Below are 1153433 nucleotides of genomic sequence, written 5' to 3'. Positions count from 1 at the left end.
ATTTTGTTTTTCTTTTCCTATTAATGGAACAACAGTCAATTACTTGAGTCTTCGTCATACAGTCATGTTGAATTACAAAATATCTACACTCCTGGAAATGGAAAAAAGAACACATGTAAGTAGGCTGTTTATGTTTTCTCTATGTAAGTAGGCTGTTTATGTTTTCTCTATGTAAGTAGGCTGTTTAGGTTTTTTATTAGTAACGCCACCTCTAGGCTGTGCTGTGGGCAGTCTGTGGCTGCTTTGCATTGTTGTAATACTCGCCATTGTAGTGTTAGGCAGCTGGCTGTGAACAGCGCGTAGCGTTGCGCAGTTGGAGGTGAGCCGCCAGCAGTGGTGGATGTGGGGAGAGAGATGGCGGAACTTTGCAATTTGTCATGAACTGATATATATATTATGACTTGTGATGATATTAAGGTAAATACATTGTTTGTTCTCTATTAATATCTTTCATTTGCTAACTATCCCTATCAGTAGTTAGTGCCTTTAGTAGTTTGAATCTTTTATTTAGCTGGCAGTAGTGGCGCTTGCTGTATTGCAGTAGCTTGAGCAGCGAAGATTTTTGTGAGGTATGTGATTTGTGAAAGGTATAGTTTAATGTTAGTCAGGGCCATTCTTTTGTAGGGAATTTTGAAAGTCAGATTGCGTTGCGCTAACAAAGTATTGTGTGTCAGGTTAAGCACAGTCCTGTATAATTGTTTAAAGGGGACGTTTCATATGTCGACCCTTAGCCTAGGATACCTCACTGGAATCTTCTGATTTTTTCTTGTAGTTTGTGTATTTAGTGTAGCTTTTGTTTATTGCTAGCGCGTAATTGTAGAGAGAATTTCCTTTGTAGTTGCAGTCTTTCATTGTTGTATAGTAAAACAGTTGTGGCATGCATGTAGATTTGCACCAAGTATTTCGCAGCTGCGCTTGCAATTAACTAGATATTATTTTCAGTGCTATGTTAATGTGTTCTCTTATTTTTGATCTTCAAATTGTGTTTTTCTGTGTTGTCGTGTGAAATACTGTGACAATAATGGCGTGTGAAAAACGTAACACTAGGCTCCAAACTAAACTGAGAAATAATAGTGATGACGAGCGTAGCTTATCAGCGCCGCCGAGTAATGAATTTACTAATGTTCAAAGTAGTAATTTGGTAACTGTGCACAGGGAAATGGAGCGGGCGTCAAACAATGGCGTGGACAGTGAAACAATTAGTGAAGAGGGAAGCATTATCGATCGACCGGTCGGCAATAGCTCGCCTCAGGAAGCCGAAATGACACGACACGATCTCGCAAATACTGTAGATTCAGGTTTTGCGTCCTCACCGTTTTCTCAAAGGAGTCAAGACACATTTTCCGCTTGTCAAACTGTGAATGTTGCCGGTGCAAATTCACTGCCGAAAAGCACTGAGGAACATGTTTCAGACACCAGTGCATTGTTATTACAATTAATGCAACAAATGGGACAAAAGCTTGAAAAGTTAGACACAATGGAACAAAATCAGAGACAAACACAGCAACAGTTAGACACAATGGAACAAAATCAGAGACAAACACAGCAAAAGCTTCAAAAGTTAGACACGACGCTTGAACAAACTCGTAAAGATTTAACTACTGAGTTACATAACATCGAATCGAAATGTCAAAAAGTCTGTAATGACGTAAAAACACAAATTTGTGAGCATTTCCAACCTATTTTTTCGCGGCATGAAAATGCATTACAGAATCACGAAGCAGCCATAAAAGAACTGCAAACTATTGTTCATGAAAATCACAACACCTTGCAAGCTAAAATTGACGCAGTTGCATCTACCGATTCGGTTACGCAACTTGCAAAAAGTCAAGAAAACTTAAAGGACACAGTAGATTCGATTTCAACACAAATGGACACTCTGAAACTTGGTTCAGAAAAACACACTGAGGAAATGTGTTCATTATCAGAGAAAGTAGTTGAACTTTCGGATCAGCTAAATAATTTATCTACGAAGGTAGATGATAATCTGAATGACGCAAAACCGGTAGTCTTTAATGACACAGAACAGAGCGAACAAATTAGGAAACTGAAACAAAATCTGAATCAAATTGATACGCAACACCAAAGAGAAATCCGGGAAGTACAAGATCAGCTGACACAGGTAATACAAGAATTACGTATTTCAGAAGACACTCGCGCTCCAACACGGGAAGAGGAACTTAGAAATACGCAAAAGCCACAAAATAATAACACAGGGCATTTCGGTAATTATGAAAGAAATTGGCAAGGTACACCGAATTTTGAGATGGAACGGCCGACACGACCTAACAATGACCGATATGCGACTCGCCGACATGATGATTTTGACTATAAGCTGTTCATTACTACACGTAAATTCAAAACATTTAAGAATTCTGGCAACGACATTCATCCACAAGCATGGCTCCATCAATTCTCTCATTGTTTTCCTCCCAACTGGTCATTGGAGCACAGATTAGAATTTATGTGTGGCTACTTAGAGAATGAACCAGCTGTAAGAATGCGATCGGTCATTCACGATTGCCACAGTGAAGGAGAATTTTACCATGCCTTCCTCTCAGCATATTGGTCTCAAGCCACACAAGACCGCGTAAAACATGGCATCATAATGATGAAACATTTCGAACAATCTGAATTCTCCAGTCTTGTGAAATATTTTGAAGACATGTTGCACAAGAATCAGTACCTGTCAAACCCATACAGCCCCTCAGAACTCATCCGCATTTGCTTAATCAAATTACCTGAACATTTACGACATATTATTTTGGCAGGACGTTGCAAAGACGACATTGAAGCTTTTCAGGGACTGTTACAAGAACTGGAAAGTGACACTGACAATCGCGGAACACAGGAGCACAACAATTACAGATCACATCAGTCGCAATTCCGCGATGAAAGAAATAATAACTGGACACGACAAGGCTATTCCCACAACACATATCGTGACCAAAACAGACACCACCCGTATGACAACCGTTGGCAGAGTAGTAATAATTACAGGGAAAGATCACCTCTCCGTAGTAATGAATATGACAGAGATAACCATAGAAACAGACAATATGGAAACCAAAACAATTATTATCAAGGGAGACAAAATAACTTCAGACGCAACAGTTCAGCGCGCAGTTACGACTCAGGGAGAAATTCTCCACCACATGACCGACAAACAAGAAACTATGTAAACTACCGACAAAACGACAGATGTGAATTTCATCAGAACTGGCGGGATTCTAACAGAGCTGGGCCCTCTCGGCAAGGCGAATTTGTAGAAGTTCGGTCTCCTAATCCCAATAACGGCGCGCGCCAACAAAGAAACAGACAATGACTCACACCGCAGGCAGCCGCGTGCGCCGGCTGGCTCAGAGAAAAATAACAAAGACGCGAACCTTGAGAAAAGATTTAGCATTCCTTACCGACGTATACCGCATGACAATTGCATTCAAGTTCCAACTCTGCGTACTAGGAAGAGTAAAGGTTTACACCACATTTCACATGTAAAACCGTTTATTGAAAGACTTAGTCTTTGACATAAATTTTTCGCTTCACATTACTAATATGCTTTGTCAGATTTAGAATCTGTTAACATGTAACAATGTTTGAAGTGAAATATCCAGTCAAGAACCAAGAGAACTTATTTAAACAGAAATGACGAATGCATTGTTATAGTGAACAGACGTCACAGTGTTATTGTGTGTGTACATTCTTGCTTGTTTGTTGCACGATTACGTAACGACTATAAGGCTTACATACTTAGAACATTTACCAGTACTGCTAATGAGATTTTAATGCAACATTTTGGTTTATTTGAAAATACATTCTGAATTTAAAGTGCTTTCTGAGAGATACCAGATGACACAGAGGTTAGTTTATGTGACAGCTACACGATTTTTATCACGACGCTACTAATGAGTGACAATTTACAATGTTGCTTTTGCGGTGTATCTGTTTTATATCTGCACAGTTTTCTGAATTCTTCTGGAAAGAAAAACATGTTTTAGTAGTAATTTTTGTGGTATAGCAACAATGAGACACCCTTTTTCGTGGCACAACATTACGTTACTGTACAGTACTTTCTTCATCACGCCAATAAGCATAATAACTACGATATCTATACGCAAAGCATTTCACTTTTGTTTATCATGAGGTAAGTACATTGGCTTCTGCAGAACTTAGCTTTTGGAGGAAAATAACTACGACACTTCCACAGAGATTATCTTACAACAAGATGCATATTTAGCGCTATAGGACACGCATTTCAGTGATCAATTTTATACTTAAAACATTTATTTTTAAAGATAGAAAGTTTTCCGTGATATATTTCATTCCATTGCTGTAATTTGTAACACCTGAGGGTATAATTACATTTATCCTCAGGGGGGTACACGCTTACTTTGTGTACCATGTGTGTGGCAACCACAAGGAACCCTAGCTAATATGGTATTTGCTTATACAACTTTACACATCGGTACCATATTTCTCTAACACACAAATTACACAGCTATCTGATCATTTAACTGAGAGATAAACATTTTTTTACCACATCAGTGACACATGTTTACGCAATTACACGGTTGGATAACTTCACACTTATGAAACTGTATTTTGTCTGTACTGTGTGAACTGTTCATATTTTTTCGGAACCATTGTGATACTATGAGAGCTTTGAATGATGTATTTGGTAAAGGGATTATGATTTTTAAAGTACGTTTGAGGCAGATGACACTTTTGACATGAGCAGAGAATTTTTTTAATTATTGGAGGAAGCTACGACGATTTTGAGATTTGACTGAGGTGTTATGATGTTATTTTTACGACGACGATGTGTATTATGCTGCTGAGGTATGTTTATGATTAATAGGCTGAGGCTATATGAGTTATTTGATTATGCTTCATATTTATAATGACGAAATATTGACGAGTGTCGATGGATACGTATATGTGTAATAAGGTAAGGAGTAATGAATAGTGTTTAGGGACTCTGATTTATGAAAAGGATGTTGGAAACCAAGAAACGTACTTTAAGAGTTATGAAATGTGTGACTGTATCACAATGCTGACGAATATTTTTTTTTGGACACTTATATTTATAGGATTTGGTTTCTACAGATTTGCAACGCTAATTCTTGACCTGTGAAATATTTTTAAATGAGACTCCAACGGTAGCAGAAACTGCTGTCGTAAATATTTTCGTACGAAAGTTAAGTGACCACCTGCACGTAATGCGTCGCGGGCACCCAGCTGTGTCAGACGCCTGGAGAAAAAGCCATTATTGCGAGCCCTTTTCAGCGGCACAGGTAGAAAAAAAAAGGGGACGTGGGACGTGTCAAACACCTGGAGAACAAGCCATTAGGGTGTGCCTTTCATCGCTAATGCGACACCCTCGTTACTTGAAAACATATGATTACTCGCACTTTGTGCTAATTACTGAAATGCTTATGAATTGATGGAAAATATTCGTACATCTGCACACCTGATTATGACAAGCGTCTTTCTATGAGAGTTGAGAGAATTTCTACTAACTTATGAAATGTCACATGACTACTGAATGATATTTTTATGCTTTGCTTTTCATAGTTGCTTATTTGATTTGATATCTGGTTTCCAGCTGTGTTGCAGCATTGCTTTTATAAAATGAAATGCATTTGCTAATGTGAACACTTTCTGTCAACAGATCTATTAAATCATTATTTTATGATCCACATTCTTTAAAAAAGGAGCACTTGGAAAGGAAAGAACAATAAGAAGGAACTAGTAACTGCATTCATAATTTTCTTTTCAAGTAATTGGTAACTTTTTGGTAGAATAACTTCTTGTGGTGCACCACTTTAATTACATAGATATTAAGATGTGAATATACATTTCCCTTATCTGCATTGTCGTTTTTACTGTAATATTTTTTCTGCTTGAGCTGTGTCATGTTTAGATATAAGCTGCTGTTTGCTAGGCATAGTGCTACTGAATTTTAATTTGTGTTACTCTGCTAAGCCAGATTTAATGCTGCTTGCTTTGCAAATTTGAATTTTTTTGTCATTGCAGTTTGTATTAATTGTTTTATGTGCTGCTGCATTGCCTCGTCCCTTAGTTTAGCATCTGAGCTCAGTAGATTTAAGTTAGCTTAAGAGGGGGTAGACTATATAAGAAACTGACTATGGAGAATAGGTAAAGAAATGCATTGAGAAAACAGGTTTAGGTAGGATTTTCTTGGAAATAAATGTTGAGGTAAGAAATGTGTGAACATATAAATACAGAAAGCATGCTTAGATAGAATTTTTTTTGGTGGAAACAGAGGATGAAATAAGAGGAAAGATATATGAAGTTTTGGGTTGGACTGCAGTACCACATGTTACACTGAAAACGAACCCTGTCCTTTCCTATTGGTGTTATCCCACTATGTGTTTGTGTACCCTTGAGTATTTGTTTTCTTCCTGTCTCTGTGTACTGTTTCATAGAATTTTTTTCTCTTCTAATACTAAGCTATATTCACTATGAGGAGGAATACTGTTATCCTCAAATATAAGTTGCATTAATAATATGTTATTTTCTTTGTAAAGTTGTTTACAATTCTGTTCTGTTTCAATGTTCATGTGTGAAATTAATGTTTCGAAAACTATTCTCATTATTTTATGTATGTACTTATGTCACTATTTTTGTAACACTGATGTATATGTTTATTTCTATTCTTTTGTAAAGCCTGTACTACAAATGTTATCTGTATTGTTATGTTCTTTAATAATGTATTTTGTACCTTTGTAATTGTATTCTTATGTTATAAAATTGTAATTGTCACCAGTTCATGACATTATTAACTTGTTAGTTACATTTCACTGCACACGTTTCTGTTGGTCATAGTATATGGACAATATGTGAGAAGTAGGGACTGTTAGTGTTTGCACGTGTGTTGGTAATTCAGCAAGGGACTGGATAACAGCATTGCTGGTTCTAAGGACATTTCAAACAATTTTTTTTGTGAGTGGACAAGTGGTGGTTTATGGACTTGCTATATTCTCTGCAAGACTCTTCGATGGTGATTGTGCACCTGCACAGTCGCAACAGATGGCTGCTGGCCGTCTCTACAAGGCCTACAGTGGGTCTGCATCTTTGATGACCCACCAATACCATTATCTCTGCAAGGACTACAGTGGGTCTACATCTTTGATGGCCCACCAATACCATTATTTCTACAAGGACTGCAGTGGGTCTGCACCTCTGGTGGCCCACCAATACCATACTCTCTACCAGGACTACAGTGGGTCTGCTCTGTGACCTACCTACCAATTTTCATCAAAACTTCGACTGACTCTGCAGTGGGTTTGCTCTGTTGTGGCCCATTACCTGTCAGCATGTCGAGAGTCAGCACTGTCTTTCCGTTGGAAGGACAACACTACTTCTTCAAGACTGCATGGAAATCCACTACTTCCGTGTGCATTTTCTTTTACTGCTCAGACTTTGAGAAAAACACTGCTATTCTCCTGTTATGTACGATTAGGACTGTCTTTATGGACTGTGAGACAATTTTAGCTTTTGACCAACATTGTATCAATAAGTGTGTGCATTTTATATCTTTGTTACTGTAATTGTGAAAAATTTTTGTCAAATCTGTATTGGCCAGTGCCCAACACCATTTGTAAAAATTTTTTGTGGGGAGCATGGGGGCTATGTAAGTAGGCTGTTTATGTTTTCTCTATGTAAGTAGGCTGTTTATGTTTTCTCTATGTAAGTAGGCTGTTTAGGTTTTTTATTAGTAACGCCACCTCTAGGCTGTGCTGTGGGCAGTCTGTGGCTGCTTTGCATTGTTGTAATACTCGCCATTGTAGTGTTAGGCAGCTGGCTGTGAACAGCGCGTAGCGTTGCGCAGTTGGAGGTGAGCCGCCAGCAGTGGTGGATGTGGGGAGAGAGATGGCGGAACTTTGCAATTTGTCATGAACTGATATATATATTATGACTTGTGATGATATTAAGGTAAATACATTGTTTGTTCTCTATTAATATCTTTCATTTGCTAACTATCCCTATCAGTAGTTAGTGCCTTTAGTAGTTTGAATCTTTTATTTAGCTGGCAGTAGTGGCGCTTGCTGTATTGCAGTAGCTTGAGCAGCGAAGATTTTTGTGAGGTATGTGATTTGTGAAAGGTATAGTTTAATGTTAGTCAGGGCCATTCTTTTGTAGGGAATTTTGAAAGTCAGATTGCGTTGCGCTAACAAAGTATTGTGTGTCAGGTTAAGCACAGTCCTGTATAATTGTTTAAAGGGGACGTTTCACACATTGACACCGGTGTGTCAGACCCACCATACTTGCTCCGGACACTGCGATAGGGCTGTACAAGCAATGATCACACGCACGGCACAGTGGACACACCAGGAACTGCGGTGTTGGCCGACGAATGGCGCTAGCTGCGCAGCATTTGTGCACCGCCGCCGTCGGTGTCAGCCAGTTTGCCGTGGCATACGGAGCTCCATCGCAGTCTTTAACACTGGTAGCATGCCGCGACAGCGTGGACGTGAACCGTATGTGCAGTTGACGGACTTTGAGCGAGGGCGTATAGTGGGCATGCGGGATGCCGGGTGGAAGTACCGCCGAATTGCTCATCATGTGGGGCGTGAGGTCTCCACGGTACATCAATGTTGTCGCCAGTGGTCGGCGGAAGGTGCACGTGCCCGTCGACCTGGGACCGGACCGCAGCGACGCACGGATGCACGCCAAGACCGTAGGATCCTACGCAGTGCCGTAGGGGACCGCACCGCCACTTCCCAGCAAATTAGGGACACTGTTGCTCCTGGGGTATCGGCGAGGACCATTCACAACCGTCTCCATGAATCTGGGCTACGGTCCCGCACACCGTTAGGCCGTCTTCCGCTCACGCCCCAACATCGTGCAGCCCGCCTCCAGTGGTGTCGCGACAGGCGTGAATGGAGGGACGAATGGAGACATGTCGTCTTCAGCGATGAGAGTCGCTTCTGCCTTGGTGCCAATGATGGTCGTATGCGTGTTTGGCGCCGTGCAGGTGAGTGCCACAATCAGGACTGCATACGACCGAGGCACACAGGGCCAACACCCGGCATCATGGTGTGGGGAGCGATCTCCTACACTGGCTGTACACCACTGGTGATCGTCGAGGGGACACTGAATAGTGCACGGTACATCCAAACCGTCATCGAACCCATCGTTCTACCATTCCTAGACCGGCAAGGGAACTTGCTGTTCCAACAGGACAATGCACGTCCGCATGTATCCCGTGCTACCCAACGTGCTCTAGAAGGTGTAAGTCAACTACCCTGGCCAGCAAGATCTCCGGATCTGTCCCCCAATGAGCATGTTTGGGACTGGATGAAGCGTCGTCTCACGCGGTCTGCACGTCCAGCACGAACGCTGGTCCAACTGAGGAGCCAGGTGGAAATGGCATGGCAAGCCGTTCCACAGGACTACATCCAGCATCTCTACGATCGTCTCCATGGGAGAATAGCAGCCTGCAGTGCTGCGAAAGGTGAATATACACTGTACTAGTGCCGACATTGTGCATGCTCTGTTGCCTGTGTCTATGTGCCTGTGGTTCTGTCAGTGTGATCGTGTGATGTATCTGACCCCAGGAATGTGTCAATAAAGTTTCCCCTTCCTGGGACAATGAATTCACGGTGTTCTTATTTCAATTTCCAGGAGTGTATTTTAAAACTGGAAGAATGAAGTTTTTCAGCAAGAATTGTGGATTCTTGATCCCACAAGTATTTTCTTAAAAGCATATGATTGTTTTAGAGTTTTTAAATGAATATCTCTATTAAATAATGATATAATTATAAGCCCATTCAAATCTGTTCAAGATTATCCTATTCATGTAATCAGTTTGTCTAGAAGAATGAATATTTTAACTACTCAGAAACAGCAATGGAATTATATGCATTTTAACGAAAATATAGCGAAATGATACAACTGCAAATGTTATTATGTTTGGAAGAAAGATTTTAGCTTATGATTCACAACACAGAATGCTAACTGAAAATTTCTAATTAAATAAAGTAGTGAAAAATTATAAAATATTTAAGAGGTTTTAACTTCTTGATTTCCTTCTGAAATATTTTTAGAGAGCTAGAGATGATAAATACTGAAAACTTTAGTGTTTCTAAAATTAAAATGTTCTCCAAATGTTTCCCAAATGTTTGAAAAACATTTTAGTTTTCCATTCCTTAATTTTTTTCCTATGTAAATGAAAATGAACATGAATGGTAGCATTGAAAGTCTATAAACCGAAATTAACAATTACAGTAATGGCTGTTCAGAAGTGTTCAGTAAAATATCAGAACTTAAAAAAGAGAAGTTTTGCATCATTTGAAAATCTGAAAGTTTAACAACTAAATTTGAGTGAAAAATTTTATTACTCTCAGATGAAAAATACAACATTACTCTTCCAGACCAATATACTAACATCTATACAAATAATGATGATAACTTAGATAAAACTGTAGGATTATGATTTATTTATTGATGTATAAAAATATAGATCATACAATTCATGTTGCTGAATTTGAATAAATTTTAATAATTTTGTGTCTTTCTTTTAAATAAATTAAAATTTCCTTTACTATAATTTTCTAACTTTTAACAACTGATATGTTCGAGAATGCTTCATTTATAGAAAGGGACAGATTAATGAGGGAATACAATCAAATGGGTTCCAGTGAAATATAAAACAAACCTGACTGGTCTTGTCAGTGTAAGTGCTGTGGTGCGAAGAAGACCAAACCATAGGTCAGATGTAGCTGCATGTGATGATATGTTGTATGACTGTGCATTGCATATTAGTTGATATGGAGTATGTTCAGATATTTTAAATAGCATTATTGACATTGTATATCACCATCAGAAGTCGCCTTATTCCCATGAATAACACTACTGGAAAAGTAGTTGATTTATATCAGGAACAGCATTGATCTGTGCACACTACCCTGAAGAACTATAACTATAAAATCTGATAAAATTCTTATTATTAAAAAGACCCTCATAGCCAAACAATGGGTTAGCAAATTGACTTTGTATTAGAAAGATATTTGTCCTGCATCCTCATTTTATTTCTATGTGAGTCACAAAACTAATTTAACAACGTACGGAGAGATGCATACTAATGGATGTTCGGTGACCAAAGAATGAGGCTCATGGAAGTGTAGGCATCGCCCGTCTCGCACCAACTAGATGCCAGAAGGCCAGATACAAGGGATGGAAAAGGTTTCACTAACTATTAGTTTGGTTAGGAAGGAGAGGAAACCTTGCGACATGAAGTTCTTCACCACAACTTACTACTAATGACTGCCCATTTTGTTTCACAGAGGCAGCACATGTGACAGGGTTGGTAGTTATCTGTCTGTTGGATGTTGACATTAAGCTTTGCTGCCTCCCTTTAGTCCATTAGAGAGGAATATGGTATGTGCTACCACAGAGTTTCACCTTCTCCCTATCATTTCATCATTATCAACAAGACCGGGTCATTATGTTTCATACATACGTCTCATAGTCACTGACCTATATGTCTTTGTCATCCTATCTGAAGTAGAGGAAATGATGTCGTACTGAGTAATGTACAGCAAGGAGGTTAAATCTAATGAACACATTAGCGAGATGTATTTCTTATGCAGTTAATAATTTGAAGTATGTGGTGTGTAGAGGGTGGTATGGCAAACAGGAGAGGGTGGGGGTGCACATGCAAATTCTGTTATTTTATGTCGTTAACAAACGAAAACAGAGCTATTACACATTCAAGAATCTAGTACCACATTAGAAAGAAAGAAATTATTTTTTACTTGTGATGAAGAGACGTAAGAGTAAACAGATTAAGTAACAATTTAAAATACGAGACCTTCTCTCGTAATTTATCACCATTTGAATTCAAAATTCTATCAACAATTACATTTACAGTTAAACTTATTAATATTCAGGTTTGTTAATCGCACAGACAACTATTATTTCATTTTTAGTGCCGTAACATACTTCCAAAATTTGGTGTCATGTCTCCATAAATGTGTGTTATTTTATGCAAATCTGTGAGAAGCATAAACAATGATTACTGGAACTAATACTAAGGGGACATGCTGGTGAAAATTACCAAAAATTTGGAAGAAAGTGTTTGGTCTATAGAAAAGAGCTTTTTCATGCTGATTTCTTAAATGTATAGTTTATGGGCATCGTCATTTTCCGTTTCTTCTAAAATTGAGGTTGAATGTAGTGTTGCTCAGGAGACAACCCATCTGTCAATTTGAAGTGCTTCAAAATACCTGATGCATTATTTTGTTCTTCCATTTTCTCCATCGTTAGTTACAGATAGTTAACAAAGGTGTATTCTAAAAGGCACTGGCTCCCAGAACAAAAGTACAGGTATACCTAGAAGGCTATGGTTCGAATGTAAACAAAGATCTGAGAATATATGATTTTGGAATTTCATATGAGTATGGTTTTGTAGCTATTGTGTATTGTTTGGTTTCAGTGTGTGCGTTTCCTGTGCCACAAATTACGAGAATATAAAAATTTAGCCCCAAACGAAAGTTTCGTAGTAACAAATTGCAAACACAACCGAATAATACACATCAGTTGCTTCAAAAGTTGCCTAAGGAAACTGTGTCTACAGGCAGTGCTTCTAGACGTAAACTTTCGCTTTCTCAATGTAATAAGAACAATACTAGTTGTATTGAGAGCAGCAATAACGATGGAAATGTTACTGTGAGCCTAAATATGCTGTGAAGCCTTCTGAAGAGTGCTGTGAAATGTAAATACTGTATCGTGAAGATAGTATTGACGTTTCTGAGAACATTGTTGCAAGGAAGAGTCTTCCAAGTCGGGTACTGATTTCCTGTAACTCATGTAAGATGGACAGTGATACTATTACATCGCCAGTAACTGACAGTCGAAATTACAGTGTAAATATTCAGCTTGCTTATGAAATACAATGTATTGGAAGGGGAAGGAAAGCTGCCCGGACATTTTGTGCAGTGATGGATTTGCCTCCATGTCCACTGAAGTTTGAAAGATACAATAAATTAATACATAATGCTTTACGTGGTGAAAGTGAACATTCGATGAAAAGAGCAGCAGAAGAAGCAGTAGCCTTGTCCGGGAATACAGACATTGTAGCAGCATATGGTGGATCTTGGCCGAAGAGAAGTCATACTTCTCTGGATGGGGTTGTAACTGCAACATTTATTGAAACTGGTAAGACACTAAATTATGAATGTCTAACTAAGCACTGCTACGGTGGTTCAAGTAAATTTATTGGCACCCATGTTTGTGTAAAGAAATTTGATTGCCCATGTGGAAACATGTAAGTGGAAGGAGTTCTAAACATTTTTAGATGATCAGGGGTCAGTTGTGGTGTGAGATATCTGAGCTACCTTGGAGACCGTAAAGGACACACTACTCTTGTTAATGACAGACCATATGGAGACATTCTGATAGAAAAGCTTCAATGTATGTGACATGTACAAAAAAGAATCGGAGCTCGGCTGAGAAAATTATGTAAAGGCTTTGGTGGAAAAAATCTCTCAGATGGAAAACACATGGGTGGTCCAGGTCTCTTGCAAAAAGTGAAATTCATTCTTTGACTCAATATTATGGACTAGCAATAAGGAGAATTGAGGGGGATTAGGAGAACATGAGACGGGCTGTTTGGGCAATAAGGTTTCACAGTGTCAACAGATGAAACTTCACAGCATGGTTTGTGTCGAAAAGGGGAAGATTCGTGGTGCAAGTACTGGGTGAGCAATGCTACAGGCATACAATACACCCAAAATCATTCCTTAGTACTAGCTGTAATGGAAGCAATTAGGCCTATACGTAGGGATCTGGCAAATAAAAATCTACTTAGGAAATGTATGCATGATCTCTCTCAGAATGCAAATGAAAGCTTCAACAGCTGTATATGAGAGAGAATTTGTTGGGCTGACAGTGCTGAAGATTGGTGCAATGAATGCAATAATAACATTCAATGATGGTGCAGTTTCAAGGATCGATGTTATGAAGAAACTGAAGATCCAGACAGGAAGGGATATGGTCTGAGCTCTAACTCCTATTGGTAGGCGGCGGGTAACTGAAGTACAGAAAGCAGCAGAAGCTAATACCAAGGCATCAAGGATAAAGAAAAGAGTGAAGAGAAAGGGTAAATAGGATAAGGAAACAGGAGGAGAACTGGAGTATGCAGCAAATGTTCTAAACGAGCATAGTGGTAAGTTAATAAATCTGTATATCTTCTTTTGCGATTTACTGAAAACTTCAATTTTCGTCATTTAGGTAGACTTTTGTCCTAAATGACTGACGTTAAACTCACAAAAAATGGTACAGATATTTACAATGAGCTCCTCTACCTCTCTTGGCTATATTTTTCCTGGAATTTTTATAATATGATGATGTTGTCGGTGATATTTGACCTATATTTTTAAATATTTTTGTTGTAGTAAAATAAATTACTGGTCTTCTTCACAGATCAGCATTAGGGAAGGATAGTGGAGACATTAAACACTTATGTGAATGTTGTCTGTACTCCGACTCTTTTTCCAAGCTGTGCAGTCAGTGGTTCCAAAGAAAATTGTACTACAGTGAAATAGAGTTCCGTTTTTATACTATTATAAATATTGTTGCATAATAAATATCTCAATGATTTTTTGAAAGATGCTTTGCCTGATGACCCTAATTGTGTGTAAGAGTTTCCAGCTCTCTCTCATTTGTAGATCAGTTGCACTCTGACGGTGAAGATAATGCTAAAAATCATAAAATATTTAATGTATATTGCTACACTATTATCGTTTTCCCTAGTACGTTACGTACTGTAGGGTCCTCTTCACATGATTAAATATCTTGTCATCTGCAGAGATATGATGTTATGTGACGTTTGCCGGTATCATGCAAAACACATGGAAACACGTCACATATTTTCATTGAACCACACTTCTAAGTTAAGTCTTTGAATTTTATAAAACGCAACGTACTTGTTGTTGCTGTGTGCTTCGACCCTGTCGATGTTCACTTGTTTTCATCCTCCCTCTGACGTCATTTGAGCTCTGTTCACTCTGTGACTGTCGCACGCCGAGCGTGTCTATCACGGCGCGCGAGCGTGTGTGTGTGTGTGTGTGTGTGTGTGTGTGTGTGTGTGTGTGTGCGTGTGTGTGTGTGTGCGCGGGTGTGCACGGGCTTTTTAAATATATCTCTTTATGTTGTGTTTCTGTATCGCTCCTTCAGTGTGTCTAATAGTGTGTCTTTGCATAGTGCAGTGTAGTTGTATGTAAACTGTTTCCCTTCCGCTGTTGCGTTGGAAGTTGTCTTCTACGTTGTTTTTTTTTTAGTAAGCCGTATAAAGATTTTGGTATCTGCAAATCGGTGTCTAATTTTGATGCGTGGTGATCGAGTGATAAGTGTTCAGCAAATGTGCTGTGCGTGCTACAGAGATATATTGCTCTGAGGTGTCCAGACTCAATTGTTCTAAAATTTCTGTATGCCTGACTTATATATCTATATATATTCGCTGATGCGCATTAAATATAAGTTCATATAAGCTAATTTGCTAAGTTTGTTTGTTTTGTGTCATATGTTCTATTCAGAATGGTGTCCGAAGTATTTGTTTCTTTACAATATTGCCTACTATGACGAGTATTTTATTATAATTAGCGGGTGTTTGCCATTTTCTTTTTTTTCCTTTTTATGTGGATTACTGTTCAGTCCTGTGTCGTGTTCTGTCCTTGGCCGTGTCTGTGTGTTGAGAGCGGAGTTTTGTTTTGATTAGAGGCTGTGCAAGCGTGGACACTTAACCAACTCTAAATTTATGCAGAGTTACAACCATGCAGGTTCCAGAGCTCAAGCGTAAGACAAAACACACCAGGAGTTATGCCTTAGCCTTTGAACCCCTTAGCACCTGACGTATAAACAAAAAAATACAGAAGAAACTTAAGCTCTTGCCCCAAAATGATAATTATAGCCTTAAGGGAACACAAATGAATAAAGAAACAAAAAATCGTAACCTAATCTACATAAAACATCTAATATAAATACATCGCCCCACTGAGATTAACTTTACTGAAGGAGCTCTGAGTGAAGTCTACAAAAATACACACTAGTGAAGATGGCAGCACAGGGACGCTCCACAATGATCAACGCCTTAAACAAATACAGGCACATAAAATAAAAAATTTACATTAACGAATAACGAAACGAGAATGAATTATCAACGCACATATAAAGGTATAAAGAATCACTAAAATACAGTTCCTCAATTAATTCACTACCTTGTAATATTTTGACCCCATGGAGACCAACCATTTCTTCTCAAAATACATTACACTTACGCAAGACACTGCTCATCATATTCCAGGCACAGTAGCAGCCCGCAGTATTTCGGGAACTCAGAAACTTCACAACGCACTAAACAGAGTCACCGACTTGAAAACTTTGTAGGAGGTGGGAGTGGAGTGGGCAAGAATCATTACATATGGTACTGCTTGTGACAGATGACTATGCGTTTGTGTAATTACGGCCAGGGCTTCATTGATGATGCGAATGCTTCCAACCAGACAGCTACATGCAAGCGGCGCCACCAAACTGTGCATGATACGTGATACTTACTGAAATTAAGGAAAACGTGGAAGGGAGGACCCACCAACATAACTTTCTTTTCACACCACCTCTTTTTTTAACAATATATAAACTGCGTTTTACAGATAATCGGAGCATTTAATCATAAAATTTTCTGTAACAAAATGAACAAATTTGCAAAATTCTTTTGACCTTAATCCTTAAGTTGCAAAAGCTTTTAATCTTTGCAGAAGAGATCTGAAGTGCTGTATTGCGTAACAGCAAACAATATGACAATGATTACAAGACGGCCAGACCTGCAGCCCGCCCGTTATCGGGTGACACTGCGCTGTTTACTACCGCGCTTGACACAGTCTGTTCTATTAAATGCCCACCTGCAACATATGAAAACTTTATAACCACCATTGATGACAAGAGTGATTCAATTACTCAAAACAGATGACTTAACTATAAATTTGAAAGCTGTAGGTCTAAAAGGTTCGGGGTTAAGATGCGCACCTGTGCTTGAAGGTTAAGCAGATTAACAAATAATATGACAATGATAAGGCTTAATTCAAAGCAAGCAACCTCTGAATTTCAATGAGCAGCCAAGGTGCGATCAGATCCCAACTCGTCCCTTCTGACAAATTTATTTTGATTAAAGCCCAGGTGACAGTTTGCTGTTAATATTTTTAAAGTTAAACGGACTGTCTGTTATAAGACCGCTCTGAAGGAACGTCTTAAAATATTACTTGTGAACATTTATTACAAGAGAACTTACTCGGTGGAACCACTAGATCCAGCTAAAATACACCAAGAATGACCCATCTTTAAAACACAGAAGCGAACAGCTTAGTACAATAGGTTGTTCACATTACAACTAATGAGTGAGGAATGCAATTTCAATCAAAGAATTGAAACATTTAACAGCTAAATCTAACCACAAGGTCCTTCTTTTGTTTGTTGGCTACTAGTACAACTGTTCCATTCGTATTTACGACCAAGAGCTGATTAATTGGAACATTAATAATCGGGTACAAACTAGAAAGGAAAGGCAATATAATAGAGGGACAAATTTTGAAACGAAAGGTAGTGTCTTAGTACAATACTACTGCCTATATTTACGTCCAAAGAGACGACCAAGTAAAACTGGGAGGGTCGGGTACAAACCAGATAATAATAAGGAGGGCAGGTAGACAACAGCATCAGTCACCACGAGTATTGCAGAATGTTACTCCCCTTTATCAACAAGCAGTTCTATGGATCCACGGTGCGTCGCAGCGGTTACTGAGTGGTGCCGATGAAAGCCAGGTAGAAGAGCCAGCCAGGCGACGAGCGGTCGTCCTACACGGATGTTGCCAACCGACCGACGGTATGTCGGCCTGCTGCTTGCACTCGACGCTGACCCCAGTGAGGTACTCCGGTATCTTTGCGCTGCGCCAGGCCCTCCTTGCGCAGCTCATGGGTTCGGTCGCTCGGACCTCGTGACCGTCTCTTGTTGTGACGCTACCGCCAATCCCCAAAGTTCGTGTCTCTCTCACGGGCCAGCGAACCCCGTTTATACATCGGCAAGCGGAGACCTCCTACGTACACAACCCACAGATACCAACATTTCCTCATAGATATTGGCAATGGGGCCACAAGAGAGATAGTCGATACTACAGCGGAGCCAGTGGCGCCAGACAGAACAGTTCTGCTAACTCAATGGCGCCACGGCTCAGTGCGCAATGTTATTTATGTCGTGTGAAGTATGTCAGTAGCAGAGCAAGACAAGTAAATAAATAAATTTGATGAAGAATACCTTAATTCTTGGCGGTAAATGTGCTCCTAGTTCATTCCTGCATATGACCTCTTCACATAAGGCATCAAGGTCAGGTTTCAGCGATGCAACAGCATGTAGATGATCCTTCCTGATTACAGACCGAAGGCGCATCTTCACCCTTCGCAAACAAGGAAACTGTCGCTAATGGTACAGTACGTTACCGGAATTGTCAGCACTATACGTATGAATTTCACTAGTCCCAGCAGTAGGTCAAGCAGATGTTTTTCCTTTGTATTTTTGCAGATTCATTACTATGGATAACTTCATGGAACGTGTTTCGGTGGAGAAGTAAGCGTTCCCTTGTCTACATCTAATTCATAGAAATAGAAATATAATCTGAATATTTGTTATGACCAACGAGAAAACTGTTCGATTTGGTTTACTAACACGAATAACTGTGTCGAAGAGTGATGCCAAGAACGTGGTGGACGAATCCATTGTTTCTTAATAAAATCGTCTACATTTATCACACACTTCAGGGAATGTATCTACAGACGAGTAGATGGAGTCATCGTGTTCCTTAGGGATTTTTCTTTTACGGGGCGACTTTCGGTAATCAACATCCACCGCTTCACATTTTGAAGTCTTTTCAGCCCAGATCGATTCAAAACTGTTTCTAATAAATTTAATCGACGTTATATGGATGAAAATCATCTTTTTGGTTTCATCTAAGCATAGGGGCGTCATCTGCAGTGCCATGTTTACCGGATCAGTCTAATCAAAAAGTTTTACCAAGATTAATAACATGAAGAAGGAATCAAAAACCTGCCTTTTAAAAAACCATTTCCTTTTGCCACAGTATGTGAACTGTCGCTTTTTGAAACTTCTGAGAAATTTTCTTAAGTTCTGTATCGTTGGATAAAACTGAAGACATTGCCAAATGCCTTATGATCCACCTTGTAGGACAGAGTGGTTTCGAATTTGTAGAGATAGCTGCCTTTAAGTGAACAAAAAGATCTAAGATTTCAGGCGAATCTCTAATGAAATATATTACATCCTTCGCAACATTCAAATCATTTCGATATTCCTGGATGGCTTTCATAGCATTTTTAGGTTTAAAGAGTACTCACGGCACTGCATAACTACAGTCTCCAGCTTATTTTCCGTAAGTTTTAGCTTGACACCGTTATATAATATGCCATGGTAGCTGAACCTTGAAAAGCACTGGCATGCAGGCAAATAAAAAGTCTCAACATATCTGTAAAAGCATCAGAAAATTATTTGGGGTTTTCTCATGTAGTGTAAACCCCTAAAAATCATTCCGCTATCTCTAATAAAACATCAACAGATCTTATTGAGATACTAAATTGCATTTTGGTGGCTATGTACCTGTTGTTCATCTAGTATGATTGAAAAATATTCAGTTTTTATATTATCTAACAATTTTCTAATCGGTGTATGACTCAGAACAATAAAAATTTTGTGTTGTACACCACGAGATGCCCATTTATAAGTTTCTCGCAGCAGCCACAACAAAAGTTGCTTGTTATCTTCACATCGAAGGCATAATGAATTGCCAAAATTACTTGTTTCGTCAGTAAGCCCTCGTATTGCAAGATCCTGCGCTACTAAGTAACGAAGGAAATATATGATTTTTGGTAAATAAGCTCGATTTTACTTCATTTGTGTCTGTTTTGCTTTTGAAACCTGACTAGATATATTGACATTCAATTATTAAGGATTTGAATTTCAGTACAGGTTTCCGTAGCAGCCTGATGCCTCATCATTTTCAAATTTCCTTTCCAGTTCGGAAAAACCTTTTGCGTGAACAAAATTTCATTACATGAGGAAACTGAAAACTATTTTCTTCATATTGTTCTTTGCGAATTTTACTAAATATGATATCTTTTGACTTACTGTAATTGATCCATGCAAATTTCTGGATGCAAGACGGCTGATAACGGCGATATTTTTTCTTGGAACAGTGTTTCTTGTACCCACCACACTTTCGTCAATACATTTGTCTTTGTTTTCACACATGGCATCTCTAGCACTAGGCATACGGAGCTCCATCGCAGTCTTTAACACTGGTAGCATGCCGCGACAGCGTGGACGTGAGCCGTATGTTCAGTTGACGGACTTTGAGCGAGGGCGTATAGTGGGATGCGGGAGGCCGGGTGGACGTACCGCCGAATTGCTCAACACGTGGGGCGTGAGGTCTCCACAGTACATCGATGTTGTCGCCAGTGGTCGGCGGAAGGTGCACGTGCCCGTCGACCTGGGACCGGACCGCAGCGACGCGCGGATGCACGCCAAGACCGTAGGATCCTACGCAGTGCCGTAGGGGACCGCACCGCCACTTCCCAGCAAATTAGGGACACTGTTGCTCCTGGGGTATCGGCGAGGACCATTCGCAACCGTCTCCATGAAGCTGGGCTACGGTCCCGCACACCGTTAGGCCGTCTTCCGCTCACGCCCCAACATCGTGCAGCCCGCCTCCAGTGGTGTCGCGACAGGCGTGAATGGAGGGACGAATGGAGACGAGTCGTCTTCAGCGATGAGAGTCGCTTCTGCCTTGGTGCCAATGATGTTCGTATGCGTGTTTGGCGCCGTGCAGGTGAGCGCCACAATCAGGACTGCATACGACCGAGGCACACAGGGCCAACACCCGGCATCATGGTGTGAGGAGCGATCTCCTACACTGGCCGTACAACACTGGTGATCGTCGAGGGGACACTGAATAGTGCACGGTACATCCAAACCGTCATCGAACCCATCGTTCTACCATTCCTAGACCGGCAAGGGAACTTGCTGTTCCAACAGGACAATGCACGTCCGCATGTATCCCGTGCCACCCAACGTGCTCTAGAAGGTGTAAGTCAACTACCCTGGCCAGCAAGATCTCCGGATCTGTCCCCCATTGAGCATGTTTGGGACTGGATGAAGCGTCGTCTCACGCGGTCTGCACGTCCAGCACGAACGCTGGTCCAACTGAGGCGCCAGGTGGAAATGGCATGGCAAGCCGTTCCACAGGACTACATCCAGCATCTCTACGATCATCTCCATGGGAGAATAGCAGCCTGCATTGCTGCGAAAGGTGGATATACACTGTACTAGTGCCGACATTGTGCATGCTCTGTTGCCTGTGTCTATGTGCCTGTGGTTCTGTCAGTGTGATCATGTGATGTATCTGACCCCAGGAATGTGTCAATAAAGTTTCCCCTTCCTGGGACAGTGAATTCATGGTGTTCTTATTTCAATTTCCAGGAGTATATATATATATATATATATATATATATATATATATATATATATATATATGTGTGTGTGTGTGTGTGTGTGTGTGTGTGTGTGTGTGTAATGTACAAAGAGAAACGTGGTTAGAAGAATCTCAGGAGCTCATTACCTGTTTCTTCAAGTTTTCACTCTACAGTGTAATGAAATTTTGATCGCTATTTATGTCGTCAATAAATACATGTAAGACACATTACTCTAACAAATATTCATATAAAATAACACTATACACGTTTTCATTCAAGACGGATTGTGAGAAAGGGAATGGTATTCTGTGCTGTGAAAAACTGTGGTTTAGATTTCTTTCTTACACTCAATTTTAACTACGATATCACCATAATTAAACCATCACAGGAATTATTTCATCAATGTGCTGCTTCTTTTTCTCCCTCGCAGTCGGTTTTAACAGAAAACACGAAAGTTGTATTTGTGGATTGTAGGCTTGTGATTAGAATTTTACTAAGTAATCTCAGTCGTCTGAAACTTTGTAACTCTACCCGTTCACAGATTAAAACAATACGAAATATTGTCAATGGAGCTCCTATCTCAACATATCCAGCAGAGCAGAGAGAGAGGGAGGAGAAGGTGAGGTTAATGAGAAGAAAAAAGTGTGAGGGCAGGAGGAAATGGACAGAGAGAGGGGGGAGGGGGTGGGCTGAAAATTAGATCGTACATTCAGTTACCAAACATATTCAGCAACTGCGAAATATTGCTTTGTTCCGAAATATATACATAGTCGGACAGTGTTTCATATTCATAAAACGCCGATTTTATGCATGTCCAGGTGTATGGTCGCGAATCAAAATGTTTGTATCACTACAACCTTAAAATGAATAAATACCTCACAGACTTTGACAAAGCCTGAAAGGACAGAAGGAAGAAAAATTTTATAGAGCAGTAGTCAGGCTTCAAAGAAGAAAATGTACTACAATTGCTTTGAGATCGTGAGGAAGTGTTTTAATAATCACATTATTCATTTAAATTATCTCTCGTCTTCTGTCTCTCGTTTTACAGTGAACCCGGAAGTAATTGAGTTTAGTTTTTTTTTATTTTTTATTTTGTGGATAAAGGTTCCTTGTTTTCATTTTCGGCTGCGTTCCGTGTCCCGGAAGTCACGTAGCTCTCCTTCGTAAGCCAGGGGGCTAAGCCACGGTGTATATCCTCCTTACTCCCGGGATCTCGCTAGACCTGGCTGCTCGAAAGAGCGCCTGGTGGGGGCACGGCACGGCATCGCAGGAGCACGCGGGATGCGGGACCGCATATTGCAGCACGAGACGAGGCAAAACAGCCGCCGGCCATAAAGGTAATGCCGGCGTTGTTTCGCCGAAAAGAAACTAATTTGCATGCTGCTCCATATTCATGGGGGACAAGCACAAGTGCCGGAATTAGTCATGGAGGCGGCATACGGCAGACCTGGCTGGCTGGGAGCGGAAGAAGGTCGGGCGCAGACGGATGGGCGACGCTGCGCTCCCGCGCCGCCGTGCACACAGGTGGCAGCTGCACAGTGGCCGTCTGCTAAATTTACTGAACCAGCCGGTCTCGGGGAGCCGGCCGCTCTGCCTACCTTTCTGAGTTTGGGACGAGCTCTGCGTCGTTGACTTACCTACACACTGATAACAGGATTCCTTCCTCTATTCCATCCAGCAAGGATTCCGAAAACATCGATTATGCGAAACTCAACTAGCCTTATTCCCACGTGATCTCCTTCAATAGATGTACGTAGAACAGGGGTCGTTGTACTGCGGCTCGAGGGCCGCACGTGAGCCAAACGAAGTACTCGCTCTGCCCGCAATTCTCAGCCCTATCCACAGAAAAGATAAAAATGGATGTAATGTACTTGTGTATCTATGTACTTATGCACGTATTTACACATCTCCTCTTAAGCCACTGCTCTGATTTCAACCAAAATTGGTATACGTGTGATATACTGAGTGTAATTAATCACTTAGTGGTTAAAGCATATCCTGGAACATTTTTGATGTCAAATTGATATGCTAATTGACTAAACTAATCAGTTAAACCACTCCTCCCCCTCCTCCATAGCTTTACCTATTGTTCTACTAAATGGTTTCTCACGTAAACCCTACAATTCCTCGCCCTAGGGTTCGGTTAACCTATTGTTCTGCCAAGTGCTTCCTCCCCACCAACCACTCCCATGTCCCGTCCTCCTCCCCAACCCTCTGAGAAAAGGGACATTTGTTCAGTTCTGAGACAGTTGTTCCCCTCCCGGGAAATTCTCTGCCACACCACACCCTTCCCCCACTTGTCCCCTCCCCTCCTCCATCTAGGAACCGTCGAAAAAAAGACTCAATCCATGCTGAGTTACTGGAGAAGAAGAATCTCACGCAACAAAATTCAAATCACTGTCTGTAGCTTTTTGTTTAGTTAGCATATACTTTATGTAGTCAGTCTCTAAGAGACAGGGCTCCTCCTCAACCTCACCCCCAGTTGCGAATTGGTGGGAAAAAGTGTGGAGAGGAAGGCGTTGTCTTTATTTTTGGCGGTAAATGTGCTCTATTGACGATATCTTAGACATTGAAGAGTTCAATATGTGTATTAATTGTAAGATACAACTGAGGACTGCATCCACATTCTCCTACCTGAAGAATGGAAGTAGGTGATAATAGGTGAACATGGGGTGAATACTTATTAGCAAATAAATAGTGGCGATGCAGTGGAATGGGTTGAATATGCATAAAGACTACTGTCTGTACCAGAGCTTTCCGTGTTTCTTGAAACAGCCTGTCAGTCTACAGTGCAGGAGACAACGTTGCCTTGTTCCACTACACCAGACAAAATGAATCAGAGGGACTGTATGGGTCTCAATTTAGAACCTCTAGTATTGTGGAAACGGAAAGTGCTATTGATGTGCGGTTTTCACAGAATGGACTGGTAGTCAAGGCCTAGCAGTGTTAGCCGATCAACAGATTATAATAATACTTACAAAGTGTATTTTGTGCAAACATACATTTTTTACATGGAAGAATGCTTATTGACGAACTAAAGGGAGGCTAAATTAGAATGTCAGTGGCGTTTGTTGCAGGATTCCAGTGCGAATCGTTTACGATACATCGTAAAGTTCCCACACCGACACTTGTACAATACCTGTGGTGGCACACCTAAAGAACAATGTAAGTCCATACACTAGTTACGTGGATTCCGACCAGTAACGAGACAAAAGAGCCTCACAAGTTGTGTTCAAAATCACCACTGGCAGCGTCGCTTGGTATGGAAGGACTGCTGCACACGTGCTAGCATTTCAGCGGAGATGTCAGAACTGGCTGTAATAATACATGGTTGTATATCATAGGATTTAGGTGGTTTCAGCTTTCTCCACAGAAAAATGTCTATAGCCGTTAAACCCACGGAGAGCGGCGGCCAAGGATGCCTCTGCATCCAATCCAACGATTTTGAAACAATTCGTGAAGATATGCTGTAGTATTTCGTGCACTGGGGTCAACAGCCATATTGATGGTACCACAGGATTCGCATAGTGAGCAGAGTAACGTCTTCTAGCAACCGTGAAAATGGTCTGTTAGGAGGGTGCTGTATATGCGCACGGTCAGTATTCCGTCTGTGAAGAACGGGCCTATGACCTCATGATTCAAATCCCACACCACTCTTTGATACTCCGTGGACGCTGACGTTCCACCTGACCAAGCCAACGGGGATTGTCAAGTGAGAAAATGGTGCCTGCTTCGAAGGTTTACCAGCCCATGATTGGTAAATGAAGATCTTCAGAGAGAGAGATGTGATAGGGATGGAACCTATGTCGATGAAGAATGTGAATGACATTTGCCTGACACAGGGCACCTCTTCGTGCGTTTGCGCGGTAGCTAACGTGTGAATCAACTGCAAGAGCAACAAGAATATTCATTTCTCCCGATTCTGTTATCAGCTTTTTCCTTTTGTTACGTTGTGTAGGTGTTACGCTAACATTTTCAAGTAACCCACTGAAGAGGTTGATAAATAATTGCCAAGATGGTTGGCGTCTATTGGGATATCTTGCCGCATGCATCGTACAAGAACGAACTGCGTTCTTCCTACACTCTCCATACACCATTAGCATGTCGCATTTTTCTGCATTTGTAAACTCACGACCTACTGCTTGGGCCGTACACACTAACTGACTAGCAAGTCAAAATACACTCTAGGGACACCCAAGTACACTATAAGCAAACATATCAACATCGTACCTAGCAACTACACAGGTCGAATGTCACAAACAATTATCGATGTGGAAACTTTTCAAAATACAACTACACGTAAACGAGTCGCACTAGAATCCCGCAGCAAACGTCACTGATATTCTAATTTACCCTGATTCTAGTTTGTTGATATCAATAGGTAGTATTCCATTTAAAAATGGTTATACAAGAAGCAGTAGCACGTTAACGGCGTTCGAAGATATACTCCTGCACAATAATTACCATTGTCAAAAAATATCACAAGTAGATTCGTGAACGTGCTCAGTGATCGATATAGTAGTGCATCACGTACGGGGATTTCCACTGTCGTTTTGTCGGTAGGTACATGGTCATTGTGATACCTCTTAAGCTTGTTGGAGCCTTTCTCAATGTTTTCTTTCTTCCGGTTGGTACAGAAGAAATGTTTGTTATTCATCTAATAAGTCTGTTTTTCTCACAACGCAACACTGTAAATATCGCGTCTCTTAAGTGCAGCATTGTCAAGCAGGCGTTTCACCAACATTACTCCCATCGGGCGTAACAAGTAAACCATTATATGGAATACCTACGTGGTTTCTTTTCTGTGCTTGTGTGTGTGTGTGTATATGTGTGTGTGTGTGTGTGTGTGTGTGTGTGTGTGTGTGTGTATGCGTGATGAAGTCTTCAGGCTGAGAACCAAATTCATTAGTAATTGTGCCATCACTATCACCATCGTCTGCTCATAAACAAAACCACGCTAACATCGTCATCAGAAATCACAGTTTTAGTATCCTCACCTACGGCGGGTACTAATAGTGTTTCAGAGATGCTCCACCTTGTTAGAGTGGGCACTCGCTGCCTCTGGCCACAAGAGGCAGATGGAAGAGGCGTCACATGGGCCACGCCTCTGGCGCAGATACAGGCGGGCTGGACAGCGAATAATCACTTGTTCTGAAAGGGAACCTCCCCATCACACACCCCTCAAATTTAGTTATACGTTGGCACAGTGGATAGGCCTTGAAAAACTGAACACAGATCAATCGAGAAAATAGGAAGAAGTTGTGTCGAACCGTGAAAAAACTAAGCAAAACATACAAACTGAGTAGTCCATGCGCAAGATAGGCAACATCAAGGAGAGTGTTAACCGAGGAGCGCCGTGGTCCCGTGGTTAGCGTGAGCAGCTGCGGAACGATAGGTCCTTGGTTCAAGTCTTCCATCGAGTGAAAAGTTTACTTTCTTTATTTTCGCAAAGTTATGATCTGTCCGTTCGTTCATTGACGTCTCTGTTCACTGTCATAAGTTTAGTGTCTGTGTTTTGCGACCGCACCGCAAAACCGTGCGATTAGTAGACGAAAGGACGTGCCTCTCAATGGGAACCGAAAACATTTCATCACAAGTTCATAGGTCAACCGATTCCTCCACAGGAAAACACGTCTGATATATTCTATACGACACTGGTGACGGCATGTGCATCACATGACAGGAATATGTTGTAGACCCTCCTAGCTTGCACACTTGGCGAATGGGTAAAAGAATTGTTCTACCTTGCCCGATTTAGGTTTCCGTGTGCTGTAGTCGACTGACGACGTGTGTTTCGACGTTTGTTTAGGTGTAGCGTCCCCATACTACGGTACAGTTACCTCGTATCGGACGGACGGACGGACAGGTAATAACTGTCTGAAAATAAAAAAAATTGAACTGTTCACGCGAGGGAAGACTTGAACCAAGGACATCTCGTCCCGCAGCTGCTCACGCTAACCACGGGACCACGGCGCTCCTGAGTTAACACTATCCTTGATGTTGCCTATCTTGCGCATGGACTACTCAGTTTGTATATTTTGCTAGGTATTTCATAGTTCGACACAACTTCTTCCTGTTTTTTCGATTGATCTGTGTTCAGTTTTTCAAGGCCTATCAACTGTGCCAACTTATAACTAAATCTGAGGGGGGTGCGATGGGGAGGTTCCCTTATGAGCAGCGCGAAGCGTCAGTACTTCATCATATTGCTAGACGTACAACGAATCCGCTTGTGTTTGGGAATTTCAGCTTTCGCTATTAGGATATGTTCAGTATGCAGCTTTCGATAACTCCAGCTGTGTTTAAGGTGCACTATTCGACATCGGAAATGGACAGAGAAGTGGAAGTGAGAGCTTCCCCTAGTGTGCTAACTGCAACTCTTCTGCATACAGTGCCACTATCAAGAACCCAAATTTTCAACTTTGACGACTACAACTGTCACTGTAGCAGCAGCGGCAGCAACAACACCATGTACAACAAAACTACAGGTAAGAACAGCATTTGCTGTTCTGGCGTTCTTGTCCTAATAGTAGCAACAATATCAGTCAGAACTCACGGCTACGGCCCCACCGCCTGTCACCTCCTTTAATAAGGCTTCAGAGAGTTGGAACATTTTTTTCTTTTTATTTCATATGTCACCAATATTCTTACTGATTTCATGTGGCACGCTACGAATATCTGTCCTCCACTAACCTTTTCACCTTTCACTACCCATTAAAAACAATAGCCTCAATTATTCGTTGGCTGTATTCCAATCTCTGTCTTTCCCAGCATTTTTTTATCTTCTATTGCTCTCTCTAAAACTATGGAAGTTGATCCCTGATGTCTTAACACATTGCTTGTCATTGTGTCACTTCTTCTTCTCAGTGTTTTCCACACATTCCTTTCCTCTCAGACCAATTCTGCGGAGAACCTCCTCATTCCTTACCTCATCAGCCCACCTATATTTCAACGTTCTTCTGTAGCACCAAATCTCACTTGCCTCGATTCTCTTCGGTTCCGGTTTACACACAGTCCTTGTTTCACTACCATACAATGCTATGCTCCAAACGTACCTTCTCAATAACATCCTCCTCTAATTGAAGTTTGTGTTTAACTCTAGGAGACTTCTGTTGGCCACGAATGCCCTTTTTGCCTGTGCAGTCTGCTTTTTATGTCATCCTCTCTCCGTCCATCATGAGTTACTCGTATTATGCTGAGAAGGTAGCAGAACCCTTGAATTTTACCTACTCCGTGATCGCCATTTCTGACGTTAAAGTCCCTCGTTGTTCTTATTTCCCCTGCTTCTCATTACTTTCGTCTTTCTTCGGTTAACTGTCAATCTGCTTTCTGCAATCTTTAGGTCGTTCCGGCCATTCAACATCTCTTGTAACTCTTCTTTGCTTTCACTGAGGATAGCAATGTCATCAGTGAATCATATTACTGATGTCCTTTAGTCCTGTATTTTAACCCTACTCTTGAACCTTTATTTGCGTCACTTCTCCTTCAACATATAAAGTGAACAGTGAACTACATTCCCGTTTTACGCCATTTTCAATAAGAGCAATTCGTTCTTACTCTTCCAGTATTATTATTCCTTCTTGGTGCTTGTACACATTGCATGTTATCCATCTTTGAATGTAACTTACCCATATTTTTCTGAGAATTACAAATAACTTGCACCATTGTCTAACGCTTTTTCCAAGCCGACAAATCCTACGAACTTGTCTTGAATTTTCTTCAATTTTCCTTCCATAATCAGTCACAACGACGGAACTGCCTCACTGTGCCCTGACCTTCCTACAGTCAAACAGATCGTCATCTAACACATCTTGAGGTTTCTTTTCCATTTTTATGTGTATTATTCTTGTCAGAAACTTGGATGAATGATTTGTTAATCAGACTGCGCGATGATTCATGCATTTGTTATCTCTTGCAGTATTCGTAATCGTGCAGACATTTTCCAGAAGTCAGATGATATGTCGAAAGACTTACACATTCTACACAACAACGTGTATAGTCGTTTTGATGCCACTTCCCCCCAGAGATTTTAGAACGTCTGATGAAATATTTTGTAGCTGTTCTGCCTTATTTGATGTTAAGTCTTTGAAGCTCTTTTAAATTCTGATTCTAATACTGAATTCCCTATCTCATAAGAATAGACTCCTATTTCTTCTTCAATCACGTCAGCAGACAAACCCTGCCCCTCACAGAGGCTTTCGTTGTACACTCTCCCTCTTTCCACTCTCTCCTCCTGCGTTTAACAGCAGAATTCCCATTGCATTCTTAATGTTGGTGCAAATATTTTTAATTCCTCCGAAGATCGTTTTGAGTTTTCTACGTACTTCAGTTTTCCGGCACCTGTTTCTTTTCCGATTTCTTCACAGTTTTCTTGTAGCCATTTCGTATTGACTTCCCTCCATTTCCTCTTTATTTGATTCGTAAATGACTTGTATTGCTTTGTTCCTGAATTTCCCTGGACATTTTTGTACGTCCGACTTTCGTCGATCAACTGAAGCATTTCTTCTGTTATCCATGACTTCGCAGTTGCCTTCCTAGTACCTGTGTTTGTCCTCCAAAATTCTGTGACTCTCCATTTTAGAGAAGTCCATTCCTTTTCAGCTGTACTGCTATTCCTTTTCGCAGTATTGATAGCCTAAGACAACATCAAATCTATCTCTCCACTCCCTAGTACTTCAGTATCCTACATCCTTGCGCATTGGTTCTTCCTAACTAGTCTCTTAAAGTCCATCGTACTCTTCATCACTACTAAACTGTGTCCGAGTCTATATCTGCTCACGAGTACGCTTTACAATCTAGCATCTGGTTTTAGAATCCCTGCCTGACCAGGGTGTTATCTAACTGTAATCTTCCCGTATATCCTGGTCTTTTCCACGTACACCTCCTCCTTTTGTGTGTTAAAAAAATGGCTCTGAGCACTATGGGACTTAACTGCTGAGGTCATCAGTACCCTAGAACTTAGAACTACTTAAACGTAACTAACCTAAGGACATCACAAACATCCATGCCCGAGGCAGGATTCGAACCTGCGACCTTAGCGGTCGCGTGGTTCCAGAATGTAGGGCCTAGAACCGGTCGGCCACTCCGGCCGGCCCTTTTGTGTGTCTCGAGAAGAATGTTCGGTATTACCGACTGATACTTAATGCAGAACTCAATCAGTATTTCACTTCTCTCATTCCTATGACGTACTCCATATACACTTTCCTCTACTCCCTCCCATGTATTCGCATTCCAGTCCCCCAAGACCACTAGATTTTCACTTCCACTTACGTACAGAATTATCTGTTCAATAACCTGATATATTTTGCCTCTTCCTTCTGTGCTCACTACCTGAACAACTGTTGTCGATGTTGGTTCACAGTAACTCCCTCTGTGCCCTATCTTCCTATTAATAATGAATCCTACTCCCGTTGCACCATTTTCTGCTGCTGTTTATATTAACCCATACTCGTTTGACCAGAAATCCTTGTCTTCTTTCCATTTCACTTCAGTGCACTACTTAGCCCCTTCATTTCCTTTTTCAGATATTGTAGTTCCCCTACCATGTTCAAACTTCTGACATTCCACGTCCAGACTCGAAGTATGTTACCACTGGTTGGTTATTCAGAGCTTCTGTCATGTTCACAGTCCCCTCCTGAATATCCGAAAGGGGGATTAGTCCCGTATCTTCTGTCAAGGAAGAGATCATCATAACACTTTTAAATTACAGGCCACTTGTTCTGTGAATAAACACTGTCTGTCTTTAATGGAGTGGTTTCCGTTGCCTCCTGCATCCTCATGCCGTCGATTGCTGCTGATTCTTGATTAGTGGTTGTGTCCCATCCCCAGGGCAAGCGAGTGCCCTATATCTCCTCCCTCTCCTCCGCTCTCTTTGACAAGGTTGCTGGCAGGACGGAAGTGACATCTTACGGCATAAGTCTCCGACCGCCATTGCTGATGGTTTTGATTCCAAATTTAAGCAGTGGCAAGGTTTGAGCGCGGGAACGAGGGTGTTTTGGTTATTCGTGAAACACACAACTTCTAGACCAAGGCTGAATATATGGAACTTATACCGCAGGAGTTTCGGAATGAATTCGCTTACTTATAGCATTTCTGACAAACCACGAACTTATTCACTCTTGTTTTCTGGGTTTCCTTTGTACGAAGTGATGGAAACGGCGACCCTTTTCTAGAACGTAAGTGTGTTATATTCCAAAGCACTTCTGTGTTCTGTTAACCGAATACTGCAGTCATCATACCAAAAAATTGCTGTAGTCTGTAAGCGCAATTTTTATTTGGTGACGATAGATAAATGTAACATTTTTTGTGATTGTTGTCCCCACCGACAGTATTTCAGGAACATGTAAAACCTTATTTAACACTGAATGAATTTGTCAGAAACGCATTTTTCCCTAGACGTTAAAGCATTCACGGCACAAGCCAAGGGAACTTCGTCATTACCCGAGTGCGGCAGGCGTCATTCAAGAAGCTGCTGCACACACTGTGCCGAGCTCTGCTTGAGTGTCTCACAGGTATGTGGCGGCTGTGAATCAAACCGCTGATCGCCAGTTGTCCACACTCAGTGACGGCAGCTGACGAGGCGGTTCCACCAGCGCTGCAGAAGCTGAGGTTGGCTCTTATTATTTCCGGCCAGTCCTGGAGTTCCAACTAGACACTGAAGCTGCCGTGTCACTAATCGGTGAAACGTATCATCAGCTCAGCTCACCTCGCTGCAAAGGGCTCTTCTCAAAAACTGACTCTTATAGCCAAGCACAAAAATACCGAGCATCTATTAACATTCCTAGTGGTAATGTCGCATAACGCTGTTAATATTTTCAGGTTGGATGCCTTTACAGTGTTTTGTTTCAGAGAAGTAGACCATGTAAATTTAATGTTGAAAAATTGCCATCTTCTGGCCTTGGTTCTCTTCAAACCATCATAAGTTTATGTGTATGTCTATGAGACACTAATCAGTTCCGAAATTTTTAGGGCTACCTCGCTGTAGTTTGCTGTTCAGGCCGAGCTCGTATCGTTTCAGGAACTATACTCATGCCATCTGTCTCAACCAACAAATAAACCTACTTTATGTCTGTCCATCCTTTTGGTTGGATGTCTCTGGGACGATGGCCGTATACTATTGTGGCAAAATAAAACACCTACAGCTGTCCGTATGATTTCATTTAATTTTTTACAACCAGTTTCGGCTCTTCAATGCTCCATCTACAGGCTGTAGTTGATGCGGGAAGTAATGATACGATCCCTATATATCAGTGGCTAGCATAACTGGATACGCAGATTATCTGAAAATTTAGATGTCGGCTGTCTAACCATCAGCTGTTAAAGAGTTGGCAGTTGGTGGTTCGAGTGCTGACACCTAAGTTTTCAGATAACTTGCGTATCCAGTCATGCTGACCACTGATGCAATATACATGTGGGGATCGTGTCATTACCTTCCACGTCAACTACAGCCTGAATATGGCGTACTGAAGCGCTAAAACTGGTTGCAACAAAAGAAAAAAATCATGAGCACGGCTGTAGATCTTTTTATTTTCTCACAACAAATGAATCAGTGGGTGACGGATATGGTCAGTATTTTTAACATAATGGCCCTTTACTTTTTTGTAATGATTTCAAGGCAACAATCAGCGCTCAGTCTTACATTAATCTCCATTCTTTTCCTGAAACAGGTGATTTGTTAACGACGCTAACCAGAGCCCAGTATTTTTTTGAATGAAGTAAACTGCGCCTATCTACAAATTCCATTTCACAGTGAATCAAAACAGTTGGTATAGCTTCCTGGGAAATTACAGCTGTATGCGAGACCGAGACATGAAGTCCGGAACTTTGCTTTTGCCAAGTGCTCATCTTTTGAGATACACAAGCACAACTCACCACCTGTCTCCAGTGGTAGTCCCGTAAGTTTCTCAGGAGAGCTTCCGCAGTCTGGAAAGTAGGAGACGAGGTACTGACTGAAGTAAAGCTGTGATGACGGGTCATGAGTCGTGTGTGCGGGTATCTTAAAGTAGAGCATTATTTCACAAAAAGCAAACGTCCCAAGTTCGAATCATGATCCGGGATAATGTTTTAATCTGCCAAGAGGTTTCATATGAGCGCACACTCCGCCGCAGAGTAAAAACTCCATTCCGAAAACAGTTGATGGTCTTATAATGCCATTTGGCTTGTATCGGTATAATTGTTTATCGTTTGTGGTTACAGTGACCATGCCGTATTCCAAAGACACTTAGAGCACTTGATCAGGATATTCGACACTGCATTAACTGTTCGAATGACACAAAGGTGACAAGAGCGACGGCCGCGGAAGGCGGGAGGAGCCTGGAACCCTCTTTGCAAGTGGTTCTTGGTAAGCGGCTAACTTTGTCAGACTTACAGAGATTATTCGCCCATGTATCTTAATTCATGGAGCAAACCCTCAGTAGCATAGGTATGACGCCCTTACTTGGACTGTTGGACGCAATAATAACTACAGAGCTTGCTAAACTCTAACTATTACAGTGTTTTAATGGCAAGATCACTTACTTTGGAAATTTTATCCTCCAAGAAGCACAAATTGCTGTCATACTGAATCAGCTGCATAGAAGTGTATCAACTCAGTGTGTATGACGTACCGTGCAAATTCTTTTCATTGTCTAAATGCCTAGTGCTATATACACCGCTGCACACTCGCGACGAATTAGGACGGTTTTGTGTCGTAAATCATGCGACGACTTTGAAATATCAATCGCTTAGGCCTCCTAACTCGAAAAGGAGGATGTAGCAATGATATATAACAGCAAATTGCACCTGTTAATCGATGGCAAAACTTTAATATCGCTATTTGCGCATTGGATTAAGCTCTCAGCGACTTCTGCAGTGGGCGTTGTTTTTAAGTGGGTATAATTACGAAATCCATAATCGTCATATCGTCCAACATGACAACACGGAAGCCCTCCCACACCTCCTCGTTGTATCTGGTGGTGAATTAGAGCGCCAAAACACAGAGCGTTTTCCACTCGGTCTGAATCTGCAACACACCATAGACAAATTCCTAATGACAGCTCTAGAGGTAACAACATCCTTTGCCAACGACCCAGTTTTACACAAAGATTTCTCACTGGTACAGTCAGAGTAGGCGGAGACTTTCCAAAGCAAGCAAACTCGGCACCTCAGCCTGCGCAGTTAGCTGTGCAGTCTAACGCACTGCTTTCCGGGCGAGAAGGCGTGCCAGTCCCCGCCACGAATCCGACAGGCGTCTTAGTGTCGAGATCCGATGTGTCGCCCAGTCTGTGGATGGTTTTTAAGGCGGTTTTCCATATGCCTCGGCGAATGTGGGCTGGTTACCCTTATTCCGCATCAGATGCACTACGTCAGCGATTGCTGCGCAAACACTTACTCCTCGTACACGTACGCCATCATTACTCTACCACGCAAACATTGGGTTACTCTTTTCTGGTGTGAGACGTTCTCGGGGTGAGTGAGGGGGGGGGGGGGGGTCCACGGGGGTAGGGGTGGGGGGTTGAACCGCACATTACCACTGGATTCGGTGTGGGGTGGCGGTGGGGTGACTGGACAGCTGCAGCCTGTTGTGGGGTTGTGTACCAGTGAGGTCTATGGCGGGGACGGAGCCTCTCCGTCGCTTCTAGGTCCACGGTGCCATACAATACAAACTCGGCATTTAGTAGTTATTTTGTGGTGCGATACAGACTGAACGCCATCAACGACGTTTTAACGTTCACCGTTGACGAGTTGGAATACAGGGACACCCGTGGTCTAGGAGACAGACACGCGTGGTCTATGTCTGCAGCTCGTGGTCGTGTCGTAGCGTTCTCGCTTCCCGCGCCCGGGTTCCCGGATTCGATTCCCGGCGGGGTTAGGGATTTTCTCTGCTTCGTGATGACTGGGTGTTGTGTGATGTCCTTAGGTTAGTTTGGTTTAAGTAGTTCCAAGTTCTAGGGGACTGATGACCATAGATGAGCTCAGAGCCATTTGAACCATCTCGCCGGAACGGTAGCTCAGCGTGTTCGGTCAGAGGGCTGCGTGCTCTCTGTAATAAATAATACCGAGTCAAGGAATCGACGATCAACTTGAAAGGATGTCTTGTGACGTCCGCCCAGACCAAACGCAACGAACTATATCGAACAAAACGAAAAAAAAGGGGGGAAGCGCCTTTGATTCACAATCAAAACGTCTTCGGTCCCGGGTTCGATCCCCACCACTGCCTAAATTTTGATAAATAATCAGCATTGGCGGCCGAAGGCTTCCGACATAAGATGTCAGCCTCATTCTGCCAACGGTCTCGTCAAAGAGGGCGGAGGAGCGGATAGAGGTTCAGCACATTCTTTTGTCTTAGGGGTGGGAAATTGCCCCTAAAGGCGGAAGAATCAGCAATGATCAACGACATGAGGATGCAGAAGGCAATGGAAACCACTGCAATTACTGGCCTGTAATTGAAGAAGTGTCATGATGATCTCTCCATTGGCAAAAGATTCCGGAATAGTCCCCCATTCGGATGTCCGGAAGGGGACTGCCAAGGGGGAAGGTTACCATGAGAAAAAGACTGAATATTCAACGAAAGGATAACGTTCTACGAGTCGGGGCGTGGAATGTCAGAAGCCTGAACGTGGTAGGGAAACTATAAAATCTGAAAAGGGAAATGCAAAGGCTCAATCTAGATATAGTAGGGGTCAGTGAAGTGAAGTGGAAGGAAGACAAGGATTTCTGGTCAGATGAGTATCGGGTAATATCAACAGCAGCAGAAAATGGTATAACAGGTGTAGGATTCGTTATGAATAGGAAGGTAGGGAAGAGGGTTTGTTACTGTGAACAGTTCAGTGACCAGATTGTTCTAATCAGAATCGACAGCAGACCAACACCGACAACGATAGTTCAGGTATACATGCCGACGTCGCAAGCTGAAGATGAACAGATAGAGAAAGTGTATGAGGATATTGAAAGGGTAATGCAGTATGTAAAGGGGGACGAAAATCTAATAGTCATAGACGACTGGAATGCAGTTGTAGGGGAAGGAGTAGAAGAAAAGGTTGCAGGAGAATACGGGCTTGGGACAAGGAATGAAACAGGAGAAAGACTAATTGAGCTCTGTAACAAGTTTCAGCAAGTAATAGCGATTACCCTGTTCAAGAAACACAAGAGGAGGAGGTATACTTGGAAAAGGCTGGGAGATACGGGAAGATTTCAATTAGATTACATCATGGTAAGACAGAGATTCCGAAATGAGATACTGGATTGTCAGGCGTACCCAGGAGCAGATATAGACTCAGATCACAATATAGTAGTGATGAAGAGTAGGCTGAAGTTCAAGACATTAGTCAGGAAGAATCAATACGCAAAGAAGTGGGATACGGAAGTACTAAGGAATGACGAGATACGTTTGAAGTTCTCTAACGCTATAGATACAGCAATAAGGAATAGCGCAGTAGGCAGTACAGTTGAAGAGGAATGGACATCTCTAAAAAGGGCCATCACAGAAGTTGGGAAGGAAAACATAGGTACAAAGAAGGTAGCTGCGAAGGAACCATGGGTAACAGAAGAAATACTTCATTTGATTGATGAAAGGAGGAAGTACAAACATGTTCCGGGAAAATCAGGAATGCAGAAGTACAAGACGCTGAGGAATGAAATAAATAGGAAGTGCAGGGAAGCTAAGAAGAAATGGCTGCAGGAAAAATGTGAAGACATCGAAAAAGATATGATTGTCGGAAGGACAGACTCAGCATACAGGAAAGTCAAAACAACCTTTGGTGACATTAAAAGCAACGGTGGTAACATTAAGAGTGCAACGGGAATTCCACTGTTAAATGCGGAGGAGAGAGCAGATAGGTGGAAAGAATACATTGATAGCCTCTGTGAGGGTGAAGATTTGTCTGATGTGATAGAAGAAGAAACAGGAGTCGATTTAAAGAGATAGGGGATCCAGTATTAGAATCGGAATTTAAAAGAGCTTTGGAGGACTTACGGTCAAATAAGGCAGAAGGGATAGATAACATTCCATCAGAATTTCTAAAATCATTGGGGGAAGTGGCAACAAAACGACTATCCACGTTGGTGTGTAGAATATATGAGTCTGGCGACATACCATCTGTCTTTCGGAAAAGCATCATCCACACAATTCCGAAGACGGCAAGAGCTGACAAGTGCGAGAATTATCGCACAATCAGCTAAACAGCTCATGCATCGAAGCTGCTTACAAGAATAATATACAGAAGAATGGAAAAGAAAATTGAGAATGCGCTAGGTGACGATCAGTTTGGCTTTAGGAAAAGTAAAGGCACGAGAGAGGCATTTCTGACGTTACGGCTAATAATGGAAGCAAGGCTAAAGAAAAATCAAGAAACTTTCATAGGATTTGTCGACCTGAAAAACCCGTTCGACAATATAAAATGGTGCAAGCTGTTCGAGATTCTGAAAAAGGTAGGGGTAAGCTATAGGGAGAGACAGGTCATATACAATATGTACAACAACCAAGAGGGAGTAATAAGAGTGGACGATCAAGAACGAAGTGCTCGTATTAAGAAGGGTGTAGGACAAGGTTGTAGCCTTTCACCCCTACTCTTCAATCTGCACATCGAGGAAGCTATGATGGAAATAAAAGAAAGGTTCAGGAGTGGAATAAAAATACAAGGTGAAAGGATATAAATGATACGATTCGCTGATGACGTTGCTATCCTGAGTGAAAGTGAAGAAGAATTAAATGATCTGCTGAACGGAATGAACAGTCTAATGAGTACACAGTACGGTTTGAGAGTAAATCGGAGAACGACGAAGGTAATGAGATGTAGTAGAAATGAGAACAGCGAGAAACTTAACATCAGGATTGATGGTCACGAAGTCAATGAAGATAAGGAATTCTGCTACGTAGGCAGTAAAATAACCAATGACGGACGGAGCAAGGGGGACATCAAAAGCAGACTCGCTATGGCAAAAAAGGCATTTCTGGCCAAGAGAAGTCTACTAATATCAAATACCGGCCTTAATTTGATGAAGAAATTTCTGAGGATGTACGTCTGGAGTACAGCATTGTATGGTAGTGAAACATGGACTGTGGGAAAACCGGAACAGAAGAGAATCGATGCATTTGAGATGTGGTGCTATAGACGAATGTTGAAAATTAGGTGGACTGATAAGGGATGAGGAGGTTCTACCCAGAATCGGAGAGGAAAGGAATATGTGGAAAACACTGATAAGGAGGAGGGACAGGATGATAGGACATCTGCTAAGACATGAGGGAATGACTTCCATGTTACTATAGGGAGCTGTAGAGGGCAAAACTGTAGAGGAAGACAGAGATTGGAATACGTCAAGCAAATAATTGAGAACGTAGGCTGCAAGTGCTACTCTGAGATGAAGAGGTTAGCACAGCAAAGGAATTCATGGCGGGCCGCATCAAACCAGTCAGTAGACTGATGACCAAAAAAAAAAAAAAAAAAAATCTCCAATATCTTCATGCCATGCGTTGAGGAATGACGTTAAAAGCGTGAGCCCAGCGCAAGATCCGCCAGGTATTGGTGCCGAAATTGTACGTGCTTGGTGCTTCTATCATGCCTGCTACCTAAACCAGATGAGCTGGGCACAACGAACATATCACACATGGGGGAAAGTATACTTTGGTTTTGCTGAGCTATTTCTGAGAGCCATATGGTTTCTCATGGTGGATGCTCTCTCTCCAACTTCCAATTATGGTTTTCCTCAATGCTACCATCGATGTCCTCTCTCCAGATTTTGTGATAAAGTAAGTGCCACATACACTAGGGTGTTACAAAGATCCTCTGTTCACGTTTTTGCTTTTAAAGACCTTCTGTCACTGCAACAGTATCGGACTCCTGAGCACTGCTGCCTTCCACCCAGTCTGCATCGCTGAAGTCGAGCAGCTGTTCAGGACGTTTAAAATTCAAACCCGTAAAGGTTTGATATCGATATGGACCGAGCTTCCTTCACGTGTCAGTCCACCCTTGTCAACTTTACTATTCCTACAGAATTCTTGCACATCCGTCGAACCCTGCTAGACATCATGGGCACCAATCAGCGTGCCCAGCCTACAAACAGTTTCTCCTTAACTTAGTAAGGTTGTGCCTGGGCGCCCACATTTGGCTTATGTCCAGGGTGGGCTTCAGGCATAGTCCTAGGTCACAGGCAGGGGGAGGATCAAATGTTTAACACTGAAGCAGGTCACGGGCTCATGTGCCGCTGCCACCAAAACCAGCTCCGACAGCGACTCCAGCTGCAGTCTCCGACTCGGCTGCCTGAAACCTCATCAACCATCCACCACACCACTGGCCATTATTAACCCACGTCTCCTACTCACCAACGTTACCTGTGTACCAATCACCTCATTAGAAAGCATGCAGTCGAGTGGGGCTCTGCGTGGAAGCCTATGGATGCAAAGTCCCTCCCACCACCCAAGCTTCTTCTAGCGATGTTGCATTAAATTTCGGCTGTACAACCGCATAAATTCAACTTCTTTTTCTAATATTTCGGCTCCATGTCGTTCAGCCATCTTCAAAGTGAGCCAAAAGATTGACGCTCCAGCATTTGCTCCGTCCTTTCAAACCCCTGGGCCGCACTAACGGCGATGCTTCCACAGATACACAGAGACGTTGATCGGCGGCAAGGTAGTACAACATGGATGATAGATGTATCATGTCTGTGTTGCACAGTGGATCCACTCTGAGATGTCGATGTATGACGTTGATCTGCTCAGTCGTGAGGTCTTTGATAATTTATTACAGAAAGCGCCGGCTTCCAAGACACCTCTGTCAATTAAATTCATCGCCAATCGAATTTCGATTACCTCATTCACCACTGAGACCCAGATATTTCGACATTTTCATCGACATAGACTCATAAGTATGAATACAGCGTTCTGTGACATCCGATTTAGTTGGCTGCAAGAGGCGGGTGTATCTGATGTGTACCGTACATCTTTCATGGACTATCCGAATCGTCTCTCTGATGTACGAGAGGCCACATTCACTGGGGATCTTGTAAACCCCAGCCTTCCGGAGCATCATATCATCTTTTAAACGGACCCAAGACTACCGCTGCCTTCGGTAGAGGACGAAAATTCACTTTTTACTTTTGTAATTGCTGAAGATCCGTCCTTTTTTGACAGTAGGCCTCCCACATGTGGCAGGAAAGGCATGGATTTAAACCTCTGTTTCTTATTCTGCATTACTTACGGCCACTTTTGGTTTCATTTCCCACGAAGGATGGTGGCAGTTATCTACCCACAAATATAGATATGGTTCCCCAAAGTGCCAACCGAAACATCCAAGAATGGAAGGCATCCCTCGTTTTCAGTTTCCGTTGTAAACTAGATTTGTGCATGGATGGAACTCAGATGGTTTAACTATTCTTGTAATTTATCTTCCCCAAGGAGCCACATTTCGAACGCGTTTTCAACATACCTGAAAAATTTTGTGGGCTACAAGATAGCAGATTCCAGCGCATTTCCCTTTAAATCCTGCATGAATAAATTGGCCTCCAAGGGCAAAAAGTGACTACCGAAGTTGACATCATCAGTCTGTTCTAAATATTCTTTATTAATAGAAAAGTATGACGAAGTCATTGTAGGTTTGAACAAAGCTGCAATCTCTGTATCAAAACTTCTTACTATAAGAGGAAAGTACTCTGAAAACGGAACGTTTGTGAATAAAGGCATGACATCGAAGTTGATTAATAGATCAAAACTGTTAAGTTACAGCCGGCCGGGGTGGCCGAGCGGTTCTAGACGCTACAGTCTGGCACCACGCGACCACTGCGGTCGCAGGTTCGAATCCTGCCTCGGGCATGGATGTGTGTGATGTCCTTAGGTTAGTTAGGTTTAAGTAGTTCTAAGTTCTAGGGGACTGATGACCTCAGAAGTTAAGTCCCCTAGTGCTCAGAGCCATTTGAACAATCTATTACTACGCACGAATGCTTGTTAGATCGTTAAAGTATTCCGGTACTTTATTTTACGCTCGATTAACTGTGAATTTTAAAATTTAAGAAAAGATTTTCTTTGAAATCAGAAACAGTAAGTAGCGAAAAGTAAGTATAATATCGGAAAAATGGTTATGAAATTAAAAAACAAGCAGCGAAGGGGTCGGAGCTATTCACTTAATGTGCGTCTAAATCCTCGGAAGGCTACTTGACGTCAATTACGAACAGATAGGTAATTAACTGGAGTGGAGACCGATGGCATCCAATTAAGCTCAGCCGGCATCAGTGCGGCGCGACGGCCGGATCGGTGGGTATCTGTGGCACCTGACGCACGCTGCTCAGCCAGTGCGACAGCCCTCTGTGGGGTCGCCGTGGAAGACGGAGTCGAAACCTGGGGAAAGCGAGGCCACAATCGCACCAAGTAAAACACGTACTTTACTATGCAGGAAAACCAGAGTTAGAGATGTGTGGCGAAGAGAATAAATGTTTGATAGCCTGCAGAGCCCGACGCCTGATACGTATTCTACCTTGACTACACAAGGGATGTGCGAACTATCGATGAACAATGAAGTGCAATGGGTATTACTTACAGGATTGGGACATCTCACCAATTTACGGAAAGGTAACTTAAGCCTAGTAATCCTGAGTTTCTACAATACGGGGGAAACTAGCTTATAACTACATACCAGCGTAAAGTGAAGCAGACGCTATATTCACTATTCAAAGAAAGAATTTATTATTAAATAGTAATGCAGAACTTGGAATGACAATTACCGTATTCATAACAATGTGTTGGTTGACCACATTCACGTCTGACGAGAAAAAAACCTTAATTAATGTGACTGAACATTTTACTGTGGTGTGGACAGTTAAAGTTGTATGTAGAATGTCTGTTTTCAAATGATTAGTTCACTGCAGTTGATATATGAAATATCCGTTAATAATAAGCTAAACGTGAAGTTTTACCTACACTGAGAGGAAGAAAGACGTGGGACACCTTCTAAAATCGAATCAAATCTCCTACTGCCCGATGTAGTGCAGCAGCCCCGCATGGCATGGGCTCAACAAGTCGTTCGAAGACCCCCAGAGAAATATTAAGCCATGCTGCCTCTGTAGCCGTCCATAACTGTGAAAGCGTTGCCGTTGCTGGATTTTACGCACGAACTGACCTGGCAACTATGTCCCAAAACGTTGAACAGTATGGGTGAAAGGCTAATCTTACGCCCTTTCTAATACGAGCACTTCGTTCTTGGTCGTCCACTTTAATTATTCCTTCTTGGCTGTTGTACATATTGTATATGACCCGTCTCTCCCTATAGCTTACCCCTACTTTTCTCCGAATTTTGAACGTCTTGCACCATTTTACATTGGCGAACGCTTTTTCCTGGTCGACAAATCCTGTGAAAGTGTCTTGATTTTTCTCTAGCCATGGTTCCATTGCTAACCGCAACGTCAGAATTGCCCTCTCGTGCCTTTACCTTTCTCAAGGCCAAACTGATCGTCATCTAGCGCATCCTCTATTTTCTTTTCCATTGTTCTGTGCATTATTCTTGTCAGCGACTTGGATGCATGAGCTGTTAAGCTGATTGTTCAGTAATGCTCGCACTTGTCAGCCCTTGTCGTCTTCGGAATTGTGTGGATGATGCTTTTCCGAACGTCAGATGGTATGTCACTAGAGTCATACGTTCTATAGGCCAACGTGAATAGGAATTTTGCTGCCACTTCCCCCAATGATTTTAGAAGTTCTGATGGAATGTTACCTATCCCAACCCCTTTATTTGATCTTAAACCGTCCAAAGCTCTGTTAAATTCTAATTCTAGTACTTTATCCACTATCTCTTCTAAATCGACTCCTGTTTCTTCTTCTGTCACATCAGACAAATCTTCCCCCTCATAGAGGCTTTCAAGGTATTCTTTCCACCTATCTGCTTTCTGCATTGAATTTAACTGTGGAATTCCCGTTGCACTCTTCATACTGCCACCCTCATAGAGGCTTCCAAGATATTCTTTCCACCTATCTGCTCTCTCCACTGCATTTAACTGTGGAATTCCCGTTGCACTCTTCATACTGCCACCCTTGCTTTTAATGTCACCGAAGGTTGTTTTGACTTTCCTGTATAATGAGTCAGTGTTACAATCATTTCATTTTAGATTTTTGCACATTTTCCATCCAGCTATTTCGTCTTAGCTTCCGTGCACTTCCTATTTATTTAATTCCTCCTTTCGTCGATCAGTTAAAGTATATCTTCTGTTTCCCATAGTTTCTTCACAGTTACCTCCTTTGTACCTATGTTTTCCTTCCCAACTTCTACGATGGCTCTTTTTAAAAATGTCCATTCCTCTTCAAATGTACTGCCTACTGAGCCATTCCTTATTGTTGTATCGGTAGCTTTAGATAACTTCAACCGTATCTCGTCATTTCCTAGTACTTATGTATCCGTTTTCTTTGTATATTGATTCTTCCTTACGAATGCCTTCAGCCTACTCTTGACCACTACTATAATGTGATCTGAGCGACACCCCATACTTCCAGAATTGCTACAGATTGGCTCCAGGAACTCGCTTCTAAGTTTTAACACTTTCACTGGGCATGGTCTCAGTTCCCTCCAGCACTACTTCAGACATCCATCGAGTCTATGGCAAATCATGCTGCATCACTTCTGTGTGGTCGCGAGAGCCCTACAAGAAATTAGGCAGGTAGACCAGTCTTTTTGGCTCTTCAGTGTATATCTCAATTACTGGCTAGTCCTAAAACGAGAATATGAGCGTAATTCAACCGTACCGGATATTGGTATGATGAATCATAATCTGTCCTACTTTACTTGAGCCATGCCAGCGGTGATCTTACGGAACCAAGAATTAGCCAATATTGCCACCGCATGGGTAGGAATGTTGCTGTGGGAAGATATCTCGCGCTGCGTTCTGACCACTTGCTGTGATGATAATGACGCACTGAAGTAACAAGTTTTCGTGAAAGATGGTTACAACGACCTTCAAGAGCGATATTTGTTCTTAGCAATGTACATGAAATGAAATTAAGAACACAGCTCTAGTTCAAACGATAAGCAGTTCTCTGGAGCACCACACAGTTTCAGCTCGTAAAGACTGGCAGAATGGTAAGCGTCACAGATACTTCTGAATTATGCCGAGGAGTTCCGAGCAGTACTATTTATGAGGCCTCAGCATAAAGACAGGCTACAGCTAGGTCTTAGCCCTTGGGGCGTAGTTGAAGGGTCAGTGTGACCCTTAAGTTAAAATGTTTGGAGGCACTTGTCTAGGCTCCAACCGATATTGGCTCGAGGCCAGGAGAGACTCTGCAGGCGATGTCGTGGTTTCAGTAAAAGCACTCGCGTCGGTCGTCTGCTGCCATAGGCCATTAACGCCAAATTCTGCTGCACTGAGCTAACGGGCATGTTCGTCATCCGTCCCACATTGATTTCTGCGGTTATTTCACGCAATATTGTTTGTCTGTTAGCACCAACAATTCTACACAAACGCCGCTGCTCCCGGTCATTAAGTGAACGCCGTCGCGCACATCGTTCTCCTTGATGAGAGGTAGTGCCAGAAATTAGGTACTCGCGCAATAATCTCGACACTGTGGATCTCGGGACAATGAATTCCCTAACGATTTTTTACATGAATCACCATAGTTCAAATGATAGCTCCGTCAATGTACTGCCCCTTTATACCTTGTGTACGCGACACTACTACACCCATCTACATATGAACATTTCGCTATCCTTTTGTCACCTCAATGTATTAAGCTAAAGCATATAATTCATTGTACAGTTGCTTACTATAATACTGAGTATAGTACACGGAACGGCGAAAACATTATGATCATTGTCCACTGCGTGTTTGAATGGAGCTTGGTGGCAGTGTGTACGCGTGACGGAGTAACGGAAGTATACGGGGTGTTACAGAAAGGTACGGCCAAACTTTCAGAAAACATTCCTCACGCACAAATAAAGAAAAGATGTTCTGTGGACATGTGTCCGGAAACGCTTAATTTCCACGTTAGAGCTCATTTTAGTTTGTTCTTCTACCTACGCTCAATGGAGCACGTTATCATGATTTCATACGGGATACTCTACCTGTGCTGCTAGAACATGTGCCTTTACAATTACGACACAACATGTGGTTCATGCGCGATGGAGCTCCTGCACATTTCAGTCGAGGTGTTCGTACGCTTCTCAACAACAGATTCGGTGACCGATGGATTGGTAGAGGCGGACCAATTCCATGGCCTCCACGCTCTCCTGACCTCAACCCTCTTGACTTTCATTTATAGGGGCATTTGAAAGTTCTTGTCTACGCAACCCCGGTACCAAATGTAGAGACTCTTCGTGCTCGTATTGTGGACGGCTGTGATACAATAGGCCTTTCTCCAGGGCTGCATCAGCGCATTAGGGATTCCATGCGACGGAGGGTGGATGCATGTATCCTCGCTAACGGAGGACATTTTGAACATTTCCTGTAACAAAGAGTTTGAAGTCACGCTGGTACGTTCTGTTGCTGTGTGTTTCCATTGCATGATTAATGTTATTTGGAGAGAAGTGATACAATGAGTTCTAACATGGAAAGTAGGCGTTTCCGGACACATGTCCACATAATATATTTTCTTTCTTTGTGTGTGAGGAATGTTTCCTGAAAGTTTGGCCGCACCTTTTTGTAACACCCTGTATATGCGAAGCAGAGACGAACACTGAAACAATCTATCGAAGATACGCGCCGCAAGTGGGTAAACCCACGGATGTAAGCGGATTTCACAACGAGCAGATTGCTATGGCACGGCGCCGGGAAGGAGGATCCTGTCAAGGTCGAAGTTGACTGGCTGTTTGTGTGCTGCCGCCGTGAGCGTCTACGGAAAATCGTTGAAGAACAATGAAACCACAAGTAAGTGGAAAGGTGGACGTCAGATGCTTACCACTCTGTGAGACGGCTTGTGACAAGTCTGACGTCAGAGTACAATGTTGGTGCCTGGCTGGATTATCACGTTTCTCGTTACTGCAGATCATGGTAAAGCGTCACAGACGTAGGATCATGGGGGCAGTATTATATTTTTTGGGACATTCAGCTGATCTTTCATAGGACAAAAGATAGTAATCAAAGGCATCATGACAACTGTAGAATATGTGAACATACAGAGTGACAATTATTGAACTATATGAAAAAAACGTAAATTAGTTACAATCTGCGGCCTGTACACTCTTTATTCAACATGTTAACATCACTACAGATATTCAGATTTAGGTTATGACGTGTTCAATATGTCTGCCATCATGATTTGGCGCAGACGAATAGCGATATTCTGCATTACCCGCTGAAGTGTCGAAACATCGATGATGTCGATGACCTCTGAATGGTTGATTTCAGCTCACCAAAGGTTTTGGGGTTATAGCTAAACAGCTTGTCTTTAATGTAGCCCCACGAAAAGGAAATTCATGTGTTCAGATTCGGAGAATGTGGCGGCCAATCGAGGCCCATGCCAGTGGCCTCTGGGTATCCTAGAGTCAGAAAGCGGTCCCCAAAGTGCTCACCAGGACATCAATCTCCTGCTCCCTCTTGCATGAACCACATCTTGTCCAAATGAAGTCCCTTCTTCAAAAACCTTCACCTGCCGGTCGGTAGTCACCATGCCATGGAGGAATATCGCACCGTTTATTCCGTGACTGGACACTGCACACCACACAATCACTTTTCGGTCACGAAATGCGGATTCACGATGCCCAAAATGCGCCAATTCTGCTTACTGACGAACCCATCCAAATGAAAGTGGACTTCGTTGCTAAATCAGACCACACAGCGCATACTAATTCCCCTCATGTCCCGCTGCCAACCGTGCAGTTTGAACGTCCTAACGTAAACCATTCAGAATTTATCACGATTTTATTCCACATGGCTCAGTAATTGTCACCATGTAATTACTGTTGCATCCGTTCATTTCTTCCTCGATGGCGATGGCAATCCGAGCAGGACAGTTTGTCGTATCCTAAGGCCAGAATTTGGCTACAGTAGTATGAGCAGCATCACAGTGAGCTCGCATTTATGTTTTGACCATCAAATTCGCCCGATCTCAAGACAGACGCTATCGGGCGAGAGCTCCGCTCCCACAAACTCATAGTCCGAAATTGATGGGTACTGCGTATTTCTGCGTGGGCATCTAGTGCGACTTACATCCGGAAACCGAACAAGGACTCTTCGAATCCACACCGCTCAGTATCGCTAATACATTGCGTACTAAATGTGGACCAGCCCGCAGTTAAGTAAGTGATCATGATGTTTTGTTTCTGAGTGAATGTCATACAAAACTGTTGTTTTTCCAATAAAATTCTTGTTGAAGAAAACTGATAAATCCAAATAAAGTTATTCCTATGGTTAGAATGGTTAAATTAGTGCGTCGATCATGAATTTAATTGCTTTGGGCTTCATTTAATACATCGAGATGCGAGCAGTACGTGGGTTTGAATTTGAACTTGAAAGAGGATTCCGTTATGAAACAGATGAAATTTACAGTTCATGTAGAAATAGCACAAATGGTCCGTTTCAAATCATGGATCCAGTATTACGTAAAGCGCAGCGGACTGCATCAAAAGATTAGAGTTCCTTACACACTGACCAAAATAAAATCGCAACACTAAAAGGAGTTGTGCGACATAAACGAAAGCTGGTAGTCGTGTTCCTACATCTGGAAGATGATGCCTGAGCCATGGCGGCTCCAATTCATTTTATCTTTATCTTTTCGGTGCCTTATTTCATTGGCGCCCCTATAGACGACGCGAATTTAGCTTGCAGTTTTATGGCTGTAGGCTACACCAAGAGTAACATTAGCAGAACTTTAGCGGATAAATTATTGCATACGATTCCATCCATCAGTTTCGACCTGTGAAATCATACCGGACCCAAAGAAGCCGCAAACACAAGATTTCAAAATTATGCCCAACACTCATAAATATTTCAATGACACCGAACTGAAATCGTTAATAACAAAATATTGGTATTTTAAATAATAAACACCGGCCGCGATGGTCGTGCGGTTCTAGGCGCTCCAGTCCGGAGCCGCGCTGCTGCTACGTTCGCAGGTATGAATCCTGCCTCGGGCATGGGTGTGTGTGATATCCTTAGGTTAGTTAGGTTTAATTAGTTCTAAGTTCTAGGAGACTGATGACCACAGCAGTTGAGACCCATAGTGCTCAGAGCCATTTGAACCATTAAATAATAATCACAGAAAGGGATAACGGCAGGAAAACGGGATTCTGGGTGGGGAGAAACTAACATGTAATGTGAGAGCTTGGCCTGAGAATCACCACAACAGTAGGAATCGACAGTTTGATTTGACCTACACACGGTGATTTCGTGATGATGGTACAAATTTTCAGTGAAGCTGGAGAAGGATATACGTACCAATTTGAAGTAAGATACTCTTGTTCGGAAACGAAAGAGTCTGGCAGGGAGCCTGATCTAGCCGAAGCTCTTTGCTTTCCAATTTTTGGGAGGAATTGTAATGATCAGATGGAGAGAAAAATGTTCAGTAAACATGGGCACAGATAAGATCATTAAAGAGGGGGAAGGCCCCTGGACCAGACTGGATTATAGCGGAAGTGGTGCAGTACCTCGCTCCTCAACTAGTAACACCTCTAACAAGGATATACAACGAAGCATTGCGCCTCGGGAGATTTCCCTCCATGTCGAAACAGGCCAATGTCATGATTATTAAAGCCAAGAAAAAGACCCTAAGGAAGTCAAGTCCTACAGACCAATCTGTCGGTTGGACTTGTTGGGCAAACTGCTAGAGCGGTTGCTGGCTGACGCACTGCTGTGTGAGATGAGCTGCAGGCAATTAGGTTTCCGGCAGGAGCGATCAGCGTCTGACGCAGCTGCCCTGGCGGCCGAGGTCTACGGTTCGTCCCCACACAAGTACATGGTTGGCATCGTAGTTGACATCAACGGCGCCTTTGACAACCTGTGGTGGTCTGCGCTCTTCTCCTGCTTGGGGAGAAGGAGTGTCCAGGGCCGCTATATGGCTGTCTGAGTAGCTACTGTATGGATAGGGAGGTCTGCCTATCGTCCCATAGCGGGAGAATAGGCCAAAAGAACTCAAAAGGGTGTCCACAGGGTCCTGTCCTGGTGCCACTCTTTTGGGACATAAACATGGAGCCTCTCCTGGAAAGCCTGGAGAGTAGTGAAGTTGTGCTAGAGGTGATAGCCTACGCGGACGACTTCCTCCTGCTGGTGGGTGGCCGTAGCCACAAAGATCTTGATCTTAAGATCTAAAGGGCTACAACAATACTAGCACAATTGTGTCAAAGGACTAATATGAAAATTGTTCCAAACAAATCACTGTACTTGTTACTAAAGAGCCAATTGTCCAGAAATCCGACTGTGAGGATTGAGGGCTCACCAATCATTCGGTGTCGTGAGGCCCAGTATCTGTGTGTTATCATAGACGAGAAATGGAGCTTCGCTCAACATATGGAAGCGGTAACCCAGAGGTCGTTAGAGGCCCTGAATAACATTATCATGATTTGGCACAGGATATTTGACCTCCACCCGATCTGATTATATCACAACACCATTCTCGCCTCCATTGTGGGTTACGGGTCCAGGATCTGGGCACACAGGCTCGCGAGGGTCGTGCCTGCCGTGGCTGTGAGGATGGTGCACCGCAATTTGCTTTTAGCCTCGATCGGGGCTTACGGAACATCTCCTTGGGGAGCACTATTAATTATCATGCGATTATGTCCCTTGGACCTGAAGAAACCGAACACATTCTGGGGGTGCGGGTGGGGGACAAATTCGCAATTAAAAGGAGGGGGGAAGAACTGTGGGACGAATTTTGGGGCAGAGAAGAGACAGGAAGAAGGACACACCAGCTGCTGCCAAATATTAGGGAACGACTTCAACTCTCGCGCTTCAAACCTAGCAAGGTTTGCTGCACTTCCATACAGCTCATGGGCCGTACCCTGCATATCTTTGCCGGTTTGGAAAGAGGGCTACCCTCTCATGTGACTGTGGTGCTGAAATTGGCACTCCGGACCACGTGATAATCGAGTGCCCCATTTTCGACGACGGAGCTACGGACCTAGGACACCAAATACCCAATAATGACACCTACTTTCTGATTAGAGGCCCAACCACTATCAGGATCAACGATGGCCTTGCCTGCGAGATATCAGCAAAGGTCCTGCAAGGATATCGTAGGGACCATTTATAAATCGTGATCAAAATACGACATACCCGCACCTATTCCATTCCACCCTGGCGTGGACTGGCCGATCGCCGTGACGGTCAGAATCAGCCACATCTTGGAGTAGGGGGAAGATGCGAAAAATCCCCGATCTGACTTACGTACACCGATAATGAGTCGTAGTAGGTAGGTAGTTTTTTAAGTAGAGTCAAGATTTCGGACACCCATTAACAGTACCTACACCTATTTAAAGGTTAAGGCCAGCCCTATGCCAGGGGCACGCCCACTGGGGTTAGCTCTCGGTGGGCAAGGCCACAAGAAGTAAGTTTATAGATTATCTGGCACATCTTTAACGCTGTAGGAGTAGCTTGTTAGGTCAGTAGAGTAGATAAAGTAGAAAGTAGAATGTAGAGTTACCCATAGCAAACAAACACTCTCACATCCTGCAGCAAGGTAGAATGTAGGGAACCTGTAATTGTAATAATGCTGCAATGTTAATAACTGTACTGAAGTAATTAAAACCCACTAATGTATAAGGTGAGCCGTACGGTGTGGCCGTGCGGTTCTAGGCGCTTCAGTCTGGAACCGCGTGACCGCTACGGTCGCAGGTTCGAATCCTGGCTCGGGCATGGATGTCTGTGATGTCCTTAGGTTAGTTAGGTTTAATTAGTTCTGAGTTCTAGGCGACTGATGACCTCAGAAGTTAAGTCGCATAGTGCTCAGAGCCATTTAAACCATTTGTATAATGAGGTAGGTTATTATGTTTGAATATCATTGGTTGAATAAGGAATTTAAAAAAAAAATCATGGGCACTAAAATGCCTTAAGCGGTAAAAAGACTTGTTCAGTTGACGACATGAGTTTGACAGGAGGAAAGATAAGTAAGTGCTCACAACTCCTAAACTATAGCAAAATGGCTCTGAGCACTATGGGACTTAACATCTGTGGTCATCAGTCCCCTAGAACTTAGAACTACTTAAACCTAACCAACCTAAGGACATCACACACATCCTTGCCCGAGGCAGGATTTGAACCTGCGACCGTAGCGGTCGCGCGGTTCCAGACTGTAGCGCCTAGAACCGCTCGGCCACCACGGTTGGCAATTATAGCATTTAGAGCTCCTATATACTGGACATTTTCTCTTGATCTAATCCTTACTATTTCACCCCAAAACTGGAAAGTAAAGAGCTTCCAGTAGAAGAGGTTCACTTTCAGAGGTATCAGAGCGATTGTCACTCATAGCTTTCGATCCGGTTGTTCCGGAGCAGTGTCAGGTACCTCAAGTTCGCGCATTATTCTTCTACGTCATCTTTTAATGTTCGTAACGTCATCACGGAATCATACTATATAGCACAGTCAGAAAGGGCGGTACCAATGAAATAAACCCAAAGAGAAATCGCACTGCACGCTTTACGGAAATTCTAGTACAATGGAACTCAAGTAGACACAGTGATGCGAAAAAATAAATCCTAAAATAAATCGTGCCACATTGGAAAAGAAAGAATAAAAACAGCCACATATTTGTGAGAACGCAGATTATTGCTCCTGCTAAATTCTAATTACATATTTCGTTACTACAAACAGCTCACTTCCAAATAAAATCTGCTGTTCACAAAGAACGGGTAGGGAGGTGTCACTGATTAGAGTCGACACAAAGACTCTGGAAACGAGATATATTACTGCTAAACCATTTGACAGGCAGGCACATTTCCGGTTATAGTACAACACTAACAGTGGATGGAAGCTTACTGTTACACAGTACTGCTGTACAGTCTTTGACGCTTACACATTGCTTTTACGAAATTAGATCGTTCATACTCAACACTAACTGTGGTCAGTGAGTGTGAAATCTGTGTATTGAGGCTTGTATCGAGCTGTCATCGTCTTGCAACAAATTTCAAACTCCGATTTCATGTTTCAGCTGTTTTTGACGCATTTGTTATTAGCACTCTGACAAAAGTCATAGGCTACCTCCTCATATCGCGCCGGAGTCCATTTTGCCCGGTGTAATGCGGCAACTCGACGTTGCATTGACTCAACAAGTCGTTGAAAGTCCCATGCAGCAATACTAAGCCAGGCTGCAACTACATCTACGCGTTCGTAGTGTAATTCCCGTTTTGCAGCCATAATCACGTCGGACGTCTTTCCACATGAATCGCCTGAGTACAAATGACAGCCCCGCTAATGTAATGCACTTCTATAACTTGTGTACGTGATACTACGGACGTCTATATATCAGCACAGCGCTATCCCATGACCTTCATTTCTTTTATTTCTGTTTTCTTTCTTTTTCTTGTTTACTTTTTTCCACCTAAGTGTAAAATGGTTCAAATGGATCTGAGCACTATGGGACTTAACATCTCAGGTCATCAGTCCCCTAGAACTTAGAACTACTTAAACCTAACTAACCTAAGGACGTCACACACTTCCATGCCCAAGGCAGGATTCGAACAGTAGCGGTCGCGCAGTTCCAGACTGAAGCGCCTAGAACGGTTCGGCTACCGAGGCCGGCACCTAAGTGTAGTACACGACAGTTACCATGATAAGACTTAATAACAGGTCGTTCATATCGTTCGCACCGTAAACTCTTGACGTCACATATTACATCGTGGCTCAAAGAGGAGAATTTCAATCGTACACTAGAAATGACTCGCCACCTTTATCTCGTAAACCTCCAGTATATTAGGACACGTTTTTTGTAAAGCAGATCTGAAGATGGTCATTGCTAACCGAAACCGGTAGCCTCAGGATCATAGACGTGACCATTGATGCGAAGTAAAATAAATTTGTCTCGTAGTTCTCGGTGGTAGGATATAAGAACGCATTTAAAAACAAAGGAGGTATAACTTTCTAAAGAAGTACCATGGATGAAAAGAGAAATGCTTCTAAAGGTTGGCTTTCTCTCCGGGATACAGTAATGCCACCTGCTGCGGCGACGACCGTCCCACATAGCTGCGGCGGACGTGTTCCCGCCTCATTCAGAGCTCCACTTGCAGTCGCACGTTCAGGTTGGCGCTACACGCGGCTCCTAATAGGCTGTTTGCGCCCGCGGCCGTCACGGGTGCTCGCGCACAATGGCGGCTGGCAGGCACGCCGCGGGCTGCCGCTGACAACGAAGCGGGGATCCGACGCCGTAACGAGCCATTAAATCACACGCGGCCCCCCGCCGCGCCCCGCCGTGCTGCCACGCCACTCGGCACCTATTCACATGCAGCGCGGCGGCGGCACTCGCGTCCCGCCGGCGTGCGCTGCCGACGTGCTCGCAGCACCGGAGGCGTGCGGAATGTCAGCAGCGAGGGAGGGACCGAGGGCGCTGACTGACGCCGGCCTGCTGCTGCTGCTGACACCGTCGCTCTCCGACGTGACGAGTGGACCAGGAGTTGACATACTTAACCTGTCAGTAACGTAAAGTGGATTCCTCTATGCAATAAGCGGTAGAAGGACCTTCTACTTTATATTGTCGAGTCGCATCAGTGCGACCACTTGCTATAGCCCACAGTAAAATAACTTAGCAGCATTCAGAGCAAATACACGGGCTAGTCACATTAATGTAAACACCACCTATCTTCGATGTCAACGTACAATGAACAACCACAGACGGCAGGTGGCTGCACTAGCAGTGGAGTGTATGCAGGGTGAAAAGTATTAAACCGACAAACTCTGGGAGGTTGTAGGGCACATCAAAACAAATATTTTCCCCTAATGTCATCTTTTCCTATGGGGATTATTTAAACCGGTGGAGGCCGTATTACGCTCTTCAGTTGTTAGAGGCCGTATTACGATCTTCAGTTGTTAGATGGCGTATTACGCTGTTCAGTTGTAAACAACTGCTGTCCACCAGTGTAGTAGGGCAGTGTCTTTGTTTACTAATGGAGCGATACACCTGGAGTGAGTACACTGATATGGTTGGTGCGTACTATGTAGCGCACCACAACGGACGAGCTGCACAGCGGGTTTATCCACAACAGTATCCTAATCGCCGTATCCCGCATCATACGACCTTTGCTGCTCTGTACCAACGTTTGCGTGAGACCGGGTCATTCAGCAGATTACCTGGACAGGGACGCCGTCGTACGGTAAGAACGTTGCAATTTGAGGAAGTTGTCTCGCAGCATTTGGAGCGGGATCCTTCAATCAGCACTCGTGCAATTGCACGTAACATGGGGACGAATCAGACGAATGTAAGAAGCCATTATTACGTCCATTTCACTTACAGCATGTCCACAACCTGGAACCATGTGATTATCCACCCAGAGCACAGTTTTCGCAGTGGTAGCTGGAACAGTGTGAAATGCATCCTACATTTCCTATCTCTGTGTTGTTTAACGATGAAGCAACGTTCGGGCGTAATGGAGTCTTCAACATGCACAATTCGCATGTTTGGAGTGAGGATAGCCCACATACCACAGTTACTAGTGCTTATCACGTGCAGTACTTCGTTAATGTGTGGGTCGGTGTTGTTGGGGACTGTTTAATTGGGCCGCATCTGCTACCTAGGCCATTAAATGGCAGGCACTATTACAATTTTCTCGCCAGAGCATTGCCAGAATTGCTGGAAGACGTCCCACTCCCTACAAGACAACTCATGTGGTTCCAACTTGACGGGGCGTCGGCACATTTCAGCCGTCGTGTGAGTCGATTCCTGGACAGACGGTTCCCAGAAACGTCTTTTGGCAGAGGTGGTCCTGTGCCATTGCTGCTCGATCCCCAGACATGTCCCCTCAGGACTTGTTTGTGTGGGGAGAGATGCGCAACCTTGTTTACGCAACTCCTGTTGCATCAGAAGAGGATCTGGTTGCCCGGATAGCAGCAGCAGCAGCAGCAAGAACAATTCAGGATACTGCTGGGGTTTTTGCCCGCGTCATACAGAACATGATCCAACGACGGAGTAACCTCTGTTTACGTGGCAATGGAGGCATTTTTGAAAAGCTACTGTAATTGAAATTGGGCTCTGTCAATGTGTTGTCTCTTGGTTATTAAAAAATGGAATAATGTTTGTTGGTTTAATTACTTTGCCACCAGAGAAATCTTCCTCTACCGGTTTAATACTCCTCATAGGAAAAAATGACATTAGGAAAAAAAATATTTGTTTTGATGTCCCCTACAACCTCCCAGAATTTGTCGGTTTAAATACTTTTTACCCTGTATAAAGTAATGTGATTCATTTGAATTCCAAAATTAGCATGGTCACTGGCTGTCGAGTCAGGGATGGAAGCATTCCATAAACGGCTACGTTTGTAAAATGTTCGCCTACCGCCGTGGTTAAAGTATACATAGCATGGGAAAATGACGCTATCCAAAACCGCCGCTGAAGCATCTGTGGTGCACCAGAGGCCATGGATGAAAGGGGTGAACAATGGCTGCCAAGACGAGGACGGGCGAAGAAACGTGCAACAGCTGAGCAACTGACCACCCAAATGAATCATGGGACTACCAATAGTGAGGCCTGAACGAACGTTCAGCGAACTTTGTTGCGTATGAACCCTCGCGGCAGGCGCCTGGTTCATGTACCCATGTTTATCGGCGACGAAAGCTGGAATTTGGACGCCAGTACCGCAGCTGGACGTGAGTTGACAAGCGACATGTGGCCTTTTGAGATGAATCACTTTATATGCGACTTGGGGCAGATGGTAGTTGCCGTGTGCGGCATGAAACGTCTGGAAACAAACTCCCTTGCAACTAGGAGGCAGCGTTTTGCTCTGAGGAGTATTTTCGTGATTAGCCTGGGTGATGTCATGATTGTGGAAGACATAGTAGATCAACACAATTATAATAACATAGCAACCTAAGTTACATGGACTGTTAGCAGTGTAACAGATTTGTATTTCCTTTAGTCGTATCTTGACAGTTTTACACAGGTACCCAAAAAAAAGATTGTAAAGATGTTACTCCAATTTCTATTACAAAGGTAGGAGTTTGGCCGGTCGAGGAAAATCAATTTTTTAAATGTTTCATATTTTGACACTCACTTTCTGCAAATTGGCTACGAATCTGTGTGGCGTTGTTTGAATGTGCATAGACACGTTTATGCCACCTGGCGTGACCGAGCCTTCCTCCCAGCAAACCCGGTTACGCTGGTCGTTGCTCATATGGAACTTCAACAGTTAGGACCGAACTGTACAATTAATGAGGATGTCAAATTAAACACCTTTCAGCCGTCAAGTTTCCAACCTTATTTTACTTGGCACCCAGTTTCAGCGTTTTACTACGCCTCTTCAGGCTCCTGACAGACGTGTAGGAAGAATATACCTTGGTTGTGATCAAAACAGTGTCGGCAGGTCATGGCAGAAGTGTTCACTGTAGCAAAAATCTAATAATACCAGTACTGCTGGCCCCTGTTTTGATCACAATCGAGGTAGAATTTTCCGGCACGTCAGTCAGGGCCTGAAGATGGCGTAGTAAAACGGCAAACTTGTGGCCTAATAAAATAAGGTGGGAAAGTTAATGGCTGAATGGTGTTTAATTTGATATCCTCTATCGAGCAGCCGAGTCCCGCAACCATCTCTAAGAAGATGGACATACAGAGTCTTGTACAATTAATGGTGGTACCTGTTTTCTATATTTTGCTAATGACAGTTGTTGACGTCTACATGAAAGTCTTTTTGTATTTAACGGTATTTATTCCTGTATTAAAACGTGTTTTGTTCTTGAATATTGTTCGTTTGGAACTGACTTTTATAAGACATCTGCGATACTGAAAAAAATTGTAGCATAACATATGTTACTTCGATTATCTATAATAGGTCATCAAACGATGGGTTAAACCCGAAATCCCATATGACTGTAAACAAACAAACAAACAATTACAGAGAAATCGTCTTTTTCGGATGGCACCGGAGGTATGGCACTGAACTGCAGTTTATTACTGTCAGCCACTGTCGACATTCGGTGCCAGTATTCCCCAGTGTCATTTATTCAGAGCGGCAACACACACAGGTATTCCTCTGAGTCGCATGACAACTGTTGAATATTAAGTTTCCTCTTATTTGTCGTCTCATTTCTGTAATTCTTTTAATGTAATTATTATTTGTTCAAAGGAAACTGTGGGTTGTAAATATGTCATTTCCGTCTATGTCCGTTATAGGAAAAGAAACGTAACTGCTTGTAAGGGAATCTGGTGCAATACAGTAATGTTACCTTTAATCTACAAGGACTGAAGAATTAGATTTCCGGTTGAACACTGTCAGCGCCGTCTCGTAGTACTCTATAGGTGCCACGTCCCTGCGGGCGACTGCTGTGAGAATCGAATGATGTCCCTTAACGTCTATGAGGTTTGCGCTCTTCAGACTCAAGCAGTGTACGAAGGTGAAGCAGTCACGCTGGTTTTAAATGTGGTAAATACACACGGGAAGCATTCGAAACGATGATGACGGCTCAGAGCGTTTATAGTTCGCCCCAGCAGTAACATACGGCTAATGAAACGGCTTGTTGTAGATACCCAGATACACAGCTCACGTAGGCTACTTCACCAAACAACGCGTTCAAGCAAGTGTTGAATGTACACGACCATTTCATGCACTACCTAATTATCACACGTTAACATAATATTGGAGGAATTCAGATCAGCGTGAATGTGGTTTATGCCCTTTAGATCGACTACATAATGAGTCGACAGGTTAGCACGGACCTTTTTGGGTGTTTCATTACTCAAGAATAAACTTAAATGCAGACGAATATATATGGAAATTTAATCAAAATGGAATACGTTAATCCAAGTATCTTGACGGTCATCTCCGTAATTAGCACAACCGTTTCAGAAGTATCCAACAAGTGGAGGATCCCCCCCCCCCCCAAAAAAAAAAAAAAAACAGCGAACAAACGAGAGCTGCAAACTTAGTATCGCAGACTATAACCACCGTGTTTCATCGACTTCGACGACATTATACAAGGGAAATCTGCTTCTGAGAAGCAGATGTTAGTGGGAAGTTCTGCAAAGACTTGACGTTTCATTTAATTTAAGCAGTTATGTGCTACCTGATATTAAATAATGGTTTTGTGAGTGACATTGCTCCGACATATATATAGATGATCGTAAAATAATTTGTGGTAAAAATGGGTTACTGCTCTCTACCTCCGAACTGGCACTATGGGACTGAGGAAGTACTTATTTTCCAAAAACTGAAAAGATCGTTCTCTGATACAATTGTACTACCTAAATTACACTGTAGGAAATACTGCAACCAGCCAGAAGTTTTCCTAAAATGCTTTTATATACCATTAGTAGGTTCGGGCCTGAGCCAATCGTCTGATGGTAGCATAGACTTCTTTTACCTTTATGTCCTGCAATATAATTTTTCCTACAGTGTAATTTATGAAAACACCTGCGGTGTTCTCCAATAAAACGGATAAAATAATAGTACTACTAACACTGAAAAGACACGACCTACGACCTGAAATGCCCCCTAAAACAAACCTTCTGTAACACACCTCAGGGATTCCGTCAACGAGCAAGAACGAGGAGATTATGTTTAAACTGGAATGATGAAATATGTTCGTTGACCCATGTGGGTTTCATTATTTACTTATAACGTGAATCTTCTGGAACGATTACACTTCCAATTACTATGATTATCTAACGACTTCAGCTTAAAAATAGTAATCAAATAAAGAAAATGTGGAACCACCAACAAAGGATGCCACTGGAAATGTTAGCTACAAGAATTGTTCAGTGCTACAAGTGGTGAAGGGCAAAACTTGACACATGTGGAAATTAAATAACCAGGCATATCTCCATTCAATAAAATCTTTTCTGGGTTTGTGACCGCATTGTCAATATATATAAAACTGCCGATGTTTTAGTCCCTGTTGCAAGCAACTTTCTTCAGGATGATTTCGCTTACTGCTGAACGAGTTCTTTTATTCTTTATTGCACAGCTCTTCACAGCATGGGAGAACAGCACCAAACACAATACCGACATATCACTCCAACGACGATGAACAAACTGAGAGAGCCGGCCGTTGTGGGCGAGCGGTTCTAGGCCCTTCAGTCTGGAACCGCGCGACTGCTATGGTCGCAGGTTCAAATCCTGCCTCAGGCGTGGATGTGTGTGATGTCCTTAGATTAGTTAGGTTTGAGTAGTTCTTATTTCTAGGGGACTGATGACCTTAGATGTTAAGTCTCATAGTGTTTAGAGCCCTTTGAAACAATTTTTGAACAAACTGAGAGGATATGCCAATGGGATGGAGATGAGGGAGAAGGGAAGAAAGAAGGGAGTGGTCGTGCTAGACGTGGGGGGAGGGGGTGAGGGACGGGGGAGCATGCCAAAGGAGGGCAGGGATGGAAGGACATGGGAAGGAAACAGTCGAGGAGTGGGTGCAGAGACTCAAGGGGTGGGGGGAAGGAGGAAAATCCACTCTGAGAGAAAGGAAGGAGAAGTGGCGGCCTTGGCCAGGAGGGGGGGGGGGGGGGGGAACAAGGCCAGGCTACAGGTGGTAGGAAGGGCAGAAGTCACAGCGAAGCTCACCATCCAGGAGAGGGAGGTAGTGGAAATTGTCCTGTTGAAGGAGGTGGAGGGTGTGAAGGTGGAGAGAGGGAGGGATACAGGGATAGAGGCATAGCAATGGGCACGGCGTAGAAAGGAAGGAGGACGTCAAGAGTTGGGGGGGGGGGGATCAAGCCTGCAGACAGTATAAAGGATGCAGGTACGTTGCTGGCAAAAGAGGAGATGAGGGAAGAGGATAGGGTCACACAGGAGTCATGTGGGGGAAGGAAGGTGGATATGGAAAGCAAGGTGGAATGTGTTTCGTTCTAGGATTTGGAGGACCTTATAAAAGTGGGAAGGGGCGAGGGGGAGTGTGGAAATCCAGAGCCAATGCTGGCAAAAGAGAGGATAGGACGGATGAGGGATTTGTAGATGTGGAGGTTGGTGGAAGGGTGCAATCCCAATGTCTGGCCAGAAAGGAGTTTCAGGAGCCGAAGGGGGGAATGGGCTTTCTTCTGGAAGGTCAGGAGATGAGGGGCCAAGGTGAGGTGACCATCGAGGGTGGGGCCAAGGTATCTCAGGTGGGGGTGAGCTGGATGGGCTGACCATAAATGGTTAGGTAGAAATCTTGGAGACAGAAAGAGTGGGTGGAAGTGTTATTTTTTTCCCTTATTGAATTTTGATTCCGCCCGAGGGGGCAGGCTCGCAACAGCTTAGTACACTCCTCTTCAGCCTAGAGAATTTTTAAAACATAAGAAGATAAGAAACAATAAAAGCAGGTGATAAAATGGTGACTTAAATTGTAAACCGGCAAAAGGGTGGGCGATGCTAATAAGATACAAAGAAAGCAGGCAGGTAAAATAGTTGACTGACAACTACATGGTGACAGTCTAGTTTCTGTTCACGAGAGATATAAAAATCACACCCAGCGACAGTACGATGTCCGTTAGCAACTGCTCGATAAAGACGCACAACACTTAACAAGCACTGGAAGCACTGCACTAAAAAGTCAGCACAAAGATGACACATCACATCCATGGGCAAGTTGGGGGGGGGGGGGGGCGACCTGGACAGATGAAAAAAAAGAGGGTAGGAGAGAAAAGGCAGAGAAGGGAAATGCAAAAGGACTTTGGAGAGAGAAGGGATGCTGAGACAGGGTAGGCAGGGAAAATACAGGATGGAATGGGGGGAAAGGGAGCACAGAAAAAGGACAGAGGAAGGGAGGGAGAGGTGAGGATAAGAGTTGATAGGAGTGATAAATGGAGGGAGAGAGGGCATCATATGGGAGGGGGAGTTGATGGAAGCCCCATTGGGAATGGAGATGAAGGGTGTGGAGATAGGGGGTAGGGGGGACACAACACTGAAGGCGCAACAGAGGGTAGGGGTTGGAGAGGAGAGAAGCAACCAGGAGATGAGGGGGGATCAAGGCAGTGGGAGGCGTACAGTTTGCATATATGTTTGAGGAATATGAGCAGATGGGGGAAAGGAATCAGGTCGTAGAGGATCCACGTGGGAGACGGCAGGCATATATGGAAGGTGATTTGGAGTGCATAGCACTCAAGGATCTGGAGGGACCTGTAGAATTTGGGGGGGGGGGGGTGGATGGATATCCAGGCAGGACTGGCGTAATAGAGGATGGAATGGATTAAGGATTTGTAGGTGTGGAGGATGGTAGAGGGGTTCAGCCACCATGTCTGGCCGGAGTTTTAGGAGTCTGAAATGGTTGTGGGCCTAGGATTGGATAGAGCAGAGATGAAGGATCCAGGTGAGGTGACGGTCAATGGTGAGGCCAAGATAGTTGAGGGTGGGGGAGAGGCGGACAGGATGGGTGCAGATGGTAAGGAGGAAATTAAGAAGCCGGAAGGAGCAAGTGGTATGACCTATGATGGTTGCCTGGGTCTTGGAAGGATTGATTTTCAGGAGCCACTAGTTACACTATGTGACGTTGGGACCGTTGGAGGGTAGGGGCAAGGACAAGGATTGCAGTGTCATTGGCATACTGCAGGAGGTGTGCTGGAGGGGGTGGGCATTGGGGCATATCTGCCATGTACAGGAGGTAGAGGGGAGAGGACAGAGCCCTGGGGCACACCTGCTGAGGGGTAGAAGGTGTGGGAATTGGCGTTATGGATGGTAACATAGGAGGTTTGGCGGGAGAGGAAGGAGGCAATCAGATGGACATAGTTGACAGGAAGGGTGAGGTCTTGAGTTTAAACAGGAGACCAGGATGCCAGACAAGGTCATAGGCCTTATCGAGGTCGAGGGAGGCAAAAATGATGGAGCGACAGGAGTTAAGCTGGAGGGAAAGGAAATGAGTGAGGTGGGAGTTGGTCATTGTCAGAGAAGGAAGGTCGAAAGCCACGTTGGGTGTTGGGGAGGAGGTGGTATCGGTGGAGATGGTGATGGATGCGCTGGGTGAGGATGGATTCCAAGAGCTCGCTGAATACTGAGGTGAGACATGTAGGGCAACAGGAAGAGACACCAGATGGAGGCTTGTTGGTTTTGGAGAACATCAGGACATGGGAGGATTTCCACAGGTCGGGGTAGAGGCTGGTGGCTGGGATTACGTTGTAGAGGGTGGCAAGGAATGCAAGGAAGGAGGGAGAGCAGTGTTTGAGGTAGCAATAGGTAACGCGGTCGTGGCCGGGAGCAGTGCCGCGTGTAGTGCGGAGTGTGAGGCTGATGTCCTGTGTAGTGAAGGGAGTGTTAAGTTCAGATGGTGGTGTGTGGCCCAAGTACTGGAAGCTAGGAGCAAGGGGAGGAACAGAGGTATCTTTACGGTCGATGACGTCAGGGAAGAGGGAGTAATCAAATTGGGGATCATCTGGGATGGAAAAAACATAGGATAGATGAGAGGCAAAGTTGTTGGCCTTAGTGAGCTGAATTAGAAAACTCTGCTTCTTATGTACCTGCAGACATGGCTGTTATCAAATTCTGATAGGCTGTTTAGGATGAAGGCGAGGGATGTTGGATGTCTTTATTACTGTTTGTATTACTAGTTTTCATTGGCGGAATCAAGACGTTTTGATTGGTGTTTGCATTACTGCTTGTGTTTGGTGAAATCGGCGAATGGAAAACCAGGTGGCAACTGTGACGTGGCGTTGTTTTCCTGCTTTCTAGCGCCAGCCGAGGCGCGCCGGCACTCTATGTGCTTGCGGCCGCTGCGGTCCCCAGCGCGCCTATATGTGTTGGTTCACGTGAGATACAGTCCCGTAGCGCTGTTATTGCCGACTGACAAGACATCGGAAGTCGGTAGCCATCTTCTCTGCTCATGTTGGCCGGTCGCTTCGCTATTTCTGCTGCCCCTCTAATTTTCCTCCTGAAAGTAAGAGGCTGTTTCGCCACTACGCGAGCTTCACCAAAATTAATCAAAAAAAATGGTTCAAATGGCTCTGAGCACTTGGGACTTAACATCTGTGGTCATCAGTCCCCTAGAACTTAGAACTACTTAAACCTAACTAACCTAAGGACATCACACACATCCATGCCCGAGGCACGATTCGAACCTGCGGCCGTAGCAGTCGTGCGGTTCCGGACTGAGCGCCTAGAACCGCTAGACCACAGCGGCCGGCCAAAATTAATCTGTTTTGCCGCAATCATCCTGGTGTTCTGCCACCGCTGAATTTGTGTGCTGCCTCAGTGGGATATATCTTTTGTGTTCTGATATCCGTGTGCTGTTTGGTCGCCCCGTCTCACCTACATACACTACTCCACATTCACAGCAGATTTCGTAAACTCCAGCGACATATAGTTTGTCACTGTATCTTTCCTTGTGCAAAAAACTGTTGCTGCTTCGGAAAATCGGTTTGAAGCCTGCCGGCGAAGAATTTTGCCCACCTGTTCAGTGACAACGTGAACATATGGCAACAGAGCGAGTTTTTGTGCTTCCATTTGCTCTCATCTATTGCCTTCATTCTTTGTCACCATAATTTTATCTATTATTTTCATTCCATAACCATTGGTACAAAAAATGTGCTTGAGGTTTTGTACTTCATCCTGTGAGCCCTCTTGGTTGGAGTGCACAGAGCGAATTTCTTCTACATAAGGTGATGATGGGAGGGGGCATGTAGGTACCTGTCAGTACTCTATGGCTAAGTTTGCCATCAGGCTTTCTGTAAATTTCCACGTCGAGGAATGGCAACACCCCATTCCATCATCGGCGTAGTGAATTGGATTTTGCCGTGCTGCTAGTTGGCCGGCCGTGGTAGCCGAGCGTTTCTAGACGCTACAGTCTGGAACTGCGCGACCGTTATAGTCGCAGGTTCGAATCCTGCCTCGGGCATGGATGTGTGTGATGTCCTTAAGTTAGTTAGGTTTAAGTAGTTCTAAGTTCTAGGGGACTGATGACCTCAGAAGTTAAGTCCCATAGTGCTTAGAGCCATTTGAGCCATTTTTTGTGCTGCTAGTTGAGGTGTTGGTGAAAATTTCGTAGCTCTTCTCTCCATGTGGCCAGATAACGAAAGTATCGTCAACATATCGGAGCCAACATTCTGGACGTAATGATGCGGACTGGAGAGCTGTTTCGTTAAAATCTTCCGTGGAAATGTCTGCTGCAATAGGTGAGAGAGGGGAACCCATAGCTACACCATCTGTCTGTTCATACAATTCCCCTTTCCACGTGAAATAGGTGGTCGTTAAACAGTGGTGCAGTAGATCGCAGATATCGGGTGCCATGCGTTCCTCTAAGGTGTGTCTTGTAGCAGTACATTCGAGAATAAAGACTTCACATAGAAGCTAACCATCATGTCTGTGGCCGAGATACGCTTTTAAAAGTTCCACGAATTTGTGTGGCCTACCAAATGTCGGAGCTTTGAGGCGCCATTTCCTTTGCTAGACTGCCCATCGGTGTATTAATAGTACTCACAATCGGTCGTAAAGGAAAAGCCTATTTATGGACCTTCGGTACACCATATATTCTTGTCACAAGATGTCCAGCAGTAACAGTCGTCAGTGAAGTGCTTGTGCATAAGTGCCACTGCCAGTTCACGCATTCTAAAACGTAACTGCCGCTGCCAGTATCCTAAACTGTCCCTTGCTGCACGAGTTTGTGTAGTACCGCTGAGTTTGCTGTTTCAGCAAGCTAACCTGCGTCGGCCTTGTTGGATATTACGGTAACGACATCCTGCTCTGGCCTGCCGTTCGCGCTGCTGCTATACAACGCGCACGCTCACTCTATTATTGTACTGTCGGTACGATACACTTTGAATTATATCTGTGGATGGTTGTTTTGTTCTTGTTATAGCATGTTAAGCCAAATATTTCAGTATTAATTTGTATGAGACTACTAACATTTAGTGGGTTGTAACGCTGTTTCTTCCAATCCCTTTGGAGGCCTATAGAGCCACTGCAGACAGGACGAGAGATCCGTGGTGGGCCTATACAGGGCACAATTCTGTGTCAGCTTTTAACACATACAAATAGGCTCTAAGTTACGCTTTGCCGTGCGCCGAAACACCAAGTATTAGTAACGTCATACTATCGGAAAGTACCTAGACGTAACTCAGTGCTCGGACAGCACAAGGCAGAGCAACGGGCAGCAGTTTTCCGTTTTCCCCCAGTGGGACTCTCAACTCGGCCGCGCTGAGCGGCTGCTGGGAATGTGCGTTTTACGAGCGCCCAATTGCCGCTCGTAACGGTTACGACGCGGTGACTGCAGCAAAATTGGACGCCGTGGCGATGTTTTGCCGCTGTTTATCTTTCTGCTCCCGTGGCGAGGCTTAATTAACGTAATAAACCGAAAACAGGCTCCGTCTGTTCAGGCATTTGTTAAGATCGTAGTCTCGGCTTTGTCGCAAACTCATTTAAAGGTACTGTTTTTTATGTTACTTTGAAGTTTATTGCCTACTGCGCAAGTTGCAGTAACCAGACACACACACACACACACACACACACACACACACACACACACACTCACATACACACAAACACACACACCCTGCTCATCGATACACTCTCGGAAACCTTTCTGACGCAATTTCCATCACAGAGGTAATACCGTAAACATCACATCTGGTGCTCTCACTGGGGTGGTGGACATTAGTTGTGGTAAGTTGTTACACAGCTGAAGACTGGTCGGTTACGCTTCTTAGTTGTCTCAGATGCTCTCGTGGTGTGTTCGAAGTTATTGCCATTAGAAGATCCAGTGGCGAATGGGAACTCCACTCTGTCTTGTATTTCGCTCTTCATCTACTGCTTTGAGAAAGTTTTATATTGTGATGTAGAATCTAGTGGTTATTTTAACCCAACGTCTCATGACGGTAATTTAACGTGCAAGTTACTTTCTGCGCTGTATTTTTTCTTCTTGTTCAACTATACAGGGTGCCTCCGTAAGAACGTGAGAAAATTTAACAGGTCGTAATGGATGCTCCACTGAACAATCTGAGATAGAGAACCTGTGGTCGAAGAAGCCAGCTTAAGGATGTAGTGTGATTAAATTCACATTCCTTTGTAATTTTTTATTTGCGTTAGTTATCGTTAACTTAAAATACCATCATTGACACAATGGACATAGGATTTGTACTGCATCTTGCAAAATGTGCTGATTCACCATGAAAAATATTCCTTGTGTGTTTCAAATCATATCACTGGCAGCTACAATTCTGGCAACGATTTCCATCTTCGTATGTACTGGGGTCTCATACACAAGTGATTTTAGATCTGCCCATACGAAATAATCAGAGGAATTCAGGTCAGGTGACCTTGCAGGCCGCGGAATAGGACCTCCCCTACCAATCCAGGGACAAGGAAATACTTTACTGATACTGCTCAGTTGTATATTGTACTGTGCGTTTCTGAATAGCATTGACTCATAGCACGTTCTGTAATGGACAGTGTAAATACGGTACAGCAGAACCACCTTTATAGACAAGTAAAGTAAACAAAACCTGCATCATGACTTCCTGGTAATTAGGCTCGTCCTTCTTGTTTCCTTGCAGGAAATAAAGAATGTACGTGTAAATAATCAGCACAGTACGTGTAAGCTTGTACGCGTATTAGCGGTAAATAAGCTGCAAAACAGTAATGCTAGACAAAGCGGTAGACAAGTTTACTTCCATATGTAAGCTGGCTTCTCCGAGCCCATATTTCCTACCTCAAATTGTTCAGTGGAGCATTTTCTGTTTCCAGTTACATTTTTGAACTTTCTTACGGAAACACCCTGTATATGTGCGGTTCTGATTCGTGTTGTTTTACGAAGCGTTGATGTTTCATCTACATTCAATATCTGTCAGTTTTTCCGTCTGTTGCTAAAGTCAGTTCTTTAGCATTTTTTCTGTTCTGTAGATATTCATTTTGATACAATCGTCTCAGGTGGACCGTATTTTGCCAAGTCAGTGTTAAGTTAGCGCTAAATGGGTCTGTAGGCTATCGTGGCCGTTGTCATTGGAAGGCAAAAAACTTCTTAATTATTATGTCACGTTACTTTTCCCTTCCCGACTCATTCTTCGATATTCAGTGTTTCAGCTGGTATCTTCTTTAGGAGTCTTCAGTGTCCACAGTTGGCCAAACACTGTCGGAAACAAGTTTTTTGTTTCTTTTCCTTATCGTTATTCCAATCTCTCAATGTGAGTCGTGCTGCCAGCTATATAACCGCTCTCCAGCCAAAGTTTTGTGTTTCACGAGATTTTCTAACTACATAAAACACATCAAACAGGATGTTTTCGCACTATTCTTCCAACGAATTTGAGTTACTGAGGAAAATTATTTGTGCTACTATTGGTGGATCATCGTCATTGGATAGATAGTGATAATAGTTAGTGAAAGATACGGAATATGCTTACCACGGTATTACTGTCGTTCTGCTGAGTGGGCTTCCTGATAGCTGTCTGTATTCCTTGCGCAACGCGGTTGGGCCTATTGCGGTCATCGCCACTTAAATTACTTTCACTCTTACAGATCTCAGTTTATTATCACACTTCCCTTACGTAAATATTACTCACATCCTAACTTCTGCCCTTCTGGTTGCGGGCTTTCAAATAAAAATGTGGTGGCTCTCAACTACTGACCCTCAGACTCAGAGTTGAAAGATTAAAGGTTTTGGCTACTTTCTTTGTCTAGGGGCTGGGATACATAGTTGCCGTATTACAAGCCAAATACTGCTGAGTCTACAGCATACACTATGAATATACACATGAATCGAATAGTCGAAGGTTCCTATAACTCGGAAATTGGGAATTTTGAATGTAACATAGAAATTCATAAATGAATGATTGCAATTAAATGAAATCTGCAGGTACTATTTTCTACGATTTTAAGTGAAGAGTACGATAGCAGAAGTATCTTTAAGAAAGCCGTTAATTGCTAAAAAACGCTTACTGGTGTCGATGGTCCAGCAATTAAATCACATATAAGTTGAATAACAGGGAAATAATAGATTCTTACTTCACTTAATTAGTTATGAACAACAACATAGTTCGCGAGATATTCACTTCTTAACGCATAGTTCGTTTTCACTGCCGAAGCCACGGAATTCTCACAATTGCAGAAGTCGGCGCTAGGGAATATTTCTATCTACCGCGACCACGTGCAAACTGCTCCTGTCTCCACATAGTTCCTGCGACCGCCTGTCCCGCCTTCCCGTCCACTACTCCTCCGTGTCCTGTGCGACCCGATGCTCCTCCCCCAATTCCATACAGTCTCTCCATTCTTCAGTAGTCGCCTACCATAGCAACGAGCGCTGTGATTGGCTACAGCGCTCCCTCCATGTCTGCAAGACAACACAAACTCACAAACATATTGAAATAAATAAGAAATACTGGATTTACATTTAAATAACTTGAAACTGAATAAATATTCCAGCGGGTGGACCACAAACACGCTCTAACACACATTATTAAATAGATAAACAAATTAAATAAACATATATCAAAGTAATAGAAGCAAAGGTAGGCCAGTAGCCTAATGTCTCTGTGCTTTCTAAAACACAGTAAATATTTGACCAATTTCTTCATGAATAGTATATATTGGATATAAACAAAGACATAGACGAATAAATATATTTACAAGCATGCTGCTACCGTTTTTTTTTGTATTTTTTTGTGTAATTGTGGAGTACTTATGGCCTGACGCGATCACTAGTAATCGGCCACATTAACTTCCAATAACTCATGCACTATGAAAGTTACATACCTATAATTTATACCAATTTAGGTTTACACTAATAGCTTTCTAAAGACATGTCGATCGACAAAGTCAGATAAATAGTTTAGATTTTGGAAATTCGTAGCTGGGTCTTACTTGTAGGTGCTACAGTCTGGAACCGCGTGACCGCTACGGTCGCAGGTTCGAATCCTGCCTCGGGCATTGATGTGTGTGATGTCCTTAGGTTAGTCAGGTTTACGTAGTTCGAAGTTCTAGGGGACTGATGACCCTAGTAGTTAAGTCCCATAGTGCTCAGAGCCATTTGAACCATTTTTTGTTACTTGTATAATTTATAGTCAGATATTGAAAATCTGATTACACCATCAGAATCAACGTGCAGATAATGGTAATTTACATGTTTCTTTTTGAAGTATCATGATACCTCTGGCTACTATTAATTTCTATACAAACTGTGAAATGTTGGTTATTACGATTTCACGAGGTCCGCCACCTTTGGCACTCCCAGCATACAAATCTCCTTCACCAACGCGAAGCCCATTCTTCGACACAGCATCAACATGGAATTCCCAGCCACGCAGTCAGCGTGGTCCACACACTGCGGCTAACCCTCTTGCTCCAGTTAACGTTCGGCGCCACGCGGTTGCTGACGGGCGCCTGCTTGCCGAGAGGCCCGTGCTGCCATGTCAACTCACCCGTTACCTCACACACCTCCACTTTTTAACATTCTGGCTTGCCAGAATATTCGGAAGTAGCACCCTTCAGTTCATAGAAGTACACATAGAACAAATTACAAAGAACGGAATTAAATGATTAAAACACCAGGCCAATAGTGTTTATAAATTTTTTGTAGTGGTGTGGGAGCAGCATGAATTTCGATATAACTTAAGCTAACACAAATTATGAAAGAAATGGCATATTAAATAAATGAATGCATTTCAGTTATGCACAAACAATTTTTTGGACAAGAAATAAAAATTTTTAAATACACTTCTTGTGCCGCTCACTCAGTGCTAGGCGCCTTCTTGCATTGATTTTTCCGTTGAACTACAGACGCCCACACGGATTTTAGCACGAAGTATTGATCAAATCACAACAGCCTTTTGACCAAATGCCTCGTAGAATTCGTGTCTGCCTCTGAATTCCGAGCTCCACCGTTTTGCGTGACAAATCTGTCTACAACGAAAACCAAAAATAGAAACCCCTTCAACAAACCATTTCCCAAACCCAACCAGGATCCTCGCTAAAGATTCCCTCCAGCGGAAAACGATACTTTAGGAACAAAGTCACAAGGCAAACGACTGAATCTCAGTAAGCTCAACTTCCCACAAGTTCTATTTAATTGACTTTAATAAATCCTTCCTACCTCCACACACCAAAAAATGCGTGCACATACAATTACAGTTTTAATACCCTTCAATTTGACCGCTTAATTCTTTGGCACACTCTTATACAAAGCATAAAATCAATACATATTTTACATAAATACACGAGGTCACTGACGTACACCTCAGTGCCTGTACTTCCCCTCTTGCACACGTACATTGCCACAATATACTAACAAATTACTAATCAATCCCGAAGTAAAACATATAAAATCACCCCTCCACAATTACTACCACAAATTACAAATTAGAACAGCTTTTAATTTCTCCCCGCGATCACTAGTAAATGGACACTTTAACCTCCAATAACTCATGTACTATTCAAGTTACATGACTGTAATTCATACCAATTTAGGTTTACAGTAATAGCTTTCTAAAGACACGTCGAATGACAAAATCGGATGAATCGTTTAGATTTTGGAAATTCGTTGATGGATGTTACTTGTATAATTTACAGATACTAAACTTTAAAGTAATAAAGATATTGGAAATCTGATTACACCATCAGAACCATCGTGGAAATAATGGAAATTTACATGTTTCTTTTTGAAGTACCATGATTCCTCTGGCTAATGTTAATTTCTATACTTACTGTGAAATGTCAGCTATTATGGTTTCACAAAGTCCGCCAACTACGGCACTACCGGCATACAAATCTCCTTCATCAACACAAAGCCCATTCCGCGACACAGTGTCAACATGGAATTCCCAGCTACGCAGTCAGCCTGGAACACGATCTGGGTCTATCCCTCTTGCTCCAACTAACGTTCGGCACCACGCGGTTGCTGACGGTACCCGGCTTGCCTAGCGGCCCGTACGGCCACGCCAGCTCCGAACTTAGAATATTTTGTGGGCGCCCATTACTTCACATGGTTTTCCGTTATCGTAGAATTTGTGCTTTGTTTGAAACGTTATTCGTCACTGCTGGCTTTGCTGTTGGTTGGTTGTGCAAAGTGGCTTCTAAAGACATTTTACCGTTTCCACACACTCCGAATGTCAGATAACTGTCTGCTGCTCTGCAGACTAACACATCAAGGAAAGGGAGATCACATCTACTGTCTGTCTCCATGTTTAATTTTGGGATTAATATCGTTTATTGTGGAATCTATGTAGCGCTAGCGATATAACTTGTGTGATTCGCGTCGTGCAGCCAAGAAAGTGTCCTCAGTGTCGATGATATTCACTTGGATTAATGTCATTACTACCGCCATCCGAAGGTAGAAATACTTACACTTTCGTATTCAAACCAAATGGTAGACATTTTACACGCACTTTTTAAGTGTACTTATCCTAATTTCATAACTGTGTGGATTTTTTAAAATAAGAACTAAACTAGTGATTTGGTGAACCTCATAATCGAAACTTTTACAACAACCAAACGTCTCGGCCTTTGTATTCGCGTTTAAAGTTCTTGTCTGGAATTACACATTACTTGGTTTTACTAAATCAATGCAGACAGATCTGAAAATGTTCCAGTGAAAAGCAAAATCCTTTGTTCCGGCACTCCCGTCCAACTGATGATCTTCAGTTATAAGAAAATTTTTCTAAATAGCGTAATGATCCGACTGAAATTTGTTGTTATGGCAGTACTTCACTATGCTTCGAGGATGACACTGTAAAGTTATTCTTATGTAGGCGACCTTATCGGTCACCCAGTATTGGTACGATATAAGATGAAATCGTTGTTAAGACTGAATGCTAGCGGGCCCAGGGCTCAGGGCTCAGGGTGCGAAGCAGGAGGTCCGGCTACGTGACGTACAGATGAATCCAGGTACATGGAAGAGCAGCGTCGCCAGAAATTGGTAAACTCCAAAGTTGGGAATTGGGACTTCTATCGCTAGTATGGCCTTTGCGCTAAAGATGCATCCAAAATGGAGTGTCTTGCTGCTCTTTGAGAACCTCTAATAACATACAATCAACTGACAAACCAGATCTGAATACATCTGTGAGCTCATAAAAATGAGGTACACTGATAAACCCAAACTTTCAAATGCTTCATATGATTTCAACAGTCTCTCTGTACCTGTGAACGATAGTTATAATCCCAGAAAGCCAGTCAACTGTACTTATCTTTTGTATTTATTGACTTATGACATCTTTTAAATCTGTTTTGTTACGCAAATGTTTGTCAGAACATCATATTCCCAATTACACAACATATGAATGAAGCATGAATGCCTCATTTCTTGAAATACTTGTGTAGTTCTTTAATGAACAGTTTACTATTTTCCCAGTAACCTTATTTGAATGTTCATTACAAGTGCTATTACAAATTGTACTGATTTAAAAGTGGTCAGTCACATGTTTTACCAGACACTACAACTGAAAAGAGAACTAAAAGAGTACATTGAAGAAGACACAAATAATTGTTTAAACTATATTTAATGACAGTTTGTCGTCATTTAATATCAATACTACCTTATCTGTTTATGACCAAATATTTATTTGTGAATATTCTGAATGATATAGGTGTGACTGAATTTCTTTATTTAAATATTCTTCTGATATAATAGTTAAGTCCGGGATGTGGTCAAGTTGAGTCAAGTCATTTCTGTATAACTTAAGAATGATGTATATTTTATTCCACTCCATTCTCAAACTTTGTGGCACTGGTACAGCAGTTGTGATGCATTTCACCCTGTATTGAAAAGCAGCTTCAGACAATCGAACTATGGGTAAATAATCATCTCATGAAATGAGGATTAAAATACATAAAATTACTATTTGTCACCATATCTGAATTCTCTGTATGACAATGTATTTTTGGTAGGAACAGCCTTCAGCGAATGAAAAAACAGACAGTAGCAGAACGCTACAGGAGCCGAGAGGACAGCAGGACTTTTTAAATGAAGAGCTCAAAGGGCGATTATGGGCACGTAGATGTTCGTTCTGGAAGGAGTCAGACCTGCCTGCGATAACGAGCGCTATTCGATTTTGTACCTGATTGACTGTCGGCAGTGAACGGCCCCTACAATATTTTAATTTCTCAAGGGATTTTATAATTTGAAAGCTGTGAACGTTTTCCAGAGTATGATTAACTCCTTCTGCTCGTGTTACGGAACTGAAGTGAGACAGAGTTTCCATTATCATCTCGCATGTGATAATTTGTAAATCATCATGTCGAAGTCGGAACTGTTTTGAGCTGGTGAATATTACGTCTATTGGGATTACTCAAATGGACTCACTTTTCGTGTATCTTTCATGAATATTTATTTTGGTGATTTTGCTACCATTCTCTTAACATTCTAAACATAGCTTTACTGCATTTCATAGGGGTATTTTCTGTCTGCATTTTAACTGAACGTTACAAGACCAATTCTCGTTTATTTGAGACGTTCTTTCTTGAATAAACATTATTAAGCATAATTCTCTGTCGTCTATACAAGTTGCATATGATAGAGTGTAACCCTTGCTATTATATTATTCATTTAACTTTCATTTTGTATTTCTGTGTATTTTATTAAGTCGCCATTTTAGCTAGTGCATACATTATTTGACGCAAAATCCCCAATATTGGCAAAGTTTCACAGAAGTTCGAAATATGGCGCGTACTTCAATGCGAGATGCTTTTAATAATTTCCACAACGGAATTCTGTCTCGAAATCTAGCAGAAAACCCAAAGAGATTCTGGTCATACATAAAGCACACCAGTGGCAAGACACAATCAATACCTTCACTGCGCGATAACAACGGTGAAGTCACTGATGACATTGCCACTAAAGCAGAGTTATTAAACACGGTTTTCCGAAACTCCTTCACCAAGGAAGACGAAGTAAATATTCCTGAATTCCAATCAAGAACAACTGCCAAGATGAGAAACATAAAAGTAGATATCCTCGGTGTAACAAAGCAGCTTAAATCACTTAACAAAGGCTAAGCCTCCGGTCCAGATTTTATAGCAGTCAGGTTTCCTCTCAGAGCATGCTGATAAAATAGCTCCATATTTAGCAATTGTATACAACTGCTCGCTCACAGAAAGATACGTACCTAAAGACTGGAAAATTGCTCAAGTCACACCGATACCCAAAAAGGGAAGTAGGAGTAATCCGCTGAATTATAGGCCTATATCACTAACGTCGATTTGCATTAGGGTTTTAGAACATATACTGTATTCGAATATTATGAAGTACCCGGAAGAAAACGATTTATTGACACATAGTCAGCACAGATTCAGAAAATATCGTTCTTGTGAAACACAACCAGCTCTTTACCCTCATGAAGCAATAAGTGATATCGACAGGAGAAGTCAAATTGATTCCATATTTTTAAAATGCCAGAAGGCTTTCGACACCGTTCCTCACAAGCGACTTCTAATCAAACTGCGTGCCTTCGGAGTATCGCCGCAGTTGTGCGACGGGATTCGTGATTTCCTGTCAGAAAGGTGACACTTCGTAGTAACAGACGGGAAATCATCGAGTAAAACTGGAATAATGTCCGGCGTTCCCCAAGGAAGTGTTATATGCCCTCTAATGTTCCTGATCTATATAAACGACATAGTGTAACGCCGGAAATGCATATCCTCCTATTTTCATCTATTGTACTATTATTTTTTTTCCTTGTTTTGTTACCTCAAGATATGACATTTCTGTCTCTTTATATATTGTAATTGTTTTACTGTTTGTATATATATATTTATGCACTTATGTCGATGTATAATTGGTTTGTTTCGTAAATATTATTTGTATTTTTACGCTGGGTCTTGCCTAGGGAAAACTGCTATCGAACGATTACATCGATAGGTCGTGTGAAGACTCAAAGTGTGTAGGATCTTTGGTAGTGTTAACTCTGCCGCGTGGAGCGCGGGCAGTGGGAGTCTGGCGGGAGTAGCGAGTGGAGCAGGTGTTGTGTGACGCTCCCGCGAGTTGCCGCGCTTTCGGGGTTTGGCAGCATGTAATTGCGCTCGACTCGCGATGATAGTTTCTGACATGGTGTCGCGGACGGGAAGCATTAGCTGGCGCACATCAAGAGCCCGTTTCGCCTGGTGACCGTGTCGAGAAGAAGGCGCGCTAACATCCAGCTTCTGCAACAGCGACGGCCGACAATGAGTGACTGTCGCCACCTCCTCGATCGACGGCTTCAAACCTTCAATCAACCAACAAGGAAGACTAAAAGCACGTAAAGTTTCAGAACTGTATGGCAGACCTCAGCTTTTCAAATTGTTCCATTTGCCTCGCAATATTACAGCAACTTAGCATGAACCTTTGTTGCTCATTGTCCCAATTGCATTGCCAAGCAGGGTCCCTTCCTTTTCCGAAATGAACCCGAGTGTCGTTGAAATTCAAACGCCAGCATTAAAATAATATAATTAGATTTCACTGCTTTAATTTCAAAGTTCAGTAGCTGGCTACAATATTTAGGTTACACGAGCACAAATTTAGAGTGCGAGTTTTGTTAGCATATTTTAGCTTACCTGTGACTGCAGCTCAGCTTGGTACGTACTAAATTTTACTATTGTTAATAGTTCAGAATCATTTAATTCAAGTTCAAAGTTAAATCTCTTGTTTCTAAATTGCGTGTCAAGTTGCTTTTGGAATGATTGTTGAGGTAGTCCAAGACTAACCGTATTTTACTGGATTTCGATGTGCTTCAGAAAGAAAGCTCACTATTAACTTCAGTTACTAAATTAACTTTCGATTTTCCGGTTTTATTAATTCTTTTGCTAAATTAAGTCAGAGTGTAGCGAAATTTATTACTTCTGACAAACTTTCTGTTTTCACACTACACGTGTCAACCTTCAGTTGCCACGCTTCTAGTGTTAATTATATGTGTAATAACCTTTCTTTTTCAGTTACTATAGTAATTGTCCTTAGGACTGGCGACCGTGATTTCCCCCAAATCTCAAATATCTAATTACCGCCAGTTAATTGTTAACGTAACGGCCGCACATTTACTTTCTTTATTAACTTTACCCCTTTTCAAAATTAATTTCCACCAGTTTCATTTGCATTTTTCCTTTCATTTAGATGTAACCCTTTCCTCCCTCTTTACCGATAGATTAACTTCGGTGACGATTGCTTTTCCCAAATTTCCATTAGGTACACGCGGTTTAATTTTTCACTGTCATTAAGGTCGATAAGTGAGGGGGGAGGTTACACGTGGCGACCTGGTGACAGGACAATCTTCAAATTTTAGGTTGTTCTGGACACGAATTTTGCATTGTGCAAATCTCGTAACAAAGTACTGGTTACGAAATGGTCGATACGTCAGCGAGAATATTCGTGTGAGGAATCCTAATTAGAGTTGAGATTTTGCATTTATATTGAAAATTATTAAAATGAGTGAAGGCAACAATTACCAAAATTGGGTAGACTTGGATACGGAACAATCGGTCGAACAGTGGGAAACGCGCACAGCGGTACCCATTGTTCCGGGGCAGGCGGCTAGCATGAAAGATGCGACCGCCGAAACGCAACAAAGAGCAGAAATGGAATTCCAGACTTTAGAAAATGTTTCGGAATCGGAAGTGAAAATCAAATCTGAATCCCTTGATGACGAATACGGGGGGACAATGAAAGAGGAAGCCGCTACGGAAGTAAAACCTGTGGTTTCCGGGAATTTAACTGATTTATTGAATGTTTTGATTAACGAAATCAAGAGTCAATCGGCAGAAATTAAAGATCAGGCTACCAAGCAAGAAGCTCAGGCTGCCGAGCAAGCAGCTCAGGCTGCCAAGCAAGTAACTCTGTCTGAAAAAATTGAACGAATGCTAGACAATCAGAACAAAGCTATTAAGTTGTTAACAACAATGTTGAAGTTGTTAACACAAAAGTTGATAAAATCAAAGACGATATTGTCGTGATTAATACCGAAATCGGTAACCTTAAACAGGAAATGATAGGCGTTCAGGCGGAAATTGCGAGCATAAATACTCGTTTTGATTCCGAAATTAGCAGAATCGAGAAAAGTGTAGGAGACGCAGTTGCTCCGATCATCGAGAATAAGGTGACGGAACAAATTCAATTAGTGAGAAAAGAGGATCAACAGAAGGTGGAAACTTTAAAGGCTTTAGTATCCGAAGTAGATACCAAAGTGACGAAGCAGGCTAACACCTGCGAAGAGAAAAAGAGGGAAGTGGAAACGCTTGCGACAACCACTTGCCAAGTGATTACGAGGGTGTCGGAATTAGAAAGGAAACTTGACGATAAAACAGAGCTATGTGCCAATCTGTGCACATAGTTCGGAGTTGTTGACGAAAGAGGAGCGGTTCGACCCCTTGAAAAAAGGCGGTATACACCCGACGGATTTCATTAAAAATTGTGAAAGAGTTTTACCCAGATCATGGACTAATGAGAGAAAAATTAATGCGGTTATTGATGTGTTGGCTGGTGATGCCAAGCGTTGGGGCCTAAACCTCAACATTACGAACCTGACTTTTGACGAGTTTAAAAATTTGTTTCTGGCTGAATACTGGTCAGAGCAAAAACAGCAAAGTGTCTGGAGCGAATTTGTCGTATCAAGGCCTTTCGATGCGAATTTGCGCGGCTCGATGAAGGAGTTTTGTGAGGGCTGGATCCGCAAGTTGGAATATTTGCGTGATCGCCGCACGGAATCCGAAATAGTCTGGGAACTCTACAAAAAGCTTCCAGATGATACAAAATGCTACGTAGGAAGCAATTACAGGACAATAAATGATTTCCTGGAAAGAGTGGAGGACGAGGACAATTGGCGCAATAATCGCGACAGTGGTAGAGGCCGTGGTAACAACAACGGGTACCACAGCAACCACACCAACGATAACCATGGGAATAATGCATACCGCAACCATGGCAGCAATAACAATAATGGTTCGGACCGTAATAACAATCGGTACAATGCAAATAATAACCGGAATGACGGAAACCAGTATCATTCTAGCGTGATACGGGCTGCGCAGAATAGTAATAACGCCAGAGGGTGTGACCAGCCGCCTCAGCAGTATCCGGGGAGCGTATCTGCTGGGACGAGACAGGGAAACCATTAGCCGCGCCGGTGAGGGGCCGACCGGGTGTGGAGAAATTTTGGCGGCCCAATAACAGGAGAAAACCCAGGTGTCGTCGTTATGAAAATTCCGTATGGAATAATCAACGGCGGGAGAGTGTGCCAGTGTTAGGAGAAAGGAGTGCGCCCACAAGTAGTAGATTGGCTGTAGACACGGCAGTAGGAAGTACATTCACTGTCAGTGAGAACAATTTAAGTAGTGTTCCGGAAATCGATTATAAAGTGGCAGCTGTAATACCCACAGCGGAACTGGAGATTGAGTTTAAGAATGATTCGCAAGTGTTGAAAGAAGATCAGATGTCGGATAAAACGTCCGTCATCGAGCGAGGAGATGCAGAGAGGGATGAGGTCTGGTTAAGGCAGTTCGGTCGCTTATACGACGAACTAAGAGATTATAGGGGCCTGTTCGGGAGAAGTGTTTATGGGGAGCGCGGGCAGGATTTGCCGCGTCTCGTCCCGCAGGAAGATAGTGATTGTGAAGTGATAGAAAGTTCTGGCCCTAACCGGCAGACTTACTAGAAATAGTTGATGTTAATGGGGAGCACGAGCAAGATGCGTCGTGTTTCGTCCCGCAGGAGTTGAATGTTGAAGTAGTAACGGAAAGTTCTGGCCCTAACCGGCAGACTTTACCGAAAGTTGTAATGGTAGAAGTAGCCGACCCATCCGACGCGAACATCCAGTTTAAACATTGCGAGAGTATTAAGGAGAAAGATTACGAAAATTTTAGTGATAGCCGAACACGATTGGTAGAAAAGCACGTAGATTACAGCGTGTATGAGGTTAGAGCTGACATTATACGGTCAGAAGATAACAGTGTGGGTTGCGCAGATCTAGAGGAAGTAATTGCAGATACTACTGGGCACATGTCTCCAGGTAGATTGGCAGATGAGATCAATCTGATTAAAGAGGAATCAACGAAGGTGACAATTAGTGAGTTGATAGCAAAGCAACACTCACTAGTTGACGAGTTACAGGAAAAGGTTTCGGTATTGGAGGCGACGCTACAGACTAAGCCTCAGGACAAACGTGTTGAAATTAAAACTGTATGTGAACAGAGGCTGAAAAAGCCGCCAGATAAACCGGATTTAGGATCAAAGCCGGATGGTTTGTTCTGGAATGACCTGGATATAGAGGAGGATTTACTGTGGGAAAATAAAGAAACAGTCGAGGACAAGTGTAGACAGATAGTAGTGTCTGTTAATATGCACGACCTACAACTAAACGTGTTGATTGACACCGGTGCAGAATTGAGTGCTGTATCTGGGAAAATATTTGAGTTACTGAAAGACAGACCTGGCATCGTAGTTATGCCAGTAACAGGAGTGAAAATTATCGGTGCTACTGGGAAGGCCAGTAAACCGGTCACAAAACAGATTTTCGTCAACTTCGAGATATGTGGGGCACGATTTGAACAAGAGTTTGTCGTCGTGCCAGACTTAACTACGGAAGTAATTATCGGGTTAGATTGGCTATTAAAGTACCGTGCAGTGATTAATTGCGAAAGCAAAACTTTGACATGTACGTCACAAGATAAAACAATAGTAGTTAGTTTTGACGAGGCAGGAGACGGTGTGCATAGGCAATACCGGCCTATACACATTGTTAACTGGCCGAATGACATTGACGTAGGAATGAGTTTGAACTGCCGTAACATGAGGAATTTCGGCATTGGAAAAAGTGTAGAAAGTGAATTGGAAGAGATAATCAAATTCCCTCCACGGATTAACATTAGTATTGGTGTGAAAAAAGATCGTTTGCGAGAAGTAATGAAGCTAAAAGCCGATGCTCGCATACGTCGTCATGACGCTAAAGCGCGTTTTGCTAAGTTTGCAATCGGAGACTTAGTACCTGTAAAAGCACATGAGAAATCGAGCGAGATAGACAATGAAATCTCTAAATTTAAGTTTGTTTATAATGGACCATATAAAGTCATTGGTATACCTCACACAAATGCTTATTGCTTAGAGTATCCAAGCTCTGGAAAACGATTAGGTATACGGAATATAGTAGACTTGAAATTGTACCAACCTAGGATCGATTAATACCACACAACGCGTAATTTGTACAATATGTAAATATAGAGTGTAAGATTTAAGGTTTGCTAGATTGCCATGCTTTTGCCTGACCAAGAGGACATTAAAGAAGTTGTAATTAATAAGTAATTAATTTTGACTAAATGATTTAAGAGAAAGTGATTATTTATCAATTGAAAAATCCAAGCTGCTAGTTTAAGTTTTCAGCTGAGTCACAGTAGATTAAGCAATGTAAATATGATTTTGTAACTAGCTGTAAGATTTCATGAATATGTGTTTTACTAGTCATTGCCGATGTATTTAGACGGTGTTTTAAGTTTCAGGCTAGTACATGCGTGTGATGATGGACAGTGTTGAGTTATCCACTGTGATAGTGTTAATGGACTTCTTGAGATTACTCGGGAGTGAGTTTTTCCCAAAGAATTCAGTGAAGCGGACGTTCTGGAAATGCCGTTAGACGGGCGAGTGAGATCAAGCGTGCCACACAGGCGGGCGCAACAATACTGACGAGGCGGAGCCGCTGTCGGCTCTTGTGCCGCCGTAGGCTCTCCGTGCCGCTCTCGGCATTCTTTGTACTTGCGGGTACGAAAGGCGGAATAGTTTTTCTTCCCGGACAGCTGATGTGAAAGAATTCTGCTGTCAATATTTATGTTTTTTTCGATCTACTGAATTTTATTTTCTTGTTTAGCGTTAAGTAGATTCTCGTGACGAGAATATTAATTATATTATTATTATTATATAAAATGTGTAGTCTATTTAATTATTTATTTGCGTATTTTGATCTACCTGTTTTTATGACCATGCAATCTAATTAATTTTGCAAATAGTATTCCATTTCTCATAGTGTTACGAATTTTAATGATTTTGGATTAGCTAAACCATTTTCTATATTTTCTATGAATTTTAATATGTTGTCAACCTGTTTTATTTTGTGCAAGGTGACAGAGTGGAATAAGATTAGGAGTGTCTCCACTCAATTATTATGGTCTAAAATTTGATTTATGGTTAATTAGACGAATGCTAACTTTTGTTGATGTTTTGAGCATATGCATTTCCGCTGTTTCTTTTTTGGGACATTTTCTGAGTCTGTTTACGTTACACGAACATCCTCAGACAATGTGGGGCACGTGTAACGCCGGAAATGCATATCCTCCTATTTTCATCTATTGTACTATTATTTTTTTTCCTTGTTTTGTTACCTCAAGATATGACATTTCTGTCTCTTTATATATTGTAATTGTTTTACTGTTTGTATATATATATTTATGCACTTATGTCGATGTATAATTGGTTTGTTTCGTAAATATTATTTGTATTTTTACGCTGGGTCTTGCCTAGGGAAAACTGCTATCGAACGATTACATCGATAGGTCGTGTGAAGACTCAAAGTGTGTAGGATCTTTGGTAGTGTTAACTCTGCCGCGTGGAGCGCGGGCAGTGGGAGTCTGGCGGGAGTAGCGAGTGGAGCAGGTGTTGTGTGACGCTCCCGCGAGTTGCCGCGCTTTCGGGGTTTGGCAGCATGTAATTGCTCTCGACTCGCGATGATAGTTTCTGACATGGTGTCGCGGACGGGAAGCATTAGCTGGCGCACATCAAGAGCCCGTTTCGCCTGGTGACCGTGTCGAGAAGAAGGCGCGCCAACATCCAGCTTCTGCAACAGCGACGGCCGACAATGAGTGACTGTCGCCACCTCCTCGATCGACGGCTTCAAACCTTCAATCAACCAACAAGGAAGACTAAAAGCACGTAAAGTTTCAGAACTGTATGGCAGACCTCAGCTTTTCAAATTGTTCCATTTGCCTCGCAATATTACAGCAACTTAGCATGAACCTTTGTTGCTCATTGTCCCAATTGCATTGCCAAGCAGGGTCCCTTCCTTTTCCGAAATGAACCCGAGTGTCGTTGAAATTCAAACGCCTGCATTAAAATAATATAATTAGATTTCACTGCTTTAATTTCAAAGTTCAGTAGCTGGCTACAATATTTAGGTTACACGAGCACAAATTTAGAGTGCGAGTTTTGTTAGCATATTTTAGCTTACCTGTGACTGCAGCTCAGCTTGGTACGTACTAAATTTTACTATTGTTAATAGTTCAGAATCATTTAATTCAAGTTCAAAGTTAAATCTCTTGTTTCTAAATTGCGTGTCAAGTTGGTTTTGAAATGATTGTTGAGGTAGTCCAAGACTAACCGTATTTTACTGGATTTCGATGTGCTTCAGAAAGAAAGCTCACTATTAACTTCAGTTACTAAATTAACTTTCGATTTTCCGGTTTTATTAATTCTTTTGCTAAATTAAGTCAGAGTGTAGCGAAATTTATTACTTCTGACAAACTTTCAGTTTTCACACTACACGTGTCAACCTTCAGTTGCCACGCTTCTAGTGTTAATTATATGTGTAATAACCTTTCTTTTTCAGTTACTATAGTAATTGTCCTTAGGACTGGCGACCGTGATTTCCCCCAAATCTCAAATATCTAATTACCGCCAGTTAATTGTTAACGTAACGGCCGCACATTTACTTTCTTTATTAACTTTACCCCTTTTCAAAATTAATTTCCACCAGTTTCATTTGCATTTTTCCTTTCATTTAGATGTAACCCTTTCCTCCCTCTTTACCGATAGATTAACTTCGGTGACGATTGCTTTTCCCAAATTTCCATTAGGTACACGCGGTTTAATTTTTCACTGTCATTAAGGTCGATAAGTGAGGGGGGAGGTTACAATAGGAGACAATCTGAGTAGCCGCCTTAGATTGTTTGCAGATGAAGCTGTCATTTACCGTTTTGTAAAGTCATCAGATGATCAAAACGACTTGCAAAATGATTTAGATAAGATATCGGTATGGTCTATAAGAAGAGAAATTTGTTAACATCGAGCATAGATTTAAGTGTCAGGAAGTCGTTTCTGAAAGTATTTGTATGGAGTGTAGCCATGTATGGAAGTGAAACATGGACGATAACTAGTTTGGACAAGAAGAGAATAGAAGCTTTCGAAATGTGGTGCTACAGAAGAATGCTGAAGATAAGGTGGGTAGATCACGTAACTAATGAGGAGGTATTGAATAGGATTGGGGAGAAGAGAAGTTTGTGGCACAACTTGACTAGAAGAAGGGATCGGTTGGTAGGACATGTTTTGAGGCATCAAGGGATCACAAATTTAGCATTGGAGGGCACCGTGGAGGGTAAAAATCGTAGAGGGAGACCAAGAGATGAATACACTAAGCAGATTCAGAAGGATGTAGGTTGCAGTAGGTACTGGGAGATGAAGAATCTTGCACAGGATAGAGTAGCATGGAGAGCTGCATCAAACCAGTCTCAGGACTGAAGACCACAACAACAACAACATTGGTATGGTGCGAAAAGTGGCAGTTGACCCTGAATAAAGAAAAGTGCGAAGTTATTCACAAGAGTACTAAAAGAAATCACATAATTACCGATTACGCGATAAATCACACAAATCTGAGGGCTGCAAATTCAACTAAATACTTAGGGATTACAATTACAAATCACCTAAACTGGAACGATCACATAGATAATATTGTGGTTAGAGCAAACCAAAGACTGCGATTCATTGGCAGAACACTTACAAGGTGCAACAGGTCTACCAAAGAGACTGCTTACACTACGCTTGTCCGCCCTATTGTGGAGTACTGCTGTGCGGTGTGGGATTCGCATCAGGTGGGACTGACGGATGACATCGAAAAAGTGCACAGAAGGGCAGCTCGTTTTGTATTATCGCGAAATAGTGGAGATAGGGTCACAGACATGATACTTGAATTGGAGTGGCAATCATTAAAACAAAGGAGTTTTTCGTTTAGATGGGATCTTCTCATGAAATTTCAATCACCAGTTTTCTCCTCCGATTGCGAAAACATTCTATTGGCGACCACCTACATAGGGAGAAATGCTCATCACGATAAAATAAGAGAAATCAGGGCTCGCACGGTTAAATTTAAGTGCTCGTTTTTCCCGCGTGCCGTTAGAGAGTGGAACGATAGAGAGGCAGCATGAAGGTGGTTCATTGAACCCTCTGCCAGGCACTTTATTGTGAATAGCACACTAATCAGGTAGATGTAGATGTACAGGTTATTATTTGCAGTGAATTAGCAGCGATGCATGAAAGTAGAAGTGGGCGGTTAGATCTTATGACTCCATCGAGCTATTGTTTTTAATCAGCGGCTTGCATATCCGAAGTACCTGAAATACGAGTAACCGCAGGTAAAGGCGCATATGGTTTTCTCGTACAGGATGTTGTTAGGAAGAGCAACTACTTTAGCAGTAACCATAACGAACCGTCGCATTTCCGTCGGAGATTATTTCCGTGCCTGATGGCAGAGCGTGCAGGAATCCAAACTGCGCTAATTTTGAACCCAGTATCGCTGTTGGTGAGACTGTCCATCATGCAGATGTGTGTTGCCTTCTTTGCAATGTGCAATCAAAGGACGATACTAGAGGAGTAATTCTGATCTTTTCGTACATCACACAAGTTTCTTGTTAAGACAATGCTCGCCGCTTGAAGGATTATCAAATTGGTCCAGTTACTTTTCTTGATGCTATTCATCGTAATTGTCTTGCATCGTGCAACACGTGTGAGAAATATACGAGATTTATTGCGATCCTTGCAGTATAACCACTGAAGTATTTCAACGCGATGATTATAGTGAATCGTTCCATTTCTTCACATTTCTCCATGGACTGGCTCGCTGTGGTTGAAGTACGCAGCGAATTTGTTCCTCTGTATAGCAGGTTTGTCAGGAGTAGTCTGGTGAAGGGAATATTGATTATATATAATTACAGACTACATACAAAAAAAAATTCTCACCCTCTTCTCTTGAAAAGCGTCAGGATTTCTAAGCTGAACTCCTTCTCCGTAACATCACACCAAATAGTTGAGTTATATGGGACACAGTCCCGTCTAGTTGTTCAAACAACTGGTATCTGAATAATATCTAAGTAATCACATAATTCAATACCGCCAGATGTTGTTTTCGAACGTAAAGTTAAGTTGCTCCAAAGAACACTCTTTTAAAGAGAGTCACAATGTTGAAATCAATTAGGCTATGCAGTGCCCATAGTCTGAGAGTTTTCAGGCAACCTATAGAGTTCGACAAACTTCGGATGTACTGGCTCTATAGGCCTATAACGGTTGTCAACATTGGCGTAAGATGTATGATTAAAAAACTTCGAATGCGTAAAATTGGTAGACCACTGTTTTTTATAGTTATGATGATGGTGGTTGGAAGCGAGCTCTATTTGTGAGTCATTAAATTTTTCTGTGAATAAACATTTCCAATTAATTCTTCTTCACTCTGCAACTTCAAATGGGGAGCAGGCCGTCCAATGGACAGAACAAGCTCTTCCGTGCGTATTTACGTTAGATGTAACTTAGTACATGGCAAGTTACTTTGTGTAGAACGAGGTTTTGTGGTCTACAGGCCACCCACACACACTGAATTAAACGTCTATGGTGTAATTTCTGTATAAGCCAATTAGTGTTTCTGGTTGTATGAACTCCTCTTGTGCTACACGAGTAAAGGCCAGGTACTGTACACTGGCTTGGTAATTTTACGCATCGCGAGGCTAAAGACGTGCGCCTGCAGCCAGTGGCGAACGTGCGTTAATCTCGTATTATTCGGCTCACGCACAACCAGGCTGGACTACATGGCGAGAGTTACTAACACCGACTTTGCTACGCACATGTACTTTCCTGCACATTACCACTGTCTGATTACTACAGCCTCTACTCGCTGTTTAAAGCCTCATTATACAACTAATTTCTCCTCACTTAGACCGGGTTTGTGGTAACAAGAGATTCCTATGAAAATCAGATGTACTTTATTTTGTGACGAATCCGAATACTGACAAATGCAAATACTGCTTCGCGAAAAGAAGCTGGTTAGTTTATACAAAGCAAGTCGTAGTTCTTTCTCTCCTGGCGCACTGCCGAGGCAGACAGTAAATTACGCAGACACATTCCAAGCTCTCACTACTGGGTTCTGTCTTCTTGCCTCCATTGGAGCTCTACCGTTCGATTTTATTTTATCATTCTAGTACTGGTATGGCAGATTATCAACATCTTAGGCTGCGTCTAAAATGTAACGCAGAGTAATGATAGAAATTTTATAGATTTTTTTAAAATTATTACACAGTGAATATACCTGAACCCTTAGTCGGAGGAACGTACATGGCTAATATTCAATAACAAATAAATAAATGAAAAATAAACAGAAAAATATTATAAGTGTCAAACGTAAGTTCCTATTATTCACGAAACAACAATTTAAATATACAGTGAACCGTACAAGACCTTATGAGTGAAAAACCAGTACTAGTGACAAAAAAAGAGGAAAACTGAATTACACTAGGCCAAAGTGAGACCTATCGCCCACACAACGATAGTTAAATTCCGCAAAGAAACGAACATAATCTGTAAGTATAAAGGTCTATCAGTTAATACCAAAAATAGCAGAATTAATATTATTAGATTCTAGACTACATTTTCTGACTCAGCAGTCATCTAAATGATTTGATGTGATAACCTGCGATTTCCTTTCCTGTGCCAATCTTTTCATCTCAGAGTAGCAATTACAACCTAAGTCGTCAATTTTTTGTTCGAAGCATTCCAGTCCACGTCTTTTTCTACAGGTTTTACCCTCTACAGCTTCCTCTAGCACCAAGAAAGTTATTCTCACATGTCTTAACGCATATCCTACCGTCCTGTCCTTTCTGCTGGTCATTGTCACTGTTTTTCATCTATTAGTTCCTCAACGATTCTGCGGAGAACTTTCTCACGCCTTACATTATTAGCCAACCTAATTTTCAACATTATTCGGCGGCACCACATCTCAAATGCTTCGGTTATCTTCTGTTTCTGTTTTTCTACTGTCCATGTTTCACTACCACACAATGCTGTGCCTCAAATGTACGTTATGAGAATTGTCTTCCTCAGATTAAGGCTTATGTCTGACGTAGACTATTCTTAGCCAGGAATGCTTTTTTTTTTTTTTTTGCCATTGCTGGTCTGCTTTATATGTCGTCCTTGCTTAGTCCATCATGGATTATTTTGCTGACCAGGTAGTAGAATTCTTCAGCTTCTTCTACATCGTGACCCTAATTCTGATGGTAAGATTCACTCTATTCAAGTTTCTGCTACATCTCATTACTTTCGCCTTTTTTAAATTTACTTTCAATCCATATTCTGTACTCATTAGACTATTAATTCTGTTCAACAGCTTCTGTAATTCTTCTTCATTTTCACTAAGGATAGCAACGTCAACAGCGAATCCTGTTATTGATAGCTTTTCACATTGAATTTTATTCCCACCCTTGAACCTTTCTTTTAATTCCACCAGTGTTTCTTGATGTTTACATTGAATAGAAGCGGCGAGACAGCATTCCTGTCGCACATCATTCTTATGCGGGCGCTTCATTGTCTTCCACTTTCATTGATCCCTCTTCGTTCTTGTACATATTGTGTATTACCAGTCGTTCCCTATAGCTTACCCCATGTTTCCTCAGAATTTCAAACACCTTGCACCATCATAGATCGTTGAACTCTTTTCGCAGGTGGGCAAGTCCAATGAACATCTTTCGTTTCTCTTTAGCCTTGCTTTCATTATGGCACGCAACATCAGAACTGCCACTCTGGTGCCCTTACGTTTCTTAAACCCAAGCTGATCGCCATATAACTGATCCTGAATTTTCTTCTTCATTCTGCTGTATATTATTGTTGTCAGCATTTTGGATCCATGGGTTGTTAAGCTAATTGTGTGATATATTTTGCATTTGTAGGCTCTTGAAAATTTCGTAATTGCGTGCATCCATGCAATTCGTGTTTCCGACAGGCAGGTGATATACTGCCAATCTCATACGTTCTACACGCCGACATTAATACCCATTTTGTTGCCACTTTCCCCAATGATTGTAGAAATTCTGATGGAATGTTACCTAGACATTTAGCCTCATTTTATTTTATTTCGCTGAAAGTGCTTTTAAATACTGATTATAATAATGGATTCCCTATCTCTTCTTCATCGGCTGCTCTTTGTTCTACCGCATCGGACAGGTCTCTCATCTAATAGAGGCCTTCCATGTTCTCTTCCCACCTGGCTGCTCTCTCATCTGCATTAAACAGTGGAATTCCCACAGCAGTCTAAATGTCACCACCCTTACTTTTAATTTCACCGAAGGCTGGTTTGACTTTTCCGTATGAAAAGTCGATGTTCCGACAAAGACCACATTATCCATAGAACTTGCGCTCTAATTAGTTGTGCTACAGATTCCTCCAAGATAAACTATTAAATAGCATAGCTATTATTTTTAGCAAACGATGTACAAACAACTACGATAAAATCAGAGTTACTGCCCGTGTAAGCCACGCGGTACGAATTCTTTACAGACGAAATGAAATACTGGTAGAAGCCGACCTCTGGGAAGATCAGTTTGGATTCCGTAGAAATGTTGAAATACGTGAGGCAATACTGACCCTACGACTTATCTTAGAAGACAGATTAAGGAAAGGCAATGCTAGGTTTGTAGCTTTTGTAGACTTAGAGATATTTTTTGAAAATGTTGACTGGAATACTTTCTACTAAATTCTGAATGTGACAGGTGTAAAATACAGGGAGCGAAAGGCTATTTACAATTTGTACCGAAACCAGATGGCAGTTAAAAGAGTCGAGGGGCATGAGAGGGCAGCAGTGGTTGGGAGAGGAGTGAGGCAGGGTTGTAGCCTGTCCCTGATGTTATTCAATATGTATATTGAACAAGCAGTAAAGGAAACAAAAGAAACATTCGGAGTAGGCATTAAAATCCATGGAGAAGGAAAAAAATTTTGAGATTCACCGACAACATTGTAATTCTGTCAGAGACTCCAAAGGACTTGGAAGAGCAAGTGAACGGAATGATGGTCGAAGTAGAGTGGATGTAAAATGTAGACTGCCAAGGAAAGCGTTTCTGAAGAAGAGAAATTTGTTAACATCGAGTATAGATTTAAATGTCAAGAAGATGTTTCTGAAAATAATTGTGTGGACTGTAGCCATGTATGGAAGTGAAACATGGTCTGAGGCGTCAAGAAATCACCAATTTGGTATTGGAGGGGAGCGTGGAGGGTAAAAATCGTAGAGGGAGACCAAGAGATGAATACACTAAGCAGGTTCAGAAGGATGTAAGGTGCAGTAGGTACTGGGAGATGAAGAAGCTTGCACAGGGTAGAGTTGCATGGAGAGCTGCATCAAACCAGTCTCAGGACTGAGAACCACAACAACAACAAAAAGTTACGTGGTACTACCGGTTGTTCTAATTCATTTCAGTACACAGTCGGCCGTACATCAGACACAAAAATAAACTTGCACTGGCACCTGGGACGCCCGGTATGCCATTCTCAACTCACACGAAACCGTCACTATCCGTGCTCTTTCCGAAGAAGCTAGTAACAGACTTCCAGTACACCAACCGTATTGGCCAGCTCGCCCGGTTCCTCTTCCGGTCCTCTGTCGTATCCCCAGAAACTTAGCGCCACAGGCGCTCCCTTCTAGTCAAGGTTACTCCGCTGCTCCCCAATAGAATCTAGGACGGTCTTCTCCAGAACTACACAACACTGTGTATTCGACGCCGCTGTCCGAAGTCTACCAGCCAGTAGCCGGACTGTTCCCAGCACGCCTCCAATCCGAGACCATACGAAAATAAAGACTACGCCAGACGGAGCTCCCGCCTCAGTGAATTCCATGGCGCCCATTGTCTTCAAGCTCCGACCAGCCTTGCTGAGTGACGGAAGACTCTGGAGCTAACAACCTGGGGACCAAGACACCATGGAACAGCGCGCCTCCACGAATCCGACATCGCTTTCGATGTTTTGACAGCGAGCAGCTGCTCATCATATACCCGGTGCTGGACCCAAATTTCGGCTGTCTGCTGAGCCACACAAAATTTCTTAATCGTTTCGCGCTCGCCAGCTCTTCCAAACCGGTGGCGCTATCCACAGCTGCTTTAATGTACTGTGCGCCCTCTGCCAAAACCAGCCTTATGCCATCGTTAACAAGGACCGTGCATTCGAAAGTCAGTGTGGAAAAAGCACGCTGTGGATTCTTTCCCAAAGAAGGATTTTTGTAAACGCGCGTTTGATCGTAGACCAATAAAATTCACATGCAAGCCCTCTCTATCTTTTCAATACGGGTTACAGATTTGTAACTTACATCCTTTGAACATGTGCCATTTCGAAACACCATCACATACAGGGGCTTCCGAAACGCGTCGTTATTTAAACTATCTTATAATAAAATGACAGGCAATCTTGTACAGGTGGTTAAAGTATTGTCGTAACAAAATTGTGGAGTTAGGAAAGCATGCTGTTCCAAGGAATCGGCACATCGAGTATCTATGAAAAACGTGTTGTTGTTGATAACTTTTGTTACAATTAAATATGAGTTAATAACACATCGGTGGTCGATGCCTACATGGAATTGTGACATACGAAACATGTATGTTACCGTAGCGTAACGAATAGAAATACGATGTTACAGAGCGGTGTGTGTGTTGCGTACGTGTGTGAGGTGTAGCTGGTTTGTGCTTCGATAAATCGAAAAAAAGACATTCTCCTTTACATTTCCTGCAGGGTCCTAGGACGCAATGTACTAAAAGTACGTTCAGTAATGTTCGATGTTGTGGAAACATAAGTGCACTCTCTGTCTGTGTGAGTTTATTTGATAGGCTGTATGTACATTAGAGGTTGCACCATACGTAGTGAGGTATTGTGCACTTTGTTGCTTCATGTTTTGTAGTTCAGATGTTCTGGCTGTGAATAGAAACAGCGATCAAGCAAGAAGGAACTTAAGGTTTCACTAAAAAGTGAGAATTATAAAATAATTTTTTATCTTATGTTGAAGAGAACTGTAAATTCGTATTAAACTATTTTGACAGCAACTTTTAGTTAAGTTTTTGTTTACTTATACTACAGACAGAACAGTATGACTAGCATATGGACAAGGGAGGAAATGTGTATTCTAATAGAACTAACGTAAGAAGTTTAAGACCGTCCACTTCGTAAACAAACCGTGTGATTAGCGTGCCAGATACAGCCGACAACTGTCGTTGGAGCGCGCTACCATCGCGTATGGCATGCTGAGGCACACGTACCGCATGCACAAGCCGGTTTACTTCTGAGCGTCCAGCACCACGGTGGAGATCAACTCAACCCACCACGTACGTGACGACAGTTTCAGCATCACGAGGGGAGCGGGTCGGGAATTTAACTGTGTCGTGAAATCACGGTGCAGTAGTCACTAACTCCGTAATTAACAAACTTTACATTCACAGCGTGTCGGTGATCTAAGGTTATTCGATATAGCTTAAGTTTTATCAAACATCAGGATCTTTACTGCTAGTAATAAATTTAAGCAATATAATTTCGTGTTTCGGGCATTGCACAACTTAACACAATTCTTTCTCAAAACAGAGAGGAATGGAAGACATTAGATGCTAGTGGGCATTATTTTACACTGCCAGAAAAAAAGAAAAAAAAACAGTACATATTGTTAGAGATTTCCAGTCCACTCTAGATTTATTGTTGCGACAGTTCATATGGAGTACATGACAATATTACATTTACACACTACTACTTCAAGTGGTTCTGGCCTAACACGTATCGAACCATGATGAAACATAGTCTGTGGTGTAGCGTCCACGCGCAGCAATGCAGGAGCTGACTCTGACATTCAGTCATCGCATACTGTCCTGGGATGCTTTACCTGTTCACACAGTTTTGTATGAGTTATTGGTTGACGAGTCGCTCGAGTCACTTCTCGTCCCATCATATCTCACATTTGCTTGACTGGAGACAAGTTCGGAGATAATGCTGACCAGGGAAGTTACTGCAACTCTTGCAGAGCACGCTAAGTTTCATGGGCAGTGTGTGGGCGGGCATTATCCTGTTGGAAAAGCACATCACCTTTCTGTTGAAAGAACGGGAACCCACCGATAAGGGCCGGGGTGGGGGCAATGTGTCTAGGACGAATGCACTACGAGACAGTGCCCACCAAATTTATGTCACACGCGCAAACGACCACCACTTGCGTCCGATCAGAATCAGATTTCATCGCTGAAGACCATTGCGCCCATTCCAAGTCATCGTCTGACGCCATCAGTCGAGCCGTGCATATCAATGCTGTCACATGAGTGGAAGACGGGCTATGGTCCCTATGGTCTCTCTGCTAATAACCAGTTCCTAACAGTTCGTGTTGACACGTCTGGGCTCACAAGCCTTCTTATCTGTACTGTTATAACTATACAATCTGTGACCACCGGCCTGAAAAGACGATCCTGGGGTGCGCCCGTTTTGCTTGAACGTTCAGAACCACCTCTACTGGACATCCCGCAAGTAAATAGGAGAAAATTTGACTCCTTTCAACCTCGCTGAGATGGCTGTAGGAAGAACGAGTATGTCTCCGCGGCATGGTTGCCTCCTTGTTTCACACGTTTGGACCACACTGAGCCTTCTGGATGTGAGCATTCCTTATTAAAGGGTAGACACAGTTGGCGGTCCGGTAAATATGTCACTATGCAGGCTGTTGGCGGACAACGTTGAAACTGTTACCAATACATCTACTACCCCTAGATGGCGTAAGCTATCATCATCTGAAAACTTTTCAGTTGCACTGATTCCTTTCCGGCAGTGTATGTCAATGGGGAAAGTCGAAAATTTGTGCCGGACTGGGATTAGAACCTGGCTCTCGTGTTTATTAGGCTAATGCGGTGACCACCCTAATATCTGGACACAGTGGTCACCACAGCCGCACGGCCTCCCCTAGCACACCTCCTGTTGCACATGTCTGAAAGAACGTGCACCACATATAAGATTATGGCGATGAAGACCAATGATCCCATCAGTACAGATGCACACCAAGGTCGAACTGTTACGAGATTCCGGCCGGGGTGGCCGATCGATTCTACGTGCAACAGTCTGCAACCGCGCGACCGCTACGGTCGCAGGTTCGAATCCTGCCTCGGGCATGGATGTGTGTGATGTCCTTAAGTTAGTTAGGTTTAAGTAGTTCTACGTTCTAGGGGACTGATGACCTCAGAAGTTAAGTCCCATAGTGTTCAGAGCCATTTCAACCATTTGCTGCCTCATGTAGGCGTTGCCGACCGCATCTCCGTATTCAACCTGTTTACATATCTCTGTATTGAATATGCATGCCTGTACCAGTTTCCTTGGCGCTTCGGTGTATAATGAGAATGGCCACGTGAACTTAAGGCAAAACTAGCTAATCCATGAATAGTGCTACACAATTCATATATACGGAAGAAAATTAATGAGTTAATTATCATTCTAAGCAATGCCCATAGCAACAACTGTATGCAGTCAGCAACCCGCTTTATCAGAATGAAGAAAGAAGAACTCCCATTTGCCGTGACATTGGGCGACTTTGAAAAGAAATCGAAAAAAAAAAAAACCAACACCAATTCACGGTAATAGGAGTTCATTAAGATTCACTTACAACATTCTTTCGTTAGTGTCACAGTATTTGGCCTAGCTACATGTAGATTACCTGTATGAAGCATCACGGGAAACTATCAGCATGGTGCATTCTACGTTCGACTCTTACAACATCCCACCAACAAGTGCCTGCTTGCGTGCTGTATACCATTGTCCGTGCGCTACGAACTGAGATCCCATAACGTCCTGTCCCAAGAGTATTCCCCAACAGCCGTGTATACTATGAGTTCTGCATATACATCTGTCTACGACGCGTGGAATAATTAATGTACGACAAAAAAAAGAGATATCGTGGGTAATTGTTATTAATACGAATTCTTGTTTAAAATCCGAATTAAATAATGCTTTTGTGGTTTCCTATCGCCTCCTTTTCCCCGTACTGAATCTGTTCCCAATCCCACAAATGTTCTCATTTTGGGGGTTACCATCTCACAAAACAGAAGAGCCACTAAATACTGTGGCACCAACGTGTGGTCTGCCAAAATCAGACAGTGTTCTACGAAGGCTATTCAGAAAATAAAATCCGGTCTTTCGCGAAATGGAAACCACAGCGGAAATCAAAAATGTTTAATTTGCTATAGTTAGCTACACCTTCCAGCTACTTCTCTACATAGCCGCCGTTCCGACAGAAATTTGTTGTACCAACTTTCTAATGCCATCCTCACACTTTCTTTTCATTTGTTCAAGGACGAAATGTTTTATTCTTTCATTGCCTCTTCGCCACTCGTCATTCTTTTTTTCAGTTATTTATGTAGCTATCTTCCCAAGGGGTTCTGCAACCGTATCATTACACAAATAGCATTTGATTTCTCTTTGAGAAACTATGGCGAGTCCTGAGAAACTGTACTCCGAGTACGGGACGGTAGCGAGGGGCAGCACCGCTGTCTGGTATCGCAAGTGGAGCCACAGACTCTCCCCGGAGGGAGGAACGGAGTGGTTTCCTTAGAAGAAATATTTAGTGCCGCGCCATAGCGGTGGTAGCCCCGGCGAAATTGCGGCATCAAGTGGCGGGCCGTAAAAGGCGCACGAGGCACTTGCTCGCCTTCCAATAACTGCGGACACGCTGCGGTGCGGCCTGGTGCTGTGGTGCTGTTGCCCTGGGGATGCGGGGCCGGAGGCCGGAGTGGAGGCGCCCGAGTGCCGCAGCTACGACCCACCCTGACGGTCGCCCATCTCCTAGACACTCCTGTCGAGTGTCCGCGGCCAACCACCTACACACCACGGAAACACGTAACTTCCTGCCCCTTTCTCGAAGTATCGAGTTCATATGCGGAGAAATGAAAACACAAAACACGTTTTGATAACTTGTAAAACACAAGAACCAGAGGATTTCCGAAATAAATAACATTAAATGGTGTAGGAGGGAGTTAAAAAGGCAGTTTTTGGGCACAAATATTGCAACACTATCAAGCTGAAATGAAATAAAAGCCAAATAAGTGTCGAGTGTACTCAAATGACTACCAGTTCAACACAAACACAAATAACTGGTAGGAGTAACGCTATCTGTATTCAATAGTAGAGAAATGGCCTTGTTTCCAGCAATGTAGGCACGCAGACGGTTAGCTTTCTACGGATTGTCAGGACGGCGGCTTCCCAGGACGCGGCAGCAGAGACTGCTTCACTGCCAGAGGTACTCCCAGCGACAACTGTCAACAGAAGACTGGCACCTCATCGTCTATGTACACGAGTTCTGATTCTGCCTGCAGCATCACGCTGGGCATATACATGTGGGAAGCGTTCGAGGAGAACAAACGTTGCGAAACTGCGTTACACTAAGGTGAGAAAAAGATGATTGAATAGGAATTTGCCGGCCGGGATGGCCGAGCGATTCTAGGCGCTAAAGTCAGGAATCGCGTGACCGCAACGGTCGCAGGTTCGAATCCTCCCTCGGGCATCGATGTGTGTGATGACCTTAGGTTAGTTAGGTTTAAGTAGTTCTAGGTTCTAGTGGACTGATGACCTCAGAAGTTAAGTCCCATAGTGCTCAGAACCATTTGAATTTTTAAAAGCAATTTTCACATACACAGATGGCGGTAGTATCATGTATGCAAGTTTCCAAAATGTCTCTGAGCACTATGGGACTTAACACCTGAGGGCATCAGTCCCCTAGAACTTAGATCTTTTTTTGGTCATCAATCTACTGACTGTTTTGATGCGGCCCGCCACGAATTCCTTTCATGTGCTAACCTCTTCATCTCAGAGTAGCACTTGCAACCTACGTCCTCAATTATTTCCTTGACGAATTCCACTCTCTGTCTTCCTCTACAGTTTTGCCCTCTACAGCTCCCTCTAGTACCATGGAAGTCATTCCCTCATGTCTTAGCAGATGTCCTATCATCCTGTCCCTTCTCTTTATCAGTGTTTTCCACATATTCCTTTCCACTCCGATTCTGCATAGAACCTCCTCAATCGTTACCTTATCAGTCCACCAAATTTTCAACATCCGTCTATAGCACCACATCTCAAATGCTTCGATTCTCTTCTGTTCCGGTTTCACCACAGTCCATGTTTCACTACCATACAATGCTGTACTCCAGACGTACATCCTCAGAAATTTCTTCCTCAAATTAAGGCCGGTATTTCATATTAGTAGACTTCTCTTGGCCAGAAATGCCTTTTTTGCCATAGCGAGTCTGCATTTGATGTTCTCCTTGCTCCGTCCGTCATTAATTATTTTACTGCCTTAACTTCATTGACTTCGTGACCATCAATCCTGATGTTAAGTTTCTCGCTGTTTTCATTTCAACTACTTCTCATTACCTTCGCCTTTCTCCGATTTACTCTCAAACCATACTGTGTACTCATTAGACTGTTCATTCCGTTCAGCAGATCATTTAATTCTTCTTCACTTTCACTTAGGATAGCAATGTCATCAGCGAATCGTATCATTGATATCGTTTCACCTTGTATTTTAATTCCACTCTTGAACCTTTCTTTTATTTCCATCATTGCTTCCTCGATGTACAGATTGAAGACTAGGGGCGAAAGGCTACAGCCTTGTCCTACACCCTTCTTAATACGAGCACTTCGTTCTTGATCGTCCACTCTTATTATTCCCTCTTGGTTGTTGTAGATATTGTATATGACCCGTCTCTCCCTATAGCTTACCCCTACTATTTTCAGAATCTCGAACAGCTTGCACCATTTTATATTGTCGAACGCTTTTTCCAGGTAGACAAATCCTATGAAAGTGTCTTGATTTTTCTTTAGCCTTGCTTCCATTATTAGCCGTAACGTCAGAATTGCCTCTCCCGTCCCTTTACTTTTCCTAAAGCCAAACTGATCGTCACGTAGCGCATTCTCAATTTTCTTTTCCATTCTTCTGTATATTATTCTTGTAAGCAGCTTCGATGCATGAGCTGTTAAGCTGATTGTGAGATAACTCACGCGCTTGTCAGCTCTTCCCGTCTTCGGAATTGTGTGGATGATGCTTTTCCGAACGTCAGATGGTATATCGCCAGACTCATATATTCTACACACCAACGTGAATAGTCGTTTTGTTGCCACTTCCCCCAATGATTTTAGAAATTCTGATGGAATGTTATCCATCCCTTCTGCCTTATTTGACCGTAAGTCCTCCAAAGCTCTTTTAAATTCCGATTCTAACACTGCATCCCCTATCTCTTCTAAATCGACTCCTGTTCCTTCTTCTATCACATGAGACAAATCTTCACCCTCATAGAGGCTTTCAATGTATTCTTTCCACCTATATGCTCTCTTCTCTGAATTTAACGGTGGAATTCCCGTTGCACTCTTAATGTTACCACCGTTGCTTTTAATGTCACCAAAGGTTGTTTTGACTTTCCTGTATGCTGAGTCTGTCCTTCCGACAATCATATCTTTTTCGATGTCTTCACATTTTTCCTGCAGCCATTTCGTCTTAGCTTCACTGCACTTCCTATTTATTTCATTCCTCAGCGACTTGTATTTCTATATTCCTGATTTTCCCCGAACATGTCTGTACTTCCTCCTTTCATCAATCAAATGAAGTATATCTTCTGTTACCCATGGTTTCTTCACAGCTACCTTCTTTGTACCTATGTTTTCCTTCCCAACTTCTATGATCGCCCTTTTTAGAGATGGCCATTCCTCTTCAACTGCACTGCCTACTGCGCCATTCCTTATTGCTGTATCTATAGCGTTAGAGAACTTCAAACGTATCTCGTCATTCCTTAATACTTCCGTATCCCACTTCTTTGCGTATTGATTCTTCTTGACTAATGTCTTGAACTTCAGCCTACTCTTCATCGCGACTACACTCCTGGAAATTGAAATAAGAACACCGTGAATTCATTGTCCCAGGAAGGGGAAACTTTATTGACACATTCCTGGGGTCAGATACATCACATGATCACACTGACAGAACCACAGGCACATAGACACAGGCAACAGAGCATGCACAATGTCGGCACTAGTACAGTGTATATCCACCTTTCGCAGCAATGCAGGCTGCTATTCTCCCATGGAGACGATCATAGAGATGCTGGATGTAGTCCTGTGGAACGGCTTGCCATGCCATTTCCACCTGGCGCCTCAGTTGGACCAGCGTTCGTGCTGGACGTGCAGACCGCGTGAGACGACGCTTCATCCAGTCCCAAACATGCTCAATGGGGGACAGATTCGGAGATCTTGCTGGCCAGGGTAGTTGACTTACACCTTCTAGAGCACGTTGGGTGGCACGGGATACATGCGGACGTGCATTGTCCTGTTGGAACAGCAAGTTCCCTTGCCGGTCTAGGAATGGTAGAACGATGGGTTCGATGACGGTTTGGATGTACCGTGCACTATTCAGTGTCCCCTCGACGATCACCAGTGGTGTACGGCCAGTGTAGGAGATCGCTCCCCACACCATGATGCCGGGTGTTGGCCTGTGTGCCTCGGTCGTATGCAGTCCTGATTGTGGTGCTCACCTGCACGGCGCCAAACACGCATACGACCATCATTGGCACCAAGGCAGAAGCGACTCTCATCGCTGAAGACGACACGTCTCCATTCGTCCCTCCATTCACGCCTGTCGCGACACCACTGGAGGCGGGCTGCACGATGTTGGGGCGTGAGCGGAAGACGGCCTAACGGTGTGCGGGACCGTAGCCCAGCTTCATGGAGACGGTTGCGAATGGTCCTCGCCGATACCCCAGGAGCAACAGTGTCCCTAATTTGCTGGGAAGTGGCGGTGCGGTCCCCTACGGCACTGCGTAGGATCCTACGGTCTTGGCGTGCATCCGTGCGTCACTGCGGTCCGGTCCCAGGTCGACGGGCACGTGCACCTTCCGCCGACCACTGGCGACAACATCGATGTACTGTGGAGACCTCACGCCCCACGTGTTGAGCAATTCGGCGGTACGTCCACCCGGCCTCCCGCATGCCCACTATACGCCCTCGCTCAAAGTCCGTCAACTGCACATACGGTTCACGTCCACGCTGTCGCGGCATGCTACCGGTGTTAAAGACTGCGATGGAGCTCCGTATGCCACGGCAAACTGGCTGACACTGACGGCGGCGATGCACAAATGCTGCGCAGCTAGCGCCATTCGACGGCCAACACCGCGGTTCCTGGTGTGTCCGCTGTGCCGTGCGTGTGATCATTGCTTGTACAGCCCTCTCGCAGTGTCCGGAGCAAGTATGGTGGGTCTGACACACCGGTGTCAATGTGTTCTTTTTTCCATTTCCAGGAGTGTATTTTGTGATCTAAGTCTATATCTGCTCCTGGGTACGCCTTACAATCCAGTGTCTGATTTCGGAATCTCTGTCTGACCATGATGTAATCTAATTGAAATCTTCCCTTACCTCCTCCTCTTGCGATTCTTGAACAGGGTATTCGCTATTACTAGCTGAAACTTGTTACAGAACTCAATTAGTCTTTCTCTTCTTTCGTTCCTTGTCCCAAGCCCATATTCTCCTGTAGCCTTTTCTTTTACTCCTTCCCCTACAACTGCATTCCAGTCGCCCATGACTATTAGATTTTCGTCCCCCCTTACATACTGCATCACCCTTTCAATATCCTCATATACTTTCTCTATCTGTTCATCTTCAGCTTGCGACGTCGGCATGTATACCTGAACTATCGTTGTCGGTGTTGGTCTGCTGTCGATTCTGATTAGAACAACCCGGTCACTGAACTTTTCACAGTAACACACCCTCTGCTCTACCTTCCTATTCATAACGAAACCTACACCTGTTATACATTTTTCTGCTGCTGTTGATATTACCCGATACTCATCTGACCAGAAATCCTTGTCTTCCTTCCACTTCACTTCACTGACCCCTACTATATCTAGATTGAGCCTTTGCATTTACCTTTTCAGATTTTCTAGTTTCCCTACCACGTTCAAGCTTCTGACATTCCACGCCCCGACTCGTAGAACGTTATCCTTTCGTTGATTATTCAATCTTTTTCTCATGGTAACCTCCCCCTTGGCAGTCCCCTCCCGGAGATCCGAATGGGGGACCATTCGGGAATCTTTTGCCAATTGAGAGATCATCATGACATTTCTTCAAATACAGGCCACATGTCCTGTGGATACAAGTTACGTGTCTTTAATGCAGTGGTTTCCATTGCCTTCTGCATCCTCATGTCGTTGATCATTGCTGATTCTTCCGCCTTTGGGGGCAATTTCCCACCCCTAGGACAAGAGAGTGCCCTGAACCCCTATCCGCTACTCCGCCCTCTTTGACAAGGCCGTTGGCAGAATGAGGCTGACTTCTTATGCCGGAAGTCTTCGGCCGCCAATGCTGATTATTTATAAAAATTTAGGCGGTGGCGGGGATCGAACCCGGGACCGAACACGTTTAGGAGTCAAAGACGCTACCCCTTTCTTTCTTTTGACGCTACCCCTTTTTTTCTTTTTTCTTTTTTTGGATTTAGAAATAAAAAAAAATAGACTCATACGACGAGATTCGAACCCATGCCCTCCTTTGTGACAGGTTCATACGTCAAGCACTACGGTATTCCACTTTTTTTGTTTTTTCCTTTTTTTAATTGCTCTACCAACTTTTTTATTTTTTATTATTTGTTATCTTTTTATTTTTGTAGACGCTACCGCCTTTTTGGACCACTTTTTTCCCTTAAAAAGCCCCTTAGGAAAATGGAACTAAAAAAATAAATAAATAAAAATAAATAAAAAGCCTATGTGCCACCGCCACTTGTCATATGATTACATTTAGGGAGCGTGTACAAATGAGAATTCTAGTAACTAAGTGTTACAAGTAAGTGTTATAACAACAAAGGGGGCATAAAAGAGTAATCAAAAAATAAAAATTTAAACCACTGATGTAATTCTAACTAAAAGGTTCTTCAATAATGTAACTGGTTCCACTTGGAGCCTCTCCATCGTTATCTGAAATCTCCAATAGCGCCTTTGAAGGGCATCTGCAACGGAGGCATTCTGCTTCGCTAGTGCCTCAAGGAAAACAGTATCCTTGCAGCAGCTTGCCTCTTCCTTTGGTCATGGCTGACAAGGCAGAACGTTGAGCCGTTAGTGTGATGCGGCACAGCACATTAACCACAGCCTGGCACTCCCCAGCTGAGTGGGGGGTTAACGAAAACGCTGCGTAAATAATTTGCGAACAGCGTACGGTATTTCCGTGTGCTTTCGAGGGCATTGTGAGCATTTTGTAGGAACCACCAGTAATCAAGCTGCTCTTTCTCTCCGTCGCTAAAGATGTAGGCGACGGTAAGTCCTTTGAACCATGTAAGCACATGATATTTTGCAGCCGGAAAGTAAGTTTCATCGGGACAGAGTAGGGTCTGCGGGTCAATCATATCAGGTGTGACCCGGAGGTAACAAGCCAATATCTTCTGTGTTAGTCGCCAAACTCCGGACGATGATGTGCAAGTAAAACGATGTTCATCGGTGTCCAAAAGGTGACAATCTGGGCAATAAGGGGAGTCTGCCAGTCCAATAGTGTGAAGTCGCTGGCATCTGGCATATATTTGTTGGCGATCTGATACCACTTCGAACGCACCGTGGATGACAGAAAGTGGTGGTGTATCGTTTTCCACACTCTTGGCCAGTGAACAGTAGGGTACTTGTTTTCCACCACGTTATGGTGAACAGCCCGCAGAAGGTTGGGATAAAAATCTTTCGCCTTTGGTGGACGTGTGGCGGAGAGGTTGGATCTGACATAGCTGTAATCAAGAATGAAGGTCGACACATGGGAGAGCTGTGGTGCGACGTGCGCAACCGACACCGGCGGGACGTTAGAGGCTGTCATCAGAACCTGTAGTAAACGACCCGTGAGAGAGGTATATTGACTTTTCCATCGTTTCCTCATGTTGCTCATGTAAAGGGCAGCTGCTCTCACCCTGACGTTGACCAATCCCAGCCCTCCTTTGTGCACTGGGAGGGTAAGAGTGTCGTATCGTACTTTAAAGATATGACCTACGGAAACGTAGTAACTGAAGCCGGCGACCTATCTGCAGCGGTAGTGGGAGGACCTGTGCCACGTGGTGGAGTTTTGATGCTACGTAGAGGTTCAGGTATTCAACACGTTGTAGCTGATTCAAATCCCGGAGCAGGTTCTGTCGCACCATTGCGCGTATGATCTGTAATAACCGTCGGTAGTTTGCTGCAGCTGTTTTACGTACATCTTTCTTGGACGTGATTCCCTAATATCGCAGATCAGAAACTGGTGGGAGGGGAGCGAGGGCTTCCGGTCCGAGACCACGCCCAATGTCCGACGCCGCCGACTTGTTGATGTTCAGAAGACTGCGTGCGGCCTGTCCGTATCGCTCAATCCAGGTTAGTACTCTTTGAACTTCGTCATTGGAACGAACCAGCAGTAGCAGGTCGTCAGCGTATGTCCTATAGCGAAAGGTGACGTCCCGCAGCGTGATGCCAGATAGGCGGTGGTTAAGGCCCCCTAGGAGTGGCTCGAGTGCGATTGCATAAAGGTAGGTAGAAGGGGGACAACCCTGTCGTAGAGACCTCTTAATGGGTACTGGACCTACCGTCCTTCCATTGACCTGGACGTGTGAGCTGGCTGCGGTCCAAAGACGCCGTAGGGTGTCGATGAGGCCCGTGGGGAATCCCATACAGTCCATCACTCGTAGGAGGAAGTTGTGGTGCACTCTATCAAAGGCGCGGTTGAAATCGACGGAGACGATCGCCGCTCTCAGACGGCACGCAGAAGCGATCGCTATTAAGACCCTGCAGTCACCGGTGGCCATGTGTATGTTGGCTTCTCCCCCCCTGCGACGTCTGTTCTGGAGCGAGGATCATCGGCAAAGTCGTCTTAATACGGCTCGCCATAATCCTGGTGAAAATCTTGTAATCGGCGTTCTGCATTGTAAGTGGCCAATAGTCGTTAATCGATAGCCCTCCACCTGGCTTGTGTACTGGTATGAGGAGACCTTCTACAAACGCTGGCGGCACAACAAAGTCTGGAGACATAAGTTCGCGGAACATTATAACCCAGCGAGGCATCATGATGTCACGGAAAGTCCGGTAGAATTCGATGGGCAATCCATCAGGTCCAGGAGATTTATTGGCCGCACCTTTGTCCACGGCGTCTTCGACTTCTTCGAGTGAGATTTCCTCTGTTAGTGCATTCACGGTAGCCTCGTCGATAGTACGTGTTACCTGCTGTAACACTTCAGTAGTGGCCTCGTCACTGACGGTTCTTTCCTTGTAAAGATGACGAAAATGATCCCCCACCGCCTTTACTATGGTTGCTTGGGTCGTACATAAGCGACCGTCGTGTGTCCTGAGTTGTGTGATTAAATGTTGGCGTTGTCGGCGCTTATCCGCCACAACGTGGTGCATAGTGGGTTCCTCTGCAACCGTTCGGTCGTGCCGTCGCGAGCGGACTACTGCACCTTCTAGTCAACGCTTCGTCAAAGTATGTGAGCCTTGATTCTGCTTTGGTCATATTGTCTCTCCGGGGAAGGGGGTAAGGCGTCGAGGTCCCTGAGTGCCGCGTAGTAAAAAATCTAGGGTCTGTCGATGCCACGCAGTCACGTCCTTGCCATATCGCATAAGTGTCCTACGGATTGCTGGTTCGGCACAGAAGAGCCACCACTCCAGGGTCGAGGTGTATCGTGGGTGGCGGCGTTCACAGTCAGTCCACGTTGCTGCAACTTGCCGACGGCAGTCCGGGTCCTGGAGATGAGTTATGTTGAGCTTCCAAAAGCCATTGCTGCGCCAGACTTGTTGGGGGCGTAGGTGTATAGTGCAGATATAGGCACTGTGATCGGAATAGGCTTGAGGCCATAATTCGGCGTCCACCACACCTTGTGTGAGATCTTGTGACACACATATGCGGTCAAGTCGGCTGGCCGAATGACTGGTAAGATGAGTGTGGCCAGAGCGGTGACCGTGGACTTTTTCCCACGTGTCGCACAAGTGAAGTTCTTGGATCATCGCACCCAGTTCCGGACAAGGCATGTAATGTTGGATTTGGTCCTTGGGGTGAAGTACGAAATTAAAATCGCCGGCGAAGACGCTGTGGTCGTATCGTCCAAGGAAAAGGGGAGCGACATCTGTGAGTAGAATCTGGCGCGCTCGTGACGCCTTGTGATACCCGACGACGCGTAAACATGAATGAATCGGGTGTTGAGTGCCGTAAATGCTATTCCTCGCGCGGAGGGAAGAAACGTGACGTCGGTAACTTCAATACCTTCACGCACTAATATTGCCACTCCGGTGTCTGCAGGGCTACCGGGCGTCACATGTGTGGCATAACCGTGAAAGTGCGGGAGTGCAGTCGTTTTCACTTCTTGTAGGAAAGCAAAGTCAACTCCCATGGCTCGTATGGTTTCTTTCAAAAGTTGGATCTTGACAGGAGAACTGATCATGTTGATATTCATTGTCGCCAGGCGGTAAGCCTGGCAACGCGTTGTTTGGGCGAGGTTATCCATGTTGAAGTTGGAGAGAAGCGAACATCGGAAGTGATGTCACCCCCCGCCAAACGCGGTCCTCCTTGTGCTGCTTATGCTGCATGGTCCGGCGGCGCCTCAGCTGGCCGCGGGTCGGGATCTTGTGTCTCGACGTCCTCGGCCCACGAAGCGGGCGCGGATGTCTGTTCATGTTCCATAGCCTCGGAATGTTTGGTTGTAAGGGACCGGGCGACTTCGCTGCCTGCACTGGTACCTTCCCGCTGCTCATTGTGTCAGTCAATGGGCTGATGTTCGAAAGCTGCATGTTTTTCTGTCTGTTCTGCAAGGTTGGAGTCAGTGGAAACAGCCTCAGCTTCGCGGCTGGCTTCTTGAGTGGTCAGTTGTTCTTCCCCGGCCGAATGCGAACCGCTGTGTTCCGACACGGTCCGACGACGGCGCTTTCAGCGTTTCGGTGATCGCTGTTTCCGTACATGGCCTTCATTGTCAGAAGACGGCACTGACTCACGCTCCGCCGGAACAAACGCTTCGGTCGGTACAATAAGGGAATCAATTGCCATCTTGCCGGCGTCAATGTCTGTCGTGGTCGTTAGCTCCAGAGTCGTAGTACTATTTTCCACCACTGGCCAGGTCGGCGGATCATCCAGGTTTTTGTCCGTGGAAAGTGATTCTTGTACCGCTGAAGCGGTCGGCCGTGTCTGTTGTGTGGAGAACGTCGTGAGCGCCGCCGCGTAAGTCACGGGTAGAATAGTCTTCGCCGCTGGTGGTGCAACGTCCTTCGGCGGGAGTTGTGTGATCCGACGCTGGAGGCACTCGGAACGAAGGTGTCCTTCTTTGCCGCATCCGGAACACGTCTTCGGCTGGCCGTCATAAATAACTAGGCCCAGCATCCTCCTATCTGTAGATAGGATGGCACGTGTCGTTGGAGATCTATGCGCACTTGGCGTACTCCATTGAGTACTGGATACATCTTAAACTGGGTCCATTTTTCAGCCACATGTTCGTGTACCGTGCCGTGGGGGCGGAGCCCCGCTACAACTTCTGCCCCCGGGAGTTCAAATGGAAGTTCGAATATGCGGATAGTCCGCAGTCCCATTGCGGCATGGCTGACCTCGACGTTGCCAACATTGCCATCTGCATGGCAGAAGCGGAGTTATTGTTTCATCTCACGAAGCACCTTGTCGCATGTAGTTTCGTTTATGAGCTTTACAAAGACCGTGCTACTGACGATCGAAAAGTGAATGACGACAATGTCGGCAGCTGGGATCTTGGCTTCCTCTTTTCAAAAGCGTTCGACTTCGAGCGTCTTTGGTCGGGTAAAGTCGTTCCGAAATGTGAATTTCAAGGTTGATCTTCTGTACTGGTTTGCCATGGTCTTGTAGCGCTACGGCGTCACGTTAGTGTCGGCCGAAGAAAGTAAACAAGGCGCGCGGGCTCCCTCTGACAGCGGAGAGCACACCCCGCACGTCTGCTTCGCTCGGCTGCGAGAGCCGCACTGACCCCTAGACCACGGGTACAAACTTACATCTACTTAAACCTAACTAACCTAAGGACATCACACACATCCATGCCCGAGGCATGATTCGAACCTGCAAACGTAGCGGTCGTGCGGTTCCAGACTGAAGCGCCTCGAACCGCTCGGCCACCTCGGCCGGCTGTACGTAAGGTATAAAAGGCCAATGCACTGGTGGAGCTGTCATTTCTACTCAGGTGATACATGTGATAAGGTTCCCGACTGTTTATGGGCCGGCCAGTGTGGCCGAGCGGTTCTAGGCGCTTCAGTCTGGAACTGCGCGACCGCTACAGTTTCACGTTCGAATCCTGCCTCGGGCATGGATGTATGTGATGTCCTTAGGTTAGTTAGGTGTAAGTAGTTCTACGTTCTAGGGGACTGATGACCACAGATGTTAAGTCCCATAGTGCTCAGAGCCATTTTTTTCGTGATTATGGCCGCACGACGGGTATTAACAGACACTGATTGTGGACTGATACTTGGAGCTAGACGCACAGGACATTCCACTTTATAAATCGTTAGGGAGTTTAATAGCCTGAGTGTAGAATGTATCGAGAATACCAAATTTCAGGCATTACCTCTCACCACGGACAACGCAGTGGTCGGCGGCCTTACTTCATGAGCAAGAGCAGCGGCAGCGTTGTCAGTGCTAACAGACAAGCAACACTTAGTGAAATAACCGCAGAAATTATTGTCTGACGTACGGGAACGTATCCGTAAGGACAGTGTGGCAATATGTGGCGTTAATGGGCTATGGCAGCAGACGAGCGACGCGTGTGCAGTTACTAAAAGCACGACATCGTCTGCTGGGCCTCTTCCGGGCTCGTGACCATATCGGTTGGACCCTAGATGAGTGGAAAATCGTAGCCTGGTCAGATCATTATTTCAGAGCTAATGGGAGGATGCAGAGCTGGCGCCAAACAGCTTCGACAACTGTTCTATCAGGTTCAAGTAAGGTAAATCTGGTGATCGAAACATCAACTTCAGTTTACTATCACGCTCGTCAAATCATTGTAGCCCGTTTCTGCCCATGTGAACCCGAAGCATGAAGGGATGCACGAGATCCGATGTAATGTTCAAGAACTCCACAGATGCCATGGTGCCTTCGATTATTACCGTAGGTCCCAATAAAGCCCAATTAATAGCTAAAAAAAAGAAAACATTGCCACCCATCGTTCTGAGCCCTCTGTGTCTCTGTGTTAGCGGGTTCCGAGAAGCTGTTCACTTGTATCACAAATTTTGGAAATTTATGGTAATATCTAAGGGACCAAACTGCTGAGGTCATCGGTCCCTAAACTTACTCACTACTTTAATTTTTACTAATTGCTAATTTAACTTACGGTAATGACAACATACACACCCATGCCCGAGGGAGGACTCGAACCTGCGACGGGGGGAGCAGGGCGAGCTGTGACAAGACGCTGTAGACCACGCGGCTACCCCACGCGGCACTTGTATCACAGACCTGGTGTTACAAGAAAAACGGTTCACCCGACTAGGTGAAGTATTCATTAGTATCCATTCATCCACAGTCCAACCGCGATGATTCTCTCCACAGTGGAATTCTAATTTAGTTTCGTTTAACATAAACGATGTTTTTGAAAAGCCTACAGCTGTGACATTCATGGTTGATATGGTGAAAAACTGCATTCGTTACTTATTTCGTCACTCTTAGCGTAACTTGTTTCTAAATTTAATCTGATTTTCAATTTCATTACTGCAGGTACTTCGCATTCAGTGGTAATCTTTATGAACAACCAGATGGGCTACCTATGGGCTCATATCTGTCTAGTACAATAACAGACATTTTCATAAAATACCTAGAACAGAAAATATTGAGCAGCCAGGATCCCTGCTTAAGCAACATAGGACACTACAAATGATATGTAGGTAACATCTTAATTTTAATCAGAGATGACACCAAGTACACGAATAACATCATAAAAATTTGTAATACTGCACACAAGGAAATAAATTTCACAACTGAATACGAAGGAAGAAACAGCATTAATTTTCAAGCTCTGAGCGTAGAAAATCAAAATAACAGACACACTTTCAAAATATGTAGAAAACAGACCACTTTCAGCAAACAATCTCTGCCACATCATGTCACCCATATGTACACTGCATTGAAAATGGTGATGCACAGAGCAATCAAAATCCCAATGAATAAAGAGAACATGGAGAAATAATAAGACATCAATGAGGAGCTTACTCTTACGAGCCAAACACTATGACCATCTGCTTAATAGCTTGCTTTCCCGTCGTTCCAACGAGTTACACAGGTAATAGTATTAGTAATAGGCTTCTAAGGGACTCGAAGCTCCCGTGCCGATCTCACATGACTCCTCCAGATTCTCCTGTCTGGTGCTGCACCTTGCCAGTTATTTATTCCCATGCAGTCACTTTTATTGCACCAAGTACTCTTTGGTCTCCCCATTGGTCCCTGAATATTCTTAACACAATTTGGTCTTCGTTCATTCTCATGAGATATCCAGCGCATTGCAGTCTTCTAGCATTTAATGTGTTTACTATCGTTGGCTGGTGTGATAGATCGTGGATTTCTATGTTGTGTCTTCTCTTCCAGCATTGTCATTCATTGTCATAATTCAGACCAAAGATTTTTCCTATACTTTATCCTTAAACACTTTTAAATGGCGGTGTTCTGTTTTCGTTAGGCTCCATGTGTCTGCCCCATAGATAATAATGGGTCTAATGATTGTATTATATAACTTTATTTTAATTTTCCTAGTGAGGAGTTTGGACCCTAAGAGATTTTGTATGGCATAATAGGCTCGTTTAGCATTTTGAAGTCTCGCTTTTATTTCTACCTGTCTCTGATTTTGTTCATCTATCACTGATCCCAGAAATTTTATCAGTTCAACACGCTCGAATTTGTCTTCATCAACTATTAGATGTAACTGGTTATCCCATTGATCTCTACATCTTTGAACTGTCATGTATTTTGTTTTCTCGTCATTTACTTTCAGGTCAAGTCTTGATGCTTATGTTGCTAACTCCACAAATAAGTGCCTAATCTCTATTTCACTGTTTCCAGTGGACACTATGTCATCTGCGTACGCTAACACGTTAATTTTGTTTTCTTGTAGGATCCCAGCAGGTACCAGTTTGAGTTACCTCACAACTCTTTCTAAAGCTATATTGAAGAGAAGGGGAGACAAAACATTACCTTGTCTTAACCCAGTTTTACTTTTGAAATGGTCGGATTTTATTCCATTTAGTAAAACTATGCTTGTATTTTCATCCATGTAGATATTTATCAATTTTATTAGGAAACCTAATTCAGTCATTACATTCCACAAGCTTTGTCTATGGATTGAGTAATAAGCTTTTATGAAATCGATGAACAGATAATGGTTTTGTTTATATTTCCAAACTTTTTCATTTACTGATTTGATTGCAAATAGGTTCTCAGCGATGGATCTGTTTTTGTTTTCGGAAGCTATTTTGATCATCTCCAATTATATTTTCTGCATATGGTTTTAAGAGGCATAGCACCAATCAATATGAGATCTTATAACCTCTATTGACGAATGATATTTCTCTGTAGTTTGTGAGATCTTCGCTGTCTCCTTTTTTAGGGACTGTTAATGATTTTCTCCACTCTGTTGGAATATTCTTTGTTTTTCAGATTATCTGTATTAGATTAAATAAACGTCTGTGCAATGCTTCTCCTCCATATTTTAGTATCTCAGGTGGAATGCTGCCACTCCCAGTTGCTTTACCATTTTTAGGCGTTTGATACACTCTACCACTTCCTCATAATTGGGTTCTAGTATTTCCTCACAGTTGTGACTGTTGCTGGAACTAGTAGTTGGTGCTTCTGGATCAGGACAATTCAGTAGATTGTCAACATATTCCTTGCTTGTCGCTAAAATTTTTCTTAATTCAGTCATCAAATTGCTATTTAAACCCTTCAACATCTTGGTTTTGTAATTAAAACTTTTTCAAATTTATTGATTGTCCCATACATTTTCCGGATGTTGTTATTTTTATGATATTCATGAACAGATCTGGTGTTTTAGGAATCGTTTCTCTTTCTTCCGGTTAATTTCGTCTCCCTGCGTTTGAGCCTGCCGATAAGCAAGTTCTATTTCAGATATCTAATTTGTTTGCAACCTTTTTTCTGTAGTTTCATACCCTTGTCTTCAGATTCTTCACACTCTTCATAGAACCATTTCTACCATGTCTACGCATGGGTCATGCAACTCGCATAAATCGGAGGGCTGATAGCGACCCAGATGAGTTCCATAGGATTTACATCAGGTCAGGCGAATTTCGTCGCCGAGACATCAGCGTCAGTTCACTACAACGCTCCTCAAACCACTGTAGCATGGCTCTGGATACTAGACACGGACTCTTATACTGCTGGAAGATGACATCATCGTTGATACGTGAATCCTTAGTCGCACCACACTTACACACCATATCTTAAATACCATAAAAGAGGAAGAAGAATGGAATTATGATTGGTAGTCACACTTTATAATTAAGACACTTTGTTGGCATTACGCCTTTAAAAAATAGTTTGAGTGTTACAAATTGTGGACGAGCCACTAGATAAAACTTTGCAAATACAGTCAGAAATCCAACGTACTCAGTACTCTAACACACAATTCAAAATTAAGAAAACAGGGTTACAGACAACTTGGGAACTTAAACTCCCATATAGGACCTACCTCAAAATAGATATAATGAAACAATTACAGGTAAAGGGTGACTTAATTACACTTGAACACTAGTGCCAAGCTAAGATGCCATTACATAACATGATAGAATCACTTAGATTAAAAAATACTAGAACAGAAACACTGATCTTAAGAAAGTGAATGTTCACGTGCTAAGATTTTCTTTCTTTCTTTTGCTATCGCCTTTATCCCGCATTGTGTGCAGGGTCGGCATGGTTAAGGGCGGAATTGGCATGGTTAATTGTAAGGGGTGGCCGGATGCCCTTCCCATATCCCACAGGATGGAAGTAGTATACCCCAGCTGCCTGCGTCTAGTGTAAATCGTGAAATAGTGTGGATGTGTTTCAAATCTCTGCGAGTCGTGTAACTGAGGCGGGACGTGGGGGCCAGCCCGGTATTCACCTAGTAGGATGTGGGAAACCGCCGAAGAACCACATCCAGGCAGGCCGACACACCGGCCGTAGTCGTTAATCCGCCGGGCGGATTCGATCCAGGGCCAGCGCGCCTACCCGAGTCCAGGAAGCAGCGCGTTAGCGTTCTCGGCTACCCTGGCGGGTGTTCACGTCCTCAGACATGTTAATAAAAATCGACTAGAAAGAACTGCACAATGAACTCAGCAGATGCTATGCAGCTTACCGTTTAGCCAGTTGCCAGTCCCTAATATTTAAGGAAACAAGTTCATATACAAACAGGCTACATGCAATATATATATGTACAAGCTTAAACCGCCTTGACGGAAGGAAGGTAGATACCAAACTTTGCAAGGCGCTGTGTGAAAAACTCCGTTAGTGGCCAGGTTCGTAAACACTGCCAGGCCTAGACCTCGAATAACATTTCACTCCCCGCCAAGGCACTGGCACAATCAAAAGTCTCTGCCCGAATCACAAAAACATTCCAAGAACTCTGCAACACGGAAACACTCGGCTGAACCTTTGACTCACATATGGACAACTGTATTAATAGACGTAGCCTTTAAAAATTGCAACATAAAATCATTTGATTTCAAGAGACACCATGCACTAGTAAAACTTCTTAGAAAGTTTTCAAATAACGGCCACCATTTAACTAGGCCAACTGAGCTCTTCCATACCGTCTTAAGGTCTGACTATGAAAGTCTCGCCATAATAGTAAAGTTTAAAGTCTCTGAGTGCGTCACTGCACAAACAATTTCAATGACTTACTCCATATCAGGTACACAATACGAGGGAGAGGGTTCCACAGATTCACCGCTTCCCTTCAAATTTTCTTCCCAGCGAAGTCACAGAACTTGTATCTCCAAGCTGCCCATGTCGGCAAAACGTCCAACCAATTTCACACGACAAAGTGAACAGTCATCACGGTCGTTCGGCAGCCGTTGACACTCGTCTCCACGCGAATGTCACGAAATCTCGAGGGTTACCCGTCGAAGACTAACAACCAACTGGCTTCGCCTGCCATCCGCAAGATAAGACATGCGAAATGTAAAGATAGCTTACATCGGCCACAATCGATCTCAACGATCCATGAACAAAATAAGACTAGCACCAGTTCGCCACGGCTCAGTCGTCATGGAAGGTGGTTCGCAGCTGCCAGCGATTCTTCCATTACTACCACAGATCCCAAGCAAGCGCAGGAGAATGTCCCCTATGGCCTAATACCGCTGCCACCAGTCTGCATCCGTGGCGCTCTGCACATTTCGGGCCGACGTTCACCTCGATGACGGCGTTTGTGGGGACGAACATTGAGTTAGTGTAGGTAAAATATGAGAAACCCATAGATCCTATAAGATCCCATTGATGGACCGTCGAATTCTGATAGCCCCGTGCCCAATGCAATTATAACTGATGACGTCGCCTTAGGTCAACATGTGAACACGCTGGAGTGGTCTTCTGCGGAGCTCCATGTTCAACGATCTACGATGAACAGTGTGCTCCGAAACGTGCGTGGACCAGCATTGTGCTCTTTCAGCAAAGATATGACAGATCACCATCTGTCATACTTCACAGAGCAGACAAGGCTCCAAACCCCACGTTCTGTGAAGAGTCGTGGACGTCCAACAATTTAGCACTTAGTGGTAGTTTCACTGTCCTTCTACCTTTATCCAAGGATGCTCACAACAATAGCATGTGAACATTCGACAGGTTCGCCGCTTTTGAGATACTCCTTTAAAAGTTCTGCGCAGTAATAATCTGTTACTTGTCAAAGTTGCTTATCTCAATCGATTTTCCCATTTGCAGCCTGTATCTGCGATAGTGTGATCCCCCATCCGTGTCTGCACCGCTTACATACTTTTGTTACCCGATGGGCAGTAGACATAACGTTTTGGCTGAACGGTATGCAATGGCCAATGACTTTCCCAGCTCAATGATAAACAATATGCAGAACTGAGTAAAAGAGCAGTAACAAATTCCTGGCTCTTTAGAAGGAACCGATAATACAATTACTTTTGTGACTAGCAGATCTCACCTGTATATATTCTCAAGAAGTAGCAAACCAACTTAAGCCAAATAAAGTGAAATATAAAGATGGTGAAAGTATCTGTTGTGGATTGGCAAGACAGCCAACCCACTATGAGAGGAAGCCGAAAGGCACGCGTTTTAGCTCACGCAGGCTGGCGTGAGGTCTGGAACAGGTCAAGGAAATGAGACTAACAAAAAACGTACGTAGCTGCTGGAATACTTAACTTTAATCCATAATTGGTGAACATTGCTCTTGACGGTACATGTTTTACAGCATCAATAGTAACTGGCAATGGCGTCTTGCTAGGTCGTAGCAAATGACGTAGCTGAAGGCTATGCTAACTATCATCTCGGCGAATGAGAGCGTATTTTGTCAGTGAACCATCGCTGGCAAAGTCGGCTGTACAACTGGGGCGAGTGCTAGGAAGTCTCTCTAGACCTTCCGTGTGGCGGTGCTCGGTCTGCAATCACTGATAGTGGCGACACGCGGGTCCGACGTATACTAACGGACCGCGGCTGATTTAAAGGCTACCACCTAGCAAGTGTGGTGTCTGGCGGTGACACCACAGTATCTCTCTCCACAAACAAGAAAGTACAACAGAAATGGGTCAACATGTTAAAAAACAAATCAGAAACATACAAAATCACGTATAAGACTTGCTCAAGTTACTACATAGGACAAAGTGGCAGGACTGTTAAAATTAGATACACTGAACACATCAACCGTCACACACATAACGAATTTACGTTGGACATCCATTCGAAAACACAAAGGAACTCACGATGCTCAACCACGTCCTAAAATCAGGTGCAGTGGATTTAATAGAGGAGCTCCAAGTTTTTGTGCACCACGAAAAACAAGGAGAAAAAAACTCTCAGTCACAAACTGGGCAGTGAGTTTGTTAACTTTTTCAAATGTTTAGCTCAAATGGCTCAAATGGCTCTGAGCACTATGGGACTCAACTGCTGAGGTTATTGGTCCCCTAGAACTTAGAACTATTTAAACCTAACTAACCTAAGGACATCACAAACATCCATGCCCGAGGCAGGATTCGAACCTGCGACCGTAGCGGTCTTGCGGTTCCAGACTGCAGCGCCTTTAACCGCACGGCCACTTCGGCCGGCTTTCAAATGTTTATTCTCCACATGATAGCTGTACTAATTTTCATAAATACGTACCTACCCTCCTATATAAAAATTTAATTGACAATTGAGTAGTCAACAGTATTAAAAATATATTTTATACTTGACAACTTTATCCTAAAACAGTCTAACACATATGACTGCGTGCGAACTCTTTGTGAGACCATAATATCGTAATATTTTTGTAGAATATTTTCATTACAAAAACAGATAGTTTAAGTGATAATTTCCGTATATATGTCATTCTTTATAACGGAGGAGGCACCATACCTGTAAGCACACAAACGAAACTACCATTTCTAACATTAGCACAACATTAAGATTAATTTGATCCGATTTTCCGGTTGCAATATAACCTCAAAAAGACATTTACAATCAAGAGAGGCAGAAAATGACACATGTAATCATCACTAAAAATATTCGTGTAAATAAATGCACTTAAAAATAAGAATAAATTCTCGAATAACGTTGTGCTAAGCATCAAACAATAAATAACTGTTGCTATTTCTGTTTCTTTTTCAACCAGGCAATCATATTTATTAACGATGTTGTTTTGGTTAGTATGTCAAAAATTACCGTTCGTGTGCTGCGGATCCGAATGTTCAAAAGTGTGTGCTCAGGAACACTTAAACCTGCACTGGTATCTCAGTGTCTTCTGATCTGCAACAGATTATCGCTTGTCCTGTTTTACAGAGCGAGAAAGCTTCAGACTTATTTTCTGTGATGAGACATGAACGTCCGACACCTTGCTGCCTACTTGTGATTACACTGTCCTGCGTTCACTTTCGACTGTTACGCTCTCGATAGGAGCATGCGAGCAATGGACTACTTTCACCGTTACCTATATACTCGTCCTCGCTTGTAGTGAGCTGAACTACTGTTTCAGTTACTTGATTAGATTATTTTCTATACTCTGTGAAATATTTTCATATTTGGAGGAGGCATTCAGAATTGAAAGCTACACATTGATAAGAATGATATATGATTGAAAGTTACTGATCGTTCAGCGCAGATGAATTAAGTTCAACCGTTCTTTGTAAATATCATTTAAAGGTAAGTAACTTTACTTGAATGTATAATTATTCTACTTAGGGCACAGTAGTCCATACGCATATCATTTAGAAGATTAATGTACATTTGTACTGTCCAGTGACATTTATGTGATCACCAGCTATGTTTCGAAATGAACGTGCAATAACCACCTACAGATGGAGGTGGCAATACTAACAGTGAAGGGTACATGAAGTGTGTAGGGGAGCGGAATAAACAATGCAGTTATCGTCGTAATGTGCAAACGGAGCGATTTATTTGCTGGCCAAATCGGCTTTAACACTGGCTTTCGAACTAAATCTGAAAGCATTTCCAAAACAAATTTGTAAACGGCTCACGTGTTGCTGTGGTTGAAGTATAGAATAAAGTGAAAATAGTGCTATCCAAAATCGACTCCTAGGTTACTGTGGTTCATCTGGGCCGTAGATAAGAGGGGTGAGCGTCGGCTGGGGAGCTGTGTATAAGCGAACAGACGTGCAAGTCTTGAGCGACCGATCATCCAGATGAACCAAAACTCTACCAATAGCGTCTCCTAGAGGAGCAGGTTCGCTGGACTTTGGAATGCCTTTTGCATCTACGTTGCCAGAAACTTGTGCGATGCCACCCACATTAATGGCTTCCATTGTAAATCGCAACTAAGGTGTGGATATCGAACATTGCTGCATATGGGTGTCCGCAGCAGCAGCCTGGTTCATGCATCCAAGTTGACTGCTGTCCATCGGCGACGAAGGCTGGAATTTGCATGCCACTACCGCAGCTGGACGTCCACTGATTGGTGACAGGTGGCCTTTTCAAGTGAATCAAATCTTATGCTCCATCGGTCAGATGGCTGACTCCTTGCGACACTCGTCTATAAACTCGATGTGGCAAGTGAGAACGACATGGCTTGGGAATGATTTCATGGTATTGCTTCGATGATCTCTTCATTCTGGAAGGCACAATGAATCAACACAACCATGCATCTATCCTTTGGGACCATGTCTACCACTACAAGCAGTTAATTTTTCCTCGGCATCGTAGCATATATCAGCAGGACAATGGAGTGTGTCAAATAGCTCGCAGTGTACGTGCGTTGTTGTAGGAGCACCGTAATGGGTTTACCGTATTTCCCTGACCGCCAAACTCCCCGGATTTAAGCTCAGTCGAGAATCTGTGGTACCGCCTCAGTCAGGTTGTACGCGCCACAGACCAGTATCCCTATAGCGGCTGGGTACGGCACTAGAGTCACCACGGCTCCACATTCCTGTCGGTACATTCCACAAACTCACTGACTGTCTTTGTGCACGTCTCACAGCGATCTGCTAAAGGTGGTTATTCGGACTTTTCAAACTTGACTGGATGGAGTAGGTTTGTTGGAGTTTGGCATTCCTTTTGTATCTACTTTAGCTGAAACTTATTTGATGTGACCATGTTACTGGCTCCCATTGTAAACTGCTACTAACGTGTGGATATCGTTTTTTCAACTTTAATTTTTTTTAAAGAAATGGGTGTTCTTTTAGTAGTCCCTCTCTCTTGTTTGTTTATCTAGACGCAACTAGAGAGAATGTAGAAATCCGTTTTTAAGATCTTGTAGCAATTCATGCAAGATAGCAGTATAGAAAACCGCTATAGACCAATTACTGACTACTGCACATCATCCCGTCACTCAGACAAGGTAGAATTAACAGAACAGACACAGATGATCATACAAAGAGTGGTACGTTTCGCAACGGTATCATTTAGTGAGCCGAGTGAGTTATGAAGATTCTCTATAAACTCGCGTAGCAGACACCGCAAGAGAGGCATTCTGCTACTAGAAGTAGTTTACTGTTGAAATTCCAAGAGCGCCGCCAAAAATTACTTCCTTCTACATATCACTCGTTGAATGGTCACAACGAGGAAATCAGAGAAATTAGAGCTCATAAGGAAATGTGTTGACACTCGTTCTTTCCACACGAATGGAAAGGGAAAATGTGAAAATGTTACTGCTACAAGAAGTACCCTCTGCCACAAACCATAATGTGGCTTGCAGTGTATTGATTTAGATATATATAGAAACTAACTATACCACAAAATCCTCCTTAGGAAGTTTCAAGAACTGGTATTAAGGTCGTGACTCTGGGAACGTACTACAAACCTCACCGGTTTATTCCTCGGGACCGTAATAATAAGAGTTAACCAATTACCGCGAGCAGAGAGGCTTTTAAGAAGTAATAATGGCGTTGCACATGGAACTCGACGGTAAGAAATCCGAATAATGAGACAAAGGGAAGTAAAATTATGCATGAACATCACAGTACATCATACAGTATGGGTATAGCTACAGCTGTATTCATATCGGTCAAGAATTCAAAAGAACTTACTCTCACATGCTTTATGTCAAACATACCGTAGCATGTCAGCAAGTAACTATTTAATTTGTAACTATGCATTACCTTCCCACCAACGTTTCAAACTGCAGGGTCTGAGTAACACACGGTGTTTCAAAAAACGTTTTTACGACTGTGGAGAACAACTTGCATTAAGACAGATATTTTGGATAGTTTTAACATAAGAGGTACACCAAGGTTACATGTGCGGGAATTTAATTATATACTGATGTAAAATCATATTGCAGATAAAACTTTGTACCTTTATGTGTAAGTTAAAATTTATTACGAGTTCCTATAAAGTTAATGTACAGTGTATTTTGTGAAACCGAATGAATATTTTTGAAACACCCTGTACTTAATGCGACTGTGTTTCAAAGTTGCACACAGTTTCTGTAGTACTTTTCCTGGTAGTCTTAGTCACTCAGTGAATTTCTATGCGACGTCTCACACAGCAAGGATTGCATAATCGAGTAGTTTTGCGGTGTCCGAAGACAGTTAGTTAAGTTCGTGGTTTATTCCGCTCCTCAATTTAATGTAGTTACATTGAATCAAATTTCCAATCTTTCAAAAGCATGCAGCTTATAAACTACGTCACTGAGTTACTAGATTTGCCATCCCCAAAATTCGGCACCTCCTGCTTGTTGACTCCTGTCTAAAAATAATGATAAGTGGTACAAGAGCTTCACAGTATTTCGCAGATGCAAATGAGAAAAGAACGTTACTATCAGCGATTCGAATAAAGTCTCTAGAAGAAATTCCGCTGGTGAAAAGTTTGATCGATTTAAGAGAGGTAATGCTTGCCGAAGCTCTGAAACTACGTTTGTCTCAGAAAAGTGTAAAGTAAACATAACGGGCAAAGCTTAGTTAACGTGTGCTACCATATGAATGGCAAACACAGGCCCGCTGTAAGAAAAAGCCATACGTAATTTACTGCACACAACGAGGGAGAATGAGATTATTTATTTGTTACTTCCTCTGCAACGGGCCGCAATACAGAATGGAATCCTGTGGACATTTCTCACAGTTTTCCTGTTTAATTTTCAAGTTCTCGGTGTGTGTGATACCGTTCTGCATCTCTTCATATTTCCTGCTAGTATCTTAATCCCTCCATGTACAGCACCGTGGCTTAAGTATGTTACGTATTGTACTTTTTATGTGCCTCTACTATTTTCCAGCTTTGGTGACATTGTTTACAGCCATTAAATCTTTTCGTCGAAAAAGCTAAGAAGATCTTCAGGAAAAAAAAAATCTGGAATTAAGGCGCACGAAATACTCATTCACTGTGTAAGATTCAGAGGTGATATTACTTTTAACAGCTGACAGTGAAAAACATATACGAAATGTTCTTTCTAAACTTTTAACAATTCTGATAATGTTTGTACTGAGAGGTAGTATTAGCGAAAACAAAATTACTAAGCTAATAGTGGGTGAGAAGGATACTTGTCAAAAAAAATTGAACGAAATGAAAGATATGAAAGTAATATATATTTAAATTTAAGTATCTTAATTCCAGAACACAACAAATCCTACATAGAAATCAGAAAAATAATTGTAACACCAAAAGGCTTGCTTGTGAGCGTATTTGTCTCTCTTCACCAGTGTTGTCCAGCTTTGATACCCATACACGTCGTACATGTCAAACGACTAGTTCAGGAGCAATTGTTTTCTTCCACTAAAAGCATACCGAACGTACGCGAAGATGACCGATATGAATTGTCACGGTTTTTTCTCACTCATGGGACAGCGAAATGCTGAAAAACTTGAATTGACAGACGCTTGAGAAACAGACGCCAAGTATAGAGAAAACATAAATGTAGGGATGAAAGAAACGATATTAACCGAAGAATCTAAGATTATATAACTGGTGGTGACATAAAAACGATAGAGATGGGAAAACTAAGTAAACTGTTTACTATTTCAAAAGTAATTGCTGTTGTTATTAACAAATGTATCCAACTGCGAGACGAGACGGTCACCGTTTTCATGGGAAAAAGGTCAGCAGTTGCCTACAGAACCGTGGCTCGTACCCAATGGGGCACATTTCCGATCGATGCAAATCAATAATCATGACGTCATTCTTGAGGGCTCCAAAACTGTGGGAATCACATGGAGACGGATCGCGAATGGAGGATGTGTAAGGGCTTACCAGAGAAATTTCTGCAGCGTAAACGAAACAACCTGCCAACAAAATCGCCTTCCACATGTTGGCAAGTGTGTTTCGACTACGCTGCAGACGTTTCGCGGAGAAGCCTTTACACATCCTTCATATGGTCCCGATGTCTCGCGATGGGATTTCTATATTTTGGGAGTTTTGAAGAAACACATTCGTGGGCGTCGAGTAGCTTCGGACGAAGAGGTGCACGTCTGGGTACAAGCATAGTTTTATAGACAATCGCAAAAATCTTTCCAAGAAGGCACTGACTGTTTTATCTCGCAGTGGTATAAGTGTATTATCAGCTATGACGTTTAATTTTAAAATAATGAACAGTTTACTTAATTTTCTTTCAGCTTTCCATTTCACTGCCACTTACATGATACCTCCCTGCGTATCACACACTTAGGAGTCACAAAGGTAACAGTAGATTAATTACCACGTACACAGACATAGTTAAGCGTTTATTCGTCCTGCGGATCACATACAAGCGGTACGGGAAGGAATCTTAGCATGATTACAATAGTAAGTACCGTTTGCTACGCACGTTATAGTTATTTGCAGTGTATGTACATTTGTTGATTTCATGGAGAAATATGAGACACTGGACATTCTGTGTGCTTGTGTTTATAGGTTCATGAATACTTCACCATCCATTTTCAGAACGTAGGATGAATACAAAGACAGTTGTTAATTCAATGGGGCATAAACCTGAATGTTAACACTGTATAAATAACATTGATCTGAGATAAAGCAGTCGAAATTAAGATACCAAAAGCAATTCACTTTAAAACTATTAAGCAGTAATGGATTTCATAACTGTGTAGTAAAAGTATCTCACGGCGGAGAGCAAAAACGGGAGAATGTCCTAGGATATACCAAACTGTTATATACTGCGTCCCTTCAAGAAGCTAAGAAAAAGTATAAAGCAATTTTTTAACTCGACAGCTGTAAGTCCTCCTTCGCAAATGTTAATATATAGCACTGGCGTTGATGTATGGTGCGTGCGTGTGTGTGTGTGTGTGTGTGTGTGTGTGTGAGAGAGAGAGAGAGAGAGAGAGAGAGAGAGAGGGTAGTGTGCGAGTGGGCTGGTTTGTTTGTATGCGAGAAAGGAGGCGGGAGAGTGTGACTAAATGTGAGTAAATGAGTGAGTTAGAGAGAGAATGGGGAGAGGTAGAGAGAGATGTAGGAGAAAAGGACGAGAGAGGATGAGGTAGAGAATGAGGAGGGGCGGGGGTCCTAGAGGAGGGGCGGGGGTCCTAGTGTTTCGTGGTGTGGTGTGGTGGCACTATTTATCCTGTGGAAGCGGGACTAGCCCGGGAATTAAATCCGCCGCATTAAGGCCCACAAATCTGTGGCGTCGGCGTTGCCGGCTCGTGAAATTGCTGCTATTAAATCGTGCTGCCGTAGCAGAGGCCCCACACCGAGGCACGCTCTACACTATGTATGGCGACATGTGTGTGTGTGTGTGTGTGTGTGTGTGTGTGTGAGTGCAGCACTAATCGGTCGCGGCTAGTCGACCACGGAGAATCTCACTCAATTTTCGCCCTTGTACACGTACGCTTAGCGGCACTTACAGATCCTCCTTTCCACCGTGATAAAAGCAATGAAAGTTAAGTACTTATGAGTGCAAGCGGTAAGTAACCAGACGATGCGAAACTGCACATATTTCGCACGAGTTTTGTACCAGCCGTAAGCAGTGATGGGACAAACGAATGATTTAAAAATTGTATAGACCATTCGACTGTATTCTCGTTCACTCTTTTTTTTCTGTCGAATGAAACCACCGAGCGAAATACTCTAAGTGGCCATGTTGTAACGAATATTAGGGTCGGTGCTGAAATGTAGTCTTACAGTAAAAGCGTGTTCGACACCCATAAGCGCCACAGTTCAAAAATGGTTGAAATGGCTCTGAGCTCTATGGGACTCAACATCTGAGGTTATCAGTCCCCTAGAACTTACAACTACTTAAACCAAATTAAACTAACGACATCACACACACATCCATGACCGAGGCTGGATTCGAACCTACGACCGTAGCGGGCACGCGGTTCCAGACTGAAGGGCATAGAACCGCTCGGCACACAGGCCGGCTAGCTGCACAGTGGGTTATAGTAAATGAAACTTACCTTAAAGATGTGCCAGCATTAACTAACTCGATGGACGTGAGCAAAAAATGTTTGCGATCAATTTGCCTAGTACAACTGGAGGAAACTTGCCTACCTCCCGTCTACTAAGATGTCACATAGCAGTTGTCCCGTTTAGTTTCCTCTCCGTCGGTCGCGAGCTCTAACGCTCGTACCATACACAGTGCATAATAGCGTGGTAAGTGGGTAGGTTTATATGCTAAGCATTTAGTAAAATCGTAAAATGTTGGGATTCCAACTAATCTTGTTACATTTGATTAATCGTAAAATAAGTAAAATCCTTTGTAGAGCTGGTCTGTTGTTAATATTCATAGCAATTTTTTTGGTCGTGAATCATTACACTCCGGGCACCGCAAAAGTCACAAAAATGCTTCACATGATCTTACAATCAACATGGGATCGCACAAATATGTTTTGCCAGACAAATTTAACAATTTAGTCCGTTTTTGTGCGGAGTTGAATTTCACACACTAGTTCTCATGTTGCCACCTCAAAAAATCGATCGTGGACTCTATAGTCAGTTACCTTAACAGTTTGGCACCTGTCCTTTCAGGATGCACTTGTGACTGGTCCGTCTTTTCCATCAGTAAGCATTGGCACTATCTCAAATCTCTAATTAGCATTTCCTGATGACCTGAGTGATATTGAAATTATTAACACGTTCTCAGTTCAAGTTGTATCATTAGTACGGTTGGAGTAGTATATTAACATTTAAACTCTAAGTATAAATGATAATAGATTCGCTTCTTGACGCCCAGCGTGATAGATAAATCTCCACTTCAGAGTGATATAGCTCTTGCTCGCCCGCCCCTTCTAACGCTTATGTTGCCATTTGACGCGTCTTTCTATGGGTCTGCTTTGTGATCCTACCTACTCGATAGCCTCCTGTAACAAAATCTTCTTATACTATGAATTAAAACATAATACCAAAATGTAATAAACGTGGAAGCTAAGTTGCATAAACGCCGCAACCTCAGCTGTATGAATGTTTTCACTCACTGAAATTGCTTCCTAAAATTCAACTTCACTATAATAAATATAGATGTGCTACCTAATGCGACATATGAAAATTAGTGCTGGTCCAGGACTCGAACAAAGATTTCCCACTTGTCGTGAGCGGTCACCCTATCACTTAGCCTATACGAACACACTCACTGGACCGACTCAAACTTCCACAAGTCACACAGCTATATATTTCGTCTCCTACATAATTTTTTTTCCTCCGTTTCCTACATTACCAGTCAGGTATCTCTTCCTGTAGTGTGAAAGTTTTATTGAAGTTCTCCGAATCTAGTGTTTTCCTTTGAATTTATTTAATTAATGAAGTTCCAGAACAGCGAGGAAGAATTTTTTCCAGGTGCCACTCATTTCATAGATTTGAAATGCTGTAGACGAGAGCAGTCTCCGTGATAAATGTTTAAATTTCCTTCCTGGTCTGGCATCAGTAACAATATGTTACGACGTTTAAAACAGAATAAGCTGCACTGCAGAGAGAAATATTGTCTCTGGACGCATCCTATAGGCTGCCACTTCATCATCACTCTGAATTTATTATACACTGTACTCCAAACGCAGATGTGACGCAAGATATGGCTAGGATTTTCTCACAGCTGTCGTCTCAGTGAGAAAAACACAACTAGCTTTTTATTCGCCTGAAGTGTTGAGTCCTATTGACAAGGGATTTCAAACTGATTCCGTATTTATGGATTTCCGGAAGGCTTTTCATACTGTACTACACAAACGGCTTGCAGTGAAATTGCGTGCTTGTGGAATACCATCTGAGTTATGTGACTAGGTTTGTGATTTCCTTTCAGAGGTCACAGTTCGTAGTAACTGCCGGAAAGACATCGAGTAAAATAGAAATGAATGCTGGCGTTCCCCAACTTAGTGTTGTAGCCACTTTGCTTATCGTTATCTAAGTAAACGACGTTGGAGATAATCTGAGCAGCTGTCTTAGGTTATTTGTAGATGACGCTGTCTTTTATCGACTAGCAAAGTCATCAGAAGATAGAAACAAATTGTAAAACGATTTAGAAAAGTTACCTGTATGGTGTGAAAATTGGCAGTTGACCCTAAATGACGAAAAGTGTGAGGTCATCCACATGAGTTCTAAAAGGAATCAGTTAAACTTCGATTACACGATAAATCAGTCAAATCTAAAGTCCGTAAATTCAGCTAAATACCTAGGAATTACAATTACAAACAACTTAAACTGGAAGGAAAACGTAGAAAATGTTGTGGGGAAAACTAACCAAAGACTGCGTTTCATTGGCAGGACACTTAGAAAATGTAACAGTTCTACTAAGGATATTGCCTACACTAGGCTTGTCCGTCCTCTTTTTAGAATACTGCTGCGCGATGTAGGATCCTTACCAAACAGGATTGACGGTGTGCATCGAAAAAGTTCAAAGAAGGGAATCACGTTTTGTATTATCCCGACATAGCAGAGAGAGTGTCACAGGATTCGTGATGGACATTGTTAAAACAAACGCGTTTTTCCTTGCGAAGCATTCTTCTCGCGAAATTCCAATCACCAACTAACTCCTCTGAATGCGAAAACTTTTTGATGGCACCGACTTACATAGGAAGAAAGTATCAACACGATAAAATACGGAAATATATGAATTTCGTTCTTTCCACGCGGTATACGAGATCGGAATAATAGAGAATTATGAAGGTGGCTCGATGAATGTTCTGCTAGGTACTTAAATTTGATTTGCAGTGTATTCTTGTAGATGTAGTGCAGATGTGGAAAACTCGTGGCACAAAGTAAAATTTCATAATAATTCTGTTCGGCGACTTAACTTGTAGAGAGCTAGAAGTTATGAGAGTTTGCTCGATAAAGTTCAGGTAATAAGTCGACGTTACACTGTAAAACGTATTGTTATTCCTAAGTACCTTAAAGTTTTCAGAAGATGACTGCACAAAAGCTGCAGGACATTTAGAAACCAGTTACACATTAGTGTGAGACGCCCTGCTAAGCCCGAAGGACAGGACAAGCAGTAAGAATTCTGGAACGGGGCCAGAATGAGCGGCTGTCAGTTACACTCCAAACATAACACTTTATTTAGTTGTCCAAACATTACAGCCCAACTTCTAAGCTTGACTATCGACACAAAACGTCTTTAATTCTAAAACGGCTGAAGGCCCATGAATTAAATACAACTGCTATATGTATATATTTAAGGCCCAGCGATGTAAGACTTGATTAGCCAGATAGATTAAGTTTTTTAAAAGAGGCGGAAGGAAGATAAGTTTAAAACAACATAACTACAACAACCATTCAATAGGGAGAACGCCCAAGCGTCATGACAAATAAGAAACCTCTCTCCAAAACGGCTGAAGGCCTTTGATTTTAAGAACACAGTTACAATCACACAAATTCCAACCATCGCCTATAAGCCATTAAAAATACACAATTAAACGCCAACAAGAAAGGCAGTATAGGCAACGGCGCTCAGAAGTTTCCAGGGGGCTCAGCCTGCCCTTGAAATCTTAACGTTCGCTTAGGTGAGACAAGAAGTCGGCCGAAGTATACTCGACCTGCAGGCAACACAACCAAGAGACAGTCAGTGACCCACCGACAAGAGAACTTGCTAACCACCGACCAGTATACGAGAATTACAAAGCCAAAGCGTTAGAGATATAGCCACCCACAACCAAAAATACATTAAGCTGTCAAAAACTACACACCATGTTGGACAGCGACAACAGGTGACACTTCCTGAATTTCCGTCAGCGACCTGGCCAGGTAACCGGAACACTAACGGCCACAAGGCAGAAAATTCCACTGGTGCTCTTGAATTTCAAGCCAACAAATATAGTTAATTCCAACACATGACAGCTAAATCCTCACCAACTCGAACCCTCGCTGTTGCTCCCAGGAATACAACGAACCACCAACCAAGGGGAAAACGTGAACAGACGTGGCTTCAGTAAGTAAATCACCACCCAACTTTTATGTCCTTGGTCAGTGAGCCATGAACTTCGTAGCACACGGAACAGCCCCCACATGCTCTGACACTACATACAGATTGCCAGCCGGCCCAGCCATCTGATCCACACGGAGACTTGCTTGCTGGTCCTTTCCAACTGGCCAACTCGCAGCACACCACCAAGCTGGAGCTATAACACCATCAGTCTACTGACTGGTTTGATGCGGCACGCCACGAATTCCTTTCCTGTGTTAACCTCTTCATCTCAGAGTAGCACTTGCAACCTACGTCCTCAATTATTTGCTTCACGTATTCCAATCTCTTTCTTCCTCTACAGTTCTTGCCCTCTACAGCTCCCTCTAGTACCATGGAAGTCATTCCATCATGTCTTAGCAGATGTCCTATCATTCTGTCCCTTCTGCTTATCAGTGTTTTCCACATACTCCTTTCCTCTCCGATTCTGCATAGAACCTCCACATTCCTTACCTTATCAGTCCACCTAATTTTCAACATTCGTCTATAGCACCACATCTCAAATGCTTCGATTCTCTTCTGTTCCGGTTTTCCCACAGTCCATGTTTCACTACCATACAATGCTGTACTCCAGACGTACATCCTCAGAAATTTCTTCCTCAAATTAAGGCCGGTATTTGATATTAAAGATGGTATACAGTGCAAATATCGATACACACCGCTGCCACCATAGATAGAAAGAGGAAGAACCACGGCATAACTGCAATAACTGTGGAAACCAAACACAGAGTAACATCCAATTTTTAAAGCAATGCATGAGCCGGAGTCGGCACGGCTGAAAGTGAAAACAGCATCTCTATAAGTGCATGAGATTCAAGGCAGCTGTGGACAATGTTGTCTAAAATTGATTGATATCTATATTAAAAGAAAAAGCTACACAATTCAGCCATCGCGTATGTATGGCGTCATTGTGCAATAACAAATGACAGAGGGCAGATGGCAGCACTATCAGGAGGATGTGTAATAAAGTATGCTGTCGTTGTTGTAATGGGAATAGCTATTATGGTTGATATAATCATAGTAAACTAGCCACAAGCATTTTTGCGGCCACTATTCTCCATGACGTGTTTCGAATTTATCATCATCAAATTGATTAAGGGAACAGACACCATACAAAGTACTGAGTCATCATAAGTGTGCCAAAAATTATTATTTAATACGGCACACTGAAGCTAACTTAGTACATTGTGTGGTGTCTGCTCCCTTAATTGAATCTGATAATGATATTTTCGAAACATCTCACTAAAAAGAGATGTCCACATAATATCTATAGCTATTACTACTATCATGGCTTCCATAACAGCTATTCCCATATGCTGAACATTTATGGGAAGGACTTGGCCTGAGGGATTTCAGATCCTTCATTCACTTTTTTAACACATAAATTATGACCCAATCGCCATTACAAATTATGTAAACTTTGTCATAATAGTTACTGCAATAAAAGGAATACATTATAAGAAATGAAGCCATTTCCCCAAGTAACAAGTTACGATTAAACAAAATTATAAGCTTTTATACTGCAAATGATTGACAATTTTACCAGGAGCAACAATTTAGAACCGATGGATTACCAATATGCAGATGCCCCCAGACAACATAAATACACAGCACCCAGTACGAATTACTTTCCAATAAGAATGGACATGACACATCCTATAACAAAGCCTTTAAAACAGAAATTTCGGTTTTACTTAAATGCATAATAAGCTACATTGAAGTGTTAAATCAACAAGGAAATAAGTAAATTCTACAGCCTTAGAGAAAATACCCACATATACTTTCAAAGAAATATTAATTTACTAAAAATGTTCTTAGCCCTGATAGAACAGCAATAAGAATGGCTGAGGTGCAACTTAATTAGGTTAGGGTAAAAGAGCAAAGGAAGCCATCAAAGCTGACATTCATGGAGTGCCTAGAAAACCAGTATGTCAAAAACTTAACAACTTAACTTGTCCTTGCTCGCCTATTTCAGAATGCCACAGAGGTGGGGCAGCAAAAGAGCAGCCAATGCCACTGTAATTAAGCACCATGGCAACACACTAGTTGAACAGCTTGACTGTTGTCCTCAGGTTGAGTAGTCTGCTTCCATACAAACCTATCACTGATGATTCCCTCAGAGAAATCACAATGACACATTCCTGCAGTACAGAGTAGTTACCTTAAGATATTGTACTATAGACACACTACCAAGTGAACACCTCCCAAATATGAATTCTAACACCTGGCATGCCAAGACATCAAGAATGGTTTTGTGATGGTCCTTTTTCTGTACTGGTTTTTGTATGTTATGACAAGTTGTAGTTACTATTACTCTGCGTGGTTCACAAATGGAAAATTATTTAGGTCAGTGCCACAATTGTGGTACACGTACAGTTAGTTTACCTGACGCAATGTTTTTATATTAAAAGACACCATCAAGTCATAGAATTCCTGATATACAGCTGCATTTCTTATTGTAGACGCTTTTCGTTAATTATTTGTTTTACTTAAGTGTAATTGTAATGCTTACGAGATTTTTGCAATTTTTGTGAGTGGGGATGAAAGAAGTTTACTGAACTCACTTTACTTAAATACGATTCAATATTGGCAAAACTGATTCCTTTTACAGTCTTGAAGGAAGAGCAGTCAATCAAGAGAATACTCCTAAATTTACATTTATTTTCGTTTATCAAGATCAACAAGTATTATAGTATTTATTTATAATTTAGAACCATAGCGTTGACCTCTGCACCAATGTTCCACTGTAAAATTTCCATAAGGCATTTGAGTCATTCACTTCATGAATATAGCATCTTTTACAATAAAACGTTAGCGACACTGTTAAGTAATATTTTATTAGACTACATATTACAAGAAACTTACACATTTTCGTGCCTCATCACAAAATGGTTTTTTACAATACTCAGAAACAAGAGGGAGGTGAGTAAGATCCTATTCCAAAGTGGACAGAGATTACAATAACATTCTCTGATCATAATAGTTGATTACATTATCTTTGTGATTTTTCTGAAATATTATTTGTTTTGTTATGACATGTTTTGTTATACTTCCGAAGTTCTTCAGTATTATTTTTTCACATTAAGTGGCGTACTGCCACAGTTTCCTTTAAATAAGAAGCAACTTTCTAAGAGCCTCATCAGAGCCTGCAAACACCAAGGAGACTATTTTCTTTTAAATTACAGCCTCAAAACAAAATTGCAACTAAAATATTGAATTTTTATCTCACAATGGATATGGTAGTAGATACGCTTCTACAATCTGCTTTGCACTTTATAATCAATCCAACACTGTGGAGAAACTTGGAGACACGAGTGTGCAGTAAATGCTGAAACATACTGTATACTATATGAACCACTGTATTACAATAAGCACACATCACCCATTGCACCAAAATACAACCTAGAATAAATTTAATTTTAGGCTGGTAAATAGTAGCTATCAGTAGATAGAAAATGTGGCTACAAGCACACATTTTGTGTGTGGCCCCGTTTCCTATCGACAATTGACTAGACCGAAAATTATTTTCTAGCATAACACTTTTATTTTGAGAAAAGTAAAAGAAATTGAATATCATGAACAAAAATAAACAAAAGTATTATACAAAATGTAAATCTGAACCAATATATAAATAAATAAAGAAACAGAAATTCATAAAATTTACACAGTATGAAACTGAATGAAAATCAGTTAATCATAAATTTAAAACTCAACAAAAAACATGGATTTACATCCCTACTTTTTCTAATAAATGGAGAGATTAATGAAACCTAAAAATAGAAGAATTACAGTCTAGAGCAAAAGAACTGACAACTAAAGAGGATTCGAAAGTTAAGACATATACACTTAGCAAAAGTGTTTAGTGGTAATGATGACTTTTTTATCATTTTAATGGTCATATTATATATAAAAGTATCAACAAATTTGTAGTATTTAAGGAATTGTATAATTTATATTAATAAAAAATCCTGTAGAACCTCAATTGTCATTACATATAAAAAGAAAAAGACATTTAAATTAACTGTTATTTGTCATTGCCATCAATTATCTAAAAATTTTTCGTAAAATTTAAAGATAAAGTAAACTGGAATTTAATTTCACAATATTAAACTTTGTCAGTAGATGAATTTATAGGTTTTAAAGATAACATAGATAGGTTTTGTACTTGTCTGACTGACTACTTGCCAGAGCATTTTAATGATGAGTGCAGTGAATTTTGGTTGTATATCGAAATACTGAAAATTATCAGAAAACATACTAGCAGTATTTGAAGAATTATGTAAATTATAATTTTCTGGAGATGAAGAGACTGATCCTGATTCAAAATTTTCAGTTAATGTTCTATTTTGCATTTCATAATTTAAAAGATATAAATAAATTGTATAAGCTAAGCATTAGGAATTTTTTCAATAAAGTAGCACATTATTTCATAGTGGATTTTTATGCTGCCATAATAATTTTTCTTGGCTTAATATTTGTAACATAAGTAGAATAATTTGTAGTTAAATTATGTACAATTATAACAATTGTATTACTCATTTAAAATCTTGAAATGAATCGTAAGTTTTCAAAATATTATTGGAGGTATCTAAATTACACATATCTTGAGAAAAAATTTCCATTTGCCGATTTTTAAATAAATATTCTGTAATTCAACATTATCAAACAAAGTAGAATTTTTTTTATTTACATGAAAAACAAGAAAAATACAATAGTTACAGCAAAAACTGCTACATTATAATTACTTGTTATATTTATCTCAGAGTAAATTTTGTTACTCAATTCAACGATTTCTATAGTTTGTAATTGGAAGAGAGGTTTTGTAATTTTTGGGTTTTTAAACTTATTTCTATGCATGTTCATAATTGAGATCATATTTGAAAATAGGCATTCTAATTTCCATAGGTGAATAACAAATTTTCCTACTTTTTTATAATGGAATCTTTACTTCAATTCCAGCATTATTTTCCTCAAATGGTTTAGGCAATGTATCATTTGAACTCGAACTAAAAATATATTCAAATGTTAAGCCCCCTTCATACAGTATTTGTTATTAATTTTTAAAAATAAATCACCAAGTTTTTCTTACAGTTGAAGTACTTCATTTTCTTTGTTTTTTATTTTACTACTCTTAAGACTATGTTTTTCCAAATAAATTTTATCAGAAAGGGATGCAGTTATTTTTAATAAAACTGATAAAGAAGTAAAGGTATGTCATATTTTTGAAAAGTATAATTCCTATTGTTAAATAGTACAGGATCGTGTAGTTTTGTAATGTAATTATGAAATATTTTTATTAGTTATTCTGCCATGTAAGGTATATTCTGAACCATCAGTTTGAATTTTTTTCAATTCGGATATAATTTAGTATTATTAGGTTGGCCCTAGCTGACATGAATATTTGTGTTAATTTGTACATCTTTATTAAGCATCATTAAATTATTTTTACTCTTCGTGTTCACTGGAAAACTTTATAATTCATAACTTTCAATTATGTTCATTCACAAATATTCAAATATTTTTAAAAAGAAATTTTAACATTATTTTTTTAAAATCAACCTACACTGACAATTATGAAGGCAAAGTTATTTAAGGAAAAGTTTATCTTTCTTTTTTATACCTCTTTTGACAAAATATGCATCAGGATATTTTATTTGTTTCAGTTCTTGTTAATAATAGATCGTTTTCACTTCTTCTCCATCTGAAGGTTTAACTTGTATCTCACTGGATAATAATAAATAACATTTTCAGTTTTATAAGTTTCTGTTGATCAGTTAGCTGCGTATTACCTTACGAAAATTCCGTTTAATTTACTTATTTTCATTTTATCACCTTTTCTATATTTATGCTTAGTATCTTCAAAATGTGTTGAATATATAGTTTGAAATATTTCTTTCATTTTCTTTTTCTTACACTTAGTCTTCATTTGTACAGCCAAACTTTTTATATTATTATATTCCATACTTAATTTAGAAACTAAACCATCCCTTTCGAATTTTCTCATCACTTAATTTTTTACCACATTCTTTCTTTTAAAATTATATTATATCTTGCAACTACACATGCTTGAAACTCAGTAAAAGTCGAATAGTGATTAATATTATATTTTTCGCATATTTTTTTAAATTCTGTTTTATAAGATTTTTTACCATTAAGTGTTTGTAATTTTCTTGGAGATCTTGGCTTTAAAATTATTTCAAAAGTATATGAAGTATTTTATTGCTTTCATTGTTAACTGCTCTGTCTCCAATGAACTTTGAAAAAATTTAATTCTAGTTTATGTATATTTATGTACTATACTAATTTCCAAATTCCTTTTAATAACCTAAATCCCTTTCTAATAAATCTGCTTGTCATCAGTCATCTATAACAGAAGAAATAATATTTTTTATTAAAACTTTTCTAATTGTGTTATGTAATTAATTAAATATATCTTAACCAATGTTATTACATATGAAAACATTACATTCAATTTTAACAAATTTACTTTTTTAGATTCGAGAATTGAGCAGATTCCTTCAACGCTTTGGCTTATTTTTTTGTTGTTTGTCTACTTGGATGGTGTATGTCAGAAAACTTGTTATATTTCACTCACCAAATACAGTTGTCTAAAAGGTCAGTCAATTAATGCATTAGAATTTCATCAAATAACATTATTTTCCCATGTATTGGAACAGTGTTACCTTACTTTTTAATATTACAGTTAGTAAATTTTATTTGTTCTAAACCTCTATGCACTGGATAGCAGTAGTAATTTCATAAAGATTATCAGACATAATTATTAAAATACCAGAATCAAAAATTATAAATTAATCTGCAATTTTGCCAATAACAAGAATGTTAAGGGTAAATACATACAAAAAAATATGTTTTCCTCACTCATTTCACATTTTGAAAGGATATTCGTTTATTGATTTTGCCCAGATCTTACTTTTTAATCTATTAAATGCATTTAGAGCACAGTTTGTGTTAATTTTATAGTATTTTTCTTTTTATGATTATCATCTATGGTAGTACAATTAATTATATTTATTTTATTAAAACTAGTAAAACCATAATTCTTTACCAAAATATCGCTTGGTAACGGTATCATAACCAGTACTTGGGTCACTCACTTCCTCTAATCTTCTACGTCTAAAACTAACAAATTCTTGGCTATCTGAAAAATTTTATTTAATTTATTGTGCACCTATTTAATAAAATTTTTAGTTTTTAAAACTATTTCACACACTATTTTTTGCCATGTTTACCACTTTTGTATTCAATGTTTACTTAATTTTTAATTCATATTTAATTAATTTTTCTAATTTTAGATCCATTTCATTTTTATTTTCTCTAATTTTCATTAATTTGTAATTAAGTGTTGCAAATTTATATGTATTTTATTATTTATTATTCCTATGCCACATTTATTAAATCTTGTATAAATTTTACATTGTTTTTTCAATACTTCATTCCTATTAATTTTGATTCTGTTTCTGACACACTTGTAATTTACATTTCTACTTTAGTATTTACTTTCTTTTAATTTTTCTGATTCACTTTTATGAACTTCAGATTATAATTAGTTACTAATTTATAATAGTATTTCACCTTATTTATGCTTATTAATTTTGTGACAACTATTTATTCTATTTCTAATAACTGTTTAATTAAGTTATCTATTTCTGGATATACATCATACTTTATTATTTATAATTATTGTCTACTAAATGTTATTTGTAATTCTTCATTAATTACTGTATTCTTTTTATTCTATTTTGGGTTTAATTTTGTATTTGCTTTTGATTTTACGATTTTTTCTTATTCCTAATTTATTACTCTTATTATATATCCAAAGATGTCCATTTATTAAATTTCTAATATCTTGAAATTTGTATTATGTGTTACAACATTGACACAAGTACACATAAATGACCACAAATGATTTCATCAACATTTTGTGTTCCTTGAAATTAGTAACATAAATCATTTTTCGAAAATAGTGACATAACTGTTTTGGTATATTGCCACTCAATGAATGGAAGATTGTTTATGTATTATTTGTTTCATAATAGCAAATCTAATGAGGACTAACATTATCAGAAATATCTGTTTAAGTATATCTCATTTAAATTTCTCAGAATTATTGTGTATTTTATTAAGCATCTATACACAGTTAAGTTCTTTAATTTTTAATTCCTTATCAACATTTTCTATATTAAATTATACAAATGTTCATTAATTTGTAACAATTCTTGATAGTTTCTCTCCAGTTCTGCTCTTTTAATTTTTAAGTGATGTCTATTTTGTTTCTCAGGTTCCTTATCTTCTTGATTTTCAGTTGTTATTGTGTTTGCTGCTGTACCACCCACTATACTATCAACAGATAAACATAATAATGCAGCCAGCAATAATGGTAAAAATTTATCTTCCTGTTTTGTTATTCCAGTACCTATTTTGATTTTCTGGTGATATGTTCAATATCTTTTTCACGACTGAGATACTTAATATTATAAATAAATTTCCAAATTTTTTTCTTTTTTTCTTTCATTAATGATATTCTACAATCTTCATTCATTGGATTTATTCCTTGACATAAATGTTAAGAAAGAAATTCGATACGTTGCTCCATTTCCTAGTTATTTAGCATTGAAGTCAGCCAATCGGGGCATCGCGCGTTTGCATTCAAGTGGCCTGCCAGGGGCAGTGTTGCTCAACGAGTGATTTGTCTCGTTAGCTGAAACATGATTTTACAGACATGACAATCACATTGGCTAACTTCAATGCTAAATAACTCGGAAACGGCGCAACATATCGAATTTCTTTCTTAACATTTATGTCTCAGTACAACCTGCCCTGTAACATCCCTACAAGCATTTCACACATTTCTGACCACCCTATATATATATAATATAATGTGTGTGTGTGTGTGTGTGTGTGTGTGTGTGTGTGTGTGTGTGTGTGTGTGTGTGATGCCTGTTCTTTCAGAAAAAAAATCTCTTACCGGAATTGGCGAAATACCGTGAGTAATGAAGAAGAATAGGCAAGGGTCATTTCAATAGTAGTTTGTGGATAAACTGACAATTTGGGTCTGATGGAGACATGTTGGATAGTCCATGAGGAGTATTGACCACTGTGTCCAGCTGGCTTAGTGGTCAGACCAGCTGCCTAGTAAGGAGGAGACTGCATTTGAATCACACTCTGGCACAAATTTTGAACCTTTCCTTTGATTTCAATCAATGCCCACTCGCAACCAATGTCTGTAGTCCCTTTGTATCTTAGCTTGTAATGGCTGCTGGATCAAAATGGTGTCTGTTGTTTCGGACATGTCCATAAGAATTAACACCACATATGCGTAAAAAGATGATTGTCAGCCACTATGCCACTTCCAGATAGAATGAATACAAAGACTGATATGGCTTCCGATAAAGTGAATCAACGAGAAGGGAGGACAACAAGCAACAACGCCTGACACACGTGGTTTTGTTCCTTTAACGGTTAATCTTATATATCAGGAGATATTTGTCTTTGAATTCACAATAGCACGGAGTGATTAAAGCAGTATGTGAGGCAGTTACCAGCTTCTAAACAGTTCATGACAGCAACGTGTCAGCACCTATCACATTGTTCGGATACTTATGATCGGATACCCACACTGTGAATAATATAAGGAAACATTCCCAAACTAACTTGGCCACATAAAATTCACCCTCATGACAGCAAATTTATTGAGTTGGTCTGACCCAATTCGCTACGCATTGTAATGTCTGCTCAACACCGTGGATCTCTGCCAGATGGTGGCAGCTTCCCTCTCAACATGACAATATAGCACAAAGTCCGCCTTCGACTTTGCCATACCAAGTATGATGAAGAAGTCAACAGGAGTAATAGAGTACTACTTTCAAACGAGAATGGGCGTATGTCCCACATTCGCGAACGAATACTGTTCGTAAAGTGTAAGTCGACTGGCCAAAGTCTTAAATCTGTCACAGTGATGACGTAAAGATATCGCTAAGGAGCTTGTATCCATAGATTGAAACTGGTCACAGCAAGCTCTAGTACATTTTAGCCAACATATTTATCGCCATTCAGAAAAAGGCAAAAGATACGATAAGGGAATGTGAGTCTTGAGTCAACAGGTCCCTTTCATGGTAAAGAGATAACAGAATATTTTGGCTGTTTGTGAAAATCAGGTAACTGCAGCACCACTTTATGGAGATGCTACTATCGAGTACAATCTCTGGCTAGTCATCATTTGAAGAATTTCTTAAAGTTTCCTCAGCTATACGAAATTTCAAAGTGAAGCCTGATTAGCACTCATCTCTATTTTTGCGAAAATTTCTGAAACCATGGATATGTGGGGCAAACGAATATATGATTACCTAGCAGTACGCCCCGAATTTGTTTTTAAAGCATTGTAGCGCAGCAAACGCCGCCAAAAGCCAGCGCACACTTTGTTAGCCTTCATTTGGAAGCATTCCGAATGAGCTTGTTCCACGAAAGTAAACAGACAAACAAAACGCATGAAAACAGCACTGTGAATTCGTGTGGTCTTTTGGTGCTTCTTTTCCGTTTGCACCTGTATACGTGCGGTGGAAGCTGCTCTCGTGGTGGAATCCACAAAGCCCGCTCGTTGCTAATAGAAGCTTTCACATAGTGCCACGCTAAGTTTGCTTGTTTTTCCAACTCTGCAAAACTGCTCGTAATAATTGTTGTGTTTACACTGGCTGCGTTCTGTCGTCAAAAGAAACATCTATGGTGCTGCCGCTAAAGTACAGAGAATGAATATTCCATTTTTAGGTTTTAAACCACAACAGAGAAGTAGTGCCAGACCCAATAGAAGTACTATATATAATGTTCATGTTTTTATGTGTTTCTCAGTTAGAGGTCAGTACAGACCATTGCTGGTTTAACCTGTACGTAATCTGATGTTTTGAAGTGGTATTAGCATGCTGGTGGGCTTAACACGTCATAAGAACAGAAAAAAAAATCTAATAATTTTAACTGAACAGTCTGTAAGTTATTTTTTTACATTACAACTGTGAGAATGAATAGCTCAGTTGCTTTTGAGACACAAATATGGTCTGATGTTGGAGCAAAATTGATTGTGTATTTTATAAAATAATTTTTAAACAAATTAAATTTACCTATTGAATTAAATGTAACAAAAGTATACAAGATAGTTCTTTGCTGGACCACATTGCATGTTGTTTCCTCAAACGAAATGACCACATTGGATACAAATGTAAATCCGTTTCGCTCCTGTATTAGACTTTTCCATCTGCATGCTTTCAGCCCTCTTTGTGTGTTGATGTTTCGCGCTTCTTGATTGCAGCTGTGTTAAAGCTTACTTTTCTTTTGCAATCTGCGTATGAATCCTGAAAAGTCAGGAGGAAGACACGTTAGTTATTAGAGTCTCATATGTTAATCAATAAGATCCATCTCACGTTGCAGTACTTGTTTTCAATAATTTACTTCCTCTGAATTTTGTAATCACCTTAGAATGTGAACAGTGTTTTCCCCATCCATGTTCAAATTGGAAAAAGAAAATCTACAATAGTCATAATATGGACACTGATCAGTTTCTCTAGTCCATAACTGGGCTGAAAGAGTGACAAAGTTGCTGTGGAAAATAAAGTATTAAGTGAGAACCACGTTCCTTAGCGTAGCTACAGTGTTTGTCTTTCTCATCTTAATAAGAGTAACTCAAATGAGATCAATGTCGTCATTTACTTATCATAACATGTAATGTTGAGATGAGCTCAAAATTTTATGAATGTTCTCTAAGATGTCTTGTGACCTCAGAAAGTGTTACTGCAGTGTGCTCGCAAATGAATCTATTGCTTCGTATTTAGCAAAATTTCAGGTCTTCTCATGACCAACTTAGCAGCAGACGACATTCCAGGATGACACAAAAAGCCTCACTGGCAAGTGAAAATTCTTCCCACCCTCCCCTTTGTTCTATGGGGCTATGGGGATACTCTTTGGAGCAGGGGAAGCTAAGGCGCAATCCTCCTGCAGTGCGAGGACTAGGCACTAAAATAAAATTTGTTGATAAAATCGTACTTCAACACTAGAGCGATGCACAATGCTATTAAGGAAACTACATACAATTGGCATTAGCGACGTTACATAATAACACATTCTAGTTTTCAATTTAATTCGACAAGAGATGACCGATCATGGTTCTTATGTTTCAGTTGGCCCAAGCCGCCTTAAAAACAAATGACACAATCTAGCAAGTAATCCATATTCATCTGGCATTTCGCAACTAAATAATTACGAAACGATAAGACCTCAATATTCCCCACAGTTAACAGCAGTCTCACGTAAATGTATCCTTTGTGTTTCTCGGTTCCAATTGGCACTAGCCGCTTTGGGAATAACCACATAAGCCATAAAATTATTCATATCAGCAACGGGTCTAACCGTCTACGTGTGATTACACAACACTCAAATAGTAAAAGTTTAATCGGAGTGTAGCCGCTTTAGAAGACTAACTTGAATTTTCTACTGAATCTGAAGTAACTACTTAAATTGCGAACTACCTACAATATAAAGTAAGATAAATTTATTGTACCGGCGTAACGACAAGCGCCGACGTCCGCAGTTCGTGGTCGTGCGGTAGCGTTCTCGCTTCCCGCGCCCGGGTTCCCGGGTTCGATTGCCGGCGGGGTCAGGGATTTTCTCTGCCTCGTGATGACTGGATGTTGTGTGATGTCCTTAGGTTAGTTAGGTTTACTTAGTTCTAAGTTCTAGGAGACTGATGACCATAGATGTTAAGGCCCATAGTGCTCCGAGCCATTTGAACAATTTTTTGAACAAGCGCGGACACGAAGATCAAGAACAAGAGTAGAGAGGGCTGAGAGACGATGTCAGCCAATAGCACGTTGACTAGGACGTCACCACGACTGGAGCGGCATCTACACGAGGAGAATAAAAGTGACACGCCGCCTAGCCGCGACCGCACTGGAATAGCCGCACTAGTAGGCGAGCAGTGATATCAACGACCGCAGTGACTCATGAATTTGTGAGGTTAGTTTGCATGAATATTGTATATTTCGAAGGACATTGATTATTTTCATGTCGCCAATTGCTTGTGAGACCATCATTTAGAAACGAAAGTTTAGTATTGTCAATTCGATTACTGTAATAAACTCATTAATATGGACTAATGACAAGGAATCGGACTAGAATTTAGTAATTGTAAAGTATGTGAAACAGTAACAACAGCAAAGCAAACGGGTTTTGAAATGACGTTGTACAAATACGAAAGCAAATCCTAATGGTATATACCTGGAGTCACCAGCCTAACTAGGCTATGCAGTATCAAGTTTTATGGCAAAAGGGAAATATACTTCACCAAGGAAACTAACCTCCCTTGGTACCATAACTAATCTCTGCTGACACAATAATTCTAAATATTATACACTAACTTGTTCTGGCAAACATACAACAGCTATATAATGAACAAATGCAGTAAGGCACATGAATCTACTAACAAAGTGTGACTGGCAGTAGCATGAACTGTTGCCATTTGAATTATCACGGAAAAGTTCATGACTGAAACAGTACTGAATATTAAGGGCTTCAGAAAACTGACATGAATTTACTTCATACACATGGGAAATACAGTTATTATTTATAAGAAAAGTTTTGGTATAGAATAGATGATTGTACTGATTGCCACACTTGCTCATAAGGAGCCTTTACTTCCATTTACCACACAATTTAAGTAACTTATGGGTACCTTAAACTGGTATGGTTTGATGAACCATAATCAATTTAAATAGTAATATGCAACATTAAGAAAAAGCTAATACATTTAGTAACAACTATAAGTATATTGAACTATGCAAAATTATGTTCAACAATTAATATAGTTTCTCACTGGACTCAAGGTCGAACTAGCTTTGTTAATCACTACCCAACTTGGAAAACTACTTTAAAAAAACATACAGAAAAAAACACAAGTTTTCAGACCTGTTCAAAGTGAAATGATACTGCTGCCTTTTATAACTTTTCCTTACAGACAGCTGTAAGCATTCATATTTTCGTCATTGATTATTTTAATGGCAGCTTCTTATTTAATGAAAAGCTTTCCTTTAAATCATTTACTACTGTACAGAAAGCTAACCGAACTTCAAAATCCATAGAAGTTAACGAAATTGCAAAATGTTTCACTGACAACATTGTCGGTTTAATAAAAACAGGACATTCGGAATTAATTCACTTGGAAAGGACACTGTCCAGGAATGTGACTGGTAATAATTACAGGTGTGTAGGCATAAGTTAGAAATTCCACAAGAAGTTGTTATTCAGTGCATTACACCTGGTCCATTGGGTGTACATATTTAGATAACAGTCCTGCCGAAGGTGGTGGCGCTAATGGAAAATTATAGTGACTATATAACTGGCGGTAAAGCAGCCATGGTTCTTGATGTTAGCCACGCTCTGATGTAACACTTCATGGCGTTGTAAATTTAACCAAACAGGGCTATTATAACCACGGTCGATAGACCACTTTACTTTCCATCCTAGGCTAATTTACATGCTTGCATGCTCTTTTTGCCGCAACTTATATATACGAATTAAGCACAATAGCTGACCAGGGCTGCCGCTGACCATTCAGTCTTACAGTCAGAACTGGAATTTCCACTCGCCACAAAGGAATCAAGCGCCTTGCGCGCCAAGTCCATCTTTTCCAGTACAGTCAAACTACTTCCATACCTGTAGGGCTTTACTACAGCTTTCTTTTTTAAGGAACAGTAAAATATTCAGAGTTTTTCAAATTATTGCATTCACAGAGCATTAGATGTAAAATCAGAGGTACAGTTACAGTATAATTTCTTAAAACGCCAAAATAATTAACATAATTATGAAATATTTACACAACCAAAGATCTTGACCATGCAAATACACTAGTGTATAATGTCAGCATAGAACTTATACGGAAGATACATAAATCTGTCGATTACTGGTGTTATAAGTTATCTTTATGATTCGTCAACATACGTCTCCATTGTAACCTTGCTTCACTTACACTGAGTTGACAAAAGTACGGAAACACCAAAACAGAACATATCACCATGCGTAATACGTTGTAGTAAACCGGTTAGCGCTCAAAACACCTCTTCGAGGCGTCTCGGAGTGGATAAATTCAGGTCCTGTACGATTTCAAAGAGAATCTTATACCATTCTTTCACCAAATAGTGGCAAGTTTAGATAGCAATAATGGACAGCAACAACGCTCAAAGGCTCAATAATATTGAGATCTGTTGACTGTGGGGGCGTAGGTGAGATGGACTATTCAACCACGTGCTCAGAAGTCAGTCCTGCACAACGCAAGCTATGTGAACACATTTCTCGTCTTCGAAGACAGCCTCACCTTTAAAGAACAAACAGATGGACCTTTTCAGTCAAAATCACATGATCCTTCGCACTATACTCATCCGGCAATAACGACAAGCGCCGGCACGACGATGAAGAACGGAAGAGCAGAGAGGGTTATGAGACGACGTCAGCCAATAGCACGCTGACTAGGACGACACAAAGACAGGAGCGGCATCTACACAAGGAGAATGTAAGCACCGCGCCCCGTCCAGCCGTGGAATACGAGTGAAATTACAATGAAATGAATAGCCCTAGCTGCAAATATAAGTCAACAGAGACAGTTGAAAACATGTGTCCCGACTTACATGGCAAACGCTTTATCCGTCTGCGCCACCGAGGACACAGAGGATACTGCGACTGCAGGGACTTACCTCTGGCGCACCTCCCGTGAAACGCACATTCCCAACTTATTGTCCCGCACTATATTCATACTGCCCCTGCACATTATACTCATTACCCGCGGCTTTTTGACGATTCCCGTAAGAGTTGGGAACTGTTTTTTGCATCCGCACAGAAGAAGAAGGCCGGTCGAGGTGGCCGAGCGGTTGTAGGTGCTACAGTCTGGAAGCGCGCGACCGCTACGGTCGCAGATTCGAATCCTGCCTCGGGCATGGATTTGTGTGATGTCCTTAGGTTAGTTAGGTTTAAGTAGTTCCAAGTTCCAGGGAACTGATGACCTCAGTAGTTGAGTCCCACAGTGCTCAGAAGAAGGTCAAATGGGCGCTGAGCGTTATATATATATATATATATATATATATATATATATATATATATATATATATATATATATATATATGTGTGTGTGTGTGTGTGTGTGTGTGTGTGGAATACGAGCGTTCATACAAAAACTGCAGCAGTGACTTAATGAACTGTATTGTTTTGCTTGAACTGAAACTGTATACAGGGTGTTACAAAAACGTACGGCCAAACTTTCAGGAAACATTCCTCACACACAAATAAAGAAAAGATGTTACTTGGACATGTGTCCGGAAACGCTTGATTTCCATATTAGAGCTCATTTTAGTGTCGTCAGTATGTACTGTACTTCCTCGATTCACCGCCAGTTGGCCCAATTGACGGAAGGTATTGTTGACTTCGGTGCTTGTGTTGACATGCGACTCATTGCTCTACAGTACTAGCGTCAAGCACATCAGTAGGCAGCATCAACAGGGGTTAGTGTTCATCACGAATGTGGTTTTGCAATCAGTGCAATGTTTACAAATGCGGAGTTGGCAGATGCCCATTTGATGTACGGATTTGCACAGGGCAATAGCCGTGGAACGGTACGTTTGTATCGAGACAGATTTCCAGAACGAAGGTGTCCCGACAGGAAGACGTTCGAAGCAATTGATCGGCGTCTTAGGGAGCACGGAACATTCCAGCCTATGACTCGCGACTGGGGAAGACCTAGAATGACGAGGACACCTGCAATGGACGAGGCAATCTTCGTGCAGTTGACGATAACCCTAATGTCAGCGTCAGACAAGTTGCTGCTGTACAGGGTAACGTTGACCACGTCACTGTATGGAGAGTGCTACGGGTGAACCAGTTGTTTCCGTACCATGTACACCGTGTGCAGGCACTATCAGCAGCTGATTGGCCTCCACGCGTACACTTCTGCGAATGGTTCATCCAACAATGTGGCAATCCTCATTTCAGTGCAAATGCTCTCTTTAAGGATGAGGCTTCATTCCAACGTGATCAAATTGTAAATTTTCACAATCAACATGTGTGGGCTGACGAGAATCCGCACGCAATTGTGTAATCACGTCATCAACACAGATATTCTGTGAACGTTTCGGCAGGCATTGTTGGTGATGTCTTGATTGGGCCCCAAGTGCTTCCACCTACGCTCAATGGAGCACGTTACCATGATTTCATACGGGATACTCTACCTGTGCTGCTAGAACATGTGCCTTTACAAGTACGACACAACATGTGGTTCATGCACGATGAAGCTCCTGCATATTTCAGTCGAAGTGTTCGTACGCTTCTCAACAACAGATTCGGTGACCGATGGATAGGTAGAGGCGGACCAATTCCATGGCCTCCAGGCTCTCCTGACCTCAACCCTCTTGACTTTTGCGTGTTTGAAGTCACGCTGGTACGTTCTGTTGCTGTGTGTTTCCATTCCATGATTAATGTGATTTGAAGAGAAGTAATAAAATGAGCTCTAGCTAATGGAAAGTAAGCGTTTCCGCACACATGTCCACATAAAATATTTTCTTTCTTTGTGTGTGAGGAATTTTTCCTGAAAGTTTGGCCGTACCTTTTTGTAACACCCTGTATACCGAAGGACATTGATTAGTAGCATATCGCCATTTGCTTGCGACACACCTTTGTGAATGCGCAAAGTTTTGTCAGTTTAACTTACTGTAATAAACTACATTAATACGAGAATGAGATTTTCACTCTGCAGAGGAGAGTGCGCTGATATGCACTTCCTGGCAGATAAAAACTGTGTGCCGGACCGAGTCTCGAACTCGGGACCTTTGCCTTTCGCGGGCAAGTGCTCTACCAACTGAGCTACCCAAGCACGACTCACGCCCCGTCCCCACAGCTTTACTTCCACCAGTACCTCGCCTCCTACCTTCCAAACTTTGCAGAAGCTCTCCTGCTTGGGTAGCTCAGTTGGTAGAGCACTTGCCCGCGAAAGGCAAAGGTCCCGAGTTCGAGTCTCGGTCCGGCAGACAGTTTTCACCTGCCAGGAAGTTTCATATCAGCGCACACTCCGCTTCAGAGTGAAAATCTCATTCTGGAAACATCCCCCAGGGTGTGGCTGAGCCATGTCTCCGCAATATCCTTTCTTTCAGGAGTGTTAGTTCTGCAAGGTTCGCAAGGTTCTGCAAGGTTGCCCACGAAAGGCAAAGGTCCCGAGTTCGAGTCTCGGTCCGGCACACAGTTTTAATCTGCCAGGAAGTTACATTAATACGATTTGCTTGAATTGTAGCGATCCGAGAAAACTGCTTCTTAGCCACCCTCTATTAGATGAGTGGACGGGATATTACATATACGACGTTGCACAGTGTCCATCGGGCCAATGGAATACGATACGGTGGCGGAGTCATTACTGAACTTCCGCCAAGTACCCTCACTTGGGACGTAAGCTCGGTCAGAAATTCGAAACAGTGTGAAACAACGCTGATCCGAGAAAATTATTTTCCTTAATTGGTCCAACAAGGAGGTTTCATGGCTTTGGTAACAAGGTTTGCTGCTAAGGGCGTTCGCATCACTGACGAGTGATATTCCATCTCGCCTACAAAGTTTCTAAAATTGTTGGATTGTTTTGAGGGAAGAGACGAAACAGCGAAGTCATCGGTCTCATCAGGTTGGGGAAGGACGGGGAAGGGAGTCGACCGTTCCCTTTCAAAGGAACCATCCCGGAATTTGCCTGGAGCGATTTAGGGAAATCACGGAAAACCTAAATCAGGATGGCCGGACGCGGGACAGAGTTTCTACTTATGGAGTTCCCTTCTTGTCGTTTTGTTGCTGACAGGGTCAGCGAATGCGTCATTTAGTTCTGAAGTGACTACTGCAGCTGTCTTTCTCTTTAATTTTCTTCACAGTGCTCTTCATGACAGTGCGTCACGATCACTTAATACACAATTTCGTCCGCGTTGAGACTTAGCGGAAGAAGTTTTACCTATCACGAGTTATACATTTACGATGCGGTGCCTCTTGAAACACCAAACGCTTAGGCTCCCTTGGTCGCGGAAGCAACCACCATACGAACATCAACAATTTTCCCACGTCAGAATTCAATAAGGCCCTACAAAATGCACCCACAATTACACAGAACACTGTTGTGACAACGGCAGACACCTGCAACGTACTGAGGACACTACACAGGTGCCATTCATGGCATAATACAAAAGCGCAACCAGCAGGCTTGGCTAGTGTCTGCATTTATTTTCAAGCACGCATTTCACGCAGTATTTCCTCGTTTCTGTCCAGTCCCTGTATAACAGACGTTGCGTCGAGCTAAATGGAGAAAAGGATAAACGTCGCAAGTTGAGTGGCTGCCCTTGCGCTTTCCCAGACACTCCGCTTCCACCGCCCGCTTCGCACCTTTTAAGAGACCACGTAAATGCGATGGGAGGGCAGCGTGCGCCGAATAACTGCGGGCGCGGCGCCGGCAGCAGTCGTCCCCTCCTATCACGGCGGCACTCCGAGGGGAGTGGCCGCATTATTTGTATTCAGGGACAGTTTTCTTAAACACAATTTAGAGCAACGAGTGCGGCTCTGCGAGGCGCGGCGCTGCGGGGCTGGCGGTGTGAGTTACATGTAAACGAGACGGCGCCGCCGCCGCCGGACCGAGGCGCGCCTCGCGCTGACGTGCCGCGGCTGACAATGCCGGCAGTCAGCGCCCGTCCGGCCCGGCCCGCTGCTGACGCACCGTGTGAACGGCGCCGCCGCCACGCCGTCTCTCGCAGCCGCGCGGCGGAACATGTGGCTGAGAAGCTGTGCGACGTAGCGTGTGGGGTGAAGGAAGAACTAACGGAGTGTTCAGTAACGTTGCTGTCACCATTTACGAGTTTAAAACATTTTCAGACTTCTTACTGCGTCAGTTCAGGGTAAAACTTCGAGCTTTAGATCTACATCTACATCTACATTTATACTCCGCAAGCCGCCCAACGGTGTGTGGCGGAGGGCACTTTACCTGCCACTGTCATTACCTCCCTTTCCTGTTCCAGTCGCGTATGGCTCGCGGGAAGAACGACTGCCGGAAAGCCTCTGTGCGTGCTCTAATCTCTCTAATTATACGTTCGTGATCTCCTCGAGAGGTATAAGTAGGGGGAAGCAATATATTCGATACCTCATCTAGAAACGCACCCTCTCGAAACCTGGACAGCAAGCTACACCGCGATGCAGAGCGCCTGTCTTGCAGAGTCTGCCACTTGAGTTTGCTAAACATTTCCGTAACGCTATCGCGCTTACCAAATAACCCTGTGACGAAACGCGCCGCTCTTCTTTGGATCTCCTCTATCTCCTCTGTCAACACGACCTGGTACAGGTCCCACACTGATGAGTAATACTCAAGTATAGGTCGTACGAGTGTTTTGTAAGCCACCTCCTTTGTCGATCTACTACATTTTCTAAGGACTCTCGCAATGAATCTCAACCTGGCACCCACTTTACCAACAATTAATGTTATATGATCATTCCACTTCAGATCGTTCCGCACGCATACTCCCAGATATTTTACAGAATTATCTGCTACCAGTGTTTGTTCCGCTATCATATAATAATTCAATAAAGGATCCTTCTTTCTATGTATTCGCAATACATTACATTTGTCTATGTTAAGGGTCAGTGGCCACTCCCTGCACCAAGTGCCTATCCGCTGCAGATCTTCCTGCATTTCGCTGCAATTTTCTAATGATGCAACTTCTCTGTATACTACAGCCAACATCACACAAAGACCGTGTAACACCGTGTCCAGCTTAGAAAATAACCTTAGTTCAGCGAAGAAGTGAGTCCACAATTTTGAACAGGCATCCATTTTCCAGCAGATGAGGACGTCCCAGGGAGCTAGCGTATTGCGGTGATGCTGATAGCTATGCTAAACCCATCACGAGATCATGAACCCCAGTGTGTTGATCAGGAGCAACTTACTGTCTACACTACATCTGCGGTGGTCTTGTACTCGTATAGTCCAAAGACGGATACTGACTGGTTGGTAATTACGTCATACTGTCACAGAGGGTGACAGTTTCTGCGGTGATGGCGCCACCATACCCACCGTAGCGCAACTATTGTGACGAATTTCTCCGCCTCTCTCTGCATCGAGAGCTAGCTTCCATGAAGCGCTAAGACTGTATCCGCTGTCCCGGTTGAAGTTGTTCTTGCGTGCTCTTACTTCTACGGTCTCTTTAATTAAAGAATCCAGGTATACAGGAGCCTGAGGTAAAACAATATTTTGTGTTTGTTTGTGAGCCTGTGCTCAGCAACTGTAGATTTCTACAGGTTTTGAATTTTAATGTGTCGGTATAATGTTACGTCCTGCAGTCGAGGACAATGTCGACGGACTGACTGATGTAATTGCTTCCACACTCACAAAAAACATCTTCTGACACCGAGACGGCTCTTAACAGGGAGTAGCATCTCCTTTCTTAGGAGATCAGAAAATAGGTCTTATACCTCGTCTTCTCAGAACTCTACCTATTTTTCTGGATGTAGAGCCGCAGGAAGGAACGAATACAATCGGTGGCTGCAGAGAAGATAAAGGAGACGCTACGCCCTGTCAAGAACAGACTTGACCTCAAGACCGCTTAGCTTTTATAACATCTCTTGTGAATAAGGAAGCAGTTACATCTGTCTGTCCAATCGCAACGTACCCTACCTCTGGGCACAAGGTCAGCGTAATATTAAAAATCGAAAACTGGAGAAATCTGCAGTTGCTAAGCGTTGCCTCACAAGAAAACTCAAAATAATATTTGACCAAGCAAAAGCTTTATGAGAGGCTCCTATTTACTTGGATTCAATAACTAAAGAGGCTGCAGAGGCAAGAATGTGCGGGAAGAACAGAGACAGTGGATATAATCTTAGCGGTGCATGGAAGTGATCGCTCTGTGGAGAGAAGAGGTAGAGATATACGTCGCAATGTTTACTCTTCGATGGGACGTTGACGCCACCAGCGCAGACATTGACATCTGCGATAACATTACGTAAGTACCGAACAATCAGCAGTCGTCTATGGGCTATATAAGGCCACCACAGCAGCAGTTTGGACAGCCATTTGCTCCTGACGATGACGGTGGAGGTAATCTTCGAAAGCTCGATGTTTCTCCCTGAACTGACGCGGTAGAACGTCCGAGAATATTGTATACAAGACTGCTGAGGCGAAAGACTTTTCTTTTCAACATCCAGTCAGTCACGAAATTAAAAACCGTAGTGAAAATCTGGTGAACCTTTATTGAGATATGCTGAACAGTGTCTCTAGTACGCCCTACTATCGCGTCACGTCATACTTTTCAATTCTGTGCGCACAGTGAGCACCTAAAAACCACTAGAAAATGGTGTCTACCGTCAAGTGTGAAGTCCTGCTGAGGGCATTCCCTTCATTTCGCGCAGATCACACAACGTAACAGTCATGCGATTCTTTCTTCGAGCAATTTTCGACTGCAAGGAGAAGATGCAATGAAGAGGCTCATATAGCGTTTTCGATAGGAAGTATTTGGTCACCCATCAAACAGTCCGGACTTGGCTCAGTTTGATTTACATCTCCTGTCTCACGTGAACTGCTACCTACATTTCGGCATTTCGGCACAGACAAAGAGGTACAAACCAGCACGGTTAAGGAGGATATTGTAAATTTGTACCACGCTAAGGACAAAAAGTCTAATTCGGCGCGTCGACTACATAGAGAAGTAGTTGGAAGGTGCGGCTAAATGTTGTAAACTAAACGTTTTTGATTTTTGCTGTACTTTCCATTTAACAACCCGTCCTGATGTGGAAAGGGTCCATCCGGATGCCACGAAGAGCACAGGGTGCAGCCAGCTGCAGGTGGTGGCACATGTCGGCACTAATGACGTGTGTCGCTTTGGATCTGAGGAAATTCTCTCTGGATTCCAGCGGCTATCTGATTTGGTGAAGGCTGACGGTCTTGCTTACGAGATTAAGGCAGAGCTCACCATCTGCAGCATCGTTGACAGAACCGACTGCGGACCTTCGGTGCAGAGCCGGGTGAGGGTCTGAATCAGAGGCTCAGACGGTTTTGCGACCGTGTTTGCTGCAGATTCCTTGACTTGCGCCATAGGGTGGTGGGGTTTCGGGGTCCGCTGAATAGGTCAGGGGTTCACTACACTCAGCTGGCGGCTAGACGGGTAGCAGAGGCTGTGTGGCGTGGACTGGGCGGTTTTCTAGGTTAGAAGGCCTCGGGAAAGTACGGGGTGGGCTGCAATCTCAAAGGGTGCATGGCAAATACAGGACGTGCTTGGATCAAGGAACAGTCGGAATTGTAGTTGTAAATTGTTGTAGTCGTGCTGGGAAAGTCCCTGAACTTCAAGCGCTAACAGCATGAAATAAGTTCTGCAGAAATTTTTACGAAGTCTCAGAGGGTGTTCAGGAAAGATAGATTAGGCAGAATTGGTGGTGGAGTGTTTTGTGTCTGTCAGTAGTGGTTTATCTAGTAGTGAAGTCGAAGTAGATACTCCGTGCGAACTGGTATGGGTGGAGGTTATACTTAACAACCGAACTAAATTAATAATTGGCTCCTTCTACCGACCCCCAGACTCCGATGATATAGTTGCTGAACAGTTCAGAGAAAATTTGAGTTTCGTAACAAATAAATACCCCACTCATACGGTTATAGTTGGTGGGGATTTCAACCTTCCCTCGATATGTTGGCAAAAATACTTGTTCAAAACCAGTGGTAGGCAGAAAACATCTTCCGAGATTGTCCTAAATGCTTTCTCCGAAAATTATTTCGAGCAGTTAGTCCACGAAACCACGCGAATTGTAAATGGTTGCGAAAACACAGTTGACCTCTTAGCCACAAACAATCCAGAGCTGATAGAGAGCATCATGACTGATACAGGGAATAGTGATCACAAGGTCGTTGTAGCTAGGATCAGTACCGTTTCTTCCAAATCAACCAGATCCAAACGCAAAATAGTTTTATTTAAAAAAGCATATAAAGTTTCACTAGAAGTCTTTCTAAGTGACAATCTCCATTCCTTCCGAACTGACTATGCAAATGTAGGCGAGTAGACGAGATGTGGCTCAAATTCAAAGATATAGTAGCAACAGCAAATGAAAGATTCATACCTCGTAAATTGGTAAAAGATGGAACTAATCCCCCATGGTACACAAAACAGGTCCGAACGCTGTTGCAGAGGCAACGGAAAAAGAATGCGAAGTTCAGAAGAACGCGAAGTCCCGAAGATTGTCTAAAATTTACAGACGCTTGAAATTTGGCACGGACTTAAATGCGAGATGCCTTTAATACGTTCCACAACGAAACATTGTCTCGAAATTTGGTAGAAAATCCGAAGAAATTCTGGTCGTATGTAAAGTGCACAAGCGGCAAGACGCAGTCAATACCTTCGCTGTGCAGTGCCGATGGTACTGTTACCGACGACTGTGCCGCTAAAGCGGAGTTATTGAACGCAGTTTTCCGAAATTCCTTCACCAGGGAAGACGAATGGAATATTCCAGAATTTGGAACACGAACAGCTGCTAGCATGAATTTCATAGAAGTAGATACCGTAGAGGTTGCGAAGCAACTCAAATCGCTTGATTCGGGCAAGTCTTCTGGTCCAGATTATATACCGATTAGGATCCTTTCAGAATACGCTCATACAATAGCTCCATACTTAGCACTCATATACAACCGCTCGCTCACCGATAGATCTGTACCTACAGATTGGAAAATTGCGCAGGTCGCACCAGTGTTTAAGAAGGGTAGTAGGAGTAATCCATCGAGCTACAGACCTATATCATTGGCGTCGGTTTGCAGTAGGGTTTTGGAGCATATACTGTATTCAAACATTATGAATCACCTCGAAGGGAAAGATCTATTGATATGTAATCGGCATGGTTTCAGAAAACATCTTTCTTGTGCAACGCAGCTAGGTCTTTATTCGCACGAAGTAATGGCCGCTATCGACAGGGAATCTCAGGGTGATTCTCCATTTCTGGATTTCCGGAAAGCTTTTGACACCGTCCCTCACAAGCGACTTCTAATCAAGCTGTGGACCAATGGGGTATCGTCTCAGTTGCGTGACTGGATTCGTGATTTCCTGTCAGGAAGGTCGCAGTTGGTAGTAATAGACGGCAAATCATGGAGTAAAACTGAAGTGATTTCAGGTGTTCCCCAGAGAAGCGTTCTGGGACGTCTGCTGTTCCTAATCTATATAAATGACCTAGGTGACAATCTGAGCAGTTCTCTTAGGTTGTTCGCAGATGATGCTGTAATTTGCGGTCTAGTAAGGTCATCCGAAAACCAGTATCAGTTGCAAAGCGATTTAGAAAAGATTGCTATATGGTGTGGCAGGTGGCAGTTGACGCTAAATAACCAAAAGTGAGAAGTGATCCTCATGAGTTCCAAAAGAAATCCGTTGGAATTCGATTACTCGATAAATAGCACAATTCTCAACGCTATCAATTTAACTAAGTACCATAGATAATATTGTGGGGAAGGCGAGCCAAAGGTTGCGTTTCATTGGCAGGACACTTAGAAGATGCAACAAGTCCACTAAAGAGACAGCTTACACTACACTCGTTCGTCCTCTCTTAGAATATTGCTGTGCGGTGTGGCATCCTTACCAGGTGGGATTGACGGAGGACATCGAAAGGGTGCAAAAAAGGGCAGCTCGTTTTGTATTATCTACATCTACATCTACATTTATACTCCGCAAGCCACCCAACGGTGTGTGTCGGAGGGCACTTTACGTGCCACTGTCATTACCTCCCTTCCCTGTTCCAGTCGCGTATGGTTCGCGGGAAGAACGACTGTCTGAAAGCCTTCGTGCGCGCTCTAATCTCTCTAATTTTACATTCGTGATCTCCTCGGGAGGTATAAGTAGGGTGAAGCAATATATTTGATACCTCATCCAGAAACGCACCCTCTCGAAACCTGGACGGCAAGCTACACGGCGATGCAGAGCGCCTCTCTTGCAGTGTCTGCCACTTGAGTTTGTTAAACATCTCCGTAACGCTATCACGGTTACCAAATAACCCTGTGACGAAACGCACCGCTCTTCTTGGGATATTCTCTATCTCCTCCGTCAACCCGATCTGGTACGGATCCCACACTGATGAGCAATACTCAAGTATAGGTCGAACGAGTGTTTTGTAAACCACCTGCTTTGTTGATGGACTACATTTTCTAAGGACTCTCTCAATGAATTTCAACCTGGTTTCCACCTTACCAAGAATTAATTTTATATGATCATTCCACTTCAAATCGTTCCGCACGCAAACTCCCAGATATTTTACAGAAGTAACTGCTACCAGTGTTTGTTCCGCTGTCATATAATCATACAATAAAGGATCCTTCTTTCTATGTATTCGCAATACATTACATTTGTCTATGTTAAGGGTCAGTTGCCACTCCCCGCACCAAGTGCCTATCCGTTGCAGATCTTCCTGCATTTCGCTACAATTTTCTAATGCTGCAAATTCTCTGTATACTACAGCATCAACCGCGAAAAGCCGCATCGAACTTCCGACACTATCTACTAGGTCATTTATATATATTGTGAAAAGCAATGGTCCCATAACACTCCCCTGTGGCACGCCAGAAGTTACTTTAACGTCTGTAGACGTCTCTCCATTGAGAACAACATGTTGTGTTCTGTTTGCTAAAACCTCTTCAATCCAGCCACACAGCTGGTCTGATATTCCGTAGGCTCTTATTTTGTTTATCAGGCGACAGTGCGAAACTGTATCGAACGCCTTCCGGAAGTCAAGAAAAATAGCATCTACCTGGGAGCCTGTATCTAATATTTTCTGGGTCTCATGAACAAATAAAGCGAATTGGGTATCACACGATCGCTGTTTCCGGAATCCATGTTGATTCCTACAGAGTAGATTCTGGGTTTCCAAAAACGACATGATACTCGAGCAAAAAACATGTTCTAAACTTCTGCAACAGATCGACGTCAGAGATATAGGTCTATAGTTTTGCGCATCTCCTTGAAGACCCTTCTTGAAGACTGGGACTACCTGTGCTCTTTTCCAATCATTCGGAACCTTCCGTTCCTCTACAGACCTGCGGTACACGGCTGTTAGAAGGGGGGCAAGTTCTTTGGCGTACTCTGTGTAGAATCGAATTGGTATCCCGTCAGGTCCAGTGGACTTTCCTCTGTTGAGTGATTCCAGTTGCTTTTCTATTCCTTGGACACTTATTTCGATGTCAGCCATTTTTTTGTTTGTGCGAGGATTTAGAGAAGGAACTGCAGTGCGGTCTTCCTCTGTGAAACAGCTTTGGAGAAAGGTGTTTAGTATTTCAGCTTTACACGTGTTATCCTCTGTTTCAATGCCATCATCATCCCGGAGTGTCTGGATATGCTGTTTCGAGCCACTTACTGATTTAATGTAAGACCAGAACTTCCTAGGATTTTCTGTCAAGTCGGTACATAGAATTTTACTTTCGAATTCACAGAACGCTTCACGCATAGCCCTCCTTACGCTAACTTTGACATCGTTTAGCTTCTGTTTGTCTGAGAGGTTTTGGCTGCGTTTAAACTAGGAGTGAAGCTCTCTTTGCTTTCGCAGTAGTTTCCTAACTTTGTTGTTGTACCACGATGGGTTTTTCCGGTCCCTCACAGTTTTACTCGGCACGTACCTGTCTAAAACGCATTTTACGATTGCCTTGAACTTTTTCCGTAAACACTCAACATTGTCAGTGTCGGAACAGAAATTTTCGTTTTGATCTGTTAGGTAGTCTGATATCTGCCTTCTATTACTCTTGCTAAACAGATAAACCTTCCTCCCTGTTTTCATATTCCTATTAACTTCCATATTCAGGGATGCTGCAACGACCTTATGATCACTGATACCCTGTTCTGCACATACAGAGTCGAAAAGTTCGGGTCTGTTTGTTATCAGTAGGTCCAAGATGTTATCTCCACGAGTCGGTTCTCTGTTCAATTGCTCGAGGTAATTTTCGGATAGTGCACTCAGTATAATGTCACTAGATGCTCTGTCCCTACCACCCGTCCTAAACATCTGAGTGTCCCAGTCTGTATCTGGTAAATTGAAATCTCCATCTAAGACTATAACATGCTGAGAAAATTTATGTGAAATGTATTCCAAATTTTCTCTCAGTTGTTCTGCCACTAATGCTGCTAAGTCGGGAGGTCGGTAAAAGGATTATCACGTAACAGGGGAGAGAGTGTGGCGGATATGATACGCGAGTTGGGATGGAAGTAATTAAACCAAAGACGTTTTTCGTCGCGGCGAGATCTATTTACGTAATTTCAGTCACCAACTTTCTCTTCCGAATGCGAAAATATTTTGTTGAGCCCAACCTACATAGGTAGGAATGATCATCAAAATAAAATAAGAGACATCAGAGCTCGAACAGAAAGGTTTAGGTGTTCGTTTTTCCTGCGCGCTGTTCGGGAGTGGAATGGTAGAGAGATAGTATGATTATGGTTCGATGAACCCTCTGCCAAGCACTTAAATGTGAATTGCAGAGTAGTCATGTAGATGTAGATGTAGATGCCTCGTATTAATATTGACATCAGCTTCCCTAAAAATGAGATTTGGGATTTCGTAATATAAGCAAGAACACCGAAAAAGCACGACAGCGAACATCACACAAATACCGTGTAACACCGTGACCAGCCTAGACAGTAACCTTAGTTCGGCGAAGAAGTGAGTCCACAATTCTCTGCAGGCATGCATTTTCCAGCAGATGAGGACATCCCAGGGAGCTAGCGTATTGTGGTGATGCTGAAAGCTATGTTACACCCACAGTTCGAAATAGTCTCACACATTTTCAGTGGGATTAGGATCGGGTGATTTATCGTGGTAAGCTTTTATCAAACCAGGAATACACGTCTGCAGTCCAGTAAAAGCAGCTGTTCTCACCTTTCCATGATACTCATCATGAAGGTGTTGCAAAAACTCTGACATTCGGTCACAAAAAAATGTGAGAATAAACGTTACGATTTATGTTCAAGGTGTCCTAAGTAAATCGATCCGAATCACTGACCGAAAACCATCCCTGGAACATCACAGAACCACCTCCGCCTGAACTACACTCTCAACAGTATGCATGTTACGAGCCTCATTGGTCGGTGCATTCGATGCATTGCGGAATTAAAATCACGACTCGTCCCAGTCAACTATCACCCAGATTTTGTATTTTTTGTCCATGGAACAGATGGAATATTATATGCCGCTATGAGTGAATATCTTTTGGGAGAGCCGGCCGAAGTGGCCGTGCGGTTAAAGGCGCTGCAGTCTGGAACCGCAAGACCGCTACGGTCGCAGGTTCGAATCGTGCCTCGGGCATGGATGTGTGTGATGTCCTTAGGTTAGTTAGGTTTAACTAGTTCTAAGTTCTAGGGGACTAATGACCTCAGCAGTTGAGTCCCATAGTGCTCAGAGCCATTTGAACCAGCCTTTTTGGAGACACTAGATAAAAAAAGTCCCATTTCATTCAGTAAACTGCTGGAGACGGACCTGCATTCACTGACAGCAGAAATTCATATCGCATTAGAAAAATGGTTCGAACGGCTCTGAGCACTATGGGACTTAACTGCTGAGGTCATCAGTTCCCTAGAACTTATAATACTTAAACCTAACTAACCTAAGGACATCACACACAGCCATGCCCGAGGCAGGATTCGAACCTGCGACCGTAGCGGCAGCACGGTTCCAGACTGTAGCGCCTAGTACCGCTCGGCCACTCAGGCCGGCTATCGCATTAGAAGCCCAGTGTCATAGCGTGGCAGTGGTCTCCGATCCCTCTTCATTATGCGACCACTTTTCTTGCGTACAACAATCCTTGTAGTCACGATGGGCAGACCGTACTGATACACCAACACATTGGCAAAATCGTTCAGGGTGTGCTGGTGGTTACACCTTTTTTGCTGTTCTGTCGTCTCCATGTCGTCCTGCCTTAGCGCATAGGCTCTCTACTGTCATGTCGTCACTTATACGACCACACCGTCGCCTGAGAGATCGATCCGCTGGATGCGATTCTCTCAATAAACGGAACAGAGGAGCGCGAGCGCGAGCCAAAGAGTACACAGCCAATCGCAGTACTTATGCTCGCCGCGAGGCGCCGCTGGGAGTGTAGTGCAGTTGTGCCAGTCTACAGTTCGTAGCCGCGCTCAGTGGTTATGCAGCGCCGATGTTAGTCAAATGGTTCAAATGGCTCTGAGCATTATGGGACCTAAATTCTGAGGTCATCAATCCCCTAGAATTTAGAACTACTTAAACCTAACCAACCTAAGGACATCATACACACCCATACCCGAGACATGATTCGAACCTGCGACCGTAGCGGTCGCGCGGTTCCAGACTGTAGCGCCTAGAACCGCTCGCCCACCCTGGCCGGCAATGTTAGTCATTCATCATCTGCAGCTCAGTCATTGCTGCCATCAAGTCTTTGTAGCTTACTTGTAAAGTTCCGTAATAGTACTACAGTAAAGTCAACAGTACTAAGTTGGCAGTCATAAACAATTCTAAGTTCTATCATGTCGACAGCCAAGTTAGTCTTCAAATTCACCGCATTCGACATTCAAGATTACGAGAGATTAATTCGTCACTGTGAGATTTGTAACTTATAAATTATGTCATTCTACAGACGCGTAGTCTAGTCGCGTCTTCTATAATTGTCAACCAACAAGATCATGGACTACAAATAATTTAAGTAATAAATACTTTCTTATTTTGTTCTCCTGCTAATTAATAATGTTCTCTTGTTGTAGCTACGACGCAGTCTTGGCATAGTTGAACCCACGTTTACACCTTCTTGGCTACCTCATATTTTCTACCTTATGTTGATGGACTCGGTTATGGTGGAAGATCGAGAGCCATCATCTACAGCCACCAGGCATATATTGAGTGCCATGATTTACATTGGGATGGAGGTCACATGACCACACAGCAACAATTCTACACCACATGCAGCGCTAAAGCGACAAGGTGGTGACTAATATTTTGTTCCGAATAACGTTTGAACCACCAGGAACAATTTCAACTAAACTTGATATACAGAAAATATAGTACCAGGAAACGAAAACCGTAAGCATACTATCTCCCTAGCACCTCAGTCAGTGGTGGTGCGGATGGAGCAATGATAACGTGTGCGGATAACTATGGATCTCCGAAAGTGTCAACCAGAATTGTTAGGTATTTGACTTATCTCCAGGAAAAATGTACAGCTGGTGTAAGACGCAGGTACAGTTGAAATTGTGGAGGGATCACACATAATAGTAGTCGAAAAGGAACGAAACCCCCGTTTTCGGGGCTGATCGGGTGACTGGTGGGAATGACGATGACATTTCATGACTGGCGATATGTGGAGGTGACAAATAGAACGTGGGGAGTAGAATAGTTTCAGTGAAACAAGGTACACATATAACTTACTGTGGGGAAGGAAATACTGTGGAGCTAGAACACCTTAGCACCACTAAGGAAGGAAGAGGGATAGGGAACGAATGAAGAGACGTTTAAAACCACGGAGAATTATTCACTAAATTCAATACATGATATTGCTCTAAAGATTCTCATCATTGGATACGAATTTGTAACTGTAGCAAGGGGAAATGTTTTCTGACTTTGACCATAACATAGGAACTGTAGCATGTGACCCAGACTGAATTACGTTGTGTATTAAATAAGCTGCTGGCTCTGAGCACTATGCGACTTAACTTCTGATGTCATCAGTCACCTAGAACTTAGAACTAGTTAAACCTAACTAACCTAAGGACATCACACACATCCATGCCCGAGGTAGTGATTCGAACCTGCGACCGTAGCGGTCGCTCGGCTCCAGAATTTAGCGCCTAGAACCGCACGGCCACTCCGGCCGGCTTAAGCTGCTGGTATAATACTATAATTTCTGTAGGGTCTTTTATCACTTCCTGCCTTGGATACCCAACCTGGAACTGACCATAGACAAGCATTAAGGGTTTGGGGAGAGTTACACAGAAAATTATATTACAGACGTATAAGAGACAACATTTATTCAGGAGATAAATTTAAACTTTCAATTACAAAACAGTAAGAATTCACCACTGCTTTAACTGGGCCGAAAGTGGGAGAGGGCATTAGGTGACTTCCACGCATGAGGAATGCTACTTTGGTGGCTGTGGAGCGGTTACTTTGTGAGGCTGAGTGTCACAATGGGCCGTCATTAGACAAAAATTGTAGCTGCACACGTCTGGGTCCGCCTCCCTAGTGTTCTCAGTCCGCTATGCACACTGCATTACCGTTGTCAGCTGAACCCTTCCCCCCCCCCCCCCCCCCAACCACACACTCACACACAGTTCCGAAGTGTCTCACTCAGCCTCACATGAAAGACTTCCTCACACGACTTATAGTTGAGTTCCTCCATAATATCTGCATCCTTATAAAATCTCCATTTGTTCTTTCTATTATTCGCATAGGGTAAGGGCTTTGGTTAGAATCGTCTCGATTTGCTGAGTTCATGATTTCCTCCCGCAAATCACCACAACTTTAACAAGAACACCTCTCCTCTCGAAGTTTACCTTTGCTGTATTATTTATCACCTTGGTTTTTGACATCTTCGTGCCTGCCGACAACATGCCTTGTTGAATTCACCGGTTCGGGTTAGCTCAACGAAGTTAAGCAATGCCGAGAGTGACCGGTACATGCATTGGTAACAGCCGGGATTAGTCACGCGCTGTGGAAAATTTTCCTTTTGTCTTAGGAGCAAAGAGGAAAAAGGGGGGGGGGGGGGGGGGGTTGGCGGTGGCTTACAGTTTCTGATCGCAAGACTTTCCGCCAATGTTCTGGATTAAACACAAAAACTCTTCGTAATGTCTCACGGAATGAGGGCATTTGAGGCTGTTGATGATGATCTGCCCGTCAGGCGGAGACATCGAGCTTGCTGACTATTTGGTGTTTTTCGAGAGGAGAAGGCTACGTGGCGGCACAGCGTCTCAGCCTCTCCCTTCTCTCATCATCATCGTCACCATCATATAACGCTACATGACACCACACTACACATACAGCCACTAAAGTCATCTATACGTATCATAGACACTTAACACACAAATGTGCACTTCGTGCAGTAAAGGTGCCGTGTGCGCAAAGGGCAGAATAAACCTTTCCAATTAGGCATCTGAGCCTGCTCGTCGGACGTTCCCAGCCAATCACGCCGTACGACTTTACTTTTCACCACTATGTCTTGGATGTGTCTCATGACCCGGCTACTTCAGTAACTCTATTCCTTCCCCGATTGTTCTGTAAGTCACCGGCAAAGCGAATTGTATAGCCGCCAGTTCGTCGCTCTCTGAGTATCGCAAATGTTCGTATTTGAAAGTAAGATCAGGATAAAGAAAAACTGATTTGGCCTTCCGAAATTATGTTTTTGTATGTGTATGAATCACTTACAGAATGATTTTCTTCCGGTCGCTTTACAGGAACAGTAAATCCCAAACTGTCCGGCGTTATCATGGCTTGGCAGTGGAGGCTTGCAGAACAAGTCTCTAGCCCTACGCTTAACTTGGACATTGCCCATATATTGCACTAGGATAATATATTGTGCAGGCAAGGCAGTCTTTGCACAGCTACGAGTAAGGGTGGCGTTGGGAATCATGTGAGATCTAACAAGAATGGAAGCTACGCATATGTATAGAATTCGTAGTTGCCATATGTTGCTACGATGGTTGGTGACACTGCTGACGGAATTTCTGCGATACGAGTGGCAATAGTGTTCGAAAGGGATTGATGTAGGAAAAAATTATCAAATAAGCATTCTGTTACATAATGTAGACTGCATTACAGATTCCCGCGTTATCCCAACAGCCATATGCTGCTTGCTGAGGTATCTGTTCACTCATTGATTTGTTTAATGTTTCACCATGAGGAGTGATTAAAAAAGCGTATATACGTGAAATATACTCGAAATTGCAAATATGGACAACCATCAGCTGTGTAATGGAACGAAGATGGTAAAAATTTGTGCCGAATCATGATTCGAACCCGGGTTTCCCGCTTATCGCAAGCGGCCACCTGACCGTCATGTAATTCAATCACGACTCAAAGCCGGATCCAAGCTTCCATTTGTCGTCAGCCATGTATCTACAACCTGTATCGAACATTCATTATGTATATTTCCATACAGAAGAGAAATTTTAATTGAAAGTCACTTTGGCGTTGTTGGCGGATAAATTCTGTTGTATAGAAGTACCAGGAGATGTTCCTTCGGAAATGCATGCATGCATGTCTGAAGGAATTCTCTCCGATGCGACTACAGCCGTTATGACACACATGAGATGTACTCGCTGTTGGGAATACGGGCAACCATCAGCTGTTCAATGGAATGACGACAATGAAAATGTATGCATGCAAGTCCGAAGGACACTGCTTAGTACTTCTGAACAACACAGGATCTGCGACAATGTATTCATCGGCCGACGCCAGGCAAGCAACTTTCAATTAAAATATCTCCCTGCACAGGAATATACAAAGTGAATGCACTAGTGCAGGTTTTAGACACATGGCTGACCGCATATGGAAGTTTTGGTCTGAACTTGAGTCGTGCTCCGGTTGTTTAATGTAAGGCGATCGCTCTCTAACTAAGCCTGAAATTCTGGTCCGGATTCCGATCAGGCACAATTTTTCATTGCCACCAATCTAATTAAACAGCTGATGATTAACCACATTCGCAACTGTGACTACATTTCACGTCTTTCAGAAAGGCTGTAGTCTCCGAAGTGCATGTTCCTTCGAAATTTGATGTATGCATCCTTGTCCTAAGAAAATTTCATTGTACTTCTGAACAACACACAGACACTGTAGTATCGTAATACTTTATATAGCCATGCATTACAATAAATTTGACGAATACCTTACTTCATAACGTATTTACCGTATGTATTCTGTTTTAAAACAGTAACTGAACTAGGTTTGATCTCAAGCTACATATGGTTTTTATTCTAAACCCTATCCAATATGAGACAGTGATAAATAAGTAACTGGTTAATTAGCTAGTGTGAAACAAACAGTGGCAAACGGTAACATAACAGAAGCGTTTCTACTCCAGTAACTTGCCTCAGCCTCTCCATTGTGGGGAACTGTTCCCAGCAGAGCTGCGCAAAGCAGCAAGAATGGGAGTGCGCTTGCCTAACTGTCTTTCCTCGTGTGCACATAGCCTTCTTCAATATAGCAACAGCAGTTCCAAGTTAGTACAGTGATTTTAATTCGCCGTAGGTCTCTCCGTATCCAGATTTGAAATCTGTCGATAATAAGATACTGATAATATGTAGGTTCTATCTATCAAGCTGTTTAATGAGATGGTAAAGTGGTCTGAAATTCTCTTAACCGACTCTCGATCCCATGAAGCTGTCTTGCTGTCTTTCTTGAGTCGTTCCATTCTGCACAGTCCTCTCAAAACTATGTGGTTTTACGTCATACACAGAGTCGAGGTGGCTGCTGAAGTGCTTCATCGGCTTCCAGAAGTGTCCGTATGCCGCTTAAGCGTAGGCATCCCACCACACAATGCCCAATTGCAGACTGCTAACAAAGATCCGAGCATGTAGAACAGGTGTTCAGATATGTGAGTACCTCGTAGACTTCTTAAGAAGTAGGATACAGTAAGTTGTCATGGACGCCCAGTGTTAATCCGATACAAAGGTATCGTCAGCAGTGTCATAGGACTGCAGTCGTTTTCTATAACCACTAGTAGCCTGACGGGTAGGTGAGCAGCAATCTGGGATTTTTGGCTGATGACGCTGCTGTAGGATACTGGCTGACTTAGAATTTCCGTTTACTGTGGGTGAATGGCAGGTTTCTCTGACGTAGAAATACGTAATTTAAAGAAGACAAATAAAAAAAAAACAGTCCTGTAATGTGCAAATCCAGTATTAGTGGTGCGTTGCTTGACCCAGTCACGACGGTAACTATCTAGGCATAACATTATCAAACGATATGAAACGGAACGAGCACGTAAGGTCGGTAAATTTAGGAAAGTGTATCTCATCTACAAATGAGTCACATAGAGGACACTAGTATGACTCAGTCTTCAATACTGCTCGAGTGTTTGGGATCCTTACCAGATCGAATTAAAGGAATGTATTGAAGCAATTCAAAGGGGTACTGCTAGATTTGTTACCGGCAATTACTGTCCACCGGTGAGTATTACAGACAGGCTTCGTGAACTCAAAAGGGAATTCGTGGAAGAAAGACTACGTTCTTTTCGCGGAACACAACGGAGAAAAACACAATTGAGAACATTTAGAGAATTGACATTTGCGTCTGTATGTAGAACGATTAATTTACCTCCATCTACATTTCGCGTAAGGACCTCTAAGTCAAGGGAGGCATGTAGACAGTTTTCTCTCGCTCCATTTACGAGTGGATCAGGAAAGAGCATTGTTAGTAGTGGTACAATGTACCCTCCACCACGCAACGTTAGTGGATAACGGAGAATGTAAGTAGCGCAGATACAGATTTGTAATCGGCCCTTTGTGGATACCTCAGCGGGAATCTTCCTGCCCTTAGGGCCGGCGGTCGATTGCATCCGTGCTTTTCCTTCAGCACATCGTCTCCTTTTGTAATTAAATGTAACAGGCAGTTCATCGATAAGTTTTTTTCACTTGCTTCGACGTACCCCAAGATCTGAGAAGAATGCGGTTAAGGTGGCTAGACATTCTCACCGGAACACAATTAGAGATTGTTGCTTATGAGTTCAGGAGACAACGTAACTAAAAAAGTGATATATGTGGAAGTAGAGGGTGATGATATTCTCTTTGACGTGCAATTTTGTCATTACAGATGCTAAGGTCACGAGGAGTCGTTGTTGTTTGCTGAGGCAACGAACTTTCAATCTATACTGTGTTTTACTGCAAAGGTTTTGGATCCGTTTCTATTACATTTAACAATCTGTAGAGGAATCCATGTTTTGTAAATCGTAAATAAGGGAACAGCTTTTGTAAGAAAATCTTTTATATGGAAAGATAATACCCAACTTAAGGAAAAACCAAACTCTCCACTATAATTTCAAGAAAGAGCTAGTGTGACTGAAACATACCGGTACCCCATGCAGACATTACGAAGAAATGTAGATGAGTAAATGTCGCATACAGAACTTTGAGACAATTAGAAATGAATGAGATTTTCACTCAGCAGCTGAGTGTGCGTTGATATGAAACATCCTGTCAGATTAAAACTGTGTGCCGGACCGACACTCGAACTCGGGACCTTTACCTTTCGCGGGCAAGTGCTCTACCATCTGAGCTACCGAAGCACGACTCACGCCCGGTCCGCACAGCTTTACTTCTGCCAGTACCTCGTTTCCTACCTTCCAAACTTTACAGAAGCTCTCCTGCGAACTTTGCGCTCCTGCATGAAAGGATACTGCGGAGACATGGCTTAGCCACAGTCTGGGGATTGTCCCGAGTTCGAGTCTCGGTCCGACACACAGTTTTAATCTGCCAGGAAGTTTCAATCCGAAAGGAGTCAACTGAGACTCTTAACCGATGAAATTTGAAAACTAAATTTAGAGCAATAGTCGGATATGAGCTTCAGAAACATTAAGGATATTTATTTTTGGTTGCCTGGATACGGTCATTGTGAAAGCTCTTTGCGTTATTAAAGAGAAATGTCAGGTGCGTAACTGTATATAGTGAATAATGCTAGCATTTGCTTGTGCATTGTGCAGGGTTTGCCTAACACAGCATCCTCTATTATTCTGTGCACCTGTTGTTCCTAGTAATAATTACAATTCCGCGTGTTCAAACAACTTGGCAGCTGGATGATGTGTTTGAGAACTACCATTTACCCTGCCAACGTGGTTGATAAATGGACGACATGGATCATTGCGATTGGGAGTGATTCTAGTGAAACATTTATTTTTCAGCTTCCATTTCCTCTTTTTTTTTCTCTGGTAGAACCAAAATTCACTGAAGTCCCGCGATCCGTTGCTAACCTGGACCATCCGACGTAGTTGTGAGCCAGGCGTCAGATGAGACCAACGACGGAGCGCGTCAACAAGAACCGAGAGTACAGAGAAAGTCCGCAGCTCGTGGTCGTGCGGTAGCGTTTTCGCTTCCCGCGCCCCGGTTCCCGGGTTCGATTCCCGGCGGGGTCAGGGATTTTCTCTGCCTCGTGATGATTGGATGTTGTGTGATGTCCTTAGGTTAGTTAGGTTTAAATAGTTCTAGGTTATAGGGGATTGATGACCGTAGATGGTAAGTCCCATAGTGCTCAGAGCCATTGGAACCATTTAATACAGAGAAATGTGAAGCGCATGCACAGGAACAGACATCCATATAACTATCGTTGTCGTACGTCAATTAACACCACGGACTGAGAACATTTAAAACTGAGAAATAAACACTTCTGCTCGAACAAACGATCTTGAACAAAAGCACTGTGTTATTTGATCACAACTTAATGTTTTCCGTCTCATAAAATATACAACAGGAAAAGAACTACCTTAATGAAGCCACACTGATCACAACATTGCCACACATATAGCAGACAACTCACGTACACCGACAATGCCAATACTGACCAAACATTAATACACAGTAAGCCAAACACATGTGATTAACTAGAGCGCTCACCGGTAACTTCCCTGACTTACACAATGGCAGTAGGCGACTATCACAGAATAATAGAAAACTATACGATGGTAATCCCATCTTATACTAATAGGCATTAGCCACAGCTTAATCTAAAACCCATGTCTAGGGATACCGTCTTTCGTTAGTGATCAAAACGTTATTGTTTCTGCGTTCAAACCATGCCACAACTTAAATTTTGAATAAAATTCATCAACATTGCAGCCGAAGACTTTCCGCATAAGAATCCATCTTCATTGTGCCAATGGTCTTGTCGAAGGTGGAGGAGTGGACAGAGGTTCACGGCACATTCTTGTCATTGGAATGGCAAACTGTATCTGAAGGCGCAGGAATCAGCAATGATCAACGGCAACGGCATAAAGAGGCAGAAGGCGCTGGAAACCAAAGCATTAAAGGCACATAACGTGTAACTACGGGACATGTAGCCTGTAACTGAAAAATAATAATGGTGATCTGTCCATTTGCAAAAGATTCCTTAATAGCCCCCATTCGGATATCCGGGAGCGCACTGCCAAGGGGATGTGACTGTGAGAGGAAGATTAAGTAACCAACGAAAGGGTAATGTTCTACGAATCGGGGCGTGAACATATATCTGCTCCTGGGTACATCTTACAGTCCAGTATCTGATTACCGAATCTCTGTCTGACCATGATGAAATCTAACTGAAATCTGGTGTTACAGTCAACAGTGCAATGAAAGACATGTTCAGAATCGACAGAAAACCAACACCGTCAACCGTCAGTACGTAAAGGGACATAAAAATCTAATAGTCGTGGGCGACTGGAGTGCTGCTGAAGCAAAAGAACAATTGCTCGGAAAACAGAAACAACCATCAGTTAAATTAAAGCAGAAGTGGTAACATTAAGAGTGCAATGAGAATTCCAGTGTTAAATGCAGAGGAGATGGAAAGAGCAGATAGCTGGAAAGAGTTCACTGAAGGCCTCTATGAGAGGCAAGATTTCTCTGATATTGTAGTAGAAGAAACAAGAGTCATTGTAGAAGAGATAGCGGCCCCTGTATTAGGATCGGAATTTAAAATAAATTTGGAAGTATTAAGATCAAATGAGGCAGAAGGGATGGATAACATTTCACCAGGATTATTAAAATCGTTGGGAGAAGTGGCTAGAATTTATGAGCCGTCAACGTACAATCTGACTTTCGGAAAAATATCATCCACACAATTACGAACACTGCATGAGCTGACAAGTGAGAGAAATGTCACACAATCAACTTAATAGCGCATGCACTGATGTTGCTGACAAGAATAATATACAGCAGAATGGAAAAGAATATTGAAGGTGTGTTATATGACGATCAGTTTGGCTTTAGGAAAGGTGAAACCACTAGAGAGACAATTCTGACGTTGCGGTATATAGTGGAAGCAAGACTAAAGAAAAAGCAAGACACGTTCATAGAATTTGTCGCCCTGAAAAAAACCGTTCAACAATGGAAAATGCTGAAAGATGCCCGACATTCTGAGAAAAATCGGGTAAGCTATCGGGAGAGACGCAGAATGTACAATTTGTATAAGATCCAAGAGGGAATAATAAGACTGGACGACGAAGAACGAAGTGCTTGGATTCAAAAGGGTGTAAGACAGGGATGTATTCTTTCGCCCCTGGTGTACCATCTGTACGTCGAAGAAGCAATGATGGAAATAAAAGAAAGGTTCATGAGTGGAATTAAAATTCAAGGTGAAACAATATCAATTATTCGATTCGCTTATGACAGTGCTGTCCTGAGTGAAAGTGAAGTAGAATGACATGACCTGATGAATGGAATGAACAGTCTAATAAGTACAGAATATGGAGTGAAACAAAACCGAAGAAGGACAAAAGTAATGAGAAATAGAAGAAATGAGAACAGCGAGAAACTTAACATCAGTGTTGATGGTTACGAAGTAGATGAAGTTAAGTAATACTACTACGTAGGTAACAAAATAGCCAGCGACGGACGGAGCAAAGAGGACCTTAAAAGCAGATTAGCACTGAGAAAGAGAGCATTGCTGGCCAATATAAGTCTACTGGTATAAAATATAGGCCTTAATCTCGGGAATAAATTTGTGAGAATGTACGTTTGAAGCATAGCATTGTATGGTAGTGAAACATGGACTGTGGGAAAACCACAACAGAAGACACTCGAAGCATTTGAGATGTTTTGCTACCGATGAATGTTGAAAATTGTGTGGACTGACAAGGTAAAGAATGAGGAGGTTGTGCGCAGAATCGGACAGGAAACGAATATATGGAAAACTGTGACAAGTAGGTAGGACAGGATGATAGGACACCTGTTAAGACATCAAGGAATATCTTCCATGGTGCTATACGGAGCTACAGACTCGACAAACTGTAGAGGAAGATAGAAATGGAATACGTCCAGCATGTAACTGAGGACCTAGATTGTAAGTGCTAATCTAAAATGAAGAGATGAAAAGCTTGACGTTGGTACAGGAGAAGGATTCGTAGCGGACCGCTGCAAACCAGTCAAGAGATTGATGACTCTAAAAAGAAATTGGGCGTAAGCGACCTTATCACTTAGCATGCACTACCCTGACCATTGGTATTGTATCATAAGCATAGGGCAGTAACCTAAGTCATCACCTCCGTAGGCTACTCCACCACTAATAGAATTCATCCCGTGACACAGTACGATTTTGGTGTGAGCTCAGGATCGCCTTTGCCAGCAACACCGAGCCTCGACAGCGATCGCACATCCACTGTTCCATACACGCCTCAAGGGAGCATCACAATAAAAGAAAGGTACTTGGAACACAATAAGAGAACTTTAAAATTTGCAGAAGTTCATGTAACCACCCAACATCAAACTCAACTAAACTGATCAACACACAGCGCTGACTTCAAATAATTGCGCAGCTGTGTGTTCAGTATACATGCTGTACCAAAATACTAATACTAAAGGCTAGACAGAGTAACACTTTAATTAATTGGTTAGTTAGTTACTTGTTCCACAGACCATCTGAACGATTTTTCTATTGAAATTATCTGGAACCAGTCAGTTGTAGGAGATGTATATATATGTTTAGGGTTAAAATTAAAACATATTATCCTTTTATTCCCACTCATGCAACTAATCTTTAGTTTTTTCCTTACTGGCTACCAATTTTTAAGTAGAAATTCTTCTGTGGCATTGAAGGAGTTGTCCCTGAGAAATGATTTTAAATTAATTTTATTGGGCAAATATTCAAAAATTTTTATTGCTGCATACTGAACTCCTCTCTGAGTTACTGACTCCTGGTCGTGCGGTAGCGTTTTCGCTTCCCACGCCCGGGTTCCCGGGTTCGATTCCCGGCGGGGTCAGGGATTTTCACTGCCTCGTGATGATTGGGTGTCGTGTGATGTCCTTAGGTTAGTTAGGTATAGGTAGTTCTAGGGGACTGATGACCATAGATGTTAAGTCCCATAGTGCACAGAGCCATTTTTACTGACAGATTTGACAATGTGTAATAATGGTAATGTTTCCCCCCGTGTTGTAGGTATGTGCGTCACTGTTTTCAAACGCTGAGGAATTTCAGTAGCGAATATATGTACTGTGACAGCGCAGATAAAATACCTAAGTCTTGAAGAGATGCCCACATGGCGTCTGTTGACGAACACCACATGTTATTCTTATTGCTAACTTTTTTTCAATCAATACTTTCTTTCTAAGTGAGTATTTAACCCAGAAAATTTTTCTGTATGACATTATTCAGTGGAAATATGTAAAACGTATCAGCGTCTGACACATTTATTTCCAAGATTAGCAAATACACGAAGAGCAAAAGTAGCTGAATTTAACTGTCTGAGATGTATATAATATTCTTCTTTCAGTTTAAGTTTTCATAAATATGTACATCTAAAAATTTGAAGCGTTCTATCATACTTACTGACTTGTGCTCATGTGCTGTTGGTATGACTCTATTTTTTGTACAGAACTGAATGTAGTGTGTATTTTTCAAAATTTTGGGGAGTTCGTTTTCAGAGAACCATTTAATAATTCTTTGGAAAATACAATTTACTAACTCTTCTATTGCTTTCTCTCTAGTGGGATATCTTATAAGACTAGTACCATTTGCGAAAAATACCACTTTTGCTTGTTGGATGTTAAGTAAAAGGTCATTCACATATATGATGAAAAGAAGTGACTCAGAATAGAATCATGTGGGACTCCCATTCACTAAATTTTTCTGCGTTTCCCTCATTGTCTCAATTATTCACTAGAAGATTTTTCATTCTGTTTGTGAAATATGATTCAAACCAGCTGTGTGTAAGACCGTCAGTTCCACAAAACTCAAGTTTTTCTAAGAGAGTTTCATGATCTACACAATGCAAGACCTTGGAGGAATCACAAAAAAAGCAACGGTTGATAGTACTTGAAGTTTTTACTATTTGCTGAGTGAACACATAAGTAGCGCTCTCAGTAAAGAAACCTTTCTGTAATCCAAACTGTGATATGCTAAGTGGATTGCTTCCACTTGAGGGTGTGAGTAATTTTAAGTCCATTACTTTTTCAAATGTTTCGGAAAAATATGTCAGTAAAGAAATTGGATGATAACTATTCAAGTCTGTCTTGTCACCTATCTTACGAAATTTCTTAATAATGGCATAATTTAGTGTATTTGGAGAAATTCTGTGCCCGACTGATGCACTGCATATATCACTAAGGACATAACTTATTAAGTTGGAACAACTATTAAGAATTCTGCTTGAAATACCATTAAACCCACATGATCCTACGTTTTTTATAAGTTTTGTAGTTGTATTAATTTCAGTGAATGATGTAGTTGCTACTTCTAGTTGCTTGAATTTATGTGGAATCACATTTTAATATCTTCTCTGGCTTCTTCAGCTGAACCATTTAATCCTATATTTGCTGCCTTTTGTAGAAAGAGGTTGGTAGAAGTACTTGGAACTTGTGCGTTATCAATCAACATATTGTAATTTAGTTTAATTGTTACGGAATATTCTTCACTGTCTGGCTGTCCTGTCTACCGTTTTACAGTGTCCCATATAGTATTAATCTTATTATCTGAACTATTTCAGTCACGACATGCATACTTTGGGCATTTTAACGACTTCCTTAAAACACTACAATATTTTTTTTAGTACGCAAGGAATGTCGTATCTTGACTTACTCTAGCCTTCTTACATGGTATTTTAATTCTCTTAATTATCCAAGGCTTACTTGTCTCTCTTTTAAGGATCTTTTGGATAATTTTTTTTAGAAACGACAATGTAACTAGGTGCACGCACATTCGTCAAATAAACCGGCAATGAACAAGACAGACACCTTAACGCCACACGGCAGGCGGAATTTAGCTCTCTGTGGGATGCAGCCCATTTTAAGCACCTGTACACACGTTAGCAGGCCCAGTGACAGCCGAGGAAAAACAGTTCAGGGTACTTGCACTTTCGGCTCCAGGAACACACACCATGATAGCTAACTAGGTGCTGATTTCATTGCACATCACTAACCTGGCCAAATCAACGCGCAATCACTGCCACGGGAAGCTGTACTCCTTTACCCTTAGACTATTCAGCCAAGCAAGTACGGTTGACCGTACGAAATAGTGGCAAATAAATATCGACCTACAAACCTCGAGTGTTTCACACATCCAGCGAACGTCACTGTTCCAATGCCAACCACACGTCGGTGTGGAATCCTCGCAAGCAACAGTGGCCCTAGATGTGATTCCTGAACCAACGCGGAACAAACTCTTTGACTGGTGAACAACGACCAACCGACACATACTAATCATCGTGTAATCTGCATACGAAACGAAACATGTATCGTAATACACAACTACAGGAAATTACAGAAACACTCGCAGAGGAGCCAACGCAAATTTCCGAACGTGTGATCATAACTAACTAGGAACAGAACGAAAACACTAAACCAGCTGCGAAACCACACAGGAGTCTTCCTGGCGGGGTCAACATCACGAAACAATTTCTGTAGTGGGTAGTACGAACTCTTAACAGATATCCATTCACTTCGACACTCGCGATTGAAAACCTGTCACAACAACTTCTACGTGTGTGGCTGCACGCTTCTGTGACACAACGAGGAAAAAAACTATCACACAACGGCTAGAGGTCCGTACTGCCGGCTGCTTCCTAACTGCACTTCGCGGTGTCACGAGAGGGAAGGCGTTTTCTCTGGCAGCTGAACGCCTCAGCTCGCTGAAACAGCTCCCAGAGAGTGTCACTTTGACACAACGCAACGACAGGGTATGTGGCGGGGATTCAAAATCGACGGAGGGCAGGATCACTCTGCACAGCCGGTTTATCGACAGGTGCAGATCCACATTTTTAAAGGCGCAGAGGCAACGCGAGAGAGAGAGAGAGCCATTCAAGGAAATTTAAATCCTCAGCAGGCGAGGCTATGCCATCCATGAACCGTCATATGAAGAAAGGTAAGACAACCGAGGTGAATAGCTAGTGGCTGGCTCTGAGCACTATGGGACTTAACTTCTAATGTCATCAGTCCGCTAAAACTTAGAATTTCTTAAACCTAACTATCCTAAGGACATCACGCACATCCATGCCCGGGGCAGGATTCGTACCTGCGACCGTAGCGGTCACGCGGTTCCAGACTGTAGTGCCTAGAACCCGGCGAATAGCTAGTATCGCAATGTAAGCAGAGATGAGCAACGGCACAAGCTATCAAGAGCTATTAATAATTATCAACAGATGGGCATTAACATTGATACTACCGTCTACTATTTGACCAGGGAGAGAAGAGGATTCGGCTCAGAAATTAAGCAAAAAACTTCATCTCAATTTACACTGCCACCTAACGCGAATCGGACCACCTTTTGCCCGGCATAGTGCATGGACTCAACAAGTCGTTGGAAGTTCCTGCAGACATATTGGGTCATGCAGTAACCTTAATTGTGAGAATGTTGCATGTGTAGGAGTTTGTGCACTAATTGACCCCTCGAATAAGTCCCATTAATGTTCGATGGGATTCACGTCGGGCAATCCGATTGGCCAAATCATTCGCTCAGATTGTCCAGAATGTTCTCCAAATCAACCGCGAACGTTTGTGGCCGAAAGACATGGCATGGAACATTGCAATCCATAAAACTTCCATCGTTGTTTGGGAACACGGAGTCCACGAGTGCTGGAAATGTTCTCCAAGTAGCCATTTCGGGTCAATGATGGGTTCAGTGGACCAGACGACACAACCCATTCGATGTGAACACAACCCCCACCATTATATAGATACCACCAGCTTACTCAGTGCCTCGTTGACAACTTGGGTTAGGGTTCCTTTGAAAGAGCACGCCCGACTTCCTCCCCATTTCTTCCTTAATCGGATGGGACCGATGATCTCGTTGTTTGGTCCCTTTCCAAAAATCAACCAACCAACAACTTGGCTCCACGGCTTTGTGGGGTTGCATCACACTCAATCCTAGATCAGCTCTTAACAGCTGAAATCGGAAACCATCTGTTCAGGCCACGGTTTTCCTCTCGTCTAGGATCCAAACGATATGGTCACGAGCCCAAAATAGGCGTTGCAGGCAACGTCATGCTGTTAGCAAAGGCACTAGCGTCGGCCGTCTGCTGCCGTAGCCCATTAACACCAAATTTTCCCGCACGGTCATAATGGATATGTTCGTTGTACGTCCCACATTGATTTCTATAGTTATTTCATGCACTGTTGCTTGTCTTTTAGCACTGACAACTCTACGTAAACGCAGCTGCTCTCGATAGTTAGGTGAAAGCCATCGGACACTGCACTGTCTGGGGTGAAAGGTAATACTTGTAATTTGGTATTCACTGGGCGGAGTGGCCGAGCGGTTCTAGGCGCTACAGTCTAGCACCACGCGGCCGCTACAGTCGCAGGTTCGAATCATGCCTCGAGCATGGGTGTGTGTGATGTCCTTAGGTTAGTTAGGTTTAAATAAAGTTTTAGGGGACTGATGACCTCAGAAGCTAAGTCCCATAGTGCTGAGAGCCATTTGAACCAAATTTGGTATCCTCGACAGTCTCAGTACTCTGATGATAACGCAATACTAAATTCTCTCCGAAATGCAACGTCCCATGCGTCTATCTCCAACTATTATTCCGCGTTCAAAGTCTGTTGTGCGACTATAATCACCTCGAGAACCTATGACTCTACTGCTCCGCTTGTTATACCGGCATGCACTTTACCTAGTGACGACAAGGTTTATTTCTGACAGGCAGCCACGGATAACACTACTGCGGTAGTAAAATTGCTAAATATGGCCTAGACTTCAAGTTGATGTTGCACTCCGAGAGGAGTTTAGAAGTTTGACCGAGTTTGCCTAACGAAAAGTTGGTATCGAAAGTTAATTTCGTAAGAATAGCTGTAGTTGTAGTTGTTGTTGTGGTCTTCAGTTCTGAGACTGGTTGGATGCAGCTCTCTATGCTACTCTATCCTGTGCAAGCTTCTTCATCTTCCAGTACCTACTTTAGCCTACATCCTTCTGAATCTGCTTAGTTTATTCATCTCTTGGTCTTCCTCTACGATTTGTAACCTCCACGCTGCCCTCCAATACTAAATTGGTGATCCCTTGATGCCTCAGAACATGTCCTACCAACCGATTCCTTCTTCTAGTCAAGTTGTGCCACAAACTCCTCCCCAATCCTATTCAATACCTCCTCATTAGTTATATGATCTACCCATCGAATCTTCAGCATTCTTCTGTAGCACCACATCTCGAAAGCTTCTATTCTCTTCTTATCCCAACTATTTGTCGTCCATGTTTCACTTCCATACACGGCAACACTCCATACAAATACTTTCAGAGACGACTTCCTGACATTTAAATCTATACTCGATTTTAACAAATTTCTCTTCTTGAGAAACACTTTCCTTGCTATTGCCAGTCTACATTTTTATCCTCTCTACCTCGTCCATCAGCAGTTATTTTTATCCTCAAATAACCAAACTCCTTTACTATTTTAAGTGTCTCATTTCCTAATGTAATTCCCTCAGTATCACCTGACTTAATTCGACAACATTCCATTATCCTCAGTTTTGCTGATGTTCATCTTATATCCTCCTTTCAAGACACTGTCCATTTCGTTCAACTGCTCTTGAAGGTCCTTTGCTGTCTCTGACAGAATTACAATGTCATCGGCGAACCTCAAAGTTTTTAATACTTCTCCATCGATTTTAATACCTACTCCGAATTTTTCTTTTGTTTCCTTTACTACTTGCTCAATATACAGATTGAATAACATCGGGGAGAGGCTACAACACTGTCTCACTCCCCAACCATTGTTTCCCTTTCATGTCCGTCGAATCTTATAACTGCCATCTGGTTTCTGTACAAATTGTAAATAGCCTTTCACTCCCTGTATTTTACACCTGCCACCTTTGGAATTTGAAAGAGTGTATTCCAGCCAACATTGTCAAAAGCTTTCTCTAAGTCTACAAACGCTAGAAACGTAGGTTTCTAATTCGTTAATCTATCTTCTAAGATAAGTCGTAGGGTCAGTATTGCCACCACGGAATTTCAACTGATCTTCCCCGAGGTCGGCTTCTACCAGTTTTTCCATTCGTCTGTAAAGAATGCGTGTTAGTATTTTGCCACCGTGACTTATTAAACTGATAGTTCGGTAATTTTCACATCTGCCAACACCTGCTTTCTTTGGGATTGGAATTATTACATTCATCTTGAAGTCTGAGGGTCTCATACATCTTGCTCACGAGATGGTATGGTTTTGTCAAGAGTGGCCCTCCCATGACTGTCAATAGTTCTAATGGGATGTTGTCTACTCCCGGGGCCTTGTTTCGACTCAGGTCTTTCAGTGCTGTATCAAACTCTTCACGCAGTATCATATCTCCTATTTCATCTTCAACTACATCCTCTTCCATTTCCATAATATTGTCCTCAAGTACATCACCCTTGTTTAGACCCCCTATATACTCCTTCCACCTTTCTGCTTTCCCTTCTTTGCTTCGCACTGGGTTTTCATCTGAGTTCTTGATATTGATACAAGTGGTTCTCTTTTCTCCAAAGGTCTCATTAATTTTCCTGTAGGCAGCATCTATCTCAACCGTAGTGAGATAAGCCTTACATTGGTCCTCTAGCCACCCCTGCTTAGCCATTTTGCACTTCCTGTCGATCTCATTTATGAGACGTTTGTATTCCTTTTTGCCTGCTTCATTTACTGCGTTTTTATATTTTCCTGTTTCATCAGTTAAATTCAATATTTCATCTGTTACCCAAGGATTTCTACTAGCCCTCATCTTTTTACCTACTTGACCCTCTGCTGCCTTCACTACTTCATCCCTCAAAGCCACCCATTCTTCTTCTACTGTATTTCTTTCCCCCATTCTTTTCAATCGTTCCCTAATGCTCTCCCTGAAGCCCTCTACAACCTCTGGCTCCTTCAGTTTATCCAAGTCTCATCTCCTTAAATTTCCACCTTTTTGCAGTTTCTTTAGTTTTAATCTATAGTTCATAACCAACAGTTTGTGGTCAGAGTTCACATCTGGCCCTGGAAATGTCTTACAATTTAAAACCTGGTTCCGAAAACTCTGTCTTACCATTATATAATCTATCTGAAACCTTCTAGTATCTCCACGGTTCTTCCATGTATACAGCCTTCTTTCATTATTCTTGAACCAAGTGTTAGCTATGATTAAGTTATGCTCTGTGCAAAATTCTACCAGGCGGCTTCCTCTTTCATTCCTTACCCCCATTTGATCTTCACCTCTTACTTTTCCTTCTCTTCTTTTTCCTACTATCGAATTCCAGTCACACGTGACTATTCAATTTTCGTCTCCCTTCCCTATCTGAATAATTTCTTTTATCGCATCATACATTTCATTAATTTCTTCGTCATTTTGCAGAGCTAGTCGGCATATAAACTTGTACTACTGTAGTAGGCTTGGGCTTCGTGTCTATCTTGGCCACAATAATGCGTTCACTATGCTGTTTGTAGTAGCTTACTCGCACTCCTATTTTTTATTCATTATTAAACCTACTCCTGCATTACCCCTATTTGATTTTGTATTTATAACCATGTATTCACCTCACCTAAAGTGTTGTTCCTTTTGCCACCGAACGTCACTAAATCCCACTATATGTAACTTTAACCTATCCATTTCCATTTTAAAATTTTCTAACCTACCTGCCCGATTAAGGGATCTGACATTCCACGCTCAGATCCGTAGAACGCCAATATTTTTTCTCCTGATAACGACGTCCTCTTGAGTAGTCCCAGCCCTGAGATCCGAATGGGGAACTATTTTACCTCCTGAGTATCTTACCTCTTGAATATTTTACCCAAGAGGACGCCACCATCATTTAACCATACTGTAAGGCTGCATGCCCTCGGGAGAAATTACGGCTGTAGTTTGCCCTTGCTTTCAGCCGTTCGCAGTACCAGCACAGCAAGGCCGTTTTGGTTAGTGTTACAAGGCCACATCAGTCAATCATCCAGACTGTTGGCCCTGCAGCTACTGGAAAGGCTGCTGCCCCTCTTCAGAAACCATACGTTTGTCTGGTCTCTCAACAGATACCCCATCGTTGTGGTTGCACCTACGGTACGGCTATCTGTATCGCTGAAGCACGTAAGCCTCCCCACCAACGGCAAGGTCCATGGTTCATGGGTGTGGGGGGGGGGGGGGGGGGGCTGTAGGCAGTTAACAAAAGAAAACAATTTTTCAAGAAGTAACAGTATCTGATTGCTATTAATTGAAATAGTTATACGGTCGCCAGCCTAATTAGGCATAATAATGTTAAAACATTATTTATAAAAAAAACCTATTTTTACTAATTTAAAACAAACTTTCATTAAATACTGTTCTGTGAAGTTCAATGAACACACCGCAATGGACAAATTACACAGTGAACAGCATCAGTTGTCACATAAGCGGTAATGCAGTCACAAGATTTGAAAATGAGCCCTTTCTCTTGTTTACTTCATGTAGCATTAAGGTACACTTGGGATACTCTTTCGTCTGAGATCATTAAGTTTGTACTAATTTAACACTCTGTACCCTCTACAAAACAGAGATAATCCCCAGTAAAATTTTACTTCAAACAACCCCAAGACAAAGTGTTATGAGACCTCTTGTGAAGCAAATAGTTTTGAAAACAGCTTTAAAGCGACAAACATTAGAACACTTTTGTTTTCCAAGTAATACTCTTTCCTAAACTAATATTCAAGTTCTTTTTCTAGTTAAGTTTCAAAATACTCTAACATAAACAGTCTCTTTTACATGTAAGAAAAAAAAGTAAATTTTACCCGGCACATAAAGTGTACTGGCATAACTTTGCCACACATCAATAAAATGCACTGTAAAACTGTTAATGCTTTTTATGCAAAGGACACTCTAGGATTTCATCACTTAAAGGAGAGGATCCTACTTGGATGAGTGCCATAGGATGGACACATTGTTCAAACACATTTTGAATATTAAAATTATATTTTCACAGTACCAAACATAACATTACTGGCTTATACAGTGATATAGTTCTGACCTTCCGTATGTGTGACGAACTGGTGACGCAATCGTGGTGGCGAGCATGTGGCGTCTAGGTGCTCTTTCCAGTGACAATAATTAGCTCTATTTACCTTTTCTTGGCGTTGTCAATATCATTTTTAGAGCTTTTCTCAAATCGAGAGCACCCTTTTACAGCCGCGTATTAAACCCGAGGCCATTCCATTCCAATTTGCAATACTGTAAGTCTCATTCGGCACCTACGCTGTTTACTCGCCAGTTTATTACTACCGACTGACTACTGTGCTCTCTCACTTGCCGCCCAGACTGAGCGCCACATCCACCATTCCCTAGCGCGCCAAGGAGGAGGAGATTAGTGTTTAACGTCCCGTCGACAACGAGGTCATTAGACGCGGAGCGCAAGCTCGGGTTAGGGAAGGATGGGGAAGGATATCGGCCGTGTCCTTTCAAAGGAACCATCCTGACATTTGCCTGAAAGGATTTAGGGAAATCACGGAGAAACCTAAATCAGGATGGCCGGAGACGGGATTGAACCGTCGTCCTCCCGAATGCGAGTCCAGTGTGCTAACCACTGCGCCACCTCGCTCGGTGTCCTAGCGCGCCAACTCACTTCCGTTGCAGAGGGGAACTACTTTGGTTTTTCTTTATATAATAAAGAAAATAATACAAAGTCCGTATGTATGAAACAGTTAATACATAGTTTCCAGCAAACATATTTTAAAAAATCTCATTATTTAAATATATTAAAAAGTCAACACAATCATACATAATTAAATACCACTTCCCTCTAAATAATACAAAGAACTCAACTTGCAAAGAGTAAACATGTCACACTACCTTTCCACTTCTTTACATTAAATCAAAGACATCAGGTAGTCAAGAATATATACTTGACATTATGCAGAATTAATCTGCACAAATTATTAACAATATTAATTATAATGTTACAAATCATTTCACACGTATCACCTGAGTACAAATGACAGCTCCGCCACAGCACTGCCCTTTTGTGCCTTGTGTAGCGGGTACTACCGCCATCTGTACATGTGCATATTGCCGTCCCATAACTTTCATCACGTCAGTGTAGAAGGACGCTTGCTACTGTAACATCAACTGCTTTCTTAATATCACTTTCCCAGTTCCGGAAAATGCTCGACAGAGTCTCTGTATTCTTATGTTCCACAGGATGACCGATGCCGAGGAAATGTTGCGTTTTAACTAATTTGATCGACTGTAGTAAGCACTCAATACACTGGTCCTCCACAGTCGAGATGGCCTGATCAATATATACATGCCACAACTGCAAGAAACACGGTGGAAATCCCCCTTTCCTCCTATGCAAACCAAGATCGTCCCTTAAGGATCATAAAAGGGTTCTAATTTTAGATGGTGCTCGAAAAACACATTCAACGTCATATTTCCGAAAAATGCAACCAGTCCTGTTGGAAACGTTCCCTGCGTAGACAAAATGTCCGTAGTCTTCGGTGTCAACTCGTTGTTACCATCACTCAACTAGTTCACGGTTGATCGGTAGTGCAATTATCGTCTGATCTGTATTTCACTATAGCCTTCTGATGAAAGGTGACTTCGAGATGCGTTAACTCAGCTGACGTCTGTGATGATGTGGGCCGTGGGAACAAATGTACAAAGTACCCCTTCGTGTTGAGACGAATGGTGACCAAATTTCAACCTGTAGAAGCAAATCAGTGTGATTAGGCCCCGTATGATCCGCGAGTCCAAGCGAAGGCAGCCATTTTTTTTCACATCCATCGTAAGCCAAATAATTGGGTGGATTGAATTCAGACGTTCCAAAAAGCCGTGTTGAATTATCACCCCCAAATAACAGTACTGTCGTTACGTATCTTAAAAAACACGCTGGCTTCAATGACGTGACTTTAGGGAACGTTCCTCGAAATCATTCATAAGCAGATTTGCAATAATTAGTGATAAATGGCTCCCCATCACAGCTTCATCTCCTTTTTCTTAGAACTTGTCATTCCACTTACATTTTGTTCAATGATCAGTTATATCAAGAGATAGATCGAGTTGCGATAGGAATCCCTTTTTCACCTAATATTGCCAATTTGTTGACGGAAGATTATCGCGACTTCCCCTGGATTCGGCGGAACTGACGTAGAGGTCCTTGTTTGGAAGTGCAGAAGATATTTTATGTTGTTAAACCTGACTGAAGCGAAATTTAAGCAGCTCTTCATAATATCTGAATTCAGTCCTTCCGAATAACATTCACAAGAAGCTACTTTGCGAGACGTACCTCTTTAAAGTCAAAGTATGAAGTACCATAGGTTCAAAGGCAAAGATTAAATTATAAGCTCATGAAACTTTTGCAGTAGTTGACGTATGAATTTGCAAGGGTTAGTGTGGAATCCCCTAGAACATTGCATTTTATAAGAGTTGTAGAGTCCAGCATTAATATCATTCTGTTATCGTCGCACCTGCCATGGAGTAGCTTTATTTCTTTCTGCAATGAATTTGAACCACGGAACAGATCGTAACATTCAAACAGCAGCAGTAACTTGCCTATTTCCTGTTACGTATGATTCGGAAAAGCATAGTTTATTACACATGAATATTATTTTAAGTAATTATTGACAGAGACTTGAATATGTTTCATTGTTACAAGCTGGTGTCGCATTATGTGTTAAAAGCTGTATTAAGATCGTTTGAGAAGAACATAGATGCTGATCATTTTCAATAATTACCGGTTCCAAATCCATCGATGATTCTCCATTAAAATTTTAAGAATAGGTCGATGGCACTTAAGTGTGACATGCTTTATAAATGGGTTTCTGACTAAGTCGAATGTTACGTGATAGTTTCTTTCATTTCCTCTACATTACTGTTGATTTTATATATTTATTTTCTTTAGTAAGGCTTCCAAGTAAAATACATATATAAAATACTTAGATTTACTACATTTGAAAGAATCATGACGCTTTGTGATTCACAAAATTTCATTCGTCAGAGAGATTAATATTCCTGCTACTAATGACTAATATAGTTACTATAAGTCTTGCACGTTGTATACATATGTAATGCACGCTGTTAAATGATTGATGTATCCATCAGAATTACTGATTGCGTTTCTTGTGTACGCGACCGAAGCACACACGCGCGGCGTGCCTCTTCCTGCGCATGCGCGCCGTTGTATCGGACAGCACGTGATTGATGATAATGAGAATTTTTTGTGGCACTGATTTCGCAGGCAGCAGCGCCATCGCCGACGACCTAACGATCTTGCATATTAGACCTCCATAGGCCGCCGTATGTTTTCAAATTATGAACTTACATGTAATGGTGGCAGAGGACCGGTAGCCAAATGTATGTGCTTATTACTTGGAATTTTAAGAGAATAACGTATTTAAATATATACAGCAGTTATACATTGCTTAATGTTGCAAGTGAAAAAGTTACCGTAAACCCTGACCATCTGAGGCCAAAATACGCGCAGTACTTACACCATTTTTAGATTTTGAAGAGTGCTTATGTTTATATCGTTATATTCAGGTTGCCATGGATTCTGGTTGTAGTAGCTACGTGGAGGTGTGGACTCTTGCAAAGGATACACTGGCGTGCAGAACTGCATCAGATTAGCGATCGAATGAAAGACACAACAAAATCAAAGATACATGTCCATCTTCGTGTCTTGTTTGTCACAATTGTCCAAGATGGTCAGGCTCTGATCGTTTCATGGATAATGAACCGAAAATTATTTTCGGCCAGTAATCGTCATCATCATATTTCAATAACATGCACGTCATCACTTCACATACAAGAACCACACTTTTATCGATGAAATGACGAGGTACATACTAGTCTGCTCTCCAAAACTAGTTACATCATATGTAGTATTAATTCTTCAACGGCATCATAGTAAAAAGGTTTCTGTCCGACATTGAAATACCACTTTCATCAGTCAGTAAGGAGAAGTGTATGTCTTCGCATTTGCAATTGTTTTCGAATCGATGCAATGTTTTCTAGCTTCTAGCTGATTTCTTTATTCTTCAATGCATTCTGCGTTGAATAGGGCATCCACCTTGCTCATTTTATTTATTAGACTTTCCACTGCATTCTTTCGTCAGGAAACTGACCAATCTCATTGTTCCCCGATGCCTCTTCTCCCACACAATTTACGATTTCATGATTTGAGAAGTCTTTCATTGTCTCTCTTCTGTATACGTTCATACCAGTTGTTGTTGTTTACCTCCTCCCAAACTGCCAACAACAGTCTAACCGTATACTTACAATTGTTATTCGTTTTACTTTACAGTAACCTCCTACTTACATGAGAAATTTCATATCCTCTCTCAGCGTCACCTCTAGTTGACTTGTAAAAGGAGTGGAAGCGCCATGGTTCTATACAACTGTTTCCTTGTTTGCAGCCGGGTAATGTTTTTCAATATGTCACAGATAATGCTACATAGATGTTCTAATCAGGCCTCTTAATTTCAAGGTTTTTATAAGTATCAAGTCCAGTTTCGTCAACCGAAATAGGTCACCGATGATGCTTCCCGTACTATCTTGTCATCTGGAACCACATTCGTTCAGAATGGACCTTTGCCGTTGAAAAACATCACTTTGCTTCAGATTTACCATTTTCCACATCATATTCCATACTTAAGTTTTTGAAGCTGCAAACCATCTCCGGAGTCATGAAGTGTTACGGAATCGTCGGCTTATAATAAAAAATTTAAAATTTTTTTTATACATATATTGCATATCGATACCTACGTGATAACACTTTTCTCGGTTGTGTATAATGTCGTTTAAAGAAGAGTTGTTGATCAGAATGCTGATAAATGTAACTGGAATGATTGTTCTCCCATTTTATACTGTTTTATCAAATAAACAGAAATAGCTGTCAACTCTTTACTACCTCTGCGCAATATCACATTGAACAGAATATCAAGTACCCGTTGCTACTTGTCTGTCACACAAAACTGGTTGTTGCCTTCTTCACGACTGCTCAATTGACCACTTGCACTAATACGCAAAACATTTCTTTCTCACGTCCTGTCTTTGACAAGCAGTAGAAGTACTCACGTACGTATACCAACATCCATAATATACAACAAAATCATAAATAAACAATAAAAATGAGAATAATACTTATGAAATAAAGAAAACGAACCACGATATCCTTATCATCAATGGAATGTATTTCAAACGACCAGTTTTGACGCAGCGTTTACGTGATCTGGTTCTGTTTACCAAAGAACCATTTACATAACTACAAAGCTTATGTCTGATAGCTGAACTAATATAAAACAATGTACTGCAAAAGCACTAAAACCATAAATGGACTAACAGCAATTATACTGTGGGTAAATATCTCAAACACGTAACTTTTTTTAACCGTAACTATAATCATAAAATGGGTGAAAATATATGGAAGTAAAAGCACACAACAGAAGCTGTATCATAGTCACCATATATGTAGTTATTGCCATACAACGCAGTCAGCAGTATTTTATTGGTACAATTTTAATGTGAGCCAAATGTTATCGTTTGAACGTTCCACCTTTTTTCATGTACGGCAATAATTACATGTATGGTGAATATGATACAATTTCTATTGTGTGTTTAGGCGTTCATATACTTTCACCCATTTTATGATTCTAGTTACGGTTAAAAAAGTTATGTATTTTACAATTTTAACCACAATGTAATTGTTGTTAGTCCATTTATGGTTTAAGTGCTTTAGTGGTATATTATCATTACATTAATTCAGCTGTCATACTTAGGCATTGTGGCTGTATAAACTGTTCTTTGTAAAAAGGACCTGAAGATGGTGTAATTGCAGCGTTCTCTTACATATGTTTTCTTCTTATTGCTTTGATCAGGGGCAAAGACGTAAGTTGAATATATTTCTACCTACGATCGGCTGCAGTTGCAGAAGGCGACGCAGTTTCTGACTGCACCAATATTGCTGATGCAAGGCAGTGCCAACATGGAGCATGTTTCACTCTGATTTTCGTTAATTTAGTACAAATAACTTCCACTTAAACTGTAGTCCCAGAAATCAACTCAGCGACAAGATATGTTGTAATCTCTCTGGGGATGAATTCTGGGTTGGACTCACGGAGATGAACTGTTTCTGACAACAAAGCACCCCATACGTTTGTATTTATTTGACTGGTAAACTGTACTTTTATTTAAACTTCTACACCCACACACATGGTATGCCCTCACGGTCAGTTAAGCTGATCCAAATTATTCCCCGTATTCGAGAGTCCGTATTACATTCTCTTTCACCAAAACACATTTCATATGTTTGCCACACCTCGTCTGCACAACACAGTATAAATACGCCACCCACCGCAATGCCCAACAACATTCACGTTACTTCGTACTCCATAAAAGGACAGATCATTCATCTTATGCTAAATAGACTTAAGTCAACGTCAAGTTAGTTTCCCAGTACTTCAAACATGACGATTCTGCCGTCCACATTTAAACGACTGGATTTTTCTTCACTCAGTTTTTGGCATCAGACCTTCACCCGAAAATTAATTTCGATTTCTCTTTCGTCAGTGGATACTGTTCTCTACTTTTCTTCGTCCACCAGCACAGTCTCTCAACACTTCATATTAGGGATGCTGAATAATTAGTTTGAAAATACTTTCCATAAAGACAACACCAACACTCAATCGCTTGCAGTACTCTCCACTACGTCTGCGATTTCTTCAAAACCGCTTTTCATTTCAGAGTAGTACCAACACCATAAGGCTTCAGTTATTCGTTGGATATATTGCTCTACAGTTTTTGCCCTCTACATCTCCCTCTAGTACCGTGGAAGCTGACGTTTTAACAGATGCCCTAGCTTCCTAGCATCCTGTCCCTTCTTCTTGACTGTTTTCCACATATCCCTTGTCTCACCAGTTCCGCAGAGAACCTCCTCATTCCTTACCCCAGCAGTCCACCTAGTTTTCAACATACGTCTGCAGTACCACAGCTCAAATGCTTCGATTCTTTTCCGTTCACATATTCCCACAGTTCATTTCATAACTATACACGGCTGTGCCTCAAACGCACATTCCGAGGAAGTTCTTCCTCTAATTAAGGTTTACACTGTGGGTAAAAATGTCAAATATATAACTTTTTTAACCGTAACTAGAATCATAAAATAGGTGAAATTATATGAACGTCAAAACACGCAATAGAAATTGTATCATAGTCACCATACATGTAATTACTGCCATACATGAAAAAAGGTGGAACGTTCAATAGATAACATTTGGTTCACATTAAAATTGTACCAATAAAATACTGCTGTCTGTATGTTTGATGCTAGTAGACCTTTCTCAGCCACCAATGCCCTTTTTGCCAATGTTAGTACGGTTTTCAAGTCATCCTAGCTTCATTCATCGTGGGTCATTTTGGTGCCTAGGTAGCAAAATTCTTTAACTTCGTATGCTTCGTGATCACCAATCCTGATGTTACGTTTCTCGTTATTCTCGTTTCAGCTATATCTCTTTCTCAGGTTTATTCTGAATCCATACTCTGCGCTCAACAGATCACTCCATTCAACAGCACCTGTAATTCTTCTTCATTACTTCTGAGGATAGCAGCGTTATCAGAGAATCTTATCACTGATATCCTTTGACCTTGGATTTAAACCCCGCTCTTGAACCGTCTTTTTATTTCCGTCATTGCTTCCTTGACATATGCTTACACCACTTTAATCCTTGCACTTCGTCCTTCCAGTCTTATTGTTCCCTTCTGGTTCTTGTGCACATTGAAAATGACTGCCTTTCCCCTATTTTCTTCAGAATTTCAAATATCTAGCACCATTTTACACTATCGGATGGAGGTTCCAGGCGAAAAGTCAGAATTGCCTCTCTCGTGTATTCACCTTCCCTAAAGCCAAGCTGATCGTCATCGAACAGTTTCTCAATTTCTTTTTCCATTCTGCTGTATGTTATTGCTGTCAGCAGCTAGGACGCATGAGACATTAAGAGCGATAGTTTTCGCACCTATCTGCCATTGCTATGATATTTCTCCGAAAGTTGTGAGGTTCGTACCTATTTTAGGTATTCAATGAAAATGATGTGAGCACCCTTTGTATTCGATTTGTCGTACTCCATATCTTTGCAATGGATACTTTTAAAACAGAAGCCTTCAGTAGACACTATGCTACGCCACAGACGTTCTGAGTACAAGCTATGTGATCTTTGTCAGTAGCATTATCGCTGCCAGTGTAGGATTCAATGAGAAGTAAGTATGTTGGTCATGGAGCTGAGTGGTCTGGAAGTAACTAAGTAGAACATAGAGATTTAAATTAAGAGGATGGTGTTTTTTTAAATATGATTTAAGAAGGGTAAAGATTTTCCGGTAGTACTGCCGCTGAATAGCTTGCTCGTGCACAGTTTAAGATGAGTCTGAAAGAGGCAAATTTTTGGCATGATTTTACGTCATTGTTACGGGTCAGTTTGTCGAGATGACATTAAACAAAATTATCTGCTCGCACAGTTAGCACTCAGTGTTATAGATTCATCACTTCTTTAGTATTTCAGTAACTTATTACATGGAAGAATTATATTTTTATAATAAATTATTTTTGTAAAGTTTGTTGTAATTATCAAGAAATCAGAGTATCATAATATAGTCTTCGAATGCTACTTTTTCTACATCATTCAGTAAGTTCAATTACTTTGACCGTCTCCTCATGATATTTTTTTTTTTTTTTTTTTGTATTCATGTGTCACTGCATTGCACATAGCGGAACACATTCATTCAAAGTAAAGCGTGATGGGCCCCATTGCACTTGGCGAAGGTTTATTGACAGTTAAGCATTGCATTAAAAATTACTATCAGGTTCAGGTTAGGTAAACTTCACTTTAGATTTCATTTCTTTCAGATATTTTTACTCGTACGTACTGTTTTCGTGTACATGTGTGTGCCACTGAGAGTTTTAAATTCTGTTTAGTCAGCTTCGGTACGTAAATTTGCGAGGCAACTTTTACAGAAGCGTTTTAGACAGTTATTATTTCAAAATTAGGTTTGTAATTTTACTTCATTGGTTTTTCCGTGTTTGAATAGCCGGACACATACGGTGACCCACACTTTGTGGCAATGTTCACTGCACTGTACAATGCAGACAGCCCCTTTAGGATATAGTATTACGTTCTCTAAATATTTTTGGTAAATGTTAATTCCTATGCTTTACACAGGTTTCAGGTGGATTTGGCGACTCATTTCATCATATAGCGTTTACGTAAGCGCATAGTGTTCTGCGCTCAGGTTCACATCAAAATGCAGCAGACACATACGACATTTCAAGAATGGAAAACTAGATTACATACATAACACAAACAACAACAATGAATAAAACAAAACAGTTACAACATCTGATATTACCACGCTAGTCTCACAGATTCTACATACCAAACTGACTAGTCCTTTGGTTGCATTTCCCCCAACGATTTTAGAAACTCCGTTGGAATGTTATCTAAATGACTGTTATCCTGCTGTCATTTCGCATTGGCTGCCCTAAACTATCTATTAATTTCATTCCTAAATGATTTATATTGTTGTATTCCTGTCTTTTCCTGGACATTCTTATACTTCCTTCTTTCGTAGAACAATTGAAATACTCGTATTTCTTCCATTATCCAAAGTTACTTTTCTTGTGCGTATGCCCGAGTGTCCAATACATCGATTATTGACTAATTTTAGTGGTGGAATGGGATTACGTTGCTTTACGTAAGCCGTACGCAATGGCTGCCGCTGAGCCTTCGAACAACTATGTTTGCTTTATTTCGGTCTACCCGACGGGAGGCCCTAGCCACACGACATTTCCATTCCATGTCTAAATTTTGTATTTCTGGTGCGAATCACTGTCGAAATAAATTAGATTTATGAAGCACTGAGGATACTCTTCAAAGTAGTAGAGTTTTCACAAGTCTTTTTTTCCTTATTTCACACCGATCCGAAAGCATACCAGTTAGCCAGTATGAATTCTTAGGTTTCTTCCATTGCCTGACCTTTAAGAACGCACTGTTAAAAACTGGCTGATTCTTGTAAGAGACTCTTAGGTAACCTAATCAGTATGTCACGATGACTCCTGTAGGTACATTAAATTTCAGATTGCCTACAGAATGTAAAACGTCCCAAGTACACTCTTCCCGTGACACTCAGATCAAACAAATGTAGAAACTGCAAGGACTATAATAGTTTCATTTCCACTCTTCTTCTATTCCTTCGACTGATTCGTACTACTCGTACTACTCGAGAGTCAATGCTTAAGAAAAATATACAGATATGGAAAAACTATATGTCTTTCCCCTCTGTGAAAGTCCTTACCATGGACGTTCGCATCTCCCATTTGTAGACTTTCAAGAATGTCTAGTCATTAAGGTAAAGTTTTATAGCTGGTGCAGAAAGTTTTCTCATACGTTTCTCCCACCTTCCATCCGCAGATGGTCTGTGTCCACACAACATAAGTAACTGCCCATACAATCAATAAACTTTCTTCGACCGAGATGTTCAGCAAGCTGTGACTATCAGCACCTGTATTGTACAGTTCGCTATTTACACTGATGAGCCGAAGAAACTGGTACACATGCTTAATATCGTGTAGGACCCCCGCAGAACTGCCGCAACACTACGTGACATTGACTGACGAAATGCTGAAGGGAATTCACAACATGAATCCTGCAGGACTGTCCATAAATCCGTAAGAGTACGAGGGGTGGAGATCTCTTCTCAACAACACGTTGCAGGGCATCCCAGATATGCTCAATAATGTTCACGTCTGTGGAGTTTGGTGGCCACCGGAAGTGTTTAAGCTCAGAAGTGTGTTCCTGGAGCCACTCTGTAGCAGCTCTGGATCTGTGAAGTGTTGCTTTGTTCTGCTGGAATTGCCCAAGTCCGTCGGGATGCACAATGGACATGAACGGATGCAAGTGATCAGGCAGGATGCTCACGTATGTGTCCCTGTCAGTGTCGTATCTAGACGTATCAGGAGTCCCATATCACTCCATGTACATACGTTCCACACCATTACACAGCCTCCACCTGCTCGAACAGTACGATGCTGATATGCAGAGTCCATGGATCTGAGGTTGTCTCCATACCCGTACACGTCCATCTGCTCTAAACAATTTGAAACGAGACTCGTCCGACTAGGCAAGATCTTTCCAGTCATCAATAGTCCGATGCCGGTGTCAACAGGCCAAGAACAGGAGTGAAGCTTTGTGTCGTGCTGTCATAAAGCGTACAAGAGTGGGCCTTCGGCTTCCAAAGCCCATATCGATGATGTTTTGTTGAATGGTTCGCACTCTGACTCTTGTTGATAGCCCAGCACTGAAATCTGCATCAATTTACGGAAGGGTTGCACTTCCGTCGTTACTCCCGTTCTTGCTCGATCTTTTTGCGGCCGCAGCCATATCGGAGATTTGATGTTGTACCGGATTCCTGATATTTACGGAACACTCGTAAAATGGTAGTACGGGAAAATTCCCATTTCATCGCTACCTCGGAGATGTTCTGTCCCATTGCTCGTGCGCCGACTATAACACCACGTTCAAACTCACTGAAATCTTGGTTACTTGCCATCGTAGCAGATCTAACAACTGCGCTAGACACTTGTTGTCTTATATAGGCGATGCCGACCGCAGCGCCGTATTCTGCATGTTTACATATCTCTGTATTTTAATACGCATGCCTGTACCAATTTCTTGGCGCTTCAGTGTAACATGTAAGTAAATGGGTCGCTGCTTCATTTTAATTTATTAACACCTCTTTTCGTTTACAAATTTTTTTCTCCCATTTTCAACATGCAATACTGTACATGCAGCATATAATTACTATAATTAAAATACGAAGGCCTTTTTTTTTGTAAAGCACGCAGTTACCGGGCGTTTTTATTATCTTAATGTGTCTGGTCCCAATTAATTTGGATGACTGGAGTGCTACCGTAGTTTTAATTTTTTGATGTTTTCAAACAGAGGTGTGTTGTCATCTCCACCCCTCACGCCACTTTAAATAAAAACACAATTTGGACAAATAAAACTTGTCTACTTCCCTACCTCACAGACAGACTAATCAGATCATGATAACTTTTCGAGAAAGCTGTCAAGTTCAGTGGATTTACTGGCAATTGTACGTAAAATAAGTTGTCATGGATATTCAGTCTATTTCGCCATTCACCGCTACGCTACATACAACTGAAATACCATACATACAACTGAAATACCAGATGGGCTATGTAAACGCTTGTAGAAATTTCGTGCCTTAGTGTAGTGATGTTCTTTTTTTGTTGTTAGCCAATGTAACTGCTTTAAATGCGAGAATAGGAAGTATGTATGTTTGAAGGTTACCTGACAATAAATCAATACGTACAATAAGCGTCAGAGCTGCCCCAACCTGAGCAGATAGCTTACTTTATTCAATTCAAACATGTGTTCTATTTCTTATAGCATTTGGAGATTTAGAGAACGCTATTGATAATGTTCACTAGGACATTCTCTCTGAAACTCTGAAAGTAGCAAAAATAAAATACAATAAGCGAAATGTTATATACACCTTACGCAGAAACCTGACTTCAGTTCCAGGAGTTGAAAGACAAGAAGGGGAGAACGGAATGATATAGGTTTGTAGCCTGTGGTGATCAAGCAGTAAGGGAAACCAAGGAGCAGTTTAAAAGGAAAATTAAAGTTTAGAGAAATGAAATGAGAACGTTGATGTTTGCCGCTGACACTGTAATTCTGTCATAGATGGAGAAAGACTTGTAGGTGAGGTGAACGGAATGGATAGTATCTTGAAAAGTGCTTATAAGATGAACATAATCAAAAACGATACAATGGTAGCAAAGTGTACTCACACTGAATGACGTCGTATGAGTGAATTAGATTACGACATGAGGCACTGAAAGAAGTCAAAGAGTGTTGTTTTTCGGGAATCAGAAAAGCTGACAATGGCTGATGAAGAAAGTGTAAAATGCAGACAGACAACATCAAGAAAAGCGGTTGCGAAAAACAGAAATTTCTTAACATCAATATAAATTTAAGTTTTAGGAAATCTTTTCTGAAGGTTTTTGTCTGAAGTGAAGTCTTGTACAGAAGTGAAACATGGACGATAAACGAAACAGACAAGATGGGAATTGAACCTTTCGATATGTGCTACAGATTAATTGTGAAATTTTGATGGCTAGATTTGTTAACTAATGAAAACGTAATACATGTAATTGAGAAGAAATAATACTTGTAACACAACTAGAATAAGAGAAGCGGATTAGCTGACAGGACATATTCTGAGACATCAGGTAATTAGCAGTTTGGTATTGAAGGAGAGGGATGATTAAAATTTGGCTACAGTAAGCATCTTCAAATGGGTGTAGGTTGTATTAATTATGCAGAGATGAAGGATCTTGTGCTGCCAGGAGCTTTGCGAGCTGCATGAAAACATTCTTCGGACTGAAGACCACAATAACCAGAAGACCAAACATTTAACCACGATGAAAAAGACCGCTTCAGTGTACTATAAAACCTCATTTATCATGTAAGTAGTTTCGCGGCGTTAGAGCCACATCTTCAGGGATACATATTTATTTCAAAATTTCTTTCAAACGGTAACCAGAAGATGACGCAATAGTCTTTGTCCAGTTGTGACAAAAATGTTCAACCGGCAAGAGATCGATAGTTCAGTTCTAAGTACGGCAGAGAGCAGGAAACATCATCCCGGGACGGGAAACAAGGTGTAACACTGCCATCACATGAGGTCCACAGTGACCACCCGTACGAACTGCAGTTCCTGTATTTCGATGATCTGGATGATGTTCTCTGCATTCTGCCATATTTTAAACTGAACTACCTACCACTTACAACAATTGGACAAAGAATGCTGGGCTATCTACTGGTTATCGTTTGAGATGGACTGGGGGGGGGGGGGGGGTAGGAATGAAAGAGGAAACTGACAGGTACAATTTTACACAGAGCATAATTCAATTATAGCTAACACTTGGTTTAAGAGTCGTAAAAGAAGATTGTATACATGCAAGAGAACTGGAGACACCAGAAGGTTTCGGATTAATTAATTGCTTATACAACGATTAGGCAGAGATTTGGGAACCAGATTTTAAATTGTAAGACATTTCCAGGGCAGATGTCGACACTGGCCACAACTTACTGTTTATGAACTGTAGAGTAACACCTACGCAAGTGGGAAAAGATAGAAAATTAAGGGGTTGGGACCTGGATAAGTTGAAAGAACCAGAGGTTGAGAGTTTCAGAAGGAGCATTACGCAATGGTTGACAAGAACAGGGGAAAGGAATACATAGTAGTAGACAAATATGTAGCTGTAAGAGATGATATAGTGAAGGCAGCAGAGTATAAAATAGACAAAAAGACAAAGACCTAGTAGAAATCCTTCCATAACACAGGAGATATGGAATTTAACTGATGAAAGGAGGAAATTTAAAAACTGCAGCAGACGAGGGAAGCGAAAGGGAATACATATTTCTAAAAATGAGATTTGACAGGAAGTCCAAAATTACTAAGCAAGACAAATGTAAGGATTTAGAACCGTATTTCGCTTGGCGAAAGATAGATTCCGCCTACAGAAAAAATCATGAGGCGTTTGCGGAAAAGAGAAGAAGGTGTATGAAAGGCAAGAGCTCATATGGTAAATCACTCCTATGCAAAGAAGGAAAAGCTTAAAGGTGAAAGGAGTATATAGAGTGTCCATGCAAGGGAGATCGAACTGATAGCAATATTTTAGAAAGAGAAGTGCACGTAAATGAATACGAGGTGGGAGATGTGTTACTGCGAGTAGATCTAAGAAATAAGGCCCGGGTGGTGGACGATATTCGTCAGAGCGTCAGAACTACTACCGGGTTGGGGAGAGGGGAGAGCCAGCCATTATAAAACTCTTCCATTTATTGTTCAAGACGAATGGGACAGTCGAAATACCATTAGACTTCAATAAGAATGTAGTCGTTCCAAAGGAAACAGTTACTGACATGTGTGAAAATTGCAGAACTATTAGTTTCATAAATCATGTTTACAAAATACTAACACGAATTCTTTACAGAACAATGGAGAAAACAGTAGAAGCCGACTTCGAGGAAGATCAGTTTGGTTCTGGAGAAATGTAGGAACATGCAAGGCTAACCGTACGACGTACCTTAGAAGACAGGCTAAGGAAAGGAAAACCTACATTTATGGCATTTGTAGACTTAAAGAAAGATTTTGACAAACGTTGACTGCAACACTCTCTTTGAAATTCTGAGGGTTTCACGGGTAAACTACACATATCGAATGGCTGTTTACAACTTGTACAGAAACCAGACGTCAGTTATAAGAGTTGAGGGGCGTTAACGGGAAGTAGGGGTTGAGAAGGGAGTGAGACAGTATTGTAGCATAATCCCGATGCTACTCAATATGTACATTGAACAAGCAGTACAGGAAACCAACAAAAAAATTCTAGTAGGAACTAAAGTTCAAAGAGAAGAAATAAAAATGTTAGTGTTTGCCCATGACATTGTAATTCTGTCAGAGACAGCAAATGACTAGGGAGAGTAATTGAACGGAATGTGCAGTTTCTTGAAAGAAGAGAATAAGATGAACATCAACAAAACAAAACAAGGATAATGGAATGTAGTTGAATTAAATCAGGTGATGCTAAAGGAATCAGATTGGGAAACGGGACTCTTAAAGTAGCAGACGAGTTTTGCTGTTTGGACAGCAAAATAACTGATGGCTGAAGTAGAGACTATAGGACACATTCTGAGCCAGTAAGGAATCACCAATTTAGTATTGGCGGAGTGGATGGTACAAATTAGAGGGATACCAAGAGATGTATGCGGTAGTTATTCGCAGGTGAAGCAGCTTGCACGGGATAGAGCATCATGGACAGCTGCATCTTCGGACTGAAGCCCACAACAAATAACTTCGTTTGAAATAGTTGTGAAATAAATATGTGTACCTGAAGATGTGGCTCTAATGCCGCGTAATTTGTTGGATCATAAATATGCCTTTATCATACCGCTGAAGAGGTGTTTTCATCATGGTACAACCATAAATGGCTCTGAGCACTATGCGACTTAACTTCTGAGGTCATCAGTCGCCTATAACTTAGAACTAATTAAACCTAACCAAACTAAGGACATCACACACATCCATGCCCGAGGCAGGATTCGAACCTGCGGCCGTAGCAATCGCTCGGTTCCAGACTGTAGCGCCTAGAACCGCACGGCCACTCCGGCCGGCGGTACAATTATACAGCTGTGTATATCCACAGAACAAAATTTGCTCCGAACATTTAGACAAAATGTTAATGAGAAGATGTGTCTGAGTTACAGTCAGTAGTATATTTGTACCCCGCAGGAGTGGGTTTTAACGTAAATAAATAAATGAAAATAAAAACTAAAGCATTTTTAATTGTACATGTCTGCCTGCTTATTTGCGGGTTCTAATTCTGTGATAATGAATGACAACCTATTTAAAAACTACATTAAATTCTTATTTATCTCGCAGGCTATGACGAGAATGACAAGTGCTCCAAGAACATGTGATTTTCTGTTGTCCGCAGAAATTTCATCTGATGACCGCGTGAAGAAATGACCTGATAACGCCCCAACAGAGAACTTCGATATCGGGCAAAGGGCGAGAATTTGTGACGCCGTCGGAGCCAACGGGAGATGTAACGCCGTAAGGCGGTCGGAGCGAGGAGGAGGGTGAGGGCAAGGCGACGGCTGACTGGCGATGGGCGCCTACCAAGTTTATCGCGACGAACGTAATTCAATAAGGGAGCGCGCGCGCGACCTGCTGGCAGGCCGAGGAACTGCTGGCGACGGCAGCGACGTCAAGCGGAATTTGGCGGAGATAGCTGCCGCTGCGGCGTCTTCGGGATAAGCAGCGGCGCGACGCGGCGGAAGGCGGGGCAGCGTGCCAGGGGAATGGGATTCCCCGTCACGGCTGAACAGCGCGAGGTGGCGCCCTGATCCGCGCGCCCTCATGCGTCTCCATTACCCAGCCAGGCGGCGGAAAGAAAGCGCCGCGACGCCTCTGCAGCGCCTCACCGTTGACCCGTTAGCACCGTGTCTTCCTCCGACAAGTAGTTGCCCGCTGTAAATGTGGGGGCCAATTGTCTGATGCAAATCCAGAAATCGACTAATTCTCGAGTAAATACTATACCGTACGTATGCAGTACGATTACGACGTTCTACGTCTCTTTCCTCCACAAATAAGTGGGTTCAGTGAACAAAGAAGGAGCAGGTTTCAAACCCCAACAGAATATAGCAAGGGTTAATACACTGGGCCCATAGTTATGACTACACTAACGTAGAATGTTCGGCACGACTACGTCACTCCGCGTGTACCTCTTTTCTGGAAGAATCTTTCAGAATCAGTCTTACTTTACTTTCCACGATAACGTCCAGAAGACTGCTGCTTCACAGAAATATCCTCCCGGCAGTCACCTTCTATGCCACTCCTCAGCAAGTCTCCGTGGATTCTTTCTTTCAGCCCTCCTTTCGTCTGTTTATCTGTCATCGTCTACGAAGAGTAAAATCCATGAATTTCAAAGGCCGTCAACGTTTCTCTATCCCGCTGAAGTCGTTTGTTTCTTATCAAGCATAAAATGTCCGGCCCTTCCACTGCCCAGTGATTTCACTTGTACCGAACCATAGATCTCCCACAAAATTTTCCATTCGAAAATGAGAAAGTTATTCGTCCATTTTCCAGATCCCCCACGTTTACAAACCGTTCAGCCCTACTGATCGCAGGGATATAACAATGACATTGTTTTATGCCCTGCTTTCATTTGTCGAAGCACATATATTTTCTCAATGTGGAGGTTCAATAAACAAGAACACAACAATTTGCACTGGACGAAGTTTGTATGTTTTTCGCCTGAAGAGAGGACTAAAGCGTTAAACTTATTCCAGATACCACTCCTCATCTACTGGAACGCGTTTTCGATTGTGCACTTTGCATCAATTAATTCTAGTCTTACATCCACCAGTCTCAAAAAGCACACCTTGGTTAAAGGCCACCTGTACCCAACAGTCGGTCTTTCCGCTTTGTCAGTGTTATTTTACAGCAGCCAAATCGTGGACAGTTCTGTACAAACAATAGTTCACGACTAGTCTTACACTCCTGTATGCTTCAGTAAGAGAGAACGATTCGTTAGCTTTGATGTAACAGCGGTCCCTTGATCTGTGAAGTATGCACCTCGAACATTAGAATCGTACTCATTCCATCACTAATCTCCACAGTGCTGTGAAACACCAATTCATAGCACACAGTTATATTTAGGATTAAAGTTTTCATTTACGCTCCAAAAATCTCCAATGTGCCCTCTGATAGACAGAAGACAAACATCTAGACGATACCAAACTGAAATTTCGCTGTGCAGCAAGGTGTGGGTTGATTTGAAACTTTCTGACAGACCGGAAGTGTGTGACCGGCTGGGAATCTAACCCTGGGGTTCTTTCCACTGACAAATGCTCAACCGACTTAGCTCTCCAACCACGACTCACGGTTCGTCCTAGCAGCTGTACTTCCTCCAGTACGTCTCCTACTTCAAAGAACTTTTCATGCATACCTTGCGAGATAAGCCACATCTCCAAAATATCCTTTCTTTCAGAAGGATGTTCGTAGGACGTGGCTTATTCACGGTCTTGTACATTGGTTGTGGAATGAATCTTCCGTCTGCAGCAGAGAGTGAGCACATTTGCAGCTTTCTCGCCGATCAAGACTGTCTACCACACTGGGACTCAGTTTTAATCTGCCACGAATTTTCGTCCAGGCAAGGAGCGGCCAACTGTCTTGGCTCAGAGCAGGGTAGCGAGAGACTGCACTCTCTAAAACGACTGCATTCATTGGTTAACTCTGCACTTCAGAAAAACTATAAATTGTACAATATAATCAATACAGATAAATACAATAAATTAGTGGCAGTTTTACTAACATATTGTGCGAATTTGATATCATCTACAGCTGCAAGTACATTCAGTTTTAGAATCAGTTTAGCGAGACAAATGTATCCTATCACCCTTTTCTAAAACTTTTTTTCGTGCCAAGAGTGAGATTACTTGTTGAGATTTTCATCACACCCTGCCAGCTAATGTCTGCTAGCGAGCATCTGCATTTATCAGTGTTGATCTTCAAGAAAGAAAAACTTTTCTCACAAATATATGTACACACAAACATACAAAATATTTTCCCAGAAAATGTCTTCACGTATGGAAATTTTGCAGCAAACAAAGAGTTGTAAAAGTCAACTAGTGTCACAGCATTAAACATTTTCACAACACTAAACATTTCTTTTGCAATGTGAAATCACTGCGTGTCAATAAGTTGACGCTGCAGCTCCTCAAGTGCTGCGTCAATGTCACCAGTGAGCGGATAAGAGGTCAAACTGCATTGACGCTCATTTTTCTTAAACATATATGAAATAGTGGCAGTTTTATTAACACAGTGTGCGAATTTGTATCATCTATAGCTTTAAGCACTTTCAGTTTCAGCATCAGTTCATTGAGGTAAATGTATCCCATCATCCTTTTCTCCAACTTTTTTAGCATTAAGTGTGAGATCGCTTGTTGAGACTTTTGTCACACCCTGCCAGTTAACGTCTTCATTATTGAAAAAAACAAAATTACGAGAGGCAACATTACGTAATAAATTAAAAAAGACTGAAAGTAAAATCACTTTTGTTTCAGTCTAATAACTCACTACACTTTGCCATTATTTTGAAGTTATTCTTAATACCCTTTAAGTTTCTTCCTCAAAAAATTATAGGACGCACTTGACATGCTACAATGAAAAATGAACTTCAGATTTTTATCACTGCTCATGATTTATCTAAATTTAAGCCTCAGTGGCGTTTAATTTGTTTAACTCAAATAAAAGGTATTTCAGTACTGATTTATTACATAAAGATTTTGACAAGAAACGATTATACTGATGGCTGACTATCTAAGAAAATCATTAACACTGACTGTTGACTACAGTTTACCAGGAATCACTACAGTGTTAGAATATACTGAATGTACGGCGAAGGCAAGCCTTTTACAATACTGCACTGTTAAATGTCATCGTCTTACTTCGAGTTGGGTTGTAAGTGATGCAACGCAGTAATGCATTCCGTGGCATCAGTAACTGGCAACGGGCTCTTCCCTCAGCAAAGAGCAATTTGTATTAACTTTGGTCACACAGTACTCTTCTTCTGATAATTCGTTTTTCCGGCTCTCTTTGATTAAATCTTGTACTGCGACCTAGATATGTGGTCACACGTTGAACATTTACAATGCCTTGCCGCACTTTTGATACTACATCGACATTGCACTTTATTAGGCACGCCAGGACAGCCCCATTGCATCAGTTCTCAACCACTGTATGCTTTGAACCCCTCTGCCCGTCTCCGCATGCTCGTGGCTTAACGACATAAGTGACGTACTGTAATGATGTATTTGCATTCTACATAATGCAACGTCCCTGACTCGGCCAGCGTACCTGCTGCACTATATTACAATAATGGTTTCAAGTAGTATAAGTACTACTGTTCTGAAGGTAATGATCATTGCCGATAAAATAATGGAATAAGTTCATTTATGCTCAGAATATAATGTCAATATTCCGAAGTAAACGAAGTGACAATTATGAGATATATATTGTAGTCTTACAAAGTATGCACTTTTACTGTGGTATTAAAAAGGGCTTTAGGATAGAGTACTCCCGACAAAACACCTGTGAAACCTGATAGAATAGCAACAAGATAACAGCACCACAAATACCTGTCCGTTGTCAAGAGAAGAGGTTCCACGAACTTCTGCGCTGCTGTAACAAACGCATGCAAATAATTTATGTAGCTCAGATGTGCTTGGTACTTTGATGGAGGACTCCTCTGGATGATACCACCCATATATCTGAGGCTCCTCGTAACGATACGTGGATTTCTTGTAAGATGCTGCTAAAATATTAGTTTCCTCTCTTTCAGTAGATCTTTCGTATTTCCAGTTTGTTAAAACTTTTCGTATTGTTTCCAAAGGCAGATCGCGAGGGCTCGGCACGATATGGATGCGTTTCACTGTTAACAACGCTGCTACGCTATCAGTTTTGGAACATTCACCACAAATGATAACCATATCCGCTTTATCGAGTGTCTTATGCTTTTAGAAAGTCTGAATAGCTTCGTGAACAGTTGTCAGATCGGTACAAGAACAGAACAGAGACTAATGTGTTTCACGCGAAGGGTAAACACACGACCCGTATGTGAGCTATATTTTCTTCTTCATTTGGTACGGTAGTGGAAATTGAAAATTTGTGGTGAGGACTACTTAATTTAAAGTAAACTATCATACGCCTAGGACAACACATATACTGATGCCCGAGGGAGGACTCGAACCTCCGACGGGGCAGCCGCGCGAACCGTGACAAGACGCCTTAGACCGCACGGCTACCCTGCGCGGCTTTGTACGGTAGTAAAGATTAAAAAAAGATACATTCTTTCTCAAAATTGTAAGCTTTCGGCAACAACAGTTGTGAAGCAATAAAAAGATCCCAATCTGCCTCGGCTCATTTGTAATTAAATGCGGAATCACTCAACATTAGGCTACACTGTGATACGCTGAGCGACTATTACCTTCTAGAGAGTTCCTTTTTCACCATATTAAATTGATTTCAGATCTGTTGCTAAGACAACCCCCGAAACATATATGACTTCTCTCTATTGTCATTGAAATGGAAACTTGTCCGTTGTTAGCGAATCGTATGGAATAAACAAATGTACGCATAGGAAATGGATGTACTACCGTACGACAGTTTGGTAACGAACAGATATATTTGGATTCATTAGACAAATCTAAATTTACTCCATATCTCGGATACTCAGAGAAACGAGTTATTTGTTACATGAATCTCAGTTCCATATAAAAGAACGATTATAACATGGGGGATAAATCTTAGGTCACTATGGTTCCTTGTACACACGGAAAAGACAGTGAAAGTTAATTAAACGGATCAGCAGGAACATCTCCCAATAGGACGTGAGATAAGACGCAATTCACACAACGGGAAAGAATGATCGGAGTCCAGCCTGCACATTAAGGTTACCATCTTCAGGTATAAGCTCCTCTCTCCGTGTTTGCTTGCAAATAGAGTTGCTTTTGGACGGGGGTCCACCTTGAGCTATACATAGTTTTATTCTTTTTATTTATTAGCACATGCTGTGGTTTTCCAACTTTATGTTTCTATTGTACTTGTTTTCTTTCACAGTTTGCCATTTGTCTGGTTTCCCCATTACCTTCAGTGTGAAAAACTTAAATTATCCACATTGTAACTATCCTGTTTATTGCAATACAAATAGGACATCTACGTTAACATCGTTTTTCAATATAGTTCCTTTGCTTTTCAACGCACTTGGTCCATAGTTGTACGAGCTTCCTTTTGCTCTCAAGAAGGGTTTTCGGCTGAGCAGCGAACCACGGAAGCTCCGCGTTCTTGGTCCGAGGTGAATTGATGGACTCTAGTTGTCTCTTCGAGTGGACCAAACAATGGTAGCCGGAAGGGGCAGGATCAGTACTATACAGAGGATGAGCCATTACTTCAAAATCAAGTATCTGGAGTGTTTCAACAATGAGTGTAACGGTATGTAGCCGGTAATTGTGATACAACAACACATCTTGAAAGGTAGAATATTGTAAACAACTAACAGGTGGTTTAAGACCACAATGGACAAGGATCCTGGGTGGCATAAGTGAGTCAAGTACTCTGGCCCTTAAAGTGTAGATAACACAATCTGAATTGATCTGACGCTGAGCAGTCTTTGATCGATAATCTACAGAATTCTACATAGGTTCAGCTGAGAGCAAGTGGCGATTGACGTTTATATGCCCCGACAAGGCCGGAGCAGAAGCACGTTACCCTGTTAGCTTCGTGCACCGATGTAACTTGGAGCCGCCTAGATGTGTGTGGCGGAGGTGAGGCGTAAGGCGACACCTGTGAATCGATCACGGCCATGAAAGAAATGCAAAAACGATCAAGCAGACGGATCGCAGTTTACTCTCTACCAGAGCCATGAATTCACGGAAGATCTCAATGTGTGGCATACCCTTTCGCTGGTCATACCAAGGACGAAAACTGGTTCAAATGGCTGTGAGCACTATAGGACTTAACATCGGAGGTCATCAGTCCCCTAATACTTAGAACTACTTAAACCTAACTAACCCAAGGACGTCACATACATCCATGGACGAGGCAGGATTCGAACGTGCGACCGTAGCGGTCGGGCGGTTCCAGACTGAAGCACCTAGAACCCCTCGGCCACACTGGCCGGCCATACCAAGGACAAATTTGGCTCACTTATTCGACAGAGGACACAAGGATACCGAGCGTCAAGACTGGTAAACCAAAAGGAGGTAAGTGTGCCAACGGCAAACGAGTAGTCCGAAATATTTGAAGTCATACTATCGGTACAGTAAGAACTTCACCAGAGGCTCCCCAGTCTAACTACTCGCAAGTGAAGTCAGTCTTAGGCCAAGTCCGAAGTACCAACCACACATGCCAGAGCTTCGACCAGCAGATGCTTCCACACCGAAATCCAGAACCCAAGTGCCTCGCACCTCTCCAGATAAAAAAATTCCGTTTCCCCGCAAACTGCTTGAACGACACCGCCTTCACCCTGTCTTGAGCCAATCACGGGGCCTTAGAGGTACTAAATCTCCCCCCCCCCCCCCTACACGATAGCACAAACTCATGTCGAATCAGCGCAACAGTTAAGAAATCTGCACCTCTGGAAAAAGAAAGAAACCGCACATTACTGGCCTTTTTAAGTTTTCACAGAGGGGGAAGGTGTTTTTCTTTGAAGTCACGTCACTTCCTGTGGCAACAAGTGAACAGATACGGTCTTAAAGATCGTTACCTAAATAGCATTTGCCTTGGAGCATGTTAGTCCTAGCTATAAGGTGTCATAAATATTCTATCTCTAAACGTTTCTCAGATGGCAGAGTTTCTTTTATGACTGAGGTGGCCGATGGAAGTGGGTCACAGGCCTATTTGCAGTATTGGCGAACATGAAAACTTGTGCATTTTTATTAGGCATGGGACTGCACACGATTCCTGGTTTATGACTCCACTGCACAGCCACGTCCTTTCATTCTATCGACCCCGGGTATAGCGGCATTGTCCTGCTGGAGACCTGTCTCAATAAGGGGGTGCTCTGTCTGCCGTTCATGGCTGTGGGCCTGTACGGCAAGAGTTACTGGGGGATGGGCTCGCTGTCACTTGCTTTCAACTTCCAACATGCAGTTTCTGTGAACTAAGAACCATAAAAATACCTCTTTCTTTTAACGCCCTACCAGGCTCCATCAATGTCTGCTCAGGAGCTCAATTTTCTAGAGTCACGCTCAAGGTGCATAGGTTGAAACGAAACTCTTTACTAATTTTTCCTATACGAAAAATAGGTGAGGCAGTAACTTGTCCTCTGTCAACCTTCCAAGAGTAGGTCTCTGCGTGTGCTTCGAAATAGAGGCTTTAGCCTGTCACTAAGCATCTTAATGTAATGCGCACTTTTTATTATTGTGCCACTCTTCCTACAATGTTCTAGTATTGCGCCTTGTGTCTCCCACTAAACGGTAAACATCACTTTTCCTACGGATGGTCCAGTTTTAAACTTTTCCCTGCAGGACGATTTCTCATGTTTCCATTCCATACTTCACTGTTTACTCTGTGGCTCGTAGTGGCGGATTCTTGTTTTGTCACCAGTAATGATACTGTCCAAGAATCCGTCCAGTTTGTTATCATAGCGGCCCAAATGTTTTTGGCAGAGGTTCAAGCACGTTTATTTATGCAGCTCTCTGAATTGTTTTAGGGCGCATCGTGCTCATACTTTATGAAACCCAAGTCTGCAGTAGGTGATTTCATTGGCAGTACCATGACAAAGCTGCAGACGGTGTACCGCTTCGTCAGTAGCCCTCCTCTGTCTACCAAAACCATGTCACGTGCACGATCAAAGTTGTCATTATTTGTGGCCATGGATGGTCGTCCGGGCCCCTCCTCATGCACAACACTTATGAGACCATTTCCTAATTTTGTAATCCATACGTGGACACTCCCTTGCAGCAAGACACTTTCCCCGTATTGCACTGAAAGTCTTTGTTGGATGGCAGTTCCCGATATCTTCTGACCACAGAAACCGAATAACCACTAGTTGTTCCTCTTTGGTGTAAACTTGTAATGGTGTTGCCATATTCTACCTAGAGGTATTAGGACCAGACTTCCATAGCATGACAACAACAGCATAAAAATAAAAATAAACGAGGACAGAGATAATATTAAACAAAGTAAAAAGAGTTATGTCAACATTGCCCATAACTTTTAGCTTATCCACATAACTTTCACGGTCACAGTGACAGTGAAAGTTACATAGTGCAGTTTATCACAGTGAAGATAATGGGACCAGTGACGGTGAAAGATACATAGTTAAGTTTCTCGCAGTACAGATAATGGAGAAACCAGAAGAAATTACAATGTGTGGAAGAAAACAAGTGAAATAAAAACCAGGAGAACAATAGCCTATGGAGGGTAAGAACATACTGCACGCAGGGCTGTGGCCATCGATCATGAAAGACATCAAGTCCACTTCACTACCATAGTCCGCAGCTCGTGGTCGTGCGGTAGCGTTCTCGCTTCCCGCGCCCGGGTTCCCGGGCTCGATTCCCGGCGGGGTCTGTCCTTAGGCTAGTTAGGTTTAAGTAGTTCTAAGTTCTAGAGGACTGATGACCATAGATGTTACGTCCCATAGTGCTCAGAGCCATTTGAACCATTTCACTACCGTAACTTCGTTAGCGATAAAAATTTCGCTGAGTTAGCGCTTCGCTAAACCAACAGCACTGGATAGTTAAAGTACGATACTGAATGTCTAACTTATCACATGATAGCGCGCTATGGCCACATGGGTAGCTACTGCGGAAGAAGAAAGCATGCACACAGGGCCGCGAGCTGCACACTAATCTGTTGGTATACACAAGCAAGTATTGATTGAAAAAGCGTAACTGGTCAGTAAGTGATCATGAGAGGGCTGATACGTTTAAACCTAATAACACAGCAACTCACACAGGGTAGCCCGGCTTTTAGTAATGTCATATTCCAAGTGAACAACTATACTCTCACTTTGGAGCCTGCAGAATGAGTGTCTCCACAAAGCCAGCCTCCGCTCCTCCATTGAGGAGGGGATGGTGCCGTTCGACTAGCCAACCGAATGAAACATAAAAATCTGGGAAGCTCACAATACGCAGCATTCTGTTTTAGCTCGACAAACAGAAAGACAGGGAAGGCTCAGGATTCGATACATGTGGTTTTACTGCACATCTATATAGCTCAAATTCAGAGGAAAGGGCCGTAGATCCAAAGGTTGGTATGGACACTTACGAGCGCAAGGAACGTCTCTGACCTAATCCGAAGATTTGAAAATATGTACACATGCCTCCATATCATGCACACAAAGAAATCAAGGCCTGTTGAAGGAAAAGGAAGCTGCTGGTCTTAAGCGAAGATTAAAACACAACGTTTCATTGTAATGATCTCCAAAGGATCGGCATGAGTTGAAGATAGTATTATACCGAGAGCAACAACATTGCGCCATTAAAAAGTCATGATAATGCAAAAGACGTACCTTTTTCCACACCTTTGTTGATCTTTCCCCTTATGACGATATAGAAGTTTCCATGGGGGAATCATGCGGATTATGGTGGCCTTGAAGCTTTCCCTGATGCAAACCTCTTGGCTTGGAAGACCTGGAGTATAACTGAGAGTACACGTCTACTCGCTAACGTTCCCTATGGTACTCTGGTGCCAGACAAGCCGTTTACTTTGTCTACAAGAAGAAAGGAGAAGCTGAATGTTGACGAGTATCTCTTCATATGGCCAAATCAGGGAACAATAATTGTAAAATTAAGATTACTGGTGGACTGTATGTTCTATTATGGACTTAGTCTCTGGCGCACACAGCCGGCTATGCCGGTGCGTGCGGATTGCGTACCTCGGGCTTGTCCGAGACGGGCCCTCTAATATTACTCCGGCTGCCATCCGCGCTCGTGGTGTTGCGGTATCGTTCTCGCTTCCCGCGCGCGGTGTCCCAGGTTCGATTCCCCGCGTGGTCAGGGATTTTCTCTGACTCGAGATGATTAGGGGTTACGTGTCTTTCATCGTAATTCCATCCTCATTCACGCGCAAGTCGCCGTAGTGGCGTTAAAGAACTTGTGGAGGGACCTCACGGCCACCTATGCCATACCCTCATTATTATTATTACTAGGGCTGTCCGGGCAAAAATGCCAACACCAGCTGCTCCAAGCCGAGCGCTGTCTTATCTTACTACTGTATCAAGTTACATGTAGGCTTAGCCAATGAGGAGGTATTCTGAGTGACATTCCAATATCACTGAAGAAAGTGTATAGATCAGTTAAAAAAAAAAAAAAAAATAGAACCTCCCTGCCTGCTATAATAGTTGAAATTTACATGCTTGTATCCGACAAATCATCATATTATCAGCTATATCTTACCTACAGAAACACTTCCATATATTTACTCGTTATGGATATATCTTGGGTTGGCTTTTCTAAGCTAACGCTGCTTGTCCGTTTCAGTAGCACCTGTTTTTGTAATAGAATTGCTACAATGAAACCAGAAAATTCTGCAAAAGAAGATATGGGTAATAAAAAGTAGCTTAAGTATCCTATTTCGTGTGTGCATTACAAGGGTAGATCTTTGTTCAATAAGTACTGACATACAGGAGTTAGATAAAAATATGTAAACACAAAAAAACGCAACAATTTACAATGCGTAATACGGTGTAGGAAACACGTTGGCATTAACAACAATTTACAGTCGTCACGGATGAATACAGTTCCTATGTGGTTTTCAAGGGAATCGTATACTATTCTTCCTCCAAAACAGTGAAAAGTTCAGACAACGATGATGAAGTTGGATAGCCATCACGAACAAATGTAGACCACAAAGGCTCAATAACATTGAGATTTGGAGACTGTGGTGTCCAAGGGAGATGCGAAATTTCATCCTCGTGCTCATCCAACCAGTCGTGGACGATGCAAACTGTGTGAACGGGGCTGTGTCGTCTTGGAGCACAGTATCACTGTTGGGGAACAAACATTGTACAGTGGGATGGATCCTATCAGCCGAAATAGTCACCCCGCGTCGGATTAGCTGAGCGGTCTGGGGCGCTGCAGTCATGGACTGTGCGGCTGGTCCCGGCGGATGTTCGAGTCCTCCCTCGGGCATGGGTGTCTCTGTTTGTCCTTAGGGTAATTTAGGTTAAGTAGTGCGTAAGCTTAGGGACTGATGGCCTTAGAAGTTAAGCCCCATAAGATTTCACACACATCTGAACATTTTTTTTTTTAAATAGTCACACAATCCTTGACAGTAATCCGACCTTGCAGGGTGATCATGCTGTCCACTGAATACGATAATGCTGCTCAAAACCTAACCGTGCGCACATCATGTTCCACTCTTGGGAAGTGGATTCTGCCAGAAGTTGGAAACTATGAAACAAGACTCATCCGACGAAATGACTTTCTTCCATTGCTCCATAGTCCTGGTTTTATGGCTTCGGCACCACGTTTTCGTGTTACGGGTATTTTCAGCAGTGATGAATGGTTATAGAATTCCAGCTCGCCCTGTAATGGCCTCCTTTAGGTGATGACAGTGTGACAAGTGAGAAATGTAATTTAGTAGTGACTTTCTTTTCGTCAAGTTCTCTTCAGTGTCCGTCTATGACAATCACTCAACACACACATTGATCCGCACTGTGACTTAGCAACCTACAGGATTCGCTATCATCTGTATTTACGTTCAAGTATGCATTTCTCGTGGTCAAGAGTGAGGGTTGTCACTCGGTAGCAGGGTGTGTGCTGATGTGTAATTTACTGGCAGATTAAAACTGTGTGCCGGACCGAGGCTCGAAATCGGGACCTTTGCCTTTCCTGGACGCGTGCTCTACCAACTGAACTACCTGACGTCTCGAGTTCGAGTCTCGGTCTGACACATAGTTATAGCGTGCTGGAAGCTTCATTTGTCGTGGTGTTTCAATATTTTTATTTTCCAAACCTGGCCCAGCAACAAAGGAGGAAGCGGTGACGGCGGTTGGAAGATATTGCTCACTCTTACTCTCGTTCCTGCACAAGAAAGACAGCTTTCAATATCACTTTGCGGATTTCTCTTTCTTGAATAGAAAAGTTTCGGAGGAAGAGTCGTAAATTGAGCAGCTTCTTGTAAGGTAGACGCAGTATCACAAACTGCAATGACTTTTCAGTCCGTTTAGTTTAATTCCTCCAGCGGTAATAGCGTTTACCTCTGTCGTTGTAATAAGCGAGTGAGGTACTCTTCGATTCCAAAATATTTTAAATTGCTTTTTTTTTTACTTATTAGATCCGTGGTGTCGGTTTCACTAAGAATAAGTGTCATTTTCTTAACTAAAACGCGCTACATGTTGCTGTTTGTGTCTATCCCTTACATTATGTCGGAACCTTGTCACTTTTTATAAATGTAACAAAAGTTGATCAATGGAAATCTCCAGACGACTTAAATTAATGAATCTAGAAGTAGCGGTACTCCACCCACACACTTTTCACGGATTAACAGCGCGGGAGGCGCATCGCTAGCACCGATGAAATTGCCTCCATTTAATCGATAGCTACGCGGACCTTAAAGTTGATACCGAGACAAATTTGAGAATAAATCGCCGCAGTTCCGGCGGGCTTCAGCAAGTTTTAAGCTCAGTATAATATTCGCGAATATTCATGAACCGTACAAAAACCTTGTGCCAACAGACAGTGTTGGGCGGAAGTTGGGCGCCATCGGAGGATAATGTCGACCGCGCTATTTCGCGGCCCAGGCGCGAGGCCGCTGGCGCTGACGTAGGCGGCGCAGCACGGGGGCGGCGCGGCCACTCTGAGCAAGCGGCGGGCCGATCCCCGCGTCAGCACACTCCATCGCCGCGGCTGTACTGTGCCGGCGGCATGTGCTGCGCCTAACGGCCGCTGCGCACGGCTACCCGCCACACTAGCTGTGCACCGAGTAATCAGCTTCACCTGCACTTTCCGTTATTGGTTGCAGAAGTTATTATCTCCACGCCACGGTTTCTCATCGTGTCAGTTCGGAGATGAAGAGGCACAAGCTGACCTGATGTGGACTTTTTGTAATTTAAACAAGAAAACAAGAAAAAAAAGAGGAACTCATTTCGAAAAGATACGATCCCACTATTGAACTTCTACAAGAAAGGAAATCACGAATCATTACGTCGCATTATTTCACATTTAAAATACACTGAAGAGTCGAACAAACTGGTACACCTGCGGGAAACTATGCGAACACCCAGAAATGCCGCAGCACTACGGGATATGGACTCGACTAATGTCTGAGTAGTGCTGGAGGGCACAGACACCATGAATCCTGCAGGGCTGTCCATAAATTCGTAAGAGTACGACGGGGTGGAGATGTCTTCTGAACAGCACGTTGAAAGGTAACCCAGATATGGTCAGTAACGTTCATGTCTGGGGAGTTTGGTGGCCAGCGGAAGTGTTTCAACGCAAAGATTGTTCCTGGAGCCACTTTATAGCCATTCTGGACGTGTGGGATATAGCATTGTCCTGCTGGAGTTGCCCAAGTCCGTCGGAATACGCACGGACGTGAATGGATGCAGGTGATCAGACAGAATGTGTGGTATCAACGTTCGATACCACACTTGTTAGGCGTTGCAGTTATCGACCGCGGTCCTTACTAGTTTCGCTGGACCCGCGAGTTGCCACTGGCGCCGCTATCGCTGCTCCGCGACTTGTAACAAGTCTCTAGCGAGCGCTCGTCTACCTTTGCTCGGGGCGTCAAGCAGGAAAGTAGTATAGCCTTCAGCTGATAGGGAGGAACCTTTAACAAGGCGCTTAGTTAAAGTATGGCCTATGTGAAGCCTCTATACCTCTCTGTTTGTAATTATATTCCACCTGACTATAAAGACTCCTGTACCACCAGTTAAGTACAATATATTATATTTTGCCAACGACTTCTGATTATTTTAGTCCTTGTAGACCCAAACCATGCAGCCAGCTCCTTAACAACTTCACTGCCAAACCTGTTGTTTACGCAAAGAAGAGAGCTGTATGTTTCTATTTAAGGGGCTCCGGAAAGGCTCAAAATCATGAAAAGTTCAATTTTTACTTTTTTGCGTTTTCTGAATCTGCAGACTATTACCTTATAATAGATATATAATTTATTCAATTCCGAAGACTACAACTATTTTTAAAGTTTTTTTTAAATGTGTTCTACATGGGCGTGACCCACTGTGGCGCTGTTAAACTGCTGTCAAATGGTGTTATTATTAACGTCCGCGTTCATCAGGTACATTTTAGTGATGTGAGATAAAGTATGTGTTGTGGCTAACCTGTGATGGTTCAATATATGTCGCTGGTGTGATTGTCGACTGTTTCATGTTTATTTACTCTGTCGTTATCTCGAAAATATTCGCAATTAATTCTGTTTCTTGAGTCTCTGTTTTGTTGAAGTATAATAATGAGTAAAAGTAAAGTTATTAGAAATCCTCTGAAGGCTTTTAAGAAAAGGAGAAATGTTGGAAAGCCAAAGGTATGTGTTATTACTGTAAACAATAAAGACGATAACCAAGTGAGTGAACCTAACCTCTCAAGTACACCTGCCCATAGCAGTCAAAGTGGGAAAGAAAATACTTCACAGAAGAAGCTTGGTTCAATGAGTGAAAACTATGAATGTTTTATGGGCGAATCGGATGTGAATGAAATATTTGATATGTCGGTTCTCAAAGGAATTTTTTCAAACTGTGTAAGATGTATTCATTGTAGTGAAGTTGGTCTGGAACTCTCCATAATAAAGCACGTAGGACTTGCTAGTGAAATACAACTGAAATGTGATAAGTGTTCATACATGACCACCTTTTGGAACAGTGTTGCAGTAACTGCAACTGAAGACAATGGTAGCAAAATCTACGAACACAACAACGAGCGATGCTTGCTTTAGACAAGGAACGCCTTCGGGCTGCAGACAGGGCTGTAAAGAGTCTAGAAATACAAGCAAGAGTAAACAGGAGGAGGAACAAGAGGAAGCTGGAGGAGGAGTTTGCAGAGGATGAAGATAATCCATCCTATGGACCTGGAATGCACTAAAAAGTTAATCCAATCTTTGTCGCTCGATTCCCAAAACTTTTATTTTCTCATACTAATCACATGTTTTCTAAGGATCTTCCAAACATATTTGTTTCAAACTTTCAGTAAATGTTACACAGTACCTTCTGCATAATTTAACACAGCCTTTTTCCAAAAAACTGTATATTTTTGAATACATAAATAAAAAATTGCAAAAAAATGTTGTGAATTTTCATTACAATTGAAAAAAAATCATCTTTAATAACGGAACAAAAATTTTGTCAAATCCCTGTGTTAAGTTATAGCCCATATTCCAATAAATAATCTGTAAAAAGTTCAACTTCCTACCTCAAATACTTTGTGAGGAAAGATGTAATTTATAAGCGTTATTTAGACATTGCAAGTATAGGGCGTTCCGGAGCCCCTTAATATTAGCCACCAGTCATTTACATTGGCGACGATTCGTTCGTCGTCATCATAACAGAATGTTAACCTATGTGTTACCTATCGGAGTAGTATCTAGACGTATCAGGGCCCCATTTCACTCCAACTTCACACGCCCCACACCATTACAGAGCTTCCACCAGCATGAACAGTCCCCTGCTGACATGCAGGGTCGATGAATTCATGAGGTTGTCTCCATACCCGTACACGTCCATCCGCTCGATACAATTTGGAACGAGACTCGTCTCACCAGGCCACACGATTCCAGTCACTAACAGTCCTATGTAGGTGTTGACAGGTCCAGGCGAGGCGTAAAGCTTTGTGTCGTGCACTCATCAAGGGTACACGAGTGGGCATCCGGCTCCGAAAGCTGATGTTTCGTTGAATGGCGTGCATGCTGACACCTGTTGATGGTCCAGCACTGAAATCTGCAGCAATTTGCAGAAGGGTTGAATGATTCTCTTCAGACATCACTATTCAATTTCTTGCAGGATACTGCAAGGATCTTTTTCCGGTCGAAGTGATGTCAGAGATTCTATGTTTTAACCGATTCCTCATATTCGCGGTACACTCGTGAAATGGTCGTACGGGAAAATCCCCACTTCATTGCTACCTCGGAGATGTTGTGTCCCGTTTTCAGTTTACATATCTCTGCATTTGAGTACGCATGCCTGTACCGGCTTCTTCAGTGCTTCAGTGTATGTTTGACGTCCGTCTACGTTGTCCATGTATTACGTTCCTTTAAAGAATATTGTGATAAGACACAGTAATAAACATGCAATGTGCAGTAACGTATTGTGAAACATACACAAGAGTCTCCGTTTTACATGTAACACGGTAAAAGATCATAATTAATCTTGGCCCTTAACACTGTCAGAGAACTCTGTTCCCTTACTGATGAATGTCCACTGCCATTAATGTACCAGAGACTCTACCAGTTTGTTACCGATGCAGCAAAGTAAACAACATTGCAGCTGTCGTCTTAAAGACCTCTGGAAAGCAGTATGACTATGTTATGGAAATAAAGATGTTTTTACAACTATGATACAATGCTTTGCCGCTATTAGATTTGATAGAATGTTATAATGTTCACTGGTAGAGCATCCTACGTCATTGACTCATGACCCAAGTTCCAAATAATGCTCATTGCGTACATTGCAAACTACAAACTAGAAACATACAACAACTTATGACTACTGAGGAATATTAGTTATGATAGCTTCTTTTTCCAAGATCATCGCTAAACCAGGAAATGCCTTTTGGACACTTACCACTTTTCGTTTAACATTTATACTCTTTCTGCATTGAAAACGCTAAGTAGTTTTACTTTGTCTAAATGCGGCAGTGGTCAACCTTTTTCTTAAAAACGCATTATATTTAAGCTGTCTGTAATGCTTCGTAACGAGTGTTGCTAATTCTTAAAGTGCTTTAATGACGCCGATAAACCATTCTCTTTATTAACAAGTTCACGTGAATTAAAGTTTCATCTTGTTTAACCTACATACTCCGTCTAACAAACTTGGCATTTTATATCATATGAAACACGCTCTCTTGATGATTTCTTAGATTTGAGTATTTGTCTTGCTGCTACTTCTTGTAGGATTTGACTTATAGTATAAATGCTAATGACAGATTTAACGTCAGTTGTACTCGACAGATGGAAGTGCGAAGTATGTACGAAAATTAAATGGAGAAAGACTGACAGTAAAATGGCAATAAAATATATGGAAGATAAATGTAAATGTTGTGTGACTAGGACTTCCCATCGGGTAGACCGTTCACCGGGTGCAAGTCTTTCGATCTGACGCCACTTCGGCGGCCTGGGTGTCGATGGGGATGAAAATGATAATGATTAGGACAAAATCTCCGACCCAGCCGGGAATCGAATCCGTGCCCATAGTATTGACATTCCGTCATGCTGACCACTATAGTTCGTTGCGTTTGGTCTGGACGGACGTCACAAGACTTCCGTTCAAGTTGATCATTGATTCCTTGACTCAGTTCTTTTATCACAGAGAGCACGCAGCCCTCAGACCGAACACCCTGAGCTACAGTGACGGCACCGCTGAGTTACCGGGGGCCGACGTATTGAAGATGTTTAAAGAGGAGTGTGGTATAAAATATAGATAAAATGCATAAGTAATACAATAAATAATGATCGGATAGTTAGAATCAGTCTAATGAATTATCAGTAGTTTCGTAAACAGTTAGATCTGATTTAGGTAAATGAAACAAAACTTTATCGAGAGCAGCCGACACCCGTTTTGATAATCTCAACTCGCCTGTTTATTAAATGTTACATGAAAAGTTTCGCACGTCTTGAGTGCTTGCACTAGATTGTTCTCATGTCCTGCTCCGCAGTATAGTGTGCAGTCCGTATGTTGCTTAATACTTGACATGGTTTCATGGCTGAAAAGCGCAACCCCGCTGTCAGACAGCTGTCTTAGCCAACTGTAATACAGTGTCTCCTTGTAAGCATGCTATCTAACACTACTGCATGACCCCGTGTCTCAACAAGTACATCACTGCATCGAGAGTGAACGAATATTGTGGTACAATATGGGTAATAAGGCTGCTGACATTGCTGCACATGTCATTTCGTTTCCTAGAGTTACTTTCTGTCCCGATTTACAACATAATAACACAAGTTTCATTTTATTTTGTAGGTGTAGGAGGTAGTCTTATGTACTTTTAATTAGTTCCATGCTCTGAAAGTACTAATGACAACCTAAGGAATCGAAGGAAACTCAGATCAGACAAATAACTTCAGTGTAAAAATTCATCTGTCTCATCAGCTGCACCATGCTGTGAGGAAGCCTGCTGGGGACGGCAACAGAAACTAGATTTTTAAGCATCGCTGCTCCGTAGATCCTCTGAGTGCTCTCTGTTTCATCCAGTCGCTCCACTGTTAATACATGAATTCTCCCACATCCGTTTGGAATGAGTATCACTACACAGAAACGGGCACGGCAGAAATTCTGTGGGCCCTCTCAAGCCAAAAATCTACTCCGTTGATAACGTTATCCACCTCGTTGAACTTAGCACCCCTTGACTTCAGGAGTAAAGTAATGACCCGGGCCGGCCGGGGTGGCCGAGCGTTTCTAGTCGCTACAGTCTGGAACCACGCGACCGCTACGGTCTCAGGTTCGAATCCTGCCTCGGGCATGGATGTTTGTGATGTTCTTAGGTTAGTTAGGTTTAAGTAGTTCTAAGTTCTAGGGGACTGAAGACCTTGGAAGTTAAGTCCCATAGTGCTCAGAGCCATTTGAACCATTTGATTTAATGACCCGGAAGGAACAACTTCCAGTTTCCTATACCGAAGCACACCTATTGTATGGACACCAACACGAGCGCGAGCGTCACAAAGAAAAATTTTTATCCCTTCATCAGAGTTACTCCAGCATATCAGGCTTTAACTGTGGCGAGCAATCGTCGTCTCCTACAGCTGTTGGCACATTCCGATAAACTTCCTGTCGGTCTACATCGATATCGCTTAACAGACTCCGCACAGGACTAGCTAGATCTAGAGTTGAAAGAATACGATGGGTATGTGTGAATATGGAGAAGAACAATCATGAGCTATTCGTTATGTTCACCAACATGTCGGTATGAGAACCAGTTACTAGATACGCATAATGTGATTGATGTAACCAAATCCGATCGTTCTGATCGTTTATCCGAACTAAGTTGAACCGTAGAAGATACGGATTATCGAAAATCCAGATAATCTGGAAATTGTGATAAATATAGAGATATTTGTTAAATGCCATAAACCGAAAAGTCATTTTTCCTCTTTACCAGAAAAATTATACATCACTTTATCATAAATTTTGATCAAATAATAAAAAAAGAGAAAAGAGACTGAAATAGTCAATAAGAATCGATTGAACACTTTTCGTATGTCGTTTATGTGTAGTACGAGTACGCAGACGTTTCACCAGCAGTAGCTCGGCGGAGCTGTTTCCACCTTGTTTTCAAAGAAACCATTGTTATTCCCAAGAGCGTGGTTCCTTTTTCATGTGTGACAATGTCTTTCGTTTGAGTTCCAACTTCATCAGTCACTGACGGCTACGTATTTCAGGACAAACTTTTCCACGACAAACTTTCAATCTTTCTTACGAGTCTTGACTGGTTGTGAAATTAAGGTCACTATTAGAACTTCATTTATTTCTTGAAATACTTGAGCTGAAATGCTGTAATACCTCTGAGCACTACATCACATGAATTCTGCATAATCTAGGAATACTTTATTTGCTGTCTTGGTTGCCCCGCGAATCTCTAAACTGTGCTTAGTCATCGCTTTGAAACAGAACTCTTCAATTTCTTCCAGTCCTCTTTCTCAGTATGACTTCGATGAAGTTTCTACGACAAGCTCAGGAGTGATGTTTTTCAACTATTCACGTCCATCCGGCATTGCAGTGCTTTCAACACCTTTGTCCACGGACGTAACTTTGATACTGCTCTACACTCCCAAGGAACATGGTCAAACTATTACTGAACAGTTCATTGTTGGTTGTTAACTGAGACCGTATAGCGAGCCTTACAAACGAGTAATTAAATTAAAAGTTAATGATTGTCATGATCGACTGTTGACACTATACTTCCCTAATATGAAATAGCACACCATTGGTGCAACACATGATTCCACCTTTGCAAGAACTCAGCTGTGTCCACATCAATATTTTCATAGACGACACCGCAAATCGCTTGCCAGTTGAGAAATTTGTTTATAGAAACCTTTGGTAACGACTAATCATCTCTAGGCCTTGCACATCTCCCGACTTAAATCCGTGTGACTTACAGTCGTGAAGGTATCAGAAAAACCGTGTCTATCGGGGCGGTATCTGGACTCTTCCTGATCTGAAGGATAGCATAAGATGACGTATCACTCTGATTACGGCGTATATGGTGCGAGCAACTGTCACCATGCTGTGTTACGGATGTAGCATGTTGCTCAGCCGGAGGACAATACTGAACACATGTAATTTGTGACCATATCCTTATAAATGTGACAGAATCACATTTATCATGTGTTTGATCATTCCTTCCCTTTTCCCGCACCTGTATCACATTCTGACCTGATTTCGCTTGGTAGCAGGAAGTGCAACTACTATTGTTCCAGCATACTACTCAAGTGTACCAGTTAATGAACTCACCTCCGAAATTTCAGCGTCCTGAGACAGGTTACGCCCACAGGGCAGCACTCAAAACACCATCATTTTAATTATAACTGTCTGGTATGTCAAGTTTCTCTACGTTTCCATCAATATCTGCAGTTTTACTTGAGCCTGGTTTACCTCTGTGCAATATTCATTCAGAAATGCATGCGTGAAACTGTCGTAAGTTTTGGAATTTGTCGGAGTCACTTGCATGCACACGGCTCCTTGATTGTGGAAATGTGCACAAACAAATTACTCCTCAAGGCATGATCACAAGACATGAGGACCACCTCCTGAAACTGCCCGATCCATACCTTCGGATGCAAGTTGTTCGATGGCTTAGATAAAAGCGTATATTTTCCGTTCTGAGACAGGATGTCTGAGTATCTCTTCTTCATCAGATTCCCGGTAGTTCATACCTATTCGTGCAGATGAGTGATCTAGTGTGCCTCTGATGTGCAAAGTCTGGCAGATCACGCAGTTCTTCTTCCTTGTGCCTGCTTCACTTATGCTCGACTCTACCTCTTTTACATTGTTACTGGAACTTCTATTGCAATTTTTCTCTTATTGCTGCTGAAGAAGTCGGTTCTTGATTAACGTTCAACAGTGTTTCCTTAAACTACAGTTAATTTCTTATCTCCTCTTGATCTATTATATCGATTGAAGTGTTCTGGCAGACTGTGCATCACTATCAAATCATAGTTGTTCCTAAACTCATCACGCAGTAATGTGGCTCCTCCTCCTATGACACTATCTGATCAAGTTCTTCACCGAGAGTGACTTGCCCACTGTTGACGACTATTAGTTTGAATATAACCCCTTCTTGCCGTGTACCAACTGATTCGAGATTCTTTTTTGCATCTGTGAATTCATTCCTGAATTCTTCTACAGTCCCTCCGGTTTCTTGTGCAAACGTCCTTCTAACTGTTACTGAATACTCGTTCCTCTTCATCAGTTTTCTTAGTTAACCTAATCGTCACATGAATTTTCTTATCGGTGTTCACCACCAGTTCATCATTCGTCATATCACACTCTTAATTATTTTTATCTTGCTCTTCATTTTTTTGTATCACTCATCATTCATTGCACTTCGTTTTTACACTTACTCCTCACTCTTTTTGAATTCTTGTACTAAACATGCTTCTTAGTCCAATGCAGTGGATACACGAGGTGCGACACACAACTGGAAAGACAGGGTGCCCTTCCTTCATGCCCGGTAGCAGCGGATTGGGCCGTCACCTGTGGAGATACCTCAGCTTCATCATTAATTGTTAAATCTGACCCTAAACTGTTCCCTGTGTTTTTGTGTATCTGACAGGCCAGTTTTAATTTGATGATCTCTTCCTAAATTACCTCAATGTTCGCTAACGCTAGTCTGATGATTAATTTCTTGCAGATTCCCCACGTTAAAACCACTGTGTGTGCTCTCCAGATTTTCAGAATTACCTCCCACTACACTCATCCTAACTAAACTACTTCCTAATACCCATGTCAACTTAGGCATTAACTAGCAGTACTAAAACATTTATAGCATTGTGAACATACCAACAGTCAAACAGGAAAAAACATGACACTGCCAATTAATTTCATTACTCCACATACAAAGTCACTCCTGAATTCTCCACAATTTCCCCACCAGAAGCGCATCATAGATTTCAACACTATTTACGAAAACAAGATGAGCCTGTACAAATCGCCACTGCATCAAAACTGCTGCAAGACAAATACATTTACCAGTTACACCAACAAGCAACTTAACTGTAAATATTCATAAGTCTCTACTGACGATTAAAGTCACAATTCGAATACATTAATAATGATTGCTGAATGATGCTAAAGCTTGCAGCAAATCAAAATTTTCCATTAATATATTTGCACAGGATTATTTATTTTATTCTACACATTCTATCAATCAGAATTTCCATAGTAATCGAAATCCTGGGAGGGTGGACAATTCTTGAAGTGACGTTATGCCTGAGCCTTCGATATACCCTGTGTAAGGCAGAATGATGTACATCAGTTGGTCTTCCTGCAGTCAGATCGTTCACCACACACTCAGATGCGTTTACTTAAAAGGTATTGTGCAATACATAATCATTAATGACACAGTGGTCACCCTAGCAAATATGAGACCACAGTACTGTTAGTAACATAACAAACAATAAACCTATAAAATGAAAGAGTGGTGTACATATAACCCCATTTATTATAATATACTCTGCTTACCTGCTTGAATAACAAATTATTAATGTAATAGTTGGATCACTAGTAATGCAGATGTGAACATCGCGGCAAAGATTCAGTAATTCAGGTGAATAGGATGAAGCTGTAATCTACACATGATTTATCGACAGTTAAAATTACAGTGATCACTCAGTTATTGGCGGTGTCCTGCAAAATTAGGAAATAATTACACATCCAAGCAATGTTTCGGAATGATTCTTGATGAGCCTGCATATGTTTCAGAATGTTTTGGATTCTCTAATGTGCCTGCCTTGCAAATAAATGCACCTGAATTCTCACAACGTGTTCACCAACGCTCTTATCTCTAAGAATAATCAGCTTTCTGATGTGTGAAACAAGCAGCTGGTGGGCGCTTCAGCAGCTGCAACACCTCAGCTGTTGTTTCTATGTCAAATGTTCTCCTTTGAGAACTTCAGTGAAGTTTCCTTCTGTCTCTCTTAAAGGTTTCACAGAAGTCAGTCCGCTCCAGAGAGGTGATGTGAAGTATCAGCTCCTCTCTATGAATCGCCAAGTTATTTCTCTATTCTGCACGTCCACACAATTCTAGAATCTTTATTTGTTGGTGCACGGCAGCTGAACATTGCATAATATTTTTTTCTTGCTATTAATTGTTAAAATAGAGAGTCTTTCACTACAGGATTCAAAATCAACGATAATTCTGATATACTTTCGTCAACTGCGAACTCTGTTCAAGAAATTCTGAGATTTGAGCTCGTAACTCTAACTGCCGGTTTATCTTCTATAGTTTTCATTGTCCATTATTAGGTGATCGGCGTACCACGTTTCTTGGATGTCTGCCAGCAAGATGTGTTTCTGTTTTAGAAGATTATCATTTGTTTGAGTTTCCAAACTCTGCAAAAAGAGATAACATTTATCGTTGTAAATTTATATTTCTTCCTTAAAGTATCTTTGAGATCAAAATGAATCTGAACTTGGCTCGAATAACACAAAATTTCTTCTAGATGTAGTAACAGCAATTAAAACAAACTGTTCTGTAACAGAATTATTTTAAATATTAATATGATTTCAAGAAAACGTTTAGTGTTATTCAGGCCACTTTCAGAATTATTGTGACCTTGAAAAAGGTTATGATTATAATAGTGTTTTTTATCTGGTTTACTTGGGTTTTACTTCAGCTTCAACTCATCCAAAAAGGAATTTCTGCTGACTACGATATTATTATAGCCGCCTAGGTCTCATCTCTTTTTCTTCACTGGTTCGGTGACATCTTATTCCTGATACCTCAAATAGGATGAGGTACTCTAGAGTCGTTCAACCTTGCGGCACCCAGATTCCTGTACTGACAATCCACATTGACGGTTTCCTTTTAAGAACATCTTTTATGGATACCTAGATGTGATTGTAGTCAGAGGATTATTACAAATCGTCTTTTTTGGACTGCGTAGAGTCTGCAAGGACTACAAAGAATGGGAAGACGTTGACGTTGGAGGCTGATATCCAGGCTTCACTTGTATTTCGAAATATTAAAATGGCTGGGGCGTTCACGAGGTTAGCTAATCCTCCTCTAGCTTTCCGCAGCAGTGTGACATAATAAATGCCATTAGAGAGAAAGCAACAGAAGAACTGGTTAATGGTATTTTTCAAAAATTTATTGGGTAGGTCTCTGAAAACTGGTCTGTCTGTTAATTTTGATAAAACACGTTTTTCAGTTCTGTTCAAAAATAAAAAGAGTCGTATGTACAATTAATGTAGTACACGAACTGGTGTCAGTAAACTGGGGAAAATGCCCTAAAGTGTTGAGTAAGAACATTGATGATTACTTGAACTGGAAGAAGCTTATCACTGAGATGCACAAATAATAGAGTTCAGCTACAATTTTGAAATGCGGTACGGAGCTGGTGTTGAGTGGAAAGGTACTAAGCCATAACGACTTTACTAAGTTTTTTAAAAATACTCATGAATTTATTTTTAAAAAGCGAAAATCCAAGATTAACATTAACAAATTGCCTCCAGAACTGATAGCAAACACCTCCAAACGGCAACAGTATAAAAGCACTTCCTTTTACTAAATAATATTAAATGAAGTAAAAATACATTTACATGACAAACAGCAAAACATATGATCATATGAATACGTCACAAATATAAACCATCGGCTATTGCCAGTAACTATCAAAACGCTATTACCTTACAGTAGCCAAAATAACTGACAGATGTGGTTCCAATTTATAATGATAGAGGCGATGTCAGAGGCAACGCCAGTATCAATAATTCCACATTCTCTACCAACATAGGGCGGCGGTTGCCGCTACCACAGTACTAGAAACCTTCGTTAAAAATTTCAATCATGGTGCAAAGGCATTTTCAACTAGACCACAGTTAACGAGAGATACAATCACCTACCCTGTGAAAAAGAGACCACTGGTTAATTATTTAATAAAAATTAAACGTACTACAAATGTAGAAAAGTGCGAACGTACGCGGGATACTTTGACTTGAATACTAAGGCATAAAATTTTTGTTTAGGGTTCTTTTTTTTTTTTTTGGTAGATGGAAGCAATTTAGTAAACAGCTCGAGCTCCTGATACTAGCCAACAGATAACTATAGACACGCCTCAGAAATTAAGTAGGTAGATTAAACAATTTTCACTGACTATAAAGTACAGAATGAAAAGAATTACATCTGCATTCTATACCCTTAGGTTCTAAAATCAATTTGGAATAGTGACAGCAACAAGCCCACACATATTGACAGAACTGAACTCAAGCAGTACCAGGCAAAACCTTCATCAATAACAATATATATATATATATATATATATATATATATATATATATATATATATATATATATATTGCCCGTCGGGCAACCAGGATACGGAGTCAAAACAACCACCACACGACACCAAATGACGTGCACGCTAATCGGATGCTCACCGTGGTTTCTCATAAAATCCAGACATACGCTTGCTTAGAGAGCTCCGAGAGAAGGATGCAGCGAAGATTACTCGCAGTCGGAAACCAACAGCTATCATCCAGCAGACGCCACCGCGTCTAGTGCGTGCAAGGGTCACAACGGACTCCAGCCTGGCACCACAATGGACACACTCTGCGAGCAACTTCAGTAGCAAAAGACACACTGAATACTGTACCTCCTGCCGAAGTAGCTTTTAACGAGCAATGTTCACGGCCACAACCAACATTCGGCCCAGCCAAACCCGCAGGGGGCAAAGGCGCTACTCTTGCCAACGGGCCACGGTAGACACTTGGCCATAACAACACGCTGCCTCACGTACTCTCTTCGCCGCCCATGTCACACTCCCCATTCTCCAGGTCGCCGCAGCCCTTAATTACCTTCTCCTCTGACCTGCCCTCTACCGGCGACAGTAACGCTCGGTGCGCTTTTCCGGCCAGAGGGATTTCAAATCCGCGGGAATTACGCGAAATGAAATGCAGGAACATGGCATAATTTGCTCTTCGTATCATTTGTCAGACGTTTACCCACAACTGAGGAGCACATTAACATTACCAAAATCTGCTTTAGTTGACAGTAATTTGTTAAATATTACACGACCGGTTTCGAAGACTAAAGCTTCACCTTCAGATGCCACCAAGTAATTAAAAAAACCTGAATGTGCGACAGTCGGACCAGTTAGTTGCGCTGAATTACGCTCACTCCTACCAAAGGCATGGGAGTCTAGGATCAGTATCAACCCCACTCGCTTTGACAGCCGACGAGGATGACTTCCGCACTACATCTGCAATTCACATTTAAGTGCTGGGCAGAGGGTTCATCGAACCACAGTCATACTATCTCTCTACCATTCCACTTGTAACGCCGGAAATGCATATCCTCCTATTTCCATCTATTGTACTATTATTTTTTTTCCTTGTTTTGTTACCTCAAGATGTGAAATTTCTGTCTCTTTATATATTGTAATTGTTTTACTGTTTGTATATATATATTTATGCATTTATGTCGATATATAATTGGTTTGTTTCGTAAATATTATTTGTATTTTTACGCTGGGTCTTGCCTAGGGAAAACTGCTATAGAACGATTACATCGATGGGTCGTGTGAAGAATCAAAGTGTGTAGGATCTCTGGTAGTGTTAACTCTGCCGCGTGGAGCACGGGCAGATGGACTCTGGCTGGAGTAGCGAGTGGAGCAGGTGTGTTGTGTGTAGCTCCCGCGAGTTGCCGCGCTTTCGGGGTTTGGCAGCATGTAATTGCGCTCGACTTGCGATAATAGTTTCTGACATGGTGTCGCGGACGAGAAGCATTAGCTGGCGCACATCAAGAGCCCGTTTCGTCTGGTGACCGTGTTGAGAAGAAGGCGCCCCAACATCCAGCTTCTGCAACAGCGACGGCCGACAATGAGTGACCGTCGCCACCTCCTCGATCGACGGGTTCAAACCTTCAATCAACCAACAAGGAAGACTGGAAGCACGTAAAGTTTTAGAACTGTATGGCAGACCTCAGCTTTTCAAATTGTTCCATTTGCCTCGCAAAATTACAGCAACTTAGCATGAACCTTTGTTGCTCATTGTCCCAATTGCATTACCAAGCAGGGTCCCTTCCTTTTCCGAAATGAACCCGAGTGTCGTTGAAATTCAAACGCCAGCATAATTCCATTTCACTGCTTTAATTTCAAAGTTCACTTTAAGTATTCATAGTTGGCTACAATATTTAGATAACGCAAGCACAAACTAAGAGTGCGAGTTTTGTTACCGTATTTTAGCTTACCTGTGACTGCAGCTCAGCTTGGTACGTACTAACTTTTACTATTGTTAATTGTTCCGAATCATTTAATTCAAGTTCAAAGCTAAATCTCTTATTTCTAAATTGCGTAGATTCAAGTAGCTTTTGAAATGATTGTTGAGGTAGTCCAAGACTAACCGTATTTTACTGAATTTCGATGTACTTAAGAAAGAAAGCTTCTTATTAATTTCAGTCACTAAATAAACTTTCAGTTTTCCGGTTTTATTAATTCTTTTGCTAAATTAAGTCAGAGTGCAGCGAAAGTTATTACTTCTGACATACTTTCAGTTTTCACACTACACGTGTCAACCTTCAGTTGCCACGCTTCTAGTGCTAATTATATGTGTAATTACCTTTATTTTTCAGTTACTATAGTAATTGTCCTTAAGACTGGCGACCGTAATTTCCCCCAAATCTCAAATATCTAATTACCGCTAGTTAATTGTTAACGTAACGGCCGCACATTTACTTTCTTCATTAACTTTACCCCTTTTCAAAATTAATTTCCACCAGTTTCATTTGCATTTTTCCTTTCATTTAGATGTAACCCTTTCCTCCCTCTTTACCGACAGATTAACTTCGGTGACGATTGCTTTTTCCCAAATTTCCATTAGGTACACGCGGTTTAGTTTTTCACTGTCATTAAGGTCGATAAGTGAGGGGGAGGTTACACACTCCCGAACGGCACACGGAAAAAACGAACACCTAAACCCTTCTGTTCGATCCCTGATTCCTCTTATTTTATTTTGTTGATCATTCCTACCTACGTAGGTTGGGCTCAACTAAATATTTTCGCATTCGGAAGAGAATGATGGTGACTGAAATTTCGTAAATAGATCTCACCGCGACGAAAAATGTCTTTGCTTTAATGACTTCTATTCCAACTCGCATATCATATCTGCCACACTCTCTCTCCTATTACGTGATAATACAAAACGAGCTGCCCTTTTTTGCACCCTTTCGATGTCCTCCGTCAATCCCACCTGGTAAGGATCCCACACCGCGCAGCAATATTCTAACAGAGGACGAACGAGTGTAGTGTAAGCTGTCTCTTTAGGGGACTTGTGGCATCTTCTAAGTGTCCTGCCAATGAAACGCAACCTTTGGCTCGCCTTCCCCACAATATTATCTATGTGGTCTTTCCAACTGAAGTTGTTCATAATTTTAACACCCAGGTACTTAGTTGAATTGACAGCTTTGAGAATTGTACTATTTGTCGAGTAATCGAATTCCAACGGATTTCTTTTGGAACTCATGTGGATCACCTCACATTTTTCGTTATTTAGCGTCAACTGCCACCTGCCACACCATACAACAATCTTTTCTAAATCGCTTTGCAACTCATACTGGTCTTCGGATGAACTTACTAGACGGTATTATTACAGCATCATCTGCGAACAACCTGAGAGAACTGCTCAGATTGTCACCCAGGTCATTTATATAGATCAGGAACAGTAGAGGTCCCAGCACGATTCCCTGGGGAACACCTGATATCACTTCAGTTTTACTCGATAATTTGCCGTCTATTACTACGAACTGCGACCTTCCTGACAGGAAATCACGAATCAAGTCGCACAACTGAGACAATACCCCATAGGCCCGCAGCTTGATTAGAAGTCGCTTGTGAGGAACGGTGTCAAAAACTTTCCGGAAATCTAGAAATACAGAATCAACCTGAGATCCCCTGTCCTTAGCGGCCATTACATCGTGCGAATAAAGAGCTAGCTGCGTTGCACAAGACCGATGTTTTCTGAAACCATGCTGATTACGTATCAATAGATCGCTTCGAGGTGATTCATAATGTTTGAATACAGTATATGCTCCAAAACCCTACTGCAAACCGACGTCAATGATATAGGTCTGTAGTTCGATGGATTACTCCTACTACCCTTCATAAACACTGGTGCGACCTGCGCAATTTTCCAATCTGTAGGTACAGATCTATCGGTGACCGAGCGGTTGTATATGATTGCTAAGTAGGGAGCTATTGTATCAGCGTAATCTTAAAAAAACCTAATCGGTATACAATATGGACCTGAAGACTTGCCCGTATCAAGCGATTTGAGTTGCTTCGCAACCCCTAAGGTATCTACTTCTAAGAAACTCATGCTAGCAGCTGTTCGTGTTTCAAATTCTGGAATATTCCATTCGTCTTCCCTGGTGAAGGAATTTCGGAAAACTGCGTTCAATAACTCCGCTTTAGCGGCACAGTCGTCGGTAATAGTACCATCGGCACTGCGCAGCGAAGGTATAAACTGCGTCTTGCCGCTTGTGTACTTTACATACGACCAGAATTTCTTCGGATTTTCTACCAAATTTCGGGACAATGTTTCGTTGTGGAACCTATTAAAGGCATCTCGCATTGAAGTCCATGTCAAATTTCGCACTTCTGTAAATTTTAGCCAATCTTCGGGATTTCGCGTTCTTCTGAACTTCGCATGCTTTTTCCGTTGCCTCTGCAACAGCGTTCGGACCTGTTTTGTGTACCATGGGGGATCAGTTCCATCTCTTACCAATTTATGAGGTACGAATCTCTCAATTGCTGTTGCTGCTATATCTCTGAGTTTGAGCGACATCTCGTCTACATTTGCTATGGGGTCAAAACGATCCGGACACATTTAAGGGACAATAATATGTAGTGTGTCTATCCTTCGGCTTATGACAACTTGAACGCTCATGGAGATATCATCAGTTGTCTCAATTCTGAGGAGTAATGGCAACCCATTCTACCTCAAGAGCCGAAACCAGACAAGATCTTGTTGCACTGAATACTGGGCTCTGAAGTGTAATCATAATTCTGACTCATCCCAAAATTATTACAACGTGTTCAGGTTGGGAATCTGTGCAGTTTTGGGACTGGAGTCAACACAGCTGTTCCAAGTGGCATCATCGTCAGCCGGATGGTACATTATGTGAACATGGTCTACTACTAAAGGCCGCAACCTGTTATATTTTTAATAAATGACAGTGCAATCAAGACTATTTTTACTAATTTCTTTTCTGGAATGCTATTTGCACAAGCCACTGCCTCGCGGATGCTGCTTTGTGACTAGGTGCATTGTCATGGTAATACAATCATGCTACCCGCACTGTACACTGTACACAATTCTGCGAAATTTTTTGATATCTTTAGGCATTTACTGTAGTTCGAAACCCAATAAAGGGACCCCATGGTAACCACGAGAAACATCACCCCCATACCCTAATACCTCTTCCTCCGTTATTCACTGTTAGCATTGCACTTGATGGCAGGTAACTTTTTCCAGGTATTCGCCAGCCCCTATCCCTCATTTGATTACCACAGGATATAGCGTAATTCAGCACTGACCGATAGTTCCTGCCCGTCGGTACATGACATTTGCATGGTCTTTGTCTAGCTGTCGTTGTTCCTTCCCGTTTCCATTTCACAGTCAGATCACCAATAGCCGTCGTGGGTAGCTTTAATAAGGACTGAATGGCCCCAGATGGATTTGTTACTCAAGTGGCATTTAGTGACTAGTCCACGTTCTACTGACCGACCTATTTTGATACTTCTGTTTTCTGCTAATAACACAGTATTCTCCGCCTTCATTTATGCCTCTCTCGTAACATCTAGCTGTCAATTCCGCATTACATAGCGGTGTACGGATACTTTTGATCAGCTAGAGTGCACTGCCTGGCTGAAAAACGAAGCACTCGGAAGAGAAGGTCCTATACCAATATAGCTTCGTGTATGTATTTCGCGCGTTTGTAAATGATTAGCACGGGAAATCTTTGTGAGGATTAGAACGGCCACAAAGGAGAATTAGTGTTGCTCGTAATTAGTGTTTTTACCAGTCCTGATAACGTGTAACTCATGAGCAAAGTAAACAGCGTCAGGTGTTGAGTAATCAAAAATGGCTCTGAGCACTATGGGACTTAACATCTATGGTCATCAGTCCCCTAGGACTTAGAACTACTTAAACCTATGAACAGCACACAACACCCAGTCGTCACGAGGCAGAGAAAATCCCTGACCCCGCCGGGGTTGAGTAATCACTGTGAAGGACATGAGGATGGTGCGTATTAGTGCGACAGCGTTATAAGCCTCACTTTGCGTCGATTTGACTGGCTGCTCGAACCGTGCAATTTCCACATTTAAGAGGCATTCAGATCAGGTAATGGCCCGATACTTGACTGCATGGGAACATAAGGGCAGGCATACTAGTCGTCAAGATTTCGGTCGGCCGCATCTGACCACCACAAGGGAGAGTCTTAGTACAGTGAACCGAGCACATCTTGACACCTTCTCTTCTACGCCTGCCATCTGAGGATAAGTGAGGGACAAACTGCAACATTCTGTGGTGTCTCATACCACTTTTCGGAGACTACCAGCAGCCAGAGTAGGGAACAACAATCACATGTGTAGACTGTTGTTAACATCAGAACACAAATGGCTACGTTTGGAGTGGTGTTGTGATCCCGATGATGGGCATCGCATCGCATACAGTGATGTACTGCAGTTCTGCCCTATCATCGATGACCACCGCCAACTAGTTTGGCAGCGACCTGGGGAGAGACAAGATTATTCCAACGCTCTGAAGATGTACAGCAATCATTGGGTTGGGAACCGTTGGATGCGACTTTAAGTCTCTACTTATAGTGACTGATGCAGATCTAAACTCACAGGGTTACTTCAGTGACCATCCTCATCTGCTGCCTCTACCGTGGTGGCATTTTTCAACAGAACAATGCTCGTCCACACGCTGCTCATGTCTCTATGAACTGTCTACAAGATACAGTGTGCAACAGAATTCCCGATCTGTCCCTAATATCACATGTTTGGGATCAGCTAAGTCATCGGCCCTTCCCCTGTGTCACTATCCGAGGAATCAAGATAAGTTTTTTGTGGGCCAATTTGTGTCATGAAAGGATACAACACCTTTATGGTAGCCTTCCCAACCGAATCGGTGCATGCAGCTATGCTAAAGTGGATGCAACGTCATACTGGTAAGTTGGCTCATACTGCCAATTTTGTGATCACTGAAATAATGTCCCATATACTCTCAAACAGTGCAGTTTCATTTCGTTTCCTTCTCCCCTTCCGAGTGATTCACTTTTTATGGAGGCAGTATATTCCGCCATCGAAATACCTCACAAATAACCCTTCACATCTTGTGTAGAATGTTGATGTCCTTTTTTACCTATTATTAAAGATGTCAGTGGCTCAGAAAGACGCTCACTATCAACCAACAAAAATATTGGATCATTTTCCCAATAATATAAAATATCAGACAGATAGTGCAGCATATTTAAAGATATTTTGAAGTTTTGGAGATAAGGTAAAATAATTTCCTCTGGCAATTTGTGCTACCTCACACTCAAATTTGAAAACAGGTGGCCTGTAAAAAACTGCTAGGTTTACGTATAATTGTATGAGTAGAACTGAAAAATAATATTTCATTAATGTTAAATGGAGGTCTCTGTGCAAGTTGGGTACTTGTGAATAGCCATCCGGAAGCTACCCATTGAAAGTAATTATGAACAGAGGTCGAAAATACCACTTCAGTTGTAAATTTCTTTATATTCACACGGCCGGTTTCGGACTGACTGTAATAAGCCCATCCTTAGGTGTTTGCGCTAATAGGCAGCACACCACGCATGGTACACGCTGCGCTCGGGAACCACAACACAGCTACGACACCTGAGGATGGGCTTATAACAGTCCGAAACCGGTCGCGTGAAAATAAAGAAATTTACAACTCACGTGGTAATTTCAACCTCTTCTATCAAGCTCAGTACCTCATGTTCTTCCAAAACGATTGTTTGTAATTATGAACACATATCGTGCAAACAATATCGTTCCTCAGTATTTGGATCAAAACTCGTTCAAATTTTCTGCGGAACATGTATCTGTCTAACAAAATAATTAAAACGACTTCAGAATAAAATGGCTCTTAGGTAGAAAGCGGATGTTGTAAGACCGTTTTCTGTCGCAAGGATAGCCGGCCGCGGTGGCCGTGCGGTTCTAGGCGCTGCAGTCCTGAACCGCGGGACTGCTACGGTCGCAGGTTCGAATCCTGTCTCGGGCACGGATGTGTGTGATGTCCTTAGGTTAGTTAGGTTTAAGTAGTTCTAAATTCTAGGGGGCTGATGACGTAAGATGTTAAGTCCCATAGTGCTCAGAGCTATTTGTCGCAAGGATACATTTGTAAATTATCAGTAAGGTGAGTCAGTAGTTCAATTAGTTTGGGATCGGAATTAGCACACCCTTTAGCTGTGACATCACTGAGAAATTTCTCTTGGAGAAGATGAAACTGGGCTAAGAGTGAACCCATGTGAGGTGGAACCCTTGTTAGGATTTTACACACATGGAAAAACGATTTGCGTCACCTCGGTTCCGAGCGTTCCGGAACCTGTACAGAAAATTGGAATAGACGTCAACATAAATATCATTTCCGCCCTTTTTATTGCTCGTGAAAACCACACATTGCATGTTGTACCGCCACACAGCGAGACCTTCAGAGGTGGTGGTCCAGATAGCTGTACACACCGGTACCTCTTTTACCCAGTAGCACCTCCTCTTGCATTGATGCATGCCTGTATTCTCGTGGCATACTATCCACAAGTTTATGAAGGCAATGTTGATCCAGATTGTCCCATTCTTCAACGGCGATTCGGAGTAGATCCCTCAGACTAGTTGGTGGTTCACGTTGTCCATAAACAGCCCTTTTCCATTTATCCTAGGCATGTTCGATAGGGTTCATGTCTGGAGAACATGCTGTTCATTCTAGTCGAGAGATGTCATTACCCTGAAGGAAGTCATTCACAAGATGTGCACAATGGGGGCGCGAATTGTCGCCATGAAGATGAGTGCCTCACCAATATGCAGCCGGTATGGTTGCACTATTGCTCTGAGAGTGGTATTCACATATCATGCAGCTGTTACGGATCCTTCCATGACCACCAGCGGCGTACATTGGCCCCACAAAATGCCACCCCAAAACAGCAGGGAACCTCCATATTGGGCACGCGCTGGACAGTGTGTCTAAGGCGTTCAGACTGACCGGGGTTGAAGGCACATGCGACACTCTTCGGTAAAGAGAACGTGATGCCAGTCCTGAGCGGTCCATTTGGCATGTTGTTGGGCCCATCGTTACCGCGCTGCGTGGAGTCGTGATTGCAAATATGGACCTCGCCATGGACGTCAGGAGTGAAGTTACGCATCATTCAGTCTATTGCGCACAGTTTTAGTCGTAACACGTCATCCTGTGGCCGCACGAAAAGCATTATTCAACATGGTGGTGTTATTGTCACTGTTCCTCCGAGCCATAATCCGTAGGTAGCGGTCATGCACTGCAGTAGTCGCTCTTAGGCGGCCTGAGCGAGGCGTATCATCGACAGTTCCTCTCTCTCTGTGTCTCCTCCATGTCCGAACAACATCACTTTGGTGCACTCCGAGACGCCTGGACATTTCCCTAGTTGAGAGCCCTTCCTGGCACAAAGTAACAATGTGGACGCTATCGAACCGCGGTATTAACCGTCCAGGCAAGGTTGAACTACAGAAAACACGAGCCGTGTAACACCTTCCTGGTAGAATGACTGGAACTGATCTGCTGTTGGACCCCCTCAGTCTAATAGGCACTGCTGATGCATAGTTGTCTACATCTTCGGGCGAGTTTAGTGGCATCTCTGAACTGTCAAAGTAACAGTGTTTCTGATTTAATACCCACAGTCAACGTCTGTCTTCATAAGTTCTGGGAACTGGGGTAATGCAAAACTTTTTTTCATGTATGTATTTTCTTTCCTTCTCATTTGTTCTATCGTTTTGAGAAACTTTTTTTGTTGGGAATCTGATAAACAATTTATACTCGTTTTTTAATAGACAACTAAAATAAATTGGAAGATAGACTATAGGAACATTTTCATAATTTTCCTTTCATCACTTCACTTCACGACTCCTTACAGGGTAAGTATCTAAAGTACACTCCTGGAAATTGAAATAAGAACACCGTGAATTCATTGTTCCAGGAAGGGGAAACTTTATTGACACATTCCTGGGGTCAGATATATCACATGATCACACTGACAGAACCACAGGCACATAGACACAGGCAACAGAGCATGCACAATGTCGGCACTAGTACAGTGTATATCCACCTTTCGCAGCAATGCAGGCTGCTATTCTCCCATGGAGATGATCGTAGAGATGCTGGATGTAGTCCTGTGGAACGGCTTGCCATGCCATTTCCACCTGGCGCCTCAGTTGGACCAGCGTTCGTGCTGGACGTGCAGACCGCGTGAGACGACGCTTCATCCAGTCCCAAACATGCTCAATGGGGGACAGATCCGGAGATCTTGCTGGCCAGGGTAGTTGACTTACACCTTCTAGAGCACGTTGGGTGGCACGGGATACATGCGGACGTGCATTGTCCTGTTGGAACAGCAAGTTCCCTTGCCGGTCTAGGAATGGTAGAACGATGGGTTCGATGACGGTTTGGATGTACCGTGCACTATTCAGTGTCCCCTCGACGATCACCAGTGGTGTACGGCCAGTGTAGGAGATCGCTCCCCACACCATGATGCCGGGTGTTGGCCCTATGGGCCTCGGTCGTATGCAGTCCTGATTGTGGCGCTCACCTGCACGGCGCCAAACACGCATACGACCATCATTGGCACCAAGGCAGAAGCGACTCTCATCGCTGAAGACGACACGTCTCCATTCGTCCCTCCATTCACGCCTGTCGCGACACCACTGGAGGCGGGCTGCACGATGTTGGGGCGTGAGCGGAAGACGGCCTAACGGTGTGCGGGACCGCAGCCCAGCTTCATGGAGACGGTTGCGAATGGTCCTCGCCGATACCCCAGGAGCAACAGTGTCCCTAATTTGCTGGGAAGTGGCGGTGCGGTCCCCTACGGCACTGCGTAGGATCCTACGGTCTTGGCGTGCATCCGTGCGTCGCTGCGGTCCGGTCCCAGGTCGACGGGCACGTGCACCTTCCACCGACCACTGGCGACAACATCGATGTACTGTGGAGACCTCACGCCCCACGTGTTGAGCAATTCGGCGGTACGTCCACCTGCCTCCCGCATGCCCACTATACGCCCTCGCTCAAAGTCCGTCAACTGCACATACGGTTCACGTCCACGCTGTCGCGGCATGCTACCAGTGTTAAAGACTGCGATGGAGCTCCGTATGCCACGGCAAACTGGCTGACGCTGACGGCGGCGGTGCACAAATGCTGCGCAGCTAGCGCCATTCGACGGCCAACACGGCGGTCCCTGGTGTGTCCGCTGTGCCGTGCGTGTGATCATTGCTTGTACAGCCCTCTCGCAGTGTCCGGAGCAAGTATGGTGGGTCTGACACACCGGTGTCAATGTGTTCTTTTTTCCATTTCCAGGAGTGTATTTACTCAATTTACCAGTGCCGATAGATATGAGACTGCCTCATAGGCAGCCTTTGCGTGTTTCTCACGTGTTTCTTTTCGTATGCGTTGCCCGGTTGTGACCAGCTTTAAAAATCGCAGAGTTCACTCCGCTTGACTACAAATAATATGGAAGTGGTTAGTGTAAGTTATTTTTTACCTTGTTGACGTCGAGGACACATGATGTCTTTTAATAATCTTACTTTTATTATTGATACTGCAACATTAAACGTATTCTATAGACTCAAATAGCGTTTCTTAGATGTTCCCGATGATGATCGAAAAGACTGAAACCAGTAGCGAATAAAGAATTTTTTATTCATCGCTCATGCTGTTGTACAGAAGTGACTTTCTTCAGAAAGGCCTCTTATTTGGTTAATAAGGTATTACATTTCGTGGTATGTACTAGGTTTGTAAATACATTGCAAGTATCGGTGAACTGAAAGATAAAATATCTCTAAAATATTGTGTTGGTTTTCACCGCTGGTCGTCATCTTGTTATTAATCTGTCACCACTTTGTAACTCACCAGTGTCATTACGTTCTGCATGCCACTGGGCATTTTAGCCATAATCATTGATGTACTCGCCGATGATGTATATGTATTCGAAGTTACACTGGCAAACGATCACGTCTGCGTACTTCACTTCTTTTGTCAGGAAGTGTATGGTAATGGATATATTCTAGGGACGGAAGTTCTTTAATAATCAGGTAACTACTATCGAAGCATTTCTCGGTCAATCTTGAAAATACGAGGGCGCACAATAAGTAATGCAACACATTTTTCTCGGCTAGTTTCATTTGAAAAGAATGCGTCTGTCATCATCGCAACAATATCGCCCAAACCTGTCCGATCCACCATGTGTCGGCCAGCTGCACACAGCTGTGACTCCTGCACTTTAGAAACGTGCGGACACACTCATTCGCGGCGATCGACGAATCAGAATTCAACAACTTACTGCTCAAATGGTTGTCTCTATCAGTGGTGTTGACACACTCGCCCATCAATGTTGTGTGCCCGCTGGATTTCTCTTGATGCTACAATCAACTCTGGAGTATGTTATTATGCCCTCAGGAAACTCAAGAAATGACTTCAGCGTCTTCGTCGCCACAAAAATTGAAACTTACTTATCCTCCTCCATGACAATGCAAGGCCTGACACAAGTCTGCGTACCCAATCGGAGCTCACAAAACTTCATTGCACTCTTCTTCCTAATCCAACCAACAGCTCGGACGTCGCAGCTTGGCCTGATGAAGGGTGCACTGCACCGAAAGCAGTGTGTAAATGATGGATAGTTTATTGGCGCAGCGAGACGTCGGCTCCGACGTCGACCATTAGAGTGGTACCATATGGACATACAAGTCGTCCCAGTATGGTGGCCTACAGCCATCGCACTGAACGGAATTCATGTTGATAAACAGGGTTTTGTAGCCAAAGGAGTGGGGAATAATATGACGTATTAAAACGTAAATAAAGCCAACCTACTTTCAGAAAAAAAAGTGTATTGCGGACTTATGAAAAGACCCTCGTATGTATTTGAAATCCCAGTGCAAATCGATATAAGTGACATTTGGCTAGCCGAACGGTGTGGCCGAGCGGTTCTAGGCGCTTCAGACTGTATCCGCGCGACCGCTACGGTAGCAGGTTCGAATCCTGCCTCGGGCATGGATGTGTGTGATGTCCTTAGGTTAGTTAGGTTTACGTAGTTCTAAGTTCTAGGGGACTGCTGACCTCAGATGTTAAGTCCCATAGTGCTCAGAGCCATTTGAACCATTTTTTTGACATTGGGCTATAATTAAGTATACTGAAAAAAGTTACACATTTTGTTGGCAGATCAAGTAACTTTTATTGAAAGCTGTATTACATTTCAAACTGACACAAATACATGGCATTTGAACTCAGCCACCAAGTCTGTAAACAGTGGTCGGAACGTTCTACCAATCCTTCAGTTACTCGAAGATAAATATCCGCTTCTTGGTTACGGAGCCATTCGCAAACAGTTGTGTGAACTCCTCACCGTTGGAAAATCCCTTTCCCCCGAGATGTTGTTTCAGCCGGTCGAGGTGGCCGAGCGGTTCTAGGCGCTACAGTCTGGAACCACGCGACCGCTACGGTCGTAGGTTCGAATCCTGCCTCGGGCATGGGTGTGTGTGATGTCCTTAGGTTAGTTAGGTGTAAGTAATTCTACGTTCTAGGGGACAGATGACCTCAGATGTTAAGTCCCATAGTGCTCAGAGCCATTTTTTTTTTTTTTTGTCGTTTCAGCTTCCGCATAGTGCAAGGTCTGGAGTTTCCGACCAGCGTCAGCCATGTGATTACGGTCTTGGTCAAATTGTTGGTACAATTTCACTATGAATGAATGAGACATTGTACTTAGTTCATGTACCACGAGAATTTCAATTTAGACATACTGAACACAAGTACCCACTGTCACACGTATTTCTACTTCGGAGCACGTGTCCACATAGCGCGCCATTTCACTGGCACGACGTGATGCACCTGTGGTAGTTCATATGTGTCTACAGAAAACGGCGAACAATACGCCACTCCGGTTACTTAATGGTCGTATCGTGACACGACACGCGGAAGTTAATTTCTGAAGTGTCTGCGTACGATGTGGGATTCTTTGTTTTCGAAGCACGTTTCCTGAAGCTGATTAACGCCTGGTTCCAGAAACAAGACACCTCTTCTCGGACGTGGCCAGGGGCAGCGCAGAGCAGCACACGCGCCCTCGCGCCTGCTACGGCGTTATCGGATCAGGCCGACAACGGCGGGCGAACATTAGCCTGCGGTTTGTTTGTGAGCGCGGCGGCGACCGCGTAATGAGGCGGCGGTTCCTTGGCGCTAATTGGCGATGCTTATCAGCTGCTGCCGCTGCCGCTGACTGAAGAGCGGTCCCGGTTATCGCGCTGAAGAACCCGCTGGTCCGATTTCCAAAGAGCTTTCCCACTTGTCGCTAACGAGTTAGTCTCGCTCCAGGGAGGACACGCGGCGTTGGCCTCTGTCACGTGTTGCTGATTTAGCTACGGCGGCTTTCTCAGACTCGCTGAATTAGCGTTAGCTAGCGTGTCTGTGCGGAACCTCCTGCTGCGCTAATTACCTGGGACACTAGCTATGCCGTAGAAACATAAAATGGTCGATCCTTAAAATTCTCTATCGCACAGCGATACGGAACGAGGCCTCAAACGAGATCCACTTAAAAGGATCACGCACATTGTGGCGTAGAGAGACGCATTGACGATTAGAACTCCTGGACCCACCTTGCTGCTCTCAGTGGCCCAGTGCCCTAGAAAATGTCTTTCCAATCACTAAAGCTGCCACATGTAGTTTTTATACTTACTTGCTACAGGTTAAGTGAGATCCTACAAATTAGATACCAGGCTGTTAATGACGAATCATTTCATGTGTACCCCAACCGTTCTAAAATTTTATGTGACCTTTGAGGACACAGGTAACAGTTGCGTGTGACTATTTTATGCCCAAAATTATTTTCAGATACTCAGAAACTCTAAAATTTATATTTTATACTTTTCTGTCACAAACAACTTCCTCACACATTGATATGTCTTAGTAAATACATCAGAGGATGACAAGCTAAACATCTTGTTACTAAATAGTTTGACTAACAATAATGTTTTCAAAAAAGTACATGCTACACGATCTTTTCAATTTCAGGCAGTAATCCCTATTTTTCGTTTTTGGGCTTTATTCTTATCAACTATTATGGCGTCAAAATTAGTGAGGATGTAAATGCTATAGAATGTGACACACGAATCCAAGATTATGTTAAAATCCAAGACGTGTTAATAATTGTTGATGAATGACCGTGGAAATCGGATTGTGTAATAGTCAATTACGTACACGGTATGAAACGCTTGTTGTACTGAATCCATTTTTGGTATTCTGTAAACAAAATCCTTACTTCTGTTCGTGAGACAAATAAAGAGGGGGCGTTACGAGTTTATTCGTACTTAGAGAAATGCAGTTTTTGATATGTGATTAAATTAAATTCGTAGATGAGGTAAATGGGTGTAATTACAGGACTTTTCTTGCGAAACTTTATGAAGCTGATTGAACACACTATTTTCCAGCTTTGTAGAAAGGAGATAAATTAACGCACACTCATTTCGAGGAGACGAAATTAAGCTTCAGCAATGTGAGAACATAATGTCGTGGACTTTTATGTTTATGAATAGGTTGTAATTTACGTTTGCTGGGAAGCTCAGTAGATCGAAATGTAATGAGATCTTTCGGAGAGGAATTTCATCCAGTTGAATGAAACATTACATGTATCATACTACACGGGAGTAGTTCAGAAACAATGCAGGGTGTTCGGAAATTCCCTTTAGAAATGGTTCAAATGGCTCTGAGCACTGTGGGACTGAGGTCATCAGTCCCCTAGAACTTAAAACTGGTTAAACCTAACTAACCTAAGGACATCACACACATCCATGTCCGAGGCAGGATTCGAACCTGCGACCGTAGCGGTAGCCCGGTTCCAGACTGATGCGACTAGAACCGCTCGGCCACAACGGCCGGCTTCCCTTTACAAACCTCTAGGACTTGTATAGTGGATGAGAAGATAACATTCTGAGTAGGAACTCTTGTCTGGGAAGGTACCGTATCCGTTCTACGACGGACTCCATTTAGATGATTAAGTTGTTCATTTCTACTTGATGAACTTAATTAGAAATGACGCGGTAGGCTATAATCCCGAAGAGACCATTACGAAACATTTATTTATCACTTGAGCACATTATTTGTATTTACACTTATAAACATTAAGTTCTGTACGTGCAGTATGCTGGGTTCTTTTTTGTTTTGTGATAATGTAAACACATCGCACATCGGTTCCTTTTCAAAATATTATCTACTAATTGCCCTCTAGAAGTTGGTAAGGAGAATTTCCTAACACCAACAGTAGTAACCAGCAAGCATACTGAATAAACATCGAGTAAATTTCCAAAATTGTTATTCGCTGGTTAAAGTTGCAGTTCTTTTGTCGGTAGGTCGCCAGTTCTAACTCTGGCTACTAGAGTGAGCATGTACTACGTAAGTGAACGGGATAATGGAAACTAGTGCAGTTGGTATATACTTTGACGTCTCTGCGAGGCATTTAAATGTGACCTGCAATGTAGCCACGTAGATGTAGATGAAGAATTGCAGAGTGCAGTAGCAGTCGGTGGCTTGAACGGTGGTGGTGAGAGGCTGGAGCGTCCAGAGGAGACATTTCCGACGGTTGAGAGCGCTTTATTCAACTTCGATAAAAGCTTTACCGTAGTTCAGTAATGCGTTGTAGTGAGGGTGGCGGTTTCCAGCCTTGTGGGGGGATACTGCATGAGCACCCTTCGTTGCTGGCGGCAGGCCTTTGTGCGGCTGTTGGCCTCTACAGGCCACAGACATGTAAGTGAGAGTCGCACTACTTCTCCACTGACGATGGCTCCTGGAGCATCTCCTTGGTTCCGCAAGCGTTCAGCGCGGTAGAGCGTGAAGACTTCTGTGCATGGGTTTTGACCGGCTGCCCTCTGGCAGGAGTCAGACGGCGGCTGCAAGCGAGGCGCTGAGTCTCTTGGGGAACTCGGCGCAGGTGGCAGCTTGTGAAGACGGCAGGTTGACGGTGCTAAGTCACTAAGTCCTGTGAGGTACTCATGCTGGCTGCGACAGGCACGGCCCGGTCTCGAGCCGAAGGCTGCTGTTGGCAGTGCCCAGTGATCCCACCGAGCGGCACGGCTCTGGCGTCGTTCTGGTGGTGGTGGTGGTGGTCGCCGTCGTCGTCGTCTCTGACGAAAGGAATGTCTCTGCTCGAAAATTCAGATGTATTTGTGTCATTCCGAGACGCTTCTATTTCACTGAATCCCAGCACCTAGTCACGTCGACCATAATAAGAGACTTTCTCTAGTGTGATGACACTGACACGCCTACTAAGGTTATTATCTCTGCACTGAGCGTGGCTAACCTCGACTTACAATCCCCCTTGCGTTCGTGTTATACTGATCCGACATAACGGCACGCTGCAGCTACCAGTCTCCAGCTGCTGATGCAGTATTTCACAGCGGGTTTCCCACGACTTCCTATTACTTTTGCTAAAGGACAGGGCACTAACGCTGCATAATTAGCCTTCCTCTTAGTAGGAAGTTTTATAAATCCTGTTAAGACATAAAGCGCAATCAGTCTTTTAAACGGGTTTTCCAAGTTGAACCACATTATAAGTCGCCTCTGGACAGGGATTGGTGCTAGGACACTCTCTGACATAATTGAGTATACTGGAAAAAATGAAAGGCATCGTGCCACCAAAGCGTCAAGTCACCCTGGTTTTGTGGTTTGCCGGAACTAAATAAAGAGATGAGTTTCATCTAACACTTCTTGTCCATGACGATCATACTGTACCACAGAAACCACAAAACATCAGGGTACTTCGAGAGGTTCTTCCGGTTTCGCAAGTCTATACCTACTACATGAACGGAGCACATTTTAACTCAAAGGTCTAAACAACGTATCTACCTAGCCGTTAGATGTAGGTTGCTGGTTCATGTGGATTAGGAGCTATCTCTCGCGGTCCCTCGCTCACCTGTTCATCAGCCAATAAACTTCGAGCCAAAATGGCAAATACGCAACAAAAGTAATTTTGTGCTCTCCCTTTCAGTTATAGCTGAGTGGCAAAATTTCCACGAAAGTATGAGGCTGTAACTCAGTTCCAAGAATTTGATGACTGCACCTGTGAAGTCAAGACACTGCTTCTGTCTTTTTTTATTTTTTTTTTTTTGGTCATCAGTCTACTGACTGGTTTGATGCGGCCCGCCATGAATTCCTTTGCTGTGCTAACCTCTTCATCTCAGAGTAGCACTTGCAACCTACGTCCTCAATTATTTGCTTGACGTATTCCAATCTCTGTCTTCCTCTACAGTTTTTGCCCTCTACAGCTCCCTCTAGTACCATGCAAGTCATTCCCTCATGTCTTACCAGATGTCCTATCATCCTGTCCCTTCTCCTTATCAGTGTTTTCCACATATTCCTTTCCTCTCCGATTCTGCGTAGTACCTCCTCATTCCATACCTTATCAGTCCACCTAATTTTCAACATTCGTCTATAGCACCACATCTCAAATGCTTCGATTCTCTTCTGTTCCGGTTTTCCCACAGTCCATGTTTCACTACAATACAATGCTGTAGTCAAGAGGTACATCCTCAGAAATTTCTTCCTCAAATTAGGGCCGGTATCTCATATTAGTAGACTTCTCTTGGCCAGAAATGCCTTTTTTGCCATAGCGAGTCTGCTTTTGATGTCTTCCTTGCTCCGTCCGTCATTGGTTATTTTACTGCCTAGGTAGCAGAATTCCTTAACTTCATTGAATTCGTGACCATCAATCCTGATGTTAAGTTTCTCGCTGTTTTCCTTTCTACTACTTCTCATTACCTTCGTCTTTCTCCGATTTACTCTCAAACCGTACTGTGTACTCATTAGATTGTTCATTCCGTTCAGCAGATCATTTAATTCTTCTTCACTCTCACTCAGGATAGCAATGTCATCAGCGAATCGTATCATTGATATCCTTTCACCTTGTATTTTAATTCCACTCCTGAACCTTTCTTTTATTTCCATCATTGCTTCCTCGATGTACAGATTGAAGAGCAGGGGCGAAAGGCTACAGCCTTCTCTTACACGCTTCTTAATACGAGCACTTCGTTCTTGATCGTCCACTCTTATTATTCCCTCTTGGTTGTTGTGCATATTGTATATGACCCGTGTTTCCCTATAGCTTACCCCAACTTTTTTCAGAATTTCGAACAGCTTGCCCCATTTTATATTGTCGAACGCTTTTTCCAGGTCGATAAATCGTATGAGTGTGTCTTGATTTTTCTTTAGCCTTGCTTTCATTATTAGCCGTAACGTCAGAATTGCCTCTCTCGTCCCTTTACTTTTCCTAAAGCCAAACTGATCGTCACCTAGCGCATTCTCAATTTTTCTTTCCATTCTTCTGTATTTTATTCTTGTAAGCAGCTTCGATGCATGAGCTGTTCAGCTGATTGTGCGATAATTCTCGCACTTGTCAGCTCTTGCCATCTTCGGAATTGTGTGGATGATGCTTTTCCGAAAGTCAGATGGTATATCGCCAGACTCATATATTCTACACACCAACGTGAAAGGTCGTTTTGTTCCCCCAATGATTTCAGAAATTCGGATGGAATATTATCTATCCCTTCTGCCCTATTTGACCGTAAGTCCTCCAAAGCTCTTTTAAATTCCGATTCTAATACTGGATCTCCTATCTCTTCTAAATCGACTCCTGTTTCTTCTTCTATCACATCAGACAAATCTTCACCCTCATAGAGGCTTTCAATGTATTCTTTCCTCCTATCTCTCTCTCCTCTGCATTTAACAGTGGAATTCCCGTTGCACTCTTAACGTTACCACCGTTGCTTTTAATTTCACCAAAGGTTGTTTTGACTTTCCTGTATGCTGAGTCTATCCTTCCGGCAATCATATCTTTTTCGATGTCTTCACATTTATCCTGCAGCCCTTTCGTCTTAGCTTCCCTGCACTTCCTATTTATTTCATTCCTCAGCGACTTGAATTTCTGTATTCCTGATTTTCCCGGAACATGTTTGTACTTCCTCCTTTCATCAATCAACTGCAGTATTTCTTCTGTTACCCATGGTTTCTTCGCAGCTACCTTCTTGGTACCTATGTTTTCCTTCCCAACTTCTGTGATGGCCCTTTATAGAGATGTCCATTCCTCTTCAACTGTACTGCCTACTGCGCTATTCCTTATTGCTTTATCTATAGCGTTAGAGAACTTCAAACGTATCTCGTCATACCTTAGTACTTCCGTATCCCACTTCTTTGCGTATTGATTCTTCCTACCTAATGTCTTGAACTTCAGCCTACTCTTCATCACTACTATATTGTGATCTGAGTCTATATCTGCTCTTGGGTACGCCTTACAATCCAGTATCTGATTTCGGAATCTCTGTCTGACCATGATGTAATCTAATTGAAATCTTCCCGTATCTCCCAGCCTTTTCCTAGTATACTTCCTCCTCTTGTGATTCTTGAACCGGGTGTTCGCTATTATACTTCCTCCTCTTGTGATTCTTGAACCGGGTGTTCGCTATTACTAGCTGAAACTTGTCACAAAACTCAATTAGTCTTTCTCCTCTTTCATTCCTTGTCCCAAGCCCATATTCTACTGTAACCTTTTCTTCTACTCCTTCCCCTACAACTGCATTCCAGTCGCCCATGACTATTACATTTTCGTCCCCCTTTACATACTGCATTACCCTTTCAATATCCTCATACACTTTCTCTATCTGTTCATCTTCAGCTTGCGACGTCGGCATGTATACCTGATCGTTGTCGGTGTTGCTTTGCTGTCGATTCAGATTAGAACAACCCGGTCATTGAACTGTTCACAGTAACACACCCTCTGCCCTACCATCCTATTCATAACGAATCCTACACCTGTTATACTATTTTCTGCTGCTGTTCATATTACCCGATACTCATCTGACCAGAAATCCTTGTCTTCCTTCCACTTCACTTCACTGACCCCTACTGTATCTAGATTGAGCCTTTGCATTTCCCTTTTCAGATTTTCTAGTTTCCCTACCACGTTCAAGCTTCTGACATTCCACGCCCCGACTCGTAGAACGTTATCCTTTCGTTGATTATTCAATCTTTTTCTCATGGTAACCTCCCCCTTGTCAGTCCCCTCCCGGAGATCCGCATGGGGGACTATTCCGGAATCTCTTGCCAATGGACAGATCATCATGACACTTCTTCAATTACAGGCCACATGTCCTGTGGATACACGTTACGTGTCTTTAATGCAGTGGTTTCCATTGCCTTCTGCATCCTCATGTCGTTGATAATTGTTGATTCTTCCGCCTTTACGGTCAATTTCCCACCCCTAGGACAAGAGAGTGCCATCCACCTCTATCCGCACCTCTGCCCTCTTTGACAAGGCCGTTGGCAGAATGAGGCTGACTTCTTATGCCGGAAGTCTTTGGCCGCCTATGCTGATTATTTATCAAAATTTAGGCAGAGGCGGGGATCGAACCCGGGACCGAAGACGTTTTGATGATGAATCAAAGATGCTACCCCTAGACCATGGGTTCTGTACGTGCAGTGAAATCCACACTCCTAAAAGAACAGATAACATATGTTTTTGATCTCATATATATATATATGACAAATTGGAAACTCTGACATTGGCCATAATAGGGCACTAAAGTAAATTCAGTCGTAACAGGCGGAAGTTCGCGCCAGACTTGGGCTCGAACCCCGATTTATCACTTTGCGCGGGTGGCCGCCTTCACTGCCTGAGCTATCTGCGTTGTGTTAACGGGCTGGTGTTGAGTGGAAGGATACAGGACCACAAATTTATTAACATATTTATTAAAACACAAAACCAATTTATTGAAACACAGAAAATGGTGCAAGATAATCTGATCAGCTACACTGGAATTAATTAAATTAATTTCCAACAACAAAGCTTTTGGCAGAAATTACATAACTTTCAGGAATGACTTTATGAAATTAAAAAAAAATTTAAGAACAATATTAAGTTAAGAAAATTGACAGGTGCTTCGCACAGAGGTCTAATCATATCACAAGTCTATAAAATTAACCTGTGTATTCCACATTAAAAGTTTGAGAAATATAATGAAAATTGCTAAAAGGTTATTAAAATCATCCATCCACTGTTATCTGACTGATTGCAGATGAGTATGAAGAAGACCAAGCGGAATTACCTGATAGCATCAAATTCAAAGCATGATACAACTGACAGCTCCAAGCAGTTTTTCTTCCTTCCCTGAAGTGTGGATGACGATCGCCTCTAGAGACGTAGACTTCCCCATCAGCTGAACCACAACGAAAGCAACAGCTACATAAAGCTATCCTCTAACATACTAATCACTCATTAACAATATGCTTTTACAACACAAACATGCACTGTAAATACCTTGACAGGCTAAAGTTGCACATACAGCACTTGATTCCAAAATAAACAACAAATTTTAATTGTAGGTGCCGCCGAACTTAGTTAAACAGCTTTAGCACCATTAGTTTCCTCATATATTTACACAAACGTAGCGTGAGTGAACATTTAAAGTATTCAAGAATGAAGATGTTTAACCAGGATTGCAAGTTAGAAAAGCCGCTGCACGACAGAACGTTCTCATGCACACGGTAATCGGACACTGGCCGTATTTTCTTGGTAGTCGAAGCGTAACTTCAGAAACACTCGATAAAGGGCTGCCACCAAGAACTTTTCCGACAAGTTTGCTAACAATCAGGAACCAAAGAATTCATCAACTGGTCCTTTACCCGCTTCTTAAGGCTGGCAGACAGGAACCCAACCCAGCACAACAGCGTACAAGGGCTTCTTGCAAACTCAGATGCCGAGAACAATGCTGGTTCCGTGCATCGCGCAGAGATTTCTTTTCCACCGAGCAATCTTCACAGTCTCAACCGACACTCAGTACCACCGGACCCGCTGCGACAAAAAAACTCAAGATTCAGCAACTCCAGTCGCTGTCAAGCGTACTGCTCTACCGTCGCTTCGAGAGCGCGTTCTTGCCGCTACAGCGCCTGAATGCTGGCTCGGAGCCCAGCCTCCGTGGGCGACAAACCGCTCGAGAAGCTATAGCGGCCATACAGGTTAATAACGAGCGGGAACTATCGATATCAAAACGTGCCCGCACGGCACAATCCCCGCACTGAGTTTGAGCAGGTGGAGGCGGGACGAGCGAAAGGTTTTACTGTCCCGGAATCCTGTTTATCCATGACCCTTTGAGTTGGCTTTTTGCGAAGGTGAATCTTGGATCAGGAAACTGACCGGGGCGATAGACCAACATATCCTTTAATGCCCCACGATGCTTGGAATCATCCCAGTGGTGGTCTGACCTCCTTGGCTGCGAACTTAGAAATTTTCAAAAGTACCATGCTACCCACCGGACGCCCCATTATATCTAGCGACCTCTCTTTAATGGGCCATTTGAATATTCTTCTTTGTGGTCTTCCAGTTTTTCTTTGTGCTAACGGGACACTGACCTGCGGGAACAAATCATTAAGCCCCCCCCCCCCCCCAAGGTCGATGGGGTAAATTTACTGTGTAAGTAAACATCAATCTGGCAGGAGTCGCCTTGTGAGCTTCACGCACAACGGTGTTGAATGCAAAATTTAACCGACTGGTTGACTAATCCCACTTGGTCTGTGATAGTAAACGCTGACTTCAAATTTCGGTTCACTTGGTCAGCAAAAAATGTTTGGAAGTAACAGGAGGTGGTGGTTACGTGAGATATCCCATTATCAAAACAGAATATCTTAAATTCTTTAGACACAGACGCCGGCGCGTTATCGGTCACTAATAATCTGGACTGGCCTAACACAGCAAATACCCGAAACAAAAGCTCAATCGTAGTTCCCGAGGTTTCTGACTAGCTCGGAAATAGTCACACAAAAATAGAAAAGGCATCAACTATTACGAAGAGGTACCTACTTCCTTGCCTATTGCGTGAGCATGATAATCGACAAAAATTTAGTCCATAGGTTTTTCCTAGCGGGTTGAAGCTAGTTCCCATTTACGTAGTGTTCTGAATGGTTTTAGCCTAACAACATTTTTGGCACTGGCCAACTAACGTTTGGACGTCTCCATTTAAGGTAGCCCAGGCTAGATGTTTGCTTTCTCATCGTGATGGTCTTATATCCACTCAAAAGATCCCCACGCAAGGACTTATGAACGTAGTGGAACGTGGCAAGAACAAACTCCTAGGGGACGCACAACTTGTCTTTACTGTCGTAGTATGTACGAAAACGAAGAATCCCCTTGTTAATGGAACATCCCGGAACCTCTCCACCTTTACACAGCTGCTGCCGGCCGGTGTGGCCGTGCGGTTCTAGGCGCTTCAGTCTGGAACCGTGTGACCGCTACGGTCGCAGGTTCGAATCCTGCCTCGGGCATGGATGTGTGTGACGTCCTTAGGTTAGTTAGGTTTAAGTAGTTCTAAGTTCTAGGGGACTGATGACCATAGATGTTAAGTCCCCTAGTGCTCAGAGCCATTTGAACCATTTGAACCACAGCTGCTACTTTATCGGAGCTACCTGAATATCATCCTGTTGCTTACCCACGTTTCCAAACAACACCGGATCTCCTCTAACACTGCTCCCACGCTAACATATCCCTCGTTAAATTTTCTAGATTCACCCGACTCGTCTTCAGAAAATATCCGATTTATGGCATCGTCCACTTCAATATCCGTCCTCTTGATATGACGCACCTGACAACAGAACGCCAAAATTCTTACCGCCCACCTGGCTAAACTTCCAGTCTTATTAGGTCGGGCCGGAAATCCAAACGTTCTGGTTAAGGAGTTTGAGTTGAAACTTAATTGATGTTATAACGGCTTTAGGCTCAAATTTGGCACTACTGTATCAGCGATATTTTACCCTTGATGTTGGATCAGTATAAATGTTATTAATTACGAGTAAGTCTTGTAATGGGTACCCTTTAAGAAAAAAACATTTAAAGGCGTCGGACAATATGTTTTTTCATAACTGTTGAGTAAGAATTGTTTGTTAACAAATTTATTTCAAAGGATATTTGAATTCATGTTGGCCCTGTACCTTACCACTGCTTAATACTCTTTGTCCAGTACTCGTGTATGACGCACGATATGTTAGGAACTGTTAAGGAGTCGTAAGGTGCCGGGCTAACGTGAATTCAGACATCCTTTGAAATAAATTTATTGACAAACAATTATTACTCAACTGTTACTGGAAAACGTATTGTCCGACCCCTTTTTCTGTTAAAGGGTATCCATTACAGGGGCTAGCCTCAATAATATTTACACTGATCCAACATCAAGGGTAAACTACTGGTGATACAGCAGAGCCAAACTTGAGCCCAAAGTTAAGTTTCAACTCAAGCTCGATAAAAGGTTTAAAATGCCCAAGGCTATTTCAAAATATCCGCAGCTCGTGGTCTCGCGGTAGCGTTCTCGCTTTCCGAGCTCGGGGTCCCGGGTTCGATTCCCGGCGAGGTCAGGGATTTTCCCCTGCCTCGAGATGACCGGGTGTTGTTGTATCGTCATCATCATCATCTTTCATCCGCATCACGGTCGAAGGACCTGGCCTAGTACGGCGGTGCGGGTCTCCTACATCGTTCACCTTAGCTCTGTCAAGAAGTATGGGACTCCATCATCATTTCAAAATGCATGCAGTAACCTTTAAATTACAATTAGGCCGCGCAATCACTCCAGGTGCGGCCACGTCGTTTTCCGGCACATACGTGGGCCCCGCTCACCACCTTCCCCGCACTGCTGCTAACTCAAGACTCTTCGCTTCCCGAGCCACGCCTCATCGCGGACCACACTCACACCACAAGCCTCTCTCCCAAAGAGGTTCTACACAACCAGTGATTCCAACAGAGACGAAAAAAGGCGAAAAATACCAAACTTTGCGGAAGATTTTGACGCAAGGCACACCGGAATTAGAAGCGTCCGTTTGGAGAACGAAATCTTCCACAAAAATTGTTATGGCCAAAAACCGGCGTGCTGTCTAACGTCACCATAACAGCGTCGAAGGATGCTTGCTGAGATTCGCCACAAACAAGTTTTACTCCCTTCCGCCTCAGTTGATTAAGGAGGGCCGCAAGCTGTGCGAAATTGAGCAAGAATTTTCGGAGAATGCTGGTCACCCCGAAGAATATAGCCGAATCTTTCTTATTGTTGGCCACCGGAAATTGATGAATGGCTCGGGTGCGCTCTTTCTCTATCTTTACCCCATTGGCAGAGGCCGTGCGACGGATGAAGTGTATTTCCTTCTTCGCTAGGTTAACCTTCCATGGCTTAACTGTTAATTCTGCAGCCCGCAGTCGGCGTAACACCTGACTTAATGATTTAAGTGGTCTTCAAAAGACTCACTACAAGCAACGACATCATCTTGATAGTTGTATACGCTCTTAAACTTTACGTCGTACCAAACAGAATCCAAACGACGTTACAACACTGCATCTCCCAAGATCAAACCTAAAGGGACACAGTTATATTCAAACCAATTCTAATCTACACAGAACACTGTCAAATGCTTTGACTCTTTTGCTAACGATATCTGATGTACGCCCGATTCAGATCCAGGACTGAGAAACGCTGTGCACCGGAAAATCAAGTAAAGCAATCACGTAAAGGAGGAAGTGTAACTGATTCTAAAATCAAGTGTTCATTCAGCTGATGGTAGTCAACCACCAGACGGTACCCCTGACATCTGGCCTTTGCCGCTAAAAATTGCCGCGTGGGGTAGTCTCAGAGGTTCGAGTCCTCCCTCGGACATGTGTGTGTGTGTGTGTGTGTGTGTGTGTGTGTGTGTGTGTGTGTGTGGTCCGTAGCGTAAGTTACTGAGTTATATTAAATAGTGCGTAAGCTTAGGGACCGATGACCTCAGCAATTTGGTCCCATAAGACCTTACCACAAATTTCCAATTTCCACTAAAATTCCCGGAGGAACATAGGGAGACAAAGATGGACGAATTACAGCATCGATCAACAGCTGATCGATTATATTGCGAACTTCTTTCATTTTAGGAGGTGTTAACTGACAAGGCGACTGCCGCCCCGGAACGCTAGGTGTCATCTGAAAGGTGCACTCAATTTTATTCGTGGCAACTAACTATCTGTCAACATCTCCGGATACTGATCTCAAACCCGTGGCAAAGCCCTAGTCTGCTCCGTCTCTAAATGTGAAAGTTCAAAAGGAGCCCCATTTTGTTCAACCGCACACATTCCTCGACGATGCTTTAGATCACATGACGGGAATTTCTTCCCAGGACAGAGTTTTTAATGATTTCCTCGTCAACATAATTCCACATTCATCTGGTAAGCCTATAAAAATCACAACCTTACAATACATCGACACTGATGCCCTGTACTATAGTAAATTCAGTTGGCCACGGCCATTGTTGAACATTTAAATACAGAACCACATTCCCTGCACCTGAGATTACGCAGCCGTTGACACTCCGACATTTAGCCCGAGACTTCTGAAGCTTAGGAAAGACGCAAATTTCAGCAAACCTACGATGCCAGGATTCACTGATCATTTCCAACGCAATTAACAAGATGCTTTAGCTGCACTTGAAAGTGAAATACTTGCGCGCATGTGGGAACACTCACCTGCATGTTGGCCTGCGAGCTGTCCAGGGGGCAGCCACAAACAGAAAAAGTGCCACATACTGCCCCTACGACGTCCGCGCGGACAACAATAATCCACCCACTAGGCACATATTTCTGCTCGGCGCGATTTACAGTGCGTTTAAGCTTTGTGCACAATGTCTTCATGTGTGTCATATTGTAAGTAAAAGATCCCCATTCATTGTTTAAACAAGATGCTAACAACCGCTTATCTGCCAAAATGAAGCCAGACATGCTGGTAAATGTAGAGGATGAGTTAAGTATCATCTGAATGTTCGTCATGCGATTATTAGAGGGCACCACGAACATTTGTGACATTCTGATTCTAATCATAATTCTAAAAAGTAGCAACAGTGTAAGTGCACACACGTTGTAACACTTCTAACTCTAAATGTAACTGGGTTTTCTCTTTCGATGCTAGTCAATTGTCGGGATGAGCATTACTGCAAAGGGCATTTGATTCAAAGGCATTATGTCAGGGTGAAAAACACTAAATAAATTACTTTTTCTCTCTTAACAATGAGTGGGCAGGGCGGGTTCTTCCTTGGATCGGGATTGAGGTAGAATAAAACAGCATTTTCACATAAGATAACTTTTATTGAAAGTGTTGTACAACTGTTTTCTTACTGGATGTTCTGGCAGGGAGAGCGGCACCTGTGTCGTTTGCGAAGCCTTCTACTGCGGCCGCGGCGGCGTCTGATTACGCGTGGCGGTGTGTATCTCGTATCGCCGTCTCGCCCAGTTGACTGGAGACACGCCTCGTGAGGTGGCCCGTTTAACTATTGAGAACGAAGTCGTGAATCGGATGGTGATACCTTGGATGTGGCGTCCTAGTGTTTCTCTTCTCTAAGCCGCCACGTGTGTCAGTGTTGTGCGTCGGCCAGCGGAGTGGCACGGCGGGGGAAGGCCAGTGCCCCGGACTCGAACAACGGACTCCAGCTTGCCAGTCTTCGGCTGTCAGATCTTCATCCCAGCTCACAGGTGACTGCTGATGAGAGGCCGTCTCCTTCCCGTCCTCACGAGTCACCCGGGTACGTAAAAATCAGACTCTAAATACCTTTTAATTCTGTCTTCTGGCGCCGAGGTTGCTGCTTGCTATTCCATTACAGCGGCGGACTTGGTGCTTCTGTGTACGACGTAGTCTCTTCCTGCATGACGGTCTTCAGCACCGAAACTGACTGAAAACTACTGCTACTCTTCTCGGGCCCACTGCATCTCGCGTATTTATTTTCAGTTCACTGGAGGTGAACGACTTCACGGTCATTGCCTCTTCTGCCACATTGAAACGCTACTCGAAGAATCTTCTTAACGTCGGTCATTGGTTCTTGGAATGTAGGCGAGGGCCTTTGATCACATGTGACAACTGAGAAACACGTGAGCCGGTCGGGCGATGCCCTGACGGTTGAATCGACAGTGTCCGCTTATGTGGGGAGAACGTGCTGACTTGCAAGCGCCGGACGTTACCACTCCTGCTCTGTCCGCTGTTTGCCAGTGTGTAATTCTTCTAAACTAAACTAAGTTTTTCCTTTATTTTCTAATTTCTACTTCGTTTAACATTGATTTCACTAATTTATTTACCTATCTTAAGTACCACTCAACATTCCTACACTCTTCGGAGAAATTCGCCCTCGAACAACGTAAAAGATATGCCCTTCCTAAATCCAATGATTTCGTGTAAAATAATAGCTTTGTATGCTGTATGTTAGATAGAGTTCATCGCAAGTTTCGGTCATCATTCACGTAGAAACTGTGTTCTGCTGAAGTCAAATGAACCTTTTGGAAACCTGCTGTGTACTGAGAATTCTTGATATTGTAAAATAGGTCAGGCCACGGCGTGTCAAACTTCATGCGAGCCAGGTGTTCTGGCTGCACGCGGGCCGAGGCTCCACCGCTCTCGGCTTTGCTCGGTCGTTCTCGGAAGTATACCCTACAGAACGATATTTCATTTAGAACTGCGATGCGGCAATGTAAGGTCGGAACGACTCTCTTCAGTTTCCAGAATCGTGGCGACCGCACTGTTTTCCCTTCGCTATTTGATCCTAGTATGCACAACATTCACAGGTCCAGTGGTCGTTTGCACAAAAAGAGGCAGTGAAACAATCTGTCGTTGAAAGTGTTTAAAATGAATGCAGTTGATCAAGCAATGAGTACTGCAAATTTACTCCGGAACGACATTACACTAGCATGCAGAAAGAATTTAGAGATTTAACAGACAGCGAAAGGGCGAAGAAATAGAAGTGTCGACAGACAGGTTTCATTTTTCTATTTATCAAGCAGCTGTTTGTGTTAACTTTGCAGGTATGCAGCAAGTGAAGAAATTTGTGATACAAATAGTAACATTTCTCAAGTCTCACAAATTATTCCACTTTCAGATGGAACAGTTTTCGATAGAACAGAATGAAGAATATGGAGACTTTGTGTAGTGCTGCAAAGTATGTAGGTTAAGTCAGGGGCTTGCCTGGAACGATTATTAGATTTGAAACACACTATTGTTGAATTTATGAGGCAAGAAATAAAATTGGAACACCCAAAATGGATTGAAAACTTCGTATTCTAAGTGGACTTGACTGCGCACTGGACATGGCCCACTGCAGGGTAATAAATGACTTCTTTCTTCTTTGATGGAGTGTGCTTAAAAAGCAAATCACGTTGTAGAATTGTACATTCTGGCAAGCACGGTCCACTTCCCTAAGCTCACGGGCGTTAAATTAAACACGATTTTTGAAGAATTCATAATGGCCTTTAAAGAATTACAAGGATAGTTTCGTAATTGTCCTGAGGATACAGCCAATCTTACATCTTGTTTCTAGGCCGTTTGAGTTGAAGCGCCGCTGTGCATGTGTGGTTGTCACTCACTGACATGCAATGTAATTCTCGTTTCAGTGACAAATTCATAGCCGGCTGGGGTGGCCGAGCGGTTCTAGGCGCTATAGTCTGGCACCGCTGCGGTCGCAGGTTCCAATCCTGCCTCGGGCATGGGTGTGTGTGATATCCTTAGGTTAGCTAGGTTTCAGTAGTTCTAAGGTCTAGGAGACTGATGACCTTAGAAGTTAAGTCCCATAGTGCTCAGAGCCACTTGAACCATTTGGACAAATCCATTATGTGAAAACTGTCCACGATGTTTGCATTGTTTAACACAGGTGGAGTTTCCGCGTCTCCATATGAGGATGCAAGAATGCTGCAATAGTTCGATCAACATATGTCTATGGAAGACCTTTTCTCAGTTATGAAAATACGTAAGTCATGATTACGTGGTATCCTGAGTGTGAAAATTTATGATATTGTCTGTGTCTCTCTGTGGCCCTTGTGTGAGATAACATACGCTGAAGCGCTAAAGAAACTGATATAGGCATGCGTATTCATTTACAGAGATACGTAAAAAGGCATAATACGGCGCTGTGGTCGGCACGGCCTACATAACTCAACACGTGTCCGTCACAGTTGTTAGATCAGTTACTGCTGCTACGACGGCAGGTTCTCAAGATTCCTGTGAGTTTGAACATGTTAATATTGTCGGCGCACGAGCGATGGGACACAGCATTTCCGAGGTAGCGATGAAGTGGGGAATTTCCCGTACGACCATTTCACGAGTTTATCGTGAATATCAGGAATCCGGTAAAACTTCAAATCCCCAACATCGCTGCGGCCAGAAAAAGACCTTGAATGAACGGGGTCAAGGACGAATGAAGAGAACGTTCATAGCTTCCCTCTGTATGCTTTCTCTAATCTGCAATCCTTCCTCTGTTATCTACTGCTCTTCCTCTGGCCAGTCAAATTCTTCTCTATATTGACTGCTTCTGTACCGTTGTTACATGATTCTGTTCGAGATAATTACTCACAGTCAAATAATGAGGAATTTGATAAATTTCGATAAGACTGGAATTTCTTAGATTCCAAATATTAATTAGTAGACATATTACGGGAGTTTTCTAGAAAATAATGCACCGCATTTTTTTTCTCAGCCGAAAACAATACTACGAATGCGAAACGTTACGTATGTATTATTTGAAGTCTGCTGAGTGCACGCGAAGTTTCTGTCACTTACGACAGATAGCGTAGCTGCAGGACAGTTTCAAATTGGCGTCCGTAGGTGATGTACGTTACAAGCAACAGCCGTCATTGACTTTCTCAGTGCAGAGAAAGAAACTGTGAGGAACATTCACAAACGATTGTGCAAAGTCTATGGGGAATCTGCTGTCGACATAAGTACAGTTAGTAGCTGGACATGAAGAGTGAGGTCATCAGAAGGCGGTTCGGCGGAGCTCCACGATTTGCTGTGGTAGGGGAGACCATCCACGGCTGTCACACCTGGCAGCCCTGACCTCGATCCATCGGACTTCCACTTGTTTGCGCCATTAAAGGATGCTATTCGTGGAAGACCTTTTGAGGGTAAGAACTGGTACCAACAGGGGATACACGCAGAAGAAACGCCATAACACAGGTTAGAGATTACGTGAGAAAACAGATTTAACACCATTATTTCGTGTGTGTAGTTCTCATTATTTTCAAGAAAGCATTGTCAAAGAAAAAAATGAGGTGATTTACTTTCTGGGCAGTCCTCGTATTATTATAATAATTATTGTTATTAGTGTTATTATCATTATTATGTATTGTCTATGTATATTTGTAAGTAACCTGTTTGTATGTTGGTAGCACTATAGACAGTGTTAATACCGCTGACAGCGCTCTGCACTCTCGGCAAGAGATTCTGTGGTTGGACGGACTAGCAGTTAGCGAGTGGATAGGGAAGTGTATGGAGATATTATTCTTAGTGGAGACTCTGTGCTGGTACGACATGCATTGTGAAGTGAGATGAAATAATATGTTTATAAGAAATGTATGAGGATGGATGTGTGGTTGATAATGTTTGGGCAGTGGAATTATTGACAACTATACAATTTTTGGAACTGGATGTCAGACGAATAAGGCAAAATTTTCTATAACATTGCTTGCTCTTCAATAAAATCTTTCTTTTTGCTAACCATATGCCTCACAGAAGTTAGAGTCTGTAGCGGTTAGAATCTTTTTATTTAGCTGGTTATTGTTGCTATTTACTGTAATTGCTGTAGTTCGTGTTATGAAGATTTTCTGTGAGGTAAGTAACTTACGAAAAAGAATGGGGTTTCCACTATCGCGAATCGTGACTGAAATGGGTTGTAGGGAGTTTCATATTTATTTAATTTAATCCATTTTTGTTTGTATTATTGTTAGCATATCTCGTAATTCAGGACCATTCTTTTATCTTAATTACTGGAAGCCATGTTGCCAATGCATAACAGTCAGATTGCGTTGGGCTTGTATATTGTGGGTAATAAATAAATAGATTAAGTCGGAGTTGTCTTTGTCAGGAAAAATTCTGCAGGTAAGTGTTTAATAAAAAAATAATTAAAGAGCTAGTTTCACTGTACAAATAGTAATGTTTACTCACTGAGGTAATCTGGTAAGGTATAAATCCTGACGTTTCCAGGTAAAGTAAACCCATGAAAAAATTTGGTGTTGTTGTTGTGGTCTTCAGTCGAGAGACTGGTTTGATGCAGCTCTCCATGCTACTCCATCCTGTACAAACTTCTTCATCTCCGAGTAACTACAGCAACCTACATCCTTCTGAATCTGCTCAGGGTATTCATCTCTTGGTCTCGCTCTAAAATTTTTACCCTCCATACCTCCTTCCAGTCCTAAATCCCTTGATGCCTCAAAACGCGTCCTATCAACTGATCCCTTTTTCTAGTCAAGTTGTGCCACAAATTCCTCTTCTACCCAATTCTATTCAGTACCTCGTCATTAGTTACATGATCCACCCATCTAATCTTTACCGTTGTTCTGTAACACCACATTTCGAAATCTTCCATTCTTTTTTTGACTAAACTATTCGTTGTCCATGTTTCACTTCAATACATGGCTACACTCTACGAACACTTTCGGAAAAGACATCCTGACACTGAAATGACGTAGAAATCAAGGAGGGTATAAGAAACAGATAAGAACAGGCAAAGAGGGCATTCCTCGAAAAACACACCTATTAGATTATAACATAAGCTTTTATTTGAAGAAGAAATTTTTGAGATTCTATCTCTGGAACACAGCATTGCATGGAAGTGAATCATGCGTTGCAGGTAACCTGGAAATGTGTGAATTAAAGCGTCTGAGGTGTGAAGCTACAAACGGATGCTGAAAACCTAGTGGTTCAAAACATCATAAGGTTCTCTGGATAATCAACGAAAGAAGGAACGTATGCAAAGCAACTTTCTTGGTAATGAGGGAGCCGCCGAATGCAGAAATTGTAGAGGATGGCAGGGATAAAAATAAATCAAACAATCAGGAACGAGGTGGTCTAGTGTTAGTCTAACACGAAGAGGTTGGCACAAGAGTAGGCGCCTACAGCAAGTCTGAAGACCTGCGACCCGTTAAAGAACTTCGACCTCGCTAAATCAGGAAATTATACACGGTACACGATTCCTATGTTATCTGGAGAACGGAGGTCATTGGTCAGTGGGATGTTCCGGACATTACTGGTTTTGGAAACATGAGGTGTTCGGGATTTTCAGTACAGCGGAGAAGATATTATGTGTAACCCAGTGTGCACTGAATCATCCATAGAAGTATGAGACACTAAAATAAGAGTACAATGCGGCAGGATACCGTTAATGCTTTGCACTGAAAGTGCAATAAGCTCTAGGATAACTTGAGTTTTTATTAACCACAATAACGACGGATATCACACACTTTTAACGAGAGTGATTACGTCAGGGAAGTTTGCAACAATCAGCCGTACGGTACTCTGAACGCCCATATCTCCTTTAAGGCATAGCAAGTACTCCTTGCTTTTGCACCGGTGCGAGGCCGGGTAATTCTCTGACTGGACATTTGTCAGGATAAGCAAGAAAAATACGTAAAATTATTTACATTATGAATGACAAAGTTACAAGCTTCCCAAACCCTCGATTATGATGAATGGAATTAAGCATTGAGTCTCCGTTCACCAATATGCTAGCACATCAAATTACTTGCATTGCAATAGTAATTACTTAGAATTACGTTATTCGTTCAAGGAAAATAAAATATATAAACAGAGAAAATATGTATCTTTTATCTTTAGCGTAATACAATCTGCGATGAGTGTTTGTAACGTGTGTGAATTGGGTTACTTGAAACCTGATATTCCCCATTTGCGGGGATTCCGCAGTACCCAAGAGCAAGGACAAATAAAAGGCTTGAACTTATGACTAATTTCTCCGTGCGCTTTCCAAACTTAAATGTTCAAGTAAGCGCATACTCTAGGTTCATAATGTGTTTATAAATATAACAACAGAGATATCAAGTCCTTTCTCTACACGCAATTTTTTTATTTCACTGCCTCTTTACTAGCAGAAAATTATTCACAAACAGACACAATTCAAAGTTTTCTTCTGTATTCCGTGAGTAAAATAGAATCATAGGAAATCTAGAGTCTATATTCCGTCGTTCTGATACAGTTGGAAATAGTTTATCTCGTATTATGTAGGACTACTTACCGAAGTACCCACATCGCTTTCGAGTATTTGCAGTATCAATACGAAAAGAGTAAAATTTGTGGAAGCAAACGTAATTTTGTAGCATTTCGTTTCAAATGACAAGTAATGCAGAAGGCGAGAGAGGCATGTGGGACGACGCTGTACACAGTAAGTGTGCAGCTGTCGATAACATACATAAACTAGACAAGTCGACAGCGTCTCAAAATTGAAAGCAATATGGATCACAATAACTGTCGCACTCGGGCTATAAACTGCTTCTGTATGCTTTTAATTGCTCCTGACGTGAACAGTCATACCTGTCTGTCGCAGTAAATAAATTGAGTTGAGGTAAAAATTTTCTATCGCACCGCGTTATCATGTAAAAACCTTTACTGGAAAAACCAACGTTTCGGGCAAGTTTACAGTGGCCTTCTTCTAAGTGTACTGATGTGCTTTAGCTGTGAAGAGTCGCTCATTTTATGTCATTGCGCTTACTCAGTATGACGCTACGTTATAATTTTGAAAGGTCGAAGTTGTGATACAAAATAGCAGAGCCCCCCATCTTCCACCGTAGCAACCGATTACAATTAAATTCTCGCTCTTTTTACCTCAAGTGACCAGTCACGTCTATGACCTTTCAAAATTATGATGTAGCGTTACGCTCAGTGGGCGACAATTATAAAATAAAAGCGAATCTTCATAGCTAAAGCACATCAATAGTCCGAGAAGAAGGCCACTGTAACCCAAGCCGAGAAGTTAGTTTCTCCAGTCAGGTATTTTACGTTATGACGCGGTATGATACACAGAAAGTTTTTTGTCAACTGACACTGCCCTCGGAAGGCTACGCAATTATAATTAAATTCAATTAAATAGTATCTTCAAGCTAAATGTTTTGAAATACTAATGGAGGGTTATTCCAGGTTTGCAACTAATAGCGAAAAATTTACTCTTCACAGGAGATGTAAATAAATGAATGAAAGTTAGAAACGTACTGTGAACATCATGCCCGTTAGAGATAAAACGCTAGGTAGGCTACAAGCAATAACAAGCATTAGGAAGAAGTTTGGTCACCTGCAATTAAACCGGATTTAAAGATTTATCCAACAACTTACGACAAGTCATTATAGCATGGCACGATATAGAAACGCCTATTAGCGATCTCTGAGAGTCACCCCAGTTCAATGCTGCAGATTTACTTTCATGCGGCTGTACGAACAACTTTGTATTTCCTACTCCTGAAACACTTACTCACTAATTCCATGATTATCTAATCTATTTGGCAATATGTCATGATTCATAGAATCAAGATCCCTTAAATCATGGGAGTAACGTAGGTGCCAAAGTTTTTTTCTTATGCTTTGCACTATCCCGTAAAAGTAAGAATCTTTTGATTGGTAAGCAAGAACCACTACAAATGCTGAATAAAGAATCTGTCCTTACGTTGTATTTAGAGAAATAGCAATTCGTTTGTAGTAGATCAGTAATTTTTGTAAGCTCAGACAATAATCGTAGTAAAACATAGTTTTAAACTCAATGGTTCTTCTCATTTTTTGTATAGATTCATTAAATTTCTGTTTGTATTGTGTTACCTGTTACCCAAGTAACAACGTACAAAATAAATGTACATTGCACGAATATTAACTGTCTTCCTTGGAATCGTATCACGCCTATATGAATCTGTATCATTCAGAGACTTAATTATAACATTCCGGTTATCTCTAGCTGCCATATCCACATGCTTCCTTGAACCCCATTCTACAGGAAATCTGTGTGCTTGATCTTTTGAAGAAAGTTTTCATTCTGTTCACCCACCCTAAACGAGAAGAGATTACAGAAGTTCTCAGTAACGTCAGTAACACTTTTGTTCTCCATCTGTGTGTTACAACTACATCCCACATTCCTTTCATTTTGTTTGAAGGTTTACGTACCTTACTTTTAAAAATCATTAACAACTTTACTTTAAATCTTACGTAATTTGTAATGAGCTACTACAGACTTTCTTTTAAGTGAGATTCTGATGCAACTCAGATGGTCTACAGACATGAACATGGAGATTGCAAACATAATTTTGAGTACATCATTTCTAATATTCTAGGGAATCCTGCGTGATATCCAAATACAACAGCTATATTTGGCGCACAGCGGAACTATCTGAAACAAAATACATTACTGGCCATTAAAATTGCTACACCACGAAGATGACGTGCTACAGACGCGAAATTTAACCGACAGGAAGAAGTTGCTGTGATATGCAAATGATTAGCTTTTCTGAGCATTCACACAAGGTTGGCGCCGGTGGCGACGCCTAAAACGTGCCGACATGACGAAAGTTTCCAACTGATTTCTCATACACAAACAGCTTTTGACCGGCGTTGCCTGGTGAAACGTTGTTGTGATGCCTCGTGTAAGGAGGAGAAATGCTTACCATCACGTTTCCGACTTTGTTAAAGGTCGGATTGTAGTCTATCGCGATTGCGGTTTATCGTATCGCGACATTGCTGCTCACATTGGTCGGGATCCAATGAGTGTTAGCAGAATATGGAATCGGTGGGTTCAGGAGGGTAATACGGAACGCCGTGCTGGATCCCAACGGCCTCGTATCACTAGCACTCGAGATGACAGGCATCTTATCCGCATGGCTGTAACGGATCGTGCAGCCACGTCTCGATCCCTGAGTCAACAGATGGAGACGTTTTCAAGACAACAACCATCTGCACGAACAGTTCGATGACGTTTGAAGCAGCATGGACTGTCAGCTCGGAGACCATGCTGTGGTTACGCTTGACGCTGCATCACAGACAGGAGTTTCTGCGATGGTGTACTCAATGACGAACCTGGGTGCACGAATGGCGAAACGTCATTTTTTCGGATGAATCCAGGTTCTGTTTATAGCATCATGATGGTCGCATCCGTGTTTGGCGACATCGCGGTGACCGCACATTCGAAGTGTGTATTCGTTGTCGCCATACTGACGTATCACCCTGCGTGATGGTATAGGGTGCCATTGGTTACACGCCTCGGTCACCTCTTGTTCACACTGACGACACTTTGAACAGTGGACGTTACATTTTAGATGTGTTACAACCCGTGGCACTACCCTTCATTCGATCCCTGCGAAACTCTACATTTCAGCAGGATAATGCACGACCGCGTGTTGCAGGCACTGTACGGGCCTTTCTGGATACAGAAAATGTTCGACTGACGCCCTGGCCAGCACATTCTCCAGATCTGTCACCAATTGAAAACGTTTGGTCAATGGTGGCCGAGCAAGTGGCTCGTCACAGTACGCTAATCACTACTCTTGATGAACTGTGGTATCGTGTTGAAGCTGCATGGGCAGCTGTACCTGTACACGCCATCCAAGTTCTGTTTGCCTCAATACTCAGGCGTATCAAGGCTGTTATTACGGCCAGAGTAGGTTGTTCTGGCTACTGATTTCTCAGGATCAATGCACCCAAACTGCGTGAAAATATAATCACATGTCTGTTCTAGTGTAATATATTTGTCGAATGAATACCCGTTTATCATCTGCATTTCTTCTTGGTGTAGCAATTTTAATGGCCAGTAGTGTAATAGATTTGGAAACATTTTTGTGTAACAGCTGAAATGTTTTTGATACTCCGAAAACTCCCATTCATAGAAGCAAATCTACTGTCAACAGATAAAGGCAGCACGTTCCATCTTGTCAAAACACCATTAATTTTTTAGAGAACAGTGTTCAATTTAAGCCCTCTCCTTCAACATGAGTCTCGCTTTCTCAGTACGTAAATGCGCTAAGAATGCAGCAAGGTCGGTATAGTGTAGTATAGTTCTCTAATTGATATACGGCTATGATGATCCTCATTAGACAAACAACAGTAACATAAAAAACACACTCATGTGAATATAACAAAACTGACGAATCCGGAAGAGCAACCAGTTACTTCTTACAGAATTTCTTACCTTTGAGTCAGTCAGCCAACCTTTGCCCTTGACGACAAATTTTTCCATGTGCTGCTCCAAAACTGATTTATTCTCGCTGCATAAAGACAGTGACGACAGCTCTCTCGTTAATAATGAATTAGTAAGAAGAGAGTTGTTTTACTCCGTCGATTGTTGTCACGAGCTGCTTCACTACTGTTTCATCCATATTCTATAACTCTTTTTCAGCTGTCATCGCAATACTCTGCACTACTTTACTGCTACGCTAAATGTCTGGGATCACACAAAGCTACAAAAAAGCTCTTGAAATTATTATTACCTTGAACATCTTTAATACGTCTTAATTTTCATAATATAATTAATTGTTACGTAATATGCTATTTCTTCGACGTTACAAGGCATGTACACACAATGCCTTCTCTCTCTCTCCCTCTTCTCTCTCTCTCTCTCTCTCTCTCTCTCTCTCTCTCTCTCTCTCTCTGTGTGTGTGTGTGTGTGTGTGTGTGTGTGAGTGAGTGAGAGAGAGAGAGAGAGAGAGGGAGAGAGAGGGAGAGAGAGAGAGGGAGAGAGGAGAGAGATTAAGAGAGGATGAGAGGTGGAGGGGTGGCAGGAAGGAGGAGGAGACAGACCATCATCAATGCATCGCCGTTTAACCCTGTCAGTTCAAACATTTTCAGACTGAATTAACAGAAAAACTGGGGAAAGTTAATGGGTGGATTTAATATTTCAGTCCCCCTCTGTTTGATTACAGTGCTTAGACCTTTCGTACAATCCGGTAAAACTGTCAGAAAAAATATTTTTAAGCGATGTTTTTCAACTCACACATCATATTTGCTTGAATGTCGGTTATGTAGCCAACGCCCTGACGCTTCATGTGAATTTCTACACTTTGTCGTTTGTTGGTAGGTTCGTATTGGTGACACCAAATCTCGTCATACCTGGTGATTTCTTCCGTAAGAGGGTGGTCCGCATTTTGCTCTTTAATAAAGTCCCCTCAGATGTCCGCGAATCTTCGTTTTTGTTCGGGAGAGAATTTATGCGTGACAAATTTTTCTCATCTCCAAAACATTCTGAGAAATATCTTGAAGACTTGATTGAGAGATGTTCCGCTATTTCAATTTATGACACAACTACGTAGATACACTTTGGTCGCACATCCATTTCTAGCCACTGCCTGCACACAAGTGATGACCGAATGTTCATTTGTTGTTTATGGTTGTTAACTCAAGCTGCTATCGGTATTACTGTGCTGACATCGCTTACAAGCGAAGAATAAAACCAGTCTCGGGAGTTTTTTGACATATGATGTAAGTATTTTCAATTTTTTGTTTTGTTTATTCAAAACTTGGTATATTCTACAGCATTTACTGTTCAGTGCAGTAGGTCCTAGTTGATAACCAGCACAGTTCCGTTACGAATTGCTCTGCAGCCCTGTAATTTCAAGTTATATCTTTCGTACTCCGGCCAAATAACGGCAGTGGGCGGCCGGTGTGGCTAAGCGGTTCTAGATGCTTCTTTCCGGAACCATGCTGCTGCTACGGTCGCAGGTTCCAATCCTGCCTCGGGCATGGATGTGTGTGATGTCCTTAGGTTAGTTAGGTTTAAGTAGTTCTAAGTATAGGGGACTGATGACCTTAGATGTTAAGTTCTATAGTGCTTAGAGCCATTTGAACCATTTCAACAGTAGTGTGCGACAACAAACGGATAATTAACTAAAGCTGCTCGCCTCCTTAGCTTAGAGGTCAGCGCATCTGACTGCCACACTGTGGGCCCGGGTTCGATTCCCGAACGGGTCTGAAATTGTCACCGCGTGGGGGTTGGGTGTTGTCGTCATCATCATCTCATTATCGTCGCCACGCAGATCCACCAATGTGGCGTCATATGAAAACACTTACAACTCTTCGGCCAAACTTTTCGAAGTGGGGACTGTTGGCCATCAATAAATACCATACGACCATTTCATTTTTTCAAACTGCAAAAGAAGTGATAGGAAAGTGAATCTGTTGGAGAAAGTGTGATTCGGACCTCCTACGGAAAAATATGTAAACTGTGTAAAGTCAGATTTAATTTTCGTGAAGCATAACCTTGGCAATATGGTGAGATCTCAAATACTAGATCTCTGGCGAAAATTATTGGAGTGCATGCGCATTGATGAGCTGATGATATAGACATCGTGATTCGTACTCACATAACCTTTCTGGTGGCAACCACCGTAACTGGACATGTGAAGCACAGAAATGGTCAAATAGGTGGATGCTACAAATGCAACGAACACAAGAATTCACCGTTAGTTCTAGCCCCCTGAGTTATCACTTCTCGTTTACCTATCAAAACTTTTACGGGGCATAGAGCATGGCTGGTAATGTGAACGACTCAAAGCGAAGGTAAATTACAGCTGTTACTTATTTCATGACAGCATGCATCTCTACTGTGTAGGTTCATATTACAGATGTAAAATAGACCCATTCGAATTATCTGGGATGGACTGCTGAGGAAGATGTCGTGATAAGGGAAAACAGAACTGTCATTCTACTTCCCTTATTCTGGTGTACAGATTAGAGCATTTAAAAAGGGAATCGGATAGGTTGACGTTAGATAGTATGTGAATTAGTGAACTGTGGTTGCAGTAAGAATAGATCTTCTGGTGAAGTGAGTGTAATGTAGAGAATAAATTCGAAAACAGGAATGGAGGGTAAGCCACTTCGTTGAGCCATATTATTACAAGTTTCTATGACATCTAGATCAGCAGATGATGAAGAGATTCAAAAAAATATGTGGTTGGACAATGGAAATTAGTCAGGTATTCAAGGAATTCGGAAGTAGGAAAAAGAAGAGAAGAAAAAACTTTAGCAGATCATGAACTGTGGGAAAGGAATAAAAGAGGAAGCTGCCTTGCATAATATAATCATCGCTAACTCTTGATTTAATAATCATGGTAGAAGGCTGTATATGTGAAAGAGATCCGGGGACACTACTCGGTTTCAGACTAATTATATAATGGTAAGACAAAGATTTTGAAATCGTAATTTCAACTACAACCTATTCCCAGGGGTATATGTGGCCTCTGACCGTAATTCATTGGTTATGAAATACGGAGAGAAACTGATGAAATTGCATAAATGTGAGAAACCGAGGAGGTGGGGCCTAGATAAACTGGAGGAATTAGATATTGTTGAGAGATTCAGATGCGAAGTAGGGCAATATTGGACTGTAATGGGGGAAAGGAATACAGTAGAAGACGAATGTATAGCTTTGAGAGTGAAATGGGGAAGGCAGCAGAAAATCACGCAGTTAAAAAGGCAAGGATTTTTATACATTTCGGGGTAATACAGGAGACATTAAATTTTATCGACGAAAGGAAAAAATATAAAAGTACAACATATAAAGTACGCAAAAAGTAAGTATAGACACCTAAGAACAACGAGATCAACAGAAAGTGCAAGGTATCTGTACAAGACTGGCTAACAAAAATGCAAATGTGTAGGAGCACGTAAAACAAGGGGAAAAATGGATGCTACCTTTAGTATGATCATTGAGATCTCTTGAAAAAAGAGAAGCAACTGTAACAATGTCAACAACTCAGACGCCAACCCAGTACGAAGCAAGCAAGAGAAATCTAAATGGTGGATGGAATATTAACTCTACCTAAGAAAACGAACTTGAAGGCAATGTTATACGAAGAGAAGAGGACGTAGACGAGGATGAGACGGGAAATATGATACGCTGAGAAGGAGAGAGCACCGAAAGACCCAGGACCCTGGAATAGACATTATTAGAATTAGTGAGATCCTTGGTAGAGCCGTCTATGAGAACACTCCACTCTGTGTGCAAGGTATATGAAAGATTCTAAATTCCCTCAGACTTCAGGAAAATGGCAATTTAAATTTTCTACCTGTTCAGTGGTACATACGTGTAGGATCTGAGTGTGGAATGCCGCTGGACAGGACTCATAAATTAACATTAAACAATTTTATTTACTAAGAACAATTCCAGCACCACACATGTTGATACTTCGAGCACAACAGTGTCAACTGATATTTTATAATTAATATAGTCATCACAGCGACGAACCCTGGACTTTGAAATCTTACCACAAAGAGGAAAGGCATAAGTTAAACAACTGACAGGTATCACTCATACAATGATGATTAACGATATCCAAAGCCCGTTAAAATGTAATTTACCCGAAAGAAAAGAGAAACACTAGTTACTTAACCAACTTGGACGAAGGTGGTGGCCAAAATTGTTCACAGGGAAGGATAGATCGTTTAACTGCACAACTTGAATACGGCAAAATGACCGTGAATATTATTGGCAAACAAAAGACATCGTCACGTGTTACTGATTATTTGAATTTACTTGAGCAACTGTCGTTATGACACCGTACTTAATATTTAAGAATAATAGTGCACTGATAATGGCCTAAGTTACTTTAACATAGCCTGGGCAGGGCTTACTAAACTCTACAGCACTTGACAATTTAAATACTACCACGTAATTAAAAAAAGGTCTCACAGCAGTCTGGTACTGGAATACTACAATCACAACATCACTTGAACATAATGTTTTTAGTTTAAAATCTATTTTTACAGTAGCAAACTCTTATCACCTGGCAGAGACAAATTATTTCACGGCAAACTGTTTGCAATATCAGCGCCCAAGCAGTGGCCCGTGACGGATACAATACATTCAGCCACAGTAGCTGGTACAAAATCCACTGGTTCACACAGGTCTCTTGTCAGCTTAACTCGGTACATACAAATAATAGATCAGATCTCTACAACAAAACTAAGTAGTATTAAGACATACGATCCCGCATGGAGAAGTAGTCATGACTGTGTCAACAGGCGCATCATTGTGACACTTTACTGCACGTAATCTTGAATGTAAATGACTCGTTAATAAACTCCACACAACTGACTGCGGAATGATAACCCCTTAACAGGAAACGTCGCCGTAGGTCGTGTTTGCACTGAAGCCCAAGCGTAACAGGACACATGCCAATGTTTGATATTCACAGTACATATATTTAAACCCACAGATTGGAACATGAACAGGGCACACAGTAACATGTAATTTGGCAAGACATTACCAAGGCTAAAACAGTACAATTCAGTATATCAGTTAAAGACTAGGCTTCACCGAACAGTCGCTATTAAGCTGGCGCAGGATCAATAAATCCCCTTTGAGCTTAGAGTGACATACCTCCGTTTAAAACAGTTATAAAAGGGAGCTCACCATCTTCCTGAACAGATTGAGAGGATGAAGAGAGCCACCACAGATTCGCAGCACAATGCGGTACTTGCTCTCACGCACCACCACTTTCCTCGCCAGCAACGTCACGCCGCGTCTTCCTGTGTTACCGGCGCCCGCCTCTCGCCGGCTCGAGACTGTTAACCTCCCTGTCTATCCACACCCGTCGACGTCATCGCAGGCGTGACAGCGGCCGCTTGACCACGGTTGCTCTCCGACATCCATACTCGACGTCCTCCAAAAGCCAACTGCCTCTATACGCACTCGCGCACCGCCTTCAAAGTGTCTCTTCCCGTGGCTCGCCCTCTCGCCGCACCAACAGGAATCGCAACTGCACCCAAGCGCCATATCGATACGGGCATATCAGTAATAATTCAAGTTGCAAAGAAGAGGGTGGTGACACGTGTAAGTACTACCGACACATTACTTCAATAAGTTATGGTTACAAAATTCTGGCACGAATTATTTACTGAACAATCGAAAAACTGACAGAAGCAGACCACAGGGAAGATCAGTTTGGATCCCAGAGATAAATAAGAATACGCGAGGCAATACTGACGCTACAACTTGTCCTAGAATATAGACTGAAGAACGGTAAACCTAAATTTGTAGCATTAGTAGTCTTAGAGAAAGCTTAACTCGAATTCACTCTTTGGAATTCTGAAGGGTTCAGGGGTAAAATGTAGACAGTGAAAGGTTATGTTCAACTTGTACAGAAACCAGATCGTAGTTATAAGAGCCAAAGGAAGTGAAAGAGAAGCCGTATCTGAGAACAGAGTGAGACGGGGTTGAAAACTATCCTCGATGTTATTCAATCTGTACATTGAACAAGCAGTAGGGAAAGCCAAGGAGATTTTTGGAGAGAGAATTAAAGTTCTGCAAGAATAAATGAAAACTTGAAGGTTTGCCACTAACATCATACTTCTGTAAAAGACGATAAAATGATCTGAATGGGATGGATACTGTCTTGAAAAAAAACTATAAGATGAACTTCGCCGAGAATAAAATAAGGGTATTGAAGTGAAATCGTATTAAATCTGATGATGGTGACGGGATTAGGTTAAGAAGAGAGAAACTAAAAGTAGAGGAGATATGCTATTTGAGCATTAAAATAGCTGATGAAGAAGTAAGGAGAATGTAAAATGTAGACCGGCAATAGCAAGACATGAATTTCTGATTATTTATTAGTAAAATGGGCAATCAAAAATTTCCGTCTGAGGGTGGTCTTGCAGCTCTGGCAACTCCGATGCATGTATATAAGCACCTTCATGTTGGGAAGGGATTAGTGTGATATGCGTGTCGTCCCGATGTGCGTGTGATCAAATGCGGCAACGTGAACTATGACGATGTTATCACTAAACGCACCCAAAGAGGACCAACGTGTTATTTTTCTCTTGGATGCCAAAGGACTAACACAGGCAGACATCCATAGAAGAATAAGGGATGTGTGGGCAGCATGTCCGTGGAAAACTACCATTGTGGAATGCTACACGACAAGAGATGCTGCTGCTTCGTGATATCGCTCGTCCCTATATCGCAAATGTAACGCTTAGCTACAGCAGCTCAAAATTGCGAGACAATGAAGAACCGCGATACTGTCCCGAGCACTCCCCATTCTATGATCACGCCTTCAGTCCCTTAAGGCCTTGAAGGACCGACGGTTCCTGTGGCCGAGGTTGTGCAGCCGACTCCTGAGCAGATCTTCAATCAGCAGGACACGGTGTTTTACCAAACTGGTATCTTCAACCCGGTGCGTCGGTGGAATGATTGCCTCCTTGATCACGGCGATATTGTTGAAGATATTTGTCTAGAGCGTAGCCTTGTACGGAACTGATACGTGTACGATAAGCAGTGCAGACTAGAGTAGTAGCTTAGGTAACGAGGTACTATAGAAAGATACTGAAGATGAAATAGGTGGACCACGTAACTAATGAGGAGCTACTCAACTGAATTTGGAACAAAAGCCATTTATGAAATAACTCGACTAATCTAAGGGGTCCGTTGGTAGGACACATTCTGAGAAATCAAGGAATCGTCGGTTGTGTGTTGTTGGAGATAAAATTGTAGACCGAGTCCAAAGCTTCGATACAGTTCGCAGATTAAAATGATTTAGATTATAGCAGTTATGCAGAATGAAGAAGCTTACATAGACTGGCCTGAGGGGTTGCTTGAAAACAGTCTTTGGAGTGAAGATTACAACAACAACAACAACAGAAGCGGGCAGTCGACTTCCGACACGTGGCGAAAGTGTTTTGCACACAACTGAGGCACTTATGTATAGTTCTACTCAACTCCATTGCTATTTTCTGCTATCGGATTAGAATACCGCCAAGGAGAATAGAATGATTTTTTTTAAATAAAAGGTGCGAAGGGAATAGATAAAAATACTGAGGCATGTAGATGGCTTACATGATTTGGCGTAAATGAAGGTAAACTTAGGAGCTTGTTGAATGTGATGGACGTCGTACGTCGCAGCAGTGACAACGTTACATGTCTTCATTCATCAGTAAGTGCAGATGATTCATGCAGGCTGAAGATTCGCTCAGTTGTGTACCGCGCAATGCATAGCCTGGGGTCATACAAGGTACTATCAGTGGTCACCAGCATGCCTACCATTATAGCGCTTGTAAACACAACCTTAACGGCTGCTGACTTCGTTTGAGGATATTGGCAGTGCTTCCCGTAAGAGGACGTTTGAAAACCGTTCCTTTCACTTTTGTTTTGTTCGACACTTAAGCTACACGTTCATTTCTACACAATTTTTTTCAGCATAGCAACAAAATGAAATGGTTCATAATATTTTTTTAGTATTAACACTAATAAGGTTACGTGTTAACACAATTTTTCTTATGTGCAGATGACTAAATGCATTATTGTAGGTCTACATAACTTCTTCAAGAGCGTGGAAATGATTCTATAATTATTTTAGGCCTAATATTTCCAAAATTTTCTCTACAGCCGTAACTTACAGTTTTCTGTAACTGAAACACAACGTATATTTTTCTTTAGTTCCAGGGATATAAACCAGCAGATGGCGTTGGCATTTTGGTGTTGTTCTTGATTTCCAGGGTATGAACATTTTTCAGTATTTAATTTGACCTGACACACCACTGTGATATCATATCGTCGACACAAAGATATCTTATAATATGCACATTGTGTTCCCAAACAAAATCAACATTAAAGCGATCATGCCCTTTTGCCTCATTTGAATTACAAATGCTGATCTTCTTTGGAACGTAAGTGCTGAAAGAGTGTGCGTGCAGGTCTTAGAAGCAAGTAACAACAAAACTAAGAAGGTCACATTGCTCACACTACTGAGTAACTGTTCCTCACTCAACTATTTATAACAATTGTGACTTATATTACGTAATTAACAGTTAATATCGTTCTAATATTTTACATAAGAATAGTGTTCCTAATCGAGTTTTAAGAACTCTCCCTTTTAAACTCTGAGACCTGTAGGCGTATGGCGGAAACGAGGAAACTAATGTGCTATTAATCGGTTTAATCGAGCAAATGCTTATAGGATATAGCGCAAATATATTTTTGGTAAACTGCGTTGTAGTGTTAAATGAACAAGAATATGTAATCAGCCTTTAAAATGTGTCTTAAATGTAAGTTTAAGAGTGGTACCACTGCGATATAGGTGTATGCTGATTCATAGTACACATGTGCAGCCAATAGGCTAATACACGTCCTGGTTGACAACAGCAAGAACGGTTTTTCTGAGAGATAGACATTTGTTGAAACAGGAGATAAATGTGTTACAATTTCATTTGTGTGGAGTGTTAACTTCCATGGAGGTAAGAATTGGAAGATACTCAGCTTTTGAAAAGGGGTGCACAAATGAATGCAGAAGAAGGTGAGACGATCGGATGACTTATGAAGAGATATTTAATCTGATTAGAGGGTAAAGAAACGTAGGGCACAAATTGACTAAAATAAGGGGTTAGCTGATAGGACACTTTCTCTGACATCACGGAATTATGAATTTGGCATTGGAAGGGCTACAAAGGTTTGAATAACTAAGCATGTTCGAACGCACATGTGTTGCGAGAGTTATGAAGAGATGAAGAAATTTGTACAGGAGAATAGTGTCAAGAGCTACATTAAACCTGCCTTTGGACTGCTTACCACATAAACAAAGGACACCCATACCGATGTATATCTCCTTATAAATTCATTTATATCTTACGGCACAGTGTCATAAAGCCCCACACGAAAGCTTCTATTTGCATGTCTCTGGCCAGTGGAAGATACTAATAACTGTTTCGAAATTTCAGATCAATAGTTGCAAACCTCTGGATGAAATGAATTTCTTCACAGGAATAAATTCATCACGCCCTTGTTTACGCGCCAACTTCTTTCTTTCGGTCGAATCGTTCTGTCTTCGGCAAACAGATGATCCGCTTCAGAAATCGTAAGACACTAAATTTAAACGTAAATTGTTATCGCAGGCGAGGATAAATGAAAATATAACAGCAACGTAACTCGAATTCTTATCCTGGGATCTTTAATTTCCGCTAGGAAAGCATTAAGGGAGGGATTTCTTGATAAGAGTGGGAGGGTTGTAGCAGCAACAGAAGGCGTCCCTGCAGCAGAGATCGATAGGCAACCCGCGCGACAGCCAGCCGCACTCCGCGCCTTCTGTCGCCTCAGCCGACTGACAGAAGACGTCTCGATCCGCGAAGCTACGAACTGGACATGCCACCTGTTTTCGGCAACGTGAAAACGCTATTTTCCTTGCGTGCTTGCATAATCATTCTCAAAGTGCTTCCGTAGTTAACGGTCGTTTCAACTACAATATCAGACATTAACTACTTGAAAGTTCCTTACAAATTGAAATAGTGTGTCGGTTTAGTGCTCGAACCCGGTACCTTTGAGTTCTGCGGACAAATGCTCTACTGACAGGGCTATCCAGGGACGACAAATTATCCGTCCACACAGCCCATAGATTTTATGCCAGCAGTACCAATCTTGTGCTTATGCTTATGCTTAAGGATCTCTTGAAAATACCTTCTCCGAATTGTAAGTAGTTCCCGCAGTGCAGCAGAAGTTCCTTCACTATTCACTTCGTACAAATACACGAACTAAATTTCGTCACATGGTAGCAGTAATTACATATGGCAGCTACATTAATGTTGGGCCAATATATATTTATTATTATTATTATTATTATTATTATTATTATTATTATTATTATTAGTGGCAGTTGTCAGTCTGAAGTCTACCAATTTCTGCCAGTCCAGAAGTAAGGAGTCCAGCATTCAAGTGACTGACTAAATGTACTGCACCCATTTTAACTCGGTGCTGAATAGAGATTCTTGAGTAGGTGCAGCAAGTGTCACCAGGGAGAGGAATGATGGAAGGCAACTATGTTTTGTAACAAGTATCTAAGCTCAATGTGGATAGCTAGTTTAGCCGGCTGTTGTGGCCGAGCGGTTCTAGGCGCTTCAGTCTGGGACCGCGCTAATGCTACGATCGCAGGTTCGAATCCTACCTCGGGCATGGATGTGTGTGATGTCCTTATGTTAGGTAGGTACAAGTAGTTCTAAGTTCTAGGGGACTGATGACCTAAGATGTTAAGTCCCATAGTGCTCAGAGCCATTTGAACCATTTGAACCATTTTGATGGGTAGTTTTCCTTTCTGAGAATGCGTCGTCGTTAGCACTCTGGGTGCACAGAGAAGTGCTTCATCATTCCGTATAACAGTAGTTGCTAGAAGTAGGTAGTACACGTTTTCTCATTGACTCACTGACTCAGTAGGTCGTTGTGGGGCGGCGGGTGGAATAATTGTTGGTATAAAATGTTCCTATTATTTATGCTGTTGTTTGCCGTTTCATATTGGAAAGAAGGGGTCGAAATTTTTGTAGATAGGAAAGATGAAGAGTGAGTGAGACCTGAAAAGTAAAGAAGATCTCACACAGCTGGGACTGCACAGCTGCCACACTGTCTAGAGGTTACAGAACAACCTCCCACCTACAGAATTCATTCACTACCTATAAACTTCTTTAGGTCGATCACGTTCCTGATACCTAGTATCTTTTTACTCTTAGGGTACTCTAGCCTATATGCATTGGCATGTGGTTTTCCTATGATCCTGAAAGGTCCTTGGTATACGAACATGAATTTCTTTGTTTCTGCATTTATTTTCTTTGATTTTTCCTTGGTTTTGACAAGGACTAATTGACCTATTTTAAAACTGGTGGGTACAGCTTTTGCGTCATGACGCTTCTTTCTTTCTTTTGTGTTTAGCTTACTTTTACTAAGATTAACACCTTCGTCCCAATATCTCCTATTTTTCAGAACTCGTATAGGCAGCTCCCAAGTTTCATCATTGGTTACTACATGTTTATCAATAAAAGGTACCGTAATTACTCCGGTTAATGGCAAGACCAATTTTAACTGGCTTCTTTCAAAGTCAACAACACTCTGATATTTCGACAAGAAATCTATGCCAATTAAAACCTCAATACTGAGATTGTTTACAATTAAGCATGGATGATCAATTAAATTACCATTAATATTAAAGGGCAGCAAAGCCTCTTGTTTTACCGTTTTTGACACCTTGCCAGTAGCACCAATTATTCTTAGTCCTGATACCCTCATTACTGTAAGCTTGTCATTACCAGGTAATGCATCAAAGAAGGACTGAGATATCACACTCACCTCACTTCCACTGTCTAAGATACAACGTACATTGATACCCAACATATTCACTATTATTATAGGGTGGCTTATTCTAGGTTGTACAGGTGGTTCCACAAACTCATCCAATAGTTCCTTTTGGATTTGTCTCCAACTAAAGTGATCGACATCTCTCTTCATTACATTTAGGTCAAAGTGTGTAGGGGATTCCTGAATTACAGTTTCAGTTACTTTTTCCAGTCGGTCTATTAAATTTAAATCGAACCACCGCACGACTTCATTACATTTATTTGCTAAATATGACCCATATTACTGTAGTCTGAGCGATTTGCGCCTCCAGACCGGGCATAACACTAGTTACAGCTAAACCACTTTCTCCATTATCGTCGGGTTCCTTCTCAAGTGACAACAGTTCACAGCTACTGGGTTCATCGACCCCCAACAGGCTATCCTCTACATTCTCACTTACCTCCTGTCCTAAATCTATTAGTACAGTATCAACATCCTGCACAGGCACTTTAGATAAGAGCGCATCATCCTCATCGTAAATATAAGCATGAATTTCTTCTGCTTCTTCACCTGAAAATTCAGTACTTTGTAGCTCTTCCCTACCGTTACACTGCTGCGCCTTCTCTTTCTCTTCCCTCTTAGAAAGCGTCTCTAACACGGTATCTATGAAATACTGTGAGTGATCTAATAATTCTGCTGCATCCTTAGATGCTACCGACCCCTCATCCATATGTTCAGTCTGAGTATTCTGATCTGTCTTACCAATTACTGTAACTACTGGCTTAGGAAAAATAACCGACTGGTGAGCGCCAGTGTCCTCATAGACGGGAACTAGTTTTCCTGCCTCGGCCTACTACTGTTTCCTTTATTTCCATTATAGTTAACTAGCACAGCATTGCTTTCCGCACTGTTGTTTACCTGCATAATTTTGTTCGGAACAAAATTACTATGATTTGGATGCCATTGTTGGTTCTGATAATTATTTCTCCAATTCCTACCTCTCTTAGGATGGCGAACACCTACTGTTCTGATGTTTACATTGCCATTCTGCTCGTTCTTAAAATTACTACTAGTGTTATTAGCATTTCTGTTATTACGTGCTTGCTCCTCATTGGCAGCCACACGCTCTATGAAACGATCAAGATTGTCTCTAGGGGCAGATATAATTCTAGTTTGCCAATACCATGGCAGTTTGGCTTCAAGACCTAGTATTATCATTTCAGGTTTTAGATTTTCGGCCAAATGTGACAAACGTGAGATCCATGATGACCTAGCAAACTCTTTAATAGATTCCTTGCCTGCATTGAAGCGTTTTGCACTCCAAAATTCTCTCAACACTTCATTTTGCTTATTACTAGACCAATACTCATTAATGAAAGCTGTTTTAAATTCCGCTAATGTTTTACACTTCAACATAACATCAGCTGACCAGCGCACGGCGTCATCTGCTAAATGGCTTCTAATAAATGAGATTTTCTCTCGTTCAGACCAAGTTGATGGAATTACATCTTCAAAATCGTTCCGGAAATCTAGCGGGTGAATATTTTTATCTGGATCAAACCGCAAGAATTGCCGACACCCGATAAAAGCGGCGTTTGCAGCTACAATTTGTTGTATACTACCATTACCAGAAGTTACTGAAGCTACTTTACTCTCCATGTTAGCAATGTTAGTACTAATATTTTCTTCTCTCATCTCAAAATTATCTACTCTTTGCACAATATGAGTAGTATCAGTTTTGATTGCATCTACTTCTGCTTGACATATGTTTACTTTTATATTAACATCTTTAAACCTATCTGAGCACAGTTCAGATTCCGTCTCGATCTTTTCTGTTAACTTGTGGTCCAGTTTCGCATCTTCCATTTGGAAGTCTTTGCGAACCTCAGCAACTTCGGATTTTACTGTTTTATACATTTCAGAACATTGTTGAGCATCCTTTTTCTTAATATCCACATGACTGTAATCAATTTTATAATTCAAACTGTCCAGATCCTTTTTCAACTTATTGCAACCAGCCTTGAAGGTATTGTACATTACCTCCAATCGTTTATTAAAATTAGTTTGGCTGACCACAATCTCATACTTTAATTCAGCTGTCATTTTAGTATTACTGGCTGACATTTTTGCATTACTGCTTTTGACCTCAGTTATTTCAGACTTTAATTCAGCTGTCATTTTAGCATTACTGGTAGCTATTGCTTGTAATATAACATTTAAATCAATAGCCCCAGTATCTTTGGGTTGCTCACTAGCTGGCTTTTTATCACACTCAAATGACGGAAAACTAGCTCCAACACCAGAATCATCAAAACTAAATGAAACTTCTGATTGATCAGTCATATCTAACTTCTATATTTCACTTTAACATGCATATTTACACTTGAACCGTTGTCTGGATTTACAGTTCCCTCAACGGACATAGGTTCTGATTTAAGTTTAACCTCAGTTTCTTCTGGCGGTTCCATCGCCGACAGTCTTTTAGTGCAGGTTAGTAAAATTTTTAACAGCTTTTCACTTAACTTAGTTCCATCTGCACGACGTATGGCGTTGCCGGCGCGGCGTACCAGGATTACTGATGTGACACGGCACGTTGAACTGCAGACGGCACTTCGACGGCTGCTATGTGTTTGCGTGGACCGCAACTGCAGGCACGGCTCCGGTTGCTGCAGTGAGGCGAAACTGGCTTCTCGCTATGCCGGCAGCGCCGGTAGACTCAGTGCCAGCTCCGTCAATCCAGATGCGTTGTTAATCCAATTGTATCGTCCACATGCACACGTAACAGTATCACTGTTCTATTACTCAGTTGCGTGTCGCATTTCACTCCCGAATCCGAATATTTAAAAATCACTTTCACTTTTACTCAGTTTGATTTCCCAGCCGATGCACCATATGTGGGGCGGCGGGTGGAATAATTGTTGGTATAAAATGTTCCTATTATTTATGCTGTTGTTTGCCGTTCTCAACACTGGCTCTCTAACTACAATATTGGCAACCAGAAAGTGATTAGCAAAATGTGAAGCCTGTAATTAGAAATCCTAGTGCCCACTTCATCTGAGAAATACATTTATAGCTACAGCTTATAGCTCTGAGGACTTAGGAGATTGTCTGGGATTCATAATCAAAAACCATTCTCTCTAAAATGTTCACTATATTCTGAAAGTCACAGACCAAAAAGAATCCACACAATCCAACTAAGAGAGCAGTTCAAAGTCTAATGCGCTGATGCAACTATAACTGTTCAAATTAAATGTTTAAGTGAATGCTCGCCATAATTCGATGATAATGTTCATCAAACGCCACGCTAAATAATGGTAGAATGTCTGTCCCGCGGCGGCACGTGAAAATACGACATACACAAACTGAAGATAGATCATTAAAGTCATCCCAGAATTAGCACTTCACTCGAAAACGATTTCATGGTTACGTGTATCCCGAGTAACTTATTACGGCATCCGAGGCTGTTTATAGCAATGATACCGACGCGACGCGACTCCCGGCACAGGTGGTGCACTAATCAGCGTCTCGAGAGAACTGGGGCCTTTCTTCTAACGCAGCGTTCTTATATATAAAGGTGCGGTGCGGACGGCTAAGGGAATGCCTGATCAAATCCGCTCCCCCAACTAGCCGCTGGGCTAGTAATGCACCACTTTAAGTTATCGAATAAATCATTGCTTCCTTTGCTGATGGCCGATGAAGCTCTCAATTTAAATGTGCAATCAGCACACAGGTAAGTAATCATAATAAAAGTCTGACGTGGCTAAGTCAAATATATTGGGCGAGAGAATTAATTTAATTACACTACACGCAGTAGACGAGCTCTGAACTTGCCCTTTGGAGATACGCTATCGCTATAGTTTTATAGTTATTGTTGAAACTTCTCGCATCTCCATGATTATACCGGATCTCCCTTCTATTTAAATTTAAACATCCTAGCTTTATTTATTCGCCTACTTAATCTATCTTGCTTCCTTAATTTTTAAGACAAAAACCAGAAAATCACGAATTTCAACTAAAATTTTAATTTGTGAGATCCAGAATACTGTATCTACTAAATTATTATGAAAAAGGAATCTAAGTATAAATTTTTAAGTTTCTAGCTCTTTTCTGTAGCACCAATGATTTTTTTACAGAAAAACGTCCAAATTTCGAAAATGGTTAAAGTTATTGAACTGATATTCAACACATATTGATTTAGTATCACTCCTGACATGCTAGAAACGTTTCAGGTTATTTACTTGATTTTCAAAGTATTGCGCAACATTTATGATGTCAGAGCTAGTTACAGCGGACTGGCTGGCACACAATGGAAAGACTGATGTGAATTTTATACGGCGTGAGTAGGCTGCTTCCCTACATCGTGGTTTGATAAAATATCTACAGAAACTTAATTTCATTTATGTTTCATCGCTTTATATATAAAACTGTGTAAAGTAAATTTTGGTTTAGTCTAAAGTTTAGTTAATGTTCATAACGGGGTGGGGACCTTTCAATCTTGTTGCACTCAGGATCAATAGCCTCACAAAGGTTGGGAGCCACTGTTCTACATCATCATGAAGAGCATCCTGTGATCACTTCCACCTTCCACAACGACTACAGCCTTATTCCTGGTGCTACACGTATACATTACTGGTTTGAGGAACACTCAGGCACCCTATGGCAGCCACATCGGCCTGCTAAATTACCTGATGTTAATCCCGTAGGAAATACCTGGGACTATTCAGAGCAGTGTTTGAAGTGTGCCATCAATTTGGCGTACGTCCACTGGATCTAACAGACAATGAGTAACTTGTGGACTCTGTTACTCGCCCATTCGAGGCCATGAACAAGGTTTGAAGGTGGTGTTCCAGCGTGTTACCGTTATGTGTCATGGGGGTGAGAAACGTCTTGTCCGATGTGCTAATCAATGCCTTAGCGCCTGAATTAATTTTTGAATAAATGGTAAAAATAAAAAAACATGGATCTTTATAGGTAGCGGAAACTCTCAGGAGGATGCAGCACTTGTAAGAAGCGTTGGTAGCTTCAAGTTGAATCAGCACCTGCCGGCACTGGCGCTCAAAATCATGTAGCCTTCCGGTTATTAGCACAGCATTGGTGAGATATGAACTCACTGCGCTCGGAATTTAGGGGTTAGGCATGTTGATTTCTTTTAATAATAAGACTTTCAGCAACACAACTTTAGTAAATATGATTATGGTCCACTTTATATTTTATATAGGTTAACTGATATACTGTAATGGTTCAGGTGTTCTATATTGAGAACAGTGTGTACGCCGTTAGCCTAGGACGATACGTACGTCACATATTGTGGCCCTCTTATGGTGGACACACTTTTCAATTTCTAGAGCTTTGTGTACCCAGTACTTGTTAATATTATTGTCTGGTCTATTAGTTCATAAAATGAAAATATTATTACTTGTGAGATGTACGGAGTATAAGTTAATAAACCCTGTCTTAAATGATAAACATTCATTTCTTACAAGAACTAAGACTTCATAAATATTTAAATTTTTATTTAGCATTATGTATTGTAACTAATTCGCAGATATGCCTGTGCTGCCTGTGTGTAATGCTTAAAACTTAGATTGTCAGTCTTCACCGATTACTTGTTCGACCTATGATAATAACATAACTATCTCATACAATTCAGTGTTAGAAACTTATTTGCATTGTGTTCTGTTGCATTTAAGTTGCGAGTTGAAGTTAGCCTCTACCCCACATGGTAAATCGTTCCATCACATTCAAATAGCATCTTTTTGAAGGTTATTGTGTTTAGAGGCAGATCATTGAATAAACCTTGAAAAGAAATGGTCCTAGAACAAACGCTTACAGGTCACTCCTCCCCTCAAGTTTTGCCTCAGTGCACACTCATACCAGGTGCAGTAGGTCTGGAATTATAACTAAACAGTTATGAGTCTAGCTTTTTGGTGTCTATTCCTGCAACTAATTAAAGCTCCTCATTTATTACGAAAACATTCATATAGATGTGCCTTTAGTGTAACAATTTTGAACCACATCGAAGCACAATAAACTATATTTCTATGTAATATGTTTTATTATCTTATTTGCCTTCAGTTTCGTTGTACCACTGAGTGTGTAATTCAGTTTTGAACTGCTGTTATGTAGACTTACGCAGTACGGTGTACCTATTTTTCTAGACTTCTTCACGAAGCTAAACATCATTACCGTGCTTTTCAACGCACTTATAACAAAAATGCCTTCCTAGTCACTTTGAGTCATGTGGCTAGTAATAGCTTCATACGCTCTACTGACAGTAAATTACTTTGGTACCAAATATAACAAATTTCAATATTAGCACTGGCGATTTAATTGCAGTTTATTAGAGTGGAAATTTCCAATCGAATAGTTCCCCTTATTACTAGCTGGTAATTATATATTTTCCGTTTCACGCGTTTGATTTTCGACAGAAAGATGGATATAAAACTTGTCTCTCCAAAGCGCCGCCTGTTAGCTATCACCGGACAGGTGTCACTGTACGCTGTCCATGTGAAAAAGACACATCAGCTGCGACAGACATCGTAAACTGTGTGCAATTTTGTGAATGAAAAGTAACCTTCAATCTATTGTAAGCACAAGACTTTGATTATTACTCATAAAAAACGGTGTCATGAGTTTGTTTTTATCCCAGAGACTCCACCGTTCCGCACAAGCTCCGTTTGTGGGAAAGGTTTGTGCACTATAATGCTCCCTGACATACCACCTCCCTTAAGCTTCTCACATTTTCTAACGTACTTCTGTCTAACTTTCATTAAATCCAATATTTGGTTTTTGCACATATTATATATAAAGCATTATCACGGTTAGTCGAGAACTGTTTATTCCGATTATGTGGTCGAAATATTTTCGCCCCTCCTACTTAAAATGTAGAGGTTTTTCACAATTCCGGGAATCGTTTAACCATTAGATTTACTCCGTGCAAGTTAGACCAAATTGTTTCTTTGATTCACTCTATCTTACATGTCTGTAACTTTCGTTAAAAACTTCAGGAAAAGTTTTATGTTTTTGTGTATCAGTTTTTCAATGCAGTAACTTGTCTCTTATTGTTCGTAACATCCACGAGATAAATTTTAGCCACAGTGCGACGAGAGGAAATTATGCCTCCAACACTTGTAAACATTATCTATCCGACATATGAAAAAACAATGAAATAAATGCTAATTATTTATATAATATTCTATGATGTGATTGGACATATCGATGTGTATCACACGAAGACAATGATAATTGTAAATTCCTTTTATGATCTGCGTTGGTCTTCCTTTGTTTTTACCTTTTGTTGGTTGGCTTTTGTAGGCTGCGGACGCAAGACGTATATCAAACTGAGGTCTGTTAAGGAATTGTAATTATTTGTTAATTATTACTTGAGAATAGAGTCCATTATTATTATAAAGACGAGTGAATAATTATTTGTAACTTAAATTCCTCTCTCAATAAGCATTATCTGTGTTAATTATTTCTTTCCGCTGCAAGGAGCGCACCCATTGATGATAGCGTTTTGTATCGCGTTTTTGTCTGTGTTTTCCTTAGAAAAAAATCAAATGTTTGCTTGATGAAGTCTAAATGCTGCACAACACGAAAGGAAAGTTTAATAAGCGTTTCAAATACTTATCATATTTGCTCTAACAATATAAAGTCTCTATCAATTGTCTGCCGCCATCTTAACAATTATCTCAGCGGCAAATTCAAATTACGCAACTCTGCAGACATAAATGCCGAAGGTAATAAGAATGTGTAAAAATAAATGTGCACCGGTGGTCCCGAACTCATTTTAATGAAAATAATTCGAATCAGATTGGTTCTTTAAAAACAGTGCTCATAGCACGATCCATGTAACAAACTTTTCTAGCTGATGTATGCAGCCGAAATTAAATACGCACGAGTTGCGAAGAATATTGTTTCAGGTAACAAACGTCAGTGTTGTGCGCGGCTGATATTCAGTGGTTTTAATGATCATTTTGCTAAAGATAACTGTTTTGATCATAATCATTGGTTGTATAGAATCTGTTGTATGAACTGTGATTTAGTGACACTTACATAACTTACAGACAACACTTTAACACAACGTTAACTTGAAGTTCTTTAGCAACTTGACTAAATCTTTAGGTGGGAGAAAAACTATTTTGTGATTAGTCGCTGTTATGAAATAACCTCATCACTTTCATTTACAAATTAGTTAAATACCAAACCAATGAATAACACTGCAACGCAACATATTACAGATATATGTGATTCTATAGACTTCTGTATTTTAAAGATTCTCTACTTATTAATGCCACTTTTTAATTCAGGGTGACCCAAAAGCCCGTTAACATTTGAACAAGGCACTAATTCAACGATTAATGCAGGTAGAGAGGTAGAACTTGATGTACATGCCTGAAATGACACTGGGCTTTATTGAAAGGAAAACAAATGCATGAACTGCCCAACAGTTGGCGCTGGACAGCAACACGTCAGTGACACCGCAGGAGAATCGTGTACAAAATGGGCTGTAGTGAGAGAGGGAGTCAGATACGCCAGTATTTGAGCCATATTGATTTTACAAGAAAAAGGCACTAAAACGTACACTCCAATGCTATCCGTAAAATATCCAGCATCATTATGAGCTATTTGCCACCTATTTTGTGACACGAAGAGCATTTGCGGTGTGGGAACTTCAAAAAATTGGGAGAGATGGCGACTGGTGGTCTAACATGTTACGGACTATCGAAACCAATCCCACACTTCGAGGGCCTGTCAGTACCTTCAGCTGCAGAATTAGGGCTACTGAAAATCCTAATCTGCGGTGGAAACCCCACTGCACGAGAAAGTCGAGGTCTGACCCTTTTCCTTCGAAGAAGCGCGGGGTGTTGCTTTTCAAACTGTCAGCATGACGGATGCGAATTACATCGATAAGTTGTATTATCATATCATCCCTAGCCTAGCTGGGAACCTCAGTCCATATGATTAGTGGGTGTGGGGTTACCGCAAGTCGCATGTTTACTGTGAACATCCGACATCATTACGGATTCTGGATTACATCCTACAGAAATTTCTCACCGTACTTGAAGATGTGCTGTACAGTGCTGTTCACAACAACATCCATCGAGTACAGATATTGTTGATGAACGACGACCGATATATTCAACATTTGTTATAAAACTCAGTTGCTATGCTAATTATTATTACCCTCTAAAGCGCCATCATGTTATTTCAAGCATATGTGTTAATTTTTAACTCACCATCTACATTATTTCGTGAAGTATTGTATTCTCAAAACTTAATGGACTTTGGGGTCCCCTATAGCACAGACTGAACGATGTCTGAATTTAAGTTCAAATGGGTTCAAATGGCTCTGAGCACTATGGGACTTAACTTCTGAGGCCAACAGTCCCCTAGAACGTAGAACTATTTAAACCTAACTAACCTAAGGACATCACACACATCCATGCCCGAGGCAGGATTCGAACCTGCGACCGTATCGGTCGCGCGGTTCCAGACTGTAGCGCCTAGCACCGCTCGGCCATCCTGGCCGGCTGAATTTAAGTAGCAGACAAAGCCTAGTTACGTTATTGAATACTAGACATGGACATATCCTCGAGAGCGATCAATGTATCGCTTTTTGTTTTTCTTGTATTATTATTAATTTTAGCTCGTTCGTAAAATTTTTTTTCGGCTGTTGTAATTATGTTTATTACGTTTCGATCTAAAGGCGTCAGCAAGTAGTGCTCTTGTGATTAGCGTAGCTTACTCTTGATCACGGAGCCCCAGGTGCGGTTCATAGGCGGATCGGGGATTTTCTCCACTCGGGACTGAATGTGTGCATTATCCTCATTCTTTCATCATCCATACGCAATTCGCCGAAGAGACGTCAAATAAAAAGACATGCACCAGCCGGCCGGACGCCAAAAATGTCACACACGTATTTCATTTTCGTGTAACCGTGCTTTAAGAACGGTCACTAATGGAACATATAGAACGTTTCAAAATGAATGAACTGATTTCAAAACTAAAAATTTATGAATAAAAAACGTATTACAAACATAGGATGAATTCTAAAATACTCACAAAATCTTAAGGTTATACACTATGACATAAAAAGCATCCGGACACCCCCAAAAACATCCGTTTTTCATATTAGGTGCATTGTGCTGCCATCCACTGCCAGGTACTCCACATCAGCGAGCTCACTAGTCTTTCGACATAGTGGGAGAGCAGAAAGGGGAGCTCCGCGGAACTCAAGGACTGGTCAGATGATTGTCACTTGTGCCATACGTCTGTACGCGACGTTTTTACACTCCTAAACATCCCTAAATTCACTGTTTCCGATGTGATAGTGAAATGGAAACGTGAAGGGGCACGTACAGCATAAAAGGGTACAGGCTGACCTCGACCGTTGACTGACTGAGACCACCAAAGTTGAAACGGGTCGTAATGTGTAATAGGCAGACATCTATCCAGCCAATCACACAGGAATTCCAAACTGCTTCAGAGTCCACTTCAAGGACTACGATGGTTAGGCGGGAGGTGAGAAAACTAGGATTTCATGGTCGAGCGTCTACTCATAAGCCACCCATCGCGCCTGTAAATGCCGAACGACGCCTCGCTTGGTGTAAGGAGCGTAAACGTTGGACGATTGAACAGTGGAGAAACGATGTGTGGATTGACGAATCACGGTACACGATTTGGCGATACGATGGCAGGGTGTGGGTATGGCGAATGCTCAATGAACGTCATTTGCCAGCATGTTTAGTGCCAACAGTAACATTCAGAGGGGATGGTATAAGGTGTGGTCGTGTATTTCATGGAGGGGGATTGCACCGGTTGTTGTTTTGTCACCGCACTGGCCTACATTCATGTTTAAGCACTTTCTTCCTTCCACTGTTGAAGAGAAATTCGGGGACGGCGATTGCATCTTTCAACACGATCGAGAAACTGTTCATAATGCAGAACACATCTGGGATGTTTTAGAACGCCGACTTTGTGCCAGGCCTCACCGACTGACATCGATACCTCTCCTCAGTGCAGTACGACGTGAAGAATGAGTTGCCATTCCTCAAGAAAACATCCAGCACATAATTGAACGTATTCCTGCGAGAGTGGAATCTGTCGTCAAGGCTAAGGGTGGGCCAACACCATTTTGAATTCCAGCATTACCGATGGAGAGTGCCACGGACTTGTAAGTCATTTCCTGCCAGGTATCCGGATACTTGCGATCATATACTTACTGTAGCTCAGCTATCAAGGAAGCTCTATGTGTCTCCCAGCAGCAGTAGGAACAACATCGAGACGGCAGCTAAATTTGCCATAAACTTTACACATTGTATCTGCTTTTATAGAAGTTTTGGTGGCTATTATTCTGTTCTTCAGTTCTTCTACGTCACGAAGTAAAGGCGAGATGAACACTTTTTACTTATGAGGGTTCATGGCTGGCGATGTTGGAGGCTATGAATGCAGACCATTGGCCTGGGGTTCCGCACGCCCTATCCAGCGTCGAGCCAAAGTATCATTGAGAAACTGACATACGTTGTTGCGCCAGTTTGGAGCAGCTCTTTTCTGTTGCAAAATGAAGTCATTGGAGTCTGTCTGAAGTTGTGGAAAATGCCTGTTCTGCAGTATTTGAGGATGGCTCATCCCAGTCACCGTGTTTTCCTCAAAAAAGAAGTGGTCGTACACTTTCTCACTAAAAATGTCACAAAAAAGTTCACTTTAGGTGTCTTTTGTCATGAGGTTTCTGGAGTCGCCACATTTGTTCGTTACGTCGGTTTATTTTACTTCTAGCTCGAAATGTTGCTTCATAACCAAAAATTAACCAAGGTAAAAATTAATCGCCTTCATGTTGTCTAGCAGAGCACTGCTGAAGTTAACCAGTTTCCTTTTACCGTCAGCCCAAAGAGCTTGCACTGATTACAGTCTTAATACTCGCCAGACCGTCGAATGCGGCAGTGCCAGTTCTCTGATTGTACTGCGAGTGGACTTCCGTGGATTCCGCTCAAACGTTTGCCGATTTATTTCCACCAAATCATCAGTAGTGCGAGGGCGATTGTGGACTTTTACATTTGCATAGGTATCCCTTCTCTTCAAACTAGCGATACCAACGACGAATGTTTTCGGGTGCAAGCGGATCAATGCCAGAACAACGACGAAAAGCATGCTGGACGGAAATCACTGAGTCGCTCTTTGTCAACCGCAGCACATAAAACACCTTCTTTCGAGGGAAGGCCATCTTTCCTCTGACTGACTGCAAACTGAGACATAGACTGACATCTAACGGCGGTTTTCTGAAACTCTAGGCCCCGTTCACTCAAAAAAACCACATTTCCTCGCTGGCACGTTCTACGTTTCGTAATTATTTACGTCCACAATCAGATAATTCTTTTCGAAACACAACATACCATTACTAGTTCACGTGTCTTTGGCTAACAAGAAACACGAGGTGAAATTGTAAAATGAGAGTGCCGTCAGATTTTCATTCGGGTTTATTCGGTTTTCAGGCAATATAAGAAAGTTGTGCTGGTGAAACAACTTATTAAGACACGAATTTAAGAAATTTACTGTTAAAGCGTAAAATAATTCGGAGCGAGAGATTGTCTTCGTGGAAAATGCTCCTTAAAACAATATTATAACACGTCATCCTTGTTGGCGGCGATAGCAGACTCATGAACTACACTGAAATACCAAAGAAACCGGTACAGGCATGCACTTTCAAACACAGAGATACGTAAACAGGCACTATACGCCGATGCGGCAGGTAACGCCTATATAAAACAACAAGTGTCTGGCGCAGTTGTTAGATCGTTTGCTGCTGCTAGAATGGCAGGTTATGAAGATTTAAGTGAGTTTGAACGTGGTGTTATAGTCGAGGTAGCGATGGAGTTGGGATTTTCCCGTACGACCGTTTCACGAGTGTGCCGTGAACATCAGGAATCCGGTAAAACATCAAATCTCCTACATCGCTGCGGCTGAAAAGAGATCCTGCAGGAACGGGACCAACGATGACCGATGAGAATCGTTCAACGTAACAGAAATGTAACCCTTCCGCCAATTGTTGCAGTTTCCAGTATTCAGCCATCAACAAGTGTCAGCGTGCGAACCATTCAACGAAACATCATCAAAATGGTCTTTCAGAGCCAAAGACCCACTCGTGTACCCGTGATGACTGCACGACATAAAACGTTACGCTTCGCGTAGGTCCGTCAACACCGACACTGGACCGTTGATGACTGGAAACATGTTGCCTGGTCGGACGAGTCTCATTTCAAATTTTATCGAACGGATGGACATGTAGGGGTATGGAGACAAACTCATAATTCCATGGACCCTGCATGTCTGCTGAAGGCTCTGTAATGGTGTGCGGTGTGTGCAGTTGGGGTGATATGGGATCCCTGATATGTCTCGATAGGACTCTGACAGGTGACACGTACATTCAAATGCTCAAATGTGTGTGTAGTCTTATGGGACTTAACTGCTAAGGTCATCAGTCACTAAGCTCACACACTACTTAACCTAAACTATCCTAAGGACAAACACACACACCCATGCCCGGGGGAGGACTCGAACCTCCGCCGGGACCAGCCGCACAGTCCATGATTCCAGCGCCTAAGACCGCTCGGCTAATCCCGCGCTGCGACACGTACGTAGAAGTATCCTGTCTGATCACCTACATCAATATTGGGCAATTCCACCCCACACGTCCAGAATTGCTACAGATTGGCTCCATGAACACTCGTCTGAGTTGAAACACTTCCGCTGACCACCAAACTCCCCAGAAATGAACATACTGAGTATATCTGGGAGGCCTTGTAACGTGCTGTTCAAAAGAGATCTCCACCCCCTTGAAGTATTACGGATTTGTTGACAGCCCTCCAGGATTTATAGTCTCAATTCCCTCCAGCACTACTTCAGACATTAGTCGAGTCCATGCCACGTCGTGTTGGGGCTATTCTGCGTGCTCGCGGGGGCCGTACACGATATTAGGCAGGTGTACCAGTTTCTTTGGCTCTTCAGTTTATGTTAATACAACGAATTTGACGGGAGCAGGTGAGTAACTGCTCAATTACTATTTGTGAGGGCCTTACGTAAACTTACTGAAGTTGCTCAGTTTAAAATTTCGCCGGTCGGTGTGGCCGTGCGGTTCTAGGCGCTTCAATCTGGAACCGCGTGACCGCTACGGTCACAGGTTCGAATCCTGTCTCGGGCATAGATGTGTGTGATGTCCTTAGGTTAGTTAGGTTTAAGTAGTTCTAGGGGACTGATGACCACAGACATTAAGTCCCATATTGCTCAGAGCCATTTGAACCATTTTTAAAATTTCGGAACAATAATGCCGAAAACACAACATGGTAGGCCCAGTTATTACCAGACCAGTTCTTTTCTGGTGCCGCCCAGAGAAGAGTCGGCAGAAACAACTGACGTCGCAGAGAAAAGATAGGATTACACTTTTCCTCCAACAACGCGACACTTCTCCATTGTTTTGCGGAAAGCGAAGTACAAGAAAATAGTACTGATGTTCTTGTGAAAGTGCAGCGTTGGAAGAGGAATGCATAACAGATTTACTAATTATCTGATTAACAAATTTTGAATCATCACGCTCATTATAACCAATAAAGACAGTAGGCTGTGCAACAGTTCTCGCAGCTGTATGTGTAAGTGTTCCATTACTTATTAACAACTATAAATTTGCAATGTGTGTTGGGGATAAGTTTAGCGATGATGTTCGACTATAATCAGAGTCAATGCAGCTAGTTTTATCCAAAACGTGGTATAGAATTCTAAAGAGCGTGCTTTACATTATGATACAATGCCACGTGTTACGTAATTTATTTGCAGTGGAAAGCTTATTTTTACATATTAACAGAAAGTAGCATTTAGATTAACAGAAAGTAGTATTTAGTTGAGTTCTAACAGGGGAGTGTAAATGCTACCTCCCGCCATGATGAATCTCGAGCTATGACGTCACCTGGCAGCTACTGCAGTCTGTTTACAACGGTGTGTCTCAGTGTTTCTATCGAAGGCGTGCATGCGAGTTCGTGTTACATGTTAGTTTGTGTGTAATTCTTGTCCTGCCGAGTGTTCAGTTGGAAAGGAATTGTTCCGTGAGTCTTGTAGCTTCGTTCTTGGAATTATGTCTACAAATACGTCGTATTGTGCAGTTGCTGAATGTAGTAATAGTGGACGTAAGACTGAAGGCGTAATTTATCATCGTTTTCCAAAAAATGTTGAACTATAGCGTAAGTGGATTGCTCGTTGTAAACGAGAGGACAAAATTAATGTTAATAATGCAAGAGTTTGTTCTGAACATTTTTGTGAAGGCGATTACAAACGAGACTTGCAGAATGAATTGTTAGGTCTACCTACACGGAAACTGCTACAGGATAATGCTGTTCCGTCTCTAAAAATACCAAACTGGCACGGAAATGTATTCGAAGTTCCAGGTCCCAGCACCGCGAATGTTACCGGTAGTGTTCTAACAGAGAGAGAACGTCGCTGTGACACTAGAACAGTAAAAAAAAGAGCTCTCTCAACGTTGAAAACTTTATCTCCCAAGAAAAGTAAGCTGGACAAATCCAGCAACACAGACGTTTTTACTGATCCGCTAATTTCATTTAAAAACCAGGAATTTCAAGCACTGAAGAAAGAATTGGTTAGTCTGAAGATTAAAAATGTTCGACTGGAACAAAGAATTAAGTCCATGAAAGAAGTTATAAAGCAAGCTACATCTGTAAAACCTAATGTGTCTCACACTAAGAAGCACAAATGTGTATGCTCGGATGTGAGAAGTACACTTTCTCAGTGTTTCACACCAGGACAAATTCGTTGTCTGTTAAAGAAGAGGAAGCAAGTAAAGTGGTGCTCAGAGGACATTGCAAATGCTCTCACATTGAGAGCTTTGTCTCCTAAAGCATATACCTACCTGAGGAGGAAGAATTATCCTTTTCCCTGCAGGTCAACACTCCAGATACGGACGAAACAGTTCAAGTGCCGACCAGGTATTTTGAAACCAGTTTTGGAGTTAATTAAAAGTAGGTCAGAAATGTTCACATCATTAGAGGCGATTGGTGTCCTAAGCTTCGACGAGATGAGCATTGACGGTCGTGTGACTTATGATTCGTCCGACGATGTAGTACTCGGACCACACAACAGTGTCCAAGTTGTCATGGTTCGCAGCTTGTTTTCAAAATGGAAGCAGCCAGTGTATTATGACTTTGATGTTGCAATGTCTAGTGATTTGTTGCAGAATGTCATAAAAGAAGTTGAAACAGCAGGAATCCGTATTGTAGCTGTTACGTGTGACATGGGACCAAAAAATATGAATGTGTGGAAGCAACTTGGTGTGTCTACATCCAAGACATTCTTTTCAAACCCTGTTGATCACAGCAGAAAGGTTTGGGTTGTTTTTGATGTTCCACATTTGCGTAAGTTATTAAGAAATCATTTTCTTGATGACGGAATCACTTTGCCTGATGGTACTGTGATTACAAAAATGGTTATAGAAGATCTTCTTCGACATCAGAAAGGCGACCTCTCGATCAATCACCACATATCGGAGGTTCATCTTAACGTTAGTGGACGTGATCGTCAGAATGTCCGAAGGGCTGCACAGATATTTTCACGTCGCACTGCCCAAGCTGTGAGATACGTTCTGCAGAAAAATCGCGAAGGAAGCTTCATTGAGCTCGTGAACGATGTTTTCGATGTGCTGAATTCGAGATACCCTCAAGATAAGAAAGCTCCCCTTAGAAGTGGTTACGGGTTTCATATCAGAAGTCAGGAAAACACTCTAAAAAGATTTCTTGAAATGTGCTCTAGTATGCGAGTAGGAAAAAGAAACAGTCTTCTCCCATTTCAGAAGGGATTCATTGTATCAATAAATTCACTTTTTGGATTGTACAATGATATGAAAAATTCCGGAGCTACTTATATATTGACAGCCAGACTTAATCAATATTGTCTGGAAAATTTCTTTTCCAGAATCCGTGGCCTTGGTGTCTTCTACAACAATCCCACTCCTTTCGAGGTGAAAAACAGAATTCGTTTATTGATACTGACTGGAAGTGCAAGTGAAATACCTTTGTCTTCTGGTGCTTCGACTTCAGAGGACAGAAATGAGAATTCTGTTTCTGAAAACTACCCGACACCAGCTGATGAAACTGAGGAAGATTTTGCACGTTTTCTCTCGAGTGAATTATGTATAAGAGTAACTGATAAATCATTTGACGTCGCTACAGATGACGAAAACTTGCTCTTACATTTCGAGCTCAGTGATTCAGTGTGTACCAGTGAAGACGTGAATGAGGATGCTCTAAAATATCTAGCAGGATATATAGCATTCAAGTGCAAAAACGTTGACAGTTCTTTGGGAAATACAGCAGGGCAGTGTGTTGTTGATACAGAACTAAGTCTGAAGCAAGACTGGATTACCATTATTTCAAAAGGGGGGCCTCATTTCTCCCTCTAATGACTGGTTTGCTAAAATACGTGAGTTAGAAATTATATTTGCTGCTTTTCATGGATCAAATATTTCTCATTGTCATAGAGAGATGGCAACCTTAGCAGGTCATATAAGTGCGAAATTTCCCGAACTTAATAGCAAAATAGTTCAGTTATATGTCAGAACAAGAACTTTTATACGGATTAGACATTTAAACAAAAGAGCCAAAATTGATGCAATGAAACGGAATTCGGCAAGGAAGAATCGGCTCTGGTCAGCGTCGCCTTCAGCATCTTCGACGTAGCTTCTGCATCAGCTTTGTAAGGTACGTTCGACGATTACTATCTTTTTATTTACAAAAACATGTGTAAAATCGGCCGTACCCAACTGTAAAACATTTACCGTAGTCAGATGCCTAAAACACGAGCATGAATGCGGATGCGAACATCGGCCACTAGTTTTGCGTGGCGATATATCATCATTGCTACTAATATTTAACGCATTTCTTTCGGAAACCTTGTATATAATATTAACATGAAGTGTGTTCAACCCTGTGAGCGCGAAACTTTACGTTATATGAGAAGAGAAGACACGTGAAAACAGTTATTTTGCAATCACTCATATTCTACAAACGGAGACTGCTGCCGTCTGGCTGCCAGGTGACGTAACAAGTCGCTGACCAATGACAGCGCACTAAGCCAATCTGGCATACCTTTTTTATTCTATGTTCCTTGAGTTCTAATTTCATTTGATTATTACGTGTTTCTTATGTTGTGGAATGTACACTGGTTGCAGCACATGCTTTACAGTTACATTGAAACATACTGTATCGATAATGATTTTCAGTTTAGAATATTAATCGACGGTGAAGGCGGATAGATTAGTTAGTTTATGAATAGGTATTTTGCAATAGGGTTTCAAGGGTATATGGGAGGGTCTGCTGAGTTGTGGACCTTGGTTCGACAACATACTAGAAACAGGCGTTACACTTTGAGGTTTCTTGTTAATGCTTAATATTGTATTAACGCGCTGCGCAAACTGTCGGTTTGCATTTGACCAATATTCTTGCCTTCCTGATAATTAAACGTATCTGTAGGTGCTTTATTCCCTTCCTGAACAACGGAACGGAGTGAACTGAAGTAATGATTGTGACTGGATTCGTAACACGATATGATAGGATTAAGTCACTAGCCGTTCTGTTTCTTAATGTTTTCCAATTGTTTTGTGAAATATATTCTGCTGTCAGCTTGGCTGGAGGGATGGTTCGTCGCTTCTCCATGCTGTTCCTAAATCAATAAGCTGTGAGTGCAGCAGTCACCAATAGCTAGGCACCACACACCATGGCATCGACCAATTATCTTTAAGCAAATATCTGTAACGCCCTTTTATTCCACATACACACGTAAATGTAGATAGTATACTGATCAATTAGCCACGTCGTTATGCGCAACTGGCTGCAATATAGAGTGTCAACTACAATCATCATCTGACTACTTTTATGAAATTTCTTTGAAAGGTTCATCCATCTTGTGCCTCTGAATCTAATGGTTCACTGTACACTCGAGACTGGAGTTTGTTTCAGCATTACGTTTCCCATACCTGTGACATCGGAGTCTCAAATGGTTCAAATGGCTCTGAGCACTATGGGACTTAACATCTGTGGTCATCAGTCCCCTAGAACTTAGAACTAATTAAACCTAACTAACCTAAGGACATAACACATATCCATGCCCGAGGCAGGATTCGAACCTGCGACCATAGCAGTCGCGCGGTTCCGGACTGCACGCCTAGAACCGCTAGACCATCGCGGCCGGCTCGGAGTCTCCTTCCGGTCCGTTACATCCGTGATTTCTCTTACCGTTAAAAACATGAGATCGAATCTAGGCTGCAACTTTGAAAATTCAAAGTGCATTACACTATTCACGAAACAAGTTCTTATGCTTTCTACTCTTCACGCAACGTTTCGCCATATGCAGTTAACCTACTCCTAAAATCCTTCAGGGACAGTCCCAATAATTTTGTTCAACTTACACGGTCGAGTTACATTAATGTGACCTCCGCCTATGTTCGACGTCAACGTGGAATAACCACTCAAAGACGGCAATTTGCAGTGGAGGTTACTTAAAGAGCTTCGGGAGCAATAGTTGTCACAACTCGGAAACGAAACTATTTGTCTGAAGTCCAAAAGGGCATAGACACTGGCTTTAGGGCCAAGAGTGGGATCATTTTCGAAACAGCTAAGTTTGTAAACTGTTCGTGTGCCGCCGTAGTTAAGGTACATTTAAGAGTCAGAAGTCATAGGATATCTCCTCATATTGCGTTGGACCAATTTTTGGCCGCCTTGGTGTTGCAACTCAACGTGTCATGGACGCAACAAATTGTCACAAGTCCCCTGCAGTAAAATGGGGACATGCTGCATCTATAGCCGTCCATAACTGCACTAATGTAGCCGGTGTCGGATTTTGTGCTCGAACTGATCTGTAGATTATGTCCCACGTCGGGTGACCTGGGAGGCCAGATCATTCACTCGAATAGTTCAGAGTGTTCATCAAACGAATAAGGATCAACTGTGGATAGGTCTCCTGGCGCATTGTCATCAACAGAAATTACGGCGTTGTCTGGGAACGCCGGCCGTTGTGGCCGAGCGGTTCTAGGTGCTTCAGTCTGGAACCGCGCGACCGCTACGGTCGCAAGTTCGAATCCTGCTTCGGGCATGGATGTGTGTGATGTCCTTAGGTTAGTTAGGTTTAAGTAGTTCCAAGTTCTAAGGGACTGATGACCTCAGATGTTAAGTCCCATAGTGCTCAGAGCCATTTGAACCATTTTTTTTTTTATTTTTTTTTTTTTTTTGTCTGGGAACATGAAGCACATGAATGGCTTGAAGCTACAAATGGTGTGCAAGTAGCCGATTATAAACATTTCCAGGGAATTATCTGTTCAGGTGGACCGGAGGACCCAGTCAATGCCATGTGAACATAGCTCAGACAGTTGCGGAGCCATGGCGGGCTTGTACAGTGTGCTGTTAACATTTTAAGCCCGTGGCTTCGTGGGTCTGCGCCACACTCGAAGCTTACTATCAGCTCTTAGCAGCTGAAATCTGAATTCACCTGATCAGGCCACGGTTTTTCTATCGACTAGAGCCAAACGAAATGGTCACGAGCCCAGCAACGGCACTGCACGCGATGTCGTGCTGTTAGCAAAAACACTGTCGCCGTCTGCTGCCGTAGCCCATTAACGCCAGATTTCACACACTGTTGCTTGTCTGTTAGCACTGACACCACTCCACAAACGCCACTACTCTCAGTTGTTAAGGGAAGGCCGTCGGCCACTGCGTTGTCCGTGGTGAGGGGAAGTGCCTGAAAATTGGTATTGTTGGCACACGACTGAGGCTGTGAATCGCGGACTATTGAATTCCCTATCGATTTCCGAGCTGAAATGTCCCATGTGTCTAGTTCCGACTGCCACTCCACGTTCAGTTCGTTAATTCCCGTCGTACGCGATAATTGCGTCGGAATCTTTTCAAATTAATCACCGGAGTACACATGACAGCTCCACCACTTTACACCTTCTGTATACGATACTACTGGTATCTGTACATGTGCATATAGCTATCCCGTGACTTCGGTCAATTAATAGTATGATGTGCATATCCAAAACCAGTGCTGAGGCAGCTGTGTTTCACATCGGGCTATAGATGACAGGGCTGAACGACAAATACCGAGATGTGTAAGGAGGAACAGATGTCCACCTTTCGCTCAATTGACCGCCCAGATAAACCATGGGGCTACCTACAGTGTCCCTTCAACGACCGTTCGGCGAATATTGCTGTGTATGCGCCTCCACAGAAAGGCCTGGTTCACGCACCCGTGTTGACTGCGTTTCATTGGCTATTAAGGTTGGAATCAGCGTGCGAGTGCCACAACTGGACATTCACGGAGTGTCAGCAGGAGACATTTCAGATGAATCACGTTTGTTTCTCCATCGGACAGGAAGTAAACACCTGCAATAATCGTTGGAAGGATCCAGTCCGAACGAGAGAGTGGTACGGTTTGACGAATGTTTTGGGCTACTCTTTGTGTGATCTCGTCGTTCAGGAAGGCATTACGGATTAATATAGGTACGCATCTGTCCTTGCGGACAATGTCCACCCCCTTATGTGGTGTGATTTTCCTCGGTACGATAGCATCTACCAGCAGGACAGTACAGCATGTCACAAAGCCGGCAGTGTACGTGTGTGGCTTGAATAGCACAAGGATGTGTTTACCATATTCTCCTGGTTACCAGACTCCCCGTATTTAAACCCAGTCGAGAGTCTGCAGATCACCTAATCGGGATCCTCGCCAGAGAATCGTAGCGCAACTGGCTACGGTCTCCAAATCCCTGTCGGTACCTCCCGGAACCTGACTGAATCTCTTACTCCAAGACTCGCAGAGGTCCGCCAAGTAACAGGAAGTTATTCAGGCTTTTGAAAGGTGGTCACATTAATGTGACTGGACATTGTAGGGATACTGACGTACAATTACACTACTGTCCATTAAAATTGCTACACCACGAAGATGACGTGCTACAGACGCGAAATTTAACCGACAGGAAGAAGATGCTGTGATATGTAAATGATTAGCTTTTCAGAGCATTCACACAAGGTTGGCGCCGGTTGCGACACCTACAACGTGCTGACATGAGCAAAGTTTCCAACCGATTTCTCATACACAAACAAAAGTTGACCAGCGTTGGCTGGTGAAACGTTGTTGTGATGCCTCGTGTAAGGAGGAGAAATGCTTACCATCACGTTTCCGACTTTGATAAAGGTCGTATTGTAGCCTATCGCGATTGCGGTTTATCTATCGCGACATTGCTGCTCACATTGGTCGAGATCCAATGAGTGTTAGCAGAATATGGAATCGGTGGGTTCGGGAGGGTAATACGGAACTCCATTCTGGATCCCAACGGCCTCGTATCACTAGCAGTCGAGATGACAGGCATCTTATCCGCATGGCTGTAACGGATCTTGCAGCCACGTCTCGATCCCTGAGTCAACAGATGGGGACGTTTGCAAGACAGCAACCATCTGCACGAACAGTTCGACGACGTTTGCAGCAGCATGAGCTATCAGCTCGGAGACCATTGCTGCGGTTACCCTTGCCGCTGCATCACAGACAGCAGCGGCTGCGATGGTGTACTCAATGACGAACCTGGGTGCACGAATGGCAAAACGTTATTTTTTCGGATGAATCCAGGTTCTGTTTACAGCGTCATGATGGTCGATCCGTGTTTGGCGACATCGCGGTGACCGCACATTGGAAGCGTGTATTCGTCATCGCCATGCTGACGTACCATCGAGCGTGATGGAATCGGGTACCATTGGTTACACGTCTCGCTCACCTCTTGTTCGCATTGACGGCACTTTAAACAGTGGAGCTTACATTTCAGATGTGTTACGACCCGGGTCATACCTTTCATTCGATCCAAGCGAAACACTACGTTTCAGCAGGATAATGCATGATCACATGTTGCAGGTCCTGTACGGTCCTTTCTGGATGCAGAAAATGTTTGACTGCTGCCCTGGCTCGTCACAATACGCCAGTCGCTACTCTTGAAGAACTGTGGTATCGTGCTGAAGCTGCATGGGCAGCTGTACCTGTACACTCCATCCAAGCTTTGTCTGACCCAATGCCCAGGCGTATCAAGGCCGTTATTACGGCCACATCTGGCTCTTCTGGGTACTGATTTCTCAGGATCTATGCACCCAAATTACTTGAAAATGTAGTCACACGTCAGTTCTAGAATAATATATTTGTACAATGAATACCCGTTTATCATCTGCATTTATTCTGGTGTAGCAGGTTTAATGGCCGGTAGTGTAATAACTGGATATTCCATTCATGCCTATGTGGTGTGGATATCATACTGAAGAGCAACATTAGTTGAACGTCGGTTTTGTAAGCTACTTCCTTTGTTGATGGAAAACTTTGAACTCTTACGGGACTTGGTAAGAATGTCTTCCACGAGTAATGAGTGTGTTGGGTAGGGACACCACGAATGTACTGTGTGGACATATAAGTTGAGAATGTTGGTCTCGCGAGAGGCGTGCTCGAGTTAGTCCCAGGAGTTGCACTATCCTCTGTGACCTCGGTGCATCAGATGGATAGAGCATCTGCCATGTAAGCAGGAGATCCTGGGATTGAGTCCCGGTCGGGGCACACATTTTCACCTGTCCCCGTTGATATACAGGGTGTTACAAAATGGTACGGCCAAACTTTCAGGAAACATTCCTCACACACAAAGAAAGAAAATATGTTGTGTGGACATGTGTCCCGAAACGCTTACTTTCCATGTTAGAGCTCATTTTATTACTTCTCTTCAAATCACATTAATCTTGGAATGGAAACACACAGCAACAGAACGTACCAGCGTGACTTCAAACACTTTGTTACAGGAAATGTTCAAAATGTCATCCGTTAGCGAGGATACATGCATCCACCCTCCGTCACATGGAATGCCTGATGCGCTGTTGCAGCCCTGGAGAATGGCGTATTGTATCACAGCCGTCCACAAAACGAGCACGAAGAGTCTCTACGTTTGGTGCCGGGGTTGCTTAGATAAGAGCTTTCAAATGCCCCCATAAATGAAAGTCAAGAGGGTTCAGGTCAGGAGAGCGTGGAGGCCATGGAATTGGTCCGCCTCTACCAATCCATCGGACACCGAATCTGTTGTTGAGAAGCGTACGAACACTTCGACTGAAATGTGCAGGAGCTCCATCGTGCATGAACCACATGTTGTGTCGTATGAAATCATGATAACGTGCTCCATTAAGCGTAGGTGGAAGGACATGGGGCCCAATCAAGACATCACCAACAATGCCTCCCCAAACGTTCACAGAAAATCTGTGTTGATGACGTGTCAACACAAGCACCGAAGTCAACATTACCTTCCTTCAATTGGGCCAACTGCCGGTGAATCGAGGAAGTACAGTACATACTGACGAAACTAAAATGAGCTCTAACATGGAAATTAAGCGTTTCCGGACACATGTCCACATAACATCCTTTCATTATTTGTGTGTGAGGAATGTTTCCTGAAAGTTTGGCCGTACCTTTTTGTAACACCCTGTATATCAACGCCCGTCAGCAACCGAAGGTATCAATACATAATTCTAATTTCCTGCCATTAGTTTCATGCGGTCTTTTATATCGCTGTGTATCTGTAATACTAGACCTTTATGGAAGTGAGGGCTGCCAATGATTGTTCTGCTGTCGTGTAATCAAACTGTGATGGGAATTTATGCCTGTTTACTCGCAGTGCGTTACATTTATGTATGTCGAGAGTCAACTGCCACTGCTCTGCAGCTCTTTTTGCATTTCATTACAATTTTCTAGCGCTGCAACTTCCGTGTATATGAAAGCACATTGAAAAGACATACGAGAAAAACCTCAAAAAACTTCCGACGTTGTCCACTAGGTCATTTATATGTACAGTGAAGAGCTGTGGTCCGCCGGCCGCGGTGGTCTAGCGGTTCTAGGCGCTCAGTCCGGAACCGCGCGACCGCTACGGTCGCAGGTTCGAATCCTGCCTCGGGCATGGGTGTGTGTGATGTCCTTAGGTTAGTTAGGTTTAAGTAGTTCTAAGTTCTAGGGGACTGATGACCACAGATGTTAAGTCCCATAGTGCTCAGAGCCATTTGAACCAATTTGAGCTGTGGTCCTATAACACTCCCTTGACATACGCCCGAAGATATTTTTATGTCTGAAGACTTCTCTTCGTTGTGAATACGTATGTTTGCTAGAAACTGTTGCTCTGATATTCTGTTCAATAGATGGCAATACGTAACTGTATCGAATGACTCCCAGAAGTCAAGGAACACGGCTTCTATCGGACTATGTATCTACCGGTTTCTGGTTTTTGTAGCTGAACGAAAGAAGCTGGGTTTCACACGATCGCTGTTTTGAGATTTGACTAGCAAAGAGGAGATTTTCGGTCTCTAGAAAGGTAATAATACACTAGCATAAAACATGTCCGAAATTCTACTACAGTCTGACATCGGAAATACTGACCTAATTTTTTTCTTTCCTTTGCGTCTGTCCAAAGGCCATTATTGAAAATGGAAATGGGTTGTGCTTTTTCTTCCAATCATTAGGAACACTTTATTCGTCCAGAAGCCTACCGTGCAATGTTAGTAGAAGAGAGACAAGTCTGTTTGCAAACTCTGTGTAGAAAAGTAATGGTATCTCGTCAGGTCTAGAGGCAGTTTCTCTTTTGAGTGATTTTATTTGTTTATCTATCCCTAGGTCACTTATTTCGATATCTATCGTTTTGTCGTCCTTGTGGCTATTTAAAGGAGAAACCACAGTCTTCCTCTGTGAAACAGTTTTGGAAAAAGACGTTCCATATTTCTGTCTTTTCTGCATCGTCTTCCGTTTTAGTGCCACTATCGTAACGGAGAGTATGGACAAAGGGTATAGATCCGTCTATTGATTTAACATCAGAAAAAAATTTCCTAGGATTTTCTATCAAGTCGATAGAATTTTCCTTTCAAATCGGTTTAACGCTTCAAGCATGGATGCCGTTACACTAATTTTGGCTTCGTTTTTGTCTCTCTTTCAGACATCGACTGCGTTTAAAGATGCGGTGAAGCTCTCATTGCTTCCGTAACAACCATCCGAGACGGCTGTTGAACCACAGCAGGTCTTTCCCATCCCTCACCTAAACCAGCCATAATTGTGTATTGTGCGTCTCGGTTTAGAAATCTGGCTCGACGTCGCCATAACGTCAAACCAAAGACATTTCCTTCCATGCCGACTAGCTAACCTCGCTGTAAAATAATTATACCTGTGTTCCTGCACAATCTAATTATCTAAGCATTGGCATGTAATGCTAATTATTAAGTCAAGCAAGTTGCAATAAAACCAGAAAATAATAATAAATGACAAAAGGGATTTATTCAAGTGAATAATTCATGAAGACGACACCAAAGGCTTAAATTAAATGTACTGTTTTATTGAATCACTCAGACATAGCAACTACCAAGTATGAAATAAGAGAAAAGTAATTCTCGAATTTAGTCAAGCATGCGTATGAGCGTAATTAGAATTGTAGCATAATATGAAAATGCTATCTAAACATCACTAGCAAACGAGAAACAGATTCTATTCTGTTAATACAACATATGCGCTAACACACAATTACCTACACTTCACTTAAGAATCAGCATATTAAGACAGGCGAATTCATGAGAAGATTTTCCTACCATAACCAGTATGAATTTGAAAGGTACAACATAAAAAAGCAACTTCACCCCTGCTGATGATCAGGAAATGTTGAACTTCAACTAGTTCTCAACTCTAAGTTCCAAATGACTCACGAAATTTCGTAAGTACCAGTGGGTGTTACAGTATTCGTGTGGCCACTTGACTCCTAGAAACCAACACTTAACCGCACAATGAGATCCCCGATGCGTTTCCTGAAGACTGCTCAGCATCAAGCTTGACTCCAGAATTCTCTGGCGGTTCGACACAAAACTTTTTATCAACCATGCGTTTCACCTTATTTAGACATCTTCAGGCTGATCTACATAGAAAACAGACAACAAATACATCTATTTATGGATCGCGATTGCGTTGTACAAACATGGATAACCTAAAAGCAAGTATAAACAGATTAAATACTGAAAGAACAAATACCTTAACTTGGTATTTCTTAGGACTATCCTTTAGACAGTGAAGCTAACGGGCATCGCTGAGTACATCAGACCAACATCGCCTTCGTTAAACTCAGTAAATACTAGAAATATAAAATAGTAAAAGCAGATAAGAGAATGGACCAGTGATTGGACACTGAGAAATGCAGTCATATTGCCGAAGATACGGCCTTACCTTTGTAGATGGACGTGAGTCCAAGAGCTGCATAACTCGTACACGTTCACAGGAGCAAATTATAGAATAAGATGGGGCTTTAGTAGTTAGCATAGTGCACCACAGCGTCGTGTGCAAGTACTAACGCTTAATACAGAAGCACCTCATTAGATGGTGCAGCTGCTGGTAAGAATGAAAGATCGTAAACCGGATATACATTGCCACTAAAACTTTATAAATACATTGCACATAAAACATTATTAAGATAGAATTGCTATGAGCAATATCTGTGCATTAATTTATCCAAAAATTATGACGGAGTAAAAATACAAAAGAAGGCGGTAAATTTAAAACGTAATACCAAGGTGTATAATACAACATACAGATGCGGTGCCTAAACAGGGCCGGCCAGAGTGCCCGAGTGGTTCTAGGCTCTACAGTCTGGAATTGTGCGGCCGCTACGGTCGCAGATTCGAATCCTGCCTCGGGCATGGATGTGTGTGATGTCCTTAACAGATGCGGCGCCTAAAGAGGGCCGGCCGGAGTGGCCGAGTGGTTCTAGGCGCTACAGTCTGGAATCGTGTGGCCGCTACGGTCGCATGTTCGAATCCTGCCTCGGGCATGGATGTGTGTGATAGCCTTAGGTTAGTTCGGCTTAAGTATTTCTAAGTTCTAGGGGACTGAAGTCCCATAGTGCTCAGAGCCATTTTTGAGACTAAACAGATATTACGTATCATATGTCACTAGAACGAAATCATTACTAACACAGGACAATAATTTCGGATGAAGAGGCCCACCTATAACACGCAATACTGCGTCATACGGAGCAATAAGTTCTAACTAACAATAAAATTCTTTTTATAAAAATAGCATAGTAAAATTAAGACGCTTGAAAGATACACACCAACGTGAAAGGAAGACATAATGAGGGTGTACTTCTTTCCCATTTCCATTTTATACTTACATTAAAATGTATAAGATACGTCGACATTTGAAGCGACGAACTCGCAATATCATTTTCCAGTCAAAAATTACCTGTCGTGGACACTGAATAGAATACGAAAAGAACCAGAAGTTCAGAGTTTAAAAAAGTTTTGAAACAGATCTAGAATGGGCTTGCGAAGCGAACGAAACAAACAACAGCAACTCGATACTAAACTAACTATGAGCAGTCGGCAGTGGAACTGAAATGGCTGGAACTGAAATGGCCACGCGAAGCAGGACGAGTCCGGCCGAGAGAGACCGAGACCTAGAAAGACGGGAACGGGACCGAGGCTGGAACGAGACCGGCCGACGCGCCGTTGCGGGAACGAGACCGACCGTTTCCCGTTCCCGGGAACTATAAGTAGAAAGCCGCGACCGAAGTGAACTATGAGAGACCGTTGCTTAGAATTCGTTCCTCGCTCGTTCCGTTCGTCTTGGTGAACCGTTCCTTTGGACCCGTTAGTTCACGAACGACCCATCTCTACTCTTGTATTCCAAATCTCGCCAGCATGTGGGTGCGTTGCACAGTTTGAAGCAGGGGTGTCCAACCTTTTACGGTTCTTAGGCCATACTGGAAGAAGACGATTTTTGTGGGCCACACATAATATACTTAACACTGACAATAATGACGAAAAATGAAAAGAGAGGAAAGAAGAGAGAGATAGATAGATAGATAGAGAGAGAGAGAGAGAGAGAGAGAGAGAGAGAGATGGGATGGAGAAATGGGAGAAGAGCATCACGTGGTGGGAGTCTCTACTTCAGAATATTTTATCATAACTTTACATGAATGGAGTATTGTGGGATTTTTTAAAAGTTTCTGTTTCTTTCTATCTTTCTTTTTACCGATTGTGTGATAGATGCTCACTTCCTGCGACGCACTGAAATTTGGTTTAGGTGACATGCGGCACGCGGGCAGCGCATTACACACCCCTGGTCTCTAGTACATTGACCGAGCTGGGTAGTACAGTGGTTCGCACACTGGACTTCCGTCCAGCCATCCTGATTTAAGTTTCCCGTGATTTTCCTAGATCGCTTAAGGCAAATGACGGGATGGTTTCTTCAAAAGGGTACTGTCGCCCTCCTTCTCCATCCTTCCCTAATTCGAGCTAGTGCTCCCTCTCTGATGTCCTCGTTGTCGACGGGACGTTAAACACTAGTCTCCTACTGCTCCTGCTCGTGCTCCTCCTCCTCGTTCTCTTCCTACAGCGTATTGCACAATGCTCTCGAACTTTGTTCATTAATACTCTACACCGTTAGTGCTTTAGCTGAAATTTTCGTGCTTACTGTTCAGGTAGTCTGATTTCTGCATCATGGCGCACTTGCCAAGTAGAAAGTTTTTGCTAACTTCCTTTTAATACCTATGTATATCTGAATTTTGTAGTACTGTAGCGGCTTTATGATCACTGATTCCCTGGTCTCCGCTAACTGAGCCGCAAAGTTCTCGTCTGCTGGTCACCAGCAGATCTAAGACATTACCGAGTTAGCTCTTCGATTAATTGTCGAAGGTAGTTTACAGAAAAGACATACAGCAGAGTTTCGCACTATTTGCCGTCCCTAATAACCGCTCTAATCAATTGAATCTCCCGTCTATAGCTCGTAGGTTGAAATCTACACATAATGCTATAACAAAAGCAGGAAATCTACCCGAAGTAAATATTCTCCAAGTTTCCCGTTAGAGGTTCAGCCTCTTCTGCTCCTGAGGCAGGCGTTGATCTTTAACATTTATCTCAATGCAAATTATTTCGAATGCGAAATCTGCACTGATCTCACTAGATGTTTGATTTTTATTGATAGAAAAATACTTCCACCACCAGAGTTCAACTTATCTTTGTGATACACAGTGTTATCGGAGTTTAGAATTTCATTGCTATTAACATTTGGTTTTAGACAGGTTTCTGTCAAGTGTACAAGTTGGGCATTGTTACCGTTTCCAAAAGCTGCTAGTTCCAAGAGTTTTCAACAGAAACTCCTGTAGTTGACTGTTACTGTATTACATTTTCTTCCACTGATCTGCTATGACTAACGCTTCCCTGCCTAGGATCAGAAGTGGCTTCGGGGGGGGGGGGAATTTTACCCTAATAAAACCCACATGTGCATGCCACACCTACTTTCCCATCGTATTACCTGATACCTGCGTGTAGAGCACTCCTCACCTATTGACGGCGGGAGTCCTAAAATTCTCCACCCGACAGTAGTGGTCGAGAAATCCGCATCTAGGATCATTACGGAATCATCTGAGCCTCGGCTCCAAATCCCTAAACGAGGCTAGCTGTCTTCAAGAAATCACTCAGTAGTCGGTATGAATGATTGATGGCCTCTGAACCCAGACAAAACGCGTTTCGCGTAGACAAGAGTCACGATTTGTAGCCTGATGCGCCCAGTGCAGTCAATCGCTGCTGGAAGAGCCTGCTTCACATCTCCTACGAGACTCCTGGAAAGCAAACTGACTAATCTCTGACCCTGTTTTCCCATATGCCCGCTGTTTCCCTGAGGGGCTCCATCACCCGTCTAACACTGAATCTCAGAAACAAACAGTCCCATCCTACTCGCCTGTCCACACCTTCCGCCGAGAAATTCGCGACCCCCACCATTGTTAGCCCGTCACCGTCAGGTAAGTGTCCATCTGCTGGAAGCTACGAAGCGGAAGATACAACAGAATCACAGTTCTCAGTTGAGGCTACAGGACCCAGTGGTGCCAAGACATTTGTTTCAGGAGCCCGAACGCCACCACAGCTCAGGGAAACCACCTGATCGTGGCCAGCATGGCTTCCACCTGTTTACAAACAGTGGCCTTTTCCTCCTGCATCCGTACACCACAGACACAGTCCCTATCCACCTTTAATCAGTTTTTGTCTGCATCACAAGTAATGTAACACTAGCCCACCGGCTAGCCGCTAGGTCTAACGCGCTGTTTCCCGAGGGGGAAAGCGTGCCGGTTCCCGACACGAATCCACCCGGCGGCTTAGTGTCGAGGTCTGGTGTGCCGCACAGCCTGTGGACGGTTTTTAGGGCGGTTTTCCATCTGCCTCGGCGAATGCGCGCTGGTTCCCCTTATTCCGCTTCAGTTGAACTATGTCGGTGATTGCTGAGCAAACACTGTCTCCACATATGCGTACATCATAATTACTCTACCACACCAACGTTTGAGGTTACACTCGTCTGATATGAGACGTTCCCGGGGGCGGGGGGTGGGGTGGTGGGGGGAGGATCCTCTGGTTTCGGTGTGGGGGGGGGGGGGGGGCGGTGGGGTTGGTTGACTGCTGTGGCCTGTCGTGGGGTTGTGAACCACTGTAAGACCAGCCCATGAAGTCACTCGATGCCATCTACATTCTGCTGCTACGAAAATTCTAGTGGGTACCACGCACCAGAATCACTTCACCCAAAGTTAAAACACTAAAATTTACATAACAAACTATGAGTAAGTTTGTGAACACTAGTCTACACAGTAAAATACACAGATACAATTCACTTCATATAAGAAGCATGTGAAAACAAACAATAAGCTAAATACTGTCCAGAAAACCCCAGTTGCGTCCGCTCGGCTACATGACAGCCAGTAGCATCCTAGCGCTACCTGTGACATGAGGTGATGGGACGCTTATTCGGCGCGGGTTTCGGCTCACACCGTCTCTCGAAAGCTAGAATGCTCCGCAGGAGCTACAAGGAGAAGTAAGTTTCCTTGTTGATGGTGATATCGCTATGTAAGCGACATTTTAAATGAATGAAGTTCTTGTCAGATTTGAGATTGATTGCATACATTACATTGAAGTTCGATAAATAGCAAATAACTTACAACAACATACAATATTTAATTTTGCAAACGTTACAAGCGATTTTATATATACTTGGGTTATGATATCTGCGGGTTTTGTACTGCCGGAAGGTCGTTTAATTTTCAGGTTACTATTAATACGAAAGGCTGGCTGTACATTTGTGCTTTCCAACAGAGCATCTATAAAGATAGATATTTGACCTAGGTAAATTGTCGTTATATGTTTTGTTTCACGATTAGTTTAAGTTTGCCATGTTAGGTGTATTTGATTGTGTTCAGCGCTATACTTGGGTTTGATGAGCTTGGTGTATAGTTTTGCGACTACGTCCGGAGTGATACTATATTTGTGAATGTGTCTAGTTCTTTTCGTGTTGCTTGTTCTTCTAGCGATAAGTTAATTAATCTGTTAATCATTGAGTGGAAATACACAAGTTCGTGTGATTTATGATGACAGGAGTTGACGTTTGTAATGTTGTCCATAATGATAGCTTTTTTATAAATACTAAACGTATTGTATTTGATATTTTTCTTCATCTTGACTTCTTGAAGAAATGGATACACATGATTAACCATCCAAAAAGAATATTAAACGAACATACATTTTTTAAACACAAATTCTACCGTAGAAACTTCATTGAAATATAGAACACGAACAGGGGCAGCTCACGCCTGTGTTTAATATGTAACTGCCGGAAGTATCCGGACACTCCCAAAAACATGCGTTTTTCAAATTAGGTGCATTGTGCTGCCACCTAATGTCAGGTACTCCACAACAGTGAACTCCGTGGTCATTAGTCATCGTGAGACAGCAGAGTGCGGCGCTCCACGGAACTCATGGACTCCGAAGGTGGTCAGTTGATTGTCACTTGTGTCACACGCCTGTATGCGAGACTTCCACACTCCTAAATATCCCTACGTCAGTTGTTTCCGATGTGATAGAGAAGTGGAAACGTATAGGGACACGAACAGCATAAAAGAGTAGAGGCCGACAATGGAGTAGGTTCGTAAAGTGTAATAGGAAGACATCTACCCAGACCATCGCACAGGAACTCCAAACTGCATCAGGGCCCACTGCAAGTACTGTGATAGTTAGGCGGGAGGTGAGAAAACTTGGATTTCGTGGTCGAGCGGCTGCTCATAAGCCTCACAACACTCCGGTAATTGCTAAACGACGCCTCGCTTAGTGTAAGGAGCGTAAACATTGGCTGATTGAACAGTGGAAAAACATTGTATGGAGTGACGAATCACAGTACACAAGGTTGTGATCCGATGGCAGAGTGTGGGTATGGCGAATGCCAAGTGAATGCCGTCTGCCAGCGTGTGTAGTGCCAACAGTAAAATTCTGGAGAGATGGTGTTATGGTGTGGTCGTGTTTTCCATGGAGGGGGCTTGCATCGTTTGTTGTTTTTCTTGGAATTATCATACCATAGGCCTGCACTGATGTTTTAAGCGTCTTTTTGCTTCCCACTGTTCAAGAGCAATTCGGGGATGGTGATTTTGTCTTTCAACACGATCGAGCACCTGTTCATAATGCATGGTCTGTGGCGGAGTGGTTACATAACAGTAAAATCCCTGTAATGGACTAGCCTGCTCAAAGTCCTGACCTGACTCCTATAAAACACCTTAGGGACGCCGACTTCGTGGCAGGCATCGCCGACTGACATGGACACCTGTCCTCAGTGGAGCAATCCGTGAAGAATGGGCTGCCATTCCCCAAGACACCTTCCAGCACCTGAGTGAACGTATGCCTGCGAGACTGGGAGCTGTTATCAATTCCAGCGTAATTGATGGAGTGCTACACGAAATTGTAAGTCATTTTCAGCCAGGTGTCCGGATACTTTTGATCACATAGTGTAACATCATTGCTGTCTGTTTGCATATACTTTGGAAACATGTAAGATCATAGTAAGAGAACTGGCAGAGTACTGTCAGAACATACATTAAGCACAACAATATTACAATTATGCAATTCTACCAACAACTGAGGACTGACAGTTACGTGGCAGTTTACTATCGATGTAATATGGACGTCAAGTTCACGTAGACGTATATATCAGTTCATAATGAATCAAATAAGCAAGGTGTATTATGTACGTAAATGATCTGACAAACACTGTATTCGCAAGTTCCTTGAAAATGCAATGAAGGTCGTAACAGACGCGTCGTGAAATAATGACTGATAGTTACATTGCAGCTCTTCTGGACCTTCTTTATAACAATATCATTACCTGACGTGTACTATGGCTCAGGGCCAAATGAAGAAAAAAATAAACATATCTGTTTATCTACTGGGGTGGTAGCTTAAATCGGGGATGTGTGAGATATCCTGTAGCTACGATTCCTACTTTTAGTCTTCGGATTCCACTGACATGGTTTGCGCTTGATCCGATTATTATCACATGTTGATGTTTACTGGCATATCGAATCTGGTATGCAACTGACTCTCTAGACGAGTTAAAAAGGTATTTGATAGCATCATGTCTGTACTTGGACATTGAAACCAAACTTGTTATTTTCTCTTGATGATATGGTGTTGCAGCCCTTGATTTGTGGACTTCTCAAGATGATGCAGAAAACATCCGTTTCCTGGTTACTGTGACAATGTGAGAGCGTGTCATTAGTTACAGTATTTAATTGCAACTTGCGTTACTTTCCTTTTTAGTGAGATTAAATGATTCGAGGCCTAACGAGAAAGACCCTTACTACAATACCATCTCCTCCTAATTACTCTACATATACATCTTCAATTATCCTGCAAAAGTTACTCTGCGATGCGTGATAAAACGCACTGCGTAGCAGTATTGTCGATGTTTTTTCCTAGTTCATCTGCATCTAACGCGTATACATTTGACTGACAGTGTTTTGAGCTAAAGTAGTGGCATTTTTTCTAAAGATTCTTATATCTGTTACACTTTCGAATGTGCTTAACGAGTTAATATGATGATAAATTACATGTAGTCCGATTAAAATTACGTGATAGTTGACACTTAACGCATTAGAGGTGGTTTCCTTCAATGAGAGAGTTCAACGTTAGACCCGAACCGTTCGCCTTTGCCAAATAGCTACAACAATAATTATTAGTCGATTCACTTTCTACGACTAGTCCAGCTTTCTTTGTTGATGTGTTTGGAGCTTGAATCCTGTGTCTGGCTCTTTTTTTTCGCACGTCACAACACACAAGCACAACGATATAAAACAAAATAAACACGTTTTATGTACAGCACTAATCAAACACTACTGCCATTGGATCCTATCGCACAAGGCGCGATTCAGTGTCACATACAGCGTGTATAATAATTAATGACGTAAACACATACACTTAAAAGTACACAATACTAGAAACAAAACCGTCTCAGTAAAAATAGGTTCGAAAATGAATACCTCAAGAGCTACGAGCAGTTTTTAATCTTCGTTACTGTGAAACAAATCTCTTCTACTGCAAGTTCTTTGTTTTCCATATTTCGGGAAGTGGTAGTATGGACCAAAATAATATGAAAATTTCCAGCAAACATGTGGTGTAAAACGCATACCTTAAAAGTTACGAGCACTTGCAGTTGTGGTTCAAAGTAGCAAAGATGAACAAGTACTCATAGCTCTTAAGGGATGCATTTTAGAGCACATGTTTACTGGACCTTTTTTTCTTGTTTTGGTCCATACTATCACTTCCCAAAATACGGAAAGCAAAGAACTTGCAGTAGAAGAGATTTGTTTCACAATATCGAAGATGAAAAATTGCTCGTAACTCTTAAGGTATGCATTTTCGGCCCTATGTTTACCGATACTTTTTTTGCTTCTAGTATTGTGTACTTTCAACTGTAGGCATTTACGCCATTAATTATGATACACCCTGTATACGATAATAGTCAGAGATGGAACTACATTAGATAAACTTCGCACGACACTTCGTGAAGCCAAATTTCTGAAGGCTGATATTAATCATTGAAACAGGGTCATCAAAGTTCAATAGATAATGATCTTTCCCCATATATTGGCTTGGCACAGGGACGCTGGCACGATAGGTCAGGCTGTTCGGGCAGGGGGCTGGCTGGCCTGTGCAATAAAAAAGCGGTGAGTTAAGTATTCAGCGATGAACACCAAGGGTAGTTCTATGGCCTTGGCCTAGACCAAATGATAAAGACAATGGCAAAAAAATTGGGGACGAGAAATTGCGTTAGCTTGTAATCCTGTCTTGTTGGAGGTCGGGGGTTCGATTATCGTCAAATTCCGTGAATAGTTTTTATTTCTGAATCTAATGAAAAAAATTTTATCATTATGTTTATTCATTCAATTGACTTAAATGTACTTTTTTCAATTCTAATGCTTTAGCGCCTCATTTTCATCATATTTGCTCTTATTTTTCTTCCTACCATTCTTTTTTGCGTTTGGGATTTGCATGTGCCCCATGTAAACCGCAAACAAGTGCCAATCAGGACTGCTCATCGGTTGGTGATGCGGCAGCTCGTGTAGCCAGTGTGAGGATACCTTCAGGTAACAAACGATAGCGAGAAATTACAGTTTGCTTTAGATGTTGAAAGTGAACTTTATTTTTTTCTTGAGTTTACTTTCACAGCTAAGCTTTAATCACAGTGAACAAAGCGATCGACGGGACGTCAAGTCTAAATCTGATCATCAACCCATGCTTCGATCACACTGCATGGAGGACTGCCTCCTTGTCCCGAGGTACTACTTCCTTCCATCCACTGTCTCCCCTGAATCATCACTACTGTCCATATGAACTGATATGCCATATGCAACAAAACCTGTGGCCCCCAAACTCGGAATGTTTAACTGCAGAGGGATAAAACGAAATTTTGTGGGTGCTAAAGTCACAAAGGGTAACGATTATTGTTTATTGACAATTTTAAGCTATATTTAAAAAAATAATCTTTACTATCACTATTTTGGCAGTCTCTAAAATCAAATAGAGCTGAAATTTAAATAAAATTCCTTTGGGCAGTAGAACGGGTCATTTTGAAATAATAACCAGAATTTAAACGGACGTTTCGACCGTCTTTGCAGGGATCTTATTAAACTGCTGATACACGGAGACATATTTCCGTACGTACCGTCCTGCCTCGGTTGTCACATGACAAACGAGGTCACTTTCCTGAGTGTCGTTGGACTGTTCAAAATAAAGACGACTAAGGAGAGGTGACCACTCAGAAAGCTGCTTCTTGTGATGTTTTTGCAGGTAGCTTGCGGCCTGTAGTGAAACACCAGTTCCTACGCAAGGACAGTATTTCCCTGAAGGAAGATTTCAATAACACACGTCGGTTCTCTTATAGATGTTTGTTTATATTGACATATCCTGGTCTTGATGAACTACAGGCCGAAGAGTACACGCGGCATGTTGGACTGGGATGAGTGGCAGCCAGGCCGTCGGCAGCTTTTAGCCATCCACTCTTCTCGTGTTGTTGAGGCGTTTATTCCAAAGGTTTCCTTTACACTCGGCTGCTGATTCCACGGATCCGGGGCAAGTATGAGGATATCTTGAAAACTGATGTGTCAACCACAGTCTAGATAGTGTTCAGTTATTGCCACCTAGGTGGCGATCAGTCTCCGACATGAGTGTTAATCGCGCTCGGTTCCGTAAAGACAGACGTCTCCGTAACCACACTGGAGTTCGTAAACGCATTATGCGATCCTTCGCGGGCGTATACAGATCTTAGATCGTACGGCCGCTCTTTGCCTGTAAAAGTTGCTGACAGCTTTCGCGTAAGGTAAGCGAATAACACAGGACTCGCCAGTCAGCAGCTCCACGGTACCCGGATACATCAACGTAAACATGCCGCCATGCGCTGCCTACATCTTGCTCCAGAGGCTTTTTGACTCTGAACGTCCCAGTAACGTCCAGGAAACTATCTTCGGTTGTCACGTGACGGTAGAAATAGGACGGTATATGGACATCGCGATCCTCTGAAACAAGTTCAGATGACCTTAAAAGAACCGCTGCAGTGGAAGTCGAAACTTCAGTTTCATTTATGGTTTTAGTTTCAAAATGACGTTGCCTAATACCCAAAAAGATTTTATTCACGTGAGGATTATTAACGAACGCATAGTTTCGCGGAGATATATAAGGATAAAATTCTGTCGATTTGCACGAGAGATTTTGGGTGAGTGCTCCTCGGCCACTGCCAAGTGGTGACTTGTATTTTTTACTTTTTTTGGCCTTTTTTGTTTTTTCAGTTATCCACGGAGCGGCAGATTGGCATCGGGTAGAGCCGCTTTTCAGCGAAAAGTTACACATGTTTAAAAAAATGTCTAAATAAATAAGAAAGAGACAACATAAATATTTTTTTAAAGAAAACACATCGGTGAGCAATACTTAATAATCTCAACGTTTTGATGATTTTATGTTACAGTTAAAATATATTGACTCAAATAATGTTAATGACGATGAGGTGTAACGTTGATCCTAATCGTGCATAAAATGGTCATATTCATGATAAGGCAAAATGACGAGTATGGCCATGGGACCCTGTGGAGTAGAGGGTAGCGACTATACATCATTGATGTGATGGTAGGATGAGAGAAGAAAATGCAAGGATGATGGAGCGTTGCCACTAGGGTTGCAAAGAGGGGTGTATAATGGGACGGAGTTCATCGTTGCGTGTTTGAAGTTGGCTGAAATTCAGGCGGGTGGGGATGGACAACCATGAGGTTGCAGAGAAGGTGGAATATGGATGCAGTGGTGCAGCATGGTGATTAGTGTGGGATGCTGGGTGCTGGACTGGATTTTGCGATTAATATATTTGATCCGACCGTGGCCTAGAAGGTGTAGGAAGTGCATCTATTTGCCGTGTCTGCCACCGACCTCAGTTACACATTGGTAAATAAAAAATTCCTTTCTTCTAGTGAGAAATTATTAATTATGGCTAAATTCTTTAAAACCCAGTAGCTTTTGGAAGAGTGCTCATAAGCAGTTTTCAAGTAATGACTGTCGAATAGTGGCTGTTGTAGTCCTTATGTAGGCGTGATTCCTCCTTTTGCATTGCTGGTGCTCAGTCCGGCCCCATGTAAGATGATATTCTGGTTGCAAGACTGGCCCGTTCGTTTCGGCCTTCTGATGGCAGGGTACCAAACCGTACATAACTGCAGGCCGTCGTCTTTATTGAGGAGATTGTCACAAATTTTTATCTGAATCATTTCTTTTTTTAACGCTATATAGAAAACTCATTTATCCATTTAATAACAGATGTATCGTCGGTTGCAATTCGGTGTCCGTCTTTCAGAGCAATTTCTCCTACCGCTAATTTCTGAGGATACCGAAGGTGGAACTACCACTTGTGTTCCGCGTGACACTGTTCAGTAGCTGGCACAGTCAGTGCGAAATAATACACAGTATTTTGTATGTTCCTCTGGATCTGAGATTTATATCATCTTTCACATGTCTCATGAGTTGTCGAATGTTTGCTCGATGCCTGGAAATTCAGTCGGTTTTATGACTCTTGTAACAACCGGCTAAACTTTCCTGTTGCTGAGCCACACATGGCAAAAGCTCAAGCTTGCTTGCGTTCTTCCCGCAGGGCTTCTGCTTACGAGTGTCAGTGAAATGGATTACGAAATTTGTCGGTTATTGTAGCCGTTTCCTTGGAATAGCTACCGTAAATGGATGGGTTCTTTCGGCTTCTAAAATGGATTTCGCGCGATGCATTAGAAGGTCCTCACAACAGTGCGCTCCGTCCGCAGCTCGTGGTCGTGCGGTAGCGTTCTCGCTTCCCACGCCCGGGTTCCCGGGTTCGATTTCCGGCGGGGTCAGGGATTTTCTCTGCCTCGTGATGACTGGGTGTTGTGTGATGTCCTTAGGTTAGTTAGGTTTAAGTAGTTCTAAGTTCTAGGGGACTGATGACCATAGATGTTAAGTCCCATAGTGCTCAGAGCCATTTGAACAACAGTGCGTTCCCGAAAAGAAAACATTTTTACTGGTCCGTGGTTCAGGAACAGTAGACGTTAGATGGCTCCCAAGAAAGCATAAAACTGATTCCATCTCCAGGCCTCCAGCAAAATTCTTGAGGCCTGTGAAAGATTATGTAGCCCTAAGAGGACCAGTAACATACAAAATACCATGTGGGTGAGAACAGTTTTATGTCGAACATACTTTGCGAGTTATTGACAGCGGGAAATGCAACACGAGTGGTGGGTCCGCCTGTAGTATCCCGAAAAATCAGCGGTAGCGAAACATGCTCTGGAAAACAACGAGTTGCGAGCAGTGGGACATTTATTATTATACGAGTCAATGCTTTTTTTGGGCAGCGTGGGGTAGCCGCACGGTCTAAGGCGTCTTGTCACAGTTCGCGCGGCTCTCCCCGCCGGAGGTTCGAGTCCTACCTCGGGTATGGGTGTGTGTGTTGTCCTAAGCGTATTCTAGGTTAAGTTAGATTAATTTGTGTGTAAGCCTAGGGACCAATGACCTCAGCAGTTTGGTCCCATAGTCCTTAACACAAATTTCCAAATTTTCGGGATACGGCAATAAGAGAATCGATTGAGATAAAAATTTCTGACAACACCCCCAGTACAGAGGATGTCTGCAGCAAAGCACAGGTTGGTACCAGGGCTTCGGAAGGTTAAACGGGGTCCGGCGCTGTTGTAATCTTAACATCGCCTTTTAGCTGGAGAGGGCACCAGTGACGTCCAGCTGGTATACTTTTAATTGTGTATTTTATTTTCGTATGAACATTACTCATTGCTTTTCCAATAACAGGTACGTAACATATAACGAACAGAAGGTATGCAAACATGGTAACATATGGGAACAGGAATACAAATATATCTCAAACACTGGTTCTCGGCCAAACGAATTATGTAGGCGTAAGTTCGGGATTTCCTTCTGCGACCCTTCAGACCGTGTATTTGTGCATTCTAAGTTTATGAGGAAGATTGTTTGTTTTATAGCTTCATTCTTTTCACGTGAAAGATTTTTGGACATTCTCCACTGAAACAGCAATTTAGTGCATATTCCCCGTCCAGAGGACAGGATTCTGTACTGGGTGAACAGGATTCTGTACAGGGTGAACCATATCCTTCTATTCTGGTCGAAACCGGCGACCTTCATTGTACGATCTTTTACGTGGTTAAAATTTCTGAACTCTTGTCTCCATTATGATCGCCAATGTTAATCTGTAGTAAGTTTACGAAGCTCTACTGTTCTCAGTGAGGTATTTCTTAATTTCCATTTTAATTCCATATGTTCCTTGGTAAATTGGACAGAATCGTCGTCAATATGCAATGCTGGCTTATTAGAACATTTTTGAAGCTGAGATTTTAGAGCAGCGAACCGTCTGGTCTGGGGAGCGGCTCAGTCGCTCAGAACGGGTAGCCACTGCGTGGGAGTTGTCCTGATCATTCCTATGACTTGTCTTACTGCTTGATTGAACTGGACGTCAGCAAGATTAGTGTGGTCGCCACTGATCGATACAGAGACATTTTGTAGGTGTTACTTGTAGGACAAAATTCGAACGAACGTTACTTCTAGATATTTATGGTACGGATGTCAGAAGAGGTAGCACGACTCTATAAAGACGGCAGCAGCAGCAGCAACACACAATTTGACAATGATCTAAGGGTACTTGGTTGAGAGCTCGTGGGTTTTTAACCACTTCACCGGTCATTAATTATTCGTCACTTTTAAAACAAGAACGTTATTTTTCTTTTTATATCTAAAGTTTACTTAAGTGGCAACCTTTTTTGGGGGTATTGATTGACATTTGATTTCGATCTGCTTCATGCTCTCAAAGTTTGGGAGCCACTGAACTAAACCAGTTGCCGAGAGTGATTTTACCATTCATTTCGACGCATTCATTCTTTTAGGTTGCTCCCTTTGCCGTTATTGAGGTGTACTGGAATTTAAAATGATGAGACAATGTCAGTTTTTCACACAGCGAAGACGGAGCTTAACATAACTTTGACCTCTAATTTCACATTAGACGCACTGTTGTGGTGCCTGTTACGCTATGTCTTTGTAATTATAATCTGTAACTGCTGGTACGTGTGCACTTTTATGAAGTGACTGCTGTGCACTGTTTCTTTGACCCACTTTCGTGATTTTCTTTCATTTCCATCTGTCATCGTCTCATTTGCACTCATTCTATCTCTTACTTCATCATTGCCTTTTTATCTATTCTCGACATATTCTGATGCTCCTTCGTGAATAACCCATTTCCATGGCTATTAGTCGTCTTTTTGACGTAAGCGCACTCAACTGCAAATAAAACTTCTGTTTTCGTATTGAGTTACTTACCAAATGATAGTGACTGTTACTTCTGTACTCAATGTACTCACATTTATGGCACTAGACATATAATAGATCTGTTCCGTCCTGTTGACATCACTATTCAATGGCAGACGTCTTTTTACAACTTAAAAAATAATTTTGTTAGCCTAATTTACCAGTGTTGTAAATCTATCAATGATACATTCACCTTATAACTACATTTTATGTGGTTTCATTCAAGATAAGTGAGTCAAAACACATGGTACGTGTCACTAAAGTTGCGTTTCTGCCTAAAAGAACTGTTTATCCTACGGCAACACACCTCCAAATTAACTTAACTTGACTTCTTATAAAAGCATACAAGCCGTCTGTTGATGAATTTATAACTTTGAAGCCGGCAATGGTGCTTCCTTTAGTAAAATGAGCCAAATCCAAAGTGTAGCTGGCTGCTGTTGTATGCCATAAACATTCTTTAACATTAAAATTTACTACATTTCACCAGATATGTAATAATGTTTGTCAGTGCTCTTTCATATAATATGGTTGATTTTTCATGAAGTCAGCTACGTTTGTTTCATACATTTCGTCATTACTTTACACGTATAATATTGTTTACCTTTACTGATTTCTTAAAAATTTTGTTCACCTTCATTTTAATAAAATAATTTGCATTATTTCAATCTAGCTGTTTCCAGTGGTGCAGCATCTAAATAATGTTGTTCGATCCTCCTCCACCTAACCATAACTGTGTATCAATATGACTTACGAAATGTTATCTGGTATTTAATACTGCTAGTTTTATTGTTGTTTCTTGAATTTTATGTCATATTATCATTGTTGCGTCCGTTCAGTTTCTTTTATCCTACCTTCTATGCGTTTTTAATTGTCATGCCTTTTGACGTTTATAGATTTTTCACAATACTGTTTTTTTTGTTTACCCATAACCACTTTCATCAAACAATAGTTACAAAATAATCTGCTTTATACTAGTACCCTTTTTTTTGTACGTGGGATTAGTCTGAAAAATCTGCATGGCCTGCCCAAAGGTAATCATGCTGAATATCCAGTTACATATCTCCACAGAATTTTTTTACGCCATATATAATTACACATATAGTTCATTGTTGTTTGAAGTGTTTACACTACCCTAGTAGGCCAACTACGAAAAAATGAGTTCTTTGATAAATTATAGTCTAAGTACAGTTCACTGTTAGCCAGGATCTTTTCTAAAAGGTTCATGAATTTCATGAATCTGTAAAAGGGACACAGTACATAAAGCGGTTGTTTGCAAACTCAAAGCAGTAAGATATGGTTCCTTATCACGCAGATCAATATTTCAAAAAATCATTTAATGATTTATGTCATCAATCCTAGGCTTCAGCAAACGGAATTTGACTCAGAGTCACTGAAACGCAGTAGGAGACTGAAGGAATACAAGGTGTTAGCTTCTTTCAACATGATTCAAAGTTTACTGTTCCAAAATTATCAAAATGAACTACATCGACTTTTTACACCAGTAGATACGTTTGCTGTACACTTAGAAATAACAAACGTTCCAGACATACAAAAATAACATGGGCTAGGAAATATATAATCAAGTGAATATTCAACAGACTATACATTGGAGTTAAAACCCATTATTCAAGCACTGTTACAAACCATGCAAAATCCGTATTGTCACTTTCTAAGACGGAAGGCACAAAGATAGTTACGAATAGTATGAGAAAATAAGGAGGAGACAGTAGCATGTGGAAACATAACAACGATTTACATTTTATATCAGTCATAGTCTTCTGAGGGCTCTCACTTAAACAAAACTGCAAAAAGAAGAAGTGATATGAAATTCTTGTGCTTAAAGATGATTTCGTACAAAATTAGCTTGTTATAAAATATCGCTAGCTAAAACTTAACAAATCGTTACTAATTTTATTGATGCTAAATATCTGTCAGAGAAAAAATGAAGATGTTTATCACTCCATCACAAGTATTGTCTAAGTGTTTAAGGAAACTTGGCATTTTCCCCCATTAATGGAGGGATCCAGTATTATTTACTAGCGCCACGGCGAAAATTCTGACACTCATTATCCTCCATAAAATCCAAAAATACCATTTCTAAACTTCTGCACTATTCCAACTCGAAAGTAGTCCACATAGTACTCTCAACCGTCACTTCTCTGTTATAACAGCCCACCACCTGAAAACTATTTCCCTTATAAACGTCTGATATGTGAGATTGTTCTGTTGCATGGATAGAATATCTTTTAAGCCCTGAACTGACAATTATGTTGTTAATGATATAGTGTTGACACTTCCTTTTAAACGAAAGAAAATGGATGATATGGCATGACTATCTCTGTCTATTGACTTATTCTTCCACCAGTGCTTTATCACATATTGCTTGAGCAGAATCTTCACAGTTCTTCCAGTAAAACTTCAAGCTTAATCTGTCAAAAAGAGGGTATATGCAGTAAATAACACTACCCTCCCTTCTAGGCACGTACTGATAATTTCATTAGCTCCAGCTCTAAAATTAGTCTGTGATGCTAACAATTCAATTCATTTCCGGTTCGTAACCAAGGTTTTTCCGTTGTAGAAACAGATGAATCTCTCGGAAGTTTGGTCTGTTGGATTCGTTCCTCTGCCAACACTCGCACATCAGGTCATATATTTCTTTGGGGCAATTCTTTGGCGGAGGTAGGAACATCTGAAACAATATATCAGTTTAATGAAGGCGTCCCATGCCACATTTAATAGCTGTATCTGTGACGTACAGAGATCTACGGTAGGGATACTATGAACATTACCTGCTGTCCATCGTCTTGGTAGATGTGCGACACATTTTCTATTACTTTGTCATCACACAGCTCTTCAAAAGGCTGCTCTCTGGCAAATGTTAGTATTTCCCATAATGTAACAGCAAAGGACCAAACGTCGCTCTTTGTAGTAAACTTACCCTGAAAAATCATTACAGTTATTAAAATTCTTTTATTTGATGTTTATTATTGCTCGTATATAGCATCAAGAGACAAGCAAGACATCTAGAACTATGATTTTAGAAGGACATTTTTCATTCTCCATTCGGCAGCGAAAATTCGTAGAGAAATATTCTCTCCACGACGCTGTGAGAGGTACATGAAAGAGAGTCACGTGTTGCCTAAAAGCACTTACAAAAATTGATTTTTCCACTCGTGTAAAAGTTTCTGAGTAGTTTATTATACCAATGTTCTCTTCAACTGTCATAATTTTAAGCCTACCGCTGCAGTCTTCCTCCGAGTCAAGTCTTCTTCAAATCACTGGTTATACATTTCGGGCTGAAAGAATGAGCTCTGGAGACAGAGACCTGACGTCACCAACTAACCCACAATCATTTACTTCAATCAAAATGATCACGAATACTTTCTTTTACATATATCGCTACTTTTATAAGCATTTATGTACGTTGAAGTAGCACTGCTCCTTTCCTATATAATATAGTGAATATATTCGTAGTAATATAGAGACTTGTTCGGTTTTCCAAACAGATTTCTAATTCTAGTGTTTAATACATCACTTGCTGTAATTAGTTTTCAGTATATTTACCTGGAATTACTTTTCCCTAATTAGGCTACAGACCGTATTTAATCATAGGACCACGAATCATACTCCTGCTGGTTCCTATAACTCTGTTGTTTCGACTCCTGCTTTTTCAAAACGTAACCCTTAAGGTGACGAAATATTGCCTGGTTAATTTCCATTAGTATACACGATTACAGTCAACTAAAATGTCTGCGAAGGAGTAACGTTATAGGTGACATGCTCAAACAGTGATAACTTATAGGGTTAAACTTTGTTGTTAATGTATCCTGTAAACTCCATAGCAGAATCTGGTCTTCATAATTATCAATATGCAGTACAGTAATTTATTTTTCTTGAGTTTTAATGGCCTCATAAAATTACATGTCCGCACACCTGTTGTATTTCTGTATCGATGAAGTAAACTTAAAGACAAATTTGTCCGTTTACAAACAGAAAGCACAAAATTGTGGATGTTCTACAGTATTTCTCCAGTTCACTGTCAGTTAACTGTAAGGAAACACACACAGAATAAACATCACAGATTTCTCCCACTGTTCTCTGAGTTTTTGACTCATGGAGTTCGTTATTGACTAGAATAATGAAGTTTACCGTTCACTGAATTTGAAAATGGTGTCCGAAAGGTCCATGTATATGGTCGACAGTAAGAGTATTTGATTGTTTGGTTCAAATAATACATTCATGTGAGAGCTAGAAACATTTTTTTTTGTGCGTTAGAATCGAATGCAATTGTTTTACCCTTACCATTAGAATACTTTCCCAGGCCATCCATCTTATGGGCAATAGCGCCCATTCATCTACCTTGTAGTAATCGCCGGCGTAGATATTTCTACACATCGCTGTGTCAGAAATTTTTATTTCATAGGACAGACCAACGAGGCAGTTTCTGAAATCAAGCGAACAGAATATGCAGTGAGGAGTAACTTAATAGCAAATGTATTCCCTGTCATTCAGTTTCCACATGCAATTTTTGCTCAAATGTTGATCACAGTAGTCTACGAACCTTGCTGCCAGGTCTCTATGAACAAAATTGTGAGATTCTAGATACTTCATCCCAGCTGCAATTTGAGTAGCCATGTATATCAGGCATCCGTAGCTGCAACAGAAAAAAAACATCGAAAAAGTTGTATAAAAATTTTCTGGTGATACATGCAGCTTAACTAGCATGCGGTGATACATGCAGCTTAACTAGCATGCTTGGGTGAGTCGGTGGATGCCGTTCTGTATGTGTAAATCTGCCTAAGGACCGTCAAGTGGAAAACATGATAAGAATTTAAAGGTTTGTGAATGTAATGGGTTTACTGCAAATAGTAACTGCTTCTAACAGCTATCCATACGTATAAGCGTCATTAATCATGTTTATGGAAGAGGTGTCACCAGTCATAAAGAGTTGTGCTAACAGTCGCCTTAATATAAACTGTTATTCCTCTTAGTTACTGTGTAAATTTTACTTTTCCGCAAAAATAGGCATCATGGCTTGAATGTGTTATCAACAGGTACATTGTAAAGGAGAAAGTATAGCCCATCTGTTGTTAATTGCGAAGTTATTTACTTTGTGCAACGACCTACTAACTTTGTATGCAACGTTTCTACAATTGTTGTACACATTGTTATGTCCCACTTTGCGTTGCCTACTATGATATTGTACTAAATTTCCCTTTTATGGCCGTCACTTAGCAGACAAATGGGTAGCATAATTTCACATCCCCAATATTCCACATCCCCGACGTCTTCAGAATATTTAATGCCAACCAGCTTTCATTTATTTCTGTTTCTGTTTCTCCTTGCCCCCAGCCTCTCTCTCTCTCTCTCTCTCTCTCTCTCTCTCTCTCTCTCTCTCTCTCTCTCTCTCTCTGTTAATTCCGTTGATGGAATTCTTAACCATAGTTTATATGTTTATCTTCCCAACTTCTGCTCTATGCACGAAACTTTTAAAAAAAAAGCCGTAATGTACCTTTATTAAACCTTTGCCTGCTTTTAACGAGAAAATTCATCTGAAGATAATTACATCGTGGGCATAGTAATTCATAGACGCGCTTTCCCAATTGACCACTGGAGTTGTCAATTGACGAATGGTGATGCTTAGCTTTTGACATAGCACCAGTACCACTTCAGTGACGTTGTTCAATTAGTGTGCCTGTGTGTGTTGGTAGCCGTATTTAGAACACGTCCTCACACTCTAATTAACTTTTTAAATTTTTGATAAATTATCGTCACATTATATAACAGTGTCGTAGAGATTTTTCTTATATCAAAGAGAATTAATGGCTACAACTAATAGCAAGTACTGAAAATTGAATTAATTTAGGTTGAGAGATAATGAAGACAGAAAAGAGGTGAGTGTGTCAGCTAATCAATTGATTCGTCGAAAGAGCATTGATGAGAATAAGGAGAGCAAAATTAGAAAAACTGAATCTATGTGTCCTTCAACCGACCCGCTGTCTACTAGTTCAATTTTTTTCTATCAGAAAGTAAAGGAAACGACATCTTACTACGCTCGCATCTGATATACATACACGAAGAATGTAAGAAGAACTTAACATTTTGCATGTAGGGCATCCACGGTCGAAGTAATCTATGTTACATAAGAAGGAGTGCTGCGACTATTAAAAATCTTTATTCAAAGACACGACTGGTTTCAAAAAACTATATTTACATCAGCTGGTGTTTATAGTCCGTCGATAGAAGCGATCTGTTTAAAGCTGAAAAAATCACATTTCCAACATTCAAATAAAGGTATTTGAAATTTCCAACTCGCACATGTGCTGACGTCTGCAAATGGAAAAAGGAAGCTAAGGCCGTTCGAAAACTCCAAAGTAGACAGCATGGGAAGAAACCGTTGCAGCTGCCCGTATTATTAAGTGTTATAGATACACTTGTGGGAATATTCAAACATTCAAGATGTGCTATTCGTCTTCCTGTCTCACGGGAAAGGAAACAAAATTAAATGAATAATGTTATAGAGATCCACTTTCTTGAATACATTTCTTTTATGATGTAATGTCCCGATAATGCTTCAGACAATGGTGAATTGTTTCGCAGAAAACGGATTGCCCAAAGTAGGCCTTGTTGTTTATCGTTTACGACGTTCTGTATGCAGCGCAGATTCGGCATTGGTAACAAACATGAAACTTCTTTTTAACAATTTACTTCACTTACAGTTACTCATAACCACTTCATACAACTAGGAAATAACATATCAACTGGTACGAACCTGCCTTCCACATACAGCCCCATAGGCTGCTGGTTAGCAATTACAGTCCACACAAAATAAATTCCAATGTTAGTAGTGGTAGCAAATAACGAAATTTTATTTGTTGTGTATATTGTCTTTTCCCTTTAGCTCTGCCTGCAAACGCATTTGACACATACATTGAACAGTCCTCCCCCTGTGTGTCCTCCTCTTCCTTCCTCTTTCTGTCCACCTCATCCTCCCACCTCTATCCGCTTGTGTCCTCCTCCTTACTCTCGCTATCTCTCTCTTCGTCTCCTTCTCCGCCCCCTCTGTGTCCATAAGCAGGCCTATACTCATCCAGCACAACTCACCTGCCATGCACAGCAGCCTACATGTTGCAGCCCCGATGACTATTTGTTGCACCTAACATGTAGTCTGCTATGTGAAGCAGGTCCATTTGGCAGGCCGGTATTGTTCCCAATAAACTTGCCTGTGATGTAGGGCACCCTTACGCACACGACTCTGCTCCTATCTGAATTAAGAAGTTATAAACCCTACAGTGTTGATACTTGTGAGGCTTGTTTTCTGTCTGCAAATTTTGGGTGAAACTGTCCAGGGCTTGAGAGGAGATCCCAGACACACACACATATAACGTATAACAAATAAACTGTGGCAGGAAGAAGACATCATTAAACATGTACTTGGTTTGAGGCTATAATTGACGTAAAATCTAATAACAAAGCTCTCACCTATGGCAAAAATCGCGCTATTACAGACAGGTATCGAACAGAACTGAGCCTGGGTGATAAATGCGTGTACATCACTACGTCTTGCTTCCATGTCAGGCCAGAGTTCACCAATTACAGTAGTTGGTGAGTGGTGGTATGTCAGTTCTCCCCATAATCCACGACCAGATGTTTCCAGTGGGTGAGGGATCTGGACAACAAGCTAGCAAGGACAACAACCGAATATCTTCTGTGCCGAATAAGGTCAGAATTGCACGACCTACATGCAGTCTTGCGTTTTATTCGTGAGAGACAACGTCGCAGAGACGTCGAAGACTGGACAAAGCCACTGACCTGAAATGGAACGGCTGTTGTCGAGATTATCGACCTTGCAAACCAGACGTGATCGTGATGTCTAGTCACTGCCATTCCGTACCATCACATTACGTGCTGGACCCGTATGAGAATGACAAACAGAATCTGGAAACGTTCAGTCTTCGGGGAGCTTCCACACACGGGTACATCCTTTCGTGATGCTGCACACACAAACAGAGCTCATCAGAAAGGATAACGTGTTGTCAGCCCTCTTTCCAACGTTTTCGTTAGGCGCACCACTGTCGGTGGTCAAGGAAAGCTGCGGGAATAGTAGACGCCCTGACAGTCCGTGGCGCTCGAAGAGGTCGTCGCACTGTCCACGCGCATATATTTCTTGCAGAAGGCAATCCCATTTCCTGTATGGAGGTACTGAACGTGCCTCCAAAATCCTATACGATCGCTTGTGAGATCGCTGGGATCCTTCATAGTTTTGAGCACGCCCTCCTCGTCGCATGGATTCCGTATCTGCGTGCCAGTCGTGGGGTCCCGACCAGAGCGAGCAGCATTCTCGCGAAACGATTAATCTCAGTCTCCATGGACCTCGATCTGCATTTTCCAAATTTCAGCATGTCCTGGTGTACTTTCCTCCTTCTTGCAGGGGGTCTAATACGAATATCTCTAGGAGCCAATATTTAAATGCGGTATTTAAATCAGGAACCCAATGTGTAATCTTTCATTGTATGCAGAATGTAGGTAGTGTTACTAAATGGTTCAAATGGCTCTGAGCACTATGGGACTTAACTTCTCAGGTCATCAGTCCCCTAGAACATAGAACTACTTAAACCTAACTAACCTAAGCACATCACACACATTCATGCCCGAGGCAGGATTCGAATCTGCGACCGTAGCGGTCGCGCGGTTCCAGACTGAAGCGCCTAGAACCGCTCGGCCACCAGCGGCCGGCTAAGTAGTGTTACTCCTAGCTGCTTAGTGGGATTGTGCGGAAATGCTAACCACTTGCTTATCGACACATGCAGTACGCTTGTTGCCAATTTGACATTTGTTTCATGCCGCCTTCTTGATATAGAAATTATTAAAAGTGCTTTATAATGACGACGCTTACAGAAAACGTCAAATTGGCATGGAGTGTATATCGACTTGTTAACCACTCTGAGCAGGTTTTGGTGGTATGGCTGATATAGGCAGTACATGAGTGGTAAAGTTGACTATGCCTACGTAGGTTTCTATGAATGCATGCATTTCATGCGCTGCAAGAATTCTAATACGCCTAGGTATTTGTGGAGAGGAGACCTGTCAAGAGTATTTCAAATAGAATAGAAAGATAGCTGTAGAAAGAAGGACTAAATAAAAATTAGCTTTTGAGTGTATTTAACAACTCCAGGTAAACTGTTACTAAAATCAAACGACGTTTCATAATCGTAAGGAAAGGCAGAGATGATTCGCGAGTTAAGTTCCACTTTCGATGGCAGTACAGATAGCACTTAAGATATCACTAAGGATGGACACTGACCGCCTCCGTAGCTGAGTGTTTAGCGCGGCCGGCTGCCATGCGAACAACCCAGGTACAATTTCCAGTAACGCTAGGGATTTTTCATTTTTGGGAAGTCTGGAACGGGGTGCACTCAGCCAATACAGTTGCTACCTGACGGAGCAGTAGCGGCTCCAGGCAACGAAAATTGACAACGGCTGGGAATATGGTGTGCTGGCTCCATAAAGTGTCCTATGACGCCATTCAGAGAGGCTGACACGGCATTCCATTGGTACCGATGTGTGCGCCAGGGCTTGTACACGGGGATTATCTTTACAAGCACCGAAACTAGCCTTACATTTGAAGTAGGGGCTATACTTTTTGAATGTAGTTCCAACAGGGAGTCAGTATTCTTCAATTTAGAACGGCGCCTTTCCCATTGGGATTCAGTTTTCCCTCTGTAAGGCAAATGCTCTCATCTTGTACCAGTTATCTGCCATTCTCTTTGTATTATTCAACCAAATACGTCACTGCCTTTTCTACTCTCTTAATTGCTTGTGTTCTGATGCACTTCTCTTTCAGTGTCAATAGTTCTCTCACCTTAGTTGCTGCTAGTGTGCTCAGTTCAAACACACCTTGGATTACAAAATCACGTTATGTAAACTGTGTTTCTCTTCCCACTGTAAGTACTACAGCTTTTAGCTATTTATTTACCTTTACTTTGTTGTTTGGCAATGTTAGCATCAGTTACAGTGGCTGTTCTGTGTTCACACTGTTTTTGAATCACATTTTCTCTTGTCACATCTACTACCACTTTCATGCTGTCTGATTCATTTATATCCCTCTTATTGGTTTAAAGTGTACGATTTTCTCATCATTCTCTCGTTAATAGGTTACATGACCCAAAGATACTAGCCTTGCATCTATAAACGGAATCCTTTCTCTCTTAATTGCTTGTGTTCTGATGCACTTCTCTTTCAATGTCAATAGTTCTCTCACCTCAGTTGCTGCTAGTGTGCTCAGTTCAAACACACCTTGGATTACAAAATCACGTTATGTAAACTGTGTTTCTCTTCCCACTGTAAGTACTACAGCTTTTAGCTATTTATTTACCTTTACTTTGTTGTTTGGCAATGTGAACATCAGTTACAGTGGCTGTTCTGTGTTCACAGTGTTTTTGAATCACATTTTCTCTTGTCACATCTACTACCACTTTCATGCTGTCTGATTCATTTATATCCCTCTTATTGGTTTAAAGTGTACGATTTTCTCATCATTCTCTCGTTAATAGGTTGCATGACCCAAAGATACTAGCCTTGCATCTATAAACGGAATCCTTTCTCTCATATAACATCGCGAATGAAATTCTACTCCTTACAAAATACAGTCAATAACTTGGCACACAAAAAATACCTTCCACAATCACTGTTAATACACACGAATTTGTATGTAAGAACACAACACAATTGCATACTTCTGCATGTGCCCTATCAGTTGTACTTCCATCAATTCACTCGCTAATAAACGAAAATACAAGTCAGCGTGATCTTATAGAAGGCACTGAAGTCATCGAATACAGCTGGTCTTTGCTTTAAACAAATCTGCCTTCCCTAGCGATAACAACAAACACTATTAAGCATTTCCTGGTGTAGGGTTTCCTTTAACCTTACATCCTTACCTATATGCCACAAGAAAATGAACTCCGAAAAAAAGTCATTCACCATGGAGGAATTACCTGAATGCAACGCACATTGGTAGGTGTGATGTACGTGTACAGAGAAGTAAATGATTACAACTTCAGAAAACTGGGCCATTTATTTAACAGAAGGAACTTCACAAATTAACGAAGTCGACAATGTGTTGGTCCAGCTCTGGCCCATATGCAAATAGTTATTTGGCCTCGCATTTATTGACAGAATAGTTGAATGTACTCCTGAGGGCTATGGTGCCAAATTCTGTCCAACCGGGGTGTTAGACCGTCAGAACCTGGCCTTGCTATAGGGCCCTGCTCATAATGCTCCAAACATTCTCAATTGAGGAGAGATCCGGCGACCTTGCTTTCCAAGTTATGGATTGGCAACCACGAAGACAAGCAGTAAAAACTCTCCCCGTGTGCTGGCGGGCACAATCTTGCTGAAAAGTAAGCCCAGGATGGATCGCCATTAAGGCATCGAAACGGGGCGATGTAATCGACATACTGATGTGCCGTAATGGTGTAGCGGATGACAACCAAAGGGATCCTGTTGTGAAATGAAATGACACTCCAATTCATCAGTTCTTGCTGTCGGGCCATACGGCGGGCGACAGTCATATTGGTGTTCCTCTGGCGTCTGCGATACTCGAGTCACGTGCTCGTTGGTCATCGGGGCTAATTTCGAAGCAAGACTCATCGCTTAAGGCAATTCTACTCCCGTCGATAAGATTAAAGGTCGAAGATATATCTGGAGAGTCTCCAGACAATGGTAGAATGTCAACCTCACTGTTGCCCACCATACGGCCGGACAACTAGGAGTGATTATCTGTCGTGCCATTTTTTTCACACCAGGATCCCTTTCGTTGCGACCCGCAGCACAAATACTGCACAGCCGTATGATACCGATATTCCACGCGCCGTTCTGCTGTCCTTCATCGCAAGCCATCCTGGGCTTATATTCAAGCAAGATAACGTCCGCTCGTAGCCGACGACAGTTTTAACTGATGTCTTCGTACTTGCCAAGTCCAGCCTACATCTACATCTAAATTTATACCCCGCAAGCGACCCAACAGTGTGTGGCGGAGGACACTTTACGAGCCACTGTAATTACCTCCCTTTCCTGTTCGAGCCGCGTATGGTCCGCGGGAAGAACGACTGCCGGAAAGCCTCCGTGCGCGCTCGAATCTCTCTAATTTTACATTCGTGATCTCCTCGGGAGGTATAAGTAGGGGGAAACAATATATCCGATATCTCATCCAGAAACGCACCCTCTCGAAACCTGGACAGCAAGCTACACCGCGATGCAGAGAGCCTCTCTTGCAGAGTCTGCCACTTGAGTTTGCTAAACATCTACGTAACGCTATCACGCTTACCAAATAACGCTGTGACGAAACGCGCCGCTCTTCTTTGGATCTTCTCTATCTCCTCTGTCAACCCGACCTGGTACGGACCACACACTGATGAGCAATATTCAAGGATAGGTTGAACGAGTGTTTTTGTAAGCCACCTCCTTTGTTGATGGACTGCATTTTCTAAGGACTCTCCAAATGAGTCTCAACCTGGCACCCAACCTTACCAACAATTAATTTTATATGATCAATCTACTTCAAATCGTTCCGCACGCATACTCCCAGATATCTTACAGAAGTAACTGCTACCAGTGTTTGTTCCGCTATCATATAGTCACACAATAAAGGATCCTTCTTTCTATGTATTCGCAATACATTACATTCGTCTATGTTAAGGGTCAGTGGCCACTCCCTGCACCAAGTGCCTATCCGCTGCAGATCTTCCTGCATTTCGCTGCAATTTTCTAATGCTGCAACTTCTCTGTATACTACAGCATCATCCGCGAAAAGCCGCATGGAACTTACAACACTATCTACTGGGTCATTTATATATACTATGAAAAGAAACGGTCCAATAACACTCCCCTGTGGCACGTCAGAGGTCGCTTTAACGTCTGTAGACGTCTCTCCATTGAGAACAACATGCTGTGTTCTGTTTGCTAAAAACTCTTCAATCCAGCCACACAGCTGGTCTGATATTCCGTTGGCTCTTACTTTGTTTATCAGGAGACAGTGCGGAACTGTATTGAACGCGTTCCGGAAGTCAAGGAAAATGGAATCTACGTGGAAGCCTGTATCTAATATTTTCTAGGTCTCATGAGCAAATAAAGCGAGTTGGGTCTCACACGATTGCTGTTTCCGGAACCCATGTTGATTCCTACAGAGTAGATTCTGGGTTTCCAGAAATGACATCATACGCGAGCAAGCTCGCCGGATTTCTCCCCAACTGAAAAGTTTCTAAGCATTATGGCAAGGCCCTCCAACCACCTCGGAATTATGACGATCTAACTCGTCGGTTGGACTGAGTATTGCACGACATCCGTCACGACGACATCCAGCAACTCGATCAATCAGTGCTAACCGAATAACCGGTTGCTTAAGGGCCAGACCTCGAACAATGCTTTATTGACTGGGTCAATGTGTGAAGCTCTTTCTCTTGAATAAATTACACTATATTTTTTTGGAAATTATAATCATTTGTCTGTCTGTAGGAGTACATCACATCTACCGATTTCCGACCCATTCGGTTAAATCCTTCGTGGCACGTCGTTTTTCTTAGAGTGTATGCAGAATGACTGGCTAGATCATAGTTTCCCAAACTGTGTTCCGTGGAATATTGTTGTTCTGTTAGGAGTGAATAAGTGCTGCACGAAAGACTATTAGTAACGTGGCGTGTTTGTTTGAACAGTATCCTTATTTTTCAAAATTTTACTATGATTTTTGTGTTATTGCTTATGATCTGAAACTGAAGTAATCACTGAATAAAATAAGTTTTCCTCATTTCCAAAATTTTGTTTATTTCATTAATCTTCAAATTAAACATCATGTTCAATCAAAGTACCAGGATTCTCAAAGCGTTCCATTAGAGGCAAACTTGGAGAACCCGTGCATTAAACACAATATGACTGATAGCCCTAATGTAGCCATGTTAAATAAATAAATAAACAACAAACTCTGCATTAAGAAAACAACGAAACGTGTGGGCCTAGGGCTGTTTTATTTTTATTTTTATTTATTTATTTTTTGAGCACTATGGGACTTAACTTCTGAGGTCATCAGTCCCCTAGAACTTAGAACTACTTAAACCTAACTAACCTAAGGACATCACACACATCCACGCCCGAGGCAGGATTCGATCTTGCGACCGTAGCGGTCGCGCGGTTCCAGACTGTAGCACCTAGAACCGCTCGGCCACCCTGGCTGGCGCTTCGGGTTGTTGCTGACGGTACCTGAGGGTGCGGCCGCGGCAGGAGGGCGGCGGCGAGGTGACGGTGTCGGCCAGGTGCTCCTGCAGGAACTGGTTGAGGTCTCCCAGCTGCGAGTACTGCACCACCAGGAAGGCGGGCGAGTCCTGCGGCGCGCTGGCGCCCAGCAGCTGGCACAGGTTGGGGTGCCGCAGCCGCCACAGCGCGCAAGCCTCCTCCTGCAGCCGGAGTCTGCCGAACGCCAAAGCACACGCTACTCACTCTCATCTTTCCCTCTACTAGAAAATGCAGCGAAACATAAAACTAAATTATCTAATGCCTGGAACTAAATCTCGTTACGTGGCTTCAACGCTTGTAGTTATACAAGAGCGTTCAGTACGTATTGCAATTCTTTTTCCTTTTCTCGGCCAACGTTCGTTGAAAAAATGTAGAGTTTGGTGTGAGACACTTTGAAATATTCCTGCTTGAGCCCCTATAGTTTCATGAAGTTACAAAAGATGGTTGCGCTACATGTAGTCTTCAAAATGGCGTCTTTAACGGAGGAACATTACAAGCAGAGAGCGGCAATCGCGTCTCTTCGGGTGCTCCCAGAATGTCTACGCGGACTAGTCAGTGGACGTAAGCCCGATGAGTCGTTGGATAAAGCGTCTGTCATCATTGGATCAAGGTCGCTCAAACTGTCCCATGTGCTGGCCGGCCGCACACAGTTGTGACTCCTGCAATGTTGGAACTTGCGGACACTCTCATTTTAGGCCATTGACGGATCTCAATCGAGCACCTTGCTGTAAAGCTGGAAGTCTCTGTTGGTAGTGCTCACTCACTCATCCACCAATTGGGGTAATCAAAGGTGTGTGCCCGTTTAGTTCCTCGCCGCCTAACAGAAGACCATAAAGAGCGACGAAGGACCACTTGTGCAAAACTGATTACACATTTCTAGGCTAATCGTGACAAACTTTTGTTGAAACTCGTCACTGGCGACGAAAGGTGGGTTCATCACTGCGAACAGGAAACAAAATACCAATCCATGGAGTGGCACCACACCAACTCTCCTCCGAAGAGAGTTCATCCACAACCCTCCTACGAAGAAAAGGTTCAAAGCCACACCCTAAGACGGTGAACGTATGGCGAATATCTTCTGGGACTCTGAAGGGCTTATTCTGTGTGATTTCCTCCACCATGGAGTAACGACCAACTCTGTAACGTCTTGTGCTACCCTCATTAAATTTAAAAAACGACATCAGCGTGTTCGTCGTCACAAAAAATTCAAGCTAGCAAGCTTCTCTCTCTCCATGATAACACAAGTCCACAAACCAGTCTGCGCATCACAGAGGAGCTGACAAAACTTCATTGGAGTGTTTCTCACGATCCAATGTACAGCCTGTATGTCGCAGACTTCCTTCTCTTTTGCCCAAAGAAAGGTGTACTCCGCAGGAATAGGTACGCCGATACAGCACGGTGTCAGGTCTTCTCATTGAATTGAAATAATGTTGACTGAAGGGCTTATTCTGTGCGATGTCCTCCACCATGGAGCAACGATTAACTCTGAAGCATCTTGTGCTACCCGCAGTGAATTTAAGAATCGACTTCAGCGTGTTCGCCGTCACAAAAAGGCAAGCAAGCAAACTTCTCATTCTCCATGATAACACAAGGCCACAAACCAGTCCGCGCATCCTAGAGGAGCTGACAAAACTTCATGGTAGTGTTTCTCACGATCCAATGTACAGTCTGTGTCTCGCAGACTTCCTTCTCTTTGGCGCAAGGAATAAGTACGCCGGAATAAGTACGCCGATACATCAAGGTGGCGTCAGGTCTTCTCATTGAACGGAGATTATGTTGAAAACGCTCTTGCACCGAAAAGTTGCTGAATAGTACGGTGTATTGTACTCCTGACTCTAAAAAGCCAGCTTTCATAAAAAAAAAAGTGTTGCCTTACCGAACGCCCCTCTTACGTAAGAAGCACCATCCTTGTAAGCCACCCGTATCGCTCATTTTCGGGAGGGTCACAATGACAGACGAGTGCCTTAACATTGCACCTGTTGTCATTGAGGTTCTGATCAACTCCAGACCTCTTGTACAAGCTGACGGCGATCTCTACACTTCCTTGATTCGAACGCTTTTTCTTATTGGAAAAGAACTGAACGTAGTACCTAACTGTGCGTACCGCTACGACGACACAGGCCCAAGGAAGCAGTACCATTACCGACAGAAACTTACGCATGACTTCTGGAAGCGATGGGAGATGAAATACCTTACATAACTGCCGTTTCCTTGAAGTTAACAAGAACAAAGGAACCACAGTGCCAAGATTAGGTCATATGTCTCTGTAACACGACGATATCCATTGCAGCCATATGTGGATATGAGCCCATGTTGAGCAAATGAGGACCAGATGGAAAAATATGTACCCCGTTGTGTATGCTCCTAATGGCATCGCAGTTGCACCCTCCATTCAGCTGGTAATCCTCTTTAAGAATGGAGAGGATATGGTGTACCTGATAATATCTGTGTTTAGTTTGTATTTATCTGACATTTTATTACGCTTTTGTATCCCCGCTCTTTGCAGTTAATAGAACGCAGCATTCAACGAAGTGTCAGCTGTTCTTAATGGACATTTGACTGTTTTATATACGCGATACCGCTACAGAACTCTTCGGATTAAAATCAGATGTACCTAGCCGTTATCTACACCTACTCATTTACCAACCGGCACCATGTAACAGTTGAAAATGTGACAGGTCGTAACATTTTGTTGCTAAAATTAACACGAACATCGAAGGGAGACTTCGCAAACGCTCTGAGAACCATTGACTCCTGTTCAGCCGTACGGCTCATAGTTCTCACATTCACTTAGCAGGTATTCACTTTGGGCAGACCCTGCACAATGTATCTGGTAAGCTTATGCCTGTGCCTGTTCAGCGGCTCCAAGTGCGAAACATCACTCGACCTCATGTGAGAAATCATCAAGTGCTTGCTCGACTTTGGACAAAATATAGAAAAATTAGTCTCTTCCAATACAGGATATCATTCAGCAAGGTTATATTAAGCAGCTGAAAACTAGCCACTAGACCTGCTATCATCCTGTTATCCCGCGCTATCCATCCAGTGACTGAATAGCTATCGGAATATTCATCTTCACCCCAGCAGGTCCTTAAGAATGTAGAAGGCAACCATCTGTCATCTGGGCTTCAGTCATCCTCATGTCACATCCTGTAAACGGAACTGTCACACATGGAACAGGGAGTATATCTACTTCTGTCTACAGCTGAGCTTGGCGAGACACTCTCCAGGCTGTGACTGGAACGAGATGGCGCAGATAGCGCCCTAAGTAATTCAAAACTGTCCTTTAAGTGATTTCGCCAGCTCCTTATCAGAACTACGAGTACTTCAAGCTGAGTATAAAGCAACTGGGTGGTTGGAAAAACTGGACATCAATCTTTCATTATTATCTTTCGTTTATTTAAGTGGTTGTTTATAATTTCATTGTTTATGACTAAATATACTGATATTTGTGACTGTACAAGAGCATCAAGTCGTGAATAAATTGCGTGGAAGCGTAAGGTTGATAGTGGTAAGCAGGAGGTAATTAACCCCTCACTAACTCATTTACCCATTTATAAAGAGAGGAACCACTACCTACGCATTCCTGTAAAACAGCGCGGTTTCTGGCCAAACATCTCTTCCGATATCAACCTCCTGAACATGAGCCATTTCAAGGGTTGAATAAGCGAAAAATCCATTAATTTTGGGTAATTATCCTCAAATCAAACTCTTACCACGGATGGAATTCTGGTTTCATCTTTGAGCTATCCAACAACGCTGTCTCTGTCAGCATTAACAACACCAACTCCAGGAAGACCCTTCCCACTGCGAGTGTGCTCCATGACGCTGAGCTTCTGTACGCCATTCGGTCCTGCCTCAGGCCCCTCCCGCCGCTTATCTCTTTTACATGTCGTCTTCTTCGCCATCAGTTCCAACCTCAGAAATCTCAGCAGTCCCTCCATCTTCAGTTCCTCCATCTTCAGTCCCTCCATTTCAAGTCCTGGAGCAATCCACTGATCCTAATCAGAAATCCTTCTAAAACAAAATGCCTTGAAATAGCTTTGACAGTCAATAAATATGGAATTTACAAACTACCTGAAAGAAAGACCACAAGAGAATAAATATACTAACCCCTCGACCACCGGGATTAATCCTCGACTATTTTCCATACCTACAAAATCTTAATCTTGGCTATCCTCATCTATCGGGTAACCTGTATACCTGTTCTTGCAACGTTCTATTATTCCTCGCAAACCCCTCAGTTATGCTTCCTGCATATTTTCACCCTCTCCTACAAAAATCATTTAGCAGTTAAGTTATACCTCTCCCATATAGAATACTTCTCCATTTCTCACGACCTCAAATTCAATCACACATAGTATGAGGCCGTATTGATAACAACATATCTTAGACTCTACGTGCACGTACATTCCATATATTCTCTTGCTATCGGAAATTTATATCACTTGTCCATTTTATCTCTTCTGTAAAATGTACCCCGTTTCTCCCTTTCTCTCTCCCAAACAAAGGATCCCATTAATTCCCCAATCTCTCTTTTCTACCTCAAGTCACCTACCAACCAACCTCCCAGATTACCCCAATATCATCAGTATTCTGACTGGTTTGGTGCGCCATAACACGTTCTCCTGTACCAGACACCACATGCACTCAAAGTTGTCAGTTACGTGTCGAATTTCTTCCAGTCGCTGTCTTCTCCTACAGTTTTCAATCCCCACTGATCCCTCTAGTATCATGTAAGATTCCGCTGACGTTTGAGTACATGTGATGTCATTGTGCGCTTTCTTCTTGTCAGTGCTTTCCATACGACTCTTTCTTAGCCGATTCGGCTGACAGCTTCCGCATGTCTCTTCTTAAATATCCACTTAATTGTTAATACCCATCTACGAGTATATCTTCACATCTTAAACATCTCAATTCTGTTCCTTCCCAGTTTACTCTCGGTGCATTAAGAACCCTTATATAATGCTATGTTGCAAACGTGCATTCTCAGAAATTTCTTTCTTTTATGCTAAGTTTAGTTCTTTTGGCGAGGAATGCCCTCTTTGCCTGTGCTAGTCTGACTTTTGCATCGTCCTTCCTTCACACGTCAGATGTTATTTTGCTTCCAAGGTACCGGAATGTCATCATTTTATCAAATTCATGGACACTACATCGAGGTGCCGGAAGTTATGAGATAGTGATATGCACATGTGCAGATGGCGGTAGTATCGTGTACACAAGGTGTAATCGGCCAGTCCATTGGCGGAGCTATCATCTGCACACAGACGATTCATGTGAAATGATATCCGACTTTATTATGGCCGCACAACGTGAAGTAACAGAGTTGGAACGTGGAATGATAATTACAGCTAGACGCATGGGACATAACATTTCGGAAACCGTTAGCGAATTCATTCTTACGAGACCCACAGTGTCAACAGTGTGCCGAGAATCCCAGATTTCAGGCATTATCTCTTTGAACGGACAAAACAGTAGCCGATGGCCTTCACTTGACGACCGAAGCACCTGCTTCTGCGTAGAGTTGTCAGTCCTAAGAGACAAGCAACATAGAGTGAAATAACAGCAGAACAAATGTCAAACGCACAACGAATGCATCCTTTGGGATAGTGCGGCGAGATATGGAGTGCATGGGCTACGGTAGCAGACGACCGACCCGAGTCCCTTGTGTCCCTTGGGTAAAAGGGGGTCCAACACAATGTTCGAAGGTGTCCCTTGACTTTCGTCAATTCAGTGTCAATTTGATGTTATACATATCGCTGATCTCATTTCTAATACAGAGCATTACTTTCGTCTTTCTTCAGATTGTCCTCAATCTGCACTGAAGCGGTAATGAAATTGGCGTAGGCATGCGTATTCAAATAAAGAGATATATAAACAGGCAGAACACGGAGCTGCGATCGGCAACGCGTATATAAGACAACAAGTGTCTGGCACAGTTGTTAGATCGGGTACTGTTGCTACAGTGGCAGGTTATCGAGATTTAAGTGAGTTTGAATGTGATGTGATAGTCGGCGCAAGAGCGATGGACACAGCTTCTCCGGGGTAGCGATGAAGTGGGGATTTTCCCATACGACCATTTCACGTGTGTACCGTAAATATCTGGAATCCGGAAAAACTTCAGATCTCCGACATCGCTGCGGCCAGATGAAGATCCTGCGAGAAAAGGACCAACGACGGCTGAAGAGAATCGTTCAATGCGACAGGAATGCAATCCTTCCGCAAATTTCTGCAGATTTCAGTGCTGGGCCATCAACAAGCATTAGCGTGCGAACTATTCAGCTAAGCATCATCGATATGAGCTTTCGGGGCCGAAGGCCTGCTGATGGACCCTTTATGACTGAACGACTTTCAAACCGTATCGAGCGGACGGACGTGGAAGGGGAAGGAGACACCATCATGAATCCATGGACCCTGCATGTCAGCAGGGGACCGTTCAAGCTGGTGAAGTTATGTAATGGTGTGGAGCGTGTGCACGTGGAGTGATGTTGGACCCCAGATACGTCTAGATACGACACTGACAGGTGACACGTATGTAAGCATCTTGTCTCATCACCTGCATCCAATCATGTCCATCGTGCATTCCGACGGACATGGGTAATTCCAGCAGTTCATTGAGGCACCCCACACGTCCAGAACTGCTATAGAGTGGCTCCAGGAGCACTCTTCTGAGTTTAAATACGTACTTCCGCTGGTCACAGAACTCTCCAGACATGAACATTATTCAGCATTTCTGGGTTTCCTTGCAACGTGCAGTTCAGAAGAGATCTCCACCCCCTCTTACTGGTTGGTTGGTTGTTTCGGGGAAGGAGACCAGACAGCGAGGTCATCGGTCCCCCCTCGTACTCTCACGGATGTACGGACAGCCCTAAATCACTACTTCAGACACTAGTCGAGTGCATGCCTCGTCGTATTGCGGCACTTCTGCGTGCTCGCGGCGGCCCTACACGATGTTAGGCACGTGTACCGGTTTCTTTGGCTCTTCAGTGTATATTCTGGACTTATTCGTATACTATTTACGTCCTAGTGAGGTGAAAGCCGGAAACACTGTCTGAGGTCATTTTTATTGTTCATCCGTTCTCATCCTTCCTTTACCGAGTTCTAAATACTGCACATCACCCGCCTTTCCCTATGATTTACTCATATTATATTATTCCGGAAGTCTTATGTTTTGTCTCGAGTCTCATCAATTCTACACACCAACCTGCATAGATTTTCAGCTACTGCTCTTTCCCAACGATTTTAGAAGTTCCGAAGGTATGTTTTCTATTTCTTCCACGTTATTTGGTATCAGGCCTTCGAAAACTCTGTTAAATTCTAATACTGAATACCTTCGGTCTCCAATTTCTTCTTCCATCACGTGTTCATGCAAGTCCTCCACATGGCATCCGCTGTCTGCGTTATCGTCCTTACTTTTGTTTTCCCCGAAAGCTGTTTTGACTTTTCTGTACGATGACCTCGGAAGATAATTTATTTTCAGTTTCTTGGTTTTCTTACTGCAGATCTTGCGCCTGGGCTATCTCGCACTTCCTGTTTAAGTGACTTACATTGATGTATCCGTCTGTTTTCCTAAATATTTTTCGTTGATCAGTCGAAGAATATTTTCTGTTACCCACTGCTTCGTCACAGTTACCTTCCCTGTACCTATAAACCTACAAAGTCACCCTCTTTCTCCTAATTTAACGGTTAGCAATTTCGATGCTTACCAACTAATGCAGTATCGCACAGAGCAACTCTTAACATCGTGACCGTTTCAGGATCACCTCTTTTGGAAGACCACAACTGTGTATGATCCTGTTCATAAATCGTCAATGAATATCATTATAATAAGAATTAGCTTGAATCTTTTATTCTTTTATATATTTTATGTTATCACTAAACAGTACAATGTGGTATGGCTTTCAACCGACCTCATCCCGCTAAGGGAATAGTGCAGTTATAGTGTGATAAAGAAACTAGGGTATTCAACGTTCTTCAGTCGTGTCTAGGTGTCACTTAGCAGTCCAACTGTATTGGGGGGGGGGGGGGGGGGGGGGGTTCAATCGTAAATTATAGACAGATCATCAGAAGTGGTCAGATGGTTCAATAATACGTATTGTGTTATTCAGAGACGTAGGTGCAGCCTCATAGGTTTTTGAAATTCCTCATGAGCTGTATAATCGAAAGTAGATTATACACAAATACCACAAAGCTCTCTCGAAACCTTTTCTACTCTTTAAATCGTCTTAAAAATGATGAATGGTTTCAATGGGTCTTGCATATAAGATTTTACAAATATCCGTAATTACCCCACTTAATGATATATTACAACTTAATTTACAAAAGAGGCCGCAGAAATAATAACGTCACTCCAAAAATTGTGCTAGGTGGTTCCCAGTAAGTGTCGTATTCAGACGTCGGTGAGCTAAGGAAGACGTATCAAGATTTCTCAACTTTCGACAACGCCATCAGTTTATCGATCATATTAATTTCTGTGAAATATTGAAAATAATTTTTTATTTATATATTTCATGTGAACAAAGTCATATTTAAATAATTCCATTATTTACGATTTATATAGCTGTAATCCATAATATGAAGTTGATATTGCTGCTATAAACGTTGCCTGACAAGAATGTGGAACAACCAGAGGGGAGAAGGAAACGAAATGAAATACCACCGTCTGGGAGGACATATGATAACATTTCAGTGGTCAGAAAATCGAGTCAAATTTACAAGCGATTTTGCTGTATGAGCCCTTTCAACAGTATGAGCTTGCACCTCCTCTGACCTGCATGCTGCAACTGAATCGGTTGGGAAGGGTGTCAAAGATACTGTATCATCTCCTGACAAATTCTACGCTCGAGCTGGTCTCACACACGATCTATCGAAAACAGCTGTGGAGATCTTGCTGGCCACGGGAGTAGGCCAACATCAACGAAACAGTTCACAGAATAACGTGCCACGTGCAGGCAAGCGCTCTCCTGCCAGAAAGTGGCATGAGAGATAAAACATGAGGACGCTGGATGTCTGTGACGTATCATTCAGCCGTCCGAGCTCTGTCAGTCACTACCAACCGTTAACTGAAATCACATTCTAAGGCTCCTCACACAGGAGTAACGCCGCTCTGCCTTTCCAAAACACTGGAATAGTTAGACCTCTCTGCAGATAGACACCATATTCACCGACGTTAGTTGTCCGGCGTAGTGCAGTTGCAGATTCAACGCTGAACACAATGCGACGCCATTCATTACGAGTCCTCTGGGTCACACACCACTCCAAACGCAGCCATTTCGTGTAATGGTGTCAACGGGAGCCAACAAATGGGAGGGTAATTCCCTATTCCGGCTGCTGCCAACTTGCAGTCAATAACGTGGGATGACACAAAATGTTGAAGGAAATCCTTTAGTTGTTTTCGGATGGAAAGCGCAGTCGTGAAAGATGTGAAGGGGTCGCGATGTGCTTGGTGCATAATGTGGCGATCCTCCTTCCAGGTGGTCAGATAATGTTCGATTAGAACCTTGACAAACATGCCTGCCCTCACTTTCTAATTAGTCCAACGTAGGATAATTGTCACATCCAAATGTAGCACATATCCGGAAGCCGCATAATTCCATCATCCGTCCCGAATAAAGATCTACGATGAGCACCAGTTCAGACTCTTATCAGGTGTCGAAAACGCAGTCTCACATTAGAACGCGACTTCTCCATGACCTTCACAGTGATCACGCATGTCATGATGTCGCCGGTGCCCTTATATACCCTACCAGGCCTGCTTACAACAAACATGAATAACAGTAATGCACTCTAGTGGCCATTCTTTCTGCCATTGAGAATTGCTACTCCTACTCTTCACGTACCAGAGGACGATTTGTACGTGTCAGAAGCTACATTGACATCGAGCATGTCTCGTGGTTACTTCATTGTTTCTGTGAGGCGGTGTATTTGTAAATAAAATAGTCTAAATAGCGCTGCTTAACAGCTAGTTTGTAGTACCTTACAGCTTCCGAAGCATTCGGTCGAAGGAATTTCACAGCCACAAGTTTGCACGTGCAGAGATTCTTGTCGAGAACTTCTGGAAACTGCTTCACTTCGCATAAGTGTACCTGCAACAGACAAAACGTTTCAATGAACCATTAATCCTTAATTCAGACAATTAACTACAGATTCCATTGATTGGAATACTGAAGGGTCATTCACGTATAGACTTCATAAACGAAGCTGCAATGCCATTCTCTTTGTTGCACTTATTCTTTCACAAAGAAAACTGTTAAGAATTACTGAATAGAAAAACCAGTCATTAATTTAGGATAAAAGTTTTCAACTAATTATGTGTTGATAAACTTGCAAAATTTTATCATGTAATATTTTTGTGATATATTACGCTTTTTCGGCAACAAAAAGTCTAACCAGAACGTTACTTGAGTTACCTGTCTGTCTTAATATTGCTGACAGTTAATTTGAATACGAACAAGGTACGAGTTCAGCTCATCATTGATCTTAAAGACCAGAACACGTACCATGATAAGATGTGCCCGTAGGAGTACATCACCAAGAAGTAAAAGATTTTAGACCTCTAATACAATTATTGTGAATTTCTCTGCCGTTGTGCCTCTGTATGCATGAATTATCTAGAAATGTAGGGAATACGTGGTATCATGTGAAACTGAGATGTTGTTTCGCTGAAGAACGTGTAATACACTCCTGGAAATTGAAATAAGAACACCGTGAATTCATTGTCCCAGGAAGGGGAAACTTTATTGACACATTCCTGGGGTCAGATACATCACATGATCACAATGACAGAATCACAGGCACATAGACACAGGCAACAGAGCATGCGCAATGTCGGCACTAGTACAGTGTATATCCACCTTTCGCAGCAATGCAGGCTGCTATTCTCCCATGGAGACGATCGTAGAAATGCTGGATGTAGTCCTGTGGAACGGCTTGCCATGCCATTTCCACCTGGCGCCTCAGTTGGACCAGCGTTCGTGCTGGACGTGCAGACCGCGTGAGACGACGCTTCATCCAGTCCCAAACATGCTCAATGGGGGACAGATCCGGAGATCTTGCTGGCCAGGGTAGTTGACTTACACCTTCTAGAGCACGTTGGGTGGCACGGGATACATGCGGACGTGCATTGTCCTGTTGGAACAGCAAGTTCCCTTGCCGGTCTAGGAATGGTAGAACGATGGGTTCGATGACGGTTTGGATGTACCGTGCACTATTCAGTGTCCCCTCGACGGTCACCAGTGGTGTACGGCCAGTGTAGGAGATCGCTCCCCACACCATGATGCCGGGTGTTGGCCCTGTGTGCCTCGGTCGTATGCAGTCCTGATTGTGGCGCTCACCTGCACGGCGCCAAACACGCATACGACCATCATTGGCACCAAGGCAGAAGCGATTCTCATCGCTGAAGACGACACGTCTCCATTCGTCCCTCCATTCACGCCTGTCGCGACACCACTGAAGGCGGGCTGCACGATGAGCGGAAGACGGCCTAACGGTGTGCGGGACCGTAGCCCAGCTTCATGGAGACGGTTGCGAATGGTCCTCGCCGAAACCCCAGGAGCAACAGTGTCCCTAATTGGCTGGGAAGTGGCGGTGCGGTCCCCTACGGCACTGCGTAGGATCCTAAGGTCTTGGCGTGCATCCGTGCGTCGCTGCGGTCCGGTCCCAGGTCGACGGGCACGTGCACCTTCCGCCGACCACTGGCAACAACATCGATGTACTGTGGAGACCTCACGCCCCACGTGTTGAGCAATTCGGCGGTACGTCCACCCGGCCTCCCGCATGCCCACTATACGCCCTCGCTCAAAGTCCGTCAACTGCACATACGGTTCACGTCCACGCTGTCGCGGCATGCTACCAGTGTTAAAGACTGCGATGGAGCTCCGTATGAAACGGCAAACTGGCTGACACTGACAGCGGCGGTGCACAAATGCTGCGCAGCTAGCGCCATTCGACGACCAACACCGCGGTTCCTGGTGTGTCCGCTGTGCCGTGCGTGTGATCATTGCTTGTACAGCCCTCTCGCAGTGTCCGGAGCAAGTATGGTGGGTCTGACACACCGGTGTCAATGTGTTCTTTTTTCCATTTCCAGGAGTGTATAATCCTTCCGCTGATGTCATGCGATTTGTTACAACCACCGTCCGCCATTCTCAACTATCCCTGATTGTTGGTACAGGTGATCCCCTGGTCTTGGTTTAGCTGTGATTGTTGAAACTCCCCATCGCTCCACCCTCAGATTTAGTGGTAAGACGGCCCAATGGACTGACCGTCAATAACTCATCACAGACCAAGCATGAAAACAGGAAGGTGTACTAAACTGTGAAGAAAAGCAAAGTAGAAACAGTGGACGGTCCAAGAACTACAAGTACATTAAAGAGCAGCATGCAATAGCATCAGCGTCGCGGGTGAGTGGTCACGATGTTGGATTGTTTTGCGAGCGAACCATTCTCGAAACTCACTCTTAGTAAGACCAAACTAACTTCGCCACTCTTAAGTACCGATACGAGTAGTTATTTTATGGACTACTCTTCTCTTTTGTGAAAAGAAGCGATAGAATATGGCCAAATACACTTAGGGAAAACTGACACTCAGTTCAGACAGCATCCAGTGTTCTTCTGAGAAAACTCTTCACTTCGTTGAGAGTAGTAAGAGTTCCAAATCAGGTTAAATACAGTTATGCGATAATTAACCACTGAAACTGCTAGAAAAAAAATTATCCCTTGCTTCTAACATTATTTACATTGAAGGCAAGCTGCTTTGATTTCTAATGATCTCAACGTTCTATCATTATATTTAAAATCTCTTCAGTCTCATCCTCTATCCGTCGCAAATCATATCTGTCAACCGGCTTTATGTATTGCTAGTCCGTTTCTCAAGTCATCACCTCCACTAAGACTTCTAGCATTTCACCTGAAATCTTATGCGTCCGCGAAACCTGTACATCGGAATTCTATAGATCATATCTCTACACTGACAGTGGACCACTAATGCTTCTTCCAGCTTAATAAAACTTCTATTTCCCCCTCCACACAGCCGACCAGTGTGGCCGAGCGGTTGAAGAAGCTTCATTCTGGAACCATGCGACCGCTACGTTCGCAGGTTCGAATCCTTCCTTGGGCATGGATGTGTTTGATGTCCTTAGGTTATTTAGGTTTAAGTAGTTCTAAGTTTTAGGGGACTGATGACCTCAGATGTTAAGTCCCATAGTGCTCAGAGCCATTTGAACCATTTTTCCATTGGGAAACTCCTGCTCAATGCAGGAAACTATTCTTCCTACAGGTTACGAGTATAAGCCCTACCTCCTTACTCCTCTTGTCAACGCTCTGTTAGCCAAATACCTATCACCCACTTCATAAAATCCACGCCCCATATTACTGGCTGCGTTGCTTGAAGGGTGCTGATCTTGCTACAAACAGGCTAGCTCGAAGGCGTGGGAGTCAAATGACAAACACGATTTACGGTTTCATTGAATGAAATCCTCAGCCAATATTCCTTAAATATCTGTGAAAGTGTACTGTTATAACGGAAACGTCACCTCAGTAGATAAGCAAGCTGAACGAACTACCCGAAGATTTTTGGAAGTAACCCACACCGAAATTCCCGTAAAGAGTCTTACTAAAATGTTAGTGATCCTGAATCAGATCGGCAGCATGCGTTCGTTGTTCAGGAACGCACTTCCGAAATTATTCTGTGTGTTTACTTGGAAATAGTTCCTTCAGTAGCAGGGCGTAGAATAAAACTGCCGTTGAACATGTTATTGGCTCGTTTATTGATAGTGTTCCTAAATTTTCTTATTCGTGGAAAGGCTTTGAAAGACGTTGCTGCTTGGCAATCTTCAAGTCTTTTACAGTACGCTACGTGAAAGCTGCTACTTAATACTTCATTTCAAATAATTTTATCATGATTTGTAGCATTACAGGCAGCCTGTTTTGTGCATTTGACGAATTAGTGTGCCGCTCTCAAAATGTGGTGCATGTTCGATGAAGATAGTCCACACACAATGGTTTCAACCACGCTCCGTTGACATATGTACCCTGCTGGCCATCGGAACTGCAATATTCAGGAGACAGAGTGCAGCAATCGGCAAACTGGCACAAATGAAACTGAATATCCTAGTGAGTAGTATTTAAGTGCAAACACACTACGTTGACTGAACGCCATCTACAGTCAATACATAAGGAAGGATTACGCAGCCAGAAATCATTTCTGAATGTTTGTTAATTGAGAACACACCGTTTTATGCTTCTGGTAAGGAGAAGGAACATCTACTATCATGTGTAACGAGTTTTGCCACAGGACCGCGCTTTATGGTTCCGTGATATTGCTGCACAAGTTGGTCGGGATCCCGTGACGGTCATGTGGTTATCTAATCTGTCGGTTCAGGAGTGTCATACACAATGCCATGCAAGATTTCAATGGTCCCACTCCGCTAGCTCCTAAGAGGAGAAACATATTGTCCACCAAGCCGTGCAGGAGATGAACGAATGTTCCGAGAGTCCATTCGCCATCGTCACAGGGGCCAATCGCATGGTGTCGTATTATGGGCTACTCAGTACACAACTCAAGGTATTAGCACAGTAGCTAATTTTGACAGCACACATTATACAATGCTGGATACAAAAATTCAACAGTCTCAAGGATTGTGTTCAGTGGCATCACGGCAGAATATGTGCATAATGAGGGGTTGCATTGTTAGTGTTTCAAGTGTAACGGTCATCGGGGATCAGATGGCGCTCAGGCGAAGTGTCTGTGCGCCCTCTGTTTTGATGCTGCAGGCAGTAACTGTGCTAAGAGGTGAGCAGTTTTGCAACATTCATTCTAAGCTACAGCCATGCACCACCGACGAGTACGCACTCGTCTTGAATAGCTTAAGCCATCTGAATGGGGTAGACTGTGGAGCTGCGTGAAGATGGATGGACCTATCGACGAATTGCTGTACATGTTGTGTAACAGGCATCGGTTGTGTGTTGGAACTTTCAGCTGTGGTCTGTGGAACATTCTCGCACCTATAGACCAGGTTCTGGACATTCGCGTAGTACACGCGCACGTTACGATCGAAGCATTGGGGGAGCAGCAGTAGCTGACCGAATACCATCAACGGACGAAATCTGCGCCCACATGTATCACCTACGGTGTCATCAAGGACCATTAGGAACCGTCTGCTTGCCACAGGACTAAGAACACATACGCATCTGGCCAGGTTACTCAAGACAGCTCCCTGCCGCCGTTGGATAAGCAGCTGCAGCAGCAAGTCGTATACTCCTAGCTCACTCATTTGTTACATAGTTTAATTCTTAATTTCTTTGCGTGTTTTTGGTACTTAGCATGGATAGGGACTGCAACTGCTGTGTTCGGATGCAGGCTGAGTTGGCATCCCTTCGCTCCCAGCTTCAGGCAGTGTTGGCTTCGGTCACACAGCTTGAGGGTGTTGCCAATGGGCATCACTGTGGGGGTCGGGATGGGGGTTTGTCGGGGACGGCCAGCTCGTCCCACGCATCCCCTGATCGGACTACGACTGTGGTTGCCCGGGATACTGCCCGCATTGAGGCTGATCCCTCACCTGTGGTAGAGTGGGAGGTCGTATCAAGGTGTGGCAGGGGGCGAAAGACATTCCGGAGGGCTGAACGGAAAGCCTCTCCAGTTTGTCTGACGAACCGGTTTCAGGCTCTGTCTCAGGCTGATACTGATCTTCGGCCTGACATGGCTGCTTGTCCTGTTCCAGAGGTTGCCCCTCAGTCTGCAAGATCCGGGCAGTCGCAGAGGGTGGGCTTACTGGTAGTTGGGAGCTCCAACGTCAGGCGCGTAATGGGGCCCCTTAGGGAAATGGCAGCAAGAGAGGGGAAGAAAACCAATGTGCACTCCGTGTGCATACCGGGGGGAGTCATTCCAGATGTGGAAAGGGTCCTTCCGGATGCCATGAAGGGTACAGGGTGCACCCATCTGCAGGTGGTCGCTCATGTCGGCACCAATGATGTGTGTCGCTATGGATCGGAGGAAATCCTCTCTGGCTTCCGGCGGCTATCTGATTTGGTGAAGACTGCCAGTCTCGCTAGCGGGATGAAAGCAGAGCTCACCATCTGCAGCATCGTCGACAGGACTGACTGCGGACCTTTGGTACAGAGCCGAGTGGAGGGTCTGAATCAGAGGCTGAGACGGTTCTGCGACCGTGTGGGCTGCAGATTCCTCGACTTGCGCCATAGGGTGGTGGGGTTTCGGGTTCCGCTGGATAGGTCAGGAGTCCACTACACGCAACAAGCGGCTACACGGGTAGCAGGAGTTGTGTGGCCTTGGGCAAGTACAGAAAGGGCAACAGCCTCAACGGGTGCGGGGCAAAGTCAGGACATGCGGGGACCAAGCAGCAATCGGTATTGTAATTGTCAACTGTCGAAGCTGCGTTGGTAAAGTACCGGAACTTCAAGCGCTGATAGAAAGCACCGAAGCTGAAATCGTTATAGGTACAGAAAGCTGGCTTAAGCCAGAGATAAATTCTGACGAAATTTTTACAAAGGTACAGACGGTGTTTAGAAAGGATAGATTGCATGCAACCGGTGGTGGAGTGTTCATCGCTGTTAGTAGTAGTTTATCCTGTAGTGAAGTAGAAGTGGATAGTTCCTGTGAATTATTATGGGTGGAGGTTACACTAAACAACCGAACTAGGTTAATAATTGGCTCCTTTTACCGACCTCCCGACTCAGCAGCATTAGTGGCAGAACAACTGAGAGAAAATTTGGAATACATTTCACATAAATTTTCTCAGCATGTTATAGTCTTAGGTGGAGATTTCAATTTACCAGATATAGACTGGGACACTCAGATGTTTAGGACGGGTGGTAGGGACAGAGCATCGAGTGACATTATACTGAGTGCACTATCCGAAAATTACCTCGAGCAATTAAACAGAGAACCGACTCGTGGAGATAACATATTGGACCTACTGATAACAAACAGACCCGAACTTTTCGAATCTGTATGTACAGAACAGGGAATCAGTGATCATAAGGCCGTTGCAGCATCCCTGAATATGGAAGTTAATAGGAATATAAAAAAAGGGAGGAAGGTTTATCTGTTTAGCAAGAGTAATAGAAGGTAGATTTCAGACTACCTAACAGATCAAAACGAAAATTTCTGTTCCGACACTGACAATGTTGAGTGTTTATGGAAAAAGTTCAAGGCAATCGTAAAATGCGTTTTAGACAGGTACGTGCCGAGTAAAACTGTGAGGGACGGGAAAAACCCACCGTGGTACAACAACAAAGTTAGGAAACTACTGCGAAAGCAAAGAGAGCTCCACTCCAAGTTTAAACGCAGCCAAAACCTCTCAGACAAACTGAAGCTAAACGATGTCAAAGTTAGCGTAAGGAGGGCTATGCGTGAAGCGTTCATTGAATTCGAAAGTAAAATTCTATGTACCGACTTGACAGAAAATCCTAGGAAGTTCTGGTCTTACGTTAAATCAGTAAGTGGCTCGAAACAGCATATCCAGACACTACGGGATGATGATGGCATTGAAACAGAGGATGACTCGCGTAAAGCTGAAATACTAAACACCTTTTTCCAAAGCTGTTTCACAGAGGAAGACCGCACTGCAGTTCCTTCTCTAAATCCTCGCACAAACGAAAAAATGGCTGACATCGAAATAAGTGTCCAAGGAATAGAAAAGCAACTGGAATCACTCAATAGAGGAAAGTCCACTGGACCTGACGGGATACCAATTCGATTCTACACAGAGTACGCGAAAGAACTTGCCCCCCTTCTAACAGCCGTGTACCGCAAGTCTCTAGAGGAACGGAGGGTTCCAAATGATTGGAAAAGAGCACAGATAGTTCCAGTCTTCAAGAAGGGTCGTCGAGCAGATGCGCAAAACTATAGACCTATATCTCTTACGTCGATCTCTTGTAGAATTTTAGAACATGTTTTTTGCTCGCGTATCATGTCATTTCTGGAAACCCAGAATCTACTATGTAGGAATCAACATGGATTCCGGAAACAGCGATCGTGTGAGACCCAACTCGCCTTATTTGTTCATGAGACCCAGAAAATATTAGATACAGGCTCCCAGGTAGATGCTATTTTTCTTGACTTCCGGAAGGCGTTCGATACAGTTCCGCACTGTCGCCTGATAAACAAAGTAAGAGCCTACGGAATATCAGACCAGCTGTGTGGCTGGATTGAAGAGTTTTTAGCAAACAGAACACAGCATGTTGTTATCAATGGAGAGACGTCTACAGACGTTAAAGTAACCTCTGGCGTGCCACAGGGGAGTGTTATGGGACCATTGCTTTTCACAATATATATAAATGACTTAGTAAATAGTGTCGGAAGTTCCATGCGGCTTTTCGCGGATGATGCTGTAGTATACAGAGAAGTTGCTGCATTAGAAAATTGTAGCGAAATACAGGAAGATCTGCAGCGGATACGCACTTGGTGCAGGGAGTGGCAACTGACCCTTAACATAGACAAATGTAATGTATTGCGAATACATAGAAAGAAGGATCCTTTATTGTATGACTATATGATAGCGGAACAAACACTGGTAGCAGTTACTTCTGTAAAATATCTGGGAGTATGCGTACGGAACGATTTGAAGTGGAATGATCATATAAAACTAATTGTTGGTAAGGCGGGTACCAGGTTGAGATTCATTGGGAGAGTGCTTAGAAAATGTAGTCCATCAACAAAGGAGGTGGCTTACAAAACACTCGTTCGACCTATACTTGAGTATTGCTCATCAGTGTGGGATCCGTACCAGGTCGGGTTGACGGAGGAGATAGAGAAGATCCAAAGAAGAGCGGCGCGTTTCGTCACTGGGTTATTTGGTAACCGTGATAGCGTTACGGAGATGTTTAATAAACTCAAGTGGCAGACTCTGCAAGAGAGGCGCTCTGCATCGCGGTGTAGCTTGCTCGCCAGGTTTCGAGAGGGTGCGTTTCTGGATGAGGTATCGAATATATTGCTTCCCCCTACTTATACTTCCCGAGGAGATCACGAATGTAAAATTAGAGAGATTAGAGAGATTAGAGCGCGCACGGAGGCTTTCAGACAGTCGTTCTTCCCGCGAACCATACGCGACTGGAACAGGAAAGGGAGTTAATGACAGTGGCACGTAAAGTGCCCTCCGCCACACACCGTTGGGTGGCTTGCGGAGTATCAATGTAGATGTAGATGTAGATGTAGAACAGTGAGACAACCATGGCTACTCTGGTATCATGAAACAGTTGACTGGAAAATGAAACGGTGCTCTGTTGACTTCAATTACGATAGTAGGTTCTGTTCGTTATGTGAGTGATGAGTGTTACACTGGTATAGCGTAGACCCTGTGACCTACCTTTTTCAGAGTGCAATCACCCATAACAAACAAGTCTCAACCCATTCTTCATTGAGCGGCGAAGGGGGGATGCAGATAGCCGCCACGGTGTTTCTGCAGCGTAAAGTAACCAGTGGTCACTACTTTGATATGCTATCACCGTGTCACAGCAATTTCGTAGACAGATAGATGATGTGGTTTATCAGCTGGACAATGAACGTCCACAAACAAGTGCTGTGAGGCAACGTGCTCTTTGTGGTGTACACAGGACCGGCTCCAGAACTTTGTGTCCCTCGCTTCTCCCTTTCCCATCGTACATTTTCACCCGTGTCAGTTTTCGCTACTTATTGTAACACGCACGGCACACTAATCTTGCACTTTTACGTCCATGGCACCCCCCTCAGCTTGCCGCCACAAGCGGCCGCTACTAATTGTGGTCTGCCCTGTATAGAAATGTTACAGTTGTGGCGCCTCCGCTGCTCCTCTCAGCTTGTGTCGCTTGGGCGTTAAACCAGTCCATGCTGTATATCATCTGCCTCGGCCAGCGACGTCAGCAGATCTTTACCCAGTTGGACACGTATGGAGCTGGATGAAGTGGGTACTCGTCCTCCAGGGCTGCAAAAACCATTACCAAATTGCTAGGACACGTGCACGACCTGACGCCTGGCATGCGAGAATACATGTCTGAGTTGTTGTCACGGAGCGTACTCTGTAGACTGATGCTAAATTTTGCACAACGTTTACTGTTACATGTGGGTCTCCTTTGGTCTGAATTCACTGTCATACACTCATATAATGATAAACTACCTGTCAGCTCACCTGTCAATAAAATTACGTTGTTCTTGAGGGTGTTGCAGTTTTTTTGGCAAGTGTATTCTTTACATATTTGAACAGGTAGATGTGACCTATCTTCGACCTATCTGTGGAGTTGTCAGCAAGATAACGCAAGACACCATGTTTGCTGTACGGTCCTGACCCACCCCAGAGGTTTTTCGACTGTTATCCTGGCCAGCAAGTCCACCAAATTTCTCAAGCGTTGAAAACATCTGGCCACGTGTTACCGAGAGGCTGACACACCACCACAAGCCTGCCACTTAGATTAAATATCTCTCGCATTAGGCGGAAGCGGGATGGAATGACGTATTTGTATGTGTCATTCACTCTCACTTCGACTCGATGTACTTCATTTCGCGCTCTGTTTATCTGGTAACCACTCTCAAATTAACTCATGTCTGCCTCCTCCTATCCTGTATACATACAATGACTAACTTCATAAGTAAAATCTGTCATTCGTTGCCTCTTCCGGTGTTGCAGTTTTAATGCCCAGGAGAGAGATGCAGCCAATGAGCGCGCCTGCTCAGGGAATTGCAGCAGTGCCTGTGACGTTGGTGTCACACTGCTCGCTACTCACGTCCCCGAAGTGGCCGACGCCGAGCATCTCGACGACGCGCAGGTGTTCCCTGGGGAACAGTGGCAGCGGCTGCGCGCCCGCCGCAGCGTCCTCCTCCTCGTCGCCGTCGCCGTCTGCGGCCTCGTCCTCGGTGGCCGTGGTCAGCTCGTCCAGGCCCGCCGAGTCGCTGCCCGTGGCGGCGCCGTCGTACGGCGACCCGGGCGCCAGCGGCGGTAGGGGCGGCAGCGGGGGCGGCACCGGCGGCGGCGAAGACTCCCCGCCCTGCAACCGCCGACACTCACCGTCTCTAGCTGTCTCTCGCAGCCCGCACGCCGAGACGAGCAAGGAACATCGGAGGACAGAAGCTAATTACACAAGCTGCGACATCGTCGTGAAAACACAGTGACCTGTATATGTGGTAAGTTTCCTTTAATTTATGTCTGTGGTCACAAAACACAAACACCATGTGGCTACTGTACGGCAGCTTGTTTTAAACAGTAGTACCACTGACAACATGACTCGTGCATGTGATGTTATTTATATGTGTTTGACGATGCTGGTACTGATTCCGCATTTAACATTTGACGATGCCACTATGGCTCCAGTTCATTAGGACTTTGTTATTATGAAACCGGTATGCCTCTTCATATTTAAAGCACACAAATGTAAATTTTGTCAGTACTACTTTTCTTTATGGTCTATGTATTGTTCTTAAGCTGTATAGAGTTTGCGAGTGTATTTATGTTTTTCCTATTTTTGCTGCAGATCTGATGATGGTCATTAAAGACCGAGACCGGTAATCTGTTAACAAAAAGTTTGTGAACATAGACGTAAATTAAAGGACACTTATAAGAAGCTAATTACTTGTGTACATTACTGCAGTAATCGTATTAACCCTTAACTACATTTGTGGGGTGAATTGCCGGCCGGTGTGGCCGTGCGGTTAAAGGCGCTTCAGTCTGGAACCGCGTGACCGCTACGGTCGCAGGTTCGAATCCTGCCTCGGGTATGGATGTGTGTGATGTCCTTAGGTTAGTTAGGTTTAATTAGTTCTAAGTTCTAGGCGACTGATGACCTCAGAAGTTAAGTCGCATAGTGCTCAGAGCCATTTGAACCATTTTTTGGGGTGAATTATTACCCCCCCCCCCCCTGCCCCGTCACTCTTTCGTTTACAGTTCCGTTCTTACTGCAACTTTGCCACTGCTCTTCCATGTAACCTTGTGCCGGCTGTGCTTTTGCACTGTGCAGACGTGTGCTAAGCAATGACCATCGTTTCCGTGGGTTCTTACCAGTTTGGGTCAAAATCTACCCCACTAACTTTTAAACATTATTTGTCATGACAAATTTCAGACAGAATGGAGCGACGTTTGAACGCTGATCAAATTTTGGAGGTACTTGTAGCTGGTTAAGACACTAACTCATTGGATACACTAACTACTTTTCATTGCAACCGATTTAATGGCAATGAAACCGAAATATCTTATCATGAAACTGACAGTGAAATAGAAGACAATGAAGAGACACAGTAAGAGAAAGTTCTTGAAGAAAACCAAGATACACTAAGAGAATTGGGATATTTTTGTGGAAGAACGCGTTACAAATATGAATCGCAAGATGGTGCATTGAGATTTTATAAAAAAAATTGGCATGGCATTGATCAAACAGAGAAAAATGAATTCTTGAGATTTTTCCAAAGAGTTATAGACTGCAATGGACGAAGTTCGCCGGCCGTTGTGACCGAGCGGTTCTACGCGCTTCAGTCTGGAACGGTGCGGCCACTACTTCGCAGGTTCGAATTCTGCCTCGGGTATCTATGTGTGTGATGTCTTTAGGTTAGTTAGGTTTAAGTAGTTCTAGGTTCTAGGGGACATTTGAACCTTTTATTTTTTTTTTTTTGAACGAAGTTCTTTTCAAAAAAATTTCAACATGATGTCAAGGACTCTGCATTGTAGGTCCTAGCAGGACCGACTGAGCCAAAAAGGGTTATGGTGTCCACTCCATAAAGGCACTAAAGCTACCAAAACATGTTTTAAATGACAAAAACACGTGTGCAAAGGAATTTCATTGAGTAAAAGGTACGTCTCGACTGTGATGAATTGAAATAAATTCTTACTTGATTCGTTCATGTACCTACTGTCATCGTTTTATTGAAAGTTATTGTCTAATTTTTCTTTATGTTTGATGTAATTTATCATTATCTTATTTAAAAACATCTTTTGCTAAAGCAGATTATCTTCATTTCATAAGTTAGTACCAAGCATTATGTTTAAGAGGCCAATGTTAATCTAACAGTCTTAATCGTTGCTAAGATCACATTTTCCTTTTTAATAGATATTGATTTTTCATGAACAGGAGCCTTCAATTTATTGTTTTCTTAACAAGTTTAGAAAAACGTAGAACTACGTCAGTTCTAATAGCGAATTTACTAAGGGTTGGTGGAGAACAATGGATGTCATGCGATACTGAATGTTTATAGCGCACGGCAGCAACCAACCAAAACATAGCTTTGGTTTACTTTGCTGTAAAAGCAGCGTTACCAGTTTCGAATTCACACAATATCACCCGTATACTCCTATCAAAATACATGTTACGTAGCCATCACTTAACACTTCCAGGCTGAGATGCCGTGGTCCATACATAAAACTCTCCCCTGAACTTTCGCCTTCGACTGCGGAAGGCATCCTCCGAGGACAAGCGGCGAACTGCAACGAGAACGCGAGCGAGCGCCGTATATATAAGCCATCCAGAGGCCACCGCTGTCACGTGACGTCGACTGTGCTATAATCCCGGATATGGCCAACTTTCTTAATTGAAATTAATCGATTTTCACGCTGTTGCTGCAATGTTGTCTACTCAAGTTCGTTGCGCAACGCACAAATTATCCACCCGCAGTACGTTCTCTGACACATTTACAGAGTAGTACAAGACACACGAGCGTGTAAGTTGCTGCGATACAGAGCTACAGCACTTCAAGTGATGAGGCGTTAAATTTGTGTAGGCATTTCATATAAAAAATAAGGCTTCAGAGAGAGAGAGAGAGAGAGAGAGAGAGAGAGAGAGAGAGAGAGAGAGAGAGGGTGGGAAGGAAGGGGGGGAAGCGGAGGAGGGGGATAAAATAGCATTTACAGATTTACAACATTAATATGTTACCTTATGAAACAGCGTAGAAACAAATGTAAATCCACACGTACCTTTTCTACAAACCTCTTAACGGCGAATTTATTGTACATTTTGTGCCATGAAACTTACTGATTAATACAAAGACTTATAACATATTACGATAAGTCATGGGATTTATAAATAGGCGGAGAAATTTTATTTTGGGTGCAGTATTTTCCCACCTGTGTGTACAACTATTGATAAAAATGTGCCAAGACATACGTAGAGATTAGATAATTTGCGTTGTGGCCAACGGACTTGAATACTCAAAAATGGCTCAAATGGCTCTGAGCACTATGGGACTTAACGTCTAAGGTCATCCGTCCCCTAGAACTTAGAACTACGTAAACCTAACTAACCTAAGGACATCACAGACATCTATGCCCGAGGCAGGATTCGAACTTGCGACCGTAGTGGTGCGCGGTTCCAGACTGAAGCGCCTAGAACCGCTCCGCCACAACGGCCGGCGGACTTGAATACTAATGAATACCATGTGAGCGTAGAAAAACGTTAAGAATAAAATTTCCGGCCGCTAATTTCACTAACTTGCAGTTAAATACAAGTTTCAAGTGCAAACATCGTTTTCACACTTTCTAAACTGTGAATTTCTTATTATCGTAAGCTAGTCACCTGTAAACCAACATCCATGTGTTTTGATAAAAGTACGCTGAGGGTGAGAAGCGTGTAAATTCAAATCCACTTCTGCTGCATTCTCAATAAAGTGAACCACAATTAAAATATGGCGGGTTTCTGCTGCACGCTATAGATATTCACTAATTACTTGTACTTCAAGGCGACAGGTTGTTATTATTCGAAGCATTGCCCCTCCTATTACCTTCAGGTTTCATACCATTTTTATTACGCTGGGGGACGAGTAACAAACGCTAACGGTAATTAGTTTCTATCGTAGCTGAATATGTCAGTTCATTATTTTAAGAAAATTGAAAGAAACCTTGCTATTATGCCCCAGATAGCGAACTATGACATTGTTTATTAGGTGATAAACGAAAATATTTTTACATAAAATCGCTTATTCACTCTGTTCCTTACAAATCAAGTCCGCTCTTAGCCACTGAATTATCTAGAAACGCACTGCATTTGCGAGCAATAGTAAACACTGCAGTAATCACACACAAGTGTGTTGAGTGCAAACTAGGAAGCGTTTCAGTTTCATTTTATCTCTTAATTCTTTACCTGTAAAACGGTTATCGAGGTAATTTTACAATGAGCAGTGAGTGAATGTACAAGGGACGATCAAAAAGTTTCCGTCCAAAGTCCGTACAGCTCATAATTTGTATGTCAGTCAGGTAAAATCGCATGAGCATAGATGCAATCATCACACAGACGCACCAAGTTGAAGACACCCGTTTGGTAAGACACAGTTTGCTGCTGCGTGGAGTCCACAACTGCTTGGTGCATATCCTAGTCTGACAGGAACCGCCATATCTTTGACGTCTTTTTTAAGGAACCGAAGGCGTGATAATCGCATGGGGAGAGACTGGTTCCATGAGGAATGTACTCAAGTGTCTTCCACTTCAGCTGGCGTAACTTCTGCGTTAAGACGTTATATATACACTCCTGGAAATTGAAATAAGAACACCGTGAATTCATTGTCCCAGGAAGGGGAAACTTTATTGACACATTCCTGGGGTCAGATAGATCACATGATCACACTGACAGAACCACAGGCACATAGACACAGGCAACAGAGCATGCACAATGTCGGCACTAGTACGGTGTATATCCACCTTTCGCAGCAATGCAGGCTGCTATTCTCCCATGGAGACGATCGTAGAGATGCTGGATGTAGTCCTGTGGAACGGCTTGCCATGCCATTTCCACCTGGCGCCTCAGTTGGACCAGCGTTCGTGCTGGACGTGCAGACCGCGTGAGACGACGCTTCATCCAGTCCCAAACATGCTCAATGGGGGACAGATCCGGAGATCTTGCTGGCCAGGGTAGTTGACTTACACCTTCTAGAGCACGTTGGGTGGCACGGGATACATGCGGACGTGCATTGTCCTGTTGGAACAGCAAGTTCCCTTGCCGGTCTGGGAATGGTAGAACGATGGGTTCGATGACGGTTTGGATGTACCGTGCACTATTCAGTGTCCCCTCGACGATCACCAGTGGTGTACGGCCAGTGTAGGAGATCGCTCCCCACACCATGATGCCGGGTGTTGGCCCTGTGTGCCGCGGTCGTATGCAGTCCTGATTGTGGCGCTCACCTGCACGGCGCCAAACACGCATACGACCATCATTGGCACCAAGGCAGAAGCGACTCTCATCGCTGAAGACGACACGTCTCCATTCGTCCCTCCATTCACGCCTGTCGCGACACCACTGGAGGCGGGCTGCACGATGTTGGGGCGTGAGCGGAAGACGGAATAACGGTGTGCGGGACCGTAGCCCAGCTTCATGGAGACGGTTGCGAATGGTCCTCGCCGATACCCCAGGAGCAACAGTGTCCCTAATTTGCTGGGAAGTGGCGGTGCGGTCCCCTACGGCACTGCGTAGGATCCTACGGTCGTGGCGTGCATCCGTGCGTCGCTGCGGTCCGGTCCCAGGTCGACGGGCACGTGCACCTTCCGCCGACCACTGGCGACAACATCGATGTACTGTGGAGACCTCACGCCCCACGTGTTGAGCAATTCGGCGGTACGTCCACCCGGCCACCCGCATGCCCACTATACGCCCTCGCTCAAAGTCCGTCAACTGCACATACGGTTCACGTCCACGCTGTCGCGGCATGCTACCAGTGTTAAAGACTGCGATGGAGCTCCGTATGCCACGGCAAACTGGCTGACACTGACGGCGGCGGTGCACAAATGCTGCGCAGCTAGCGCCATTCGACGGCCAACACGTCGGTTCCTGGTGTGTCCGCTGTGCCGTGCGTGTGATCATTGCTTGTACAGCCCTCTCGCAGTGTCCGGAGCAAGTATGGTGGATCTGACACACCGGTGTCAATGTGTTCTTTTTTCCATTTCCAGAGTGTATGTAGACGAGCGTTAGCACGAAGCAGTTGCATCCAGCACGGAACTAACCAGTCTCCTGCCAAATACTATGAATCAAGTCTTCAGTATGGGCGAAAACTGCTTGTGTTATCTGTTGTCGCAGATCATCTACGTTTCCAGAAATAGGAGGAACAAACGCTTGGTCTTCAATGTAAACCCATACACGGAAGTCCAGTGGGGTTAAAGTAGGTGACGGTGGTGGCGAGGATATGGTTCCACCATGTCCAATCCAAATTGGCGCATTCCAACGGAGATACGAGGCAACTTCACGATGATAATGTAGAGGCGCGCGATCTTCGTGGAAAATAACTTCTGTGCCCATGTCCTGTTGTAACTGAGGCATTACATAATATCCAAGCACTTCCAGCTACTGTGGACTGCGAATGTGAGACTACTGAACTTGTTCAGTTACTGCTGCGTAAAAGACTGCTGGCGCACCCTGGGTGATACAGAGCCACGTTCGGTGAAACAATTGTACAAATTCATAATAGTTTGAGGTGTTGGCTGGCGACATTTAGTTCCGAACTGTCTCTGAACTGGTTTCACGAAACCATAAACAACACTGCGTACACACTGCACCGCTACTTACTCCAGGCGATCTGTTGGAACAACTGTTCCAGGCATGCCCACCTAGTGTGAACGTCGGGAACTAACAGCGTTAAGCGGTAGTAAGAATTAAGGATGTACTGCATTCAGAGCTGTACGATACACGTATGCAAGTTATCTGCCCTTTTCACAACTAAAGGCTACTCTTGTAAAATTAATTTACACTCATGTTCAGAAAGAAACAGAAAATCTTGATTGACTAGAGATAGGACGTTCCTATTCACGGGACATGTATTGCAGAAATGATTAGCACTTCAGTCACCTCGATTCAGCATGTGACCTGTTGCCAACAGGCACAAGGTCTACCATAGGCCTTGATAACTTGCTCCATGCGTGACGGCATCGACGTGTATAAAGCGCGAATGGCGTCCTGCGGTACTGCCATCCATGCTGCATCCATTTGGTTTCATAGTTTTCCTTCAGCAGTTGGCATTGAATCACAGTGCTGAACGCTTTGTTTCACCATATCCCACACATTATCGACTGGCGAGAAGTCTGGTGATCTGGCAGGCTCCCCCTATCTGCAGCGAACCAAAATGCGGCCACCAGTTACAAACAAACAGAACTTAGATTGGTCCGAAATCACTATCTGATGCCAATACTGCCGCCAGTGATGTCGTTCCATACACCATTGCCATCTTGTATGTTTCTGCACATTCGTCAGAGGTACGTAGAGAAAAGAACAATGGGCACATAACCCATTTCTTAATAAATGGTGACGATTGTCACTCATTATAATGTACAATGTGTTACACTATTTGACTGTTGTACCAGACCTGAGGAAGGTGCAAATCTGTCCTGCAATGCCATTCGGATGAAGTGTCGATCTTCTTGGTGGGTGTTCTGTTTAATGCGTCCTGACACATCTCGTCGTGTTCGAGAGCCTTCCGTGAACCATTCTGCACACATCCGTTGTACTGCCGAAACACTTCGCCCACAGGAGCAGCAGTTTCCCGGATGCGTCACATTCTCTCATGCCAATTATGCGCCCTCTTTCCAAGTCACTGATTTGACAATACGGTTAGCGCATATGTCTGCGAGGCACCCTGCGCGTCTGCTCATGTCACACTGATTCATTACCTTCGGTCTACAGCGACAACGAGAGTCGCAGGCAAATTGTACCGGTAGGTGGTGTTGAGTCGCGATATCGATGTTGACGTTGAACTCGCAGGCCGACGTGGTTCAAATTCTAATCATTTCTACAGAACATACTAATGCACATGTCCTGTGAATATTAACGTCAGTGTGTTATGTTTCTCCTGAACATGAGTGTATAAACACCCTGTATTGTCAAAGTAAACTCTTGTTTCGCGTGAACTTCAAAAAAATGTTCAAATGTGTGTGAAATCTTATGGGACTTAACTGCTAAGGTCAGCAGTCCCTAAGCTCACACATTACTTAACCTAAATTATCCTAAGGACGAACGCACACACACCCATGCCCGAGGGAGGACTCGAACCTCCGCCGGGACCAGCCGCATAGTCCATGACTGCTGCGCCCAAGACCGCTCGGCTAGTCCAGCGCGGCGTGAACTTCAGTTTGTTATCAAGCTTCCCCATAACATCCGTTGAAACTGATGTTTCGTGTTTTTTCCCTATGGTGTCCAATGTTTGGTAACAGACGATGTTTAATAGACAAATGGAAAGGACGTATGGCGTCAGTGGCCGGGAGTTCCCAGGCGGGAATTTCGGCCGCCAAGTGCAAGTCTTATTGAGTGCGACGCCACGTTGGGTGACTTGCGCGTGCACAGTGGGGTGAGATGATGATGATGATAGCACAACACCCAGTCACTGAGGGGATTCCCAGCCGGGAATCGAACCCGGGCCCCCGTGCGTGGCACTCCAAAGCGCTGACCATTGAGCTATTAGGGTGGACGTTTAATAGACGATCTCAAACGAGGAAAATTGTATTTCTCTGAAAAGCAGGAAAATGAATGATTGCTAATGGTGGTAGGGAAGTCATTTTCAGTGACAATGAGCGAATGGTGATCAATGTATTATTGGTAACTGCGCTTTCACTAGACCTCAGAAGTCCGCGGCAACAGAGCTGCGGCTTTGCCAGCACTATAAGAGCGAGGGCGCTGCTAGCACAGCAACACTACGGCAGCATGGTCCGGAGCCAATGTGGGAGGCCGCTCTGTACATCAGACACAACCTCGAGTATCACAGACGGAAGGATGGTGACCAACAGAAGCGACAGAGGAACAGTCAAAGAGTAAGCGTTGGGTAGCCGTTGACTGACGGGTGGTCGCGAAGGAGCAGGCGCTCTTTGACAGAAACAAGTGCGGTACGTCTGGAGTGGTTTCAATAAGTTAGAGTGTGCAGCACGCCGGCTGGAATGTGAGGACTGAAGTTGGACTTTAGCTGTGTATTCTTGTGTGTGTGTGTGTGTGTGTGTGTGTGTGTGTGTGTGTGTGTCTGTTTTGCAAGCAGCTCTCTCCAGTCTCCGTTCCTTGTTGCGAATGTTGTCAACCTGCCTGTGGCACAAACGGTGACGTATTTACATAAAGTAGAGGGCAGAACTATATAGTGGACGTATACAATCGCTCTGGATTGGATGAGACTGACTATATTAATTAACACTGCTCTTAAATACTTATGAGACGGATGCTAAGCAGAAGCTTTAAGTTTGATCGTAAATTTATGTGACGCTGATCAGTGAATGAAACTGGCTGTGTCTTACCATTGCATACATATCTGAGTAACAGACTGTTCGACACATGCCACGTTTTGATAACCTCATCAGGGCCGCGGGCTCTGTTCACAGATATTGATCTTCTTGTGTATTCAAATGGCTCTGAGCACTATGGGACTTAACATCGATGGTCATCAGTTCCCTAGAACTTAGAACTACTTAAACCTAACTAACCTAAGGACAGCAAACAACACCCAGCCATCACGAGGCAGAGAAAATCCCTGACCCCGCCGGGAATCGAACCTGGGAACCCGGGCGTGGGAAGCGAGAACGCTACCGCACGACCACGAGATGCGGGCTTCTTGTGTATTCTAACGGCTAATTTTATGTGATTGTTTTCATTTCCATTCACTGTAATAATTTATTTTCTGGTTCTAATATTTTAACTGTTGCTGAATATTACATATTTTATACAATGCGTTCTGTTTTTTTAATAATGTTAAATCATTATCTGATTTTAATATTGTTGTTTATCGTTACCTTTACTTTTTGGAGTTGTGCAATCATCATGAGTTTAAATTTCTCTTTAATTTCTTGGGCATTTGTAATTTTTCAGGATGCTTTATCTTGTAAATAAATTTTTTGGTTGTTTTGCGTATCCAGGTTATTGCTCCACAATGAAAAACATTTTAATGAAATTTTGTAAACTGAAATTTTATGTGATTAGCAAGTAAATAGAACAGGGAGTCCTGTTCTACTCTCATAGGTAGCACACCGCGCGTAGTACACGTCCACCACGGCGCTCGGGGGCCACAGCACCAAGTTACGCCACCTGACGATGGGCTCATAAGAGCTCGAAACCGCTCAGGTCATAATAAAAGAACTTTACAACTGAAGCAGTACTTTCAACCTCTGGTATAACGCTCAGTTGCGGATGTTCCTCCAAGAGGAATGTTTGTAACAAATAAATAGTCAAATTCATAGGTTCGCACATTGTTCAGCCCTGTCTTATCACTCTCACTACCACCATCACAGTGGGTATTATTATGACTATAACGATATGGTAAAGGCGATGGTAATATGTTCCTAGGGTGCTCAGTACTGAATTGCAGCAATATGACCACTAAGCTATTAAAAGCAGAACCACTTTTACCACAGTAGAGTCCTCTAAGGCGTAACCCACCTTCCATCAATTAACTTGCAGGTAACGATTATTGACAACTTCTTGATTTCTCTACAATAGGGTAGCTTCATTAGGGCCAGAGAAAAGCAGTTTCGAGGAGACTGGTCTTGACTATATCGTGCACTCCTGTGGCGGGCTCGGTGCGAAACGCAGATTACCGGGAATTATACAGTGCAGCTTGTGGACTTAAAGCATACACGTTGCAGATGTCCTGTGGGAAACAGTGCACATACTACAACTTACGTAATGACTAAGTGAAAGTGACGTAGGTAGGAGACCCGAAGAGGAAATAAAGGTGTATCATACGACGCGATAGCCCATTTAGAATTAAACACAGAACACATCCGGTGCAGCATGTTTCGGAATCAACTTTCCAAGAGAACATCTGAAAGAGAAACTCAGAACATCACAGCAAATACGGTCTATCTTTCCTAACAGGGAAGGGAAAGTTGTCGTATTGTGCGGCCACATCGCAACGTATTCTCTGTTTATCAGCGCGGTATATGCCGCTCATGCGGCCTAATACACTGACGGAAAGAATATCGCAACACCAAGAAGGTGCTGTGCGATACAAACTAAGGTTGGAAGGCGTGTTTTCAGATCTGAAACACGATTTCTATTCAAATTTCAGCCAGTGGCGTAGTTAAGACAGCAAAGACGCCATTATCAACACCTCTCTGAGTTTGGACGAGGTCGTGTAATAGGGCTAAGAGGAACTGGATGTTCCTTCTGCAGTACTGCAGGAGGACTTGGCAGGAATAGATCCACGGTACATAACTGCTGGCAGCGATGGACACAAGAATGTATGGTCGCGAGAAGACCGTGCTCCGGACGGCCACGTGGCACTATCGAGACGGAAGACAGTCGTGAGCGGAGTATGGCTCTGGCCTAATCGCACTGCATCTGCTGCAACAATGTGTGCAGCTGTTGGCACTGCAGTGACACTGCGGTTATGAATCGATTAATTCAAGGACAGCTCCGAGTCAGACGCACTATAGCGTACATTCAACTGAACCAATCCACCGCCGTCTGAGACTTCAGTGGTGTTGTAACGCCGGAAATGCATATCCTCCTAATTCCATCTATTGCACTGCAAATTTTTTCCTTATTTTGTTACCTGAAGATATAACATGTCTGTGTCTTTGTATATTGTAATTGTTTTACTATTTGTATATATTTATGCATTTTTGTTGATGTATAATTGGTTTGTTTTGTAAATATTATTTGTATTTTTACGCTGGGTCTGGCCTAGGGAAAACTATGCTATCGAACGAATACATCTATAGGTCGTGTGGAGAACCAAAGTGTTTAGGATCTTTGGTAGTGTTAACTCTGTCGCGTGGAGCGCGGGCAGAGGGGAGTCTGGCTGGGGTGGTGCAGTGGAGCAGGTGTGTTGTGTGAAGCTCCCGCGAGTTGCCGCGCTTTCGGGGTTTGGCAGCATGTAATTGCGCTCGACTTGCGATGATAGTTTCTGACATGGTGTCGCGGACGGGAAGCATTAGCTGGCGCACATTAAGAGCCCGTTTCGTCTGGTGACCGTGTCGAGAAGAAGGCGCGCCAACATCCAGCTTCTGCAACAGCGACGGCCGACAATGAGTGACTGTCGCCACCTCCTCGATCGACGGCTTCAAACCTTCAATCAGCCAACAAAAAAGACTGGAAGCACGTAAATATTTAGAACTGTATGGCAGACCTCAGCTTTTCAAACTTTTAAAATTGTTGCATCACAAAATTACAGCAACTTAGCATGAACCTTTGTTGCTCATGGTCCCAATTGCATTGCCAAGCAGGGTCCCTTCCTTTTCCGAAATGAGCCCGAGTGTCGTTGAAATTCAAACGCCAGCATCACTCGATTTCACTGCTTTAATTTCAAAGTTCAGTTAAGGTATTCATGGTTGGCTGCAATATTTAGATTTCACAAGCACAAATTAAGAGTGCGAGTTTTGTTACCGTATTTTAGTTACCTGTGACTGTAGCTCAGCTTGGTACGACTAAATTTTACTATTGTTAATTGTTCAGAATCATTTAATTCAAGTTCAAAGTTAAATCTCTTATTTCTAAATTGTGTAGATTCAAGTAGCTTTTGAAATGATTGTTGAGGTAGTCCAAGACTAACCGTATTTTACTGAATTTCGATGTGCTTCAGAAGGAAAGCTCACTATTAACTTCAGTCACTAAATTAACTTTCGATTTTCCGGTTTTATTAATTATTTTGCTAAATTAAGTCAGAGTGTAGCGAAATTTATTACTTCTGACAAACTTTCAGTTTTCACACTACACGTGGCAACCTTCAGTTGCCACGCTTCTAGTGCTAATTATATGTGTAATAACCTTTCTTTTTTCAGTTACTATAGTAATTGTCCTTAGGACTGGCGACTGTAATTTCCCCCAAATCTCAAATATCTAATTACCGCTAGTTAATTGTTAACGTAACGGCCGCACATTTACTTTCTTTATTAAATTTACCCCTTTTCAAAACTAATTTCCACCAGTTTCATTTGCATTTTTCCTTTCATTTAGATGTAACCCTTTCCTCCCTCTTTACCGACAAATTGACTTCGGTGACGATTGCTTTTCCCAAATTTCCATTAGGTACACGCGGTTTAATTTTTCACTGTCATTAAGGTCAATAAGTGAGGGGGAGGTTACAGTGTCAAGCGAGAACGTATTGGAGGGCCGGGGAGGGGGAGGTCTGTTGTGTTTACTGATGAAAGCTGGTCCAGCCTCAGTGCCAATGATGACCTAGTGTTGGTTAGGAGGAGGCAAATTGAGCGCCTCCCACCAACCTGTCTGCGTGTTAGACGCACTGGACCTACATCTGCTCCGGGGTGCAATTTCGTATGACGTCAGGAGCACTCTCATAGTTATTCACCGCGCCCTGACTGCAAATGTTTACGTCCGTCCAGTAACTGAACCTGTTGTACTGCCATTCATGAATAGCACTCCAGGGGGTAGTTTCCAATAGGATAACGCTCACCCATATACCGCTGTTGTAAACCAACATGCTCTAAAGAGTGTCCACACGTTGCCTTGGCCTTCTCGATCACCAGATCTGTCTCCAATCGAGCACGTGTGGAACATCATCGGATGACAACTCCACCGTCATCCACAACCAGCATTGACCGCCGCTGTATTGTCGGACCAAATGCAACACGCATGGAACTCAATTCCCAAAACTCACATGTAGCACCAGTAGGAAACAATGCATGCACGTTTGCATGCTTACATTCAACACCATGGCGGTTACACCGGTTATTAATGTACCAGTTTTCCGTATTGACACAGGCTTATTTCACGCTCAAATTTCTCTGTGATGTTGGAATATTAATCACTTAAATACACGACCTCGACAAATGTTTTCCCGAAATTCCATTACTCCGCATTAATTATTTTTTGCAATTTTTCCGTCAGTGTACATACAAGCGGATGTAGCTACTGTTATGATTTCTACATAATTGTCAGAAGGGTTACTTGAGTTAATGGAGAATCTCGAAAAACATTAGCCATCGACGGTGGAATGTACGTTACCTTGCATATTTCGGTGGCGGCGTAGTACTGCTCCGGCGGCGGAGGCACGGGCGGCGGCTCTGAGCCGGCGAAGGGCGGCGGGCGTCGCGACGGCGGCGGCGTCTGCCTCACCAGCGGCACTGCGTACTCGCGCGACACCACGTCCGGAACACCTGTGCAACACAACCACACGCCCACCGTCACGCGCGCTCGATACTGGACACCACGTGCACGTAACGCGTGCTGCACCTGGTCACAGAGAGTGAGTGTGACGGCTCGAACGATATCGTTCTGGTTATAAACCTGATGACGCAAACTGACGTCACATGTAAACATTTCACTGTACCATAAGGCGGTAGCTCAAGTCGAACTGGAGTTGCTTCTAACAGCATGTGCCTTCATTGACACAGGCTTTGAAAGCAGCGAGAATAGCAAATACTCCTTGCTACTTTTCGAGACACGAGACCTAAACGACAGTCGTTTTCCAATTCGTTACTTTCTCTCTTGTTGTTTACCACACTTCCGTGCTGAAGATGAGCATACATGGCAAGAAACATACTACGAGGGGTTCATTAAGTAATACAACACTTTTTTTTTTTCGAAAGCAGATCCATTTTGTTCAGGGCTCCATTACACGATACTATTCCTCACCCTTGTGATGTTCCACATCTCCTTTCAACGCGACGGTCTTACGTCGCCTTATTGTGAGAGTTGTATGCCTGCAAAGAACACTACACTGATCGACATCGCAGCCAACGTCTTGCTGCATTAATGGCCTCGTCATCCACGTAATGCTTCCCGCAGAGTGCATCCTCCATTGTGTCAAACAGGTTGTCCTTCGTTACTCTTTATGGTCTGCTATTAGGTGGCGAGGAACCCACATGTTTGCATGTGACGTCAGTTTTGCGTCATAAGTTTTATAGAGGGCACACACCCTTGAGGACCGCAAGTGGTGGACGAGTGTGTCAGCAGTACCAAGTTGAGCAGCGAAGAGTTTATGATCCATCAATCACATCGAATGAGAGTGTCCGCACGTTCCTACATTACAGGAGTCACATCTATGTGCGGCTGGCCGGCATGCAGTCAATCATACAGTTTGCGTGACCTTGTTGCGATGACGACTCACTGTGCTTTTTATCAATAGCAGCTCTCCGTAGACACTCTGCAAGTGTCTATGAATATCTGCGATGCTCTGATTTCCGCCAAAAGAAACTGCTTGAATCACACCTCCGTTACAAATGCCATTTCGAAGGCTACTTGTAGCGAAGCCACGTATGAGAACCTTCCTGAAACTATACGGACTGATGATCCATAACCGAAACTGGCCGAAAATATTTGTTACATTACTTACTAATCACCCCTAGTATAAGAGATCGTGCACTGGGAAGGCGGTAAGATTGTATTCCATTTTTGTCTAGAGTCTAGGACGGCGAAAGCAATACTAAAAATTTAGAATAGATGCAGCCTCAGCAAGGATCCGTCAATCATGTGCGTATGGACACTGAACCGAGTTCACGTAACTGATTTTGTGTTGTACACGACAGGAGTTACCCAATTTATGGCCATCATAAGGGTCAACTGTCACCACTTCACCATCAAAAGCTAACCATATGTATCCTCTTAATGACTGAGTCATCAAGCCATATGATATTAGAAAGATACAGAGCTGCCAAATTGCGTTGTGATGTAAAAAAATGCAAAGCAGATGAGTCTCTAGTAGTAGTTTTCAGTTCAACTTCCCTTAGATTCAGTTATGAATCTCACATACACCTGTACACTTAGAAAATAAAGGTGTGAGATAGAACTCGTGAATGTTTTACATCTTGTACCAAATGGACACCAGCTGATGTTAGTAATCTGTTAGCAATAGCATGGCACTCGTATGAAAACGGACATCAGCTGATTCAGTTGTCAGTTTACGACACACCTTTGGAGGTTACAGCATGGCAAATACTGTAGTACAATGAAATGACAGTTTGTGGACTTAATGGCTAAAAAAAAGCATAACGTGATGATAGACATACACAGAAATGGCAGGTCCTCACTTTGATGCAACGTGCATACACATGTGTACTATGTTTTTAATGTCTTTACTCATATTGTATTTTTACGTATTTCATTTAGATGGTGAAAGGTAAGGTAAAGCTCCAGATTTTAGCAGTAGATGGATTCGATATCGAAAAGATATTCATGGTAAAATATCTCTTCATGACCGACAGAGAAACAAACTTTGACTTCACTCTGATTCGCAGGAAATTAGCATCTTTCCACTGCTTCAACCGTTGTTTGTGTTCTGACTTCCATGTGAAACACAAGATCACATCGCCGGGGAAGGACTTTGAGAGAAACGTGTTAACAGTTCTTTCAGTCACGTCTACAATTAAAAAATCAAAACTGTGTATAGTGGGGGTATCTCTCGGAAGAATCTTTCACTACAGTCTTCCCGCCAATAAGAAAAGAATTCTTACCACTCTCATATCCTCCATTCTTTATGTAGAAGTTCCTTTATTACGAATACGGCGTAATGTACAAAGGGCGTTCAGTAAGTGATGTAACACACTTTTCATCTAGACAAATTTCTTTTGGAAAAAACGGAATTTGTTGTGGGACAACGGGGAATATGCCCGCCTAAGACCCTATGTTTCCATGTAGTGGCACTATGCGTAGCCTTCAAAATTGTCTCTGTAACGGAGGTGTATTCCAAATAGAGCGCCGTCATTGAGCTTATTTTGGTGAAAACCAGAGCACCACACATATGCATAGGCGCTTCATAATGTCTACGGACACATGGCAGTGAACAAAAGCGTGGTGAGCCGTCTGGCATCATCGCAACAAGGTCGCACGAACCTGTCCGATCTCCCACATTCCAGCCGGCTGCAGCCACCTGTGACTTCATCATTGTTGGAACATGCGGACCCTCTAATTCCAGGTGATCGACGAATCACAAACACGTCAATGCTCAACTGGATGATTCTGTTGGTAATGACGACATACTCGTTCACCAGTACTTAAAGGCTTGTGCTCGCTGGGTGCCTCGCCGCCTAGCAGAAGACCATGAAGAGCACTGAAGAACCATTTGTGAGTAATTACTTCCGCCTTACGTGACAATATCATCGCAGGCGATGACACGTAAGTTCATCACTTCGAACTGGAAACTAATCGCCAGTCCATGGAGAGGCGCAACACCATCACTTCTCCTAAGAAGAAGTTCAATGCTCCACCATCAGCCGGTAAAGGCATGACGCCGACCTTGTAGGACCATGAAGAGGCTATTCTATTTTATATCCTCTCTAATGATGCAACGATTAACTTTGACGTGATTGGTGTTTTTTTTTCCAGGGGGCGTAGCCGGGGGGGGGGGGGGGGGAGTGAAGGGTTCCTCAGTCTCCTGACTGATGTGATGCTGTCCGCCAAGAATTCCTCTCCTCTGCATACCTCTTCAGCTTAAGAGTATTACCTGCAACTTACGTCCTCAATTATTTGATGGATGCATTCCAATCACTGTTTTCCTCTACAGTTATTACCTCTGCAGCTCCCTCTAATGGCATGGAAGTTATTCTCTCATGTCCTGACAGTCGTCCTACGGTCCTGTCCCTTCTTTTTCTTGTCAGTGTTTTCCGTATATTCCTTTCCTTCCCGCTCCTGCAGAGAATCTTCTCGTTCCTTACTTTATCAGTCCACCTAATTTTCACCATTCTTCTATATCACTACATCTCATATGCTTCGATTCTCTTCTGTTTCGGTTTTCCCACAGTCCATGTTTCACTGCCATACAATATTCTGCTCCAGACGCACATTCTCAATAAATTTCTTTCACAAATTAATCCTACTACACTTCTCTTCGCAAGGAATGTCTTTTTTCCCAGTGTTAGTCTGCTTTTGATGTCCTCCTTGCTCCGCCCGTCATGAATTATTTAGCTGCTGAAGTAGTAGAATACCTTAACGTCGTCTATTTCGTGATGATCAATACTGATGTTAAGTTCTCGCTGTTCTCATTTCTGCTAATTCTCATTACTTCCGCTTTCCTTCGATTTACACTCGATCCATATTCTGTACTCATTAGACTGTACATTCCATTCCGCTAATCCTGTAATTCCCGTCATCGGCGAATCTTATCAATGATATGCTTTCACCCTGAATTTTTATTCCACTCTTGAACCTTCATTTTATTTCCGTCATTGCTTCTTCGATTTATAGAGGGTGGCAATTATTCAACTATATGAAAAAATGTAAATTAGTTACAAACTACAAAGTGCACATACTGTATTCAACATGTTAACGTCACTAAAGATATTCGGATATAAGTTATGACATGTTCTATATGCCTGCCATCATTGGCGATGATGTGGCGCAGACGAATAGCGCAAATCTACATGACTTGCCGAAGTGTCGGAACATCGATGCTGTCGATGACCTGCTGAATTACTGTTTTCACCTCAGCAGTGGTTTTGAGACTATTGCTGTACACCTTGTCTTTAAATATAGCCCCACAAAAAGGAGTTTATGGTGTTCAGATCCGGTGAACATGGCGGCCAATAAAGGCTCATGCCAGTGGACTGTGGGTACCCCACAGCCAGAACGCGGTTCCAAAAGTGCTGCTCCAGGACATCAAATACTCTCCCGTTTTTATGGGTTCGAGCTCCGCCTTGCATAAACCACATCTTGTCGCAGCTTCACGTACCGTTCGGTGGTGACCTTGGGATCACGGAAAATCCGTGACAGGACATTTCACACCACACAGTCATCCGTTGAGGGTGAAGAGACTTCTCTATTTTGAAATGCGGATTATCAGTCACCAAAATGTGCTAATTTGCTTATTGACAAACCTGTCACAATGAAAATGGCCGACAACAATAAAGCACTTGTGCATATGCATACTAATTCCCGTTATGCCATGATGCAAACCGTTCAGAAGTTATGACAATTTTATTTCATACAGTTCAAAAATTGTCACCCATAGATTGAACAGTAGGGGTGAAAGACTACGTCCTTATCTTACTACCTTTTTGTTACCTCTTGGCTTTTGCACATATTGTATATTGCGCGTCTCTCCCTACAGCTTTCCACTATTTACCTCACAATTTCGAGCACATGGCATCATTTAACATTGTGGAACGCTTTTTCCACGTCGACAAATCCTATGAACGTTTCTTCATTTTTCTTTAGACTTGCTTCTGTTATCAACCGCAACGTCACAACTGTTTCTGTGATGTCTTTACCTTTGCTAAAGCAAAACTTACCTTCATCTAACGGATCCTCTGTTTCCTTTCCCATTCTTTTATATATTATTCTTGTCAGAATCTTGGATGGAAGAGCTGTTAGCTTGATCGTACTATGATTACCGCCCTTGTCAGCTCCCGCAATCTTTGAAATTGTTTGGATGATGTTTTCCAGAAAGTCAGATGTTATATCGCCATAATCATACTTTCTTCATACCAACGTGAATGGTGGTTGTCTTGCTACTTCCCCCAATGATTTTGCAACATTTTATGGAATGTTATCGATCCCTTCTGCCTTGTTTGATGTTAAAATCTTCCAAAGCTCTTTTAAATTCTGATACTAGTACTGGAACCCCTATCTCTTCCATATCGACCCCTTTTTCTTCTTTTATAAAATCATCAGACTAGTCTTCTTCCTCATAGAGGCCATCAGTGTACTTCTCCCATCTATCCACTCTGTCTTCTGCAATTAACAGTGGAACTCAAATTACACCTTTGATGTCATCGCACATGCTTTTAATTCCACTAAATGTTGTTTTGACCTTTCTATATGCTAAGTCAGTCCTTCCGACGATTATTTCTATTTCAATTTCTTAAAGTTTAACATGCAGCCATTTTCTCTTAGCTTTTCTGCACTTCCTATCTCTTTCATTCCTAAGTGTCTTAGAAAGTATTCGGGAATTTCTCTGAACATTTTTGGAATTCCTTCTTTCGTTGATCAACTGAAGTACTACTACTGTTATCCATGGTTTTTTCGCAGTTACCTTCTTTGTACCGACTGTTTTCTTTCCAACTTCTGTGACTGCACTTTGAAGAGATGTCCATTCCTCTTCAGCTCGACTGCCTACTGAGATATTCCTTATCGCCGTATCTACCGCTTCAGAGATCTTCCAGTGCAACTCTTCATTCCTTAATATTCCCGCATCATACTTCTATGGCAATGATTGTTCATTACTAGTCTCTTAAACATCAGCTTATTCATCATCACTGATTTCGGAATCTCTGCCTGACCATTATGTAATCTAACTGAAAATTTACTGTATAGCCCGGCCTTTTCGTAATATACCTCCTCCTCTTGCGATTATTCAACAGAGTATTCGCTATTACTACGTGAAATTTACTGCGGAACACAATTAGTCATTCTCTTCTCCTATTCCTAATACCAAACACGTACTCTTCCGTTACCCTTTCTTCTTCTCCTTCGTATACACCATCATTCCAATTCCTCGTGACTATTAGATTTTCATCTCCTTTTACGTACTGAATTACCCGTTAAACACCCTCATATACTTTCTCTATCTCATTATTTTCGACTCGCGACGTCGGCACGTATACGTAAAATACCGCTGTCGATGTTGGTTTGTTGTTGATTCTGATGAGAACGACCCTTTTAGTGAACTGTTCACAATAACTCACTATCTGCCTATTCATAAAGAATCCCACTCCTCTTATACAGTATTTTGCTGCTGTTGACATTACCTCATATTCATCTGACCATAAATCCTTGCCTTCCTCTAATTTCATTTTACTTACACCAACTATATGCAGATTGGGTCTTAGCATTTAGCTTTTCAGATTTTTGAACTTCCGTACGGTGTTCAAACTTCTGACAATCCATGCGCCGAGTCGTAGAATGTCATCGAGTCGTCGGTTATTCAGTCTTTTTCTCATGGACACCTATCCACTGGATGTCTTCTACCGGAGATCCGAATGGGGAACTAGTCCTGAATCTTTTACCAACGGAGAAATCACCATGACACTTTTTCAGTTACTTGCTACCACCAGGAAATTGAAGAAACAACTCTTGCGCATGCTTGTCGCCATGAACACGCAGACGAAAGGCGTAAAAAAGTCTGTGCACTCGAGAGGAACTCAAAAAATTCTTTCGACTGTCGTTCCTCATCCCTCCTACCGCCCACAGCCCAGATCTTGCACCTTCCACCTTGCATCAGTTTGGTTCAATGAAGGGTTAATTTCACGGGAAGCAGTACGTGGATGATGAAATAGTTATGGATGTAGCAAGACGTTGGCTCCGACTTCGAGTAGTATGTTGGTACCATGCGGGCATACGGACCCTCCCAGTGAAGTAGCGTAAGGCCGTCGCACAGAAAGGTGACTATGTTAAACAGCCAAAGTAGTGGGGGACAATATGGTGTACTGGAAACCTCCTCAAAACGAAACTGCTTTCAGAAAATGTATGTGTTGCAGTACTTACTGAACAAACCTCATATTCCAGAATGAGATTTTCATTCTGCAGCGGAGTGTGCGCTGATATGAAACTTCCTGGCAGATTAAAACTGTGTGCCCGACCGAGACTTGAACTCGGGACCTTTACCTTACGCGGGCAAGTGCTCTACCATCTGAGCAACCGAAGCACGACTCACGCCTGTCCTCACAGCTTTACTTCTGCCAGTATCTCGTCTCTCACCTTCCAAACTTTACAGAAGCTCACCTGCGAACCTTGCACAACTAGCACTCCTGAAAGAAAGGATATTGCGGAGACATGGCTTAGCCACAGCCTGGGGGATGTTTCCAGAATAAGATTTTCACTCTGCAGTGGAGTGTGCGCTGATATGAAACTTCATGGCAGATTAAAAATGTGTGCCCGACCGAGACTCGAACTCGGGACCTTTGCCTTTTGTGGGTAAGAGCTCTACCATCTTTTTTCTTTTTAAATTCTCATTTTGTCCGCGTTTGTTCGTTGTATCTGCTCGGGGCGGACGTCGTAAGACATCCGATTAAGTTCTTTGATGATCGATTAACTCAGTTTTTTAACCCTCTGTCCGAACACGCTGAGCTACCGTGCCGGCTCCATCTGAGCTACCGAAGCATGACTCACGCCCGGTCCTCACAGCTTTACTTCTGCCAGTATCTCGTCTCCTACCTTCCAAACTTTACAGAAGCTCTCCTGCGAACCTTGCAGAACTAGCTCTCCTGAAAGAAAGGATACTGCGGAGGCATGGCTTAGCCACAGCCTGGGGTATGTTTCCCGAATGAGAAGGTAGGAGACGAGGTACTGGCAGAAGTAAAACTGTGAGGAACGTGTGTGAGTCGTGCTTCGGTTGCTCAGATGGTAGAGCACTTGCCCGCGTAAGGTAAAGGTCCCGAATTCGAGTCTCGGTCGGGCACACAGTTTTAATCTGCCAGGAAGTTTCAAACCCCATATTATCTGCAGAGAGCTTGCAGATATATAATTAATTAAGAATATCGTAAAGGTTACAAGAGAGTGCTAAATCCCGTTCAGTTTGTGCAAACACAACGTTTTAGGCGCACTGCAGGATCAAATACACATCGAGTTAGTAGAATATGCTGTGTTAGCCTGACTTTGAAGACATTACCGAAAGTAGAAACTGACTGTAAGCATCACCTTAGGAGCTTTACTTACTGAACGTCCTTGTAGCTCATTCCGGGTGGGATTCTGTTTCAATACCTTAGTAAACTGAGGCACTGAAGGGTAATGTATCGAAAGTCTCACTAGGTACTCCTCGCTCATTGGATGTCAACACCGTTTCTCTACTCCTGGTCCGATGGAGTTGAAAGCTCATGACAGCATAATACTAATGCTAGATTTAACTCGTTTGCTGAAACAGTAGGAAGTGATGATGATAAATTCTTACTAAAATGGATACAATGTATTTGTATCAGATACGTTAAAATAGTGGCAGTGAGGCACGGCAGTAGTAGCATGTTTCAAACGTATTTAAAGCTAAGTGTTTACGCTCACGTTATTTACAAAGACTTCTCCTTCTGATCCCAGGAATACCCAGTCCAAGCCCGATTCGTTATTAATGTGCCAAATTCTACAGGCTGCAGACGTAAAAGTATAATGAGCACACACTGTGGCTAGACAACCATGTAGGCGGAGGAGGTACGCACCCGTATTATACGGCGCGCCGTTGAGCGGCAACGGCTGTCCGTACAGCGGCTGCTGGTAATGTGTCGGCGCCGGCGGCTCGGGGTCGTCCAGGGACAGCTGCCCATACACCCTCCCGTTGGCCGCAACGTTGACGCGCATTTGCAGCTCCTGTGGACAACAACAGCGTACGGAATAGTGATTTTAGGCTCTCCAAGCGTATGATAGTTTTGAAATTTTCTAGGGTATTCGTTCGGCCCCGCTGCTGAAGCGGCTGGGGACCCCAGTTGTGGTGGTCAGCCCCTGTACCGTCACAACGGGAGCAGGGACTCTGCTGAGGCAGCGGTGGTGGCACACTAAGGACCACAACTCGGATTGCTGTCGCGCCCTTCCCCTACCATATCGCCAGTGGAGCCGCGACAGTGTAGAGGGCACCCAGACTCGACAGCGAGAGTGAGGAGATGCACATTATCCGATAAAAAAATATCCGAACACCTATTCTTTGAGATGAATGTGGTTTGTTTCCACTCCTCGCCCTTCGACGGTTTGAACTCTGCTACGGAAACTTTCAACGAGGTGTCTGTCTTTGGAGGAATGTGAGACTATTCTTTCTCAAAAATCGGAACTAGAGAGAGTAGTGATGGGCGGCGTTTCAACCAACCACAAAGGTATTTTAGTGGGTCAGGTTACGATTCTGGGCAGGCCAGTCCATTTCACGAATTTTCTGTCCACAAACCTGGAAAATTAACAAAATAAATAAACGGAGACTTCTTGCATCGGAAATGGTTCACTGGAGGAGGAGCAGCGGATTATTAACATTGAATCGCATAACAAATGGGAAAATACCAAGGAAAATGGAAGTTGTGAAACCTATAATTGACACAGTTCATACAAAAACGGCTCTTTTATACTGAGATCTTGAAATGATGGGTAGTACACTCTGATCGAAACGAGTGTGGCAGTGGATAGCATCTGGATGAAGAAGAAGACACCATCACGAAAGTGGAAACGGGAGGTAGATGAAGCATTGCAAATTAGATATCTACAATGAAATGAAATGATGGTATGGCATTGTTGGCCGGGAGGTCCCGATTCGGGGAAGTTCAGCCGCCAAGCGCAAGTCTTATTTCAGTCGGCGCCACATTGGGCGACTTGCGGCCGATGATGAGGGTGAAATCATGATGAGGACATCACAACACCCAGTCCACGAGCGGAGAAAATCTCCAACCCTGACGGGAGTCGAACCCGGTCCCGCTGCATGGGAGGCAAGCACGTTACCACCAGGCTAAGCAGGCGGACGTATCTACAATATGTAGAGTAGACAGAGAACAAGCAATGGAAAACGGCAAGCGGGAAACAGCGACATCTGTATTAATCACGTATCTATATTTTTTGTCCAGAAACAATTGTCTCTCAAATGTTACTTTATGGCAGTGCACATTGTCATGATGATTCAAACAGCGTCTTCCAACTATTCCTCTACTGTACTCAATACACATCACTGTAAAATTTAGCATTTTCTTAACCACGCCGGCCGGTGTGGCCGTGCGGTTCTAAGCGCGTCAGTCTGGAACCGCGTGACCGCAACGGTCGCAGGTTCGAATCCTGCCTCGGGCATGGATGTGTGTGATGTCCTTAGGTTAGTTAGGTTTAAGTAGTTCTAAGTTCTAGGGGACTGATGACCTCAGCTGTTAAGTCCCATAGTGCTCAGAGCCATTTGAACCATCTTAACCACGAAAAAGTCTCCATACTGTAACAACTCCTCCCCCGTAGTTTACAGTTGACCGGTAACTTTCTGCAGCAAGTCGCCATATCCAAACCTTCATCATCCCATTGTCACAGGATACAGCGCGTTTCGTTAGTCGGGATCGTCCGTTTCCACTGATCCAGTGTCTCGTGCCGTCACTCTTTACTCAGCCTAAAGCGTTTCTCAGTCCCGAGTACAGAAATGTTGACTTAGAAAGAGCTGCTCGACAAGTGTGTCTCTTTTTATTTCCCTACTCACAGCCCCCCCCCCCCCCCAACTAACTCAGCTGCTCTATCACTCTGGAACTCACAAGTGCTGATTTAGTGAGCTTCTTACAACCAATCGTCGACGGTCCCTGTCCGTTAGCAGATGAGGTCATCCTGGTCTTGTTTAACCATAGTTGTTACTTCGCGTTTCCCCTTCACAATCACATCAACAGTGGACTTGGTCAGCTTTAGGAGTGTTGGAAACGTCCCTGGTGGCATTGTTTCTCCGATGACACCCAGTGACTAGTCCACATTCGAGGTCAATGAGCTCTACTGACTTAACCATTTTGCTATCACTGCTTCTCATCTATTTACATTGTGGGTCCGTCTCTGATGACATCTACTGGTGAATTCCGCATTACCTTGGTGTGTCCGATTACCTGATAAGATAGTGTATGAGACTGCGCCCAGTGGAACGTACTCATCAAGAGCAACAAGCAGCTTGTCGAAATTTGCCACATGGGACAAAACTAACTGTTCGCAAAGTACAGGAAAGCTTTTTCCAGTTAGGCGGATGAACAACCCTTCGGGGTTGTCGGAGCCATCAATGCCATAAAATTTACTGTAGCGTAGACACCAAGAGTGAAAGTTTCGTCTTTCTCAGTGAGAGCTTGGTGATTTGAGAGGTTAGGAGCCCAGAAATTTTTCGAAACCTGCAATTAATGATGCCTTTTGCAAAACGATCGTAACTAATTTTGAAAAAGAAATAAATAATTGCTAATAAAGATGATACATCAGATCTCACATTAATACTCATCGCTGTTACTTAATTATTACGCCGAAAATTCAGTGAAGGTAAGTCAAAGCAGATTTGAAAACAGAAATGGTTTTGGACGAGGAACAAAGATCAATGGCCGAGATAAATGTAAACTTGAAAGACAAAAATGGTTCAAATGGCTCTGAGCACTATGGGACTCAACTGCTGAGGTCATTAGTCCCCTAGGACTTAGAACTAGTTAAACCTAACTAACCTAAGGACATCACAAACATCCATGCCCGAGGCAGGATTCGAACCTGCGACGGTAGCGGTCTTGCGGTTCCAGACTGCAGCGCCTTTAACCGCACGGCCACTTCGGCCGGCAAACTTGAAAGACCTTTTGAGTGGAATAGAATGGATAACCAATATCAAGACCAAAGTAGTCTCAAACAATAAAAGGAGAATGTTTACTGTAACAGTTTAAATCAGTTTAATGTAACAACTGTGACTGACGTAATGGTAGATAAACTGAACAACTTCTGGAGACGAAGTAAGATTACATTAGATGACGGAAGCTACATGCAGACATGAATAGGAATGGGAGGCTACACTTTCTTCAAAGAAACACACTACTGCTATTAAATTTTGTCTCTTACGAAGAATTTCTTAATGGAAACGTCTACCTAGAAAAATGGTTAAGTTATATGGATGGAGTACGATGTAAATATCTTCTTACAAAATAAGCTGAAATTGAAATGTTCGGTCAGCCATCACTAAAAGAAAGCATAGAAAGATTCATCTCCTATTATAACAACGTTAACTTGGCATCGAAAAAGCAGGAGAGTGGAAAAACCAGAAGCGACAAATAATGACTAGAACAATGAAAGAATTAACACATGAAACGAAGACATGATAAACATTTCGCTGGATATCCTTGAATATCCGTCCAGTGTATGTGAACTCTTTCGATCAATTAACAATTCATACAACGTCATCAAAAATCTTTAAGATACTGATCTTCATTGTCCTTACAGCCCATTTCTTCGTCATATACTACGAAATCATTTTACCACTTTCTCAGTGAAAAGAAAGGGTAAAATTCATGCAGAAGTAATGGAAGGCACGAGTCGCGGAAGTATAAAACGTTAATTACCTGTTAATGCAGCATAGAATATAGTGACTGTTACTAGCTTCAGAAGTTTGATAAGGCTGTCGTAATTTTACGTATATACACTGTTTGCACCTACAGAGGCCAACAAAGAAGCTCTTATGGTGTACATTGTGTGAGATAAAAACGGAATCTATCAAATGAAAATAGCATACAGCAGCAGTAGAGGAGGTGAAAATTAGAATGGCGTAAAATATCCGGGATAACATACAAAGCGCGACAGCAGTATGTACACTGCCTGTCAAATAAGCGAAGCACCCAGCAGAAAAATGGTTAGGTGTCAATTTAACGTCCTACAATTATGCACCATCGACGGGTGTATAAATGACTAACGAACACGGAATTGCTTTGCAATTGCTAAAAATATATGGGAATTGGATATACGTTCTCATCTCCTCCCTCCCCCACCCCCCCCCCCCCCCACGATCCCAGTCTCTCTGTCTATCACTCACTTTCTCTCACACTCTCTTTGTCCATCTCTTCCTCCCCCTCCTCTCTTCGACTGTCTACTACTACATCGCACTTCCTATGTCGTTCGCCCCACCGTCTATTTTCCCCTCCTTTCTCGGACCTTGAACCTCGTTCATTTTTGTTGCCAACGAGACCTTGATGGGAACTGAAGTCGCTTTAACTGAATGAGTAAATCAGTTAAGATCATTAGTAGACTAGTATACGGGATATAAGAGACATCTTCTGCTGCTGAATCTGTGAGGAAAATAGTTCCTGTGACAATAATTTGGATAAAACAATCCGCCCCCGTTAGCTGAGTGCTCAGCGCGGTGGAATGCCACGCCAAGGGGCCCGGGTTCCATTCCCAGCTTGGGCAGGAGAATTTTTCCGCTCAGAGACTAGGTGTGGTGTTGTTATCATCATTTCATACCCATCTCCGACGCGCAAGTCGAGAGCAGTAAGTACTTACCCTCGGCGGCCGAACTTCCCCGAATGAGGGACTCCGGGCCCATAATGCCGTACGCTCATTTCCATTTTCCATTCGGATAAAAAAAATGCCACATTGTTATGTACGAATTTCTGTTTAAAACTGACTGCTATCGTAGTTACAACTGACTTCGAAAAAGAAAATGAAACCATACATTTCCGGAGCTCAGCATTTACTTTCTCGCAGGCGGTTATAACCAAAACTCTGTATATTAAAGTTATGAATATCAGCATTTACTTTCTCGCAGGCGGTTATAACAAAAACTCTGTATATTAAAGTTATGAATATCCTACTCCAACACAGTTAGACCGCAATAGACCGGTGATGCTGTATTGTAACATATCACCCCGGACTACAAGTCCATTTAAAAAAGAAAAAACAAAAAACAAACCTACTGCAGTCGCCTCGTACTCAGTGTTCTGCATATGCTTAATTGTTTGCGCGTTGTGAAGTATGTTTGAGACACTGGGTTTGCGCTCCAGTCGGGGCAGTCATTTTCAACTGTTCGCATGAGTAGCATGAGTATATCAATGCCTGTCGACAGCTGAGGGTCCTGATTGGAATATCATTATATTCTAAGAGAGCTGCTGCCGATGGTATCTGGACTTTTTTGCATGTCCGGAAGAACAGGTAACATCTTCACAGAACCTTTTTTGTCGTTTCGCATCATAGCTCCGTGCCTTGCAGTAGCCGGACGACGGAATTACCGTCCCATTCATAGATTTCCGTCAACACAATGCAAATGGCTGCGTTCAGAGTGGTGTCGTAATTGGAAAGTCGGGACTTGTAAGGAATAGCGTCGCACAGTGTTCGACGTAAAATAGCAATTCTGCGTTACCGCGGACATCCATCGTCAGCGAGTACGGCGACAACATGGGGAGAGGTCCCAAAGCGCCATTGTTTTTGAGAGGGATAACGATGTTACTCCCAGTGCCAGGGAGTGGAAAGTTATCAGGTGTGTAAATGGTTACAGCTGGTAGTAACTGCAGGAACTCTGACGAACGGTACGTCAAGAGTATCCTGTGTCCTCATCCCACGTCTTATGGGACAGTATCGTTCTGCCGGTGTCCACCTACGTCCTCATGTGTTACATCTCTCGTGACAGTATCGCAGTGCCGTTTTCCAACAGGATAGTGCTCGTCCACATACGGCACTTATCTCTATGAAGTGACTGCGCTATGTTGTGCTAGTCCTGTGGCCAGCAAGATCCCGAGATGTCGTACCGATAGAACGTGAGTAGGACCAGCTGGGATCCCAATTTAGTCCAAGTGCCAATATTCGGAACATAAAGGACCAGTTACAACAATTGTGGCCATCTTAACTCAGGAGACGATGCTAAGGCTTTATGACACCCTTTCCAACTCAATCATTGCATGCATCCAATCCATTCTACATTCTTTCAACTTATGAATATTAATTTCGTTTCCTGCTCCCTTCACTGTGCTTACTTTTCTTTTTTCTCTTTTCAGGCAGTGTAAGATTAATTCCATTTCTCTATGATGATGATCGCTATGACTACAACAATACTGAGTGAGATAGTAAAGATGACGATAGTTGTTACTTTCCCCGACCATTCCCTTAATGATTAATTATAATCGAAACATTGCCTTAAACATCCAGAGCCGTTGTAACATTCATTTCCGTCTTATGGCTCATTATTTTGCATCGTCAGATACTAAAGACAATTTTTAAATTGGTCGAGGATTACTATCAGTGAAACAACGTTCACTTACATCGGATGACTTCCTGACACCGCAACACCAAGAAGGAGATGTGTGACATAAAAGAAAGTAGAAGTGTTTCTTCGTCTGATAGATGATGTCTAAATAATCGCATTAGAGTGGTGCCAGGAGCACCACAATGAGGATACAAATCGGGTTCGCTTTAAATACGCGCCGTAACAGTCGTGAGCGTTAGTTACTTTGGAGTTGATGTTAGCCAAAAATGCCTTTAAGGTGACAAAGACGCCATCATCACCACAACGCTGAGTGAACGAGGTCGTGTAATAGGGCAACGAGGAACTGGATATTCCTTCTGCGATACTTCAGGAAGCCAGAATGTAGACACTGTACATGACTACTGGCAGCGCTTGTCACCAGAATGTTGGGTCGCAAGAAGACTAACGACAGGAAGACCATGGCCCTTGTGCATCGTACTGCATCTGCATCAATAGTTTGAGCGGCAGTTAGCATGGCAGTGACACAACGAACTGTTACGAATCGGTTACTTCAATGACAGCTACATGCCAGACGTCTTGCAGCGTGCAATCCGCTGATCCCAAATCACCGCCTTTTTCGACATCAGTGGCGTCAACCGAGTGCTCATTGGAGGGCAGGAGGGATGGCTCTTGTGCTTTCTGGGGGAAGCTGGTTCCGTCTCGTTGTCACTGCTGTTCATGCGTTGGTTAGAAGGGGGCCAGCTGAGGGCCTGCAACCAACCTATATGTGTGCTAGACACACTGGACCCACACCTGGACTTGTCGCCTTGGGCGCAAGTTCTTATGGCAATGGGAGCTCCCTCGTGGTTATCAGATGCGCCCTGACTGTAACATTTTATCAATCTGACCATTGTGTTGCCATTCATGAACAGCAGTCCAGGGGAAGTTTTCCAGCAAGATAACGGTCGCATACATACCGCAGTCCAGGGATTGTTTTCCAAGAAGATAACACTCGCATACATACCGTTGTTGTAACCTAACATCCTCTACAGAGAGTCAGCTTTTGGTCTTGGCCTGCTCGATCACCAGATCTGTCTCCAATCGAGCACATAGGGGAAATTATCGCACTACGACTCCAGCGCCATCCACAAACAACATTAACCGTCCCTGTACTGTCCGACAAAATGCCACAGGCATGGAACTCCATCCCACAAACTGACATCCTGCAACTGGGCAACCAATATAAGGACGTGTGCACGCTTACATTCGACATTCCTGCGCTTACATTGGTTACTAGTGTACCAGCACTTTCAATGGCTATCTCGCTCTTACGTTAACCTGCGAACTTGCAAAGTTAATCACTTAAACGTGATATGCAGACAAATGTAATCCAGAAATTTCGTTACTCTATACTAATTTGTTTTTGATGTAGAAATTTTTTCTGTCTGTGTGGTATCAAGGTACAAGTTTCCAGATTTTGCAGCATAGTATTGCATCGATGTCATATTGCTTGGAGCGAGAACAGACAATGAAGGAACTGGGAGCGTTTTAAATGTGCTGCTACGAAAAGAAATTTAAAAGTCAGTGTGAATATACGGTGTAAATCAGAGGGCTACAAGTAATGAAAATGAAAATCTATTGAAAATAAACTAAACTGACGTGAAATAGTTCATTTTTCCATTTAAGGGGCAGTAAGGGGCTTAAATTCATAAGGGCAGACAAGCATTACAAGGTGTCAAGAATGATGATAATTTGTCGGGTATGAAAGTGTCACGCGAAGACGGGACGAGGCTTTTGACGGCAGAGTGAGACATGTGCAAATATGTTTTACCCACTCACGAAGAGTTCATTTGTCCTCATTTCGTCTATGAATTGTGAATAAGTTCTGCAGAATGGTATGGATTCTATGTACTATATAACGTGGAGAAATATGGAAAGTAATAAAAGCACATAACCACAACTACTTCATTCACTATACGAATACTGTTTAGTGTACTGTATGCTCAAAAATGTTGACAGGAATTTAATATATGAACATTATGAATACACAACACATTGGCAATAATATTTTAATCAAGTTATCCTTTGAATCCAGACTTCACGCGAACATCAAAACGAACAATGATGTCGGGGTAATACGCTTCTGTAGTAAATATCAAGGAAAATTTTGTACAAAGTTCACAAGCCTGTATGAGTAGTATTTTCATACCATCGCCGTTTGTAACTGAAGCTGCTATGGTACGTCTAAGCTACTCCGCAGTTTTTCTAAGAAGGGGAACTGAAAGCAAGAGATGCCATTCTGGTTAAGCTCGGCAGCATCGTACTCGATCCCATTCACAGGCGTCAATAACGCAGTCAAATGGTACGCTGATTAACCAGTGCTAATGATGAGGATGGAGATGAAGAAGAAGGGTCATAAAACTAACACAAAGTTGGAGAAACACCAAATCTGACTGGAAAGAAATATTTTGTCCAGCCAAGATTAACACAAAAGAATATCAGGAGAAAATATGCTAAGGAACAAAGACATAATCGCAACCAATGGTGGACGACATGAAACTTATTACATACATAATAGAGGTTGAGTGGTATATTTAAACCAAAATTGGTACAGATTTTACCGCTTGGGGAAGCAAGATAACAGAGACAAGTAACATTAATGTTTGAGGCAAGTCAGACTGCCAACAAGAAGGCCGATATCAGACTCTAATCCCTCCTCGGTCAGTAATGCGGATTTTGCAACTTTATTCACGGTGGCTACCAAACTGTTGAGGAGGCGTTGCAGGATATTGTCCCACTCCTTTCTGAAGTCGGTTTTTAATTCATATTCTATTCGGGGAGGGGTTTTTCGTTCAGAAACACGTCTACCAAGAGCATCATAGGCATGTTCCACAGGGTTTAGGTGCTGGGAGCACGCAGACATTCCATACGTTTAATACCTTCACTCTTCAGTACGTCTATCATGTCAGAGGTCCTATATGGGCGGACATTGTCGTCTGTAAACGGAAAGTCGGGCTCCACTGCATTTCAAAACAGACGGACATGATGCAGAATAATCTTCCTGCACCACCACTGTGCTGCATCGGTAGTTCGCGCAAGGATACGCAGTGGTACTGTTAGTTACTGTAAGTAACTCCTATCTAGACCATACTGATGACGTTCATGAACATTCTGTGGTGTGTAACGAGTTCCTTTCTCTCTCCACGCTAACTGATAGCTAGAAACACTTGCCACGGTGATACGGTACTCATCGCAGAACGTTACTCTGGATCACAGTTGCTGACCCCTAAAAACATATTTCTTGTAACAAGGAACTTTTTCTTGGTGATGGCGTCGATGAATTGGGGTGCATTTGACAGGCTTCCGAGCATACAAGACAGCCTGTTTAATCGCTGCGAAATGGTTCTGGCAGAGACACATGAACCGGTAACTGTTTCAAGGTCTGCAGCGATCTGATTAGGAGTGTGATGTCTTTTCGTTTTCTTCACTGGGGATGCCTATCGATCCTCCTGCGGTATGGTGCTGCGTCTGCGATCGCTCGCATATTCAGCGGAATATTTTAATCGTGAGATGATATTTTTTAACACGCCCCTTTCAATGGCCACAGTAGTAACAGTTTGACCGCCTTCGAGCCATCCAACTGTTCGCCCAAGATCCTGATCACTGAAATGATGTCTTGCCCACATGATAACGTAATACGTACAATGTCACACTAACCAGTTCCACCACAATCTTCGTCAAACACCATACTATATGAAATGTAGAATGCATACAAAGCGATTGTGCACAGGCTAAGTTTCAGTTAACTCGTCCAGTCCTCTACATTTCCTTAAACTATCATTGGTAAGGTGTTCCGTAGCAATTGTCGGTTTTTCCATAGCAATTGGCAGTTGGTTCTTAGCAGGTGTCAGCTGTTAGTTAAAAATTTTCAAGTAATGTATGTACACTGCTGGCCACCGTAAATGCTATACCCTGAAGGAAGCATCCGAATCAAGTGAAAATTACACCATGGGTTTGCAGCGATGAGATATGCAACTGATTAGAATTTCAGCGCAGACGCACATCACGCGCGCCTGTGGCGCCACCTCATAGTGCCATTTAAGGCTTGGCGATTTCGACGAGTGTACGTTCGGCACGTGTGTTTACCTTGTGGTTGTTTCACAAGACGATCAGTTATGCCTCGTAGACAACAGCGAACATCGTTTGATCAAGTATCCGAGTTCGACAGAGGTAGGATAGTGGCTTACCGAGATTGTGGATTATCATACAGAGAAATCGCTAGTCGTGTTGGACGAAACCAAACAACTGTAATGCGGAAATGCAGGAGGGTGCGACGGACCAGCGTGGTCGATCGCATTCACCTCGGTGCACCACTGCACGTGCTGATAGGCAAATTGTGCGCATGGCAGTGACGGATCGCTCAGTGACATCCCGAACCATAGCACAGCACATTGCGTCTGTAACGGATCATCCAGTGTCTGCGCGTACCATTCGACGCCGTTTACAGCAGAGTGGTCTGTCCGCAAGACGTCCATTGCTTCGTCTACCATTGACGCAGAACCACAGACGTCTCCGTCGCCAATGGTGTGATGACAGACTGATGTGGACGGCAGAATGGAATGACGTTGTCTTTACTGACGAGGCACGCTTCTGTCTGCAGCACCACGATGGTCGGATTCGAGTGTGGAGACACCGTGGAGAGAGGATGCTGGACAGCTGCATTATGCACCGCGACACTGGTCTTGCACCGGGTATCATGGTATGGGGCGGTATTGGCTATTACTCTCGCACGCCTCTAGTACGCATTGCCGGTACTTTAAATAGCCGGCGCTTCATATCCGAGGTGCTGGAGCCAGTTGTCCTTCCTTACCTTCAGGGCTCGGCCACAGCCATATTTCAACAGGATAATGCGCGACCACACATGGCACGCATTGTCCAAAGGTTCTTCGTCAATAACCAGATTGAACTGCTTCCCTGGCCGGCTCGCTCTCCGGATCTTTCGCCGATAGAAAACATGTGGTCCATGGTTGCTCAACGAGTGACCCAGATGACATCCCCAGCTGCCACACCAGATGATCTTTGGCAACGTGTGGAAGCTGCTTGGGCTGCTGTACCCCAGGAACACATCCAATGTCTCTTTGACTCAATGCCGAGACGTGTGGCAGCGGTGATCTCCAACAATGGCGGCTACTCTGGCTACTGATTCAGGCAGGAACCACATGTCACCGACGTCTGTAAACGTAATCATTTGATACTTGGTCAACATGTTATCTACAAAATAAATTTTGTTGTGCTGCCTCTTGTCTTTCTTGGTGTTGCATTTACGGTGGCCAGCAGTGTAGAAACGTGTTTCAGGGTTTACCCGAGCGAGAAGACTTTTAGGTTGTAGAGTATAGAAATTGTGTGTCTTATGCAGGGCACTAGATGTTCTTAACTGACGACAGTCTTTTTGTGTAATATCAGTGTTCGGGATGGTAAGTAGCATTTTTACAAGAAGATATACTATAATAACCAACTGGTGAACACTACTATTTACTTTTTCACCGGATACGGATAGAAACACAATGAAGTGTAACTACTGGTAATTGAGACCCTCCATTCCAAAGTTATGTACAGGCTGCGAGGCTTTATATACAAAAAAAGCAATTTCAGCTTTAAAGTAGAATGTGGCAGGGCGAAAGGACTCGCTTCGGAACTGCTAGCTACCGAATACCAGTCGCTTGTGTTACAGGAACACAGCAGGCAGCGAGAGCAGCAGCTGTGGCCTCAGCAGTCACGGCGCAACTATTGGCAGGTGGGTTGGTTTGATTGACGCCGTAAGGCGAGCAGCAACGCAATCACTGCAAGTAGCCGCAGGTGGCTTTGATCGGCGCTGCAGCAAGAGCTGTTAAGCCGAGCCGCCGCTCACATTCGACTTCGAAACTACGAAAGTGCTTGGCTAACTTTCCTTTCCACTACACATGAAACTAAAGTTACCTTCCTATTTCCTTCAGGAATATAGTTTTAAAATAACGTTGAGTTACATGGTTCTTTGTGAGTTTTTTCTAATGTCATTAAGTCATGTGGTTTACTAATCTTTTCAGTTATTCACGTAATGACTGTTACACGAAACATCATGAACAACCTTGTGACGAAGTGCTCGCACATGGAACACGACGCAGATTTTCTATTTTTTTTTTTCAGTCTTGTCACTGGTTTGATGCGGTCTGCCACGAATTCCTCTCCCGTGCCACGCTCTTCATCTCAGAGTAACACTTGCAACCTACGTCCTCAATTATTTGCTAGATGTATTCCAATCTGTCTTCCCCTACAGTTTTTGCTCTCTACTCCTCCCTTTAGTACCATGGAAGTCATTCTCTGATGATTTAACAGGTGTCCTATCATCCTGTTCCTTCTCGTTGTCAGTGTTTTCCACATATTCCTCTCCTCGCTGACTCTGCGCGTAACCTCTTCATTCCTTACCTTATCAGTCCACTTAATTTTCAACATTCGCATGTAGTCTGCTTTGATTCTCTTTTGTTGTTGTTTTCCCACAGTCCATGTTTCACTACCATACGATGGTAAGGTCCAAACGTACACTGTCAGAAAGTTTTTCCTCAAATTAAGAACTATGTTTGATACTAGGAGACCTCAGGGCCAGGAATTCCCTTTTTGCCAGCGCTAGTCTGCTTCTGATGTCGTCCTTGGTCCGTTCGTCATCGCTAAAATTTGCTGCCTAGGTAGCAGAATTGCTCAACTTCACCTATTTCGTAACCATTAATCCTGATGTTAAGTTTCTCGCCTTTCTCATTTCTGATACTTCTCATTACTTTCGTCTTTTCTTCGATCTATTCTCTATCCATATTCTGTGCCTATTAGACCATTCCAGTCAACAGATCATTTACTTTTTCATCACTTTCACTCAGGATAGCAATGTCATTAGCGAATCGTATCATTTACGTCCTTCCACCTTGAATTTTAATTCCACACATGAACCTTCCTTTTACTTCCATCATTGCTTCTTCGACGTACAGATTGAAGAGGCTGGTGAAAAACTACATCCCTGTCTTACACCTTTTTCAATCCTAGCACTTCGTTATTGGTCGTCCACTCGTGCTATTCCGTCTAGGCTCTTGTTTGTATTGTGTGTTACCCTCCTTTCCCTATAGCTTATACCTATTTTTCTCCAAATTTCGAATGTCTTGCACCATTTTACATTGTCGAACGCTTTTTCCAGGTGATAAATCATATGTCTTCATTTTTCTTTAGTCTTGCTTCCATTATCAGCCGCATAGTCTGAATGCCTCTCTGGTGGCTTTACCATTCCTAAAGCCAAACTGATCGTCATCTGACACATCCACATCCACTCTGCACCTGTGGTCTAGTGCTAGCGTCTTTAATTAATAATCAAAACGTCCTCGGCCCCAGGTTCGAAACCCGCCAACGCTTTAATTATGATTAATAAACTATTTTGGCGGCCAAAGACTTCCTGGATAAGAAGTCACCCTCGTTCTGCCAACGGCCTTGTCAAAGAGGGCGGAGGAGGGGACAGAAGTTCAGGGCACTCTCTCGTCCTTGGGGTGGGAAACGGCCCCTAAAGGCGGTAGAATCAGCAAATATCAACGGCATCTGGAAGCGAAAGGCAACGGAAACCACTGCGTTAATAATACATAACGTGTACCCATAGGGCATGTGGACTGTAAATGAAAAAGGTTCATGATGATCTCTCCAGTCGGAAAAGACTCCGAAAAAGACCCCCATTCAGATCTCCGGGAGAGGAGTGCCTAAGGGGAGGTAACCACAAGAAAATTATTGAATAACCAACAAAAGGACAACGTTCTGTAAGTCGAGGCTTGAAATGTGATAAGTTTGAACGTGGTAGGGAAGGTAAAAAATCTTAAAATGGAAATGCAAAGGCTCAGTGTTGATATAATAGGGGCCAGTGAAGTTAAATGTAAAGAAGACGCAGTTTTGTCGTCAGATGAGTATAGGGTAATATGAAGAGCAGCAGAAAATGGTATAACTGGGGCAGGATTAGTTATGAACACGAAGGTAGAACAGGGAGTATGTTACTGTGAACAGTTCAGTGATAAGGTTGTTTTTATCAGAATAGACTGCAAACCAGCACCGGCAACGATTGTCCAGGTATACATGCCGAAGTCGCAAGCTGAAGATGAAGAGGTAAGGTGTGTGAGGATACCGAAAGTGTAATACAGTATGTTAAGCTAGATGAGATTCTAATAGTCATGGGGATCTGAAATGCAGTTGTAGGGGAATGAGTAGAAGAAAAGGTTACATTATTGGCTTGGGACAAGGAATGCGAGAGGAGAAGGGCTAATTGAGGTATGTAATAAATTTCAGCTAGTAAGAATACTCTTTTCAAGAACCACAGGCGAAGGAGGTACACTTGGAAAAGGGCGAGTGATACGGGAAGATTTCAGCTAGATTACATTATGATCAAACAGAGATTCCGAAATTAGATACTAGATTGTAAGGAGTACCCTGGAGCAGATATAGACTAACATCACGATTTAGGAGTGATGAAGAGTAGGCTGAATTTTAAGAGATTAGCCAGGAAGAATCAATACTCAAAGAAGTGGAATACGGAAGTATTAAAGATTGGCGAGATTCGCCTGAAGTTCTCTAAGGCAATAGGTAGAGCAATAGCGAATATTCCAGTTGGCAGTACAGCTGAAAGGGAATGGACATCTCTAAAAAGGGCAACTGCGGAAGTTGGAAAGAAAAACATTGGTACAAAGAAGGTAACTGAGAAGAAACCGTGGGTAACACAAGAAATACTTCAGTTGATCGATGAAGGAAGGAAGTACAAAAATATTCAGGGCGATTCATGTGTGCAGAAATTCAAGACGCTGAGGAGTGAAATAAGTAGGAAGTGCAGGGAAGCTATGACGAATTGGCTGCATGAAAAATGTGAAGAAATCGGGAAAGAAATTTTTGTCGGAAAAACTGACTCAGCATATAGGTAAGTCATAGTAACCTTCGGTGAAATTAAATACAAGGGTGGAATATTAAGAGTTCAGTGGGAATTCCACTGTTAAATGCAGAGGAGAGAGTGGATGGATGGAAAGAGTAGGACTGTATGAGGAGGAAGATTTGTCTGACGTGATGGAAGAAGAATTGATTTAGAAGAGATGGGGGATCCAGTATCAGCATCAGAATTTAAGAGACCTTTAGAGGACTTAAGATGAAATAATGCACAAGAATTTCTAAAATCATTGGGGGAAGGGGCAACAATACGATTATTCATGTGGGTGTGTAGAATGTTTGAGTCTGGCGACATTCCATCTGTCTTTCGAAGAAATATCATCCACGCAATTCCAAAGACTGCAAGAGCTGATAACTGAAAGAATTATTGAACAATTAGCTTAACAGCTGCATCCAACTTGCTGACAAGAATAATATACAATAGGCAGTAGTGTGTGTTTTGACGGCTCGAAGTGGGTAGTAGATCTGGCAAGGAATGCAGGCAGCCTGTGGCTGACGGCTGAATGGAGGTTTTCTTTTCCCAAGGCCTCAGAAGGTGCTTTGCTGAAGTATGAAGAAGACACAATGGAGGCTATGGTAGTTAAAGAGGAATATTATGTTTTCAATGAATTTACATTAAAGACCCTAAAACAGAATACAAGAAAACCAGGTACACCAAAAATGTTGCGGTGGTGAGATGTGTTCATTGCAACTTCAAACATAATTCTAAGGTAAATATTAAGAAGTCTGAAATTGGATTTAATATGACATATTGAATAAAATTAATAAAAAAAATACCCTGGAAAGTCTAGTGTAGATGTAGCATCATAAACGTTCTTGTATTCTAGCAGACTTTATCGTTAGAGTTTGACGTGGTGACTAAAGCACTGCAGATCGTAATCCGTGTAACAGTACGATTAACCATAGATAAACGAATTGACTGTATGCAAAATATCTGAGGCACCAGAGCGATTCCTTATGAATAACACGGCATTGATTCATTATCTCAACAACAAAAAGTATGCCTTGTTATATGCTGGTGACTAATTTTATTCCATCAATAGAGCAAGAGGAACCCTCCAATAAAGTTCAGACCAGGCTAGCGGAACAAATAGATTTTCGTATTGTTGAACACGAAGGGGAATTTGGAAATGTAGTTCACCATGTATCTCCGTAAGGAAATTTAAATAACTTAGAAACAGAAGGGCGAACTGTCACCACTTCCGCTCACTTGTACTTCAGGGAAGGTGACTTGAGAACGGGATGTGGGCAAGGAGCGGACAGGGAGGGACTGAGGGTTTAGTGGACTAAGTCCTTGCAGGAGGTACCTAAACAGAGTTTCTATAACAATTACCTTCCGTTCCCTTATGACTTGGCAAATTTATCTGCAAACTAGAAAATACAGCAGAACACGTTAAGCTGCTGGTGCGAAAACCGGCAGTTGACCCTAAATAACGAAAAATGTGAGATCATCCACATGAGTGCTGAAAGGAACTCGTTAAACTCCGGTTACACGATAAGACAGTCTACTCTAAAAGCCACAAATTCAACTAAATACCTAGGTATTACAATTACGAACAGCTTAAATTGGAAGGAACACATAGAAAATGTTGTGGGGAAGGCTAACCAAAGATTACGTTTTATTAGCAGGGCTCTTAGATAGTGTAACAGACCTACTAAGTTGACTGCCTACACTACGCTTGTCCGTCCTCTTTCATAATACTACTGCGCGTTATGGGATCCTTACCAGATAGGACTGACGGAGTACATCTAAAAAGTTTAGAGAAAGGCAGCACGATTTGTATTATAGCGAAATACGGGAGAGAGTGTCACAGAAATTATATAGGATTTGGGCTGGACATCATTAAAAGAAAGGCGTTTTTCGTAGCGACGAATCTTCTTACGAAATTCCAATCGTCAACTTTCTCCACCGAATGCGAAAATATTTTGTTGACACCGACCTACATAGGGAGGAACGATCACCACGATAAAACAAGGGAAATCAGAAAAAAATGTGTGTAAAGTCTTATGGGACTTAACTGCTAAGGTCATCAATCCCTAAGCTTACACACTACTTAACCTAGATTATCCTAAGGACAAACATACACAGCCATGCCCGAGGGAGGACTCGAGCCTCCGCCGGGACCAGCCGCACAGTCCAGGACTGTCCCGACCTAGACCGCTCGGCTCATGCCGAGCGGCGGGGAAATCAGAGCTCGTACGGAAAGTTATAGGTGTTCATCATTTATGCGCGCTATACTACATTGTACTAATAGAGAATTGTGAAGGTGGTTCGATGAACCCTCTGCCAGGCACTTAAATGTGATTTGCATAGCATCCATGTAGATGTAGATGCAGATTATTATTTATTATTAATTGACAGATTATAGACCTGTTACGTGATGTTGTAAAACAGGTCGTACATACTGCACTTTTCTTTTTAATTTTTTTTTCAGTTTTCTTTTCTTTTGTATTTATCTACAACATTTACAGAGATTAATACTTTTTAAAATAACAATGATTTATGGTTCAAATATAAATAAAATTTTGTTGTTTTAAAAAGAAAATAAAATGATGATAGGACAGAGGTGAGATTTGTTAATGCCACCACCGACTGTCACTGGCGGTGGATAACTCGGAATGGTTTCTTCGAGGTGTTGACCGCCATTCACAACAAAAAAGTTTAGTTAGTAGTGGAGAAATACTATTGCTAACCCTATTTATTAACTTTATGTTCTCATCCTTGTACAACATTTTTTGCTTTCCCGGCTAGATGGTCAGCTTTTAATGCTTATTTAATGTTAGATCTCACCTTACTCCTCCTGTTCCTCTTTACTGTCATTGTTTTCGCTGAAACTGGGAGTGTTGCTGCCCGCCCTCTGGAGATTGTTATTACGTTGCATATACACATGTCTGTTATGTCGTGTCCCCAGGTACTGATTACGTGTTGTTTCAGAAATACTGTTTGTCAATACGTTTAATTGTGCTCACTGTTCTTTGTATCTTATTGCTGTGTATATATGTATGTCTATATCTGTGTGATCTAAGTGTAGTGTATATCTGCTGCTCGCGTATTGCTCGCAGAAGAAGACAGTGTGTTTTGGGGATCATTCCTCCCTGCATGTGCTTGTAGGTGTCTGTCAGATTAAGACATGTACCACACCTGCGGCTGGGGTCGATAAGTTTCATTCTCAACCGCTCCCTTACGTCAGGGAAAACGTCGTGAAGTCCACGTTCCTTATCACCTACATCACACTCACCTTGCCACATATCCAAACCCCAGCTTTTAAAGTAACGTGTCGTCTGTATCGGTACAACAATTACTGTTTGTGTACCTTATCAAGTCTCCCCAGATTTAAACTGTACCTTGCAGTTCTGTTTTGATCCTGATATCTATGGGGCATATTCCGAGCACCACACACAGTGCACCCATTGAGTTGGTGCCGAAGGCTCCAGATAGCCGAAGCTGGGACACTTCCCCGCCCTCGTCTAACTGACGCTTTGTTGGTGACCAGGTCCAGTCTATGTGCCCACGCGTTAGATGCGAAGCTGAGTATTGCTTCGAAGAGCGCACAGTGGCTTGTCCGTATGACTGGTACAGGTAGTCTATACTGTTTTGAAGTTAGCCTCACCAGTTTATGTAGTATTTCTTCTGCTTTGTCAGTTGTTAGCATTATATATTTGTAGCAACTCAATTTCTCGTCTATGTGTTCCCCAAGATGGCGCGTAACATGTGGTTGTTTGATGTTTCTGGCCCAAATTTTAACTGACGGGTTCTTTTGGAGTGGTACTTTCAGTAATATGAATGTTGTTTTGTTTTCGGCTATACTGAATTTATTGTTGTGACACCATTGTGTAATCGTTTGTAATATTTCACTGGCTTTCTCTTCTATCTGGTGACAACAACTAGTAGGTTATGTGCGTAGGAGGCAATTCCATCTGACCTGTCATCCCCATCTGGAAGTAGCAGGAGGGGTTCGAGTGTTATGTCCCAGAAGATGTGGCTGCAGATCGCCCTTGAGGACAGCATTTGGTAGTTCTTTTAATTAATTTCTGGCTCTCCATCTGCCAATCGACTACTCGATCTTTACAGTAATTGCGGTACCTACAGATGACTTAACCTCTGAAACATTGTGGGTCACCAGAGTTTATCAAATATCCCCGCAATGTCAATAATTATTGCCATGTTGTACTTCTGAGTTGTAGTATAAACAACTGTAGGGCATGGTTGATGGCATCGTCTATTGATTTGCCGACTCTTACGTTAAGTTACGTCACTGGTGAAACTAAACACGTAGAATAGCGGTCTCCGTTTCATTTGAAAGGATAATCTGAAAAACTAGACTCCGTACACTGCTACATTAATTCATCCCAGAATCAGAACTTTCTGGTATAATAGCTAGAAGGTGGAGTGCTGTTTGTAATTTGTTTTTCAATTTGCCTATAACACTGTGCGCCCCGCTTCCAGGCGGGAAAGGTTGAGAGACAAGTAAATGAGATTTTTACGAACGGAGATCGATGGTGGTGAGCGGCCCTGGAGGAGTGCGTTTACTGGTAATCCCAGAGCCATTATACAGTGGCTTGGCGTGCCAGGCGGCTGCAGCGGACGGACACATCACGGCAGATCGCGTGCGGCGGCGCGGCGGCCGAGGAGCAGCCGAGTCGCCGATTGAGCCATCTGCCGCCGTCGCCGCTCAGCGGCTGTCAGACACCGCCCACCGCCTGGCCGTATTGTTAAGTCATACAGCTGCCGGTATCCCCCAACAAGTCATTCGTAACGACATACTTAATCCCAAATCCAGAGCACGGCAAATTATAAATGGAAAATTCGGAAGCAGTTACATTTACGCGGTCCGCTCACATTAATGACGCCACCACGTATGTTCGACGTCAGCGTGCAATAACCATTCACAGCACTGGCTGTGGAGGGTATATAAAGCGTGTCAGGGGGACGCGGAAATCACTACAGCCATCATCGTAATTAGGAAAAAAAGATTTATCTGATATCGAAAACGGCATGGTCATCGGCTTCCGGGCCAAAAGTGGGAGCCTTTCAGAAAACGCTAAGTTTGTAAACTGCTCTCGTGTCGCCGTGGTTAAAGCATACCGTGCATGGCAAAGTGATGCCATCCAAAATCAGCGCCGAGAAAACTGTGGTGCTCAATGGGGGATATAACGACAGCTGCAGAGACGTGTACGGGCAAATAGACGTGCAACTGTTGAACAAGTGACTGTCCAGACGAACTACGGTGCTACCAGCAGTGCACCCTCAACGAACGTCAGGCTGGAATTTGCACGCCATTGCCGCACCTGGACGTCCATTGAGTAGCGACTGCCGGCCTATTCAGTTAAATCGCGCTTTGTGCTCTGTAGGACCGAAAGCAAACACCTGGAACAGTCGTGGGAGGGTTCCAGGCCGCAGGAACGATCGTTATGGACTGGGAATGTTTTGGCATCATTCCCCCGATGATCTCGTCATTCTAGAGGAAAAAAAGCATGAACTCAAGTATGTACCTATCCTTGGAGATCACATCCACCTCTACATGCAGTTTTTTTTTCCTCGGGCGATGGCAACTGCTAGCAGGACAATGCGACGTGGGACGCAGCCCGGTGTGAACGTGGTCGGTTTGAAAAGCACAGGATAAGATTACCGTATTCCTCTGCCACCAAATTCACCGCATTTAAACCCAACCGAGAATTCTCGATCGGGCTGTTCGCGTCACGGATCCCCACTCGAGAAACCTACGGCACTGGAATCGGTGTGCCCCCACATGCCTGTCGGTACCTTCCAGAACTCGCCGACTCTCTTTCTGCACGTGTCGCGGTTGCAGGCGCCGCGAATGGTTGTTATTCAGGTGTTTGACGGGTGGACCCATAAATGTGACATAAAAGTCTACTTAGGGCGCTTTATGTTGTACAGTTGAATGACAGAAGAACATAGTGGCACAGTTCTCCATCTTCTTCACCTGTTTCGGTTACTTCTTGACGGGTCATGGGTCTTACGTCGCTTACTGACTTCGAACTGGGCGAAGATAAACTTCCCAACGTATTTTGTTTATGGTGAATATAAATGGGCATATACGCTGATACCGATTGTCGGGAACTGAATCGGCACGGAAGACTGATTATAAAGGAGACAGTGCGTTGCGAGGCAACTTAGCGGGTCATAGAAAACATCGCCAGCCCCCCCCCCCCCCCCTCCCCCAGTATAATGCACTGCGGGATGCTGCGACGGAACATCGAGGTGCAACACAGTGAATACAGCCGTGGTCAACAGTTGCAGCGATAGTAACATCAGAGTCGAAATCCAACCATGGGACGAGACACGTCACCCAAGGAATTAGAACTGCGCCTCTCAGCGGCAACAACTACTCGTATTTTCTCTACCAACAGATTAGTTGTCCTTGGGGATGAGGAAACTGACAAACTATGGAAGAGGTAGATTCCACAACATCGCCCTCTGCAATGCCCAAGGAAATGCCCGGCTGTACCTGCGGGAAGAGGTTGCGATGGTTTGGGGTTTGAATTGTTGCAGACAAAAAGCCAGACTCATTACTGTTTCTAATCTGTTTCAATTAGTCCACCGCAGCAGGAGTTATAGTTCTGTATGGTAAGTAGGTGCAATCTAATACTATAAGTAGTTACAGTGACGTGACGCAGTATCATCTGAGTTGTAATAGGTATTTTCATTATTAATTAGTAAAGAAAAGGGAAAAAAGAGAAAATTACTCCTGTCAAAAAAAAATTGAGCAAAAATTAACACATCTTGTGTTAAATTGTAGGTAGATGCCACTGATGTTGTTATTGCTGCTTTTGCCGTCTTCATTGTGTTATACGTATGGGCGATTTGTAGGAGTTCTGCGGTTCACTGTTGGGAGGTAATAACAGGTGCCTAGTCTTTTGTCTTTTTTGAGTCATCAGTCTTCTGACTGTTTGGTACGGCCTCCCATGTATGCCCCTGCTGTGCTAACTTCTTCATTTCAAAGTAAGCACATGCACTCTGCGTCCTCAATTATTTGCTGCATGAATTCCAATCTATGTCTGACCCCCTCCACCCAACCACTTCAGTGTTTATCCTCTACAGTACGCTCTAGTACCTAGGATGTTATTCCGTGATGCTTTAACGCATGCCCTGTCATCCTGGCCTTCTTCTTGTCAGTTGTTTCAATATATTCTTCTCTACTTCCTGCTTCCTTACCTCAGAAGTCGACCTGATTTTCAACATTCTAGTATAGCACCTCTCCTTATAAACTTCGATTCTTTTCTGTTCCCTACCAAAAAATGCTGTGCTAGGAAACGTACATTCGCAGAAATCGTTTCCTCAGATTAAGGTCAGCTACTTTGACGTTTTCTTGCTAAATATACTCATTTCTGCTACTTCTCATTACTTTATCTTCTTCACGGTCTGCTCTCAACCAGTATTCTGTACTCATTAGGATGTTCATTCTGTTCAACAGATCCTGTAACTCTATTCTACTTCTCCAGAAGATAGCAATGTCATCATCGAATCTTATCAAAAATGGTTCAGATGGCTCTGAGTACTATGGGACTAAACATCTGTTGTCATCAGTCCCCTAGAACTTAGAACTACTTGAACCTACCCAACCTAAGGACATCACACACATCCATGCTCGAGGCAGGATTCGAACCTGCGACCGTAGCGGTCACGCGGTTCCAGACTGAAGCGCCTAGAACCGCACGGCCACAGACCGCTGATTCTTCAGATCTCAGGAGACTGCAAAAGGAAATGAACTAACATATGTTTTCATCATTCCCTTGTTTCCCCAAACACCTCAGATATTTCAACAAGCAACAGCAGATTACATCGACAGTCCCTCAGCAGCCTACGGCTACTGTATTGCTGCCAAGGACACACTAAACATTCTGGCTGACACAACGGCTAAGGGGAGTGCTTATCGTAGTGGTGAACATGCCAGAAAGCAGTGGTGCTGGTCTGCTACCCACTTTGATGCCTCCCGCCTTATCTCCGGGAGAGAAGGCAGCCACGGTTGATCCGTGCGGGGGCGGCAGCGGGGAGGCGTTGGCGGCGGCGGCCTTGAGGCGGCGGTGGCGCAGCACGATGAGTAGGATGGAGGCGGCCAGCAGCACGATCACTGTGGACAGCGAGCTGATGACGGGCCCGATGTAGCCGGGGGACGCCACCTCCGGCTGCGGCTGCGGCTGCGGTTGGCCGGCGGAGGCGGGGGGCGGCTGGGGCGGCCGCGGGGACGGCGAAGGCTGGCCCGGAGCCGGGGGCGGGGCCGGTGGCGGCGGCGGGGGCTGCTGCACCTCGTCCCTCTGCGGCGGGTCCTCCGACGGCGCCTCCACCAGCGACGAGTTGCCTACCACCACGGCTGCGGGGCGCCAGCAAAGCACACAGTGGTATAACGACATACAGGGGCGTATCACAGTTGACAAGGAATACCGACACGAGCTTTCATAAATCCGACTGATTATTAAAAACAAATGCTTGTAGCCTTATGGCGCTTGAGGGGTTGGAAAAATCATCAGTCACATCTCTATTGCGTTCATCAGTGTGTTAACAGCGAGCGATTGAAATGCAAGATGTTACCGCGTCTTCCGCCACTTGCGAAACATGTTCTGCATTAGACTTTCTACAAGCAGGAGAAATTAATGTCGCCTTGTTGTGCGTATGGCGATAGGGTTGTGAAGGAATGGCGCTGAAAATTCTTGACTACCTGCACAAATGTGCGTGATGAAAGTGGTGACGAAGGCATTCAGATGTGTTCGATGAACTTGTACGTGCGAGACATCTGCTTACTTTTCTCAAGTTTCTGAAGATGTGCCTCGGATTTGAAGGACATTCCTCGTTAACTCTGTCTTAGAGAGGTTATGTGACAATAATTTTTTTGCAGTGTGGGTGGCAGAATATCTAACAGATTTTCACAACGTCGAAAGTGTGCGCTAATATTCCTTCAGCGGTACCACAGAGAGGAAGATGAACTTCTGAACAGAACCATACTGCGGACGATACATGGGTACTGTCTGTGAATTCTGTAACTAAAGAACAGTCAGGCCAGTAGCCACAGACTCATTCTGTCAATAAGTTCTGAAAACTCAGATTCTGTTAAGACTGTAGTTAATATTTTTTTTGGATAGCAAAGAAATTTTTCCAACATCTTCGTGAGAGTAAATTGTGAGAAATTCAGAATGTCAATCCAAAAGAAACGGGACGGGATAATTACTGAAGCAGTCATTATTTTTCACGACAGTGTGCGGCCCTATACTGCGAATATTAACTTTCGACATTCTTCCTATAATCGGACTTGTCACCGAGCAACTTTCATTTCTTCCGGCTCAAGGATGCTGTCAGCGACTGGATTACACAGCAGGCGGAACCATTCTTTGATCAAGGAACAAAAAAGCTGGTACGACAGAGGTTTAAATTTGGGTGCTGACCATGTGGAGAAGTAATGTGAGTACAGGCTGTATGAAATTTTTATTTATTTTTCCTTTTTCAATAACAAATCTAATAGAATACGTAATAGAAGCAAAAACTTGGGCACAGATGGATACCTAACGAGCCCTTTGCAAAATAATTTCAGGTGTATGATTCCGAGCCGCCACTGGCTTCAGTACAAAGTAGTTTCCTAGTTGGTCAAATGTTACTGTTTTCTCAAGATTTATGGGATGTTCCGGGCATTATTGGCTTCGTAAGTCACTGCCAAGGCGAGAACAGTATTGATAGGTGTACAATAAATTGTAAAATATAAGTTCCTGATGTATTATTGAACTTCTAGCTAAAGCAGGCCACGGGGGAAAGTCTAGTCAAATTGGATGAAGACTTAGTTGAGAAGTTTACGTATCGCATACATTTGTACTGTCTGTCAAAATGTTTCACAATGACATCAATGTCCGTTCACAACTACACATACGCAATTATCTCGCAATCCGCTTGTTTGTAGACCCACGGTTAATGCAAGGTCTTCGTTTTATTATGGCATACTTGTGGCGTCAGTCTCCGCTGTTAATTAGTATGCGCTCTGTGCAATTCAAATATACACCTCCCTTAAAACGCCATTTTTAAGATCATGGACTACACTTTAAGACAAAGGAAAACGACGCACCACGAAGGAATTATCCGAATGGGACGGATATTGGCAGATGTGATGTACATGTACAGACAAACAAATGATTATAATATCAGAAAAACTGGATAACTTATTCAAGTGACAAAGCTTTACAAACTGGGCATGTCACCAACACGTTGCTCCACCTCTGGATCTTATGGAATGGTTATTCCAATAATAGATGAGAAAATTAACCCACCCACCTCCCCAGGAGTCGGAACTCCTGCAGAAATAATTAATAATATGATCATAATACTAGAAATCAATAAGAACGCTGCATGGCTGTGTAAAACATGCAGTTGCCTCGTGTTAAAATAAATGCAGCTGCTACATAATATGAATGAACTGAAAGCGTACAGCCGGCCGGAGTGGCCGAGCGGTTAAAGGCGCTACAGTCTGGAACTGCACGACCGCTACGGCCGCAGGTTTGAATCCTGCCTCGGGCATGGATGTGTGTGATGTTCTTAGGTTAGTTAGGTTTAAGTAGTTCTAAGTTCTAGGGGACTTATGGCCACAGCAGTTGAGTCCCATAGTGCTCATAGCCATTTGAACCATTTTTTGAAAGCGCACAAACAAGCAGTAGCTGCCTACATATACTGATAAGAGCTGCGCCATACGTCACACTTCCTGCAGATAATTAGAAGCTAGCGGGGCGCGGCAGGAAGGGAAGCCCTGGTAAACCGCAATGGCGGCACCGGAAACAGGTCTTTCCAGCGGTTCGCGCTTAGTTAAAACTTAGCCGCTGCTCGAGGCGCCTGGCGAGGATCGCGCTAAGTCCCTTTCAAGGTCACCCGCCAAGATGGCGGCGCACACAGCCATATCTATTAAACACTACTACACATTGATCTTGCCAAAAGCCGAGAAGCGATTCTTCTTAGTGTTTCAGCTCCCAGGGGCACTCTGGGATGCTCTCTGGGGCACTCTGGGATGCTCTCTGGGACTTTTTTTGATGCTGTCTGTTGAGTCTCTAATTATAATAAGTAATTCGATGTCCTCTTGAAATTCTGTCCAATTGGCGCTTTATATCGTCAAAATCCCGATGTGGTGGCAGGGTTCTACTCAGAATGCCCCAAATGCTCTCAGTTTCAGAGAGATCTGGTGACCTTGCTGGCCAAAGTATGGTTTGGAAACATTGTAGACGAACAGTAGACACTCTCACCGTGTATGGGCGGGCATGTCTTGCTGAAATATAAGCCCAGTGTGGCTTGCCGTGAAGGGAAACAAAATGGAGTGTAGAATATCGTCGACATACCGCTGTGCTGATGGGTGCTGCGATTGACATCCAAAGTGGTCCTCCTATAAGAAGAAACGACATCCCAGGTCGTCGCTCACAGCTGTCGGGCGGTATGGCGGGCGACAGTCGGTTTGGCATCCCACCGCTGTCAGGGGCTTCTCCGGACACGTCTCCGCTTGTCATCTGGGCTCAGTTTAAAGCGTGACTCATAACTGAAGACAGCTGTACTTTATTCAATGATATTACAGGTCAAAGACGTGTCTGAGACGCCCCGGACAGCAGTGGGATAATACCAACCAGAAATGGTGGTCTGGTGTGCCATTTCTTTTCGTAGCAGAACCCCTTTGATGTTCGCGGCACCTTCACAGCACAGCGGTAACTCGGTAATATTCTACGCCCCGTTTTATTGCCCTTCGTGGCCAGCCATCCTGGGCTTGCATTTAAGCAAGATAATGTCTGCCTGCACACGGCGAGAGTTTCAGCTACTTGTACTCCTGCTTGCCAAACTCTACCTTCGCCAGCAAGGCTCTGTATCTCTCCCCTACTGAGAACGTTTCGAGCAGTATCCGCGTAACCATCTCGTGATTTTGACAACGTAACGTATCAATCGGACAGAATTTGGCACGATATCTCTCAGGAGTACGTCCAACAACACTATCAGTCAGTGCTAAGGTGAATAACTGCTTGCATAAGGAGCAGAGGTTTCGCAACGCGTTGTGGACTTTCTCAGTTTGTGAAGCTCTTTCTCTTGAATAAATCGTCCAGTTTTTCAGAACTTGTAATCATTCGTTTTGCTGTACATGTACATCACACCTACTGATTTACGGTCATTTCCTTTATTTTTTAAGAGCATCTGAAAGACTGAGTGAGGTTGCACAATGGTCAGACTAAGGACTCCCATTTATAAAACGGTCAGATGGTGGCTTTGGAAAGGACACATCCTATTTCCTTCACCTGCCGAACATTTCTTCTCGAAGGGATTACAAATCTTAATCTTTTTACGTTTGTAAGCAGCATTTACAAAATGCCAATTTATGTCAATTGCTTGTCGTAGAAGCGTAGTGGGCATCTTTACTTTTTCTGTAGATGAAGGCTTTTCGTGAGTAAAAGTAAAACCCCAATAACTGATTACTATTTATGACACAGATGATTGTTTTGCATGAAGTAAGTGGTCCATACGTATTACCGACCGACATTGCTCACTTTCATTACGAACTCGTGGAACGAATTTGCAGTGTTACATTATCTGACAGTTGTTAGCCAGTAAGCCGTGAAAACTGTTGAATTACACTGAAGAGCTAAAGAAAATGGTACACCTACCTAATATCGACAGGGCCTCTGCGGGCACGCAGAAGTGCCGCGACACGACGTGGCATCGACTCGACTAATGTCTGAAGTAGTGCTGGAAGGAACTGACATCATGAATTCTACAGGGCTGTCCATAAATTCCTACGAGTACAAGGGGATGGAGACTCTCCTGAACAGCACGTAGCAAGCATCCTAGACATGCTCAATAATGTTCATGTCTGTGGAGTCTGGTGACCAGCGGAACTGTTTAAAATCAGAAGAGTGATCTTGGAGCCACTCTGTAGCAATTCTGGACGTTCGGGGTGTCTCATTGGTTCAAAATGGTTCAAATGGCTCTGAGCACTATGGGACTCAACTGCTGAGGTCATTAGTGCGCTAGAACTTAGAACTAGTTAAACCTAACTAACCTAAGGACATCACAAACATCCATGCCCGAGGCAGGATTCGAACCTGCGACTGTAGCGGTCTTGCGGTTCCAGACTGCAGCGCCTTTAACCGCACGGCCACTTCGGCCGGCTGGGGTGTCTCATTGTTCTGCTGGAATTGCCCAAGTCCGTCAGAATGCACAATGAACATGAATGGATGCTGGCGATCAAACAGGATGCTTACGTACGTGTCACCTGTCAAAGTCGTATCTAAAAGTATCAGGGGTCCCATATAATTCCAACTGCACACGCCCCACACCATTAGATAGCCTCCACCAGGTTGAACAGTCCTCAGCTGACATGCAGGATCCATGAATTCATGAGTTTCTCTCCACACCCGTACAAGACCATCCGGTTAATACAATTTGAAACGAGGCTCGACCGAGCAAACAACATGTTTCCAATCATCAACAGTCCAATGTAGGTGTTGACGGACTTGAAGAGGCGGAATGCTTAGTATCTTGCAGTCATCAAGGGTACAGTAGTGGGCGTTCGGCTCCGAAAGCACATATCGATGATGTTTCGTTGAATAGTTGGCACGCTGAAACTTGTTGAGGCCCAGTATTGAAATCTGCAGCAATTTGCGGAAGGGTTGTACTCCCCTCACATTCAACGATTCTCTTCAGTCGTCGTCGGTCCCGCTCTTGCAGGATCATTTACCGACCGCATCGATGTCGGGGATTTGATGTTTTACTGGATTCCTGACATTCACGATACACCCGTGATATGGTTGTACTTGAAAATCCACACTTCATCGCTACCTCGGATATGCTGTGTTCCACCGCTCGTTCGCCAACTATAACACCACTTTCAAATTCACTTGAATCTTGATAACCTGCCATTGTAACAGCAGATACCGATCTAACAACTGCGCCACACACTTGTTGTCTTATATAGGCGTTGCCTACTGCAGCGCCGTATCCTGTCTGTTCACGTATCTCTGCATTTGAATACGCGTGCCTATACGAGTTTCTTTGGCGCTTCAGTGTATCTTGCGTGATTATGTAAGATATAATACTCTCCATATCATTGCCACTGTGGAATTTATATGGGTGAGGTATAAGATTTGATGATCCCGATGATGTTCCGGAAGTGCAGCCGATCGTCGTTTCCCATCAAATACGTTATTTCATCCGTGCACCGGTCAAACATCTTCAGGGGAGTCGCCGAAATCTGTCATCAGCTATCTACCTCGCACACGCTTTTAGCCCACTGTGTGCGTTTCCCCGCATTCTTCATGGCCGCAAATGCGAAGCGGTCGCCTTGCAAATACAATTACGAGATATGCTTGAAAAGTACTTGCCGCGATACTAAATCTTGCCAGGTGGTAAGCCGATCTTAATCTTCGACTGCTCACCTGATTATGTCTTGCAGGTGTAAAAACGTAACGTAGTGAGTGGTAGTAAACGGCCCACGACTGCATTCCCGAAATATCACTAAGTATTCAGCACTCTGCGAAAATTTCAAGATTCATGGCCTCGTAAACATAGAGCACATCGTCTCTGTTTTGCCTTTCACTACATAACACACTGTTTTAAGATAGTATCTTACTTTAATCGTTGGTATCTTGGACTGAATTTTAAAAATGAGTGCTAGTGCTGCATGGTTCGCAGGAGAGCTTCTGTAAAGATTGGAATGTAGGAGGCGAGATACTGGCAGAAGTAAAGCTGTGAGTACCGGGCGTGAGTCGTGCTTCGGTAACTCAGATGGTAGAACACTTGCCCGCGTAAGGCAAAGGTCCCGAGTTCGAGTCTCGGTCGGACACACAGTTTTAATCTGCCAGGAAGTGGCTAAGCCATGTCTCCGCAATATCCCTTCTTTCAGGAGTGCTAGTTCTGCATGGTTCGCAGGAAGGCTTCTGTAAAGTTTGGAATGTAGGAGACGAGATACTGGCAGAAGTAAAGCTGTGAGTACCGGGCGTGAGTCGTGCTTCGGTAGCTCAGATGGTAGAGCACTTGCCCGCGAAAGGCAAAGGTCTCGAGTTCGAGTCTCGGTCGGACACACGGTTTTAATCTGCCAGGAAGTTTCATATCAGCGCACACTCCGCTGCAGGGTGAAAATCTCATTCTGATAACCTGAAATGCTTATTTTTCATCGTACTAAAGCGAACAGTTTTCGTAGAAAGAGCTCGGTCTGTGAGTTGGATGATAGGTGCGCCTTTTATGTTTCCGCAGATCGACGAAATGCAGAAAAAAACGGTGCGGCTTAAACAGAAAGGAGGGATAAAGGAAAGTAAAACCAGTTTATGGAAAATTTGTGGTTAGTCCTATGGGACCAAACTGCTGAGGTCCTCGGTCCCTAAGCCTGCACACTACTTAATCTAACTTAAACCAACTTACGCTAAAGACAACACACAGACCCATGTCCCAAGGAGGACTCGAACCTCCGACGGGAGCAAAACAGTTGATGTTTTATTCTGGGTCCTGGCTGGGTTGCCGGTTCCACTTAAGAGTTATCAGTGCATGTTTTGGGAGTGCAGCTGGGTGCCGTTCAGTTTCGCACACAATGTTTAATGTATCGTGTTACACTACGGCGTATTACACTACTGGCCATTGAAATTGCTACACCAAGAAGCAATGCAGATGATAAACGGGTATTCATTGGACAAATTCATTATACTAGAACTGACACGTGATTATATTTTCACGCAACTTGGGTGCATAGATCCTGAGAAATCAGTACCCAGAACAATCATCTCTGGCTGTAATAACGGCCTTGATACGCCTGGGCATTGAGTCAAACAGAGCTTGGATGGCGTGTACAGGTACAGGTGCCCATGCATCTTCAGCACGATACCACAGTTCATCAAGAGTAGTGACTGGCGTATTGTGACGAGCCAGATGCTCGGCCACCATTGACCAGACGTTTTCAGTTGGTGAGAGATTTGGAGAATGTGCTGTCCAGGGCTGCAGTCGAACATTTTCTGTATCCAGAGAGGCCCGTACAGGACCTGCAGCATGCGGTCGTGCATTATCCTGCTGAAATGTAGGGTTTCGCAGGGTTCGAATGAAGGGTACATCCACGGGGCGTAACACATCTGAAATGTAACGTGCACTGTTCAAAGTGCCGTCAATGCGAACAAGAGGTGACCGAGACGTGTAACCAATGGCACCCCATACTATCATGCTGGGTGTTACGCGAGTATGGCGTTGACAAATACACGCTTCCAATGTGTGTTCACCGCAATGTCGCCAAACACTGATGCGACCATCGTGATGCTGTACACAGAACCAGGATTCATCCGAAAAAATTAATTTTGCCATTCGTGCACCCAGGTTCGTCGTTGAGTACACCATCGCAGCCACTCCTGTCTGTGATGCAGCGTCAAGAATAAACGCAGCCATTGTCTCCGAGCTTGTAGTCCATGCTGCTGCAAAGGTCGTCGAACTGTTCGTGCCGATGGTTGTTGTCTTGCAAACGTCCCCATATGTTGACTCAGGGATCGAGACGTGGCTGCACGATCCGTTACAGCCATGCGGATAGGATGCCTGTCATCTCGACTGCTAGTGATACGAGGCCGTTGGGATCCAGCATGGAGTTCCGTATTACCCTCCAGAACCCACCGATTCCATATTCCGCTAACAGTCATTAGATCTCGACCAACGCGAGCAGAAATGTCGCGATACCATAAGCTGCAATCGCGATAGGCTAGAATCCGATTTTTATCGAAGTCGGAAACGTGATGGTACGCATTTCTCTTCCTTACAAGAGGCATCACAACAACGTTTCACCAGGCAACGCCGGTCAACTGATGTTTGTGTATGAGGAATGGGGTGGAAACTTTCCTCATGTCAGCACGTTGTAGGTGTCGCCACGGCGCCATCCTTGTGTGAATGCTCTGGAAAGCTAATCATCTGCATATCACAGCATCTTCTTCCTGTCGGTTGAATTTCGCGTCTGTAGCACGTCATCTTCGTGGTGTAGCATTTTTAATGGCCAGCAGTGTATAAGGGCCAGAGGTAGAGGAAGGTCCTATTATGTCATAAGAGAGGTAATTATTGATAAATTAACTTACCCGAATCGAAAGAGATCTCGCTAAGGACAATCCACGAGGCGGCAAAGTAGAGCTGCAGACGCAGGAAGCGACCGACGCGATGGTGCAGCTTGACCGTGACGTCACGCGGGTGCTCCATGAGCAGGTCAGCCACGTACGAGAAGGCCACCGGCTCCGTGGACACATGCTGTTGTTCGGACACGCTCACGAACGCCTTCGCGTGCGAGAATACCTGAAAAGATCGTAAGCATGAAGTTCTATAATCCACGAACCAGCAGGAAACATACTATTCTCATTTCATTTCTAGTGTTTTCGTACACATCTACATCCCTAGTTTGTAAGACTCGGCACGGTGTATGGTCGAGGGTACTTCTTCGCTCCTTATTTCATTCACGGATGTTACGCCGAAAGGCTGACAGTCGGTCCTCTTCCGTACAGTCCCGAATTTCTCAAATTTTAACGTCGTGGTCATTATTAAAATACGAGGGCAGTTCAATAAGTAATGCAACACATTTTTTTTCTGAAACAGGGGTTTTTTATTCAGCATTGAAATACACCAGGTTATTCCCCAATCTTTTAGCTACACAACACTATTTTTCAACGTAATCTCCATTCAATGCTACGGCCTTAGGCCACCTTGAAATGAGGGCCTGTATGCCTGCACGGTACCATTCCACTGGTCGATGTCGGAGCCAACGTCGTACTGCATCAATAACTTCTTCATCATCCGCGTAGTGCCTCCCACGGATTGCGTCCTTCATTGGGCCAAACATATGGAAATCCGACGGTGCGAGATCGGGGCTGTAGGGTGCATGAGGAAGAACAGTCCACTGAAGTTTTGTGAGCTCCTCTCGGGTGCGAAGACTTGTGTGAGGTCTTGCGTTGTCACGAAGAAGGAGAAGTTCGTTCAGATTGCTGAAGTCGTTTCTTCAATTTCTGAAAAGTAGCACAATACACTTCAGAGTTGATCGTTTGACCATGGGGAAGTACATCGAACAGAATAACCCCTTCAGCGTCCCAGAAGACTGTAACCATGACTTTACCGGATGAGGGTATGGCTTTAAACTTTTTCTTGGTAGGGGAGTGGGTGTGGCGCCACTCCATTGATTGCCGTTTTGTTTCATGTTCGAAGTGATGAACCCATGTTTCATCGCCTGTAACAATCTTTGACAAGAAATTGTCACCCTCAGCCACATGACGAGCAAGCAATTCCGCACAGATGGTTCTCCTTTGCTCTTTATGGTGTTCGGTTAGACAACGAGGGACCCAGCGGGAACAAACCTTTGAATATTCCAACTGGTGAACAATTGTGACAGTACTACCAACAGAGATGTCAAGTTGAGCACCGAGTTGTTTGATGGTGATCCGTCGATCATCTCGAACGAGTGTGTTCGCACGCTCCGCCATTGCAGGAGTCACAGCTGTGCACGGCCGGCCCGCACGCGGGAGATCAGACAGTCTTGCTTGACCTTGCGGCGATGATGACACACGCTTTGCCCAACGACTCACCGTGCTTTTGTCCACTGCCAGATCACCGCAGACATTCTGCAAGCGCCTATGAATATCTGAGATGCCCTGGTTTTCCGCCAAAAGAAACTCGATCACTGCCCATTGTTTGCAACGCACATCCGTTACAGACGCCATTTTAACAGCTCCGTACAGCGCTGCCACCTGTCGGAAGTCAATGAAACTATACGAGACGAAGCGGAAATGTTTGAAAATATTCCACAAGAAATTTCCGGTTTTTTCAACCAAAATTGGCCGAGAAAAAAAATGTGTTGCATTACTTATTGAACTGCCCTCGTATTTTTGGTTTCTGAAAACCTCCCCTCGTGCTAAACTGGAGTAGGTCACAAAATAGATGCAATACACTATTATCTTTTCAAAATTCAGACTTGTGGTAAGTTCCTATGGGACCAAACTGCTGAGCTTACATACTGCTTAATCTAACTTAAACTAACTTACGCTAAGGACAACACACATACCCAAGCCCGAAGGAGGACTCGAACTTCCGACAGGAGGAGCCACGAGAAACGTGGCAAGGTGCCTCTGACCGCTCGGCTACCACGCGCGGTTATTATTATTATTTCTTTTTTCCCTTATTTTTCTTAGCGCAATACTAAAGCTATGAATGTGTACAATACAACTTAACAGTACCTGTACAGAAAAAAAGAATTAATTAAGATGAATGTGGAAAGAAAGTGACCTATACAAGACAAAACAAAAATAGTGTATTAACTTGCTTCCGTCGTTATAAATTGTAACGTTGCAGTAAGCCGTGTGTCAATGTCAGGCCCGGCTGAGGCGTGTGACGGGGGATGACAAGGCGCTAGGAGCTCGGTAGCATGTACATGGCCTTATGCCAAAATGTAGCGGTTCGCACGCATGCTCCATGTTTGGCGCCAAAATGAAGCGAGTTTGGGATCAATGACCGCTAGAGAGAGGAGGAAGAGCCGGTTCTTCTAGTAGGCGGGAACGTCATAGCTCTTCCAACTCGGCTTTATGTGTTCGATGGAGTAGCAAGGTCAGAGGTCAGGACGGCCATGGTGAAACAGCTCGCAAGATGACTCTTTACCACTCCAAGCAGCAATAGGAGTCACATGTACTCGTTTTTCTCTGGTGGTGCAGCACAGCATCGGTCCTCAGCGTCCATGTCCAACGGGCAAAGTCAGGTGTCGATCCCACGGTCCACGATGGCGAGAGGCGGGATCATAAAGCTGACAGTACCCGCTACCCTAGTAATGCAATGGCCGTGCATGGTGGGCGCATCTTGGTGGCACTGCAGCAGATGCGGCTGCTGTATGTTTCTGTTAGGTTCCTGGTAAGGTGACCGTGTCCCGACCAGATGAGGCGACTGACAGGGGTTGGCGGGCGCTCGCAACTCAGTGACTAGGAGGGCATCGGTTGGACCCTTGGCAGCGGCAGCCTGCAGCAGGAAGAACACTGGTGGGTTCGCGATGACAGACAACACACAGCGGACGCCGATTCAAAGCCCGGCTTTCTCGGCATGTTCAGCCTGTCCGGGCGGGCAGCTTTTATACGCGTGTGGACAGGTCTTTTCCCAGTTGAAGTCACATACGCGGCCCCCAGAAACCCGTCAAAATGGCTTGAAAAGACAGTTATTGCACCGGCTGCGGAATTGTAGTTGCAGAGCTACTGGTATGGCTTAATTTATCAGCCAGAGGATGTTGGCGAGTTTTCGGATTGCGGCATCAACCTCCCAGCAATGAATCCCATGACGGGAACCTGCCATAGGAGCGCCGGTATCAGCGTTTCTCTTTCGTGTGACTGTGCTGCGTCCTTGCTAGCAAAAAAAATGGCTCTGAGCACTATGGGACTTAACTGCTGTGGTCATCAGTCCCCTAGAACTTAGAACTACTTATACCTAACTAACCTAAGGACATCACACACATCCATGCCCGAGGCAGGCGGTTTCAGACTGTAGCGCCTAGAACCGCACGGCCACTCCGGCCGGCCCTTGCTAGCAGCTGTCTCACATTAGGGACAGTCTGCATTGCATCAGCTCAACTGTCTGAGGTCTACGTGTCTGGAGAGCGTCACCTGGCGTCGGTAGATCCCAATGGCTCATGTCTGGAAAGTCCTCAGTTCGTACCTAGGACCAGGAGGAGATGGCGAAATCTCTGCCACACGGTCACGTGGAAATAGCAGTGGAGCAAAAGTGGCGAGATGACGAAAGTCGCCTGGCAACAGTTGGTGGTTAGCAAGCCCACTGCAGTGATGACAGTTCCAACGAGAGAGCGTCGATGATCCCCATGACGGAGATCGACACATGGTGGAGTCTGCTCTGTAGCGTGGCCAAACCGATGACCTGCTCTGATGGCCCTCTCTCTTTCGCTCTCTCACTCTCTCTCTCCTTTTCAGTCACCAGTCTTACGACTGGTTTGATGTGGCCCGCCACGAATTCCTCCCCGGCACTAACATTTTCATTCGTGAAAAGCCTTTTCACCCAACGTCCTCAACTATTTGCTGTATCTATTCCAACGTTAGCCTTCCTACATCCTTTGCCCTCTACAGCTCCCTCTAGTAACATGGAAGCTAATCATTGATGTCCTACAAACCAGACCCTTCCTTTTGTCGGTGTTTACCATATGCACTGTCCTTCGCACAATCCGCGGAGAACCACATCCTTCCTTATCTCATCAGTCCAACTGATTTTCGACTTCCCTCTGTAGCATCACATCTCACACACTTCGATACTCTTCTGTTCCAGTTTTCATTCTGAAATTCAAACTCTGTTAGATGATGATCAGTTTGGCTTCAGGAAAGGTAAAGGCAGTCTACAGTGGAGTGTGCGCCGATACGTAACTTCCTGTGAGATTAAAACTGTGTATCGGCCTCAGACTCCAACCAGGGACCGTTGCCCTTCGCATGCAGGTGCTCGGCCGATTGAGCTACCAAAGCACGGCTTACAAGCCATCCTCACAGCACTACTTACGCAGTACCTCGTTTCTTAATTTTGAAACTTGCCGCGTATTATAATACGTTGACTGTAGCATTGTTCAGTAATTCAAATTTGTCGATTTTTGATAATTAACGGCTGCCTTAACCCTGAAGTCGTTCATGTCACCTAGTTTAAACTTGGAGAATGCATGTGAACATTACATGCAGAGTCACACAATTCTGATGTTCTGTTTCCTACTGCATGTAAGCGTGTGATGTCGTGTCAGTCAGACATGCAAAGTTACTGCCTAAATTAAGACATTAATATTTAATATTTAGCGTAATGTGTAATGATATTTAACTTCTTTCGCTTGAAGTGGAAAACAAATCTTAAAGCACTCAAATTTGCAGTCTGTGTTCTTGTTAATTCTGTGATTTGCCTGCTGAACAAGTTTCAAGGCAGAAATATGTACCTGCAAAAATATCTTTCTCATTCGTTGTTTTTCACTACATGTGCCATTAGCGTAAAAAGCGCAAGGGAGGTCTATAATTGGTGCATTATGCATAGAATACTTCTAAACAGGCTTACTAGCACATATTCCCCGATTATTTCTTATGTTTTTACTTCACTGCCAGAGGTAAAACAGCAGGATTAGCACTCGGCTCTCGTCCGTTCGTACGTGCAGCCGCAGTTGGGCAGAAACATCACTGCCGTGCATTAGCGGTGTGGCCATTCACTGAAGATGACTCAATGAGTGTGACTGCAAAGGCGTTTCCAGGAAGGAACTCAAAGATGTGCAAGGGAACTTTGTATATAAAACTAGATAGTTTTATTATTTTACAATTGCTGGTTTACATGTGTTGGGGTGAAATTATTTGTAATAACAGCAAAAGCAATAATTCTATCGGCCTCTTACACATCTTATGAACACCACATTTTTAAAATTATACCGTTCTTTTCAAGTTTCTATGCGAAAACAAATTTGGTCTACTTTCGTAAATGGTTCTCCCTCGTCGCACAGATAGACTGCACAGAACGCGCAATGCATCATTTTGCCAAATATGGGGAGGTGATGTACAACAGTTTTTTGCGCAGTCTTCACGGAATGTGATTTCTTTTTTACTCTACGAAATCAGAGTAATTTTTGAAACTTTTCGATCAAGCTCTATACCTGACGGACATCTCAGGTTGCAGAAACGGAGTGTATTTGGGGGAGGGGGGGGGACTGAGTTATATACTGCACGATGGCAAAACCTCTTCATCTTGAAAAACGTCGTCGTAAGACCATGAATTTGTCTGTCGTATATTCTGCCGCGTACTCATCCACTGGTTTTTGAATTCTGCGTCCAAAATTTATCTTGTCTTTTCCTTTCATGCCTCTCATGAAAATATTAATAGATACAATATATTGAGCATTACTTCACTTTATCCGGGAATAAGTAATGGAAAAACTGAAAGGAAATTAAAAGCTTCCACATACGAATTCGCCTCCAAAACTCTCAGATTCCCGTTCTGAACACTTTTCGTTTCACCAACCGCTGCCTGGAAACTAATGATAAACGGTCACTGCCTCGCTCGACACTGACCAGAAACACTTTCCTCCCCAAAACACTTCACCACCGGCACTTCTGTCACTTTCGTGTCCGGCCAAGTCTTGTATATACCGTAAATTTGTAGGAAATGGATCGGCTTGTGTCTCGCCTCGCTTCCTCCTCACCTGCACGTCCTTGCTGAACTGGTTGTTGGCATGTAGGTGCACCGCCGAGAAGTTGCGCACGTGGTCGAACTCAAACAGCATCTCCACGGGACTGCCTTCCATGCCAGGCGTGTCGTTGCGCCAGCCCACCCACTCGTGTTCTGCAGCAGAAAAAATGTTCATTTTTGAAAGAGATGTAGGGTCACTCGGGGTTAAGTGCCTTATTTCGCCTTTAAGACGCATTTAGATTGAAATCGCACATAATATGTTTCTGGAAAACTATATTGTACATCAACGATTTCATCTACATCCGAAATGAAAGAAAATAATTATAGATACGCAGAAAATACACATAACAATAAAATCTGTGGTCTTAGTGTTTTACTCACGTCACATCCAATTTATAGGGTAAAGAGAGCAAGAAGACATCCTGCTTGCGTAGAACTAGGTGCTAAACACGCTGAGCACAAACGATTTTTTTTTTCTCGGACACAGTGCTCAGGGTACTATGTGTTGCATATTGTGAACAAAATCAACTGCAAATTCCTTCGTTCAGAGCTGTCTTTATCTTGAAAATGCATAGGAGAAACAGTTATTTTCTGAAGCCGATGTAACGTATTTTTTTGAAAAGCTGACAATGTTTCTTCCACCTGCCTCTTAATGTCACCCCAGTGCTCAGTCCTCTGATCGGGTTAGTGGACAGTACGACTCTTGTTGCAGTTTTCAGCATCCATAAACGGCTGCTGATGTTCGCCATTGAATGTTCCCTATGCTGTATCAGAAATTAACGTTTCTTGGGTAAAATTTCCGTACCACTGAAACCTCCCGCTGTGTTTGCGACTGTAGCTGATTTTCCTCTGGTTTCTTTCAAGACAGAAGCAAAAAGCTTTGTCGTTAACATGTGGTGTGAGCTGTTAAAGACCGATTGTCTGCACGCTTTCAAACAGAAGATGTCCAAAGGCTTGAAAAACTCCTAGTCCAAATGGTGGAATGCATGTATTGTATGAGAAGGGAGGCGTAAAGCCACAGTGTCATCTTCCACGCAGCATTCTAGAAGACTGACCGCTATTGTGTGGTTAATGAAAGCGTCCATCAAGAGCACTACAGGTATCGCTGGCTTGACTTTCGAAAAATGGTTTACTCATGCACAAAAAGCTTCATCTCGAAGGTGGCCTGATTCTGTGGAATGGATAGTGGATGTTGTCGACATTCGATTGCAAATAGCAGTTTTACTTTTGACTCCTTCCAGTACAACGAATGGAAGAATGGAAGAATGAGCATCACTTCAGCATTGCAGCAGGCAAGTTTTGTCCTTTAGTGCAATGAAATGACTTGACGATGTTTATTGAGAGCAAGACTAATCTCTCGTCTTTGTTCAACAGGCTGAGCAATACTGATTCCAACACTTCCTTGTCAACAAAGAGAAGTAATTAGATATTGCTAAAGACAACTCCATCTGTCACCTCATAAATTCCCAGAACTAGTCGGACACAGATACTTTATCTTCCTTGTTAAAATGATGTTGAAATTTCAGATTTTTTGTATAACTGAAGGCTGTTTTGCCAATACCCATGGTGAAGCAGGCAGCATCGTAGTGGTTCATAAGGCACTGCGAATTGAATGCTTTGAGCACGTACGGTTACGCCGTTTCTTACACTTCCATTTAAATAGGGCGCTGTTGCACTTGTTCACTCTTGCATGACAGAACTACAAAAAATAGTTCACATATAAGCAGACACAAGTGAAGTTGCTTACAGCCTGCATTTTTGTGCTTCTTGCTCACATAATACTATAACCTCTACTCAAAGAATTCCATTTTATAAAGGCTTACAAACTGTGCGGTTGTGTGTGTGTGTATCAGTTAAATCCGTTTATAAAAGAAATTTCATTTCATGTAATCTAACCAAAACATACGTAATGGAAGTACTGGTTGTCTCAGCTTACTCACCTAGAGAGAACACACTCTTCCCTTGAAATACAGGGACGAAGCAGCTGTGGTCGTTTGTACTGTCAGGCATCTTACAACGACTGGTAACGCCAAGGCCAAGTTCCTATTGTCATTTCTCATTATCTGAACAGCAGTTTACTCATATTCCTCCATTCCTCACCTAGCCCCGCGTTACTGTCTACGTCTCTCCATCCGGATGAGAATTGTAAGTAATAAGTGCTAGAAACTGACCTACACAGCTCCCACCTGGATTTCATATATTACTGACGTGTTTTCGAAGAACGAAGATTTTCTATCTCTACCTCAAACTCCAATATTCACTAAAAGCCTTTTCCTGGCGGTACATCAGTGATTACAAAATCAGGTTTTGCCGGTAGACAGCTACAAATGCTATTTATTTTGCCTGGTATTCGATATAACGTAGGGAACGACTCATACCCACTGAGAGAGGATCGACCGGTCCAGGCTTGTCAACAGCGGATCGACGGGGGCGGACAGATAGACAAACAAAGAGGAAACGGATAACTGGAGGCGGTACTATAAACAAACAAGCCCAACGAGTCATCTTGAAACAGCAAATATGAGACGCAGCGAAATCTGAGACCAAGAACCAGAGGTTTGTTACGACAACGATACGACAGCTAAATGAATACACCAGTGAGTGCTGTTTCGCTGCGTGGTGAGAATTACAGTGTGGCCACACGCTGTATATCGCCGGCGAGATGGGTTTGCTGCTGCGCACGACGACGGCGGTGCTACACAGCTGTCGCGGAAGTACCTGCTTCACCACTACAGAAACCATCACTGAGATGGTTTACCTCAAGGAAGACCGATTAAAAATAAAATCAATGAGGTCAACAGCAAACACTTTAATAACTGAAACAGAATCGCAAGCAGATAAAAATTAATAAAAAACAGCATATGTTAAGCACGGTAGGTGTGAAGAACCCAAGAAGTTTGGATTCGTTCTGGCAGTGTACCGCCCAGGCGGCGAGACAGCGGTACTGGTTAAGGGCGGAAGGCGCTTCCGCCCCTTGGAACTTCCGAACTTCCGCAGACTCAGATTATCGAGGCTGCCGGTGTAGAAATCACGATTGGTCAAAACCATTGGCAAATTATTTTGGCCTACCATCTCCCCACTTCACGTGTCACTGCACAAGACCTTCAGGCACTGCTTAAGGTTGGCAATCGTGTATTGGTGGGAGGAGACCTAACTTCGAAACACAGAGCCCGGGGCTGCCGTGCCGAGAATGCAAGTGGCAGGACTCTGCGGGGGTTCATCGAGGGGCGGACCACCCTTAGTGTCATCGCCTGAGACGAGCCCTCGCATATTCCTGGCAATGCGAACAGAAATTCTAATGTGTTAGATATTTTTGTCGCGAAAAACTGGGATCTCGATGAGACTGCGACAGTGGGCTACGAGCTGGACTCCACAGTTCTGTCGTGCTGGATCTCACCAATGTCGAAGACGATACCGGGAGAATGGCAAACACACAAGTAATCAAAAACTGGGACAGATATACCTACCTGGTGGGAGAGCACATGGAGGAAATGCCCCCGCTTCAGACGGAAGGGCATGTGGACAAAGCCTTTGAGAAATTTACTGGCATCCTCCACGCCTGTGCTCGTGCAACTAGCGTCAGGATAACCACTGATCCTGCCGCCAGGGACCTGCCCCCTAAAACCTGGGACCTAACAGTCGCCAAACACACGAGGCAACGCTGCCGTGATCCAGCCGATCGCCGCCTGCTGCAGGGACTACAGGACCAGGTGAGACAAAGATTACAAGAACACAGGAGCCGCTGCCGGGAGGAGAAACTAACATCCGCCGAAGCAGACATATCCAGACGCTAAATCTGGAAAATAGCCCTGCAGCGGAAAGATCCCACCAGAGGAAACAATCCACTCCACTGCGAGAAAGGTCTTGCATACGACGAGAAAAAAAAGGCGGAAATAATGGCAAAATCATTGGAGTCACAGTTCCGAACTCACGCTGTCCACGATGATGTGAGCGATAGGCAGGAGAGAATAGCTATTGGACCATGGCTCAGATAAGAAATACGCTCCCAATGACAGAATTCGTGCCCGTTAACGAGCTGACAATATGTGTACTCATCAAGCGACAGGGTAACCACAAAGCTCCTGGCCCCAGTCCTAAAACACCTTCCCCTCCCGCAATATCCTACCTAGCAAGCGATAATAATGCCTGCTGGAAACTCACATATTTCGACTCAGCTTGGAAAACTGCAAAGATCATCACCCTACCCAAACCCAATAAAAGCCGGCTCCTTTCCGAAAGCTACATGCCCACTTCTCTTCTAACTGGCCTGAGTAAAGTCCTGGAATTAATAATCCTTTCACCCATCTATCAGATCCTGGCAGAAAACAATATCATTTTGTCCCAGCAGTTTGGATTCCGCGCTGAACATTCCACTATCCAACAATCCCTTCGCTTTGTAGAACACATTTGTCTGGCCAGGGCAAGGAGAGTAGCAACAGGAGCAGAGTTCCTAGACAAAGGAAAAGCATTTGACCGCATCTGGCACGATGGCCTAATTTACAAACTAGATCAGATAGGGTGCCCATTTTACATAACCTGAATCTCTGACCTCTTCCTTAGAGGACGTCAGCTGTTCGTAAGGAACGCAGACGAATCCAGCCAGACAGGACGGATTATGGCAGGAGTCCGCAAGGTTCGGTTTAAGGTCCTGTCCCCTAAACCATATATACGAAAGACATCCCTAGTCAAATTAGCGGACAGATTGCTCTCTATGCGGATGATACCGCCATGTACAGAAGCAGTCGCAGCCTCTTCCTTATATATCGCCAATTCCAGCATTATGTCGATGAAATTACGCAGAGGTGCAACAACTGGAAAATATATATCAACCCTACAAAGTGCCAGGCGAACTATTCCACCCCTAAAATCAAACTTCCCGATCGTCAACTCACCATTGACGGCAGAGAGCTAACTTGGAGAAGTTCAATCATTTACCTGGGGGTCGAAATAGATCGGCGCCTAACATGGAACAGGCACCTCACTACCGCAGCAAACAAGGGATGAGCCTTCTTCTGTAGGCTATATCCACTGTTGAAAGGTGATGGTTTAGCCATCCAGTGCAAAGTCTTCCTCTGGCGCCAGCTCTTACTTCTAGTCATTCTGTATGGCACGGAGGTATGGTCTACGGCGTCAGACATAACACTATCCCGACTGCAACGTCTGCAGAGCAAAGTTTTCCGTGTCATCTCAGGCACTGGCAGATACGTCTCCAACACACACATTCGAGACTTTTTAGGCCGACGCACCATTTACACACTTATTCAAGAAAAATCCACAAAATTTACGAAACAACACAAACTTCGCCCCACTTCCTCATACAAAATTTAGGAAACGAACAACCACAAACTTCGCACGAACACCCTAAATTAACCCTTACACCCCTCCTTAGAAGCCAATAACACATACATAAATCGCCGAACTCAAGCTTCCACACAGGAAACACGCATACAACCCCAATCCCTCAACTTCCCGTAAACCACTAGCGCATTCCTAAGGCAGACGGGAACAGTCCAGTGGTATTTCGTACACAACCAGAACACCCATAGCCTCGTCGTCCTCTGGCAGTGCACCATGGCTTAACATATTTAACAGACCAGGAATTCTTAGAAGATCTATACGAAATAGATCCGAGTGAACATATTACCAAAGAAAGATTCGATAACGAGATTAAAATAAAATTTAAAACAGGACCACTGAGCAAAAGGACAGTAAACAAGATTTCAGAAGCGTCACAAAGAGTACAACTACTGCCACTTTAAAAAGAAAGTGTTTTTATTCAGTTTGGATCTTTGTGTATCAACGACTTTGTTGCTGTACAGAAATGTTTCAACAATTGGAGCTTCAGTTCTCCACCGAAGTGTTGGGACAAAGACCCGATATGTGCAAAACTGGATACAAAATGTCAGAATGCAGGGAAGAGAATTCTCTAGGTTGTATAGGATACAAAGAAACCCACCCTCCTAACACACCCACAGAATAGACGTAACTAATAACGCAAATAGGCAAAGGTATAAGTCGCCGTCTACTAGAATGAGAGGTCGGTGGCAAGTCGTTGCCTTGCGGCAACATATGGGGTTATTACAAGCCCCAAATGCAGATATAATACAGATATTTATTCTAATGTAATGCCTCATTTCTTGGAGATAATAGAATATAGACACTTCAGCATTACCGGCTATGTAGACGATATGTGCAGGGAGCAATTGAATACGAAGTGGACCAGTACCTAAAACACCACATGTTTGATTGGGCCATCTTCAAGGTCTCCTTTTACGAGGTGACGAACTGGAATACAAAATACAAAGACACAGTATAGAGAAATGTAACGACATTCTTGAACATTCGGAGGAAGACGAAGTCACAGAGCTATACAGAAATGAAACACTGCAGCCAAAAACAAACAAAGACAATTGCACGCTACCTGCACAACAAGTAGAATAAGATAGATCAAAATGTAGACTCTACATTACCTATATCATCAGTCCCTTTAGTCTACGAAAATGTAGCACATACAGTCACTATGAAAATCAAAATAGTAGAGTAGTTGAATAGATAGACACGTTCTGCACCAGCACAACACCAGGCACAACCACCCAAGAAACGAATATAGAACAGTCAGCTTCCAAGAACAACAGGTTCCCAGTTGAGATCAAAAACAACAAGTCTAGCAAGGAAAATGCTCAGCGGAGACACATCAAACTCCACACTACCAGAAAAAATAAAGCAGGGAAAAACATGCTACACTACAAAATCACTACACGGACAGTCAAGAACACAAATCAGACGCAACTGAGGATTACCAAGCGAAATACCATGAATCACGTAAAATATGAAAACTTAGAAGCTATCCTGCGACTTAGCAGACTAGAAATGAAGCATATATTTTAAACAGCTCAGGGATAAAATCTGCTTCCTAACTAAAGAGGAAATTGACAGGATGATCTTAAGAATTGGGGACAGAAACAACCGATGTCGACAGAACTGGCAACATTTAGGAAGGAATCACGGGTCAAAAGAAAGTACTACCAATATGCAAAGACAGTTCCTGAAAGACAGTTTAGACTCGACCTGTATGGTGACGCTAAACATAAATACCAAAAACAGCTGAAGATAACAAGGCAAGACTACTGGACCAATTTCGTAAAAAAACATTTACAAAACTGCACCTGGGGACAACCATTCCACACAGAAACAGAATGATTTAAGAAACCCATAGTTCTATCGACACTAAAACAAGCTGCCGACAATGACCAAAGGAGAGAAGCATACCAGAACATCTCCTGAACAGGCTCCTCCCAGATGAGGACCCCATACAAGACGAGCGACACCACACTAACCTAAGAGACAGGATGAGGCGCACACACGTCAGTGACAGCGTAGCGATATCATTCACGCAACAAGAGGTCGCAACGGCAATCAGCAGGCTTAAAACCCGAAAAGAACCCGGCCCAGACAAAATATGTTCAGAAAAAAAACAAACAGTAATACAAATCACACCTTTCCTTACCAAAATGTTCAACGAGGCACTACTAACATGCAAAATTCCAAGACTCTGGAAAACCGCTAATGCAATAATAATCAAGAAATCAAAAGACAAATAGTCAGTAGAACCCCAAATATTCCGACCGACTTGCCTCTTGAACTCTCTCGCCAAGGTACAGGTGTGACCGCCTTTAATCGCTCAGCCGCCTCTTCAGCCTAACATCCGATCAGTTCGGCCTCAGATAAAGTAGATCAATAAAAGACGCCTTCAACCAAGCACTAACAGTAACAAACAGCATCAGTCGTCACGTACGTGGCCGTCATACTAAACGACATGCCTGAGCATTTGACAATCTGCGCTGGCCGTCCCTCTTCGCCAATTTAAGTGACATGCAGCTATCAGCTTCCTTCTACAATGGCCTCCTCGAATACGGTTCTTAAGAGAATAAGAATGAGCTGTCCACAGGGCTCGATCTGCGAACCAATGTATTGGGATATGGTAATCGAGCCCTTGCTGAACATCCTGGACGGTGGCGACCAGGTAAGAGGTGTGCCTGCGTAAGCAGATGACCTGCTCGTAGTGGTGTCAGCCAACTCGAGAGCAGCACTGGAATCAAAAGGCACGTGACTGCTTCAGAAAATGAACAATTGATGCAAAGAAAATAAACTAAAAATAGCTCTCAACAAAACTGCATATTTACTGCTCAGAGGGACACTACAGAAGAAATCAGTTCCAAAATTAAACAGTATTAGCATGCAGACGAAGCAGACCACACGCTATTTAGCACCACATCTTGACGAAAAACAAACTTTCAGCGGAGATATCAAACTGACAACTGACAAAGCTTCCAAAATTATGCACAAACTAGCAAGACAACACAATGCAGTACAAACTATCTATTAAGACGATAAGGACCGACAACATTGCGATAATTGAATACATAATATACTTCGCCGCATAGTGCAGTGACTGTAATAATAAGGTAAAGTCGCTTGGGAGGGAAGGCTCATAGAACTTCTTTTCCGATGCTCCTGCTCCCCAACGACACTCTGTATACTGAAACTTCCTGGCAGATTAAAACTGTGTGAAGGACCGAGACCCCAACTCGGGACCTTTGCCTTTCACGGGCAAGTGCTTTACCATCTGAGCTACCCAAGCACGACTCACGATCCATCCTCACAGCTTTAATTCCCCCAATACCTTGTCTCCTTGGGTAGCTCAGATGGTAGAGCACTTGCCCGTGAAAGGCAAAGGTCCCGAGTTCCAGTCTCGGTCCGGTAAACACTTTTATCTTCCAGGAAGTTTCATATCAGCGCACACTCCGCTGCAGAGTGATAATTTCTTTCTCAAAACTCTGTATATTGTTTACAGTATACTGTATAAAAGCAGTAATCTATTATGCGTCTTATTATTCGTAGGCAGAAGTATATTCCCTTCTTTATGTAAAGCTACAATAAATTTCTTTTATATATCTAATGTATTTCCTGTATAAACCATGTACAAAACTAACAATATGATGTATTATGTTATTTAAGGAATACTGCACCGAAGTACCAATTAACCATTCTATTTCTACTAATAAACTTACAGCCATAAGTTTATTCTTCATGTAAAGCTAAAACTCATGTATTCCATGTGTCAAATTCTCAGTCAGTATGTAATCTGTATGACACCAGGTGTGTGTGTGTCTAGGGTATGACACAGAATGTACCACAACTACCAACAGTAAGACAATCAAACAACTACTGAATACAATGTAGTATCCTGACATGCAACACTCCAAGTAATATATCAATACACACAAACATAACGAACCTACCTAAACACGCACCATTTCAAATGAGAACAGATCGAGGTTCTACCGAGAACGTATCACCTGAAGTAGGTGGGAATAGGCTACTATCAACCAACAAGCTACTTAGACTGTATTACATATCCAAATGCACTGTATCGCTTCCCTCTACATATTACAATTTATTTTTGCCATACTTACTGTACTACATTTTTATTTATTCGTTTTCTGTCTTCTCCTGTCCAGCTGATCCTTCCCCCTCTGAGACTACTTGCTCCCACCTCATCTTCTCACCCCTTCTATCTCTTCCTCCGACCCCACCCTCTCTCTCTCTCTCTCTCTCTGTCCATCTCCTCTTCCCTTTCTCTGTCCATTTCCTCCTCCTCATATCTATGTCCATCTCCTCCTGTTCCCTTTTCTGTCCATTTCTCCCTCTATCTGTCACTCTCGTCCTCCCCATATCATTGTTCATGCCCTCTCTTTCTGTCCTGCCTCTTCCTCCTCCTTCTCTCTCCATGTTATAAACCCCAACAAAATAGGAAATTGATAGTTTTTAGCCACACAGTATATATTTCAGGAAGTAATAGTAGGTGTTTCTGAAAACGATCCATGGGAATGGGAACAGTTTTTAGCCCACACACATTCTCAAATATGCCCTTGTCACATATATGTCACATGTATTTAATATATTTCACACACATTTCTATACTTGTTTCAACTGTGTCTAGCGAATTTCCCCCTGCACTTTCGTTCACAAGCAGCTCGACTTGTAAGTTCATCTTTCTGCAGATGGTTGCGGGACCTCTGCTGTCCACTATGAAATGTCGAATCAGGACATCTTCAACCGTCTAAACTTTCAGTTGTTATCTTATTTCAGTAACCAGTTTCAGCGCTACCTCAATCGATCTTCATCCACCTGACCGAAAACTAGTAAGAATCCCACATCTGGTCCGGTCAAAATAGGGGCCAGCTTCCAATGACTGGTACCTGCAGATTTTTGGCACAGTGATCTCTTCGATTATCTCTTGGTGAGAGTCTTTGGCTTCAATACGGCTTAATGTAGTGCTGAAACTGTTTACTCAAATAATATAACAACTGTAAATTTAGACGGCTGCACGTGGTTTGATTCGACATTTCAGTGCTTATGATATCATATATCGTGAACTATATGTCGTACAGTCATATAATTTTGTCGTTACATCGAGCAGCAAATGTCGATACTATATGCGAAGTGTGTGGCGAATAGAATTGGGAGTAAAGTGTATTAAATTTAAACGTCTTGCACGATACGGCATGTTTTCACGCATGTCACTGTTTATGACGTCGTATCTGGTGAACTATGTGCAGTACAATGGTAAAATTTTGCAGGTGTATGTGACTACTGTCTGCAGGATGTGCCACGAATACATTCAGTTGTACAGAATTAATTCATTGAAATGAAATCCCTGCTTTTCTGCAAGCACAATGAAATGGAGTAAATGATAAACTTTTTTTCTTTCATCATTTTGTGGGAGTTGTCAATGAGAGATTATGTGTAATATTTGCTGTAAGTCACTAAGTGCTCTCATTCTCAAATACTGTACGGATACGTTCTGGGTTTCGCACATAGAGGGCAACAGTTCTTTTTCACCCCCTTTGATAGGCAAGTGGATCTTTCCCCCTCACAGCGATTCTTCTTTCCAGAATGTAAGTGATACATGTGCCCAGTTTGGTTGAAATCTGTTTAGCAGTTCAGGAGAAGATATGAAACATATAAACACCAGAATAAAAACGTTCCTATCGGAGCGCAAAAAAATTCAATATGTTCCTGTTTATTCAAAAGGCCCTGACTGAAATTTGGGGTACCAGCTGCCTTATTCTACCTTCCTCAGCACCTTTAAAAATATCCCAAAAATTTTGGCACGCTTCAACTCACGTCAAACTTTTACAAGTTCCCGTGACTGTAACTCACTCACACTCACTAGTCCAACACTGTAAGTCGCTCATGCCGATCCACTCCTACTTGCTCTTTTCGACTCAATCATTTAGCCCAACTCATTATCTCTTTGTGTCTCTGTCAGTGCTTCTTGTGTCAAAGCGGCAGACCCGTTCGTGCTGTCTTACCACCCAGTCTCCTCTTGCTATCACTGCCTCCCTCTTGATCTCTCTCACTGCTACTACCTCCCACTGCTGGTGTCTCTTGTCACTGCCTCTAACTCTATCTTTCTCTGTCATTATCATGTAATCTGTCTCTCATTGTCACTGGCTCTCAAGCACTTCCACTTCCACTTTCTGTTTCTCGTTATTCCTCCTGCCCCCCTCCACCCGGCACTGCTCCTTCACTTTTTTCCTAGTACTGTTCTGTCACTATGTTATATTCCACTGCCACTGTGTCACACTCTTTTTCTCTCACTGCAAGCGTCACCTTCTCTCTTTCTATAAAACAACCACTATCTTCCAATATCTATTACCTTACCGTCTCTTTCCCACTGATAATGTCTTCGTCGGTATCAGCATATCCCACACCGAAATTTTTGGGAAAATTTTTAAAGGTGTTAAGGAAGGTAAAATGAGCAGCTTGTACCCCACTTTTCAGTCAGAGCCTTTTAAACAAACTGGAGCATATCTGCACTTTTACCCATGTGTCACTTCTTTCCCTGTTGCAGCAAGGCATGTAACTCATATGGAAATAAATGAGTTGATCAGTAAAATTGATATAGTTTGCTTTTTTCTACATCTCAGACCTGACTTTACAAGCAAATAATTTTGCTTTTGCTTCAGTACTACAACATAGGGTCCCAAATGATAACGGAGACACTTTACGACTTTTTCACCTTGTTGTTATTGTTGTTGTTGTTGTTGTTGTTGTGGTCTTCAGGCCGGCCGAAGTGGCCGTGCGGTTAAAGGCGCTGCAGTCTGGAACCGCAAGACCGCTACGGTCGCAGGTTCGAATCCTGCCTCGGGCATGGTTGTTTGTGATGTCCTTAGGTTAGTTAGGTTTAACTAGTTCTAAGTTCTAGGGGACTAATGACCTCAGCAGTTGAGTCCCATAGTGCTCAGAGCCATTTGAACCATTTTGTGGTCTTCAGTCCAGAGACTGGTCTGATGCAGCTCTCCGTTCTACTTAATCCTGTGCAAGCTTCTTCATCTCCCAGTACCTACTGCAACCTACTTCCTTCTGAATCGGGTTAGTGTATTCATCTCTTGGTCTCCCTCTACGATTTTTACTCTCCACGTTGCCCTCAAGTACTAAATTGGTGATCCCTTGATGCCTCAGAACATGTCCTACGAATTAATCCCTTCTTCTAGTCACCTTACAAACTACGTTTCGCCTCATACCGGATTTGACGTGCGTATTTTACGTGTACAAGTAAAGTAACTCTGAACCTGTGTTTTAGGGAATTGATTAAGATTTGAAGAAAATTTTCAAATATGTTCGAGATCAGGATCTCAGGAATACATCGCCAAAATTACAGCCATTTGCTGTATGGGGCCGTCTCAGAATACTCGGCTGGGTTCTGGTCCGCTTGTGACGGCGAAAATATAATGACAAAAACCCTTTGTAGGGTTTTCCGAGGAACCATCCATGAACTAATGGTGCCTCCATAAGTCCCATCAAACCCACCACAGACTATATACTGCAAAAAGAATCAAACTATTTTCACCATTTGCCTAAGCAGGTGGAAGTGTGTAATATTCATACTTTCACCATGTACTGTAGGGTAGTGACACTAAGACGATCCTTCTGTTGGGTATACGAATGGTCCTATACCTAAGAGCTAGCCTAAAAACTTGACCCTGCCTTTTATCACCCATAAAACCTTATGTAAATGCAGCAGACAAAAAGGAATACAAACGTCTCAAAAACGAGATCGACAGGAAGTGCAAAATGGCTAAGCAGGCATGGCTAGAGGACAAATGTAAGGATGTATAGGCTTATCTCACTAGGGGTAAGATAAATACTGTCTACAGGAAATTTAAAGAGACCTTTGGAGAAAAGAGAACCACTTGTATGAATATCAAGAGCTCAGATGGAAACCTAGTTCTAAGCAAAGAAAGGAAAGCAGAAAGGTTGAAGGAGTATATAGAGGGTCTATACAAGGGCGAGGTACTTAAGGGCAATATTATGGAAATGGAAGAGGATGTAGATGAAGATAAAATGGGAGATACGATACTGCGTGAAGAGTATGACAGAGCACTGAAAGACCTGTGTCGAAACAAGGCCCCGGGAGTAGACAACATTCCATTAGAACTACTGACAGCCTTGGGAGAGCCAGACCTAACAAAACTCTGCCATCTTTTGAGCAAAATGTTTAAGACAGGCGAAATATCCTCAGACTTCTAGAAGAATATAATAATTCCCATCCCAAGGAAAGCAGGTGTTGACAGAAGTATCAGTTTAATAAGTCACAGCTGAAAAATACTAATGGGAATTCTTCACAGACGAATGGAAAAACTGGTAGAAGCCGTCCTCGGGGAAGATCAGTTTGGATTCCGTAGAAATGTTGGAACACGTGAGGCACTACTGACCCTAAGACATCTTAGAAGATAGATTAATAAAAGGCAAACCTAGCATTTGTAGACTTAGAGAAAGTTTTTGACAATGTTGCCTGGAATACTCTCTTCAGATTCTGAATGTGGCAGGGGTAAAATACAGGGAGCGAAGGCTATTTACAATTTGTACAGAAACAAGGTGGCAGTTATAAGAGTCGAGGGACACGAAATGGAAGCAGTGGTTGGGAAGGGAATGAGACCGGGTTGTAGTCTCTCCACGATGTTATTCAATCCGTATATTGAGCAAGCAGTAAAGGAAACAAAAGAAAAATTCGGAGTTGGTATTAAAATCCATGGAGAAGAAATAAAAACTTTAAGGTTTGCCGATGACATTGTAATTCTGTCAGAGACAGCAAAGGACTTGGAAGAGCAGTTGAACGGAATGGACAGTGTCTTGAAACTAAGATCTAAGATGAACATCAACAAAAGCAAAACGAAGTTAATGGAATGTAGTCAGTTCGGGTGATGCTGAGGAAATTAGATTACAGAATGAGACATTTAAAGTGGTAAAGGAGTTTTTCTATTTACCGAGCAAAATAACTCATGAAGGTCGAAGTAGAGAGGATATAAAATGTAGACTGTCAATGGTAAGGAAAGCGTTTCTGAAGAAGTGAAATTTGTTAACATCGAATATAGATTTAAGTGTCAGGAAGTCATTTCTGAAAGTATTTGTATGGAGTGTAGCCATGTATGGAAGTGAAACATGGACGATAAATGGTTCGGACAAGAAGAGAATATAAGCTTTTGAAATGTGGTGGTACAGAAGAATGCTGAAGATGAGATAGGCAGATCACATAACTAATGAGGAGGTATTGAATAGAACTGGGAAGAAGAGGAGTTTGTGGCATAAATGACTAGAAGAAGGGATCGGTTGGTAGGACATATTCTGAGGCATCAAGGTGTCACCAATTTAGTATTGGAGGGCAGCGTGGAGGGTAAAAATCATAGAGGGAGACCAAGAGATGAATACACTGAGCAGATTCAGAAGGATGTAGGCTGCAGTACGTACTGGGAGATGAAGCAGCTTGTACAGGATAGACTAGCATGGAGACCTGCATCACACCATTCTCAGGACTGAAGACCACAGTAGCAGCAGAACCTGATGTACTAAGACTAAGACCTCATATTATGCGCGGCGCTTTGCAACATATCATTTACCGATACACACCTGTACGTACATATTTATATATATCTTTTTAATATGTGTGCATGAATGGATTCAGTAGCAGAATACTTGTTTCGTATTCCTCCAAGGATTACCCGTGGTCTAGGGGTAGCGTCTTGGTTGAGGGCACTCTCTTGTCCTAGGGGTCGGAAATTGCCCGTAAAGGCGGAAGAATCAGCAATGATCAACGACATGAGGATGCAGAAGGCATTGGAAACCACTGCATTAAAGACACGTAACGTGTATCCACAGGACATGTGGCCTGTATTTGAAGAAGTGTCGTGAAGATCTCTCCATTGGCAAAAGCTCCCGGAATAGTCCCCCATTCGGATCTCCGGGATGGGACTGCCAAGGGGGATGTTACCATGAGAAAAAGATTGAATAATCAACGAAAGGATAACGTTCTACGAGTCGGGGCGTGGTATGCCAGAAGCTTGAACGTGGTAGGGAAACTAGAAAATCTGAAAAGGGAAATGCAAAGGCTCAATCTAGATATAGTAGGGGTCAGTGAAGTGAAGTGGAAGGAAGACAAGGATTTCTGGTCACATGAGTATCGGGTAATATCAACAGCAGCAGAAAATGGTATAACAGGTGTAGGATTCGTTATGAATAGGAAGGTAGGGCAGAGGGTGTGTTACTGTCAACAGTTCAGTGACTGGGTTGTTCTAATCAGAATCGACAGCAGACCAACACCGACAACGATAGTTCAGGTATACATGCCGACGTCGCAAGCTCAAGATGAACAGATAGAGAAAGTGTATGAGGATATTGAAAAGGCAAGGCAGTATGTAAAAGGGGGTGAAAATCTAATAGTCATGGGCGACTGGAATGCAGTTGTAGGGGAAGGAGTAGCAGAAAGGGTTACAGGAGAATATGGGCTTGGGACAAGGAATGAAAGAGGAGAAAGACTAATTGAGTTCTGTGACAAGTTTCAGCTAGTAATAGCGAATACCCTGTTCAAGAATCACAAGAGGAGTGTTATACTTGGAAAAGGCAGGGAGACACGGGAAGATTTCAATTAGATTACATCATGGTCAGACAAAGGTTCCGAAATCAGATACTGGATTGTAAGGCGTACCCAGGAGCAGATATAGACTCAAATCACAATATAGTAGTGATGAAGAGTAGGCTGAAGTTCAAGAAATTAGTCAGGAAGAATCAATACGCAAAGAAGTGGGATACGGAAGTGCTAAGGAATGACGAGATACATTTGAAGTTCTCTAACGCTATAGATACAGCAATAAGGAATAGCGCAGTAGGCAGTACAGTTGAAGAGGAATGGACATCTCTAAAAAGGGCCATCACAGAAGTTGGGAAGGAAAACATAGGTGCAAAGAAGGTAGCTGCGAAGAAACCAAGGGTAACAGAAGAAATACTGCAGTTGACTGATGAAAGGAGGAAGTACAAACATGTTCCGGGAAAATCAGGAATACAGAAATACAAGTCGCTGAGGAATGAAATAAATAGGAAGTGCAGGGAAGCTAAGACGAAATGGCTGCAGGAAAAATGTGTAGACATCGAAAAAGATATGATTTTCGGAAGGACAGACTCAGCATACAGGAAAGTCAAAACAACCTTTGGTGACATTAAAAGCAAAGGTGGTAACATTAAGAGTGCAACGGGAATTCCACTGTTAATTGCAGAGGAGAGAGCAGATAGGTGGAAAGAAAACATTGAAAGCCTCTATGAGGGTGAAGATTTGTTCGTGGTCGTGCGGTAGCGTTCTCGCTTCCCACGCCCGGGTTCCCGGGTTCGATTCCCGGCGGGGTCAGGGATTTTCTCTGCCTCGTGTTGGCTGTGTGTTCTGTGCTGTCCTTAGCTTAGTTAGGTTTAAGTAGTTCTAAGTTCTAGGGGACTGATGACCTTAGATGTGAAGTCCCATAGTGCTCAGAGCCATTTTTGAAGATTTGTCTGAAGTGATAGAAGAAGAAACAGGAGTCGATTTAGAAGAGATAGGGGATCCAGTATTAGAATCGGAATTTAAAAGAGCTTTGGAGGACTTTTGGTCAAATAAGGCAGAAGGGATAGATAACATTCCATCAGAATTTCTAAAATCATTGGGGGAAGTGGCAACAAAACGACTATTCACGTTGGTGTGTAGAATGTATGAGTCAGGCGATATACCATCTGACTTTCGCAAAAGCATCATCCACACAATTCCGAAGACGGCAAGAGCTGACAAGTGCGAGAATTATCGCACAATCAGCTTAACAGCTCATGCATCGAAGCTGCTTACAAGAATAATATACAGAGGAATGGAAAAGAAAAATGAGAATGCGCTATGTGACGATCAGTTTGGCTTTAGGAAAAGTAAAGGGACGAGAGAGGCAATTCTGACGTTACGGCTAATAATGGAAGAAAGGCTAAAGGAAAATCAATATTTGTTGACCTGGAAAAAGCGTTCGACATTATAAAATGGTGCAAGCTGTTCGAGATTCTGAAAATGGTAGGGGTAAGCGATAGGGAGAGACGGGTCATATACAATATGTACAACCACCAAGAGGGAAAAATAAGAGTGGACGATCAAGAACGAAGTGCTCGTATTAAGAAGGGTGTAAGACAAGGCTGTAGCCTTTCGCCCCTACTTTTCAATCTGTACATCGAGGAAGCAATGATGGAAATAAAAGATAGGTTCAGGAGTGGAATTAAAATACAAGGTGAAAGGATATCAATGATACGATTCGCTGATGACATTGCTATCCTGAGTGAAAGTGAAGCAGAATTAAATGATCTGCTGAACGGAATGAACAGTCTAATGAGTACACAGTTTGGTTTGAGAGTAAATCGGAGTAAGACGCAGGTAATGAGAAGTAGTAGAAATGAGAACAGCGAGAAACTTAACATCAGGATTGATGGTCACGAAGTCAATGAAGTTAAGGAATTCTGCTACCTAGGTAGTAAAATAACCAATGACGGACGGAGCAAGGAGGACATCAAAAGCAGACTCGCTATGGCAAAAAAGGCATTTCTGGCCAAGATAAGTCTACTAATATTAAATACCGGCCTTAATTTGAGGAAGAAATTTCTGAGGATATACGTCTGGAGTACGGAATTGTATGGTAGTGAAACATGGACTGTGGGAAAACCGGAACAGAAGAGAATCGAAGCATTTGAGATGTGGTGCTATAGACGAATGTTGAAAATTAGGTGGACTGATAAGGTAAAGAATGAGGAGGTTCTACACAGAATCAGAGAGGATAGGAATATGTGGAAAACACTGATAAGGAGAAAGGACAGGATGATAATGGCTTCCATGGTACTAGAGGGAGCTGTAGAGGGCAAAAACTGTAGAGGAAGACAGAGATTGGAATACGTCAAGGAAATAATTGAGGACGGAGGTTGCAAGTGCCAATCTGAGATGAAGAAGTTAGCACAGGAAAGGAATTCGTGGCGGGCCGCATGAAGCCAGTCAGTAGACTGATGACCCAAAAAAAAAAAAAAAGAAAATTGCTCCATGGCAAACAGTAGATGAAAATAGTACGGGTACATAGTAGTACATAATAGAGAACCATGTGAAAGAAGCTCTCTGCCAGAACTCGACATTTTGGTTTTGGCCAGAATTAGTGCGGTATTGGAAATTTTACGCCCTCGGCAACTAATGACTTACAGTTAATTCAAATTTATTGTTTGGTGTGGGGCTATTACAGCATAGGGAATGGCAAAGTTTTATTAAGGGGCCTTAGCTGCATATCTACAATACGCATCTGAGTACCTGATTGACGATACCTCACTCCCAAACAGTTCGGTATAGCATATAAAGTCAAAAATATAACAACGAAAATAAATTGTGTGTGAAACAGTTCGCGTGGAAACCCACTGTACAGAGGTCGGTTTCTCCCAGATATTGGTTGTTCAGATCTGACTGATTCAAGCTTGCACCTCCACTCAAGCTGGGTCCTTCCTTTGTTTCCGTGTTTCACATCGTATTCAATGTATAATATTAACGATTACGTTGAATGACTTCATCCAGAATGAAAATAACACAAATGTACGTATTACGTAACTCGTACCAATTTTAATAGCCATTGACTCTATTACGAGGAAGAGTGTCGCAGCTTCACCAAAACATTAATAGTAATTCAATTTTATACCATTATTTTTTACGTAATCTTATACCTGACAGCGGCGCGTAAAAGGAAAATGCAATAGCGCCATATAAACAGTTACAGCTGTAAGCTGGAAATTCTGTCATGTAAATAGTAGAGGATACGTAGTGTATGATGTGTTATTGACTTTACATGCCATGTGAATCCACTTGAAAATGAAAGTAAACGATGAAACCCGTACTGAAACAAATGAATACATTTAATGCAGAAGGGATGGTTTTAGAGAGTTTGCTACTAAACCCTTGGCATAGGGGTAGCGTCTTTGTCTACTAACCAAGACGTCCTGGGCCCCCGGTTCGAAAATCGTCGCTCATCAAATTTTGAATAAAAATCATTAGCAATGGCGGCCGAAGACATCCGGCATAAGAATTCACCGTCGTTCTTCCAACGGCCTTATCAAAGAGAACGAGGAGCAGCTAAAAGTTCAGAGCACTCTCTTGCCCTTGGGATGGGAACCGGGCCCTATAGGGCGGAAGAGTCAGCAATGATCGACGGTATGAAAACGCAAAAGGCGGCGGAAAACACTGCGTTAAAGATACATAACGTTATGCATCCACTGGACATGTGGCCTGTAACTGACAAAAAGGCATGATGATCTTTCCATTGGCAGAAGATTCCGTACTACGCCCCATTCGGATCTCCGGGACGGGACAGCCTATGAGGATGTAACCATGAGAAAAATACTGGATAACTAACGAAAGGGTAAGGTTCTGCGAAATGGGGAGTGGAACATGAACGTTTGAAAGTGATAGGAAAGCTAGAATATCTGAAGGATCTATCTGGATACAGTGGCGGTCAGTGAAGCGAGGGAAGAAGACAAGAATATCTGATGAGACCAGTTCAGGGTAATAGCAACGGCAACAGAATCTGGTATGACGGGAATAAAGCTAGTTCATGATTAGTAACTAGGGCAAAATGTGAGTTACCGTGAACAGTTGAATGATACGGTTGCTCTTATCAGAATCTACTGCAAATCAACACCGGCAAGAATAGTTCAGGCATATATGCGGACATCGCAAGCGGAAGATGAAGGTATGGAGAAAATGTGTTAGGATACTGAACAGGTAATTCAGTACATAAAGGGAAATGAAAATCTAATAATCATGCGTTTTCGGAATGCGGCTGTAGGGGAAGGAATAGAATAAAGGCTAGGTAGTAGAAGTGAGAGAACATACAGAGTAGTTGAGTTTTGCAATGAATTTCACCTAGTAATAGTGAATATTCTGTTCAAGAATCACAAGAGGATAAAGTATACGTGAAAAATCCCGGATGAAACGGGAAGATCCTCTTCACATTGCATCATGATCAGGTAGAGATTCCGATGCCGCATATACGATTGTATGTATACCCAGTAGTAGATATAGACTCAGATCTCAATTTAGTGGTGATGAAAAGGTGGCTGAACTAAAGGAATCATCTCAGGGAGATGCAATGCGCAAAGAAGTGGGATACGGAAGTACTAATGAGTGTAGAGATACGTTTAAACTTTCTTAGGCTATAGATACTGCAATAATAAATAGCTCAGTAGACAGTTGGTTGAAGAGGGCTAGAGATCTCTAAGCAGAGGAATCAAGAAGTTGGAAACGAAAACTTAAGTGAAAGTAAGGCAACTGTCAAGAAACCATGGATGACCAAAGAAATACTTCAGTTGATCGACGATAGTAGAAAGTACTAAAATATTCAGCGAAATTCAGAAATACAAGTTCCTTAGCAACGTAATAAATAGTAATTGCAGGGGATTGATGACCTCAGATGTTAAGTCCCATAGTGCTCAGAGCCATTTAAGGCGAAATGTGTTCTAAGTTCTAGGGGACTGATGGCCCCTGATGTTAGGTCCCATAGTGCTCAGAGCCATTTAAGGCGAAATGTTTGCATTAAAAATTTGAAGAACTCTAAAAAGAAATTACTGTCGGAAGGACGACTAAGCATACAGAAAAGTCAAAAAAACCTTCTGTGAAATTAAAAGCAAGGATGTTAACATTAAGAGTGAAATGGGAATTCCCCTGTTAAATACAGACTGGAGGTCGGATAGGCGGAAAGACTACATTAAAGCCCTCTATGAGGGGAGGACTTGTCTTAGGGCGTGATGGAAGAAGAAACAGGAGTCTACAGCGAAGAGACAGGAGATTCAGCATTAGAATCAGAATATCAGAGAGCTTTGAACAACTTAAATTTAAACGAGACAGAAGCGGAGGACAACATTCCTTAGGAATTTCTAAGATAATTCGAGTAATAGGCAACAAAACGACTATCCATGTTGGTGTGTAGACTTTTTTTTTGTTTTTTTTTTTGTTTGTGGTTTTAGGGCGCAAAACTTCTATGGTCATTAGCGCCCAGGGTGTGTAGACTGTATGCGAGTGGCGATGTACCATCTGACTTTCGGAAAAATACCATCCACACTATTCCAAAGACAATAAGAGCTGACAAGTACGAGAATTATCCCACAATCAGCTTAACAGCTCATTCATTAAGTGTGCTGACAAGAATAATATACAGAGGGCTGGAGAAGAAAATTTAGGATCTGTTAGATGACGATTAGTTTGGCTTTAGGAGAGGTAAAATCACCTGAGAGGCTGTTCTGACATTGCGGTTGATAATGGAAGCAAGGCCGAAGTGAACGCAAGAAGTGTTCATAGGATTTTTAGTACTGTAAAAAGCATTCCATATCCGTAAAATGGCTTTCGACACTCTGAGAAAAATAGGGGTAAGCTATATGGAAATGCAGGTGACACGTGTAGTACGTACGAGAACCAAGAGGGATAAAAAAGAGTGGGAAACGAAGTACAAAGTGCTCGGATTAAGAAGGGTGCAAGACAGGCATGTTGTCTTTCGCCTCTACTATTAGAAGGCGCAATGATGGAAATAAAATATATTCTTAAGAGTAGGATTAAAATTCAACGTGAAAGGGTATTAATGATAAGGTCCGCTCATGACATTGCTATCTTAGTGAATGTGAAGGATTACAGGGTCTGTTGAACAGAATGGAAAGCCTGGTGAGTATAGCATCTGGACTGACAGTAAATCGAAGAAAGACGTTAGGAACGAGAAGCAGCAGAAATAAGGACAGCGAGAAACTTAAAATAAGAGTGAGGGATCACGAAGTAGACGAAGTTAAGGAATTCTGGTATCTAACAATAAAAAAAACACCATGATGGACCAAACAAGGAGAATATAAAAAGCAGACTAGCGCTGGAAGAAAGGGATCCCTGGTCAGGAGAAATCTGCTAGTATTAAGCATAGAGCTTAATTTGACAAATACATTTTTGATTCTGTACATTCGGACCACAGCACTGTATAATTACGAAGAATGGGCTGTAGAAAAACTGGAACACAAGAGAGTAGAAGCATTTCAGATATGGTGCAATAGACGAATGTTGAAAATTGGGTGGTCTGATAAGGAAATGGAATGAGGAGGTTCCCTGCAGAATTGGCACGTGAAAGACATTTGGAAAACACTGGCAAGGAAAAGGGACAAGATGATAGGACATCTGTTAAGACATCAGGGAATAACTTCCGAGGTACTAGAGGGAACTGTAGAGAGTAAGAAGTGAAGAGAGGGATTTGAATTTATTCATCACATGTTTGAGGACGTAGATTTTAAATTGCACTTTCAGGTGAGGAACGACCACTTACCAATTATTTTACCAAATGATGTAGGAAGGAACTTCACATGCAATAACTGTAGCGCAGAAACTTCAATTATGACACCACACACACACGTTTCTGTAAAAAACGAAAGAGTGAACACTCAGATTACGAAGAATTATCTTACAGAAGTCATCAGCCAATTCGTCTACGTGATGTTAATGACATTAATGATGACACTGAACAGTCAAAAGCATAAAATTTCAGTGTAAGACTGGCGAAATGATTATGGTATTTACGGAAGCTGCCGTTTTGTATGCTGCAGAAATGATAGGCCATAGAACGACGAGGTCACTGGACCATGACCTCGGAATTGATAAAGATAAGAAAAGAAATTTCCATATACTCTTCAAAAATCCATCATGGCATCCGGTGCCATTTATTTTCCTGTGCAAGACTTGTCGTCTGCTATGTTTTATCAATCAAACATTCTTCAGGCCAATCACGTAATTATGATGATACGTTGCGCGACTGTAATTTACTGTCAGTCAATGGGTGAATCTGCCTCATGCAGTCCGCCTTATAGATTGTGGTGTAATCGGTATGGTTGCAGCCTCTAGATACCTAGGCCGCGTGTTCGAGTGCCGACCGGGTCAGAGATTTCCTTTGCTTGGGGATGGGTGGGTGGGTGATGGTGGGGGAGAGGAGACCAAACAGCGAGGATAAGGGAAGGACGTGAAAAGAAGTCGGCCGTGCCCTTTCAAAGGAACCATCCCGACATTTGCCTGGAGTGATTTAGGGAAATCACGGGAAACATAAATCAGGATGGCCGGACGCGGGATTGAACCGTCGTCCTACCGAAAGCGAGTCTACTGTGCTAACCACTGCGCCATCTCGCTCGGTTTTGTTTGCGGACTTTGGGCTTGACAGATGCTAATGTCACCGAAATGGCGTCAAACAGTATGGCTGGCACCAGGCGGCCAAACGACCCCACACAGGATCTACCGACCTATTATTTCATTTTTATATTTCAGAGGATATTAGGTCCACTCACTATCATTAAGGTATAGTCTGGTGATAACTACCTAATTCCTTCACATTTCTCACCAAATACCGACCAGAATTTGAGCAAAGAGCGTCCAATAAGTGACGCAACATACTTCCTTTCTCAGCAAATTTCGGTTGAAGAAATGCGGGTTGTGTTTTGAGGCACCATGGAATATTTGTGTCAGCCCCTATAGTTTCATGAAGTTCTTACAAGTGAAGGTGCAATCGTAGCCCTCAAAATGGTGTCTGTATCGAAGGTGCGTTCGAGGCAGAAAGCTGTTACTGAGTTTGTTCTGACGGATAACCAAAGTATCGCAGATATTCACAGGCGCTTGCTGAATGTCATCGGAAACCTGGCAGTGAACAAAAGCACAGCGAGTTGTTGGGCGAAGCGTCTGTCATCGCCGCAACAAGGGCGCGCCAACCTGCCCGCCCGAAGAATTGCGGGTTGTGTTTTGAGGCACCATGGAATATTTGTGTCAGCCCCTATAGTTTCATGAAGTTCTTACAAGTGAAGGTGCAATCGTAGCCCTCAAAATGGTGTCTGTATCGAAGGTGCGTTCGAGGCAGAAAGCTGTTACTGAGTTTGTTCTGACGGATAACCAAAGTATCGCAGATATTCACAGGCGCTTGCTGAATGTCATCGGAAACCTGGCAGTGAACAAAAGCACAGCGAGTTGTTGGGCGAAGCGTCTGTCATCGCCGCAACAAGGGCGCGCCAACCTGCCCGATCTCCCGCGTGCCGGCCGGCCACCCACAGCTGTGATTCCTGCAATGTTGGGAAGTGCAGGGCGACTGCTACGGTCGCAGGTTCGAATCCTTAAGTAATTCTAAGTTCAAGGGGACTGATGACCTCAGGTGTTAAGTCCCATAGTGCTCAGAGCCATTTGAACCATTTGGGAAGTGCAGACACCCTCATTCGAGGTGATCAAGGAATCGCAATCAAATACCTCGCTGCACAACTGTACGTCTCTGTTGGTGGTCCTGACACACTAGCCAACCAGTGCAACCGTCAGCTTTGAAATGTAATCTGCTACTCCCAGGAAATTGCAGAAACGACTTCAGAGCGGGCGTCACCACGAAAATGGAAACGAACTTGCCCTTCTCCGCGACAACGTTTGCCTCACACAAATCTGTGCAATTGAGAAGAGCTCACAAAACTTCATTGGACTCTTGTATCTCATCCACACCATATCCCATATCTCGAACCTTCCGACTTCCATCTGTTTGACCAACGAACAGTGCACTCCTCTGGATGCAGTACGTGGATGATGAGGAGGTTAATGTCGCAGCAAGGCTTTAGCTATGATTTGGAGGTACGTAGTTGTACCATGTGGGCATAAAGGTCCTCCCAATAAGATGGCGTAAGCCCGTCACATTTAAAGGAGATTATGTTGAAAATGAAAAGGCTTTGTTGTCAAAAGACTGCCGAATAATGCGGTGTATTGGAATACTACATAAATCCAAACTACTTCCAGAAAAAAATGTGTTGCATTATTTATTGAAAGCCCCTCAAGTCTCTGAGCAGAGTGCTGCCGTCCTACCAAACGTTATCGACTTCACCTTCAGGTGCTTTTATCGGAGTGCTGAGATCTGTTACCTTGTCGTACAACTTCAAAACGCCTAACTTCAACAGGATAAAAAACTTCCTGGCAGATGAAAACTGTGTGCCGGATCGAGACTCGAACTCGTGACCTTTGCCTTTCGCGAGCAAGTGTTCTACCAACTTTTTTTTTTATCTCATTTTGTTCGCTTTCGTTCGTTGTATCTGTCGGGGCGGGCGTCGTAAAACATCCGTTTAAGTTCGTTGTTGACCGATTAACTCAGTTTCTTTTATTACAGAGGGCAGCTAACCCTCTGAACGAACACGCTGAGCTACCGTGCCGGCGGCTAACTGAGCTACCCAAGCACGACTCACGCCCCGTCCTCACAGCTTTACTCCTGCCAGTACCTCGTTTCTACCTTCCAAACTTAACAGAAGCTCTCTTGCGAACCTTGCAAAACTAGCACTCATGAAAGAAAGGATATTGCGGAGACATGGCTTAGCCACAGCCTGGGGGATGTTTCCAGAACGAGATTTTCACTCTTTAGCGGAGTGTGCGCTGATATGAAACTTCCTGGCAGATTAAAACTGTGTGCTTGGGTAGCTCAGTTGGTAGAGCACTTGCCCGCGAAAGGCAAAGGTCCCGAGTTCGAGTCTCGGTCCGGCACACAGTTTTAATCTGCCAGGAAGTTTCACATCAGCGCACACTCCGCTGCAGAGTGAAAATCTCATTCTTCAACAGGATAGTTTGTATGGTAGTCTACAAGGCAGTCACAGATGGAGCTTCAGGTTCAGTGACTTACTTGGCCAAAAATTTGTCTTATTTATGCAGGTGTGTCATTTAAGTTTGTAAAAGACTTGCTACATGAAAATAAACATTCGAATACCTTCTTAAATTTTTGAGAGATGATGGGTATGGGTCTGACAGTTGTGAAGGAAGCCGTAATTGATGCACTCTCAGAGAGAATGTGCGCTTCATACTTCATCTTTCCCCTACTTCGCATGCTGGCTTACTTGGCACCCTTGCAGGCGCACGCTTACCTTGCCCCGCTTCCAACGACGGCAGCAGGTCCTGCGCCTTCCTGCCGTCGGAGAGCGTCCCCAGGCCGGCCGACAGGTGTCCCGCCGCCTCCCTGCCGTCGTACAGGCGGTCCGTGAAGCCGCGCGCGCCCTGCGCCACGCTGTAGCTCAGCAGGCCCTCTGCAACACAGCGGGCTCCGCTCTCGAACGATCCAGCTTATACAACAACCACCACACGATAAATCTCAACCCATTACACACAATCGGCAATTCAGCATGTTACCGACTGAGACTACGAGTTTACTGTTACCAGTCACAATTTACACTGAGGTGACAAAGGTCGTGGGGTATCTCGTAATATCGTGTCTGATCTCCTTTTGCCCAGCGTAGTACAGCAGCTCGACGTGGCATGAACACGGGAAGTCGTTGGAAGTCCCTTGCAGAGATATTGAGGCGGAAGCGTAGCTAGTGTAAGATTTTCTACACGAACTGATCGATTATGTCCCATAAATGTTCGATAGGTGGCCAAATCATTGTCTCAAATAGTTCAGGACGCACTTCAAACCAGTCGCGAAGAACTGTGGCCTGGTAACACGGTGCATTCTCATCCATAAAAATTCCCCAGTTGTTTTGGAACATTAATTCCATGAATGGCGGCAAATGGTCACCAAGTAGCCGAACTCCGGAGGACCCAGTCCATTCCAAGTAAACTCACGCCACACCATTATTGAGATACCACCAGCAGCATGCTGAGTGTCTTGTTGACAACGTCGGTCCATGGCTTCATGGAGTCTGTGCCACACTCGAGTCCTACAGTAAGCCCTTACCGACAGAAAACAGATCTTATATGTCCAAGCCACGGTTTTTCCGTGTCTAGGGCACAACCGATCTGGTCAGGAGCCCAGGACAGGCGCTGCAAGCGATGTCGTGCCGTTAGCAGAAGTAGTCATGCCATGGCCCATTAACGCCAGATTTTGCTACACTGCCCTAACGGATATATTCGTCGTACGTCCGACATCGATTTCTGCGGTTATTTCACGCAGTGCAGGCTCGTCTGTTATTATTACCAACTCTACGCAAACGACACTGCTCTCGGTCGTTAAGTGAAGCCCGTTGGCGACTGTGTTGGCGGTCATGAAAGGTAATGCCTGAAATTAGGTATTCTCGGCATACTCTCAACCCTGTGGCTCCGGTAATACTGAATTCCCTAACAGTTTCCGAGAAGGAATGTGCCACGCATCCACCTCCAACTACCATTCCGCATTCAGAGTCTCTTAATTCCCGTCGTGCGACCATAACCACGTCGGAAACCTTTTCATTTGAATCACCTGAGTACAAATGACAGCTTGTGTAGGTGATACTAGCGCCATCTACGTATGTCCATATCGCTATTCCACGACTTTCGTCACCTCTGTGTAGTTTAAAAAAACGGCTCTGAGCACTATGGGACTCAACTGCTGAGGTCATTAGTCCCCTAGAACTTAGAACTAGTTAAACCTAACTAACCTAAGGACATCACAAACATCCATGCCCGAGGCAGGATTCGAACCTGCGACCGTAGCGGTCTTGCGGTTCCAGACTGCAGCGCCTTTAACCGCACGGCCACTTCGGCCGGCTGTGTAGTTTATTTCCACTACACTTTCCACAGGCTTAAACCTCCATCATCAGGCAGATTTGTGCGTGTTAATAAGACTTCTACGTGTTGTGTCTACGGTTTTGAGATAAGCTGTAGCACTTCAGAAGCAGAAGGCAAAACAAAAATTATTTTATTATAGCCCTAAAAAAAGCTCAAGAGGTCCTTTATTGCAAAGATTTTTTCATCCATGTAGAGTCACTGCAAAGTCGCGCTTAGTGTTGTTCGCTCCATAGAAAAAGAATTCCCACTCATCTTTCGGTGATATCTTCTTCTGCTATCCGGGCTACAGCCCTGACCTCTTAGAAAATGAATAATGTTCTTCGGCTGGAGAAAGCTGTAGCGGAAACTAGCCGCTCCACATGTCTCTACAGGTCGTATCAAAATGTTCTCTGCTACCAGGTTAACAGAGCTGTTAAACGATGGATAGTTTGTGAGTGAAAACTTCTACGTATTGTAACTAGTCTGGTTCAAGAAACATCGCAATGCACCTGCTAATCTTTAGTTAGAGTTTCGACAGTCACAAGTGATCACAGTCACTTGTCGTAGCTTATGGTGTTCAGCGGAATCAGTTACCAAAAAGATCTCGAAACGAATTCTCTGTGGTACAATGTTCACGCAAACATTACACAACCGATCGCTTTGAACGTTCAAGACTTGCACAATACACCACACCCACACGGAATTTAGTTACTTCAAAAGTAAAAGTTTACATATAAAATTGGAAACTCGCTTCATCTTTCTTAAACGTTCTCGTTCACTTTGTGGCGCTCCACGATCAAGTTTAAATCATCATTCCTTTAAATTTTCACATGTGTGTAAAGCCTCCCAACTCGGTGAAGGCTGCTCTCCAAACTTCATTTAGACTTTATAAAGCAACTACCTTAGCCCACAAAATACGCGCGAAGATATTGTCCACTAACTGGCTGTGGCCAATCCGGTATTAGTACTAAACTGGCAATGCTGCGCCTTTTTCGCTGGACTAAGTACAACATAACAGCTTTCATGAACCGTGCATTAAATGGACTAATTGAGAAAATCTACCGTTATCAGACTAGCTCCCTATCTTACTAACAGAATCAGCCCAAGTCCAGTAAACTGTCCAGATGCACTTTACAGATTTACCCTGGGAGTACGATTCACTCTCTTCATACTGATACAATTCCCACGTTAAATTTACTCCGTTAATAGATATGACTATATTAATTTACTATATTACTTCACATTTACACCTTCATTCAAACTGCTAATGATACTTACGAAGATAAATTAACGAAGGTATTCACAAAAGATAAAGTTTTCTTTCCAAAATATACTGTTTTAAATACGTATGATTTAACTCCAAAAGATGCTGGCACATTTCATTTATAACCAAAACTACTTAGAACTGATTCTGGATCAGACTAAACATCTGTCTTGCTAGAACCATGACTTGCGGGCTTCCAAATAGAAAGTGTGATGAGTGGCCCTCAGCTACATACCCTCTGACTCAGAGTTGAAATAAAGAATGTTTGGGCTGGTTTCATTGTCTAGGAGCTGGGATACGTAGTTGCCGCATTCCAAGCCAAATACTGCTAAGTGTACAGTATACAATATGAATATACACGTGAATCGAATGGTCGAAGGTTCCTATCACTTGGCAATTGCGAATTTGGTTGTGACATAGAAACTTGTAAATGAAAGATTTCAATTAAATAAAACCTGCAAGTACTATTTTTAACGACTTTAAATAACAAGTACGATAGCAGAGGTACCTTGAAGAATGTCGTTTATTACTGAAAATCACTTATTGGTGTCGATGATCCCGCAATTAAATAAAATACGAGTTGAATAACACGGAAACAATAAATTCCTACTTCACGTAATTAGTTATGAACAACAACATAGCTCGCGAGATATCCACTTCTACACGCATACTACGTCTTCACTGCAGAAGCCACGGAAATCTCACCAGTGCACTAGTCGGTACTATGAAATATTTCTATCTCCCGCGATCACGCGCAAACTGCCCCACACTTCAACGTAGTTCCTGCGACGGCCTGTCCTGCTTCCCATCCAGCACCCCAAGTCCCTTCCAGCACTCCTCCCCCTTTTCCATCCAGTCTCCCCATTAACGAGCGCTGTGATTGGCTAGAACACTCCCGCCATTTCTTCAAGCCAACGCACACTCACAAACATATTGAAACACATACGAAATACTGGATTTACATTTCAATAACTTGAAATTAAAACAATATTCCTATGGCTAGACCATAAAAACTCCCTAACACACATAATTAAATACATAAACAAATCAAATAAACATATATCAAAGGAATAGAAACAAAAGGTAGGCCACTAGTCTTATGTCTCTGTGTTTTCTAAAACACAGTAAATATTAACCAATTTCATCATTTATAGCATGTATCGGATATAAACAAAGACATAGACGAATAAATATATTGATCAGTATGCTGCTACCGTTTTTTCGTGTAACTGATCAATAGTAATCGGTCACTTTGACCTCCGATAACTGATGTACTATTCAAGTTATGAGCCTGTAATTCATATCAATTTAGGTTAACACTATAGCATTCTAAAAACACATCGATCGGCAAAATCGGATGAACCGTTTAGATTTTGGAAACTCGTTGCTGGGTTTTACTTGTATAATTTACAGTCCGATACTAAACGTTAAAGTAATAAAGATATTGGAAATCTGGCTACGCCATCAGAATCGTCGTGCAAATAATGGTAATGTACATGTTTCTTTCTAAGGTATCATGATTCCTATGGCTATTATTAATTTCTACACGGACTGTGAAATGTCTGACATTATGTTTTCACAAAGTCCGCCATCTTTGGCACCCCCGGCATACAAATCTCCTTTATCGACACAAAGCACAGCCCTCGTCACAGCGTCAACACTGAATTCCCAGCCACGCGGTCGGCCTGGACCACGCGCTGGGGCTGCCCTTCTCTCCCCGGCCGATGCTCGGCACCACTCGGCCGACGACGAGCCGCGGTGCGCCGAGATGCCCCCGTACGGCCGCGCCAACTCCGAACTTACAATATTTTCAGGGCACCACAACTCGCCCGTTGCCTCACAGACTCGTGTATAAAGCTTTATGCTTGCTCGTGTCTGACATACAAGGCGCAATGCAATTCGCTACAGCTCACCACGTGTTAAAACAGTGATTTGTTTTGCCTGTCTGCTGCTGAACAGTAGCAGAGATTATCCCAATCTCATACACAAAACACATAAATGTCGAATTATTTCGCGTGAGTTCATCTGATGATGGGGGCTTCAATCTCTGAAAAGCGGAATGGCCTGATTACAAAAATTCCCAGTTTCAACCGATATCAGTAACAGAGTTGGTAAGGTACAACCTAAAGCACTTTATAGCCCAGCTGATTACTTAATGGTAGTTAGACAGTAGTTTCTCGTCTACACACTCACACTCCTTCTGCCCTTCCCCTGCCTCCTTCCCAAATCCTACAGACATCGGTCTCCATCTGGGATAAACTAGTAGCCCATAACTGTTTGATTACATCTATCAACCGTGTCTCCATATATAAGGCACTCAGGTGAAAATGAGACAGACAGGAAAGAAAGTTAGTAAACTATTTTTTATTTTAAATATGTTTCCCGCTCCAGTTCCGGTCTGATTCAGCAACGGTAAACCAGTTTTCTAGTAAAAAGACGGTCTTTGAGGTAGGTGTTTATTTTAAAAGTTTCGCGCCACTGGTACATCCTCAGAATTTCTTAGACGGCGTAACCCGCACTAGTAAAACAAGGAAAAAAAACGCTAAATTCAATTTGTTCTTCCGCAACAGCTTAGGGTGTTGTACAGTAAACTTTGCAACATTTGGTCCCAAGAAAGCAGTGGTGTAAGTCTGCACTGAGAGATTGTTTCTTGAATTTGATTTTTTTTAAATCTGTCCCAAAATAAATAGTTGTTGTTAAAATATTACTGCCGTATTTCTGAACAAGAACCACGCAATTAAACCTATTACCTATAGCAACATTTGAGACAGAAACTTTCGTATTGGCGCTTACCACGTTATTAATAAATTATTTATTTTATAATGTGTCAATTTTTTTAAAATACCTTGCAAATTTGTTGGACACAACTAACTTTCGTACAAAGTAATACCCACTGTATTCTAATTCCCCTGACGCATGCCACATTTGTCATTTTAATCCTTCTCCATTTCCACTTTTGGTATGTAGGAGGAGGAAATTGTGTTGCTTTGTCGTTCCTGGAACGTGCACATGAGGAAGTTCATCAGTTAACTTCTTCTTTCTGTACCAAGTCTCCCTTGTAGATAGATGGGAATCTTCACGACACGGACATGCCTACTGAACGCGTCCGCTACGCAACGCGTTGCCCTTTGTCTATCTACTCGAAACTGTATTAATCTTACTTGTTAAATGTACCCGTATGACGAAAAATACAATTCAGTCGGAAGTAAGACGATTTCTTAAACTACCTACTTCATGGATGAGCTACCTTTTCTAGCGATTATTCCAATCAATATTAGTCTGGCATGGTTCGTTTCACTTCTTCTTGCATCACACACTCGCTTCTAGATATTTAAAAGTTGCGTATGTTTCCAGTGATTGATTACTAGCCGTATTATCGAACAACACTGCATTTTACATTTATTTCTCCTTTATATTTACTGAGATATTTAATTTTTTGACACACTTTTTTTTTTATCTTATCAGGCCTTTGTGGCGACGCATTCTCTTTCTTTTACTTGGATTATGCACTGATGAGTCAGAACATTATGACCTACTATCGATATACGAGTCCAGAATATCATTGATTAGAGTATAACTGTCTACAGTGATTAGTCCCGCTACGAACTAAGCCCAGATGAAGAGCGATGACGCTTCTGGAGACACCCCGGACAGCAATGGAATACCGACCCGACTGTCGCCAGCCATACGGCCCGAGAAGGAGGAGTAATGGTGTGGGGTGCCATTTGATTTCATATTAGGACCCCTTCGGTTGTCATCCGCGGCACCCTTACAGCACAGCGTCCAGGCGTTTCCAGCGACACCTGGCGAGGAATGACTGCTAATCAGACACACGCGCGGTTCATGCAGTATGAGTGAGTGTGCTGTTCGTGTGTAGAATAGGAAAGAAGTGTGATCTATCTGAGTTTGACCGACTGCAGATTGTGATGATCCATAGGCTCTGCACGAGTATTTTGGAAACCGCACGTCTTGTCTGGTGTTCCAGAAATGCTGTTGTGAGTGTCTTCAACACATGGCGAAACCATGATGTCAACACTGGACAGAGGACATTTAGTTGGGTTCAAAGAAGCCTGTTGGAGTAATCAGCAAATGGCTGACATTTGAACAGGCGATGCCGGTATTGACGATGTTGGCAGGAATGGGTGGACCATGGCCGAACGCAGCGTCAAGAAGGAAGTGGTCGGTCGACCTATGGTGACGACAGAACGTGAGGACCGAACGGTCGTCAGAGAGACACTCGGAGCACCGGACTGATCATTATCATGAATCCGACGTGCAACCTGTCCACCAATGAGCACAAGGACAACGAATAGCCGACTCACACAAGGAGGGCCGAGCTCACAATGTCCCTTCCGCCGGCTACCAATGACCTCTGTGCACGACCAAGCACATTTGCAGTGATGTTGGGCAGATTAGGCGTGGAATATAATTGATTAGAGTATAACTGTCTTCAGTGATTAGTCCTGATCGAACTAAGCTCCAATCAACAGCGGTGACGTGTCTGGAGACCCCACGGGCAGTAGTGGGATACCAGCCTGACTGTCGCCCACCATACGGCCCGAGAAGCAGGAGTGATCGTGTGGGGTGCCACTTTATTTCATAAGAGGAGCCCTTTAGTTGTTTTCCGCGGCACCCTTACAGCACAGCGGTGCGTTGACGAGATTCTGCGCCTTATTTTGTTGCCCTTCATGGGAAGCCTTACTAGTCTTACGTTTCAGCAAGAATTAACCCGCGCGCCCGCAATCCTCTACAGTTTCTACTGCTTTCCTTCGTGTTTGCCTAACACTACCTTTGCCAGGAAGGCCGGCGCATATCTGAGAATATTTGGGGCATCACAGACAGAGCCCTCCAACCATCTCGGGATTTTGACGATCTAACGAGCCAATTGGACAGAATTTGGCAAGGTATCACTCAGGAGCACGTAAAACGACTTTGTCAATCATTCTCAACCCGACTAACTGCTTGTATATTTCATTTGCTCGATTTGTGAAGCTCTTTCTCTGAAAAATTGATGCAATTTTTCTGAAATTGTAACAATGTGTTTGTCTGTACATGTAGACTACATTACATTTGCCGATCTCTATCTTATTCGAAAAATTTGTTCCCGGTGTGTCGTTTTTTGTCTTAGAATTTACAGCTGTATATACGCAGACGCTGCACAAGCCGCTGTACAGAACTTGACGGCAGTTCGTACAATTATCAGAGCCGGCCGGGGTGGCCGAGGGTTCTAGGCGCTACAGTCTGGAACCGCGCGACCGCTACGGTCGCAGGTTCGAATCCTGCCTCGTGCGTGGATGTGTGTGCTGTCCTTAGGTTAGTTAGGTTTAATTAGTTCTACGTTCTAGGGTATTGATGACCTTAGCAGTTGAGTCGCATAGTGCTCAGAGCCATTTGAACCATTTTTTTGATAGGTAATGTGTCAGTGACCCTTTTCCAACCCAAGCAAACATCTTCCACACGAGATTGTTGAAAGCCTTCGGGTGGCATCCACTTCCATGTCCATTATATTCAAGATTATTCTGACATAGCACCCACTGTGTGGTCAGCAGGAATGAGATCAGCTGCTCTAGAGTTGTGTAGCACGAATGCTCAAATTTCAATGGAGTGTTTCTTAAATAACTGAGACACAATTTGGGAACTCTAAAGTGGTCCATTGCAACATGGAATGTACTGGTGGCCTGCGGAATGTCATGGATGAGCAAACGTACACACTCGATATGCAGCAGGTTTGGCAGGACCAAGGGATACGTCGAGGACAGCATGAATTTTCTTCGATTTAACATAATCGTTCGATTGTGTGGTCCTTGTATAAGTTGGGGCATTGTGGAGTTTATGGGAAGAGGCAAGCAACGATTCACTTCATATCTGGAAAGCAGGAAGCAGAAGATCATTCTGTAGCGTCAATAAACGTGGTCTAGCCTTGAATGTGGTATCGTATAAGGTGGGGTGTGCCATATGGATCTGTTCTGGGTTCTCTGCTTTTCGATGTACATGAACTCGGAACTGCAACAGAGCACAGTGCATATAGTTTCTACACGGAAACCCTGTAAAAGCTAAATTATCGTCCCAAGGTGGTAACAAGGTCAGTGCAGTCGACTATGTTTACTTCATAGAGCTGAGTTACATAGAAGGCTTTCGAAGTATTATATTCTAGAACTTACTGCTATCTTTGCTATAAGAATGATCCCTACTCTCTCTGAGACTAAACGCGAGGTTTTGTTTACTTTCCTTGATCAAACTCATTAAGAATATTCTTAACCCAGAAAAGGGTGGTCAGAAATATTTTCGGTTGTTTGCGCAGGACAGAGCGGATCAGGTTGTGGAAAGGGGCCTAGATCAGTTACTGTTCGTTACACAAGAACACACAACTTTTTTCCTCGAAAACCAATACACAGTTTTTTCTTTAAAACAACAAGGATTAATTCACGGCTGAGGACCGAAGTAACTTCTCAATAATAAAGTTTAAATAATTCCTTTTAAAACACAAGGATTTAGAGAAACGGCTGAAGACCTTACTTAAGTAAAATTAAAAATATCTTCTCGGCTAAAGGCCAAAATAATATTTCAGATCAGCAAAGGAAATTCTTTAAAAGACAATAATTAAAAATTTCGGCTAAAAGTTATATTAAGGAAAATTAGGATAATTTCCTCGACTGAAATACCAATAATATTTCAACATAATAAAAGGGAACCTTTAAAGGCAAGCATTTGCACAGTACAACAGAAAATCACCTTAAGAAAACTTGAAATATCTTGACGGCTGAAGGCCCAAACAATTATTTAAAATAATTAAAGACAAACCTTAAGATAAGCATTTACGCAGTACGGCTGAACGCCATTTTAAGAATTCAAGATAATTAAAGAGAAACTTTACAAACAGGAATTTACAAATTACGACTGACAGCGACAGATTTTAAAACAAACGCAGCTGAAGGCCTAAATACAAAGCAAACAAGAATTAAAAAGAACACGGCCTACAGCCTAATCTTAAAAGACTTCACACAAGGTTCAGCTGAAGGCCATATACTGAACATTAATACACGGCTGAAGGCCTGGCACATTACTTGCGACAAAAGAAAATCACAATCGCTAACAGCATAACAGTGGTGTTCAGAAGTGTTCCAAGGGTCGGCACGGGGAGGAAACTCCAACAGCAGTTTAGGTGAGACAGGCAGCCAAGCGTAACACTAAATAATCGGGTGGCACCACGACCTAGGGACGGCTGAAGAAACAACCAACAACCTAATCAACTCGCTTCCACCCGATCAACGCACGACAACCAAAAATAGCGAGGACGAGGATAGCAGCAGGACTATGTTCTTAATAATTGGCGTTTAAACACAGTCAACGCACAATAACCACTCTAAGATAAAGGGAGAACAACATCAAATCTGTCGAACTACACGCCGTGCCGCACAGCATCAACACTGGGAGGAAACACACACTCGCTGCTCTGTCCCAACCAACCGACTGCCTACTCCAGTACGCAGACAGCATTCATAACTCAGTGCAAATCACAGTAGCTACACAAAGTTTCACGTAAACACTTACATTAAGAACTCTGCCAATCCTAAAACCAATCACCGTGGAACAATAAAGAGAAATGACAAGTCACACACACATACACACACACACACGCACAGAGAGAGTTTCCATGAGCGGTCGGCGACCAAATACACGTCGTGCGATGAGACGAGCGACCGAGAGACCAACCACGGTCGTCCCCACTCAAGTTATGAGTGTCGGCAAAGGTAGGGCGAGTCTTGGCTGTCCACAGCTCACTGCAGCTCCAACCCGACTCAATTCCATGTCCGTCTGGAACTCGGAGACACGGCGACCTGGGCACACTGGCTCTGCCCCACCCATGCAGAGGTGACTCTTGTCCAGCGGCGACGATATCTCTGCACAAGGAAGGTACCGACGAACCTCCGGGAAGAATACCAACGGACGAGGGCCAGAAACGGTCAAAAGACCAAATACACGTCGCCCAATGAGACGACCAACCGAACGACCAACCGGCGGTCGTTCCCGCTCCAATCTCCTTCCATCAGACAGTTCATGCGTGTGGCCATCGGTCGGCAGGTACTGGCTGTCCGCTCCTCACGGGCGCTCCGACCCCCGACTGAACTCCCGAGACACAACGAGCCGGAAACACTAGCAGTCACTTCAAAGATAATGCGACAGTGCTCTTTTCGATAAGCGCTGCTGCTGACACTCACGGGCAGGTAAGACAGGAACTTAGTGACGCCAGTAAATCGAATAAAAACACGAGGCGGCAGTACCGTAAAGAGAAGATGACAAACAATAAACGGCATGAACACGAGCCGCGCACGGCTCAGTTGTCAGTTCGCGAATTTCATGTAGGCCGTAATTCAAACTCTGTCATCTCTGTACATACTTTCCCTATCATGGGATTTTTACGTATCAATATTGACTGGTCCAGAAGAAACTGTAGCGCTAGACAGAAAACCGATGTGCGCTTGGAGAACGCTTCCTTAACCACTGTAAAAAAATGTACACACTAGTATTTTGACTGGTAAGCCCAGAGTATTTCTGTTCAATCTGAAACGTTTCCTAGAGGCACACCCCTTCTAGTCAGTACAGGAGTTCCTCGCAGTATCTGAGAACTCATCTCAGTAACGTGCTGTCTTTCACGTTCTATTAATTTTGTAATGTTTTTGTTAGCAAATTTTCTATCAGCATTCTCTAAACTATGTACTATCATGTTCCATGAACAAGGTACTTTCGCTCGTCTGCTCCTACGGAACCTGATAAACAAATAAATAAAATTAAGTAAAAACAGGAACCATTTCTTCCAACGGGATCCTGAGTTCTACTTGACTGAACGACGTCTTGGTGTAGCACATGATGTAATTTTCGGCATATCCTGCCATTAGCCTATAGCACCATGCACTGTTCCTCAACGATCCTACTAACCAGCTTCCAAGCTTCGTACATCCAATGGCTGTGCTGGAGGGTCCATGTTAATCTCTGTGCCCCACACGTAACGTGCTTCGTGGAGCTATGGAGTTAGTACCTAACAGGGAAGATTTTGTTGGTATCCATTACTGAATTGACGACTGAGTTGCTGTACTGTGGCGGGTCTATTTTCTAATACGATTAGAATTAGTCGACAGCAACATTTATGGTAGAGATGCTGTAATCCAAGGCAGCTCATTTTTTTAATCGGCAGTTCTTGCCAAATCGTTTCACGGTACGGTATGCCTTCCTGAGCTGGTTCTATGTTAACATTTGCCTACGTCATACTCGTTAGAGCAAGACACATACTTGTGATTGTACTCCCAGAAATCGTATTTTGATTTTCCATCGATTATGTGACGCCTTTCGGATATCTAAGGAGCCCTATTTCGCCCACCCACCTGCATATACTCGTACTATTATTTGGAATGTTATATAAAAGAGGCAAACTTTGTTTCTCGCCATTATCACCATTTATGAATAGAAAAATCTGTGTCTCCGACGTCGCCCTCGGTGGTACCCAAAACACGCAGTCACGCAGCAAATACTAAACAGCATTTTTTTACTGGAATGTCGTAGCTGCGTGCCGTGCGCGTTGACAATTCGTCACAGGCTAGGCTTCCGTCCTCCGGTGGCGGATAAATAGCATGCGACTGTTGAACACGGCACGAGAACGGTTGCGTGTCACGGAGGTATTCCCCATTAAATTTATATTCATAATAAACGGTAACGAATGACAATCCTTTAGATCTATCTAGGCTATTTGTACTAGAAAAATTATCAACCAAAGTGGAACTTGATTTAAACACCTGAAAAATTTATGTCTCTTCACTGGCATGGTGATTAGTTATGTTGTCCTTGCACTTTTCCCGATAACGTGACTTCACGAAGACGCATACTCTTCGTAGACCTGAACGTTCCTTTCCTTTCGTTCTCCTCAAAGAATCGAATCATATTCGCTGTGACTTATTTTCTTATACAATCTTTCACTGCACAAAGATCGTAAATGAAAAGCGCTCTCCATAACAGGTAGGATTAGCCGTAATTCCAGCAACATTGGTACCGAATGCACTTTTATCAAATAATAAATCACTAGGTAAATATCGGTGAAGGTATTCGCGCCCCAGCTGCGTTGTAATAAAATTCTTCAGGGTGTGTGACAGCGTCACATTTTGATAAAATTACTAACGTTTACGCTGCTGTTGTAGGTAGCTTCTTTCAATCACACTATTTTTGCGGAAATCACTGAAAAGCATTTCAGTGAAGCAGTGACGCATACAGTAACAGTATATCAGACATGAAGTTAAATATCAAACGTTGCTGTGGAAGCCACAAGCAAATCGGGGGATATTATCTCAAGCATGGAACTTTGGGCGTACACTTTGCAACCATATGATACCTCCTAGGAAACTCTTCTTACAAGTGACCAAAAGTACCAGAGTTTGTGACATTTTCTTTTAAATTTCGTTCACAATACGAAAATAAAGCTCCATATTCTGCGGAAAATTGATATTTATTTCTTAACAGTGACAGCCGCAACTCTGTAAGTGACGAGTAGAAGTATTTCCGATACAATGGATCATAGACCTCGCTGTTGCAACCTCTACACTCCTAAAGCGATAAAAATTATGAAAATGCATTAGAATTTACATCTCGCTGTAGCTTCAGATTGAATAACATGTAAGGTATCGAGATAGGATTCTTCTTAGTGCCAAGTGAAACGAGAATTGTGTAGAACCAACTTCACTCTGCAACTTGATTTCACATCCACTGATTTTTGACCATAGTGAGTGAAATTAAAAGCATTATTCGTTATGAAGTACGCAGTAGGTAAGGTTGACACTGACTAATGTACCAGCTTGTAACAGACCCCAACGAACTTGCTACGCTTCAAACAACTTGTGAAACCCTAGTCGCTACATATGACACACAGTAACATAAAATATAATAATATTATTTTATAAAAAATAGTGATGGTTGTGTATTCGAATGGCCACCGAATATGCATGTACTGCGGCTGGAAAACATGATATAAAATATAAGCGATCGCGCCTCTGACCGATGACTACAAAATGTAGCAGATATTGGAGAAAATTTACAAATGGGTAACCTTTGGCAATGGGGATACATTTTAGAACTTTCAATGAGTCTGGGTTAAGGGAATGACTGGAGCGAACAACAATGTCACTGACAAAGCGTCAACGTTTAACTGTGCATATAAAACATGCTCTTTATAGCCACATTAGAGTAAGGCACATTTTCATAGTACATCTGATATATACTGGAGGCTATACTTGTTAGATAATGTTTAGGAACTTGGATAGCCGATTTTTTTAAAAATAACGTTCTACTAGATTTATTTATCGGTTATAGTACTTGAAGTAATAAAGTTACTGACTCCCGGCAGCGGTATTTTCACGGGGCGTATTATCAGACTTTGATGTCCATATTTTACGTTCTCATTAATTCCAAAGTAACACTGAGACGTCGTAGAAAAAAGGGCAGTGGCTTCGATGCTTGCTGATAACTGTTAACTCACTGGAAGCCTGCGGAAAATTTCTGACAGTCGTATCCAATTCTGACAGTCGTATCCAATTTCCTCCCCCCCATGAACCATGGACCTTGCCGTTGGTGAGGAGGCTTGCATGCCTCAGCGATATAGATAGCCGTACCGTAGGTGCAACCACGACGGAGGGGTATCTGTTGAGAGACCAGACAAACGTGTGGTTCCTGAAGAGGGGCAGCAGCCTTTTCAGCAGTTCCAGGGGCAACAGTCTGGATGATTGACTGACCTGGCCTTGCAACATTAACCAAAACGGCCTTGCTGTGCGGGTACTGCGAACGGCTGAAAGCAAGGGGAAACTACGGCCGTAATTTTTCCCAAGGGCATGCAGCTTTACTGTATGGAAAATGATGATGGCGTCCTCTTGGGTAAAATATTCCGGAGGTAAAATAGTCCCCCATTCGGATCTCCGGGCGGGGACTACTCAAGAGGATATCGTTATCAGGAGAAGTAAAACTGGCGTTCTACGGATCGGAGCGTGGAATGTCAGATCCCTTAATCGGGCAGGTAGGTTAGAAAATTTAAAAAGGGAAATGGATAGGTTAAAGTTAGATATAGTGGGAATTAGTGAAGTTCGGTTGCAGGAGGAATAAGACTTTTGGTCAGGTGAATACAGGGTTATAAAAACAAAATCAAATATGGGTAATGCAGGAGTAGGTTTAATAATGAATAGGAAAATAGGAATGCGGGTAAGCTACTACAAACAGCATAGTGAACGCATTATTGTGGTCAAGATATATACGAAGCGCACGCCTACTACAGTAGTACAAGTTTATACGCCAACTAGCTCTGCAGATGACGAAGAAATTGAAGAAATGCATGATGAAATAAAAGAAATTATTCAGATTGTGAAGGGAGACGAGAATTTAATAGTCATGGGTGACTGGAATTCGGCAGTAGGAAGTGGAGAGAAGGAAACGTAGTAGGTGAATATCGATTGGAGGTAAGAAATGAAAGAGGAAGCCGCCTGGTAGAATTTTGCACAGAGCACAACTTAATCATAGCTAACACTTGGTCCAAAAATCATGAAAGAAGGTTGTATGCATGAAAGAAGGCTGGAGATACTGACAGATTTCAGATAGATTATATAACGGTAAGACAGAGGTTTAGGAACCAGGTTTCAAATTGTAAGACATTTCCAGGGGCAGATGTGGACTCTGACCACAATCTATTGGTTATGAACTGTAGATTAAAACTGAAGAATCTGCAAAAAGTTGGGAATTTAAGGAGATGGGACCTGGATAAACTGACGAAACCAGAGGTCGTACAGAGTTTCAGGGACAGCATAAGGGAACAATTGACAGGAATAGGGGAAAGAAATACAGTAGAAGGAGAATGGGTCGATTTGAGGGATGAAGTAGTGAAGGCATCAGAGGATCAAGTAGGTAAAAAGACAAGGGGAAGATTAGTTTGGATTCCTTAGAAATGTTGGAACACGTGAGGCAATACTGAGCCTACGACTTATCTTAGAAGCTAGATTAAGGAAAGGCAAACCTAAGTTTCTAGCATTTATAGACTTAGAGAAAGCTTTTGACAATGTTGACTGGTATACGCTCTTCCAAATTCTGAAGGTGGCAGCGGTAAAATACAGGGAGCGAAAGGGCATTTACAATTGTACAGAATCCAGACAGCAGTTATAAGAGTGGAGGGGCATGAAAGGGAAGCAGCGGTAGGGAAGGGAGTGAGACAGGGTTGTAGTCTCTCCCCGACGTTATTCAATCTGTATATTGAGCAAGCAGTGAAGGAAACAAAAGAAAAATACGAAGTAGGTATTAAAATCCATGGAGAAGAAATAAAATCTTTGAGGTTCGCCAATGACATTGTAATTCTGTCGGAGACAGCAAAGAACTTGGAAGAGCAGTTCAATGGAATGAATAGTGTCTTTAAAGGAGGGTGTAAGATGAACATCAACAAAAGGAAAACGAGGATAATGGAATGTAGTCGAATTAAGTCGGGTGATGCTGAGGGAATTAGATTAGGAAATGAGACGCTTAAAGTAGTAAAGGAATTTTGCTTATTGGGGAGCAAAATAACTCATGATGGTCGAAGTAGAGAGGATATAAAATGTAGACTGGCAATGGCAAGGAAAGCGTTTCTGAAGGAGAGAAATTTGTTAACATCGAGTATAGATTTAAGTGTCAGGAAGTCATTTCTGAAAGTATTTGTATGGAGTGTAGCCATGTATGGAAGTGAAACATGGACGATAAATAGTTTGTACAAGAAGAGAATAGAAGCTTTTGAAAAGTGGTGCTACGGAAGAATGCTGGAGATTAGATGGGTGGATCACATAACTAATGAGGAAGTATTGAATAGGATTGGGGAGAAGAGAAGTTTGTGGTACAACTTGACTAGAAGAAGGGATCGGTTGGTAGGACATGTGTTGAGGCATCAAGGGATCACCAGTTTAGTATTGGAGGGCAGCGTGGAGGGTAAAAATCGTAGAGGAAGACCAAGAGAGAATCCACTAAGCAGATTCAGAAGGATGTAGGTTACAGTAGGTACTGGGAGATGAAGAATCTTGCACAGGATAGAGTAGCATGGAGAGCTGCATCAAACCAGTCTCTAGACTGAAGACCACAACAACAAACAATATCCAATTGCCGTTAGTAGCTGAAATGCGACGCTGCTTCTTCTTCCTCTGTTCCATCGGAGGATCGCGGCTGTGTCCGGACAGCCTCAATAAAATCTCTTACTTTATTACAGTGCTTCTGCAGTTGCTCCTAAGCAAGGGAATTTTAAGCCCGCAGTTACGCTGGTGTTACACTATGAACGATTTACTTTACTTAACTGTCGCAACTGCATATACAGTTCGTGCATTGATGGCATTGCTTTTGCGGGTGCTAACTAGGGCCGACCGCTATGGATGAGCGGTTCTAGGCGCTTCTGTCTGGAACCGCACTGCTGCTACGGTCGCAGCTTCGAATCCTGCCTCGGGCGTAGATGTGTGTGATGTCCTTAGGTTAGCTAGTTTTAAGTAGTTCTAAGTCTAGTCATCAGTCCCCTAGACTGATGACCTCAGGTATTAAGTCCCATAGTGCTTAGAGCCATTTGAACCATTTTGCTAACTAGGCTCCAACATCCCCACCCGGAATGTCGCTCGAATGTGCATCCTTTGGGACTCCTAAGTAATAAGGAGTCCTGCGTACAGCCTGTCAGGTTAGTTTGTAGCCTCCTGGCAACTCAGAAGCTGACTCTATTAACAAAACGTAAGTGAAACTGCTAGCCGTCGCCTCACTCCGGCACAAGAGGTTATCACCTTTATTGGTATCAACCCCTATCGATCTGGATCCTGTGTTGCACGAGGACCACATGAACCTAGCGGTCACACGTCTACACCATGTGATCAAAAGTAACCGGACACCTGTTTGAAAATGACTTACAAGACGTGGCGACCTCTGTCAGTAATGCTGAAATTCAATATGGTGTTGACCCAGTCTTTGCCTAGATGACAGGCATACGTTCAATCTGGTGCTGGAGGGTTTCTTGGGGAATGGCAGCCCATTCTTCACGGAGTGCTGCACTGAGGAGAGATATCGATGTCGTTCGGTGAGGCCTGGTACGAAGTTGGCGTTCCAAAACATCCCGAAAGTGTCCTATAGGATTCAGGTCAGGACTGCGTGCAGGCCAGACCATTACAGGGATGTTTTTGTCGTGTAACTAATCCGTCACAGGCCGTGCTACATGAATAGGTTCTCGATCGCGTTGAAAGTTGCAATCGCCATCCCCGAATTGCTCTTCAACAGTGGGAAGCAGGAAGGTGCTTATAACATCAGTCTAGGCCAGTGCTGTCATAGTGTCACGCAAAACAACAAGAGGTGCAAGCCCTTCTACGAAAAACACGCCCACCGTAACACCACCGCCTCTGAATTTGACTGTTGGCACTACACGCGCTGGCAGATGACGTTCAGGGGGCATTCGCCATACCCACACCCTGCCATCGGATCGCCACATTATGTACCGTGACGCGTCACGCAAAACAACGATTTTCCACTTTTCAATCCTCCAATGTTTACACTCCGTACACCAAGCGAGGAGTCGTTTGGCATTTACCGGCGCAATGTGTATGGGTTATGAGCTGCCGCTCGAGCATGAAATCCAGGTTTTCTCAGCTCCCGCCTAACTGTTAGAGTACTTGCAGTGGATCGTGATGCAGCTTATAATTCCTGTGTGATGGTCTGGATTGATGTCTGCCTATTACACATTACGACCCTCTTCAACTGTCGGCGGTCTCTGTCAGTCAACAGACGAGGTCCGCCTGTACCCTTTTCTGCTGTACGTGTCCCTTCACGTGTCCACTTCACTATAACATAGGAAACAGTTGACAAGAGGCCTTTAGGAGTGTGGAAATCTCGCGTAAAGACGTATGACACAAGTAACACACAATCACCTGACCACGTTCGAAGTCCGTGAGTTCCGCTGAGCGCCCCATTCTGCTCTCTCACACTGTCTAAAGACTGCAGAGGTCGCTGATGTGGAGTACCTGGCAGCAGGTGGCAGCTCAATGCACCTAATATGAAAAACGTATGTTTCTGGGTGTGTCTCGATACTTTTGATCACATAGTGTATTACGCAAGAGAATACGCTATCAAGGGAATGATGTGCAACTTAACTACCAATTCATAATGTTCCACAAGCTGCAACATAGTCATAAATACAAAAAATCCAGGTGCTGTCAAACGTTTTTATTCCAGACATGACTGATACCGGTCATCGTCGAAGGACATTATATTGTGATCATAGACTGGAACAAAAACATTTAACAATTGATAATGACCATAAAAACTAGACTATGCTGGATAGTAACGGAGCTTCAGCAACATAGTTAAAATCCAAACTATGAGAAATCATGAACCTGATTATTACTTTACTCAGTCAAACGATGTGTTTGAATGAAATAAAGGCAGGGTCCAAAAGACAGTGAAAAATAGAAACTTAATAATGAAGAGGCACACCTGAAACTTTACACTGTCTCAAAACTAGTAGCGCAAAGACCGCAGCTGTTTGTGAGTTAAGTAAATGAACCAGATCAGTTTCGTGAATTTTAACGTCACGACACACGATCTCGCAAGTCTTAATTCGTTAAATGAGTGGCCATTTAGCTTTGAGAGAATAGGAAATGAAAGAAAGAAGATGAAACCCACTTGACTAGGCCCCGTTTTCCATTACCCCACATTGTTGTTATATCTACCCACATTATCTAATCGAAACCTATATTTCTTCCAATGTGCACCCATGTGCAGCTCTTGCCGTGTCTGACTCGCTGGTTACGGCATCAGATGTAGGTGCACGGTTGCAACTGTCACCCTAGCCTCGCTTAACGGTGGCGGCTGCAAATAGCGTGCTCCCAAAATATGCCTTCGTCATCCACCGAAAGTCACCAAACCGAGTCAGTTGAGGTCTGAACATAGAGCCCATCCTCTACCATACCTACAAACTGAACAGCTCTTAGTCAGAATAGCTAAGTAGAATGGCAAGAGCCGAGTTTGGAGTCCTTTATCATTATGACAAAATCAGAATGAGAAACAGCCGCCTGCCGTGCGGTTCTAGGCGCTTCAGTCTGGAATCGAGCGACCGCTACGGTCGGAGGTTCGAATCCTGCCTCGGGCGTGGATGTGTGTGATGTCCTTAGGTTAGTTAGGTTTAAGTACTTTTAAGTTCTAGGGGACTGATGACCTCAGATGCTATGTCTCATAGTGCTCAGAGCCATTTGAACCATTTTGATTTGAGAAACAGCCGAGTTCGGGGTCTAACAACAGAATGACCGAATTTCTTTCTCTGTGGCTCTCCACTTGAGTTCGGAGCAGTGCATCCGTGGCTCTGCCATGTCCAACTGCTGGGCAGACGCGAGCCGTAGCTCCCAATCAAAATAATTTAGAATAAATTTTAAGCCACAACCATCATGTTCAAGAGCAAAGAGACAATCAGGTTCGACCTTGCATAAATCAGAAAGAGGTCTCAAAAAAGTGTGCCAAGCTTTCTGCACCAAAAAAATTTATTTAGATACTAGGAATGTTATTCTGTGTTGCTTGTCAGTTCTCCCGACTCTGGAGATGATACTATGAAGCCTGAAAGCTCTGAGGCCAGCGTTCTTCCGACTGCGAATAGACTCAAAAATAGTATTAACTGGCTTCATTTGAAACTTCCGGGCTGTCAGGTCGTGGTCGATGTATAAAACTGCGGGAGACATCCTCCGAGGTAAAGCGACGAACTGCAAGGAGAACTCGAGGAGGTGCTGATTTTACAGTATAGGCAGTACAGAGGGCGCCACTGTCCATTACGTGGCGTCGGCCAAGAGACTGTCTCTGGTAATGCAAACATTCTCGACTGAAAGTAATCGATCGTCACGCTTCCGATGCAACGCTGACATCCAAAACTTATCCATTTTAACACCTTCCTCCTTCCTTTAAAAATTATTACTGTGTTTATCAATCTCGATAATCTGTCTATACATACGCGCATAATAATACGAGATTTTACATATGACGCTCGTTTCGCTGAATTTTATTTCATGACTACCTTCCTGGTAAACATGTTCTGCTACGGCCGATTTATCCGTGTGGTCCAGGCGGCAACAGTAGGGGACAACATCCGTGCCAGCGCACGTTGCATTGTTGCCAAATTTATTCAAGATGGTAGCGATGACGTTATCCAAGATGGCGGCATGTATACTTGGTAACATCGCATGACGTCATCCAAGATGGCGGCTTCTGGCGGGAAAATAGGCCAATTATGCTACGTCCACTAACCTAACCTCAAGAAAAACTGGCGGGAATTTTTAATTCCCACAGGATAATGCATGCAAAGACCGTACTTGACTTTTTGTTATTATTGATTATCATTCATTAACATTCATTATTATTTATTATCATTCATCATCAATTATTATCATTTATTATTATTTATTATCATTTATTATTATTTATTATTACTGACCTGCCTCCACTAGAAAACTCCCTCCAAATTCAAAATCCAACACGATAATGGCTGCAAAACCTTACTTTTGTTTATTATAATTCATTATTATTTATTAACATTCATTATCTTTCAGTGTCATTTATTATCATTCATTGTCATTTATTATCATTCATTATTATTTATTATTGTAGGCCTACATCCACTAGAAAATTGCGCCAAATTCAAATTCCAACACGATAATGTCTCGAAAACTGTACTTCTATGTATTATTATCAAATATTATTTATTCAAAATGTCCGATTTTCTCGGCGGGAAAGCCATTTTCTTTACATCCATAGCAAAAATCTATCACAAGTTCAAATCCCAACACCATAATTGATCACACCTACGAACTTTCTCCCTCACTTATCTTTTCTCATTGGTACCCTATCATAACCACGTCAAATGATAAACTGCTCTTATAGTAACGTAAGTCACGTCCTTTGATTTTTCAGGGGGGAAGGGACTGAAGACTTTATTTCAAGCAGTACGGTCATCACTTGTTCCCCAACACAGTCAGCACACACATCTTTGATATCGCAGTGCAGTCACCACGATGTCCGCGCTCCAACTGAATTAGTTCAAATCCTCGCCACCCCCTGGCGAGCGCGCGGAGACACTGCTTACGCCTGTCACGTGTGGCGGCCAGCCACTAGCGGTGGAGGGGGGGGGGGGGGGGGGAGGAGCGAGCCCAGCGATCGCTCCCATGTCATAAACATGTTTCACTGGACACGCTAGAGCTGGTCGAGTCACAGCGGCCCCTTGTCTGCTCACCATATGTATTCGTCGCCTCCGCACGTTTCCCACCAAAATTATCTGCCTCGGAGCTGAATCACACAACGGTCGACTGTTCGCTACCACACTTTTGGCGCCATGTTCAAACGTGTCGATGCCGACCACTCACTGTCCACTACGTGTCCCTGTGCGAGCGAGAACGCAGTGCTACACTTCTGTAGGCAAAGTTTGCTCGACAGTGGAATACGCCATGGCTATATAACAGCACGTTTGGACCACACTAGAACCCTCGCTAATTGACACGCTCTTGTGCATGTAAAAACTGTACAATCGCTGCGCCGCCGCCCCGCTTACGTCACACACCCTCCATACACGCGATGGACATAGTCATCTGTAAATACTGGGAAAATGACTCTTTTATTTCAGACATTACGGTCATGCAGGTGTGTTCCAACTGATTTCTCCATGCTCACACAGCGAAAATCCAGAGCGCAGCTGACATACGCACAGCCGGCTGAGCCCTCTCCATCAGCAGCTCCCTGGCTGGCTGACGTCAAGTGACCAGCGGTGCCCGCACACCCCCACGGCCAGCGCGCCAGGTAGGAGGCAATAGGCATCTCAGAGTGCGACTACGTAAACATCTGTCCGCGACCGTGAGCACTTAATGCCAGACACGATGGAATCTGTCGACCACGTGCCGGACAAAGGATACGTTTGGCACCAGAGTTTGACCGACAGTGGAATCCGCGATGACCGTATAAAAGCTCAATTGCTCGTCGCAGGAACGCTTGCTGATTCACTCTCACCACCCCGCTATATTAAATAACTGAATTTACAATTTCATATACGTATGCAAACATGTTCAACTCCCTAATTTCAACCACTTTTCGAGGACCAGACCGCCACCTCCTGCTCCTAGGAATGAGTGACAAGTTTGAAATCTGCCAATAAACAAAACTCATTTGAGCTTCCGCCACAAACCTAAGAAAATTGTTTCATACTAAGCCACCACCACTCAACTTCTTCCTACACGTTTCTGGTAAATGGACTCACCCTGCACTAGGTCCATGGATGGAGGAACAAATTTACTTTATCTAGGAGTGGAGTATATGTATCACACCGACATGTCCCACATCATACAGACCTGCGAAACACTCCTACATAATCATTTATAATGTTCTAGACAGACGCCTGCTAATTGTAAGAAGTTAAAAATAACTCACAGAACAGCATACAGACATGCGAACCGCTCGTAATTAATGCAAAACATTTAGCTCCAAATAGCCAAACATTTGCTAATATTGGGAAATAATTTCAGTGCATAAGCTGGTGGAAGGAGGAACAAACACGTAAACAACTCCTAATTTCACCACACAATAGCAAACAGCTCTTAAGTAATGCAGTACACAATATCAGCAGACCAGCTCTGTACTCTTAAACTCTCCAAATAAAGCACCGCACAGTACACAGACATGCTCGCAAAATAGTGCAACAGACGCGCCCAAACACCACCAGCTGCCAAACCGACCAAAAGACTCTGCTCGGCCTACCACAAACATGACCTCAACACATTCGCATTCACACCTATCACCGGAGAAATTGCTATCACAATTACGCTCCAAGGCGGGTTGTGGGCGGCGGGGAAGGACATTCCAGAGTCTCCAGCCAAGATCAGCTTCCGAGCGCTCGTGACAGCAGACACATGTGAAAGCTGTATTGTTCTTCTCATGTATACCGCCGGCGTCTCAGGTCTGGACCCGCCTTCACGTCTATTGTCAGAATAGCTCATAGCTCGTTGACACACTCGATTAACGTGGCCGGGAAAACATTAACTACTCGCAGCAACCGAGATGGTGACGGAAAACCAATCACTCTGATTTGCACTGCAGGCGCGTGTAATCATTGAGGACACTCTATTTTTTTCGAACAAATTATTTAACCATACAGTGTATCTATCACAGTATCACAAAACACCAATCCCAGATGTGCCCTGGGCCATGTTGCACAGCCCACAGACACGCACACAATCATAATTTCTCGTACACACTATAGCAAACTGCTACTAAATAATACATCACACAGATGTGTAGATACGCTCAGTACTCATAAACTATCCTAATAACGCATAGCAGAGCCTGCAGATCCGCTCGCAAAATAACTCAGCAGACGTGGGCAGGTACCCCCACCCTGCACCCTGCCCACAGGATCGTGAAGTCACCCATCCGTCTGATTTCAGACCTCGCACAGCCCCTGCTCGACTTTCGCAAGCGTGAGTTTTCACGGTCAACGCGCTCGTCAGTGGCCAAAGCACACACATACGTCCGTCCAGGACCGTGATCCCGATCCGCGACCACCGAACGCGGGTGAAAGTCAACTTTATATCAACGTAGCATAATTCCAAAGCGCAGCCAGCATACTCTACACACATCATAGCAGCACATGTCTTTACCTCCTATGACACTAGCATACTGCACATTGCTCCTCACACGACATTACACAGCCCTTTAACTAAACATAACTACACATCCCTGCTCTCGCCTCGTCGCGTGACAAGCGATCTAATAGGCAATATCAATTTCTCCGGTGATTGGTGCGAATGCGAATGTGGTTAGGTCATGTTTGGGGGAGGCCGAGCAGAGACTTTTGGTCGGTTTTGCAGCTGGTGGTGGTGTTTGGGCACGTCTGTTGCACTATTTTGCGAGCATGTCTGTGTACCGTGCGGTGCTTTATTTGGAGAGTTTAAGAGTACAGAGCTCGTCTGTTGATATTGTGTACTGCATTACTTAAGAGCTGTTTGCTATTGTGTGGTGAAATTAGGAGTTGTTTACGTGTTTGTGGCCTGTGTCATATGACCACAGTGGGATCAGGCAGGTGTTTTGTGACAAATATACTCCTCGACTAAATAAAAGTGCTCCAAATAAATAGAGTTCTGCCCTTCCCTTCTTCCCCAAGCAGCACAGAGCTGTTTGAGCTGTCTTTGTGCAATAACGACAATCTGGTCAGAATGTGAGTGAGTAGACAAATAACTGGATAAATTTATCTGTAGAGGAGTTACAGGTCTGGATTCGAATGAATATCTTCATGGGCGTGGTTGTGTTGCTAAGTGTAGTGCACTACTGGAGTTCAGAAACTGCCTTATGTGAGCGTTACATATCGAAACCTATGAGAAGTAAAAGTTTCAAAAAGATATGTCGCAAATAATTAAAATACACTCGTTCCTCCTTCCATCAGCGTATGCACTGAAATTATTTCCCAAAATAGCAGTTGTTTGGTTATTTGGAGGTAAATGTTTTGCATTATTTACGAGCAGTTCGCATGTCTGTAGGCTGTTCTATGAGTTATTTTTAACTTCTTACAATTAGCAGGCGTCTGTCTAGCATATTATAAATGATTATGTAGGAGTGTTTTGCAGGTCTGTATGATGTGGGACATGTCGGTGCGATACATATACTCCATTCCTAAATAAAGTAAATTCGTTCCTCCATCCATGGACCTAGTGCAGGGTGAGTCCATTTACCAGAAACGTGTAGGAAGAAGTTGAGTGGTGGTGGCTTAGTATGAAACAATTTTCTTAGGTTTGTGGCGGAAGCGCAAGTGAGTTTTGTTTATTGGCAGATTTCAAACTTGTCACTCATTCCTAGGAGCAGGAGGTGGCGGTCTGGTCCTCGAAAAGTGGTTGAAATTAGGGAGTTGAACATGTTTGCATACGTATATGAAATTGTAAATTCAGTTATTTAATATAGCGGGGTGGTGAGAGTGAATTAGCGAGCGTTATCGCGACGAGCAAACGCACTGTTATACGGTCATCGTGGATTCCACTGTCGGTCAAACTTTGGCGCCAAACGAATCCTTTGTCCGGCACGCGGTCGACAGGTTCCATCGTGTCCGGCATTAAGTGCTCACGGTCGCAGACAGATGTTTACGTAGTCGGACTCTGAGACGCCATTCGCTGCCTACCAGGCGCGCTGGCCGTGGGGGTGTGTGGGCACCACTGGTCGCTTGACATCAGCCAGCCAGGGAGCTGCCGATGGAAAGGGCTCAGCCGGCTGCGTGTACTTCAGCTGTGCTCTGGAGTTTCGCTGTGTGAGCATGGAGAAGTCAGTTGGAACACACCTGTATGACCGTAATGTCTGAAATAAAGAGTCATTTTCCCAATATTTACAGAAGGCTATGTCCATCGCACGTATGGAGGATGTGTGACGTAAGCGGGGCGGCGGCGCATCGATTGTACAGTTATTACAGGCAAGTGAGAGCGAGTCAATTAGCGGGCGTTCTAGTGCGGTCCAAACGTGCTGTTATGTAGTCATGGTGGATTCCACTGTCGAGCAAACTTTGCTGCCAAAAGTGTAGCACTGTGTTCTCGCTCGCACAGGGACACATGGTGGACGGTGAACGGTCGGCATCGACAGGTTTGAACATGGCGCCAAAAGTGTGGCCTCGCACGGTTGACCATTGTGTGATCCAGCTCTGAGGCAGACAATTTTGGCGGGAAACATGTGGTGGTGACGAATACACATGGTGAGCGGAGAAGGGGCCGCTGTGACGTCAAACTCGACAAATTCCAACGTGTCCAGCAAAAACATGTTTATGCCGTGGGAGCGATCGCTGGGCTCGCCCCCCGCGCTAGTGGCCGGCCGCCTCACGTGACAGGCGTAGGCAGTGTCTTCACACGCTGGCCAGGGGGTGGCGAGGATTTGAACTAATTCAGTTGGAGCGCGGACGTCGTGGTGACTGCACTGCGATATCAAAGATGTGTGTGCTGACTGTGTTGGAGAAAAAGTGATGACCATACTGCTTGAAATAAAGTCTTCAGTCCCTTCCCCCCTGCAAAATCAAAGGACGTGACTTACGTTACTATAAGAACAGTTTAATATTTGACGTGGTTATGATAGGTTACCAGTGAGAAAAGATAAGTGAGGGAGAAAGTTCGTAGGTGTGATCAATTATGGTGTTGGGATTTGAACTTGTGATAGATTTTTGTTATGGACGTAAGGAAATTGGCTTTCTCGCCGAGAAAATCGGACATGTTGAATAAATAATATTTGATAATAATACATAGAAGTACAGTTTTCGAGACATTAACTTGTTGGAATTTGAATTTGGCGCTATTTTCTAGTGGATGTAGGCCTATAATAATAAATAATACTGAATGATAATAAATGACAATGAATGATAATAAATGACAATGAATGACAATGAATGATAATAAATGACAATGAATGACAATGAATGACAATGAATGATCATGAGTGATAATGAATGTTAATAAATAATAATGAATAGTAATAAACAAATGTAAGGTTTTGCAGCCATTATCGTGTTGGTATTTGAATTTGGAGGAATTTTCTAGTTGAGGCAGGTCAATAATAATAAATGATAATAAATAATAATAAATAATAATAAATGATAATGAATGAAAATAAATAATACTAAATAATAATGAATGTTAGTGAATGATGATCAATAATAATAAAAAGACGAGTATGGTCTTTGCATGAATTATCCTGTTGGAATTCAAACTTCCCGCCATTTTTTTCTTCTGGAGGCTTAGGTTAGTGGACATAGCACAATTGTGCTATTTTCGCGCCAAAATTCAAAAGTCCCGCCATTTTTTCTTGTGGTTAGGTTAGTGGACATAGCACAATTGGCCTATTTTCCCGCCAAAAGCCGCCATCTTGGATGACGTCATGCAATGTTGCCAAGTCTACATGCACCCATGTTGGATGACGTCATCGCCGCCATCTTTAATAAATTTGGTAACAATGCAACGTGCACTGGCACGATGGTTGTCCCCCTACTGGGAACTCCTTATGTTCAAAAGACGGGTGTTAACACTTCTTTTGGTGGTACCGATATAGAGCTGTCCACAACTACAAGGAATTTTATATCACCCCCGGTGTAGGCAAAGGATGTCGTTCATATTTTGCGGATCTTACATATTCTTTTATTTTCCTGGTGGGTCTTAAAATGGTTTCCACACCATACTTTATTAACACTTTCCCAGTACGATCTGTGACCTTACGAATGAGCGGTAGAAAAGCCTTGCCAGTGTATGGCTGTTGTTCGGCGTTGTTTCTGATTCTCTTCCTAGAGAGCAGTGTTCGATCTATCTCCTTGCTAGAATAGCCATTCTTCACGAAAGTCGACCGTAGATTTTCTGTGTTATCCTTTAAATAAACAGGTTCGCAAATTTTGTACGCCCTGTCTACCAAGGTTTTAATTATACGCCTTTTTTGTCTGTTGTCGTGGTTAGAATCTTTATGCAGATAATCAGTATGTGTGGCCTTTCTATATAATTATGGGCCAACGTTCCGTCCTGTCATTTAATCCCAGATACATGCAGATGATTCAGTTTCCCATTACTCTCCGTCTCCATAGTAAATTGGATTTTCGGATTAATGCTGTTTAGATATGTCAGGAAGGCATCCAACTCCTCTGCTCCGTGTGTCCATACTACGAAAGAGTCATCCGCGTAGCGATACCATCTGGCTAGTCTCTTACTGGCAGTCTGCAACGCCCGCTGTTCAAAAGTCTCCATGAACAAGTTTGCCACAGCAGGACTAAGAGATATCGCTACGTCGACGACACTTGCATGGTGTGGACACACGGAGCAGAGGAGTTCGATGCCTTCCTTAACCCGAAAATTCAAGTTACTACGGAGATGGAGCGTAATGGGAATCTGAATTTTCTGCGTGTTCTGTGATTAAACGATAGGACAGAATGCTGGGCCATAGGGTGTACAGAAAGGCCACACATACTGATCATTATCTGCATAAAGGTTCTAACCACGACCACAGACAAAAAAGAGGTGTAATTAAAACCTTGGTAGACAGGGCATACAAAATTTGCGGACCTGTTTATTTAAAGGATGAGATTGAACATCTATGGTCGGCTTTCATGAAGAATGGCTATTCCAGCCAACAGGTAGATCGAACACTTCACTCTAGGCAGAGAAACAGGAGCAACGACGAACAACAGCCGCCCAAAGGCAAGGCTTTTCTTCCGTTAATTAGTAAGGTCGCAGGTCGTATTTGGAACGTGTTAAGCAAGTATGGTGTGGAAACTATTTTCAGAGCCACCATTAAAATAAAGGAATATTTAAGATCCGCAAAATATGCTAGAAATCCTTTGGCTACACGAGGGGTATATAGAATTCCTTGTAGCTGTGGACAGGTACCGCCAAGAGAAGTGTTTACACCCGCCTTGTTAAACATAAGAGGAATTACCCCCTGGGTCACACGGATAAGTCGGCCTTAGCAGAACATGTTTACTAGGAAGGTAGTCATGAAATAAAATTCAGCGACACGAGCATAACATCTAAAACCTCGCATTATTATGCGCGCATGTATAGACAGGCAATCGAGATTGATAAACACCGTAATAATTTTCAAAGGAAGGAGGAAGGTGTTGAACTGGATAAATTTTGGATATCAGCGTTGCATCGGAAGCGTGACGATCGATTACTTTCAGTCGAGAATGTTGGCATTACAAGAGACAGTCTCTAGGCCGATGGTACGTGATGGACAGTGGCGCCCTCTGCACTTCTCATACTGTAAAATCAGCTCTTACTCGAGTTCTCCTTGCAGTTCGTCGCTTTACCTCGGAGGATGTCTCCCGCAGTTGGAGACGAAACGCCAGGAAAATTTAAGTGAAGTCCATTGTTTCATTCTGCCTATCGATTCGGGACCCTCTGTGTAGCCTTATCTGTTCGTATTTGGTACTTTCTGCGCCTATAAACTGAAGTAGACTTCGTCAGTCATGCTGAAAAAAAGGAAGAGAGCAGATCAGGGTAGACAACAGGGCTATCATAAACAGAGTACGATTTCAGATTGAGGTAGCACGGACAAAGAAACTAGTGATGTTCATTTCAAGGAACAACACCGGAATTTCCCTTAACAGATTTAGGGAACCCACGAAAAAATGTGGAGGGGCCAGACTGGTAAATGAACAGCATTCCTCGCAAAACGCTAGTTCAATGTGTTATCAATGTGCCGTATTATCTGGTTATGGCAGTTTGAATGCACAAGGCAGAGTACGTCTGAGTTTCCAGTGCAGGTGCATATGTGTTTTCCCTTTTGATGCTAGTCAATTGCCAGGATGAGCATTACTGCTAAGGGCATTTGATTCTACAGCATTCTGTCAGGGTGAAATTACAAGATTAATTAATTTTTCTCTCATAACAATATGTGGGCAGGGTGGGTTCATCCTTGGCACGGGCATGAGGTAGAATGAAACAGCATTTTTACACAAGATGGCTTTTATTGCAAGTTTCGTACAACTGTTTCCTTACTCGATGTTCTGGCTCGGAACACGGCAGCTGTGTCATTTTCAGAGCCTTCTGCTGCGGCAGCGGCGGCGTCTGATTACGCGTGGCAGTGTGTATCTCGTGTCGCCGTCTTTCCCAGTTGACTGGAGACGCGCAGCACGAGGTGGCCCGTTTAATTATTGCGAGCGAAGTCGTGCATCGGATGGTGATACCTTAGATGTGGCGTTCCAGTGTTTCTCTTCTCTAAGCAGCCGCGTGTGATGTGCGTCGGCCAGCGGAGCGGCGCTGCGGGGGAAGGCCAGTGTCCCGGACTCGAACAACGGACTCCCACTTGCCAGTCTCCGGCTGTCAGATCTTCATCCCAGCTCACAGGTGACTGCTGATGTGAGGCCGTCTCCTTCCCATCCTCACGAGTCACCCGGGTATGTAAAAATCCGTCTTCAAATACCTTTTAACTTCTGTTTTCCGGCGCCGAGGCTGCTGCTTGCTACTCCATTACAACGGCGGACTAGGTGCGTCTGTGTATGATGTAGTCTCTTCTTGCATGACGGTCTTCAGCACTGAAACTGACTGAAAACAACTGCTACTCTTCTCTTCTTCCTTCGTCTGTCGGGCCCACAGCATCTCGCGTACTTATTCACTTCAGTTTACTGGAGGTGAACTACTTCACGGTCATTGCCTCTTCTGTCACGTTGAAAAGCTTCTGGAAGAATCTTCTTAACGTCGGTCATTGGCTCTTGGAATGTAGGCGAGGGCCTTTGCTCACATGTGACAACTGAGAAACACGTGAGCCGATCGGGTGATGCCCTGACGGCTGAATTGACATTGTCTGCTTATGTCGGGAGGACGATGGCTTCTGAACTTGCTGACTTCACGGTCATTGTCTCTTCTGCTCTGCTGCTCTGCCCGCTGTTTGCCAGTGTGAAATTCTTCTAAAACTTTCCCGTGGTCTAGGGGTGGCGTCTTTGATTCATAATCAAAACGTCTTCGGTCCCGGGTTCGATCCCCGCCACTGCCTAAATTTTGATAAATAATCAGCATTGGCGACCGAAGACTTCCGGCATAAGAAGTCAGGCTCATTCTGCCAATGGCCTTGTCAAAGAGGGCGGAGAAACGGATAGAGGTTCAGGGCACTCTCTTGTCCTAGGGGTGGGAAATTGCCCCTAAAGGCGGAAGCAGCAGCAATGATCAACGACATGAGCATGCAGAAGGCAATGGAAACCACTGCACTAAAGACACGTAACTTGTATCCACAGGGCATGTGGCCTGTAATTGAAGAAGTGTCATGATGATCTCTCCATTGGCAAAAGATTCCGGAATAGTCCCCCATTCGGATCTCCGCGAGGGGACTGCCAAGGGGGAGGTTACCATGAGAAAAAGATTGAATAACCAACGAAAGGATAACGTTCTACGAGTTGGGGCGTGGAATGTCAGAAGCTTGAACGTGGTAGGGAAACTAGAAAATCTGAAAAGGGAAATGCAAAGGCTCAATCTAGATATAGTAGGGGTCAGTGAAGTGAAGTGGAAGGAAGACAAGGATTTCTGGTCAGATGAGTATCGGGTAATAACAACAGCAGCAGAAAATGGTATAACAGGTGTAGGATTCGTTATGAATAGGAAGGTAGGGCAGAGGGTGTGTTACTGTGAACAGTTCAGTGACCGGGTTGTTCTAATCAGAATCGCCAGCAGACCAACACCGCCAACGATAGTTCAGGTGTACATGCCGACGTCGCAAGCTGAAGATGAACAGATTGAGAAAGTGTATGAGGATATTGAAAGGGTAATGCAGTATGTAAAGGGGGACGAAAATCTAAGTCATGGGCGAGTGGAATGCAGTTGTAGGGGAAAGAGTAGAAGAAAAGGTTACAGGAGAATATGGGCTTGGGACAAGGAATGAAAGAGGAGAAAGACTAATTGAGTTCTGTAACAAGTTTCAGCTAGTAATAGCGAATACCCTGTTCAAGAATCACAAGAGAAGGAGGTATACTTGGAAAAGGCCGGGAGATACGGGAAGATTTCAATTAGATTACATCATGGTCAGACAGAGATTCCGAAATCAGATATTGGATTGTAAGGCGTACCCAGGAGCAGATATAGACTCAGATCACAATATAGTAGTGATGAAGAGTAGGCTGAAGTTCAAGACATTAGTCAGGAAGAATCAATCCGCAAAGAAGTGGGATACGGAAGTACTAAGGAATGACGAGATACGTTTGAAGTTCTCTAACGCTATAGATACAGCAATAAGGAATAGCGCAGTAGGCAGTACAGTTGAAGAGGAATGGACGTCTCTAAAAAGGGCCATCACAGAAGTTGGGAAGGAAAACATAGGTACAAAGAAGGTAGCTGCGAAGAAACCATGGGTAACAGGAGAAATACTTCAGTTGATTGATGAAAGGAGGAAGTACAAACATGTTCCGGGAAATTCAGGAATACAGAAATACAAGTCCCTGAGGAATGAAATAAATAGGAAGTGCAGAGAAGCTAAGACGAAATGGCTGCAGGAAAAATGTGAAGACATCGAAAAGATATGATTTTCGGAAGGACAGACTCAGCACACAGGAAAGTCAAAACAACCTTTGGTGACATTAAAAGCAACGGTGGTAACATTAAGAGTGCAACAGGAATTCCACTGTTAAATGCAGAGGAGGGAGCAGATAGGTGGAAAGAATACATTGAAAGCCTCTATGAGGGTGAAGATTTGTCTGATGTGATAGAAGAAGAAACAGGAGTCGATTTAGAAGAGATAGGGGATCCAGTATTAGAATCGGAATTTAATAGAGCTTTGGAGGACTTACGGTCAAATAAGGCAGAAGGGATAGATAACATTCCATCAGAATTTCTAAAATCATTGGGGGAAGTGGCTACAAAACCACTATTCACGTTGGTGTGTAGAACATATGAGTCTGGCGATGTACCATCTGACTTTCGGAAAAGCATCATCCACACAATTCCGGAGATGGCAAGAGCTGACAAGTGCGAGAATTATCGCACAATCAGCTTAACAGCTCATGCATCGAAGCTGCTTACAAGAATAATATACAGAAGAATGGAAAAGAAAATTGAGAATGCACTAGGTGACGATCAGTTTGGCTTTAGGAAAAGTAAAGGGACGAGAGAGGCAATTCTGATGTTACGGCTAATAATGGAAGCAAGGCTAAAGAAAAATCAAGACACTTGCATAGGATTTGTCGACCTGGAAAAAGCGTTCGACAATACAAAATAATGCAAGCTGTTCGAGATTCTGTATTCTATTCTTTGTATTCTGGTCTTTGTCTCCTTCTAAAGTATTTACCCTCTGCAGCTTCCTCAAGTAACGAAGATGTTATTCTGTGAAGTCTTATGACACGTCTTATCATCTTGTCCCTTCTGATTATCAATATATCCTCGCGGGTTCTGCAGAGAACCTCCTCACTTCTATACACGGTGATTCAGCTGTCCCTACACATGGGTTTTATGCAAACCGCAACGCCTTCAAAGACCACGCCCAAGATTATCATATTCTCTTGCCCGCTACGCCCCGTTCATTTTTGTGTAGGGCTAAGTCTGCACGAAGCAAGCGAGAGGATATGAAAATCTTGCATGCAGTATCTGGAGCACTGCAGGCTGCATAAAACCCACGCTTCGATTTTCTTCTTTTCGAGTTATCCCTAGTCCGCTAACCATCTCCATACAATGCTGTGCCCCAAACATACGTTCCCAGAAATTTATTGTTCAGCTTAAGTTCGATGTTTTGCCGTGAATGTTCTCCTTGCCTGTGCTGCACTACATTTTTTTTCCTGCTTGATTCGTCAAGGGGGTTACGTTGCTTCCAAAGCAGCCATATTCGTTGACAAGATCTGTTTCGTGGTACACAAGTCCCTAACAGAATCATTTCAAATTGAATCTTAGTCCCACTCGCGAAGCTCTCTTTTATTTCCATCATTACTTCTTCGATGAACAGATTCAACAGGTTCTGTGGAAGACTGGCCTCAAATGGCTCTGAGCACTATGGGACTTAACAGCTATGGTCATCAGTCACCTAGAACTTAGAACTACTTAAACCTAACTAACCTAAGGACATCACGCAACACCCAGTCATCACGAGGCAGAGAAAATCCCTGACTCCGCAGGGAATCGATCCCGGGAACCCGGGCGTGGGAAGCGAGAAAGTGGAAGACTACATCCCTGTTTTTTACACATTCTATTTTGAGCACTTCGTTCTTGGTCTTCCATTCTTATTTTTACTTCGTGGTTCTTGTGCATATTGTACATCACTGGACTTTCCCTGTATTTCCCTTCGAATTTGGAATGATCTTACGCCCATTACGCTGTCAGCTAAATTCTTCTGGGTACGTGACAGCATTTTCAGTGCGTAAGATTTTCCAACGTTTCTTTCACTATTGCAAATAAATTCCTGTGGGTGTTTTAGCAAATAGAAATAATGCAATAAAATTCTTCGGGGTACGTGATCGCATTGCCAATGTGCAAAGTTCTCCGACGATTTAACCACTATTGTGCCCGCATCTCGTGGTCGTGCGGTAGCGTTCTCGCTTCCCACGCCCGGGTTCCCGGGTTCGATTCCCGGCGGGGTCAGGGATTTTCTCTGCCTCGTGATGGCTGGGTGTTGTGTGCTGTCCTTAGGTTAGTTAGGTTTAAGTAGTTCTATGTTCTAGGGGACTGATGACCATAGATGTTAAGTCCCATAGTGCTCAGAGCCATTTGAACCATTTTTTAACCACTATTGCAAATGGCCTTCCTCAGGATCTTTCAGCAAAAACACCCTGAGGAAGGCTATTGCCACTATAAGCCGAAACACCGGAGAATTTTACGCATTGACAACACTGTCACATACATGGACGAAATTCATTGACTGTGACAACGGCCGCGGAAGCCTGCGCTTAAACATTACGTTGTTGAAGACACTTTTCCAGATCGACATATCCTATTAACGTTCCTTGATTTTTCTTAAGTTGTTCTTCCACTATCAAGTGCTACGTCAGAACTGCCTCCATTTCTTGCCTTTAGTTTTAATAAAGTCCCGCTGATCATCTAACAGATCCTCCGTTTTCTAGGCCTTTCTTCAAGGCTACGTACAGGGGGGGGGGGGGGGGGGGTATGTAAGCGCTGTCGTGGAATCACTTGCCTTTGTTCCTGCAGCCGACGAGCTCGAGCCTCATGCAGACCGTCCTCATGTGCTCGCTGAAGGGCACCACGCGCACCCTGGTGGCCACCACGGGCGGCTGCAGCCGCTGCTCCACCACCGTGTTCGTGTCCGTATTGCCGGACAGCATCTGTAATTCAACAGGAAATGCTTTTAACTCAATAAAAATTCACTGCATCCGCTTCATTACCGCGGTAAGAGCATTTCTGATACACACAATTACATAAACATCATTTACGCCCTATTCATTGCTCATTAAAACTACATATTGCATGTTGTAACACTATACAGCGAGACCTTCACAGGTGGCAGTATAGACTGCTGTATACACCTGCAACTAACACCCTGTAGCACGTTCTCTTGCATTGATTGATACCTGTATTCGTCGTGGCATACTATCCACAAGTTCATCAACGCACTGTCGGTCCAGATTGACCCACTTCTCAAAGGCAATTCGGCGTAGATCCCTCAGAGTGGTTGGCCAGTCACGTCGTCCATAGACAGCCCTTTTCAATCTATCCCAGGCATGTTCGATATGGTTCATGTCTGGACAACATGCTGGCCACTCTAGTCGAGCGATGTCGTTATGCTGGAGGAAGTCATTCACAATATGTGGACGACGGGGGCGTGAATTGTCGTCCATGAAGACGAATGCCTCGCCAATATGCTGCCGTTAAGGTTGCACAATCAGTAGGAGGATGCACGCAAATTTGAAACCATATGTATCGTACTTAACATGACAAACAGTCGAAATTCTTTACATTTTACAGTCTGCTATCGATCTGAAGTATACATATGACGAGGATATATCGTTAGCTGACTGTAGCAATTTATTTCTTGGTGAAAGCTACAGTGCCTCAGGCACATTATTCTTCACGTGAAGTTGCTGATACCGAAGCCCTATATCAGAGGGTCTTGAAGAACCAGCGTCGTACTAGCTGTAACTGTGGAGTTCGAAAATCCGCAAACGGCAAACGACTTAATTATGAATCAGGGGAAAAATACCTATCCTGTAAAATGACGCTTCTACTACATGAAATGAAAGGTTGTCTCAGGTTGCGACAACTTTTTAAACCATTACACGAGTACCGTAGGCCAGTGGTTTCAGTAGTATACTGGTAAGGCAGTAGGGCTCATAGTCTCCAGACTTGAAAGTAAGCTGACTTATCTCGGCTCTCATACACGAGCAGGTCGGAGCTCATAAATCACTTTCGTTGATCTGCAGGAGGCGACTGACTTCTCAGCGGTCATATAGAGCCGTTTAAGTCTACCTCTATAGCAATGGATTTGTCAGATCCTGTGTCAGTTCAAAAGAAGATGTTTTGCCATTTAGAGGCACACGCTCCAATGTGGTGATGCTGAAGTGTCGTGTTCCCGAGTTACGGCAACGCTGTCTGCGTCACTTCGTACTGTGGAGATTTTGGTGACACCGGTACTTTGTTTATAGCACTTGCGGACAGAGGAGAACTAAATTCTTATTTCAGGTTTTTCTTTTATCTCCAATCACATAAATATTTGTACGAACGATTGTTATCCCATTTATAGAAACTAATGGTTAGAATAAAGTGTCTTTGTGCGGCTTTTGCTGCCTATCAGCCAGGTTACTTGTTTCACATACACTGGCTCGTTCTTTGTGTTAACTCTTTACACTGATGATTGACTTTTAAAGAAATTTCAGGACAGATAATAGATATACCAAGCACTGGAGTTTATTTGCTTGTCTGTGTAACTACATGTGATGCTACTGATGGCGCATTACTCCCTTGCGTAACGTAGCTAACTACGTAGTCATTTACCTGAGATATTACACATTCTTGTGCTGTTCCGAAAAGCAGTCTGTTTCTGCAATTTGAAACATTGGGCACGACGTAACCATTAATGAGCGCTGTAACGAATCCGTCGTCTCATCAGCTTATCTGCTACGACGCCTAGAGAAGAGCAGTTACAACGGAGAAAGGATACTCCTGATGAATGAGCAGGAAACTTTCGTCGCATTTAAGTCAGTCTCCAATAATTTTACTATCCAATTGTGACCGTCCATCACTCACGTTATAGCTAGCATCTGCATCTTGGGAGAGTATTGTACGTTTGTATTATCTGTGCATCTATGAAATGTTTCTATGGTAACCGTGTGGTATATTAAAAACAAGCGCTCATAGTGTAAATCCGCGAAATAAGAAATCAGGATTAGTGTCTCATCAGTATTTATGACCTGAGTTGTTGTTTGTTTTGTGGTAAGGTCTTTTGGGACCAAACTGTTAAGGTCATCAGTCTCTAAGCTTACGCATTACTTAATCTAACTGAAACTGACTACACTAAGGACAACACTCACACCCATGCCCAAGGGAGGACTCGAACCTCCGACGGGAGGAGCCGCAATATGACCTGAGTGTAATAATAGTCATCCCACAAGTATTTCAATTACATTGTTTCTGTGGTAAACCTAGTTTCAGAATATAGATTCATTAACAACAGATACGTTCACGATCTCACTTCGACTATGAGAATTTCCTTTGAACCTATATGTCGCTGTTCCGACCGGGACGGAGCGGGTTCACAGCATGACCACTACCTTATTAGAAAGTATTGTATGCTACCGCTTTCCTTTCAGTATACGGTTCCAGCGTATTGCGCTCTAGTGACAAGACTACAAATAAGTCAAAAATTTTCTTCTTATTGCACACAGATTTTATAACACTTCATTTGTTGTTAGTTACGGGACAATTAGGTTAATAACAGAGGAGAGTTTCACATAGTCAGAACCATTTTACACAATCGGAAACATTATATGGTATTCGTTTCTTGTTAAAGAATGGTGAAAGAAATGAGTTGCAGTGCTGCTGTTTCTGATAGGCATTGATTATTAGCTACACCTTTAATGACGGATGATCAAATGTTTCTTCAGTAACTAGTATCGTGTTTTCCACAGCACTTAGCTGCTCGTGCATAGTATTATAAGTTCTGTCTCGTTAGCGGAAACCACTTGCGTTCAATATTCTACAGTATACAGTCATGTTTCAACAGATACATATCACAGTATATTTCTCACATTTGGAGGAAAAACAACGGTCCAATAATTTTGGTAGCATTAATTGCGCACCACACTCTTGCTTTCGTTCGACGCATGGGTTTTCATGTAACTGACTCTAAGGAACACTCCCTTTGCTGATAGTTCAGTCAGTTCTAGTAACGTGATAAATGCAGCCACGCTTCAACATAAAAATGAGCCATTCAGGATCAACCTACCTATCAAGCACAGACTGAAATAGAAAGCCACAATAGTCATTTTTTTTCATATATAGATTGAAGCGGTGAGTGAAAATTTGTACCAAGGCCGGTAATCTAACCTGAGTCTCCCGTGAAATCGTATCATTTCATTTCCAACAGTCATGTCACTATCTGAATTAATCCGTCTGTGCACTGGTGTTACTTTCTAATGTTTCAGTTCGAGCAAATGAAACACCAACCTATGATGGTAAATAGCGCAAAGATATCCCGGAAACATTTCCAAGGACGCACCTAGTTTACCAAGAGCCATGACTCACCACCTATCAGTCCGAAGAACGGGTCGCAGCGTGTACGACGATCGGAAATTACCTTTCTAGTGATTGTCGCCTCGCAACGCGGATCACAGTGCCTGAGTGTAACAGATAGTATTCTCTGCACTTAAAAGTCTTTGATCAATCTGTAGATTTTATAGTCCCTTTTAAGCTTAATGAAACCCTTCGAGTACTGAAGATTTTACAGATCCTAGGAAACAACATGAAGCACGCTTATAATCTGTGCATTTGCGAGACACATTGATAAGGATACAAGAGTACCAGAAAATAGGATACAGGGCACCAATACGGGGAATTCTGCGAAAGGACGGCATTTCAGGAAGCCCGGCGTATTACCACAAATCGAGTGCGGCCGGCAAAACATGATCGTCGGGAGCGTCTGTTAGTAGGCGGCTTCGGAGGCGCCTGGCGGGCCACGAGCGGTATTTCACACACCGGTACACGAAATGCATTCGCAGTTGTGAATATGGACACATGGACAACCATCAGCTGTATTATGGAATGACTACAATGAAGACTTGTGTCGAACCGGGACTCGAATCCGGATCTTCCGCTTTTCGTGAGCGGTCACCTTACCATTTAGCTATCCGTGCACGACTCACAGCCAGAGCACTACTTCCATATGTCGTCAACCGTGTGTCTACAACTTGTAGTCGTACATCGATTATATAAATATCCCCGCACAGGGGAAATATTTTACTTGAAATTCGCTTGCCCTCCGTCGGCGGATAAACATGTTACTGCAGCGCCTGTGCTGTTCCGAATTACGATGCGATGTTCCTTTTGGACATGTATCTCGGTCCGGCACAAATTTTCACTGTAGTCTTTCCATTACACAGCAGATGGTTGTCCATATTCGCAAATACCAATACATTTCATTTACTTCATAACGGCTGTGGTCGCCGCAGTGTCACTTCTAACGGACATGCATGCAAGTCCGAAGAAACATTGCACCGTAATTAGGAGTAACACAGGCACTGCAATATCGTATTCAGGTGCGGAGGTCAGTGCAGTAAGCGCGACTGACGGTGGGATCTGGTGGAGTTGGCAGCTCGATGCGCGCGGCTGGTTTCGTGACAGCGTGGAGATGGCGCCTGACTTCGTTGTAATTAGCGTAAGTTGTGCTTACAGAGTTATTAAAGAGGGGGACTTATGTTGTAATTTCAGGGAATAAATTTCAGCAGTTTTCGGATTTGTAAGTTTTGTGAAGGCCGCGGCGGCCGAATGGTTTTAGGCGCTCAGTACGGAACCGCGTGACTTCTACGGTCGCAGGTTCGAATCCTGCCTCTGGCATGGATGTGTGTGATGTCCTTAGGTTAGTTAGGTTTAAGTAGTTCTAAGTTCTAGGGGACTGATAACTACAGATGTTAAGTCCCATATTGCTCACAGCCATTTTTGTAAGTTTTGTGTTTGTGAATTACTGATGATTCAAGATAGATCCTATTGTTGACAATATGGTTGATGAGATTGCCACTCAAGCAGAGCTTGTCAATATTATCAGTATTAATGAATTAATTAATAGCGACAATAATAACTTATTACCATCGAGTGAGTCTTATAATTTAGAACATGACGAAACTGTTGAGGGAAATGGTGAACAAGATGTTAGTGACCGTGTAAATCACATTGGTAATATAGTCGACGACGACAGTGTTGAAGTTAATGGGGAAAAAGAGATTGATATTATTGATAATCATATTGAATCGACAGAACTGTCAGGTAGTAGTGATGAAATTACTATTGGAACCACCACAAAATGTGATTTTAGAATATTGTTATGTGAAATGAGACAGATGTGAAAGAATTTTCACAATATTGAAAATGATTAGTCAAAAGAATTTCGTAAGGTTCTGAAACTAACCAGTAAGCAAACCAGTGATGAGTTAAAACAAACTAGGAAGGATGTCTCAAATAAACCTGATTAGCGAATGAATCAGCTGACTAATTCTTGTTATGAATTAAGAAAGAATTTTAAAACTGAAATGCTCGAAATGTACTCTAAAAAATTGGTGAATGAAATACTGAACAAGAAACGTTAGAAAAGGTTATTTGCGATGAAAATGAAGTGCAAGTGTGTTTGAATGAAATGGAGACGAAATGGAGAGAGTGAGGATGTTGTTGTGGTCTTCAGTCATGAGACTGGTTTGATGCAGCTCTCCATGCTACCCTATCCTGTGCAAGCTTCTTCATCTCCCAGTACTTACTGCAACCTACATCCTTCTGAATCTGCTTAGTGTATTCATCTCTGGGTCTCCCTCTACGATTTTTGCCCTCCACGCTGCCCTCAAATGCTAAATTTGTGATCCCTTGATGCCTCAGAACATGTCCTACCAGCCGATCCCTTCTTTTTGTCAAGTTGTGCCACATACTCCTCTTCTCCCCAATTCTATTCAATACTTCATCATTAGTTATGTGATCCACCCATCTAATCTTCAGCATTCTTCTGTAGCACCACATTTCAAAAGCTTCTATTCTCTTCTTGTCCAAACTATTTATCGTCCATGTTTCACTTCCATACATGGCTACACTCCATACAAATACTCTCACAAACGACTTCCTGACACTTAAATCTATACTCGATGTTAACAAATTTCTCTTCTTCAGAAACGCTTTCCTTGCCATTGCCAGTCTACATTTTATATCTTCTCTACTTCGACCATCATGAGTTATTTTGCTCCCCAAATAGCAAAACTCCTTTACTACTTTAAGTGTCTCATTTCCTAATCTAATTCCCTCATCATCACCCCACTTACTTCGATCACATTCCGTTATCCTCGTTTTGCTTTTGTTGATGTTCATCTTATACCCTCCTTTCAAGACACTGTCCATTCTGTTCAACTGCTCTTTCAAGTCCTTTACTGTCTCTGATAGAATTACAATGTCATCGGCGAACCTCAAAATTTTTATTTCTTCTCCATGGATTTTAATACCTACTACGAATATTTCTTTTGTTTCCTTTACTGCCTGCTCAATATACAGATTGAATAGCATCGGGGAGAGGCTACAACCCTGTCTCACTCCCTTCCCAACCACTGCTTCCCTTTCGTGCCCCTCGACTCTCATAACTGCCATCTGGTTTCTGTACAAATTGTAAATAGCCTTTCGCTCCCTGTATTTTACCCCTGCCACCTTTAAAATTTGAAAGAGAGTATTCCAATCAACATTGTCAAAAGCTTTCTCTAAGTCTACAAATGCTGGAAACGTAGGTTTTCCTTTCCTTAATCTTTCTTCTAAGATAAGTCGTAAGGTCAGTACTGCCTCACGTGTTCCAACATTTCTACGGAATCCAAACTGATCTTCCTCGAGGTCGGCTTCTACCAGATTTTTCATTCGTCTGTAAAGAATTCGCGATAGTATTTTGCAGCTGTGACTTATTAAACTGATAGTTCGGTAATTTTCACATCTGTCAACACCTGCATTCTTTGGGATTGGAATTATTATATTCTTCTTGAAGTCTGAGGGTATTTCGCCTGTCTCATACATCTTGCTCACCAGATGGTAGAGTTTTGTCGGGACTGGCTCTCCCAAGGCCGTCAGTAGTTCTAATGGAATGTTGTCTACTCCCGGGGCCTTGTTTCGACTCGGGTCTTTCAGTGCTCTGTCAAACTCTTCACGCAGTATCGTATCTCCCATTTCATCTTCATCTACATCCTCTTCCATTTCCATAATATTGTCCTCAAGTATATCGCCCTTGTATAGAGCCCCTATATACTCTTTCCACCTTTCTGCTTTCCCTTCTTTTCTTAGAACTGGATTTCCATCTGAGCTCTTGATATTCATACAAGTGGATCTCTTTTCTCCAAAGGTTTCTTTAATTTTCCTGTAGACAGTATCTACCTTACCCCTAGCGAGGTAAGCCTCTCCATCTTTACATTTGTCCTCTAGCCATCCCTGCTTAGCCATTTTGCACTTCTCGTCGATCTCATTTTTGAGACGACTGTATTCCTTTTTGCCTGCTTCATTTACTGCATTTTTATATTTTCTCCTTTCATCAATTAAGTTCAATATATCTCCTGTTACCCAAGGAGTTCTACTAGCTCTCGTCTTTTTACCTAATTGATCCTCTGCTGCCTTCACCACTTCATACCTCAGAGCAACCCATTCTTCTTCTACTGTACTTCTTTCCCCCATTTCTGTCAATTGTTCCCATATGCTCTCCCTGAAACTCTGTACGACCTCTGGTTTTTTCAGTTTATCCAGGTCCCATCTCCTTAAATTCCCTCCTTTTTGCAGTTTCTTCAGTTTTAATCTACAGTTCATAACAAATAGATTGTGATCAGAGTCGACATTTGCCCCTGGAAATGTCTTACAATTTAAAACCTGGTTCCTAAATCTTTGTCTTACCATTGTATAATCTATCTGATACCTTCTAGTATCTCCAGGATTCTTCCATGTATACAACCTTCTTTTATGATTCTTGAACCAAGTGTTAGCTACGATTAAGTTATGCCCTGTGCAAAACTCTACCAGACGGCTTCCTCTTTCATTTTTCTCCCCCAATCCATATTCACCTACTATGTTTCCTACTCTCCCTTTTTCTGCCCTCGAATTCCAGTCACCCAGGACTATTAAATTTTCGTCTCCCTTCACTACCTGAATAATTTCTTTTATTTCATCATACATTTCTTCGATTTCTTCATCATCTGCAGAGCTAGTTGGCATATAAACATCACAGCACAAACACTGCTCTAATTAACGTAACAGATGACCTGAAATGTGCCATCGACAATCGAAAGGCAACAATTTTGACGCTACTGGACTTCAGCAAAGCTTTTGACACTGTTAACTTTGACATATTGCTCAGAAAAGTGCTACAGCTTAATTTCTCTGATAGTGCAATGAGATGGTTTGAAAGCTACTTAAAAGACAGACAGCAATGTGTTGTCTGCGTAAATGAAAAATCTTCCTGGAAACATGTTTCCTCGGGAGTGCCACAAGGATCAGTCTTAGGACCACTTTTGTTTTCTTTATATGTCAACGATATTTCGTCGGTTCTGTCCTCCTGTAAATATCATTTCTATGCCGACGACCTCCAGCTCTACCTAAGCGTCAGACCTGAAGACGTAAACACTGCAATCGCTCAGATGAATGATGATCTGTCTTCAGTAGTGACATGGGTGAAAACCCTGGGGCTTACACTAAATGCAAAAAAAAAACGCAAGTAATCTTAATAGCCCATCAGAAATTAATAAGATCAGATTTCCGCGAACGGCTACCTCCTATTCTGCTCGACGGTACTCCAATACCATATCAGAAAACAGTGAAGAACTTGGGTGTAACTTTGGATGAGCATCTCAACTGGGCGGAGAATACAGTCGCAGTGTGCCGAAAGACGTCTGCTTGTCTCTATGCTCTCAAAAAGTTTCGGAACATATTTCCACAGGACTTGAAACGCCAGCTCGTGCAAGCACTCGTTCTACCGAACCTCCACTATTGTGATGTGATTCAACAAGGCACGAGTAGTGAAAACAAAAGACGGCTAGAGCTAACCATGAATGCCTGTGTGCGTTACACCTGCAACATTCGCCGATATGATCATGTTAGTGCTTCATACTCCGAGCTAAAGTGGCTGCGGCCGGACAAATTGCGTGTCTACCACACTCTATGTCTACTTCACAGACTCCTCGTCGCGCAAGCACCCCAGTACCTTGCTTCAGAGATTAGAAACCTGTCATGCCATCATAATCGAAACACGAGGTCACTCTTATTTGGTATCCTAACTGTGCCCACTCACAAAACAAAAACTTTTGCAAACTCCTTCTCAGTTGCCGCTGTCCGCCTCTGGAACAAACTGCCCCTTACCTTGCGCAAAATTCAATGTCCTGCTGCTTTTAAGAAGAAGTTGAAGCATTTCCTACTATCATCCTCATATAGTTCTCCACAAAATTAATGTACCAGGCCAATCCTCTCATCTGTCAAATAGCAAAGCTAGCGTCTCCCATCTCGCTCCTGAGATGCCTTCCTCTTCATCTGTCTCTATTAGCCAGGCAATCTTCTTTTCCTTTATTTTTCCTTAATTATGTTTAATCATGTCTATTCTTCTCCTCCCTTCACCATGAGTCTCCCTCATACTCCCTGCTGCCAGCACTCCTATCTAAAATTTGTCTCTTCAATAATGTCTAATTATAACAGTACTTATGATCTACGAATATAAACTCTATATGTATGTATTTTTCCAGGTGTACCTTTCTAATTGTTTATTTCACTTTTTGTACTAGATGTAGTTTAACATGCCTACTAAAACGTATGAATGTAAAATAAGTAGAATGCCTGGTTGGATGTAAGAGAGGGCCTGATGGCCCTAATCTTGCCAGGTTAGATAAATAAATAAATAAATAAATAAACTTGTACTACTGTGGTAGGCGTTGGCTTCGTGTCTATTTTGGCCACAATAATGCGTTCACTATGCTGTTTGTAGTAGCTTACCCGAAACCAATTTTTTTTATTCATTATTAAACCTACTCCTGCATTACCCATATTTGATTTTGTGATTATAACCCTGTATTCACCTGACCAAAAGTCTTGTTCCTCCTGCCACCGAACTTCGCTAATTCCCACTATATCTGAATTTAACCTATCCATTTCCCTTTTTAAATTTTCTAATCTACCTGCCCGGTTAAGGGATCTGACATTCCATGCTCCGATCCGTAGAACGCCAGTTTTCTTTTTCCTGATAACGACGTCCTCTTGAGTAGTCCCCACCCGGAGATCCGAATGGGGGACTATTTTACCTCCGGAATATTTTACCCAAGAGGACGTCATCATCATTTATCCACACAGTAAAGCTGCATGCCCTCGGGAAAAATTACGGCTGTAGTTTCCCCTTGCTTTTAGCCGTTCGCAGTACCAGCACAGCAAGGCCGTTTTGGTTAATGTTTCAAGGCCAGGTCAGTCAATCATCCAGACTGTTGCCCCTGCAACAACTGAAAAGGCTGCTGCCCCTCTTCAGGAACCACACGTTTGGCTGGCCTCTCAACAGATACCCCTCCGTTGTGGTTGCACCTACGGTACGGCCATCTGTATCGCTGAGGCACGCAAGCCTCCCCACCAATGGCAAGGTCCAGGGTTCATGGGGAAGGTGAGTGAGGATATGAGTTATTATTTGTCAGACAGAGTTGTCGAGAAATGAAAATATGAGAACAGAATATTTAACGGAGAATCAAGAGTTAAATATGCGGAAATGAAATGAGCGTATGGCATCGTTGGCTGGGAGGCCCCTATGCGGGGAAGTTTGGCCGCCAAGTGCAAGTCTTATTTCAGTCGACGCCACATTGGGCGACTTGCGCGGCGGTGATGAGGATGAAATGATGGTAAGGACAACATAACACCCAGTCCTTGACCGGAGAAAATCTCCAACCTGGCCGGGAATCGAACCCGGGCCCGCTTGCATAGGAGGCGAGCACGTTACCACCCAGCTAAGCAGGCGGACAAATAGGTGGAAAACGTGTTGAAAAATGTAAACAGAATAATATTAATGATGAAGTAATGTAGAATGAAATTAACTGTCGTACAAAGGGGAGTAGTAAAGGAATAATGAGAAATGCAGATGAGGAACATATAAATAAATCGACTTTTGAGAAAGATAATGCTGTTTTTGGCGTCTTAAACCAGAGCAATGACTATAAAATTTGCAATATAGAGTGTAATTTTATTTGGTCGAGGGATGATATTTTAAAATTATTGCGAAGGCATCAGAAAATATTTTCTGAAATCTATGTTATTTGGAAAAGGCATGTTTAGGCTACTGGTCTGAGGTGCAGAAGCATAGCCGTTTCAAACGATTACTTACGGCAACGTCGTAGTTGCGTGGAAAGCTGTAGATGATAACAGTATTAGCTGTTTAAGTTGTTAGAAGTATACCTATTAATTTAGTGTTTTATTGTGAGGTCATTTCAGTGTATTGCTAATACAGTGTGGCACTGATCACGGAATGTGTGTGTATTGCGCGTTTAAAATAAGAGCGCTTCTTTTAATGTACGGCGTATGGACTTTTAATCAGCTGAACATGGAATAGTGGTGCTGGAGGCGTGGATAATGTGTCAAAGGCGATGAATTAGCAGCCATCAGCTGCTGAAACGAGTTCGTTGACGGAGCGCTTGACACAGCAGTAGGTGAATGGCAGAGTAGTTGCCCACTTAAAGTTTACAAACTTGGGGCCGGTAGTTGCTTATGAGATGAAGAAGAATATTTTATAATTAATAATTTAGTAATTCTGATTTTTCAGGAAGATGAAAATATTGTATGTGTCTAATGGTTGTATTGTTTAATTTATGTTGCCATCCTCAAAGTGTACGAGGTATATAGAGAGAGGGTGCCCACAACACCACGACGACACCACCACCCGGCAGATCAGCACGTAATGCTTAAACTGGACATTGAAAACAAATAAATGGGCATCATGGTATCGTAAATGTAAACAAGATCTATAAATTTATAGTTAAAACATATTATCAAAAGAACGTATTTGTTGGAAATTTTTTTTTAATTATTACAAATTTGAAGGACCCAGATTTTTATACGGATAATCATACAGACATAATTGCGTTCCGAGCACCTTAAAAGTTAAAGGAACTTATAACTACTGAAGAGACAAAACAGTAGGGACATTTGATGTAACAATGCAGTTAAGGTCCCAGTAGGGTCGGAGTCGCTTCTTATTTTTTAAATCTTACGAAACATGCATGTCGGAGGACACGTGGCGTTTATGCCACATCACCGCCCGCGTTTTTTACGCTTTTGTTGCAGTGTTTTAATGCACAGAACAGGATGGTTTTGTTACGGGAGACTAGCGGGTAGATAGGATCACAAGGCGGATTCATCGGACGAAGCGCCAACCTGGGAGCCAAAAGCTATCATTTTATTATTTATATTTACTATTTAAATATTAGTACATATCTCCAAATGTGCTGATGAGATTACTTGCACTGAGAACTTGTTAGTAATAAATATCAATATCACTCAATTTACCAGGAAATGCTAATTACAAATTTCAGCTACCGTCAGTGTTTATGACGGAAAAGATGGGCCAATCACAAGTGCGCCCTAAGGTGCAGGCGCCAAACTGTTAGGCAGTCTACGATTGGTTTTCGACGTGGCAACACGCGAACTAGTGTTTGAAGTACAACTCCACGTAAAGAACGAATTAATGCTTACATTTGCCTTGGAAAACATAGTTGTGTAATTGATGTTAAGATCGAGTGAAGTATTGTTGCGATTTTTTGTGGTGCTCGAGAACTAATGATTAACGTCCGGGAATCTTGTTATAAATATTAGTGGTAGTCTGGCTGTCTAAATATTTTTCTTGATCTTTTGACTTCTCTAAATAGAAGTAGAATCCAGTGGCATCCCAATACTCCGTGATTTCAATTTTAATAGCACTGAATTCCTTCTCATTTTCTACTGCGTTAGGCACTGTTTACTGCATGCACGTCACAGTCTGCGGCTAGCAGAGACGAAAGTAACTGGGACGACGAGAGTTAAGCCAGATTCCTCGAATTGTCCTGGGGACAGGGAGCAGAAATCCACCGTGTATGTTAATCTTGTCACATCTGTCTCGTAGGAAGTTTTACATATTTTGGGAATCATACCTGACGTACCTTCACGAATACTTTACACGAACTGTTCCTAGCTATGCACACGGTATTGAGACTGTTTGAGGGAAATACATGTAGTGGATCGTTGAGATATAGAGCAGTCACTCCGAGCCAATGATTCAGTCTGACGGAGAATATAAGTCGCAGTGGGGCCTTGAGTTCCCTAGCCATGGCTGAAACTGTGCTTGTTGGTCACATTTCTCAACTTAAAGCCGTATATTGTTCCTTGGAAGACCAAGAGAGAAGAGATGGGTTTGATGTTGCTAGGAGGCAGGGATGCTGTCCTTATCCTTTATTTTTCAACCTGTTCACCCAGAAAGCAATGAATAAAATGAAAGTTCAGAAATGGGTGTAAAATTCAGGGTGAAACGACGATAAGGATAGTTGAAGACATAGCTATTCTGCTTGGACTGATGGAGTGAACTGTCTGTTGAGCACACAATATGGACTGAGAATAACCCAAAGATCGAGAAAGTATTAAGTGGCACCAAATTTATATTTGCAACAGACTTAAAATACAAAATGGGCAACGTTTATTAGACTATGTGAATGTGTTTTGTTATTAGAAGCAAAAGAAAGCATGTTAGGGTGACTTAAGTAGACATATAGTGGGACAGAGGCAGCGTAGTTCACCAAACTGTGCACAGATACTTTAGATACGGCTTAATTTGTGAAATAAATTTCTGAGAATTACCTTCGGATTACCGCACTGTGTTGAAATCAATCACAGACCAAAGAAGCCTAGACTGTAGATATTCGAAATATTGGAGATGTAGTGTTAAAGAAGGATTTTGAAAAATAAGATAAGACATAATAATAAGCTCGGCAGAATCGGCGAGGTAAAGAATGTAAGGAAAAGACTGTCGTGAGGCATGGATGAATATCAGATAGGACTGATAGAAGAAATAATGAAGTATATGTGCACAGTGAAGCAACGTGTAAAAATTTGTTCCAACGCTGGAATACAAAACTGGGTCTCCTGCTCATTAGGGAGATACGCGAACCACTGCATCAACCACGGCACAGTAGCTTTGCACAACTGCACCGACTGCCCTGGTACGCATGCATCCCTCCTTAGTCCACATTTCTATTCGCGCCTCAGTCAACCTGGTATTCCGTCTAAACTCGAACAGCGTTGCAGAAGCTCCCTGACTTGATTGGAATAGCACCTCAGCATCAAACGAAACGAGGATTCCTACATGAAACCCAGGCATAGATGCTTTAATCAGATGAGGCTATATTATTCCAGAGACTAGTTTCATTTGATTCTTAGATGATATTCCAGTATAATTAGAGAGCCTCTGCAGTGCTGTTCGAGTTTGTCGGGAATACCATGTGGGCTGAGGCGTGAATGGGAATTGAAATGAGAAGGGAGGCATGCTAGGTTAGTCCGTACAGTTGTAGAAAGCCACTCTGCCTGGGTGGTGTAGTGGTTAGTCCATTTGCTGTTCAGCATGAGACCCAGGTTCGAATCCTGGTCTGGGTACTAAGTTTCATTCGTCTGCATTTACACATCATAGACGTTCAAGACTTGAAGGATAGAAATTCATTTGAACAACAGAAGATCTAAATGACAGCAGTACATTTCGTTACAGCTTCATTTAGTAAACTTGAAAGCATCACAGAGATGCTCAGCCAACTGCAGTGCCAGATGCTGCAGGAGAGGCCTTCTTTATCACACCGTGGTTTACCCTTAAAATTGTGAGGGTTTATGTTCATAGAAGATTCAACCAAAACATTGCTCCCTCCTTCGTATAACTCGTGAAAAGAACATGAGGACAAAGTCAGAAAGGTTCGAGCCCACACGGAGCTTTACCGGATACCTTTCTTCCTGTGACTCATTCTCGTCTGACATAAGGTACGCCCCACCACACAGCGTAAGGTGGCTAGATGTAGATGTAGGATACGTGAAGCAATGAGGGAATGACAGGGAAGAACTTCCAAGGTAGAGGACAAGAGCGGTAGGAGAAGACTAAGATTAGTATGTACAGGGTGATCAGAAACAGTCTGAAAAAATTTGTAAGGATGTTGCAGGGTAGTTCGTGCTGCGAAATAACTGATAAGAAAACATTTGATGCATTGCGTCGTTTCCAGTGTAATTAGCATCGAAGTTAGTCAATCAGGTCGTTGTGCCCGCAGATTCAAGTGGCCCACCAGATGCTATTAATGTCAGTAATTCCCATAGCGTAGATGATAGCGGGCGAGAGCGCTCAGCCTTTGGCTCGGGTTCATTCCTTACTACCTTCCCACTTCCAATTATTGTATCAGCCTCTTCTTCGATTTTGGGAAACCAACCGAAGTACACGTCTGATGACACCATCTCTGAAGGGCATCATCTTGCGCGTGCAACTCCATGACTGGCTAATTTCATTTCAAATTAACTCGAAAACGGCGCAACGTATCTATTTTGTTAACAATTATTTCTCAGCACAACCTACCCTGCAACAGCCTTACAAGCTTTTCAGACTGTTTCTGACTACTATGTAATATATGTGGCCAACGAAGTGGTACTCTTCGTTGTTTATGTATTATCAAGAACAGCTTCTCATAAGAAGACGACCTTACGAGTGAATAAAATATTATAGTAAAGTTGCAGCTTCAGTGTCAGGAAACGAGCATTCACTATCTGCTTCGCATGTGATGGGACTGTTTCTGCACTGAGTCGACTACGTTAATCATAATTAAATAGGTCGCCTTAATCCGTACATCCTGTCCTACTATTACAATGCAAAAATGTTGTGTAGGCAGGGTGCAAAGTATTACAACACATCAGTGAGTCTCTATCATAGCTATATGCAAAAAGCTTCTTCCCAACATTGTAAGTCTTTAGATCAAAACGAGTGGAAATTTTTGGTACTGAAACATTATGGGAGTGGGAGTGAACTGCGAAGACAATATCATCACTCGACGAAACTGCAGTATCGTTAGGTACTAGCACCACACAGAGAGACGTGTTATGTATTGCGAAAACGTACAAAAAATTTCAATTTATCTGTAACATTGCAGTCGCTGTAGTACAACAAGTGCTACAAACTAAAAAGGACTTCCTGGGGCACAGCTTTAGTAACCTCTCCTGGCGTGAAAAATGATCAACAAAATGTCAACTCTGATTCGTACGAAATATGATTAACGCTCACCTGTTTTTTACACTACGATACACAGAAAAGTAATGTGAAGATGTCAACCGTTCACCAAATTTATTACTATAGAATCTAACCAGAAAAAATAAAATACCTCCCGACGTTGGCCACAAACTCTTGCTTTATATAATTTCGCTTCGGAAACAAATGTGAACAGAATTTTTCGCATTCCGTTCGAAAGTCATCATTATTCCACGAAAACACAGTGCTCCGGTGCCGACGGCGTCCACGCTCACTCGCACATTGTTGAGTACCAGAAAGTACAGCGGAACTCGCAGAGAGCCACAATTTCTGCTCCGCGTTCGACGTAACGCGCCGCTAACGCGCACCCGCACCTGCGTCGCATTGTACAGCCTGTTCCGTCGTCCCTTTTATGCCGATTCGATGTCATTGTTTGGTGCCCTACTTTTTTGCCGTATTCTGCTGCACACTGGTTCGTGAAAGAGCGTAGGCGGAGAGCCTAGCTTTATCCGCGGCCCACATTGTCGTCGCAGTTGTGTTTCCTCGAGCGCAGGATACCTGTGAAACGTGTTCCTGCCGTAGGGAACTTTTGTTTAATCTCCCTGTCGGCTATTGGAAAGGGCGGATGACTTAAAGTATTGTTCTCTGGATTAACCGGGTTTACGTCGCTGAACACAGGGCTCGGTCTTAAAGCGGATACCTCTATACTGTTACAAGCGGCGCTCATTTACAGTCCTTGGCGTCGCCCACACTTTAAAGCGGCCTGTAAGAATATATTATTCTTTGTTCAATATAGCGCTGCAGGAAGAGAGCAATATTTTATGTTAATGAGATTGATAAACAGCTATGAAAAATACGAAAAACTCCTAATGTTTCTCTGAATGAAACAACACTGACATGCTACTCTGGCCTATATCACATTGCATATACTTCGTAAAAGGCCTTGTATACAACGTTGATTAAGCAAATGGCGGCATCGTAAACAACAACAACACTATAGTCTTGCTTACATCATATACGGCATATCTCGTAAAATGTCTTGTACACAATGCTGGTTAAGGAAATGGCCACATAAAAAAATGATCGTATGAGGGACAGATTTGCCCCACAGTCTTTTGCAGACCTTAGCTCGCACATATTTCGATGTTCTATGGCAATGGCCGACGAAATCGTGCCAACCTGTATTTTTCTAAGACAGCTGCAATTAACAATTTTTAACACATTTTTTTCGTATTTCAAACAGTCCTACTGTGATCAGTTGTCTTACTCTTGCTGTGCTTAGAACCTACTTGCCCCATTAAAACGACTGTACGCATTCTTTAACAACCAAAGTACCTTACAGACTTCCATTCTTAGATTTCCTTAAGACTTACGAAATTTGAAGCTCAGATGTCTGGAGATAAATTTCCTATAGAAGTACGATGCAATTCTCAAGGAAATACGAGAAAATCGTCTTTCAACGTTACAGGTTTTCCCACCACTGTTAGTGTAAAATATTTGTACTAATTAATACCATCGCCGGTAGCTGAATTACACGATGTGTAAAAGAGGTACAGATTCAATCAAAGTTTACATAGAAACTGATTTCTGTAAGGAATTTACTGGATGAGATGACAAAATAAAATTTGACAAAATGCTGAAAATAATATTTTATAGTCAATGAGCGGGACTGAATTTAATGCAGTTGAAACGGAACAATTGTTTGACGCAGAAATAATTGAATGTTCATTAAACGTGACGTAACTTTATTTGTATTATGTTCGATCAGTATCATCTGTGATTACGTACTTTCCTTGAACAGGTGACAAAAATTTGAACGACAGTTAAAAAAGAAGCTTAATTAATATTTTATACACAGGTACTCAGAGGAGTATAATATGATGTGGTAAGGGCTTCTCAGTGATTTATCAGAATTAGAATTCTTTCTGTTTCGATGTACTATGAACAGTTTGTGATATATAAGTGAAATTTTATATAATTCAGTTTTATGAACAAAATGAACTTTCAATAAAGTGTTTGGTAACAAATAAGGAAGTGAAATTGTCGATGGCTGGAATCCCGCTAGTAGTAACTGTATATTTTTATATTTTTGTTTAAATTGTTTATTTGTTAACGAACGAGAATGTAAATTGAACAAAAATATTATCTTTTATTGTTAAATACTAATTGTATGGAAATGCGAGTATTCACAGAAAAAAGAAAATTGGGTATAAAAATACGAACATAAAATAGAATACTTCTTGAGACTGAACAGTATTAGTGATGTAATTTTTGTCATTTAATAACAAACCATCGGACACGTCACTACAAAATTTCATTTATTCTCATACGACTAGTAATTTAAAATAAAAACGTGTAATTTTTATTGAAAGGAATATAATTCAATAATTGTTGTTTAACTTCTGTATTTACTAAATATAGAATTTCAATAAAAGTAGATCAACAGCTCTTGATAGTGAGTTTCCAATTACAAGCCTCTTAGGCTACGCACCGAGCTATCGGCCATTGTGTTAGTTAACTGATAATACTGACGCTCTCAAATCTTCAAAGACAAGTTTTTTGCGAACTGTGTCGTACTGCCGGGCACTCAATTGCCACAAATTTGAAAGAAACCTAAGAAGGCAGAACAGTCCGTAACGTCTCCTTGTTAGACGCAACGGAGACGTGTACATTTTTCGCTATACATAAACACATGATTCACATTAATCACTTATCACTTAACACTTCCGGGCTGAAATGCCGTGGTCCATACATAAAACTCTCCCCTGACGGTTCGCTTTCGACTGCGGAAGGCATCCTCCGAGGACTGGCGATTAAGTTTCTGTTGCACTCACATTAAAAATAGCCGATGATATGAAACTTTTTTAAGAGTTGACTCTCTACGTTCGATATCCATTCAGAGATGAGTAGAGGAGGTAACTTCATTGCTTCACTTCGTCTTCTGTCTGGCCCACAATACTGATGCCGTACTGGTCACTAGTAGCATGTTTGTAATTCACCTCATTACTTTCTTCTTTCTTCGTCTACTTTCAATCCATATTCAATAATCTGTTGACAGTTAATTCCACTAAACAGATCCGGCATTTATTCCTCAGTATCGTAAAGGACTTATGTCATAATCAAATCTTATAATCAACATCCGTTCACTATGAATTTTAATCGCAGTCATTCGTCTCCCCAATCGTCATTGTTTCTTCAACGTACAGGTCCAGCAAATGAAGAGAAATACTGGATGTGCGTCTTATGCTCCTTTATACTGAAGAGCTTCTCTCTTGGTAACGTATCCTTATTGTCCCATCTTGCCTCTTAAATACGTTGTATATCACCAGTCTTTGCCTGTCTCTTATTCCTATTTTCGGAAAATTTAAACATTTTGCAAGGTCTACAGCGCCACAAATGGAGCCCGATCGCCTCGGACAATATTTTGTGGTTTAGGGACCGTCGGAATTCTAAAATATCATGATCCTAGAGCCTGCTCCCCGCTGAACAGGGACCGGTCTCAGTACATGTACCACGACATTACGGAACCTCAACGAATGAATGTAACTCCATCTTCTGGCTAGAGTGTGAGACTACGGCTGGTCAATATCCAATAAAACAGTACCAATCGTCGTTATTTAGGTTTTATTTTTAGACCTAAAACTAAAACCTAAATAACGGCGTTTGGCATTGTTTTATTGGAAGTTGCTCAATGAATGACGCTTATAGGGTGAAATATTAAAATCCTTCCTGGAGTCGACAGTGTCTCTTACAGCACAAACATCCAGAGGGAGTACAGATTCTTAACTTACTCGAGCTACTATCTGAACGAATGAGATGTCTAGGACCTACTCACATCACTACCGCTTTCTGAATGAGCTGTATACACCTGTGTTGTCCGGCTTGCTCGTCAGAAAGTTTTAGACACAGAAACATTCTATTCCATTGAGAAATACCGAAAATGTAGACAACAAACAGGAAAGCCAGTATTGGGAGCACCTTTAGCGATGCGAAAATATTTCCAAAGAAAGTGCAGAGGAATACAATTGCTAAATGCAGAAGTTGTCAACAGAAATACAGTCCATTAAGCACCCAATCGAAATCCTAGGAGGCAGTAAAACATTTGATCCGACAGAGTTGGGTCCGATACCGATGTGGACAGCAAAGTGACTTGCCTTGCAGATTTGGCCCGAGGCTGTGCCCATTACAGGCGACAGATACGCGTCCGATGGCGCTGATAAGCTCCTGCATTCAGAGGTGTCCGTTTGGGACGCTACACAAAGGAAACGTCCAGGATCGAACCACATTCTAGTACTTATTAACCTGTCAGGAGCTTTACAGCTGTTATCACTAATTTTTTCCTGGTATTAAGTCTGCTTTACAACGTTTCGTACGAAGAACTGTGCCAAGCCTACACGTAAGAGACTTCCACCTTCGGAGTTATTCAGTGGTATTTTCTGTTTTGTAGCAGGTACGTGTAGTTTACGTTCTCTCGTTGCACAATGGTAATGAAATTAAGATTCCCTCGGTTTGTTAACCTAGTTGTTTCAGTGAATACGTCTGCATAACTGTAAAACATCTAAAATATATAATCAACAAAAAGGAAAACACAAAACCCAGAGAAAAGCACCAACCTTTAAGGGGGTAGGACGACAAACGGGCCGACTTGGAGCAGTAGAGGCACCACAGGACATTTAAATTTCCACTGTCTACTTTTACAAGTAAATTCATAAAACTTGGTCAGCATGACCAGGAAGGATTCAGGATTCACAATTATAGCAGTGAAAATTCAAAAGCATAACAAAATTTTTTTAATGTGAAATTTGATATTTTTTTTCACTTACTGTTGGCTGCATTTGTTACTATAGATACACCTCTCTTTGTAAGTAAGAGAGATTCTTCGATAACTTTTGCACAGTATACAAAGCATACCTACAGGTGTATGAAACTCTAGAATTTTCCAGATCAGGTCTATTAAAAACTGTGGTAAAAAGTGAGATAATTCACTATAAAATTTGAGTTTCTCCTAAACATGGAGCCTAAAATGTAATAGCTCATTCATTGTTTCATCAATTAAGTAAATTCTAGAATTTCACACACCTGTAAGTATGGTTTGCATGCTGCGCAAAATTCATCGAAGAATCTCTCTCACTTATGAAGAAAAGTGTACCTATAGCAACAAATGCAGCCAATAGTAAGTGAAAAAATGATGAAATTTCACATGTACAAAATTATTTTGTTATGTTTTTGAACTTTCACTGCTATGAATGTGAATCCTGGATCCTTCCTGGTCATACTGAAAGTTTTATGAACTCTTTCGTAAAAGTATAGACAGTGGAAATTAAAATGTCCTGTGCTGCCTCTCCTGCTCCAAGTCGGCCCGTTCGACGTCCTATTCCCAAGTACCAAAGTACTATGAAATGCGGTTGCCATCGCTGTGGTAGCATACCGTCCCTCAGATACTCTTCCGTTGCATTCAGTGAACCTACACAGGAGGTGCACATCGGCAAACTCTCCATCAGTAAGTCTTCATCCACGTTCACCACAATAAAAGTACAGCGAACACTGCTGGAAAAGCAAATATGAGGCAGAATCGAGCAGCTTGAGGACGAAAACTGAAGTCGGTGTGACGTCTGTCAACAGCCAGCAAATCCAGTCAATGCAAATGTTTCTTTCTGTGCAAGTCATGTACAAACTCATACAATCGATGTTCCTTATACAAACTAGTGTCAGTGCAATACAGATCCAAAGGAAGGTGAGGCTTCAAACGAAATTTAGTCACTCCGTAACGAGCCACTGTTTGGTCCCCTATACGGAAATTTTCCCTTAACTATCTCCGAAATTTTTGGAAGTGTAGTCAATGTCTATCCTGTATGTCATGGCAACGGCTCGAGTGGCGATGTCAGTCGGACAATTGGGCCGCCAGTTATGAAATTCCAGTGATAGGCACTGGAATACTCATGCCCTGACACCCTGCCCCCTGCAAGCTGCACCACAACAGGAAGGGATGCTCCACACCAGTACCTCGGGCCGTGCTTTTCAGTCGTGCCTGACACTGAATATGGCCCTTTGGTCTCAACAACGGCGCTCGGAGGAGTATATCTCGGCCTCGAGAAGTGTGGAAGATCACTTGCAGTGGGTGCTTGTCTGTCACCACCCTACATCAACACTTTCCTGGCTTGAGACCGGGCTTCTGTCGTGTCCACCGCTGCCGCCGTGCTGCTCTTCGATTTATGACCTGACTTCGAGTTGATCTTCACTCCAGTTGGCGTCCCCCACGGTCCTGTAGACGCAGTCACGAGACTCCTAACGCCTGCTGCTCTCGGGAGACGAACTGGGATCATCGCCATGGGGTTGTTCAGAACGCGCCAACGCTTAGCACTCCATTATGTTGCACGACGTCCGCCTTGTTGCCTCCAGGGCAGCTGACAACACTTGCTGCTGACCGCCTCTCTGCTGCAGGGCTGTGGTGACACCGTCTACCTTAGCAAGGCCACCCAGCCAGCATTGCAATCGATGCATACTGCCGCCTCAGTGGCTCATGACTGTTTTGTATAGAATGGACTGCCAAGGAAAGCTGTTTATCCTCTGGGAGCTTTCTCTGGCTACGCCATCGCCTAGGACTGGCATTTCCCGTTGTCTGAGGTCACTCATAGCTGACATCCTGGTTATTCTTGGATGATTACATAGCATTCAGCAGCCTGAACTGCCGCATCTATGTGTCCCGTTACTAACATCCTTATTTTTTATTGAAACTATTAATACATTTAACTTCTCATGAAATATTAGAGTATGAAACCTGTTCTAAGTTTTGGTATCGACATGAAGAAAAACTCTTTAGTGACCTAGTGATGACTGTTCTTAGGTGTCTTCGCTGACCAATATTCACTGTCCATTACAAGATAGTGGGCCGAGCGAACACAGAGCGATGAGATAACCTAGGTCAGTGTCTTGGAAGAAAGAGGGATACAAGCTGCGTAGCTTCTCTGCCAGGACATCCAATGGAAAGGACGAGGCTGCCCTGTGTCCAGAAATACTCGTTCTACTGCCGCTTCAGCGTCTTACAAATCCAGGGATTGCATGGTCTGTGAAAAGTTTCCCTACACATTTAAAAAGTGTTTTCATATATTATTAAGTGCTGGAAATAAACTACGGAGGGAAAAGTAAACTCAACAAAGGCCAAAGGAGGCTATTAAAGGTCCTCAGAGACGCATAAGGAGGAAAGAAACAAGGTCAAGTTTCTATCTTCTATTTGGTGGAGAGTTGAACAAAGATGAAGATTGTCCTGTGTGGTGATTTCGCTGCTAACGAGTGAAGAACACATTTTGCCTGCCCCAACTCGCTTTACCACAGCATTATAGATCATGCTTTTCACAGTATCTGGATACGCGATGGGCAAGAGTCAAGTGTGTAAGTAGAAATACGCTGCCGTAAAATAACTTTTCTTTCGCTTTATCTCAAAGCACATTCAGCTTACTGCCTTTGGCAGCCAGTCAGTGAGAAAGCACTATTAACACTCTCTATCTATCTATCTATCTATCTATCTGTCTGTCTATCTTTATATCTAGCTGTATCTCTCTTTCTTTTATAACTACTGCGGGATAGCTTGAACAGAAGAGATTCGAAGCATTTGGAATGTGGTGGTACACTAGAATTTTGAAAATCAGGTGGATTGATACGGTAAGAAATGAAGAGGTTCTCCGCAGGAAAAGAGGTTGCGAAAGCGTTGCCGATGCAGGATTTTGTTCACGTAGTGCCATCTTGATTATGTCGTATAAATGTTCGATGAGATTCATGTCGGGAGATCCGGGTGACCAAATCATTCGCTCAAATTGTCCAGAAAGTTCTTCAAATCAGTCGCGAACAGTTGTGGCCCACTCAGTGGCACATCGTCATCCAGAAAATGGTCGCATCCATAAAATAGTCTACTTGCAGCCAAATGTAAGCATTTCCCGTCAGTGATCGGTTCAGCTGGTCCAGAGGACCCATGCAGTTGCATGCAAACAAGACCTACAGCGTTACTGAACCACCACCAGCATGCACTGTGCCTTGTTGACAACGTAAGTCCATGATTTCGTGGGGTCTGCGCAACGCTAGGAGCCTACCATCAGCTCTAAACGAATGAAATCGGGACTCATCTTATCGGGCCACCGTTTTCCAGTCATCTAGGGTCCAGCCGTAATTCTCACGAGCCCAGGGAAAGCGCTGCATACGATGTCCCGCTGTTCGCAAAGTCACCCGCGTCGGTCTTGTGCTTCAATTGCCCATAAACTCCGAATTTTGCTGGACTGCCCTAAAGGGTACGTTCGTTGTACTTCCCCTATTGGTGTCTGTGGTTAATGGCCACTACGATTGTCCGTGGTGACAGGTATCGCCTCAAATTTCGTATTTTTGGCACATTCTTTACATTGTGGATCTCAGAATATAGAATTCCCTAACAATTTCCGAAATGTAATGTCCCCGTTCAGAGTCAATTCACTACTTGCGGCCATAATCACATTGGAAACCTTTTTACATGAGTAACCTGAGTACAAATGACAGCTGCGCCAATGCACCGCCTTTATATACCTGTGTACGCGATATTGCAGCCATCTGTATGTGTGCGCATCGCTATCTCACGACTTTTTCCCTCTCAGTGTGTGCACAGAGTACTGTACTGAGAAATCTCCAGTGGTAATGTCTCTATTCCGAAGGAAACCACGTCGGCTAATTTCATAATTTATGTTTCACTAAATGTTGAGGACACGGGTTGTCGTGATTTGCGTCAAGAGGCGCCAGTGCTGTCGCGAGAGAAACCGCGTTGCAAAACCAGATTTGCGAACCGATACGGGCGACCAATCACTAGAAACGCAAACACAGTATCCGTTGGTCCAAATGGTTCAAATGGCTCTGAGCACCATGGGACTTAACTTCTGAGGTCATCAGTCCCCTAGAACGTAGAACTACTTAAACCTAACTAACCTAAGGACATCACACACATCCATGCCCGACGCAGGATTTGAACCTGCGACCGTAGCGGTCGCACGGTTCCAAACTGCATTGCCTAGGACCGCTCGGCCACTCCCGTCGGCTTATCCGTGGGTCTCACCGAGTGCAGTTTCGCTCCGAGAACTGGGCGGCTGGCTTGTCGGGCCCAAGCCGCTGTAGACAGGTTTTACTTTAACCGATGCGCCTCTGTTGGTCACGTCGAGGTTTTCGGTGACCTATCTGCATCTAGCCTGCTGGAAGCAGTTGGTCGCTGGCCTCTACTCTTGCGAACTCGTAACGTAACAATCTTATAGCTTTGGGAAAGCTGAGTCCAGGCAGTCAAGCATTCTGGCAAAGGAGAAGTAACAGCGTACAGGCTATTTACACCTTAAAAGGCAAGGAATCCTCCCTTGCGGCATGCTTCGGATACTTCCGCGATGCTCTCGGAAATCTGTCACACGATTGGGTTGTTTGGGGGAAGAGGCCAAACAGCGTGGTCATCGGTCTCATTGGATTAGGGAAGGAAGTCGGCCGTGCCCGTCAGAGGAATCTGTCAAGCGAGTCTGGCCGAATGTCCCCAACTCAGAGGAAGGTGCAGCACAAATTCTAGACAATAAACCTCCCAATGTTTTTAAAACAGTTATCTAAGTGCCAATCACTGGCAGGCCCACACTCAGGCCAGGATTGAGGGGGGGGGGGGTCTAGTGGCCCCGTGCTATCCCACCCCCCCGAAATGTTTGGACTTATACTACATAAAATGGAAATTTTCTAGTACAAAAATGCTTCTTAATATTTTTCATTCTGGATTACGACTGAAAGTCAAGTGAAATGAGGTTTAGTTGTAAAGGAGTTGCTGAAAAACGGTGGTGGAAGGTATTTGCACATTGATTTCCGTGCAGCTGAAAATAGATCCTGCAAACGACGTTATAATTGACATTTTCACTCGATCCTCTCGGCGAATTGACTTTACTTTGTAACTTGACTTTACTTCGTAGCGCTGTTAGTTTCTTTGAATTTTCGGGGTATTTGCTCCTCTGCTGCGTACTATGTGAGACACTTCAGGCCATTAAAGAAATATTTGTCTAGTAGTTAAGCGGAAATTTGAGCTATTAATACGTTTATGGATCATTTAAGGCTAATGAAAACGGCAAATCAATTCGTGTGCGCCTGTCTCATATTTTTAAAAGTTGAATCGAATATTAATTTACATTATAATATAAAAATCACACCATATAAAATTACCTTTCCAGTCTGCCACCCGCCTCCCCCCCCCCCCAACCCCCCTCCTACCATCGCCCGAGAAATAATATCGTGTGTGCTAGATTAATCACAGGTGAACCGAATCTATGACGGTCGAAGATTAATACACAATTACTGAACTTCAGTATTATTGTCCTGTAACCTTCGTTTTTCCTAGCTTTCCTCTAGTAGAAGAGTCCCTACATTAAGACACTTGTTCTTGGGTCATCAGCCTTCTGACTTGTTTGATGCGACTCGCCACGGAATCCTCTCCTACGCCAATGTCTTCAGTTCAGAGCGTAGAATATACAACCCAACAAAGAAAGTTGCGGGATTCCAACTACCTAGTCGAAGCTGATCCGCATTAAGATGGGCTAAGAGAGGAGTGGGTACACCGTAAAGAATTGGACTAAGTATACTATCAGCGACTGAGGAGCCTACAGTAAACTGCACATTTAAGCTGTGCCCACGTTGAACATTTGACGGCGATTTGAGCACTCTATAGTAACTAACTCCGAACGCCGTTTGTCAAATTTTTGACATTTCCGTTTCATTATAGACACTTTTGCTGCCTTGTAAAACGATACGATACACATATACATAAACTCCTGAAAATCACGCGAAGACGTTCTGGACATAATTAGGTGGTCTTCCAATAGAGGCAACAGATGTGAATGATCAGCGTTTAACCATGTTAATTTCATGTACTATAACTCGTCGTACTCTTTCAATATGTTCTTCCTTCACAGCCATCGCCAGACAGAGTTATTTCTACGGTTTACAAAGCCTTAAATTATAGTTAAAGACAGTTTCCACGCTCCATAGAAAACTAGAAACTGTATTTTCGTGAGATATCGTGTGTCCCCATCCCCACAGTCTTATTGAAAATCTATGTTAAAATATTTATTTACCATTAGACACAGTGATATAGTTCAATTACTGGAAAGGCTCTTGTTTCTCACGTGCAGGCAGAGATGGCCACAGATTTTCCTTCGGACGATACAAGAGCCATGACTGTAACGTAATGAGGAACTCTCAAGAACGAGCGAGGTGGTGCAGTGGTTAGCACACTGGACTCGTATTCGGGAGGACCACGATTCAATCCCGCGTCCGTCCATCCTGATTGGATCCCTAAATCACTTCAGGCAAATGCCGGGATGGTTCCTTTGAAAGGTCACGGCCGACTTCCTTCCCCCTCCTTCCCGAGACCGATGACCTCGCTGTCTGGTCTCCTCCTCTCCTCCCTTTCAAACCAACCAACCAACCAACCAACTCTCAAGTGATTCTCTCTTTGCACAAGTTTACGCTAAGCGATTGATCGCTAGTATTCTGTCGTCGCTCACGTTTTAGGTACGTCTCAATATAGACTCATCATGCTATAGCATTCAGTGAAAGAACGTATTTTTAAGTCTACTGCTTTAGTATCGATTTTGGTATCGATATGAAAAATGGTGCAACACTTTGAAAAACAAATCGACTTATGTGTTTGATCATACGCAATGACAGTTCGAAAATGTTATACGGATTATTTCGTCTGAAGGAAGACAACTTTTGTAATGGGAAAGTATACTACAGAACAGAGGTTCAAGGAGAGGTGGTTGTTATCTGTTACGCACCAGCGAGAAAAGGAAGAATGAACGTGAATTATGTTTCATTCTAATATTACTCAGGGTCTACATTACTTACGATCGTTTCAGCATCCTGTCCTGCCATCCTAAAATGGTAACTTGAGGTCTCAGGTTGCATATGGACAGGTTGCATATAGTTCTCATATATTGTCACAATCGCAAATCGCGTCATCTCATCGTTCTCGTCATGGAATAAGATATTTATTTTATTTTTATTTATTTTGGTCATCGGTGTCATCAATCTTCTGATTCGTGTGGTGCGATCCACAAAGACTTCCGCTCCTGTGACAATCTTCCCATTTCAGAGTAGTACTTGCAATCAACTCCATCAATTATTTATTGGATATATTCCACTACAGCTTTTTCCTCTACAGTTTTTACTCATTTCAACTTCCTGAAGTGTAAAAGGTTGGGGAAGCCAAGATTTAGCCTCGCGTCGCATCACCCTCCCCTCCCCTCCTCTCCTCTCGCCCCCCCCCCCCTCGCCCCCCTCCCACCACACTACGCTGGCTGAGCGCTAGGAATGGGAATGGGGGGAAAACAGCGAACGCGTCGCAATAATGGCAGTACAGTCGTACTACGTCTTCGTCTTATATTTCACATTTCTCAACTACAATGATCACAAATAAAACAAGTCATCAGTATTTATTAATTATTTTTTGGCGCGCTAAAGACATAATTCTTATCTGCCACGCACTGCCGGCATACGGTAAGACGCAGACGTAATCGTGAGTTTTATTTAGTCTCACAATCTAAAAAAGTCTTTCACACAAATATCTCGATCGAAATATTGCAGCACTTTCGGAACTTCATTATGGAGACCTGGAAATTCTATGTAAGAAAACCAATGTCTCAGAATCAAAAAAATTCTTTCACACAAATATGCCGATCGAAATATTGTAGCACTTCCTCATTATGGAGACTTGAAGATTCTACCAGAGAAAATCAATGCAGACGACCTGGACAGCTGTAATGTAAAAGAGATTTGTCATTATAGCTGCAATTATCTTGCAAGTCAGTCAATTACAACTGCGCATTTACAATTGCGCTTTCATCTGAAACGGAAAACGGTCTCGAAAACAGGTGTAAAATTGACAGCGTTTTCAAAACCTTAATAAAACTGTCGTTGTAATTCTTGCAATCCACAATGAATGCTTCAAACGTCGCGCTTTCTTTAACACCAGTAACTTTAGGGAAACGAACGCTGTTTTCTCTTAGAATTTGTCTCTTCCCAAACGTGATATTCTTTTCGAATCTGAAAGGTGTGCCTTACTTTGGGCACTGTGCAATCAAGCCCACTGGATGAGCTAAGTCTGCAATCCATTCTGGATGTTCTAATTTTCGTTCCTGCACTCCTCTTTCCTTCATAAATTCAACAATGGTGAGGTTTAAATGTTCCAGGCATGCCCCTTGACCACGATGTGGCACAGTGGTTAGCACACTGGACTCGCATTCGGGAGGAGGACGGTACAAACAGGAGTCCGGCCATCTTGATTTAAAAAGGCACGGCCTACTTTCTTCCCCATTATCCCTTAATCCGATGGGACCGATGACCTTGTTGTTTTGGCCCCTGCAATAAGTCAACCAACCTGCAAACCTTACTCCTTGACTTATGCAACGCACTTTGCAGTAATGTAAGAAGTCTCTGTACGCTTCATTGATTTCCACTGAAAACTGTTGCAACTGAAAGTAGAATAATGGACGCTCCATTCCTGCATATTTAGCACAAGATACTTCCCGGTGTGCAGAACGATGAACCCTGTCTGACGCCCGTTGCAATTTTTTGGTCTTTCATTGTCACGCAAAAGTTTAAATTTTTTCTGCAAGGTACTAAAATGTTATTTATGTAGAAAATAATTAGTTCCTGTCGCTTATGCGGATCGACAATTGTCATTCGTCTCTTATGTCATTCCCACCCATTTTAAAGGATGGTGACGATAGACCCTGACACCACAATTTTGCCGAACTCAGAGAGTTTTGTGCCGACCGCAAAATGCCGCACAGCAATGCTAAATGAAATGTCGCACTGTTCCGGGTACCTCCGAGAAGGACTGAGAAAAGTCGAGTGATAGGTACGCCCGCAACCCGGACGCCCTGCACGAGTGAATTTTGGCACTCTGTGGATGAACGTGTCATAAAACATGTCCCAAGTTATCAACGAAACCACTGTGCAAGCTGTTGGTGCCTCCATAATGAACTCGGCTGCATTTAGAGGGAATGCACTGGGTCCTCTGGTGCAACTGAACCTATCATTGAGCGAAAATGGTTAAGTTCGGATGTCTGAAGACTATTTGCAGCCATTCATGGCTTAAACGCATCGATCGCTTTCGAGAACCGTCTCGTTCGATTTGTTTCAGTAGGTTTCAGTAACTTCTAAAACCTCCTCTCTTCCACCCCCATGCCTGACTTCGACGTCAGAATCACAGTTCCTCTAGTGTTGAAGTGATTCTCTGCACTGGCTCTCAACCAGCATTTTATGTGCTTCAGCCGCTGATTTAATCACGCTACTGCTGAAAATTAAAATTTCCCGCAAATAATGAGAATTGGTCTCGTAAGTTCATATATTCAAAAGAGAATAACTTTATGATACAATCACAAATCGACTAGTACTTTGATCGCGTTATGTTTACAAATTCCTAGGCTTATTGTTTAACACGACCTATCACTTGCACCACCACTTGTCAATCCTGTCACGTATTGCAAAAAGGCGGAAGCAAAGAAAACAAAATCTAAGGCACCAGTGTAAATCAACCAGCCCTGAGCAACACTTCATAGCGTCCGAAGAGTGTACGGGCTTCCATGACTTCTCGGTAAACGCCGTCAACATCAGAGTCATTTCCAAGCAGTAGTATGTATTTCAATGTAAAATTTCTGAAGCACTCTACTGAATGTATTAACAAGTCTGTTTTTTCCTCTTTTTTCGGAAAGCGATACGGTTCTGTGGAGAGGAGGGTATGCACAACGCTGACTTTCAATTACAACTCACAGCAAAGCGCTATAGCGTTCAGTCGGGAAGTGACATCACAGTCGTATCTTTGGATGATACATCGAGAGTAGAATCCCGCTTCAAAAAAACGATTTCCGGGAACCGGAAGTCAATACGGTCAGCAGATCCGGCGCACCGGCACAGCTGACGTGATGCCTTGCCTCGCGCTGCAGGTCGATCGCAATCAGCGCGGAGTCGATCTGGGCCGACATCGACCGCGCACTGGCGGCGGCGGCGTGGTTGCGATTTAAGCGGCCCGGCGTTGACACCCGGCAGTGATGCATCGGATCGCATCTGTTCGGATGATTGATAGAGTCATTAGCGTCCCGACAGACGTGATGCATTTCGCAGTTCATATTCCGCTCCGGAGCAGAGTAATAGGAGGGGGCGATGGCCGGTGGCGGCGCACAGTGAATCGGCGAGTGGGTTAGTGGGACGCGCAGGGTTTGTCGGGATGGGGAGAACTGGACGATGGGGGTTGTGGGCGGGTTTTCGAGGGAAGGGGCAACCAGCAGCACACCTCGCTCCAACAAAACGGGGTCCGTTTTGTTTCACACCGTGACACATGGCGAGTGAAACGAGCGACGGGAGCGGAAGGTGCTTTGCGAACGACCCATTCGGAACACTGCAAATGAGAAATGTAGCAAGCAGACCACCACAAAAAGGTATATCTGTGAACAGCGCTTTAATGGTGTCCAGCGCTCGATCGGCAATGGATAACGCTAGGGAAATTGTTTCCCCGCGCAGCTCTCACAAGTGTACATTTTACATTGCAGTATCTACCAACCCTCATATCTTTACTTCTGCTAGTGTCGCTTCACCCACTTCCTCAACTTCACAGAAATTCTGAGTACCTACGGGTGTAGTACTTGTTGAGGCTAGGATATTGCGAAGAAATGGTTACCCACAGCCTCGCCGTCTGTTTCCAGAAATAATTTTCACTCCGTAGCATACTCTGCCCTGAAATTTCTTGACAGATTTAAACGATGTGCTTAAATGTCACCCGTCCAGCCAAGTTTCCACTATTGGCAGTAGTGGAGTTGCGAGGAGGGATCCTTATTCGTGCGTGAGTAGCTCAGTCTGTATAGAATTGACCACGAAATGCAAACTTTCCTTGTTCGACTCCTAGTCGGGCTAGCAGTGTTGCGTAAGCGAGTCGATAACAGTTAAGTTCCGAGGACCCAAATATTACGTACTCACTACTAATGACAAATAGTTGGAAGGTGACCAAGAGATCCACCGTAGTAGGATTCTGCACTGGCAAGAAAAATATTACTTGACACAAGTGCACTTTCAGAAAATACATTGAAGTGACAACAGTTATGGGATAGACACATGCACATACACAGGTGACGGTAATATCACGTACACAAGGGGTAAAAGGGCAGTGCAGTGACGGATTTGTCACTTGCACTCAGGTTATTCATACGAAATCGTTTCCTATGTGATTAGGTCTCACGACTGGAATTAACAGAGTTTGAACGCGGAATGATATTTGTAATTAGACGCTGGGATATTCCATTTCGGATATTGAATATTCCAGATCCACAGCGTCAAGAGTGTGCCAAGAATACCAAATTTCAGGCATTACGTCTCAATGTCAACGCAATGGCCAGCGGCTTTTAATTAACGACGAAGAGCAGTGACGTGTGCGTAGACTTTCCAGTGCTAACAGACAATCAACACCTGAGACAACAAGCTTGAAATAACCGCAGAGGGCAATGTGGGAGGTACGACGAACGTATGCGTTAGGCCATGTGGCAAAATTTGGTGAAAGTGGGCTGTGGCAGGAGACATCGAGGGCGAGTAACTCTGCTAACAGCAAGACGTCGCCTAGACGAGAAGAATTCCACGGCCTGATCAGATGAGTCCCGATTTCAGTTGGTAAGACCTGAAGATAGGGTTCGAGTTGGCGCAGTTGGACCTCATATTCAGAACCAACGATGAAATTTTTATGGATGACAGTGAGTCATGTCATCGGGCTGTAGTTCTTTGCGATTGACTCAACAATATTCTGGTCAGTTCGAACGTATGGTTTGGCCACGCAGATCACACGGTATGAATCCCATCCAACATTTATGTGACATAATGGTGAGGTCAGTTCATGCACAAAATCCTACACAGAGAACACTTTCGCTATTATGGACGCTATAGAGGTAACACGACTCACTGTTTCTCCAGAGGACTGCCAACAATTTGTTGAATATAGGCCAAGTGCCGCGCAGGATTAGCCGAGCGGTCTAGGGCCTGGAGTCATGGACTGTGCGGCTGGTCCCGGCGGAGGTTCTAGTCCTCCCTCGGGCATGGGTGTGTGTGTTTGTCCTTAGGATAATTTAGATTAAGTAGTGTATAAGCTGAGGGACTGATGACCTTAGCAGTTAAGTCCCATAAGATTTCACACATTTTTGAACATTTGAACAGGCCAAGTCGAGCTACTGCGCTAAGTCGGGTAAAAGGAGGTTCGACACGATATTATGGGGTATCCCACGGCATTTGTAATCTCAGTGTATATTGCACTGAACTCGTGGGTGAGGAAATGCCACAATTTGTAGCAGACGTGGCTAACGATGAGCAGAGGCTCGAAACCACCGTACGTCTATGTACAGGCAATGTTTACCGCTAGAGCTAACTATCAACAACTCGGTGTAACGTTCGGCAGCAACCAGCGATACGGAGCTAATATCGACGAAAAGACTGGTGTCCAGGTACCCGCCACTAACAAAACCGTCCTGACAGTCATCAATGATCGTCGGCCTGGAGGTTCTTCATTGGTTTCACTCTTCTAAGTGCCAATCGTTGCACCCGCAGGAATCTTCGGGGCACCGGCTCCAGTAGAATAAATAAGGAATGGAACGAAAATTAAATGTGTAAGGATATCAGTGATACGATTCGCTGATGACATTGCTATCGTGAGTGTAACTGAAGAAAAATTACATGATCTGCTAAATGAAATGAAGTCTAATGAGTACAGAATATGGACTGAGAGTAAATCGAAGAAAGACGAAAGTAATGGGAAGTATCAGAAATGAGAAGAGCGAGAATGTGAACATAAGGAATCATGGTCATGAAGTAGATGAAGGTAAGGAATTCTACTAGCTAGGCAACAAAATAAACAATCACGGACGGAGCAAGGAGGACATCATAACCAGACTAGCACTGGCAAAAAAAGCATTTCTGTCCACAATAAGTCTGCTACTATCAAAGATAGGCCTTAATCTGAGGAAGAAATTTCTGGAAATGTACGTTTGGAGGACAGCTTGGTATGGCAGTGAAAAGTGGGCCATGGGAAAACAGGAACAGAAGGAAACTGAAGCATTTGAAAGGTGTTACAAATGAATGTTGAAAATTAGGTGGACTGATACGGCAACTAATGAGAAGGTTCTGCGCAGAATCTGAGAGGAAAGGAATTTGTGGAAGACAGAGACAAGGAGAAGGAACAGGATGATAGGACATCTGTTAAGACGTGTGGGAATGATTTCCATAGTACAAGAGGTAGCTGTAGAGGGAAAAAGCTGTACAGGAAGACAGAGACTGCAATAAATCCAGAAAATAACATAAGACATAGGTTGTAAGTGCTGCTCAGAGATGAGAAGGTTTGTTCAGGAGAGGAATTCGTGGCGAGCCGCATTAAAAAAAGAAAAAAACTACATTTAGTTTTAATCTGCCGGTAATTTTTAAATCAATACATTCTCTGCTGTAGAGGAAAAAATCACTCTGGAAGATGTACAAAGGTTCGGTCACATATTGATAAAGTTTTACAATTATGCTATGATTAAAAACATGCTTTAAAAGACCCTAGAAATGTTAAACCGTGCACTCGACACAGCACAGAAACGAAGTATAACGACGTATCCAATGTCTGTAATATCAATGACAGACTATCGGATACAGTGAATCCATACGAGTGCACTGTCTGATAAAAATATCCCCACACTTCTGCGTAGTGCGGAACTGACCACCAGGTGTCACGAGAGGCGGGCGCACCAGTACAAAAGAGGCAGCACGTATTGTATTGCTATTAGAGAAATAGTGGTAGCAGAATGGGTCTGTCAGTAGAGCTCAGTGACTTAGAACGTGGTCTAGTCATTGGACGCCATCTAAAAAACAAATCCATCAGCGACACCACCGATCCCTCTAAAATTGTTCATGTTTGACTGTTAGTGATATGATAACTAAAATAGCAGAAGAAATCATTGTTCAGTTCCAAAGTACTACCAGTAGGCCATCGAGCACAACGACTGTCTCTAGGAAGCCAAAAACCATGGAGTACAATAGTCGGACAGCTTCTTATGAGCCACAGCCACGCATTGCTGCAGTCAATGGTAACCGAAACATGCCGTGGTGTGAAGTGCGACGCCACTGGGCAGTAGATGACAGGAAATGACTGATTTGGAGTGTGGAATTACGCTGTGTCACGTGGAAATCCAATGCAAATGTTTTGGTTGGCGAACTCCTAACGCACCTTAGATGCCGTCGTGTGTAGTTCAATAAAATGTTGTCGGTTTACAAGCCATGTCATTTGAAATAAAACACTCAAGATTTCGACGGCTGTCTCCGTCATCGTCATCAGGACTGCTGGAGTTGAAATTACTCACTGCCGGGTGTGGCACGGCGTTCTGCTGATATAGACATAATGTCAGTGTCTGGACTCTTGCAGAGAGGGCCAGAGTGGCGTACGCGTGGAAGGCAACTTCAGCAGCTGCTAGCGGCTCCGTCCAGCCGCTGGACCGAGCGACGTCACTTTGCGCGAGAGGCAGGGGCCATGTCTGAAACCGCGGCTCCCGCGTCCCTACAAGCGTCGACGCTACGTTTTGGGTTCGCTCAATGTCCAAAGCCCTACTAAGTGTGTATCCCTGGTCTTTATTAAAACTGTTGCTGTTGATTCTAATTTCGGCCGTTTCTTTGGAACATGAGAAATCGGTCGTGGCTGAACATTGCCTAGAAAACGGGCATAAAACACAATTTGAAAGAATGAGGGTTTTCAGAATGAGATTTTCACTCTGCAGTGGAGTGTGCGCTGATATGAAACTTCCTGGCAGATTAAAACTGTGTGCCGGACCGAGACTCGAACTCTTTGCCTTTCGCGTGCAAGTGCTCTACCATCTGAGCCGCGTCCTCACAGCTTTACTTCTGCCAGTACCTCGTCTCCTACCTTCCAAATTTCACAGAAGCCTTCCTGGCAGAAGTAAAGCTTTGAGGACGGCGCGCGAGTCCTGCTTGGGTAGCTCAGATGGCACAGCACTTTCCCGCGAAAGGCAAAGGTCCCGAGCTCGAGTCTCAGCCTGGCACACAGCTTTAATCTGCCAGGAGGTTTCAATGAGAGTTTGGCTCAGACATCATCATACTGCGATCCTGTTATCGAAGAAGCGTCCGAAATTAAAATAAACAGCAACAATTTTTACAGCGACCAGGGGTACACACATAGTAGGGCAAGGGGCGGGCGTTGGACACTGAACGAAAGCAAAATCGTAGCCTTGACGCTTGTAGGGGCGGGGAAACGGCAGTTTTAGATGTGGCGCCAGCTGCTCGCGCCATGTGACACGACTACGTCCCACGGCGTGACGGAGCCGCTGGGTGCTGCAAAATTTGCCCTCCGTGCATGCGCCACATCGGCTATCCCTCAAAGGTTCCAGACATTGCCATTATACCTACATTAGAACGCCGTGTCAGCCCGGAAGTCCTTATGTCGGAGAAATCTGTCGAAAGCAAGACTGTTTTATTCGAGAAGACGTGGCTTGTAAACCGAAAAGAGTTTACTGAAAATTGACATCGCGAACGACTCCGAGGACATACATAATATTTACTGCTTACAGTGAAGCACTGAGGCTGTGAAGTCGCGTTATGTCGGTGTATTTCTTGTTTAGGGTGTCGTCCCCTTGATGTAGCAAAGTAAACGCTAAATATGGAAGGATATGAAAAACTTTTACACCACTGTGCACTGCTCACAGCACAGCAACAGCACGGAGACAATGAGTGTATCAGCGTGACATTGCACGTGCCATAATGTGACATCTGCGAGGCAATATTTTGTGAACAGTAATAGTCCTGAAATGTATTGGCCTGCCGAGTCCCGATCTGAAGCCAATGGAACACTTTTGTGATGAATTAGAACGTCGACTACGCTCCAGAGCCCAGTGTGGAACATTACTACCATCTTTGGTTACGGATTTTGAGAAAGAACAGGCTGCCATTCCTCGACAGACATGCACACAACTCACTGAAAGTGACTCCAGCGGTGTTCAAGTCGTCATAAAGGCAATGGGTAGGAACAAAGTATATTAATATCCACCAATACGTACCCACGTATTCGGACAGTGTGTTTGGGTATGATGTGTGTAGGGGTATGATGTGTGTAGGGGTATGATGTGGAATGATAACATAAGCTCATTCGATGGTCTAGTGAGTGGCGGAATTACGTTCATTGGTGGAATATTACGGAAAAGAGGATAGTTTGCAGAGGAGGCTGCTTACAAAATGCAAGGATGCTGCATATGTTATCAGGTTCGTTCGTGTCACAGGAACTATCAAGGAAATCCAAACAACTTCACCTGGCAGACGCTCGTATACACTCGTCAACTATTTCACGAAAACCTAGTTATAGATAATGAAAAACCTACATTAAGTCAAAAATCTAGGAATATTCTATCTCCTCCTACGTATCGTTACTTCGGACTCGAAGACACGTTATTAAATACTGCAGGTGCACACTCCATAAGCGAATGGTACTGAAATATAGCCTCTTACGTGATAAAGTGGGAAGTACCCTCTGCCACGCACTTCGTAGAGGTTTGGAGAGTACGGATGTAGACTGACCACAGAAGGAACCGTTCACATTCGTACAATGTGCAGCTGAATTTCATTATAAATTTTGTGCAATAACTGACGACCAACGCTAGACTGCGGTGCTGTTGTGACTATTTTTTCTTCCTTTATGCAGCTGTTTGCAGTTAAACATTTCACTTCGCTTTACGCTGCACACTCTATAGTCTGCTTTCCACACAAATGAGGCTTTACCTTTGTTTTTAACAGTGTTATCTGCGCACAAAGAGTATAAACATACTACCCACCTTTGCAAAAAGCTTCAACGTTCCATGACATGGCTCCTTTCCAAACCCTGTACCTCGCTACGCTGCACTATTCACACTTGGAAACGGTTAACTGCCTAATCCTGGCGTCTGTGTCATAGCAGGGAGTTCCAAGAAATCATCTTGCTATCTTCGCCAAATGCACCATCTCCTTTCCCATTTCACCTTTGAACCGTGGATTTACTTTCAAAATCTTTTCTTAAAGAATTTTCTTTATTTAGTAGCGATTCATCAAGAACATTAACACATTTAATAATACTATGTGAGCGTGGAAGTAGTTGCCAGTGGGTAACTGATGAAAACAAATTTCTTTCAGCAAATGGAAATTTTATTCCTAAAAACCCTTTTTTTTAAAAAAAAAAGCGATTTAAAAATTATAATCAGAAAGCACCCTCTAAATATCAAGTTACAATTTATTCAGAGACAGAAATAACAATTTTTTTTTGACAGTATGAGCTTTTGGGCTGGGAAGCTTGCCGCTCCCTTTTAACACAGCCGTAGTCACGAGCGCTCACAACCTCTGAAAGATTACACTCGTGTAAATCTGCAACACACCATATTACTTTAGACTAAAAATTTTCACAACTCAGACAAACACATACACTATGCACCGCGTAGAAGGGATGGATATGGTACAAAACGCTTACATTAAAAGAAATTACTTGCCAGCGAAAGTGCAACTTGTTTTTAAAAGAAAACTCTTACGGAGACAGGGTGGCAACTTTATATACTAAATTTACCTTTTAAATAAAAACCCATGAAATGCAGTCTGACATAAAATGTACAAACATGCTCTACATTACACATATACCGCCTCTCAAGATAATAGGCAAGATAACAAACATATTTCAGGAATTCGGCCTTTACACCTTAAGCAATAATTTCGTTAACACCGAATCCGACAAACTTGACAGAGGCAGGTATTAACGTACGGCAGACCGACAGACAGACAGACACTAACTGCCTAACAAATGCGGACGGGAGACAGACGAGCAAGCTGGTGACGAGAGACCGATCAAGAAAAAAAGTAGAATTTAACAAGTAAATGAAACAACATATCACGAATCACTTAACTTCCAATAAACTGCGATCTCTGGCGAAGACCTGGCGCAGCACCCACAAAACGCTCTCCCGAACCGTCCGCTGCCAGCCGCTTCAACGGACGCAGGAAGGCGCACCGATGTCCCGTCTCACGGCGTCGCAGGTCACACCGACCAGACCGATGTCGTGGGTTGGCTCCTGTTGCTCTCGTGTCGGCCGCGAAGACACTATCCCTCGCTATACGGCGCGGCCCACTGGACTCACGTCGCGATCTCACATGCGCCGACGCTCAAGGCGGACAAGTCATCTTGTGTTTCAGTGCGCGACCGACCAACCGACCGATCCAACCACCAATGACCGTTGCCCGAACAACTCGAGCAGACTGGCGGCCTAACACATACTAGCAACCCGGACGACAGACAGACACTGACTGCCCCACACTGACCCGGCAGAACAACTGATCCGACTCCCCGAAACTGACCGACTGCCGAGCTCATAGCCCCCCTTAAATGCACGTGAACAGGAAGCTTTTCCCCTTTCCCACCAGAGCTGCGATTGCCACAGCGGTGCCACCGCCAGAAACGGAAGTCGACTGCTTTACACTACGAGCAGCGGCGCGCTCTTCAAAAACGCAAATTTTACCATGGCTCGACGGTGACTCTACCAGACAATCCACACAGAAATTGGGAAAATGGTGTATTACTATATTTTATTAGATTCGACAACAGAACGAACATCGTACCGGTACATTACACATTCTATCATCGTTGCGAACAGCAAATATTATCATAAAAGTTTCCTAACTAATACTTCTATAATTTAATATATGAAGCACTTCATCTTAAGACTGATAAATGGTGGTTGTTTCCATGATAATTATTAAAATATTCCGTGCCATTATGCAGTGATCGGATGAATTACTCGATGAATCGTAACGTTTCGTCCACATGTGCGGAGGACATTTTCAAGAGTGGCTGCTGCTTTCTCTAAGCTCCGACTCACACTTTGGCTTGCAACTGACTGAAGTAAATTTCTGTTTACGTGTGCTCCCACGCACAGGCGTATATTCAAATGTTTCTAAAACTCGAGCAGCAGTTATCGGTTGGTGCCGTTCGTTGTTGGTATCGCCCCATAATGAACAAATAGTACACATATTCTTCAGCACAGGAATCCAGGTAGCATTTAGTTTTACACCCTGCACCTTCTGAATAAAATTATTGTGGTGTTTGGTAATATCTTTGGGCTAACTCTTTTTCCTTTCATGGTATCGACTTTTGGCTGCCACAGTCTGAGTTTATCAAATCGAAATCGGTAGTCTCCTGTTTGCAAAGTATGTTCCGCGACAGCTGATCTGTCCCCTTTCCCCTCCTAGAATTGTCTTTGTAATTTTGTAGCCGTATTTCCTACAATACTTTTACTAGTATCCGCGTAAATGGTTCCACTGTGACTTGGTTTCCTGCTTTATCCATCGGGTTGCGAGCTTTCTTACATCTTCCTGCTTCTTTCGGGTGGATTTGTAGATTCACAGATATTTCGTTCTTTGAAGACATTTCCTAAGCAGTCAGTAACGACTTTAACGAACGACAGGAAAACATGGGATTTCGCAGACGACTGTATATGTGTATCGCAATCTTAAGGCAGTCTTAACGCTCTTTTTATCTCAATCCATTCTACATCAACACATCAATTTTGCGCCGAGCGCCTCCGGTCCACAAACGTCTCTTGCGGTATCGGCTCAGTCCTGTCGTGAGTGGTAGTTTGAAACTTCAGTCAATGGCGATCGAGGATGTGCATTGGACCTTCTATTCATTACAACACTTCTTGAAGATGTCCTATGTAGATGTGGATGAAACGTTGCGAGTCAACACGAAATACATAGAACCGTGGTGTATTAACCCGGAAGTTTTTACTAACCCTGACATTTCCGACCGTGAAATTTTACCTTTTATTACGCGTTTCCATCGTTGTCTCTCTTTTCCTTGATGGTATTTGTCTATATATAGAAGGAATTGTTGGTTTTCGTTGATGTAAGGTACTTACTGGTCAACTGATTATAAAATTGTTCAACTGCTACACGTTTTCGTCATCTTCGAGTGAAATTTGAGGTACAGATTAGTAACTCAGCACTTTGTTCTTCAAATAGCCTGATTAACAACGCTGTATGTAACCAGCCAAGGAGGTCCTAAAATGCAGCATACAGCGAAATGGTTAATGTTCATACTGTTTTGCAATTGGCTGTGAAACTATTCCTTAAATACAAGACTTACTTATTACCTTTTCCATAATTTCCTTTATAGTAGCAACCGGAATGAAATTAATGAACTCCAGTATAACGGTGTAGAAATACACTGATGAACAAACACAATTAAGAAACTTTCTTAATAGTTTGTTGCTCATCCTTCGGAACGCATTGAGTGGCATGGTTTCAGTATTTCCATTGGACCATGCGCACAGGTCACGTAAATGCGGGCCGGTAATATCTGCGAGTGGAGCTGGATCCCGAAAGAGTTTCATAACTGACCTTGTGACACAGTCAGTTATCCTCTTGGAAGATCTCATGGATGTTGGGAGAGACATTGAACATGAAGGGAAACAGTTTGTCCTCAATAAAGTTTACGTGGTCCACAGCTATTAAAATGCCTTCGATTACTACCAGAGGCTTCACGGAAATCCATGTGAATGTCCTCCATAGCATAATACTGCCGCCAACAGACTGCATCCGTGGTGCAGCGCATCTTTCGAACAACCGTTCGCCTCGATGACGCCGTATTCGGGAACGATCATCGACATGGTGTGAGAAGAAACGTCCGTTCATTCGACCTGGACAACGAGCGAAATCGTTATTACTGCCAACCGCGAGATTGAATGCCTCCTACATATAACTCCATCCTATGTCTGAAGTGCGGGACTTCGGCTGGTCGATTTCCAATAATAAAGTACCAACAGCCATTGTTTTGGTTTTATTTGTTAGGCAACCAGTTTCGATATTACATTATACCATCTTCAGGCCTATACAATGAAGGTTACAAAAGGGCAATAAGTACATAGTAAAAAGCCAGAGAGTACTGTCTAAACAAATCAAGTGTTACATATTAATTTACATAAGTAAATGAAAAAGTCTTAATTAAAATCTGCATGATAGAACTTAAAATGCACTATCAAAAATTAACCAGTTGTCGTGCATACTGCGAAAACATCAGTAACCCAATGGAAGTAATCATAAAACGCAAGTGTCAAAGTTTTGCAACCATGAGTCCTGTATACGCACTGTCAGGTTTGCATCCATCTTCTTGTTATATGGCCTAAGTTCGTGTTTTAGCGATTGACTGAACTATGATATATTGACTGGTCTCAAGTAGGCTCTTCCATGCTATATGAAACGGGCTGTGGTGTCACCTTTGGCCCTCTAGTTTGAGTGGTTGGTTGACAGTTGTCCAAGGAGCGCACATGCCCGTGAGAGTACGTGTTTGTGAGGGTATGAGACCTTATCGGTGGTATATTTTTTATTAGTTTTTTACTCATGTTGACTTCTCTCTTCAGAAAAAATCTTCACGATATCAGTTGACAAAGCCGCATTGGTTTCTAACACGAGGGTTACCAGATATACGCAGCTGAGTGGACCCTCTGTCGTTGATTTACGTCTTTGTGGTCAGCTGTAGCTTAATGTAGGCCATACAGTACAATTTATTGTGTGTTTGTACCTGACTTGTCTCGTGTAGTTATGTCATTTGGGTATGGGATACTTTTAGGTTTATTTATGTGTATGCTTTTCACGTTACCCTGGTGGCGGATTTCATCTTCATTTAAGTGTTGTAATGATGGTTTGGGGAGTGAAGATTTTTTTTATGTGACTTTTCTGCTAGTACGTTATTAAGAAGTGATATATGGATGTTATATGGCGAAGTGTGCGTTATGCTTTAACTATGCCAAGTTTGGGATCCACTGTGGACTATCTTTTGCTTTAACATTTCGTGGTATGTACTTGAGTTTACTTCTTGGGTTTTGCGTTTTCCCTGTGATTTATATGGAACAGTTTACATCTGGTTTGTTTGAGCATTTTTTCGTATATAAATTCCATAGTCACATAGTTAAGAAATATATTTGTTATTTTCGCGACTTCCTATAATGAGCCTACTGCTAATTATGTTCTTTCCATAGATACTCGCCAGATGTACGATGTCAGGTATTTTCTGCCCAAATAATTGAAGTTGGTTTCCCATCTTATAAATAGTGTTCTTACAATAGGAGACATAATAAACTTGGTGGTACTGTTGTAAAAGGTGTGCTTTTTAAAAAGTTAACTTACGCAATATACAACTGTCGTTTGTGGCTTCCTTCGTCTTATTACATGGGTGGACACATTTTTTTACATTTCACAGTCATCCTTATAGAGTGTTCTTCTGGTTCCCCCTTACAGAGTATTGTCTAATAACCACTGGGTACAGCTACGGTGTTTCGATAGCCTCAATTCCTCTTTTAATTTGTCGTTCTTTTTTGTATACTTAATATACAGATTACCATTACCTATATTGAACTCCTTTAGTGTACGTGATTTATGATCCTGTTATCTTATCTCACATACGATGAATCGGTCCCTTTGCCCGCCTCTTTTACTTTTTTGACGAAAACCGGTGGAGCCTTACCACGCATAACCATACATATTTGCAGACAATGAGTATACAGGACTGATGATTGCATTACTTTGACACTTCCGTTTTATGATTACTTCCATTAGGTTACTGAATTTTTCGCAGTATTCATGAATAACTGGTTAATTTCTGACAGCACTTATTACGTTCCATCATGTAGATTTTAATTAATTTCTTTTACTTATGTAAATTAATGTGTAACACTTGCTTTGTTTAGACAGTATGGAACAACACCAACGCTATACTATTGTACATATAATAATTTTTTCGTCTGATTTTCGATAAATTAGTGTAATCGATGTTCTGATTTCATTTCTTTTCTTTTCTTGTCATTATGTTAAAGAAACTGTAAACAATTTTCGATGTGAATATTAATATTTATGTCAAATTTCAAGCAATGTTATAACAGAACTGAAATGTAAGAAACGTTGAAACTATTGTAAGATGTCGAAGTTGTAATTGTGCGTCTGGTCCATACGTAGGCAATGTATTAGGATATGTAGAATGCAAAACCTTTGGTGAATACCCTGTCTGTAGGGGAGCGGTAAAAGGTGGATGGCACGCGAGCGCGGGAAAATGCACACGGGCCCTGTACGGCATAACGGGCTCAGCAGTAGTGGTCGGAGTTGGGCATCGGTCTGAGAAACACGCTCTGGATCGAGGAGGCTCTCCTGGAAAACGTGATTTCGTTGAGCCTCGGATGTGCCGTTTCCGACGCCTATACAGCATGGCAATATTCCATAGGCACTAAATGGAAACGTATTGCGACGTTATGAAGAAGTAAAGTGCCGATACATCAAGAGCCATTGCTGTGATTGTACGTGTGCTCTGTGCCTCGCCATCTCGCCGCCCGCCAACCGCCACATCGATACAAACAGGTTGAAACTTTTAGTACTGTATTCGTGTGGACCAGTGTTACTTTTGTTCCATACTGTTCAATAACAACTTAAATTTTACCAGAACTGTCCTATCAGTTAATTATCCTCACAACTAACCTAGACAGGGTCCTTTCCACATGTTGTGCAATCCGAGTGTCTCGAAATGAAGATTTAAAGTTTATGTTAATAATAATTACCTGTAGACCTATTTATGTTAGAATGATGTTTAAAGAACTTTGTTGTTAATGAATATATAGGTAAATAATATTGGTCTGACAAAATTGGGAGATTATGTTGAAATTGGTTTAGTAATGAAGTTCAATTAATTTGAGACAAAATTAATAGTAGTTAAATGAGCAGGAAATAAGACAAAAAGAGTAGTAACTCATATATTGGATATCTTGAGTGCTTAATGATTTCAATAATCAAAATTTTCAATACAGTGATCATAACAGTTTAAGGGTCCTCCCCCCCCCCCTTTTTCTTTTCTATACATTTGAATTCTGAAGTGTACTGAACTGATTTGACCAGCAAAGTTAAAGTCAATATGAAACCAAAATTTATCAGTGTTTTACCATTTTCAAAATTGACATTGTATGTGTGTTTCGAAAGTGCTATTTCTAGGGTAACCTATGCCCGATTTTAATCAGATCAATAGACAGTACGAAGTTTGTAGTAAACATTATAGTGTAATGTTATGTATCTATGGTTTATCCATATTGGTACAGAAAGTGAAATTATCAGTTCAGTAGACTTTCCGGTTCTAAAATTTACCATATAATGCAGTGTCACTACGTGTTGTTATGCTTGAACCTGCATCCACTTGTACAGGGAAGAAACTCAGTTAATGCCTAATTAGGCTGGCGACCGTATTATTAACAATTGGTAGCATCTGCTGTGTTGTTTCTTGCCCGTCCTAACGTGTAGTGGCACTTGAGACTTGCTTGACGTATCATTGTTATTACTGAGTGGGTGTAAGTCTGATTTTGCCTCCATTCAGGTACACGCGGTCAACATATGTACCAAAATCCTTTCTTATAAGGTGAAGCCCGTCAACTTACCATAGTACATGCGTTAAAGAGTATCGTGCGCCCGAGCGTAGTGTTACAAGTACTCTTTGGCTTTTTACTATGTACTTATTGCTCTTTTGTAACCTTCATTGTATAGGCCTGAAGATGACACAATGTAATGTCGAAACTAGCTGCCTAAAAAATAAAACCAAAATAACTGCTGTTGGCATTTGATTATTGGAGAATGCTACATGGTGGCATTTTAGGCCGAATACAGACGAATGGAGAATCACTCTGACGATGCTAGGAACCAAAAATGGGGACGTTCAATGCGCAAACAACTTTGACAAACGCAGTCTGTAATAATTTGGAAACGGGCATCTCCCAAATTGTGAAGGTAGTTGGCTTTGGCTTTTTGAGAGCTGCTGTAGTGAATGTCCATGGTAAGTGGTTGAGTGAAGGTTGGACCTTGAGTAGGCGACAAATTGATGGACGTAGCGCTTCATCACTGAACCTGGCGGTCTAATCTTGATGATATCGTGCGCCGTGAAATCGTAACTGACTGTGTATTTGGGTCAACATGGGAATACGAAGGGGTCATCTGCTGCGGAGCCCCTTATGAACGGTGTGACTGCACCAGCATTGTACTCTGTCGTTAGACACGCCACTCATCGCCGCCTTCCCTTCTTTACAGAGCAGGAAACCTTCCGACCGTCAGGTCCTGTGGACCCGAATTCGAAGTGATAGATGTTAGTATTCTAGCCATAAACTCTGTCTTCTCTACAACGGAATAGGGAGGCCCGTTAGATCCTTCTAGATTGGATGTGTAGTACAGCTATGTGAATTATCGAGTGAAATTCAACAAGACTGGGAGCGAGGTATCCCGGGTTTCTGATGTCAGTGTGCTTTCTGAATGTTTGTACTCCCTCCCGTATTATTCCCTGGAATCGGTTGACAGGGACATGTAAGATGCCAGTACCTCCCATTTGGTTTCACATGATGGTAAAATAGAGGGCCTGTCAGGCATGGCCGCAGTGTACTGTTTCTGTGTTGTAACTGAAATGATGTCAGCATTGCATTCTGTTGTAGTAAGTGTGTTAACAGCTTCATCAGTCTGGACTTTGCATTTAATCCTTGAGTACCTAGGATATGCCTCTCAAGCGCCTAACTGCATGCTTACATTTCAGTAAGCGGCTGATGCTGCGTGCTGCACTGTCTCTTCTATATACGGTTCAAGAGGTAGGTGGTGGGAGGACAGATCTTTCTGAAAAGCTGTTCCCAAAAATTACGTCGGGGGCTGTCCTACTTCTGGTCTTTCTCGCCAAGCTTCGGACAAGTGCGCGGGTACGATGGATCCTAGCACGATGTAGTTATGGTACAGTGAATAGGCAAACGGGATTTTTTCGCTGGAACTGCTCAACGATGAATTGAAGTCGAGGTCTTTGGCCTTAAGCTCTTCGGCACTGTTGACACTGCCGTGGGACGTTGAATAAGGTCCTGATATGACGTGTTAGTATGTCTCTTGACGATTTGTTTACCTCAGTGTATTTGATAATGGAAGCAAGACTTACCAAAAAACAAGACACTGTCGTAGGAACTATCGCCCCAGAGAAAGCGTTCCACAATGCTAAAAGGTTGAAAATGTTCGAAATTCTCAGACAAGTTGGTGTAAGCAGTAGAGAACGACCGGTAATATGCAATGCATATAAGAACCAATAGAGGTCAATATAGAATGTCGTAGGATGCGACAGGATACTTTCTGTTGATTTTGACAGATCTGATGATGGGTATATCCTATAACGTGTAAATAGATGAAAAATTTAAAATTATTTTGGCAGACTAGTGTGTTATCATTCAGTGATAAATACAGTTGCAGATACGTGAGAGACCTCTTGTCTAAAATGATAAGGAGCAACAATAATGGAAGACCAAGACTAAAGTGCTCGAACCAAGAAAAGGTGTAAGACATTGAAGCAGTCATTCTGCCATACTCCTTAATCTTAACATCCAAGACGCAATGACGGAAATAAAATAAGTATTCGGGAGTGAGATCAAATTCCAAGGTGAAGGAATATCGATGAAAAGGTTCGTTGATGACATTGCTACCCAAGTAAAAGAAGAATTAGAAGAAATACTGAATCGAAGGAACCATACAAAGAGCTCAGAAGTATTGAGAGTAAACCGAACGAAGACGAAACTGATGAGAAGTGGCAGGAATGAAATTAGTCATGAAGCTGTGGAAAACATAATAGAAGTTGTGAAGGAAATCTGCTACCCTCTGACCACAATACAGTAACGTAAGACGGACGAAGCAAGACGATCATCAATAGCAGACCAGCACAGGCAAAATGGCCTTCCTAGGACGTAAACTGAGGAGGGAAGATTTGAGAATACGCGTTCTGAGCACAGAATTGTATGGAAGGAATCATACACTGCCGGAAGTCAAGAAATAATAGAATCGGAGCGTTTGAGATGTGCTGTTACAGACTGATGGGGAAAATTAGAAGTCAGGAATGAAGAGTTCCTCTGCAGAATGGGAAGCGAAAGAAATATGTAGAAGAAACTGACAATGATGGGACTGGGTTATAGTAAGTGCTTTAAGATTGCAGGAACTGAATTCCAATGTTGTGTAGAATAATTATTTATTCTTTTTGTTTTTAAGTTAATTTTGAACAGCTGTATTTGATGATCTTCCTATAATACAATCGATTACAAAACTCTAATGCCTTCATGATCAGGCGCATGCCGTGACAGTAAATTGCTGCGCACTCGCAAAGTACGCAGCTGCACAATCACAGAATGCTATCACGTATAGCCTTACCTTTACTGGCAGGAGCAGCAGCAGCAGCAGCAGTCGAAAGTTGACTATAATGGATATAAATATGTAAAATATACATGAACGCACGTAGAACTTCAACGTAACTGTTATTTTTCCCCCCATGAGAGTTGTTATAAATTTAGGAAATAAGAACATTAAGCGAGATTTTATCACGTTTTCGTGGGTTCAGAGGCACACTGTGTTTTAGAAAAGAAATGCAGGCAAATAGATGTCTAAGAGTTCTAAGCGGGTCTTAGGTACATGCTGGAGACGACAACACTTGACTACAAATTTATCATGCAGAATTTTTTCTTAATAATTTTAAGTGATTCTAAGGCTTTTTGATACGTTAAGTTCAGAAATTCTGTTTCCCTCCCTCACACAAAGTTTTCTTAAAATATAATGATAAAGATGCTGGAAGTTTATACAAAACATATTGAATCAAGAAGACTTTCTAAAAAAACATAAAAATGTGGCACTGCTAACATTATAATAAAGTATTGTGCAGTTCAAGTCTGATAGAAAGACGTCAATTTTAATGGCTCTTCTTTTCCCCTTCGAATTTCCGTTTTCTTCTGTGCACTCACTGACAACATTTCCTGTTCAAAATCTAGGAATTGTAAGCTATCATACTCACATCCAATCGGTCTTTGTACCCAGTTCCATTTATTTAATGTTTTAATAGATGTATATGCCCGTTCCTCACTCACAGCACCTAAATTTTCTAGAAAATAGCTGAATCTGGAGTCGAGGAAATGTCGCTTGGATCTCAATGAAGCACTGAATACTTAGAAGTTATTCATCATGTTTCTTTCTGATTTTCATAATCAAGGCTTTTGCAGTTGCCAAGAAACTTGTGACAACTTGTTTAAAGGATATCTAAGATTATCTTTAAATTTAACTCGTTTACTCTTCAAATGTGTAGTCTTTCATTACTTTACGAACCTGCGTACTGACAGAAACCCCTTTCTTCCATCTTAGATTCTGACAGCTACGGTAACTTACTTCCCACATACTTGAAAGTAGACCGTTAATAATTTGAATACTTGAAAGTATTTGAACACTTGAAAGTAAAGCGCTAACAATTTGTTTCATAATATACAGTTTGTAAATCGGGGGCAGAAGGGTTTTTAGAGCCACCTTGGAATCGAATACTGCGTTTTTGCCTCCAACTTTTGGCTTTCTCATTCTCTTCTGCACGACTGTCCCATCTGCATAGAAAACAGGGATCTTTCCTCGCAAGTTGAACACATTGGATGTGAGGCCCATGACTTGACTTGATTCCTTAACTTTATTCCCAGTTACGTAAAATATACGTCTTTGACAAAGTCTGTGATTGTCTGCTGTTGTTTTTTCACTATAAATTGGCCACAAATGTGAGAGAAGTGACCAGAAAATTAATAAATCGTCTTGAAGTCATAAAATTTGCGAAAGCAGGCACCAGTCGATTTATCATCCGTTGCTGAATTTTGCGTTAAAACGATACGTAAAACAAGCATGTGGGTCTCAACATTACGTTATCATCGAAATGTGTAGGTAGCTATATTATACGCTATAAAAGAAAATATCTTTTTGTAGCAGGTTTCATTGGAAACTTTCACAACGAAAGAGTGGCGTTATTTTAATGGTTGAATAGCTACATCTTCGATACCTCACAGAAATTCTAAATATGGTCAAACCAGCATGTGCCAGAACATTCTAAGCACTTTAGCTGAAAGTAGCTTCAAAAATACACCATAAAAACCCTTTACCTTTAGGAAAACCTTTAAGTGTCAACCAGTGTAGTCGATTCGAATACTTTAATAACGAAGCATCATGTTGTTGTTGTTCTTGTGGTCTTCAGTCCTGAGACTGGTTTGAAGCAGCTCTCCATGCTACTCTATCCTGTGCAAGCTTCTTCATCTACCAGTATCTACTGCAACCTACATCCTTGTGAATCCTCTTAGTGTATTGATCTCTTGGTCTCCCTCTACGATTTTTACCCTCCACGCTGCCCTCCTATGCTAAATTTGTGATCCCTTGATGCCTCAAAACATGTCCTACCAACCGATCCCTTCTTCTAGTCAAGTTGTGCCACAAACTTCTCTTCTCCCCAATCCTATTCAATACCTCCTCATTAGTTACGTGATCTACCCACCTTATCTTCAGCATTCTTCTGTAGCACCACATTTCGAAAGCTTATATTCTCTTCTTGTCCAAACTAGTTATCGTCCATGTTTAACTTCCATACATGGCAACACTCCATACAAATACTTTCACAAACGACTTCCTGACACTTAAATCTATACTCGACGTTAACAAATTTCTCTTCTTCAGAAACGATTTCCTTGCCATTGCCAGTCTACATTTTATATCCTCTCTACTTCGACCATCATCAGTTATTTTACTTCCTAAATAGCAAAACTCCTTTACTACTTTAAGTGTCTCATTTCCTAATCTAATTCCCTCAGCATCACCCGATTTAATTTGACTACATTCCATTATCCTCGTTTTGCTTTTGTTGATATTCATCTTATATCCTCCTTTCAAGACACTGTCCATTCGGTTCAACTGCTCTTCCAAGTCCTTCGCTGTCTCTGATAGAATTACAATGTAATCGGGGAACCTCAAAGTTTTTACTTTTCTCCATGAATTTTAATACCTGCTCCGAATTTTTCTTTTGTTTCCTTTACTGCTTGCCCAATATACAGATTGAATAACATCGGGGAGAGGCTACAACCCTGTCTCACTCCTTTCCCAACCACTGTTTCCCTTTCACGCCCCTCGACTCTTATAACTGCTATTTGGTTTCTGTACAAATTGTAAATAGCCTTTCGCTCCCTGTATTTTACCCCTGCCACCTTCAGAATTTGAAAGAGAGTATTCCAGTTAACTTTGTCAAAAGCTTTCTCTAAGTCTACAAATGCTAGAAACGTAGGTTTGCCTTTTCTTAATCTTTCTTCTAAGATAAGTCGTAAGGTTAGTATTGCCTCACGTGTTCCAACCTTTCTACGGAATCCAAACTGATCTTCCCCGAGGTCCGCTTCTACCAGTTTTTCCATTCGTCTGTAAAGAATTCGCGTTAGTATTTTGCAGCTGTGACTTACTAAACTGATAGTTCGGTAATTTTCACATCTGTCAACACCTGCTTTCTTTGGGATTGGAATTATTATATTCTTCTTGAAGTCTGAGAGTATTTCGCCTGTCTCATACATCTTGCTCACCAGATGGTAGAGTTTTGTCATGACTGGCTCTCCCAAGGCAATCAGTAGATCTAATGGAATGTTGTCTACTCCCTGGGCCTTGTTTCAACTCAGGTCTTTCAGTGCTCTATCAAACTCTTCACGCAGTATCTTATCTCCCATTTCGTCTTCATCTACATCCTCTTCCATTTCCATAATATTGTCCTCAAGCACATCGCCCTTGTATAAACCCTCTATATACTCCTTCCACCTTTCTGCCTTCCCTTCTTTGCTTAGAACTGGGTTGATATCTGAGTTCTTGATATTCATACAAGTGGTTCTCTTTTCTCCAAAGGTCTCTTTAATTTTCCTGTTGGCAGTATCTATCTTACCCCTAGTGCATCATACTGGGTGATTATAATTGAAGTGCAGCCACTTGCAGAGGTCTAGCGCGAGCTGTAATTATCATATGGCAGCGAAACCTGGCAAATATATTAATGCGTTAATGTGGAGCCGATTTAACTGAAAAAATTAGTTACAATTTCGGCCTCCTGGGGAAAATATGGCATTTTGAATAGAAGAAAGAAGTATAGAAACGTTTCCACATGTATTGGATTAGGAATAGGACGCGGCCAGGGAAAGTCAAACAAGAGAGAGAAGCATAATATTGATTTTATTACTAACAGCCGCTTACATAGTTTGTTCAGTATGAGAACCCGAGACGTCGACGATTGCTGTACCACGCCAGATTAGCACCTGGTGGCCAAAATTGGAACTAACTCATTTTCCAGCGTAAATCAGTTTCGCGTTAATTCGTTAGCATGTGTAGCAAGTTTCGCTGCCATACCCCCACTGGACCTTCATGAGGAGTAGTACTTCATCAGAAACACTTGGTATTTGAACTATCTGTGGCATGGATTTGTTTCTGACAGTGTGTAATGACGTCACATGGTACATAGACGAAAGTACTACTTTTAGTACAGTCTGTTCATTAACCGTGATTGCTGGGCTCATCACAGTAGCATAAAAATCACTAGTTCTTCTCGAATATACAACGTCCCTCCGTTATCATAAATTATTGACTAATTTTCATAAAGTTGTAGAAATTTTCTGATGCCATGACTCAAGAATGACTAATCGGCCTACATAACGCTGAGAGAATGTGCCTCTGAGCCTTATACAGGGGTTTGAAACATTTTTGAGTCATTTCACCGATACATTCATTAGACTGTTGGTGAACTTTAGATGTCACCTGAAGATAATCATTTGGAAGGGAACTGTTTGCGGCATAATGAACGGACCTCAGCTACGGCTATGGTGGAACTCATTTACATTTGATGTTGAACGCTTACGCATTCTCTCCTCACTACCGTGGCTAACCTGTCACTTTGAATCCATCACAAATATCCACTGTGAACGTAGCCGTGAGCTCATAAGGATCTCAGGCAGCTAGGAACCGAGTGAGTCGCCGATGGGTATGTTCGCTCCCCAAGTTAGCTTTACCAAACATGCGGCTCCACTCGTCCGCCCTGGCTGCCTTGTAAGTAAAATGTCTTGCCGGCGGGACACGCCGGAGCGAACGGCAGCGGCGAAATTCAAATAAGCGGGAGGGGTTGGGAGTAGGGTTGGGGGGAGGAGTTCGGCTTGGGTCCTCGCGGCGCCACTTTACTCCCCTCGCGCAGACCGCGGCGTCGTGGCGTCGCGCCGCGCCACACGTTATGAAGTCGGGAATCCAATAAAGCGAGCGGGCCCGCCGTGGAGGTGAGCTGCGCCTGGTAGGCAGGCAGCCTCCGTGCCACGTACGTGCGCCGTCACACGCTCTGCAGGCGGCGGCTGCGCTCCGACTTCAACGTCGCCAGATGGTCTGGGGGGTGACCTCGGTGTCGCTGCCTGCTAATTATATCATGTCAGTCCTACCCGTCATCTGCCCTCCCCCTTTTCGCTATCTACCCCTTGCCACTGCTAAAACCGACTGTAACATTTCGGGAGGAATGGATCTCACACGAAAACAAGCGAAATAATTTCGGGTGCGGTAATTAACAGCAAACAACTTATTTGGACTTACAAGGGGACCTTCCGGACAGGCCCTCTTCGATTTCCTTCATACTTAAAGAATTTTATGGTCAGTTCCCGGACATCAACTTTCGTAAATCAGTAAATCACAAATGTCAAAGATATAGGTAAACATCACATTTAAAGATAAGAAGACCTCTGAGCGCCATTAACTACACTTCAAACAATTTTAGAGTCGCCCGTAGCTAACTGCGTAGTTCATAAGTCTTCTAACTGCATAGTCTCCCGTTCGATTCTCGCCAGTAGCAACTTTCTGTCGTTTCATTTACATTACATATTTACTGTCAAACGCAAATTATAATTAATAAATGTTGAATCATTACTTTTAAGGCTTTTAATTTTATTAAAATATTATTCAATATCTGTTAATCAACGTTTTCTGTAATTTATGGCAGTTCATATTTAACGCTGCATTGAAATTTACCTACGTATAAAGCCCGAGTCACTTAAAACTGGCACCCCAAATATTTCTGAAATAGGTGCTAATGTCCTGCTTTCGCAGAAGTGAAGTGCAATCAAGAGCCCACATTTGAAACCCGTACACTGGGTATAGTAATCACAATAATGTGTAACTAAAAATAGACACGATTTTTTAAATGTATCTGTGCCCATAGAAATTAACAAAATGAAACTGGAGCAAACTAGGATGTAAATGGTGCTTTTCTCTTTCGCATACTTATTGCAGGCAGTCGTAGAGCAACAGCAGTTTGAACGTTGCAAATGCTGTTAGTTATCTATAACATGTGTCAGCACCAATTATTAGAAACAAGATTAATAAACAAATGTTGTCAATGCTGAAGAAGAAAAGATTAACCTGTATAGTAGTGGCGAATATGCCGACCAGCGGCATCAATAAGAGCTTCTCGTATTCCATACTGATGCTCAGGTTTCAGTACTTCATCAGAATTTTAAAGATGTGCAAGTGTAACATGTCGTTCCATACAATCAGGTGTAGTCGATATGTCCTTGTAAATAGTGTGCAAATGGTGTTCCCCAGAGAAAAATATTTAACGGAGTCCCCTTCGTTCAATCCAACAGCTTGTAACCAATGCTTGAAGACAAGCTTAGTTCATTGTGCCCTTATGCACTGGACATTCACCGTGCCGCTACGCCATGCTCAACGCTGCAGTGGGACGTGGTGTAAGTATGGACAGTAGTCTGTTCCATTCAATTTCTTAGTTTCGAATCTATGCTTCCTTAACATTATGGTGAATGTATTGCGACATTCTCGTCAATTAGACCGTGACAGTTCACGAATTACGACATTGATGTCGGTGGTATTTAAACCAATATGGAAAAATCTGACACGTGAATGACATATGAAGAATGTAGAGAGAATTATGTACGTTCTTGTGCTCTGTAAGTGGAACGACACTTGTCTGGCATTCACTCATATCAACAATTATTTGCGAATTTCTTCAACCAATTATGATAAAATGGAAGGTAAAGGAGCGAATTCACGCCATAAATTTAACGGCATTGTATTCCTCAGAAGGTTCATACCACTATCATAAAAGAAACAACCCGTTATGAAAGGCTGGTCGGGTGGTACGAGTCAGCAAAAGCGTTCTACACCTAATTTCCTATGTCACTGTTGGCTTAAATCGGTACTTTATACCTGCCAGTTGACAAATATCGTTTTCATGAGTTTCTGTGTCAAAGTATGTTAACTGTAGGTGACTATAATGAATGCTTACAGAATTTTAGTGCCGTGCTTGTATTGTTCACTGCATGACACTGCAACAGAAATCTGGAGCCGTCACGTAGTCTACTACTCTCTAACAGCTCCAACGAAATCGCCGAGTTACTGGCTCCTTTAGAAGAACGGAACACATGCATTAAGGTCACATGCTCTCACTCCATTAGACACTTGAAGTTCAAGAGCACAATTTGGGACATTTGAGCAGAGTCTGGTGATCAGGAGCTGTATTTAATCACTTTCATTTTCCGGCCAAATTATAGAAGTGAAAATCTTTTATCTCCCTCATTTCGAACCTGCTGCTTCAAAGTCGAGAGCCATTTCACAAGCGTACCACGACTACGAAATGTGCTCTTAAGATTACAGATTGACAGATCACAAATGGAAGTTCTTTCTTTTTTAAGGATGAACACAACTACTTCTTACATTACTATGTAATTACATTCCATTTTAATAACTATTAAAACTTGAAAATATTGTCGGATAAGAATCAGTAGCTCTACTTTCAGGCTGCCTGGGTCACAATCGTAAAATTTAAGCATCAGGCAAGGAGTGACTTTACTGCTTATATGAAGTGTCTCGACATTTATCCATTATCAGGTATCTTGGAGCGATTGCTGCACATAGATATAGACTTTCTAGGGTATGTGCAGCAATTTCTCCTGGATATCTGATGAGGGGTATATCCCGAAACAATAAATTCATTTCTTGGTTGATGTTTGACAATTACCATAGCAACCCAATCAGCCTAAATGCAGAACTTCTGGTTATTATAATAATGGTGGTCTTGAATGCAGTATTCAAGCACTTGCGAAACTTCCAGCTATAAGCGTTCCAAAATCATACGCTGAATTGCGATCGGCTTTTGTCACTTCATTTTTTACTAGGCTCTCCGGTTCGGCCAAGACAGGAGCTTTGCGAGTGCGGACATGTGATTTGACATATCCCCACAAAAGAAGTTTCAAGTGATCTTTGTGTGCAAAAGAATATCACTAAGACCTGAAAGATCTTTCTTCAAATTATGACTAGCCACGTCAATTGACAGTCTTACAGTGTAATGGATTTTACCGTTCTGATGGAAATAAACATTCTGTATGCTGAGCAGACGTAGTCTTCCTAGTTGTGGGCTCATGGAAATACTGAACATAAGTAGTTAAAGGTCACAGTGGTAAACCGGTTCTCGTCAGATCACCGAAGTTAAGCGCTGTCAGGCTGGGCTAGCACTTAGATGGGTAACCACCCGGCCTGCCGAGCGCTGTTGGCAAGCTGCACTCAGCCCTTCTGAGGCAAACTGAGGAGCTGCTTGATTGAGAAGTAACGGCTCCGGTCTCTGAAACTGACATAGGGCCGGGAGAGCGGTGTGGTGACTACATGGCCCTCCATAACCGTATCCAGTGATGCCTATGAGCTGAGGATGACACGGCGGCCGGTCAGTACCGTTGGGCCTTCATGGCCTGCTCGGGAGGATTTTTTTTTTAGTTTTTAGTAGGTAAATTTCAGCGGTAACTGCGGCTCTATCTCACTTTTCATCCCAAAAACAGTAGTGAGAAACAACGCTCCAAATGGTAGTCACGCTGCATATCGTTACACATTCGCGGTGGTGCGGTTCATTAAGATTTTTATCGAGATCGTCATCGGCCTAATTCTAATTCTTTTACTGACCTCTCCACGCAAACGAAAACGAGCCTGACCATCCTCGTAGTGGATAATCTCAAACCTTCAACTGATGAACAACAGATTTCCTGTACGGACAAAATTTCAAATTTTTCGCTAAATTATAAGAACTGATTCAGGTTCGTGTCTTAGTCCAAGATCACCTTGGCTGATGAGTGGTTGTCTCAGCACTTAGATGTTTTTAAGAGTTTTATTCTCATTCAGTTCCGCTGTCTCATTGTTTGCGCAACTTACTATTTTCTCACAGTCAACTAACCGTATTTTTGCGACTGGAAACAATATCTCAATGGCCATGCTTTAAATTAAATATTGGAGTATTCTTATGTCGCGGTTTACGGTCCACCTAAACCTAATTGCAAACAAAAGCAGAGGTGTTTGAAATTCATTGGAAGAATCCTTAGGATTCATGAAAAACGTCAGTGTGAGGGAGGCTTTCCGGACAGTGTTTTAGCGAGCGTGAAAGATGTTCCCAACTACAGTGGCAGACGCTGTAAGAAAGACGTTGTATATCACGATGTGGGGTACTATTCGCATAATGAGATCGTGCGTTTCTATAAGAATCAACCAATATATTGCTTCTTTCTATTGGCGAAAGTATCAGGAAAACAAACTGAGAGCTTCGGTCTCACACGGAGGCATACCAACAGTTCGAACCACCGGCGACTGGAACTGGACAGAGTTGGAAGTGACACGTGGTACAAACCTATATCTATATCTATACTCCGCAAGCCATTTTGGATTGTGTGGCGCAGGGTACCTCACGTATCATTGTAGTCTCCCCCCCCCCCCCCCTTTGTTCCTACACGAATGACGCGTGGGAAGAATGATGTGCACAGTCTGTCGCAAGAACTACAATTCCTCCAATTTTCTGATCGTGGTCATTTCGTGAAACTAATGTGGAGGACTCCTTTTCGCACGTATGTTCTCTTAATTTCAACAGCAACCTTCTCTGTGATATGTAACGCCTCCCTCGTAGCGGCTGCCACTTGAGTTCGCTGATCATTTTCATAACGCTCTCGCGCTTACTAAATGATCCCGTGACGAAAGTTTCCGCTCCTCATTGGATCTTCTCTACCACTTTTTACAGAATAAAAATCCGATTCAGTTGCCAGTAGTTTGTTTAATTTGTTACAAGACCCATTTCGAAGCTTAGAGCTTCATTTTCAGGTGCCGCCAAATAATTATGAAAACATAAATGTGTGGCAGTCGGGCCAGTTAGTCATGGAAGAACATACCCACTTCCATGTTGCGCTATCCAGACGGGTCAGATGTGGTATCTCAACACTGAGACACGTACTAGTTGTGACCGAGCATTGTTCACTTGAAAAAACTGGAACGACGGTGTTGCCGAATGAGAGGTAACACATGACGTGCTGTTGTGTCATGTGAATTGATCTCAGTCACCACGGACCGTGATCTTAGGTCATACTTGATGACGATGGTCGTCAGTGGCAGCGCAGAACCGCGATCTTATCTGACACAATGCGACGGCATTCATCATCATTCCAAGATATCCATTCACGGCAACACTCCAAAAGCGCCTTTAGTGTTGTGAAAGGCAGCCTACGCATGGGACGGTAATTCCCTAGACCGACTGCTGCTCGTCCATTATTTGTTCTTGGATGACAGGCGAAGCGGTGCACAATACGCAGATCAGCTCCTGCGGTGATCAGACGTGGTCGATTAGAAACTAGACGGCGAATATACCTCACGTTCCCAAGCAGCCCACCATCGAGCCACTGCCACATCCGAATGCCCCATAAGTATGTTCCACACGATTCGACCAGCCGGTATAAAAGAGGCACACATTGGGTCCTCTTCCAAACTGTTTGTTGCTGCAACGCTAATACGGATACACAGCATCTACTTATTCTTCAGGGTGATCACTCAACGTATGACGTTGTTCACGCCTGTTATATACCCTGTCTGGCCTGGTAACAACACTAGCACATGAACAACACCAATGAATTCTGATGGTCCTTATATCCCTCCGGTAATGCAGTTCTGGTCATATATACGCTTGCTGATGGTGTGTATGTGTACGAGGCCACACATTCATTCGACCATGTCTTCTGGGTGCTTCACTTTTACTGCCAAGCACTATGTACAAAACGCTAGCGCTGCAACACCCAGTCTACCTCGGAAGCTACTTATATATCTGTCGAATTCGTACCATTAATATCAACGTGTTGAGTACCCTCCCACACCCATAAAAGGATAATAAGAGGAGAGCGGTTGTAGGTGCACACATGCGGTGCTCTACTGTACACCGCCCAATCTCCGTTGATATGCTACTGTAGCTAGGGCAATGAGCATTGGTGCTCTCACAATACCGACTTAGGTGCCGCACCCAGACCTGTTCGCATTCGACAGCATGAAAATAATACTCTGTGATACAGACGCGCAGTGACTTACCTTGTTACCTGCTTTGTCCCTCCAGCGGGTCCAAGTGGCGAGACCGGGCCGCCAGTAGTCGAGCAGGTAGTTCTCGGCGTACTCCTGGCCCAGGCCGTGTCCGAAGCGGCCCTGCGTGCGCACCGCGGTGACAGCGTGCAGCGAATGCAGTTCCACCTGCAGCCACTCTTCGGCGGCTCGCGTCACCATGTTGCGGGGACACCAGGCACCACCGCCCTTGTCCTCTCGCAACCTGCAAAGGGCCAGGTCACACGCTAGAGTCAGTCTTACGCACTTTTCTTGTAATATTGTGCCATGATAATAGCTGCACGGTGGAGGTCCTTGCCCCTTCAGTATGTGGTGCCAAAAGCTGCAGGCAGTTTCCTCGTTGTAAGCGAGAGAGCGTCGCAGACATGGCAAGCGTTTCAGCCAGCGCCACCGTTGTCCACGAGGTAGTGACTAGACCGCCCTATTGGATTTTGCAGATAGCAGAGGAACGAGCTGGAGACCGGGGCAGCGGTTCGATAGAGACAACTGGAGGCTGGCGCTTATTGAGGACGAGCGAGGAACGGGCAATCCGGTGATCGTCGGTTTGGGAGTGTTTCAGAGTCGTTCCTCGTCAGCGCAGAGTTCTTATATTATGCAAATTAGAGGTGGAACGGGAGGAAAGGAAACGAAAGGGAGGAAAGTAATGATATCAGCTGCATCCTGAATCTACTGCTTATTAAGCAGTTGGGTTAAGCTTTGCCTCACCCAGACACAATGTCTACCGCAAATGCGTGGGGCTATCTCGGCCCGCTACCCGGTCGACTCACATTCCCACCTAGCTCCCCTATCTGCAGTTGCTGTCTATGTCCTCCTTTTTTTTCCTTTATTGAATTTCAATTCCCCCCGAAGGGAGCGGGCTGGCAGCAGCTTAGTATGCCGCTCTTGAGCCTGCAGACTTTGTTTTAAAAACGGAGTAGATAATATATAATAAAAACAGGCGACAAAATCAGAGACAAAGGGTAACATGGCTAAAAAATCGTGGAACTTAAAACAGAGAACAAAGGGATGACGATGCTAATAAAATACATATGAAGCACGCAGGGAAAATAATAGACAGACAATTAAAAAAACACGGCGACAGTCTGGTTTCAGTTCGCAAAAGACATAAAATTCACACCCAGCGACAGAATAGTTTCTGTTCGCAACACAGGAGAAGACGAAACAACACTGAGCAGTCACTGGAACACTGCACTAACTTACGATATACCACAGCCGAGAGCAGGTGGGGGGAAACTGGTCAGATGATGGGAAAATAAAAAAGGGGGAAGGTGAGGAAAAGCGAAGGGGGAGGGGGGAAAGGAGCCAGTGGAGGATGAGGACCCATAAGAGGGGTGGAGGGTGCTGGGCAGACGTGACAGGGAGTGGGGAAGGCAGAGGACAGGAAGAAAAAAGGATTCAGGGGGGTGGGGGGGAGATGGGAGGTAGGGAAAGGTTAGGCAGGGAGAAACACACAGGATGGAAGGGGGGAAGAGGGAGCCCAGGGAAATGACGGAGGAAAGGAGGGGATATGAGGATCAACTCTGAGGGCTAAATGGAGGGAGAGAGGGCATCATCTGGGAGGGGGAGTTGATGGAAGCCACCTTGGGAAAGGAGATGAAGGGTGTAGAGATGGAGGGTAGGGGGGACACAACAGTGAAGGAGTGGCAGGGGGCGGGGATGGGAGAGGAGAGGAGCAACCAGGGGGTGAGGGGGATCAAGGCGATGGGAGGTGTAGAGTATGCGGATATGTTCAAGGAATGGGAGCAGATGGAGGAAAGGAATGAGGTTATAGAGGATCTGCGTGGGGAACAGGAGGCGTATACAGAAGGCGAGGTGGAGAGCATGACGGTCAAGGATCTGGAGGGACTTATAGAAATTTAGGGGGGGGGGGGGGGGGGCAGATATCCAGGCGGGATTAGCATAATAGAGGATGGGACGGATTAAGGATTTGTGGTGTGGAGGATGGTAGAGGGGTGCAACCCCCATGTCCGGCCAGAGAGGAGTTCGAGGAGACGGAGACGGTTGTGGGCTTTGAATTGCATATGTCCTCCACCCTCGCTAACTTTAGATACCCGCTGGAGGTCGAACTTTAATGTGCAACCTCAATGAAGGTTGTGGATTCATTACCCATCGAGGCGAATCGATTAAATGAATGCGTAATGTGTCTCATTTCGGACACCTTCATATTATCGATTTGCCTCAATGGACACTATATTGACAAGAGTCATTGTGATTGCACACTTCCATTCGACGTTCAGCGGGTATCCAAAGTTAGAGGGCATGGAGGTCATAAACAGGGAACGCAGGTAGGTGGCGCTCCGTGAGAATGTGAGTCGGCCTGGGAGCGTGCCGAGATATTCCGCACATTTTCTATAACCACTGTGTCCGGATGGTGCAGAGGTTAACGCACCTGTCTAGTAAGCAGTAGATCTAGGGTTCAAGTCCGGATCTGGCGCACATTTTCACTCGTCGCCGCTGATTCCTCACAAAGTCCAGTTACAGCTGATACCATAAGTTCCTACCCTTTCCTTTCTACTCCAATGTACACAATATGTATCACAACTGCGGATTTCGCTAGGTGTGTGAAAGACACTCTTATAAAGAATTCTTATGGTTGGAGTGCATGGACAGTGCGTATGCCTTTGTACTGTGTGCCCTGTACTTAACATTCACCATGAGAAATGCTCGTGCTTAATTAACGCTAGTCTGCTATATCGAAAGTTACATTTAGCTAAATATCCATTCCGGTAGTGCTTAATGTTAAGTGGTGGTGTGTCGTAATTCACTTCTTATTTTATAGGAATTTTGGGTCAGATTTTCTGTTGAACTAAGTGAGATAACGTATTGTTTTCATTTCTTCAGTTAGTTCTTTGGCTGAAGCTTTATCTGCTTTTCATTTGTATTATTTTTATTAATGTTATTTCTGATTACCAGCAGCTTTTTCTATGGATAAGGAAATTGCGGTTACAATTCAGTTTGTGTTTTGTAATAAACTTGTGTTACCACAGTGCTCAGCCCTTCCACCTTACAGCACCAGTGCTGCTGCATACTCATCTTTTCGTAGCTACGGATTTGTTATGGGAGAAATTCACGCTACGTTAAGGAGCCAACTCAGTGTGGTATTTCCAGCGACAGTAGAGAACTTGTTCATTACTGTACGACCGAATAAATAAATTAATAAATACTAACAGAACACTCGGCGCTCTTCTGATCAAACAGCTGTTTTGAAGCAACTTAAGAGGCAATTACCATTAAATACGGAATTTTATACATGCACTCTACTGACGCATCTGTATCCGTTTCTAATTATACTGATGTGCATTACAATGAGATTGTTCTGGCTTTGTGACCGCGTCATGTGTTATAAAAGTACCAGTATTCAGACAGCTACTACAGCCAGCTTTCATCGTGCCGACTGATGAAGCCTGCGTGCAGTAAATGCCAAAATGTCGGTTTTACTACATATGACGTGGTCATACACCTAGAAGGATTTTACTGAAGTGGACTAGGGCCATGAACACATACCTTCTTATAAACTACAGTGCTCATGTGCAGTAGACTGGCCTTTAACCATACAAGAAATGACCATTCAGATACACAAAACTGGTTTTTTCGGCATCATTAATTGCTACGAAAAGTGACGTGACTATGGTGTATCGTAAGATTCGTCCACAATCTCCCTGCACATTTTGATTGCTATTAGATCGCTAATTCATACAGATATCCTTAAAAAGTATTACAGACTTTGTTTAGGCGTTTCATAGGCAAATTAACAATTTGCATTCGATATTTGGAATATGCGTGGCTTAAATATTTGAATAGATAAATGAAAGGTCATTTCGCTTGTTTTCGATAAGTATCACAGGTAGTATGTCGCACATTATATTGGTTACGAGAAAGAAGTCATAGACACCGTTGTATTATTAGGTTTCGTACTGTATTTCGTATTACTGAATCTGTCACTTAACAAATTATTCTGGAGTGGCATTGTGAAATGGGTTCCTAGTACGCCAAAGCGAAAAGTTTCGAAAAAGGCAGTCGAATTTGGTGCTACGACGTGCAGCAAGTTATCGATTTATCACACAATGAGATATATTTAGAGATGACCTTCGGTTTTTATTTTCTCGTGCTGTGTGTTTCACCTTCGTTCACACCTCGGGAACTAAGACGTAAGTTGTACATAATCATTTAGTAGGACATAGACAGTAGTATTATACTTACCTAGTGCGACCGCTTTAAAATTAATGCAATGATTTTCAGATCTATGTAATACAGAGATAATGACTCAGACTGTTGCATATAAATATATCATATCTGTAAGCGCAAACTGCTCGAATTTGTATACATTCAAAGGAATGACTGGCTGCACTCTCCCACAGTACCATTTTTGGCCCATGTATGACCATAAACTTATTTAAATGACCGCTACAAAATTAATCCTCAATCACGATGAGTCTGAATATTTTCGACACATATAGCGACTCTTTCTAGTATGATAACTGAAATTCAAATGGCTCCAAGCACTATGGGACTCAACTGCTGAGGTCATTAGTCCCCTAGAACTTAGAACTAGTTAAACCTAACTAACCTAAGGACATCACAAACATCCATGCCCGAGGCAGGATTCGAACCTGCGACCGTAGCGGTCTTGCGGTTCCAGACTGCAGCGCCTTTAACCGCACGGCCACTTCGGCCGGCTATGATAACTGAAATTAGGCCATTGATACTTGACTGTGAAAAGTAACATTAGCACCTTTGGGGAATTTCGATTTCCATCTGTTGCAGCAAGAATTGTTCAGCATCACCCTTCCTATTAAATAAATGTCTAAGACCAGAAAAATGAGTTTAATTGTGGAATTGAGTCTCAGTGAAAGACTTAAATTTCCTGATACGTATGTCAGGTGGCCGTCATTATTGACAAAGTAATACTGCACCACTATGCTTCGTTTTAGAGACTAGCGTGAGAACGGGTTTTTTATAGTGGTCTCGCTTTTTGCTAACTCATCAGAAATAATTACATAAAATTATGTCTTAAGTAGCTCACGGTATGCCTACAACTGAAACGGTAGTAAACACAGAAAGATGGCCAACATCAATAAAGAAAACTTGTTTCTTCATTTTTATGCATATCATATATATCCATCACCTCAATAGATTTTATACCTTCAATTTCAGTAAACAGATGCAACATATCAGTGCGTTAGAAGGCCTAGTCCATAAGCAATACGCAATAGACAAGAATAAACTTGCTAAATCCAATTTCATTAGCAAGAAGTACAGGAAAAACTATTAGTGACTGTATAAAGAGGATATGTTATTTCTGTGATAATGAATGTAATTTAAATCCATACGTATATTTACTATCATTCAAAATCAATGAAAACTTTCGAAAATGCAAATGTTGGCCAACGAACGTCATTGAAATGGAAACTTTCGAAAATGCAAATGTTGTCTAATGAACATCATTGCTCCAGCACATAATCTTTAAACATTACTTTAAGATACACTGTTTGCTTTGATGACACCTTACACAGCATGTGGAAGTCGTTAGGTGTGGCACAGTTTGTGTAATGCGTTAGCCATACAACGTAAACATAATCTATGTTTTCCAAAATCATTTACGCAACAAAATGAATGCAATAGTTGCAACTAACTGTAAGCAATACTATCAAGTCGAAGTTATGGTGTAAATAATTCTAGATACCTCACAAATTATGTGCTTACTTGCTTGTATTTTTTCTACTTTGCGACACACAACGACCCCTCAGTCCTACAAACAAACATAAAGAAGTATCTCCCTTATGATCATAGGCCGCTGGTTAACTTATAACCGGTAATGAAAACATAAAAAAATCAATAATCACAAAAGGCTACTAGCTGCAATCATTTCTCATAATCATCATTATTTCTTTGAGGAGTGAATGGGTGGAGGATGCATAATTACAGAAATCTATTCAGAGGACTTAATAAATTTTGTAAATAATTTTCTGTCACAGAAATGAGTCTTGGAAACACTACAGAAATTGTATACTTATATAAAAAAGTCTTCTTGTCCTGCAAGGGAAAAAATACAGATCAAGAAAATTTGTTCACACTAGAGGGCTGTCTTCCTCTATACTGCAAAATTCACCATCGCAGTATGCACATATTTATAAGTTACACAATGACAGAAAGTACTTTTTGTGCTGTACAGAGCAAATAAGCGAGGAAAAATTTCAGTATCTGCAGGTGGAAGAACGATAAGCAAATGCAAGGTTTCAGTAATTGCTGTGCATGTGCTGAGAATCTCGCTGTAAAACTAAAAGCTGAGGTTGATCTCGAATTGTTTAGCACGAGATGATATTAAAGCTTTTGCGTAGAGGTCAAGTTATAGTATGTTGCGGTGTAGCAAATTGCTTGAACACTTAGGTGCAGATACTCAGTTGCATTAATTACACTGTTCGCGAATTACGGTAATAACTGGCGTCCAGAATAAGCTGAAACCCATTAACACTGCTGATCAGATTAGCTGCCAAGCGGAATGCTAGTGAATAATTTATGACCGGTTCTCAGAAGCAGAATGGGTAGTTGAGGATGTCGCTATTGGTACAATTCTACAGAGAAATACAATTGTCTTTTCATCACGAAATTTTCTCTTTCAATCTCTTCTAGCTCTCTAACCTCTTGTACTTTAACCCCTCTTTTATTTTCGCTATTTTCTCCTGTGTATGTTTCCCATTTTTCTCGTGTTTCTTATCTTGTCGATTTTTTCTGCCACTAGTGTTAACTCTATCAGAAAAACTTAGTGGCATCTGATAACAGACTTCAGATTTTTTGTCGACGCAAACACTGTGCTTTGCTAAATGGAATTTTGGTCATGTTCTTAGGATTGTTGTTATTTTGACTATTATTACTATTATTATTATTATTTCACTGGGAGCTTCAAAGAAGAAAATGAGTTTTGGGGTTCAACTGCTCTCAACAACGCCATAGAAAAGAAGCAGAATCTTTGATAGGTTAGACAGGGAATTCGCTCTGGCGGTTTTTAAGGGACAACTCTGGCATTCACTTTACATATAGCACAGAAAGCATGGGAAGACTTCCTGTATCTAGTTATTCTGATACGATTCTGAGTTCACTGATTCACTGTGTCATGTTGCTTACTATGCATGATGCATTATTTATACATTTCGTTCAGTTCACTGTCATATACAGAGCATAGGAGGAATGTCAAATTGTTCTAAGAGTTTACATAAACTGCATTAATGAATAACTGGCACCACGACTTTGTAGAACGGTGGCAGAGCTAAATCGTCTTGTGGGACGAAAAGTTTTTTTGACCACCACAAGCATGTTCATTTAATGCGTTTTCTTCCTAATATAAAAAATTTAAAGTTACTGTTATGTCCACTTACAAAATACCCATGTGAAGAGAATCTAGGATGTTATAGTTCTCATTGATGGCCATAAGAGACACCTATCTGCAGATACGACCCAGTTGACTTAAGAAACTTGTCGGTTTGGATATCAAATCCTGTATCGTTTCTACCACATACGAATCATTGTTTGGTCATTTCTGTTATGTCCTTCCTACTAGTCAAATACAGGGTGCCTAGGGAACTTGTTTCCTCGGATCGCTAGACAACAATTCAAGCAAATTTTATATACAGAAAATAAATGACAATACTTTGAGAATTTTCAATGATACATCGCAGCAAATGGCAACAGAAAAAATAAGAAGTATCATCAGTGTAGACAATGCCTAATACACACATCCCAAAAATTTTTGCATCACCTCGGTTCCGAGAGTTCCGGAACCTGTACAGAAAATTTGAATGGAGATCAACATAAACATCATTTCCACCCGTTCTATTGCTCATGGAAACCGCTATACACACCGGTACCTCTAATATACAGTAGCACGTCGTCTTGCGTTAATGCATCCCTGTATTCGTCGTGGTATACCATCCATAAGTTCATCAAGGCACTTTTGGGCCAGATTGTCCCAATCCTTAACGCCGATTCGGCGTAGTTCCTTCAGAGTGGTCACGTCGTCCATAAACAGCCCTTTTCAATCTATGCCAGGCATATTCCATACGGTTCATGTCTGGTCACACTAGCCGAGCGATGTCGTTATCCTGAAGGAAGTCATTCACTTGATGTGCACGATGGGGACGCGAATTGTTGCCGATGAAGACTAATGCCTCTCCAATATGCTGCCGATATGGTTGCACTATTGGTCGGAAGATCGCATTCACGTATCGTACAGTCGTTACGAAGCGTTCCATGACCACCAGCGGCGTACGTCGGTCCATATAATGGCACCTCATGACAGCTGGGAACCTGCACCTAGCTGCACACGCTGGACATTGTGTCTAAGGCGTTCAGCCTGCACGGGGTGCCTGCAAACACGTCTACGACGATTGTCTCATTGAAGGCATGAGCCACACTCATCGGTGAAGAGAACATGATGTCAATGCTGAGCGGTCCATTCGGCATGTTGTTAGAACCGTCTGTACCGCGCTGCATGCTGTCGAGGGTTCAAAGATGGACCTCGCCATGGACGTATGGAGTGAAGTTGCGCATCGTGCAGCCTATTGCGCAGGGTTTGAGTCGTATCACTAGGTCCTGTGGCTGCAATGAAAGCATTATTCAACATGGTGGCGTTGCTGTCAGGATTCCATCGAGCCATAATCCTTAGGTAGCGGTCATCCACTGCAGTAGTAGCCCGTGGGCAGCCTGACAGAGCCGGCCGAAGTGGCCGTGCGGTTAAGGCGCTGCAGTATGGAACCGCAAGACCGCTACGGTCGCAGGTTCGAATCCTGCCTCGGGCATGGATGTTTGTGATGTCCTTAGGTTAGTTAGGCTTAACTAGTTCTGTTCTAGGGGACTAATGACCTCAGCAGTTGAGTTCCATAGTGCTCAGAGCCATTTTTGAACCAGCCTGACAGAGGCATATCATTGACAGTTCCTGTCTCTCTGTATCTTCTCCTTGTCCGAACAATATCGTTTTGGTTCACTCAGAGAGGCCTGGACACTTCCTTTGTTGAGAGCCCTTCCTGGCACAAAGTAACAATGCGGACGCGATCGAAACGCGGTATTCACCGTCTAGGCGTGGTTGAATTACAGACAACACGAGCCGTGTACTTCCTTCCTGGTCGAATGACAGGAACTGATCGGCTGTCGGACCCACTCCGTCTAATAGGCGCTGCTCATGCATGGTTGTTTATATCTTTGGGCGGGTCTGTGATACAGTATCCACAGTCAACGACTATCTTCTGCAGTTCCGTGATGGAAAACCTGTTTTGATGTGCGTGTAAGTGAAATTATACTATTGCTAATTCTCTGCTGTAGAGCTGGTAGAACGGCTACTCTTCAACTCGGCACAAGCGACAACATGCACAAATCGTTGGCCATTCACAAAGCCCCAATTACAATTATGCGCTGCCACTGAGACGTGAACAAACTCGCATACCTTAATCGGAGGAGGCAGGAGAATGTAGAAGCGGGGCCACACCCACTCCAACTCTCTGCCGTCTTAGCACGCAAATGCCGCTAGAGTAGTATGTACAAGAATACATCAAGACTACCACTCAAATATTTTTGCAACATACCATTAACTGCATCATCATACAGTCTTCTGCCACCACAATGCCTATGAGTAAACATAGGCAGACGGCCATATATGTGCTTCGGTGTCGAGCACATACGCAGACAAAGCCCCTGGGAAAAGGCAAGTAGGCAAATAAATGTAACTCGCTGCAAATACGCCGCATGATGTAACGTTCTGTTCTTTCTGAATGCAAATAAGAAATATCGCTTAATCTGAATTCAGAATTTTTTACCCTTATTTCTGATACTCCCTGAAGAGTTACTGCCAGCGTTTTTTCGCGAACATGTAATCGACACTCTATTTCACAGTAAGTATCTTCACTTTTTTTCAAGTTATGCATCTGAATAGTGAAGTCGGCCAGACATTCTTAGTTCTTGGATTACCATGGAATGCTTTAAAGGGCTCTATTGTGGCGATACAACGGTCTGCTCCCCAGTAACTGCTCAACAATAGAAATTACATAGATGGCATTTACACGTGTTACATAGTAGCTCCCATTAGATATTTATGAATGTAGGATATTGCTTCTTATAAGGAGAGGGAGAAGTGTACCATCTATTTAAAGCTTTGTTGTAAGCTTTTGGCACCTCTCATATCGTTAAATGTGTAGACATAATACAAAGTCTCCCCTAGACACGGCAATCCTGACCTGTATTAGCCCTCTCCAGAGGGTCTTCAGGCTTTTTTTTTTTTTTTTTTTTTTTTTGTCATCAGTCTACTGACTGGTTTGACGCGGCGCGCCACGAATTCCTTTCCTGTGCTAACCTCTTCATCTCATAGTAGCACTTGCAACCTACGTCCTCAATTATTTGCTTGACGTATTCCAATCTCTGTCTTCCTCTACAGTTTTTGCCTTCTACAGCTCCCTCTAGTACCATGGAAGTCATTCACTCATGTCTTAGCAGATATCCTATCACCCTGTCCCTTCTCCTTATCAGTGTTTTCCACATGTTCCTTTCCTCTCCGATTCTGCGTAGAACCTCCTCATTCCTTACCTTATCAATCCACCTAATTTTCAACATTCGTCTATAGCACCACATCTCAAATGCTTCGATTCTCTTCTGTTCCGGTTTTCCCACAGTCCATGTTTCACTACCATACAATGCTGTACTCCAGACGTACATCCTCAGAAATTTCTTCCTCGAATTAAGGCCGGTATTTGATATTAGTAGACTTCTCTTGGCCAGAAATGCCTTTTTTGTCATAGCGAGTCTGCTTTTGATGTCCTCCTTGCTCTGTCCGTCATTGGTTATTTTACTGCCTAGGTAGCAGAATTCCTTAACTTCTTTGACTTCGTGACCATCAATCCTGATGTTAAGTTTCTTGCTATTCTCATTTCTACTACTTCTCATTACCTTCGTCATTCCCCGATTTACTCTCAAACCACACTGTGTACTCATTAGACTGTTCATTCCGTTCAGCAGATCATTTAAATCTTCTTCACTTTCACTCAGGATAGCAATGTCATCAGCGAATCGTATCATTGATATCCTTTCACCTTGTATTTTAATTCCACTCCTGAACTTTTCTTTTATTTCCATCATTGCTCCCTAGATGTGCAGATTGAAGAGTAGGGGCGACAGGCTACAGCCTTGTCTTACACCCTTCTTAATACGAGCACTTCGTTCTTGATCGTCCACTCTTATTATTCACTCTTGGTTGTTGTACATATTGTATATGACCCGTCTCTCCCTATAGCTTACCCCTACTTCTTTCAGAATCTCGAACAGCTTGCACCATTTTATATTGTCGAACGCTTTTTCCTGGTCGACAAATCCTATGAAAGTGTCTTGATTTTTCTTTAGCCTTGCTTCCATTATTAGCCGTGACGTCGGAATTGCCCCTCTCGTCCCTTTACTTTTCGTAAAGCCAAACTGATCGTCACCTAGCGCATTCTCAATTTTCTTTTCCATTCTTCTGTATATTATTCTTGTAAGCAGCTTCGATGCATGAGCTGTTAAGCTGATTGTGCGATAATTCTCGCACTTGTCAGCTCTGGCCGTCTTCGGAATTGTGTGGATGATGCTTTTCCGAAAGTCAGATGGTATGTCGCCAGACTCATATATTCTACACACCAACGTGAATAGTCGTTTTGTTGCCGCTTCCCCCAATGATTTTAGAAATTCTTTTGGAATGTTATCTGCCCCTTCTTCCTTATTTGACCGAAAGTCCTCCAAAGCTCTTTTAAATTCCGATTCTAATACTGGATCCCCTATCTCTTCTAAATCGACTCCTGTTTCTTCTTCTATCACATCAGACAAATCTTCACCCTCATAGAGGCTTTCAATGTATTCTTTCCACCTATCTGCTCTCTCCTCTGCATTTAACAGTTGAATTCCCGTTGCACTCTTAATGTTACCACCGTTGCTTTTAATGTCACCTAAGGTTGTTTTGACTTTCCTGTATGCTGAGTCTTTCCTTCCGACAATCATATCTTTTTCGATGTCTTCACATTTTTCCTGCAGCCATTTCGTCTTAGCTTCCCTGCACTTCCTATTTACTTCATTCCTCAGTGACTTGTATTTCTGTATTCATGATTTTCCCGGAACATGTTTGTACTTCCTCCTTTCATCAATCAACTGAAGTATTTCTTCTGTTACCCATGGTTTCTTCGCAGCTACCTTCTTTGTACCTATGTTTTCCTTCCCAACTTCTGTGATGGCCCTTTATAGAGATGTCCATTCCTCTTCAACTGTACTGCCTACTGCGCTATTCCTTATTGCTGTGTCTATATTGTTAGAGAACTTCAAACGTATCTCGTCACTCCTTAGTACTTCCGTATCCCACTTTTTTGCGTATTGATTCTTCCAGACTAATGTCTTGAACTTCAGCCTACTCATCATCACTACTATATTGTGATCTGAGTCTATATCTGCTCCTGGGTACGCCTTACAATCCAGTATCTGATTTCGGAATCTCTGTCTGACCATGAAGTAATCTAATTGAAATCTTCCCGTATCTCCCGGCCTTTTCCAAGTATACCTCCTCCTCTTGTGATTCTTGAACAGGGTATTCGCTATTACTAGCTGAAACTTGTTACAGAACTCAATTAGTCTTTCTCGTCTTTCATTCCTTGTCCCAAGTCCATGTTCTCTTGTAACCTTTCCTTCTACTCCTTCCCCTACAACTGCATTCCAGTCGCCCATGACTATTAGACTTTCGTCCCCATTTACATACTGCATTACCCTTTCAATATTCTCATACACTTTCTCTATCTGTTCATGTTCAGCTTGCGACGTCGGCATGTATACCTGAACTATCGTTGTCGGTGTTGGTCTGCTGTCGATTCTGATTAGAACAAACTGGTCACTGAACTGTTCACAGTAACACACCCTCTTCCCTACCCCCCTATTCATAACGAATCCTACACCTGTTATACCATTTTCTGCTGCTGTTGATATTACCCAATACTCATCTGACCAGAAATCCTTGTCTTCCTTCCACTTCACTTCACTGACCCCTACTATATCTAGATTGAGCCTTTGCATTTCCCTTTTCAGATTTTCTAGTTTCCTTACCACGTTCAAGCTTCTGACATTCCACTCCCAGACACGTAGAACGTTATCCTTTCGTTGATTATTCAATCTTTTTCTCGTGGTAACCTCCCTCTTGGCTGTCCCCTCCCGGAGATCCGAATGGGGGACTATTCCGGAATCTTTTGCCAATGGAGAGTTCATCATTACGCTTCTTCAATTACACGCCATATGTCCAGTGGATACACGTTACGTGTCTTTAATGCAGCGGTTTCCATTGCCTTCTGCATCCTCATGTCGTTGATCGCTGCTGATTCTTCCGCCTTTAGGGGCAATTTCCCACCCCTAGGACAAGAGAGTGCCCTGAACCTCTATCCGCTCCTCCGCCCTCTTTGACAAGGCCGTTGGCAGTATGAGGCTGACTTCTTATAACGGATGTCTTCGGCTGCCAATGCTGATTATTTATCAAAATTTAAGCAGTGGCGGGGGTCGAACCCGGGACCGAAGACGTATTGATTATGAATCAAAGACGCTACCCCTAGACCACGGGCTATCATGAACATTTTAGTGATAGCGTACAGATTTTGCGCGCCCAAATCCAAACGTTGTGCCGATTATTCATTCCTGATACAATAAAGATTGCCTCGTATGGGAATAAAGATCGTTCCAAGAAGCTGGCATTCATGTCAATACGATGAAGCATATCCGCGGCGAACTGTTGTCGTCATGGTTTGCCGTTCGGCATCAGCGTTGAAGAATTTGCACTTTATGAGCACACAAACAAAAACTCTGGCATTCTACATGATTTCATATTTCTGGTGCCTGGTGAATAGAAAAGCTTGTCTGATGTCCTCCACTTGCCACTTCCAAAACACTATGACGTGTTCCGATATAATGTTTCACACTTACAGCTGTCAGAAATTTACGGCAGCATTCCTTACTTGTTTTCATACTAGGTGTATCACATTCATACAACCTACGATAATTTATTTGTACAGAAATCCGCGATTTTGGTTCTGCAGGCCACGTTACTGCTTGCGCAATCTCCTGTGGAGTCGTCATTTTCACTTCATGCGATCGTGCTGCTCTCAAGTGACAACAGTGACAAGTCCAGTGCGGTAATATAAATTTTTAAGCTGCTCTGGCATATGGTGATTTCATTATCATGTCTACTGCAATTTTTTTCTGGGCCTCTGAAATGTGGGATGTTTGAAAGGGACACCCTTTATTATTAGGATATATGGATGTGACCAACTCATGAATTTAAGGTTTTTCGAAAGGCCGACTTGAGTGGCCGAGTGGTTCTAGGAGCTACAGTCTGGAACCGCGCGACCGCTACGGTCGCAGGTTCGAATCCTGCCTCGGGCATGGATGTGTGTGATGTCCTTAGGCTAGTTAGGTTTAAGAAATTCTAAGTTCTAGGGGACTGATAACCACAGCAGTTAAATCCCATTTGAACCATTTTTTTCGAAAGTGTGTAGCATCTGCAAAGACAAGTAGAAACAATCAGAAACAGGACTCTAATGTGACGTATGCCCTATTCTGGAGTCTAGAGTTCTTAGCGACTGTGAATGAAAAGATACATGTATATAATTAACAAACGCACTCCTGGATTCGTAGAAAGTCAGTATAGGCCATACTAATGTGTAACAGAGGTGCTGAGAAAAGAAGAAAGACTAGAGTTTCCTATAGACACTGTGGTCATAAGAGACGAAGCACAAGATGGGGTTACGAGTGTATAGGGAAGAAAACGAGCAATACCCATTACAATGGAACCATCCACGCATTTACCAGGAGTGATTTAGAGAAACCACTGAAAATCTAAACCCGGATGACCGGACGCGGGTTTCAACCGTCGTCCTCCCGAATGCCTCACCTACATCTACATCTACATCTATACTCCGCGAGCCACCTTACGGTGTGTGGCGGAGGGTACTTATTGTACCACTATCTGATCCCCCCTTCCCTGTTCCATTCACGAATTGTGCGTGGAAAGAACGACTGCTTGTAAGTCTCCGTATTTGCTCTAATTTCTCGGATCTTTTCGTTGTGATCATTACGCGAGATATATGTGGGCGGTAGTAATATGTTGCCCATCTCTTCCCGGAATGTGCTCTCTCGTAATTTCGATAATAAACCTCTCCGTATTGCGTAACGCCTTTCTTGAAGTGTCCGCCACTGGAGCTTGTTCAGCATCTCCGTAACGCTCTCGCGCTGACTAAATGTCCCCATGACGAATCGCGCTGCTTTTCGCTGGATCATGTCTATCTCTTCTATTAATCCAACCTGGTAAGGGTCCCATACTGATGAGCAATACTCAAGAATCGGACGAACAAGCGTTTTGTAAGCTACTTCTTTCGTCGATGAGTCACATTTTCTTAGAATTCTTCCTATGAATCTCAACCTGGCGCCTGCTTTTCCCACTATTTGTTTTATGTGATCATTCCACTTCAGATCGCTCCGGATAGTAACTCCTAAGTATTTTACGGTCGTTACCGCTTCCAATGATTTACCACCTATGGCATAATCGTACTGGAATGGATTTCTGCCCCTATGTATGCGCATTATATTACATTTATCTACGTTTAGGGAAAGCTGCCAGCTGTCGCACCATGCATTAATCCTCTGCAGGTCCTCCTGGAGTACGTACGAGTCTTCTGATGTTGCTACTTTCTTGTAGACAACCGTGTCATCTGCAAATAGCCTCACGGAGCTACCGATGTTGTCAACTAAGTCATTTATGTATATTGTAAACAATAAAGGTCCTATCACGCTTCCCTGCGGTACTCCCGAAATTACCTCTACATCTGCAGATTTTGAACCGTTAAGAATGACATGTTGTGTTCTTTCTTCTAGGAAATCCTGAATCCAATCACAAACCTGGTCCGATATTCCGTAAGCTCGTATTTTTTTCACTAAACGTAAGTGCGGAACCGTATCAAATGCCTTCCTGAAGTCCAGGAATACGGCATCGCTCAGTAGGTGCTCGCGGGACTTGCATACGAATCTGAGGATCAAAGGCAGAATTTTTATCGCAAAAAACTGTTTTGTTAAATTCCGAGAACTGATATTCGAAGAAGACTGTACAACAGTTTGAAAGCCTCCGTCACACATTTACGGCGCCGAAAACACGACAGCTAGGCGCCATAAAGTCACCGAAAGAACACACACACACACACACACACACACACACACACACACATACATACACTTGTACATCTCGCGTATATATCCTAAGAATGAGAATAAGAGTAACGAGGCATCCAGTCATTTTTTTCCTTGCTCCACATTCAAGTGAATGGCAGAACGAGGCTAACATGGGTACACTCTAATGGGCCGATTTAATGTGGGCCAAAACGAATCAACTGAGCGTAAACAAAAAAATTTATTCAGAGATTGGTTCATTACCTCCATTTTTTTTCTCCTCGCCGCACAGTATCGGGTAAAGACCACGCACTGAGCCCTCAACAGATCCAGGTATAGCGTATTCGTTGGCCATATAACCTAAAGTGACTATTTCACAAAACCGTCTTACACTGCTCCAAAATCTAGCAACTGTTTTACTTTTTTCGCATTAAACAAGATCGAGCTCCAGTTCTTGCGGGTAGTGGCTTCTACAAAGAAACTCGAGTATGTGAACCATGTCGGATTCGCTACTGACAACTGGTCTGTCACTGACTCCCGTGCCATACTTGCACCGTAAGTCACCAATACGGATGGAAATAATAATTTGAAATCGATGAAATGAGCATTTTAAATTGTTTCGGTCAACATAATATTCAGCCACACTGGAATTTTGAGCCAATTTATGGCTTTTCTGCCGTCTCCGTTCAGCGATAACCTTCCTAACAGCGCACCTAGCTTAAGAAACACCCATCTCGGCGGTCGCTGAAATAGTGCCCCCATTCTATATTTATCAACTTTCGTTGTTGTATTGTGACCGAAAACGGCTCTGTACCCTTCGAAGCACAATCAGACTTCATAAACAGGATATCAGGCGGACCTCCGGAGACGTTGGGTATGTAATGGATAGCGAAGCACAATGTGGCGAATACTACGCAGAGCAAATATTCCAGAGAAGGAAACATTCAAAATGGATGCAGGAAGCATACAGATAGTACAAATTATTAACTTTCTTTATATAAAGTAGCAAGAAATTAATCTGAAATGTAAGTACTTTTAAGCGAACATCTGTCTGTCATTTTAAATTACACTCTGGTTGCTAGGGATAGGTCATTAGAACAGTTCTGTACTTTCGACGACATCAGACGATTGCGAGGTTTTCTCGAACTCTCAGATGCACTGTCAGTAAAATTCTGCATGACCAATAATACTACAGGTCACAGCTGTGCTGTAATAAAATTCTCATATTACTCAAAGTGAAGCTACAAACTTAACTGCGAGCTATTATCCCGCCAACTCGAAATATCTCTCAATTCCGTTTATCTACGTTAAACGCACGTGCTTGGTATTTGGATGTCAGAGGTTAGAGGTCTGTAATATTTTAACGCTGACCAGACATGTCCACCGCTCACATGCATTTATGGCTATTCCTCCGTAATACCTATGTAGCTCAGATTAACAGAATGATAAGTGTGATTAGCAACAGTGAATATTGAAGCCCAAACATCGGTATACTGCACGTCATAGCAGCTTCAGTGACTTCTGAACGACATCTCATCACAAAAATCGTGATCTGCGAGGAAGAGCAGAGACGTTTCGGTGCAAAGTGTAAAGAACCTTGCCTCCTCGGAACTTTCACACATTAAACAAAATGTTATGTTCCGTGTATATTATGGCCACACTTGGGTTAATTTTCTTACTTGAATTATATATTATACATCTGCAGATATTTCTGAACTCATATGATTGCCAGAAAACTGTTATTAGATAATATAGTTTTATTAATCATATTAATCAATTCCGTAATGTCGACCTTGTATTACGAAAATTAAGTATCAAAGTTGTCAACTTAAATTATCAAAAAACAAATTTAAAGGGAATATAATACGGCTGTGCTTCAGTTTTCATGTAAACAAAATTTTTATCCTCGTTTATAATTTTTCTGATTTTACTACTGATAATGGAGTTTATAAAATAACTAGAAGCTATTCTTTTTCATACTACCAAAATCTGAAACCTTTGCTATTAACCATAAGACTATAAACCATCAATTACATAATTATTTTCAGAAAACAATACATAAATCAAATCTGAAAAAACATTTAAGACAGTCATGTTATGCTGATCTGTGCTACATCCTTTCCTAGAAGGCACTGGAAGCTAGACTCACAATATACAATGTATTTTTGGAGCCAAGCGTGTCAGAATTTGGTCAGATCGTCGGAGTGGAGTTAGACTCTATTGAGTTTGGTGCGTGTTGTTCTCTGACCGATTATGTTCTTTATACGAGTCAGTCAAGCTGCTCAATGTACACTACTGGCCATTAAAATTGCTACACCAAGAAGAAATGCATATGATAAACGGGTATTTATTGGACAAATATATCATACTAGAACTGACATGTGATTACATTTTCACGCAATGTGGGTGCATAGATCCTGAGAAATTAGTACCCAGAGCAACCACCTCTGGCGTAATTACGGCCTTGATACGCCCGGACTTTGAGTGAAACAGAGCTTGGATGGCGTATACAGATACAGCTGCCCATGCAGCTTCAACACGATACCACAGTTCATCAAGAGTAGTGACTGACGTATTGTGACGAGCCAGTTGCTAGGCCACCATTGACCAGACGTTTTAAATTGGTGAGAGATCTGGAGAATGTACTGGCCACGGCAGCAGTCGAACATTTTCTGTATCCAGAAAGGCCCGTACAGGACCTGCAACATACGGTCGTGCATTATCCTGCTGAAATGTAAGGTTTCGCATGGGTCGAATGAAGGGTAGAGCCACGGGTCGTAACACATCTGAAATGTAATGTCCACTATTCAAAGTGCAGGCAATGCGAACAAGAGGTGACCGAAACGTGTAATCAATGGCACCCCAAACCATTACGCCGGGTGATGCACCAGTATGGCGATGACGAATGCACGATTCCAATGTGCGTTCACCGCGATGTCGCCAAACACGGATGCGACCATCATGATGCTGTAAACAGAACGTGGATTCACCCGACAAAATGACATTTCGCCATTCGTGCATTCAGGTTCGTCGTTGAGTACACCATCGCAGGCGCTCCTGTCTGTGATGCAGCGTCAAGGGTAACCGCAGCCATGGTCTGAGCTGATAGTCCATGTTGCTGCAAACGTCGTCAAACTGTTCGTGTAGATGGTTGTTGTCTTGCGAGCGTCCCCATCTGTTGACTCAGGGATCGAGACGTGGCTGCACGATCCGTTACAGCCATGCGGATAAGATGCCTGTCATCTCGACTGCTAGTGATGCGAGGCTTTTGGGATCCAGCAAGGCGTTCCGTATTACCCTCCTGAACCCACCGATTCCATATTCTGCTAACAGTCATGGGATCTCGACCAACGCGAGCAGCAATGTCGCGATACGGTAAACCGCAATCGCGATAGGCTACAATCCGATCTTTATCAAAGTCGGAAACGTGATGGTACGCATTTCTCCTCCTTACACGAGGCATCACAACAACGTTTCACCAGGCAACGCCGGTCAACTGCTGTCTGTGTATGAGAAATCGGTAGTAAACTTTCCATATGTTAGCACATTATAGGCGTCGCCACCGGCACCAACCTTGTGTGAATGCTCTGTAAAGGTAATCATTTGCATATCACAGCATCTTCTTCCTGTCGGTTAAATTTCACGTCTGTAGCACGTCATCTTCGAGGTGTAGCAATTTTAATAACCAGTAGTGTATATCTGAAAAATTTTCGTATATGTTATGCTAAATTATGTTTCAAGAATATTAAAATAAAAGAAGAAGATGGTTAGAAATACAATAATGTTCCAGCGAATCGTCATTTGAAAATGACCCTGGACAAAATACACTCCTGGAAATGGAAAAAAGAACACATTGACACCGGTGTGTGAGACCCACCATACTTGCTCCGGACACTGCGAGAGGGCTGTACAAGCAATGATCACACGCACGGCACAGCGGACACACCAGGAACCGCGGTGTTGGCCGTCGAATGGCGCTAGCTGCGCAGCATTTGTGCACCGCCGCCGTCAGTGTCAGCCAGTTTGCCGTGGCATACGGAGCTTCATCGCAGTCTTTAACACTGGTAGCATGCCGCGACAGCGTGGACGTGAACCGTATGTGCAGTTGACGGACTTTGAGCGAGGGCGTATAGTGGGCATGCGGGAGGCCGGGTGGACGTACCGCCGAATTGCTCAACACGTGGGGCGTGAGGTCTCCACAGTACATCGATGTTGTCGCCAGTGGTCGGCGGAAGGTGCACGTGCCCGTCGACCTGGGACCGGACCGCAGCGACGCACGGATGCATGCCAAGACCGTAGGATCCTACACAGTGCCGTAGGGGACCGCACCGCCACTTCCCAGCAAATTAGGGACACTGTTGCTCCTGCGGTATCGGCGAGGACCATTCGCAACCGTCTCCATGAAGCTGGGCTACGGTCCCGCACACCGTTAGGCCGTCTACCGCTCACGCCCCAACATCGTGCAGCCCGCCTCCAGTGGTGTCGCGACAGGCGTGAATGGAGGGACGAATGGAGACGTGTCGTCTTCAGCGATGAGAGTCGCTTCTGCCTTGGTGCCAATGATGGTCGTATGCGTGTTTGGCGCCGTGCAGGTGAGCGCCACAATCAGGACTGCATACGAACGAGGCACACAGGGCCAACACCCGGCATCATGGTGTGGGGAGCGATCTCCTACACTGGCCGTACACCACTGGTGATCGTCGAGGGGACACTGAATAGTGCACGGTACATCCAAACCGTCATCGAACCCATCGTTCTACCATTCCTAGACCGGCAAGGGAACTTGCTGTTCCAACAGGACAATGCACGTCCGCATGTATCCCGTGCCACACAACGTGCTCTAGAAGGTGTAAGTCAACTACCCTGGCCAGCAAGATCTCCGGATCTGTCCCCCATTGAGCATGTTTGGGACTGGATGAAGCGTCGTCTCACGCGGTCTGCACGTCCAGCACGAACGCTGGTCCAACTGAGGCGCCAGGTGGAAATGGCATTGCAAGCCGTTCCACAGGACTACATCCAGCATCTCTACGATCGTCTCCATGGGAGAATAGCAGCCTGCATTGCTGCGAAAGGTGGATATACACTGTACTAGTGCCGACATTGTGCATGCTCTGTTGCCTGTGTCTACGTGCCTGTGGTTCTGTCAGTGTGATCATGTGATGTATCTGACCCCAGGAATGTGTCAATAAAGTTGCCCCTTCCTGGGACAATGAATTCACGGTGTTCTTATTTCAATTTCCAGGAGTGTACTTTCGGTATGTTGTATCGGAGCACATGAACCAGCCCTGACACTGAGACCAACTTTGCAAAAGAAGTGCTAACTATCTGCAAATCCAATGCACTTGCACTTACTATGTGTTGTAACATTGTTTGAACTATGAGATAGTTATTAAAACGCAATAATTGTGTTTCGAAATATATGGACTATTTGAAAGGGAGTGCCTTGTATGACGTTGCGGAAAAATGATAGTACTGCTACTACCAGTACTACTACTTTAGTACTGTTAGTAATAATGGTAGTAGTAGTAGTTTTAGTATGTAGCTCCTGATGGCAGTACATTATTAGGTGTAACTTACATAAATGTGCACATTCCAAAACATGGAAACAGTTTAATCAGTTCGATGAATGCTATTACAGGTGTCTGTATATTTGAAAGATCTGACTGAATAGGTTTCTGCAATTTTTTTTTATCACAAGTGCTGCATAAAACATATATGTGAAACCTGTTTGTCTGATAAATTAAAGTGACATCTAAAAGTACAACAAAAGATTTTACGAATCTACAAACAATAGCTGTGATTCTGACACTACTTGAAGCAGCGTCCATATTCGTCTGCGCAGCGACTGGCGGTTCACTAGTCGTGAGAACATTTAATTTTCGTTTGATTTGGTCCATCCAACACTTTTAAAATTTTGGGTGCAACCGGAAATTAGAAATTCGTTTGTGGATTTGGCTATATTTTCGATTTTACTCGCGCTGCTAGGACTCACAAGGATCCCGTTGATTGCGAGGTCACAAAAGGCCAATGAAGTTTACAGCGTTCGACGTCTCACATATTGTATGCCACGCAACACTAATATTGGATGCTAATGGCAAGAGGGGGCTGGACTGGAAGAATCCAATGATAAACACAGCATGAGACTACGGAGTTTAGTTCAACTGCTTAGTCGACTAATAATTCACATCAGAGCCAGTGTCAGTGATGTTCATACAGAGCAGAGCGAAGGCAACGATGAGCAAAGAAAACATTGCATTATATCTACAACAGTAGCCGGAGTTGTCATTTCGACAGAAAGGAACCTAAGGAATTTCGCAGAGTGAGAAGGAAGTGGCAGATGAAATATTTGCGTTTCTGCAAGTTGGGTCAGTGGAATGTGTGGTGTCCTATAAGCTGGACAGTACGGACAATGTACATGAGGAGTACAGTGATGACGATACGTGCTTAACAAGTGGAAGTAATATTGAAACAGTTTTCGAACCATGTAGTTCATCATCCTTGTCAGACAGGGGGACAGTGAGCCACAGGTCACGTCTCCTCTGAAAGTTAGTAAAGGACAATTGTTTTCCAAGGAGTGGGAACTAAACATAGTTACGTACATGGAAGCTCAGCCGCAGCATAGTAAGAAAACAGTTATGAACAGGTTTAGAATAAGACCGCAGTAATATGACCGTGTAGCGTACAAGAAAAACTACGGGCATTGGATGGAGGAAAGAGCGTGCTTGTTACAAAAACTGGTGTCTTCGCGTATCAGAGATGCTCGATAGAATTTACAGGATGTTGTCGATCGAGACCTACAACGTTATACACATGAAACTGAAGCGACATAGATTACGGTATTTTAGGGAAAGCAGTGGGTGGTAGCATAACTTCCAACAGTGCTACAGAATTGAAAGACGTAAGGTGACGAAATTTCAAACAAAGCGTCAACTTGACGATGCACAGCAAACTGCGAAATCGGCACGAAAATTTATGGAAGAGATAAAAGACCTTACCCCATCGTTCAGTAAGGAATCTGTTTTTAACTGCGACTGGTCGGGATTTTAAGAGGAAATGTGTATGAAAGGAACACTGGAAATTAGAGGTACAAAGAAAGTTTGTATCAGTATCAACTAATATCAGTGCCTTAACGCATTCCTATACTATTATGCCGACTGTTAATCTGGAAGGTAAATTGGATGCAAAGTTATTGTGCTGTGAGAATTTGGAGGTGCTCTGCCCTCTAAGTATCTTCCTCGTGTCCGTGATCTTGCAAGGGCAGTAGAGGGTATTGACGTCATAGCAAGCAAGAGGGGAAAAATGGGCATTAGAGAACTATATCTATGATATGCAGGGGCAGTAGAGGATATTTATGTCACAGCAAGCAAGAGGGGGAAAATGGGCATTAGAGAACTGTATCTATGGTATGAGTACTAATTTTGGCCAATAGCTGGTTAACATAACTTGCTTTTTCATGATTCCTGCTTTGCGTGTAAAAATTATACTCCTTTAGAGCAAACTATCCCTTCTGAAAATTGTGTGACATAGTGCGCCATTTTTCATTCGGTGTTCATAGTGCAAGCTGATGGTTTGTTTTGAACATTTCTTGAATGTCGAAGATGTCCTTTTCGTGATGTGTAATGTAAACATCCCATAGAAAGTTGATCTCTTCATCTCCCGGACACTGCCTGACTGAAATCAAGGAACACGGCATCACCCTGAGTGACGTTATCCGCTGCACTGTGGATCTCCTGGAGGAACAGAGCGATCTGAGTTTCGCAGGTTCTCTGTTTGCGGAATCCGTGTTGATTTTTATAGAGGCTATGTTCCTTTTCGAAAAACATCATAATTCTTGAGCATGAAACATGTACCATAATTCTACAACAGATTGAAGTCAACGATATAGGTCTATAACTGTGTGGATCCGTCTTACGGCCTTTCTTAAAAACGGGAATGACCTGCGCTTTTTCCCAGTCTTTAGGTACCTTTCGTCGCTCAAACGATCTACGATAAATTACTTCTAGAAGGGGAGTAAGTTCTTCGCATAATCTTTATAGAATTTTATTTGTATCTCATCTGGCCCTGAAGGCTTTTCGCTAATAAACGATTGTAGCTGCTTTTCAGTTCCTCGATCGGGTATCTCAATATCTGCCATTTCGATGTTCTTACGACGATTGGAAGATAGGACAGTGTTACGATCTTCCGTAGTGAAACAACTTAGGAAGACCGGATTCAAGCCGGCCGTATAGCCGAGCGGTTCTAGGCGCTTCAGTCTGGAAGCGCGCGGTCGCTACGGTCGCAGGTTCGAATCCTGCCTCGGGCATGGATGTATGTGAAGTCGTTAGATTAGTTAGATTTAAGTAGTTCTAACTTTTAGGGACTGATGACTTCAGATGATAAGTCCCATAATGCTCAGAGCCATTTGAACCGGATTCAGTATATCGGCCTTCTATCTGTTTTCTTCCGTTTCGGTGCCGGTGTGGTCGCTGAGAGAATGAGTAGATCGGTGCGAATTGGTCTCATCGGTTCAAACATCCACGCAAGCGGATTAGGAGAAGGTGGTAGATCATAATTTTGTCTGTAGCAAAATTACTTAATATAAAATTGGAACACGAGAATCGACGTTGTAAACGTGGAATTCTGTGTGAAAACTGCAGAATGGTATGTATAACCCTCGTCTGTGTCGAACCAGCCAGTATGAAATCAGATTTTACGAAAGAGTTGGAATGTGTAGGCAAATATATTACAGAAACTCTAGTTAGCTCCAAGATAGCCAAAACCGTGAAATTTCAGAGGTAGCCGCTTAAGAAATGCCACAGCTAATTTACATGGTCGGTTGCATGCCTTCCGGTCAGCGATTATCCAGCGTCACGCGACAGAGAAAACACAGCGCAGATGGCAGCAGTGTACGACAACAACAGCAGAGCCAACAGTTTCCGGAGGGAGACACGGCAACCAGCGGCTCCCGAAATAACGCCACCTGAACGCAAATAGGTAATTAAGCGCCGTGGCAGACACTCACCCTCCCGATAAGGATCGATCTCAAGCGACTTCTTGGCTGAGTGCGGAGAACATTAAGGGATGATTTAGCGCTGCGGAACTCGAGGGCCGGGGGAGGCGTGATACAAGCATAGCCGATTTAGTGGTGCCTCCCTTGCAGGAGAGAGAGGCATCGCTTGATTGAGCCATTCGTTGATTCGCAGGAGGGGCCGAGGGATGTGGGGTGCTGGCAATGAACGACGGCTGAGTGATTCTGGCCGGGGAGAACACGGTGGTAATTTAGCTGATAGCAGTCGGGCGTGCAACGAACTGAAAAAAAAAGGCTACCAGCGAGAGATTTGTTTTTACACTGATTGCGTATTTGTTTCCCCAAAAGTTTCAGGCGCTAAAGGATTTGCTAAATATTTTTCATTTGAAACAACGGCCTGAAATAAGGACAGAATTTCAGGTTGGCACGATTGTTTGTTATGATTTATGGGGGACGATTCTTTATCTATGGTGCACCAGTTCCTACAGCTCATGTCACTGACACATGCCCGTGTGCTAACGCGCTGTTCGGATCAATGGCGTGCCTAGGGTATGGCACTTGTGGGAAGGGATAGGAAGCGTATAGCACAGGTTTGTTAGTGGCAGGAAAAATGAGAACGTAGAAAAGAAATGGCGAGGGCTGGAGCAGTAGCAAGGGAAAGAAGAAGAAGGTGATGATGAAGAATGGAGTGGATTGTAGAGAGTTAAAATGTGAAGGTGTGAAGTTGTATGAAGAGATTCGGACTGCACCGTATTGAGCATCATTTTCAAAAGACTTACCAACTTTCTCCGGAACGAAGACGACAGTGATAGCACATATTACAGACCACCGTACCGATGTGAACCGAATTTGGTACACATATACCTTACTGTCAGGCAAAAATTGCTGCGGGGTAAGAACCACCTACTTATCAAAGTGGTGGGGGTGAAAAGTAGCGAAGCCAGCGACGAATGAATTCTCAGATTTTATCCATCCAATATATGTGAATGAAAGCACTTAATTACTTGCAACAAACTCTGCAAATAATTTCAGATATTTACGAACTATTTTCTCGCTGACAGCCCTTACGAAATGATGTAAGGAGAAATGTTTCTCGCTTACTATTTTTGTGGTGTTCAGACAGTACCGCATGAGGTACGACGTTGTAATTTATTACTTCTTTAAGGCTAACAGTATTCGTGACACATTTCATAGACGGCATGTACACCTACCACTAAATGTAAGTGCAAAAACTATATCATTGTACGAACATAATTCAGGAGATATGGCGTCATAAAGAGGGGGTTGCGTGAAAAACTGCAGCAGCATGTATGACGTTTAAATTTTTACTTTTTTGCTACTAACTGCACTTGAAACACATTCTGTAGACAGTATCCAAATATGTTGCTGAATGTTCCTACAAAATTATATTATTGTACGTCACATAGTTCAGGAGATATGACGTCATAAACTCCAAGCAGGAGGCCACACGCTGAATGGTACTGGCGTGGACGCACAAATGCAAATAAATACTGGCCAAAGCCGGGTTTCTCCGCTAGTTAAGCTATAATTTTCAGTAGCGATAATCATGTTACGCGATATTCTATTTGTATGTGAGACAACAGTCAGAGTGAAATTACCTAACATTATTACATCTGTACAAGAATAATTTTGGGCCACTTACGAAGGCAACGCCTGTCATACTGTATTTACTGATGTTCACCAAAATGGCGGTGATCCTTAGAAAAGCGCCTTGGTTTGAAGAATGACGCCAGAAGCACAGGTATACATTCCTGGGTAGCTGGCAACAACCAGGTAAAGGCAATCCAACAGATCTGGATAGTTCCCTCAAAACTCGGTGGTAAGACAGATGTATTTTTTCAATGAACATGCACTACCAAAAGCGGCTGCCGGGGCAGCACGGCGATATGTTACGGTCTACAGGACAGTCTGGGTAACGAGGCATCACGCTTCACTGCTGCTCCTCATTGACAACATCTCTCTCTCGCTCGTCTCAACCTTATAAGGGTTCCATTGATTACGTTTTTGCCACTTTTATTTTTGACCGATGATTGGTGACATGTAACCTTAGTAATATTGAACAGTACTGCACTCTTTTCTTCAGTTTTCCATTCTTAATATTGATTTTCTAATTCCTTGTAAATTTAGCACACTGGACTCGCATTCGGGTGGACGACGGTTCAATCCTACGTCGGGCCATCCTGATTTAGGATTCCGTGATTTCCCTAAATCGCTCCAGGAAAATGCCGGGATGGTTCCCTTGAAAGGACACGGCTGACTTCCTACCCCATCCTTCCCTAATCCGATGAGACCGATGACTTCGCTGTTTGGTCTCTTTCCCCAAACAACTCAACTCACAATACGTCAAATTTGAGAAGCGAAATTTGTTTGTGTTACTGCCCTTCATGTTCACCTACATCCCCTTAGTTAGTTCGATACTCAATGATACCTCTTCATTCACACCTACCAGAAGGATTGACTGAGATGCTTCCACGACACCACTGTTTAGGAAAGTCCATCATGGGGTTCCTTTTGTCAGTGTAGCCAGAGGGCAGACGAGTTGTAGCACTCTTGTAACTTGTTTTCGAGCACTAGATGGGCAAACTCTCGTAATGCCAAGTGATCCAACCCAACGTATATCTAAGTAACATATTTTGCACTTTTTTTGCTTATATCGTCTTTGCATTCATCAGTAAAGGAACAATGAAGAAGGAATAGCGGTATTGTTGCAAGCAGCGTGACTTTGAACAGCTTATTATACTACGTTCAGAGTCCTACAGAAAAGAATTACGGAAAAGTTTCGATTTCACTTCATTGTCAAATTATGTTGATCTCAATAAACAAACAAAAAGATTAAACAGCGATGTGGATCACGCAGACAAAGCGGTAGGTAAAGGATAGGGCATGGGAGAGGGGGCATAAATACGAATTTTGCGCTGGGTGCCACTTACCACAGTTACGTATCTGGTCGCAGAAATCAGGTTATATATCAGGCATTGGAAGAAACATACATTTGCAGTAGTTGGATAAAAGGCGAAAGAGAGGTCGTGAGAAAACTTCTCCGTAGTTAGTACACCTCTCTGAGGCGCACATTAAGTTACAAAGCACAAATTGAATTGTTTCACAACAGTTGGCGGTATGGATGTTATATGCCCTTTCCTTCCTCTCACCATTATAATTACAGAAAACATTACACATCCACTCATAACAGTGACTCAGTGAAGACAGACCATGCAAAATCAGTTTTACAATCATTGATTGCGGACTTTCTCAAAGGACATTATGTCAGTTTTTGCGAAGTTACTACACAATTACTCATAATACATGTCAGTGGTTGCAATGCGTGAAGCAAACAGGTATCTTCTAGACCAACGTTTGGCAAACGTAGTCAACAGTGGCAAATATCGACAGTGCACCGACTAAAATTTCTTTTGAGTGACAATTTTTTTTTAAAACTTGAACTTAATATGTAGGTAGATTGGTACTGTTTTATTACGGTACTGATATGCTGGTCATTGCTAAAAAAGTTTATATTACATTGTGATAGACCACTTCCAACTCCCACATCAACACTCGTCTTGTATACTTGTTTCGTCTATCTCGTTTCGTTCAGCCTCTCTATCTGTACAAACTATCTCATTGTACCTTTCTCAGTGTTGGTCACTACAATCCCTACTTTCACTCCACAACGTTCCGTAAAATTAGGTTAGTAAAGATTATTTAAACTCTAAAATCTAAGCTGAGCTACAGTTATGTCGAGTGAACCTTGGTATCATACTTAACAACGATATTATTTATTGATAAAATAAAATTGTATGATATCCACAAAATTAAATCAAGATAATGACCAATGAACAGCAATGTGAACAAGGCCTTTTATCAGTCTGTCTTTGTCAGTTTTAGGCACGATGCCAGTTACCATCAGTAAGACGACATCTCAATTAAGTGTTGATAAAGTTCAGGCTTTAAAACGATTTTTTGCATGAATATGTTGATCCGAATAATGAAATTACAGCAAACGGTAATTTTTATAGCTGATTTCATAAATTGGGGATACTATTTCAGGTGTTAAAAATCAACATATCTTCCTTCTCCAGGTCTTTCAAAACAGTGTTTTTCTCTAGTAGTCCTATATTAACGCAAAGACGTTCAAATATCGGACTACACAATCTTTTGTTTTCAGATCCAGCAACTGCATTCAAAGTTGATAATGTCTACTGCATAAATAGGAAACCAAAATTCTATTCCAGTAGATTAAGAGTTTTTCTTTAGCAAAGCTTAATGTCGCTCTGCTCTTTCCGAATTTCTAAACGATGACGAGGAAAGCTTCCCTCACATTTAAGAGTATTGTTTTCGAACGGCAAATGCCATTGTCAGAATTATTTTCTTGGTGCTGTTTCAATATTCTTCAGTGATTTGAATCAAAGTTTTTCTTATGATATCTTAAGCAAGTTAAAAACTATCTCACGCACCCAACTTTGAAGCATTCCCCATCCACCACTTTCGAAGACAACAAGGACCAACGGTTCGGGTGGCAGCGAATGCACACTGTCAGAGTCCCGAGAGAGAATGGCAGTTTCACCTACACTCCCATCTAACGTCATTTCGTCGCTCGCCGGCACGTAGTATTTTGTGGAAGAGCCACAAGCGAGGGGACAAACAGTCGCCTTTGGCTCGCGAGACACAGTTAACCGACCACTGGTCTAGACAATGAGCCGCATAGAAGTTAACTTCTGTATCTGAAACAGTTTGCCAGCCATTTCCTGTACCTGGTTTATTTTAACGACAGTGTTCACTGTAGCTGCTAATAAGGAAGGAGGACAGTAAGCTGCGTATTAATCGTTGGGGATATTTTTGAAAGCACTGTATATAAATGTTGTGCTCCAGTAAGTGAAAATGAGCGTATAAATTGTAAGGAACTTACGTGAATATAAACGAGCTATGCAGATTACAGTGCAGCAGTGCGTGTTGAAAAGTAATGTCTCGAATTTTTAACGTGAAAACTCTCCAACCTTATTACATAAAACAAACTTTATTAACATTCTTCGTCGTTGAAACTTCGTGGCAGATTAAAACTAAGTACCCAACCGCAACTCGAACTTGGGACCTTTGGTTTTGCGGAGAAGCAAGGCACAGTACCGTTCCTCACACCTCTACTTTCCCAAGTACATCAAATCCTACCTTTCAGACCTCACACAAGCTCTTCTGCGAAACTTGCAGGAAGTTTGGAAGATAAGAAATGCCGAAGGTGGCTGAAATACAGCCGTGAGGACGGATCGTGAGTAGTTATTGAGTAGCTCAGTCCATTAGGACACTTTCTGAGCATAGGGCTGCTTTTTAAAGTCAGACGTGAAAGCTTCACTCTGCCTAGCACGCGTGAAGGCCTTGGGCTAGTCCAAGTGCGCGACCGAGCCGTGGCGATTTATGTAAACATGATGATCAACATATGGACACAACACAAGACAAGTCTGACGAGCACATTCACAGAAGAAATGGCACCATCTTTTCGTTTGGCGCTGGTAGCGGCATCACACATGTGACCATCGCTCGCCCCCAAACGAATCACTTTTGTGAAACACAGTTACGTACATATGGAACTACCGACTATCATGACGGCAGCGGCACGTGTTATAACTGCATCTTGACTCGAGACTGCCAAATAAAAGAGCCAAGGTCGGCGGAATGGCGTACAGGCACCAAGTACACCTTAATACGGGGAAGCGCGCACAATGATATCAGGCTGTAAATGGGAAATAAGTGACACAATCCATAGAGTTCACATGACGGATGTGCCACTGTGCCCACGCTACAATATTATAGACACCGATGAACATCGTCTGACACGGGGGTCTTCGGCAGCAGTGTGGTGTTTGGTTCATAAAATGATCGCCTTCCTCCCTCGGGAGGTGCCGCAAGCAATTCAACCACACATGCTACTTTTCCCGGACACGACTTACTTTGTCCGAATGAAGACCAACGCACTGACTTGCATTCAGGGTCTGACTGTACTTTATCTTTTCTGAGAGGGCAACAAGAATGTGCTAGACTTCTGAGCCATACTACAAGAACGGCTCTCACTGATTTTGCATAATCCGAGATATCGAACATAATATGCAAATTTTTTAGGCATCGCCTTGCTTGATCCCTCACCCCAGTTGGGGTGTACCGAGTAGGAGAATATAATTACCACGTATGATTATTCTGAACAAGAAAGGAGCAGGACGGTGGAGAGGATCCACCACCGTACGTGCACACGTGCACGGCACCAACACGAGGTACTACAGGATAGGTGAGGAACGAGCCCACGGAGAGGGACGTTGTCCGGTGTCGTTTTGTTTTGCACTTAAAGAAGCAGTTCATGTCTGGTTATCTATTACATAATTTATGAAAAAAATTGTGATCTTGAAAAGTATTTTTATTTACGTTCTCCAGAAATTTTTTATTTTATGAAGAACATAGCCTTTTATTTTTCAAACAATATAGATTATAATATGCTGTATTATTTTGCTGCAACATTTTACTCATGTAGTAGACGTTTATTTTTTATTTATTTATTTTGATCTACAAGGAATACTTCACGCGTTATTTCAAGATGAGATCATTAAAAAAGCTGTTAAGGGAACAGTTCATTAAAAACAAGGAAAAGAAAGAAAAGAAAAGAGAAAAGCGAATGTTAAGATGGTCCATGTGCTTTGGCAGCTTACAAATGTTTGGTAGGAGCACGTGGGGGGCCAGTTCATATTTTTCTCATCTCTACAAATAACGTTTCTCTTTGGCTATCATTAGTTTTTCAGGATTTTAGGAAAAAATTTAAAAAAATATCGGTAGAGTACTTGTCCACGCATGGCAAAGGTCCCGAGATCGAGTCTCGCTTTGACACAAAGTTCTGCTGTGCCAGGATATATCAGTGCATACTCCCCTGTAGAGTGAAAATTTCTTTCTGCGCTTTGCATCTTTATTCTACATGTCTACATATCTGTAGCCCTCTGCGGCTAGAGGGCTCCGAATTGTACCGTGTAACATGCCGGTGTGTAACGTAACTCTGTCGGTGCGTGAGAAACAGCGTGCTGTTATCGAGTTTCTATTTCGAAGAGTTCGTGCACACATGGAGCAACCTCTCCTTCTCCATGACAATGCCAGGCCACACAAGAGCGCTTGCGACATCTGCAACAACTTGACGCCTTGGGTCCACAATCATCGATGATCCTCCATACAGTCCCGATTTGACCCATCCGATATTCATCTTTGTCCAGAAGCAGAACACCATTCGAGGACTTCACTTTGATAGTGATTTTGAGGTTGTGGCTTCGTCAAAAAAGTCGTTCTACAGCGCCCGTAGCAACAAACTGAAATCTCTTTGGGACAAATACGTTCCTCGCCAGGGTGACTATATTGAGAAATAAATATATAGACATGAAGAATTAAGCTGTAGAATGTTAATATCGTTTGATTTATTTAAAAGTCTGTACGTATTTTTACATAAACATTTGAAGGCATTACTTTTCCGTATGCCCTCGTATGTTCTCTGAGCAAAAATAACCTTTCTCTGTTATGATGTTATAAAGCAATGAATGAATCTCATGCCCGATTTACTTCAGTGTCAGTCCTTCGAAAGTGTTCTGGGAGTACTGCGTTTTTCGAGTGATTTCTGTATTTCTGTAGTGACAAATCGATTTTCTAAATGGCAACTACGTTCCGATATCCGGTGTATTTCTTTCTCATATTGGGTCATACGTTTGGTACTTGTTGTTTATTTCCAGATGTTGCAAGATCAGTCATACATTAATTAACATTACTGATTTTATTGAAGCTCGCGGACATATTAGTAATCTATAATCACCAAAATTGGCGACAACAGAATGTAATCTTTTTTATTTATTTATTGAAGCCTTAATCACTTTCGGACAAGTCAGGCAGTCTACAGGTGGTTTTGCTGTAATTTATTACACGATCCAATGAGTTAGCGACGGATCATCTGCTGGTGTACGGTGTAAGTTCCAATTCCGCCGTTGGTCCCGTTTTTTAAAACTAAGAATAAATAAAGTCGATTAGTAAACGATCATTTTGGTGTAACACGCACGTAGTGTTTATGTGACACTTTTCTACATGTGTGTTAAAAAAATTCAACATTTCGCCTCCCTAATGACATATACGTCATATAAAAAGCAAACAAGGACATTCTTTCACACATACATACGAAAGAACCCAAAGAACAGCAAAAGACACGTCACTAATTCCCGAAGATTATTCCCTGAACACGGAAAAATTAGTTTCACAACCAGTAAGCTTTCGCACTTCATCACTCTTTAGGCCGGTTTGGTTTGGCCCGTGGCGAATTCCTCTCTTCTGCCAACCTCTTCAGCACATAGAATCATTAGTAACCTACATACTCAGTTATTTACTGGATGTATTCCAGCAGTTTATACTTTCTACAGCTCCCTCCAATACCATAGAAGTTACTCCCTGATGTCTTAACAGATGTCCTACCATCCTGTCCATTCTTCTTCTTAGCGTTTTCTGTATGTTCCCTTCCTCGTCGATTCCCCGAAGAACGTCCTCACTCCTTACCTTATCTGTCCACCCAATTTTGAACATTCTTCTGTACCACCACGTCTTTCTTCGATTTATGCTCGATCCATATTCCGTACCTATCCGACTGCTCATTCCATTCAACATACCCTGTAATACTTCTTCACTTATACTAAGGATAGCAATATCATCAGCGAATCTTATCATTGATACCCTTTCACTCTCAATTTTAATTTCACTCTTTAATTTTTCTTTTATATTCGTCATTGCTTCTTCGATGTACAGAATGAACAGCAAGGGTGAAACACGACATCCCTATCTTACATCCTTTTTAATCCGAGCACTTCGTACTTGGTCTTCCACTCTTTCTATTCCAACTTGGTTCCTGTACGTATTACATATTACCCGTCTTTCTCTATAGTTTTTTTGTCGGAATTTTTGTCAGAATTTCGAACATCTTGCACTATTTTACATTGTCGAACGCTTTTTCCAGATCGATAAATCCTATGAACGTGTCTTGAATTTTCTTTAATCTGACTTCCATTATCAACCGCAACGTCAGAATTGCCTCCTTGGTGCCTTTCCCTTTCCTAAACCCAAATTTATCTTCGTCGAAGACATTCTGAGTTTTATTTTCCATTCTTCTGTATAATATTCTTGTCAGGAACTTGGATGCATGAGGTATTAAGCTTATAGTGCCATAATCCTCGCTGTTTTGGCTCTTGCAATTTTCGGAATTCTATAGATAATAATTTTCCGAAAGTCAGATAGTACATCGACAGATTCATACGTTCTCCACACCAACGTGAGTAGTCGTTTTGTTACCATCGGTTCCCACCTAGCCCAGGTATTGCCAACTTGTACATAGAGCACTTTGAAGATGTGGCACTGAACACCGCCCGCCATAAACCAAAGGTGTTCTACAGATACGCAGACGACACTTTTGTAGTGTGGCCCCATGGCAAGGAAAAACTACAGGAGTTTCCACGCCATCTCAATGACATGCATGACAGCATCAAATTCACCATGGAGGTAGAAGAGAATGGATGCCTTCCCTTCTTGGATATTTTGATCAAGAAAAATCCGGACGGTACGTTGGGACACTCTGTCTACAGGAAGAAGACGCACACGGACTTACATCTCAATGCTCGGAGCTGCCACCATCCACCACAACGTAACTCAGTACTGAACACCTTAGTGCAAAGAGCCAGGTCGATCTGTGACAGCGAGAGTTTGCCGCATGAGGCAGCACATCTGCGGGAAACCTTCCGAAAGGACGGCTACACCGAGACACAAATAAGACGCCCCTTGCGTGCAGACAAGTGGCGGGAGGAGAAACCCGAAGAAGACGAAGCAAAACTTGTGGCATTTCTGCCGTTTGCTGGACCACCAACAGCCAAGATCGCATGAATATTAAAGAAGCACGAAATAACAACCATTTTTCGCGCACCGCAAAAAGTTAAAGATGTACTTGTCTCAATCAAAGACCAGCTGGGGTGGCAGAAGCCGGGCATTTACAGTATTGAGTGCGAATGTGGGATGGAATATATCGGACAGACACAACGATGTATCTCCCAGCGCTGTACCGAACACATCAGGAACGTACGACTAGGACAGACAAACAAGTCCGCGGTAACAGAACATAGCATTATCCAGGGACACACCTTCGAATTCGAAAAAACGAAGAAGCTGTGCAGCGCCAACCGTTTCTGGGACTCGATCTTCAAAGAGACAATGGAGATAGGTCTGCACAACAATTTAGTAAACAGGATTAGCGGTTCTCAGCTCAATGCAGCGTGGAATCCTGCAATTGACAAAATACGTCAGGAATGCTCCGATCTGAAGGCATCGGCGTACGCAGACAGATTGGATAGCCACTGGGTCTCGATGCCGGGCCTCGCCGCCCCCCCCCCCCCCACACCCGCGCCTCGCCACCACCACCGCAGACGTGGTACTCCCTTCCGGAGGAACGTGACTGGCCTGCCCTACAGTAGCGGTCGACGGCCAAGCAGGTATACAGATATGCAGGACACAGCATCCCGACGCTTCGCCAGAAGATTATGGGTGCAAAACTCATTGAAACATTGCGAAAAGACGACGCCACCACTCGGCTGATAACCCGAGAAGAACTCATCAGTCATTAGCCGTATTTATGTCGCATGGTGGCTGACGGGCAAAACCGATTTTTGGCTCCTTCCGTTTGTCCATTAAGGTCATATTTGCGCAAATGAAGCCGATCTTCTGGAGGCGAAGGTCTGCCTCCCATTCTAAATGTTAATGTACTTGCCTTCGTGGGGCTACCTTGCTTGCGTTAATCGTCACGGCTTGGGTCGCCGAGACCGTCGCGTTTGCCATTCCGCACTTCTGTGTTCCGGAAGGAACACCTAGACATCGGGCGACATATCTTGTTGTGTGTTCCGTTCAAATTTGACGTCATTCTGCGCTGTTCTTTATAACAGCGTTTTGAATCCGTAACTTTAATTATAATCACTCTATATATTTTTTAATATCAAAGCAATTGCTGAATTCTCTCACGACGAGTTTGTTGGCTCTACTGAAGAAGAGTTTATTTTTTGGTGCAGGTTGATTCTTACAAAAAGTAAGACATCATCCAGTGTCAGTTTAGACAAAGTAGCGCTACTTTTTGGTAATTTTAATTTTATTTGAGGAATTTATTGAGTTAAAGTAATTTTTCGGAACTAGAAGACTTCGTCCGTTTGTCATTCGTGTACATTGTTTTAATCTATAACGAAATGTCAACCACAAATCACACGCAAGTACTGCAAAATGGGGAAAGAAGTAGGACAACTGCAGAGAATCGTATTATGGTGGGAAACTGATCGAATATGTCAATTTTCAATTTATTTTTAGTTTATTAGGAGAACTCGTGTAGAATAACTTCTCAAAATTTCAGTAATGGTGTGCATCTAAAATAAATTAATGTTTGACGCGAGTTTCCTGGCACGCCCACTTTGCGAAGCAAGACTTCAATACTAGCTCGGTGAACAACGATTCCACAGATTACTTTCAAGCCACCATGGACGGGATACATATAGAAGGCCATGAAATGTACTCTTCGGTTTTATAGATCATCTGTGACACTGTTCCGTATATTAGAAACAATAAAACCAGGTACTTTGTTTATGAAGAACCATTTCTCGTTTTTCTGTGTGCTACTGGCTGAGGTTTACTCAAGTTTTCGATTCTTTCTACATTCAGTAATGCCACTGTCGCAAAGAGTGTATAGAGAACTAGATGATGGTATTAGAATAGGTATTAAGATAAGAAATTTCGCCTAAGACAGCTTGAGAAAAACCGATTTTAAGCGCCTCTTTGTAGCTGAAAAGTCAGCTGAGGACCTGGTAAAGGAAGTAAGGCAGAAAACAAAAAACCAGAATGGAATCCTTGTAGGGAAAGATTAACCTGAGTACAAGAAGTGACATGAGAAAAAATTTTGGATTGACCTTTAAATTGCATTTCTTGTAAGTTTGTATTTCAAAGTTTATGCAGATATTTTTCAGAATCTATGAATGCTAGAATTATGAAATTCTGAAACTTATTTCCGTAAACATATAAATGTTGTCTCAAGACTAAATCTTGAAATTCTGAGTGTAAGCTGAGATACAAGGCAAAGTGCTTGGAATTTCGCATTAATGTTAAACTATACCAAAAGAATTATTATTAAAGACATAAAAATTCTTCTGTTCGATATATTCAAGAATATTCGTGAGGGAAACATACTATATGCCAAGAGATTAACCAGAGAAAATTTTGTATAATGGTCTTCAATAACTTCCGAGAAAACAGATATTATTTTTTGAAAATAAAACTATAAATTTTATAACAAGATGTTAAATATAATTAATCCAAGGAACTTAAGGTAAAAACGTTGATTTCACCTAAAGCATGGTAGAAAATTTCATTGCCGTATCTTCAAACTAGGCGATTTTGTGCAACTTTTTAAATGAACGTCCCCCCTTATATCTTAAAATATCCTGGTATTATTATGAGAGCGACTGTTGCGCGTGCCACCTTGGCACAGAAACGGCACTTTGCTCAACTAAATGGGCTATAAGTAGCGGCCGCTTACAGGAACAGCTGGAGCAGAACGCGATTTATCTGGTTAGAGCGTATTTCGCACATTTCATGTCAGGGGTCTGCGGCGAGGACGCGCTCCCACGCACGAGGCTATAAATAAGCCGCCGTGGGCACCGGCCAGGCGTCCGTGGCTGCACCAACCTGGAGGCGGTTGCACGGGTGACGCAACACGCCGCTTTGTTTTGTATGAAGACATGGTCAGTAGCATCATTGGTGACACTGACGTCTCTCAGGGCTTGTTTTCAGCGGCCTGTAGTTCTTAGATCAGTTTAGGAGGGTTGAAGGACGGAGATTAGGTTAGATTACAAACATTCAGCATAGTCTAAAATCGTCAGAGACGGATCATTAACTCAGGTGGTCAAAAACTCAACACTGCACCGAGCTATGTGGCTGAGCGGTCAACACAATGTATTCGGGTGGACGACGCCGGTTCGCATCATGTCCGATTATCTATTATTATATTTTACGTGGTTTCATAAATCACCGAAAGAAGAAAACAAGGATTGTTACTTGGAGAACACGACCGATTTCCCTCCCAATCTCCTCATCACGGTGTTGTGTTCAAACAGGACTATCAGCCTCAATTTTTCCTCCTTACTCCAGTTTTCCTTCCACAAAGATTGTCTGATTAGCAAGGGCTATAGGAAAGATCTATGAAACTGGAACTGGCATCTCTACTACGGAACGAACCTGTTAGTTTTCGAGATCATGGTGATTTACGAGTACCTGTTGACCACTGTGAAATGTTAACTGCAATTTATTTCAAGCCAATAATTATGTTGAAAGAAAATATTGCACCCTGCATTTATTCCTTACTTCTGTGAGATTAAGAATGAAAACTTACACCCAATATATTTATCGAGGAAACACATTTATTTCTATTACTTCATAATACTGTGATCACGTTAGTAGAAAGTTACTCGCTATCGTCACAGAGGTCGTCCATTTTATTACCGGTGACATCTGGAACATTTTCTGCTATACGAAGTTTGGGAATACAGACCTCGTAAGCATCCCAATTGGCACACAAACCATGGAGGTAACGTAAGCGTAATTGTTTTTATTAAAAATGTAAGAAGTGGTCAGCCCATGGAGCCCCGTCTCTGGCGGGAAAGGACAGGGCAACGAAAGGACCATCGTCCTACTGAAGAAGGTTTCCCATCATTTCTATGAGATCCTCTATGAAAACAAAAATAAAAGGAAAAAGAAACTAGATTAGTACTACTGGAGGACGGTGTACAGCGCGTAGTCGTGAATCTTGAATACACTAACCTCACCGTGTAGTACTGTGTATGGTTTCACACGTGGAATTTGACTCACTGACTACCTTCTCTATTATGATTTAACACAGAAAAGCTTTCAGATAGACTTACAAAGATAACTGTAGTGGGTATAGGTCAGGGAAACCGGTATGTTGGGTATCCGATCCGCCTCGGCTCATCCAAATGTCATGCAATCTATGTAGAAGACAAGTAGCATTAATACTGAAAGATGGAGGAAAGTCATCATGCACTGAGTACATATTTCTTCGGAATGGTAATGGAACATCATCCAGCAGAGAACTGGACTGTCATTAACCTATCTGAGAGTAGGACAACGCACAAAACTTTAGGTTTACATCAACGTATCCAGCAAGTAATGATGCATGTGTCAACACTAGATTAGGGCATATTAGACATTTAGGTATATTTAACATTTGACCTAAGGAAGGATTTCATATGGCATTTTAGAATAGTCTGTTCCTGTGCACGTTTCCCGTAGTTAATATACTGTGTATAATTGTAGTTCTAAAACGGCGTTATAGCATTTCCGGACCCAACTGCATAAAAATATTTTCTTGCTCACTGGTTACAGTACTTTCCTGAAAGTTTGGACTTCTCTCTCTCTCTCTCTCTTTCTCTCACTCACTCACTCACACACACACACACACACACACACACACACACACACACACACACACACACACACAACACACACATAAACAGCAGGTAAATTTCTGACATATCCGCGCCGAATGTGGACCTCAAATCCATACTTTTGGTCACGCAAGGTCGAGCCTGAGAATATAGATATCTGTCTAGAGGGATTTCTGCCGGAAACAACTCTATTCCGCATGCTCGCTTTCTAAGCGTCTCCAACATTTGGTGGTCACTTAACTACATCACCGATGAAAAGACTGTATACTTACTACTTACGCTGTCGGAGCTGTATGGTGGTGAATACGTGATGAGTTGCTTAGAGGAGATAGTTTTACGTTTACGATGATAAAAGAAATTCATCTGTCGCGTTAATCACTTCTAGTTTTTCGAAATTTAGCGTATTTTCCTCTTTTATGCAATTCGTGCAGTGAGGAAGAGATTGTGCCCAATCAAACCTTCCTAGACGAGAGACTTGTTGCGTGAGACCCAGTTGTGTAAACAAATAAATGAAACCAATTATTTGATAAAAATAGCACTCCTGCAAGAAGGGATATTCTGGAGAGATTGCTTAGTTACAGCCTGGGGGATGTTTCCAGAACGAAATTTTCACTCTGCAACGGAGTGTGCGCTGATATGAAACTTCCTGGCAGATTAAAACTGTGTGCCGGACCGAGACTCGAGCCCGGGACCTTTGCCGTTCGCGTGCAAATGCTCTACATCTCCCAGGCTATGGTTAAGCCATTTCCCAGCAATATCCTCTCTTCCAGGGCTGCTATTTCTGCAAGTCTGCAGGAGAACTTCTGTGAAGTTTGGAAGGTAGGAGACGAAATACCGGCGGAATTACTGCTGTGAAGATGAGTACCGAGTCGTGGACGGGTAGAACAGATGGTAGAGCATTTGCCCGCTAAAGGCAATGATCAGCAGTTCTAGTTTCGGTCCGGCAAGCAGGTTTTACCTGCCAGGAAGTTTCATATCAGCGCAAACTCCGCTGCACAGTGTAAATTTCATTCGTAATAAAACAATTACTTGCGCGTAGATACTTTAACTGGAAAATTCCTTATCGTAGTAGTAGTAAGGTACAGAATGAACTGTTCACGTAGCAAGCCCAGATTTTACTCGAATTAATGACAATACCCGAACAGACGGCGAATTCTACTTTAGTACCTTCCAGGATGGTATCTAAAGTTTGTTGATGCGGCCATTTTCCGAAGCAAACATGTAAATATCCGTTTTGTAACTTCGAACGCCTTTTTATTGCTTCAATATGACATTTATGCAGCGTGAAATGTTTCGAATCCAGAAACATCGTTTGTAAAAACCAAACGTTATTGAAGATTAAATACACAGAAAATGCCTAAAGCAAAAGGCGTAACGAATCTAGCACGTAATTAGATTGCAGCAAGGATAAGGTATTTGCATTTTATATGCTTAAAATATTATGTTATACTATCTTCCGAAGAAATACTATTGCATGAATACAGAGGAATGAACAGTATGTTTAAATTATTTTTCCACTTACAACATGTAATTAATTTTGCCGCTGGTGAGCTAAGTCAAGGCAGACGAGAATTCTAAAACAGTTTTTCGTCAGACGTAGCAGTTATATTACTTGAAATCTCAACTGTTTTGCGGCTTTGAATCGTAATTAAATGAAATATTTCTTCCGTAACGAAGAAGTAAATTTGAGTGCTAATTCTTACGAGTTTTTTTAGCACAGCATTGCTTCACTGTTGATGATATAACGTGAGCGAGAATCTTAAGAGAATCTCGAGCATCAAATTACAATGGAAAAAGAAGTGCCGGTGTGGTGCAGTGATATTCACAGGTTTCCCGTCAACTGTCATCCGAAACGCGGTGAAATACAATAAACAGAACAAGAACAGTACTCAAGAGTTCGGATAAGAGGGATAGATTTCAACCTACATACACTATTGAGGTACACCGTGATGGGACCACTCACCCCAAAACACTAATTTTCTCCTCAAAAATAAAATGAGCAACAGCTACAGATCCAGAATAACAGAAATTATTAAACTGTATGAAATTCTTCTTTTGGAACAAAAGTTTTTTTTTTTTCTTCGTAATCCTGTATGAGTTGTCGTGTGGAATCTGTGTATTACTTGGGCAACAATTAGCTGCATCAGCAACCTCGGAAGTTTCTACCCTTTGAGAATGCACAGAGGACTGACACATCGAAGAAAAGAACTGTATATTTGAAGCTACAAATATGCAGATGTTCCCACGAGGAGACGGCTTTAACACAATACTGATCCATCGAGGAATGGAACTGCCAACCACATCACTCGGATGTAGACAACACCGATGTTAGGTCATACAGTTATTTGCTGTGTGGACAAGAACTTTTTCTTCCTTCCGAAGATAGTAGACATTCTTGTCAAAGTTGTATATTCATTCTGTATGAAATGATATGTATTTTGTTTCAAATAGCTTTGATGTCTGATTACGTTTTAACAGATGTATTCTTTTAAGACACTTTGTAATGATGAAACCTGTAAGAGAAGTTTTTCTGTTTACCAGGTTATAATCGGGTCATTTGAAGATCAGCAGGGCCCGAAACACATAATGACTAACAAAGGGATCCAGAAACATTCCGTGACTATTATTTTACGACCAAACAGCTATTTTAAATACATTTTCATCATTGTGCATGTAACAGTTGTAGCAAATTTTACATTGGACAGATAGTACGTAATTTTATTCATGAGGTTCAGAGAACACATTAGAGAATGACACCAATCAATCGAATCCCTTCGTGTACTTCAAAAACCCATGCCACAAAGTCTGCAACATCGAAACAGCACATCGAGTCTTGCACATAACATCAAAATCAATCACCTTGAACGTAGTGTAAGAAATGGAAATTTATATGCACCTGATAAATCATCGGCACGACATTTTAAACAAACAACATTAAATATGTTCGCAGTTGTGAATATGGGCTACCAACTGCTGTATACTGAAATGACGACATTGTAAATCTGTGCCACACCGAGACTCGAACCCGGATTTCCCGCTTTTCCTGAGCGATCACCTTATTTTTAGGCTATCCGAGCATACTTCGTCAACTATGGTAAGGCGACCGCTCCCGAAAAATGGGAAACCCGTATTCAAGTCCGCGACCGGCACAACTTTTCATTGTCGTCATACCATTATACAGTTGATGGTAGTCCATATTCACAGCTGCAAATACATTTAATGTGTTTCATAATAGCTGTAGCCGCAGCAGTGCCTGTCCATTCGGACATGCGCAAATATCTGAAGGAACATTGCAACGTACTTTTGAACAACACGAGAGCTGCAGTATCGTATTGAAAGAAGAGACCGAATTCAAACATAAATATTTCATGGAAACTTTTACTGACATTCTGGGATATGAGAACGGATAAAAAAACAAAGATTACACAAAGAAGTACTTTATTTGTAACTCAAACAATACCGCTGACATTCTATAAGCGCTTTGTAAAGGTACAGCATCATTGCGAACTGTCAACTACCTGTCAAATGACAATGTGATTTTATTTTACCTTCATAAAACCAGTGACAGCAGACAATAAGATTCATCAATTGCGCAGTATGTACGTCCTATCCAGAAGTAAGTATACATGTACAGTCAACTCCCTATACAAATAACGCAAAAGTAAATTAAATTTACCACCGGTAATATTCGCAGGTGTATTTGACTACATCAGCAAAGCCGAAATAGTCCTACTGCGTGAAATATAATAAAACTACTAGCAGCTAATTTAAACCTTTTGTTTTCTTAAAAAAATATTGTGGAGCGTCTTCGTTACATGAATTCATTTAATGGGTGGAAATCAACATCTGACATCTAATTTGTGGTTAATGTCTTCACCAGTACACCTATTAATGTGATTACCCGTGTTGGGAATTTCTTCTCTGACTTATCAGCACGGTTCCAGTGAGAACGTGGTCTCCTTGTATGGAACGATACTAAATTCTACGACCACTCCACATATCTTCTGAAGTGTCACCCTGTTCCAAATCTTTAAGCAGCTGATACGCGAAGGCTCCAACACGACGACTTATTCGGTCATTTCGTGGTCATCATGGGTAGAACAGCACTTATCTCTCCGTCATGCTGACACGTTACGAGCTACTTTGGAAGTGACTCCCTAAAGAGTGCTGTAATTACAACACTCAAGCGCCCTACAGAAATGGCGAATCATCGGCCAGCCTTCAATGGTTCAAATGGCTCTGAGCACTATGGGACTTAACTTCTGAGGTCAACAGTCGCCTAGAACTTAGAACTAATTAAACCTAACCTAAGGACGTCACACACATCCATGCCCGAGGCAGGAATCGAAGCTGCGATCGTAGCGGTCGCTCGGTTCCAGACTGTAGCGCCTAGAACCGCACGGTCACTCCCGCCGGCGGCCAACCTTCAATCCAGTTGTTGACTACATGCCAACATCTAAATTTTAGTTGCTACATAATTTGAGCCAAGAGAGCGTATATGACTTACTGTGCATTCGAAAGAGAAAGAGATGTCTCGCAACCATGTCCAAAAATTCCAAAATCGGACCTAAACGGATGGTTAGTACGGAAGTGATACACCTGTGAATCTATATCTAAAAGTATGCCATGTCTAGCAGACAGAAACAAATTAACATTACCTCTGTTTAGCTCTGCGATACTATATCATAATTTTTTTATTAAGCTCGAAATGCATTGCTCATCCTTGTTTCCTCTACTTATCTTTTAGAGACCGAAGAATAATTACAATTGTCGGCTGTCACAGCATTAAATGGGGCTATTTTTGAAGAGCGAAACTGGGGAGTAGTTATTGTCACGTCCTGACACTCAGAAGCTGGCACTAATCCGTTTTTGCATGGTTCCTCGTCCATTCAACAATGCAAAGTGACGGAGGGAATATAAAAGTAAATGAATAGTTATGCAGTACGGAATGTGCATGACCGATTACTAAGCTCATATTCTCATCTACAAGGCATTAGAGCCGGCCGGTGTGGCCGTGCGGTTAAAGGCGCTTCAGTCTGGAACCGCGTGACCGCTACGGTCGCAGGTTCGAATCCTGCCTCGGGCATGATGTATGTGATGTCCTTAGGTTAGTTAGGTTTAATTAGTTCTAAGTTCTAGGCGACCGATGACCTCAGAAGTTAAGTCGCATAGTGCTCAGAGCCAAGGCATTAGAAAGTTCGACTCAAATGGAGATAAAACTTTTGAAAAGCTCAGCGGTGAAACTTTGGGACTACATTCGCTGAAAAGACTGGAATACTCGTGTATTCCCTCATTCCCTCCCAACCACGTTGAACACGATCCTTTGCGAACAAACATACTAGTCAAAGACAGTGGTTCCACATCCACGGAGATGTTTCTGAAATGGAAACCCTGCTGACGCTGGAGACCTCTTAAGCGAGCAGACTTTTTAAACAGGATAGGGTATATAAACTCTTCCCTGTATATTTCTCACAAGAAAAACTTATAAAGTTAAAAATAAAACTGACATGTAGAAACAGCCTAAGTATTTGGAGATTGTTAAGACGTAGAGATAGTAATCATAATCAAGCCTACGTATTAAGATGGTCTGTAAATCGGATTTGTCACTAATTTTTGCTGAACAGTGGATCAGTTTGTCCAGTAATACATAAAAGAAAATTATCACCAGACAGTTTGGTGAAGAAAACAGATTTTCACGAAGCTTTCAAGCTGGATGAATTGGCACTGGCTCGAGGAAACGTAGGAAGGCTAAGGTAGCTCTTTATGAATTTCAAGCTATTCAATTTAAACATTTTAGTTATATGAATGCATGGTGTCTCTTCTTTAGGACGTGTCCAAAGAACAGCATAATCAGCAGCTGTGAAGTATTATGTGTATAGATCCTGGGCTGGGTTCGAATGCCGGTCCGGTACGCATTTTCGCTCATCGCCGCTGATTCCGCGTAATGTCTCTCTGCAGCTGACAGCAGTGATCTCCTTCCGTTTACATAGACATTTTGGTCCCGTCCATCCTACTGCTGGAGGTTTGAGGGACTTCGGCCGCTGACTTATGTAATAAAATGGAACACCTCCAGCTGTCCTCATGATGCTATTTGTTATACAGCCGCCAGGTTCGGTTCGTCAGCACACCAGCATCAGGTGTTATCTGACGCTGAGGGCGTTAATTCAAATCGTATGTTAGAAATATTGTCTTCCATTTTCAGTTTTAAATTAATGTCAAAAATTATGTAAGTGCTATTTCGTTTCAAGTACTGCGCAATGCCACAACCTCTTCTCTACACGACTCTTTACTTGTTCGCGATATTCCCTGCCTTCAGAGAAGACATCTGTTGAGGACAGATAGTCCAGTAAGGTTAAACCTAAAAATTAAACAAATCGGAAATAATTGCTACAAAAGGTTTTATTGTTTTAATGGCTTCACTTGTGTCACAATATCACTATCCTAGGTTTTCCCCCTCGGCGGAGTTGTGGAAAAGTGGTGGGGGGGCAAAAATGTATCCGAAAAAGGGGTATTTTTTCGGTTTTGTGATTATATCTCATAAATGACTCGTAATATCGAAAACATACCGGAATTACAAATCAATGCTGCATTGAATGAGACCATTTGCACATTTTTTTGACCACCCGTTTCCATACTAGTGCTCTTCAAAATTGGACCAATGTTAAATGTTCATGAAAAATTTTCGTTTTAACCTCTTTTTTTGATAATATCGTTGAAACTAACCCATCTATCAATGAATTGGTTCATACAAACGATATAGAGGAATAAAATCTGAGTTTTATGAGACCAAAAGTTAAATGGACCACCCGTATCTGTACGGTTAAGTGTGTACTTTCATTGCTATGCATGTAAGGTACTTCACATTTACAAATCTAGGTCTCTAGATCAGTTTTATGCAGAGAACTCAAAAATAACAATATCATGAGTAAAGGTTGGAAAAGCAATTAAAAAACTGTTCAAAGTCATATTCTGACCATACCAACTGTTACTACAGTGATCCATCAGGTTGAAGAGTTTTGTGGGGTATCACTCACTACCTCAGAGCAGCATGTTGATGCGAGGGATGCTAGAGTTTGGATGCTAGAGTTTAGCGTGACAATGCAGACCTTCAGCAATTTATTGAGTGGTTTCAGTCCCATGATCCTTTTCCGGTTACTAAATTTGTTATGTCCATCAGCACAGGGATCGTCGGAGGTGACTCAATCAACTGTCACAGAGACTTTGAAATGGGGAAATCCTCAATTCTCGCCCTAGTTGGTCAAACCTTTGACAACATCAAATTTGTCCGAAAGAAAAGAGTGACGATTATACAGGGATTTAAATCTACGGTGACCATTCATGGGGAAGATGTACCTGTGAACCCTGAAACCATATTCCACGGGATAGCACCTCTCAAGAAATCTGACGATCAGCTTAAAGAATTGTTCCGATATGAGCTGGCACCCTATCCACTCTCTCTGCATCTGGAATGAGGAAGACTCCCAAGTCGGTATTATATGACTTGTTCACACCACTGAATGATGTAAACCTGGAAGAAGCAGCATTTGCCATCGATGGTGGATTTCTTCTCCACCGGGTTGTATGGAAGAGTGGTGAAACATTCCAGTTAATGCTAACCAAATACGTTGAATATTTAAAAAGGCACTACAGCGGATGTGCGACAAGTGTAGTGTTTGATGGCTACCCAGAAGACCTCCCCACCAAGAGCATCAAATTTGCTGAGCGCCTCCGCCGAAGCAAAGGACACACTACTCCTAAGGTCATCTTCACCTAGTTAATGATGGTGACTATGAGTCAGGAGCAATTCCTTTCCAATGATAGAAATAAAGCCCGTCTCATTAGCTTGCTTATTTCGTGGCTTGAAGATGAGGGCTTCTCAGTAATTCAAGCTAATGAAGACGCAGACCACCTAATTGTTGCCACAGCAGTTGAGGTATCACAGGAACATGAGAAGGTTGTGGTTGTTGATGAGGATACGGACCTTCTAATCATGCTCAATGCCCTAGCCACACAATCAGCAAATACATATTTCTTGAAACCCGGAAGAGGAGAGACCTCATCAAAAGTATTTGGTTCCAGTAGTTTCAAACTGACAAACAACATCAGGAGGCCACTCATATTTCTCCACGTCAGAAGTGGATGTGACACAACTTCAGCACTCTTCGGTCAGGGCAACAAGAAGGTGGTCAATCTACTGGTCAAAAATCCATGTCTTCTGGAAGACATCGAACCTTTCTTACAGCATGACACTCAAGCTGAAGCTATTGTCGAAGCTGGCCTCCGATTTTTAACAACCCTCTATGGAGGTACGGCGGGAGACTCTTCAGAAAAATTGCGATTCGACCTGTTTTCCAAAGCGACTGTGAAATCCAGATTCACCCTAGCATCCCTACCACCAAAGTCGGAAGCAGCTCGCCAGCATTGCTTGAGGACCTACTTAGAAGTACAAATGTGTATGGGACACCAGATGGATCCGCTCCTCTGGGGATGGAAGGCTTCAGAGTTTGGTCTTGTCCCTGTCCCTACCTCCAAAGGACCATCTCCAAAGTTTCTTCTCTCAACAATCTCCTGCAAATACCACAAGGGCTGTGCAGGTAGTTGTGGGTGTCGGAAGGCTGGTATTAAGTGCTCATTAATCTGTGTCAACTGCAAGGGGAGCTCATGCACTAACTCCCTCCAACCAGATGAAACTGACGAACCAGATGTTAACGAAGATCTGGACTGTATATATGAGGTGACGAAGATTACTAACTTTGAGGAGCCGACTGACTGGGCCTCGTACTCGGAAATAAGAGACTTTGAGGAGCTGAGTGGTGCAATGGCAGTCAAATGTCGACGTATGTGAAATTTGAGTACATACTTAATTTTACCCTTCTCATCTTATACATTTATGTAAAATTTTATAATTACGAAATACAGGGTGATTCAAAAAGAATACCACAACTTTAAAAATGTGTATTTAATGAAAGAAACATGATATAACCTTCTGTTATACATCATTACAAAGAGTATTTAAAAAGGTTTTTTTCACTCAAAAACAAATTCAGAGATGTTCAAAATGGCCCCCTCCAGACACTCGAGCAATATCAACCCGATACTCCAACTCGTTCCACACTCTCTGTAGCATATCAGGCGTAACAGTTTGGATAGCTGCTGTTATTTCTCGTTTCAAATCATCAATGGTGGCTGGGAGAGGTGGCCGAAACACCATATCCTTAACATACCACCATAAGAAAAAATCGCAGGGGGTATGATCAGGGTTTCTTGGAGGCCAGTGATGAAGTGCTCTGTCACGGGCTGCCTGGCGGCCGATCCGTCGCCTCGGGTAGTTGACGTTCAGGTAGTTACGGATAGATAAGTGCCAATGTGGTGGCGCTCCATCCTGCTGAAATATGAATTGTTGTGCTTCTTGTTCGAGCTGAGGGAACAGCCAATTCTCTAACATCTCCAGATACTGTAGTCCAGTTACAGTAGCACCTTCGAAGAAAAAGGGACCAAAAACTTTATTGGCTGAAATGGCACAGAAAACGTTCACCTTAGGCGAGTCACGTTCATACTGAGTTGTTTCCCGCTGATTCTCAGTGCCCCATATACAGACATTGTGACGGTTGACTTTCCCGTTAGTGTGGGAAGTTGCTTCGTCACTAAACACAATCTTTGAAACGAAAGATTCATCTGTTTCCATTTGAGCAAGGATAAAATCACAGAAATCGATTCTTTTAATCTTATCAGCTGCAGACAGTGCTTGAACCAATTTCAGACGATAAGGTTTCGTAACTAACGTTTTTCGTAGGACTCTCCATACAGTTGATTGTGGAATTTGCAGCTCTCTGCTAGCTCTGCAAGTCGATTTTCCTGGGCTGCGAACAAATGCTTGCTGGATGCGTGCTATATTTTCATCACTCGTTCTCGGCCGTCCAGAACTTTTCCCTTTGCACAAACACCCATTCTCTGTAAACTGTTTATACCAACGTTTAATACACCACCTATCAGGAGGTTTAACACCATACTTCGTTCGAAATGCACGCTGAACAACTGTCGTCGATTCACTTCTCCCGTACTCAATAACACAAAAAGCTTTCTGTTGAGCGGTCGCCATCTTAGCATCAACTGACGCTGACGCCTAGTCAGCAGCGCCTCAAGCGAACAAATGTACAACTAAATGAAACTTTATACCTCCCTTAATTCGCCGACAGATAGTGCTTAGCTCTGCCTTTTGTCGTTGCAGAGTTTTAAATTCCTAAAGTTGTGGTATTCTTTTTGAATCACCCTGTATAACAACCACTACTTAATTTCAAGGTGTGTCTCTCTCTTCCTGCCGCCTTCATATGAGTTGAATGGGTATCACTATATCATATCGAAGGTTAAGAACGGAGACCACGATCTGACAAAAGACAAATTTTACAGTGGAGCTAAAAACTTTTTAATAAAAATTTTGATTGCTTTGATTTTTTATTTAGAGCCTAATCATTTATTACTCTCAGGTTGTGCATTGTCTTCTTTGCATCATCTTGTTAGAACATATTTTTTTTCCCTTACAAGTTTTTTTGATACAGGATTTTTTCTGACATCTGTCAGATACTAGGTCTCCGTTCTTAACCCTCGATGTATGAAAAACTTTTCTTGATATTATTTTTCAAATTTTACAAAATTTTAATCTTTTATTCTATTAATACGAGGCCTGTTCAGAAAGTAAGATCCGATTTATTGCCAAATTGAAACCACAGTGAACATCAGAAATGTTTTACTTGTAACATTTAGCTACACCTTTCAGCTACTTCTCTACGTAGTCGCCGTTCTGACTTAGACTTTTGTCATAGCGTTGTACCAACTTTTCAATAGCCTCATCATAGAAGGCAGCCGCCAGTGCTTTCCGCCAATTCTCCACGCTGGCCTACACCTCGTTGTCTGTGTCAAAATGTTGTCTTCAAAGACAGCGGTTCATGTGACCAGAGATGAAACTCAGGGGGAGACAATTGCGGACTGTATTGTGGGTAATCTAACATTTCCATTTGAAAACGATGCAGGAGCATCTTCAATGCCCCTGCAGAATGCGGCTGAGAATTGTCGTGAAGACGAAACAGCACGACAGTTATGTAATGTTAGCTGCATAGCTTCAGGCGAAATTTCTCACCAGGCCCTCGTACTTGGCGGCAGACACTATTTTCTAGACATCTTTACGCACTCACTGAGAGCTCAGAAATGAGAAGAGCGACGTGATGCTTACTGGGGTTATACTAGAGACACTACCCAACACATCTGTGCAAAGCTTTATCGGATTTTCATAGTCGTTTCCATTTCGCGACCGATCAGAGCTTACTTTCTGAACGCCCCTCGTATATGAAATAAGTACAAGACAATGGATTGCTATAGTTCTGTATTTAAAAGAGTGTACATATGAATTACTGAAGAACTAAATTTGAAATTGTCTTCATTGATGATGAGAAACGGTCCAACTTGAATGACGAGCTGTAAACAAATGGGTAGTCCAACAAATTCACTTTTGGTTTCATCGAAGGCGGAATTTATCTCTCCATATTTTTTTATGAACGACGTTATTGACAGGTGGATTAGTTTCAACGATATTATCAAAAAACAGAGGTTAAAACTAAAATTTTTCATGAACATGTAAAATTGGTCCAATTTTGAAGAGCACGGGTGATCCAAAAAATATGCGGGTGGTCCCATTCAATGCAGAACTTCATGCCCTACAATTTTTAATTCCACTATGTTTTCTATATTGTGAGTCATTTACGATATATAATCGCAAAACCGAAAAATAGCCCTTTTTGGGCACATTTTTTCCCCGCACCATTTTTCCGCAACTCCGCCGAGGGGGAAGGCTAGGATAGTTATACTGGGACACAAACGAAGCCATTAAAAAATTAAAACCTTTTGTAGCAATTATTTCGATTTGAATGCTAATTCTACTGGACTAACAAGGCTGTTGGCTCATTTATGGTGCTATTAATTACGATTATATAATGAAATGCCCACTTGTTAGAACACAATAACTCGAATAAAAACTTTAATAATCTCATTTAGAAGAGATGCCCACAGACAAGTTGTTGATCTAATGTCGTTAAAATTACTTTGTATAACGGTTGGTGTTTAATGATGGAAAATCAGGAAGATTCAGTTATGAGACTACGATTTGATGCAGGTTGCTTCACTGAAAACATACTGAAGAAGATTGATCTGTTCACATTGCTAGTCCTGAAATGTCAGTGAATGTTATTGCCAAAAGGGTACGCCAGGAAGATAAGACTAGAAGAAAAGAGCTACATGAAGAGCAAAAGATCAAATGTACGATTGTGGCCTCCATTATGGTCGTGTTTCTTGCATAACACATTTGTAAAATGTTTTTTCTGCATGTCTCGCAAATTTCATTTTTCAGTGTATAAGGAGCATTTCTGCTGAACCACTGCAGATAAAAAGGTGAAATTTGCTGATTTCGTGCACACTGTAGCACAACTTACTATGGTATTTTCAAAGTAAATTACTGTCAAAATTTAATTAAACTTTGGTGTAATAAAAATGGCTGTGTTCATACACGTAAATTTAAAAAATTTGTTGCAAGATTTCTAAGACTGATATTAAAATCTTTTGTTTATCTAACTGCTAAGAACAACCCACCATATTTGTAAAGTAATAAGTAAACTAACGTTCGGGAAAATGTTCCACGTGTGATAATATGTGTTCTAAAAGTATCCACCAACTTCCTGATCAAATTAATTGAGAAAAAGTTGAAAAAATCCATGTTAAAGTCAGTGACATGATGCGCAAAGTTTGGTTCAATTATCTTGCGAGTTACATTTGGTTGCATTAGGTTATGGGTACCCGTGTATTTTCTCATATGTCCCACCTCAATATTTTCAGAGTCCAGCTGTTCAACTGTTTGTGAAATCTTAATGGGGCTTAATTGCTAAGGTCATCAGTCCCTAAGCTTACACATTACTTAACCTAAATTATCCTAAGGACAAACACACACACCCATGCCCGAGGGAGGACTCGAACCTCCGCCGGGACCAGCCACACAGTCTATGACTGCAGCGCCCCTGACCGCTCGGCTAATCCCGCGCGGCTTTCAGAGTCAGATCTAAAATAAGGACGAGCTTTAGATTCAAGTGAAAACTGACGCAACGGAAAGGAAGAGGAACACATGTCAAACAATTAGTCTGATCAAACATATCACAGACGCTTCTGAAAGATTTTAGGAGCTGTTCTTCATAGATTTTAGTAGCTTAGACTATGAGGAACTATTGTATTTTGTACCGGGACTGGTGGTTTAATGATAAAGAGCGCGCCTGGAAACAGAAAGGCCACGATACGTTTCAGTCCCTCTCTAACTCATACTTCGTCTCTCCGCGTAGGTGCTTTCTCTCCGATAGCATCAGTGGGTTAGGTTAGAGACACGGAAGTGGAAGTGATGTTTAGCAGATATACTGACGTCAGGCCGTTCAGTCACAAGTAATTATTATTGCTATTTTGTTTTATTAGAAAAATGTCATCACACAGGGCACCTGAAAAGTACCTAGGGATTACGCTGGACAGCATCTTAGCTTCTAAGCAGCAGTATCTGAGTGCCAAGAAGGAACTGGCTGTTTGGAATACAGTTGGCCGACAGTTTACAGGAACATCTCTAGTGAGAAACTTTGAAGATTTGTGAGATTACTTGTCACTATTCTCTAGCTGTATATGCACGCCTTATGGAAAACTGATCCCATCTACCACACCAGTGCACATACGAGTAATAATCAATGAGTCCAACAACATTATTACAAGCTGTGTACGGCCAGTCCCTGCACAAAGGATACGCTGTATTTCTATTTGATCTGGCTTCCATATAGTACAATGATACAGTGAATTTATCATAACAACTGAAATGGCAACAGCATACAACATTAGGTACATTAAACGGCTTTTGTGTGAAGAAATCATGACGTTTCCCAATACATTGTATAATTTAGTTAAATTTTTTCTGTGTAATTTAATTTACAGAGTAAATTTATATACATAAGGCATTCAATAAATAATCGTGGTATGCACTTGGTGTCGCTGTATGATTGTCTTTCTCATGCAAATCGGTACACTTGCGGGCGTTGAGTGCAATATCTGGGGCGGCAAGCGAATATCCCTGACTGAGACATCATGATTTAAATTATAAAGTTACTTCGTGTTGTAGGAAATCCTCCTCCTGACTTCCAACTAGAGAATATACCCATAAAATCCGAATATCATCCTCTGCTGGATTCTCACTTAAGATTCCAGACGAGAAAGTGTTTCTTTTAAACAAATTAGATGCTGAGATCAATAGCGAGTCATTGTAAAAACATGGTGTGCTACAATTCCACACCTGAAAAGAACAAGAGCTCCTTGACGTCCATGCAGTAATGTGAAGTAGTAGCACATATCCGATCATGTCCAAAAGATGTTAAAATTACTTACAGAGATGAGTTCGCTCTGTGTAACTTACGTGATGTGAATGTGTGTATGTGCCGATCTCAACCAATTTCATAACGAATCCTGCACACGAATTGCCTTTTAAACCAAACTCAGGTCAGCTGTTACTAACAATTTGTAACCATTATATTTGGTTAACATCAAATATATATTTAAAAGTTTTGAAATATTTTCAGAAGTTATTTTTATGGAGCTTAGCCCTGTATGGAAGAAACGTGGACGATAACTAGTTCAAACAAGAAGAGAATGGAAGGTTCTGAAATGCGAAAAATGTTGAGAACTAGATGGGATGGATCGAATAGTTCATGAGGAGGTATTTAATCGAATGTGGTAGAAAATAAAATTGTGACACAACGTGATTAAAAGAAGGGATCGGTTGATAGAATACATCCTGAGGCATCAAGGAAGAGTGTTAATGAGAGGTTGGAGAATGGGGAGGGGGGCTTTACGTTGCAGTCATCAGGCAGAGATGAGGAGACTTACACGGAGTAGGCTACCATCAAACCTTTTTTCCAAGCGTAGACCATTAGTACGACAACATATTTCGTTCCAGCTGGCTGTTTATATATTTTTTATGTTGTGGCTTTAGAGACGGTAAATTGAAAAATTAAAACTTTAGGATGATTTGTTTCGGGATCGAAGTAATCTCGTTACTTTTTCATTAACTGGTTGCTACGACGCTCTAATGTTTCTTATTGTCCCGTTTTGTATTACTCACAGCGCTTGTTGCATTAACAATTTTTATTTGTGAATCTTGCTCTAATCTTCAGAGACGCGCATTTGAGTTGAACGTGACACACCTAGAACTGAAGTGCCGGTCGAGATTGTTTTGTCTGGGTTCTTTGCAACATATTGATACAGTAAATTTATCTCAAAATATAAATTCCAACATCATACAACTTTAGGTACATTAACCGCCTTTGTGAGGAAGTCATGACGGTTCTAATCACATTTTGTGATTTAACTGTGAGAGTAAATTTCTTCGCAACAGGTATCAATAGGTAATAGAGGTATGCGTTTGGTGTCGCTATAACATCGTGTTTCTTAAGCAAACGTGTACATTTGCGGGCGTTAAGAGTAACATCTGGCGTGGTAAACGAGTATTAGAAGACGATGTTGTAAAACCTGTCCTAGAGATGAAGGAAAACCAGCCTTGTCTGAGAGAGACTCAGCTATTATCTTCCTTTCCTACCTGCCAGCCCCTCGCTTTATCAAGTTCATTAAGAACAAGCGACTGATTGAAGTTAAGGACAGGAGGAGATATTCCAAATCTATGTACTTGATATAAATATTTAGTAAAAACCACACATATAGTAACAAAACGAGCACTTCATCAATTTCATTGATTGCACTGAAAAGGAAACTATTCAAATTGTATACGTTATAGAACAGGCGGCCACTAGACGGACAACAGAAGAAAATCACGATATATGCTAAAATGCGCGAAAAACTGAAGACAGGCGAAAGTTAGAGACAGAGAGTCTGTAAAATGATGCTAAGGTGGTAGCCGAACATTTAGCGTTACTTGAACGGAAAGAATATTGACTCAAAGGTCGTTATGTCGAACTATCATCTTATACGTTATGAAGCTATTAAATCAGCAGAGGACATTATGAGGGTTCCATGACTGTAGTATAAGATATATGCAGCTACCAAACACTAACTTGATTACTTCTTCTTTAACAAATATTATTAATTCTTGTTACTATTACAATACAGCATGAAACAATAAAACATCTTAAATTAAAGGGAACAAGTGAGTAACGCACACTGGTTATGGTGCTATTTAAAATCTCGGCCGCCAAAGAAAACAGTCGGCAGTGCAAACTGCCTCTGCTTTTTGTACCCAGTTTGAGCCTTTCGCAGAATTACTGGAAGGACCTCTGTGGGACGTTAAAACTGCTAACGATCAGCTTCCTCCCGTAGGTGTAGTCCTCATTGTGATAGTTTTGAAATTCCTAGAAAGGTTTTGTTATACAGTAACGTTTTAATACAACTAGAAATCACCAAGCCAAAAATCAGAGAAACAACGTCTTTATCTGTATCCTTCTATTGCCTACTCATTCTTTCTCAGTCTCGCATAATGCGTAAAACTGATACACATATTTGTCCAGGCGTTAACCATTGATGATTTGGAATTGATTTTTTGTCAAAGGTGCTTCATTTTCATTAATTAATTCTAAAGTTTAATATTGTTACCATTGAGGTGATGTCTGCACAAGGTATCAATATAGCCGCGAAAATAGTTAGCGCCTACCTAGATGCAGTGTAAAGAGCTGCTGAAGTTTTGGTGTCAGGTTAAGAAATTATTTTCTTTAAATATTAATTAAAATGGTATCAGCGTACATTGAGGAACGCTAGTAAAGCAAACAGCCAATATTAAAATGAATTGTCATATGCAGCAGGGATTTTCGTATTTAGAAACAAATGGAAAAGCCGGCCGGGGTGGCCTAGCGGTTTTTGGCGCCGGAATCGCGCGACCGCTACGGTCGCAGATTCGAATCCTGCCTCGGGCATGGATGTGTGTGATGTCCTTAGGTTAGTTAGGTTTAAGTAGTTCTAAGTTCTAGGGGACTGATGACCTCAGAAGTTAAATCCCATAGTGCTCATAGCCATTTGAACCATTTGAACAAATGGAAATGTCCTCAAAAAACGCATTTATGTACCTCTCCATAACAAGCAATAGGAAACTTCAATAACTAGTTCGTATTCAGAGCAAATAATACCTATCGTTTATCGCTGCACATATGGCCCCTTAACGGATTTGTGGTAAATGAAGGACTTACTCAAAAGGAAATGGCACAGTCACTCAGTGAACTCTAGACGGAAGAAACGATTTATACTTCGCTAACACTTCTTTAAACATTCAACAGAGAGATACACACTTTGTCGTAGATTTCATTTTTAATCGATTTCCAGTGGAAGTGAAAAATTTGAGCGGTAACTGAATGGTTTTCTACTACAATGTGAAAGGCTTCATTGTGAAATGTGTCTTTTAATCTGTCCAGGAGTTGCTTAGAGCCCAACACTGTAATGTCTCATAAATGTATGTGTGTGTTCTAATTTCAGTATTTTTAAATTTCCTTATAATTTTTTCTGTGGAAACTAAACTTGTGGTATCTGTGTAGGAAACGAGTTCTCTATAATCCGAAAACGCTGGTTATTCGCAGATAGATAAACCACTGAATTAGATCCAAAATGTCCGACTTTGGCCACATTACCAAACAGTAGTTCACTATTAACTCTTTCAACCGTTAACAAGTGTCAAGTACGGATTAAAACTTTAAGTAATAAATGAAAACCATTCTGCATGTTTAGTAGTACACTTAGTTAGCTTAACTACACATACTACTCAACGTCACAGACTATCAATCATAATTTCTTCAGCCGGACTGAGTGGCTGAGCGGTTCTAGGCGCTACAGTCTGGAACCGCGCGACCGCTATGGTCGCAGGTTCGAATCCTGCCTCGGGCATGGATGTGTGTGATGTTCTTAGCTTAGTTAGGTTTAAGTAGTTCTAAGTTCTAGGGGACTGATGACCTCAGAGGTCATATGTTCCCTACAACTTAGAACTACTTAAACGTAACTAACCTAAGGATATCACACACATCCATGCCCGAGGCAGGCGCGTCATTAGGTGCGTTGCAGAGTATAAATTTAGTAACATGGAGAGATTTAAGATTAGCAGCTTTAAAAAAAAAAACATTTGTAGGAAATGACAGCAATCAAGACTGAAGTGACGTATCAAAGCTCCTATCAGATTATTGTCTTGAACATTTACTAACAAGGAAAGTACTTGGGCTCGAACGAACACAAATGCACCAAAATCGTGTGAGAAATAATGTAAAGGTCTCTTATTGCACTAGTGATACTCCCGCATCTGCAAAACTCTCCAGCCGTCCGTTAGAGGCCTCTGCGTATGCCATGCCGCATTGTACACTGATCTGCCGGTACGCCAGTCGGGACCAGTAGGGACGGTGCAGTGTGCCTCTGAAGTTGCGTTTTGTGACATTATTTGTGTATTGAAGCGTCAGATGGCTCGGCGATTGGTAATCAATCCTGCTAATGTATTACGATTGGTTGAGATGAAGTTACGAAGAACCCTTCTTCCTTCTTCGTGAAGATGGTATTGGTGTAGAAGACGAATCATTCGCATGTTTTCTGGTATCTATTATAGTGCAGAAGTATCAGCATAAGTTAGAAACAGATACTGTTGTAACACTAACACATAAGGATGATGACAGGGATGATAATGACGAACAACTCATTGCAAACGGTAGTGCTACGGCAAGTGCGGGAAGAGGCGATGGAAGCAGTGACAGTGAATACCAACCGTCTCCCAAGAAGAAGGTTAAAGCTGTAAGTATCGTCACGGCGTTTTATGACAACACACTGGACAACATGTAGGTTGATTATTACGTAAGAGGTTTCGACGCATACGACAAGCTTCTGAAAAAATACCCTAAACTGAAGTCTAAAAGCAATATTAAAAACATACTGGATTACGTGGCAAAGAAAAGAGAAGGAAATACAGTTTTCTAAGGAAATCGTACACTGCTGTTCAAGACCGTCAAGGAGCGTGTAACGGCGAAATTCGATGAAGCGCGAGAATGCTGTTCCGCCGTTCATTATTGGCATTTACAACATTGGGCATAGGACGTAGGCAGAAATCTCGGGTGTACAAAATTTACTGCTTCACTAGGATTTATTACTAACTTGAAAAGGGAGTTTAGGATAACATCACGCCGTATCACTATGCTCCAAGCACGAAAAGATAAGGATGACGAAGAAGAGCTGATTGAAAGAGCTCAAACTTTCTTGCTGACGTCAATGAGCATATCACGGGAGAAAACATCGATATTAGTACTGTATGGAACTGTGATCAGAGTCAGTTCAACTATGAACTTTCTTGTGACAGAACACTATCCATGAAAGGGGAGAGAAACACCGTCGCGATGTTGCAATCAGTTAACTGTGCAACACATAGTTACACGATCGATGTTGCTATATCAATGGACGGACGATTGGGAGGCAAACTCTATATTTGCTTCCAAGAATCCAGTGGAAAGTTTGGACCCCGCGTGTCAAGGGAAATAGAAACGCGGTGCCCTCCAAATGTCGTCGTCGATGCAAGTGTGAGTGGGAAGATGACGAAGCAACATATGAAGAAGCTTTTTCTGTCAGTTTTGAATCCACATTTGTCGAGAAATTCATTAGTACTTTGTGACTCCTGATCTGGACATAAGGATGAACGAATACTGGAAGCAACTGGCGGAAAACATGTAGATTTAAAAATTATTCCTTCTAAAACTACAAATTATGCACAACGTCTGGATGTGTATTTCTTCGGGCATTTTAAAATATATGCCAAGAGAACAACAGACCTCATTAAACTACGTTCCAGTAATATGCAGCCGAAATTGCACAACAGATTCTTTATCATGAATATGAATTCTGTCATTTACAATCAGTTATCTGTGGGAGTATACAGACCAATGCTTCGTTACGCGTGGCAGAACGCTGGCTACGGTACTGGTGAACCAGTGAACAACTTCAAAAGTGTCATTGACGTGGCGTTCAACACTGATATTATAGAATGTGCAAATACGCCATGAGATCAACTTGCATTTCTTCACTGTGCGTTTTGGAGTCATTCGTATTGCTCGGAGCATTTTATTGACATTCCGCATTTAAATTTATAGCTAACATTGCTGCATTGCGTATGGCGTCTACAATTACATCTACAGTGATATCTAGAGCATGACTGCAGAGTTTTGCAGAAAAACGACACCCACCAGCACATTCAGAGGTACATAATGGTCCTCTAACCAAACGTTCATGCAGATCTGTTTGTTCGAGCCCAAGTATTTTCCTGGTAAGACATGCTTCTCAAGAAGCAGTATTATATTTGTTGACAGCAAATAGACACGTACTTATCCAGAAGATAAGACATCTGGAGCTCAAATACCACCAGTTATCATTTGCTATCATCCAAAATGACGGAAGAATATCTACCTATCAAACAAGTGAAGCTAAAATGACGTAAAAAAAAAAACGAAACAGCTATTGTATGATCCTTTAAAACCGTTTTCACAACGTTAGAATAGCATCTCTAGGTACAGGCAAAAGTTGAGTTCATTGGACGCCTCAGTATTCCCAGTCAGCCGTTATAATTCGTAAAGATAGTGACATATGAAAAAACTCACTAATTATACGTATTATTGCACGAGTGGGTGTGATGGAACGTCTTATTTTTTCGTGTAAACTATCTGAAAATATGTGTACCTGAAGTTGTGAAACAGGTAGTGCTTTTACAGGATCACACAACAGCCGTTTGCGGTTTATTTTTGAGTAATGTATACCTTCATCTACCGATGCCTATATTGTAAATCTGCTATGACAGTGTATTTTAGCAGCCTGAAACAAACTTTCAGTTCAGTGAAACAGAATTTGTAGGATATTCGACATATGAGTTTATACGAGGGATGTCCAGGAAATAAGTTCCGATCCGTCGCGATATGGAAACCACTGGGAAAATCCACTAAAGCTTTGCACAGATGTGTTGGGCAGTGTCTCTAGTATGCCCGTCGATCGTGTCGCGTCGATCTTTTCAGTTTCGAGTGAACAGTGAGCACGTAAAAATGCGTAGGGAATAGCGTCTTCCGCCAAGTATGAGGGCCTGGTTAGAGATTTCGCCTGTATCATGCTGCCCAGATAACACAACTGTCCAGCTGTTCCTTCTTCAGGCCAATTCTCTATAGTGTTTCCGGTGAGAAGTGTTTGATTACCCTCAATATAGTCCGTAACTGGCTCTCCCTAAGTCTCATCTCTGCTCACAAGATACGCTGGCTAGGAAGACAAAATTTTCCACAGACAACGAGCTACACACCAGTGCAGATAACTGGTCGAAAGCATAGGCGGCTGGTTTCTTTGACGAGGATATTGAATAGATGATACAACGCTACGACAACACTCGAAGTTGGAGCGGCGACTACGTAGAGAAGTAGGTGGGAGGTGTACCTAACTGTTGCAAATAAAACGTTTCTGGTTTTCTCTGTGGTTTCCATTTCGTGACCGAAATTTCGGAACTTACTTTCAGGACAACCCTCGTACAACAGAATGTGGTGAGGGATGGGTAGGACTTGTCATGGCGGGTTCCCGGGTTCGATTCCCGGCGGGGTCAGGGATTTTCTCTACCTCGTGATGACAGGGTGTTGGGTGATGCTCTTAGGTTAGTTAGGTTTAAGTAGTTCTAAGTTCTAGGGGACTGATGACCATAGATGTTAAGTCCCATAGTGCTCAGAGCCATTTTTTTGAACTTGTCATGGTTCAACAGCAATTTAGAAAAGTTATGTCAGAATCAGGACACCTTCCATACAGGTATCAACGAAGCCGAATTCTCGACGATAAAGTATCTAGTTAGAAAGGTCGTTCAGTGACTATGCGCGTTGCATTCAATGAAAGAGTAAAGAAAGTGTTACCTGGCCCTCTCAAGGATTTTCATCGTCTTACGATGTTCAGACGATTATTATTTATATTTTATGTTTCTTAGATGATTTATTGATTCACATTTACAAACTATTAAGATGTAATATCAGTTATCGAAAATAAATTTTTAACGCTGCAGTAATAAACTTTGGGATCTAAAAGTACTCTAAAAGAAGTTATGGAGATTATGTTTACCTAATCAGATCTGAAGAGAGAAAGATCTCGGGCGAGCAGTTCCTTGACAAGAAAGTTATATAATCACCGCTTTTTTTTACAGATGACCCTAAATTGTAGCAGCATTAGACTGAAGTGCGAGAGACCAATGTTATAGCCACGGAGTAATTCTTGTTTTCGCTTACCTGCTGTTGCGAGCACCAACGATACTGGAATCGTAAGCGGAGCTGGCAGAGATGTCTTCGTCTGCGATGGCGCCGGACTCCATGCCCAATGGCGCCGTACAGTGATCTGCAGAAACAACAAGGCAGCGCGTCAGTTTTGAATTTGAATTATATCTCCAAGTAATGTCATACAGAGGGTGGGGTAGAAAAAGTGCCTGTTTTTCAAATGGTTAATACATTAGAAAAGCAGGCGTGAAAGTCAACCCCCCCCCCCCCTCCACCACTTCGGCAGAGACTGTGCTGTTAAATTAGCCACTGAGCAGGTAGGTGAATATTTAGTAGAGCATTTCTGCATCGGTGAATCTATAGTGATTAAACCATTTCTTTTCAAGCAACTGGCCACCGACCCACACGAAATTAATATTAATACCGAGGGAGGTGGCGCATTGGTTCACGGTCAGAACAGAGTAAGAATATCTATAGAGTGAGCACGGAGATACATAGAACAGAGTATCTGTGGTCAAAATATACTGCAGCCAAAGTCACGTGACAATGGTATGGAGTGATGTGATCCTGCAAATTTTGAATGTACAGGTTGATCCCGTCGAAAAATATAGTGCATTTTGCAGATGCTATTCGCATTCATCTCACAATCTACATGAAATATTTGGGATGTACTTGACAGTTGTCGTTGATTGCTGTTCCGGTTTCTGTAAACGTTTCCGTGAAGAGAAGTCAAATGGTTCAGATTTCTCACAGATGTTCCGTCATGCAGTAAGAGACACCAACAAGCATTTTATGTTGACACTGGATGCGTACATTTTACGTATACCGTTGTCATCATAATTTTTATACTTTTTACTTTCTTTTACACACCTTAAATTTGTTTTTTTTATGATTTTAGTGCTTTATATTCGTGAAATACGAATATTTTCCCCTAGAATAGCCATTTCTACTTTCATCAATATGTCCTCAACATAGTTGAGTGGCGTCTCTTCTACTTCTTCGCTCAATTATGTTAGATTTTGTGGTCTCTGTGATGCCTGACTGTAGAGCCTCGAATACACTCCCACTGTCGATATAATCAGACGTTTCTAAGAGGGGACCGTTCTATTAAGTCAAGACAGATCAAATGATACATGCTTCCAAAGAAAAAATAAATATATATTTTGTTGGAAGAAATAAACTAATGGAAAAAAATTGAATCAACAACGAGAGTTGTGCGACATAAATGAATGTTGGTAGGCGTGTTTCTTCATTTGATATCTTTTTAAATTTCACGCCAATCTCACTGAGTGGAGCAAGTGACGCCACTATGAGGATGCAAATCATGTTTACTTTAAATCCACACTATAACCGTCATGAGCGTTACTTACCTTCGAGATTGGACATGATGAGTTGTTGTCAGTCAAGAATGCTTTTAAAATTAAAATGACGCCATTATAAAGACCTCACTGAATTTGAACGAGGTCGTATAATAAGGCAACGAGAAGCTTCATTTTCCTTCTGTAATACTGGAGAAAAACTTCCCCTGAATATCGAAAACTGTTCATGATTTCTGGCAACAGTGGTCACGAAAATACGAGTATACGGTCGCAAGAAGGCCAGGGTCTGGACAGCCATGTGGCACTGCCGACAGGGAAGACCATTGTGTTCGGCGTACGGCTTTTGCTCATCGTGCCACATCTGCAGCAGCAATCTGAGCAATAGATAGCACCACAGTGACACAATGAACTGTTACAAATCGGTAGTTACAAGGAGAGCTCCGACCCAGTTAGTAGTTGATTGGTTAGTCATGAAAAGCGCGGACTATCGCGGGAGAATAACGTTTTTCTTTGGCTTTAAAGAAAACTGTTCAATCAGGACGGAGTATTCTTTGCGCGTCATTTCTCTTGGAGATATAGAATGCTTTCAGCAGTCTAAAGAAGTGGGAGCCCAGTGTAGAACGAGCTCCGAAGGAAGTTATAATTTACCGGTTTTAGTTGTGCTACAAGCTTCAAAGTGAATGCATATTTATTCCGGTGTGTTTTTTAGAAGGTACGGATTTTTAAATAATTTTGGCTAAGAGGAAAGACAGTAATTCCACGTGGCATATTGAGCAGATCGGTGACTAAAAACTTGAGTGCATTAGACACCTATAAACTTAATACTATGGCGAGTATTTTCATTCAAAAACAATCCGTGCTTAGTACCTGTTCAGATTTCGGGAAATACGACACCATAAACTCGCTAACGTGAATGAAAGGGTTTGTGCATGACTGTGTTAAGATTAGCAGTGAACGTGTACATTATCAGGGTTTAGAATATACTCAGCTTTGCCCGTATTTCCACCATTCATTCAAAATTAATACCTTTCCCTATAGTTACGTTGGTGCGAGCTGCAGTACGGAAGGTTTCTGCTCGCCTTTCCTACCGGCGATTTGCTGCAACGAGTTCACAGGTATCGTGCAGGTAACGGACGAAAGGAACCCCGCCGCCGCACTCTCTCAATCGTTGCTATTACGTGTCATATACACCATTCAGAGATTTCTCAGCCTCTGTCTGTTCTATTCGATAGGTAGTTAAACCATTCCACCATGTATACTGACTCACAATCGAATACTGGCGCTATTGACGTACATCAGTAGCAGACCGCATGCCATTCGTCTACCCGTATGCGACACCTCTTGACACACATCTGGCAGCGACGGCTCCGCAGCGCGTTTCACTAGTCGCGGACAACGGCGGCAGCGTCACGTGCAAGCATCGGCCCCTCTGGCAGGCGACGCACGTGTCCTGTCCACGTGGGGCGGCTGGCCTTAGCAGCAGCACATGCCTCGCCTCATGCTCACTTTGCATTAAGGGTGCAGCACGCTGGTCTTATCCGTACAGGAAGCTAGCGTGATGTTACACATGTTGGGTGTAGGTGCTGTGTCATTCTCACTTACAGTAGTTTTTAACCATGAAGTAATGACCACTTACCGCCGTGTTGAAGGCAGAGCTCAAGATTTAATGCGAATAGGACAGACAGCGTTATGTTATTTACAGGAAGCGCCAATGATTGGACCACTATTTTGAACTTAGCAGCCGGCCGCGGTGGTCTTGCGGTTCTAGGCGCTCAGTCCGGAACCGCGCGACTGCTGCGGTCGCAGGTTCGAATCCTGCCTCGGGCATGGATGTGTGTGATGTCCTTAGGTTAGTTAGGTTTAAGTAGTTCTGAATTCTAGGGGACTGATGACCACAACTGTTAAGTCCCATAGAGCTCAGAGCCATTTGAACTTAGCATTGAGTCCGAATTTCGCTCCATTATCTACGTTCCAGTCTTAAACTTATTATTTTATTGTAATGTTGAGACATCGGCACTTCTGTTAAAATGCACGTAGTGGATGCTCAGTTCCTTGTGATGACTCGATTCTGACGTCTTTTGCGTGTCGAGTTTAGTAGATAGCTGAAGAAAAGTGATTTCGTTCTCCCAGCAAGCGAGGAATCGTATTGTTCAGAACGTTGGACTCACTCTCAGGAAGTCGGCGGTTCAGGAACCTGTACGGTGGACCATAATTAGCTTTTCCTTGGATGCTTCAGGTAAACACCGGTTTCGTTTCTTCCAAATTCACACGATCCGATTACTTTGCTTATACTTCCCTCAGTCCATGCTTATTCCCCTGTCTTATGTCTCCAACATCTACGGGACATTAAACTATAATCTTCCGTTTCTTCCTTTCGTTTTTTTATCAGCCATCGACAGCTTCATTCCCGAGATCACCGAAAGAACTGCATTAAAATAGAGTGCGTTTTTGTCAGTTTTCTAACTACGACTTTCATTTCGTTAGGCAAGGCAACTTACGACTTAAGTATTTTTCGTTACCGTGTTATTTCAGTGCTTCACTGCATAAGCCATTTACCTCTCAGTTGCCTTTATTGTAAAACACTGAATAGCGTGCTACACATTGTGAGAATTTCCTTGCAGTTCTTGTATACCTATACGAGGTAGTTCAGCTAAGTTCTCACTTCAAATGTTTCTGAAGTCGTTCAAGATATCCTAATACGGATTCAATTGAGATGAATTTTAATTTATTTTTATTTATTTTACACGTCTATTTCCGTAGGACTAAACTGAGGAGCGAATCTCTATGGTCATGGAACGTGTCAGTACATGAAATTAGGTACAACAGAAAAATAATAATAGATGAAGTAACATATCTGTGAATCCTAAAAGCACAACAAGCTTTATATAAACCGTAAACATAAGAAGCAGCTTAATTTTTCAAGGAACTCCTCGACAGAATATAAGGAGTGCTCACGAGGTAACTTTCCACCTTAAATTTGAAAACAGGTGGAATACTGCTAAGAATTCCGGATTCTTATGGTAGCTTATTGAAAATGGATGCAGCAGAATATTGAACTCTTGGGAAGAAGCTGATATTGGTAACAAGAAATGACGTTAAAGAACATATAAACGCATAGGCTGCAGAAGGGCGGGTTGGTTGCTCACTACCCATTAAACAATCACTCCAACTACCTGGTAGGCTTCAGGTTGGTTGCCCCTTCACTCTGCAATAGTAGGTACTGGTTTAGCCGACAAAAGCAGCGTTGATGAAAATTCGTCTAAATACCTGCCACGCAAAGGTCAGATAACTCCAGTCCATGGGCAATAGCTAAAAGATAGTTAAACTAATGAACGTTCGGGATTCTTGAATGAGTCTTTTGAAAAAAAATATAAAAAAAATTCCTTTTTTGAGGGCTTTTTCTCTATAAAACAAAGAAAATGGTTATCAAGTCCTTATTTAATATACCGACATCAATTTTGTGTGTTACTCACTGTGTCTGTAACAAGTTCACACCCAAAATCAGCGAGAAGATATTTAGTCCGATCCGATACTTTGAATGTCCTAAACAACACGACTACTTGCGTGTTAACACAGTCACTCGTTCAGTAGACTCCTTGTAAAGAAGAGCTCGCCATAATGTCTCGCAGTCTGATAGAAACACGCCACTGGAGTTTATGTACGACTTGAAATGTTAACACGCGTATATCTCCTAAACTAAACTACATAAAAAGTTCAAACATTCACAAAATACTCAACACAGTAGTCACTTTTCGTCAGCGATACGAGATCCGATCAAACGGGCGAATTTCCTCGTCATAGTACAGAACTGAACAACATGATTTAACATGGGTATTTACCAGAAGACAGCTCTCGAGCGATTATATCGACTCAGAGACTTGAGGTTCAAAGCGCTACTGAAACTCACGGGAAATACTCAATCCCTATTGACTAGTATGTTAAGCAGCCAGTCAAATCATCTCGAGCTCCTCTATACCCGCAGTATTTTTAACGTCAGCCAGTCACATTACCATAAGTAATTTACACTAGACATTTCGTAATTCCGAAACTAAATAAAATTTTATGAACAAAATAGAATTTCTTTACACAAAATAAATTCCTAATAAACATTATACTCAACGCCTCTTCTGGTTGCTTTTTACTTAATCAAGCTCACTCGGACATACGTTACCAACTCCCTTGTTGCACAACAGTTTTGTCACGCATATATTTACATATTTTTAATACAATATCACATTCTCGCTTTCTGTATATCCTCCGCTCACTCGCTCATTCTCTTCAAAACACTCACACAACCAAAACACGACGAAATACTAATTTTACAAAGTACTTTTAACCCTTTCACGTCGGCGCCGCGATTGTTGCGTCCTACGCTGTGGACGAGCGCCAGGACCGCCCGGCCGTGACTGCTGTACGGCGCCTTTTTCGCGCTCCCCGCTGCGCTATGCTCGTAGTGTTATCACAATTACTGGACTTTATACTATACATTTATTCGGGAAAATATTTATACAAATCACACATGTTTTTGATATTGTGTGTCAGGTCTGTGCACAAATCCAAGTGTGGGGATGTCAATCGAACAGCTGGAGCAGCACGTGCACCTGATGAAGAAGCAGCTACAGTAGGTGTTTCATGTACGCCAGATTCTGGCGGTGACTCGCTTTCATCTTCAAAGTCACTACCCAGTATGAGAGAAAGAGCTTCCTCCACTGTATATTGCTTATCTACCGTATCACTTCTAGTACAAATTAACGTTAACAACACGTCACTTCAGATTAGAAACGAGGCGGAAAATGATCTGTGCAACTGAAGCATAACCAACTGTTTGAAACTGAATGCAACTGTTGTTAACTACAGCCGCTCAATGCTGCAAAGGTCAAACTTCAATACAAGTCGCGCGTAACACTAAGTGTGAAAAAGATCGATTAATATTTAATAGTACTTCTTGAGATTCATATAGAATATGTGTAACGTACTGCCTGTTGTAGTAACAGTTGGCACTATCGATGAACACGTTATAATCTCTAACTTATGTTCCACGATGCCAGCACGGTTTGGTAAAAATTTATATCTCCAAAAGTACTGAAGTTATTCAAAACGGTTCAAATGGCTCTGAGCACTACGGGACTTAACATCTGAGGTCATCAGTCCCCTAGAACTTAGAGCTAATTAAACCTAATTAACCTAAAGATATCACACACATCCATGCCTGAGGTAGGATTGACTGTAGCGCCTAGAACCGCTCTGCCACCTCGGCCGGCTACTGAAGTTATTGATTTGAAATTTTAGCAGTGTGGTTGTGTTATCCATGCAATTTGGTACACTAAGTGTGAAAAAGATCTATTAATATTTAATAGAACTTCTTCAGATTCATGGAGAATATGTGTAACTTATTGCAAGTAGCATTAGTCAAGTACACGGCTCGCCCGGACCAGTAGCCAGCGTCTGCTGTGCGAGCGTGAGAAACAAATTCTGCTCTCCTCCCAGCTCCACGGCAAGCTACGCTTTCAACGCTAGACAATAACTCGTGATAATCTGCAACGTTACACACTCACCATGAACCGAGAATTACTTTGAAGTACATTTGAGGTTCACATAACGGCCAAATTGTTACCACAACGTAACTATAACTAAACAACAAAGTTAATTACTCATGGATTCTTAACAAAATTTTGAATGCTTAAGAGCTAACTGAAAGATAAAAATTACGAAACGCTTAACTCTGTTACAGTATTACGATGAACCCAAACATTTAAAGAAAAGATTTTTCGTTGCGGCGAAATCTTCTCACGAAATTTCAATCACCAACTTTCTCCTCCCAATGCGAAAATATTTTGTTGGCGCCGACCTACATGGGAGAAAAGATCATCATAATGAAATAAGGGAAATCAGAGGTCGCACGGGAAGACATAGGAGTTGGCTTTTTTCGTGCGTTGTTCGAGATTGGAATGATAGTGAATTATTGTGAAGCTAGTTCGATGAGCTCTCTGCCAGCCGCTTAAATTGTGATTTGCAGAGTATCAATGTAGATGTAGATGTACGGCTTCCGGCCGAATAGCGACTGGAACGCAATACAGCCGCTACTCTGCGTGGCATGCATTCGACAGGACCTTAGCGGGTTTCACACCATATCTGCCACCAGATGTAATCACATACTATACAGGGTGGTCCATTGATAAAGAGCGGGCTACATATCTCACGAAATAAGCGTCAAACGAAAAAACTACAAAGAACGAAACTTGTCTAGCTTGAAGGGGGAAACCAGATGGCGCTATGGTTGGCCCGCTAGATAGTGCTGCCATAGGTCAAACGGATATCAACCGCGTTTTTTTTAAATAGGAACCACAAAGCGAAAAATGTGGTCCAACTGAAAAATTCGTATCTCTTTACGTACTACACGAATATGTAATAGAAAATGGGGGTTCCCATTTTTAAAAAAAAAACACGGTTGATATCCGTTTGACCTATGGCACCGCCATCTAGCGGGCCAACAATAGCGCCTTCTGGTTTCCCCCTTCAAGCTAGACAAGTTTCGTTCTTTGCGGTTTTTTCGTTTGACGCTTATTTCGTGAGATATTTGGCCCGGTCACGATCAATGGACCACCCTAAATACAGAGCGCTTCACAGCTCATGTTAGACACTTATAGAGGATGTAGAGGGGACTTAGTACATCAAATTTTATACAGGAATTGATGTCCGGAAACGTAATCCAACGACGCTACAGAGCGTCAAAGTCACAGGCGCCGTTGCGTGTAGATGTATGTATGCACAGGATGACTCAGTGGTGATGTTGCTAACTATCAAGGATGATGTAGACAGATAAATATATCAATTTGAGTTAACGGTCACTGATTCAGAAACGAACGAGTCGGTAGTTATAAGTGGAAACCTTTCAGATGCCTCTGACAGTGGAATAAACGTACTATTGTTGTTGTTGCTAAGATTGTACGGTACGCACTTTCAGAGGTGGTAGTATAGACCAAAACAAGGAAAAAGTATCACAAGGAAAAAGTATCCAGTGAACAAAGGCTCTAAAATGCATACTTGAGGAGCTATGAGCACTATTTCGTCTTCCTAATGTGAAACACATCTCGGCATCTCCTCTATTGAATGAGTGCTCAGAGCTCTTAAGGGATGCATTTTAGATCAAATGCTTACTAGACATTTTTTCTTGTTTTGATCCATACTACCATCTCTGAAAGTTATCTGCCCTACAGTCTTAGCCACAACGGTACCGGTACACGTTTTGCACTGTCGAAGGTAACTGAAAGATTTTCGCTTATAATTTTCGATAATGATTATGATGTTTAGTTTGTGGGGCGGTTATCAGCGCCCGTACAAATTCCCAACCTTTGCTGAGTCCAATCTTGCCACTGTCATGAATGATGATGAAATGATGAAGACAACACAAACACATAGTCATCTCGAGGAAGGTGAAAATCCCTGAACCCGCCGAAGAATCGAACCCGGGACCCCGTGCTCGGGAAGTGAGTACGCGACCGCGAGAGCACGAGCTGCGGACTACAATTTTCGACTCGTTCATTTCCGGGACATGGACCCAGATCTTAACTTGATAGAGAGAGTGCGAGAGAGAGACAGAGAGAGAGAGTGGAGGGTGGGGGGTGAGAGAGATAGCTCAACCGGCGCTACAAATACGATACGCAGAAATATTTGACAGTTACGTATACGATGAAATGTGGTAACCCCTTGAAAATTGCAATACAACAGAAATACGCTTATCGGCTGAATGTAAAACTCCCGAATAAACATTCAAAAATAGCAGCGTGCTGGTACAATAATATCTAAGATGTCTTTACAAATAACAGTATGAATTCGCGTAAATTACAGGCCGGTGGTAGTGTGCTCGAAGCTGGCTCCCGAGAGTGTCTCAGACGTGTTTCATCGAGTTTGTAAATTTAATGATCAAGCCTTCAGCGTGAGTCCTCATCAGGCTCTACAATCTACAAACCACTGTAGCACGATATTGTTACGCTGTTGGAAGTTACATCTACGAATGAAAAAGTTTAAAGAAAGGCAGCTTGTTTTGTATTATCGAAAAATACAGGCGAGAGTGCTACGGGTGTAATACACGATGTTCTACATCTACATGATTACTCTGCAATCCATAAATAAGTGTGTGACACAGGGCGCGTCGAACCTCCCTTAAGCTTCTTCTTTACTGTTCCACTGCTGAGTAACGCTCTGGTTTCTCTTATTTCGTTATGCTAAACAATTCTCTATATGTAGGTGGGCGCCAACAAAATATTTTCGCACTCTGAGGAGAAAATTCGTGTTTGAAAAACGCCTTTGTTTTAGTGACTGCCAACCAAATTCGTTTATCACACCTGTAGCAATCTCTTCCCTATTTCGCGTTAAACATAACGAGCTGCCCTTCTTTGAACTTTTTCGTTGTCCTCTATCAATCGTATCTGATGCGGATCCCTCACCGCACCGCAATATTCCTGAAGAGGGCGGAGAAGCGTAGCGTAAGCTGTCTCTTTTGAAAACTGTTAGTGTCGTTGGTTTGCTTTCCCCACAACGCTATCTATGTGATCCTTCCAATTTAAGTTATTTGTAATTGTAAGCCGTAACTATTTAACGGATTTTACAACCTTTAGACTTGTGTCATTTACCGTGTAACTAAAATTTAGCTCATTCATTTCAGTTATCATAAGGATGACTTCACACTTTTCTTGATTCAGAGTCAAGTTCTGTTTTATGCACCTCACAGATATGTTGTTTAAATCATTTTGGAAATCGTTTTCATCATCTGATGACTTTTCATGACAGTAAATGACAACATCTTCTGCAAACAATCTAAGAGGGCTGCTGAGATTGTCTTCTAAATCGCTTATGTCGATCAGGAACAACAGAGGGCCTACAAAACTTCCTTGGAAACGTCAGATATTTCTTCTGTTTTACCCGATGTCTTTCCGCCAATTATTATGAACTGCGATTTTTCTAACAGGAAATCACGAGTGCAGTCACACAACTGAGACGACACGCCGTAGGAACGCAATTTAATTAAAAGTCGACTGTGCGGAACGGTGTCAAAAGTTTACTGGAAGTCCAAATATATGGAATCACTTCGACGTCCCATGTAGATAGCACTCATTACATAGGGAGAATAAAGAGCTGGTTGTGTTTCGGAAGAACGACATTTTCTGTATCCATGCCTGCTATTTGCCAATAAATCGTTTTCTTCGAGGTGGTTAATAATGTTCGAGCACAGTATATGTTCCAAAATTTTACTGCAAATCGACGTTAGTAAAATGCGTCTGTAATTTATCGGACTGCTCCTATTTCCTTTACTGGGTATTTGCGTGACTTGTGCAAATTTTCAGTTTTTTGGTACGAATCTTCCTACGAGAGAGTGGTTGCATATGATTGCTAAGTACTCTGAAAGGAATTTGACTGGTATCCAAACTGGCCCGGAAGCTTTGCCTTTCTTAAGTGTTTTGAGTTGATTTGTTACACAGAGGATATCTACTTCTAAATTACTCAAGTTGGCAGTTGTTTTTGATTCTAATTCTAGAGTATTTACTTCATCGTGTAAAGGAATTTCGGAAAACAGTGTTTAGTAAATCTGTTCTAGTAGCACTGGCATCGGTAACATCATCATTGTTATCGTGCAAAGAATTTGTTGCTACTGTCACTGTCTTGAGAGATATCAAGCATGAAGGGATGCAGATAGTCCACAGTTACCGTGAAAGTCCAAGTGAATGTCCCACGTATCATAATACTGCCGGTCCTGCGTCGGTGGCGTTGTGCTTGTTTTGGGTAGGCGTTTGCCTCTGCGATGGCGTACTGGACGTGTAATGTTACAAGAGACGTGATTCATCCGACCGGGAGAGAAATTTCCATTAATCCACGGTCTACTGTCCTCTGACAACTGCACTGGTAATAAGTGATGCCTTTGGGTTAACGTCAGTACACCGAGGGTTCGTCTGCTACAGCTTCGTATTGAACATAGTGCGCTGAATGGTATGCTCCGAAAGAACTTCTCCTGCACCACCAATGTACTATCTTCAGATCATCCACAGATCATCTCCAGTCGTGTTTAACGGAGCTAGCGACACTCCGACTACACTTCAATGTGGATCTCGTTCTCATGTGGAACCACTCCGGTTCGAAAAGTGGATCGTAATTTTGTATTTTTGTTTTACGTTAACAATTTCAGTTTGTACGTACAACTTCCATTCATGTTCTACTCCGAAATTCGCAGTTAGGTTAACGTGGGACTGTTGTATCTACTGCTGGTTGTATGGTCATTGCATCCCAAACCCATAATAAATAAATAAATAACAACAGGAAAAGCCTTTTCAACTCCCACATTTTTTTGATGAGGCATCGACGTCCAATACTTACTCGTCCTTCTGCCACATTACAATGATGATCACGACATTGGCATGCGAGCAGCCTATCGCCTTCGCCGTTTCCGAGAGACCCGTCCCCAAACGCCAGGCGACAACAATCAGCCCTTTGTCAAAGTCTGTTATGTAAATGGGTCTCCACATTCGCGGCTCGTAACGTCGCTCGATTGATTACCCACAACTTTGGAATCTTTTCGTTAACACGTAACGTTATTGTGCAGGATTTACCCGAAGGCATTCTCTGATAGCATCGATGTTAGGATAAAGGTAAGTTTAGCTCCGCATTTTTGGCGCGCCATTTGGGTTTAGGTAGATACACTGGTGGAAAAAAAATCGTACCACCAAAAAATAACTAACTTCCAGAGACGGAAGACCTCTTACGCGGAAGCTCCCTCCCTTGTGGCCCTTGCAGCAGGGGTGACCTTGTCACAACAAGCGCAATTCTGCTCGGTCTTCTGTTTTGATTCTGCATTGACGACATTCATGTATTTCTCCACACTTAACAAATTTTGATGACTTCGTGCATTAGCGTGCAACATTTCACGGTTCACGAGTTGCTTGTACTGAAATAACTATTGAACAGAATCGTTTCAGTTCATACGTCGTCTGTTGTTTTTCGGTCAGTCCTCACTCCTGTTGCTATCTGTGTTCGTGGCAGCCATGGTATGATTTTCGGGATGCCACTTAAGATTTTTCAGATTAGTTTCGGTCTAGCTTTGGGGAAACTGAAGCATGGTATCCCTTCTTTTTCGTCCATATATGTTTCGGTGACATAATCGTATGTAGACACGAAGAGCAACCTCAGTCTTTTTCCCACCCGCCTGCTTAGCTGTGAACGGATGTGTGTAATTTTCTTTCAGGTAGGCCTTATTGCATATCTCCGGGTATGGCAGAATAATGGGAGGCAGCTTTCTTGTTCGTTGTTGATGCTGTTGAGCTCTGACTTTAGTAGTTTTTGCGTCTGGTTCGGTGTCAGCTGAATTAATTTGACGTTGTACACTCATGCTCATAAATTAAGGATAACGGTGATACATGGTGAAACAACGCTCTGGTGGACGGTTTTCGGGTTTAAATCACCTAGGGGTATAACCATGTGGTGCATTTTACCCACGGTCGTCGCACGATGGCGCTGGCAGCAGTCCACATACGCAGAGCCGTGTTGGTGCATGTCAGAGTGCAGTGCCGCGAGTAAGTGTGCAGATGTTTTCAGACATGCTAATGGTGACTGTGTGTTGAAAATCGCTCAAAGAACATATATTGATGACGTTATGACGGGCAGAATACTAGGGCGACTGGAGGCTGGTCAAACACAGAAGGTCTTGGCATGATCCCTCCGTGTACCACAAAGTGTGACCTCGAGATTATGGCAACGATTCCAGCAGACAGGAAACGTGTCTAGGCGCTACAGTACGGGACGTCCACAATGTGCAACACGACAAGAAGGCCGATATCTCAACATCAGTGCCCGCAGCCGGCCACGGGGTACTGCAGGTAGCCTTGCTCGGGACCTTACTGCAGCCACTGGAACAACTGTCTGCAGACACACAGTCTACAGACGACTGAACAGACATGGTTAATTCGCGCGGAGACCTGCAAGATGCATTCCACTGACCCCTGGTCACCTGAGAGCCCGTAAAGCCTGGTGTCAAGAACACGATACTTGGTTATTGGAACAGTTATGTTCACGGACGAGTCCAGGCATAGTCTGAACAGCGATTCTCGCCGCGTTTTCATCTGGCGTGAACCAGGAACCAAATACCAACCCCTTAATATCCTTGAAATGGACCTGTATGGAGGTCGTGGTTTGATGGTGCGAGGTGGGATTATGATTGGTGCACATACACCCCTGCATGTCTTTGACAGAGGAACTGTAACAGGTCAGGTGTATCGGGACGTCATTTTGCACCAGTATGTCCGCCTTTTCAGGGGTGCAGTGGTTCCACCTTCCTCCTGAAGGATGATAACGCACGGCCCCACCGAGCTGCCATCGTGGAGGAGTACTTTGAAACAGAAGATATCAGGCGAATGGAGTGGTCTGCCTGTTCTCCAGACCTAAACCCCATCGATCACGTCTGGGAAGCTCTCAATCGACGAATTGCTGCACTTCTACAAACCCCTACGACACTTCAGGAGCTCTGACAGGCACTGGTGCAAGAATGGGAGGCTATACCCCAGCAGCTGCTCGACCACCTAATCCAGAGTATGCCAACCCGTTGTGTGGTCTGTGTGCGTGTGCATGGTAATCATATCCCATCTGATGTCGGGGTACAAGCGCAGGAATCAGTGGATTTTTTTAGCACACGTGTTTCGAGACGGTTTTCTCAACTTATCGCCAATACCGTGGTCTTACAGATCTGTGTCGTGTGTGTTCCCTATGTGCTTATGCTATTAGCGCCAGTTTTGTATAGTGCCACGTTATGTGGCACCATATTCTGCAATTAACCTTAATTTATTAACAAGAGTGTAGTTGCTTTTTTGGTACTAGTAGACTTCTCTTAGCCAGGAATGCCCTTTTTGTCATTGCTAATCTGCTTTTGGTTTCCTCCTTGCTCCGTCCGCCATTGTTTATTTTGCTGCCTCGGTAGTAGAATTCCTTCATCTACTTTGTGACCGTCATTCCTAACGTTAGTTTCTCGGTGTTCTCATTTCTGCTACTTCCCAAAACTTTCGTCCTTTTCCGATTTACTCTCAATTCATATTCTGTACTTTTTAGACTGTTAATTCCATTCTTCTTCACTTTCACTGTGAATATCAATGTTATAAGAGAATCGTATCATTGATATCCTTTTACCTTTCACCTGAATCTTTCTTTTATTTCCATCATTGCTTCTTAGATGTACAGATAGAACAGTAGGGACGAAACACTACATTCCTGTCGTACAACGCTTTTAATCCGAGCACTTCGTTCTTGGTCGTCCAGTCTTACTATTCCTCTTATTTCTCGTACGTACTGTATATTTCCCGCCTCTCTCTATAGCTTACCTCTGTTTTTCTCAGAATTTCTACCATCTTGCACCATTTTACAATTCGAACACTTTTTCCAGGTCGACAAATCCTACGAACGTGTCTTGATTTTCCTTCAGTCTTGCTTCCATTATCAACCACAACGTCAAAATTGCCTCTCTGGTGCATTTACCTTTCCTAAAGCCAAACTGATCATAGTCCAACACAGCCTCAATTTCCTCTTCCATTCTTCTGTATACTATTCTTGTCAGCAACTTGGATGCACGAGTTGTCAAGCCGATTGTGCTGTAATTCTCCCATTTGTCAACTGTTAGGAATTATGTGGACGAAAGTAAGAGCGTACATCGCGGCACTCATACATTATACACATCAGCCTGAATAGTCGTTTTGTTGCCACTTCCTCCAATGATTTTATAAATTCTGATGGAATGTTATATATCCGTTCTACTTTATTTGATTTTCAATCTTACAAATCTCTTTTAAATTGTGATTCTAATACTGGATCCTAACTCTTCTAATTCTACTCTTGTCTTTTTTTGTATCACATCAAACAACTTTTCCCCCTCACAGACGCCTTCGATGTATTCTTTCCACGTATCCGCTTTCTCCTCCGCATTTAACGGTGGAGTTCCCTTTGCACTCTTAATGTTACTACCCACCCATCCGCTGTCTCCTGTTCATTTCACAGCGGAATTTTCTTTGCACTCTTAGTGTTACTACCCTTGCTTTTAAGTCTTGAGTCTTCTATATGCTGTGTCAGTCCTCCCGACAGTCATTTACTCTTCGATTTCTTCACATTTTTCATACAATAATTTTGTCTTGGCTTCCCTGAAATTCCTATTAACTTCATTCTTTAGCGTCCTGTATTTCTTTATTCCTGAATGTCGCTGAACGATTTTGTACTTCCTTTTTTCATCGGTCAGCTGAAGTGTTTCTTGTGTTATCCATGGTTTCTTCGCAGTTACCTTCCTTATACCTTTGTTTTTCTTTCCAACTTCTGTGACTGCCCTTACTAGAGGTGTCCACTCCCCTTCACCAGTATTGCCTACTGAGCTATTCCTTATTGTAGAATCTATAGCCTTAGGGACCTTCAAGAGTGTCTCTTCTGCGTCTACAGCTACAAAAATATCTGCAAGCCACAGTACGGTGTGTGGCGGTGGGTACCTTGTACCAGTACTAGTCATTCACTTTCCTGCTCCACTCGTAAAAAGAGCGAGGGACAGACGACTGTATATATGCCTCCATATGAGCCCTCATTTCGCTTTCCTGATGTTCGTGGTCCTTAAGCGCTTTGTATTTTGGTGCAGTAGAATCGCTTGACAGTCAATTTCAAATGCCGGTTCTCAAAATTTTCTCAAGTGCTTTGTACATCCGTATCCCACTTCTTCGCGTATTAATTCTTCCTGACTGATCTGAATTGTATAAACTGACTAAACGAACGCGAGTAATCATCCAAAACCACACTTAAATTGAACGGTAGAATCGACTTTTGATACCCAAAATTGATTCAAGTCAGTACTCGTGACTCCAGGTTGTCACACTATTGTGCATTCAGGTGTACTGGGTTTGTAGCTCTACTCTTGTTTTTAATTCTCTGCAAACATCGCTAAATGAGAATGTTCCAATTCTGGGAGAGAAAATCTTTTCGATCGTGAAGTTTTACCCTTACTTCCTCTTTTCCACCACATAAAATGGGATTTTCTCTTTGTACTGATGCATGTTAAGGTGGGACGACTGTGCTCTTTATGGCGAAACTAAATGTATAATTGGCAAGTCGTCACAGGTCTTCTTTGTCCACGGACAAACAGTAAATTACTCTTGATGTTCCGGGAAGCTAGGGCTCAAATGGCTCTGAGCACTATGGGACTTAACTTCTGAGGTCATCAGTCCCCTAGAACTTAGAACTACTTAAACCTAACTAACCTAAAGACATCACACACATCCATGCCCGAGGCAGGATTCGAACCCGCGACCGTAGCGGTCACGCTGTTCCAGACTGACGCGCCTAGAACCGCACGGCCAGGGAAGCTAAGGGAGGTGGCGTTCTTGACAAAGGGGGGGGGGGGGGGGGACGTATGACAAACACGTATACTGCCTATGTTGTGCTAGGTATCAGTGTGTTAGGGAGTTAGACCGGGCCCTTTGTGGTCTTCGGTAAGGCCGGTGTGCGGAAGATGCAAAGAAAAGAGTCAGGACACTATTTCGCTATCGCCCAGATAGTGACAAAGCATTTTGCGATGACTACTGCCACTGGCAGCCAGAGTGTAGCGTTCAGCCACTACCGTGCTACCATGCAGAGAGGTTGGATGCACTTCAAGTCAAACAGTTCTGCCTTCAACAGCATTCCCTCCATGTGGGAGCTGATTCGGCACTGTTCAAATCTCGTTACACTACGCTCGGTCATGATCAAACCCGTCAAAACATCCTGAGCAACTTGCAAACCCGACCGAAATGGCCGTGCGGTTCTCGGCGCTGCATTCTTGAACCGAGCGACCGCTCCGGTCACCGAGCGAGGTGGCGCAGTGGTTAGACACTGAACTCACATTCGGGAGGACGACGGTTCAATCCCGCGTCCGGCCATCCTGATTTAGGTTTTCCGTGATTTCCCTAAATCACTCCAGGCAAATGCCAGGATGGTTCCTCTGAAAGGGCACGGCCGACTTCCTTCCCCATCCTTCCCTAATCCGATGAGACCGATGACCACACTGTCTGGTCTCCTTCCCCTAAAACAACCAACCAACCAACCGCTCCGGTCGCAGGATCGAATCCTGCCTCGGGCACAGAAGTGTGTGATGTCCTTAGGTTAGTTAGGTTTAATTAGTTCAAAGTTCTAGGCGACTGATGACCTCAGAAGTTAAGTCGCATCGTGCTCAGAGCCATTTGAACCAGCCAACTTGCAAACGCCGTCAGAGGAAATCCTCTTACAATAATTTAATTCGACGTGGCAGAGAGGACAATTTACCAGCTCATGAAGGAAAGAGACTTTGATGTATCTCCTCAAACCAGGAAAGGGGCACAAAGTGTCCCAGTAGTTACCAGAGCTCTACCCTAACGATAAGTGTAGGAAAGACCTTGGAGCGAATAGGCAACCATCGTCTGGTTTGGACATTAGACAGGCAGCTCCTTAGCCGCTCTGAGTGTGGATTCAGGATGTCGATCGACTGTCGATAACCTGAAACTACTAGAAGCGCTACCCAGGAGGTTTTTCTACGTAACATTATTATGTAGCAATATTCTTTGACATCAGTAACGCGTACGACACTACTTGGAGGCACAATATTTTAGGACAGATCCACTAATGGGGCTTAGGCGGCCAAATCCTAGTATTTATTCGGTCCTTTATTATCTAAACGCTCTGTCAGGTACCGAGTGGCGTGCTGTCAGCACTGAGCCTGAGAATGGTGTTCATAAGGGAAATATTTTCAGTGGTGGTTTGCCATAGCCGTATACAGTATAACATCTATGTTAAGGTGTCCTTTGCCATGCTCGTTATTTGTGGACTATTTTGTGGGTTTTGTTTCTCCTTCACAGGCTGCGAGAACGTCTCGTAAGTTACAAATTACAGTGAAGTTAGAGGAATGGGCTACATTCCAATTTTCTGCAGGTAAGTGTGTGTGCGATTTAACTGTAATCGTTCTCATCGTGTTTTAAATGTAGCCTTGTCAGACTTACTAATGAGGGGCGCCATTCCACATTTTAAGGATCCGGTGAAATTTGTGGGCCTGAATTTTTATTCAGAACTGTCGTACCTATCACACCTAGAGGACTTCAAGACATTCAGATAGCGCTTGATATCTCAAAGAGCCTTACCCACGTCTTGGGAAAAGAGGCTTGACTTCTCTGCCGAATGAGCACAGTCCTGATGCACGCGCAGTTGTTTCGGAGCACACAGTTCATCATACAATGTTGAAATTGGAGCTCCGCAGAAGGCCACCCCTACCTGTTCACATGTTGACGCAGTGACATCGTCAATTACGATTGTAGTGGCCACGGGACTATCGGAATTCGACCGTCAATCAATGCAAATGTCTCCGATCTTCGGGTGAATCATAGTTTTGCTACACTAAGTCGATGATCGTTTCCAAAACACCGTCAACGAGGTGAGCGGTGGCTCGTAACGTGCAGCGCGCCACGGAAGCCGGCTGGTGGGAGCAATATTATGCTATAGAAGACATTCTCCTGCGCTTGCATGGGACCTGTGGTAGCAATCGAAGACACGCTGACAGCTGCGAACCACTTGTATCCTTCCATGCTTGACGCCTTTTAGCAGTATAACTGTCTATGTCTCGAAGCCGGAACCGTGTTATACTGGTTTGAGGAGCATTATATTGAACTCACGTTGATGTCCCGGTGACCAAATTCGCATGATGAAAATGCTGTGTAACCTATCTGGGTTGCTATCCAGTGCCATAACTGCGTACGTAAATCAGCAGCCCGTTATTTATGAGAATTACCTGACCTGTGCGTAGACATCTAATGCCTCCAACCTCCACAAACGTACCAACAAACTGTCGGACGTCTGATACGCAGAATCATAAGCGTATTATATTTCTCACAAATGCAAATACAATAACACAAATGAGGTGGCTATACTGATTTGATTGAAAGTTATTGTGTGTCTTTTTTGTTACTAAACTCCTTCCGAAATAACTTTTGTCTCCTTTTCTTTCAGTATAAGAATTACGGAAGTAATAAATGACACATCTAATATTGATAATACTTAGAATCATAACAAATGTGTTGTCACAGTTACGTAGGAATGAAAAGAAAAAAGTACCAGCAGAGAGATTCGATCCAGAGACCTCGTGCTTATAAAACTACCGGCTTACTCACTCCGTTGCGGGCTGTATGAATGTTTGCTACCAAGCAAACTATACAAGCGCGCCTAAAGTTTTCAAACTAGATTTTCCTGGAATGGGTTGAGAGTTGCGTCTTTCTGTTTACGTATTTTGAAGTCCTAGTCGTGCGCTACATTCCCTGTCAGTGCGAGTCAAACCGGTGAGCGCAAGTTCGTACCGTTCGCTTGTGTACATTCATTACCGCGCCCCGTACCGCAACGCCGCCACGTGGCGTTTAGTCTCGTGATGGGCAACGGCAGTTATCATTCTGCTCTTCACTGTGTTTTTGAATGGCCGTGCAGTGATATGAAATCTGTTCTACTGAATGCGAAACCAGTGTACTAGTGATTCACGTAACATTTAAAATAGACAGTATAATTAAATTAAAAGACTGTGAACTTTAGGCAGAAGTAAAGTCATAATGGTTCTCTTTCCGGTAATTTTATAAAGCACGTAATAAGGGCGAAACTGTGGTTTTAGAATTACGTACACCATCTGAATGTCGTTTCTACAAATACTTCCAGTGGAAGCTCAGACAGGTTAGACCAAGGGCAAACTAGAAGTTACTTCACTGAAAAACCAAGTTAACTCAATTTATACACTTTATTGACTTAATAAGAAAGATTTTAACAGCTTCAGTCTGGAACCGCACAACCTCTACGGTCGCAGGTTCGAATCATGCCACGGGCATGGATGTGTGTGATGTCCTTAGCTTAGTTAGGTTTAAGTAATTCTAAATTCTGCCCGCATCTCGTGGTCGTGCGGTAGCGTTCTCGCTTCCCACGCCCGGGTTCCCGTGTTCGATTCCCGGCGGGGTCAGGGATTTTCTCTGCCTCGTGATGGCTGGGTGTTGTGTGCTGTCCTTAGGTTAGTTAGGTGTAAGTAGTTCTAAGTTCTAGGGGACTTATGACCACAGCAGTTGAGTTCCATAGTGCTCAGAGCCATTTGAGCCAATTCTAAATTCTAGAGGGCTGATGACCTCAGATGTTAGGTCCCGTAGTGCTCAGAGCCATTTGACCCATTTGAACCAAGAATCTCTCGTGGAAAACAGTTTAAAATGTGTCAGTCTTTAAAAAGGCGTGCAAGTGGCCTGGTAAAGCACACAGCATATACACTGATCAGACAAAACATTAGGACCACCGACTTGCAATATCCATATTGTGTACCTGACGTAGATACCTTAAATCATTGTAAGAACCCTCGTGCACAACCGTTTAATGTGTGTCCCTGTTTAAAAATATCTGCAAGCACCCTGGATCCAGCAAGGACGACAGTTCAAATCCGTATCCGGCCATACTGATTTAGGTTCTCCGTGGTTTTCCTAAATCGTGTAAGGCAAATGCCGATGGTTCCTCTGAAAAGCCGGCCGCTGTGACCGAGCGGTTCTATGTGCCTCAGTCCGGAACCGCGCTGCTGCTACGGTCGCACGTTCGAATCCTGCCTCGGGCATGGATGTGTGTGATGTCCTTAAGTTAGTTAGGTTTAAGTAGTTCTAAGTCTAGGGGAATGATGACCTCAGATGTTAAGTCCCATAGTGCTTAGAGCCATTTGTTCCTTTGAAAGGGCACGGCCGATTTCCTTCCCAGTCCTTTGCTAATCCGAGCTTGTGCTCCCTCTAATGACCTCGTTGTCGACGGGACGTTAAACACTAATCTCCTCCACGTACCCTGTGTCATGAGGGCACTCCGAGAGAACAGAGCCGGAACAAAGAAACGACTACGTCAGAAGACAAATGGAATACAGATGAATGAAAACATCACTGACGGCTGGTAAAACTTGGTTTTAATTGCTAACACTACCGGTTTCACTGCGTACAGTGGCGTCATCGCCTCCAATTATCCTGTTTGCTTTACCAGGGTAAAGCACACAGCATATACATTGATCAGACAGATCATTATGGCCACCGAGCTGCAATCGCTGTAAAACAGTCCAGGCGATAGCAGCGTCACCGGGCTAGAAATGACTCGTAGTCAGACACTCACACACACAGCGCATGTAGTTTTAGTAAGCTGCTGTCCGTGTGTAGAATGGGGAAGGCGCTCGAGCTGTCTGAGTTTGACCGAGGGCAGATTGTGATGGCCCGAAGGCTCGGCATTAGCATTTCGGTAACTACACCATTGGTCGTCGTAGGCTGGGCAGACAGGCGGAACTAACATTAGAATTTAATGCTGGGGAGGGTAAAAGTGTATCCGAACACACATTGCAGCCAACTCTCCTTACGAAGGTCATCCGCCGCCGATGACCCGTGCATGTACCAATGTTAACAACGACATCGGCATCTACGACTGAAATGAGCACGTGAACATCGGTACTGGACTTTGGCGAAGTGGTAGAGCGTTGCAGGGTCTAATGAAACCAGATATCTTCTTCATCATGCCGATAGGAATGTGCGAATCCGTCGTCTACCATGTAAACAGCTCCTTGACACCCTGTACTGCGGGACGGAGACAAGCTGGCGGCGGCTCGCTTATGCTTTCGGGAACATTCACGTGGGCGTCCATGGGTCTAGTGCAGCTCGTGTAAGGCACCGTGACGACCAAGGAGTAACGTATACTGGTTGGAGGCTAGGTAGCAGTGGTGTTTCTCAACAAGGTAAATGCATCATGTCACGAGTCCAGGAGTGTGACGGAGTGATTCGAGGAACGAAGTGGCGTGTTTCAATTGATGTGTTGACCCACCCAGCTTGCCATATCTGAACCCGATCGAACACTTCTGGAAAGTGACTGAACGTGGCGTCAGAGCTCGTCAATCCTCTCCCTGGAATTAACGGGAATTAGATAACTTGGGTGTGTAGATATGCTGCCAGCCCCCTCCAGGGACCTACCAAGGCCTCATTGCTTCCACGCCACGACGCGTCGCTACGGTTATCCGTGCCAAGATGGATATACCGGCTACGAGGGAGGGGTCATAATGTCCTGGCTGGACAGTGTATTAGAGCGAGAGCAACAACATTTACGTAAGTATTGGAGCAATACTGACTTGTTACCGACGTCATGCATGCAGAGTACTTAGTGAATGCAGTTGTAGTTGTCGAGAAGACATGAGTCATGTACTATTAGGATGTCCCGAAAAGTGAGGTCGGACATTAATTGAGTGGCGTAGGGTAGGGAGCACGAAAGCTTTTGTAATGGAGGGGCCGACAACACGAGATCATATGCCGAAGCGGCCACTCCGAGGGAACAGAGTCGGAACGAAGAAACGACTCGCATGGAGTATTGATGTCTGTTACTCAACACGTCAGAAGACAAATGGAATACAGATGAATGAAAACATCGCTGACAGCTGGTAAAACTTGAACACTACCGGTTTCACGGCGTACAGTGGCGTCATCAGGTGCAATCCACATATTTAAGAACTGATATATAATTATAAACTGTATTGCGATTTTGTGCTGTTATAGATGATTATTTGAAGACTTATACTTACAAAAGTTATTACATTAATCCTTCAAAGGTGAACCCAAGGTTCTTGTTCGAGGTATTACCGTTCTGAGAGTACTGTGATTATTTAAAAGCTATATATGCTACAGAATATATATGTATATATATGTATATATATATATATGTAATATCGTCTAAGGAAGATACCTGATGGATCGAATCGATCTACTGGCCATTAATTGCGTGTGCGAGTACCTATAGGAAAACGAAACACAGCTGAAGGCTAAAATCAATTTCGAAAATACGGCTCATAACATAGTCAATAGTGGAAATAGTGCAAGACCGTTGGTACAAAGTAAAAGAAACTAGGTATGCCACTTCCTAAGCTGTGGCAACCAGACACAGAAGGTGCAACTTGCAAAAGTAGGCGCTGCCGTCTCTGGTCACCCGGAAACACTGACTGCCCAGATAAATACTAGTGTCACGTGGACGATGTGTTGTAATGTACACTTGCCTGGGAGCGCTGGGTTGCTCTCTTACATTAAAAACACAACAATGAATATTCTTTCTTGAATACATTTCACACTACAAGCAATCAAAGTTTATCGAAGTATTATTACGCCTCAGGTACAATTGATTGTTAAACGCGTTGTATATTCTATCTTCGTTCTGTCCAAAAATTTCCAATTCATCCAGTACATCCCAAACCTTGCGTTTTTCTTTTTAGTAGATGAACAGGATTTTCAGAAAGGCTTGCAATACTGTGCCCCTTTTCCCGTAAGTTCGAGATTTGCAGATTCTGAATTTGATATATTAAGATGTTCCTGCAACCTTTTACTGAAGGAACTTCCAGTTGGCCTACGAATTTATGGCCCAGTCGAATTTGATACAGTAAACTCCAGCTAAAAGTGCTTTCTGTAGCAAATACAACACACCTAACCGAATCGTGTTAAATTAAACTGTCGCGTCAGGATGAGGGGCGCTGAAACTTCACGTAGCTGGGGGAGTCAACATACAAAAGCGGAGCAATGCTGAAAAATTTGATGTAAAACTGATACGAATCACACTTGTCTACAAGTAATTGGACTGACACACCAAACGAAAGAATCTGCGGGGATAGCCGAGGGCGTTAACAAAAAATGGTTCAAACGGCTCTGAGCACTATGGGACTCAACTTCTGTGGTCATCAGTCCCCTAGAACTTAGAACTACTTAAACCTAACTAACCTAAGGACATCACACACACCCATGCCCGAGGCAGGATTCGAACCTGCGACCGTAGCAGCAGCGCGGCTCCGGACTGGAGCGCCTAGAACCGCACGGCCACCGCGGCCGGCAAGGAGGGCGTTAACGTACAGTAACCATGAATTGATGAGGAAAGTCTGACTGGAATCGAATCCGCTTCATGGATTGACGAGAGTTGGTGAGTCGAACACACTGGATGTGATTTTTAAGACGGTTTCCCACGTCTAATTAGACAAATACGGGGCTCATGCCCACGTTCCGCCTCACATACATGATACACAAACGTTTAGAAAACATTCTTTCACTTGATGACATGATTAACAGATGCTGACAGGAGGAATATACAGAATCCGTCCTGATGACGTTAACTGCTTAGTCACTTAAAACCATTAACCTGCTGCAGGAACAACAAACGGAAAGACTAAGAATGTGGCATTTTAGGATGATTCGCCAGTTAACTACTATAGCAGTTCTGCTATTGTTTCCACCACAGCCATGAAACAAACGTTCACGCCAAAAATTGAATGGTACTTCGCATCATGAGTTTGTCAACGTGTACACTTACATTGAAAATTTACGCCAGCAAGAAAAAAAAGAGAAAGAGGCAATCGTTCAAAAGGACGTGGCCATCAACACTTTCTTAAAATCCCATCTGTGTCATTAAGTGTTAGAAATAAACACCGCCTATTGCACTACACCTTTGCTGTCGCTCGGGCAAGGACTTCTGGACAGACTGAAGAGATTCCCTCGATATCATTGCACATGCTGCAACAAAGATATTTTCTGAATTATCTTTGACCGTCGCAACTTGTGCTCAGACTTCACGTTTGTGTTAACAACAGAGAAAAAAACAGTCCGTCGACGTGAAATCAGGAAACGTGCGTGCCATTTGATAAAGCTATTACATTCTACATCTACATCTACATGATTACTCTGCAATTCACATTTAAGTGCTTGGCAGAGGGTTCATCGAACTACAATCATACATCTCTCCACCATTCCACTCCCGAATTGCGCGCGGGAAAAACGAACACCTAAACCTTTATGTTCGAGGTCTGATTTCTCTTATTTTATTTTGATGATCGTCCCTACCTATGTAGGTTGACCTCAACAAAATATTATCGCATTCGGAAGAGAAAGTTGGTTACTGAAATTTCGTAAATAGATCTCGCCGCGACGGAAAACGTGTTTGCTTTAATGACTTCCATCCAAACTCGCGTATCATACCTGCCACACTCTCTCCCCTATTACGTGATAATACAAAACGAGCTGCCCTTTTTTCCACCCTTTCGATGTCCTCCGTGAATCCCACCTGGTAAGGATCCGCGCAGCAATATTCTAACAGAGGACGAACGAGTGTAGTGTAAGCTGTCTCTTTAGTGGACTTGTTGCATCTTCTAAGTGTCCTGCCAATGAAACTCAACCTTTGGCTCGCCTTCCCCACAATATTTTCTATATGGTCTTTCCAACTGAAGTTGTTCGTAATTTTAACACTCAGGTACTTAGTTGAATTGACAGCCTTGAGAATTTTACTATTCATCGAGTAATCGAATTCCAACGGATTTCTATTGGAACTCATGTGGATCACCTCACACTTTTCGTTATTTAGCGTCAACTGCCACCTGCCACACCATACAGCAATCTTTTCTAAATCGCTTTGCAACTGATACTGGTCTTCGGATGACCTTACTAGACAGTAAATTACAGCATCATCTGCGAACAACCTAAGAGAACTGCTCAGATAGTCACCCAGGTCATTTATATAGATCAGGAACAGCAGAAGTCCCAGGAGGCTTCCCTGGGGAACACCTGATATCACTTCAGTTTTACTCGATGATTTGCCGTTTATTACTACGAACTGCGACCTTCCTGACAGGAAATCACGAATCCAGTAGCAGAACTGAGACGATACCCCGTAGGCCCGCAGCTTGATTAGAAGTCGCTTGTGAGGCACGGTATAAAAAGCTTTCCTGAAATCTAGAAATAGGGAATCAACTTGTGATCCCCTGTCGATAGCGGCCATTACTTCGTGCGAATAAAGAGCTAGCTGCGTTGCACAAGAACGATGTTTTCTGAAACCATGCTGATTACGTATCAATAGATCGTTCCCTTCGAGGTGATTCATAATGTTTGAATACAGTATGTGCTCCAAAACCCTACTGCAAACCGACGTCAATGATATAGGTCTGTAGTTCGATGGATTACTCCTACTACCCTTCTTAAACACTGGTGTGACCTGCGCAATTTTCCAATCTGTAGGAACAGATCTATCGGCGAGCGAGCGGTTGAATATGATTGCTAAGTAGGGAGCTATTGGATCAGCGCAATCTGAAACGAACCTAATCGGTATACAATCCGGACCTGGAGCCTTGCCCGTATCAAGCGATTTGAGTTGCTTCGAAACCCCTAAGGTATCTACTTCAAAGAAACTCATGCTAGCAGCTGTTCGTGTTTCAAATCCTGGAATATTCTATACGTCTTCCCTGGTGAAGGAATTTCGAAAACTGCGTTCAATAACTCCGCTTTTGCGGCACAGTCGTCGGTAACAGTATCATCGGCACTGCGCAGCGAAGGTATTGACTGCGTCTTGCCGCTTGTGTACTTTACATACGACCAGAATTTTTTCGAATTTTCTACCAAATTTCGAGACAATGTTTCGTTGTGGAATCTATTAAAGGCATCTCGCATTGAGGTCCGTGCCAAATTTGGCGCGTCTGTAAATTTTAGCCGATCTTCGGGATTTTGCGTTGTTATGAACTTAATTAGAAAAAAGGCACGAATGAGTAGTGGGCCTGGGACACATTATGCTGGTACCAACGACATCTGAGTATTTGAAGTGATGGTTCGTCGAGTGGAGCCGTATCTTTTGTCCGTTAAAGTTCTTTCTATGAAGTTAGGACCAATTTCGTAGTTTCCAATAATGCCGCACCAAACGTTCATCCTCCACTGCCTTTCATGTTCAACCTGCTTCAGCCAATGCTGTTTTCAGGCTGTCCAATAATGCAAATATCTTCCACTAAGATTTCTGTAGTTTATAAATGTAGCTCCATGAGTAAAGCGAATTCTTGAAGGAAGAGTCCTGATGCTCCATTAAATCACGCGACATAATAACATTGCTATTCTCAGTGAAAGTGAAGTGGAAGTACAGGTTCTGTTGAACAGAGTAATGAGTACGGAATGCGGAATGAGAGTAAACAGAAGAAAGACGAAGGTAAGGTAATAGGAAGTATCAGAAATTACTGCAACAAGGAACATCACAACTGGTGATCACGAAGTAGATGATGTTAGGGAATTATGGTTCCTAGACAGCAAAATTACCCCCGATGGAGGAAGCATGTAGGACACAGAAAGTAGAGTAGCACCGGGGGAAAGACCATTCCTGGTCAAGAGAAGTTTACTACTATGAAACATAGGTTCCAATTAGACGAAGAAATTTCTGAGAATGTACGTTTGGTTCATAGCACTGTATCGTAGTGAAACACGGGCACTGGGAAAACTAGAAGAGCATCGAGATATTTGCGATATGGTACTACATGTTGAAAACTAGGTGGATTGACAACTTCAGGAATGAGGAGGTTCTCCTCAGTATGGGCGAGGAAACGAATAATTGGAAAACACTAATAAGAAGAAGGGACCGGATGATAGGACATCTGTTAAGACTTCAGGGAATGACTTCCACGCTACTAGAGAGAGCTCTAGATGGTACAACTTTAGAGAAAGACAAAGACTGGAATACGTTCAGTAAATAACAGAAGACGTAGGTTGCAAGTGCTACTGAGAGATGAAAAGGTTTGCCCAGGAGAGGATTTCGTAGCGAGCCACATCAAACCAGTCAGAAGACTCAAAAAGATGTGCGGTTGTGACGTTAGTGATTCACGGTCGTCGACGATGAGATGTCACTAACGAAGCCTGTCTGTGCACCCGCTGTTTTGACACGGTGAGCGGTAACTGTGCTGAGTTTAGAGTTGAACTGTATATACAAAATTCATTGTAGGGTATAACCATGCCCAACCGAAGAGTACGTACTCTTGTTGAACAGTTTCAGCCATTTAAAGGGGGTCGCATTGTGGGCCTGCTGGAAAATTGGTGTATCGACGGACAGCTGCTCATTTTGCGCAATGCATCGGCGATGTGTGACTGCTTTCAGCTCTGTCTGTGGAACATTTCCACATCTATAGACCATGCGCAGGATGTTTGCCTAATGCAGCCGTACGTCAAGATCGATGCATTGTGGGAACAGCGGTGGCCGAAAGAACAAGATCCAGGAACGAAATCTGGACACATGTTGCATCTGCTAAGTCATTCGGAAACACTGGGAACCGTCCGCTTGCAGCGTAATTATAATCACGTGTGCATCTGGCCAGGCTACCATTCACAGCAAGACTCCGCCAAGCATCATATCTGAAAAAGCAACCAACACGCCACCGCCAACTGTGTTCAGTCCATCCTTTCGGAACACCCTTAGTTTCTTCGCAAAAAGTTCGGCTGAACATTTCTCCGTCTTTAGCCACCTTTCAGTACCTATAAAGATTTGAGTAATAGTGCTTTCTATTGGCGCTAGGAGCTCTGGTTCTTTTCCAACAGAGCTACGACAATTTACAACAGTTATACCGATGGTTTCTGTACGTACGTTCTTCCTGTGATCTGCCTGCATCCTATGAGACTTTTTCGTGTTTTCCCTACACCCTCTAACCTAAAATTCCACGCCACGACGTCCCTTCTACCCGTGTAGCCGCCTCCTTGTATAGTTGGCTCCTGACCTGTTCAGCGAAACCCGAAACACAACCGCCCTAGGGCGCAAGTCGAAGAATCTGCAGCATACGCAGTCGCAGAACCGTTTCGCCTGTGACTCAGACCCTCCATTCGGCTCTGTACCACAGGTCCGCAATCGATCCTGTCGACTACGCTGCAAATTGTGAGTTCGGCTTTCATCTCGCAAGCAGGACTGGCAGCCTCCACCACTTCTGTCGGCCGCACGAAACCAGAGGGCGTCTCGTCGGATACAAAGCGACACACATCATTGGTACTGACGTGAGCCACCACCTGCAGTTGGCTGCACCCTGTGGTCTAAGGCATCCGGAAGGACCCGTTCCATGTCTGGAATGACTCCACCCACACGTAAACGAAATGCACATTGGCTTTCTTCCCCTCCTTGGCAGCCAATGTTTGGCCTGATCAGCGTAGGATTTTATGGCTTTTCTAAATCTATTAAGACGATTGCCGGGATGATTCTATAGGAAACATAGCTTGTGCTTCTGCTGCATCCTGTATTCTGTTCGCTTTTGTTAGTGTAAACACCGATTGCGCACAGATATATGCTTAAAGTGGCAACATAGTGTTTGCTTGTATAATATGAAATTCCTCAGAGAACCTAATCCCTTTGCCCGATAACAACACAGAGGTAACTTTCAGTAGATTATTTACCACTTACGACAAGTAATCAACGAACTTCATTTGAGACAGTTACTACATTGTGCTAGACTGATGGCAATTTCTCATCAATTGTAAAATATAAGTTACGAATTTAAGTCCTAATGCACGTCAACATAAAAATTTTTGTAACTCCTTTAAAAAAAAGTCGTACTACTATATAATTCAGATAACATGAGCTACAAATACATGGAATGTTTCTGACATGTTGATAAATAAAAATATCGTCAAAGTATAGACAAGATTTGCTAACGTTTTGGGTCATGTAATTTCGAATACAGTACTGGCTGAGAATATACGGTTTAGGAAAGCTGTTTAGCGATCTAAAGGGACTAATAGAGTGGGCAATATAAAGCAAATGGCCTAATACTACAAACAAAGCGCCCTCCAGTGCCGTTAAATTTGTAGCATTAAAGTTGTTAAGCGACTGCAGTTACGTTGCGAACGGAACAAATGAGTATTTACCTGCTAGTGGCATTGCCAGTAATTATTCCAAATGTCTATGTCTCCCACATTTGCATTATAATTATTGAGCGCAGTGCCACCGCTACTGTTGTTATACGTATATTACGAAAATGTTTTCTCTCTGTGAAGATAGCAAGTGTACCGCATCCACGGTGGGGTAAGTATTTTTATGTGCTGCAAGCACGCAACATACCACACCCACTGTTGTGACAAAAAGCCTCGACATTATGCCATCGTGGCACGAAGAACGCTGGGAATAATTTTCTTTGTAACTATAACTCACCAGTCAACGAGAAAACCTCAGCGGTGTGAACCAAGGTGTCAATGTACTAACATATCTACTTTCTTTCAGAACAAGAATTTTATAAGGATTCTAAAATTTATAAGCAACATTAATTTAAGTGTTCAAGCCATAATACATATATTTGGAGAAGGATTCCTACGTATCTTCCGGCGTAAACAAATATCTTGAACTCCATAGGGTTTCTCGTAAAGTTTTATTCGTAATCTCGAAAATATTGATATGTAATTAATTTTTATTTATTTGCAGGTACGTGGCTGCAGCTCTTGTACACACTGAAATCCTCGTGCCACAGCACCGTAGCACGCTTCTAGAGGATTCAGAAAGAAGTTGGAGCAGTTTATCCCGACTAAAGAAGTTGGAGCAATCCATCTCGACTAAACAAGATGTAGCAGTTCGTCCCGACTCTGTAAACTTACTGCACCATTTTGTTTTGGTTCTGCAGACATTTACCTGCCAACAAACAAAAATTAAATAGTTAACTTAATATTTTGGAACCAACAATCAAAACCTTACCCCTTGTATGTGAATAGAGTGATTTTTCCCTCCATCGTGGCCTACATCGCTCACACACACTTCTAATGCTCGGTTTCAAGATACCAGTCGAATGATGGCCTGTCAAATCACCGTGACAGAGGATAAGGTCGTCACTGGGATTTGACTGGAAAGTGGAGAAAAGAATGTTATAAACAATTCCTGGTTACCACAATGTTAAGTCACAGTCCATAGAGTTTCAGATAGAGACCTGGTCTCATTGTTAATAGAAGTTTGTAAGTCAGACAGGGCCTCAAATTTCGGAGATCTTGAAAAGACTGCATTCATTCTCATTCATTATACACACCTTTCCCATTTTTAAACTTTTTAATTTTCTAATGAAACTATACATTCTTTCACTAATTTTTAATTTGCATTAGCATGCCTGTGGAAGAGAGCAAGATTTTTTTCTTAATTTTTTACATTCAGTTCAGCTTGTCTTCTTGGTGTGGCCGTGACGGCTTCCTTTTCCCTCCATGGCTGTTCTCGAAGTCTTGCGCCGGCAGTTTTAGTGCTCTGTAGAGGCTAAAGTAGTGCCTTTTCTTATTCTCACAAGTTGTAGTACGAACTTTGAAGCTTCACTTCTCTCTCTCTCTCTCTCTCTCTCTCTCTCACACACACAAACACACACACACACACACACACACACACACACACACACACACACACACACACCTTTGGCACTGTAAAGATGTTACCCTGACGAAACTCTGGCGAATCACGAGCCACACCTCTAAGTTCGGGCTGCCAGCTAGAACGAAATCTAGTTTGTGGCAAAAACTGTGCCCTCTGATTGTCCGGTTTAGGTGAGCGTCAATTCTCGCCCCCAACGGAGCCGGCTCTACTCTGGAGACAAGAGAACGGGGACAGTTGCTGCTAGCGGCTGAAAGCGAGATTTTGCGAACCTCTCGGTAGCTGCATGTGCTAGTTAGCTGTGATGTATTTATAGCGTTAGGGGATCGATCCGTCAGCAAGCATTGGTATTATCGTTATCCTTGGAACTGTCCATCGCTAATTCAGTGATTCTGGACTAGGCGTCAGACCTTCGTCCGCTAAGTAATAGAAGCGCGCGAAGCCAGTCGTTGTTCACATTAGAGTAGGAATTTCTGTTCTTAAAATTATTGTATTGCCTCCAGCGTCATTGCTTATGCTTTTTCATAATATGCGTGTCGATCTAATAATGAATAAAAGATAGTTTTTGTGAGACAGGCCCATGTCCCTTTGTGTCAGAGCATGCGACCACGTGACGAGTGGTTGGCCTTATACAGTATTAGGTTAATCTAACAGCAACTTCTTGCACTCACGGTGGTGTAATCTATATTTCTCAAACCAAACACCGTGTTCTAGATTTTATAGAAATTTCCCTAATTTGCGGTTGGGAGGCTACTTTGCCACTATACTGTTCTTGTACCAATCGATTCTTCTGTTTATTCTTCACTAGATATAGTTGCATTATGATAATTTCTTTCTCTTGTTGATCAATAACGTAAGTGTTCAGTCACAACGATCAGTTGTCCACTGTTAAAAGTGCCGTCAATGCGAACAAGAGGTGACCGAGACGTGAAACCAATGGCACCCCCATACCATCATGCCGGGTGATACGCCAGTATGGCGATGACGAATACACGCTTCCAATGTGCGTTCACCGCGATGTCGCCAAATACGGATGCGACCATCGTGATGCTGTAAATAGAACCTGGATTCATCCGAAAAAATGACGTTTTGCCATTCGTGCACCCAGGTTCGTCGTTAAGTACACCATCGCAAGCGCTCCTATCTGTGATGCAGCGTCAAGGGTAACCGCAGCCACGGTCTCCGAGCTGATAGTCCGTGCTGCTGCAAACGTCTGTTCTTGCAGATGGTTGTTGTCTTGCAAACGTCCCCACCTGTTGACTGAGGGATCGAGACGTGGTTACACGATCCGTTTCAGCAGTGCGGATAAGATGCCTGACATCTCGACTGCTAGTGATAGGAGGCTATTGGGATCCAGCATGGCGTTCCGTATTACCCTCCTGAACCCAACGATTTCATATGCTGCTAACAGTCATAGGATCTCGATCAACGCGAGCAGCAATGTCGCGATACGGTAAACCGCAATCGCGATAGGCTACAATCCGACCTTTATCAAAGTTGGAAACGTGATGGTACGCATTTCTCCTCCTTACACGAGGTATCACGTGAACGTTTCACCAGGCAACGCCTGTCAACTGCTGTATGTGTATTAGAAATCGGTTGGAAACTTTCCTCATTTCAGCACGTTGTAGGTATCGCTACCGGCTCCAACCTTGTGTGAATGCTCTGAAAAGCTAATCACTTGCATATCACAGCATCTTCTTCCTGTCGGTTGAATTTCGCGCCTGTAGCACGTCATCTTCATGGTGTAGCAGATTTAATGGCCAGTAGTGTATTCATTCAGTCATATACGTTTCTCCAACGTGCGACGGTTCTCAAATTCTATCACTGAGCAAAATCTCGCACTCAAAAGCCGCCTGGCAGCTGAGAGGCCTTGGTCGCCGCTGCGTGCTGAGCGGCACCCACGTGTCAAGATATCATAAACGAGGATGTAACTCTCTGATCGGCCTACAGACGGCAGTACTCGTCACGCGCCTGTCTTAAGGGCTTTGCCGACAGAAGTGATTTGCGAGGTAGGACAGCAGGAGGAGTTCGAATGTGATGGGAAACAAGGGGCATGGCGGTCAGTCCATTGTGCCTGCTGAGAAAGCATTCAGTCGCCTAATGGATGTTTCAAAACTACTGTCACAAGAGAAACTGCATAAAGCCCGATAGCTAGAAAAGAAAGAGAAGTACAACAGTTCAATCTGAAAATCCTGCACTAATAGTCGCAACACAATTAGATTATTAGATAGTGAACCACGGATCTTTACATATTGCGTAAGACAAGCGTAAATCAATGTAGAATGCTAAGCTGGTACCTAAAGATAGAAATTAGCATTTATTTTTGTGATATTAGTATTTTTCCTTGTTTTGGACGTAATTTTAATAAAAATATTTGTTAATGTTGATTAGAAATTAGAAAACGGATAATGAGTATCGGTAAGAGTCGAATGAAATGCAACTTAGAGTGCTCTCGATGTGATTCAAGAAAACCGGCACTAAGAAGTACAAAAGAACACGGTCTCAGTTCCGTTCCCCCAGAATAGTACATAAAACTACTACCAACAACCAGTAGGCTTAAGGATCACTACATAGATGCTAACCATTTTGCCTTTTTAACCATAAAGTACAGTAACTACTTTACACTAATATAAAGTGATTTTTGTGTAAACGTCTATTCAGCAGTACACGTTTTCAGTAATGTACAGAATACACGACAAGTAATTATCATTGAAACTTTTTAAATACACGACGAGATGCGTGATGGAAAGATGAGTATCTTCACACGTATAAAATTAAGGCTAAGTGATGAGTATCTTAACACGTATAAAATTAATGCTAAGTGCAAGAAGTTTGAAATGGTGAAGCATCATGTAAACTGAATGGTGCTGTGAAACAGGGACTTAGGCTGTAAGTAAGGTAGATGAGCAGTGAGAAGGTAGCATGAAGGCTTAGAAAAACTATGCGGTTTTGCTACGTTGTGCGATTTACTCCGTCTCCCGACAGTAACTTAGTCGCAATATTCCGTCTGTGTTTATTTATTTATTTATTTATTTATTGATTTATTTAACCTGGCAAGATTAGGGCCATCAGGCCCTCTCTTACATCTAACCAGGCATTCTACTTATTTTACATTCATATGTTTTAGTAGGCATGTTAAACTACATCTAGTACAAAAAGTGAAATAAACAATTTGAAAGGTACACCTGGAAAAATACATACATATAGAGTTTATATTCTGAGGTCACAAGTACTGTTATAATTAGACATTATTGAAGAGACAGATTTTAGATAGGAGTGCCGGCAGCAGGGAGTATGAGGGAGACTCATGGTGAAGGGAGGAGAAGAATAGAGACATGATGAAACATAATTAAGGAAATATAAAGGAAAAGAAGATTGCGTGGCTAGTAGAGAAAGATGAAGAGGAAGGCATCTCAGGAGCAAGATAGGAGACGCTAGCTTTGCTATTTGACAGATGAGGGGATTGTCCTTCTACATTAATTTTGTGGAGAACTTTGTGAGGATGATAGTAGGAAATACTTCAACTTCTTCTTAAAAGCAGCAGGAGATCGAATTTTGCGCAAGGTAAGGGGCAGTTTGTTCCAGAGGCGGACAGCGGCAACTGAGAAGGAGTTTGCAAAAGTTTTTGTTTTGTGAGTGGGCACAGTTAGGATACCAAATAAGAGTGACCTCGTGTTTCGATTATGATGACATGACAGGTTTTTAATCTCTGAAGCAAGGTACTGGGGTGCTTGCGCGATGAGGAGTCGGTGGAGTAGACATAGAGTGTGGTAGTCACGCAATTTGTCCGGCCGCAGCCACCCTAGCTCGGAGTATGAAGCACTAACATGATCATATCGGCGAATGTTGCAGGTGTAACGCACACAGGCATTCATGGTTAGCTCTAGCCGTCTTTTGTTTTCACTACTCATGCCTTGTTGAATCACATCACAATAGTGGAGGTTCGGTAGAACGAGTGCTTGCACGAGCTGGCGTTTCAAGTCCTGTGGAAATATGTTCCGAAACTTTTTGAGAGCATAGAGACAAGCAGACGTCTTTCGGCACACTGCGACTGTATTCTCCGCCCAGTTGAGATGCTCATCCAAAGTTACACCCAAGTTCTTCACTGTTTTCTGATATGGTATTGGAGTACCGTCGAGCAGAATAGGAGGTAGCCGTTCGCGGAAATCTGAACTTATTAATTTCTGATGGGCTATTAAGATTACTTGCGTCTTTTTTGCATTTAGTTTAAGCCCCAGGTTTTTCGCCCATTTCACTACTGAAGACAGATCATCATTCATCTGAGCGATTGCAGTGTTTACATCTTCAGGGCTGACGCTTAGGTAGAGCTGGAGGTCGTCGGCATAGAAATGATATTTACAGGAGGACAGAACCGACGAAATATCGTTGACATATAAAGAAAACAAAAGTGGTCCTAAGACTGATCCTTGTGGCACTCCCGACGAAACATGTTTCCAGGAAGATTTTTCATTTACGCAGACAACACATTGCTGTCTGTCTTTTAAGTAGCTTTCAAACCATCTCATTGCACTGTCAGAGAAATTAAGCTGTTGCATTTTTCTGAGCAAAATGTCAAAGTTAACAGTGTCAAAAGCTTTGCTGAAGTCCAGTAGCGTCAATATTGTTGCCTTTCGATTGTCGATGGCATATTTCAGGTCATCAGTTACTTTAATTAGAGCAGTGTTTCTGCTGTGATGTTTACGGAAACCGGATTGAAATTTGTCATATAGGCTGAATTCATGCAAGTGTTCAGTGATTTGGTCATGAACAATATATTCAAGTGCTTTGGAAACAGCAGGCAGTATGCTAATTGGTCGGTAATCACTAGGCAGTTGCGGGTTTTCGATCTTAGGGATGGGTCGAATTAGGCTTCTTTTCCATGCAGTGGGATATATTCCGTTCACGAGGGAAAAATTAAATATGTCAGTTAAGACAGGTACTAAGATATAGGCAACATTCTTAATCATGGTTATACCGATACTGTCGTTGCCTATTGCATCAGAAGAGATTCTCATTATTGCTTTTCTTGCCGTATTTGTTGTTACATGTTTTAGATGGAAGGTATCGTTGTTAGTTATCCTGTTTGGGGATTCTTGTGGACGGTAATTATCAGCTGTGCTGGTATTCAGAGGTGCAGAGAAGAATTCATTTAATTCGTTAGCTGACACATGAAAAGTAGTTTCCGATTTTGCCTTTCCGACCCCCAAGCTACGGAGATTCTTCCATAGAGTCGTGGGCGTCAGATCGCTGCATACAAGGGAGCGAGCGTGCCTGATTTTAGCATTGCGAATGCATTGTTTCACTCTGTTCCGTAGCTTTCTATATTCTTCGAAACGCTCGGGTTTCGGATCTGCCTTGAAACGCCTGTGGGCAGCATCCCTATTAGTCATCATTTGACGTAATTCAGCTGTCAGCCAGGGAGCAGGAGATTTTCTTACACGGATTGTGCGCACAGGTGCATGTTTGTCATAGAGGGCAGTGAGTTTATCACCAAGTTCATTAATTTTGCCGTCGATTGTGGGTTTTCTGATTATTTGATGCCATGAGATTTCTGAGCAATCGGCTGTTAGAGCGTCAAGGTCAATACGTTTCATGTACCTACAAGTTATGTGACGCGATTTGATCCTTGGGGGCTGCACAGAGTAGGCCAGGAATATTACATCATGTGCTGAGAGGCCAGGGGCCGATGTTTGACCAACATCTCTTACTTTGTCAGTCTGTTTCGTTGCGATTACGTCTATAAGAGTATGACTGTGCGCCGTATGGTGTGTAGGTTGTAATGGAAGAATGTTCATGCTATTGCAACTAAACAGTCTTCTTAGGTTTATTGCGGAGGGAGTGTCTCTTAGCAGGTCTATGTTCAAGTCACCCATTACGATGACATGTTCGTATTGACACTGAAGTGAATGTAATTCCGACTGGAAGGAACTCATTGAGCTTATTTTTGGCGGCTTGTAAACGACGCCAGTCAAGAATTTCCGACTTTGTATATTTATTTCAATGAACATGAATTCAGCCTCTTTTTCTTCAGCAGGATTTGACGTACATAAGACTTTCGCTTTGAGATCTGTTCGTATATACGCGCCGACCCCGCCACCTCGCTTTTTTGATCTGTCTGCCCTAAGAAATGTGTACCCTGGGAGATGAAAAGATGCAGAGGATATGTGTGGTTTCAACCACGTTTCGGATAAGAGGATTACGTGGAAGTTTAGTTGGTTGAAGATGAGGCTAAGTTCTTCGTAATGCGCGGGTAAAGACTGGATGTTACAGTGAGCTGTTAAAAGCTCTGACGCGTTCCGCCGAGCAACCTGGAGTAGGGTGGCAGACTGGTTTGTCCCTTTGTTAGGCACTACCTGCCGCGAGGGTGCACTGGCCGCTGCTTCCGCCAAGTGACATAACACAGGGGTGTCCGAGATTTTGCACGCCCTGTTTGTGACACCGCGAGTGCCGAAAGAAAGGCGCCTGCTAAAGATTTTCTGAGGTTGCGGGAGTATAGAAAATGGATTAGTGGTATTCTGTGCAAGGAGAATATGACCAAAATAGTGACGGCTGTGTGTCACTGTGTATCCTCTGTCGTAAGAGGAGAAATGTAATTAGCGTATTTGAAACAGCTTAGAGTGGAAATAAGGGAGAAGGGAGTGATTTAAGAGGCCGATGCTGCCAGCAGAGAGAAGTAAGCTTAGTAATTAATAGATTATCGTAGGAAGCTAGAATTAAATTGAAATTTACTGAAGTGATACTGGTAGTGATTATCGTAGGAAGCTACAATTTGATTGAAATTTGCTAAAGTGATACTGATAGTGATTTTTGTTATGAACAGTTTAAACCGAAGAGATGGGTGATTAATGAACTAAAGGAGAGACTAATAATTGCAATAGAACTATTTCAGAACGGAAGAGAATAAACTGAGAAAATGAAAAAAAGAATTAGCAGTAGCTAAAATTAAGTAATGGTTAGAGCTACAGACACAGAAAAATAGTGAAAAGTTAATACAGTTACAAAAACAATTAGTTGAAGTTACAAATATGGGTATAATTAAAAAATTAATAAAATTACAAGACTATATCTGAGTATTGGGGCTGTTACAATTGCATATGGTGTTAAGTTTGCACTTTTGGCTCGAGTAACTTCACTTAATACTATTCAGTTCTGTCATGTTTGTGACTGTCTTCCTTCCAGCTGCTGTCTTAATGATTACTCTGCCATCCTGAGTCCACACATTCTGAAGACCGAAATGGGATATGGCACTGTTTAAAATCTTTAGCCGTTCGTGTGTCAGATCTTCCCTTATTGTAAGCCCTGTCCTTGCTAACTTCTTCTTCTGGGTAAAGATCTCTGCCCTTTTTCGGTACGAGACAAATTTAATTATTATTGGACGAGGTTTGGTGGCAACTGGTAATTTTCGTCCCCCCCCCCCCCCCCCCGATGGCTCCTGTCAATGTCTGCCTTGTCACTTCAACGCCTAATTTTTCACGCGAAACCTGTATAAGCAGGTTGTCCGTGTCTTCTTCCTTATTTTCTACTACTCCAAACAGTCGTAGACTATTTCGCCTTTGGTACTGTTCTAGTTCGTCAGTTGCGGCAGATAGTTTGACTTCCAACTCTCGTGCCTTTTTCTCGTATTCAGACACAGACTTTTTTAGTGCTGTAATTTCGGCAGTATTGGCCTCAACAGTTTCACGCATTTTGGCCAATACTGCTGCCGTTACAGTATCTGATATAGTGCCTGCTATCAGATCGAGATTGTTTTTATCGCGGAGCGCAGCGTTTACCTCAGAGCGGACCAGCTCCGCTATACCGGGAGCCGCGGCTGCACCTTCCGCCAAGAGCGGGCCCGCCGCACCTGCTGCTTCCCCGCTGCTGGACGCGCTGCTGTTCACTCTTCTGTTTACCATTTTCTCGAAGATATTGGCGGAGCACAGAAAAAAAATAGCACTACTCCACAGAACACTGTTGTTTTCACGATTTCCACTTGTACTAGACAACACCACCTGCGAGAACACCTTCGAATTCAACTAAATTTCGCGAGCCGAACTTAACACGTGTTACACTGCAGCCGCCATGACACTCATCAATTAATATTCAATAGGTTGCGGGATTTTGAAATAATTTATACTGCCACCGGACTTCAAATAATTTATGACAGTCGCCGAAGAATTATTTGAATTGGCGGGGACTTCGGCTTTCCTCTAGGCAGTCCTGGACTTTAAAATATTTTGGACGACGTTAGGACATTGAATATTTTCACGTGAATTCAGAATACGGCAGCAAACTGAATTTTCTGATGTTGATGAGTGGCCATTGAACTACATGGGATCTGCATTGTGTTATGGTGTTGAGGAGTTAATTAGCAGAGCGGTTTCAGTTTGCTGTTTCATTTAAAGATCTCTGTCACTACAGATTTATTAAGAAATACATCGATATTCCTATAACTGATGACTGCGATACATTTCGGTGGGCATGAAAGCGAAAACGCAACCTGTTCTCTTCGTCCCTCAGACATCCACAACTAATGAGAGCTATAATTACTTATGAAGTCCCATCAAGAGAGGAGTTGTAAAATCGTAATGGGAGGCCACCATTACTCCCGAAGGAAGAAGTGCTTTACTTTCACAGTAAGTGAAATATCCAATGTTTAAGTAAACCTTCGTACAATACCTGATCTCTCATGTTTGCTTAAGTGAAACTTTGATGCTATTTTCGCCTGTAATAACTCTGTGAGAAACATTTTTTCTACCAGCGTAATTTTCATCGACATTTCATCACACTGATCCGTACCAACGGCAAGCATTTCTGCATTGGTCTGTAATGTTTCGATGTTTTATTTTTGTAGCGCATAAGCTATAATAAACAGATTCGACAAGTACGGCTACTTATCTTCAAAACGTTGTAGTCTTATAGTTTTGAGCTTCATTCCTTTTCTGTCAGTAACACCAAAGGCATATGATTTCACCCACACACCGCAGTGACCAAAACTTGTTCTTATAAAGAACGCAATCCAAGTTGGTGTTTATGTTTAACCAGCTGATGGAGCCATTGGCCATTAAGCGGTCGCTGTACTACTCTTCCAGGCCTCTACATGCATTCAGGATGCTGTTGTCAACTTTCACGCGGAAATGTCACATTTAAAAAAATGTTCCGGGCTGTTACTCCGTGGTCGAATGTATTTCACCTTAAAACCCAACGTTTCGTCCCCATCTTCGTAGGGCATTTTTAAGGGGGAACGGCGCTTCTCTGAATGTCCGATTCACAGCCTGGCTCGCTACTGATTACAATAAAATTCCGGTTCTACGTGCTTTGCGGCTTGGCGTGACGTCACATGATACGCGAGCGCAATTGGCCGTTGTAGATTGCCGACGTCCGCTATTGCTATAACCCCGTATGGCAGACTTATACGCATGTTCTTCAGCACCGGAATCCGGATGTCATACCATTTCACGTCCTCCTCCTTCCTATTGAAATTACAGAGATATTTTGCCATCTCTATGGTTTTTCTATATAGCCTTTCTAGGTATCCGCTTGTGGCTGCCAATACTTGAGTCCTACTAAAACGAATGTGGTGGTCTCCTGCCTGCAATGCATGTTCCGCAACAGGAAATCTCTCAATCTCCCCTCCTCTGCATTTGCTGTTGTGCTATTCTAGTCGTTTTTTGAGAGTTCTTTTTGTATTATCCACGTACAGCTTCCAACAACTACACGGAATCCAACAAATTCCTGGTTTCTCCAGTGGCTGGCCAACATCCTTGCCCGCTTTTAAGTGATCTTATCTCTTCCAGGTGGGTTTGTAGATTCTCGCGGTGTTATATTTTTTCAAGATTTTTTTCTATGTGGTCAGTAACGTCCTTAATGAAAGGCAGGGAAACTTTCGATCTCACCGGTGCTTGAACATCGCTATGGTTTCTACGCGGTGGTCTTCATGCTCTTTTTACCTCAGCGAACGAGTAACCATTCTTGAGCAATGAATTGATGAGATGTTTTATTTCTGCGTCAAGCAGCTCTGGTTCGCAGATATTCCTTGCCCTGGCCGCCAATGTTTTTATGATGCCTCGCTTTTGTTGTGGGTGGTGGTTCTAATCCCGCTGTGAACTACGGTCTGTGTGCATGATATTCTTTCTTGAAAACTAGCACGTCAAGAAAATTTAGTCTTCCGTCTGCCTTCTCCATGGTAAACTGAATCATTGGATTGATTCCGTTGGGATGTTTGTGAAAACGACCCAGTTCCTTCCTGCCATGTCACCACAAAATTAACGTGTCATCCACGTACCGGAACCAAATACTCTGTTTCTTTTTCGCAGTTCCCAATGCCTGATCCACCAATTTTTCTGTAAAGAAGTTTGCTATAACTGAGCTTAAGAGGCTTCCCATAGCGACACCGTCTGTTCATAGAACTCATCTTCCCATTTGTAACACGTGGTTGTGAGGCAATATTTAAACGGCTCTGCAACAACGGGAGGAAAAATCCGAATCAGCTGTTGCAATACTTCAATGAGTGGAACCACAGTAAATAACAATATCACATCAAAACTAAATAGCATGTCCTCTGGCTGTACCACTATGCCGTTTAATTTACTGATAAAATGCGCCGATCAGCCGACACACGGTCGTAATAATGTTGTCAAGAACGAGGCGCCTTAGAGGGACATGTTTTTTGTACACCTTCGGCAATCCGTAAAGTCTTGGTCGTAGCGCAGCTGAATTGATCAGTTTTCTCAACGCTCTGTTTTATAGACGGATTATTTATCAAACGCGTACAGTTCTAAGAACTTTGCCAGTCTTTACTCAGTATCTTATATGTTGGCGGATCTAGTATGTCATTAGTCTTACTATAAAAGTCGACAATATTCTGAACAACTTTCGCATTTCCCTCGTCAGTGGGGAGAATGGTAACACTATCGCCCTCATTTAGGCGTTTTATGGCATTCCTCTCACCAATAGTTAATTTAATATTTGGAGGTTTTGGGGGAGACAATGCTCTTACGGCTTCTATACGGATTTCTTCAGCGGTAACCGTGTCCCCACTATGAATGCATGCTTCCACATAGGCTATTATCTTCTCCATGGCAAAATTTCCACCCTTGGCAAGCACACATTTCTCATCGTCAGGTAACAAATGTCCGCGTGAGTTAATAACCGTATGGGTAGCTTCTAAATGGTGGATCGTCCGATTAGGTTGCAAATTAGCAACTTTCTTATTCAGTATATTAGATGTTGTCGGCATGCGCTTCCAGATAGTATCGTGGAATAGTCTTTCATTTCTATCCTAGTCATCATTACTTGATTTACTTCCGACAGTAATATGGGGAGAAATTAACTTAATGTAAGAAAATGAAACACCTAAAGCCGTCCTTATGGTGTCATTTATTGCGTAGCTACAAGTTTTGGAGCTTCAGTGCACCATCTTCAGTTCTTAGTTGATGTTGAAGGGGTTATCAATTGATGGTTGAAGAGTCTGCGTGAACCAGTTGTTGGCCACAGATGTATCGTGTATATGGATCGTCATAACCCTTTCAACATCAAATAAGGCCTGAAGATAGTGCATTGAAGCGCCGAAACTAGTAGCTACACAATAAATGACAACGTAACGACGGCTGTAGGTGTTTCATTTACTTACAATAGTGAACGGCCATAGTCTCCAGACCTCCTGGCACAAGGATGGACAGAAAAAGCATTAACTTAACGTTTGTGCTTGCACGTCCCGGCGGGTCTTTTGAATCCGCTTTCGCAGTAAAGCCCCTTCCATCCGTTTGAAAATCCGCTTCGCCTTGGCCGAGCTGCATAATCGCTTGATCCTCAAAAACTTCGGAATAACACTGACCGCTCTGCAACGAGACATAAAAGTGAAGGGACACAAAAACTGCACTCTCTTCTTCTGGAGACCTTACATGTTTCTGACAGTCCTTGACATATCCTCCCCGTACAGGCATCTAATTGTAAAATGTAAACCTTCACATCCGGAAATGTCACAATTAATAAAATTTTCCGTGCTATTATTCCAAGAAAGGCAATAGACTGAGGCCATAGACATTGTTAAACAATCAGGAATTTCAGTAGCAAGGAGGAGGGCGTGAAATTGAATGACGTCTGGATTCCGGTGCTGAAGAAGATGTGCACCAGTCTTCCGTCATCAGGTGATAGCAACAACTGGCGATAGCAGTCGACAACCAACAATTACACTCGCGTATTCAAAACACGTGGTTTCACTCCACTCCGCGCAAGCACGCGGAAGGGGGCTTTTGCTGTAGTCAGTAGCGAGCCAGGGTGTGAATCGAATATTCAGAGAAGCTACGATCCCCCTGGAAAATATTCTTCGCAGACGGGAACGAAACGTTGGATTTTAAGGTGAAATCCATTCGACCACGGCGTAACAGCCCGGGAAGTTTCATTAACTGTGCTCTTGTATGTTGCCTAATATAATCACATGTGAACATGTTCTATGTTCGTTAATATTATCACCAAAATAGCTGTTTATTCCCTCAGTCTCATATGTTACATAGTCCTGCGTTGGTGGTCATGACATAATCAACATTATCACTAATGACATCGCACACTATGTTCCACTACCTGAAATATGAAGAAGTTTTAATGATCTGACACGAATAAATATAACAGGAAGCTTAGAAAGTGTGGGTTAATTTGAGACATCGACAGCACTTCATCAAGCCATAATCGAACTGTCACCTTTCAACCTGTCCTAGTCCTTGGTCTATGCTGCAAATCTGCCCATCACTACAATCTACTTTCCAAAGAATAATATAGACACAAAATAAATATTGCCAGTGTTTCATTCTTATTCTGTTTGCACACGTATAATGTCACACATCACCACGTCATTAGGTCCTGATTCAGTGCTGAGTCCCGGTGTGGATGGGTTCATGGGTTCATTTAATGTGTGGAAGGAATTTAAACGTGTTCTCTGTTCATTCGCCGTCTTACCATTTAGCGTAACATGTCTTTCAAAATTTCTCTTAAGGTTTATTTGTGATATGTGACTAGTCTAACGTAAACCTTCGATGGAAAGGAGGAATATTGGTGTTCAATGTGATATATGACTAGTCTAACATAAAAGTTCCAAGGAGAGAAGGAATATTAGTGTTTGACGTCCTAACGACAACGAGTTCATCAGAAATGGAGCACAAGCTCGGGCTGTGTTAGGGATAGGGAAGGAAGTCGGCCGTGTCCTGGTCAAGGAACCAGCACGGCATTTACGTGAAGCGAACTAAGGAAATCAGAGGGAACAAAAAATCTGGGTGACCGACAGGGGATGTGAACCGTCGTCCTACCGAATGCGACTCCAGTGTGCTAGTGTCTTCGCTAGTAATTATGAGGTGCAGACTAAAAACTCTTTGAACTTATACAAACTGAAACATAGCTACGACACGTAAGAATGAGTCATCGATATGAGTACAATAATTCGAATTCAAACTACTTACTGAACGGTATTTCAGAACTATCTTTCTGTTAGTTCTCGGAAAGCAGCTTTCTCATTGAATTCAGGGAAACAAAAATTTTAATGAAAAGCAGAATCGTTGCGTATCTTAATCATTTTTCAATTCCATGGTAGCAATTAATTTGCTGTTGGCAAAAATAGTCAATAATAAGGTGGACTGCAGTATTCAGTAATATTTTGCCGCTAAATATTGCAAGAATTTTGGGTACTGTTTTTGTTTGATAAAGATTTCTGGGAGAAATAATGAACAATGGTAAAAGTATATGCAAACAGCACGAAAAAGTGTTAAGGGAACGTATCACAACTTTTGTCCCAACAGTCACATTAAACCAGGATTTTTCTCGTCTGTTGGCAACAAAGGCTTGTATTATCCATTGTAGAGGATCATTAATGTCGTCTTCTCACAAACTGTCACACGAATATGTCCTCTATTATTGAAGTTCAGCATTAATTAGAAAATAGTTCAAATGGCTCTGAGAACTATGGGACTTAACTTCTGAGGTCATCAGTCCCCTAGAACTTAGAACTACTTAAACCTTAGTAACCTAAGGACATCACAAACATCCATGCTCCAGGCAGGATTCGAACCTGCGACCGTAGCGGTCGCGCGCTTCCAGACTGTAGCGCCTAGAACCGCTCGGTCACCCCGGCCGGCAGCATTAATTAGACATCTAAACTGACACAGTCATTAAAATTGTACACTTCACAAAAATATCTCAATACCAATGAGTCATTACCTATACATGCACAAGAGGCGTCCAATAAGCAATGTAATATTCTTTTCTCCGCCTATTTTGGTTTAGAAAATGCGGAACTTGTTATGAAACATCGTGGAATATTCGCACTTTAACCCCTGTAGTTAGTTCCATGAAGGGCTGATAGGTGGTGGCACTATATGTAACCATAAAAATAGAGTTTGCAACGGAGGTGCGTTACTGAGTTTCATTTGGCGGAAAGCTAGAACATCTCTGATACTCAGAGGAGCTTGGAGAATGTCTACGGAGATCTGACAGTGAACGAAAGCACAGCGAGTGGTTGGGCGAAGCCTCTGACATCATCTCAACAACGTCGTGCAAACGAGGCCGATCTACCGCGTGACGGCAGGCCACACACAGTTGTGACTTGTGCAGTATTGGAACGTGCGGACGCTCTCATTAGAGGTGATCGACAGGTCACAATCAAACACCTCGCCGTCCAATTGGACGTCTCTGATTGTAGTGCTGAGACACTCGTCCACCAATTGTGATACTCAAAGGTGTGTGCACGCTGGGTCCCTTGCTGCCTAACGGAAGACCGTTTTGAAGAACGAAGCACCATCTGTGCGGAATTACATCCTCGTTACTGAGCTGATCGTGACAATTTCTTGTCGAACATCATCATTGCAACTGTCTTCTGTGACTGTGAATGACTTAGGTGTCCTCCCTCATGGTGTAACGATCACCAATACTGCAAACCAATTTCCCCATCTCCAAGACAATGTAATGCATCACACATGTTTGCAGACACGGGAAGAGCTAATAAAATTTCGTTGGATAGTTCTTCTTCATCCACGTTACAGCACAGATCTCACACTTTCTGAACTCGGTCTAATGAAGGATGCACTCCACAGGAAGCAGTATGTGGGTGACGGGCAGTTTATTGATGCAGCATGACGTTGTCTCCAATTTCGACGAGTAGAGCGGTACTATGCGGGATTACAAGCCTTCCCAGTAAGGCAGCGTAAGGCCGTCGCACTGAACGGAGGTTATGTTAAAAAATAACTTTTTGTGGTTAAGAGATTGGGAAATAATACGGTGTATTGTCATCCTGATTAAAACAAATTTGCATTTAGAAAAAATGTGTTGAATTATTTATGGTAAGTCCCCATGTACATGGCTGTAACAAATTTTAAGGATATAAAGTGGAATGATCTCGTAGGCTCCCTTAGAAGTAAAACTCATGGCAGAGATCAGTTCATGCTTAAGATACTGAGATAATGCGATCTAAAAGGAAGATTCTCAGTAATTGGTATACATATTGCTTATTCTCTAGAATGAAGTTCTGTGAGGGTAAGAACTACCTAGCTGCTTTGGAGGGAGTGAGGGTCAGAAAGTTAGGTTGTGCCTGACATCTAGGCTAGGCTGCATGACTGTCATATTGTGAGGAAGCATGGGGAAGCACTGCAGGCTCTGTACATGTGGTAGGGTATGGTTGAGCAGAGAAAGAGGTGGGGTGGATGGAGGAGGAAGTGGTGGAGGAGGTGGCGAGTGAAAAAGGGAAGGATGAGACAGATAGATAGAGGGGCGAGTAGAAGATGGGCAGGTAAATGGAGGATGATGAGCTGTGCAGAAAGAGAGGGGGGAAGAGGAGATAGAGAAGAGGAGGAGAAGATGAACAGAGACAGTGGAAAGATACTGGACTGGGTGTTTGTGTTATCCCATTCATTTCACCTCATTTTCATCTGAAGTGCAAATTGAAGAAGCAGCAACAAATGAAACGAATTGGACCAAGCATCCAAACAATCCCCGTGGTGTCTCTGGGCTAATAACGTTATATTTTACTTCTAAAGTATATGGAAGCTATATCAAACAGCACCTACTGGGGATTTTAAATGCATATAAAAAAGAGGCAGCTCGAACGCTCGCAGGTTTGTTTGGCCCATGAGAGAGGGGCATAGAGATACTGAAGAACTGGACTGGCTAATGCTAGAAGATAATTCGCGAAAGTGTATTACAAAGTTTTAAGAAGCCAAATTAAGTAAGACAGGATTAAAATAATTATTGCACCCACACAGACATTTAAGCAACATTCATCACGCACTCAATATGCCAATAGTACAGGATGAAGCCTTAGTAAGTAGTACATCTGAATGTTCCCTCAGCCATTATATTCAAAACGGTTTATACAGAGTATGTGCTGATTTAGCGATATCCTCCATGTTTAATGAGGGGCAGTACCGAACCAGTGCCTCGAACCAATACAAATCCAGTCACGTTAATGTGACCACGGCCTATGTTCGACTTCAAATTGCACTAACGGACGGACGGTAGGTGGCAGCACTAGCAGTGTGAAACAAAATAATAACACAGGGCATTTCGGAAGTTATGAAAGAAATTGGCAATGTGCACCGAATTTTGAGATGGAACGGCCGACACGACCTAACAATGACCGATATGCGACTCGACGACATGATGATTTTGAAAGCTGTTCATTACTACACGTAAATTCAAAACATTTAAGAATTCTGGCAACGACATTCATCCACAAGCATGGCTCCATCAATTCCCTCATTGTTTTCCTCCCAACTGGTCATTGGAGCACAGATTAGAATTTATGTGTGGCTACTTAGAGAATGAACCAGCTGTAAGAATGCGATCGGTAATTCACGATTGCCACAGTGAAGGAGAATTTTACCATGCCTTCCTCTCAGCATATTGGTCTCAAGCCACACAAGACCGCGTAAAACATGGCATCATAATGATGAAACATTTCGAACAATCTGAATTCTCCAGTCTTGTGAAATATTTTGAAGACATGTTGCACAAGAATCAGTACCTGTCAAACCCATACAGCCCCTCAGAACTCATCCGCATTTGCTTAATCAAATTACCTGAACATTTACGACATATTATTTTGGCAGGACGTTGCAAAGACGACATTGAAGCTTTTCAGGGACTGTTACAAGAACTGGAAAGTGACACTGACAATCGCGGAACACAGGAGCACAACAATTACAGATCACATCAGTCGCAATTCCGCGATGAAAGAAATAATAACTGGACGCGACAAGGCTATTCTCACAACACAAATCGTGACCGAAACAGACACCACCCGTATTACAACCGTTGGCAGAGTAGTAATAATTACAGGGAAAGATCACCTCTCCGCGGTAGTGACTATCACAGAGACAATCAGAGAAACAGACAATTTGGGAACCTAAATAATTATTATCAAGGGAGACAGAATAACTTTAGACGCAACGGTCCAACGCACAGTTACGATTCAGGGAGAAATTCTCCACCACTTAACCGACAAGAAAGGAACTACAGGAACTACCGACATGACGACAGACGATGTGATCGTAACGACAGACCTGAATTGCATCAGAACTGGCGGGATTTAAACAGGGCAGGGCCCTCTCGTCACGGTGAATTTGTAGAAGTTAGGTCTCCTAATCCCAATAACGACGCGCGCCAACAAAGAGACAGACAATGACTCGCACAGCAGGCAGCCGCGTGCGCCAGGTGGCTCAGAGAAAAATAACATAGACGCTAGCCTTGAGAAAAGATTTAGCATTCTTTACCGACGTATACCACATGATAATTGCGTTGAAGTTGAAAGTCTGCGTACTAGGAAGAGTAAAGGATTGCACCACACTTCACATGTAAAACCGCTTACTGAGAGATAATCTGCTTTTTAACTTTGTCTTTGCCATCAAACTTTTCACTTCACATTTCTAGTATGCTTTGTCAGATTTAGAATCTGTTAACATGTAACAATGTTTGAAGTGAAATATCCAGTCAAGAACCAAGAGAACTTATTTAAACAGAAATTACGAATGCATTGTTATGGTGAACAGACGACACAGTGTTGTATTTGTACATTCTTGCTTGTTAGTTGCATGATTACGTAACGACTATCAGGCTTACATACTTAGGACACATACTGGTACTGCTAATGAGATTTTAATGCAACATTTTGGTTTACTTGAAAATACATTCCGGATTTAAAGTACTTTCTGTGAGATACCAGATGAGACAATAGTTAGTTTATGTGACAGCTACACGATTTTATCACGACGCTACTAATGAGTGACAATTTACAATGTTGCTTTTGCAGTGTTTCTGTTTTATATCCGCACAGTTTTTCTGAATTCTTCTGGAAAGCAAAACATGTTTTAGTAGTAAGCTACAATGTGAGGGCCTTTTTCTTAGCACAACAATACTTTACAGTATAGTATTTTCTTGATCACAGTAATGTACACAATAATTATGATATCTATACACAAAGCATTTCACTTTGTTTATCATGAGGTAAGTACATTGACTTCTGCAGAACTTAGCTTTCGGAGGACGATAAGTACGACACTTCCACAGAATTATCTTACAGCAAGACGAACATTTAGCGCTACAGGACACGCATTTGAGTGATTAATTTTGTACTTAAAACATTTATTTTTAAAGATATTTGAAGTACAATGATACAAAGGTTTTCAGTGATGCATTTCATTTCATTGCTGTAATCTGTAACACCTGAGGGTATAATTACATTAATCCTCAGGGGGGTACACGCTTACTTTGTGTACCATGTGTGTGGCAACCACAAGGAACTCTAGCTAATATGGTATTTGCTTATACAACTTTACACATCGGTACCATATTTCTCTAACACAGAATTACACAGCTATCTGATCATGTAACTGAGAGAGACAAACATTTATTTTACTATATCAGTGACAGATGTTTACGTAATTACATAGTTGGATAACTTCACACTTACGAAATTGTATTTTGTCTGTACTTTGAGAAATGCTCACATTTTTCGGAACCATTGTGATACTATGAGAGCTTTGAATGATATATTTGGTAAGGGAGCATGATTTTAAAGTACGTTTGAGGTAGATGACACTATTGAAATGAGCAGAGAATTTTTTTACGTTTTGAAATTATTGGAGGAAGTTACGACGATTTTGAGATTTGACTGAAGTGTTATGATGTTATTATTTCGACGACGATGTGTGCTATGCTGTTGAGGTACGTTTATGATAAATAAGCTGATGCTATATGAGGAATCTGATTATGCTATGTAGCTATTATGATGAAATATTGAAGACGTGTTGATGAATATGAATATGTATATGTGTAATAAGGTAAGGAATAAGGAGTAGGGGTTAGGGACTCTGATTTATGAAAAGGTTGTTGGAAACCAAGAATCGTACTTTAAGAGTTATTAAATGTGTGTGTATATGCATGAATGTATTACAATGCAGACGAAAATTTTTTGGACACTCTTATATCAATAGCATTTTGTTTCTACAGATTTGCAACGCTCATTCTTGACCTGTGAAATATTTCTATGTGAGACTGTCACTGTAGCGGAAACTGCTGTCGTAAATATTTCCGTACGAAAGTTAAGTGACCACTTGCACGTAATGCGTTGTGGCGCCCAGCTGGGCCAGCCGCCCGGAGAAAAAGCCATTAGGTGGAGAAAAAAAAAAAAAAAAAAAAAAGAGGCCATTAACCTCGCTTCTGACATTCCTTTGTAGAAAACATCGCAAATACGACAGCTAATAATAACTTGGAAACATTCTTACATCTGCAAACCTGATAATGACAAGTGTCTTTCTACGAGAATTGAGAGCTACTGACTTACGAAATGCCACATAGCTATTGAATGATATTTTTATGCTTTGTACATAATTGCTTATTTCATTTGATACCTGTTTTCCAGCTGTGTTGCAGCATTGCTTTTATAAAATAAAATGCATTTGCTAATGTGAACACTTTCTGTCAACAGATCTATTAAATAATTATTTTATGACCCACATTCTTCGATAAAGGAGCTCTTGGAAAGGAAAGAACAATAAGAAGGAACTAGTACCAGTAACTGCATCTATAATTTTCTTTTCAAGTACTTGGTAATTTCTTTTGTAGAATAATTTGTGGTGCACCACTTTAATTACATAGACATTAAGATGTGATTATACATTTCCCTTATCTGCATTGTTATCTTTAGTGTACTATTTTTTCTGCTTGAGCTATGTCATGTTTTGATATAAGTTATTACATTTGCTGCTGCTAGCTTTGCCAATCTGTATTTTTTGTCATTGCTGCTTGTGTTTATTGTTTTGTTTTGCTGCATTGCCTCATCCCTTAGTTTAATATCTGAGCTCAGTAGATTTAAGTTAGCTTAAGAGGGGGTAGACTATAAGAAACGAACTATGGAGAATAGGGGAAGAATGCTTTGAAAGTTACATGAAAACGGTTTGGGCCTAAATGAGTATTGTACAATGAGCCATATTTATTTTGAAAGAAATATGAATAGAATACAGAACGCAGGTATAGATAGGACTTTTTTGGAATAATGACGAATGAAGGGAGATCTCCGAGAAATAAAGAAAGTTTTGTTTGCAAAATACTGCAGTACAACAAACCCTGTCCTTTCCTTTTGTATTATTCCGCTATATGTTTATGTACCCTTGTGTATTTGTCTTTTTCCTGTCTTTATGTGTTTAGCTAATAAGATTTATGTTGTAGAATTTTTCAAATACCATGTTATTTTCTTTGTAAAGATGTTTATACATTATTTATTCTGTTCTGTCTTAATGTTCATGTGTGAAGTTGGTGTTTCAAAAGTTATTCTGATCTTTTATGTATTTACTTATGTCATAATTCCTGTAACACTGATGTATATGTTTATTTCTATTCTTTTGTAAAGCCCCTATTACTACAAACGTTATCTGTATTATTATGTTTTTAATGATGTGTTTTGTACCTATGTAATTGTATTCTCATGTTATAAAATTGTAATTGACACCAGTTCATGATATTATTAACTTGTTAGTTACATTTCACTGCACACGTTTCTGTTGGTCATAGTACATGGACAATACGTGAGAAGTAGGGACTGATAGTGTTTGCACGTGTGTTAATGATTCAGCAAGGGACTGGATAACAGCATTGCTGGTTCTAAGGACAATTTCAAAAACTTTGTGAGTGCACAAGTGGTGGTTTATGGACTTGCTATATTATCCGCAAGACTCTTCAACGGTGATTGTGCACCTGCACAGTCACAACAGATGGCTGCTGGCTATCTCTCCAAGGACTACAGTGGGTCTGCATCTTTGATGACCCACCAGTACCATTATCTCTACAAGGACTACAGTGGGTCTGCATCTATGATGACCCACCAACGCCATTATTTCTACAAGGACTGCAGTGGGTCTGCACATCTGGTGGCCCACCAATACCACAATCTCTACCAGGACTACAGTGGGTCTGCTCTGTGATGACCTACCTACCAATACTCTTCAAAATTTCGACTGACTCTGCTGTGGGTTTGCTCTGTTGTGGCCCATTACCTGTCTGCATGTCGAGAGTCAGCACTGTCTTTCCATTGGAAGGACAACACTACTTCTTCAAGACTGCATGGAAATCCACTACTTCCGTGTGCATTTTCTTCTACTGCTCAAACTTTGAGAAAAACTCTATATTTTACCGTAATGAATGATCAGGACTGTCTTTATGGACTGTGACAAAATTTTAGCTTTTGACCAACGTTGTATCAATAAGTGTGTGCATTTTATATCTTTGTTACTGTAATTGTGAAAAATTTTTGTCAAATCTGTATTGGCCACTGCCCAATCAAATTTGTAAAATTTTTGTGGGGAGCATGGGGGCTATGTAAGTAGGCTGTTTAGGTTTTTTATTGGTAACGCCACCTCTGTATGAAAATCACTGGCTGTGCTGTGTGCAGTCTGTGGCTGCTTTGCATTGTTGTAATACTCGCCATTGTAGTGTTGGGCAGCGGCAGCTGAATGTGAACAGCGCGTAGCGTTGCGCAGTTGGAGGTGAGCCGCCAGCAGTGGTGGATGTGGGGAGAGAGATGGCGGAGATTTGTAATTTGTCATGAACTTCTATATTTATACATGATGATATCAAGGTAAATACATTGTTTGTTCTCTGTTAATATCTTTCATTTGCTAACTATCCCTATCAGTAGTTAGTGCCTTCCATAGTTTGAATCTTTTATTTAGCTGGCAGTAGTGGCGCTCGCTGTATTGCAGTAGCTTGAGCAGCGAAGATTTTTGTGAGGTAAGTGATTTGTGAAAGGTATAGTTTAATGTTAGTCAGGGCCATTCTTTTGTAGGGAATTTTGAAAGTCAGATTGCGTTGCGCTAACAAAATATTGTGTGTCAGTTTAAGCACAGTCATATATAAATTGTTGAAAGGGGACGTTGCATATGGCGACCAACAATGCAAACTAGCCACAGACTGCACACAGCACAGCCATTGTTTTCATATTGAGCGCTACGTAATGTTGCCAATAAGAAAACATAAACAGCCTACTTACATAATATTGAGCGCTACGTAACGTTGCCAATAAGAAAACATAAACAGCCTACTTACAAGTGAAGCGTATATAAAGTGTGTCATGTGGGGACGGCTGGGGGGGGGGGGGGGGTGCGGGTAGCAGGAATCAGTGTAGTCACTGTCGTAACGCGGAAAGTTAGCGTTTTATCCGTCCAAAAGGGCATGGTCATTGGGTATGGGACACAGGTGGAAATATTTCTTGACCTGCCAAGTTTGTAATCCGTTCACATGCCGCCTTGTTAAAAGTACACAGTGCAAGGCCAAATAACGCTATACAAAACCGACGCTAAGGAAACTGTGCTGCACTATGGGCCATAGATGACATGTTTGAACAACAGCTGTGAAGACGTGTGTGGGTGTACAGACGTGCAACTGTTGAGCAACTGACCTCCCAGATGAAACAAGATGCTCCCAGCAGTGTCTCCTCAATGAGCGTTCAGCCAACGTTGCTGCGTATGGGCCTTCGGAGCAGGTGCCTGTTTCACGCACCAGTGCTGGCTGCTGTTTGTCGGGGTCAAAGACTGGACTTTGCACGGTAGTATCACAGTTAAACACCTACTGAGTAACGACAGGTGGCTTTTCCAGATTAATCCCGATTTATACTCCATCGGACAGATGACTGCTGGCGTCTACTGCGTGAAACAGCTGAAAGCAAATACACAGCAACCATCCTCGAAAGGGTTCAGATCAGAGGGCCTTCCCTGGATGATATCGTCATTCTGGAAGGCACAATGGCCCAACGTACGCATGCAGCTCCCTTACAGGCCATGTCCACCCCTCCACGCTGTTTGTTTTTTCCCAGACATAATGGCATCTACAGCAGGGAGTCACGCATCTCGCAGTGTGTGTGCATGGTTCAACTACCACCAGGATGAGTTTATCATACTTCCCATGCCATAGACCCCCCCCCCCCCTCCCGGATTTAAACCCAATCAGGAATCTGTGGGACTGCCATGGAACCTCAACCGAGATAGCAAGTGCAGCCTGCCCGGCACTGGAGGCGGCATGACTCCACATCCCCGTCGGTACCTTCGAGAACCTCACTGATTCCCTGCAGGTCTCGGAACGGTCTGCATTGCCAAATGTATTTATTCAGGCTTTTGGTAATTCGTCATATTAATGTGACTGGACAGTGTACTTTGAGCTGAACAAAAGAGAGACGGTGATGGTAGGATACAGACAGCTACAAACTCGATAAGCCATCATGACTTGAAAGAAACAGGTCCAGAAACAGGAAAGCAATTAGACTCACAGTTCAAAAGCGCAGGCTGATAAAGAGCGTAAGAAAGCCATCTAGCAATCGTAATACCATGAAATTTCCAGGCCAATGTACCTGAATGAAGTAAATACCGTCTTGCGAACAACGTCCTGTGTACAAGCGCTTACACTGCGGCTTTAGTGTGGTTCCCTGACATAGTATAGAGCACCAAAATCCGTTGCTGGACAGGGAACCCCTTAACGACTTGCTGTCGAAACTCTGCTTGCAGTTTTGCAGAGGACTACTATGGGGACATGCTCTGAAATTTTTTCGGCCAGAGTAAGTGTGGTGTGCGTACTGTAAGACCTTCGGTACACACACCATCAGATTACTTTACTTGTCGCTCTAACGAAGTAGGCGAGTGTCAGCAATATGTCTCGTGGTTTTATCGTGGCGTGTTTATCTTCTGCCGTTAGGTCAGACGATAGAAATGTCACTTGCACGCTTAGAGTAGCAGATTGACGGTGACCAACTTTAAACAGAACTTGATTAGTTTTTACACACATTTATGAAAATAATAAAAATCATCGATATTACGTAACTTGATTCTGGATGCTGTTTACAACTGACAATCTGAAGTTCCCTTGGTCTTGGTACGTTAATCTTATTCTCACATATCTCTGATACTTGACAAAGTGTCTATTCATTTATCTTCATGGCTATGTACAGGAATATGATAATCTTATTAGGCGCAGACTGAAACTTGACTACAGACAAATGCAGACTGATGCAGACTGACTAATCGGAGGTCTGTACACTCGTTATAATACCTCGCGCGTTCAGGTATCACTGCGCGAGTGTGATCCGAGAAGAGAAAAGGTTCTACGTTAGCAGCAATCTCATTGGCTGCGTTACATATTAATACGCGGATCGGCGGGAGCAGAATTTGGTCCGTCTCTAAGACAGCACCATCTCGTAGTGCGGAGACGGACCAGCGCTGCGCCTGCGCTGATGTGCTTAGCGGGACGCACTCTAGTGGGAAAGTTGTGTACGCTCTGAATACGCGGAACTATGTACACAACAGTATGTTAAGCTCATGATAAAATATAAAGCATTACAAATGCACTCGTGGTCACGATACACCCTGCTGAAAGCAATGGAAGCATCGTGTGACTCAGTTTACGGCGGATGTTGTGGTCTCTGTTTTCTCAGACACCCATGGCAAACATAAGTTGTAAATGATCATTATCGCATTTTGTGCCGTCATTAACTGGATATTGGTGTCAAAGACGAATGCAATCTAAATGTGAGCTCATTCGAGTCAACGAAAAGCGTTGTACTACTATAACCTACACCACTGTCTAATCGGCTATACATATGATCTTGATCGTATGAACCCAGTCCGATCAGAAAATTGATGGAATCATTTGCGAAATAATAAGCTGGTTTAGTTGGAAAGTGTAGAAAAATATACTTCTGCAAATAACTTACTCCACCTTCTCACGTATAATTTTAATGAACGTTATGCAGTAACGCAAATCACAAACAATAAAAACGCAGAAGAGAATCGCGAAATTTTGAGTAAACTACAACTTATCAGTGAAGTTATTTGTACGTAATTCTTCAGTTTCTCCCAGCATAATTCATGATGAATTACTTCATGTGTAAATGACCAGACTGCACTGTCCAAAAGGCACAATATTTCGACAAACGACCACGTTGCCAGCATCAAGTGTGCTGAAGGACTGAATGCCTAGGAGTTGGCACCGGGCTGAAGGCACCTCTTATCCTTCCCTATCACATGGCATTCTGTAACCGTTCCGTGTCCACGTACAGGGACGCACCGAGCGTCCCCCCCCCCTCCTCCTCCTCCTCCCCCAACAGGTCGTTCCTTCCCACGGTCGCGTACTGGCATCGTCTCTACTCTTGCTCTGCCTGCACCAAAATCAGCTCGTTGTGGGATATCCCCCCCCCCCTCCTCTTCTTAATCAGACTCGGTGTTGGTTCCCAGGTCTTACGAAGGGGTAGTCCTGCCATCAATGATTAGCGGCTCTGTTACCCGTATCTCGATAGATTCTTTAATTACGCAGTCTCAGAAGTTAGAGACGGTCTGCGTCAGAACCTCAAGACGATCACAATACATTCTGCGTAGTTCCGATAGGCAGTGTTCCGAGACCGTAAACTTGTTAGGCTGCTTCAATCTGGTGCGCCATTGGTGTTCTCGGCAACGATCTTCCATGACACGCACGGTTTGGTTATGTCAAGTAAGTTATGTAAGTTATGTCAAGTAAGCAGCAATCCGATACATCGCGGATTTCCGCAGTCTGAGGTCATCCTTTACACTACCAAACAGTGGTTGTATTTTAGCCGGTGGGCAGAAGGCTGTTTTAAATGGATTTTTCGAAAGAGTTCGTTCAATATTCCCACAAAATGCACCACAAAATGGAATAAATGCAATGGCCACACCGCCCTATCTCCTGAGGTTCCTCTTGTTTTTTTGCCTGTTATATGGGCGGTGTAGGACATAGAACTCTCCTAATTTGCCTTTCTGCGAATCCGTTTCTCGGGAACACCGTCCACTGATGTTCATGTTTGTTGGAGCTCTCATTGTTAGACAGGGTGTGAACCCGATGTACCAACATTAGGAGCACGCCGCTTCTCTAAACCTGGTGGTGACAGCTGTTCACGGATAAGTACAGATAGGAGTGCGTCTTCTTACGGTAAACACTGTGGCCCAACGTGCCAGTCACTTTTATTTTTACCAGGACGTCCACAAAAGGGGAACCTTCCATACAATTGTACTTCTATGGCAAAACTGATGTACTGGTGCACGGAACTGTAATGTCTGACGAAATATAGATCGTCTCTTCTATAAGGCCATATGATGAATGTGTCTCCGAGATCCCGGAAGAAGTACTTAGATTTTACAGAATGGGAGGAAGGACAGCATCGGTCATACATTTTTAATCTTCTTATTGCAGGTCGATTTCAGCTACTTTGTAGTTATTTTCAGTGCATTTACATCCAGGTCATGATGACTCACCGTAAATTAATGGCACATGGTACTACAATGACATTAAAGATAATAGTAAAGCTATAACACGATGTGCGTTTTATGTATGATGGGTCGTCATCACTTGGATATTATTGGACTGAAGATAGCTATGCAGAAGCTGAAATCGATCTGCCACAAAAGGATTAAAATTTATGACAGATATCACCCTTCCTTCCATCTTGAATCGCATTAGTATGGTCGTGAAGAACGCTGTATGTTTCCACCGAGCTGATTCCTGGGTTTCCTCCTCCAAATGTACCATACACATGTTGGTGAAAATTGTTGAAAATGAACTCCCCATGGCTGTTTCTTCCGTCTGCATTGTACTCGACGTCAAGAAATGCCTAGAAATGTTGTTTGTCTCTATTTCACATTTCTGGTCAGTATGTTCCAAAGTGTTTTCAAAGGTACTTAGGTGAAAAGAGAGGCCACATGAGACCCACAACGATGTCAGAATCACTAAGCCTAAAATTGTTAAGGCGACAATAAAACTCATGTGATTTAGACAAGTTCCGACGTAAGCGCTAATCATGCCCTCCAGCTATTCAGCGAGTGAGTACGTCAGGAGAACAATGTTGCTAACAATGGGGCGTAAAGGCACCTGTGAACCTTCTGAAATCCATAAAGTCTTGATGGAGCCGGTGCCCTCTGTTGTAGCTTCCTAACAACTTCGTCTGGCAATCAGAATTTCTTGAGAAGCGCTATGGTCTTCGTCTCAACGCTCTTGGTAGAATCGGCGTAGTTCTTGCAATAAGCTCTTCTCATTATAATTCCGGTGAGATAAAAACACAGCTGTGTTGCCTTTATCGGTTAGCAAAACCACGATATCTGTATCTTCTCTTAAGTCCCTTAAGGCCGGTCCTCTCCCAGTTAGAGATATTTGATTTCATTGGTTTATTTGACAGGAGAGTACGGGAGGTTTCGCGAAGTACTTCTTCAGTTGCGCTGACGATGTCAGCGGTAAGTGTGGCTTCAAAGGTTGGCTCAATATTGAGTTCTTAGAAATTTAAACAACGTCCTCGTCCAGTTGCTTGTCCGTGTGATTGATGACGGCCTTTCAGGGAGCATCAGAAAGTGTTCTCTCTGATATACTCTCCAATTTAGATGTTTGACTTCCGGTGGCCTTCCTATGTTTGGAGTCTGCTGGCCCAAATGACATCATCAATCCATTTCCAAGTCAAGTAAATGAACTGGTTTGGCAGTTGTAGATGTAATGTGTCTATTCCACGGCGGCTACTATGAAGCGACGAAAGGGGTAAACATAGCGAGTCCACTTTCACCACTGGTCGCGAAAATGTGTGTGGAGTTCTTCGAGGAGGTAGCCCTGGAGTCAACTCAAAGAAAGCCTACCACGTTCTTCCGGTATGACGAAGGTACCTTCGTCGTATGGCCTCATGGAGGAGGAAAGCTGAATGATGTCCTCCGCAGTTTCAGTTCCATACACCAATTGTACCATGAAAGTAAGTGGATGGAGTGCTCTCCTTTCTGGATATCCTGGTAGACAGAAGAGCAGCCGGCATGTTGGGCCCCACAGTGTACTGCACGAAGGCGCATACGGACACGGAAGAGGAACCTAATGGGGATACGACCAGTGATTTATTCCATTTTATGGCGTATTATACGTTCTTAAACATCAAGTGCAAACTGCCTTCCATCCACCAGCTAAAACACAGGCACTACTTAGAAGTATAAAGGACGACATCGGCCAATGAAAGTCCAGCCTCTATCAGATCCCCGGCCAATGTGACATGATGTACGTATACATACGTAGGTCAAACCGTGCGCACTCTCGAAGACTGTAGCTAAGAACCTAAGAACACCGATGGCTCCCAAAATATAGCAGCCTACCAAGTCGGCAGTCATGGGATGGATTATGTCCATAATGACGTGTTGACACAGACGCCTAACATAGACTCCCAACTTCTTCGACTGTGTAATTAAACAGTCTATCTATATTTGAGTGAGTGTGGCAGCGTGCTGGTGGCTACACTCTTAACGAGGCCTGAGATCTTGGACTGAGTTTCACTGAGACGAGGAGAGTGATATCCCACGACGAACTGATTTCAGGCGTAGGCAGAGCAACAGAAGAGACACCGCGAGCACGCATCTGCGGGTGTGAACCTCAGACGGAACGACTTGGTGGCGGGCGGAGGGGGAAGGGGATGCTGATGTTAAACGATCATTTTTCTAGAAGCAGTCAGAATTTTTAATTGCCACCAAGGAAAATGATAAACAGCAGTACTAGGGATTGTCAGTAACTGACTAACGTAACCTTGCTCTTTATTTACTCTTGATTCGGATATGCATGCCTTATAAATGTTAGGTAACGTAGAAAGCATTCTGGATGGTGCAGTGCCACTAAGTGCTGGCCGACAGCCTTAGAAACATCTTGCAGAAAGTCCTCCGAGGGTCAATAGCACACGATTTGTCAGTTCTTTGTGAAACCACCTTAGGGTGCCTAAGACTTCGTGGACACACAGATAGGGCCTCCTGTGGTGCGAGCTCATACTGACAGTACTTTACAACTTACAAAACGAGAAACGTTTTATGATAAAGCACTAACGTGCACAGTTTTTCTCTGGACAGCACTAAATGCCACAGATAAACATCTCGAAAATGAAATGAGGATCCACAGTTTTACATCTTTAAAGACGTTAAACACCACAAAAAGGTATACACAACACAGAAATCACAGGGATTGCTTCAAATAAATAAACTACAGATGAGACGCAGGAGTTCAGCCGTGCCGACGAAGACTGCCTCATATGTCGCAGAAAGAGGTAGAGAGAGAGAGAGAGAGAGAGAGAGAGAGAGAGAGAGAGAGAGAGACAGAGAGAGTGGAGCGAATTTTTTCTTCTGTGTAAGAAGGTAGGAAGAACATTATACGTTAACCAAATAGAGGAGACCCTCTGGAAAAGGAGTACCGTTTTTTAAGGAGCGTTTTTATCGGTCGGCTTTCGGAAGCTCCAGACCACACCCAATCTGAATTTATTAAGAGAAGCAAAATGCATCTGTTCCTTGTAGTAAACATTTGAGCAAAACTCTCCCGAAGATTCCTTGTAGTACACATTCGAGAAGGAATGTCTTCATTTTCGCTGTCAACTTAATCTTGAACTGCTACTTCATCTTGGGCTTCATCTTCTCCTTCATTGTTAACTTCGTTTGAGCTTCCATCTTCGACTAGGTCGCCGCCAAGTGCCGCCACCAGGGTTGATTTGTAGAGGGACGTAAAGAAATTTCGGGCTAGTTTCCACTTTGCCGTGGGCATGGTTTTTGCTGCTGCCTATGATTGATTTTGCTGCCACTTCAGCCTCCACATACAACATTACCGTTCGATAAAGCAGCAAACACGAGACGATGTGTAGGGAAACTAAAGTCATTTTATAACATGGCAATCACTTCAAGACCTTGAAGACTTGTATTTCGAATCAATGAACAATCTTCTTGCAACTCCAACCACATGTGTGACGTTTTCCGTTTTGCTCTATCTATTTTCAATTAAATTCACGACGATCGCAGGGCATTTTGCGAGTGCAGATAACTCACTTTCACGATTGTTAGTATCTTCCTCCACAAGCCATGTCAGGTAGGTCAACGCCTCATTACATTAATGTTGCCACTGTTTGTCATTCGTTTTGTCAATAATTCTGTCGGTATATAAATTGCGTTTCGTGTCTCATTTAGTAGTCATATGTTTTCTCGTCAATTTGGGGGCATAGTAATTTTAGTGACGCCAGGCGGGCTTACAATTCACTTAGATGCAGGTACCTTGCACTGGATTCCCGCCCGTGCCTGGATGCGGAACGCTTACACAACGCCTGGTAGGAGGGAATGGAGGGAGGTGACATAATACTGACGCCAGCTCCTAGGCTTTCAGTTCGTCAGCTCATCTGATGATGGCAACGTTGTCGTTTGTCTAAATAATGTGCCCGTTGGGCAATGACGTCTGGCTTTAATCCATGAGCTATTTACTCAACATATTTGTAAATTCGATAAAAACAAGCTCATTAACCAGTTAGTTAACAGAACAGTAATTATTAAGGAACTTATCTTAATAAATGTCTACTGATGAAATAGTTCAGACACTAAACCAACAGGAATACTTGATAAATAAAAGAGACAAATGTTAACTACAGCTTCAAATCATTGAAGGAAGTAAAATGTAATAACTTGAAAAATACAAATAATCGTTAAGTAAATCACTAAATAGTGTACCAACTCTGTAAGAACCAAAATTACACTACAACATTTACAAATATAGGTAAAAACTCATCAACTTCACCATTAAAGGCTATAAGACTTCACTCTTTCAAATAATTTCGAGATCTTTTCATGACGTTATATTAATAATTATTCAACGCATTAGCAACGATATAAAACGGAAACACGGAACGTGAATGAGTCACGAAGTGGAACGTTTGGAAAATATTACTTTAATTTGATAATATTATTGCATTTAAATTACGTTATCATTACCTTAACTGCACTTCTACACTGAAAAGCCAAAGAAATTGTACACCTGCCTAATATCGTGTAGGGGCCTCGTGGGCACGAAGAAGTGCGGCAACACGACGTGGCATGGACTCGACTAATGTCTGAAGTAGTGCTGGAGGGAACTGACACCATGAATACTGCAGGACTATCCATAAATCCGTATGAGTACGACGGGGAGGAGATCTCTTCTGAATAGCACGTTGCAGGGCATCCCAGATACGCTCAATAATGTTCAGGCCTGAGGAGTATGGTGGCCAGGAAGTGTTTCAACTCAGAGGAGCGTTCTTGGAGTCACTCTGTAGCAGTTCTGGACGTATGGGGTGTCACATTGTCCTGCTGAAGGGGTCCAAGTCCATCGTAATGCACCATGGACATGAATGAAAGCAGGTGATCAGACAGGATGCTTACGTACATATCACTTGTCAGAGCCGTATCTAAATGTATCAGGGGACCCATATGACTCCAAAAGCACACGCCCCACACCATTACAGAGCCTTCACCAGCTTGAAGAGTCCTCTGCTAACATGCAGGATCCATGGATTCATCAAGTTGTCTCCATACCTGTGCACGTCCATCAGCTACATACAATTTGAAACGATACTCTTCCGACCAGGTAACATGCTTCTAGTCATCAACAAACCAATGTCGGTGTTGACGGGCCCAGACAAGGCGTAAGGCTTTCTATCGTGCAGTTATCAAGTGTACACGAGTCGACCTTCGGCTCCGACAGGCCATAATAATGATGTTTCGTCGAATGGTTCGCACGCTGAAACTTGTTGATGGCCCAGCATTGAAATCTGCAGCAATTTGTGGAAGGGTTGCACTTCTGTCATGTTGAAAGATTCTCTTCAGTCGTCGTTGGTACCGTTCTTGCAGGATCTTTTTCCAGCCGCAGCGATGTCGGAGATTGATGTTTTACATTATTCCTATTATTCATGGTTCACTCGTGAAATGGTCGCACTGGAACACTTCATCGCTACCTCGGAGATGCTGTTTCCCATCGCTCGTGCGCCGACTATAAGACCACGTTGAAACTCACTTAAATCTTGATACTCTGCCATTGTAGCAGCAGTAACCGATCTAACAACTACACCAGACACGTGTTGTCTTATATAGGCATTGCCGACCGCAGCATCGTATTCTGCCTGTTTACATGTCTCTGTATTTGAATACATATGCCTATACCCTTTTCTTTGGCGCTTCATTGAATATAAATTATTTTAATATAACTTGTATAGATTAAATACTGTATTTCGCAACTGTAATGAAAATTATTATTAAAGAGATTACAATTGCAAAAGACGGTACTTAACCTGTGGAACCTTTATACCTGCAATTGCGGGAGAAAGAGGACGAGAAACAAATAAGATAACGTGGATTATTTTAATATTACCTTAATAGCACTACGATTCAAATCGTAATGATTATTTTATTATTACTTCAACATCAATTTCATTCAAATTATGATGATTACCCTTGTCCCTACTGAAGCTACTGACTGATTGCAACGTTGTTACTGAACTATTCAGATCGTCCTCTAATAAAACAAGAATTAGCATAATCTGAATTATCTTACTCGCTTTAACAGATTAGATTTCTAACGGCACGTGGTTCTCTTACAATAGGAAAGGTGCAGGATCATTGCCCGGTTAAGAATATCTGAGGTCACTGACAAGGTCAAGGCGTCGAAATTTTTATAACTGGCGTTATTATTCACATGTCAGTAAAATTCAGTGGATACGCCTCACAAGAGTTCTGAACAGCAGTAAATTTTGAACTCTCTAATATGCTAATGGTTTCGATTTACATTACATTGTTATCAGACCCTCTGACAAAAGTAGACTGTGTGAAATCCAATTGCGTGTAGACATTGTACCGGCCACAATATGATAAATTGATCTGAAGATCTCTGATACAAATGATGTCATCACTCCGTACATATACCGAGACAAGTTGTCGATGCTGCTGAGCTGACAGCCAACCAATTCCAGCCGTTAACTCCAGCCATTTCAGAACACTCAAGTCAATCGCAAACCACTTCGGGAGAAGCCTGCTTGTTTCATGTGTCCCTGTACCACCGTCTTGTCCTGCAAGAAATTTACACACTTCGTGGCTGGTACTGAAATGCTGGTTGTGCACACACTGACGTAACAAAGCAACTCACAGAGGCGTTGCTGCTACAAAGTCCACACGAGATTAGTTTTGCGGTTGTCGAAAAGACGACAGCATGGTGGTAGTCTAGCTAGTAGCATATACTCCAGGTAGTTAGTAGTGTCGCTATAGTCACTGAAAGGGAGAAAATGTCTGCTCAGGAGACCGCAACTGCCCGATAGCTCGATACGGCTCGTCACACAAACGAACGATCTTTGTCTCTTGCAGTTGTAGTGTCACTGATATCTGTGATGAAATAATACCTATCTCAGACACATTAGCGACATTTTCAAAGATCCATCGACGGATCGGTTTTAGATGCTTGCCGGTAGATCTACTGTGAAAGACCCTTCAGACGCGGTTGTACTCAGGTGCCAAGGGAAGATAGGAGGCAGATCATGTGTTAAACAAATATTATACTTCTAACATTAATACACCCTAACAGCTACACAGGCAAATACTAGTCAATATAATTATTCTTGGGACAGATTTTATGGGGAACAAAGAAAAATTATTTGAATCTCCCAAAACCGACCAAAGTATTTTGGAGATTATCGTTGATTGTAACGCAGATTTAGGAACCGAAAAATCCTTGCCAAGTAGAGCCAACTGAGAAGTTCGATACTCCAGTTGTGTTTGACTAGATTTGTCTGAAGGAATTCGCACACAGCACTGACCCGTGATCTGAAACAGACCGCTATGTCCACTGCCCATTAGGACAGAGATGAAAAACAAAAAGTTATTGTCGGAACTCGTAATCTCGAAATAATAGTTCCAACGGTGAGCACCTCTGCCCCACTCTCCAATCACGGGAGATTACGTAAGGAGTTCAATAACTAAACTAATCCGAAAAACATTTAAAGGTAACGTAGCGCCATGACTTCGCTGTACTCAGTATGACTGTTACTTAAATATTTACCTCTAGAAGTTACTGTCTGTATAATTGACACAAAGGCCATATGACTAGGTTGTTTATTGCCAATAATTGTTTATTTAAGACGACACATTAAATACTAGAACTACAATTTCACAATAAAATACACCAGTGGAAAACGAAAAATTAATTTTTTAGGAGAAGTGACGTATAACAACTAAATCTAATGAAGTCCTAATGGAGGGGTAATTAAGGGTATAAGAGCCGCGTGATATTACGTGAGTAGAACAAAATTACTGTGTATGGTGCCGTATTCTTAACATAATTATTTGACTAGCTGAACGAAAGGTTTGACTTCTCTAACAACAGATTCCAAGGCGTCATTTGTAAGCATACGTCGGGCAATTACGTTTGCTCCAGTAGGTTTCATTGTTGACCTGCCGGAGGATGGGTTATTTTTCCGAAGAAACGGTTATCACATGTCAGCAGTGTTTCAGTTCTGGGCCGGTGTTCCAAACGTAGCGTTAGCTGCAAGTTGGAGTGTAGCACCAGAAGAATATACTACGGAAACTGCATGACGAACGCGTCCTATTACAACTGCAGTGTAAGCCTCAACCATTAGCCACAGTTGGCTGGTTTATAGTTTAGCAGCAGGAATTCCGTTCGCCACGCTTTCTCCCACTCTGCAACACCGTTAGGTCAGTCTCCGAGAAAAATTCGAAATTTATGATTTCAGGATCAAAAATATGAATTTTGCTAGTTGTGGGAGTAAGTTAACACTAGGTTTCAGCTACTTTCATTTGTGAGCACTTCGTCGATAATGAGCGTGGCTTTTATAGGGTAGTATGTAGCGTGCAGTACGAAATGAAGTCACCGTTTTGTGGAGAAGGCTGATGCAATGACAGACTGTATACGAGGGGTGTTCAGAAAGTGTCAAGATTTTTTGTTTTTTCGAAATAATTTCACTTAATTGTCTACGTTAATATTATTTCCTTCATAGTAGTCACCCCCCCTTTAGATATTAAACACTTATGCCAACACTACTTCCAATTACCGAAACATTTCTGGAACGCAGTCTTTGCGCTAAGTCTTAGCTTTCTCACCTATGCGCGTTTAAACTCATCTAAGCTTATAAAATGACGAAACGTTAACGTTCTCTTTTTTTTTTTTTTTTTTGGAAACTGAAAAAGATCACAATGGGCCATATTTGCTTTACCGTGGTCGCTGGAGCAAAAGTTGTAATTGTTTCGTCACAAATTCGGGAGTTTTTACGTATTGCTTCCAGTAAACGGCATTGAATTTCTAGACAGTACTACTATGCCGTTAAAATCAACGAAAACAGTGTTCTTAACCTTCACAATCGATCGCACTTGCCGAACATTTTTCGGTCTCAGTCGTCTACAATTCCTCCACTGGGACGACAGAGTTTTAGTTTCGACCTAATTTACGTACATTCATTTTTCATCATCGTTTGTAGCATGTTTCAGTAGTTCTGCATCTTTGTCGACTTCATTTAGCGACTCCTGAGAATTCTCCATCCGCCGCTGGTTTTGCTCAAAATTCAACACCTTTGGCACAAATGTTGCAGGCACGCATTTCATACCCAAAACATCCAAAAAGATTTCATGGCCTGAGCCAGCTGAAGATAAAACATCACCAAAAACTCCTCTGATTGTGATTCGGTGATCGTTCATAATTATTTCTTTCAGTTTTTCCACGTCTACTTCAGTTGTTGATTGTCTGGGCAGTCCAGAACATTAGTCATCTTCAGCTTCCTCACGACCACCTTGCAAACGCTCGTAAACCCTTGTTTTACTCATAGCAGATCACCAAAAGCAATATTAAACTTTTCTAAAACTTTGTTAGATTTTATTCCACTTTATAGTGAAATTTAATGGAAATACTCAGAGCCATTTTTAAAACACCTTAATAATCCCCACTCATAAGCAAAGACCTGTGAAGTTCCTGACAACCGATGACAGACTAAACATGCAAAATGGCTACCAGTGTAAAGATACGTTTCACACTTTTTTACTAACGCAACAACGGAAAATCGCGCGAATCGGGCAAATATAACCCGAGCAATTATAGAAATCCCAATACTTTTTGAACACACCTCGTATGTATGGCGTAGGATGACACAACATTTAGCAGTGTAGCATGGATTCCGAACATTGTGGCCCGGGTTCCCGGGTTCGATTCCCGGCGGGGTCAGGGATTTTCTCTGCCTCGTGATGACTGGGTGTTGTGTGCTGTCCTTGGGTTAGTTAGGTTTAAGTAGTTCTAAGTTCTAGGGGACTGATGACCATAGATGTTAAGTCCCATAGTGCTCAGAGCCATTTGAACCGAACATTGTGTTCTCATACTGTTGCCATTCCTACACGGTAAGGATATATGCTGTTCCAGTTGGCTACTCTTTTCAAGTCACCCACTGCGCTCCCGAGAACGATCAGTAAGTCCTCTAGCTAACAGCTGCATCTACACTTCGCAAAACACCGTGAGTTGCATGGCAGAGGTACGTCCCATTGAACCATTTATTAGAGTTGCTTCCTGTTTCATTCACGTATGGAGCGCCTGAAGAATGATTGTTTGAGTGCTGTGTGTGTGCAGTAATATTCTAATCTTATTATCACGATCCCTATGAGAGCGATAGTTGAGGGGTTTTAGTTTATTCCTGGAGTGATCATTTAAAGCCTGTTCTTGAAACTTTGTTAAGAGACTTTCTCGGAATAGTTTACGTCTATCTTCAAGAATCTTCCAGTTCAGTGTCTCTGTGACACTCATCCAAGATTAAACGAACCTGTGACATTTGTGCTGCTCTTCTCTGTATACGTTCAATATCCCCTGTTAGTACTATCTGGTTCGGGTCCCACACACTTGAGCAATGTACTACGACGGGTCACACGAGTGATTTCTAAGTAATCATCTTTGTAGACTGATTACACTTCCCCAGTATTCTACCAATGAACGGAAGTCTACCACCTGCTTTACCCACGAGTGAACCTGTGTGATCATTTCATTTCACATCTCTACGATGTGCTACACCCACGTTCTTGTATGAGTTGGCTGATTCCAATAGTGACTCATTTATATTACAGTCATAGGATACGACGCTTTTTCGTTTTGTAAAGTGCAAAATTTTACTTTTATGAATTTAGAGAAAGTTACCAGTCGCTGCACCACGTTGAAATTTTATGATGATCTGACTGAATATTTATGCAGCTTCTTTCAGATCTGCAAAAAGCCTGATTTTACTATTACTATCGTCTCCACGGTCATTAACACACAACATTAACAGCAAGGGTCCCAACACACTTCGCTTGGACACACCTGAAGTTACGTCTACACCTGACGATGACTATCCGTACAAGATATCATGCTTTGTTCTCCCTACCTAAAAGTCCTCAGCACAGTCACAAATTTCACTTGATACCCCATATGATCGTACTTTTGACAATAGGCGTAGATGCAGTATTGAGTCAACTGGTTTTCGCAAATCAAGAAATACTGCGTCTAACTGTTTGCCTTGATCCAAGGCTTTCGTATGTCATGTGAGAAAAGTGCGAGTTGGGTTTCACGTGACTGATGTTTTCGAAAACCGTTCTAGTTTGCACTGAGGAGGTCGTTCTGTTGAAGATATCGTTTTACTTTTGAGCTCAGAATATGTTCCAAGATTCTACAATACATCGATGTCAAGGATACTGGACGGTAGTTTCGTGGATCATTTCTACTTTCCTTCTTATAGACGGGTGTGACCCGTGACTTTTTCCAAGAACTGGGCATGACTTTTTGCTCGAGTGATCTACGGTAGACTATAGTTAGAAGAGGTGCTAACTCAGCCGCAAATTCAGAATAGAATCTGACGGATTCCATTGGGCCTGGAGGTTTGTTAATTTTTAAAGATGTCAGCTGTTTCTCAACACTACTGACACTAATACTGGTTTCATTCATCTTTTCACTAGTACAAGGATTAAACTAGGGCAGTTCTCCTGGGTTTCCTTTCAGCTTTTGTCTTGCTACCCTCAATTTCAGTTCATATCTCATTCTCCTGGGCCTGGACAGTAACTAGGGTGCCACTAATATATAACACCAGGCCTGTCCTCCACAGAGCTTGTGTAGTCTGACATCTACTCCTGTCTGCATGACTAGCTTACATGTGGCAAAGGTGATGGAGCATTGAGCACTGCCTCCCAAGGAAGAACGCAGGTTCAGCGTCCCGTTGGCGACCAGGTCATTAGCGACGAGCACAAGCTCGGACTGGGAATCGACGGGGGAGGAAATCTCAGTGCCCTTTCACCTAGGGAACCACCCCGGTCTTCGCCTTAAGTAAGCACAAGCACTCGTCTTCAGACCACCAGTGGCCTACCGGGGCCATCCGACCGACGTGTCATCCTCCGTGGAGAATGCGGATAGGAGGGTCGGAGGGTCAGCACACCGCTCTGCCGGTCTTTATGATGGTATTCTTGACCGAAGCCGCTACTATTCGGTCGAGTAGCTCCTCAGTTGTCATCAAGAGACTGAGTGCACCCCGAAAAATGGCAACAGGACATGGCGGCCTGGATGGTGACCCAATTCAAGCGCCGACCACGCCGACAGCGCTTAACTTTGGTGATCTCACGGGAACCGGTGTATCCACTGCGGCAAGGCCGTTGTCTATTCGCCTTAAGTGTTTTACTGAAATATCAGAAAACTTAAAACTTCAAGGCAGGACAGAAATTTTAATCGCAGTCCTCTGGAGTACGTGTCCACCTGAGAAATACCTCGTCGCTCGGCCGTAAGTCTTCCCTATCACTTAATCTACGATGGGAGCTGCAGTTTTGGCAAATTACTTACTTGTATTAAATCCCAAGCTAGAATCGGTAAAATTCATACCATACACAATGTTACTCTTCGTCTGTGATAGATGTAGCACTCATAAGCCGAAAAAAACTTTTTTTTTACCTGTTGCAGACTATTTTCCAGTAGGGTTAAGGCGCAATCGTCTTGAACGTTAAAGTGGGATGCCATCAATTGCTGTTTATTTGCAGCAGTCAATAGTAGTTTCCACCGGAACAAAAATTTGTAAGTAAACATGTCCTCTTATTCCTATGTCTATGTGGATCATAGCTCCAACTGAAAATGTCATATAAAAATCATTCGTGATGTAGTAATACTCCAAAATTTCTACATTTAATTAAAATGCCGCCTGATTCCTATCACACGTGGAATAGGGGTAGTGTCTTCGATTACTAATCAAAACGTCCCTTGTCCCAAATACGACCCCCGCCCAGCTTAAATTTTGAATAAAAACCATCAGCAATGGCCGCCGAAGACTTGAAGTGTAAGAAGTCACTCTCGTTCTGCTAACGGCCTTTTCAAAGAGAAAAGTGCTCAGGCCACTCCCCTGTCCTGGGAGTCAGAAAGTGACACTAAAATGCAAATGAATCAGCAATGATCAACGGCATGAGGATGTAGTAAAGACACATAATATGTGTCCACAGGCGACACTCCGGTAACTGGAAAGGTCTCATAATCATTTCCCATTGGCAAAAGATTCCGGGAGGGGACTGCCAAGGGGGAAGTGACCAAGAGGAAAAGACTGAGTAAACAACGAAAGAACAACATTGTAAGTGTCGGTGTGTGGAATGAAAGAAGTTTTAATGTGGGAGGGAAGCTATAAAATCAGATAAGAAATGTAAAGCCTCTATCTAGATAGAATGGGATCAGTGAAGTGGAAAGAAGGCAAGGAATTCTGACCAGATGAGAATGGGGTAATATAACAGCTGCAGAAAGTTGTAAAGGGGAGTAGGATTCCTTATGAACAGGAAGATACGGCAGACTGTGAGCTACTGGTAACTTCAGTGATAGGATTGTTCTCATCATAATCGACAGAAAACAAACTCCGATAACATCACTTGAGCCAACATAACAAGAAGAAGATGAAGAGATACACAAAGCATATGACGATATTCAACGGATAATTCAGTACGCGAAGAAAATATAATAGTCAGGGGTTTAGAATGCGGTTGTAGGGGAGGGTGTAGAAGAAAGGGTTACATGGCAGTAAGCATGAGAAGAGAGAGAGACTAATTGAGTTCTGCGATAAATTTCAGCTAATAGTAGCGAATACTCCATTGAAGAATCACAAGACGAGGAAGTATAGTTGTAAAAGATTGGGAGATACAAGAAGATTTCAGTTGGACTACAGCACCGTCAGGCAGAGATTCCAAAGTCAGATATTGGATTGTAAGGCCTCAAGGAGCAAATACAAACTGAGATCTCAATAACAATGATGAAGAGTAGGATGAATTTTAAGGGTCTTGTCAGGAAGAAGCATTGTGCAAGGAAATGGGACAAGGCAAATCTAAGAAATTAAGAGATATGCTTGAAGTTCTCTGCTGCTGTAGATACTGCGATACTGAACAGTTCACAAGGCAGTTCATTTAAAGAGCAATGGACGACTCTAAAAAAGGGCAACCACAGAAATTGGAAAGGAAAACATAGGTGCCAGGAATGTGACCGTGAAGAAACAATGGGTAACAGAAGAAATCCTGCAGTTGACAGATGAAAGAAGAGAGTGCAAGAATGTTCATGAAAATTCAGGAATACGTAAATACAAGTCACTTACGAATGAAATAAACAGAAAGTGCAGGGAAGCTAAAGCGAGATGGCTCCTTGAAAAATGTGAAGATATAGATAAACAAACGATTGTTAAAAGGACCGCGTTAGCATATAGAATCGTCAAAACAACCTTCGATGAGACTGAAAGCACGAGGGGGGGGGGGGGGGGGGGAATTAAAAGTGCAATTTTTTTCCACTGTTAAGTGCAGAGGAGAGAGTTAATAATGGAAGGACTACGTTGAATGCCTCTGTGATGGGGAGGGCTCGTCTGATATCAATATAGAAGAAGAAACAGGAGTCAAGGGACAGGAATCCAGTGTTAGAATCAGAATTTAAAAGAGTTTTCGAAGACTTAAGACCAAATAATGCAGAATCGATAGGTAACATTCCATCTGAGTTTTTAAAATCGTTGGGGGAAGTGGCAACAAGACGACTTTTCACGTTGGTGTGCAGAATGTATGAGACTGGCGATCGCACCAGACTTCCGGAACAAATATCATCCACAGATTTCCGAAGACTGCAAGAGCCGACAAACGCATGAAATATCGCATAATCAGCTTAGCAGCTCATTCATCCAAGTTGCTGTCTAGAATAATATACAGAAGAATGGAAAAGGATGCTGACTATCTGTTAGATGACGATCAGTTTGGCGTGAGGAAAGGTAAAGGCACCAGAGAGGCTATTCTAACGTTGTGGTTGATAGTGGAAGCAAGACTAAAGAAAAATCAAGACACGTTCATAGGATCTGTCAACCTGGAAAATGCGTTCGATTATATAAAACGGTGCAAGATAATCGAAATTCTGAGAAAAGTAGGAGTAAGCTATAGGGAAGGCAGACATACAATATCTATACAAGAACCAGGAGGGAACAATGAGAGTGGAAAGAGGAAGCGCTTGGATTAAACCGGGTGTAAGACAGGGATGTAGTCTTTCACCCCTTCTGTTCAATCTACACATCGAAGAAGCAATGATGGAAATAACATATATATTCAAGAGTGGGATTAAAATTCAAGGTGAAAGGATATCAATGATAAAGAGTTGTTGATGACATATCAATTCAATAAAAGTGAAGAAGAATTCCACGATCTATAGATTTGAATGAACAAGTAACGAGTAAAGAATATGAACTGAGAATAAATCGAAGAAAGACGAAAGTAATGAGAGTGGCAGAAATGAGTAAAGCGGTATTCTTAGCATCAAAACTGGGGATCACGAAGTAGATGAAATTAAGGAATTGTCCTAACTAGGCAGCAAAACAACCCACGATGGAGGGAGTAAGAAGGCTGTAATAAACAGACCACCACAGGCAAGAAAGGCTTTCCTGGCCAAGAAAAGTCTGCTGTTATTAAACATAGGCCTTAATTTGAAAAAGAAATTTCTGAGAATGTACGTTTGGAGCACAGCGCTGTATGGTAGTGAAAAATGTTTTGCTAGAAAACTGGAAAGGAAGAGAATCAAAGCATCTACGATGTAATGCTACGTGAGAATGTTGAAAATTAGGTAGAGTGATGAGGTAAGGAATAGGGGATTCTTCGCAGGACCGTTGAGAAGAAGGGACAGGTTAATTGGACATCTGTTAAGGTTCAAATGGCTCTGAGCACTATGGGACTCAACTGCTGAGGTCATTAGTCCCCTAGAACTTAGAACTAGTTAAACCTAACTAACCTAAGGACATCACAAACATCCATACCCGAGGCAGGATTCGAACCTGCGACCGTAGCGGTCTTGCGGTTCCAGACTGCAGCGCCTTTAACCGCACGGCCACTTCGGCCGGCGGACATCTGTTAAGACATCAGAGAATAATTTCCTTGCTACTAGAGGTAGCTGTAGAGGGTAGAAACTGTGAAAGAACCAGAGATCGGAATACATACAGCAAATAACTGAGGACATAGTTTACAACTGCTACTTTAAAATTAAAAGTTTGGCACAGGAGAGGAATTAGTGGTGGGATACAAAATCAAAGCAATGCTGAAAGCAATTAGAGCTCCATGTGTGATAACACGCAAGCAATTGCTTTATAAAGCTTTCGCAGTGGTAAGGAATAAAATCAATACAGGAAATAGAAAACGAGCTTCATGCTACGGTCATACACTCTCATGTGACAAAAGAAATGGGCTACTACCTAATGTCGTATCGGACGTCCTTTTGCCAGACATAACTCACCATCTCCGAATGGTACGGACTCAACTAGTCGTTGGCAGTCCCTCACCGAAATATTAAGCCACGCTATCTCTATAGCCGCCCATAATTGCGAAAGTGTTACTGGTGCAGGATTTTGTGCACGAACTGACCTCTCTATTATGTCACATATATTTTCGATGGGGTTCATGCCGAGCACTCGAATTGTCCGGATTGTTCTTCAAACCAATCGAGAACATCTGTGACTTGGTGACATAGCTCACTGCCATCAATAAAAATTCCGTCGTTGTCTAGGTTGACGAAATCAACGAATGGCTGTAAGTGGTCTCCAAGTAGCCGAAAATAAACATTTCCAGTCGGTGATCGGTTGAGTTTGTCCAGAGGACCCAGTCCATTCCACGTAAACACAACCTACACCACTATGGAGCCACGACTAGCTGGCACAGTGCTTTGCTGACTGGTTGGGTCATTGGCTTCGTGGGGTCAGCGCCACACTCGAACCCTATCCGCAGCTCACACCAACTGAAATCGGGGCTCATCTGACCACGCTATGGTTTTCCAGCCGACTAGGCAAAGGAGCTCGCGTCAGTCATCTGTTTCCATAGCCCATTAACGCCAAATTTCGCCGCGCTGTCATTACTTATACGTTTGTCGTACACCTGACTTGATTTTCGCGGTTATTTCAAGCAGTTTACTCGTCTATAGGCACTAACAACTCCACGCAAACGCTGCTGTTTTCGTTAAAGTGAAGGCGCTGTCTGTGGTGGGAGGTCCTGCCTGAAATTTGGTATTCTCGGCACACTCTTCACACTGTAAATCTCAGAATACTGACTTCCTTGGCGATTTCCGAAATGGAGTGTCCCCTGCGTCTAGCTCCAGCTACCTTTGGCGTTCAGAGTCTACTACACTCCTGGAAATTGAAATAAGAACACCGTGAATTCATTGTCCCAGGAAGGGGAAACTATTGACACATTCCTGGGGTCAGATACATCACATGATCACACTGATAGAACCACAGGCACATAGACACAGGCAACAGAGCATGAACAATGTCGGCACAAGTACAGTGTATATCCACCTTTCGCAGCAATGCAGGCTGCTATTCTCCCATGGAGACGATCGTAGAGATGCTGGATGTAGTCCTGTGGAACGGCTTGCCATGCCATTTCCACCTGGCGCCTCAGTTGGACCAGCGTTCGTGCTGGACGTGCAGACCGCGTGAGACGACGCTTCATCCAGTCCCAAACATGCTCAATGGGGGACAGATCCGGAGATCTTGCTGGCCAGGGTAGTTGACTTACACCTTCTAGAGCACGTTGGGTGGCACGGGATACATGCGGACGTGCATTGTCCTGTTGGAACAGCAAGTTCCCTTGCCGGTCTAGGAATGGTAGAACGATGGGTTCGATGACGGTTTGGATGTACCGTGCACTATTCAGTGTCCCCTCGACGATCACCAGTGGTGTACGGCCAGTGTAGGAGATCGCTCCCCACACCATGATGCCGGGTGTTGGCCCTGTGTGCCTCGGTCGTATGCAGTCCTGATTGTGGCGCTCACCTGCACGGCGCCAAACACGCATACGACCATCATTGGCACCAAGGCAGAAGCGACTCTCATCGCTGAAGACGACACGTCTCCATTCGTCCCTCCATTCACGCCTGTCGCGACACCACTGGAGGTGGGCTGCACGATGTTGGGGCGTGAGCGGAAGACGGCCTAACGGTGTGCGGGACCGTAGCCCAGCTTCATGGAGACGGTTGCGAATGGTCCTCGCCGATACCCCAGGAGCAACAGTGTCCCTAATTTGCTGGGAAGTGGCGGTGCGGTTCCCTACGGCACTCCGTAGGATCCTACGGTCTTGGCGTGCATCCGTGCGTCGCTGCGGTCCGGTCCCAGGTCGACGGGCACGTGCACCTTCCGCCGACCAATGGCGACAACATCGATGTACTGTGGAGACCTCACGCCCCACGTGTTGAGCAATTCGGCGGTACGTCTACCCGGCCTCCCGCATGCCCAATATACGCCCTCGCTCAAAGTCCGTCAACTGCACATACGGTTCACGTCCACGCTGTCGCGGCATGCTACCAGTGTTAAAGACTGCGATTGAGCTCCGTATGCCACGGCAAACTGGCTGACACTGACGGCGGCGGTGCACAAATGCTGCGCAGCTAGCGCCATTCGACGGCCAACACCGCGGTTCCTGGTGTGTCCACTGTGCCGTGCGTGTGATCATTGCTTGTACAGCCCTCTCGCAGTGTCCGGAGCAAGTATGGTGGGTCTGACACACCGGTGTCAATGTGTTCTTTTTTCCATTTCCAGGAGTGTAGTTCCCGTCATGCGGCCAATATCATGTCGGAAACCTTTCGACATGACAGACTAGAATGCAAACGACAGCACTATCTCTTAATGCGTTGCGTACGGTTTACGACCGCCATCTGTATCTGTGCTTTTCGCTCTAACATGACTTCAGTCACCTCACTGTATGTTTGGCTGTAGCCTATTTTGTTTAATATTTCTTTATTAGGCTGAAACTGCAAGCCGATTCCAGACTCGCTGCTAGTTCTAACAACTATTCCTATGTAGATGGCCAGTCCTCTGACCACCAACCCCCTCCAGAGGTCGATCTGTTGCAACAGATGACTGATCGCGTAAATAATCCTGTGGAACTGGCCACTTGCTATCCTTTTTCAACTGCAACTCTACTCACATTCAGTACTATTACGTATTTATAACCTCTGTCTGAATTTAATGCCAGTCTCAATAGAGTGATAAAAATATTCACGTCACACAGAATCATACTACAGCTCTATCTGTATCAGTGCCACCGGAGATAATGCGCAGAACAGATACGAGAGGCGTTCGACAAGTCAGCGCAAAGTCTGAGAGATGACACCAGCGGCGCGCATCGAGGTCATGTTTAGTTAGTAGTATCTTTGGAAAGAACGCACATCTAGGTTCAGCCATATTGGTCTCTTCCCTCGAATTTGGCATTCGTGTGAATCAAGAAAGTCGAGTGATTGTCAAAGAATGGACGAAAAATAATTTCTTATGGTGATTAAACATTACCTTATGAAAGGCAAAACGCCTCAGGAGGAGACTAAAGAGAAGCTTAATAAACATTACGATGACTCTGTGCCTTCGATTAGAACAGTTTACAAGTGGTTTCAAAATTTTATTAGTGGCCATATGGGCACAAGTCATGCTGAACTTTCTGGACGCCCTGTGGAGGTTACGCCTCCAGAAATCATTGATAAAATCCATGGTATGGTGATGGATGATAGAAGAGTTAAGCAACGTGAGATTGATAGTGGTGTGGGCATCTCGAATGAACGGGTACATAATATTTTGGATAAACATTTGGACATGAAAAAGCTATCCGCAAGATGGGTTCCGCGATTGCTCACGATTGACCAAAAACGGAATCGTCTGATGTTTTGCAAGGATGGCTTGCAGCTGTTCAGGAAGAATCCACAGGACTTTAAGCGTCGTTTAGTCACTGTTAATGAAACGTGGATTCATTACTATATTCCTGAGACCAAACAACAATCTAAACAATGGGTTAACAAAGGAGAATCTGCACCAAAAAGGTGAAGACCGTTCCTTCGGTATTTTGGTATTCGCAAGGGATAATCCTCATCGACTATTCGGAAAAGGGTAACACTATTACAGGTGCATATTATTCACCGTTATTGGACCGTTTGAAAACCGAACTATAAGAAAAATGCCGGCGATTAGACCGCAACAAAGTCCTTTTCCATCACGACAATGCACTTGCACACATCTCAGCAGTTGTGGTCGCACAATTATTGGAAAAAATATTATAACTCGTTTCACATCACCCCTGTTGTCCAGACTTGGCTCCCTTTCCTACTGCTTGTTCCCCAATTTGAAGAAATGGCTGGCGAGACAAGGCTTTTATTCAAACGAGGAGGTGATTACAGCAACTAATAGCTATTTTGCAGACTTGGACAATTCCTATTATTTGCAAGGGATCAACAAATTAGAACAGCTTTGAACGAAGTGTAGAAGTCTAAAAGGAGACTATGTCGAATAATAAAAAAAAGGTTTACCCCAAACACGTAAGTATTTTTTATTTTTGCACGGACTTTTCAAATGTTGAAATGTGTGTGAAATGTTATGGGACTTAACTGCTAAGGTCATCAGTCCCTAAGCTTACTCACTACTTAACGTAAATTAACCTAAGGACAAACACACACACCCATCCCCGAGAGAGGACTCGAACCTCTGCAGGGACCAGCGTCACAGTCCATGACTGCAGCGCCCTTAGACCGCTCGGCTAATCCCGAGCGGCACGGACTTTTCAAATGCTCTTCGTGTAATCATTAAAAACAAGCAGGCTTGTGTATTAGCTTGTAAGTGCGATGACAAAAAGCGTACAGTGCGCGTAATATTTGAATACACATTTTCACTTCCTTTTTCACTAGAGTATTCTGTCTACGTGTAAATGAAGGATCAGGTTGAGAATGTAACGGTGCACACCAAAAGCGGAGCGCACGCTGGTGCTGGTGAGCGCTGGACGGTGGGCTACTGACCGAGGCGCAGTCCGTGGGCGGCGAGCTGCAGCGCCAGTAGGAGCCAGGCGGCCGCCCGCGTCATCTGCCGCCGCGTCACGCTGTCTGTAACACACAGGAGGAGCGGCGCGTCAGTCGCAGGCAGAGGCGAGCGGGCGGCGGGGCGCGCGCGCGGCATACGTACTGACGCGACGTCAAGGGTTTCAGTCTAAAATGTCTTAGCAAAATACACTGGAAAACGTACAGTGGAAAGTGTCGAATCAAAAACATTGTGATTATCAAGCAACAATGAATGGAATTTCTCTGCGCCACTTCGGGTGTTGCCTATAACACGACAGCTGAGCATACCTGTGTTTGTGAATAATAATAAAGGAATTGCTTTCCGTCTATTAAGTGCCCCTCGATAAAAATTTCGATCTTCGAGCCACATATCCTGCGAAAAGGGGCAATCTCTGTTGCTTATGACTCATATTATGAAACGTCCCCTTAGAAAAGTTAATGAATGACTGTGCTTAAACTGACACACAATATTTGTAGCGCAACGCATTCTGACTTTCAATAATCCCTGCAAAAGAATGGCCCTGACTAACATTAACCTAGACCTTTCACAAATCACTTACCTCACAAAAATCTTCGTTACTCGAAGTACTGCAATACAGCGAGCGCCATTACTGCCAGCTAAATAAAAGATTCAAACTACTGAAGGCACTAACTACTGATGGGCATAGTTACAAATGAAAGATTTTGATAGAGACAAACAATGTATTTACCTTAATAATGTTCAAAAGTCATAATATATATAGTAGTTCATGACATCCAGTCTTACAAATTTACTGTCTCTGATGGACACACGTCCAGTTCAACCGCTCCCAAAACTCCACCATTTCTCTCCCCACATCCACCACTGCTGGCGGCTCACCTCCAACTGCACAACGCTACGCGCTGTTAACAGCCAACTGCCCAACACTACAATAGCGACTTCCAACAATGCCACCCAGCCACAGACTGCACATAGCACAGCCAGTCATTTTCATACAGAGCGCTACGTGGCGTTAACAATATAAAAACCTAAACAGCCTACTTACAATATCTACACTGCTGGCCATAAAAATTGCTACACCACGAATATGACGTGCTACAGACGCGAAATTTAACGGACAGGACGAACATGCTGTGATATGCAAATGATTAGCTTTTCAGAGCATTCACACAAGGTTAGCGCCGGTGGCGACACCTAAAACGTGCTGGCATGACGAAAGTTTCCAACCGATTTCTCATACACAAACAGCAATTCACCGGCGTTGCTTGCTGATACGTTGTGGTGATGCCTCGTGTAAGGAGGAGAAAGGCATAGCATCACGTTTCCGACTTTGATAGAGGTCGGATTGTAGCCTATCGCGATTGCGGTTTATCGTATCGCGACATTGCTACTCGCGTTTGTGGAGATCTACTGACTGTTCGCAGATTATGGAATCGGTGGGTTCAGGAGGGTAATACGGAACGCCATGCTGGATCTCAACGGCCTCGTATCACCAGCAGTCGAGATGACAGCCATCTTATCCGTATGGCTGTAACAGATCGTGCAGCCACGTCTCGATCCCTGGGTCAACAGATGGGGACGTTTCCAAGACAACAGCCATCTACACGAACAGTTCGACGACGTTTGCAGTAGCATGCACTACCACCTCGGAGGCCATATAGGCGGTTACCCTTGAGGCTGCATCAAAGACAGTAGCGCCTGCGATGGTGTACTCAACGACGAATTAATGGGAAAACGTCATTTTTTCGGATGAATCCAGGTTCTGCTTACAGCATCATGATGGTCTCATCCGTGTTTGGTGACATCGCCGTGAATGCACATTGGAAGCTTGTATTCGTCATCGCCATACTGGCGTATCACCCGGCATGATGGTATGGGATGCCATTGGTTACACGTCTCGGTCACCTCTTGTTCGCATTGACGGCACTTTTAACAGTGGACGTTACATTTCAAATGTGTTACGATCCGTGGCCCTACCCTCCATTAGATCCCTGTGAAACCCTACATTTCAGCAGGATAACGTACGACCTCATGTTGCAGGTGCTGTATGGGCCTTTCTGGCTACACAAAATGTTCGACTGCTGCCCTGGCCAGAACATTCTCTAGATGTCTCACCAACTGAAAACGTCTGGTCTATGGTGGCCGAGCAACTGGCTCGTCACAATACGCCAGTCACTACTCTTGATGAAATGTGGTATCGTGTTGAAGCTGCATGGGCAGCTGTACCAGTACATGCTATCCAAGTTCTGTTTGACTCAATGCCCAGGCGTATCAAGGCCATTACGGCCAGAGATGGTTGTTGTGGGTACTGATTTCTCAGAATCTATGCACCCAAATTGCGTGACAATGTAATCACATGTCACTTCTAGTATAATATATTTGTCCAATGAATACCCGTTTATCATCTGCATTTCGTCTTGGTGTAGCAATTTTAATGGCCAGTAGTGTAATATGTCTATATAAGTGAAGTTCTTTGTACGCCTCCACGGACAACAGCATACCGACTGAGCAGTAAGTTAAATTTCATCCAAATACACATTACAAGAGATTCTACTAGGAACTGCGGTTGTTACAAGTTTTTAGACAAGCGCGAGTAGACACTTTTTAATCTGGTTAATCCGGTGTAGCGCTATCAAGAAATAGCCTACAGTATTCCTTATAAACAACAATAGCGTTCGTCCTAAAACACCTGTTAATCAGTACCCCATCCTATGTTCAGTAATGTAAAAATGTGCTGCTGTGGCCTAATTAGATTATCGCAGCCTGTCACATTGGCCGAACAAACAGATTCTATTCAGCTGCGGGTATCTAAAGGGTTAATTATTTTCTGTTCATTTACCCTCGTTAGTGATCATATTCATGCTGCTGAATATCAGCAACTAGTTTACAGTTGTAACCAAGGGCCGGCCGGAGTGGTCGAGCGGTTCTACGCGCTACAGTTTGGAACCGCGCGACCGCTACGGTCGCAAGTTCGAATCCTGCCTTGGGCATGGATGTGTGTGATGTCCTTAGGTGAGTTAGGTTTAAGTAGTTCTAAAAAAGTTCTAGGGGACTGATGACCTCAGCAGTTAAGTCCCACAGTGCTCAGATCCATTTTTTTTTTTTTTTTGTAACCAAGGAAACAACACACATGTCGTATTCAAAATTGTCCACACCATGGTCACTTTTTGCTTTACCCTTGGTTGGGAGCGTCCGAATATGTTACAGGGGCGTTACAGTTCGAAATATACAGTCTATTGCAAAGTCTTTGGATCACACGTGTAGGGAAGATAGCTCACATCACTGAGAATAACTATTTGTTGGAGACAAAATGTTTACTGATGGTTTAAGGATTTGTATTTATGAAACGCGGTAGGGCGTAGGCACTCTGTGGTGCGCGTTTCTTGTATGTCTCCTATAATACAGTCTCTACACCATATGAAATGCGGTAGACTCAGCGAAACTAAAATACCTAATTAGCTCCTAAAAGATTTTCCTTCTCGTTGTAGACATTCATTCTTAGGGTTCTCTTCTTAAATGTAGACGAAGCTAGTTCGGTGACGTCTCGTCATCCATGGTCGGCGAATGCAAAAGGACTCGTAGAGTTGCAGGGAAGCGTTGGCAAATATTTAACGTTTCACAAAAGTTGATCCTCATGACTTGATATGTCGTACTAGACGTTTGAAACAACCTGTATATGTAACGGGGCTTCACATTATACAGGACAAATCATTTAAGCCTTACACCGCAAAGACTGTGCAAATGTACGGTGCTCCTGATGTGCGGTTTTCCCGGAATGGTTTGGCAGTCAGGGACTCGTATTGGTAGTCAAGCAACAAACTGTAATAATACTTGGAAAACGTTTTATTTGTGCAAATATACACTTTTTTTAAATAGAAACGTGCCTATCTACATTACAACCTGAAGGTATGGTAAATTTTAATGTCATTGGTAAAACTTCCTGGCAGATTAAAACTGTGTGCCGGAGCGAGACTCGAACTCGGGACCTTTGCCTTTCGCGGGCAAGTGCACGATTCTAGTGCAGGTTTAGGAGATATCGGAATTTGAAAAGCTCCCCCACAGCACTGCTGCAGTACCTGCGGAAGCACACACTACAGAAAAACCCAAGAGTATGTGATGGTACGTCACATAAATGGACATATTGAGAAAGGCACAAGAAGTTTTTGCCATGAAATATGTGAACCATAAAATATCTAAAGACTAAGTGCGTCTGCGCGATGTATGACAAATAGTAAATATTGTAAATTATTATTATAAAAACACAAATATCGATGTAATTAACAAAACACAGCTTTTCGTTATAAACTCTGTGTAAGATGACAAATAGTAAATATTGTAAATTATTATTATAAAAACACAAATATCGATGTAATTAACAAAACACAGCTTTTCGTTATAAACTCTGTGTAAGATAGACCATGAAGATTAGAGACAATGCATTGATTGAACCTAATCTGTTTTGTTTCGTCTAGCAGGAGGTCGCCATTGTAGTGCTGTTTGATAATTAACGTCAGTTTTATCTGTATTTTGAAAAATATAATAGAAATTGTTATTAGAAAGTGTGTATTATTGACTTAGTTGTCATCTCTCATGATCGCAACAATTACTTATATTTAACAAAGTTTTTGCAGAATGAACAAGAAATATTGAAAATCAGTATATTCCATAAGCTCCGCAATATCTCAGTTAGTATTTGTGACATTTGGTACATAAATAACCAGTAGCCCCTGAGACCCATATTAACAATTACAGTTTGCGTAAGAATACGCATATTTTCTTTTCTAAATAGCAGCGCTCACGCAAACTATTTATTAGAAGGCGGTGAGTCGCACGTTGTGTTTAAAAAAAATATTATATCGTAGGTACTTCGGGGCAGCCAATGTCCGTACGAGTGTTATTGCGGTATAAGTTAATTAAAAGTCTCATGCTAACCCACAATATTGAAAGCCACCCGAACCAAAATCATAAAAATATAATTATAATAAACAAAAATATATAATTGTCCGGTGATAAGTGGCATTACATGCATACATATCACAGTTATACCGTGATCAGTGGCGCCCAAATTAATGTGGTTTACTACTTTATGTACAGTCCCAAGCATGGACTACTTACGTGGCGACAACTGACCATCACAGGCGGTATTCAAAATGATCACCGGCAGTGACAATTACACGCTTCCTGATTAGATTATATTAGATTCAGTTTTCGTTCCACAGACCCAAAAAATGAGATGATTCTCGTGAGTGTGGAACATGTCAGAAAGTATAATGTAAATACATAAAACATTTGAGTATAATACTTACTGCCTTGATCATTTGTCAGGAGATAATCGAAATAGGTTAATACAATGCAGTAAACTGGAACAGCTAATATTTACAGAATCAACACGCTGTCAAAATGAAACACTGTTATGCACTATTAATTAATGTACCTTACAGAAAATATCTAATCTTGACTGTTGTGACCAAGTGAAATCCATCCCATATTTTTTACTTAAGCTGGCTTAACAGTCTCTTTTAAGATATTCTTCTATGAAGTAGGAGGGGTTGCCTATCAAAAAGTCTTTCAAACTCTATTTAAACCGTGCTTTATCTGAAACCAAGTTTCTAATGGTTGCTGGCAATTTATTGAAAACATGTGTTCCTGAATAATGGACCCCTTTTTGGACCAAGGTGAGTGTTTTTGGGTCTTTATGTACATTGTTCTTATTTCTAGTATTGATACTATGTATTGAGCTATTGGTTGGAAATAGAGATATATTACTTCCAACAAATTTCATTAAGGAATAAATATACTGAGAAGCAGTGGGTAGAATATAAAGTCCCTTGAACAGATTTCTACAAGATGTTCTTGAATTTACACCACAAATGATTCTTATCACACTCTTTTGCACCCTAAAAATTTTTTCTCTGTTTGATGAGTTGCCTCAGAAGATGATCCCATATGACATAATAGAATGAAAGTAAGAAAAGTATGCAAGTTTTATTATATTTATATCTCCTAGATCTGACATCATTCTCACGGCAAATACAGACTTGTTTAGGCGCTTAAGCAATTCTGTGGTGTGCCCTTCTCAACTGAATTTACTATTGAGATGTAATCCCATAAATTTAACACTGTCAACCTCTTCGATCTGCATGTCTTCATATGTTATATTCATGTTGGAAGGAAATCTCTTACAGGTTCTGAACTGCATATGGTGGGTCTTCTCAAAGTTTAATGACAGTGAATTAGCTTTAAACCACTTATTAATGCCAGTGAAAATTTGATTAGCATCTATTTCTAAATCTCTACTTGACTTGCTACTTATTGCAATGTTTGTATCATCTTCAATCAAAACAAACTTGCATTTGGCAATGTAACAGATGGGTGGTCATTGATCTACACAAGAGAAAGCAAGGGACCAATGATGGAACCTTGAGGAATACCACATGTAATTAATTCCCAGTCAATGAAGACTGCTTACTGCACAGGTATTTCACAACGACCCCCTTCGTTTCCTGTTGGATAGATAAGACTCAAACCATTTTGCAGCATTGCCGGTGACACCATAATACTCTAATTTTCTTAAGCGATTGCTGTGGCTCACACAGTCAAAGGCTTTTGACAGGGCACAGAAAATGCCAGTAGCTTCTAATTTATTATCAAATGAATTAAGTACATTCTCACTATAAGTGTAAATAGCTTTCTCTATATCAGAACCCTTAAGAAATCTAAACTGTGACTTGGACAATATATTATTTGCAGTCAGATGCTTAAGGAGACGCTTGAACACAACATTTTTGAGAATACCTATCTGGTAGGGAACGACTGTTACACACGTGCTAACATTTCAGAGGAGAAGTTCGAGCACGCTGCAGTAGTAAGTCGTTGTCTGTCATCGGGTGTACTTGGTGCGTCCTTGAACACAGCGCCTTTCAGTTTTATCCGCAGAAAATTGTCTACAGGCGTCATATCCGGGAACGGGGCGGCCCAGGCACAGATGCTCTGGGTCCAATCCTACGATGTACAAACAATTCGTGAAGACATGCTCCAGTACTTCGTGCACTATGGGCTACACAGCCATCATATTGATACGACAGGTTCCTCCCAATCTGCAGAGGAACGTCTTCTAGCGTCCGTGGAAGATGGTCTGTGAGGAGGCTGCAATATTTGTGCGCGTTCGGTTTTCTATCTATGAAAAACAGGTCTATCAGCTGATGATTCACTATCCCACACCATATGTTTACACTCCATGTACACTGACACTCCACCTGACAAAGCCAACGGGGATTGTCAGCAGACCATTAGTGCATGTTTCGGCGGTTTACCAGACCATGATTGATAAATGTGACTTCATCGCTATGTAAGATATATCATACATCTGGGGTACCTTGTCTTAATAGCCCTGTATATAAGTTAAAACCATTCTCATAATCGTTTCCACGCAGCTCCTGATGGAGAGAGATATGATGGGGATGGAACCTGAGTCAATAGAAAAGGCATAGGACACATGACTGACTCGTGCCACTTCCTCGTGCGATTGCGCCGGAGGTAACGTGAGGATCATCTGAAACAGCAGCAAGAACATTAAATTCCCCCTCTTGTGCCGTCACTTGTTTCGTTCTGTTACACTGTCTAGATGTTACACTACCGCTTTCACGTAACTGTTTGAAGACATTGATAAATATTTGATGAGATACTTGACGTCTATTGGGATATCTTGCCGCATACAACACACAACAACGAATTGCATTCTTCGTACACTCTCCATACACCATAAGTATGTCAGCTGTTTCTGCTTGGTAAATCTCATCGTCCACTTGGACTGTTAAACACTAACTCACTAGCAAGTCACAATGCACTCAGGGGACACACTAGAATTCTGTAAACAAACATAACATCGCTCCTAGCTACTACGCAGACTGAATGGCACAAAAAACTGTCGGTGTGGAATTTTTTCAAAATACGAGATCTCGGAAACGACTCGTACTAAAATCCTTCGACAAACACCAATGACATTCTGTTAATATCAATACGCATTATTCAATTTAAACGAGTGTATGTCTGCACAAACAGTACACTTTTCAAGCATTATTACAATCTGTTGGTTGGCTAACAACATGAGTCCCTGGCTTCGAATCCATTTTGCGAAAACCACAGATCAATGGCACTTTTGATTTCAGCCAAATTTGTATTGCAGGTTCTAGGTGACTGAAACTGCACACGGGACGTACCTAACGAAGCCCTGAGGGTAAAAGACGACATACGAACTTGGGTATACGCAACAACGACGTTTAACTAGTCTGTGACCAAAGGAATTATACGGAGGATAATATTACCGCCAGGAGAATCGTTAACTAAGCAAGAGAATGTTCTTGTGGCAATCTCATGACTGATGGAAATACAGTAATTACGCTGTCAGAATCACTGAACCACAGCTGATGTAACAACGCAACGGCCAGAGATACAGATAAGCTGCACGTCAAACGGCCACCTGTATAGATTTAAAACATTTCATATTGATTCAACTGTAGTTTTTCTTCTATCCTGTGACAAACGTTCCTCGGTATTTGCTTTCCTTTGAAGTAAATGAAATTTCGGTGAAGTGTGTTTCCTGGTCATGATGACATTATTGACCAAGGAATAATAATAGTTATTGCTATTTACTTTCTCTATCTTATTCATTAATTGTATTGTAGCTGGTACTGAATGTGTTTTTACGTTTTCTCTAGGGGTGTGTGTATTCTTCTATGCGGACATCTACATCTACATCTACATTTATACTCCGCAAACCACCCAACGGTGTGTGGCGGAGGGCACTTTACGTGCCACTGTCATTACCTCCCTTTCCTGTTCCAGTCGCGTATGGTTCGCGGGATGAACGACTGTCTGAAAGCCTCCGTGCGCGCTCTAATCTCTCTAATTTTACATTCGTGATCTCCTCGGGAGGTATAAGTAGGGGGAAGCAATATATTCGATACCTCATCCAGAAACGCACCCTCTCGAAACCTGGCGAGCAAGCTACACCGCGATGCAGAGCGCCTCTCTTGCAGAGTCTGCCACTTGAGTTTATTAAACATCTCCGTAACGCTATCACGGTTACCAAATAACCCTGTGACGAAACGCGCCGCTCCTCTTTGGATCTTCTCTATCTCCTCCGTCAACCCGACCTGGTACGGATCCCACACTGATGAGCAATACTCAAGTATAGGTCGAACGAGTGTTTTGTAAGCCAACTCCTTTGTTGATGGACTACATTTTCTAAGCACTCTCCCAATGAATCTCAACCTGGTACCCGCCTTACCAACAATTAATTTTATATGATCATTCCACTTCAAATCGTTCCGCACGCATACTCCCAGATATTTTACAGAAGTAACTGCTACCAGTGTTTGTTCCGCTATCATATAATCATACAGTAAAGGATCCTTCTTTCTATGTATTCGCAATACATTACATTTGTCTATGTTAAGGGGCAGTTGCCACTCCCTGCACCAAGTGCCTATCCGCTGCAGATCTTCCTGCGTTTCGCTACAATTTTCTAATGATGCAACTTCTCTGTATACTACAGCATCATCCGCGAAAAGCCGCATGGAACTTCCGACACTATCTACTAGGTCATTTATATATATTGTGAAAAGCAATGGTCCCATAACACTCCCCTGTGGCACGCCAGAGGTTACTTTAACGTCTGTAGACGTCTCTCCATTGATAGTAACATGCTGTGTTCTGTTTGCTAAAAACTCTTCAATCCAGCCACACTGCTGGTCTGATATTCCGTAGGCTCTTACTTTGTTTATCAGGCGACAGTGCGGAACTGTATCGAACGCCTTCCGGAAGTCAAGAAAAATAGCATCTACCTGGGAGCCTGTATCTAATATTTTCTTGGTCTCATGAACAAATAAAGCGAGTTGGGTCTCACACGATCGCTGTTTCCGGAATCCATGTTGATTTCTACATAGTAGATTATGGGTTTCCAAAAACGACATGATAATCGAGCAAAAAACATGTTCTAAAATTCTACAACAGACCGACGTCAGAGATATAGGTCTATAGTTTTGCGCATCTGCTCGACGACCCTTCTTGAAGACTGGGACTATCTGTGCTCTTTTCCAATCATTTGGAACCCTCCGTTCCTCTAGAGACTTGCGGTACACGGCTGTTAGAAGGGGGGCAAGATCTTTCGCGTACTCTGTGTAGAATCGAATTGGTATCCCGTCAGGTCCAGTGGACTTTCTTCTATTGAGTGATTCCAGTTGCTTTTCTATTCCTTGGACACTTATTTCGATGTCAGCCATTTTTTCGTTTGTGCGAGGATTTAGAGAAGGAACTGCAGTGCGGTCTTCCTCTGTGAAACAGCTTTGGAAAAAGGTGTTTAGTATTTCAGCTTTACGCGTGTCATCCTCAGTTTCAATGCCATCATCATCCCGTAGTGTCTGGATATGCTGTTTCGAGCCACTTACTGATTTAACGTAAGACCAGAACTTCCTAGGATTTTCTGGCAAGTCGGTACATAGAATTTTACTTTCGAATTCACTGAACGCTTCACGCATAGCACTCCTTACGCTAACTTTGACATCGTTTAGCTTCTGTTTGTCTGAGAGGTTTTGGCTGCGTTTAAACTTGGAGTGGAGCTCTCTTTGCTTTCGCAGTAGTTTCCTAACTTTGTTGCTGTACCACGGTGGGTTTTTCCCGTCCCTCTCTGTTTTACTCGGCACGTACCTGTCTAAAACGCATTTTACGATTGCCTTGAACTTTTTCCATAAACACTGAACATTGTCAGTGTCGGAACAGAAATTTTCGTTTTGATCTGTTAGGTAGTCTGAAATCTGCCTTCTATTACTCTTGCTAAACAGATAAACCTTCCTCCCTTTTTTTATATTCTTATTAACTTCCATATTCAGGGATGCTGCAACGGCCTTATGATCACTGATTCCCTGTTCTGTACATACAGAGTCGAAAAGTTCGGGTCTGTTTGTTATCAGTAGGTCCAAGATGTTATCTCCACGAGTCGGTTCTCTGTTTAATTGCTCGAGGTAATTTTCGGACAGTGTTGTATCAGGCGTATTTACGCGTTTTGGTGTGATATTCCCCAATCCGTGTAAGTTGCGGTGTCCGCCATTAGATTCTGGGTGCCGACCAATCATAGCAAAGATAGCGAGCGGCGCTCGCTTCTGGAGCAAGGCACGTTACCGGCGAAATTTTGATTTTTGCTGCTGTCAACTACGTAAGCTGTGTTTACATTGAATAAGGCGTCATATTACGGGATTCTCATTTCCAGATGGGAGTTTATTTATCTCTTTCAGTTAAAACCCAGCAAAATTATAGCCATTTCCTTAATTACTTACGAATTTATATACCGTAATTTTCGTGTTATATGTCCTTTGGCGTTTGTTGCCGGCCGGCCGCGGTGGTCTAGCGGTTCTAGGCGCTCAGTCAGGAACCGCGCGGCTGCTACGGTCGCAGGTTCGAATCCTGCCTCGGGCATGGATGTGTGTGATTTCCTTAGCTTAGTTAGGTTTAAGTAGTTCTAAGTTCTAGGGGACTTATGACCACAGATGTTGAGTCCCATAGTGCTCAGAGCCATTTGAACCATTATTTTTTTTTTTTTTTTTTTTTTTTTTGTTGCCAAACTCTGACGTGGTCACTTCCGTTAAGTTTGGAAGTAAACCGTATTCTTTTTGATTCAAATAATGGAAATTTATGGTAGAAATGAGGCAAAGAAAATCTTTGAGAAACGTTATCTTCACAAACGACAGAGGGGAAAGACGATGTTGGTACAAAAGTACCATCCCACACACTTTGTAGGTAGGCTGCTTAGGTATTTATATTGGTAACGCCACGTAGCGCTCTGTATGAAAATCACTGACTGTGCTGTGTGCAGTCTGTGGCTGGTTGGCATTGTTGAAATATTCTCTATAGTAGTGTGGGGCAGTTGGATGTGAACAGCGCGTTGCGTTGGGCAGTTGGAGGTGAGCCGCCAGCAGTGGTGTATGTGGGGAGTGAGATGGCAGAGTTTTGAGAGCGGATGGTCTGGACGTGTGTCCATCAGAGATGGTAAATTTGTAAGACTGGATGTCATGAACTGATATATATATTTGTTCTCTATCAAAATCTTTCATTTGCTTACTATGCCTATTAGTAGTTAGTGCCTTCAGTAGTTAGAATCTTTTATTTAGCTGGCAGTATTGGCGCTCGCTGTTTTGCAGTAGTTCGAGTAACGAAGATTTTTGTGAGGTAAGTGATTCATGAAAGGTATAGGTTATTGTTAGTCAGGGCCATTCTTTTATAGGGATTATTGAAAGTCAGACTGCTTTGCGCTAAAAATATTGTGTGTCAGTTTAGTGTTGATCAGAATACGTAAAGAGAGAAATGTCTGAGTACGTTCAGTTCTGCTTAGCAGTTTGAAAATCAAATAACGCACAGCAATTCATAAAGTTTTCGAAGGAGATGTTTCAACTTGTAGCGTATGATTTAAATGGTTCAAATGGCTCTGAGCACTATGGGACTCAACATCTTAGGCCATAAGTCCCCTAGAACTTAGAACTACTTAAACCTAACCAACCTAAGGACATCACACACACCCATGCCCGAGGCAGGATTCGAACCTGTGACCGTAGCAGTCCCGCGGTTCCGGACTGCAGCGCCAGAACCGCTAGATCAACGCGGCCGGCTGTAGCGTATGAAAGTAAACGTAGGTTTTAATGTATTGTACAAAATATGTATTGAGAGGATGAACAAAAATAATCTCTTTTTTTTGGCGGAAGGAGCTGCTGGATCTTCGTCAAATGTTCTATTCAATTTAACAGGACCGCCAGCTCTCTCTGAAAGTTGACCTCGACGTAACGGAAAATCCACTTGTTTCCTCCAGTCCGGGGGTTCTTCTCAGACGGGTTCCCTGGGAACGGGGCTGAGCGCTCGTGGGATCTGACGTGCGTCAAGTTAGCCCGCGCTCCTTTCATCTTTTATCTGGGCGCCCGCAGGCGGGCAGGTGGTAGCGGAGCGGGGTTAACTTGTCATTCGTCCCGTTGTACCTAGCGACGCGGGAGCGGGGGCGGGGGCGGAGGCGCGTATCTACGGCGGCCTTCAAATATTCATAAGCTGCACGGCTACCGAACTGCCGCGGGCACAAAGAAATGCGCTGCCTGGCGACGTTATGGAAATGAGGCGGGCGAGGGCAGGAGGGAGGGGAGCGCGGTTTAAAACGGGGCGCCGCGCGCTGCGGTACGTGAATAACAAGGCCGTGTGAGGACTGGGAATGACCTCCGGCGAGTGAAAAGGGGTGCCGGCACCCTCCAGTGGCAGTCCGTGGCATCTGTCTCTTCCTGCGGACCGAGCGTTTTGCACGAATGTTGAAACGCGTGGCAGCTTGTTCTCGGTTTTTTTTCCGTTCCTTTTTACCGCTGTGTTGGCTTCATTCTCCCACACGTGATTCAGAGGGAAGTCCAGTTGTGGCTGCTTGTTTACAAGCAGGACGGCAGCAAGAATTCACAAGTTTCATCACCGGGACTCAGTAGCTACTGCTGTAACTTTGAAATTAGGTAGCATAATCACATCGCGTATCAGTGTTGCAGAGAGAGGGTATAAGTCGGTACGGAAATCTTTCGCTGACAAATGAATATCGTTTGCATTTGTATGGGATATTAGTAGCCAACACTTCATATCAGCATTCAAAATATTTCTTATTTTATAGGGCCGGGCGATGTGGCCGAGCAGTTCTAGGCGCTTCAGTCTGGAACCGCGCGCCCTCTACGGTCGCAGGTTCGAATCCTGCCTCGGGCATGGATGTGTGTGATGTCCATCGGTTAGTTAGGTTTAAGTAGTTCTAAGTTCTAGGGGACTGATAACCTCAGATGTTGTTAAGTCCCAAAGTACTCAGAGCCATTTGAACCATATAATTTACAGCCAGCATATAAAACAGAGTTTGAAACAAGTGACTTTACACGAAAGAGTGGGTATTTACAGTGGTAATTACGACTCTAACTCTGAAGTGCAACTGTGTATTGAAGAATCTACGTTCGGTGTTCTCTCTCTCTCTCTCTCTCTCTCTCTCTCTCTCTCTCTCCTTCTCACGCACACACACACACACACACACACACACACACACACACACACACACACAAACGCACGCACGCACGCACTCACACACACACAAAACCGCGCGACTACATGCTTTCTTCACCTTTCCTGTCTCACAAGAGTTTTGAAATTTTTTAAATTAATGGACGTGATTTTAGAACTCAAATATCAATCCACAAAGCGAGTTGATGCATATCTCAAAAATTCTTGAGAAAATCGAGTTCGAAGTTTTCCGAGCGCATTTAATATCCTAAAGTAAGGCCGATTTTTCCAGAGGCCTTGTGGCTCTGTGGTTGAGTGCTTTTATGCCAAGTGGCAGTCTGTATTCGACTCCTGGCTATGGTAGATTTTTAAACAAAGTTGCATGCTTTTCGATCTTTTCCGTGAAGGAAAAAAATACATTGAAAGACATCCGTTTACTTGAGTATATCTTACGTTAGGGTCCAGCCTATCAACTAGATATGGTATTTTATCATTTTCATGTGCCATCTTTATCATTTTCTACTTGGACCGATGCCTATAGCAAGTCACCTGTGGGGTATGCGTTTTATTTAATCCCGACTTTTCTTCATTACCAGCAGCCTGTATTTCATGAACTCTTTCTGTCTTGTACGAAATCAATCCTCTTTGTATGACTCTGGCATAAGACGAATTTTCTGCTCACTCTAAGCTTATAAACGGAGGACTGAATCGTTGGAATGCTCAGGACAAGAGCACGGGATGGAGGGGGGGGGGGGGGGGGGTGGAGGGGGGATCGTAGAACAGAGAAATCGTAGAGATAGTGGCAGAGGGCAAAAGCACTCTCTGTCTTCAGGCATGCAGGTAGAACGATCTTTCCAGCTGAATTAGTGGGCGTGTGTTTCCATTGTCTGCTGGAAGTTCGCGGTAGAGGTTTCAAGATATTTCGAGAGAGTCTTTCCGTCACAACGAGCGGATAAGGAATCCATAGGGCGCGCTTTGGACGCGATCCGATTGGGCCATTGTGTTGTACCCAGAACCTAGAGTTGCGACTGGTCGGAAGGTGTGCCAAAACGGATGTAGGGAGCTAACGTACAACTGAAGACTGGATGTGTTATAGGCTGGAAACATTAGAGATGCTGTTGGCCAATGGGGACACATTATGCAACTTCATCACGGAACAACATTGCTACGATGCAGTGAAACTACTTTCTGTCGTATCGTTAGTTATGTTGCGATCAGAAATTGTTGGTAACCGCAGTTCTTAGTATCAAACGCTTTCTGAATTGCTAAAGTCTGTGGGGACGTGTATCGTAAGCTACATTCTCTACACCATCCAGTTTTACGTCGAGCAGTATGCTCGTTCGTTATCTTGTTTCGGCAACTGTAATAAGCGACAATTTTTCTCTCGCCCTGCTCTTGTCCCATGCAAATCGCTTCACGAAGTTTTAAGTTTATGAACACCGGGAATTTAGGTGAATGAGTAATAAAATCTTTCTGTCTTGTTCCTCGCCCTGAGCAAAGCTTACAGCACGCTGTATCAGTTACAAGTTTAAAAAATTCTTTCCTTTGTTCCCATAAAGGCACCCCTCCCCCGCACCCTCCCCCACATTCTGAGGACTTTTTCAAATCCGCTGCGCTTCATAAAGGGCAGCAGCAATATAGAACATTGCTTAATACGCAGGTGAACTTCATTCAAGTATAAGTAACTGTAATAAATCCTAACGATTAAAATTAAACTCTTACTTCATGCGTGTTAGGTCATTTTCGGGTGCATCAGACAATAAATCAACGTGATTTCGTCCCCATAAAATGATACTATGCTGCTTGGTTCCGCTGCGTCGGGCTAAGGAAATGCTTTCATGGCAGAAATGCCTCCTACGTTTACTAACCACAGGGTGGCTATTGCACTTATGCGGCGTAATATCAGCATCAGTGGGTGTTATTAAAAATAATGGAAATTAGAGTTAATGTATTCAAGTCCCATTTTTGCATATTGTTATCGACAATCATAGATGAAGATCACTGTCGTTTAATGTCCGATCACTCCATACTACGAGGTATAAAAACATAACCGTCACATAAAAACATAAATATAATAAAAATATTTGTAATTTATTTTCACTTAAACTATCTTTATTTACAATATTTTATGAAAGACAAGTAAATAAAGATTTATATTTCGAATTAGGAGTGGATTTCTGTTTGTGATATGTAATTAGAAAAAGAAGAATTACGTTTCCCATAAAACTGACAATTAGATTGTGTTGATTACCATATATTTCATGAATTTTGTATTTAGACGACTTAGATATTCAAACCGAAGTAAAAAGAAATCCGAAGAAACTTATCGAAACGCGACTTGCACAAGCAATCCAGCGATTACCAGTTTCGACCATTACCGACTTTTTCCCATCTTTATGTATTTTAAGCTGCACAGAAATGCTCTTATCTACGGTTTAGAACATGCAGTTTCTTTTAAAAATTTGCATCGGCTAGATGTCGAACAACCTTGACAATGAGCCCTCTACCACAGAACCACGTTCCTTGTGGAAAAATCGACCTTGCTGGTATTGAGGACACTCGAAAAACTTCAAAGCCCATTTTCTCGGAAGTTTTCGAGATATGGATCGAACTGCTTTGTGTGATTCATATCTGAGTTCTGCATTTTATATACCACAGATATAAATAAAAAATACGAAAATCCCATTGCCATGTGGTCTCCTTGACAGTACGATTTTAGTAAGGATAAAGGTTTTAATTTTTCCACAGTTTAAACCGGCTCATGTACTTACAGATAGAGTCAAGACAGTTACACCAAGCATTTGAGTCTCGCCATATCAGCATGGCGAGACGCAAGCCACAGTCCACATTTGAAGTAATACAGATATCGTATTAGGATATTTAAAGGCCACAATCACAGCTTAGGGAGAGTACTGTACCTCGGTCTACTTTTCAGACATTCGCCACTAGCCAGCCCCGTAATAGAAGTTTAATACGTATTGTTAGTTCATTTTTAATTGGTGGCACTCTTTTTACGTGCTACAGCTTTCTCTGAATTTACAGAAATTACTCCGGTAAATTAGGGCATTCGCAGTTAAGGTTTTTCCAAATACAAAACCATGTTACATGATACAACGTGGTAATATACGTCTAGGACTTAATATTCTGTTGAGATTTGAAAGTGTTGCAGTTGAGAAAATCTTGTCAATATATAGTTAATAAACTATCGGCTACATTATTACTCTAACTCACTAATAATAATCAGTAAGTAAAATAAAATGAAACAGAAGTATTATCAAAAGCCAGTTGGCCCGTTTTTTGAAGTAGAAGCTGTGGATGGTTCTAAAACTATCTAGCATTTTATTCACTACAGAATTCTATTCCTGAAGAGCTATCAGTATATTTAAAGAGCTTCAATATACTAGACTGTACAGCACTTAAGTAAGTAAAACGCTAAATATTTATAAATGACGCACAAAACACATCAAGATTAACAACAACTAGAAAAACTGCAGAAAATGACAGAAACTGCTTACGGCTGTCCTACATTCACATTTCTTCATGTGATTTTAAAATCAGTTACTAGACTGAAGTACTGACAAGAAAAAGTCATGTGTTACTAAGGACACTATCCTCTAGGTACAACTCTGTCCTCTAATGCTGCGTGTACTGATTTGTAGATAGACCACCACAACCATCACGTCAGTTCCTACTGCAATGTTGAACATTGACTGTGTCGCACCAGTGATGATAAACAAAGTGAGGAAAAATGAGTTGCAACAGTCAACAGACTCCGCAACATATCTTATAACGACACGTCTCGCTGGCTATTACCGTCACAGACGGAGACGTAAGTGTACTCAGTGTTCACTCACTCTCTCTCTCTCTCTCTCTCTCTCTCTCTATCTATCTATCTAACTATCTATTTCTCTCTATCTCTCTCTCTCTCTCTCTCCCTTCCACTTCCCCTCCCCATCCCTCCCGCAAGATAAGATCTCCATAAAACGACATCGCATCCTAGTTCGCCACAGACATCAATTGCGTATCAGTCTGAAGAGTAGTTAAAAGTGCAATCATGAGCCAAACATTATAACCACTGCCCACTGCTAGGTATTGCAGGCACGTGAGGCAGTAAGATAATGATGCAAGCAGCGGAAGAGAGAAAAATAATCAGTCATTGTAGCGACGATACTGGCCGCAAGAGCTGAAATCCACTGATATAAGCGGTTCTGACAAAGGACACACTGTAATGACCTTGCAGCTGGATACAAGAATCTCTGAAACAGCGAAACTGGTCAGCTGTTGGCGTACTATGGAAAGTGGTTGAAGGATGTTGAAATAACAAGTAGACCGCATGGTGTCGGACCACCATGTCTCATCACAAAACGTAGATGTCGGAGGATCCCCGACGTGTAATCCAGGATGGGCAGCGACATGTGGCAGATTTGATGACAGTGTTTCGGAGAACACCGTTCAGTGGCCATTTTTGAACGTGGAGCTCTATGTCACACGACCCCTATGTGTTCCTGTGTGGACCCAACGACATCGTCGGTTATGACTGCAATGAGCACAGCAACACTGAGTTTTCACTGTGGATCAATAGAAAGGTTTCTCCTGTCCAATGAATCGCATTTCTTATTACACCAGATCGATGACTGCGTTCTTACACGCCGACATCCAGTCGGATAGCTACACGAAACATGCACCGCGCCACAGATGCAGGCCGGTCATTGCAGAGTTATGCCATGGAGTACATTGAATTGAGCTTCCATGGCATCTGTGGTGCTAATCGAAGGCACCATGAGAGCGGTGAACTTCGTGAACATTATTGCTGACTACCTCCATCGCTTCATGCTTGAAGTCTTCCCCCCACGGCTATGACATCTTCCAGCAGGACAACTGTCAACTTTACAAGGTGAGAATCGTCCTACAATGGTTTGAGGGTCATTATAGTGACCTGACAGTGATGTCTTGGCCAGAAAATGAGCCTGATCTGTACCCGTTGGAACATATATCGGGCGCCAGCTGGGTGCTCGTAAACCTCCATCCCGTTACGTGCGGGAATTGCCTGATCTGTGGGCAGACATTTGGTGTCACATCCTTTTGTAATCCTGTCGAAGACTTGTAGACCCAATGCCAAACAATATCTCTGTTGCGTTGCATTTGAATGTGGAAAAAACCCACTGTTAAATAGGTGGTCATAATGTAATGGCTCATTGGTGTATGATGGGTACTGATTAGTAGCAAAAGCACCAACAACCATTTTCGTGACATCCCGAGACTATTTCGTCACTCATATCGAGCTCAATATGAATAGCACGTTCCCTGTCTCGTTTCTTGGATACGCTCTCATACTGGTCAAAGTGGTAAAATGCTGTGGATTTTTGGCACCTGCCATTAATAGCACACTAAAAAAAATTGTGAAAATGGCTCTGAGCACTATGGAACTTAACATCTGAGGTCATCAGCCCCCTATAACTTAGAACTACTTAAAGCTAACTAACCTAAGGACATCACACACATTCATGCCCGAGGCAGGTTTCGAACCTGCGACTGTAGCGATCGCCCGGTTCCAGACTGAAGCTCCTAGAACCGCTCGGCCACACCATCGACTAGAGTAGACGCGGCTTCAGGAAACGAGAATACAGGCTACACAAAGGATGATACAGCAAACAATGCACTGCACTCTGCATAGCAGAATATGTATCCTGAACGCAAACAGGCGTGGGACAAGACACTGAGTGAGTCAGTGAGTTCGACTTTAGGATGGCCGACAGACTACTGTCAAGTGACGAGTGGCCTCATGTAACAAAACACTGCCAGGTAATTCAGCAGACGAAACGAAGGACTAGGCTTCGATATTTCATCAGACGATTCTCGGTATACGCAAAGTCTGGCGTCCGGATGTCTGCTCACATCCCAAGCACTTTTCATAGGGGAGTAATTAACATCATATCGAGACTAGCTGTGGCTCGAACAAGGCGTGTGTAGGTTGGTACAACTGAAATTTTGATCCCGCAGGCTGACATCAAATTTAAGTCTAGCTTGCATTACCTCACTACTGTTAAGTAAACCAAGGTACTAATACAAACTGATAAACCATTTTTTTCTAGCTGAGAACATAATTTTATTCCACAGTCTAGTTAAAAGTTCTGTAGCGGCTTAGATCTGTTACATCCAGCACTATTTCTCTGTGGTGTTATGAAATGTATTCAGTTTCATTTGCACTTCTATTTGGTCCTTGCTGATTACATTTCCTATTTGATTCCGTCTCAAAGGAATGTTAACATGGAGCGTAGCCTTAAACTATTTCCATGTAATACCTTCTCGTTATTTTGAAACAGTCCTTGCTGTCTTGTCTAAGTTTCTTTAAATATGTGCCATACTGCTTTTAATTTTCTTATACTGCCATATTACCGTAAAAGACTGTATATTCCGATATTTTTTATGGTCGCCAATCTTTCATCACTATTAAGACATCCACAAGTCCACGTATCCTGCCCAGATCTGTTGATCTTCACATTTGTATAACACGCTCGTCGTAATTATTCGGGGGATACTAGAAGTCGAACCTTACAGCTTACTGCACTAGCTTATTTCCTACCACGACTTTCCTTGTTGTGGTAAGAGTGCTCCGTAGACACCCCTCATTATCCATCACAACATATTATCCTTTCCTTTTCTGTGTATTCTTTTAGATTTTAACTGCTTTCTGAAACTTCTTACTTGTCGCTGGTGTAGGTTTAAAGTGCGAGACTACCGAACTAACATAGTGTCCATCTACGGAAGAAGATTTCGATCTCAATGAAACTCAACATCTTATCTATAATGACATGTAGTGTGACGTACATCTAACATAGAAACAGGAAACTACACACAACCGGTATTATCATACAGTCTCCATCAACAACCGAGGGAAAAAAAATGGTTCAAATGGCTCTAAGCACTATGGGACTTAACATCTGAGGTCATCAGTCCCATAGACTTAGAACTGCTTAAACATAACCAAACTAAGGACGTCACACACATCCATGCCCGAGCAGGATTGAAAATGCCCGAGGCAGGATTGAAACCTGCGACCGTAGCAGCAGCGCGGTTCCAGGCTGAATCGCCTAGAACCGCTCGGCCACAACGGCCGGCACCGAGGAAAAGTAAAACAGTAAGAAATAAAGAAAAGTTCACTCCACGGAACGTCCGCTCCACAGCAAAGAGCAGTCAATTGCTAGCGATCATTGCGGCCGGCGCACGAACTCAGCTGACGTTTTGCAATCAGCTGATCGCTAGCTGTGAGGCGCGAGCCGATTGCGACTTCCCGCTGTCTCTACATACTCATTGACGTTCTTCTGCCCATTAGCTGTTGTCTGTATAGCGAGGAACGGTCCGCAACAATTACTACGATAGTAACTCGTCTGCCGGCGGGGGTACCCGAGCGGCTCTAGGCGCTACAAAAAAAATGGCTCTGATCACTATGCGACTTAACTACTGAGGTCATCAGTCGCCTAGAACTTAGAACTAATTAAACCTAACCAACCTAAGGTCATCACACACATCCATGACCGAGGCCGGATTCGAACCTGCGACCGTAGCGGTCACGCGGTGCCAGACTGAAGCGCCTTTAACCGCACGGCCACACCGGCCGGCACTGTCCTTAGGTTAGTTAGGTTTAAGTAGTTCTAAGTTCTAGGGAATTGATGACCTCAGAAGTTACGTCCCATAGTGCTCAGAACCATTTGAACCAGTAACGCGTCAGTGGTATTGCAGTTTTAATTGACTATTGGTTTCAGTGAGGCTCTTAGTGCACTGTATTTGAAAAGTCTGTGTTGTATACTCCACGGATTCTATACATCAGTGTATTGACGTTTATCATTATCGTGAATTCTTGAAGCATAGGGAAGAAGAGGTTTGGAAAAGGTAATAGGCTAAAAGTTCAAGCACACAACCTATTTACGGGTCATTTTTAATGGAAAATGACAGTGCTGATCCCTTGACAACAGTCTCGAAAGTAGTCAACAGAGAGGGAATTTCAAGAGGAATTTGAGACACTATCCATAGGCTTTGACCCGTTACGTAATAGTCATCAATGGTGTGACGACACTTCATGATGGGCATTTTGATTTGCAATTCCTTATAGCGCTTCGTTTCAAGAAATATTATATTTTTTATATGTTATGTGTTCTAGCGAGCTGAACAGCTATGAACACTTGCTCAGCACGCGAGATATGTTTCACATTAGCGAAGATGAACGAATGGTCATAGCTCCTCAGATGTGCAATTTAGAGCAAACGTTTATTGGACATCTTTTCTCGCTTTGTCCACACTATCACCACTGAAAGTTACCAGCATTACACTCTTCGGACACAAGAACCTGTGCATGTATTCAACTGTCGGAGGTATCAGAACGGTTTTCGTTTACAACTTTGAACTCGTTCGTTTCCGGTAAAGGGATACTTACTTTAAATTAATACATTTATCGTTCTCCATCATCCTAGAAAGTCTGTAACACCATCACGGAATCACCCCGTGTATACGTACATTTACAGACGCCCGCACATGTAACTTTGACGCTCCGTAGTCTCGTAGGATGACGTTTCTGGTTATGGGTTCCTATTCAAAATAAAATAAACTCACACCGCTCTACACGTCCTAGAAGTCTGTAACGGAAATTTCCAACCACCCTATATATATATATATATATATATATATAATTATATAATGTATTTCCCGATACCGGTTACGATTTATTTGCTAAAACTTCTGTTTGCTTCTCATATTCTGTGTCGTGAAGTTCATTTTACGCCACTCCATTTAATTTATTTCTGAGCTAAAAGGTCATCTTGTCAGAAGTGTTTCAGTTTACGTCTGCTACATACATTAATTCGTAACGGCGTATTTTAATCTCCTCTTGACCTATAGAGCTTAAGAGTATTTTCAGATACGGTCTTCGATTTCTTAACAATAAATAATTGATGTCCACTTAAGCTCTAGAGCACTTTTTCGACAATCGACTCAATTTCTTTCAGACAAACAGTTAAAATATTTCGTGTCACTAATGTTTCCATTTACTTCCGAAAGATAACTACGTACATAATTGCGTACTGCGACTACCTCTTGAGCTATATAGTTAAAGAGTATTTTCTTAAGTTTGTACTGTACGTTGTGACGTCCATTATAGTTGTAGAACCTTATTTTCAGGATATTACATATCATATATTTCCCACGAAATATTTTCCTTATTTATATGTGACTGATCATAATTCGTAATTCCGAGTATTTGGCCCTCATTGTAGCAAACGCTTGTTATCAAAACAGTCTGCCCATGACTGGATGTTTAAAATTTGAAAACAATGTTATATAATTACCTGGAAGAGGGCTTAGAATTAGTTAGTAAACCGTTCATTGATCAAACAGACCGTATTGTATTGTACTGCTGGAGCTGGGGACCTAGAAGCGACGGAGAGGCTTCATCCCCGCCGTAGCCCACAGTGGTACACAACCCCACAACAGGCTACAACAGTCCATTCACCCCACCGCCGCCCCACACCAACACTGAACCCAGGGTTATTGTGCGGTTCGGCCCCCAGTGGATCCCCACCCTACCTCCCCCAGGAAATATTGGGCTCTATCACAAGGAAAACCCACAATGGAAATTTCGACCTATCAAGGACCGAAATGTACTAAATGCTTCCTGCTATCTTTCACTTACGTGGTACTGAAAATCAGTAATCAAGGAACGGCGCTGGTACGCTCGGAGTCTTTGTTTATCATTTATAAAGCAGAGATCACCTCAGTTATAAAGTAGACCTGAGAAGCTACCACCTTGGGTAACCAATGTCCAAAAGACAAGTATATCCATGGAATTGTGAATTTGCTCCAAGTCATTAGTAGGCGTTTGTATAAATACGATTTCAAACAAAAAGGGTGTATGTCACGCAGGCAGACACCACTTTAGACGACTTTTGCGAGTTTTGCAGGTAAGCGAAATTAAAAACCAGCCGATACCTGCAGGTGCTCTCACACGTGAGTAGTGTTCTTATGATACCTGATGGGTGAGTGAGTAAGCTGTTGTATGTGCAATAGCGTCAGCTACCCTCACATGCCTCCTTTTTCGAATAAGCATAAGCCGTGATGTTTGCTGCCTCCTCTCAACCCTCTCCCCCCTAGTGTCCCCAGCTCACGATGACACTCGCAGGGTCGCTGATGAATGGTGCGTGTGAAGGGGCATGGGCAGGTCTCATCTATGCACTGTGTATCCACTATTTCTGTTTGTATCAGGTTTCGTGGTCACTTGCATTGTACCCTTTGGATGACGATTTTCATGATTTTTTGGTATGTGGATTACTATTTATTCTGACTAGATGGGTGATTTGAGAATAGGTTATCATCAAGTAGCAGAAAAAACTGTTTTACAACTTTGGCTCATTTCCATATTGAAATACACTATCAAAATTTTCTGACTCTTCAACATCCTAGCATGCTGGAAAACCGTATCTATGCTTTGTGTTACTGAAGTATTTACATTATACTGTGTGAACACAATATAACAAATTTACTACATTACAAAAAGGATGTTCCATTCCCTACTTCACACTCTCAAGAGCCGATTTCTTTTTTTTTCAGTTACCTGTGTGCTTCTTTATGGTTCAAGCTATCTCCATACTAAATTAAAAGTTTAGTAGTGAAAACGTAGCAGATAGGTTTACTTTGGTGTGTATAATATTAGTATGGATACATAGGAAATTCATAAGCAACGTGTGGTGACCCAGACTGTGTGAAAACTGCTAGACATATGGAAAATGTAGAATTACCAGTGGATTGAATATCTCTCTAAGTTCTGAAATCACATTAAAGATGCCAAAAAGGGGTACTGTTTGTGATTTGGCGAACGTTAGTACGGGCGGAAGAGTACGTGTGTGGACTTCATTGCTGTACGGGAAATCGCAACGACTGCAGAAATTTTTTAGTTACGTTGCCTAACTGCAGGAGCGCCTATTGGTGTGCTCTGCAACCAAGCAACGGCGACGGCGCGTATTATGAATCGGAGCTTGGACAGATATGATCTCCCCACGGATATGTGTCATTTTTGTGCCTATATTGTAGTTTCCGTGCAGTCATCTTCTACACTACAGGCCCTTAAAACTGCTACACCAAGAAGAAATGCAGATGATAAACGGGTATTCATTGGACAAATATATTATACTAGAACTGACATGTGATTATATTTTCACGCAATCAGGGTGCATAGATCCTGAGAAATCAGTACCCAGGACAAACACCTCTGGCCGTAATAACGGCCTTGATGCGCCTGGGCTTTGAGTCAAGCAGAGCTTGGATGGCGTGTACAGGTACAGCTGCCCATGCAGCTTCAACACGATACCACAGTTCATCAGGAGTAGTGACTGGCGTATTGTGACGAGCCAGTTGCTCGGCCACCATTGATCAGACGTTTTCAGTTGGTGAAAGATCTCGAGAATGTGCTCGCCAGGGCAGCAGTCGAACATTATCTGTATACAGAAAGGCCCGTACAGGATCTGCAACATGCGGTCGTGCGTTATCCTGCTGAAATGTAGGGTTTCGCAGGGATCGATGAAGGGTACAGCCAGGGGTCGTAACACATCTGAAATGTAACGTGCACTGTTCAAAGTGCCATCAATGCGAACAAGAGGTGACCGAGACGTGTACCCAATGGCACCTGATACCATCACGCTGGGTGATACGCCAGTATGGCGATGACGAATACACGCTTCCAATGTGCGTTCACCGCGATGTTACCATACACGGATGCGACCATCATGATGCTGTAAACAGAACCTGGATTCATCCGAAAAAAATGACGTTTTGCCATTCGTGCACCCGGTTCGTCGTTGAGTACACCATCGCATGCGATCCTGCCTGTGATGCAACGTCAAGGGTAACCGCATCCATGGTCCCCGTGCTGATAGTCCATGCTGCTGCAAACGTCGTCAAACTGTTTGTGCAGATAGTTGTTGTCTTGCAAACGTACCCATCTGTTGACTCAGGGATCGAGACGTGGCCGCACGATCCGTTATGGCCACGCGGATAAGATGCCTGTCATCTAGATTGCTAGTGATACGAGTCCGTTGGGATCCAGCACAGCGATCAGTATTACCCTCCTGAGCCCACCGATTCCATATTGTGCTAACAGTAATAGGATCTTGACCAACGCGAGCAGCAATGTCGGAAACGTGATGGTACGCATTTCTCCTCCTTACGCGAGGCATCACAACAACGTTTCACCAGGCAACGCCGGTCAACTGCTGTTTGTGTATGAGAAATCGGTTGGAATCTTTCCTCATGTCAGCAAGCTGTAGGTGTCGCCACCGGCGCCAACCATGTGTGAATGCTCTGAAAAGCTAATCATTTTCATATCACAGCAAGTTCTTCCTGTCGGTTAAATTTCGCGTCTGTAGCACGTCACCTTCGTGGTGTAGCAATTTTAATGGCCAGTAGTGTAAATCCTCGGAGCTACTTACGAATAACACTGTTCGTCTACTTGGAGTTACATTACCGTCAGCAGGCGAAGGAATGATTTGATAATTTCTCTTTTGCATTTACAGATTTCTAGACCATAGTTTCCCCATCACATTGGCACATTTGCCCTCTTCATTCAGCTCCGATCGTATGTGTCGTCATACCGGGAACAGCCCGGCCCATACACACACGGTACCGGCAGTGTGACTGGGAGATATGCGCAGAGATTGAGCAGGGCTGTGTGCCTCGGAGGCTGGCACGGGCGCGGAATTATGTGGACGGGCGACGGCGGCTGCGCCTGCGCCAGCACTCTTAATGGGACAAAGGGCTGTGGCGGGCCGGGCGGGGCGTGAATGCCTCCGCCGCCTGGGCATTGTTCTGCAGGCCCGGTCTGGAGCGCGACGGCGGCCGGCCCAGCACTCCCAATTAGGCGCTGCGACGCCTGCAAACTGTCCGCCGCGCTGCGCCTCTCTCTTAACTGTTATCTGACGGGCCTGCTGTTCCAGCCGGCCCACCTCATCTGGACGTTAATGGATCGCATTAGTAGGTACCAAACCGGTGGTCATCCGTTCCGCCATATGCAATTCGAATATTGTTCCACTTTCGGCAGCATTAGTACACTGCGATTCCACACTCCACATTCCTCCCGCGAGATATACTCGCCCTACTCGAGTCCAGTTGAATACACTACATGTGGGCAACAATATAATTAGCGAACCAGACGCCAAAGCTAATGCCTTGGCAGATGTATTCGCAAAAAACTTCAAGCCGATGAATGACCCCGCCAACGCAGCCCACATTGGCCTAGTCAACGAGAAACTTCCTAGATTCCTCGCCAGTCGAGCCGAAGACGACCACATTCAAGCGATTTCCACAGCACAAGTTACAAAATAGCTCAAAGAACTAAATGAAAAAAAAAACAGGTGGACCAGACCTCCAAACACATGAGCTGCTGAAGCAACTACCACCTATCGCAGTACCACTAATAGCGGCCGCTTTAAATGAGATCTTAGCAACTGGCGACTTCCCCCTCACACGGAAACATGCCGAGGTCGTCGCCATACCGAAGGCAGGAAAGGACCCTCCACCACCTGCTAGCTACAGACCAATCAGTCTTTTACCTGCCATATCGAAACTCTTTGAACGTTTGTATATAAAGAGACTTCATCAGCATGTGGAAGCAGAGCACCTGATACCAGACGTCCAGTTCGGCTTTTACCGAGGCCACTCCACCACCACTACTCCTAGTTGAGGAAGCATCGGCGCCATGGAAAGGAAGGAATTCTTCGGGGCTGTATTTCTGGATGGCTCTCGCGCCTTTGATTGCGTGTTACACGAGGGACTCCTGTATAAACTCCTAGATATAGGGGTCCCCGTGTCACACGCAACACTCTTGAAGAGCTGTCTCGAAAATCGGACATTTCATGTCCGCACTCAAGGTGGTACATTGTCCACCAGACCTATCAAAGCAGGAGTACCTCAGAGCAGTGTACTGGGACCACTGTTATACATCTTGTATACATCCGATCTACCGTCAACGGCCAGAACACACCTATCTCTATATGCCGATGATACAGTCATCTACTCCCGAAGTATGAATGCTGTCTAGCGGTTCAGGCGCTCAGTCCGGAACCGCGCGACTGCTACGGTCGCAGGTTCGAATCCTGCCTCGGGCATGGATGTGTGTGATGTCCTTAGGTTAGTTTGGTTTAAGTAGTTCTAAGTTCTAGGGGACTGATGACCGCAGATGTTAAGTCCCATAGTGCTCAGAGCCATTTGAACCATTTTTTTTATGAATGCTGCACACCTCCAGGCAAGACTGCAACAAGCATGTAATAAGCTGAGTGAATGGGCGACGAAATGGCGATTGTCTTTCAACGCTACGAAGACGCAGACAATAGCTATTTGCAGAAGACCTCTCCCGTGTAACATCCAGCTCATTGAGATAAGGGGCACCCCGGTCCCATGGTCAAAAACAGCAAAATACCTGGTGTGACCCTTGATAGGCGATTGACATGCAACCTCATATAGAAAACATTCGAGAGAATGGTACATCTTTACCCACTACTAAACCCATCGTCAACACTACCATAAACACTGGGGGTGATATTGTACCTCACATTGGTGCGACCGATCTTGGACTACGCCGCTGTTGTGTGGGGCAATACTGCGCCAACCCACATACAGCAGCTACAAAGAATTCAGAACCGTGCTCTAAAAAGCGCACTCCACCTGCCATACCGGTTCCGAACGAACGAACTTCACCAACTCGCAGGGTTACCCTATTTTAGGGACCGATTCAGAACCACTGCCAAAACCTTCTGCGAAAGCACACAACAGTCAGATAGCGAACTTGTACGAGAACTTGGACACAGGTTGCACTACCTTGCCTCCACCAGATGGCCCGACAATCTACACGAATAACAAGACTACACATCTTATATATATATATATATATATATATATATATATATATATATATATATATTACTTTGTTTGAATTTTACTGTATTTATTATTTATTTATCTTTATTTATTTATTTAATTTATTAATTTATATTAAAAAATGTGAACGAATGTGTGTGAGGATGTGTTAACTGTAATATGTATGAGGGTGTAGAATGTATATATCGACAAAAAATTAAAAATTAAAAAAATGAAATAAAAAAATAAAAATTAATAACATCCAGCAAATGTATTTTTAAATTATTTAAAAGCAGAAAAAACAAGACAACCAAAAAGCTATTGTTTTAATGTCAATTTTTATTATTAAAGGCGTAGCCGCATGGCTTGAACTTCTACTTTCAGACTGGGCAATCCTAGATGCCCCAATATATATTCTGCAGCCGCTGCAGCGGCCCATTTAATACACAGCCCTCTTTTAGGCACACTCTTTTTCCTTACTATATTTGCTATGTGAATATGGTATACATTTCATCTTAAGTCCCTCATGAGATAGGGTCAACGTGTTTTCGTTGAAATCTTTGCCAAAACCGCAACACTCAAGTGAATCATTTCTCACGTACCAACCGAATATGACCGCAATAGCCGCGCAGGATTAGCCTAGCGGTCTAGGAGCTGCAGTCATGGACTGTGCGGCTGATCCCGGCGGAGGTTCGAGTACTCCCTCGGGCACGGGTGTGTGTGTTTGTCCTTAGGATAATTTAGGTTAAGTAGTGTGTAAGCTTAGGCACTGATGGCCTTAGCTGTTAAGTCCCATAAGATTTCACACACATTTGAACCCATTTTTTACCGCAAAAACAGGCTGTTAGTAGGACCAAACTGGAGATGAAAATGGTTCAAAGGGCTCTGAGCACTGTGGGACTTAACATCTGAGGTCCTCAGTCCCCTAGGCTTAGAACTACCTAAACCAAACTAACCTAAGGACAGCACACACATCCATGCCCGAAGGATGATTCGAACCTGCGACCGTAACAGCAGCGCGGTTCCAAACTGAAACACCTAGAACCGCTCGACCACAAGGTCCGACACCAAACTGGAGAGAAACATACAAACGATAAAAGAAAATATCCCCTGCGGCTGCCTGCGCGGACCTCGCAGTTGTTTGGGACAGTCCTCTTCAAAGCCTGTGGTTGATAACTTTAATTTCTTCCATACAGTTACATTTCTCATGGTTTCATCAAAGTTACGCTGCTGTAAGTACAATAGTTCATCGCAAGGCTGAGCTTTTAGACGCTGTTAGACCGGAAATTCTTAACGTAACTTGGATCCCGCTCAGCGTAGCATGCTGGAAGACTCAGTTTTGACTTCCACTTCCAGCGTATCGTAAATACCGACAAATATAGGTAAATAAAGTGCTTTTAGCAATTACAGACAATTCAAAACAATTACCTCATACCTCTGTAGGTACAGGACGACCTGATGAAATGAAAGCGTGTAGATACATATAAGTTAGCAAGGGTGTTTGTCTGATTTCAAAGCAGAACTTGTCATATTGCTCTTCACACAAACAAACCTAGCATTTGAGAAGGAAACACAAATAAATACCGCCGCAGTGTTTATGGAGTGAAATGAAAACTGTATTGATATTTCACACACGTCATGAAAGGAAGGCAGCGAAATGTATGCATAAACACACATACATTACATTTGGAGAAACTATATTACAAGTTCAAACACATTCTTTAACTTCATGATGAAGTTCTTCAACTGCCTTTTAAACTCTGTATTTTATTCGTCAATGCACATTTAGAATCAAAGCTACATATTCAGAGCTTTAGTCAGATACTGTAGTCTCTTCACTACGATGTCACCGTTACAAGCTCGTTTACTTGAAAATGTTTAGTGCATTTTCAGTTGAAATATGTACATTTTTGGAACGGAAATAACATCGGTAAGGAATTTTCTTGAGGTGTCATCTACAACACAAACAGAAAAAAATGATAAATACAATACAAATACAGCAAAATGTACATATAGGCATCCACATTTTGGCCAACTTCAATCAAAATATCACGCAGATACGCGTTTCATTCAAACTGACATTACAGTGGCCGGCTGGAGTGGTCTTGCGGTTCTAGGCGCTACAGTCTGGAGCCGAGCGACCGCTACGGTCGCAGGTTCGAATACTGCCTCGGGCATGTATGTGTGTGATGTCCTTGGTTAGTTAGGTTTAATTAGTTCTAAGTTCTAGGCGACTGATGACCTCAGAAGTTAAGTCGCATAGTGCTCAGAGCCATTTGAACCATTTGACATTACAGTGAAGGTTCTCTGTTAGACAGGCTTAGCCGTAAATATGATTCGGTGATTTAAATCCCAAATTAATACACAACACACTGTTTATAAAACAATAAAACGATTTTACTATTTTTATTTCCATGTATGTCATGCGCTAGATGTTTCCAGTAACATCTGTTACTGTAACCATTAAATACGTTTTGCTGAATGTTACTAGACGTGTAATAAGCACTAAACATTCCAGAAGTATTTTACCTCACGAAATTAGCTGTAATGAGAGCTAAATAATAATAAAACTTTCGTTTACCAGTGTAGAGCCAGTAAATACGGTATCACTTATGGGAAGATAGCGACGATTGTTGTAGGAACTTGCAACTGACTGTGGACGTAAATAAACGTAACGTACGGCCGATAAATACGTAAAATAATGCACTATACTGTTATCGAAGAAACAATGGATACAGGAATTATAGTAAAAGTCCATGAGTGCCTTTCTGGTACAGCGTAAAGTGGAATCACGCCAGGTGGCGATAAGTAGGAAAAAACTTCCTTCACGAAGTAAGTGACTTGCGAAACGCTGATACTACCAGTTCTTGAGTACTGGTCATCAGTCTGGAACGATTACCAGGTTGGATTAGTGTAAGAGGTGAACAAGGTCCAACTAAGGACGTAAGAAAGGGTAAGTAACGCTTAAAGTCCAGTCAGCACCAACGTCATTAGAGACGAAAGATCCAACGGAAACCGACGAGCTTTAAGGAGATGCCCGTCAAACGCCGAAAGCAAACACTGCAACGAAGGTGTTCTGTATCAACGAGAATTTAATTTTTGAAAATCAAAGACTATACCTTGCAGTAAGAGTCGAGCTACATATTACTCCCTCTCGTATATTTGTCGTGAAATGAACACAACAAGAATATCAGAGTTATCAAGCTTCATACGGAGGATCAGCCCTTAGCCGAATGATATGCGTCGCTGATTTCGGTGCAGAAGAACCCGGGTTTGATACCCAGTAGCCGGCCGGGGTGGTCGAACGGCTCTAGGTGCTACAGTCTGGAGCCGCGCGACGGCTGCGGTCGCAGGTTCGAGTTCTGCCTCGGGCATGGATGTGTGTGATGTCCTTAGGTCAGTTATGTTTAAGTAGTTCTAAGTTCTAGGGGACTGACGACCTCAGAAGTTAAGTCCCATAGTGCGCAGAGCCATTTCAGCCGTTTTTGATTCACAGTATATCTCCGAATTTTTCTGAAACGAGGAGGTCTGTAACGGGAACTATTCAGCCTTGTGAGGCCAAACGAGGAGCTGCTTCAATAAAGAAGCAGCGGCACCATCAGGATTAAAATCTACTGGCAATAACGAATAGAAGAACTGGCGACACGTTAATCGCAAGTTCCACTACCATAGATCATTCTTCGTACTGCCTTGTAGCCACCAGTCGTGCAGTCAGAACAAGCGTTAATTCTGATACGTGAGTGACGATGTCTCTTCCGTTACGCAGGTTTCACGACTGTCACTGCTGAGTGGTCAGCTGGCTGAATGCCATGCGAGGGGCCCAGGCTCTATTCTCGACCGGGTCCGAGAATTTCTGCGTTAGAGGACTTGGTATCGTGTTGTTATCAACATCGGTATCGTGTTGTCAGCATCATCGTCGACACGCATCTCGCTAAAGCGGCGTTAAAGAAAAAGACTTGCTCCATGCGACCGAACTCCCCGAAAGAGGACACTCTGTCAAAATATGCCGCACCCTATAAAGGTACTTTGCGGGCAGGCGTGTCAATTAGTATCACATTAATTAAAATCGGGGATAAATAGACTTTATTTTGGAAGAATTAAAAATGGAAAAGTAACACGAAACTTTAATAACGGCACAGTATTACTAAGAAGCAAAATAATGAAAAGTAATAAAAAGCAAAGTAGCAAATACCAAGCGGGACAGAAAGATATAGGGGCGCGTTTGTTTTTTAATACATATAAAAGAATATGTAACACATTATTGAGCTCTCTACCCGCAGTTATCGCGATCGGGATAGACGATGAGAAAGTGGTACGCGACTGCGAAATTCGTTAAGGACATTATTTAAAGACTTTTCAAGCACGTTTAAAATACACTCCTGGAAATTGAAATAAGAACACCGTGAATTCATTGTCCCAGGAAGGGGAAACTTTATTGACACATTCCTGGGGTCAGATACATCACATGATCACACTGACAGAACCACAGGCACATAGACACAGGCAACAGAGCATGCACAATGTCGGCACAAGTACAGTGTATATCCACCTTTCGCAGCAATGCAGGCTGCTATTCTCCCATGGAGACGATCGTAGAGATGCTGGATGTAGTCCTGTGCAACGGCTTGTCATGCCATTTCCACCTGGCGCCTCAGTTGGACCAGCGTTCGTGCTGGACGTGCAGACCGCGTGAGACGACGCTTCATCCAGTCCCAAACATGCTCAATGGGGGACAGATCCGGAGATCTTGCTGGCCAGGGTAGTTGACTTACACCTTCTAGAGCACGTTGGGTGGCACGGGATACATGCGGACATGCATTGTCCTGTTGGAACAGCAAGTTCCCTTGCCGGTCTAGGAATGGTAGAACGATGGGTTCGATGACGGTTTGGATGTACCGTGCACTATTCAGTGTCCCCTCGACGATCACCAGTGGTGTACGGCCAGTGTAGGAGATCGCTCCCCACACCATGATGCCGGGTGTTGGCCCTGTGTGCCTCGGTCGTATGCAGTCCTGATTGTGGCGCTCACCTGCACGGCGTCAAACACGCTACGACCATCATTGGCACCAAGGCAGAAGCGACTCTCATCGCTGAAGACGACACGTCTCCATTCGTCCCTCCATTCACGCCTGTCGCGACACCACTGGAGGCGGGCTGCACGATGTTGGGGCGTGAGCTGAAGACGGCCTAACGGTGTGCGGGACCGTAGCCCAGCTTCATGGAGACGGTTGCGAATGGTCCTCGCCGATACCCCAGGCGCAACAGTGTCCCTAATTTGCTGGGAAGTGGCGGTGCGGTCCCCTACGGCACTCCGTAGGATCCTACGGTCTTGGCGTGCATCCGTGCGTCGCTGCGGTCCGGTCCCAGGTCGACGGGCACGTGCACCTTCCGCCGACCACAGGCGACAACATCGATGTACTGTGGAGACCTCACGCCCCACGTGTTGAGCAATTCGGCGGTACGTCCACCCGGCCTCCCGCATGCCCACTATACGCCCTCGCTCAAAGTCCGTCAACTGCACATACGGTTCACGTCCACGCTGTCGCGGCATGCTACCAGTGTTAAAGACTGCGATGGAGCTCCGTATGCCACGGCAAACTGGCTGACACTGACGGCGGCGGTGCACAAATGCTGCGCAGCTAGCGCCATTCGACGGCCAACACCGCGGTTCGTGGTGTGTCCGCTGTGCCGTGCGTGTGATCATTGCTTGTACAGCCCTCTCGCAGTGTCCGGAGCAAGTATGGTGGGTCTGACACACTGGTGTCAATGTGTTCTTTTTTCCAATTCCAGGAGTGTACATTACGTGTGACGAAGTGATCAGAGACGTTTATCGTCGGGTGAAGTGAAAATGAATCCGACAACATAATTCGAACTTTGTGTAAGCTGGGAAAAATACTCTTGGGAAACTATTATGGTTGTGGAACCCACGAAAGTTGTGCGAAACGAAAAGCTATAGTCTACTTAATTCTGCATTTTATAAAATGGTGAAACGCGTGTGCGTGGAACATTAATAGAATCTTATCCTTGGACGGTTCCGGGGGTAACTGATACTAACAAGTCCGCAGCTCGTGGTCGTGCGGTAGCGTTCTCGCTTCACACGCCCGGGCTCCCGGGTTCGATTCCCGGCGGGGTCAGGGATTTTCTCTGCCTCCTGATGACTGGGTGTTGTGTAATGTCCTTAGGTTAGTTAGGTTTTAAGTAGTTCTAAGTTCTAGGGGACTGATGACCATAGATGTTAAGTCCCATAGTGCTCAGAGCCATTTCAACCATTTTGATACAAACAACGCGCCAGCATAAAAAATAGTTTGGTTATTAACTACCAGATATTAATTAACGGGGACCTAAAATACTAAAAAAGAGGGATATGATCATCAACTCCAATCCCGATTCATATTTCATATTTAATTAGTGAAAAGAGAAGTGTTAATAAACAAACTACATTTCAATTTTATCCACGATTTTGGCTTCATTACGTAGTCTTGACTACAGGATAAACAATATCTGTGAAGTTGTATGCAACGTATCGTCATAATATTTAGCCAACCAATATTGTGGGACACCAAAAATGTAAATGCGAAGACTTGGTATCGTGTTGTCATCATCATGGGGTATCGTGTTGTCGCCATCATCGTTGACACGCATCTCGCTAAAGCGGCGTTAAATAAAAAGACTTGCTCCATGCGACCGAACTCATCGAAAGAGGACTCTCGATCAAAATATGCCACACCCACGGCACATTTTTTTCCCACGCACCGTTCGCGAATGGAAACAGGGATTTTGGCGAAATGACAACGATTCTAGAAGTACTCTCCACCAGACACTGTTGAGTCACTGGCGGACGTTAGATGCAAGTACGGGGTAACACGTGTCCTCATAATGTTGTCGCCGACGCAAGACCAGAGAAACCCGGAACGCGACCCATACATTGTCACCTGTTCGCAGCGGAGTTCTCGGCTGAGTTTTCAGAACGGCGCACGGAGAGCGCGGTACGGCCGCGTCATTGACACGGCGCAGGCAATTTGAATGCGGGAGCGCGGAATGGGGCGTGGGCGGCGCCAATCAAAACAAAGGGCGGCTTTGTTCCTGGAGTGGCAGCCCTGGCAGCCAGGGGAGCCACCCATTAAGCTGTCACGTCCCCTTCAAGGAGCGCGCGGCGCCGCGGCCCCCGCGCTCCAAAACTTTCCATTTTACACGAGAATACACGCGGCGCCGGACTGTCACGGCACGGAGGCGAGCCAAAAAGAAATGGAAGCAATCTGCCGGCCTATTGTTCGTTAAAAGGTTCCCTTTCTTGGCGCTGCAGCTTATGCTGACGAGTGACTCAGCGGTTGCCGTCTGGACATCGTTGCTGTAGAAACGGGCGGTATCAACTTGCGCGCAAGTCGACTTGCAGCTGGCTACTCTTACGGCTGGAACGGGGTTGTAATCGGCTTGTTTCTTTTCTATTTTATTGGTTAAAAACAGTCTCAGTTGCCATTTTAGTTTTTTATTTTTCACCTATGCGTTTCATCTTATTTAGGCATCTCCAGGTTATCTTAACTTTGGTATTTCTTTGAAGGATCCTTTAGTCAGTGTAGCCAAAGGGCATCGTCGAATATATCAGGCCAACATCGCCTTCGTTGAACTCGCTCCTGTGAACGGGAAAGCGTTATGCAAGTCTTGGTGTCACCCGCATCCATCTAGAAAAGTTTTTACTGAGTTTAACGAAGGCGATGTTGGCCCTATATATTCGACGATGCCCTTTGGCTACACTGACTAAAGGATCCTTCTAAGAAATACCAAAGTTAAAATAACCTGAAGATGCCTAAATAAGGCGAAACGCATAGGTGAAAAATAAAAAACTAAAATTGCTACCAAGACTGTTTTTAACCAATACTGTTAAGCACTTGTTTGCTGTATGCCACATACGGGGGAAGAATTTCTTTTCTATTTTTTACGCCTTTCTTTCCCTGCTCACGAGAGCCTGGAAGGCTGTTCTAAAACGTAGTTTCTTACAACTAAATATACGAGTAGGAGCAGAGAAGCCCCCCATTAGGAGTATACGAGAGAATACTTCTAGCTTGTGACATTACCTGTATGTGGCGTTAATAAAAATATCGGCCCCCATTCAGCATATCATGTCGCTAACACTAATAATGGATTTCATCAGTGTAATGTGATGAAATTACTAGCTGTAGTTGATCCTAAACCTGTAGTGTTGATATTCACTTATTCTTGTAAATATGTCCAATGAAAACATTGACAGAACAAAAAAAAAAAAAAATGGTTCAAATGGCTCTGAGCACTATGCGACTTAACTGCTGAGGTCATCAGTCGCCTAGAACTTAGAACTAATTAAACCTTACTAACCTAAGGACATCACACACATCCATGCCCGAGGCAGGATTCGAACCTGCGATCGTAGCGGTTGATCGGTTCCAGACTGTAGCGCCTAGAACCGCACGGCCACTCCGGCCGACAGAACAAAAAATGTTCTCACAGTTCAGTATTTATTTCGCGAACAACTCACAAAACATGCTCACTACTGACAGAGGACATGTTTACTCACTGTTGCCAACCTACATTTGGTTGGAATACAAAACAACTGAAAGTACTGCAGGAATTACATGACCTACCGCATTATCGATCCACTACCAAGGGATGATTTCGTCTGTCTAAAATGTGTTCGAAAATAATCTCTACCCACTACTTTAAGGGATGTGATATCGCAAAACGAAGTACAGACATGTACTCAGTAGCAGAATAATACTGTGTGAAGGATATTTGAATTAGAATTAACTTAAAGCAGTTTTTTGACGCATTTAAATTTATTTGAATGTATATTAATGTGGCAGCAGCCATGTTTGAGTCCACTATTATTTGCACAGAGATATCTGCCATCTTAACAAAATCAAATGATTCAGATCCGTAGGAAATTTAGAACAAATGATAGATTAGGTATAAAATATATATTAGTTTAAAGAAATTTTTGCGTTCATTCAAAATCTGGTCTTGGATTTAGCGAGTCCGTAATAATACAGAAGTTATGGGGGAATTTTATATTGCGATATTCACTCAAGATTCAAAGAAACCGGTATAGGCATGCGTATTCAAATACAAGACATGTAAACAAAAAAAAAGAAAAGGTTCAAATAGCTCTGAGCACTATGGGACTTAACTGCTGTGGTCATCAGCCCCTAGCACTTAGAACTACTTAAACCTAACTAACCTAAGGACATCACACACATCCATGTCCGAGGCAGGATTCGAACCTGCGACCGTAGCGGTCACGCGGTTCCAAACTGTAGCGCCTAGAACCGCACGACCACTCGGGCCGGCATATGTATAAACAGGCAGAATAAGGCACTGCTGCCGACAACGCCAGTATATGACAACAGGTGTCTGTCGCAGTTCTTATATCGGTTACTGCTACTACAATGACAGGTTATTAAGATTTAAATCAATTTGAACGATGTGTTATAGTCGGTTCACGAGCAATGGGACACAACATCTCCAAGGTAGCGATGAAGTGGCGATTTTCCCGTATGGCCATTTCACGAGTGTACGGTAAGTAGCAGAAATCCGCTAAAACATCAAATCTCCGACGTCGATGCAGCAGGAAAAACACCCTACAAGAACGGGACCAACGACGACTGAAAAGAATCGTTCAACATGACGGAAGTGCAACCCTTCCGCAAACTGCTGTAGATTTCAATGTTGAGCCATCAACAAGTGTCAGCGTGCGAACCATTCAACGAAACATCGATATGGGCTTTCGGAGACGAAGATCCACTCGTGTACCCTTGATGACTGTGCGACGCAATGCTTTACGCCTCGCCTGGGCCCATCAACACCGACATTGGACTGTTGATGACTGGTCGGACGAGTTTCGTTTCAAATTATATCGAGCGAATGGAGACAACCTCATGAATCCATGGAGCCTGCATGACAGCGATGGACTGTTGAAACTGATGGAGGCTCTGTAATTGCGTGGGATGTGTGCAGTTGGAGTGATATGGTATCCTGATATGTCTAGATACGACTCTGGCGGTGACACGTACGTAGGCATCCTGTCTGATCACCTGAATTCATTCACGTCCCACGTCCATTGTGCATTCTGACGGACTTTGCAATTTCAGCAGGACAATGCGACACCCCACACGTTCAGAATGGCTATAGAGTTGCTCTAGGAACACTCTTCTGAGTTTAAACACTTCCGCTGCCTACCATACTCCGCAGACATGATCATTATTGAGCTTATCTGTGCTGCCTAGCAACGAGCTGTTCAGGAGAGGCCTCCGTACCCTTGTGCTCTTACGCATTTATGGACAGCCCTGCATTATTCATGGTGTCAATTCCCTCCAGCCCTACTTCAGACATTAGTCGAGTCCATGTCGCTTAGTGCTGCGGCACTTCTACGTTATCGCTTGGGTCCTACACGATATTAGGCAGGTGTACCAGTTTCTTTGGCTCTTCAGTGTATGTTTTAGTAACATTAATTCAGGATATGAGTCTCGATTACAGTTCTTCCCTGCAGTGTCTGTTGCATAAATGTTGCTTTTGAAACCAGTATTTTAATCGAATATGAATATTACACCAGTTTCCTTTTTTAATGTGAGAGTCAGTTTTGGAATTAGTTAAACGAGTTGGCAGCCCACGAAACCTATTATCCTATTATGGCCGTCACTTGCTGTACACGGAGGTGACAGACGCCATGTGACAGCTATTAATATCGTCCGGACCACCTTCTGACCGGCATAATGCAGCATCCCCACGTCACATGGTAGTCCCCTTCAGAAACATTGAGCCATGCTACCTCTGTAGCCGTCCATAAATGTTCTACGGGATCCACGTCGGGCCATTTAAGTGGGAAAATCATTCGCTCGAACTGTTCCGAATGTTTTTCAAAGCAATCGCGAACAGTTGTGGCCTGATAACGTGACGGCATTGTCATCCATACAAATTCGATCGTAGTTTGGCAACACGTAGTCAATGATTGGCCTCTCACAAGATGCAACTGCTGAATAGAAATTTCGTGGGTTCTTTGAATGCCTATTACTCTGAGCAGGTAGGCGTAAATACTGGGGGAAAATGCATTTCCAGTAGCAAACATTGACATAGACGAACTGTTTGGGAAGGCCTACCTCAAGAGCCAGACAGGGGAGATAGCTTAAATGGGTTTAGGGTGACAAGAAAACATCAGTGAAACCCTGTCAGAAATGGAGAAATAAATGAGGATTTACACAATGATCCAATCAATGAGCCGTCTGCAGAAGCTGAGGCCTGTAAAAATGGAAAGGTTAATGTTGAAGTCAAATCAGGAACATCCTGCGCCACATATTAAATTATACATCTTGGCAAATCTCAACCGTTGCACAAACAGAGAACAGGCCAGGCACCTGATGAAGAAAAGTAGAGTCTTCAGCAGTCCTAACTTCGTCTCCGTACAAGAGTTCAGTTTAAATCTCGACGACGGCAGCAAATAAACAGGAGACATAGAAGCAGAGGCCACAAAAGCCTAGGAACCAAGAATCACCTGATTGTGAGGATGATTTTTTAAGCCTGGGACATGAATCGTCAGCTGTCTGTAGCGTTCTGGACAACAGTGTACACACTAATGGAGAAGCCGATTGTCTCTTTTGCCTAGGTAAATTTTTACAGGATAAAGAAGGGGAAGAATGGGTAATGTTTCTAATGTGTAAAATGTGGGTTCAAATGGGTCAAATGGCTTTAAGCACTATGGGACTTAACATCTGAAGAAATCGGTCCCCTGGACTTTGAACTACTTAAACCTAACTAACCTAAGGACAGCACACACATCCATGCCCGAGGCATGATTCGAACCCGCGAGCTTAGCAGCAGCGCGGTTCCGGACTAAAGCGCCTAGAACCGCTCGGCTAGAGCGGCCGGCGTAAACTGTGGGCGCACATTGAATATGCAGGTTACGATACTTAGAGTAAGATATTTAATAACTGTAAATGGTATATTTCGTGTGTTTTTCTGTTGTGTTATTATGTTTTACAGTGCATTTTTACGATGAATATATATTCATTGACTTGTTTTAAGTTTAACTAACTTGAAATGTATGGATTATTGCATATTTGTACCCCATAATCTGAGGAGCCAAAAAAACTAAGAAATTTATGACCGAAAAAGAAAGTGGTATTCCACATTTTTCCCATTTTCGCTATGTGTAACTCTTCTTCCCTTCCTGCCAACAAGATGGTACCATCTGCATACTTAAGGTTCTTTGTATTTATCCCAGATTTTTTAATTTTTGTTGTTCATCTAACCCTGCATTTCTCATAATATTCTCTACCTACAGACCAAATAAATAAGCTGATAATATAATTATACATTACCTAAAGACCCAAGGCTATAACGAATCCATCAGAAGGCTAATCAGGTTCTGGCCCAACCCGTAACAGGTGCCAAGAATAATGGCTGCACCGACGCAGCACGGTACGCCCGCCCACGAACTCTACCGACCCACAGCGTATCGGCCGCAGCACACAGCTCGCCTCAGTGGTGTCGGCTGAGTGGGTGCTAGAGCGACGCCCGCCCCCGGAAATCCATACGGCTGCGTGCGGCGCCGGCGGCGGCTCCGGCGTTGCGTGAAGGTCGGTGCTCGCCGGTACGTGGGGGAAGGGGGTGGTGGGGCTGGGGTGGCTGAAAGGGGCAGGGAGGGGAGGGGAGGGGAGGTGGAGGCGCAGGCGTCGGCGTCGCCGGATGCCGGCTTGCGTGTCGCGTCGCGACGTGACGTGACTGACGCGACGGCGGGGAGCTGCAGCCTGAGCCCTGCCGCCTGGGCTGCGGTCACACCCTGCCTGTCTCGCCGCTGTGGCGGCTCTGCTGAGAGCTATCGAACATTCATGCAACAGTCTAGACTATCACAAAAGTCAATTCATCACCGCTAATTTCCTTAATTTTCTTTTCTGGGTGGGTTATATTATTTTTTCTGAAATGCTGTTTGTAATAAGCGTAAAAAATAAGGAGATTCTTCAAGAATTTATTTATTTCTTGAGTCTTCTGACTGGTCTGATGCGGCCTGCCTCGAATTCCTCTCCTGTGCCCACTTCCTCCTCTCAGAGTAGCATGCACAACCTAAGTCCTCAATTACTGTTTTTACCCTCTACACCTCCATCTAGTAGCATGGACGCTATTATGTAAGTCTGCAGGCTTTCGTGGCCGTTGTCACTGAAGTTTAAATCTTCTGGGTTATTAGGCCGCGTCATGTTTCTTCTTAGAAGAAACCAAGAAGATTTTAACTTCATGGACGCTATTCCTTGATATCTCAACAGACGTCCTATCATCCCGTCCCTTCTTCTTGTCAGTGTTTTCCATACGTTCCTTTCCTCTCCGATTCTGCGCAGAATCCTTACCTCATGACTACACCTAATTATCAACGTTCGTTTGTAGCACCACGTCTCAAATGCATAGATTCTCTTCTTTTCCGGTTTTCCCACAGTCCATGTTTCACTTCCATACAATGTTCTGTTCCAAACTTAAATTCCCAGAAATTTCTTACTCAAATTAAGGCCTATATTTGATACTACTAGACATCACTTCGCCATGAAGGCACTTTTTGCTAGTGCTAGTCTGTGTTTGATGTCCTCCTTGCTCCGTCCATCATTGGTTATTTTGCTGCCTAGGTAGTAGAATTCCCTGAATTCATCTACTTTGTGACCATCAGTCCTTATGTTAAGTTTTTCGCTGTTCTCTTTCTGCTACTTCTCATTACTTTCGTCTTTTTTCGATTTACTCTCAATCCACATTTTGTACCCATTAGACCGTACATTCCATTCAACAGATACTGTAGTTCTTCTTAACATTCGCTGAGGATAGCAATGTTATCAGCGGATCTTATCATTGATATCCTTTCAACTTTAATTTTAATTGTACTCCTAAACTTTTCTTTTATTCCCATCATTGCTTCTTTGGTGTATAGATCGAACAACAGGGACGAAAGACTACACCCCTGTCTTACACCCTTTGTAATCTGAGAACTTCATTCTTGGTCTTCCATTCTTATTATACCCTCTTGGCTCTTGTACATGATGTAGACTACCTGCCTCTCCCCTATAGCATATCCCTATTTTCCTCAAAATTTTGAACATCTAGCAGCATTTGATAATGCCGAATGCTTTTTCCAGGCCGACGTATCCTGTGAACGTTTCTTAATTTTTTTTATTCTTGCTGCTATTATCAACGACAATATCATAACTGCCTCTCTGTGGCCTTTACCTTTCCTAAAGTGAAACTAATCATCATCTAACACATCCTCAGTTTTACTATATTGCATTGCCTGTATTATTCTGAATTACTGCAAAGTTCCTTTGGACATGCATGAATAGTAATCCAGAATAAAACAGGCACCGCAATATCGTATTTACACCCCAACACCTGGCAACCGAATATCAAGTAAAATATCTCACCTGTACGGGAATATACATGATGGATGGATGTATGCATGTCCAAAGGAACTTTGCATCGTAATTCTGGATGATATGTTGTTGTCGTTGTGGTCTTCAGTCCTAAGGCTGGATTAATGCAGCTCTCCATGCTAATCTATCCTGTGCAAGCTCCTTCATCTCCCAGTACCTACTGCAACCTACATCCTTCTGAATCTGCTTAGTGTATTCATCTCTTGGTCTCCCTCTACGATTTTTACCCTCCACGCTGCCCTCCAATGCTAAATTTGTGGTCCCTTGATGCCTCAGAACATGTCCTACTAACCGGTCCCTCCTTTTTGTCAAGTTGTGCCACATACTCCTCTTCTCCCCAATTTTATTCAATACTTCATCATTAGTTATGTGATCTACCCATCTAATCTTCAGCATTCTTCTGTAGCACCACATTTCGAAAGCTTCTATTTTTTTCTTGTCCAAACTAGTTATCGTCCATGTTTCACTTCCATCATGACTACACTCCATACAAATACTTTCAGAAACGACTTCCTGACACTTAAATCTATAGTCGACGTTAATAAATTTCTCTTCTTCAAAAACGCTTTCCTTCCCATTGCCAATCTATATTTTATATCCTCTCTACTTCGACCATCATCAGTTATTTGGCTCCCCAAATAGCAAAACTCCTTTACTACTTTAAGCGTCTCATTTCCTAATCTAATTCCCTCAGCATCACCCGACTTAATTCGACCACATTCCATTATCCTCGTTTTGCTTTTGTTGATGTTCATCTTAAATCCTCCTTTCAAGACACTGTCCATTCTGTTCAACTGCTCTTCCAAGTCCTTTACTGTCTCTGATAGAATTACAATGTCATCGGCGAACCTCAAAATTTTTATTTCTTCTCCATAGTTTTTAATACCTACTCCGAATTTTTCTTCTGTTTCCTTTACTGCTTGCTCAATATACAGATTGAATAACATCGGGAAGAGGCTACAACGCTGTCTCACTCCATTCCCAACCACGGTTTCCCTTTCATGCCCCTCGACTCTTATAACTGCCATCTGGTTTCTGTACAAATTGTAAATAGCCTTTCGCTCCCTGTATTTTACCCCTGCCACCTTTAGAATTTGAAAGAGAGTATTCCAGTCAACATTGTCAAAAGCTTTCTCTAAGTCTACAAATGCTAGAAACGTAGGTTTGCCTTTCCTTAATCTTTCTTCTAACAAGGGAACCTCCCCATCGCACCCCCCTCAGGTTTAGTTATAAGTTGACACAGTGGATAGGCCTTGAAAAACTGAACACAGATCAGTCGAGAAAACAGGAAGAAGTTGTGTGGAAGTATGAAAAAATAAGCAAAATATACAAACTGAGTACTCCATCAGGATGACATACAACATCAAGGATAGCGTGAGCTCAGCAGCGCCGTGGTCCCGTGGTTGGCGTGAGCAGTTGTGAAACAAGAGGACCATGGTTCAAGTCCTCCCTCGTGTGAAAATTTTAATTTCTTTATTTTCGCCAAGTTATGATCTGTCCGTTCGTTGATTGACGTCTCTGTTCATTGCAATGAGGTTAGTGTCTGTGTTTTGCGACCGCACCGCAAAACCGTGCGATTAGTAGACGAAAGGACGTGCCTCTCCAATGGGAACCGGAAACATTTGATAGCTAGGTCATAAGTCAACCGATTCCTCCACAGGAAAACACGTCTGATTTATTCTATACGACACTGGTGACAGCATGTGCGTCACATGAGAGGAATATGTTGTCGACCCACCTAACTTGTACACTTGGCGAATGGGTAAAAAGATTCTTCTAACTTGCCCGATTTATGTTTTCTTGTGGATGTGGTAATCACTCCCAAAAAGCGATGAAAACGTAAGAGTTTGTCACAGACTGAAAATACAAAATTACAGTCTTCCCAAGTCTTGAACCGAGGACTTCTCGTTCCGCAGCTGCTCACGCTAACCACCGGACCACGGCGCTCTTGATCGCCCACTCCCTTGATGTTCCCTATCTTAAACATGGACTACGCTGTTTATATTCTTCTTGAAGTCTGAGGGTATTTCGCCTGTCTCATACATCTTGCTCACCAGATGGTAGAGTTTCGTCAGGACTGGCTCTCCCAAGGCCATCAGTAGTTCTAATGGAATGTTGTCTACTCCCAGGGCCTTGTTTCGACTCAGGTCTTTCAGTGCTGTGTCAAACTCTTCACGCAGTATCGTATCTCCCATTTCATCTTCATCTACATCCTCTTCCATTTCCATAATCTTGTCCTCAAGTACATCGCCCTTGTATAGACACTCTATATACTCGTTCCACCTCTCTGCTTTCCTTCTTTGCTTAGAACTGGGTTTGCATCTGAGCTCTTGATGTTCATACAAGTGGTTCTCTTTTCTCCAAAGGTTTCTTTAATTTTCCTGTAGGCAGTATCTATCTTACCCCTAGTGAGATAAGCCTCTACATCCTTTCATTTGTCCTCTAGCCATCCCTGCTTAGCCATTTTGCACTTCCTGTCGATCTCATTTTTGAGACGTCTGTATTCCTTTTTGCCTGCTTCATTTACTGCATTTTTGTATTTTCTCCTTTCATCAATTAAGTTCAATATTTCTTCTCTTACCCAAGGAGTTCTACTAGCCCTCGTCTTTTTACCTACTTGATCCTCTGCTGCCTTCACTACTTCATCCTTCAGAGCTACCCATTCTTCTTCTACTGTACTTCTTTCCCCCATTCCTGTCAATTGTTCCCTTATGCTCTGCCTGAAACTCTGTACAACCTCTGGTTCTTTCAGTTTATCCAGGTCCCATCTCCTTAAATTCCCACCATTTTGCAGTTTCTTCAGTTTTAATCTACAGTTCATAACCAATAGATTGTGGTCAGAGTCCACAATTGCCCCTGTAAATGTCTTACAATTTAAAACCTGGTTCCTAAATCTCTGTCTTACCATTATATAATCTATCTGATACCTTCTAGTATCTCCGGGATTCTTCCATGTATACAACCTTCTTTCATGATTCTTGAACCAAGTGTTAGCTATGATTAAGTTATGCTCTGTGCAAAACTCTACCAGGCGGCTTCCTCTTTCATTTCTTAGCCCCAATCCATAGTCACCTACTATGTTTCCTTCTCTCCCTTTTCCTACTCTCGAATTCCAGTTTCGTCACCCCTCACTACCTGAATAATTTCTTTTATCTCATCATACATTTCTTCAATTTCTTCATCGTCTGCAGAGCTAGTTGGCATATAAACTTGTACTACTGTAGTAGGTGTGGGCTTCGTGTCTAACTTGGCCACAATAATGCATTCACTATGCTGTTTGTAGTAGCTTACCCGCACTCTTATTTTTTTATTCATTATTAAACCTACTCCTGCATTACCCTTATTTGATTTTCTATTTATAACCCTGTATTCACCTGACAAAAAGTCTTGTTCCTCCTTCCACCGAACTTCACTAATTCCCACTATATCTAACTTTAACCTATCCATTTCCCTTTTCAAATTTTCTAATCTACCTACCCGGTTAAGGGATCTGACATTCCACGCTCCGATACGTAGAACGCCCGTTTCCTTTTTCCTGATAACGACGTCCTCCTGAGTAGTCCCCGCCCGGAGATCCGAATGGGGGACTATTTTACCTCCGGAATATTTTACCCAAGAGGACGCCATCATCATTTACCCATACAGTAAAGCTGCATGCCCCCGGGAAAAATTACGGCCGTAATTTCCCCTTGCTTTCAGCCGTTCGGTGTACCAGCACAGCAAGGCCGTTTTGGTTAATGTTACAAGGCCAGGTCAGTCAATCATCCAGACTGTTGCCCCTGCAACTACTGAAAAGGCTGCTGCCCCTCTTCAGGAACCACACGTTTGTCTGGCCTCTCAACAGATACCCCTCCGTTGTGCTTGCACCTACGGTACGGCCTTCTGTATCGCTGTGGCACGCAAGCCTCCCCACCAACGGCAAGGTCCATGGTTCATGGGGAAGGCAGAATGATATACTAGACATAAAATCCCGTCTGAGGCCTGCGGTCATGTTTATGTTAATAACTGTCAACTAATTACTTAAAAAAATCCTTTAGTGTTAACGTGTACGGAAGCACAATTCCGATTTCTAGTCGTAATTACACCCTGTCAGATGTTATATGCTGAGTATATTATTATTAAATTACATTTGAAGGCATGGAGCACATAACATTGCATCGCCCCCTACCGAGGGCGCTTCGCTGCTAATTGACTTGTTTAGCGCAGTATACGCTCTGCTTCAAGACTACTTGTGTCACAGTCATATATTATTCGACACTTTCTTTGAGTTGTCAAGGCTGTACCCTTGGTTGGTTAGGAAGGAATTGAAGTTTGTGGTATGTAACTCATATGACCAGATCTCATTTTCTATAACGTTGAGACGTGTTGAGTGTGCTGTTCACTTATGTTTTGTACTTTTTTGTAACAGATGTCTGAAGATGGGTGCACTCCCGAAACGCGTAACATGTCTAATAAAAGAGTCAATTCAACATCTCAATACTTTATTGCGATTGTACAGCATTGGTTGCTAATTATTATTTATAGTAATTTGGAAGAACACAGACACTACAGTATCGTATATATCCGCCGACACCGAGCAATCGACTTTCAAGTACAGTGTCTCACATTTAGGGGAATATACATAACGGCTATACGAGTACCGGTTGTAGACGCAATTAACGACGTATGAAAGTTTGTGTTGGTCGTGAGTCGTGCACGGATAGCCAAATAGTAAGGCGACCGCGATAAGTGGGAAAATCGTGTTCGAGTCCCGGTGTGGCAGAAATTTTCATTGTCGTCGTTCCATTCGGCAGCTGATGGTTTTCCATATTCGCAATTGCGAATACATTTAATGTATCCTCAATTTTATTTTCTGTTCTTGTGAACATTTTCTAATCAGCAACTTGGAAACATGAGCCGTTAAACTGATTGTGTGATAATTTTCGCACTTGTAAGCTCTTGCAGTCTTCTTAATTGTGTCGATGATGTTCTTCCGAAAGAATCTCGAGACTTGTAAATCCTACACAGCAACGTGAATAGTCGTTATGTTGCTATCTCCCCCAATGATTTCAGAAATTCTGATGGGTTGTTTTCTATCCTTCCTGCCTTATCTGATCCTACGTCTCTCTAAGCTCTTTTAAATTATGGTTCTAATACTTGAACTTCTGTTTCTTCTTTGCCGACTCCTGTTTCTTCTTGTATCAAATCAGTCAAGTCTTCTTCCTCATAAAAGGTACAATCGTTTCTCAGATGTGTGGCTTGGAAACTAACACTCACTACTCTCCTCGCTGCCCTGTTCAAGCCCAAGGTATCCAATTAATTTCCCGCTAAAGGCGTTATTCGACCTTGTACACACAATCACAGGGAATATATCCTGCGTGATTATAGATTAGGGGCAGAAAGAGAGTAGTACGACAACAGACAACTTTAAATACATATTATCTGAAAAGTAAAGACCACAATTATATCAATAATAAAACTCAAACAAAGTAAGAAGGAAATGAAGTCTGTGGGAAATGCCCCTGGGTATCAGATTTTGGTTATAGGACTCGGAGACAGTGTTTGGTCACTCAAGAAAAGCTGCACACCTAAATTGCTAGATAAAAGGAAGAAATAAAACACGTTACTCTGGGCGAACGAGAGTGATGGGGTTTAATTTTGGTAGATGGCATTAGACATCCTGTTCTCGCAAAATTTCGCCAACGATCAGATCATTTCGCCGAGGAAGAGGAGGGTGTGTCTTATATATTAAGAAAGCTTAAAGAAGAATATGAGCAGAGGGACATGAAAATTAACTTTAGAATTACTGACTACTTGGTTGTCAGAGATAGAGGAAGGGATGGATCCCAGCGGAGGTTCGAGTCCTCCCACGGGCAGTTAAGTCCCATAAAATTTCACACACATTTGAACATTTGTGGGGAAGGGATGGATCTTGTTATTGTTGATGAGTTTATAGCAAAGTATAGTGTACCATATAAATATTTTGGCACAATTATTTCAGATAAAGGTGGAAGCAATGAGGAAACAAGGCAGAAAATAGTAAAAACGTAGATGTCAATTAAGTAGTTACACACCATGATTTGCAATACAATAACATGAAAAAAGTTGGAAAGAAAGATATACGAAACCTCATTTGACACCGTCGTTCTATATCCTGCTGAAATGTAGGAAGTCTCCTGGGTCCATCAATAGAAATTAGAGGCAATGGGAACTGAGTTTTGGAGACCAAGTTGTGAAATACCAAGAAGAGACCAAATTAGAAATGTGCGACGAGAACGATTGAGAGTTACCAAGGATATTGTCGACACAACTGAAAATAAAAGGATGACATGGTATGGTCATCTTAGAAGAATGCCGGAGGAAATGCGGCCTTCAAAAATATGGCACTAAGGACCTCCACGACACAGAAAAAGAAGAAGACCCTGGCTACATTGGAACGATGGAGTGAGGCGTGCATGACAAAACATGTAAGATAAAAGGAAATGGAAAATTGAATATGAGAGACCGCACATAGTGCAGAAAGCTCGCAGAAAGAAGGAGAGAAGATGGCAGTAGAAAATGGTTCAAATGGCTCTGAGCACTATGGGACTTAACATCTCAGGTCATCAGTCCCCTAGAACTTAGAACTACTTAAACCTAACTAACCTAAGGACATCACAGACATCCATGCCCGAGGCAGGATTCTAACCTGCGACCGTAGCGGTCGCGCGGTTCCAGACTGAAGCGCCTAGAACCGCTCGGCCACCAGCGGCCGGCCAGATGGCAGTACATGAGACTGATTACCTGACCAGCATCATGAAGGACGCTGTGGTGTGATTTCGATCGTAATTACGAGTGGCCATCACTTCCAATGGTCTGATAGTCGCAACTAGGAGAACCTCCAACTAACCAGTCTATATGATACCTCGGATTCCGTATAAGGTTGTGTATGAGATTCTGCTCTTCATACCCTTCCTAACTGTGTTTATTTGCACAGTGTTGGATAGGCCAAGAAGTTAAGTTAGTATGGCAAGCATTGCCTTCCTCTAACGCTCAGGACCGCTTCTCGGGCGCATGATCAGTCTATCCATATGGGAAGGACTGTTTAAACTTGGCCACAAAGGGATCTCTTACAACTACAAACGCCAACTTGGAGAAAGTAACCATATCCAGATTCATTAGTACTATTTAGGACAATAGTTTTATACCGTGGCTTCTGCACTGCCTATTGAATGTCTCTCATCCATCCAGGAAACAGAAATAAAATTACAAATAAATTATGGTTCATGTGAATTACTTTATATAGAAAAATCTCTGATTAAGTGGGTTGTTAGGCCCGTATCACCCAAATTCAGTTGCGGCGATAGTAGTTTGCCGCCGCTCGAGAGTGCTGCGTGACAAATAGTCTCTGGTACATCGTTACAGAGTAATTACGTTTAATTCTATTTCTTACCCCCATTTATCACTGTACCTGTTCTGCACTAAAAATACCTGCACAACCTCGGTGTGCACTTTAGGTTTTGTTTCGAATTCCTACCCGTCTCTTTCCGTTCTTTCCCCTGTCCCTATTCCTTATAAATGTGTGCAACAGCAACGCCATCACGAATGGTATCTGTTCTGTCAAACATGCCCAGCAGAATGGGCAACTCTCAGATATACACATTTCTGCTTGAAGTGTTTCGCAAGCCACGCAGGTGGTGAACTTACCAGACACACGTTGTTTGATGTTTTGTTTCCCATGGGTCAGTGTAGGAATGGACTAAAGTGACGTACGAGGTCTGTTCAAAAGAATCCGGAGCATTCACAATTTCGTGCCAGTTGTGAGTTGTAACGTAATGCGGTTAGCGTCCCAGCACACACCTGTGTTTAGTGTGTAACTGCCGGACGTTTCATCGTTGTAAGTCTATAAGTTATTGTTCAGTGTTGTATTGTGTCGCACAGTTTGCGAATTTCGAGATGATAGAGGGGTAATACGTCTGCATAAAATTTTCCGTGAAACTCAAGGAAAGCTTTAAAATTTTAATTGATTAATTTCTAGAAAGATCTTATGGGACAAAACCGCTTAGGGCATCGGTCCCTAAGCTTACAGACTACTTAATCTAACTGAAACTAACTTACGCTATCGACAACACACACACACACCCATGCCCGAGGAAGGATTCGAATCTCCGACGGGGGGAGCCGCGTGGACCATGACAAGACGCCTCACACACCAATTGATGCAGAAAGCTAACGGCGATGAGTCTTAATCGTACTAGGTGTTACGAATATTCACACGGTTTAAAAATGGCCGTTCGGAAGTTAATGAGCATCGTTCAAGACGGCGCCCATCGGCGTCTACCGACGACGATCATTCAGCAACCTCAATATACACTACTGGATATTAAAATTGTTACAACACGAAGATGACGTGCTACAGACACGAAATTTAACCGACAGGGAGAAGATGCTGTGATATGCAAATTATTAGCGTTTCAGAGCATTCGCACAAGGTTGGCACAGGCGGCGACACTTACAACGTGCTGACATGAGGAAAGTTTCGAAGCGATTTCTCATACACAAACAGCAGTTGACCGGCGTTGCCTGGTGAAACGTAGTTGCGATGCCTCATGCAAGGAGGAGAAATGCGTACCATCACGTTTCCGACTTTGAAGAAGGTCGGATTGTAGCCTATCGCGATTGTGGTTTATCGTATCGCGACACTTCAGCTAGTGTTTGTCGAGCTCCAATGATTGTTAGCAGAATATGGAATCGGTGGGTTCAGGAGGGTAATACGGAACACCGTGCTGGATCTCAACGGCCTCGAATCACTAGCAGTCGAGATGACTGGCATGGCTGTAACGGATCGTGCAGCCACGTCTCGATCCCTGAGTGAACAGATGGGGACGTTTGCAAGACAACAACCATCTGCACGAACAGTTCGACGACGTTTGCAGCAGCATGGAGTATCAGCTCAATGACCATGGCTGCAGTTACCCTTGACGCTGCATCACAGACAGGAGCGCCTGCGATGGTGTACTCAAAGACGAACCTGGGTGCACGAATGGCCAAACGTCATTTTTTCGGATGAATCCAGGTTCTGTTTACAGCATCATGATGGTCGTAACTGTATTTGACGTCATCGCGGTGAACGCACATTGGAAGCGTGTATTCGGCATCGCATTACTGGCGTATCACCCGGCGTGATGGCATCAGGTGCCATTGGTTACACGTCTTGGTCACCTCATGTTCGCATTGACGGCACTCTGAACAGTGGACGTTACATTTCAGATGTGTTACAACCCGTGGCTCTACCCTTCATTCGATCCCTGTGAAACCTTACATTTCAGCAGGATAATGCACTACCGCATGTTGCAGGTCCTGTACGGGCCTTCTTGGATACAGAAAATGTTCGACTACTTCCCTGGTCAGCACATTCTCCAGATCTCTCACCAACTGAAAACGTCTGGTCAATGGTGGCCGAGCAAATGGCTCGTCACAATACGCCAGTCACTACTGTTGATGAACTGTGGAATCGTGTTGAAGCTGCATGGGCAGCTATACCTGTACACGCCATCCAAGTTCTGTTTGACTCAACGCCCAGGCGTATCAAGGCCGTTATTACGCCCAGAGGTGGTTGTTATGGGTACTGATTTCTCAGTATCTATGCCCCCAAATTGCGTGAAAATGTAATCATATGTCAGTTCTAGTATAATATATTTGTCCAATGAGTACCCGTTCATCATCTGCATTTCTTCTTGGTGTAGCAAATTAATTGGCCAGTAGTGTAATTATGCGCACCAATCGAAGACTGACTGTTCGAGAGACTGCATTAGAAGGTAACATTTCTGTTGGATCCTATAATGAAATCTTGACGGAGCATCTAGGAATGCATCATGTTGCCAAGTTCGTCTCACGGCTCATGAGTCAAGTCCAGAAAGAACTTCGCCTCGAATTCTGAGCTTTTGGATGGCGCAAATGAGAGCGAGATGTTCGTTAAGAGAATCAAAGCTGGTGAGTAGAAGTGTGTCTACGGATATGATGTTTGAGACCAAGGTTTAATATTCACAATCAGACGGGAAAGGTTCTCCGAGATCGAAATATATTGTCAGGGCAGATCGAATGTCAAAGGCATGCTGATAGTGTTCTCTCACTTTGATGGATTAGTTCATCATGAATTCGTGCCACAGGGACAAATTTTTAATCGACAGTATTATCAGAAACATTGCCCGTGGTCTAGGGGTAGCGTCTTTCATTTATAATCAAAACGTCTTCGGTCCCGGGTTCGATCCCCGCCACTGCTTAAATTTTGATAAATAATCAGCATTGGCGGCCGAAGACTTCCGGCATAAGAAGTCAGCCTCATTCTGCCAACGGCCTTGTCAAAGAGGGCGGAGGAGCGGATAGAGATTCAGGGCACTCTCTTGTCCTAGGGGTGGGAAATTGCCCCTAAAGGCGGAAGAATCAGCAACGATCAACGACATGAGGATGCAGAAGGCAATGGAAACCACTGCATAAAAGACACGTAACGTGTATCCACAGAACATGTGGCCTGTAATTGAAGAAGTATCATGATGATCTCTGCATTGGCAAAAGATTCCGGAATAGTCCCCCATTTGGATCTCCGGGAGGGGACTGCCAAGGGGGAGGTTACCATGAGAGAAAGATTGAATAATCAACGAAAGGATAACGTTCTACAAGTCGGGTCGTGGAATGTCAGAAGCTTGAACGTGGTAGGGAAACTAGGATATCTGAAAAGGGAAATGCAAAGGCTCAATCTAGATATAGTAGGGGTCAGTGAAGTGAAGTGGAAGGAAGACAAGGATTTCTGGTCAGATGAGTATCGGGTAATATCAACAGCAGCAGAAAATGGTATAACAGGTGTAGGATTCGTTATGAATAGGAAGGTAGGGCAGAGGCTGTGTTACTTTGAAGAGTTCAGTGACCGGGTTGTTCTAATCAGAATCGACAGCAGACCAACACCGACAACGATAGTTCAGGTACACATGCCGACGTCGCAAGCTGAAGTTGAACACATAGTGAAAGTGTATGAGGATATTGAAAGGTTAATGAAGTATTTAAAGGCGGACGAAAATGTAATAGCCATGGGCGACTGAAATGTAGTTGTAGGGGAAGGAGTAGAAGAAAAGGTTACAGGAGAATATGGGCTTGGGACAAGGAATGAAAGAGGAGAAAGACTAATTGAGTTCTGTAACAAGTTTCAGCTAGTAATGGCGAATACCCTGTTCAAGACTCACAAGAGCAGGAGGTATACTTGGAAAAGGCCGGGAGATACGGGAAGATTTCAATTAGATTACATCATGGTCAGACAGAGATTCCAAAATCAGATACTGGACTGTAAGGCGTACCCAGGAGCAGATATAGACTCAGATCACAATATAGTAGTGATGGAGAGTAGGCTGAAGTTCAAGACATTAGTCGGGAAGAATCAATACGCAAAGAAGTGGGATACGGAAGTACTAAGGATACAGCAATAAGGAATAGCGCAGTAGGCAGTACAGTTGAAGAAGAATGGAGAGCTCTAAAAAGGGCCGTCACAGAAGTTGGGAAGGAAAACATAGGTACAAAGAAGGCAGCTGCGAAGAAACCATGGGTAAAAGAAGAAATACTTCAGTTGATTGATGAAAGGAGGAAGTACAAACATGTTCCGGGAAAATCAGGAATACTGAAATACAAGTCGCTGAGGAATGAAATAAATAGGAAGTGCAGGGAAGCTAAGACGAAATGGCTGCAGGAAAAATGTGAAGACATCGAAAAAGATATGATTGTCGGAAGGACAGACTCAGCATACAAGAAAGTCAAAACAACCTTTGGTGACATTAAAAGGAACGGTGGTAACATTAAGTGCAACGGGAATTCCACTGTTAAATGCAGAGGAGAGAGCAGATAGGTGGAAAGAATACATTGAAAGCCTCTATGAGGGTGAAGATTTGTCTGATGTGATAGAAGAAGAAACAAGAGTCGATTTAGAAGAGATAGGGGATCCAGTATTAGAATCGGAATTTAAAAGAGCTTTCGAGGACTTACGGTCAAATAAGGCAGAAGGGATTGATAACATTCCATCAGAATTTCTAAAATCATGAGGGGAAGTGGCAACAAAACGACTATTCACGTTGGTGTGTAGAATATATGAGTCTGGCGATATACCATCTGACTTTCGGAAAAGCATCATCCACACAATTCCGAAGACGGCAAGTGCTGACGAGTGCGAGAACTATCGCACAATCAGCTTAACAGCTCATGCATCGAAGCTGCTTACAAGAATAATATACAGAATAATGGAAAAGAAAATTGAGAATGCGCTAGATGACAATCAGTTTGGTTTTAGGAAAAGTAAAGGGACGAGAGAGGCAATTCTGACGTTACGGCTAATAATGGAAGCAAGGCTAAAGAAAAATCAAGACACTTTCATAGGATTTGTCGACCTGGAAAAAGCGTTCGACAATATAAAATGGTGCAAGCTGTTCGAGATTCTGAAAATAGTAGGGGTAAGCTATAGGAAGAGACGGGTCATATACAATATGTACAACAACCAAGAGGGAATAATAAGACTGGACGATCAAGAACGAAGTGCTCGTATTAACAAGGGTGTAAGACAAGGCTGACACCCATGCCCGAGGGAGGACTCGAACCTCCGCCGGGACCAGCCGCACAGTCCATGACCGCAGCGCCCAAGACCGCTCGGCTAATCCCGCACGGCGCACGTCGTCTTCATGGTGTTGCTATTTCAATGGCTAGCAGTGCAATAACATGTTATGTAGTCGATAAATACAGACCCAACGTCAAAAGAGAATAGTCCTAAAATTCAGTAAAATTCCATAAATTTATGCATCTATGTTAACGCCATTCTGTTTGTTGTACTAGCGAACTGTATTTTACTTAATCCTACATCACAGACGTGAGTCAGACAGACTCCACACTGCTAGATACCCGATGGTTTCTTAATGTTGTAATTTCGTTAAAAATCAGTACCGTCAAATGAGTCTTTACTAAGTCTGCATTTGCAGCGAAAAGATTCACAACTGTTCCTTAGTAAGTTATCTGTTACTGAATTTAGCGTTGCGTTTTACTGAGTCAGTCTGATTGCGTGAGAAAAAATAGTGGTGCCTCATGTCTTTTAATATACGCACTTGGGAAAAAAACTGAACTACTTAATCGCAACTAAATCAGTTTAAACCCTTAAACCTTGTGTTCACCGTCAAGTGAGACCATCAACCACGAATTTTCTGAGTAAAGAAGAGGGACAATCAGTTTAGGGTGGAGATACATTGGCGACTATAAATATTGCTCTATAGGTCCCAAGAAACTGAAAATGAAACCTTCTAGAATATGCAAACTCTGCAACTAATCTGTGGAGAGTACTCGTCAGCTGTCTGTCACATTTGTATCTGACATAACTTTTTTTTCTCAAAGAGTGTACTGTTTTAAATTATTTATATCTGACATATTAAAGAACAATGTTTATTACTTTCTAAGAAATGAGTGAGTCAGTAATTTAAATTTCTCGGTGAAAACTGCATAATTTATAAGTCAAGCAACAATTTTCGTGTTTTATAAATACTTTAATATGATTTTGATTTACTGAATGAAATTTCTTTTCCTAATTCTTCTAAACTCCCCTAGCTACACATAAAATAAAGAAAAGTTGTGATAATAAAGAGTAAAAGACAAACGGAATGTACGGAGGCAATTTGATTCCATGTCTGTAGTTATGTAACACGATTCGACGTCTGTACTTATCGGTTAACGGTACATCTTTGGTTTCAAAATAAGAAGAATCTCAAAACTTTCGACAGCGGCGTATAATATTGCTTTTCTGTTAGCTTGGAGAGAAGTTATCTTTTGAAATTATTACAAATTAATTATACATTACACATATCTTCTATACATGAATGCCTCAAAGTTCAAACGTGTTACATTTTTTACCCGAGTGAGAAATATTATTATCTTATCGGTCATGCGCGAAGCCAAGTCATTTGTCCCTTCTTTCACCTTCTCTTCTAGACTCTTGGCTGGTTCCCTTTTTTCCTCGTTTTCCTTAGTGCATTATCGACATTCTTTAATGATATTGCGAAACTGCGAAATACTTTTGTTTGCTAACTCTGAAGGCTTCTTATAGACAGTTTGTACGAAATGTCTTCTTGTTAGCGTTCCCCTCACAAACTATGCCGCTAAGTTTTCAGGTACATAAGTACTTTGAAAATGATTTTAGGCTTGATGTAATGCATTCTGTGGAAAGGTTTGCAGCTCTTCTTCTGCTACTTCAAGGAAAACTTCACTGTTACATGAGATCAGGATAGAACTGTCTCCATAGCTGTACACAATGGCGGCAGGGCTATAAAAACCCATAAATCAGACTTTGGACATGGGATACCATATTAAAATGTCTAAAGACTGTTCTTAAAAACGAGTACCAAACAGTAAAGTCCAGAACCAAATTGTGTTAAATGAAATCAATATCATCGTCATTAACGTTGCTACCTTAACATATTGCTCGTCATGTCAGTATATTATTACTACTTCCCACTAAAATGAAATTCAGAGCCACAGTCAAATCCTCCTATGCCATACAGAGAGCACGTATTTGTGAATCATTTTCAAGGAAAGTAATCTATACGACGTTGAACGATATCCTGGAGCTTCAAAGTCCAATTTTAAAATCACTCATTTTGAACCTACAACATGACACATTCTCATAAAATCCAAGAAAAAGTCTGAAATGTTTTCAAAGGGCGATAGGAAAAGGGAGTAGCAGAAAACCATTTTGCGTTAGGAACTCCATTATTCCAATGAATTTAAAGAAGTAAATAAAAATTTTATGTGACTGTTTTATGGCCGGCCGGTGTAGCCTGGTGGTTCTAGGCGCTTCAGTCTGGCACCGTGCGACCACTACGGTCGCAGGTTCGAATCCTGCCTCGGGGATGGATGAGTGTGATGTCCTTAGGTTAGTTAGGTTTAAGTAGTTCTAAGTTCTAGGGGACTGATGACCTCAGATGTTAAGTCCCATAGTGCTCAGAGCCATTTGAACCACTGTTTTATGAGTTTCCAGTGTCCTTTTGTCAGGACTACAACACGTAACCTTTTTTCTGCTATTGTCCGTATGGAGTTGGTTTTTTGTTCTGCTTGACTACAGCATTTATGCCTATGTGATGTTCTTCTTCTGGTCTGCAGGCAAAAGCAAGAAGTTAAATCGGGAAATGTGAAAGTATTGTCACCAACGCGCTGCAGATATATGCAAAAAGGTATGACGATTCCTTAATAATGCGAATAATTACTAATACAACGTTAACTTTTTAAGTCTAAAGTAACTTCATCTGATTTTGTAGTTTCGAAACAGATCGTAGATATTTCCCTTTAACCTCTCCTGAGTTAAAAATGTTCTTAATCTCTTCAATGGACTTTCAGCGGTGTGTCGCCATTATTTTTCATTTGTAACCAGCCAGCTATTTTTTTTTAAAAAGTAACGGCGGAAAGCGTTTGCAAGGCTGCTAAAGTGCCACGACAAAATGAAAAATGTGACTGCTCTGGAAATGAATGTTTTTAAAGGTAAAAAGAATTTTCTGACATTCCGTGCATTTTTGTGAACACATAACCGTGGTACGGCAATACGTCGAGTATTACGGAATATTTACTTTCTGTATTACTTTAGGTTCCGCTGGTAGTTACACGACAAAATGTATGATAAGCACGTGCAACAAATGTTTTACGACGTATTCAGCGTGGATGTTTTTTCTCATCAATAATACTTAAATTCTACTAGCATAGAATCTTTAAGGAGATCCTTGATGAGACCAACAACCGAATCCGGGGAAAGCGTGTTCGTTTAATTATTATAAAATAAGCAGAAGATATTGCAAGTGACTGAGATAACAATCAAGCACAGCAGAGTCTGTTGGACAAGATCAGTACAAGTGGAATAGAACTAGAACTTTCTAACAAAACTATACATATTTGATTGGTGATACTTTAGACGGACAGTTGCTCAGACTCGCAGACGTGCTCCGATGGAGCACTTGGAAAGATTTGAGTACTAACAGAGTTGTGATTATGAACAATTAATTATGAAACTCAAAACCTAAAATCGGATTAAAGCTGCCACAGCTGAGCTTTGTTGTGTAAAAATAACTGACTTTATAAGCACAGATTACGAATATATTCTGACCCATTTTCAGTACACTGTGTAATTTCTTAAAACACCCAAGACCGATTGAAACGTGCATGAGGCCCAGTGTGCAAGGTATTCCCTGGCATTATCGTTCCTGTAATGAAGTAAATGCTCCGAAGCGCAAGAACAGAGAGATAAAAAGTCCAGTTGTAAATTGCTGTCATATCACCTACACTGTTTACACACAACGTGGAGACAAAAGTCGCTGAAGATTTCAAACAGATAACTATGTTATGAGTGATATGTAATCAAATGGTAACAATATAATTTATGACAATGATTGATTGATACAGATCAGTTGCAGATCTAAATATTTAAAATCGATCTAAAACTACAATTTTTACTTTAAGTATGCTCAGAGATGCGGCATACGTTTTTCCTCAGCTAACTGACCAATTACTACACCACAACTACTATGACACTAAATCTGTCTACTATGATCTCGTCTCTTACTTTGTTTACATATTTTTTATTCTTAGATGTTCACAAGTACTTGTGTGATGATATTTTTCCTTCCTACAGAAATTTAAACATATAAATTTAATACTTACAAGACAACTACCCATATGCTTCAAATGTCTTAAGTATAAGACTAATCTTCATATCAACTATTCATTTAACAAATATTCTACAGACAAACTTCAGAGTTTCCGTTATTATTACCTTAATGTGAACAAAAAATCTCATTATTCTTCACATTTCTTTAATTTTTTTTACATGTCTGCCACAGCCCCTCGTTCTCATACTTTCACTTTGATCTACTACGTGTGCATCGAGACCTGTGGCACTGACGACAGGATCTCAAATCCGTAAAGGGCTTGCTACGCACAACTAATATACTAATCGCACATCGTGTAGAAATCCTCTTAGATGTTTGTAACTCCGATACTTTCTTACACCCTTCACCCCATTACGTGAAGCTTCAGTACATGATTACCCTCTCACATTCACTTGAGTTACAGTGTGAGTTAACTGTGGCGATCAATAGTCGTCTCATGGATGTTGCGCACAGTTCTTTGACATTTTCTACATCGATACTCCAAATGCCACTTTCTGTATCATTGTCACTATTCTCCTTACTGTTCCAACTGCGAATGGTGCGGGGGAAGAATGAGTGTTGGAAAGCCAATATGTCAGCCTGAATCTTTCAGCTTTTCCCGTTACAGTCTTTGCACGGGATAGACGAAGGAGGAAGCAGTTGTTGAAAAGTATTCGGATACATATAAGTAAATACTTATTTGACCTGTGTCCGCCTTTCTCCTTCATGACAGTCTGAACCCTCCTGAGGACACTTTAAATGGTATGTCTGAATGTCTGCGGAAGAATGGAAGCCTATTCCGCCTCAAGAACTGGAACCAGACGAAGTAGTGATGTTGAACGGTGGGTTCTGAAGCGAAGCTGACGTTCCAGCTTATCCCAAAAGTCCTCCATTTCGTTCAGGTCGGGATTCTGGGTAGGCCACTCCATTTCAGGAATATTTTTGTCCACAAACCACGTGCTCCACAGATGCTGCTTTATGACAGGGTGGATTGTCGTACTTACACGAACAATCATCTTCTCCGAACTCTCACTGTACTTAACATCGAACACAATGGTTTAAATTGTGTTCATGTCCTTCTGTATTCAGAGTTATCTTATGTAAAATGTGGGAGCTATACCCTAATCACGAAACATACACTCATACTGTAAAACTACCTTCTCCGCACTTCACTAGAGGTAACGTGGTCCAGGCAATCACCAGAGCCAGACAATTCCAATGGATCCCCATACGGTACATCGTAATTCATCACTCCAAATCACTTGGTGCATTCTTTTTAATTCCCTACGCCCAGTCATCGTGCTTGCTGAACTGATCCTATCAGTTTGGAATTCATGAGTGATTAGTTCCGCTGCTTTCACGCGATTTTTAAAAACCACCTTCCGCAATGTTCGACGGTCCCTTCTTGTCAGTATGTGAGATGTGCCTGGTCTTGGTTCAGCTGCGGTTGTTCCTTCGTGTTTCCCCTTCACACCTACATCACCAACAGTCGACTTTGGTAGCTTTAGAAGGGTTGAAATTTCCCTGATGAGTTTGTTACTCAGGTGTCACCTAATGTCCAGGCTACGTTCGAAGTACCCAGACCAACCTATTCTGCTCTTAATGCTTCTGTACTGTCAATACAATATTTCGCGCCTTGCTTTATGCTGGTGGGTCTGCTTCTTATACACTGAATCGCCAAAGAAACTGGTATAGGCATGCGTATTCAAATACAGAGATACGTAAACAGACAGAATACGTCGTTGCAGTCTGCAACGGCTATGTAATACAATAAGTGTCTGATGCAGTTGTTAGATCGTTTACTGCTGCTACAATGGCAAGTTATCAAGATGTAAGTGATTTTGAACGTGGTGTTACAGTCGGCGCACTAGCGATGGGACACAGCATCTCCGAGGTAGCGATGAAGTGCGGATTTTCCCGTACCTCCATTTCACGAGTGTACCGTGAATAACAGCAGTCCGGTAAAACATCAAATCTGCGACATCGCTGCTGCCGGAAAAAAGATCCTGTAAGAATGGGACCCACAGAAGTGCAGACCTTCCGCAAATTGCTGCAGATTTCAATGCAGAGCCATCGACAAGTGTCAGCGTGCGAACCATTCAACGAAACATCATTGATATGGGCTTGCGGAGCCGAAGACCCACTCGTGTACCCTTGTTGACTGCACGACACAAAGCTTTATGCCTCGTCTGGGTCCGTCAACGCCGACATTGGGCTGTTGATGACTGGAAACATGTTGCCTGGTCAGACGAGTCTCTTTTCGAATTCACTCGAGTCGATGGACGTGTACGAGTATGGAGACAACCTCAAGAATCCATGGATCCTGCATATGAAAGGGGCTGTTCAAGCTGGTGGAGGCTCTGTAATGATGTTGGGCATTTGCAGTTGGAATGGTATGCGACCCCTAATACGTCTAGATAGGTCTCTGACAGGTACCACGTACGTTAGCTTCCTGTCTAATCACCTGGATCCATTCATGTACGTTGTGCATTCCAACGAAGTTTGGCAATTCCAGCCAGACAATGCGACACCCCACACGTCCAGAATTTCTAGAGAGTGGCTCCAGGATCACTCTTTTGAGTTTAAACACTTCAGCTGGCTACCAAACTCCCCAGACATGAACATTATTGAGCATATCGGGGGTGCCTTGCAACGTGGTGCTCATAAGAGATCTCCACCCTCTCGTACTCCTAAGGATTTATGGACAGCCCTGCATGTCATGGTGTCAGTTCCTTCCAGAATTACTTTAGACATTATTCGAGTCCATGTCCCGTAGTGTTGCGATGCTTCTGCGTTCTTGTGGGGTTCCTACACAATATTAGGCAAGTTTACAAGTATCTTTGGTTCTTCAGTGCATCACCCAGTAATCAGTTCCCGATACTTTTGATAAGACACAGTATGTTGGTTGATTCTTAGGTAACGTACCCTCTCGGTATCTTAACAGTACAGTACGCCATTATGCGGATTGCCTCTTTTCTATGGCCTGCCTCTGGAGTGGAAGTGCATCTGTGGCAAACTTCGGCGGTTGCTAGACGTGCACGTGAGAAACGCATTCCTCCTCCTTTCATATTCCCTGTTTCCTTCGTTAATCCTATCTGGTAAGGGTCTGATATTGACTAGCAGTACTCACGTGTCGGTCGAACGAGGGTTTTGTAAGCTACAAGAGTCGTTCGCGGACTACACTTTCTACGGATTCCACCTGCGAATCTCAGTCTGACATCTACAAATAGGAGTGCGTCATTTACTTTATATCACTCCACACATATGCTCCCACATAATTACTGGCTGTGGCTGCTTCCAGTGACTCTTAGGCAGTCGGGTAATTATACAATAATGGGTATTCCTGTCAATTTAGGTGCAATACATCACATTTGATTATTTTAGATTCAAAAATCAATCTCTGCACCCAGCGTGGATCCTCAGCAGGTCTGTTTACCGCTGCGACTTCTCTGTATACAAAAACAACATCAGAGAACAGCAACATGGAATTATCCACTAGCTCATTATATATGAGTAACTTCAGCGATATAGGAGAATAGTTACGTGTGTCTGCTCACGACCCTTCTTGAGAAAAGGAATTATTCCAGTCACCTAGAACGCTTCTTTCCCCTTGTGACCTACAGTTATCTGCTGTTGGAAGTGGAGATATTTCTTTCGGATCATCTTAGAATTTGATAAGTTCAAAATATGGTTCAAATGGCTCTGAGCACTACGGGATTAACATCTGAGCTCATCAGTCCCCTAGAAGTTAGAACTACTTAAACCTAACTAACCTAAGGACATCACACACATCCATGCCCGAGGCAGGATTCGAACCTGCGACCGTAGCTGTCGCGAGGTTCCAGATTGAAGCGCCAAGGACCGCTCAGCCACTCCGGCCGGCAATTTGACAAGTATCCCATTTCGTCCAGCATCCTTCCTCTGTTCATCAATTTTAGTTCATTATGGCATGCTTACAGCCATTCTGATATTCGTATAAAATTTGAAAAAAGGAACAGTTTATGCCTCCTTTTCTGCCTTGAAAGAAACCCTGAAGTTCCTCTTTCAAACGTTGTCTGCAACTGGGACTGTGTGTTTTTTATGTACGATCTTATAGCCCGTTCTGTTCACCATCGCAACTTGATGTGTGTGGTGACGTCTCGGTAACGAGTAGTGTAACCTAACACGGTTCGGCGTTCCATGCTCCCACAACCAGTTAATGTCAAGAGAAGTATTCAAGATAAATTCTAAGACCTGCTAGTTGTCTTCGACCTGGAGTCCCTGTCACATTAAAGGCGCCTTTGGGACAGCGACGAGGGAAAGGCTGCGGCCCGTTTTGCTTTGAGCCGCCCGGCGAGGCCCGCAGCGGCTGCCAGACAACTACTGCCCCCATAACAAGGCGCGCCGCCGCCAGCTCGCGTCTCGAGAGCAGCGCAAACACTTTGCCGCGCGACCAGTCACCCCCTCCGCTACTGCCCTCCTCCCCCCTACCCAACAGCTTCTCCCGTCAGCTATGGTGGGGCGGCCGCCCCCGCCGTCGCCTGCGGCTACCGGCGGCGCGGCGGTGTCCGAGGCGGACACTTATCAACAGAGGGTGAAAGCACGCTAAATAACACGTGATGGTGAGCGCTTGTGTCGTAAGAACGGGCTTTCTAAGAAATCATCCTAGCGTTGGCTTAAAGGTATTCAGGGTAACCAGACAGGAATATGAACCGTTCGTTATTCTGAATACTGAGTATGAAGTCCGTCTTTTTAAAGTAGAACCTCTTATCTTAATGCTAACGCTCAAAATCGAATATGGTAGTTTCGATATCTGACAATTTTATTCGAAATTTTCGCTGTAGAATTAAAGGAACACACATGGGGTGCAGACAGGTAAATCGGCTCTACTTACAAAGAGTTGTAAGGCAATATTCGCTTCATATTATGAAAAGGGTCACAAGAACAAATGCTTATAATGTTTCACGCTCTGCACACGACTAGGAATTTCTGACAACAAATGATTTCGGTAGGTGTCCTGCCTGAATGTGATGTTCGTATGCTGGCCACTGAAATCAATATTGTTGTTATTGTTTACAAAAATGATGATCCCACTCAGATAGCAGGCATTTTTATTGCTCGATTAAGCTCGAACAGCGGCGGATGTAACGACGCAAAGAGACTTTCGAACACAATTCGAAGCGCCCACCGTCGAGGAACATGCGATTAGGTTCAACAGCTCAAATATAGTCTATGTTTGCCGTTTCCTATCAGACGTCGACAGGGGCGGTGGAAACTATTCGAACTGTGTATGTAAGGAGTGTACAGAAAGCGACAAAAAAATACGGCAAATACCTCGGTGAGGCACGTACATTTAAAATATCTTTCCTGTAAGTAACGAACAAAAAATATCTTTCCTGTAAGTAACGAAAAAGAACCAGAAATGTAGGACAGAAGACAAGGTAAAACGCACTACAATCTGCGTTGAAATAGGGAAAACGTTACAAAAAGGTAGATTCGCTGACGGTTCGATCTTGCGTGATAGCTTAATTCCCACGTAATGAAGAGGTGAAACCCCACAACTGTAGGACCTAATTCACGGATATCCAGCATAACGCTGGAGGCATGAGAGAGATCCACCGACAGTGATGATGTTTGAGAGTATGAGCAGGTATAGTAATTGAATAATTACACTACTGGAAATTGAAATAAGAACACCGTGAATTCATTGTCCCAGGAAGGGGAAACTTTATTGACACATTCCTGGGGTCAGATACATCACATGATCACACTGACAGAACCACAGGCACATAGACACAGGCAACAGAGCATGCACAATGTCGGCACTAGTACAGTGTATATCCACCTTTCGCAGCAATGCAGGCTGCTATTCTCCCATGGAGACGATCGTAGAGATGCTGGATGTAGTCCTGTGGAACGGCTTGCCATGCCATTTCCGCCTGGCGCCTCAGTTGGACCAGCGTTCGTGCTGGACGTGCAGACCGCGTGAGACGACGCTTCATCCAGTCCCAAACATGCTCAATGGGGGACAGATCCGGAGATCTTGCTGGCCAGGGTAGTTGACTTACACCTTCTAGAGCACGTTGGGTGGCACGGGATACATGCGGACGTGCATTGTCCTGTTGGAACAGCAAGTTCCCTTGCCGGTCTAGGAATGGTAGAACGATGGGTTCGATGACGGTTTGGATGTACCGTGCACTATTCAGTGTCCCCTCGACGATCACCAGTGGTGTACGGCCAGTGTAGGAGATCGCTCCCCACACCATGATGCCGGGTGTTGGCCCTGTGTGCCTCGGTCGTATGCAGTCCTGATTGTGGCGCTCACCTGCACGGCGCCAAACACGCATACGACCATCATTGGCACCAAGGCAGAAGCGACTCTCATCCCTGAAGACGACACGTCTCCATTCGTCCCTCCATTCACGCCTGTCGCGACACCACTGGAGCCGGGCTGCACGATGTTGGGGCGTGAGCGGAAGACGGCCTAACGGTGTGCGGGACCGTAGCCCAGCTTCATGGAGACGGTTGAGCATCGTCCTCGCCAATACCCCAGGAGCAACAGTGTCCCTAATTTGCTGGGAAGTGGCGGTGCGGTCCCCTACGGCACTGCGTGGGATCCTACGGTCTTGGAGTGCATCCGTGCGTCGCTGCGGTCCGGTCCCAGGTCGACGGGCACGTGCACCTTCCGCCGACCACTGGCGACAACATCGATGTACTGTGGAGACCTCACGCCCCACGTGTTGAGCTATTCGGCGGTACGTCCACCCGGCCTCCCGCATGCCCACTATACGCCCTCGCTCAAAGTCCATCAACCGCACATACGGTTCACGTCCACGCTGTCGCGGCATGCTACCAGTGTTAAAGACTGCGATGGATCTCCGTATGCCACGGCAAACAGGCTGACACTGACGGCGGCGGTGCCCAAATGCTGCGCAGCTAGCGCCATTCGACGGCCAACACCGCGGTTCCAGGTGTGTCCGCTGTGCCGTGCGTGTGATCATTGCTTGTACAGCCCTCTCGCAGTGTCCGGAGCAAGTATGGTGGGTCTGACACATCGGTGTCAATGTGTTCTTTTTTTCATTTCCAGGAGTGTATATATATGTGTTCTTGTTGCCCCTGTATGTAAAAAGGGACAGCATCAATGGCCCGAGCGAGGTGCAAGAATGATTAATACACTGATCATGCATTTTGTTGGAAGCGATGGGTTCAGTCACTTGTGAATGTATCCGGCTTTAGGTTGTCAGTCGTTTTTCCAAATGTCTTAGGTCAAAAGTTAAGAAGCATTTTGCTGTTTTTGTGATCCTCATTCTAAAGGCTGATCTATTCTGCTCTTTTTTTTTTTTTTTGAACTGCTAATCGCCCACGTTTTGTTTCCTTACAGGGGTATATTGCAGGCAAATAACTTCATAAAAGATTTCATGACACTTAAATTTATATCAAATGCTAAAAAAAATTACCTTCTTCAGAAACGCTTTTCTTGCCGTTGCCAGTCTGTATTTTAAGTCCTCTTTAAATTGGCCCTCATCATTGATGTGGCTGTCCAAATTGTAAAACTCGTCTAGTACAGTTAGTGTATCATTTGATAAGCTAATGCCTTCAGCATCGCCGATTTAATTCGACTGCAATTAATAATCTTGTTTCGCCTTTGTTTATGTTCATCTTAAACCTCTTCCCTAGACGCCATCTATTCCGTTCAACAGCTCCTCCATGCTCCTTGCCCTTTCTTGACAGAATGCCCATGTCATCAAAAAAACCTTAATGTTGGCACTAATCAAATGTAAATTTTACATTCATAGAATCTAGGCTCAGAACTCAGGAGGGCCGGCCATTGTGGCCGAACCGTTCTAGGCGCTTCAGTATGGAGCCGCACGACTGCTATGGTCGCAGGTTCGAATCCTGCCTCGCGCGTGGATGTGTGTAATGTCCTTAGCTTAGTTGGGTTTAAGTAGTTCTAAGTTCTAGGGGACTGATGACCTCAGAAGTTAAGTCCCATAGTGCTCAGAGCCATTTGAACCATTTGAACTCAGGAGGACACTGTTGCGTACCATTCTCCACCTAGCAGTATTTATGAAATGACACAGCAAGTGCTTCAGAGACGGCAAGAAATTCCTCAAGATGATATTTGCAGGCTGTATGTTACCATTCTACAAGGAATATATGGGTTTCGAACTGCCCTTAGGGTACAAACCTCATTATGATGTATATCAGTTCAGAATGTGACGAAAATGCAATCAAATAATGTTGTGGATGCGACGAAAATCTGCACAAGGTTTGACAAATATCGGACTGGTCGTTTATGGTGTAACACTTTCCGTTTCCATCAATGGAACCTTTCCGATTTAGGCGGATGGAACGCTATCAATGATACCATACGATGTTTGCATTAACCCACTTGTGCTGTTCGCAAAGCTCCTTCTGTCACATAATAAACAGTACTTGACGAGTCGTAGATAAAAATGGTGCTGCAAAACTAAAGAATGGCTTTAATGCAAGCAGTAAAATACAATTAGGTAAGGAGATTTGAAATGAAAAATACGGACGTTGATGTCAGCAGGTGGAGTGAGAGAAACTACGTCTCTCAGCCTTTCCTTCGTGTAGTGCCTATATTGTGTTGCTGGCTGTTGTACTGGTGACGCATTTTAATCATCTTACTCGCCTTGTGCTCGCGTATTAGGTCCTGAAATTTTCGCGTAAAGCGTCTTCAACAAAGAACGTAATTTTATGAGATTTTGCAGAACACTACACAAAGAACATTCAGTTCTGTGCAGGTATGGCTGCTCAAATGGAAGACGCACTTTGTGGTATGGATTTGCTAATGAAGACAGACGAACATCAATGCTTGGGCATTATACGAGTTTCACATTTACTTGGTGCTTCACCGTTTACGAAAAACAAACATCATCAGTAAACAAAAATGTAACACAGGTCTTTCCTCATTACGCAAAGCATTACCTAGAATGTCGGTGTAGAGCTTCGCCTTTGTGGAGAAAGCTACATGAGCAGCGGTTACATTCCTTTTCAGCTGTACCAATGGGACACAATGTTTATCCTCTGCGACGAGAGTCCACACAGCGGTTTATGCAACAGACTACACCGCAGCCCCTCTTTAGTCCTGTGTACTTTACACCACTGAGAGTTGCTGAAAGTAGACACTGAGCGCGGTCGCGCACGTCTAAGGCACTGGAGCCTCATTCGAAATGGTCTGAGTTCAAATCTCTGTCTGAAAACCAAATTTAAGTTTTCTTCGTTTTCTCATGTGTTTATTGTAGAAACACAATCGGATGAAGACTACAAGAATATAATAAAAATAAAGAATGAGCAACAGGCTTGAACATGTAAACTGGCGTCCTATCATGATAATTAACTATATTCCCATATGAACTAATGAGACTGAATGGCTACAGGAAAGGAAAGGACAAGTCCTAATCTGAATATAGGCTTCAGAGCTCTATTAGGCATGGTCTTCATAGAAGTTGTATTCCCTTGCTTTCCTCTGATCTTAACTGATTTACTCAGCCAGTTACTGGAGGATACAATTTAAAGTGTGAGCAAAACCACGGTGAAACTGTGCAGTCAATCCCGTTTCGCAAGCTCTTGTCATTTAGCTTTTCTTGGCGTGTTACTCCTCTTTCTGTGATGACGGGCCTCTGGAAGAAGGAGAGTTGAAAAATGCGTTTATTTATTATGAAATTATGCTTACCTAATCCACACCCCTTTCTTTGTACCCTTCTCAGTGACTGGGCAAATGAGCGAATCCGTTTCGAAGGTCCCGCAGGTAATCAGAAAGTTTAGGACTGTATACCCGAGCTTTACCATCCTGACAGTATCGAAATAGCGGTGAACGTAGGACAAGTCAGAGATATACTGTTTCCCTTTAAGCATCTATGAGCATTGGTTGGTATCGGCTAACGGTTCTGTGTGCCGCTCCACTTTCAGAGAGAACGCGAACGGCCGAAATTTGTGACGGGTAAGAGTCACTTACCTTCTGTGTTAATTGAATAGACGGTAATCCTTCCGACTTTACTGCTATAGTTTGGACTCAGATAAGGATCTTAATGATATCGACATGTAGCGAGTTTCAATCTGATTCAGTTAGAAGTGTAATTCAATAGATTACCCTGCTACTATATTTCTTGGTTGCTTTTATTCAAATTGGTTTAAAGTGGGAGCCTGGTCTGTGATGCGATTTAACGAAGCGCGTCTATAGATCAGTGAATTTAGTCTACCATGAATTTCTTCCTTCCTAGAAAGAGCGCTTATTTGTTCACAAAATTTCCGTAAATCTTCCGTTAAGAATTCGCGTTACCTTTAGCAGTATTTTTGATCCTGGTTCTTTGTCTTCATCACGCTACGTGGCATTACAGTCACTTTAAGATCATAAGGAGGTGATTTACTGAAAAGACTATTTCGCAAGCCTCTCTCCTAAAATATTTTGTAAGAGTTGAAGTGTTTCCGAATTTTGAACGTATTCACACCATGCCACGTGTCCGTAATCTTGTATCCGACAAGTATGTCTGTGTTCAAAATTATAACATTTGAGACAATGGGCAAGAGGACTACCAATATGCGTGAAACATTATTTCTCATTTTACATTCATAGACATTAACCATTTTTTGCCACTACTGTGTCTGGCTGGTAACATGTCTGTGGGTTTGATTTCTACAGTTCAGCACCCATAGTATCCTAGCATGTTACTTTTGAGAATTTGTAGGAGATATTCCTGTTGTCCTCGTTCTGTACAATCCCTAACCTCCGTCGTCTACATGAGGCTAACCGTATCTGCAGTACCATGCTCATGTTCACAATTTTGTTTTAGTAACAGCGTAAAAGAAAGAGCATTTAATAACGACTGCATTATTACCCTTGCTAAGACTTTTTCGTATGTTGAAGACGATCCTTTTGTAAACCCTCGTCGCCAGTTTTGTAGAGGCCTCTTCACTACTACTGTGGAGACCGAGTTGCCACTGTTGTTACGGTAGTCCTAGTTTATGAGTTCGTGAAACGGCTTCTGGTGCAGTATATCGCTAAGACAATTTCTCTCTGTCACTATTACACAGTTATGCTCCAGGATCAGGTAACAGGATAGGAGAACAATGGTTCTACAACACTCCAACAAATTAGTATCAAAGTCAACAAATGAGCTAAAAGGTGTAAGTAGTTGAGTACTGATGTCTGTCTGTCTGAACGTCCCGTAATTTCTCTTGTGCCCAAAAAATGGTTCAAATAGCTCTGAGCACTATGGGACTCAACATCTTAGGTCATATGTCCCCTAGAACTTAGAAATACTTAAACCTAACTAACCTAAGGACATCACACACACCCATGCCCGAGGCAGGATTCGAACCTGCGACCGTAGCAGTACCGCAGTTCCGGACTGCAGCGCCAAACCGCACGGCCACCGCGGCCGGCTCTTGTGCCCAGTGGCAGAACTGTACACGACGTTGAAAGGCGTTGCCATGCAATTCCTGATGCACAGAAATATGGTACGTGTGCAATCGATGTTGATGTAGCATTCTCAGCACCGATGTTTTTGAGATTCTCGATTCTGGTGCAATTTGTCTGCTACCGATGTGCGGATTAGCCGCGACAGCAGCTAAAACACCTACTTGGGCATCATCATTTGTTGCAGGTCGTGGTTGACGTTTCACATGTGGCTGACCACATCCTGTTCCCTTACATAACGTAACTATCCGGGGAACGGTTCGGACACTTGGATGATGTCGTCCAGGATACCGAGCAGCATACGTAGCACATGCCCGTTGGGCATTTTGATCACAATAGCCATACATCAACAAGATATCGACCTTTTCCGCAATTGGTAAACGGTCCATTTTAACACGGGTAATGTATCACGCAGCAAATACCGTCCACACTGGCGGAATGTTACCTGATACCAAGTACTTATAACTTTGTGACCATGACAGCGCCATCTATCACAAAGCAAAAAGAGTGGTCCAACTAATGCATTCAAATTTTTTTACGTGCTACAAGAATATGTAATAAAAATGGGGGTTCTTATTTAAAAAAACGCAGTTGATATCCGTTTGAACTATGGCAGCGCCATCTAGCGGGCAAACCATAGCGATATCTGGTTTTCCCCTTCAAGCTAGACGAGTTTCGTTCTTTGTAGATTTTTCGTTTGATGCTTATTTCGTTAGATATTTAGCCAGTCACTATCAATGGACAACCCTGTATGTTGGCTATGAAAATATTGGTGCCAGAATCAAATAAAGAGACACTTCAGGCAATTTTTTGAGTTTGACAGTGATGTAACAGCTACGCATAAATAAGTAAAATCGCCGCATCTGTTTTAAAAAGACATTCAGACACGGAAATGATGTGGTAATACACATATTGTACATATGTTTAGAATCAGGAACAATCACATTATTTTATTAAACAAAGACAAGATTTCTAAGTTTTGAGGCCTTGAACTTCCAACCTCGTATTAATCGAAAATGATACAGTAATGCCGTCATTTTCCATTGTTACTGATCATCATGTGACCAAGTAGTATTTTCAGTGAAAGATCCTTTATCATTTAGGTACAATACAGCAGGTCAGCAACTTGAAGCAGTTGATTCCATAAATTATCTAGCAGTAGGCATTAGGAGTCATTTAAAATGGAATGGCCATATATAATTAATCGTCCGTAAAGCAGATGCCAGACTGAGATTCATCGGAAGAATCCTAAGGAAATGCAGTCCGAAAACAAAGGAAGTAGGTTACACTACACTTGTTCGCCCACTGCTTGAATACTGCTCAGCAGTGTGGGATCCGTACCAGATAGGGTTGATAGAAGAGATAAGGAATATCCAACGGAGAGCAGCGAGCTTCGCTACAGCAACTTTTAGTAATCGTGAAAGCGTTACGGAGATGATAGATAAACTCCAGTGGAAGACTCTGCAAGAGAGACGCTCAGTAGCTCGGTACGGGCTTTTGTTGAAGTTTCGAGAACATACCTTCACCGAGGAGTCAAGCAGTATATTGCTCCCTCCTACGTATATCTCGCGAGAGACCATGAGGATAAAATCAGAGAGATTAGAGCCCACACAGAGGCATACCGACAATCTTTCCTTCCACGAACAATACGAGACTGGAATAGAAGGGAGAACCGATAGAGTTACTCAAGGTACCCTCCGCCACACACCGTCAGTTGGCTTGCGGAGTATGGATGAAGATGTAGGTGTAGACGTAGATTTGCGTGGTTGCGGTACACGATGTTCAGTCTCATTTTATGTCTGGTAAAGAGGGAAACTGGACGACAGCAGTCAGTACTTATTACTGTTCAGAGGATTCAATATATCGATAAATAATAATACAACTATTTGAGACTGCGCAAACCGCGTCCGAGTTAGACGTCTGAAGCACGGCCGATGGATTGGTCAGAGGTCTGTGAATGTCGGCAAAGATATTCGTACAAGAGGCTCAGTGTGTGAGTGCCTGGCCGCAGCTTCTGAATGGAGGCGATCCTCTTCTTGGCGCTCTGCCGTCGCCGGTTGCCAAGTGTCTGACAATGCGGCCGGCCAGCTCTGGAGGCGCCGTGCAGCTGCAGCAGTGGCGGCGACCCCAGCGGTGGACACAGCAACAGTGAGTGCGCGTCACGCGCGTCGTTCCGCGCAATTACACCGGCCCGCGCAGCACTGCTGCGGTCGGCGCTGGGGCGGCGCGCCGCCCGGAAACTTGTTTAAATTAAACGGATACGTAATTCACGTGCTGCAGCCACCAAATGGAACGTGACAATTATGTTGCGTTTATATTTCATTCGCGGTAGCTCACAGTGGCCACGACTGAAACGGACTGGTCTACATACTTATGAGGAGAAACATTTAATCAGGGAACATTAGCTCATTTGTTCAACTCTGCGTAGCATAGCTGCCGTTTGTTGGAGCACTGCGGAAACCACGATGTTGTTACCACATCTGTCACCATCTCGTATGATGATCCTGAAGTCCCATATTCCTTGACAGAGCGTAGGGGACGATGCAGGAGACCCGCACCGCTGTACTAGGCAAGAGCTGAAGATAACACGTACATTCTGCTGCTATTTTAGATATTTCATCTGGTGCTACATGAGTTTCGTGTTGTGTTTCTCTGAATCATGCACATGCTAGTGCTCTGCTTCCATTAAACAGACCTCGAGAATGTGGGGCGCTACCTTGTAATACGTTGGTACGCATACGTCAGCATACGCTACCCAAAATGCTCCAAAGAGCCGGGCAAAAACCAATTTTCTTCCAGTGCTCATACCTTGGGTTCTATTGTTGAGTGTCGGCCGCGGTGGCCGAGCGGTTCTAGGCGCTTCAGTCCGGAACCGCGCGACTGCTACGGTCGCAGGTTCGAATCCTGCCTCGGGTATGGATGTGTGTAATTTCCTTAGGTTAGTTAGGTTTAAGTAGATCTAGGTTCTAGGGGACTGATGACCTCAGATGTTAAGTCCCATAGTGGCATAGAGCCAGTGTATCGGTGAGTCAAGTGGTTTGGATAGCACTTCGGCAGGAACCATTTGTAGTCTTAGTCTCAATATCCTTCGTTGAAGATCAAAGTATGAATATTACGAACTCCAGCCTGCTTAAGCAAATGGAGTAAATTGGTTCGTTCCTTTTGCACGTAATCTGGGTTACGTTGGAACTTAAGGGGCATACGGAGCGCAATTTTTAGCGGCTGTATAGTGTTACATAGTGCTGCACCATTAGTTCAGAGCCCTTTCCTTAGAAAACTCCCAAAAAGGTTTTTTATCACTTTTTCGTAGCAAAACCGAGGCGCAGATTCCAACACTGCTACGCCCAATATAGTGTCTGAAATTTTTACGATGTACTTTTGAGATCCAGATCTGGAACAACGTCGAAACGTTTCGCTATGTTTATCCGTTTCAGAGGTAGAAAACTACAAAGTTACCCTACCAGTACACGTAAAATACGCACGTAAAATCCGGTGTGAGGCGAAAAGTAGTTTATTAAGTGTCTGTAAAGTGTCTCCCTTATCGTCAGAAGCAATATGGGAACCCCATCTTACAGTGCTAAATCACATGCAAAATTTTTGTGCTTGGATCAATGGTCTGGGAGAAGGGATCGTGTGGAATGGGAAATATTTTTGTGTCCTTTGCTAGCAGATTTGGTCATACTGGAAGGAACAATAGAGCAAACCAAGTATTCATCTATGACCAGAGACTATCTCCATCCCTACATGCAGTTTGTTTTTGCTCGGCGGGATGGTGTAGACCACCAGGACAATGCAACGTGTCACACATCTCACAGTGTACGGGAGTGGTTCGAAGAGCCCAGGGTGAGTTTATCGTTCTCCTCAGGCCACCAAACCCCTTGTATTTAGAGCCAATCGGGAATCTGTGGGACCACCTCGATCGGGCTGTTTGCGCCATGGATACTCAACCGAGGAATTTATCGCCGCTCGCCACGGCACTGGATTCGGCATGGCTCCACGTCACAGTCCGTACCATCGAGAACCTCGTTAACTTACTGCACGTCCCCATTGAAAAGGTGATTATTCAGGCCACTGACAGATGGCCACATTAATGTGACTGGACCATGTACTTTCTTCTGCTTCTGGTTGTCGGCTTTGGTTGGTTGGTTGATTGTTTCGGGGAAGGAGACCAGACAGCGAGGTCATCGGTCTCATCGGATTAGGGAAGGACGGGGAAGGAAGTCGGCCGGGCCCTTTGAAAGGAATCATCCCGGCATTTGCCGGGAGCGATTTAGGGAAATCATGGAAAACCTAAATCAGGATGGCCGGACGCGGGATTGAACCGTCGTCCTCCCGAATGCGAGTCCAGTGTCTAACCACTGCGCCACCTCGCTCGGTGTCTGCTTTCCCCATGGCTATATTGAAGAGGCCGCTCCCTCTAAATCGACGCTGATGGGCGTCCTCATACGTTTAACGATTATGACTGAATCCACGCATTAGCTGACGATAGTACAGTTAATCAAGTATTTACGCGAAGTTCATTACATTTATTAATCGTGAATATCAGCTTGCACTCCTTGCATGAAACTCTGATACTCGTACACATGGCAACCGTTTTCTAACAACATGATTCTTCTTACATAGCCGGCCGCGGTGGTCTAGCGGTTCTAGGCGCTCAGTCCGGAACCGCGCGACTGCTACGGTCGCTGGTTCGAATCCTGCCTCGGGCATGGATGTGTGTGATGTCGTTAGGTTAGTTAGGTTTAGGTAGTTCTAAGTTCTAGGGGACTGATGACGACAGATGTTAAGTCCCATAGTGCTCAGAGCCATTTGAACCATTTTTCTTCTTACATAGCAGGTTTCTCCGCGGAGATACTCAGAGAGCTAAAATGCAACCATTCACGTGCTTCATGTACGTCACGACTTACAAATCGCCTTTTAACACTTCCTCTACCTACACTGAATGCTACTTGCACTTCTGGGGCTGTCCTTATTATGAAGGAATTATTGAGTTCATTTGTCTAGGAAGGCTTCAGTGACACGGCGAACCTGTTTCGATTCTTCACAAGGAAATATTCTGCTTATCAGACGACGGTTCGAATATGAACCTGATGCGTTCTGGCTCTCGTGAATAGTTTTGGGAGGTATGTCACACAAGATGTCTACGCAAGATCACGTAAATCCCTTAAATGAAAGACCATCCAAGGTGCATTGCATCGGGTTTGGGTAAGTCGAAATTGATGGCTCAGATACAAACTTGAGTTTACTGTCATGCTCCTGACACTACAATAGTACGATTCTGGCCTTGTGACATGGACAGTTATTCTGGTGGAGGATGCCATTGCCGTCATGAAAGACATCAAACATGAATGCATGCAGGTAGTCCGCAATAACGTCCGCCTAGTTCACAGATGGCATGAGGTCTTCGACTATCTGCACAGGTCCCGGGGAATCACGGATGAATTTCCCCCCGTAGCCTAATACTACCGCTACCAACGAGCTTCCATTGCAGGGTGCATATCTGGAACAGCTGTTCGTCTGTATGACGGCGTATCTCGACGTGACAATAGACCTAGTATAACAAGAGATACATCCGTCGTCAGATCGGCCAATATTCTCCGCCCTTCCTGCTTTACTGGGCGGACTAATTGGTCTCAGGCAAAAACTCCCTGTTTTGAAGCATAGGCGACAAATACCTCGTCGCCTACTCGTTGTTTCATCGTCCTGTAACTACTTTCCATTCATGCTAACGAAAGTACAAATTGAACAGTAACTGATACTCGTTCGCAGTCACCGGGTTATGATAGGTTGACCTTCGTCAAAGCCACTTATGAGAGTGGATATCCACTTCTCTGGGATTTCCCTCCCCTCCGTCTCTGCTCGTCCGGTTGTATACTTCCTTCACCGCGTGAAGTTCTGACAGCACCAGTAGTCAGCATTCGATCTCACGATGGACACTGGCCATAACGTCTTAAGTCAACAGTCTATTAACAATAATGCAAAGCAATATGATACCTCTGAGATTAGTATTTAATTACACGTATCTGTACGAAGACTTTTTAATGACTAGAATGATCAGTGTCTTTTCCAAATATACAAAATGCTCCAGAGACTTCTGATTGATTGTTGCAAGACTGGCGGCTGTTATAAAACATATTCTGTATGGAGTCTAACGAGTTTGCCATCTGGTGCAGTGGAGTTAACTTTATCGAGGATCTGCTGCTACTTATTTTCAATCACTCGCTCAGCTATTACAATGTGATTCTCGGTTTACGCAAAATATGAGGTCGTTACGAAAACGAAGGGAAGGCAGACTCAAGGATAAAGTGTTACTTTTATATCTTTGTAAGCTGAGATACAATTCGGGTTAAACAAGGACGTCGATAGGTATCAGATGTAGTAGTACTGAAAGAACCATCCCAGCATTTCCCTACAATGATTTATCTAAATTCGATTTTACCCATTACAAGAGTGACAGTAACACCAATAGTTTCATTTTTAATGTAAAAAACATCTGCTCTGACTTGCCACGTTTGGTACATTTAAGGGGCAGTCAAATCAAAACGAGACAAATGAAAAAAATATCGGCGTAAGTGCGATTATGACTCGATCACCGAAGGTTCCGTAGAAACTTAATTATGTGCACAGAAAGTTCATCCATCCTGGAAATCGAGAATCTACGCCAATGTTGCATGTTATCGATACTGATAGTGCCACGATATCGGTCCCCAGAATTACAAGGATTTCGGTACTAATAAGAAATATTTTTCCACGTGAGATATTAACAAATTGTCAATTTTTTTATATCTTCCCTTTCCCTGTATTGTGACACCTTCCTTCTTTCCATTTTCCATGATTCTGTGTCGACGGTAGGTACCTCATAGATTTTGATGAGTGAGTTTGTACGGAAATATGTGGCATAAAGGGACGTGTCTTTTGACTGCTTTGACTTAGAAGCTTGAGTTATTTTACATCGCCAAGGTATGATAGACTGTTTGCGTCGTAACTTTCAACTTGACAGGTCCTCCCACTCCTGATAAAAAGAGGTTTTTCAGGGCGGTGGAACGAACAGACAGGCAGTCGAATAACAAAATAAATATTTCTTTCGTGTGATGTAGTTACAAATTAACGCTTTTTGGATTTTTTTCCTTTGCTTCTACTGTGAGATCTTGGTCCTTGTCGAATTTCATGATTCTATGTCAAGTAGTGGTACCACATAGATTTTGATGAGTCAAAATGTGTATCATAAAAATATATTAGATTATGTAACATAAAAGGCACTGATTTAGAAGCGTGCATGTATTACAGAGGCAAAGGAATTAAAACCCTACTATGTGATAGAAATGTCAACTTGATGCGTTTACCCCTTCCTAGGGAAAAACGCTTTTAACAATCAGGGAGACAAACAGACAGTCTGACAGACAACAAAGTGATGCTATAAAGATTCCGCTTTTATCGACTAAGGTACGTGAGACTGCAAAGCTTTTAACAATCAGAGAGGCAGACAGACAGTCGGACAGACAACAAAGTGATGCTATAAGGATTCCGCTTTTGTCGACTAAGGTACGGGAGACCGAAAAGTAAGTAAACTGTTTAATAATTCAAAAGTAATGGCTCTTAATACGTTATACAACTGTGATAAAGGACTGTCAGTATCTGCATGGAAAAATGTTTGGAGTTGACTACGGAACCATGATTGTACATGAAAAAAATTCCCACAGCCGAATTTGTACTCTTGCTATAGTACTGCAGTTTATAAATTCGATTTTCTATGTCGGAGGTCCTGTATTGTCCTGGTAAATTCAAGAAAATATTTACGTTCTGACTGATTAATATAGGTTTATAGTGGGTATGAATGAACAACGACGATGCATTAACCATTGCAAAAGGAGACGTTCATTATTCTCGAGGTTCCCAGGACGACGCACAAATGGTTCTGGCATATTCAAACTGTGTGCCACACCGTAATTCTACGCAGAAACTTGCATTTCGATGCTGTTGTTCATACCGACTGAGCAAAAAAATAGTTCAAATGGCTCTCAGCACTGTGGGACTTAACATCTATGGTCATCAGTCCCCTAGAACTTAGAACTACTTAAACCTAACTAACCTAAGGACATCACACAACACCCAGTCATCACGAGGCAGAGAAAATCCCTGACCCCGCCGGGAATCGAACCCGGGAACCCGGGCGCGGGAAGCGTGAACGCTACCGCACGACCACGAGCTGCGGACCGACTGAGCAACCCAGGCAGGAGTTATGACCCGCAATCGTAGATTTACATCTGCTAATATATCCCTGTACACAGTGAGGTTCTCGTGCGGTGTCTGGAATGATCAGTCCGTGTCCGCAAAAGTTACGGGATCGAGTCCCGGATCAGGATACAATTTTAATCTTCCAGGAAGGTTTAAAACAGTGCACATCCCGCTGCAGTGACAAAGGTTCATTCAGGGAACAAGTTACTTCACGAATCGCTTTGTGGACCTGTATTTGAAACCTGCACCTCCTGAACACGACCCACTGCCGGCCGAAGTGGCCGAGCGGTTCTAGGCGCTACAGTCTGGAACCGCGCTACTGCTACGGTCGCAGGTTCGAATCCTGCCTTGGGTATGGATGCGTGTGATGTCCTTAGGTTAGTTAGGTTTAAGTAGTTCTAAGTTCTGATGACCACAGAATTTAAGTCCCATAGTGCTCGGAGCCATTTGAACCTTAATCACTACGCCATCTTAACTGGTGTAAAACTGATGACACCCCCAGTACCTAGGATGGACCCACAAACAAACATCGACAGAAATCTCAAGTGACTACACGTTTGTATTTAACATTTTTTACTTGTTACCGTGTCAGTTATGTGGGGCAACGAAAACGGACTGTGTCTTGTTCCGCTCTGAAATATTACGTCAGGATGCTCCAATCATTGCAAGAGGAGGGTAGGGAAGTGACGTCTGCTTGCGATGTTGAGCGGCGTGCGCCTGTTTCGCAGCGCCTCCAAGCCGGGACATGGCGGGAGGCGGAGCCGGCACGTAATCTCATTGGAATTTAATTACGCGCCCCAGAGGGCGGTAGGGCCTGTGTAAATCATAACCGCAGCCAAACAGGAGCACCAGAGATGGACTCGCCGTTGCGCGGAGTTCGGCCGCCCGTGCCGGCGCCCGCGTGGGGCTGCAGGTGCTGCCGCTATTCATTTCGTGCTCCGCCGTCTCCCATTTACCGGAGGGCGCTGTCTCTGGGTAAGCTGAATCTTGTCTTGCTGTGAGATCGAGCAGGAGTATGCCGTTATATATTACAGATACTCACACCTGCGAACAAGTTATGTTGTTAATCATTATTTTCTGTAACAGGTACATAAATACACCGTCCGAACAGGCCTTGAAGGCGACCGGCCGCCATGTTATCCTCAGCCCGTTGGCGTCACCCTACGTGGATACGGAGGGGCTCATGTTCAGCACACCGCTCTTCTCGCCTTTGTAAGTTTTCGTGACCGGTGCCACTACTCCTCAATCAAGTAGCTCCTCAGTTGGCCTCACAAGGGCTGAGTGCACCCCGCTCGCCAACAGTGCTTGGCAGACCCGGATGGTGACCCATACGAGTGCTAGCCAAGCCATACAGCGCTTAACTGACAGGAACCACTGTTACCTCTGCGGCAAAGCCGTTGGCAAGTGAGTTCATAAGCAAAAGTATCATAACTAGAAGCAAACCTGACAAGGGTGAAAGTATACGACAATAAATGCAAAAACGTTACACAGAAACATTACAATAGATGTGGGACGGCCAACGAATGACTTCAGTATGCCTCCTGGTTATAGAAACAAATTTTAACTCGAAGCTTTTCCATTAAGTGCCCGTAAAACTGGTCTCCAATTTCGACAACGCAGCAATTCAAAGACACTCATCAACGATTAGTTGGAGATCCCAAGACTGTCATGCTAATACGGAACCGGTGCGTTCCGGTGAACTATACTGTACGCCACGTAGAGTCTTAACACCGTCTCAACAACCTTATGCGTCTGGCGCTCAGGAGGACGGATATATTGTCCGCTCGGCTGCATAGGATCACCCTTGGATCAGGAAGACAAGTATTGGTTCAAATGGCTCCGAGCACTATGGGACTTAGAACTACTTAAAACCGAGCGAGGTGGCGCAGCGGTTAGCACATTGGACTCGCATTCGGAAGGACGACCGTTCAATCCCGTCTCCAGCCATCCTGATTTAGGTTTTCCGTGATTTCCCTAAATCGTTTCAGGCAAACGCCGGGATTGTTCCTTTGAAAGGGCACGGCCGATTTCCTTCCCAATCCTTCCCTAACCCGAGCTTGCGCTCCGTCTCTAATGACCTCGTTGTCGACGGGACGTTAAACACTAACAACCACCACCAACTACTTAAACCTAACTAACCTAAGGACAGCACACAACGCCCAGTCATCACGAGGCAGAGAAAATCCCTGACCCCGCCGGGAATCGAACCCGGGAACCCGGGCGTGGGAAGCGAGAACGCTACCGCACGACCACGAGCTGCGGACAAGACAAGTATTAACACGGACAATGCGACCATGTCTAGAGAGTACTGTTTCTGTGTAAGCAACGCAAAGGACGTGTCAGTATGCGGAGACTTCGATGGGGACGAACGCTGAAAGATTTCATTTCTCATTGTCACACATACACAACATCTGACAGGGTGATACGGAATGCCATTGGGTCCACAACTCGATCGTATTTCGATCGTGTAAGCGGTAATATCGCCAGCAGGCGTTACATTTCAGATGTGTTAATGGTGGTGACCGTGCACTATCTTCCAGATGTTCGTGTCATTATGTTTCATAAAGATAACGGAAGACTGCTTGCTGCCCGCCCTATCCTGCGTTGATATAGGGGGTGTTCGACAGTAGCTCTGGACTTCACGTTCTGCAGATTTAATAGCTAAAGAAAGTACTCGCGAGCCATGAGCACTGATGAACTCGGTCATGGCGTTGTGTAATGGCATACGATTATCTGTCATTCAAGTTTAGTTCGGCCTCCAGTCACGAAAGAGCTAATTTTCCAATTTTGCTCCCAGAAGTGGCTTCTCTATATAATTAAATTGCTCGCTCTTCAAACTCTCAAATCACCTATAAGTATAATTAGGCATTCTTCCTACAATCCTGTGTACTCATAATAACTAATACTGTGTTATTTGAAATCCTTCCTAATGTTGAACCACTACTGGCCAGTAGTATGTTATCGATTTCGTCGTTTGACGACATGCAGACACGCAGCTTTTGATGGTATACGGCACAAAGTATCACACAGTGGATCCGTAAGCTAGGCATAATATGTGGGCGAACAATTTTTATACTGTGTTAGAGTGCAGAACAAATCTGATGAAGACCACAAGGCCGAAACCGGTAACAGTTGGAAAATCACATACAGTTGTGACTATGAGTAAAGTTTCTACGCAGAAAATGACTGCTCCTATTGCTCGATCACCGTTTGTGATGAAAGTAGTTCTAGTAAGCCAGAGACATCTTATAGTGATTCACCCTTTTTATGCCATAATGTATACTTCAGAACCTTAAACATATATTGAGCATTTAAAAGCAAGAAATACGGAAAATAAATTAAAGCTTTTGAAACAATTGGTGCAGAATTGAAACATTACTTAAAGACGACTCAATTATTTTAAATACTTCGAAGAAATTACTACGTTTATGTTAATCTTCATATCTTAACCTTCTACTTTCATGATCTCTGTAATTTTAGCCTTGCTCAAGCCATATTCCTATGCGTGACGTTTCGTCCCTTACTGGGGTACAAATTTCAGAGGTTGTGGAGATAGAGTTGATTGCATTCACCGACGTTTATTGCTCCTAAAAGCGACATTTCATAAAGGTTTACTGATAAAGTAGCCCAAACAGTCGACGTTTTGCTGTTAACGTTCCGTAGTATTTATATTTGTGTAAATATGAAAACAAACGAGCTACACGCAGTTACAATATGGAACAGCGATAACTCATTTATGATTTACCTACCATCCTTTAACCAAAATGTATTAGGCTATCGCAGGAATCGTGCGATGTCTGTTTCTTCTTCATACGAATCAAGATTTCCAACAAGGATGAAACTGTGCTCGCTTAGGAGAGAAAGAGGATTCAGCCACCGTTCGGTCATTCCAGTCGACAGTTTCCTTCGCTTCCCGAAATTACTTCATCTGGGTGCCACAACTGATATTCGTACAGCCTGCGTCTGCAAGATTCGGTGAATTATCTCATAATGTAGATGAACAGAAAGAAAAAGAATTCTTTTACTACAATTCAAAGTAATCTGCATTCGTTACACCACTTACCCGATAAGGTTTAAGAAGTTTAGCAAGGGAGTCTTTCTGGTTTGAACGAAGCAGTGTGCCCGCATCTCGTGGTCGTGCGGTAGCGTTCTCGCTTCCCACGCCCGGGTTCCCGGGTTCGATTCCCGGCGGGGTCAGGGATTTTCTCTGCCTCGTGATGGCTGGGTGTTGTGTGCTGTCCTTAGGTTAGTTAGGTTTAAGTAGTTCTAAGTTCTAGGGGACTTATGACCACAGCAGTTGAGTCCCATAGTGCTCAGAGCCATTTTGAACGAAGCAGTGGTGTTAAACATCTTTAGTCTGTAGTGGTAATGTGAGTCTCTCGTTTATGAACACATGCCAAGGTGTCTGCCACCTTACCTGCACCATTTCTGGTAGCGCCAGTTCTGATAACCTGTGACGATGGTTTCAAGAAAACACTGGCTATGGGGTCGATGTACGGAATTTCCTGATATATTTACACACTAGTAAGTCAATATATGCAACAAAATTCTGGAGCAGATCCTACGGAAACTTTAATACTTGTTAATGATGTTAGCACTGCATTCATTAACAAGTGATTTCTTCAATACCTGACAGTCGCTGAATTTTTTCTACAGCATTTAATGAAGTACCTTACTGTCGTCAGTTGTCGTGGTTGATGTTGGATGAACCGAAGGCGAAGAGCAAATAAACACCTGAAACTGTTGTAACAAGCTCTCTGCTCACAGCTCTGTTCCAATGCCACTAAAATCACTTAAGGCTGTATCGCATACCTTCCCAGTTCTAATAAAACTGATGTTTTCCTGCTGCCACAATCCAGTAACAAACGCTCCTGGGAGACTCCATTGGAGGTTCCTGCTATATTGCATCAGTCATAACTTCATACACATTAGTTAACCTAGTCATGTGATTGGAAGTAATTTGACACTGTATTGGCAGAGATGGGAAAGCGCCACCGCGTCAAAAGTGTTCCGTCACTGCCGCAGTCCTGGTAAATCATCGCCGACGGAGTAAAATTCCGCGACCATCAACTTGCTGACAAGTGTCGCTGTCGACGATCGGAAATTGAGAGAAAGGGTATACGAGTCACAGTATACGAGTCACAGTGCAGCAAATACAGAGCAAATTCCCATATGAGCGTGAACGATCACTTAGCAACATACCATCCAGATCCTCCTCTTAATTGAACGGCACATAAGCAATCGGCCCACATCTTTACCTCTGTTAATCCCAACCTCACCCAGGAAAAAAATTAGCATAGGAGTAGTAGCACAATTATTCTAGACGGCCGCTGTGGCCGAGCGGTTCTAGGCACTTCAATCAGGAACCGCGCTGCTGCTAAGGTAGCAGGTTCGAATCCTGCCTCGGGCATGGATGTGTGTAATGTCCTTAGGTTAGTTAGTTTTAAGTAGTTCTAAGTCTAGGAGACTAATGACCTCAGCTGTTAAGTGCCATAGTGCTTAGAGCCATTTGAACAATTATTCTATGCTCGGAACGTGGTATAAAGTCTTCCGGACTGATAGAGTAACAGTACACTTTAGTACATACCGATGACATGGTATGAGTACCTCGATGTGCATCCGACTTCCTAAGAGGTTACCGTGTGACGTGGCGCAATGGTTAGCAGACTGGACTAGGCATTCGGGAGATCTGGGTTCAAATCCGCCTCTGACCATCCTGATTTAGTTTCTCCGTGATTTAACTGAATCGCTCCAGATAAGTCCTATTGGCTTCCACATCCCTAACAAAGCAATCCGAGTTTGTTCTTCGTCTCTCATGACGACGTTGTCGAAGGGATGCAAAACCCTATTTTTTCTTCCATCCTTCAAAGGGGTTAACATCCAGGCAGGCAGTAGAAGTTTTCTTATGTAAGACGTAATGCGACTCCTGATAAATGTACCTTGGTCTCTCGCCAACGAATAGTACGCGAATCTTCTGCCCTGTCACGTGGACCCGTTTGCTGCCTACAAATCTTGCAAGGTTTAGGACGGGAAAAGAGTGAAGCAATAAGCAACTTTACTTTAAAACAATGACAAAAGTAAAGTCAGTCTGTTCGAAAGCCCTCATTTTGCCCATCTATAAATCGGAATCTGCTGCTGGGTAGCATTCAATACCGAGTTGATACACGTCGTGCACTGTGACATGTTTGCAGTCTTCTTAGCGGGGCTTCCATAAGGTTGTCGGATATCGATAAGTCACCCAGTGTGTGAGGTGGTTTCCTGCGACCATCCACTGCAAGTTTCATTTGGTCCAAGGCATGCTTAGTATGATTCATCTCAGCAACACTAGTGGCTATTCGATTCAATTCTGCCACGGGCACGATGTGATCGCACTTTATCATCTTGAAAGGCGGACTACTGCCGACAAGTTTCCTGCAGGCCAGCCAGTGATGTGCCCCAATGTGCTCCAAGACAAAGTTTCTCAGTCCTCTATAAACGACAAATAACCTGAACCAGGATGTCAGTTGGTAGCTCTTCCTGGTACTTCAGAAAAGATATCAGAACGATTGTTGTGTTTGCCGGAACTACTGGTACGACGTCGTCATTCTGTGTGTCACCATTGCTTCTAATGCCTCTTCCAAAGGTTGATGTAGCAGAAAGCACAAATCGGCAAAATCAAAATGGTTTGGAAGCCCAAGAAAAATAGGGATTAGAAAGAAGAAAAGAGAAACGCAAAACGAAAACGTTTGACGCGGAAGAAGAAAAAGAGGCAAGCCATAAAGAGAGCGAAGAAGCAGAAAATGACATTAGGAAATATTAGAGAGACTTAGAAAAATTGAGAAAATAAGGTTCTTCGCCGACATTAGGCAAACAAAACACAGATTGAGCATGTAGATTTTGTAACAGGCTATATTCGGACTTGTTACCGTAGGGGACATGGATCCAGTGTCCATCTTAACGTGGCTGGGCTCATAAACAACGTTCCAGTGCTGAGAAAGAAGACAACTATTTTGTCTGCGATTTCTGTTCTTAATAATGTGTTTTTCTGTTTCTATTAGGATCAATTATTGACAACATTTTCTGTATTACTGGAGTATTTTGAAAATTTAACATCTTCGCCAAAAACCACTTTTGGTTTGTAAACGGCTTCATATATTCAGCCAGGCGGGATTAGCCGAGCGGTCTAAGCGGATGCAGTCATGGACTGTGCGGCTGGTAGCGGCGGAGGTTCGAGTCCTCCCTCGGGCATGGGTATGTGCGTTCGTCCTTAGGATAATTTAGGTTAAGTAGTGTGTATGCTTAGGGACTGATGACTTTAGCAGTTAAGTCCCACAAGATTTCACAGACATCTGAACATCATGATATATTCCTTTTTTAAGAGCAATATTTTTTCAAGGTTTCCCCATTCATTTAAATGGATAACCCCATTTTACCCTATGAATTGTGCAAAACAGGGTACCTTCCAATTTTTTTATGAGGAGATGGTTCATTTTCAGTTGAAACCGGACTATTATGTTGTTAAATGTATAAGAGATCTGAATAATCTTAATTTGCTAACTTATTGACCACTGAAAAACTTGTATATGATTTAAAAATTACTGAACCCTATTTTTTGCCACTTTCTTGAGGGTGACGCAAAATTTAGTTCTTTGGCATCGTTGTCTATGAGAGCTAGTTATCGCTTCCATGCGACGCTCATACCGTTAAACCATTCACCCTACTCCCTCTTATTTTGTTTTTATTTTCTTGTTATTTCTTTTTTATTTACTTTTTGTGGAGCTGAACTTTCGCTGTGTCTCTAATGATCTCGGAATCGACGAGTTGTTGTCACTGTTTCCTCCGAGACTGCCGAGGGCAGGTTCATCCACGACGACAGCAGAACCTAGATGTAGCTGACAAGCAGTGCGTGCGGAGCCGCTGCTCGGCACTGTGCATAGCTGGCGGCGAAGAGTTGACAAGCGGGTAGCCCGCTGCTCGCTTGGCAGGCGCAGTGCAGCGGCAGCCTCGCCTGCCCGGCGGCACGCGACCTATGTAAGCGTGGCTCTGGCTCCCCTAGCACCCTCCCCCCCCCCCCCCACCTCTTCCTTTCCCTACCCTTCCACACCTTTATTGATCACCTGCGGGCAGCAGCGCACCTTCGCCTCCGTCCGACTTGTGGTGGCCTTTCCAAGTTGTAACCCAAATGCCGCAGCGCAGTAGGACACGTCGAGTCCAGATTTCCGCCTTCCGGACGGCGACGTTTACGTCGCCACACACGCACGGAGCTGTTCATTGTGATTATAATCAACATCATTCCAAAAATCGAGCGGTTTCTGGTTATCTACACCCTCAGATGTCTTGGTCGTATAATCTCTTTCTTGCTAGTCCAGATTAACTTTTCCCGTTTCACCTCGTGGTTTTACAGTTTGTCTCCAAACCTTCCACGCTTTCGTTCCGTTTAGCCTGATATTACATTGCATCACCATATTTGTTAACTATCCTTTCGTTTCCAGTTTATTGCTGTGTAATTCGCCACCCACCTACGAAATTTCAAAGTCACATAACGAATTAGGCAATGAATAACTTACTCGATTTAGGAAGAACCGAGCTCATATACCCATCCACATACCCCAATTTCGGTTTTCCTAAATCAATGCTTAATAATGCCGCGATGCTTTCTTTGTACAGACTACCAATGAACTCTTGCTGCATCATAATGAGGACAAACTTCAGACCTTCATCCACATCTACATGGACGTCTATACTCCGCAATCCATCTTATAAGCATGTGGTGGAGGTACTTGTGTTCCAATGTCACTTCCTGCCTTTCCTGTTCCAGCGCACGAGCAGAACTTTTTTTGCGAGCTTCAGTATGAGCTCTAATTTTACCTCCATGGTCTTTTCACTGGATATACCTATGAGGACGCAATATATACGTTGTTTTTTCCAGGAACGTATGCTCGACATGTCTGTTACATCTCCGTTAAGCGATTACCACCGGAGTCAGACCAGTATATCCTTGATCAAATCTGACTTGCTACTCTGCTTTGGTTCTTCTTTATACTCAGTCACTTGGTGTAACTCCCGTACCGTACTTAAATATCTGCCGAAAGAGGGTTTTGTGTGCGACAACCTTCATGGATGGACTATAATTCCAGAAAGTTCTGCCTATGAACCTCCGTCTTATATGAACCTACAATTAGCTTTATGTGGGCGTTACACTTTAAATCGCTCCGTTCACATACTCCGAGATGCTTCATGGATGTGACTGGTTCCAGTGACTGTTCAACAATTGCTTAGTAATACAGTACCAGGGTTATCGGCCTATTTATGTAGAATTCGTTACGTTTGTTTATGTTGAGCGGTAACTTTTAATCCTGTAAATAGGAGGAAAAAATCTGCAGCTGCTACGGCATTTCGCTATGATTTTAGAGCGTTGCCACTTCTGTGTGTATGTTATCATCCATGAACGAATTCACAGAGCTTTCGACATTACCTGTTGCCGGCCGGTGTGGCCGAGCGGCTCTAGGCGCTTCAGTCTGGAACCGCGCGACCGATACGGTCGCAGGTTCGAACCCTGCCTCGGGCAGGGATGTGTGTGATGTCCTTAGGTTAGTTAGGTTTAAGTAGTTCTACGTTCTAGGGGACTTATGACCTCAACAATTAAGTCCCATAGTGCTCAGAGCCATCTGACATTACCTGTTATTCAGGATTGAACGCGGAAGTTTATTTAACGGACATCTACAGCTAAAAAGTTCAAGTTCGGTAAAAACACCGCTGCTGTTGTATCCTTACCTTGTTTAAAAAGTAAGACCGGTTTCGTAATGTTAGTTACATCATCAGGTGAAGTCAATTACAACACGATGCTACATCACATTTAATGTTAAACTTCTTCCTCTATTGGCGGAATTTTATTCCATTCTAAACATCACGCCGCACCTCATGATTAATATGGAAGAGGGACAATAGCAGGAACCATGTGATAGTGGATACGACGAGCCGAGTACAGGCCAGCCTCACGATTAACGGCGAACCGGTCGTGAATTTTAAGTAAAGAAACCATACAGATGCAGCGGTGTTTTCAGTCAACATTATCCACTGTGTGATTTAGCAAGAGTGGAGCTCACATCACTCGACGACCAACAAGATTTTGAAACTTCCTGGCAGATTAAAACTGTGTGCCCGGCCGAGACTCGAACTCGAGTTCGAGTCTCGGTCGGGCACACAGTTTTAATCTGCCAGGAAGTTTCATATCAGCCCACACTCCACTGCAGAGTGAAAATCTCATTCTGGAACCAAATGACGGTTTCCCATGATTTTAGAATTCAGTTTCTCTGTTTCCTTAGAAAAAAGTGACTCTAATTTTGGTCACTTCAACATCATCATCATCTTCTCCTTCTTCTTCTTCCTTTCCTCCAAGGCTACAGCCTGTTTCCCTCAGTGCTCGTCAGTCCGCCGTGAGATTGTCACTCCATTTTTTCTTCGACGGCCAACATTTTTTTTACTAGCTTGTGATTTAATTCTTACGATTTTCACAGTCTTCCGTTCACCCATCCTGTCTATGTTTCGTTCCATTCATGCTTTATGTTATGTACCCACTCATTAAGGGAGTCCACTTTATATCCTTTTCTAAAGCTTTTACTTCTCTCTCTATCTCACGGTGTCTTCCGTGTAATCGTTTGCAGAATTTTCATTTCCGTGGTTTCCAAAAGTCTCGTAGTTTTTTATGTATCAGGTCTTTCCTCAAATGTGTGTGTCACAACTGGCATGGCCTATTCTTGGCTTTGCATCTTTTTCTTGTACGCTTGTCTTTCCAAACAGTGTCATTTATACACCCTGCCACTTTGATTGCTTTTGCTACTTGTCCTCTAACTTCTTTTTTTACAAATCCATTGCTGGACAGTTAAATTACAAGATATATAAATGTCATTACCTCGTGAATGACTTGTCCAATCACTTCCAGTTGGCATCTAATTGGTTCCACAGATGTGGTCTACATTTGGTCTTTTGAGTGGATATGACCATGTTTAGGTTTTTGACTGCCTTCATCAATATATGTAAAAATTTCTGCAGGTTATCTTGACAGATTGCTAATTGACCTGCATCGTCAGCATAAAAACATTATTTTTATTTCTTTAACCCCTACTCCAATCATTACTATCAAATACCTTCTATATCACCTTCGTCCATGACTGTGTCAAAAATTAGCGGGCTCAAAGATTCATCTTATCTAATACCACTATTAGCTGATATGCAGCAAAGTTACCCTCGTACCAATTTCCAGCCGGCCGCTGTGGCCGAGGGGCTCTAGGCTATTCAGTCCGGAGTCGCGCTGCTGCTACGGTCGCAGGTTCGAATCCTGCCTCGGGCATAGATATGTGTGCTGTCCTTAGGTTAGTTAGGTTTAAGTAGTTCTAAGTTCTATGGGACTGATGACCTCAGATGTTAAGTCCCATAGTGCTTAGAGTCATTTGAACCAATTTTTGCATGGGTATAGTTGCTGGAATAAACGACTCAGTTGTTTTTATTAAGTTGGAAGAATTCCCCTATTGTAGAGAAGTTTGAAGTCAATTGTTCACGGAATCCTATCGAAAGCCTTCTGTAAATCAATAAAACAAAGGCAAGCTGGTCTGTTGTATTCACTGGACTTCTTTACAACCTGTCTAAGAATGAATACTGCATCTGTGCTTGACCTGCCGGATCTAAAACCATACTGCTCCTCTGTAAGGATTGTAAATCTTGTTATTTTATTACGTATTATTTTTGTTAAGAGTTTAAGAACTGATCTCTGTAGGTTTACCCCTCTGTAATTGGATGGGTCTTTCTTAAGCCCTTTTCTGTACATGAGAAATGTAATACTACTTCCCCATTCATTTGGAATTTTATTGTCAATTATATCATTGTTAATCAACTTGGTGAACTGTTACAGTTAGTGGATAGCCTCCATACTTCAGTAATTCGTTGGGAATCCCTTGTTTCCATGGAGACTTCGCATTTGTTAACGGACCTACAGCATCTTCTAAATCTTCATGTGATGAAGCTAAAATTGAGCTGCATTGAATAGAACCTTCATCAACTGAATATGGAACCCAAATTTTACTTCCATTTTTGATACTATAATGTTCAGTTAGTTGGATTACGAGTTTTGTGAGAGACCTGAAAATTGCCTATAATTACGTATTGGACACTACAGTTCGAAGCAGTGTCGTATCCAGTAACTAGAAAGCAGAGAAGAGTACACTGCAATTAAACTTCTTAAACTAGTGGAGATGATAGCGATACATCTAACTCGGAACCCGATCTTTCGGAGCCAACGCTGTTACGACTGAGATACTGAAAAACGCCTCATGGACACCCTAAATGCGTTTTTGTATTTTGTTGATATTCTTATATCTCTTTAGGAAAAATATTTTTCTTGGCGAGACATTTCTGAAGACATGGCAGTTTCCATTGAGTGGTAAGCTCGTTAAACCCAACCTACTGTCTTCGATATTTCTTCGTTACGTCCACTCGGGTTTACAATGAATGTAGGTACAAGAATCACCTGTGGTATAGTTTTCGTAATTTCACACATTTTCTCACTATTCAAATGGTTCAAATTGCTCTGAGCACTATGCGACTTAACCTCTGAGGTCATCAGTCGCCTAGAACTTTGAAATAATTAAACCTAACTAACCTAAGGACATCACACACATCCATGCCCGAGGCAGGATTCGAACCTGCGGCGATAGCGGTCGCTCGGCTCCAGACTGTAGCGCCTAGAACCGCACGGCCACTCCGGCCGGCTTCTCACTATTAACGTCGAAACATTGATTATGGTAATTACAGTCATTATAGGTTCATAACTTCTCTATCTTGCTTATTCAGACAGATGAAAGAAGTATAAAATAAGTTGATGTCAGTTGACAGTCAGTTTTCATAATATATGATTCACAATCGCAATAGCTTTTTTTGAGTACTCCATAATTCATTTTCTGATTTCGGATATAGCTGAAAAGCTCCAAAAGAGTTAACGATAAACAAACTCAGCTCCTTATCAGTGTCACCTTCTCCACATATACTGACCTAAAGTCCCGTGACGCATTTACCTGTCTGTGTATGAAAGCCAATCTCAGGAATTGCTATATGCCTATCGATACGGTTTCCACTACTGGATGGACTGTCTCAAGAAGAAGGTTGGTGTTTATTATTTATTACTGTTACTCCAAGTTAGCCGTCCGGCAAGCGGAATCCGGAGAAGGTCGCTAGTTACAGTAGAAAGCAATTAAATGTGACTACTGGCGCAATTATTGCTACTTGCGTCACATGATAACACATCTTTCTTCTGTCTTTTCTTTCATACACACTAATATCATCCAAGCTGAATTCAGAATGGTGTCAGTGAAACAAAAAAAAAAAAAGACCTGTGCAACAGCTTTCGCTAGGTTAAACGCTTGTCTTGCAGATGTCAGGAATTCTGTTCCGTATGACATGGAACACGTCAGCTATTACATAGTGACTGGGCGACTTATTCATGTGAATAATTACATGAATTTGGTGCTCCTAATTCCATTGGCGAGCTGGATCATTCCAGAAAGTAAGCTACCTAATGAAGAAAGGAAGACACCCTTTATTCTGAGCCACCTTCAGTAATCATTGAAGGTGGAAATTTAGTTGACTCTTTTGGGTGCTAGACCAATAACGAGTGTAGTTACGGGTAACCAGCATGTGACCGCAAAGCGTTTTATGTTTCTGTAGTAAGGTATAATGATGGGAAATGGATGAGAGAACTTAAGTTGACGAAGAACAAAATGGTTCAAATGGCTCTGAGCACTATGGGACTTAACACCTGTGGTCATCAGTCCCCTAGAACTTAGAACTACTTGAACCTTACTAACCTAAGGACATCACACACATCCATGCCCGAGGCAGGATTCTAACCTGCGACCGTAGCAGTCGCGCGGTTCCGGACTGAGCGCCTAGAACCGCTAGACCACCGCGGCCGACGACGAAAAACAGAAGGTAATAATTGTATCCATTCTCGACTTTAAATGTGAACCACATTACTGTTATGTATGAAACTATAAAGCTTCAGACAGTTCAAAGAGAATCCGGTTTCATGATAAATAATCGAGTTATTGCAGTAGCCCCATCTCTCTCTCTCTTTCTCTCTCTCTCTCTCTCTCTCTCTCTCTCTCTCTCTCACACACACACACACACACACACACAAATCACGCAAGCACCAACGAACACATTCCTGCAACTGTTTTTAAGAAGTCTGCGTTACTGCAAGCGCCGTCCAAAATTATTCTTGAAAGAATAAAGTATGATACTAACCAGCAGAATTATCACAACGAAATGTATATGTTATATACACAATGGTCTACGGTTAACTTTGGCCGAATGTAATAATGAGAAGCAGTGACGCATTCGTGTTGTTTTAGGTGAAGAGTTTCGAAACCGAGTAAAAAGGTTCATCCATCTAATTGTCAACTGGTCGAGTTCTTTACCATTTGCTGTAACTTATAATTGTTATGAGTTGCCATAGCAAACAACAAAAAAGTGAAACACAGTTTAAACACAGAAAAACAGCAATCAGCAGTGTGCTTATCTTATATGAAGAGTTTTAGCATCTGTGAAGGTTCCGGTTTGGTATCCATCTCGTCTTCTTGAGCGTCCGAAAAATCTCGGATCTGCGGTGTTCCATAAAAAATACGAGAGGTGCTCTGCAAACTGCCGGTATGGAGAAGCATACACCACTTAATTTGATTTCATTTATTCCATATTTAGAGACCTGTTGCCTAGTATTTTGACATTTTTTCAATTTATAACAGTATTTTTTTCCATGTTAAACTCAAATACACTCCTGGAAATTGAAATAAGAACACCGTGAATTCATTGTCCCAGGAAGGGGAAACTTTATTGACACATTCCTGGGGTCAGATACATCACATGATCACACTGACAGAACCACAGGCACATAGACACAGGCAACAGAGCATGCACAATGTCGGCACAAGTACAGTGTATATCCACCTTTCGCAGCAATGCAGGCTGCTATTCTCCCATGGAGACGATCGTAGAGATGCTGGATGTAGTCCTGTGGAACGGCTTGCCATGCCATTTCCACCTGGCGCCTCAGTTGGACCAGCGTTTGTGCTGGACGTGCAGACCGCGTGAGACGACGCTTCATCCAGTCCCAAACATGCTCAATGGGGGACAGATCCGGAGATCTTGCTGGCCAGGGTAGTTGACTTACACCTTCTAGAGCACGTTGGGTGGCACGGGATACATGCGGACGTGCATTGTCCTGTTGGAACAGCAAGTTCCCTTGCCGGTCTAGGAATGGTAGAACGATGGGTTCGATGACGGTTTGGATGTACCGTGCACTATTCAGTGTCCCCTCGACGATCACCAGTGCTGTACGGCCAGTGTAGGAGATCGCTCCCCACACCATGATGCCGGGTGTTGGCCCTGTGTGCCTCGGTCGTATGCAGTCCTGATTGTGGCGCTCACCTGCACGGCGCCAAACACGCATACGACCATCATTGGCACCAAGGCAGAAGCGACTCTCATCGCTGAAGACGACACGTCTCCATTCGTCCCTCCATTCACGCCTGTCGCGACACCACTGGAGGTGGGCTGCACGATGTTGGGGCGTGAGCGGAAGACGGCCTAACGGTGTGCGAGACCGTAGCCCAGCTTCATGGAGACGGTTGCGAATGGTCCTCGCCGATACCCCAGGAGCAACAGTGTCCCTAATTTGCTGCGAAGTGGCGGTGCTGTCCCCTACGGCACTGCGTAGGATCCTACGGTCTTGGCGTGCATCCGTGCGTCGCTGCGGTCCGGTCCCAGGTCGACGGGCACGTGCACCTTCCGCCGACCACTGGCGACAACATCGATGTACTGTGGAGACCTCACGCCCCACGTGTTGAGCAATTCGGCGGTACGTCCACCCGGCCTCCCGCATGCCCACTATACGCCCTCGCTCAAAGTCCGTCAACTGCATATACGGTTCACGTCCACGCTGTCGCGGCATGCTACCAGTGTTAAAGACTGCGATGGAGCACCGTATGCCACGGCAAACTGGCTGACACTGACGGCGGCGGTGCACAAATGCTGCGCAGCTAGCGCCATTCGACGGCCAACACCGCGGTTCCTGGTGTGTCCGCTGTGCCGTGCGTGTGATCATTGCTTGTACAGCCCTCTCGCAGTGTCCGGAGCAAGTATGTTGGGTCTGACACACCGGTGTCAATGTGTTCTTTTTTCCATTTCCAGGAGTGTATATTTTTAAGTAATAAAGAGTCAATGTAATAATTCTGAGATAAAAATAAGAATTAAATAAATTCACAGAAACGAAAGATGTTAAGTAAGAATGTTAATCAGTTGTTGAAGCTGAAGGAAGTTTAAAGATGGTAGTAAGGACGAGAGATTAGGTGAGATACCTGCCACTCGGCGACGTGGGGACATGAGCTGAATCTCTGCTTTGCGTTGTTTCTAAGCTTTGTAACTACTTGTACTAAACAGGTCTTACGACGTGACTCTAGGTACAATAACACGTCATGGCTTATCCAGGAGGCGATTTGGGCAAGTAAGCTGCCATGATCTTCGTCTGTATCGTTTCTTGATTCAGGTTCACCATTTCTCCATGATGTATCTGTCATGTTCATTGCAAGACCTCGACTCGTGTTAATCAGCCTTTTGGTCTTTTTAATAATCTTTCCCAGACTGGATCGATGGAGAGACAGATTTCTGCCCATGAACTCAGTATTACTAACTATTATTCACTCTTCGCAAGCACACGCATCAAATAGGGAAAGACAACACATTAATAAGAATAGCACGGATACAAACCAAACCAAAAGGATAATAAACACTGAACATAGGCACGATTTAACTGAATATTAGAGTGGCTTGGTAAATACTGGCGGAGATAGATAGGATGCGAGTGACTATCATTCCAACAAGTCGTTTTCAAAATTCATAATCGTGGCAGAAAGTACAATGATTGTTCTGATCGAACCAGGAAGCGTTGCAGATCCCACATCCAAATGCCTAAAATGTTTTCGTCATGGTTGAGTCAACGGCTATGCGACTAGATTGAAACGTGCTGTCTCACGGTATTTCCTGCAAAATGAAACGTGATCGTCCCATAACAACCAACGCTCTAAGCTACTCTCTCAGAATTGATGACTCAGGGAGACAAGACCTGCACTTTCAGTGGCAGTTTGGGGGCAGCAACTAATCAGTGATTGTATGGTGAGAAATTATGGAGGTAGCAAGCTGCGGCTTTCAACGCAGCTCTCAGCGAAGTCCGTCTTCTTCCGCATTTCTAACACAGCTCTCTGCACCTCAGACCAGACCGTCCTCTTCCTTATCCCTATCCAGGGTATCCAAAACTCTACACTTCCACTCCGCTCCACACAAAATCTGCACAAATAAGCTTCCACCAATGGGAATGGCTGGTCTAATGATTAACTAATGAGCTTTTCCTCAAATGCATTCTAAAAATCCATCTAGCAAGTATCTTTTTCCTTACCCAGAGAGCTACTTTGCCACACATTACATTTTGGGAACGAGAATTCCAGACTCACTCCAAGCTGATATTTTCTTCGTTCTCCAATGAGCTACCATGTCACATAGCGAAAGAGAGAAATTTGCAGTCCACGTGGGGTGGCATTTGGATGCCGGCAAGCGTCTCACATGAGTAGGAGAAGAGAAAGTTTTTAACAATGAATGCTGCATAGCCTCCCATGTGGAGGCAACGAGACGGCTATCTCTCGGCCAGCCGGCCTTCCCTCAGTTTTCTCAGAAGGCCAGTCGGCGAAAAACATGGCACTGGAACGTCCTGTGAGCAAATATTCCGACTCGTAAAAGAATCTCTTTTGCATCAGCCTGGATGGGTGGCAACGTCCTCCTAACTAAGCTTTTTAGAGGAAGTCTCTGACCAAACACCAAAGAGCCTGCAGTTTTGAGGCGATTTGCATGGACGCATCTGTTTGTCACAGTAGTAGACAGTACAGTGCGTCTGGTGCAGCTTACCAGCTGCCGAGCCGTCGGGCCAGAGACCCCTGCCTGTAATGACTGTCCTTCCAATGAGAAACTGCCCTAACCTTCAGAGTCTCGGCTACTGCCCATGACCAGCTTTTCCCTCCTGCCTGATGCAGCTCATCCACCACTCCTGTGAGTCATGCAGTTAATTACTGTAAATAGAGCACATGCAGCTAAATACGTACTGTTTTTTTGTGGGGGCCTTCTTTTTGGATGATGGGTGCAACTTTTGCTTAGCAATATTTATGTATCTCTACATTACTTAAGCTCTCACGAGCTTCACCATTATGCTTCCGACATTATACAGTTCTTCTTCTATATTTTGTTGTCTAAGATTCTTAGCATGACTATAATTTTTCAACCTTACTATAACGCACTGATTGTTTACCTACTGCTTACCATACGTCACCTTCATATGAATTCGAAGATCTTGTTTTCCACAACTCTATGTACCCACCTTATAGCAATCTCCTCGCGTGGCTGGCAGCCCATGCTTATTAGTGACCATGCTTTTAGATTATTAGTTTCCCTTACGTTACTTTTATACTTAGGACAATGAAGTATTTATGCTTCCTTATAATGCCAGTTGCTTTTTAGACCCAAACTGACACATTCCCCAGTTCGCTTGTGAGAATTCGGTATGTCTTGACCACACCTGATGAGTATGATAAAGACCCAGTTAGTTTATCAGCGCGTCAGCGTTGTTCTTACTTCTTCATACAGTTTATGGAATATGTTATGATGTTCTTACTAGAGATGAGATTTGTTATTCATGGAGATACATGAGGATACTCACTTTACGGGCTTCAAGTTCTATAATATGGTGGTATTCGCACACTCATTTACCTTTTATTTTTTTCCGAACCATGTTTCCTATCACGGCACAACTTGCTATGTCTAAGTATTGGGATTGTTTGGCAACCATAGATGGTCGTGTTAGGTATTGCCTTATACTCCCAGTGAAATTGTGAACTTCGAGGACTCGTCTTGCTTAAGTAGGAGTTGACTTTCTTGTTGATTTGTTTCACTATGATAAGGCAGACTCGTTAAGTGATATAAAGGAAACCAATCACACCTTTTATTCCGATTTACTGTACAACCTAGGCCACAAGATAGTTGTGAAAATTACTAGTGTTCGATATGCATGCTATTTTCTCTTAATACGTCGACTGCTGTTGGTATTTTGTGTCAAGCTATTTTTGATCCTGTGACAACTACTTGTCTTACCATCGATGATTTTGCTAGTCTATATATAGACACACTATTGTAAATCATAGCTTACCGTGTGACATATAACTTTACATGAAAATTGGTACTCAAATACACTAGGCGGTTCCTCATCTAAAAGAATATTATAGGATTTTGTTATTTAAAAGAAAAGAAAAGAAAGAAAAACAAGACGAGCTTCGTTTCTGCAGAGCTCTTGACTGTACGCTATTTCTGACCCTTTTAAGGAATTTACATTTCCCCTAGTAATTCTGTGATGTTAAATAGGTTTATGACTAACAAACATGTACACATGTTATTGTCTATTGTGCTGAATATAATAGAGGTTTGGTTTAATGTTACTAACAAATATATACATATGTTTTAGTCTATTGTGCTGGATGTACACATAGATTTGATTAAAGGCCAATACATTCATCATTTTTAAATTGAAATGGTATTATGATTACCTGTCACTTGCAAACTTGATTTGTACACCCTTATATTACTACATCTATATCCTTTTATTATCCAGGGGCCTGAAGCTAGAAAAATGAATTGTCTAAACTGAATGCGTTGGAAATAAAGTATCTTAAAGTGTACGGCTGTTGGTAAAGTTTATTGTACTGAAAAGTGAGAAGATGGCTGTGGACATGTACCGTCCTGGCTTTCAGCCATCAATGACCGACAGACAACACTGAGAATTTGAGACTAGAACGTTACGACCGAGAAATATACTGCGTATCCGAGGTCCTGGGAACATATCACTTTCAATGAAAACTGCTGCCGATCATTAATCCACAGTGCATCCAGATCGCGTCAGCTGATGAACATCTATGCTTTTAGCTTAGTGAAACAATCATGTTAACAGATTTGTTATTGGGATACTCAATTTGGACTTGCTATCCGTGACGTAAAATTTTTCATTCAGTTTCCATTGTTTCCAAGTATGTTGATACCATCAGAGTGCGGTTTTTTTCAAACTTCTGACCGCTTTTCTCCAGTTTTGTTTTGGGGTTTCCTCTAGAGTTAGTACTCTTTGAAGCCTTATTTCGAGAGATATCCCTATTCAGGATTTCATGTTAAAAATTAAACTAAATTCTGGCCGAACAGGCTATGAAGGCAGAACGATACCGGCCAGCCACCGTGTCATCCTCAGCCTACAGGCGTCTCTGGATGCGGATGTGAATGGACACGTGGTCAGCACACCACTCTCCCTGCCGTATGTCTATTTACAAGACCGAAGCCGTTAGCTCTCAATCAAGTAGTTCCTCAGTTGTCCTCAGGAGCACTGAGTGCACCCCGCTTGCAACAGTTCTCGGCAGACCGGATGGTCACCCATTCAAGTGCTAGCCCAGCCAGTCAGCGCTTAACTTCGATTATCTGACGGGAACCGGTGTTACCACTATGGCAAGGCCAGTGGCAGGATTTCACGTTCTTCACTCTACTTCTTTTTCAGATAGCTTCTGATTTCTTGGAGCATTAGCGTAATTGTGCAAGGCTGGGGAAAGGAAATCAACCGTACTCATGTCGAACAAACGATTTCGTTAAACGCTTTTAATTTTTTATCTAAAAATGTTTTATAACAGAAAATTTGCAATCGAAATATTTTTTGACGACGGAATAACATATTTTAGCCATCTCTCTCCACCCCAAATCGTTTCAAACACATTTATAGACACCCTGCGTATTTATTGAAGCAAATAAATATGATATCACGACTAACAAGATGCTGAAGTGTCGATTCTTGTGACTGTACTATAGGACGCAGTATTGAGATCCGGCTGGACCACGGAATTCTTATGCTTTTAATGTAAAGGCAACGGCCTTACCGCAGTGGATGCAGCGGTTCCCCTCAGATCACCGAAGTTAAGCGCTGTCGGGCGTGGCTGCACTTGGATGGGTGGCCATCCGGCTGCATTGCGCTGTTGCCATTTTTCGGGGTGCACTCAGCCTCGTGACGCCAATTGAGGAGCTACTCGACCGCATAGCGGCGGCTCCGGTCAAAGAAAACCATCATACCGACCGGGAGAACGGTATGCTGACCACACACCCCTCCTATTCGCATCCTCATCTGAGGATGACACGGCGGTCGGATGGTCCCGATGGCCCATTGTGGCCTGCAGATGGAGTGCTGCTTTTTTAAATCTAACCTTCGCAACCTGAATAATTGCCAGGAAATACACGTGGTTAGGATTTTACGCTACACTCTAGGTCCCTGTTCTCCATCTGAGTAACTGTGGTGGATTAGGGACACTGAAGTCTTCGATGTTGCGTCAAATTAACCACTTGTACTCGGCGATTGAGTCGCGCAAAGTTATTATTACTATGCCGATACTGTGGTGAAATGAGCGCGACGATCAGACACTGTTTTAATTTTGAAATGTTTCTAGAATCATCTATCGTTTGACTAATCTGAAGCGGCGCACAGCGATTTCCGATTCTGTGCCAACCTCTTCCTCCTAGAAAAGCTCTTACCATTTACAACTGCTTCGAACACCATAGATGCGTTAACACATGTACAATCAGTCTGTCCGTTGATCTTGTCAGTATTTCACACAAATTCCCACCTTCGTCGTTTCTACGGATAAACTTCTTCTCAGTCCACCTAATTTTAAACACCCTTCCACAACACAATATCTGAAACATTTCGATTCTCTTTCTTTCCGGTTTCCCCACCGTCCATGACTACCTTGCAAGCTGTAGCCAAAATGTAAATTCTATGAAATATTTTCCTCTAACCTCGGCCGATGTTTCGTACTAACGGATTTCTTTGCTTGTGCTATTTTTCTACTAATATCCTCCTTGCATGCTCCGTCATGCGTTGGTTTACTTTCTAGCTGGCAGGTGCGAAATCGTCACACAATCAATTCACCAGCTAGTGCATCTACGCTGCTGACGAAAATAAATGTAGAAGAACGGAAAATAAAATTGAGGCTCTTAGATGACGAGCAGTTTGGCTTTATCAAAGGTAAAAGCCGCAGAGAGACAGTTGAGACTTCATGCTTCATAATGGAAGCAAGACTGAAGAAAAATCACAATACGCTCATGTGTCTTATCGATGTAGAAAAAACGGTCGAAGATGTCAAATGGAACTAGATGTTCGAAGCTTCGAAAAAAACAGGAGTAACGTAAAGAGAAAGACGGGTGTACAGTTATCGAGAGGGAACAATAAGAATGAAAGAGCTACCACGAAGATCTCGGATTAAAAAGGGCGTAAAAAAGGAATGCAGTCTTTCGCCGCTTCTGTTCAATCTGTACATCAAAGGACCAATGACGGAAGTAAAAGAAAGGTTCAAGAATATGAAACACAGGGTGAAAGAATATCGACGATAAAATTCTCCGATGACCTTGTTATTCACAGTGAAACTGAAGGTAAACTACAGGATATGTTGGATGAAATGAACAGTTTCATTAGCACAGAATATGGATTGTGAGTAAACCGGAAAGTAAATGAGGTGTAAGACAAATGAGAAGACCGAGAAAGTTAGCATCAAAATTGGGGATCACGACGTAGACGAAGTTAATGATGTTTGGTTTGTGGGGCGCTCAACTCCGCGGTCAGTAGCACACGTACAAAGTCCTAATCTAGACACCTTCACGAATGATGATGAAAACACAAACTCACAGTCCCCGGGCAGTGAAAATCCACAACCTGGTCGAGTATTGAACCCGGGACCCCGCGGTTCAGAGGCAGCAACGCTAACCATATACCATTTTGTTCCTAATTGATCGTTGAATTTTTTCGGGGCGGACGTCCTACGACACTTGTTTAAGTTCATCGTTGATCCATTAACTTAGTTTTTTTTTATTACAGATGGCAGCTAACCCTCAGACCGAACACGCTGAGCTGCCGTGCTGGAATATGGGCCCACTGCAATCCAGATGTCCACTAGACCACGACCTGCGGACAGACGAAGTCAAGGAATTCTGCGACCTTGGAAGCAAAATAATCCATGACGGACGAAGGAACGTGGACATGAGAAGCAGAGTGGCACACGCAAAGCGGGCATTCCTGGCCAAAGAAGCTAGCTAGTATCTAAAATAGGCCTTAATTTAGGAAAGCAATTTCTGCGATGTGAAACCGAAACAGAAGAGAATCGAAGTGTTTGAGACATGGTACTACAGAAAAATGCTGATGAGCAGGTGGACTGATAGGGAATGAAGAGGTTCTCCGCGTAATCGACGAGAAAAGTAACTGTGGAAAACACTGACAAGAAGAAGGGACAGGAAGATAGGACATCTGTTAAGACATGAGGGAATAACTTCCATGACCTTAGAGGACGCGGGGGAGGACAAAATCTGTAGGGGAAGACAGACATGTGAACACATCCAGTAAACAGTCACCGCATCAAATCAGCCAGAAGACAGCAATACCTTCGTGGTCCTCAGTGCTCATGTCAAGTACAGCAATCACAAAGTGATGTCAGCCGTACGTACACTGCCGCGAGCTGTCTCTTCGGACCACAGAACACTCTGACGGTGGCTCAAAGCAGCCAAGCGCGGTGTGGCTGCTGCCGCGAAGCCGTATGCACGACAGCCACACACGCTACCTGCTGACGACGGGGGACGGCCGCCGGCAAATGGGAAGGCTGCGCGATCGATAAGTAATTGGAGCAAAGTGTCGGCCGTGTTCCCGCCTGGGCAGCGTAGCGCGTCGCCTCGCGCGCCGTCTGGTTAACAAGCGATGGCGGGACGGGGCGGCATCGGCTGCGGCGCTGGCCCTACCGTCCCGCCTTGTCCCGTCCCGCTGCCGGATCGGAAGTGTCAGCAGTGTAGAGCGCCGCGTACCACGACGCCATTGTGTCCGCACGGACAATCTGGAGCTCCGCTCTGGTCCCAGTTACGTCCTACTACTGTCGAACCGTCTACGGTATCTTACTCCTCCAGTATTTTCACCAGAACTTGATGTAATTGCACTAGCGACACGGCCCGGCTTCGCACTGGTCTCATTCTTTGTCTACGACCAGACAACCTGTGTGGTGTAGCGTATTTTGATTGCTGGCCACAGTGCAGAAAAAATGGTTCTGAGCACTATGGGACTTAACTGCTGAGGTCATCAGTCCCCCAGAACTTAGAACTACTTAAACCTAACTAACCTAAGGACATCACACACAGGTGGTGGTGGTTAGTGTTTAACGTCCCGTCGACAACGAGGTCAATAGAGACGGAGCGCAAGCTCGGGTTAGGGAAGGATTGGGAAGGAAATCGGCCGTGCTCTTTCAAAGGAACCATCTCGGCATTCGCCTGAAACGATTTAGGGAAATCACGGAAAACCTAAATCTGGATGGCCGGAGACGGGATTGAACCGTCGTCCTCCCGAATGCGAGTCCAGTGTGCTAACCACTGCGCCACCTCGCTCGGTACGTCACACACATCCATGCCCGAGGCAGGATTCGAACCTGCGATCGTAGCGGTCACGCGGTTCCAGACTGTAGCGCCTAGAACCGCTCGGCCACGTCGGCCGGCTAATATGTTTAGAGCCTTTGTAAGTACTGTACGCATATAGTGGGTGTAAGTATGCGTGTGACTGATTCAGTGTGTATTGAAGACTGGCTGAAGCTGAACGACTGAAAGAAAAAAATAGGAATAAAAACACGCATGATATACATGTTTAGCTCATTTTACAGCAGTGCTCTTGTGGGGCTTAGTACGGACTGCGATGCATTGCTGAGACTCCTTTCAGAAATTCTTTGTCGAGGTCTCTTTATGGCAAGCTTCTTCGCCATACCGCAAAGAGCCGTGTCGACATCTAGGTTTGATTCAAGGAATGTAGAATCCTGAATGTAGAGTCATCTGCTGCACTGCTGGAAGAACGCACTTCAACGAAGCAAAGTGGCAGTGCTCGCGGCAGTAGTTTCTGGGAAAGCGTTGTAATTGTAGCATAAATAATAAAATACCACATATTTTGGATTCGCATGTTTTTCATTACGTAATTGTTCTCAAACGATTGTAGGGAACTACTGGTTAAAATATTTGATTAATTCACTGCGTGATTAAAGGTGGTTATCTTTACATTACTGGTCACATTTATTACGATACTGGAAAGCTGAGGAACTTACTGCCACTGTTCGAAAAATCTGTACTGAATCAAGAGTGCGAATTGTGATTACTAATCTGAGGGAAGCAGACAACGTCAATCTTCAATTGTCGTCATAATAGTTATTGAGCATCTCCTCATGACTGAGAGTTGATGCTAAGTTAAAAAGGAAGATTGGAAAAAAGTGAACCACTTGCTATTCGATCCCATAACCGTCGATTTCCAACAACACGAACTAGCACTACACCAAATGCAAATTAGAATGAACTGACAAAGTTCACGTGATAGCGATATGTACATATACAAATAACGACAGTATCGCGCATACAAAGTTTAAATAAGCAGTGTATTGGTGCAGTTATCATTTACACTCAGATGATTTATGTGAATGGTGGTTGGAGATCGACTCATGGGACATTCCATTTCAGAAATCCTTAGGGAATTGAATATTACGAAATCCATAGTGTCGAGAGTTTGCGAGAACACCAAATGTCAGGCATTACCTCTCACCGCGTACAACACACTGGTCGACGGCCTTCACTTAACGATCGATAGTAGGGGCGTTTTCGTAGGCTTGTCAGTGCTAATTGACAAGCAACACTGCGTGAAATAACCGCAGAAATCAGTGTCGCACGTATGACGCACGTATTTGTTAGGATAGTGCGGCGAAATCTGGCGTTAAAGGGCAATGGTGACAGACTACCGATGCGTGTACTTTTGCTAACAACACGACATCGCCAGCTGCGCGTCTCCTGCACTCGTGACCATGTCGGTTGGACCATAGGCTACTGGAAAACCGGAGCCTGATCAGATGAGTCCCGATCATAATTGATAAGAGCTAAAGGTACGGTTCGAATGTGGCGCGGACGGCTCGATGCCATGAGCGCAAGTTGCGTCAGTTGTTAACGAGGTAAGGTGCATGCTGGTGGTGGCTTCATAAATGTGTGGGCTGTGTTTACATGGAATGGACAGGGCCCTCGGTTATGATCGGCTACTTCGAGACTATTTTCAGCCATTCATGGACCTCATATGCCCAAACAACGATGGAATGTTTATGGATGACAAATGATACAATTGTTCGCGATTGGTTTGAAGAACGTTCTTGATCCGTGACACCCTTCGATGTTCTTGCCTCCCCTCGGATTTATCTGCCCGAGCACTGAGATTTTGCAAGGACCGCTGCAAATGGTTTGACACGGCTTGACGAGAAGGCGTGACAGGGTGCGAGGTGGGTGGGTGGGGTGGGGGGGGGGGGGGAGGTGAGTTGGTATGGAGCATTTCTACAGTAAGCTGCTATAGTGGCAGAGCAGTGGCGGCGCAGCTGTATTCGACGCGGCGCTGTGCGGTGTCCTCCTTGTAGTGGAACTGGAGTTTGGCAGTGAACACGAAGCAGATGCAGTCGCTATTCGTGTGCTGTTTGTGCCTGCCTGCGCCCGCCAAGGCCTGTCCTGGGGATGGCGCGGTGCTTGCTACCTCCCTGTGCCTCTGCTGTTGCCGACGGGAGACTGTGATAAATGATGAGTGGCCTTGCTACTACAAATCTGACCTTCAAGCAGGTTCGTGCTCCATGCTGTCTATAGAGTTGAAATCATTTTGCTCGGTACTAGTTGTGTTTCTGCCTTAGTGCCTCGTCCGGGCTTTTTGAATTGCTCTGGCAGTGCCTTAGTTGTTATCTGAACGTTCTGTTTCTATGGTTTAAAATTAAAGATTGTGTTACGACATTTGGTAGAAATCTGTTAAACATGTTAAGAGCTTTTATTAATGTGCTAAGGTCACGTACTCGTTTGGTTGTGAGATCATGAAGTTAGCTGTGTCGATTGCTTACAGACTAACATAATCGTCTACGTTCAATATTTTAAAAGAAAAAAGGTTTTGATATTAAATCAGGGTTCCTAGTAGTTTTTGAACGTTAATATTAATCGTGATGATTTAAAGTGACGTGAAAAGAACGGTCGTGAGAATACAATATTACAAATAAAGTTTGTAATTTTGTACGTGTGTAGTAATTAGAGTTTTGAAATCATGTCTGTTAACTTAAGGAGGAGTCTGAAAGGTAAACTGCTAATAACAACTGTGTGAGTAGGTTAAAAAGTGGAATTTGTTCATGATACTTTGTGAAGCTTGTGCCCAAATTTCAGTTACTTGTCTTATCCGGTAAAGCAGGCTGCCGTGGTAACTTTTGAAAGTGCCCCCTTTGCCATAAACGTTTCCCTCTGTATTAGATCAAGCTGTTGTTTGTTTAGCCGTTCTGCCTATGGCGATGCGTGACGAAGTACCCTAAGCGGCTAATGTTGCTTTTGGCCTGCCCAGCTCAGAAACTCTGTTGTCCATTTTGATTGACTGTAAATTTCTTAACTAAGATGTTGCCAATAAGTCTTGGTGACTGCAGTAAATTTGAAGGAAGATCTAAATGTTTTTAGTTAACTTTTTACATACATTAAAATAAACTATTTGAAGTTAAATTTTCAAGCTATTGTAGTTTGATTCCTGTCACATTTTTAACGGGTTGTGGTAACCAAATTTAAATTAAACTTGCTGCATACGTCATAAGCTTACTTATTTTACCGCTCTCTGGTTGTATCTTAACTTTAACTTCCAAAGATATTGAGGCCAGAAAATCTTATAAAGGTATTCCTTTATAAAACAGCAGCTGGAATCAGTGTGACTGCGCTACTACCAATGGTGGATTGTCTCATGTGTTTTTATAAATAAATATTTACTAGTTCTGTGGATCCTCAAAATGGACTCCGTGCTTCTACCCCAGCAGTTCTGCACCTTGCAAACCTTCTCTCAATTATGGACACTTCGAGCGAATGACCTGGCAACCCGAAATGTATCCAATCGAACATTTATGGGACATAATCGAGAGGTCAGTTCATTCACAAAATCCTACCCCGGCAACACCTTCGCTCTTATGGACGGCTGAAGAGGCAGCATTGCTCATTATTTCTGCAGGCGACTTCCAAAGACTCCATGCCATGTCGAGCTGCTAGGCAGAGGAAGGTCCGAAACATTATTATAAAATATCCAACGACTTTTGTCATCACAGGGTACATCCCACTTCCTGTGTTCTCTAGGCACTGCTGCCCTCTCGAATTATGGCGGATGTTCGCTAGTTGGTAAAGCATCACCTTAACTTTAATTTATCACTATTAGTAAGGCTTTTCTAAAATTATATACAAAAACTTTCCTCGTGAATCTGTGTATATGTTAGTCAATACAGGATCAAAGTTTCTACATTTTCTGCGTATTCAGACGGACGCGAGCAAGCAACTTCAATTTATATTTGCGTATAGAGAAGAGAAGATGCAAGGACGTGCCATTCAAAATTTAAGAGAATGTGAATACTGCGCCCAAACAATAAACAGTACAAATTACGCCGCTATGCACTTCTAGTTGTGTCTTTCAATTTCCAGATTGCCACTTGTCGTCATGGTGAGCGCTCATGGTGATGTGCTCAGTTGCAATTGGTAATTTAGAACCAGCTGGGGATTTAGGGCTAAGTGTTTGTTAATTTCAAGTGCTTCTAGTAGGCTGAGTTTTCTGCCTTTGTTGGCTATATGTAGCACTTCTGTGTGTTACATGTTTGTGTCCCTCTTTGAGCACATGTTCATCAAAGTAGAGTCTGATTTATTTAATCTCCAGGTGCGTTCATGTTCAGTCAGCCTTGTTGAAATGCTACATATAGCCAACAAAGGCAGAAAACTCAGCTTTCTAGAAGCACTTGAAATTAACAAACACTTAACCCTAAATCCCAAATCGGTTCTAAATGACCATCTGCAACAGAGCACATCACCACTCTTAAACTTTACATAATTCAGTAAACCTGCTACTAACCACAAAGTGTCGCAATTGTAAATAAATTCAAACCCTAATATAATATAATACCCCTTATGTGTTTACATTCCTGACTATAAATCAACTGTAACAATGTAATGTTTGATATTTATTAATGAAGAACTTTTCTGATAACAAAATGTAACCCCCAAAGAAAACATCGCTGTTGTACAACCAACAATTAGTGTCCAGTGCAACTGTTCACAACAAATACCAAAAAATTCCAATTTTGTAATAATGTGAATTCTGAATAATTCTAATTGTTGTCATACATAGTACTGAGAAACCATAACATGTGATTTATTATATTAATGAACAGTTTTACAGAACAAAAAGTCAAAAGACCAGTTTGACAATTCGAAAGACAATACCACAACTAAAGATCGTATGTAAGTGCGTTGTACCTTAGTCCAGAATGTTCAGTTCGTAAGAACACAAGCTCCTTGTAAACAATAGCCCGTAGTTATCTGAAGATGGCCTAATAAGCCGAAAACTAGATCATACAAATAAAAATCAGAACAAAAAACCGCCTAAGTGTTATTCAACGCTCAATATGGAATTGTTCTATCAAGAAGCGACGGAAAAGTCCATAAATAAGAAATCAACGTTTTAATTAAAACACGTCAAGTGTTTAGTGCGTGAGGAATCAGGCAGTAGAGGCATGGCATTGAGAAAGTACGCAGGAACAGATTGTGGAAGAGTTAATAATAAAATCAGTGGATGATAGCAGAAGCAGCAATAGTGAAGACAGTGACAATGACAATGAAATATATGTTGATGATGGCTTTACACTCTTCCTTAAGATGCAGGTAAGAGATTCTCCTATGCATTAAATAGGTGTTAAAGTGTTGAAACATCATAATCTGTACCTTATCTCGACATACATTTCCAAACCTTTTGTTTTTAATTACGGAGATATTGTGTCGTTCCCCTGAGGTTATTAGCGGTTTCTCACGCTTCACTAGTACTGCACTGCTACGGATTTAAAGTAATGTACAAGTAACTTCAGTTCTGCCCAAGGAAGGGTGTTGTGATGTTTGCCGTTCTCAATATGTATTAACGACCTAGTAGACAACTGTCAGAAAAATCTGCAAAAATATTCCGCTGGATCATGGTAAGACTTCAGAGCGATGAGAAGGTTAGTTACATACTTTGAACAAATAGTGCAGTTCACAAAATGAAAAAAAAGTACGACACTAACTACAAAATCAACAGAGTTTTAATATGCCAAGTCATACAAATACCTGAGTGTAACCATTAGCAGGAACATGAAACGGAACAATCACACTGACCTAGTCGTAGGCAGTGTAAGTGCCCGTACGTGCTCCGTACGTGTATGGAACGGGAAGAAGCCCTAGTACGTGATTCAACGGGAAATGTCTTCCGCGAACCACTTTACAGTAGTTTACAAAGTGTGATTATAAATGTAGTAGTAGCAGCATAAATAGTGATTAAGCCATTTTTACATCTTGAAGCCTGATGACCAGCTCTGCTAGCTCAAAACGAGTCGCTAATAAATTTGTGTTGTAAGGTTAATAATTTTAAACACTTTGATTGCCTGCTGTTGAACGTAATTAAAATTCCCATACAACTGGGAGGTAACAGCCACGTATCTACAGTCGATGCTTCATTACATCACCGACAAAAATTCTTCTTACTCGTATCCGAGGCATCATCCGACTGTTACCTCCCTGTTCTACGGGACTTTCAAGTACGTTCGACGCCTCAGCCACGATTATCCAGAGAATTTATCGACTGTCTGATGATGCTTAGAACAGGAGAAATGCGTCACATGTAAAGAGTAAATGAATCTATCTTGTGCAACCAAGACTGTTTTTTTTTCTGTATCTAAATATCTATTACGGTTGTTGTACCAGTGCCACAGCGATATTATGGAGTAGAGTGATTTTAAAACAATTCAAGTCTATTGGGATGGAAGGTTTCAGGGCATACTTTTACCCCACCGTCATGTAAGCAAGGGATTAGCTGGTATTCGTGTCTTCCCCATTTGCGTGCGGTAAACGCGGAAACGTGCACTATGTCAGCGCTATTACCAAATGCGTCCAAACATGATCAACGTTCTGTTTCTTTTTCTTGGCTGCCGAAGGACAAACACCAGTTGATAATCCATTGGGGAATGAAGAGTGTGCAGGGGGCAGCATGTTTGTCGAAAACCGCCATTGAGGAATGGTGCTCGACAAGGGGTGCCGTTACATTTTGACAGCGCACGTCCCCATATCGGAAATGTCGTAACGCAGAAGTTACGCCAACTCAAGGGGGACACTCGAGCACCCGCCCTATAGTGTTGGTCTCTCCTCATCCGGTTATCACTCATTCGGTTCGTTTAAAATGTCCTGGAAAGGTCGACGGGTCCTATCGGAGGAGCATGTGCAGCAGGCAGTTACGGACTACTTTACGCAGGAGGACATGATGTTTTACCAAATGGGTATCCTCATCCCAGAGCGCCGGTGCGACGAATGCCTCAATGCCCAAGGAAATGTTGCGTGACTGGCATACATATTCTGGAATGTACGGCCTTCTAACGGTAATTTTTTGATTGCTCCTTATATCTGCAAACCCTTACCCCATAATCTGTACTTTGACGTGTAGTCCCTTCCAGACTTTTGAGCCGCGGGGTACACCGTGCGGTCTGCTGCGTCTTGTCGCGATCCGCGCGGTTCCCCCCGTCGGAGGTTCGAGTCCTTCCTCGGGCATGGGTTTGTGTATCGTCCTTAGCGTAAGTTAGTTTAAGTTAGATTCAGTGCGTAAACTTAGGGACCAATGATGGTTCAAATGGCTCTAAGGACTATGGGACTTAATATCTGAGGTCATCAGTCCCCTAGACTTAGAATTACTTAAACCTAACTAACCTAAGGACATCACACACATCCATGCCCATGGCAGGATTCTAACCTGCGACCGCAGCAGCAGCGCGATTCCAGATTGAAGCGCCTAGAACCGCAGCGGCCGGTGAACTGATGACCTCAGGAGTTTGGTCCCATAAGACCCTAACACGAAAACCACTAACCATAGTTTTGAAGCATTTCTTGATGGTGTTTATTTACCTTAGATCCCTTAGATAGACAACTTAAATAAATTTTTCTTATCTGTGGTTTTTCTTTCGTTGGATAGCGACTTTTTCAAATACAACCACCTCTCAAACACTCTTCCAATATAACCACATCTTCCATAGTGGTATTTCTCTTCCAGAAACCGAGCAGGAACATCACCTCGACAGCCATTAACAAAGCCACTCTACCATCAAGCTCTTGGCCGTATTGAAACTAGGAGCTCAATACGGCAAGCATCAAAATCTATCGGGTTTTAAGGGGTTGCCGTAAGGATACGCATGGAAAGTTACATCTACATATGTACTCCGTTAGTCTGGCGGAGGGTAAACTGTACCACCACTAGTAATTTCCTTCCCTGTCCCATTCGCTAATCGAGCGATGGAAAAAGGAACAAATTCTTCCATATGAGTCTTAGTTTCTCGTATCTTGTCTTCGTGGTCCGTATGCGAAATGTATGGTTGCGGCAGTAGAGTCGTTCTGAGGTCAGCTTCAAATGTCGGGTCTCTAAATTTTCAATAGTGTTCCTCGAAAGAACGTCGCTTTCCCTCCAGGGATTCCCATTTGAGTTCCCGGAGGATCTCCGTAACTCTTGAATGTTGTTCAGAGCTACCAGTCCGCCTCTGAATTGCCTGATGTCTTCCTTCAATCTGACCTAATACGGATGCTAAGAAATCGAGCATTATTCAAAAATAGACCGCACTAGCGGTCTCCTGTACATATGAACCACACATTCCCCAAATTCTCTCAATAAGTCGAAGTAGACCATTCACCTTTCCTATCAGGATCCCCAAATGTTCGTTCCATTTTATTCGCTTTGCAATGTTACGTCTAGATAGTTAAATGACCTGACTGTATCAAGTAGGAGACTGTATCAGAACTTTTGTTTTCCTACTCATCCCCATTAACTTACATTTTTTTCTACATTTAGAGCTAACTACCATTCACCACACCAAGTAGATATTTTGTCAAAGTCATATTGTATTCTCCTACAGTCACTCAACTACGACACCTTTCCGTACACCACAACATCATTAGCAAAGAACTACAGATTCCTTCCCACTCCGTCCGCCAAACGTTTACGTATATAGAAATTAATAGCAGTCCTACGCACTTCCCTGGGGCGCTCTTGACGATACCCTTTGCCTCTAATGAAACATTTGTCTACGAAGACAACACGCTAGATTCTGTTATTTAATAAGTCATCGAGTAACTCACATATCTAGGAACATATTCCATATGCTCGTATCTTCATTACAATCTGCATTGGGAACCGTGTCAAACACTTTCCGAAATCTAGAAATATGGAATCTGCCTGTTCCTCCCTAGTTCGCAGTACAGCAAGTGAGATTTGTGGTAAGGTCTTATGGGACGAAACTGCTGAGGTCGTCGGTCCCTAAGCTTACGCACTACTTAATCTAACTTTAACTTACGCTAAGGACAGCACTCACACCCATGCCCGAGGGAGGACTCGAACCTACGACGGGGTGAGCCGCGTGGACTGTGACAAGTCGCCCAAGACCACGCTGCTACCCCGCGGGGCTTACAGCAAGTGAGAAAAGGGCAAATTGAGTTTCGCGGAAGCGATGCTTTCTAAAACCGCACTGGTAATATATTCAAGGATTAAAATGGCTCAAATGGCTCTGAGCACTATGCGACTTAACTTCTGAGGTCATCAGTCGCCTAGAACTTAGAACTAATTAAACCTAACTAACCTAGGGACATCACACACATCCATGCCCGAAGCAGGATTCGAACCTGCGACCGTAGCGGTCGCTCGGTTCCAGACTGTAGCGCCCAGAAGCGCACGGCCACTCCGGCCGGCCTTCAAGGATTCTGCAGCAAACCGATGTAAGGGGTATTGGTCTGTAGTTTTGCCTGTCCGTAGTTTTACTCTTCTTGTATAGAGGAGTTACCTAAACTTCTTTTCCAGTCCCTTCGGATTTTGTGCTGGGCAAGGTATTTGCGATAAGTGCATGGCAAAGAAGGGGTCAGTGTCGCAAAGTAGTTCGGACGACTCACGAAAACTTTTTCACTAGAGGGAGAGCGAGAATACTGCAGCACTGCATTCCTCTCGATAATTTTCGGCCTTACCCTCAGATCATTATGATATTTAATTCCTAAATACGCCAAATACAAAGAGTTCGTAATTTTTTTTGCATGAATTTAATCGTATTTCTTTTCATTTCCTTCAATTGGGAGTAAAAGTACGCACTGCATACTCTTGCTCCACAGCATTGAATAACAGTACGCTAGATTATTTTTAAAGAAACTGTTATTACTCCTCTAATAATACCTGAGTAACAATGAAACGCTTACACAATATTACTAAGAAGGCAATCTAACCGTTTCATGCGTAACTGACAAAACATAGCTGCAAGTTTATTTTAAGTATTTAGTAGAACAAAAAGTGCGTACTTTTAGCCCCATCTAACATACGAAGGCTACTCAAAAAGTAAAATCCGATCGGTCGCAAAAAGGAAACCACAATGAAAGTCAAAAATGTTTTATTTGCAAGTGTTAGATTACACGTTCCAGCTACTTCTCCACATAGTCGCAGCCACGGCTGAGCCTTTTGTCGTAGCACTGTACCAACTTTCCAATGCCCTCGTCATAGAAGGCGGCCGCCTGTTCTTTCTACCAATTATCTACGCTGATCTTCAGCTTTTAGTCTGTGCCAAAACGTTGACTTCATAGCGAGCGGAGATGAAAATCAGAGACAGCCAAGTCCGGCCTGTATGGTGGGTGAAAACGCTGCCGGAATGACATTGCCGCTGGAATGTGTGACCTGGAATTGTCATGAAAAAGGATGGATTTTGCGTACATCAGATTTGGAGACCTGTGTTCTACAGGATCCTGAGACGAACTCTAGTACAAGCTACAGGCAACTGGGCCGTCAACACGCTGCGTATTCTGCATGACAACCGTTACTACCCCTGTCACCTGCAACGACTGCGACGATTGTCACCAGTGGATTTCCCTCTTGCAGGAGGGAATTTATCGATGGTTTCTGCAGCACAGCTTCTCATTTATAACATTTCTGTCTCAGTCCTCTTTACCGACGAAGCATCCTTCACGAGAATTGGCATCAACAATCTGCATAATTGTCATCTGTGGGATACAGACAATCCTAGGGGATTGGTTGAGGCGTCTCTGCTTGAGAATGTACCTTTTGCAATAAGAAAGTTATGTGGTTTCTGCATGACGGAGTACGACCCCAGTTCCGCATTACAGTTTGCCGACTCTTCAACACCACCTTCCGCGGACGTTGCATAGACGCGGAGACGCTGTAGCATGGGTTGCTAGATCATCGGACTTAAATCCCTGTATTTTTACACCTGGATCATCTGAAAGCGTTGTGTGTAATTAACCGGTTCTTGATGTGCAGACCTATCAAAAGGCGTATTCACCAAGCATCTAACGCTCTTCAGAGATAGGCCGTAACGTGCAAAACACTGTGGCAATTCATGATGCGACATGTGAACGCGTGCATTGCATCCCATGCAGGCCTCTTTAAACTTTTATAAGCTGGTAGGAATGCAGCTCTGTACTGTGTTCTGGGACGATTTGTTGCCATTGCACGGATAATGTCCGTTTCCGGACATATGTTCATAGGACCTTTTTATTAATGTTCATTCTGCTTAATAATGCTGCAACTTTTTCAGAACATATAACACATAACAAAAAATGCATACTTTTATTCCAATATAACCTGCATACGCCATTTAATAAACCAGTTATCTTCCCAAATGAGAAGTGGAATCTGCATTCTGAGCGATGCTGTCATTGCGTTCGTCGGGAACAGAAACAAGAGCTAGTGCGGCACATTACGCTACAGGGCTTCCCAGTTGTAGCTCGGTGCACGCAGACACACCTGTCCTGTCTCGCCTCTTATCGTCTTCAGTAAACAGCGCACACAAATGCCTTTGGTCGTCGCCGGCCCGGCTGGCTGCCCGCGCTGCGCGTTGCCACAGTGCGGAACGCGCCAAGTTTTAACGGCCGTGCTATGCCGCCTCGCTGCCGAGACTGCAGTGCGCCAGGAAATTAGAGGCTCCGCGGCGACGGCCGCTGTCTGCGACGGCCTGCCACCGCCGCCGCGGAAAGGCGGCCGCGATGTGCCACGCAGGCTGCGGAGAGACCAGCTCTCCAGCACCAACACCATTACCCCAGTTACCTATTTCAATTTGCATCTCATAAGCATCGTTGCTAGCACTTACACACTTCTAACTGCGCCTTCTGGTACGATTACAGCCACGACGCCACGTATCCTGTAACGACGACGCTCACACTCATTTGCAAATGAAGTTACGTATTCGATGCTCCCTACATGCAAAAACTCTTGAGCTTCATATGCAAAATTTTAGCTACGTAAGTTCTATACCTCCGTACTTATTATTTCTCAATTATGCGAGTCAAAGGTGGAGGGGAGAGAAAGGAAAGGAGAGGAGAGGGAAGCATCTATCGATATCAGATGCAATGAGACATGTCAAATGGTTCAAATGGCTCTGAGCACTATGGGACTTAACATCTATGGTCATCAGTCCTCTAGAACTTAGAACTACTTAAACCTAACTAACCTAAGGACAGCACACAACACCCAGCCATCACGAGGCAGAGAAATCCCTGACCCCGCCGGGAATCGAACCCGGGAACCCGGGCGTGGGAAGCGAGAACGCTACCATACGACCACGAGATGCGGGCAATGGGACATGTCCTTAAGGACAGACACCACGCATTCGTATAACTGATTCACCTGGATGAAGAATGAATTCACCACCTTCAGTACGGATGCACAATTAAGTTCGGCCTTCTGGAGTAATTTGAAAGCAATGAGCACGGAGGACATTTACTGCGGATAGGTGACGCTTGGTGGTAATGTGCTACGGCCGAGAGGCGTGACATAGTCAGCGCTATTGCGATAAACACTGTGTCCGGGTGGCGAAGTAGTTAACGTAACTGCCTACTTGGCAGGAGATCCTGGGTTCAAATCCCACTCCGGCACGCACGTTGACTCGTCACCTCTGAGTCCGCATAAAGCATCGACGCAGCTGATATCATCCCTTCCTTTCTCCCTCGGCAACTTCCTATTATCACAACTGCGGATCACGGCCATTGTCTGTTCTTTCGGACATGTCTGAAAGACCAGACATCACGCATTCACATAATTTTTACCTCATAACTGGCTGCAATGAAGCTGCTCACTACAATCAGTAAGTGAACAATATAGCAGAACTGGAACTCACCAATATAAATCTTCTACTCGAAATATATGGTGCGAAACCGGCTTCAAAACAAGTATTTACGAAAGTTCAGAATGGGCAGATACACATTTTGAAGTAAAGTATTAAACAAGATAATATCTGCCAGTTCACCAGAACAAGTAATACGAGTACATTCAGTATGTACACCGAGCAAGAGATAAATTAAACCAAAAGGAAATTACCAAACAGAATTAAAGCCAGAGATAGTGAGCAGTGCTGCGACATCGAAAGTTCGAGGCCGGCGAGTTCAGCACTTTGCCGGTTTAGGGGTCTATGGTCTCCGTCTCCGTCTCTCTCTCTCTCTCTCTCTCTCTCTCTCTCTCTCTGTCTCTGTCTCTGTGGTGTACGAAGAAAGGAGTGGGGTGAGTGTGGAGGATGAGGTCGAAGCTAGCGGTGGGTCAGTAGTGGGGTCAGCGGGAGCGTACGTGGTTCTTGGGGAGCAACTGGTCAGTACTGCTGGGGCACGGTTTTATTGTTGCGGCAGCGGTGAGGCAATGTTTACCCTGTCAGATGGTGCGGTTGTTGATGCAACGTGCCTGGCGAGGGTACAACTCTCCTGACGGTGCTAGTTCGTGTGGTTTCGGGGTCCCTCCTGCAGAAGTCAGCGATATTCCTGTGGTATGAAGGAAGGAGTGGAGTGAGGGTAAAAGACGTGGTTGAAGCTAGGGGCGGGTCGGTAGTGGTGTCAGCCTGAGCGTACGTGCTTCTTGGGGAGCAACTGGTCAGTACCGCTGGCGCACGGATTTGTTGGTGCGACCGCGGTGAACCAATGTTTACCGTATCGGACGGTGCGATTGTTGATGACGTGCCTCGCGAGGGTACCACTCTGCTGGCGGTACTAGTTCTTGTAGTTTCGGAGTCCCTCAGCAGAGGTCATCGCGATTCGGTGTATCCGATGGTCCGTGTTCCACGCTGCCCTAATCGCTCGGAACACTTTTATCTTATGATTATGCCGGACACCGAATCAATGCCTCCTATGGTTTCCCGGTCGAGGACAGTGCTACATCCTGCTTCCTTCTGCTTATGGGCGAGCGTTACTTGTAATGTTCGCCAGAAATTTGTCTACTTTGTCAGCAATATGTATGAAGCAGCTTGGCGCTTGTCTTCCGCTTGGTTTTCAACTTTACTTGTGCTCCATTCTTACATTTTGCATTTAATTGCTGATTATCTGAAGGGGTTGCTAGCAACTGGTCAACTCCCACCCAAACGGAAATTGGCTTATCTGTGTAGAGAATTTTTTTTTAAAAAAACGATTGTCCGATTTTAAGGAAACTGTTGTTTCCATATTATTTTGATTTTAATGCATTGCCGCCTATGCTCAATATAAAATTTAGATTTAATCTTGTACTGTGTTGAGCTTTAAAAGAAAGTAAGGGGAGCGCCGGATGTTGTTTCCGAGCTGTTCTAGGCGCTTCAGTCTGGAACCGCGCGACCACTACGGTTGCAGGTTCGAATCCTGCCTCGGGCATGGATGTGTGTGATGTCCTTAGGTTAGTTAGGTTTAAGTAGTTCTAGGGGACTGATGACCTCTGATGTTAAGTCCCATAGTGCTCAGAGCCTTTGAACCATTTTTTTTTTAGGGGAAGCACCTGCAGGGAGCAGTGTATCTCCGTCCTTACTATTTAACAGAATACTTGGAATATTTTATATGTTACTCAACATTTAAAATATAAGAAACCTTTGATTCTTGATCACTCTCGTATTTGCACCCGCTCTAAGTGTGATATCATTGAGAAATGAGCCGAAAGCTTTATTTTTGTTCTATCCTTTCACTGCTTAAGAGAGTTATTGCTGTACATACTGTAGTGGTTAACTTATGCTTCCTTGTCTTGTTGTCGCCGGGGGCTCGGGCCCGAGGTCCTCGCCTGGAGTCTGTTATGCTGTCAGTGCGATTGTGTCTCGTTCTGACGTCCGGCCTGACAATTTTATTTCATTAATACTTAATGTGCATCATCTTTCGTACTGCTTTTAAAATTTTGAAGCATGTCTAAGTGTATTAACACCAGTTATTGGTGTTTAATAATTTTTCTTAAAACTGATCTTCAGTTTTCTTTTTCTTTTTAAATAGAAGATAATCGTCTTCTTTGAAAGTAATGATGATTTGTCGGTTTCCCAAGTGTTAATTAATTTCTTGTGTGTTAATAAAATTTTGGGGGAAGTACTTAATAAAAAACGATGTTCAATGGTTTTACCCCAGAGCCGGCCGCGGTGGCCGTGCGGGTCTAGGCGCTTCAGTCTGGAACCTCGCGACTGCTACGGTCGCAGGTTCGAATCCTGCGTCGGGCATGGATGTGTGTGATGTCCTTAGGTTAGTTAGGATTAAGTAGTTCTAAGATCTAGGGGACTGATGACCTCAGATGTTAAGTCCCATAGTGCTCAGAGCCATTTGAACCATTTTTTCCCCAGACGTTCCTCTAGGACTTGACTGCTTGTGTTCTCTACCTAGCTACACATCCCCGTTGCCTGTTTCAATAACAAACAGAAACTTAGATCTGTGCCGATGACATTTTGATTCTTTCAGAGAAGGCAGATGACTTGGAAGATCAATGGAACGGAACGGATTAAGTCTTCAGTCCTAGGACTGGTTTGATGCAGCTCTTCATTCCACTCTATCCAGTGCAAGTCATTTCTTCTCCGAACCACTACTGCAACCTTCTTCCTTTTGAATCTGCTTACTGCATTCATCTCGTGGTCTCAACCAATCCTTTCTTTAACAGAAATTGTGCCTCAAATTTCTTTTCTCCCCAGTTCTACTCAGTATCTCCTTTTCAGTTACATATCGACCTATCTCATCTTTAGCACAATGACGTCGGCAAACCTCAAAGTTCTCATTTGTTCTTCCTGAACTTTAATAACTTCTCCAAATTATTCTTCGTTTCCGTTTACTGTTTGCTCAATGTACAGACTGAATAACATCGGGGATAGGCTACAACCCAGTGTCTCACCCTTACCAACCATTGTATCCCTTTCATGCCCCTTGACTCTTATAACTGCCTTCTGGTTTCTATACATGTTGTAAACAACCTATAGCTACTTACTCCTACTACCTTCAGAATTTCGAAGACTATATTCCTGTTAACGTTCTCAAAAGCTTTCTCTAAGTCTACAAATTATACAAACGTGGGCTTGTCCTTTCTTAACACCGAGCGAGGTGGCGCAGTGGTTAGAACACTGGACTCGCATTCGGGAGGACGACGGTTCAATCCCGTCTCCAGCCATCCTGATTTAGGTTTTCCGTGATTTCCCTAAATCGCTTCCGGCAAATGCCGGGATGGTTCCTTTGAAACGGCAAGGCCGATTTCCTTCCCAATCCTTCCCTAACCCGAGCATGAGCTCCGTCTCTAGTGACCTCGTTGTCGACGGGACGTTAAACACTAACCACCACCACCACCTTTCTTAACATGTCATACAACAGAAGTCAGGATAAATATTGCCCGGTGTTCCTACATTTCCTCGGAATCCAAACTGATATCTCCCTAGGTCGCCTTCTACCGCTTTTCCCTTTCTTCTGCAAATAGTTCATTATTTGGCATGAATTATTAATCTGATAGCGCGGTAAAATGCACACCGGTCAGCGGTTCCTTACTTTCGGACTGAGATTATTAAATTATTATTTAAATCTCAGAGTTTCTCGCCTGTCTCGAACATCTAGCACACTAGGTGGAATAGTATTATCACGTCTGTCTCCCTCAAGGTTACAAGTAGTTGTGACGGAGCGTGGCCCCTTTGTTTAGGCTTAAGTATATCTCACCTTCATCTACATTCTCTTACAATTCTTTAACGTAGCCTTCGTCTTCCTTGTACAGCCGGTCTATATACTCTTTCCGACTCTGACCCTTCCCTTCTTTGCTTAGTACTGGTTTTCTATCTGAATTCTGGATATTCATACACTGCTGCTTTTTTCTCCAATGACGTTTTTAATTTTTCGGTAGGCGGTGTCTGTCTTTCTTACAGTGATATATGCTTCTGCACTCTCTGATTTATCCTCTAACCATTTCTGCTTACCCATTTTGCACTTCCTGTAAATCATTTTTGGATGTTTGGATTCCATTTAGTCTGCTTCATTTACTGCATTTTTAGAGTTGTTCTTTTCATCAGTTTAATTCAGTGTCTCCTGTTACCTCCAAGGATTTCTACTAGGCCTTATCTTTTTTACTTGTTTTATCCTTTGTTATCTTTACTATTTCATCTCTCAAAGCTACCCATTCGTCTTCTACTGCATTCCTTTCGCCTGTTTCAGCCAATACTTGCCTAATGCTTCATGTGAAACTCTCTGCAACTTCTGTATCTTTCAACTTATCCAGCACCCTTATCCTTAATTTCCTGCCTTTTTTCACTTTCTTCAGTCTTAGTCTGAATTTCATAACTAATAAGTTGTCGTCTAACCAACATCTGCAGCAGGAAACACCTTGCAGTTTAAAGTCTGGTTCCGAAATGTGGTTACCATGACATGGAGTGTAACATCTATAAGTGCAGATAGTTCTATTGGTGACTGAGGACAGTGTACAAAAAACATTACATCGGTATTTACTTCATTTGCAGACTAATAAATATAGATTTTATAAGCATGTTTTTAGATTGGGCATTACCTCCAAGCACATGTGGAAAAGACCAAGCCATCAATGCTTATTTTCCCGTGAGCTACAGGGTCATATATTAAAGTAAGGAAATGCAGACGCAAAATGGTTAGTCTATACTGACAGGTGTAGTCCACTTATTGGTGCAGTTACGGCCTCGCAAAAACATCATATAGTAAATTATGTGATGTGTTTGTGGCAATATTGTTCAATGCAGGAAAAAAACAACCAACCCATTGTTGTATGTACATATTAAGATATTATATACACAGAAATAAATGCACTTATTTCCGTTAAACACGGTACAATCAGTATGAAAGTTTCTGGGGTCTCCAGGTCCCTTTCACGTTTACACCATTTTTAATGATTCTTAAATCAAGTATTATTGATATTTAAATTATGCTCTGTGCATAATTCTACCAAGCGGCTTCCTCTTTCATTCCTCTCCCCCAGTCTATTTGCTCCCACTATTTTTCTTCCTTTCCTATTCGTACTACCAAATTCCAGTCCCCCATCGCAATCATACTTTCCTTTTCTTTAACAACCTGAATAATTTCTTTGCTCTCATAAAACATTCTTTCAATCTCTTTATTATCTGTTGAGATAGATGACATATAAACTTGAACTAATGTGTTTGGTGTTGGGTTTGTGATTACCATGGCTATGATAATGCGTTCACTGTGCTGTTCGTAGCAAGTTATCCGAATTCCTGTTATCTTATTCATTAGACCTATTTTCTTTTTCATTTTATTTCTGTTCATTCCAATTTTCTTATTCATTGTTATAAAGGAAGTTAGGAGATGAACATCAACCAAAATAATACACGGATATGGAATGTAGGCGAATTATTTCAGGTGATGCCGAGGGAATTATGTTAAGAAATTAAGTGGATGAGTTTTATATTTGGGCACGGAGCCAAGTGAAGATGGCTGAAGTGCAGTCGATATAAGATGCAAACAGATAAGAGCACGAAAAGCATGTCTGATAAGAACAAATATTTTAAAACATTCAAAAATATTACATATAGTCTTTTCTGAACGCATTTATATGGATGTAGCTTTGTATGGTGACGAGGCATAGACGATAAACAATATATAGAAGAAGCTGTTAGAAGCTCTTAAAAGTTAATGCTACTGAACAGTGCTGAAGATTGGACGACTAATGAGGAAGCATTGAATTGAGCTTGGAAGAGAGCTTTATGGTGCCACCTGAATACAAGAAGGGATCCTTTGGTATGGCAGATCTTCAATTTGCCTGTGGAGGGAAATTTGGGGTGTAAGAAGTGCACGGGTAGACTAAGGCTTGATTACGAAAATAATACTGATGTGAATGTATTTTACAACTTTCACACAGAGATGAAGAGTCTTGCACAGTATAGACCAACATGTGGAACTGCGTGATATCAGTCTTCGGACAGGAGACAGCAACAGCTTTTGGCGGCGAATTGGCATGCATTCCATATTTCTTTAGTAACTGGAAGACTCCAAGCGGTTTGTTCTGACGCCTACTCGGAAAAGCGTGGCATCTTCCATCAATGAAGTGTTAGATTTACATCTTAACTAATATTGTTAAGCCTAGGTAACTGTGAAGAGAACCGGTCGAGCTATGGTTACGTGTTTTTTGAGATCTTCAATAAAATGTGTACAGACATGCGACCACATTACACACTGTTACACAGATCCCAGTGTTGTAAGTGACCTTCATCCGACTGGTGTGTTGTTGCTGCAGAGGCAGAGTGAGAAGGTAGACATGGAAAACTGATACTGGTACTTCTTCCGAATAAAACAAAGTGGCCAACCACCTTAATGTTCACACGGGAAGAACATCATCAACTATGTCACATACTGTCACACCTCGAGACACTGAGGAGAGGTTTGGAATATATTCTTGGACAATGCTGCATAATCTTCTGATCATAAACTTTACACCGTGAGGTGATCTCCTCTTGCAGGCCGTATACTGGTGGCAAATAGTTTCTTCATGCACCGTTATTTGGACCGGCTGCTTTCAAGTCTAGTGCCACCCTACCGTCATGCATTACCGTCGATGGACACGAAGATGGGTTTTTGCTGTCCATGAGACAGGTAAAGAGCTACAAGGCGCTTTTCATACGACAATGAAATCGTACTTGTGAAGACCTGGCCAAATCGTCGTCCAAGAATCAAGATTTACGCGAACTACGAGATAACTTCCTTCCTTCAACATATCCACGAGTTATTTCTTTCTCGATTTTTGTTCGCATCGTTTAGCGTGTCAGTTATTATCATATGGATAATGGCAGATATTAAACATTCACCTAGCCATTACATTTCACACAAAGTTCAAATTCAACTATTTATCATGCCCATTTTATACAATCCTGAGTAACTTCACACCACGTGAGAATAAAACACGCCTGATCTCCTGATTTATAGTTACGACGTATTTCATTCTCAAGTAATTGATACTGAGTCTATTAATAACTTTACGGATGATTAATTGCAAGTGAATACTCTAACCCCGTTTAGTATAAATCTGCCCATGCTAAAGTAGTGGATGTTGCACTAGCTAAGTTGTGTAGACTAACTACCGGATGCCTGAAACCTACGCTGTCGGATAAACCCTATCATTAATCTGAAACTACCCCTCCAGATATTATGTGTGAGATAACTGCATGCAGAGAAACGTGTAAGGCATCACCTCCGATATACATCCATTATATGGTCACTATCCTCCTTCTTCACAACTGACGTCCAGCAAAAGTTTCATGAGAACAGATGTGTTCCCGACCATCTACATGCAAGAAGAGGTCTGAACATTACCATCGGAAAATATGTCTGTTGAAGAATGGACCGTCTGGGAAACTCAGAACAGGGGTCGGGTCGCAAGGTCAAAAAGTATGCAGGAATGGGATTGCACCATATCATCAAATCTTTTTTACTGTGGAGTTCAAGGAACTAAGAAGCACTTATATCTACTACATCTACAGCTACATTTATACTCTGCAAGCCACCCAACGGTGTGTGGCGGAGGGCACTTTACGTGCCACTGTCATTACCTCCCTTTCCTGTTCCAGTCGTGTATGGTTCGCTGGAAGAACGACTGCCGGAAAACCTCCGTGCGCGCTCTAATCTCTCTAATTTCACATTCGTGATCTCCTCGGGAGGTATAAGTAGGGGGAAGCAATATATTCGATACCTCATCCAGAAACGCACCCTCTCGAAACCTGGCGAGCAAGCTACACCGCGATGCAGAGCGCCTCTCTTGCAGAGTCTGCCACTTGAGTTTGTTAAACATCTCCGTAACGCTATCACGGTTACGAAATAACCCTGTGACGAAACGCGTCGCTCTTCTTTGGATCTTCTCTATCTCCTCTGTCAACCCAACCTGGTACGGATCCCACACTGATTAGTGATACTCAAATATAGGTCGAACGAGTGTTTTGTAAGCCACCTCCTTTGTTGATGGACTACATTTTCTAAGGACTCTCCCAATGAATCTCAACCTGGTACCCGCCTTACCAACAATTAATTTTATATGATCATTCCACTTCAAATCGTTCCGAACGCATACTCCCAGATATTTTACAGAAGTAACTGCTACCAGTGTTTGTTCCGCTATCATATAATCATACAATAAAGGATCCTTCTTTCTATGTACTCGCAATACATTACATTTGTCTATGTTAAGGGTCAGTTGCCACTCCCTGCACCAAGTGCCTATCCGCTGCAGATATTCCTGCATTTCGCTACAATTTTCTAATGCTGCAACTTCTCTGTATACTACAGCATCATCCGCGAAAAGCCGCATGGGACTTCCGACAGTATCTACTAGGTCATTTATATATATTGTGAAAAGCAATGGTCCCATAACACTCCCCTGTGGCACGCCAGAGGTTACTTTAACGTCTGTAGACGTCTCTCCATTGATAACAACATGCTGTGTTCTGTTTGCTAAAAACTCTTCAATCCAGCCACACAGCTGGTCTGATATTCCGTAGGCTCTTACTGTGTTTATCAGGCGACAGTGAGGAACTGTATCGAACGCCTTCCGGAAGTCAAGAAAAATAGCATCTACCTGGGAGCCTGTATTCAATATTTTCTGGGTCTCATGAACAAATAAAGCGAGTTGGGTCTCAAACGATCGCTGTTTCCGGAATCCATGTTGATTCCTACATAGATTCTGGGTTTCGAAAAACGACATGATACTCGAGCAAAAAACATGTTCTAAAATTCTACTACAGGTCGACGTCAGAGATACAGGTCTATAGTTTTGCGCATCTGCTCGACAACTCTTCTTGAAGACTGGGACTACCTTTGCTCTCTTCCAATCATTTGGGACCTTCCGTTCCTCTAGAGACTTGCGGTACACGGCTGTTAGAAGGGGGGCAAGTTCTTTCGCTTACTCTGTGTAGAATCGAATTGGTATCCCGTCAGGTCCAGTGGACTTTCCTCTGTTGAGTGATTCCAGTTGCTTTTCTATTCCTTGGACACTTATTTCGATGTCAGCCGTTTTTTCGTTTATGCGACGATTTAGAGAAGCAACTGCAGTGCGGTCTTCCTCTGTGAAACAGCTTTGGAAAAAGGTGTTTAGTATTTCAGCTTTAAGCGTGTCATCCTCTGTTTCAATGCCATCATCATCCCGGAGTGTCTGTATATGCTGTTTCGAGCCACTTACTGATTTAACGTAAGACCAGAACTTCCTAGGATTTTCTGTCGTACATAGAATTTTACTTTCGATTTCACTGAACGCTTCACGCATAGCTCTCCTTACGCTAACTTTGACATCGTTTAGCTTCTGTTTGTCTGAGAGGTTTTGGCTGCGTTTAAACTTAGAGTGAAGCTCTCTTTGCTTTCGCAGTAGTTTCCTAACTTTGTTGTTGTACCTCGGTGGGTTTTTCCCGTCCCTCACAGTTTTACTCGGCACGTACCTGTCTAAAACGCATTTTACGGTTGCCTTGAACTTTCTCCATAAACACGCAACATTGTCAGTGTCGGAACAGAAATTTTCGTTTTGATCTGTTAGGTAGTCTGAAATCTGCCTTCTATTACTCTTGCTAAACAGATAAACCTTCCTCCCTTTTTTTATACTCCTACTAACTTCCATATTCAGGGATGCTGCAACGGCGTTATGATCACTGATTCCCTGTTCTGTACATACAGAGTCGAAAAGTTCGGTTCTGTTTGTTATCAGTAGGTCCAAGATGTTATCCCCACGAGTCGGTTCTCTGTTTAATTGCTCGAGGTAATTTTCGGATAGTGCACTCAGTATAATGTCACTCGATGCTCTGTCCCTACCACCCGCCCTAAACATCTGAGTGTCCCAGTCTATATCTGGTAAATTGAAATCTCTACCTAAGACTATAATATGCTGAGAAAATTTATGTGAAATGTATTCCAAATTTTCTCTCAGTTGTTCTGCCACTAATGCTGCTGAGTCGGGAGGTCGGTAAAAGGGCCAATTATTAACCTAGCTCGGTTGTTGAGTGTAACCTCCACCCATAATAATTTACAGGAACTATCCACTTCTATTTCACTACAGGATAAACTACTACTAACAGCGACTAACACTCCACCACCGGTTGCATGCAATCTATCCTTTCTAAACACCGTCTGTACCGTTGTAAAAATTTCGGCAGAATTTATCTCTGGCTTCAGCCAGCTTTCTGTACCTACAACGATTTCAGCTTCGGTGCTTTCTACCAGCGCTTCCAGTTCCAGTACTTTACCAACGCAGCTTCGACAGCCACCCTTTGGCGCAAGTCGAGGAATCTGCAGCCCACACGGTCGCAGAACCGTCTCAGCCTCTGATTCAGACCCTTCACTCGGCTCTGTACCAAAGGTCCGCAGTCAGTCCTGTCGACGATGCTGCAGATGGTGAGCTCTGCTTTCATCCCGCTAGCGAGACTGGCAGTCTTCACCAAATCAGATAGCCGCCGGAAGCCGGAGAGGATTTCCTCGGTTCCATAGCGACACACATCATTGGTGCCGACATGAGCGACCACCTGCAGATGGGTGCACCCTGTACCCTTCATGGCATCCGGAAGGACCCATTCCACATCTGGAATGACTCCCCCCCGGTATGCACACGGAGTGCACATTGGTTTTCTTCCCCTCTCTTGCTGCCATGTCCCCAAGGGGCCCCATTATACGCCTGACGTTGGAGCTCCCAACTACCAGTAAGCCCACCCTCTGCGACCGCCCGGATCTTGCAGACTGAGGGGCAACCTCTGGAACAGGACAAGCAGCCAGGTCAGTCCGAAGATCAGTATCAGCCTGAGACAGAGCCTGAAACCGGTTCGTCAGACAAACTGGAGAGGCCTTCCGTTCAGCCCTCCGGAATGTCTTTCGCCCCCTGCCACACCTTGAGACGACCTCCCACTCTACCACAGGTGAGGGATCAGCATCAATGCAGGCAGTATCCCGGGCAACCATAGTCTGATCGGGGGATGCCCATTGGCAACAGCCTCAAGCTGTGTGACCGAAGCCAACACTGCCTGAAGCTGGGAGCGAAGGGATTCCAACTCTTCCTGCATCCGAACACAGCAGTTGCAGTCCCTATCCATGCTAAAAACTGTTGTGCAAAGAACGTCTGAACTAATCTACAGAGAGCGCAAACAAATCGACACAAAATTTAAACGGTTATGAAAACACAAGATTGCCTAGTAAATGCAGTAATGCTGCTACTTGCGCAATGCAGAATATGTCCTGCAGGATGTACCATTGATCACCTGAAGCTCTGAAGTCGTTCTGATTACCAAATTCTGCGCTAAATTTTCTTAGTCAGTCATCATTATGTTTATTTCTTTTGCTTGAGATTCTTTTAATGTATACCAATATAGACTATGATCTGTAAGGTGTAATACGGTGTTAAGTTTTTAAAATTAGCACTTAGTTTACAAACGTTATTATCTATGGATATATATGTATGTACATATGTACGTATTAATTGTAATGCCTTGACGCGAATAAATAAATGAATAACTCTTAAAGTTGAGCAATTAACCTCAAACAATACGGCCGAACAGCAGTTTCACGGAATGACTTTGTCGATAACTGGCAGTGGCCCAGTGTTACAAGGAATATATTCTATGTGTGAATGATCGTGCTAACGGCACACCGCAATGCTCGCATGGATATGAGATTTTCAGATAAGTAACTTCAGGCTAGCCAGATACTTTAATGAAGTGCTTAAAGTAGGCGCAGAAGACCTCTGTGTATTATTTCGTCGGATGGATAATGTCTTTGACTTATCTGCACACGCTGTTTACGCGTTCCTGGTGCAGTGAACATTTAAATGTATTATGTAACCTCACGACACAATGTCGTTACTTTTGCTTCGCTCACTGCGGTAGGCTCCGTTGATTAACAAAATCGACGGCGAATTTCAGCGATATTATGTCCTCCTCGCGTTAAGAATAAAATCAGTCTTCCAGTTCCACAACTAGCCACATATATTATTGCCGCTTCGACTTAGGAACTCTGCGTTAAAAAATTAGAAAATAATGAACCGACAGTAAGGTGGAGACTAGACAATGGTGACATGCGTGCACAAAAGAATTTCTACTATCAATCACTTTTCAAGGATGATCAGCTCTTAAATTTGAATCTTACTTTTTATGATTCTTTTTCGAGTAATTACTCTGAATATTTTTAGTTTTGCAACTAATATTGGGTGTCGCATACGGTTACTTACTCTTGCTGTCAAAACAGAGAACCCATGCAGTCCATCATACACATCGATATGAAAAAAATATCGTCCACTTCATTCACCGTTATAAGCACATTATTGGATTTGCGACAAAATACTGAACATCCGCAAAAGACTACATATATGATACTAAACACGTGGTCGTATATAAATGACGTGACTGAAGCAATAATAATATTTGTCTGGTACTATTCTTCCGCTCTTGCTCTAGAACAGCAAAAGTGTGAGAGAACTAATTTCCCGCGGCACTTTGTGTAAATATAACTGTATTAAAAATTGGAAAATTATCTCCAACACAAAGAAAGTAGAGGCACCATGTCTTGGGTTGTACAGTCAAGCATCCTCCCGCGGAATTATTTTGGCATAATCTCATTTTATTCTCTGTTTTTTGTTTGTGTCTGTATGTGTGTGTAAGAGGGTGAGGGGGGGGGAAGGGGAGGGGGGACGTAGAGAGAGAGAGAGAGAGAGAAGGGGGGGGAAAGGAGGGAGGGTGGAAGGGAGGGAGGGAGGGAGGGAGGGAGGGTGGAAGGGAGGGAGGGAGGGAGAGAGAGAGAGTTTGTATTCGTCTCTACGTTGGTTGTTTCTTGCAGGTTAATTTCAGACTTATGAAGTTTTGTCTCGAAAAAGGCTGGTTCATCTGAAATGAGAATTCACGTTTAAATACGCGCTGTCTTGAAGGAGCTGGTTTTAATAACCTGTTGACAAGCTGCAGCTTGGGAACGCACTGATATCGGACTTCAAGAAACACGGTCTCTCAAAGACGTCGTCTAATACATTTTTCGTCACTTACTGTGACTGAATTATTTAATTCATAATTGCTCTCCCATATAGTCTCATACTACTGCTTATTTGATGAAGTTATCCTTTTTGTCAAACACAAGTAAACAACAAAAACTAAAACAAGTGTTATCACGAGAAAAACGAATTTAAATGCTCGAATACATCTCTGCCGTGCTTTGTTGACTGTAGTGAAACATCATGAGCCTTATTCAAGAAAAGTGTGTTTCAAATTGACCTATCAGGGTAACTTGGGTTCTCCATTGATGCCACTAAAGATTGCACATGCAATGATAGTACGTCTGATTAGTTTATGCCCGATACCTTTCACGACACAACTTGTCAACTCACACATCTTCTAAACGTCAGCTTACCTTAGTCGAGACATTACCGCATACACTGAGGTGATAGAAAGTAATGGGATGGCGATATACACATATACAGATGGCGGTTGTATCGCTTACACGTGGTATGAAAGGGCTCAGCATTCGAGGAGCTGTCTTTTTCACTCAGGTGTTTCATGTTAAAAGTTTTCTGAAATGATTATGGCCACACGACGGGATTTAACAAACTCTGAATACAGAATGGCACTTCGAACTACAAGCGAGGAATGTTCTGTTACGTAAATCTTTAGGGAATGCAATATCCCGCGATCCACAGTTTCAAAAACACGCCGAGGATACCAGGTTCACGCATTACCTCTCATTACGAATGACGCAGTGGCCGACATCTTCACTTGACGTCCGAGAGCAGCGACGTTTGCGCAGAACGGTCAGTGCTGACAGGGAAGCAACACAGCGTGAAGTAACTGCAGAAATCAATGTGGGACGTCCAACGAATGTATGCGTTCAGACACTGCGGCGAAATTTGGCGTTGATCGGTTATGGCAGCAGAAGAAGGATGCGAGTGCCTTTCTAACAGCACGATATTGACTGCAGCTCCTCTCCTGGGCTTGTGACCGTATCAGTTGCTTCCTAGACGATTGGAAGAAAGTGTCCCAAGTCAGTTGAGTCCCGATTTCAGTTGGTAAGAGCTGATGGCAGGGTTCGAGGGAGGCGAAGATCCCACGAATCCATGGTCCCAAGTTGTCCTCAGACACTGTGCAAGTTGGTAGTGGCTCGATAATGGTGCGGGCTGTGTTTACATGAGACGAACTGGGTCCTCTGATCCAAGTGAAACGATCATTGACTGAAAATGGTTTTGTTAATCTACTTGGAGACGATCTTTTCATTGACTTCATGTTCCCAAACAAAGATGTCATGTCACTGGGCTACAACTGTTTGCAATTTGTTTGAAGAACATTCTGGATCGTTCTAGCGAATGATTTGACCAACCAGATTGCCCAACATGAATCACCTGGAACATTTACGAGACATAAATGAGCGGTCAGTTCGTGTACAAACTACTACATCTGCAACACTTCCACATCTATGAGCTGCTGTATATGCAGCATGGCTCAGTATCCCTGCAGGGAACTTCCAGCGTCTTGTCGAATCCATGCCACGGCGAGTTGCTGTACTACGCCGAAGAAAAGGTGGTACAACAAGATATTAAGAGGTATCTCACAACTTTCGTCACCGCCGTGTATGATAACAAGCACGTCAAGTTTTAATTTAGTCTCACAGACATGAGCTACCGCTCACGATGAGCAATGGCAGCATACTCACTGTGGTAAATACTTAAAGTAATTGCGTGCCGAAACGCGCGCCTCGTTGATTCAGGTAATAGTTTATTACAGAAGCCAACGGTTGGCGCAGCGGAATTCACAGCCCCCAAGGGCCGTTATATATTTCTTACTTTCTTGTTGTAGATTACAATAGCGCCCTTTCTCTTCCGGGGAGCACTCAGCTGCCCTCTCACTTATACAAACCCAGCGGTCTTAGATGATCCGTGTCTGAGTAGGAATTAGAACGCTATGAGTGAAAATACGATTCTCGCGTCGCTCATTCATCGGTATAATATGGTAGCCTATATTTCATTACATTACAGTTTGTTTATGATATAAATAGAGGAGAAGATCGGGAACTACAGCAATGTCCATGATATGACAACTCTGTGGTCGAAAGAAATGTTTTGAATTCGTCGTATTTGACACCTGCCTTTTGAATTATGGATGGTAAAGACGAATTGTCGATACAGTCTGAAAATTAGATGGGTTGCTCGTTACGTTAGTTGTAGAATTTTCCTACCGGATTTCATGACTAACGATATATTCTTAGCAGCATTTTGATATGCAGAGGTCATATATTCGTAAGTAAATTTAAGGGAACCTTAATCGGAATGTCTACCTCCATACCCACTAATTTCTTTGAGTGATGCTAATGGAGAAACCTGCAATGGACAGCGAGCGCAACTCGGCCACACCTCGAAAACAATATTTCTCTGGCTAATGACAGCCTCTGACAGGAATGTACAGGTATGTTAAGCCGGAAATGTGGTTTACCGACACGTTCAGATACAACAGCCTAGGGAACTCTGGAGACTGCGAAGTAAACACGTTAATACAAAGCCCACTACAAAGCTTGTGAGTTATCTGGAGTAGTTATCAAATAACAGCGTCTCCGTGAACTCCTAGACTACTTATGAACAGAGACTGATGCAAGTCTCTAACTGTTAAGTGTTGCTTTATTTCTGCCAGAAAAAATTAGTACACCGGTTTAGAGATTTCCAGTTCTCTCAAGATTTATTGGAAAAATTTGGAAACTTTGTAAGGTCTTATGGGACCAAACTGCTTAGGTCATTAGTCCCGAAGCTTACACACTACCTAATCTAACATTAACTTACGCTAAGTACAACACACACACACACACACACACACACACACACACACACACACACACACACACACATGCCCGAGGGAGGACTCAAACCTCCGACGGGGCGACCAGCGCGAACCGTGACTAGGCGCCGTAGACCACGCGGCCAAGATATATTGATGCGACAGTGCATAGGGAGTACCTGAAATAATTACATTTGCAGATCAACAGCACAAAGTTTTCAACAGAAGTTGTGGAGAATTTAATTGTGGAAATATGGTGATAATAACGTTAATTGAAACAATGAATGTGTCAGATAATCTGCTTTTATTAATACCATATCACATGTGAATTGATGTTAAACCGGAAAAGCAAGCTACTGCTGATATACGTCTGGGACATGTTTTCTTAGATTCACCAGATCAGTAACAACAAAATAAATGAAAATCGTGCTTTACTTTAACCTTGTACAGTTTTTCGATGGCTTCATATCAGCGAAGATGCTAAATTTCAGGCAACATTTGCGGACCTATATTTATCAAGGATAAAAGATGATTGTTTACAGTTCAAAGACTAATCGTTTGTTTAACACCATAGTTTTACCATCTGCACCATAATAACCTGATTACAAATAAACACTGTGATCCAAGATTGGAAGTGAAGTAAAGCAAAGATATTCGCGTTCAGCTGTATCCAGGTACAGCCACCAGTACATCTAACTTCTATTAATTGGATAGCTAGATTCATCATATGAGTAAAAGCCTATCCCGCAAGACACGATTAATTTTTTTAAATTTACATGATTAGGCCCTTCTGACTGTTTCGAAGGCCCATCATCTGTTCACGAACTGCGCGGACATCAACGCTGGAAGTTTGACGACGACAAATAAAATTAGACGAACACGTCTTCCGTTGTCTTAAATCTATTACACACAGAGATTACGGCACAAACTGGAAAACAGTGGCGACACAAAATACCTGCAACACTTGCAGGGAAAAAGACTTAAACTTAAAGAGGACACGCCTATATAAATTTATTAATGTCCGCTAATTACCATCTTTGTACTATAGCGTTTATCTCAGCTTCAGTAGCACCGTTAGACATTCCGAGTTCCTCCTGAAATCTAGTTAACCTAACAGAAAACTACGTGTCTTCGAATCATCTAAGGAACAGAATTTGCCTCTCCCATCCATAGATAATTATTTTTCCTTCAGGTTAAAAACTAGCTGAAGTCATAAGCGCCCAGATCAGATGGGTAATTTTCTAGGGAATGTACTCCTTGGTCCTTCAAGATATTCGACACGTAGGCGCTTAACCGGCATTATCAGATGGGTAAAACTAGTGAATAAAGACACTGAACCTGGATCTTGCGTTACAAGACAATAGACAACGTCGAAAAGTAAAATGAACCATTATACGACTTCCCTTTTCAACAAGAAGTTCACAAAGTTTTTCTAATAGTATCGCTGTCCCTGATAGAAAATTAATTTTTCTTTGCCATGTTTATATGGCGAGTAAATAGAAGGACGAATTCTGCATACTGCTGCATCTTCTGAAACCTTGGATAGATCAGACACAAAAGCATAGAAGCATAGTGCCTGAAGAAAGAAATATTGGTTTAGAAAATGGCATAATGTCAATGGTAAATAAACTAAAGCCAATTGCCTTCGGTACTTGATCTTACCACAGCATCTCTTCACTTTCCACAGCTTCAGCTAGAGCTCTCAATCTCTTCCTTCATGCTGAGTGCTCTTCATTCCCTCTCGCCGCAGTCCTCACTTGCCACCCATACGTGCTGCAGTTCACACCAGACTAAAATGCGAGTGCTGGCGTTCCCCCATGCTCTCATTCCCCGCCACATATTGCGCCTTTTTATTGTTTAGACTGATTGTCCGTGAAAGAGTTTCCTCATTGGTCACACCGCTCCCGTCCCGCTTCCCCTTGCCGTGCTAGGGCCCTCTGGTGAACTTCCAGTTGCCCGTCATCTCGAAACAATAAATACATTGCCGGAAAAAATAGTATACCTGGAAAGACGATGTCGATTTTGGTGCGACGGCAGCAAATGCCACCTGGTGGATAGTAGATCTGCCGATAACGGTTAGAACACCGTCCACCAACACACAGCGTAGTGGCATAGCAATCAGAGCGACGTCTATGTCTGCCCTTTAATAGGAATACTCTCAGCTAGAAGGCACAGCGTGATGCAAGCAGGCAACCATACCACGGAGACATACTCATGGTTCTACAACCAAAAATGGTTTAAATGGCTCGGAACACTATAGGACTTAACATCTGAGGTCATGAGTCCCCTAGAACTTAGAACTACTTAAACCTAATTAACCTAAGGACATCACACACATCCATGTCCGAGGCAGGATTCGAACCTGCGACCGTAGCGGTGACGCGTTTCCACACTGAAGCGCCTAGAACCGCTCGGCCACAACGTCCTGCCGTTCTACAATCAACTGAGCGAGTTTGAAAGCGGTCAAGTTTGGCCTTTCGAGTGGTTGGATCGACCTTTCAGAGAAAAGGCACACACGTTGGAGGTACTCCGTCAGTTGTGCACCGATGCAGGTATTAGTGGTCACGAGAATACTCTCAAACCCGTAGACGATGTTCTGGACGTCCACACCGCACAGTTACCAGCCATGGTCGTGTATTGTAAGGATAGCAGCACAAGTAAGAGGGATTATGAGCCCAGACGTGCCAACACGAACGGCTGCGAACCGGTTCTTAGCAGTGGGACTACGAGCACGCACACCTTAAGCCCGTCTTCCACTCACGCAACATCAACGTGCACCGGTCAATTCCTGCTGTCAGAGGAATACTTGGAAGATGAAATGGCGCGCTATGGTCTTCAGTGATGAAAGCAGAGTCTGCCTGAACCCATATGATGACTTGTACGACATAGACCTCGTGAACGCTGTCTCGTAGAGTACGTTCGTCCACGACACACTGGCCCCAACGCAGTCCATATCATCTGTGGTGCGATAAGCTACAACTCCCGTTCGCCTTGGAGGGGACGCTAACCACCACTCGGTACGTCCAGCATGTTAACAGGCTCGTTCTATTGCCAGTTTTGCGACTGTGTAATGCTCCCCCACACACTTCCCGTGTAATTCAGCGTGCTTTGTAAGACATGCAGCAACTTCCGTGGCTAGCGCGATCTCAGGACACGTCTCCAGTCGAGCACGTGTGGGATATAATGAGACGATAAGTGACTCTTGTTACTCGTCAACCAACAGCTCTTAGAGAACTACGTGAACAGGTCGAGAAGGCGTGGCGTAATGTATCCCAGGACAGTATTCGCCATCTGTACTGTCGATTGGGTCCCTGAGTCAATTGCTGCTTGTGGAGGCTACACGACGACATCATGGGTCGATACATTGTACCTTTATTCTCTGGAATTTAAAAACCTAACTGGGCAAGGTATTTAATAAATTAAAAACTTTACCAAATTTCTTGTTTGCTTCTCTGGATGTTCTGGAAAACTACTACAGATACACGTCTGGAACATGTTTTACTAGATTCACCTGATCAATAACAACAAAATAAAAGGAAATCGTGCTTTACTTTAACTTCGTACAGTTTTACGATGGCTTTATATTTGCGAAGTTGCTAAATTTCAGCCAAAATATTTTATTAGCCGCACCTCCGTAACCAAACATTTGCGGACCTATGTTTATAAGAACTTTTTTTTTAGTTTCACTGGTAAAATAATATATTAAAATATTTTCATATCTTTATGAATCATCCTTTATAATCAACTGTAATTTATTACTAATAATAATAATTCTTAAAATACCTTCCGTAGGCCGGCCGGTGTGGCCGTGCGATTCTAGGCGCTTCAGTCTGGAACCGCATGGCCGCTACGGTCGCAGGTTCGAATCCTGCCTCGGGCATGGATGTGTGTGATGTCCTTAGGTCAGGTAGGTTTAATTAGTTCTAAGTTCTAGGCGACTGATGACCTCAGAACTTAAGTCGCATAGTGCTCAGAGCCATTTGAACCATTTGAACCTTCCGTAATTGGATGTCTAATCCCGCAACATATCAGTCTGCTCATCTTCACAACTAATTGTTCTGGCATTCCTCTTGTTGCTCAATTACTTCATGGTCACCGAAAGCTAGTATAGTTGCTACTAACTGTGCTCGTGTTAACAATTTCCTCTGAAATCTCCTTTGAATAACCGCCTATGCGTATACATTTTGAGGCATTTGCAAAAGAAAATTTTTCCAACGTGGAGCAAGAGCTGATGATGTTAGGTTCTGACATACTAGAAACAAAGAAATGAAGAGTATGGAAGACAGTTGTCAGAAGAACGGACACCGCTACGTAATTAATTTGACACTGGAATAAACAATAAAGAGGTAAAATTAAACGACAACAATTCCGTTATGAACGCAAAACACATCGTACACAATGGCATTAGTGGTAAAACTTCGATATGAAAGGAATATCGCAAGACAGAACGAAGGGGTTAAAGCCGTCCGTTAGGAAAAGTCTCTCAAATCATTTATCTTTATGCGAGTTATTTGTCGCTGGCGAGTTGCAGAGAAACATTATACACGGGTTTCGCTTGCTACGAGCCCCACAATATTTAGTAGCACAACGAAGGTACTCCTATACACTATACTTAGGAGGGATAGTTATCTGACGAATCCGGTGTCAGAGCGGCAGAGATATGTGCAGCGTGCCCTTGTAGATTAACGGAAAAGCACACTTGCGTTTCCGGGATCGTTGGAACTAGACGCGTTTCGAGGACACTGACTTTTTCTGCTGTTTCAGTTCGATGACCATTTGTGTGCTGCAAAATACAGCATGGTGAGATAGTTTCCCACAAGCACGCATTGGCGTTATACACTCCTGGAAATGGAAAAAAGAACACATTGACACCGGTGTGTCAGACCCACCATACTTGCTCCGGACACTGCGAGAGGGCTGTACAAGCAATGATCACACGCACGGCACAGCGGACACACCAGGAACCGCGGTGTTGGCCGTCGAATGGCGCTAGCTGCACAGCATTTGTGCACCGCCGCCGTCAGTGTCAGCCAGTTTGCCGTGGCATACGGAGCTCCATCGCAGTCTTTAACACTGGTAGCATGCCACAACAGCGTGGACGTGAACCGTATGTGCAGTTGACGGACTTTGAGCGAGGGCGTATAGTGGGCATGCGGGAGGCCGGGTGGACGTACCGCCGAATTGCTCAACACGTGGGGCGTGAGGTCTCCACAGTACATCGATGTTGTCGCCAGTGGTCGGTGGAAGGTGCACGTGCCCGTCGACCTGGGACCGGACCGCAGCGACGCACGGATGCACGCCAAGACCGTAGGATCCTACGCAGTGCCGTAGGGGACCGCACCGCCACTTCCCAGCAAATTAGGGACACTGTTGCTCCTGGGGTATCGGCGAGGACCATTCGCAACCGTCTCCATGAAGCTGGGCTACAGTCCCGCACACCGTTAGGCCGTCTTCCAGTCACGCCCCAACATCGTGCAGCCCGCCTCCAGTGGTGTCGCGACAGGCGTGAATGGAGGGACGAATGGAGACGTGTCGTCTTCAGCGATGAGAGTCGCTTCTGCCTTGGTGCCAATGATGGTCGTATGCGTGTTAGGCGCCGTGCAGGTGAGCGCCACAATCAGGACTGCATACGACCGAGGCACACAGGGCCAACACCCGGCATCATGGTGTGGGGAGCGATCTCCTACACTGGCCGTACACCACTGGTGATCGTCGAGGGGCACTGAATAGTGCACGGTACATCCAAACCGTCATCGAACCCATCGTTCTACCATTCCTAGACCGGCAAGGGAACTTGCTGTTCCAACAGGACAATGCACGTCCGCATGTATCCCGTGCCACCCAACGTGCTCTAGAAGGTGTAAGTCAACTACCCTGGCCAGCAAGATCTCCGGATCTGTCCCCCATTGAGCATGTTTGGGACTGGACGAAGCGTCGTCTCACGCGGTCTGCACGTCCAGCACGAACGCTGGTCCAACTGAGGCGCCAGGTGGAAATGGCATGGCAAGCCGTTCCACAGGACTACATCCAGCATCTCTACGATCGTCTCCATGGGAGAATAGCAGCCTGCATTGCTGCGAAAGGTGGATATACACTGTACTAGTGCCGACATTGTGCATGCTCTGTTGCCTGTGCCTATGTGCCTGTGGTTCTGTCAGTGTGATCATGTGATGTATCTGACCCCAGGAATGTGTCAATAAAGTTTCCCCTTCCTGGGACAATGAATTCACGGTGTTCTTATTTCAATTTCCAGGAGTGTATTTCATTCACATTGTTTCGGCATTATACATGTACCAACTTTTTGATCAAAGTTAAATCCGTTGTTAAAAGCGAGGGACTTTTTATCATGTTCTAGTATTAATATAGGTATTTCATTTACTCATCCGTAACTCTGGCTATGGCACATGTTATTATACCACTTATTTAATAGTACTACGTGAATCAAAAGTGATATAGAGTTCCTTTTTGTGCTGATTCACTTACTTTATGGAATTGTACTTCAAGTGGTCCGTTAGAGAACAAATGTAACCTTTCGTCTGCAACGTCTCAAAAGTTCATTAAATAACAGTAAGATGTTCCTGGGAATTTCTCTTTAATTGCATTGATCCCGATATCATTACTTATTTTTCCAGGGCTGTTGCCATGTGTTCATGTATTCTTACTTAAATCGGTATTTGATACGAGCACAATTTAAGAGACTCTTTCTGTGTTCAGTGTAATTGTTTTTCATGTAAGTTGCCAATACGAGAAATACTTTAAACTCTTTCCATGCATTTTGCAGCAAGTGTGAGGTAGTTTTTGTGTTGCAGAAAACTCCGAGAATTCCTGCTGATCCTGAATATGCTCGGAGTGGACTATTGCGAATTATGTTCATTGTGAATAGGATTCATATTAATTGTAAATAGGTTTTATATGCTCGTTGCAAGTAAGGTAGGATGCAGGTAATTTTTGGAGGTTAGTGTGTGTTGATCGACGCTGCATTTACTTAAAATAACAGTTCAAGCTCCCTTAAATTGATCGTCACGCTGTGAAAGTCTTTTCTACTTCTGACGTAAGGATATCAACAAAGTAGCATTAAGATCGCTTTACTTTTCTTTCATGCGTCAAAACTTTGGTTGGTTGGTCCATGAGTGGGAGGGGGCCAAACGGAGAGGTCATAGGTCGAATTGGATTAGGGAAGAATGGGGAAGGAAGTCGGCCGTGCCGTTTCACAGGAACCATCCCGAAATTTACCTTAAGCGATTTAGAGAAATCACGGAAGACCTAAATGAGGATGGCCGCACGTGGGTTTGAACCGTCGTCCTGCCGAATTCGGGTACAGTGTGCTAACCACTGCGTCGCCTCGCTCGGTCAAAATTTTGTATAAAGAAGCAATTCTTTTTACGGAATTTTCACTGAAGTGACTCGAGTAATTCACTCAGCTTAGTTCCAAAAAGGAGTAAGAGGCTTTCATGGGGATACCATGAAGACTAGCATCATTGGATTGATACGAAAAAGAAAGAAAATCGTTTGGTCTAACTCAAGAACTATGTCACATGTTACATTGGCACAAATGAGCCATAGACAGAAGAAGAAATGACCGTTCGTTTTTCTTATGCTCAACACCTCTCCCAAGTGTTTTATGCCAACTGAATGGCCTGGCATTAATGTTTTTTTCGATATAAAACAGGTTACAATTGTCACGAGAATGTATGAAGATGTCTTTATTTGAAAAAGTAGAGATATTTCATACGAATATTAATTTGAAGGCTAAAATATATCAATAAAAATTAATACTTGTTGTTCTTGTTGTGAACTTCAGTCCTGAGACTGGTTTGATGCAGCTCTCCATGCTACTCTATCCTGTGCAAGCTTCTTCACCTCCCAATACCTACTGCAACCTACATCCTTCTGAATCTGCTTAGTGTATTCATCTCTTGGTCTCCCTCTACGAATTTTACCCTCCACGCTGCCCTCCAATGCTAAATTTGTGATCCCTTGATGCCTCAAAACATGTCCTACCAACCGATCCCTTCTTCTAGTCAAGTTGTGCCACAAACTTCTCTTCTCCCCAATCCTACTCAATAGCTCCTCATCAGTTACGTGATCTACCCACCTTATCCTCAGCATTCTTCTGTAGCACCACATTTCGAAAGCTTCTATTCTCTTCTTGTCCAAAGTAGTTATCGTCCATGTTTCACTTCCATACATGGCTACACTCCATGCAAATACTTTCAGAAACGACTTCCTGACACTTAAATCTATACACGATGTTAAAAAATTTCTCTTCTTGAGAAACGCTTTGCTTGCCATTGCCAGTCTACATTTTACATCCTCTCTACTTCGACCATCATCGGTTATTTTACTCCCTAAATAGCAAAACTCCTTTACTACTTTAAGTGTCTCATTTCCTAATCTAATTCCCTCAGCATCACCCGACTTAATTTGACTACGTTCCATTATCCTCGTTTTGCTTTTGTTGATGTTTTCATCTTATATCCTCCTTTCAAGACACTGTCCATTCCGTTCAACTGCTCTTCCAAGTCCTTTGCTGTCTCTGACAAAATTACAATGTCATCGGCGAACCTCAAAGTTTTTACTTCTTCTCCATGAATTTTAATACCTACTCCGAATTTTTCTTTTGTTTCCTTTACTGCTTGCTCAATATACACATTGAATAACATCGGGGAGAGGCTACAACCCTGTCTCACTCCTTTCGCAATCACTGCTTCCCTTTCATGCCCCTCGACTCTTATAACTGCCATCTAGTTTCTGTACAAACCGTCAATAGCCTTTCGCTCCCTGTATTTTACCCCTGCCACCTTCAGAATTTGAAAGAGAGTATTCCAGTCAACATTGTCAAAAGCTTTCTCTAAGTCCACAAATGCTAGCAATGTAGGTTTGCCTTTTCTTAATCTTTCTTCTAAGATAAGTCGTAAGGTCAGTATTGCCTCACGTGTTCCAACATTTCTACGGAATCCAAACTGATCTTCCCCAAGGTAGGCTTCTACCAGTTTTTCCATTCGTCTGTAAAGTATTCGCGTTAGTATTTTGCAGCTGTGACTTATTAAACCGATAGTTCCGTAATTTTCACATGTGTCAACACCTGCTTTCTTTGGGATTGGATTTATTATATTCTTCTTGAAATCTGAGGGTATTTCGCTTGTCTCATACATCGTACTCACCAGATGGTAGAGTTTTATCATGACTGGCTCTCCCTAGGCAATCAGTAGTTCTAATGGAATGTTGTCCACTCCCGGGGCCTTGTTTCGACTCAGGTCTTTCAGTGCTCTGTCAAACTCTTCACGCAGTATCTTATCTCCCATTTCGTCTTCATCTACATCCTCTTCCATTTCCATAGTATTGTCCTCAAGTACATCGCCCTTGTATAAACCCTCTATATACTCCTTCCACCTTTCTGCCTTCCCTTCTTTACTTAGAACTGGGTTGCCATCTGAGCTCTTGATATTCATACAAGTGGTTCTCTTCTCTCCAAAGGTCTCTTTAATTTTCCTGTAGGCAGTATCTATCTTACCCCTAGTGAGATAAGCCTCTATATCCATCCCTGCTTAGCCATTTTGCACTTCCTGTCGATATCATTTTTGCGATGTTTGTACTCCTTTTTGCCTACTTCATTTACTGCAATTTTATATTTTCTCCTTTCTTCAATTAAATTCAATATTTCTTCTGTTACCCAAGGATTTCTATTAGCCCTTGTCTTTTTACCTACTTGATCCTCTGCTGCCTTCACTACTTCATCCCTCAGAGCTACCCATTCTCCTTCTACTGTATCTCCTTCCCCCATTCCTGTCAATTGTTCCCTTATGCTCTCCCTGAAACTCTCTACAACATCTGGTTCTTTCAGTTTATCCAGGTCCCATCTCCTTAAATTCCCCCCTTTTTGCAGTTTCTTCAGTTTCAATCTGCAGTTCATAACCAATAGATTGTGGTCAGAATCCTCATCTGCCCCAGGAAATGTCTTACAATTTAAAATCTGGTTCCTAAATCTCTGTCTTACCATTATATAATCTATCTGGTACCTTTTAGTATCTCCAGGATTCCTCCAGGTATACAACCTTCTTTTATGATTCTTGAACCAAGTGTTAGCTATGATTAAGTTATGCTCTGTGCAAAATTCTACAAGGTGGCTTCCTTTTTCATTCCTTCCCCCCAATCCATATTCACCCACTATGTTTCCTTCTCTCCCTTTTCCTACTGACGAATTCCAGTCACCCATGACTATTAAATTTTCGTCTCCCTTCACTACCTGAATAATTTCTTTTATCTCGTCATACATTTCATCTATTTCTTCATCATCTGCAGAGCTAGTTGGCATATAAACTTGTACTACTGTAGTAGGCATGGGCTTTGTGTCTATCTTGGCCACAATAATGCGTTCACTATGCTGTTTGTAGTAGCTAACCCGCACTCATATTTTTTTATTCATTATTAAACCTACTCCTGCATTACCCCTATTTGATTTTGTATTTACAACCCTGTAATCACCTGACCAAAAGTCTTGTTCCTCCTGCCACCGAACTTCACTTATTCCCACTATATCTAACTTTAACCTATCCATTTCCCTTTTTAAATTTTCTAACCTACCTGCCCGATTAAGGGATCTGACATTCCACTCTCCGATCCGTAGAACGCCAGTTTTATTTCTCCTGATAACGACGTCCTCCTGAGTAGTCCCCGCCCGGAGATCCGAATGGGGGACTATTTTACCTCCGGAATATTTTACCTGAGAGGACACCATCATCATTTAATCATACAGTAGAGCTGCATGTCCTCGGGAAAAATTACGGCTTTAGTTTCCCCTTGCTTTCAGCCGTTCGCAGTACCAGCACAGCAAGGCCGTTTTGGTTAATGTTACAAGGCCAGATCAGTCAATCATCCAGACTTTAGCCCCTGCAACTACTGAAAAGGCTGCTGCCCGTCTTCAGGAACCACATGTTTGTCTGGCCTCTCAACAGATACCCCTCCGTTGTGGTTGCACCTACGGTACGCCATCTGTATCGCTGAGGCACGCAAGCCTCCCCACCAACGGCAAGGTCCATGGTTCATGGGGGAATTAATACTTACAAAGGGGTAAATTATCAATAAAACACAAAACAACACAACATTTATTATTTACGTATAACCACAAAATAATATCTCTGAAAATTAAATGTAATCACTGATATCCAGCGAAGTATAATTTCCATTGCAAACATTAAGCATCGCTTGAGACGAAATTGTTAAAATGCTCTCGCAAATAATTTTACCGAGACCACACCAACAAAAGTGATCATAACATAAAAGAAATACAACTGATGCTTAACGCCGAAAGATGCAAAACTGATCGCTTCATATCAGCTATGACATTCTGTAACCACAATGTGTCATACGTAGATACAGAAAGTAACGTGAACGTAAGGAACAAAATTATATCTATTATACCGTCTGCACAGCTACGTTTTACGATTAAAAAACGTCGAAATGGGTTCGTCGTGTTACTTTGTAATCACTGCGAGTAAATAAATCAATAGTGCAGCAGAAACCTGTGCCTGAAATAAAATATGTCGTTCGCGAACCTCAAGCATGCTGCGGCCCCACCAGAAATTAAGTATTTGGGGCTATTTTTCACAGATATATCAAAATAGGGTCTCAGACACGTTTTTTTTTTTCACCAGGAAAATAATGTACACTGTCACAGTTCCATATGCCAGACAGACAAAAGAGAATAATGTGGTTTCTGGTTGTGTGATAAATTGTTTAAATGATAAAATTCATGTAAAATATATGTTATCTTCATAGAAATTTCTGTACTTTTGTTAACCTACCAACGCTGGGCAAAGTGCGAGGGTCCCATTTATGGCTCCATCAGGTGTGATGAAGTGTCCTTCCGATGCTCAGCGAAAGGAAACCGTTTCATAAGAAAGTGTAACCAGAGTGAAAGAGCCTTTATTCAGGACGCTCAAGTCACTTCCCGACCCTTATAGTACTACTCGTAGTTAGGTACAAAAATTTCACAGTTTGAAAAAGAAACTGCTTGAGTAGAGCGTGGGCCAAGTAACTGTACAGACGGAAAATCCGTCACCACAGGAAGATTCTCCTCCTCCTGACACCGAACTGGCTCTAATGAATGTTCTTAAAAGCGAAATAACTTACTACAACAAGATAAAAGTATTTAGCTTACAATAAAATATTCGTCTTTTAGCTGTAAGCTTAAATTGAGTTATATTTGTGGACGCACATGTCAGGGAGCTTCAGTAAAGCGCAAATTTAAATTTATAACTAGAAATAAAAGTAGAGGAGCATGCTTATGTTTCAAGATAGTAATATAAAGCTTTATTGGAAAAGCGTTCGAGTATACATACATGCGGAACATTACGGTATGCTAGAAGGAAATTGACATGTGGAATGCAACATGTCTCTGAAGTACGTATGACTGACTAACATCTGAAGAAGTAGGTGCCTTCTATACTGGCATATTACTTGGCGTATTTTTTTAGGCAAGAGAGGCATTATAAACAAAGTAAGATATGCTAGTTCATGGAGGGTCAAATTTTTATCATTTTACAGCAAATGTTGGTTTAGAATTGAACCAAGTGAATACTACGAGGATTCTGTGTCTTATGTATGTTTGCAACTGCTCTCTATGTGATACACCGTAGAGTGTCATAAAGAATTTATTTCTTTCTTTAATTGCACTAACGGTGTGCTTAATAAAAAAAAAAAGATTAAGAGAAAAAGGAAATGGTGAAAAATTGAAAAGAGATCTGAATTCAACCATCAGAGTAATGCCAGGATCAGTACATATTGAAACTGAAATATAATTTTTGTTGTTGATCTTCGTTAGCAGTATGAACGCTACGAGACCATTCATCTATATAATAACGCGTGTAAGTGGTCTACGGGCGCTGAACGGTTCGATTATCAGCCACCTTTATATTATTGTTGACATTTTAACTCCTAAATAGCTAGCTGCGATGTTCTGTTAAGAATCTAAGCATAAAACAAAATGAAGCAGGATCAAATAATAGGTAATCAGTGAAGGACCTTTATTGTTTACAATATACATAAATGACTTAGTTGACAACATCGATAGCTCCGTGAGGCTATTTGCAGATGACACGGTTGTCTACAAGAAAGTAGCAACATCAGAAGACTCGTACGTACTCCAGGAGGACCTGCAGAGGATTAATGCATGGTGCGACAGCTGGCAGCTTTCCCTAAACGTAGATAAATGTAATATAATGCGCATACATAGGGGCAGAAATCCATTCCAGTACGATTATGCCATAGGTGGTAAATCATTGGAAGCGGTAACGACCGTAAAATACTTAGGAGTTACTATCCGGAGCGATCTGAAGTGGAATGATCACATAAAACAAATAGTGGGAAAAGCAGGCGCCAGGTTGAGATTCATAGGAAGAATTCTAAGAAAATGTGACTCATCGACGAAAGAAGTAGCTTACAAAACGCTTGTTCGTCCGATTCTTGAGTATTGCTCATCAGTATGGGACCCTTACCAGGTTGGATTAATAGAAGAGATAGACATGATCCAGCGAAAAGCAGCGCGATTCGTCATGGGGACATTTAGTCAGCGCGAGAGCGTTACGGAGATGCTGAACAAGCTCCAGTGGCGGACACTTCAAGAAAGGCGTTACGCAATACGGAGAGGTTTGTTATCGAAATTACGAGAGAGCACATTCCGGGAAGAGATGGGCAACATATTACTACCGCCCACATATATCTCGCGTAATGATCACAACGAAAAGATCCGAGAAATTAGAGCAAATACGGAGACTTACAAGCAGTCGTTCTTCCCACGCACAATTCGTGAATGGAACAGGGAAGGGGGGATCAGATAGTGGTACAATAAGTACCCTCCGCCACACACCGTAAGGTGGCTCGCGGAGTATAGATGTAGATGTAGATGAAACAATTGTTTCTTTGCAACAATATCTGTCTGCATTTTGTCGCTGCAGAAGATTTAATTGAAACATGAACATGTGATCATTGTGATTAACTGGAGTACACTGCTCCGGTAACGGACCACAAATGCGCAGAATTATGCGAAATAACCACTGTCAGAACTCGCATTTATGTCGTGCTGAGGAAACAAAATGAAGCATGCACACGGAACAAAAATATCTTTCATTTGTGCTAACGTCTGAAAACAAATGAAAGGGGGATGACGATCCGTCGTGCCGTGAATGGCGAAGTCATTACCTTAAACGCTTGTCGCCTGTACTCTTTCCAACTCTTCACATCACGAAAGCGAGCAGTTGCATTTCGTCGCCATCTGGATTACGCTAATCCATCTGCAGCTAATCGACTGCCACAATTAGGCTAAAATCTGCTGCGACGGGACAAGCAGCTGTGCAGTACTGTGCATCTGTGGCTCTGCCTAATGGATTTAATGGATATAGGGCTAGCTGCGATACAGTGATAGCAACTAATTTTGCGAAAGCTGTTAAGTTAATCGATGTGTAATTAATTTCACTTCCTAGTTTCATCAGCTGAACACTAATGGCTGCATATAAAGTCAAATTTACTCTTAAATGGTATCTAAAATTTTAAAACTAGAAGCGACGTGTGAATTTTCACTGTGTGAAGCTATTTGTATTACCTATTCTAAGCTTATCAGGAGAAAAAATTTCTTTAATCGCAAAACCACCGAGTGTTTCTTCACTGTCAGATACAGTGATGTCATGTTTGAAGATATACTGCATGTGTTTATGAAACATGAAAACACTGACACCAATGAACCAGAACATTATGCTAACAGCTTAACAGAGTGTTGGTCCATTAGTACAGCAGGGGCTCTTTGCGACATTGAGTCTAAGTCGTTGTTAAGTATCCGGGCGTACTTATGTCGCACCAGATTTCCATGCACGTAAATTTCAGTTTGTGGACGCGGATCTGGCGCCAAATAGCATCGCAGCTGTGCCTTCGGGTTCACATAAGGCGAACACGACTTTCTGTCAAGTACTACGAACTGTCACGTTTCTTACAGGAAATCACGAATCCAGTTGCACAACTGAGACGATGCTCAACAGGCGAGCAATTTGATCAGAAGTCACTTGTGAGTGTCAAAAGCCTTCTGGATATTTAAAAATATGAAAGCAATTTCACATTCCTTGTCGATTACAATCATTACTTAGTGACAATAATGCACTAGTTGAGTTTCATAAGAACGATATTTTCTGAACCTGTGTTGGCTTTTTACCCCTCAAAAATGACACTGTTTTCATTATCAAGATTTTCGTTATTATTGATAATAATCAATATGGATTTCGCTTCATTAAAATGCTGACAAAACAATATATAAGTGGATGAGTTGGTTGGAAGAAAAAGAAAAAAAAAAAAAAAACGAAAAAAATCATGAATACATGAAGACATGATTACATACTAAAGTAAGACACATTTTACAGATATTAAATGTTTCATGTGACATTTGTCTGTGACTCAAGTAACTTCGAAAACGCTACATTTTGTGACACGTAGCCACTACGGTTCCAAGATACGAATATATGATATTATGATACGAACGTTCAGAGGGTGCTCGACCTCTTGGAGTCTCTGCCCGGGCTGATGATGCAATTAAAGATTTTTTTAAATTTCTGGGTCTTGCTTTTGGATGTACGGTATCAAAAAAATGGTTCAAATGGCTCTGAGCACTATATGACTTAACATCTGAGGTCATCAGTCCCCTAGAACTTAGAACTACTTAAACCTAACCAACCAAAGGACATCACACACATCCATGCCCGAAGCAGGATTCGAACCAGCGACCGTAGTGGTCGCACGGTTCCAGACTGAAGCGCCTACAACCACTCCGCCACAGCGGCCGGCTGCGGTATCAACAATTTAACAAGTTATCATCGCTGGTTAATTACGTATTCCACATATCATTTTAAAGTATACCGTTACACTGTTTTACGAATCACTTAAATGTTAGTAACGTGATTTATTTTAAAATACTAGAAATAAACTGGATTAGGCGTAGAGGCTGGGTTGAAGCAGCAAGGACACATCGAGTGAGGGGCAGGGCAGAGCAGGTGCCTCTTTTGTCATCCCCCTACCCCTTTTGTCTTCTCGAGACCCATTCCTAGGTATGCTCTTGGGGAGCTGCTTACCGATACTGTCACATCATACATAACCGACTGTTCGACGACCCCACCCTGTAAACGACACGTACCTACAGCAATATACTGCGTCGTCTCAACGCTATCAGACTACGTTTGAGGGACAATTTGCTCGCAAGAGGTTGCTTATGTGAGGCCCTCGCTGCCTACTTGGTCACCTAACCACGAACCTAACGAATACACCTGGGAACCTACTGAGTGACGTGTGTGTGCTGGAAACACTTCCTACCTACATTTGCGAGTTTCGTGGCTGTTGGGTTACCAGTTACGAGGTTGATTCCCCAACGCTGCTAGTGTCTAGTGGTGTCCATGCTACAAAGCTTCACCGTTATGGTCAGGTGATCAGCGTGAATCCGGGTGTTAATAATATAGTGGGAAGAAGTCTAATTCAAATGTTTCTATGCTTCGTTAGGTATATTCAATTGAAGTTTAGAAGGAGATTGAACGTTTGCTATTGTGTTATATGATGTACGACTGCACAATAAGTTAGAAATAAAGAATTCAATTTTCGTCATTTTTTGAAATGCGGTTTAGTACATAAATTTTTCATAATAATATAACGTATTATAAAGTTTTTTAAAATTTGTATCGACAGCACGATCTCGAATGATTTGGCTAGTTTCTGAAAAAGCAAATTTTCTCCCGAAGAAAATGCTTACGCAGGAATTTATTCAAATGCTGTATTTAAAAAAAAGTGGTAACATACTGTTTATTTTGTCTTCAGGCCTTGAAATGTGCCAAAATGCAAATAATACTTGGCGAGTCTATTTCAAAAGCGCCAGACATTGTTTATTATGGTCCCAATTTTCATACACACATAAGCCAAAAAAGACGTTTCTGCTCTACTTATAAGGGACGGTTCAAATACTATCTCTGCAATAGCACTGTACTTATCGATATGTGTTGGAGGTTAAAGGGCTGTGTTTTGCGAGTGTGAGGGAGACCTTTTTCATAAGGAGCACACTGTCGTTATTTGAAACACACAGTTAGTCTTTCCGTCTGTTGCTGTATGTCTCATATATAATGTGCGAAATGATCGATTGTGGTAGTCTACATTGTATCGAAGATTATTAACATGTACGAAGAACCACTGTGGACTTAAATGAACCCTGTGGATCTTCTTTCCTGATACCTCCCCTTATGTGATATTTTCCTCCTCTGTTCTTGTAGGTGTTATCTCGCACAGCGTCTTCATCTTTCTTTTGTTGCACTTGATATGAATCAGTCAACTGCTAAGGATATCATTTCATTAAAAGGTATCAATTTCTAACAAATTATCACACATCATACGCTCATATTACACCAGGCAGCTTTCAAAATACATCTGAAATATTTTTGTTAGTTAATCTTTGTAATGTTTGTTACGTGGCTGCATTAATGGTATTAACATTTTCACTTTTATTCCAAAATCCGAAGAGAGATGTTTATTATTTTCATTATTATAATAATAACTATTGTTACTACTAGTAGTAGCAGCAGCAGTAGTAGTAGTAGAAGTAATAGTACAGAAAGTATCATTTAAGATGTTACGTTTGAAACGTCCCCTTAGAAAAATTTTTCAATTACTGAACTGGTTAACCCCTTACGTTATTTGATTTTCAAACAGCCGAGCAAAACTGAACGTACTCAGATATTTCTCCCTTTACTTATTCTGATCATCACTAAACTGACACACAATATTTTTTTTAGCATGCAATCTAACTTTCAATAATCCCTACAAAAGAATGGCCCGGACTAACACTAACCTATACCTTTCATGAATCACTTAACTCACAAAAATCTTCGTTACTCAAACTACTGAAATACAGCGAGCGCCAATACTGCCTGCTGAATAAAATATTCTAACGACTGAAGGCACTAATTACTGATAGGCATAGTTAGCAAATGAAAGATTTTGATAGAGAACAAACAATGTATTTACCTTAATAATGTTCAAAAGTCATATGTATATATATGCTGGCGGCTCACCTCCAAGTGTACAACACTACGTGCTGTTCACATCTAACTGCCCAACACTACAATAGCGAATACTCCAACAATGCAAACCAGCCACAGTCTTCACACAGCACAGTGACTGATTTTCATATAGAGCGCCGCGTGGCGTTACTAACATAGAAACCTAAACAGCCTACTTACACGGTCTCAAAAATTTTAGAAAGAGGTTTCTGCAAAGAAGAAGAAAAAGAAGTGGTACTGTGTAGGTTTAAAATTTATTACATTTTAATGTAGCTGGGAAAATATCCTGATCTAGTGACACACTTACGGGTGGGAACAATCTGGAAAGTTATATCTGATGTTCCACCTCAAACATATGTTACTTTTTAAAAAGTATAAAAGTTCGTTATTCTATGACGATGCATGCGGAAGACTCTTATTGATTCATTTTTCGGAAACGTAGTACTGGGCTTATGTTCGTAGGCTTCCATGGCCAGTGCGTATTTAAATAAAATCATTGTGGGTATTAGATCCCGTCGTTATGGATCCCGTCGTTATGGACCCATCTAAAATACCGACGTTTCGGCCGATTTTATATCGGTCCTCTTCAGAGCCCTGAAGAGGACCGCTGCAATGTCGGCCGAAACGTCGGTATTTTAGTCCGTTCAGTGTTTACAATGTCGCAGCCTAATAGCCAAACGGCTTGTATTCAATAAGTCTTATTGGATGTTTTTTATTTTTTAGATTCCAGTTTCTGCCTTATAAAAAACTATCAACTTATTTTCCTTCTTGTCTCGTATGAGCAACCGTGGAGCAATAGTGAAACGCTGTACGCATCACCACATCGTAAGATTCTCTTGGGAAGTGTCCACGTTACTTACGATCTTAACACTTGCTGTCCAAGTTACGCGGACCTGCGATACGGTTTAAGAGCTCCATTACAGGCGACCGCAATCAAAAGGCTAGAAATACGCGCTCGTCCGTGGCACGGCAAGGCAGAGATTTCGTTAACTCCGGAGGGCACCACGTATATCTCTGCGGGATCCCGTACACGGCCGGCGTTACGAGCGGTGCTAACAAGAGCGCCCTGTGATTACCCGTAATGGAGCAAGTGCCCGAAGAGAGGAACTCGCGCCCCGGCTTATCGGGAGGTAAGTGTAAATTGTACGCCGAGGGAGGCAGAGGAGAGGGGAAAGCTCGTGTGCAGGTCGGCGGCTTAGCGGCTCCGCACTGCTAATTGCAGATGCCTATCTCCCCGAGCTGGCGGGACGGCAGCTGGGCCCCGCCTAAACACACGCCGTTGTGACGGCATTCTGCTGACGTCTAGCGTCCCTGAAGATGGTGGTCAACCATGTGTCGAAACAGCCACCACTACAGCCCACCAGCCGGCCGCGGTGGTCTAGCGGTTCTAGGCGCTCAGTCCGGAACCGCGCGACTGCTACGGTCGCTGGTTCGAATCCTGCCTCGGGCATGGATGTGTGTGATGTCCTTAGGTTAGTTAGGTTTAAGTAGTTCTAAGTTCTAGGGGACTGATGACTACAGATGTTAAGTCCCATAGTGCTCAGAGCCATTTGAACCATTTGAACTGCCCAGATCTTATGATCTTCCCATGTCCCGCAATCCATAATCAAGTGTTACTATAAACACAGGTGTTTGAGATAAAGTTTTTTCTCTTTACTTAAAAAATACTGAAATGGAAATTTATTTCGATAGCTGTATAAGAAACTTTACTCTCTCTACCGAGCTATGAAGAAAGTTTATTTAGATGTCTTTGAGAGAGTGACAGCAACGAACTATGATTTTATAATTTTTAATAGAACATTATTTTTTCAATAGTTCCCTCATGTGTTGGTACACGGTCTCGACGTAATTTCTGACAGATAAAACATTTTTTAAGTATCCAACGTAGGCTGTCAAATTCTTCACACAAGATGACCTTTATTACATCATGTATTATACTGCATCACTGATGAGTTTTGCTCTGTGACCATTTTCAAATTCCTTTAATAACAATACCAACCACTAAAAAGGTAAATCGAAGATCTGCATATACATTGTTGCACGTCACATATCGCGTACAGGATCATGTACAGTGACCCCTCAAGTAATTGAACTGATGTTAACAAATGGCTTCTAGATCATTATTATTTATTATCAGGTCCCTGTTATTAGGTATTTAACAGCACATCGCATCCTTTCACCTCAGCAGACATAAGGACTGTCGTTATAAAAACACAGGGAGAGGCGATGTTCAAAGATGTGTTTATACAGTGGCACTCGGCGGAGAATCAGTGTATATTCGTACCGGCAGAAAGAGCTACTGTCGTGTCTCCACAGTATTGGGTGCTTTCTTGTTTCTCACCGATGCAGCTGTCAATAATCTAACAGTAATTAGAATTCGGCGAAGTGTGACGATTTAAAGTAAGTAATTTATCATTTTACCTCGTTAGTATTGTTACTACAATCATTTAAAATGGTCACAGGCTGGAACTGGCCAGAAACGTAATGTAATTCCAGTCTGCATACAGCCTTGGTAGAGAGATGGTATAAAAGTGGTGTCTTGTTATGGAGTATCAGGTAATGACAACCTTACATTGAAAATGGATATAAACAACATGTTAAAATCCTTATCACGAATGACTCAATACTAAGAGAGCACAATCCTCTTAGGGCGTTTTAACTGCTTGCTCAATAGCTGGATGATGCTTAAGGCCGAGGATTATCTCCAGCAACCAGACCGCTCTGTGGCTCGTTGGTGGAGGACGGAAGAAACACGTTTTCCATAGGAAAAAGAGGTCCGCGACATCATCAGCACAGTAGAGTTGGCGGCCGGCCGAAGTGGCCGTGCGGTTAAAGGCGCTGCATTCTGGAACCGCAAGACCGCAATGGTCGCAGGTTCGAATCCTGCCTCGGGGATGGATGTTTGTGATGTCCTCAGGTTAGTTAGGTTTAACTAGTTCTAAGTTCTAGGGGACTAATGACCTCAGCAGTTGAGTCCCATAGTGCTCAGAGCCATTCGAACAGTAGAGTTGGCAAGGTGTCAGTGGCGGCCATCTCATAGCACAATCGGCTATTAAGGCTATCTTAGTCTTCGAACACTATAACAAATTAGAAGTCTTTCTCCAGTGTTGTACTACAACGCTTCTACTAAGCAGAATTCTCTCTAAGTGTCCCCTCTTTGTAACTGTTCCTCTGAAAAAAAAACCGCTTAACGAGCTCTCTGTAACAATGTTTTCACTCCCACACTCTTCATTTTCCCATGGTCTGCTATCAGTGGTTCGTCCGCTGTACGTCCTCCAGCTGTGATGTCACAAACTAGTCGTTTGCATCAGGTCCTCTTCGCTCCATTTATTTAACCCATTAAAAAAATTCCCCGAGTAATGCGTTATGATCAAAATTTCCATATTTGGCTCCAACTTGTATCTGGCCATGTAAAAGGTCCTTTTACGATGATCGTGTTTTTTCCAGTCACTATTTTGTAGCAGCGTTTGTGGCGCACTGTCTCAGTCGTTCTCCAGATTCTCCTGTGTCCAAATGGACAGTTTAGAGATTAGAGAGATATGCCTAATCGTTTGCCGACAATCAGCTAACGAGTAGTACTCTCGAAGCTCTGTCTTACCCGGCTTGTAGTACAGGTTTGCCTTCCTTTCCCAAAAACTGCCATTTTGATCTGAATCGTACACAGTGCTCGCAGAACCTGAAAACCTCCTACATCTTTTCTTTTTCTTTTTTTAACGTGGGATGAGTACAAAACGGGCGTAACTTCAAAGAATTTTGAGCCAGGACAGCAAAGTAATGCTGTACTTACTGATGTACTGATCTACTGAGAAGTAGGAAAGATCTTTATAGAGCCAAGAGTAATTTAACTAGAGCTTGAACATATAATCAAGTGAATACAAGATTACAGTCTACATACACTACGATCTGCACGTATATTGGTATGATTTCCTACAGGACGTGCAAAGAGGATGGAGAACCACACTTCGGATGTCTAACACCTATACACAACGAACATAAATCGAAGTAATTCGGACGTATTCATAGTCAACAGGAATTCTTGACTTTTTGGCAACAGTATCCTACTTTATACTTGCGGTAAAAGACCACTAGGAACAATTTCGGATCACTTTTTCACAAAACCAAGCCAATTTTCAACAAAAAATTAAACTCCAAAATTAAACAAGTACATGAAACTGACACAAAATTTATTTTAGACAACAGGAACGAATTTATTAAGAAGCTTCACACACAGAAGCTGGGAAATCGAGATAAAATCGGAGTAGCAATGATAGAAACTATGGAAAAACTAGAACACTCACGAAGAAGAAGGAAACGTAGATGATGGAATAAGTGATGTGACGAAGCGATAAAGACTAGACTAACATCATGGGAAAAATGGAACTCCTGCAAAAAGGAAAGAGAATGGAACGCATTCAGTGAGATCAGAAAACAAACGTAAAATGTTATTCGAACTGAGTAACGGAAATATGGCAAAGACTCGTTAAAGGAAACAAATTTCAGGCACAGCAACACTAGTCACTTCCACAATATTTTCAGAGAAGAAATAACAGGGTACAAGTCGATGAATCTTCGCTTCGAAAATTCAACAGCTAAACTGACTACCAGCCACTAAGACAACTGTGTGTTACTAAAAAGTATTCTAAAAATTTAAACTGCGAGGAACCAACACAAAAACTAATTTTCAAATACCCTAAAAAACGAAACCCACCTTCAGAACCATTGTCACTGCATCAAATTCATCAACACATGGGCCAGCTTAAAAAACAACAGAACGCCGAGTAAAGAACGGATGTTAGCTGCGATATGGAATCTGAGAGGGAAGCAGGCAGATCCATCTAGTACAAGGAAGTAGAAGATCTGAGATGAAATGTCTCGCTTTCGCTGACGATATTGCAATTACTTCTAAGGACAAAACAGATGCCAAGATGACGATAGAAACACTTCAGAGAATTGCAGCTCAAACCGGATTAGAAATATCTTCTGAGAAAACAGAATACGTTGAATATAGCCGCGCTGGATTAGCCGTGCGGTTTAAGGCGCTGCAGTCATGGACTGTGCGTCTGGTCCCCACACAGGTTCGAGTCCTCCCTCGGGTATTGGTGTGTGTGTTTGTCCTTAGGATAATTTAGGTTAATTAGTGTGTAAGCTTAGGGACTGATGACCTTAGCAGTTAAGTCCCATAAGATTTCACACACATATGATTTTTTGCTAGGGGTAGCGTCTTCGATTCATAATCAAAACGTCTTCGGTCCCGGGTTCGATCCCCGCCACTGCCTAAATTTTGATAAATAATCAGCATTGGCGGCCGAAGACTTCCGGCATAAGAAGTCAGCCTCATTCTGCCAACGGCCTTGTCAAAGAGGGCGGAGGAGCGGATAGAGGTTCAGGGCACTCTCTTGTCCTAGGGGTGGGAAATTGCCCCTAAAGGCTGAAGAATCAGCAATGATCAACGACATGAGGATGCAGAAGGCAATGGCAACCACTGCATTAAAGACACGTAACGTGTATCCGCAGGACATGTGGCCTGTATTTGAAGAAGTGTCATGATGATCTCTCCATTGGCAAAAGATTCCGGAATAGTCCCCCATTCGGATCTCCGGGAGGGGACTGCCAAGGGGGAGGTTACCATGAGAAAAAGGTTGAATAATCAACGAAAGGATAACGTTCTACGAGTAGGGGCGTGGACTGTCAGAAGCTTGAACGTGGTAGGGAAACTAGAAAATCTGAAAAGGGAAGTGCAAAGGCTCAATCTAGATATAGTAGGGGTGAGTGAAGTGAAGTGGAAGGAAGACAAGGATTTCTGGTCAGATGTGTGTCGGGTAATATCAACAGCAGCAGAAAATGGTATAACAGGTGTAGGATTCGTTATGAATAGGAAGGTTGGGCAGAGGGTGTGTTACTGCGAACAGTTCAGTGACCGGGTTGTTCTAATCAGAATCGACAGCAGACCAACACCGACAACGATAATTCAGGTATACATGCCGACGTCGCAAGCTGAAGATGAACAGATAGAGAAAGTGTATGACGATATTGAAAGAGTAATGCAGTATGTAAAGGGGCACGAAAATCTAATAGTCATGGGCGACTGGAATGCAGTTGTAGGGGAAGGAGTAGAAGAAAAGGTTACAGGAGAATATGGGCTTGGGCAAGGAATGAAAGAGGAGAAAGACTAATTGAGTTCTGTAACAAGTTTCAGCTAGTAATAGCGAATACCCTGTTCAAAAATCACAAGAGGAGGAGGTATACTTGGAAAAGGCCGAGAGATACGGGAAGATTTCAATTAGATTACATCATGGTCAGACAGAGATTCCGAAATCAGATACTGGATTGTAAGGCGTGCCCAGGAGCAGACACAGACTCAGATCACAATATTGTGGTGGAGAAGAGTAGGCTGAAGTTCAAGACATTAGTCAGGAAGAATCAATACGCAAAGAAGTGGGATACGGAAGTACTAAGGAATGACGAGATACGTTTGAAGTTCTCTAACGCTATAGATACAGCAATAAGTAATAGCGCAGTAGGCAGTACAGTTGAAGAGGAATGGACGTCTCTAAAAAGGGCCATCACAGAAGTTGGGAAGGAAAACGTAGGTACAAAGAAGGTAGCTGCGAAGAAACCATGGATAACAGAAGAAATACTCCAGTTGATTGATGAAAGGAGGAAGTACAAACACGTTCCGGGAAAATCAGGAATACAGAAATATAAGTGGCTAAGGAATGAAATAAATAGGAAGTGCAGGGAAGCTAAGACGAAATGGCTGCAGGAAAAATGTGACGACATCGAAAAATATATGAATGTCGGAAGGACAGACTCAGCATACAGGAAAGTCAAAACAATCTTTGGTGACATTAAAAGCAACGGTGGTAACATTAAGTGTAACGGGAAATCCACTGTTAAATGCAGAGGAGAGAGCAGATAGGTGGAAAGAATACATTGAAAGCCTCTATGAGGGTGAAGATTTGTCTGATGTGATAGAAGAAGAAACAAGAGTCGATTTAGAAGAGATTGGGGATCCAGTATTAGAATCGGAATTTAAAAGAGATTTGGAGGACTTACGGTCAAATAAGGCAGAAGGGATAGATAACATTCCATCAGAATTTCTAAAATCATTGGGGGAAGTGGCAAGAAGACAACTGTTCACGTTGGTGTGTAGAATATATGAGTCAGGCGATTTACCATCTGACTTTCGGAAAAGCGTCATCCACACAATTCCGAAGACAGCAAGAGCTGACAAGTGCGAGAATTATCGCACAATCAGCTTAACAGCTCATGCATCGAAGCTGCTTACAAGAATAATATACAGAAGAATGGAAAGGAAAATTGAGAATGCGCTAGGTGACGATCAGTTTGGCTTTATGAACAGTAAAGGGACGAGAGAGGCAATTCCGACGTTACGGCTAATAATGGAAGCAAGACTAAAGAAAAATCAAGACACTTTCATAGGATTTGTCGACCTGGAAAATGCGTTCGACAATATAAAATGGTGCAAGCTGTTCTAGATTCTGAAAAAAGTAGTGGTAAGCTATAGGGAGAGACGAGTCATATACAATATGTACAACAACCAAGAGGGAATAATAAGAGTGGACGATCAAGAACGAAGTGCTCATATTAAGAAGGGTGTAAGACAAGGCTGTAGCTTTCGCCCCTACTCTTCAATCTGTACATCGAGGAAGCAATGATGGAAATAAAAGAAAGGTTCGGGAGTGAAATTAAAATACAAGGTGAAAGGATATCAATGATACGATTCGCTGATGACATTGCTATCCTGAGTGAAAGTGAAGAAGAATTAAATGACCTGTTGAACTGAATGAACAGTCTAATGAGTACACAGTATGGTTTGTGAGTTAATCGGAGAAAGACGAAGGTAATGAGAAGTAGTAGAAATGAGAACAGCGAGAAACTTAACATCAGAATTGATGGTCACGAAGTCAATGAAGTTAAGGAATTCTGCTACCTAGGCAGTAAAATAACCTATGACGGACGGAGCAAGGAGGACATCAAAAGCAGACTCGCTATGGCTAAAAAGTCATTTCTGGCCAAGAGAAGTCTACTAATATCAAATACCGGCCTTAATTTGAGGAAGAAATTTCTGAGGATGTACGTCTGGACTACGGCATTGTATGGTAGTGAAACTAGGACTGTAGGAAAACCGGAACAGAAGAGAATCAAAGCATTTGAGATGTGGTGCTATAGACGAATGTTGAAAATTAGGTGGACTGATAAGGTAAGGAATGAGGAGGTTCTACGCAGAATCGGAGAGGAAAGGAATATGTGGAAAACACTGATAAGGAGAAGGGACAGGATGATAGAACATCTGCTAAGACATGAGGGAATGACTTCCATGGTACTAGAGGGAGCTGTAGAGGGCAAAAACTGTAGAGGAAGACAGAGATTGGAATACGTCAAGCAAATAATTGAGGACGTAGGTTGCAAGTGCTACTCTGAGACGAAGAGGTTAGCACAGGAAAGGAATTCGTGGCGGGCCGCATCAAACCAGTCAGTAGACTGATGGCCAAAAAAAAAAAAAAAAAAATAATAATAAACATCACGGAGAAAAATATATGCAAAAACTACAAAGAAAAATCTACATCTATATAGATACTCCGCAATCTACCTTACTGTGCGTGGCGGAAGGTACCCCGTACGACAACTAATAACTTCCTTTCCTGTTCCACTTGCAAACAGAACGAGGGAAAAGGATTATCTACTTGCCTACGTATGATTCCTAATTTTTCGTTTCTTATGTTTGTGGTCCTTACGCTCAGTGTATGTTGGAGAGAACAGAATCGTTCCGCAGTCAGCTTCAAATACAAATTTTCTAATTTTTCTCAATAGTGTTCCTCGAAAACAACGTTGCTTTCTTTCCAGGGATTCCCATTTGAATTCCCGAAGCATTCCCGTAACACTTGCGTGCTGTCAAACCTACAACTATGAAATGTTGCAGCCTGCCTCTAAATTCATTCGATATCTTCCTTTAAACTGACCTGATCGGATCCAAAACAGCCGAGCATTATTCAAGTAATGGTCGCATTAGCGTCCTATATGTGGTCTCTTTTGCAGATGAACCACACTTTCATGGTATTCATCCAACAAACCGCAGTCGACCATTCACCTTTCCTACGACAGTCCTACATGTTCGTTCCATTTCATATGGCTTTGCAGAGTTGCGCCCAGATATTGAAACGACGTCCTGTGACAAGCAGGGTACTGCTAACGCTGTATCCCAACATTACGGGTTTCTCTTACTCATCCGCATTAACTAACATTTTTCTACATTTAGAGCTAGCTGCCAGTTATTACTTCAACTAGAAATTTTCTCTAAGTCATCTTGTATCCTCCTGCGGTCTTTCAACTTCGACGCACCATCAGCAAACAACCGCTGCCCACGGTGTCCGCCAAATCATTTATGTACGAAGATTGGACCTTAATAGTAGCAAGTATTTATTTACAGCTCGTACAAAATATATACGTGTTTCGAAGTCTTACTGACCTTCAAAGTAGTCACCATCATTGTGTCTAACCCGTTTCCAGCGATGTGGAAGTCGTAGGATGCTCTTAGTAGCGACAGTTGTGTTGACAGTTCGAGCGGCGCTGTCTATTGCCCGACGAATTTGTAGCAGTTCTGAAGCGATAGCCGTGAAGTGCTTCCTTCAGTTTAGAAATCTAGTTGAACTTACGAGGGCTTAAGTCAGGGGAGTGCAGTAGGTGGTATAGCACATAGCAACCACATCAGTCAAACAAATCAGTAACAGCTTGCACTATACGTGCTTGAGCATTGTCCTGCAAAATTATGGTCAGGTCCTGCAGAAAGTGTCATCACTCGTGTCTCTATGCTGTTCATTTTTGGAACACAACCTACGACCAGCTTAGGGACAGAAGTGATGACACTCAGACACACCCAGCGATTTTACATGGGACCAAAATTTTCTCGGGTTGTCTGCCAGATCTTTTGTTGAGGTATGACGGTGATAGTAGTTGTATTCCTCGCGCATACATCTTTTCACAGAAGCAAGAATATCTACTAACCTTGGTTGAGACCCTCCACACGACATCAGACCAAACTGACCCCGATGAGCTCTGGATATTATGCTACAAATTGTAAGCTCTGCTTGCGCACCAAGCTTGAGGCCAGCAGCCCTGACCACTTCCGCCAGCTGTCTGTATGAACTGAGGATGGCCTCAAATCCCATGCGGCAGTTGTCGTTGGTGCCGACGTAAGCTACAGCTTGAAGACGACTGCACCTGCACGCTCGATAGCCACAAGATGTGGTGGCCCGGCAGACATACCGAGCGCGCATTGGTTTTCTTTCCAGCCCTGAACGCTATCTGCCTAAGGGATTCCTAAAGTTCGAGCTTCCGATAACTAGTAAACCTCTTTACCCGTGTACCAGCTCGGACTCTTCTGAAGGAGCGGTCATCTGTCCACTCGCAGGGTGAATGGGCGAGGCCAGAAGACCACTATTATTATTGGCCCGTCACTCATTCTGATGTGCTTGTGGATCCACTGCGTCGGAGACACCAGGAGGTACCTTGGCTGCAGAGCCCTTGGGCGAAACAAGAGACACAGTGGTGTTCCATGCGACGCGCCAGATTCTCCGCCACCGTTACACCTCGGGGCCGCCGCCTGAAGGTGATTAACGGTAGCCTAAAGCACCTTCAGCTGTTCGCAAACTGTGGCCAGCTCCTTCTGCACAAATCATGCACACATCCTACTCGTCGTAAAAAGAGTAACTAAAGAAGTAAAGCAGACAGAATGCCAGATAAGCAGCTTGCTTTCCTCTTAATGTGTCACCAATGGACGCTGATGGCTCAGTAAGCTACGTAGCTGGCTGTTGCGAAGAAATAAAAACTGCGCAACAGACTGCCGGAATTTACGCTTACAATATGTCAACTTACACCTCTTAGACGGAAACATGCACGAAATTTAATAAATATACTACAAATAAAAGCCAGGAAAAGATGAACACTTAACTTGCTGTTCAGTAGATCAGTATCAGTCGAGAGCTGCAGCCTCACTGACTAGTTTACTAAACGATCTGACGCTCGTCTTCAAAACAAAACAAATGAGCAACTGCTTCGCTACAAACTGAATGAACTTACACTTACAAAAATGCGAGATTAAACTTCGTAATACTACGAGAAAAAGACAAGAATAGATATACAGTTAACTTACTGCTCTGTAGACCTGTATCAGGCCAGAGCTGGAGCCTCACTCAAAAGGGGTGGTAAGTTTACGTACTTGTGAGAAAGGATGCCATCAAATGGATTAGATAATACCACAAGTAAATAAAGACTGATACACGGATGTGAATGGCTAACACTGAATAAAGGGGGGGGGGGGGGGGGTGAAGAAGAACAACTGGAAAAGAATGAAAGATAAATATTTACAGAAATTTTGCTGCTGTTGTTATTGTTGTTGTCTTCAGTCCAGAGACTGGTTTGATGCAGCTCTCCATGCTACTCATCCTGTGCAAGCTTCCTCATCTCCAAATAACTGCTACAACCTACATCCTTCTGAATCTACTTAGCGTATTCATCTCTAGGTCTCTCTCTACGATTTTTACCCTCCACCCTGCCCTCCAATAATAAATTGGTGATTCCTTGATGCCTCAGAACATGTCCTACCAACCTATCCGTTCTTCTAGTTAGGTTGTGCCACAAATTCCTCTTCTCCCCAATTCTATTCAGTACCTCCTCATTAGTTACGTGATCTACCCATGTAATCTTCAGCATTCTTCTGTAGCACCCCATTTCGAAAGTTTCTATTCTCTTCTTGTCTAAACTATGTATCGTCCATGTTTCACTTCCATACGTGGCTACACTCCATACAAATAGTTTCAGAAAAGATTACCCGACACTTAAATCTATACTGAGCGTTAACAAATTTTTCTTCTTCAGAAACGCTTTCCTTGCCATTGCCAGTCTACATTTTATGTCCTCTCTACTTCGACCATCATCAGTTATTTTCCTCCCCAAATGGCAAAACCCCTTTACTAATTTAAGTGTCTCATTTTCTAATCTCATTCTCTCAGCATCACCCGATTTAATTCGACTACATTCCATTATCCCCGTTTTGCTTTTGTTGGTGTTCATCTTATCTCCTTCTTCCAAGACAACGTCCATTCCGTTCTACTGCTCTTCCAAGTCCTTTGCTGTCTCTGACAGAATTACAATGTTATTTCCTTTCCATGGATTTTAATTCCTACTCCCAATTTTTCTTTTGTTTCCTTTACGGCTTGCTCAGTATACAGATTGAATAACAACGGGGATAGGCTACATCCCTTTCTCACTCCTTTCCCTTTCATGCCCACCGACTCTTATAACTGACATCTGGTTTCTGCGCAAACTGTAAATAGCCTTTCGCTCCCTGTATTGGACCCCTGCCATATTCAGAATTTGAATGAGGGTATTCCAGTCAACATTGTCAAAAGCCATTTTGGCATTGTCAAATGCCAGAAACGTAAGTTTACCTTTCCTTAAACTATTTTCTAAGATAAGTAGTAGGGTCAGTATTGCCCCATGTGTTCCTACATTTCTACGGAATCGAAACTGATCTTCTCCGAGGTCGGCTTCTACCAGATTTTCCATTCGTCTGTAAAGAATTCGTGTTAGTATTTTGCAGCCGTGATTTATTGAAGTGATAGTTCGGTAATTTTCACACCTGTCAACACCTGCTTTCTTTTGGATTGGAATTATTATATTCTTCTTGAAACCTGAGGGTATTTCGACTGTCTCATACATCTTGCTCACTAGATGGTAGAGTTTTGTCAGGGCTGGCTCTGCAAAGGCTATCAGCAGTTCTAATGCAATGTTGTCAACTCCCGGGATCTTGTTTCGACTTAGGTATTTCAGTGTCCTGTCGAATTCATCATGCAGTATCATATCTCTCATTTCACCCTCATCTACGTCCTCTTCCATTTTCATAATACTGCCCTCAAGTACATCATATTTGTATAGATCCTCTATATACTCATTCCACCTTTCTGCTTCCCGTTCTTTGCTTAGGACCGGTTTTCCATCTGAGTTCTTAACATTCATGAAAGTGGTTTTTCTCTCCAAACTTTAGGACCACAAAATAACATATATAACTGGACAAAGAGGAGGAAAGAAAATCTGTACAGAAACTTACGAACAGTTACAGAGACAACACAGAAAAGGAGTTTATAAGGTTTTACGGTCATATTTAAGGAACTTATGACAATAGGCTAACAAAAATATTTTAATTTCATTTCCAAAGCAAAAAACAGCACGAGATGATTGGAAGCGACCAGCAGGGATTTTAGAAAAGTTAACGACACAGAAGACACCATACAGCACAGGAAAAATTTCAGGTTACTGATCTTTAATGAAATATTTCCTACCCAACAACATAAATCACAACCTACAAAGGAAAAAAGGAAGCCTTGGTTTAACGTCCTGTAGACATCTTTGTCATTAGAGACGGAGTACAAGCTCGGACAGTCTGAAGGATGGGGAACCAAATCGGCCATGCCCTTTAAAAAGATCCGTCCCAGCTTTTGCCTGAAGCGATTTTGGGAAATTACGGAAAACCTAAATCTGTATCGCCGGACGCGGGATTCAACAGCTGACCTCCCGAATGTGAGTCCAGTGAACTGACAACTACGCCGCTTCCATCGGTCACCACTTTGGAGGGTGATGTCGAATGAAATGAATGTGTGCCATTGTTTACGTTCGCTGATGAGTAAGTGAAATATCGATACTGATACTGGTACATGGTACCAAACCTCTCGTTCTGAACGACGGATTTAATCTTGGTTACAAAGACCATATTTATAAAACAGAAAGCTCTACTAATGAATTATTTCACCACTGTGCACTTGTAAGGTACAGTCTCATCATAAACTCCTAGATACTGGAATAAAGAAAATGGCCATCGAAACTGACGTCACACAAAGTTGACGTCATACAAAGTTGACGTCATACAAAGTTGACGTCATACAAAGTTGACGTCATACAAAGCCATCAAGAAATTTTCAGTAACGTCCTCATAATGCATCTAGTTCCAACATTTCCGGAAACACAAGAGTGCTTTGTGTGACCACGTACCAGTCACGTTGCTGAAACTCTGCTGTCTTGACACCAGATTGGTCCGATAGCTCCTCCTCCGAAGTATGGAATATGGATGTAACTCCTCTATGCAGTCGAAGATTGTGGCGTTCGCAACAGATGAAATGGTTCAAATGGCTCTGAGCACTATAGAACTTAATATCTGAAGTAATCAGTCCCCTAGAACTTACAACTATTTAAACCTAACTAACCTCAGGACATCACATACATCCATGCCCGAGGCAGGATTCGAACCTGCGACCGTTGTGATCGCGCAGTTCCAGATTGAAGCGCCTACAACCGCTCTGTCACAGCTGCCGGCCGCAACAAATGAAACCCATAATATAAACCCATACATAGTATGTCATCACACACAGCTAGCGACTAATATCCCCTGTAAGGATAAATGATTTGAAATTCTTTTGTATGGGTGGCTTACAAGAGTATGGAACAATATCACAAGCAAACAGAAACGACAACATATTAAATCACTTTACTTCTCTGTTCACTACCAACACATGCACATTAGTTACTGTAGGAGCACAGACCCTACAAATTGTTCTTCACGATGACTTGAACCGCCATACTGAGAATGATCGAAGTAGAGTCCAAGATACATATAAAACATTCGATGGCATTACTTATGGACTACAGTGGATTCTGTGTTATTGTCCAAAGATAGCGGCAAAACACGATGTCTGCAACGCGCACCGATACCACAGACATTAACGATGTCTCAGTGCAGTCCGTAGTGACGAATGGATGAGCCTGAAGAAGACATTCCCTCTCTCTCAGCACAGCAGTGTCCTCTTCCAGAGGTCAATATGGAGCGCACCATCGAGCTGCTCTCTCCCCAGTTTGTGAACTCAGCTACAGCCGTCAACACCATAGCGTAAGACTAAAGATTTATTCAAGTCTGAGGTTGATATGTGCTGTTGTAAATGCTGAATGTTGCACTTCTGGAGAACAGATCATTAATTAATTCATGAAGAGATATTTTAATAGTGAATGACAGCTGTAATTATCAAGCACACCTATGGCAAAGGATTGTATCAGGTAAATCTTTTTTCGATTCATCTAATAGAGGGAACTAATATTTCGTATTGCCCCCAGGGGCTCAGCATTCATTTGCTGGGTACGGGCTTGGCGACCCCGGGGTTCCTGAGCTGGGGACTGGTAAGCGCCGCCAGTCCCCTGTCACAGTAAGCTCTGAGCATACTTCAGCGACCACCGTGCGGCGCGGCGGTGGAACGTTGTGTGTCTCAGGGAATGGGGATCTTGGCCTGACCGCCCGGGTCGCGAGGATGGAATACACCTCTATAAAAAAACCCTCAATCTCAAGGTGTGCTGCGCGCCGATGAGATGCATGGCTGTTGAGGTGGAACAGTCGTTAGCGGGCGACCTCTGGGGAGTCTGCCGCACCTCAGTTGTATAAGGCTTACCTAGGCACGCGGGGCTCTGTCTAGGTGGACTCCTAGTTCCCTAGCTGCTCGTGGGACCGAGATGGAACCCTCGAACTTTTCTTTTTCTCCTCCCAGCGGAAAGGGTGGGCCGCTGGTAGGTTCTAACACCCAATCTCACAAGAGGGCTCGTGTAGCCAGTCCTCCTGACTCAGGTAGTAGTAACAGAACGCATGCTGCTTCGCAGAATGTGTTTCTTGTAATTAAAAGAAAAGATGGAAGTTTCGAAAAAGTTTCGCCATTTTACATCCAGAAAGGCTTAGAAGGTATTGCTGGTACATTAAAATCTGTAAAGCGCTTGCGAAATGGCACCTTGTTGGTTGAAACATCTAGCTTCCAGCAAGTCCAGAACCTTCAGAAGACACAATTTCTTGGGGAGTTTGCGATTGAGACTGAATTTCACAACACCTTGAACTACAGCAAGGGTGTTGTGACTTGCCGAGATCTCGTTGATATTCCCCTAGACGAACTGAAGGCTGAATGGTCCCGGGAAGGAATTGTCGACGTGCAACACGTTATGAAACGGGTGGATGGTGCTCTCCTGAAATCTGACTCGTTCATCCTTACGTTTAACAGCACCAAATGGCCCGAGCATGTGAAGGCAGGTTTCCTACGTCTCAGTGTACGGCCTTATTACCCCAACCCCATGCGGTGTTTTAAATGCCAACGCTTTGGACACACTACTCTCGGCTGTAAAGGGGAAGCCACTTGCGGGAACTGTGGTAAAGCCGCCCATGAGGGAGTTAGTTGCTCCTCTCCTCCCAAGTGTGTCAACTGCTCCGGGGATCACCCTGTGTGGAGTAGGGAATGTAGAGTTTTCCTTGAGGAACGGAAGATCCAGGAACTTAAAACCACCAAACGCATCCCATACGGTGAGGCAAAGAAAATTTACAATTCCCTGCAGCCGCCCACGTTCGCTGCTTCCTTTTCTTCCGTTCTGAAACAGCCAGTCTTGAAAACTGATGCCGCTACACAAACGGAGGTTGCTACTGTCAGCACTAGCACCTGCGTTTGTCAATGTACGTGTGCTGCTGCTGTTCCTGTGAAGCCTGCTGCTCCTCCCCGGCCTTCTGACCAGGCCGTGGTAGCTGACGTCATGGAACTTCCTGCCCCTTCCCAGGTCCAGTCTTGTGCAATGCCCAGCGCTGCTACACCCCCTACTGCTTCTGAGGTTTTGGCTCCACTGCCACCTCCGGCCAGAAAATCGAAGCCCAAACCAAAGGTGAAGACTCGACCGCTAAAGGAGACTGAAGTTCTACAGTCTGCTGATGTTGATGTCATTCTTTCTGACGTCTCTCTCGACTCCTCTTCAGAGGCGATGGAGGTTGATGTCAGACTGGGGCAATCGTCTCGCCCCAAAACTGAGCCTCCACCTGTTGTGGGCTCTCCTCCCCGACAGAAAGTGAGACTGAAGGTCCTCCCACCCTGATCGATGGCTCCCATTATACAGTGGAACATGAATGGATTCCGGGCACATGTGGAGGAACTGCACCTCCTAGCACGGCAACGCCCCCTGTGCTGGTGTTTACAGGAAACACATCTAAAACCATCTGATGCTCCTCTACTCAGGGGCTGTACGTTGTATCGCAAAGATGACCTGACTGGAGACAGAGCCAAAGGCGGAGTCGCCGTGTTTGTCAATAATGACCACCACTCCTCTGCTCTCCCCCTGGCTACTGACCTGCAAGCAGTTGCAGTTGCAATTCATTCCCGTCGAAGGCTTACTGTTTGCTCCCTTTATTTACCCCCTCTGGATGCAGTGACCTTAGACGCTCTCACAGATCTTATCGACCAACTCCCCCGCCCCTTTCTCCTCCTGGGAGACTTCAATGCCCATCATGTCCTGTGGGGCTCCACTTCTCTTTGCACTCGAGGTCGAATTTTGGAGAGCCTCCTAACATCTCAAGTGTTGTGCATCCTCAACACAGGTACTCCAACTCATTTCTCTGCCGCTACTGGGTCATTCTCAGCCATTGACCTATCTTTCTGCTCTCCCGCCCTCACCGACTCTGTTCACTGGGAGGTCATTGACGACCTTCATTCCAGCGATCACTTCCTCATCCTCATTCATCTCCTGGATGGTGTATTGCTGGAGCAGAGGCCGCCATCGTGGATGGTTGGCAGGGCTAACTGGCCTCTGTTCACTCGATTGGCTGTCTTTGAACGCCACAACAGCGTACAGGAATGGGTGGATCACATCACACTTGTGATCCATCATGCTGCTGACCTGTCCATGCCTAAGTCTTCTGGCCCTTCTAAGCGGCGCCTTGTACCTTGGTGGACGGATGAGTGCCGTTCAGCCATTCGGGACAGGCGTGCGGCTCTTCGCCGATTTAAATGCCGCCCAACAGCAGTCAATCTTACCGCCTTTCGCATCGCGAGAGCCAGGGCACGCCGTGTCATTAAAGAGAGCAAGAAAAGGTCATGGCAGGAGTTCCTGGACTCCATCAACCGTTCCACTTGTTCCACAAAAGTATGGGAAGCCATCCGGAGGATTTCCGGTAAACGCAGCCGTCTACCAATAGCTGCAGTCCTGAACCAGGGATGCCTCCAAACAACACCCAGAGCCATTGCTCAGACGCTGGCAGAGCATTTTGCACAAAGTACTGCCACTGCAACCCAGGATCTAGCATTTCGTCGCTACCGTGCGACTGTCGAATGAGCGAAGTTGGACTTTCGGTCGAACAGTTCTGAGGCCAACAACTCCCCTTTCTCCATGTGGGAACTTGAATCGGCACTTACTGCGACTTCTGACACCGCACCAGGTTACGACCGCATCCGGTACTCCATGCTTCGCCATCTGCCAGCGGCGTCAAAGGAAATCCTCCTCGAATGTTTTAATCTCATATGGCGGACAGGAGTGTTCCCCACCTCGTGGAGGGAGGCAATCCTCATCCCTCTCCTCAAACCAGGAAAGGACCGCACATGTCCCAGTAGTTATCGTAGTATAGCCTTGACAAGCTGTGTCGGAAAGACCCTGGAACGGATGGTTAACCGTCGTCTGGTCTGGCTGCTGGAGACCAGGCAGCTCCTTAGCCGCTTTCAGTGTGGATTCCGAAAATTTCGGTCCACAGTCGACAACCTGACACTTCTCGAGGCGGCTATTCAGCAGGCTTTCCTCCGTCAGCATCACTGTATCGGTATCTTCTTTGATATCAGTAAGGCATATGATACTACTTGGAGACACTGTATTCTTGCACAACTGCATCAATGGGGCTTTCGTGGCCGCCTCCCCATTTTCATTCGGTCTTTCCTGTCTCAGCGGTTTTTTCGGACCCGCGTTAGTAACACACTGTCTGATCGCTTTGAGCAGGAGAACGGTGTCCCCCAGGGCAGTGTTTTAAGCGTTACCCTCTTTGCCATAGCCATCAACAGTATAACGTCTACAGTGAGGAGTCCAGTACAGTGCTCCTTGTTTGTGGACGACTTTGCTGTTTTCTGTTCCTCCCCCAGTGTTGCAACCGTGAGCCGTCAGTTGCAGCTAACAGTGCGGCGGTTAGAGGAGTGGGCTGCCAAGACAGGTTTTCGGTTTTCTGCCGATAAGTGTGTTTGTGTTCATTTTAATCGTTCTCGTCGTCTTTTTACTTTGCCTGCCTTGCATATGGGGGATGCTGTCCTACATTTTAGAGACACAGTGCGGTTTCTGGGACTAATTTTTGACTCCAGGTTGTCATGGCTGCCACACCTACGTGACTTGAAAGCCAGATCCCTGAAGGCACTGAACATCCTCAAGTGCCTCAGCCACAGGTCTTGGGGAGCGGACAGGGCGCGTCTCCTTCAGTTTTATCGGGCTTTTGTGCGTTCACGGCTGGACTATGGGTGCACAGTATATGGGTCAGCGAGGCCGTCTTATTTGCGGATCCTTGACGCTGTCCACCATGCTGGGATTCGACTGGCCACGGGTGCTTATCGAACCAGTCCCATACCCAGTCTCTGTGCTGAGGCTGGCGAACCGCCACTTACCATCCGGCGGCAGCTCCTTCTGGTGCGCCAGGCTTGTAAGTTTCTTGCGGCTCCCAGCTCGCCTGCTCACCACCTTGTTGCCCATCCACCTCTGGACCGCCTTTTTTCCCACCGTCGCCGGGCTACGTTGCCATTTGGGATCCGTGTGCAACGTGTTCTAGAGTCGCTCGGTGTGGAGTCTGTACAACCCCAAATCCAGGGTTTTGACCGCCTGCCACCCTGGTTACTGAAGAGGCCCAGAGTGATTTTAGATTTATTGCAGTACACGAGAGGTTGCACTCCTGCCACGGTTTTTCATTCAGCGTTTTCTGCTGTTTTATCTGAGCACCACGACTATGTAGCGGTTTTTACGGATGGGTCGAAACAAGGGGATTCCGTTGGTTGCTCAGTTGTTTTCCCGGATCGTGTCCTTAAGGTCCGGCTGCCTCAGACTTTTACGGTCTTTGATGCAGAATTGTCTGCGATCTTGCGGGCGCTGGAGCAGATGAGACATCCTTCCTCTCCTAAATTTCTTGTCTGTTCCGATTCCCTCAGTGCCCTTCAATCATTGCACCATTTGTATCCGGCAGTTAAAGTAGTCCAGACCATCCAGGATGCCCTCCTCCGACTACAGCGACTGGGGAAGGTTGTAGCTTTCTGCTGGGTTCCAGGGCATGTTGGCATTGCTGGGAATGAAAGGGCAGATCTCGCAGCCAAGGAGGCGTGTCTTGCTCCACACGTATCTCAGTGTGCTGTCCCCGTGCACGCACTCACCTCCCTGTTGAGCTCCCGAGTCATGTGTCGGTGGGAGGACGAGTGGCTGGAAGTGACTGACAATAAGCTCCGTCTAGTCAAGCCCACAACGCGTGTGTGGTGTACTTCCTTTCAGCCCCATCGACGGGACGAGGTTCTCCTCACTCGGCTTCGAATAGGCCACAGCCCTATGACGCATGGCTTCCTGCTCCGGCGAGAGGACCCTCCAATGTGTGGTGCTTGCGGCGTCCAGGTCACTGTGCGCCACGTTTTATTGGATTGCATTTTATTTTATGACCAGCGGGCCGCGGTTGACTTGCCAGCCGACCTGCCAACTCTTTTAGGCAACACTCGGACGAATGTGCTTAAAGTTTTAAAGTTCTGTGCCCTGTCAAATGTTTTTACAAAGATTTTAGGGAGGGGATTTTAAGTTGTTTCCTGTGTGACAAGCTCGACCATATTTTATGTAAGTGGCCAGCCACTGACGATTTCCTGTGTCATTCTTGTTGCTATGTTATCCCTTACCTTAGGTTTTACTTTCTTAGGTCGTATTTTCCCTCTATTCCTGCTTTCTTTGAGTGTGTTTTTCAGTTTTATTAGGTCTCTCCAAATTCGTTCCTTTTCCTGTGTGTCAGGGCGCTGATGACCTCGATGTTGAGCGCCCATAAACCCCAACACACACACACACACACACAATATTTCGTATTGTAGTTCTATGAACCCTTTCCCAGAACAATGGAAGAACCCACAGTTATGGCCTGAGAATTGTAGTTTCCTCTGGTTATAACAGATTTAGGTCAGCTGTCATAGATGTTGAAGAGGAACGTCGATACAGTGGCAGTATCACGTTTTTAAAGTGTTCCTCATACCGTTATTTCACGATCAGTCAGTGGAGGGGCTGCACATTGTCTTATTAGAGATGATGACTGCTTACAAACAAATGCATACGCGTCACGGATAATTTGTTCGTGCATCTTTCACGCGTCATGGAGTTGGCTGGGGGTGGTTCTGCAGTGATTATGTGGGATATTCTTCTTAACATGACTTGACACCAATGAATTACATTACTGTGAACATGGACCAGGGTGTTTCATAATCTTTCTCTGTGACCCGGTGTTGCCGTTTCTTCCACTTCAAGAACAGTATGCTGTGGAATATTCCAGACTTCAGGTTGACAACATCCGTCATCACAGAGCTGCAAGCATACGTTTCTTGTCTGACGAACACCGAGGCATCGTATAGATTTCTATTGGCTTTGCTAAATTACCCGATCTTAAGACGATAATACGGGTGAAATTCAACAATCAGCACCTCTGCCTTTAACTGGATATGGCGTATCTGAAAGCATCTGAGGACTTAACATTGAGACTGTTATGAAGATTTCAGGTGGTACTACATGGCATTAGTGTGATGTAGTTTTTAATGAGCTTTTATAAGAGTACTAAACGTGCTACTGAATCTGCACTGCAGGTTTCCCTTTTTGGGAAAGATTGAACGTCCCTGTAGCAACCGGACGTGTTAGCCCAACATACACTCTAAGACAAAGCAAAACGACACTCCACGAAGGAATTCAAATGGTTCAAATGGCTCTGAGCACTATGGGACTTAACATCTGAGGTCATCAGTGCCCTTGAACTTAGAACTACTTAAACTTAAGTGACCTAAGGACATCACAAACATCCATGTCCGAGGCAGTATTCGAACCTGCGACCGCAGCGGTCACGCGGTTCCAGACTGAAGCCCCTACAACCGCTCTGCTACAGCGGCCGGCTAAGGAATTATCCGAATGAGACGGATATCGGTAGATGTGATGTACGTGTTCACACATATAAATGATCACAATTTCACAGAAAATGGAATGATTTATTCAAAAGAAAAGGCTTCATAAATATGAGCAAGTTAATAACGCACTGGTCCACCTCTGGCCCTTACGAAAGCAGTTATTCGGCTTGGTATTGACTGATAATTGTTATACGTCCTCCTGAGAGATATCGTGCCAAATACTGTCCAATAGGTGCGTTAGACCGTCAGAATCCCGAGCTGCTTGGAGAGCCCTACCCATAATGCTCCAAACGTTCTCAAATGGGGAGACTTCTAGAGAACTAGCTGGCGTAGGTAGGGTCTGGCAAGCACGAAGACAAGCTGTAGAAACTCTCGTCAATTATGTGCGACCGCGCGACTGCTACGGTCGCAGGTTCGAATCCTGCCTCGGGCATGGATGTTTGTGATGTCCTTAGGTTAGTTAGGTTTAAGTAGTTCTAAGTTCTAGGGGACTGATGACCACAGATGTTAAGTCCCATAGTGCTCAGAGCCATTTGAATTATGTGCGAGCATTATCTTGCTAGACTGTAAACCCAGGATGGTTTGCCATGAAGAGTAAGAAAATGGGGTGTAGAGCATCATCAACGTGCCTGTTTGCTGTGAGAGTGCTGCAGATGGTAACCAAATGGGTCCTGCTATGAGGTGAAACGGCACCCCAGACCATCTGGTTTTTGGGGCCGTTTGGCAGGCGACATTCAGGGTCGTATCCACATTCGTCCAAGGCGTCTTCACTGGTCATCGGGGCTCACTCCGAAGTAGCACTCATCGCTGAAAGTTGTACTCCAGTCAATGAGGTTCCAGGCCAGAAACGCGTCTTCAGGCGCCCCAGACAGTGGTGGGACACCAATCTGACTGCCGCCCTCCGAACGCGACAAGAAGGAGTGATTGTCTAGGGTGTCATTTCTTTTCGTAGCACCACTTTGACTGTCATCCGCGGCATGCTTACAGCGCAGCGGTATGTCCCGACAAGCTACGCATCGCTTTTTGCCCTTACAGAAAGCCATTCAAGTCTCACATTTACACAAGAAAATCCCCGGCCGCACATGGCAGGCGTCTCTACTGCATATCTTCGTGATTGCCAAACTGTACGTTGACCAGCAAGGTCGCTGGATTTGTCCCCACTCGAGAACGTCTGGAGCACTGTGGGCAGGGCCCTCCAAGCAGCTCGGGATTTCGAAGATACAAAGAACCATATGGAAATATTCTGGCATCATATCCCTCAGGAGGACATCCAACAACTCTGACAATCAATGCCAAGCCGAATAACTGATTGCAAAAGGGCCAAAGAGGGTCAAAATGTTATTGACTTGGTCAGTTTGTGAAGCTATTTCTCTTAAATAAATCATCCGATTTTTCTAAGAGATTATTCAGTTTGTTGTCTGTACTGTACGTCACATCTACCGATTTTCGTCACATTGAGATAATTCCACGCGGAGCGTAGCCTTGTCTTTTTTGTTTTAGAGTGTATTCTACACGAAGTTCATCTAATGGCCAAATCTTTCGCTTCAGACACGTCCACAGGACGTACGAAGTATCGTGCACTAGCAGGAGGCCTGACAGGTGCCTCTTGTGACGTATTTCTTGTCGCTGGAAGCGAACAATGGCGGGAGGCGGTGTGTCGCGTCGTTCCTCGATGCGCAGCAGCCAGACAATGAGAGCAGCGGGCTGCAACGCTCTGCGCGGTACCCACCGGCGGGAGCGTGACGTTGACGCCAGGGGTGGTGCTGGGTCTGGTTGTGAGGCTGGAGGGCAGGCCGCAGTCGCGGCCACGGCTCCGCATGCCGCCCGAGCGCCTATTCTGCAACAAGAAGTGACGCACAAATCAGAGGAGCACACCAATATCTCAGCACCGTTTACACAGAATAAACCTAACCTGAAACAGTGTCTTCGATGAGTAGCGACTAGCTTAGAAGGTTTGCCTTGCGTCGTGTTGTGAAGTCAGTATTCATACGTGTTTCACACACACTGATTTCGAAGGAAAATCAAAACATAAGTGTAGCCAACAATCGTCTCAATATGACTGAAGGATATGAAATGGAGGAGCAAATTGATTCATAATTCGAAAGCAATGTACGCTGGCAAAGCTGTGGGACTGTATCCTCATGATCTCGTGTTATATCCAAATGTAGACATTTCAGTGTTGCATGCTGTGTACCTGAATCTTGATCCTGACTGTGTTGACTGCTTGTGTAGGGGATTGTTGTGTTTGTATTGTTAGGATGGGTGGGAAATGAAAGTATGAAATGGAATTAAGTCGGGTTCTACGTATGCTTTTCCCCTCAAGTGTGGCCAAGGTGCCCGTCGAGACCAAAGGATCGCCGCTATGTCAGATAGTGTTGCTCCGTCACACTCTGCGGAGGGGTTTGCCATTTCACCCATGATAAATACAGAGTAAATTTCGTGAAATAAAAATTAATCCCACGTCCCGCCCGAAATACAATAGATCACCTTAACTCTAATTAAGTGGAAGTTGGCATGGAGCAGATAATATCTAAAAAGTTGTGGCCTAAACACGTGTAAGACGTGTATATTTCTGTTGTCTATTGTCAAACCACAATTTATCAAAGATGTTTATATTTTATTAATAGGATTAAGTAGGAATAAGTAATATTTGTCATGTTGGAAATAATTGTGGTAGCAGTGAATGTCTGCACCAAAATATAGTTGGCAAGAGAGACCGCAAATTGATATAATTTTAAAAAGGGCGGGAGAGACCGCGTATGGATACATTTTAAGAAAAGAGCGGGAAAGACCACGCATTGATACATTTTGTAATGATAGCAGGGATTTTCTGCACCAGAAAGCATTGTTGGCGGAAGAGACCGCACTTCAGCGTTCGTAGGGAGTCAGTAGTAAGCGAGATGTGAAGCGAGTTGGTAACAGGTCTGAAGCGAGAGGTTGAGAGGAGCAGTGTGCCTGCCAGCCACCAGTTATGATTTAAAAGAGATTATAAACGGACGTACAGAGACATCAGCTAATTATTATCATAAGAGGAACTAATATTATTTAATTATTTTCTTTGCAAATCTCAGGACTACTGAATGTACCTTTGTGCAATGCTAGTTGTAAGATTATTGTAGAAAGTAAGTCCCATTTGAACGTTTGTAAAATCATTTCATTACCAGCAGTAAATATTTGAAGAAACGTTTTCAGAATGTAACTAATCTTTGCCAGCAATGTTGCATTACTGATTATAATCCATCCCAAAAACCATCAACGTAAAACTTTGCAAAAATTTTATTGTTGACAAGAAAAAGTGCAACTATGAACTACGTAACTTCAGTCAAGTTAATTAAAGAATAACGTCAGCTTTGCTATTAAAGAATAACGTCAGCTTTGGTAATAAATACAGCCACTTATTATGACAGCCCACCAGCAGTTAATAGAGTATAATAAACCAGAGTAAGTATATTCATGTCGCAGTTAGATGTAGCAGTCAGATGGCGATCCAGTAACAGAAAAAAAGTTAAGGAACAGTTTTTGGTTATTGCAGATAACGACTGAGGGCCAGGACGACGACACATTCTATGTTTCGTCGAAATAATCAGAAAATCACTTTTAATAAGCAGCAATTAAATTTGTATGCGAAGATTAAGAAAGATAATAAGTTTCAAAGGGAAGATTTCATTTGTTATTATTAAGCAAGAGATAGAAATCCTAAGGGAAGGTTTCATAGGTTATTGTAGAATGGAAGGTTGCGTAGCAATTGAGATATAGAGGAGACGGTTAATGCGTAATAACAAAAGATATATAGAGGACAGGGGAAGGTTTCACACGTAATGATCTTAGTCACTTACATAATCCATCATTAGCCAATCGCTGTTTGGATTTAAAAGAGTCGCTCTACTGTGGCAGGTATACATACATCATCTAAGTACATAACAAAACCTTTAAAAGACAAACTTTCACCAAGTGAGATCTTCTATGACATACCGAAGGCATCTGATTGTGTCGATCACGATATTCTAAGTTACTGGTAAATATTTGGGGCTGTAAGGCCGTGGTACATTAAAACGGAACACATAGTTAAGCACTTTCCTGATTTAGTTTTTATTCAAAAAACAGAATGCCGAAAGAGGGTCACAACATAAACTGTGCCGGGAGAAATTACATTGGGTGCTTGAAGACGATACAAGCATTGTTTTCAAGCTAAGCAATGAATCATCAACATGTTCTTGTCAAAGTTACTGACTGGTTTAGCACCGATAGGCTAGCTTCAAGCTTTGGAAAAATACACGTCTCCCCAGTTCTCTGCTACAAAAAATATCCCAGCTCCTATTAAACTTCTGTACTAACAGATTCCGCTATGAATACAGACCTAGCCGAGTTGGGATGGCGTACATACAGTAGTGTGCAACTGCAACAGAGGGGTTGTGGTGGGGCCAGACAAATATGTGGTTCCTGGAGAAGGGCAACAGTCTTTTCAGTAGTTGCAGGGTCATGCTGTACTCGTATTGCGTTTCCCACTTTATGATTAAGACAGTCTCCAATCGGATCTCCGGGTTGGGCCTATCGAGGAGGATGTCGTCATCAGGAAAAACAGAAATGGCATTCAATAGGTCGGACCATGGAATGTTAGATTACTTAATCAGTTAAGTAGGCTTGAAAATTTGCTATGAGAAATGAATAGGTTGAAGTTAGATATAATGGAGATTAGTGAAGTTCTCGGGTAAAATGAACAGTACTTTTCGCCAGATGAATGGCATAATCATAGCCAAGATTGACATGAAACCAATATCCACGACAGTAGTACAAGTTTATATGCCAAGTAGATAAGCAGGTTATAAAGCTTTTGAAAGAATGTAAGACGAGATAAAAGATTTTATTCAAGTAGTTGAGGGGGAGGGAAACATAATTGTGATGAGGGACTGGAACTAGGTAGTAGGAAGAGAAATAGAACGAAAAATATAAGGAGAAAATGAACTGGGGCAAAGGAATCGAAGAGAAAGCTGCCTGGTAGAACTGCACAGAGCACTATTAAATCATCGCTAACACTTGGCTTACGAATCACGAAAAAAGATTGTACATGTGGAAGGGATCTGGAGGCACTAGAGAGTTTCCGATTGATTATGTAATAGTAAGACAGAGATTTCGCAACAATATTTTTAACAGTACGACAATTCCTGGTAAGATGCGTATTCTGGCCATAATTTGTTGGTTGCGAATTGTAGATTGCAAGAGATGAAATGGTAAAAATGTATGAAATTTTATAAAAATGATCTGGATAATTTGAAATAACCAGACGTTGTTAAGAGATTCAGAGGGAGCATTAGGCAACGATTGACTGAAACAGGGGAAATAAATTCACAACAAGAGAGAGAGGAAGATATCACAGTGTATACTGAATTTAATTGATGGAAGAAGAATACGTAAAAATGCAGATTAAGCAAGCGAAAGGGAATACAGACGTCTAAAAATAAATTCACGGATACTATAAAATACCTAACTACGAATGTCTAGAGGACAAACGCAAGTACGTTACGAAGAAGCATGTACAATTAGGGGAAAGACAGATACTGCCGACAGCTAAATTAAAGTAGCTTTAGAAGTAAAGAGAAGCAGCTGCATGACTATTAACACCTCAGATGAAAAACCAGTACTAAGAAAAGAAGGATAGCTGAAACGTTGAAAGCATATATAGAGAGGCTGTGGAAAGGAATGGTCCTGCAACACTGTATAAAGGGAAGAGAAAATAGATGAAGGGCAGATGGTAAATATGATACAGCGAGCAGAATTTGACAGAGCACTGAAAGACTTAAGTCAAAATAAGGCCAGCCAATCATGACAAAACTATTCTAACAAGTAAGCAACATGACCGAGACAGAGGAAATACCCTCAGACTGCAAGGATAATGTCATGATTTCAATTCCAAAGGAACCAGTGCAGGTGTTTATACACTAAAGAGCCAAAGAAACTGATACATATGTCTAATATTGTGTAAGGCCCCCACGAGCACGCAGAAATGCCGCAAAAGGACGTGACATTGACTCGACTAATGCCTCAAGAAGTGCTGGAGGGAACTGACACCATGAATACTGTAGGACTGTCCATAAATCCATAAGAGTAGGTGAGGGTAGAGATCTCTTGTGACAGCAGTTGCAAGCCATATCAGATAACACTCAATAATGTTCATGTCTGGAAAGTTAAGGGGCCAGTGGAAGTATAAAAATTCACAAGACTGTTCCTAGTGCCACTCTATCGTAATTCTGGACGTGTGGGGTGTCGCATTATCCTGCTGAAATTGCCCAAGACCGTTGGAATGCACAATGGACATGAATGGATGAGGTGATCAGACAAGATGCTTACGTACGTGTCACCTGTCAGAGTCGTATCTAGAGGTATCAGGCGTCCCATATCACTCCAACTGCACACGCCCCACACCATTACAGAGCCTCCATCAGCTAGAAGTCCTCTGCTGACATGCAGCGACCATATAGTCATGAGGTTGTCTCCATACCCGTACACGTCCGTCCACTCGGTACAGTTTGAAGCGACACTCGTCCGACCAGGCAACATATTTCCAGTCATCAACAGTCCAATGCCAGTGTTGACGGGCCCTGGCGAGGCGTAAAGATTTGCGTCGTGCCGTCAGCAAGGGTACATGAGTGGGCCTTCGGCTCCGATACCTCATATCGATGATGTTACGCTGAATGGCTCGCACGCTGACACTTATTCATGGCCCAGCATTGAAATCTGCAGCAATTTGCGGAAGGGTTGCACTTCTGTAAGTTTGAATGATTCTCTTCAGTCATCGTGGGTCCCATTCTTGCTGGATCTTTTCCCAGCCGCATCAATGTCGGAGATTTGATGTTTTATCGGCTTCCTGATATTCACAGGTACGCTCATGAAATGGTCGTACGAGATAATCTCCACTTTATCGCCGGCCGAGGTGGCCGAGCGGTTCTAGGCGCTGGTCCGGCACCGGGCGTCCGCCACGGTCGCAGGTTGGAATCCTGCCTCGGGCATGGATGTGTGTGATGTCCTTAGGTTAGTTTAACTAGTTCTAAGTTCTAGGGGACTCATGACCTCAGAAGTTAAGTTCCATAGTGCTCAGAGCCATTTGAACCATTTTTGGACCCACTTTACCGCTTCTTCGAAGATGCTGCGTCCCATCGCTCGTGTGTCGACTATAATACCCCGATGAAACTCCCATAAACCTTGATTACCTGCCATTGTAGCAGCAGTAACCGATCTAACAACTGTGCCCGACACTTGTCTTACATACGCGTTGCCGACCGCAGCGCCGTCTTCTGTCTGTTCATATATCTCTGTATTTGAATACGCATACCTATTCCAGTTTATTTGGTGCTTCTGTGTATTACCGAATTATCAGTTCACTAGGTCATGGTTGTAAAATACTAATTTCGGAAAGAGTGGGAAAAACACTGGTAGGAGCATAGTACGGAGAAGATCACTTTGTCGGTCGCTGTGGTCGAGTGGTTGTAGGCGCTTCAGTCCGCAACCGCGCTGCTGCTACGGTCGCAGGTTCGAATCTTGCCTCGGGCATGGATATGCGTGATGTCCTTAGGTTAGTTAGGTTTAAGTAGTTCTAAGTTCTAGGGGACTGACCACCTCAGATGTTAAGTCCCATAGTTCTTAGAACCATTAATGACGATGGCATCCTCTTGGGTGGAATATTCTTGACAAAAAATTGTCCTCCATTGGGATCTCCGGACAGGAACTACTCAGGAGGACGTCGTTATCACAGTAAGCAGATTCAGAGTGACGCAGGTTGCAGTAGTTACTTGGAGATGAAGAGGTTTGAACAGGATAGAGTAGCATGGAGGGCCACATGAAACCAGAGTTTGAACTGAAGACAACAACAACAACAATTGAAACAGGAGGGCAGTTATAAGAGTCGAAGCAGTGGTTTGCAAGACAGTGAGACACAGCTGTACCTTATCCCCGGTGTTATTCAATCAGTAATCTGAACAAGCGGTAAAGGAAATAACTTTGAAGTTTGCCCATGACACTGAAATGCTGTCAGAGACAGCAAAATGTTCGAAGATCAGCTGAACGGAATGGACAATGTCGTAAGCGGAAGGTATAAAATGAACGTTAACAAAAGAAAGATAAGGGTAATGGAGCGTATTCGCATTAAACCATGCGATGCTCAGGGAATCAGATGAAGAAAAGTGGCACTAAAAATAATAGATTATGCCCACAGTAATGACGATATAATACGTAGTCTTGAAATGGCAAGAAAAGCGTTTCTGAAGAAGGGAATTAGTTAATATTTAACATAAATTTAAGTGTTATAAGTTATTTTCTGAATGTATTTGTCTGAAATGTAGCCATGTACGGAAGTGAAACGTCGGCGGTTAACATTTGAGACAAGAAGAGAATAGAACCTTTTAAAATCTGGTGCCACAGAAGAATGCTGCAGAATAGATGGTTGGATCGCGAAGGTTAGTTTAGCCTTAGCACTGCCTTCTGCTTTATCATTTTGCTTGGCACAAGAATGCCTAATTTGGCTAGCGACCGGATTTAATATGTAATGTCACAAATTGCTTTTGTGCTGGGAGGACGTCTCTAACAGGCCAATCGTTTAATCTGCTCTAGTGTTTCGGAAACGATTCCCAGTTTGATCGTTCTGTTTCCATTTGGTTATTTCACGGTCACAACTTTCAAAAATTCCTCGCAGAGGTATAGCGTTAGCATTGACTATCGTTTAATGTGGTCGGTGGTACCGTTACAAGCTGTTATACAAACAATGATCTGACAATCCACTCCTTTTCACAATCGTCAGTCATCAGCAAAAGCACCCTGTGAGTGCGTTAGCTTCACTAGAAGTGGACACTTATTCTATGGGATTACATATGCAGGGTGGTCCATTGATCGTGACCAAGCCAAACAGATGGTAACAGGTAGGTTTTTTAAATTAAAATACGGAACGTAGGTACCTTTGAACATTTACTTTCGGTTGTTCCAATGTGATACATGTACCTTTGTGAACCTATCATTTCTGAGAACGCATGCTGTTAAAGCGTGATTACCTGTAAATACCACATTAATGCAATTAACGCTCAAAACGATGTCCGTCAACCTCAATGCATTTGGCAATACATGTAACGATATTCCTCTCGACAGCGAGTACTTCGCCTTCCATAATGTTCGCACATGCACTGACAATGCGCTGACGCATGTTGTCAGGCGTTGTCGGTGGATCACGATAGTAAATATCCTTCAACTTGCCCCACAGAAATAAATCGGGGAAGTCAGATCCAGTGAACGTGCGGGGCATGGTATGGTGCTACGACGACCAATCCACCTGTCATGAAATATGCTGCTCAATACCGCTTCAACCGCACGCGAGCTATGTGCCGGACATCCATCATGTTGGAAGTGCATAGCCATTCTGCCATGCAGTGAAACATCTTGTAGTAACATCGGTAGAGTATTACGTAGGAAATCAGCATATATTGCACCATTTAGATTACCGGCGATAAAATGGGGGCCAATTACCTTTCCTCCCATAATGCCGCAGCATACATTAACACGCCAAGGTCGCTGATGTTCCACTTGTTGCAGCCATCGTGGATTTTCCGTTGCCCAAGAGTGCATATTATGCCGAATAACGTTACGGCTGTTAGTGAATGACGCTTCGTCGCTAAATGGAACGCGTGCAAAAAATCTGTCATCGTCCTGTAAATTCTCTTGTGCCCAGTGGCAAAACTGTACACGACGTTCAAAGTCGTCGCCATGCAATTCCTGATGCATATAAATATGGTACGGGTGCAATCAATGTTGATGTAGCATCTCAACACCGACGTTTTTGAGATTCCCGATTCTCGCGCAATTTGTCTGTTACTGATATGCGGATTAGGCGCAAAAGCAGCTAAAACACCTACTTGGGCATCATCATTTGTTGCAGGTCGTGGTTGACGTTTCACATGTGGCTGAAGACTTCCTGTTTCCTTAAATAACGTAACTATCCGGCGAACGGTCCGGACACTTGGATGATGTCGTCCAGGATACCGAGCAGCATTCATAGCACACGCCCTTTGGGAATTTTGGTCACAATAGCCATACATCAACACGATATCGACCTTTACTGCAATTGGTAAACGGTCGATTTTAACACAGGCAAATACCGTCCACACTGGCGGAATGTTACGTGATACCACGTACTTATACGTTTGTGACTATCACAGCGCCATCTATCACAAAGCGAAAAAAGTCGTCCAATTAAAACATTCACATTTTTTTACGTACTATACGAATACGTAATAAAAATGGGGGTTCTTATTTTAGAAAAACGCAGTTGATATCCGTTTGACCTATAGCAGCGCCATCTAGCGGGCCAACCTTAGCGCCATCTGGTTTCCCCCCTTCAAGCTAGACGAGTTCCGTTGTTTGTAGTTTTTTCGTTTGATTCTTATTTCGTGAGATATTTGACTCGGTCACTATCATTGGACCACCCTGTATTGTGGCATGACAATTTCTGGACAGTTGTCAAGATAACGCATTACGTTGTGTTTAGCAGAAATAACACTGAACATAACGATATCAAATTTAAATAAAAGGTTCTCTACAAGAATTTTCTTGCTTCTAGACAGTGAAGTTGGCCAATATTACTGCGTGGATGCCTTCCTCCTCAATGAAACCTTCCTCCAACCCCACAACACCGTCCACACTTCGCCCTACCTCCTCCACCGCTCCGATAATCCCCTCCCGATTGCGCGTGGCGGAGTTGCCATTGGTCACCACCGCCAGATCCCCATTCGGCTCCAACCTCTCCTTCCCGACCCCACCGAACACCTGATACTTAGTCTCTTCTTCCCCGGCCTTACCGTTACCTGCGCCACCATCTATGTCCGCCCTAACGCCCCTATTCCCTTCGACTACCTCTCCCACATTGACCGTACCTTCTCCTCCTACGTGATCGCCGCCGACCTCAACATCCATAGTCGTTCCGCGCCCAGTTACGGCGGTGGCATCGGTTCCTCTCCTCCCTTCAAGGCGACCTCATCCCCATCCCCCAGCACACATGTCCCGAATCCAACTCCACTCCCGATGTTATCCTTTCCTCCCCCAACCTCATTGGTCGCAAAACGGTGGATGTCCTGGAGCCTATTGGTAGCGACCATCTCCCTGTCCTCCTTACCGTTTCAGGCGGTCGTCGTCCCCGCCCTGACCCTCGTAATGACCCTCCCCCTAAGTACATCCATGACTATTCCCGTACCAACTGGAATGCCTACCGGGATACCCTTTCCACCCAGGTTGATCGCCACCCCTTCACCTACCATCACCCTGACGATGTAACCCATGCCGCCTCCTTTCTCCAGCAGACCTTGTCTGAGGCCGTGGGGGCCCACGTCCCTACTGTCGCCGTCCACCCCCACCGTCCTACCTTACCCCCACTGGCCGTCCTCCTCCTCCGTGAATCCCGCCGTCTCTGCCGTGCCTTCCTCCGCACGCGTGACCCGGACACACTACGACGCCACCGGCAACTCCAGCGACACATTCGTAATTTGCTCGCGGCTAAGAAACGCCGGGACTGGCGACAGACATGCACCTGTTTAAATGCTACCCTACCTATCAACTCGTCCAAGTTCTGGTCAGCCTTCCGTCGCCTTACCGAAACTAAACCCTCCCCCTACTATCCTCTTCTCCATGAAGATCACCCCTTCCCTGAATCCCTTAGTAAGGCCAATCACTTTGCCTCTTACCTCTCCGATGTCTTTTCCATCCCCGATCATCCCCAGTTCGATTACTCCCTCGTCCCGGATGTCCGCGATCGAACTGACACCTCTGTCTCTCCCCTCGCACCTGGTTTTCTCGTACTTGGACAACATTGCACACACGGAACTCAATGCCCCTATCACTACACAGGATCTCATTGCTACACTCCGCACAAAATGCAACACCACTCATGGTCACGATCGTGTCACCTACCATCACCTTCGTGAAGCTCCTGTCTCTTTCCTCTCCGTCCTGGCCAGGCTCTACAATGTAGTCCTGTCCACTGGTTACTACCCCAACCTGTGGAAAACCTCCCATATCCTGATGTTCCTTAAACCTGGCAAACCGCCGTCCGCTGTCTCCTCCTACCGTCCCATCAGCCTTACCTCGGTCTTCTGCAATGTCCTGGAATCTATCCTCACCCGCCGCATCCACCAGCATCTCCGACAGCACCGACTCCTTCCTGTTATCCAGTGTGGCTTTCGGCCGTCCTTCTCTTCCGACGATCTTCTCCTTCACCTCACTCATCTCCTTTCCGACCAGCTTAATTCCCGACGCTCCACAATCATCCTATCCCTGGACTCGAATGAACTTATGACCACGTATGGCAATCCGGTCTCATCTTCAAGCTCCAAACCTTCGTCCTTCCCATTAACTATGTCCATCTGATCGGCTCCTTTCTCTCTCACCGTCCTTCCTATGTCACCATTCATAACACCGACTCCTACACCTTTTTCCCCTCCGCCGGTGTGCCCCAAGGCTCCGTCCTCTCCCCCCTTCTGTACCTTTTGTATACAGCAGACATGCTGCCGCCGTCACCACCCATCCACCTCCTCCAGTTTGCCAATGACACCGCCTTCCTTGCCCTTGCCCCCACCCTGCAGCGCTCCCAACACCTTCTCCAATCCCATCTTGACCGGTTCACTGCTTGGTGCAACCAGTGGTTGCTCAAGGTCAATCCCTCCAAAACCCAGGCAATCATTGTAGGCAAAACCACCCCTTCCTTCCGCCTCCTTGATTTCTATCTCACCATCTATGGCCGTCCTATCGCCCTCACTCCCACCCTTAAGTACCTTGGCGTCACCCTCGATCGTCGCCTCTCCTGGACTTCCCATCTCCGGACAATCCAAGCCAAGGCACACTCCCGACTCCGTCTCCTTAAGCTCCTTTCCGGCCGTACGTGAGGTCTGGACCTCTCCACCATCCTCCACACCTATAAATCCCTCATCCGCCCTATCCTTTGTTACGCCCATCCTGCCTGGATCTCCGCCGCCCCCCCCCCCCCCCTACCTTTTATAAATCCCTCCAAATCCTTGAACGCCATGCTCTCCGCCTCGCCTATCGCATCGGTCTCCCCTCCCCCACGCAGATCCTGTATGATCTCATCCCCTTCCCCCACCTCCTCCTCTTCCTTGAAAGGATACGGATCCGCCTGCTGCCGTACCTGTATTCCCACGTCCCACCCGGTCTCCATCTCTCCACCCTCCTCACCAAGGTAGCTTCCGCCAGCTCCCCCTCCCTGATGATGTCCTCCTCCCCTCCATCTACCCCCTCCTATCAACTTTGATCCTCTGCCCCACATCCTGTGTCCTTTCCTTTAGGCACCCTCCCTCCCTTCTCTTTCCTTTTCCCCAATCCACTCCCTCCTTCCCTCTTCCCCCAGGCTTCCCCTCCACCTTCCTCCCTTACCCCTATCTCCTCTGCCTGTGGCATCTGCTCTCCCCTCTCCCTCTCCCACCCCACCCCCCTCTTCCTCTCTTGGCAGGTCCCCGGACTCGCATACGGTTAGTGAACATTCGCGCGCCGGAGATCAATGCCTTGTGTTCTGTGCGTGCCGTCGTTTTGTGCTTAAGTGCTTCAGTGTTATTCGTTTTGTGCACCTACGTTCACGTGCTCCAATTTTCGTCTCTGTCTGTGTCCTAGTGTATGAACACTACTCTACGTCCGTGAACGGCGCCTTGTATTTTAAAAAGTGTTTGTCTCCATTTATATGTCCACCATGTTTTTTTTTTCTCTACATAACTTCCTTTGTATATTTGTGTTTCTCTGCGGCCAAAGTGCAGCGTAGTATGCTGCTGCAGGCCTGCCTGTAATACAGGTTTCAAAATAACAATAAAGAAAAAAAGGCCAATATTACGACAAATCATACTATTCTGGTTCTAATTTCGGTGCTACTCGTATTTTGGATGACAATCACGTCCACAGGGGATAGTTATTTCTTGTGACAAGATTACTCAAGGCTGCTCAGGTTTACAGTGGACGCAAGCTGGTGATCCAAGCTGTGCCAGTGGCATTTACCTTTAGCCGCGACGTGCTGTCGGCTGTATGGCTGCTCTCACCCTCTGAAAATCCTATAAAAAGCTCATCAAAATCTTTACTGATTTTATTAGCAGAAACTGTCCTGTGTTTGTCGTTAAGCCAGAAAACATGCACTCATCCCTAGTCTAAAAAATATGGCGATATACATGTGCATAGATGGAGCAGCGTGTATACTACAATGCCATCTCAGTTCACACAAAAACAATTGACTATGTGGCTGTTTCGTTTCTCCGCTATCAGAGCTCAATGACTCTTCAGATAATTTCTAGCTCAATGTCAGCCAAAGTAAACACAGTGTTCATGCAAAAATTCCTCTTTTGGCGGCGTACAGAGCGTGATGCGAACTGTTTTAGACTTGCTGCTGGTTCAGAGGAGAGTCCCCAAAGTATTCGGTAATGTGTCTTTCGTAGTTAAACTGTCCTCCACCTGTATCCTTTCGTGCTTCACGTCGTGGCTTTTTCAGACCAATGGGAGCGTTCCTTTCGTCTTGTGGAAACTACCCCTGCCCATCGCAAAGGGCCTACCTTTAAACTGCATCGAAACATCGCCCCTTTTTCTCCTTGTGAGTTTATTTCAGCCAATCGGACATTTTGTGCCCGCTCCTAACTCTTGAAAGTTACACGTGTAAATCACAAGCGTTCCATGGTCCTTTCAAATGATCAGCTGAGTTGCTGGTCTGTTTGTATCTATCTAGAAATTCCCCAACGCAGTTTTCTGAAGAATTTCTCTGTCGCAAGCAGCGCTGGGCCGCTACCTGCTCCCCTCATTGTTTTGCCCGGCGCGTTTGTTGTCTCTCTCCCTGCAGGTCACCAACCCCTGTTAGAAGCGTTTTGATAGGCAAATCTGCTCACTACCACCAAATTATGTCAGGTGACATAATCATCTACTTGTTACGATGTGTAAATCTCATGTAAGGTGCGAAATTAACATTCATTTAAGCTGACACCTTACAAGGTCACTAAAACCGTTTCCCGTATTTGCCACAAATCTAAGCACCATGTGGATTCTTATACAGTTGCAAAGAAACTACCCTATGTACAATAACGATTGTAAATGTAACTTAAATTAAATTTGTTATTTTACTACAGAAAATAAAATAGTAAATAACATTTTCTAAAACAAATAAATATTTATTTATCAGCATGTGTAATATCAGCAACCTTCATTATCTCGCAAATGTTAATGCGATTTTCTAACAAGATACCAAGAATTTTAGAGACGTTTCTAAAACGAAACGTCATTTGGGCCTTAGAAAATGACAACCTTGCATTAATAATTGGATCTGGGTGATGGATGTAGGGCTTTTACAAACTGTTCACGATTTATTTTGCATCCCGACCGCCTGGGGACATCTGATATTACTGATACGATTCAGAATCGATATCTTTGTTTCGATACTAGTGGTAAGACTACTGATAAAAGGTATTTGGTAATATCAGAGTTTCGTAAGTAGTACCAGAGTATCGCTGTCGGAAATATCAAACGGAGTGTGGATACCCAATAACCTTTCACTGTTGAATGCGTACTGTAGCAATGCATTATTCAGGGAACAGAAATACTGTAATAAAAACTACTGATGATCAAATGACCTTATTATATTTCAGTAGCACGTACAAAAATATTTAGTATCTACCCATCATCTTCGGAACTTTTTCGAGTAATTAAATGTATAGGCACTAACTGTAGAGAAAGGAACTTGTTAATAATAGAGATGAATATTTCAGGACTCTTTTCAAACTCTCAAGATGCTGTAGATCTGGTCACAGAGAATCCCATCCCTAAGTGCAGTAGGGAAATATATTCCTAAACTCTTTATCGCAATTGTACCAGGTTCATTGTCGGGGTAGGGCTATTGAAGTTGCGCTAACAGTGCTTAGGCGATGATCAATTCACACATAGATAACATACACATGAAAACATAGTGGCATCGAATGTCTGACTGGTTTCAGAATGTACATATATTCGTGAAGTGCAGTTGAACTAGAATTTATCAGTGCAGCTTTAATAGGCCTGGCTTGAAACTGAACTTGATAATTCGAAGCTAGTCACCAGCATAATAAAACGCAACCATGACGGAATCACAATATAGAATTTATGTAACTCAAGTTGCTGAACCTGTACCGACGTCATGTTGGAAGTACATGGAAATATATTCATTACTTGTCACATAGCAGCTGAACTCAAGGAGAATCCCAGAATTTAACATTTCTCACGGGATTAAGTCACAGTCTATTTTCATACTACTTTTCCCTTCACCTGTCTTTATTATTTAATTTATTTTCCATCTGTACTGAAGCCTTTTATGATTTCATCATGAGGCATTTAGGCACCGTTACCGAAAGGAAATACACAAGCCATTGGCTCTTGTAGTTGTGTCACATAATACTGTAATGTGTTAAATAAAAATCTGTGTCTAAGTGCCTGAATATGGAGCCATATGAAAGTATCATATGGAGAAACCAGCACTCTTCGTTGCAGTGTTAAATTTTTTTGTTATTTCCCAATGACGCGTTTCTTTTTATTTAGACATTTTCGGTTTGGCGGCTATTTGGTAGCGACGGGTACATGGAATACCGAGCATAAAATATCCCAGCAGGTAAATGCACGTTGTCAAAGCTTTAAAAAGGTTTGAATGCTGTCTTTATTAGGGTGCGTGGCGAAGTCTAACACAAACCAAACGGAATCAGTGAGAAGTCGATTTCAGGTAAAGTAAAGATAATATGCTGGGAGGAAACTACGTACGAAAGTAGTCAGTGTGAAAGTAACTTCCAGCTGGGGAATTCTTTATGCTGTGCCAGGGAAGCAACAAGACTAGGCAAGCTAGACATTTCACCTTACCGTTAAAGTAAATATTAAAAATATTTTTAAAAAAGCAAGGAACATCTTGCAATGCCCTTTGGTTCGGTAGTTTTGCTACGGTATTAAGGAAGTATCGATGCAATTGTAGGTATCAATAGTAAAAAGTCGTTGTTGCCTATCATCGATGTTATTCAGTCTTTACATCGAGCAAGGAGTAAAGGATGCAAAAGAAGAATTGGAATAGGATTTAAAATTCATGGAGACGGAATACAAACTTTGAGATTTGCCGATGGCTTTGTAATTCTGTCAGGGACAGCAAAGGACAGTGGAAAGAAGCTGAACGGAATAGACAATGTCTTGAAAGAAGGATGTAAGATAAACATCAACAAATTCAAAATAAGGATAATGTTCAAATGTGTGTGAAATCTTATGGGACTTCACTGCTAAGGTCATCAGTCCCTAAGTTTACACACTAATTAACCTAAATTATAGTAAGGACAAACACACACACCCATGCCCGAGGAGGACTCGAACCTCCGCCGGGACCCAAAGATGGAATGTAGTCGCACTGCCATGAATGGAGTGGAAATAGGGACGATAAGCAATTTAGACAAAAAGAGAATAGAAACTTTTGAAATGTAGTGCTACAGAAGAATGCTGAAGGTTATGTGGGTAGATCATGTAACTAATGAGGATGTACTGAATAGAACTGAGGAGAAAATAAATTTGAGACACGACCTGACTAAAAGAAGGGATGGTTGATGGGACACATTCTGAGACATCAAGGAACTGCAAATTTAGAAATGGAGTGAAGTGTGTCTGTGTGTGTGAGAGTGGAGGGGGTTGGGAGTGGGTAAAAACTGTAGAGGGAGACCAAGAGATGAACACAGTAAGCAAATTCAGAAGGATGTAAATTTCAGTAGCTATTTGGAGTTGAAGAGGCTTCCACAGAGAGAGTAAAATGGATAGCTGCATGAAACGAGCCTTCGGGCCGAAAGCCCCAACGAGTGTCGCCGTAACTGCCGTCTGATTCACATCTGCTGTAGAGCGAGCTACGTAAATTTAAGTATTAACTGTGTTTTTCTTACTTGTCACTTCTTTTTCCGTGTGTTTTTGCTTTTAGGAAGCTTTAATTTTCGAGTAATAGTAATAGTGTTCCATAGATTTCGAGTTTGTTTTGAATACTGTCCAGAGACAGGTAGCTCTTAATTTCATTGTTTCCAGCAAGAAGTGTCTAGTAACCACAGTTTAGTCAGCTATCAGCCGCCTCTAGTGAATTAGCAGTCTAGTTAAAAGTTGATTAACTCTCTACAGTAAATTGTTGATTTCTTAGGATGGATAGGATGTGTGACTGCTGTGTACGGACGCAGGAGGAGCTGGCCACTGTTCGCGAACAGCTGAGCGTGTTGATGGCCGCGGTCAGCCGTCTTTAGGCTGCTGCCTTGAAGTGTAGCGGCAGTGGGGAATCTGGTACACCCCTGCTGTCGAGACATCTTCGCGGGTACCGAGCACGGTTGGGCCACCCTCTCCCCAAGGGGAGTGGCGGGTTCAGCAGCGTTCGCGTCACACGAGTCGGAGGGTCAATGTGGAGGCGAGCCATGTGGCATCGCCCGCTCCGCCTATGAGTGGACATGTGGCCGCTCCTTCAGCAAGGTTCGAGCAGGCACACGGGGTGAGGGGTTTATTAGTGACTGGGAGCTCAAATGTTAGGCGAGTGATGGAGCCCCTTAGGGAAATAGCGGAAAGGTCGGGGAAGAAGGCCAGTGTTCACTCTGTCTGCTTGCCGGGGCGTCTAATCCGAGATTTGGAGGAGGCCCTGTCGGCGGCGATAGAGCACTGGGTGCACCCGACCGCAAATTGTTGCTCATGTCGGCACCAATGACTCCTGCTGTTTGGGGTGAGAGGTCATCCTCAGTTCATAGAGGCAGTTGGCGGAGTTGGTGAAGGCGGAAAGCCTCGCTCGCGGGGTGGAATCTGAGCTAACTATTTGAAGCATCGTTCCCGGAAACGATCGCGGTCCTCTGGTTTGGAGCCGAGTGGAAGGCTTAAACCAGAGGCTCAGACGATTCTGTGGAGATCTGGGGTGCAAATTTCTCGACCTCCACTATCGGGTGGAGAAATGTAGGGTCTCCCTGAATAGGTCAGGCGCGCACTACACGCAGGAAACAGGTACAAGGGTAGTGGAGTACGTGTGGAGTGCACATGTGGGTTTTTTCGGTTAGAGAATTCCCTCCCCAGGCCAGACAAGACGCCTCCTGAGACGCGGCAAGGTAGTAGCAGGCGAAACGCAACAGGGAATAACAATATCAATGTGGTAATAGTAAACTGCAGGAGCGTCTATAGGAAGGTCTCAGAACTGCTCTCATTTAAACGGTCAGAATGCCCACATAGTACTAAGGACAGAAAGTTGGCTGAAAGCATATGTAAAGAGTACTAAAATTCTAAACTGAGATTGGAAGGTATACCGCAGAGACAGGCTGGACAGTGAAGGGGGAGGCGTGTTTATAGCGATAAAAAGTGCAATAGTATCGAAGGAAATTGACGGAGATCCGAAATGTGAAGTAATTTGGGCGAAGGTCACGGTTAAAGCATGCTCAAACTCGGTAATTGGATGTCTCGATAGGCTCCCTGGCTCAGCAGCTGTTGTGGCAGAGCACCTGAAGGAAAATTTGGAATATATTTTGAGTAGATTTCCCGGCCATATTATAGTTATGGGTCGAGATTTTAATTTTCCAGATGTAGACCGGGAGACAAACGTTTATAACGGGTGGCAGTGACAAGGCATCCAGTGTAACATTTTTAAGTGCTTTATCTGAAAACTGCCTTGAGCAGTTAAACAGAGAACCGACTCGTGGCGATAACATATTAGATCTTCTGGTGACAAACAGACCCGAACTATTTGAAACAGTTAACGCAGAACAGGGAATCAGCGATCATAAAACGGTTACTGGATCAATGATTTCAGCTGTAAATAGATATATTAAAAAAGGTAGGAAGATTTTTCTGTTTGGCAAAAGTGACAAAAAGCTGATTTCAGAGTACTTGACGGCTCAACACAAAATTTTTGTCTCAAGTACAGATAGTGTTGAGGATCAGTGGACAAATTTCAAAACCATAGTAGAACATGTGCTATGAGTATGTGTGAAGCAAGATCGTAGGAGATGGAAAAGAGCCACCGTGGTACAACAACCGAGTTAGAAAACTGCTACGGAAGCAAAGGGAATTTCACAGCAAACATAAACATAGCCAAAGGCTTGCAGACAAACAAAAATTACGCGAAACGAAATGTATTGTGAGGAGGTCTACGCGAGAGGCGTTCAATGAATTAGAAAGTAAAGTTCTATGTACTGAATTGGCAGAAAATCCTAAGAAATTTATGTCAAAGCGGTAGGTGGATCAAAACAAAATGTCCAGACAATTTGTGACCAAAATGCCACTGAAACGGAGGATGACAGACTTAAGGACGAAATACTAAATGTCTTTTTCTAAAGCTGTTTCACAGAGGAAGATGGCACTGTAGTTCCTTCTCTAGATTGTCGCACAAATGACAAAATGGTAGCTATCGAAATAGATGACAGAGGAATAGAAAAACAATTAAAATGTCTCAAAAGTGGAAGGGCCGCTGGACCTGATGGGATACCAGTTCGATTTTACACAGAGTACGAGAAGGAACTTGCCCCCCACCCCCACCCCCCCTTCTTGCACTGGTGTACCGTAGGTCTCTAGAAGAGCGTAGCTTTCCAAACCATTGGAAAAGGGCACAGGTCATACTCGTTTTGAAGAAAAGACGTCGAACAGATGTGCAGAACCATAGACCTATATCTCTAACGTCGATCGGTTGTAGAATTTTGGAACACGTATTATGTTCGAAAATAATGACTTTTCTGGAGACTAGAAATCTACTCTGTAGGAATCATTATGGGTGTCGAAAAAGACGATCGTGTGAAACCCAGCTCGCGCTGTTCGTCCACGAGACTCAGAGGGCCATAGACACGGGTTCCCAGGTAGATGCCCTGTTTCTTGATTTCCTCAAGGCGTTTGATACAGTTCCACACAGTCGTTTAATGAACAAAGTAAGAGCATATGGACTATCAGACCAATTGTGTGATTGGATTGAAGAGTTCCTAGATAACAGAACGTAGCATGTCATTCTCAATGGAGAGAAGTCTTCGAAAGTAAGAGTGATTTCATGTGTGCCGCAGGGGAGTGTCGTAGGACCGTTGCTATTCACAATATATATAAATGACTGTGGTGTGCGTATTGTAAGACCTTCGGTACACACACCATCAGATTATTTGACTTGTCGCTCTAACGAAGTAGGCGTGTGTCAGAAATATGTCTCGTGGTCTTATCGTGGCGTGTTTATCTTCTGCCGTTCGGTCAGACGATAGAAATGCCACTTGCACGCTTAGAGTAGCAGATTGACGGTGAACAACTTTAAACAGAACTTGATTAATTTTCACACACATTTATTAAAATAATAAAAATCATAAATCCTACTTAACTTGATTCTGGATGCTATTTACAATTGACAATCTGAAGTTCCTTTGGTCTTGGAACATAATCTTATTCTCACATATCTCTGATACTTGACAAAAGTGTCTGTACATTTCTCTCCATGGCTATGTACAGGAATATGATAATCTTATTAGGCGCAGACTGAAACTTGACTATTGACTAATGCAGACTAATGCAGACAGACTAATCGGAGATCTGTACACTCGTTACAATACCTCGAGCGTTCAGGTATCACTGCGCATGTGTGATCTGCGAGGAGAAATGGTTCTACGTTAGCAGCAATCTCACTGGCTGCGTTACATATTAATACGCTGATCGGCGGAGGCAGAATTTGGTCCGTCTCTAAAACAGCGCCATCTCGTAGTGCGGAGACGGACGAGCGCTGCGCCTGCGCTGTTGTGCTTAGCGGGGCGCGCTCTATTGGGAAAGTTGTGTACGCGCTGACTACGCGGAACTATGTACACAACAATGACCTTGCGGATAACATCAGAAGTTCACTGAGGCTTTTTGCGGATGATGCTGTAGTATACTGAGAGGTCGTAACAATCGAAAATTGTACTGAAATGCATGAGGATCTGTAACGAATTGACGCATGGTGCAGGGAACGGCAATTGAATCTCAATGTAGTCAAGTTTAATGTGCTGCGAATACATAGAAAGAAAGATGCTTTATCGTTTAGCTACAATATAGCAGTGCAGCAACTAGAAGCAGTTAATTCCATAAATTATCTGGGAGTAGGCATTAGGAGTGATTTAAAATGGAGTGACAATATAAAATTAATCGTCGCTAAAGCAGATGCCAGACTGAGATTCATTGGAAGAATCCTAAGGAAATGCTATCCGAAAACAAAGGAAGTAGCTTACAGCACACTTGTTTGCCCACTGCTTGAATACTGCTCACCAGTGTGGGATGCATACTAGATATTGTTGACAGAAGAGACAGAGAAGATCCAACGGAGAGCAGCGCGCTTCGTTACAGAATTATTTAGTAATCGTGAAAGCGTTACGGAGATCATAGATAACCTCCAGTGGAAGACTCGGCAAGAGAGACGCTCAGTAGCTCGGTACGGGCTTTTGTTGAAGTTTCAAAAAAATGGTTCAAATGGCTCTGAGCACTATGGGACTTAACAGCGATGGTCATCAGTCCCCTAGAACTTAGAACTACTTAAACCTAACTAACCTAAGGACAGCACACAACACCCAGCAATCACGAGGCAGAGAAAATCCCTGACCCCGCCGGGAATCGAACCCGGAATCTCGGGCGTGGGAAGCGAGAACGCTACCGCACGACCACGAGATGCGGGTGTTGAAGTTTCGAGAACATACCTTCACCGAGGAGTCAAGCAGTATATTGCTCCCTCCTACGTATACCTCGCGAAGAGACCATGAGGATAAAATCAGAGGGATTAAAGCCCACACAGAGGCATACCGACAATAATTCTGTCGACGAACAATACGAGACTGGAATAAAAGGGAGGACCGATAGAGGTACTCAAAGTACCCTCCGCCGCACACCGTCAGGTGGGTTGCGGAGTATGGATATAGATGTAGATGTAGAACAACTGCAGATCGAATTTGCTATTGTAATCTCCATAGACACCTACAGTAGATGTATACTGTATCAAACCAAACTTACGTCTGTTTCAGAAATATTTCTGAGCTTTACTGATGAAGCGCCGTAAAGCTTCACACATGAGCGAGCAGCTCGAGGCGTGGCTACCTGCTGCGGCGCGGCGCCGGACGGCAGGTAGTCCGAGCAGAGAGTGCGCAGCCATTCTCACGCGCGCCGCAGGAGGTGGCGGTGGATAAAACTCGCGGAGTAGTGAGTGCGCGCAACTTGGCCGAGTGGCGTGCTGGTTTATGTGCCAGACGTGACGCGAATTAGGAGGGCCAATGCGAAGCCGCCGCCACCGGAGCCGCGATTGGCCGCCGCAGCCGGCGCTCCGCACCGCGACGGTCAACTTTTTTAACTTCCCTCCCCCTCACTGGAGAGAGCCCATCTCCGCTCTCAAGGTGGAACGGCCATCTGCGCGCCAGCGCCCGTTTCCACACCGTTCATTTCCCTAGCTGTAGTTGGAGGAGCCGCACAAACCCGCTCACTGTTTTTGCCACCTGCGAATTTTTTGGGCATCCCACGAAACTGCAGTCGGGGCCTTGGTGCTGGTCGGACTGACGTTCATGACAAACGTGTCTGGACCATTCTAATGAACTAGAAAAGTTATTTAATGGTAATTAACACAATTTAAATCACTTGGGCTGGTGCATAGGTTCGTAGCTTGCCTCCATAAGTTAAATAAGCACAACAGATAAGCACAACTGGAAACAACAGATATATATAATAGCGACTTCATTCATCAATAATACACTAATGGCCATTAAAATTGCTACACCGAGAAGAAATGCTGATGGCAAACGGGAATTCATTGGAGGAATATACACTCCTGGAAATGGAAAAAAGAATTGGCAGTTGACCCAAAATAACGAAATGTGTGAGGCCATCCACACGAGTGCTAAAAGGAATTCGTTAAACTTTGGTTATACGATAAAGCAGTCAAATCTAAAGGCCGCAAATTCAACTAAATACCTAGGAATTACAGTTACGAACAACTTAAATTAGGTAGAACACATAGAAAATGTAGTGGGGAAGGCTAACCAAAGACTGCGTTTTATTGACAGGACACTTAGAGAATGTGACACACTACCAAGGAGACTGCCTACACTACACTTGTCCGTCCTCTTTTAGAATACTGCTGAGCGGTGTGGGATCCTTACCAGATAGGACTGACGGAGTACATCGAAAAAGTTCATAGAAAGGCAACACGCTTTGTATTATCGCGAAATATGGGAGAGAGTGTCACTGAAATGATACGGGATTTGTGCTGGACATCGTTAAAAGAAAGGCGTTTTTCGTTGCAACGGAATCTTATCACGAAATTCGAATCACCAACTTTTTCCTCCAAATGCTAAAATATTTTATTGACACCGACGTACATAGGGAGAAACGAACGCCACGATAAAATAAGGGAAATCAGAGCTCGTACGGAAAGATATAGGTGTTCGTTCTTTCAGGGCGCTATACGAGATTGGAATAATTGAGAATCGTGAAGGTGGTACTATGAACCCTCTGCCAGGTATTTAAATGTGATTTGCAGAGTATCCATGTAGATGTTCAAAGGATGTAGTACAAAAACGTTCATCGAAAAATAGTAACCCAGCAAAATTAATCACTCAAGAATGTAAGAAATAGAAAGTGCAGGACAGACAAGGTCACATTGACACCGGTGTGTCAGACCCACCATACTTGCTCCGGACACTGCGAGAGGACTGTACAAGCAATGATCACACGCACGGCACAGCGGACACACCAGGAACCGCGGTGTTGGCCGTCGAATGGCGCTAGCTGCGCAGCATTTGTGCACCGCCGCCGTCAGTGTCAGCCAGTTTGCCGTGGCATACGGAGCTCCATCGCAGTCTTTAACACTGGTAGCATGCCGCGACAGCGTGGACGTGAACCGTATGTGCAGTTGACGGACTTTGAGCGAGGGCGTATAGTGGGCATGCGGGAGGCCGGGTGGACGTACCGCCGAATTGCTCAACACGTGGAGTGTGAGGTCTCCACAGTACATCGATGTTGTCGCCAGTGGTCGGCGGAAGGTGCACGTGCCCGTCGACCTGGGACCGCAGCGACGCACGGATGCACGCCAAGACCGTAGGATCCTACGCAGTGCCGTAGAGGACCGCACCGCCACTTCCCAGCAAATTAGGGACACTGTTGCTCCTGGGGTATCGGCGAGGACCATTCGCAACCGTCTCCATGAAGCTGGGCTACGGTCCCGCACACCGTTAGGCCGTCTTCCGCTCACGCCCCAACATCGTGCAGCCCGCCTCCAGTGGTGTCGCGACAAGCGTGAATGGAGGGACGAATGGAGACGTGTCGTCTTCAGCGATGAGAGTCGCTTCTGTCTTGGTGCCAATGATGGTCGTATGCGTGTTTGGCGCCGTGCAGGTGAGCGCCACAATCAGGACTGCATACGACCGAGGCACACAGGACCAACACCCGGCATCATGGTGTGGGGAGCGATCTCCTACACTGGCCGTACACCACTGGTGATCGTCGAGGTGACACTGAATAGTGCACGGTACATCCAAACCGTCATCGAACCCATCGTTCTACCATTCCTAGACCGGCAAGGGAACTTGCTGTTCCAACAGGACAATGCACGTCCGCATGTATCCCGTGCCACACAACGTGCTCTAGAAGGTGTAAGTCAACTACCCTGGCCAGCAAGATCTCCGGATCTGTCCCCCATTGAGCATGTTTGGGACTGGATGAAGCGTCGTCTCACGCTGTCTGCACGTCCAGCACGAACGCTGGTCCAACTGAGGCGCCAAGTGGAAATGGCATGGCAAGCCGTTCCACAGGATTACATCCAGCATCTCTACGATCGTCTCCATGGGAGAATAGCAGCCTGCATTGCTGCGAAAGGTGGATATACACTGTACTAGTGCCGACATTGTGCATGCTCTGTTGCCTGTGTCTATGTGCCTGTGGTTCTGTCAGTGTGATCATGTGATGTATATGACCCCAGGAATGTGTCAATAAAGTTTCCCCTTCCTGGGACAATGAATTCACGGTGTTCTTATTTCAATTTCCAGGAGTGTATTATACTAGAACTGACATGCGATTACATTTACAAGCAATTTGGGTGCATAGATCCTGAGAAATCAGTACCCAGAACAACCACCTCTGGCCGTAATAAAGGCCTTGATACGCCTGGGCATTGATTCAAACAGAGCTTGGATGAAGTGTACAGGTACACCTGGCCATGCAGCTTCAACACGATACCACGGTTCATCAAGAGTAGTGGCTGGCGTACAGGACCTGCAACATGCGGTCGTGCATTATCCGGCTGAAATGTAGGGTTTCGCAGGGATCGAATGACGGGTAGAGCCACAGGTCGCAACACTTCTGAAATGTAACGTGCACTGTTCAAAGTGCCGTCAATGCGAACAAGAGGTGACCGAGACGTATAACCAATGGCACCTGATACCATCACGCTGGGTGATACGCCAGTATGGCGTTGACGAATAAACGCTTCCAATGTGCGTTCACCGTGATGTCGCCAAACCATCATGATGCTGTAAACAGAACCTGGATTCATCCGAAAAATGAAGTTTTCCCATTCGTGCACCCAGGTTCGTCGTTGAGTACACCATCGCAGGCGCTCCTGTCTGTGATGCAGCGTCAAGGCTAACCGCAGCCATGGTCTCTGAGCTACTAGTCCATGCTGCTTCAAACGTCGTTGAAGTCTTCGTGCAGATGGTTGTTGTCTTGCAAACATCCCCATCTGTTGACTCAGGGATCGAGACGTGGCTGCTCGATCCGTTACAGCCATGCGGATTAGATGCCTGTCATATCGACTGTTAGTGATAAGAGGCCGTCGGGATCCAGCACGGCGTTCCATATTACCCTCCTGAGCCCACCGGTTCCATATTCGGCTCAACGCGAGCAGCAGTATCGCGATACGATAAACCGCAATCGCGATAGGCTACAATCCGACCTTTATCAAAGTCGGAAACGTGATAGTACGCATTTCTCCTCCTTACGCGAGGAATCATAAGAATGTTTCACCAGGCTACGCCGATCAACTGCTGTTTGTGTATGAGAAATCGGTTGGAAACTTTCCTCATGTCAGCACGTTGTAGGTGTCACCACCGGCGCCAACCTTAGGTGAATGCTATGAAAAGCTAATCATTTGCATATCACAGTATCTTCTTCCTGTCGGTTAAATTTCTCGTCTGTAGCACGTCATCTTTGTGGTGTAGCAATTCTCATGGCCAGTAGTGTATATTCTCCTGCACTTTACAACAGTCTGTAAAAGCTGGGGTAACTTTTTGATTCCGCGGCTGTAGAAGTGACGTGGTTCGGAGGCGAAGAACTCCGCGTGCCATGTTCAGAGATCATTGTCAACCGGAAAGGAAATTCCTTGAAAGGTGTTCTATAAAAAGCGGAAAAGGTGAAAATAAGAGAGCGCAAGATCAGGTGAATAAGGAGGGTGCGGAATTACTTCTCAATCCAAATCCTATCAGAGTAAATGTGAGGGAAGCAATTCTTAGCACTCCACAACGCCGCCGTTACATCAAATGCATAACAATTTCTTTTGTGGACACGTATAGGTCTTTGTACGGGGAGTTGTTGTTTTGTTTCGGCCCAGCCATTCTATTCTTTTCCTTATGTTACCATGAAGATACCATTTCTCGTCACCAGTAACGGTACAGGATATGATTGGTCGGTGTTATTCAGGAGCCAACTGACGACTAGGAAACAGAGACGCATATAGACGACGTGGCACCCATATACGTGATTTTTGAACCTTCTCCATTGCATGCAAATGTCGCACCATGATGGAATGATCACAATTAATCAGATTCGCTAGTTCTCGAGTACACTGACATGAATCATTGTGGATTAATGCTTTTAACCGCTTCATAAAATTCTGAATGTGGAGAATCGCCAATGTTAACTGAACCTCCTTAAAACGGGAAAACCATGTTATTACCGCCCTTTTTCCAGTGGCAATATCCCTGTATACTGCGCAAGTTTTTATGGCTGCCTCCATTACTGTCAGCCCTCTACTGAACTGAAACAGAAGAACTTTGGGTCCGTAACATTTGACAAACTAGAGTCTGATAATCTTCAGTATCACGCTGCACCTGATATTCAAAATGTTAACCTCACGACAGCACGCTACGAACTATCACACACGGCGACATCTCCTGGAGCCTACCTCAAAGATCCTGTGAGCAAGTACAGTGCACCACACGTTTATGCTACAGCAGCATTTTCTGCTTGTCCAGTCAGTGGCAGTTTATTTCGTCGTATCGTCACGTTGCTAAAATGCTTAATTGCGCTTCAAACTACGTAGAACACAAACCTGCCGAAACCGAATGCCATGTCAGAGTGAGTCGGTGATAATAACTGCTACACATTTACTATCTGATGAGCCGTTTGCTAGACGGAGGAGGTCATCGCCGACCCTTTTATTATGGGATCATTAAAAACTCAAAATTCTTCAATCAGATAATAAAGGAATGCGAGCACGGATACAAGTACTAGACAGTAATAATAAAAAGGGAAGATCACGAAACACAAGTTCTTGTTATTTAGGATAAAGGAAGATTTTCCATGTTACTAAGGTTCTGTATCTATTAAACGATGAAGTACGCTAGTATAAGAAAAAACAAGAGTTGGCAGACGATGTAAGTATACTGCTGCTAAGTAAGAAAGTGTGAATGAATAAGTACTCCCGTCCGCGGCTCGTGGCCTTGCGGTAGCGTTCTCGCTTCCCGCGCAGGGGGTCCCGGGTTCGTCCCCGGCGGGGTCAGGGATTTTCTCTGCCTCGAGATGACTGGGTGTTGTGTGTCTTTCATCATCACTTCATCCTCATTCACTCGCAAGTCGCCGTAGTGGCGTTAAAGAACTTGTGGAACGGCGGCCGAACCGCCCCGCGAAAAGTCTCCCGGCCACCAATGCCATACGCTCATTATTATTATTACTAATAAGTACTCCTGAATGTAAAAGTCAGCCTGTTTAGCACAGAATTTTGGTTAATGAAACTTAAAAGAATGTGTCGATGAGGTAACATATGAGAAACCCCTACAACAGAAGATTGAGGAATGAAGATTACAAAGGCGCGGCTATGCGAAGGGAATGGATAAGGATACTTAGGAAGCTGTAAAATGTGAAGATGCGTGCGGGAAAAGAGACAAAGGAGAATTCCGTGAGATAAGTGGCTGAGTGGAGTGAAGAAAAACAGTCGTACGTGAGGAGAATCCTTGGCCAGAGAAGCAACTGAGCTATGAGAAAACCGGAGAAGATGGCCCGGTTGTTTTCCAAGCAGACCCTACCAGCGCCGGGAAACTGTAGAAGATTATAATGATGAAAACGTAAAACAAACACAATAGCAGCGAACATGTATTCAGAGCGGGACCAACGTGGTACACGGGCCCTGCGACGAACTTGTGACGTCACATTACTAGGCTTGTCCGCCAAACTCTGTGGACGCTCGGCTCCATGCAGGGCCCATGGGAAATCAATGTTTAATTGTAAAGGTGCTCAATAAAGTTCTTAATTTTGTCGAGTGCTATCGAGAACTTCCACGCGTTTAAACACTCAGTCAAGAATTACTAAATTCGTCTGAAATACTTACTCGCTTCCCGCCGGAGACAGCTGCTGGCACTCGTAAGACATGTAGGGTCACGTGCTGTGAAATATGCGCCACGGCCTGTAGTACTCGTACTAGTGCGCCTCGATTTGGAGAAAGTACATCCCACATTTAATTTGATAAATACAGACGAGTTTAGTGTATGCATCTAACATGAAATAACTGACTAGTAGCCCTGTTTTTGAACAGAAGATAACAGAGGACTATAATTCAAATGCCTCATCAATTTGATTACTTGCCTAATTTGCGTACACCCTACTTGTGGTCATTACTGTGGACTTCAGGTGACCATAATAGCTACTCAGTTTTCCCACTCTATGTGAACAGCGATTATGACGCAATGTGGGGACGATAAAGTTAGGCATTCTCCTGCACAGTGATCTCCAGCGAGGTGCTGTAGCGAAACAGTGTCATATTTTTACAATTAGCCTCTATTTTCCCACACATAATGACTTTTCCTATGAAAATGGAAGAATCATAATCACATTCTGTGTTAAATTGATCCATAATCACAATGCCGCTTAATGTATCCAAGTATTAGTAGCTTCGATGGTCATTTTCAAATAGTCTTGCTCTCCAAACCTAGCAAAACATAACACATCCATAGACGTACCACAGACCGACATGCAGGTGCTGGTCATCTTCGTGCTACAATATTGCATAAAATGATAAAGTTCACTCGCACTAGTGGGCCACATTTTGATTCATTATTTCAAAAAAAATTACACGATCTACTACATTTTACATTCACTTGAATGCCATGCATATCTCTTTCTTTCAGCGAATATTAAGTTTATTTCTTAAAACCCAAATTTCTCAGCAGTGCTTCCTAGGCATTATGCAGTGCAAATATACGTCCCGTAATTGACAGCACTCCCTCGAGAAATCAGTGCGAGAATCATACTACGCACCAGTAGCTGCTAGTGGCTCTTAGTTTCAAGTGAAGATACCACACGGAATATGTTATGAGAAAGTTGCGAAAAAAGGAGAGATGAAACATAAAACTTGCCACATTTGATCAAAGCTAGTAAGTGTAATTTATTAACAGCAGATACGGAAAGAGAAAAAGATGTAACGGTGGATCTTTTCTATTCCATACTCTCAGGAGTTTAAGTAGCAGTGAATCATCTTGCTCGGTTGGAAGCTCACCTTGAGCTCTTTCCGCATTTGCGATTTAAACATTTTTATATAACTCCGCCTTATGCAAAAACACTGTTTCTTTTTATTCGCCGAATAATGTTTTGACACACATGTGTCACCTTCTGTGTGTCAAATTTATTTCTGTAAAGTATAATCCAAACTTTATAGTCGTTTATCTATTGCAGGCCCAATAATTATAACATGCGCATCTTGTTTGCTATGTTTCAATTGCTCATGTGAAATTTACATTGCTAATCAAAATGAATTTTTACAGACTTTTTTTGTGAACTTTTCTTGTCATTTTGATAGCATGTTAACTGCAAAACAGTCCCGAAGAAAAACTGTGTATTTTTTAAACACTTTTTCGTGGATAGAGGTTATGTAGGTTACTGTGATTACATTTTCCATCGTGTTGTGTATCTGCGGTGATATCCCTTTCTACTGCTGGTTTCAGACCTTCTTTTAACTGTATTCTGCTGGTTTCAGACCTTCTTTTAACTGTATTCTCACTCTCACCCTGTTCGCCCCCGGTAGCTGAATGGTCAGCGCGACAGAATGTCAAACCCAAGGGCCCGGGATCGATTCCCGGCTGTGTCGGAGATTTTCTCCACTCAGGAACTGGGTATTGTGTTGTCCTAACCGTCATCATTTCATCCCCATCGACGTACAAGTCGCCGAAGTGGCGTCAAATCGGAAGACTTACACCCGGCTAACGGTCTACCCGACGGGAGGCAGTAGTCACACGAAATGTATTTATTTACTCTCACCGTTACTTCACACACATTCTCCACAAAAAGTGATTTGAGCACACGCGTATGTCTCCATACTCATTGAGAGGCTGTTGGCTTGGCTCTGAGCACTATGGGACTCAACTGCTGAGGTCATTAGTCCCCTAGAACTTAGAACTAGTTAAACCTAACTAACCTAAGGACATCACAAACATCCATGCCCGAGGCAGGATTCGAACCTGCGACCGTGGCGGTCTTGCGGTTGCTGACTGCAGCGCCTTTAACCGCACGGCCACTTCGGCCGGCGAGAGGCTGTTGACTTGTCCATCGTTTGACTTATATTTAGTGTGGCGCTAGCTTCGAATATTTCGTGAGAACTATTGTTGTGTCTCTGGTGGGGAGAAGTCAGATGATACTAAGTAAGAGTGTGTGTAAGATGAGAGACACAGAGAGAGTGAGGGAGAGAGAAGCTGAAAAGAGGGAAGACGGGCGGGGAGGAGGTTGAGAAGCAGATGTTTTTCGATATTTGAGAGTGTTTGATTAAAATGTTGTATGTGAGGAAATGGCTCTGTATAGTTTATTGAGTGGTTCAAACAGTGCTTTTTTGCACAGTGTTGTATATTAATTCAACACTTCCTCAGTGTTGTTCAGCTGGTGGTTTTCTTGAATGAGATAATCAGCATATTCCACTTTTGCATATCGTACGTATCTCCTCAAACCACGTTTTGTGAAAAATACGAATGAAGTAAAAGTGAGAGTGAAACCGTATTTAAAAAATGATGCGAAACCATTGTACAAAATAGCAGTAGAACGGAATATCCACTAGAAAGACACAATAGAACGGAAAATGGAAGTACAGTAAAATACATATCCACTACCCATAGACAGTACTTAAAAAACGCACAAATTTACGTCATGAATACTTTGCACGTTAACATGCTGTCAAAAATACAAAAAAGGGACACAAAAAACCGATCTTTAAAAATGCGTTTCGAGTACCAACATTTTTCAAGTCAGCTACCGAAACAAACCAAACAAAATGCGTATGTTTCAGTTTTTAGGCCTGAAATATGCAAACGACCACAAAATTTGTATTGTACTATACTGAAAAATATTTGACGCACAGAAGATGACACACAGCTGACGAAACACGTCTGTGTGAATAAAAAGAATTGAATAGTCTTTTTTACAAGGCGGAATTCAGAAAATACTATGCATTGTAGTGTACTATGGAGGATCTGGAGAGCGGTCTGCCGTCAGCATGCATCTCCGTACTGAAATCGAATGACGCAATTGACAGAGAATATCACAGCGGTTAGTAGATAGTGAATGAGCTGTCAGAGCCAGTACGTGGAGCTGGTAGAAGTTAGTCTTACGGGTTGTAAAGAAGCACTTAGTAGTGCTTACAAAACTTGAGTGAAAACATCTGCTCGATACTTCCTGCTACTAAATGATAAGGCAAAGAGGAAAAAACAAAAGAAAGAGTAGAACGGTAAGAAAATAAGCTCCGACGATATTGATCGCAAAAATAAATACGTATCGCTACTGTCGTTTGTCCTTCCTGATTGCAGTAAACTATGTCGCGTGAGTGGCGGTAATTTACGTGACTTCAGATCTTTTAACGGCGGACAATACTCAACTGACGCAGCACAAAAATACTCATTACCGATGGGAAGTCCGTGAATGTCTTAAAGTACCGCCATTACGTAAGTGATGTAACGATTTTCAGTTTAAAAAAATGTGGGCAACGGCCACCAGCTGCAACTGGCTACAGACTGTGGTATTACCGTAGAAGATAAAACAACTATTTAAAAAGGGTCAAAATATCTATGCAAAAGTAAGTTCTCGGGACGTGTCAATGCAATAAAAACTCCTCGAATTTCTTGTCGAATTATCAATAAGCTCCTCAGCCACCTAAAATACATTCACAGAAATTTTAAAAATAGGCATAGAGACTGAGAAGTGCAGAAGAATCCTGATGGTATTGTGAGCCATGCGACATACAGAAAAGACACTCTTACGGATATATACCTGCCATCGATGACCTGCCATCGCCCAGTACAGTGAGTTTCGTAGATGATACGCAGGACGAATAATATGAAACTATTCGACGACGACAACCTACTAATGAAGCTGGATGGTCTGGAAAATACCTTTGATTCCCAATTGTCGCCTTCCTACCTCATGCTGGCGGAGACTCCGTAAGAATCTATCGAGCTCTAAACAAGGAAGGAATGTGAAAACCCCACCTTCAGACCATCTGTAAAAATGAGAAATCTGTAGGGCAGAATGGAAGATAACCTCCGAAAACCACGAGTAGTGTGATATTCCTGGTTCTTGCAGGCATGTTTGCTTCAATGTCATTCACTCAGCCTTACGTATTATAGCAGGGAGCTGCAATCATATAAAGTATTGATCGGTGTCAACGACAAAGGAGAACTGCCACATGCAGGGTTGCCCACAGCATTACAGTTCGTTGAACCAGTGCATCATGTAACGTCCTCACCGGCTACCGGTGTATGGCTTAAGCGCGAAAGTCTTTTACTTCACTACTATTTACTAACTGAAGTCTTCATTAATGTACTCAATAGGATGTACTTTTCTAAACTAATCTGACTATAACTTTTGTTCAATACGAAAAACTATTAACAGCCTGAAAGACTATGTGCGTTGTGGCGTTCATCTACATCTACATCTACATGGATACTCTGCAAATCACATTTAAGTGCCTGGCAGAGGGTTCATCGAACCATCTTCACAATTCTCTATTATTCCAATCTCGTATAGCGCGCGGAAGGAACGAACATCTATATCTTTCTGTACGAGCTCCGATTTCCCTTATTTTATAGTGGTGATCGGTTCTCCCTATGTAGGTCGGTGTCAGCAAAATGTTTTCACATTCGGAGAAAAAAGTTGGATATTGGAATTTCGCGAGAAGATTCTGTCGCAACGAAAAACCCATTTCTTTTAATGATGTCCAGCCCAAATCCTGTATCATTTCAGTGACACACTCTCCCATATTTCGCGAAACTACAAAACGTGCTGCCCTTATTTGAACTTTTTCGATGGGCTCCGTCAGTCCTATGTGGTAAGGATCCCACACCGCACAACAGTATTCTAAAAGAGGACGGACAAGTGTAGAGTAGTCAGTCTCCTTAGTAGATCTATTACATTTTCTAAGCGTCCTGCCAATAAAACGCAGTCTTTGGTTAGCCTTCCCCGCAACATTTTGTGTGTGTTCCTTCCAATTTAAGATGTTCACAATTGTAATTCCTAGGTATTTAGTTTAATTTATGGCCTTTAGATTTGTCTGAATTATCGTTTTACCGAAGTTTAACGAATTCCTTTTAGCACTCATGTGGATGACCTCACACTTTTCGTTATTTAGGGTCAAATGCAAATTTTCGCACCATTCACATATTTGTTTAAATCTTCTGATGACTTTATTAGTCGATAAACGACAGCGTCACCTGCTAACAACCTAAGACGGCTGCTGAGATTGTCTCCCGGATCGTTTATTCAGATACGGAACAGCAAAGGGCATATAACACTACGTTGGTGAACGCCAGAAATCACTTCTGTTTTACTCGATGACTTCTCGCCAATTACTACGAACTGTGACCTCTCTGACAGGAAGTCACAAATTCAGTCACATAACTAAGACGATATTCCATAAGCATGCAATTTCACTACAAGCAGCTTGAGCGGTACAGTGTCAAAAGCCTTCCGGAAATGCAGAAATACGGAATCTACCTGATATCCCTTGTCAATAGCACTCAACACTTCATGCGAATAAAGAGCTAGTTGTGTTTCTCACGAACGATGTTTCCTAAACACATGTTAATGGATTGCTCCAACTAACTTTCTTGAATATTGGTGCTACCTGTGCAACTTTCCAGTCTTTGGGTACGGATCTTTCGTCGAGGGAACGGTTGTATATGATTGATGAGTATGGAGCTAATGCATCAGCATATTCTCAAAGGAACCTAATTGGTATACAGTCTGGACCACAAGACTTGCTACTATTAACTGATTTAAGTTGCTTCACTACTCAGCCGATACATATTTCAAGGTTACTTCGACTTCTTTCGTGAAGGCATTTCGGAAGGCTGTGTGTAGTAACTCTGCTTTGGCAGCAGTACCTTCGATAGTATCGCCATTGATATAGCGCAGAGAGGGCACTGTTTCTTGACGCTAACATACTGCACATACGACCAGAATCTCTTTGGATTTTCTGGCAGGTTTCGAGTCAAAGTTTCGTTGTGTAAACTCTTATACGCATCTCGCATTGAAGTCCGCGATAAATTTCGAGCTTCTGTAAAAGATAGCCAATCTTGGGGATTTTGTGTCTGTTTAAATTTGGCATGTATTTTTCGTTTTTTCTGCAACAGTGCTCTGGCCCGTTTCGTGTACCAAGGAGGATCAGCTCCGTCGTTTGTTAAATTATTTGGCATAAATTTCTCAATTGCTGCCGTTACTGTTTATTTGAATTCAAGCCACATTATTAACTTGGAAGGAATGGAGATTGTCTCTCAGGAAGGAGTCAAGTGAATTTTTATCTGCTTTTTGAATAGGTATATTTTTCGTTTACTTTTGGAGGATTAGTGGGTTACATTATTCAGTCTCGCAACGAGAACCCTGTGCTCACTAATCCCTGTATTCGTTTTGATGCTCGTTATTAACTCAGGATTATTTATTGCCAAGAGGCCAAGTGTGTTTTCACAACCGTTTACTATTGACGTGGGCTCATGAACTAACAGCTAGAAATAATTTTCAGAGAATGTGTTTAGCACAATTTCGCATGATGATTTATGTGTACCTCTGGAATTAAATATGTATTTTCGACAACATATCGAGAGTATTGGGATAACTGGGGTACTGCTCCAATATACCGCTATCGAAGATGGCGGCGATGACGTCATCCAAGATGGCGGGAATGACGTCGTCCAAGATGGCGGCAGTGACGTCATTGAAGATGGATGATTTTGGCGGGAAGTTTGAATTGTGGCAGGAAAGTGCCACACCCCCCTCACCCAGAAAATGGCGCGAATTTCAAATTCCAACATGATAATGCGTAACACCCCAGTTATCTCTACGAAGCAAAGAAAATGGCGGGAAAAAAGGACTCGTCTTTATTATGTACCCAATTGCAAGCATGTCTGTTCGCCACTGGGTCTGGACTGCAACTGGCTTAGTTGATATTGTCGCCACCAAAGAGCGCCACTGTGACGTCAGCTCATGATGCAAGTACTGTTATTCAAGATGTAAGATTGGGCGCTAGGCCTACCTCCACTAACCTAACCACCCAATAAAAATGGCGCAAAGTTCAAATTCCAACATGATAATGCGGTACACCTACGATAATGGCGGGAGAAACGGACTTGTTTTTATTATTTAACGAATTTTAGGCATGTGTTTTCTCCACTCCAACTGGACTTAGTTCATATCGGTGCCAGCAGAGGGCGCTCTCCTGACATCAGGTGATGATGCAAGTACCGTTATTCAAGATGGCTGCAGCCGATGTATCGACCGTGAGCTCCAGAGCTCAAGTGGACTAGTTCATATCGTGCCCACCAGAGGGCGCAATCGTGAAGTCGCGTGATGACACAAAATCGTCTGCTCTCTCTCTCTCTCTCTCTCTCTCTCACACACACACACACACAAGCGCGCGTTATAACTGGACACACGTCGCGCCACTGGCCCGCGGGCGTCCGACCGCTTACGTCACACACCTGGGCCGCCACCTCCATACACGCGCCGGACATAGTCTTCTGTAAATACGCTAACTAAAGTAACACACACATCACGCATCTAACCTATCAGTTAGCAAAGTACTTAACTCCACTTCAATTTTAACCATAATAAATAATAGAATTTACAATTTCAATATTCAATAATCAAACGTAAAGTTCCACATTTCCCCTAATCAGTGCCCTGTTCATATAGGTAAGAAATGGGGGTTACTACACTTTCAACTACCTAGTTTCAACTACTTTTCAATGTCATCCGACTACCCACTTTCCACAATTGAAATACGAGCCTATGGATCAATGTATATAGGAAATATCTTACGAATTCTGGTAGATTAGCGAGCAAGACAAACAAATATTCTGGTACCAAATCTTTATTAACTTTTGCATATACATTTACGTACAGAAAACAACTCTTTCCTTATTTTTGTACATGTAGCTTCATTAATTTCGAGTTTAATATGTAACATATAACTTAAACAGACATATGAATCATCGATTTCTTTCACCAGCCAGTAATTTGACAAATACAGAGAAGGTATGTTTTCGAACTCCAGTATATATCAATTTTTTTTTCCTGTAAACTACCTCTTTTAAGGCTTTAATTATTAGTTCTGTTCCTTCTGGGAGTTCTTCTAGACGAGAGCATTCGGGGACTTTAGTTTTTCCTCTTATTTACTACAAGACACTGTTGTTATAACACTCCACATCCTCCCGGGTATAAGCTGCAAGGTCTTCTGCTGCACATTTTTGCGGTATTTCGGTATAGAACATTAAGTTTACAACTTTTGCTAACGAATTGCCATTAAAGCTTGTTAATCCGTTGGTTTTAAGCTCTGCAAACGGCTGTTCTGTTGCTAAGTGTCGGGCCCACCGCATGTCGATATAACGTATCCATCCTTTTTAAGCAGCTTTGAGGAGGAATGGAGTTTGATAAACACATTTTTCGTGTGTCCCTTAATATAGTAAACGTTATCGATCCCACTGATTTCGGCCAGTAAACTAACATATGGCCACTTACCACTGCTCTTTACAGTATACTCTATTATCTTGAGCCGGCCGGAGTGACCGAGCGGCTCTAGGCACTATAGTCTGGAACCCCGAGACCGCTACGGTCGCAGGTTCGACTCCTGCCTCGGGCATGGATGTGTGTGATGTCCTTAGGTTAGTTAGGTTTAAGTAGTTCTAAGTTCTAGGGGACTGACGACCTCAGAAGTTAAATCCCATAGTGCTCAGAACCATTTGAACCATTTTGAACTATTATCTTGTATTCCCCCCTTTGTAGTTAGATTTTTCCATACAGAATGTTGAAATCCATGCGTAAACCTGGCCTGCACATCGGCAATAGCTTCTTCCTTTTCCAATTGCAGCTTATATTCCTCCTTTATAGCAGCTGTTTTCTCCATATACCCCAGTGTCCTTTTCTTTACTTCGAGGTCCTCCATTTCCAGTTTTCGTTTCCGTACACTTAATGCATTAACTGCATTTAAAGGATTAATTTCTTTAATGGGGAATGGTTTAAGTCTGTTTGATACATTGGTCCTCTTTCTTAAGACTTGAGGTATAACATTATTCGTAGGAACCAGTCCCAATGCGGCGGTATATATATCGGATGGTATTGTGGAGAACAGGGTTCTACACTGAGAAAAATAAGTTTCTCCTGCCTTAACATATAACTTATCCGTAATTATTAGTTAGCTGACCCCAAATGGATGCAATTGCCACAGAGTAAAGTGGAGCACATTGTAAATACTGTTCGTTTGTGTCTAATACATTTAAACAGCCTTGCACAGGGTCGAACACACGGTCTATCCTGTAGTTGTACTTTGTGGCCTCCAGCCTGGTAATGCCATACTCCTTAGCCAAAGGAGACGTAGAAGTTTCCTGTAGTCACGTGTCTAGACATGCTTGAAATTGGGTACATAATAAAGACGAGTCCTTTTTTCTTTGCTTAGTAGAGTTAACTGGGGTGTGACGCATTATCATGTTCGAATTTGAAATTCGCGCCATTTTTCTGGGAGAGGGGGGCGTGGCACTTTCCTGCCAAAATTCAAACTTCCCGCCAAAATCCGCCATCTTCAATGACGTCACTTCCGCCATCTTGGATGACGTCACGGCCGCCATCTTGGATGACGTCACGGCCGCCATAATGGATGACGTCATCGCTCCCCCTCTTGGATAAGGCTACTTTGGGGCAATGCCTCTGTTGTTCCAATAATAACAAGGGTAAACTAAAGCCACCAGCAACTATAATCATATGAATCGGGTACGTGTTTGAAATCAAACTCAAGTTTCCTTTGAACCTTTCAGCAATTCTATCATCTGAATTGGGAGGTCGGTAAAAGGATCCATTTATTATTTTATTCCGGTTGCCAGCAATGACCTCTGCCCATACTAACTTACAGGAACTATCTACTTAAATTTTGCGACAAGATAAACTACTTCTAATAGAAAAAAACACGCCACCGCCTACCACGTTTAACCTATCCTTTCGGAACACCGTTAGGTCCTTCGCAAAAATTTCGGCTGAGTTCATCTTCCCGAGCTTTCAACACTAATAACGATTTGGGCATCAACGCTTTCTATTATCGCCAGGAGCTCTGGTACTTTCCCAACACAGCTACGAAAATGTACAACTGTTATACCGATGGTTCCTGTATCTATGTTCTTCCTGTGTTCGGCCTGCACCATTTGTGACTGAATCCCTTCTCGTGTTTTCCCGAGACCCTCTAACCAAAATAACCGCCCAGTCCTCACCACACAGCACCTGCTACCCATTTAGCTGCCTGTTGCGCATAGTGGACACCTTACCTATTCAGCGGCATCCGAAACCCACCCACCCTTTGGCGCAAGTCGAGGAATCAGCAGACTACACAGTCGCAGAACCGTTAAGCGCCTCTGAATCAGACCCCCCACTCGACTCTGTACCAGAGGTCCACAATCGGTCTTGTCGACTATGCTGCAAATGGTCAGCTCTGCTTTCATCTTACAAGCAAGACTGGCAGCCTTTACCACTCCTGTTAGCAGCTCGAAACCAGAGAGAATCTCTTTTGATCCAAAGAGACACACATCATTGGTACCGACGTGAGCAACGACCAGCAGTTGGCTGCACCCTGTTCTCTTCATGGCATCCGGGAGGGCCCGTTCCACATCTGGAATGACTCCTCCCGGTATGCACACAGAGTGCACACTGATTTTCTTTTCCTTCTTGGCAGCCATGTCCCTATTGGGCCCCATAATGCGCCCAACGTTGGAGCTACCAACTATCAATAATCCCACCTTGTCCGTATCTTGCAGGATGAGCGGTTCCCTCTGAAATAGGACAGGCGACAGCATCTGGCTCAGCGACAGTGTCAGCCACAGACAAAACCTGGAATCTGTTTGTCAGACAAACCGGGGAGCCCTTACGTCCTTACGTGCGGCCGCCTGGGAAGTCTTTCGCCGCCTGCTATGACCAGGTGAGGGGTCAATAACTGTGCCGACCACCGGTGAGGACCGATCTCAGGACTCAGACGTGCTGGATGTCCGTTGGATTCCTACGGCCGGCCCACAATAGTGGTGGCCATTCACTACAGCCTCATGCTGTGAAGCCTAAGCCATCACAGCCTGAAGCTAAGAGTGAAGCGTCACCAACTCGGCTCGCATCAGCACACAACAATCGCAGTCTCAGTCCATACGAAAGACCGTGGAAAAATAAACTACGCAGAGAAACGGATTACCGCCACGTGCTGCACAACTCTATTTTAGACCCTTACGAAAACGCAGGAACTGTGTCTAATAAATTCAATTAATACGCAAAGATTCAAAAACCTAATTAACGAAGCACTTAGGTGAAATCAAATAATTCTGCCCAGATTAGGAACTTGTAATATGTAACAAAATCAGTTTACTTTCCGACGCCAACGAAAACGCGGGAACTGTGGCTATTAGATAAATAAACAGGCAGAAACTCAGGAAACTAAACTATTAAAGTGCGCAAAATTCAAATGGCTCTAAGTACTATGGGGCTTACCATCCGAGGTCATCAGTCCCCTCGATTTAGAACTACTTAAACCTAAGGACATCACACACATCCATGCTCGAGGCAGGATTCGAACCTGTGACCGTAGCAGCAGTGCGGTTCCGGACTGAAACGCCTAGAACCACTCGCACACAGCGGCCGGCTAAGGCACACAGATGATATTATAAAATTCGCTCCTGGTTAGGAACTCGTAAAAGTCGCAAAATCGGTTACTTCCGTATTGCTGCTTGTGTCTCGGCCGGCTGCTACTGTGTTGTCACAAACAACGCCCAAAGAAGTGATCCACGCCTGCAGCAGTGAATGTGCTAAGTGGAGGGAGTCTGTGATCAAGGAGACCAATTCCTTTTGGTAAGCTCTTTTCTTTTTTGTTCGCTGTGCATGAAAAGTACTTTTGTAACTTATCTTCCTTAAGGATCGCAACTTGTTGGCTTTTGTGTGAGCACATGACTTCGTGGCAAATGTGGTTATGTTGCTTCAAATCAACTTCAAATTTCGTCGATGGGTTTTAAGCTGTCCCTCTCTGTAGTAGCGCAAAAATTGCGGTCGCACTACTCTCCAATGTGGTTAGATCACATGCACTGCCGTTTCAAGCCCACTGTGTGCTTAGAGAAGACTTAAATTGTCCGGAGGGTGTCAGCAGTGTCGAACGTTGTCAATAACGTCGTCCTGTTACTTATCGCACTCCGAACTGTTCTCTTCGAAAGCGAAATATGGATGAATCAGCGTACCAAGGGATGGGGTGGTATCTTTGCAACGTACGGGGTGTTTATTGAAAATTATCGAAATATTGAAAAATATCTATTGGTAGTTTTAGTCGAACATGAGTTGCTATCTGACTTAAGTTGGCTCTCTTTAAACGCGGCGGTTACCCCCCAGTATCATTTGCATCGAAATTACCATTACACTCTGGTTATTAAATATGGTGATTGCTAGCTACGAAATCAATAATGCGGTTGTTAGCGTATGATACCAAATTAAGATTTATTCAGAAAATAGGATGAGCACTATTTCTAAAAATGGCTCAGAGCACTATGGGACTCAACTTCTGAGGTCATTAGTCCCCTAGAACGAAGAACTTGTTAAACCTAACTGACCTGAGGACACTACACACATCCATGCCCGAGGCAGGATTCGAACCTTCGACCGTAGCGGTCTCGCGGTTCCAGACTGCAGCGCCTAGAACCGCACGGCCAATTCGGCCGGCCCACTATTTCTAGCCTAACATGACAATACAATACACTCGCTAACCTAACTAGCCCATCATTAGCACAATGTATCCTCTATGCCTAACTACTTAAGTCAACACTGAACCCGCAAGTGACTCTATTGCAGTTCTGCCTGAACGGACACAGACTCAGAGAGCGCCAGTCAAAGAGCTAGCGGAATACTATCTCATTTAGAATTACAGTGCCCTGCTTTGGCTGATGATTGCTAATATCACCGTAATTCTCCGTGATGATTACGACGGTCGGCCCAGCCAACGTCGTGATGCCGTCTTTCCCGTGAGCGAGCTTGGCTTTAATCTCCAACGTGGACGTGGTTTGCGTCCGTAAACTCCTGTAAGTAAGTGTTCAATTGCGGAGTCCATCACTAGTCAATACTCAAGCTACTTCCACATATTCCAAGAGTAGTTGGTCGACTCAAGTGCGCGGCAACAAAGATACACTTCAGATTGCATATGAACACCACAAGTTAGTACAAATCTGTTTCTCTCCTCAGAGGAACACATAATGCTACGTGTGTGGAGTCGTATGCTCTAAACTATTCAGGCTTGGAGAGTATCCACTGGACTCAATGCCGGTAACTGCTCTCCAAGCAGGGCAGCCATACACCGCGACTGCTCTCCTCCACAGCCGACTCTAGAGTCCTCCTTCAGAGTTTTTGGAAACCTGGCCGTTCTTCGCCGCATGGATCCGTGCGCGTTGGTAGCCAATCACGACACAGACTTCCATGTATCCGTGCGCGTTTGTACCCAACCATGACACAGAATTCTCCCGCGGTTACTGTTGCCGCCAAACTTTTAACACGTGTCTCTGCGCCTGTCTCGTCACAGCATTCCGCAAATTTTCCACTGTGGTGTGAAATCGTCTTTCTCTCTTTCGCATATAGCTCCTTCACGCTTCTTATTGCGATGGCCCAGCCTCTCCGAACGTCTTTGGTGGTCTGAAGTGCCAGCCGACAAAGGGGTCCGGCGGCGGCCATCCCGTTACTTTGAAACGACGTAAGCACCTTCCTTAGGTGTTCCGGCCATGTTCCAGCCTCTGAACCCATCTCGTTAGTCTGATATGGCACACACAACTTCCTTTTCTGTGTCCATTCTCTCCTACCGGTGGGCCAATTAACAATTTTTATTCGGTGTATTAGTACTGATTTAGCATCATGTAAGGTGCAAAATCTGCTACCTTACATCTTTGACGTTCTTCATGCCGCCTCCTGAGGCCTTCCTGTGTTGATTCGGAGCGGCGGTGTGTCTGAAATGTTTTCCTCGCCAACCCATTAGGAAACCGCGTGATTTCAATGCTGGACGTCGCTTTTCGGAACTCCATTGGAGAGGCGTCGAAAGAGGGGCTGAAATGTGGATAAAGGTGTGACGACCTTCCCATCGTATGAGATGCCCACGATGGCGTTGGGCAGAGTTGTGGTGAAATATTGTGCCAATGTGACATCATTAACTAATCTTACTCCTTACATGAACTTCTAAGCTCTGGCCTTCATTAGGAATGTGTCTGACCTTACTGCTTGATGCGTCACAGAGGCCTAGCCAAGCTTTTGCAAATTTACAGAGGAAGCTTGGAGGCACCTTTGAGCCAAATTTCAAACGTACAAGTCGTAGTTGCTCAGTGTATATTCAGTTTCTAGCAATGCTTCATTTGCTTCACTGAATAGATACGCGTAGTAAGAATGGGCCAAGCAGTAAAACTAACACGGCTTACGTGCAGCTTAATCGAAAAACTCACTTTCGATTTTGACGAAATCTGTTATCTCCCCATCGAGCATTTTCTGGAACAGGACTGAATCAGAAATACGACTTACGCCGAATTCCTTTAATGGGGATTCGTGGTTTGCTCACAGTTCAGCATGAAGCCGTAAGATGGGAGCGGCAATATTTTGCATTTCGTGAGGCAGGGAATGTGAGCTGCAGGCCCCGTGAGTAAAGGCTCGTGTGGCTGCTCAACGGTTGTGGAGCGGCCGGTTGGCTCAAATGGTTCAAATGGCTCTGAGCACTATGCGACTTAACTTCTGAGGTCATCAGTCGCCTAGAACTTAGAACTAATTAAACTTAACTAACCTAAGGACATCACACACATCCATGCCCGAGGAAGGATTCGGACCTGCGACCGTAGCGGTCGCCCGGTTCCAGACTGTAGCGCCTAGAACCGCTCGGCCGCTAAAGCCGGCGGAGCGGCCGGTCCAGGGACGTTAGTGAGTACCCCACCGCCACTGAAGACTACATAAGAAGCAGCAAACCGGGAATTCTGCACTTCACCAGAAAGGGTAACGAGAAAATGTGTTATCCGGAACGCTGGGGGCACGTTGCGGACTAGCACTACAGGATAACCGGAGAAAATATTGTTTTTAATTGTTTGCTAACAATGAGAAAAATTTAATTCTCGTTCCAGCCACTAACAAATCAGGTTATTCTTCTGGTTTCCGCTTCCTTTCTTGAGATCAGATAGTTATTCCTCGGAAACGTATTAAATGATATCTAATTTGCTGCGTGATTTTTATTCCACATTGTAAGACACGCACATCTGCTAGAACAGTGTCCATCATGTATATCTACTGGTACAGTGTCCATCATGTGGCCTCAAGAGATATGACGTGAAACGTTTTGGAATAAATGCAGGTCCCGACAACTGTTACAACATTTGTCTTTTTTGGGTTGCTGGTAATTCACTTTCTTTTGTTAAGTTATAAACGGCTATTTGGCGTAGGTGGTACGAATACTCCAACATTCCAATACTATTTCTACAAATCAACTACAGCTTATTATTTCAGTCACCTTTGCAATATGATACAGGCGATTACCAATTTCGCTGTTAAAGGCCATCTTCAAACGTGTTTAGGTTACTTGCAGTGCATGCGTCAACTTCGTCTCCATGTATAACTGTGTGAACAATAAAAGTTTAGTGTTGAGGCAGCCATTTACGACCACGAAATTAATGCGGAAAGAGATAACTAATCTGTAAGGATTTGAAGAAGAACAATTACAGCCGCAATCGGTGACATTGTATTTTAAATCGCTACTTGACAGAAAGAAATAATCAATTGTAGCCTTCCAGTAGCTGCTACGTCCCTACCCAAGCATTACCTCCACTCTTAGAAATTCTATTTCGCTAACTAACATATTTCAATAAAACGTTTGAGTTGTACTAAATGTAACCATAGGCTAATATAATTCTCTCGTATCTAATCATGCTAATCTGCGTTTATTTTATTGCCTCCCCCCCACAATCCCTCCCGCCCCCTCCCTTACATTTCTTCCTGAAGAATAAAGTTTTGGAAACATAAGAATATGAGTAGCGTTTGGCGACTGTAGCTCATTAGTAGCCTGATGTACTACACAGAATACACAGCTTGTAGCAAACTGAAAGTATCGCGAATACCTTAATCATAAATGATACTGTGGTATCTTCCGCGACGTCACTCAACGCATTAAATGCTGTTTTCTTCGGTCTAGTAATCTTTATATCTCTGGAGGTTAGCCCAGTTGTTGTTATCACATCTTTGTCTGTCCAACCACACCACAAGGGAGAGGCAACAAAGCTTCTGGAGAGTTAGAATGTTTCCTTTTACTTCAAACAACAATAAATTCCTTTCAGACACAAATGATTCTGAACACAAAGCAGAGCAAATTCAGAAAGCATCACTCGTGCAAAAAGTCAGCTTGCCATTTCATGGCACGGTATCCTGCGGACTACAGGTGAAAAGCAACAGGAATGTTCCATATTACTACATATCCGGAAAGCGACTGACACGATGCTCCAATGCAGACTGTTAACCGAGGTAAGAGCGTACGGAATAGGTTCCCAGACACATGAGTGGCTACAAAACCTCTTAAATAACAGAATATATTACGCTGTCCTCAACGGCCAGTGTCCAACAGAGGGCTTGCGTTAGATGGATCCAAGATGACATACAAAACTTCTAGTTGTTGCGATGAATGGCAGCTTGCTGTAACTATAGAAAAATGTAAGTTAATGCAGATGAGTAGAAAAATCAGTCCCATAATGTTCGAGTACAGCATTAGAAGTTTGCTGTTTGACACAATAAGAGCGATTAAATATCTAGGCGTAACGTTGCAAAGAGATATGAAATTAATAAAGGATTGGTAATGATTCTGCATGGTACACAAAATATATCACAACAATATTGCAGAATCCACGAAAACTGCGTTCCAAATTTAAAACAACGAGATATTCCAAAGATTGGTGAAGTTTTACAGAAAGCAGAAATTTAGCGCGAATTTCTATGTGAGCTGCTTTTAACAGTTTCTACAACAAACTCTGTCTCTAAATCGGGCAGAATATCCAGATTCTGGTCGTATGTAAAGTACACCAGTGGCAAGACACATTCAATACCTTCACTGCGTAATAACGATGGTGACGTTATTGATGACAGGACCACTAAAGGAGAGTTGCTAACCACAGTTTTCAAAATCCCTTCACAAAAGAAGACGAAGTGAATGTTCTAGAATTCGAATGAAGAAAAATTGCTAATATGAGTAACTTAGAAGTAGATATCCTTGGTGCTGCGAAGCAGTTTAAAACACTTAAGGAAGGCAAGGGTTCAGGTCCAGGTTGCACACCAGTCAGGTTGCTTTCAGGGTGTGAGGAAACAATAGCTCCATGCTTAGTAGGCGTATAAACGCATGCTCGTAGAAAGATCCGTACTCAAAGACCGGAAAATTCCTCAAGTCACACCGATACCCAAGAAAGGAGAAACGAATAATCCGCCGGCTTACAGACCCATATCACTAACGTCGGTCTGCAGTAGGATTTTGGAAAGTATACTTTGCTCGAACATTATGTATCACCTCGAAGAAAACGATTTATTGACAAATAGCCAATACGGATTCAGAAAATATCGTACGTGTGAAATCAGACTAGCTCTTCATTCTCGCGAGGTAACCAGTGCTATCGACAGGGGACGTTAAACTGACTCGACACTTTTAGATTTTCAGAAGGTATTGTACACTGTATCTCACAAGCCACTTCTAATCAGACTGAGTGACTATGGAGCATCGTCTCAGTGGTGCGACTGGATTCATGATTTCCTGTCGGAAAAATCACAGTTCATAGTAATTAATGGAAAGTCATCGAGTAAAACAAGGAATATCTGGCATTCCCCAAAGATGTATTATAGGCTTTCTCTTGTTCCTGATCTGCATAAACGATTTAGGAGGCAATCTGAATAGCCCTCTTAGATTGTTTGCACCGTCATGTAAACTCATCAGATGTTCAAAACGTATTGCAAAATGATTTAGACAAGATATCTGTATGTTGCAAAATGTGGTAGTTGATTTGTAAATAATGAAAAGTGTGAAATCATCCATATGAGTAATAAAAAGACATCGAAGCAATTCTGAGGCGGTCTGCCAGATTCGTTACCGGCAGGTTCGATTAACAAGTTGTATTACAGAAACACTTCGTGAACTCAAATGGGAACCCTTGGAGGGAAGACAAGGTTCTTTTCCTAGAACACTGTTGAGGAAATTTAGGGAACCGCCTTTTGAAGCTGACTGGAGAGCGACTGTACTGCTGGCAACGTACGTTTCGCGTAAGGATCACGAAAATAAGAGAATTTAGGGTCGTAAGGGGCCACATTGATAGTCATTTTGCCCCCCTCTCTATTTGCGAGAGGAACGGGAAAGGAAATGACTGGTAGTGGTACAAGGTACCCTCCACCGTTCATCATAAGGTGACTTGCAACGTATGTATCTAGGGGTGGATGACGATGAACATAAACAACCATTGCAAGCTAAGTGATTAGAAGTGTTTTTAAGCTGTGAGAAAAACAATACAACCAGCGATCGTTTCGTCGATTGAACTACTTATTAATTCGCACTATACGGCACAATCTGAATCCGTGCGTTGGTCAGCTACTAATTAGAATAACTATTATTTTTTGAAGGAGCTGTGAATGATTGCAGTATTTTACTCTACTGTAATTCTGGAAACCTTCAGTTATTTGAGCTTATATCGGGTGATCAAAAAGTCAGTATAAATTTCAAAACTTAATAAACCACAGAATAATGTAGATAGAGAGGTAAAAATTGATGCACATGTTTGGAATGACATGGGGTTTTATTAGAACCAAAAAAAAAAAAAAAAAACAAAGTTCACAAAATGTCTGACAGATGGCGCTAGACAGCAAAACGTCAGTGACTGCACATGACAATCGTGTATAAAAGGAGCTGTAATGACAGAGAGAATCACCATCCATAACACAAATTCCTACACCTTTTTCCCCTCCGCCGGTGTGCCCCAAGGCTCCGTCCTCTCCCCGCTTCTGTACCTTTTGTATACGGCGGACATGCCGCCGCCGTCACCCCCCGTCCTCCTTCTCCAGTTTGCCGATGACACCGCCTTCCTTGCCCTTGCCCCCACCCTGCAGCGCTCTCAACACCTTCTCCAATCCCATCTTGACTGGTTCACCACTTGGTGCAACCAGTGGTTGCTCAAGGTACATCCCTCCAAAACCCAGGCGATCATTGTAGGAAAAACCACCCCTTCCTTCCGCCTCTTTGATTTCAATGTCACCATCTATGGCCGTCCTATCGCCCTCACTCCCACCCTTAAGTACCTTGGCGTCACCCTCGACCGTCGCCTCTCCTGGACTCCCCATCTCCGGGCAATCGAAGCCAAGGCACGCTCCCGACTCTGTCTCCTCAAGCTCCTTTTCGGCCATACGTGGGGTCTGGACCCCTCTACCATCCTCCACACCTATAAATCCCTCATCTGCCCTATCCTTTGTTACGCCAATCTTGCCTGGATCTCTGCCCCCCTTGCCTTTTATAAATCCGTCCAAATCCTTGAACACCATGCTCTCCATCTCCCCTCCCCCACGCGGATCCAGTAAGATCTCATCCCCTTCCAACACCTCCTCCTTTTCCTTGAAAGGATACAGATTCTGTAAACCTCCCGCAAACTCGATCCTCCTCACCCACTTGTCTCACCCACCCTCTCCCTCCCCCGCCTGCTGCCGCGCCTGTATTCCCACGTCCCACCCGGTCTCCATCTTTCCACCCTCCTTACCCTCTCCCAAGGTGGCTTCCGCCAGCTCCTCGTCCCTGATAATGTCCTCCTCCCCTCCATCTACCCCTCCTATCAACTTTGATCCTCCCCCCCCCCCCCCGCTTCCTGTCTCCTTTCCTTTAGGCACCCTCCCTCCCTTCTCTTTCCTTTTCCCCTGTCCCCTTCCTCCACCCCTCTTCCCCCGGGCTTCCCCTCCCCCTTCCTCCCTTACCCCTATCTCCCCAGCCCATGGCATCTGCTCTCCCCTCTCCCTCTCCCACTCCCCCTACTCCTCTCTTGGCAGGTCCCAGGACTCGCACACGCTCAGTGAACATTCGCGCCAGAGATCATCGCCATCAGTGTCTCGTGTGTGTGCCTTCGTTTGTGTTTAGTGTTTGTTCGCCGTCACGCCACCACTGTTCACGTGTACCGTCGCCATCATGCATGTTATGTGCGCCGTGTCAACAAGTGTTAGTGATGTTTCTCGTCCAGCGTGCACGGCTCCATGTTTTTTTGTTTTTTAGTGTCTACATTTTTTGCCCGCCGTTTTGATTGTATTCTCTATGCCATCTATATGTGATACTTATTGTAAAACTCAAGGCTAAAGAGAGGCGTACTATGCTGCTGACAGCCTGCCTTTGTATAAGGTGTTTAAAATACAATAAATAAAAAAAAAAGAGAAAGAATCAGATGCGCCAGCAATCGCAGCATGTTGACGTTACCTGAAAAGGCTCTTTCAGTGAAGCTGTATTATCAGAATGGGGAATGTGCTAGTTCAGTGTTACGATCTTATCGCCATAGGAAAAGGATTCGAACGGGTAAAGGTCCGCTGACAAATGCAGCTGTGGCGAGAATGATTTCGAAGTTCGAAGCCACGAGTTGTTTAGACGATAGACCCTGTAGTGGCCGACCGAGCGCAAGATGTAATGCTGCTGAGACAGTTCCGGAAGAAATGAAGACTGTAACGGGTTCGTCTACGCACGGGGACGTCAGCGCTCGTGCAGTCGCACGACGCACTGGCATTCCATACACTACTGTTTGGTTGGCACTTAGGCTTACCCTCCGATGCTATCCGTACAAAACCCATCGTCATCATGAACTGTTACCTGGCGATTTAGTGAAGCGGAGGGCATTTGCGGTGTGGGCGTTTCAAAAGATGGCGGAAGATGACGATTGGTTGAGTAACGTGTTGTGGACTGACGAAGCTCATTTCACGCTCCGAGTGTCTGTCAACGCCCACAACTGCAGAATTTGGGCTACCAAAAATCCTAGAACTGTCGTGGAAACTCCATTGCACGACGAGAAAGTCACGGTATCGGTTGGATTTACCACACCTACCGTTATCGGGCCTTTTTTCCTCGATGAAATGCATGATTCTGGTTTTGTAACTGCTACCGCGATGGGTGAGAGGTACGCCGATATGTTACAGAATGGCTAGTAAACACCTGCTGGAACGTACGATGTTTATGCAGATTGGCGCTCCACCCCATATTGCTAGACGCGTGAATGATCTCTTGCGCGCGTCGTTTGGTGATGATCGTGTGCTCAGCCGCCACTTTCATCATGGTTGGCCTCCCAGGTCTCCAGACCTCAGTCCGTGCGATTGTTGGCTTTGGGGTTACTTGAAGTCGCAAGTCTATCGTAATCGACCGACACCTCTAGGGGTGCTGAAAGACAACATGCGACGCCAATGCCTCACCATAACTCCGGACATGCTTTACAGTGCTGTTCAGAACATTATTCCTCTATTACAGGTATTGTTGAGCAATGATGGTGGACATATTGAGCATTTCCTGTAAAGAACATCATCTTTGCTTTGTCTTACTTTGATATGCTAATTATGGCTAGCCGGCCAGTGTGGCCGTGCGGTTCTAGACGCTTCAGTCTGTAACCGCGTGACCGCTAAGGTCGCAGGTTGCAATCCTGCCTCGGGCATGGATGCGTGTGATGTCCTTAGGTCAGTTAGGTTTAAGTAGTTCTAAGTTCTAGGGGACTGGTGGCCACAAATGTTAAGTCCCATAGTGCTCAGAGCCATTTGAATTATTGCTATTCTAATCAGATGAAGCGCCATCTATCGGACGTTTTTTGAACATTTATATTTTTTGTTCTAATAAAACCCCATGTCATTACAAGCATGTGTGTCAATTTGTACCTCTCTATATACATTATTCCGTGATTTATCCAGTTTTCAAATTTATACTGACTTTTTGATCTCCCGGTACATGTACCTCCTACTCCTCACTGTCTTATCCTACCACATCAGAGGCCAGGTAAACTGTGAAAGCAGCCATGCAATATAAAAGCTCTGCTGCAAGCACCGTACAACCTTTCATGTTGGTACAGCTTCCGACGAGCTGTCCATCAGGCTGAATGTCCACCGGCAAACTCTTATCATCAACAAAGGTGACCAACAGATGGAACAACATACAGCTCTGTACAACACGCTCAATTTCAATAGATGCTTACCTACACCGCCAGATTTTCTGAACGGCGCAGATGGGATGTATCCTTTCAACACATCCACCGCTCCCGTAATCGACCCAGCCTCAGTCTCGCACAACGCGCTGTCCCCACACCCTCCAACCAGCAGTTTCCGTTTCTTAGCCCTGGCACCCCCTCCCAATTCACGTCCTCACGTGGCCCTCAGTGTGAGCCGCTCCTCACTGGCCATTACAATCGTGCCAACCCACATTCTTGCCACTTATCCGTCCCAGTCGGTTGAAGTTGACACCCGACTTTCGAGATATATACATTTCTTTTAGAGTTCTTGATACGTATGCCATAGTTCTACACTTCTCTGTATAAAATTTAAATAGTTCTGCAAAGTTTCGCGAAGAAAACACAAGTGATCAGGAAAATTTCAATTTCGTACAAAAAATTGACTGCCAAATTTACGAAAAAATAATAATCCCAATTCTGAATAGCTTCTCAAGAGCTCTACAGGAAACCTACACAACAATAATAGATTACGAGCGGTTCTAGGCGCTTCAGTATGGAACCGCGCGACCGCTACGGTCGCAGGTTCGAATTCTGCCTCGGGCCTGGAAGTGTGTGACATCCCTAGGTTGGTTAGGTTTAAGTAGTTCTAAGTTCTAGGGGAATGATGACCTCACATATTAAGTCCCATAGTGCTCAGAGCCATTTGAATCAATAGATTACGAGATAACTGCAGTAATGAGAGGTCCACTTTCACTACAAAATCATTCGAATTCGCACAAGAATTCTGATGGCAATTCCGACCACCATCCTGGATAGAACCCCAAGGGTTTTATCGAAAAACTTAATTTCCTATGAAGATAATTTTATACTTGCAATAATGGTTCAAATGGTTCAAATGGCTCTGAGCACTATGGGACTCAACTGCTGAGGTCATTAGTCCCCTAGAACTTAGAACTAGTTAAACCTAACTAACCTAAGGACATCACAAACATCCATGCCCGAGGCAGGATTCGAACCTGCGACCGTAACGGTCTTGCGGTTCCAGACTGCAGCGCCTTTAACCGCACGGCCACTTCGGCCGGCTTGCAATAATGTCGGACCCTCTTTATGAACATCTAGCTTTTCGGTTGGAGGTTGAGCTGCCATAATTGTGATCAATGCAAGTAGAGACAAGTCGGTACAACATCATGTCGACTGGCGTTATCTACCCGACTGTTATGTATCCGACTGCTGACAATTTCAGCAATCTAGGTAGCTGCCACCTTTTTGACTACTTATTGCTTTGTATTACAACAACTTCAATTTAATTTTATATTCTTTGCTACAATTATGTACCTGATTTGAGGACACTTATCTCTATAACGTGCTTTGACGACTTCCTCTGACTTCATGGTTCAGTACATATTGGAATTTTCCAACATTTAACAAGACATACGCTTTTTTTTCCTACAGCCGAGCTCAGATGCAAAATATTGATACGGGTAGGACATCGTTCGCGTAGATTCATGTAATTAAATCAACTAAATTACGTCAGTTCAAACGACACCCCCTCACTGGAGCACCATTTAACAGTAGTCGGAGATCATCTCCTCGTAAAAGGGTGAGTGCACTGTCGTGGATCCCGCTTATGGTAATACAGCCGCCAGAGTCATTTGGTGAAGATAGCCCTGAGCCAGATTCCTGGTTGCGAAGAGTCAGAGAAAGTGATAGAAAGAAAAATATAGATGGATTGAGAGAGAGAGAGTGAGAGAGAGAGAACAAAGGTGGCCAACAGGTGGAACAACATGCAGCTCTGTACAACATGCTCAGTTTCAATAGCTGCTTCACAACGAGTGTACACTGGATCCTTCCCTACACCCTGCTTCTCTGAAAGGTGCCGATGGGAGTTATGCTTGCAACACATATAAAATTTGAATATTCCTGCAAAATTTCGCTAAGAGAAGAGCATCTGACCATTTAAAATCATATCTAAACTGACATTTTTATCAATCTCCTTACCTGAAATTGCTTCAAATCCTTATTTTAAAACTGGGAGATGACCTGTTTTATAATCTCATATCAAAATAATTCTGCCGTAATTAATTTCTGATATTCATTACGCAGTGAACATTTCCTAGACATAAGAACATTCGCATATAATTATAGAGACCTACGTCTCTTTTCAGACGACACACAGATGAATACATGGCTTTTCATTCATAGCACTTATTAAAGGCAAAACAATACCACCGATTTAAAATCACATTAATGGTATGTAAAGTCCCTGTCCTGCAACAGATGTTATTTAAATATCTTAATTGAACCACTTAAAACCGCTAATTAAATCTACAAATATACGTTAGGCTATTAAGCGTATGCTGGGACGCCTTCTAGTGAGAAAAGAGAATAGACAATTCCATACACATTCACTGAAGCACCAAAGAAACTGGTATAGGCATGCATATAAAAAATACAGAGATATATGGTCAGGCAGAATACGGCGCTGTGGTCGGCAGCGCCTATATAAAACAAGTGTCTGGCACAGTTCTTAGATAGATTACTGCTGCTACAATGCCAGGTTATCAAGATTTAAGTGAGTTTGTATGTGATGTCATAGTCGGCGCACGAACGATGGGACACAGCATTTCCGAGGTAGCGATGAAGTGGGACTTCTCCCGTATGACCATTTCACGAGTGTACGGGGAATATCAGGAATCCGGTAAATCATCGTAACTCCGACATTGCTGAGGCCCGAAAAAGATCCTGCAAGAACGGGACCAGCGACGACTGAAGAGGTTCGTTCAACGTGACAGAACTGCAAGCCTTCCCCAAATTGCTGCAGATTTCAGTGTTGGGTCATCAACAAGTGTCAGCTTGTAAACCGTTCAATGGAACATCGTCGATATGGGCTTTCGGAGCCGAAGGCCCACTCTTGTACCCTTGTTGACTGCACGACACAAAGCTTTACACTCGCCATGGCCCGTCAACACCGACATTGGACTGTTGATGACTGGAAACATGTTGCATGGTCGAACGAGTCTCGTTTCAAATTGTACCGAGCGGATGTACGTGTACGGGCATGGAGACAACCTCATCAATCCGTGGATCCTGCATGTCAGCAGGGGACTGTTCAATCTGATGGACGGTGTGGGGCGTCTGCTGCTGGAGTGATGTGGGACGCCTGATAGGTCTAGCTACGGCTCTGACAAGTCACACGTACGTAAGCTTCTTGTGACCTGCATCCATTTATGTCAACTGTGCATTCCGACGGACTTGGGCGATTCCAAGAGGACGATGTGACACCCCACACGTAAAGAAGTGCTACAGAGTGGCTCCAGGAAGACTCTTCTGAGTTTATACATTTCCGCTGGGTACCAAACTCGCCAGGCATGAACATAATGCAGCATACGTGGGATGACTTGCAAGGTGCTGTTCAGAACATATCTCCACCAACTCGTACTCTTACGCATCTATGAACAGCCCTGCAGGATTCATGGTGTCAATTCCCTCCAACACTACTTCATACATTAGTCGAGCCCATTCCACGTCGTGTTGCGGCACTTCTGCGTGCTCGTGGGGGCCCTACACGACATTAGGCACGTGTCCAGTTTCTTTGGCTTTTCATATGCATCACACATTGCACCCGAAAATCTGGCCCAGAATTATCTTCACCAGACGACGCTTTCCGGCAACTGTAGCACCATAAGCGGGATTCACGACAACACTCGCCCTCTCATCGGAGAGATGATTACCGACTATTGTTGAATGGTACTCCAATAAGAGTGTGTGTTTCGAACTGACAAAAATTAATTTATTTAAATGCATGAGTCTAAGCGAAAGAGCTCTTACCCCTACATCTGTTTTGCAACCCAGACACTGAAAGTATGAATGTATGAAAGGTGCTTGAATCGTATGATACATCGGAACCCCTCTGTGGAAAAAAAACAGCGTTTGTCTTGCTAAATGTTGGAAAATCCCAGTACATTTCTAAGACTGAAGTAACAGGAATTCTTGAAAGCTCATTATACAGGCAGCTATCTTCAAATCCGGTACATAAATGTAGCAAAGACTACCAAATTAAACTGATGTTGTTGTAATAAAACGCAATATGTAGACGAAAAGACGGCAACTACCTCGATTGCTGAGACTGTCAACAGTCGGATACATAACGACAGCAGACACAATACCGACTTGTACGTACATGCACCGAACACAACTACGGCAGCTCATTTCGGTGTCCAGTCGAAAAGCTAGATGTTCATGAGGTGGGTCCCACATTATTACAATTACCAATGACTATCTTCATTCAAAATTACGTAAAGTTTGCGATAAAACTCTTGGGGCGCTATCGAGAACTTGCAGCGCCATCTGTTGTTGAAAATTGTAACTACTGTAAATGTATTGTTGTCCCAAGCATATTGCAACAAACGGTGTATTTCTATCGCTACTCGTTTAGTTTTTATTGCCGTTTCAAATATACCGGTCATTTTTGAAACACCCTGTATATATATATATATATATATATATTCTTTCAGATATATATATATATATATATATATATATATATATATATATATATATATATATATCGAAAGTCGGGTGCCAACTTCAGATCACTGTCCACCCGCATTGCTAGCCGGCAAACTGCTCCCGAGCTGCTGCCCACCGATCCCCAAACCCTGTTCCTCTACCCACGTCACCACACTATTCCACCTGTGAAACAATAACAGTTGCACTGTGAATCGAGACGGTAACGTGTAGGGTCACAGGTGTGTGTGTGTGTGTGTGTGTGTGTGTGTGTGTGTGTGTGCGTGTGTGTGCGTGCGTGTGTATGGAAGAGACAGACAGAGAGATAAAGAGAATTTTATTTTATTTTGCTCGAGCTCGTCAAAGGATAACTTCGAAAGCTATTAACTTTTCTTACTTTTGTATATGCCTATCGACAATTCAATGCTTCTGCTTTTCGGCGAATGCTTTCCTTTAATCCTGAAATATTTACATTCTACAATAGCTTTCCTACAAAGCATATACATGTACATCTAGGTGACTACATTGCGATTCACATGTAAGTACTTGTCAGACGCAACTACTTTCAGACTATTTCCCTCTCATTCCACTCTCGAATAGCACGTGGAAAAAATGAACACTTTCCTCTTTCCATCGAGCCCTGATTCCTCTTATCTTTTACGTGGTCAGTTATCGTTGTATGGATCTCGTCACCAAAATAGTTTCGTTTTAATGATTGAGTATGAAATCCATTGAGAGTCTTTCTCATTGTCTCGCGATAATGCAAAACGAGATGCCATTCTCTGAACTTTATCGATGCCCTTCATAACGGATCATCTAGTTTCAGAGTTTGATTGTTTCACGTCCTTGGCATCCCGCGCGTACGTCCACGATAAGGAGCGACCCACTGGGCTGCGTCACACTGCCATCGTTTCCGAGACCCCCGTTGCTGCGCTGGCGGCAGGCGCTGCCACCGTGTGACGTCACTCCCAGCTGGCGCACGCCGCGCCTGTGGATTTATAATGCCTTCTCGCCCGCCTTGCTAGCTGGCTGGCGCGACGGGGCGACCCCGCAGCCATGCGCTACGCCGCGCTGTGCCCGAAGCCTATCTTCCCCGACTCCTGGAGACAAACTTTGCAACTTGACTAATTCCGCGTCATGCGCCGAACCCGCGCCGCCCGCAAATTTATCGACGCATTAAACCCGCGAAGGCGTCGCCTGCTTCGAGGCGGGACTGGCGGGAGGCAAAGCGCCAAGGGGGCAGCTGGCGCTGCTTGTGCACCACGCCACGTCACGGCTGTCCGCAGTGTTTAGGGGTAACGTGTAGCCGGGACATTCTGCGCCGAAAAGATGCCCAGACACATTGTACGATGTGTGGATATAAAATAACGGGCCTGTTGTTGTAGAATATTTCTTTAGCCTCTCACTTCAAAGTGGTTTTGAACGAAACACCGAAAAATTGGAAAGGGGGGTGTGAAAGCACGGGAATAAGAGTGGGTGACGATATCCTGGGATTCCTAAATTTCGCCAACGATCAGGTCATCTTCGCCGAGGAAGAGAGGATGTGTCTTACGTAAGAAACCTTATGGAAGATTAGGATCAGCTGGGCATGAAAGTCAATTTTACAAAGACTGACAGTGTAGGAAGGGATTTTGTTGTGGATGATGGATTCATAGTAAAGTGTAGCCGTTCATCTAAATATTTAGGGACAATAATTTGCGATAAAGGTGGAAGAAACGAGGAAATAAAGCACAGAATAGGAAAGGAAAAGGTGGGTGTTAAGCAGTCACACACCACTGTTTGGGTTAACATGACGTCAAAATTTTGAAAATGAGGATATATGAAACTGCGGTTGATAGCATTTCTCTGTGTGGTGCTGAAATGTGGAAAGCCACTAGGATTAATGAGAAGTAATAAAGACAATGGAAATGTAGTTTTGGAGACGAAGTTGTGGGTAATAAGAAAGGATAAAATAAGGAATGGAGTGCTACGGGAACAGATGGGAGTTAAAAAAGATATTGTAGACACAACAGAAAAAACAAGGGCTTACATGTTACGGATATCTTAGAGGAATGCCAGAGAAAAAGTGGCAACAATGGGGGATTCCCATGACCCATAAGCAGAGGAAGGCTCTTGCTACTTTGGAACGATGAGGTGTGCGATGCAGCACAGAGCCATGCAAGGAGACTCTGGATAGAAAGAGATGGATTCAAAGAGGCCGCATGATATAGAAAACTCGCAGAAAGTAAAAGACATATTAAGTCATTTTCACCCTCAATATACTTCCCTCCTCTATCCCAACAACGCTCCATGGGAATATTTCATTGATGGAAACAGTGCTGGAAGTCTTCCCCTGTGAGCTCCTCGCGATGTGTGCCGCCGCTTTTTTTTAAATTTTTTTTCAGGGACTGAAATCTTGTCCTTTTAATGCGAATTTGACCTTGGGAAATAGACAGTAGTCACATGGCGCTACGTCAGGCGAATAAGGTGGGTGATCTAATAATAGGATGCTACACAGCGCTAGAAACCTATTAGTAGACAATGTGGTACGTGCCTGTGCGTTCTCTTGATGCACGCCTCATGACTTGTTCTCCCAATATTCAGGTCGGTATTTTTTCTCGTTTTCTCATGGAGCTGAGCAAGATCGTCAGGGTTTTAGTGCTGATTGATACTCTGACCTTGAGGAACCCAGTAATATACGCATATAAAACAATCATCATCGTTTTCAATATTGATTTGCTCATTTGAAATGTTATCGCATTCGGTGAAGTCGGACGCTTCCAGTGCATTGATTGGGGCATAATTTCTGGATCATAAGTCAGAAACCAAGACACATCTCGTTTTATCATTCTTCCCAAGAAATTAGGATCATTTTCAATGGTATTCAGAGTGTCAGTACAAACATTTTCACGAGTGCATGTTTCGAGCAGCCGTTCACCTCGATGACGGCGTCCATTGACGTGGTGTAACAGGCAATGCGATTCATCCGCCCAGGCGACTGGTTTCCAGTGAACCACAGTATAACCTCCATAATACAGTACTCACTGCAATCGTAACTGGATGTATGTGAATTCCTAAGGGACTAAACTGCATAAGTCATCGGTCGCTAGACTTACACACTACTTTAACGTAAACTAACTTATGCTAAGAACAACTCAGACACCCATGCCCGAGGGAGGACTCGAACCTCCGGCGGGAGGGGCCGGCAATCGTAACTACAGGTAATATTGCTGGATGAACAATGGAACACATAGAGTTCGTCTGCTGTGGATCTTCGTGTTCACTAATGTGTGCTGAATCGTGTGATCCGAATCACTTGTAACTGTACCGCCACTGTACTCTGTCGTCATATCTGCCACAGATCACCATCTATCCTATTTTACGGAGCGAACAGGCCCACCACCTCCACGTTCTGCTATGAAGCGTGAACGTCCAACACCTTGCCTCCTAATCGCAGATCTATCGGCCTTCGACTGTTTTCCTTAAATGTTCAAAAACATGGCTCTGAGCACTATGGGATTTAACTTCTGAGATCATCAGTCCCCTAGAACTTAGAACTACTTAAACCTAACTAACCTATGGACATCAAAAACATCCATTCCGGAGGCGGGATTCGAACTGGCGACCGCAGTGGTCGCGCGGTTCCAGACTGTAGCGCCTAGAACCGCTGGGCCACTCCGGCCGGCCCTTAAATGTTCATGATGAACAGTGGAACAGCCCGGCCGTTTCTCTCCCACGCGTTAGGATATAATACAACGCTTTTTGTCAATGTCGTATATGTCTTTGACGAAGGTCCGAGCAAGCGGATTGGGTTCCCAGAAATACGAGTGACTCGAAGATCCCAGTACGTTATCCTAGACGGCAAGTGTTCATAGGAAGCATGAGTATCGTCATGAGAGACACAGCGAAGTGTGATCGGACCGTTCTTACCTCTCTCTTTATATATAAACAGAATACGCCTCCACAACTACAAAGGTATCGACCTGCATGATACCCACTACTAACAAAGCCTACCGTTGCATGAACTGTCGCAGACAGCAAGAAAGCCGCTACTGCTCTTACAACCTGGCCCAACTATCGCAGAGGTTTTTTTCCGTCGGCTCTTCTCTTGGCACTTTTTTTCTTCTGCCCTTCAAACAGCTACACTTCGTTCAACTGCAGACTCAATCTATCTCAAGATGAGTGAGTATTAACGGTTAACTGAAACCAGACGTATGCAAATATCGCAGTACCCACATCCTGCTAACCTCACTTTGGTGGATATCAATCCTTATGCAGAGATGGCAGTAGACCTTTGGTGTTGGCCATCATGCCGGCGTGGGCGCCGAGTGTCTCTACCTAAAAATAAATAAATAAAAACCTCGAGCCACCTGTATGTGCAGGATAATCTCAAGAATTGCTGAAGGGATTTTCATGCACATTGCACTAATAGTTACACTGATTCGCAAGTAAGGTTTGTGTATATAATTTATAAATATTTCGTACAAACTGTCTGAATTACGATGAATTAAAGTTGTGAAAACGATGACACTGCCACCTAGCGCATAGCCGCCGTAACTTGAGAGAGCAGCAGTGTCATGAGGCAGCAGAAAACGTAAATAAGTCCTTAGCTAATGTGAAGGTGCAACGATGTAGTGTCTGACCGGAAATCGCAAGTTATAGGATCAAATCCTGGGTGGGACAAGTTTTTTCACTCTTCCTTTTAACCTAGCATTCACCTCTCAGTGATGTGGAGATTCGTCAGAAACGAAAAGTGGCTCAGATTCTACGGTACACTATAGCTCCCGTTATCCCGGCTGGATCATACCCAGTCGATTGCAGTCGTTTCGGAATAACTCCATAGTGAAAATACCAAGCGAATCCAAAATCTGTGGTTTTCAGTTCTTTAAGTACAAAGTGAAACGCTACATGGAATTCTCCTTGGCTTCGTTTATATAAAGAATGTCTTACAGCAGCGCAGCATATGACTCAGCTTTCTGCTTTGCTTGAATCGAACATAGAGGCGAACACTATTTTGTGCTTCGTATTACTTTCAAAAATGACTCTGAGCGCTATGGGACTCAACTTCTGAGGTCATTAGTCCCCTAGAACTTAGAACTAGTTAAACCTAACTAACCTAAGGACATCACATACATCTATGCCTGAGGTAGGATTCGAACCTGCGACCGTAGCGGTCTTTCGGTTCCAGACTAGCGCCTAGAACCGCACGGCCACTTCGGTCGGCTTGTTACTTTCAAATTATGCAGAAGACCGGCAAATAAATGTCCACTGGCGACGCATTTCGAAATATGACAATTTCAGCCAGCCAAATTCTGCTTCCTTGACATTAGCAATCGGACTGCTAATTCACTGCAAATCTTTCGAACTACGGACAGTAAGTTGATATTCAAGTATTCTAATAAATGACAAATAACGAAAAAATAACGACCTCTTCACGTGATGCGAGGCTTTTAACTTGAAATAATCTAATATTTTTATACAATAGATTCCTTGCAGTCGTTTTAGAACCACTGCAAAGCGAAAACTGTGCGAATCCGAAATATGTGGTGTCGCTATTTTTTATGCTTCAGGTAAACTGTTTTCCAAAAAACTATATCAGCAATTTTGCTTCGTTAAAGCATCCACGACAAAGAACTGCAGCAGGGAGTGTCAAGAATGCATCAGAGTGAGTACTAAGCTTCACAGAAGTATGCTGTAGCACGACTTAAGATGTAAATCATGTGTGTGTGTGGTTTCTTTTTTCCACGTTCAGCCTGTCTCCGATATATAGTGAATCACTCACAGAAACCTACATTCGTAAGTCGTAGGCAGTATTTACATTGGTTGCAAACATGTTTATTGCGTCACGGTGTTCTCCCATCACTGACATGAGATGTCACTCCGAACGCCAGTTCTATATAAGGAACATAGCTTAGCATTTTATCCATCCTCAGCAACTGTATTCGTGTACCACCAAATAATAAGCAGCCATTCGCATAAAGGAAATTCAATTTCTTTACCAGTTTCGTGCATATAGTGTCCTTCAGTAGGCTGTACAGGAAAATACGATACAAATAAGTAGAAGCCTGATAAGAACATTATAATTAGGGACGAAAAGTTCAAAAATTTTTAAAATTTAAGAATACTTATGACTACCACATTACTTGCGAATAGCAACAGTGGGATGCATATAACAAAATTCCATGGTCCCAAATTATATACAGGAACAATAAGTAATACAATACTGAATCCATTAGCACAATAAGAGGTCAGAGATGCTTACATGTGGTTCATAGTGTCTGCACAAAATTAGACCTCATGGCAGAACAGGAGAAAATCAACTAATGACACGCATATGTGAATACTGGTTTCAGGGTGGGACCAAAAGTACGATAAAATAATGAAACAAAACCACAGTGGTTGTCATAAGGCATAAGCAAAATGTAATTGGATGCAACCAGCGTAGTAAGTAATATAAAAACCTGCAGATTATGCAAATAAGTTAATGTCGACGACAAGTGCGTTATGGATTGGAAATTTGGGAACTAATCTCCGAACAACTGTAGCAAGGCCAGTAGAATGCTTGTAGGGAACCTGTCAACAAAAACCAAGTGCGAAGCGCTTCATGGGGCTGGAGCTTGTGACGAGTAAGTGGAGAGACTATTCTCAGTCATCACCTAATATTAAGTATCGGAAACTGACTGCAGAGGGAAAGAAGGGTGGCACACGTATATAATAATGGAACAAGTAGTACTGGAATATATGCAGGAAGCAAGCATGTTTTGAAACGCGTACAGCGATGGCGTGGCACGACAGAATCTCTGACCAGAGAGTTATTTATCGTTGCTAGTCTGCGCTTGACCGCGCGAGAGTTCAGTTGCATGTAGGGAGTCGGCAGGTGCAGTTGCGGTCGAGTTGCGAGAGAGTTCAGTTGTACGTAGCGAGTCGCGAGAGCATGTAGTAGCGCGCGAGAGACAGTCGCAGTTGTGTGTGAGGAGTCGGCGGGCGTCGACATGGGCCTCTGGTCACGATTCAGGACGAGGTATATTTTTTAAATAAGGTAATGAAGCAGCATTGCGCTCATCTGATAATGTAATGTATCTTAAGTGTAATTAATTTGTTCAAGAATCGCCCCAATAATAATTTTGTTTTCAAACCAAGCATTTTAACAAAACAAACATTTGATTGAAAGAAAATTTCCCATGCATTTCCTTAAAGAAAAAATTTACTTAAGTTCCAAGAATTTTTGCGATGCATTTCCTCCAAGCTATGGCGAAAAATAAGAGCAGATGCAATTTTACTGAGGTAAGAACGGGGCCTAAGATCGACATTTCGGTCTATTTGCGTTTTCATTGTCACTGAGATTTCATTTTTATTGGATTGACTTTCATTTTTGTGGGGAGCCTACACATGGCTCAGATTGCTAGTTCTCATTTAATTGTCATTGTCAATAAATTATTTTATTTGCTGGGAGGTAACACTAGGTTCTATTCCCGTTAACATTTCAATAATGTCATTCAAATTTCTCTGGGGAGGTTACAGTTTCGTGAAAGAATTATATCAACGCGCACACAGCGCGCGAGACGCACCAAGGAGCGAGATGTAGTGGTTGGAGTACATGGAGAAATAATTCCTAATCAGCAGCTAAAAGGAAAACCCAAAATTAACTATTGGAGAAAGAAAACACGGGCGTCGTTGCATAGTTTTGACGCAATGGAGTAAGTAGTTCAGAAATGTATACAAAGTTCTAAATACGCTTCGTGAAGTTAACATAACTAGCGACCTCCAAATCAGATGTATGAAATAAGCACAGTATCTTTGACTACCTGACGGCGAATAAATAAAAGTGCTTATTAGCTGTAAACATTACTTGTAATCACAGAGTAATACATCTGGAACTTTCAGAATAGTTTGTCTCTAAGACAAACAGAGCTAACTATCTGTACCAAATATATTACCACTTGTACGTTGTAGATGGTTTAGTACCTGCAATAATAAATAGTTAACTACGTGGCAATGTAAGTCGGATACGCACATGTTCTGGGTCTTGAATACCAGGTAGGTGAACCTCTGCCTGACGTGCCGTTGGGTGCAGTGTGGAGGTGCCGTGGAGTTTATATAACAAGGCCACGTGCAGCACCTTTCAGTTCTCCCATCAAAGAAGAATTCTTAGTAGTTCCCAGAAACAAACCCATGACCTCCACGTGTCAATCAGACACGATGATGCCTCAACTTTGGAAACGTAATTAAGTACAGTGGTGGGACGAAACGCGGAAACACAAAAAAAAAACACATTAATGTGTCTAATACGATGTAGGAAAACAGTTGGCGTTCAAAACGGCTTCCAGTCGTCTCGGAATGGATAATTAAAAGCTCAGCTCATGTATGGTTTTCAAGTAATCTTATACTATTCTTCCTGCAAAATAGTGTAAGTTCACGTAACGATGAGGGAGGTGGATAGAGCTAACGCACCCCGCTCTCCAAAGCTGAAAACAAAGGGTCAATACCATTGAGAAGCAGAGACTGTGGTGGCCAGGGACATCCGACAATTCATTGTTGTGCTCACAAAACCAGTACCCTAAAACGCAAGCTCTGCGAACAGGTTACCTCTCATCTTAGAACTCAGCATCGCTATTGAGCAGCAAATTTTCTCATTTGGATGGACCTGGTCACCAGTAATTGTCACGTAAACCCTGACAGCATTCCGACCTTGCTGGGGATCACGCAGTCCATGGAATACCCAGATGTGGCTGCCCAAATCATCACCGAAACCCCGCCGCATTTCGCTCTTGGGTCTTAAACTCAACCAGGAGTTGTAAACCGTGTGAAACGAGATTTCACTTTCGCTGCACCATCCAGATTTAACGGCTTTTGCGCCATGTTTTCCTATTACGAGAACCTACATCACTGTTGAGTGGTTTTGGAATTGCAGCTCGCCTTTTATGTGGAGCTCCGTGCGCACTTGTTGATGCTGACGGGGGTCGCGAGTACGACATCCTCTTCTACAATGACTTTTGCAGGTGTCTTCCTCTTATTTTGCGTCACAATCCTCTTTAATGCTGTCCTTCACGCTCACACAACACACACACGCGTCCACGTTGACTTATAGGATGGTGTTTTTCCGGCTTTCTCTACATGCAATATAAATCTTCGATGGGTATCTCTTGAAACACCAAATGATACGGTTCCCTTGATTGCGTAAGCACTCACCATACGAGGCCCAACAAATTGCTACGTCTGAATTAATTTAGCTCTGACATAATGCACGCACAACGCTGTTTTGACGTCGAATGACACTTTGAGGACATTTCACAGCTACCTTTAGTGATCAAATACAACAGGGCAGCTTGCAAACTTCGCTAGCATCGGCATGTATGTCCACGCAAGCATTGTTCGCAGTGTCCATATTTTTGTCCGTCCCCTCTTAGTGATAGCACTTACTTTACATGGAGCCGTTAAGAGGGTGTGTATGTAATGTCCGTTTTCGTAGCTTAACAGTATGGTGACAGGGCAATGAAATGAAAGTAGGTGGCAGCGTAATATTCGGGGTCAGGCGGAGATTCTATCCCAGAGTTTGTGACAAGGCGAAGCTTTCAGTACATCCAGGAGGCGTGCGCGGCTAGTCCTCAGATAATCTGACATCAAGATTACTGTAATCATTAATTTTATAAAACTTGGCCTCAGAAATTTAAAACATCGCAGCGCTTCAGGAACGGTAGGCGTAGATACTTGATAGAACTGGAAAATAACAGCAGAGCAGTTTCAGAATTAAAGACTTATTAAACCTTTACCATGATTTCGACAAATTTAATTTGTGCTCTTCAGAAGGAGAATTGACTCTTAGAATCACATATTGATACTGTAACTGTACGAGAAAGCTTCATTCTGAAGATAAGAACTTTGTATTTGTCGAAATCATGGTAAATGGTTGATAAACGTTTATTTCCGCAACTGGTCTGCTGTTACTTTCCAGTTTTATACAGTTGCATTATGGTGATTGAAAGTTAAAATAAAACGGGCATATAGTTATGCATAAGTTAAGATTGTAGTACAAATAACCAAAGAGTCGTAATGACTATCGGAATTAGCCAAAGCTCTTTTACGTTCTGAATCTCTTCTACAGCGACTCCTTTTTCTTTTTCTGTCACATCAGACAAATCTTCACACTCATAGAGGTCTTCAATGTACTCTTTCCAACTGTCATCTCTCTCCTCTGCATTTACAGATGGAATTCCGTTTGCATTCTCAATATTACCACCCTTGCTTTTAATGTCACCGAATATTGTTCTGACTTTTCTATACGCTGAGTAAATCTTTCCGACAATAATTTCTTTTTCAATTTCTTCACATTTTTCATGGAGCCATTTAGTCTTAGCTTTCCTGCACTTCAGAGTTGTTCATTCCTACGTGACTTGTATTTCTGTAATCCTGAAACTACATGAACATTTTTCTACTTCCATCTTTCATCGATCACCTGCTATTACCCATGGTTTCTTCGCTGTTACCTTCTTTGTACCTATGGTTTTCTTTCCAGCTTCTGTGACTGCAGATTTTAGAGATGTCCATTCGTCTTCAACTTAACTGCTTATTGAGCTGTTCCTTACCGCAGTATCTACAGCATTACAGAACTTCATCTAATGATTCCTTAGTACTTACGTATCCGACTTCTTTCCGTATTAATTCTTCCTGACTAATCTCTTTGATTTCAGCCTATTCTTCATCGACGCTAAATTTTGAACTGAGTCTATATTTGCTCCTGTGTAGGCCTTACAATCCAGTATCTGATTTCGGAATCTCTGCCTGACCATCATGTAATCCAACTGAAATCTTCCTGTATCTCCCAGCCTTTTCCAAGTATACCTCCTCTTCTTGTGATTCTTGAACAGAGTATTTGATATTATTAGTTGAAGTTTATTGCACAAAACGAAGTTTATTGTAGAAAACAAGTAGTTTTTCTCCTCTCTTATTCCTAGCACTAAGCCCATATTCTCCCGTAACCATTTCTATTCCTTTCCCTACAACCGCATCCCAGTCAACCATTACTGCTAGATTTTCATCTCCGTTTATATGTTGAATTTGTCGTTCAATATCCCCATACACTTTCTCTACCTCTTCATCATCAGCCTGAGACATTGGCATATATACCTGAACTGTCGTTGTCAGTGTCGATTTGCTGTCGATTCTGATGAGAACAATCCTATCACAGAACTGTTCACACTAACATACTTTCTGCGCTACCATCGTAACGAATTCTACTCCAGTTATACCATTTTATGCTGCTGTTGACATTACCCTATTACTCATCTGAGCATAAATCTTTGCATTCTTCCCATTTAATTTCACTGATCCCCAATACATCTAGACCGACCCTTTGCGTTTCCCATTTCAGATTTTCTGGTTTTTCTTCCCAAGTGATCGATCAGTGGCAAAAAACACGAAACGCTAATAGAATATGTTGTGAGAAGTCATACATATCAGTTGGATAATTGATTGATGGTGCTACCTTAGTTTCGCATATAGAGCACAGCGGAGGGAAAGAAACTAAGAAAACACTGCGAGAAATGCAGCCCTGAACATAAATGCAGATGATAGCCAATTCTGCAGGTTTCGCTGTTGTATCTGACCACGAACGGCACCATTGCGATGCCGCTGCAAATGTCAGTAGTGTTGGAGATAAGTGCATTCGAACGTGGGCGAATTGCTGGTGCTGGTATCGTGGATTCTTCCGTAAATATTTACAGGGAAGGCGAAAAAAAAGTCCGCTAAACCATAACGTGGACGGGCGGACACTGGAGAGAATTTGGTGAAAAATAAGAGTACGGCAGCTGCAAGTCACTGCATAACTATATGTCGCATTCGCGAACTCTGTCGGCACCAAAACAACACTAAGGGAACTCCATAAGCAGGGAAGTGCAAAACGAGCTGGAATTCTTATCAATTCATATCCATATCAATTCATATCCAAAAATACGTAATGCCAAAAATATAATTCCTGGACTGTGCAGCAATGGAAGATAGTCATTTGGTTGGATGCTTCTAACTTTGGGCTGAGTTTAGTTCCAAAGAGTGTAACGTAGCGGGGATTCATTGTAGTATTATATGGGCCCCATGGTTACTCAGAAAGGCTGCCTTGCTGTCAAGGGTTACGTGACCATTTTGGCTGATCAGGTCCATTCCATGGTAGAATATTTGTTTCCTAATGATGATACTGTATTCCAAGAAGATAAGGCCCCGTTCATAATGTTTTCACAAACCAGGAATGATTTTGTGAGCACTAGAATGAGTTTCCGCACCTGCTCTGGCGGCAAAAGTTAACAGATCTCAACAGTATTGAGCCTCTGTTGTCTGTTTTGGAGAAAAGTATGCTAGATTACTACTAGCTACCATCATCTTTACCATAACTTACAACTATTTTGCTGGAAGAATGTTGTAAAGTTCTCATGGAAACCATACATCAACTGTTTTCATCAACAGTGAGGTGAATGGAAGTTGTTTTGAATGCCAATGGCTTTCCTAAACCGTATTAGACAAGGTAATGTACAACGTTTCTGGCATAACCGCATTTTTGCCCGCCCCCTACATTTCAACACCGAATCTGAAAGAGATTAGAATTATTGTTGACTTCAAACTCTTAAATAAATGAATAACGTTTGACACTAGACAGAAAAGGTTAACGAAAGTATTAAATTTCATTTTTTAACATTTCTATCTTTGAACTTGCGATCGGCTGAGCGGTGTTCCTCTTTTTAGCCCTCAGACGAAACAGAGCACATTCAGATTCATCTTCTGTTAGCAACAAACGTTAATTATTTTCATCATGTACGTGCAGCACTCTTACGAAATTTCATATTTTTAGTTGATTTATGTACTTGATGTGCAAAATTTCCAATAACCCTTCTCAAAATCTGAACGCACACCTACAAGGAAACGAGCCATATGAGGAAGCGGTGAAGCCCACCTCTCGTGGGTATTCCTCGTATCTTCTGATCTGTGAAGTTTACATATTAAAATTCTGATGTCTCCATTTCGTCGTCCGGCCTGTTAAGTTCGAATAAATGCAGTACCTGTGTACTGATCCGAGAGCAAAGCAGCACTTGCTACAGAGGTCGACCACATCATATGATCCATGTCTCCTGCAACACTGCAGTGCTGGACCTTCCATAGAAGACAGAGAACATCACAACGCATCTCCAGGTCGACGTCTCTACTGTTGCAGCCACTACTATAGCATCACATTTAAGCTGGAACTTAATATAGATATGTTATTACCTAGTGACTCTCTTGAACGCTTCGATGACGAACTTCAATATTTCACCGAGCCAAATTCAATATCTTTTGCAACTGCGTATTTTGTGTCTTTACTTACCACAGAGCCGTATTTCTCTTTATTCGAACGAGTCTATCGAAATACAGGTGTTAGAAAATATAATAAACAGTGATGGCGGCTTGAATTTTAGTAACGCCGGGGTCTGGCACTCAGGTTAGTAGATTCTCGTCTGCCACCACATCCACCAGACTTGGAAAACAATGAGAGAATCTGCGTTCACAGCATATCATTGCGAGATATGAAAAAGAAAAGAGTATCATAAGACGTGACAGGCATAGGGAATCGAACTCTGGTGCAAATAATGCAGTGGTACCAACAAAAGCTCGCTGGATGGAGTCCAGACAGTGAGTACACATGACAAAAAAACTTACTGCACTTGAAGAAGACGAATGGGTCAGTCGTCGAAATATTGTGCAGAAAATGGAAACAACAACTTCATGGAACACCTGGAAGCATATTATTGATCAGGAACTTTTTTCTGTTAGTATTATGACTTGTATTCAATGTTCTAGTTCCGACGGGTATTTCTCCAATCCTTAGTTACGTTTGCTAGTGTAAATGGAAGTAATATATTGCTGACTATCGCAGAATAACGAATTTAGTTCTTTGAAACTACAATTGCGCTTAAGTCAGGTATTTTCGCAGAAGAAATCTGCTGAACCCATCAGCCGAAAATCCATAATGGGAAGATTGCTCCACAATGATTCGTTGCATCCTAAAAACATATCATCAACGTCGTACATTTTCTCCCCGACGTAATATACACTGAGGTGACAGAAATCATGGGATAGCGATATGCACACACTGATGGTCGTAGTATCACATACACAACGTATAAAAGGTAGGTGCAGAGCTGTCACCTGTACTCGGGTGATTCATATTAGAGGTCGCCGACGTGTTTATGGCTGCACGAAGGGAATTGAAAGCTCTGATTGCTGACAACTCATTTCGAAAGTTGATAGGGAATTCAATATTCCGGATTCCACAGTATCAATAGTGTGACGAGAATACCAAATTTCAGGCATTACCTCTCACCACGGACAATGCGCTGGCAGACGGCCCTGATTTAACGACCGCAAACAGTGGCGTTTGCATAGAGTTGTGTTTTCTAACAGACACGCAACACTGCCTCACATAAACACAGAAATTAATGTGGGACATACGACGAACGTATCCGTTAGATCTGTGCAACTCAATTAGGCGTTAATGGGCTATGGGAGCAGACGACCGACAGCAATGCCTTTCCTAACAGCACAGCAACGCCTGCAGCGCCTCTCCTGGGCAGGTGATCATATCGATTGGACCCTAGACATCTGGAAAAACATGGTCTGGTAAGATGAGTCCCGATTTCAGTAAGTAAGAGCTGATGGTGGCGTTCGAGAATGGCGCACACCCCACGAAGCCATGGACCCAAGTTGTCGACAAGGTACTGTGCAAAACTGGTGGTGAATCCGTAATAATGTAGGCTACGTTTCGATGAAGTGGACTCGGTTCTCTGGTCCAACTGAACCGATCTCTGAGTGGAGATGGATACGTTCTGCTACTTGGAGACTATTTGCAGGCATTCATGCACTTCATGTTCCCAAGGTCCGGTAGAATTTTTATGGCTGACAGTGTGCCATGTCATCGGACCACAATTATTCGCAATTGGTTTGAAGATCATACTTGACGATTTGAGCGATTGATTTGGTCACCCTGATCGCCAGAGAAGTATCCCATCTAAAATTTATGGAAAATAATTGAGAGGTCAGTTCATACACAAAATCCTGCACTGGCAACACCTTCGCAATAATGGACAGCTGTAGAGGCAGCATGAACCAGCATTTCTGCAGGGGACTTCCAACGACTTGTTGAGTCCATGCCACTTCGAATTGCTGGTTCAAATGGTTCAAATGGCTCTGAGCACTATGGGACTTAACTGCTGAGGTCATCAGTCCCCTAGAACTTAGAACTACTTAAACCTAACTTAACTAAGGACATCCCACACATCCATGCCCGAGGCAGGATTCGAACCTGCGACCGCAGCGGTCGCGCGGCTCCAGAATTTAGCGCCTAGAACCGCTCGGCCACTCCGACCGGCTCGAATTGCTGGACCACGCAGGTCAAAAGATGGTCCTACACGGTATCCCATACCTTTTGTCACCTCAGTATACAAGTAATGACAGTGTAAAAGAACCCTTTATCTTATTTTGTACATTGAAGTCATATATTGCGGTTATCTACGATCTGTTGTCACTACGAAAAAGTGTGTCTCTTCATATACACACATCAAAAAAGTTTTTGCGTCACCTCGGTTCCGAGAGTTCCAGAACCTGTACAGAAAACTAGAGTAAAGTCCAACATAAACATCATTTCCGCCATTTTTATTGCTCATGAAAACCACACATTGCATGTTGTACCACCATACAACGGAAACCTTCAGAGGTGGTGGTCCAGATAGCAGTACCTCTAATGCACAGTAGCACGTCCTCTTGCACTGAGCCATGCCTGTATGCGTCGTGGCATACTATCCACAAGTGCATCAAGGCACTGTTGGTCCAAATTGTCTCAGTCCTCAACAGCGATTTGGCGTAGATCCCTCAGAGTAGTTGGTGGGTCACGTCATCCATAAACAGCCCTTTTCAATCTACCCTAGGCATATTCGATTGGGTTCATGTCTGGAGAACATACTGGCCATTCTAGTCGAGCGATGTCGTTATCCTCAAAGAAGTCATTCACAATATGTGCACGATGAGGGTACAAATTGCCGTCCATCAAGACGAATGCCTCGCCAATATGCTGCCGATATGGTTGCACTATCGGTCGGAAGATGGCATTCACATACCGAACAGCCGTTACGGTGCCTTCCATGATAAACAGCGGCTTACGTCGGCTCCACATAATGCTACCTCAAAACATTAGGGAACCTCCAGCTTGCTGCACTCGATGGGCATCTACATCTACATTTATACTCCGCAAGTCACCCAACGGTGTGTGGCGGAAGGCACTTTACGTGCCACTGTCATTACCTCCCTTTCCTGTTCCAGTCGCGTATGGTTCGCGGGAAGAACGACTGTCTGAAAGCCTCCGTGCGCGCTCTAATCTCTCTAATTTTACATTCATGATCTCCTCGGGAGGCAGTGTGTCTAAGGCGTTCAGACTGACCGGGTTGCCTCCAAACAGGTCTCTGACGATTGTCTGGTTGAGGGCATATGCGTCACTCATGGATGTAGAGAACGGATGCCAATCCTGAGCGGTCCATTCGGCATGTGCTGGGCCTATCTGTAACGCGCTGCGTGGTGTCGTGGTTGCAAACATGGACCTTGCCATGGACGTCGGGAGTGAAGTTGCGCATCATGCAGCCTATTGCGCACAGTTTGAGTCGTAACACGACGTCCTGCGGTTACACAAAATGCATTATTCGCATTAGTCAACATGCTGGCGTTGCTGTCACGGTTCCTCCGTGCCATAATCCGTAGGTAGCGTTCATCCGCTGCAGTAGTAGCCCTTGGGCGGCCAGAGCGAGGCATGTCACATACGGTTCCTGTCTCTCTATATCTCCTCCATGTCCGAACAACTCAGAGGCGCCTGGATACTACCCTTGTTGAGAGCCCTTCCTGGCACAAAGTAACAATGTGGATGCGATCGAACCGCGGTATTGACCGTTTATGGATGGTTGAATACAGACAACATGAGCCATGTACCTCCTTCGTGGTGGAATGAGTGGAACTGATCGGCTGTCGAACACCCTCCGTCTAATAGGCTCTGCTCATGCATTGTTGTTTACATCTTTGGGCGGGTTTAGTGACATCTCTGAACAGTCAAAGGGACTGCGTCTGTGATCGAATATCCACAGTCTACGCTACCTTCAGGAGTTCTGGGAATCGGGGCGATACCAAACTTTTTTTGATGTGTACGTTTCAAAATTACGGTTTAGCAGAAAAAATAAGGAGCAGTTGTGTTCAATGGATGTCTTGGCTTTTTCAGTAATACAAAGCTGTTTTTGTGATTTTCAGTTCGAAGACTCATTTGTTGCACGTCTCCATACTAGCCTATCTTGCTCAAGACTTCCATTTGTGCATAATACTGCACCCTAAATTGTCTTGATACTGTTTACTGTACCCAAGGCCTCGCCTCCCTTTACAGTCTTCACAACCTTGACTTCCCTCCTTTGCCAAATTAATTACCTTTTGGTTCCACACAACGTGTTTCACTAACCTGTCTCTTTTTCAAGTTATGTCATAAAACTCGTTTCTGTTCATTTACGTTTGATATTTCTTTACTCTATCTACCCTGTTAATTTTTAGCATTCGTTTGGAAGACCACATTTCAAAAGCCTAAATTCCCCTTTGTCCATACTGGCTATCGTCCTAGTGTCGCTTCTATGTAAGGCTACACTCGAAATAATTCCAGAAAAGCATGGACTTTTATTGATATCGTCTGTGCTTTTAACTTCCCTTTGCATAACCAATCATGAGTTACTTTTGGTTAAAGGAGCAATACTCGTCTATTAATTTTAATTTGACTTTAGCAATGATCTTGGTAACATCGCCAATAGATGGTGCGCTCTCCTGTTTAATTTACTTTATGTCAGACAAAGCAATAGTGGAAATACCGCACTATACAACAGGAAAGTCTCACAATTCACTGTTGCAAAGGCCGTCAAATGTCCATACGCTATGGATGGAAGCTCTGACTTACAATCCCCAGAAATGGATATTAAATAAATGTAAATGACACGACAAATTACTATAAAAGAATCGTTCATCTCTAACAGGTATCTACTAATCATTTCCCCTTTACATGAAATCATTATTTTTATTTGTTTTTTTTTCTGTTATATTTTAACTTTATTTCATGTGGAACACTGGCATCCATTGTTTTGTGATTAACTACAGATAATTAATTTCAGTTAATGTGATAGAATTTCGATTTTTTAGCGTGTAAATCAATACATATTTGACCAAATTCTGTTATTATTTAAGCTGTGACAAATCTTTCAAAAGTGAATACTAAATTAATACATGGCTCACAACGGGTACAACTTGGTTTTGATTGTATACACAACCGGCTTCACGGGCCTACGCCCACATCTTCAGGTGTAACCAGAAAATATTGTAGTAATCCACCTTAGATGAACCTAACATTCTTCGTCAGGAGATTACCATTCATTGGCTAAGAACGTTGGGTTCACCTGTGAGGTACTAACGTAATATTTTTTGTTGCACCTGAAGACGAGGCTGTAAGCGTGAATCCAGTAGTGTGGTCAATTACGGTCAATTAAAACCAATTTTTACCAGCTGTCAGAGGTGTTTTCATTCATTATGTCATTCAGCAGCTGCGGATGCCCTCCATCTAAAATTTTTTGGTTCAAAAATGAAACTAATAGGTCCTCTGTGGAATTCAGATAAGAAATAGAATTAAGTGGTTTGAAGGTCTAACTGTGATACACTTGGGCTCTCCACATGATTCGTCAACAAGTTACATCGCTAACAACAGAATACGTACAAAGGAAGCTGTGACGTTGCACAGAATGCTCGACAGTGTTAGTCTAATGAGTTTTAAGATTCAATTTGAACAACCATGACCTTCCATGCCTTGAGGCGTTTTGTCACTACTCCGCCATCTTGAGAGAAGCGCACAACGACGTCGATATGCGAACACGGAATTGTTTGCCATCCGCCGCAGCCGCTGCATTTCCCGGTTCCCAGCGGACGGCCCCAAATGCAAAACAGACAGACGTTCGGTGTCACAGCTGCCACGAACAGTTCATGAATTTAGATTATATATGTGATTTAGTATCAGCGGCGCAGCGGCGTTGCGCTGTTTGGGGAAGGGGCGCGGAGCCGCTGCTGCGGCGCCAGCTGACTATGTTGTTGCATCGAATTCATGCCGCGCTCCCTCCAGGGCCTGCTGACAGCTGCGCCAGAGACGCCGTTTGCAGTTGCAGGCACACAGGGAAACGTGATCCCATAAAATAATGAACTAGAAGTAATTGTACAAGTGTTTCACTGCAGGTAGGCTAAGTTAACTTGCGCATCAGCATAGGCGCCAAACAGAATAGTGTTCTTCAGTATGAATGCGTTGTGTCTGTTCTTTTGGATGTTTATATAACTCATTAGCCTCGATGGTCCACGAATCCAGCACATTCAGCGCAACTGCACAGTTATTCTCGTCCTCCAGCGGGAATCTTAAAACAGCACACATGGAGGACAGGACCAGGGACTTCGTGTAGGTGGCGTTCGGTGTGAGAGGGTGTCGTCTGGGAGGCGTGCCGAGATAGTGCACGCAACTACGATAAATCCATATGACACGGTGGTTAACGGAACTGCCTAATAAACAGAAGATCCCGGGCTCGAGTCCCGGTGCAGCAGACATTTTTACTCGTCGCTGCTGATTCCGAATAAAGTCCCAACGCAGCTGACATCAATAATTCCTTTGCTTTCTTTCCCTTTCTCCTCCATCCATCTTCAATGTACATTTGGTATTTGGAGAAAGAAATTGCGTCACTTATCAAAGGGAAATACATTCCGAATATTCGACAGTAGCTGACTTTTGTATAAACTTCGTGCCCTGGATATTTCTGCCCATGATACGACGATATAATTTACCATTACTAAAATGATCGTTTCATGAGGATGTAATATTGCCGCAGAATGGAAAAAAATGATACAAGTCGAGCACGAGGAATACTGACCTCAGTTCCAGAGAAGTGTCAGAAAACGCGAGCCCATACTGATCCTCTAATTTATTTCAGAATATAACTGGAGAAAGGCGCACCTACGTTCATTTCATTAAGCCAGTGAAAAAGTTGTCTATAGCTTGTGTAGAACATCGGTGTACAATTCTCCTTCAGCTTTCCTGCCCCCACCTCGGCCGCAACCATTAAAGCAGCTCAACGTGCCGCTACAGAGGCACAAGAATACATGTGTACTGAATCACAGTGACTAAAACAGGGCAGCTGTAATGTTAAGGTTACAGAAAACAGACTTCCTAAACTTTACTTTAGTTGGCTTTAAAGTATAATAAACATCCGCAGGTTCTCAGGCACAAACGATCTAGACTTTCAGAGATGGTTCAGACTATTACAGAAAACATGTATTAGAGGTGACGTGGTGATGGTTCCAATCAAATGGCTCTGGGCACTATGAGACTTAACTTCTGAGGTCATCAGTGCCCTAGAACTTAGAACTACTTAAACCTAACTAACCTAAGGACGTCACACACATCCATGCCCGAGGCAGGATTCGAACCTGCGACCGTAGCGGTCGCGCGGTTCCAGCGTGATGCGCCTAGAACCTCTCGGCCACTCCGGCCGGCGGTGATAGTTAGAATTGAGAATAGACAACACTAGCTAAAAGAGGTTGAAGTTTCAGAGGAAAACGTTCATACGAAATAAATAAATAATGCCGAAATACTCCAAAAAGCAAAAGAGGCCAAATAAAATCCACCATTTTCTTGTCTACAATGACCTAAAATAAATATATATTTCATTGAGCTTCGTCTTATGATACTCAGCTAAAAAAAAGACTGATTTTGTACCTAGCAAGACATATGTGACAAAGACTGGAACGTGTCTAATTTCAATTTTTTACTTGAGGATATGCCTATCTGCTCTAATCTTTGACCATTGCTTTCTCGCAAAGACACTTCACAGTTTCCCAAAATTTCATTCTAATGAAGATATCTCTAGAAGTGTCGAGGCCTAGGTCATGGTAACAAAGAGTCATTTGCAACCGATAGACTGTGTTCAAACTTCCGTGTCGCCTGATTTTATTGTGTAGTGATTCATATTCCTCTGTACATTCCGTCGTGGTGCACGATGTCACAGTGTTCTGAGCTCCTCGTTTTCATACATGTGTTTTATTAAATCCACCTGATCTGATTTTGCCACATAAACATTTGTCTCGAATCTGGATGAGGACTAACATTTTGACTTCGAAGTGCGACATTTTTTCTTCATCCCGTATATTTGCCGGTCTTTCCCAAGTCTGGCTGAAGCATAGAGGCCAACTATTTTGCCAGTTTACACGTCGGTCAGTCAGGAGAACTTACAGTCAGCCATAGTGGAACATTATCTGTGTGGATCCATACAGCCGAGTTAGTAGGCGTTCTGTACGTCTGCCTAGAGAGAAGACGCCAATATTAACCCATTCGTATTACGTGTGGACTGCTGCGTCGGATCTGCGTTTAGATTTCGGTACATTGTCGTATCTAACACGTGCCGGATGTTCTGCTCATAAACTTTGGTCTTCATTATAACGGTCACATATCTATTGTCGGCAGGCAGTACCAATACACTCTTGTTGGCGTTAAAGTTCTTGATAGCTTGTAACTCCGTTTTCCAGGTTTCAGTCTGGGGGATATGCTTAGCGTAGTATACTGGTGGTTTCAGTGAGTGTTTCCTCAACTGTTTCACAAGGAAGGGTCCGAACGGCCATTTCGGTGTTAGGAACGATATCCTCCACAGCTACAGGTCTTGGGATGATAGCGAAATTCCTTCCCTTTCTGAAAGACCGACTGCTCCTCTTTGGTCGATCACAGTGAGTGATACGTCAGAAACCGAATTGTCTATCTGCTTCCCGCATCTTTCATGCTTTTTGTTTTGTCGCTCGGTACAGTGGTCTGCTTCATTCAGCTTACTCATGTAAGTGATGCTGTCGATCTTGTACCAGTCGTCTCGATGCAGTTAGTTGATACAAAATGCCCAAAAGTTGCTCATTCGTTCTTGCTAAGACGCTCGGTGTTCCATGGATTCGCTCAAGAAGAAAAACTCATTCCATTCTGTCACAAATGCGATGTGACTGAGCGCTGGTGATCAAGAGCTCACATTTAGAGAACTTTCGTGTGGCCCCTTTTTCCCAGAACCGCGACAGAAAGGCGACAGAGGACAGCAAACATACTTTCTTGCTCTGTCGTCGGTCAAGGCGTCGATTCACCCTACAAATAATCTTTCAGTAGAGGCGTTGTACAAAACTGTTAAAGCTTTCGTGGCCATTTGTTGACAAATCACCTGTTAGCTTCTATTTCGGGATCTTCGGCCGACTTTTGTTTGATGGTTTTTTCTGACGACGGAGAAAAATCTCAGATCGGTAAAGGAGAAAAGGGACCCACCTGCAATTTCGTGGATATACTGCACACAATGTACATATGGAAACGCTCTATGTCGTAATGGCTTGGCGATCAGTCAACACAGGATCACCAAACATGATCAGCATTGGAGGTTGGGACAGGTGAAGAAATCGGCCGTGCTGGACCATGCGGCTGCTTGAGACCGAACACATTATAAAATTTGCAGAGCCGCATGTTCTTGCTGTGGAGAGAACTGAGAAGTGCGCTTGTTCAGCGAAGCTATGGAAATACTCCAGAAAATGAAAACAGCTTCAACAAGAAAAGGAAGGCCTTAAAGTGAACGGACCCCGGATGCGCGTGATGCAGCGAACGAACATTGTAGGTAACGAGGGGAGAACGGAAGCAGTAATGACTACGGAAAAGTCCTGGAACACTGACGCGCCAGGTATGTATAATCTACCATCACGATATCGATTCCTGTCCGCCATCAGCAATGGAGGGTTTGGCTTTGATAATGACGTTCACTCGTACTGGGGAACGTTAGAGAAATCATGAAAGGAACATCGGCCGAAGAACCCGAGAGAGAAGCCAACAGGTTGTCAGAAATAGTTTTCAGTTTTAATCCGGGTTATCATGGGACTGACTGAGAAACTGTAAATGAAGTTGCTAGTGAAGATTACCAAGTTGGTATTTACACATAGCACGTTAGGTACATATAGTGCTAATGCTGAAAGCACGCTGCTTGACAACAAAGGTAAAGCACTCAGAAGACATGGTCGGATGTCAATGTAACTCCGTACATGTACAGACAATCTGCGGGTATGCAAACGATTAGAGTTTTAATAATACGTAACGGGTGGAGCAGTCCCCACAGTGCGTTCTGACCATATTTTGGGTTTTTTTCCTGTCTCCTGTAGGGTATGTAAGTAACAAGAAGAGCCTCGGATCTTGAATGATAACCGTGAAGGACACGTAAATGCTACGTCCTAGGGTGATACAGCGTTGTCAGCGTCTTACAGAGACTGAAAGTTTCCTCATTGTGGTCTCCATTAGGTCGGATGATCGAATCGTGCAAATCCAGATATGTGGAGCATTAGGATTTGACAATGGCCCAAAGGTAGACTGCATGGGAACATGAGAGCAGGCCTAATCTTCAAGGTTCCCCCCGCCCTCCCCCATCTGATCACGACAAGGCAGGCACAGTATCCCAGAAACATCATAACGTCTTCACATCTGCACCTATTATCCGAAAATCATAAGTGGACTCTCTGCTACATTTGAGTCATCTAACACCGTCAGTCGGAGACTAGCAGCAGCCGGAACAGAAAACTACCGTTCATTGCGTCGGCTCTGAACACCGCAACACAAAGAGCTGAGCTAAGAGCGATGCCGTGACGGGGAAGCTTGATCCCCTGATGAATCGTGTCACATTATATTCATCGATGAATTGCGGTTTTGCATTGTCCCGGGTGCACAACTTTGCCGAGCAGGGCGGCGATCTGGGGCGAGGTCCCATTGTCGCATTCCCTGGTCGGGAGCCGCCGGGTATGTCTTCAGATCGCGGGTGGCAGTGATTGAAGGAACACAACGGCAAGTCATGGACGTCCTGCGTTTCATGTGTTACTTCCCTTGCAACAGTATCGTGGTTCCATCTTTAACACGCGGCTCTCCTCCACACACGTAGGACGTGTTTCTGTGAACTGTCTGTCCGATCCTGAGGAACTCCCGTGGCCATGAAGATCCCCACATCCGTCCAGGGCGGAACATGTGTGGAAGCATCTCGGAAACCAACTACATCTCATTGCCTGTATCCAGGATACAAAGGACCAGCTACAACGCATTCAGACAAGAGGAAGTGCAATGTCGTAATGATGAGTGGGCTCCTACCGGCAAGTTCTTTGTACCTTTGACTCGATATTACCGAAATGAAATCACGTATCCTCTCAAGTCAAGAAGCTACATTTCGCTTCTGCCTTTGTCACCGAGCGAGGTGGCCCTTCAGACCCGCGTCCGGCCATCCTGATCTGGTTTTTCCGTGATTTCTCTAAATCGTTTCAGGTAACTGCCGGAATGGTTTCTTTGAAAGGGCACGGCCGATTTCTTTCCCCATCCTTCCCTTATCCGATGGGACCGATGACCTTGCTGTTTGGTCACCTCCTCCAAATCAACTAACCAATCTTATTTTGTCTGTCAGTGTAACTTTCTTTTCTGCCATGTCAGAGGTAACTTCGTTATTTTATGACCATTCCCGTGTCTTCTGAGAGAATTACAAGGATGCCCTTTGTTTCTTAGATCAATAAACCGTGTTAATTGTGATCATAGGCCATCATGTTATGGGATTCAGGTAAATACTCTTTTACGGATACAAGGAAAAATGACAGATCAAACGTAAAGCACTAAAGTTAGCTCCAGCCACTGGGGGAACTTTTGTCTTCAGGAACAAAAGATTTCTGCATTCGCTTATTCTCCTTAGCACGACAGTTTGCCTGCTGATCGTAATATCCTCTCTACCCCATGGGCACTGACAGCCAGCGTAGAGCGACTATTTTTATCCTAAACGCATACCAATGCGACCCTAATCAGTCCAGTCGAAACTCTGAAAATTTTCAGTTGTGCTACGCTACCCCGTCTATAAAAACACATCTGCATCCATATACTCCCCATGTTCTCTCTAAAAGAAGCACGAGCAGACCTTCAGTAACGTACACTGAAACACACCCTAATATTTTTCTGTTCTATACAATGTGACACAGTTTCCCTATATATCCGTACAAAATGACCTAACCTCTGGCTCTGGACGTCTATCCTAATTACACTCACTACAAATCCCATATTATCTACCACTTGATATTCCTCATCTGCTCCTTTACTACATGCATTTATGGCACCTCAAAAGCACTACATCTTTCCTCTCCCAAGTTATCATTCTTTGCGTGTCAGTTCATCTAATTTCAGTTTTGTGAAATACTTTGTTTCGTCATCCCTTCCCTCGGCAATAATTTAATGTAACAAGCAGCTTCTAAATACCAAGAGTATATAAAAATTACAAGTTGTGGAATGGAAACCGCAGACAGCGGTATGTAAGATCCTTTATTTGGAACCACAACCTCTTTTGTATCTTAAAGCCGTATCTTCAGGTGGGTACATAAATTACGTCATATGAGACCCAAATGTGACGATGGATACAACACCTAACATGCACTGTTCAAGTAAAAGTAATACACCAAGTGAGCATACTTCTATCCATCCCCATATCTGCCAAATTACTATTATTTGACAGCGAATGTTGTTTCATCTATCCTTCCCAAAATTTGTGTCTCATATGACGTAATTTATATACCTGCCTGAAAATGTACTTTTAAGCTACGTATCCGGTTGTGGCTCAAATAAAGGATCTTACATACAAAATGTTCAAATGTGTGTGAAATCTCATGGGACTTAACTACTAAAGTCATCAGTCCCTAAGCTTACACACTACGTAACCTAAATTAACCTAAGGACAAACACACACACACACCCATGCCCGAGAGAGGACTCGAACCTCCGCCGGAACCAGCCGCACAGCCCACGACTGCAGCGCCCCAGACCGCTCGGCTAATCCCACGCGGCAATCTTACATACAGCAGTTCGCAGTTTTCCTTCCACATGATGTACTTTCGCACCTGCGGTTCCTCTGAACACAAAGTTGTTTTCAAATACAAAAATTATTTTAATAACTTATAATCATAATTCCTTTAAATTTTTTAATGCTTTAAAAATAATTATGTTTAGTAATAATCGGCTGAAAATGAGATGGAAAATTGTACGTTTGCTAAAGAATGAAAGGCGGCTAAAATTCAAATACCGCCTGCTGAACGCAGGGGAACTCCTTCCCTTTCATAAAATTTTACCTGAAACGTCCCGGTCTTACAGTAACTGGTGGAATCGCAGTTGCTAACAATTAATTACAACTGATGCCGCGACCGTTATGTGAAGAAGTGGGAACAGTCCAGTTCATTTCAGAATAGCGAAGAATTACATCAGTTCCTTTCCCAGTACAATATCCGTGTAGTCTAAATGTGAATTGTTTTCAATGTTCATTACAATATATTCGATTGGTATTTTTCTAATTACGCAGTGCCTTGATATTGGGATGTTTTGAATAGATATTTATTTTTCAGGCTGTCACGGCCGGTGTAATGTTGCCGTTGAAAGAAGAATCAATACAGTCCGAGCGACAACAGAATTCTGGCGAAATCGTGTCGTATGCCGTGATCCGATATTGTGCAGAATTAAAATCGCGTCCAAGTTTTATTCTAACTGTCAGCAGTAAGTTCCTTGGGGAGTACCGACAGTAGGGGGTGACTGGCTGTGAGGTCAGGAGAGGCCGTCAGCAGGACTCCGCGGGCGGCCGTCAGGCTGACGGATGCGTCGCTGCCGCTGCTGGGACGTCGTCCATTATTGACGGGCTGCCGCTGCTGACAGCCGCCTTCCCACACCTTTCTGCCGGCCGCGTGGGTGGACGCCCTCGTCACACGCTGGCAATGCGCGCACACGCACACGCAGGCACACACACACACACACACACACACACACACACACACACACACAATCACGTGCCTGCGGCTGCGCTTACGTACTCGTATCCGTCACGGGAGCACGTGCAAGGTGTCCACTATTTTTAAACTGTGAAGGTTTACTCATAAGTACTTCCGTGGTTCTGAGCATTTATCTTGTTATGGCTGAAACGTCTGAGAATAATGGACAGTTATGCATCACTCTTCAGTTTATCAGCAAACATAGGGTGCGAATAGAGGATATGTTACTAATGTATTACATTTTATTTACAACCCGTTATTAGAAAATCCAAAAACCCGAATTTAGGAACAATATTTTCTGGAGGTACAAATTGCATTCTTTGTTCTGCTACCGAAGAATGAGAAAGTATTCGGAAGAGTTTGTGCGAGGTAGTATTTAAATATTCCCTAGTTCCATGCGGCTTTTCGCGGATGATGCTGTAGTATACAGAGAAGTTGCAGCATTAGAAAATTGCAGCGAAATGCAGGAATATCTGCAGCGAATAGGCATTTGGTGCAGGGAGTGGCAACTGACCCTCAACATAGACAAATGTAATGTATTGCGAATACATAGAAAGAAGGATCCTTTACTGTATGACTATACGATAGCGGAACAAACACTGGTAGCAGTTACTTATGTAAAATATCTGGGAGTATGCGTACGGAACGATTTGAAGTAGAATGATCATATAAAATTAATTGTTGGTAAGGCGGGTGCCACGTTGAGATTCACTGGGAGAGTCCTTAGAAAATGTAGTCCATCAACAAAGGAGGTGGCTTACAAAACATTCGTTCGACCTATACTTGAGTATTGGTCATCAGTGTGGGATCCGTAACAGGTCGGGTTGACAGGGGAGATACAGAAGATCCAAAGAAGAGCGGCGCGTTTCGTCACAGGGTTATTTGGTAAGCGTGATAGCGTTACGGAGATGTTTAGCAAACTCAAGTGACAGACTCTGCAAGAGAGGCGCTCTGCATCGCGGTGTAGCTTGCTGTCCAGTTTTCGAGAGGGTACGTTTCTGGATGAGGTATCGAATATTTTGCTTCCCCCTACTTATATCTCCCGAGGAGATCACGAATGTAAAATTAGAGAGATTCGAGCGCACACGGAGGCATTCCGGCAGTCGTTCTTCCCACGAGCCATACGCGACTGGAACAGGAAAGGGAGGTAATGACACTGGAACGTAAAGTGCCCTCGGCCACACACCGTTGGGGGGCTTGCGGATTATAAATGTAGATGTAGATGTACTAGTACAGCACATTCCCTAGTACCAGTATAGCACATTTCCGATACCTTGAAGACTGTTAATTTACTGGTAATTTTAAATTTAAAAACCGCACCCGGTAATACGGCACTTTCCCCTAACGGTTCAGCAACGATGTCGTACCAAATACCAGGTAAGAGCTACAACAAACCGAACAATCCATGGGTAATACAACGCATTCCCGTGAGGTTGGCTACTTACAAGATGCAAAGAAAGCAAGCCAGCTGGAAATCTCAGTAGTGCTGCGCCAGATATAAAAGTCCTTGGTGCTGCAGGTAAAATTAAGCTAACGCAAGAAGCCAGAGAAGGAGGTCCAGACAGACAGGTGGCCTGGAGTTACGCCTGGGCTACATACCGAAATAGCGAGCACGGCTGCGGAAGTATCAGGCCATTTCTCTCATGTAGCGAACGCAAGGGTTAGGAGCGTAAATAATATCGACGCAGAGAAAGTAGGACACCACTGTCGAGACGGCCTCGTTACTTCTCACCATAGCCCCAGACTCGTTGCCGGCCGAAGTGGCCGTGCGGTTCTGGGCGCTACAGTCTGGAGCCGGGCGACCGCTACGGTCGCAGGTTCGAATCCTGCCTCGGGCATGGATGTGTGTGATGTCCTTAGGTTAGTTAGGTTTAATTAGTTCTAAGTTCTAGGCGACTGATGACCTCAGACGTTAAGTCGCATAGTGCTCAGAGCCAAGCCAGACTCGTTGGGGTCTTTCAGGAAGAGCCCCGATGCAGTAGCTGAGCCAGTATAAAAAACCTCATTTTTAATCAGAGGGTTCACACTGTGGTAACCGCCATCTGAAAGTATAAGTCTATGCCAGGCAACGGGCCAACACGGTTCCAGAAGCAGCCACCATAACATTTCGCTTCCACTACCAGTGGACCAACTGCTGGCTGTGTATGGTGCTGTGGCCTTACCACCTTCTAGCCAGAGGGGCATGTGCGGGCCTACTTTAGCCGCGTCCAGCCTTCTGATCTGAAGGGCAGGTGTTCGAGACCAGAGCGGCGCATCCACCTGACCAACTCTGCCCGCGTCACCGTTCTGTTGCTGTACGCGACCTCTCGCATGGGTGAATACACCTGCTGATAGCTGTGTTCCTCTAGCACCACGACAGGTTTCCACGCCTTCTGGTGATTTCTGCTGCGAACTACAAAGCTGCATACGCGCTGCCACACACACACACACACACACACACACACACAGCGTATCAGCGATTCTGACGTCACAGCAGACAGCGGTTTGCCCACTACATCAGTGCGTTCCTAGTTCCTACTCGCTTACTTCAGCACACGTCTCGCAGGGCGTAGCCACTGCAGAAACTAGCTGCGAATGTTGTAATTTGTTCTTCATTAAAATGAGTGATTACTAGTGTACCTCTGGTCAGTCACTAGTCGTCATCCTGACAATAGCCCACCACAGTCATCTAAACCTTGGCACCGTAATCAAACTCGGTCCTCCACAATTTAACAACAGATTTAGGTACAGCGGCCTGCAGTTGTCATCTCGAGGCGGTTGGTCATGTGCCTGGTATTTAATATTGTTTTTATAAGCGATGTGTGGTAAGTAAACTCACAGTGTTTTGAGGGTGCCTATGGGCATTAGGTCTTATTAAGCGAAAGGGGGCTAATAGTGTAGAACTATATAAGGTGTTAATAGTGGGTAGTGAAATTTATTCCTGAAATCCAACTCAGCTTAATAGCAGTAGATATACTACCTAAAGCGACGTACGAAAATTTGTGCCAGACTCCAACCCTTAGCCGGCCGGTGTGGCCGAGCTGTTCTACGCGCTACAGTCTGGAACTGCGCGACCGCTACGGTCGCAGGTTCGAATCCTGCCTCGGCATGGATGTGCGTGATGTCCTTAGGTTAGTTAGGTTTAAGTAGTTATAAGTTCTAGGGGACTGATGACCTCAGAAGTTAAGTCCTATAGTGCTCAGGGCCATTTGGAACCCAGATTTCCCGCTTATCGCGAACTGTCATCTTACCATTTGGTCTATCGGAGCAAGCTTACTGGACTAACCCAAACTTCCATACGTCACAGGGTAGTCCATTGATAGTGACCGGGTCAAATATCTCACGAAATAAGCATCAAACGAAAAAAACTACAAAGAACGAAACTCGTCTAGCTTGAAGAGGGAAACCAGATAGCGTTATGGCTGGCCCGCTAGATGGCGTTGCCATAGGTCAAACGGATATCAACTGCATTTTTTAAAATAAGAACCCCCATTTTTATTTCATATTCATGTAGTACGTAAAGAAATATGAATGTTTAAGTTGGACCACTTTTTTCGCTTTGTGATAGATGGCGCTGTAATAGTCACATACGAATAAGTACGTGGTATCACATAACATTCCGCCAGTGCGGACGGTATTTGCTTCGTGATACATTGCACGTGTTAAAATGGATCGTTTACCAATTATGGAAAAGGTCGATATCGTGTTGATGTATGGCTATTGTGATCAAAATGCCGTACAGGCGTGTGCTATGTATGCCGCTCGGTATCCTGGGTGACATCATCCAAGTGTCCGGACCGTTCGCTGGATAGTTACATTATTGGAAGTGTTCAGCCACATGTGAAACGTCAACCACAACCTGCAACAAATGGTGATGCCCAAGTAGGTGTTTTAGCTGCTGTCGCGGCTAATCGACACATCTGTAGCAGACAAATTGCGCGAGAATCGGGAATCTCAAAAACGTCGGTGTTGAGAATGCTACATCAACATCGATTGCACCCGTACCATATTCCTATGCACCAGGATTTGAATGGCGACGACTTTGAACGTCGTGTACAGTTCCGCCATTGAGCACAAGAGAAATTACGGGACGATGGGAGATTTTTTACACGCGTTCTATTTAGCGACGAAGCGTCATTCACCAACAGCGGTAACGTAAACCTGCATAATATGCACTATTGGGCAACGGAAAATCCACTATGGCTGCGACAAGTGGAATATCAGCGACATGGGCGGGTTAATGTATGGTGCGGCATTATGGGAGGAAGGATAATTGGCCCCCATTTTATCGATGGCAATCTAAATGGTGCAATGTATGCTGATTTCCTACGTAATGCTCTACCGATGTCACTAAAAGATGTTTCACTGCATGACAGAATGACGATGTACTTCCAACATGATGGATGTCCGGCACATAGCTCGCGTGGGGTTGAAGCGGTATTGAATAGCATATTTCATGACAGGTGGATTGGTCGTCGAAGCACCATACCATGGCCCGCACGTTCACCAGATCTGACGTCCCCGGATTTCTTTCTGTGGGGAGAGTTGAAGGATAATTGCTATCGTGATCCACCGACAACGCCTGACAACATGCGTCAGCGCATTGTCAATGCATGTGCGAATATTACGGACGGCAAACTTCTCGCTGTTGAGAGGAATGTTACACATATTGCCAAATGCATTGAGGGTGACGGACATCATTTTGAGCATTTATTGGATTAATGTGATATTTACAGGTAATCACGCTGATACAGCATTCGTTCTCAGAAATGATAAGTTCACAAAGGTACGTGTATCACATTGGAACAACCGAAATAATATGTTTAAACGTACCTACGTTCAGTATTTTAATTAAAAAAAAAAACTACCTGTTACCAACTGTTCGTCCAAAATTGTGAGCCATATGTTTGTGATTATTACAGCGCCATCTATCAGTAATCGAAAAAAGTGGTCCAACTAAAACATTCATATTTCTTTATGTACTACACGAATATGTAATAAAAAATGGGTTTACCTACTTTAAAAAAATGCAGTTGATATTCATTTGGCCAATGGTAGCGCCATCTAGCGGGCCTACCATAGCGCCATCTGGTTTAACCCTTCAAGCTGAACAAGTTTCGTCCTTTTTAGTTTTATCGTTTGACACTTATTTCGTTTTCGTGAGATATTTGGCCCGGTCACGATCAATGGACCACCCTATATATATATATATATATATATATATATATATATATATATATATATATATATATATATATATATAGGATGGGCCTGTGCCGAAAATGACAAAGATAGTTATGACTTATCGTTATCATGACTGTAAAACCTGTACGTGAATCAAGAGATGTGAAAGTGATTTAATAATCTTCGTGAAGAAATAAATAAGTTTGTCACATACGGAAGTTTTAATCAGTCCGAGGAGTGTGCTCGGACTGCCTAAGTGGTAAGGCGACCCCTCGCTATAAGTGGGAAATCCAAGTTCAAGTATTGGTCCTGCACAGATTTTCATAAGTCGCTTTAGGTAATACATCTGTGCTTATCACATTTAAGTTGAATTTGAAGAATGAATCTCAATATTTGAAACTGCAGTCCGTTAGCAGATATATTACGATACTGTTGGACTTTGACTTTATGTTGGATTTTGACTTTATTTTTCCTGTTGTTTTCGTTTTGTTGTATTTCTTGAACAGAGCTTTCACAACGTCGTAGTCTGAGAATTGTAAAAAATGTTTACTAATTTTCGGCGCTTACGACGCACAAGGCATTTTATGTTGGGCAAGAAATGTGGCTCATAATATTTCAGCATATACTTTAGTGTTAATGAGTAACCTCTCAGGCTGTAAAGTAAAGTTACATTGTTAGAACAGTATAACGTATAAGTGTCCTGGTCGTTATTCTGTTTTTTTTTTGTTTTTTTTTCTCGTCCTTTGTTATTGTGTAGTCGGTAGAGTGTTAATCACGTCGTTGTCGATACTATAGGTTGCTACCCTGGGGGGATCGTTGCGAATCTTAACAGCTGAGGTAGCTCGTTTCCAAACAAGCACTGTTTTTTATGACTAGAATCTAAAAGCTATGAGAGCAGGCGAGGCAGAGGACGGAAAGGTTGAGGAACGGAACAGAACAGAACAGGAGCTTTTTGCAGAAGAGTTACTCCACAGTATGCGGAGAAGTGGCATGTCATGGCAGCGAAATTCGTTGATTGCGGCTCTGCTCTCAGTCGTTTGAAAATTTCTGTGGGGTTGATGCGAAATGGCTCAAAAGTGACGGGAACCACCACTGAACTGCACAAGACGCAGAGGGAGGGAGCAACAACCAATCGCTGGTAATGTGGCAAAGAGTATATTACCAAAAGTGAAGGCTCTCCCTGACCGCCTTCACCAAGCAAAAGAGGAATTCAGGATGAATGGCCTTATTTGGAAGTCAATGACCACCAAGTGATCTGATGAGGGATGTCTAAGTGTGTGACTGACATTCTGTCGTGGTACGTGTGATCTTATTATGGCTTGTGAGCAGCAGATAGTGTGGAGCGACGGAAAGTTGTGCATTTGCTAAGAGCGAAGGATTCGCTGAACAGGCACAGCGGGAGCGGACAACGTGATTGTTTTCTCTGACCCCAGAATATTCACCTCAGGTGTATCATGAATCAGGTGCTCTGAGTGTAAAAGTCATACTGGGCATTTAGTCACTGAACTTCGTGACCAAAAGCACCGATGACTCGGTCAGATCGTGTTTGGTCCGTCTAAGTAAAATGCTTCAGAGTAAATTCTTCTTCTCTTGGAGAAAATCCAGAAACCTAACCACTCATCCTCTCTTTTCTTTCATACTATGTTTTTCGCTAGTGTAATCGCCACTATATCACTGCTACCAGCACGACTGCCACCACCAAAACTGCCACCACACAACGGCTACCACCATCACCACCACCATTAAATTTGTCTTTGATTGTTATTTGAATGTACAGATCTCCCTTTCAGGAAATAATCATCTTCTTGATGGTGCTACAAGGCTCCTGGTGCCCATCGCCTCGTTATCACATCATTCATAATGCCTTAAAATATATGTACACTTACAGTCCGATTTTTAGGAAGCAAGCTTCAATGGCACGCAGCTTTCAATCAATTACATCTCCATAACTTGCTGTTTATCTCCCACGGACTATGTGAGACAGGAGAAAGAACCCAGTTCGATGTACGACACCAGTATGGATTGTTCTTTGGCTGGAGTAGTTGGTTAACCTCTCTTAAATGAGCAGTTACGTGAAAGAGATATTGTGGCTCTAGGTTCAAAATTTTTCATCAGCGTCGTGATGACTTCTCTCCAGAGATGACTTACGCACACGATGAAAAAGTATTTGGGCTATTAGCATATGTCCTTCACCACTATGCTGCCACGAAGCATCGTTTCATTTCAGACTACATGTGAACTATCAAAACTCACAATTAGTTCAGTTGTCGCGAACCCTATATTTAAAATATGACAAAAGTGAAACACAAAACAATGACACTAATATCTAACAACGCGGGCTACCAATAAAAACCAAACCAAAGACCTTACTAGCATAACAGCAATGAATCCTCCAAATGTTACCTGAGTTTTTTTCGAGACAGCAGAAACCTAGATCTAGTGTAACTGCATACATAGTGAGCCGCTGTACAGTTTGAAGGCATGAAACATACAAAACGAGAATAAAACGTTTTGGAAGTAAAGATAAATTAATTGCTAATTTATCTTCGCTCTGTGAAGATGTAAGTTTAAAACTTAGTACACAGTGTCTTTGGAATACAGACTGGAAACAATCGTTGGGAATCACATAGGAGGAAAAGCCTGTAGAGGAAGGATAAAACGTAGTGTCTCGATATGCGATGAAGCTTTATGTATTCCCCTACAGTAACATCCAGTGGCGATCACAACCCAAACTGGGGAGCTTGCTTACCAAGGCTTCCCTGAATTCGTATCCTGGTCGGAAGAGCGTGTAATCAGAAAAACCGTATCGGGTCCGGGAGACAGCGAGGACACTGCCGAAGCGTGGCGTCAGAGGCACGCCTGTGACGATCCCACGTCACATGGCCACAACCAGTGGCGTAATCATGTAAATAATGGGACAGGTTTTCTCCACTCACCAATCTGTAGCAAATCAGGTGAATTTCTTCTTTCTTTTGTGTGTTCTTTCCCTCGAATTAAATTTTGTTACTTATATCTTCAGTGTGATCATTTATATGGCTTGTGCGTGGTACCTAAAATCTGAGGACTTATCCCAATTAACTTTATTATCTGTTACACTCTTTTGGTTGGTTAGAATCCGTTAGTGTAAGTAGTTTACCTAATAATAGTGCTAACTGCACACACCAGTAATTTCAGTGTTCGATGTCATTGTTCATATGTAAACATATACCCAGTCGCTAACTTCCTGATAAAGTAGATCAAAAATGTACACGAATAAGTAAAGTATGCCTGAAACCAATGTTGAAAGTTTGTTAGCAAGACCTGTATCTATTTAGATGCACAGTAGTTAGCTTCTTTAGTTAACATACTGTTACTGAAGCAGAATCCCATTTTTAGCCAAACTAACCAGTGTAATTCAATAGAAATTATTTTTGAATCTAAAAGTCCTCATCCAAACAAATGTTATTCTACTATTCGTTTACTCGCAAACGTAAATCATTAATTTTAATTTGTGAAACGCTAACTAACAAAAATAACTAAAACTTGAGTTAATTATTGTAAATCTATACAAGAAACAGTGGGAACCTATTTTAAGCCAGTCTGACAAAGGTTAAGAAATGTGTAAGATCGTTGTCCGCCAATACGGCGATATGTACCTGACGAGTAAGGAAAAATACAAGTCGTAAAATGCATCGAGCTTTATTTAAAGTTCGTATCCAGGAGCTTATTCCATTACTTATTGACTGTTGGAATGATTAATTCGACAGAGAAGGTCGAATTTTTATGACGGACTGCGTTGGTTCAAATGGCTCTATGTTAGTTAGGTTTAAGTAGTTCTAAGTTCTATGGGACTGATGACCTTAGATGTTAAGTCCCATAGTGCTCAGAGCCATTTGAACCCATTTTAATCAGTAGTTTAGTCAACTTCTAAGTATAGTTAAAGTGCGTGAGTAGAAAGTCGATGGCATAATTAGTAGTAAAGAGTCCTACTACCAATCTTTTAACTAGATTCGACGGAAGCGCTGGTACCAAGGACATACTGGCACAGGTAAATACAGCTACACTGCAACTTGATTATTGATTTGTGCTGTACGTCCGTCACTTAGCACACTGCAAACCGTTGCTTTTGGACCTCGCTCTTCATTTTGGCTGTGTGCTGGACATTATTGACTTAATTTGCGGATGACTCACTTGGTAAGCTCACTGAACAAACTACACAATGTGATCAAAAGTATCCGGACACACCCAACTACATACGTTTTTCAAATTAGGTGCATTGTGATGTCATCTACTGTCAGGTACGCCATATCAGCGACCTCAGTAGTCATCAGACATCGTGAAAGAGCACAATGGGACGCTCCGCGGAACTCACGGACTTCGAACGTGGTCAGGCGACTGGGTGTCACATGCGTTATACGTCTGCGAGCGAGATTTCCACACTCCTATACAGCCCTAGGTACACTGTTCCCGAGGTGATAGTGAAGTGGAAACGTGAAGGGACACGTACAGCACAAAAGCGTGCAGGCCGATCTCGTCTGTCGACTGACAGAGTAGGTCCTGGTCAACCGACAGTTGAAGAGGGTCGTAACGTGTAATAGGCAGATATCTATCCAGACCATCACACAGCAATTCCAAACTGCACCAGGATCCACTGCAAGTACTATTAAAGTTTGGTGGGAGGTGAGAAAACTTGGATTTCATGGTCGAGCGACAGCTCATAAGCCACACATCATGACAGTAAATGCCAAACGACGCCTCTCTTGGACGATTGAACAGTGCAAAAACGTTGTATGGAATGACGAATCACGGAACGCAATTTGGCGATCCGATGGCAGGGTGTAGGTATGGCGAAAGCTCGGTGAACGTCATCTGCGAGCTTGTGTAGTGCCAACAGTAAAATTAGGAGGCGGTTTTCCATGGACGGGGTTTGCACCTCTTGTTGTTTTGCGTGGCACTATCACAGCACAGGCCTGTAATGATGTTTAAAGCACCTTCTTGCTTCCACTGTTGAAGAGCAAATCGGTGATGACGATTGCAACTTTCAACGCGATCGAACACCTGTTCATAATGCACGGCCTGTGACGGAGTGGTTACACGACGATAACATACCTGTAGTGGACTGATCTGCACAGAGTCCTGACGTGAATCCTATAAAACACCTTCGGGATCTTTTGGAACGCCGACTTTACTCCCGGTCTCACCGACCGACATCGATACCTCTTCTCAGCCCAGCACACTGTGTAGAATGGGCTGCCATTCCCCAAGAAGCCTTCCAGCACCTGATTGAACGTATGCCTGCGAGAGTGAATTCGAGCATTACCGATGTAGGGCACCAAGAACATGTACTTCATTTTCAGCCAGGAGTCCGGATACCTTTTATTACATATTGCATTAATGAACACCTTAAAAGTTTCATTCGTCGCTTTGGAGAGCAGCAGATGGCGTAGAACTGCCATCAGTCACAGATTTTCCCATCGATTGCTGTCGTAAATCATATCAGTGTGTCGGTGTATCTGGCATAGACTATTGCAATGAACCAATGAAGTGACATGCAGACGGACGAAAAGGAGACCTTATGATTGGAGGTACCATTCGGCACTCCGTGAATGAGGTTACCCCATTCCTTAGTTAGTCCAGTAGTGGTACTGATTTGTAACCACTTGTAACCCTGTTGTACGGGGTAAGAACAGACGTCTTTTCAAATAATGAAATCCATCGAGGCTGTCGACGGCCCAATGGGGCGTTAAACCCGCAACGTGTGGAGGACAGGTTCCTTCGGAGGTGTTATTCAAACCATGATTTATACCCACTGCAATAGGTTACCGTTAACGTGAAGCAGCATGTTCATGTCTACATTATCCGTGACCAAGTTTTGCACTTCCTTCTACATCTTCATACTGAGTATGCTCCGACCATTCCAGGTTCCCAAGATGACCACAGTCGTGCAGGCATACTCATGGTTTGACATACAAACAGGACGATCAACAGCCTACGGAAGTAAACTAAGGCGGCTAAATCATCCGATCTTAATACCACAGAAAGCGTCTGGGACTAATAGTGAATGTGGTTGACACATAGCTGTAAAAAACCCCGCAATTTCGTAGCTACACAATATCTAATTGTCACTAACTGGATGTAACTGGAGGTAGTGCAACTGAAGAACAGAGACCATTATCTAGGCTGGAGGTGGTGTTTGACGATATAAAATGACGTCTGCTATACGTGGCTAATCTTTTGTTCGTTGTGCTTACTATCGCTCACTCTACACCACCAGTGTTAGCCAAAATGATTACACGGAATGAAACTGAGTTATAGATCGGAAGTGCCGGCCAGATTGGATTTCGACTACGGATTTTGTCTTCTGTTTGCGTTTTTCTTACAAACTTACAAGCGGATGCCACGACTTTCGGACCACGGATTTACTTCGAACTTTGTGCACGTACAGCAGCCCATTGCGACAGTTAAATGTGTGAGTAGTAAACCATACTACATGAGTGATTTCGAGAAAATCGCAGGAGGAGTTTTACGCTTCATTGACATACCGGAGTGCTGCGACCCTGTGCACGAACTGGTGGCTATCATGTGGTTCAAGCTCTGTTATCCGTGTACCTCTGGATCGAGTACCACATACCTTTTTTTAAATTTATACTTCTTTCAACACTAGTAATACGACACATCAAAAAAGTATTGAATCACCTCAGTTCCGAGAGTTCCGGAAACTGTACAGAAAAATGGAATAGTGATCCACATAAATATTATTTCGCCCTTTTTATTGCTCATGAAAACCACACACTGCATGTTGTATCACCATACAGCGGAAACCTTCAGAGGTAGTGGTCCAGATAGCTGTACCTCTAATGCCGAGTAGCATGTCCTCATGAACTGATGCATTCCTGTATTCGTCGTGGCACGCTATCCACAAGTTCATCAAGGCACTGTCGGTCCAAATTATCCCACTCCTCAACGGCGATTCAGCGTAGATCCCACAGAGTGGTTGGTGGATCACGTCGTCCATAAGCAGCCATTTACAATCCATTCTATGCATGTTCGATAGCTTCATGTCTGGAGAACATGCTGACCACTCTACTCGGGCGATGTCGTTATCCTGAAGGAAGTCATTCACAAGATGTGCACGATGGGGGCGCGAATTGTCGTCCATGAAGACGAATTCCCCGCCAATATGCTGCCGATATGGTTGCACTATCATTCGAAGGATGGCATTCACGTCTCGTACAGCAGTTACAGCGCCTTCCATGACCACCACAGGCGTACGTCGGCCCCACATAATATCATCCCCAAAGCATCAGGGAACCTCCACCTTGCTGCACTCGATGGACAGTGTGTCCAAGGCGTTCAGCCAGACGGGTTGCCTCCAAACACGTGTCTGACGATTGTCTGGTTGAAGGCATATGCGACACCCATCGATGAAGAGAACGTGATGCCAATCCTGAGGGGTCCATTCGGCATGTTACTGGGCTCATCTGTACCGCGCTGCTTGGTGTCGTGGTTGCAAAATGGATCTCGCCATGGACGTTGAGAATGAAGCTGCGCATCATGTAGCCTATTGCGGACAGTATGAGTCGTAACACGACGTCCTGTGGCTGCACGAAAAGTATTATTCAACAGGGTGGCGTGGCTGTCAAGTTTCGTCCGAACCATAATCCGTAGGTAGCGGTCATCCACTGCAGTAGCAACCCATAGGCGACCTGAGCGAGGCATGTTATCGACAGTTTCTGTCTCTCTCTGTATCACCTCCATGTCCAAATAACAACGCTTTGCTTCATTCCGAGACGCCTGGACACTTCCCTTGTGGAGAACCATTCGTGGCACAAAATGACAATGCGGACGCGATCGAACCGCGGTATTGACAGTCTAGGCATGGTTGAACTACGGGCAACACGAGCCGTGTACCTCCTTCCTGGTGGAATGACTAGAGCTCATTGGCTGTCGGACCCCCTCTGTCTAATAGGCGCAGCTCATGCATGGTTGTTTACGTCTTTGGGAAAGTTTAGTGACATCTCTGGACAGTCAAAGGAAATGTGTCTGTGATACAATATCCACAGTCAACGTCTATATCCAGGAGTTCTGGGAACCAGGGTGATGTTAAACTTTTTTTTATTTGTGTATTATATTGAGTTTGACATTGATACTGATAATAAAATACACCGATTCTAAGCTGACAGTTGTTCCATTACCAAGACATCAGGCCGTAAAGTTCAAAAAGAAACCATCATGTAAGTCTATAAAGTAACGGCAACGAAAGCTGGATTGCCACAAAATAAGTAAATACATAAAATACTTTTAAAAATATTATTGAAGAAACAGTAGAGATGAGATTCCTAAGAACGACGAAGGGCTACACAATAAGAGCTGTATTAGAAACGAAGATACCACAACAAAATTAAATATTTGCAGCATGAATGAAAAAACTAAGAATTATTGTAAAAACTGTAGACAACACCTCATGAGAATGCTACGTCATAGAATTCCTCAGAACTACATGCCGAATGAGAAAAAGAGATGTTGGAAGACGTAGAAAAAGAAGCGGAATGATTCTGTTTGTGAGTTCGGAACAGGCAACAGCCTAATTCTTGAAAGGAGTAAAAGGAGAATGATGATGATGATGATGATGATAATGATGACTAGCCGTATCGTTTCATACATATTACATTTGGAAGGTAATATGATGGAGAGACACGTTTATTTGCATGAGCTTTTGTTGAATATCCAATGTTATTTTGTTATATGCTAATTTTTATTATTACAACAAATACCGGGTGGTTATAATTAAACTTTCCCTATTTAACAAGTTATAACACAAAACCTAATTACCGTACGAGTAACAGACCTGGTAGCATTAATGTCAAGGACACGGGGAAGAGAAGTAATACAGAATCAATTCAATGGAAACACTTTCAATGTGCTGCTATGGTACATCATACCATTACATTCCGGTATCATTACTGCTACAAAATGGGTTCAATATGGCGACCATTAGTGTCCAGAAGAGTCTGAATGCGCAGGATTGGATTTTGCACAGCGAAAAGAAGCACGTCCTTAGGTATGTTAGCTAGCTCCCTTGATAAGCTGCGCTTGTGATCAGCAGGTGTGTGAAGGCTCCCCTGGTAAACCCTGTCCATCAGGTATTTCCACAACCAGAAATCACTGGGACTGGTATCAGGTGATCGTGCCGGCCAAGCATTTGGTAACGATCGGGTGATAATTCAAAAAAAAAAAATGGTTCAAATGGCTCTGAGCACTATGGGACTTAACTTTTGAGGTCATCAGTCCCCTAGAATTTAGAACTACTTAAACCTAACTAACCTAAGGACATCACACACATCCATGTCCGAGGCAAGATTCGACCCTGCGACCGTAGCGGTCGCGCGGCTCCAGACGGTAGCGCCTAGAACCGCTCGGCCACACCGGCCGACGGCTGATAATTCGATCGTCTCCAAATGTGTTTCGGGTGAAGCAGGTGAACTTCACAAGCAATGTACAGAGGAGCCCCATCTTACATGAAAACTGTTGAGTTCAATGGATCTCTCTCCTGTAGGGAGTCTATGACATGTTGGCGAAGCATGTCGCAGTAACGCTGCCCAGTCACACTGCACGTCCTTGGTCCTTGAGCACCAATCTGTTCAAAAAAGAATGAGCCAGTGATGAACGTAGCGGTGAAGCCACATCATACGGTAACACGTTCACTATACAGAGGAACTTCATACACACTGACTGGTGGTGAAGATCCCCACATTCGGCAGTTCTGACTAGTAATATTATCTGTCAGAGAGAAATGAGCTTCGTCTGTCCATAGGATGGTCCTGGTCCAGCCCTCGTCTACTTAATCCTTGTGAGAAAGTGGAGAGCGAAGTCAACACGTCGTTGTGCATCCTGTGGTGCAAGCTGCTGTATGATATGGATCTTGTACAGATACCACTTGAGAATGGTTCGAAGCACCCTCCGTACAATGGACCACTGGATGTTCAACGGTCGTGACACAGCACGCGCTCAGGCTGAATATCGGGAAGTGCACACAGGGTTGTCTGCCATAGCAACAGTGATTTCATCAACCACCTGTGATGCAACCGGGCGTCGGCTTCTTCCCGGAGTGGTGCCCAGTTCTTCTGTTGGTTCTAATATCTTCATCGTGCTCTTCACAGAAGGTGGAGAAATCCGTAATCCTTTCAGCCAGCGATTTACTCGAAGTGCAGCTCTGGCATTACTGTTGTTTCGATAATAGAGCTTCACCAACAATACCCTGCTCCTTTCGTGCAAGCTCATGTTGACATGTCTACAATTCCACTGCGACTGGTCAGATATGTGAGACTATGAATCAAGATGACTGATCACGACACCTGGTGGCCATAGTTGTAACTGGACGGTGGCTCGGTGAAGCATGGAAATCATGTACCGCACACACTGGGCATTAATGCTACCAAGTTTGGTACTTGTACGGTAATTAGTTTCCGTGTCAGGACGTGTTAAATAGAAAAATATTAATTATAACCACTCGGTATAACATTTCTAACTGTCTACAAGTAAACAACCAGATGCATGAAGATTTATTGAAAATGTATGTCTGTCGTGATATCCGAAATCCCTTATATCTGCAATCGGGTAACGTATTGAGAACTGCTTTGCACCTGGACACTTCCATATGCAGGCGCAAGTTTTCAAGTACGAGTGATAGTCTTGGAAAGCGCAAGTCAAACAACAATAAGTAAAGGTGTATATCACTTTATTCAATAATACATTGAGTTACAATATGCCACAATATGAAGTAATGTACGATTAATCGTCGGATGTGCTTTCGATATTACAAGTTGCAGGGTGATATTCTTAATACAGACACGTATAACATAAATTAAAACGGTATATCATTGAATTAATGCAATTTTCCTGCATGCATAAGGAATCTTCAGACTTTGTAAGACTTTCTTCTCACAATTTAGAGCCACACTTTGCGTAACGCAACATTTTCGTAAATATCGGTGCCAAAAATTGATGATGTACGATTGAAAAAAATTTAATAGCAACCACACGAGAAGCAATTTCTCGTTCGTTAATAATCAAATATAAACAAGTCTGAAGGTGTTTGATAAAGCTTTTAGCTTCCAAACAGAATCAAAAACCACGTAATACTTGTTACAATAATAAATATTAGATAACAGCACAATAACGTTGGAAATTCAATAAAAGTTCATGCAAATACAGGTGTCTTTTCATCATAATACCTTTATTTAAATACAATATGTACGAAAATATGACTAGTGTAGAAAAAATATAAATAAAATAGAGCCGGACTCGACCGAGTGATCCACCGATCATGGAACCTGAACGCAAACCACGTGCCTGCTGTTATATCGTGCTCACGTCTACAACGCACCGGTACATCTCGATATTGCTTAAGTAGTTTGCCTTGCTAGTTGCACGTTATGATGTCATAATGAATTACGAAAGAAGTGTGCGTAGTCTGACGTAAACCTGTGATCTGAGCGTTTTTTTTTTTTTTTTTGCGTCATCAGTCCTCAGACTGGTTTCATTTGGCACGTCACGTATTCCTTTCCTGTACCAACCTCATCTTAGAGTAGCGCTTGCAACCTACGTCCTCAACTATTGTCTCGATGTATTTCGGTCTCTGTCTTTCTCTACAGTTTTTCCCTTCTACATTCTCTGTCTTTCTCTACAGTTTTTCCCTTCTACATCTCTCTCTAGTACCATGGAAGTCATTCTGTTAAGTCTTAAGAGATGTCCTATCATCCAGTCCCTTCTCCCTGCCAGTGTTTTCACATAGTCCTTTCCTTTCCGATTCTGCGCAACTTCCTTATTCCTTCCCCTAACAGTCCACTTAATTTTCAACGTTCGTCTGTAGCACCAGATGTCAAATGCTTCGTGTCTCTGCTGCTCCGGTTTTCCCAGAGCCCATATTTCACTACCATACAATGTGAAACGTCCCCTTTGAACAATTATACGTGACTGTGCTTAACCTGACACACAATATTTTGTTAGCGCAACGCAATCTGACTTTCAAAATTCCATACTAAAGAATGGCCCTGACTAACATTAAACTATACCTTTCACAAATCACTTACCTCACAAAAATCTTCGCTGCTCAAGCTACTGCAATACAGCGAGCGCCACTACTGCCAGCTAAATAAAAGATTCAAACTATGGAAGGCACTAACTACTGATAGGGATAGTTAGCAAATGAAAGATATTAATAGAGAACAAACAATGTATTTACCTTGATATCATCATATATAAATATAGCAGTTCATGACAAATTACAAAACTCCGCCATCTCTCTCCCCACATCCACCACTGCTGGCGGCTCACCTCCAACTGCGCAACGCTACGCGCTGTTCACATCCAGCTGCCGCTGCCCAACACTACAATGGCAGACAACAATGCAAACTATCCACAGACTGCACACAGCACAGCCAGTGATTTTCATATTGAGCGCTACGTGGCGTTACCAATATAAGAACCTAAACAGCCTACTTACATAGAGAAAACATAAACAGCCTACTTACATAGAGAAAACATAAACAGCCTACTTACATAGCCCCCATGCTCCCCACAAAAAATTTTACAAAATATTTTTGGGTAGTGGCCAATAATGATTTGATAAAATGTTTCATAATTACAATAACAAAGAAATCAAATGCACACACATATTGATACAATGTTGGTCAAAAGCTAAAATTTTCTCACAGTCCTAATCATTCATCATAACAGTAATTACAGGTTTTTTTTCACAAAGTCTCATTAGTAAAAGAAATTGCACACAGAAGTAGTGGATTTCCATGCAGTCTTGAAGAAGTAGTGTTGTCCTTCCAACGGAAAGACAGTGCTGACTCTCGACATGCAGACAAGTAGTGGGCCACAACAGAGCAAACCCACAGTGGAGTCAGTCGAAATTTTGAAGAGTATTGGTAGGTAGGTCATCAAAGAGCAGACCCACTGTAGTCCTGGTAGAGATTATGGTATTGGTGGGCCACCAGAGGTGCAGACCCACTGCAGTCCTTGTAGAAATAATGGCATGGTGGGTCATCATAGATGCAGACCCACTGTAGTCCTTGTAGAGATAATGGTACTGGTGGGCCACCAGAGGTGCAGACCCACTGTAGTCTTTGTAGAGATGGCCAGCATCCATCTGTTGCGATTGTGCAGGTGCACAATCACCATCGAAGAGTCTTGCAGAGAATATAGCAAGTCCATAAACCACCACTTGTGCACTCACAACGTTTTTGGAATTGTCCTTAGAACCAGCAATGCTGTTATCCAGTCCCTTGCAGAATTATTAACACACGTGCAAACACGAACAGTCCCTACTTCTCACATATTGTCCATATAATATGACCAACAGAAACGTGTGCAGTGAAATGTAACTAACAAGTTAATAATAAGATGAACTGGTGACAATTACAATTTTATAACATAAGAATACAATAACAACTGTACAAAATACATCATTAAAAACATAACAATACAGATAACATTTGTAGTACAGGCTTTACAAAAGAATAGAAATAGACATATACATCTGTGTTACAGGAATTATGACATAAGTAGATACATAAAATATCAGAATAACTTTTGGAACATCAACTTTATACATGAGCACTTAAACAGAATGAATAATGTCTAACATCTTTACAAAGTAAATAACATATTATTAATGCCAATTATATTTGAGGATAACAGTATTCCTCATCATAGTGAATGTAGCTTAATATTAAAAGAGAAAAAAATTCTATGAAACTACACAGAGACAGGAAGAAAACAAATACACAAGGGTACACAAACACATAGTGGGATAACACCAATGGGAAAGGACAGGGTTCGTTTTCAGTGTAACATTTGGTACTGCAGTCCAACCCAAAACTTCATATATCTTTCCTCTTATTTCATCCTTTGTTTCCACCAAAAAAATTCTATCTAAGCATGCTTTCTGTATTTATATGTTCACACATTTCTCACCTCAACATTTATTTCCAAGAAAATCCTACCTAAACCTGTTTTCTCAATGCATTTCTTCCAATTCATCGCAACTCATTCTCTTAGAGGCTACCCCCTCTTAAGCTAACTTAAATCTACTGAGCTCAGATGCTAAACTAAGGGACGAGGCAATGCAGCATCACATAACAAATCAACACAAACAGCAATGCAAAAAATGCAAATTGGCAAAGCTAGCAGCATAAATGAGCAAAAGTCAAATTCAATAACACTATGCCTGGCAAACAGCAGCAACTTATACCTAAACATGACATAGCGCAAGCAGAAAAAATATTACACTAAACAACAATGCAGATAAGGGAAATGTATATTCACATCTTAATGTCTATGTAATTAAAGTGGTGCACCACAACAACTTATTGTAAAAAAAATATTACCATCTAATTGAAAGGAAAATTATGTTTTACTGTTACTAGTTCCTTCTTATTGTTCTGTCCTTTCCCAGTGCTCCTTTTTTTTTAAAGAATGTGGATCATAAAATAATTATTTAATAGATCTGTTGACAGAAAGTGTTCACATTAGCAAATGCATTTCATTTTATAAAAGCAATGCTGCAACACAGCTGGAAACCAGATATCAAATGAAATAAGCAACTATGAAAAGCAAAGCATAAAAATATCATTCAGTAGTCATGTGACATTTCATAAGTTAGTAGAAATTTTCTCAACTCTCATAGAAAGATGCTTGTCATAATCAGGTGTGCAGATGTAAAAATATTTCTTGTCATTTTATTAGGCATTTCAGTAAATATCATAAATTAAGAGCTAGTGTAATCATATGTTTTCAAGTTCGACCGTGTCGTTTTTGCGATGCTTTCTACAAAGAAATGTCAGAAGCGAGGTTAATGGCGTCCCCTTTTTTTTCTACCTGTGCCGCTGAAAAGGGCTCGCAATAATGGCTTTTTCTCCAGGCGTCTGACACAGCTGGGTGCCCGCGACGCATTACGTGTAGGTGGTCACTTAACTTTCTTATGGAAATATTTACCGCTACAGTGACAGTCTCACATAAAAATATTTCACAGGTCAAGAATTAGCGTTGCAAATCTGTAGAAACAAAATCCTATGAATATAACAGTGTCCAAAAAATGTTCAGTGGCATTGTGATACATTCACACATGATTCACACATGTCATAACTCTTAAAGTACGATTGTTGGTTTCCAACATCCTTTTTCACAAGTCAAGAGTCCCTACCCACTATTCATTACTCCTTACCTTATTACACATATACGTATCCATCGACACTCGTCAATATTTCGTCATTATAAATATGAAGCATAATCAAATAACTCATATAGCCTCAGCCTATTAATCGTAAACATACCTCAGCAGCATAATACACATCGTCGTCGTAAAAATAACATCATAACACCTCAGTCAAATCTCAAAATCGTCGTAGCTTCCTCCAATAATTAAAAAAATTCTCTGCTCATGTCAAAAGTGTCATCTGCCTCAAACGTACTTTAAAAATCATAATCCCTTTACCAAATACATCATTCAAAGCTCTCATAGTATCACAATGGTTCCGAAAAAATATGAAGAGTTCACACAGTACAGACAAAATACAATTTCGTAAGTGTGAAGTTATCCAACGGTGTAATTACGTAAACATCTGTCACTGATATAGTAAAAATAAATGTTTGTCTCTCTCAGTTAAACGATCAGATAGCTGTGTAATTATGTGTTAGAGAAATATGGTACCGATGTGTAAAGTTGTGTAAGCAAATACCATATTAGCTAGGGATCCTTGTGGTTGCCACACACATGGTACACAAAGTAAGCGTGTACTCCCCTGAGGATTAATGTAATTATACCCTCAGGTGTTACAGATTACAGCAATGAAATGAAATGTATCACTGAAAACCTTTGTATCATTGTACTTCAAATATCTTTAAAAATAAATGTTTTAAGTACAAAATTAATCACTCAAATACGTGTCCTGTAGCGCTAAATGTGCGTCTTGTTGCAACATAATCTCTGTGGAAGTGTCGTAATTATCGTCCTCCGAAAGCTAAGTTCTGCTGAAGTCAATGTACTTACCTCATAATACACAAAAGTGAAATGCTTTGCGTATAAATGTCTTAGTTATTACGCTTATTGCCGTGATGAGGAAAGTACTGTGCTGTAACGTATTGTTGTGCTACAGAAAAGGCAGTCTCATTGTAGCTATACCACAAAAGTTACTACTAAAACATATTTTACTTTGCAGAAGAATTCAGAAAACTGTGCAGATATAAAACAGAAACACCGCAAAATCAACATTGTAAATTGTCACTCATTAGTAGCGTCGTGATAAAATCGTGTAGCTGTCACATAAACTAACCTCTGTGTCATCTGGTATCTCTCAGAAAGCACATTAAATTCAGAATGTATTTTCAAATAAACCAAAATGTTGCATTAAAATCTCCTTAGCAGTACTGGTAAATGTTCTAAGTATGTGAGCCTTATAGTCGTTACGTAATCGTGCAACTACCAAGCAAAAATGTACACACACAATAACACTGTGTCGTCTGTTCACAATAACAATGCATTCGTAATTTCTGTTTAAAAATGTTCCCTAGGTTCTAGACTGGATATTTAACTTCAAACATTGTTGCATGTTAACAGTTTCTTAAGTCTGACAAAGCATACTAGAGATGTGAAGTGAAAAGTTTTATGGCAAAGACTAAGTTAAAAAGCAGATTATCTTTCAATAAATGGTTTTACATGTGAAATGTGGTGTAAACCTTTACTCTTCCTAGTACTCAGAGTTTCAACTTCAACGCAATTATCATGTTTTACACGTCGGTAAGGAATGCTAAATCTTTTCTCAAGGTTCGCGTCTTTGTTATTTTTCTCTGAGGCAGCCGGCGCACGCGGCTGCCTGCGGTGCGAGTCATTGTCTGTCTCTTTGTTGGCGCGCGTCGTTATTGGGATTAGGAGACCTAACTTCTACAAATTCACCTCCTCGAGAGGGCCCTGCTCTGTTTGAATCCCGCCAGTTCTGATGCAATTGACGTCTGTCGTTATGATCATATCGTCTGTCGTCATTTCGGTAGAATCCGTAGTTTCTTCCTTGTCGGTCACGTGGTGGGGAATTTCTCCCTGAATCGTAACTCCGCGCTGAACTGTTACGTCTGAAGTTATTCTGTCTCCCCTGGTAATAATTGTTTTGGTTCCCATATTGTCTGTTTCTGTGGTTATCTCTGTGATAGTCATTACCACGGAGAGGTGATCTTTCCCTGTAGTTATTACTACTCTGCCAACGGTTGTCATATGGGTGGTGTCTGTTTTGGTCACGATTTGCGTTGTAAGAATAGCCTTGTCGTGTCCAGTTATTGTTTCTGTCGTCACGGAATTGTGACGTATGTGACCTGTAGTGATTGTTTTCCTGTTTTCGCATCCGGCGACTGTCAGTGTCAATTTCTAATTCTTGTAGGAGTCCCTGAAATGCTTCAATGTCGTCTTTGCAACGTCCTGCCAAAATAATATGTCGTAAATGTTCAGGCAGTTTGATTAAGCAAATGCGGATGAGTTCTGAGGGGCTGTATGGGTTTGAAAGATACTGATTCTTGTGCAACATGTCTTCAAAATATTTCACAAGACTGGAGAATTCAGATTGTTCGACATGTTTCATCATTATGATACCATGTTTTATTCGGTCTTGTGTGGCTTGAGACCAATACGCTGAGAGGAAGGCATGGTAAAATTCTCCTTCACTGTGGCAATCGTGAATGACTGATCGCATTCTTACAGCTGGTTCATTCTCTAAATAGCCACACATAAATTCTAATCTGTGTTCTAATGACCAGTTGGGAGGAAAACAATGAGAGAATTGATGGAGCCATGCTTGTGGATGAATGTCGTTGCCAGAATTCTTAAATGTTTTGAATTTACGTGTAGTAATGAACAGCTTATAGTCAAAATCGTCATGTCGGCGAGTCGCATGTCGGTCATTGTTACTTCGTTTCGGCGGTTCCATCTCAAAATCCAATGCGCCTTGCCAATTTCTTTCATAATTTCCGAAGTGTCCTGTGTTATTATTTTGTGTTTGTTCCGTATTTCTATGTCCCTCTTCCCGTATTGGAGCGCGAGTGTCCTCTGAAATACGTAATTCTTGTATTACCTGTGTCAGCTGATCTTGTACTTCCCGGATTTCTCTTTGGTGTTGTGTATTAATTTGATTCTGATTTTGTTTGAATTTTCTTATTTGTTCATACTCTTCTGTGTCAGTGAAGGCTACGGGTCTTGTGTCATTCAGATCATCATCTACCTTTGTAGATAAGTTAGTGACCTGATCCGAAAGTTCGGCTACTTTCTCCGATAGTGTACTTATTTCCTCCATGTGTCTTTCTGAACCAATTTTCAGGGTATCTACTGTGTCCTTTAAGTTTTCCTGAGTTCTTGCAAATTGCGTAACCGAATCGGTAGATGCAACTGAGTCAATTTTAGCTTGCAAGGTCTCATGATTTTCATGAACAATAGTCTGCAGTTCTTTTATGGCTGCTTCGTGATTCTGTAATACATTTTCATGACGCGAAAAAATAGGTTGGAAATGCTCACAAATTTGTGTTTTTACGTCATTACAGACCTTTTGACATTTCGATTCGATGTTATGTAACTCAGTGGTTAAATCTTCACGTGTTTGTTCAAGTGTAGTGTCAAACTTTTTAAGATTTTGTTCCACTGTGTCTAACTTTTTGAGATTTTGTTCCACTGTGTCTAACTGTTGCTGTGTTTGTCTCTGGTGTTGTTCCATTGTGTCTAACTTTTCAAGCTTTTGTCCCATTTGTTGCATTAATTGTAATAACAATGCACTGGTGTCTGAAACATGTTCCTCAGTGCTTTTCGGCAGTGAAGTTGCACCGGCAACATTCACATTTTGACAAGCAGAAAATGTGCCTTGACTCATTTGAGAAAACGGTGAGAACCCAAAACCTGAGTCTACAGTATTTGCAAAATTGTGTCCTGTCATTCCCGATTCCTGAGGCAAGCTGTTGCCGACCGATCGATCGATAATACTTCCCTGTTCTCTAATTGTTTCACTGTCCACACCATTGTTTGCCGCCCGCTCCATTTCCCTATGCACAATTACCAAATTACTACTTTGAACATTAGTTAATTCATTACTCTGCGGCGGTAACACACTGCTTTCGTCTTCACTGTTATTTCTCAATTTACTTTGGAACCTAGTATTACGTTTTTCACACGCCATTATTGTCACAATATTTCACACGATAACACAGAAAAGCACAATTTGAAGAGCAAAATAAAATAACATAGCAATGGAAATAATGTCTACTTAATTGCCAGCGCAGCTGCGAAATACTTGGTGCAAATCTACATGCATGCCACAACTGTTTTACTGTACAACAAGGAAAAACTACAACTACAATGGAAACTCTCTCTATAATTACGCGCTAGCAATAAACAAAAGCTACACTAATCACACAAACTACAAGAAAAAAATCAGAAGATTCCAGTGAGGTATCCTCGGCCAAGGGTCGCCATATGAAACGTCCCCTTTGAACAATTATACGTGACTGTGCTTAACCTGACACACAATATTTTGTTAGCGCAGCGCAATCTGACTTTCAAAATTCCCTACTAAAGAATGGCCCTGACTAACATTAAACTATACCTTTCACAAATCACTTACCTCACAAAAATCTTCGCTGCTCAAGCTACTGCAATACAGCGAGCGCCACTACTGCCAGCTAAATAAAAGATTCAAACTATGGAAGGCACTAACTACTGATAGGGATAGTTAGCAAATGAAAGATATTAATAGAGAACAAACAATGTATTTACCTTGATATCATCATATATAAATATAGCAGTTCATGACAAATTACAAAACTCCGCCATCTCTCTCCCCACATCCACCACTGCTGGCGGCTCACCTCCAACTGCGCAACGCTACGCGCTGTTCACATCCAGCTGCCGCTGCCCAACACTACAATGGCAGACAACAATGCAAACTAGCCACAGACTGCACACAGCACAGCCAGTGATTTTCATATTGAGCGCTACGTGGCGTTACCAATATAAGAACCTAAACAGCCTACTTACATAGAGAAAACATAAACAGCCTACTTATATAGAGAAAACATAAACAGCCTACTTACAAATGCTGTTCTCCAAACGTACATTCTCAGAAATTTCTTCGTCAAACTAAGGCCTATGTTTTATACCAGTAGATTTCTCTGGGCCAGGAATGCCCTTTTTGCTACTGCTAGTCTGCTTTTGATGTCCTCCTTGCTCCATCCGTCATCGGTTATTTTGCTGCATAGGTAGCAGAATTCCTTAACTTCACATACTTCGTGACGATCAATCCTGATATTAAGTTCCTTGCTGTTCTCGTTTCTCCTGCGGTTCGTTACTTTCGTCTTTCTTCGATTTACTCCCAATCCGTATTCTGTAATCATTAGATTGTTCATTCCATTCAGTAGATCATGAAATCGCTTTCTCACAGGGTAATATCATCGGCGAATCGTATCATTGATGTCCTTTCACCTTGAATAGTAATTCCATTCCTTAACTTTTCTTTTATTTCCATCATTGCTTATTCGATGTGCAGATTGAAAAGTAGGGTGCGAAAGACTAAACCCTTGTCCTACACACTTTTTAACCGGAGCAGTTTGTTCTTGGTCGTCCATTCCTATTATTCCGTCTGGGCTCTTGTGCATATTGTATATTACCCGTCTCTCCCTATAGTTTACCCCTATTTTTCTCAGAATTTCGAATATCATGCACCATTTTATACTGTCGAAAGCTTTTTCCAGGTCGACAAATCATATGAACGTGTCTTGATTTTTCTTTAGTCTTGCTTCCATTATCAACCGCAACGTCAGAATTGCCTCTCTCGTGCCTTTACCTTTTCTAGTGTCAAACTGATTCTCATGTAGCGCATCTTTCATTTCCTTTCCCACTCTTCTATATGTCATTCTTGTCAGCAACGTAGATGCATAAGCCGTTAAGCCGACTGAACGATAATTCTCGCACTTGTCCGATCTTGCAGTCTTCGAATTGTGTGGATAATATTTTTCCGAAAGCCAGATGGTATGTCACCAGACTAATACATTCTAAACCCGAACATGTTTGTTGCACTTCTCCCAATGACTTTCGAAAATCTGATGGAATGTTATTTGTTCCTTCTGCCTTATTTGTTCATAAGTCCTCCAAAGCCCTATGAAATTCTGATTTTAGTACTGGATCTCCCATGTCCTCTAAATCGAATCGTGTTCCTTTCTCTGAACATTTTCTGCTTCCTTTTTCCGTCGATCAACTGAAGTATTTCTTCTGTTACCCATGGTTTCTTCGGAGTTACCTTCTTGGTACCTATGGTTCTTTTCAACTTTTGTAATTGCCCTTCGACGGCCGGGGTGGCCGAGCGGTTCTAGGCGCTACAATGTGGAACCGCGTCACCGCTACGGTCGCAGGTTCGAATCCTGCCTCGGGCATGGATGTGTGTGATGTCCTTAGATTAGTTACGTTTAAGTAGTTCTAAGTTCTAGGGGACTGATGACCTCAGGAGTTAAGTCCCATAGTGCTCAGAGCCATTTGAACCATTTGAACCATAATTGCCCTTTTTAGAGATGTATTCGCCTTCAACTCTACTGGCTACTGATCTACTCTTTATTGCTGTTTCCCAATGCTGATTATTAATTAAAATTTAATCGGTAACAAATTTCAAACCAGCGACTGAGGACGTTTACCTTAGGAATTAAAGATACTGCCGCTAGAGCTTTTATAGGTAACCACTGTTATAATGAGTAAGTGGTCCTTGATCTCAACAAAGTGTTACTTTCTAAGCTTGTCTTCCCTTTGTTTTCCAGCAGGGATGGTATTGTATATGACAGTTGAATGTCTGCTGCCATTAGCTACTTGACAATGCAGTAGTTAAGATTCAGTAGTCATATCTGGCGTTAAAATAATGCTCAATGCAGTCAAACGGGATATGAGAATTTTTTGATGTTTCTAGGAAGCGTAATTGAAAGCAGTAGGAGTTGCAGCACATATATTAAATTCGTAAAATCTGTGGCAAAAGTGATCATTGTCTAGCGCTATGCAAATGGGATTACGAAAAATGTAGATGAAGCGTTTTATCTGGAGTGTCATTGTACGTATCTGAAAAATGGATCATGAATAAGGACAGGATGTGGTTGGAACCTTTTAAAATGTAGATACAGAAGAGAAAGGAAGGGAGAAAAGGGTATATTGCGTGACTAACGAAGTTGTGATGAGAATGTAAATGGTAGGTAAATACTGGATGTAAGCAAATGTGGGTAATATAATTAGACTAGGTATATGTTGAGAAAGTATGATAGATTTTTAATAACCGTTTAAACTATGTGTGAAGTCAAAGAGAAAACAAAGACGGAACAGCCCTCATATCCTGGAAGATCTGCATCATAGATGTAAATAGAACGACCTGATGAAATACTTCATCAAAAGCAAAAAATGTTGACAGCAACAGCAGAAAACTCCTGATGATAATGTCGTTTATAGTGATGGTAGTGGTACAGGTAGTGATGTTGGTGATGATAGACTTTCATATTCGGAAAAAGCCAAGTTTAATTTCCTCTTTCAGGCCGTCATGATTAACTTGTCTCCTGATTTTCCTGAACTGTTTCTACATGTACTTCTACATCTACCTGTATATTACACAAGCTACTATATGACGCATGGTGAAGTGTGTATCGTAAGAACATTTTCGTTCTATTCTATTTCATCCGGGTTTTTAGTGGCGGATAAACGACTGTTTATACGTGTACATAAGTGTTTTACTGTATGTGATCTTTCTCTCGTTATCTGTACATACATTATATACGATGGTGGCGGGGATTGGCACACTGTGTTCTTCAAATACAGAAGAACTATGTCATCCTTAATCCCTGGACTCTTATTTTACGTTCCCCTGCCGCTTTTGTACCTCTTTCATATTAACTACACTGACCTGTTAAGATCCTAGCAGCCTGTTTCAGAATTCGTTCGATGTGTAAGGAACTGGACACACGAGCGTTCTTTTAAGTAATTTTCTTTAAAGATTCATTTCAGCAGAACCCTTACAACAAATCTAAGTACTCCATTTGGATACCGCAATACTTATTTGGTGAGATCGACCTTTTTCATGTCGCATCATAGCACCATGCGGATATTTGGATGGTTCCTTTTAAAATTTCATGACATATTATGTTACATCCCTTGTGCTCAGTGTAATGTGTAGGTATTTTCTGTAAAGTGCTGGTGGGTAAAGCTATTTTGTGATCACGCACAAGTGGATAACGTATCTTACTGTCGTCTCAAGCCCGGTGGTAAACAGACATTCTGCATAGCTATTACTTTGGCCCTGTAATACTGATAATGTTAGGTGCGAATTGTCTCAAATTAATTAGAAATTCTGCTATCACATAACAAGAATGCACAAATTAATATGAATGAGAGATTGGGATTTTTTCTAAAATGACAACACAACCTCTTCCTTTTCCTTCTACATTTAATTTATCACTGCTTTCAGAGTTCAAGTGATACAAATAAGCAAGATCAATTGCTTTCCACTCTCAACAAAATAATTAACATTTCGACATTGAATATGTGATTATTAAATTTTTATCTCTATATATTAAAATGACATAACTAGTAAAACAATTAAATCTGTATCAATGAAATTTACATCTATGCTGTCATAGCTGTTCAATGGACTAAGTTGGTGGAGAATGAAATTTTATCTTTTAAAGTAATCAAAATCTCATGTACTCAATGGAGGGTATGTTAATATTCAACTCATGAAATTCTGTATTCAAAGCGTACAAAAGTTGGAGTGAGCAAACTCTCGACTCAACATTTAATGTCGCTTAATGCGTGTTGGTACACTACCAATCAGGAACTGTAGCGGCGTTGTCTCTGTGCTGGATCTGAATCGCTAATTCCCTACTCTGGCCTCGACTGAATCACTAAGTCTCTACTTTCCTGCGTTCCGTAGAACGTTAAATTTTCCTTAGTGGAAATAGTGGCTACTGCACACTCGCTAAGGGATGGAGCGACGTGCACAATGCTCTGCTCGGAAAAATTCCCGCAGGAATATGAACTAATGCCTTACATCTGTCGCCACGATATGTGAAGCGTACCGCCCTCACTTCGCCGATGTAAAGGTCTCAACGTCTTCACTATTTTCCCACACATAGGTGTGGCCCGCTGAGAGACGAAAGAGCTCTGTTAATTCAGTTCTCAACAATGCTTTTACGTGACATGACTCTCCCCACCGTGTTTCTTCTATGTCACACAGTATGGCTTCAGCCAACCGCTTCATTGTTATAGGTGAATTTTTATTTTCCTTGCCGGGTCGCCACTAGCCTTGTTAAAGCTGTCCAGCCACCTACCCACGGTCTCGGCTGTGTTTGTTTAAAAGGTATTATATTGTTCTCGCCTTATTCCTTGCTGCACTGCAGCTGAGCCTTCTTTGGTTAATGTTAATTGGGGTTTCCCAACGCCATTAGCAACGTGCACAGTCCCCCTCCAAACTGTTTTCACTTTATCTCATTTACGCATGCCCCTGTCGTTATAAGGGTAGATGTTGTTTTGTTATTTGGTACAGGAGATTATTGCAATTGCTTCCTGTTAACAATATAGAGTTTTTTCCTGGGATTTTATTCTGTACCGTAATTATGAAGCTCATGCAACGTCAGAAAAATGCGGATGCATCACATCAGTTGATCAATTACTCAGTCTCTAATCATTGCGACACTAAGGGGACGTTTACAGTCTGGATTTCGTTCCTTCCGGATACCACGTGTAGCAACATCAGACAAATGGGCGCTGAGCCACAGGGTTCAGAGTAGCGGAAATACCTGCGTGAAAATAACAGAACAGGAGCACTAAAAAAACGACATTTCCTTCTTGGAATACCATCCCGATCAGTTGACTGTTATTGGCATCCATTTGCAGACAATTTCCCTAATACTGCTAAATTTGTTTGTCTATTAACTGCAGTATATTAAGAAAAGGTTTTTGTATTTCAATGGTGATATCTTGTGCAGCATTTGGTTGCACTGAAAGATATTTGAAAGGATAATATTTCATTCGTTTTAAAAATACGAAAGAACCTGCAAGCATATTTTTCGAGTTCAGGTCAGTGGAATTGCAGGTTGAAATTAGGGAATGATATTGTTACCAAGCAGTTGCTAATGGCCTTCCATTTGAGAGTATTTTTTGTGTCTAAGTAATACAAATTGAATGATTGGATCGTTACATTTCTATGTTGTAAGAAATACGTGTGGACGTTTATGAAATATTATTTGCGAGGTCTTCCTTTTTAATAATTTTCTGTTCATTTTCATAGGTTGTTTCTTTGTAATCTTAAAACTGATACCAGTTTTACCACTGACAGATATGAAGGAATGTTTGGACTCTTGCTTTGAAATGGGAGAATTTTAAGCCAAACGACTAAACAAAGCTATGCTGTAAACATACTTATAAATCCTTGTGGAGTCATTTCCACGAATTGAAGGATGCATGTTAGTCCTCAGATTTAAACCTCCATGAACGACAAAGATTTTGAGACAACAGAATATTAACATCTCACTCACAACTGGACTTTTTATAGCCACAGATTTCTAATGGTATGCTTAACTTGATATTGTTTCATTATCTACACTAGATTATGCAAAAGTTATAAAACTTAAGCGTTTATTTTGTACAGAACCTGGACAATATGGATATAAATGAATGTCATCCCTTACAAAAGCATAATAAAACATTTCACACATGTGGTTCTGGAATAATTAGGAAACAAATTACGTCCTGTCAAAACAATACTTCTCCTCTCCTGTGAAAGAGGTGAAGTGAACGACTCACAGTGCAACAAAACAAGAATTCATTGATGAAGTGTCGTACTCTCATTTAAATGGAAAAATAACTGTCAATATGTGTGTTGTGCGTACTGTAAGACCTTCGGTACACACACACACACCATCAGATTATTTGACTTGTCGCTCTAACGAAGTAGGTGAGTGTCAGCAATATGTCTTGTGGTCTTATCGTGGCGTGTTTATCTTCTGCCATTAGGTCAGACGATAGAAATGCCACTTGCACGCTTAGAGTAGCAGATTGATGGTGACCAACTTTAAACAGAACTTGATTAATTTTTACACACATTTATTAAAATAATAAAAAGCAGAGAAATTACTTAACTTCATTCTGGATGCTGTTTACAACTGACAATCTGAAGTTCCTTCGGTCTTGGTACGTTAATCTTATCCTCACATATCTCATGGATATGTACAGCAATATGATAATCTTATTAGGCGCAGACTGAAGCTTGACTACAGACTAATGCAGACAAATGCAGACTGTTACAGAATGGTGCAGACAAATGCAGACTGACTAATCGGAGGTCTGTACACTTGTTATAATACCTCGCGCGTTCAGGTATCCTGTGCGATTGTGATCGACGGGGAGAAAAGGTTCTACGTTAGCAGCGATCTCATTGGCTGCGTTACATATTAATACGCGGATCGACGGAAGCAGAATTTGGTCCGTCTCTAAGACAGCACCATCTCGTAGTGCGGAGATGGACGAGCGCTGCGCCTGCGCTGTTGTGCTTAGCGGGGCGCGTTCTATTGGGAAAGTTGTGTACGCACTGACTGCGCGGAACTATGTACACAACAACGTGTTTGTTACCCTTTCACCTGGCCAAATGTCAAAATGATAACCGTCATATTAATGTAAGTGTATGTGTGACTATGTGTAACACTAATACAGCGAGGTCGTCAATATTTTACGACCAATGCATCATTTCAGCTGCAAATGAGATGAAGTATAACTGTCAGCTCCAGTTCGCATAGTCTGTACTCAAAGAAACTCGGCCTTGTGCCCTCCGTCAAGTGGCGGACCAACACACGAGTAAGCTAGACACCTTGCCTCATTGCTGCAACCTTATGGTGGTAGGACGGACGGTCATATTAAAAATTCAGTTCATTTAATTGACAAGTTAAAGGAAACGAGCGTGGGCCCGGATGATATCCTCATCAGTTTTGATATTGTGACGTTATTTACCAAGCGGTAAATGAAGCTATCTTATACATAGCGGATATTTTTCCTACCGATATTGTGGCATTACTCCGACACTGCCTTACCACAACCTACTTTCAATACATTAATAACTTATATGAACAGATTGGCAGTCCTTTTAGTCCTGCTGTGGTTAAGTTATTTAGGGACACTTTTGAACAACGCGCATTGCAGACTGCCAGTAAGGGACCAGCCAGTTGGTATCGCTATGTCGATGACTTATTCGTACTATGGACGCACGGAGCAGACGAGTTGGATGCCGTCCTGACACATTTAAACAGTATTAATCTGAAAATTCAATTTACTATGGAGACGGAAAGGAATGGGCAATTGAATTTCCTGGATGTGTCTGTGATTAAACGATGGGACGGAACGTTGGGCCATGAGGTGTATAGAAAGGCCACACATACTGATCGTTATCTACATAAAGATTCAAACTACCACCCTAGACAAAAAAGAAGTGCAATGAAAACCTTGGTAGACAGGGCGTACAAAATTTGTGAACCCGTTTATTTAATAGATGAGATTGAACATCTGTGGCCAACTTTTGTGAAGAATGGCTATTCTAGCAAGGATATAGATCGAGCACTTCGCTCTAGGCAGAGAATCACGAGCAACGACGAACAACAGTCGCCCAAGGGCTAAGTTTTTCTTCCAGTCATTAGTAAGTTCACAGATCGCATTGGGAAAGTTTTAAGCAACTATGGCGTGGAAACTATTTTCAGACCCACCAGGAAAATAAAAGAATATTTAAGATCGGCAAATAATGCACGACACCCTTTGGCTACACCAGGGGTATATAAAACTCCTTGTAGTTGTGGACAGGTTTATATTGGTACCACAAAGAGAAGTGTGAACAACCGTCTTGTTGAACATAAGAGGAATTGCCGCCTGGGTCACACGGATACATTAGCCGTAGCAGAACATGTTTACCAGGAATGTGATCATGAAATAAAATTCAGCGAGACGAGCGTCATATCAGAAACCTCGCATTATTATGCACGCATGTATAGAGAGGCTATACAGAATGATAAAAACCGTAACAATTTTAACAGGAAAGACGAAGGTGTTAAACTGGATAAAATCTGGATGTCAGCGTTGCACCGCAAGCGTGACGATCGATTACTTTCAATCGAGAATGTTGGCATTACCAGAGACAATCTCATAGCCGGCGCCACATGATCGACAGTGGCGCCCTCTGTACTGCCTATATAAGCAGCGCTTCCTCAAGTTCTCTACGCAGTTCACCGCTGTACCTCCGAGGATGTCTCCCGCAGTCGGAGACGAAACGTCCTTAAACTTTGAAAAATCGCAGTATATACAGTTCCACACAGTAAATGGAATGACATCATTAATAAATATAGACTTCGATCAGAAATCGGTAGCTAAGGTAGAATATTCAAAACTTCTAGGTGTATGCATTGATAAGGGGTTGAACAGGAAAAAGCACACTGAGAAAAATGGCTATGAGCACTATGGGACTTAACTGCTGAGGTCATCAGTCCCCTAGAACTTAGAACTACTTAAACCTAATTAACCTAAAGACATCACACACATCCATGCCCAAGGCAGGATTCGAACCTGCGACCGTAGCGAAAAAGCACACTGAGGATCTGCTGAAACGTTTGAGTTCAGCTACTTATGCTATTAGGGTCATTGCAAATTTTGGCGATATTCATCTCAGTAAATTAGCTTACCACGCCTAATTTCATTCTTTGCTTTCGTATGGCATCATATTCTGGGGTAACTCATCATTGAGTAAAAGAGTGTTCATTGAACAAAAGCGTGTAATCAGAACAATAGCTGGAGCTCATCCAAGATCATCCTATAGACACTTATTTAAAGAGCTAGGGATCCTCACTGTAGCCTCACAACATATATATTCACTTCAGAAATTTGTTATTAACAATCCGAACAAATTCAAAAGTAATAGCAGTGGACACGTCTACAACACTAGGAGAAAGGATGATCTTCACTACTCAAGGTTAAATCTAACTTTGGCTCAGAAGGGGGTAAATTAAGCTGCCACAAAAGTCTTTGGTCACTTACCTAATAGCATCAAAAGTCTGACAGATAGCCATACAGCATTTAAAAGGAAATTAAAAAGAATTTCTTATTGACAATTACTTCTACCCATTAGATGAATTTTTGGATACAGTAAGTGGGTAATTTCCCAACGCCCAAAAAAAAAAAGTTAAAAATATTAAGTGTCATGTAATATTTTGTGTAATGTAATATCTTGTATAGACACCTTTTATTAACCTGACACGTTCCACATCCTTACCAAGTGTCGTATTAATAATCTATGGAACAAGTACTGATCTAATCTAATCTAAGCTTTAGAATAATACTCGGTCATATCCATATGTCATATTCATGCAAAAAGTTGGATTCCACCACAAGTGACATTTTAATAGAGAGAAACAAAGAAACAAGATATCAATAATATAGGAGGGAAATGATACGTAATACAATGACAGCAGTGAATCATTACATTTTCGGTAAACAGTTCCAATAACCCGCTGCTTGAAGTAATTATAACAGCGCAAAACACACATATTCTACACATCTGATAGCGCTAACATTAGTGCTCATAGTGTAGATGGGGGATTTCGACGAAGTGGTTAAAACAAAGGGGGAGAGAACAGTGTGCACATCTCACTAAAGTCATGTTCTTACATTGAAAATGACTTTCGCATTCAAACAGTCAAATATCAAAATCCACACTAATAACATTTTAAAATATTATATGGATACGTCAATGTCATAACCCGCCTTCTGTGAAGCATATGCAACATAGGCGTATAGTTTTGTGCAGAAAATTAACTGTAAATCTCAGAGTGAAGTTAGAGGATGAAATAACGATCATGCATCTTCACTTGTTGTGTGGCATATCGTAGTCTTACCAAATCAGCAATGCTTCTAATATAGGGTTTGTATTGCCGAAAGAAGTTAACGTCAAATGGTTGGCAATATTTTATTCCTTTCGCTGGCAATATTTTCAGTATAATGTCTTTGTGTGGAAAACCTGCATCTAGAAGGGTACGATTTGTATGACCTGACTAGGAATCACACAGCTATAGCCTCTTTTCAGTTGTCAAATATTCGCCAAGAACTGAAGTTAGAGAATGTTTCATGCGCTCTTTAGTCGTTCTTCCGCTTTTGCTTGCCTCCATGTGACTGTTTCGTAGGCAGGTTGTTTCAAGTTTCTTTGAAATATCTGGGCCGAAAGTGCCTTGTGCCTCGTGAAAACATATGTAGGTACAACTTTTTTGTTAGTCCTTTTGTCACTGATGAAACCACATCAGTTGTATAGCTGTGGGCAGAGTTACGTACAGACCGCAACACACTAGTTGTGAGATATTGTCGACGATGATGACATTTGACACTGGAGTTAAATTTGGTCACTGTTCCAAACATTTACTTTCCCCACACCCATGCTCTGTCATAAACATGTTCACTTCCTCCACAAGCTGTTGCGCCTTCTGACGTATTCTACTATCATCTTCTATGTCCTTACGTGTGACAAATGTAGTAAACTGCCTATATGAAATGCCGTATTCAGCCTTAAGATCGTCGATAAAGGAAACTGAAGCTTTGAAGTTGTCCTAGTCTACCATTTTAGCCACTTCTAGTGCGCACATTTGCATGTGCCAATAGTGAACTGTAGATCCATACGACCTTCGTCTATGTAATTGCGATATTTCGTGCTCTTTTACAGTTTGTAATTACGACAGTCTGTTTCCTCTAAAACGATCTGCTGTTCGCCTTTTGCAGGACACATAATTTAGTATTAATCTGCGATTTGATTAACTTTCAATGGACTTTTAGCGCCTCATTAATTTGCTGCAGGAATTGAAACCACGAATGTAATAGTCTTCATAAATGATCTCTGTAATGCTGTGATCAATATATTCTAATACACTAGGACCCGACTGTTTGGGTGGAGACATTTCGTACCCACTTCGACTGGACTCCCTGTTGGTCTGGAGAAACACGTCGTGTGCTGCCTGAACAGCCACCTTCAGGTTTTTCTCAGCAAAGAACACCGAGCAAATATTTCACAATTCGAGTCAACAATTGCCACACTGAGTGACTTAGAAGTAGGTATCGTCGGTGTAGCGAAGCAGATTCAATCCGTCAACAAAGGCAAGTCTTGCGGTCGAGACAGCAGGTCAGTGAAGTCCCTTTCGAGAGTGCGCTGACGTAATAGCTCCGTACTGAACAATCATGTACCACCGCTCGCTCGACGAATGATCCGTCCTTGTCGTCCCTGAAAACTATAAAGAACGAAACTTGTCTAGCTTGAAGGGAGAAACCAGATGGGGCTATGGTTGGCCCGCTAGATGGCGCTGCAGTAAGTCAAACGGATATCAACTGCGTTTTTCTAAATAGGAACCCCCATTTATTATCACATATTCGTGTAGTACGTAAAGAAATATGAATGTATTAGTTGGACCACTTTTTTAGCTTTGTGATAGGTGGCGCTGTAATATTCACAAATGTATGGCTCTCAATTTTAGACGAACATTTGGTAAAAGGTAGGTTCTTTAAATTAAAATACTGTACGTGAGTACGTTTTAACATTGTATTTCGGTTATTCCAATGTGATACGTGTACCTTTGTGAACTTATTATTTCTGAGAACGCATGCTGTTACAGCGTGATTACCTGTAAATACCACATCAATGCAATAAATGCTAAAAATTACGTCCGCCAACCACAATGCATTTGGCAATACTTGTCACGACATTCCTCTCAACAGCGAATAGTTCGCCTACCGTAATGTTTGCACATGCATTGACAATGCGCTGACGCATGTTGTCAGGCGTTGTCGGTGGATCACGATAGCAAATATCCTTGAACTTCCCACAGAAAGAAATCCGGGGACGTCAGATCCGGTGAACGTACGGGTGCTTCGTCGAACAATCCACCTGTCATGAAATATGCTATTCAATACCGCTTCAACCGCACGCGAGCTATGTGCCAGACATCCATCATGTTGGAAGTATATCGCCATTCTGTCATGCAGTGAAACATGTTGTAGTAACATCGGTAGAACATTATGTAGGAAATCAGCATACAGTGCTCCATTTAAATTGCCATTTAAATAGCCTCGACAGCAGCTAAAACACCTACTTGGGCATCATCATTTGTGGTTGACGTTTCAGATGTGGCTGAATATTTCCTGTTTCCTTAAATAACGTAACTATCCGGCGAACGGTCCGGACACTTGGATGATGTCGTCCAGGATACCGAGCAGCATACATAGCACACTCCCGTTAGGCATTGTGATCACATCAACACGATATCGACCTTTTCCGCAATTGGTAAACGGTCCATTTTAACTTGGGTAATGTACCACGAAGCAAATACCGCCCGCACTGGCGGAATGTTACGTGATACCTCGTACTTATGCGTTTGTGAATATTACAGTGCCATCTATCACAAAGCGAAAAAGTGGTCCAACTACAACATTCATATTTCTTTACGTACTACACGAATATGTAATAAAAATGGATGTTCGTATTTAAAAAATGCAGCTAATATCCGTTTGACCCATGACAGCGCCGGCCGGGGTGGCCGTACGGTTCTAGGTGCTACGGTCTGGAGCCGAACGACCGCTACGGTCGCAGGTTCGAACCCTGCCTCGGGCATGGATGTGTGTGATGTCCTTAGGTTAGTTAGGATTAATTAGTTCTAAGTCCTAGGCCACTGATGACCTCAGAAGCTAAGTCGCATAGTGCTCAGAGCCATTTGAATCATTTGAACCTATGGCAGCGCCATCTAGTGGGCCAACGATAGCGCCATCTGGTTTCCCCCTTCAAGCTAGACTAGTTTCGTTCTTTGTAGTTTTTCGTTTGATGCTTATTTCATGAGATATTGGGCTCGGTCATTATAAGTGGACAACCCTGTATAACATACTCACGAACTCTCTATCCTCAACCCAGGTTAGGGTTCAAATGGTTCTGAGCACTATGGGACTTTAACTTCTGAGGTCATCAGTCCCCTACAACTTAGAACTACTTAAACCTAACTAACCTAAGGACATCACACACATCCATGCCCGAGGCAGGATTCGAACCTGCGACCGTAGTGGTCGTGCGGTTCCACACTGTAGCGCCTAGAACCGCTCGGCCCCCGAGCTGGCAACCCAGGTTATATTTCCATATTCAGCACGTCGCAACTTTGTCCCTAATATCTGGACAATATTCGTAGGGTTTATTCTCTTCTTTATATCGCTGCACACAAATTACGCAGTAATAATCCGCATGCGAACAATCCAAGGGAGACATTCGTAATGCAGCTACACATCCACGCAACTCGAGCGCTTGTTAGTGCAGCTAGCAGAGATGCGTGGAGTTTTACTTCGTATTGATTGGACCATTGTCGTTTTTACGATACAGTCTTAGTCCAAGCATGATTTTGTGCGGCTCCGAGCGTACAATGTCAAAGGTTTCACTTGATAGATGTTTCAGTATCTAACATTACCACCACTTGCAAAGTAAGTTAGAAATCAGATTAATAATGTTGCTCACGCAGCATATGTTCGCTTTATCGAGCAACAACAAAGTTATTGACTCTGAATGGTATCGTCAGAATGGAAATAATGAGGTTACTGTAAAAAAGTCATTAATTTGGCACTTATCTTGAATGGATTCCCACGTAGATTTCGTCTAAGTTGTTATGGCTCATTTTGTTGATTCTAGGGTGCTAAAAGGTCCAGATCTGTATTTTGGCAATATTTGAAGACCTAACAAATGCGTTTTTCAGGAAATTCTTAATGATCAGATAATCCCAGATCAGAACAATGGTATGGTAGAAGTAATTTTTGACTAGGTGTTCACGATCCACATTTTTATCAAACTTCTTGTCAGTTCACATATACTTCTTCTTAAATGTCACATCACCAAAGAAACAGTTTTGAATCAATCTTCATATATTTAATTTCCACTTTAACCAAACATAAGACTTGACTGCTCTTTTACAAAGCGAAATAACATCTTCTGCCAAAGTGAAACAAAGACTGCTCCGTGCGCATTCGCGCCAAAACCGTTACAAGTGAGTCAAAGATTATAACAGTCTCATAGAAATGAATACACACAAGAACCACATCACTGTAATATATCGATACATCGGAGTACCTATACATTAATAAAACCAAAAGTGAATATTGTCGCCGGCCGGTGTGGCCGAGTGGTTCTAGGCGCTTCAGTCTGGAACCACGAGACCGCTGCCGTCGCAGGTTCGAATCTTGCCTTGGGCGTGGATGTGTGTGATGTCTTTAGGTTGGTTAGGTTTAAGTAGTTCTAAGTTCTAGGGGACTGATGATCTCAGATGTTAAGTCCCATAGTGCTTAGAGCCATTTGAACCATTTGAATATTGTCACAAAAATATGTCTGTCAGTTCACAGAACAGTAGTACGATATTACTGGTATCGAGAACTGGGGTTGGAGTGCCGTAATGGTCACGTAAATAGATAACCATTACAAGTGGCGTGCGCGTTTTATATGTACCTAAGGTCGGCTACTCGAGACACCTGTCGCACTCACTTGTTTCGCAAGCTGCCTCTCTCCAAGTGGCACAGTGCCACGCGGCAGCTCCACACAACAGGTTCCTTTGGTATCCACCACAGTCGGCGCAGCACATACAGTAGTCGCCTTGGGACGACCGACCGCAGCTCGCAGGCGGCCATCGGAACGCTGCGCGGCGGCCCCCGGTCCGCCTGGCGCGGCCGCAGCCGGTGCGCGCGCCTGGTCAGTGACGGCCGGTCCTCGCGGCCAGCCAATAATTCATGGGACACCGCACGGCACTCCGGCGCTGTCCGCGCGGCCTCAATGTTTAAACAGCGCGCCGCCCGTCGCTGCTACTCGCGCCCATTGTTCCGATTGCCGCTCTTCCTGCCGCTGGGAGCGTGCGTGTCAGCGTCCTGGATAATACAGTAGCGCTCACCAGGTGGCAGAGATGCAAGCTCGTGCGGTAAGGGCCCAAATTTAACTCAGTTTTCGTTCTGGATGCTTAAACTTCACCAACTGTTGCACATAGTTTTTCGCAGGAGCTGGACGTTCATGTTGATGATATGTAATTACTTTATCAGGTCAGTTCTCACTAGGGAGACCAAATAATTCGGTTTATCCCTTCCCACCTGGTTTTTAACGATCTATTTAAACCTCCGGCTGAAAATTTATAGAGCAGTAAAAAACCGATTTTTCGACTTCCGTGTCAAGCTGCTCTTTTGCGATGTCAAGTGTCATCTCGCGAACTGAAATTGAAACTGTGAAAGCAGTTGGCAACACGTCAGGTGATCGTCGACTGTTGTCGTACGGCGACTTTATAGTTTGTTTTCGTGAACAGTCGTTCTGGACATGACTGCGCACCAACTTCTGAAAATTGTGCAATACCTTTTTGCAATCCACGCCCAAAATGCCGCTGTGGAAAATAAATTATCAAATTGTACAATGTAAAATGATGCAAGATGTTCGAAATTCTGAGGAAAATATGGGTAACTTATAGGAAAGACAGATACGTAATATGCGATACATACAAGAACCAAGAGGGAAGAATAAGAGTGGAAGATCAAGGAACGAACTGTTGGGATTACAAAGCGTGTCAGGCAATGATGCAGTAGTTCCCCCCAACTGTTCAATTTATACGTCGAAGAAGCTGTGATGCAAATAAAAGAAAGAGTCAACATTGGAATTAGAACTTATGGCGGGAATATATCAACGATAAAATCGTCAGTGAAAGCGAAGAAGAATTAAAGGATGGGTTAAAGGTGGAGTAGTAGAAATGAGATTAGCGATAAACTTTATATCACAATTGGAAACTCTAAGATAGACGAAATGAAGGAATTCTGCTACATTGGAAGCAAAAACAACATGACACACGGAGCAAGAGGGACATAAAAATGGCATTGCACAGGCAAAGGGCCGGCCGGTGTGGCCGTGTGGTTCTAGGCGCTTCAGTTTGGAACCGCGTGTCCGCTACGGTCGCAGGTTCGAATTCTGCCTCGGGCATGGCTGTGTGTGATGTCCTTAGGTTAGTTAGGTTTGAATAGTTGTAGGGGACTGATGACCTCAGAAGTTAAGTCCCATAGTGCTCAGAGCCATTTGAACCATTTCTGAACACACAAAGGCAGCATGCCTTTCCAAGAGATGTCTATTATTATCAAACATCGGCCTTAAGGTGTGAAACAATTCTTGAAAATGTACATAAGGAGCACATCAATGTACGGCAGCATTGTACGGTAGTGAAACACTGACTGTGCAAAAACCAAAAAGCATAGAATCGATGCGTTTGAGAGTACTACAGAGGTATCTTGAAAATTAGGTGGACTGATGAAGAAAGAGGAGCTTCTGAGCAGAATCAACGGAGAAAGGGACGTTTGAAAAATGTTGACAATAATAAGTGACCGGATAATCGGATATGTGTTAAGACATCAGCGAATAGCTTCCATGATACCAGAGAGAACTACAGAAATTGGAACACATTCAGCAAATAATTTAGGACGTAAGTTGCAAGTACTACTGTGAGATGAAGAGTTTGGCGGAAGGAGGAATTCGTGGCGGGCGGCATAAAAAAAAAGTCAGAAGACTGATGATAATCACAGATCTGAAGGTAGAATGTCACTTGCATCCGCCATGCTGTCCAGACGTCCTAAAATATTTACATTCCTCGTGGCACACGCTGTATGTGTAGATTTTGGTAAAACATCATGCGCGTTCTACGTGATTTGTCCGCTGGAGTATTAGCTCTTATGGGAAATTTTCTCAATTGCTCAAAGTGGTTACGGAGTTTGCATATAGTTAAAGGGGAAATCGTGTCGTGCGGCTCCCATTTGGGCAGACCTCTTGTCGAAAATATCTTCAATTGTTCCGGGAATTCTTGAAATTTATTCCTTAGGTAGCCCTACCTCCACAGTGAGGACAAGGGTTACAATATTTGCAAGTTAAAAAAATTAAGAAGTATTACAAACAACCTGTACGTGAACCACAATGCTTCTTTTTTTTCTATTTTTTACAAAGGAAATTTTCTCACATCCTCGCCATTCCTATGTAACTGTTTCTTGGATTTGATGTTACCGTAATATTGAGAACAAGTGAAATATTTAACAAATTGTCTACACATTGTACAGAAAATAAATTTCTTTCATTAGTCCAATGCACGCGTAAAGTTAATAAGGAAAATATACTTTCTACTAATTTCCAGGGTTCTGGAAGGCTTGGCGTCAGCAACTGTATGGTGTACGAAACTATGCAGTGAATTGCAAAAAAATCGTCGAACTTGCAAATATTAATTATTTGATGACTAGTTTCGAGCCCTGAGCTCATTAACAACTCATCCACTAAACTATGCAGTACCATCCATTACGACAGCCACACGTCGGTTTTAGTCAAACACGTCATTATAATATATTGCAGGACTGAAAACCATTCACTTCGCTAGTTACGTGAATGAGGTTCAGTCCTACATTACTTTACTATGATGTGTAATGCCTGACACCCCTTTTAATCCAAGCAATGCGTTCTTGATCTTTCACTCTTATTCTTCCCTCTTCGTTCTTGTACGTGTTGTATACTGCGATACCTGTCTTTCCCTATAGCTTAGTCATATTTTTCCCCCAGGATTTCGAACATCTTGCATCATTTTACACTGTCAAACACTTTTGACACTAATAAACCTATGCATGTATCTTGATTTTTCTTAAGTATTGCTTCCATTATCAAGCGCCACGTTAGAACCGCCGCTCTGGTGCCTTTGCGTTTCCTTAAGCCGAACTGACAGTTCCCTACTTCTGAGTTGTTGTTCAAATGTAATTAATTTGACGAAACTGTAAAAATAAAACTGTTTTGCATACCTAGACACATGTTCCTTGGTGTAATTGAATCTTCAGGAGAAGCCTAAGTCTTCGAGGTATGTGATTCCTAATTTAGAGTAAATAAGTTTCCTAATATTCGATTTCACTGAAAGAAACATACTTGTATTTTACAGTTATCAGAAGTCATGGAAATTCAGTGTGATTATTTACACATTACAAAATACTTTCTTGCCTACGCTTTAATAGTACACAAATGCTCGTGCTTTATAGGCATATTCACCACGTACTTCACATTTTAAGTCTTAAATTTCACGCAAATCCTTTCGAGCTATAATGCTCGTTCCGAACACACAGTTCCTGTCCCTAGCGGAAGCACTTGGTGCGCTTTGTTCTAGCATCTTCAGACGCATCAGTTTACCATGGCTGACTGCAGTTAATATATTATTCATCTTCGTCATATTCTGATGAATTTTCCAACACAAACTCATAAAGGCTACAATGATAATTTTCAACTTAATTCGTCTCCTCTTGTGGTTGTTTTTCAAGATAGGAACAGTCGATGTGGACTTAAAATACTGCTTCGACTTCACCCTCCTGACCTGTCATCTGCTAGTTTTTATAACTTGGAGAAGTTGGTTCACCAATAATCAGTCGTTTCTTGAGGAGGGAAGTCAACTAATGAAAAAAACAAATTGATCAAATGCAAGACCTTGTGTAGTATGTGTGTACGCGCACGCGTGTGCGCGCGTTAGTGTGAAACTCGATCAAACTCATTGAAGTTGCGAATATGAGAGCATTGGCCATGAGAAATAAGCAAAGCTGTATCTTAAGGAATAGCTTCCACACTACTGAAGAAATGTTCGAACCACTAGGTGAAAACTGGCAGTAACTGTCAAAGTGACAAGTGATATCTGATAACAGAAACTGATGATCTCCTTCTTGAGATTTTCGTCTCTATTCTTTCTAGGAAACATTACGAATGGTAGAACAAAACGTTCTGTTGGACTCGCACACGTCATAACAGTCATAAGAGGTCCCTATCGGCGAAAGATACTTCTGAGACAATTTTGTTCCCCTTTCAAGCCAATGATTCAGCAGATTTTGCAGTTGTGAGGATACAGAGTCTCAAAAGTACATTCGTCAAAATGCACCATAGCAACGAAGGATGTATACAGTAATATACATGGTGTTTCAAAAATGACCGGTATATTTGAAACGGCAATACAAACTAAACGAGCAGCGATAGAAATACACCGTTTGTTGCAATATGCTTGGGACAACAGTACATTTTCAGGCAGACAAACTTTCGAAATTACAGTAGTTACAATTGTCAACAACAGATGGCGCTGCGGTCTGGGAAACTCTATAGTACGATATTTTCCACATATCCACCATGCGTAGCAATAATATGGCGTAGTCTCTGAATGAAATTACCCGAAACCTTTGACAACGTGTCTGGCGGAATGGCTTCACATGCAGATGAGATGTACTGCTTCAGCTGTTCAATTGTTTCTGGATTCTGGCGGTACACCTGGTCTTTCAAGTGTCCCCACGGAAAGAAGTCACAGGGGTTCATGTCTGGCGAATAGGGAGGCCAATCCACGCCGCCTCCTGTATGTTTCGGATAGCCCAAAGCAATCACACGATCATCGAAATATTCATTCAGGAAATTAAAGACGGCGGCCGTGCGATGTGGTCGGGCACCATCTTGCATAAACCACGAGGTGTTCGCAGTGTCGTCTAAGGCAGTTTGTACCGCCACAAATTCACGAAGAATGTCCAGATAGCGTGATGCAGTAATCGTTTCGGATCTGAAAAATGGACCAATGATTCCTTTGGAAGAAATGGCGGCCCAGACCGTTACTTTTTGAGGATGCAGGGACGATGGGACTGCAACATGGGGCTTTTCGGTTCCCCATATGCGCCAGGTCTGTTTATTGACGAAGCCGTCCAGGTAAAAATAAGCTTCGTCAGTAAACCAAATGCTGCCCACATGCATATTGCCGTCATCAGTCCTGTGCACTATATCGTTAGCGAATGTCTCTCATGCAGCAATGGTAGCGGCGCTGAGGGGTTGCCGCGTTTGAATTTTGTATGGATAGAGGTGTAAACTCTGGCGCATGAGACGATATGTGGACGTTGGCGTCATTTGGACCGCAGCTGCAACACGGTGAACGGAAACACGAGGCCGCTGTTGGATCACCTGATGCACTAGCTGCGCATTGCCCTCTGTGGTTGCCGTATGCGGTCGCCCTACCTTTCCAGCACGTTCATCCGTCACGTTCCCAGTCCGTTGAAATTTTTCAAACAGATCCTTTATTGTATCGCTTTTCGGTCCTTTGGTTACATTAAACCTCCGTTGAAAACTTCGTCTTGTTGCAACAACACTGTGTTCTAGGCGGTGGAATTCCAACACCAGAAAAATCATCTGTTCTAAGGAATAAACCATGTTGTCTACAGCACACTTGCACGTTGTGAACAGCACACGCTTACAGCAGAAAGACGACGTACAGAATGGCGCACCCACAGACTGCGTTGTCTTCTATATCTTTCACATCACTTGCAGCGCCATCTGTTGTTGAAAATTGTAACTACTGTAATTTCGAAAGTTTGTCCGCCTGAAAATGTACTGTTGTCCCAAGCATATTGCAACAAACAGTGTATTTCTATCGCTGCTCGTTTAGTTTTTATTGCCGTTTCAAATATACCGGTCATTTTTGAAACACCCTGTACCTAATTAAAAACAAGAAAAGCTTCTCAAATTTTGTACATCCCTCTTCACACACGTATGAAATGGCTATGTATTTGGTAATGGTATTATTCAAGGTACTAAGACCTACTCTAAGAGAGAAATAATCCTTGAATTTTAAAATATCCTTCAGTGAAATTGTTCTTGGACCCTTATATTTTCCACATTCTCGTAATACCTGTATAGTTTCCTCTTGAATGATGCAGGAATGACTGAAAAATCACGACTGCCGTCTCATCGCAAGTGAAAATCCTAGGTGGAGGGAAAACTATGACTTTTGTCTGGTATTTAAGGGGACGAAACTGAATTCACTTTCTCCGAATCGAAACCTTTGCCCGTAGTTATGATGGCTTTTCTGGAGTTCGGGACTAGATCCAGGTGTCATTTTAGAAAGCCTACTACTGACCAAGATAATTTTCCAGTTTAAGTGTGAGTATTGGCTTTCTACCTATACTTGCCCTTAAAACGTCATGTACACTGCTGGTATTTCATTTTGTAACGTAATCTGAGGTTGACTGGTATACACCAGAAGATTTTGCAGACTTTAAACAGGCCATCTCTTCTCCATGGACAACATCAACCGCTATTCGCATGGAATCCTGGTCCCGGGAAAGATACTTTTGCCAGCCGTCTGCAGTCAAAGTCAGTTTGTTATTATATACGATGGAGCCAAAATTCGGGTACCCGTAATAGAGCAACCAGTCGTGTGTTGGCTGAACGAACAATGGTCGAATTGAGTATAAAAGAGGAATCTTTCAACTATAATGTAATATATTTGTTTTAAAACTACTTATCAACTTACAGGCTTAAGTCTTTGCAACGAGCAAAAAATTTTAATTTGCTGGAAAATGATAAATCTTCGCTACAGAGTGAAAGATTATTTGAGTTTCACCAGATAAAAAATGGCGGGATCCAGAATCCCGAAAAACTAGTAGACGGAAGTGGCTACAGAATATAGTATCAATGTGATTAAATACAGCCATATCCGTAAACAGGCATCCGCTTAGAGATTGGAGAGTTAGGGCACTTTGACTATCGTTTACATAATATAATCAATCAAGCCAAGCCAAGCTATTGGTAACTGAGATTTTATTTTATTTTTTTTATTTTATTTATTTATTTATTTATTTATTTATTACATCTAGATCTGCATTCTGTAAGCCACCATATGGATGTGTCTCTGAGACCATTTCTGGTTCCATAATTATTTTCTCCTCTCCTTTCTCATTCTCGGACGGTGCACTAGAAGAACAAACCTCTGAAGGCCTATGTATAAGATCTGATTTCTTTAGTGTCCCGTGGTCATCTCGCGAGAGGTTTGTGGTAGGAAGTCTTTGTTATTTGACTCTTATGGCACGTGTACTCTCAGAATTTTAATAGTAACCTCAGCATGATGAATCATGTTTTTCTTGCAACCTTTGCCTCATGAGTCTAATAAATATCTCCACAGCGCTCTCACGCTTATTAGATTAACCCATGTAGAAATGTGCAGTTCTTTTTTGGACCACACAGTGCAAAATGTCTACATCATCCATGAATAATCTTTACGCTTTCCGTAGTACCATTCATTGCCACACAGGTATTTTTCTTCATGCGGACTTCAGAGGGCCTTGTGTTCTTGAATCACAACAGAATCTGTTTGACCCAACGAAACGTTCTTTTTGTGTATACGCAACAAACAGCAGAGCAACTTAATTTTTTTTGCTGATATGTGACTCTTTCAACTACCTTTCAGTGTAAATTGTGCAGAGCAACTACGAAAAAGTTAATGAATAAACACAGCAGCAGTTAATTCATCAACTGACCGCTGTCTCAGAACACACTGGCTTGACAAACTAACAGCTGGAAATAATTGGTATTCGTAACGTGTGGGCCTGTGTAAGATACACCCCAAGGCTGACACGTATTTAAAACTTACATAAAACAAAAAGAAACACATGGAAGGGTTCTCACCAACACACCCCTAAAATACAGTGAATACAATAGGAAGCTCGCCAAACAAACAAAAGCAAAAAAAGTAAAGTTACTGGACGCGGCACCTACAATTGAGCGATTCAGCTACAGATAACAGTCCATTCTTGGTTCGTCAGCTCCCAGAGTTCAAGAGAAAAGAAATTGTTATTATTAACAGTGCTGGTCCCATGAAAACTAATAGAAAAAGACATTGGTTAACATTCATACCCTCTCTAAGCTGTCATTCCTGAATCATTCAAGAGGAAAGAGTACACGTATTACGAGAATGCGAAAAATATAATGGTCCAAGAACAATGTCATTGTAGGATATTGTAAAATTCAATGATTATTTTTCTCTCAGGGTTGGTCTTAGTTTCACGAATATGATCATTACCAAATACATTACCATTTCATACATGTATGAAAAGGGAGGTACAAAATTAGAGAAACTTCTCGTATTTTTCATTACGTATATTACTGTGTATATCCTTTATTGATTTGGTGCATTTTGACGAATGTACTTTAGAGACTCTGTTTCCCTCACGACTGTTCGTTTATCTTTATATGGTTTTTTAATGTAACGTAATGTGTTTTAGGTTTTGTTTAGTCTAACAAATATACTGTTTGTATCTTAACGTCATACTATTGAATCTTGTGAAACGTACTCTTACTGAAACCAATATCAGAAAGCACACGGAAATAATTATATGACTCAATGTCACGTAGCAGTACTTGCGACCAATAAGCGCGCATTGTTAAGATAGCTGCTGGAAGCTACGCGCGTTTGTTAAGAACTTCTCACGTGCCACGAAGGTGGATACTGGCACGCGCGTCTTGCTGTTGATTGGATGGACGTAGAATGGAAGGAAGACACCTCCAATATGCAGCTCGGACTAAATAACGAGTCAGAGTAGAGGGCATACGGAAACCTTGTCAAAGGAACAGTTCTGGTATACAGCAGAAAGTCTTTTCGCAAAAGCACAGAAAATCTATGTAGCTAGCAGGAAACTGAATCCGATCCTGACCAATAAGAGTGCTATACCGTCACGTAGAAGAAGTTGTAATTAGATGAATGATGGACAGAAACTTCACTTATCGAAGGTTTATTCGGCACTTGCACATACAAGAGCGCGGAGCGAACTGTCTCCGGTCAGAACACATACAGTATATAAACAGCTACAAAACATTCCAGTAGAATGAAATTTGTGGATACTTCTAGAATGTACGCGAATCGAAAATAGAAATTAAAATTGTAAAGTCCAGGGGAGTTTTGAACTCACGACTACCCATGCAACAGTTTAATATCATAACCACTACACCACGGGGCTCCTCAGCTTTTTCTGCTACATTGCTCCCTCCTTAAGAGAACGGCGTCTCAGTGTTAACATGCTCCTAGTCCGGGAACGCGTCATCGGTCCTGCATACTCCGACACCCGATGACTAATCTTCTTAGAACTTCTTTTTCCGCTGCGCTCTACGTCACCTTTCCGCTTGTCACCTGTCTCTGGAGCTTCGAATTTACCCTGGGTTGCGAGATCTTTATAGGGCTGCATCCGAAGGACGTAGACCGTATCTCTGACCTTACGTCGTTTTGTGGCGAAATCTTCAACTTCATAAGTAACATCAGACAACTTTCTAACAACCTTATATGCTTCAAAGTAGCGCCTGAGGAGCTTCTCAGAGAGACCAACCTTCCTAACAGGAATGAAGATCCAGACGAGGTCACCAGTCTGGTAGACAACAGGGCGGTGGCGCGCGTCATAACTTCGGCGATCATTGTCTTGAGCCTGCAGCGTGCGGAGTCGAGCCAACTGCCGAGATTCCTCAGTCTGGTTAACACCTGGCCGGTGCAGTCGTCGTCCACGTCATCAAGATGTAACGGAAGCACAGTGTCCATCGTCGTAGTCGCCTCACGCCTATGCACCAGCAAAAATGGCGTAAATCCTGTGGTGTCTTGTTTGGCGGTGTTGTAGACAAACGTCACGAAAGGTAGCACCACACCCCAGTTCCTCTGCTCAACATTGACGAACGTTGATAGCATGTCGGCCAAAGTCCTATTAAGGCGTTCAGAAAGCCCCTTAGTTTGGGGATGGTAGGCAGTCGTCATGTGATGAGTAATGTTGCACCAACGGTTAATCTCTGTCACAAGATGCGATTGTAAAACTTTCCCTCGATCCGTAATTAACGACCATGGGGCACCGTGTTTTAATATAATGACTTCCATGATGAATTTGGCTACCTCGGATGCTTCGACTGTTTTCACGGCTTTTGTAATGGCATAGCGCGTCAGATAATCAGTGCAAACAATAATCCATCTATTGCCACTAGCAGACGTTAAAAATTGTCCGAGGAAGTCAATCCCAATACGCTGAAAAGGCTTTATGTCTGGTGGAATTGGTATGAGTCGGCCATGTGGTTTCTGAGGAACTGCCTTTCTCCTCTGGCTCTCTCGACAGTGTTACACATAGTGACGGACACTCCTAAATGAACCTGGCCAGAAAAATCTATTGCGGATTCTACCGTATGTCCTAAAAAATCGTAAATGTCCGGCCTCAGGTGTGTCATGGAATTTCTGTAGAACATCGAAACGCATGTGTTTAGGGATCACTGGTAGCCACCTCTTTCCAAACAAATCAAAGTTTTTCTAGTCCTTTCACATCCTCTGACTAATTTAAGGCAAGTATAATTTGAGATATCTTGGCGTCCTCCTTCTGCTCAGCAAAGAGATCCTGGAGTGCAGCGAGACAGTCACTATCTTCATCAAAGTCTTGATGGTCTTGCAAAGGGTTTCTTCAGAGACAGCAGGCATCTTGGTGTTTTCCTTCACTTTTGTACACTATGGTAATGTCACACTCTTCAAGACGTAGTGCCCACCTGGCGAGTCGTCCTGTTGGATCCTTAATACATGTCAACCAATAAAGTGAATCATGGTGTGTAACAACTGTTAATGGTTTTCCATAAAGATACTGTCGAAATCCGCACATGGCTCAGATCACAGAAAGACATTCTCTTTCTGTAGTTGAGTATTTTCTCTCGGATTTTGTAAGTGTCCTAGAAGCATAGGCTATAACCTTCTCCTTTCCATTCGAAATTTGCACCAAGACAGCACCGATCCCATACCCGCTGGCATCTTTGTGTAGTTGTTCCTTAGTGAGATCTGCTGGTAGTCGAGCTAGAAGATCTTGTCTCGTAGTGGTAGTGCTAATTTCACCCACAGATTCGGCATGGGAGGTTTCTATGTCGCTCAGCTGTTCTTCAATTAACGGCTCAACGCTTCGTACGCACATGCGTCTTGGAAGGATTTGTGGTTCTCGGCGACAGTTAACTACCCACAATTCACCAAATCGGTTCCTAAACGAGACGACAGAGGCGGGGATGACCAAGTTATTCTTCAATGGTATGCTTCTCTTACATTCCATTACAAGATCCATGGGTTGATGCATGGCATGACACGTGACTGTTACCTTTCTAGCGCTGACTACAGGAACGATCGCTTCATCCAGCATATATAGCCTCCACACACTCGGATGCACATCTTCCTGTCCACAGTATCTCATCGCATCTAGCATAGTCTTCGATCTACCACAATCTATAATTGCCTGAGAAGCTTTCAAAAAGTCCCATCCGAGAATGACGTCATGACTACTCTCTTGTAAGACTGGGCTGTGTATGGCCACTTACACGAACACAAATGTTACATCTTCCTGAAGGTTTTACATATTTCGCATTAGCCACCTTCAGCAGAGATGTTTTCCTGTCGACGAATACTGTTTTCTGCAACTGGCGACGGTGCTTCTCCGAAATGACTGAATACGATGCTCCAGAGTCAACAAGAGCTTGGGCTGGTCGGCCATCCATGAGGATATCGACGTAGTTTCCTATCATTTTTGTAGTGATCGACGGCGGAAGATTTTTCTCTTCGGTGGCCTCACCTCCAAGGAAAGTCGCACGCTTTAGTGACACAGCTCTCGGTCATTAAGTGAAGGCCGTTGGCCCCTACGTTGCCCTTCGCGTGAAGTAGTGCCTGAAATTTGATACTCTCAGCATGGCAGTACACTGAATGAAAGGGATGTTCTACAACCTATGACATGTATTCTACTGGCCTCAGAGTTTTTCTGAATGCATAGGCAGAACAGTGGTTTGTATGCATTTTGTAGTATAATGTCATGCTTGGCGATGTCATTCGTTTATGAGCCTCGCTACAGTGTGCATGCACGTTATCCATGTGAAGAGGTGTAAGCAGATGCTACCATTCTGCGGGATTCCTACAGAAGGTATACGAATTGCGTTGATATTCAGAGCACAAGCGAGCCAAAGTCAAGGCCTCCGTGGCGCAATCGGCTAGCGCGTTCGGCTGTTAACCGAAAGGATGGTGGTTCGAGCCCACCCAGGGGCGAAATCGTTTTAACCGTCACCGAGGTGAGGACATACGTCAACTTTGTTAGAGATACACAGCTAGTGTGACAATTTGGCTGTGGTTGAGTGATGCCACAGAGCCTTATACACATTCAGCCAAGTGACACTGTAGGTAAAAACATGGCCCTACACAGACGTTCTACTGTTTTCCTATTTATTCGTCATGTGTGACACTGCAGTAGAGCGACGCTCACTACAAAAGACGTATTATTTACATCCAATTTCAGCGTATACGTCGCGAGTGCCATATGACAGTCTTGACACAGTGGATTTCGGAATATAGAATTCCACAACGATTTCCGAAATGGAATGTCCCATGCGTCTAGCTCCAACTACGATTCCGCGTTAGAGGTGTGTACTTCCCGGCGTAAGGCCACAAGAATGTCGGAAGCCTTTTCACATGAATCACCTGAGTACAAATGGCAGTCCCTACAATGTTTGTCATTTTACAGCACTTTCACGCGATACTACTGCCGTGACTTGTGTAACCTCAATGTATGTCGCTGCGCGATAAACAGCACGCTGTAATGGAGTTTCCAATTCGTTCACACATGGAGCACGGTAGCTGCGATATCTGCAGCGACGTCTTGGCTTCATTTTCATCGATCATCCTCAATGTAATACCGACTTGGCGCTATCCGATTTTCATTCGTCTCCGAAACTTAAAAAACTCTGAGGACCTCACTTTGATAGTATCGAAGCAGTGCGAGTAGAGGCGATTGTGGCTCCGTCAACAATTGCACAGAGACGGTGTCAAAAGACTCGTCTCTCGTTGGGAGAAATGTGTACGTCGCCAGGGTGATTATGTTGACATGTAAATGTGGATACGTGAAGTAGACAGATGTAGAATGTTAAAAACCTTTGTTTTATTTAATATACTTTATCAGTTTTCCATGTAAAATACGGAAGCACTAGTTTTCAGTACGCCCATGTAGTTACAAATCTCGTATTCTTTTAACTAGGAAACACGAAATAGAGGCAGTTCTCTTTATGCAAGAGATTTGAATTAAAAGCCCACAGTTTAAAAAAAAAAAAGGTCAATCTAGATAAATAGTTAGCAAACGTTGACAAAAGGTATGTTTACATACCGGGTAATCAAAAAGTCAGTATAAATTTGAAAACGTAATAAAACACGGAATAATATGGATAGAGAGGTAAAAATTGACACACATGCTTGAAATGACATGGAGTTTTATTAGAACCAAAGAAAAACAAAATGTCTGACAGATCTCTTGCGCGCGTCGTTTGTGATGATCGTGTGCTCAGTCGCCACTTTCGTCATGCTTTGCCTCCCAGGTCCCCAGACTTCAGTCAGTGCGATTATTGGCTTTGGGGTTCCTGAAGTCTCAAGTGTATCGTGATCGACCGACATCTCTAGGGATGCCGAAAGACAACATCCGACGCCAATGCCTCACGATAACTCCGGACATGCTTTACAGTGCTGTCCACAACATTATTCCTCGACTACAGCTAATGTTGAGGAATGATGGTGGACATATTGAGCATTTCCTGTAAAGAACATAATCTTTGCTTTGTCTTACTTTGTTATGCTAATTATTGCTATTGTGATCAGATGAAGCGCCATCTGTCGAACGTTTTTTGAACTTTTGTATTTTCATTTTCGGTTCTAATAAAACCCCATGTAATTCCAAGCATGTGTCTCAATTTGTACCTCTCTATCTACATTAGTCCGTGATTTATTCAGTTTCCAAATTTATACTGACTTTTTGATTAGCCGCTATATCGGCCCTCAGAATCTATAAAGTCACATTCCTCTGAAACATACAATAAACTAGGGTTTTCAGTGAAGCCTCTTTCACAGCTAGATAGGTACTTGAATATCTTATTTCTCAAATGTGGAAAATGATTTGCCCAATTGTCTGTTAAGTACGTGAGAAAATGACTAAAGATTCACTGTCCAAGAAGTCTACAAATATAATAAAACTAATTGACAAATGAATCAGAGCGAAAAATAATGATAACACCGTCATCTGTGTGTCTGTATCCACTGCTTCCACTGCTTCCGATTCATGTGCCTCGACTCTTATAAATGCCATCTAGTTTCTATACAAATTGTAAATAGCATTTTGCACCCTGTATTATATACAGGGTGTTACAAAAAGGTACGGCTAAATTTTCAGGAAACATTCCTCACACACAAAGAAAGAAAATATGTTATGTGGACATATGTCCGGAAACACTTACTCTCCATGTTAGAGCTCATTTTATTACTTTTCTTCAAACCACATTAATCATGGAATGGAAACACACAGCAACAGAGCGTACCAGCGTGACTTCAAACACATTGTTACAGGAAATGTTCAAAATGTCCTCCGTTAGCGAGGATACGTGCATCCACCCTCCGTCGCATGTAAATCCCTGATGCGCTGATGCAGCCCTGGAGAATGGCGTATGGAATCACAGCCGTTCACAATACGAGCACGAAGAGTCTCTACATTTGGTACCGGGATTGCGTAGACAAGAGCTTTCAAATGCCCCCATAAATGAAAGTCAAGAGGGTTGAGGTCAGAAGAGCGTGGGGGCCATGGAATTGGTCCGCCTCTACCAATCCATCGGTCACCGAATCTGTTGTTGAGAAGCGTACGAACACTTCGACTGAAATGTGCAGGAGCTCCATCGTGCATGAACCACATGGTGTGTCGTACTTGTAAAGGCACATGTTCTAGCAGCACAGGTAGAGTATCCCGTATGAAATCATGATAACGTACGGTACATACTGACGAAATTAAAATGAGCTCTAACATGGAAATTAAGCGTTTCCGGACACATGTCCACATAACATCTTTACTTTATTTGTGTGTGAGGAATGTTTCCTGAAAGTTTGGCCATACCTTTTCGTAACACCCTGTATATTTCATTTTCTTCACACCTTTCCTGCATCCATTTAGTCCTGGCTACTGATTTCGTTCCTGTGGGATTTAGATTGCTGTATTCCTTTCTTTTTCCTCTTTCATCGATCGTCTGAAGTATTTTCTCTGTTACCCAGGGTTTCTTCGCAGTTATTTACTTGCACTAATGTTTTTCTTTCCAACTTCTGTGACTGCCCTCTTTACAAACGTCCATTCCTCTTCAACTGAACTGCCTACTCTGTTGTTCCTTCTCACAGTATCTACGTCTTTAGCGAGAATCAAATGCGTCTCGACAATCCTCAGTACTTCAGTATCCAACTTCCTACCACAATGATTGTTTCTGGCCATTCTCTTAGACTTCAGCCTGCTTTTCATCACTACTACAATCTGATCTGAGTCTGTATCCGTTCCTGGGTGAGCCTTACAATCTAACACTGATTTCAGAATCTCTGTCTCCCATGATGTAATCCAGCTGTACCGCTCCTGTCTCTCTGGGTCTTGTGATTTTGGACAGGTTATTCGCTATTACCATTTTAAATTTACTGTAGAATTCAATTAGTCTCTTTCCTCTCTCCTCCCAACTGGCAAGTGCATATTCTTCCGTAACCCTTTCTTATATTCCTTCTCCTGCAGTAGCGTTCAAAACCCCAAAACTTTTAAGTTTTCACCTCCCTTTACATACTGAATTACTCGTTCAACATCCTAAAGTACTTTCTCTGTCTCTTCATCTGCTGCTTGCGACATTGGCATGTATACCTGAACTATCACGGAATTGTTCACAGTAGCTCACTCCCTGCCCTACGTTACTATTCATAACGAATCCTTCTCCAGTTATACAACATTTTACTACTATCGATTTTAACCTAGCTATATTCCTCTGACTTGAAATCCTTGTCCTCTTTCCATTTCATTTCACTGAGCCCTCCACTATATCTAGAATGAGTATTTGCATTTCCCTTTTAAGAATTTCTAGCTTTCCTACCACATTCAGCCCTCTGACGTTCTATCCTCCGACTCGCAAAATGTTATCCCGTCGTTGACCATTCATTTTATTCGTGGTCAACTCCCCTTTGGCACTCCTCTCCGGCGATACGAATGGGGACTATTTCGGAATGTTCTGCTAAAGGAGAGATGATCATGACACTTTTTCAATTACTGGCCATACGTCCTGTGGATACTGTTGTGTCTAGACAAGACAGCCAAGACACAATGAGAGGAAGCCGAAAGGCACGCGCTAAGCCAAAGCAGGGTGCGTGAGGTCTGAAACAGGATACGTTATGAATGCTATAAAGAAAAGTACGTAGCTTCTGAAATACTTAACTTTAATCCATCCTTTTGGTACATCTGGAACTTGTGGCGATACAAGTGAGACTCTTTAGATACATGCAATGTTACTAATGGCGCCTTGCTAGGTCGTAGCCATTGACTTAGCTGAAGGCTATTCTATCTGCTCGGCAAAGGAGCGAGGCTTCGTCAGTGTAGTCGCTAGCAAAGTCGTCCGTACAACTGGGGCGAGTGCTAGTCCGTATCTCGAGACCTGCCTTGTGGTGGCGCTCGGTCTGCGATCACACAGTGGCGACACGCGGGTCCGACATGTACTAATGAACCCCGGCCGATTTAAAACTACCACCTAGCAAGTGTGGTGTCTGGCGGTGACACCACAGATACAAATTACAAGTTTTTAAAACAGTGGTTTCCACCGCTTTCTGCATGCTCATGCCGTTGATCATTGCTTATTCTTCTGGCTTTTAAGGACAGTTTCCAACCCAAGGGAAAGCGAGGGCCCTTAACCTCTATCCGCCCCTGCTCCGAGTTGCACGTTGGCAGAATGAGGGTGACTTCTTATGCCGCACGTCTACAGATGACATTGATGATGATTAAATGCCTCCCTGGGTGTTACCATTTGCCCAAAACATTGTTTCAATAGCTTGAACTTTCCACAAAATAAAACTTATGCCTTTCTCGACCCCCCCCCCCCCCTTCGTATTTGACTCTATGGTGTCAGATATTTGCTACAAATTTAACAGTCAATGCTCTTAAAACTTACTGTGCTGTTTTCGGGGCTTTAATTAGTGGTTGCTGTTCTTGAACGCCATTCTTTTTGAGACGTACGGCAACGCTAAGTTCAGCTGTCTATTCTCTACTCCTGAGAATAAAGTAATTTTCGTTGTGAAACTCCACTTAACCGAAATGAATTTCTATTTGAGATTCATCGACTACTACAAAGAATTTTGTACCGTTGCCGTATTCCATTTTTTTCCGCTTGAACAAAAATACACAAAACAGGACTACTTCAACGGAAGGTATGGTACAGATGAATGAAGTTATCAGTAAACTTTACCTGAATTCAGAGCAGAGAAAATTGGAAAGTTGTTCACTCCAAGTATCTTGATAAAAGGAGACGGCAGTTATCATGTGATGTTTATGCACTGCCGTCTTTGGCGCCTGTGGATTGCATTGCATGTGAAAGGCACAATTATTTTGGAGCGCACATTGACGAATTTTTATTTGCTTATGTTGGTGATCATTAGATGTCATTCTGTCCCACGAGAGCGTCTGCTCAGATTAATTGCCCTGGGATTCAACCAAGCTGGCGTTGGCTGTGGCGTTGCTACGGGAAGCAGCGTGATATCAGTTAACAAGGTTCATCTTATTATCGTCCAGTACAGCTTATGACGTCACCATTATCCATCTGCTCCGTAGGCAAACTGAGTATACCAGCAGCCGTGTTACTGCCTTTGGAGATTGTAGACAAGGTACACTTTACTCTGTTGTACCAAATTTCACCAGGTATCGTCCGTGTTACACGCAGCTGTACAGTCAAGCCTCAGTTAGTTACCGAGTATCTTCTGAGAATCTACACGGACTGCTTAACATGCGCATGGGTATCTAATGATCTAATGTAAGCTATTTAGTGTTCCGCTAGGGAACTCTTCTTGCTGAATCAACAAAATATTTGTCCCATTACTGTATACAGAAGAACAGTAGAACGTAAATGGAAGAATTTTACTAGAGTCATTTACTCCGTTACCTACATGTACGTTTATAATGTACAATCCACTGTACAGTGCATAGCCGAGTCTACTTGCTGCCAGCTTTATACTCTTCTGTTGTTGAGCGAGACAAAAAAGTCTACAAGACTCTCTACGCACAATGATATCTCTTCTTTTATTCCCATGGGTCCTCACAGCTGTTACACACTGGTGTTGATTCTGGGGTCGAAGCTTTTCAGTAGATCGCGTTCCTGAAGACACTCATTACACATACTGGCACTTGGGAAGCACAGTTCGTAAGTTACCTCGGAGTTTTCCACGTGTCAGGAACCCACGACCCAATGCACTGATGTCTTACGCTCGGCTACCACGCCAACAGCGAGCATTTTGCTGATAACCCAATAACGTGACTCGCCGAGCTACTCCCTTCGGTGTTCCAACCGATAAAACAGACGTCTGAAATTCAGATGCTCATGAGTGTACTATTGCTTGTTAAAACTGCCACACCATGACCAAAAAATTATCTGTTACGTTGTTTTTGTCACTGATTGAGTGCATGATAATGTCATAATAATTAAGGTTACAAGTTGGACATTGTCTTTGATAACGGGAATTCAGTATGTACTGCTGTCTTGTTATGAAAACTTTTATATGCCAAGATCGCTATGTTAAAACATTAATGGATTACGATCTTCTTCAGCTCTATAAAAGATAATGTGCCTTAGTTACAGGCTTAAAGTAATACAAAAACACAGTAGAATGTACGCAAAAACTCAATTACAGAAAATTTCTTGCCCATAAAACCGGGTACTGGCAGTCACATCATGCAGTCATTTAAACCACTCTGTCACACAACGTGCTTTAAGATAACAAGTCTCAAATTCAGCTGATATGGAGGCACGTAAGCCAAAGATTGTTATGTTATTGTCACAGAGTGATTTAAATCATTGTGCGATGTAAATACCACTACCCGGTTTTATGGCTATGTAACTTTTTGTCAGTGAGGTTTGTGTGTGTCCCATTGTGTTTTTCCATTGCCTTAAGCCCCTAACTTCGGCATACTTTCCTTTATAGACTTGAAGATGGCAATTTATATTGTCGAAACTAGTAATCCACGTATGTGTTAACATAACGATCTTAGCAAATAAATGAATGCTTTCATAAGAAGACGAGAGTGCAAATTTATAGATCGTCTTCTCTACCGACTGATCTTATCAGGTAAACACATTATTCAATATAGTGCAAAGCACCTTCGTCTTGCAATCAAATTTCGTAACACAGATTGGGGATGTCCATCAACAGGGTTTCACGGAGGTCAGAGACGATTAAGTTACTAAACAAGTGTATCCAAGACATTGTGAAGAACGTGCAGGTCAAGGAGCAAGTTGACATTCCACATACTGGTGACCAGGCGTGGCAAATTATCACTCTTCACTTTTGTTCGATGTAACGCTGAAGAATGTAATTCATCAGGCTGTCTATAATGATGATTCCCAATCCGAGAGAAAAATTAATGTTTCTGAGGGTTAAAATCTATTTTATCTTCACGAACAGCGAACTGACATTCACTGCTGGACATATATCCCCTCTAAAGTTTTCGAATGTATTGCAACTTTCAGCCACATGAATCTTTTTAGATGTCACGTACCCACCTTCCGTAGGTTGTCGTAGCGATCTCTTCTTACCTATTGGAATCCAGTAAAGAACTTCCTTGGTCCAGCTATCATACATTATCCTGCCTACATGTCACACACACCTCTATCTCATTTTCATTACCGACATAATTATATCTTCCACTTTATCATCTTCCTGATCCATTTGTAGGTTCTCCAGTCTCGCCTAGTAATAAACACACATCCGTCAACTCTTCGCTAAGCCGCTTTTAGTATTATAGTAGAGTTCGCAAAAAGCTCCAGTCTCACTGCAATAAATTAATGCTAGACATACACACTGAATCTAAAATTTCGAAGTTAACTGTGCCAAAAGTACTTGGGACCATTTTTATTCTAGTGTTTGTTTATTTTCCTCTCCATCCACTTGGTATTAATCAGTACTTGTCTACAGTATTAAATACATTTTCAACAATTTTATTGATTTGCAAGAATAGGTTAGTAAATGCTTGTGTTCTAAGACTATTTGCAGTGAATGAAGGATTTTTTAAGACAGTGAAATTAGAACCGATCAATATAAATTATCTTGGCTTGTGTGAATACAGCACACTGAAAATATTGTTGGTAAAAAGGAAGTGCCAAGACAGGTTGGTGGTGAGTATCCATTATTATAGGTAAAGCGTTATGAACACAGATTTCATTGCCAAAAACTTTCATGTGTGAAAGAATGGAATTGAAATGGAGCATTTCTTACGACGTTCTTCTGTTCTGTGATATTATTGGCTCTCAGATTTGTCTTACGGGACTGAGTTGGCGACTGTGAGGGTATCATGTCTGCTGACAGAGAAGGAGGTTTCAGATGCCTATCTGCACGCAGGACACTTAAAATCTACTGTCAACCTTAACAGTATCTAAATCGTGTTTTAGCGATTAGTTGCATATCTGTCATTTCGACCAAACCTTCGGACGAATTAGTTTTTGAATAAATTCAAATAAAATTTGATTCGATAAAATGATGGACCGATAAGAAGATATATTTGAATGCGATTGCCGCTTCACATCACATTACGAAATTGCTTTGTTGCAAGCTTGTTATCCAAGACAGGTTCCACTCTAATCACTAATCTCCTGAAGGCAAGACTGAGACGGCAGTATTCTGATAATAAGGCGTCAATTTTAACCAAATGATGATTAATAATGAAATCAAAAACCACACGTATATGAACGTCCTCCTGAAAGATGCAGGATGAGTAACTCCAGTTACTGAATTCACTATAGTTTGAAAGTGGCAAGTCGCAGATGTTCACTACACTTGAGGAACAAGTATCTGCCGAGAAAGCACTGGAAAAGCGGAAAGACTTCGAAATTACAAATATGTTACATAGTGTTGGTCATTCTATTCAAAACTTCATGGATATGCATTTGTTGCTAGAGTTAATGAATGATACTGTAGACGGTAAACACACAACCAACACAAGGATTTTATTTAAAAAAAAAAAAAAAGAGAGAAACATTCGAATGTTAAGTGTTTACGTCAAATGTGCTTACAATCCCCGCAAATCGGGCACCCTGATGTACGAAGGCAACGGCATAGCATTCCGTGGCGACTCATGTATGATACCAAGATCTAAGAAAATTACCGCTAAATAAAAGAAAATGAAACCCGTGTGGTATAAAAGCAACAGCCTTTATGTTAATTGTATAGACTATAGAAACAATAATAATAATAAAGCAACTACGGAACGGCAAAAAACATAAATCTGACATTAACGGAACTTCCACAATATATGTTTCATGTGGAAGGAGCTGCATCGTATTGAATAGTCACGTCACATGACGATTCGAAAATTCCATAATGGCTTTAACAAAAAGAATTTTTTTTAAATTTCGTTTTACATATCATCTGAAACGGAGAAAGGTGCAGTTTCGCGACTAGATTGCTCTCAAGACATATTTCGGAATACCTACACCCTCCGAAATTAATTTCATTAATTTTTTTTGAAAATTCGCCGTTGCTGCAGTAGCTTTCAGTCTGAACATTGTTCTGTACAGACCTCACCGTCACTGTGTAACTACTGCAGATTACATCATTTCCAACCTGCTTACTGTACATAAGTTTTGGTCTCTTTCTAGAGTTTTTATCCCAACAAATCCCTACATTACTGTACAGACTATTCTTTAATCTCGCAGCATGTGTCCTATCGACCGATTTTAGTTGTGCTACGACTTTCTTTTTCACCCATCTGGATTCAATACCTCATCATTAGTTCTTCAATCTATCCTCCTAGCCTTTAGCTATATTTCGTAGCACATTTCAAAATCTTTAAATTATTCTGATGTGGCCTACTTGTTGCCCACGTTTCACTTTCGTGTAAGGCTATACACCAGTCAAATACCTTCAGAAAATACCTCCCGGAACTTCAATTTGTCTTCATTGTTAATGAATCTCTCTTTTTTGGAAATGCATTCCTTATAACGTTACTTACAATCCATCTTGATTGCAAATTTTTTATTCATATGACCGGTTTCGGTTCATTCAGAACCATCTTAAGATCTTATATTTCAGTTACACGAGTAACCCTTCCAAATCCAGCAACTTTCACATGCTACGTCACATGTGATGTAGCATGTGAAAGTTGCTGGATTTGGACGGGTTACTCCTGTAACTGAAACATCTGATCTGAAGATGGTTCTGAATGAATAGAAAACGGTCATATGAATAAAAAACTTTGCAATCAAGACGGATTTTAAGTAACATTATAGAAACACTGATTGCTGCTATCCCATAAGACATTATGTCTGTTTTTGCAAATGCATTCCTTGTTATTGCCAGTATGCACTTTACATCCTATTTTCTTCTGCCGCCATCAGTCATTTTGGTACCCAAATAGCCAAACTCGTCTTCTGCTTTTCGTATCATGAAAACTCATTAGATTCACAATAGTGAACAGAGAGACAATGAAGCCATGAAACTATGGTCTTATGTCTAGCAAGAACTTGCCCCCCTTCTTGCAGCGGTGTACCGTAGGTCTCTAGAAAAGCGTAGCGTTCCAAAGGATTGGAAAAGGGCACAGGTCATCCCCGTTTTCAAGAAGAGACGTCGAGCAGATGTGCAGAACTATAGACCTATATCTCTAACGTCGATCAGTTGTAGAATTTTGGAACACGTATTGTGTTCGAATATAATGACTTTTCTGGAGACTAGAAATCTACTCTGTAGGAATCAGCATGGGTTTCGAAAAAGACGGTCATGTGAAACCCAGCTCGCGCTATTCGTCCACGAGACTCAGAGGGCCATAGATACGGGTTCACAGGTAGATGCCGTGTTTCTTGACTTCCGCAAGGCGTTAGATACCGTTCTCCACAGTCGTTTAATGAACAAAGTAAGAGCATATGGACTATCAGACCAATTGTGTGATTGGATTGAGGAGTTCCTAGATAACAGGACGCAGCATGTCATTCTCAATGGAGAGAAGTCTTCCGAAGTAAGAGTGATTTCAGGTGTGCCACAGGGGAGTGTCATTGGACCGTTGCTATTCACAATATACATAAATGACCGTGTGGATGACATCGGAAGTTCACTGAGGCTTTTTGCAGATGATGCTGTGGTGTATCGAGAGGTTGTAACAATGGAAAATTGTACTGAAATGCAGGAGGATCTGCAGCGAATTGACGCATGGTGCAGGGAATGGCAATTGAATCTCAATGTAGACAAGTGTAATGTACTGCGAATACACAGAAAGATAGATCCTTTATCATTTAGCTACAAAATAGCAGGTCAGCAACTGGAAGCAGTTAATACCATAAATTATCTGGGAGTACGCATTAGGAGTGATTTAAAATGGAATGATCATATAATGTTGATCGTCGGTAAAGCAGATGCCAGACTGAGATTCATTGGAAGAATCCTAAGGAAATGCAATCCGAAAACAAAGGAAGTAGGTTACAGTACGCTTGTTCGCCCACTGCTTGAATACTGCTCAGCAGTGTGGGATCCGTACCAGACAGGGTTGATAGAAGATATAGAGAAGATCCAACGGAGAGCAGCGCGCTTCGTTACAGGATCATTTAGTAATCGCGAAAGCGTTACGGAGATGATAGATAAACTCCAGTGGAAGACTCTGCAGGAGAGACGCTCAGTAGCTCGGTACGGGCTTTTGTCAAAGTTTCGAGAACATACCTTCACCGAAGAGTCAAGCAGTATATTGCTCCCTCCTACGTATATCTCGCGAAGAGACCATGAGGATAAAATCAGAGATATTAGAGCCCACACAGAGGCATACCGACAATCCTTCTTTCCACGAACAATACGAGACTGGAACAGATGGGAGAACCGATAGAGGTACTCAAGGTACCCTCCGCCACACACCGTCAGGTGGCTTGCGGAGTATGGATGTAGATGTAGATGTAGATGTAGAACTGCCGCAGAAAATTCAAGCCCTTTGGTTACCAGTGTAGTGCGAATGTCTAAGGTGTCCTCCCTATAAAAGTTTGGTTGTATAGACCGCTTGTCGTTTTTACAGCATCCCCACGTTTATGAAGCGGGAAATCCTTATAAGAATAGCTGCTGTAAAGGAAGGAAGAAGGAAAGAAAGAAAGAGATAAATAAAGTACGGTAGACAGAAGAAGCACAATATACGATAGTTGCTACAGGAAGCCCGTGTTTTGAGGAACAGCATAGCTGAGGTCTGTGATAAGGGTCAGTGCTGTTCCTGCGAAGCCCGTAATACTAGGTCTTCGCAGTGGCGTTTTCTCTTTGAGGAGGCAGCGAGCGTTAACCCCCGAGTGCTGCAGCTGGCCCGCTCGGACCTAAATCAAATGTTTTGTCGGAACAGCGCGGAGAGGAGCCCGGGCCAAGTTCACCTCGGACAAAGTAAATCTGGCGTCCGGCGAACGTGAACGTGTCGCCCGGGGCAGGCCAGGAAGAGTAGAGGGGAGACGAGGGTAGGAGTAGGGCTTCTCCAAAGACCAACCGAGAACGATCCTCCGGCTCTTATTGATGGAAGTGGTGGTGATCAGGTCTGCCTTGTGGCCTGTCGAGATGAGAAAACACCGTTCCCTCAGGGGACTGCTAGTTTCGACACTGACTGAAGTTTTTTTGTACCCTGCCTGCCACCTCCCCTTTATTACCGTCGATATGCGCATTAATGCTAAATAAACAGGCAAACACTGAGAGGATATTCAAAATGAATGTAGTGATTACAAACAGTTATAACTGTTTAATGTGTAGCGGTATACCGATTAAAAGAACACGGAATGCTGAAAGAAAACCGACAACAAGTGCGTGTAAGTCTAGTACTCGGTGTGTTCCACATAAACTTAATTATGTATACAGATAACAATAATAATTTCGTGTGATTAAATGGCCTGTTGCAAGTCTTTATATTGGATGCCGTTTCTGCGACGTGTGTGTTTCAAAGCTACCCCAGTCATCTGAATAGGGAAAGGGACCTACTGTTTAAGGTGAAACCCAAGCCAGGTGTTGATTCTGGTGATTCCTCATGTCGTTGAACGATGAAGGCTAAATTAAAACGAAGACTTGAAAATGTGTGTTCTGACTGAGATCGATAGCGCGACCTCTCGGTTTCCAGAGTGCGTTTCATCGCTATACCACCAGGCCGCACGTATGTAGATAGCTCATCTATAAGTTTTGATAAGTGAGACCACTACCCGTCCCTGACAAAAAGGGCTCTTAAATAACAGACAGACAGCAGATAGCCAGGCAGTGAAATAATACCCTAAGGCCGCAAGGTTGTAATATTCTCAATGCTCTCCGATAGAATGTTCTGTTTTTCTCAGTGGATGAGCTACCAAATGAACATCAATGAATAATGGCATTCATCAAGGATCAGCCTTGGCTCCCATTCTGTTTCCAAGAAAAGCCAGAATTCAGATGAACTTTCATTAGAATCTCAGAACAAAAACGTCAACCATCGTCAAAGTACACTCTAAAGTGACCGAACCAATATGGAGGAATAAATTTGCAAATGGAGACTCCATCTTAACTCAAGTAAACCAAAGGGAACAGTGTTCAATCTCCTTAACTAAGAGACGCACAGGAAGTTACACATGTTATTTGATTATGTCCCTAAATATCTATGTCTCACCCTCGATCGGGTAGTCATTTAAGAAACACTGCAAGAATCTATTAATGATGCTTGATGGGGTACAGCTACTCCACAAGATAGCCAGAAACAGTCAAGGAGAAATTGAAAACACGCTACGCAGTTCCGTAATTCCATTTGTGCTCTCAGCTGCGAATATCGTGCCGCTGTGTAGGAAAACATCCACACATACAACTAAGATGTACGACTGAATGGTGCAATCAGGGCCTTGTCAGATATTCTTCCGTTCCGGGGTTGGCATTTCTATCTTTTCCCATTCTGATATCAAAATAATCCACCAGCTACACGTCTCAAGTCATGCAAGCGACGTTGGCACGATCTTCGAGCCACAGACATTTTCTATAATACCAAGAAATGGAAAGAGCGATGAAATGAACATTCATCACAGAAATCCCACCTAATCTAAAACCAACGATGAAGTTGCATGGTTTTATCCTCCCCGTCACGAGTGGTCGAGACGCAGCTTCATTGAAATGAGGCAAGGACGATATGGACACACCTCGAAGAAGTGAGATTATTGTGCATGTGACAATTGTGACTCTGGTGCAGAGGAACAAAAAACAGCACAAATTATGAAGAACTACGCGCCACATGGTTACAGAAGTGATGTGGAAAATACGCGTGAAGCGACTCCGGGTGTCACTGTGTCTCTGTCAAATATATACAGCAACCGGTAAATCATTGTATATGTTCTGTTACGTCATACGATGACAAGGAAAATAATTATCTCAAATATAAAGAGGGTAAGTGGTGAAAGTTGCGAACGTTACAGTATTAGCAATTTAATACGTTATGGTTGCAAACTAGTGACAAAAATTATTTACTGAAGAACGGAAATAGTGGTATAAGCCAAAGAAATAAAAGACTATGGGAGGCAATATTAGCCCTGAAACATATCTTAGATGATATTTCATCTACGTTTACAATGTTTGTAAATATGGAGAATGTTTTTGACAATGCTGAATGGAATGCACTGTTTGAAATTCAGAAGGTACCGCGGATACAATGAAGGGAATTCACTGTTATCCACTAGTTAGGGGAGACAAACCGCAGTCATGAGTGTCAAAGGAAATAAAACGGAGCCGTTGGTTGAGATGGAAGGTAAGATTCTAGCCTACGTCCGATGTTTTTCAGTCTGCACATTGAGCAGAAAAGCGAGATTCTGAAACGGAATTAAAGTTCTCAGAGCAGAAATATAATGTCTGAGGTTGCCGACGACATTTTAGTTGTGTCACAGGGTGTATGGAACTTGGAAGAGCAGTTGAACGGAACAGATAGTGTTCTGAAACAAGTTTATAAGATCAACACAAAGAAAAGAGAAAAAAAAATGGTTCAAATGGCTCTGAGCACTATGGGACTTAACTACTGAGGTCATCAGTCCCCTAGAACTTAGAACTACTTAAACCTAACTAACCTAAGGACATCACACACATCCATGCCCGGGGCAGGATTCGAACCTGCGACCGTAGCGGTCACGCGATTCCAAACTGACGCGCTTAGAACCGCACGGCCACACCGGCCGGCAAAAGAGAAACAAAGGTATTAGTGTGCAGTCGAATTAAAACATACGGTAATGAAGGAATTAGACTAAAAGCAACAGTTGAGTTTTGCTGTTTGGGCACCAAAATGACCGTTAATGGTTGAAGCACAGAACATATAAAATGCGGGCTATCATTAGGAAGAAAAGGGTTTCACAAAATTAACAATAACCTGGCATCGAACACTTATGTTAGGAATTATTTTCGAATGTAGCGTATGCAAAAGTGAAACCCGGACGACCCGTAGTTCAGGTAAGATAAAAATAGAAGCTTTTGAAATGTGGTGCTAGACAAAATCGTTGAAGATTAAATCGGTTTATCAGATACCTTGTGACGGTGCACTGAAACGCAAATTGGAGAAACAAGAAATTTGTGCCCAACTTGAATGAAAGAAGGGATCGTTTGATGTGACCCATTGTGAGACATCAAGAAAACTTTAATATGCTAATGGAGGGAAGTGTTGGGTGGTAAAATTGTAGAGGAATACCAAAGCTTGAATACAGTAAGCAGGTTCAATGTGACGTAGTTTGCAGCAGTTATGCAGAGATGGAAAGGTTTGTATTAGACTGACTTGACTCAGCTCCCATTCCTAATCTGTCTTCAGACTGACCTCCAATACATTGACAACAACTTATGTCACCCGTTGGTCACAAGGACAGCAACTAAACGACAATCCATTTAATGTGACACATTTCGAAGCCTATGTGGTCACCAAGGCAATCGCTTTGGAAATGCATGTATTGAGTTCTGGATTTGGTTTCGGCAAAGGAGGTACTTAAGCTTAGTCTTTGGTATATCCACATGAAAGTCATAGGAGTCATAGGAGCCTATAACAGCACACAGCAACCAGTACGACCCATCCTACGGTTTGGAACATGTTGATTTAAAATCGTGCGAACCCCATCTTACTGGAAGATCTAATCCGTTCAATCCGTATCAAGCTGCGGCATTGGCCGTTGTTCAAGCATGACCAGCGAACTGCTTGTTGTGTCCTTTTAAGTGGATGGATGCCTAATCACTAAAACTGATATGTGAGACAAATGCTTTTCCCTTTATGAATTTGAGCATTACCATAGCATAATTAGTACGTTTTGACGCAATCTACATTTTTAATTCCTATATTTAAACTATGTACGTTTCCATTTTCAGCTTCGTTTTGAGAAAGCATTCTGTACTAGCTACCAACGTTGAATCCCTACACTACGTTCAAAGGAAAGGTGAATTCCTTCAGTATTTTGTGTTCAAATCCTGATGTCTCAGCGGTGGCGAGATTGCTGGCGCCGACTTTCGGAGTCCTGGCGCCAATAGCTCGATCTGCCATGTGATGTCGCTCGGGTTTGAGGCCATTAAGATATTCTCTCGAGATCATTGATGGGGGACGGGGCTTGTTGTGGGGCGGGGACTGGTAACGAAAGTGAGGATGCTAGTGGGGAGGTCCCCCCCCTCTCCCCCCCCCCCCCTCCCAGCGAGTAAGGCGAGCACTTGCGCAGTCCTTCTGAGCGCGGAGTCCGCCGAGTGGTTGCTGGATATATTTGTGGGCCGATTTGAATCCGTGGCTGAATTCGAGTACTGTCTTCGAGCGTAGATTGGCCGGCCAGGTGTTAATGGCTGGTGTCTACGGGTACATCGTTGTTCTGCAGCTTTTGCCCTGTGGATTCCACACGATTTGTCGACTTGTCGGTATGATCGGAGCATATTAAAATAGTGTGTTAGGTCGTTGATGCAAAGACATATGCCGGCTTACTGAATGGATACCGTTCATTTATGTTCTGATGATTGATTTAGGTGTCGCATCACAGGTCTTCTATTAAGTGATTTTGTGCAGTGCCCTCGTCATAGTTCTAGGGTCGGAGAAATTGTGAGTGGTGTGCAGTTTGCATTTTGTCACATCGCTACTGTCACAGCAAGCATGTTTGCTGGTCATGGAAAATTGTATTTCTTATCCCTGTTCAGTCTTTTTTTTTTTTTTTTTTTTGGGAACCACGGCGATAAAAGTGGAGGACTGCGCAATTAGCCGCAATGCCAGTGAAAGAATTACATACCGTATGTATCCTCACGAAATATACCAGCAAGTGTGTTTGCCACATTTAGTGTGAGCAAAGACATGGTGATGTGCAATTTGATAAATCGCAATTGGCGAGGCCTTTTGATATTGTTTCCAAGTGTTGTGTTTAATGAAATTAAAAGTACGAGTGTAAGAAATTTTGTTGCTCGTGAAGGAGCTGGCCCATAGTTCTAAGTTAGATGTAGGATAGTGTACTGATTATTCACCTAGCACAAGTGGTGTCTATGCAGATTTGGCGCTGTCAAGCTGGCTTGCTTCAGAATGTATCTATCTTAAGCTGTGCTGAGCTGTTTAAGCTCTGCTGCGAGAAAAATAGCTAGTTTGGGCTGATGATTTGGCATGTAGAGAGCATAGCGCATACTAGTGTACCATTAGAGCTGTTACATTGGGCACTAGTAGTTATGTGTTGTCTTGTCCTGAAGTGACTGGTAACCAGACTGGTGACACATACCTTTATCCATAATTGTAGGTTTTAATGTCATTTGCGAATTTTGTTAACATTGCAGTTGCTTCCCTTTATCACCGAGGAAATATTCTCAGCACTATGAGGACAGAACGACATTTTTTTAAAATGTGTATAATATCCACCATTTTCACCATGCAAGCCCTCACTTTCGATTCACTGTGCCCGTGCGACGATCGAAATACCGAAATTTCTTTTGCATTTTCTTTATTCTTATCGATGTAACGCTAGGCACTAAATATTGACGGCCATCTGTAATTGATAATTCCTTTTTATAGTGGAGCGGTGGGTCAACAGCTTCTAACTGTACTGGTGCGATTTCCTTTCCTGTGACAATTTCTTCATCCAGGGTAGCAGTTACACCCAGAGTAATTAATTATTAATTGGATATATTCTAATTTCTCCTTTTTTGTACCATTCTTGGCCCTCTGGGGACCTCTTCAGTACTACGGACGATGCTCTATGATGTCCTCAGGTTCCCCCTACACGTCATGCTCTCCTCACGGTCGCAGTAGATAATACGCTTGATCCAGATACACTCCTGCAAATTGAAATAAGAACACCGTGAATTCATTGTCCCAGGAAGGGGAAACTTTATTGACACATTCCTGGGGTCAGATACATCACATGATCACACTGACAGAACCACAGGCACATAGACACAGGCAACAGAGCATGCACAATGTCGGCAGTAGTACAGTGTATATCCACCTTTCGCAGCAATGCAGGCTGCTATTCTCTCATGGAGACGATCGTAGAGATGCTGGATGTAGTCCTGTGGAACGGCTTGCCATGCCATTTCCACCTGGCGCCTCAGTTTGACCAGCGTTCGTGCTGGACGTGCAGACCGCGTGAGACGACGCTTCATCCAGTCCCAAACATGCTCAATGGGGGACAGATCCGGAGATCTTGCTGGCCAGGGTAGTTGACTTACACCTTCTAGACCACGTTGGGTGGCACGGGATACATGCGGACGTGCATTGTCCTGTTGGAACAGCAAGTTCCCTTGCCGGTCTAGGAATGGTAGAACGATGGGTTCGATGACGGATTGGATGTACCGTGCACTATTCAGTGTCCCCTCGACGATCACCAGTGGTGTACGGCCAGTGTAGGAGATCGCTCCACACACCATGATGCCGGGTGTTGGCCCTGTGTGCCTCGGTCGTATGCAGTCCTGATTGTGGCGCTCACCTGCACGGCGCCAAACACGCATACGACCATCAATGGCACCAAGGCGGAAGCGACTCTCATCGCTGAAGACGACACGTCTCCATTCGTCCCTCCATTCACGCCTGTCGCGACACCACTGGAGGCGGGCTGCACGATGTTGGGGCGTGAGCGGGACCGTAGCCCAGCTTCATGGAGACGGTTGCGAATAGTCCTCGCCGATACCCCAGGAGCAACAGTGTCCCTAATTTGCTGGGAAGTGGCGGTGCGGTCCCCTACGGCACTGCGTAGGATCCTACGGTCTTGGCGTGCATCCGTGCGTCGCTGCGGTCCGGTCCCAGGTCGACGGGCACGTGCACCTTCCGCCGACCACTGGCGACAACATCGATGTACTGTGGAGACCTCACGCCCCACGTGTTGAGCAATTCGGCGGTACGTCCACCCGGCCTCCCGCATGCCCACTATACGTCCTCGCTCAAAGTCCGTCAACTGCACATAGGTTCACCTCCACGCTGTAGCGGCATGCTACCAGTGTTAAAGACTGCGATGGAGCTCCGTATGCCACGGCAAACTGGCTGACACTGACGGCGGCGGTGCACAAATGCTGCGCAGCTAGCGCCATTCGACGGTCAACACCGCGGTTCCTGGTGTGTCCGCTGTGCCGTGCGTGTGATCATTGCTTGTACAGCCCCTCTCGCAGTGTCCGGAGCAAGTATGGTGGGTCCGACACACCGGTGTCAATGTGTTCTTTTTTCCATTTCCAGGAGTGTACTATATTCCAACTCTGAAAGGAACCTTGTCATCAGGTTAGAGGATGGGCAGCAAACCTAACAGAACAGAGTTCACTTTTAACGATCGACATGCTAGACCCGTGGTCTAGGGGATGCCGGCACGGTAGCTCAGCGTGTTCGGTCAGAGGGTTAGCTTCCCTCTGTAGTAAAAAAAAACTGAGTTAATCGTTCACCAACGAACTTAAACGTATGTCTTACGACGTCCGCCCCGAGTAGAAGCAACGAACAAACGCGAACAAATTAAGATTAAAAAAAAAACGGTAGCGTCTTTCATTCATAATCAAAACGTCTTCGGTCCCGGGTTCGATCCTCGCCACTCCCTAAATTTTGATAAATAATCAGCATAGGCGGCGGAAGACTTCCGGCATAAGAAGTCAGCCTCATTCTGCCAACGGCCTTGTCAAAGAGGGCGGAGGAGCGGATAGAAGTTCAGGGCACTCTCTTGTCCTAGGGGTGGGAAATTCCCCTAAAGGCGGAAGAATAAGCAATGATCAACGACATGAGGATGCAGAAGGCAATGGAAACCACTGCATTAAAGACACGTAACGTGTATCCAAGGACAAGTGGCCTGTAATTGAAGAAGCGTAATGATGATCTCTCCATTGGCAAAAGATTCCGGAATAGTCCCCCATTCGGATCTCCGGGAGGGGACTGCCAAGGAGGAGGTTACCATGAGAAAAAGATTGAATAATCAACGAAAGGATAACGTTCTACGAGTCGGGGCGTGGAATGTCAGAAGCTTGAACGTGGTAGGGAAACTAGAAAATCTGAAAAGGGAAATGCAAAGGCTCAATCTAGATACAGTTGGGGTCAGTGAAGTGAAGTGGAAGGAAGACAAGGATTTCTGATCAGATGAGTATCGGGTAATATCAACAGCAGCAGAAAATGGTATAAAAGGTGTAGGATTCGTTTTGAATAGGAAGTTAGGGCAGAGGGTGTGTTACTGCGAACAGTTCAGTGACCGGGTTGTTCTAATCAGAATCGACAGCAGACCAACACCGACAACGATATTTCAGGTATACATGCCGACATCGCAAGCTGAAGATGAACAGATACAGAAAGTGTATGAGGATATTCAAAGGTTAATGAAGTATGTAAAGGGGGACGAAAAATCTAATAGTCATGGGCGACTGGAATGCAGTTGTAGGGGAAGGAGTAGAAGAAAAGGTTGCAGGAGAATATGGGCTTGGGATGAGGAATGAAAGAGGAGAAAGACTAATTGAGTTCTGTAACAAGTTTCAGCTAGTAATAGCGAATACTCTGTTCAAGAATCACAAGAGGAGGAGGTATACTTGGAAAAGGCCGGGAGATACGGGAAGATTTCAATTAGATTACATCATGGTCAGACAGAGACTCCGAAATCAGACACTGGATTGTAAGGCGTACCCAGAAGCAGATATAGACTCAGATCACAATATAGTAGTGATGAAGAGTAGGCTGAAGTTCAAGACATTAGTCAGGAAGAATCAATAGGCAAAGAAGTGGGATACGGAATACTAAGGAATAGCGCAGTAGGCAGTACAGTTGAAGAGGAATGGAGATCTCTAAAAAGATCCATCACAGAAGTTGGGAAGGAAAACATAGGTACAAAGAAGGTAGCTGCGAAGAAGCCATGGGTAACAGAAGAAATACTTCAGTTGATTGATGAAAGGAGGAAGTACAAACATGTTCCGGGAAAACCACGAATACAGAAATACAATTGGCTGAGCAATGAAATAGATAGGAAGTGCAGGAAGCTAAGACGAAATGGCTGCAGGAAAAGTGAAGACATCGAAAAAGATATGATTGTCGGAAGGACAGACTCAGCATACAGGAAAGTCAAAACAACCTTTGGTGACATTAAAAGCAACGGTGGTAACATTAAGAGGGCAACGGGAATTCCACTGTCAAATGGAGAGCAGAGAGCAGATAGGTGGAAAGAATACATTGAAAGCTTCTATGAGGGTGAAGATTTGTCTGATATGAAAGAAGAAGAAACAGGAGTCGATTTAGAAGAGATAGGGGATCCAGTATTAGAATCGGAATTTAAAAGAGCTTTGGAGGACTTACGGTCAAATAAGGCAGAAGGGATAGATAACATTCCATCAGAATTTCTAAACTCATTGGGGGAAGTGGCAACAAAACGACTATTCACGTTGGTGTGTAGAATATATAAGTCTGGCGACATACCATCTGACTTTCGGAAAAGCTTCATCCACACAATTCCTAAGACGGCAAGAGCTGACAAGTGCGAGAATTATCGCACAATCAGCTTAACAGCTCATGCATCGAAGCTGCTTACAAGAATAATATACAGAAGAATGGAAAAGAAAATTGAGAATGCGCTAGGCGACGATCAGTTTGGCTTTAGGAAAAGTAAAGGGACGAGAGAGGCAATTCTGACGTTACGGCTAATAATGGAAGCAAGGCTAAAGAAAAATCAAGACACTTTCATAGGATTTGTTGACCTGGAAAAAGCGTTCAACAATATAAAATGGTGCAAACTGTTCGAGATTCTGAAAAAAGTAGGGGTAAGCTATAGGGAGAGACGGGTCATATGCAATATGTACAACAACCAAGATGGAATAATAAGAGTGGACGATCAAGAACGAAGTGCTCGTATTAAGAAGGGTGTAAGACAAGGCTGTAGCCTTTCGCCCCTACTCTTCAATCTGTACATCGAGGAAGCAATGATGGAAATAAAAGAAAGGTTCAGGAGTGGAATTAAAATACAAGGTGAAAGGATATCAATGATACGATTCCCTGATGACATTGCTATCCTGAGTGAAAGTGAAGAAGAATTAAATGATGTGCTGAACGGTATGAACAGTCTAATGAGTACACAGTATGGTTTGAGAGTAAATCGGAGAAAGACGAAGGTAATGAGAAGCAGTAGAAATGAGAAGAGCGAGAAACTTAACATCATGATTGATGGTCACGAAGTCAATGAAGTTACGGAATTCTGCTACCTAGGCAGTAAAATAACCAATGACGGACGGAGCAAGGAGGACATCAAAAGCAGACTCGCTATGGCAAAAAAGGCATTTCTGGCCAAGAGGAGTCCACTAATATCAAATAGCGGCCTTAATTTGAGGAAGAAATTTCTGAGGATGTACGTCTGGAGTACAGCATTGTATGGTAGTGAGACATGGACTGTGGGAAAACCGGAACAGAAGAGAATCGAAGCATTTGAGATTTGGTGCTATACACGAATGTTGAAAATTAGGTGGACTGATAAGGTAAGGAATGAGGAGGTTCTACGCAGAATCGGAGAGGAAAGGAATATGTGGAAAATACTGATAAGGAGAAGGGACAGGATGATAGGGCATGTGCTAAGACATGAGGGAATGACTTCCATGGAACTAGAGGGAGCTGTAGAGGGCAAAAACTGTAGAGGAAGACAGAGATTGGAAAACGTCAAGCAAATAATGGAGGACGTAGGTTGCAAGTGCTACTCTGAGATGAAGAGGTTAGCACAGGAAAGGAATTCGTGGCGGGCCGCATCGAACCAGTCAGTAGACAGATGACCAAAAAAAAAAAAAAATGCTAATTCATAATTCATAAGTTTTTCAATTCATTCTCATGAAGCAGTTAAAGTATTTCCTCAGATAACTCAAATGTTTAAAACAAAATACACCACGCGCTACGAAAGCGACCCCATTAATATTGTGGCCTCTGTCATTTTAGAGTAACATTACCGATATACGTGATGAGCGCACAGACGCGCATACGTATTAACGACGCGGAAGCGAGAGCTAGATAATATGTGCAACCGCTAGAGTGTTGTGCATTATAACGTAACAGATACGGTACAAATGAATGTAATAATGTGCAGTAAACTGAAAAACTAAATGATATTGAACTTTACATGTTTAGTTAAAACACTGAGGAACATGACACCAATCACCGTGCCCGTTCAATTATGGTTCGATCAAAATAACGATGTGATTGACAGTCGAGCACTGGAGGGAGTAATGCTATCGGTTTGGCTTCACCAGTGCGCAAAGTACGTGTATAGCTGCAGCAGCAACACCTCTGCGCTTCCCTTCTGTATAGGTTCACACACACTCTCTGATAACGTGCTATATTTTCTTTTGCTTAGCATGATGATGATGGTAGTCTTATTACTTTCTTCTGCACTTCCATAACTATTTTCAGACATTCTGCCACGTAAAATAAACACGCCACACGAAGAAACAAGCAAACCGACGACGACAAATCACAACTGTTACGCTACTGTCCGCAAGCGTCGTTTTCATTTGACGTTGGTAACTGGCACTTAGGAAGTGGAGGGTTATGACAGTGGAACACATAGTGGAAGGCGTGACGCAGTTCATTCGCTGGTTGGTTGTTGCTTTGGTAGCCATCTTGAAAACAAACTGTTATACTTATCCAGATTTAGTTACCATTTTCCACATAATCCCTGCCTTACTGATTCTGCGATGTGGCTCCTCATTTTATACGTTTCATCATCCTTGATGGTTCAAATGGCTCTGAGCACTATGGGACTTAACTTCTGAGGTCATCAGTCCTCTATATCTTAGAACTACTTACACCTAACTAACCCAGGGACATTACACACAGCCATGCCCGAGGCAGGTTGGCTCAAATGGCTCTGAGCACTATGGGACTCAACTGCTGAGGTCATTAGTCCCCTAGAACTTAGAACTAGTTAAACCTAACTAACCTAAAGACATCACAAACATCCATGCCCGAGGCAGGATTCGAACCTGCGACCGTAGCGGTCTTGCGGTTCCAGACTGCAGCGCCTTTAACCGCACGGCCACTTCGGCCGGCACCCGACGCAGGATTCGAACCTGCGACAGTAGCGGTCGCGCGGTTCCAGGCTGTAGCGCCTAGAACCGCTCGGCCACTCCGGCCGTCTCATCATCCTTGAGTTATGCTGCATCCACATACTTCAACTCTGATTTGCCCTACTGACACTATCAGCTTTCGAGCAGTGCTGTGCGAGCTACAAAGTGGCAAATTTGCGTTCCGTCATTTTTCTCCTTTCCTATGACCTCACCATCGAATCAGGTCTCATTGGATGAACATATATCGTATTCCACCACTCGATGAAGAGTCATTCCCTTTTCAGAGTTAATATTTTTACGTAATACTAACGCTGCACAAGTAACGTACATTGATCTACAAAATTTGAGGACGAAAGTAACTTCCGCATATGTGTCACTACCAAATAATATAGCTCGATGCCCACTTGAACCGTATATGGAATCAACTGCTAAGTACAGTACAGAAAGTGACTGAAGGAAATTCGTTTTGAGACAAACAGAAGTGGCACCTTTATTAAAAGACACTAACTACACTGACGTCAGAGTGATTCATAATGATACCCTGGACATTACAAAAGGCGTGACATGATTTTTAATACGGCGCGTGATCACCAAGAGTGGCAGTGCATACTCTGCAACATGCTCCCATGCTGGTAGTGTGTTCCATCCCTCCACAAGCGTGGTTGACAAGTGCTGGTTGGTCGTTCGTGCATGTGTATGTGCTGCATTGTATCTCCCCAAAGCATCTCACACGAGTTCGATAGGAATTTAGACGGGAAAACGGGAAAGCCAGTCCATTCGTCAAATCTTCTCTCTTTCTAAGAGCTGCTCCACCTGCTTCGTCTATCTATAAAATTAAAGTCAGGTATGAATGTAACGCTGAAGAGAAAACGCATGAGGGGAAATAGTTCAGTGTCACAATAACATTGACCGGGTGACTGGCTTGGTTCACGTTTCAGAGATCACCACGCCCACAAAACATTATGCCGCCCCGCACCATAATACCTGGACTACAAAAACGAAAAAGTTCGGTGTATTACATGCTCTCTCCTCTCGTCATACTAGTGTACGTCCAGCGTTATCGGACAAATATTATTGCACCATGTATAATGTTGCATAAGATGCATTAAAGTGATTTGGTCCGACTGACGCAGTCTAGTATTACATAACCTTGTCGAAAACCTGGTAAGTGAATAAAATTGGACACCACATCCCTAAAACAGTCACGTGAAAAAGTTGCAAGCGGAGCCAATCAAAGTGAAAACCTTCAATAGGTCTTTTGCAGAATTAACAACTGGCCCACACGTTTCTCATCTGAAGACTGTGATTCAGGTAAGGAGCCCTTTGTTCATGGTCTGGTGATTTTCGATAAATCACAGAACTGTTATCAAAGGAGGCTGAACATGCTGGTCGATGTAGTACGTAGTACAAGCGTATAATCACAAAATATCTACATGAAAAATTTAAACGGGGGAGGGGGGGGGGTCGAGTACGAGGTAAGAGGTTAACTACATACAAACGTAGTAAGTCCACATATTTTTATTTATGGGTTGCGAACCCCAACAATGATATCAATGCAAAATGTCAAACAGTGAAAATATCGATTGGGCGTAATGAAGACAAGCACTAGGAACAGATTGCTATAAATAGGGTTAATTTCTGCAATGTAACAGCATAGCAGCACTGACCAAACTGCGTTACGGATTTGAATGCCAGACAGTAATAATAAAAGCAAGAAGAACAGAGTCCTAAGAAATAGGAATGCAGAAGTGTCATTCCTTAGTAGAGTGATGAAAAGTAAGCTACTAGATAGGAAAAGAAGGGGAAACACTGGACAAGAGCGAATGACTAATGATGTTAAATGACAATGCCATAAAGCTTAAGAACTATTTGAAGGAAAAAGAAGGAATAATTTATAGGCATTTTTAATGCCATAGAGTTTCAGCGAAATGCAGGAAACTTTGTTGAGTATCGATGGTTTGTAGAGGGACTGGCAGTTAAAATTCAATGTAAATGATGTTGTCCGCCTCTGTCCTCGAGTCGTCAGTGCGCCTGACTATCATTGTCAGGCACAGGACACGAGCTCAATTCCAGGAATTGCCACGTATTTTTCCTTTTCGGAAGGAGTATGAAGTGGTTCACTCAGGCTCGTGATGCCAACTGAGTAGCTAGGTGCCATACTCGCGGAGACATCTAGCATGGTGTTACTCAGAAGCTGGTTAGCGAGCGACTCTCTCGATGCTCCTCTCCTCTCTGCCTATCTATCTGCAACCGGGAAACGCTTACTTCTGATTGGCTATTGATCTGAACGACCAGTCAGAATGATCCTTCCGGATACAACATGTCGTGACTAAATCGGTTTAAGTTACGAACATTTTGAGGAAAGAGCGATGTTTCAGAATTAATTAGTTGAAGTTCTCTGAGCGTGTGAAATTTTCGGTCATGGTGACAGTTCTGCGTCGCATATTCCGTGTTCTTTATGGAATACTTTGGATAACCAGTGAACTTTGGAATGATAGAGCATTTGCATTATTAAATACGGACTTGTTAGCCATTTCATGTGCTTTATTATGAATAAACAGGAGTTAATAGAATTTTCAAACGCTTACTACAGTCAAACTGCATTCTCCTACCGCCCGAAATTTGTGAAAGTGAACTTACGGGAACTGATTTGCAACTTTAGTTACGCGGCGTCTGTGTTGTAGGTATTAGGTAGTGGTTTCTTCAACGCTGCTTTACACTGCATAGCGTGTATCTACTACTGAAGAGTGAAGGGATGTCGGAAGGAAGAAATGTAGTGGTAGGTGACCTGTTCGATGAAAATGACTAAGAGAGAGTAAGAAGACTAGAGAAAAACAGAACGTCCTCGCCCCGCCGCAATTGGTACATTTAGCGTCCGGGAAATGATACGCTCGAGTATATACGAACTTCGAAAGCAGCAGTGTAACCAACCCGATAAATGAAAGAACCACACGTGTATAAGGGAACTTCAATAGGTCAGCAGTAGCGAAGTGGAGAATATAGTGGCGAGAACAACCGGTGTAAAATTGTTCAAATGGCTCTGAGCACTGTGGGACTTAACTTCTGAGGTCACCAGTCCCCTGGAACTTAGAACTAATTAAACGTAACTATCCTAAGGACATCTCACACATCCATGCCAGAGGCAGGATTCGAATCTGCGACCGTAGCGGTCGCGCGGTTCCAGGCTGTAGCGCCTAAAACCGCTCGGCCACCACGGCCGGCCCAACCGGCTTAGAAATCGGTTTAAGTTACGAACATTTTGAGGAAAGTGTGATGTTTCTGAATTAATTAGTTGAAGTTCTATAAGCTGTGAAATTTTCAGTCATAGTGACAGTTCCGCGTGGCATATTCCGTGTTCTTTATGGAATATTTTGGCAAGCACTTCTGACATAGAAGACCACTGAAACGACTGAATGTTCAACTCACTAATAGTGGTAGGCCAGTGCCTGTTAGATCGCAAAATTAATCATGACGGACTTGCAGGAATTCTGACTGCTTTTCCGTGTGAAATATGTTGGATAAACAGTGAACTTTGGAATTATAGAGCATTTGCATTACTTAATATGGACTTGATAGCCATTTCATGTGCTTTCTTATGAGTAAAAAGGAGTTAATAGAATTTTCAAAAGCTTACTGCAGTCAAACTGCATTCTCCTACCGCCCGAAATTTGTGAAAGTGAACTTACGGGAACTGATTTGCAACTTGGTTACGCGGCTTCTGTGTGGTAGGTATTAGGTAGTGGTTTCATCAATGCTGCTTTACACTGCCTAGCATGTATCTACTACTGCAGAGTGAAGTGACGTCGGAAGGAAGAAATATTGAGGAATGTGAACTGTTCGATGAAAATGACAGAGAGAGTAATGAGACGAAAAGAACGACAGAATGACTCCGACCCGCCGCATACTGAAGACCGTTGAATGTTATACGAAAATAATGGAGGCAGAACCGTGATTACCGACAGAAAGATGGCTGCACCGCGACTTTTGTGGTTTGATCAAACCCCTACCATCCTTGACACTATTAATTTACCGTGAACACAGTGCAGTAACTTCATTAACAGCTGACATTATCGATAACATGCATACATGTCGCACGATTTTCTGTTTAGTAACATGCTACATATGCCTAGAAATATACTGATGACCACTACCTACCACGAAGTTGAACGCTGCCTGGTGGCGCTGAGGACAGGTGACGCGATAAAAGAAGTATGTGAGACTAGAAGGGTCGAATGGCGGATAATTCAAGGAAGTGGCGGAAATGCAAAAATCCACCGACTTAGGCGACTTCGACAAATTACAGATAGTTGTGGCCCATTGTTTTGAAGCGAGCATCTCGGAAACGGTGAAGCTGGTTGGTTGTTCGCGTGATACTGTCTTAAGCCTCTATGGAAAGTGGTTGAAGAATTCTGAAACCACGAGTAGATGACAAGAAGTTGGACGTCCATACCTTGTCGCAGAACATAGGGACCGGAGCTTGCCCGATCTCTAAAGCAGAATACGTGGCTATCTGTGTCAGAGCTGACGAAAGAGTACAGTGCTGGCACAGGCACGGGTATTTTGGAGCACACCGTTAAGCGCACAGTTTTGAACATGATGTTCTGCGACAAAGAGCCCCTAAGTGTTCCCACGCTGACCCAACAATATCGTCGATTATGATTGCAGTGGGCACGAGATCATCGAGGCTGGACCGCAGATCATCGGAATCATGTCGCCTGGTCAGATGAATCCGCTGTTGCTGAACCAGATCGATGATCATGTCCAAATACGACGTCTTCCAGGTGAACGACTGCTCGAAACATCCAGCCCGCCACGAACGCTGGCGGTGGGAGCAGTATTATGTTGTGGAGGCAATTAACCTGGGCTTGCAAGGGACCTGCGGCGGTAATCGAACGCACCAAGTCAGCTGTTGACTACGTCAGTATCATTAGGGACCATCTGTAACCCCTTACGCTTGATGTCTTCCCTTCAGCGGTGGCATAATCCAACAGAATAACTGTCCCTGTCATAAGGCCAGAATCGTGCTGCAGTGGTTGAGCAGCGTGATGGGGAACTCATGTTGATGTCTTGGCCATCAAATTTGGGTTATCTGAATCTGATGAAACCCATATGAGTCGCTATCGGGCGACGGCTCGCCTCCCACAAACCAGCTGCCTGTGTGTAGACTTCTGATCCCAGAGACGTCTCTAATCCTGTTGAGGTTTTGTCTAATCCATGACACGGAGAATCACGGCTGAACTCCATTCCAGAGGTGGACAAAGATGCTTGTAAATATGTGGTCATAATGTTTTGACTCATCAGTGTAAATGTACAGTGTGATGAGCGTTTCTCTCTGATTATGTCCAAAGTTTCTAGACAAAAAACATTATGGCCACCAGCTTAAAAGTATGTTGAAACGCAATAATGCAATGACTCTACATGGCACTGAATAGGCTAATACTTTTTGGGTTTCTGGCGGTAGGTGCCACTGTAGTACACTACTGGCCATTAAAATTGCTGCACCATAAAGATGACGTGCTACAAACGCGAAATTTAACCGACATGAAGAACATTCTGTGATATGCAAATGATTAGCTTTTCAGAGCATTCACACAAGGTTGGCGCCGGTGGCGACACGTACAACGTGCTGACATGAGGAAACTTTCCAAAGGATATCACATATACAAACAGCAGTTGACCGGTGTTGCCTGGTTAAACCTTGTTGTGATGCCTCGTGTAAGGAGGAGAAATGCGTAACATCACGTTTCCGACTTTGATAAAGGTCGGATTGTAGCCTATCGCGATTGCTGCTTACCGTATCGCGACATTGCTGCTCGCGTTGGTCGAGATCCAATGACTGTTAGCAGAATATGGAATCGGTGGGTTCAGAAGGGTAATACGGAACGTCATGCTGGATCCCAACGGCCTCGTACCACTAGCAGTCGAGATGACAGGCATCTTATCTGCATGGCTGTAAGGGATCGTGCAGCCACATCTCGATCCCTGAGTCAACAGATGAGGATGTTTGCAAGGCAACAACCATCTGCACGAACAGTTCAACGACTTTTGCAGCAGCATGGACTATCAGTTCGGAAACCATGGCTGCGGTTACCCCTGACGCTGCATCACAGACAGGAGCCACTGCGATGGTGTACTCGACGACGAACTGGGTGCACGAATGGCAAAACGTCATTTTTTCGGATGAATCCAGGTTCTGTTTACAGCATCATGATGACCGCATCCGAGTTTGGCGACATCACGGTGAACGCACATTTGAGGCGTGTATTCGTCATCGCCATACTGGCGTATCACCCGGCGTGATTGTATGGGGTGCTATTGGTTACACGTCTCGGTCACCTCTTGTTCGCATTGACGGCACTGTGAACAGAGGACGTTACATTTCAGATGTGTTACGACCCGTGGCTCTACCTTGTGAAACCCTACATTTCAGCAGGATAATGCCTGACCGTTTGTTGCAGGTCCTGTACGGGCCTTTCTGGATACAGAAAATGTTCGACCGCTGCCCTGGCCAGCACATTCTCCAGATCTCTCACCAACTGAAAACGTGTAATCAATTTTGGCCGAGCAACTGGCTCGTCACAATATGCCAGTCACTACTCTTGATGAACTGTGGTATCGTGTTGAAGCAGCATGGTCAACTGTACCTGTACACGCCATCCAAGCTCTGTATGACTCAATGCCCAGGAGTATTAAGGCTGTTATTACGGCCAGAGGTGGTTGTTCTGGGTACTGATTTCTCAGGATCTATGCACCCAAATTGCTTGAAAATGTAAACACATGTCAGTTCTAGTATAATATGTCTGTCCAATGAATACCCGTTTATCACCTGCATTTTTTCTTGGTGTAACAATTTTAATGTCCAGTAGTGTATTATTATGGTCTTGCGTCACGGATATTATCCAGCTTCTCCGTCGGGGTAGACATTAGAAGACTAGGGTATTCAAGTGGCCCGCAACACTGTTCACCTAAACGACAGCTAGCATGTGCCCACTTCAGTCGTAATTCACCATGTCGCTGGGTTTAGGTGGGGATAAGCAGGGATCATCGTCTGCGGTCCCCAGTATTCGCCACTGCGCGCTCTGTGCGCTGAACGGAGGAGTTCAGAAACACGGTGCATGCACAAGGGTTGTAGTCCGTCGTCAGGTCTGCCAGAGGATGAGGTCTATCCTACTTCACAGAGCGGTCAAGTCATTGACCTCTATGTTCTGTAAGAAGGTGTGGACGACCAACAACTTGTCGCCTACTAGAGGTTTTAGCGTATTTCAACCACTAGCTGTAGATGGTCAGTACCACGCAAGCAGTCGAACATCTTCGCATTTCCGAGTGGCTCGTTCCCAGATACTGGGCCACAATAATCCGTCCTTTGTCAAAACCGGTGCGCCGACACGACCACCCGCTTCCATTTACTCTGACGGTGGGCAACGGTCGTTATGTTTTTGCTCATCAGAGCATAATACTGCAACAGTATCAATGTCATTTTATACTGTTAGCTCTACTTTCTATATCAGTTTACAGCGATCACGTGTTTATATTCGAAACAGCTTGAAATAAGAGCCAGCACATTTGATTTAATGGAACAAATTTAAATGAAACTCTGTGATACAAAATGCATTGTTCCGGCGACTGCAAGCGACGTTACAGGCTACATCACTACCTCTCTGTCGTCCAAACGTCGACGCGGAAAGAGGCTGCGTTTTGTGCCGTTATCAGAGAAAAGTCGGGCGCCTGGGGGTAGTGGCGGAACGCGAGGAGAGGCGGCAGGGCGTAAAACTCGTACGCGCGGCTGCGCGCCCCTTTAAGCCTCTTTAGCGGCCTCCCTCGCCGATTTGAGGGCCTCGAACTGAAGATGCCGCTGGCGCAGGCTGGCTGAGCACTACGCTCGCTGGCGGCAGCAAAGAGAATACTCGATTTTTCAAAGATAATGGACGCAGCTTTTTCGTGTGAGATACCACCACTGCATCTTTTATATAACTGTTTACTTTCCCGTCTCCGTTGCGGATATGTAAATATTATAATGATAACCAGCTTCGACTACTCAGTTACGATCTTCAGAGCTAAGCCGTTGCAAATCATAAACAACCTTTCATTTTTTTTTAAGTAAGTGATTGCAACTTGTGAGAACTTATGGTTGAGGATGATTAGTGAAATATCGAAACTAGTAACCATTTGTAATAGGTGGCCTATGTGGCACACACATCTTTGATCTGTTGACTCACTAGTTTCTTACACTGACGGTATTTTAAATCTAGACTGCCATTTTTTCTCACGACTCAGGGCCGATCCATAGCAGAGAGCCTGGTGACGTGTGAGTCAAATGGCTCTGAGCACTATGGTACATAACTTCTGAGGTCATCAGTCCCCTAGAACGTAGAACTACTTAAACCTAACTAACCTAAGGACGTCACACACACTCATGGCGGAGGCAGGATTCGAACCTGCGACGGTAGTGGTCGCTCGGTTCCAGACTGTAGCGCCTAGAATCGCTCGGCCACCCCGGCCGGTACGTGTGAGCCACACCATCGTACATAATCGTACTACACTTCTGATTGCCAGTCTCATGATGGAGGATTTTCAAGGCTGTGACGGAGAAATTGACCACCACAAACTAACACAGCGTATATTCCTTGACAAACAATATATGTAATAATGATTTTATATAGTCTGTATATTTTTATTTTATTTTAAATCTGAAGCAATTCACGAAATCTGTAAATGTGTTGTTATGTTCTATAAAATGTTGTCTGTTTGTAAACGACAGAGGCAAAGAATGGCAGCTAATAAGCTGAAGCTGAGATGTGGCGGTATAAAGACAAACGGTAGGGATGTGTCGTTTTATTACTGAAGAAAAGTAAAACCTTGGGAAAAAGAACTGTATTCTTTATAGTAATACACGGAAGGTATAGCGTAGAGAAGTGAACTGTAGCACGGACACAATGGATGCAGCCCGCCGCTGTGGCCGAGCGGTTTTAGGCGCCTCAGTCTGGAACTGCGCGACCGCTTTGGTCGCAGGTTCCAATCCTGCCTCAGGTATGCATGTGTGTGATGTCCTTAGGTTAGTTAGATTTAAGTAGTTCTAATTTCTAGGGGACTGACGACCTCAGATGTTATGTCTCATAGCCATTTGAACCATTTTTGAACAACGGAAGAAGTATCCAGCAAACTGTCACAGCAATACTGTCACAGTAAAATACGAAAATTTGCGATGATACTACCACTTTCTCTAAATTATCGACAGATAATAAAAGAGAGAAGAGAAAGATGACGTATGAGACAATATTGTAGAACTTAAAATACAACAGAAGAGCAACGCAGAAGAACAGAAGATTATCAAGATGAGGAATCAAGACACCAAAGTACGAGAAGGGTCTAGGCGTCTTTACAACGCGCAAGTGTATGCTGCAGTAACAGAGACTGTGTGCTAAATGGATAAACGCGTTATTTTACCTAGAGCAGACAGGAGTCTGTGAACTACAGCGGTAGAGCGAACTGTGTTGCGAAAAGTGATAATGAATCGATTTTCGTGTTTCGGTAGGCGGACAGTAAATTGATCGAATACTTTTAAAAGGTATTTAATGTGAAGACCAATGCACATTCTAAGCTTGACAGTGAAGTATTAATAAAGTGTCGTAACGCCCCTTAAATACATCGTTACATGGCCGTCCATTGTTGTGCTTAAAAAAATTGTGTCCGCTTACCTTCCCAGCACATCTCACTCCAATTCACCTTCTAAATTGCTATAAAAATTTGATCTTTTAAGCCTACAAAGCCAGACTGTGTACGGAGCGACTGTTTTAATACATAGTATTTTCCTAAGATAGTATACTTATTTATGAAGATAGCTTGCCGCCATCTTGTATTCTTGTATACTACCGAATATTTCACTTACAGTAATATGCCTTCTGCCATTGTCAGCTACTGCACGAGATACATACCTGAACAAATAAGTATATCTCTTTGGTGGCAGCCATTGTTTCGAGACGTTAGTAACCTTTTACTTCAGAACATAACATTACGCAGTGCACTTAATAGAAGGGTGACAGAAACTGAACAACTTATTGAGGGTTGAATAACACTTAGGCGGTTTTTTGTTCTACTGATTTTTATTTGTATGAACTAGTTTTCGGCTTATTAGGCCAACTTACTTGACAACTTACTTGACAAGACTAAATCCCAATGTATTACATTTTACCTTCAAACTAACAATTCACTAGCAGTCAAAAGTTTTGACTATAACTATAAGTACGGCAGCGAAATATCGTAGGTATCAGGAGAGAAATAGTAATAAATCGTTATTTAGTAGTGAGTGTTTAAGGACAAATATGCTGGTTAAATGTTACAAGATGCTCTGTTGATACTTACTGAAATAGATCATGCGAATTATGTCGTAGATGCTAAGACTGTAGAATGATGCCGCGAAATGCTACTGCCGGGGATAGCAAGCTATGCAGAAACTTCGCGGCGACAAAGAGTATCCTACGAGAACGAAACCGACAAATGCACGCTTCGTCATCGTGCACGAAATATTAACTGTCAGTTTCTACTTAGTTCAGCTTTAATGGCAGTTGCATAATGGTAGTTGCACTGGCCAGTTTCATGAGACGAACTGCATAAGCATGTTGCTTGAGGGTAATTATCTTAGGGACTCCTGCGAGAACAATTAATTGTAAAGTTGGGTACCTAAGTCAACTTTAGAGAATTGTTTAAAGTCGTAAGATAAAGATCATATCAGACTAAAACATTCTTCTTCTATTGCTGCCGTCATCGGTTTACGTTCCGATTACATATCCTAGGCGATGTAGTGGGCTGTATAAATTGTTTCTTTTTTTTCTTAAAATAAGTAATTGTAGATTTATCTTGTGTGCTCGTGGAAGACACGATAGGAAGTTTATTGTTGTAGCAGGGACTACTGTCGAACACCGGGAGTTTGAGCTGTTAGCTGAACTAAAACTGTACTTGAACACATTCTCTATCAATTAAAAGCAACAGGGTATTGCGTTTGCAGTCACTTACTAATAAGATGAATCGAGTTTCTGTCTTAGTTGTAACAACTCCTGGGAAGAGTATTTAGCTAGAACCAACGCTTGATGTGTTGGAGATAGCTTCAGTTGTTATGGATCAAACTGTGGACACACTACCTTCATTTTTTTCACGTGTAACGAATTCATGTGATCACAAAATCAATCTACCTTACAACACTAAATATAAAATCCTGATCTGTCTGTTCACTAGCTATTTGGTCTAGTATATATACCCATCTCTGCTACTGAAAGGATCTTAGAAACAAGAAAGAATAATTTTACTTTATCCACAACAAACCACAAAAGAAAAGAAAGGAAGGACAAATTAAATTTTACGTACAAAGACGCTATAATTCCGAAATAGGCTTTTAGTAAAAAAAAAGCAATGAAATGCATTCAAATTCATAAATGAGAAGTTATCCGGAAAATAGAGAATTAATATAAGTTTACTAAAAGAAAATGATGAGTCACGAAAATTAAAATCATATTTCTACGATACATCATATATATATATATATATATATATATATATGTTAAAAGGCATTATGATATTCATAGGATGTCTGACCTATTCTATGTCTCTGACCAGAGGGTTGGCAAATCTTTGTTTGCTATCTTAATTTTTACGGTAACAAAAGAAAGGACAAATATCAATATTTCGTGTCAATTTTAAATGTGAGGAATTTTACAATAGCATTAAGATACGGTATATTAGACGATGTTAAATGAGTAAGACTAAAAAATAATCCAAAATAGGTGCAATTTATAATAACTTAATCAGCGGTACTAGCTGCTCAGATGTCATTTGAAACACGATACTCAATCTCCACGCTTGGGTAAGTAACTTTCTCTTGCTTTTTATGCAGACCTATTAAGGTCATAATTGATCAAAGTTGGAGATATGTCTGTTATATTCATACATGCATTCTTAGCATAGCTAACCGATTGTGTCAGACCAGTTGCTGCTACGCATAGATTGCTTATATCCCAAATGCGAAAACAGTTTACTGTTATGTGGGGAAATCTAACTAAATTGTCAGGACTTACTAAGGACCAGTACATACTGCAGTTACTAACTTTGCAATTTGTTTTGAAAAATACATCCAATCCACTGTTTGAAGTCAGCATTAAATATAAATGAAACTGAACTTGATATAGGCCTATATGAGTCCTTACATTGCAGTTATAATCCTACAATAGAAAATTATGTTGAAGTTTCCATCCGAACTTCACTTTTACATACAGATGCTCAGCAGAACCAATAATTCAGAACAGTTTATACTTCCGTAATTTTACACAAGAGAATCCATACTAGTTACACTGATGCACAACCATTCAGCTAAAACCGAGAAGTAGGTTATCGGTCTAAATAGCTGTATAAATATTATTACAATTTTGTTTTTGTACCTGTTTTACGTAACTGCGAATGTGCGTATGTATGTGGAACGAGGCCACATGTCGTAAGCAAGCGCAAACGTGAGACTAGCCACGTGTAGGTGAGGCGAAAGCATCACTTGCTTGGCATTGAACTACTTTGGCGAAACTGTAGCAGATTTCATGGTACCATTCCGTGTCGTCTTTGAAAATCGGGTTTTCTGTCGGTAATCCGCGTCGCAACTTCACGATAGTTCGATCGCATAGCTCTCAGTGCTCATTAGATGCTCCCAGAGGCTTGGGGAGCATTTATGAAGTTAAGCGATCGAAATAATGCGCGAGTATGACGAGGATTACTGGGAGAAATCCCGATTTGCCAAAACGACAACTCATTAGTGCATATTTCAGTGGTATTCAAATGTACGAAATAGGTACTCCAGGGTTGTTTAGGCACTCTGTTTGTCTGTATATTAATTTATTAGAAACCATTTTAAGGTATCCCAGCATATGCTAGAAGAGGGGATAGAAGGTAAGAAATCAGCGAATAATCTCCATTGAACTAGACCTAGAGCTTGGCTAGTAAAATAAAGTTGAAATATCAGCCGTGTTACAACGACCGACCGCCGTCCACTAGCCCACTGTTGCTGAAATGGTTGACAGTCCCGAAATAAACAGGTATGCGCAGCCTCCTTGTCGTAATTGACAGTGGTGTACTAGCCTTTCTAAAAAGTAAGTTTCCCTGACTGAGACTGTGGAAAACCTATATCTAAGACTCATCTATGTGAAAGAAATGATCTGTGCAACACACCCACATATTTTTAAAATTTACTGATGCAGTAAGGCAAAATAAGTTTCTATAAGAATGTGATATAATAATCGAGAAATGTCACTGTTAGTGAATCGTTCAAAATTTGTTTTATCTAGAATTGAATTAGGAAGTTCCAGAAATGTTTGTCCGAGAACTTGATGGGGAGTAAGCGGTAACAATAGTTCCTGGTATTATTATTACGCATCAATTCGTATAAATTAGGTGTACAGGGGTCAGAAATGTTTTATGTTTAGCGACTAATATTTTGCGTCGGCAGTCTACAACAACTGTGTGAAAGGATCTATTTTTTTTCTGCGGAATACTGCAGAATGCTATTTATGTGTTGTTCTCTAAATTTGAGTTCACAGTGTCCGTGTCTTCTCAAAATCCTACCACGAGTGGTATCCTACTCTGTCAGAATGAGACATTTTCCGAGTGCATTGTGACAGACAATAAAAAGAAAAAACGGTCAATGGAATGAATTCACAAACTTCAACAACGAAGATGAAAAGAATTCAGACTTTCAATGTTTCGACGAAAGATCGTACGGATTATTTTTTAAGACATCAAACTACACTCCTCGTAAAACGTTCTCCCTGACTACACGTGGCCGGTGGTCAGGTAAATAGCAACTTGCATAATACAGCGTCACCTAAGGCTACGCATTGTCGTTAACACTTAAATGCATTTCAAATTACTGTGGCTATTTGTGACAGTCATCACCATAGATACCGGGCCTGGTGTTCTATTGGTAAAGCGCATGCCTGGAAACAGAGGGATCGCGGGACAGAATTCCAGTCGGACCACATAACATTTCGGTCTGCCGTTACTCTGACCTTCAAGTCTATAAGATGTGAAGAGTTGCCAGGAACAACATTTGGTTCGGATTCCACATTAAACTGTAAGTCCCCTTTCTCCAGGTAGACAACTAGGGTACTTTAGGGACACGCATGTCACTGAATTGACGTCCAAAATTAGACTTGCACTCGGCTATTGATCTGTACGCAAAATCATCATTATTATTATTATTATTGACATCTTGGGTTGTCGGGTGTTCTGCCGGATATCAGCGTCGTACTTGCACGATATTTCGGTCACGTAGCTCGAGACCTTCATCAGGTGCGACCTGAGACTGCTCCTCGAGTGGACCTGGTCCAGTATTTATGCCTATGGACTTCCCCCTCCACCAATGGCTGCAGGCGCTTCCTCTGTGGTCCGCGCTCATTCCCTGTGACCTGCTGGAGCGTTGCTGCTCCGTTTTCCGTCCGCTGCGGTTCTAGGTGTTCCCTCTGCGGTCCGCGCCCACCAAACCCGCTCCTGGGGGTTTCGTCTACGGTCTGGGGTACCAGGCGTTCCCCCTGCGGTCCGCGCCCGCTCACCACGACCTGTTGGAGCGTTGCCGTTCCGTTTTTCATCTGCTGCGGCTCTGGATGTTCCCTCTGCGGTCCGCGCCCACCAGTCCCACTTCTGGGTGTTCCATCTTCGGTCTGGTGCTCCTGGCAGTCCGTCAGGGGCTCGTTTACCATCTCCATATCTCTGGTTCTTCTGTTTGTGTAGTGTTGCAGCTGGCCCCGTTGCTCCTTTAACGATTCCAGAGCCGGATCCCAGGCTCTGCTTAGCTGGTACCCTGTGTCCCGATTCATAAGATCGTCAGCCATTTTAATCTCAATCGATTCTCTTATGACACTGTCCCAAAATCTGGGTGTTTGTGCTAGAATCTTGGTATCCTCATACTTCATGGCATGATCTAGCTCTAGACAGTGTTCAGCAATGGCTGACTTAGTCACCTGTCTTAATCTAGTGTGCCTCTGATGTTCTTTGCACCTGATCTCCACAGTTCTTGTCGTCTGGCCAATGTAGGACATGCCACATTGACAAGGTATATTGTAAATCCCTGGTTTTCGTAACCCCAGGTCGTCTTTGACACTCCCCAGCAGTCCCCCGATCTTGTTGGATGGACAGAAAACACACTTGATATTGTGTTTACGCAGGATCCTACTGATTCTGGCAGAAATAGAGCCAGCATAGGGCAGATATGCCACCTTCCTTGCTTCATCTTGGTCTTCTTCAGGAACCTGTGGTATAGTGGCTGGTCGGAGTGCCCTCTCAATTTGTCTGTCCATGTATCCATTCTTGGAGAAAACTGTTTTGAGACGTTCTATCTCTATGGGTAGATTCTCTTGGTCTGATAGGGCACGTGCTCTGTGGACCAAAGTCTTCAGAACCCCATTCTTCTGTGCAGGGTGGTGACAACTGCTGGCCTGCAGATATAAATCAGTGTGTGTAGGTTTTCGGTACACACTGTGGCCAATTGATCCATCTGCTTTCCTCTGGACTAGTACATCCAGAAATGACAGCTGGCCATTCTTCTCCAGTTCCATGCTGAACTTGATATTAGTGTGGCATGAGTTAAGATGTTCAAGAAACTCATTGAGCCTGTCCATCCCATGTGGCCAGATCACAAAGGTGTCATCCACATACCTAAAGAAGCATGTGGGTTTAAATGTGACTGTCTCCAATGCCCTCTCCTCAAAACTCTCCATAAACATGTTGGCAACCACAGGGGACAGTGGGCTGCCCATAGCTACACCTTCAGTTTGCTCGTAATATTGGTTTCTGTACAGGAAATACGTGGATGTCAGTGTATGACTGAACAGGTCCAACAGAGCACCATCAAATTTCTCTGCAATCAGAGAAATTTGATGGTGCTCTGTTGGACCTGTTCAGTCATACACTGACATCCACGTATTTCCTGTACAGAAACCAATATTACGAGCAAACTGAAGGTGTAGCTATGGGCAGCCCACTGTCCCCTGTGGTTGCCAACATGTTTATGGAGAGTTTTGAGGAGAGGGCATTGGAGACAGCCACATTTAAACCCACATGCTTCTTTAGGTATGTGGATGACACCTTTGTGATCTGGCCACATGGGATGGACAGGCTCAATGAGTTTCTTGAACATCTTAACTCATGCCACACTAATATCAAGTTCAGCATGGAACTGGAGAAGAATGGCCAGCTGTCATTTCTGGATGTACTAGTCCAGAGGAAAGCAGATGGATCAATTGGCCACAGTGTGTACCGAAAACCTACACACACTGATTTATATCTGCAGGCCAGCAGTTGTCACCACCCTGCACAGAAGAATGGGGTTCTGAAGACTTTGGTCCACAGAGCACGTGCCCTATCAGACCAAGAGAATCTACCCATAGAGATAGAACGTCTCAAAACAGTTTTCTCCAAGAATGGATACATGGACAGACAAATTGAGAGGGCACTCCGACCAGCCACTATACCACAGGTTCCTGAAGAAGACCAAGATGAAGCAAGGAAGGTGGCATATCTGCCCTATGCTGGCTCTATTTCTGCCAGAATCAGTAGGATCCTGCGTAAACACAATATCAAGTGTGTTTTCTGTCCATCCAACAAGATCGGGGGACTGCTGGGGAGTGTCAAAGACGACCTGGGGTTACGAAAACCAGGGATTTACAATATACCTTGTCAATGTGGCATGTCCTACATTGGCCAGACGACAAGAACTGTGGAGATCAGGTGCAAAGAACATCAGAGGCACACTAGATTAAGACAGGTGACTAAGTCAGCCATTGCTGAACACTGTCTAGAGCTAGATCATGCCATGAAGTATGAGGATACCAAGATTCTAGCACAAACACCCAGATTTTGGGACAGTGTCATAAGAGAATCGATTGAGATTAAAATGGCTGACGATCTTATGAATCGGGACACAGGGTACCAGCTAAGCAGAGCCTGGGATCCGGCTCTGGAATCGTTAAAGGAGCAACGGGGCCAGCTGCAACACTACACAAACAGAAGAACCAGAGATATGGAGATGGTAAACGAGCCCCTGACGGACTGCCAGGAGCACCAGACCGAAGATGGAACACCCAGAAGTGGGACTGGTGGGCGCGGACCGCAGAGGGAACATCCAGAGCCGCAGCAGATGAAAAACGGAACGGCAACGCTCCAACAGGTCGTGGTGAGCGGGCGCGGACCGCAGGGGGAACGCCTGGTACCCCAGACCGTAGACGAAACCCCCAGGAGCGGGTTTGGTGGGCGCGGACCGCAGAGGGAACACCTAGAACCGCAGCGGACGGAAAACGGAGCAGCAACGCTCCAGCAGGTCACAGGGAATGGGCGCGGACCACAGAGGAAGCGCCTGCAGCCATTGGTGGAGGGGGAAGTCCATAGGCATAAATACTGGACCAGGTCCACTCGAGGAGCAGTCTCAGGTCGCACCTGATGAAGGTCTCGAGCTACGTGACCGAAATATCGTGCAAGTACGACGCTGATATCCGGCAGAACACCCGACAACCCAAGATGTCATTAGATCGCCGGGAAAGCCTGAAGAGTTACATTATTATTATTATTCTTTCCTTCTCCGATGGTGAACAAATGACCTCGTGCCAATTTCTGTTCCTTTTTCATTGTTCTTTTCTCCCGGCTCTCTATCTTCTCTTCACTATGTTTTACCTTCTCCTCTTTGCTCACTTCAGACTTTTTTTTTTAACTCTCCTACCTTGGAATTCTTCCATAGTCCACACTTCCTCCCTAAACACTTTTGTCAGATGTTTCTTCAGCTTTTATGCTTTTCTTTCCAAATGGATTCAAGTCGCTATTCTCTTCTTATTCCACAAATATTTGAAGATAGTTTTGGTCTTGCATTTGATAGATATGCCGAAAAGATATCAGTGTTCTTATAATTACATCTGATTCGTTTCCTGTGTTGCGATAAATTTGATCGGTAACTTCCGCCCTTCGATAATTTTTCCTAGGCCAAGTATTTTCCTAATGAGTCGTCTGTCTAGAATTTTCAGTGTATCTAAATTACAGTTTAATGACGGACATTCGCATGCATATTCACTTTCTGTCTTCATTGCTGTTTTGTAGTGCCTTATTTTTACATTTTCCACCGTCATATTTTCTTATAAAAGTATTTAGTTATACCATGTGCCCTTCGTATTTTAAGTATCATTCCTGTAAAGTAGCTTTTTCTTATCCATTTTGTTGCACTGTGTCCCGAAGTTACTTGATTCTTTTTAACATTTTATATCTAGCCAACATTTTTTTTTAGAAATGTCGGTGCTTATTTAATGTTTGTAAAAAAAATGTTTTTCCGAAAATTCATAAGCTAGTCCCACTGGCTATTTCTTGTACGAGATTAATTTATGTTTTCAGGTAGTATAGCAAAGTCATCTGCAAAAGTGAGACAATTTATTCCAACAATTTTGTTCCCATTTCTATCAAATTCTTGTAGGCTTCCGTACTAGTAGAAGAATGGTTTTTTCTGATCATTGATATCACTCGCTTTCCAACTTCACAAATGCACCACTTAAAATATCACCTCTATCCTAAAGACCAAACAACTTAACTCCTACGCTCGCAAAAGCTGCTAACGTCTCGATCTTGCAACCTCCAAACAGCTTGACGAAATTGTTTAACGTTCATGCCTTTAACCAATCAACCACAGGGGCAGAATTTCTTTAACCATTACCTACAGCTTCCTATAACTAAGTGCTGCTTCCTGCCAGAATTTTTCAAAAGTTTATGTACAACAGATGCTTGGAAACACGAACAACTACCCCTTAAGCCACTAACACAACGCATTTAGAAGGCAGGCAGAATGACCAGTTCATGTCCTCCAGGCTGAACGAAACCACTTTTCACTAGCGCCAGAAGAGGATGACGGTGTCCGCAATAGCATGGGCGCGGAATGAAACTGTATGGCTAATTTGTGTTTCTCAGAGTTTACTTTCTTTTATTACTTTCTTTTATTTTTATTTTCAATTTACATGTCTAGCACCGCAGGACCAAACTGAGGAGCACATGTCGATGGTCTAACGAGTCAATACACGAAATTAACTATATGAATAATAGCACATTGTTATGATGGTTGATGATAAGTAAGCTACTGTACATACAATAATATCACTAGTCGTCACGTTCTTGCCTGTTCGAGTATGCATAATTGTTGACGTGTGCGTCGCTCTCCCCGCTCCTAAGCTGACCCAGCGCACGTCGCGTTGGCATGTGCAGCATCGCTGCCACGCAGCGCGTACAGATGGGCGAGCAGGAGTGCGCGTTTGTGCATCACGCTATCAGAGTAGCTATACATTATACAACGCGTTCATCATGCAACAAATAGTGTTGAGATACGGATTAAACGCACTGAATTTTGTATAAGCACTGAATTCATTACTTTCAATCGTATCACGTAGCGTACACCGACCAATAAAAGCATTTTCACAAGTATGTTAGAGTTCAAAAGTCAAAGAGTAAATATCTTTTCCCAAGAGTAAATATTTTCCCTAATTTGCGTCATATTTTCAAATCAATAACGATTTTGTACTCCACACGTTCTAAAGCAACTTACGTTCTTCTTTAGGGTTCAAGCTACATCCATACCAAATTTTATCGAAAACGGTTCGGCAGGTTAGTCGTGAAAGCATACCAGACAGCATCTCTTTGGTATTTGTAATGCTAGTAAGGATAAAATTACTAATTACTATATATTTTTTGTCCTTGATCCGATTTTGATGAATGACACTGAGGTGACAAAAGTAACAGGATACTGATATGAACATACACAGATGGCGGTAGTCGTACATAATGCATTAAAGAGCTGTGCATTGGTGGAGCTGTCATTTTTACTCAGGTGATTCGCTTGGAAAGGTTTCCGACTAGATTATGGCCGCAATATGAGAATTAACAGACTTTGAACGTGAAATGGTAGTTGGAGCTAGATGCATGGGACATTCCAGTTAGGGAATTCCGTATTTAAGAGATCCACAGTGTCAAGAGTGTGCAAAGAATACCAAATTTCAGACATTACTTCTCACCACGACCGAGAGCAGCCGCGTCTGCTTAGAGTTGTCGGTGATTAGAGACGAACAACACTGCGTGAAATAACCGCAGAAATCAGTGACGGAGGTACGACGAACGCGCTACGAAATTTCGCGTTAATAGACTATGGCAGCAGACGACTGATGCGCCCTTGGCAACAGCACAACATCGCCTGCAACGTGTCTCCTGGGCTAGCGACCACATCGGTTGGACCACTGCAAAACCGTGATCTGGTCGATGAGTTCCGGTTTTAGTTGGCAAGAGCAGATGGTAGGGTTTGAGTGTGGCGCCGATCTCACGAAGCCATATGGCAAAGTGGACATAATCGAGAGGCCAGTTTGTGCAAAACTTCCAGTACCGGCAACACATTCACAATTATGGACGGTTACAGAGGCAACATGGTTCAATATTTTTGCGGGGGACTTCCTACTACTTTTTGAGTCCATGCCACGTCGATTTTCTGTACTATGTCGGCAAAAGGAGGTGCGACACGATATTAAGAGGTACCACTTGACTTCTATCACCTCAGAATGAAGTGTGAACGGTGCCCAAGTTATGACCAAGCTACCTGTGAAAACACTATGAAAACTCTTCTAGTAGTTTAGAAGAAGCGTTTTCAAATAGACACTCACCACAGTTTTACATTTGTATTATTATTATAGATGGAGGAAACAGGATTCTAAAATGATTAACTCAGTATTAATTTCATCTAGGTCTGTAGTTATTCTTTTTTTTTTTACATTTATCGCTGATTTTAATTCTTGTGTGTCTATTTGATTTACAGAGTTATTATCACTTTTTTGTGGTACCTTTTCTCTATCTTCATCAACCAAAAAATATTACACACTGTATAGTGAGAGGGCAATCTCAGAATTTCCAGACCCTCGAAAAGGTGTCGACAAGAGGTCTGCGAAATTACGCCCCATAGTGCTCTAACTCCTTTTGGAGAGTCTTCGAATCACATACGATAGCTCGATGTATTACGCAAAATATGAGGACATTAGTTAGTTGTTAAAACATTGTTGGAGAAAGCAGAGATTACAATGTAATATTTGAAATTAATTATAAAATAGTGTAGACTGCAAAGCACGTGTATTAAAAGGTGACCGTTTTCGATCACGACATGATCACATATAGACAACTTTTACTGAAGCGAGATTTCAAAAAGAGAAAAGAAAAAAGGAAAGACAAGAAAGACTTCAAGTGTGTTCATAGATAATGTGTGGAGGCAAAACGTTATATTCAAACTTTTAAGAGTCATACCATGTCTTAGAATTGGAAGCTTTATAAATGCTTTGTTAAACAAGAGAAGCTTCCAAGTTCTAATGCGTAATAAAATAAGCCCTCTAATGGAGATTAATAATGAACTTACACAAGGATCAGTGTTAGTCCCTCTTCTGTTTTCCCTGTATATAGCAAACATGCCTTAAACAGCTTCATGGAGATTTGGATATACTGACGGTTGGACTCTTGCTGCGACCAACAAAGACCTCAGCGTTACTGAGCCTACCTTGAATGAAGACCTATTAATTGTTGGCAAACTGGAGGTTAAGCTAAGGGTTGGCCAAAACAGAAGTTAACAGCTTACATCTTAACAACAAGCTATCAAACAAGGAAATAATGGTATATCTTGAAGGGTTATTTTGCTGCCTAAGTAGCAGAATTCCTTAATTTCATCTACTTCGTGACCATCGATCCTGATTTTAAGTTTCTCGCTGTTCTCATTTCTGCTACTTCTCATTGCTTCGATTTACTCTGCACTCATTACTCTGCACTCATTAGACAGTCCATTCTATTCAGCAGATCACGTAATTCTTCTTCACGTTCACTCACGATAGCAATGTCATCAGCGAATCGTCTCATTGATACCCTTTTACCTTGAATTTTAATTCCACTTCTGAACCTTTCTTTTATATCAATCATTGTTTCTTCGATCCCCCGCCTCGACACGGTGGAAAATCTCTGGTGGACAACACAGCAACAGTAGCAGGCCTATGGATAGAAATATGGCAGAACGACGATACCTAAGAACAGCTGAAGATGTCATGCACCTCGACCAGGTTAGAAGAGCACCGCAAGATGTCGTCTGCACTCAGTAGAATACGGGCAAGTAGTAGAAGATGTGATGACTGGATGTACAAATGGTGGTAAACAACATTGCCTAGTGGTGACTGATGGAAAACAACAAACTGTTCAGCACATCGTACGTTCGTTGGTCCGTGTCCAAATCGATTCTTTCCTGGAAATCCGGAGGAGTTCCCGTTAGCACTTAAGGGATCAATTGTGTATGTTCAGCAGTTGGACATAAGCCTGTGACCTTCTGTGCTTCGTAAATATTTTAAATTTAATCAACTTATAATTTATATACAGGGTGAACATTAATAAAATCGACAAACTGCAGGGACGGATTCCTGACTGGAAATGGAGGAGTGCGAAGCGGCATCGCATCCACCTTACACCAGAGGTTCAAAGTGGACTCCATGGGATTCCAGTTGATAGGCAGAGTAGCCCTCTCATGCAGATACACATTAATCGTACATTGGCTTACACCATGTTGGTGGGCCACTTTCCTGCAGCTTGTACTAGGGTTAGTCTCAATATCCTGCGGAATCTGGTCCTCCATATTTGATCTACGCAAAGTCCGCCGCCTCCCCGCAAGATAGTCTGTCTGAAAAGACCATTGATCGCAAAAACGCCCAAAAAGGTCTTGAAATATTGTGTGAAGTGACTCGTGTCTGTGAGGGTACTTGGTTTGGTATAACCATGCTGCATCTCGACCCTTTCCATCTGCTCGGCCGTACACAGATACCATCTCGGCGTGTTCCCGACGTCAATACCTAACAATTCTGCTGCTTACAGCACGCTGCGTTAATCACAGGGCCTGTAATAAAGGAGGAGAAAACAGCACATGGGCAGAGGAACAGTCATTCGTCAGCGCCGTCTATAGTGGCAAGGATGCATTTCCAAACACGTATTCATATGACCTTTTTTCCTCAGTTACCAGTCAGGTATCTGACCCTGCAGTTTGTTGGTTTTATTAATGTTCACCCTGAATGTATTGTTAAAGACAAAATGTTTCCTAGTGTGAAGTAATTCTAACCATACTCTAAATAAATAAACGACCTTCATCTGTAATATAATATAGGATATAAATCAGAGGGACACATAAAAACATAAAATTAGCTATGAAATTACACAACACGGTTGTATTGATGGACGATGGCTGCACATGGAGCAGAAACCACTGAATGGCTATAGTCAACTACTTGGGCGAGCAGTAAAGCCATTTCTTAAGTAGTGGGGATCCCTCTACAGCTGACAGCATGTCGGCGTTAAAAAATCTGGTATAAGTCAAGAGATCTATGTACAAAAAGATGTTGTTATTAGTAAATACAGCATGAAAATTACGTGGAATCATCTTATGACTAACAAGAAAGAGCATGTAAATGCAGCTATTGTCAAACGAAAGGTCTGAAGATGTGATGATCGAAACTGTTCACCTTTAAATAAACGTATTGAAACGTCCCCTTAAAAAATTAATGAATTACTGTGCTAATAAACCTCTTACATTATTTTATTTTCAAACAGCTGGGCAGAATTGAACGTACCCAGACATTCCGCATTTCGCTCTTTACCTATTCTGATCAACACTAAACTGACACACAATATTTTTAGCGTAACGCAATCTGACTTTTAATAATCCCTACAAAAGAATGGCCCTGACTAACAATAACCTATACCTTTCATGAGTCACTTACCTCACAAAAATCTTCGTTACTCGAACTACTGCAATACAGCGAGCGCCACTACTGCCAGCTAAACAGAAGATTCAAACTACTGAAGGCACTAACTACTGACAGGCATAGTTAGCAAATGACAGATTTTGATAGAGAACAAACAATGTATTTACCTTAATACTGTTCAAAAGTCATTATATTCATGACATCCAGTGATGGATACACGTCCAGATCGTCCGCTCTCAAATTTCTATCATCTCTCTCGCCACATCCACCAGTGCTGGCGGCTCACCTCCAAATGTACAACACTACGTGCTGTTCACATCTAACTGCCCAACACTGCAATTGCGAATACTCTTAATATATATAGCAGTTCATGACATCCAGTCTTACATATTTACTGTCTCTGTCCAGATCATCCGCTCTCAAAACTCCGCCATCTCACTCCCCACATCCACCACTGCTGGCGGCTCACCTCCAACTGCGCAACGCTACGCGCTGTTAACATCCAGCTGCCCAACACTACAATAGCAAACAACAATGCAAACCAGCCACAGACTGCACACAGCACAGCCAGTGATTTTCATACAGATCGCTACGTGGCGTTACCAATAAAAAAAACCTAAACAGCTTACTTACAGTATCTTGCGATCAAAACCGTTTTAGAAATTCTTCCAATCCATATGTGGCACACAGCAAACCAGTGCTTAACAGTATGGGTTAAACACAGTCTTGGTTGCAATTTTAGTTCTTTATTTTTCAACGACGCGTTTCGCCTTATTTAGGCATCTTCAGATTATCTTAATTTGTTATTTCTTAGAAGAGTCCTTTAGTCAGTGTAGTCAAAGGGCACCGTCGAATATATGAGGCCAACATCGCCTTCGTTAAACTCAGTAAAAACTAGAAATATAAAATAGTAAAATCATTACCTTTTCTAAGAAATACCAAATTAAGATAACCTGAAGATGCCTAAATAAGGCGAAACGCGTCGTTGAAAAATAAAGAACTAAAATTGCAACCAAGACTGTGTTTAAACAAAACCGTTTTATAATTAACTTCAAATGAGAACATTACGATGGTAGAGTGATGAAATAAAATGTTATTCAGTCTATTGCAAAAAAGTTACGTTCCCAAAAGCGTCAAGTAGCCGTGTGCTTGAGATTGTACTGGCTGACAAACGCAGGCAATTGTGGAGGGTCTGCGGCTGCCGGGCGGCCGCGCCCCGAGCCCTTGAGGGCAGCGGGAGGCCGGTCGCCGGTCCGGCCCGCGGCGCAGTTGGGCGCTGCGGAGTGTACCTCTCGGCAGAGGGGCCGCTCCCAAGTTCTGACAGGGTTTGCCGCTCCACACCGTCTTAGTTTCTCCTCGGCCGCCTCCACCTCCACCTCCACCCCCGCGCCTGCCTTCGCGCAGCCTCTCGCCCAGAAGGCGGCCGGCCTGCCCCTGTAATTGGTCGTGTTCCGGGATGGAGTGGCGCCGGCTCAATAGTTTGGCTATCCTCCACAGGAGATGACCTCTCGGCCGCTTCCTTAACCGGCTTACCAAGTTTTGCAACCCACCAAACCCGTAGACCTACAATCGACTTTAGCAGTTTCCCACTACGAATGGGGTTGAAGAGCTTCAGAAGACTCCAATATCGTATTCATACTCTTTCCTCTGTTGTCGCAATGTGCATAAATACATGTCAGTATGTTCACACAAATCATAAAAGAATTTACCTCTCGCCAACGGTAATAGTGCATAGTAATCAACATTCTGACCCACTCTTTTCAGTTTTATTGAAGTTTGCAACTTCTGTTTGTTTGTTCAAACATACCAGATGGAGAAAGGGATATGTGTTAGATGCAGTGAGTGGGCAGTCAGATGTTGTACTCAGAAGGTATTTGATCATTCGTAAAATTTATGACTAAATTTTCCACCTGATACAGAAGCAAAAATGTGATAGTTCTAGGGTTTCACTGCAATTATCAGACAAGGTGAATACAATACAGAGATACAGGAAGTACCACTACATCCAAACCTGCGTTAAGTTCAAGTGGTGGAGAATATGGCTATTGCCCCTCTGAGGAAGATTTGGCATGTTGATGATATATAACTGGCTGGTAAAATTCTGTAACAAGTTTTGGATATTTGTCGTCTAAATTCATGTGGGGAGTCAAATAGACACTGGCAATAAATATAATTCGTACTCAAATTACCACATACAGGACTGTACTGTGCTATCCCCGTCCCTACACTAATTTCTAGGTATGTTTGTAAAGTGCATATTACCGGTATGTGAACATTTGCCCCGTGGCAAAGTGATGCTGTAGAAGTGGCTGCATCGTTGTCATCTCTGGAAACGTCGGAAATATCAAAGTGAATTCCTCGATAGTTATTGGGTCCTATTTCATGGACCAGGATCTATTTCGACGTAAGATACAGGGAAGACTGAAGGCTGACCGGTTGGTCGAATCCAGCATCGCGGTTCTTGAGATTCACGTAAAGTTTTAAGAAAGGGTATTGCATATTCATGTACAACATAGACAGAAGACCTGATCATCCTACACGCTCAGTTTCGTCATAGGACACTAGACGAATTCCCTGAGTCTTAAATTACACGTGGCACTTCGCTGCAGAGACAGTCATTCACCGATAAATGATTTCAGCGCCGGTTTTCGGGTTTATTTGGCAAATATATTATGCCGTGTTGGTGTTTGCTGGATTACAAGGGCTTTAGACATTCACAATTCAGATTCAACACCAAGTGGACGACGAAGACGTTGAATTCCTTTCTGCAAAAACAGAAATCTAGTCACAGCTAACAAACATTATTAATTCAGTTTAATCTGCTTAACGTCTGATAAACCATAAACATAAAATCCAACTACAACAGCAACCTTTATAGACATTCAATTAATTTTTAACTTGTCAGTCAGCATTCAAGTGTATAGATATTGTTTAAATATTCTGGATAGATATAGTGTAGTACGCAAGGTTCAAGAAGTAATTATTGTTCCAGCGTTTGGAAACATCGTTCGGCATGAATCAGACAAGCGTTGTTAAGTCCACAATAGGTGGCTATAGCCCATATGAAACTGGAGCGAAGATGTCCTAAAACCTGGAAGCAGACAGCTTCCGAATGTCGTCTTGATGAACGTCTTGCCATGCTTGGAACACATGCTATGGTAGTTCATGGAGGTTCCTTCCAATCATATCCCAGACATACTCTGTGGGTGACAAAGTAGGTAGCAGGGCAGGTCATCCTATGATTTGTGCCTTCCTCAATGCTTTTATTACGTGAACTGCATGGCGTCTTACTATATGATACAGGAATATGGCCTCTAGTATCATGGCCCTGAAGTGTGTGTGACGACCGGTTACGCCACTCATGCCTCATGCTAGCGGGCATTCTCTATCCCCACAACGATTACGAAGCCAATTGTCATTGTTACTGTTCTTCCCCTTCTTGTTCTTCTTCTACTGTTGACTGTGGTTTCCCCCGTTTCTACCCCATTCCGTGGATACACTGGACCAGCTGCTGTCCCCTCTCTTGGATGGTCGTCTTAGTAGTCGTTTCCCGTGTCGTCGTCAACGTTTACAAATTTTAATTAGCTTCGTGGGATCCACCTTTTCAATATGTTCCAGGTTTGTTTCTTGTCTTCATCCATTTATTCATATCAAGTATTCCACACGGCTCCGTTATCGATACATTTGTTCTCTTGTCCCACACAGTTACTCCTTGCATCTGCCTTAGTAGCTTCACTTCCATTGCCGTTAACTTTTGTTTTAGCTCTATCGTATCCGCTCTAGTTTCTGGTACATATGTGATACCAGGATGCACCATTGTTTTATATATTTTTCGTTTCTCCTCAGTTACTGTAAATGTGTTTCTCCATACAGTATTTTGGAGGCATCCGACTACCCTTATTGCCTTTATCACTCGATTTTCCCCTTCCATGCTAAAGTCTCTTTAGTTGGTGACAGAAGTCCCTACATAATTAAGGCTCATCACTTGTTCAACTGACACACCATTTGCTTCCAACTTACATGTTACACGTGTTTTTGTCATTACCACATTGCTTGTATATTTACGTATACAAAATTTCCATATTATATTGCTTTGCCGTTTTAGTAAAATGTAGTAGTAACTCTTGTATATTGTCTCCAATGTTTGTTATCAGTAATGCATCTTTAGCATAATATATAATGTCTGTTACATCATTTCCCATTTTATATCCAGGTTTACTTCTTACAGCATCAATGATGCGGTCCGTTACTAAGCTGAGCAGGACAGGTTTGAATAAGTCTCCTTATCTAATTCATTTATCTATTATAATTTGATCTATGAATCACTCGTGTCTTACAATTCTCATTTTATTACCTTTATATATGTATCTTGGATGATTTGCAGTAAACGAAGTCAGTTCTGTTGCCACGTTCAACTGTTCTGCACGCAGTATTCCATGAGTAGGCGGACAGGTTTGATCTCTGAAATTGCTGCTTCCGTGGACGTCAGTAGGTCATTTAAGGACAGGTTGCTGCCTATCTGACCACACCATTCAAACGTGTGTTGTGTAGAATCTGCCCATAGCAACTCGAGATGCCAACCTAGTTCCCACTAATCTTAAACAGTTCTCTGTTACACTCTACCTGTAACTTCTACGAGAATTTCAGCTATTATCATCCGTCTGTACATCAGAGCAATCTGAACCGCCTTGCGATCCTCTCGTGGTGTACTCTTTCTGGAGAGCACATGCCTAATCTTCTTGATACACTGCTGTCCTGAGTCCATCTCATTACCATTCATTCTGCGGTCATTGCATTGCAGATGAATGTCTGTGTGACCTTTTGATATGATGCTGCCATGTTCCTCGTTCCTCGTGCAAGTCACTCAGCCTTTCTCAAACGCCATAAGTTTTCATCATCTGCTGTTACGCTACCATTTTTCCCAGACTGTCCTGTAATTAATGCAAATCCCGAACAGAATGAAATCAAATCGGAATAAATTAATCTCTACAAGAAAATGATAAATGAATCAGTAAAAGTGACTGCAAGTATTTAACTAACACAGATAACAATTTCAGAAGAAGAGAGGAAGATTGGTTTCAACATCCCGTCGACATTGAGGTCATTTGAGACGGAGCACAAGCTCGGATTGTGTCAAGGATGAGGAAGGAAACCGGCAGCGCCTGGAGCGATTTAGGGAAATCACGGAAAACCCGAATCTGCATGGCCGGACATGAGCTTGAGTCCTTGTCTCCCCGAATGCGAATTATAGTTTCGGATAATAAGGGTGTGACATGAAGTCACATAGAAGGCTGGCGACTATTCTGGTAAATAGACGAAGATCTGCAGTTAAGCCGGCTAGGCCACTTAAGACAGGTGACAAATGAGTTTACTGAGTACATAGTATGCATGAGGAATTTCAGAATAACTTCAGCAATCCAAGTGCAAAGATAGCACAAGGACAACAGCGTTACCCGTTTTGCTACCCTTCTACAGACATCAAAAAAATTTTGTATCCCCTCGGTTCCGAGAGTTCCGGAACCCGGACAGAATATTGCAAGAGAGATCAACATAATCATCGTTGCCGCCCTTTTTATTGCTCATGAAAACAACACAGTGCTAGTTGTAGCACCATACAGCGAGGCCTTCAGAGGTGGTTGTCAAGACTGCTGTACACACCGGTACCTCTAATACTCAGTAGCACGTCCTCTTGCATTGATGCATGCCTGTATTCGTCGTGGTATACTATCCACAAGTTCATCAAGACACTGCTGGTCAAGATTGTCCCACTCCTCAACGGCGATTCGGCGTGGATCCCTCAGAGTAGTTGGTGGGTCACGTCGTCCATCAACAGCACTTTTCAATCTATCCCAGGCATGTTCGATGGGGTTCATGTCTGGAAAACAAGCTGGCCTCTCTAGTCGAGCGATGTCATTATCCTGAAGGAAGTCATTCACAAGATGTGCACTACCGGGGCGCGAATTGTCGTCCATGAAGACGAATGCCTCGCCAATATGCTGCCGATATGGTTGCACTACCGGTCGGAGGATGACATTCACGTATCGTACAGACGTTACAGCGCCTTCAATGACCACCAGCGGCGTAGTTCGGCCCCACACAAAGCCACCCCAAAACAGCAGGGAACTTCCACATTGCTGCACTCGCTGGACAGCGTGTCTAAGGCGTTCAGCCCGTCCGGGTTGCCTCCAAACACGTCTCCCACGATTGTCAGTTTGAAGGCATATGTGACACTCATTGGTGTAGAGAACTTGATGCCAGTCCCGTGCAGTCCATTCGGCATGTTGTTGGGCCCATCTGTACCGCGCTGCATGGTGTCGTGATTGCAAAGATGGACCTCGCCATGGACGACGGGAGTGAAGTTGCGCATCATGCAACGTACTGCGCACAGTGTGAGTCGTAACACGATGTTCTGGGGCTTCACGAAAACACTATTCGCATGATTCAACATGGGTCGTTACTGTCAGGGCTCCTCCGAGCCATAATTCATAGATAGCGGTCATCCGCTGCAGTAGGAGCCGTTGGGCGGCCTGAGCGAGGCATGTCATCGACAGGTCCTGTCTCGCTGCATCTCCTCCATGTCCAAACAACATCGCTTTGGTTCTCTCCAAGACGCCTGGACACTTCCTTCGATGAGAGCCCTTCCTGGCGCAAAATAACAATGCGGACGCGGTCGAACCGCGGTATTGATCGTCTAGGCATGGTTGAACTACAGACAACACGTGCCATGTACCTCCTTTCTGACGGAATGACTGAACTAAACGGCTGTCGGATACCCTCCGTCTAATTGGCGCTGCTCATGTATAGTTGTTTACATCTTTGGGCGGGTTTAGTGACATCTCTGAACAGTCAAACGGACTGTGTCTGTGATACAGTATCCACAATTAACGTTCATTTTCAGGAGTTCTGGGAGACGGTGTGATGCAAAACAATTTTTGATGTGCTTACTAGGATTTCTGAAAATGGAACTTATTCCAAAACGCGTCATGCATACTTTGAAATGAACAAAGTCATTCTTTACGTGCTGTATGACTTCTTATGCAACCTAGCAAGCCTAACTACAGGTCTCCAACGCATATTGGCAATTTCATGCATTGAACGACACGTACACCTAGATAATACGCCTCTTTAAAAGTAAGTTGCACTTGGCTGTGGCTAAGGGGACGCACAATGGGTCAAGATACAGGCCGGGAAAACAGCGACCAGCAGACTTCTCAGAAGACACCCTCGCACATGTGGAAGCCATCATGCCAGGAGGTCGGACTAGACAGTGCCTTGAACGAAGCCCCTTGGCACCGGATGCCCCAAAGTCACAAAACAGACTGTTTTTAGGGAGCTGTGTGTGGTCAGGGGATGCTTTTAATTTTTGGCAGAGTCGTGGAAGACTGACTATAACGCAGAACTGCAGACAAACAGAATTTGTCGAAATACACGAGACGTTATTCTAACATCTCAGAGTGGAATGGGAACAGAAAAAGTTTAAGACACCTTTTAAAATTGTGACCCGTCAACACCGCAGTCATGTCTCGCAGGACATGTAAAAGTAGCTACCACTGGTTAACTCCAAAACTTAGAAGTGGGATAAGAAACACGACTGTGCTTACAAGGGTCCAACTTTACTTGTCAGCACAAGAATGTAATAGTGAGAGAGAGAGTAAGACACCATTTTTGAGCGCCAAATATAATGAATTTTGTAACTGGTTAACCACCTGAAACGAGATAAAGGGAGGGAGGCCAGAGTCTTCTGAGCCAACTTATTACTGGTCACTACTTTCAATATTTATCATTGAACCAATCATAATTACGCGATACCAGAAAAACGCAGAGAATGAGTGTTCCTTGTTAAAAGCATACTGCAGAAAGTTACCTCCTCTTCTCTGGCCGACTTCGCGGGAATACTTCTGTTTACTGAGTTTCAACAGACAGATTGTGGACATACAGAAGTATTGACTTCACTTCAGAGTCGAAGGCTCTCATTTAGTTGAAAAGAACTTAGACAACCCAACTTGTGAATATGGAGCCACTGACGGATTTTATAGACAGTTCAACAGCCACCAACAGGTTACGAGGTTGGTGAGATCCAGCTGCAACAGCTAGACGAACTGTAGGGAAACTCGAGTATGTTTAACAACATTCAGTGATTTCTATCTTAATTCTGATGACTTGCTTGCAATTGGAGATTTAATATGCTTCTAACTATAGCCGTAGATGAAAACCCATATCCTTCAGCAGTGTCTTCTATTTTCATGCCCTAACCTTCATCAATTTTGGTATGACTTCTGCAAATGTAACTGTTTTATCCAGACAAGCGTTCGTTTGAATCACATTCAAGATGCCTTGTCCCGGTTTGCCAGGGAATCCGCTAAATTTCGGTTACACGATAAATCACACAAATCTAATGGCTTGAAATAAAGTAGCTGCTTACTACTTCTCCGTTCGAGCACGCCTCGGAAGGCCTAACGGTACCAACCGACCTCCGTTTCATCCTCAGACGACAGCGCCACTGGTTGCGGATATGGAGGGACATGTGGTCAGCACACTGCTCTCCCAGCCGTTGTCAGGTTTCGTGATTGGAGCCGCAGCAGTGAAGTAGATACCCAATGTGGTGTCACCGCCAGACACCACACTTGCTAGGTGGTAGCTTTAAATCGGCCGCGGTCCGGTAGTATACGTCGGACCCGCGTGTCGCCACTGTCAGTGATTGCAGACCGAGCGCCGCCACACGGCAGGTCTAGAGAGACGTCCTAGCACTCTCCCCAGTTGTACAGTCGACTTTGCTAGCGATGCTATACTGACAAACTACGCTCTCATTTGCCGAGACGATAGTTAGCATAGACTTCAGCTACGTCATTTGCTACGACCTAGCAAGGCGCCATTACCAGTTTATATTGAGATTGTAAAACATGTACCGTCAAGACCGATGTACACCAATTATGGATTAAAGTTAAGTATTCCAGCAGCAACGTACCTTATTGGCTACATTAATTACATTGTCCTGTTCCAGACCTTACGCCAGTTTGCGTGAGCTTAAAAGCGTGCATTTCGGCCTCCTCTAGCTACACGGTGTTGGCTCTTCTGCCAACACAACACTCAATTGACCTCACAACCCGATGAGTGTATGCCGCTTGCCGACAGCGCTCGGCAAACCCGGACGGTCACTCACTCGAGTGGTAGCCAAACCCAAAACCGGTGATCTCACGGGAACCGGTGTTAACACCGTGGTAAAGCCTTTGGCCAAATAAATACTTAGGTATTACAATTACGAATAACTTAAACTGGAACGAATGTTGTGGGAAAAGCAAACTAAAGACTGTGATTCATTGGCAGAACACTTAGGAAACGCTACATGTGTACTAAAGAGACTGCTTACATTATTCATGTCCGCCTCCTTTTGGAGTACTGTTGTGCGGCGTGGGAGACACATCAGAAAGGATTGACGGAGGGTATGAAAAACTTCAAAGAGGGACAGCTCGTTTTGTACCATCACGAAACAGGGAGAGGGTGCCACAAGTATGATACGCTAATTGAGATGGCAATCTTTAAAGCAAAGACGTTTTTCGTTGCGGCGGGACTTTCTCAAGAAATTTCAATCACGAACTTTCACCTCCGTGTGCGAAAATATTTTCTTGGCGCCTACCTATATAAGGAGAAATGATCATCGTAATAAAATAACAGAAATCAGGCTCGCACGGGAAGATTTACTTGTTGGTGTTTCCGGCTCGCTGTTCCAGTGTGGAACGGTAGAGAAATAGCTTGCAGGTGGTTCGATGATTGTGCCTTGCAAGTAACCATGTAGATGCGGATGTAGATGGCTTGTGAGGCCGACAGTCTACAGAGATGCAGACTGGAGAGCGACAGATTCGTAATTCGCGAAGAATCTAATCACTGACAGATTTTTTTTTTTTTTTTTTTTTTTTTTTTTTTTTTTTTTACGATGGTGAACTGAACAATGACTGATCTATGTGTAGTATTATGTGTAGTTTTTATTTTTGGAGGAGCTGATTTTGATCTTTTATTAATATCTGGTGCCGTTTGATGAAACTTATTTCTTGGAGATTTTGATACACAGTGCTTGTTTCCAACTGCAAAATGTGTCTTCTTTAAAATAGAATTCAGGCTTTCTCGACCTATTTAATCAGTATTGTTAGTGGTGATTGGTTCTTTTCAAGTTTATAAAGAAAGCCTTCTCCGTACACAAGCAGAGTTGGCAGCACAGATAGAAGAGGAGAAAATATTAACATGTTTTTATTACCAAGAAAGCTTCCTGAGTGGCCTGGTGCAGAGGAATCCTTAAGGGGCAGAAAGAGTCACTGCAGACACGCATGAATGAACGGACGTAAACGTTATCGGACCTGAGGTCAGTTAACACGATAAACATTACAAAGAACCCGTGACCCTACCATACACATTGATATTCCGAGCTAACTGCTTCGCATTTTCCCCAAAAGAGTCTTTGTTTTGAATATTTCTGCAACTCATGAAAACCATTGCCGTATATTATGAAATAGTCATGTATTATACGGCCAGAGCAAGAGAAATGGGTCGTAGTAGTTCGCAGATGCGAGGAACATGACCCAGAGCGCTTCGGGCGGAATCGCCTGATCCAGAAACGAACTCCGTACCTATTCTTTCAGCAGCAGTTCTCTGACGATGAAAATTTCTTTCACCTATGAGATACAAGGTTGCAGCCCACGAGATCAGCACGCCACTGCATTACCGCAGGTTAATATCCTCGCCCACGAAGGTGTGCAGAGCAGCTCCACCTGCCCTCTAATTAGCGCCTAAATGAGATCCTGTGTGACGTCAGTGACACTGGATGCGTTACGCATCTCGCGTCCCCAATTAAGAACCTTCATTCTAGCAACGAGCAATGGATACCTCATCCTTCTGTCCTGTACATTCCAGAGGATGGTGGAAAACTCGTTACAAACTTTTGAAATGTATTTTTAAGGTTCTGTACCTCATTCGGTAACAGCGAAACCCTTTGTTTGTCCGACTGTTAAAAACTTTTTTTCCTCAAGAATGGAATGACGTATAGAGTTTAAATTTTTGCGTACGTTCCGTCGGCGGTATCAAAAAATTAAGATACTATTCAGAAGACGCTTATTTTGGTACACGCGAACTCACTCATCAAAATCTGTAGCGTACTACTCGTTGACCTAGATTCACTAAATTTGGCAAGCAGCAGCTTTTTACAATACAACTAACGGAAAAATCCGAAAACTATTAATCTGTAGCTATCTGACGTGAAAAACATTGTCATTTGTTATCCGACTGTCCGTCCGTCTATTAAGACAACTTTTTCTCGTCAACTGGTTGAAATATCAATTTCAAATTTTATGTCACTCACTAAAATCGATGGTCTCTTGGCGGTGTAAAACACGTAAGCATCTAAGTCGATGTAATTACAAGACACGGCTATTTATGTGACACTTTTTCGATTCCCGAGATGGATGAACTGTTTCTATACATAAATAAGTTTGTACAGAACACTCAGAGAGAGAGAGAGAGAGAGAGAGAGAGAGAGCTCTTTCGTGTGACGTCATAAGCGAGTGACTGCGTGTGAGATCGCTTTCTAAGTTTTTATATATTTTTAGGTTTCAGATATATATTTTAACGGTTTTTGTGATAATATTTACTATATAAGTGACTTATTAGTGGTTTCTTCATTCACCTCTGTCTTTCTTGTGTTGTGACCCGATATTTGTGAGTGTTTCGTATCGAGCAACGTAATCTCTTAGCTGTGTTTACATTCCGCGCTGACCAGTTGCAGCTGTAGCGGCGCATCGAAAAAGTCGATGTAATTAGAAGACACGGCTATTTGTGTGACACTTTTTCGATTCCCGAGATGGATGAACTGTTTCTATACATAAATAAGTTTGTACAGAACACTCAGAGAGAGAGAGAGCTCTTTGGTGTGACGTCATAAGCGAGTGACTGCGTGTGAGATCGCTTTCTAAGTTTTTATATATTTTTAGGTTTCAGATATATATTTTAACGGTTTTTGTGATAATATTTACTATATAAGTGACTTATTAGTGGTTTCTTCATTCACCTGTGTCTTTATTGTGTTGTGACCCGATATTTGTGAGTGTTTCTTATCGAGCAAAGTAACCTCTTAGCTGTGTTTACGTTCCGCGCTGACCAGTTGCAGCTGTAGCGGTGCATCGAAAGCTAAGTACTGATTAATTGTTTGTGTATAGTGGTTTATTTAGGAACTTTAGTAGTCTTCAACCGGTGTTTCTTGTGTTTTCTGGTGAAATAATTTCATAAGAACCTTTTGGGAACTGTTTTCAGCTTCGTTACTGTGTCATTAGACGTTTGATTCTCTTTCTGTATTAGTCTTATTTTATATTCACATTTGTTGTTTATTAATACTGTTAATAATAGTAATTGCTTCCAATGTAGAGTAAGTTTGTGATTATTGTAGTCAGATTTTTAACATCTTCTTATTGTAGTAGCGGAACTTAGAAGAAGTACAATTTTACCATGAGTGAGAAGTGTGGGCTTTGCCGTAGGTTCGTGAGTAGTGGATTGCGGTGTGAGACTTGTTCGAAGTATTTTCACTGGGGGCAATGCAGTGGGGAAGCCAGTGGGCATTCTGGTGAGATCCTCTCCTGGAACTGCAGGTTATGTAGCAAGAGTAAGTTAATAGAGGAGCAGAAGCGTAAGATCTGTACCCTTCAGGTGCAGTTGAAAAACGCACAGGAGGAGCTAGATAGGATGAGGAGGGAGAAGGGGGTTAGGGAATGGGAGCTAGCTGTTGGCAAGAGATCTGCTAGGAGAAGAAGATTTTCAGATAGTTTTACTATTGGTGTTTACAATAGATATGACCAACTGTCAGAGTCTAGTGGAGAGGAATCTCTAGTAGCTGTAGATGTAGGAAGTATGCAGCAGATCTCAGTAGTTACGGTGGCTAGAACAGTTGCAAAGTCGAAGAGGAAGAACAAGGTTCTGCTGTTAGGTAGTTCTCATGGCAGAGGTGTAGGCCAGCAATTGCAGGAAGTGCTGGGGAGTGCGTACCAGGTCACCAGCATTGTGAAGCCTAATGCAGGATTGGCTCAGGTGACTGTTAACATAGGGGGGTCATGTAGGGATTTTACTAAAGAGGATCAGGTAGTGTTTGTGAGTGGGGCTGGTAATAGTATTGATAGGGATAGGGAGTATGACATAGATGGTGACCTGGAAAAGATAGCCACTCAGACTGGCAACACGAATGCGCATTTCGTGGAACTGTTTCAGCGTCACGATCGGCCTCATTTTAATACAGCCGTCAGGCGTAATAACATGAGACTTGGGGGTGCGCTGATGACAGAAAGCATGGGTCACATTTCAGTGGTGTCGGTGGAGTCTATCAGCAAGACGGGTTTCACTAGATATGGCCTGCACCTCAACAGGTATGGGAAGGCAAGGTTAGCAAAGCTTATAGGTGACAGCATAGGTGGGGTTGGTGGGATCACTCATGGGAAAATTCCTGCAGTAGTGGGTGTTAGAGCTGCACCTTTTTTAGATTGAAGTCAGCTGACAGGTTTTTCCTGCTTAAGGGAAGTCTCTCTAACAAAGGAACCACTTTTGACAAAGCTTAGGTATCCGAGTAATGAGGGAATTAGCATATTTCATCAAAATATACAAGGTATTAGAGATAAAGTTAGTGGACTGCTTATAGATGTTGACTCTGAAATTATTGGTATATCTGAACACTTCTTAAATAAGGAGATAATTCAGAGGCTTCCTTTACCAGGATACAGGTTGGCTGGCAGCTTTTCGAGGAGCTCTTTGCGGTGTGGGGGAGTAGCCATGTATGTGAAAAACGGCATCCCATTTGAGTCAATTGATGTTTCAAAGTACTGCACTGAAAAGGTGTTTGAATGTTGTACATGTGTGGTTAAATTTAACTGAGCTAAACTTCTAACTGTTGTTATTTATAGATCCCCAGCCTCCGATTTCACAACATTTTTGCTAAAGCTAGAGGAGGTTCTTGGTTCACTTTATAGGAAATACAAAAAGTTAGTTATATGTGGTGACTTCAATAATAATTGTATAAGTGATTGTGCAAGGAAGAGGATGCTGGTAGATCTCCTCAATTCATATAATCTTATGCAAACCGTATTCTTTCCAACGAGAGTGCAAGGGAACAGTAGAACAACCATAGACAACATTTTTGTTCATTCCTCATTACTAGAAGGGCATTCTGTTAGCAAAAAGGTGAATTTGCCTTGCAGATCATGATGCACAAATTTTAACTCTAAAAGATTTTTGTGCTGCAACACGTGTTAAACAGTCATCAGCTGTTTAGGAAACCTGATCCAGTTGCTGTAGAGACCTTTGTAAACCTTATCAAGGAACAAGAGTGGCAAGATGTTTATAGCGCTGATACAGTAGACGATAAATATAATGCTTTTCTCAAGACTTTACTCGTGCTCTTTGAAAGTTGCATTCCGATAGAACGTTCAAAACAGCTGTTTAGGAAACCTGATCCAGTTGCTGTAGAGACCTTTGCAAACCTTATCAAGGAACAAGAGTGGCAAGATGTTTATAGCGCTGATACAGTAGACGATAAATATAATGCTTTTCTCAAGACTTTACTCGTGCTCTTTGAAAGTTGCATTCCGATAGAACGTTCAAAACAGGGTACTAGCACAAACAGGCAGACTGGATGGCTGACTAGAGGGATAAGAATATCTTGTAGAACAAAGTGGCAATTATATCAAAACGTTAGAAACAGGCAGAATCTAAATGCAGCAGCCCATTACAAACAGTATTTTAAGGTGCTTAAAATTGTTATCTTTTTTTTTGTCATCAGTCTACTGACTGGTTTGATGCGGCCCGCCACGAATTCCTTTCCTGTGCTAACCTCTTCATCTGAGAGTAGCACTTGCAACCTACGTCCTCAATTATTTGCTTGACGTATTCCAATCTCTGTCTTCCTCTGCAGTTTTTACCCTCTACAGCTCCCTCTAGTATCATGGACGTCATTCCCTCATGTCTTAGCAGATGTCCTATCATCATGTCCCTTCTCATTATCAGTGTACCGAGCGAGGTGGCGCAGTGGTTAGCACACTGGACTCGCATTCGGGAGGACGACGGTTCAATCCCGTCTCCGGCCATCCTGATTTAGGTTTTCCGTGATATCCCTAAATCGCTTCAGGCAAATGCCGGGATGGTTCCTTTGAAAGGGCGCGGCCGATTTCCTTCCCCATCCTTCCCTCACCCGAGCTTGCGCTCCGTCCCTAATGACCTCGTTGTCGACGGGACGTTAAACACTAATCTCCTCCTCCGCCTCCTCATCAGTGTTTTCCACATTCCTTCCCTCTCCGATTCTGCGTAGAACCTCCTCATTCCTTACCTTATCAGTCCACCTAATTTTCAACATTCGTCTATAGCACCACATCTCAAATGCTTCGATTCTCTTCTGTTCCGGTTTTCCCACAGTCCATGTTTCATTACCGTACAATGCTGTATTCCAGACGTACATCCTCAGAAATTTCTTCCTCAAATTAAGGCCGGTATTTGATATTAGTAGACTTCTCTTGGCCAGAAATGCCTTTTTTGCCATAGCGAGTCTGCTTTTGATGTCCTCCTTGCTCCGTCCGTCATTGGTTATTTCACTGCATAGGTAGCAGAATTCCTTAACTTCATTGACTTCGTGAACATCAATCCTGATGTTAAGTTTCTCGCTGTTCTCATTTCTACTACTTATCATTACCTTCGTCTTTCTCCGATTTACTCTCAAACCGTACTGTGTACTCATTAGACTGTTCATTCCGTTCAGCAGATCATTTAATTCTTCTTCACTTTCACTCAGGATAGCAATGTCTTCAGCGAATCGTATCATTGATATCCTTTCAGCTTGTATTTTAATTCCACTCCTGAACCTTTCTTTTATTTCCATCATTGCTTCCTCGATGTACAGATAGAAGAGTAGGGGCGAAAGGCTACAGCCTTGTCTTACACCCTTCATAATACGAGCCCTTCGTTTTTGATCGTCCACTCTTATTATTCCCTCTTGGTTGTTGTACATATTGTATATGACCCGTCTCTCCCTATAGCTTACCTCTACTTTTTTTAGAATTTCGAACAGCTTGCACCATTTTACATTGCCCAACGCTTTTTCCAGGTCGACAAATCCTATGAAAGTGTCTTGGTTTTTCTTTTGTCTTGCTTCCATTATTAGCCGTAACGTCAGAATTACCTCTCTCGTCCCTTTACTTTTCCTAAAGCCAAACTTATCGTCACCTAGCGCATTCTACATTTTCTTTTCCATTCTTCTGTATATTATTCTTGTAAGCAGCTTCGATGCATGAGCTGTTAAGCTGATTGTGCGATAATTCTCGCACTTGTCAGCTCTTTCCGTCTTCGGAATTGTGTGGATGATGCTTTTCCGAAAGTCAGATGGTATATCGCCAGACTCATATATTCTACACACCAACGTGAATAGTCGTTTTGTTGCCACTTCCCCCAATGATTTTAGAAATTCTGATGGAATATTATCTATCCCTTCTTCCTTATTTGACCGTAAGTCCTCCATAGCTCTTTTAAATTCCGATTCAAATACTGGATCCCCTATCTCTTCTAAATCGACCCCTGTTTCTTCTTCTATCACATCAGACAAATCTTCACCCTCATACAGGCTTTCAATGTATTCTTTCCACCTATCTGCTCTCTCCTCTGCATTTAACAGTGGAATTCCCGTTGCACTCTTAATGTTACCACCATTGCTTTTAATGTCACCAAAGGTTGTTTTGACTTTCCTGTATGCTGAGTCTGCCCTTCGGACAATCATATCTTTTTCGATATCTTCTCATTTTTCCTGCAACCATTTCGTCTTAGCTTCCCTGCACTTCCTATTTATTTCATTCCTCAGCGACTTGTATTTCTGTATTCCTGATTTTCCCGGAAAATGTTTGTACTTCCTCCTTTCATCAATCAACTGAAGTATTTCTTCTGTTACCCAAGGTTTCTTCGAAACTACCTTCTTTGTACATATGTTTTCCTTCCCAACTTCTGTGATGGCCCTTTTTAGAGATGTCCATTCCTCTTCAACCGTACTGCCTACTGCGCTGTTCTTTATTGCTGTATCTATAGCGTTAGAGAACTTCAAACGTATCTCGTCATTCCTTAATACTTCCGTATCCCACTCCTCTGCGTATTGATTCTTCCTGACTAATGTCTTGAACTTCAGCCTACTCTTCAACACTACTATATTGTGATCTGAGTCTATATCTGCTCCTGGGTACGCCTTACAATTCACTATCTGATTTCGGAATCTCTGTCTGACCATAATGTAATCTAATCGAAATCTTCCCGTATCTCCCGGCCTTTTCCAAGTATACCTCCTCCTCTTGTGATTCTAGAACAGGGTATTCGCTATTACTAGCTGAAACTTGTTACAGAACTCAATTATCTTTCTCCTCTTTCATTCCTTGTCCCAAGCCAATATTCTCCTGTAACCTTTTCTTCTACTCCTTGCCCTACAGCCGCATTCCAGTCGCCCATGACTATTAGATTTTCGTCCCCCTTTACGTACTGCATTACACTTTCAATATCCTCATACACTTTCTCTATTTGTTCATCTTCAGCTTGCGACGTCGGCATGTATACCTGAACTATCGTCGTCGGTGTTGGTCTGCTGTCGATTCTGATTAGAACAACCCGGTCACTGAACTGTTCACAGTAACACACCGTCTGCCCTACCTTCCTATTCATAACGAATCCTACACCTGTTATACCATTTTCTGCTGCTGTTGATATTACCCGATACTCATCTGACCTGAAATCCTTGTCTTCCTTCCACTTCACTTCACTGGCCCCTACTATATCTAGATTGAGCCTTTGCATTTCCCTTTTCAGATTTTCTAGTTTCCCTACCACGTTTAAGCTTCTGACATTCCACGCCCCGGCTCGTAGAACGTTATCCTTTCGTTGATTATTCAATCTTTTTCTCATGGTAACCTCCCCCTTGGCAGTCCCCTCCCGGAGATCCGAATGGGGGACTATTCCGGAATCTTTTGCCAATGGAGAGATCATCATGACACTTCTTCAAATACAGGTCACATGTCCTGTGGATATACGTTACGTGTTTTTAATGCAGTGGTTTCCATTGCTTTCTGCAGCCTCATGTCGTTGATGATTGCTGATTCTTCCGCCTTTAGGGGCAATTTCCCACCCCTAAAACAAGACAGCAATCTGAACCTCTATCCGCGCCTCCGCCCTCTTTGACAAGGCCGTTGACAGAATGAGGCTGACTTCTTATGCCGGAAGTCTTCGGCCGCCAATGCTGATTATCTATCAAAATTTAGACAGTGGCGGGGATCGAACCCGGGACCGAAGACGTTTTGATAAAGACGCTACCCCTAGACCACGGGTACTTGTGTTATTAGGAAGGCAATAAGTATGTGGTATGCAGGTAGAATAGCTAAGTCTCCGGATAAAATTAAAACCATATGGTCAGTCGTAGAGGAAGTGGCTGGTCTGCAGGGACAGGTCGAGGATACAGAATCAGTGCGTAGTGGGAATGTCCGTGTTACTGATAAGTCGCATATATGTACAATATTTAATAATCACTTTCTAAATATAGCAGGTGAACTAAATAGAAACCTAGTCCCAACAGGGAATCATGTAGCGCTCTTAGAAAAAAAATGTTCCGAGACTGTTACCTGAAATGCTCCTCCATGATACCGACAAGAGGGAGATTGAGTTAATAATTAAATCACTAAAGACCAAGAACTCTCATGAATATGACGGGGTATCTAGCAGAATACTGAAGTATTGTTTATGTATGTTAGCCCAGTACTTAGCCTTATCTGTAACTTTTCCTTTAGGAGTGGTCGGTTTCCTGACCGAATAAAGTACTCGGTAGTGAAGCCACTTTATAAAAAGGGAGACAGGGATAATATTGACAATCATAGACATTTTTCTATGCCATCGGTGTTTGCTAAAGTTATCGAGAAGGTTGTATATACAAGGTTACTGGAGCATTTAAATTCACATAATTTGTTGTCAAATGTTCAGTTTGGTTTTAGAAATGGTTTAACAACTGAAAATGCTATTTTCTCTATTCTTTGTGAGGTTTTGGACGGATTAAGTAAAAGGTTGCTAAGGCTAGGTGTTTTCTTTGATTTTACGAAGGCTTTTGACTGTGTGGACCACAAAATATTACTGCAGAAGTTGGACCATTATGGAGTAAGGAGAGTAGCTTACAATTGGTTCCCCTCTTACTTTAAGAACAGAAAGCAGAAGGTAATTCTCCGCAATATTGAGAGAGGTAGTGATGTTCAGTCCCAATGGGGCACTGTTAAGCGTCGGTGCTGCGGCCACTGCTGTTTATTATTTATATAAATGATATGCCTTCTAGTATTACAGGTGAGTCAAAAATATTTCTATTTGCTGATGACACCAGCTTGGTAGTGAAGGATCTTGTGTGTAATATTGAAACAGTATCAAATAATGTAGTTCATGAAATAAGTTTGTGGCTTGTGGAAAATAATTTGATGCTAAATCACAGTAAGACTCTGTTTTTACAGTTCCTAACTCACAATTCAACAAGAACCGATATTTTGATAAGACAGAATGGGCATATTATAAGCGAGACGGAACAGTTCAAGTTCCTAGGCGTTCGGGCAGATAGTAAGCTGTTGTGGAAAGCCCATGTCCAGGATCTTGGTTCAAATGGCTCTGAGCACTATGGGACTTAACTACTGAGGTCATCAGTCCCCTAGAACTTAGAACTACTTAAACCTAACTAACCTAAGGACATCACACACATCCATGCCCGAGGCAGGATTCGAACCTGCGACCGTAGCGGTCACGCGGTTCCAAACTGACGCGCTTAGAACCGCACGGCCACACCGGCCCCCCCCGGATCTTGTTCAGAAACTAAATGCTGCTTTATTTACCATTAGAACAGTATCTAAAATAAGTGACACTTCAACACGAAAAGTAGTCTACTTCGCATATTTTCATACGCTTATGTCGTATGGTATTATTTTTTGGGGTAATTCTTCTGATTCATAAAGGGTATTTTTGGCTCGAAAACGGGCTGTTCGAGCTATATGTGGTGTAAGTTCGAGAACCTCTTGTCGACCCCTATTCAATAGTCTGGGAATTCTGACATTGCCCTCACAGTATATATTTTGTTTAATGTTGTTTGTTGTTAGCAATATTAGCATATTCCCAAGAGTTAGCAGCTTTCACTCAGTTAATACTAGGCAGAAACCCAATCTGCGTGTGGAATGCACTTCCTTCACTCTTGTGCAGAAAGGAGTGCAGTATTCTGCTGCATCCATTTTCAATAAGCTACCACAAGAACTCAAAAATCTTAGCAGTAGCCCAAACTCTTTTATGTCTAAACTGAAGAGTTTCCTCATGGCTCGCTCCTTCTATTCTGTCGAGGAGCTCCTGGAAGAGCTAAAAAATTAAGCAAATTCCAGTGTTACATTGTTGATATTCTTTATTTAAACTTAATTGCCACCTGAATATGTTTTTTTATACTTCATTTTATCTGTTTCTAATATCGTGTTATAATTTCATGTATTGACTCGTTCCATGACCAAGGAGACTTCTCCTTAATCTGGTCCCACGGAACAATAAATAAATAAATAAATAAATAGAGAGAGAGAGAGAGAGAGAGAGAGAGAGAGAGAGAGAGAGAGTCCTACTCGCACCTGACCAATTTCTTTTATAAACATATCATCAGAAAGACTTCGCGAAGGAAGTTTCAATATCTTGATTTTATCTTTGTCGAGCATACTACTCGCTAAACAGTGTTTAAATGACGGCTATGTAATCTAACAACTCAACCTTCAGGTGGGTCAATTTGTGACTGTGGCAGGACAAGACGTTACGATTTATTTTCTAAGGTATAATGACGATATTTCACGTCTTTATCCTTCACATTTCTTACCGTATCCCGTGCTCTTAAGCGGTGGCGAAATTAATTTCTTAGAGAAACACCGACTGTGAAGGACATCTTCAATTGGGACAGTACTTTCCATGAATGTCTGATTCACACCCTGCATTCCTACAGATTGCAGTAAAAGGTATAACGTTATATGTCTTAAAAACTCGAGCGCCGTTGTCAGATGCTGTCCCGCAGCTCGCAGTCGTGCGGTAGCGTTCTCGCTTCCCACGCCCGGGTTCCCGGGTTTGATTCCCGGCGGGGTCAGGGATTTTCTCTGCCTCGTGATGGCTGGGTGTTGCGTGATGTCCATAGGTTAGTTAGGTTTAAGTAGTTCTAAGTTCTAGGGGACTGATGACCATAGATGTTAAGTCCCATAGTGCTCAGAGCCATTTGAACCATCAGATGCTGTCGGAAGCCCACGGAGGTACAGTGATACACATGTGCCCCATACCATTTAGTTTCACACCGTCCTCCTCCTCTGTACAGCATATAGGTATACACGTTCGCTGCAGCCAGAAGAGAGTTGTCGAATTGAATCTGAAGATTTCGTGCTGAAAAGCTTATCTCTCTGTTTCTTTTTTTTTTTTTTTCACTTTCCGGAACTGCCTTTATGTACTTCCAGTCGTTTTCCCACCGTACTCATGGGCATGACTCAGAAACTACATGGTTTCCTGTAACTTCTTTTTGCAGCGCTTAGAGAGCTCGTTGGTCGACTTAGAGAAGTTTCTGTACATTTCTGGTGGGCTTGTAAACTACGGTCATCTTCCGTTTCTTCAAGGTCTTCCATCATATTGTGTCAGTGACGTTTTCACGTAGAGGCAGGAAAAATTTGAATCTCGCAGAAGGCTGTACATCAATTTGAGCTTCAATGGAGGTCTTTAACGCTCTTTTTATTTCAGCGGACGAACGCCCATTATTCAGAAACACATTGTTCAGACATTCTAATTCTTCTTCGAGGGGCTCTGCTTCATAGATGTTTCGCACTCTATCCACAAACATTTTTATAACTTTCTCCTTGATCTTTCTCTTGAATTAAGCAAAATTTTAATTGGAAAGACGACATGTACAGTACACTGAAGTTCATAGTTCTAGCAGATTTTAAAAAAGGATGATAACGTAATGCATTTATCAAATACCTCCTTTCATTTTCCTTCGTCTTCTTCGGAGTTTCCCCATAGAAGTTAGTCGCTTTCGAGCTTCACAGCCCTCTTTCGTTCCAGTCACATACATGGTCCCACTGTTCGGCCTTTCATTGCTTTCCATATGGTCTTGCTCTCCTTCTTACTGGCGGCTCCAAGTTTAAAATTTTCCTTGGTCACTTCTGTTCACTCATTACCTATACATACCTATGTCTATGAATTATTGTGAAGGTGATTCGATAAACCCTCTGACAGGCTCTAAAGTGTGATTTTTCAGAGTATCCACATAGCCATAGATGTAAATGTAGACAGCTTGAAGGCACTTGATCTCGTTTTGCAGACTGATCGCAACAAATGAGCTTACACGTGTGCTTTTTCTGTTTAAGTGCTCTTGTTTCACGCATTTTGCTTTTTTCTTATTTAACATCTAATTCTGACTGTTCTGTTTGTATTGCAGTTTTCTTTGCTTATCTAGACAAAACCGCAAGTCTAAATTACTTCTTAGGTGGTTGATTTTCCCCGCTCTTTGAATTCTGGTTGTGGCCATAGACTGTCCAGGTAGCGTGCACCGATAGCTGACGGACCTAAGGCGACCGCTCGCGGTAAGCCGGAAATCAGGGACTGAGTCTCAGTCTGGTACGAAATTTCACATGTCACGACTGGGTGATAAATCTACACCTACAGTAGCTGATGTCAAGAAATTCAGAGTCGGCGAATTAATTTCGAAATATTTCGTGCAGCTGTGTGCCGTCAACAGTATCTGTTCTTTCAGACATGCATGTAAATTTAGTGATTTTGTAGTTACACAATTCACTGTAACACAGAGCAGTTCGACATACAGCACATCGAGCGAGGTGGCGTATAGCGCAGTTATACGACCATCGACTCATTTCAGACCCACATAGGTAATTTGAACTAATTCACCTGAACTTACTAATACACTATTCCGGACAAGTATTGAACAACAATACGGGATGTGTCCAAACTTCGCCATTACAATGACTTGAATTCTACTGGACACATTTTTAGCAAGGTGTCTCCGAAAGAATGGCAGCGCATTCTTCCTCAAGAGCCGAAGCCAGACAATGTAATGATGTTGGACGCTAAGTGTCTGGAACGAATGTCTTCCACTGAGTTTAGGTCGGAGCACTGAGCAGGCCAATCCATTTCAGGAACGTTATTGTCCACAGATTTTCGCATCACAGTTACTGCTTTATGACAAGGCTTTTACAAACAATCATCGTCTCCGAACTCTTCCTCTACCGTATGCAGTAACATGTGTTCATATCCTTCCGCATTTAGCATTGTCTCATGCGCAGTAACAGACCGCACCCTAACCACGAAAAACAGACCCATACCGTAAGACCGCCTCCTTCGTACCTCACTGATGACGCTGTACACAACAGCAGGTAACCTTCTCCATACATATGCCAAACGAAAATTCTTCCATTGCATTGCGACAGGGTGTTGCATGTTTCATCACTCAAAAACACTTGGTTCCAATCTTCGGTTGTCTAGTGGTACCGTGTCGCTCATTATACCTCCTCAAGCGTCACCTAGTATTGACAAAGAAATGTGTGACTTATGAGGAGCTGCTCGACCGCTAAACTCATTATTTTGAATTTCCAGCTCATAGTCATTGTGCTACCTGGACTGACATCACTTTGAAACACACGAGTGACTCCTTTCACCGATTTCATGCGATTTTTATAGCCACCCTTCAAAATATAGTAACAATCGCAGTCCGTCAGTACAAGAGGTCCATCTGGTCTTGGTTCGGCTGTGATTGTTCCATAGCGCTTCCACTTCACGAACAGTCGACTTGGACAGCTTTAGGTTGGTCAAGTCCGTGATAGATTTGTTACTTCGGTGAAATTCATTGAGTCAGTGAGCTCTCCAGAACGACCAGTTCTGCCACTACTGCTTCTTCACTGACTGCAAAATACTACCCACCTCCTTTTATTCAGGTATTTCCGCACTTCGTGACATCTGATGGTCAATTTGGATTTACGTAGGGATTGCCGGATACTTTTCGTCAGATAGTGCAAATGGCTCAATCGACATCAGTTTATTTCTTATAAATGACATGAAGGAAGCCATTGGGGGTATAAGCACAAGCTCTAATTGGCAAAGTCCTTCAAATAAAATCGGCTTTTAAAGGGATCCATGCCGGCTTTCAAGATTTCGGGAAGAGCAAATTTTGCTCCTTAGAAATCTAATCCTAATCGTTGCTTCACATGGCTCGTTTTATTGTGTTCCAGGGAGACTTAGCAGAGCAGTTTACGTACGAAGCCAAGGGATTTGCAAACGTTGCTCGAAATGCTATTTCCCTTCCACAATTCAGCAGAAAAACAAAATGCGACAGTGATTAGACACTATAATATTCGACTAGCATTTTGGATGAGGCGGTTTCAATCCTTGTCTAGCCAACAGGATTTAGGTCTTCCATGTTGTACGTCACTTTAGGAGAATCCGAATGGACCCTTTGGAAGCTCACGTTTATTTTACCTTCCGATCCTTCTTTAGTCCGACTTTGTGCTACGTCTCTAATGACCTCGACATCGACGAGCCTTTAACCCTTAATACATGTTTAGCTTCTCACAGTATGATCTTCATTTTTTTCTGTAGTGTAATTCTTCATATCGTGACACCACCAGCTGCGATCATCACTGCTGGCACCACAAATGATGGCAGATAAGGTTTTCCACGCATTCGCAAAGCCAAATCCTTCCATCGTTTCCAATCTTCCGCTGTCTAGTGGTGTCGGTCCTTGCACCAATTAAAGTGTCGCTTTGTAATGATTAAAGAAATGTCTGTCTTATTATACTGTATTAAAATATTTATTTTATAATATTAAATCTATTGTTTTATTTAATTATTCTTTGTTATTAATAGAAAAAAAGATTTCATACCGAAAGACAAAAACATAATATATTTATTGGAATACAAGGTCGACCATTTTACCCCAATCTTTTAACTGCCTACAAACAGTCATTGTATAGCTGGACTGCTGGTAGCACTTCGGTAGTCAACGAGTGATATCTTCCGCTGATTTCATACGATTTTTTACACTTACCTTCCTCAATGGTCGACGGTCCCTGTCCATCAGCACATGAAGTCAGCCTGGTCTTGGTGTAGCTATGGTTGTTCCTTCGCGTTTCCACATCACGATCAATCACCAACAGCCGATTTGAGCAGCTTCAGAAAGGTTCAAATGTCCCTGATGGATTTGTTAGGTGCACTTAAGTTCTACATCTACATCCATACTCCGCAAGCCACCTGACGGTGTGTGGCGGAGGGTACCTTGAGTACCTCAACCGGTTCTCCCTTCTATGCCAGTCTCGTATTGTTCGTGGAAAGAAAGATTGTCGGTATGCCTCTGTGTGGGCTCTGATCTCTCTGATTTTATCCTCATGGTCTCTTCGCGAGATATACGTAGGAGGAAGCAGTATACTGCTTGACTCCTCGGTGAAGGTATGTTCTCGAAACTTCAACAAAAGCCCATACCGAGCTACTGAGCGTCTCTCCTGCAAAGTCTCCCACTGGAGTTTATCTATCATCTCCTATAACGAAGCGCGCTGCTCTCCGTTGGATCTTCTCTATCTCTTCTATCAACACTATCTGATACGGATCCCACACTGGTGAGCAATATTCAAGCAGTGGGCGAACAAGTGTAGTGTAACCTACTTCCTTTGTTTTCGGATTACATTTCCCTAGGATTCTTCCAATGAATCTCAGTCTATCATCTGCTTTACCGACGATCAGCTTTATATGATCATTCCATTTTAAATCACTCCTAATGCTTACTCCCAAATAATTTATGGAATTAGCTGCTTCCAGTTGCTGACCTGCTATAATGTAGCTAAATGATAAAGGATCTTTCTTTCTATGTATTCTCAGCACATTACACTTGTCTACATTGAGATTAAATTGCCATTCAGTGCACCATGCGTCAATTTGTTGCAGATCCTCCTGCATTTCAGTACAATTATCCATTGTTACCACCGCTCGATATACTACAGCATCATCCGCAAAAAGCCTCAGTGAACTTCCGATGTTATTACAAGGTCATTTACATATATTGTGAATAGCATCGGTCGTATGACACTCCCCTGCGGCACACTTTAAATTAATCTTACTTCGGAAGACTTCTCTCCATTGAGAATGACATGCTGCGTTCTGCCATCTAGGAACTCCTCAATCCAATCACACAATTGGTCTGATAGTCCATATGCTCTTACTTTGTTCATTAACCGACTGTGGGGAACTGTATCGAACGCCTTGCGGAAGTCAAGAAACACGGCATCTACCTGGGAACCCGTATCTATGGCCCTCTGAGTCTCGTGGACGAATAGCGCGAGCTGGGTTTCACACGATCGTCTTTTTCGAAACCCATGCTGATTCCTACATGGTAAATTTCTAGTCTCCAGAAAAGTCATTATACTCGAACATAATACGTGGCGCCAAATAAGGAGTTACGTAAACGCGTACCAGCAGCACCAGGTCTGCTAACCTGACAACGACAGTGAGTGCGGTGTTCTGATACCCACACCTCCACACAGCGCCTTGATAACCCCATTCACTGATGGATGACATGGTGGTAGACTGGATCCTATTGGCCCGTCTGTGACGAGACCGACGGTACACTCTCACTCTTTCTGTCCCTCTTTTTCTCTGCACTTCAGTCAAGCAACTTGTATAACAAAACAGGTCTCTAGATTTACAAGCTGCAGGTGTCTCCTAAAGGAAGTAATCGAATTAGGTGTACATATGCTTCCATACTTGTCCGGACGTTCCAGAGTTTAATATTGGAATGTAGACGAAAGTATCCCCAATAGGTCGTCCCCAACTTTAAGTTTAGTTTCATTGTTCCTATTGAGAGTGGTATAACGTTGCATTCCTCAAACACTGAGCTGTGTTACCCAGCCAGCTACACAACCATTTTTCAGTTTGACATGGACTATCAATCACGAAGCAACTACACTGTTATTTCATTAACAAATAACTTACCAGTTTTGTAACAAGTGGCAAATAACGGAAGAGATAAAAACTAGAAACCTTCAGATTTCACTCTCCTCGCTTACTCCACCATTAATTATAAAACATTAAACGCAATCATAATGATGGAACTCAGTTAATAACCCAGTGTCTGCAAATGCGAAGTCCTAGAAAAAGTTTCGAGTAAATTAGACAGAAGCGAGATACGTACCGCAGTGCCTAGTTCAGATACATAACACTATACGGGTGGCTATTCAACAAAAGGCGAGTGTGGATAAACGGAGATACCGAGAATAACTTTATTGTGTTAGACGCATAAATTAATCTCTTGTTTAAATTAACGTAATATAGGACATTCAGTGTGGGTGGCGTGGATATTCTACACAACAGAAATTTATTCCTCCGTAAAAATTGATATGTGAGGCTAAACTCCGAAAAAGCAGTACCCTTTGTTGATTGTTTTATTTGACAGGTTTCAGTTCCTCTGTTACACCAGATAATGGACTACACAGACGAAAAAATATTAAAAAAGTTTCGGACTTTTTATGTCTACTTGTGGTTTAGTTCGTACATCTAAGATACTAGTATCATGTTGGTAATAGGTTATATCAATAACCAATTACAGCAATAACAATAAAAATAGCTGCCATTATTAGTATAAATATTAATTAACTTTTGATATTGTGTTTGATATCATCAGAAAAGTAAACGATAGTGATAGAAGAGAGAAATGAAATAACAGCGACAGTAAACATCCTCGGTTTAGCGAAGCAACTCAAATCATTTACTAAAGGCAAGTCTTCTGGTCCAGTTCGTATAACATTATCCCCCCCCCCCCCATAGCTTCATATTAGCTTTCGTATACAACTGCTTCTTTGACGGAAGTTACTTGTCTAAAGACTGGTAAGTTTCACGGGACACACCAATACACGGGAAAGGTAACAGAAATAATACACTGAATTACATACCGGCATTACTGACGTCGATTTGCAGTAGGATCTTGGATAACATACTGTGTTCGAACATTATGCAATGCCCCGAAGAACACAATCTATTGATACATCGTCAGCATAGTTTCAGAAATCATTGTTCTTGCGAAACACATCTAGCATTTTGGTCACGCGAAGTAATGAGTGCTATCGACAGGAAAACTCAATTTTCAGAAAGATTTCGACACCGTTCCTCGCAAGCGCCTCCTGATCAAATTCTGTGCCTATGGAATACCGTATCAGTTACGCTACTGCATTCGTAATTTCCTGTCGAAAGGTTATAGTTTGTAGTAACCGACAGGAAGTCATCAAGTAGAGCAGACTTTATATCTGGCGGTCCCAAGGAAGTGTTATATCCATATGATGTTCCTAATTTTTATATAAACTATTTAGGAGACGATCTGAGCAGCTCTCTTAAATTGTTTGCAGATGATGTCGTCATTTACCGTCTAGTAAAGCCAGAAGATCAAATCCAATTGCAAAGTTATTTAGAGAAGACATTCGTATTGTGCGAAAAGTAGCAATTTATTGCCAACAATAATAGTGTGAGGTCATTCTCATGAGTTCTTAATCCATTAAATTTCGCTAACATGATAAATCAAACAAATTTAAAGGTTGTCAATTCTATTAAATATCTAGGGAACATAATTACGAACAATTTAAATTGCAACTATTATATGTGGAAAGTTTTGGAAAGATTAACGAAAGACAGCGTTTTATTAGCATAACATTTAGAAGATACAACAGGTCTAATACACTACATTTGTCTATCCTCTTCTGAAGTATTGCTGCGCGGTATGGAATCGTTACCAAATAGGACTGGCGAAGAATATGGTGAAAGGCCAAAGAAGGTAGCTTGTTCTGTTCTATGGCGAAATAGGGGAGAGAGAATGACAGATATTGTAACAAAATGCGTATGGGGGTCATCAAAACAAAGTTATAGAGATCTATTCAAGTAATTTCGATCACAAACTTTCTGCTCCGAATGTGAAATTACTTTGTCGACGTCCAAATACATAGAGAGTAATGGCCGTCGTAATACAATAACAAATATCAGAACTGACACGGAAAGATTTAAATGTTTGGTTTAGCCATTCGCTTTCCGTGAGTGGAGCGCTAGAAAGAGAAGAACAGTGTTGTAAAGTGTATAGAGAGGGTTTTGCATTATTCAGAACGAGTGTTTCTGCTATATTGTTCAGACAGTGCTGTTGAAATTGAAAATAAGAGACATCGCACTGTCTGAGCAGACGCTTGACTGAACCGATGGTGCGATGGTACTTCACAATAAGGAATGATATGGTCGAAAAAAATGAACATACTTTAAACATGTATAGCATAATTATCAGTGAAACTGTTTTAAAACACAGGAAAGCATACGGAGTTTTCTTAAGAGTGATGAAGTTTGTATTTCAGTACTAAGTACAGGGATGACGTCACTTCCACGAGTACGTCAGCAAATATACAAAAAAATAACTACACTCCTGGAAATTGAAATAAGAACACCGTGAATTCATTGTCCCAGGAAGGGGAAACTTTATTGACACATTCCTGGGGTCAGACACATCACATGATCACACTGACAGAACCACAGGCACATAGACACAGGCAACAGAGCATGCACAATGTCGGCACTAGTACAGTGTATATCCACCTTTCGCAGCAATGCAGGCTGCTATTCTCCCATGGAGACGATCGTAGAGATGCTGGAAGTAGTCCTGTGGAACGGCTTGCCATGCCATTTCCACCTGGCGCCTCAGTTGGACCAGCGTTCGTGCTGGACGTGCAGACCGCGTGAGACGACGCTTCATCCAGTCCCAAACATGCTCAATGGGGGACAGATCCGGAGATCTTGCTGGCCAGGGTAGTTGACTTACACCTTCTATAGCACGTTGGGTGGCACGGGATACATGCGGACGTGCATTGTACTGTTGGAACAGCAAGTTCCCTTGCCGGTCTAGGAATGGTAGAACGATGGGTTCGATGACGGTTTGGATGTACCGTGCACTATTCAGTGTCCCCTCGACGATCACCAGTGGTGTACGGCCAGTGTAGGAGATCGCTCCCCACACCATGATGCCGGGTGTTGACCCTGTGTGCCTCGGTCGTATGCGTCCTGATTGTGGCGCTCAACTGCACGGCGCCAAACACACATACGACCATCATTGGCACCAAGGCAGAAGCGACTCTCATCGCTGAAGACGACACGTCTCCATTCGTCCCTCCATTCACGCCTGTCGCGACACCACTGGAGGCGGGCTGCACGATGTTGGGGCGTGAGCGGAAGACGGCCTAACGGTGTGCGGGACCGTAGCCCAGCTTCATGGAGACGGTTGCGAATGGTCCTAGCCGATACCCCAGGAGCAACAGTGTCCCTAATTTGCTGGGAAGTGGCGGTGCGGTCCCCTACGGCACTGCGTAGGATCCTACGGTCTTGGCGTGCATCCGTGCGTCGCTGCGGTCCGGTCCCATGTCGACGGGCACGTGCACCTTCCGCCGACCACTGGCGACAACATCGATGTACTGTGGAGAACTCACGCCCCACGTGTTGAGCAATTCGGCGGTACGTCCACCCGGCCTCCCGCATGCCCACTATACGCCCTCGCTCAAAGTCCGTCAACTGCACATACGGTTCACGTCCACGCTGTCGCGGCATGCTACCAGTGTTAAAGACTGCGATGGAGCTCCGTATGCCACGGCAAACTGGCTGACACTGACGGCGGCGGTGCACAAATGCTGCGCAGCTTGCGTCATTCGACGGCCAACACCGCGGTTCCTGGTGTGTCCGCTGTGCCGTGCGTGTGATCATTGCTTGTGCAGCCCTCTCGCAGTGTCCGGAGCAAGTATGGTGGGTCTGACACAGCGGTGTCAATGTGTTCTTTTTTCCATTTCCAGGAGTGTATAATAATTATCCAAAATTTCTTGAAAAATGTACAGTCTCTATAAAAGCGTAGGATGGTAAAACATAAAAAAAATGTAAGGAAATTCATGTATAATGCCAAATTCAATCAATTAGTTATCAATAATATGGGGTTTCTAGGAAACTTGCTTTCTCGGATCACTAGACAACATTCAAACAAATTTCATTAATGGTTTATTATTGCAATAAGACAAACGACCATACCTAACTTTGATTAGTACACAGAAGTGTCGCAAGCAAAGAGCGACGGACTAAATAAACATTATTCTTCAGTATAACGTTCCAAGTTTGAGCTGCATAGAATGTTCGAGCCAAGTAATGAGCTTTGAGACTTCTATTCAGGTCGCTGGTCTTGAAGCTTCTCGTAGAACTGGTCCGCGGCCAGTCTGGAGCGGCGCTCAAGTTCTCTTCGCACAGAGGCTGCTGCCGACGCATTGTCGTCTTGGAGGGGGGTCGGTCAGCGTGCAATTGGCTGACGTCTTGTCACAGCCCTCTCCAACTGGCCTGTCGGCGCTTGACTTTACACCGTAACATATTTAGTGAAGTGTATCATAGATATGTGTTCCACTGTCGGCATAAAGACGCTTGTTAGCCCAACGTTTGTTAGCTCAATATGTTAGCTAAGTACGAAGTAATTTCGTATAATTTTGGTTACTGATTATCGCTCTGTTTTTAGACTATAGTAAATTACCTTAATACGGCGGATGAACGCTAATGGCTGGAAATGGAGGACTCCTCATTTGCATAGATCCCTCCACAGGGAGGACCGAGCGAGGTGGCGCAGTGGTAGCACACTGGACTCGCATTCGGGAGGACGACGGTTCAATCCCGTCTCCAGCCATTCTGATTTAGGTTTTCCGTGATATCCCTAAATCATTTTAGGCAAATGCCGGGATGGTTCCTTTGAAAGGGCACGGCCGATTTCCTTCCCAATCCTTCCCTATCCCGAGCATGCGCTCCGTCTCTAATGACCTCGTTGTCGACGGGACGTTAAACACTAACCTAACCTAACCTAACCTCCGCAGGGAGGTATTCCGGCCGTTACGAAAAGCAGCTGACAAAACAGTGTCTGCCCTACTGAAACCCATTTCTTCAATAATGTCATTTTCAAATTTCTCTAAGAGTTCTTGTTGGACCATAGGTTATTTACACGAGTCAGCAAAAGGACTCTTATTCAAGCTGCTAATTTCGCTCGGTTATAACCACTCGTTGATTCCCGTACTGTTGTAACATATTACACCAATAGTTAGGCGACGTCGCACCTATACACTAAGGACCTACAGAGAATAAAAATGAATAGAAAAAAGTATTGCCTTGTCATAAGGTACCAGAATTCCACGGCATGCGACAATTTGAATAAAATAATTTTGGCAGAAAGAGGCGTTATTATGAAACACTAAACCAACAAAAATACCGAATTTTGTACCGACTTTGCAGCAGTCCGCTTCAGTGCGACTAACTGCCAAATTCTGTTACCTATATACTGCCTTATTTCAATAGTCAGGTGGTTACTGACGTCACAGCCTAGGATATATAAGACAGTATATAGGTGAATGCGTCACCAGATTCCAGCGCTTAACCAGCATGAAAAGGACCGCTGCTATCAAACTCGATACATCGGCATTAAACTTGTTTTAGTGTTTCAAAATGACGTGGCCTAATAGCCAAAATGGTGTTATTTAAACATCGCGACTGAATGTGGATCTAGTCGTAGGTTGGTTGACTGACTGATTTGGGAGAGTAAGCTAAACAGTGAGGTCCTCGGCCGCATCGGATTAGGGAAGGATGGGGAAGGAAATCAGCCGCGCCCTACCAAAGGAACCATCCGAACATTTGCCTGAAGCGATTTAGGGAAATCACTGAAAACCTAAATTAGGATGACCGGACGCAAGTTTGAACCGTTGTCCTCCCGATTGGGAGTCCATTGTGCTAAACACTGCACGACCTCGCTCGGTCTCTAGTCGTGGACCGTATTAGTGAGTCACAGTTACTCATTTGTTAATTATGTGAATGATAAGGCGGCCTGCCCATCTGGATGGTGGCTATAGAGGACGGGCGAAATGCAAACTTTTAAGATTTTCCGATGGACACAAACGGTACGTTGTTCTTACAGTTTCTAACGGAAAACTCCGCTTGACTGGCTGGGTCAATAAACTGACAATATGATCAGATATAAGTCAGTTTCGCAAGGTCGTACGATAGAACATTTTGCAGGAGATGTGTTTGAACATCACGCAAGCTTAAAGGGAGTCGGAACGCCCTATCCCGACAGTGTTAAATTTAGTGACTTGGCTTCCCTGTATTTCAGGAACCACTCCAGCCATTGACATGAATATTTTACAGGACATTAAACTGTATGTTCTGAGTCTATTTGACCATAATAATTGTATTTCAGCCACTGCTTTCAGAAAAACAATTTTTTAATTAAACGGTTAAAATTTTGTGTTCTTTTTTTGTACGTTACCATACATATTTTTATTGTACTTAACATTATGTTCCTCTTTTAGTCAGTAGACTCAGGATATGTATGTTATTACTCCCTGAAAATTTGAATCCTCTACTCAAAGTGGTTTCTGAGATTTAGGGAAAAAATCCAACAGAAAAATGTAAATTTTCAGGAACGGCTTCTAAAGTTCCGGAAGATTGTAACTCACTTAATATATGATTAATTTTTTTTAATTTTTAGTCACTCAGAAGCATCCTGCGCCATACTGTATATCATCCTCTTGGTCTTTTTCCAAGTTTTTTCTTCTTTTCTTCTTTCTGGACTCCTTAGTGGCCAACTATGCTGCATACTCTGCTTTATCAAAGCGAACCTTGTCCATCCGTTCAAGTTCTCTGATGCAGTTTGCTCCATGATTAATTCCCATATGCTGTAGCACTTCCGCCTTACCAATGTTGTCATCATTAAAAGTAATAACAATACCTTTAAGCCGAGAAAGAAGCCATTATCAACACCTCACAGAGTTCGAACGAGGTCGTGTAACAGGGTTTCGAGAAGCTGGATGTACCTTCTGCGATACTGCAAAAAGACTTCTCAGTATTGTAGTCACTGTATATAATTGCTGGTGGCGGTGGTTACGAGAATGTACAGTTGTAAGAAGACAGGGCTCCGGACAACCAGGTGGCACTATCGAGGAGGGCGACCAACAAGTTCAGCGTGGGGTTCAAACGAATGATGCTGCTTCTGCAGCAGCAATCTGAGCATCTGTTGGCACCACAGTGATACAACGAACTGTTACAAATCGGTTACATCAAGAACAGCACCAAGCCACACCCCTGCAGCGTGCATTCCACAGACCCCAAACCACCGCCATTTGCGACTTCAGTTGTGTCAAGCAAGAGCTCACTGAGAGCGGGGAAGGGGGGATCGGAGGCGGGGTGGGTGTCTGTTGTATTTTCCGATGAAAGCTACTTCTGCCTCGTACCAGTGATAGCCGTGTGTTGGTTAGGAGGAGACCAGTTGCGGAACAGCAACCAACCTGTCTGCACGCTTGACACACTGGGCCTGCACCTGGAGTTATGGTCTGGGGTCCGATTTCGTATAACAGCAGGAGCACTCTCGTTGTTATCCCACGTTACCCTGACAGCAAATTTGTACGCGAGTCTGTTGATTCGACCTGTTGTGCTGCTATTCATTAGCTGCATTCCAGAGGGCGTTTCCAATGGGATAATGCTCGCCAACATATCGCTATTGTAACCTAACATGCTCTACAGAGTGTCGACATTTTGTCTCGGCCTACTCGATCATCAGACCTTTTTTCCAGTTGAGCACATATGGGATATCATCGGACGACAAGTCCAGTGCCATCCATAAAACGGCATTATTCCTTCCTGTACACGCCAACCAAGTGCAACAGGCATGTAACTCCAGACCACAAACTGACATTCGGCACACATACATTACAACACATGCATGTTTGCATGCTTGTATTCAACGTTTAGGCGGTTGTATCGGTTAGTAATGTACAATCATTTCACATTTTCAATGGCTTATCTCAGTCTATCTGGCACCTGTGGTCTTGGGGTAGGGTGTTTGATTAATAATAAACACGTCTTCGGTTTCATGTTCTAATCCCGCCCCTGCATAAATTTTGATTAATAATCAGCAATGGTAGTCGAAGACTTCCGGCATAAGAAGCCTTCCTCATTCTGCCAACGGCCTTGTCAAAGAAGGCGGAGGAGCGGACAGAGGTTCAGGGCCTCTTGTCCTAGGGGTGGGAAGCTGCCAGTAAAGGCACAAGAATCAGCAATGAGCAACTTCATGAGGATTTAGTAGGCAATGGAAACCACTGCATTAAAGTGTATCCACAGGACATGTGGCCTGTAATTGAAGAAGTGTCTTGATGATCTCTGCTTTAGCAAAAGATTCCCGAATAGTTCTCCATTCGGATCTCCGGGAAGGTACTGTCAAGGGGGAGGTTACCATGAGAAAAAAAGATTGAAAAACCAACGAAATAATAACATTCCACGAGTCGGGGCGTGGAATGTCAGAAGCTTGAACGTGGTAGGGAAACTAGAAAATCTGAACAGCAATCCAACACCGACGACGATAGTTCAGGTATACATGCTGACACCGCAAGCTGAAGATGGAGAGCTAGTGAAAGTGTATGAGGATGATGAAAGGGTAGTACAGTATTAAAAGGGAGATGAAAATCTAATAGTCATGGGAGACTGGACTACAGTTATAGGGGAAGGAGTCGAAGAAAAGGATACAGTAGAATATGGACTTGGGGCAGGGAATGAGAGACGAGAAAGATTGAGTTCTGTAATAAACTTGAGCTAGAAATAGCGAATACTCTGTTCAGGAATCACAAGAGGACAAGGTATACTTGGAAAAGGCCGGGTGATGCGGGAAGATTTCAATTAGCTTACATCATGGTCAGGTAGAGATTCCGAAATCAGATACTGAATTGTAAGGCGTACTCAGGAGCAGGCGTAGACTGAGATTCATGGATTCACTCAATACAAATACTTTCAGGAAAGACGTCCTGACACTTAATTCTATATATGGTGTTAACAAGTCTCTTTTTTTCAGAAGCGCTTTCCTGGTCATCGTCAAGCTGCATTCTACATCCTCTCTACTTCAACCATCGTCATTTATTTTGCTGCTCAAATAGCAAACCACGTCTGCTACTTTAAATGTCTAATTTCCTGATCTAATTCCATCAGCATCACCTGATTCAATTCGACAACACTGCATTATCCTCGTTTCGCTTCTGTTGATGTTCATTATATATCCTCCTTTCAAGACACTGTCCACGGCGTTCAACTATACTTTCAAATTCTTTGCTGTCTCTGACAGAATTACAATGTCATCGGCAAACCTCAAAGTTATTACACTCCTGGAAATGGAAAAAAGAACACATTGACACCGCTGTGTCAGACCCACCATACTTGCTCCGGACACTGCGAGAGGGCTGTACAAGCAATGATCACACGCACGGCACAGCGGACACACCAGGAACCGAGGTGTTGGCCGTCGAATGGCGCTAGCTGCGCAGCATTTGTGCACCGCCGCCGTCAGTGTCAGCCAGTTTGCCGTGGCATACGGAGCTCCATCGCAGTCTTTAACACTGGTAGCATGCCGCGACAGCGTGGACGTGAACTGTATGTGCAGTAGATGGACTTTGAGCGAGGGCGTATAGTGGGCATGCGGGAGGCCGGGTGGACGTACCGCCGAATTGCTCAACACGTGAGGCGTGAGGTCTCCACAGTACATCGATGTTGTCGCCAGTGGTCGGCGGAAGGTGCACGTGCCCGTCGACCTGGGACCGGACCGCAGCGACGCACGGATGCACGCCAAGACCGTAGGATCCTACGCAGTGCCGTAGGGGACCGCACCGCCACTTCCCAGCAAATTAGGGACACTGTTGCTCCTGGGGTATCGGCTAGGACCATTCACAACGTCTCCATGAAGCTGGTCTACGGTCCCGCACACCGTTAGGCCGTCTTCCGCTCACGCCCCAACATCGTGCAGCCCGCCTCCAGTGGTGTCGCGACAGGCGTGAATGGAGGGACGAATGGAGACGTGTAGTCTTCAGCGATGAGAGTCGCTTCTGCCTTGGTGCCAATGATGGTCGTATGCGTGTTTGGCGCCGTGCAGGTGAGCGCCACAATCAGGACGCATACGACCGAGGCACACAGGGCCAACACCCGGCATCATGGTGTGGGGAGCGATCTCCTACACTGGCCGTACACCACTGGTGATCGTCAAGGGGACACTGAATAGTGCACGGTACATCCAAACCGTCATCGAACCCATCGTTCTACCATTCCTAGACCGGCAAGGGAATTTGCTGTTCCAACAGTACAATGCACGTCCGCATGTATCCCGTGCCACCCAACGTGCTCTAGAAGGTGTAAGTCAACTACCCTGGCCAGCAAGATCTCCGGATCTGTCCCCCATTGAGCATGTTTGGGACTGGATGAAGTGTCGTCTCACGCGGTCTGCACGTCCAGCACGAACGCTGGTCCAACTAAGGCGCCAGGTGGAAATGGCATGGCAAGCCGTTCCACAGGACTACATCCAGCATCTCTACGATCGTCTCCATGGGAGAATAGCAGCCTGCATTGCTGCGAAAGGTGGATATACACTGTACTAGTGCCGACATTGTGCATGCTCTGTTGCCTGTGTCTATGTGCCTGTGGTTCTGTCAGTGTGATCATGTGATGTATCTGACCCCAGGAATGTGTCAATAAAGTTTCCCCTTCCTGGGACAATGAATTCACGGTGTTCTTATTTCATTTTCCAGGAGTGTATTTCTTCCCCATGAACTTTAATTCCTACTCCAAAATTTTCTTTTCTCGCCTTTACTGCTTGCTCAATGTACAGACTGAGTAACAGGATAGGCAACAACCCTGTCTCACTCCCTTCTCAACTACTTCTTCCCTTTCGTGCCCCTCGGGTCTTGTAACCACCGTCCGGGTAGTCTTCCGCTCCATGTACTTTAGCCTTGGTACCCTCAGAATTTTAAAATGAGTATTCCAGTAAACACTGTCAAAAGTTTCCTCTAATTTACAAATGCTATGATTGTATGTTAGTCTTTCCTTAACACAACTTCTCTGAGAAGTCGTCGGATCAGTACTGCCTCGTGTGTTTCCTACTTTTCTCCTGGATCCAAACTGATCTTCCTGTAGTCTGCTTCTACCAGTTTTTCCATTCTTGTGTACAGAATCTGTGATAGTGTTTTGTAACGATGGCCTATTAATCCGATAGTTCGGTAATTCTGTCACCTATCGGCACCTGCTTTCTTTGAAATTGAAATTATTATATTCTTCTTGAAGTCTGAGGATATTTCTCCTGTCCCATGTACAATGAAAAGCCGAAGACACTTGTACACCTGCCTAATATCGTGTACGGCACACGCGACCACGCCCGAAGTGCCGCAACACAACGTGACATGGAGTATACTAATGTTTGAAATAGTGCTGGAAGGGAACTGACACCATCCTGCAGGGCTGTCCATTATATCCGTAAGAGTACGAGGGGGTGGAGATCTCTTTTGAACAGCATGTTGCAAGGCATTCAAGATATGCTCAATAATGTTCGTGTCTAGGGAGTTTGGTGACCAGCGGAAGTGTTTAAACTCAGAAGAGTGCTCCTAGGGCCACTCTCATGTAATTTTATTTCTGTGAGATGTCGCACTGTTGTGCTGGAATTGCCTCAGTCCGACGGAATGCACAATGTACATGAATGGATGCAGATGATCAGACAGGATGCTTACGTTCGTGTCACTTTTCAGAGCCGTATCTAGACGTCTCACTCCAACTGAACATGCCCAACACCTCACCAGCTAGAACAGTCCCCTGCTGACATGCAGAGACCATGGATTCATGACATTGTCTCCATACCCGTACACGTCCATCCGCTCGACACAATTTGAAACGATACTCGTCCGACCATGCAACATGGTTCCAGTCATCAACAGTCCAACGTAGCTGTTCACGGGTCCAGGCGAAGCGTAAAGCCTTGTGTCGTGTAGCTATCACGGGTACACGAGTGGGTCTTCGGCTCAGAAAGCCGAAATGGATGATGTTTCGTTGAATGGTTTGCACGCTGATACTTGTGGATGGCACAGCGTTGACATCTGCAGCAATTTAGAAGGATTGCACTTTCCTCACGTTGAATACTTATATTCAGTTGTCGTAGGTCCTGTTCTTGCAGGATCTTTTTCCTACCACAGTAAACTCGTGAAAACGTTGTACATGGAAATTCCCACTTCATGGCTACCTCGGAGATTCTGTGTCCAATCGCTCATGCAACGACTTTAACACCACGTTCAAACCCACTTAAATCTTGATAACCTGCCACTGGAGGAGCAGTAACCGATCTAATAACTGCGCCAGACACTTGTTGTCTTGAATAGACATTGCCGACCGCAGCGCAGTATTCTGCGCCTGTTTACATATCTCTGTATTTGAATACGCATGCCTATCCAGTTCCTTTGGCGCTTCAGTATATCTTTCTCATCAGATGGAAGAGTTTTGTCATGATTGGCTCTCCAAAGTCTATCTGTAGTTCTAAAGAAATGTTGTATTCTCCCGGGGCCTTCTTTCGACTTAAGTCTTTCAGTGCTGTCTCAAATTCTTCACGCAGTATCATACCTCCCATCTCCATCTATATCCTCTTCCATTTCTATCATATTGCTCACAAGTACATCTCCCTTGTACAGACCCTCTGTTTACTCCTTCCATCCTTCAGCTTTCCGTTCTTTGCAGAGGACGGTTTTCCACCTCAGCTCTTGATATTCCTGGCGGTGGTTCTCTTTTCTCCAAAGGTATCCTTAATTCCCCATGTGATACATGCTTCTAAATCCTTACATTTGTTCTCTAGCCATTCCTGCTAAGCCATTTTGCACTGCTTGCCAATCTCATTCTATAGATGTTTGTATTCCCTTTCGACTGCTTCCTTTACTGCATTTTTATATTCTCTCTTTTCATCAATTAAACTCAATACCTCAAGTGTTTCCCAGGGGTTTCTGCTCGCTCTCGTTTTTTTTTTTTTTACCTATTTGATCCTCTGCTGCCTTAACTACTTCATCTCTCAAAACTATCCATTCTCCTACTATACACCTTCCCCCTGTTCTTGTCAATCGTTCTCCAACGCTTCCTCCGAAACTGCCAACTACCTCTGGTTCTATCAGTATATCCAGGTCCCATTTTCTTAAATTTCTACCTTTCTGCAATTTATGAAGTTTTAATCTACAGTTCACACCAATAAATTGTGGTCAGAGTCCACATCTTCCCTTGGAAACGCCTTAAATTAAAAAAAAAAGATGGTTCAAATGGCTATGAGCACTATGGGACTTAACATCAGTGGTCATCAGTCCCCTAGAACTTAGAACTACTTAAACCTAACTAACCTATGGACATCACACACATCCATGCCCGAGGCAGGATTCGAACCTTCGACCGTAGCAGTCGCGCAGCTCCGGACTGAGCGCCTAGAACCGCGAGACCCCTCGGCCGGCTTAAATTCAAAATCTGGTTCCGAAATCCCAGTCTTACCATTAAATTACCAATGTGAAACCTTCCAGTGATTCCAGATCCCTTTCACGCATACAACTTTCATTCATGATTCTTAAACCAAGTGTTAGCGGTGATTAAATTGTGCTCTGTGCAATATTCTACCAGGCGGCTTCCTCTTTCATTACCCTCCCCCAGTCCGTATCCACCTACTCTTTTTCCTTCTGTTTCTTTTCCTACTATTGAATTCTAGTCACCTATGACTACTAAGTTTTCGTCTACTGTAAGTGTATCTCAATAATCTCTTTTATCTCATCGTACATGTTCTTCAGTCTCTTCTACATCTGCGGAACTAGTGTTGTGGGTGTGGGCTTCTTGTCTGTTCTGGCTACAATCATGTGGTCACTATGCTCTTCGTAGTAGCTTATACGCGTTCCTGTTTTCTTATTCATTATTAAACTTACGCCCGCATTACATCTACTTCATTTGTATTTATAACCCTGTATTCAGCTGACCACAGATCCTGTTCCTCCTGCCACCTAACTTGACAAACTCCCACTAATCTAACTTTAACCTATCCCTTTCCCTTTTTAAATTTTCTAACCTACCTGCCCGATTAAGTTGCATCACATTTCAGCTCCGACCCGTAAAACGCCAGTTTTGTTTCTACTGATAACAATATTCTCTTAAGTAGTACCATCATAGAGATCCTGATGGGGCACCATTTTATCTCCGGAATACTTTATCCAAGAGGATGGCACCATCATTTACCCATACAGTAAAGCTGTAATGCCTCGCGAGAAGTTATGGCTGTAGTTTTCCCTTGCTTTCAGCAGTACCAGCACAGCATGGCCGTTTTGATTGATGGTACAAGGCCAGTTCAGTCAATCATCCAGACTATTGTCCCTACTGCAATGGTTGCTGGCCCTCTTCAGGAATCACACGTTTGCACGTTTGTCAAACATCTCAACAGATACCCCTCCGTTGTGGTTGCACCTACGGTTGTGCTATCTGTATTTCTGAGGCACGAAAGCACCCCTCACCCCCACCCCCACCCCAACATTGCCCCAACATCTCAGCTATCGTTTTAAAATTATAGTGGAAGAAATTATTTCCCACTATTACGACTACCTGATTTAAGACTCAGTGTGTTCTCCATGGATATTTCATTACTCTACATCAATTAGTTTTCTGTGTTACAATTTTTTTCCGTCAGCGTAATTCTCATGTGCTGTGCGCACATGCGCATCCTACAATGGGGGATAATTATAACTATAGAGGAAGTAGACTTCTTGAGCTATCAAAGAGTTTTACTATAAATCTGTCGTTTGGTTCCAGTTGTTGACCGTTGTTAACCTTCTTATTGGTTTTCTTAATAGCACATACACACTGTCTCATATAATTAAGATGGCAGGCGCCTGCAGGATACTTTTCAATAATTTCCAGTATTCCGTATTCAATACCGGTAGTATTTTCAACAAGGCGCTGTGAATACAAACTAAAGTTGAACTAAAGCAGAGTATGGACTCATATACAGAATTTGGTGTGAGCATTGGGAAATATTACACAGCGCTGAATCAATGCAAATTTTTCTTATGAATTGGTCGCCAAAGAAACTTAGTTTTCAACTATCTTGTCTGTTGCAGTCTGCTAAAGTGCCAACAGCCGGTGAGTAAGAGTGCTCTGAGAATCTGGTGCATTAAAATCGTTTGGAGTCATCAGGCAATTCAGTCAAAGAAAGCAACCACTGGCAGCTGAATAGAAGGGACCAACTGTCGAAAGTGACGACACACGTGCCCGTTGCACGGTAGTCCACAGTACTCAACCATTGCGTCTAAATATTGTAATCGTGTACACCGCTGAACGCATTCCTCATTTTTTGACAAAATTACGTTTTTGTTAAAGGAAAAATTTATAGTGACATTTTGAACTCGGTGTAATTTACGAATATCTTCTTAGCTATCTCCGACACATCTGGACAGGCGTAAACCTTATACTGAGTACAGCTCAGTGCTGAAAATTGACGGCAATAAGTTAAGACGGTGCCTTGTTAAAACACCCGTTGCACTCTGTGTGTATGTTCATCACATACAATTTGTCTAAATAACTTTAAAAAAGTATCTAGATGATTCGACGATCAGAGACAGTCATCACCTATTTCTCCGTTCATTGTACATCTCAGCTACTGTTGATATAAGTAGTTTGTTTTATCGTTTTAAAATTCTAGAGGAAGAAATTATTTCCCACTATTGTGACTACGTGATGTGAAATTGAATGTGTACTTCACTTCTTCATTTAATTACTCTGTTGTTTATTTATTAACAGCATTGTTTTCTGTCACAGCCTGTTATCTTCTGTATTACATTCGTCATTTCCAAGCTTAATTTTCGGTCGCTGTCCGAAATTTGCTGCCTCTTTTGTGATGTAAGTCTTTCTGTGGCTTTTGTGGGGATCCCCGATTCATTATTCGGTCATTAATGCTGAAATGGTTGAAGACGTATCGAAAGAAGAGGCCTAGAATATCTTTAAACAACTCTGTATAATGTGTAATCGTAGCTTGTTGAATAAATCATTTATACAGCGTGATCCGAACTCCACCGACTAAAATTTTGAAATTGTTCTTGGAGTTTTCTGATTATACTGGTATGAGGGACAAATAATCTAGGAAATCGTATGTCCTTACACCAATATATTTCAAGTATACATTTAATTTCTGTGGTAACTATTCACTGACAACCGCTATTAGCCAAACAGGGGGCCACCGCCATTTGTACACAGCAATAATGTAATTGTGATTTATTCGATTTGTTACCCTAATTACCTTTCATTCTGTGAAAAAACATTCACATCAACGAAAATGCCTCTAATATGCAATCATGAAAAAGTAAAACACAAAACAGCTCAGCAACCCCCAAACGAAACACGTACCGGTACACTTCTATCACAGTTTATGAGACCTGTTGAAAGTGTAAAGTAAACCTATAAACGCCGGCCGGAGTGGCCGAGCGGTTCTAGGCGCTACAGTCTGGAACCGCGTGACCGCTACGGTCGCAGGTTCGATTCCTGCCTCGGGCGTGGATGTGTGTGTGATGTCCTTAGGTTAGTTAGGTTTAAGTAGTTCTAAGTTCTAGGGGACTGATGACCTCAGATGTTACGTTCCATAGTGCTCAGAGCCATTTGAACCATTTTTGAAACCCATAAACAATATGAACGGCGGCGAACCCTTTACCAGAAAAAGGGGGGCTGAGAGACGCTGCAAGGACTCAATACAGGACGAAGATTAAACTGTACATTACTATTGTCAACAACAACTATCGTGAGTGAATGGAACACGTTTCTTTCCTAACTAGATACGGAGAGCACACGGTTTGTGCTAGTACTGTTGTGGAAATATTTTTGCTGTCACGAGTGACATAGTCTATCAGAAAAACAGACGATTTCTTCGCGTTGCCTAATCGCAGGCCTCTCATCACTATGCCGTCAAGGAACGAACATAAAATTCCGGATGGCAACAATGCGAATCAAACGCAGCAGTCCTAGACAATAACAACCGAACCAAGTTGTTGTAATAGGAAACTACAGCAGCCACCACTGCGGTAAGTGGCGCCGACGACGCCAACAGGTGGCGTTTGGATCGCCAGCAAGAGGTGCAACAATCACGGTACTACTTTCTTCCGTCCTCAAGTAGGCCACGCCATGTTCCTCTGCCTGTACAGTATTTATCTAACGCTCGGTCACAGCTAGCTAGTGGGACTTCGTAACCGAACCAATCACCGTAGCAGCATTTTCGTCTTTGCCAGCCAACCAGTAACCGTAGCAGCGAGTTCTGTGTCAGTGGCCAAACCTGTCGGAGTCAGGAGCCGATCCAGGGTCACGTCGCCTGTGCCGTCGTCAATAGCAGCCAGTTGGTCAGTCACGAACCGTCGTTTAATTGACCTTTGCCCTTCAGGACTCTGTCCTCGGACTTCTTCTCCGTCTTCGACTGCACCGTTTTCCTGAGATGCCAGGTGGTCTACCCCGATCCTCCACTTTATCGATCGTGATCTCTGGGGATTCCAGACTTCGGACTTGGTATCAAACCATTATAGACTTTATTATGGTGAACGCTGGAAGCAGTCCGGCTTGAGGCCTGTCCGCACGTAAACACGATTCGCCGTGACTAAGCTTCATCATGGACACCTAATTAAGACATGTCATCGCTTCACAAAACTATGAGTCTGCAGCAGTACATATTATATTCAGAAGATCATTTTCGTGCCTTTCAATGACAAATTCAACGACAGCCTAAATGAATAAGATTGTGTCTTCATTTATGCTGCTAACCAACTTTGGAATTACTTGTCAACTTGGAAGCTAGTTCTAAGTGCGCTGTGCCTCGGTCACAACAATGTTCAGTGCTCTGCAGATGCAAAGACAAATGAGGGTAAGAAATGAAACAAAATGCAAATACATGAAACGTACTCGCAGTTGCGAATAGGGAGACCCATCAGCTGTATAATGGAATGACAATTAATATTTGTGCCGGTCTCGAACATGAATCTACCGCTTTACGCTACCGTTCGCCTTAACCGTTTTGCCTATGGGTCTGTCCGTGAGTCGTTCACGCGCAGCCAAAGCGGTTAAGGCTCTTCGCTCGCGATTAGCGGAAAATCCGGGATCGAGTGACGGTCCAGTACAAATTTTAACTGTCGTCATGCTATTATACAGTTGTAGGTTGACGGTATTTGTAACTGCGAATACATTTTACGTATTTTATGTTGGATGCAGTCGCTGCAGTGCCTGTTCCCTGGGACATGTATGCATGTCCGAAGGAATATTGCATCATACTTCTTAAAAACACAGGCACTGCACACTCATATAATGAAACTACTCTACACGAGCCTCTGAAGACCACAGGTCTCTTGTACCAAAATACTCAGAAAGTAATCCTGTACGATCTCCAAAATTTAGCCAGTGGTGTTCTTTTTCATAGTGTACAACTACGTCTAAGTTGTCTATTCTGGACTCTATATATTTTATAATTTTTTGAACCAACTGTCCACAGCTGTGCAGTACTTGAAATAATGCGTGTTTATATCGGTAGAATGGACTTCACTAAGAATATGATCTATCTTGGCTCACATAATATTTGCCAATAACTACAACAACTCTTGTCAGAAAATTATTTGAATAAGAGGAGCGTTTGAAAAGTCCACGCAAAAATAAAAACTACTTACGTGTTTGGGGTAAATCTTCTATATTTTTCGACATAGTCTAAAATGGCTCTGAGCACTGTGCGACTTAACTTCTGAGGTCATCAGTCGCCTAGAACTTAGAACTAATTAAACCTAACCAACCTAAGGACATCACACACATCCATGCCCGAGGCAGGATTCGAACCTGCGACCGTAGTGGTCGCTCGGTTCCAGACTGTAGCGCCCAGAACCGCACGGCCACTCCGGCCGGCCTGACATAGCCTCCTTTTAGACTTATACACTTCGTCCAACGCTTTTCTAATTTGTTGATCCCTTCCGAATAATAATAATTATCCAAGTCTGCAAAATAGTTATTAATAGCTGCAATCACCTCCTCGTTTGAATAAAATCGTTGTCCCGCCAGCCATTTCTTCAAATTGGGGAACAAACAGCAGTCCGAGGGAGCCAATTCTGGAGAGTAGGGGAGATGTGAAACGAGTAGGAATCCTATTTCCATTAATTTTGCGACCTCAACTGCAGAGGTGTGTGGTGGTGCATTGTCGTGATGGAAAAGGACCTTTTGCGGTCCAATCGCCGGCGTTTTTCCTGCAACTAGGTTTTCAAACGGTCCAATAACGATTAATAATAGTCACCTGTAATAGTTTTATCCTTTTCCAGATAGTCGTTGAGGATTATCCCTTGCGAATCCCAAAAGACAGTCGCCATAAACTTTCCTGCCGAAGGAATGGTCTTCACCTTTTTTGGTGCAGATTATCCCTTGGTAACCCATTGCTTAGATTGTTCTTTGGTCTCAGGAGTAAAGTAACGTATCCATGTTTCATCCACAGTGACGAAACGACGTTCAAAGTCCTGCGCATTCTTCCTGAACATCTGCAAACCATCCTTGCAACACTTCAAACGATTCCGTTTTTGGTGAAGCGTGAGAAACCTGGAAACCATCTTGCGGATAGCTTTCTCATGTCCAAATGTTCATGCAAAATATTATGTACCCGTTCATTCGAGATGCCCACAGCACTAGCAATCTCACGCACCTTAACTCTTCAGTCATCCTTTACTATATCTAGGATTTTATCAATGATTTCTGGAGGGCGACCAGAAGGTTCAGCATCACTTGAACCCAAATGGCCACTCCTAAAATTTTGAAACCACTTATAAACTTTTCTAATCGAAGGTGCAGAGTCACCGTAATGTTTATCAAGCTTGTCTTTAGTCTCCTGAGGCGTTATGCCTTTCATAAAGTAATGATTATTCACCACACGAAATTCTTTTTCATCCATTTTTGACAATCACTCGACTTCCTTGATTCACACGAATGCCAAACACAAAGAAATAGACCAGTATGGCTGATACTTGGTGTGCGTTCTTTCCAAAGATGCTACTAACTAAACATGACCTCGATACGCACCGGTGGTGCCATCTCTCGGACTTTGCATGGCGTTTGCAAACGCCCCTCGTATATGTACGTGAATAATATGAGTATGGGATAGAGATCTTCTGACATAAGTTGTAATGATTAGAAAATATTGTGTCAGCCAAGACGAAGGTAAATTAATGGTGAAATGCTACTGTACCAATTTGTATGTGTAAATCACAAACATCCAGCTTTCCCTGCTGTGGTGGTTTTACGGATCGAAACCGGTAGTGGAGTAAAGTTTTGTTGGCATGCTGATGATATGCTATGAGTTATTTCTGGTATATACTTATCAAATGCTCTGTTATTTTAAGGTACATCTACGATTTTCGTTTAGTTTTTTCCCACCCTTGTTTTTGTTGCGTTTATTCCCAAAGGGCTAAGACTACAGAAAAATTCTGAAAATGTCATCTAACACTGAGAATACAATTCTGCGTTACATGTTGGATGTTCTGAATACCTGCAGCAGTGGAGTGTTTTAGGTGACATACTTTCCAGCCGGAAGGGAAAATTCGGATGAGCGGCACTGGTTCATTAACAATGCCTGTACACCAGATAACGCGGGTTTGTTTTTGACACAGCCTGCCACAGTGATTTGCATAATTGTTGGACTGGTTTCTCATTTCCATACAGATGCGCTCTATGACAATACGAAAAGCGCACAGAGTGAAAGTTAAAGGGATGTGTGCTTTATTGTTCGTAGATTAACCAATAGTAGCCCACAATTGTCGCTCTCAAAGAACCACACGGTAACTTTTTTATGTGTGTGTAGTCAAGTTTCATTTAGTTAGCAAAACAAGCACTTTTTGGCAAGAGAGGCGAAATAAATGTGACTGAAGAGCAATAAAACCGGTGCAGAATAACGAAATTCCTTAATATGTTTTTCTTTTTTTTCAGATTGTTTTATGAACCGGAATTCCCTGTGTCAGCTTCAAATATAGGCGCTCAGCTGAATAATTCAGTTATAAAAGAATATCATTTTAAACACCGCCCAAAACCTTAATCACAAAGAAAAAGAAGCAGAAGAAGTCATTCATTTTCCTTTCCTCTGACAAGGAATGTAAACGTGTATAATACCGGAGAGTCAGTTATGCCTTCTAACTCTAGTGGTTTATGCCATCGGCTTCTGCGCGATGCAGATTTCGGAGAAAGTGACACTAGACATAACATGAAGGAATATTAGTTAGGTGAAAAATGGAGACTATGTATAAAGGGGTTCACATTGTTACGTATCGGTAAATTTTGCAACAGTTTTGAAAACCGTACTGGAGTGTTTCATAAAAAACACGCACATGAACTACAATCTGACGGACGTGCAAAGAATTGGATATTGAATCCAAAATAATCACAAACATAAATGGCGGTCGATCTGGAATTAGAAACACGAGTCTTCAATCCAGAATGAGATTTTCACTCTGCAGCGGAGTGTGCGCTGATATGAAACTTCCTGGCAGATTAAAACTGTGTGCCCGACCGAGACTCGAACTCGGGACCTTTGCCTTTCGCGGGCAAGTGCTCTACCAACTGAGCTACCGAAGCACGACTCTCGCCCGGTACTCACAGCTTTACTTCTGCCAGTACCTCGTCTCCTACCTTCCAAACTTTACAGAAGCTCTCCTGCGAACCTTGCAGAACTAGCACTCTTTCAGGAGTGCTAGTTCTGCAAGGTTCGCAGGAGAGCTTCTGTAAAGTTTGGAAGGTAGGAGACGAGGTACTGGCAGAAGTAAAGCTGTGAGTACCGGGCGAGAGTCGTGCTTCGGTAGCTCAGTTGGTAGAGCACTTGCCCGCGAAAGGCAAAGGTCCCGAGTTCGAGTCTCGGTCAGGCACACAGTTTTAATCTGCCAGGAAGTTTCACAACAACTACAGTTAATTTGCAAATCCCTTCTTTGCCCCAGAACTGGATGACAACCAAGCTGCCATTGCTGAGTAACGAAAGGTGATAATAAGTATTATATACTAATTAACTGATTAAGTGTAACAAGGACCGAAAGAAATTAACCGAAAAAACGATGCTACATGTTGAAACTTCCTGTCAGATTAGAACTATGTGCCGTAACTGGAAGAAAGAGCTGTTAGTTCCCCAAGGCGTGTGGAAGAAAAGTTAGGATGGTACTGCCGGCACTAAAGCTGTGAGGGTGGGTGGTGAGACTTACTTGGATAGCTCCGTTGGTAGAATACTTGCCTGCGGAAGGCAAAGGTCCCACAGTATTAATCCAACAGAAAGTTTAAAATCCGCGCACATTCCGCTACAGAGTGAAAATCCGGCATGGAACTTAAAAGTTTCTACTGTGCAGCAAAACCACGTGATGGTCTGAAAGGCGTAGATGAGCTCGGAACACCGATACGTGGGTAATTTCCGCTTCAGTCTCTCTGCCGGTTGCAGTGAGATCGAACCCCTAGGCAGCCAATAATGACACCTTTCCCGCACACAGCACTGCCACCTTGCGGAACTGCTGCTGGATGGACGGTATGATATCAGCTCTAGAAGGTTATCTCATGTTACTCTGTCAATAGCTAAGCATGTGAACAAGCGTGGTTTTCATCGTATGTATACAGTTTAGTCAGTATCATCGATGTCCACCAATAAATCTTCATCCGTGCCTAACGTTTGTATACCACATAAGGGCGAAACAACTTAGAAAAATCTCACAAACATGGGTCGCCAATACGACAATTCTTAGTGCAACAGCACACATGTGGAAGATTCTTCGATGAAATGTTCTCTCTGTACGTTGTAGATATTTGGTACACATTTTTCGAACTCTAGGGCAGCAGAACGGCACGCTGAATATCCAGGGTGAAGAAAAAATACCGCACTTGGAGGTCGGAATCTGATTCTTCATCCAGATTCAAGACAGAAGTTTATCTAGTAAAGTTAGTTCGAATGCATTTTCACTACACATGTCCCCCTGCGGGTCCGAGGTAATAATAAAATGGTTCAAATGGCTCTGAGCACTATGGGACTCAACTGCTGAGGTCATTAGTCCCCTAGAACATAGAACTAGTTAAACCTAACTAACCTAAGGACATCACAAACAACCATGCCCGAGGCAGGATTCGAACCTGCGACCGTAGCGGTCTTGCGGTTCCAGACTGCAGCGCCTTTAACCGCACGGCCACTTCGGCCGGCGAGGTAATAATAGACCCGAGGTATTCCTGCCTGTCGTAAGAGGTTACTAAAAGGAGTTTCTACCGTTTCGGCCTTCCATGTAATGGTCCCCCTTGGGGTTTGACCTCCATTTTTCAAAATTCTACAGAAGTACGAGCCTTTTGGGGAAGGACACCTTACGTGGTGTATCACTGGTTCTCCGTGCAGTAAGACCTCGGCACTCAGCATTGTAACAGCGTTGTAACCATACCCACTATTCATCAAATTGGGCCTAAACGCCTGATGTGTTGTAAAAGTTACGCCCATAGTGCGTCACCATCTGCACCTACGATCATGATGGACTTTCCATGGCACCCGAAATCCAGCACGGTAGCCAGCCCGTTGTGGTGGGGTCGTCATGTACCCTCTAGGTTGTAGCCCCCTGACAACACAGGGATCGTACTGCCGATACCTGAGCTGCACCCTCCCCACGTCGGCCAAGGAGTAGATACCCGTCTCCTTGGGGCATCAGGACTCCCGGCAAAGGTCATCCTGCCAGGTGGCCCTTGCTGAGGCTGGGTGGCGCCCGTGGGGAGAGCCCCTGGTCGATGTGGGTGGTATCGGGGCGGACGTTTCGCCGATAAAACGTCAACATGTATCAGGTCGCTCTGCGGTCGAGTCTTTCAAAAAGAAAAGTACTGTCTCTGGTTCTGGTTCTCCTGCCCTTTCCGCCTTGGCCACTCCCTGGGAGGAACGACAGGCCCGCCGGCTTGGGGCGAAGTACTTCCCCCGCTATTTGGACTGTTCTCGGACCGATGGGGGGACGTTCGCCACCTCCAAGCCCATGTTCTTTGTTTAGCACATCGAGGACATCTTCGGGGAAATCGAGGCTCTCAGCAAAATGCGTTTGGGGTCCATTCTTATAAAGACCACCTCCGCCACACAGTCGGCGGCGCTCCAGGCTTGCGACCGACTAGGGGACATCCCAGTGTCCATTGTCCCGCATCTGGCACTGAATAGGACACAGGGGGTTATTTTTCATCGGGACCACCTGCTGCAATGTGATGAGGAGCTCAGAGCCAACCTGGAGCGCCGAGGCGTGCATTTCGTCCGGCGGGTCCAGCGCGGCCCCAAAGACCGTCGCATCGAAACCGGGGCCTTTATCCTCGCCTTCGAGGGGGACGTTCTCCCGGAGAAGGTAAAGGTGATGTGCTACCGGTGCGACGTGCGACCTTACGTCCCGCCTCCTATGCGCTGTTTTCGGTGTTTGCGCTTTGGGCACATGTCGTCACGGTGTGAGGCTGAGCCCCTTTGTGGCGATTGTGGACGTCCTCTTTGTGAGGAACATATATGCACCCCACCACCTCGGTGCGTTAATTGTCCTGGCATCCACTCTCCTCGATCCTTAGACTGCCCCACGTATCAGAAGGAGAAGAAGATTCAAGAACTCAAAACTTTGGATCGTCTCTCTTATTCTGAGGCCAGGAAGAAGTATGAACGCCTCCATCCCGTGACGTTGACCACTTCGTTTGCCTCAGTCGTGTCCACTCCTTCCACAGTATCCTCACCCCTATCCTGTCCCCCCTCCACCTCCTCCTCCATCCGGCGTCTATGCCTCCGCCTCCCAAATCCCTCCCTTCCAAATCCTCCTCCCCCGTGGCCCCCGCCCCCTCTGCCCCAGGGGCCACCCTTCCTCCTCCTCCCCCCCCCCCCCCCGCCGCCTGAAAAGCGATCCTCTCCTCAGGCGTCTATCAGGGAAACGTTCCGGACCCCAGCTTCCGAGGTCCGGCGTTCCAAAACGGACCCCGCGCGTGAGGACCTTCTTCGGGTCCAGCCCACCATCCCTGTGCCTCCTCGGACTTCCAAGAAGGCCTCCAAGAAGAAGTCTCTATCCCCCTCTCCACCCCGGCGCGTTTCGTCTGACGCTCCATCCGTGAGTCGCTGCTCCAGGCTGTCCTCGGTTTCGCCGGGACGCTCTGCTGCCAGGCGCTCCGCTGGCCTCTCGTCAGCAAATGATGCTGCCCCTCCTACGCAACCCGGGACACCGGCCGCGGCTGGCGACGACTCGATGGAACAGGATCCGCCTCCCGCCGGTTGTAGCGTTGTTCCCTCGAAACCTGGCCCTCCGCGGCCGTCGAGGTGACCAGCTCTTCCCCCGTCTCGTTCCCCCTTTTTTTTTGACTAGCGATGGCCTTGTTACATTGGAACATAAGAGGTATTCGATCTAATCGGGAGGATTTACAACTGCTCCTCCGCCTGCACTGTCCGCTCGTCCTCGGTCTCCAGGAAACCAAGTTGCGCCCAACTGACCGTATTGCCTTTACCCACTATACCTCGGAGTGGTATGACCTCACCCTTGTGGACGTTATCCCAGCTCATGGTGGGGTCATGTTGCTCGTTCGGGACGAAGTCTATCACCATACCATCCCATTGACAACCCCACTCCAAGAATAGCTGTCCGTATTACTCTTTCTGCTTTTACTTTTTCAGTTTGTACCAGCTACACTCCATCGTCATCCACAGTTAATCGGGCTGACATGACGCACCTGATTGTTCAGCTTCCTCCGCCGTTTTTATGGTTTGGTGACTTCAGTGCCCATCATCCCCTTTGGGGCTCTCCTGCATCCTGTCACGAGGCTCCCTCTTGGCGTATGTCTTCAACCATCTCAATCATGTCTGCCTCAATACTGGCTCCATGACTTTCCTCTCAGACTCCACTCATACCTACTCTCACCTGGACCTTTCGATCTGTTCTACCACTCTTGCCCATCGGTTCGAGTGGTATGTCCTTTCTGACACCTATTCGAGTGACCACTTCCCCTGTGTCGTTCGTCTCCTGCACCACACCCCATCCCCACGTCCTTCGAGCTGGAACATACCAAAAGCTGACTGGGGACTTTACTCCTCCCTGGCGACCTTTCTGACCACGATTTTCTCAGTTGTGACAGTCAGGTCGAATACCTCACGTCTGTTATCATCAATGCTGCCGAACGTTCCATTCCTCGTACTACCTCTTCTTCACGTCGCGTTTCCGTCCCCTGGTGAAATGAGGCTTGTGGAGACGCTATCCGTGCTCGACGACGTGCTTTACGCACCTTTCGCCGCCATCCTACGTTGGCGAATTGTATTGGATACAAACGACTCCGAGCGCAATGCTGTAGAGTCATCAAAGGCAGCAAAAAAGCTTGTTGGGCCTCTTTCACCAGCTCCTTTAACAGTTTTACTCCCTCTTCTGTGGTTTGGGGTGGCCTGCGCCGGCTGTCGGGCATTAAGGCCCAATCCTCAGTACCTGGCCTGAAGTCAGGTAATGAGGTCCTTGTTGATCCTGTGGCTGTCTCCAACGCCTTCGGCCGCTTTTTCGCGGAGGTTTCAAGGTCCGCCCATTACCACCCTACCTTCCTTCCCAGGAAAGAGGCAGAAGAGGCTCGGCGACTTTCCTTCCACTCGCTGAATCTGGAAACTTATAATGCTCCCTTTACTATGCAGGAACTTGAACGTGCGCTTGCACTGTCCCGGTCCTCTGCTCCAGGGCCAGATGCCATTCACGTTCAGATGCTGGCACACCTTTCTCCGGCGGGCAAAAGCTTCCTTCTTCGTACCTACAATCGCATCTGGACCGAAGATCAGGTCCCCATGCATTGGCGTGACGCCGTCGTTGTTCCTATACCCAAACCCGGGAAGGATAGACATCTTGCTTCTAGTTACCGCCCCATTTCTCTCACAAGCTGTCTCTGTAAGGTGATGGAGCGCATGGTTAATGCTCGGTTAATCTGGAATCTCGAATCTCGACGGTTACTTACCAATGTCCAATGCGGCTTTCGTCGTCGCCGCTCCTCTGTTAACCACCTTGTGACCTTGTCGACATTCATCATGAACAACTTTTTGCGAAGGCGCCAAACGGTAGCCGTGTTCTTCGATTTGGAGAAGGCTTATGATACCTGTTGGAGAGGAGGTATCCTCCGCACTATGCACAGGTGGGGCCTACGCGGTCGCCTGCCCCTTTTTATTGATTCCTTTTTAACGGATCGAATGTTTAGGGTACGTGTGGGTTCCGTATTGTCCGACGTATTCCTCCAGGAGATTGGAGTGCCTCTGGGCTCCATCTTGAGCGTAGCCCTTTTTGTCATCGCGATCAATCCATTTATGGATTGCATTCCACCTAATGTCTCAGGCTCTCTTTTTGTCGATGACTTCACGATCTACTGCAGTGCCCGGAGAACATGCCTCTTGGAGCGCTGCCTTCAGCGTTGTCTAGACAGCCTATACTCATGGAGTGTGGCAAATGGCTTCCGGTTCTCTGAAGAGAAGACTGTTTGTATCAACTTTTGGCGATATAAAGCGTTCCTTCCGCCATCTATACATCTCGGTCCCGTTGTTCTCCCATTCGTGGAAACAACTAGGTTTCTAGGGCTCACATTGGACAGGAAACTTTGTTGGCCTCACGTCTCTTATTTGGTGGCCCGTTGTACACGTTCCCTTAATGTCCTCCGAGTTCTTAGTGGTTCATCTTGGGGAGCGGATCGCACTGTCCTGCTTCACTTGAATCGGTCCATAGTCCGATCGAAGCTGGATTATGGGAGCTTTGTCTACTCGTCTGCTCGGCCGTCCCTCTTACGCCGTCTCAACTCCATCCACCATCGGGGGTTACGTCTTGCGACCGGAACCTTCTACACTAGTCCCGTCGAGAGTCTTTATGCTGAAGCTGCCGAATTACCATTGACCTACCGCCGTGACGTACTGCTGTGTCGGTATGCCTGCCGGCTACTGTCAATGCCCGACCACCGCTCTTATCAGTCCTTCTTCGCCGATTCTCTCGACCGTCAGTACGGGTTGTATGTGTCTGCCCTGCTGCCCCCTGGAGTCTGCTTCCGTCGCCTGCTTCGACAATTGGATTTTGCCCTCCCTACCACCTTCAGAAAGGGTGAGAGCCCGACACCACCTTGGCTCCAGGCTCCGGTTCATATTTATCTCGGCCTCAGCTCACTCCCAAAGGAGGGTACTCCGGCTGCAGTGTATTGCTCACGGTTTGTCGAACTTCGTGCTCGACTTGCCGGTCACACCTTTATTTACACCGATGGCTCCAAAACTGACGATGGTGTCGGCTGTGCCTTTGTCGTCGGGGCCGTCACCTTTAAATACCGGCTCCTCGACCAATGTTCCAGCTTTATGGCCGAGCTTTTTGCTCTCCATCAGGCCGTTCAGTATGCCCGCCGCCACCGCCAGTCATCGTATGTACTCTGCTCTGATTCACTCAGTGCTCTTCAGAGCCTTGGAGCTCCCTATCCGGTCCATCCCTTGGTACAACGGATCCAGCACTCCATCCATTTTTTCGCTGATAATGGTTCTCTTGTCAGCTTTTTGTGGGTTCCCGGACATGTAGGAGTGCCTGGGAGTGAGGCTGCTGATGCTGCAGCCAAGGCTGCAGTCCTCCTGCCTCGGCCAGCCTTCCATTGTGTGCCGTCATCTGACGTTCGTGGGGTTGTTAGTGAAAGGCTTGTGTCGTTGTGGTGGGATGCTTGGTCATTCTTCCAAGGAAGCTCCGGGCAGTAAAACCGCTCCCAACTGCTTGGACGACCTCCTCCCGACCGTCTCGGCGAGAAGAGGTCCTTCTGATCAGGTTGCGGATTGGGCATTGCCGGTTTAGCCACCGCTACCTGCTCTCCGGTGACCCAGCCCTGCAGTGCCCTTGTGGTCAAGCGTTAACAGTGCGCCATGTTTTATTGTCGTGTCCCCGCTTTAGTCAATCTCGTGTTGTCCTATCCCTGCCATCTACTTTACTGGATATTTTAGCTGATGACGCTCCAGCCGCTGCTCGTGTTCTGCGTTTTATAACTTTGACTGGCTTGTCCAACGACATCTAACTTTTTTACGTATTTTCTCTGCATCTTTGTACGGACTTTCTGGTGTCCCCCCTCCCATTGAGTTTTACTAGATTCCATGTGCTCTAACACTTATGACTGGGCGCTAATGACCTCCGTAGTTGAGCGCCCTTAAACCCCACCAAAAAAAAAAAAAACACTACACATGTATAAAAACAAGAAGCTGATAACACTGTTATATCATGCAGCGCATCGGAATGTACAGAGGAACGTACATCAAGGTAACGTAAGGGTAACGTCCACCAAGGAGCTGTGGTTCGAATCCTCGTCAGGGTCCTTTTTTATATTTAGACGTCCGATCACTACTTCTAGTCGTTTATGATCAGGACATTACTTTGTCACAAGACGATTGCTTAACTCATGACAATGGGATCCAATAAACTGGTGCATGCGTCTACTAACCTCGCAGTGTCCAGGTATAAATGGTCCTGTCAGGTTCATGTAGGGAGACTTCCCGATGGAGTACGCGAACGATAGATACGTCGGTATGGTTTTGATGCTGTGTGGATCCGATAATCAAGCTGCTGCTGCTGGTGGTGGTGGTGCGTATGATGCACGGTTTCCTCAAAGGCGTCTTCCCGGTAAGAATACTTTCCGTCACCTGGAGCAACACCTTTGGGAAACAGGTGCTCTTCGTCCGCAAGTAATGGACAGTGTTCGTCCGAGGACTAGATGTACTCCATTATCATAGGACACGATTCTTGAAACTGTTCAGCAATCACCTCGGTGGTTTAACAGAGATACTGCAAAGTGGCTCCAGAAGTCACAAAGAATGGTTGTTGAAGTGTTACAGGACGAATAACTGCATCCATATCATATGTTAACATGGTTCAAATGGCTCTTAGCACTATGGGACTTAACATCTACGGTCGTCAGTCCCCTAGAGCTTAGAACTACTTAAACCGAACTAACCTAAGGACATCACACACATCCATGCCCGAAGCAGGATTCGAACCTGCGACCGTAGCAGCCACGTGGTTCCGGACTGAAGCGCCTAGAACCGCTCGGCCACAGCGGCTGGCTAAGGCTCAGGATACACACGCCAAGCGAAATCCGATATTGCTTACAAAAATTGTGAAAGATAAGTTTTTCATCTGATTGTAACTTCTTCAGCAATACAATGTGCTTCGATCCTAATAAATGTTGTTACAGTTAGTTCTGAGAAATGTCACGTAACATAATCACCATCCTGCGACAGAAACAGTGTTCCAGAGGCAGTAAGTTCTATCCTAATAGTGAAGAACAGAAGAACTAATTACGACGACGTCACAAAGACAAAAGAATTCAATCTGTCCATAAACCATTGAGTACGAAACGTAGTACTTTTAACTTACATATATTGACTGTATTCGGAAGCAATATTGGCACACTTTAGCTGAGTGATTATTATGGTCATAGGCATTTTTCAGGCCCTTCAACGATCACACAAAAGCATCCTCGCCAATTTAATGCTCCATTGGTAGACCTATGTATTGTAACATTGTATACATATTTTGTCTTTCATTCTATTTTGTCTGTTCTATGACTTTGGATATGTGGATTTATATAAAGAAAAATTATATTTGAGGTGTAATGTTGTTTTCGTGTTATCATATGCATCCTCTCTGCATTTTTGGAATCTTCTGCCCGGTAGGAAACATTTTGTTTGAGTAACAAAATATTGCGAGCAAGAAAGTGGCAGCTGATAAGCGAGTCAGTGTAAACGGTAGCCTTGGAAGCGTTATACACTGGTGTGAAAAACTTAAGGATGAAAGTATCTTCTGCATGATATGTTACTGCCAAGCAACAAGCTCGACGAAACTTGCACATTATAATACAGAAGCTAAGTGAAACACATTCGTAATGCGACGAACAGAAACAACACTTTCATTCTAAGACAATAATTACACTGAAATCGCCCCGATACATGATGGTTCCTTAAACATTACGAAACACAGGACATGGTTCTAAATAGGGTGCGTGATCGCCACAGGTGGTATCGCATGCAGTGCATCGTGCTCCCATGCAGGCCACAAGGTTATTGAAGAGTTGTTGCGGTAGGCATTCTGTTCACCTACGAGAGCGGTTGGCAACTGATTCATGGTCGTTGGTGCACGAGACGGTGCCGCTCTACATCTCCCAAATGTATCCCAGACGTGCTCGATGAGATTTAAGTTGGGTGAAAGAACAAGCCATTCCAAAAGCTCTTCCACCCGCACTGCTTGATGCGGTTACGCACTGTCATCCATAAAAAAATGAAGTGAGGGCCGAATGCCACCGCACTTGCGGAGGAATGGAACGCCTTACCACAAGAACCGCTTACCATCCTTGGGTCCAGCGTGGGAGCACACTGCTGAGAGTGCACTGGCGCTCTTGTGATCACACACTCTATTAAGAACAATGTCTCGCCTTTTGTGATGTTTTGGGGGCCAACATGAGCTGCGGCGACCTCAGAGTAATTATACTCTATGAATAAAAGCGTCATTTCCGTTCGCTTTATTGCTTGTTTCTTTCAGCTACCTTCTGTACTATACTGAGACAGTACTTTCTACATACGGTACAAAGTTTTATCGAGCTACGTTACTTGGCAGTGGCACGTCGCAAGAAACTTACTTTAAGAAAAAAATGCGAGGTAGTTCACAACAGGACACAAATGCAAGACAGTCGGGTGCGAGTGCGCAATAAGTTTGTGAGAAATTAATTGGTTTTGCGGAAATAAGCCAGTTTCAGTTCTGGTAAAAAGAGGAGAATCTTGGAAGATATCAGGTATAGTGTTTTGAGAATGAAAAAGCTGTAATTTAGCATGGAGAGGCCAGAAGATGCCAGATAGTTCTGAAAAACGACTGATTCTCTATTCTGCTGTAATTTACTAATATTTCCGCCAAAACATTTATTTCACTAATAAAAGTAGAAGTGGAAAGCACAAGTGGTGAAGATCTTGGAGAGGCACCAAGAACCATAAGTGAGAAGATATTGTATGATCATTACCGAAGACGGCGGGAAGAAGAAGAAGCCGAAATTCATGCAAGAGTCAATAAACTGAAGCAATACAATAAAAGAGCGCTGTTAGATCGTGACTTTTTTGACTAGTAAACCGAATTGCTTTCCGTGATATTTAAGACGAAACAGAGAAATTGAATTTTACTGTTCTACAGACACGTGGAAATGGCTTTGAAAGATTAAACTAAAAATTGTGAAGCCTTGACCTCCCAATGACATCGTTTTGAGAAAAGTAATAAAAGTACGACCTGCCATTTAAAATAAAGTCACGCACACAGAACTGTCGAAAGTGTAAGTACATATCTGCTAACTTTGCTAACCCAACATATGTTTACAGTAAGTTCAGCCATGTAACAATAACCTTTGGAGCAGACGTGGAAATTTTATTTGAATTTCGGTGATTAATTTTCTAATTAACGAGAATAGCGGCCACATTTTACAGATGTTCAACGGTCTTAAAAGAACAACAGCACCACGCCGACAGCAAAGAGTCTACCACGCTGTAGTTCATCACAAGATGAGCAATATCAGCGATTCAGGAATTATAACACAACCGCTCTCTTTGTTGCTGCTTTGTGCGAAAACAGACCTTCTTCAAACTACTAAATTTAAGTGATTAAACGCGGAGTAGCAGTGTTAACATTGCTTTAAGATCCAATTAACAATATTGCACGGCATTTCAATTACATTAAAAGCGGTAGCATTTCTCTGACTGAGAAGTTTGCAGTCATATGGTGTAACGAAACTGTGATACAATTACAGTTTGTGCTTGTGGTAGCAGTTTTACACCATCAGCCCTGTAATTCGTTGTTATTGGAGTAGTTTGTTAAATACGTTTCGACGGAGCTGTAAACGAGATTTAAGACTTTATTAATTTCGCTTAAACGTACAGTATAAAAGTTAGTGGTTGTTGTGAAACGTAACAGAAGCTTACCTTTAGGTGACAGCAACTTCAATATAGATTTCCTACAGGAATCATCGTTCACTGCAGTTAAATGCTAATCTGCATTACAATTAATTAAATGTGGTTAGGATTCACATCGTCAAAGCAACCAGCAATTACAGTAGTCAATATTTTGTTATTACGTTCGATCTGAATGCCTTACTCTATACCAAAAAAGTAACAAACGTTAGTAAAGCATTTCTGTTCACTTGCTCTTTGTACATCTGCGCTAAACATACATTTAAAATTGGAAACAGCATTTCAATAATTTCACTGCAGTAGACCCGTTTAGCATTTGTAGATTTGTATCTGTGTAGGTATTTGATTGTATTCATTTTTTTGTAAGAGTGAATGCGAATGCATTAGTCGTCTGCCTTACTCATCTAAGTCAGGCATAAAGGGAAAGGTAGACATAAGCGTATATCAGAGATTTCTTTAGCCATATTTGAAGCATACTTCGTGTTTATATCGCTCACTAAGGTGTTGTGGACACGTTGTGTGTTAAAGTATTATGTATCTGTGAAAGTGTAGTAAACACTTGTTTTCAGAGCACTTCAGATAGTGAAGCGAGGACATTAAATGCACTCATATTTGTCAGTCACAGTTGGAGGTATTGTAGAATACGTCAGTGACCTACAAGGTAAATTACCCTTTATAGAAGTGTCTTAACTAGTCAAGTAGTCTTAGTTAAAGGGTCAGCCACTCGCAGAAGGCAGTAGCTGTTAGGACAGTTTTACTAGTTATCATTCGTTACGAATAACGAGTCAGTTATCAATCTATGAGATCGTGTAGGCTCAATACACGCCACCATCTGAGAGACAAAATTTTCATTTACGTAACACTGACTGCAACGAACGTGAGCAGAGAATATTAACCATAAGTCCTGAATGAACATCGCATACTCTGTAGATCTGTAACATTACATCCCGGTGATATGACCCTCTAAACTGATTTCCGTTCACATGCAGTGCCATCGATTGTCAACAGCAACCGTGGAAGCGAATAGTATTTACCACTCGGCAAATTAATAACATTCTGCGTGTTTTATCTGGCAGTTCGTCGACATTCACAACAGCCAGGAAGAGTACAGAAAGTGCATGAACGATCAGCCTCACCGAAAAAAGACTTGCAGCGACGAACGCAGCCAGCGTTATTTTCTCTGCTCTGCAGGAACTGTAACGCTATGTTGTGTTTTTCTAGACGTTAGTGACTAAACCAGACTGTTCTTGTATGATAAATCTATAACCGTTCCGAATATATCTAAGCTGGTCACATCTTAAGAAAAGTTAATAAATAAATAAATAAACTCCTTATAATGTACGCCAACAGAGAGAGCTTTCTACAGTGTTGCTCATGTCGTTCATAGAAACTATGGAAAATTAATAGTTGAAAGAGTACTCCACTTTTTGGATAATATAAGTCCTAATTTTCAGCGTATGTCGCTGGAATTCTACAAAAATTCATTTTTCTTGTTTTACACCCTGGGAATGGAAATTAGATACAATGGACGGAAGGTCACAATCTTACTGTCGACAGAAATGTCGTTAGGGACGCAGCATTGGCTCCCACGAAGAGAAAGAGGATAAGAAAACTAAGCGCAGTCTTTCGGAAGAACTGGAGAGAGGATATGGAACGGGAGAAATGATGTTATGTTAAACTCTGAACTGTCTGGCAGAAATTCAGAGGTTGCTTCTCCCAGGACTCTAAGCACTTATTTTTGCTTTCACTTTCCGGGAGCCAATCTCAAATCTCTAACCAACAGTAAACTGATACCACTATGAGAACAACTTACTACAGAATACGTACGATGCACCAGCTACGATTGAGATGATGTGATACACAAGTCACTTTTCATCTTTCTTGCAACAAAAGAGCATATATTCTAGTGTCGAAAACGTAAAGAGGATAACGCATTTATCTCACCGTTAAATATTGATATAGCACATGGCGTGGGAAATAGTATCAAGCAACAACTTACTTTTGTTCTCCAAGCAGAAATTGGGACCAATGACACATTTTATACCATAAAGTCTATGGCGGACAACTTAAAATTAGCGAAATTATTTCTGTGGACTAAAACGCTGTACTGGCGGGTTCTCCTCCTAGTTGCCTCTTTTACACACAGCTTTCAATTATTTAACGACTGTAATCCATACGGAGGTGTCAGTTATGCCATGATGAGTATTTTCGTAAGCGATGTGAACTATCCCCAGAATGAGATTTTCTCTCTGCAACGGAGTGTGCGCTGAGATGAAACTTCCTGGCAGATTAAAACTGCGTGCCGGACCGAGACTCGAACTCGTGACCTTTGCCTTTCGCGGGCAAGTACTCTACCATCTGAGCTCCCCAAGCACGACTCACGACCCGTCCTCACAGCATCAATTCTGCCAGTGCCTTGTCTCCTAACTTCCAAACTTCACAGAAGCTCTTCTGCAAACCTTGCAGAACTAGCACTCCTGGAAGAAAGGATATTGCGGAGATATGGCTTAGCCACAACCTGGGGGATGTTTCCAGATTGAGATTTTCACTCTGCTCTGGAGTGTGCGATGATATGAAACTTCCTGGCAGTGTTAACATGAAGAGTTTGTCGTAATCATGGCTTTATGGGCGTGATCCAGAACTGAACTAAAGCTCGATTCACTAGGAGATTGCTTCTTTCGGATGGAATGTTTGCCATTTGGCGATCAAAAGATACCATGACAACGCTCCTTGTCTGAAAGTACAGGAAGTACGAACGTTTTTGTCCACCAACGAAACAGAAGATCCACACTCAAAATATCCACTGTACTTGCAGCCCCCACCCCACCCCTCCCCCCTGTGACCTGTTCTGACCGACAATAAGAACTAGCTTTAATCACTCTGAAAACAGTTTAATTTTCCACATATATTTACAATTCAAACCGATTGGATCATTCAATTCCCATAATAAGATTATTAATGTACGGAGGCGTTTCAAAGTTTGTGTACTGCAGCATTGCAAGATAAGCAAAGTGGCATAAAACGGCAAAGTTTCCAGAATCTAGAAGATATGAAATAATATTCCATGGGGATACTACGCTGCGTAAATTCGAACGACTTTAAATTATGTTTCCATCACTGTTTGAAGCAGCTGAATAGATTTCCCGCAGACTCACTCCTTAGTATTTATGCAAGTAGGCAGTCAACAGTGAGTGGATTCGCATTCGGAGAAAACCCAAGTTGTGTGTGTGTTTGTGTTTGTGTGTGTATTTGTGTTTGTTTGTGTTTGTGTGTGTGTGTGTGTGTGTGTTCACTGTTCAAAGAATGGCGTTATAAAGTGATGAGATTCTATGATTAACAGTGCAGTATCTGCCATTTCGGTTGCTTTCGTTCTTTTGGTGAATGCTCTTTAAAGCCACTCGAACGCGTTAAACAAATAATGGGTACGTTCAGCCTTATTGTACGGTTGTTGTTTAATTGCAGCACATTCGCACTAAATGTTAATTTCTGAATGATGATAAATATTCGCTTCATTAATCGTTCAATTGATAGCATGACGACAAAAGCTTTTGATATGCTTTTTGCATTTTGTTCGGTATGGTCTCCATCATACCATGCAGGCGTTTTAAATTTTCCCACTTGTTCACAGTAAAACGCAAAAGATACGAAATTAATTCTGTCGGAAAAACGTGCGGACTTAATAACGTAACATCCTTTTCTGCGGGTAACATATAGCTGCCACCGTCTTAATACAGACATCGATTGTTTACGGAAACGGCACACACACACACACACACACACACACACACACACACACACACACACACACAAACAGAAACACTCACTTCCTTTTTTCGTACTAACAAGTTTTCCAACAAATTTGTTCCGCGCTCCGTCCAGAAGAATCGTACGTTTATAATGAATGGTTGCTCAAGATAAAAACAAATGCATATTATCAAGTGAAGCATATGAAAATATGATCGACTGCCAATTTTAAGAGTTTTTCAGTGTTTTATCTAGGTTCACTTCATACTCCATGAACTGTTACTTCTGCCCTTAAGTACGTTGATAATACTGTATTTCGTTTTCGAACATGTAACTGTTAAGCACATGTTATATGTCATACAGTAAAATATCTGTGAACCAACGAGAAATTTATACAACTGAACAAAATTCCAACTACCTCAATAGAAATTTTCCATCATTGATTTTACACTGCAGAGATTTTAAAATGCCTGCATTGGATTCCTTACTATAAATTAAAGACACTCGATTCAAGGTCGGCTATGGTCCTGTTGTATCCTCGTGGAGTAGGTAATTCTCTGCTGGCAAACACTGAAATGAACGTAAAAACTGAAGCCTTTTCGCAACCGTAATTAGTTATTGAAGTGTTACTTGTTTAATAATGCAGCACCTGCTCTTAAGCTTTGAATACGAAAGGAGTACTGAAAATCATAGCAGCTCTCTTGGCTCAACATTTATATGGCGTTTCTGCAACAATGAGACTGAGGTGTATCAGTTATATGTAATCTCATTGATCTCCCTCAGTCCCGGATTCTTAAGTTCTGTAATCATGTTATGTTAGATGATTAAGATAAGCAAGGAGGTTGGTTCATAACATCTATGTGTTCCGTCTTTCCTTTTAGATCGACTAGTGCAAATTCCATCATGATTCGAGCTATAGATAACGAGATATTTCAATTTTGATTAAGCTTCGGCACAGTTTGCAATGGCAGGCAATGCTCAACAACAGTCATGTGGTCCAGTCTCTGGTCTTGAAGACCGGGAAAGGAAAAACAGTCAATTCAAAAATTACTATTTTTAAGTGTTCGTGTGAAGAATAATTTATTTTAAGCAGTGTTCGGAAAGAATCGCCACTGGAAGAACTGGTGTAGGACACACTGCCCGTGCAGTCCAACTTCAAGCCACTGTCTCACCTGAATCCCCCACAGATGTGGATACTGCATGACTCGATCCGACCTATAATGGGGCTCCATTCAGACTGTGCGATGCTGATAACGCTGTCTTACACACGTACTACGCGCCTCCCTGTCGTTCACAGTGATTATTTAACATGTGGCTTAGTTCACGCCCCTTACACACCCTACCAGGCCCGATAACAACACCACAGACGATCGACATTAATGAGCACTAGTGGCCGTTCTACCTGTCACGAAGAATTGCTGCTCTAATCGTTTCCATTACCTGTCGATGGTGTACACGTGTATGAAGTTACACTGATCGGGCTGTGCTCTCTGTGCTTCACTTTCTTGTCAGGCAGGTTAGTCCGCAGCTCGTGGTATAGTGGCTAGCGTTGCTGCCTCCGGTTCACAGGGGCCGGGTTTTGATTCCCGGCCGTGTTGCGGATTTTCTCTGCCTGGGGAATGGGTGTTTGTGTTGTCCTAATCATTTGATCATCATCATCATCATCATCATCATCATCATCATCCGTGACATTTACTAGGTTGGACTGAGTTAAATATTGGAAAGTGTAAAAATTGGGACTTTGTACGGGCGCTGAGCGCTCCACAAACCAATCAACATCATCATCATCATCAGTCGAAAAGTGTGACTGGCTGCAAGTTTTCTCCATTGATATTTCACAAAACAGCCGAGGAGTACTCAAGCCACCAAAATAAACAGACTGAAAAAATCGCAACATAAAAAAATTTAATGTATAGTAATGAAATTGCGGGAATATATTTGTCTAGGTAACGTATTTAAGGATCGGAAGTTAATGTAAGCGTGAGATAAGTTATTGTAAATGTGAAATGTTGGTATACTAATAACTCACCTAACTGCCAATATGTTGAGTAAGCATTCAAACGCACGTGCGTTCTACTGACGCTGGCGTTGTCGACCGATGATGTCTCATGTGTGTTCGATTGGAGATATATCTGGAGATCGGGCAAACCAAGGCAAAATGTCCACACACTGCAGAGCATGTTAGGTTACAACAGTGGTAGGTGGGCGAGCGTTATCCTGTAGGAAAACATTTCCTACAATGCTGTTCATGAATGGGAGCACAACAGGTCGAATCGCCAGATTACGTTCAAATCTGCAGGCAGGGTGTTTGGGATAACCACAAGAGTGCTTCTGCTGTCATACGAAATCAAACCTCAGATTATGACTCCAAGTGAGGGCCTAGTGTGTCCAGCACGCCACGCCCTAAACTGGCCTCCTCCTAACCACTCACGGCCGTCACTGGCACCGACGCAGAACTGACTTTGATCGGAAAACACCTGAGCCCTCCACCCTGCTCTCGCTTGACACCATTGACGTAGCAAAAGGCATGGGTTTGGGGTCAGTGAACTGCACATTATAGGGTATCTGGCTCGGAGGTGTCTTTGAAGTACCCGTTTTGTAACACTTAGTTGTGTTACTGTGGTGCCAACTGTTGCTCAAACTGCTGCTAGACATACAGAACGATGCGCCAGAGACATACGCCGAATACGACGGTCTCCCCTCTCGGTAGTGCTACATGGTGATCGAGATCGCCGAGCGAGGTGGCGCAGTGGTTGGCTCACAGGACTCAAATTCGGGAGGTCGACTGTTCAAGCCAGCGTCCGGCCGTCATGATTTACGTTTTCCGTGGTTTCTATAAATCGCTTCAGGTAAATACCGGTATGGTTCCTCTGAAAATGCACGGCCGACTTTCTTCCACATCCTTCCCTAATCCAAAGGGACCGATGGACTCGCTGTTTGGTCCCCTCCTTATTAACCAACCAACCACAGCGCAGATCTCGGGCTTCCTGCGACTGTATATTCTCGTGAGCACCGCCGCCAGGTATCATGTACGTTGGCTTTAGTCCTGCCAAATCATTTTGTAATATGGTGGATGGAACATCCAGCTTCTTGTAGCTCTATTACATGACCTCATTCAAACTCAGTGAGATGTTGACAAAGGCATCTTTATCACCTTAAAGGCATTCTTGACAAAGTTCAACTCCCCACATAGTTAATCGCTCATGACCGTTACAGTGTGTACTTAAAGTAACCTTGATTTGCATCCTCATAATGGCTCTACTCTCGCCACTCTTATGCATCTGGCACGAAATTTGAATAAATATTTTGTATCAGAAACGCACCTACCAACTTCCGTTTATGTTGCACAACTCCTTCTTGCTGCTGCGGATTTTTTTCCGTCTGTGTAATACATTGGCGAGCCACTTGTAAGAGGATGTGAAAACGTAAGCAATTCCGAGGACGGAATAGTGTCTGCATTTCTTTGACATAAAGTTGTCTGTAAATGCGGGGCTACTACGTCCCGCAGGCCACACGAGGCACTTTGCGGAATAAGCGCATAACGGCGATGCGGTGGAGCGCCTGCAGAGGCGGCCCCCAGCAGCGGCGCCCCCAGCAGCGTGGCCGGCGCCCGCATGCGGCCTCTGGGACCGCAGAGGCTCGTATTTTGGTTTTGGGGTGGGCGGAGGGCGCCCCGTGGTGTGTAAATCAGAGCGCTGTGGTCGCCGCCGCAGCGCCGGAGGAGAGGGTCAAGGGCGGCAGCGGGGCCCTAATGTGTCTTCAGGGCCGCCGCTATGCCAGCCCGTAAATTTCAATTACACCGTCGCTACTTTATCTCATCGGGTGCGACCTCCGGTGAAAATAAAGTTCTGCGGAGGAGTTCTCTGAAATTCTTCAAGTATTGTTCGCCAAAGAGAACATCACGCAACATGGCAACGAAGTCTTTTGCAATGGGATATTCGAATAAAAAGTAGTAGGTCCAATTGCCCGGTCAAATTCGGATAAAAACCAAAGTTTTCAATGACTGCATCCATTATCGTTATCAGCAGCTCTAACCCTGACTGTCGTGAACCTGGCGATGCTCCTACTTTAATGCCCCCGGGATGGTATCTAAGTTGCTGGATTGCGCTAGAATTCTACATCTATATACGTACTCAACACGTATGGTGCATGGTGGAGGGTAACATGTTCAACTACCAGTCAGTTCCTTTTCTACTCCACTTGCCAACAGAGCGAGGGAAGTAAGACTGTCTAAAAGCTTACGTAAAAGACCTAGTTTCACCCATCTTATCTTCGTGGTCCTTACACGAAATGCACGTTGTCGGCAGAAGAATCGTCCTACAGTCTGCTTCAATAGCAATTTCTATAAATTTCCACAGTAGTGGCTCTCAAAAAGAGCGTCTTCTTTCCTTCACAGTGATTCCCATTTGACTTCGCGAACCATCTCCGTAATACTTGCATGCTGATCAAATGTACCGGTAACATTTCTAGCAGCACGCCTATGAATAGCTTCGAGGTTTTCCCTTAATCCGATCTGTTGGGGTTACCAGACACAAAACACTTGAACACCATTCAAGAATAGTTTACATTAATCTTCCGTACGCCGTCTCCTTTATGGATGAGCTACATTGCCTCAAAATTCTTCCAATAAAACAAAGTCGAGCATTCGCCTTCCCTGCTGCCAAACTCACATCGTTGTTTCATTTCGTATCACATTGTAAATTTACGCCTAGATATTTAATGAATATGACAGTCTCAGGCAAGAACCTACTAACGCATTATTCGAATATTAGAAGATTATTTTTTGTGCTCATCAGTTAAACTTACATTTTTCTACATTTGATCGAGCTGCTATTCATCACTCCGACTAGAAATTTTCCCTATGTCACATAGCATTCTCCCCAGTCATACAATGACGATACCATCCTGTGCACCATGCCATCATCAGTGAACAGCTGTAAACAGCTGCACACCCTGACCGCCAGATAATAGCCTATATGTATATAAAGAGTAAGAGCGGCCGCATAACACTTTCCTGGGGCACCCCTGACGATACCCTTGTCTCTGAGGAAGATTTGCCATCGAGGGCAACGTTCCGGATTTTATCACTTAAAAGTTATTCTAGCCACTCACATATCCGGGAACCCATATCATATGCTCTTACCTTCGCCAACAGCCTGCAGTGCGCTTCCGTGTCAAACGCTTTCCGGAAACTTGCCTGTTGCCCTCCATGAATGGTTTGTAGGATATCATGTGAAATACGGTCAAGATTAGTCTTTCACGTGCAACTGTTTCTACTTACTGGGGCTCGCTATTAGGGAAGCAGTGGAAATTAAACAATGTGATAACTTCGATAGAGACATCGGATGTGTATTTACCGATACACGGAAGCGCGCTCTTGTCAGAGAAAGAGCATAAAGAAAGGCTTTACATAATGTGTCGCTTGTTATCAGTGGTGAGGTTGGGTAGAACAGGATTTGCTCAGGCGTCACCCTCTGCATCCGTACAGCAAGTCTGTGTGTGTCCTGTGCAGCGTGCCTTGAGCCTCACCACTGATAACAGGCGATAAACTACGTGAAGACTTCCTCTGTGATCTTTCTTTAGCAAAAGCACACTTCCATACAATACTAAATGTTCTATTTAACTTAATATCCCTCATTTTAACTTCAGGAAAAACACATACAGTTTAATATTCACCAATTTCCTAACAAAGTCACCTGTGCCAATGCGCAGGATCCATAGTGTGTGCAAGCATATCATTTCTTAGCTGTCGAGAACATGTTTACCTTTCGTACCCACAAGGGGTACCGACACATTGCGATCACACGAGCTCACCGTCGCAGTCGTATGCTGGAGTAACATGGAGCATCATAAGCGGTGATGGGCTAGGGATGGTACTTTGTTAGGTATCTATGTTGTGACAAAGTGAGCTACTTCTTCTTGCCGCCTTTCTACTTCTGATGCATTCCTTAGTCCAGGCCTGGCTGTTAACTTAGTAGAGCACCTTGAGAAGGGTGTTAGCCTAAGCGCATTAAGTTTGACAAGGACATTCAAGGCGATGACTCCGTTACTTCAAGATGATCGCAGAAGAATGCTTATTCTGTGAGAACTTATTGTTGAATCTGCTTCCGATCTCACTCGAAAACTGACACTGAATATTTACCTTTTCTGCTTGTAATGGTTAATATTTTACTTTGGGGTTAATCTTCCGCTGCGTCGGTTGCTGACTGTTCAGAACAGTGTTTAATGTTTTAACTTACCATCTAAGCTGGAGAACATGTTATAACTACTCCCCTGTAAGCTTACTGAGTCTGCAACTTCGTGTTTTAACGATGTAATTGTTTTTCTTTTGTTTAATTACTGTGTCTCTCTCTGTCACAGCTCCGAATCATTTGTCAACCTGACAAACTGTTATTACTATTCCAAGACTCTAGTCTGCTCTTTACGTCAATGCTTCAGAATTGTGGCAAATGGTAGTTATTAAATTTCCTCAATTCACCACTTGGATCTTCATTGCTTGTTAAATATGTTCCTCTTATAAATGTTGAAATTTATTTTTTATATATTCTATGTACTCAAATATAGGTAAACTACCAACATTGTTTGTGCAATTTGTGATTTTCATGAACTCGCCCCTACCAGTTAATTCTATGTTCCTGCTCCCTAGCGATTCAAAGCGTTTGCAAGAATACTTCTCTACTCAAACACAGTCGTGTGTTTATTTATTGGATTGTGAAACTTCCTGGCAGATTACAACTGTGTGCCGGACCGAGACTCGAACTCGGAACCTTTGCCTTTCGCGGGCAAGTGCTCTACCATCTGAGCTACCCAAGCTCGACTCACGTCCCGTCCTCACAGCTTTACCTCTGCCAGTATCTCGTCTCCTACCTTCCAAACTTTTACAGAAGCTCTACTGCGAATCCTGCAGGACTAGCACTCCTGAAAGAAAGGATATTGCGGAGACATGGCTTAGCCCCAGCTTGCCAGGATGTTTCATATCAGGGCACACTCCGCTGAGAAGTGAAAATCTCATATTGGATTGTGTTCAAAACCGCTAATTTTTCTAGATATCTGTACTTCAGCTGGCGATGATGTTTAACACAGCCCTAGCCAATCACCCATATAGGTTGGTTAAACTGCTGCCACATCTGCAGGCAAGCCGGCCGATGTGGCCGAGCGGTTCTAGGCACTACAGTCTGGAACCGCGCGACCGCTATAGTCGCAGGTTCGAATCCTGCCTCGGGCATGGATGTGTGTGTGATGTCCTTAGGTTAGTTAGGTTTAAGTAGTTCTAAGTTCTAGAGGACTGATGACCTCAGATGTTAAAGTCCCATAGTGCTCAGAGCCATTTGAACCATCTGCAGGCAATATCAGAAATACCTGGTACTCTCAGTCCATTGTTGTTTGTAACAGGACACACCATTTCTTTGACTTTCCTGAGTGGCCGGAAGACTAGACTGATTCCTCGCCTGTTTATGACTCTACGTATATTACTAATTATTTCACCAAAGAACGGAAACCGCGCTATGTGATTGTCCTCCTGGCTTGGTTGAAAGGCGTCCCGTTTTAATTTCCTCGACAGAGCTGACCTAATATCACGGACTAAATATCTGTTCCTTCTAAACATCGTCTTCAGATAACTGATTCGGAGCCACAGTGGTTCATGTCCAAAACAGATAAACCTCTTTCTATTGGAGGGCTCTACATAGCTTTTTTCTGAGCTTATTTGTGAAAGCTACACTCGGTAAGACATATATTCGCATGCGTCGGTTTTCAGTACACCGAACTGTCGAGTCGTCCATGTGTCCATTCATTAAAGATACTAACTGAAACGATCAGCTCCGATACGGGCGAAATCTAGGTGCTAGACAAATACGCTAAGTGGTTCGAATGCTTCTATCCAGGCACTCGTTCACCATTCCGATGCAACAGAAGACAGAAAAAGGGAAGTTAAGGTATTACATTTCACGTTTAAGAAATCATTCATGCTGAAGGCTCGTGCAAACCTAACGTCGTTTGACCTATGCACAGGCTCTCGCATGGGTGGCATAGTAATAGGCATCCCTAGCGTAGAGAAGCAAGAGACAGAACTGAAAACAAAGCAGCCGCCATGTCCGGATGGAATCGCAATGTGGTTCTGCAGAAGGTACTCCACGATTTTGTCCCCTTACTTAGCTTGCTTTTATCGTGAATCTCTCGCTCAGCACATAGACCCAAGCGACTGAAAAAGGATCGCACGTGACTCCTCTATATAAGAAGGGTAAATGAACGGACCCTCGAAGATACAGAACAACATCCTCAACATCGAGTAGTTCTTGAATATATTGTGATTTAGAACATAATAAATTTCCTTAAGATGGGAAAGATTTTGTCCACAAATCAGCACAGATTTAAAATGCATCCCTCTTGTGAAACTCGGCTTTCCCTTTTCTCAAATGATATGCTGTGAACCATGGCTGAGTAGCAACGGGCAGTTTCTATATTCCTAGATTTCTCGAAAGCGTTTGACAGGGTGCTTCTCAGCAGACTACTAATGAAGGCGCGAGCATATGGATTAGGTTCCTAGATATGTGATTCGAAGTTGTCTTAAGTAATGAAACTCAATACGTTGTCCTGTATGGCGATTGTTAATCAGAGACAAGATTATCATAAGGAATACACCAGGGAAGTGCGATAGGGCCGTTGTTATTCTCTATATACATACACGATATGACGAACAGGGTGAGCAGCAATCTGTGGCTGTTTGGTGACGACGCTGTGGTGCACGGGAACGTATGATCGTCGATTGACTGTGCGAGGATACAGCATAACTTACACAGAATATCTAGGTGGTGCGATGAGTGACAGCTTGCTCTAAAAACAGAAAAAATAGTGTTACTCCAGAGGAGTAGGAAAAACAATCCCGCACAGATGGGATACAGCATTCTGTAGTGTGCTGCTTGATACAATCACGTCCATTAAATATCTACGTGTAACGTTGCAAAGCGATATGAAATTGAACGCGTTCGATGTCGAATGGTCGGCTTCGGTTTTCTGGGAGAATTTTTGGAAAGTGTTGTTCAGCTGTGAAGCAACAGCGTTCAGAAGTGCGATCCATTCTTGAGTGCTGGTCCAGTGTTTTGGGTTCCCTTCCCAATCGGACTAAAGTTAGACATCGAAACTTCGTGAATTAAAACGGAAACCCCTGGAGGGGAGACCTCTTTCTTTTTTTTTTATTTGAAACACCATTAACGCCGAAACTAATTTGTGCATATGTGCAACTCATTCGAAGGCCAAAGGAATTGCTGGAAAATTAGCAGTTTTCCAAGACAGATCTCGCCATTCGACATATCTCATGTTGAGTGGTACTTAACTAAATAAATTAGTGAAATCAACGTGAACTAGAAATTAGAATATAAATGAAAAACTTGGTTTAGTTTACAGAGTTACATACTGGCAAACAGCGGACAAAACAGCAGAACAGAAGAGACAATGACCGTGAAGTCAGCAAGTTCCACATAAGCGGGCGCTGTCGATTCAGCCATCAGGTCATTGCCCGACCGGCTCACGTGTTTCTCAGTTGTCGCATGTGAGCAAAGGCCCTCACCTACATTCCAAGAGCCAATGGCCGACGTTAAGAAGATTCTTCGAGAAGCTTTTCAACGTGACAGATGAGGCAATGACCGGCTCACGTGTTTCACAGTTGTCACATGTGAGCAAAGGCCCTCGCCTACATCCCAAGGGCCAATGACCGACGTTAAGAAGATTCTTCGAGAAGCTTTTCAACGAGACAGAAGAGGCAATGGCCGTGAAGTCGTTCACCTCCAGTGAACTGAAGTGAATAAATACGCGAGACGCGGTGGGCCCGACAGACAAAGACGGAGACAAGAGACGGAGACGAAGACGGAGATGAGCAACGAAGAAGACGAAGAAGTGAAGAAGCGTAGCAGTTGTTTTAAGTGAGTTTCGGTGCTGAAGACCGTCATGCAAGAAGAGACTACATCATGCACAGACGCACCAAGTCCGCCGCTGTAATGGAATAGCAAGCAGCTGCCTCAGCGCCAGAAGACAGAAGTTAAAAGGTATTTGAAGTCTGATCTTTACGTAGCCGGGTGACTCGTGAGGACGGGAAGGAGACGTCCTAACATCAGCAGTCACCTGTTGGCTGGGATGAAGATCTGACTGCCGAAGACTGGCAAGCGGGAGTCCGTGGTTCGAGTCCGGGACACTGGCCTTCCCCCGCCGCACCGCTCCGCTGGCCGACGCACAACACACGCGGCTGCTTAGAGGAGAGAAACACTGGGACTCCACATCCAAGGTATCATCATCCGACGCACGACTTCGCTCGCAATAATTAAACGGGCCACCTCGCGCTGCGCGTCTCCAGTCAGCTGGGCGAGACGGCGACACGAGATACACACCGCTACGCGTAATCAGACGCCGCCGCCGCCGCCGCCGCCACTGCCGCAGCAGAAGGCTACGCAAACGACACGGCTGCCGCTCTCCGAACCAGAACGTCCAGTAAGATACAGTAGTACGAAACTTTCAATAAAAGTTATCTTATGTAAAAATGCTGTTTCATTCTACCTCATACCCGAGCCAAGGAAGAACCCACCCTGCCCACATGTTGTTAAGAGAGAAAAGTTAATTTATTTAATATTTTCACCCTGACAGAATGCTTTAGAATGTTCATCCTGACAATTGACAGCATCAAAAGAGAAAACCCAGTTACATTTAGTAGCAGAAGTGTTACATTTAGTACCAGAACTGTTACAATCATTATAAAAGACTGCGATTAGGGGTTGGAAGCGCTCCTGCAATTTCTCAGGTATGTAGAATTGCTAATTACCTGGTTTATATGGGAACACATCTGTGAAATATACAGACATTGTTTAAAGTCGTTCGCCGCTAGTGGTCTTGCGGTAGCGTTCTCGCTTCCCGCGCACGGCGTTCCGGGTTCGATTCCCTGCGGGGTCAGGGATTTTCTTTGCCTCGAGATGACTGGGTGTAGTGTGTCTTTCATCATCATTTCATCCTCATTCATTCGCAAGTCGCCGTAGTGGCGTTAAAGAACTAGTGGAGCGGCGGCCGAACCGCCCCGCGAGGGGTCTCCCGGCCACCAGTGCCAAAAGCTCATTATTATTGTGTATTAAGTAAAGAAGGGCTCAAACACCACAAGGTCATATGGACAAAATGGTTCAAATGGCTCTAAGCACTACGGGACTTACATCTGAGATCATCAGTCCCCTAGACTTAGGCCTACTTAAACCACACACATTCATGCCCGAGGCCGGATTCGAACCTGCGACCGTAGCAGCAGCGCGGTTCCAGGCTGAAGCGCCTAGAGCCGCTCGGTCACAGCGGCCGGCGTCATGTAGACACCATCAACCAATTACCATCTCCTAAGAAACTCAGTGAACTACAGTCGTGCTTGGGCAAAGTTGGTTATCATGCGAAATTAATTTCTACGGCAGTCTAGATACCCTACCCCGTGAGTACTTTTTTTATGAAGTCAACTGGTATAGCTACACGTGAGCCAGAATGTTTTCTTACAACTTAAAAAGTGCTTTAAGTCGGCTCTTTGTTTTGCAGCGATCAAACCGGGCAAATGATTAACACTTGCCACCGATGTCCCAGATGGTGGTATTGATTCGATGATGTCCCACGAACATACCGACTGCATAGCATAGTCCACTTTATATTTAAGTCTAATTCATTAAATGTGGGAAAGGAAAATTACTCACATACAGATAAAGAGCCATTGGTTGTCACATGGGGCGGTATGAAGTTCGACGAATATCTGCGGTAGTAAGTTGGACCTGATAACCGATCACAACCCAGCATTTCGATATTCGGTCCTCACTCTAAACATCTCGATAAGACGTCACAAAGACTCCTGGTGGGAGTTGTTTCTTAGTAGCTATAACAACGGGATCCACTAACAGACGACCACTCGCAAATGTTGACTCACTTCTCCGCTTGCATTGTGGTTCAGATGCAGAGTCAGACATACGTGAAGCGCTGTTTTTTTGCCTTCGACACCATCCCAATTATGGTGAGTGAACAGAAGTAGGCCGCGATCCGCTGCCCCGCTGGTTGTCTGCTACAGAGTGCGGTTGGCCGGAGTGCCTGCAAAGGCGTACAACCGGCATGACACCCGTATTTTCCATTAAGACATTAATACACCGGCTAAATGCAGATGACGGTGTCTCATTGTCAGCCATGGACGAATCTGAATGCTGGGCGGTAATGCCGCCTTCTTTCTACTCCCGCGTAATAAAGTTCTTCCACACTGCTCATTGGGGAATGTACAGTATACAGGCAACAGTGAGGTGTCAAGTGTACTGGCATGCTGTTGACGCCACCAAAAACCAGATGGTCTTGAACTGCAAGGCTTGCACCAGCAATCAGTCAGCCCCGCGCAGCGTTTCATTCTTTGGCCAGGCCCTGAGCCCACACCTCTGCAAATACTACATATTGATTATTTAGGACCATTTTTAAGCGCAATGTGACTGTTGATATCGTCTCCACTTTACGTATATGGCAGGGGTTGTATAGGTGCCTGGCACAACCAAAGCAGCTACCGTTTGTGCCGTCACACTCGTATTTGCAAAAGGGGGGCACCTTCCACACAAGCGTCAACGTTTCAGATTTTTTATTTTCGTAAGCGAAGCGGTATTGAGCACCTGACAACCGTCCCTTTCCACCTAGCGTCCAATGCGGAAGCCAGGTGGATGATCAGGATCTTCAAACCACTAATGTGCTAGATAATGACGATATCTCTCTTCGGGGAAGTACTCTCCAGTTTCCTAGCAACCTAATGGTCTACCACTCGAAAACGGATGTACTCTGGTTGAAATCTTAAACAGACAAAAAAAAAAAGGTTCAAATGGCTCTAAGCACGATGGGACTTAACCGCTGAGGTCATCAGTCCTCTAGAACTTAGAACTACTTAAACCTAACTAACCTAAGGACATCACACACAAATACATGCCCGAGGCAGGATTCGAACCGGCGACCGTAGCGGTCGCGCTGCTCCAGACTGTAGCGCCTAGGACCTCTCGGCCACTTCGGCCGGCTTAAACGGACACAGTGGCTCACACGCTATCACTGTGTTCACCATCAAAGCACACAGGATTATTACTGCGTGGGATCCCACGTATGAGTTCGCGTTTTCAACTACAATCCCAGGAGAATCCACGGAGATTGGGAGGTAGCAAATGTTTTAGGTTGCGAAGTGCGAAGTACATGACGTCAACGGAGGGTCACCAGTGGTTAGCGTTGGCAGCAGTTGGAGGTGGAACTACTTCCATCTGTTATGCCACTTCTGGCGCCCACTAACGCCAGAGATACTCTCACTAAACAGCTGACGGAGGTTGAACATTTTCGAACAGAGGCTCCGATGGATGCTGAATCATTGTTCCCCTCTGAATAACTGGCGGTACCCACCTTTTCGTAAGCAGGTCGAACCGGCACCCAGAAACTACCGATCCGCCGGTAAGTCCACAGACATCCCCAACGCCCTAATCGAGCCATCGTGAAGAGCAAACATCGCCCAAGGCTTTGGCTCTGACTCTAACACCTCTCTTTCGCCTTTCTGGCCGGTCCATTTCCGACCCTACGTGCCGGTTGAAGTGGGACGACTGTTTACCGCCGAACCAGGCTATCGCTACGGAGGAAACGGTGAAGACCACTGGCGCAGATTACTCTCGCGGAGGACGCAACCATCGCGTATTGTCAAGTGCGCCATTCCACTGTCGTGAAAGTGTCCATAATTATCGCGGCTCCACACTTGTCCGACAACTCTCGCTTTTCTCTTAACCCTTCGATACATGCCACTGATAACAGACCGATCGACCATGTGTGTGTTTATATTTATCGATTTGGATCGCTCCCAGGACTGTTTGCTCAACTTACGACGACTTTCACTGTGCCGTGGGAATTGCTTCTAGCTAGTCGTTCATTTCGTGAGCTCCGCAATCTTTGGCCATAGAAGACGCCTGTTTGTCCTGAAGCTGGACGTTCGTATCGTTTTTCGGAAAGTCGTTTACCGATTCTGCTGTTGCGTGCATACACTAACTCTGAATCTGAGATATTACTATTGCAAGTAGTAGCGAGCGAACTGTTGTTCAGAGTAAGCAACCTGGCGTGGAGAGAAGCCGCGTCAGGATAGGTCGCAGCCTGCCCTGACCGTGCTAGCAGCCCGAGAGGAGATTTTTAAATTAATCGAGGATTTTTGGTAATTTGGTTTTCTTGGTGCGAGTAGTTGTTGCTTGCTTGCGCACTGGAGACATTTTGGCAGATTTGTGTACGCATACACGTAGGTATATGTGACCAGATACGTAATTATTGATTAAAGACATTATGGAATAATTAAAAATTTTGCTAATCAAACTGTCGAAGAAAAGAAAGGTCTGAATAAACTTTGTCAGCGTTTGAATCGTCAATTTTGAGAATACAGTAAATTAAAAGTTTTTATTGGTTCGTTTTATATTCTACAACGCATGAGGCTTGTTGATCCAGCCAGTTCGGATCATTTAATTTCTTTGAAAAAAAGCTGTTATTGCATCAGTAGTTGACGCCATGCATTGCACTCTGCATGGATCTCAGTATTTCTTTTGAATTATTTTAGCACGTTGCTGGATGGAGAATATTCACCAAATTGCAGCGGCAAGACGACGTAAGTGGTCTGTTACGTGCAGGAATATTACAGTATATTTGTTAGGAGACGTTAGAGAATATTTTAAAAATCGAAGTCAGATACAGGAGAATTGATTTTTCATGATTTATAGGATGGGTAATTAACTTCTGTTTCTTCGTTCTGTCAGAATCTACACGTCCGATAGTAGGAAGTTCCAGAAAATGTTTGGATACTGAAACCTCGGGTTTTCGTAACACACGTTGCAGGCTACGCGTTAGATTTTATGATAACGATAATGAAGTTTCACTAGGTAGCCTAGCAGTTTTTAGAGAGACCGTATAGACAACGCTAATATTGTCAGAATTTTACGGATTTAGGTGCATCTGTTGTAATAATAATAATAATAATAATAATAATAATAATAATAATAATAATAATTTTTGATAATAAAACTTCCAGGTCCATCGGTCTTTGGGTCACCGCCAATGAGAGTGATCGCGAACTATACTCTGAAGGAAGTAGAGGAATGGAAAGAAATAGAGGGCATTTAAAAGGAAAAGGATTGATGTAGCTATCAGATTCGAATTGGAAAGCGCTGGTAAGTAGAAACATACTTATTTTGAACCGCTAGTTGATGCCACTGTAGTTTTGCCATGTGAGCTAAACAAAGAGTGACCGAGCGGTTCTAGGCGCTACAGTCTGGAACCGCGCGCCCGCTACGGTCGCAAGTTCGAATCCTGCCTCGGGCATGAGTGTGTGTGATGTCCTTAGGTTAGTTAGGTTTAAGTAGTTCTAAGTTCTCGGGGACTGATGACCTCAGCAGTTAAGTCCCAAAGTGCTCAGAGCCATTTGAACCTAAACTAAGAAAATGGAGTTTATTTTACGTCTTTGTTTTCTTTGTCATTTCGTTGAACTGATAGAACGTGGAACAATATTAATGGGATTACATATGTGTTGCAAGCAAGGTGTCTTTCGACGATGTGTTGTACCAAATCATTCAGTGCATTTTTTGCTTCATTGTAAAGCCGTGTCGCTCTCAGTAAAAGAATAAATACCCTAATTAGTGATGGTCAAACGGAAAAAAACACTGTGATGTCGATATAGGACTGGCGGTGGGGGAGGGGGGGATACTCAAAGCCGATATTCTTCCTCGGCACCAGTTAACATCACTGACAGTTTGAAAGTAGCATCATCTTTTAAAATGTAAGCGATTCCTGTTAGTTTTAGCAAAAAACGCCCACCAAATTTACACAACTGTAGTCCTTCACGGTATTGGGTCATCTACAAATCACGTCGCACACATATGGTGTGCATATTCAGGATGTTTTCAAACGTATGGGTGATTGGTGTGGTGTGTGTGGGCGGGTGGAGGGGGGTGAAGGCGGCGGCCCTTGCCCTGTTGCCTGGCCAGTCGTGCAGCCGCAGCCCCAGAACTTGTTGCCGTGTTAGCATGTGTTCCGCAGCCTTTACCATCAGAAGCAGCTGCACTTCGTATGGCTTCGCGTACAGTCGCTTCCACAACAAGCACCGTTGTTTCACAGGTAGCATTTCAAATTGTCGGATTGCCCATCAACTAGACTTTTTCAATTGAAAATGTAAACAGCTTTCACACTCTCCTCTGCCTCGAATGAAGCGTACTAACGCAGTCCTGTAGACTACTCTTTAGACAACCTTCTGTGACTATTCCTTTTTTTTCATCCGGCAACGCGCTCATTAGGCAACAGGCATATTCAGAGCCTGACTTCATGGTTGAATGTGCTAAATTTAGTTGCACACTGCTGACTAGAGCGTTTCCTCGAAATATTCCCAACACGTTGTTGGAGTTGTGGAACCGTGAATGCGATTGTAATTTAGCAGATATATAATGTACTTATGGAGGAATCAAAAAAATGTCCTTCGAGTTATGAGGCACAGAAATTTAGGTGATGTGCACCAGTTGTGAGCATGAGAAAATGAGGGACGTCTGGTTCGAAAGAGAGATGTAATGGGGTAACGGGTGAGTAGTGGGACAAAGGTATGACGTCCAAATAATTTCCGGGAATTCATCCAGGTAACAACACTTTCAGCGACCGCCGATATTTCGACAGTTGCCTTGATAATGGAGGGGTGTTCTCCCGCCGAAATATCGACGGTTGCTGAAAGTGTTACCTGGCTGAATTCCCGGAAGTTATTTGAAAGTTGTATACGCCTGGACAAACTTAGGTCTCACAAAGGTATAACGTTATTGTAGCTTCAGAAGATTTGTCGTAAACCGTCTTTTGAAGATGGAGGTGTTTTTCAGGTATCTAATATTACAAGGGAGGTCATTCCAGTCAGGTTCCTGCCAACGACTGGCTGAGCGATTCATTGGGACAGAGAGAATTTTGCTGTGATGGGAACGAGTATTCCAGCTATGATGTGCTAGCAAGAGCGTTAAGGCCGAGAAGAGATACGAGAGACAATTTACGCTGATAGGACTGTAGAGGGCACAGAATGCAAGGAAGTATCTGCACTTGTCTGCATTTAGCCAAGAACGATGAAATATCATCAAAGTGTCGAACGACTCAGATACATGGAAAGCAGGTGTTCATCACCAGCTCGGACACAGCTTTACTGAGGAAGATCTTACAAGATAATGCCGCTGTATAAGCCTTTATAGTGATTTCCTTTTCTGGTCGAAAGGGAAGAGCTCTTAATATTTTAGTGGGGCGCGGTGAGATGCTGATGCCTTCTTGTACAATGCGGCTTTGTGCTCAGTCCCAATCCAGCTTCTCCTCTGTTAGTACTCACAGATTCTTCGCTGATGGTGAGAAGAGATAACAGCACCGTTTAAGATTAAAGATGATAGGGATTCTCGATACTTTGTGCTAATTAACCTAATATGGCCTGCCTGGGCCACTTGGCTTTTGGTTGCGTTGAGGTCTGAGCCTACGTTCTTTGCCCATTTGGATACTGCACACAGCTCGGTATCGAATATCTCGATAGCTGTCTTCCAGTTGATTGGTTTTGGACTTGGATCCAATTTGAGATCATCAGCATAAATGTGTTTTTTTCAGTAGGACGAAACTAATGACACGCGTCTAGTACGACTAATAGTGCTTCCACCGTTGTTGTCCCGAAAGCTACCGTGAGCCTGTGCAGCATGCAGATCTCTGTACGCCTTATGAGTGAACTGTGTCTATTGCATCGCAGTCTGAATCCCAAGAAACTCGCTGCAAATGCCACGACAGCAATGAGTGTCTCATCGTGACAGTCTAAACAGTAGCAGTGGAATATTAAATCCAATTGTGCCCAGTCTTGCTAATTTATGCAAAACTTTGGCAGCTTTCTGGCATATCTGAGAGACATATGAGACTAAGTTACGCTTCTCATTCAAGTGTACGTCGAAATGTGAGGGTTGAAACCTTAACAGTGGCAACTATTCATATACGGCTCGTACAAAATAGATACTGACCTTCAAAGTAGTCACCAGCATTGTGTATAACCCGTTGCCTGTGATGTGGAAGTCGTAGGATACTCAAAGCAGAAGGCAGTTTTATTGACAGTTTGAGCGGTGTGGTCTATTGTTCGACGAATTTGTAACAGTTCTGAAGCGAATGCCGTGAACTGTTTCCTTCAGTTTAGAAATCGAGTTGAACTTACGAGGGCTTAAATCAGATGAGTGCAGTTGGTTGTATAGCACTTAGCAGCCCCACCAGTCAAACAAATCAGTAACAGCTTGCGCTTTACGTGCTTGAGAGTTGTCCTGTAAAATGATGGCCAGGTCCTGCAGAAATTGTCATCACTTCACTTTTCACAGTATTTCTTAGTATGGCTGGCCGGGGTGGCCGAGCGGCTCTAGGCGCTACAGTATGGAACCGCGCGACCGCTGCGGTTGCAGGTTCGAATCCTGCCTCGGGCATGGATGTGTGTGATGTCCTTAGGTTGGTTCGGTTTAAGTAATTCTAAGTTCTAGGGGACTGATGACCTCAAAAGTTAAGTCCCATAGTGCTCAGAGCCATTTGAACCATATTTCTGAGTATTTTGGTATAAGCGACCCGTGGTCTCCGGTGGCTCGTTACACAGTAGCACTTTAATTATGATTTACTCGGTTTGTGACACTTAGTACCCTTGTTTCTATGTGAAAAACTATTACGACGCTGAGAGTGCCTGTAATATGCAATTATCAAAACCTAGAACACAAAACACGGAGAAATTTTCCTGTTCATGCTGTTGTAATAGGAAGTTACCTCAACTTGCCGGGTTTAGATTGGGGTGTCATGATGTCAAAAGTGGTGCCAGAGACAGGGATTCGTGAGACGTTGTTATGGATGTCTTGTCCGAAAATTACTCTGAGCGGGTAGTTAGAGAACCAGCTAACCAGGTAACGTCGTAGACCTACTGGCAACAAAGACATCTGAACTTATCGAATCAGTTAACGCAGATGAAGGTACCATTGATCACAAGACTGTGATAGCATCTATGACAACGGGTCTGACAACGAACATTAAGAATGGTTAGAAAGATATTTTTTTCTTAGGTAGAGTGGCAGGATACAAATTTTCGAGTATCTGAACAATCAGCATCAAATATTCGGTGTTGAGGAAGAAGATGCTGAGAATAAATGGAAAAGATTCAAAAGCATTGTGCAATATGCTCTAGGCAAGTGTGTTCCGAGTAAGGTCTTATCGCATGGAAAAGACCCACCATTGTTTAATAGCCGTGCTAGAAAACTGCTTCGTAAACAAAGAGATCTTCATCTCAGATTCAAGAGAAGTAAACACTCAGGTGACAAACAAAAGGTGAACGAAGCGAAACTGAGAGTAAGGTGAGCAATGAGAGAAGCGTTCAATGACTTTGAAAGTAAATCTTTGTCAGCCGATCTGAGTTTAAACCCCAACAGGTTTCGGTCGTATGTAAAATCAGTAAGTCGATCAAAATCATCAACTCATTCACTCACTGACTACACTGACACCGAAACGGAAGATAACAGAGAGAAGGCCGAAATACTGAATTCGGTTTTGCGAAATTGACTAGAAAGCGTCGGATGCTCTCTAAAGCAGTTTGTAGATGATGCAGTTGTCTATAAAAAAGTAGCAACGCCAGAAGTAGTAATGTATTGCAGAATGACCTGAAGAGAATTGATGAATGGTGCAGGCTCTGGCAGTTGACCCTGAACATAAATAAATGTTATATATTGCGCATACATATGACAAGAAATCCAGAACTGCATAGCTACACTACAGATGACAAACTACTAGAAATAGGTTCTGCCGTGAAATATCTGGGAGTAACTATCCAGAGCGACTTTAGGTAGAATAATCACATAAAACAAATAGTGGGAAAAACAGATGCCAGACACAGCATCATGTGAGGAATCTTAAGGAAATGGCTCATCTACGAAGGAAGTGGCTTATAAGGAACTTGTTCAACTGACTCTTGAGCATTCTTCATCTATCCTATATATCAAATGGGACTGACGGGAGAGAAGGAAAAGATTCAAAGAAGAGCGTCACGTTTCGTCGCGGAATTGTTTAGTAGGCACGTCAGCCTTATGATCAACAAACTCCGTTGGCAGACATTATAAGAGAGGCGTTGTGCATCACGGAGAGATTTGCTATTGAAATTTCGAGAGAGCTCTTTCCGGGAAGAATCGGAAAATATATTACTTCCCCCCCCCCCCCCCCTCCCCCTCACCACATACGTCTCCCGTAATGACCATAGGAGAAAATCGAGAAATTAGAGCCAATACAAAGGCCTATTGACAAACAATCATTCTTCCGACGCGCTATTCGCGACTGGAACATGGACGAGGGGCTCAGTTAGTGGTACAAAAATTACCCTCCACCACACTCCATTAGGTGGGTTGCGGAGTATGATGTAGATGATTGAGATGAATGAAACAGCCCTCAGATGAAACACGTACAGTCTTCTCACATTGCATTCAGTCACTTCGGTTAGTGAGCAATAGAGCACGTAACAGGTGCAGAACTGTCCCTCTCACGTACTTTTCGAAAGATCAACCGTCATTATCACCACAGACTGTACAGCGATGCACCATCGACTTTCTTACACGCTAAATAACTCCAAGAACTTAGCAATCCTAGCAACCGAGACCATGTGTCAGTGCGGTCTCGTAAACTTGTCTTTCGACATACTCCAAAAAGTAGTCATCCAATCTATTGACTAATCCGGTCTTGGAACAGAGCCAAGATGACTAATCCTTTGTTGCTCAAAGTGTACATCAATATGATCCCTAACACCGAGTGAGAAGTGTGCTGGTGGCACTTCATGTTGAAACCACATAAGGTAAAATACGGTATTGGTACAGGGTCGTGGAACTCTTAACCCAGATTCCCTGATGCCGTATAGGCAGTAGTATTAGAGGAGTACCTATTACGTCTATGTATGTAGCCTATTACAATCGTGTGTTGGATGTGCCAAATTGGAGGCACGTTGAACGAAGGCAGCTTCTTCAACCCTAAATACCTTCTGCATAGTATAAGTCAACGTCGTATGTTACGTGACACCAGAGCAGCCTTCCGCTCAATGCGGCATGCCGTCGACACAACAATGCCCTCAGTCGTCATAGTGATACAGTATGGATCCAACACTGCCGACAAATTAATCATCTTGAGGTTGAAGCCCTTTCGTCTGTGTTTGCACTAACAATACAATTGTTTTTTAGCGGAATCCACCTTTAAGCACTCCGTCTTGAGGCCACGAGTGGCCTACCGGGACCATCCGACCGCCGTGTCATCCTCAGTGGAGGATGCGGATAGGAGGGGCGTGGGGTCAGCACACCGCTCCCTCGGTCGTTATGATGGTATTCTTGACCGAAGCCGCTACTATTCGGTAGAGTAGCTCCTCAATTGGCAACACGAGGCTGAGTGCACCCCGAAAAATGGCAACAGCGCATGGCGACCTGTAAGGTCACCCATCCAAGGGCCGACCACTCCCGACTGCGCTTAACTTCGGTGATCTCACGGGAACCGTTGTATCCACTGGGGGAAGGCCGTTGCCGGATTCCGCCTTTAGCAAAACAAATTTATGTTTTTTGTCCCAAACGATCGTTTCCTGTCCGCATACACAAATCATTATCCTAGTAGCATGGCCAGTAGGCCTACTAGCCAAAAAGTCACAGTGTGATGCAAACAGTTCACGTAGACATCCCGCGATGTTCGGTTCGAATTCGTTTTGTACGTTGCTCGCTGCAAAGTCGATGAGGCATACTGGCTGTACTTGCACCTTCATGTTTGCTTTCGTCTGACGGGCTAATCCTTATTTGAGACTGACCATTCCCGACAGTTGTGAGCGTCTTCTCCTGTCCTCTGTACCATTCATCACTAAATGCTGGTACGGTTCTGCTCAATGTGCAGACGTCGAAATAATTCTCAACTTTCGTTCTGGATTGCGAAATTTTTAAAATAATTTCTGAAAGCAGTCAAAGAAAATAACAAGTTAATTGGTTTGAATTCCGTAGTAGTGCATCAGAGACGCCTATCATGTATTTCGTAATGTAAACCGTGCGACGGGGTACAGAGGTTACCACAACAGACTCTTATTCCGAAGGAGTAAGGTTCAAACCCCTGTCATACTATCTAAATCTAAATTTTCTGTGTTTTCCTTAATCCGACAGAGGTGAACGTGGGGATGGTTTCACTGAAAAACGCACCACCGATATTCATTACCAACCTTCTGAACCTGAACGTGAGCTCTGTTGCTAAGGACCACGTCGTCCGACAAGACACTAAACCAAAATCTTCCTTCCTTCCTTCCTTCCGTCGTCTTCCACCTAAACTTTTCTTTCATAACGTTAATCCCGTAATACGTGTCCGATATTTTCATAAGTTGGCAAGTGTATTTTAACTTCTTGGCAGAGTGACCCTATCGGCGCTGTCGTTAGTTCACCTGAGACAGGGAAATTTAATGAATGGATTCTTTGTTCCGTGTGTTGTGGTACTTCTGCTCTTCTGTATCGTATTTTCGAAGGCAGTTGTTGGTGATCACCCCAGTGCGAGCGCTGGAAACCGCCTGTAAACCACATTCAAGCTGGCCAGTGTAAAAAACCTAGTATCGTTATTCCGTCGCGAGGATTCAATCCAGAACTGTCTAACCTCCTGGTCCCAGAAGCGAGAGTGCTGCGCGCCACACTATACGACCACGCCCTATTCCTTGTAGACCGATGACAGTAAATGGAACACAAAATCAGATTTATGACAGGCAGTAGTTTAAATACAGTCAGAGTTCTGTCAACGAGACGTTACTTGTACAAAAACCCAAATATTTTGACAGGACTAGAAAGCGAGTTCGCACAGTGGTAACAGACTGGAAGACGACGTTACAAATCTCAGCCTGCTTATCCAGATGTAGGATTCTGTTGTTTCCTTAAAATAAAGTAAGGAAATAACAGGAAAGGTTTTGGCCAATTTTTCCCCAGGCTTTCTGAGTCAGAAACTCTGATCCATTTCTAATTATCCATCAATCAAAGGACCGTTTAGCTTTAATATTTGCTTTTCTTCCATATTGACAGTACTGTTTATTAGCTCAAATAGTCCGCCACTTTCGCTAGTCTTTGAGTGTGAGGAACGGACTAAAGGTGGATCGGTAGTGTAGGAATGGGTGCCAAAGAGCCATTCACTGAACTGAGTGGAAGGACAGAGGAACGACGTTTCGTCCAGCCTTCCCTTAAGGTCGGTCTCGTTTGCACCTTGGACTCATTCGACTGGTCTTGTTCTTTGACAGGTGCTCCCTCGTTCCTGGTTCAGGTTCGACCAATTTCGTACATTACCGAGATAGGGCTCCTTTCACTCATTGCATTCGCCGTTTCTTGCTCAGTTTCAAATAGTTCAAGAAATCTGGCCTGCTTGGCATGAGCCGTTTTGCATCTATGTTGAATAATTTATAACTTCATTATAATTATAAATTAAATTTAAAACAAGAAGACCCGAATGACAGGAACTCACTTTTGGACACGCTTGCCCATAACTTCGACTTTAGCTTCCATAAAAACTATTAATCAATGACAAGGTTGAATTTTCGATGTACGTATTTTATGGGCTGTTAAAAATAAAATTTGAAAATGAAATTAAATGTCTTTGTCAAAGCAGTGCCCTATACTATTTTCACTTTTCAGCCTCCACTATACAGCTGATAATCATCTGATTAGAGAGCAGTCGGACTACGTGGAGTCCATTCGTTTCCTCAAGTCGACAACTACGTAGTTCCACAGTACGTGGGACACTTGCGTTGAACATGATATCCACACTAGCCTTTTGCAGCCCGGTAAGTCAGCCATGGACGAGCAGTTTATTCTGCTATGGAAATCGTTTCCTCTACAAAATCCGTCTGAGATTCAGTTATCAAGCAGTCTGTGGAAACATATTTGGCAGAGTGTCTTATTAATCGTGGATCCCGATGATTTTTTTCATATCTCGAGAAAGAAAACATTTCTAGACTAAAGACACGTGTAGCGACAAATGATTTTATTATGTTGACACCTGAATTTTAAGTACGTGGGCCCTCACTCTGACAGGGGGCACGTATGCAGTATTACCATTACGCCAGCGCCTGCCCGTCTCAGATGGAGCAGTATTCTAGGAGGGCGTTAAATTCGACAGAAGACGCTCATGAAGCCGTAATCTGTGAAGATACGCGTCTGCAACTGGTTTTGGTAAAACTTAGCAACGTGCACCAGCAATCTCCTGTATAACACACACACACACACACACACACACACACACACACACACACACACACACACACACACACACATACATACTTACATGCACTTCCGGATGGTTGAATTGTTGTCAACCGAAATACTGTGGCAAGACGTCGTCATAATTCGGCTCTAATACTGAATCTTAAGTTCGACGGATAAACGACATTTATCCAAATATTTGAAAATATTTTAATGTCGAGTTTTTTATTACCTATCTCGTGCGTCCCAGGAGAAATGGTCGATACTCAGGTATATGATAGGGACTATCATTCGAAGCAAAGTCTAGTAAAATGGTTGAAATGGCTGTGAGCACAATGGGACTTAACATCTGAGGTCATCAATCCCCTAGATTTTAGAACTGCTTAAACCTAACTAACCTAAGGACATCACACACATCCAAGCCCGAGGCAGGATTCGAACCTGCGACCGTAGCGGTGGCGCGGTTCCAGACGGGAGGGCCTAGAACCGCTCGGCCACTGCAGCCGGCGTTCTGGTAAACACGAGCTCCAAAATGAATAGCTTAAGAGCAATAAACACGTCTTCATCTTCGGTACTGTGAAACAAACGTCTTCTACAAGAAGCTCTTTGCTTTCTGTATTTTGACGGGTGGCAGTGTGGATAAAAACAAGAAATACATGTGCAGTAATGGTTCTAAACTGCATACCTTAAGAGATAATAGCATTTGTTCATCTTTGATACTGTGAATTAATGTCACCGAGTGACAATTTTTCTTACATCTGAATATTCACCGTGCCTGTCGTGATATCCGTTATATAGTTCTTCTTTCGTAATGGAATACGTGTCACGAGAAGATTTAAACATATCATTAGAAATATATAATGAATTTTCTTTTTAAAATTAATGAATGGGCATACGTAGAGGAGGGATCGGCGGTCACCCCATAAAAAACGCGGAAATTTTATCTTATCCTGTGACGCAGAAGATGTGCAGAATCTGTTTCAAGTAAGGTGGAACCTGCAACAGATACTGACCTAGAACATGTGTATCCAGAACAGTTTGTTGTTGTATCTCAAAACTGTTTCTCTCTTCCCACGAAGCTAATGAATTTTTGTACGACTCTGTTATTGGGAACACTACTTCTAGTTTCCCCTTTTGACTTTTCTGTAAACCTACACAGCATAAAAATTAGATGAAACAGATACGGTGTGAGGAAAAATGTTAAAGGATCCAAAAAATAACCGGTCATCAATGAACTAGTTCCGTAATTTACCCGCCTCTATACTGGACGTATATTTCAAGTAAATAAATATATGTTTAGAAGACTTCTGTTCGATGTCTGCCTCAGTCTCGCATTCTTTTTTCTAACAAACTATAATAGGTACTCCCGTTGGAGACAGGGAGAAAGGACACAGATCTGATAAAGAGAAAAAAATTGTGGCACCGAAGAGAATGTCAACAAATCCTACCATAAGATACGCGGAGCCCAGCGCAGCCCAACTCACGAGATATTTCTGTAAACGGCATTTCTGAATGTCGCGCATGCTATCGACGCTCGAAAAACAGAGTTCCGTGCCAGGAAGCCGTAACACTCCCAGTCAATAAACTGCATGCTGCCGATGGCACGCCAGCTCGCTGCCGCCGCGCCGAGGGCCTAGCCGAACCGTATCATGCGGACGACCACCTCACCCTCTGTCGCCTAACATACCGACTGCATTCCACGGTTACGCTCCCAAATCAGAATTTATTGCAGTGACTTGTTTCTGATAAAGCCACAGAGACTCTATATGAACAGAAATATTCTCTCGTTATTTCTTTCGTTTTTCGTTTCCGTTTTACAGTGTCGCTTTCCCAAAAGTGCTCGCCCTACTTTGGAGACCAAGGTACGCACTGACAAAGCAACATCTACAAGTATAGCAGTAACGTAAGCTTCCGAGGCCACTGTCACAATTAAAATTAGTATGGGTCTGTGATCGCATTGTCAACGTGTAGGACTTCCAACGTTCCGGCCACTACTGCAAGTCGCTGAAGAAATTTTACACATTGACAATGCAGTGACTTGCAGTAGGGGCCGAAACGTCGGAAGTCTTACACACCGACATTGCGATCGCAGACACAAAAGAATTTTATTGACTGTCTACAAGTGTACGAGTAATTATGTGGTCGTCAGTACAAGCAACTGCAGCTGAAAGATTGCTAGGGAAGTAATGAAGACCATTGACATAACCGTGTAGAATAAACAGGTTTTCCTACTTTGGGACGCGAACCAACAAATCTTTGATAGCCTAAATTCGCTTTTTGAGATATCTTACCATACCTGGGATTGGCAGGTAGTGACGCACCTGTACACATCTATAACATACTTTTACTTTAAGTTGTACAAAAGCTACTTCCTTATGAATTCTTGAGGATTCCCTTGTATCATAACGAACTTAATCTAGACTTCTCCAGTAAGTAGTACAGACACAAGTCCCGATTTTTTGTGAATTACCATGTGATTACAGAATATGTATTACTGTTGTTCATTACTATAATACAACCCTTGATTATCATTATTATTATTACTAGTATTATTATTAGTAGTAGTAGTAATAGTAGTACTAGCAGCAGCAGTAGTAGAGGACGTTGTTTTTATGGTCCCTATGGTGTATTAATAATCTTTCCAATTAAGCACCTCTCTTACGCGCCACTGCTTTTTCATTATACTACATGATGCAAACTTTTCTCCTAACTCGAGTTATCCCTACAATGTTATATCCTGTATTAATTGTCCTTGCTACCTTAGGAAATGCTCCACTTAACCTGTTCCTTCTTCCGGCAACTACTTCCCATAAATCTGATTCGTCTCACACTCTAAAATTTATATCAAATTCCTCCCTTACTCTCGAACAACCGAATACGAACGTTCTTCACTTTTCCCACGTAATGCGTCCTCTGACAAGCTGCTGTCTTGTAAAATCTAAACATTTCATACAATCTATATTTACATACACACACTGCACACTACTGTGAAGTGCATGGTAGAGAGCGTGTTCACTTGTTGAAGAATGTTCTATTTGTGTTTGCGGATTCGCTCCTGATGTCTTCCTTGATGTGATCACCTCCTACAACACTGGTCACCTTCTATAATGGTCCTAAGGTATCTTTCATTTTTCCATGTACAAGATCAACAACGAAGACCCCAAGTCCAGTCCCGTGACATGTATCTTGCTTGATTTCCCTCATTCAGATAACTTTCCAAGCCCGTTCGTAGTCCATTCCTTCAGCTAAAAGTTATTCTGACCTTTTTCCCCCAAGAGACACTCACATCTAGAGCGTTTTTTATAAATCATTTCCGTATCTGTTGTTGCACTACTACAATCTGCTTTATTATTTCCAGTAAACCAACTGGGACTGAATACTGTAAGTGGTAGATGATAAGGGATTTATCATGTCGTTTCATTAAACTGTGAAACAGGTATGAGATTCCGATTACTGGCACCGGAACACTGCTGATTGTGAATTCATCCGTTTATTAATTTTGAGCATGGTTTAAAAGATAGCGATGCATTATATAAACTTTGTGCAGTAGACTTCACGGTCTAAATAAATATGGTTTACGTTATTTCAAACCACGACTCTCAGTGAAGGTGTAAACTCTTGCCGTAGTTTTGTATTAACTTGAATTTTACCGTGAGCTTCTCTTGGTCACTTTTTTTCTGTGCTGACAGATACAGTGTTTAAGACACAAACCTAGTATGTTGTATGGCTATACGCAAATGGGGAACCAAGTTTTTCCAAAAGTCATATTAGAATATTTAAATTAAATATACAATCGCATCCCATTAAACAGTAGCGGAAAACGTGAAGGAGACCAGTATTATTTTGGATATGTATAGCGTTGTTAATGCTATAATTCTTCATGGAGATGACTAATTACGTGGCTTGTACGACATTGGGAATGCTACGACTTGGCTTAGCGATTATTAATTTCATGCCATAAATACATCTGCAGTAAACACATGATAAAAGCAAAGGTAGTGTGATTATTAAACTGTCACAGTTTTCGTTTACAATAGTAAACGTTTTGTGTTTTCTAGAACAGTAGTAGAAATGTTTGAGATATCTTAATTACATTCGAACTTGAAAATCTTAAGAGCTCCTGTATGGTATCGATCCCATAGTCTCAAGGCCGTTATTTTGTGTGATATAGACCCGATAACTATCGTACGGATAACAGAAAATCAAGATTATTCGTTTACATTCGTTGAGGTAGTATCATGTAACCTGTGAGCCTACGAAACATGCCAAAAATGAAAGGAAACTTTTATTTTACCTGGCAAGATTAGGGCCTTCAGGCCCTCTCTTACACCTAATCAGGCATACTCAGATTGAACGAATTTCAGTTTGTACAGAACGTAACGTGTTATACAGTATTAATGTTAAAGAAGAAAAAATAGAGATTATAACAGTAGTACAATGATAATTATAACAATCAAAAAAATAATTATAACAATCAAGAATAATAAAAATAATAGTAATGACTAAGTATATGAAAGTAAACATATTTTTCTTTTATGAATGTCAGTCCTATTGCTAGTTGGGAATTTTCTCGTTATGTTCTTGCAGCTTGTGAGTTATTCTCACCGAGCAGAGACATAAGACGATAGAATCGGGTGAAAGAGATATAGAGGAGGTAGCTAATAATCAACGAAAGGATAACGTTCTACGAGTCGGGGCGTGGAATGTCAGAAGCTTGAACGTGGTAGGGAAACTAGAAAAACTGAAAAGGGAAATGCAAAGGCTGAATCTAGATATAGTAGGGGTCAGTGAAGTGAAGTGGAAGGAAGACAAGGATTTCTGGTCAGATGAGTATTGGGTAATACCAACAGCAGCAGAAAATGGTATAACAGGTGTAGGATTCGTTATGAACAGGAAGGTAGGGCAGAGGGTGTGTTACTGTGAACAGTTCAGTGACCGGGTTGTTCTAATCAGAATCGACAGCAGACCAACACCGACAACGATAGTTCAGATATACATGCCGACGTCGCAAGCTGAAGATGAACAGATAGAGAAAGTGTATGAGGACATTGAAAGGTAATGCAGTATGTAAAGGGGGACGAAAATCTAACAGTCATGGGCGACTGGAATGCAGTTGTAGGGGAAGGAGTAGAAGAAAAGGTTACAGGAGAATATGGGCTTGGGACAAGGAATGAAAGAGGACAAAGACTGATTGAGTTCTATAACAAGTTTCAGCTAGTAATAGCGAATACCCTGTTCAAGAATCACAAGAGGAGGAGGTATACTTGGAAAAGGCCGGGAGATACGGGAAGATTTCAGTTAGATTACATCATGGTCAGACAGAGATTCCGAAATCAGATACTGGATTGTAAGGCATATCCAGGAGCAGATATAGACACAGATCACAATACAGTAGTGATGAAGAGTAGGCTGAAGTTCAAGACATTAGTCAGGAAGAATCAATACGCAAAGAAGTGGGATATGGAAGTACTAAGGAATGACGAGATACGTTTGAAGTTCTCTAACGCTATAGATAAAGCAATAACGAATAGCGCAGTAGGCAGTAAGGTTGAAGAGGAATGGACATCTCTAAAAAGGGCCATCACAGAAGTTGGGAAGGAAAACATAGGTACAAAGAAGATAGCTGCGAAGAACCCATGGGTAACAGAAGAAATACTTCAGTTGATTGATGAAAGGAGGAATTACAAACATGTTACGGGAAAATCAGGAATACAGAAATACAAGTCGCTGAGGAATGAAATAAATAGGACGTGCAGGGAAGCTGAGGTGAAATGGCTGCAGGAAAAATGTGAAGACATCGAAAAAGATAAGATTGTCGGAAGGACAGACTCAGCATACAAGAAAATCCAAACAACCTTTTGTGACATTAAAAGCAACGGTGGTAACATTAAGTGTGCAACGGGAATTCCACTGTTAAATGCAGACTAGAGAGCAGATAGGTGGAAAGAATACATTGAAACCCTCTATGAGGGTGAAGATTTGTCTGATGTGATAGAAGAAGAAACAGGAGTCGATTTAGAAGAGATAGGGGATCCAGTATTAGAATCGGAATTTAAAAGAGCTTTGGAGGACTTACGGTCAAATAAGGCAGAAGGGATAGATAACATTCCATCAGAATTTCTAAAATCATTGGGGGAAGTGGCAACAAAACGACTATTCACGTTAGTGTGTAGAATGTATGAGTCTGGTGATTTACCATCTGACTTTCGGAAAAGCATCATCCACACAATTCCGAAGACGGCAAGAGCTGACAAGTGCGAGAATTATCGCATAATCAGCTTAACAGCTCATGCATCGAAGCTGCTTACAAGAATAATAAAGAATGGAAAAGAAAATTGAGAATGCGCTAGGTGACGATCAGTTTGGCTTTAGGAAAAGTGAAGGGACGAGAGAGGCAATTCTGACGTTACGGCTAACAATGGAAGCAAGGCTAAAGAAAAATCAAGACACTTTCATAGGATTTGTCGACCTGGAGAAAGCGTTCGACAATATAAAATGGTGCAAACTGTTCGAGATTCTGAAAAAAGTACGGGTAAGCTATAGGGAGAGACGGGTCATATGCAATATGTACAACAACCAAGAGGGAATAATAAGAGTGGACGATCAAGAACGAAGTGCTCGTATTAAGAACGGTGTAACACAAGGCTGCAGCCTTTCGCCCCTACTCTTCAATCTGTACATCGAGGAAGCAATGATGGAAATAAAAGAAAGGTTCAGGAATGGAATTAAAATACAAGGTGAAAGGATATCAATGGTAGGATTCGCTGATGACATTGCTATCCTGAGTGAAAGTGAAGAAAAATGAAATGATCTGCTGAACGGAATGAACAGTCTAATGAGTACACAGTACGGTTTGAGAGTAAATCGGAGAAAGACGAAGGTAACAAGAAGTAGTAGAAATGAGAACAGCGAGAAACTTAACATCAGGATTGATGGTCACGAAGTCAATGAAGTTAAGGAATTCTGCTACCTATGCAGTAAAATAACCAATGACGGACGGAGCAAAGAGGACATCAAAAGCAGACTCGCTATGGCAAAAAAGGCATTTCTGGCCAAGAGAAGTTTACTAATATAAAATACCGGCCTTAATTTGAGGAAGAAATTTCTGAGGATGTACGTCTGGAGTACAGCATTGTATGGTAGTGAAACATGGACTGTGGGAAAACCGGAACAGCAGAGAATCGAAGCATTTGAGATGTGGTGCTATACACGAATGTTGAATATTAGGTGGACTGATAAGGTAAGGAATGAGGAAGTTCTTGCAGAATCGGAGAGGAAAGGAGTATGTGGAAGACACTGATAAGGAGAAGGGACAGGATGATAGGACATCTGCTAAGACATGAGGGAATGACTTCCATGGTACTAGAGGCAGCTGTAGAGGGCAAAAACTGTGGAGGAAGACAGAGATTGGAATACGTCAAGCAAATAATTGAGGACGTAGGTTGCAAGTGCTACTCTGAGATGAAGAGGTTAGCACAGGAAAGAAGGAATTCGTGGCGGGCCGCATCAAACCAGTCAGTAGACTGATGACAAAAAAAAAAAAAGAAAAAAAAAGGGCTAGGTTAGAGGAAGAGAAATAGAATGGTAAAATTCGAAGCTATGATGGAGAGAAGAAAGAAAGAGATGAGAGGGGCACAGCAATGGTGGCTATACCGTCCAAATATGTAAGTTTTGAGTTCCCTCTTGAATGTTGAGTGGTTCTGGATAAGACGCAGTTGGCATTGATCTTGAACTATTTATCTTACCCCTTTCCATTTGAGCCATTCTCATACAATAAATGTTTAGACTAGTAGTTCGTTAGTAATTCAGCAAGTTTCTCTTTCTTAGGTATATTTGTATTGTTTTGCAAGTATAAATTATAGCTCTAACTATCCGAGAAAGCTAAACATACGAAAACCTACTGCTGATTATTATATATCCCACTGAAAAGTTATACTATGTAGCGCAGTCTACAGAACTAAATTTCTATAGTGTACAGTTTTTTAGAACAAATGGCATGCCACCGATATCGGATTTTATGTTCTCAGATGTCAGACAACCCAACATTCCAGTATCAGTTACGTAGTTCCTTCTAAATCTGCTACCACTATTATGTCTCTCACTTACGCTCGGTTCTTCCGAGCTTAACCCTCCTTTGTGCCCAAGTCGTTAGGTCGTGGAGAGCAGTGACTCTCGAAGCGACCCTACGCTGCTGATGAGAACTATGGCAATGTGTCTGTGCTCGAGGCATCGACGATCTTCATTCATCTGACGGAGATGATAAGCTCTACATTTCCCTTGCTCTCTAGGGGAGATTTAGGAGATGAACCGGCTCTGTCACCCAACTTCGCGATTCGTTTCATGTCAATGTGCAACAACACAGAAGAAAAATACTGCATTCGATGCACCGTTTTCGTAGTACACCAGTTACACATATAACTAACACAAAGAGATCGGAATTACTAATACATATTGTTCATAAGGAGCTTATGAAATCAGCAGTACTTTGAGTAACTTAACGCTGTCGTAAGGAGCAAATATTCTCAAACAATTGTCATTCTCCTCAGCCTTGCGAATCAATCCCGCGATACGTACTGGTAAGCAACGGTCTCTTCCATGTCCATGACATAACACATGCGGTATGTCAATATGGCAGAGAGTGGCGTTACATTTCGGCACAGCTAAAGACGTCTGGCTACTTTTAGAGACATTTAAGCCTCTGTCACAGCGATAGCAGATGGTTCTAACGATCTTCGACGAGAGAATCTAAGCCTTATACGAAAGTGTAAATGACCTACTTTTGTTCTCCATTTGGTACAAAGGGCTACACACACCTACCTATCACCTTATAAGTTCACGTCGTTACTCAAACAAAGAGGAAATAATAGTACCATAAATAACAAAACGGTGTTTTGACAAACACTTATTATTTTTAAAATAGCATGTATTACGGAGATATTACTTAAGATGTTTGTCATCTGCAAAGCACTATATTCGACTACTTTCTATTATAGAATCTGGAGTCAAGACTAAAAATAAAATGACAACTAATGAATTATTGTAGCTGAAATAAAAAGTGTAGCTAAAGTGAAACATGATGATAGCGAAACACTAAATTCTCAGCAAATCATAAATTTATCACTTGGTTTACTTATATACACACATTATTTTACACGATGAACTTAATCATATGCTGCGAATAGCGTCCAACGAAAAGCAAATGGGAAATTCGCTACACATGCGAAGCCAGGTTAAAATTAGCTCTTTAGAAAGTAAGTATCAGTTGCACCAAACTTAGGTGTTAAACTGAAACAATGACGAAAGTAAGCGTCAATTGCTCCAAGCTTAGTTGTTAAATTGAAACAATGGCCAACTATGAGTACATCAGTCCCCATGACATTCAAGCTGCCTCGATACCTGATGGTTTTGTCAGGCTTGGCGTGATTATAGAGGTAGAACAAAAACGTATTTTGTGTTCGCTCTGTTTAAAAGTACTGAGGCACACTCTTTCCAATTAAATGGAACCTACTGGCGCCATTACTACAAACACTCGTCGTAACAGTGCCATCCAAAGTTCAGTTTATCATCTCATTAACAGTAACGTTGTGGAAATGATGTGAGCTTATGCTCTCCTACATCATCCTACTTTTTCTCTCCATTCTGCTATAATGCCTCAACAATGTTATTCTGCTAGATATTTTTGTCCTTTCTTTGAGAATGTTTAATGTTATTAAATGTGATATCGTCACAGAGCCACTGTGATATAGATGTTGGAAACCGTAGTATTAGTTCCTGTCTTCAATCGCACGTGTTCTTCATTTTATTTATTCCTTGATGTCTTGAAACATGCCGTATGGTCTTGCCCCTTTTTTCGTGTCCATGTCTCCCACGTGTTCCTCTCCTCGATGAGACCGCAAAGAACCTCCTCATTTCTTGTTACTCCACGTATTTTACGTAAACGTAACAGATGAAAAAGCTTCCACTTGATGATCAGAATAGTATCGTCTTATGACATAAAAATACCTATCATTCTTGTTCTTCCTTTGACACAAACGCATTTGTCAAGTGAGCAAGTAGCGGGCTACACACAGAGGCAAATATCCTTAGATTTCTTGTTCCTTAATTTTGACAGATTCTGAAAGATTTTTATGACGTTTTATATAGAGTTATATTGACGCAAGTATGTTGTCCTACGACTGTATCACATTACTGCTTTCCCATTATAAGTACATGCTACTGTCAAAACCTTCTAATCAGGATGTACAGTATTCACACACACATGCAGACTCTCTTGAGTCTTCCAGATTGGTGTGAAGGTGACCATTATTGGTGAAAACTGGTTATAAAAACACAAGTAAAAATCTCTTTCGATCAAATATTGTTACAATCACCAGAATTTCTGTTTGCTGCGTTCGCCATATATTATGAACTGCTCACTGTGCTGGCAAAAACATACGTTGACCAGTGTCCTGCCCATTATCTCTAAGCTGCTTACAGATGGAACAGGAAAAGAAAAGAAACGAGAAAAAAAGAACGAAACTAGAACAGGTGGTGTTGTACCGCGGATGAAGGAGTTGCGACGTACTCGTCACAGAAGGAGGCGTAAGTCTGCTGGCAAACACGCTTACCCTTGAGCAGCGGCTCAGCTGAGCGCGGGGGCCTGCGACGGCGACGTCTGCGCAGCCCGTGGCATGTCACTTGGCGACCCGCACCGCACAGTAGGGGCGCACGCTACGCTACGCTACGGAGCGCCGCTCGCACAGCCACCACAACAGACCGGACAGGACGCGCGCCCGCGCCACACTGCGACGGCGAGGCCGCCGCCAGCGCCGTCTGCCGACCTTCCGCCGCAACTAGCGCCGCCGCCGTGCGTGACCAGCGGCGTGGACGTGGAGGGCTTCCCCACGGCGGACGTCCTCAATAGGCAAGCGTAATTGCGGCAGCTCCTGCCTTCGCGAAGCCAACCCCAGCTCACATGTCTGAACGCCACTGTCAAGAGCTCGGTTTAATGGCTGTTAGATCTCCACAAGGGATAAGTTCAAACTTTCCACGTGACACTGTAATGTAGCCTGGTCATCGTGGTACCGCAGTCTAAAGCCGTCGGCACACGGACCGTGCTGTCGAACGTCAACGTTGAGCGTGCTAAGTTCAACGTGCTGCTGAACGCTCAGAAATGATGCGATGTAGGTGTAGATGTAGACTTGTGCCTAAGGTACGTGGACCCCAACTTGGTACACACGATCGCAACGCACTCCGGCGGCAGTTGCGCGAAGTTTCTAGTTCGTAAATCGCACTGTTTACTAAACGGGCGAGTATAAAATTTCCACGTTAGCTCTATTAAAATGCACATTTCCTCCATCGTCCACGAAAAGGAAAGTACCATGTCCAATCAATAAGGACACAGGCATATAAAAGTTCCATAACAAACAGCACGATACTAAATTTCAATACTTCTTCACATAAGATAAACATTATTTCATCATTCCAACATTTTAGTAAAACTTTAAGGTCAGTCTTACTTGATCATTGTTCCTACCCAGTAGTAGAATCTTTGCAACACGTCAACTACGAAGCGTAAAAGAAGGAGCAAAATGCCTTTACATAAGTAGCGCAAGGTGTCCTGTAGATCAAACCAATCGAACACCCAAAGATAGGTGAACTTATATTTACATAACGTCAGAAATTATAGTAGGTACTTACATTAAACTAACAATAAAGTAAAAGAACCTAATAAATACCCAAATCTTAGGAAACAAAACGTGCGTACTGGCGAGTCGCGAACAACCGCCCAAACATAAAAATTTCTCTAATCACTGACGCAACTTTTTGTTTTTAATAGCCAGCTATCCTACCCACTTTTTTAACAAAAATGAAAAAAAAGGAAAAAGGATTTTGGAAGGTTTGTTTTCTGCTTTTTTTTAATTTTTATTTTATTTTACTTTTATACAAGTGGATAAAGGGAAGGCCATTCCTCTTCGGCTGCGTAAACAGAATAATAGGAAGTCGCCCCGTTACGACAAAAGATGCTCCATACTATAGCCTGCTGCGAATTTTTCAATGACTGCCGTTTCGTTGCTGTGTTGTTTCCGTTGTTTGTTCAATCTCATAAAAAAAGGAACTGCGAAGGGGTGCTATGGTTATCTTCTCATGTCATCGATAATCCAGCTGCGCGGCGGATTATGGAATGCGCTCCAAAGAAAATTAGAAAAATATTGCATATATTTAGGGTCCTTGACGATCGCACAACGTCGTTCGTTGAGGTAATACCAAAAATCGGGTACTGTCTTTTCGCCATTACCGAATAGGTAGTGAACAGCGTGGCCGCTGATCCACGTCACAGAGGTGGTTTTTGCTCTTTGGAAATAAATCTTATCGGGGGAAAGGGAGTCGTGCGTGTGAGAAATGCCAATATATGACGCAACAAATACCAAACGTCCTTTGCCAACCCGCATTCGAAGCGATGTTCATCCGTGTCAATCACTTGGCATGTGTCACACAAGGGTGAATCAGCAACGTGGATGTTATGTATGCGGGACTGGCACAACTGTTTCCCATTAACTGTTACGTACCATGCAGATTGCACGTCAGTATCAAGGATGGTGGCATTCACTGCCTGCCACACAGCGCGCCACTTTGTTTGCTTTCTATTACATTCGGCGTTCTGCTCATTTACATGGCAGCATATACCGCCCTCGTCATCCTCAAGCGTGTGGGCGGTAGCGCGGTGCGGATGTAGCTTAATTCAATGAAGAACTGGCTAATGTAGAAGAAAGCTGCTGGGATGTCCGATATCATCACAGGGGGTGCGAGTGAGATTGGTCGTAAGGCTTCCAGTAAGAGACTTGTGAGGCACGTCGGACCTCGTCGCCACAGTTGCAGGTGACAGCTGACGAACAGGGCCTTCGCTCTGTTCTGAACATGACAAAGGCCTAAACCCCCTCTGCTCCTCGGGAGGGTTAGGGACTCGTAACGAATCTTAAATAACATGCCCGTATTAACAAAGGATCCCAAAACCGCCAACATGCGGTGAGCCAGGGTAGGTGGTATCGGGAGTATCTGTGCAAAATGGGGGATACGTGACGCCAAATAGACGTTAGCATATCGTGTCCGTTACAGGAGGTCTAGATGCCTCCGACGGTGGTCACTTATCCCTGCTCTCATCTGATTCAATAAACGCCTGTAGTTAAGGGCTGTTGAACGCTTCATGTCAGATGTGAAATCAATGCCAAGACAGCGGATTGTGTCACTGATTCGTAGCGGTGCGACGCTCTCGTAGGGTAGGCCTCTGCCTAAAGACAGGGCGTGTGATTTGTTGAGATTGAGATGGCTCCCCTATACCGCGCCGTAGGTCTCCACCACGAACATCGTCATTGTTGCGAAGAAGGAGTACCAGATCATCCCCATAGGCAGTGCAGCAAAAAGTGTGTCCACCAAGGGACATCCCAGTCAGGCGTTGTCGGAGGTCGCAGAGGAGTGGTGCTAAGACGAGGGCGTACAATATCGCCGAAAGAGGGCAGCCTTGTCGCACCGATCGCTGGATCTGTATCGGCGGCGTGAGACGGCCATTATATAACACCTTGGACGTCGCGCCGCGTAGGAGACGCATCAGTACATTAACTATGACGTCCGGATACCCTATGTGTCGCAGTACCTCCATCAAAAATGTGTGAACGACTATGTCAAAGGCCTCGCTAAAGTCGAGTGAGGCCAAAACTCCTGACAGTTGGCGAGCTTTGGCTAGCGCGAACATATCTCTACATCGGCACAATGCAGTGCGAATATTATGGTCACCGCCTAACGATGACTGGTCCTGCGACACAACACTTCGTACTGATCACTTTAGGCGTGCCGCCAGAAGCAGGGTGAAAATCTTCAAGTCACTGTTGAGTAAGGTCAAGGGCCGATAATCACTGATACTGGAAACGCCTCGTGGTTTGCGTATGGGCACAATCAGTCATTCTAGGAAAGCCCCAGGGATCTGCGTCGTGGGAAACATAAGATCGCGGCCAATATCAGTCCATGCTGGTGCCAGTAATTGTTGATATGTCCGGTAAAATGCCAGAGGAAGGCCATCAGGTCCCGGGGACTTATGAGCAGCCCCAGCCTGTATTGCCTCAATGATTTCCTCTTCCGTTACATCTGCAGTCAAATCCGCTGCCGCTGTCGGAGAGATCGTGCCATAAGTGAGTTGAGACACTTCGGCGATGACCTCTAGGGGATGTTGATGTTCCGTGTACAGCCTAGTGTAGTGAGCATGAAGGGCGTTTCGTATGTCGCGCTGGGTATTAAGGCGTCGTCCGTCTTCGTCGTGATAGCTAGGATGAGTTTCCTGCGTCGGCGCCGTCGTAGTGCAATGACGTGGTACATGGAGGGTTCCTCCTGAGCCATTCCGTCTTGAGTGCGCACTAAGACGATCGCACCCTCAAGGTGGCAACGTGTTAATCTGATGATCTGTGCCTTGGCACGGTTCACCGTTACCTGCCGTGCAGGTGAGTACGGCAGTGTTGTACATTCCCTTGAGATGCTGTAGTAAAAGTTCATGGTATGTCTCTTCCATGCTGCAACATCTCGGCCGTAGCATATCAAGGTCTTCCGGAGGGCTGGTTTGGCGCAGAGTAACCAACACGACAGTGTAGACCGGTGGGTGCCACGCCGGCGTCTACAAGAGTCCCACGTGTTCTCTATAACGCGGCGGCATTCCTGAGAGGCTAGGTGGGCAACGTTCAACTTCCAAGGACCACGGCTGCGCCATACGTTCTGGCGGCCGAGGGTAATAACGCAGATGTAGGTCTCGTGGTCAGAAAAAGCTGTGGGCCAAACTTCGGCAGCTCTTTTCCCCACAGCTATGGAGCGCGAGATGTAAATCCGGTCTATGCGGCTGGAGGAATGGCTGGTGTAGTGAGTAAATCCGGGCCGATCGCCACAAACATGTTCCCACGAGTCCACTAATTGAAGATTATTTATAACTGTCGTAAGTTCTCCGTAGGGAGAATGATGTGGTAACTGATCCTTTGGTGCTTGGCTACAGTCGAAGTCCCGTCCGATTATCAATGCGTCCTGTCGGCCCATAAAGATGGGCGTGATGGTATGAGCGAAAAAGGTGGATCGTTCGCGACGCCGACCAGATCCTGACGGTGCATAGATGTTAATAAGTTTGACTCCTTGGATAGTAAGAGCCATGCCTCTGGCGTCAGGGAGATACTCGAGGTCTTCTGCGGATATACCTTCGCGGAGGAGGATCGCCACACCACTGCCACTGCCAGACGCATGTGAGACCCAAGTCTTGTAGCCGTAGGGTTCCTTGAAGTCTGCAACATACACCTCTTGAAGGAGCGCAATGTTGATATCTGCTGCGTTGAGTAGATCCTGTAGCATCGCTAGTTTTTGTCGGGCACGTATGTTCTTGATATTAATCGTCGCTAGACGGTATGTTTGGTCAGCCAGGTCGGCAACTAGGTTGTGCAGGAGGTCAGGTGTGGACGGCAGGGGCGGCCCCACAGAGGCTGACGATACAGCCGTAGTCACTGTGCTTGGTTGGTGCTGGGTACAGCCGAGGGAGCATCTCTGCCTTCGGCATCCTCCTGGTGCTGTGGCTCATCCTCGACATCATCCGCCCAAGAATCAGATGCAGCAATTGGTAACTGTTGATTAGTGCTGTTGAAACGTCCCCTGAAGAAGTGTCGACGAATATGTATATGTATAATGAGGTAAGGAATAATGAGTAGTGTTTAGGGACTCTGATTTATGAAAAGGATGTTGGAAACCAAGAAACGTACTTTAAGAGTTATGAATTGTGTGACTGTATCACAATGCTGACCAATATTTTTTTTGGACACTTATTTTTATAGGATTTTGTTTCTACAGATTTGCAACGCTAATTCTTGACCTGTGAAATATTTTTATATGAGACTGCCACGGTAGCAGAAACTGCTGTCGTAAATATTTCCGTACGAAAGTTAAGTGACCACCTGCATGTAATGCGTCGCGGGCACCCAGCTGTGTCAGACGCCTGGAGAAAAAGCCATTATTGCGAGCCCTTTTCAGCGGCACAGGTAGAACAAAAAAAAAAGGGGAGGCCATTATCCTTGGAAATATTCTTACATCTGCAAACCTGATAATGACAAGTGTCTTTCTACGAGAATTGAGAGCTACTGACTTACGAAATGCCACACAGCTATTGAATGATGTTTTTATGCTTTGGTTTGTGTAATTGCTTATTTCATTTGATATCTGGTTTCCAGCTGTGTTGCAGCATTGCTTTTATATAATGAAATGCATTTGCTAATGTGAACACTTTCTGTCAACAGATCTATTAAATAATTATTTTATGATCCACATTCTTTAAAAAAGGAGCACTTGGAAAGGAAAGGACAATAAGAAGGAACTAGTAACAGTAACACATAATTTTCTTTTCAAGTACATGGTAATATTTCTTTTTACAATCAGTTGTTGTGGTGCACCACTTTAATTACATAGACATTAAGATGTGAATATACATTTCCCTTATCTGCATTGTTATCTTTAGTGTATTATTTTTTCTGCTTTAGCTATGTCATGTTTAGGTAGAAGTTATTTAATTTTCTGCTGCTGTTTGCCAGGCATAGTGCTACTGGACTTTAAAATGTGTTACTCTGCTAAGCCAGATTTATTTTTTTGTTGCTGCACATTGGCTCATATTAGTTGTAATGTTACATTGCTTGGTAATTTAGATTTACTGTAGCTTGCTTTGCAATTTTCCAATTTTTTGGTCATTGCTGTTTGTGTTACTTATTTTGTGCTGCTGCATTGCCTCGTCCCTTAGTTTAGCATCTGACCTCAGTAGATTTAAGTTAGCTTAAGAGGGGGTAGCCTCTAAGAGAATGAGTTGCGATGAATTGGAAGAAATGCATTGAGAAAACAGGTTTAGGTAGGATTTTCTTGGAAATAAATGTTAAGGTAAGAAATGTGTGAACATATAAATACAGAAAGCATGCTTAGATAGAATTTTTTTGGTGGAAACAAAGGATGAAATAAGAGGAAAGATATATGAAGTTTTGGGTTGGACTGCAGTACCAAATGTTACACTGAAAACGAACCCTGTCCTTTCCTATTGGTGTTATCCCACTATGTGTTTGTGTACCCTTGAGTATTTGTTTTCTTCCTGTCTCTGTGTAGTTTCATAGAATTTTTTCTTCTTTTAATATTAAGCTACATTCACTATGATGAGGAATACTGTTATCCTCGAATATAATTGGCATTAATAATATGTTATTTACTTTGTAAAGATGTTAGACATTATTAATTCTCTTCTGTTCAATGCTCATGTGTGAAGTTGATGTTTCAAAAGTTATTGTGATCCTTTATGTATGTACTCATGTCATAATTCCACTGATGTATATGTTTATTTCTATTCTTTTGTAAAGCCTGTGTTACTACAAATGTTATCTGTATTGTTATGTTCTTTAATGAAGTATTTTGTACCTTTGTAATTGTATTTTCATGTTGTAAATTTATAATTGTACAGACACCAGTTCTTCAAATTAAGTTACATTTCACTGCACACGTTTCTGTTGGTCATAGTATATGGACAATATGTGAGAAGTAGGGACTGTTCGTGTTTGCACGTGTGTTAATAATTCTGCAAGGGACTGGATAACAGCATTGCTGGTTCTAAGGACAATTCCAAAAACTTTGTGAGTGCACAAGTGGTGGTTATGGACTTGCTATATTATTCGCAAGGCTCTTCGATGGTGATTGTGCACCTGCACAGTCGCAACAGATCGCAACAGATGGCTGCTGGCCATCTCTACAAGGACTACAGTGGGTCTGCATCTTTGATGACCCACCAATACCATCATCTCTACAAGGACTACAGTGGGTCTGCATCTTTGATGACCCACCATGCCATTATTTCTACAAGGACTGCAGTGGGTCTGCACCTCTGGTGGCCCACCAATACCACAATCTCTACCAGGACTACGGTGGGTCTGTTCTGTGATGACCTACCTACCAATATTCTTCAAAACGTCGAATGACTCTGCTGGGGGTTTGCTCTGTTGTGGAGCATTACCTGTCTGCATGTCAAGAGTCAGCACTGTTTTCCGTTGGAAGGACAACACTACTTCTTCAAGACTGCATGGAAATCCACTACTTCTGTGTGCATTTTCTTTTACTGCTCAGACTTTGAGAGAAACACTGCAATTTTACTGTGACGAATGATGAGGACTGTCTTTATGGACTGTGAGAAATTTTTAGCTTTTGACCAACATTGTATCAATAAGTGTGTGCATTTGATTTCTTTGTTATTGTAATTATGAAAAATTTTTTTCAAATCTGTATTGGCCACTGCCCAATCCAATTTGTAAAAATTTTTGTGGGGAGCATGGGGGCTATGTAAGTAGGCTGTTTAGGTTTTTTTATTGGTAACGCCACCTCTGTATGAAAATCACTGGCTGTGCTATGTAAGTAGGCTGTTTAGGTTTTTTTATTGGAAACGCCACCTGTGTATGAAAATCACTGGCTGTGCTGTGTGCAGTCTGTGGCTAGTTTGCATTGTTGTCTGCCATTGTAGTGTTGGGCAGCGGCAGCTGGATGTGAACAGCGCGTAGCGTTGCGCAGTTGGAGGTGAGCCGCCAGCAGTGGTGGATGTGGGGAGAGAGATGGCGGAGTTTTGAAATTTGTCATGAACTGCTATATTTGTATATGATGATATCAAGGTAAATACATTGTTTGTTCTCTATTAATATCTTTCATTTGCTAATTATCCCTATCAGTAGTTAGTGCCTTCCATAGTTTGAATCTTTTATTTAGCTGGCAGTAGTGGCGCTCGCTGTATTGCAGTAGCTTGAGCAGCGAAGATTTTTGTGAGGTAAGTGATTTGTGAAAGGTATAGTTTAATGTTAGTCAGGGCCATTCTTTGTAGGGAAATTTGAAAGTCAGATTGCGTTGCGCTAACAAAATATTGTGTGTCAGTTTAAGCACAGTCTTGTATAATTGTATAATAACATCATAACACTTCAGTCAAATCTCAAAATCGTCGTAACTTCCTCCAATAATTTCTAAGCCTAAAAAAATTCTCTGCTCATTTCAATAGTGTCATCTACCTCAAACGTACTTTAAAATCATGATCTCATACCAAATACATCATTCAAAGCTCTCATAGTATCACAATGGTTCCGAAAAAATATGAACAGTTTACAAAGTACAGACAAAATACAGCTTCATAAGTGTGAAGTTATCCAACTGTGTAATTACGTAAAGATCTGTCACTGATATAGTAAAAAATAAATGTTTGTCTCTCTCAGTTAAATGATCAGATAGCTGTGTAATTTGTGTGTTAGAGAAATAAGGTACCGATGTGTAAAGTTGTATAAGCAAATACCATATTAGCCAGGGTTCCTTGTGGTTGCCACACACATGGTACACAAAGTAAGCGTGTACCCCCCTGAGGATTAATGTAATTATACCCTCAGGTGTTACAGATTACACCAATGTAATGAAATATATCACGGAAAACTTTCTTTGTAATTCAAAAATCTTTAAAAATAAATGTTTTAAGTATAAAATTGATCACTGAAATGCGTGTCCTGTAGCGCTAAATGTGCATCTTGTTGTAAGATAATCTCTGTGGAAGTGTCGTAGTTATTTTCCTCCGAAAGCTAAGTTCTGCAGAAGCCAATGTACTTACCTCATGATAAACAAAAGTGAAATGCTTTGCGTATAGATATCGTAGTTATTATGCTTATTGGCGTGATGAAGAAAGTACTGTACAGTAACGTAATGTTGTTCCACGAAAAAGGCTGTCTCATTGTTGCTATACCACAAAAGTTACTACTAAAACATGTTTTTCTTTCCAGAAGAATTCAGAAAACGTGCAGATATGAAACAGATACACTGCAAAAGCAACATTGTAAATTGCCACTCATTAGTAGCGTCGTGATAAAAATCGTGAAGCTGTCACATAAACTAACCTCTGTGTCATCTGGTATCTCTCAGAAAGCACATTAAATTCAGAATGTATTTTCAAATAAACCAAAATGTTGCATTAAAATCTCATTAGCAGTACTGGTAAATGTTCTAAGTATGTGAGCCTTATAGTCGTTATGTAATCGTGCAACAAACAAGCAAGAATGTACACACACAATAACACTGTGACGTCTGTTCACTATAACAATGCATTCGTCATTTCTGTTTAAATAAGTTCTCTTGGTTCTTGATTGGATATTTAACTTCAAACATTGTTGTATGTTAACAGATTCTAAGTCTGACAAAGCATATTAGTAATGTGAAGCGAAAAATTTTATGGCAAAGACTAAGTTAAAAAGCAGATTATCTTTCAATAAATGGTTTTACATGTGAAACCTGGTGTAAACCCTTACTCTTCATAGTACTCAGAGTTTGAACTTGAATGCAATTGTCATGCGGTATACGTCGGCAAAGAATACTGGAATTTTTCTCAAGGTTAGCGTCTATGTTATTTTTCTCTGAGCCAGCCGGCGCACATGGGTGCCTGCGGCACGAGTCATTGTCTGTCTCTTTGTTGGCGCGCGTTGTTATTGGGATTAGGAGACCTAACTTCTACAAATTCACGTTGTCGAAAGTGCCCTGCTCTGTTTGAATCCCGCCAATTCTGATGCAATTCAGGTCTGTCGTTACGATCACATCAGCTGTCGTCATGTCGGTAGTTCCTGTAGTTTCTTTCTTGTCGGTTAAGTGGTGGAGAATTTCTCCCTGAATCGTACCTACGGGCTGAACTGTTGCGTCTGATGTTATTCTGCCTCCCTTGACAATAATTGTTTTTGTTCCCATATTGTCTGTTTCTCTGATTGTCTCTGTGGTAGTCATTACTGCGGAGAGGTGATCTTTCCCTGTAATTATTACTACTCTGCCAACGGTTGTAATACGGGTGGTGTCTGTTTCGGTCACGATTTGTGTTGTGAGAATAGCCTTGTCGCGTCCAGTTATTATTTCTTTCATCGCGGAATTGCGACTGATGTGATCTGTAATTGTTGTGTTCCTGTTTTCGCGTTCCGCGATTGTCAGTGTCAATTTCCAGTTCTTGTAACAGTCCCTGAAAGGCTTCAATGTCGTCTTTGCAACGTCCTGCCAAAATAATATGCCGTAAATGTTCAGGCAATTTGAGTAAGCAAATGCGGATGAGTTCTGAGGGGCTGTATGGGTTTGAAAGATGCTGATTCTTATGCAACATGTCTTCAAAATATTTGGCAAGACTGGAAAATTCAGATTGTTCAAAGTGTTTCATCATCATGATGCTATGTTTTACACGGTCTTGTGTGGCTTGAGACCAATATGCTGAGAGGAAGGCATGGTAAAATTCTCCCTCACTGTGGCAATCGTGAATGACCGATCGCATTCTTACAGCTGGTTCATTCTCTAAGTAGCCACACATAAATTCTAATCTGTGCTCCAATGACCAGTTGGGAGGAAAACAATGAGAGAATTGATGGAGCCATGCTTGTGGATGAATGTCGTTGCCAGAATTCTTAAATGTTTTGAATTTACGTGTAGTAATGAACAGCTTATAGTCAAAGTCATCATGTCGGCGAGTCGCATATCGGTCATTGTTACGTCGTTTCGGCGGTTCCATTTCAAAATTCGGTGCACCTTGCCAATTTCTTTCATAACTTCCGAAGTGTCCTGTGTTATTATTTTGCGGCTTTTCCGTATTTCTAAGTCCCTCTTCCCGTGTTGGAGCGCGAGTGTCCTCTGAAATACGTAATTCTTGTATTACCTGTGTCAGCTGATCTTGTACTTCCCGGATTTCTCTTTGGTGTTGTGTATTAATTTGATTCTGATTTTGTTTGAATTTCCTAATTTGTTCGTACTCTTCTGTGTCATTAACGACTACCGTTCTTGCGTCAATCAGATTATCATCTACCTTCGTAGATAAATTAGTGAACTGATCCAAAAGTTCGGCTACTTTCTCCGATAGTGTACTTATTTCCTCAGTGTGTTTTTCTGAACCAAGTTTCAGAGTATCTACTGTGTCCTTAAAGTTTTCCTGAGTTTTTGCAAGTTGCATAACCGAATCGGTAGATGTAACTGAGTCAAATTTAGCTTGCAAGGTCTCATGATTTTCATGAACAATAATTTGCAGTTCTTTTATGGCTGCTTCGTGATTCTGTAATGCATTTTCATGCCGCGAAAAAATAGGTTGAAAATGCTCACAAATTTGAGTTTTTACGTCATTACAGACTTTTTGACATTTCGATTCAATGTGATGTAACTCAGTAGTTAAATCTTCACGCGTTTGTTCAAGAGTTTGTTCCAATGAGTCTAACTTTTGAAGCTGTTGCTGTGTTTGTCTCTGATTTTGTTCCATTGTGTCTAACTGTTGCTGTGTTTGTCTCTGGTGTTGTTCCATTGTGTCTAACTTCTTGAGATTTTGTTCCACTGTGTCTAACTGTTGCTGTGTTTGTCTCTGGTGTTGTTCCATTGTGTCTAACTTTTCAAGCTTTTGTCCCATTTGTTGCATTAATTGTAATAACAATGCACTGGTGTCTGAAACATGTTCCTCAGTGCTTTTCGGCAGTGAAGTTACACCGGCAACATTCACATTTTGACAAGCGGAAAATGTGTCTTGACTCATTTGAGAAAACGGTGAGAACCCAAAACCTGAGTCTGCAGTATTTGCAATATTGTGTTCTGTCATTCCCGATTCCTGAGGCGAGCTGTTGCCGACCAATCGATCGATAACGCTTCCCTGTTCACTACCTGTTTCACTGTCTACACCATTGTTTGCCGCCCGCTCCATTTCCCTATGCGCAATTACCAAATTACTACTTTGAACATTAGTTAATTCATTACTCTGCGGCGCTAACACACTGTCTTCGTCTTCACTGTCATTTCTCAGTTTACTTTGGAGCCTAGTATTACGTTTTTCACACGCCATAATTGTCACAATATTTCACACGATAACACAGAAAAGCACAATTTGAAGAGCAAAATAAAATAACATAGCAATGGAAATAATGTCTACTTAATTGCCAGCGCAGCTGCGAAATACTTGGTGCAAATCTACATGCATGCCACAACTGTTTTACTGTACAACAATGAAAAACTACAACTACAAAGGAAATTCTCTCTATGATTACGCGCTACCAATAAACAATAGCTACACCAATTACACAAACTACAAGACAAATCAGAAGATTCCAGTGAGGTATCCTAGGCTAAGGGTCGACATATGAAACGTCCCCTTTGAACAATTATACAAGACTGTGCTTAAACTGACACACAATATTTTGTTAGCGCAACGCAATCTGACTTTCAAAATTCCCTACAAAATAATGGCCCTGACTAACATTAAACTGTACCTTTCACAAATCACTAACCTCACAAAAATCTTCGCTGCTCAAGCTACTGCAATACAGCGAGCGCCACTACTGCCAGCTAAATAAAAGATTCAAACTATGGAAGGCACTAACTACTGATAGGGATGGTTAGCAAATGAAAGATATTAATAGAGAACAAACAATGTATTTACCTTGATATCATCATATACAAATATAGCAGTTCATGACAAATTTCAAAACTCCGCCATCTCTCTCCCCACATCCACCATTGCAGGCGGCTCACCTCCAACTGCGCAACGCTACGCGCTGTTCACATCCAGCTGCCGCTGCCCAACACTACAATGGCAGACAACAATGCAAACTAGCCACAGACTGCACACAGCACAGCCAGTGATTTTCATACACAGGTGGCGTTACCAATAAAAAAACCTAAACAGCCTACTTACATAGCACAGCCAGTGATTTTCATACAGAGGTGGCGTTACCAATAGAAAAACCTAAACAGCCTACTTACACTGTCAGTAGAGCGCTTGCGCGCATGTTCAGTAACAGAAGTGATGTTGTCAGACCGAGGCTCAGAAATTGTATCCGCCACAGCATCATGATGGGAAGGGTGATTTGAGGTGGTAGAGTCCTGCGTGTTGTCCGACGCCGGATGTTCGTCCGGGTCACACATCCGAAGCAGGCAATCATCGGATGGTGTATGGCGCCGTTTCTTGCGTTTTCGAGGGGACCGTTGTTTCCGGACATGTTGTTCTGTGTCAGAGTGCGGGCGACAACCATCTGATGCGGTCTCCATTCGTAGGAAGGCAGAGGTCGGGACAACCTCCGTCTCTACTTCCATCTTCTCTTTAGGCTCGTCTTGGTGGCACAATTGATCACCGTCTTGAGGTAAGTCTGCCGATGACGTCGTAGAGGGGGATATGCTGTCCGCCATACTGTCATCGACCACTGACTCCAATATAGTGTTACGATCCTGGGCAGGAACAGCTGTTGCGATTGCAGCCGCTGCATACGTGATGGGGAGTCAAGTAGGTGTCGCCGGCGATGGAACTTCACCAACCGGTGTCTGAGTCAGTCTGCGTTGAATGCAGGCCGATCGGACATATGCTTCCTGGTCACAGCCGGCGCAAGTACGCGGTTGTCTGTCGTACATAACAATGGCTCTGCAGCTGCCAATTACAAAATAGTATGGCACAATCTTCGTCAGTTCAATCTTAATTTATCGCACTCCATTTAAGACGGGGTACGTCTCAAACGTTGGCCATTTTTCAGCCAAGTGGCTTAGCGCGTTGCCGTACGGTTTGAAAGCTGTCATCACAACATCTAACGGGACTTCGAATGGCAGCTCGAAGACCCTCAAAGTGCGAAGGCCTAATCCAGCGTGGTCGATCGTGACAGTTCCTATGTGACCATCAGAATGCTTAAATTCAAGTCCATGAGCGTGTCGGCACACAACGTCAGTGCACGCCTTTTCATTGATCAGTTTTATGTAGACGACACTTTGTGTTATACAAAAGTGGATCCCAATGATGTCTTGAAGTGCAATATGAAGTTCTTCCCGGATGAAACGTTCAATGTCAAGTGCTCGAGGTCTTGCGTAGTCTGCTTGAAATGTGATCTTAATTGTGGACTTGCGATACGAGTGCGCCATGGCACTACCGAGACACGGACGTGTGATACTCGCCGCAGCGGAAGGTAAACAGTAAACACTCGCGCGCGGTGCGCTGACAGGGGAACACAGGCACGACGACCTTGCCCCACCGCTGCTAACAGCGGACTGACGCTACTCACCACGCTAAACCAAAAATTTGGAGCTAATGGCCATTCCAAGGGTGTTACCAATCTTAGCAGTTGCTGAAAACTTTATGGTAACTATGTTAACAATTGAAATTTAATTTTAACAAATTGTACCAAGAACAATGCGTTTTGGGTGTATCTTCAGTGTATTGCTGCCTTCAAATAGCATACTCTCATAATACACAAGTTACAATAATTCCCTTGCCACGAATATGATGTTTCTCATTATTTTGTTGCAGCGGATCACACAGTTAACAACGGGTCTTCCAGTGATTCTCAATTTGCTGGTGCTCAGAAACGGCATATATACGTGTAGGCTTGAAATGAATGCCAATATGGCGCCTCACAACTCCGTACCGAAGGGAGACGGCGTGCGTGTGACGTAGGTGGCGTTATGCCATCTCATTGGTCAACGCTGAGACGCACGCTCAGAATATCTGGCATGCTAGATATTGCTCTGCAAGTTTGGAAAAACTCCCGAACGTGATATTCCACGCTATGACGTCAGAAACTCGGCACGCTCAATGCTCAACGTTCGGTTCCACGGTCCGAACGACTCTAAGAAACCCGTTGTCGGCACAAGTTGGTAAACGGTTTACTGCGAATCACTTCCTGTGTTGTTAAATAGGGCTCCGCAAACTTCGTGACTGCTGAGTGAGTCGCCAGTAAATCGCTTACGACGCGTTGCCAACAATTTGGCGTCCGCATTGCCAAGCGATCTGAGTTACTTCGTGTCCTCGAACACAGCAATATATTGGTTTAATATGAAAATGGATGAGCAGTTTGTGAACATCAGTTTTGTACGGGAGGAGCTAAAATTCCCATTTTGCACAACTAGACTGCTTCACGGCAGGTTTAACAGGAAACGCGTGTTGTGAGCCGCGAAAAATATACAATACGACGAGCATGTAGTGTAACGTGCAACTACTGCTTAAAATATAATTACCGGTGCATCAATGGAAGTACATGTACAAAAATGTGAATCATACCGAAAGTACACTTCTGCGTGACTAACAACCTGTGTCGTTCAGTAAAATTAAATTGCTCCCTGCCACCGTTGGATAAGCAGCTGCCAGCAGCAAGTCGAATACTCTTAGCTGACTTATTTGTTACATAGTTTAATTCTTAATTTCTTTGTGTGTTTTTGGGCACTTGCATTGTTTAATTCATAAATTTCGGGCGTATTATAGTACTTGAGAGTTGTAGCATCGCGTTTTAGTACCTGAATAGTGTAAAATAGTGTAGTCTCCTTCCGCCGCCGAGCAGTGTGTCAGCAGTGCGCAAGTAGTAGCATTGCTGCATTTACTAGGCAATCTTGTATTTTAATAACCGTTTAAATTTTGTGTCTAATTGTTTGTGCTCTCTGTAGATTAGTTCAGACGTTCTTTGCACAAAAGATTTAGTATGGATAGGGACTGCAAGCGCTGTGTTCGGATGCGGGCTGAGTTGGCATCCCTTCGCTCCCAGCTTCAGGCAATGTTGGCTTCGGTCACACAGCTTGAGGCTGTTGCCAATGGGAATCACTGTGGTGGTCCTGATGGGGGTTTGTCGGGGACGGCCAGCTCGTCCCACGCATCCCCCGATCGGACTACGGCTGTGGCTGCCAGGGATACGGCCCACACATTGAGGCTGACCCCTCACCAGTGGTAGAGTGGGAGGTTGTCTCGAGGTGTGGCAGAGGGCGAAAGACATTCCGGAGGGCTGAACAGAAGGCCTCTCCAGTTTGTCTGACAAACCGGTTTCAGGCTCTGTCTCTGGCTGATACTGATCTTCGGCCGGACATGGCTGCTTGTCCTGTTCGAGAGGTTGCCCATCTGTCTGCAAGACCCGGACGGTCGCAGAGGGTGGACTTACTGGTAGTTGGGAACTCCAACGTCAGGTGCGTAATGGGGCCCTTTAGGGATATGGCGGCATGAGAGGGGAAGCAAACCAATGTGCACTCCATGTGCATACCTGGGGGAGTCATTCCAAATGTGGAAAGGGTCCTTCCGGATGCCATGAAGGGTACAGGGTGCACCCATCTACAGGTGCTAGCTCATGTAGGCACCAATGATGTGTGTCGCTATGGATCGGAGGAAATCCTCTCTGGATTCCGGCGGCTATCTGATTTGGTGAAGACTGCCAGTCTCGCTAACGGGATCAAAGCAGAGCTCACCATCTGCAGCATCGTCGACAGGACTGACTGCGGACCTTTGGTACAGAGCCGAGTGGAGGGTCTGAATCAGAGGCTGAGACGGTCCTGCGACCGTGTGGGCTGCAGATTCCTTGACTTGCGCCATAGGGTGGTGGGGTTTCGGGTTCCGCTGGATAGGTCAGGAGTCCACTACATGCAGCAGGCGGCTACACGGGTAGCAGGGGTTGTGTGGTGTGCACTGGGCAGTTTATTAGGTTAGATGGCCTCGGGCAAGTACAGAAAGGGCAACAGCCTCAAAGGGTGCGGGGCAAAGTCAGGACACGCGGGGGCCAAGCAGCAATCGGTACTGTAATTGTAAACTGTAGAAGATGCATTGGTAAAGTACCGGAACTTCAAGCGCTGATAGAAAGCACCGAAGCTGAAATCGTTATAGGTACAGAAAGCTGGCTGAAGCCAGAGATGAATTCTGCAGACGGTGTTTAGAAAGGATAGATTGCATGCAAAAGGTGGTGACGTGTTTGTCGCTGTTAGTAGTAGTTTATCCTGTAGCAAAGTAGAAGTGGATAGTTCCTGTGAATTATTATGGGTGGAGGTTACACTCAGCAACCGAGCTAGGTTAATAATTGGCTCTTTTTACAGACCTCCCGACACAGCAGCATTAGAGGCAGAAGAACTGAGAGAAAATTTGGAACACATTTCACATAAATTTTCTCAGCATATTATAGTATTAGGTGGAGATATCAATTTACCAGATATAGACTGGGACACTCAGATGTGGTAGGGACAGAGCATCGAGTGACATTATACTGAGTGCACTATCCGAAAATTACATCGAGCAATTAAACAGAGAACCGACTCGTGGAGATAACATCTTGGACCAACTGATAACCAACAGACCCAAACTTTTCGGCTCTGTAAGGCCATTGCAGCATCCCTGAATATGGAAGTAAATAGGAATATAAAAAAGGGATGAAGATTTATCTGTTTAGCAAGAGCAATAGAAGGCAGATTTCAGACTAACTAACAGATCAAAACGAAAATTTGTGTTCCGACACTGACAATGTTGAGTGTTTATGGAAAAAGTTCAAGGCAACCGTAAAATGCGTTTTAGACAGGTACGTGCCGAGTAAAACTGTGAGGGACGGGAGAAACCCACCATGGTTCAACAAAAAAGTTAGGAAACTACTGCGAAAGCAAAGAGTGCTTCACTGCAAGTTTAAACGCAGCCAAAACCTCTCAGACAAACAGAAGCTAAACGATGTCATAGTTAGCGTAAGGAGGGCTATGCCTGAAGCGTTCAGTGAATTTGAAAGTAAAATTCTGTGTACCGACTAGACAGAAAATCCTAGGAAATTCTGATCTTACGTTAAATCAGTAAGTGGCTCGAAACAGCATATTCAGACACTCCGGGATTATGATGGCATTGAAACAGGGGATGACACGCGTAAAGCTGAAATACTAATCATCTTTTTCCAAAGGTGTTTCACAGAGGAAGACCGCACTGCAGTTCCTTCTCTAAATCCTCGCACAAACGAAAAATTGGCTGAGATCGAAATAAGTGTCCAAGGAACAGAAAAGAAACTGGAATCACTCAACAGAGGAAAGTCCGCTGGACCTGACTGGATACCAATTGGATTCTATACAGAGTACGCGAAAGAACTTGCCCCCTTCTAACAGCCGTGTACCGCAAGTATCTAGAGGAACAGAAGGTTCCAAATAATTGGAAAAGAGCACAGGTAGTCATCGTCTTCAAGAAGGGTCGTCGAGCAGATGCGCAAAAATATAGACCTATATCTCTGACGTCGATCTGTTGTAGAATTTTAGAACATGTTTTTTGCTCGCATATTATGTCGTTTCTGGAAACCCAGAATCTATTTTGTAGGAATCAACATGGATTCCGGAAACAGCTATCATGTGAGACCCAACCCCTTTATTTTTTCATGAGACCCAGAAAATATTAGATACATGCTCCAAGATAGATGCTATTTTCCTTGACTTCCGGAAGGCGTTCGATACAGTTCCGCACTGTCGCCTGATAAACAAAGTAAGAGCCTACGGAATATCAGACCAGCTGTGTGGCTGGATTGAAGAGTTTTTAGCAAACAGAACACAGCATGTTGTTCTCAATGGAGAGACGTCTACAGACGTTAAGGTAACCTCTGGCGTGCCAAAGGGGAGTGTTATGCTTTTCACAACATATATAAATGACCTAGTAGATAGTGTCGGAAGCTCCATGCGGCTTTTCGCCGATAATGCTGTAGTATACAGAGAAGTTGCAGCATTAGAAAATTGTAGCGAAATGCTGGAAGATCTGCAGCGGACAGGCACTTGGTGCAGGGAGTGGCAACTGACACTTAACATAGACAAATGTAATGTATTGCGAATACAAGGAAAGAAGGATCCTTTATTGTATGATTATATGATAGCGGATCAAACACTGGTAGCAGTTACTTCTGTAAAATATCTGTGAGTATGCGTGCGGAACGATTTGAAGTGGAATGATCATATAAAATTAATTGTTGGTAAGGCGGGTACCAGGTTGAGATTCATTGGGAGAGTCCTTAAAAAATGTAGTCCATCAACAAAGGAGGTGGCTTACAAAACGCTTGTTCGACCTATACTTGAGTATTGGTCATCAGTGTGGGATCCGTACCAGATCGGGTTGACGGAGGAGATAGAGAAGATCAAAGAAGAGCGGCGGGTTTCGTCACAGGGTTATTTGGTCAGCGAGATAGCGTTACGGAGATGTTTAGGAAACTCAATTGGCAGACTCTGCAAGAGATGTGCTCTGCATCGCGGTGTAGCTTGCTTTCCAGGTTTCGAGAGGGTGCGTTTCTGGATGAGGTATCGAATGTATTGCTTCCCCCTACTTATACCTCCCGAGGAGATCACGAACGTAAAATTTGAGAGATTCGAACGCGCGCGGAGGGTTTCCGGCAGTCGTTCCTCCCGTGAACCATACCCGACTGGAACAGGAAAGGGAGGTAATGACAGTGGCACGTAAGGTGCCCTCCGCCACACACCCTTGGGTGGCTTGTGGAGTATGAATGTAGATGTAGATGTACAAACAAACAGTGAAAACGATGGGATAACGAGAGGAAAGCCATAACTCTCTCAAACGTGTGTTCACATACGAATGATATGACGAGCACAAACAACCACAACCACATCTGCGCGTACATAAATAAAAAAAATCTGTTTTTAAAATAAAAGTAAAGCTGTATTATGGTGGAAGAAATCAACTGTGCGAAATCATTGCAAAACTGTTCAGTCGTTCTATAAAAACTACGCTGCAGGAAATATTGTAAGCAGCCACAAGGTTTTTTAGAAAGGATTTTATTGTACCTTTACTATATTGGGACTGAGCCCATCGTCAGTTACAGCTGTAAAACTTGCCAAGAAATCGGCGCTACCGTATGGGGATGGGTTCACTCTCAAAACCAATAACGGTGCAATAAAAACATTACTAAAAACTAGCGGCTGGTTCGAGTACTTCCTGCCATGTAATTTACAGAAACAACTGCAGCGTTTTCAGCTTATAACGGACAGAATAATATTATATAAACTGCTATGTGTTTCGCCGGCCGCGGTGGTCTCGTGGTTCTAGGCGCGCAGTCAGGAGCCGTGCGACTGCTACGGTCGCAGGTACGAATCCTGCCTCGGGCATGGATGTGTGTGATGTCCTTAGGTTAGTTAGGTTTAAGTAGTTCTAAGTTCTAGGGGACTAATGACCACAGCAGTTGAGTCCCATAGTGCTCAGAGCCATTTGCACGATTTTTTGCTATGTGTTTCGAATCTGTCTGTTGCAGCTCCGTGGCTGCTAAAACAGTTTGCAGTGTATGTTTATTCGGATATCCAGATATTTCTTCTTTTTCTCCCCCGTGTGTATTAATAACAGAGAACCACATCTACCCTGAGCTCGAATCTTTACTCGACATGTTCTAATGTGATAAAGAATGTGATAAAGAACATTTCCTCTGATGCACGCACGCACACAGCACCCGCAGTTTTCTAGTTTCAAAGTTGCGCCGGGCCAACAGGAATTTGGCAATCAGTTGGGTCACCTACCCATTGTGTTTTTTTTTTAGTCGCTCGTGTGTGAGCGGCGATATTGCCTTGTAATACAGGTTGTACAAATGGGACAATACGTTGCTCAAAAACTGTAGTAGTTTCATAAATTTATTACTGTCTTTTGCAATTGTAATGAAAGTTTTATTTAAAGGCTACCAAATTTCTCAGTGTTTAGGTTTCCCAAGAACCATCAGTAGTGGGAACCACAGCTTTACAGCAATTAAAGTACCGAATTTCTTATAATTTACAGTTGTTTACAGAAAAATTCGCAATATTTTTAAGAACAAGAAATAGACAGTAAATAACGAAACATACGACGACTTTCAGGAATACTTCGTATATCCACACCATAACGTAAATTTTTGTTCGTTGTACTTCCAGACAAACCTATTTATCACTGCACAAAGAAATAGAAAACTGCTATGGAATGGGGCAGCTAAATTACACTACTGATCATTAAAATTGCTACACCAAGAAGAAATGCAGATGATAACCGGGTATTCATTGGACAAATATACTAGAACTAACATGTGATTACATTTTCACGCAATTTGGGTGCATAGATCCTCAGAAATCAGTACCCAGAACAACCACATCTGGTCGCAATAACGGCCTTGATACGCCTGGGCATTGAGTCAAACAGAGCTTGGATGGCGTGTACAGGTACAGCTGCTCATGCAGTTTCAACACGATACCACAGTTCATGTATTGTGACGAGCCAGTTGCTCGGCCACCATTGACCAGACGTTTTCAATTGGTGAGAGATCTGGGGAATGTGCTGGCCAGGGCAGCGGTCGAACATTTTCTGTATCCAGAAAGGCCCGTACACGACCTGTAACATGCGGTCGTGCATTATCCTGCTAAAATGTAGGGTTTCTCAGGGATTGAATGAAGGTTAGAGCCACGGGCCGTAACACACCTCAAATGTAACGTCCACTGTTCAAAGAGCCGTCAATGTGAACAAGAGGTGACCGAGACGTGTAACCAACGGCACCCCATACCATCACGTCGAGTGATAAGCCAGTATGGCGATGACGAATACACGCTTCCAATATGCGTTCACCGCGATGTCACCAAACACGGATGCGACCATCATGATGCTGTAAACAGAACCTGGATTCATTCGAAAAAATGACGTTTTGCCATTCGTGCACCCAGGTTCGTCGTTAAGTACACCATCGCAGGCGCTCCGGTCTGTGATGCAGCGTCAAGGGTAACCGCAGTCATGGTCTCCGAGCTGATAGTCCATGCTGCTGCAAACATCGTCGAACTGTTTGTGCAGATGGTAGTTGTCTTGCAAACGTCCCCATCTGTTGACTCAGGGATCGAGACGTGGCAGCACGATCCGTTACAGGCATGCGGGTAAGATGCCTGTCATCTCGACTGCTAGTGATACGAGGCCGTTGGGATCCAGCCCGGCGTTCCGTATTACCCTCCTGAATCCACCGATTCCATATTCTGCTAACAGTCATTGGATCTCGACCAACGCGGGCAGCAGTGTCGTGATACGATAAACCGCAATCGCGATAGGCTACAATCCGACTTTTATCAAAGTCGGAAACGTGATGGTACGCATCTATCCTCCTTACACGAGGCATCAACGTTTCACCAGGCAACGGCCGGTCAACTGCTGTCTGTGTATGAGAAATAGGTTGGAAACTTTCCTCATGTCAGCGTGTTGTAGGTGTCGCCACCAGCGACAACCTTGTGTGACTGCTCTGAAAAGCTAATCATTTGCATACCACAGCATCTTCTTCCTGCCGGTTAAATTTCGCGTCTGTAGCACGTCATCTTCGTGGTGTAGCAATTTTAATGGCCAGTAGTGTATTTAACGTACCGTTCAAGACAGCGTTGCTGCAAGAATGGTGTGCCATAAAGGCAACGAGGAGGGAGGCGAACCTGGAGAATTATTTGCGTAGTCTGCCATCTGCTGAACTGCTCGCAGATGAAGGGATTGTAATGCGGAAAAAAAGCTAGAAAGTAATATTTCTTCATTTATTCATCCATTTTTACGAGCTTCGGCACTAGCCATCATTATAATGTCTATAATTATAAACAAATGTATACATATGTAATAGAAATGAGTGGAAATACTTAGAGCTAGCATGTAGAAAACTGGAGGTACGTGAAATAATTACAGGTAAGACACATGTAGCAAATGGAACATTACTATACATGTAATTTTACAATAAATTAATTATCCTGGTTCAGATAAAAACCAGAGAATTACATGGTTACATGGTCGACTTGTAACGAACATGAGCGGACTGACATAATTCAGATTGTGAATACAGAGAGCATGGCCACTAGGTAGTGCCACAGTACATTTATGCTGACAGCAAGCGCCACCCAAGAGGAAAAGGAGCAACACAGCTGACTATTTATAACTGTAAATAAGGTGTCAGTGGCAATGGATAATCTATATGGATAAAATGAAACTAGTGTAAATGGCCGAAGGTTTAATTATTTTAAAATGTGGTACATAGTTGACCAACGTCTGAAACATTTGTGTAAAGAGAAACAAAGAAACTTCTTTATTACTAAACGGCATATGTACAGTGATTGATTACAGAAATATCAATTGTCAGGTTATTATGATAATGAAAATTTGTTAAAAAGGGAGAGAACCATAATTATGATAGAGGGCGTACTGTATACAATGTACCTACAATGCCATTTAAAATACAAATAGATAGCAGCATTAAAACATTTAAAATACTTATGAAAAATGTAAATAAAATAACAACTAAGTCAGAGGTAACCATTCGACTTTAAAATGTGCGTGAGTGTTTTGGTTACCTTTGTTTTTTGCTAGAAATGCCCTATGGGGAAGGATAGACTCTCCCATTAAAAATAAAAACAGAAATAAAGTTAAAATATATAACCGATGAAATCATGTCAGTTACAAAACGTAGAAGCTATTCCGATACCATGATGACTTGCTACGTATAAAATTGTTATGGTTTATGATGTCACGTTTCGTTGGCATTCTACCCGTGATATGTTGTTGATGTAACTATGTTTTTTGTTATTACCTACCGATCACCCATCCCCTTCCTTGTTGAACTGAGAAGACGGGTGAAGTGCAATGACGACAAAAGAAGAAAGTGGAAGGCACAGGAACAGTCAGCAAAAGAAATCCATGATTCTTACGAACAAAGTACCATGTGCATATTTTCTTGCCTTTAGTCGAATAAGTTGAAATTATATGCTGTTTAGAGAATATTTTTTCACGAAGAAATTGCACCTCTTGTCATTTCAGTCGTGAGCTTTAGCTCTGTTTAGAGTTATTCTATGATTAGTCAGGTCTCCTGATATGTTTCTAACTCCTGGGATGCAAAAACATAATAACTAATTCTTAAATTAACTACAAAAAATTGTAGATAATCATTAATCTTATAGTACATATGAGGTTGAGTGCCGAATGGCTTTCTTGCCCCTTGGGGCGCTAGTGTGTTACTGTCTGATCGTAACAACTTTCACAACATTGAGTGCTGTGATTGTACATATTGGACTGTTTTGGTATTGCAGGGATATGCGATGTTCATGTATTATCGGCGCTGATTTCTGTTTCATCATCGACGTGTGAACATCGACGGCCGACATCGATGTATAAACATCGAGTACCGACAGCACCAACGTCTGTATTGAATAATGAAGCTATAAAATGACATTAAGAGCAACGTATAAATACATGAAATACTATACTGATTAATCAACAAATACTGTAATAACACTGTATACCCCACAGTTTGATTAGCCGCGCGGGGTAGTCGGGGAGTCAGCGGCGCCTTGCCACAGTTCGCACAGCTTCGCCCGTTGGGGGTTCGAGTCCTCCCTGGGTGTGTGTGTTGTCCTTTGCGTAATTTAATTTAGGTTAGATTAAGTAGTGTGTAAGCCTAGAAACCGATGACCCGAGCAGTTTGGTGCCATTGGAACTTACCACAAATTAACAAAAAATTGATGTCTACAGAGGATAACAAAAACATTTCTGAGAGACGTTTCTCCTTCAGGCAGCACTTTCAGAACCTAACGAAGTGGCTGTAGAGCTTAAATAATAAAGTCCGAGTCTTGATAGGTAGTGATGTGAGTCCACGCTTCTAACGGATTGTGTATAAAATCCGTAAGGCGATTTTGCGATAATAATAATAACTTAATTGTGATGCCACGTCTGTTCCTGTTCCCAAATCATTTTCTTCTAGCACTTCTTTGTAATCCACAAAAAAAAAATATTTCCTCTCTTTTCCTGTAGTGTATCAATGTGTTGACCATCCGTAATGTGAGTCATTTCATGAACATCAAGCCAATCCATGTTGGTTTTGATGGCCTTCGAACATGTTGAGCAAACTTGAAAATTTGTGTTCTTGATATGGCGGAAATGTCAATATGCTAAGCTGGTAGCAAGCCCTCTGATATCTGCTGTGATGTTACTTTTCATGTTATCTCCAATAATCCGTACTGATTGCGTGTCTGATACTTTGATATTCAACATACTAGTTATTGGGATCACTTTATAGCTTTCAACGTGCAAAATTGTGTCCCTTCAACACATCAACTTAAAAATGCACAGCAGTTTTTAGCTACACTATAGGTGTAACAAAAATACGTCGTTTTATTTGCAGGTGCTATGAATTTCGGATGACAAAATAAATTTTACGTAAGCTGGTTAAGCCGCCAGGTTGCACCATCGAATAATCACCAAGTCAAAAAGGCCTGTAAGGACGTGAAATGCGCAATATGCAGAGACAGCCCGTCGTAAAATTTTATTGATGAACATATGTCAACTAAACCAAAAGTTTGTGACCTTACAAACCTTGTTGATAACCCCATAATCCTTACCACTTTAATTAAAACTACATTTACGTCTCAGGCCGGATATTAAATGTATATCTTAAGTGAACAAGTACATTAAATTTTAACGTCTGGATATTGTTAACAGCCATATCGAAGAAAGCTTAAAGTTTCCGCGAGAACATCTTAAGAATGTATGGTAAAAATTTTGACGATTTGCCATGAATAGAAGTTATAGACATGGTCATGCCCAGAACTGATGCTTTCGATACCAAAAAAATCATGGTTTTTCAGGTCTAT

General features: G+C 43.0%; 1 protein-coding gene and 2 non-coding genes across 3 annotated transcripts; 2 read left to right on the top strand and 1 right to left on the bottom strand.

Moving 5' to 3' along the window:
- Positions 1 to 144348: 144348 nt before the first annotated feature.
- Trnas-cga (transfer RNA serine (anticodon CGA)) lies at positions 144349 to 144423 on the top strand. Its single transcript has one exon. It is a non-coding gene; the product is annotated as a tRNA-Ser (tRNA).
- A 170325-nt stretch (positions 144424 to 314748) lies between these two features.
- On the bottom strand, positions 314749 to 1127829 carry LOC126412947 (discoidin domain-containing receptor 2-like). Its single transcript, XM_050082842.1, has 19 exons — positions 1127672 to 1127829; positions 847227 to 847334; positions 672500 to 672583; positions 593448 to 593553; positions 531373 to 531604; positions 471799 to 471946; positions 436319 to 436477; positions 410037 to 410176; positions 403939 to 404149; positions 394831 to 395219; positions 371453 to 371600; positions 362379 to 362530; positions 348276 to 348536; positions 337543 to 337652; positions 327535 to 327741; positions 317843 to 317935; positions 317584 to 317725; positions 316071 to 316220; positions 314749 to 315970 (listed from the first exon to the last, which is right to left on the bottom strand). The coding sequence occupies exons 3-19, from the start codon at positions 672561 to 672563 to the stop codon at positions 315818 to 315820; spliced, it is 2865 nt and encodes a 954-aa protein (XP_049938799.1). The 5' UTR covers positions 672564 to 672583; positions 847227 to 847334; positions 1127672 to 1127829; the 3' UTR covers positions 314749 to 315817.
- Trnan-guu (transfer RNA asparagine (anticodon GUU)) lies at positions 980867 to 980940 on the top strand. The gene has a single exon. It is a non-coding gene; the product is annotated as a tRNA-Asn (tRNA).
- Positions 1127830 to 1153433: the final 25604 nt, after the last annotated feature.

This window comes from Schistocerca serialis, chromosome 1 (assembly GCF_023864345.2).
Source record: "Schistocerca serialis cubense isolate TAMUIC-IGC-003099 chromosome 1, iqSchSeri2.2, whole genome shotgun sequence".
Classification (NCBI taxonomy): Eukaryota; Metazoa; Arthropoda; class Insecta; order Orthoptera; family Acrididae; genus Schistocerca; species Schistocerca serialis.
Note: the sequence above shows the minus strand (reverse complement) of the source record. Positions and strands in the feature narration are given on the sequence as shown.

Coding starts and splice junctions, on each gene's coding strand:
- LOC126412947 (XM_050082842.1), bottom strand. CDS start 672,563: ATGACGCGGGCGGCCGCCTGGCTCCTACTGGCGCTGCAGCTCGCCGCC. Junction 395,220..403,938: donor CGAGATCTCTTTCGATTCGG/GTAAGTTAATTT, acceptor GGCGCCCCGCAG/CCGTGGTGGTAGGCAACTCG. Junction 317,726..317,842: donor CATAGAGACCTGGCAGCAAG/GTTCGTAGACTA, acceptor GCTTGATTTCAG/AAACTGCCTCGTTGGTCTGT.